We start from the raw sequence: 1,065,459 nt of genomic DNA, 5'->3' as shown, positions 1-1,065,459 counted from the left end.
TGTACCAGGGATTTATGTAGCACTGAGCTGCTACCTCTTCAACTGCACCGGCCGCGCCATCTGCCGCTTCACTCCGCGGCTACAGCAGCTATTTATTTATTTATATCTGTGTGTAATATGAGCCTGAAGATCAGAAAAGAGCTTTGAGAGCCTTTGCTGAAAGGTGCTATAGAAATGGGAGAAATGTAGCTCCAACTGTACCTACCTCAAAGTGACTAAAAAATGTGAAGAGTCCTTTTATTGGATGTGGGATTGTAGCGGGGTGGTCACCTGCTCCTGCCTGGAAAGGGTTAAAGCCAGCCCTGCAGAGGGCTGGGGCAGTGGAAGGAAAGACCTGGGCTGTTTGGGGGAAGCAGCTGCAGCTGGGCCACGCCCCAATCAGAGCCCAGCTGGCCCTATAAAGGCAAGAAGACATTCATGCTCTGCATTCAGAGAGAGAGAAGGGCCTGGCTGTAGGGAGCTAGAGACTGGGTATGTGAGTTGAGCAGGGCTGGGGAAAGGCAGAGGCGCTGGGGTGCTCCAGCCTGGAAAGCCCCAGGCTGTGGCCTAGTATTGGGCCAACAGGTACTGGGGGTTGAAGAGGGCAGCCCAGGGGTAGGCAAAGGCAGCAGGTCCAAACCCAACCTTGCCTGTGATGAGTGGCTGATACTGCAGTCTGCCCCAGGGAGTGGGGGCTAGATGGTGATTGGCAATAGCCTTACACTGAGGTGAGGGGGGGTTAGTGGGTGGGGGCTCCCTTGGGAGGGGAGACCTAGAGTGTGTGGGTACTGCCAGGGGCAGCACCCAGAGAAAGGGGCACTGGGGTCCTGGGAGGGACATGGGGCCAGTGGCAAGGCAGATCACCAGCCTGCAGAGGGTGCTCCTGGGTTGAAGAGCTAATTCCTGGAAGAGACCAGTGAGGAGGTGCTGCAGGGGTGAGTCTGACCCCTTACAGGGATTCTACTTCACTTCCTGTTCTAAACTTCCATCTAAAGTCATGTGCTCTTAAATTTGTCACATTTAATCTCAGGTGGGTGCACTCCCATGGTAGATAAAGCACAATTGACTCTTGATTCTCTTTTTCTCTATCTCCCATTGCAAGATCTGCCCTAAGACCACCCAACCCTTGCTCACCTCCATCTCATGCTATGGAATGTCTTTGACAAAAATTCTGTGCCCAGGCTGGCTTCCTCCACTATGTAAGCAGAGTCAGGATGAGCTCTACCCTGACATCTGGTGGTGAATTATGGCGAGTGTGGAAAAGAACTCCAGGGGCTGATCTTGTTTGCATAGGCACACCCACTCGCCTAGCCTGGGACAACAACAACTCAAAGTGGTTACTTCGGCTGGTGTGGGATCCCCAGTCTCTCTGTTATTGGGGCAGGAAGAATAAAGTTTTGTTACCCTGATTCTGTGAATCAAGGCCAGTGGAACTGTTGTATGACAGAAGGACTGAGTGAGTCATTCACCATTACCTAAGTAGCATTTGCTTGTCAAGGGGCATGGGTTACAAAACCCAGTGAATTGAGAGAGGTTGGGGGCAGGTATTGGTACCTGGTGGTGTGGGTCCCTTTTGGGGGCCTGAAACACCAATTGCACCTCCTCCTCTCGCCACTGTTGAATGTAAGAGCTAACTTTGATTCCCTTAGGAGTCTAGTTACAGACTGCTGAGTTGAGTTCACTTTGGGCCAATAGTGCACCAGCACTGGGGCTCCCCTACTACTAGCTGAAATCACTAAGAGCTGAAATCACAAAAGAGCTAAAGCTATTTAAGAGCTGAGATCACTGAGGCTGTGTTAACTAGTGGGGGAGCCTGAAGCCATAGCTAAGCTAACTTAGCTTAGTGGGGCAAGCGGAGCGGCTCACAGGTCGGTGAGCGGAGTGGCTGGAGGAGCAGCTAGCAGAGCAGAGCCTTGTGGGAGCGGCCCAAGGGAGGGCCGCAACGGAGCGGAGCGGCTCACAGGTCAGTGAGCGGAGCGGAGCAGCTGCCAGAGCAGTTTGTGGGACGGGAGGAGTGGGACTGCGGGTGGAGTGGAGCAGTTTGTGGTGAAGGCTGCGGTGGAACCCCACGGAGAAGCAGCCAGTTGGGCTCGGATCACGTAAGGTGCCCCTTAACACCTTGCTCATCCCCCCGGGCTGCACGGATCAGGGACAGAGACTTTGGGGGGTTGTCAAACTTTTGGGACTTTTGTGATTCTTGGGTTACTGGACCCAAGAGACTTTGGGATTGGTGGACTTTTGGGACTTTGGTGATTCTTGGGTCGCTGGTTTCAAGAACCAACAGGAGAGGACACGGCCCAATTTGCTGGGGTGGGTCTTCGCTCATGGTTTGGTCTATGAACTCTAGTTGTGGTGTTTTCCCAACTTAATGCTATGTCGTTTACCTCATGTTATTAAACATTTTCTGCTACACCGAGGCTCTGTGCTTGCGAGAGGGGCAATATTGCCTCTTCGAGGCGCCTAGGGGTGTGTGTAAGATTTTCCCAGGTCACTGGGTGGGGGCTCGAGCTGGTTCTGTGTCACGCTGTTGGGAAGGGACCCCTATGTACTGAACCCGGCCCTTGCTGCTATCAACTTGGCCTGGCAGAAGGGTTACAACTACAAATTCATATTCTTGTCCTCCAGTTCTGCCATCTTCCTTACTAAACAGCTCTACATCTCCAGTTTAATTGAAACCCATATGCATAATTCCAGCCACTAGTTTGCCACCTTTGACTCATATTTCAAACTCTCCTATACTCCTGCCTCCACTTCTCTCTCGGCACAAGATCTTTGATTTCTTCCTTGAGAAAATTGACAAAATATGATACTACTTTCCCCATCTCCTCATCATGCCTTCCCTTCTCCCTCCCCCACCGAACAACTATCTCCTACTTCTCCCCTGTCACAGACACAGAAGTTTCTCATCTGCTCTCCTCCTCTAATTCTTTTTGTCAGAGTGATCCCATTCCAATCTGTCTCTTGAGCTCCCTCATGCCCACTCTCATCCCCTTCCCTTAGTCTTCTCTTTAATTTCTCATTTCCCTCTGGCTCTTCCCCTTACATTTCAAGCATGCTTCAGTTTCTCCCATCCTAAAAATATCCAACCTTGATTAGAAGTGTAGTCCTAAATCTGAAGGTATAGGAATGCCTGATCCCTTCCCCTGCGAACATGCATCACTGGGAGGTGGGGTTTTGCTACTATCTGCCTAGGCCAGTGGTTCTCAAACTTATTTGATCTGGCCCCCTTCTTTGTGTCTGTAGTTGTTTATGTCCCACCTCACTCCCCACAAATACATATACTGCCACCCAGCTCTGAAGGCAGAGTGGAGAGCAGCAGCGGCTGTTGGCTGGGTGCCCAGCTCTGAAGGCAGCGCCGTGCCAGCATCAGCACAGAAGGGAGACAATATGATAAGTGATATTTGTCCATATCACTTTTCACAGCAGACTTGGTGCCCCATTGCCACCCTTACTTCTGCGCTGCTGCTGCCACCTCAGGGTAGACAGACGGAGCTCCACTACCTCCAGGTGAGGGGGGGAGAGGAGACAGTAAAGTCTGAGCCCAGGCTGCCTCCTGGTGAGGGATTGAGTGGAGGAAGGAGAGCCCCAGCCTGGGCTGCCTCCCAATGATAGGGGGAGGGGAGGTGGATGGAGAGCCCGAGCAGCGGGGCTCCAGCTGTTCCCTTTATCACGGTCTCCTGGGTATGCACAGCCCTTTTGCATGAGCCCCAGCCTCCCGGGGCTGATGGAGCTCTTAAAATAAAAAAGGCACACAGCTTGCTCCTCCCTTAACATTCCTGCGCCTCCCTTGGGAGGCCCACCCTATAGTTTGAGAAGCGCTGGCCTAGGCCCATCACAGGGCTCCCTGACCATCTAGGGCAGTGGTTCCCAAACTGGGGTTCATGAACAAAATGTTAGAGGGTTCTCAGGAAAAAAGTCCCTAATAGCAGACAGAGCTGTCCCTAGGGACCCCAGGCAGCACGGGGCCTGGAGCTCCTGGACTTCAAAGAGCAAAGCAGATCAAAGCAAGCATATCTATCCCACTGAGGAGACTTAAACTTCAAAACTCCTTATAAGAAATGGAAAGGGAGGTGGATATTTTTTGCTGTTTTTAAAAGTAAATAGGCAGCTAGTATTGTTTTAAAAATGATTATGAAGAACAAGTTTAAGGTTTGTAAAGTGCGCTGTTTGCCTGGACTGCTCAAGACCTGAATGCTTGTGTAGGAGAAACTGAGAGTTGGCTTCTTAAAGACCTTCATGCTGTTTCACATCTGATACTCCTTGATGAAACATAGGAACCTTATCTTACAACAGGCTTATTCAAAGTGATACAAGCTATGAAAGTGAGATCTTGGGAGAGTGTTGCCGTTTCCATAATGTAATCAAAATACTGTAATGATAAATAATAGTGTGTAATAAGCATGTCATAAAAACAAATTGTGTATTTCCAAGATCACTGCTTTTATAATTTATACTCAGGTAAAGGAGAATCCCTGGAAATATTAATTTTAAGAGGGGGTTCGTGAGACTTGACATTTTAGTGAAAGGGGTTCACAGGTTGTTAAAGTTTGTGAATCACTGATCTAGGGGGAGGGGCTTATCCCAGCATGTATTCTGCTTGATTGGTCTGCTGGGTCAGGCTAGCCAGGATGTGATTCACTTTTGGGGTATGGGCAATGATTGGCTGTCAGATGTGAATACCAGGCTGCAGAGCTGGGGATAGCTAACACTGATTGGCTGTTGGATTTGGCTCTAGGGATTTATTGGCCGCTCTCTTTGAAGAGCAGTGGTTGGTTATGTAACCGTATCGAATATTGGGAGGTGGTGATTGATCACATGACTTAAGCATCCCCAAGGAGCCAGTGTCCACACTTACCCCACTTTGGGGCCACTTTGTGCATGGTGACTGAATGCACTGTCTGCAATGGCCATCTGCAGTTCCTCCCCTCCAATTTCATTTTAGACTATCTCCAAGCCAGCTTCCACCTGTTGCACTCCACTGAAACTGCTATCACCAAATCTCTAAAGACTTCTTCCCAGCCAAAGCAAAGAACCAGTACTCCTCTTTGACGTGTAAGCTGCCTTCAACAATGTTGATCATACTCTTCTTCTTGAAATCTTGTCCTCCTTTGGCTCCTGTGATACTATTGGCTTGCATGGGGTTCAGTCCTTGGTCCTCTTCTCTTCTTTGTCTAAATCCTTTCAATGGGTAATTTAATCCATGAGCACAAATTAACTCTCATCTGTGTGCTGATGACTGTCAGATCTATCTTGTTATTCCAGACCTGTCTCCTTCAGTCCAAACTAAAATCTCAGCCTGTATCTCTGACAAGTCTTCATGGATATGAACATGGCTCCAGCTCAAGATGGCTAAAACAGAGCTCTTAATGTTTCCCCTTAAGACTTCCTTCCACATCCTTTCTCAATCACTGAACAGCCCCACCATCCTGCCTGTCACTCAGATCTGTAACTTGGAAGCTTTTTTTTCAACTCAGACCTCTCTTTAGGTCCTCACATCCAGGCTACATCTAAATCTGGCAGATTCTTTTTGCACAATATTTCTAAGATTCAGCCTTTCCTATCCACCCACACTCATCCAAGCTCTCATCACCATCTCACATCTTGATTACTGCAACATCCTTCTCTCTGGCCTAGATAAATGTGGATTTTGTCCCAGCAACAAAATGCTGCTGCTAAGATCATTTTCCTAGCCCATCGCTTTGAGCATGTCACCCACTCTTTGCATCTGTCCACTGGTTCCTCCTTCTACATCACAGCAAACATAAGCTGCTTGTCTTCACTTTCAAGGCCCTTCACAGCCTATCCCCACCCTACATGTCATCTCTCATTCATTGTTGAGATGTTGACTCCCATTTCCAATCAACCTATGATGCCCATCACCTAGTCATTAAATTTTCAAACCTTTATGCTTTTCTCCAGGCTGCCCCTCTTCCTTGGGAGATGCTCCCAGTAAACATCTGCAAAGCTGACTCCATTCTATAAAACACTTTTGTTGTGCTGCCTAAAAAAAATCTTTACAATGATTAGATCAATGTGCTCAGATCACAGCCTATCATACTCAGCAAAATTGTCTCATTGTTTCCTCATACTCGCTTGTGGGCCTGTCTGTAACCCTGTCTCCAGTCTTAAACTTAGATTGTAAGCTCCTTGGGGCAGGGATCCTCTCTTTATTCCATGTTTGTACAGCGCCTAGCACAATGGGATCCTGGTCCATGACTAATGCTCCTAGGTGCTACTGTAATATAAATAAATCATAAGCATAATGATATTGTGTTGGTAGAACCTCCATAATTAACAATCATGAGTTACATTATGGGTAATGTCAAACTCAGAAAAGAAGGCATGGAGTGAATAGGCCACTAATCACCATAAGTGGGTCCCTCCAGGTCAGGGTTGATGGCTTGTCAGCAGGGCAATGTAGGGAAGCTTCTAATTGCCTCTGCCTGTGCTGTATTAGTTCTGTGAATAGATTATCTCAGTCTCCAGGGCTTTCATCAATAATAAACCAAGCACATTTTCTTTATAAAGAGTCATCAAACTAACAGCCCCATATTATTTAGGGGAGGGAATCGGAGCATTTGGAATCCAAACCAAGATCTGCACCTGAATTTTGTGGCTAGACCCTAAGGGCCCACTGCAGCAGAGTGTTAACTTGAGGAGCTCTGCCTCTGAGCTCTGAGGCTACTTGGATTCCTGTTTGGGGCCCTGTTTTGCCTTGGACACCAAGAATATGAGGGAGTAAAAAATGACTTAAAGCCACTTTGGGCTTTTTCTATTCCTGTACCAAGTTCCAGAAGGGAGAATTGTCCCCTTGGGATGAAAACCTGATCCCATTGATGGTTCCATTTATGGTAAATCTGAGTTTTATTCAGAAGGTGGCAGCAGTTTATTACTTATGAATATCATTTTTTTGTTAATGCCTGAGTGTGGCTGAATATTTTGTAAGTTTCAATTCCTGTCCTTTTTACTGATTCATTATTGTGAATACCACAGGTCCTTTTTTCTCGGTTATAAAGATGCATATTTTTACAATTTGGTCAATTTAATTGAAGGTATCCTCTTCATATCTGTCACTGACATGATTATAAAACAGTGTGTGTATGTCAAGAAGGATGTTGGAGATTGATAAAGGTATTTGTATGGATTTCTTGGGGTTTTTTTAATGCTACCTGCATGTACCTGAGTTTATTGTTAGTGCAGGTGCTTCATGAGAAATTGGAATAGTTTGAAAGAATACTAGTTTTCTCTTTCAAATGATGGATGGTTAGACAATGCATTTGATCATTAAATATAAATAACTGACTCAGAGGTGGCTTTACCATGAAACAAACCATGAGGTGGCACAGGGCCCCTAATGACGGGAGGCCCCCAAAATGCAGGGCAAATCTCATCTGATAACTTGATGAGCAGCAGGGCTCAGGCAGGCTGCTGCATTCCGTGGCCAGTGGCCCCACGCCGCTCCCAGAAGCAGCTGGCCTGGCATATCTCTGCATGCCCCTGGCGGGGGTGGGGGAGGCGGCTCTGCGCACTGCCCCCGCCCCAGGCAGTGCAGAGACCCGCTACCCTTCTTCCTCCCCCCCCTCAGGGGCCCACAGAGATGTGCCGCCAGCAGCACAGCAGGGCTAAGGCGGCTTCCTGCCCATGCTGCCTCCCTCACTCTGTGCTGTGCCGCTCCTGGAAGCGGCCAGCATGTCCCTTTGGCCCCTGGGGGTGTCTCTCTGACCATTGCTCCCGCCCCAAGCACCAACTCCGCAGCTCCCATTGGCAAGGAACTGCAGCCAATGGGAGCTGTGGTGGCGGTGCCTGTGGGCAGGATCACAGAGACCTGCGCCCCCCGGCTAGGAGTCGCTGTCAGAGGGGTGTGCCAGTTGCTTTGGGAGCCACACTGCGAATCTGCTTTGAACCGCTGGAGTGCACAGCTCAGCCCCCCTCCCCCAGCACTGCTTTACCACGTTATATCAGAATTTGTGTTCTATCGGGTTGCTTTATATCAGAGTAGAGGTGTAGTCTATTTGGGAACTCATGAATGTTCATATTTTAGGAAACTTGTCAATTTACTTCCCTTCTGGTCATGGTCAAATTTCACAGGACAACATAAATATGGGAGCCCTGAGTAGGATATGAACACCCTTCTTTAAGACTAACTCTTCTATTTTTGTTTGAAAATGTATTCTAAAAATAAATGCCTTCCTTTTCATGCTGTATCTTCAAAATGCTCTGAACAGTAAATACACTGCATAAATCTTCTGTACATAAAATCTGTCATCTGCATGGTTCTGTGCTTAGAGAAGAGAAAATTTGTTTAACTTGTTTGTGAGTGTGTCAGCTAACCACCCACATGAAAAATGTGAATCTTCCTACCTGCTGGAAGAGGACTGGTGGTGGTTGATAGCTGGTTTGAAGAACTTGCCCAAGTATAAATTGCAGTGATAACATTCTCTTTGTAAGGTGGAGCTTCACTCCTGGTCTACACTACAAAGTTAGGTCAGCATAAACCACCTGGCATCATCCTAGCTGTTCATGTGTTTGCACTAAAATTTGTCTCCTGCTGATGTAAGTGCCCCGTTATGCCAACATATTAACACCACCTCCTGAGGAGCATTGAGCTATGGTCGATGTATGTAGTTTGACACAGTGTGAGTGTAGATGCTGCTTTACCTATATCACCCCTAGCAGTCTTCCAGCAGCTGTCCCATAATGTCCCACAGTCACCACTCTGTTCAGAATGGTGAACTCCACTGCTGAGGGGGCCACATAGACCAGAAGCCCCCACTCCTTTAAAGCCCTGAATTTTTGAAATGCCTTTTCCTGGTTGCCCTGCTTAGCGAGCACACCTCTATCTGCTCTCCATTTTTGTGTGCAACTACCCAGCTGACCATGCTGGCTACAGGCTCCAGTTGCGCTCCAGCCTGGAGTAGACAGGAGATTGGATTTCCTGGGCCTAAGGGGAGAAGAGGCTGTGCCTGCACAGCTCTGAACCAGCCATAGAAATATTGACATCTATGAGCAGATTGCTTGGGGGATGCAGGAGTAGGGACACAACTGGACCAGCAGCAGTGCCATGTGAAAGCCCAGGAGCTGCAGCAGGCATGCCAGAAGGCCAGGGGGACCAACAGTCAATCCAGGGCTGAGCTGCAGACTTGCCACTTTTATAATGAGCTGCATGCAATACTTGGTGCAGACTCCACCACCACCCTGCACACCACTGCGGCTACTTCTGAGGATATTGAGTTGCAGGCACCTGCTGTGAACAGCAGGTGGTGGAGGAGGAGGAGGATGGGGGACAGGTGACTGGGGTATCCAGCTATGCCATGAGCCAGGACCTGTTCTTGACTCTACTGCAGTCCAGTCAGTCCCAGCAGCTGGGCATGGTGAGCTTGATGCAGGGAAAGAAACCTGAGGTAAATGTGAAATTTTCCATTACAGTGTTGGTGCCTCCAAATTAACAGGCCACAGCTACTGCCGTTTCATTAATTTACTCCGTAGTAGTAGTAGTAATGGTACAACAAAGATATAGAGATACTATCTGCTTTTCATTCCCCTCTAGAGTTAGGCGGGGATGGGGCATGTGGCACAGTTTATGTGCACAGGAATGTCCCTTGAATCCTCCTGAGAGATCCTAATGAACCTTCCATGGAGGTACTCTACAATCCTCTACTGAAGGTTTCGCGGCATGGCAGCCTTATTTCGTCCTCTCAGGTAGGACACTTTCCCACGTAAGTCAGCAATAACTTGTCAGGCACCATTGCAGTAAACAGGCTAGTGGTGTACGGGCCTGGGCAGCTTCAGGATGCCAGCAGCAGCTCTGCTTTCTGTGTCTTTTTATTACCTTCAGGAGTGAGATCAGCTAAAACCACTGCCTGTGGAAGACTGTGCCAGTATTCAGTGCCATTGCCCTATACTCATAGTTTCCTGCAACCAAGTATTTTCCTTGTTTCTCTAATCCAGTGGGTCATAGCCACCATGGGTTGAGCTGAGCATGGCGCTGGAAACCATGAACTCCAAAGCAGGAGTGTCAATTAGCTTGTCTTGTTCCCCCTTTAGGGGAGCAAGGGAATGGAGGGTGTTTTGAGTGTTAAGTTTTGTTTTCCATTACTACTATACTGACCTTTGTGAGTTTTATCTCTAGCTATGGCCACTGCAGCCACCAGTGGAACGATTCTCCCAGATAGAGGAGAGGAAAAAAAGAGTATGCAGGAGGACATGTTCTGCAAGCCAGTGCTACATCAGACCTTGAACAGAGGGAGTGGAGGGCAAATATTTTTCCTTGGTGTTGATGAGGTGGCCAGTGTATGGTTTCATCAGCCAGGGGAATAAGGGGCAGGCTGGATCCCCAGGATCATAATTGTCACTTCAACATTGCCAATGGTGATCCATTGGTCTGGAAAGAAGGTCCCTCTGTGTCGCTTTTTGAACAGGCCTGTGTTCTTAAAGATGTGAGCATCACGCACCTTCCCTGACCAGCTAATGCTGATGGCAGGGAAGCATCCCCAGTGATCCACTAGTGCTTGCAAAACCATAGAAAAGTAGTTCTTTCCATTGATCTATTCTGTGGCAAGGTGCTCTGGGGCCAAAATAGGCATGTGTGCCATCTATTGGTCCAGTGCAGTTTTGGAACCCCATAGCTGCAAAGCCATCCACTGTACATCCTGCATATTGTCAAGAGTCAGTCCTACATAGCAGGAGCCAATTAATGGCCCTGCACACTTGCATGACAATGGCCCCCAGGGTGGATTTTCCTGACTCCAAAATGGTTTCCCACTGACTGGTAGCAACCTGGTGTTGCAATCCACAGTGTGATTGCCACTTGCTTCTTCACTGTCAGGGCAGCTCTCAGTTTGTTGTCTCTGCATCAGATGGCTGGGCTGAGGTTGGCACACAGATCCAGCACTGTAGCCTTGCACATCCAAAAGTTCTGCAGCCACTGCTCTTCATCCTAATATTCAAAAAGAACAGGAGTACTTGTGGCACCTTATGCTCAAATAAATTTGTTAGTCTAAGCTTTCATGGGCTAGAGCCCACTTCTTTGGATGCATAGAATGGAACATATATTGAGGGCGCGTGTGTGCGCGCGCGCGCACACACACACACACACACACACACCATGCAAAGGTGATGTGATCCCACCAGTCAGTGCTCATTTCTCAGATCCAGAAGCAGTGCTCCACCATTTGCAGCTGCTTTGTGAATGCTAACAACAGTCTTGAACTGGTTCTTGCTATGTCCCACAGTAAACTGACCGCCAGGAAATCACCATGTTCTTCTTGCGGCTCTGCAAATACAGGAAGATCGTACGTCCTATATGTGAAACTCACAACAACAGTGTAGAACTGTGCAGACGCCATGCTTCTGGTGGAGAGGGCGGGAAGTGACAAGCCTTCTGGGTTCAAGAGCAATTGAAATAGGCCCAAAATTATGGGACAGAGATGATGATATAGGATGGAAGACATTGCATTATGGGAAGTTGACCCCTTAATCCCAGTCACCTCTGCATGAGTTGTTTCTGACCTAACATGCATTGCCAAAAGACAATGCCCTGAATGGTGGCGGGTTGCACACTGGGATACCTACCCATGGTGCATTGTTCTGTGCTTGACACAAGCACTCATGGTGAGTACACGCTGTGCCAATGCAAAGAGCCAAGTGTGCACCACCACCTTCACAAGTAATTTGCTAACTACAGCAGCTGTATCTGATGTAACTTGAGGCAGCAAAACTTTGTAATGAGGACATGGCCTTAGTCTGATGGTACTGAGATCCAGACTCAAGATATGCAACAACAATTAGTGAGTTTAGACTGAAATTTAGGGATTAGAGCAGTGTTAATAGAGGAGTGAGTTAGATACCTTCTGTGTTTTGTCATTTTCTACTAAATTTTCACTTTCTGATTCTCACTAGCATCATGCTGTAATGTTTGTGCTGTAGAAACAGCAGGCGGTGTTTAGTTTGGGTTTTTGTTGTTGTTTTGTCTTAACACATCTTAATTGAAAATAATAATTGTATCATTTGGACTAAATTCATCCCTGGTGCAAATCCACATAAAGGAATGAAATTAGAAACCGCTCTAGCCCTGTGGGTTTTGTAAACATCTTCCCACACCCTGAAAAACAACTTTAAATAAAAATGTGAGCTTTACTAATGATCACTGTGTTGTTTATAGAAAATATTCATTCTCTGCCTTTGTCTGTACAAATTATGGCCATATACAGAACATTTGTATGTTTAAATGTTATATGCTACTAAACCAGGGATAAGTCTGAAGTGAGGAAGAGAGAGGTTTGAGGTTTTGTTTTTTAAAGATCTCCCGCAGTGGTAAGGACCAGGCAAAGAAAATCATATCATGTGATGATTATTTTAACATACATTTATGTGCTATGATACTGCATAACTAACTGAACAGCATTAGCCAGACACCACGTGGTACAATAGCAGACAGTGAGAAAGACAGTGTGAATTTGGTTTAGAGAAATCTTTTCAAACCTCTGTTTAAGAAACAAAAAAAGGACAGTGGAGGAAGAGGAAACATTTTTTTCCTCTGAGGTTCATTTATTTTTCTTATTTATTAGCTGATTTAGGATGAAATTCCCACATGACAGTAGTGGTCCCATAAGCCCTCTTCCTTCCAAACTACTGGAGTTGTTCTGCCTCTCCCATGAGCATTCGTGGACAGAGTAAACAAGTTGATCCCACAAAATGGAGGGGAACTGGGCCAGGGGAAAGCACAATAACTGAATACACATAATTGCTGATTTAATGGTACAATCTGTCACCCAACTACTAGACTAGATCCAGGAATCAGCTATCTGGGACCCCATGCTGGAAAAATGCAGGTTTTATGTCCAACACAGAATCAAGTGATTCCTTCAACAATTTTCTTATTATTGGTGCATGAGTTCTGGGAACACCTGCATTTGGAAAGGAGTGTGAAATTGTGTTCTTTGAGAGGTGAGGAGAGAAGAGCAGGAAACAGCTGAGTCATTGATATATAATGACCTCCAGATACAAGGTATTAAAGAAGTAGGCTCCAGAAGAATAGGTGAGTTTCAGTTTGAGAGGCATTATAAAAATATGATGAAGGAAAGATTAATTCAACTCCACCTGCATTGGGTCCCCCTTCCCTCACATCAGAATCTTCTCCCACACAGAAATGCCCCACAGGAACACATGGGGCTAGATTCTGATCTTATTTACACTGGAGTGACTATGATGCACCTTCATGGAAGTTAGCTGAATTACTCTGGATTCATAATGGTAGGAGTGAGAGCAGAATCTGGTTCATGTACTCCCATGCTAGCATCAGGCAGTTTTCTGTGGAAAGCTCAAAAATTTCAGAGGCTCAACACCTTGTGTTTCCTTTTCCCTAGGCAGTTATCATGGACCACATACCTGATACTCTTCACCAACAATAAATGACTTCCATCCTTCAAACAGAGCATGCAGACGCAAACAAGGAGGAGCAGCCTCAGGCTACATCTACACAGGATGGCTGCAGCTGGCCTGGCTCAGCTGATTCATGCTTGGGGGGGGGGGGGGGGGGGGCGCGCGCAGGCTGTGGGGCTAAAAATCACTGTGTAAACATTCAGGCTGGAACCTAAGCCATGTGACCCTCCAACCTCACAGGGTCCCAGATGTCAGGCTCCAGCCTAAGCCCAAAGTCTTCCCAGTGCTTTTTCAGTCCTGGAGTCTGAGCTCCACAAGCCTGAGTCAGCAGATCAGGCCCAGACACAGTTTTTATACCCTCAGAGTGCTTGGTCTAGGTGTCATTATTCTGGCTGTGGAATCACCGGCATGCAGTGTGCTCCAGCGAAGCTGCCTTTTCACTGGGGCAAAGGAGGAGAGAGGGGGTGAGAATGACTCTATAGTCTAGTGGTTAAAGCTCCCCTGGATCCAGTGACTAACTCTTTATACAAAACTGGAATAGCTTCAAAGGAGAAAATGAAGAAGCCCTGCATCAGAATGTCCCATAGCTCAGTGGTTAAAGCACTTGTTTATAAGAGGTGGGAGACTCCTGTTCAAATCCCTTTTTTTCCTTCTTCTGTCAGAGGCCCACATCCTGGTTGAGTGCTCTAGCCAGTGGGCTAAAAGTTATAAGGTAGGCACACCCCCTAGCACTTCCTCCAGCTAGTTTGTGAATGGGACTGGATCTGGTAGACAGCCTCTGAGTATGCCTACTGGATTGGCCCCCAGAGGTGAGGTATAGGGTTGCCAACTTTCTAATCACACAAAACCAAACACCCCTTCCCTGAGGTCCCACTCATAGACTTTAAGGTCAGAAGGGACCATTATGATCATCTGGTCTGACCCCCTGCATGATGCAGGCCGCAAGACCCTTCCCTGGACTCTGCCGTTGAAGTCCCCATCCTGTGTTTTAGTGACTTCAATCGGCTGAGACCCTCCTGCTAGTGATCCCTGCCCCATGCTGCGGAGGAAGGCAAAAAACCTCCAGAGGCTCAGCCAATCTACCCTGGAGGAAAATTCCTTCCCGACCCCAAATATGGCGATCAGTAATACCCCGAGCATATAGGCAAGAGTCTCTAGCCTGACCCTTGTTGGCCATTATGCTATTCATGTACCATTGCTTGGTCTTCCTTGGCTACTATGTTTTACCATTAAACCATTCCCTCCATAAACTTATCCAACTTAATCTTAAAACCAGACATGTCCGTCGCCCCCACCGTTTCCCTCGGAAGGCCGTTCCAATATTTCACCCCTCTGACGGTCAGAAACCTTCGTCTAATTTCAAGCCTGAACTTCCCCACGGCCAGTTTATATCCATTCGTTCTCGTGTCCACATTAGTACTAACTCACTCCATACCCTCTTCCTCCATTGCTTGCTCTTCCCCACTCTTACTCATTTTCACCAGGTTGGGGTACGGGAGGGGTGAGGGCTCCGGCTGGGGGTGCGGGCTCTGGGGTGGAGCCAGAAATGAGGGGTTTGGGGTGAGTGAGGGGGCTCCAGGCTGGGGCAAGGGGTTTGGGTGCGGGGGGGCAGGGTGAGGGCTCCAGCTGGGGATGTGGGCTCTGGGGTGGACTAGGGATGAGGGGTTTGGGGTTCAGGATGGGTCTCTGGGCTGGGGGGGATGGGGCTGAGGGATTTGGAGTGCAGGAAGGGGCTGTGGGTTGAGGCAGGGGGTTGGGGTGCAGGAGGGGATACATTTTCTGGGTTGGGGTGCAGGCTCTAGGGTGGGCCAGGGATGAGGGATTTGGGGTGCAGAGGGGGCTCTGGGCCAAGGGATTTGGAATGCAAGAGGGGGCTCAGGGGTGGGACAGAGGGTTGGGGTGCAGGAAGGGGTGAGGGGTGTGGGCTCCGGCTGGGCAGCACTTTCCTCATGTGGCTCCTGGGAAGTGGCCAGCATGTCCAGCTCTTAGGTGGAGATATGGCCAGGGGGCTCTGCACGCTGTCCCTGCCTGCAGGCACTGCCCCTGCAGTTCCCATTGGCCACAGTTCTCGGCCAATGGGAGATGTGGAGCCGGCGCTCAGGACGGGGGCAGCGCATGGAGCCCTCAGGGCTGCCCCTGTGCCTAGGAGCTGGAGGGACATACCAACTGTTTCCCTGGAGCCACACAGAGCCAGGTAGGGAGTCTGCCAGCCCCGCGGTAACTGGACTTTTAATGGCCCAGTCAGTGATGCTGCTCAGAGCTGCCAGGGTCCCTTTTTGAGCAGGTGTTCTGATCAAAAACTGTACACCTGGCAACCCTAGTGATGTATGTTCTCCACCTATCTTCCCTCACTTCATGGATCACACTGGGATATAGGCATCTGGACACCTAGAGGGAGGCAGCAATGTGCACGCTCAGAAGCATAGACACCTAGGGAACTTTCACAGTGAAAATGTAGGTGCCCACAGGGTTAGATGGCAGCTGAGTGGGAGTTTTGCAGATTGCAGTAGATCCTAAAACTGGGATTTAGATACTTAAATACCTTTGTGGGCCTGATTTATTAGCACAGCCCCAGAAGGAGGGCTGTGAACTCTTGAATACAAGGAGGATAAGCCTACTTGAATAATTACACGGGACCAGGAGGAGGCTGTGAGACTCTTGAAGTTCGGAGAGGAGGCCTGTCTGAATGAGCACCCAGGCTTTCAGAAGAAGGGTGGACTGGAGGCACTTAAAAGTCCTGAAGTCTGAACAAGAATTAATAAATAAGCCCCACAAAGGGGTAAACTTGGTCTAAGTACTCTGGTCTGCAAGTAAATCATTGTGAGACCTAAGAGGGAGAGGAGAGGGCAGTGGGCCTGCAAGGTCATGCTGTGCTACTATGACAGGGTGCTGGGCAACAGGTTGCTGATTCAGCCCTTGGTCACACCAGCTCCCATTTAGGGGGATAGATTAGAGCTGGCTTGAGTTAACCTGGCCCTAATTGGGGAGGCAGAGACAGCTGCTGCTTAATTTGCCTGGGGCTGTATAAACAGCCTGCAGACAGTGAAGGGCCAACTGTACATGATGAAATGGTGGTGGGAATAAGCCTTGAATAAACTACACCAGTGGTGACTTACCCCCAGAGTCTCAGAGTGACTTTGTGGACCTAGCAGAGGCAGGAACCAGGGGGGATCTGCTACAGACACAAAGGGGAGTGCTCAGTGATGGCGTCTGCCACAATAACCTCTTAAGCTAAGGAATGTATCAGATTCATCTCTGCTTATATTAACGCTAGATTAGTTTTTAGAGCTTTTTGTTCCTGTTAGCCCTGCAGAATCAAGACAACCAAGATCACCATCCACATAACTGTTTATCAAGTTCCAGGCACATGGGGTTGTACTGGGACAACTAATTGGAAGCTAGTAAACAATTAATTTTGTTAATGCACAGCAGGAAGGGAATCCAGTTTACTTTCTTTCTTAGTTGTGTTGGCTGTGCAGGGAACAGTACAAAAACTATTAAAATAAACAGAGGTGACCCTGGGTACCTTTTTTAGAGAATAAGGTGACATTGAAGGCAATAGGGTTGTGGATTTAATTGACCCGTAGAAGCTTTATTATTGATGTTTGGCTACATGGGAAGTAGAAACCCAGCTTGACTTTCAGATCCCTGATGGAGTTTGCAGTACAGAGAGTGAGAAGATAATTGTCTTTTCACTTGTAAGCTGAGCATGCTTACATGGAACCCAATTATACCATTTTTAGAGTCACCATATTTTAACCTTACTTTGCACCCACGCATATCCTCTGCTCATACTTGCACTGAAGCATAACACCTTTGCATCCCAAGCTGTTCATTCTGCAAAGACGCATATGATTGAAGCCTCTAAGTCCACTCACCAGTGAAAAATTCCACTTGCATATGTTGAAATCTCTTTTGTGTACTGAATTGGAGTGCAAAACTGACAGCACGAAAACTTTATGCCAAGAGTTTGCTGAAATGTATGAAGCTTTGATATCATTTGGCTTTACATTTACAGAAGCACAAAATCTAGCTGAAAAAAATTAGCTCTCTGCAACTTCAGCCATCTTCTTATGCAATGTGATAGACTGATAGAAATCAGTCATGTTATAAACTTATACACAGTGAGTCAATGGAAGTTTGATGAACATTATTGATCTTCCTCAATGCTACAAGATTTTCTGACTGTTTACAGAAAAAAGATGTGGTGTAGTGCTGCAGAGCTGAATTAACAAATAAACTGGACATAACCCCCCTAAATATGCATGTGATTTTTTTTCATTACGAAGGGCAAAAATAAGCCAATCAGCTGTCCTCATGATCAATTTGATATAGAATTTTTCATTCACTCCCCATATATATTTCATTTGTTTCTCTAGATGAGAAATTTTGAATTGCATTCTATTGATATTGAATTTGAATTGCATTCTATGGATATTGTTTGGCAGTTTCAAAGGTCTTCAGAGAATGAATAAAACTCTGCTTTAGAAATGCTCCATGGCTCTGCAAGTGATTATGACAGGAACCAGCTCAACTTTTTACTTATAATATGGAAGGGCAGAAATCTAATAATGATGCTAATGTTGACCTAGCAGCAACAACGGAATTGAGAAGCTTATTGGATATTTTGACCTATAATGGACTATTTCCCCAAACTTCACTGGATTCATTTAAAATGTTCCTTTTAACTGTATCTCATTACAAAGTATATAACTCATTTTAGAGCCAAATCTACTTCTATCTCTCACATACTTGCTGCTAACAGATTATTCCTGTAAGTGATAAACAGAAATACAAAATCTTGAAATGATTGTAGTTAACATTATACATGTTAAAAATCCAACTATATATCAAGTTTCCCTCTACACTATTTTTTGTGATGTTTTTCATATTGGGCATTTATATACATTACAAAATGTGGGAATCCTATATTTGGGTCTTGGAATGTCAAGGGTTATAACTACAACAGGCTCGTGAAAAACTATCTACACATTTCATGTACTCTACTTTCTATTCCAGTAAGAATAACTCAATGGGGAAAGGAATTTCTCTAAGTATAAATTAATGAAAATGTATCTGCATTCCTCTATGCATCAAGAATGGCTCAGATTTCTAACAAGCACTGTATTGCTAAAGAATGAAATTATTTCAACCTCTCGAACAATGAAATTTCATAATTGAAGTACATGACATAAATTTTCCCACTGTTGTGTATGGCCATGCAAGTTCAACTTCAGTTACATTGGCTGTGACATATAATATATGGTGTGATGGGCTATACAAACCTCACATTGGCCAGAAAAGGGTTAATGAGCTACTGTGGGCTCAGTTAGTCCTGCCCTGTTATACTTGCCATAGGTGTCAGGCTTGGAGGGAGAGGTTAAAAAGGGAGAACACAGCTCACTTGAAGAAGAACAGGAGTACTTGTGGCACCTTAGAGACTAATAAATTTGTTAGTCTCTAAGGTGCCACAAGTACTCTTGTTCTTCTTTTTGCGGATACAGACTAACACGGCTGTTACTCTGAAAACAGCTCACTTGGTAGCTGACTGGCAAGGAGAAGAGATCTCCAGCTCTTGGTTTGTGACATCTCTTAAGATGGCTGTCAGTCAGAGCTTTCCTCAGGGAAGGTAGGCCTGATGTGGGGCTACTATTCTTATGACTTGCTAGGGGTGACTTACCAGTGGTTGTTGAGGCAGATAGCACACTGCCTGAAGGGGGTGACAGCCAAATAACCTTTCTGGGTTTTTTTTCTTTACTCTTGACTGGGGCCTTGATAGTGGTTTTGCCTGAGCCCAGGAGTGATCTGGGGCCACATGGTTATAATGACTAGACCAAATTCTGCTCCCAGTTGTACATGGGACACTCATTAATGTTTTCATCTTCTGATTAGTAAATCTTAGTTTATTCACCTTTATTGCAGTTGTGATGCAGAGGCTTACCAAGTCACAATATACACTATTCTATAATTGACAGAAATAAATCTGTTTATTTATACTAAATTAACTAAGGTGCAACATGCATGACTGCCAAAAAATGCTGGCTTGGAAATGATGAAGAATGGCTTTTACCTATTCTCCAGGTTGGATATCAACAGGATTTGTAGGCTGACTCCTATCTGGAAACTCCTACCTTCAATCTAAGATTTTCAGGCTGCCTGTAGGATATTTCTGGATCCCTAAAACTTTTAATATCATTACATTGCAACATAACATTTTTGATGCAACAGCACCATTTTGTCACAGCTTGGTAACATTTTGGTGCAACACAATGCAAAACTGTTACTGGTGAAATCTTAGGAGAGCAGGCGTCTTCAATTGCCAATATGGAGGAGGAACACTAGAGGGCACTTTGGTGTTAAGTGTATCATGGGAGTTGACTTCCAGCTTTGACTTTAAAGCTGAAATTTCCCTGTTTACTCATTGAAAGGAGTGGAGTGTGTATACTCTTGCTAGGAGTTTGCAAAAGACTGAGGAGAGATACGTAGGTATCTCCCTTCCTTTAATGGCTATAAAAGAGAGAGCTTTAACCAGAGTGAAATGGGGATCCGTGGTGTGCAAAATGGATGCTAATTTTCATCAGGTTGGTAGACTTAGGGTTACCATACGTCCTCTTTTTCCCGGACATGTCCGGCTTTTCGGCAGTCAAACCCCCGTCCGGGGGGAATTGCCAAAAAGCGGAACATGTCCGGGAAAATGGCGGCTCTGTTTAAGAGCCTGGCTGCCTGAACGTTACCGGCTTCGGGCAGCCCCGTGCCTGGAGACCCTGCGCCGCTGGAGCCCGGGAGGGGAAGTGCCCGGCTGGGGGCGCAGGGTCTGAAGGCACGGGGCTGCCCGAAGCCGGTAGCGCTCGGGCAGCCCGGCTCTTAAATAGAGCCGCGGGGACTGGAGCCTCCAGCCGCCGGGGCTGTGTGTAACTGACACAGTGTCAGTTACACAGAGCCCCAGCCGCTGGAGGCTCTGTTTAAGAGCCGAGCTGCCCGAGCGCTACCGGCTTCGGGCAGCCCCGTGCCTGGAGACCCTGCGCCCCCAGCCGGGCACTTCCCCTCCCGGGCTCCGGCGGCGCAGGGTCTCCAGGCACGGGGCTGCCCGAAGCCGGTAGCTCTCGGGCAGCCCGGCTCTGTGTAACTGACACAGTGTCAGTTACACAGAGCCCCAGCCGCTGGAGGCTCTGTTTAAGAACCGGGCTGCCCGAGAGCTACCGGCTTCGGGCAGCCCCCTTGCCTCCGGACCCTGCGCCCCCAGCCGGGCACTTCCCCTCCCGGGCTCCGGCGGCGCAGGGTCCGGAGGCACGGGGGCTGCCCAAAGCCGGTAGCGCTGGGGCAGCCCGGCTCTTAAACAGAGCCTAAGAGGAGCAGAGCCTCCAGCTGCGGGGGCTCTGCTCCTCTTCGGCTCTGTGTAACTTATACAGTGTAAGTTACGCAGAGCCGCCGGAGCCCCGGAGGGGAAGTGCCCGGCCGGGGGCACAGGGTCCGGAGGCATGGGGGCTGCCCAAAGCCCGAGCGCTACCGGCTTCACGGTTTGCTGGGCAGCCTCCAGACCCTGCGCCCCCGGCTGGGCGCTTCCCCTCCCGGGCACCAGCTGCGCTGGGGAAGCGCCGGCTGGGGGCGCAGGTTCTGGGGGCTGCCCGGGAAACCGTGATGCTGGTAGCACTGGGGCAGCCCTTTCCCCCTGGCTGGGAGTGGGAGGGAGGAGGGGGCGGAGTTAGGGTGGGGGAAGGGGCGGAGTTGGGGCGGGGCTAGGGGTGGGGAAATGGGCGGGGCCATGGCCCGTGGAGGGTCCTCTTTTTTTATTTATGAGATATGGTAACCCTAGTAGACATAGCCTTGCTATCCTTGTATAGGAAGTATCGCAGATGGATGAGGACTGAGTCTCCTCACCTTTCTCTCTCCTGCTGGTTAAAGTAAGGTTTACACTAGAGTGCATTGCAGAATGTCAAGTAGCTGAGTTATAATGGAAAAGACTTCTTCAGCTGATTACAGTAGAGAAAGATAAAATTGAGAACTTGACCCTAAAGCCATTGTTATCCCCTGAAGACAGCCTTTCCAAAATGTTTGGGAGCCTTCTCTAGTCATGCTGCACAATTAAATTGGCAATCTCCTGCTTAGTTTAAGTTTAAATAAATAGAGTTTCACTAGGGCTGAATTTGGACTGTTTTATCTATAAACAATTCACTGAGACATTTGTAACCACAAGGAGACTATATATATAATATATACACACACACACACACACACACACACACACACTCTCTGTCACATACACAACCCAGATGGTCTTTGTTACAAACATCTGGAAACACTGTTTTTATCTGAATGCATACTTCATCTTCACGTCCCAGTTTTCTGTAACACACTTCTTCGGGCACATCTTCACTACCCGCCAGATCGGCAGGTAGCAATCGATCTATTGGGGATCGACTTATTTTGTCTAGTGGAGACGTGATAAAATCGATCCCCGATGGCTTTGCCATCGACTCCAGAAATCCACTGCGGCAAGAGGCGGAAGCGGAGTCGATGGAGGCGCGGCAGCGGTCGACTCGCCGCTGTCCTCACCACAGCCAGGTAAGTTGACCTAAAATACGCAACTTCAGCTACGCTATTCACGTAGCTGAAGTTGCGTATCTTAGGTCAACCCACCCCATAGTGTAGACCTAGCCTTAGTGAGCTCAGTCAATTCGTCCTTCTTGGAATCAGCTCAGTCTCTGATTATTTAGGTTTGATATCGATGTGAGCTCGTGATTAGGAAAGCAGAAATGGTCAACTGCTGAGAATGGGCCACATCCACTTTGATTGCATTGGTCTCATTGGCACTACAAAAGTGATTTTCCCTCCCTTGGTATTTATCCCTTCTTGTCAACTGTTGAAAATAGGCCACTTCCACCTTAATTGAATTGGTGCATTAGCACTGCTCCCCCCCTTGGTAAGGCAACTCCCATCTTTTCATGTGCTGCATATTTATAGCTGCTTACTGTATTTTCCACTCCATGCATCTGATGAAGTGGGTTTTAGCCTACGAAATCTTATGCCCAAATAAATGTGTTAGTCTCTAAGGTGCCACAAGGACTCCTCGTTGTTTTTTCTATAACCCGAATTGCACATAAGATACATATTTTATGTTCAGGATCAAGCTGATATATATTTCATGTTTCCTATATGCTCTGTATCAGTTTTTGTCCTAAGTGTGGGGATGCCTCCCACCGACAGGGAAGGGGGCATGAGGAACTAAGTGGGGGCATGAAAGATGTATAAATGAAGATGGACTGGCCTTGAACAACACATGTCAGGGCTGAAGGAGGGTGAGTGCGAAGTGGTTTCATTTCCCTGAAGATTGGCTTTGCTTTCTAAAGGTTGGAAAACACAAACTATGAACACAATCCAAGCAGACAGGATTAATAAGACTTGAACATAATGGGTCAAATTCAGGCAGGAGTAAGCAGGTGCAACTCTCATGGAAGTCTTTGACCTGACAACCATAGGCGCTGACTCCATGGGTGCTCCAGCAGCCAAACTCCTCCCCACCCCTCCCAGTGCCTCCTGCCCTCTGGCACCCCACTGATCAACTCCTCCCCATCCCTCCCAGTGCCTCCTGCACACTGCCGAACAGCTGTTCCGTGCCATGCAGGAGGCGCTGGGAGGGAGAGGGAGGGACGGATGGGGTGCGCTCAGGGGAGGGGGTGGAAAGAGGCTGGGCAAGGGTGGAGTCTTGTGGGAAGGGGTGGAGTGGGAGTAGGACTGGGGGCAGAGCAGGGGTGGGAAGAGGCAGGGGGCTTGGAGGAAGGTGTGGAGTAGGGGTGGGCCTGTGTTGGAGGGGGGAATTGAGCACCCCCCAAGTAGAGAGGAAGTCGGCGCCTATGATGTCAGCAGTGACATACACATGGCTGTAAATTTTACACACCAATGCATTCAGTTGACGTCAGTGGAGTTACTCCAGATTTATCCTGCCATAACTAAGATCAGAATCTGAATGGAGAGAAGATGGGGAGGCTGCTTTATTTTATATCTGTTTAGTTAACTTCTTCTGTTATCCTGTCCTTCTGTTCCATTGACATGTAGGTTTCAGCAGTTTTGTACACCCACTGAATGCTGAATTTGTCCAAGTTAAATAGCTTACCCCTCCTTTCTGACTCAGAGCCTTTCATGCCAGCATGTATGTCAGGGCTAAATTTACCCCACTAACTTAAAAGTATAAGACAAACTTTGGGCGTGCTTTTGATCTCACACCAGTGTAATGCCATTGAGGATAATGGAGATGCTCCTGATTTATTCTAGTGTTGATCAGATTTGAATCACCCTCCTGCATCACTAAACTATACTTTCTTTAGTTAACAGCTGTGAGAATTTACAGATGTTCAAATTGTTCCATTGATATAATAGAAACTTATTAAGAATTACATGGACTGTAAGGTGGATAGAAAGCTGGCTAGATCGTCGGGCTCAACGGGTAGTGATCAATGGCTCCATGTCTAGTTGGCAGCCGGTTTCAAGTGGAGTGCCCCAAGGGTCGGTCCTGGGGCCGGTTTTGTTTAATATCTTTATTAATGATCTGGAGGATGGTGTGGACTGCACTCTCAGCAAGTTTGCAGATGACACTAAACTAGGAGGCGTGGTAGATACACTAGAGGGTAGGGATCGGATACAGAGGGACCTAGACAAATTAGAGGATTGGGCAGAAAAAAACCTGATGAGGTTCAACAAGGACAAGTGCAGAGTCCTGCACTTAGGACGGAAGAATCCCATGCACTGCTACAGACTAGGGACCGAATGGCTAGGTAGCAGTTCTGCTGAAAAGGACCTAGGGGTCACAGTGGACGAGAAGCTGGATATGAGTCAACAGTGTGCTCTTGTTGCCAAGAAGGCTAACGGCATTTTGGGCTGTATAAGTAGGGGCATTGCCAGCAGATCGAGGAACGTGATCGTTCCCCTTTATTCGACATTGGTGAGGCCTCATCTGGAATACTGTGTCCAGTTTTGGTCCCCACACTACAAGAAGGATGTGGAAAAATTGGAAAGAGTCCAGCGGAGGGCAACAAAAATGATTAGGGGTCTGGAGCACATGACTTATGAGGAGAGGCTGAGAGAACTGGGATTGTTTAGTCTCCAGAAGAGAAGAATGAGGGGGGATTTGATAGCAGCCTTCAACTACCTGAAGGGGGGTTCCAAAGAGGATGGAGCTCGGCTGTTCTCAGTGGTGGCAGATGACAGAACAAGGAGCAATGGTCTCAAGCTGCAGTGGGGGAGGTCCAGGTTGGATATCAGGAAAAACTATTTCACTAGGAGGGTGGTGAAACACTGGAATGCGTTACCTAGGGAGGTGGTGGAGTCTCCTTCCTTGGAGGTTTTTAAGGCCCAGCTTGACAAAGCCCTGGCTGGGATGATTTAGCTGGGAATTGGTCCTGCTTTGAGCAGGGGGTTGGACTAGATGACCTCTTGAGGTCCCTTCCAACTCTGATATTCTATGATTCTATGATTCTATGATTCTATACAGTGTGAAATATATAACAATTTCAGTGGCAGGGCCATAGGGTTCAAACAAAATGAATTCACGAGTTCCATAGTTTACATCAGGACCTATAGGCATCGAAAAGTTCAGTCTCCAGGTCCATTCAACCCTTGGGCTTTCTACTAAGACCACCACCAAGGGTTTCAAGTGTGATACTGGTTTTTGTGCTATGGGCTTCTAGGAACTGGACTGAGAACAATGAAAAAATTTACTGTGTGTTTTGCAGGTTTGGTCTTCTAAAAATAGGAATGCTAGGGTACTTTTACTAACATGGCTTTGAGTCATTACTGTGATGCTCAGAGGAGGAGAAAAGCATATATCTTGTTTGGACAATTGCTGTAGTATGATTTTCAAAGTGGAGTTATGAGGAGCAGACCTCTCTGGGAGAGGAGGAGGTAGAGATGGATGGACTGTTTATACTGTGTGGAACTTATGTTACCTGGTGCTGAATTAAAAACCTGCTCCTCTGTCCAGGTATGAGAATGTCTAAGGATAAATTAATCCCATTGAAAATGTTGCTGGGTGTTACTCAGTGGAATTTGATGATTGATTTCCTTTATAGCAAACCTAATGGGGCATTGTGTAGTGAGGACCAGTCAGGGACTGGTGTTGGCACCTAAATGTGGACAGGGGAAAAAATATGCACTGATACCGCACCTGGTGCAAGTGGAAAATATTCCCTCATTCGACCCTACCAAGGTGGTGACTCTCCCATTGGACGAAATAGAAAACATGCCATCTCTACTGATATTCAAGTACCTACAATGCAAAATATTGTGTCACAAACACATCCGAGGGGAATTCAAACTCAAGCTTGAAGTGCACATAAATGCCCTTGTCTCTTGACTTAGCAACCAAGTATATACCTGGTTGCCAAGACAAGCAGTAGTGGCATCTATTGCTTCAGAGTGTGAGTTTGAATTCCATTGGGATGTGCTTGGCCACAGTGCAGTAGATAAACATCATTTGCAGTGCTTTGTGGAGCAGGCTTGTTGTTCAGAGTTGATGCAGGGTGAGAGAGCATCTCTGGCCTGAAGACAGATGTGATCATTGAAGCATGAGGTAGGAAGACAACAGTGCAAGTCATTGGCAGCTTTGCAAACCCTGGTGAGAAACAATGACATTAGCCCTGGAGAAGGGGTGATGCAGCAAACTAGCAAGTGAGTGAGTCTTGTGCTAGATGCCCCCCAAAATTAATAGCGACTTCTTACTTTCATATTTGGGACAATGTAGGGGGGTGGTCACCCCCTTCTGCCTGGAAGGGCTTAAAACAGCCCTGGAGAGGGCTGGGGGGAAAAGCTAGGCTGATTGGAGAAACAGCCTCAGCTGTGGCCACGCCCCAAACAGACCCAGCTGGCCCTATAAAGGCCAGGGAAGCCAGGAGCAGAGACACTCTCTCTGTTTGTAGAGGGAGAAAGGCCTGGCTGCTAGGGAGTTGAGAAGGTACCTGGGTGGAGCAGGGCTGGGGGAAGGCCAAGGGAGCTGGGGAGCTCCGGCCTGGAAAACCCCAGGCTGTGGCCTAGTCTAAGGCCAGTTGGGTACTGGGATTGCAGAGGACAGCCCATGGGTAGGCCAAGGCAGCAGGTCCAAACCCCCCTTGCCTGTGATGAGTGGCTTATACTGCAGTCTGGCCCAGGGAGTGGGGGCTAGTTGGTGACTGGCAGTAGCCTATGACTGAGGCGAGGTGGGGATAGGAGACCTTGAGACTGAGGGGTGTACGGCAGGGGGCAGCACCCAACATAACAGGGCATTGGAATCCAGGGAGGGACACAGGGGCCAGGTAAAATGGGACACCAGGCTGCAGAGCTAATTCCCTGAGAGACCAGCAGGAGGTGCTGCAGGGGTGAGTCGTGCACTGCGACACATCCCCTGTCATCCACTCCTAGCTGGAACAGGCTAGGGATACTGTTGCACCCAGAGCATTGGGTTGCATCCCTGCCCATCTGCCATTGATGGACCTATTCTTTTTTAACCCTATTATAGTTTTGGCCTTCACAACAACAAGTTCCATGGGTTGACTGTGCATTGTGTGAAGAAATACTTCCTTTTGTTGGTAACCTGCTGCCTATTCGTTTGGTGACCCCCTGCTTCTTAAGTATATCTCTATATATTATTATATCAAATAGAGCTGGAAGGGACCCTGAAAGGTCATCAAGTCAAGTCCAGTCCCAGTCCCTTCCCCTGCCTTCACTAGCAGGACCAAGTACTGATTTTGCCCCAGATCCCTAAGTGGCCCCCTCCAGGATTGAACTCACAACCCTGGATTTAGCAGGCTAATGCTCAAACCACTGAGCTAGCCCTCCTCCCCTTTATGGTATGTATGTGAAGGAGAAAATAACAATTCCTTATTTACTTTCTCCACACCCATCAACATTTTCTAGACCTCTCTCATATCCCCCCTCAGGGGTCTCTTTTCCAAGATGAACAGTCCCTGTCTTTTTAATTTCTCCTCATACAGAAGCTGTTCCATATCCCTTCTCTGTATCTTTTCCAATTCCAATATATCTTTTTTGAGATGGGGCAGCCAGTTCAAGTACGAAAGGTGTAAAGACTCAAAATATAAAAACAAAATTTAAAAATTGAACTTGCATTTATAAATGACTGATCTAAAAGCCTGTTTTAGCCTCTGGAAACAGTTCAGTTGTATAATGTAATATGGAAATCCTGAGCATGTATCTACAGTGACCCCACTAGATGAGTCTTAACCTTAATGAAAATATAATATGACACTTTACCTCTTAAATGTTATTAAAAAAATTTGCCCTCTAAACAATGCCATTTTCATGGGCATACTCAAATATTAAGGAAGTTAGTAAAGAGACCTGTTTGAAGGCTGTAACAACCTGGTAGGATTAAGAGCACTCTAGGAATTGTGTGTGTGGTTTAAAAAAAAATGTCCCAGGGGTCCATAGACTAATTCAAGAAAAGAGAACATTTTTATTTTCTGATTGAGAAATATAGGTATGTACAATAAAGTCCTCTGATTTCCATCAGGAGCAACTGAAATGTATAAGAGAAGTACTGACTGTTACACTGAAAATAAAACAATCAGCTTTGTGGGAAAGACTTAAGGAGAGCAGCACTCATTAGGTTTCTTCTCTCGGCCAAGGCTACCCAGAAACTGCTCTCTTTTAGGACTTATCCTGTCAGCTCGGTAACATGGAGCTGTTTACACACATGAAGTGCTTTGTGTCCCCCTCTGGTCCCCGGGCTGCTAGCACTGCTGTTAGCCGAGGGGGCTGGCAGGGGGGTTTCTAACATGCACACAGGCTATCTGCCACCCAGCCAGAGGGGGCATTTGAGAACCTTATTAGACTCACTCTATGAAGGGGTGGGGGTGGACAGAGCAATTCAGACATTTCTCCTGCTCCAGGCCACGGAACAGCCAGTGAGAGTATGAGCAACAGTTCATTTTCCTGTTTGCACTCCACTGTTGGGGAGGAAGGGAGGGCAGAAGCCCTCTTCTGCCATCCCTAAATGGCGCCTCTGCCAGCAACATGGAGAAGTAGTCGCCATTTGAAGAACTCTCGCTTTCGCTTTCACTCTTCTTTAAGGAAATGGGCAGCGCTTCTGTGAGACACCAGTGGACACCGAAAGCACCTGGCAGAGCTAATGTTGGAGCAGGAGGAAGAGGACTGGCAGACTCAAACTGGCTGGTGCTGTTCATGACACTCGGTAAAGCTGCTGGTGCCCCTATGTAGACTGGAGCTTCTGGAGCAGAGCCACAAACACAGACTAGTGGGACCACATTGTCCTTCAGACCAGCAGTAGGTCCAGAACTTTCACATGAAGCAAGCTACATTTCTGGAGCTTTGTGAGCAGCTTGCCCTGACCCTCCAGCATTAAGACACATGCATGAAGGTGGCCATGCTGGTCCAGAAACAGGTTGCTATAACCGTCTGGAGTCTGGCTACTCCAGACTGCAACAGGTCCATTGCTAAACTGTTTGGTGTTGGAAAGTTGACTGTGGGTAAAGTGGTGGTGGAGGTTTCTGAGGCAATCAAGCATGCAGGTTTGCCCCAAGGTGGTGGGCATAGAAGATAATCTTGAAGTAATTGCTGACTTTGAGAGAATGAGGTTTTCAAACTGTGTACTGGGGCCATTGATGGAACTGATGTGCCCATAGTTTGCCCTCTTCAAGGAGCCTGTGAGTACATAAACCAGAAAGGGTACTACCCCATTAATATGCAGGCCCTTGTGGACCACAGCAGTCAATTTATGAACTTCCACATGGGCTGTACTGGAAAAGTTCATGATACCAGGGTTTTCTGCTGATCAGGAGTCTACATTGGAAGACAGGCTGGGACAGTATTCCCACCAAATGACATTTTTGTAGATGGATTTACTGTGTCCACTGTTATTCTTGGGGACCCCATAAACCCTCTTTTGCCTTGGCTTATGAAACCAAATACTGATCTTAGAGGCTCTGGCAAAAGAAGGTTTAATTATACTCTCAGGCGGTATAGAATGGTGGCTAAATGTGTGTTTGGTAAATTGAAATCCCGCTGGTGCTGTCTACGGTCCTGTCTGGATTCCAGTGTCATCAATGCTACCTGCATTACTGTCGCTTGCTGTGCTCTTCACAATCTTGGTGAAGCCAAAGGTGAGCCATTTGATGGACTGCTGAACTGATACACTCAGCCAAAAAGTGCAGCTACCACAGCTGGAGCGGGATGCACCTGGGCAACAGATATTAGGGATGCTCTGTGCTCCCACATCACGGAGCTGCATGGGCCAATGGAAGAGGAAGAATAGACCTTTATGCAGGGCCAGATTATGACATTCTGAAGCCCTAAGCTATTTCAAGTGTATGAGGCCCCATACCATAAAAAATGAATTTATTATTTTCACAGAAAGGACATTGATATAAAAATGAAAGCTTTATATTTGCATATATACAAAGGCGAAGTTGTAAAAAATAAAATAATAATCTTCATTTTCAGCAGCCCTCTCTATAACAATGACATCATAACAGAAATAAATTTTAGACAAATTCTTTGAACTAATTGCATATGTAAGTAAAGTAGAAGTAAGCAATACAATATAAAAAACCACAAAATAAAAAAATACAGTAAATACAATTTACTAGAGGAGTTCTCGGGAAATTTCTCTTCTCTGTTGGGGCATCTAAATTGTGGAATTCCTAGTCTGAATACGCAACGAGACTCTTAGAGGATATAAAATGGCAATAGAGACTACAAGAGGCAATAGGGGATATAGGATGCGGATAATCCAGAAGTTTAAAGCTCAACTATTAATTATATTGATATGAATTACACCCAGGTAATAAGCAAACCATCAGAAAATTGTATGCGGGTTGTATTTTTCCAATAAATTGATTTGTTTTGTTTTTATAGAAGGTTATCTGGATTACCTAATATTGGTACTAAGATTAGTAGCAGGAAGTTTTTATTGAAACAAATAAAATTTTAATTTTATATTATAAATATTGAGATTTATATATCTATACAACAACAAATATATATATTTTATAGTAAATTTCACAGAAAAATTCTGGAAAAAGTAACACAGGTTTTTTATATATATATATATATATATATATAAAATATGCCTATATATATATATATATATATATATATATATATATATATATATATATATATATATATATATATATATATATAAAATATACCAAAAACCTGTTATTTTTTCCCGGATTTTTTCTGTGAAATTTAGTGCTATTTTGTCTATGTTCTCACAGGAAAACAAGAGAGGATATATAATTTTTTTTGCGCCATGAATAAGTAAAATTATCCTTCTTTTCATATGAATATATGAAAAAAACAATTGATTAATTATGTTAGGGAAATACAAAGTTTATCCAGACTATATATAAAATATATTTACAAATGTTTAAATATGTTTACAAACTCACAGCCAGGACAGGTTAGGCATTTTAGAACTCACTACTCAAAGAATTAAATTTAAGCGTAAGAGAGAAATCAAAATTATGAAATGCACAGACCAGTCAAAAAACTAAAATAACTGCACTTTGAAAGAATAAAATTACAGAGAATATATGTGCATTGCAAGGAAGTATCAAGAAGTAACAACAACAACAATCATATAATTATGTCTTGGGAGGTGAGTGTGAAAGACTCTGTGTGTGCGTGTGTGTGCGTGTGTGAGAGAGAGAGAGAGAGACACACACACACTGTGTGTATGACAGAGAAAGTGTGAGACAGACACACACACTGTATGTGTGTGAGACAGACACAGTGTATGTGTGTGTGCGAGGCGTACTGCCCCTTTAAGTAGATCAGCACTCAGCAGTCTGAAGCCTGCTTGTTCAGACACAGCAGCTGCCACCAGCAAGCTCCATCCCACGTCTCCCTCCTGAGCCCTGTTGTGTCATTTCCCCGCACTGTGGATATGGGGTACAGAGGTGGGGGCAGGGCCGCGATCGCGATCTGTGGCGGCAATTCGGCGGAAGGTCCTTTGCTCCGAGTGGGAATGAAGGACCATCCGCCGAATTGCCGCCGAACAGCTGGACCTGCCGCCCCTCTCCGGAGTGGCCGCCCCAAGCACCTGCTTGCCAAGCTGGTGCCTGGAGCCGGCCCTGGGTGGGGGAACACCCTGATGTCAGCGCCCTCCCCCCCACCCCACTCTGCACAGCAAGCAGGAGGCTCCCAGTAGCAGCTCCAAAGCAGAGGACAGGAACAGTGTGGCAGTCAGGGGAGGGGCATCTGAAGTGCATGACATTTGATAGCCTGCTGGGCAGCCACGTGGACATGCAGCTTAGAGGGAACTTGGGTTGTCACCACCTGCCCTGTTACCTTGGGTGCCCTAACTGCCCTGTGGCTGTGGCTCACAGCCTGGACACCGACACCAGCAGATAAGCACACAGTATTCTGAGTGTCTGTGTGCTACGCAGCCCTGGTTCAGTGTTCTGACCCCAGCAGTCTGCCAACAACACAACAGTCCCACTGTAGTTTCTATCACCCAGTTACCTAATGCAGGGGTGACCCCAACACACTCCCAGACCCACATTTTCCCAAAACCGTGTGCTCTGCAACATCCAGCCCTCTCCTGGACCCTTCAGAGACATATTAAGGTTTGTTTGTTCCTTTAAAGATACAAGACCCAGAAGCTTGCCACATTAACTGGAGTTAATGTTCACTTTAAATCAGACACAGCATTGTGGTGGTTTAGATCACTGGTTTCAAAGTGGGGTCTGACATGGGTTATGTGGGAATCTGTCCCTTGAGCCAGGGCAGGAACATGCTGAAACGGCATTACGGCACTTTTGCCGCATGGAGGACGCCATTTTGTTCTCAAATTCTGTGAGACAAGCATAGCCTAGAGCTGTAGTAAGCAGCCCTACATTGCTACATCAAAAAATCTACAGTTGAGTTGGCTGGGTGCAAGAGGGGGTGGATCAGCATGGGCCCAAAGTGCTTGGTGTTCTAGGAATTATAGGATATGCTACTCCTGGGGGAATTCTGTGCCAAAAAAAAAATAAAAATTCTGTGCACAATTAAAATCCTGCAAAATTCAACATATTTTATTTGTCAAAATAACACAATATAGTCATGCTAGTTTCAATTATTTTGATAATTTATTTCAAAATACCTGTCAGTAAGTATGTCTGTAACAATACAGACAACAAAAAAGATTCAGGAATTTTTTTTTGACAATAGATTCCTTACCAGGCATATTAATATAGAACTTGAGTAATAATTCATTTAAACTACAATACAGAAATGTGTTTCCTGCACCCCACCGAAGCAGTGCAAAGGCTTGGAGGAGTCAGGAGTACCAGATGAGCTGAGGGAGAGGGAAGTAATTGCTGGGAAGGAGTCTGGGAGAGAACTTGGAGCACTGTTGGTTGTGGGGTGGGAGAAGTATGGAATAGGTTTTTTGTGGGGAGGGATTATTAGGAAGTTGGGGAGCCTCCCCCATGCAGATCCTGGCTAACCCTAGCCTCTCCCATTCAGTTAGACACATCTGTCCAATCCCCGTGTGTACCTGCACCCCTATTCAGCCATCTCCCTCCTCACATCGCCATGTGGCCTTGCACCCTCACTCCCATGGCCCAATGCTAGCTTCTGTGCCCCTGCCCCAGTCTATTCCTCCCCCCAAGCCCTTCTGAACCCCAGTCTATGTGATCCCCCAGCAACCCCCATGCCCCACTCTGTCCCCTCCCATATCCCGTGCCTCCTCACCTGGCCTCATGAACAGGATGCTGTGAGGAAGGCAGCCTCTCCTCCTCCCTCATAGTGGGCTGCTCTGGGCTGGAGCAAGCTGCCTGCTCTTTGGGTGTCACAGCAGCCTTTGCTCAGCAAAAGGTGTAATTGCAGCATCTCCTAAGCAGAATGTATTTTCTGTGTGAAAAAAATCTGCAGGGTCCATGAATTCTGGACATGTGCAGTGGTGCAGCATTTCCCCAGTGGTAATATGCTGTAACTCATAGACAACCTGGGGTGGGCTGCAGTAAACTAGAGTAGCTAGCTTGGGGGAGGTGGTGTGATGCCTCCTGGAATTGTAGCAAAGAATCAAACCTTGTATATTTAATATAGGGTTATTGCTTTCCCCCCCTCCCAAGTATTATTTTTTAGTATGGATATTTACTCAAGATCAGATTAAAATCCTTCCATCTGATGTGCCTATTTATTTATGACATGGAGTAGCCAAGAGGCTTGATTACATACATGGTGATGCAGACATTTTGAAACCTTTCAGTTTCAGATACGTGGCATTCTATATTAAGAATGGAAATATTGATTGTGCTATAAATTATACTGATTATAATTCAAAGCCTACCACAGGCCAGCAAGATGCCTAGAGGGTTTCTGACTCTCACTCATTTTGAGAGGAATACAGTTTAACCCTCTCGCTCCTGCAGTGTAAGACAGTATTCCTGTATGAGTCTGCCATCAGCTCTTTCACACTCTCTGCTTGGAGTTAGAAACTGAAGATGTGACTTTTGTGTTATTCGTTTAAAGATAACTAAAATATAGGGCAAAATTCCAATATCACTACACACACTTAGCCCCTTATTCCACAAGAAGTCCCGTTGACTGTGATATTGGAGGAACTATCAAGACAATGCAATTATCATAAAGAAAAGAAAAATCTGACACCATCAAGTTTGCATGTTTTCCTAGACAGTGTTGTCTGGCCCGTGTACTGCTAATGCTACAACCTAACATTGATTTTTCAGCATTAGCCAATCAGTATACTAATTTTCAAGAGAAAAGAATGTAAAAAATACAGAAATCGCTAACACTATCAGTTGGTGGAAATGAAAATTGAGAGTGATTCTTGCCAAAGTAAAGATAGGGTTTGCTGACGCTATCTCTTGGTGAGAATATTAAATGATTCTCACTGATTTGTATGTTGTTTCCAGTGTTGCTGTAGCCATATTGGCTACAGGATATGAAAGAGACAAGGTGGGTGAGGTAAGTACCTTCCCCAGACCTCAAGAAGAGCTCTGTGTAAGCGCAAAAGCTTGTCTCTTTCACTAACAGATGTGGGTCCAATAAAAAATATTACCTCATCCACCTTGTTTCTCTGATTTGTATGTTAACTGAGATGGGCATATTGCAAAGATAACTAGTAGTTGTTTTAATATGTGTGTTAACTACTTGTGACCAGAAGTACCCAGGTATTCACACCCTACACTCTATTGTAATAATCTTTGTGCAAAATCATTTAAAAACTAATAACACATTGCTTGTCAATGTTCTTGTGTAATGTATGTATGAAATGTGTATTAAGAGTTACAAACATAAACTGAAATTATGACTACAATGTAGTTTACCAAAGAATTCTAGGGTGTGGGTAAATTGATTTCTCAAAGACAAAGGACAAGCTGACACCTCTAGTCAGGTGTCACCAAAGGTGATTGGCTGTCACCTGTCAAGTGGCCGTTCTTTGGTAACAAACCAGGGCAGAAACAGATCGATCTGCATTTTTTATGGTTAAGAGGAGCCCCTAGATATTGAACCTGGCCTTTGTTGCTGCCAACTCCACCTGGCAGAAGGGTTACTGAAATTCGTATGTAATCACGACTCCCAGAGGTTGGGTTTAGGCACGTGCTAGTAGGTCCTGAGCTCAATTAAGCCAGTGGTTCTGCCTTAATTCAGCCCTAACTGGAAGGCTGCGTCTTGTCTTTGGTGCTTAATACCATGTGAACATTAAGTTAAATCTTGAGTTTGAAACCTGGGCTTTACACTGGCCAAAAGGAGAGGAAGAAGAGTCTGCCTATTAACTGTTGGCAAAATTTTAAAATTAAGTATTCCTACTGCAAATCTGGGTTTAGAGGGTTAAAATATGTGGTGGGAAAAATTATGTGCCAATTCCATTTTCCATTACTTGCCCAATATAAAACTACTTAATGTAGGGAATTCTTCTCTGGAGGGATCTAACTCAAAGCTTGAATGGCTTAATTCTGAGAGGACTCCAATACTTTTTTTTTTCAGTTTCCTTAGTTCACTTCACTGCCAATTCACAGGTGAGTTCAATGACAGTCAGAAAGACTGGGTCACCGCAGGAGCACTGCAGTATATGCATGAAAGCAGAGTGATCTCAACATTCAGACTTGTAAGTGTTCTTTTGAATTCACTGCTGTTGCCAAACTACAGCCAATTTTTCATCTGACACAGCTAGATACCTAACTCTTTGGTGACAAGGGAGTTTATGATGGATCTTGCTAAAGCAGATTAGACCCTCTCTGTATTTCATTCTCTCACAGATCAAGAATCCTCTCTTCTTTCATCCTGGCTGGATGTATTCCCCTTTCATCCACATTCAAGTGATTAGATTTTTTTCCCTCCCCGTGTAGAGATTTTGACTGCCTTCATGCTACATCTTGTTCTGGTTACTAGTTGGATGACTTCAGGCAAGAGTAAGTTATATGATAAATTGCTTTTATTATTGGCTGTCAGACTATCTACTTGAATTTTCAGCCTGTCCTCAAAACAACCCTTTCAATTGCCCCAATAATTGAACAATGATCTGAGATACTTTGTGACTCAAGATTACTCTAAAAGAATTTGCACAGGAATTTTCTTACTGCTTTGTGAAATCTGTACTTATTGTGTAAAATAATGCACACATACTGTACAGTGGTCATGAAATGTAATATGCAATAATATAATTGCTAAAAGTGTCTACAGTATGGCTAATGGTGTGAGTACAAATGCCATTCTGTTTCCCCCAGATATAAAAACCGACAGACTGTAGGTAGTATGATTATTAGCACAACAGAGCACCACCATGAGGCAAAATAATAATAAGGTTGCAGATAAAGCAAGAACCAGCACAAGTCAGCAGCACTAGTTAATGTGTTCTATTGCATTATTAGTGATACCTATTTTCAGATTCTAGCAATAATCTTCAGGCTGTAATTTTTTCTGAATTCTTGCCATCTCGAGGTCTTACTCCTTTTTTGATGCTAATGTTTCAAAGCAGTATCTGGGGACTATAAATTTCATTTCCTTTGAACAAGCGTAAGGATAAAGGAAATACTGGGTTATGAATTAACAGGCAGCTAGTTTTCTTGAGATTGCAGATTTATGGTTCCTCATAGTTGTTGAATTTTTTGAGTAATTTATATATGTTATTACTACTTCAGAGCTATAAAATATAGATCCTATGTCCTGGGTGCCTATCCCATAAGGTGAAACACACAACACAACACAAAAGGACTGCCTTATCACCAACCTAGTTCTTAGCCCTTTTCCTCTTTAATAGCTGTGATATACCAGGGTACAGTCCAGACCAATGGGAGCTGTGTCACCCTTGACCTGCAACCTTGGGTGCCTTACAATGCCATGATGAAGTTGCTCACACTTGGGCTACTCACAAACAGCTTTCCAGCATGCAAGCCATACCCTGAGTGTCTGTGTGTAACTGCAGCCTGCCAGCTATACCCTGGCTCCTACCAGCCTTAGTTATACTGCAGGGTGACCCCAACACACCCCCAGTCCTGGATTTTCCCCCAGAAATGTATGTCCTGTACTGCCCAACCCTCTCCTGAACAGTACAGATATTTTAAATCCTTTATTCCTTTAAGAGAATAATATGTCAGATGATTATCTCAAATAGTTATTCAGAAACTTCAATTTAAACGCACTGGATTAGAAAAAAATGGTAAAACAAGTTTATTACCTACAAAGAGCGAGATTTTAAAGGGAAAACAGGTAATGAGGCATAAAAATCAGAAATGGTTACAAGACAAATAAAGATAAAGCATTTCTGAATGCCTATTATAACAAACTATATTATATTCAAGCAAAGTTTCTCACCACATGCTCCAGCAAATTATTGACCAAAGTCTCAGGTCAGGACCCCTCTCCCTGAGTCCAACATCTGCTTCCTTTGTCGCTTCAAGTGCAGTGAATGCGATGGGCAGGGAGAGAGAGAGAGAAGAGGGGGTGTCCCTTGGAGTTCTTGTCCCTCCTTTTTATAGTTTCAGTCCCCTTCTTGAAAAATCATTTTAAGCTGAGAACCAGGAGACAAAGAGTCTGTGTGGAAGGATGTTCCCTGCTGGATTTTTGGCGAATAGAGTAGCACCACCTTATGGTATGCACCCTACAGAGCTTTCTGCATGCCCAGGCAGTGTCTCCCATGTCTACATTGCTATTTTGAGCACTATAGCCCTGCTGCCTTCCCACTGCCTTCCCCAGAAAAGTTCTGGCAGTTGGGAAAGGCTCTGATGGGGGAGGCTGCAGGGAAAGGCTCTGGCAGCTCCGTCCTTCCAGAATCTTTCCCTGCTGCCTTCCTCCTGCAAGAGGCTTTCACTGCTTCATGTAGCTACACACCACACTGTGGATGCAGTCTGCTTTGCATTGCAGTGAGTAGCTACATTTGTGTCTACATGCTGCTGCAAGTGTAGAAACAAAGTACATTAACACCTACTGCACTATATGGACATGTGTGTGGAGCTGCAAAGTTGTATTTCATAAATGGCACTTTCAATAATGACCCAAAACATGCATAATTGGTCTTCAAGAGGGTCACTTATGTGACTAGTTACTAGAAGGATCTAGAACATAATTCCATTTCAAATTCAGTTCCAAACTGAAACTGGCTGCGTGCCTAGAGCATTTTAATTTCCTCACACACCTGATGGTTTCCAGCTACTTATCTCTTTTCAGCAAAGCAGTTATGCATATATTTAAGTGCTTTGTTGCATTGGGATGGACTTGAGCATGTGCTTAAATACTCTGCAGAATTGGGGCCTGAGTGTCTAGATACTATAAAACTAGGCAGGTGAGTGCATTTAAATCACTTCTCCTTTGACACTGTTTGACAAAGGCCCTACTTTGACACTAAGAGCCCTTAAATGCCAACTGTCAAACAGTTAACTGTCATGTAATAGCAACTCTTTTCAGGCCTGACAAACTCACTACACCTAACACACTGCTGTCATAGTATTAATCTATAAAGAAAGTTGTGTGAGATATCAAGTGAAAGCTTATATCATACTGGTCATGATAAGTACACCTCTACCTCGATATAACGTGACCCAATATAATACAAATTCAGATATAACGTGGTAAAGCAGCACTCTGGGGAGGGGTGGGGCAGGGCTGCGTGCTCCGGCGGATCAAAGCAAGTTCAATATAACGCGGTTTCACCTATAACGCGGTAAGATTTTTTGTCTCCCGAGAACAGCGTTATATCGGGGTAGAGGTGTATTGTGAGATGTACGTATGGGCATCATTCAAAAAGTTGTATGTATGTACTAAAATATGTTTAAACTATGTAGCTAGGCAGAGTTGATAAACAAGTTTTTCCCAAACAAAGGAAAGTTAATTGACCTGTCTGCCTAGAACTTTAATGTAAATTAAGCAGGATAAGCCAAATACAAGTGGAGTGTATTAGCATCTGAGGTAAACAGGAAGAACAAGTTAACAGGAGGCTGAGAAAGCAACATGCTGTCAGCACACCTGAGTGCAAAGCAGTAGGAAGAAGGCTCTTATCTGGGAGTAAGCTTCAAAAGGATACATTTCTGAGGTTTGCTGGACTATAAGAAGAAGGGAAAAGAACTGCTTTGTTATCCATCACTGTGGGAGTAAAAAGGAAAGTGCTCTTTGCATCCATGAAAGTTGGTTCCTGGCCTTGGGGGCTGGTGACACTGAGAGGTTGTTTCAGTGGTGCCGGAACAGGGGGGTCAGAGGGCCATGGCCTTCCCACTTTTTGAAAGTCCACTTTTCGCCATGGCAACCCTGTCCCCTTCCCCTCCTCTTTCCCCCATGTCCCCACCCCCTGGGCTCCCGGCCTAGGGCAGATGGAGGTGGAGGGTCTGCACTGGCTCCCCACAGCTACCCGCACATTTCTTACTCTAACCCAGCTCCAGCTGGGGGACAGGGCCTTGGAGCTGCAGCCCAGCTATGGTAAGAACTGAGCGGGCAGCTGTGGGGAGCTGCAGCGACTCTCCCCACCTGCCCATGGTGTGGGGGGCCCGAGCAACCCCTAGTCTGTGTCCCCACTCCCTGGACGTCCCCACCCAGGGCAGGTGGAGAGTCTGTGCTGCTGCTCCCCACAGCTGCCAGCAGGGCTCTGACCATGGCTGGACTGTGGCTCCAAGTCCCTGCACCCTGGCTGGAGTCGGGTCGGGGTAAGAGCCGTGCTGCGCAAGCCGCTGTGGGTAGCCTGGGTCCCTCCACTGCCCTGGGCAGGTGTCTGGGGGGTGGGGCACAGGCAGGGGGCTGCTTCAGCTTGGCCTGGGGAGGAGCCTCTGGGGAGAAGAGGAGGGACCTTGGGGGAAGGGGTGAGGTGGGGGAGGGGCCTCAGGGGAAGGGTGGGGACTCAGGGAAGGGGCATGGCCTCAGAGGCTGGGTCCCTGGCCCCCCCACTTTTGGGAGGGCTCTGCCATCCTTGGGTTGCTTTAGGCAAGAAACTTATCTTACATAAAGGTTGTAGCCTGTTAAAAGTTATGATTAGTCTCTTTGAAGTATGTTATACTTTTGTTTTATTTGTAACTGTAACTGTTTCCATTCTTCTTAATACTTGAACCTGTGAATCTGTGTTCTTTGTTAATAAACTTATTCTCCTTTTATGATAGTCATCTCAGTGCTGTGATATTAAGTAGAGTGTGCCTCCTCAACTGAATCAAGCAAGCTGGTCTGTACACTGTCTCTTTGGAGGCAGCAGACTTGGTAATTACTGTGAGTGTCCAGTGATGGGGCTGGACATTATAGGAGGATGCTTCTGGGAGGTTCAGGAACTGGGATACACCAAGTATTAACCAGTAAGGCAAAGTGAGGGCTGACAGAGTGCTGAGAAGTTGTCTGGCATGGCTAACAGTCTGGGGGCAGGGAGTTGTCACCCACTTAGCAATAGCAAGTCTCTGTCACTGAGGCAGGGGGGCGGGACAGAATGACCCAAGATTCTGGATGCCCAGAGAAAGTGTCACACCTAGGAACTGCAGAAATGCTATGTTACATAATCTTAAACATTTTGCTTACTTGACTTTAGTAGGTACATGTAAGAATGTCTTTATTTTTTTGCTGTTACTTCAGGCCTTTCTTGGAGCACCTAGAATCTAATTTAAAGGGGCCTGGTCACACAACAAATGCCAAATTTCTAGACTTGTCTAATTTAAAAGAGATATTTTAAAAAAATTCAATAGTCTGCCTTCTGCTTACGAAGAAGAAGTGGGCTGTAGTCCACGAAAGCTTATGCTCTAATAAATTTGTTAGTTTCTAAGGTGCCACAAGTACTCCTTTTCTTTTTGGGGTATTTACAAGCAGTTAGCAGTTTTTCTCACATGTATTTGTTTGAAAGTACTCAACACATTTTTATGACTGTTTTAAAGTCTGTGGATTGATAGCAAGCCATCTGTAAGCTATCTGAGCTATGTTGGGTAGCTGTGATTGTGCAGGTAAGTCATGTGGTACTACTTCTCTTCCCTGATGAGGGTCCCAGTTCTTGAAACCATCCTTGTTCAAGACAGCACTTAACCATGTGCGTAATTTCAGGAAGTCACTGGGATTTAAGCTTAATGGCTTTCCTGAAGCAGGGCCTAGGTAAATGCACAAGCACTTCTGGCAAATGCAAATCTTAAATTCAGTTACCACAAATACTTCCACACGCAGCTTTGCATCTTATTTTTTGTGAACAATATTGCCAGTAAAAAAAAAAAAAATTGTTCAAAAGTTCACGGAAAGCTAATGCAAAATGGTGTGAACGTGCTGAAGCAAATTCACTGCAAAATATGAGTACATAATTCTGAAACGTTTCCAGTATTTACCTAGCTCTGATATTTGATTTTTAAAATGGAGTTGTATCATTACTATAAATGCTTTTTCTATCATTGGCCCCTTAATAATAGAAACTCTGATTGATGACTGAGCTTCCCACTGAGCTACAGGAGTGCTATTTTAGTCTCCTGGGATAAAGATAAGTGACTGGTAGTACATAATGAGCTCTGATTCAGCAAGAGGTAGTGTAGGAACTCATTTTTATGATCAAACTGAAAGAAGACATTGGAGAAGAGCTCTGCTTAAATGAATGGTCGGACACTCTAGAAGCCGTTTGGAGAAGCTCACTCTGTCAAGCAATTTTAGCCTCAATGGAAGAGCACCCAAAATAATCCAGCTCTAGTCAAACTACAAACCAAATCTTCAGCTGGAGAAAATTACCATAATTTCACGGAAGTCAGTGGAGTTATAATGATTTACTGAAGCTGAGGTTCTGGCCCCATAACTCAGTCATAGGAACTAATTATAATTATGATGAAACTATGTTAGTTTCCCAATAGCTAAATATTGGGAAATTGGGTTGGTGAATATCTAATATAACGTATACTATATACACATATACCATTTTTCTATATGGTGAACGCTATACGTGATGTTCAGTTGCCTGTTGATGTTGCCAAAGTGGCCACAAGTTTTCCCTCATATATGATTGCAGACATGGAAATACGCTAAACCGACTGGAACTCTATTGTCTGTGAGTAGATTGACTATCTCTCAACAACTGAAAAACTTCCTTCCACCTACTCCATTTGATTGGCTCCAACAAATTTGTAAAGTAGTGGAGCTGAGCAAGATTGGCCTTGCAGGGGGCTGAGGATAAAATGATTAAGAAAACTTCTTTACCATGGTGGGATAATTTCCTAAGAGACCACTGACAACTGCGTGAGTGTGCAATGGAAACTCATCTGAGTTTCATCCCATGCACAGCTTCCCAAATCATTCCCTTCAAGTGGAGGAGATGAGGGCATGGCACATGAAGCTTTAGGAACAGTGGTGAAGGTGGTCATTGCACCTTTAAGGTCTGGAACATATTGGGCTGGCTGAATTCAAAATGATTTTTCAGTAGCAGCTGGACGTAGCTGGAGATTGTAGCCTAGCAGGCCCTCTCAGAGGTCCAGAGAGGTCCGGGCCACTTCCAGCTTTTGAGGCCATTAGCCATAATAAAAATAAAAAATGACGACACATGGTTTAATCTTGTGCCATCAGAATCAATATATTTTTATTAATATTTATGAACATTTTAAACTCTTTAATATGACAAAAAATCTATATCAGTTATCAAAAAAATTATGTCTTTTACCAAATCACATCTCTTATTTGCTTAAATTTGCAGCTCTAAGCCGAGAGAGTGTGTCACATTTTGGTCTGATAGGGATGGTCATAAAAACAAGTTGCACAATTTATCAAATGCCAAAAAATTAACTAGTGTCTAAATTTGAGGCCCCCTTTGAGCTTGAGGCCCAGGACAAATGGTCCTCATGGCCCCCTCTCTGATTGCCCTGTACCCTAGAATTATGTGAAGCTGGAGGCCACTCATTAACAAGGACATACTTGATATACTAACTCAATTATTTTCCCTATGATTTAATTTTCTTGTTATCCTGATAACATTACATCAAATTTAGTTCATTAGAAAGGCAAACTTGGCATACTGGATTTTGGGAGACACTGGTGCTTTGGGGAGATAGAAAGGGGTCTGATCTCTCAAATCCATGATCTGCCAGATTTTGTCCCCTCTGCCTAGGGAGATGGAGGGAATGATCTGACACAACAGTTCTCTTATTTGCACATGATGCATCTAGTGACCATACCCACTATGAGGTCAAGGGAACAGGGTTTGGCATGTTTTGCATGTTAGAAGGAAAGTGTCCTTCACATAATGCACACAATGTTCTGTCTGGCCTGTATTTATGCACACTAAATTGTGCTGTGAATTGTTAATTACAAGCTGAAGGAATAATCCTGCAACCCTCTCACATGAGCAGGCTTCACTGCAGTCAGTTTAAAAGAAAAGTGTGGTGTGTTCAGAGGCACAGTTCTGGTTTGGGCTCACTTCTAGCTCGGAAAGGAACCCTGGAACCCCTAGGAGAATCATGCCTCATTCTGTGAAATTCCTTACAGAATGCCTCATGTGCTATGAAAATGCAGCTCTCCCCTCTCCTTTGTCTGTCTTGCTCCACTGCTGCTCACTCCTATTCATCCCTTTTCCAATTAGTCACCCCCCGCTTCCCTAGCCTTTCCCTGGTTGCTGAGAAGTGCTAGAACACCCTTTCCTCCTCCTCTGCCTGCTCCCCAGAACAGATGGAGACCCTCGGGCCCTACTTCAGCTGCCTCGCTGCAGCTCTGGCATCAGTGATGTTGCTGGCTGTACACTTGTTCCTTCCTGATTCGTGACTTTAGCAGCACTTGTGTGCTACCTATTCCTTGTTGATTCATGACAGGGAGAAGAGTCTTGGAAGCAGGGAGGAGGAACTTTCTGGCATTCAGACCTCCTCGGGGAGAGGAGTAACTTGAGAAGGGATACTGAAAACTGGCTAGACTGACCCATCTCCAATCTTGGTGCACATCTATGTAGGGTGTGTCACGTGGCAACTCCTCTTCCAGTTCCTTCAGGATCTTTTACTGAGGTTCTGGCTGCACTTCTTCCCCCACCTCCTCATTTAGGCACACGCCACCTGTGGCCCCATGAAGTTGCATAGGGTTACCATATTTCCACAATCAAAAAAGAGGACACTTGGGGGGGGGAAGCCCCGCCCCGCCCCCATCCACTCCCTCCCACTTCCCACCCCCTGACTGACCCCCTCAGAATCCCAACCCCCCTGCTTCTTGTCCCCTGACTGCCCCCTGCTGAGAACCCCCACCCTAACTGCCCCCCTAGGATCCTACCTGTCCCCTGACTGCCCCGACCCTTATCCACTCGCATGGGTGGCAGGGTTGTAGAAATTTTATTGGTGCCCAGAATCCCCCCCCAACCTGCCTAAGGCTTTGGGAGGGGGGTTGGGTGGGGGGAGGAGGTCTGGGGTGCAGGTCCTGGGCTGGGGATTAGGGTGCAGGAGGGGTGCAGGGTGCAGGCTCTGGGATAGAGTTTGGGTGCTGGGTGCAGGCTTCAGGCTGGGGCAGAGGGTGGGTGTGCAGGAGGGGGTGAAGGGTGCAGGCTCTGGGATGGAGTTTGGGGGTGGGAGGCGGTGCAAAGGGAGGGAGTGCAGGCTTTGGGAGGGAGTTTGAGGGCAGGAGGGAGTGTGTGGGAAGGGGGGAGGGGGTTTGTGAGGGAGTTTGGGGATAGGGGATGCAGGGGTGAGAACTGTGAGTCTGAGGATGAGGAGTTCATGATGCAGGAGGGGACTCAGGGATGGAGCAGAGGATTAGGGTGCAGGGGGATGAGGGTTGGGGCTGAAGATGAGGGGTTCATGATGCAGGAGGAGGCTCAGGGCTGGGGCAGAGGATTAGGGTGCAGGGGGATGAGGGCTGGGGATGAGGGGTTTGGGGCGTTGGAGAGGCTCGGGGGTAGGGTGGAAGGGCAGGGTAAGGGCAGCCCGTCTTGCCATTAGTGGATGGGGGGCAGTAGGACCTGGGGGCAGCAGACAGCAGTTGCTGCTGGCTCTGGCAGTACAAGCAGGCAAGGGAGAGGCAGGCAGGGAGGGGGAGTGATGGGGGGGATGCATGGAGAGGGGGTGGCAGGTGGAGGCTGAGGACCCATCCAACACTCCCCCACTCCCTGACTGCCCCCCCTGACTCCCCTTACCATTCTGGCTCCATGTGTAGGCAAAACACGCTGCCCGGTGGGTCGGTTTGTGTTACACAGGGCTGGAGATGGGGGGAGTGAGCAGGGGAGGGCTCTGGCAGCTGGAGGCCAATGGGAGCGGCTCAATCGGCCCAGCCACCCAATCAGCAGCCGCACTCTGCATGGAAGGGAGGGAGGGAGGTGAGGGAGAAAAAACCCCCGGGACATTTTAACCTTGTTACCAATTCCTCCCGGATGGCTATTTAGAGATGCAAAAGCCGGACATGTCCGGGGAAATATGGACGGATGGTAACCCTAAGTTGCAGGACCACCTTGTCAACTTCCTCCTTGTGCTGGTCAAGATAGCCATCCATCACTCCTGTGGAGGAAGCTGGATGGATTGTGTTCTGTGACTGTAATGTAGGGCCTATTTCCAGTCCCTTGTTTAGTCATGTCTCTGGGCAGAGTTCCACTGGGTGGTGTCCAATGACTTCCTGGACACCTTTGAGGAGCAGTTTGTACTTCCGGGGTTCTCTGCTTGGTGTACCCCTCTGGATCCCTAATTTTTTATCTTTGTCCTCACTCCCACTCCTGTTTTTTCATTTGTTGTCCCCAGGAATCAATTGTAGCCTGGGCTTTGAGGTTCCTGCCCCTTAAATAAGGGAGGTGGGCCTTTATTTAGGGGTGGGCCTAGACCTGCCTGGACCAGTATTACAAATAGTAAGGCCCCAACTTCACTTTTCGTCTCAGACCCTCACTCGCTCTCCACTTCCAATGCACAGCACCTGCAGAAAGCCTACCTGCAATTAAGGAAACCATCCAATCCTTAAAGGAGAAAACATTTTGACTACCAAGTTTCTTAAGAGTTAAGGGCCAAATTATGCCTGTGAGGGTTTGCAGGGGAAAGGGCACAAACCACCCCTGTTGTGACCATGCAGGGCCAATCACAATCTAAATCCTTGTACTTAGGATACAGAAGTAGCCTTCACAAAGTAAACATGGAAGGTGTATGGGTGAGGCCTACCCCTCTGAAACAGCTACAGTCGGCCTAGCTACTCAGAGGGGAGCACATGCTGTTTTCTTTCAAATGGTGTAGTAGTGTCTTTCCATCTTCCCTGCTCTCTCCTGAAGGCATTGTAGCTACCTCAGGAACTATTCCTTCCGGAGTTCTTGCTAGGGCAGCACACATCCACATTGTCTCCTCCTGAAGCCACAGTTTACTCCTAAATATGTTAGATTTGATTGTACATGGTACCCTTAAATAGGCCTGTAAGTAAAGTAACTTTGTTTTCATTGTGGCTTCTGTCTTTTGATCTCACTGAGTTTGTAGTTCTGGATTATATTTCCACTGCATGATGTGTTTTTAAATGCTGAACATTAGTCACATTTTGAAAGAAATATAGAAATAAAGAGGCAAAAAGCATGATTGTTAAAAGAGAAAGAGCAAAATCAGTAGGGAAAGCCATTTCTTTCTGAGCTTCCACAAACCTTGCAAAAATAGAAAGTTTTAAAAAACAAACACTTAAGCTGCCAAAGTATAAAAAAAGCCTCCTAAAATAATACAAAAAAGCCTGGTGTTCCTTTAATAAAACTACCGGTATGTGTAATGACCAATCTATATATTGGTATATAATGTATTTATCTGAGTATAGTAACCCTCCCACAGACAGAAACATTGTGAGCCAAACAAGAATGTACAAGCTAAAATATTTTTCCTGAGTCTTGATGTCTATATGTCAGTCAACACAGTGCATTTCAAACTGATAGAGAATTGATTAATTAAAAATGAAGCAGCCACACAAAAAACAATGACTATTTTAGATGGTTAAACCTAACTAAACAAGAATAGACAAGGATAGGCGTTGATACTGCACTGGATGCAAAGACCTGCCCTTGTGGAGCATAATGCTGGATTGGGACCATAGATACTATGGTGCTGTGTGCTATACAGATGACTACTATTAAATAAATATACAGAATACATTGTAGTACTCTTTAAAGAGATATACCTGCCATTGTTTTAATATCTCGCTAATTGTCAGTAGTTCTGGTGTGCCTCGTTCACAGCTGCCATTGTCCTATGTCCCAGCAGGAAGTCTAGATTGCTGTCAATGCTTCTCTCTTCTTTCTCTATCAAAAAGGTGAGGAAAGGAGGTCTTACCTGTAAAGAGCTATCACGTCTGCTCTCTTGATGTCCCACCAAATCCTGCCATACTGGAAGCAGGAGTCCTGGCAGGCAGTCCTTGAGATGGGCATGCAGATCTTAGTTCATTTCTCTTTTTGCTTTTGGGCCATCCATACTCCTCCCAGGCACATGCATCAGCATCAGCATAGTTACTGTCCCTACTGTATTGCCATTGGCTGGCTGCCCACCAGCTGGGTGATTGTGCCCCCTGTGCAGTGTGTAAAAGCTGTGGGAATTACAGTTTGAGCGGCCTGGAGCCTTAATAACACACTCTTTTTGCAGCATAAGGTGCTGGAGATGAGAATACTCTGTGCAAAGCCAGCTGCATTCCTCGGTAATCAGGCTACGACCCTTTTTGCCACACAATCACATTAGTGGATAAAGGCTGTGGGGCAGCTACATGGTGGGAGCTAACAGAGTATTTGGGATAATGGAGAAAAATGTAATGGCTATTCAAGGCTTCACTAGATACTCAACTCAAAACTAAATTCCTGAATATTCACTGATTTCCTTCTGCTCCTTGCCCCTCCTTCCTTAAGTACAATTGGATTCATAGTCGGTGGAGTTGAAATATTGATGCATGTTCAAGATTTCAGCTTCAGGCAATCCAGCTGATTTCAGAATGCAGCAACTATAAAAAAAGATATTACACATAATTCATTATAAAAAAGGAAAAGCCTCATTTCAGCAAAACACTTAACCACTTGCTTAAGTGTTTTTCTGAATTGGGGCTTGAAGTCTGCCGCTCAGTCCTTGTAAATATAGGGTACTCTCCGCACGGCTTGCTCATTGCTCCACCTGCTGGATGCTTGAGCACCTCTGTGCACGACTACTTCCAAATATCCCACCAGTAGAACACGGGGAATCATTTGTAACAAGTTTTAGAGTTCGCTACTTCTTTTCTGTTTGCAAACAGATCACACCATTTTCAAATGTATTAGTTCTTTAAAATTATTTTGTAGTTTCTTAACACTATTTTTTTTGCTCAGATGAATAGCTTTGGAAGAATTCATTGTGAATATTTGATAGTCAAGTTTTGAAACTCACATTGTGTTGGTTTGTTATATAAGATGCATGGTATTGTTTCATTTCCCTGATGGGTTGACTTATATAATAAACCAACACAGCATGCATCTAGAGTAGACTATTGCAATCAAATGTGAAATTCACTGTCAGCTAATGTTTGAGCATCTAAGCTTAAAGGGCCAGTCTCTTTTGTGTGATGGCCTCTATGAACAGGTCTGGCAGCTCAAAGGGGCAGTCAGAGTTTGCCCGCTAAGAACTACCCTCAAAGTACAGGAGTGAGGTCTCAGCTGGCCCAGACCTGGCATACCTGCCCCCTGCACTATCTCCTATGCAGCATTGGCAGAGTAGGCAGGCATGATGGGCGAACAGTCAGAAGGAGCTGTGCTGTATTTATCCCAGATGGCACATGGCTCCTTGGAGACCATTAACAGCTGGCACAGATCTGATCCAGCCTATGCAATGGTGTAGATACGACCTGAGCACTGGCTCCCTGATGTGTCCCCCATTCTACTGTGCTGAACAGAAACATGGCACAGCAGAGACTCTGGACCAAAATGTGTGTTTTGAGAGTGTTTGTGCTCGTAAAGCCTGATCACTTAAATATCTGCAGAAAGAAATCACGACAGGAGTGTGAACACAGCCACTTTTGAATAATTTTTCAAATTTGAATGAGTTTTCATGGATTTTTTCACCCTAGTTAGCTCAATTTCACCCACTCCTCCCCACCTCTGGTTATACTCACTACCAGCGTAAATTCCTTTGTGAGATTTTAACGTTCTATAACACAAGAACAGAATATGTTAGCAATCCCAAGGACAGTGCTTGCGGCAGCATCTCCTCTTGTTATGGCACATTCCCTTATGCCAAGACCAGAAAATTACTTATCAGGGCAGAAAATCCCATGGCTTGAAGCAAAGGCGGGGTGACAAACCCGCACTTGAATCAACAATCCATTATTTTAGCCACAGAGTCAACACAGAAATTGCCAGACCTATAGTCATAGAAAATATTCATTGTAAAATATAAGTCATACATCCCAATATACTTACCTAATTACAACCCTGCTGCTGAATAAAACAATGTCATGTATTCTCCTCCGGAGTAGCTCACCAGGGCCGGATTAACTCTCCTGTGGGCCTAAAGCTATTAGATTTTGTGGGGCCCCTGTATACAAGTCTTTTTCCTGGGAGGGAGTTTGGTGCAGGAGGGGGCTGGGGCAGGGGATTGGGGTTCAGGAGGTGGTGCGGGGTCTAGGAGGGACTTTGGGTGCAGGAGGGGATTCTGATCTGGGGCAGGGAGTTGGGGTGCAGGAGAGGGTGTGAGGTATAGGCTCCGGCCGGGAGGCGCTTACCACAGTGGCTTCCGGCCAGTGGAGTAGCAGGGCTCAGGCAGGCTCTCTGCCTGCCTGCCATAGCCCTATGCTGCTCCCAGAAGCAGCTGGCTCCTAGCATGTCTCTGCGGCCCCTGAGGGGAGGGGGGGCAGTGTGTCTCTGTGCGCTGCCCGCGCCCACAAGCGCCGCCCCCAAACTCCCATTGGCCAGCTTCTGCCCAATGGAATCTGTGAGGATGGTGCTGGGGATGGGGGCAGTGCGCAGAGCTGATTCCCCCCCACCAGAGGCCGTATAGATGTGCCAGCAGCCAGCCGCTTCCGGGAGCGGTGTGGGGCCACGGCATGCAGGCAGCCTGCCTGAGTACTCCTTTTAGCGGCCCAGAAATCGCTGCCTGTGATTTAATTTTTGCACGGCCCCCCCCTTGAGCTGGGGCCCTGGGATGAAGCTCCTAAAGCCCCTGCCTTAATCTGGCCCTGCAGCTCACCACTACAAGAAAATCTCCTGGGAATAATGGGGAAAAAACTATGGAATCATTGGTTTCAGAGTAGCAGCCGTGTTAGTCTGTATCCGCAAAAAGAACAGGAGTACTTGTGGCACTTTAGAGACTAACAAATTTATTAGTCCACGAAAGCTTATGCTCTAATAAATTTGTTAGTCTCTAAAGTGCCACAAATACTCCTGTTCTTTTTATGGAATCATTGCTTTTCCCATTCAGAAGATAAAATGAAAGAGGAACAATATTTATTTATTGCAGTATCACCAAATTTTTAATGCAGAGCTAAGACCCCAGTTTGCTAGACCCTGTACAAACACACAGAAAGATATGGGCCTTGAGCACTGAGTAGCTCAAGAGATTCAGAGCAGCTGTGGGAAGGCATGGTAAGTCTCCTGGCATGGGCAGAATCGGTGTGACGTAGAGATAGCATACATCCATCTTTGCTTCCCCCGGGGCTGTGTCTTCTGGGAAATGCAGCACAGAATCTAGCCCATACCTTTAAAAATTTATTCCCAAAGGCAATATTTAATATGTACCTTCTTTTATTAGCAATCCTTCAGGATTCTTCTTAAATCTTTCTAAATTGGGGGAGGGGGGGTAAGTTGCATAAACATGCCACTTAACTAATTCCCTATTTAATACAATGTACATTTTTCTCTATATTTTAAGCGGCTCCTTAAGTACTAAGGGGAAAAAAAAAGATTGATCAGTTATAACTTTATAGCCGTGTTTATCATTGTTCAAATTAAAACATCAAAGCATTATAATAAGGAAGTCATGTACCATTTGCAATTTAAGACCCAGATACTGCAAGCTGTCCCTCATGGGCACAGGCCCATTGAAGTTTTCCATGAAAAGCAGTTTGCAGGATTGGGACCAAGGAAAGCAAGCATAAAAGAAAGTACAAGTCTCATGGGCCATATTGTATTGTACTGCTGCTCCTTAGTTATGGTAGGGTATTTTAAAATGTTGTGAAGGGCAGCTAGAGCGTAAGGGTAGGGGCCATTTTTTTAGCATTTGTGAAATAAAAGAAAGCAATAGTTAAATAGGAAGGCCAGAGAACTACAACAAAACAATCAGAAATAAGAAGGATACTTTCAGAAATCATCTCAAAACCACTGACCATGCAGCAGTCAAGAATGGCTTCAACAACATCACATGACAGAGGTTCTAACCTTGAGGCAGTATAACCATTATGAACAAGGTTAAAAGTAGGCATGGCAGAATTCATTTTTTTTATAACTTTGATGGATAACATCAATGTTCATTTTTAAGCATTTTTTATTTTTAATCTATTTAAATTTTCACAGTTGTGCAAAATTATGAGTTAAACATTTTTCCCCATTTTTAAATTTTCATAGTGGCAAGAAATTATGGGGCTGCGTGATGGGGTGGACTAGGTCTGGTGGCCTCCTGCTGGAAGCCTTGTGCCCTGCCTCATCCCGCCCCAGAAAAGAGCAGAGGAGAAGTGCTCTAGGCACCCTAGAGTGGCTGCAGGGGAGCAGCCAATCAGAAGGGCTGCTGGAGTGACCAATCAGGGGCCAGAAGGCCATATAAAAGGAAGCAGCAAAGCCAAAGCAGTCAGTTGCTGCCTGGAGCTCAAAGAGAGAGGGCTGGGTGCCTGGAAGAGCAGTAGGATTGAGCCCAGAACCTAGCCAGATCAGGTGAGGGTACCATGATGGGCCCTGGCGAGGGCTGCTGAAAGGATACCAACTGAGCATACTGAGAAGGGCCCCTGTTGGTCTATTAAAGAAGGCAGTGCCTCTGGGGAGAAAGCCTTGATGTTATGGCTCCATAAGAGAGTCATGAGCAAGAACTAGAGACTGTATACCCCAAAGGGGGGGATGACAGTGTGTGTGACTCACCTGGAAGGCAGAGTCATGGAAGACCCGCCAAAAGACCAACGGTCAGGGGGGTGCTCATGAGAGGTGGGTGTCACCCTGTTGTAAGAACAGAAAGAAAAGCAGGCTCACACCCAACCAGAAACGGGGTGCTCATAAGAGGCGGGTGCCGCCCTGTTCAAAACTCAGTGATTGCAGACACGTATCAGCCAGAGATGGGGTACTCGTGAGAGGTGGGTGCTGATGGCGTTATAGGGGGTCAGACAATAATTATTTAATGATAATAGACATTGAGATTCAAAAAGTTAAAGCTTTATAACCATCAAAACACAAATTGCCAACAGCAGATGCCAAAATATACAAAGTAAATAGCCTTAAATCAAACTCAAGTGTCAAGCAGCATTTTTGTTAGTTTTCCTATCTGTAGATTTCAGTTATCAATGGAAATATTTTTTTCATCACTTTGTATATACAGTGAAAAATGTTTACCAATAAAATTCTAATCCTTTCAAGCTTAGTTACAAGTGTGACTGAACAATCATTTAATAAACATTGTGTATTTTTTAAAAAGCACATTAGTAATCCAATAATATAACCCCCCTCACACACACTTCAATGTGATGTATTTTTTTGTTTCTAAATTAAGTCAAGACAAGATGGATCACCTCAGAGCAGTGCATCATAGACATAAAGTGGGAGGTGTTAAGATGCCAGAGCAGATGCATCACTGTCAAAGGCAATGGAAATTCCCATAGAGAGATGGAGGGAGACAAAACACGGCAAAGACAGAGCCCCTACTTCTAGTCAATCACGATGTGGTGGTGAAATTGCTAGGCATTCAGACCATACGACAGCAGAGAGAAAGAGATGTGTCATTGTTAATAGAGACACTAATGGAAAAACATTTAGACTGACATTGCAGATAATGCAGAGGACTCTGCTATCAGGAATGATGTTTAATAATGAAGGTACTGGTAAGAAAACTGGAAACAAACAGCTTAGAGGTAGTATTTGGAGACAGGCTTATTTAAGACCTCCTATTTTTTATTTACTTCAACATAAATAAAAAAGTGAAGTCATGTCATGTTAATTTATGAACCTAGAAAACTCAAAGTCCATGACAGATTTACAAGGGGAAAAAAGGGATCTGTTGAATAAATACACTACTAAATAATCAACTTGTTACTGCTGAATTGCTACTTAGTGGTGTAATTGATGGTGCCATTAATATCCTGTCCGATATAATAGGTATTTTACAAACAGTCTGATACCCTGAAACAGATGGAGCAAAATGTGGCGCAATACTAATTCAGAACTAATATCTCCATTTCTGATGAGTCACTGCTGGAAACGCTTTGCTTATTTTATTTTAAAAAGAAGCTTCCAAATGTAACCCACCTGGACGTTTTTGCTGCTTTCCTCTGCAGTGATCCAGGAATGTGCTTCTCTTAGCAGGCATGCCTTATTGATTTTTAAATCATTATTTTCACTTCTAAAACACTGTGGGCCCAATTCCAGCAAGCCTAATGGATAGACTCTCCTGCAACTAGAAAAAGTGCACTCAGCACTGAGAGTCAGGGACAGGAGTTGAATGCACCTATTCTGGCTGCTCTTAAAATCTGGAGAGAGGCTGCGTTGTAGTTTTTCCAAGAATGAAGCTATACAGAAGTTTTCCCAGAGTGTGACAAGATGGACTAGCTGTTGAGGGGACGTGGTCTTTGTATTTATGTGTGTATGCTTCAGTGCATAGCTCTGCAAGGCAGATTATTCCAGATATAATCTACATGAGTGAAACTATATATAGCCTACTGATAGTTAAATCCAAAGCAGACTGCAAAGAGCTACAAAGGGATCTCACAAAACTGGGTGACTGGGCAACAAAATGGCAGATGAAATTCAGTGTTGATAAATACAAAGTAATGCACATTGGAAAACATATTCCCAACTATACATATAAAATGATGGGGTCTAAATTAGCTGTTACCACTCAAGAGAGAGACCTTGAAGTCATTGTGGATAGTTCTCTGAAAACATCCACTCAATATGCAGCGGCAGTCAAAAAAGCTAACAATGCTGGGAATCATTAAGAAAGGGATACATAATAAGACAGAAAATATAATATTGCCTGTATATAAATCCATGGTTTGCCCACATCTTGACTACTGCGTGCAGTTGTGGTCACCCCACACAAAAAAGATACATTGGAATTGGAAAAGGTTCAGAAAAGGGCAACAAAAATGATTAGGGGTATGAAACAGCTTCCATATGAGGAGAGAGTAATAAAATTGGGAACTTTTCAGCTTGGAAAAGAGATGACTAAGGGGGGATATGATAGAGGTCTATACAATCATGACTGGTGAGGAGAACGTAAATAAAGAAGTGTTATTTACTCCTTCTAATAACACAAGAAGAAGGAGTCACCTAATGAAATTAATAGGCAGCAGGTTTAAAAGAAACAAAAGGAAGTATTCACACAATGCACAATCACCTGTGGAACTCTTTGTCAGAGGATGTTGTGAAAGACAAGACTATAACAGGGTTCAAAAACGAATTAGATACATTTATGGAGGATAGGTCCATCAATGGCTATTAGCCAGGATGGGCAGGGATGGTGTCCATACCCTCTGTTTGCCAGAAGCTGGGAATGGGGGATGGATCACTTGATGATTACCTGTTCTGTTCATTCTCTCTGGGGCACCTGGCATTGGCCACTGTCAGCAGACAGGATACTGGGCTAGATGGACCTTTGGTCTGACCCAGTAGGGCTATTCTTATGTGTTGCTGGTGACAGTGTAAGAGTACACAATTCTGCTACTTTTGTAGCATATATGTAACATGTGCCTGATTGGAAAAGCCATTTCACATAGTCCCAGAATCTGGTTCATTCTTTTCCACAGATTCTATCTCTGTATTTTATTTCATCGTCACCTTAAGTTTTTTACAAAACTGCCTTAGAACTAGCCTACTCATCAAAAACCAAAGTCATTTAACAGGTGTGCCTCCTCAAATGCAATTTCCTCTCATTTTTCTTAGATTCATTAATCTTTTCCTCCTGTTCTAAACATAACCTATGACAGAGTGCAATCTTTTTCCATTTACAGCATACCAGGAATATTTTACATACAATATTTTAAAGGTGCATTGATAATGTACTATACCACAATTTATTAGACATCTAAATCTGGGTTTTTTTTCTGTTTAGAAGGGACCTTTGGCATCTTACGTCAAATCTAATGAATTTTTGAGCATCATTCTGGAGGACTCTGGGCTAGTGGAATAGCTGTCACTAGAAATGCCTAGATGGACAGACAGATGATTAGATTAATATTCGGCACTTCTTGTATTTACAAACTAGTGTATTCACATTTAATTCTAAAATGTTGTAAACATGCCCCAAGGCCATGCCATTTCACATAGCATGGCACCTGCATATTGATGGAATTATTTCCCCCTCTCCCCCCATAACTCACCACATTATGTAGTAGTGCATGAATGAATATACAGGTGCAATCTACAGGACAGAAGGAAACTGAGCTACGTTACAAAATTCAGGCATAGATTGCTGATGTTGCTCTATCTAAAACTCATATATTGATTAGGCCTCGTGAATAGGAAACTGCTCTAACTGATTCCTGTGATATGTCTCCAATAGTTGCTTGAAAGAGACAGATAATAACCGTGATGTTGTTTTTACCACTACAGGCAACATAAAAGGGCTTCTATTACTATGATTCTCTGAATCCCACTTTAGGACACAATTCTATGAAGTGCTGAGCACCCAAACTCCCAAGAGTGCTTAGAACCATCTATGCCCCAAAAGAGAGAATACCTGTAAAGTCTCCAAGAGATATAAAAAAAAAACTGGACTAGTTTCCTTGCAGTTTTTGAACTGGATGACATTTCTTTCTTCTCTCCTTACATTTTAAAATTTCAATATAAGAGAACATTTGTGGGTAAAGGGTCCTACATTGTGCTCAAACTATGTAATATAAAGCTTGATAAATGAAAACAAATTCCCATGTACAGTGATCTCACAGAATAACTAATTCATGTATTTAAGAAAACTCAGTTTAAATGTGAACGTATCATTCTGTACACTGCATTATTTTGGAAAACTGACTTAATATTTCAATGGCAAGGGATAAAACTCTAAGCCAGACTTTTCACTGAAGATTATTACAAGACAATTGCATTTTTATGCATTCCAGAATGATCCTTTTATGTAACAACACGGTCTATACAACTATGTATTCCTATGACTGTTACGTTCCTCTTCCATTCCTACTTGTTGTCTTAACGCATACTATATACTTTTTGGGCAGGAAGCATCTCTTATTATAGGTTTGTAGAGAGAATAGTAAGCCCCATTCCTGGCATCTTTATGTTACTGCAGTACAAATAAATACATAATATCATTTTATACCTGAACATAGACCTATTTTTATGAGTTTTCATTTATATGGAGCAAGTATACTGTGAGGAGAAGTAGTTTGGTCACGTACGCAACCTTGTGGAAAAATTGGAAAGAGTCCAGTGGAGGGCAACAAAAATGATTAGGGGTCTGGAGCACATGACTTATGAGGAGAGGCTGAGAGAACTGGGATTGTTTAGTCTCCAGAAGAGAAGAATGAGGGGGGATTTGATAGCAGCCTTCAACTACCTGAAGGGGGGTTCCAAAGAGGATGGAGCTCGGCTGTTCTCAGTGGTGGCAGATGACAGAACAAGGAGCAATGGTCTCAAGTTGCAGTGGGGGAGGTCCAGGTTGGATATCAGGAAAAACTATTTCACTAGGAGGGTGGTGAAACACTGGAATGCGTTACCTAGGGAGGTGGTGGAGTCTCCTTCCTTGGAGGTTTTTAAGGCCCGGCTTGACAAAGCCCTAGCTGGGATGATTTAGCTGGGAATTGGTCCTGCTTTGAGCAGGGGGTTGGACTAGATGACCTCTTGAGGTCCCTTCCAACTCTGATATTCTATGATTCTATGAGGTCATACCAGAGCTGGCTGATTGTTATGAATATAAATAGATTATTCAGTTAAGTCATATATACATAAATAGGGTTTATGTAATCTCCTTATTTAAGGATATGCTGCTAAACAGTACAATTGATAAAAATAGATTGTTTGCTTGTTTCATTTTGTTGAATTCCTTTCTTTAATTCTTGAATACTGTTCTCCATTGTCTGGAACTGGTTTGGAGCAGCAACTTGAAATGTGGCAGAGGGATATGTCTAAGATTAGAACAGTGCCTTTCATAATTCCTGTGAAAATCTACCCAGTTTGCCTAAATTACGATCCTCTGAACAATCACCCTTTGCATATGAGCATTAGAACTTGTTCTACTCTTGCTCCTTAAAAAAACAACAACGAGGAGTCCTTGTGGCACCTTAGAGACTAACAAATTTATTTGGGCATAAGCTTTCGTGGGCTAGAACGCACTTCATCAGATGTATGGAGTGGAAAATACGGGAGCAGGTATAAATACATGAAAAGATGTGAGTTGCCTTACCAAGTGGAGGAAGGACAGTCTAACGAGACAATTCAATTAACAGCAGGATACCAAGGGAGGAAAAATAACTTTTGAAGTGGTAATGAGAGTGGCCCATTTCAGACAGTTGACAAGAAGGTGTGAGTAACAGTAGGGGGAAATTAGTGTTGGGGAAATTAGGTTTAGGTTTTGTAATGACCCAACCACTCCCAGTCTTTATTCAGGCCTAATCTAATTACTAATACTAATACTAATTTCTTCATCCGAAGAAGTGGGCTGTAGCCCACGAAAGCTTATGCTGAAATAAATTTGTTAGTTTCTAAGGTGCCACAAGTACTCCTGTTCTTTTTATGGCTACCACTCTGAATCTTGCTCCTTAATTTTCTGAATGCTCTATCTGCACTGCAAATGCGCCCAATCTTTGTTGAGTTGTTTGTACCAGCCATTCATCTTGTTTGCTTGCTTGAAGTTTCCCCATCAAAAATAACTTTCAGCAGGAAGGACTGGGCACTATGTTGGGAACCAGGCGATCATGAGTTCTAGTGTAACAGCTTTCACTGAGCAGAGGGGTAGCTGTGTTAGTCTGGATCTGTAAAAAGCGACAAAGAGTCCTGTGGCACCTTATAGACTAACAGAAGTATTGGAGCATAAGCTTTTGTGGGTGAATACCCACTTCGTCTCACCCACGAAAGTTTATGCTCCAATACTTCTGTTAGTCTATAAGGTGCCACAGGACTCTCTGCAACTTTCACTGATTTGACATTAATCATTTTGTGCTCTTCACAACTCTGGTTATCTAGACAAGGCCCCAGACTCTAACCATAGTAGGTAGACAAGTATCACTCCCACATTTTAAAGATAAGGTAAATGAGGATCTGGGAGACAGCATAAGATTACTTTTCAAATCTGGGAATAGAACCCAGGGTCCCATCTACTCAGCCATACTACCTTTCAAAATGATTTCACCAAGTTACATGCTTGACTGTGCTCTGTAAACTAGGACTAATTCTGCATGCCTATCTTCACAAAGTACTTTGACACATTCAGAGGAATGACCATTCTGTACATGCAAAGGATAATTAACAAATAGAATACCCAAGAATCCTAATTCTCAGCTCTCTGCTCCCATTTGACAATACTTCCTACATAGAGAAAAGAACAGACTCCAGGTCTTTTGAGTCTCAGAATGCTACTGCTCTTTAGCAACCACTTGTTTAACCCCCTGACCAAGTGTAAGTTGTTGTATCCCTCCCTGCAGGCTGGATAACAGCTTACGATTGTTACCAATTATTGCTTTAACTCAGGTGGTACAAGTTACAGCTGTAGGTTCTAGGGTCAAACCCTACTGATGACTCATTAGGACAACTTTGATTTTGGCATATTTTAACTTTTTTTTTGTTAGTTTGTTCTTTGGTATGGAATAAGGGGGGAAAAAATTCCATGTCAAAATTAATGCGTCACCTTGCACACTGCATCAAAAGGTTAACACTTCTATTTAAACATAACTCGGCTCAGGGTCACAACAGAAATCAATATTAATAGAGGCTATGTGATTTTACCTATCACTGCAGGTATTCTTTTTTCAAACCTTTTATATTATTGATTCCCTATCTTTCCACCAAGCCCCTTCATAAAAAGGAAGCACATCCACATTTTTTTGTGTGAAAAGCAACAGGCTGCATGGTAACATGTGTACAAATAATCATATACCTACCCAGAACACTCAGCTATAGGGCTCACGTGTGCCCACTGCAGAGGCAATATGGCCCTGCCCTGTGCCAGAGAAGATCTGGGAGGAATTTTGGCCTCAGAATTCCTGCTGCTACAACTTTTCAGCTGGCAGCAAACTCTCTCCCCTCCATCATGTGGGGTCAGCTCTTTGGTTGGTGCACAGTGAGAAACAGAACCATGACCCCACCTGTTCCTTGCCATGCTTGTGGTGGCTTGCACCCCTTAGTGTACAAATAAGGATGGGTTCCTGTACTTTGGGGGAATGCGGGGATTGCTAGCATAACTGTACCCAGTTGCTCTGTAGAAGTCTGTGAGTGTGTGTTTATTTGCACCCCCTTCCCCTTTCACACTGATAAAGCATCTGGGCACAGCCTGGCTTGTATTGTTTGCAAATGTCTAGCCATCTTCTGCTGAGGTGCAATACCCTCCCACATTTCGATATGGAGTCTCTTAAAATAAATGTACTATATAAAACTGATAGGGTAATATTATTAATAGAGTAGTATATAATTAGTTCATTAGTAGTAGTACTACTACCACAAAACTCCATTAAGCTGGCATTAGAGATAAAAGGTACTGAAAATTCAGGGTGCCACATCCTGCTAATCTCACATAGGCTCTCTCTTCTGACTTTGGAGCGGTCCAGACAGTGGCATGCAACATTGCTCGAAGGGAAGGTGGAGAAAGCCCCGTGTTAAATCTGTACAAAGGTTCCTGTCTAGCTGAATTACTGTAGTACTCCATGAGGGTGCAGCAGTGATGCAGAATAGGATATTGTAGAGAGAGCTGGGGAAGAGAGGAAAAGGGCAGAGGATAGAACAGAGGAGACAGGATAAAAAAGGAAAAATGATAGGAATATTGAGGCATGAAAAGTAAGAGGTAAATAGAGGAACCAGATAACATAAACTAGGGGGAAGACTATAGTAAAGGTAGAGACACTGGTCTGGATCCTCAGGTGCATGAAAAGGGACTTTGCTCAGCACACTTGAGGAGAAGCATTGCAGAAATACTGGTTTCCTCCTTTGATCCATGGGGCTGAACTGGCCTCTCGCCCAACTTAAAGCAACTAGAAGGCTGCATCTGTTTTTCAACATATTTCTGGGGCAAGCTCCAGCAAACTTTTCTTCATCTCCACTCACTCCCACTTACTTTAGGGATTCACAACCTGCAGAAAATTCAGCCACTTCCATCAGTATGTCTCCATTCAATTTCTCATTTTTCAGATTAATCTGAATCACCTGGTAGGGAGGTGGCCAATCTTATGGGGGGTGGGAATTGGCTCTAACTCTTCAGGCTGCCTTTTTTATTGATGTTTCCTCCTAGAAGGTCAATTTACATGCATCATTGATTCTAGACAGGGTTCTGAGCCTGACCACCAGCTGACAGAAAGAGCTTAGTATTCTGAGGGTATCACATTCTGGCTACCCTTTGGTGCTATTGGATCAATAACCATCTTTAGATTAAACATAATGGTGTGGGTGTAACATAATCTGGACTGGTAGTGGAGCGATGGGGAAGATGTCTTCCTTCCTACACACAGTTTCCTGTCTTTATCAATTAAAGGTTCCATCATCACTGCTTTTGGAAAGACTCTTTAAAGAAATCTCTGTAGCCTCTTTCTCTAAAAAATGGTCGTTATTCATATCCGACTTCAGGAGTAAACTCTATAAACTCTGTCTATGCAGTAGCATTGGTCATTCCCAGGATATTAACAGTTGTTCTAAAAGTTTTTCCTCAAGTTTGACTTTCAAGCAACTTGATCTTTTTCTCAACTGAAGCAAAATTGTAATCAAAATTCTTGGCAGTAATTTTTGTCTTGGCTTTCTGAGAATTAATTTTCTTTACAAACAGAATGAAAAAACAACTGTGCATGGAAACTGCCTTCTGAGAATGCTGCTTTCAGCTCTACCAGTTCCCCTTTCACCAATCACTGTACATTATCTTAAAAATGTAATTTTTTAAATTGTCTTTGAAGGATGCCTCTGAGGAAATGAGTTCTCATCTTCCACTTTTAGAGTGTTTATTTTGAACAGCAGGTGTCTCCTCTCTGGTGCCTGTACTGATTATGATGTCTGTTAGTACAATATCTAAAAGATATTTAAGTTACATCTTTTTGGAGTATCCCACTTAGGCTAGATAAGAACACAAGCCACTTGCACACCTGATATTTGCTACAGCGGGGAACAAAAATCCAAGGCTGATTGTCTTGAGTCTTAGGCCCCATGTGTGGGGACATATGTAGAATGTGGTGCTCTATTGGCTTTGGGAAGTTTCCTACTATGGAATTTAATGTGAGTCTTTGTGCTCAACTCACCTTAAGGGAGGGGGGACTAAAAGACAGAGGGTCAGAGCCTCAGAGTGGCTCACAATAGAGGCTCTGGCCCAGAGTACTTTCCCCTCCCCCTGAGCAGCCTAGATTTTTCTCAGAAAACTACTGAACTGTATCAAATTCTAGTAAGCGAGGTCAGAATCTGTCTAGAAGGATTTGATAAAAACTTGAAAATCTCTCTGCTCCCAGGAGAGAAGTTTGAAAGCATATGGTTGAGAAACTCTGGACCAGACTTTTCAGATGACATATAAAGCTTAAAACCCAAATTACAAGCATCTCAAAACACAAAGATTCAAAAGGCAACCACTCCCCTCCTTAAACCCTCATTGTTTTCTTTTATGGCTTCCATAAGTGTCAGAAGCAGTTGCTGACAGTGACCCTTTCTTACTCTCCAGGCCTATATTTCCAAAAACTAAAAAGCATTCTAGTGCTGGAGCCTGATAGACTGGTCTCTACATTTGTCGGGATAGAAGTAGTGAAGTGCACCAAATGGGAGGGAGGGAATGGTGGCACTCTTTTTCAGACACCTCTCATAAACATAGTACCTGGATGTTTCTGCTAAAATGATCAGTAGCGAAATAGTTAATGAGGTTAATATTGAAAATGTGTCATACTGATGGTGATACTCCTTCCTACTCTGCCCACAAGCCAAGCCAAACAAGTGTGATTTCATTAATGTCAATATGAGTTGCAGGTGCTCAGCATCTCTGAAAATCTTAAGGTGCCTAAAATATGGATTTAGTTGCTTTACTTTTATGCAACCAGATTTGAAAAATTGGATTTCTTTTTAAAAATGAAAGTGTAAGCCTTGTCTACACTAGAGCAGCTAGCCTGGTACAGGTACATTTGTGGCTGAAAATCCAGGGTAGATAAAAAACTGATGGAGCCACCAGAACATTGCTAGTACAGTGTACCACCATGTACATTATTGGCTTTATCCAGATGCTAAGCTATGGATAAACAAACTCTTTTTTTTACTAGCATCTTTGCTAACTGTGACCTGGAGGTCCCCATTGAACAGTTTTTGAATTATGCTAGCTGGTTACTGGTGGTCATAACCAGGTTTCTGTGTATGGGAAATGAAATCTGTGGTTGTCAAACCTGGTTTTTATAATACAGCAAAAGAACCTCCTGCAGGGGATGTTTCAAGGGGACCTTTCTAGTTATAAACTAATATAATAAATCAAAACACTAATCCCAAGAGGTTTGCAGTGTTGTCCTCCTAAACAGCATCTTTCAGATAAAATGTTTTAATTTGCTCATGATCAGAAAATTGGTGTTAGATTGAAATATTTGCTGAGTATTTGATATCACTACAATGGAAATATTCAGCCTCCCTACAAAGAAGATGATTATGAGCAACATTTTCATGCTCTAGTATCTGGATATGTAATATTAATAAATGCAGTTTGTGTTTCACGGCAGAAATACCTTTAAAAAAAGTATAAAGAGAAAAATACTGTCTTGTGTAAAGATCATTGATTGCTGAATTCATACTTTACTAGATGAAAATGAAAAGCTAAATGAAAAATTCAGAGGAGCACAATCTGCCTGGAAAAGATTTGGATTTCAATGGTGTGATTATCCAGATTGCAAAAGTGCTGCATGCAGTCACTTGTAAATTTATGTTGCAGATTTGTGATATGATGCATGTATGAATGAACCAGAGTAAGAAATATTTGTTTTACTGCCAAGTCTGCAAACATTTGTGAGCAATCCAGGTATACTGACCACCCAAGGTAATTGTCTTGAAAACATGTTTGTGTGTGTGTATGTGTGAGGGAGGGTGAGATATATCTATGCTTTTGCTATACAGCATAATTACTTGAAAAGGACTCTGTGTTTGTGTGAGAGAGATACCAGGCAACTGCTGGAAAAGGCCTGTATATGTATGACATTTATGCCTTTGTCTCTGAAGCAAGAGCTTGAAAGGGTGCCTGTGTGTGAGAGAGAACAAGGGAGAGAGCACTTGCCATGCCTGTTTTAGTATCACAGGTAATTTTATTTTACAGAGGATGTAGAAACCTTCAGTGCTGCATGGTGAGTGTGCCTTTATAACAGCCAGCACAGATGGACACTGGTAACCATACACTGCAGCAGTAACCCTACTAGCCATCTCCTCAGGCTGGAAACAGCCCAATCTGCCTTTTTCTGACCTAGGGCTGTCTGCACTTCCAGGGGCATAGTTTAAAAAAGAAAATCACCCCCCTTAAAGAAAAAATAGTCACAAGCCCAAGCCCGACAGTCCCCACTGAGGCTACACTCTCCTTGATTGCAATGAGAGCTTTAGCCAAGTAGGACCCAGAGAGTGCACGAGGGGCAAGAATTGGCAACATCCTGTAGGGGGAAACTGCCCTTGGGCGAGCTAGCGAGTCCTCTGCACTCCCCGCTCCAGCCTTCCCCTTCTTTCCCGTGGGGCTACTCCAGGGGTAGTGACTGGCCAAGCGGAGCAAGGGGCTCACAGTGGGCGGACCTTTGGGAGCAAGGCAAAGCCAGTTTCCTTTCCTGCCCCTGCCGGGGCCCGCGCGAGCAGCCAGGGAAAGCAGCAGAGGTGTGAGGGGGAGGTTTGGGCGGGGGAGCTCCCGAGGCGTGGGGCGGGCACGGCTCAGCTGTCCTTGGCTGGTGTCAAGTATCAGGGGGTAGCCCTGTTAGTCTGTATCTACAAAAACAACAAGGAGTCTGGTGGCACCTTAAAGACTAACAGATTTATTTGGGCATAAGCTTTCGTGAGTAAAAACCTCACTTCTTCGGATGCATACTCCTTTCACTTTCACTCTATGCATCTGAAGAAGTGAGGTTTTTACCCACGAAAGCTTATGCCCAAATAAATCTGTTAGTCTTTAAGGTGCCACCAGACTCCTTGTTGTTTCTGTCCTTGGCTGTATCTTTAAGGCGCTGTCCCCGCCTTCTCCCCCCGGTTCGGGGGCCCGAAACACAGCCCTCCGCCCCTCCCCTAGCCTGACTGTGCGCGCCCGGGCAGCCGTCACGCCGCAGGTGCGGAGCGGAGCTGCACAAGCCGAGGCTGCTGCTGCTGCACCGGCCGGGAGGGAGCTGCGGGCGCCGGAGCTAGGCAGCCCCTTGCCGCGGCCAGAGCCCGAGCCGGGCCACCGGGCAGCGATCTCCCTAGGGGCGGCAGCGCGGCTGGGCGCGGAGCATGTCTGTGGTGACCGGGGGCAGCGAGCCGGGTGCCGCTGGGGGAGGCGGCGGGAACCGGGTTTTCTTCCAGAGCCCCCGCGGTGGCGGTGGTCGCGGCGGCGGCGGCTCCTCCCGGGAGGACTCGGTCTCCGCTCCGGCGGCGGCGGCGGTGGTGCAGGTTCAGCAGCAGCGGCGCCACCAGCAAGGCAAAGTGACGGTGAAGTACGATCGGAAGGAGCTGCGGAAGAGGCTGGTGCTGGAGGAGTGGATCGTGGAGCAGCTGGGGCAGCTGTACGGCTGCGAGGTACCGCACCTGCCCGGGGCGCGGCTGGGAAAGGAGCGAGACTGCCCGCGTGCAGTGCCCGGGGAGAGCCCCCGGCATGTGGGCGATCGCCCGCTGCACCCCCTGGCCGTGGGAGACATGGACACAGTGTGAACAGAGAGGGGCTCTCCCCTTTGCTCCCCCTCTCGGGGGTGTGTGTGTGATTTCCCTATTCTGCCTGTGCCTCTTCTCCCCCGCCCCGAACTCTACCTGGAGACACATCGGGGGGAGGGGGGGGGGTTGGTGTTTAAACTTTTGCCTTTTGCGCGTGTCTATGGTTTGATTCACTGGAAACGCTGAAGTGTTGTTTTTTTTAAACCCACCTCTAAATGACATTCCCAGCTCTAGTGTCCCCTCCCCCCTTTCCTCGCTCTCATTTCTTATGTTCGTAAAGCAAGATGCATGTTCCTCTGTTAAGCCATTTAATTAATTTCGTCGCAAGGATATCTTTCAGCGGGAATAGTCACTGCAGAGGCGCAAAGGGCTTTTTTGCAACTGGGGGGTTGCAGGGTGCCTGTGTGACTGTTAAAAACACATGTTTAGTGGCCATGTGTAGAGCAAAGAGGCTGAAGTCTGGTTTGCAGCTCTTATTTGTGTGAAGGTGATCCTTTCATTTTTTGCTTCCCTTTCCCCGGCAGTCCCCCAGAAAGGTGGGGGGGACAAGCCTTCTGTTCAAACAATATTGATAATCATATACATGGCATGCTGCGATAAGCTGGCTTTGATCCTCCTGCCTCCAAACCTGTCTCTTGCTGCATAAAGGGGTTATAAGTACAAATTGATTTAAGCGGTTTAAAAACGATGTGATTGTGGGCTGGCTTCAGTTACTTAGGCTGCCTCCTGTCTTAGGTGTGTGCAGTGTTGCTGTAGACATGTTGGTTCCTAGGGTATTAAAGAGACAAGGTGGATGAGGTAATATTTTTTTATTGGACCAACTTTTGTTGGTGAGAGACACAAGCTTTAGATCAGGGATGGGCAATCTACGGCCCATGGGCCACATTCGGTTTGCCAGCTAATTTAATCTGGCCCTCAAGCTCCTGCTGAGGAGTGGGGTCTGGGGCTTGCCTCGTTCTCATGCTCCAGGTGGGGAGCAGGGTCAGGGACTGCTCCATGCTTGTGTGCTGCGGCTCCCAGAAGCAGTTTGTCTCTCCGCCCGCCCCCCCATCGGCTCCTATGTTTAGGGGCAGCCGGATGGCTCTGTGGCTGCCCTGTCTGCAAGCGCTGCCCCTGCAGCTCCCATTGGCCGGGAATTGCTTGAGGCAAGCACCACCTGGAGTCTGCACCCCTGACTGCCTTCTGTGCCCCAACCCTCTGACCCAGCCTTGATCCCCCTCCTGCCCTCTGAACCCCTCAATCCTAGCCCCGGGGCACCCCTGCACCCTAATCCCCTGCCCCAGCCTGGAGCCCCCTCCTACACCCTGAACTCCTCTTTTCTGTCCCCACCCCAGATCCTGCGCCCCCCATCCAGAGCCCTCACCTAAATTTCATGAGTAATCATGGCCTGCCATACAATTTCCATATCCAGATGTGGCCCTTGGGCCAAAAAGTTTGCCTACCCCTGCTTTAGAGCTTTGAAGAAGAAAAGCTTGTCTTGGTTGATTCAATAAAAGTTGATTCAATAAAAGATATTACCTCACCCACCTTGTCTTGTCTTACATGTGAGTCTGAATGGAATACTGTCATCCTCTGAAGTAACATTATATAGAGCAGCAAGTTTGTTATGTTTACAGTTTACATAGTATGCTGCTGAATGACTATAATATAACTGATGCTTAGCTGTACATTAAAACATGTTTTTAAAATTTAGGATTGTCTCCAAACCATTCCTTCCTTTAACCAAGTAATTGCATGAGGGAAAGCTAGCAAAAATATAAGAAATGCTTGTCAGGGAGAAGCTAAATTAAGTGGCTTGTGGGCAGTGTTCTTTAAAGAGGATATTTTCTCTTTAGACTTCAGTGTGAATATGTTAAGTCTCTTGTATGTATGGGCCTATTAAATGAGACTCTGGCTTATTCTGTTTTGTATTCGGCAGCCTTTTAGTAGAAAGAATAGCAATGGTTGGATATTGACTGCTGCCTTTAGCATTGTTCACTTTACTGGAGACTAACTGGTTGTAACTTGGGAACAAAAGGGAAGCATTCCAGAGGCTCATCATGTTAGTGAATAACATATTACGCACATTCTTCAGAATAAATGGAGAAACAAGTGCTTGATTCCTACTGCATTAAACCTAAATTAAATGCTTATTTAATTACATTCTTTACCTTACATGTTTCCCCACTTTTCTGTATTCACAGAAACGAAGTGAATGTATTAAATTGGGGAATCAGCCTTTAAGCTCTATAGAGGCTGTGATAATATGGTAAAATATATAGTGTACACTGTAGGATACAATAGTCTTGTCAGAACATTATAGCAGCAATTCTGAAGATTGCATTTATGTGCTGATGTTCTGCTCAGTTCTGGACAATATTTTAAAAATAAGTACTTGCTCCAGAGAACTTGCCACTAAATAAAACTAGTAAATGTTACAGCATTTCTTTTTCAAATGTGTGATTATAAAGTCACTAGGATGAAAGAGTTCAGCGTTCTGATCTTGCATTATTACATCTAAGCAGTTGATAACAAAAGCTTGGGGCACAGCAAAACTGTCCTGTGTTAGGAACAAAACACTTCCTTTTGCGAAGAGTAGATGAATGTGGGGGAGGGTTTCTACTGAAGACTATGCAGGACAACATATACTGTGAGTGATTCCTTAGTTAAAATGTCTTTTGCTCTAAAGCATAGGTAAAACAAAATCCTCCAAAAAAACAAAACAAACAACAAACCAACCCCCCCCACCCCCACCAAAAGCAACCCCTACATCCTCAGGGCTATAGTCCAGCATTTACAAGGTCTCAAAGTTAGACACTTCTCAACTGAAGTTCCAATGTTGCCTTTCCTTCCCTGTATACCATGTCAACTTCCGCCTAGGGATCACCTCTTCAGCTTTTGCTCTGAGGTGAAATCCTGGTTCTATTGAAGCCAATATTAATTTTGCCACTGACTTCAGTGGAGCCAGGATTTCACCCCAGGGTCAGGAGTGCCTGTCAACAAAGAAGGAAAAGCTTGATATGTCCTGAAGAGCTGATGTCTAAATTAGATGTGAGGTTTGAATAACCAGGCCTTGGGCATCTTACACACATGCATCTTTAAAATCAGCATGTCTATATTTTAAAACTGGCTTCATACTATACTGTCTAAGGTTGCTCCCCTCATTAAGAAATGTGTGTAAAAAGTTCAAAGGTCTTAACTAATCTGACACATGGACTTTCATCATCAACTGAGGGAAGAGGATAGGTGGGAACTTAGTAAAAACCAAACAAACCATTGTAAATTTAACTCCTCAAACAGGCTGCTCCCCTTTCCCCTGCCCCAAATGGTGAAAAAAGCATTCACCTTTTGGTCTGAAAGGAGCAGAGGATCTCTTATAGAAAACTTTCACAGTTAAATGGATAGATAAATGTATAACTACTTTGTTCTTGAAATTTCTTGTTTTTTAGCAAACTCTCATGACTGACTCATTTCAGATCTGTAGAATTTACCTAAGTGTTTTTTTTTAAGAAAATGGTGTAAAGCTTGGATTAGAAATACTAATTTAGGTTAATGTCTTGTTTTTCCCAGCTCTTGCAGGACATGTCACCTTATGGTTAAGGTCCTACCAAATTCACAGTCCATTTTGGTCAAGTTCACAGTCTTAGCTGTATAAGTAGGGGCATTGCCAGCAGATCGGGGGACGTGATCGTTCCCCTTTATTCGACATTGGTGAGGCCTCATCTGGAGTACTATGTCCAGTTTTGGGCCCCACACTACAAGAAGGATGTGGAAAAATTGGAAAGAGTCTAGCGGAGGGCAACAAAAATGATTAGGGGTCTGGAGCACATGACTTATGAGGAGCGGCTGAGGGAACTGGGATTGTTTAGTCTCCAGAAGAGAAGAATGAGGGGGATTTGATAGCTGCTTTCAACTACCTGAAGGGGGGTTCCAAAGAGGATGGAGCTCGGCTGTTCTCAGTGGTGGCAGATGACAGAACAAGGAGCAATGGTCTCAAGTTGCAGTGGGGGGCGGTCTAGGTTGGATATTAGGAAACACGATTTCACTAGGAGGGTGGTGAAGCACTGGAATGCGTTACCTAGGGAGGTGGTGGAATCTCCTTCCTTGGAGGTTTTTAAGGCTCGGCTTGACAAAGCCCTAGCTGGGATGATTTAGTTGGGAATTGGTCCTGCTTTGAGCAGAGGGTTGGACTAGATGACCTCCTGAGGTCCCTTCCAACCCTGATATTCTATGATACTATGATTCTTAGGATTTTAAAAATTGTAAATTTCATGATTTCAGCTATTTAAATCTGAAATTTCATGGTGTAATTGTAGGGATCCTGACCCAAAAAGGAGGTTTTTTTGAGGGGAGGAAGGTCGCTAGGTTATTGTGTGGGGGGGTTGTGGTTTTGCTACCCTTACTTCAGTGTTGCTGCTGGTGGTAGTGCTGTCTTCAGAGCTGGGCAGCTGGAGAGTGGCGGCTGCTGGCCAGGAGCGCAGCTGTGAAGGCAGAGTGGCTGCCAGCAGAAGTAAAGATGGCATGGTATGGTATTGCCACCCTTACTTCTGTGCTGCTGCCTGCAGAGCTGGGCCCTCAGTCAGCAGGTGCTGCTCTCCGGCCACCCAGCTCTGAAGGCAGCAGTGCAGAAACAGGGGTGGCATGGTATGGTATTACCATCCTTACTTCTGAGCTGCTCCTGGCAGGGCGTTGCCTTCAGATCTGGTCACCCGGCCAACAGCTGCCACTCTCCAGCTGCCCAGTTCTGAAGGCAGTGCAGAAGTAAGGGTGGCAATACCGCAACCCCCCTAAGATAACCTTGCAACTCCCCTGCAACTCCTTTTTGGGTCAGGATCCCCAATTTGAGAAATGCTGGTCTCCCCTGTGAAATTTGTATATAGGTAAAAACGCAAAAAAGACCAGATTTCACGGTGGGTGGAGCGGGAGATCAGACTTCAGGCTCTGTGACACGTTTTTCATAGCTGTGAATTTGGTAGGGACCTTCTTATGGTACTTTGTAGTGTCATGATATATCTACACAGCAACTAGACACCAATGGCTGGGGCCATGCCAGCCGACTCAGGCTCATGGCGGTTGGGCTGCAGGGCTGTTTCATTGCTGTGTAGACTTCTGGGCTCTAGGACCCTCCCACCTTGCAGAGTCCTAGAGCCCGGGCTCTAGCCTGAGCCTGGAAGTCTACGTAGCAATGAAACAGCCCTACAAGCCCGAGTTGGTTGGCACAGGCCAGCTGCAGGTGTGTAGTTGCTGTGTAGACATACCTTCAGAGTTGATGGCAGTAGTCAAAGGGCTGAACAATTACTAGGCTGTCAAAATTCAAAATAGTATTAAATATCTCTAGTCTGGTGGCAAGTGTGATGAATAATGTAAGATTCTTTGCTTAAATTATTTTTAGGTTTGGCTGTAGCTCCCGTATTGAAACTTAATCACACTGTTAATAACTGAGTGAAAGCTGGTTGGGAGGAATTGGTCAGCTTAGCTTCTATGAAAGATCCAGCACAATTTCATAGTATGGTGATGCTCAGATTCTGAAAGAATTTTAATCCTCCAGAGTGTGACACTAAGCTGTGGAATGGATAATTCTGGAATAGCAAGTCCATGGTAAGGTTTCCTGTCTAATCTGTTGACGGACTCGGCATCTGCAGTTTTCACTGGTGGTGGAAATAAGTAATTACCATCCATTCTTGGGGGGGGGAAGCAGAAGTAGGGTGATGAGGGGTACTTTGAAGATTAGTGCAGAAAATGTGTACAAAATATAGCTTGGACTCGAATATTGTGACTGGGTAAATTTGCTGTCCGCCCACTGATCTCCATTTAAATAGCTTCTTTCTAATGAATTACAGTAAGACTCATTGGTAAATAAATACTTCCAAAACCAAAAGTGTCCCTTTATTTGAAACCTGAAATGTGGTCCTGTGTCTCGCTTTCAGTGCTTGAGAGAACTCAGGGTATAGGAGTTGAGAACAGGATTTTTAAAAAGTTTGTGACTTTGAAAACCTCTTAATTTTTTATTTAAAAAACTGAAACCTGAAGTTAAGCTGGATAATGAAAAGCTTTTCATTAGAACATCAATTTTTCTTCAGAGAAGTCTTTATAAAAATAAGACACTTGCCACAATTACAACATACTAAACTTGAGTTGCTTTTAGGAAAACTAATGATATATAAACAATCATTTAGAGTTATGTTGGGGATGAGGGATGGCTTGCATTGTGAAAGGCTGGCTATTTTGAAAGCAAACTTTGCAGGACCAAAGAACTTGGAGTAGGATTGAGTTTGAAGCATTTTAAGTAAAGGTGCTCTGAAACAAGGTCCAATAGAATCCAAGGTGATCCAACCCACTCACGAATGTAGTTGTGCCAGGTCTCAGGATGACTGGCCTTAAAAATGCAAATATGAACCCAACTTAAACTCCTGTTCACATGACCTCTGGCACTTAAGTGAATTACTCTGGATCAGGGGTTCTTATCATTTGTCATAATGAGCCTCCCTAAGCTTAAAAAACCCCTCTCAAAACAATTGCGCCTCCCCATAGTTTACTAAGACAATGCAAAGAATGAGAACATAAGAATGGCCATACTGTGTCAGAGTCCAAAGGTCCATCTAGCCCAGTGTCCTGTCTTCTGATAGTGGCCAATGCCAGGTGCTCCAGAGGGAATGAACAGAACAGGTAATCAAGTGATCCATTCTGTCACCCATTCCCAGCTTCTGGCGAACAGAGGCTAGGGGCACCATCCCTGCCCATCCTGGCTAAAAGCCATTGATGGACCTATCCTCCATGAACTTATCTAGTTCTTTTTTGACCCCTGTTATAGTCCTATGCTTTGCAAGAGTATGAGTATTCCTCAAATATAATCCTATGTTTTGCAAGAGTAGAAGGGCTTTGATCAATGTAGTTATAATAAGCGTATGAGTGTCAAAGATACTAATTTTAGTTCATAAAGCACCTTTCATGTTCTCTCACAGGTCTGTTCAAAAAGAGTACAAATCATAACCGCTAAAATAAAACTGCACAAACATTTTAGGAAATCATAACACCAAACAACCTCTTTGTGCCAAGTGGCTGAGGGCGCACAGTTTTACGGGTATCTCCTGGGTCAAGTATATGCAGAATAATGCACTAAAAGGGGACATGTAAGGTCTCTACTGAGAGCCAATAGCCCATTGGTGATCACAATCATTGCAAAATGTATCTATGGAATATATTTAAGAAGGTATGCCTCTGCACTGGAAATTAGGTTCCTTGAAGTTAAAGCAGGTCACCTGGAAGTGACATGCCTCAGACAGGTTCTGGTCAGGCAGGTGGTAGTAGACGCTTACCTCTGACTAGTTTTTGTGTATTGTGTGTCTCACGATGTAAGTCTACCTGCATAGGGAGCCACCAGCTAATCAAGATTGTGAAATTGACAAGTTATCGTTAAATCTATAGGAAAGAACACAGAACAGGAGGGTGTCCAGTTTATGAATAAAGATCAAAAGGCTGTTTTGATACATCTGGGGTTGCAAAGAGAGAGAGAGAGAGCGAGAGAGAGAGCGCATCGGTCACTGAAGAGACAAGCTGACAGTATGGCTTGTCTCATGAAAAAGGGATTACAGCCTGCCGGGCTAGAAAATGCTGGTGAACAATACTTACATTAGACACAATATCTTATTAAATCTAGGCTCTGGAATGCATGTTATAAAATAAAACCATATGTAACAATTTGTTTCCAATATTTCTATTTGTTATTGCCTGAATCGTTATACTGTTTTAAACAAACTTTTACCTGTTTTTACTGTAAACATACCCAAGTGCTGTATGTTAAATGGAATGGTGCTCTGAGGTGGAACTGGCAAGTTGGGTGTACTGCCTCTTTGGGAGCAGTGAATGCTGTGAGTGTCCAGTGAATCGAGGGCACTAGACACCACAGGGGGACGCATGGAGGGCTTAGGTGTTGGAGTGTGCCTATTGCTAACCTGCAGCTGCGTGGGGGTGACAGAGTCTGTGGGCAGGGAGTCAAGAGTTTAGCACTCAAGGTCGCCAACACTTTGTGCTCCACATAGGTCAGGCATAGCAAGAAGTCTGTGAGGGTGCTGAGCTAGTAGCTGAAGTGACCTTGGCCATGAGTGCCATCGTTGTCCCTGGGGCTGAAGTGGAGCTGTCACTGGCTGAGACCAGCTGGTTAGGCTGTACGGGCACTATGGGGAAGGCAGCATGTCACCCTGGTCAGGGACTGCATGGAGCCCTGGCTCCCGCTGGTACCCGACCCAACCAGATACGGGGACCCCACACCTGCAGTGACTCCTCCCCGGCGTGAGTGGCCAAGCTCCAGAACTGGGAAACAGGGAGGAAAGTGACACCAAGAGCCTTTGCAGAACTTACTTTGGGGTTGGAGTGATGCTCTAGCAGCACTACATCCCTGGCCAAAAGAGAGGAAACTGGCCCCCCACCTTGGCGCGCACACTCTCTCTCCTCAGGGAGAAGGGCGCACCCCATTGTTTGAATAGCTCTGCTCTAAATTATCCCAAACTACATACATATTTACTAATGAATCAGTAAAGTGAAAATGTAGTGCCTAAGTCATATTAGCTTTTAGTAGCACAAGTTTTAGTGGCCCTCACTTGACTAATACTGTGTAAATTCATTCTGGTCAGTTTCTTCAACCTCTGCAATGTCTTTTTTTAGTTTAAAAAAAAAAAAAAAAACTCCAAAAAGATTTAAAGCATCTTTCTCCACAAGTCTGGCACCTTTAAAACCCCTGACCAAATTCGTAGGTGATAAATAAGGCTGGTGGCCATGTAAGTTACACCAGTGTGGATTTCCATATGCATCGTTTGCCTTTGCTTTATATTCACCACCAGATTTAAAATTTTACACAGTCTCTGGGACAATTTCAGAGATGATCAGGTCAATTCTATAAGTAACTTTCTGTGCTATGGTACTTTCTCCCAACAGGTATATCTGTAATAAGTAGGGCCCTACCAAATTCACGGCCATGAAAAAGGTATCACAGACTGTCAAATCAGGTCTTTTGTGTGCTTTTAACCCTATGTGATACAGATTTCACAGGGGAGACCAGTGTTTCTCACACTGGGGGGGGGGGTCCTGATCCAAAAGGGAGTTGCAGGGGGGGTTGCAAGGTTATTTTAGGGGGGTTACGGTATTGCCACACTTACTTCTGCATTGTCTTCAGAGCTGGGCAGCCAGACAGTGGAGGCTGTTGGCCAGCTGCCCTGTTCTGAAGGCAGCGCCCTGCCAGCAGCAGCATAGAAGTAAGGATGCAATACTATACCATGCCACCCTTACTTCCGTGCTACTGCCTTCAGTGCTGAGCAGCTGGAGAGTGGCAGTTGCTGACTGAGGGCCCAGCTCTGCAGGCAGCAGGGCAGAAGTAAGGGTGGCAATACCATACCATGCCACCCTTACTTCTGTGTTGCTATTGGCGGCAGCTCTGCCTGCAGAGCTGGGCCCTCTGTCAGCAGCCGTTGCTCCTTCATCTGCCCAGCTCTGAAGGCAGCACTGCCGTCAGCAGCAGTGGAGAAGTAAGGGTAGCAGTACCACAACTACCACCCCTACAATAACCTTGCGGACCCCTCCTCCCAACTCCTTTCTGGGTCAGGATCCCTTCAATTACAACACCGTGACATTTCAAATTTAAATAGCTGAAATCATTACATTTACCATTTTAAAAAATCCTATGACCATGAAATTGCCCAAAATGGACCATGAATTGAGTAGGACTCTAGTAATAAGGCATAGTGGTGGCTACCTGTTTGTGGTGAACACACATGGCGGGAATAATAGCATGTAAAACCTACAGTGAACAATGAGGAAGAATCCAGTTTGTATTACAGATTGTTGGTAGACCTGTGGTATGTATGCATTTGTATACTAGAAAGCAAGAGGGCTTCTAGTACTATAAATGAATTCTGGACAAATGGACAAAATGGACAAATTGCTTTGCAGACTTTGATTTAGATTAGATGTTGAGGGTACCTGGAAAGCCAAGAGTTGACTTCAGATGGCTGTTCTCCCCTCTCATTCCTTCTGCTGGCAGTAGACTGTAAATCAAATTTGAATGTGAGCAGGACAAGATGTCTTGCAGCCTTCTGCTTCGTTCACTTCTATATGCTTAATTTAAATTGCTCAGCTATAGAGTTTAGAACAATAGAGAATTTATTTTATGCCTGTTTGTGTTTTGTTCTAAACCTTGATTCAGGGGGGCAAGGTTCAACAGGTAATAAGATATAGATAGGCTACTGAAACCTACCTTGTCTTGCCTGGCATGCATTTGACCAAAAAATGGAAGTTGTATTATTCAGATTATCATATCTAAATTACATTTTTTTGGTAATCTTATGATCTCAGAGAAGCAAGAGTAGGTATAATATGATGCAGATGACTTGCTCATATTGTGGGAACTGGAAGAGAGGGTGGTTTGGTTGTCTAGGAGACTGTCCCCTATCCTAGCAGACTGTGACCAATCTCTGTAATAAGTGTGTCTATTATTGCATTGCTGTAGTCCAGCCAGGAAGTATACCTGGGCATGAAGCAAGAAGCAATCGGCCCTTGAGGAAATTCCCACTAGCACAGAATGCAGCAGCATGTCTCTTCAGCTCTATGACCTAACACAAATACGCTAAGTCTGTCCCCACAGAACGTAGCCAAAGTGAAGATCTTAATCTTTATCTTCAAATTGTTCAATGGCTTGGGCCTAGGATACCTAAAATCATCTAAAACTCTAGGATGAAGGAGTGAGATTCCATGTTTCCCGCTCTGCTTCCTGGGGAAAATGAAGCTATGCTGTCTGCTGCAAAGGTGAAGCTTATCCGTGTAGATGCAGATTTCTTGGGAGGCCCATGTAGAGCGGGGGAACAGACTCCCAAATGGTCAAAGAACTGCTTCAAACCTTACCACTTTCCATTCCAAGTGTAATGTGCCCTTTTCCATGTTGCCTTCCATAGTAAACACAAAGCACAGCAGATGTAAAACGGTTATGGGAACCTCCAACAAAACCTCTTGCAACACTCCCTCTAGAGATAATGAGGGAGGGGAACCACACGTGACCGATGCTAATTGAGTTGCCTACTGGGTTTCTAGAAGGTGTTCATACTATGGTGATAGGGTGGTATGGAAATCTGAGCACAATAAGGGATTTGGTCTTAACTGTACTAATCCTCATAATCCTTTCCAAGAACAGTACCAAAATGGAGCAAGTTAAAGTTACTACAGTAGTACTACAAAAGATAGTTACTAATTTACAATCTCCTCTGACTAGGACCGGACTTAGAGATGAGACTATTGTATTGCTAAATATTTCTTTAATGTCATCATTCATGGCATTTCCAGCACCTATCTCATTAGCAAAACACTAGTCAAGACTAATGGGTATTAACAGGTATACCAGAGATAATACTGTATGTGCTGCACCACTGAACATAGCACATTGCATGAATTTCTGTATGCATTCATGTGCTAGTGAACCAAAGCTTCTTGTACATCTCGGATTACCTCAGTTATTACAAGGTGCCTGCCTGGGATTTTGTGGCTGCCTTCCTGTTCACCTCTGGTCTTCCACAATAGTACTGTCTGTCTGCTTCAGCCCCTATCATCACCTGCCACTGTGTCTGTGCTATGCAGACCTTAACTCTCTGAGGTGGTTGCTATGGTTACCAGCAATCTGCTTGTTCTGCATCTGCAGGAACAGTAAATGGAAGTGTTTGCAACATATAGGTAAAACATTTATTTATTTAATTTGGCACATCCCATCCTCGTTGAAGTCACTTGCGCTGTTTTTGTTGACACTGCAAATTAGCTATATGGATTTAATGGGCTGATGCTGTATGGTGTACTCTTTATCCAGTTTTTGGAGCAATGGTTGAAATATTCTTTATTTTTCTGCAGAGTTTCTTATTCCAAAGAGGATTGGACCCCCATTGTGTAAAATATTGATAGGGTATAGAAATGTAGTGCCAGTTGTGTGTCTCTCTTGGAAGAAATTCCTTTTAATTTGGGTGGAACCCCACTCTCCCTAGGGTAATTGGTGTCTATATTCATTCTTGAATAGAATGGATGTGGCAGGAAAATGAGATGCATTAGCAATAATTTGGGGAGTGAGGGCGAATAAATTCTTTACTCAGATATGAGTAAGTAGCTAGGCTCTCTGAATTTTTTTTCTCAAGGAATTCAGTACGGTAACCTGGTGCTTGAACTACTATAGCTCCATTCAACTGTTAGTTTATTTATTTATTTATTTGAAACATCACTCAGAAAAACTTAACTCGGCACTAGTAATGAAGTCATCTAAGATGACCTCCTTTAGAAAACCGATCAGGAACGGCCTAGATTTCGTAGTATACTGCCCCCACTTACTACTGAACAAATCTATGCTAGTGAATTGAGTGCTGTGATCAGGGCTCTTTACAAAGGTTAAATACTCAGGTTAACAACAGATATGTGAAGCAATTACTAAGCTCCCGCGAAGTTAAAGGCACGTACCATGCTTGGTCTAGAAGGGCCTAAGTAAAGAAACAGGTTTCAGAGGGGTAGCAGTGTTAGTCTGTAACAGCAAAAACAATGAGGGGGTCCTTGTGGCAGCTTAGAGATTAACAAATTTATTTGGTCATAAGCTTTTGTGGACTAAATTTGTTAATCTCTAAGGTGCCACAAGGACTCCTTGGTGGGTGTGTGTGTGTGGTTTTTTTTTTTTTTTTTTTTTAAGTAAGGATAGTGTATGTTCCTTTTAGATAGAGGTGCTTAGCTCAGTCACTTATGATTGGGGGTTTTAGGAACTTGCAGGAATAGTTTCTCAGTCTTTTTGTTTATGTAAATGTGTTACCTAAACTTCTGTAAAATCTAGAAACAAGGTTTTTTAATTCTGGCTTTGAACACAACATTCAACTGTCTCCTCTTTCCTTTCTTCCTTTTTTGTTGTTGTTGTAACTTTAGGGATGTTTCCCCCTGAAGGAAAAGGTTGTATTTTAAATCATGTAAATATTGTATAATTTTGTTACCATTTCAGCATCCTGGTCATTACCATGATTTTAAAACATAAGAAGTGTCCTTGACTTCTGCTTCTGAGACTTTAAAGTTGACTTCGACTGTCTTTATTTAATCATCTTCCCATGCAGATGAAGTCCCTATTTACTGATTACTGATGGTCCAGAGATGAAATAGTTAAACTGGAGAACTAATTCACTTCATCTTTTTTTTTTTTTTCCCCTTTTTTTCTCTCTCACTCTAGAGTGTACAGGTCTTGCTCTTTGTGGTGAGGTGTGGCTGGCTTTTGACAAAGCAAGGAAAAGATGAGTCACTTATTTAAGTATATAATTGTATAAAACAACATCTGTAAGCAGTCATAGTTATAAGCTTTGTTCTGCCTTTAGGTAGATAGTTTGATATATCAAGCTATTTCTGTTATAAGACAGTCAACCAAATTTTGTGCTGACTTGCATCCCATTTAACAGGGTGCAAGTCAGGGCAGAATCTGGTCCAGTCCTCTCATCTTGCCATAGAAGCAGATCTAAATTCTGCAACTGAAACAAATACTTGAAACAAAAATAACCTTCTTTAAATGAAGAAAATGTTTATTGCATGTCAGACTCTAGTTATGAGGCACAGTGAAGTGTCTCTAAATAGACTCGGTATCTGGGTAAGAAGACATTGTAATAGAAGTAAAATCTCACTTTCCAAATAATGAATTGTTTCAAGTTTACCCTGTGAATAATCTGATTCTGTACTCATTTGTTGTTTGCATATACAGGCTGAATTTCCTGTTTGTAGTCTGGTAGTGCTTCTCATCACTTGAAAAGATGCTGTCATTCAACCCTGACCTGCAAACGTATCTCCAAACAATCTCACTGTACACTAGGGATAATCTCTTCATTTCCTGTGCTCTTAAAGAATTGCTTTGCATACAGGTTTAAATATGCACTCGACCTGTAACCTGAATCAAAGTGAATAGCAGACTCCTCTCATGAAGCAGCAGAAGTATCAATCTATATTCTTCTTGCAAACTTGAATCTTGCTTAACTACCATGAGAGAGTACTTCTGTCTCATCTTCCCCTTCTTCTTTCTTCCTGGCCACCCGGCCACCCACTGAGCTCCAGAAACTTCAGCTTGACAACACAAATTGAGTAGGTTAAACATTACTATCCATCTGTCAGTTCAACTGCTAGTTGCATGGCCTAAAATGTTGGCAGTTTCACAACCCCAGTGTGACACACAGAATGGAATTACATAAGTGATTTTTCTAGAGGTTTTCAACACTAGAGAAAGGGAGTCAAATTTAAAATCCTATATCTGATGCATGTACTGGCTGTCATTTTATAAGCAATTATTTCAAAGGTTAAATAAACTTAACTATTAAAGATAATGGTGTTCTTGGAACAAAGGAGCATGAGTCTGAGTACGTATAGGGGTACAAATCTTCATTAAGGTGATCGTAGATCATAAATTGACTTAAGTTCTGGTAATGGATAAAATCCTTTATTTAAAAATCCATCATGCTATTCTAGGAACCTGTTCAATACAGTGTCCAAACTATTTCCAGGGAATAGACAAAATGCTTTTTGTGTCTATGACCTGTGTCTGTTTTGTCTATATGGTAGTGTACTTAAACCTTGATGGAAGTGGTACTGTTTTGTGTGTGGACTTAAATTATTACAAAATTGATAGCTTTGTTAATCCAGTGAAACACCCTTCTGGCTCCTTTACAAAACTAGCACACTAAACATTTGCTATTACATCTCTTTAATGTTTTCGTATCTCTTACTCTCATTCAGAAGGCTCTAATTTATAGGTGATTTTATTAGTCTATTATAGTGCAGTTTTTGTTCTGAAAATAAAAGGCATCTTGCATTTCTGACTACATTGCTAATGTGAGGATTGTAAATTTAAGTTTTGTATGCAGGACTTTATAAATACGGAATTACAGCACAATCAGTGCTTCATAGTGAAAATCCTTTTATCTGACTGTCTCAACAGGATTACATTCTAGTAACTGGAAGCTTTTTGCATTTGATTTAAATGTTAATAGGGTAATTGTAGTAGTATATAATATGCAAATAGGTTCAGCCACATGTTCCTTTCATGTTGCACTATAAGTTTCTATGTAGACTCTAAATGCCCAACTAAACTGTTTTTTGATATTGGGGTCTTCCCTAATGCACTTTCCTCACATGCTTTATAATGGCACAAACATGAGACCTGAGTCATCAAGGGATGTAGCACCTTTATATGGGAGTGGAGTCCCACTGCAGTAAAAAGGACTCCGTTCCACCATAAAGGTCTACCTTGCACATGCACCTCTTTCTGTGGTTGGGGCCTTGATGTCCTTACTATGAACATCATAGGTTTGTTCTGTGGCTGGGATCACAGGATGATCTTGAAAATGATGCACAAGTATAATAAAAAAATGTAATGATAAGTGAGCTACAGTAGTAGATTACTCTCTTTTCATAGAACGGTGTTGAGCTCTCTTAAGTGACCATAGACTCTAGCCTTGATTGGGACTCCATGGGAAACTGACCCTCCAATATAGCAGTGAACCACTTCGCAACACTTGAAAATAGGAAGAATGATGGCAAATCAAGGTCCTAACTTAATATTTAAAGACTTGGATGAGAAATTAACAGGGTAAGGCAGACCATTTAAAGACTCAAATTTAGCACTGTGCTCCTTCACGTTCTTTCCAGCATCTCTGTTAATTAGAGCCTACTGACTGTAGGCTGAAGTTCTCAACCCCAACATTACATCTGATTGGTTGTTCTGAAATCCAGTCCTCCAGGCTCTGGATGTCTGCTTGGTCTAACTTCCACAGCACAAATGGTCATTTAATCCTGTTATCTAAAAACATTATTTCATTTAAATCTCGGTGTTCCTCTGGAGATGCAGTCTCTCCAGATTCTACAGCACGTGACCAGAATCTGGTATTGTTTGACATAGCATGGATGATCCTGGTTTCCCCAGATGCTGCCAGGAGAGCATGGTATGGGTTGTAGGATGCCCTTGTAACAATTCTTGGGATCGTTCTGCTAGTATAATAGGATGAAGTAATCAGCCTCATCATAGAAGGCTTGTGATGGTTCAGAACTTTATTATGCTTTCCAAGTATTAGTGTGTAAGGGTGAATCAAAGAGTACAACAATATGTATTAATATTGAAATGTTTCTGCTTTGTGTGAAGGATGAGAACAGGAAAATCATGTCCCCTGTATCTGCACTGACGTGGCTTTATCTAACAAAAGTAACAATTTAGGATACGGTTAGCATGTTGTATTGTTGCATCAGAAGATGAAGTATTTGCTTAGACGATACTACTTGAATTTGCCAAATGGTTGCTGAGACTTGACCAGTGTTGTGGGGATGGTTAGAAATTCTGAATTTTTCCTCCTTATTTTCCTCCATCTGCTGTAGCTCAATGCTTCCACTACTCATTTAGCAATTTCATGCTCTGATCCTTTCAGGCAACAATAGAAATACACAAAGTAGACTACAATTCCTTAACTTGTTTGTTACTTTAAATACAGTGAAGTTGTTTGGACATTTGAGTAATTAAAACAGAATATCAAGCACTGCTAATGTAATAGAGTACACTAAATGGAGTAACTGGATGGCAGCTCACTCCTCATACTTGCCCAATGATACTAGAGTTTTGGTACTGTGAAAATACTACAAATTTTCTCTGTATAGTTAATGGGATTTGAAAGTTAAACATATTGTTAGGTGCACAACACCCTGCATTTATCTATTTTTTTTATCTGAAACAGATGATTTTTAAAGATTCTTTGATACCATGATTGCGGAATCTTTGCTAATCTTTTTAATATATGCCGGAGATGACAGTACCAGACATGCTGGATTTATTTTCTCTGGTAACAGTGATGATTGCTCATAATCAGATGGCAAATTCCGGGCCTGATCATTCAAGTTGCAGAGAACCCTCATTTCTCAATCCCGCAGAGCTGAATGCGCGCAACACCTCACAGTAGGAACTGTTCATTTGGGTGTTTGAACTGTGGGTTTCTTGAGGAGATAGAATAGTTCTAAGCCTTTGCTACCATTGCTCTTTTGCAGGAAAGACTCTTGCAGGACTAATATTTGAGTCACCACGCCCAAGGTAAAGTTTGCTTATTTTGAGAACTTTGACTTCCTCTGTAATGTTGTAGTGCAAATACTCTTAATATTGGTTAGACAGATGTGATCTTTCTCCATTAGATTGTTAATTTCAAGACAGGAAATTGGTGTATTCAGATATTCACATAATATTGCAAATCCTGTTAGCTCAGCTTAGCCTACTGTTTGGTCTAGGCCACCATTTTGTCACTATTTAGCTAATATTTGATGCTTTGAGGAAAGCAAAAACTAACGGACTGACCTTAACTATACAGTATTGCATGAGAGTAGGATGAATGTGTTCCTGAAACACTGTAGGAAATTGGCTTACACCCCGAAGCTTGAGACCTGGTCAGTTTATCACTTGTTTTGCAGAGCTACGTTAGTAGACATAAATGAATCCAACCACAGTATTTGACTCCACAACTGCCTTCAGGTTGACTACGTACTGTGTAATTGAGAGCTTCATTTTATTGGTTCTAAACTTAATGTTTTCTTAGTTTCAGGTTTCTTTCCCTGTGAAGGGACAGGGTAAAAAGGGAGGATGGATCAGTTTTTACTATGCCCTTCTTATTTTCAACTACCTCAATCAAATCCTTTGACTCTTCCCCCACCTCCCCCCCCCCCCCCTTGTCAAGCCAAATCCTAGTTTTGGGATATCTTCTAATAGGAAATACAATATACATAAGAAATAAAAGCACCCTCATACATCAATAGATGCTTGTTTGCTTCCCGCTGGAAGAGCCGTTTGCTTATAATTGTTTTAATATCAGGTCTCTAGATGTGCTGAAATTCAATTTTTTCCCCCCTTTTTGCCTGCTCATTAAAGAATCTGAGGGACTAAGGATCAAGGGCCAGATTACTGAAGGCCAGATCTGGAAATCAATGGGAGTTAAGCACCTAAAGACCTCTTAAAAATCTGACCCGACTATCAAACAGTGGGATCAGGATTTGAAAAGGCATGTCCACTCTGACACTAGATATCAATAATATTTCAGGAATAAGGGTGGAGGCATAGAGTGGAGAGGGAATTAATAGGGGTTGTGTCTTCCTCACACCTGCCTTCAAAAAAGAAACAATATTTATGACCAGTTCCTGCAAGCACTCAATAGTGAGGAGTAATTCCTCTGAAGTTCAGTGTCTGGGGCTCAAGGCTCCTAGCTCTGCTGTGCTGACTGCATTATAGCAGTAGCACCTGTGGCTGCTGTGATTTCCCATGGTGGCTGATGAGCTTAGGGCTACTAAGGAAAATGTATGTGATAATGATCTTGTGGTTAGTAGTCTCATATTAAATGTGGAATATGCTTACGTCTTGAGGTTAGCTACAGAAGCATCTGTCAGTTACTTCCCAGGCAGAATACGGTACTTACTAAACAGCTGGCATCTAACTGTACATTCTGATTTTCAGAACCTAATTTATTGTGCGGGTTTCTGGAGCCAAACATTCTGGCTCACGTGAGCCCTGATCAGCATTCTGAATCTCATTTCATCCTTTCCCTTTTTATCCTTCAACAGTTATGCTAAAAAAATCTTGAACCACAGAGGCTTTTAAGTGGAACTCTGTGAAATCTTCATTTATTTATTTAACAAATCCACAAAAGACATACAAGGAAATCCTGCCACAAGCTTCAAAAACAAAAACAAAAATGAGGTTTTTAATTATGAACAAATCCAAGAAATACTTAATCTAATTTATGGTGCACCCAAGTTCTCTGCTTTCAGCATGTTGCAGATTCATTGCATTGATGGATAACCAAATTATAGATGTTTCTGGGAGAAGAGTTGGAGGCTTTGCCTGTTGGGGGTGTGATGAGGCATGCTTAGTACCTGAGAGAGTCTGAGAGGTGATTTGAACTTCTGGCATGCAGGAAGTGGTTGAGGCTGTTGGCGGCAGAGAAGGAATGCAGCATCTCTCCCTCATGAGTGGGATCAGAAGTTACCTGCAGGGCGAATGAGGAACGGAAAGTACTAGTTCTGTTTTCTGTTCATCTCTTCCCTCCATCCCCTGGCAGTAAGCCACACCATGGCCCTCACGTGGCCATATTTATCATTGCATCCAACAGTGATAACTTAACATCAGGGAGAGGAGAATTGTGGGTACAAAAACTACTCCATTCTATAACTTTGGGGTGTCCCTGTGGATTTGGCTCCACGTTAAATATTCTAGAAATACTAAGGTTTCATTTGGCAGAAAAGATTATCTTTTGCCTGATAGACAAGCTTTTGTCTTGTTTGCACTCTGTTGCAATGTGCTGCTACTGTGTTAACATTGCCTTGGAGAAAACTTTGTGCAGTCAAATAGCAACAGTAAAAGTAGAAATTTACCCTCTCCATCTCAGTTATCTCAATGAGGTGAGAATTTCCAATTCTAATGGTCCATGTAAATGCCAATATTAAACACACAACCTCTTTTGTCTTTAAAAAACAAAAGTCCCTGTGTGATTTAAACAAAAATACATAAAGTGTTAGTGGAACATTAATCTTACACAGTTAAGAACAATCAAACAGTGTAAAGACAAGGTTCTAAAAACAGGGTTAACTCTGCTTTTTTGTACACAGAGTAGTTTCTGTGCCTGTTTCCTGGCTAAATGTGTTTTGTTTTGTTCTAAAGCACTGTCAATGCAAAGGTTTCAAAATAGTTGTGAATGTTAATTAAAAAAAGAACAGGAGTACTTGTGGCACCTTAGAGACTAACAAATTTATTAGAGCATTAGTCTCTAAGGTGCCACAAGTACTCCTGTTCTTCTTTTTGCGGATACAGACTAACACGGCTGTTACTCTGAAAAATGTTAATTAACTAAACCTAAACAGTCTAGTGAGCTACCCATGTATTACCTCAATTTTAGAGATGGAGAGACTAAGGGCTGGTCTATACTTAGAAAGCTGCATTGGTGCAGTTGTGCTGCTGTAGCCCTTTAGGGCTTGTCTACACTGGCAATTTACAGCATGGCAACTTTCTTGCTCAGGGGTGTGAAAAAACACCCTCCTGAGCGCAGCAAGTTTCAGCGCTGTAAAGCACCAGTGTAGACAGTGCACTAGCACTGGTAGCTGTGCTCCCAGTGCTGGAAGCCATGCCCCTTGTGGAGGTGGCTTTTATAGATCACTGGGAGAGCTCCCTCCCAGCGCTCTGCCGCGACACAAGCCACGTTAAAGCACTGCTGCAGCAGCACTTTAGCATTGCCAGTGTAGACGTGCCCTTAGTGAAGATGTGACCATGCCAACTGGAGAGCTTCTCCATTCAGTCTAGTTAATCAGGTGGTAGCTAAGTTGTCAGGGGAAGCTCTGCTGTCAACATGGCACTGTCTGCACCAGAGGCTAGGTCAGGATAGTGTTGTTCATACGCCTGAGTGATATTGTTATACCCATGTAGGTTTGTAGGATAGAGCTGGACTTAGTCGTGATGAGGTTAGGTGACTTGCCCAAAGTCATTCAGGTATTTCATGGTCCTGGTTACCAGATTCCTACTCGCATTGTTCTGATTTAATCACCAGACCACCCTTCCTTGCTATTATTTATAAAGCATACTTCCTGAAACTAGGTGTCTCGTGTCTCCACTCTTTTATAGGGTGGATTACATATCAAGAGTACCGGTATTTTGTGGCTATCCTTCCCCTCCCTTTAAAACTATATAATAATCCTACGGCAACTACAGCAAGTTCTTGCTTGGGCATAGTGTCTTTTACCTTCTAAGTCTTAATGCAACCTTGTAACAAGAAACAAGGAAGACTATCAGCATTATGTAACCAGCTAGCTCTTCATCGGTCCCTAGCAGTCCGCAGCCCACAGTGTTTGAACTTTGTCAGTACACATCTTGTATTTTTGTAGAGAAGAGTTCTTGTTGGAATCTTAAATCTAGCAAATCCTGATTTTAATATTCTAATAGATGTTTGAATTTAAATATATAGTAATTTAGTTGTTGGGAATGATATTCTAATATCTGAGATCAATATCAGTATGTTTGATAGGCTCTAAGAAGCTTCCCCAGACGAGTGTATTCTGGAAAATCATTTAAACTCTCTAAATAGCTGTTCAGAGGAAGTGCTCCAGCAAGCCTCCTGTATCAATCTTGCTGTGTAAGAATGTTTGGTGTTCAAGGTGCATATTGCTCTCTACACTACAGAGTTAACTCCAGTGATGTGCATTTAGATTTGAGCACCTCCTGTTTGCCTTGATCATGTGTGAGCAGCCACATTGCTAAGCCATTCCTGAATTATTGTGTCCGCGCACTGGTGCTGCTGTCACCTGTGTGAGGTTCTGGACTTCTGGGGGCGTAGCTCGTGGTGCTTCATGCTGCAGTAAGCTGAGCTGCTCTGATTCTTGTGGGAGAACTTGTTCTTCTTTCTGGGCACAGGTGGCGAATTGTGGGCAGGCACTGGAGAGCTATAACCACTTGAGTGGTTTAGCTTGTGTCCTCACTGCAACATAGGTGGGTTACCAGCTGGACTGTAAGCAGCACTCAGGCTTTAGCCTGTGCCCCAGGAGGGGCCAGCTAGCCCAGGTATAAAGCATCATCACCCTTAGCTGAGAGCCTTTTGTGAGTGGATGAGAGCTGGGTTGGGGCAACACCTGGGAGAGAGCCAGAGTTACTCCTTTTAGTGAACGGTTTCAGAGTAGCAGAAGTGGGCTGTAGTCCACGAAAGCTTATGCTCTAATAAATTTGTTAGTCTCTAAGGTGCCACAAGTACTCCTGTTCTTCCTTTTAGTGAAGAGAAGCCTAAAGGTGTTGGTAGCTCCTCTTCAAATTTTCCTTTGGTGCCCATTATTAAAGAACAGTCATGTGTGTGAGAAAACTAATTATGGCTTGTAAAGCAGAGCAAAATTTCATGAGATTGTTCTGATGTGAAACTTTGGCTCAATAAGTGAGACTGTACATACTCATCGCACCTGAGTCAGGTTCCCAGACTGAGTACACTTTTAACACTTATCAGCTGTAGATATGCAGCTCTTGTACAGTGCAATATCTTGTAACTAGCTTTAATTTGCCTTCCTTAAGTATTTTCTTGTGTAATTCAATCCTCCCAAGTATTTGGTTGTATCACCGTACCTCTATGATCTAGGCACTCTTCTGACTATATCGAAAAAGCATTTCGGGATGCACCCGTCCAAATCTGCATTTGCTATTAAATGTAGCCTGGGACCTTTCCAAAATTGAACAAGTGGTTGACAGTGTAAATGTATGAGGAATAGCATATAAGGACATGGCGAAGCAGTTTAATTGCCTCCACGGTTGTTCTTGAATATGCAGCTCTCGAAATCGGTTTCTGTAACTGCTAGAACAAAATGAGTTATTTATCTTATAGAAATCTCAAGTGAATCTAATGCCTTTTTCTAATGAAATCAATGATCATTAATCTTAGTGTTTTTGAAGCTAACTTCACAAGTTTGGGTAGAATGTATATATTTTTTGTCTTGAATATCACTCATCTAGAAAGTCTTTCATGTCCTGATTTATCTTTTTATCGAACAATGGCACCAAAGGCATTAGACCAGGATCCTCAAATTCCTTTGAAGGGCAGAGCACCATCTAACAGTGTGTGTCTTGTGGACCATCTCACTTCCCATTTGCAATTGCATCAGATCCTTGTGGCAGCTACCTAATATTCCTTTAGAGATGGGCGTTTTAATGCATTTTTAGCTGTCCTTTAATATGACTTTAGCTGGTGGGAGTGAGGAGATGGTATCATGTTGCCACTCTGTACTCCACAAATCAGTTACAGAACCTCTTTGCATTAGACCATTCACCGAGATATAGATTCAAATGATTATTTATTTGCAATTGCGATAAAGCTCCACAGGTGTACATTGTGCTGCACAGAGATGACCAAAAATAGGGTTACTATCAAAATCTGCTTACAGCCGAAGGGTTCAAGCCTGCAAAAAACTTATTATTGAGTGCAGTGTTTCCTTGGGTGAGCGGCCTCACTGAATCCAGTAGGGCTACTTAAGGTAGTAAACACCATCTGCACACACTTGTTGTCGAGCAATCATGGTCTAAGTGCAGTTTTACATAGTTCACATGGAGATGCTGCCAGACAGGAGGTTTACACAGATAAAACGAATGGGTGACTTGTCACACAGGGTCATGTTCATCTTTTAATGTAACATGTTGGCACAGGTTACTGCTGGGGAGACTTGAAAAATCTATTTCTGTGGTGAGCAGGCTGCTTTTCCTGGTGTGTGCCACCAACCTCCACAGAATAGCTTTCTCTTTCTAATGAAAGAGAAGTGAAGTCTCTGGCTTTCTGACAAAAATGACAATTTAAACAATAAACATTTTAAACCAATATTGTGCTGTCTGCAAATGGCTGCAGGGCGTGGGTGGTGCTGCTCAGAACTCTTGCAAGCTTCAGAAGAATTAAGGTTGATCATCTGGTCACTTCTCATCCTGGTGTTGCCTGGGGGAAACTGAGTTGTCTGATTTGGCACTGGAGAGAAGGACCCCAAAATGGAGGCTGGGGTTGGATGATATAATGGAGATGCCTCTGCATGTCAGACAGAAGGCTGGGGCGGGGAGGGGGGGTAGAACAGCTGAAATCCCTGTGTATGCTCCCTTGGTGCAGCCAGGTGGTGCAGATAATTAGATTTTCCTCTACCTGTCTCTCTAGCAAACTTGGGAAAGGCTCTGGGGGAGGTTTCAAGTTTAGACACTGACTAGCCCGAGGCTGATGTGAAATTTGGAGCTCCCAAACAGTGTCCAGAAGTTGCAGCTTGATAGCAGTCTCAGCACCTTCCATTTTACTAGCAGGTGTGAGGAAAGGCTGAGAGGTTTGCCTTCTATCCAGGGGCAATACCCTAATGAGTAGCACCGCCTTCTGTATTCTTGTCCTTGGGCTAGTAGGTTTCATTCTCCAACTCTCAAGTGTCTGGTAAAATGTTCAAGCCCAAGGACAGTATACATGTAGATGGAGGAATGGGAGGGAGGAGGCTTTTTTCTTATCTGATCAAAAGTGTAGTGTAGGGTTACCATATTTTGTCCCTCCTAATGGAGGACACTCCCGGGGCCCCGCCCACGCCCCCAGCCCCGCCCACGCTCCCGCCCCAACCCCGCCCCCTCCCCAAGTCTCCGCCCCCTCCCCTGCTTCCCGCGAACATTTAATTCGCGGGAAGCCTGAAGCAGGTAAGGGGGGGTGTGGGGGGCAGGAGGCGCGGCCCAGCCCAGCTCAGCCCAGGCTGGCTCCCCCGGCTGCTCCAGCCTGGGTCGGCTCGGGCCCTGGGGTGCCGGCCCCGGCCGACCACCCCCGGCGGCCCGGCGCACCCCCCGGCTCCCAGCCCCACGGGCCCGGCCCCCGGCCCCCCGATCCCGGCCCGGCTCCCAGCCCCGCGGGCCTGGCCCGGCTCCCAGCCCCCCGACCCCGGCCCGGCCCCCGGCCCCCCGCCCCGCGGGCCCGGCCCGGCTCCCAGCCCCCCGACCCCGGCCCGGCCCCCCGACCCCGGCCCGGCTCCCGGCCCCCCGCCCCGCGGGCCCGGCCCCCCGACCCCGGCCCGGCTCGGCCCCCCCGCCCCCCGGGCCCGGGCTCCCGGCCCGGCACCATGCCCCCGGCCCCGCACAAAGAGGCCCCGGCCGAGCCTCCCGATTTTCCTGGACATGCCCGGCTTTTGGGGATTTCCCCCCGGACGGGGATTTGAGCCCCCAAAAGCCGGACATGTCCGGGAAAATCCGGACGTATGGTAACCCTAGCTGTAGTGCAGTATAAATATATAGTGATTCTGGAGGGAACTGAGGAGAGACAAAATGTAGAGGAGGAAGCAGAGGACTAAAAGAATGGATGTATGGGGAGAGAAAAGGAAGAAACTGATGACCATGCAGAAAAGAAGCCCCGTGGCCTTTTAGGAAAGAAGAATAAAAATGGAAGGAGATGTAAGAAGGACTTAACAAAACCAAGAGAGATGAACTAGGTTGCTTTTTAAAAAAAGCATATAGAAAGGTGATTGTATGCAATTAACATCTGTACTTTTAAACTGCAGAAGGTGAGGCTCTGGGAGTATGTCAGTACAGGTATTGGAAGCCTAGTGCCCCAGGCTAGTATACGTTGAGTATATATTTTAAATCCAGGTAGAAGATAGTGTGGGATTTGAAGGTATAGGGGGAAGTTGTGGCTGTATTTTGTAGCGTGCATTGTCTTTAAACTGTTAGAATAATTCCTCCGTGTTTCATGTCAATAGTTTATCCAATAGTTTAAGCTGCCACTGATCTGGTCATGCAGAGCCTGTAACAAATGCAGTTTCATATAATCCTGGAGACTTCATGTCACTTGTCGGGTAAAGCTTAAACTTTATTTTCTCTAGTGAGTTCAGTGACTAAGATGGTTAGCCTCAAATGAAACTGATGACAAACAAATGAGTAATAAGCCAGCGAAAGGAACAGATTATGCCACCTTGTGATGACATGCATGACCCTTCAAGTGCTGTCGGCGAACAAAGCATAAGAAAGAAGAACAGGAGTACTTGTGGCACCTTAGAGACTAACAAATTTATTAGAGCATAAGCTTTCGTGGACTACAGCCCACTTCTTCGGATGCATAAGAGTTCTACTGAGTGAGCTAGAAAGAATGCTTGCTTTTTGTGTGTGTGTGTGTGTGTGTGTGTGTGTGTGTGTGTGTGTGTGTGTGCGCGCGCGCCGTGGAATCTGGTTCACTTTTGGAGGCTGCATACATGCAGAGCCCTCCCCTGTATGTTAAGGGCATGGAAGGAGTTTGTCTAGCTTGGTGGATGCAGGATGAACAGTGAAAGAGAAACTTAAGATCATAGAAATGTAGGGCTGGAAGAGGGCTTGAGCGGTTTACTCCATCCCCCTGTGCAGGCTGGGCTGGATCAAGCATACATAGACCATGTCCAGAGGTGGATTAAGGTCTCCTGGGCTGGAGCAAGTGGGGGCCCCAGTACCATAACTGTGGCCCCACTTCAGTCCTTCTGCCAGCAGCCCTTGCCCCTTCTGCCCACAGCCCCGCCACACTCGCTCCTTTCCACCCACTCATTCCCACTATGGCCCCAAGACTGGAGAATCTCTGTGACCCCACTGTGGGAGCTCCTTCAGCCCCAGGGCTGTGGCGGGGGAGATTTTTCTGGGGGCCCCAAGTTGGCTGGGGTCCTTGGGCATGGGCCCCCACCACTGACCATGTCTGACAGCTGTTCATTTAGCCAATTCTTAAACTGCCACTTCTCACTTTGCTCTTCTATTTTGGCATCTCTGGTCTATTGTTGATAAAATACTAATGTTTCTTTAGTGTTTGAACATGTCAAAACTATTCACTCTAACTTTTAATTTGAAACTGGGTATTCTATTAATATTACTCTAGGCCTGAAGGGATTTTAAAATCCATCTGTGCCACTTTGATTATACTGCCTCTCTTCCTCCCATAGAAGTTCTCCATTGATTAAAATGAAGGTATTCTAAAAATCTGATCCCTCACAGATATTAAATAATGGCACTCCAGCATAATTAAAATGACCAGAAAATGAAGTATGGCAAGGGCGTTAAAAACATCTGGGAGGGACCAGTGGGAAAGGAAGGACTGTACACAATTTAGTGTAACATTTTCACGGCATCACAACTGAATAATTTTTTGGGGGAAAAAAAACAGTTGTTGGATCTCCTCAAGCACTGGGTCACAACAATGATAAAAGGAAACTCCATAATTGTGAAGATCTCCTAGACTGGTATTAGGCAGTGTTTAAAGCCTGAGCAAGAAGGGATTTAATGTTTGTGGGCAGGAAACCTTTTCCAGGCTCAGGCCAGCAGATGGGTTTGCCAAACCATTTCAAATGGAAGGCCTGGAGGCTTTTGCTTTATCTGGTGCCAGTTTGGATTGCCATCAAAACAGGACAGACATGTTTTGGGGAACTAAATAACCTTGGTTGCCTTAATTCAGGATAAAGAGCTAAAACACAGGAGGAAAGAGTATCTTCGCAGGAAAGTTGCCTAGTTAGCATGAATCTCAGAGAACTTTATCAGAATTAACTGCTACATTTTCCTAAGTAGGAAACTTTTACAAACTTCTGCGTTGCATCAGATTTCAGTTTCATAAGCCTCTCTCTACACCTCCCAAATGCAGAACTCGTGTTGGATATCTTGAACTCAGACCTACAAAGAGAGGAACAAGTTTCCTTTCTCTTGTAATATAACGGCCTAAATGGACACAAGGGATCCAAACCCAAGCACAGTATGTTACTCTTTCCTGGGTGGATCATACCCCCTGTTTCTGTTAGAGATCTCAGATGGGGCTACCTTTTTTACATTTTGGCTACTATTGTATAGCTTGTCATGTCAATAAAATCTCATTGAACTGAACTGAAATCTTACTATTATTTCCTGCTTGGCTTAGCAGTACAATGTCCACTTTTAAAATACTTAAAAAACTATTCCCTCTTCCCCCCCCCCAGAAATGTTAGTAATAAATCAGAAACCTCAATGTGAAATTCAGACTAGATTTGTCATTCTCTGGTTTTAAGGTTTTGTTTATATGGAGTGAGTGTTTGATGCCCCTGTTGGTCATGGTTCCAGGTTGTTAGAGACATTAATGTGATTAAATGTGTTAAATTGCTTTAATTATATTGCTGTTAAAATGTATTAAAATACTAAGCAACAGGAATAAGAGACAGGAAAGACTCAGCTTTCTCCTCTCCTTTCTCTCTCAGGGGTCCCAACTTAGCTCTTGTTCCTCTCCAACTGTGTGTGTGTGTGTGTGTGTGTGTGTGTGCGCACCCTTACACATATCAGAGGGGTAGCCGTGTTAGTCTGACTCTGTAAAAAGCAACAGAGGGTCCTGTGGCACCTTTGAGACTAACAGAAGTATTGGGAGCATAAGCTCTTGCAAGACTGCATCTGAAGAAGTGAGGTTCTTACCCACGAAAGCTTATGCTCCCAATACTTCTGTTAGTCTCAAAGGTGCCACAGGACCCTCTGTTACCCTTACACATGTTTTCTTTACTATTCCCTCTCCATTATGGATCATCAGCAGGGACTGAACCCACAGATTTCAGATCCCCAGCACAGACCTTGTCCACGTCTATCAGAATTCCTGGATTCTCTTCCTGGCTCTGTGAGCATATTTATATGATGTAGTGCCTAGAGGCAGCATAGCCAAATGTAAGGACACACTGTTTAGGTCACTTCTTGGCACTGAGCCTGGGACCTGTGAATATAAAATTAGAGGCCTCTAATTCTGAGGAAGTTGCAGACTCCGAAACCTCAATATGTGGTCTCACCACAGAAAGACACAGACCCCCCGGGTAAACACTGCGTCATATAGCTGCTCTAGCACATCATTAGGCTTGTTCCATCTGAAAGACGGGGGCAAAATGGCTGAGCCTTTGATATATTAGAGACCTGAGTCCTAACTCTTCCTCGCATGACCTTCTGTAAGCTTTCAGTTGTTTTTCCTACAAAATGGTGACTAATACTAACTTCCCCTGAGAGAGGTATGAAGCATTTTCCACTGATACAGATGCTTTTATTTGATGGGGGAGGGGAATGGCCTAGCTATCCTGATAGAAATTGCCAAGTTTCTTGTCCTAGCATTGTAAAAATACCAGTCTCCTCTCTCTCGATGTGTGGTTTTAAAATGGCTCTGTGGAGCCGTAGGGTTGCATGTAGTTCATGTTTTTTAAAATCACAGTTGGTACTAGGGTTGTCATAAGTGCTGTGCTCCAAAACTGCATAGGGATGGGAAGTTGAGTGTAATGGCAGCATACTTTTTTTTCTCTGTGAAAATACTAAAGTAGAAACTTGTAGCACCTGTAGGCCTGTAAAGGGAAACCTGCTATCATTGAAAGTGGCCAGGGAGAGGAGGAAGTGTTTGTCAAAATGCTAAAACAGATGAGGGGAGTGAGGAGTAAAGATGATGTACCCTAGCTCAGAAAGCATCTCAAAATGGAGCCTAACCTTCTATAGAATGCTTCTCAGTTAGTGGGTTGCTTAGAAGAGGGTGCATTGGCTGGAGCAGATGGATGCTGGCACAACAAAACTAGGTGTAGCACTGTTTTGAGTTGGAATTTTGCATTCACATGAAGAGACTTGTGCACTTTCAACCAGGCTCAAATTTCACTGTTTTTAAAACAGTAGGTTCCTACCTTATCTCACATTGTGATGTGAGGATCAAAGTACTAAATGGAGTGAGGTACAGTGTAGGGTTTCTGGGTTTAACCGTAACACTTTTTTGTGTGATTGAAAATATTTTCATTCTCTAACTTGTTCTTAAACTTTTTTTGTAGCTAAAATTTGTGCCCTGCCCAGCCCCTCCTCTTTGTAATAACAAAACTGACTTTAATCCTAGTTCCAAATGACTTTCATCCAAATATTATGGTTCATTGTGTTTCTGATACAAAATGGTTGACTTCAAAAGTCAGCTATTTCTTGGCTTGCTGCAGATTACTGTGCTCTATTCTCACATGCTTGTGACTTCAAATGAGTTGGAGCCCCTGCTGGGATAGGTACTGAAGTTGCTCAGTGAAATTCAGGATTAGAGCTTCAAAAAAGCAGCCACTTTAATTTTTTTATGCTATTATTTCTGGAATGGTAGTTGGTGTTGAGCTTGGTAAGATTTGTAAGCTTCGAAATATCAGAACTCGTGGAGTTATTTGACAATTTAATAGAGCTTATTGTCCATCTGCTCTGTCTAGTTTGCCACATGGCAGAGTATAATTAAGCCAGAATACTGACTGAACAGTGCATTAGCAAAACAACTTGCTCTTGTATATTATAACAGTATTAAGTTTGTTGATATATTCATAAAACGTTTTTAGCTGGTCTGAGTTCCATCCAATCCCCCAACTCAGGTGCTCAAATGAGGGTGGTGAATGCAGTTAGAGGTGGATAGAAAAGGGTTGTCTGAATCCTTACTGGAGTCCCTGTTCTTTTAACTTGTACTTCCATTATCTGTTTTCTCAACAGATGGGCAGCAGAGCCAATTACAATCGCCTCCCTTGACATCCCCTGCTGCCAGTGCAAGAGTTTGAAGTGCAATGCTGTATGCAGATTAGACACTTCAGTCCCTCTTTATTTTGTACACTCATCCCGGACAAACGAGAAAATAGCTGGCTTTGACCTTCTCAAACATTTATTTCCATGTGTCCTAAATGAATGTTCTTTCAGTCTCTGATTGTGGAACCGTAAGTCAGTCTCTCTCTCTCTCTCTCCCTTTTTTATTTAAAGAAAAAAGGCCCCATATCATTCATAACTGTTAATTCTCCCTGAACTGTCCAGAACGGTCACTGGAAAGAGAAACATACATTTTCCTTTGGCCAGTGATAGTTTCCAGCAAAGTGGATAACTAAGGATTTTTAGTTGCAACCCTTGATTCTTCTATCAGTCTCTTGACAAGTCAAAACTAGAGGAAAAACATGTGGTGGTCTTCAGTGCCCTTTTAAAAATGTTAGCACTTTTTATAGACAGTGTTCAGGATGTTTAAAGACCTGTTAGCTTGTCATGGTCAGCCTGAAGGGGGTTGGGAGGAAAAAGGTGACAGCAATAAGATTCATGTGGCTGCTTCATTCTTAAGGGATAAAACATTGATGGCTTGGGTTTGTAGTCCTTGAAGTGTATTTTGAGGGGAGGGTTTGTTGAGTCATGGTGCATGGGCTCAGGAAGGAGGTTCCAGACATATTTGGTCATGTGAAGGAACTTATGAAAACAGCTGCAAGAGAAGGGACTGCACATCTGAGCAATATTTGACTTTTTGCCCCAGGTTCCCTTTATTAAAACACCTCTCTTCTGTGGGTTGGCTGCGAAACAAAGTTGGATTGTCTTTGCTTTCTCTTCTAAGGTTCTGTCTTGATCAAGTTGGGGGCTGAGTATTTAATCAGTCCTCACACCTTATTCCTTATGGGGGTGTTTGTTTTCTCTTCCCTCTGCCCCTTGTGGGGAAAGCTGGAGAGCCAGAGGCAACTTCAGGAGAAGGAAAATAAACAGGCAGATGACTGTAGCAAAACAATAAATTCAGCCATAAAACAACTGAAGTCCATGACTTTCTGGGTGGGGAAGGGAGAATGCCCAGTTTTGCAGCTGTGGAGTCCACAAGGCCTTGATTGAGATGAACACGGCTTATCATATCTTAAAATTAATTGTTCCAGGCTCTCTGCAGACTCAGGCAGGTGACACTGCATCTGTTTATTTGGCTCACATTTTCAAGGTTATCTTCAGAACCATCAGGCTAGAAACATCATTCTGGTTCTTTCAGAGAATGAAAGCTGAGAATCTGGAGCATAACTCTGTGGCAAGGAGCAAGTTCCTCAGACACAGAATTAGAGACTTGCAACCTGGCCTGGACCTGATGACAAGAGTCGGGTTGGGTCGGATCTGAAAACAGCTTAACCCTCTTGGGCTTGTGTTGAGACTTCTCCAATCACCGCTCCTTCCCATGGGGTCATTTCAGCAACGGCTGCAGGACCTGCTCCTGCCGGCCACCACAGCCTTGCTGTGCTCTGTGTTCTGTGAAGTGAGGGTGGCAGAGTCACAGTGCCTCTCACATCATAGCACAGTGAGGTGGTGGTGACTGGCAGGAGTGGGACATGCAGCTGCTGCTGCACTGACCCTGGGGGCAGGAGGTGGCTAGAGATGAACTGCAGCCCCCACAAGGCTAAGCCACAAGCATGAGATGGTGGCGCTGACACCGGTTCTGGGGAAAGTGTCTGAGGTTGGGTCTGAAAATGACTCCGCATTCTTGGGTTGGGTTCGGATTGGCTGTGCTCATTTTGGGTTCAGGTCAGGCTTTAAAAAAAGGCCCTCTATATAGGACCACTACGGCCCTGCTCATATCTCATCAGACCAGTTTTATATCCAAAGAGACAAATGGCTTGATGGTTATAAAATTCTTACACAAGTATATATTTGGTTAACAGTGAGGGGGGAAAACCAGGTGTACAAGAACTAACACTTAACACCGCCCCCCGCCCCTCCCTTAACCCATGATTTTCTAGCACATGCCTATGTTGGCTGTGCCTCTTGGTAGGTCCTCTTGCAAAGAGAGGAATCTGGTTCATGGAACAGACAAGGCCACTTAATAAAAAAAATGGTTCTGGTTACACTAAATATAGAGCCCACTCCGAGTGAGGTACTAAGGACTAGCTGTTAAATCCAGCTTGCGTTTGTCCTGTCGCAGACTGAAGTAGCATTTGTTACAAAGAGCTTTAAACTCTGTGGGGAAGAGAGCTAATTTCGTATGGTCTTGCTGGGTCTAAGGAAACCAAACAGCAGTAATGCTACCTCACAACTAGAGGCTCTAGAAGCTCTGAGGTGAAATGGTTTTCCTGCCACTCATGGATTGTGGAGAATACCTTTTCCCACCACGTTACTGATTAGGAAGAGATGTGTGTGATGAATAGATGATTTGAGAGGCTCCTTGAATGGTTGTGAACATCTGAGGCGCTTGAGCTAGCTGCTCAGTAATCACCTAGTGAAGGGTGGTTGCTGGATATCCTTGGTGGGAAAAGATCGGGTTTTGTTTTATAATTCAACTCCCTTCTTGAGTCACTGGAGCCTTGTTTAGGTGACTTCAGGACAACTCAAAAAGCTGCTTGTTCTCACAGGTCATCACTGGGCAGGGAGCCTGCAGTGAGAGAGGGGTGCAGTGGAACTTGTTTTGGGGACTTGGCTGAGGAGGACTTTTAAGAGGTTTGGTGGTAGTTGGTTTTTGTTTTTGTTTTTGGAAGTGTGTTTATGTGGTTTTCATTGCTGTACTGCACTCAACACTTTAGATACCGGGAAATGCATTCAAATAAAAAATGTATGCATGACTTGTACTAAGACTTTTTAATGTCTATCTGTCTTAGAGGGTCTCAGGAAAGAATAAATGTGATGCAGTGTGAAAGTACAAAGACCACTTTCTGTATGATAGGGGTGTTCCCAATACACACTTTAAGGTGCACACTTGGAGTTAAATGGGAAGCTATTTCTGTCAAACTTCCTAAGGCCTTCTAGGCTGAGGCTAATATAGCATGAAGCCTGGAATTCAACAAGGCTGTAAAGGTGCCAAGGAAGCTTAGATGTGTTGGCAGGGTTTTGGTAGGAGTGGGGATAAAACTGGATGATAAACAAGACCCTGGACCTGCAAGTAGGTACAATAGATCTTAAAATGCTTTTGCATGTGCAGTTAAGCTAGAGGTAAGGCATACCTTCAGGGCCCGAAGGATAAAAATCCCCGACTGACAACCCTGGAAGGACAGACATAACCCTTCCATAAAAGGAAAGGAACTGGACACTTCTCTATAAATTATAGGTATGCAGTTATGTATCAAAGCAACATAAAGAACAAAGCATTTTCTCATCATTTTACTGTTGAAACCCCCCCGTACTCAACTACCCATTCCATTATCCCCACAGTAAATGCCTCAAGTCAGGGACTTATTGCTTTTCTTTTTTCCCGTGAAGCTCCACGCACCCCAACTGTACAGTACTACAGTAATATCAAGATCTTAGTATTTGGTTGTCCAAACTAAATTTAAAGCAATAATGGAAACTAGCTTGTTGCTTGCATGCTTGCATCTCTGGCAGAGCAATGACTAGGAAGGCAACTCTCCTGGATGCAGGCGCAGCCATTAAATTAGATCATAACTAATTCTTCCCTATAAACTTATCTGAGAGTGTGCCAGTAGAGCAGAAAGCATGATGAGGTGCTCTAGCAACTTCTCTTGAACCTGCAAAACTCTTCATTAAACCAATCTTCTTAGTCATTGCCAAACTTTATAATTGAAGCCATCTGACCTCAAGAATTATAGAAGTGTTACCTAAGTTTTCAGTACTTACATAATTAGATTCAAACCCAAAATAGCATCTCTCCAAACATTTCATTTTATTCCTCAAACCAACTGATGTAAATACTTAAAGATTTGGCTGAGACACCAAGTTTGTGTCCTTTTTTTGGTTTTGCTTTTGGCCGGTACTCATCAGTGTTTTTGCACAAACATTAGGGAAGTGTTTTTTTTTATGCAAACACTAGTAACAGGGCATGAACAGACATTTATTATCTGCCTGTAAGTGCACATCTCCTGATTAAAGCTTCAGTCAGCCAATCAGGGAGCAGAAACAAATCATATGACTCTGCATGGTAAATAAAAATAGCAAATCTAAGATCTAGGGTAACATTTTCAGTTGTCTAAGTGACTTATGAGTCTGTCTCATTGACTTTCAATGAAACTTAAACTCCTAACTCACGGCTTTTGAAAATGTTACTTCTAGTCAAAACATGGTGCAAAGAACTCATGGGCTGAAAAATGAGTACATAAATTCTTAGTGTGTTCACAGGTACCTGAATAAATAAAAAAAGGTAGACTTATTGGTTCATTACAAATACCCTGTTCAGCTCAAATATTGTGAAAAGGTGGAAGGACCCCCTGTTGGAAAGAGAGGAGAAAGTTAAAACATATATCTTTTCCTTTTATTGATTAAGCTGCTTGCACAAACCTCAGCTAGTCATGGAAATGCAAACTCCATAAATACAGGGATTTCTTCCCCCCACCACAGACACTCAGCCATTTCTGCAGTGGAACACGACAGTCATTGTAATGGTGCCAACAGCACTACACAATGATTTAAGAATTTGAAATGAGGCATATGGTATCCAGTTAAAGCAACAAGGATATTTACACATGCAGAAAGTGTTCTCCTACTGTAATTTGGCCACAATAGTTTAGCTGATGCCCTTGTCCCTTATTCATGCAAAAGGATATTTAATGGCCACAAGTGGACAACATGTGTTTGCAAACTCATCTGAAACATAGCACCTCTGATGACATATGTGACACTGCATCCCATCTTTTCCATAGTGATATGATTATAATATGAGTATGGCATCATTATGATGTATTTTATGCAAGATAGGTCATGTAAGATCATTGAAAAGGTTATGATTTGCTGAATATGATTATCCTGTTTGTATGCATGTATCATTTTTGTATCTGTAGTTATGAGTATTGACTATGAATCTCTATTTCAAATGTAGTTACACCTGGGAGACTCCAACTAGACAAGATGTTTTTATTCTAGATAGTGGCTGGGGAAGGGCCATTAGGGAAAAACAATAGGCCTTAGGGGAGATATATCTCCCACGTGGGGAGCCTTCCTGTTAACGCTCCAAACAGCCTGTGAGTGATAGCTGCTATAACTCTACAAGGACATGTGATGAGACCACATGTCTCTAGACTCCATCTTGGGATGTCAGTGTTTTTCCATAGACTGGTCTGGGAACCAAGCTTTGGGAACAAAGGGTTCCCACCATATTCAAAAGCTATGTAATCGAGGGAGTGACACCATCTAGTGTTCTTCGCTCCCCACACAAGAAGACTCCTGCAAACACCTGGGGAACAAAGACTGAACTGGGGGAAGTGCTGGACTTATGCTAAGGGGCTTTTGGCCTGTGAATGGAACACCTGGGGATTCCAAGCTGTAAGCAAGGGCAGCTTCCCCCTTCAGAATCTGCAGCCTGCTTGTATCATCTCTTTGGTTATGAATAGCAGATTCTCACCCAGCTATTTAGTATATTCAGTTTAGTTTGTGTTTTTGTTTATTTGCTTGGTAATATGCTTTGATCTGTTTGCTATCACTTATAGCCACTTAAAATCTATCTTCTGTAGTTAATACATTTGTTTTTGCTTTACCTAAACCAGTGTGTGGGGAATCATAACTCAGGGGCAAGAGGTTGTTGTATATTCCTCTCCACTCTGAGGGGGCGAATTTTATGAGCTTATGCTGTATAGTTCCCTGTTCAGTGCAAGATGGTATAATTTTGGGCTGGATGGGACTCCTCTTGTAGCTTATACTTCTGCTCAACCAGTAGGGGTATGGCACATACTTGGTCTATAGTTCTTACTCTCTGGCAGCCAATGAACCAAACCTGAGACAGAATCTCCACCTATTTTCTAGCATGTTGTTGGAGCAATACCCGTGGACCAACCTCACAGAAACTGTAATGTGGCTACCGTTGTAATAGTCTAAATAACCAAGTCTGCAAGGAATCTGGATACAGGGATAGACCTTTTGCAATCCCTGGTGTCACTCTGCAGCTGTATTGGTGTTAAGTAGAAGTGTTAGTTAATGATGTAAATATGTATATTTAGATTTTTTTTTTTGTGTGTGTGCGCGCCTCTGGTGGTAAGCGTATCATGCAGGGCTGTGTAAAGTTAGTTCTTGTGGATGATTCACTGAAGAGGGCAATTTTGAGAAAGTGGGCAATAATTAATCTTCTTCTAAATCTCATAATACTTTAGTATTTTAAAGTCCCAGCTCCTGGGACCATAGAATCATAGAAATGTAGGACTGAAAGGGACCTCGATAGATCATATAGTCAGGTAGTTCTCAACCAGGGGCACATGTACCCCTGGGGGTACACAGAGGTATTCCAGGGGGTACATCAACTCATCTAGATATTTGCTTAGTTTTACAACAGGCTACAGAAAAAGCACTAGCGAAGTCAGTATGAACTAAAATGTCATACAGACAATGACTTGTTTATACTGCTCTATATAATATATACTGAAATATAAGTACAATATTTATATTCCAATTGATTTACTTTATAATTATATGGTAACCATGAGAAAGTAAGCAATTTTTCAGTAATATTGTGCTGTGACACTTTTGTATTTTTGTCTGATTTTTGTAAGCAAGCACTTTTCAAGTGAGGTGAAACTTGGGGTACACAAGTCAAATCAGACTCCTGAAAAGGGTACAGGAGTCTGGAAAGGTAGAGAGCCACTGGTCTAGTCCAGTCCCCTGCACTTAGGCAGGACTAAGGAATAATCTAGACTGTTGCTGACAGGTATTTGCCTAACACAGGGGTAGGCAACCTATGGCACATGTGCCAAAGGCAGCACGCGAGCTGATTTTCAGTGGCACTCTCACTGCCCAGGTCCTTGCCACTGGTCGCGGAGGCACTGCACAACAAAAGGGGAAGATATAGTGGAAAGTTTTGCAAACCATTTTGAAGAAGAAGGAGTTGACATCAGAAAAATATTTTGTGTGACATCAGATGGTGTGCCTGCCATGGTAGGAAAACAGAAGGGATTTGTAAAGTTATTTGAAGATGAAATTGGCCGCCCGACAGTCAAATTTCACTGTATCAACCATCAAGAATACCTGCATGCTAAAATTTCTAATTCAGAGCTTAATAATGTGATGAATACAGTGGTGCAAATTGTGAATTTCCTTGTTGCTCGATCTGCTTTGACTCTCAGACCGTTTCAAGCACTGCTAGAAGAGATGGACAGTGCTTATATAAGGGCATTCCACTTCACAGCAACATTCAGTGACTAAGTCGTGGCAAGGTTTTGGTGTGCTTTGTAAACTGTTTTGATGTAACCAAGGCCTTTTTGTCAGAAAAAGGACAAAACTACCCTGAATTGGATGATGACAAATGGCTGTATAAGCTCATGTTTCTAACTGACATCACCGCTCACCTAAACAAACTCAATCTCTGTCTCCAGGGTGCAGGGCAAACGGTTCTGGATCTTTATGATGCCTGGAAGGCATTTGTTGTAAAACTAGCAGTTTTTCCTTGGGAGATTCAAACTTCGACTTTCCGCAACTTCCAACACACAAAAGAGCTATCGACACATTGCATTGTCTGTGTTGATGAGATTGGAATGTACATGCAAGAACTGGAATCAGAATTTTCTGACAGATGTCAACATTTCCAGCGATTTGGCCCAATGCTTTCTTTTCTAATTAAACTTGAAAAGTTCAATGAAAGCGACTTGGATTTGTCTGTATTTCAGTGGATGGGTGTTGAAGATTTCAAAATGCAGCTCATTCAGTTAAAAAGCTCAGAATTGTGGGCATCAAAGTTTGGAGATCATGGGGCCCCTATTCTGACCTGCTGGACGTCCCTGCCCATTAAATTTAACTGTTTGAAGAAAATTGCGTTTGCAATGCTTCCAGCATTTGGATCCACATACCTGTGTGAATAAGTATTTTCACACATGAAATCTGTCCTCTCCCCCTCTCGGAGCCGGTTAACAACTGATCCCTCAGAAGCCTGTGTGCAGCCAGTGCTGGTGCAACCACTTAGGCAAACTGGTGGCCACTTAGGGCGCCTAGTGGTTGAGGGCGCCTAAAAGCCTGCCCAAGCGAGGCGGTGGAGTGGAGGTGAGCTGGGGCGGCTTGGGGGGGTGCCTGCAGTAACAGGGGGCGCACAGGGGAACCACTCCCTGCCCCAGATCACCTCCACTTTCCCTCCTCTGCTGAGCACACAGCCCCTGCTCTAAGTCTCCTCCAATCGGTGCCACAAGCCTGGGAGGGGAGGAGAAATAGAGCAGCGCCGGCGTGCTCAGCAGAGGAGGCGGAGCGGAGGTGAGCTGGGGCGGGCTCCCCGGGTGGCATTAGCTGCGCTGGGGGGGGGGCTCCCTGGGTGGGGTTAGCTGCCGCGGAGGGGAGGGCTCCCTGGGCCGGATTAGCTGCCATGGAGGGGGGGCTTGCAAGGGGGGATAGCTGCTGTGAGGGGGGGGGCTCCCTGGGTGGGTTAGCTGCCGCGGTGGGGGCTCCTCGGGCGGGGGGGAGGGGTGGGTGGACGTGGGTAGCTGCCAGGGGGGCGGTGGGTGGGGTTAGCTGGCGGGGTTGGTGGGCGGGGTGCAACTTAGGGTGTGAAACTTCCTTGCACCGGCCCTGTGTGCAGCTTTTAAAGTATCCAAATACGCACCAGACATTGGAAAACTCAGCAAGGAAAAGCAAGGGCAAGGATCACACTAACACTAAACTGATAAGATCTGCATTTTAATTAAATTTTTTTAAATGAAGCTGCTTGAACATTTTAAAAACCCTCTTATTAACTTTACATACAACGATAGTTTAGTTATATATTATAGACTTTTAGATTTTTCTAAAAACGTTAAAATGTTTTACTGGCACACGAAACCTTAAATTAGAGTGAATGAATGAAGACTTGGCACATCACTTCTGAAAGGTTGCCGACCCTCGGCCTAACCTGTTCTTAAAAACCTGCAATGATGGAGATTCCACAACCTCCCTAGGTAATTTGTTCCAGTGCTTAACTACCCTGACATTTAAAATGCTTTTCCTGATATCTAAACAAAATCTCCCTTGGGAAAATCTAAGTTTTAAATAGAAAACCAAATTTTACATTTAAATAGTCTTAGAATATAGTTAATCTTCAGGGTTGATGTTTTCAAGCTTTTACAATCTTGAGTTTGGCCTTTTAAAAAATAAAATTAACTCAGCTCTGTCTTACTGCACTAGTGGGGTCTGAATCCAGACTTCTGCGCACTTGAGGCTAGTGGTCGTGCAACATCCTTATGAAAAAGCTTGAGCTGCATTATGAAAATGGGCCAGATGAGGAACCTGACACTTAGGCTCTTCTATGGACTGTGACCACTTAAGGTGTTTTTTGTTTTTGTTTTGTGGAACATGAAGTGGCACGATGCTTCAGATGAAAACGCAGCTATCTGTGTGGCTTATTAATATAGTTTAAATCCATATTCTCTACACATAGTATATTTTACGATGTATGAACTGAATGTCAGACCAAGATCGAAGGAACGGTCCATATCTTGTATTGCCCAAATTCTGAGAAACTTTAGTTGCACTGAAGATTTGCTTCTGCATCTGTTACAAGGCAGCCTCTGAAATCTGCCCCACCTTGCTTTCCATAAATAACTTCTCTTCACCTTGGGGAATCTCTTTATACTTACACAAGCATTTGTATAGCTAACTTGCATTTCCCTTCTCCCTTTCAACTGGCTTTTGACAGTTTAAGACAACTGTTCTCACTTCTTCTGTTGCCCTCCCCACACCACTAAGCGCCCATTGCAAAGTGCTGTACTTGTCAGCTGTATTCTTAACAGCATAAGACTTAAGTATCTGACATATATTTAGCATTTGGATAACCTGTAACCTAGATAATGAGTTTGTCTAGGGGAAATTGGGGGTGTACTTTCTATAAGGTTTCTGGTCTGTAGCCTTGTAACTGAATTAAAAAAGACAAAAGATGCAATGGCATCAAAAAAGACAGCAGCTGTTCCTCTGCGCCATGTCTATGTAGATTAACCTTATTTTCCCTGTGGGGATGTGTTCAGTGAAGCGGCGGGGGAGAGGGGTGGAAATCTTTGTTCCGTAGTCCTTACATATTGAAGTCTGTTCCCCATCCTCCTCCATAAAGAATTGCCACAAAGGGGCTTTCAAAATAGTTGCCTTAAGGCATATTATTCCCATCACTACCCATACACCTCCCCCACTCAACTAAAATAAGAGCAAAGCCCTTCAAAAGAAAAGTATTGCTTTGGAGCCCCAGAACTTTGAGGAGGGCTATTAGAGGGTACTTACAGCCTTTATCTGTAAAGCCGTAGTGTACACAGTGTTCATTGCCAAATGGAATCTAACTTTCAGAACAGAACTTGTAACAGCATTAATGCTTCTCCTAACTTATCTCCTTTTTAATCACAGAAACCCTATAAGGATACGACATGGTGTATCAGTGCTAATTCATAAAAAGGAAAAATGGTCTACAAATATCTGAATAAGAAAGTGGGTCTGCTTTTTAGGGTTGCCAGTTTTGGTTGGACATATTCCCGGAGGTTTCATCACGACATAATTTTTAATTAACGATTAGTCTCTAATTCCTGGAGACTCCAGGACAATCCTGGAGGGTTGGCAACTTTAGCTCAGATAATATGAAGTGGAGGAACTAGATTTAAGGGAAATTGACCTATTTGCATATGCGACCCACCCTTACTGAAAGGATTATCAGTGGTTATTAATTACTTAACGTGTTCTCAGCTGAAATAAACATGCATTTATAATGAATTCTGTGTGTTGTGTAATCGAGGCCCTACAGGTATATTTTCCATTCTAATTCTAAAAACAGATTTTGTGAATTTTGGCTATATAAAACATGTCATGCTCCTGTTGATATGTGTATGGAATATAGATTTAGGGATATTGAGATCAGGTTTTTAAGCTTGTCCTTGGGATCTTTGCAAACTGCTGGTTATTGCCATCTTGTAACTCTTTCCAGGTAAAGAATTCTCAGGCTGCAACTGAGTAGGGGTATGCTAAATGCACAAAAAGGCATTTAGTACACACTGAATGCCTAATTTGAGGCACTCTTCCAGATCTTCCTTGTTGGCCTCATTTTTCTGGGCTTATACTGTATGTGTTATGCAGGTCCTGTCTAGTGTTACAAGAAATATAACTGAAATTCCTCTTTTTGTTTTTTTTAAAAATTGCATGTCTTAATTTGCTTATAATGCTTTATGTGACAGCACTTACAACAAAGTTCAAAAGATCTTTTTCAGAACTGGAAGAGTGAAATTGCCTATTCCCAATCAAATCTGTTTGACAAAATGTCAAATGAAGTTGTTAATGGAATCCAGGTCCTGTTGACAGCCATTTTAAAACTTTATTTCTTTACAAGAAAACTTTTTTGTAGGTGTAGAGTTAAGGGATATAACTAGTTTTCTTTTCCTTTTTTTATGTAATCTTTCATCACTCAATATTGCTCTACAAGACCTGCGCTGTCATCTCTTAAATCAATAGGGCGCATGTTAAATGGCTTAAGTCAGACGCCTCACAAAAGTCCAAGTTATATTATATCTACAGAGTTATTTTTATCGACCATATTTATTTCTTCAAAGAATGAAATTTGGCTTGTTTGACAAGACCTATTTTCCATAAAATCATGCTGATAGGCATTAATTATATTGCTACCCTTAATTCAATTGAATTCCTTATTAGCTTTTCCAGCATAAGAATGGCCATGCTGGGTTAGACCAAAGGTCCATCTAGTCCAGTGTCCTGTCTTCCGATAGTGGCCAATGCCAGGTGCCCCAGAGGGAATAAACAGAACAGGAAATCATCAAGTGATCCATCCCCTGATGCCTATTCCCAGTTTCTGGCAAACAGAGGCTACAGACACCATCCCTGACTAATAGCCATTGGTGGACCGATCCTCCATGAATTTACCTAGTTCTTTTTTTTGAACCCTGTTATAGTCGTGGCCTTCACAGTATCCTCTGGCAAAGAGTTCCACAAGTTGACTGTGCGTTGTATGAAGAAATACTTCCTTTTGTTTTAAACTCCCAGTTTTCATTCATTCCTGAGATTGATGTTCGTTTAATTGGCATATAGTTACCTGGGTAAGACCATTTGCCCTTTCTGAATATTGGCACATTAAGATCTCCTTAGCCAGCTCGATAGGAACTTTTGGCTGCAAGTTATCTGGGTCTGCTGACTTAAAAATGTTTATGCCTCGTAGATGTTGTTTAATATTCTCCCCAGTTACTAATGGACTGGAAAGTAATTTATCCTCATGTGATAAAAGCACATCATCCAACTTCTTTCCAAATACAGAATAGAAGTCTTCAGTGAATACTTCTGCTTTTTCTGCATCATTAACAATTTTTTGCTAACTCCATCTAATAATGTGCCTATACCATTGTTAGGATATCTTTTGTTTCTAAAGTACTTAAAAAGCCACCTTATTGTCCTTAGACCTACCAGCCATAGGTTGTGCCATGATTTCTTTAGCCTCCCTTATCAGTTTTCTATACTTCATAACTTTTTAATTTATATCAATTGCTATCTATTTCCTCATTTTTTATTTAATATTACTTTTTTTCCTATTTCTGATTACTACCTTCAATTTGCCTCTAAACTAGGATGGCTTTTAGCCAAAATTATCCTCTTTCTTTACTGTGGAATTATGGCTTTTTGACCATCTAATCAACTCTTCTGAAAGAACTCCCAGTTTTCATTCATTTTTTCTGTTTTTTTTAAACTTTTCCTTCCAGTCAATTTTTCTCATTATTTTCCTTATCTTTGGGAAATGAGCCCTATTTAAACACTAACTATATATATTGCTGGTTGGAACAGTTTTCTGTTTGCCCATATTGAATGTAATCAGATCATGATCATTGGTCCCTAGGCAACCACCAACTTCCAAATCAGTGATTAATTCATCTTTATCTGTCTTAAGGAGGTCTCTAATAGTTACCTCATATTGGGCGAAATATCTCTTGTTAGAAAATTCTTATTTTTAGAAACCCTTAAGTCTTACTACTGGCTGCATGAGACCCTCCAACATGTCTCCCAAAGTGAAGTCCCCATAACACCACAATTTTGTTTTTGATGCATTACAGACAGGTGCTTTAAGAAGTGACTTATCCTGCTCTCTAAATTGATTTGGGGGTCTGTAACAAATCCTCACCATCACCCCTTCCATTGATCCATATGCATTCAAGATCCTGTAGGTTCTGAGTTATCAATAACTCTAAAATAAGGAATGGTGTTTTTAATATACACTGCCATCCTCTCATATTTATCCTTCCTGAACAGGCTTTCTGTTAGGGGGCTCTGAGCCATGAAGGAGTTGAGGGCCCGCTGGCACTTCTGCAATACAGATAATATATCTTTGCAACAACTTGATTGAATCTTCCTTGCCAACCTCTTTGCTCCCATACACCCCCTATCCCCATTAAAATAAATATACTTTCTCCAAGAAGGCAACTGAAATGTCTCCTCCTCCCAACCCAGACTTCTCATAACTTGACCATGGTATGGGCCATATATAATTATGTGGGACTGGTAAATTTGAGGGGGTGGAGGGAGAGTGTGAGAGTTTAAGAATTGGGGTTATAACAGGAAATTGGCTTAAACCTTAACCATGGAATAACTACCACTATTTGTAATCAAACTTCTGAAGTATGTTAACAAACTACATTTCCTTGCCTGTTGTCTACAAAGAATTCATGTGACTTAACATGTAACACTTGACATGGGAATAGAATCTAGATGTGTAATATGGCAGCTCAAAGTCTCCGTCAAATCTTGATGTTTGGGGGAGGAATGGTGAGGAAGGTCTGCACCTAGGGTCCTTGATTTCAAAAGGGAAAACTTAATTTTTTTTTAAGGGAATTTGTTGGGGAATGGGACTGGACTGAAGAACTCAAAGATCTGAATGTGGATGGGGTTTAGAATTACTTTAAGTATAAATTGCAGAAACTATCTGAAACCTGCATCCCAAGTAAGAAGGAAAAAAATATGTAGGAAAGGGTTGCAGACCGAAATGGGTGAACAAGCATCTCAAACAGGTTATTAAGAGAAAGCACAAAGCATACAAGGAATGGAAAGAAGGGATGGATCAGCAAGGAAAACTACCTCTTGGAGGTCAGAATGTTTAGGGAAAAATGGAGAACAGCTAAAAGCCAAGTGGAGTTGAACCTCACAAAGGAAATTAAAACCAATAGCGAAAGGTTCTTTAGACATATAAATAAAAAGAAAACAAGGAAAGAAAAGGATGGGGTGGAGATTGAAGGTTATACTTAGATTATCTAATTTCTGAACAAATACTTCGCCTAAGTTTTTAATAAGAGTAAGGAGGAGCTTGGGGACAATGGCATGGTGACAAATGAACAAGGATATGGAAGTAGAAATTCCCACATTTGAGGTGGAAGCCAAACTCAAGCAGCTTAATAGGAGCAAATTAGGGGGCCTGGTTAATCTCAATCCAACAATATTAAAGGAACTGGCATGAAATTGGCAGCCCAATAGCAAGAATTTTTAATGACTCTGTAAACTCGGGGGTTGTACTGCATGACAGGAGAATTGCAAATATAGTATCTATATTTAAGAAAAGGGAGAAATAAGTGATGGGGGAAACTTACAGCTTGTTAGTTTGACCTCAGTTGTGTGCAAGATTTTAGAACAAATTCTGAAAGAGAGAATAGTTAAGGACAGAGAGGTAAACAGCAATTGGAATAATATACAACATAGTTTTGTAAAAGGTAAATTGTGCCAGACCAACCTGATTTCTTTCTTTGAGAAGATAACTGATTTTCTAGACAAAGAAAATGCAGTAGATCTAATCTACCTGGATTTCAGTAAGGCATTTGATACAATTCCATATGGGTAATTATTAGCTAAATTGGAGAAGATGGGGGATTAATATGAGAATTGAAAGCACAAGGAGCTGGTTAAAGGGGGAGATACAATGGGTCATACTCAGAGATGAATTGTCAGGCTGGAGGAAGGATGCGAGTGGTTTTTCCTAAAGAATCAATCTTGACCAATCTTTATTAACATTTTCACTAATGACATGGCACAAAAAGTGGGAGTGCGTTAGGGTGACCAGATGTCCCAATTTCATAGGGACAGGCCCAATTTTGGGGTCTTTTTCTTATATAGGTTCCTATTTCCCCTCCCCCCCCCCCCATCTTCTATCCTGATTTTTCACACTTGCTGTCCGGTCACCCTAGAGTGCATTAATAAAATTCGCAGATTATACAAAGGTGAGAGGTATTGCCAACACAGAAGAGGACCAGAATATCCTAAAGAAGATGTAGACAACCTTGAAAACTGGAATGTAGAAATGGGATGAAATGTAATAAAGCAAAGTGCAAGCCATGCACGTAGGGAGTAACAACAAGAATTTTTGCTATCAGCTGAGGACATATCAGTTGGAAACGACAGAGGAGAAAGATGTGGGTGTATTGGTTGATCAAAAGATGACTGAGCCGTCAATGGGATGTGGTTCTGAACAAAGGCTAAAGCTATCCTGGCGAGGTATTTCTTGTACAGATAGGAAAGTGTTGTTACCATTATATAAGGTACTGGTGAGACCACCTCTGGAATACTGTACAGAGTTCTGGTCTCCTATGCAGGGCCAGCTCCAGGGTTTTGGCCACCCCAAGCAGCCAAAAAAAAAAAAAAAGCCGTGATCGCGATCGCAGGTCCTTCGCTCCGAGCAGGAGTGAGGGACCATCCGCCGAATTGCCGCTGAATAGCTAGACATGCCGCCCCTCTCCGGAGCAGCCGCCCCAACCACCTGCTTGCCAGGCTGGTGCCTGGAGCCGACCCTGCTCCCATGTTTAAGAAAGATAAATTCAAACTAGATCAGGTGCAGAGATGGGCTACTAGGATGATCAGAGGAATGGAGATCCTACCTTATGAGGGAAGATTTTAGCCTAACAAAATGAATGCTGAGGGGTAATATGATTGCTTTCTATAAATACATCAGTGGGATAAACACCAGGGAGGAAGAGGAGTTATTTAAGTTAAGGGTCGATGTTGGCACCAGAACAAATGGCTATAAACTGGCCCTCAATAAGTTTAGTCTTGGAAATTAGATGAAAATTTCTAACCATCACAGGAGTAAATTTCTGGAACAGCCTTCCACAGGGAATAGTGGGAGCAAAAAACCAACCTTGTTTTAAGACTGAGCTTGATAAGTTTATGGAGGGGATGATGTGATGAGATTGCCTACAATGATAAATGATCCATGCATGACTGCTGTTAGCAAGTATCTCCAGCAGCTGCAGATGGGACATGTCAGGACTGAGATCCCCACTTTGAACTTTAGGGTACAAATGTAGGGGCCTGCGTGAAAAACTTCTAAGCTTAACTACCAGCTTAGCTCTGGTTCGGCTGCCACCATCAATGGATTCCCTCCCTGGGAAGCCTTGAAAAAACCCTCACCAAATCCCTGGTGAAAACAAATCCAAAACCCCTTGGATCTTAAAACAAGGAGAAATTAACCATTCCCCTCCTTCCTCCCACCAACTCCTGGTGAATCAGTTCCAACCCCCCCCTGGGATCTACAACAGGGAGAAATTAACCATCCCCCCTCCTTCCTCCCACCAACTCCTGGTGAATCAAGATCCAAAACCCCTTTGGATCTAAAACAAGGAAAAATCAATCAGGTTCTTAAAAAGAAGGTTTTTAATTAAAGAAAAAGGTAAAAATCATCTCTGTAAAATCAGTATGGAAATTAACCTTACAGGGTAATCAAACTTAAAGAGCTCAGAGGACTCCCCTCTAGTCTCAGGTTCAAAGTACAGCAAACAAAGATAAACACTCTAGTAAAAGGTACATTTACAAGTTGAGAAAAACAAAGGAAAACTAACACGCCTTGCCTGGCTATTTACTTACAAGTTTGAAATAGGAGAGGCTTGTTTAGAAAGATGTGGAGAACCTGGATTGATGTCTGGTCCCTCTCATTCCCCGAGAACGAACACCGTCCCAAAACAAAGAACACAAACAAAAGCCTCCCCCCCCCCCAAGATTTGAAAGTATCTTGTCCCCTTATTGGTCCTTTAGGTCAGATGCCAGCCAGGTTACCTGAGCTTCTTAACCCTTTACAGGGAAAAGGATTTTGGAGTCTCTGGCCAGGAGGGATTTATAGTACTGTACACATGACAGCTATTACCCTTCCCTTTATAGTTATGACACGCCCCCCAAATCACAGATAGTGTTGGATGTTTGGTTCCACACTGGCTGTGATTTCTTCCTGGAGTTCTAGGAGAAAACAGAGTTAATAAGACACATGTACCTTTAGACATACTACTGATTATATAAAAACTAACAATATGTTTTATTCCAAAAACAATTGTTAACCAGTTAGCTCTGGGAAACTTTCCCGGGAGAGTGCATCAGCCACTTTGTTAGAAGCTCCCGAAATGTGCAAGACCGGACATAATTAGCAACGTCCTTGCCCATTCCCTCCCAGTGGAAGGACTTCCCCAACCGGTCTTTGGTTCTGTTCACCCCAGAATGGCCACTGGGATGATCATGGGCTAAGCTCAAGAGCTTTACCCGATACTTAGTGGGAACTACCAACTGCCTTTGAGGATGCCAGTCTTCCTGGTGCCCACCAGAAAGAGTCTCCTTGTATAAAAGTCCTTGTTCTACAACAAACCGGGATCGGTTAGAAGAGCTGAGAGGCGGTGGGGTGCTCCGCGCCGCCGCCCAAGCTTTCTGAAGGCTGTCATCTGCTTCCTGCTCGGCCTGGAACTGTTCCCTTGATGCTGGAGACATCCGTTCCTCCTTGGACTGTGGACTGGGGCTTGGTCCCTCTGGAAGCGATGCAGGTGCTGGGGCTGTTTCCATTGACTGTGAACCGCTGTCCGCTGGTGCACTATGTGGTATCTCAGGCTCTGGCTGAGCCTCTTGGGTAGGGTTATCTGCTGCTTCTGCCAGTTCAGGCTCCTGGTGCCCTCTGGCGTTGGAGTTGTAGACGGGTTTGCAAGGGCTGGACTCAGGGCTGGCAATGGTTCTGGTGCTGGTTGCGTTGCCAGTTCCGGTTCTGGGACTGGCTGTGGCTGGGTCTCTGGGATTGGATCCACTACGGCTGTTGCAGTCGTTGGCAGGGGATCCAGTTCCACCACCTTTGTCTGGGTCTCTGGTAACACAGACGGGGCCCTGGTGGACGGCTCAGGAGCAGGGATGGGGGTGAAAGCTTGCTTAGCCTGACTGCGGGTGACTATTCCCACCCTCTTGGCTAGCTTCACATGGTTGGCCAAGTCTTCCCCCAGCAGCATGGGAATGGGATAATTGTCATAGACTGCAAAAGTCCACATTCCTGACCAGCCCTTGTACTGGACATGCAACGTGGCTGTAGGCAAGGTTACAGATTGTGACACGAAGGGTTGAATTGTCACTGTAGCCTCTGGGTTGATGAGTTTGGGGTCCACTAGGGATTGGTGGATAGTTGACACTTGAGCCCCAGTGTCCCTCCAAGCGGTAACCTTCTTTCCGCCCACTCTCAAGGTTTCCCTTCGCTCCGAGGGTATGAGAGAGGCATCTGGGTTTGGGGATCTTTGGTGTGATTGGGGTGTAATGAACTGTAATCGGTTGGGGTTCTTGGGGCAGTGAGCCTTTATATGTCCCAGTTCATTACATTTAAAACATCGCCCTGCTAAGGTATCACTGGGACGAGGTTGGTTGGTGGAGACTGGTGTGGTGGGGTGAGAAGGCGTCTGGGGTTTCCCTTGGGATGTGGGTGGGGCCTTGGGTTGTCCCCGGTGGTAAGGTTTTGTTTCGGCTTGCCCCTTCTGATATTCGCTCCAACTGCTACTAGTTTTTTTCTTTTCTGCCACCTCCACCCATTGGGCTCCAATCTCCCCCGCCTCAGTTACAGTTTTGGGCTTCCTATCTAGGATGTACCTTTCTATTTCCTCAGGAACACCCTCTAAAAACTGCTCCATTTTTACTAGGGAAAGCAGATCTTCCAGAGATTTAACATTTGCTCCTGATACCCAGGCATCACAATTTTTGTCAATGTGGTAGGCATGACGGGTAAATGACACATCCGGTTTCCACTTTAGGGCTCTGAACCGCCGACGGGCATGCTCGGGTGTTAGCCCCATTCTGAGTCTGGCCTTGTTTTTAAAAAGTTCATAACTGTTCATGTGTTCCTTAGGCATTTCAGCCGCCACCTCTGCTAAGGGTCCACTGAGCTGCGGCCTCAGCTCTACCATGTACTGGTCTGCAGTGATGCTGTATCCAAGGCAGGCCCTTTCAAAATTTTCTAAGAAGGCCTCAGTATCATCGCCTGCCTTGTAGATGGGGAATTTTCTGGGATGGGAAGTGGTACCTGGAGGGGGGTTGTTAGCATTGGCTGGTGCATCCTGCTTAGCCTTTGCTACTTCCAGTTCATGCTTCCTTTCTTTTTCTCTCTCCTCCATCTCTTTTTCTTTCATCTTCATCTCTTTTTCTTTCAGCTCCATAGTTCTCTTGTGAGCCTCCTCTTTGGCTTTTTCCAGCTCCATCTCTCTTTCATGGGCCTCCTTTTTGGCTTTTTCTTCTCTTTCTTTTAGCTCCATCTCTCTCTTGTGGGCCTCCTCTTTGGCTTTCTCCTCTCTGTCTCTCAGCTCTATCTCTCTCTTGTGGGCCTCCTCTTTGGCTTTTTCTTCTTTGGTAGTCATTTTCCTGTTTTCTTGTGCTGGGTCACCCCCTTTGCAGTTGACAAACTGGGAAGCTCTCAGCTCTGGCTGCTGCAGAGTTAACAGTAACTTTCTAACTAGCTACTCCGGAGGATGTAAAAAGAAAAAAAAACAATTCAGCTTGTAAATACCTTTTACCAGTCATTTGCTAATTGAACCCTTCTCTTAACAAAGGACCTGTAAAAAAAACTTAACACCTCTGCCTTCAGGCAAGGAGAGATAAGATATGCATCTATCTACTTCCAGCTCGGCTTTCCAAGCAGCTAGAAGGAAAAAAAAATCTCACTGGCTTTTGGGTTTAAAATGATCCCACCGCTATTCACCATGTCAGGACTGAGATCCCCACTTTGAACTTTAGGGTACAAATGTAGGGGCCTGCGTGAAAAACTTCTAAGCTTAACTACCAGCTTAGCTCTGGTTCGGCTGCCACCATCAATGGATTCCCTCCCTGGGAAGCCTTGAAAAAACCCTCACCAAATCCCTGGTGAAAACAAATCCAAAACCCCTTGGATCTTAAAACAAGGAGAAATTAACCATTCCCCTCCTTCCTCCCACCAACTCCTGGTGAATCAGTTCCAACCCCCCCCTGGGATCTACAACAGGGAGAAATTAACCATCCCCCCTCCTTCCTCCCACCAACTCCTGGTGAATCAAGATCCAAAACCCCTTTGGATCTAAAACAAGGAAAAATCAATCAGGTTCTTAAAAAGAAGGTTTTTAATTAAAGAAAAAGGTAAAAATCATCTCTGTAAAATCAGTATGGAAATTAACCTTACAGGGTAATCAAACTTAAAGAGCTCAGAGGACTCCCCTCTAGTCTCAGGTTCAAAGTACAGCAAACAAAGATAAACACTCTAGTAAAAGGTACATTTACAAGTTGAGAAAAACAAAGGAAAACTAACACGCCTTGCCTGGCTATTTACTTACAAGTTTGAAATAGGAGAGGCTTGTTTAGAAAGATGTGGAGAACCTGGATTGATGTCTGGTCCCTCTCATTCCCCGAGAACGAACACCGTCCCAAAACAAAGAACACAAACAAAAGCCTCCCCCCCCCCCAAGATTTGAAAGTATCTTGTCCCCTTATTGGTCCTTTAGGTCAGATGCCAGCCAGGTTACCTGAGCTTCTTAACCCTTTACAGGGAAAAGGATTTTGGAGTCTCTGGCCAGGAGGGATTTATAATACTGTACACATGACAGCTATTACCCTTCCCTTTATAGTTATGACAGGACACTAGAAGGGGAGGGTTCCGAGTTACTACAGAGAATTCTTTCCTGGGTGAGTGTCTGGTGCCACATGCTCAGGGTCTAACTGATTTGTCATATTTGGTGTTGGGAAAGAATTATGCCCCAAGTCAGGTTGGCAGAGACCCTGTTTTTTTTGTTGGTGGTGTGTTTGTGTTTTGCCTTCCTCTGCAGCATGGGCCACTGCACTGTTTTCTAGCAAACAGTTGTGTAACCACTGGAAGTGTCACACACAACCCTCCCTGCTACCCCCAATCACTGGCTTACATAAAGGATGATAGCCTACTTTTACTACCTGTTACTCCTTTAGCTTGAGCAGTATAGAGGTCTGATGATGAGGTCCTGGGTTTAAACTCTGCTAACAAACCATGTAGGAGAAAAATAACAGTTTTAGTAAAGACTGCATCATATGCATATGCACATACAGATTGAATAAAGTTTGCATGGGCTACCTTATTTCTCACATTTCCTAACTTACAAAGCCATACACTCAAAACCTTAACATGTGAGTGAGTGTGAGACACCCTCTCAAGTTGTGTGTTATCATCATGTTTATTCTCTGCTGCCGTGCTAGGCACAGTACAAACACAGAACAAAGTCAGTCTTTGCCCCAAAGAGCTTACAATCTAAGTTAGCATTTATTGGAAGATAGGATTTCTCAGAACACTGCCAGTGGGATACGAAACCTTTTACTTGTTGGTCACCAGTCTGACTCTAACCCCTCTCCCCCTCTAGTGGATATATGGCTCCTATATGAGAAGGTTGGATCCTAACCCATCCCTCCTACGCTCTGTCAGGAACACACTATAGTTTAGTCTCCTGTGGGCTGTAAAACTTTGGTTTCTTTTCTATTGTTGGGTTTAGTATGCAGGTGCTGGGTGATGTTGGTGGCCTGTGACATACAGAAGGCCAGACTAGATGATCTGATGGTCCCTTCTAGCCTTAAACTCCATTATTCTATGGTAACCCAGCCTACAAACTTGTACAAGCCTATGCTTAGCCCAGGCTTGGAACTTGCATTAAATCTGAGGCAGAAGTGGGAAACAGGTTGATTTGGAGGAAGCCTCCAAATCCGCATGGGAGAAGAAAGCATTGAGGATAGTGCAGATTTCTTCAGGGAAATCTTGTATTTAATTTTAAAATCTGTTGCTGCTTTTAAATCTAAGAAGCTTACTTAAAACTTATCAGAATGCATATATGGCTTTTTGGTAGATCTCCCAGATCCTGGATTACTTGGAAAATTGTACCTGACTATGTGTGATGCGCTGACCACTGTTGCTATTCCATAATGGCAGGTACAGAATGTGTCTGGTTTAAAAACAAAACTAACTTTGACCCTGCTTTGCATGTGTACTCAAAATAGTTTTGTAGCCTGGGTATCTGTATAAATCAGTATTTATACACAGCTCTATAGTAACAATTTAGATGAATGTCTACATGTTAATGAAATAACAGTTTGCAGTACGTGTACACAAATATTAAGAATATTGAACAAATTCTGAATTTCATCTTAATACCCAAAGAATCCTTGTTTTGGAATTAACAGTAGTCAAAATACACTGCATATGTAAAATATTGTGAAGGTGCAGGATCTGTTTATCAGTTTTCTGGATTTTAACATGGATGATCTGAAAATTAACGTAGGCCCGGCTAATTAGGCACCTTAAGTAACTACTAATGAATGGTCTAGGGAGCTAGTGAACGGGAGCGGCTAACAGGGGAGTTTTGCAAGAGACTTCTCCAGGTGAAGGAGGAGTGATTGCATGACTCTTGGGGGTAAGTTTGTCTGTTATGCATGTGTTTTGTGTTTGTTTGTGGTGTGCTTGCTGTTTAATTGAAATATACTGGGTGGTCTATTTGTTTGGGGGCCCGTATACTGACCGGGAGTGTGCTGAGTCTAGCGGCCTGCTAGGCAAGGCTGAGAGCTTCTTAACAAGGCTTTGATCCCTAAGCCCTCTAGCACCCATCAACCCCTTAACCAGGGGACAGGGCTACTCAGGAAGACCAGGGCTTTAAAAAGCTCACTTCTAAGCAACCAGAGGAGTGGCTAATGGGGGAGTTTTGTGAGGCAGTTTAGAGGGTGTGTGTGTGTGTGTGTGTGTGTGTGTGTGTCTAGATACACTTAACATTCTTTAAACTTAAACCAAAAACACCCCCCGTAAAAACAAAATAACAGCAACAAAAGAATGAGCTTCAGGAGTAAAAAGAGAATGCAGGCACAAGTCCAGCAACAGTGTGGGGGCTATCCAATTTATTGCACCCCATGCAGCTTGTATGATTACCTGTCCTATGGGTGGGTGGCATCTGTGTGCATTCGGTGCAAGGAGCTCCTGGCCCTCAGAGACCATGTACGGGTTTTGGAGACCAGAGTGGCTGAACTGGAGGAGCTGAGGGAGACAGAGGGGTACATAGATGAGACTTTCTGGGATACAGTAGAACGGTCCAACCCCCGGTCTGACAGCCTCTGTGCTGTTGAGGAGGATGAAAGACTCAGGGAAGGAGAACATCCAAATGGAGCAGAGGGAAACGATCCCATAGTTGGGACCCTCCTTCCAGATGATGTCATGATATCCTCTCACACTGAGGATGCCTCTCTGGGGCAGAGAACTCCAGTTTTTAGGAAGAGACAGGTAATAGTTTTGGGGAATTCAATCATTAGAAACATAGCTGGGTTTGCGATGACCAAGAGAACCACATGGTGACTTGCCTGCCTGGTGCAAAGCTTGCGGATCTCTTGAGACATCTAGATAGACTTGTGTAGTGCTGGGAAGGAGCCGGTGGTCATGGTACATGTAGGTACCAATGACGTAGAGTAGGATAGGAGCAGGGTCCTGGAAGCCAAATTTAGGCTTCTAGGTAAGAGATTGAAGTCCAGGACCTCCAAGGTAGCATTCTATGAAATGCTTCCAGTTCCACGCGCAGGGCCAGTTAGGCAGAACTGCAGGGTCTCAATGCGTGGATGAGACGATGGTGTAGGGAGGAAGGGTTTAGATTTATTAGGAACTGGAGAAACTTTTGGGAAAGGGGGAGCCTAAACAGGAAGGATGGGCTCCACCTTAACCAAAATGGAACCAGATTGCTGGCACTTAACATTAAAAAGGTTGTAGAGCGGTTTTTAAGCTAAGGTCTAGGGGAAAGCTGACAGGTGCGCAGGAACACATTGTTTGCACAGAGACATCCCTTAGGGGAGGATCTACTAATGGAGATTCTCTGTCCTAGTAAGGAAGAGAGGATGGAAGAATATAAAATACAGGTAGGATCTGATGAGAAACTGTCAAATGAAAAAAAAAAAAAATCCCATTCAATTACATCATGTAATGACAGACAGCTAAAAAGTGACAAGTTTTTAAAGTGTTTATATACCAATGCTAGAAGTCTAAATAAGAACTAGAGTGCCTCATATTAAATGAGGATATTGATATAATAGACATCACAGAAACTTGGTGGAATGAGGATAACCAATGGGACACAGTAATACCAGAATATACCAGTACAAAATATATCGGAAGGACAGAACTGGTTGTGCTGGTGGGGGAGTGGCACTATATGTGAAAGAAAGCATAGAATCAAATGAAGTAAAAATCTTAAATGAACCAAACTGTACCATAGAATCTCTATGGATAGTAATTCCATGCTTTAATAGTAAGAATATAGCAGTAGGGATATATTACCGACCACTTGACCAGGATGGTGATAGTGACTGTGAAATGCTCAAGGAGATTAGAGAGGCTATTAAAATAAACTCAATAATAATGGGAGATTTCAACTATCTCCATATTGACTGGGTACGTGTCACTCAGGACTGGATGCAGAGAGTTTCTTGACCCCTTAAATGACTGCCTCTTGGAGCAGCTAGTCCTGGAACACACAAGAGGAGAGGCAATTTTTGATTTAGTTCTAAGTGGAGCACAGGATCTGCTCCAAGAGGTGAATATAGCTGGACCCCTGGGTAATAGTGACCATAATATAATTAAATTTAACATCCCTATGGTGGGGAAAACACCACAGCAGCCCAACACTGTAGCATTTAATTTCAGAAAAGGGAACTACACAAAAATGAGGAGGTTAATTATACAGAAATTAAAAAGTACAGCGCCAAAAGAAAATCCCTGCAAGCTGCATGGAAAGTTTTTAAAGACACCATAATAGAGGCTCAACTTAAATGTATACCCCAAATTAAAAAAATAGTAAGAGAACCAAAAAAGAGCTACCATGGCTAAACAACAAAGTAAAAAAAGCAGTGAGAGGCAAAAAGGTATCCTTTTAAAAAATGGAAGTTAAATCCTAGTGAGGAAAATAGAAAGGAGCATAAACTCTGGCAAATGAAGTGTAAAAATATAATTAGGAAGGCCAAAAAAAGAATTTGAAGAACAGCTAGCCAAAGACTCAAAAAGTAATAGCAAACTTTTTTTTTTTTTAAGTACATCAGAAGCAGGAAGCCTGCTAAACAACTAGTGGGGCCACTGGACGATTGAGGTGCTAAAGGAGCACTCAAGGACAATAAGGCCATTGCAGAGAAACTAAATGAATTCTTTGCATCGGTGTTCACGGCTGAGGATGTGAGGGAGTTTCCCAAACCTGAGCCATTCTTTTTAGGTGACAAATATGAGGAACTATCCCAGATTGAGTGTCATTACAGGAGGTTTTGGGACAAATTGATAAACTAAACAGTAATAAGTCACCAGGACCGATGGTATTCACCCAAGAGTTCTGAAGGAACTCAAATGTGAAATTGCAGAACTACTAACTGTAGTCTGTAACCTATCATTTAAATCCGCTTCTGTACCAAATAACTGGAGCATAGCTAATGTGATGCCAATTTTTAAAAAGGGGTCCCCAGGTGATCCCGGCGATTACAGGTCGGTAAGCCCGTCTTCAATACCGGGCAAACTGGTTGAAACTATAGTAAAGAACAAAATTGGCAGACGCACAGATGAACATAATTTGTTGGGGAAGAGTCAACATGTTTTTTGTAAACAGAAATCATGCCTCACCAATCTACTAGAATTCTTTAGGGGGTCAACATGCATGTGGACATGAGGGATGTCATAGGATATTTACTCCTTCTCATAACACAAGAACTGGAGGTAACCAAATGAAATTAATAGGCAACAGGTTTAAAAGAAACAAGAGGAAGGATTTCTTCACACAACGCACAGTCAACCTGTGGAACTCTTTATCAGAGGATGTTGTGAAGGCCAAGACTATAACAGGATTTAAAAAAAAAAATAGATTCATGGAGGATAGGTCCATCAATGGCTATTAGCCAGGATAGGCAGGGATGGTGTCTCTAGCCTCGGTTTGCCAGAAGCTGGGAATGAGCGGCAGATGAATACCTGTTCTGTTCATTCCCTCTGGGGCACCTGGCATTGACAACTGCCAGAAGACAGAATACTGGGCTAGATGGACCTTTGGTCAGACCCAGTATGGCCGCTCTTACATTTAACTTTAGAATTCTGACTTCAATTGAATGGTGGTTTTTTAGTCCACACAATACTTTCAAAGTACCTTTTTTTTTTTTTTTTTTTACCCTTCTTAAACTTAATTTGTACCCAGTTTTGGGGAAGAGGTTGGTGGTTTTGTGTGTGTGCGAGCGCACAGTATTTTAGGGGAAAAAAGTAACTTCTAGTTGAAAATATTTTTGATTTTACTCAATGAACGTCCACGCCTAACTACTGCTAGAAGTGTCCGCTGCAAAGCAGTGCATTTGCTAATCATGCAAGTGACTTGCATTCTATATCCATATTGATATTATCTAGCAGTCTGTAGTTCTACACTAGGATATTTGTGACATTTCTACTTTTTTCAAAAGGAAAAAATCCATCCACATCCCTCACGAAATAACAAAATGCAAACTTAGCTTAAAGGAGAAGCTTAAGTCTCTGTCCTAGTTGATGTTTTGTTTGCTGGTGGAATCTGTGATCTGGCTAGTTACTTTGATGGTATGAGTAAAATGAATCTTGACTGCTAATGTCAAGATACTTGTAAGTACAGAGGAACAACTCTGACATTGTATTTGGTCAGACGGTTAAAACTCTTAACAGAATTTTTTTTAACATAATTTAAATGCAGTAAGCAGGGATATCTAAATTTAGCAAAAATGCTTTCTATTGGAGAGATTGAAGAAGCACGTAGTACTTCAAAATGTATATATTGCTGCTCATGTTTCCTAAAACTAGTGGGCAGAAAGATCCAATTCCTGAATGGCTTTGTCTCACATGTAATATCTGTCTGATTTCAGTGGTGATTCAAAAGCTCTGGGATATCAATTGAATATAAAAATCTTACGGGGAAAGACTTTGTGCATGAGATTTCTCATTTCTTCATTGTGGGCACTAGAAATCTGAACTTTTCTGCTGGGGACTTGGCTGTCACTTTGTGCTAACAGTGAATGAGCATGACTTTCCATAACTGAAACAAGGTAGGAACAGCCAAAAGGCCAATCCAGAGTATAACTTTCAAAGCAATACTTTTGCTTCTCTATCCCTTTCCCCGCACCGAACACTTCATTGGCTCCAATCCAAAGAGGGCTGTATGCAGCTATTCTTGAAGTAGTTAACACTGTTCCTGAAATTGTCAGAAGAGTTGATTAAGAGAAATCTCCCTTCCTATACTACCAAGGCCTAAGCATGCTGTTTGTGACCTCTCTTGGCCTAGGATTGAAGAACCAACCTGGTGTCTCTAATTGATTTCTTTCTTCTCTGATGGTAATGCACATGCTATTGCTAGACTGCCAGCTCAGCTTTTAGGTCGAAGGACAACATAATGCACTCAACCTGGTTTTTCCTTTTGCAGGAAGAAGAGATGCCAGATGTAGAAATTGACATTGATGACCTTCTTGATGCAACTAATGAAGAGGAGAGAGCTATCAAATTACAGGTAAAATATTTTTCCTAAAGTAAACTTGAACATGGCTGACTTAACATATCAGAGTCACTATATCTTAATTCTGAATGACTCCGCTCTGGTGGTAGCCTTAGAATGAGTATTTCCTAAATTTGAGAAAAGGGAATTTAATGTAATCTATCTAGGACTACTGTCTGAATGTAAAGAGATTCCCTAGCATTATGAGGAAACTCCTTGAATGAGGATAACAATAGTAAAAATTCAAGGTCCAGTACACCAGTGAGAGGGATAATTATTCTGAGAAGTAGTAGAGCACCTTTAAGTTTTTTCTCCAAGTGTCATTCGTATTATAAAATATGAAGAGGAAAAACCCATGAGTAACTTTAAGAACCTCAGAAATCAGTGGATCTTCTGGTCATGACAGTGTTGGTCTTCATTACATTATTAATCTTTTCCTAGCCATGAAGAAATAACTACAACTTCGGTTGAAATGTGCAATTTTTTGAGTGTAAAAGCATAACCCATTGGTTGCCATTCAGGGCTCTATCTAAAAATGTGGGGAAAAGATCAAGATAGTCAACAACAAGAATTAACAGAACAGGGAAATCCAAAGTCTGTCAGCTGAATTAGGCAATTACAGTAGACTTGTTCTAATTCCATAATCTTGTTTGAGGTAAATGTTAATGAAATGGAATGGGGGAGGGAAGAGTGGGGAGAAAGGAAGAATAATTGTGTGTCTGGAAATGACACTTCAAGCCAATGAGGGACTTGCCATAAAATGGGTAATAGTTAAGATATATGAGAGGAAATGAAACAAGATCTAGTATACAGACATTCATCCCAGCTCACATGTTAAGAACCCAATTAGTGATGCCCTAGTGAAAAGTTCCCAGTAAAAAGTTACTTGACTCTTGGGGTGTGTTTGTTTGTATGTATGAAATCTTAGCTTCTCCTCCTCTCTCCCATCTCCTTGGAGATGTACAAATTGGGATTTTTATTGTAGAATTCCTTTTTAAGGAAGCTGCTACTACTTCCCCACTGAACCCAGTGGTGTAGTCCCTTTCTGATATAGATACTTTGCTCCACCTATGCTGCTACACTCTGGGTAGAGTTGTTATTGAAAGTAAAGATTGCACATCTCTCCTCTGTAAATTAAATGAAAACTAATAGACGTAGCTTGATTATATATGGGAAAAACACTATGAAAGTGTGATAGTCTAAGATTATAGATTTGTTTTTACGTTGCAAAACTGACATAACTTAATACAGAAACTGACACTTCTTTCATGTTTTACTTCTAGGAAGCTCTTGTAGATTGCTACAAACCAACAGAGGTAAAGTACCCCTTTTCTTGAATACCATTTTTCCCTGTTAAAAACAGTGTAGTCATACTATTGCTAAAAATATGGGAATGCTGATTGGAATTGAAGGGGTCTGAACATTTCAGGCCCAACAGTCTCCCCTTGAATGCTGGAGTTCTGTTATTTGACTTGAGCAGGATTGGGCTCTTGGGAAGAAAGTTGATTATTCTTAGCTAAGTGTTAGGGTTCTGATTTCTGATGCAGTAGTGTTACTTGTCCTTCTCTAATTCTTTGGTTTCCTTCAGTAATACCTAAATCAAGATGTGAAGCTCAGATGTGGAGAAGTGAACAAATGGAATTACTTCATCTGAAATGATAAAAATCTAACTGAACGAATGACTATATTTGCATAACATTGTTTCAACCTATTAAATGTATTGTATGGTCTCCTAAGCAAGACCATTCGACTCTTTTGTCTTTTTTAGCTTATCTTTTGGGAGAGACTTGCATCTTATTATACAGACATTTGTTTGAGCTGCATGTGTCAAGCCACCTTATAAATGGATACAAATACAATCAGGGTGACCAGATGTTCCGATTTTATAGGGACAGTCCTGATATTCGGGGTTTTTTTCTTATATGGGCATCTATTACCCCCCCACCTCTGTCCCGATTTTCTATACTTGCTGTCTGGTCACCCTAAATACAATCCAGTGGAACGATTAAGCCAACAGACTTCTATTAAGTGGATATTTGGATCAAAGTTTAATATTTTAATAGAAAATAGTTGTATGCACCTATACCACTTTTAATATATACAATTGCACATGTTTATTAGGAAGAGTGAACCTGGTGAGCTAACGGATATTTTGGCTTTATGCATAAAACTGCAATAGTTGAAGTACTAAAATGCATGATCAAAGCTTTTAGGTTACTGAACAGTTTATTTAAAATAAAGCGGTCCCCATTATAAAAATCAATACTTTCTGAACAAATGCCAAATACTGGTATCTAAGATACTGCAGTTGTGGGTGGGGAATGCATGGTAGCTTGGATTCCACTATTTGGTAACTGCTGTAGTCAAGCAGTGCTTGACAGGGGGGTGTGCCGTTATTAAACGAGGCTGTGGGCAACATGGTTCTGCTTCAAGGGAGAACAGGGCTGAAATGGTTGTAATCTGAGCTGCTTTCTTTAAGGTAGAATACTGAAGCAACCTGTCAGGCAAAACCTCTGTCATGGTTGAAAGGACAATTCTTTGTCTATTTCTGCCTTAAATTCTTATGGAACCTTATACTGGAGAAGTCTGTTTATGACCAACTGCTGCAGCCATGGCCAACGAAGTCTTTTGTTTGTGATGATGGAAATGTTGCTCAGAAAGGCTTGGATACTAATGCTTGTATAGCTTATTCTTCAGTGTGATGGAAATGGTAGACGTGAGACATTGCTGGGATTCCTCCAGAGATACCAGGCTAAAAGGCCAAGTCTTTCTGATGTGTCTCTCAGTAGTTGTGCTACGTTTGAGATGACCCAGTCAACATATTCCAGCAAAGGCCATTGAACTTGAATTATTTTTCATGCTATTGGTCTGGATGACTGATCTGGTGTCAGGAACCTGATGTTGCTGATGTCTCTTGGCCTCTGAGGTGGGGGAGGTGGAGAGAGGAAGAGTGAAGAGATGCAGAACAGGATGCTAATAGCTCAAGTGGACTTATCGAGATTGGCTCTGAATGTGTCTTTTTTGTTTTAATCTTGCAAGATTACCCCATTCTCCCAACTAGATAAATGTGTGAGGATGGCTTTTTTGGGAGCAAAGGGTAGGGCAAGAGGGCTAACTAATAATTAAAAAATTAGTTTAAACTAAAATTGTTTTGCTTAAAAATCTGTTCATTATACCAAAATTCTGTCTAGATTTTCTGGAGACAGATTCAAATTTTATTTTTTTATCTTAAATATACACATGACACTTGAGAATGACGTGGTGTTCGGTGTTTAACATAATTTTAGAAAATATCTGTATGCGTGAAGGAATGCACTTACAGTAATAAAGACAGGGTTAATTGGTATGGCAGCTTAAATGGAATAGTACATAGATTTGTGTGTGCACTAATGTTAAACCCACTAATGTTAAACTGAAAGCGAAGAGCCAAAGTTTGAAGGCACTATGATAGGGGATTAGATTTTAGTATTCTAATTTCTTGGTCCTTGACTCATGTGCCAGTGAAGTGGAGGCAATGCTCTTACCTTGAAGAGTCTCCTCTCACTCCCTTGGTGACCCTTTGAGCTGGCATGGGAGTAGAATTGACAGACTGCAGTGAGCAGGGTCTCTTCTTCCTCTGCCAGTGGGGTAATCTGCCCAGTTTGGGGTTGAGAAGGGGAAAAGAAAAAAATCCTGAGACATGGAAGAAAAAAATACCAACTATATAGAAAGTGTGTGTGTGTATCTGGCTGTTTATCACACTAGCATGTGAATTATTTCTATAAGAGCAAGAGGGTGTGTGTGTGCGCGCGCACGTGGAGAAAAGTGTAGTGTGTGGCATTTCTCCTTCTAAGGAGCTGTAACTCAAACATGGTAAGTTCTATTTCTGGCAAGGACTTAACGTTTAAAGATCTACCACCTGAAAAATGCTTGTGATCCTGAGATCTAAGTAGAAAAAATTAATGTAGTATGAAATCTGCAATTGTACAGCACATGAAAGGAAAGCCAGTAAAATCAAAGTTTAGTAACTTGAAGCTACATTATATGGATAAGGTATCATTTTTGCAGATTGGTCACCTGAAGTCAGTTCTACTTAGTTTCCTCAACTCTCTTAGGAGGCGGAAGGTTAAGGAAAGTTTCAGGAGTTACTTTTGTGCATTTATACTCAATGGCTTTTCCGATCCGAAGAAACAGAATTATTTAGGTCACTCAGCAGGTGGCAGGTTTTAAGGTTTTCTCTTTTAAATTATCCAAAATAATAATAGGCACTAATTTATAAGTGTTTATCTTTCATCAAAGTAAAATACAACTAGACTCCTGAGCATACGCAGTTATTCTAAAAGCTTAGGTTGTGTAAGACAGCAATTGCTGCTACTTTCACCTGAACGAAACATGTTTAAAGCCGGCATATTGCAGTAAATTATCATTTTCATAACTTTATAAACTTAATTATTCAAATAAAGAAATATCAGTCATTCAATAGTCTCAAATCATTTTGATTAAGAAGGTATTATGGATTATAGTTTGGCTTGCATCTAAAATAAGACCCACTGACTAAAAGCTATTTAAATATATTCAGTGTAACATCTTAATCAGGAAAAATGTGTAATGTGACTGATATGTCCCCTAATCTCAGAAGCAAGTTTGGCCATGTGTGCCAGGAACTAAAAATGTCTTCTGGCCATATGATGTCAACTTCACTGTGTTTCTATAAAACAATGGCTAAGAGGCACACTTTGCAAGCTACTGTTAGATCTTAAAGTATAAATAATAAAGGCCTGCTTCCTTAATGTGATTAGGTCACACCTGCTGAAGAGAAACTGAGATACTTCTAGAAAACCCAGGCTTGGGAAGAGAATACAAGTTTAAAGAAAAGCCTCCAAGTCTGGTATGCAAACTGAATTTTTCAAACTTGGGCAAGACTTTGAATTGTATTGCTGAAGTCTTTCCATCACCTAAGAGTGGATACTCTTTTCATTATACACGGTTCAAAAATCGGGGATCCTTCTGTGACAAAATGAATATTTTGGGGTGAATGAATATTTTGGAAGACTACTGTAGCTCCTTTTTTTTAGATGGACGGAGAAACTTAAAGAGCATTTTAAGTCTCATCTGCAAAATAACTGTCATGAAGAGGTGAGGGTCCATGTTTTCTTTACCCATGAGGGTCACTTAATAAATTTTCATGTTCCAGTTGATTTTAATATTTATGTATTCTGCAAGAACTTGAGCTTCTGTGCTCAAAACAGCTAGCCATTCTCAGAAAAGAATACCATCCCTATACTCTAGCGTTTGGAAGAAGCATGGCCTTTCTGCACTGTTTTGGGAGTGAGAAGATGAAGACCGATCTGGGGCAAGTCAATATTTCTGTTCCTCAAATTCCCTGTCTGTGGGGATGCTTACCCTGAACCACAGGGGGTGTTTGTGGTGATAAATTAATGTTTGTAGCACTCATGTTGCAGTGATAAGCACCATAGAAAAGCCTCTGGGTATTGTCACCTGTCAAGGAGGACACTAGAACTTTTTTGACAATCTATTGAAAATTGAATATTAAAGAACTGTTGTGGACCTGAAAAGAATGAGTTTTTTATTAAGGCATCTATTTTGAAGAAGTTGAGGACTCTGTCTGTATTAATTTTTGAGAATCTGCTACTGGTGCAGCTCTACTGTTGGTAGCAATACTGAGAATGCTACTATTAGAGGAAGTCTAAGAAACCTCTGGCTGGTCTACATTAGTGCTCGCGCTGGTGGGGGTGCCACAGTGACTAGCACAATGGTAGGAGATTTCCTGTTGTAAACAAGGCCAATGAGGTTGGTAATTCTGATAATTCATGTCTAGGCTGTCTCTGACTGAGGTGGTGTGTATGTGTACACATACCAGAGATAGAAAACAGTTTCTCTTAAATTTTGTTTTTGACAAAATGCTAGAAAACTTGTCTTTTTACTCTTCCTTTTACCCTTTATTTTCCACTGAGAAAAAGGAGGAAGGGAAGAAAAGCAAGGGGAAACCGAAAGCACTGAGTGGAAACATCAAAAAAAAAAATCTCACTGGAAACTTTGAGAATTATTGGCATTTTTCAACCAGTCAAACAGTGTCTAATGGCAAAGGTGCAATTGCCCCTTCACTGCAGCTCTTGGGCAGGAAACTATGTGCTTAACAACATCCTATATCCATGAGTAGAGTCAGCAAAAGAAAGTACAGGACTCTATTAGTTAAGTGACTTAGTCAGTACCCCCTGGCTACTTGAACAGTTAGAGCATTTCAGAAATTTTCAGTCCTGCATTGGGAAGAATGCATTTGAGCTGGCATTTCCCTACAGATCTATTTTTCCGAGTTTAATTTCTAACTAGAAGAAATGATAGCTTTGTAACAAAGCTTTTGGACTATGGTTTGGGCCAAGTGTTTGGGCATGCCTCACACAGTCCACATATTGTGCAGTTTACTCTACAGATGTGTCCAGCAAGTTCAATTTCAAACTAGAAGTTTACAATCTCAAAGCCAAAAAATCATAAATTTGCTGCAGCCTTGAAATTTTGAACTTGTTACTGTTGTTTCATCTTTAATCACAAGGTTGTAATATTTACTGTTCAAAACCAAGTAGGAAACTAAACACCAAAGAAATGCACCTTTTACAAGAGAGGAAATGCAGTAATCCAGAGTATAGAGAACATAGGGGCAGTTCTTCAGATGGTACATAAATTCTTAGCTCCATTGAAGTAAATGGAGCTATGGCAGTTTGCAGCGGCCGAGGATCTGCTTCATATTGTACAGTGACACTGGAGAGCACTAGATTTGCACTCTTTTAACACCACAAACATAAGCAAAAGACCAGAAATGTGTTTCCATTGTAGTGGTGATGGTGCACTGTGTGGGGGAGAAGAAACAGCGGTGCCTGTGAATAGTTCAGAAGGTGTGGGAATACTCAGGGTATACCTTGCGCAAGCCACTGGCTAAATGCCACAATAGAGATGGGAAAGGTCAGTCCCAATGAAGTGGCACTATCCCCTGGACAACTTGGAGGAAGGGATTATGTCTCCGTGAGCAGCTTAGTGTGCAAGAGGACTGCTATCCACTCACACTTTGGACCAATATAGGTTGGGGAGAGAAAGTAGACCCATTGCTCCACCTCCTTCCTTCCCCTTTTGAGGCACCTGTCACCACCCTGCTCCACCAAGGGACCATAGTGGGAACAAACCCTGCATTGTCTTTAGCACACTGCTGGCAGCTGAGGCTTTGTATATTTTCTCCCCCACACACACCTGTGTAAAGACCTGTCAGTCTGTTTCTTTGAGACCAGGTGGGTGAGGCAATATCTTTTATTGGACCAACCTCTCAAATGTCCTGGGACCAACACAGCGATAGCTCGCTGTTCTTGTATTGCTCCAGCTGATCAGTGTCCCTCTGAAGAGATGTCCTCCGCCTGTGCCCAGTGTTGCTCAATGACCCCATCAGGAGTTTTACTTGGTTGTGGAGAGCTAAGACTGTGGAGGGAAAGGTTACTTTGTGCGAATGAATACTGCCCTTTATTTGGCTTGTCTAGTAAACCAGACTAGAAATGCTTCTGTATAGGATTCCAAGTATTTCTAGGATAAGAGGATCTTATCACAAGTATCCTGTACATGTGGAGAAACATCTGTTGGGATGGTGTCCAATTAGACTCTGGAACTAATTGGAATAACTTAAACCAGAAACTTGGAATTCATTGTTGGTCATTAAAATAGTGAATCACACCTCCAAAGGGGAGAGGTGAAATGACTTCCCCTCTTGCTGAATTAGCATTTCATCTTTTTTTTAAAAAAAATTCTGCTTTATCTGAACTGCATGCCTTTGATTCTAGGAAAAATGTTAGAGGGGGGAGACTGGGAAAAAGCCTGAAGGTCTGAATATAAATGAATTCAAATGAAATATAGATTTAGTCTCTCTCTCATGCAAATTTGCTCTCTTGAATTAGAAAGGCATGTCTTCTAGAAACAATGGCCTCCCATGGTTCATTAACGGGGATCTCCACATTTGTAACAAATTGTGTTTACAGGTGACCTCAAAAGAAATTAAATGAGGTTTGTGCCTTTTTTTTACTGCTTTGAAAATAAAGGCCTTACTTAGGTGGTTCTTTGTGTTTTCTTCTTTAAAAATAAGAGGGGTGCCAAGTTTTGCTGCAGGGTAGGGTTACCATTCGTCTGGATTCCCCCGGACATGTCCGGCTTTTAGAATTAAAAATAGCGTCGGGGGGGATTTGTAAATGTTCGGACTCCCTCCCTCCCTTCCCCTCCCCCCATGCAGCACGCGCAGTGCTGACAGGGCAGCCGGCCAGATGGTGCCACTTACATGGGGCTCCGACAGCCAGAGAGAGCCCCTCCTCTGCTTCCTCTGCAGCTGAGATTACTCCCTCCCTCCCTGCATTCGCAGATCACCAGCCGGCCGTTCGTACCGGCAGTCTGGAGCTCCTCCCCCTGCTCCTCCTCCCCGGCACGCTGGTCTGAGCGGCAGGGTAAGGGAGCCAGGGGGTTGGAGAAGGGGCCTGGAGGTTCTGGAGGGGGAAATCAAGAGACAGGGAGGGGGGTGGTCAGGCGTTCGGGGGGGGGCTTTCTGGGAGGGATAAAGTTTTGGGCAGTCAGGGTACAGGTAGGGAGTAGGGTCCGGGGGGGGGGGCAGTTAGGGGACAAGGAACAGGGAGGCTTAGGTAGGGGGTAGGGTTCTGAGGGCAGTTAGGAGCAGGGGTCCCAGGAGGAGTAGTCAGGGGACAAGGAGCGGGGGGGGGAGTTTGGAAGTTCTGGGGGGGAGCTGTCAGGGGGCAGGGGTGGGGAGAGGGAGCAGAGGGGTTTAGATGGGTTGGGAGTTCTTGGGGGGGGGGCTGTCAGGGGGTGTGGAGTGGTTGGATGGGGTGTGGGAGTCCCGGGGGTCTGTCAGGGTGGGGGTGTGGATAAGGGTTGGGGCAGTCAGGGGACGGGTAGGGTCCTAGGGGGCCAGTTAGGATGAGGGGAGGGTCTCAGGAGGGGGCAGTCAGGGAACAAGGAGCAGGGAGGCTTAGGTAGGGGGTGGAGTCCTGGGGGGCAGTTAGGGGCAGGGGTCCCAGGAGGGGGCAGTCAGGGGACAAGGAGTGGGGGGAGGGTTGGGGGTCCTGAGGGGGGCGGGGAGTGGGAGGGAGTGGGAGGGGCAGGGGCGGGGCAGGGCAGGACAGGGGTGGGGCTCCTCCCATCCTCTTTTTTGCTTGCTGAAATATGGTAACCCTACTGCAGGGACTCCTTGGAGATATCGAAGAGCGGACTTTCTTAGCCCTTTGATTCTTAACAGAACTGTTGTTCCTGAGTGTTTCTCAGGCATATGAGTTAAATAGATGTTAACAAAACCTCGGAAGGGAAGTGTTTTGGTTTTTAAAAAAATCAGGTTCTTTAACACAATCAGCTTTCATTTGCATGGTAACTGTCAAACCTACCAATTCTCAATCCTCGTCAATCAAGCAGTCCAAGAAAAAGAAGGTAGAGAGAACCAGAATATTTACTTTTACATTAGAAAGTGGGAAACCTGTTTCTGAGGATGTGTGTGTGGGGGAGAGAACAAATAGCCCCCCACCTATTAAGCTGCCTCCTTATACAACTGTAAAGATAAAAGGTGCAAACAACCAATTTCAGTCCTTTCTGTGTAGCATTTAAAGAAGGCAAAGGGCCATTGCTGTGCCAGAAGTATTGAGTTAGCTAAGTTGGTGAATATAAAATGCTTCATAATGGTTTATTGTGCATTCATCTTCCCATCTCCCAATCAGCCAAGGAAAACAAATCTGCAGCCTCGTGAGATCCTTCTTGCTTTCTCTTTGCATGCTTTCAAAGCAAAGAACAGCTGAGTATGTGAGCAGAAAGGCACAGCTGTGTATTAGTATCTGAGTTTTATGCAGGCATCAGGTGCAGAATGATGCCCAGTGCAAAGCAAAAATGTGCTCGAAGCACTCTGATTAGGAGCTTGCTTCACTGCATACCTGTGGCATATATTAACTACTGCATGGTGTGAAGTGTTTGCAACCTACAAATGCATTGATAGTCGTAAGTTTATATTTTAGAATTCCTTATCACAAATACACTTGCTCCTGAGGGGGAAATCATTTCTAATAACTTCATTTATTTCCTTAAACCACACACATTACCATTCATTTATCTCCTTTCCTGATCAACATCCTTCACTTAGCTTAGATCTGGCTGGGGATTTCTCTTTTCCACCCACCAGCCAGCCAAATCAGCTTATTTTGATGTTGGGAGTATTAAGCAGCAACCAGCTGAAATTTCCAATGTAAAATGAAAGCCTCTTGCTCGGTATAAGGCGTAGGAGGGTTGTGGTTCTACTTCAAAGAAGGAGGGGGAAGCCCTCTTTGAATTTCTAAAACAGTGTTTCTTCTACTGATTGCTCATAATCTCCCAGGCATATGTTTGCTTTCATTTTACACAGAGATTTCAGCTGAAAGTAAGCTGGCCATAGTTAAATTTGATATCAAAGGGGGAAAACTATTGAACAGCTCCTCTAGGAGGAGGGGTGAGAGAGGACTTGGTGGAATTCCATGGCCCCATGTCAAATAGGAAAACTTGAGCATGCCAATATCAGAAGTGCTCATTTCTTAGGTACACAGGTTGCTGATCAGCTCTTTTGTGTCCCATTGACATTAAAGAGTCAGCCAAGTTCTGAGCTCGATGTTTTGCAGCTGTCTATTCAGGGGGCAAAGGAGAAGTACCTGCAGCCTTTTATGGGAGCGGATATGGAAGTTCCAGGCATTTAAAAAGGGAATGGGAGACTGATCAAATAGGGCAGAAAGGAAGGGAAAACAATTTCTCCTCCTCCTAAAACTATTCTAATCCAATGTTTGAGACATTGATGCATACTGTTTTTCATTTGGGACAGTTGAGGGAAAAATCTATTCCATGTTTTAAAAAGTCTGTTTCCCCTAATCAAATCTCTTCTAAATGGGCAGGGAGGAAACTTGCTTTCCTTCCACTGCATTGGAATAATGTGTTGAGACTCATGCAGTCCATCCAGAAACACTCTGACCCCTCTCTTGAGTTAAATATATATCTAACCATAAATGTTACTCATAGTGACATCTCCCATAAATACTGTAGCCCTGATAGCAAACAAACTTAAGCATTTGTTTTATCAAGGTTTCAACATGTGTATTTGAGCCTATCAGTGTGGCATGTAGATGCTGACTTTGTTCACTGGCATTTCTAACCCTCCCCCCGGAATGAAACTTGGAAGTGCAACTTTTGTTATGGGCTAAGCAAAGGGCTTTATTTTTATTTAATATCACTATAGCGACATTAATGAAGATATCTTTTAAATCTAGGTCTGAGTACTTTCAATTCCAAAATGGAAATGAAAGTAATCTTGTCAGCTATTTCCTGGCTTGCTATATTTCAGTATTTAAGAACTTAATGGCCAAGCTGACACTCACATGTGCTAGTACTTGCGTCAACAAATCACCATATGTTTTTACAGTACTACAGATGGCACTACTGGTAAACTCAATTATCCAAAAGTCTCAAATGACATTAAAAATCTTCAGATTTGTTGGAATTCCAACTAAAACAAATTTTGGGAGCTAATCAAAATTTTGATTCAGGGGATAAACTAATTTTGTATAATTCGTTTGATTTTTACCTGTATTAAGAGGTGATATTGTACCAGAATTCATTAAATGTAAACTAAAAGCTATGATCATATACAAATGTTAGTAGATAAATAATAACACAGCAATTTTAAATTGTGGCCTATTTCTGCAAACCCGTGACTCATAACTAGTCTTTAAATGTGAAAGAAAAACCCGTTGAAGTCAGACTACTAGCTTGATTAAAGACCAAGCATGTACATAAGTTTATTATTATTTTAAACAGCACTGGCCCTTTTTAAGTTTAAAAACCATCCTTAACCACTCAAATTCTATCTAGATGTTAGTTGCTGGTTTTGCCTGGCTACACTAGGTAAACTTACATATATGCATCCGAAGAAGTGGGCTGTAGTCCACGAAAGCTTATGCTCTAATAAATTTGTTAGTCTCTAAGGTGACACAAGTACTCCTGTTCTTTTTATGGTGACCCAGCTTCCACAGAAATTGTGAAAGCACCATTGAGAGACCTCATGTGGGCAAGAATCCCTCAGCCAGACCCACTATTATTGCGTCAATTAAATTTCCTTTAATTTAAAAAGGTGGTAAAATGGGGTTTGGCTCTGGGACCCATGTAGCACTAGAGGGAACCCTAGTGTGACTGCTTGTTTGGCAAAAGTGAGGCTAACAGTGATGGGGAAAGGGAACATTTTTGGCAAGCTTTTCCATTGTAGATGTGACATAAATGTCAGTAATTTCTCAGTAGTAACCACTATAGTCAGAGGTTTCATAATAACTTCATATTTTTCAAGATTGTAGCTTTCTGAAACTGTCCTCCTGGGCATGAAATTCCCTGAGCTTGATCTTTGTCTGAAGGTGAAATTTTTTGAGGGCAGGTTACCAAAATAGCCTCTGTGTTTGAGGAAAGTGCAGGTGAAAACACCTTGTTGCACTTAAATTTTAACTCTGATCTCATACAGAGCTACATTTTTAAAAAAGACTAAGGGCATGTCTACACTTATCAGTAGATTGGCAGCGAGTGTTGATTTAATGGGTCTGGTGAAGACAAGCTAAATCAATGGGAGAGCACTCTCCCATCGATTTGTGTACTCCACTTCCCCGAGAAGCATAAGGTGTAGCCACCACTGTAAGTGGATCCAACTACGCCGACTTCAGTTACGTTATTCACGTAACTGAAGTTGCATAAGTTAGATCGATTTACCACGGAACTGGAGACCAGCCCTAAGTTTGAAACATAACATTTGACATGAGCTGCTCCTTCTAGCTTTTGAAAAAAGCTGCTCAGTGGACAACTGTCAAATAGACTTGTGTAATAAAAGGGTAGAAGATGAATAGCAATTGAGTTGTATTGCACATGGAGGGAATAATGAGTTTCTTTCTTTTCCATTTCATGATGGAAGTGTGCATATAGCTCCAAGAGCTCATGTAAATTCCACCGTATCAGTAAAATCTTATCTCCTGGATAAGCTTGTACAGTTTGCTTTAGTATTCCTCCTTTAAAAAAAAAAATACAAACCAAAACTATGATGTCTTGATGATGCAAAATATTGATTATTTCTAATCTTTTTTTTTTCCCTAGGAATTTATCAGAGAACTGCTAACTCGGATAAGAGGGATGAGAAAGCTAAGCCCCCCTCAAAAGAAGAGTATATAACTACTCAAATAGTAGCACTCCTACAAGAAACCTAGCAAGGGAAATGGGACTTTGACTACAAGACCTTTATTAAAATAGAATTGTCTTTCCGAGCAACTTTTGTTTGGTTTGGTTCAGTTTTGACATTTACTCAAGGGAGTCCTATTTCATGTGCTTTTAAGGGTTTTTTTAAGTGTCAATTTTTTTATCAAGGATACCAACATTTTTGGATGCTGCTCAACTATCCTACTAAAGGATTATTGAACCAGGTGAAGAACCCAGGCATTAGTGACCACGCCATAGCAATGAAGGGCAGCAATCCCACATGGTGAATCAGAAGAGCATGTAAACTTGCAGATCTAGAAGAATTGTCTTTTTATTTTCCCCTAGCGACTAGTTGGATAACATTTTTAGTTGGTTGTACATTTAACTCATGGATGTCAAGTTTCTTGTGCTTGTATGTACATAAGTTGTAAAGTGGGGGTGTGAATACTGTTTCACGTGGCCGGAAGGGGAGTTGTTACAGTAAACTATTTAAATGGTGGCTGAAGCAAACGTGTTACCAGAGGGCAACCGTTTAGATTACCAAAATGAGTGCTGCCATTTTATAAATCCATTTTTAAAGCACCGAGGTGAAGAATTTCAGCATATCTTCTCATACAGAAAGCAACATATGAGAACTGGGGAGTTTCTTAAGGGCTTAATTTGTAGACTTCTAATTGTTTTATTGACTTTGATGCTTTGCCAGATCATTTCCTCTTCACCTCACGGTGTGTTAGAGTTGTATTAATCTACTGTATAAGAGCCTGACGTGATACCTTGAGAAATGTCAATCACCATCTAAAAAATGTTTCACAGTGTGGGGGAAAGAAGTGCTACCAGAACAAACTAAAAGCACTGTTTTGCATTGGAGGTTTTAATGCAGATCCCCCTCTCAATAAGGAACAGTGTAGCATTTGTTTATAGCTCTGTCCCCAGAACTATGGGGGACTTGTTAGTTATGGGTCCTCCTTTCTTGTGAAAGCAAGAATGGAATACTTTCAGTGGATCCCTGACACTTCTTAATTAAGGACATTTTCCAGATGTTCTGTAAACTACCATATGCCAGTAGATGAAGTTAGTCAGGCATTTTATATCAAAGGTGCTCTGAACATATTTTTATTTTTAAAAATAAGAAATACATGTTTGTGAATTTTATGTATGCTGGCAAGCTTTTTTAAATGTATTTAATTTTGTAATGTTTATCAATGATTTTATTTACCAGATATTTACTCAAATAAATGGAACAACTTGTGACTCTTGTTACATCTACACTTCCCAAAGCTACTAGTGCCTATATTCAATGATAGTTATACAGATGTATACGCAGAAGGAACGAGTTGGTCAATACATGTCAGTCCAGCTTACGCTGGCCTAATACCCTGGCTTGGTGGGGGGAGTTGCTATGAAGAAATTGTTATCTGGAGAATTCCCTTTCTTTTAAAAGTCATCTGAAAGGGAGGAATTTTTTTTAAATTATTTTATTTAGTTATTTGCTGCTCTATAATGGATAGAGCCTGAAAACTGCTTTCAAAAAAGCCTTCCCTGTTTATTTTTTACACTAGAATATTAGGAATATGAAACTTTCTTTTCCTGATGTGCTTTGGATGACTAGGGTTACCATACGTCCTCTTTTTCCCGGACATGTCCGGCTTTTCGGCACTCAAATCCCTGTCCGGGGGGAATTGCCAAAAAGCCGAACATGTCCAGGAAATGCCGGCCGGGCACTTCCCCTCCCGCAGCTGCTCTGCTCCTCCCCTGACTCTTCGGCTCTGTTTAAGAGCCGAGCTGCCCGAGTGCTATGGGCTTCAGGCAGCCCCCTTGCCTCTGGACCCCAGCCGCCGGCCAGGCACTTCCCCTCCTGGGTTGCAGCGGCGCAGGGTCCGGAGGCACGGGGGCTGCCCGAAGCCGGTAGCGCTGGAGCAGCTTGGCTCTTAAACAGAGCCGAAGAGTCAGGGGAGGAGCAGAGCCTCCGGCCGCGGCGGCTTTGCTCCTCCCCGACTCTTCGGCTCTGTTTAAGAGCCAAGCGCTACCGGCTTCGGGCAGCCCCTATGCCTCCGGACCCTGCGCCGCCGGAGCCCGGGAGGGGAAGTGCCCGGCTGGAGGCGCAGGGTCCGGAGGCAAGGGGGCTGCCCGAAGCCCAAGCACTACCGGCTTCATGGTTTGCCGGGCAGCCTCCAGACCCTGCGACCCCGGCTGGGCGCTTCCCCTCCCAGGCTCCAGCTGCGCTGGAGAAGCGCCGGCCAGGGGCGCAGGGTCTGGGGGCTGCCCAGCAAACCGTGAAGCCGGTAGTGCTCGGGCAGCCCTTTCTGCGTGGCTGGGAGTGGGAGGGAGGAGGGGGCGGAGTTAGGGTGGGGAAAGGACGGAGTTGGGGCGGGGCTGGGGGGGGTGGGGAAATGGGTGGGGTCAGGGCCTGTGGAGGGTCCTCTTTTTTTATTTGTTAGATATGGTAACCCTATGGATGACCAAAGAACTGGAGTGGAAAATTTCTCAGTCATCAGTCGTAGAGTGGAGGTATTGAATCGGTCACCAAGGGGACCTTTTTATCCCAAGCATGGCCAGGAATCTATGTAGATCAAAAAGAAAACAGTTTTAGGTTGTCTTAAAAACTTTCTCACAGAAGCTCAGTTTTAAGTCTTGTCCCTCTTGATGTCTTGATACAGCTCCGTCTTCCAAGAGAGTCTCTCAGGGCTCGTCTTCATGTACAGCATTACAGCGGCACAGTTAGACCGGTGCAGCTGCCCCACTATAGCGCTTTAGTGAAGATGCAACTACATCAATAGGAGAGCTTCTTCCATTGGCGGAGTTCATCCACCTCCCTATGTTGGCAGGAGAAGCTCTCGCATTGACATAATTCTGTTTACCTGGGGGGTTAGGTTGGTATAACTGCGTTGCTCAGGGGTGTGGATTTTTCACACCCCTGAGGGGTGTAGTTATACCATTATAGGTCTGTAGTGTAGAGCTGGCCTCAGCCAAAACCATTGAAGTTGAGACTTCAGGTGAAATCCTGGACCCACTTCAGGTGGAATCCTGGGAGTTTTGCCATTGACTTTAACGGGGCTAGGGTTTTACCCTTTGCTCTCCCCGTTTTTGACACTAGAAATATCCAGTAAAACCTTTCCAGGTGTTAATGCATTATAAAGAAGCAAAAGAGCAGAAATACTTCTCTTTAACTCTGTTGCAGGTCTCTTAAGACTAAAGTCACTGTTCTAATGTGGAGAGTAGTCTTGGCATATGCTCCTTGTACAGGATGATATGCTGCAGACTGACACATGTTAGAATGTCCGGAACCACACCACATTTTAAAGAAAGTGACTCATATGGGAACCTTCCTTAACTTACCACCTAGCCTCAAATGTTTGAGTATTAGATTTCAAGAGTCTCTGCAGATTGAAATCAAATTCTGGGTTTGGTACAAAGTTAAAGTCGTCCTTTCTAGTCATTAAAGAATGCAATATGTGAGCTGATTCAGGGGCTTTCACATGTCTTCCTCTAGAAAACGTACTGCCACGTACACACCTAGAGACCTTTTCATAATCTCCAAAGTAATAATTCAGTGAAGTATTGACTATGAGAGATACTCCAGTTCGAGAGACTTACCACTGGCATAGAGACTAGTGGTTATATTTATTTTGTTACTGGAACAATATCGGCTTACATGAATATTATACCCTATTATCTCCCAGCTTTGGATACCTGTTTCTCCTCATGCGTCTAATGGAGACGGGCCTAGAACAACTCCCTAGTTCTAAACACCACAGAACTTTGCTTTCTCTGAATAATCTAGCTGGTTTATTAGTAGCAACATCCTAGATCTGAACACCCTGAGAGTTGTGGTATTTGGAATCTGTCTGAATTTTGTGACTTGGCCCATAAAGGGGTTTGTTTGTTTGCGATATTTAAAATAAAACAAACTTTCTAGTCCTGTGGTAATAAAGCATAGTACAACTAAAGCTACACCAAATCACAAATATTTGATAATTACGCTGCTGCTGCTGTTTGTTCTTCACAAACAATAAATTGCCACGATATTAAATTTTGCTTAAAAATTATGCGCAATGTTGCTAAATGTTAATTAGCCAGAAAGGTGTAATATGTTCTCTTTGTCGTTAATTGCATCCTTTGTGATCTTCTGATTTGCACACAGCAGATATTGCTGTAAATAATAGTACCGTCCTTTGAAGAACTGTTTGGAACAGATAAATCATGCCCTTAGAACTGATTTTGAAAATCAAGGATAATGTCTGCTATTTTTGTTTTTGCCAATTGTGTGACTATGGAAGGGCCAATGCTGGGAAGGGCTTCCACTCCCCCAGCTGTAATGCTGAAAATGCTTCACTCTTAAAAAGTGTTTGGTAAGCAGAAATGAACTCTAAATAGCCTTTCTTTCCAGCTGGTATAATGTGCCTGGGGACCTACAAGGTCTGATTCTCCTCTTTGACTTTTAATGGAGCTACCCTTGGCTCACTAGTGTGAGAGGAGAAATTAACTTGTTGATTTAAGATCTCAGGGTGCTTTATCTCTTTGTATGTGTGGGTGTTCCTAGCACTCTACAGTACTTGAGTGGCGTTTCAATAGCACACACTGTTAGTGAAACTAGAAATAAGATCTTGCAAGTCATCTTCACTGCCTAACTGGGCAAATTGAATAAAAAGGTCCAAGTTTGGCTGCAATAGAAATTTCCTTTGGCTTTAAAAACTGCTAGTGAATTGTACTGAATTGGCTCCATAATGAATACACATTGAAGCAGAGTTTTGTTTTGCCTCTTGAGTGTACAAGCAGAGTTGCCAGCAAGAACATAGGTTTTCAGGGTACGCTCTTTGCATAATTCCACATTAGTGTTTGCATATTTTACAGAAGTAGTTGGCACCAAAGCAGTGTGGAATCTTCTCTATCCACTCTTCCCAATGGCCTAAACTTAGCTGAAGCATGCAAGGATTTTGTTTCCAGGCCACCTGACTTTTAATCACACCAGCTATGTGACTTTGGAGGCAACAAGAGCAGGTAAGTAAATTCCTGTGCTAGAGAAGAAAAGCAGATAACTTGGTTGTCCCAAATACTCACCGATTAAAAATGCTTCTAGTCATGGGGCAAGCTTCCTTTTGCCCACAGAAGTAAATTGTAAAGTTGGCAATCCTGAAAAGAGGGCATTTGAGCGGTGGGGATGGAATGTCGCCTTCCACGGGGAGTAAAAATGACAAAGCAGGGAGGGAGGAAGATCTAGCTAAGAGTCTCTTTATGCACTTAATGTTCTACCCTTGAAGGTAGAGGGTGGCACCAAGTAATAAGCGAGTGGGAGAGGCACATGCTGCTCCCACAGGTGGGTAACAACACAAACCACTGGCAAGTACTGACAACTCTATTGCCCAATATGGCTCTGATCTTGCAACTAGCTCAGTGGTTAGACCCCTATGCCTACATACAGTCAGTTGAAGAATGGGGGCCTACGTTATGTGGCAAGTTTAGTGGTGGCAAACTTCCGATCACGAGTGTGTGGTAGGTACCACAAGGGTACGATCATAATAAACACAATTACTAATTAATAACATCTAGTTGCCACTTCTGGATTTGGCTTGAAAATGCTGCTTGAGGTGCAGCACAGGCAGGTACAGCCTGTACATTGTAATGGAGATTTAAGTCCTCTGCAGCAGTTTGAAAGATTTAATTTCTTGGTTGACTACAATAGTTACACCAGAGATTAATTTGGCCCTTAACCCTTAATTAAAGTTGTCTCTCAAGGACTTTCACACCTTGTACAAGTAATAAATGATCTTCAATGAGTTGCATCCTTCTGTTCTAGTTTTAATTTCAAGCCTATCAAAGCACTAGGTAACCAAATCCGTTTTAGAATCTATTGCCTCAAGCTTTGTCATGGTGCATTCTTCCATAGCTTGAATTAATAATATATTTTCCCCATTCCCACAGGCCTATCTTCATTATTTTTTTGAAGAACCTGCTGTGACGGGTTGGATCACAGAAACCTCTTTGGGAGCTGTGACCTAATGTGCAAAGACTACCCCTGCTTCTGTTTTCCCTGCCAGCTCAGGACTCCAGCACCCTGTCTTGCTGAGCCAAACACTCCAGTCCGCTCCAACACAGACCCAGGGTCTGAATCACTTGTCCCAAAGCTGCAAGTTTACCTGAAAACAGCTCACAGAAGCGTGCTTGTCTTTAGCACTCAGGTGCCCAACTCCCAATGGGGTCTAAACCCAGATAAATCAGTTTTACCCAGCATAAAGCTTATGCAGGGCAAACTCATAAATTGTTCTCCCTCTATAACACTGATAGAGAGAGATGCACAGTCGTTTGCTCACCCAGGTATTAATACATACTCTGAGTAAATTACTAAATAAAAAGTGATTTTATTAAATACAGACAGTAGGATTTAAGTGGTTCCAAGTAGTAACAGACAGAACAAAGTAAGTCACCAAGTGAAATAAAATAAAATGCGCAAATCTATGTCTAATCAAACTAAATACAGATAATCTCACCCTCAGAGATGCTTCAGTAAGTTTTTCTCAGACTGGACACCTTCCAGGCCTGGGCACAATTCTTTCCCCTGGTACAGCTCTTGTTCCAGCTCAGGTGATAGCTAGGGGATTCTTCATGATGGCTCCTCTCTCTCCCCTTCGTTCTGTTCTAACCCTTTATATATCTTTTGCATAAGTCAGGAACCCTTTGTCCCTCTGGGTTTCCACCCCCCCTCACTGGAAAAGCACCAGGTTAAAGATGGATTCCAGTTCAGGTGACATGATCACATGTCACTGCAAGACTTCATTGCCCACTTGCCAGCACACACACAAACAGGAAGACTCACAGGTAAACACAGCCATCTGCGGATAATGGTCCTTGTTAATGGGAGTCATCAAGATTCCAAACCATCATTAATGGCCCACACTTTACATAATTACAATAGGTCCTCAGAGTTATATTTCTAGTTTTAGATACAAGAGTGGTACATTTATACAAATCGGATGATCACACTCAGTAGATTATAAGCTTTGTAATGATACCTTACAAGAGACCTTTTGCATGAAGCATATCCCAGTTATATTCACTTATTACCATATTTTTCTAAAACTATCCCAGTTACATTATATTCACTTATGTTTTTATAAAACCATATAGACTGCACAATGTCACACCTGCTTATAATGCAGTGAGTTTTCTTGCCAACTCAAACTTGAAGAATGTGTAATTCTCTCTTCCCTGTGCATATTCCTTAAACTTTAGTCTCTTTCTTAATAGGTATAACTACATGCAATATCATAAATTAATAACTTCCTGAATTATTCCTTTTCTGGGAGAAAAAACAATTGTTGGAATGTTTCTTGACCTGGTCCTATTGAACTTGATACCTCCTATATCCAGATTGTCCTTAATCTTGGTCTTCCTGGCCATCTCAAACATCCCCCTGGGGGAAGGAGTCCAGTGCTGGTTAATATTTGCTGCTTCTACATGATACTAGTCCAGGAGGAGTTTAAAGTGTAGCTAGTTTATAAGATTCATGTCTTTACACTTACAAAAGTGCTGTCTTTCTGTTTCCATACCAACAGGACCAGTGAATTTTTTGCAATGATAGATAAAACCCTAGAGTGTCAATTCTATCTCAAGAGTCATCTTTTTCTCCTTTTGTTCTCAGATGTACCTTGCATGTGAACTGCCAGTTTTTGTATTGTATTATGTCTTCTTGTATGAATCTGGGCATTGGGCTTAGTCCTTAATCACTCCGAGGCTGGGTTCTCTACTCTTGACACAAGGACAAACTGAATTTTAAAAAATATCTGGCTAGCCTCTTCAAAAACAATCATGTGGGGAGCCCCTACAGTTTTGCTTCTGCAGGAAATATGCCGGGTTAAGTGAAAAGACTGACAAATAACCGCTTAACTTTCCATCTCCTTGTTGCTCTTCAGACTCTGAGGGGGATCTGAAAACGTGTAAACGGTTTGTAAGTTTTAAGATGATTTTTTTTTTTTCTGACCTTATTAGCTGGTCTCTAGTTCTTTTGTTATGGCTGTAATTGGCACATGACCTAACCCAAAAGAGCACTTCATTCTCCGGTTGGAATTCCGTTTCTAACGGTGTGGAAGGCAATAAACTTGTTTTTAAAATGCAGATTTGGAGATCCTTCTTGGCTTTTAAAAAATAGTTTATTGCTTTTACCACCTTTGTGTAACAGGAATTCAAACAGGAGAAATATATTGCATGTTAAATCACAAGTCCTTTGAGGTGATAGCATAAGAACTAGGGAAGGCCACAGGAGGTGAGACGAATGGGACCCAGTCCAAAACATGAACTGACTACAAGTGAACTTGATTTCATGAGATTACTAGCCCAATTTCTATAACATATTAATTTCTAGATCAACTTGGATAAGAACCTGAACTTTTGGATACTTTATACCTATAATCTGAAGTGTCATTAACTGGAAATCTAGCAGCTGTTGTCAGTGATGTACAGCAGGACTAGAGATGGGCCGAAACCAAAAGCGAGACTTGGAACAACCCTACACTCAGTATTGCCACCCTAGATGCTCATAAAACATGAGACAAGTGCTGCGCACCCTCCCGAAATCACTAGACTTCAAAAAAAAAAATATATATATATATATTGGGTTTTTTAATTTGGGTTGTGGGTTGGTCACATTTTCCTGTTCTTCCTCCCGCCCCGCCCCCTGCAATGCTGAGGGCTTGAAATGTACTTTTAAATGAAAGCTGAGAGTCTCATGTAACCATGTCCTTCAGTTACTGGGCTTTTAAGAAAAACCCCCAAACGACCTATGATAAAATCATGAGTCAGCCACACTGCAACTGGCCTTTTTTTTTTTTTTTTTTTTTTTTAAGATCCAAACTAAGGCCTTGCTCATGCAACTGGATCTGCACAAGCAGACCCTTGAGTTGGCATGTAGCCCAGTGAACCTAATGCTCCTCTGTGGAGGTGCCCATCTGTATGCAGCTGCCAGGACAGCCCACTTTAACATCCTGAATTTTGACATGTCTAAAAACGCAATCTGAATTTTGCAACTCAAGTCTGTTTCTGTTTATAATCATCCACTTAAAAATCCAGAGACTGGCCTTTTTGTTAAATGATAGATGCACTAAATTGGGGCTAGAGAATAAAATTTTAGCTGATAACTTTTGTGTTTTTCTGGATTATATGGGGATAATGGCTTCTGCTCACTGGGATAATATTGCAATTGGTTGCATGGTGTGAGGCAATTGCTCTCAATACATTTACAAATTATCCTCTTCAAAAAGAAACAAGCTGGTTAGAAAATGACTTCAGGCTGAAAATGTGTTTCAGTGGAGTCTAGCTAACACCCAAAACCAATTACAATTCACTTCCCAAATTGTGCCTTTGGGGGGAAACACAACAAACATTAGGCCTGGTCTGCCTTTATAGCATAGGTTGACATAGCTATGGTGCTCAGGGTGTGAAAAATCCACACCCCTGAATGCTGTAGCTATATCAACCTAACCCCCAGGGTAGATCGGTAATTTGACAGAAGAATGCTTCCATTGACCTAGCCACTGTCACTTTGGGAGGTGGAGTTCCTACAGCTGTGGAACAGCTCCTTTTGTCATTGGTCCCAAGGCTGAGGACACGGATTGCAATCTTATTTAACCTTTTCGTTAATGATCTTGGCACAAAAAGTGGGAATGTGCTAATACAATTTGCAGAGGAGACAAAGTTGGGAGGTATTGCCAATACAGAGGAGGTTTGGAATAACATACATGAAGATTTGGACGACCTTGGAAACTGGAGTAATAGAAATGGCATGAAATATAATAGTTCAAAGTGCAAGGTCATGCACTGAGAATCTAAACAGATGTTTTTGCCACAAGCTGGGGATTTACTAGGTGGAAGTGATAGAGCTGGGTGTATTGGTTGATCACAGAATGACTGAGTCACTAATGGAAAAAGGCTAATGCAATCGTAGGGTGCACCAGGTAAGGTATTTCCAGTAGATAGAGGGAAGTGTTATTACCATTGTCCAAGACACTGGTGACCTCTAATCTGGTCTCCCCTATTTAAGAAAGATAAATTCAAATTGGAACAGATGCAGAGAAGGGGTACTTGAATGATCAGGGGAATGGAGACCATGCTTTGTGAGAGGGGAATTAAGGAGCTTGGCTCGTTTAACATAACAAAGGTTGGGGGCAGATATGATTGCTCTCTATAAGGAGGGCTGGCCCTAGACCAAATGGCGTCCCAAGCAAGGAGCATCTTCGGTGCCCCCCTTCCATTTATTAAACTTCTGAATACCTTACTTTTTATTGCATTTGTAGCCCATTTCATGATTTTGATGCATGATTTGCATGCATGATTTATCCCTGTTATACAAGATAAATTAGAGCGTTAGAATCTGTAAATCTGTATTCATTCATGCCAAAATAAGCAAATAAAAAAATCAGTTTCCTCTAAACTTATAGAAACGTTTTAATTTTAAGAATAACTGAAATGTACTAACATAAAGAAATTGAACTGTGCACCAATGATGGGTGGACCAGTATTAAGTAGTGTTACAGTAGGTGACAGCCTTCGAATGTTAACCCAAGTCCTTTAGTTCAAAAGGTCGCTTTTCTCACCTTTGCCCTCGTGAAGTGAAGCACAGCGTCAGAGAGATCCAAAGACTGGCAAGTGGAGATTGCTTCCCATGTGGCAAAATATGACTGATGTCCAATTCGACATAGAGGTCTTTATTATTGACATCTGAACATTCCCCATGTGTCAGCATCTGGTGGGGGTCTGTATGTACAATTGTTCAAGCGTGTCTTCCTGTCTGCCGGAGCTTACTAAGGTCATACAGAAGCCCTTAGGTTTTTTGCGGTGCTTCATTTGCCCAAACCTTTCTTCAATGGACACTCGAGCAGTGTCAACCAGTGAGCAAAAGAAACCTCCTCTTGAATTTTTCTTTGGAGCTTCCCATCACCTAATCTCTATCGATGTACTTTCTCGTCTTCCAATGAATATGAATTTCTTTGAAGACAGGCTCAACTTTTAAGTTTTCCACCATTTCTTTGGCAGCAGTAATGGCATCTTCAAATCCGTTTTCTGTGTATGAATGAATGATTTAAGGTGATGAGCACCAGGTAATTTCCCCCCCCCCCCCAAATTACTAAAAACTTCTGGTCTAGAAAAACAAGAAATGGTAGGGGCCAAATCTTGATGATTGTGATTCAATGCCAGTTTGGAGATGTGACCTCCACTATTTCAGTCACTTAGGGTTCTTCTCACCTTCCCTAAGAGGACATAATGATTAAAGACAAAATAAACACAATTATTAACTGAAACAACAAGGAGTCTGGTGGCACCTTAAAGACTAACAGATTTATTTGAGCATAAGCTTTCGTGAGTAAAAACCTCACTTCTTCGGATGCATCCGAAGTGTATCATCGCCAAATCCATAGTGAGTCTTGTCTTAGTGTATCATATATTACCAGAGCACTGTATAGATGGACAAAGGAATTGTGTTTGATTTACTGTGGATAATACGCCATTTATAAATGGGCAGAGGTAAGTGATCTTAACTAAGTCCTATGAAACCAGAGAAAATATTTTACTCATTTACAAGAAGCCAGTCACACTGAGACAGGCAAATTAATGAGTCTGAGGAATCTAATATTTGTCTCTAAAGTATTGCTTTCTTTGCATTTATCAATACAATTTTATTTGCCGTTGCCCATTCACCTCACTTGTTTAAATCTCTCTGAAGTACCTCACTAGTCCTGACTAACCCAGATACTTCTGTGTCATCTGCAAATTTTGCTACCTCAATACTCACTCCCTGACTCACTCCTCTTTTTTTCCAGATCATTAACGTATATATGAAACAATACGGGACATACTATGAAACCTTGTGGGACCCTGCTGTTAAATTTTTGCCGTGATGAAATTTGACCATTTAATGCTACTCTTAGCTCTCTTTGCCAGTTTTTCATCCATTGACAATACTTTGCCTCTCATCCATGACTATTTAGCTTCAGTCACCTCTTGTGAGGGACCTTGTCCAGGGCCTTTGGAAAGCCTAAAGTCTATTTCAAAAGCGGGAAAGGGATGCCAAAATGGGAAGCTACAAACTTCCCTTGCTAGAGTCAATCAGTAAGCTACAATAAGTTTGGAGGGCATTGACAAAAGTCTGTAACTTTTTGCCATGGCCCTGTATCGGAGGTTGTATTGAACGGTGCTCTTCAATAGCAGCCTATAGAAGCATTTTGCCTTCTCTTAAAGCTTACAGGTTGCTAGGAGGCAGATGTACATGCTATGCCCCTTAAAGGAGTGCTGTGCATATACTCACCAGTGCAGCCGAGCAGCTCTGTTTATAGACTTCTTCCCAGTTCCTTTGGGATGGCTAGTGCTTCTTGGAAGAAGACTTGGAAGAGCAATTGTAGCCTGCCCCTGCTTTTTGTCCCAATTCAGTCTTGGCCAGACAGCTCCTGTTCAGGTCCAAAGCTCATTTAGGCACTAAGAAATCACAGAAATATTTTTGGAGAACATGATAGAACTGTGTGTCATTAGCATACTGGTGATAGTGCAACCCATTGGTGCCAACGGTCTGCATATTACAATTTGCATGGTCAGCAGATGTAGCCATGGAGTAATATTTTTCTAACCCGAAAGGATTCAGTGATTATTCCCATGCAGAAGGATCAGATGACCTGCATATATCCATGTGTTAAAGTCACAGTCCTTACACTTTGTCCCACAGTGATCATTATAGAATTCATGGTGTACAAGAAATTAATGTGAGCTTTCCCCTTATCCTCCCTAGAAGGAAAACAGAAGCTACCTAGGAGAGAACTGCTACCTTAGACCCTGCTGTTGCCATCGTTCCAGAAAAGGACAGTATTTCTGCTTCAACCATACCCAGGAGAGTCTCCTTCTAGTAACTGCCACCACCTATTCAGATAGAAAATGCAAAGACCTTCTCAAAGACCTTTCTTTATATCTACATGGCACTGCACCATGTAAAGTCAAGCTCAGTTTTATTATACTAATGTAAATCTAGAGTAATTTAACTGAAACCAGATTGACAGTTGTGTAGTAGGAAGCAGAATTTTGCCCTCTGTTCATTACTGTTAAATATATTTGTCAAACCTGCTGAAATAATTGTACTGCAATGTAATGTGTGTTGAATGCAAAATTGATTATATATTGTATTAGAATCCAACTTTTGACCTATATTGTGTTTTCATTTTATGTTCTACATAGACTTTAGTGGGAAAAAAGAAAATGAAACTGATCCAGGCAATAATTAAATTGTTCCCCTCTAAAGTATTTTGGGGGGCTTAAATTCCCATAGGATTTAAATAGGAATAATCTCTTAAAGCATACAATTCATTTGTTAAATACTAGAGATTGGCAAACGCTTTTGATTAATGCAAGAGTTGTAACCAAATCCAAAATTCTTCTAAAGTTAAAAAATGAAATTTCTTTTTTGTTCTTATGCCTCCCCCCACCAGCATGCCCAGGTGACAGTCAACACTGGAGTTGCAAAACTGAGAAGAAGCACTTTTCCTATTATGTGTGTCTTCAACACACACAAGTGGCCTATTTTATGTAGTGTAGTCTCCTGCCCTTAGGAAAACAAATGAGCAAAGTATCCTGTGTCTAATACGAGGTATGGCAGCTACAGCAGAAGGTAACTTCTTGTGTGCAGTTTCTGTCTGTCTGTCTCAATCTCCATCTTGATTCCCAGTATTCTCCCTTTGGACCAAAAAAAGTGTCAGTCCCATCAATTTCCTAAATGCAATACTTCTGTTCTCTAAATGGTACATCAGCACCTTTCATTCCTTATCCTCCCCCCACCCATATTTCTAGTTTAGCAAAAGTAATGGAATAGCTCATTTTAGCAGCTGACCTATCAAAAGCAGCCAGCAAGAGAGAGGCAAAAGTTGGCAGTGACTTGGAAAAATGAAGCAAAACCTGAGGGAGTCTCTTGGCTGATTAGCGCTTTCTAACATCTTCCCCTACCAAATTGTCTTCAGCTACTGAGTTGGAACCTTCCTCCTGGGAACAAAGCACTTTTTCCAAGGTAAACTCATTAGTAGCAGCAGCAGCACTATTATATATGTTCTTAAATGCCTGGAATTAATCCTTTTTGCTGTTTTAAAGGCACATCCTTAAACAGAAGTAAAGGAATCCCAATAGCTACACCCTTCCCCCACACCTCAATTGGTCACTAGAAGAAGACCTCAATAATTAACTATTGTAAACCTATATTTGTTTGTGTGTGCCAAAAAATAATTGATGCCAACTTTACAGGTCATCTGTGAAGAGCCACTGTGCCAGATGTAACAACTGGAAATCCTGCTGGTGAGCAATTGATGTTGCTTTATTATATTTCCAAGGCTTAAACAGGCTATAAGGTATTTATCATTAATAGAAAACAACCCCCTCCACAGTTAGAGGCACCATTTTCTAAGGTGGTTTAACACAAAAATAGGGGGGTTACATTCTTTTTAAAAAAATGTTAAGAATTTTTCTACAGGCAAATATCAGTTTTTGTAGTTTAGCTGGTGTGGTTTAGAGATCTTTGAGCCAAAGTTATGATTCCCACTGCCAACATACCCCTCTTTCCCCAGCCCAGAAAGCGTGCAGCCCAAACTGTGCTGTAAGCTTGCTAAGGTCCATGGCCAAAATTTTGGATACCTCAATTTCTAGCACACCCCTCTAAAGGGGCCTGATTTTCAAAGGGTGCCTGCTCAGCACTTTCTGAAAAGCAGGACCCTTTAAGGTGTCACAAGTTGGGTCCGAAGAAATTGAGGTTCCCCCAAACTTGCTGGCCCCTTTTTTGGAAAATCTTATTTATAGAAACTGAAGGCTGTTCTCTCATCAGGCATTAATGTGGCTGCTTAATGCGATAGGCATAGCAGAACGATACATAGGTAAATATGCAACTCACTTACATGTGGCTAAATAAACTGCCATTTTCTGAAAGCACAATGCTGCCCTTTGCTGAACTGTATAGAGGACAACCCTTTCATTCCTTATTTAAATAATAAATTGAATAAAAAGAAACCCCTAAACAAGCCCCCCTGTGTTAAATAAGTCTGTAAACAATACAGAAGCAAAGTATGAAGTGTTCCTATTAGGGCTTATTTAACTATGACTACTCCTTTTCTCTGTCTTTTTATGCAGAAACTACTAATTCTGCTATTTTAACACGAGAAGAGGCATTTCAGTGAATTCTCCCTCAATTCAAGGTCTGCATTATCCTCTGCTACAGAGCATGGTCTTAGTAAATAGCTTGTGGAAAGAACAAGGTCACATGCTGCAGACTGGGGAAGGGAATTAATCAATGAAATGAGCGAAGACATCTACTGGTAACCGAGAATAAAAGAAAAGGGTTTGGGTATAGAATGTTCTCTCTGCCAGTAAAAGTGGCTTTAAATTCCTCAAACCAAATACACTATACACTTTCAAAAAGATACTGACTTCCCCACAATCATGATCAGATCCTGCAATTATGTTGGATGAAGGAAGGTCAGTTTGAAACAATATTCACTGACAAATGAAATGGATTAGGTATAGTGCATTATCTCTGCTGGGAGAAGTAGAGTTATTTGAAGAGATGGCTTGGATGCAATACAAACCTCACACCCTGACCTTTCATCCAGAGTTTCAAAATGAACTTACTTTAGGACTGGCAAAAGTTCATTTAATTTATTTGCCCATTAGTTTTCACTTTTCTACCCCATTTGGAGCTAGCCTGGATGTGAAATGACAAAATACCGTAAGAGGTTGTTACTGGTACAGCTATGGAGGGAGGTGAGATCTCTTGAGCACCTGATTTTGAGAGGGAGACAGCCTGGTTTGTAGCCCTAAAAGCTTCAGATGATATGAATAAGCTTGGAATACCAACAGTGGCATTTACCTGGAGGTGTGGGTGGCTTTGCCTAGTTTGTTTTGAGTCTTACGTATATTTTCATCTACTGCACTGGCTTTTCAATTTCTTATTTTTATCACCTTTAGTTTTAGATGATATTTGGCAGCCTGAAACCAAGTACAGTTTAAAAAAAAAAAGCGGGGGGAGGGGAGGGGGAGAATGGAGGCAAAGGGGTGGTGATTATAAATCTCACACGCCATCCCATTGTAAAGAGTAATCATTCCAAGTATTGTTGCTGTTTATTCCCATTTTATTCTTAGGTTTAATTCTAAACAGGAGAAAGCCTATCACATTACAAGCCAAGTTAACTGAATGAATTAATAATACAGAGAAGAAGGATAGTCCAGTGGTTAGGGTGCTATCCAGAGACTTGAGAGACCCAGGATCAATTCTCAGCTTTGCTACAGACTTCCTATGTGACCTTAGGCCAATCACTTATTACTTATGTCGCTCAGGGGTGTGACCTAAGCACTGGTGTGGACAGCGCTATGTTGGCAGGAGAGCTTCCCTCATTGCTCATTGAAGGTGGATTTATTAAGTCAATGGGAGAGCTCCCTCTCATCTGCTTAGAGTAGCTACGCTAGTGAGCTTACAGCAGTGCAGCTGCATTTGTGAAGCTGGGCTCCGGGAACCTCTCTAGTGTAGCCATAGCCTTAGACTCCCTGGCCCAGATCCTTCAAGGTACTTAGGTGTCCACTTAGCATTGCAGTGCCTACCCCCAAAGTGCCTCGCTGCCCAGTGGAACTTTGAGCGCTGAGCTAAGTGCCTAGGCTTTCGGTACAATGCATTAGGAGAGGAAGGGATTTGCAGAAGCAGACTAGGGGAGCAGGGAGGTGTCTAAACTAGCCAGAAGCGAAATGCTGAGGGGTGGTGGGCAGAGGAGAAGGATTTAGGCACCTAAGCGTGTGTCTACATTGCAACTAGGTACCCGTGGCTGGCCTGTGCCAGCTGCCTCGGGGTCATAGGGCTCAGGCTGTGGGGCTGTTTAACTTCAGTGTAGACATTTGGGTTTGGGCTGCAGCCTGAGCTCTGGGACCTTCCCACCTTGCAGGGTCCTAGAGCCCAGGCTCCAGCCTGAGTCCGAATGTCTACACTGCAGTTAGACAGCCTCTTAGCCCGGTCCCGAGCCAGCTGCAGGTTTTTAATTTCAGGATAGGCATCCCCTCAGTGGCTGACCTGGTGTGTCTGGCCCATCAGCCAAGCACAAGTGCCTCTTTCTGTTTGGGATTCTCAGCTGTGAACCTTCTCCTAGAGATAGGCACCTAACCAGGTCAGCTGCTTAGGTAGCTCATGTCCTACAGCTGAAACTGTCTTTCTGTCTCTTGCTCATGCTCGATATCTCTTATGCTTGCTCTCTGTTTGCCTGTGCCCCCCACTTCTGCTGTCTTTTGTGTGGGTGCTCTGTTGCCTCTCCATCTGTCGGTAGGGGCTGGCAGGTAAAAGGTGTTAGGCATGTTCTGAGCAAGTCTCTGGGATTGGGCCTCACAGGTGAGAGAGAGGATTTTCTCCCATGCCTAGTTTGAGACTCCTGCTTTGGGGCCTTAGGGGCTTCAGCTTGAGCTAGTGCTTTGGAACAACTTGTTAGCTGTGGGGTGGTGTCCGCACTTAGCCGGATTGGCAAATGCCAGCTGGCAGAGAAGTTAGGCATGCAGAGGATTTAAATATCATGGGGACCTAGGTGGCAACTGAGTGATGACTTTGTTAGTGGCACCTGAATGGTAGACCTAGATGCCTGGAGGCAAATAGGCATCTAATACCTTTAAGGATCTTTCTGGGCCTCCGTTCTCCATCTGTTAAATGGGGTTGTTAGTAGTTCCCTACCTCACTAGGTGTTAGAATAAGTTCATTAGAGATTGTGAGGGATTCAAATGCTATGGGAAAGAGGGCCAAATAAATACCTTAGATAGCTGCAAGCTTTGTATCGGTTTTTAAATATATTCTACAATATTCCATTTAATAGTTTCATTCAATGGAAGGTATTTCCTCAGAAGTATTTATAGAATGGCTGTCTCAATTATATGAAGTGCAAAACAGAAACCAAATTTCCAGCATGTATAAACTACCAATGCAGATTATTTTTATCAGTGTAGGTAGGAAGTGCTGTACTTGTAAGGATAGTGCTAACTACAGTAGATGCTTTACATTTTATTCCCCAGCAATAGAGCCCTATCAGGTTACTGAGCTGAACCAGAATGACAAGCCACAGTGCAAATCCCCAGGTTACTATTGTAAGGGACGGTATGGATTTGGTATGTTGTTGGTAGTCACTACTGGAATAACAATGGCAACATATTTCAGGCAATGTTAATGTTTCCGTTCAGCAATCTTTTTTTTTTTTTTTTTTTTCTTTTTTCTCTCCAGGTGAGTTATAATGTGGTCAACAAAAACATGAAATGGCTGCTGCATTGGTGTTGACTCTCTGGTTTTTGATAGTTTGATGGGTTGGCTTACGCTGAGTGAAACGTTCTGGCTTTCCTGTATTGCTTGCTTTTCTTTCACCTACATTAAATATTTCCAGTCCTACAATGTCTCATGCTCTTTTTCTAAAAATCTTATCCATTAGTAGAAAAACTCTCGTTTCTTTTAGTTCGTCTTAGTTGTCCTGGTCTCTCAAATATTTAGGGCTGTATTTTCACAGGATCCACAATCCTGCCTCTCCATTCATAGACATGATATTGAGTACACCAGAAAGCTGAGTTTCAGCCTGGTAGTTAATAACTTTCTAGCCAATTTAAACATGGAAATGATGGGCCAATTAATTGTAGACACAAAGGCTGAGGTGTTTTTTGCGAGTTTTGGCTCTAATTTTTGCTAGATGCTTGCACTGAAAAGTCTTTGTTACTGTTTTGATATATAATAAAGCTGCTGCATCACTAATTGAAAGTAAAGCTGTTTGGGAAATGATTACTACCCCACCCTTCTTCTGTGAAATTTTTTTTTAACAAAAATAAGAAATGTTTCATCTCCAAAAATTTCCTGAGGTGGTGGAGAAAACCCCTGACAATTTTCAGTGAAAACAAACTTTTTCCTGGAAACTTCCATTTAATTCAGAAAGTGTTGTTCATGTTTGGGTGGTGGTAGGGAAACAGGTCAATGAAAAATGTTGCCTAACTTTAGTGAATAGTGACTTGGCTTCTCGCAACTTCACGCTAATCCAGTATACAGTGCATCTGCCAAGAGGCATGCAGTATTTCAGATATCATTAAGGCAACAGGATTGTGAGAAATCATTTATTGTGGTGTAGCAACACTACCAGTTCATTGTCACGTCACTGGGGGTGATAAGTAGACCTGCAAACTTCCAAGTTAAAAACAAAAATGGTAAAAGGAAGGTGGTTGTGTCTACTTGTTCTTCTTCGAGTGATTGCTCATGTCTATTCCACAAAATAGGGGTGTGTGCTCGCCACGTGCACTGGTGCCGAAAGCTTTTCCCCTAGCAGTACCTGTAGGGGAGCGCCCTAGCGACCCCTGAAGTGGTGCCTCCCTGAAGTGGTGCCTCCATGGCGTGATATAAGGGGCGCTGTACGCTCCCCCCACCCTCAGTTGCTTCTTGTCGCCAGTGAAAGTGCTTTGGAACTGCTCTGCTCCAGCCTTGCTGTAGCTCGTCCCCAAAACTGCTTGTTCGTTCAGTGTATGGTACCTGTAGTTAGTTAGTTTAGTTTAGCTAGAGCACTCAGGCCGGGGCATGCCCCGGGTTTTAAGTCATGTGACACTTGTAGGCGATCTATGCCAGTGAGTGATCCACACGCGGACTGTTTATGCTGTTTGGGGGAAACCCATCTCAGCGATCGCTGCAAGATTTGAGAAGAATTAAGAGAGAAAGGGACATTAGGCTCCGGGCTATTCTGATGGAGTCAGCGCTGACCCCAGCTCCGGCATGCCGCTCCAAGTCGGCACTGGGCACCATGGTGTTGATGCGCGGCGACCCTTCGGCACCATCGACTACTTGGCACTGCTTCCCGTCCATGGGGCACTCCAAGAAGGCTAGGAAGAGATCGCCTTCACTGCAGCACCGGAGTAAACCTGGGACAGAGACTAGACCCATGTTGGGCAGTCCTTGATCCCCAGGCAGCCCGGGATGTTATGTCCATGCCAGTACCAAGAGCACTGCCGATGTCAGCCCCACGCTCCAAAGGCAAGCTGCCGTTGGGATCTCCGCAGTCACCCCTGGCTCAGTACTGGTCTCAGTTGAGGGAATGTTCCTGATGCCGTTTTCTGCCCAGCATCCATTCAGGGCAAAGTCCACGTGGATCTCCCTCGTCGCCCACCAGGCTGTCTGGTTGGGTTCCATCTGACCGAGACTTTCCGGCACCGCTCCTCTTTGAGGAACGAACACGGACGGTCCTCATCTCAGAGGGGCTATCGCAGCCAGTCACGGCACGAACATCGATGTCGTCCCCGTTCGTCGTCCCGCTCCAGGACCTTACCACGGCACCGCCTCCGCAACCCTGGGCGTCGATTGCCAGCATCTCGCTGTTGCAGGTCCGCCCACTGGAGCCAATCGTGGAGCAGCTGTTACTGATGATACCATTCCTCCACGTCGGGATCGCGGTCCTGTGGTTGGCATCGTTCCCAGTCCAGGGACAATGGCAGGTCGTATGTCAGCCCGGCCTCCCTTTGTAGTCGTCCATCGATGGGCCAGGCCATCCAGGCCGAGCATCCGCTCTTGCCACAGCAGGTGCAGTGGCACTGGGCCCCATGGCCAGCCCAATGATACCAGTGGGCACCGTGGCCCCTGATGCAGACCCCGGTGGCAGCTTGCTTGGTGGCCGGAGCTTCGGAAGGACTATCGGCCTCCCTCTCCAGACCTCCGAGGAAGGAGTCGGTGGGACGTACATCCTCGGCACCGTGTCCGGAGATTGACCAGGTGGTGGACCCTACAGTGCCGGTGGACACACAAAGTACCGCGCCAACCTCCTTACCCGCCCCGGATGAGGCGATTACGGCCTCTCCTCCCTCCATCCCGCAGGGGGACTTTAGGGCCCACCAAGAACTTTTAAAAAGGGTGACATCAAGCCTCCCCCTCCAGGCAGAGGAGATGGAGGTGCCCTCAGACTCCCCATTTAATGTACTGTCTTCCTCGGCACTGGGCAGGGTGGCCTTGCCTCTCCACGAAGGGGTGGCGAAAATTTCAAATGCCCTGTGGCAAACCCCAGCCTCATTGGCCTCCATTTCTAAGAGAGCAGAATGCAAGTATTTTGTACCCGCTAGGGGGCATGAATACTTATACACCTACCCTGCTCCTAACTCCCTGGTGGTAGTCGGTCAACCACAGGGAACGACAGGGCCAACCAACCCCTACCCCGAAAAATAAAGATTCAAAGAGGCTGGACTCATTTGGAAGAAAAATTTATTTGTCCTCGAGCTTCCAGTTACGGGTGGCGAACCACCAGGCTCTCCTGGGCTGGTATGTGTTCAATCTGTGGGGCTCTCTGTTCAAGTTTGAGGACTTCCTCCAGGAGCGTGACAGGAAGGAGTTCAAAGCGCTGCTGGAGGAGTGCGCAGCGGCTGCCAGGGAAACCCTGCAGGCAGCTTTGGATGCAGCGGACATGGCTGCACAGTCCATGGCCTCCGTGGTGCCCATGAGAAGGGTGTCATGGCGCCTGCTCTCTGGGCTGTCCAACGAGGTGCAGACCTCCCGTTTGACGGCAAAGCTCCATTTGCGGAACAAACGGATACAAAGCTGCATGGCCTGAAAGATTCCCAGACGACTCTCCAGACTCTGGGTCTCTGTTTCGGCTCCAGCTAAACTTAAGTTCAAGCCGCAGCAGACTCCTGCTCAAGCCACCCATTCAAAATACGAGACCGCTTATAAAAAGTCATGGGACTATAAGAGGCGCTCACAGAGGCAGCCTCAGCCTATCCCCCAGCCTGGGTCCTCCAAGGGCAAGCAAGCGGGGAAAAGGCATTTTTGACAGGACGCCCGGGGGCGCGCTGCCAGTTCTCATCAGGGATTCACCCTCAATAAAGCTTCCCTTCTCCAATTGGTTGTGTGCTTTCCTCCCAGAGTGGTCGCAGCTGACCTCGGACCAATGGATCCTCAACACCATCTCCTGGAGCTACACCCTCCAGTTTACTTTCTCTCCGCGCACACACACCCCGCCCCCATCCCTCCTGGGGGACCCCTTGCACGAGGCTCTGCTCGAGCAGGAGTGGGGCAGCTCCTGGGCCTAGGAGTGGTGGAAGCAGTACCGGGGGAGTTCAAAGGCAAGGGAGGGTACTCCCACTTTTTCCTTATCCTGAAGGCCAAAGGTGGGGGCTCAGGCCCATCTTGGACCTTTGAGGCCTGAACCAGAACAAACTGAAGCTCAAGTTCTGCATGGTCTCTCTGGCCTCCATCATCCCCTCCCTGGATCCTGGGGACTGGTACGCCGCCTGCAATCTGCAGGACGCGTACTTCCACATTCATAATTCGAGGGGCACAGGCGCTTCCTCTGTTTCACGTTGGGGCAGGAATACTACCAATTTACGGTCCTCCCGTTTGGCCTGTCCACTGCCTCCAGGTTATTCATGAAATATGTGTCTACCTCAGGCATCTGGGGGTCCAGATCTTCCCTTATCTGGACAACTGGTTGGTCAAGGGCAGCTCCCAGTCACAGGTGTGGGTTCACATGGCGCTCCTTCTGTCCACGTGCACCACTTTGGGCCTGTTGGTAAACAACACCAAGTCCACGTTAGTCCCAGTACAATGCATAGTTTATTGGGGCGGTCCTGGACGCCTCATCGGCCAGAGCCTCCCTCCCACTGGACAGGTTCGAGACCCTGAGGGGGCTCATCGACATGATCACAAGGTTTCCAGTGACAACAGGCAGAGCGTGCCTCCAGCTCTTGGGTCACATGTCGGCGTGCATGTATGTGGTCTGTCACGCCAGACTCAGGATGAGGCCCCTCCAGCTCTGGTTGGCCTCGAAGTTTTCCCAGGCCAGAGACAGGATGGACAAAGTCCTCATGGTGCCAGAGCCAGTGATCACCTCCCTACAGTGGTGGTCCTCCCCGAGAAACATGCTCCAAGGAGTCCCATCCAGGGGCAGGGCCCCGTTGCTGGAACTAGTGTCCGACGCGTCAGACCTGGGATGGGGGGCCCATGTGGGGAACATTCAGACCCAAGGTCTCTGGCTCTGGCTGGCTCAGGATCTGACCCTCCACATAAACGTCCAGGAGCTCAAGGCGGTACGGGTGGTGTGCATGCCCTTCCACTCACCCATGGAGAGCCCGGTGATCAGGGTCCTCACAGACAACACGGCTTCGATGTTCTATATCAACAGGCAAGGCGAGGCCTGATCCTCTGCCCTCTGCCGCAAAGCCCTCAGGCTTGGGACTTTCGTATAGCACACAGCATCTGCCTACAGGCCTTCCATCTTCTGGGCTCCCGGAATGTGCGGGCGGATCGCTTGAGCGGGGATTTCTACTCTCAGCACAAATGGTGTCTCCACCCAGAGGTGGTGCACAGACTTTTCCAAGTGTGGGGAACTCCCCAGGTGGACCTGTTCGTGACTCAGCATAACCGTCGCTGTCCCTGGTTCTGCTCTGGAGGGGGCAGGCTGGGAACGGGCGCTATCTCCGATGCCTTCCTCCTATCCTGGTCAGGTCAGTTTTTCTATGCCTTTCCCCCTTCTCACTGATCAGCAAGGTCCTGGAAAAGTTAAAGACTGACAAGGCCCAGGTCCTTCTGATTGCCCTGTGATAGCCCAGGCAGCATTGGTATGGGACCCTCACGGGCCTGGTGTTCGCCCTGCTATGGCCATTACCATCCCGCCCGGACCTACTCTCCCAGGACCAGGGCCATGTCCTCCACCCTACCTAGCTGCACTCCACCTCATGGTGTGGCTGCTCAATGGTTAGGTAGAAAGCAGGCAGCCCTCCACATGCCGAGCCTACTTGGCCAAGTGGTCTCAGTTTTCCAGATGGGTGGATGAGCAGGGTGTTTCCCCGGTGGCCGCCCCGATCCAGCTTATTCTGGACTACCTCCTTCACCTTAGAGCCCAGGGCCTGGCGTATGCGTCAGTCAAGGTGCACCTAGTGGCCATATTGGCCTTACATCCGCTGGTGCAGGGCACATAGTATTCTCCCATGCTATGACTGGCTGATTCCTTAAGGGGCTGATCGTCTCTTCCCATATGTTAGCCCCCAGTCCTGCAGTGGGATTAAACTGGTGTTGGCCTGTCTCACGGGGCCCCTGTCTGAGCTGTTAGCCATGTGCTCCTGGTCACGCCTCTCGTGGAAGGTGGCCTTCCTGGTTGCAATCACGTCAGCTAGGCAGGTCTAGGAACTCAGGGCCCTGATCTCTGAGCCCCATACACGGTGTTTCATAAAGATAAGGTCCAGCTCAGCCCACACCCTTCATTCCTTCTGAAGGTGGTCTCTGTCTATCACATGGGTCAGGACATTTTTCTGCCAGTCCTCTGCCCCAAGCCCCATCCACTGAGGAGCGTCGCCTCCACATGCTGGATGTGAGACGGGCTCTGGCTTTTTACCTGGAGTGGACTAAGCCGTTCAGAAAGTCCTCGCAACTGTTCATCACCTCGGCCGAGCTCATGAAAGGTGGGTCGATCTCCACTCAACATTTCTCCAATTGGATCATCTCATGCATCCGTACCTGTTATGACCTGGCTGGAATCCCTCCACCACTAATTGTGAGGGCACACTCGACTAGGGCGCAGGCCTCGTCGGTTGCCTTTTTGGCCTATGTCTCCATTCAGGACATTTGTAGGGCTGCCATGTGGTCTTCAGTTCACGCATTCAACTCGCATTATGCGATTGTCTCTCACACCAGGGAGGACGTTGGGTTTGGCAGGGCTGTCCTCTGTCCCGAGAGTTTGTGAACTCCTTCCCACCTCCAACAGATATAGCTTGGAATCACCTATTGTGGAATACACATGAGCAATCACTCGAAGAAAAGACAGTTACCTTTTCCGTAACTGGTGTTCTTTGAGATGTGTTGCTCATGTTTATTCCACGTCCCGCCCTCCTTCCCCTCTGTCAGTGTTGTCTGGCAAGAAGGACAGAGGGTCGGGGGAGCACGCAGCTCCCCTTATACCGCGCTATGGAGGTGCCACTCCAGGGGTCGCTAAGCTGCTCCCCTACGGGTACTGCTAGGGGAAAAACTTCTGGCACCGGTGCACGTGGTGAGCACGCACACCTATTGTGGAATAGATATGAGCAACACATCTCGAAGAACACCAGTTACGGAAAAGGTAACTGTCATGCCTTCAGTTCCACATGTGCAGCTCCTAACTGATCTGAGTAGAATCAGCATGCATACAAGGCCGGCCCCAAGCAGCGCGTCGAATTGCTGCCAGATGGCGGGAGCAGTCCGTGTGCCGTTAGGGCGGCACACGCGTTTTCGCGGCTGCGGCAATTCGGTGGCAGCTTCTGTCTTCAGCCAGAAGACAGAAGCTGCCGAATTGCTGCCGTGGGCAGCTGAATATAGAAGCTGCCACCGAATTGCCGCTGCCTCCCTAATGGCACACAGACTGCCCCCACCGTTCGCGGTGGCAATTCAGCGCACTGCTTGGGGCAGGATGGAGATAATGTTTAATCTTTAACAGTTTAAAATAAATTAGGTAATACTTCAAAAGACCCTAAAGTACAAATGCAAATTCACATTGGGATAGACCAGTGTGCATAGAATAAATAGCAGATCATGTGGTTGATCTGGATTGTAGGACTAGATTGACTAATCAGTTTAATAAAAGGTGCTATTATAATGAAGCTTTTTCTATGGGTTTAGAATTGATGTTTTTAGTTAGCTGCCACAGAAATCTGCCTTTTTATTCTCTCTGGAAATGTGGCTGTCATCTTGTCTTCTGTGTTGGTACCTGCTTGTGCACCTGAATAGAACTCTCCCTTTCTGTCTGCTTGTCTCTGCTTTCCCTTGGGTGGGCTGGGAGTTGTCTCTAACTGGGGTGCTGCAGACAGGTGGCACCTACATGACTCTCAAGGCACAAAACTAAAACATACCCCTGGCAGCCTTTTAGAACCCTTACCCCAAAATTCTCCTGTCTATCTTAGGTACTCACAAGCCTCTGCTACCATTGTATCTGAGCACAACATGCCTGTGAGGTAGGGAAGTATTATCCCCATTTTACAGATGAGCAACCAAAGGCACAGAAATTGTGACTTGCCCAAGGTCATTAAGGTCTTTTGTGGTAGAGCAGAGAATTGAACCTGAGTCTGCCATAGCCCTGGCTACTGCTCTAACCACCACAACATCTTGCCTGCCAGACCTCTTCCCATAAGCTCATCCTGAATGTCTAACCCCGTTCCTCTCACTTCTCTACCTATACCCACTATCTGCTCACAGCAGCCAGAATGAGAGGCAGAGTTCCCCCTCTGCTTTTCAGCAGCCGGGAGAAAATGAAATGGCACATTGACTCTAAATTCTGCAGCAAAGCCTCCTGAATTTTGCAGCAGGCAACACGCTAATATTTGGATCCCCAGTGGACATCAAGTGGCATCTCAAGCCTGGCTGTAGGAGCAGCTCTGTTTGGAATGTCTCCTGTCCTGCACAGAAACACAGAAGCAGCAGTGAATCCTTGTGTGAGGACCCTCGGAGAAGGTGGGAGTGGCTTGCTGCCTGTAGTTGTGGGTGGATGCACGTGATTCATTATATGTATGGGGAGGGGCAGCTAAATGCCTGCTTAAGACATGCTGATGGCTGTAGCAGAGGGATAAGTGAATTGTTGACCAATATATGCTGGCTAGCATATATAATTATCCACACCATATAAATATTCGCATGTATCAGGAAGACGCTGTGTAGCTCAAAAGCTTCTCCCTCACCAACAGAAGTTGCTCCAATGAAAAATATTACCTTGTCTTTCTAATATCCTGGGACCAACATGGATACAACAACATTGCATACCCAACTATTATAGCAGTTATGTAGCTTAAATTGGCCTATAACTTTACTATAATCCTGTTGATTTATGGTAAGTATCCCATAATACCTTGCATTAGTTGAAGTAAGCTTTGGCTTAACTAAATGGGAAAGCTGTGAGGATTAGGACATATGAGTATTTGACCATAGCAACAGGAAAGGCATTATTGTCATAGGCCTGCACAGGAATGTCCCATAGGAAGAGGACAAGACATATGATGTCCTACCATAATGTATACCCAGGAAGTGCCTTCATGCACTTTGGTACCTGGAACCCATGTGTTCAGAACAAAGGAATAAGGAGTACACCATGGTACCATAAAAACAAGTAGAAAGCTGAATGGTTAAATCTAGTTTGGGATGCTGTACACAGTACCTTTTACTGGTAAAAAGATGGCTTTGGGGTGTAACGTGGGGAGCATACCTTCTATGTAAGATGAATGTAACAATGCTGGACAAGATGGCTTCCCAGGGACTGGTACCATATTGAACCTTTTTCCTGTGCTATATTCTTATTGGCTTAATAATACTGACTGACAGTGGTTATTTGGTCTCTTAAATATATTTTTATAACGAACCGAAGTGTAGTCAAGCAATTGACTATACAAATATATCAACAGAATGAATGAGTGGAATGGGGGAAAAGAAATGCTGGATGTGATTTCTGTTCTTACACCAGTGGGAAATAAGGTGCAAGTCCATAGAATTCAAACTGAGTTGAGCTAATGTGAAATGCATGTAAGTGAGCAAGAGTCAGGCCTTGAATGTTGTGTGAGGGAGGGAACTGAAGAGGATGGATGAATGAGTGAGATGTAGGGAAGCAAAGTGGGCAGGAGTTGTGAATGAGGGATAGAATGGAGGGAGAGATAAGGGAACGGTTAGAGATCAAAGGGAGAATGCACAAGTAGACTTAAAAAAAAAAAAAAAAAATCCAGGGGAAGGTAGGAGCTAGAGAACAGATAAGGAATGGCTGGCAGCTGGGGAGATTAAACAATAAATGAAAATTAATTGAAAGCCTTTAGGCCTGCAGAAACAGGGTAGAGTAGCACAGAAAAGAGACAAGGATCAATACACACACACACACACACACACACACACACGTATATAGATTTATTTGTAAGCATGTGTATGTATAAATTGTGCAGTTTATATGTAATGCAAATATAAAACACCATTTTCTCTTGAGGGAGACTCAAAACTATTGCCCAACGTGTCCCTGACCAGAGTATTCTAGGCACTGGCATTCATGTATGACAATGAATAATTACAGGCGAAGCTGGTAGCACCACTTCAGATTCTCTGGTGCTTCCTTTTATTAGACCCTGTTTTCAGTTGCTTATAACTTTTTGTCAAACTTTAACTGTTTGGGCTGAAATTTTCCATGCAGCTCGTCTACCTCAGGGTCTTGAAATTTAGTAGGGGTGTGTCTGACATTTTTTTGGGGGATGTGCCTTTCACAACCCCCATGCAAATTCAGCCAAATATGACCAAGTTCTAAGCCTTTGAAAAATCACAGGAGAAGTTCAATAGAGACTTACTAGAGCTTTTCAGCTAAATTCCCTGAAGATGCTATCCACGCTGAGCATACTCCAGCTCGGAGATGATCAAGTCGTTCCCTTGCAATTGCCGCTCTGGATCGCCGTGGGTGAGGCCAGGCACTGGAAATGAGAGCAGGGGGTCTGTCTCTCCTGTTCTCTGTGACTCCCTTGCTTGCCAAGGATGGTTGGAGGAGGAATATACCTGATTCAGATGCAGGGGGTACAAGAGTCAGCCTTGGGGGTTGGGGCCTGGGGAGTAGACCAGGATGGGGAGTCTGAGAATGGAGAATAGACAGAGACTGGGGTTGGCTGGATGAGGAGGTGTGGTGATGGGTAAACTGGGGATGGCTGGGCCTGTGACTGGTATGGAGCCTGAACGAGTGAGACTAAGACTTTCTGGGCAAGGAGACTGGGATGAGAAGCCTGAGGAATGAAGACTATGTAGGTAAGGGGAATGGAACTGAGCTGAGAAGCCAGGGGTTGGAAAGAGACACAACTGGGACAGGAAGAAGATAAGCTTGGAGGGGATGGATTTTTTTTTTTAACCTAGGACATTATACACACAGAATTACATTAAAAACATTATTAAGATTGCAAAGTCAAGCACTTAAAAGCTAGAAAATTCCAAAATTAAGATTGATTGTACAACCTAATTTTCAGCTCAGTGTCTGCGTTATGATGCAGTCTTTAATTACATGACTGCATGCTATTTTTTACACAGGTCCCTTCATTCATTCAATGCTATAGAGTTCCTATGTGATGCTAGTCAATTCACTTAAACTATCCTTTTCACTGGTGGCCACTACTTGTGTGTTTCTCATTTTCTGGGTGCCTGACTTGAGACCTGACTCTGATTTGCAGAAGTGCAGCTGCAAGTGGAACTGTGCTTTGAACTTATAAAGTGCTATAAAATGGTAAGTATGCTAAAAATCAGTTCCTAAGTGTTTCAAATTGGGCACCCAAAATTAGTAGATACTTTTGACTTTAACTTCTCAGTGCCTCAGTCCCCCATTTGTAAAACAGAGTTAATAATCACCTCTCATCTCACAGGGATGCTGCGAAAATTCCATTAATGTATGTGAAGTACTCAGCCACCTGTAGTGATAAGCGCTATAGAAAAGATGAGGAAATTAATAATTCTGTATTCAGAGCATGGTTTGGATGGTGTACAGTGAAGAAGGCCTGTCCACATCACACATTGAAGAGACAGGAGTAGCAGGGAGTGCAGGATGAATCCAGAGCGCAAATATAACCTTTTGCCTGTACCACCCTTGGGTGTAAGTGGACAAAGAATGTCGTTGCTGGAAAAGAGAACCTATTTCTATTTTTTTTAAACCCTCTGACTGCACACCCCTAGTTGTCATCTACCACCCCACAGTGGAACCTACATGGGATATCATCAAATAACTACAACCCGTACACAATGGGTACCCCATCCCGAAAGAAATCTTTCCTTAACTACCCTCTTCTGTTCTCCTAACAACTCCTCAACCTCTCCAAGATCATCATTAGAAGCAAGATTCCCGCAGTCAGGACACACTAACTCAAAGGAGCACCAGACCCTGCCAGAACAGATGCAAAATCTGAAGCTGCATCTCCATTTGTTACAATGATCTACACCCTCCCACAACACACCTTTCAAGATCCATGGGTTCTACACATGCCTATCACAACATGTGAGTTTCCTCATCCAGTGCACTAAATGCCCCAATAACTAAGTGGCCGAAACCAGAAAATCACTATGCTCTCAAATGAACTCACAGAGGGTGTTTTCTTTATCATTTTCCTATCACCTGTGGGTGAACACTTTTCACAAAGCAATCACTCTACATCTGACCTCTGTGCTCATCCTCAAAGGAAATCTGCACAGCACTTTCAAACAATGAGCCTGGGAGCTTCAATTCATAATTTTGCTAGGCACTAAAAATCATGGACTGAACAGAAACCCTGGATTTATGGCTTATTACAGGGGTAGGCAACCTCTGGCACACATGCTGAAGGCGGCACACAAGCTGATTCACACTGCCCGGGTCCTGGCCACCGGTCCGGGGGGCTCTGCATTTTAATCTATTTTTAAATGAAGCTTCTTAAGTATTTTAAAAACCTTATTTACTTTACATAGAACAACAGTTTAGTTATATTATAGACTTATAGAAAGAGACCTTCTAAAAACATTAAAATGTATTACTGGCACGCGAAACCTTAAATTAGAGTGAATAAATGAAGACTCAGCACCCCACTTCTGAAAGATTGCTGATCCGTGGCTTATTACAACAATCTGTAACCCACTAACAACCCCCCATCTGTTTTACCCTCCTCCCAGTTCCTTTCCTCTATATGACTGGAGGGGTGTTAATGGGCCACTTTACCTTGAATGGTCCCTTGAAATATGTATTAACTACTTATGCTAAATAATCTGTTTCATATTGTATTTAGCTGTGACCCTCGGAGGGCACTATAAAATTAAGTCAACCTAAGTTATGGTGACATACAACCACCACAGTAATTTAATTGCTTTTGCATGTCTGCACTATGCTCCTTGTGTTGGTGGTGTGCATCCTCACCAGGAGCACTTGCACTGATTTAACTGTCAGTATGGGGTGACACAGGACAGCTTCTGAAAGGCAGCAACAGTCAATATAAGTAATGCAGTGTCTACACTGACACTGTGTTGACTTAGTTACATCAATCTAAGGCCCTATGCCTCTCATGGAGGTGGAGTTATCAAGTCAGTGTAGTGGGTGAGTTACAGTGGTGGGGGCTACATTTTAGTGTAGGCACTTAAAGAGTTAGGTCGATGTAAGCAGCCTTATGTTGACCTAACTCTGTAGTATAGACCAGAGCTGAGTAAGTTTCCCAAACCTGAAGAAGAGCTCTGTGTAAGTTCTAAAGCTTGTCTCTCTCACCGACAGAAGTTGGTCCAATAAAAGATATTATCTCACCCACCTTGTCTCTCTAATATCCTGGGACTGACATGGCTATAACACTGCATACATCTATCGAGGAAAGGCTAGTTCAAACAGTTAAGTCTTAAACTGTGCTCTTGGAGTCAATAGGCTTTGATTAAGCCCTAAGAAAGGCAAGGCAAGAGTCCATCCTCATGAACTGCAGTAGAAAGTTCAATAGTTCTTCAAGAATTCCTTGTCTCCAGCTCTAATCTGTTTCATCCTGGAAACCATTGGCTTCACTGTTTTGCAGGAAGGTCAATGCAGAGGAAAAACGGATCTTCAGCTGGTCATGTTGTAGCCCATTGTGGGCTTTAAAGAGGACTGGGACCTTGAATTAGATCCTGTACTGAATGAATAGCCAATGCAATTTGAAGAGTAATGGAAGGATGTGTTCTTGTCTACGTGTCTTGCTTAGGAGAATAGCTGCTGCTATTTGGACCAGTTTAGCTTCTGCACTCAGCTCTGGATACAGCGCATGGCAGTAATTCAGCTTCAAAATAAAGAATATGTAGCTCACTAATGGCTAGGTTTTCATTTATGAAGAAGTGGACAGTTCTGAATTGTGCGTGGTCTTCAAAGTGCTTTCTCTTACCACAGCATCATCTCCTACCTTCCTACCTGGGTTATGCTTTCACCAGCTGTTGTTCATTCAGGTCCTCCAGATACTGGAGTAACAAGGTGATGGCATGATCTGCTTTGGATGAGAGCGCTAAGGGCAGCTCCATATTATCAGCAACATATTGTTGACACTTGAGCCTGAAGTATGATGTGGTACCTTCTAGTGGTTTAACCTTATAGTTAGATGGGAGTGGGAAAGGACTCTGCAGTGTAAGGGCATTGGTGAGGCTGAGAAGTTGCCTTTCTTGGGCATGCAAGAGCTGGTCCCTGAATAGCCATTAGGCAGAACTGACTTCCAGTCATTATTGACTTGGACTGGATTCAAACTGATTATCTTAAGGCAAAGTTTCTCTAGCCTCTTACAATTCTGCTTGGCCATCTAGTCTCCAAAAGTGAATGGACATCCCAAGGCAAGTTTTTTGCTTCTCATCAAGTGTTTTATTAACATTCAGTAGTGCCAGGTTAATGTTCAGAGTGTACATGGACAGGTCTGCCTTGAGAGATGCAGTAGGCACTGCAGGCAGGAAGCCACAGTCAATAATGTGTGGAAACTAAATCAGTAGAAAAAATTTTTGATTTAAAGTTATTTTTTTGGCTGATATTTAACCTGCACATTGAGTGGGGTGAGGAGACTCAATGCAAGGACACATGCATCCTGTACATAATGTTTCCCACTGCAGGCTCCAGGACCCACTGTCTGGCCTCCTAGCCGGGCTCAGTTAGCCTTCACTGGTGATAGTTGACTTATCACAATCCAGGCTTCACATTGAACTTGCTGTCTGGTCTATCCTCATTATGGGCAACACCCAGCATTCAAAAACCCCCATGCATTATGCTCCAAAAATGAGTAGTTTTTACAATATTACGTTCTTGTTATTTGTCTTCTATTAGAATACACCTCTACCCTGATATAACGCGACCTGATATAACATGAATTCGGATATAACGTGGTAAAGCAGTGCTCCGGGGGGGCAGGGCTGCGCACTCCTGCGGATCAAAGCAAGTTCGATAGAACATGGTTTCACCTATAATGCAGTAAGATTGTTTTGGCTCCCGAGGACAGCGTTATATCGGGGTAGAGGTGTACTTGGTGGCAGTGTTCTGAAATGTTTTCCACACCCAGGAGGGCAAAAACTTTTTTTTTAATATGAAAGCCAAGATGCTGAGGTTGAGAGAGCTGGTAACTTTGCATTCTTCTGTGGCAGGATCACACTGTAGCCCCCATGTCAATCAGGTCCATGCAGAGAATTCCTCCAATGAAGCAGCATACAGGGAAATACATTCCACTACTTGTTCAGTCAAGGGATGATGTCTAAAGCCTGTCTTCATTTTCTGATATGATTCAAACAAAAATTCACTTGCTGACATCAATATTTGCCAGCTCTCTGCCACTTGCTATCAGACTGAAAAATTAATATGCTTACACTTGGACTAAATTATACAGTACTCTAATTCCTGAAGAAAATGTTGATAAGAGTGCTTTTGAAAAAGGCTTTTAAATATCCTTTGCAAATGACTAAAGGAATTCCAATTAGACCTCACATGTCATTTTCATTTCCCTTGTCATTGAAGTCTAATTCTGAAAATGCTTCCATATAAACTGCTTTCATATATCATCTGCTCCTCTTATTTGTCCACACAACCATAATCTTGGTGGGTGACGTGACAGCTATTTCCATGGTGAGATCATTACAAATTCTAATAATATCTTCCATTTATACAGCACTTTCATCCTTAATACAGCTGTCTGAAGTTCTATTTCACAGATTTTTGTATACAAACTTTCACCATTTTGCAAGATTTTACACCTCCTTATTCTTAGTGTTTTCATAGTTTCCACAAGATATCTACCTTTGCATAATAAAAACCCTTGCAAAAATCCATATTTTTGCATTTTGTATAGAAAATCCCATTTGGCTTGAAAATAGGGTTCCTTTATATTTTTAATTGGCAATGAGGCTGTTTCCCTCCCTCCTGCTTAAAAAAGGTCCCTTCCCGCATAGAAAAATTTTATGTAAGGGCAAATACTAGTGCTTGATATTAAAAGTCAGGAACAAACGTTACAGCACAAATTAACCACATTGAAAATTTCAAGTGACAATGCTTCCTGAATTGTTTCCCGGTGTCTGAAACTGCCTCTTATGTTCTCTCTTCTGTTTGATTTTTTTTTTTGAATAGTATCATTGATATATTTGTCTTTTTACTTTTCCTGATTAAAAAAATGTGAGGAATCATTTATTTGCATTACAGTAGCATAACAGAACCCTGTCAGGATCAGGGACTCATTGTAATATGTACGGGATGAAATAAACACTGAGGAGAAGGAACTCCCCAGCATTGAAGAGTTCAAAATGTGAACTCTGAGCTGAGCTTCCAATGATGCCAGTTCAGTTTGTTTTCTGGGCAGCCCTGGGCATTTTTAGAATTTTCCTGCTGCCACTCTATTCTCCAAACAACCAAATTATCAGTGCACTCACACTATCTCTGTCTCTCCCTCTCCAAAAAGCAGAAAGAATACTGTTTTCATTGGTATTTTGTGACTAAGCTGAAAAGAGCTAAGCTATTATCTGAAGAGACCTTATTGTAAGTTAAAGTATACACCGAACTACTGACAATTCACCATATTTAGGATTGAGCCTTTGTCATAGGGAATCTCCTCTTGTATGAGGCAGAGTTGGGTGAGAGACAGACCACTTCTGATCTCTGGAGTGCTCTAGTTATTGTTCTCCTCCCTTTCCGATCAGGCAGTGCCCACTCTGTCCCTGGCCCTTCCGCCAGGTGCAAGCAGAACAGCCAATGCAATACTCCTCACCTTTCTGCAGATATTGTGGCAGTGCTTCCCAGGAGGATTTTCCCATCATCAGATAATGGGACAGAGCATCTGTAATGTGCGCTGTCAGTCTGAGGTGGCAGAGCCACCTCTTGGAGTGCAAGGGAAGTTTGGTCTCTAACCCCATTTCATCTACTGTGACTGCCAAAGAGGGTACCAGTTGTGATACAGACATCCATGCACAAGGAATGGCTTTGAAACCACGAACTAATTTTTACATTGGCTCCTGACAAGCCATAACCTGGTAATTTTCCAGCCATCCCAACCTGGATTGGGTTTGAATCTGTGATTTAGAGATAAAAGTTTCCATAACTGAGGATTAATCCCATTAATCATTTAGTCACCCAGTAAACCCTTATTGGTATGGACATTACAGACTGGGTTCATGATTTGGCTACAGTTTGTTTATATTTTCTCTTAGAATAGTTAAACAAACTGATTACTTTTCTCTTTGTCCCACCATCTTCCCTGCTAGGAGTACTTTTAAAAAAGGTGCATTTGGGCTAATGTATGCTAGAAAAAGGTTTTACTCTCTATTTGAGCAGTTCACTGAACCACAATGCAGCAGCAGTCAGAAGAACAAAAGGCTCAACAGAATGGCTTTGCACATTAAGAAAGGACTCCGATGTGGATGTATTGTTGCATCTGTCTTCATGCTGCAGTGATAATATGTTCTGTGTGCTGCTCTGCATCAGAGTTTTCAAACTGGCACCGCCAGATGCTGTAATCTAAGGTAGAGAAGATAGCATTGATGTCATCCTTATGGCCAACTCTGAGGAATGTTTTCAAGAAGAAGGAAGGACTCTGTTTAAACTCTGGTTATGCTCTAGAAGTATAAAAGACAAAGATGATAATGCTTGGTGGGAAGGTAGCATGCGGGGCGGGGCGGGATTGGAGGAGGGATAGCTCAGTGGTTTGAGCATTGGCCTGCTAAACCCAGGGTTGTGAGTTCAATCCTTGAGGGGGCCACTTAAGGATCTGGGGCAAAATCTGCACTTGGTCCTGCTAGTGAAGGCAGGGGGCTGGACTCAATGACCTTTCGGGGTCCCTTCCAGTTCTATGAGATAGGTATATCTCCATATATTATGGTCTGTAGCCTTCCTTGAAATACATTAGATTTGTATTATAAATATAAAGGAAAATGAATAAGCCAGTCATGAAGAAGCTGACCAAATGAAGTTCTCTCCTCTCTAGTATCTGATTCCACAATGTGCAGTTCTAGAGATGCTGTCAACAGCCAGAGTTGTATGCAATATTGTAGCCATGGTGATCTAGGATATTGGAGACAAGGTGGATGAGGCAATATCTTTTATTGGACCAGCTTCTGCTGGTGAGAGAGACAAGCTTTTGAGTGTAAGCATTTGACATGGTATGTCTACACTGGCAAGTTTCTGCACCACAAGTTATGCCACTTTTATTAAAATGCTGGAATTAAACCGCTGTTGCGTGTCCACACTGCTCCTTGTGACGCTGGAGCGCATCCACATTAGCATCTCTTGCAATGGCAAAGACAGCAGTGCATTGTGGTAGCTATCCCACTCTACAACTGGCCACAGGGTGCTTTGGGAAGGGTTTGCATGCCTCGTGGGGCAGGCACAGCATCACATGATGTGGGTTTCCCAATCCCCTTGTTGCATGGGCATCCTACTACATTGCCAGCTGCTTTCCAACTTAAGTGTGTGTGTGTGTGTGTGTGTGTAGAGGTGGAGTAGAGAGACACTGTTCTGGGGGACAAAGATTCTCTGTCAGGATGCTGTTTTGTAAGTTCAGACAGCGGCAGGAAACAACCAGTCTTGAGGCAGGCGGAGGGGGAAACCCTGACATCAGCCCCAGCCTCCTTCCCTGGGCTCTCTGCACAGCAATCTCACACATACACCCTACCTGCCTAAAGGGGAGGGGTGCATGTCTCCAGGGCAGCTGAGTTCAAAACAATGAGCAGAGCGGTCACTTGAGGCATTATGGGACAGCTCCGGAGGCCAATTACAGCGCAGAAAGCAATCAAGTGTCCACACTGGCGATAGAGAGCTGGAGCCTCTGCACAAATAGCCTTATGACTCTTGACGAGGTGGTTTTTTGCAGCTCTGCGACTGAGGAGTTTCTACGTACAAAGTGGCTTGGCAGTGTGTACACGTCTGCAGTTTGAGCGCAAAAAGCTGCCTTACTGTGCAGAAACTTGCCAGTGTAGACAAGCCCTTAGAGAAAGCTTAAACAGTAGCTATTCTAGATCATCCAGAGGCTGAAATTCTTAAATAGATCACAGCTGGGGTTGAAAAGCCAGTGCTCAGGAAAACAAGAACAAGTTCCCCCTGCTACTCATTTACTTTGTGATTGGTGGTTTACTTCCTTACTTAAAAATAGAAATTGCTCTCTAAACAGTATCATCTAAATGTATGGCAATCTCCCACCGCACAGCTCTATTTCTCAATGAGCTAGCCCTTTCTTTTATATATGGCACTTTAATTTACCCATACAAGCAGCAAATCCAGGATTTTTCCTTCTAACATTCATTATTTAATGCAACTTAAATTGACTTCAGAAACCTTTCTGTGAACATCTTTGGCATTTGAAACCTCCTGTTCTAGTTTTTTAAGAAGGGAAGAAAAAAACCTGGGTCATTCATGCATAACAATGAGAAAGTGCTCATTCATTGATTTCTAGCAAGCAAATGTTCCTGTTCTCTGATCACCCATTACAATATTTCTGTGCATGGATTCATTATCCTCCCCCCAGCTCCCAAGATTATAATGTTATTCAGGTGCTGCTGCAGTAGAGCAATAGACCTTTTCCTTTCAGTGTGTGCATTGAACTAGAAGGCAGTGATTTACCGCATACATTAGAGGAAGCAACAAGTCAAAGGATTGTGTGGATTGCATTCATAAAACCACTGGGCTGGTACTTTGTGACACTTCCTTGTGAACAACCCATTGGAATTCCAGGCAGAATCTCTCATGCTGCAGATTGTCCTGATTACAGGACTTTGCTTTAACTAAATCTAGTCATCTGAAGGGCTTGTTTTTGTTTATATTACAGCCCAAGTTGCAAAGCTCAAATCTGAATCTTAGAGGGTCAGGGCTGGGCAGATGCTGGTTTTTTGTTTTGTCCCTTTATAGAGATGGGCACCAGCTGTGAAGTTTGGATCCAAAGTGGAGAATTTTGGGTTGAGTTAGTTTATAGATTGGGGTGGGGTGTTAAAAGATAAAAGCAAATATTTATGGCACAGGAGGAGGAGGAGTGCATATTTCAGAGCTCTTCTAACTTTGGTGAGGAGCGGGTCCTAAGGTTTTTACTGGGGAGAAGGTGACATGATTGAATGAAAGAATGGAGATGTTTTTCTTTGAATTGTAGGGTGTATCTGTGCATTCAGAAGGTGTAAGTGCCTTTTGTGCACGCAAAGCTTTGCAGCAGGCTCTCATACCTGTGGGGAAGAGGGAAAGATTTAGAAATTATGCTACAAATGCTTGATTCAGTCCTTCATCCCACATACCTTTATTAGTAAGGCTACGATTATGTCACAGAGGTCACAGGATCTGTGACTTTATTGATCTCTGTGACATTTTCTGCCCTGGGGCTGGAGTTCCTAGCCAGCCCCACCCCTGTAGCTCCCAGCCACCGTCCTGGTGGGGGGACCCCACAACTGCCCAGCCCCGGCAGGGGGCTGGCGGACCCCGCAGCTGCCCAGTCACCCTGGCTGGGCAGCTGCAGGGTCCCCCGGCCGCGGTTGGACAGCTGCGGGGAGTCCTCGCTGCCTGCCAGCTGGGCAGGCAGTGGGGACTAACTCGGGGGACCCCGCAGCTGCCCAGCTGTAGCCAGTGGCTGGGGGACCCTGCAGCTCTCATCTGCCCTGGGGGCCAGGGGACCCCACAGCAGCAGCCCAGCTCAGCCCTGCGGGCAGGGGGGACCCCAGAGCTCCCACGCACCGCAACAGTGGGGGACCCGGGAGCCCCAGCAGCAGTGGGTGCTGAACCCACCTTGTCAGGGATATTTTTAGTGAGTCAGGGGACAGGTCATGAGCTTCTGTGAATTTTTGTTTATTGCCTGTGACCTGACCATGACTTTTACTAAAAATTTCCCTGACAAAACCTTAACCTTACTAGTAGGAGTTCTCTGCTAAGCCTATTGCATGGCTCTTCTGTCCCATGTGCTGAAGTCAAGCTGCAGACAGTGTGCGTGTCCTCCTGTCCTCTTTAAAGCCATCATGGTTCCCTAGGACCACCTCTAGACCTATTAATACTTCGAGAACTGCTGCAAAGGAGCTTCTCCCTATTTGTGGCCTTTATATGAGAGTACAGTAGGAATTGTGAATTATCCTATTTCAGTTCTTGTGTCTCACTCATCACTGTATTAAGCTACATACCGTGCTGTACATTGCGATGGCGGCATCCGCCAGTTAACTGCCATTTTTTCTAGGCTCCTGTAAAGATTGATTTATACTGAGATATTTGGGATCAAAGAAACGTGAGATACACCTAGTAATTGACACTTTGGTGCCCTTCAAATAAATAGGAGTTATTCCATTTTCCATCTATATCAGAAATGGAATGGATCCTGCTAAGAGCAAAATCATTCCGTTCATCAGGCTTCAGGCTGAGATCTGCACAGTACTTGCCTGACAGCCTATTGTATTATTAAAGAGTTTAAATGGCAGCAACAGATTAGTTAGAACAGGCAGGCTAATTAAGATAGGTTATGGCTTTATTAAAATTGCTGGCTATTTTGGACTGAAATGTTTAAGTGTGATAACCCTTTCTGAGTCTTTCATTTCAAATGATCTTTAAATATGTGCTACAAGACCTGATTCAGTCTGTAACAGAGCCCTGCTCAGATGGAATATTTACATGGTCAGACTCCCATTTTTCACTCTGGCAGGTGGCGCAACCATTGATTAAAGCCACAGATGATATCTGCAGTTACTGTACGGTATTACACAAAGCTGCCTGATTAATTGATCCGAGGTGCTCTAAATTAGTCCATTTCAGTTTTGTTGATGTTTTAACCTATACATTTTCATATCATATGATGTTTTTAAGTCTGAATTTCAAACAAAGTATGTAAGACTTGATGAGTGCATGAAAAATGACATGTCTCCGACTGATTACTTCAATGAATACATCCATTCATAAGTGAGCGTGTGATAGACAGACTGTTTATGTAGGCACATTGCCACACCTTTGCACTTACAGCAGAACATTCACAACTATTATCTCTGTCAGGTCCTCTGATTCCCTCTATACTTCCTCTTTCACTACTACTCTCATGACCCTGTTATAGACATCTTTCTGGTAGAGGAGAGTTGGTCAGGAAGCCCAATGAAGCTCATCAATACCACAATTTCTCATAAGGACTAGGGGAAATATTTAACAGATAAGAGCATAAAGAAATTATTTTACAAGCTTTATCTGATGCCCATGGACATGATATTTGTGTACATCTCCATGCTTATATAGTTAGTGCAATAGTTAATGACCATTAGAAGAAGAAAAATATATGTAATCACCTCTGAAATGTTTACATGCAAAGCAGCATTTAGAGTAGTTGCTTCCAGGACAGCTCCAACTAGCTCCAGCTTTGTCTAGCAAATATTATCCTAAAACACAAAGATGGAGTCTGGAATATATGCCTTCTATCTAGAGAATTATTTTGGCATTGTGCTTTCTAGTATGCCAGTACTTTTCTATGCAGCAGCACAGCACAACCCTTTAAAGTTCTATGACAGAAAAATGTACGCTTAGAATATGTGGTGGGGTGGGGTGCCATGATGTTTTGTGAGATTAGATGTTACATTTGGAGAATATAGACTGTATTGTCACTGCAGATGGTGGTGTATTTAAAAAAAAAATTACAGTGTGGGATCAAATAAACCTGTAAGGCACTCAGAAAACAGAGTGATAAGTAGGGCATAAGACCCTGAATAGAATAGGATATCATACATTGGGGGTGAGGGGGGGAGGTCTTAGAAAGTATACTCAGCAAATCTCTAGAAAATAGACACTATGAAGTAACCTTGCTCTGACTGGGGGATGGATAAAGCAATGAGTCTTTCCCATCTCTAATTTTTCTGATTATAAATTATATTACTCATCATGAGTGGTGCTGAGTGAGTTATGCAGGGCTTCCCAAATAAGTGGTTATAAAAACTTTATGGCATCTCCTATCCATCATCACTTTTGTTTATGCCATTTATTTTATGTGACTGTTATTTTATTAGTCTCCATCTCGCTTTTTCCCCCCTCCTTGAACTACATTAGTTACTATGGGAACAGTGTCAAGTAAATGGGAAAGAGTTTGGTGACCTCCGCAAGTGCAGTATAAAGTCACTTTATAAACTGGTTTGAAACGAATACTTTGATTTGGGGAACATAGTTATCAACATGCTAGGTAGGAGACCACATTTGATATAAATAGTGTTCAGATATATGTAGAGTGATTTTCTGGCCTTCAGTGTATTGTATTGTTGATCAACAACGTCAATATGACTTGGTGACTGAAGAACTTCCCCTTCAGAAGTATAAATAAGAAACAAATGGGACAAATTCAGACCTACTGTGAAATGGGTGCAACTCCATTAGCTAGAGTGGAGTTACATGTACTCAAACCAGGGATGAATTTGGCACTAAATCTATAAAGCCTTCAGAATACGTACTACTTTCCTATCAGGATGTCATTAACCCCAGACTGCAAAGGAAAGAGTTAAACAGCTGCTTTGGGCCCATGTGACCCTGCCCCACTGCACCTGGAAAGCCTGCACAGCCTGGAGGAGAAGCTTAAAAAGGGAGCAGAGTAGCTCACTGGCAAGCAGATGATGGAGGTGAGCTGAACTGCACTGTGGGCTCCTGGGAAAGAGCACATGGGAGCTCTTGCTGCTTGAGGCCTGGCGGTAGTGACCAGGCCTACAATGAAGGGACCAGTGACTCACTGAAGGTGTAGACTTTCCTTGTATTTTAGTTATTTACTTTACCCTGTGGAAGAGAGAGGACTGGTAGGAAGTGATCCAGGGACGCAGCTGCCTAGCACCCCAGGGATTTAGCTACCTACTAACCTTTAATCATTCTTGTGGCTTGTAACGGTTTCAGCACCCACCTCACGAGCGCCCCCTTCTGGCTGATACGTGCCTGCAATTAGTCAGTTTTGAACAGGGAGCACTCACCTCTCGGGGGTGCCCCCTTTCTGGTCAGGTGTGAGCCTGATTTTCTTTTTGTTTTTACAATGGGGTGGCACCCGCCTCTCACAAGCACCCCACCCCAGCCGAAGGTTGTTCAGTGGGTCTTCAGCGATTCAGCCCTTCAGGCAAGGCACAGACACTGTCCCCCCTTCAAGGGTATAGAGTCTCTAGTTCTTGCTCACGGCCCTGGTGTGAGGCCATGGCACCAAGGCATCTTTCCTGGAGATGCTGCCTTCTTTAACATCCCATCAGGGGCCCACCTTGGTACCTTCAGTTGGTGTCCTTTCAGCAGCCCTCCCTGGGCTCAGTCTTCAGCCAGACCAGCAGGGCCCATCATAGTACCCTTATTTACTATCTGTACACTGTTCAACTTAGCGACATGGCTGTGTTGCTAAAAGGCATGCAGTGTAGCCACTATTTGTCAGCTCTTCTGCCAACAAAAACTTCCACTCCCAATGAGTGGTATCAGTGTTGTCGGCAGGAGAGCTCTCCTGCTGTTCTCACCGGCAGTTGTCTTTGGCAAAACTTTTGTCTTTCAGAGGAGTGATGTTTTTTTAACATCTCTGAAAGACACAATTTTTGTCGTTCAGTTGCCAGTGTAGACATAGCTTAAGTCTGGCTAGGTTCTGGGCTCAGTCCCCTGGGCATAGCCTGCCCGCACTGACCTGTCCATGGTCCTGCTGTTCTTCCAGCCAGCTGGGCACCGAGTCCTCGGCAGCCTTCCCTGGGCTCAGTCCTGCTGCAGTGAGCTGTCCATGGTCCTGCTGCTCTTTCAGCCAGGTAGGCACCTGGTTCTCCCTCTTCAAGCTCCAGGCAGCAACTGACTGTTGTGCCTCAGCTGCCTGGAAGTAGGACTAAGTGGACTTTTAGGCACTAAAGTTTTACATTGTTTTGTTTTTGAGTGCAGTTATGCATCACAAAATCTACATTTGTAAGTTGAAGAACAGGAGTACTTGTGGCACCTTAGAGACTAACAAATTTATTAGAGCATAAGCTTTCGTGGACTACAGCCCACTTCTTCGGAAGTGGGCTGTAGTCCACGAAAGCTTATGCTCTAATAAATTTGTTAGTCTCTAAGGTGCCACAAGTACTCCTGTTCTTCTTTTTGCGGATACAGACTAACACGGCTATTACTCTGAAATTTGTAAGTTGCACTTTAATGATAAAGAGAGTGCACTACAGTACTTGTAGGGGATTAATTGAAAAATACTATTTCTTTTGTTTATGATTTTACAGTGCAAATACTTGTAATAAAACAATAATATAAAGTGAGCACTGAACACTCTGTAGTCTGTGTTGTAATTGAAATCAATATATTTAAAAATGTAGAATCCAAAATATTTATAATACATTTTAATTAATATTCTATTATTGTTTAATAGAGTGATTAAAACTGAGATTAATTGTGATTAATTTTTTAATCCTTTGACAGCCCTAATTTCTGGGTTAAACCATATATTCCCCCCCTTTGCCCTCCCCACCCCATGAGGTGTTATAATGGTCAAAATTTGGACATACCACTGCCATTTGTAAGGGAACAATGAGGTGCAGTAAATGTGGAAGAAATCACTCACATGGGAACTGTGCGGAAGGAACAGAACCTAAATGGAGTATCTGGGGGGAGGAGAAACCACAGTGCAGCATATAAAGAGTGTGCAGTAGCAGAACAAACTAGAAAAATTTAAAATTATTCCAAAAGTATCATATGTGGAGGCTACCAAAAGGTTCTTACTGCAGAAAACAAAGAGAAAAATACTCAAGCAAGAGAAAAGATGTGTAGGGGCTGCAGAGCACATTTCTGGTCAGAGAAGAGAGAGAGAGGAATGATGTGCTGTATTGCTTGTAGGTAAAGAGAAGTTTATAGAAGTCATTAAATACACCTTGCAGATGAGGGGAAAACTGAAAGGATTAAAATCCTAGCCAAAGCAGCAGAAAAATATCTAAAGATAGATGGCCACTTGATAGATTGTATTCATGCAATTTTAAATAAAGGCAATAATACAGCTTAAATAACATGGTCTTAATGATCCTTAGCTGGAATACATGTAGTTTAATAATGCATGAAAAGGAATTTAAGAAAGCCATCTTTGAAATGGGAAAAAAGCATGCTGTAATGTGTGTGCAAGAAACATGGATAATAAGTAAATTTGTGATATATTATGGGGGGATCAAGAGGCTACCAGAGGAAGGGAGGTATGCATATGTATAAAAGAGGGACTTCGTTACGTCAAAATGGATGTGCAGAAACTAAGTTTTGAATATAATGCTATTGTGATTCCAGTGCAGAACAAGCCTATGCATATATGGATTTATAATGCTTATAATCCATGTGTCAGGGGGTTCACTGCTCATTGCTGTGGTGTCTCCTTGTGGGTGTGTCTGGGCATTTGCTCTCAACCAGTCAGATGCCTCCTCCTTCAGATGCTTGTGCGCTCACTCTTTCTCTCTGGACTTGAATGCTCCCTCTTCATGGCTTGGCCTTCTGGACAAACCACTATAGTTTCCCCCTTCCAGGATATCAGAGTCGCACTGGATGAACAGTCACAGGCAGTCTTCCATTTCACTGCCCCTACTGTGCCACTTCCCCAATACAGGAACCAGGACCCAACCCCTACATTGAGTTCCAGCCCAGGGACATGTGACTAACACCCATTGTCTAAGCAATCTTAGACCCTGTTGCTGTTTCCCTAGGCTCTTTCCTACCTTCCTTTCTCTGTCTTCCAATCCATCCCCTGCATTATCACTGGAACTTCCAGTGTTCCCTGTGGTTACTTCACCCTGACTCGGGCTCTTGCTAGAGTCTGTATTCCCAGGTTTGCTCCCCCACCAGGTCTCCTCCTCCTTATCTCTTTAGGAGGTGACTGCAGTATTCCTTCCTGCGGTACCTTCTTGCGCTCCACTTCCTGGTTGTATACCAGCTCAGCCTGCCCCTGCCCAGCTGGGCTTCATTATCAGAGCTTACCAGCTGTGACTCTCCTCCAGGTACCAACTGTCATGGGGATCATTAGCCCTTTCTATCTATTCAGATCTTGTATGAGGTAGACACCACATTACACCATGTAAAAATTACTTATTTTAGAATTAGAAAAACTAGTTAATAATGTCAAAAACCCATTCAAAATCTGTGAAAACTTTTATAGTCCATAATGAGCAATAGTGAGGTAAGAAAACTGACCTAAATGGTAAATGCTTAGTACTATTTATTGATATGCTTTACCTGGTAATATGGAATTCAGGCGCACCTACTAGATTTAATTCAGTGGATGGCTCCTTTTCTGTTTTGGATTTGGGAATTGCAACAAATAATATGGCTAGTGAATACAGCTGGGAAATTCAAAAAGACGACGGAATGGGAAGTGATCACTTCCCTATACTTATTGAGTACCAAGGCCGAGGAAATGGCAAAAACAAATGAAGTTCCTAGCTGGAATTTTTGAAAAGTTGATTGAGTCCTTTTCAGGATTAAATGTGATGAATATTTATGTAGTAACTGTACACGTGACAACCTAGGAGACTTCTATAAAAAAATTAATACAAGGAATTACAGCAGCACCTGATCTGGCCATCTACAAAACATCAAATTGCCCCCATCAAATTTCAAATTAGAAATCTGGTTCCCTGGTGGAAGGAGGATTGCAAATTAGCAATCAAGGAAAGCAATAAGGCATACAAGCAAGCAAAACACACAATGAATAGTAAAGACTTAGTGAATTATAAAAGATGTAAGGCGGTGCACAAAGGATTATCAAAAAGACAACAAAGGAAGTTGGAGAAATTTCTGTGGGAAATGGAACAAAGATTCAGAAATATATAAACAAATTCCAAGAGTGAATGGAATTTGAAGTAAAAGTAAATGTCTGATTGTAAACAACTAAATTGAGGTTGCCAGCTCAGGAAATCCAGACATTTTAGCAAAAGAATATCAGAAGGTCAGGAGTGATATGAATCAAAGCAGTGGGTTTCATGAGAAAAAAACGTTTATTGTGGAAAACTGCCAACTATTAAATGGTTGGAGAGCATATACTGATGATGCATTAAACAAAAAATTTAGTATGCAAGAGCTTATTGCTGCCATTAGAAAAAGGAAAAATACAGCTCCAGGTAAAGATAATATAAGTAATGAAATGCTTCAACTCTCGGCAGAAGAGAGTCTAAAGATTCTTTCGTGGTTATGTAATGATATAGGGGGGAAAGGAATGCTGCCAATAGAATGGAAGCAAGCTTAGGTGATACTAATTAGAAAACCAGGCAAGGTACATACAAGACCTGATGCTTCTAGGCCTATTGCCCTCCCAGCATATGTGCGGATAATCATGCGAAAAATGATTAATCTAATACTAGTGGAATACGTGAAGAAAAATTATACTATAACTGAAGCACAAAGTGGTTTCGGAAAAGGAAGATAACAGTTGACCATATAGTGAGACTAGAAATGGAGGTTTAAAAAAAAGCATAAAGAATTAAGAACTTTGTAATATCAGTCTTCCTGGACACTGAAAAGGCATATGACATGCTATGGAGGGAAAGCCTCTTATTTAAACTAGCCAAAATTGGAATAAAAGGGAGAATGTTTGGTGGCTTTCAAGTGACAGAACTATATAAGTCAAAGTGGGAAAAGCTTTATCAAAAACCTACACTCTTACAAATGGAACTCCACAAGGGAGTATTATCAGCCCTACTTTGTTTTCCATTATGATAAATGACCTCCCAGGAATTGTGCAGATGGGAATAGGTATTTCCCTTTTCACAGATGACTGTGCTATATGGACTAAGTATAAAGACTAAAAGTAGCTGTGGAAAAGACAAATGAGGCACTCCAGAGAATTTCCAAGTGGGGAAGTGATTGGGGATTTAAATTTTCACTTTCAAAAACTAGGGGAATGCTTTTAACCAGGAAGATAATTAGGAAAGACTGGGGCTTATTTCTTTATGGTGAAAAAATTCAGATTGTTCAAAAGTTTATGTTCCTAGGAGTAGTTTGATATTAAATTAATTTGGAAAGGTCACATAGATAAAACATAAGTGTAAAAGTAGGAAGAACTTACTTAAAGGCATAGCTGGAAACAAATGGGGTGCAGATCAGAAGGTGATGATGATGATGAATAAAGCATTGATAAGGCCAGTGTTAGACTACAGATGCCAGCTTTTGGTTCACCCTCAAAAATAACTCTTAGAGACTGGGAACTTCTCTAGGCCCAACCTCTGCAATTGGCATGTGGCGCAATGATAACCGCACCAGTATGTGTGCTGCAAATAACCACTGGAGAAGCACCTATAAATCTAAGGATGAAACTATTAGATCTAACCATTTGGGCAAAGGTAAAAGGGAATCCTGAAAATAGACGTACAAAATAGATGTATGAGGATTGTTGGGAGCTTAGTAGACATAATTATATTTCAGACATCTTCATACTATTAGGTCAAAAAATGGGTAAAGGGGATATATAAAAAAGAAAAATCAAGAGAACTAAAAATTTGTAGTCATGGGCAATCAGACTGCAGCTAGACAGTTTTTCCCCATTGGTGGAATTGGAACTGTATGGGGAAAACCCTTTAACATGGTTATGTTTAAACACATTATGACCAATGAAATTTCTGAATTTATTGATGGAAAATGGAGCCAGCTTTGCCAAGTCTATACAGACGGATCTAAAGATGACAACCCTGGGTAGAGTGGGAACAGTCTTCTGTGTTCCTGGTCTTGAATCCAGAAATCTAAAAAGCTATTGACTTTCTGATGGCTGAACTAATGGGGATAACATTGGCACTAACTTGGGTAAGAGATGTGTGACCAGCTGCAACTGTAATTTTATCTGATTCTTTGTCAGGTATTATGACACTCAGAACAGGGACTTCAGAAAGCAGAAATGACATAAGTGAAATAACGTTCTTAACTACAGAAATAATGCAATCTGATAGCTGTGTAACAATAGCATGGATTCTGTAAAGGGATTAGTGAGAATGTCAAGGAAACGGGGGGAAGAAAAAAAAAAAAAAAAAGCCCTGGTGTGTTTCCTTAAGTATACTAGGCTGAATAAAAGGATTCAAAGGAAAAAAAAAAAAACACCCTAAAATGAATGAAGAAAGTGGCAATCAGAGCCTCATAGGATGAGGTTACTGTGCCAAAAAAACAAACAAAGAAGGAAGACTGAGGAGAGGAGAGCAAGGAAAAGGGGAGCCAAAGGAAAAGGCCTGGGAAGTCAGGTTGGAAGATCCACAGAGAGCAGGGGTGGCTATGGTGGCAAGTAGCAAGGAGATCACTAAGGGTATGTCTACACTATGAAATTAGGTCGATTTTTAATAGAAGTCAATTTTTTAGAAATCTATTTGATACAGTCGATTGTGTGTCCCAACTAAGTGCATTAAGTCAGTGGTGTGTGTCCACAGTACCGAGGCTAGCGTTGACTTTCAGAGTATTGCACTGTGGTAGCTATCCCACAGTTCTTGCAGTCTCCGCCACCCATTGGAATTCTGGGTTGAGCTCCCGATGCCTGATGGGGCAAAAACATTGTCGCAGGTGCATTTCATCAAGCCTCCCTCCCTCCAGGAAAGCAACGCTTTCTTGTTTCTCACCTTTTTTCCTGGGTTACTCATGCAGACGACATACCAGAGCAAGCATGGATCCTGCTCAGCTCACTGTCACCATATGTCTCCTGGGTGCTGCTAGTAGATGCGGTACTGCAGTGCTACACAGTAGCATCCCCTTGCCTTGCCTTGCCTTGCCTTGCGGATGGCAGATGGTGCAATACGACTGCTAACTGTCATCGTCGTCCTGTGGGTGCTCCTGGTCAATCTCGGTTAGGTTGGTCGGGGTGCCTGGGCAGACATGGGTGCTCCTGGCTGGTCTCTGTGAGGTCAGTTGGGGGTGCCTGGACAAAAATGGGAATGACTGGAGCACACATGGAAGAAAAGTAGTGGGTGATCAGCACCCACTGGTAGCCGCCCCTCCATCAGCTCTTCCCCCTCTCTCCTAGCGCCTCCTGACAGTTGGTCAGCAGTATTTAGGCAGTGCTGGGGGGAGGGGAGGAGAGAGAGAGGTGCGAGGGTGGGATGTGCTTGGGGAAGGGGGTGGAATGGGGTGGAGTGGGCAGAGGTGGGGTGAGGGCTTGGGGGGGGGGGGGAAGGGTGGAGTGGGGGCCTGGGGTGGAGCAGAGGTTGATCACTCCCCAGCAACTCATAAAGACCGCCTATGCTATCAGCCCCCATAGAAGGAGCAGTGCTGTGATAACACTGGGCCAACTGGCAAGGAAATGGCTTCCTTTAATTGTTTTCAGCATGACATTTTTAAAGAAGTTTAAAAAAAACAACAACCCAACTCTCATATCTTTCACTGCAAGCATGTAGCGCAGGCAGAGACTGTAGAGAAAGAGACAGGAAAGGCAGGTAGGAGCCAAAACTAGCGTTTCAAACAGCTCCGTACCAGGGTGCTGGCGTGTAGTTTGAGATTTGAGGCAACTGTTATAAAAGGAAAATGAACTGTCATGGTTTGCAGGCAGCCGCCACCGGGTCACCACTAGTGAGATTCACATCCTGAAAAAGAATGGAGACATTTTACAGGCCAGAGCCTGCCTGCTGCAGCATTGCATTTCACTGCAGTGAGGCAGGGCTCAATTCACATTCCAGCCTTAATCCTGCACTTCCCCAGGCCAGTACGGTTTGGTGACGATTTTGACTCTGGTAGAGAGAAATTGGCTAATGTTTCATGTCCTAATCAATGCAATCCCTCCTGGTAGATGAGGAGGGAGAGCAGCAATTGGAAAAGGGCCTGATTGTTATCCTCAACTGAAGGAAGCTGCAGTAATTCAGGAAGGACTGGAGATATTCTTGCTAAAGGACAGCTCTGGTCTGTGAAGCAGGCACTATTTACAAGTGAGATGGTTTTTGAGTTTGTGCATGGGAACTAAAGGAGGGGAAATGTGGGCATGTCTTGAAGCAGCTTGGTTCAGACTTCGGATCCCTCTTTTATGTGGGTGCTGGATGCTGATTCCAAGTTTAAGTGCAAAAGGCCCTACTTGGGGGTAGTAGGACAGAGGGGCAAACCCACAGAGAAAGAAGTTGTGTGGGGTTAAGGAGACCTAGTGGAAGAAAGGGGATTCCCCATAGTGCTCGCACTAAAAACAAATGTAGTTTTGTTTGGAACTTTGTTCATTGTCTCCTGGCCGGGCACAATGTACAGATTTAATCACGTCACAACACAGTTTAAATTCGGTGTCAGCTTTCTCTTTGCTACCCTGAACAGAGAGTCACGGTCGTACAAGGTAAATGAGGACCTTCCCTATATATCCCTATATAGTACAGTGAGGAGCTATGGTAACAAGAGAATAAGAATGCTGCTGTGTTTAGACATTGTTATGGGTGTTACAAGTGTTATTGGCTATGCAGGCTGCAATATGCATCCAGTGATCCTATGGATAACACGATCAGCCATTCAGTTCAATCAAAGTGATACAGTAGGGACAGACTTGCTCAAAATAAGAGAGCAAAATAAGATTCATCCCCATTAGCACATGGTGTGTGTGTAAACTGCATCCTCAGGGACCAGGGGGGCCATTTTTTTGTGGTATTTTCAGATCCTCTCTTCCCAGGAGTTGCACTCAGGTGAGTAACTTTAAACTGCAGCTGGGGCTTCACATTTATTTATTTATTCAATATTATTTATAGGCTCCACACAGGAGTACATTGATGCCCCTCAAACATCATTAAAGAATTTGACCTCACCGCATCCTTGTGAGGTATTACAGTTATATTCTCTCTAGTTTCAGATGGAGAACTTCCACACTGAGAGGCTAAGTGACTTGCCCAAGGTCACACAGGATGTCATGGTAGAGCTGGGAATAGAACCCACATCTTCTGTGTCCGTGGCCCAGTGCAGTTAAACAAAAGACTGTCTTTTTTCCACAGATTCCCTGATGGAAGAGGCTGCTAAGGGGGATACATAATAACTCCATTGTCATCTTTTCTCTGGAGTAGAGTCAAGCACTCTCCCCAGCCAGTCTCTCTCACTCACTGTAGGCTTGGTTCAAACCCAATTAAAATCTTTCTATTGACTCCAATGGGCTTTAGATGGTCCCTTTGGGCATGGAAGCCTATTCAACCTGGGGTGAATCTAGACCAAACTCTGTATTAAGGCTTCTACCAATACAAAAATTCCTGGGTTTTGTTACAGATCAGGTGACCAATATAAATTCTTCTTGTGTTACGTATGAAACTTGCATTGTGTTCTACCTTGGAATATTTTCAGTCTCAGTTTAACACAGCAATTTCTCCCTTCTCTTCCAGAGGCAGTCATTTAAAAGCACTAAAATGTTGATGAAACATTTTACCAACTGCTTACATGTGGGAAGAAGGGATTTTACCTATGGGAACTTTCCAATGTAATGACAATATAGCGTGGACTTGGGTAGGTTTTGGGCCACTGTTTATTCTATGATGTCTGCCTTGCCAAAATATGACCATTTGAAGGAATGGCTTTACAAAAGAACTTTCACTTGTGTTTTTTAGTTATACCTACTGTGGTGAAACATTTGGTTGCTTGCTTTGGTAATTGATATAAAGCTCTACTAAGATTTTCTAACTTGCCATCTCTCATTCTTATAAAGTGAGAATTAATTCTGATTGAATACTCTGCTTCAGTGAGCTGCAAATAAGATGAATGGGGAATTATTGGCTAAGGAATGGCTCACACAATGTGTTTTAAACCTCTGTGTCCCATGGCACTTGATCTATTAATGGGTTTTGTAATGCTGTTAGCCCTTGCTGTTCTAGTTACCTCACATTGCAGAGCACCTGCATCAGGAGGAGGAGGAAGAGAAGATGACTAGTGGTGACCCAGTTTTTTTCATGTGCACGTACATGGTATGCCCTGGATGTCCTCCAAGTCAGTTTTTGAAAGCAGCATTCTTTAAGCATAGAGTGGTTTCAGGGCTTGCCAGACATATGGTGTCTCATGAGGACAAAGTAAATGCTTATCCCCTGAGGTACAGGTGGGAGACTGAAGAATGCTCATGCCTCAGAAAAGCATTTGGATTTTATTTTGTTACAGGTGTATTTATCTGTGCTGCTGATGCTGCATTGCAGTCAGTGGCAAGGGGGATGAAGATGGTAGTGACAGGAAGAATATATCCATGATTCTGTTTATTCCACCCTTGGAACAGCATCAGAAATGTCTTTTGAGAGCTATCACGCCTCAGCAGGCCCCCGCTCCCAGTGAGAAGGACAGATTCAGATTTAATGTGGGGTCTAAAGTGCTTTGACTGGATCTCTCCTAGCTCGTGTGTGAGGCAGAACCAGTGGAACTCTGATTGCTGGGCCTCCCCTGGGCCCACTTCAGAAAGACACCAAGTAGAGGTAACAGGGTTTGTTTGAGGAAAGGAGAGAAGAGGTTGAGGGGTAACCATCTCCAAATAACTTAGTGGGTGACCCCCCCCCCAAATCTAAATGCTGGCATTGCATTTCATTACCTCCAAATGGTTATCTACAAAATGAACTAGAATACTTGCTTGAAATAAAACTAGAGATACATTTAACTGGTGTAGAGCTAGCTGCAGTAAAGGGCATTTCACCAGGGATTCATATGTGTGCTTCGCAGTCAGGGGGAACTTTATTGATTATAACAAGACTAGTGTTTCAATATTGCTTTGAACGTGCCATTACAGCACATGAAACTGTACATTTTAGGGCATGCTGTAATGTAATGGGCACATAATAAGGGGCAGTGCATTGCTACCCAGTTTCAAGAGCATGTCAAGAATGGTGTGGCTCACTGGCAGAAAATCACTCATCTGTCTCTGCTGCCTCCCCAGTCATGTAGCTTGGCGGGGGGGGGGAAGAGGGGGAGCGCAACTGGCAGATGCACAAAACCTGTTTACCCCCATGTGCACAGACTCCAATTCTGGGTAGCCTGTGCAGAGATGTAAAAGGGGCTCTTACATCCCTGTACAGTTGCACAGGACAAGAGACAATCTAGCTCTGAGTCATACTAACTTAATCCAGGCATATTTACATATTCAGACCTTTAATTAAACTTCATGGCACATCTGCAACTATGTTTTCATTTAAAAGCTGGTTGTTTCTGACTAAGCTTATTTTCACATTTGTTTTAATTTTTGAAACAGTGCCCAAATGCCCCAGAAATGAGCATGGCATATAAATACATAAGTAGATGAAGTAAGCTAAATTACATCATTGATACAATATCCAGTCTGATCTCTCTTAACACTTCTCCATAAATAGCAATCCTCTCACCAGTCCATTACATAGTCCCAGGCTCCCCCTGCCTCTAGGAGACATTGTAATATGTTTAGGTTAGGCCTAGAGAAGCACCCCACACATAGGTGTGTCTCTGTTTTGAAGTGTGTGGTGTATTGAAAACTGTAAAAATTACAAGCTGTCCCTTTAAATCCTAAGCATTTCCCTGGTTGTGCTTGCTGGCTAGGGGGCTCTGTAGGGAAGCGCGCGATCTGTGTCCCTTATCTGCAGAAAGCCAGCCTAGAATAAGGTTTGGTGAGTTGTGCCTCTCTGTTTCAGGGAGCAGCCTGCTTTGTCTCTGTTTTTGGGGTCTTGTGTGTTATCGTTCTGAATTCTAAGAAATAGAGTGTTATGTTGCAAACTTCCGGGAAGAGTACTTCGTTTTTATCTAACGTCTGTGTGTGTGTGTGTGTGTGTGTGTGTGTGTGTGTGTGTGCCACAAACATAACAAAGAGGAATGGCCCATTATGCTGAGCACTGCTATAGAAGGGATCCAGAACAGGACAATATAATTAACTATCCGGATATATGTTGGGAAAATAACACAGCGGGGCACAGACTATCCAACAAATTCTTGGACTGCATTGGAGACAACTTTTTATTTCAGAAGGTTGAAAAAGCTACTATGGGGGAAGCTGTTCTAGACTTGATTTTAACAAATAGGGAGGAACTCGATGAGAATTTGAAAGTAGAAGGCAGCCTGGGTGAAAGTGATCATGAAATCATAGACTTTGCAATTCTAAGGAAGGGTAGAAGGGAGAACAGCAAAATAGAGACAATGGATTTCAGGAAGGCAGATTTTGGTAAGCTCAGAGAGCTGATAGGTAAGGTCGCATGGGAATCAAGACTGAGGGGAAAAACAACTGAGGAGAGTTGGCAGTTTTTCAAAGGGACACTATTAAGGGCCCAAAAGCAAGCTATTCCGCTGGTTAGGAAAGATAGAAAATGTGGCAAAAGACCACCTTGGCTTAACCACGAGATCTTGCACGATCTAAAAAATAAAAAGGAGTCATATAAAAAATGGAAACTAGGACAGATTACAAAGGCAAACAACACAGGAATGCAGGGGCAAGATTAGAAAGGCATAGGCACAAAATGAGCTCAAACTAGCTACGGGAATAAAGGGAAACAAGAAGACTTTTTATCAATACATTAGAAGCAAGAGGAAGACCAAAGACAGGGTAGGCCCACTGCTTAGTGAAGAGGGAGAAACAGTAACAGGAAACTTGGAAATGGCAGAGATGCTTAATGACTTCTTTGTTTCGGTCTTCACCGAGAAGTCTGAAGGAATGCCTAACATAGTGAATGCTAATGGGAAGGGGGTAGGTTTAGCAGATAAAATAAAAAAAGAACAAGTTAAAAATCACTTAGAAAAGTTAGATGCCTGCAAGTCACCAGGGCCTGATGAAATGCATCCTAGAATACTCAAGGAGCTAATAGAGGAGGTATCTGAGCCTCTAGCTATTATCTTTGGAAAATCATGGGAGACGGGAGAGATTCCAGAAGACTGGAAAAGGGCAAATACAGTGCCCATCTATAAAAAGGGAAATAAAAACAACCCAGGAAACTACAGACCAGTTAGTTTAACTTCTGTGCCAGGGAAGATAATGGAGCAAGTAATTAAGGAAATCATCTGCAAACACTTGGAAGGTGGTAAGGTGATAGGGAACAGCCAGCATGGATTTGTGAAGAACAAATCATGTCAAACCAATCTGATAGCTTTCTTTGATAGGATAACGAGCCTTGTGGATAAGGGTGAAGCTGTGGATGTGGTATACCTAGACTTTAGTAAGGCATTTGATACAGTCTCGCATGACATTCTTATCTATAAACTAGGCAAATACAATTTAGATGGGGCTACTATAAGGTGGGTGCATAACTGGCTGGATAACCGTACTCAGAGAGTTGTTGTTAATGGTTCCCAATCCTGCTGGAAAGGCATAACGAGTGGGGTACCGCAGGGATCTGTTTTGGGACCGGCACTGTTCAATATCTTCATCAACGACTTAGATATTGGCATAGAAAGTACGCTTATTAAGTTTGCGGATGATACCAAACTGGGATGGATTGCAACTGCTTTGGAGGACAGGGTCATAATTCAAAATGATCTGGACAAATTGGAGAAATGGGCTGAGGTAAACAGGATGAAGTTTAACAAAGACAAATGCAAAGTGCTCCACCTAGGAAGGAAAAATCAGTTTCACACATACAGAATGGGAAGAGACTGTCTAGGAAGGAGTACGGCAGAAAGGGATCTAGGGGTTATAGTGGACCACAAGCTAAATATGAATCAACAGTGTGATGCTGTTGCAAAAAAAGCAAACATGATTCTGGGATGTATTAACAGGTGTGTTGTGAGCAAGACACGAGAAGTCATTCTTCCGCTCTACTCTGCTCTGGTTAGGCCTCAGCTGGAGTATTGTGTCCAGTTCTGGGCACTGCATTTTAAAAAAGATGTGGAGAAATTGGAAAGGGTCCAGAGAAGAGCAACAAGAATGATTAAAGGTCTTGAGAACATGACCTATGAAGGAAGGCTGAAAGAATTGGGTTTGTTTAGTTTGGAAAAGAGAAGACTGAGAGGGGACATGATAGCAGTTTTCAGGTATTTAAAAGGGTGTCATAAGGAGGAGGGAGAAAACTTGTTCACCTTAGCCTCTAAGGATAGAACCAGAAGCAATGGGTTTAAACTGCAGCAAGGGAGGTCTAGGTTGGACATTAGGAAAAAGTTCCTAACTGTCAGGGTGATTAAACACTAGAATAAATTGCCTAGGGAGGTTGTGGAATCTCCATCTCTGGAGATATTTAAGAGTAGGTTAGATAAATGTCTATCAGGGATGGTCTAGACAGTATTTGGTCCTGCCATGCGGGCAGGGGACTGGACTCGATGACCTCTCGAGGTCCCTTCCAGTCCTAGAATCTATGAATCTATGAATTACAGTGAACAGAGAAAACTGCCCACTTAATATTCCACAAAGAAAGGTTTCACCATCTCTGAACAGTGTTGTGACCTTTCTGAAGAGAAGCTGACTCCGCAGGCAATGCAGGTACAAAAGGTCTTGGACACAGTGCAGCAGGTTAATTGTTTGCTAATTTCACATGTAGTAAATGCTTTACTATGCAGGTCAGGCCTGGCCTGCTGCATATAAACTACGGGGAGAACAAAGCAGGAAAAGCCCAGTTCCAAAGGCAGTTGGCTCCCTTGCCACAATTATTTGAAAATGTTGAAATCTAGGTGAGAATGTTGTCCTTCCACACGCCCAAAGCTCCCACAGAGTATCAGAGGAGAAACAAAACACAGCTGAGAGTGCTAGAATAGGAGAGCAGAACATTACGAGCAGCAACTCTCCTTGCAAAGTGACAGGTGTCAGGGTAGCAGCCGTGTTAGTCTGTATCCTCAAAAAGAACAGGAGTACTTGTGGCACCTTAGAGACTAACAAATTTATTAGAGCATAAGCTTTCGTGGACTACAGCCCACTTCTTCGGATGCATAATTTGTTAGTCTCTAAGGTGCCACAAGTACTCCTGTTCTCCTTGCAAAGCAGGCCCTATTGGCATCTCAGCCTGTATTGGTCCAGGTTAGAGACAATGGGCCAAATTCAGCCTTGGCATAAGATGACACAACTCCACTGACCGCTCCTGCTGACTCCTGGAGCTGTCTTAGTCTAATCTCCTTGAAATCTGAGAAAGGCAGGGTCAGATTCTCAGCTGTTATGTCATTTCCTCCTACCAACTCCTGACACACATGCATCACTTTTATTGTATTTTGAACTTAAATTCTTCATGGCTCTAGGAAAAAGAAATAGTAAAATGTTAGTTTCTAAAGAGATGAGAGGTTTGCCTTGCTTGCTGTGCAAATTGTATGGGAATAACATATTTAGCTCCTAGCAGAAGACTGGCTTCATGCTGCAGAATTGAGTCACAACAACTCAGTGCTTCAGGCACATTGTTTCATGGATACCAAGACCAGAAGGGACCATTCTGATCATCTAGTGACATCTGATCTCCTGTATAACATAAGCCACAGAACTTCCCCAAAGTAATTCCTACAGCAGATCTTTTAGAAAAACATCCAAAGTTGGCTTTAAAATGGCAAGTGATGGAGAATCCACCTACCCCTGGGCAACTTGTTCTAATGATTGATTAACTTCACTGTTAAAAATGCATGCCTTATTTCCAGTCTGAATTTGTTTAACTGCAACTTCTGGCCATTGGATTGTGTTATACATTTCTCTGCTAGATTGAAGAGCCCATTATCAAATATTTGTTCCCCATGTAGGTACTTATAAACAGTGACTGTCACCACTTAACCTTCTTTTTGTTAATCTAAATAGATTGAGCTCCTGGAGTTTATCACTATAAGACAAGTTTTCTAATCCTTTAATCATTCTCTTGGTTCATCTCTGAACCCTCACCAAATTAGCAACTTTCTTCTTGAATTTGTGGACATCAGAACTGGACATAGCATGCCAGCAGCAGTTGCACCAGTGCTGAAACACAGGTAACTTAACCTCTCTGCTCCTACTTGAGATTCCCCTGTTCATGCATCCAAGGATTGCATTAGCCCGTTTGGCCATAGCATTACATTGGGCGCTCATGTTCATCTGATTACCCACCGTGATCCCCAAATCTTTTTCAGAGTCGCTGCTTCCCAGGATAGAGACCCCCATCATGTAAATATAGCCTTTGTTCCCATATTAAAATGCACATTGTTTGCTTATGCCCAGCTTATCAAGTGATCCAGATTGCTCTGTATCAGAGACCTGTCCTCTTCATTATTTACCACTCCCCCAATTTTTGTGTTACCTGCCAACTTTCAGTGATTTTGTTTTCTTCTGGGTCATTGATAAAAATGTTAAATAGCGTAGGGTGAAGAACCAATCCCCATGGGACCCCACTCCTGCTTGATGATGATGATTCCATTTACAATTATTTTGAGAGCTATCTGTTAGTCCGCATTTAAATGTGCCATCTTAATTTTATATTGTACTCGTTTTTTAATCAAAATGTCGTCGGTGGGTCTGTGGGAAAACTTATACTAGTACTGCCCATAATGGGCCTGAGGTGAAATCCCGGCCCCACTAAAGTCCATGGAAGCTTTGCCATTGAGTTCAACAGAGTCAGGATTTCAGTCTAAGTGTGTCGATCACCTGAGTGCTCTAGACTCTGGGCCTATCCAATCCAACACCTTTTGGGGACAACAATTCATTTTAAATCAAGTCCTTCAACAGATTCCTCAAGTTGACATGTGGGAAAAATAAATCCTTGTTAAAATATTTGAACAGGAGTAACCTTTGTGGGTTTTTTTGTTTTGTTTTTTTTGTAATTAATTGCCACACCTGTACTGGGCCAGCGTGGGAACTCTGGCTGGCTGCTAAATTCTTTAAAGCCACAGCCCTTTTAAATTTTCATATATTACTCACCACCTCAAAGGTGGTGTTAAATATCCTAACAGTAACTAGCGCAGACAGTCAATATGCCAGAAGAGGACACTGAGAATTTGACAGAAGATTACGGCTTGCTTTTAAGTTTTCTGGTTTCAATTTTAGTGAATTGTTCATTTGGGGGTGGGAGAGGGCAATGTGTCTGTATGTAGCTATTCTATATCAAGCTCCATTTTGTTTTGTGAATGCCATTTTCATTGTAAAACTGCATTTTAGCTTCACTGTTGTCTTTTAATCTCCATATTGAACTGGGATTCTGGGAAGTGTTGGCACAAGGCCAACACTGGAAAACAATCAAGAGCTGTTAACTTGGATTGTTGTTTGTTCAAATGGAAGCACCCTTAGACAATAAGTTGGCTGCAGTCTAGGAAAACTAGTTTTACAAGGACTGGACCGCAGAGGGCCATAACCAAGCAATATCCTTGAGGGACTTGAATCTACTAAGCAAAGTGCCCTGATGGGGTTGGGGGGATGGGACTTGCAAAAAGTATACAACCTGCCAGTAAAGACAGTTGTACTGCAAAGTCTCCTCTCTCAGGGAGTTGTGCTAGACAAGTGTGCCTAGAGAACCAGAGTCTGAGACATAGCTTAGATTTGCCTCAGACCCAGTCAGCTAAGAGCAGTGGGATCCAGTGAGGGATCTAAATACAGGAACTTGGTGAGCTCATCAAGTGCTGTAACAAAAGTCACTTGAGAGCAGTGCTGTATTTGCCATATTTTGTAAGATGACTCTAGTCTTTGTCACATAACCACATGTCCTTCAATGGAAGAATGAAATAGAATATATAGAATATCAGGTTGGAAGGGACCTCAGGAGGTCATCTAGTCCAACCCCCTGCTCAAAGCAGGACCAACCCCAATTAAATCATCCCAGCCAGGGCTTTGTCAAGCCTGACCTTAAAAACCTCTAAGGAAGGAGGTTCCACCACCTCCCTAGGTAACCCATTCCAGTGTTTCACCACCCTCCTAGTGAAAAAGTTTTTCCGAATATCCAACCTAAACCTCCCCCACTGCAACTTGAGGCCATTGCTCCTTGTTCTGATGAGAAGTATTCAGACTTGTGGCCAGGGTAATCTCGTCAGATACAGTTAGAACCCCAAACAGAAAGGCTCTGCACCAGTATGGTCTGGTGGCCCACAGATCTTCTGCTAGACACGTACACTTAATTTTAAGGCATTGCTTCTCCTCCGTTGCATCTCTATAGATGCATGAGGGTAAGCATGCCTGACAAGGGTCAAATCTAATTTTCTTGGGGCAACTTGTTTTAATGTTTGTCAGGCTAGATTCTTTAGGCCACCTTATTGTTCATCAGGCTAGATCTATCAATGCCAGCTGTGTGTGTAACCATCTACTGCAAGAGATTATGGATACAGTGTAGCTAGGAACCACTGGTGGGTCCATGTGTGTACATATTTCAGATTGCTGCTATACACCAGAGTATGTGCTGCACTATGTCCCATAATGCAGCTGTATGGGTTAAAAATACAAGCTGTGTTCAGCACTGACCCCATATATACTGGACTGGACACTAACTAGCTTTCATCTTTTCACTTATTCCAAAGTGAAAGAAATATTTGTTTCTAATTAAGAACCATTTCTAGCCATGCAAAAACTTCCGTCTTGGAGAACTACTGGGAATAGAACTGAATGAATAATGCAAAAACAGATTTGCAAATTCATGCGCCAACTTTACTCCTCTACTAAAAATGGGGTTATATTATCTGTTATTCATGAGTAGCAGGAGTGATTAAATTCTTGGTTTAACATGTGTGTGAATTCAAAAGTTTCACAGTTTCCTCTCTCATCAAAATAGCTTTATTGTGGTCGCAAATAGTCAAATACAAATCTCACAGGGATAAAGGATACCAAGAAAAACAGGTGAAATGGGCATATGGGTCACTGCCATAAAGTCTATGCAAAAACATCAGGTTTAGCATGAATAATTTTGTCCAAAAATGTGTGCTAGGGAGGTAGCTTTAAAGTTTCAGCCATCCAATCAGAGGGCAGAAAAAATATATGTGACTTAAGGGGCCATTAAGAGTGGTCAAAGTGACAGTTTGTGTCCAGCCCTTACCATGACAATTGTTTGTCCACGCTACTAGGCAAATACATATAATGAATACATTTGCTCAAAATCAGGATTGGTTTGGGAAAGATTCAGGAATCTAAAGAAATGCTACATTCCTGACCAATATTAATCACGCTGATAAATGTGACCAGCTGTGTGTGGGATACGTTTGGGCTTTTCAATGCCTGCACATATCTAACCAATGCTAACAAACTCCTGATGCTCTTCAGCTTCTAGTGCCTTTGGCTGGCAGACACAGTAACCCACAGGAAGTGCTGAAAAGAAGCAACATATTGCATTTTGGTTGTCTACACTCTGCTTTTTACTGGGAGAAAAAGCATTTAGAGCCAAATGAATATGACACCTTCATACATGCAGCTTTACTCTCAGAAGATCTTTTGGTTTTAGATGTATAAAGAACTTACTGTTCACTAGTTAGTTATCAGCCTGTCCACAAGGATCCCATTCTAAGGCATCTTGGCCAGGTTCCCGTCTTAAACAGCACTGCAGTATTCTATAGTGATAGAAACATGGTAATAACACTAACTAAATGACTTGGGCATCATGGGCTACTGCAGACTGCTGGGAGGAAGCAAAAGGCAATTGCCTCTCTTCCAGGTGTGGCAGCCTCATCAGGCTTCTACAGATTATATTTAGAGGAGGTTCAGTCAGGTGATCTTTCTCCTTTCTCCCACATCCCTCTTTGGGTTGTTACTGTTTGAAGCAACAGCAGCCTTGTCTCTTTGGTCAGCCTTTGATGCAGCAGTCTCTATCCGCTGTTCTAGTTGTGTATGAACCTACCTGAACAGGGGAAAAGGCTCTGCCTGGGAAAAGATGGGCATTCAGTCAGGGTCCCCCAAATGTCCAAACTAACAAAAAATAAAGGTTTCTTTAAAATAAGGCTTTGGGCCTTGCTCTCCCCGGCCTTCACCTTGTGTAGGCCCTTCTTCCACCTGTGCAAAGAGAGTGCCAAATGCTACTACTGGGAAGAGCAAGTCGTGAATTCTGATGTGGTACCTTTTTACACCTACTTATTGCAGGTGTGAATGAGTACACAAAGTGCAAGGCAGTGAAAAATCAGGCTCATAACGTGGCCATATATACCCCTGATCCTGTGTTGCATGACATCAGTGAATACGCCTGCACTTGAATGGCTAGAGAAAGCAGGAGAGGGCTTTTGGTGGCCTAGGAAGAATGTTGGTCTGCCTCCATGTTCCACACTGGGATCCACTCATCAACCTGCAATACATCTTTATTTTGCACAGATTATATATGTATTGTAGTAGGGCCCACAGGCTTCAGTTAGGATCGGGGACCTAGTGAGCTAAACACTAGATGGTCTCTGCCAAAGAGCTTACAATCAAAGGAAGACATGATGCCCAAGTGGGTGTAACAAACAGTTGGAGAGAACAGGGGGGATGGATGAGGGGCAATAGTTATAAGGCCAGATGTTTACATAGGCCAGATGTGTGGTGCAGCTAGATAATTTTTTTATATATATATATTTTAAAATAAACTTATAAGAGAAATATCCAAGTCCCTACTAGCCATTCATATTGGGCAGTTTTCTCATGGTAGAAATATGTCTCAAGGGAGAATTTGAAGGAAGACAGTGTTGTACACTGTAAAGCTCAAAATAGTCACCACTAAAGTTTTCACAGATGCCTTTGCCAGTAATGAACATTACCACGATCTTTCCCCCACTAAAAATAGGGGATAGCTTGGTAATGTAATGTTCTTGTAAGGGCAACATTCTAAAGATTTGAATTGCAACTGTTGTACCTATATGGGGTGGGGAGGAAGCATTACCTACTGATTGGGAGCTGCTGAGAAAAGCTCTGGTTTGGAAACACCTCTCTGCATAATGTTACTTGGACGGCTCTGGCTTAGATTGCTATCAGAACTATTCTCTGTTTCTGAAACGTGTATGTCCTTTTTTTTTTCCCCTGTAATATTAGTTCATACTGAAGCAGAGCTCTCTTTCTCAACTGGCTTTTTTGCAGTACTGTCAGTAACTCTGGCAGCTGCCCAAGCAGTATAGACGTCACACCAATGAGCTCCCCTTATGGCTTGTTTTATGAAGGGCTAATTGCTTTGATAGATGGCAAAACTGAGGTTTGGAGATGGATGAGAGGGTGAATGGTCTAATTTTAAAAGACAAGATTCTCCTCTTGGCCTGCCAGTCCTGTGAGATCCCTTGAAAATGGAGTAGAGCCAAACTAAGCAATTTGGTATGCTGGGTAAGTCTGTTGGAGATAAAAGCTGTTCCTGTGATGCCTCATGTGTGATGCAATGGGGAAAACACATCAAGGCTGGAAAGGACAGAGCAATGATGAGAAAGAAATGGAAAGCTGAAGGCAGGAGAGAGAAATGAGAAGAAGAAAAGGAGGAACGCCTTCCCACCACACCCACTCCCACACTGAGGATGGGATTGGCCACTCCTGCAGAAAGACAGTTGACAGGTTGGTAGACTGGAGACAATTGCAGAAGCAAGTGAAATTTTAAAAGAAAGAAATTAGGCCTTATAGGAGGCTCAGGTGCTGTGTGTAACTGGGGCTAAGTCAGGCAGGCAGGATTTCTACAAGGAGGCTGGAGCTGTCAGGGGAGTGCAGGGAGTTTTCCTGTTAAGAACCTGTCTAAAGGGAGCTGCACTTTGCCCTTTACCACTGATTTTAGCTGGAACTCAGGTAAGCCCTGTTGTGTTTTTTTGGCCATTATAGGGGTAGGATAGTTTCCCTTTTCGACTTTACACTAAACCAACCCATCAATGTATTTAAATTCCAGACAGGTGTACCTCCCATTAGAACTGCATAGGATGTTGTCCCTCTTCAGCAGCACAAATGAATCTGTTACTGCTCCAATGTAAGACTCTTAGGGAGAGATTTTCAAAGGCACAAATGGCAGTGAAATATTTAGTTCTCATTGAGTTTCAGTGAGATTTAGGTGCCAAACTGACCTTTATACCTTTGACAATTTCCTCCGTGTCTTCAAGTAGTAGAGGCTTATACTTTCATCCTGAAAGTCCCAGGTCCTTTCCTGCTTCTGCCTGTCCCAATGTTTCTATTTTCCAGATTACATGACTCATAGGTTTTTAAGATCAGAAGGGACCATTGTGATCATCTACCATGTCCTCCTACATAACACGGGTCATAAAGTCACTCTGAGGTAATTTAGAATTAGAGAAAGTAATAAAAAGATCCCCACAATCCTGAAAAGGCTTGAAATAAAATAAAACCCTACTGAATAAAAAAGACAAGAGTAAACATTACATTCTATTGCATTTCATCTTTATTTCTTCTTGGAGCTGTATTTGATGATTTCCATATCTATTCATCAAAAAGAGATTAAATTTCCCCACTTGTTTTATACTTGGTTCAATGTTATGCAGTTCATTGGCTCTGGCCAAATGTTTCCCTGTTAGGTGGAACCTTTACTAAAACTATTCCAGTTAATCAGCAGTCATTAGAATACATTAGACATCTCCACTTTATGGAGTATACTGTAATAACAACTGTAATAACACCCTTAAGGTCTATATTTGCTTGCTTGCTTTGTTCCACCCACTTCCATTATAAGCCCTCTCTGGTTTCATTAAGCCATCCTAAGTTCACCTGGGAGAAACCCCATAACTTTCTATAAATTGCCATGAGAGAATTCTTTTTTGTCTGTAATTTTTGCTTTTTCTTTTGCATTTAAATACAAAGCCTAATCGTATTTGCTTTTCGAGGCCAAAATAAAATATAAGAGAAGTGTGGGGAAAGAGAGAGTTCTCGAGGTTATAGAGAAATGGGTTTAAATTCCGGCAATGTTAATAAATATTGGATAATTATCGGAACTGAACCTTTTGAGGTTCTGCCATCATTAATATAAAGCTAATAAATGCACACAAGACAGGGAGAAACGTCTGTAAAATAATGACAGGCTTGACAGTTTCTTTGTTTGGAGGAGAGAGAGACTGTGACTATGTTTTGAAAAGTATTTTCAAGGCAGGTCAGTGTTTGCCTACATTCTGCAGTATCCATGCAGGATGCTCATGGCAGCTTCCGTTCTGGTTGTCTTCATATGGTCCCCCTCCCCACCCCCACCCCTTTCCCCCCAACATGGCTGCAGACAGAATAGGATCTGATTACAGCGGGCTACCAGTCTAATGTTCATCTCCCATAACTTTGCCTCAGCATTTTTTGAGGAGTACTGCTGCTGCTCAGCACAAACAGGGGATCCTCCCATTACAGCAGTTCTTGTGGGAGCTCTGTCTGGTGTTTTGTTTATCTTTTCTTTGAAGGTTATAAAAGGAGCCAGGTGTTTCACACAAATTCTGTTTGAAGGGATAACCTTATCCTTAATGATATCTCTTTTCATCAGAAATGTGCACAGAGATAGAAAACTGTAACCTACTTTTTTTTTCTTTCCTGCAGCGCAATTTATTCTCTGACTAGCATGCTGATTGAGCAGAGAGCTCAGATGGGCTATTCAATGGGAAATCATTAAGTGGAAGCAACCCTAGATCAGCACTATATCGTGGCTGGACTTTTTGCCCCCTTTCTTGCCAAATGCGAAGCTATTTTTCACAAATTCTTTTCACATTTCAGTGGAGAAGCCCTCCTTCCTTGCTCCCCACATTTCAACCTTTAGCAGGGAAAAAAGAAAACCCTAGAGATTATTGAAATAGAAAATACCAACTTTCTGGATGTGGTGGTGAGTTAGAGACTTTTCACATGTATGTGGGGATGTACAGTGCTTACTCAGTGTGTAGTCACATGGCTGAGGTGGAATATTACTGGGACAGGATTTCTCACTGTTAGAGGTTCCAATGTTTAGTTCAGATCATGCATAGAGCAGCATTGCCAACCCCATGTGTACTGTGTTTTTGTTTTGTTTTTAAATCATGCCAAGCTCCCCAAAATCGTGAGATTGGCCTAAAAATCACGAGTTAAAATAAAATTGGGGTTCTTATTAATTTGTCTTCTGGCTTGTGAACCTGTTTGTGTGTGAGAAAGAGAGAGAGAGACTTTCAAGAATTTCTCTGCAACTATGAGGGCTAAGAACATTTTTTTAAATGAAAGCTGAGATAATCCCAGGGCTCAAGGAGCTGGGGCTTTCAGAAAAACACTAAAGTCCCACCAAAGCTCAAACGGTGAGAGGCATGTTGTACAAAAGGTGCAGCTGTTCAGTTCATGCAGCGATGCCAATCTAGGGGGTTGTTACACCACTTGAAATTCAAGAGGTGGTTCCCCATTTTCACAAGTCTGTGCTGTGTCTTGCACATTTACCCTTTTGAGGACATTCAAAGGGTCCCAAATTTACTTCAGGTTACATTATGTATTACAACATTCTGAAGTATCACATTGGGTGCCCAAATACTGTGGTTGTGGCTACCCTACAAATGCCTGTAATAAATAAAGGTCAATATTTATATAACATGTTCCAGCTGGAAAGATCCCCAAACACCTCACACACTAGAGTGAGAGGACAGATGGCCCAGGGTTGGGGGTCCTAGCATGGGACTCAGGAGCCCCAAGCTCAAGTCCCTACAGTGCCACAGATTTCCTGTGTGACCTTAGGCATGTCACTTACCCCCAGATCCTCAAAAGGAACATAGGCATCTCACTCCCATTGGTTTGAGGATCTGGGCCTTAGTCTCTTGTGCTTCAGTTCCCCATCTGATGAGTATCACAGCACTTCCCTGCCTCACAGGGATGTTGTGAGGATAATACAGAAAAGATTGTGAGGCACTCACATACTGCTGTCATGGGAGCCTTATAAGTACCTAAGAAAGATAGCTAGATAGATTTACAGCATCCCTGGAATCTAGCCACCATTGGGGTGGATGGCAGGAGCCACATAGGCAAATAATGCATAGTGGGATAGGGGGAAAGGGATCTGTTAGTTGAGGACAGTAGGATAATCCCCATCTGGTATTAAAAGCAGTAGTGAATCTTTAATATCTGGGTAGAGGAGGGCAAACTTCTGGTTTTGAAATGGCATGCACGAGATGCCCCATGCAGTAAACTTCATAGAGCTCAACATATCTCTGAAGCTTAGAGAACTGAGTCGACCCTGATGGTGTGTGAACCTTTGGTTCCAGGAGTCTCAGTATTTTCAACCTACTTCTTAGACCCCTAATCCATCCAGGATCATGAATATCTGACTGAATCTATAGGAATGACAGAGTAGTTTATGCTGGTGCGGGAATGGCACTATATGTGAAAGAAAACAGACAAATATAGCAAAAATCTTAAATGAATCACCATGTACCATAGACTATCCATGGGTAGAAATTCCATGCTTCAATAATAAGAGTATAGCAGTAGGGATGCCTGACCAGGATGATGATGGTGATTGTGAAATACTCAGGGACATTAGAGAGGCTACCCACACAGACAAAAAAGCCTAATAAAACACAACACCAAAAATGCCACAATAATAATGGGGGATTTCAACTATCTCCATATTGACTGGGTACATCAGGACGGAGTGCAGAGATTAAATTTCGAGACACCATTAATGATTGCTTCTTGAAGCAGCTAGTCCTGGAACCATAAGGGGAGAGGCAATTCTTGATTTAGTCCTAAGTGGAGGACATGATCTAGTCTAAATGGTGAATATAGCTGAACCACTCAGGAATAGCGACCATAATATGATTAAATTTAATATCTGGGGGGAGCCAAAAAAATCCATTACAGTCGCAATTTAACTTCAAAAAGGGAAACTACACAAAAACAAGGAAGCTAGTTGAATGGCATTTAAAAGGAATAGTCATGAGTAAAATGCCTGCAAGCTGCATGGAAACTATTTTAAAACACCATAGTAGAGGCTCAAACTACATGTATACCCCAAATAAAACAAAAACCAGTAAGAGGGTCAAAATAAATGCCACCATGGCTAAATAATCCCAAATATACATGCAAAATGATGGGTTATAAATTAGCTGTTACCACTCAAGAAAGAAATCATGGTGTCATCATGGATAGTTCTCTGAAAACATCTGCTCAATGTGCAGTGGCAGTCAAAGTTAACAATGTTAGGAAAGAGATAAGACAGAAAATATCATAATGTCACTGCGTAAATCCATGGTACACTCACACCTCAAATGCTGCATGCAGTTCTGATTGCCTCATTTCGAAAGATATATTAGAATTGAAAACAGTACAAAGAAAGGCAACACAAACTATCGGGGTATGGAACAGCTTCTGTATGAGGAGAGATTAAAAACACAGACTGTTTATCTTAGAAAAGAGATGACTAAGGGGGGATCTGATAGAGGTCTCTAAAAGCATGAATGGTGTGGAGAAATTGAATAGGAAAGTGTCATTTGCCCCTTCACATAACACATAACCAGGGATCACCCAATGAAATTAATAGGCAGCAGCTTTAAAACAAACATAAGGCAGTACACTTTCACACAATCATAGAATATCAGGGTTGGAAGGGACCTCAGGAGGTCATCTAGTCCAACCCCCTGCTCAAAGCAGGACCAATTCCCAACTAAATCATCCCAGCCAGGGCTTTGTCAAGCCTGACCTTAAAAACCTCCAAGGAAGGAGATTCCACCACCTCCCTAGGTAATGCATTCCAGTGCTTCACCGTCTTCCTAGTGAAATAATGTTTCCTAATATCCAGCCTAGACCTCCCCCACTGCAACTGAGACCATTGCTCCTTGTTCTGTCATCTGCCATCACTGAGAACAGCCGAGCTCCATCCTCTTTGGAACCCCCCTTCAGGTAGTTGAAAGCAGCTATCAAATCCCCCCTCATTCTTCTCTTCTGGAGACTAAACAATCCCAGTTCCCTCAGCCTCTCCTCATAAGTCATGTGCTCCAGACTCCTAATCATTTTTGTTGCCCTCCGCTGGACTCTTTCCAATTTTTCCACAATGCAGTAAGCCCATGGAACTCGTTGCCATGGGATGATGTGAAGGGCAAATGCACAACTGGGTTCAAAAAAGAATTGGATAAATTCACAGAGGATAGGTCCAGCAATGATGATTACCCTAGATGGTCAGGGATACAGCCCCTGTGCTTTGGGTGTTCCTAAACTTCTGACTGCCAGAAGCTATGACTGGATGACAGAAGATGGGTCACTCAATAATTGCTCTGTTCTGTTCATTCCCTCTGAAGCATCTGGGACTGGCCACTGCCAGAAGACAGGATACTGGACTAGGTGGACCATTGGTCTGACCCAGTATGGCTGTTCTTATGTTCTTCAAGGCCTAGTACAAACCAGACAGACAGGGCTAAACAGTTACTGACACAGATTTTTCAAATATAAAATATAATGGGGCTGCTGGATTATAAAGATTTATGAATAACTAAACAGACATCTAATTTCACTTGCAAATACAAATATTTTTCAGCAGGTGGTGCTTGATAGCAAAACAACAATTGAAGGGCTAATGGCCAGAGACAAATCTTGGCAACCCTTCTGAGGACTAATCTGTTTATAGGAGCATCTAACAACATGCTTTCATCAACGTTATATGGGCAGCCAAGCCTTATTAGTGCATTTGCTCAAATAACTAACTAAATCAAATTGCCCTGGATTAGATTAGATTTTGAAATTGTTTAAAAATTATTGAAACATATCTATTAGAGAGGGAGAGACACAAGAAGGTATTTTTACCCCGCTAATGGGTATATAGGCAAAATGGTGATTAACTCTATCAAGAGACTGTTTCTGAAATACTAAGTTTGAAAAACATACTGTGCAGAGGTCCAAATCCTACTTGGCTTACCCTTACTAGCAGTTCCCTGAGAATCAATGCAACAGCTCTGTCATGAGTAAAGCAAGTTGGATTTGACTCTCCCTTTATACATATTTGCAAACAGTGAGAGGGAATGTGTCCATATTTAAGGTCATTAATATTTCAGCAATAGTAAAAACGATTTTGCACTGTTGTTTTTTCTATTTTTACATGTGCAGTCAAGTTGTTTACCTTTTTTAAAGACATTGCATAATTGGATGTGCAATTAAGCACATGATGTGCATGCAAAAAATTCATATTTCCAATTGCAGGACTCATTTAAAGGAACCTGTTTCCATTTATTTATGCCTTCAGTCATAGATTTGGTGTGCACTTAGAGTATTCTCTGAAAATTTAGGGCATGATTTTCAAAGGTGCAGAGCCACTGCCACTCCCACTGGCTTCCCTTGGATTTGTGAGTGCTCAACATCTCTGAAATCCAGGTGTCTTGCCCTTAGAATTGTGGTGAAATTCAGTTTTAGTGACATCATTTAGCCATATAGATCAAATCTTACTTTCCAGATGCTATTTTTGATTGTGCTGATGTTGGCCCCTTAAATTAGAAGTTATGTTTTTGATTTTCTGTGTTTTCAAAGGTAAGAATTTCAGACTTCTGAGTGTTACTGGGCTGTAGGTTAACAAGCTTGCCGTTTTCAAGAGTGCCATTTATAATCTGGCTTCCAGCCATAGCACAATGGCCTTGTCTGCACCAGGAAGATTGTTCTTTGTCATTCACCATTGTGCAGCTCCTTCGGTGGTGGCACTGATGGAGATGGAAGTGTAATCGGGACTTGGGTATTTTTACCACCATGTTGTCTAACTCCGTTTTGAGCAGCGGTATTGAATTATGGTTGAAGATAGGGAGGGATAGCTCAGTGGTTTGAGCATTGGCCTGCTAAACCCAGGGTTGAGTTCAATCCTTGAGGGGGCCATTTAGGGATCTGGGGCAAAATCAGTACTTGGTCCTGCTAGTGAAGGCAGGGGGCTGGACTCAATGACCTTTCAGGGTCCCTTCCAGTCCTATGAGATAGGTATATCTCCATATATTATATTTTGCTAGTATAAAAGCCTGGCAGAACTCTGTGGTAATCCTGGCATGATGACAATTTTATGTCTATAGATGTGTCTGTTCTAGAAAGTGGTTGTGGATCTAGATAGTGTGATCATTCAATTATAACGATAAAAAATGGGGGCTGCTAAATTGATCTATGTAGCAGAAATCCACTGTACTAAAAAAAAGTATTTCACTTTGGCATCAGTGCTCAGCTAGGGTTACCATATTCTGTGCCTCCAAATGGAGGACACTCCACGGCCCCCGGCCCCGCCCCCAACCCCGCCCATACCCCCGCCCCCTCCCCAAAGTCTCCGCCCCCTCCCCTGCTTCCCGCGAACATTTGATTCGCGGGAAGCCTGAAGCAGGTAAGGGGGTGTGGGGGGGAGGAGGCGCGGCCCAGGCTGGCCCCCCGGCGGCTCCAGCCTGGGTCGGCTCGGGCCCTGGGGTGCCGGCCCTGGCCGACCACCCCCGGCCTGCCCAGCACTGCCGGCCCCCGGCGGCCCGGCGCACCCCCGGGCTCCCCGTGGGCCCGCCGACCTGGCTGACCGGCTCCCCGTGGGCCCGGCTCCCCGCGGGCCCGGCTGACCTGCTCCCCGCCGGCCCGGCTCCCCGCGGGCCCGGCTGACCTGCTCCCCGCCGGCCCGGCTCCCCGCCGGCCCGGCTGACCGGCTCCCCGCCGGCCCGGCTCCCCGCGGGCCCGGCTGACCGGCTCCCCGCCGGCCCGGCTCCCCGCCGGCCCGGCTGACCGGCTCCCCGCCGGCCCGGCTCCCCGCGGGCCCGGCTGACCGGCTCCCCGCCGGCCCGGCTCCCCGCCGGCCCGGCTGACCGGCTCCCCGCTGGCCCGGCTCCCCGGCTCCCCGCGGGCCCGGCTGACCTGCTCCCCGCCGGCCCGGCTCCCCGCGGGCCCGGCTGACCGGCTCCCCGCCGGCCCGGCTCCCCGCCGGCCCGGCTCCCCGCCGGCCCGGCTCCCCGCGGGCCCGGCTGACCGGCTCCCCGCCGGCCCGGCTCCCCGCGGGCCCGGCTGACCGGCTCCCCGCCGGCCCGGCTCCCCGCGGGCCCGGCTGACCGGCTCCCCGCCGGCCCGGCTCCCCGCCGGCCCGGCTGACCGGCTCCCCGCCGGCCCGGCTCCCCGCGGGCCCGGCTGACCGGCTCCCCGCCGGCCCGGCTCCCCGCGGGCCCGGCTGACCGGCTCCCCGCCGGCCCGGCTCCCCGCCGGCCCGGCTGACCGGCTCCCCGCCGGCCCGGCTCCCCGCCGGCCCGGCTGACCGGCTCCCCGCCGGCCCGGCTCCCCGCCGGCCCGGCTGACCGGCTCCCCGCGGGCCCGGCTCCCCGGCTCCCCGCCGGCCCGGCTCCCCGCCGGCCCGGCTGACCGGCTCCCCGCCGGCCCGGCTCCCCGCGGGCCCGGCTGACCGGCTCCCCGCCGACCCGGCTCCCCGCGGGCCCGGCTGACCGGCTCCCCGCCGGCCCGGCTGACCGGCTCCCAGCCCGGGGCCCGGCCCGGCACCGCGCCCCCGGCTCCCCGTCCGGCCCCGCGCCCGGCACTGCGCCCCTAGTTCCCGGCCCGGCACCATGTCCCCGGCCCCGCACCGGCCCCGCACCGCCGGCCCCGGCCGAACACCACCCAGCCCTCCCGATTTTCCCGGACATGCCCGGCTTTTGGGGATTTCCCTCCGGACGGGGATTTGAGCCCCCAAAAGCCGGACATGTCCGGGAAAATCCGGACGTATGGTAACCCTAGCTCAGCTAACGCCAGGTGTTGAGTATTCAATTAAGTTGTAGTGCCATTTAGAGGCTTGACAGCCAAACTCTAATCATATGACATAACTTCAGCCAATCAGAGCTGCAAATGAAGGGCTCTGGGGTCTGGGAAGGACACGGGGCCTGCGGCAGGCGAGACATCAGCCAGCAGAAGGTGCTCCGGAGCTGGAAAAGAGCTAATTCCCTGGACAACCAGCAGGAGGCGCCGCACCAGTGAGTCATCGCCCCGCCACAAAGGCTAATGTGTGATACAATATTTTTAGAAAAACAGCTTCTGTTTTTTACAGCCTTGTAAAGGGAGGACAGAAATTTGCACAAATAACTGACACTCAACACCAAAATCTTGGTTACCCTTTATACAAAATATTACTAAGACCTGCTCCTGCTCCCACTGAAATCAATGGGAGGCTTGTCACTAAACACGTTGTGGTGATACTAGTGCTGGTTGAGGTGTAAGTCTGACATCTTTGGCATATAAAAATAATCGTTTTGCCGGTTAGGCTCTGTATCTCCATATTAATCACTTTCATTATTCTCGTTGACCTCTTCCCTTCAGTCTGTAACCAGAAAAGTAAGATCAGAGAAGGGAAGAGGAATCCTTTAGAGCTGCAGTAACTTCTCTGGTTTCAGTCGGGCTTGATGGTGACAGAGAGGTTGAGGATCAGTGTGTTGGTGCAGATTGGGGGATTCATTAGCAAGGGCTCTCATTTTCTCTGCCTTTCCAGCACATGCTGTATGCTAACAGATGGCAAAGTGGCTGTAGATTCACTCTACCCACCTTGCGTTCCAGGCCTGACCATCATCAGGATTGGGCGGTTGAGTGCGGTGCTCATTCATGTGGCAAAATGGAGCTACTACACCCTTAAATGTGACATGACCATGTATCAAAACCTGACGCAAAATAAATAATTAAGAAGCAGAAAAGGGACAGAGTGCGCTAGTCACTGCTGAAGGCAAAATTTGGTCTTAGACTGAAGTACAAAGTAGCAGATAAAAGTCTAGGAGGTGAAGAAAACCTAGAATGGCAATATTCCTCCCTCTAGCTAATTGCAATAAAGGTGGGCAGGGAAATAACTGTCTTGCAAAATAGGTCACACATTTAGCCAGGGAACGAAGGTATATGCTCTTGAGGAAAAGGTATTTGAAGAATTTTATGTGAATTCAAAACCACATCAGAAGGGGACTCAGTTTTGCCTATTGGCCAAATCCTGCAAACCTAACTCAGGCAAAACAGCAGGTGACTGAACTGAGATTTCAGTGATGTTACTTCGGCTAATGGCATTTAGGTGCAGTTATGACTGGAAAACTGACCATTTCAAAAAAGTCACTGGCTCCTGATCTCTGACCAGGCCTCTAGGCATACCATGATACAAATACAATAATGCTTAGCTCTTACATTATTATTGTTTGCCTATGCTAGCTATAATTCCTATTTTCATATATATGCAAAATCCAGCTCCGAATCCAGAGTAGGGCCAAAGATAAACCCAACATATTTTACAATAGTCCAATCTAAGTTAAGCAAGCAAATTTGGTCATGCTATTTCACAAAGGCTTCTATCCTGCAATGAGAATCGGTTCATATAAAACAAGAATCTTCACTCTCTGCCCCAAACTCCTATTCCAATAGCGCCGTTCTTCTACAGCCTGTGTTTGCTCAGCAGTTTATGATCCTTCAGTGTGTCAGGTTTCTTAGCAAACAGTTAGAATAAGCAAGCTAACTAAACAAATGTCCCCATGATATTCTGATTGTGTCCAGAAGCTGTTTGTAATCCATTTTCCAGACATCTCTTTTGATGGACCAAATGTAATTCTGCAATAGTCCTTGTACAAAAGCTGAAGAGTAGAGTCCTTATTCATTCTGCATTGCTGTCTATAAAGCCATGTAACGGTATGCAAACAAAGTTTGGTTTGAATCAAACACCTCTAATTGGTCTGCTTTGAGAAGATGACAGTTCTTTTCTTTTCCAAGCAAAGGGCAATACAACAAAAAGAAGAATCCCACATATGTAAACCGTTTTTTCATGGAATAAGGTGTATCTGCATATGTTCAGCATGCTGCTGTGATAGTTTATGTAGCAGAGCAAGTCAGGCAGAAAAGTGAAGCTGAAGAGATCATTTAAAAATTCTGTTCAGTGGAAATATGAAGATATTGACAGGCTCCAAGGGCAATAGCAGTAAAATATAGCCCATGTTAAAATAATTCCTGAGACTGTTTTCTTCACTTTCTATGATCTCCATAAATCTACTCCCACCTATATTTTCATCCTCATTTCCTCCTACGCCTCATATACTTTGCCCTTCTCTAACTCCAGCAGCTCACTCAAGGGTTTATATCTTCCTTCTTGCTGATCCACATACTTGTTCCCAGTTAATATATTCCTTGTGTCATCCTTCTTCTCTTTCAAAGAACCCCTGAAAACCCACCTCTCCTGAGTAACGTTCTACCTAGCATGACCATATGCTATAGAACCAATGCAGAATGGTGTAGCTGCTCTGCCTTTACGCTGAAAGCTATTTGGATGAAGGATCTGCTATTTAGTTGACAAACTTATCCAATTGGACAGCATTGTGTACACTGACAGTTCCATATGCATAATAATAATAATTAATTATAACTTTTATTTGGTCTCTCTGGCACTGACTGGAGAATCTACATCTCTGACTGTTGTCATAGTTGCATTTCAAGCAGGGCAAACAGCTTGCTACCACATAACTGTCCGGATTATTCTTGACCTGTATGTAATGTCACATGTTCATTTTTTACATCTTCTGTAACGTTTTCTTGAAGACTGTGCAACACCACAATTTTAGATCCTTTGAAACAATAACTGGTCTTTTCCTCTTTGTGTCTATCTTGCTGCTACATGTGTCAGTGACTTAGATGAATATGCTATAGGTTGCCAGCAGTCTTCAGACTCTTTCCAAATTACCACACCCAAAATAAGAATGTGAGGTATCTGCTGAGATTGCCATAAGCAGTTAATAGAACTTGAAATACTAGTTCTTGTATGACAGCATCTTAAAAACCTGTCCAAGTGTTCATTTGCTTGGGACTCCATTGCTATGTTCTGGCATCTTTGTCAAGGCCAATATTTATGTACAAACACTGGGTGTATAAACATCTCCACTACTAAAAACAGTGTCAATTATTTGCTTGAGGTTGTGACATTAATTCATTTATTGAGACTTTTCTTCCTTTAGTTTCAAAGTCTCAGACATGACTTTTTTTTAAATTGCCTCATGGAGTCATGTTTTTTGTGTCTCTTTAATTCCAAGTCAGGTTTGCTCAGATTCTAGCTACCAGCATAGCCAACTCAGAACTTGATCAGACACTACACAGACAAACTGCGATGTGCTTTAATCTATTTACTTTGTAAGCTCAACAGATAAGACCCTGAACACTCACAGGAAGCAGAGCTATTGAATAAGAAGATGTGCTATACACAGACATCATGCAAAGACAATCCCTGCCCCAAAGAGCTGACAATCTCACCTGTGGATCTCAAAGTGTTTTACAAAAGATTGGAAATAGCGAGAGCTGGTTGAAACCTTTTCCACTGAAAAATGTGGTTTTGTGGAAACTGAAATATTTCTCAAACATACTGGTTTTGATGAAAAATTTGTCAGGAAGATTTGAGAGAGGGGGGACTAGGGCAATCTGGAAGGTCTGGCTGGATCAAGATCAAAGCTGCTATGAATTTCTGTTTCAGATTATCAAGAGCAGCCTGTGCTTTTGGGGACCATGAAAACTGGGCTCCCTTTCACAGCGAGGTTGTAAGAGGATTGGCCAAAGCAGAGAATCTTGGGATGAATTGTCTATAAAAACTAGCAAAACCCATGGAACTGTTGGTGGCCTGCCATATGCTCTGTGTAGAGTCCTGTGACCTCTTCTGCCTGGACCAAGACCTTCTGTTCAAGACAAATGGGTTTCCTTTAGTTCTTACCCACCCTACCTCAGCCTTGGGCCATTGTTTCCATGGACTTTATTGTGGAATTGCCACCTCCCCAAGGCCACCCATTCTAGTGGTGGTTGATCATTTGACCAAGATGGCATATATTTTTATTCCATATTGAATGCTTCCCTCTGTTCAGGAGACAGCCCATCTCTTTGTGAGCAACATCTTTCATCTCCACGGCTTGCCTACAGGCGTGGTGTCTGACCAAGGATCCCAGTTTATTTCCTACTTCTGGAGAGAATTTCTAAACTTCCTAAGTAGCGAGACCCTAACCTCAACAACCCCATACTAATGGGCAGGTGCAGTGGGTCAGTCAGGTTCTTGAACAGTACCTATGTTGCTTCCTAAACTATCATCAAGATGATTGGCTGTCCCTGATCCCTCATGCTGAGTTTGTGTACAACACTACCAAACATGCCCCCACCAAGCAGACTCCCTTCTTTGCTAACTGGTTTCCATCTTCGTGCTCATCCATGGATCTTCTCCAAATCATCTATGCCCACTGCTGTCAAACTCACAATCCACATCCAATAGGCACACCAAGAATTCCAGAGGCAGTTAGAAATTGCCAAGACTACCTACAAATGGCATGCTGACTGATCCCACCAGCCAACACCTGTCTTTGGGGTAGGGAATAAGGGGTGGTTGTCTGCCCAGAATCTGCGAATGACTCACCCCTCTTTGAAGCTGGACCATAAGAACCTGGGGCCTTTCCAGATCACAAAATAGATTAACCCAGTGACTTTCAAGTTATAGTTATCAGCTTCCCTCAAGATTCATCCCCTTCCATATCTCCCTTCAAAAATCATTAGTCAAGAACCCTTTCCCACTCCGTACTCTCTCTCTCTCCTCCACCTATAACCATTCACGGCCAAGAAGAATATGTGGTTTGGCAGATTCTAGACTCTCGGTGAGTCCAATGAAAACTACAATATTTAATTGACTGGGAGGGGTATGGCCCAGATGAACGTTCATGGGAACCTGCAGAACCATCCATGCCCCATATCTCCTGCATACCGCACTATGTTTACCCTGAGGGTACATATACGAAAGCAAAGCAAAACATAGCCCATGCCACCCAACTTGGGCTCACAGGGCTGGGGCAGTGAGGCTGTTTCATTGCTGTGTAGACTTCTGAGCTCAGGCTGGAGCCTGGACTCTAGGATCATATTGGGTGGGAAATTCCCAGAGCTAAAGCTCCAGCCCAAGCCCAGAAGTCTACATAGCAATGAAACAGCCCTACAGCCCAAGCGCCACGAGCCCAAGTTGGCTGTCATGAGCCAACCATGGGTTTTTCTTTGCTGTGTGGTCATACCCAAAGAAACCTAGATGCTTCCCTCAAAGAAGGGGAATACTATCAAGAATCAGGGCCTGAAGCAGCACCAGCTCACTGGTTTCTCAATGCTCAAACCCACCACTGTGCCTGCTCCTGTCCTGCCTGGGTGCAAGGCAGGAGCACCCCTCCTTGCCTGATATCCTGCTCACTCCAGTTCCTGATCTGTGGTTTGACGCTTGGCTTTGGCTCCTGATTACTGCCTGTGGCTCTGATCCTGACTGCTAGGCCTGACGCCCACTTCGGTCACTAGGCTAGACCACCCTTGTTCTGGCCAGCTGGCAGCCATTGGCTATTCTGGAGTGGGTTGGTCTCTTATTATTTTGCAAAAAAAGTTTAAAAGGTTTCATATTCATTCTGCTTTGGAACAAAACAAATTTCAAAACCTCATTTTTTCATGAAATGGAATTGTTATTTTCCAGACATCCCTGTAAATCGCATTATCCCCATTTTAGTGAAGGTGAAACTGAGACACAGAAAGTTGAAATGACTTGGCCAGCAGGTCATTGGCAGAGGTGAAAATAGAACTCGGACCTGCTAACTCTCAGAGCAATTCCCTAGAGTGGTAAAACCAAAATTCTACAAATTATTCCTTCCCCTATTTAGACATCTGTACCCATAGAGCTAATAATTATCTCTTTGAAGTACTATATCTACATTATGTAGCATCATATTATGTATTATTTATAATATGCCAAGGGTGTGTTTAGCCTTTATTGTAGGACATCATCAGAAAATGTATTTGATATAAGCAAAATGAAATAATAAAAGTAATATATAAATGAGTGATGGAGTCAGGGCATCACATTTTCAAGCTCCATATATGGGGTTGGGACTGGTGGTCTATTTTCTGTGGAATTCTGATCTATGCATTACAGTAAATGATTTCATGTTCCCTTGTTCTTGCAAACCAAAGCATATGGTGTACATTATTTTCCGGCTATCCAGCATGATTTCACATAGTCAAACCCTTTACGTGAACAGTTGCTCTAAGAGCACAGTGCCCGGTTAGACATTAATAGGAGTCAATGAATCTTGATAGATTTACTGACCAGGGAATATTTGATGCTTAAGATCATAAAGTATTATGAGAATGACCATTTAGTTTTACTGTCTGATGTCTGGAAGGGAAGTGGATTCTAGTTAAATAAAACTACAGCTTGTTTTTCTGTATTATAAAAATGTAGTAACATTGTGTAGCTAATTTAAACTGACGAAAGCAATGAAAGGTAAGGCATACCCTGCTGTGACTGAAGAGATTGCAACACGTTTAGGTATGAAACAGCACTGTTTTGAGACCCCTGCAGAACATTGGCACAAGGAGTTGAATTAAGAACAGAGGGACAAATTCTGTTCTCAGTTAGACTGGCATGACAGCAGAATAATCCCGTGGCTCCAGATTAACACTAATATAGGAGAATTTCGCCCTTAGTCTCTCTAGCCTCACTCTGAATTTCATTGTCTATTCTAGGCAACTAAAAATTAGGCATTGCATTGTCTGTCCTTTTGTGGATCTAAGACCTGAGTGCATAGATTTTCACTTAATATTTAATAATCCTGATGATGTTGCAATCTGTACACAATGTGCTTTGCTCCTGCCTGAGTCTTCCCTACCTCCAGGGACACGGGAGAGGAATTAACAGGGGAAGCTTTGGAAGAGCTACTTACAATCTAAGTAAAAGCTTATAATATAAACTGGGTGATGGATCTGTTATTGGCATCTTGTTAATATTTAATAATAATAAGGCCTGATACTATTACAATCTGACCCCTTCATGCTGCTCTGGTGGAGCCACTGAAGAATACCCTTAGCTAGTGGCTTCCCCAGATGATTAACTACATGCCCACCACCCTTGTAGCCCCTGCATAAAGAAAGGCCCAGCCAGGGGAGAGGGAAGTGACCAGCATACTGCTTATGTGCTACCTATTCTTGGCTGCCAGACAGGCCCCAGGAGCAATTGGCAGCTGGCTGTTAGTAAGAGCAGCCCAAAGGCTACTCGAACCAGGGATTGGACAGAGTCCTCGGTATTAAAGCTGCCTTTGTCTCCTCTCAACATCTCTTTCCTGCACTGAGCAAAGCTTGACTAGAATGGAGAATCAGGCCCTTAATCTTCAATGGCTCACAGGAAAAATACCAAAGGGGAATCATTTCAGTGTGCGTGTGTCAGAATTTCCGATCATCTGCAGAACAGAGAGTAGATAATTGTTTTCACCCCTCAGCTCACAGGGAGCCGAGAAGTGAAAACAATTATCTACTCTCTGTTCTGCAGATGACCGGAAATTCTGACACACGCACACTGAAATGATTCCCCTTTGGTATTTTTCCTGTGGGCCACTGAAGATTAAGGGCTATACCATAACATCAGGTAAGGAGGGAGAGGAGTCCATCGGAGAAAAATCCAGTGCATAATTAATCAGTTTTATTAATTTTGGATTGTCATTCATGCTGAGCAGCACATAGAACTGGTCAATAGTGAAAAATTAACTAAAGTATAGTTTCAGCTGCAGAAGACATTCCAGCATTGATTACCAATAACTGACTGCAGTGGTCTGCTTGCAAGGCAAGAGAGGATTGATCACTGAAGGGAAGACATGGGTCTCAGAGTAGTGCTTTGGTAATCTGTAGAAGCAGCAGCAGCAGCAATAGAGAGCTGTCCCAAACGTAACTTAACACAATACAAATAAAAATCCCATTGCTACTGAAAAATTGTCAGAACATCACAAAACTGCAGCACAGCTTGGCACAAATCAGTCCAAGTGAGAGAGGCCCAAGACTGGAATAGTAAAGTCAGGATTAATATGCACTGGCAGAACTGGGGGGTGGGGGGGTTGCACAGCATCTGCCCACACAATCTCTGACTTTAGCCAGTGCTGTCACTTCTTCTTCACACATTTTAAAATATCAAAATCTATGGGGCCTGAATCTCTTCCTGCTGTTATCCCAGTGGAACTCTGCTGACTTGAGAGGAGTTACCAGCTGGTTTACATTGGGTATATGGAGAAGAGAATCAGGTCCATAAAGTGTAGGAATGCAGTTGTCATTTCATATTTGTTTGGACTATACACTGATTAAAGGATGGCTGCTATAAATAGAGAAAAGGCAGATGCTAAGCAATGGTGCTGAGAAGACTGTAAATATTTTCTGATTCCCTGACAGATTGTGCAGCTCCATTGCTCAGTGATGCTAGGTATGCTGCCCTCTCGAAATCACTTTCCAACAGAATACTGTGGCAAATGGCAAAATGATTTCTTTGCTGTTCACTGATGCATTCGCTCCTAAGTACTGCATAAAACTTCTCTTTGCCGCATTTTTTTAAAATAAAAAACGGGGAAGAAAGCACAGCCCCCAAAGACTCATCCTTTCTATTTCAAAATTGTTTGGAATGAGTGTGATGCGAGCTCTGTAAAAACGTATGTTAATCACACAAACCTATGGTCCCCATTAACCCAGGATCTGAGCGCCTGAAAATCTTTTAGCATATCTAGGGTGACCAGACATCCTGTTTTTAAAGGGACAGTCCTGTATTTCAGCCCTCCTACAGGTGTCCTGACTTTTTCTTAAAAACGGGCAAATTGTCCCATATTTTCTGCCTCCCCCTCATCAGTACTGGCGGGTCGTGCTGCTGGCCAGATCCCTTCTTGCCAGCTGCCTGCCAACCAGAGGTGAGTGCGGGGGATCCAATGGCCAATGATGGGAGTGGGTGTGCAAGGCTAGTGGTGGGGAAAAGATGCAGTATGCAGGGCTGGCCGCTCCTCCTGCTGGTCTGTCAGCACAGTCCCTGCTGTGTGCTCTCTCTCGGCCAGCAGAGCTCCACCCCCACTCCCCTTCCCCCATCACATTTCTGGCCGGTGCTGGCTGCACACTGCAAGCTGCAGTGGCTGGTGAGTGTGGGCAGATGCAAGGCAGCGTTCAGTTATGTGTCGCTTCTACTGCCCACCCATCGGCCCTTTACCTGCGCCACCTCTTGCTGTCCTCTCCTTGCTTTGCCCCTTCACCCCTCCCCACTGCTCCTCCATATCCCCCCGGCGGTCGGAGCGCTAAGCTCACCAACAGCCTGTCCAGCAGGCTCCTTCCTTCCCCCACTGCCTCTGGCTGACCGGCACCCTGGGAAAGCCCAAGACCCTCCAGCCCAGGACACTGGCTGGGAGGAGCCCCGCACAGCGCGGGCACAGGGAAGCCTCTTTGCCCCTCAGCTAAGCTCTGGAGTTGCATGGGGGGGGGGAAGTGATTTCCAGCCTGTTCATACCCTAGCCCTGCAGGCTCCACAGCAGCCCCCCAGACAGGGGCTTTAGCACCCTCTTCACCTGTGGCCCCCCCCCTGCCCTGGGTCCTACCCGCAGGGAGCGCGGGCTGCTCTGTCCCCTGCTGAGCCACCTCTCTGGCCGGGTTGGCTGAAGCTCCTGAAGTCAGGTTTCCTGGTGTACAATGCATCCTTAGGGCTTAACCCCTTTTTTCCTGTGCTGTAGCAGAGGGACAGGAGGCAGCTGGGTTATGTTGGTGGCCAGCAGCAGCTTGGAGGTGTTAGCTGCCTTTTGACACTGTGCCGGCAAACTGCTTCCAGCCATGGAGGTGGGGCTGGGGAGGGAGGGGAAGATATGAGCTCTGCAAAGACATGGGCCAGGTCATCCCTTCCCCCTCCTCCTCCTCCTCCCCAGCGGCTGGAAGAATGTTCCCATCCCTGCCCTCCTGCACAGTGCCAAAAGGCTGCCGCTGGCCACATTCTGGTGTTAACCCTGGCAGAAATCTGGAGAAGGGTGGCATATGACCCTGCATGCCTCCCCCCCGCCCTCCCCCCTTTGCTTCAGGAAGACGTAGCACCAGGTATGGATCTGTCCCGGGGGCCCATCCAGGCAGAGAGTATCAGGCAGGGAGGGTCAGGTTGGTCAGTCACTCTCCCTGTGTGAGAGAGGTGTATGGGAGTTTGTTTGTGTCACCCCTCCAGATGTGAACCCTAAAGCCTTAAAGCTAAGAAAGTAAATAAAAAGAATCCAACTACGCAGTATTTCTTTTTAACGGGCTCAGTCAACTTGATGTTAATTTGAACGTTTGTACTGCATAGTTCTGATTGATAGCTGTTGAACTCGCTTGAATACGAGTAATGTTACCAGGTGTCCCGTATTCAGCATAGAGAAATATGGTCACCCTAAGGGTACATCTACACTAGAGCGGGGAGTCGATTTAAGATACGCAAATTCAGCTACGTGAATAGCGTAGCTGAATTCGACGTATTGCAGCCGACTTACCCCGTTGTGAGGACGGCGGCAAAATCGACTTCTGCCGCTTTTTGTCGGCGGCGCTTACTACCACCTCCGCTGGTGGAGTTAGAGCGCCGATTCGGGGATCGATTGTCGCGTCCCGACGGGACGCGATAAATCGATCCCCGAGAGGTCGATTTCTACCCGCCGATTCAGGCGGGTAGTATAGACCAGACCTTAGTGTATCTATTCTCACAACACCCCAAGAAGTAGGGAAGTAGTATTATCCCTATTTTACAGATGGGAACAGAGAGCAAAGTGACTTGTCCACAGTCACACCAGAAGCCTGTGAGGAGCAGGGAATTGAATGCAAGCCTCTAAATCTTAGGCTAGCATCCTAATGATTGGACCATCCTTTCTCTCGCCACCCTCCAAGATCCTTGTTCCATTTCTATTACCGAAGAAAAGGAAGAATATTTCTCTCATTCCAGAACTAAAATGCCTGAGAACATTTTGTTTCAAGTTCTCAGGATCAGGGCATTTATATTCTTATCGAGTTAGGGTCAGATTTTTCAAGAGAGCTCAGAGCCAAGGTTTCAGATGCTCAGCTCACACAGTTTTCAAAAGATCTCAACCCTCAGCTGAGCACCTAAATAAAATGCAGATTTCCCAAAGTGCTCAGCACCCAGCCTCTCCAGTTGTGACATTTAGGGCCAGGTTTTCAAAAGAGCTCTGCACCCATGGGCTCTGTACTGAGCTCTTTTTATAATTTGGCTGGTCACTTATTTAGATAGCCAAATTGGAACTGAGCCCATCTGCAAACTTGGGCCTAAATCAATATCTGGCAGAGTAGCTAGTTCTGAACAGTCCACTTGGCACTTCATAATTATTTTTTTTTCAATCAGGCTGCTACAGTCCAATTACAGAGAGCACTTATCTGTGGCAAAGGTGTTCCAACAGCCTGGGATGGGGAGCCAGCATTTTGCTTTTGAGGTTAGTGCTATGTGAGGACTCCAGCCATACAACTCTCTTTCAGACAAGCATAGTGCAGGTTATAATCGTTCTGTCCTGGAGGCAAGGTGCAGCCTGTAAAATGTTCTAATGCCCCCTAGTGACTAGTCATGAAGTGGCACTACAGTTGCTGGGCACTACTCGAATGACTGCAGGGTGGCTGCTGTGGAGGGTTGTGAAAGAGGAGATTATATATGGGGGGAAAGTAGCCCAATCTAAAGAAATGGGTGAAAGCTTCTGGACCGGGTTATTAACTCAGGGAAAGAAAGCTTCCCTTGCTGGGCTGATAGGAAAAGAGAAAAGTCTTCACTCTAGGGTGATCAGATGAGAGGAAGAAAATATCGGGACACGTGTGGGGGTCGGCGGCAGAGGGGAAAAAATGGAGTGCCACTGGCAGAACAAAAAAAAAAAAAAAAATTTTAAAAACCGCAGTGGGAAATATCGGGACAAGTTGCATCCTGACCAATCATTGGTCGGGACACGGGACAAGCACCTAAATATCGTGACAGTCCCGATTTTATCGGGACATCTGGTCACTCTACTTCACTCAGATTCTGTCATGTTGCTGCTCTAGATTGCCAGTGTGCTGGGAATCATGGTTGAAAAGAATACGCCACGATTTCAAGAGTGACTGGTGGTTTTGACTGCCTCCATTTTTTGCTGCACAACTCACAAGCCTCTAAAGGGGCCTGTAGTTCAGAATGTGCTGAGCACCTGGCTCCCTCGTATTGAGACGCTTAACATTACTGGTCTCTTTTGAAAAGCTTGGCTGTGGTGGCTGACCATCTCCCTTGTATACCTGACTTTGAGGCAAACTGAGTGTGCAGGCTATTGGCTCTGTTGTTTGAGGGGGAGGGAAGGTGTATGAAGTACTTCAGTTTTCATCTCCCAAGTAAGAAATAGTTGGGACAAATTAGTCCCTGGTATGACTGTATTGAAGTAATTTTGGTTATTAATGTTTTAGACATCATTTACCTAACAGTCTGGAAGGATTCGTTGCGGGAAGGCCTTACTGAGATGCCACAGAGGGACCCTTTAGGACAAACAAGGAAGGGCAACTGCTCATCACTAGCTTTTGGTGATCAGTATTGGTGCGTGAAACTGTACAGAGGCAGATTCAGACCCATACAAAGAGGAATCTCAGAGAGAAGTGACACAAGGAAAGGCAGCCCCACCTTGTAGGCTAGGGGAGGGCAAGAGTGATAACTCTGTTTAGCTCAGCATTTTAGAGGTGCTCGGACACCATAGTGATGGGCGCTGTAGCTCAACTTAGGCCGAAAAGGGAGTCCTGGGCCTGTCCCTGAAACTAAAAGGAGTCTAGAGGGAGGTGAAACGATCATGCTAAGCATTACAAAAAAACTGAACATTGTTGCTGTTTAGAAATTCATATGTAATAAGGCATCCATTAGCTTAGCCTTAGTGTCTAGGAACTAATCTTCCCAGTTGAGGTTTTACCAGATCCAGGATGATGCAGCTAAGGAACTCTACTTAGCGGGGAACATGGGCGGCGGGAATCGAAAGCCAGGGCAGGCTAAGCCTCCCCCTGACCGGGCTGTGGCCCTGCTCACTCTCCACCCCGAGGCCCTGTTCTCCCTCCCCTTAAGATGGCCAGGGTGCTAGGCCATGGCTGGGGTTGGGTCGGGCCAGCGGCCTGGGGCGGTGTTAGGGTTGGCAGCCTGGGGCGGTGATGGGGACGGCCCAGCGCTTGGGGGGGGGGTGGGGGCTGGTGGTTTGGCAGGGCACAGTGGCCTTCCTGGTGCTTGGTGGGGAGGAGGTGGGGGGCTCTGGCATATGGGGAGGCAGGGCCTTGGGCAGAAGGGGGAGGGCTGGCTGGCTAGCCTCCCCAAAGCGGGGGTTCAGCCACTGCCCATCGTGAGGAAGGAGCGCTAATAACTGATGACATCAAGTGTCCGAAGTGTTTAATGCCTATTTTGCTTCCACAGGTTAATTTGTGACTAAATGCTTAGTACAGTTATTATTAAAAACAAGAAGGAAGGAATGCGAGCCAAATTAGAGAAAGAATGGGTTAAAGAATATTTAGAAAAGTTAGATATATTCAAGTTAGCAGGATCTGATGAAATTCACTCTAGGGCATTTAAAGAACTGGCTGACGCAAACTTGGAGCCATTAACAGTTATGTTTGAGTATGCATGAGGTCGCAGAGGACTAGAGCTGGGCAAATACAGTACTTATTTTTAGAAAGGTGAACAAAGAGGGCATGGGGAATTATAAACCAGTCAGCCTAATTTCCAAGTACCAACTGATAACACTGCTCTACAGCCAAAATGCTTCTGAAATAAATGTAGTCAAACTTTACTAATTCTGGGTCACTGAGAACGAAAGTGATGCTTAAAATTGTTGATTGGCTCTAGTTTTCAAGATATGCTATTGGGTCAGTATATACGACCCTTGACTTGGGAATGGCGGAGGATAAGTGAGTAATAAAGTGAAGGGATCTCAATTTAAACCAGAAATGACTAAAATACATCTTTGACAGGATCTATGAATAAATCTGACTGGGTTTGGACAGTACTTGCTTTTTAGGCAAAACAATGAATGATGCAATCTGAAGCTGGTATTGCGTCATATATTATCTGAATTGCATCATGTTATTCCTAGAAGTCATGGATGATGCAATCATAACGAAGCTTACATCACTCTGCTGAACAAATTGCCCTATATCAGCTCTAGAAATCATACAGTGTCGTGCTCTCTTATTTGTCAGTGTTTGATTTTGCAAAGGGACACATTTCTGTTTAGCCAAAGTGAGCAGAGATGCCTCATACTTGTGTGAACAGTGCAGATAACTTCTGCTATGTTTGTGGTGAAGTGACTTTTGCATCATAAAAGTGCAGTATAACCACTACGGTTAAGAAAGCCTATCACCTTTATTTTGGCTGCAAAATTGGAGATCAGGACAAGAGATGGGCCCCACACATATGCTGCAACACTTGTGCAACAAATCTTCACCACTGGTTGAACAGGAAAAGGAAATCTATGCCTTTTTCAGTGCCAATGATTTGGAGAGAGAGCCAACAAATCATACCAGCAATCGTTACTTCTGCATGGTGCCTCCAGTTGGGAAAGGTGTGTCAAAGAAGAAAAAGTGGACTGTGCGTTATCCAAACATTCCATCAGCTCTACGCCCAGTACCCCACGGAGAAGGACTGCCGGTTCCTGATGCACCAGAATCACTCTCACTTGAGTCAGAGGAGGAAGAGGATGAAACTTCTGGTCCTGAACCATCTATGTCACAGGACCTACATTTTCTCCTATCCTCCTCCTCTGAACCACACCTCATAACACAAAGTGAACTGAATGACCTTGTCCGGGATTTGGAACTACCCAAGAGTAAGGCAGAGCTGTTGGGCTCCAGACTGCAGCAGTGGAATCTCCTGGCAGGTGATGTTAGGGTTTCCATGTTCTGTGACCGTCAAAAGGATCTTGTCCCATTCTTCCTCATGGAAGGTGATCTGGTAGCCTGCAACAACATCGATGGTGTGATGGCAGCCTTCAACATTGTTCACGGTCCAGATGAGTGGAGACTGTTCATTGATTCATCGAAGACAAGTCTTAAAGCTGTTTTACTGCATAATGGCAATGTTTTGCCATCAATTCCAGTTGGTCATGCAGACCATATGAAGGAAACCTATGACAACATGAAACAACTTTTGAGGTGCATAAACTATGACCAACTTCAGTGGCAGCTTTGTGGTGATTTGAAGGTTGTTGCTCTCTTGCTTGGTCTGCAGACTGGATACACAAAGTACTGCAGTTTTCTCTGCGAATGGGATAGTCGTGCAAGATTCCCATTACATCAAGAAAGATTGGCCACTCTGACAGTCATTGGAGCCTGGGAGGAAAAGTGTTCAGCATCCACCACTTGTTGAATCAAGGAAGATTTTGTTACCACCCTTACACATCAAGCTGGGTCTGATGAAGAACTTTGTCAAGGCCATTGACAAAACACAAGCAGCTTTCAAGTACCTCCGTGGAAAATTTCCAAGGTTAAGTGAAGCTAAGATAAAGGAAGGTGTCTTTGTTGGTCCTCAGATTTGTGAGCTTCTTTGGAGATGATGCATTTGACCATGCACTGCGTGGCAAGGAAAATACGGCCTAGAAAGCCTTCCAGTTAGTGGCAATAAATTTTCTCGGAAACAACAAGGCAGACAACTACAGGTTGTTGGTGGAAAACCTCCTCAAGGAATACAAAATCCTAGGTTAGCAACTGTCACGAGAGATACATTTTTTGCACTCATCTAGATTTTTTTTCCACCGAACTGCGGAGCAGTGAGTGACAAGCACAGCGAGCGATTTCACCAGGACATTGCAACAATGGAGAAACGCTATCAGGGCAAATGGAGCCCGTCAATGCTTGCAGACTAGTGCTGGACAGTGACAAGAGATGCTCCATTTAATGAATACAAGAGACAAGCCAAGAAGCGCTGAGTAGACACTGAATAGGACTAAACTATGTACATAATAGTTTTTTGCCTTTTGTTTCATAATAAATTTTATTTATATAACCCTTTTGCTGATTTTTAAAGTGTTACATAAACAGGACAGGTGAAATATCATGTGAAGCAACCATAAACCCATAAAACTCTACTATCTACACAATATATATATATATATATATATATATATATATATATATATATATATATAGACATAAAATGTAAAAACTTAAATATCTTAGAAACAGTAGCCAATCAGTTGTTTTAATTGTCATATTTGATTTCAGCACATCAAAATACATAATAAATAGCACATTTTATCTCTGAAGCAGACGACTTCTCAAAAATTGTAGACCAGTGTAATAGGATGAGCAGTAATAACCAATGGATTTGTCAAGAACAAATCATGCCAGACCAACCTAATTTCCTTCTTTGACAGGGTTAATGGATCGGGAGAAACTGTAGACATATCTTGATTTTAGTAGGACTTTGATACAGTCCCACATGACATTCTCATAAGCAAACTAGTAAATGTAGTATAGATGAAATTACTATAAAGTTGGTGCACAACTGGTTGAAGACCTTACTTCAAACAGTAGTTAAGAATTGTTTGCTGTCAGATTGGGGGGAGGGGCATATCTAATGGGGTAGTGAGAGGGGTCTGTCCTGGGTCCGGCACTGTTCGACATTTTAATTAATAACTTGGATAATGGAGTGGAGAGTTTGCCTATAAAATCTGTGGATAACTCCAAGCTGGGAGGGGTTACAAGCACTTTGGAGGATTAGAATTCAAAATGACCTTGACAAATTGGAGAATTTGTCTGAAATTAGTAAAATGAAATTCAGTAAAGACAAGTAAAAAGTATTGCATTTATGAATGAAAAATCAAATGCACAACTGCAAAATGGGGACTAACTGGCTAAGCTGTAGCACTGTTGAAAAGGACCTGGGGGGTATCATGGGTCACAAATTAAGTATAAGTCAACAATGTGATGCAGTTGCAAAAAAGGCTAATATCATGCTGGAATGTATTAACAGGACACAGGAGTGTTAAATGTCAGGTAATCACCCTGCTCTACTCATCATTGGTGATGCCTCAGCTAAGTATTGTGTCCATTTCTGGACTCCACACTTTAAAAAAGATGTGAACAAATTGGAGAACGTCCAGAGGAGAGCAACACAAATGGAAAACCTGCCTATGAGGAAAAGTTAAAAAAAAAAAATGGACATGTTTAGTCTTGAGACAAGATAACTGTGAAGGATGCAAGGGGGAAAAAACCTGATAACACTCTTCAACTATGTTAAGGCTATTATGAAGAGAACGGTTACCAAGTGTTCTCAATGTCACTGAAGGAAGGACAAGTAGTAATGGGCTTAAGCTGCAGCAAAGGAAATTTAGGTTGGATACTAGGAAAAACTTTATAACAATAGGGATATTTAAGCTCTGGAACAGGCTTCCAAGGGAAGTTGTGGAATTCTCATCACTGGAGGTTTAAGAACAGGTTAGACAAACCCCTGTCAGGGATGGTCTAGGTTTACATGGTCCTGCCCCAGTGCAGGGGACTGGACTAGATGATCTCTCAATGTTCCTTTCAGTCCTATATTTCTGTGACTCTATGAGATGCTCAAAGAAAACGGGGTGCCTGATTTATTGCAGGCTGTGACGTATCCAAGAATAGTTCTGACTTTGAAATGCTGATTAAAATATTGTATAATATGTTGTTCCACAGCCCTGTCACAACAGTATTGAATGAAATGCTGTTTCCCTGGGTTTAAGCACAGAAAAAAATATCTAAGGACAACAGAAATAGAAACCGCTCTCTGATGAGTTATATCATCGTTTTTTGCTTAAAAATGAAATAAAGCCAGTGGCAATACACACTAAGCTGAATATTCTGTTACCACTTTATTTATCCCTAGTAATGTGACATCCTATAACTGTTTTCAAAGTCCACTCATTTAGTGCTAGATTGTGGCTTTGCCACCAGTAGACTGACCAGATAGCAAGTATGAAAAATCAGGACAGGGGGTGGGGGGGGTTATAGGAGTGTATATAAGGAAAAAGCCCCAAATATCAGGACTGTCCCTATAAAATCAGGACATCTGGTCACCCTAGCCACCAGCCTTGCATAAGGGGCAGCATGTACATGTGCTGCCCCAGGAGCAGACCAGGGAGAAGAGAGTCACAGGCTGGTCCTTTATTCCCCTCTATTTCTGGGGGAAAGGATTATCAGTAATGGCTTTATAGCTGGCACAGATTATATTTCCCATCCATGCTGACTCAGCATGTTGGGGGTGAGCGGTAGGACCACGGCTCCACCCATCTGCATTCGAGAGGTTATAGCAACCCCAAACAGGCTGCTGTCTCCCTCATACAGTCACCTGCAATAAAGGTGTCCTGCACATAGGTGTAAGGGGGTGCCATATCCCCTTTCTGCCCCTGTGTGGACATGTCAAGCAGCTCACAATCTGGCCCTTAACAAGAGTAACCTAACAGTATTCAGACAAGAAAATGGATTTACTTTAATAGTTTAGTGTGGTTCTTCTGTCCCTAAAAGTTACTATGTAAAAACAGCATCACGTCACTCCATATTTAGTCTATTCATATTCACCAAGTAGTTTGGCCAAATAGCCCATAATAGCCTGAAAGTTATTTGTGACCTGTTCACTTTGGCCACTTGCAATTTGTGTTGTGTTGTTCCTGTTCAATGTCATGTGATATTTTTCTTCTTCTTGATTGGCTAACTGTAACTTTTTAAAGGCTTGATCCTGAACACATTTACTCATGTAAGCAACTTCACTTACCCGAGCAGTCCTGCTGTCTTCAATAGGACTATTCAGATGCAAAAAGTTATTCACATGCATATATGTTGGCAATGCTGTTACCTAATTAGCAAATAACACATTCCTGGTATGAATTACTGGGCCAATTATCTCTTGTACTAAAACTTGTGTAATTTTCTGGAATCTCAAACATTTTTGACAGATACCTTCCTATTGTCCTAGTATTCATAATAAATAGTATGTCCCCACAAAACCTAACTAAGTGATGTCTTTATTTGACATGATGTTTGTCGATAATTTTGTTTACTATAGGATAGAAGAGCTGACCCTGTAATATGGACATAAAGAGCCACATGAAATTGAAGGGCTGCACATTTAGAACAAATGAAAGGAAATGCTATTGTATGTCGTATATAGCTGTCTTGTGGAATTCAGTTCCATAGGATGTAATTGAGTTACATGCTGCATTGTTAGATTTTAAGAGTTAGTTTATAACCACTAATAACATTTGTGGCTATGTGAGCTCAGATAATGAAAAAGATAATCAAATATCATGCTTTAGGGCATAAGCAGATATCTCCAGGGGTCATGGGGAGATTTCTCCTAGGTGTGGGATTGGGTAACTGGTTGGCATGTATGTGGGTGGATGGTATGGGGAAGGGTATGGCAGGAGGGTAGGATTACCTTTGCTCATAAACAGCTTGTTTTGGCATCCTGCTGGAGACAGGAGAATGGACTGGGTAAGCTTATTAAAATAATATTTTTAGTAATCCTAATGCCTGATAAATGGCAGATTTCAATTATTCTCAGTCATTTGTCTTTCTACATTGACGGGCCAGAGAACTAGATTATTACCGTTCACATGAACCCCTGTCTGCTCCTCAATGGATAAGAGCTTAGTTGGTGATGTACATAGATGGATTTTGCCTTCTACACCTTTTGAATAGCCTTCCTTTACTTTTCACTGTGCATTAACCTTTACACTCCCATTCTCTCTTTCTAAAATAAAATATTGATATATATTTAACCCATTGACAGGGTCAAACGGTCAAAGGATCTTATCTCAGTTGCAAATTGTGTGGGTAACAAAGTGTGCATGCAAGCATTTACATGCACATTTTTGAGCATATCACCTGCTTGTTATGGCACCTGTACAGGCAGGTGACAGAAGTAATGTGCACAAATTCCATTTTGTGCTTAGCTAATAATGCTCAAAAAATGTGGACACAATTACATGAACAAATGAAAGTTGGCCCTTAACGTTTTTCCTCACATACACCTCTACCCCGATATAATGCTGTCCTCGGGAGCCAAAAAAATCTTACCACCTTATAGGTGAAACCATGTTATATCGAACTTGCTTTGATCCGCCGGAGTGCGCAGCCCTGCCCCTCCCGTAGCGCTGCTTTTCCGCTTTCTATCCGAATTCGTGTTATATCAGGTGGTGTTATATCGGGGTAGAGGTGTACTTCAATTACCTTTTAATGGCTTATTATCAAGCTATCCCTTTCACTGTAGGCTGTCCTCTCTTCCACACACACACACACCATTACCTCTTCATCTCTAAATTCTCCTACTATTATTTACCAGCTCTCCTTTTTCAGCTAAAGCTTTTGGCTAGGAGTATGCATGACACAGATGGGTTTAGGTTCTTCCTGGACACTCACAATCTCCTAGCCTTCTACCCCTTTTTGTTACCCCTTCTTCACACAGCCAATCTTTCTCTACCTGGATAACCAGTTCACTGATATCTTCCACACTTTGGGGGCTTTCCTGTCAGACATGTCCCAGTGTGTACTGTATGTCAGATGGGAAAGACCCAGAGGTATGTATGATTTTTAAAAATGGGAAGTCAAGCCCTACTGAGGAAAATAGGAAGAAGCATAAACTCTGGCAAGTCAAGTATAATTAGGCAGGCCAAAAAAGAATTAAGAGCAACTAGCAGAGGGAGGAAGCCTACCAAACAATCAGTCAGGCCACTAGATGACTGAGGTGCTCAAGGAGCAATCAAGGTAGACCATGCCATTGTGGAGAAGTTAATTCTTTGCAGCTGTCTACATTGCAGAGGATCAGATAGAGATTCCCATATCTGACCCATTCTTTTTGAGGTGACAAATCTGAGGAACTGTCCCAGATTGAGGTGTCAGTAGAAGAGGTTTGTAACAAATTGATACATTAAACACAATAAGTCACCAGGACCAGACAGTATTCACTCAAGAGTTCTGGAGGAGCTCAAATATGAAATTGCAGAACTACTAATTGTGGTATGTAATCTATCACTTAAATCAGCCTCTGTACTAGATGACTGCAGGATGGCTAATGTGATGCTGATTTTTAAAAAACACTCCAGAGGTGATCCTGGCAATTACAGGCTGATCCAGGCAATTACTAACTTCAGGACCAGACAAATTGGTTGAAACTATAGGAAAGAACAGAATTATCAGACACATAGATGATCACAATATGTTGGGGAAGAGTCAACAAGGTTTTAGTAAAAGGAAATCATGCCTTACCAATCTATTAGAATTCTTTGAGGGGGTCAACAAACATGTGGACAAGGGTGATCCAGTTATTATAGAGTATTTGGACTTTCAGAAGGCCTTTGCCAAAGTCCCTCACCAAAGGCTCTTAAATGAAGTAAGCTGTCATGGGATAAGAGGGAAGGTCATCTCATGGCTCATTAACAGGTTGAAATATAGGAAACAAAGGGTAGAAATAAACAGTCAGTTTTCACAGTGGTGAGAGATTACCAGCAGTGCCCCCCAAGGATCTATACTGGGACCAGTGTTGTTCAACATATTCATAAATGATCTGGAAAAAAGGGTAAACAGTGAGGTGGCAGTTTGCAGATGGTACAAAATTACTCAAGATTGTTAAATCCAATGCACATTGTGAAGAATTACAAAGGATCTCACGAAAGTGGGTGACTGGGCAAGAAAATTGTAGATGAAATTCAATGTTGATAAATGCAAAGTATGCATATTGGAAACATAATCCCAACTATGCGTACAAAATGATGGGATTTAAATTAGCTGTTACCACTTAAGAAACAGATCTTGGAGTCATCATGACTATTTCTCTGAAAACATCTGCTCAATGTACAGCAGCAGTCCAAAAGATAATAGAATGTTTAGAACCATTAGGAAAGGAATAGATGATAAAACAGAAAATATCATAATGCCACTACAGACGCTCCCTGGGTTACGCAAGACCCGACTTACACAAATTCGACCTTCCACAAAAAGTTCCATAGGACGTACATAAAATTTTTAAGTTGCGGAAAATATTGTGTAGCATATGGGAACGCAAAGTACTATAGTGCGGTGTGCGGAGGAATACAGCAGTAGCATCTCCTACAAGGGAAGGCTTTGCACTCTCACAGCCTTTCAGTCTTGTGTTATTTCAGTGATACTGTATTTCTGTTATTTCACCCGATTATTTCATTCAAATCATTCCTGTCTCCTCCTCTCCTTCCTCATCTACAAATTAAGTCCATTGTCATCCACCACCAAAATGCAGCCTTCAGTGTGCAAGGATAACAACAGGATTAAGGTAAATGCAGTATTTTTGTTTTGTTTTCTGTTTTCTGTTAGCACAATATACGTTTCTGACTTACGTAAAATTCAAGTTACGCAAGGCTTTCCAGAACGGAATGATTGCGTAAGTTGGGGAGCATCTGTATTTAAATCCATCGTACGCCCACACCTTGAATGCTGCATGCAGTTCTGGTCACCCCATCTAAAAAAAAGATGTATTAGAATTGGAAAAAGTACAGAGAAAAGCAACAAAAATGATGAGGGGTGTGGAACAGCTTCCATATGAGATTAAAATGACTGGGACTGTTCAGCTTGGAAAAGAGACGACTGAGGAGAGATATGACAGAGGTCTATATAATCATGAATGGTATGGAGAAAGTGAATAAGGAAATGTTATTTACCCCTCCCCATAACACAAGAACTAGGAATTACCCAATGAAATGATTAGGCAGCAGGTTTAAAACAAACATAAGTAAGTACTTCTTCACACAATGCACAGTCAACCTGTGGAACTTATTGCCATGGGATATTGTGAAGGCCAAAAGTATAACTGGGTTCAAAAAAGAATTAGATGAATTTATGAGGATAGGTCCATTGATGGCTATTAGCCAAGATGGTCAGGGATGCATACTCTGGTGTTCCTAAGCCTGTGACTGCCAGAAGCTGGGACTGGATGACAGGGGATGGATCATTCAATAATTGCCCTGTCTGTTCATTCCCTCTGGAGCATCTGGCACTGGCCACTGTTGAAAGACTACTGGGCAAGATGGACTATTGGTCTGACCTAGTATGGTCATTCTTATGTTCAACAGATTTGACTGGGCTTAGCTGTGAGATGGAGACTTCGATTCTACTATGAAGCTTTCTAAAGGAAGTGGAATCATTAATGGGTGAGTGAGAAGAAAGATGAGAGGGCCATGCTTAGCTCATGAAGAAGGTAGAGATGCGGGGCATGTTGAAGAGTTACAGCTGGGAGAGATGTGCATAATTTTAGACCCCTGGGCTGGGTGCTGAAAGAGTGCTCTGCTTTCACTAGGAGCCTGTAAATGGCCATTGCTCATTACACATATTTAAAACATTTTTGAAATACATCTTTGAAATAAAAGGCCATATCTGGCTAACTAAACTTTTGTTTTCTTTTCATAACAGAAAAATGAGCAAAGAATTCAATAAGAAACAGAAAAGAAATCACTCCTGGCAAGTGCTTGCAATATGAAGGTCAGTAGGTATCCAACCAGGTTCTTACATGGTCTCCATGATAAGAGAAGTATCTGAGCACTTCTTGGGTGTTTCAAAATAGAAAATTATAATAAGTCTTTCATCCTTACCAGCCTGAGGGAAAACCAGCTTGATTAGTTTTTAGTTGTGTGTGGAACGTTGTTTCTCCAGAGTGATTTTTTGTTTTATAGTTTGACTGGTTTAAAAAAAAAAAAAATCAGTAGTAGAAATTCAGGGTTTAGAACATAAATGGTAACCATAACAATGTTGGTACTGCCTCTCCTGATAGTAATTGTTAAGTTTTAGATAATGTTTAGATTGAAGAAAACCCCAATAGCGTGCTCTGAAAGATGCTATGAAAATCCAAATTGTGTTTTAAATTGACTGTTGTCACCCCCCACCCAGTCCCTGAGTGCACTTCTGCGTTTATAGTTTGAATGTTTGTGTGTGGAGTTAATGAAACTAAATCAGATTTTAATCAACCAGGGTATTGTGGGAATTCTGTGAGACTGACTATGGATTCTGCCTAAATTAACACTGAAGGGGATTTAATGCAATATGTGCTGTATTTTTCTGGTTTGCAAGGGAATAATAAATAATCCATCACCTCTGAGAATGTCAAAATTGTTCCAAAAGAAAGATGATGACAAGATTTCTCAGTATCAAAAAAGTAATTCTTAAAAACACTGCCATTCAACAGGTTGTACTGCCTCTTTTCTTTACCATTAAACCTTTCCTTAGAATGCTTTCTCAGCTGCAGAACACACACAAAATTGTTCTACTTGTGTGTCTGCATGCGTGTGAATATTCAAAGCTATCAAAATAGGTTCCTTAGGGGAGAAATCTCATAAATCCTTTCTCCTTACACCAGTGTACAGGAGTTGACGGGGGCTCGACCTGCTCCGGGGCGGCGGGGGGGGCCACACCGACTCACTACCTGCTGGCGCTTGAGTGCTTTGTCTGGCTGTCGGGTCTCACCCGGCAGCCTTTGCAGTCCTGAAAGATACAGGAAGCCCGATCCCGGCTCAGGGCACCAGCGTTGGGTCAGGGCTCAGACCCTTAGTCAGAGTTGAGCAACAGTAAACAAAGTATTTAAGCCCAGGCCCTAGGTCAGGGTGGGCCAACAAACGCTGAGGCAGAGCTCAAGCCCTCAGGTAGGGCTGAGCCACAGGAATAGGTTTGAGCCTCGACAGGCCTGGGAGAGGGGGAGACTGCCACCCACAGGTTGGGTGGCAGGGGGGACGTAGGCCCTCCCACTCCACTGCATCCCAGGCCGGGGCCCTAGCAGCGGCAGAAGACCCACTGCTTTGTCAGTGGGGATCCTGGCCGCAACACACTGACATCGGCTCTGGCAGTGCTGCAGCCAGACTGGGGTCGGCTGCCCCCGGGCTACTTCCAGACTCCCCCTCTGGGCCTACCTGGTTACTGGTGTTGGCCTCGGGGGGATCCTGGACCATGGGTTCATCTGGCCAGGGATCGTTTGGCAAGTCTGGGAGCTCCTCCGGATAGGAGGCACCAGGCAGGCCCGGCGGCTCCTCTGGGTAGCGGGTGCCAGGCAGGCCCGGCGGCTCCTCTGGGTAGCGGGCGCTGGGCAGGCCCGGCGGCTCCTGGCGGTCACTCCAGTCCGCGGAGGTTTCCCAGCCCTGAGCTAGGCTGGAGACGTCTGGTCTCTCTGGCTGCTGGGGCCAGACTGAGTTCTGAGGGCCCAGCTTTATACTTCCGGGTCGCCGCCTGACCCTCTGAGGGGCGGGCTCAGAACTCCCTAGCTCCGCCCACTCCTGCTTCCAGATGGGCTCTTCCCCTTCCGGGGTGGCAGGGAGCCACACCACCTCACTACAACCACCAATAATAATTTAGGGCTTTTTTCATCAGTAGAACTCAAAATGCTTTACTGACCACATAGGAGGTCCAGTATCACTATCTCCCTTTTTGGAGATGGGGAAACTGAGACACCAAGAGGTGAAGTGACTTGCTTAAGGTCTCCCAGCAGCCCAATGCTAGATCTAGGAGTAAAACTCAGATCTCCTGAGTCCCCATCCAGTGGTCTGTCCACTAGGCTACACTGCCTCCCCTAAGGACAACACTGAAGTATTTGTCCTGATGCTAATCCTGCGAACAGTCATACATGTGTGTAACTTTGTTTACATGACTATTCCAGGGATTACTCACATGAGGAAAGTTATGCACTGTACAAGATTGGGGACCGATCTCATAGCGCTGGACCTCCTGCTAGACCAGGTTTTGCCCCTGCTTAGGCAGCTCATTCCTTGGGGTAATTCTGTGTGAGCTCTCTTAAGGAATCCAGTGAAGCAGTTTCCAGCAGGGTTAGCTCTTTTATTTTAAGCCTTCTTAACAAAACAAATCAAAACCTTCCAGACTCTTCCCTCAAAGTCTGTGCAGGCCGAGTAGTTCCTTCCCCAAGTCTGTTCTTCATACCAGTAATTTCAGTAACCCAAAACTTCCTGGCTCTTAACTCAGAGCTTCAGCAATAACTCTCCCTTCTGTCCATTTGGTTTCTGGGGCAATTCCTCTCTGTAGTAGCTCCAATAGAAGTCCTTTGGGAGCATGGCCCCTGGTCCCTCAGCTTTCTGGAAGGTGTTGCAGTCCCCACTTTAGTTCCTGCTGCCCTCTTTTATAAGAGTGGGACAAAGTGGGAATTTTTGTAATATTTTCATGAATGCTGTTTGTGCCTCAGTTTCCTTCATATTTCACAAGGCCGGGAGAAGGACTGTTTGCTCTCAGGGCAGACTAAAAGACATACATATGAATGTGGTCTAGCTGACTGAGCTTGAACAGGTCACTGAAAAAAGACTGGCTGAGACCGACCTCATATCAGTGGAGAGTTCAAGAAGACAATGGCAAATCCAATCACCAGGACTTTGATAATAGCAACCCACTACCCAGAGGGAGATGGATTTCCCCATCTCTCAGCAGGAAAGCTGAGCAAAATCCCTCAGCTTGAGAACCAAGGACTGGAGAAGTGTGAGGTGGAAGAATAAGAGATTGCTGCAAGAAAAGTTGGGGCTCTCACAAAGGAGTTCAGACTGAGAGACAGAGCTTGGACAATGGGGTTCACTACAGCTTGGCTGGACTCTGGGCTAGCCAGAATGGACAATGCTTTAAACTTCAGTTCTCGATGCTAACCTAAGGACTTCCTAGACTATGTTCCAGTTGACTGATAAACCCTTCTGTTTTGAGAATGCTGTGTGAGTGTCAGTACAAGTGCATTAATCGCTGAAGAGTGTGAAAATCTCTACCAGGAGTCTATCCCAGCTGAATTCACTGAACAGAGCTCACAGTGTGAACAGGAGTGTTGAAGTCCCAGACACACAGTCTAAGGAGGTGGTGAGGCTGCATGGCCTACCCTGTGCAAAAAGAGAGAGACCCCTTTCTGGCACACTGAAGAGGTTCCTCCTAGAGACTGTTCTAAAGCTGGAGGTATAGCACCAAGTATTTTCTGGAACAGGTTCAGAGTTCCTTTGGACAATCTGCCTCTAAGGAAGATCCGATTCCATTACTGGTGAGACCAGGTCAGGATTTAGAGAGAACCTGTGTGGCAACACTAAGCACCAGTGGCTATAACACTACCCTGGAGGTTGAGGGTACACAGCAAAAACAGTCCTGCAACAGCAGGTCTCAGAGCCTGAGTCTATAGATTTGGGCTTGCAGAACTCATGGTATGGCGCTAAAAATAGCTATATAGTCATGCAGAATCTTGAAGCTGGGGGAGGGGAATGTTTCAGAGCCCAATCACCAGCCTGAGCCAGAACATCTACACAGTCATTTTCAGCTGTAGACATGGCAGGCTTTTTTTTTTTTTTTAAACCATGTAGACATGCCCTTAGGGCACTTAAGAGTCATAGAACTTAAGGTCAGAAGGGACCACTAGATCATCTAGTCTGACCTCCTGTATATTGAAGGCCATCAACACCAGCTAGCACTCATGCACTAAACCCAACAATGGAACTGAGACCCACAGGAGACTGGACTATTATGTGCCACAGGCAGAGAATAGAAGGGACTGAGGTGCACCACTAGGTCCCATTCTGTGTTCAGCCGCACAGAAAATGAGACAGACTAAATATCAGGTACATCCAGCTCAAATGCTACCAGGAAAAATAAGGGAATACCTACAATCAGCTATATTTGCTGAGAAGAAGGGGAAAGAAGAGGAAAAGGCTTTTAAATGGAAGGAATCAGACTTGCTCAACTGTGAATTATGGGTGATCTGCTGCTGTTAATGAAGGCTCTGCTTTAGCTCAGCTGGTAGGGTCGTGTTTTTTATAGTAGGAGGTTCTATCCCTGTTGCCATTGTGATGTCCTACATGGCCACATTGAGCAGCCTAGCAACAATCATGGAGCCCTCGGCAGCCAGAGATTCATTACAATAGTTTGCACTTCTCTAGCATCTTCCATTTAAGGATCTCAACATACTTCACAAAAATGGATTAATTTAGATTCACAGCATCCCTGTGAGGTAGGTAAGTACCATCTTCCTTTTAAAGATATGGAAACTGAGTTATAGCCAGACCACCCAGTGGCCCTCACAGTGAGGGCAAGGCAGAACTAGGAAGATAACTTGAGAGTCCTGGGTCCCAGTCTCATGTTCCGGCCTCAAGATCATTTTATAACCCTCACAAAGACAAAAAAGAAAATAGTGATGAACAAAAGCCATTTTCCCTACCTCAGCATATTCCTTTGAAGTAGCCAGGTAGCTGCAACCTGCACAGGACATTTTCACATATTTGCAGATATTAAAATCCGAAGGAACTATTATGGAACCATAGAATTTCACCCAGTAATTCTTGTATCAAGCCAATAATTGCTGGTTGAACTAGAGCTTATCTTTTAGGGTACATCTACACAGCAGCTGGAAGCATGCTTCCCAACTTGGACAGACAGACTTGCACTAGCTCTGGTCAAGTAATGGAGCTAAAAATAGCTGTGTAGTTGGGGGGTAGCACTGGAAGCAGCTCGGGCAACCTGCCCAAGAACGTACCCATGGGGGTTCGGCAGGTTTGTGCTGAGGTGATTCATTCATTCAAGCCGCCACCAGTGCTACCCCTGGCTACACTGCTATATTTAGCATGGTAGCTCAAGCAGAGCTAGTGTGTGTTTGTCTCCCACAGTGCAGCCATACTCATAGCCAGTTTTGGTTTAAAGACTTCAAGTGACAGAGTATCCAACACATCCTTTGGTAAATTGCTTCAATGGTTAGTTATCCTCACTGTTAAAAAAGTGCACCTTTTTTCAGTCTGAATTTGTCTACTTTCAAATTCCAGCCATTGAATCTTATGTCTTTTTGTACCTGATTAAAAAACATTCTATCAGAAATCTCCTCATATAGGTACTTGCAGACTATGGTCAAACTTCTCTTAACTTTCTCCTTTTTAAGTGAAAGAAATTGAGTTTGAAAAGTTTTTCATTGTAAGGTAGATTTTTCCAGACCTCACATCATTCTTGTACTTTTCTGAATTCTTTCCAGTTTTCCAATATCCTTATTTGAAGTGTAGACACCAGGACTAGACACAGTATGCCAATGATGGTCTCATTAATGCCATATGCAGAGGTAATGCTACCCCTCTACTTCTGATGTACATTTCCTTATTTATACATCCAATAATCACACTGGGATCTCATGTTTAATTGATTATCTCCCATGACCCTAAGTCATTTTCAGAGTCACTGCTTTCCTGGATATAGACTACCATACTTAATCTTTTTAATTATTAATTTTTAATCATTAGCCATTTTAAATAGACATCATCAACTTTCAAAATCACATTTCCATCTGACAACTTTGGAGCTAATCTTGTTACAAGTAGCCCTAAGATTAATGTAACTGAAAGAAATTAACAAGAGCGATCGAGAATGTGTTTCTCTTTTTTCCAGTCGGTTTTTGTTTTTTTGCAGTTAACAGCACATTGTGTGTAGTCAGTGTCGCTGTTTTGTTAATGGTACATGGCTTTTCCCAGGACTTGGAAGAGAATGCTTACCACTAATAGCAGCAGCAGAGTTGAAAATGAAGTGGCATTAGGCAGAAAGAGAAGGTGGAGTAGGGACTTGAGGGGTAGAGACACTGAAGCATGTTTGAGTGGTGTTCTTTGGCCCATTCAAAAGATCCTTCTATATATCACAAGGGGAGAAGAACAATACTTAGCATTTTTTTAAAAAAGGAATTAAAAATAAATAGAAACCTTTAAAATCTATTTTCTGGTGATTTACCTTTTAGACAGTAAGTTGACAGTGTCCCTTTAAGAGTGGTAAACTGCTGCAAAAAAATCTGGAAGTAGAACTGGGAGAAATTTGGGGGGGCGGGGGGGGGGGCAAATAATTTCTGCACTGAAAAATGCAGTTTGGGTTGACCTGAAACTATTCACAAATGAGACATGATTTCGCCAAATAGATTCAGTCCCCAAAATCTTTTGGGGGACTTAGGTGCCATTCACAGAAGGCAGAGGTTGCTTTCTTTGAGTTTTAGCCCAGTGTTTAGGGAGCTTACATGGGACACAGGGGCTCCAGGTTCAGTTCCCTGCTCTGCTTAAATAGAGAAGGCCATTGGAGAGGGTTCAGAGAAGAACCACAAGAATGATTAAAAAACATGTTTTAGAGTGATAGACTCAAGCAGCTCAATCTATTTAGTTTAATGAAGAGAAGATTAAGGCATGACATGATTACAGTCTACATAAGTACATACAAAGGGAATAAATATTTGATAATGGGCTCTTCATCTAGCAGAGAAAGGTATAACATGATCCAATGGCTGGAAGTTGAAGCTAGACAAATCAGACTGGAAATAAGGCATAACTTTTTAACAGTCAGAGCAATTTATTGGGATAATTTATTAAGGGTCATGGTGGATTCTCCATCACTGACTGCTTTTAAATCAAGATCTGCTCTAGAAGTTATTTTGGGGAAATTCTATAGCCTGTGTTATACAGGAGGTCAGACTAGAGGATTACAATGGTTACTTCCAACCTCAGAATCTATGAATCTGTGTGGGGGGAAGGGGGCGCGGAGAAGTAAGCTTCTAGCCCTCAGGGTTGCAGAGAAAAGCTTGAGATGCTGAAAACTAAACCCTCAGAAAGCAAATAAAAAACCTACAGGTTTTTTTTTAAACCTCGTGATATTTGGGGAGTGGGGGCTGACTCAATTTTTTGAATGCTTGGGGATGCTGCAATAAAGAAACAAAATAAACAGAAGACAAGACCATAACATGGGTGTAGACAACTAGGACTGACAGAGGGGCGGGGACGGAGATGGGGGGATATAGCTGTCTTCCGAGCAATGTAGGGATTGCATTTATAAATAAAGGAAAAACCGTATTTGGAACAGAAACTCATTTACCTCACTTCATTAGAAGTGGACAAATTTAGTCATGGTATACAACTACTCATTAAATTGATATTCAGCAGTTTAACTCCAATTTAACTCTACCCCTCCCATATTAAATAAATGGATAAAAAAAAATAAAGTTGGCTCTGCCCCGGCACAAAAACAGAAGAAAGGCAATAGAAAACAAAATAAGAAAGTGCAATTGTGGCAGCCCCAGGACTCCCACCATTCCCTAACTATGATGCAGACACTGAAAAGACATTGCAAAGATCCCTGGGAGAGAGATCCAGCAACTGTGAAAACTGCCCGATTGTGTCAGATTTTAAAGAGGATGCCAGCAAATGAGGTATGCTGCAGAGCTGCAGCCATAAGGAATGTTTGCCTGAGTCTGGGAAAACAACAGAACCAGAGTATTGAACTTTCCTCTTTCTCACTACACGTTTTGTTCCAGCCCTTTTTACTTATCACCCTCCAACCAGCTCCCATTTTATTTCTTTTTGGGAAAGGAACGGTCACTGTAAGAGAAGGTGCATCCTTCTAAATTAAACTCCAGGTCATGGAACTCTTTTCTTCCCTGACCCCAGTCTTCATAGCAATTATATGTGTTTTGATTGGGATAATCCTGAAAAGCAACAGGAAAAGCAGCAAGAAAGGGAAGAGTGAGACTAAAAATAAGTCTGAATCTCGCCCATGGGTGGATGACGACCTCAGAGACAGCACTGACCTTCACGTAGAGGAAGAAGGTAAGGAAAACAGAACTCTACTTAGCATTTTTGTGTCTAATTTTCATCTGTTGGTATGAATAAGGGAGATATGATCCCATAGAGGTAGTCTGTGCACACAGCTTTGCAGCTACAATGCACTGTAGTACTTTCAATAGTACAGAGATCACAAATTCTACCTCTGGCAGAACAAGTCAGACCATCCCAAAGTAGGAAGTAGTGGGCAACATGATTAGCTTAAATAAAGTAATTAATTGCGGGTCAGATTGCCTGCTCCTGTAGAAAAAAAATTTGGGGGGCGGAGGGCTAAAGAAGAGGAAATTGCCTCTCATTATGTTAGGAATGTAGGACTGGGATCTGCTTGGAAGTACGCTGAGGGTCAGATTTTTCAAGAAATAGGTAGGCAGAGAATTTGAACCCAAAAATGTGGCATTGATTTTGTACTGGGAACTGCTAGCCAAGGCCTCCATTGTACCAATTCTGCATCAGGATTGTACTTATGTACCAATTCTGCATCAGGATCTACTAGCATAGGCCTCCATATTTGGCGTCCCTGGCCTATGCTAGTAGATCCTGATGCAGAATTGGTACATAAGTGTGTATGTGCACAAAATGTACAATTCCTCCTTTTTACTCTTTGAATATACTTTCTAAGTTCTCTGTTTCTTCTTAAACTAATGCTGCAGATTTCCCCCCCTGTAATTTGTAGAGCTCTTCTAAAAACTCTCATTTAATGTAAACAACTGTTTCAGCCACTGTGGTTTTAAAGTTTTATATTTAGGTTTTTATCTCATAATGATACATGCTCTCCCAGAGCCCATGTCTCTAACTCTTCAAACTTCAACCAGTTTTCTGCTCCTCTGTCTGTTGCTAATAAACATTATCTATCTATTTCACAAGCCTTTTCAAGTTTCATTTACTAGTATGTATATCCAAAATCTCAATAATGGAACCTCATTAAGTTGTTGACACTAAATAATTAACTTTTTACAATAGTCACTTCATCTACCATACCCTCCTTACACAATGTAAAAACTAATGCCCTACAAAATTAACAAAGTCCTCTCCCTTTATCACGTTATGCTTGAATTTTCTAATTAAACTGTGGCAAATTAAAATCCCTATGGCTAATTAAAGTGATGATCTGTGAATTCTCAGTGTGGCACTTTGACTATGAATGTCTCCATCAGTTTAAAACATACATTTTCTAAACAAGGAAAAAAGATTTAAGTTCTTCAAAAGGGACCTTAGTGCCAAAGGGTCATATTTAAAATGTTTTACATTTTTTCTTTTACACTTTTATATGCTTCTTTTTTCTTTTTTTTAAATGCCAGTCACTTAAAATGGGCCAACTTAAAATTTTGTTCAAAATATTCACAGTCAAATTAAATTTAACTTTTATATGCAAACAGATATTTTTTTCCTATTAGAAAAAGAGATTTTTAGACAATCTTCCTCCATTTACTGTAACTATAACACAACAAACATCCCCCCGGTACAGTAGGATTTTTTCACTTTTGAACAACAAGCAATAATCCCTCCTCCATGTGCTGTAAGGCTTAAAGTCCAACGTCTCTGCAAAGCAAGCACCTCTTTTTATCTCTAGAGAAGTTAAAAGAGCAAAGCTGCAACATGGTCTGAGCAAATTCTGCTCTGCTTCACAAGGGATATCCCAAAGACTTATGTACAACTGAGATCAGAATATGGCCCTCCCTGTAGTGATTTATTGAGCTAGTAATGCCTTAATTAAAGGCCAGATCATACTCCCTTTGAAATCTGTAGTAAAAATATCATTGACTTCAGTGGGTGCAGGAACAGAGTCCCTGGTTATTAACAGAGTTTCCATTATAAACTATATTTTATTTAAATAGCTTCACTCACTTTCTTAGGCTCATTTCTACCTGAAATGTCTCATGTTTGACCCGTAGTTAGAGGAGAAGTTGTTCTGTGGAAAGTTTCAGTTGAATGGAACCATGTAGTTTTAAGATGTCAACACTAGAAATTGTCCTGCTATAACTATACTGGTATAGTTAAAGCAGTACAAACTCCCTAGCGTGGATGCAATTGTATCAGTATAAAAGTGCCTTATATCTGTATAGCTGCTTTCACACTAGTGCCCTGCCTACATTGCAAATGCTTTGCTGGTATAGCTATGCTGATATAGCAATACTGGCAGAGCCCCCTCATGTAGATGCAGCTTATGCTGACAGGAGTTCTGTCAGCATAATAACACCACCTCTTGAAATGACGCTAGCTAAGCTGACAGAAGCTTTCTTTCATCAACATAGCTGCAACTACACTGGGGACTGTGCTGGTTACCTGTGTTGGCTATGGGGTGTGGGTTATTTCAGACTTCTGACCAACATAGCTATGCTAACAAAATCATAGTGTAGACCTGGCCTACAATTATTTTTGTAAAAATAAATCACACCTCTAACCAAAATTGTTATGCTGGTAAAACTTCCAAGCAGAGACCAGGTCTAAGATAAGGGACTTGGAAAATAAAGTCTTTCAGTTTTGAAAAAAATGAATTCTGCTTCTTGTACAACCATATTTGAGAAGCAGCTTGGTGTAAAAGTGCACTGAGAAAACAGACCAGCAATTCTCTACCAGTGGTAGCAATGAAGGAGGCTGTAGTACAAACAGGACTCAAGTGTTACCTTCCCCACTGCCCAGGGTGGGCCCTGTCTGTCATTGTACTGGTTGTGAATTACAGGTCTTAATTTTCCTAGTGAGGTAGAACACAGCGTATTTTATTTTATGATTTTTTTAAACCGGATGGAATATTTTTGATTTATCTGCTACAAACCCTCAACTCTCCGAGAGAGATGTCTGGTGTTTTCTGTGGCACGGACCCCTGTTCACTAGCAACTGGCTTGAGATCTCCTATCCAGTTCACACCGACCAAAAGCCAGCAGAAGGGAGTGAATTTTGGTGCAAATACCAACTTAGGTATAGAAAGACAATAAGATGTTACAATTTTGCAGCCAGAGGGCATCTCGAATCACTGTCCCCACTTTGTGTGAAAAAATACGATTACAATAACTCTGTTTTCGTAATTACAATTATTGCTTGTTTATTGTCTAAGAGATTAAACTAAATCAAATTAAGGCCATTTTATTTCTGAACAAGAGAGTGCACACGGAGGTTTAATGCAGTTTAACTAATCCATTTTAAAAATCACATGTTAGTTAATTCGGATAAACTTTCCTGAGCATCCTTGTGTAGACAAGCCATAAGTTTCATTTTTCTTCCTTGTTCTTGGAAGAAGCTACCCAACCCCACTGAGGCTGCTTTACTGTGTTATGAGCAAGAGACCACACTTGTTGAAAAAGGAAGAAGGGAAAATAATATTGTGCTAGTTTGATGGACAAGTGACAGCTGCTATCTAGTACACAGCAAGGCAGAAGAAGGAGACGGTCTTCTTCTGTGAACCAAGAAGTAAAATAGATGTGGGGCCATACAGTTCAATACAGTCCAAGCTTGGTCTATACTGGACCATGACTCTCACTTTTTTAACCAACTGGGGGTAAGTTGCCTGGACATAAAGCAAACCACACGTAGGTAGTGATTTTATTGAATCAGCACGCCATAAGAATCAAATGACATTCTTTATATCCATTAGGCTAGCACTAAAACTTGCTTATCCAGCCAGCCAGTCAGTGAGCCTAAAAATGGTGCAATGCTCTGAAAATGACATACCTTTGAGCAGTAACACACTAGGTACAGTTAGTTTTACTGCTTGGCTGGACTCACCAGAGCTGCTTAATGGAATTAAATTGCAGAGCGTGAAAAGGTTAGATGCTACAGAGCTTTTTGTTGTTGTTCTTTCTCCGGCTTAAGAGGAGAATATTGCTTGGAGCTGTCTGAATACCAATCGTTTGCTAAGTGGAAGGCATACAGTACATTCCTTTAGTGTCACGAATGTCAGCACAGCAGATCTGTTTGCTCTTCTATTTCTATCCCCCTAGAAATTTCCTCATTTATGTGGCCCGGCATGTGAGATTTTCTTCTTCTGTAGATCTACAATGGCTATTTGCATCCGTCACAGCCATGTTCCAAGGCACTGTACTGTTACCAAAATAGGACTATAAGCACTTCAGTATTGTTGAAAGCTATGGTAAACATGTTTCTTTAATCTTGCCATGAACAGTGAAAGAGACTGAGCACCTCTTATACCAATAAACTGTGAATTTCATAACTGCAGTACATAGTAACAAAAGCCCAGATTTTTTAAGGTATTTAGACATTGCTGCACAGAGTGTTTCAACTCCTAACTGATTTAGGAGACTAAATCTCATTTTCAAAAGGGATTTAGACACTTATGAGCCTAAATCCAATTGCCAATCAATGAGATTTAGGCTCCTAAGTGTCTAAATCCTTTTTGAAAATGAGATTTAGCCTCCTAAATCAGTTAGGTGTTACAACCACTAAATACCTTTAAAAATCTGGGCCAAAATGCTTTGCCTTCAGCTCCTTGAGATTTATACAGTTATTCCACTCAGATCTAGACTGTTGCTGAGAAAAGTTCAGTCAGTGAGTCCACCATTAACTGTTAAAAGTCCAGGATCTTAATATACAGATCATGTCTGAAATGTCTTCATAATCTTTGTACGCAGTGTTGTTGTGGGTGTGTTGGTCCCAGGATATTAGAGACACAAGATGGAGGAGGTAATATCTTCTTCAGGCCTGAAGAAGAGCTCTGTGTAAACTCGAACATTTGTCTCTCTGACCAACAAAAGTTGGTCTAATAAAAGATATTACCTTGTCCACCTTGTCTCTTCATAATCTTTCCCAGTTAATTGTTGCCATATTCCACTGAATTCCACAAGTTGGGGAGAAATGCAAGTCTCTTTCTGGAGCAGATGTTAAGATCAGTGGAGATTTGTGATAATGGAAAGTAAGCAAGTGAAATTGATTTGTAAAGATGCACATAAAGCCAATTTACAGTAACAGACAAGGATCATTCAAAACAAGGTGAGCTGTTCTTACCCTTGTTGCCCTAAGAATCATCCACTGAGATAATTAGCACTGGCAAGGGTGTGCTACAGTTATATAGAAGGTCCTATTTTAGTGAAGCCTGAGCCTGTCAATATACTCTCATTAAACACACTTACCATTTCTTCTAAAAGTGTAATGCATGTATACAGTGTAATTTATAAGACCTCTAAAAAGGAATCTCTCCACCTCTCAAATGCTGCGTCTGCCCCCATGAGGATGGTAGTGTTCAGAGGTTGTCTCTTCATGTCAGTACATCGCCTCTTAATATTATGATATTAGCTGTTGTGAATTATACAGTAATAAACTTCAGCATATGAAGAATACAAAATGTTCACATTAATTCCACACCATTTGACACACCTCTTTTATTAATGGCGGTGTTTGTGCCTTGTAATATCTTACACATTAGAGTAGTTATCCCATTTTTTTACTGGTTTTGCAATAGGTTTACAAAGAGTGCTGACAAAGCAGGGCATTCTGTTCATTGATCTGCTTAGGAGCCAAGGTCAGACCAGTGGGTCTCCTCCAACAATTGGCCTATTTGAAAGTGCAGTACATTTCATGGATGAGGTTTCTTTAATTCTGAATGCCAACTAACCCTTACTGTAAGGAGGTAACTAATGAGAGAGAATGGGGGCTACCATTTTCTAGAGCCCTCTTCATTTGGATATGTCAGGGTATTCTCTCCAAACACCTTTCATTTTACAAAAACTCACTACTGCCAAATTGATAGGAATGATGTCAATGTCTCTATGTTGCTTTAGATGTAGTATTAGGAATCAATACAGTCTGTCTTGTTACTTCCACAAATCCACCAGTCTGACACACAGAGTTTGAAACCAAATATCAATTGTGAGCCAAATTCTGTCTTCAGATATGTGCACAACTCCCATTGACTTCACTAGGAGTTGTGTGTAGCACATGTAAATGAGGGCAGAATTTGGCCCTTTTAGTTTTGGGAGTGTGTCTGATCAGGATAACTGATTCCTTTTACAGAAGTACCAGGGGTATGCTAAAGATGCGAATGTGCAGTTGATCAGATATGGAGACAGCAAAGGACACTGGTCAGTTAGAAGCAGCGGTGTGCTGAAATCTGATTCACAGTGGCGTCCTTAACTGCTGTCATTTTATGTCTCTGTGGACTGATTACATATTGTTTTTATGGAGTGCTTTGGGTCGGGGTTACCAGAAGATGGTTCCACCATGGTGTCATGTAAACCCAATTTCTTGTGTGCCAGGTCCAAGGAGGAAAGGGAGCCCTCAGCCTTGCCCATCTCTTCTCTCCTCTCCTCTCCTTCCGCCTCTCCCCTCCCCTCCACCATCTCCCAAGTTTCACAGCCCAGTGTGTGGTGCTCCTGCTGCTACTTTGGTGGTGACATCAGCCCAACTTTACAATGTTTGTACTAGTTAGTATTTTGGCATGCTCCAACATATTCCTGAGGAATGAAAAGTGAGAGAAAGAAAATCACCATTTTTTAACAGTTTGTAACTCAGCAAAAGCTGAAGGGAATTTCATGGGACAAAGAAGAGTCAAGACATGCTCCAAACACTGGAGATGTGAGAGCTTTTGAAGCAAAAGTCATCAGGATCCTTTAAAATGGACAGTGTTAGGCCACCTAAATATCGGGGTTGCTCTCAGCTCCCCTATAACACAGTTTGCATAAGATGCATAATAGCTACCTTGGAAGGATATGCATTCTCCTTGACATACAGGTTTTCTTTTTCATGTTGGAGATCAGTAATGTTCCAGCAAAAATGTTAGTCTATTACTTCTTACTCTTGTCCTTGTGCCAGCTCCTTGCAAACAATGTATGCACATGGTAAACAAAAATGAAAGATTACAAGGGACAAATACTGCAATGATTTCTTTTTATGTAGAATGAAATCCATATGGTCTAAAGTCCAGAATCTTTTTGGATTCTAAGTATGAAATTGGATAGGCTGCAATGCCTCCCACCTGCTAAGCCATCCTTGGAAACATTTTTAAACCTGTTTATAGAATGAGCAAATACATTGTATGGGGTCCCCCCCAAAAAAGCATAGATTAAAATTAAGAGATAATTTCTGTTTGAACCTGTTCAAGACCATACAGCTATCCTCTTGGGACTGTGTAATATCTTTATTTTGGAATAATAGCCAAATGACAATCAATAAGATCATAGAAGAAAATATTCCAATTTTTTCAACTCTCTATCTTGGCAGATGATGTATTATTGAATGTCCATTATGAAAAGGCTAAATGGGTTTCACTAAATTTAATAGTTGAAAAAAAATAAAACAAGTTTTATCCTAAGAACTCATATGCTTGAGGAATGTCGAAGGGGAGGAATGGATCTCCAAGCCAACACAAATCTCATCTTATGGGGGGGGGGGAAGGCAAGATTTCAGTGAAATGTAAGAATAGTTTTTAGGTTTTAAGAACGGGAAAGAGGTAGAGGCCGGCAATACATGAACTGATGTACTCAGTCATGCACACAGAAAAACATTATAAGAAAATTACCACTGTGTCTTCTTTTCTGTGTTTTGTTCAGCTTAGAAAAAACATTTGTTAAAAATTCCAATTTTTTTTTTTTAAAGTCACACTTTCTACTTTCTGGATCCATTAGGGATGAGACTAAGTTAGTGGAATTGTTATTAACACTCTTTAAGCACAGTTTGCTTGGCTGATTTGGGACAGGCCCAGGCTAAAATTGTTATGATTAGTTCCCATCAGTCAAACAAACTGGACCTGATCCTCCTCTCACCTACAAGTGCAAATTAGGAATAAATTCACTGAAGAAGTCAATAAAGTTATGTCTGTGTAAACAGATGTGAGTAGAGAATCAGGCCAGCTGTGTGTTAATGCATGTTAGCAGGAAGCATTTTAAAGTAATGTTTTATCTCCAGTTTAATATGGGTTTGTCACAAGTGTAGATGCCTCTCTTTCCCCTCTCCCAATGATGTCACACAGACAAAGCATTGTGAAACCATAGACCTTAACCACAAAGTCACATTTGAACTGAGCTCTGCATTATAGCTGTGTGACAGGGTCGGTAGCTCACCGCTGTGGCGCCTCCTCCTGGCCGCTTCGGGGAATTAGTTTTGCGCCAGTAGAGCGCCCTCTTTGGGTGGCGTTCCGCCTGTCGTCTAGCCTCTGTGGGGTGCACGGACTTGCGTTGCTCCCGACGTCGGCGTCCTCTTCCGGAGCACTGCCCTCTGACAGGGTCCCTTTGTCCAATCACACCCCCTTCCGGGGGGGGTAAACAACAGCCCCACACCTTCAAGTCCGATCCTCACCGTCTAGGATCTGGTGTGGTTCTGACCGGCCGCTCCCTGCGGCCCGTGGCTGCGCGTGGGGTAGCACAGCAAACAAAGGGGGAAAAAGGGGGGGGGGGGGGGGACTCAGGCCCGCCCAGTACTCAGGCCGGGCCCTGATTGGCTGGCTCCAATCTGCCTTCTTATTGGCTCCCAGTAAGCCCTCTCCTGATTGGCCGCGCGTCTACGCAGGCGCCTAGGCCTGCCACAGCCCAGTCTCTCTAGGTGTGGGGTAATCGCCCCACCACACACCCTCCCCCTTAAGAACCCTCCCGGGGGGGGGGTATCCTAACCGGCCTAATGGCCTAGAGCACGGAAAGCAACCTTTGTCCCGCAGTGGCTCGGCTTACCGGCTCAAAGTCTAGAAACTTAGCCCTTGTCACTGGGCCTTATGGCCTACTGGCCCCAAAGTCCCGGAAATTAGTCTTTGCCAACGGGCAACCCGGCTTATCCACCGTCTCAGCGGGGGGGTCCCACCGAAACACGCTGAGGCTTACCGGGTCCGACGTACCAGTCCGTCTCTTCCCTTAAGCTGCCTCCTATCTGTTCCGCTGCTGGAGTGTCCCACAGGTCTCCTGATTCTCCACGGGTCTCGTGGTTCACCGCCTCGGCTGGTCCCTCCCACAGTGAGGCTCCCTCTCGACCTGGAGAAGTCGCAGTCCTCGGCGGTTCCAGGAGTGTGGGCTGGTCCTCCACCAGGGCTTCCCGCAAGGGTTCTCCTCCCACGGCCGTCTGCCTAGGCTGGGGTATGTTCCCTCCTCTCGCACTCTCTGTGCATTTGAGACACACCCCATACAAGCGTGACGGATCCTCTGCCGTCAGGGCTAACTGTTCAGGGCCTCGGCAGTTGGATGGGAGCTTAACTGCCCCCTTGCAGACCACCCCCTGCGCTAAGGATCCCCCTCCTTGACCCGATTCTTCGCCCTCCTCCCCCAGCCTGGAGAAGAAATCGGCGTTAGTATGGGCCTTACCCAGTCGGTGTAGCACCTGGAAGTCGTAAGGCTGGAGGGCAAGGTACCACCGCATAATTCTAGCGTTCGTGTCTTTCATGCTGTGGATCCATCGCAAAGGGGCGTGATCTGTGAATAATTTAAAACTATTCCCTAGCAGATAGTAATGGAGGGCGTCAATAGCCCACCGTACCGCCAGGGCCTCTTTCTCTATTGTTGAGAAGTCTTTCTCGGGGGAACAGCTTCCGACTTAAATACAGTACTGGGTGTTCCTCCCCGTCTACTTCCTGGGAGAGTACTGCACCTAGGCAGACTTCCAAAGCATCTGTTTGTAGTATAAACTCCTTCGTGAAGTCGGGGTGTCGTAGTACTGGTTCTTGAGTGAGCCGTTCCTTGAGCGTGTTAAAGGCTCGCTCGCATTGCGTAGTCCACTGTACCTGTCGAGGTTGGGAGTTCTTCGTTAGGTCTGACAAGGGGGCGGCTATAGAGGCGAAGTCTGGTACAAAACGACGATAGTACCCAGCTAATCCCCAAAACTGACGCACTTGTTTCTTCGTCGTGGGGGTGGGTACATCTCTGAGGGCTTGTACCTTGCTAATCAGGGGTGTTAGTTTCCCCCCTCCTACCGTGTATCCCAGGTAGGTCACTTCTTCTTGGCCTAAGTGACATTTCCCCGGGTTAGCTGTTAGGTCGGCCGCTCTGAGGGCTTGTAGCACTGCTGCCAGGTGGTGTAAATGGCTCTCCCAGTCAAGGCTGTAGACCACGATGTCATCTATGTACGCCGCCGCGTATTGGTCGTGGGGTTGGAGGACCTTGTTCATCAGGCGCTGAAACGTGGCTGCTGCTCCGTGTAACCCGAACGGCATGGTTACAAACTGGAAGAGGCCGAAAGGCGTAGGGAAGGCCGTCTTCGCTCGGGAGTTTGGCGTCAGTGGGATCTGCCAATATCCTTTAGTCAAATCTAAAGTTGACAGGTACTTGGCTCCTCCGAGGCGCTCTAACAGTTCATCCACTCTCGGCATTGGATAGGCATCAAAACGGGAGATAGCGTTGACCTTCCTGAAATCGATGCAAAACAGAGTCGTCCCGTCTGGTTTTGGCACTAGGACGATAGGGCTTCGCCACTCGCTCATTGACTCCTCTACCACTCCCATCTCTAACATAGTCTTTACCTCCCGTCGCACTGTATCCCACATTTTCTTGGGCAGCGGCCGGTGGTTATCCGTCACCCTCTTCCCGGGGTCGGTGGCAATATGATGACTCATTAAAGTCGTCCGGCCCGGGCGGGCCGATAAAACGTCCGGAAACTTCTCTACCACCCGTTGTAGTTGCCCCCTTTGTCTAGGGCTGAGGCCTGACCCCAGCGTGGCCGGTCCGGGGTCGGGAAGGTCCCCTGCTAGGGGTCCAAGTTCCGAATCTGGGGTGGACAGGCCAATGAACATGGCTTCCCGGGTTTTCCAGGCCTTTAGAAGGTTAACGTGATAAATGCGGGTCTCTTTCCGTCGACCAGGTAGTCTGATCTCGTAATAGACTGGTCCCACTCGTCGGATCACTTCATAGGGACCCTGCCATTTGGCCAGGAGCTTCGACTCGGAAGAGGGCAGTAAAAGCAGCACCCGATCGCCTGGGGCGAACTTCCTCCCTCTAGCCCCTCAATTATAGAGGCGCTCCTGACCGGCCTGGGCCCGTTCCAAGTTTTCACGGGCGAAGACCCCTAATGTTTGGAGTCGCTCCCGGAGTTGTAGTACGTATTGTGTGGTCCCAAGGACCCGCGTTTCCTGTGTTTCCCACTCCTCTTTCAGGAGGTCCAGTATTCCTCTGGGCTGCCTGCCATATAGGAGCTCGAAAGGCGAGAACCCCGTCGAGGCCTGTGGTACCTCTCTTATTGCAAATAGTAGGGCCGGCAACAAGGTGTCCCAATGTGAGGGGTCCTCCTCCACAAACTTCCGCAACATGGCTTTTAGCGTACCGTTGAACCGCTCTACCAAGCCATCGGTCTGCGGGTGGTACACCGATGTCTGGAGGGTCCGGATATGGAGGAGGCGACATAGCTCGGCTATTAACTTGGAGGACACATTGGTGCCCTGGTCCATCAATATTTCCCCGGGTATCCCAACCCGGGCGAAAATCTTTACCAGTTCACCCGCAATGGTCGATGCTGTCGCTGTCTTTAGGGGAACGGCTTCGGGGTAGCGTGTTGCGTAGTCCACGACTACTAGTATAAAGCGGTTCCCTGTCTTGCTTCGCTCAAGGGGGCCGACCAGGTCCATCCCGATCCATTCAAAGGGTACCCCCACGACTGGCATGGGTACCAGGGGTGCAGGAGCTACCCCTTTCGGTCCGGCTCGCTGGCATTCTGGGCACGAGGCGCAAAAGTCTGCCACTTCCTGGTGGATGCCTGGCCAGAAAAACCGGCGGGCCACCCTCTGTAGGGTCTTCTCGCGTCCCAGGTGTCCGGCCCAAGGGTTTGAGTGGGCTAAGTGGAGGAGGCCGGCTCGCAGTCTCCGGGGGACCAACAGCTGGCGGAACGTCTCTCGGGTCTGGGGTTCCTGCACTATTCGGTACAGGCGGTCCTGCCATACCTCAAAGCGGGGGCCCTGCGGAGTCCGTACCGTCCCGTCCCCCTCAACAGCAGGGTTGGTGGCTTGTTCCCAGGCTCGGCTTAGGGTTGGGTCTTCCCGTTGCTCACGTAAGAAGTCCCCGTCGCGCTCTAACTCTACCCGGGCGTCCTCCACCGAACGGGGTCTGTCTCCCGGACAACTCGCAGGGGTCTCCGCCGTCGAGGAGGTCCCCTTGCCGGGGTCATCCCTTAGCCTGCTCCCAAGCAGCCCCGTTCCCGGTGCTATAGTCCTGTCTGGTCGGGGCTTGGGTGGCTGATATCTTAGGAGGACCTCTCCGAAGCCGGGCCAATCTCGTCCCAACACCACCGGGTAGGCCAGCCTAGGGGCCACTCCTACTCAGAGACCCTCCTCTCGGCCGCCTACTCCCATCTTGACCCAGGCTGTGGGATACTGGCGGATGTCTCCATGCACACACTGCAGGTAGATCGGGGGCCCCGAAAGATTGAGATTCGGGACCAGCCCTTCTCGTATGAGGGTCTGACTACACCCCGAATCTACGAGGCATTGGTGGGGTTCCCTTCAACCTGGACCGGGACTATCAATTTTCTTACCCCTTTCTGCCGTGCCCGTTGTCCGGCCATCCAGGCCTGCCCGTAGCTGCAGTCCATAAAAGGGCAATCTCGCCGGAAATGTCCCTCTTGACCGCAGCCCCAGCACCTCTCTCGGGTTTCGGCCGGGCTTGGGCCTCCTCCGGGGGGGCCTGTTCGCTCCGGGGGCTGTTGCTCCTTTCGAGTCGCCACCGGCAATAACTTGGGTCGGGGTTCAGGGTTGGGAGGTCTCGGGTGCCGATGGCTGTTGCCTGCCAGTGGTCCAGAGGCTCCCGTCCCACGAGGGTTCCCCTTCTCTGCGCCGCCCTTGCGACCAAGGCTCTCGGCTGCTCGGGGTGGTGCCTCTGCCCCCTCGGCGGATAAGTAGTCCTCCATTAAGGCTACTGCTGCGGAGAGGGTGGCCGGTCGATGCCGTCGCACCCAGGCCCTCCCTCCCGGGGGTAGGATCTGGGTGAACTGCTCTAAGGCTACCAGCTCCGCTACCTGGGCTCCCGTCAGGCCCTCTGGGTCCAACCATCTCCAGCAGTGGTCCCGGATGCGTTGGGCCACGGCGCGGGGTCGGGCCCCCGGAGGATATTGTTCTTTACGGAGACGCTGTCGGTAGGTCTCTGGGCTAATGCCGGTATGGTCTAGGATGGCCGCCTTGACTCGGGCGTACTCGAGTGCTTCCCGGGGGTCGAGGCTCCGATATGCGGCCTGAGCCTGCCCCATCAAATAAGGGGCTAGTAACGTGGCCCAATGTTCTGAGGGCCACCGGGCAGCGGTCGCCACCCGCTCAAATGTGACCAGATAGGCCTCTGGGTCATCCTCAGGCCCCACTTGGTGAGGCGTATCGGTAGGGCCCCTGGGGTATCCCCCAGTCCGGTTCCCATGGGGGCGGCAGGGGTGCCTCCTGCCGGCCGTAACAGTGCGGCCATCTGTTGCACCAAATGTTCCTGCTGCACCCGCTGCTGGGTGGCCAACTCTCGGAGGAGCTGCTGCTGATTCTCTTGGTGCTGAGTCATCAGCAGCTGCTGCTGAGTGGTCATTTGCTGCAGCATTTGCATCTGCTGCTGGTGCTGCTGGGCCGACTGCTCTTGCTGCTTCTCTAGCAGCCATTTTAATAACTTCTCAGCCTCCATGTTGGGGTTCAGCGGGTTACTCCCGGTTCAATCCCCTCACTCTGGACCCCTTTGGTGGGTCCGGGCCTGTACCCACAATCTGGGTCGACCGTCTGTCTGCGCAAGACACTGCTCTGGGCAATAGTCCGCAGTCTTGGCGCTGGCCCCTCGTATCAGGGGCGGACCGCTATACCCGCATTCTCCACCATGTGTGACAGGGTCGGTAGCTCACCGCTGTGGCGCCTCCTCCTGGCCGCTTCGGGGAATTAGTTTTGCGCCAGTAGAGCGCCCTCTTTGGGTGGCGTTCCGCCTGTCGTCTCGCCTCTGTGGGGTGCACGGATTTGCGTTGCTCCCGACGTCGGCGTCCTCTTCCGGAGCACTGCCCTCCGACAGGGTCCCTTTGTCCAATCACACCCCCTTCCGGGGGGGGAGGGGTAAACAACAGCCCCACACCTTCAAGTCCGATCCTCACCGTCTAGGATCTGGTGTGGTTCTGACCGGCCGCTCCCTGCGGCCCGTGGCTGCGCGTGGGGTAGCACAGCAAACAAAGGGGGGAAAAGGGGGGGGGGGGGACTCAGGCCCGCCCACTACTCTGAATCCCAGTCCAGAGGCCCTCGTGTGACAGTCTCACTGTCTTCCTTCTCCTTCCTACTCTGACTATCCCTCTGGACCGCTTCCCCAACAGCCCTTCACTACGCTAGGCCTCCTCCTCCCAGGCCTGCCGCCTAGCAGGCTATGGAGTAGGGCCTTCTCCCACTCTCTCAGGCTGGCCTGCACTGTCCGTGGTGCTGGCCTCCCAGCTCTGGAGACAGACCTTCCCCTCTGAAGGCCTGGGACAGACTAACTGCTCCTGCTCTGGGCAGCCTTTTATATGGCTAAGCCGGGCCCTGATTGGCTGGCTCCAATCTGCCTTCTTATTGGCTCCCAGTAAGCCCTCTCCTGATTGGCCGCACGTCTACGCAGGCGCCTAGGCCTGCCGCAGCCCAGTCTCTCTAGGTGTGGGGTAATCGCCCCACCACAAGCACCTTTAGTATGAGACTGACCATGGAGAGAGGCTGGCATTCAGCCCCAAAAGGAAATTTCACGTGTTTGTAATGAGACCTTTCTTGACTTTGTTAATTTGAATGACCTTTTAGGGGTATGCTTTGGGGAAAAAACATGTGGCACTCACATTTTATTTTTGTTCATTTAGCTGAATCTTAGCTGTAATGTAGCATCTCTTTCACAGCAAGGTCTTATTCTTTAACCCAGTTTTCTGGATGCATTGACTGAAGCACAACAGGTCATGACTTGATGATGGGTCACACAAGGAGTCAATGGCTATAGCATGATTAGAATGCTCCTGGTCATTTGTTTTAAACAGCCTCTTTATTCAGTGGATTTTACAACTAGCGCTGGAGATTAATACTCTGTCATCTGGCAGTTATGAATTCTGGTTCTCCAGTGAGGTACAGGTACAAATTTAGGTTAAAACATATTATGGTGATTATTGTGAAATATATTTATGGCTTCCTCCAGCAAGAAGAAAATCCTTACCACAGCATGCATGCATTCTGCTCCTTCTTTACAGATGCTGATGGCGACTGGCAGGGATTAGATGAAAACATTGCACATGTCTCCTTCTCTGCTGAGCGTTACTCTGAGGGTGAAATGATTAAAAGGTCAAAGGAATTTTATGAGCTTCTAAATAAGAGACGGTCGGTCAGATTTATAAGCAATGAGCCAGTCCCCAGGGAGGTCATTAATAATGTCATCAAAGCAGCAGGTATGGTACTGAATGAATGAATGAATCTCCTGAGAGTGACAGAAGCACTGGTCTCCTGCTCCTCAAATGCATAAGATAAGGGTGATATGGAAAAACATAGGGAATTAAAACTTAGAAGATGCCAACCATGCTCCTACTTTTAAATGCAGGCCTATTGAATCAGCACTGAATGAGTATTCAGAAACACTTGAACAGCCACTGAGTCAGTGGATACTGACCCCTGCAATGTGACTACCATGGTAACCTTTGGAATCCCGACCAAGGTCACGTGACTGGGATTGGGAAATACATTTTAGTTCTTTGTCAGAACTCCTGTGTGTCAGTCTCTTACTGCAGGGCCAGACTCAACTCCGCTGTAATCCCATTGACTTCAGTCAGGGATGAATTTGACCCCCATTATTTATCTTGTCCTAGAATTTGGCTGCTGTTAGTAAAGCCTAAAATTGTAAAAAGGATTAGAGTAGGTTTCAGCAGCCTCTAGCAGGATTACTAATACAGAGATCCTAGCCACTATTTGAAGAGGATTGTTTCCGTGTTTAAAAATCTGTGAGCTGTTTTGTTACTGTACTTGGATGTAAGAAGATGGCGATGTATTTCAATTAGTGGTAATCATTAAAAAACTGAACATGTTCTAGCACATGCAACAAAATGAACAAGCCTGCAGCACAGATGAAGTGCTCTGAAAGCTTTGAGGAGTGGAGAAAGGGGAAAAAACAAACACCATCAGTTCTTGTCTGACTCTCAGGAGAAACAAAGTAATTGATAAGCCTCATTTAATTTGAGAGTGAGAGTGGTATCTTTAAATAGTTTGTTCATGGTGCATCTCAAACTTAAGCAGGGCTTTGGTTAGCAAATGGTCGTTTGTTTCTAAGACCTACAAACAGTTAAAAGTGTTTAAAAGAGGGGCGGGGGAGCACAGTCCATTCAGTCAATATGAAGAGCTGATCAGGCTCTTTTATACCCACTTTGCTTCTTTTAGGCATTTAAGTTTTGCAAAATGTGTGTATTCTATTGCTTTGATTTTATTCCTTTTCAACCAGTTAAATACTCTTTCCACTGTATTTGCGCATGGCAATTAGGACTGAGTGAACAAGTTCAGATTTCATACACACCTACATGCACCAGATGCCTTTGGGTCTGTCAAATCAAACCTGTATGCTCTTTGGCAGATGTTTGCATCACAATATTCCTATTCTGTGTGTAAATTGGAAACTCATTCCTTTTGGCTGCTAAGATGGTTTGCCTGAAGGCCATCAGCTTTTGCCCTGAAGCCAAAGCCTTTGGTTTTAATTGGCTATATATTCAGGCTGGTTGATGCTTTACTTTGATTTTAATATATTGCATTAGTATTACTGTATGGCACTTAGATGCCTGGTGACAGGCATCTTACATGTATGAAATTAAAAAAAATCTAAATTCTCTCTTCTCAATTAAAGACAGTAATTGTAACAGACATTCAATAGGAACTAACCAGTGGATTTAACACATCTGACATTGATCAGAACTGTGATGGCGTAGTCTCCTCTTAAAGGCAGCATTGCCGAGTGGTCAGTCTATCCCACCACCTGGCGTGGCTCTTCAAGAGTTAAAAGGTCCAGTTATAGATACAAGGAACTCTGAGATACTGAGAGAAAAGAAGTGGTCCTGGGAGTACGAATGCTTTAGAGTGAAACCTTGTTCTTTAGGGGTCTGGGCCGGGAGCCTGGCAGAGAGGGTGGTGCAAAGCTTCCCTCTCTCCTAGCCAATGGAGGATGAGCTGGGAAAAGGTGACCAGTATAAATGCTGCCTCCTTCCTCATAGCAGTACAGGTGCCTGCAGATACTGAAGGGAATAAGAAGGCTCCTCAGTTAGTAGGGAACAGACACCAGCAGCAGAAGACTGCCAAACCCTCTGAGCCTGAGGATTAAGTGGGGTCAGCTAAGGTATAACAACTGCTTGAATTACCCAGCTCCTATGGAGAAAAATAAAGATTGAGAAAAACAACAAGGAGTCTGGTGGCACCTTAAAGACTAACAGATTTATTTGGGCATAAGCTTTCGTGGGTAAAAACCTCACTTCTTCGGATTGAGAGTAACCCTGGGAACAGAGTTTTGGGGGCAGGCTTCAGAGGAACTTTGGAAACCAGAAGCACCTTTTGAGACTATTTGGAACTTTTTGTTATGGATCCTTTTGTAGGAGGTTTTGTAATAAACAAGCCCAGAGCAGATATAATTTAAGACAAGCATCAGGAGTGCCTGAAGTGGACTTATTGGCTTCCTGAGGATGCAGAGTGAGGCAGTACTACACTGATGCTGCAGGGGGCACTACAGCACAGGCATGCCCTACAACAGGAACTTTAGACTTTTCTCCATAAAGAGAATGAATTGAGACCATCAACACCAACGGGAATGAATGCATTCTTTCCCCTTTGGTCAGCTTGCTTTCTTGTTGCTCTGTAATTCAGTCCTGTATCACCCAGAAGGATGATCTGACTCGTCATTTTTTCCCCCTAGCATTTTGTTGGTTGATTTTTAATGTTTGCATTTATTTGCATAAAGGAACTTCTCCAAGTGGAGCACACACTGAGCCTTGGACCTTTGTGGTAGTGCAGGATCCTGAACTAAAACATAGGATTCGGGAGATCATCGAAGAGGAGGAGGAAATAAACTACAAGAAAAGAATGGGAGACCGATGGGTTAATGACCTGAAGAGACTGAGGTACAAAAATCAAGGCAAATAACGGGCCAAGATTTTTCAAAAGCGACTAGAGAGTTTTAAGTGCCTTACTTGAGACATCTTGAAAGAACCTGATTTTTATAAAAGGATGAGCACCCACCTTGTGAAAACTGGCCTATTAGGTGTCTCAAGCTGAACACCTGAATATTGAGGCACCCAAAATCATTAGTCCGTTTTAAAAATCTTGGGCAAGGTAAATAAATAAATCTAACTTGTAAGTGAGAAAGACAAAGGAAAAGACTTGTTAGGGGATTTTATTCACACTAGCACCGCTTGTTTTTTCTTTTACTTCAAGGACTTTTTGAGCATCCTGGGGGTTATAATGGATCACAAATTGAATAGGAGCTAATAATGTGATGCAGTTGCAAAAAAGGCTGATACAATTCTGGGATGTACTAATAGGAGTGTTGTATGTCAGACACAGGAGATAATTGTCCCACTCTTCTTGGCACTGGGGAGGCCTCAGCTGGAGTACTGTGTCCAATTGTGGGCACCATACCTTAAGAAAGATGTGGACACTTTGGAGAGAGTCCAGAAGACAGCAACAAAAATGATAAAATGAGGAAAGGTTTTTTAAAAAGCATATTTAGTTTAGAGGAAAAGAAGACTGAGGGGGCACCTGATAAGTCTTCAGATCATAGAATCCTAGACTTTAAGGTCAGAAGGGACCATTATGGTCAACTAGTCTGACCTCCTGCACAATGCAGGCCACAGAATCTCACCCACCTACGCCTGTATCAAATCTGTGTCTGAGCCATTGAAGTCCTCAGTACGTTAGGGGCTGTTATAAAGTGGGTGGGGATCAATTGTTCTTCATGTACACTTATTTATTTATTACAATGGTAATTATTATGCTGGTGCAAGACCAAACTACATGTGTACTATGTACATAATTAAAATATATCTCTTTCCATAATTAGATGAGATATCACACATGAAAATAGGAGGAAGTAGCTCTTTTATATAGGCTATCATCTCATAAATTTCTATAACAACATATCTGGAACCAGTGACTGAAGCCCAAAAGGGATGACCTACATAAGGATAGGTCAATGATCTATAGATGGATATGTACTACACAAAATAGCTTTAAAACTTATCCAAAGTTCCCAATTCAGTGGCCCTCCAGTAAGCACCACTGACTACAGTGGGAGCTATAGGAACCCCAAAATTCTGAAAATCATGCCACTTAGTTCCCAATGCCTGAGAGTGAGTGCTCATGAGATCTGTCCTCAGGTAGGAGGGGATATATCTGCACCATATTCTCATGCAACTGCACACTACAGAGCTGGCAAGTAAAATCTTTCTCTCATCCATCCATAGACTGAGAGTGCTGGGACCCAGGGTTCTCATTCAGGCCTGTTTCTAGGAAAACATCCAACAAACTTCATTTAAATGTTGTTTAAGATCAATAACTAAGCAGTAGCTTAAAAAAAGCCTGTTATAGCTGTTGTACATCAGTACCAATCTTTTATAGCCAACACATATATTATATATAATCGTTAAAACAATGAGACAGCACAATAAATGTCTTCTAAAATCACTCTTTTGCAGAACAAACTGGATAAAAGAATACCTGGATACAGCTCCCTATCTGATCCTCATTTTTAAGCAGGTGTATGGGATGCTTCCAAATGGCCAAAAGAAGACCCATTACTACAATGAGATCAGTGTTTCTATTGCCTGTGGTATTCTCCTTGCTGCACTGCAGGTACGCTGACAGCCTGCTGTACAGTCAGAGTTGATATAAAGTAGGGTTGGGTTGGGCTGGGTAAGAACAGAACTGAACCTTTGCCCCAAACTTGGATTAAACCCAAATCTAATTTTTGAGGTTTGAAAAAGTTTAACTTGCCCTTTTAAAAGAACTTAATTTAAGCAATGTGCTTCGTGTTATTTGCACCTCCTTTTAAACAGTAAATTCAGGCGCATACCGGTTTAATACTGTCTTATTAATAGAGCTGCAGTAGATACCAACTTAAGCACTCATAACTCTTGTACTACACTAATAATGATGCTAGGGGTCTCAGGTTACCAGTATGTCGTCTTAAAATGATATGCCATTACTCTAACACAACTTCCTTTCATGAATCCCCAGGACATGTCTGGCTTTAAGATCAGTTTCAGTGTTGTTATGCGCATTACTTGGGGGTGGGGGGAGCGGGTATATGTTTTGTTTAACAGTCAATGCAGTTTCAGTTGTTTTGTTCAAGACATTTCTAAAGATGAATTTATTTCTAACGAGTTTAGAGCTCTGAACTTTATACACTGGTCAATCAGATTGTTTGATTAGTCTCTCAACATTTAATTCTAGTCCTTTTATCTAATGCATGCAAAAATGTTTAAATAGTGATTTTTTTTTTAAACTGTTAAATCATTAATGGAGCACAATTACAGCAGACCAATGCATTACCAGACTCTTCTCTTTTAGTCTAAATTTTTCTGAATCCTTCATTCTGAAGGAAAATCTCCACAGCAGGAAATCTTACGAGGGAGCAGTGCGCAAAATTTAATTGTAACACTGGTATGTTGCACCTCTGCAACTGTGTATGGGTATTGTATGCCTATACTGCAATGTAAGCCCAGGCTCAGATTCAGGCTTGAGACCAAAACCCCTTCTGTCTACACACAAATCTCTCAGACTCTGGCTTGGACCTAGGGTCCTAGGACCCTGCAAGGGTGGAGGGTCTGAGCCCATGACAAGCCATGACCCAGGGTTCAAGCCCTATTGTTTTGCAGGGTAGATGCAGCCTCACTTGACTCAGGTCCTGGGAGACTGCCAAAAGTATCCAACAATCTCATGGACCAACTTCCTTTATCCTAAGAATCTCCAATTGACTCAATTGAAAACGGAAGCCATCCTTCTTGGTGCACTGCAGCAGCTCAGTGAGTCAGTGTTAACCTTTCCATTGTCTTCACCGAGCTGCAAACACACCATCTGAGAGCCTTCTGTGTTTGCAATAGAGACTGAACAGAACAAGCCTTTTCCAAAGTGCGCTGCTTCGTGGTGAGGGGACCACAGCCAGCTTTGGTGAATCTCTGGTGCGAGGCCAGGAAAACTGTGGTAAAACTTTAGTAAAAGTACCAAGAGTGACCAGCATGCATACCAGCAAACTGCAAAGAAACTGGCAGCTTTGCCAATTTACTGGACTGGTGACCAGTGCAGGGAGCAGATTAAGCAGCTCAAGAGCAAATGTCAGAAAACGAGGGACCAGATCCACGCCTCAAGCAACTTGCTGGCACCCTGCCTGTTTTATGAGATGTTGGACTGGCACTGCACCCAGGACTGAGCCAACTGTGGTGTATAATGACCTGGTCAGCTCGGATGTGCCCTGCCAGCCGCAGAATCTAGCATGGGGAGTGATGGGAGCCGGCAGCAGACACGGAGTGAGGACCATGAAGTCACTCTTGCTGAGGCGGGTCCTAGAGCACACTTTGGAACAGGATCAGCGGCAACTTCTGGGTCCATACTCAGAGGAGCTGTTTGATGCCCCCTCGAGGAACAGCCCGCTGCTGAGCCTGCAGCAGACATGGACGGGACAGAAGCCGCCCCTGAGGCTGGTAAGTTTCTGGCTCCAATTTAATATTTATTGCTACAGTAGTGGGAGGGATTTCCACTGTATGGATCAATGCAAAAGTTCTGAGAAGCTCAGGCTAGCAGCTTGTAGCTGCTAAAGGCAGATTGCATCACAGTGCCTTGGCGCACCCCTCCCACTCGCATGGAGTTCAAAATGGTGACTGGGAAATGCAAACAGTAAAGAACCGCTCAGTATTTTTACTGGAAAGGCACAGATTTTTGCTATGGCCACTCCTGTTTTTTAAAAATAACCTTACATTGTCACGCCTTTGTTTGCTGCTCTGTAATCAATCAATGGCCTAGGGACCTTCCTGGAAACTGTGTATATGTGTGTTTGGGAAAATGTGATCCATTTTCAAAACTAGTCCATTTCAGTTAGAGGAAGTCCATGCCGTCCATAAGTGACTATCATTTATCCCAAGTCTGACTGGGGTTTGAATTTTTGCCAAGAAATGTGAGCGCAGGGAGGAGGAAGGCTGTGGAGTTCTGTGTGGTCCCATGCAGCCATAACTGGGTAAGCCCTGTGGAAGCTAATGCAGCATCCTGTTGATTTCCTCATGAATTCTGACCCAATCCCAGGTGCTGATAGCTGCAAACATTTCCTGAAGTAGGAACCCCAGATAGGCATATTTTCCAAGACCACTTTAGTAGCTAATTAGGCCACTCTATTCACAGGGTCAGATTTACACCTTACACACCCATAAGGTGCATCTTCAGCACCCCTACCTCCTGCCTACAGCTGACCTTTGTGTTTGCCAGAAAAAATGAAACTTTTAACCTTAGGCGCCGCATGAATGCCGGCACCCGTAGGCACGTGTCTACTGTGCCTACTTGGAAATCCGGCAGTGTCTACTCATAGATGTGCTACTCAGTCACTATATATTTGAATACTTCAGTTGCCTACACTGCAGGTTTCCTACCAGCAGCTTTGCCAATATGCCACCACAAGATGGCCTCCAAAATGTGAAGTCCTGAAATGATAGGAAAAGTCTTTTGTAGCAAGGTCACTGACTCCTCCGTACCCCAACATAAGTAGTTCTCAGAGTAGCAGCTGTGTTGGTCTGTATCTGCAAAAAGAACAGGAGTACTTGCGGCACCTTAGAGACTAACAAAGAAAGCTTATGCTCAAATAAATCTGTTAGTCTCTAACGTGTCACGTACTTCTGTTCTTTTTAAAAGTAGTTCTGCAATTTTTGTAAAACAAAAACAGCTTAGAATTTTTAACTTACCATTGTCTCTGCATTACTTTAACTAGGCCGTGTCCAGGGAGATTCTGTGGACTGAAACATCTCTTTCACAATATATCCCTCCACAGCTTGACCCCTGACAGCGCAGGACAAGCCTGGCCCAGCATACCTTCTGGACTGTTCCAAGAGAAAGCATTTCTGTGATGAACTTACGGTTTAACAAGCAGGGCCAGTACCCGAAACAGAGGGACTTATGACGGGAGAAAAAGTGTGCCAAGAGGCAGGAGGAAGACTGAGGCTTTCTGCACAGCTAGAGGTCAGTGTTTCAGCGTGGGACCAGGCAGTTGCTACGCAGTTCCTGGTTTTTTGGAAATGTTCTTTTGTAACTGTTTGGATATTGCAAGGGCAGTTGCCTGCATGGCAATGGGTGACTGTTGTATTGTTTCAACATATTTATAAATAAAGCCTTTTATCTCATCCAAGTTTATTGCTATCAATGCATCTTGAAATAATAAAGCTAAACACATGATTGGAAACAATTAGGAATTAATAAACAAACACTATTCCTCCATACAGTTAGGTACAGCAATCCACTCTTCAATCACTTCCTTATATGAATACATATTGTGACTCATCCCCCACCCCCATTTTGTAAGTGGTCATGTCATTATTAAGTACATTGTGTAGCAATCAAGCACTGAACCCCTCCAAGCACTGAACCCACCCCAAAGCAATTAGCCCCGTCCCTCCCCCGCAACAAGCACATTCATAGAGTACTATTCCCTCTCTTCCATGGGGCCATGCAAGTCCATAATGTGGGAGCACAAAGGATCCCTGACTTCTGATGCCTGGGTGCACCCAGGGCCAGCTGTGCTAGGTGCACTTTCTGGCTGAGGGCACTGATTCAGCGGCCCCTCACTGTCATAAGTCCATTCAGGGGGAAATGGCTCACCTCTGGCTCCACAAAGATTGTGAAGAGCACAGCAAGGTACACTAATGCAGACAGCATTGATGACACTGGCATCCAAACATGTCTGTAGACATCTCCAGTGGGATCGCAATCTGCCAAAAGCACATTCAAACAACCATTCTACACCTGCTCATCGCGTAATTAAATCATCTTTTGTCAAGGCCTCTGAAATCAGGGCATGATTCATATGCCAAGGCAAAAGGGAGCACATAGGGTCCCCCAGAATAATGGTAGGGACATTTATAACCATGTCATTTGGTGGGAATAGTGTCCCAGCCTGTCCATGAATGTAGACTCCTGATTGGTGAGAAACCCTGGCATTGTGAATTTTCCCAGTGAAGCCTACATTGACATTCATAAATTGATCTTTGTGGTCCACGAGGGCCTCTATAACAATGAAGTAGTCCCCTTTGTACTTTATGTACTCATGTGGTCCTTGAGGAGGGTAAACTATGGACACATGACTCCTGTCAATGGCCCTGGCACAGTTTGGAAACCCCATTCTCTCAAAGCCAGCTATTACCCCAGGAATAGTTTTGTATGCATGCCATCTTGGAGTTAACCAAACGCCTGACTGCCTCAGAAACCTCTGCCACTGCTGTACCCACTGTCAACTTTCCAACACCAAACTGGTTGACCACGTTCTGGTAGCAGTCTGGGGTAGCCAGTTCCAGACAGCAACCTGTTTCTGAGCAGGCAAAGGTACCCTCATGCCTTTATGTTGAAGCATTGGGACAAGCTGCTCACAAAGCTCCAGAAATCTAGCGAAAGGTCTGAACCCACTGCTGGTCATCCCAGGTCCCAATGACAATGTGATCCCACCAGTCTGTGCTTATGGCCCAGCACCAGTCTTGGTAGGAGGCATCAGTGGCTATGCTGAGTGTAACAAGCAGCATCAGCTAGTGTGAGTCTGCCATGCCAGGTTACTCTTCTTCCTCCTGCTGCTCCATCCAAAGCTCTGTTACGCTCCTTTGGTGTGTCAGAAAACGCTTCCAAAATGTCCACCAGTGCCTCATGGAAGCTCTGCCTGTTTCCTGACACCGGAGTGAAAGTGCAAGCAAGAAAACTTTTTGAAAAGGGGTCTCCTCCATGTTGCTTGGCAGGCTGTGTTGGCTGGCTATAACTTCCTGTGACATGCAGGGTGGGCAGTACAGTTTTCCTACAGTACACCAGTCAAAGGGCTAGAGCGACCACATTTCGGGAGAGTGCTAGGAGCCTGGGATATGGTTGGTTTGACTCGGGCCTGCATGCTGCACTGTGGAAGCCAGAGCCCCAGGTTAGAAAATTCTTAACGTAGGGTTAAGAATCAGTGTAGATGCTCAGGCCCTGGGTTCTCGAACGAAGGTCAGCTGATTTGAATCTCTCTCTAACCCTGGTCTTACATTGCAATGTAGACATACCCTATGTGATTCTCCACTCCCCCTCCACGTAACTGCGTATAAAGGGGATGCAATGAGGATGTGGCTAAAGGAAAAAGGGCAGAACCAGCATTTTATGTCCCCAGATGCATAAGTGCCAACTTCTTCTGGTGCCGGTGGGTGCTCGACCCCAGCCCTGGCCCTGCCCCGACTCCACCCCTGCCCCACCCCCATTCAAACCCCTTCCCCAAAGTCCCCACCCCAACTCCACTCCCTCCCTGCCCCTATTGGACTCCTTCCCCAAATCTCTGCCCCGCCTCTTCCCCACCTCCTCCCCTGAGCATGCTGCGTTCCTGCTCCTCTCCCGCCCCCCCCTAGCTTGTTATGCCGTGAAACAGCTGTTTTGCAATGGCAAGTGCTGGGAGGAGAAGCGGGGATGCGGCGTGCTCAGGGGAGGAGGTGGAGGTGAGGTGAGCTGGGGCGGGGAGCTTGGCTGCCAGTGGGTGCAGAGCACCCACCAATTTTTCTCCATGGGTGCTCCAGCCCCGGGGCACCCATGGAGTTGGTGCCTATGCCCAGATGGCATGGTGCTCCAAACATCCTGCTCTTAAGTTACTCTAAGTGTCTGTACAGTTAGTCAGTCAGCCATCATCCCCAGCTACAGAGACTTGTATTGCACACCTTGCTCCCTTTCCCAGTCAGAATTAGTGGGTGTGATCAGGCCCCATATTTTCTCCAGTACCACCTTAGCCAATGCCGCATTCAGCCTGACTCTTGATGCTCCCTGCCAGCTCAACAGTGGCCCTGCTCCTCATGGTCACTTGCCCAGCTCAGAGGCAGATTAAGGTTTCCTGGGGCCCTGGGCCAGAACAAGTGAGGGCCCCTCCCCACCCCTTCCATCTGAAGCCCCGTCCACAGCCCCACCACTTTCTGCACCTTTCCCGGGGCCCATTCCTATTCCACTCAGGGTCCCCTCCATTCTCCCCCCCCCCCGCCCCACTGCAGCCCCAAAGCCCATTTTGCTCCTTTCTGCCCCCCACACTGCAGCCCCAAGACCAGAGAAGTTCTGTCCCTGGGCCCCCCTGGGGCGCAGCGGGGTGTGAGAGCTCCTCCAGTCCCAGGGCTGCAGCAGGGGGGCAGAGCATGGGGGCTTCCCCTGCCACCCCATGGCTTCTGCCAGGGACAGGTGGGGGGCGCTGGGGCTTCCCTCACCCGGGGGCTTCTGCCAGGGATGGGATTGGGTCCACTGTGGGGGGAGCTTCCCCTTCCCCACCCGGCACTGCTGCCGCAGAGCAAGGTCAGGGTGCGGGAGTTTCCCCCGCCCCACCCACCCAGCGACTGGTGCTCTGGGCTTCTGCCACCCGGCAGCAGATTTTTTCCAGGGCCTCCCAGTTGAACGGGGCCCCTGGCATGGGCCCCGTCGGCCCAGTGGCTAATCTGTTACTGGCCCAACTTCTAGAAATTATTTTATACTCTTTCAGAAGAGAGCCAGCCCTATGACTCCATAATACTTAGCACTACTGCAGCTAGCACTCTGCCTCTTCAGAGCACTAGACCAGCTATTTCAACATGGGAGGTGGAACCTGTGAAAATGTCATAAAACTGGCTCTCCTTTAAACTTAGTATATGCCCTTTCATTCTAAAGCACTCCCAAAATGCTTAACCAATTAAGCATTGGGCCATGTTCTGCAGTCAACTTCTGGAACTCCTTGCCTGAGGAGGTTGTGAAGGCTAGCACTATAACAACGTTTAAAAGAGAACTGGATAAATTCATGGTGGTTAAGTCCGTTAATGGCTATTAGCCAGGATGGGTAAGGAATGGTGTCCCTAGCCTCTGTTTGTCAGAGGGTGGAGATGGATGGCAGGAGAGAGCTCACTTGATCATTGCCTGTTAGGTTCATTCCCTCTGGGGCACCTGGCATTGGTCACTGTCGGTAGCCAGGATACTGGGCTAGATGACCTTTGGTCTGACGAACGGTATGGCTGTTCTTATGTTCTTAAATCCACGTGCAAACTACTATTGAATCAATGAGAGCTGTATGCTCATGTCATGTCTAGTATCTGATCTTACAACAACAACCTCCCCCCACCGCACCCCACCCACACACTTTCATAGAAGATTACAGGCTAATCCTGTGTGGCACCTCCTGAGAGGCACAGCACTAAAGGTGCAAACCCTGGGGAAAGGGGAAAAGCCCCGGGTGTAAGTTTGAACAGCCCACAGGATTGATCTAACTTCCAACAGCCTCCTCCTTTGGCCTTGGCTACACTGGTGCTATACAGCGCTGCAACTTGCTGCGCTCAGGGGTCTGAAAACGCACCCCCCCCCCAAGCGCAGCGAGTGCAGCGCTGTAAAGCGCCAGTGTAATCAGTGCCTGCGGTACTGCACGCTCACTCGCAGCGCTGCAAGCTATTCCCCTCGGAGAGGTGGAGTACATACAGCGCTGCGAGAGAGCGCTGTGCTGTGAATCCCCACCAAATGTAGCCAAGGCCTTTGATCAGAATCCCAATAACTCTGAGCACTAAGATTAGGTCCCCTCTCAGCCCATCTACCTTGAGGCCTGTGAGACAATAGGCTGCATAGGATTGCTTAGGCTAGCCTATGCTACTCCCGCAGTGGAGGAGTTCCTTTTGATTCCTTCACTGCCCTCTAGGCTGCTGGAACTATGTGCAGGGGCTGGAGTGAGAATTGGCCTCTGAATATCAGTGGTAGTGGGGGTGGGGGAGGAGGGGAGTGGAATGTGCCATTTGCCCAGCAGCCCAGTGTGTTTTATTTATAAGTAGGGTAGGAAATCTCCTTTGCTCCTGGTAAGGATACAAATACGTTAGAGATGAGCTTTAAAGGTTCAAAGCGTGTGAGCATGTTTGGACTGTACAATAGGAAGATGGGCATGGAAGGTCATCTACAAACTTGGAGGACTGAATTTTATGTCATTCAGTTTAAACTGCACCTTGCTTCTGTTTGTCTATCTCTCTCTCTTGTTCTAGAACGTGGGTCTGGTCACAGTGACCTCAACACCTCTGAACTGTGGTCCTCGCCTCAGGGTGCTGCTCCAACGCCCAAAAAATGAGAAGTTACTCTTGCTGCTCCCTGTTGGGTACCCCAGCAAAGATGCCACTGTGCCTGATTTGACACGAAAGCCACTGGATAACATTAGGGTGGTTATGTGAGCATGGAACAACCAAAGAAAGAAACTACTAAAATGCTCACTGTAAAGCAACAGCCCACTATCTGCTGCTTTTCTGTCTATTATACACAGCTTCTTTGTCCTCTTAAATGTACCTGTGGGTCTGGCGGTTTATACCCATATGCCTTCTTAGCACTAGTAATTGCAGTGGCTGCATCCAGTAATAGCAGCAAGCAATCAAGCTCTGTGAATCTGACAGCTGCTATTATTGATGAGCCTGGTTGATTGTTCCAGGGGATATGCACAATAGCACTTCAATTGCTTTTATCTCTTCAGTTTCCTCTCCCCGTTAGGGAGCGACTCTTTCCCTGAATTGGAAAGAACCTCCTCATCCTGATATCTTTTGATTGTCACTTGCACAGTTATCTTCACTTCGGGGGTTTCAGCAGAGCAAGGCAGCAGAGAGGTTAGCAGAGAGTAAGCCATTTGTACATTGCTTGATGTACACCAGTCAAAGATCCCCTGCCCACCAGCTGCATTATCCTTTGCACAGGAAGAGGATATCTTCACATATGTTAGTACTACTTCTGCTTGACTGAGCTACTTGGAGGCCTTGTCTAAGCTAAACGTTTTCTCTAAACTTCCTTCCTTTGCTGCCACTGGTGCAAGTCCCCATTAGGGGAAATCTAGGGCAGACATGATACCCATGATGTTTTAACTGGTGTCATCTACATGTGCTCTGGCCAGTTAGGTGGCATGACAGTGAAAATGCTGGTTCCCTGTCTATGCTAGTGCTCCCATCATTGCTGCCCCTAGTGAAGCAAATAGAGGGCATGTCTACACTGCAATTAATAACCCATGGCTGGCCCGCACCAGCTGACCTGGATTCGGGCCAAGGGGCTGTTTAATTGCAGTTCAGATATTCAGGCTTGGTCTGGAGCCCAGGCTCCAGGACTCAGCAAGGTGGGAGGGTCCCATAGAGTAAACCACAATACTGACTTTGGATCTGTCTGCACACAGAGGTGCTCCAGCTTAACTGAAGTTGTCATTTTTAACTGATTTTGTTAAACACATGCAAAAGACTATGTGTGTGGACAGTCTCATTTTGAAACCTTTTACTAAGGCAAAGTTACAATGAAATGTTAACATACTACATTGTACATCATTTCTTCGGGATCTGGTTAATATTCAAAGAACATGGCTAAAAATTCTGTCTGGGTAGCCTACCTCCTCTTACACTAAAAAGGGTGAGCATATTTCTAAACACCCATCCTCTTTTTGGCATTTATCTTGTTTATGTATTGATATGAAAGCTTTTCATTACAAGGACAGTCCATATTTTACTATATCGGAGTTCTGTAGGAGGAGGTCACATTTTCCCAATAAAATGCAATACAAAGTCTAACAGTAAAAAAAAAAAAAATTTTTTTTTTTTACTTGTCATTCTACTTACAGTGCAGATGCTTTACTGGAGAGTTAAGTAAGCAGGTCAGGGGACCTCTAGGAAGCCAGCATGTTGTTTAAGATAAAGCTCTTTAATAATTTCCTTACAAAACCATCTAATTCCTGCACATAACCACCACATGTGCAAGTACGTTCCCTTTTCTCCACAACCACTGCAACAGAGCACCTCTCTAGCAGCAAAAATATTGCTCTTAACTGGAGTCAAATGCCATCTATGTGGTCATTCATAAACAATTTCTATGAGCTATTCTCTTGTTTTGGTCTAAACCAGACTTACTGTGGTTTAGCTTAAGTTTATTAGGAAGAGGTTTAATCTATACAAAACTAAGGCCTTGTCTATAGGGAAAAGTTGTACTGGTGTGACTTCAATTAGTTTTTAAAGGAGTATAGTTAATTTGGCGCAAAGCTGTGTATGGACACACATTTCGGTTTATCTTACACCTATTCCCAGTTGACTTAAGATAAACCAAAGTTCCTTTTAAACTGAAATAAGTGGGCCCACCTACGGGTTTCGACTTGTTTAACTGAACCAGTTTAATTAAACCAGTGTGTGTGAGCAAGGTTCTATATTATAGGATGGTGGTTAAAACAGAAAACACAAAATGAACTGTCAAAAAACAAAAACTGTTCTCTTTTTTTCATTCGTTGACTCTGGAAATTAACATTAACACATCAAAAAGAAAATGAGCCTGTAAATTGTTCATCAGTTGTATGGAACTGACTCTGGTGAAGATTCCATCCAGCAAAGAACCTTTGACACTGCAAAGCACATGTAAAAAAACAGAAAAATATCAATCCAAATACAAACATCTTGATAGTATTACAACTGTTGATGACGCTGTATGAGAGAACCTTTTCAGTCATGTTTAATGCTGCTGTTATGTCAAGCCTGCCTAGATCTGCCAATATTCTACAATTGTGCTATCATTTTTAAAACAGAAGTGAAATTAGAAGATAAGAAATTTTGCTCTTGTGTTTTCCTGCAGGACTTTCTCAAATAAAATGAAACATTCCATCTACAGTGGTTATTCTCTTATTAATTAAAGGCTTTTAACTTGTTTGGTTCTAATAACTAATATGGGCAGAGACTAGCATGGTGGAAATGTCTCCCGGGCATTTTGCGAGGGGTTTCATTTTATATTCAGCCACCCATTAAAAATTTGAACCACGGTAAACCAGAGGTTCCATATTTTCTGAAGAGCTCAGCACCCAGCAGCTCACCTTGTGACACTTATGGCCAGGTTTTCAAAATGGCTCAGAACCCAGACTACAGAGCTTGTGAAAATCTGGTACTGAGTGAGCAATACACGAAAGCCTGGGAAATCAAAGATGTAAATGGAAAACACAAAGCTCTTAAATCATCTAGTCCATCTCCCTGCTAATTCAGGGTTGTTCCCTACAAGACACTTTCTAATGTTTTCATTATTCAGTTTCTTACTGTGCTTAGTTACAGCTCAGAAGTTTTTGATTCTTAACCCCCTTCTGAATCTCACCCAGTAGAAAGCTTGGCCTTTGAGAAGCTGTTAGCATGGAATAAGGATGATAAACTCAACTTTCTGATACCCCAGAAAGCTCTAACGGCTGGCTTCATATTTCAATAGAGTATGATTTTTTCCCCACTGAAATAGTTATACTAGTATAAAGGTGCCTTATACCATGATAGCTTATTCCCCTTCCTGTGTGGGAATAACTGTGCCAGTCGGCAATGCAAGTAGGGCAGTCCAGTCCAGTACGCCATACCAGCAAGATATTTATAGTTGATATGGCGTACCGGAAAGACACAGGAGGAGCAGAACATGGGGCCACCGGGCGGCCCCACACCGGCAGCTCCTCCAGGGTGGCTGTACCGCCCCCAATCCTGCTGCTGTACAGACGGAGGAGACCCTGCATGGAAGGGCTGGGGCGGTAGAGCGGCTCCACATTCTGCTCCTTTCGCCACTGCGGTTCTGAAGTGTCCAGTGCAGTGGGAGGAGGAGAAAGCCCCCCCCCAGACACCGGTAAGGGGGGTAGATCATGGGAAGGGGCTGGGGAGAGCATGGAGACCTCGGGCTGGGAGGGTCATGTGAGGTGGTCACCTGCCCCCCCCCCCCCCCCCCCCCCCGCGTTAGCTGCTTCCCCATCCCGTACCAGTAAGAAATGGAGTGCACTTGCACCACTGGTACCAGTATTGTTAAAGCAGTACAATTTCTGTGTGCAGAGAAGCCCCAAGAATCAAATCCAGACCCGAGCTGGGTCCTAAGTAGCCAGCATGGGCAGCGCAAGAGGGGATTGAATCCTTAATGCCTGATTGTGGATCTACTCTGCATAAGCCACTTCAGCTCAAAAATGAAGGAGCAAAAGTTAAATAAAGAAGCAGAACAGCATATAAAAAAAAGAGGTAGGCCAAAGCTGAGTGCTGCTTTCACTGAAGTCCATGGAAAAATTTCAGTGAGGGAAGAGGTAGGCCATCACTGTCCTTTCAAAAATCCCACCCACCTTGTATGACTTAGCCACCTCACTATTGTGGGGCTTATCCTATATTCAGTCATGACTCAGACTTGACAGGGTCTTTTCATTGTTCCTCTGCCTCTCTTACATATTACTTGTTCCACATACTGGAGAGATCTGTAACATCCTTGCTTCTCAGTCAAAAATGTGACTGGGATGGCTGGGGCACACACAGGCTTGCTGAAAAAATAAGGAGAAGCCTTAAAGGTATGAAGAGTGAATATCACTTGTGCTTCCAAAGTTAGGAAGGAGGGGCATGCTTGAATGTTGAATTTGCAATGCAGCACGTGCTGTCTACCCGCTGAAGATCACATCTTTTGAGCAAAAAGACAGAGGATCTCTCCCTTTGACTAGATTTGCTGTGTTCACAAGTAAAACACAAACCAGGAAGAGTCTTAAGAGCCAGGGGCAGCAGCCTTATTGTCCTGTTGTGGTTACTGGAAGATGATGGGCCTGGCCCACCAAACCTAAAGGCCTAGTCCCTCAACATAGGGGAGGAGCTGTTGAACCCAGGCCACAAGTCAATTCTGGGAACAACAAATGAAAATACAGGAACAGGAGTGAGGACCAAAGGTTAAAAATCAGGGAAGCAGAAGGGGACACCCAGTAGAGAGTTCCTGACAGCGCCCACTGCTCCTTAAAGGCACCTAAGGAGTCAGTGGCCATGCCCAGAGGAACTCTGCTCAGAGGCATGACTTAACAAGGGATCAGAGATAAGCCCCTCACAGAGCACTCCCCTTCCTCCTCCTCCAGCTACCAGCCTTTTTATTTGTGACCTGAGTAAAAGCCTGCTCTAGCTGAACCTTTGCTTACATATTTATTAAGTTACACACAGTGCCACTGTCTGAACTGCATACAGAATAGAGAATGGGATTAATAGTGGGGGGTCAGTTTGCATTTCAGGCAATCATGATACCAGCTGAGCAGAGAGAATCCATCCAATCATTCTACTATAGTCAAAGGGACATTAGTACAAGTCTTGGCTTCATTTTCTGATGTAAGTGTGAATTCCAGATGCACATAGGGAATGCAGCAAGGATGACCAGAGTTAAGGCAGGGATTGTGTCCTGGGTAGAGTTTAGGGAAGAAACTCATTACAGCACCCTTTTAAAAGCCTTTAAAAACAAGGAGTGGTTTGCAAAGCTCCTCACACACCAGCCACTTCAGAAAAGGATTGCTAGCGAATGATTAAGGCTGTTGCTGTGGTTGGAAGGCAGAGACAAGAGTTCACAGGCTGGGTTGGTTGTTCATTTTTTCTCCTAAAATGACTGTTGCCACTAGAGCTGTCCCAGACAGCAACCCCATTTAAAAACACTTGCTACACAGTACTTTTATTTATAAAAGAGTGAATGCAGATGCTAAAAAAAAAAAAATTGATAGTCATAAACGTATGCATTAAATGTAGGGTCTGCATTAATCAGCTGATTGATTACACATTGTCCAGGTGCAACTCCATAGCAGTGATCCCCAGCTACTTGTCAGACTCCAGTGCTACTTTTGTGACATTCTCATGCTCTATGCTGTGAATTGCCCAAACCTCACCAGGCTTAGTATTTTTCAAACTATCCAACTAGCTCAAACCCATAAATATAACAATTTTCAGCTTGCAATAGAAATTTGTATAACCCGTTGTAGTTGGGACTAGGGCTAGCTCACTCACCCTGCCCCCTCTACTTTGTTTCATAAAAGAGGCATGTTCCCCACCAGCTCACTCCTAAAGACACCCTGCAGCTGAACAGCAGCATTGCCAGTTGGAATGGTGTAAAGGAAAAAAAGAAAAGATAAAAAAATATCTTGGGATAGCAGCTACTTCTCCCAGTGATGCAAGGTAAGTCCTAGAGACTGCTTCCAGGGCCTACACCTTTCCTACCTTCACTATTTATCTGGGTCTGGTTCCAAGCCCAATTCTTTCTCTCTGTAGAAATCTTCACTGGCTTTATTGGTTATAGCCTGAGCCACCTCTTGTCTAGCCTTGACCATGTACATAAAATCAAGAATACTGTAAACTAGCAGCAGGAAAAAGAAACAATCTCTTCCAGTATTTAAGCTACAGCTGCTCTCTACCACAAGCTCACATGTCCTGGTAGAATCTCAAGGACTAACCAAGGTTAATAATATACAGCACCTGCTGACTCAGGTTAATGAGGACCTGAACGTAAGTGTGAAAATGTGTTCTGGAAAGAGGTGAATTCAGTGGTGTTGCAAGGTTTTAGTTGGTCAGTTTTCTGGCCCATAAGATAAATTAGCAGTATTTTGTACTTATATGTACTCTCCCCCCCCCGAGGATCTCAATATGCTTTACGTAAGAATGGAACCTCAGTGTCCTGGTGAGCTAAGCAAATGGTTATTCATGCTTTATCAATGAGTAAACTGAAGCACGAAGAGTCAGGGAGTAGCTAGTCCCTGAGCAGCCTTGCAAGGGGAGGAATGGGTTGAAGATGAAAGGAACTTTCCTGCACCTTCACCAGAGTGGCAGGAGATGCATTTTATAAACGGGGGGGAAATGGGGATGTGTTTTTTTTTCTAGAGAGTCCACTTTGCTACTTCATATGACTTTCTCAGATAAATAGGATCCACCTGAAACATCTTTCTTCCTCCCTCTATCCAGTTATATGCTTGGACACCCTAACATATGAGAATTGACTCTAACATTTCAGCAGGAGGGTACTATGAAACTACTAAAAATGTATGCAATTCAAAATTATTAAGTAGTAGAGCCATACTGACAAGCAATGATTGGGAATGGCTGATAGGGGATGGGTCACTCAATATTTGTTTGTTCTGTTCATTCCCTCTGAAGCACCTGGCTCTGGCTACGATCTGAAGACAGGATACTGGGCTAGATGGACCATTGGTCTGACCCAGTATGGCCATTCTTATCTTATGCCTTATTTAGTTACTACCAGTCTGAACTATTATGATGCAACTTTTATTTTGTATAGAGAAGCGTTTCTCAAACTGGGGTCCCCGAGGGTACTCCAGTTAGTCCGTGGGCCCCTCTGATCAACTCCTCCCTGTCTCTCCCAGCATGTCTTGCAATCAGGCGGGATCTCCTGGAGGCTATTGAAGCCAAATTGGGAGATTTTAGGTGCTAAAAGTCCAGCGGGGGCTAAGGCAGGCTCTCTACCTGCCCTGGCTCCACACCGCTCCCAGAAGTGGCTGGCACATTCCTGCAGCCCCTGTGAGAGGGCAGGGGGTCTCTGTGCACTGCCTCCACCCCGAGCACTGACTCCACAGCTCCCATTGGCCAGGAACTGCAGCCAATGGGAGCTGCAGGGGTGATGCCTGTGGGCAGGGGTAGCATACGGAGAACTCCTAACCTGCCCGCTAAGGAGCCACTGCCAGAGGGTTGTGCCAGTTGCTTTCAGGAGCTGCCTGAGGTAAGCACCGCCCAGCTGGAGCCTTCACCCCTCACCCTCTCCCGCACCGCAACACCCTCCCCCAGCCCAGAGCCTGCACCTAAACTCCCTCCTAGAGCCCTCCCCCCTTCCTGCACCCAAACTCCCTCCCAGAGCCTGCACCCAACCCCCCGCCCCAGCCCAGAGCCTGTACCCAAACTCCCTCCCCAAGCCTGCACCCTGCACCTCCTCCTGCACCACAACCCCTGCCCCAGCCTGGTGAAAGTGAATGAGGGTGTGGGAGAATGAGCGATGGAGGGAGGGGGGGAATGGAGTGAGTGGGGGCAGGGCCTCAGAGAAGGAGCGGGGCAGGGGCATGGCCTCTGGGAAGGGGGTGGGACAAGGGCTGAATGGGGGAGCTCGGGGATCCCTGAAAAACTTTAAATCAAAATGGGGGGTCCTCGGGTTGCTAAAATTTGAGAACCGCTGGTATAGAGTCTCTCATACAAGCTATATCCTCAAATGCTTTGCAGAGATCATTCAATAGCAGATTCAGAGAGATGTTTTATTTCAATGTTTTTGTTTTCTGTGTAATGTTACTGTACAGGTGATGTATATAGAAAACCTACTTCATCCATAATTGCAATGCAGACAAAGATAAATGTTGATCAAATGCATAATATAAATAGATAATTGAAAAATAATACAAGACTTTCTTATGCATTGAAAGTTGTCAGCTATAGCTTCTAGAGTTTCATAAGAGTATAAAGTATAGCAATAGCAGCTATGTTTTAATCCAGGGTGAATTGTCAATTAACTTGGGCAGCGGCTGGCAGACTTCAAAACAAAGAATTTAAATATTTATTATTGTAAGATGTATTTAGAAAACAAAGTCACTAGAAATACTGACTACCAGCTGGAATTGTCAGAGGAACTGAGGAGTTGGGTGACTGACTATGCTCTTTTGAATATCCCAGCAAGAATGTGCAATTGGAATAATTTTAAAGCCATGTAGGATTCATTTTATACCAAGAATGTGTTTAAATAAAAGCATATTTCAATCTTTCCCTGAAACAATCTGTAGTGTTTCCAAAATGTACTGCTATGCCAGGATGTCAGCCCAGGATTTGAGCATCACGATGCTGTTCTAATTTATAACCTTAAAGGCCCACTATGAGATAGGCCTGCTATAGAATCATAGGACTGGAAGGGACCTCAAGAGGTTATCTAGTCCAGTCCCCTGCACTCATGGACTAAGTGTTATTTAGACCATTCCTGACAGGTGTTTGTCTAACCTGCTCTTAAAAATCTTCTATGATGGAGATTCCACAACCTCCTGAGGCAATTTATTGCAGTGCTTAACCACTTTGACAGTTAGGAAGTTTTTCCTAATGTCCAACCTAAACCTCCCTTGCTGCAATTTAAGCCCATTGTTTCTTGTCCTATCCTCAGAGGTTAAGAAAAACAATTTTTCTCCCTCCTCTTTGTAACAACCCTTTATGTACTAGAACACTGTCATCATGTCCCCTCTCAGTCTTCTCTTTTCCAGACTAAACAAATCCAATTTTTTCAATCTTCCCTCATAGGTCATGTTTTCTAGACCTTTAATCATTTTTGTTGCTCTTCTCTGGACTCTCTCTAATTTGTCCACTTCCTTCCTGAAATGTGGTGCCTAGAACTGGACACAATACTTCAGCTGAGGCCTAATCAGCGCAGAGTAGACCGGAAGAATTACTTCTCATGTCTTGCTTACAACACTCTTGCTAATACATCCCAGAATGATGTTTGCTTTTTTTGCAACAGCGTTACACTGTTGACTCATATTTAGCTTGTGGTCCACGCTGACCCCCAGATCCCTTTCTGCAGTACTCCTTCCTAGGCAGTCATTTCGCATTTTGTATGTGTTCCTTCCTAAATGAAGTACTTTGCAAAGCAGAATTATATCTGAATGGTCAGTCATCTACAAGAGGTTTTAAGCACTCCCCTAGAAAGGAAGAGCTCTGACTTTCTTAGGGAGACATCAGATATCACTGTTCTTGGAAGACAGAATCACTTGAGGGGGGAAAAAGCCCCAAGGGAAGAAGAAATCTTTTGCAGACTCCTCTCTCTCCTCCCAGCCAACTTTTTGGATTAACTGCTGGTGAGGTAGAGAAAGACTACTGAGCTTTGAAGGGAGGGCGGTTGACTAACTTGATAGGGTAGGAGTTATTATAAAAGTGGAACAGTAATTAGGTGAAACGGATACTATAGCTTAGGTAACGGCCAGACACCACAAGGAACCCAATAGCCCTAGCAGAGTATCAGCAAGTAATCATATGAATATCTTCCTCGGAACCATTCATAAACTCTACCTAGCATCCCAATAAATGGCTTAGCCAGGTTCTAAGAGCAGAGGGAGCAAACATTAAAAAGGCACCCCCCCCTTTGCTCCTCCTCTGGCCACGCCCCCTTGGCTCCTCCTCCAGCCATGCCATGCCACCCCCACAGTCCTCCCCCGCCCATGGCTCCTCCGGCCGCGCCATGTGCTCCTCCCCCCCCAGGCTCCTCCAGGCGTGTCGCCCCACCCCCTGGCTCCTCCAGCAGTGCTGCCCCCCCTTGCCTGCAGGAGCCCAGCGCCGGCTCGGTAGGCCAAGCTTCAGAGCGGAGCGTGGGCCCTGCCCGCTGGCGCCATGGTAACCCCTAACTAAGGTACCGGAAGCGGCTGCTTCCCCTGCACCTCTCTAGCTATGCTACTGTTCCCAATGTGTTGTTCCATTAGCAGTAAATGGCATGGAAGATCCTCCCTGAACTGCTTAATAAAATCACCTCCTTCTTCTTCAAATCTCTCCCTCAGACCTACCTCTACTGTGATGCCTACAAGTAATTAGCCAATTACTAATGGCTAAGTGAGACGGACAGGCAATGTATATATTTTTTAACTGTGCATATTTTGTCCCTCTTTTCCACCCTGCATTTCTCACTTGTCTTTTTAGGTTGTAAGCTTCTCAGGGCAGGGATTGGGTCTTGCTAAATGTATGAACAGAAAGTAGTGTCTTGTCCCCCCTTCTTGCCCCCTTTTTACAGAAAGACAAAACATTGCTTTCAAGAATATAGGTGTCATTATATGCCTGCTACCCTAAGAGAACAGTTCAGTACAGTTATGTCTACACTGCAGATAAAACCCACAGCTGGCCCCAGGGCCGGCTCCAGCTTTGTTGCCGCCCCAAGCGGCAAACCAAAAAAAAAAAAAAAAGCCGATCGGCGGCACTTCGGCAGCAGCTCAATCGCGCCGCTTCATTCTTCTGCGGCAATTCGGCGGCGGGTCCTTCGCTCCCTCTCTTCCTCTTCGATGGCACTTCAGCGGCAAAGAGGAGAGAGGGACTGAGGGACCTGCCGCTGAAGACCGGGAGGTGCCGCCCCTTTCCATTGGCCACCCCAAGCACCTGCTTCCTTTAGCTGGCTCGGGCGAAGGGGCTGTTTAACTGGTGTAGCCATTTGGGCTTGGGCTGCAGCCTGAGCTCTAGGACCCTCCCACCTCCATGCTGGAGACTTACAGAGGAGATGTGAGTCACCCAGTTGCTGTGGCTCAGACAGCAGACATAGCTCCCAGCTGCTGCTTGTTATGTAACGCTGCTTGTCACTTTGGATCCCATCACCTTCCGTTAACAGACAGGCTGAGTTGTCCCTTCTTAAACCTGTTTTGGCACAAAGCCAAGAGTAAATGATAAGCAATAAATCACCAACACTAAGAAAATCTTTTATTAAAAAACTGAGAGAGATTCCCCCCCCCCCCCTTTTAAAAGAAAATTCTATTCTCGCTATTGAACTTGTTCTCTAACCCCCACCTTGGGCTGCTTCCTTTCCATTCCAAAGTTTGTTTATGGCCATTGATAACTTTCTGTACAAAGCTGAGCTTTCCCACCAATGCTTTATCTATTAGATCTATTTCTATTTACCTGTTCCGTCAAATAGAACCAGAACTATGAACATCTTTGTAAGTCTAAATTTTGCAGGATGCTTCTCCTCTCTTTTAAACGTCAAGATGCCTATGCTAGGTAGCACTGGGTTAGGAGAAGAACCTTACTTCACAAGGGTTAGAAGGTAAAATCCTATTGGGCTAACTTGATTGCTAACAATACAACTACAATTCTTTTTTTTTTTTTTTTTTTTTTTATCTTTATATCTTTATAATGGAACAAGTTCTATATAAACTTAGGACCAAAGAAGGCTATTTTGGAAGGATCTTTGTGAGAAGATTTGAAAAGTCAAACCCCTCTGGTGTCACATTTCCATGTAACAGTAAAAAAAATTGAATAATCCTCTTAAATAACAGGCTTACTGAACATGAAATGAATGTAGAGGTGCTGGTCTAAGGAGAACTATGATATTTGCTTTCCTCTGGATTTACAGCTGGAGTAACAAGCCATGAGCGATCTTAATAAGATCAAGTGGGGCTATCAAGTTGTAGGAGCTTTAGGCTGATGTCACAGATAAATGGGTCACTCTCCTCATGCTAAATCATACTAACATGAAAATCTCTGCATTTCTTATAAAGACAAAGATGTTTATCTTTAAATGCCATGCTTTGGGTTTAGAAGCAGTGTTCCTATAATTGATCATCCAAACTAGACTGTCCTGTAGAAGCAATTTGGAAATACACAATTGTTTTTTAAACAATGGGAGGAAATAGCCTGTAGACATATCCCAAAGAGCTAAATTACTCTCATGTCCACAATAGATGGTGGTGACTGTTTTCTACTTATGGTTAGGAGCTTAGCCTACAAAACTCTGTAAGGCAAGAGTTTCCCTGTGCAAACTATTTCCATTTAAAGAGTACGTGTCTGATAGCTAAGAGGTTTTGAATAAAACAATTGTTAATCAAAATTCACAAGAAATCCTGTGCATGTAAAGTATAGCTGATTGCACAATAGTGAGATCTTCAAACTATATAGAGACTGTCTCTTACTAACATAGTATGAGATGAAAACAACAAAGAGTCTGGTGGCACCTTAAAGACTAACAGATTTATTTGGGCATAAGCTTTCGTGGGTAAAAACCTCACTTCTTCAGATGAAGAACTTGTAGAAGTGAGGTTTTTACCCACGAAAGCTTATGCCCAAATAAATCTGTTAGTCTTTAAGGTGCCACCAGACTCCTTGTTGTTTTTGTAGATACAGACTAACACGGCTGCCCCCTGATACTTGATAGTATGAGATGGTATAACACAGAGATGGTCCCTGCCCAAAAAGGCTTACAATTGAAGCTTAAGACAAGATACAGCACCTTGATACAATAAACAATCAGGAAAAGTACGAAGTAGCAGCGAGACAGTTATGAACCGTGTAATAAGGAAGGGTCACAGCAAACCATCTGCCCATCAATTGTCAACTTTAAGTGCCTGCCGTGAATTTTCATCATGAAACCATCCTCCTCTCCTCTGAATAGAACTGAGTAACTTATCTGGTGAGTATTGCCTTCCGATTTGTGTTGGTAAATGGTCTGGGAATTGGCTGTGAAATTCATGAATTTAGTCATTATTCAGAATTAATTGTGAATTTCTTTAGCACATAATTGATGTTCTATGGATCATTTGAATTGCAACTGAACATACAATTTGCCATTCATGCTGTAATTAGATAACACAGTGTCCCTGGTAAATTTGATTGCAATATTCTAACCTTGTGCTACGCTGGTTAGTTGCAAGTCATCCAATCAGTGTAGAAAAGCAATACTTCATGACCTCTGTAACTAATCCAGAGTGAATTTTCAGATTTTTATGACCAAATAGCTAAACACTAGTTTTTCATGTGTATTTGTACTAGTAAAGGTGGAATGCTTGAATGTTTGTAGAAAACAAATGTGAAAGAGTTGCAAATGTTATTGAATCGAAATTCACTTCAGAATTCAGACACATTAGTGCTGACCTACTAGTATTCATGCTTTCAAACCCTATTGGATGTGGGAGGTGAAGTGGATAAAGGCCCAAAGTCTATGGGATTTCCCCTGCAGAACTCAAGATCACCTCCTGGTTGAAGGGTCATCACACTTCCTACCTACTCCGTGATTGTGAAACTGTACCTCTTTCACCCCAACCTATCAGTTTCAAGTTGCAAAGATCCCACGGCATCAAGTAGTTGGGTTGGGGGAGGGGGGGAATATCCCTCCAGTGGGTTATTCTGTGTGATGCAGCCTTTATAATAATGGATTGTACTCTACATGACTGTAATTTTTTAACTGAAACTACCTTTCCATAAGCAATGGCAATTAAAATATATAAATGGATCTTTTCTCCATGCATCTTAGATTCTGAACATCAAAGCTGTTTAAGAATGTTTGTTGTGCTTTTTAAGAACTGGAACGCTATTTAAATGTTGGAAGAAGTTGCTTGATTTTAATTAGTTATTTTCTAGATTTTCTAATTTATTTTCCTAAATAAAGCCTTGGCACTTATCGGTTAACTGTTCCTTTGTGTAGCTTTAATGATTTTCCATCTCTATCTGCTTCTAACTGTCAACAAGGAAATGTGCAACAAGGAAATAGCAAGAATTGAATTAATTGTTGTTACCTTGCAACCACTAGATGGCATAATTACACTACGTGAAACATGGGCTCTTGGGTGCAAGGTAAAAAAGGGTTTGCACACTAATTAAAAATTTGGCATATTGCTAAATCACTTGAGATTTCATTTTCCTGTAACTATAAGTCCTTATAATTTCATTTTAACTTTATGCTTGATAGATAAACTATAGATGTGCTTCGAGTTAGTCACTCAAACAGACTGTCACATAGATGATGTTGCTTTAATAAATGTTTGTTGTCCCTCTGTGATACATCCTGACCAGGAAAGGGCCCCGTTATTCTTTTGTATATTTCCCATTTATTTTCACTCATCTCCCTAATGCCCACTTACACCTCTATACTCCTGCTCAAATCTCCACAGGCCTATCCGACTTGCAGTTAGATCATAACAGCTGGCCAATTTCTTCATACAAACTTTTCCAATGCTAGCTAATTCAAAAGACTTCACTTGTAAATGTAAGTCATAAACCATTTCAGCCTTGATGTGCCATGGCTAGTGATGACTCATGGGAGTCCCATGTTACAGTTCTGCTACGTGACTGAAAGATCTTTGGGAGTGATTTCCCTACTTGTGATGGCGTTCACCTCTCTTTGGCTACTGCTACGGCAGTTAATTAATTATGGAAAACAACATTATCTGCAGTTGAACATTTTCTCCACTGTTCTACTACTACTAATCAGTGCAAACTCACTTACACTAAAGAGCAATGTTATGCCACTCTGGCAACAGAAAGGGGCTTTAGAGTGGGCAATATGGTATATTTACACTCATTTAAGACTTTTCCACTGCCAGAAAGAGTGTAAATCAACCTTAGTGTAAATGAGAATCAGGCCTATAAACTATTTACTTAATACACAACTTCCTTTATGTTACAAACTTCAGTGGTCTTAATCATAGAATAGCAGGATTGGAAGGGACTCAGGAGGTCATCTAGTCCAACCTCCTGCTCGAAGCAGGACCACTCCACAGACAGATTTTTGCCCCAGATCCCTAAATGGCCCCCGCAAGGATTGAACTCAACAACCCTGGGTTTAGCAGGCCAATGCGCGCGCACACACACACACACTCTCTCTCTCTCTCTCTCTCTCTCTCTCTCATGGAGATATACCTATCTCCTAGAACTGGAAGGGTCCCTGAAAGGTTATTGAGTCTAGCCCCCTGCCTTCACTAGTAGGACCAAGTACTGATTTTGCCCCATATCCCTAAGTGCCCCCTCAAGGATTGAGCTCATAACCCTTGGTTTAGTAGGCCAATGCTCAAACCACTGAGCTATCCCTCCCCTCCCTTAAGAACTAGAACAGAGCAGCTTTCTGTGTGAAGAAAGCCTAAAATGGGAGGCAGCCAGGGGTGAAATGCAGTTTGTGTGTACAGATACGAGACATGCAAACTAGCTTTAACATAATGTTAAAGTTGAGAAATTAAGTACTCCGTGTATGTTGGCTGGAATTTTGAAAGGGGCTTAAGGGAGCTAGTACCCAACTCTCACTGAAAGTCAATGTGAGCTGGTTGCCTAGCTGCCCTCTGTGCCTTTGAAAAGGTTCTGCCCCCCCCCCAACCCCCTCCCTTAAGAGCTAAGGAATTCTATATGAATTCCTATTACACATTCTGTACATTTTAATGGTAGACAGTAGATGTAATACACAAAGTACAAGAGTATTTGTGGTAGGAAGATAGCCTGGTGGTTAAAGTCCAGGACTTGGAGCCAAGAGATCTATTCCTGACCCCTCTGTGACCTTGAGCAAATCATTTAACACCTTTGTGCCTCTCTTTATCCTTCTGTATATGGTTACTGGAAAGCATGTTTGAGTGTAAAGAGTAGTCCACATAGGAAACTCAGGAGAAAAAAATAACAAAGCAGTCCTTGAAACACAGATGATCTTCTGATAACCCGCTCTCACTTTTGCTGAACACATCGTTTTTCCAGATTTCATATCTGTGTTGTATGTGCCTAAGCCTTGTCTTTGTGTGCTCATTAATCATGCACATGTTCTTCCCGTAAAAGTCATACATACTGAAAGAATACTGGAAATGTAGGAGGCCAACAAGGAGTGGATAAACACTTCAGAAATATTTTAACGTCATGCACACTCTGTCAGCAATGAACTCTGTGCACTGAGGGGAACAAAATGTGTAGGTGGGAACATAAAATCCTTGTTGACTGCTATTTTCTCTGCATTTTGGTTCTTTCCAGTGGTGATTTCAGATTTCTATTTAATACAAAATGGTAAATAATCCTCATCTATAGTCTGTGTTGTCCTGCTTTTCATGAAGAGGAAAGTAATGTATTAGTATGAGACAGCCACTGGCTAGAACAGTACAGTAAAAGGCATCATCCATTAATAGGGCAAAAGGACACTTAGAATACTGCATGAATGATGCTTAGGTAGGTATGATCTTTGTAAGTTACTTGTATTGTACTTTGATTAGCTGATTCTTACATGCTTTGCTTGGTTGCCACTATGGGCCGTGCAGACAACCAAGGGAAAAATGTTTGCAGGCTTGTGAGGAAAGTAGAACTCATTTTTTCATTCTTCCAGTGAAATAGTTGCTAAAGAGGAGTCTGTCTGGGAAGTCTGAGCACTGTAAATTGATAAAGAAAAGGACAAATTCATGAAAATTCATGGCTTAGTGTGGAAGGGAGAAGTAGGAGAGAGGCGATCAATTTGATTCCCCAAGCTAATTAACAGACCTGAAAGACCCTATGGCAATAATACTGCAGTAATCTTCCTACATACTGTAGTGGCATTGTTGTAAGCTAAAATCCCATTCAAGATGCCAGAGAGATCAGATAACATTTTTTTTCTAGGGGAAATGTGGGAGGGCTTAGTGAAAGGAGGAAACCATTGTTAAGAGCAGACTAACATTCTCATCCAGCACTTTCCTTCCCATCACACCTGCATCCTGATATGATTGAAAAAGAAGTGTGTGTGTGTGTGTGTGTGTGTGTGTGTGTGAGAGAGAGGTTTTTTGTGAGGATGGGTGGCTACAGGCGGGAGAGCTGTACTGAGGATGATGAAGAGTTAACTGTTAACACTGAATTAATTCATCCTTTTACCCTACTACACTCATTTCTCTCGGAGCAGGGGAATGTCTGCTCAGGTAGGGCCTGTGCTGATCACTGTCACCTTGTCCAATTGGTCCATCAACCCTCACAGAGATAGCACTGATTTGTATTGTTCTAGCCAGTCCTTCAGCCACCTGCTGGCCAGGCTTTCAGTGGCACCAGACACCTGATTGGCTTATCACAGTGCAGCCCAGAACCCATAAGCTCAAGCGATCTGCCAAGTTTAGCCTCCCAACCTCCCTAGGATGACAGGTGCGCACCACGAAGCCCAACATATTGATCACTGTATCCTTATAAAACTAAGAAGAAAAGGTGGCTAATTGGTGGGGTGAGGTACTATTCAAAGCAAGTAAGGGGTGATGGAAATAGGCACCAATCCACAAAGCTATTTAGGGACCTAAGTCCCAGTTTTAAGGTCCACTGTGATCCACAAAACACCAGCTCAACTGCCACCTGTCAGCGTCTAAAATCAAAAGGTACCTAATTTTACTCCTGGAGAAATTCTGCAACAAAAATTTTAAAATTCTGTGCACAATATTTTAAAATTCTACATATATAATTTTTCAAAATAACTCAATATAATCACTCCAGTTTCAATTATTTTGGTAATTTATTTCAAAATACCTGTCAACAAGTTAGTCAACAATACAGACCACAGCAAAAAAGATTCCCCACAGGAGTAGAGAGTTTAAAAAAACCTACAACAACCCAGTTCCAGTTGTTGGGTGCTGGATGGGGCTGTGTGGGGCCCCCAGAGCCCACTCACCTGCAATCCCTTCCCCTCCCCCCAGACTCCAGCTGTGGGATGCCCCCAGTTCCCCCAGAGCTGTTACTCCCCCAGCTTCTTTACTGTCCCGCTGGGGGACGTGGTGTGGTGCAGACCTGTCCTTCCTCACCCTTTGCCAGAGCTGGGCCTCCCAGGCCCTCTCCTGTCCCGGGAGAATGAGGCTCAAAGAGCGAGCAGCCTCTAGCCCCACCAGAACTGAGCTCTGCAGAGTCCAGCAGCCCATGGTGGCAGCCAAAAATTCTGCGGGAGAAGCAGAGAATTCTGCGAAATTGTGCAGTGGCGCAGAATTCCCCCAGGAGTATAAGTTGTCAAGGTAAAAGTTTCTTAGGCACCTACGTTTCTGCTTCTGGGAATGCCAAATGCTGCCACCCTCTAGGCATCTGCCTTCCCCGTTGCCTGCCTAAGGCCCGGAGCAATCCAAGAACCAAGGAAAGATAGGTGTTTGCCTCCCTAAGTCACATATGAGGCCCAATTGTAGGCATACTCAGAGGCTGCCTACTAGATTGGGCCTTGTTCAAAATCTGGCCTCCACTGAAGAGGTGGGGGTGCCCATCATATAACTTTTAGCCCAGTGGAGAGAGCACTTCCCTGGAATGTGGAAAACCCAGGTTCAGTTCTCCCCCTCTCCAAATTGCCTGAAAGGCAAGAGGATTTGAACAGGGATCTCCTACCTCTCAGGAGCTTTAACCACTGGGCTATGGGATATTCTGATGTGGGGCTTCCTCCATCTCTCGTGCTGAAGCTATTCCACTTGGATAAATAATTTGAGTGACTGGACCCAGAGGCTCCCACTTCCCAGGTGGGTGCCCTGACCACTAGGCTACAGAATCATTCTCTTACTTGTTTTCTGGCCCAGCAGTGATAGGGGGAACAACTCTTTATGGAGATTGCCTCCCCCTAAATCCTTTCCTATAGGTTTTTACCATAGTAGTGTGTGTGTGTGTGGGGGGGGGGGGGGATCCAGGCCATTATTTTGGGACTGGTCAGACAAGCACTGGTACAGCCTAGCATTTCTCAATCTCGGTCAGGGTTGAGTTTGCACACATTGAACACATTGTCAACTGATTAACTGTATTTTTAGACAGTAACTGACTATTTGGGATTGGCTGCATAGTCTGTGATACTGGTGTCAGGATGTTTAGAATAAATATCCTGTGTTGTTCCTACCTCTTGGCATTTCACATTAGAGAAATAAGAAGGTATTTAGAGATCACCATTCAGCGCTGATGCATGCTGTGTGCACTTGCAATGACTTCATTTGGAAATGCCCAATCGTATCTGAGGGGGAGCTGTAAAGCGCATGTTACAATGACAACATCTTTTGTCAATAGTACAGGATTTCCTGGGATTATGTTCGATTTCTTGACGATTGTGGGGGGGAACATTGTGGTCCCTTCAGTATTACGTAATTTTACAAGGTCACTGGGCATTATTCCAACCAGCAGCTTCCTTGTAATGATTCTGAGTTGTATGTAGTCCTGTTGGATGATATTTAAAATCCACAACTTCAGTGCAATCTGCATTTTGGTACTTTCTTATGGCTCATGTCTATGTTCCTTGAAGAGTTAAATATTGTGAACATACGTGTACTTGTAGCAATGGATCCTTAGTGTCAGTTTGCCATATAGACTATGGTTATGTCTACACTACAGCTTATGTCAGCTTAACTTGTGTCACTCAGGGATGTGAACAAACCCACCCTCCTGAGCAACATAAACTACACCAGCAAGCGCTTGTTCACACAGTGCTATATTGGCGGGCGAGCTTCTCCAACCAACATAGCTTCTGCCATTCGCTGAGGTGGTTTTATTATGCCAGTGTGAGAGCTCTCTCCTGTCGGCATAGAGTGTCTTCACCAGATGTGCTACAGCAGCACAGCTGCATTGGTATGGCTGAGCCACTGCAGCGCTGTATGTGTAGACGTACCCTGAGTGGCTTTTGCCAATAGCACCAAGACTGACAGGTTATATCATCTCCCTGAAATTTTCTCCCTTTGGGTTTTCAACTCTCTCACCTTCTGATCCGAGCTGAACAAACAATTTGAAATGAATTATTTAATGAAGGTAGCTGCTTGTGCAAACAAATTCTAATTTCCTTGAATTTAATCATTATTTGAGTTTATTAAATTTTTGTGTTTGAATTTTTTCACTCTGTATATTGAGGGCAAACAGATCACTGCAAACATTCAATACTTAATCTTCAAGCTATTTTGCTTAGCTGTAATTAGGCAAGTAAACCTGATTTTTTTTTTTTCTTCTGTTCCCTGGTTGGTGAGCACATCACCATGTTTAACACAAATTTAAAAATTAATTTCTTCAAACATGCATTCAGCTTTGAAATTTGTTTTTGTGAACATTCATGCCATTAAGTTTGACAGAGTGAATGTTCATGGAATGTGAATATGCAACTGGCACAAGTGGCCACTCAACTTTATTAAATTAACTTGCTTTCAGTATTTGCAGAAACATGTTTGCAGTATTTGTCTTGCTCTGAATCCATTAACTGTGACAACTCATGGATTGTTTCACCAATAGTCAGGGCCAATGTACCTGGCCTCTGACAGCTCAAATCATGAGTTTAGAGAAAGGGAATGCTGGTGCCATTTGAAAGGCACACAGCACTCACCCCAGCCATCGCTGAACATTCATTTTTGCATCTGAGTCATGGGGTTTTGGTACATCTCTCCAAAGCAAATGCCAATATAGGTGCTTAGTGGTACTCTGATCAACACCTAGGATATAACACATTCTATAACATAACTAGAGAACCCTCTTTTCCCATCCACATTAGCAAATACAATGTTGTCCAACACTAACTGTGCAGCCAGTTTTTCTAAAATATAGTTCTATTTGTAGAGTAGATGGGCTCTTAGTGGTTATTTGACTTGCCAAATGATTCCAGGAATATGTTTTGATGTGATGGGATGCCTGCCCCACACTGGGCTCTAAGGGGTTAATAGCATCCTAGGGTGGCTGCACGAAGGGCAGCCAATCAAAGAAGGGCTGAGAGGAGCAGACAATCATGGCCTGGCAGGCCTATATAAGAAGAACTGCAGGGCAGAGCAGCTTCAGTGGCTGCCTGGAGCTTGAGGAGGGAAGATCAGGCTCCTAGCAGGAGGAAGGAGTGCCAACACTCTGAGCAGAGCAGTGCTGCCAGCAGGGACTGAGGAAGCTAGAGAGAGCTCCTGGCTAGTAGCTAAGAACGGCAGACTTAAGCCCTGAGGTAAAGGCGAAGAAGGTGCTGAGGGCTGCAGGGAAGTGGCCCAGGGAAATGAACTGGGAAGTTGGAGGGGATGCAGTAAGTGGAAGCCATCAACAGGGTCCCTGGCCTGGGACCCAGAGTAGCGGGCAGGCCTGGGTCTCCCCCTCTCCCCCACTTCCCACCAAGAAGTGGCCAGACAATTGGCTGCAGTTGCCACTGGGGGAAGTGGCTGGACAGTGGACTGCAGGTCCCCTGGAAGTGGGAAGAACAGAGCATGACACAGCCAGAGGGCCATGTTACTGAAGAGGATACCACAGCCCTGAGTATAATGTGGGTCCTGGAGCAGAAGTGATAGCAGCAAGATACCACCAGAAGACGGCACACTGGCTAGCAGAGCTAATCCCCAAGACAGACCGCCGGAGATGTCGCTGTGGTAAGACACACCCCGCATATTTGGTCACATGATTCTTCATTTTCAGGATCCACCAGTTATCAGCTCAGCTAAGAGGTACTAGATAGCTGGCTTTCTTTTATCTTTCCCTTTTGGTTTCTCCTATAGCTAGTATTTGATGTTGGGAATGGGGTCTGGAAAGCACTTCCTTCCTGATGGCAATGGGAGGAAATATTTCTTGGTCAAACAGTATGACCAGGAGCTTGGTAATTCTGCAGGAAGTACACCGCCTGTTGTGGGTGCTTTATTTGTGTTAAGCCAGAAACCATCACTTTTGCTCGGTGCAGTTGGTTGCATTGGTACATCACACACTGCACCTACACACATTTTGGTGCACTTGATCATTTTCAGAGTGTTTGTCCTCACATTCTTTCTTCTCAAAATGGATAGTCAGCCTGTGCTTTCTCTCTCTTAGGCAGCTGCACGTTACCATTTTTGAAAATGTAGCCCTTAACCTTTCCTGGTGCTGAGTGGTTGATCCTGACAGAGATCTGCCCCTGGTTTCTTCTATTTACATTTGGTGGAAGGCAAACACAAAGGGTCCAGGCTAGATTCCAACTCCCAACGTATCTGATCCCCATCCTTCCCTAGCCATTGACCCAATGAAGACATTCTGTCATTTAAAACTCGTAAAGCTTTCACGGAAGTAGCAGCAATCTGTGCAGAGATGACCTTGCAGGTAAATCCTGCGGAAAAAGTCTCTAGTTATAAGAAAACCTGCTGATACAGCAACCATGTCACATTAATGCTTGTTTCTGAGTCAGCAGTGATTACCAGGCAACATGAAACTGGCAAACGTCCATGCTTTCTACTCCTGCCTGGGAACTGCTGATGTCACTGCAAAGGGAAGAGTCTGCATTCAGGTGCCTGGTGTACCCTTATCATTATTTCACATAGATTCTAGGCCAGATCTTCTGGCCAATATCAGGTCTGCAGAGGATCCCCATTCCCAGTTCTTATGTGGAGTGGGGCAGGATTAGTCAACCCCAATGCACTGTTACCTCTGTTTGGAAATTGTGGAAAAGCTAGCAGGGAATTAATGCAGCCTTGGGCTGTCTTAACTTTTCCATGGCTCCCTCCAACCTGGGGAAACTCAACGTGATGCAGGTGGGGAGAAACTTGGTGGCATGGGAGCCATGCTGTCAGGGTGTTGCAGGTGCATGGGGTCCCCTGGAATCAGATGCAGAAGGTATTAGCATTCTCAGGATCTTTGTGGTTTAGGAAAGTTCCTAAGAAAACCCTAAGGCATTGTCTGCCTGCCCTCCCACCCGCCCACCAGTAGAGCACCCTCTCATGAGAGGAGGTGATTCAGGGCATTGTGGTGAATTTAGGAACACTCTAAAAATAATAATGGGACTTTTCAGTTCTATAGAGCTTCCCATCTGAGGATCTCACAATGCTAAGTTACCATTCGTGAATGAACTGCTGGGAGGGAAGGAGGTGGTATTATCCTTGTCTTCCAGAAAGACAAACAGAAGTCTAGATCAGTTGAGTGACTTGCACTGGGTCATAAGTTAACCAGTTGCAAAGTTGGGAGAGAACCCAGATCTCTACTCTCCTAGTCCTGTGCTTTAGGCACAAGGCCATGCTCCCCAACTCCTCATTCAATTTGTATAAAAAATGATTCTGCTTTCATATCTCACAAACCCATCTTAAGGTAGGGAGCAAAGGAGCAAGATCTGCTAGAGAGGATGGCAGGGGATGAGAAGAGATAACAAATTGGTCCCATAGTGACAGACTCTTATCTGTTAATTGGAAGCTGGTGACATCTGAAAGTGGGTAGGAAAGCCTGTCATCTCCTAATCCACCCTGGCTGCAGATTCATGTGGAGCAGACTGAGGGAAGCTATTGGCAAACCACTTGGGTGGGAGGGAAAGAGAAGTCTGTTTCCTTTTTCTCTCTCCTATCCCCCTTCCTGTGCTCTGAACTGCTGGAACCTGAACTTTTCAAAATTGGGCCAGGCTTTGTAATGTGTATATAGCCTGCTCTGGTTGTATTCTGCCTAGATGACTACTTGTTGGCTGTAACATGTTATTTGTGCTAGCTGTGTAATGAAGGAGTTTTGTTTGTGCTTGAGGACCTTTGTCATCAAGACACTTCAGCATATGCACAAGTGCCTTGAATTTCAATGTTGCTGTAGCCATGTTGGTCCCAGGATATGAAAGAGACAAGGTGAGTGACAGGGCCGGCTCTAACTCTTTTGCTACACCCAAGCAAAGCGCTGCCCCGCCGAGCCCCACCCCCCGCCGAGTGCCGCACCGCCGGAACTCCCCCACTGAGCCCCACGCCCCCCTCCGCGCGTTGTGCCGCCGGAGTGCCCCCCGTGGAATGCCGTGCCACGCTGCCCCCCACCACCCCAAGATTGGCTGCCCCTTACCAGGTGCCGCCCCAAGCATGTGCTTGGTTGCCTGGTGCCTGGAGCTGGCCCTGGTGAGTGACATAATAGCTTTTATTGGACCAACTTCCGTTGGTGAAAAGGACAAGCTTTTGAGCTCCAGAGGGCTCTTCTTACCTGAACAAGAGTCCTGTGGAGCTCAAAAGCTTGTCATTTTCACCAACAGAAGTTGGTCTAATAAAAGCTATTGCCTCACCCATCTCGTCTCTCTTGAATTTCAATGGGACTTAAACCTGGTCTTAAGTGCTTTGCTGCACTGGGGCTTCGATGAAGAAATGCAACAAGTTAAAATCTTTATAAAAGCATCTTTTACTAAGTTGAGGATCCATCCCAAAAGAATGGGTGTTTTAGTTTCTTTGGTAGGCATTTTCAGTCACTCAGCCAAGAGGTCTCTAAAATCTCCCCTCTCTTTCAGTACTAGGGTTTCCAACTGGTTCAGTGTTTTCCACACTGCTATAGGTTGGTGGATGAGTGCTGGATATTCTTTGGCATCATGTGAGGATGGGGGAGAAGAGGTTTTGAGATGACAGCTGCTTGGCAAGGTATGAAACAATGCACAAAATGTTTAATATCCCCAGAGTCACACAGGAACTGAAAGCTGTGGTCTTTTTCTAAAAGGTATATGGGCAAGAGGAGGCCACACTGCAATAAAAGAAAATAGTTCTTATTTCCTCTCCAAACATGTCTGGAGGTCTTCACTTTCAAAAGGACCAATTTTAATAAATGACTTTGACCTTCTTAGGATGTAAAAGAGGCATTTGCCAATATTTTATAATATTACTCATGAATGGCCCTACAGTATGAATAGGACTATGTCTCCTTGTATAGTTTTAGACTGGAAATATGTCCTTTGGGGGAAGGCAGATTGCTGGACTATAAAACAGTGAATAGTCCTGTTCAGCAAAAGGAACTCTTTCTATGTTTTTTTTTTTCACTTTTCCTGTATATTTTTTAAAGCTGTAATTTCCCCCTTACTTCCATTTCCCCCCTTCCCCTTTGAATTTTTTTAAACACTTCAGTCTTCCTTAGTGCAACATTGCTTTGGAACAGCTGAATCGTGTGTACAGTTTCCATAGTGAATAATAGAAGCATGAGGTAGAGAACAGACCCATTTGGTGACCTAGTCCAGGGGTTCTCAAACTTCATTGCGCTCTGACCACTTTCTGGCAACAAAAAATACTACAAGACCCCAGGAGGGGGGACCGAAGCCCAAGCCTGCCTGAGCCCCACTGCCCTGAGCGGGCCAAAGCCTGAGTCCCTCTGCCTCGAGCGGGGGGGACCCCCCCAAAGTCAAAGCCTAAGGGCTTCAGCCGCAGGTTTCGGGGGAGGGGGAGCTGTAACCTGAGCCTTGCCACCCAGGGATGAAGCCCTCAGGCTTCGGCTTTGACCCCAGGCGGTGAGGCTTGGGATTGGCCCTGGGCAGTGGGGCTCGGGCTTCGGCCCCAGGCCCCAGTAAGTCCAACGCCAGCCCTGCAACCCCATTAAAACAGAGCTGCAACCCACTTTGGGGTCCCAACCCACAGTTTGAGAACCGCTGACCTAGTCTATCCCTTGGCTAGTGAATGGTTGTTTCCGACATTGTTGGGTTTTTTTTTTTCCCCCAAGTGCTTTGCCCAGTGCAGTTCTAAACTCAGTTGTAACAGACGGGTGGAAGAATGAATACAACTTCTCACCATGAGCCTGATCTAATACCTATTGACGACAATGGGAGCTTCCCATCAGTGTTAGAATAGGCTCCGTGCAGACAGCCTTTTTTTAAGGAACTAGGGCACAGCTCCAGTTCCATGTTTCATTTTCGTCTCTCTAGCACTGCCAGCATGGCGGTTTTCTACAAATAACTAATGACATCAATATTTTTTCCCTCCCACATCAAAGCATGTAAACAAACTTGTGCACACATACAATTGCGGACATTTAATCTTTTGACAAATTCTCAGATGCCAGATCCAATGGAGGTTTGCTCTTATTGCAGCCACTGTGCCTGATGCTTCTCAAGCTTCTGTTACCCAAGCATTAGATGATGAAGGAGCTAAGCCTAAAAGCTCAGGATTCCAGCGGACTCTAAAGCAAACCCTAAAGTTTTGAGTGTGGCACCTGGTAACATAGAAGTTATAATGATAAGTCCAGGGTAAATATACTAAGTTGGGTGTCTGTATTGTTCTGTTAGATTGCAGAATGGGAATAATGGAGAGAAACTAATTATTTGGCAGGCAGTACAGCTACAGCACAAACCTGTGTATTTGAATGGCTGAAAGATCTAAGGTTCTGACTTTCATACTTCGTTATTGAAACATAATCAAATGACTCATCAAGGGATAAGGAAAGTGTTTTTCCAGCTGATTAAAATGAGTCACTGTGATATACCGTATATTGTTGTTGTTAAAGTATCTACCGCTTTTGAAATCCTGGTAGGAGTTGTCACCCGGAAAGACACAGGGCATAAAATTGCATTGATACCACACAGTTTTCTTATGAAGCACCAGATTACATTGTGTATACTGCTATAAATAAACCTCCATATAAACTAGAGAGTCTGAGAAGCTGCTTGTGAAGACTGAAGTTCTATATGGCCTGTAGATCCACCTTGAGATTGCTAGTGACTTGGGAGTGACTGGGGAGATTTCATCACCTTATTACTTTCTGAAGACAACAACAATTGTTAATGAAGAACGTCATGCCAGAAACTTGCTTTCCTAGTGGTTGTCATAAAGCTACAGATATATCTGTCAGCATGGAGGTAATGAGCTATAACTGCAAGGTCCCCATGCTGCTGCTCTGAATAAAACAAGGTCTGTTGTACCATAATGTAGTCTTCATTTTTCCTTAAGGAGTTTGAAATATTTCCTCCTAGAATGCTGAACATTTTTATTTATTTGTAGTTAATGAAATTCTGAAAACTGACACTAAAGGTATTTTGTCCAGACACGGCTATTAATACCTATGGCTTCTCCGGCCCCTCTTTCCTTCCCCCAACACTCCTTCACTGTGAAATATATATTTGGGTAGCAAGTGGACGAAGTGCCAGCAACCTACGGTTTAATAGATGCAGAAAGCTTTGTTTGTAAATGACAGCCACTCTTGCTTTGCACTCTCCAGATGCCACAATTTAGTGCTTGTACACTGATAACTCCATGGTGCACTTTGGAAAATGTTGCATCCAGCTGTTTCTGTCATTGTCATCAAGGGAGTTGTTTATACAATAGCATAAGTTCTTTGGGCCCATCTGGTGACTGCGCTATACTTCCTAGGATAATTGGGTATCAAATTATTTATATCTATCAATTTCATATTTGCGTCTGAAAATGAAAGAAATGTACATCTTTTCAACTTGATTTATGCAGCGTTGAGTGAATAAATGTGAATGAACTGAATGAACTGAGCTTTATTTGCTGCTTGATTATATGAGCAGATCATGATTTCTTTGGGTGTATTTGTTATTCATGTTTGTTCAGACATCTTTTAAAATATTTTAACTTATGAATTGTTTGCAAACACTTGAAAATCAAGACATTGTGGTTAGCTGTGATTGCTCAGAGAAGTTACATATTTGGGGGGATGGAGGGCCTGTTGCATGACTGGATGAGTATACAAGCACTTCCAACATGAATACTTGGGTGCGCAACATTAACATTTTGATTCCATGAATATTCACATGTGACTCTCTGAAATTTGTTTCCACAAACATTTGTGTCTGTAAAACTTAGTCATTTCACAGTTCATGGTTGGCACACACAAAAGGGGCATGTTTATAGCACCAGAAAGTTGATTATAAAAAAAATCAAATGAATTTTAATAGAAAACTTTTTTGCATTATTCATCCAGGTTTGTTAATATGTCTGAGAAGAGGGTAAGATCATCCTCAGATACTATGGGGTGGGCGTCATACAGATACTTACATGAGCAATTAAAGGAATGTTTTTACATACCATGTGAAAGGAAACTTTTTTAAAGCTATTTTTGTGTTTTATCTATCTATATATCTATATCTATATATATTAGTGTGTGTGTGTGTGTGTGTGTGTGTGTAGATGATGCCTTCTATTAGCCTGCTGTAGTCCTTCACTGCTGCTAGTGACCACCTCATGTTGTGCACTTGGCAAATTCTGAAGTTAAACAGGGTCAGGTTAGATCATTACCTGGACAGGAAATCCCAGGTGCTGTAGGAAGTGGAAGTGATAGTTCAGTATAGACTCTCTTTTTCAGATGTTGACTGAGTCCTGTGTGAGTAAGGGGACATAGTATCTTTAGAGAAGCCTGTGTTCTTTCATATATTTTTCTTTTTAGATCATAGAAGATCAGAGTTGGAAGGGACTCCAAGAGGTCATCTAGTCCAACCCCCTGTTTAAAGCAGGACCAATCCCCAGACAGATTTTTTGCCCCAGATCCCTCAATGGTCCCCTTAAGGATTGAACTCACAACCCTGGGTTTAGCAGGCTAATGCTCAAACCACTGAGCGATCCCTCCCCCTAGTCACTTGTAAATAGTGGTACCACTTGTTGGCTTCATCAAGCCATCTTGACCTATTGAAAATCTGTAATCTAATATTTTAGCACAATTTTCTCACGGAATGCTTACCATATGATGCACTCAGAAGCACAGTGATGTAGTTAAGCTACCTTACATTAGATATAGGGGTGTGGACTTGGTGAGTGACCTATGAGGTGCATATATTTTCAGATGCTGCAGTCAGAGGTAATAAATCTCTGAAATATAAAAATATAATATGGTGTGTAATATTTGTTCTCTGTCAGTGAGTTTCTAACAAGTGTATTCATTTTCCAAGTGAAAAGATAATTTTTTCTAGTTGCCAACATTGCAAACTTAGTGGGATTTGAAAATCTAATTATGTTCTTTCTGACTCTTAAAATTATTCATAATAATTTTGCAGTCAGAAATTAGGAGACAATATCTTATTGATAATGCACAAATGATGACAATCCAGCTCACTCGTCTATATATGCATGGGCTGTGCAGTAAAAGTGGGTCGTTGGTTTTTTTTTTAAGCTGTACCTCATTAGTATAATAGCTGGTTCTGTCACCTTTGTAGAGCACGCGTCCTTACTGCTGCTCAAGGGGAGCAGAGCTCAGAACTCCAAGATGATGTCAGCTGTTGTCAAAGAGATAAAGGCTGGAGGGAGTCCATCAGGCCACTGACATCATATGCACTTCCTAGCTGAAATGTAACCGATCTGCTCAAAAAACAGAAACAAATTTGTTTCACAACCCAATGGTCCTACTGTAGGACAGCAGACCAGACTCTGCTTCATTAGACTGGTGTAAATCTGGAGTAACTCCACTGGCTGACTGCACAACTTGGCCTGCTACCTCTGTATGTATGAACTGCTTTCCCTGTTCAGAGTTCTTCACTAATCTCCCTTTGAATTTAAAATTGAAGCATTATGCTAAGGGGAGCTCTCACTACAGTGATGACCACGCCCCAAACTGCACTGCAGCCTGGTCTACACTAGGAGTTTATCTCGAATTTAGCAGCGTTAAACCGAATTAACCCTGCATATGTCCACACAACGAAGCCCTTTACTTCGATATAAAGGCTCTTAATATCGATTTCTGTACTCCTCCCCAACGAGGGGAGTAGCGCTGAAATCGGTATTGTCATTTCGGATTAGAGTTAGTGTGGCCGCAATTAGACGTTATTGGCCTCCAGGAGCTATCCCACAGTGCACCATTGTGACCTCTCTGGACAGCAATCTGAACTCGGATGCACTGGTCAGGTAGACAGGAAAAGCCCCGCAAACTTTTGAATTTCATTTCCTGTTTGCCCAGCGTGCAGCGCACAGGTGACCATGCAGAGCTCATCAGCACAGGTAACCATGCAGTCCGAGAATCGAAAAAGAGCACCAGCATGGACCGTACGGGAGGTACTGGATCTGATTGCTATATGGGGAGAGGATTCAGTGCTAGCAGAACTACGTTCCAAACGACGAAATGCCAAAACATTTGAAAAAATCTTCAAGGGCATGATGGAGAGAGGTCACAATAGGGACTCATATCAGTGCTGCGTGAAAGTTAAGGAGCTCAGACAAGCCTATCAAAAAACAAAGGAGGCAAACGGTCGCTCCGAGTCAGAGCTGCAGACGTGCTGCTTCTCCGCCGAGCTGCATGCAATTCTAGGGGGGCCGCCACCACTACCTCACCTCTGACTGTGGATTCTGAGGCGGGGGTAATCTCAGCCATGCCTGAGGATTCTGTGGATGGGGAAGAGGAGGAGGAGGATGACGACGAGCTTGCGGAGAGCACACAGCACTCCGTTTTCCCCAATAGTCAGGATCTTTTTCTCAGCCTGACTGAAGCACTCTCCCAAACCCCAGACAATGAGGCCATGGAAGGGACCTCCGGTGAGTGTACCTTTGTAAATATAAAACATGGTTTAAAAGCAAGCGTTTTTTAATGATTACTTGGGATGCATTCGCGGCCGGTGCAGCTACTGGAAAAGTCTGTTAACATGTCTGGGGATGGAGCGGAAATCCTCCAGGGACATCTCCATGAAGCTGTCCTGGAGGTACTCCAAAAGCCTTTCCACAAGGTTTCTTGGCAGTGCAGCCTTATTCCGTCCTCCATGGTAGGACACTTGACCACGCCATGCTAGTAGCAAGTAATCTGGTATCATTGCATGACAAAGCCTGGCAGCGTATGGTCCCGCTGTTTGCTGGCATTCAAGCAACAGCCGTTCTTTATCTTGCTGTGTTATCCTCAGGAGAGTGAGATTGTTCATGGTAACCTGGTTGAAATATGGGAATTTAATTAAGGGGACAGAGGTGGCCGTTCCTACTGGGCTGTTTGCCTGTGGCTGAAAAGAAATCTTTCTCTGCAGTTAGCCAAGTGGGGGGAGAGGGGTGGGATCTTCCCTGATACCAGCCACGCGGTGGGGGGGGGGGGAGGGATAAAGTGATCAGCCCAGAGAATTGGATGGGTGGGGAGTTAGTTTGGTTTCTGCTGCTGCACATTAACAGGAAAACCGCAGCACTCAACGGGCTTTGCTTGGTATGTGGGAAAGGAGGGCGCTGCTTGTAGGAAAGCTGCAGAAGCCGAAAGACAATGGCTTACCATAGCCGCATGCAAGCCAAATTCTGTTGCCCGGACCTGCGTCTGTGCTCGCTAACGCCAAAGCCGCAGGCACTCAATATTAAGATGCAAAATGTGACCTTGTACCGAAATCACATATGCTATGTAATGTGAATAGTGTTGTTCACCGTGAAAGAGTATAAGCATTGTTCTGTAAAATGTATCTTTTTAAATACTTCTCTCCCTTTTTTCCCTCCCTCCCGCAGCTGCAAATTTTTCAAGCCTCCCTCCTTCATCCTGAAGGCTATCTCAGATAAGGCATAGAAAAAAGAGGACGCGAGATGAAATGTTCTCTGAAATCATAGAATCCACCTGCAATGAAAGAGCTCATCTGAATGAGTGGAAGGACACGGTATCAAAGTACAGGAAAGATGCCAGTGAACGTGAGGGTAGGAGGGACGCTCGAGATGAGAGGTGGCAGGCTGCAATGCTGGGGCTGCTGCGTAATCAAACGGACATGCTCCGGCGTCTGGTGGAGCTTCAGGAATGGCAGCAGGAGCACAGAGTGCTGCTGTATAACCTCCCTCCCCCGTCACCATGTTCCATAGCCTCCTCACCCAGACATGTAAGAACGCAGGGGGAGGGGGGAGGCTCCGTGCACCCTCCCACTCCACCCCAGTGGACAGCCCAAGCAAAAGGCTGTCATTACTTTGAACATTTTTAGTGGTCTTTTCCTTCCCTCCTATCCTCCTCCTAAACCCCACCCGGGCTACCTTGTTAGTTCTCTCCCTCTTTTTATAATCAATTAATAAAGAATGCATGATTTTTAAATGATAGTGACTTTTTCCTTTGAAAGCAAGCTGGGATCGAAGGGGGAGGGTGGGTTGCTTACAGAGAATGAGTCAATCAAGGGGGTGGGTTTTCATCAAGGAGAAACAAACAAAACTTTCACACAGTAGCCTGGCCAGTCATGAAACTGGTTTTCAAAGTTTCTCTGATGCGCAGCGCTTCCTGGTGTGCTCTTCTAAGCACCCTGGTGTCTGGTTGCGTGTAATCAGCGGCCAGGCAATTTGCCTCAGCCTCCCACCCTGCCATAAAGGTCTCCCCCTTACTCTCACAGAGATTGTGGAGCACACAGCAAGCAGCAATAACAATGGGAATATTGGTTTGGCTGAGGTCTGAGCGAGTCAGTAAAGTGCGCCAGCAACCTTTTAAACATCCAAATGCACATTCTACCACCATTCTGCACTTGCTCAGCCTGTAGTTGAACAGGTCCTGACTACTGTCCAGGCTGCCTGTGTATGGCTTCATGAGCCATGGCATTAAGGGGTAGGCTGGGTCCCCAAGGATAACTATAGGCATTTCAACATCCCCAACGGTTATTTTCTGGTCTGGGAAGTAAGTCCCTTGCTGCAGCCGTTTAAACAGATTAGTGTTCCTGAAGATGCGAGCATCATGAACCCTTCCCAGCCATCCCACGTTGATGTTGGTGAAAGGTCCCTTGTGATCCACCAGTGCTTGCAGCACCATTGAAAAGTACCCCTTGCGGTTTACCTACTGGCTGCCCTGGTGCTCCGGTGCCAAGATAGGGATATGGGTTCCATCTATCGCCCCACCACAGTTAGGGAATCCCATCCACTATGACCTGCACATTTCCCAGAGTCACTAGCCTTGGTAGCAGCAGCTCAGTGATTGCTTTGGCTGCTTGCATCACAGCAGCCCCCACAGTAGATTTGCCCACTCCAAATTGATTCCCGACTGACACCGGTAGCTGTCTGGCATTGCAAGCTTCCACAGGGCTATCGCCACTCACTTCTCAACTGTGAGGGCTGCTCTCATCTTGGTATTCTGGTACTTCAGGGCAGGGGAAAGCAAGTCACAAAGTTCCATGAAAGTGCCCTTATGCATGCGAAAGTTTCACAGCCACTGGAAATCGTTCCACACCTGCAACTCTATGCGATCCCACCAGTCTGTGCTTGTTTCCCGGGCCCAGAATCGGAGTTCCATGGCATGAACCTGCCCCATTAACAGCATGATCTCCAAAGCACCGGGGCCCGCAGTTTGATAGAAGTCCCAGTCCATGTCCTCATCACTCTCGTTGCCGTGCTGCCATAATCTACTCCTTGTCACCTGGTTTTGCAGATTCTGGTTCAGCATAAACTGCACGATCACGCGCGAGGTGTTTACAATGTTCATCACTGCTGTCTTGAGCTGAGCGGGCTCCATGCTTGCCGCGGTATGGCGTCTGCACTGTTCACCCAGGAAAAAGGTGCGATACGGTTGTCTGCCATTGCTTCCCGGAGGGAGGGGGAGGATGTACCCAGAACCACCCGCGACAATGTTTTTGGCCCCATCAGGCATTGGGATCTCAACCCAGAATTCCAATGGGTGGAGGAGACTGCGGGAACTATGGGATAGCTATGGGATAGCTACCCACAGTGCAATGCTCCGGAAATCGACACTAGCCCCGGTACCTGGACACACACCGCCGAATTAATGTGCTTAGTGTGGCTGCATACATTCAACTTTATACAATCTGTTGCCAAAAACCAGTTTCTGTACAATCTGAATAATCCCGTAGTGTAGACATACCCATACCCATCTATCTTCAGCATTTGTGAACCAGGACCCCTTATTGCCAGTTGGCATGGGGTACAGAGGGAGGCAGAGAGGTTACAGGGAGCTCCTGCGTCTGGTATGTATATTCTAGTTCACCAAAGAATGTCGTGAGGTCTCAAATAAAAGCTGATGTCACACAAAATCATTGTGAAACGGATGTTGTGTGAGGAGTGATGTATATACACCAAAAATATGTTTTTAGAGTCTCTGGCTAGGAACTGGTCATCAGCAATGGTGAAAAACAGGTTTTCTGTCAGACAAGAGATGTTTGTTCATCTATCTATCTATCTTCTACTTAGTAGTGTAAGTATAGATTTATGTGCCTAACTAGGCTTCCACTTGTGGTTTTGGTTTACTTTCCATTGTCCCGCTATATTCAGGCTCCTGGTAAAGCAGTTGAATGATTATGAAATATTTAGCCCATAGACACTAAGGTAATGCTGTGATGCTCCCCAGAAGTAACCAGGGTTGGGAAACGCCTCACCACCACCCATAGGCGCTGACTTTTCTTTTGCCCAGTGGGTACTCCACCACTGCTCTCTGCCAAGGCCCTACCCTCATTCCACCTCTTCACACCCCCGCTCTGCCCCCTCCCTGAGAGCCCCCCACCTGCTGTTCACTCCCCTTTGCTCCCTCTATCCCCAGCGCCTCCCGCCAGCGCCAGCTGAACAGCTAATCAGTGGCCAGCCCTCAGGCTGCAGAATCATTGTGGCTGGTGGGTGGTGAGCACCTCCTATTTTTTTTTTGTGGGTGTTTAAGCCACGGAGCACCCAGGGAGTTGGCACCTATGCCACCACCGTCCCTAGTGTGAAGCAATCATGTCTGTGCCTGCTGTGGATCAGCTCCCTGAAACTACAGCCTCTGGCAGCACAAGCACAAGCCTTGATCTCTTTGTACAGCAACAGGAGGCACAGAGCAAACCTCGACTCCTCAGGTGGTCACCTAATCATCTTCTGAACCAGATGGCAGGAGGGGAACTGGCCAGCAGGAGGCTAGGGCCTTTAGGCCCAAGCCACAGGAGACCCAACTATTGGAGACTGGACAGTTAGGGGGGCCTAATCAGAGAAAGGTTGGGGTCTTTAGGCCTAAGCTGCACAAGGGACCCAATCACTGGAAAACTGAGGTCTTCGGACCAAACCATGGAGGGGAGATTGGACAGGTAGTAACCTGGCCAGCAGAGGGAAACAGAATGGTAGGAGGCTAGGTCCTTTGCCAGCAGGGAGAGACGGAAGACCAGACGTGTTGTGGGGATGAACATCCTGGCATAATGGGCCAACTGGGAATAGGCAGCCTTGCTGGTGACTGGACCAGTAGGAGATGTCTAGGGACAGGAATGTGCAGATTCTTTTATAGCATGTAATTTTTTTCATTATTTCCCTTACTTCTCCCTTTCCCTCACTCTCAGGAAATATCTTCACTATCAGAAAATATACTATTTTATATTTACATTATTACCGTTCCTTTAAATTGCAGAGAGGGCTGTAGCTGGGCAGGGGCATCTGTGTGTTTTGTCTTGCACAGTAGGCTTAGTTCTTGAGCTAGTAGGTGTTGACCACATTTTTAAGTGCTTGTAAGCAAATCTGTGCGTGGGAATGGGTCTGTTCTGTTCATTCCCTCTGGCATTGGCCACTGTCAGAAGACAGGATACTGGGCTGGATAGATCTTTAGTCTGACCCAGTGTGGCCGATCTGATGTTCTTATGTCTTTGATAACGAATTATTGTGACCAGATTCTATGGGGCTGATTATCTGTTGCACTAAGGACTTTTAACACATTCTGGAGGTGTAAAGGAGGCAGAATTAGGCCCCAGAGAATATCTTCATGTGATGTGGTATGCCAGCCACACATTGGGCCTGAAGGGGTTAATGAGAGCCTGTGGGCACAATCAGCCTCACCCTGCTATGCCTCTAATAGGTGTCAAGCATGGAGGGAGGAGTTAAAAAGGCTAAACCTGGGTCAGTTAGGCCTTGACCAGGAAGGAGAGCAGTTCTCAGTCAGTGAGAGAAGCCAGATTGGAGTCAGGGAGCTGAGTTTCGCTGCTGGCAGACAGAGCCTCTCTGAAAAAAGATAGACCTTCAACAGACCGCACAAGGCACTTGGGAAGGAAAGTGGGTGGAGTGAGTCTACCCAGGGTTTTGCTTGCTGGTGAAGAGGTCTGTAGGGAGCAGGAAGACTCCTGATGAGTCAGGGACTACCCTGGCAAGGGAGTGGAGAAAACTCTCTTCCAGTAGAACCATATGGATAGGAGAAGGTGCTAAGAAGCTCTGCAGTGAGCAAGGGGAAGAGGATTACAGATAACAGAGCTGGTGGGAGCCTGGGAAGAGGCTGAGGCAAAGGACCAGGACCAGGGCAAGGTAGGAAGTGGTCCAGGAAGGCAGCAAGTGTTTCTGTAATGTGGCCTTGACTACCTATTCAAGGCTCTCTTCCCTTGGACAGGAACCCTGTGAACGGGGAGCACTTGGGTTCCCCTACCAACCCACCGAGGAAGGTGGAACAGAATCTCTCGACTACAGGTAAGGACTATTGAAGCCCTTTGTTACCAGGGGTAAGGACTAGTGAGTGCAGACTCTGACTGAAGGTCCAAAGTGAAGTTGATGGACTATTATTTGTTGGACTGTTGGTTTTCCTGGAAGAGATGGGACTCTATGACCCAGCCAGAGGGCTAAGTTGTAAGAAGAATCAGACCACTAGAGAGCCGGAGGGGCTGTCAGAGGGAGGTAGGGTGTGTGTGTGTGTGTGTGTGTGTGTGTGTGTGTGTAAAGGAAGCAAGCCTGCTGTACCATGCCCAGCCATCAGGGGTTGTACCAGCCAGTGGGTCTCATGCTTAGACCTTTGCATAAGAAATCTCCACTGCCACCATAGAACTTCAAGAACAGCCTTATGGCAACCTTACTCCCAGCCGTTGGCAGGTACAGGAAGGGGTTGTGCCTGGATTGCACTGTATTATGGCTATACTATGTTTCCCATGGACCAGGGGACCATGAAAAGCATAATGTTAATTAGAGCATTCACGAGGCTGCTCTAAACGACATTAGAGATCATCCCGCTCTGAATGGCCCCAAGATATAGATTCATAGATTATAGGACTGGAAGGGACCTCGAGAGGTCATCGAGTCCAGTCCCCTGCCCGCATGGCAGGACCAAATACTGTCTAGACCATCCCTGATAGACATTTATCTAACCTACTCTTAAATATCTCCAGAGACGGAGATTCCACAACCTCCCTAGGCAATTTGTTCCAGTGTTTAACCACCCTGACAGTTAGGAACTTTTTCCTAATGTCCAACCTAGACCTCCCTTGCTGCAGTTTAAACCCATTGTTTCTGGTTCTATCCTTAGAGGCTAAGGTGAACAAGTTCTCTCCCTCCTCCTTATGACACCCTTTTAGATACCTGAAAACTGCTATCATGTCCCCTCTCAGTCTTCTCTTTTCCAAACTAAACAAACCCAGTTCTTTCAGCCTTCCTTCATAGGTCATGTTCTCAAGACCTTTAATCATTCTTGTTGCTCTTCTTTGGACCCTTTTCAATTTCTCCACATCTTTTTTAAAATGCGGCGCCCAGAACTGGACACAATACTCCAGCTGAGGCCTAACCAGAGCAGAGTAGAGCGGAAGAATGACTTCTCGTGTCTTGCTCACAACACACCTGTTAATGCATCCCAGAATCATGTTTGCTTTTTTTGCAACAGCATCACACTGTTGATTCATATTTAGCTTGTGGTCCACTATAACCCCTAGATCCCTTTCTGCCGTACTCCTTCCTAGACAGTCTTTTCCCATTCTGTATGTGTGAAATTGATTGATGGGGAGTGCGAATGTGCTTAAAGTGACCTTTGCCTGCATCCCCTCCATTTGTGGACTCCACACAACGGTGTGATAAATGAGAATGGGGTCATTCTAACTGAGGAAGGAAGATACAGCTTGTGAATATCTGAGTTGTCTAGCCACCTAGTGAGACCACTAGCCTCATCTATTGGCAGTGGAAGTGTTCTCTTTATTCTCATAGGACTGGTAACATCTCCTCAGATTATCTCTCATAGGCAAAGTATAAAATGTTCCCTTGTGGCTGCATGTTCATGATCTCAGTTGTTATATGTTTTTCCTTGGAGGCTAGGGAATCTGTCCCTGCCGAGTTTGCCCTGGGATGGGGAGGTAGGACTCTTAGCAAAGAACAGCAATGAAGGAAGGAAACAATGTGTCATTGTATCTCAGTGGGTGGAGGTAGCACAGGCACTGCTGACTCAGGAGGAAGAACTATCTGGCACGAATCCTGAAGCAGCTAGATTAAGGCCACACCCTCCTTACTCAGCAGGTATCACAGCAACAAGATCGCCAGTAATGTGTTAAAGATAAAGCTAAAAAATAAAGCAATTGTTCTCCATGATTCTGCTTCTGGATTCTCTTAATAAGGTAGGTGTTGTCAGCTTGGTATGATACAATAAAAGACTCTCTTTCCTCCTCATTCACTGAGTCACATTATTTGGGGGCAAGAAACATAAAGCAGTTCAAATAAAATAAGGACCAATCTGAAAACTCAAAGCAAACCCCAACTTTTCTGGTGCTTGAAAGAATTTTGTTTGGCACTGTCCCTAGAGATGAGCCTGAGCTGCAAAGCTCAGCTCCTACGGCCATGTCAACACTACAAAATTATATTGACCTAATTTATGTCAGCATACAGCCACCGCAGTTATGAAATCATTGTGCACGTTCACACTCGGCTCCTTGTGTTGGCAGTGCGCATCCTCACCAGGAGTGCTTGTATCAATTGTATGGTCAGTAACAGTCAATGTAAGCAACACAGTGTCAACCCAGTAACAGTCAATGTAAGCAACACAGTGTCAACCCTGACACTGTGTTGACTTATTACATCGACCATGATTCCACGCTGCTTGGGAAGGTAATGTTACTCAATCAGCGTAGACAGGCACTTTGTCAGCAGGAACCACATTTAAGTGAAGACACTTCCACAGCTAGGTCAACACAAGGCCAGTGAGTCTAGTAAAGCCTGAGATTGTTCTTAATGTCTAGTTTGGCCATAAACTGGTTAAGCCAGAAGCACTCTGAGGGAAATGTACTGATTCAACGCCTTAGTTTATTTTCCACTATTCTTCTTGTCTGCTCATTTTTTTTACCTTCTTCCTGTGCTGGCAGTGCATACTTGTATTTATTTATTTATTTGTAAAAAGCTGGATGTGAAATTAGAAAACACTTTATTTGGTTCACCATATGTTAAGGAAGTGGAAACAGCTGGGAGGTGGGGAAAGAGGCAAGGGAAGGTTGTTGTCTAATACGGAGTCTTTCTGTACAGAGATGACACTCTGAGGCCAGAATTTTTCCCCATGAATCCTATTAGTCCCTCTGCCTTGGAGTATTTTCTTAGTGGTGATTCAACTGCCAGCCTGCTCATTCACTGTGATCCATTACACAACAGCATCTTACTTCTTCCTTTCCTCCCGTCTTTTCTTCTGCCTCTCCTTTTGTACCGCTGGTACCTTTGTTGCATACCCCGGAGACACAATAGCTGTAAAGGCGAGAGAAATTGGCGCAGGCCCTGGCTTTGTCTGCTGCCTCCCAAGCTATTTCAGCATGCTATAAATCAGAAGGCGCTTGAGCATAGGACAAAAGCTGGTCAGAAGTGCAGGAGAGAAATATCTGGGCCATCCAATCTGTGCCAGATTCAGAAAAGCAACTCAAGCATGAATTCAGATAAGAATAGTGAATTGTTAAGAGTGGGGGGAGGGAAGATGATGTCAAAGGTGCTTCAGAGAATAGCCTCACTCAGAGGACTTCCTTGGAGTAAAAGTGTATTGATGGGTCAGAATTAAAAGCTCTATTTTCATGAGATCTGGAGTGGTAGGGAGGGAGCGAGGGAAGAGGAATCCCACAGGTACCTACAGAGGATTGTTTGAGGAATCACTTAAGTGTTTTTATTCCATTAAGAACAAAGGATTGATTGAAAATAAATGGTGATGTAGAAAGTGTAAAAACTAGGCACATGGCAGAACAATCCAATGTACAGATCTGTTTCTTCACGTTGGAGCTGTCACCAAGGCAAAGAAGAAAGTGCTCTTTTCCCCCCTTCCACTTTCCAGCATGCTTTAAGGGTTGACTTCAAAACAGTTGCCGCTAATTTCCGGTAATGAACTAAGCCAAGCAGATGGACGCACTGTTGCCTGTCAAATAGAAATACCACATAATGTAGGTCAAGCAAACAGATATCCCTGGCCCTAATTACAGCTGGCACGCAGGAGCCCTCCATGTGCATTGTTCTCAGCATTTTTATTCAAACACCAAACCCTGGTTTGCTAAGGAAAGCAACTTTGCTGAAAAACTGTCACCATTTTATTACTATTGTGTGCTAACCCTTTCAAATTCCAAAGAGTTGAAAAACATTTCCAAATGAAACACAACTTTGATTCTTGCCTTTTGTGTGCGTTTTGTAGCTTCATCATTTCTATGTCAAAGATCACACTAGACTTGTTACTCAGGGATTTATGAGAGTCAGCATGGGCAAGTTTGAAATGTATTGCACTATTAGCAATGAAATTTGAGTTCAAGAGCTTGTGAAGAGAGAAGAGATGAAGAAAGAGATTACTAAATGCTAAAGAGATTCTATTGCAATGAGACTTTTGAAAACAACTTTAATTTTGACCCACATAGCTTACAAAAAATCTTTCAGCATCTAAATCATTAAAACATATGATCAACTATGCAAAATACACAATTAGGGGTGTATATACTGTAATAATTTTTAAGTATGTCTTGTGGGTCAGAGTTAAGGTTGTTTTCACAAGTCTCATAGCAATAGAATCTCTTTAGCAATTCCATCTTTCTTCATTTCTCACTTGACAAGATCTTGAAGCATGTAGTTTTTACTAGTAAGCATTAGCATTACATGAATGCATGAGCTATAAAGCCAATAGAATATTTAAGTAAAATATCTTAACCGGTCCTTTCTAGCACTTTCAACCCTTTGTGATGTGACAAATGTTTAATACCAATGCTTATTTTCACTTGTGCCATAATCATAATACATAACTGAATATAAGGTTGCTAATGTGGGGGGGGGGAGGAAATGAGCATGTTAAACCACTTCCTAACTCACCCAAACTATTATCAATTAGTTTTAACTGTTTCATTAACTGGAACAAGTCATCGCCATGGAACAAGGCTATGTGCTTTGTAGCAAGTTTCTATTTAAGGATTCTAGGAAGCAGACATACTTTTGTTAGTAATATAAAATACTGTTGATTGATGCCAACTAATTGCTCCATTCCTACATTCAGATGTTTCCCATTTTAGAATTCTAGTTTAGTCTTTGGTTTTCTATCTGCCAAGTTGTGTGTGCATGGGGGGGGAGGGAATTCTGGACTTCTAAAATAAACAATCTATTAAAAGTCTGGCAATGCAATTTTTTCTTTTAGTTCAAAGGGGTGAATTATCCGTAGACTCTGAAACTAAAAAACATGCAAGTCCTCAAAACTGAATATGTCAGGAAATATTGGCTGATCTACTTCTGAGTCAGAACTTCCTGTCTTGGTGCATAACACTGACCATTCTGACTTTGAACATGTGTGACAGATGCACTCTGACTTTTACAGGAACACGTAGCCCAAATGGAAAAGAGCCATGATACCATTGACTGCAGAGCAAGACTTTCGTTTGCTATTTAAAATCTCTGCAAGCTACTGAGGTGCCGTGGACTCAGATGCCAGCAGTCTGAGCATGACACCCAACTTTTGTCTCAATTTTGCATTAAGGCTAAAGAGTATCATCGCCCATTTGCCCAAATCTCTGAGGAACCTCAGTGAGTAAATTAAGAGCAGTTGAAACTGACAGACTGGGAGAAGGAAGTACTTCAAAGAGATTGCCATCCTCCCTTCGGGTGTTCAGGCCTCAGATTGTTAAAATGTATTCTGCCCCTAGGTCCTTAAAGGCAATGGATACACAAATAGCTGTGATTGGGGGAAAAGACTTTCATCTATGCCTGGCTAATAGACTTGGACCTGTGAATGGTGAACCACATATCCATGACCTCTGGACTTGATTGTTGCAATGTAGTTTGCCTAGGAGTGAAATCTCTGTCCTCAAAAAGACTCCAATTGGTCCAAAATACAGCAGCCTATCTTTTTAACAACACAGTCCATGGAGACCTTTTATTTCAGTCCTCTCACTAGCTCCCTTCAGAATAGTGTCAGTTCCAAGGCTTTGGAAGAAACGGTTTGGCCCCACCTCCCTGACTGGACCAAGTTTGTGTGAGTGGCATTGTGACCTGGCTCATGGGGTTGCAGGGCCACTCATTCAAATTTGTCCTACCCAGACTCTTGTCATCATGGCGACTGGGCCAAACCTGGGTGGTGCTGGGACCCCAGAGGTTGCAGTGCCTGGAGCAGGGAGACGAGCCCAGCAAGCCTCATGGGACAGGAGCTGCCACGCAACCCTTTTTAAACTTTCTGGCAACCCAATTTTGGGTTTCAACACACGGGTTGAGAAACGCTGGTATAAACAACTAGATAATTTTTTTGAATGATTAAAGTACAGCAAATGTGGAAATATATACAGGTTTCAATAACAAGCTTACAGAATTCCTAATACAGCAGGATAGTGGTTATGAATGTGTTATTACCTTGGATGATAACTTTAAGGGAATAGAAACTGCTTGGGGTGAGCCTGTGATTCAAGACCTTTAGCTAGGGTGACATTGGGTTATTCAAATCCACAATCAGAGTCGGGGTATCAGAAGATATCACTCTTTGTAGATGTTCAGGGCAACTGCTGGCAAATAGCGAAGAAGAAATGCAGATGGCCAAAGCTTCCTCTTCCAATAATCTAAAAAGAGACTTCAAACAACTAAGAAGCTGGTATCAGAACCTTCTTCTGAAGTGTGCATTTGCTTCTCTAACATTATGAGTGACGGTTCTTGTTTTCTTGTTGTTTCCTGTGGCATAAACACTTATTTTAAGTATCTTGGGTCATCTGTGTAGATTTTGTCTGGAGGAAACATGCTGTCCTGTGACACACTTCCTATCCTGCTGCTGTTTTTCTGGCCTCAAAGGCAATTGCAGGATATTCCTCTTCCAGTTCCTCCAATGCTTCTCCGCAGTCGAATATCCTTAAACAATTAAGTAGGACTGATGTCAGACTTTTCTTAAGCACCCGTGCAATTGCATAAATAAAATATTTCATCTCCTAGGATAGCCTGTCCCTGATTTTTTTTTTTTTTTTCATAAAAGGACTGAAATAGCCTTAAGGCTTACATTTTGTTCATAAAAGGGACTGGAAACTTATGTAAGTAAAGCACTGTATTGAAATGTAGTTTGGTAAGAATAAGTTTGGAGAGAAGTGGGGATGAATGGACCAACCTTTGGGTTAGGAACCAGCCTCACAAACTACATATACAGTTGAAGGCTACACACGGGGATGAGGGCTGCAGTACTAACATTTAGTAGCTGTCAGAACTGATAGGCAATGCCAAGGTAATCAGTTGCCCTAACCCAGGGGTTGGCAACCTTTGAGAAGTGGAGTGCCGAATCTTCATTTATTCACTCTAATTTAAGGTTTTGCGTGCCAGTAATATATTTTAATCTTTTTAGATGGTCTCTTTCTATAAGTCTATAATATATAACTAAACTATTGTTATATGTAAAGTAAATAAGGTTTCAAAATGTTTCAGAAGCTTCATTTAAAATTAAATTAAAATGCAGAGCCCCCCGGACCAGTGGCCAGGACCCGGGCAGTGTGAGTGCCACTGAAAATCAGCTCGCGTGCCATAGGTTGCCTACCCCTGCCCTAACTACATAGGGGTATGATTAAACCTCATTCCTTTTTCAGTCCCCGATCCCCCATCATACTGCTGCTGTCCAAGGAACTTACCCTTTCCCCCCAACATATATGTATAAAGTGGATTTTGCAAATATTTTCAGGACCTAGCATTCCTTATGTTCATGTCCTGTTTGTGACTGGTTTCTATAAATGTTTCTGAGAACAAGTCTTTCTAGCAAAAGTGTTTATGGTACTGGTATTTATGGATACCCATTTTAAAACTTGCACAGATGAGTATTCCTGCTGGAAGTGCTTACCCAATCAAGGAACAGAAACAATTCCATATGACCTTTCTGACCTATCACAGCTAGGCAACAACTCCATTTTTTTTTAATTTGCAACCAGTCCATAGAGTAAATTTTTAAAAAATATTTGAATAACAAACATATATACAAGGAAACGACTATGTGGTTGAGGACATTATAAAATCAGAAAAGGTGATTGAACTAGTCAAACAGCTTTAGATCTGGTTGACCTTTGTCATAACATGGGTTTGAAAACAGGGTCTACGTGTCTGAGTAACATTCAGAGGGATCAACATTGCAAATTCTTTGTCCTGGAAATATCTGCAAAATCCACCTTCTAGGTACTTGTTGGGGGGGAAAGGTTAACTTTCTTGGACAGCAGCAGTATGATGGGAGATCAGGGACTGAAAAAGGAATGAGATTTAATCTTAATTTGAAGCAATGAGCAGGGATAATTGCTCAGAATTAGATGGATTTATCCCAGACAATCAATTTCCTGGCATTAATTGACCTTGGCCTTTCCTTTCTCCATCTATTTTTTTATTTGTAATATTCCCTTTCTGTAATGTTGTGTTATACTGGTTTATTCTAGACTTGGTGGAACAGAGAGGCTAAGAGGTCATGTTGTGGAAGGCAGTAATGTAAGAAATGTATTGAAAAGAGAAGGTAACAAGTGGAAAACAGACAGGCCAGTATTTAGCTGTGAACATAGTAATCAATAGGGATGCAATATAGAGAAGACAGAATATTAGTCATTCTTGATAACTAAACAAACTAACCCTTTTAAATCAATGGACAGACAGAATGCTAGATCTTTACCTTTATTTCATTTTCCCTTCAGCCACTTGTACAACGACTTACATGTTGAACAGAAACAAATGCAACCTTCAGAAAAATATCTGATGAGTTTTATTTTATTTGTTTTCGCTGCTGGTATCTTCTGACTGTTTACTCCATTAGACAATAGCCAAGTGATCAGGAGGAAATATTTATCTGACTCTAGTCGGTGTTTTGTACACATGTCAATTAAGATAAGGGTCATAGCTTTAGGTTTCAGCAAACCAAAGGTCTGGATGATATCTGGAAAATGTTTGTTTATTCTAGGGAACCCTGGCTTTGTTTCCCAAGGCAGATGGTCTTTATTTAGAAAAGAAGAAAGAGGAAGGAGAGGGGGAAAAGTATTCTCAGGTCATAAACTTGCACTCCAAACTTCAAATGGAACCTTTAGTTTTTTCTGTCTTTATGGAGTGAGAAGACTTTGCTTCTGGGAGCATTAATAGTGTCCACCAGAGTCTTTTTCTGCATCAGTGTTACTTGGGCCAGAGCTACACACAGTTTTTGTACTGATTTAAGTGTTTCTATTAGGGGTGTGATGTATTTTACTGAAATAGTTAAATTGGTCCAACCTCTAATGTGGATACACACATTCTGGCAAAAAGGTGTGGCTGCTTCCTCAAAATTGACAGGAATTAATGTTACTGGTCTGAGAAGCTTTATATCAGTGTATAACTGCCTCCGCATTAGAAAGATGTATTGCTTAAATTTACTGGTTTCAAAATGAAATAGTTAAAGCAATATTAAAAACTGTATCTAGACAATCCCTAAGGGTATGTCTAGAACTGCAGCTGGGATTGTGCTTCCCAGCCCGGGTAGATAGACTCACACTAGTTCAACTTGCTAAAAATTGGTCGGGTCCGTTTGAGAGTCCAACCCCGTGCCCGAGGAGTTGGGTCTGAGCTAGAGTGGCTAGCCACGTCTCCGCCAGAGCAGCAGCATCCACACTGCTATTTTTAACATGCTAGCTCAAGCTGATCTAGTGTGAATCTGTCTACTTAGTCTAGGAGTCTTGCTCCCAGCTGCAACGTAGACATAGCCTAAGTGTTGGAGCCTATGATTAAGGCCTCATCTAAACACAGTTTATATCTTGGTTAGAGGTGTGATTTGTTTTTGTCGTTTTCCTACCGAAATAGTTAAATCTTCATAAGCCTTCATGTGAACACAGTTGTATTCATATAAAGGGTTCTTTATACTGGCCTAGTTTATTCCCCTTCCCGACAGGAATAGTTATAAAAACCAGGATAAAGCACATTTTTACTCATATAACTGCATCTACAGAGGGGAGAGGGGTGTGTACTGCTTAACTATACCAGTATATTAAAGAGGTACAATAATTGTATGTAGACAAGACCTAAAAGGACATGTTCAGAACTTTGAGAAACTTCTCCCTTTGTAGCAAATAGAGTGAGTGTAAATATAGCAACAGTCTAGATCTGTAGTGATTGCATCCTATAATCCTGTAATCTTAAAGGAAAACTGAAATGTAATAATAGGAAAGACTTTCTAATCACAAAGTTTCATTTTTATAGTCCATATAATGAAAGATAATTAACATTGAAACAGAACGCTGCCATTTTGATAATCTAATGAGCGATTCTGAGACCCAAGAAATATTGCTTAGCATTTGAAGACAGACTTTCAAAGCTATTATAAAGCAAGTTCTGTCATTTTATAGATTTCTATTATGTTAATTTCATAGTATTTAAGGAAAAGCTGAAATGAATTTCCTGTGTATTTAATTTATCCATCAGAATGAACTTCCTACTAGTGAATAGCATTAGTATTGCAGCTGCCTTCAGGGCCAGTCTCAGCTAGTGACAGTGAAAGTGACAGGTTTCAGAGTAGCAGCCGTGTTAGTCTGTATCCGCAAAAAGAACAGGAGTACTTGTGGGACCTTAGAGACTAACAAATTTATTTCAGCATAAGCTTTCGTGAGCTACAGCTCATTTCTTCAGATGCATAGAGTGAAAAACCTAAAGTGACAGATACGTCTAAAAAGCGACTGGAAAATTCCTTTTCCTGATGGAAGGTGCTAATGGCTTACACAGTGGGGCTGTTGAGGTAGAAGCACCCAAGAGGAAGTTCCTCAGAGAGCTAAAGGAGCCATGCTGTAACAGCACTCAAGAGTCATTAAGGGCTAAAGTGTGTGGAAGCAGAGAAAGAACTGACAGGAACGGGATGCAATGCATGACAGTTCGTTAGCAAGAGTTAGGCTAACTGTAACCCTAATAACGCGAGATTTGTAGAAGCGAGGAATGTGTGAGGCGAGTGGGAAAGAACTGTGTGAGAAGTTGTTGCGACCTTGTGTAGATAATATGGAATGTAGACTAAGAGTCTACATTAGTGAGCAAAACAAGATATCAGAATGACCTATGTATAAACAAAATGCAACTGTTGCTCATTATTGTCTGTAACAAAAGGTATAAATGCTTGCTGTAATTGTTTACCTGTTGAGAGACCTGCTTAGCTCTCTCCCTCTGCGCAATTGTGAGAGTTAATAAAGCATCTGACTTGCTGTACCTAAACAAATAGTGAGAACTCTGTTTTTCTCCGACAAGTGCTTGCCTTCCTTTGGCAGTTGAAAGTGTGTGAGGTTCCTTTGTGTTGCAGAGTAACTGTACAAAAGGAGAGTAAAAAGAACGAGGAGTCCTTGTGGCACTTTAGACCTTGGCTACACTTGCAGCTGTACAGCGCTGTGAGTGAAACCTGTCTTCGTACAGCTGAGTAGGGAAAGCGCTGCAGTCTGTCCACATTGACAGCTGCCAGCGCACTGTCGTGGCCACATTTGCAGCAATTGCAGCGCCATTGGGAGCGGTGCATTATGGGCAGCTATCCCACAGAGCACCTCTTCCCATTGTCGGAGAATAACAGAGTTCTCACTTTTTGGTTGGGCACAGCAAGTTAAATACTTTATTTTTTCTAACAATTGCCTAAAGGGAAAGAGCTAAACAGGTCTTTTTACAGGTAAACAATTACAGCAAACCTTTATACCTTTCATTACAAACAATAATAAGCAACAGCTGCATTTTGTTTATACATAGGCCATCTTAATACCTTATTTTTTTCACTTGTTTTAACTTTTTAGTCTACATACAATATTTTCTACACATTATTTATACAAGGTCGCAACAACTTTTTACACAGTTCTTTTTCACTCGCCTTACACAATTCTCGTTTTTACAAATTTCACATTATTAGGGTTACAGTTAGCCTAACTCTTGCTAACACACTGTCATGCATTGCATTCCCTTCCTGTCAGTTTTTTCTTTGCTTCCACACCATTCTGGCGCCATAGGTTGTGGGAAGGGGGCATGGGTGCCTAGGGAGGTTGTGGAATCTCCGTCTCTGGAGATATTTAAGAGTAGGTTAGATAAATGTCTATCAGGGATGGTCTAGACGGTATTTGGTCCTGCCATGCGGGCAGGGGACTGGACTCGATGACCTCTCGAGGTCCCTTCCAGTCCTATAATCTATGAATCTATGAATGGGTGCGGGGCATTCTGGGTCCTGTCCCAACACCCCGTGATGCATCGTTTCCCATCCCAGAAATCCCTTTGTTTCCGTCCACCTTTGGCACCATCTTTCAATGGTTTCTGTGCAGCGTGATCTGTCTGTGGGAAAGGGAGTCCAAACTGCTGAGGCGTATGCTGATGAGTCTCGCCAGCACGTCATGTTTGGCTGTTGAACTATTCCTTAAGATCCAAAGTGAGAGTGAGGAGTCAGACGATGCTATCGAGCCGCGTAACGCGTATGGCACGAAATTGTTTGTGGCATTCACGGACATGCTCAGCACCGTGGAACACAGCTTGTGGGCTCAGGAAACAAGCACTGAGTGGTGGGATCGCATTGTCATGGAAGTCTGGGATGATGAGCAGTGGCTGCAGAACTTTTGGATGAGAAAAGCCAATTTCATGGGACTGTGTGAGGAGCTCGCCCCCACCCTGCGGCGCAAGGACACGAGATTGAGAGCTGCCCTGCCAGTGGTGAAGCAGGTGGCTATTGCAATCAAGAAGCTGGCAACTCCAGACAGCTACCGGTTGGTCGCAAACCAGTTTGGAGTGGGAAAGTCAACCGTTGGAATTGTGTTGATGCAAGTTTGCAAGGCCATTAATTGCATCCTACTCAGAAGAACCATGACTCTGGGTAACCTGCAGGACATAGTGGATAGCTTTGCACAAATGGGTTTCCCTAACTGTGGAGGGGTAATAGATGGGATGCACATTCCTATTCTGACACCACCCCACCTAGCATCCGAGTACGTTAATCGGACGGAGTATTTATCTGTGGTTCTCCTGGCGCTTGTGGATTGCTGTGGGAGTTTCATTGACATTAACACAGGCTGGCCAGGAAAGGTGCATGACGCACGCATTTTTCGGAACACTTGGCTGTTCAGGAAGCTTCAGGCCAGGACTTTTTTCCCTGGAGTGGAAGATCACAGTAGGGGAAGTTGAAATGCCCATTGTGATCCTTGGAGATCCTGCTTACCCGTTAATGCCGTGGCTCATGAAACCCTACACAGGGAGCCTTGACAGCAGCAAGGAACGGTTCAACTACAGGCTGAGCCGGTGCCAAATGACTGTGGAGTGTGCCTTTGGCCGTTTAAAGGGTCGCTGGCGATCTCTGTATGGGAAGCTGGACTTGGCCGAACACAGCATCCCCGCGGTTATATCCATCTGCTGTACCCTCCATAATATTTGTGAAGGGAAGGGTGAAAGCTTCACTCAGGCACGGACCTCCGAGGTTGAACACCTGGAGGCTGAATTTGCACAGCCAGAGAGCAGGGCTATTACAGGGGCCCAGCCCGGGGCTGCAAGGATTAGGGATGCCTTGAGGGAGCAATTTGAGGCTGAAAACCAGCAGTGATGTCTGGTGCCCTGCACGGCAGTGAAGTGCAGTAGTTCCAGTCTTTAGGAATCAGTGTTTGCTAAGCAGACTTGTAGTGCATGTTTATTTCCTGGGCTAAGGAATCTTTTACTTTATCCAATAATAAAGAATGTTTTCAAAGCCAAAAAATCCATTTATTGAAAAGAAAATTTATTTATTGAAAAGAAACAACTGCTTGGGAATCAGAAAGGGCAAGGGGGTAGGGTGGGGAACGGTATAATCACAGATTCGCGTATGTCCTGTCTGGTGTGCTGTGCAGTGAGTGCTGCACTTCAGGATAGCTATACTGCATGGTGATGGGGGTTGAGTGCAGAGGATAAGGGTCGTGGTTTTCAGGGCTGGGTGGTGAAGATACTGGTGTTGGAGGTAGCTGGTGACATGAAGAACCCAGAAGTTGGGGAAAGTGGGTTGGAGGTGACAGAGGGGCACAAGGGAAAAAGTTTTGGGACAAGGACTGTGGGGGGGGGGGAAGCGTTTGCGTTACTGCTCCTTCTGCATGGCTACGAGCTCCTGGATAGCGTCTGCTTGGCGCTCCAGGATGCTTATGTGCTGATCCGTGCTTTGCTGCCGGTGCTCCGCGCTTTGCCACTGGTGTGCTGCGTTTTCCTGGAGGATCCTGCTTTCTCTCTCCCTCCAGTTCTGTTCTTTTTCATTCTCTTTAATAGATTGCCGCATCACTTCTTGCAGCATGTCTTCTTTGGTTTTTCGCGGTCTCTTCCTGAGTCTTTGCAGTCTCTGAGCAGGCGATAAGAGGGACGGCTGAGGTCTCAAGGTTGTTGCAGCTGTATAGCCAAAATGCAACATTTAACAGAGGCAGCATTGTTTATACCAGACAGAGTAATGATTTCCCCCGCACTTAAGGAGGGCACACACAGGGTCTACACAATAGCATAATTTTCCCATCCCAAACAGAGCACACACAACCCACGGGAGCCTCAAAATGGTGAGTAAGGGGGACTGATTATTTCAGGGCTGTACTGTCCTCTGGGTTTCTGTGCCTTGGGGAAAGCCAACAGCTTCAGGGGGCACCTACACTGAACACTGTCCCAACATTTTCCACAGGAGTTCATCCTGGACGATATCTCGCTGCTGAGGGTGACCTGGGAAGCAAGGGAGGCTCTTCTACTGCAATGCGGCTTCCGCCTTGGCCCATATGCAGCTTGCCTGTGTGCAGCAATGGTCCCCCTGTGGCACAGTGGCATGGACACGTTAGCCTGGCTGGGACAAGGACCACGGTGGCTCTGCCAATAAACCTGCGCAAGCACATTGCACGCGTTCTGGATGAGACATTCGAAGAGATTACCGAGGCCGATTACCGCGATGTGATAAACCACATCAATGCACTATTCCGCATCTAGGCATGCATGCCTAACCCTCCTCTCCCAAAGAGCCCGCACCGAAAAAATTCCTTCCCAGAAAAAAAAACCGCTTACCGGGAACCTGCTCTTCTGTTTGTCCTCCACCAAGTACCGGCCGCTGCGACTGGCTACCTTCCTCCTGGCTCGAGAAGAGCTCCTGGCTGCATGCCTCCAGGGATTCCAGGCTGTTTCCATCCATCCCACCACCCTCACTCCCGTTTTCCTCCTCCTTCTCCTCCTCCCCCCATCCCGGCTCTGAAGTATCCATGGTGGTGCTCGGAGTGGAGGTGCGGTTAACCCCAACTATCACATCCAGCTCTTTGTAGAATTGGCAGGTTGCGGGGGGAGCGCCCGAGTGGCCGTTTGCATCGCGGGCTTTGCGGTAGGCACTCCGCAGCACCTTCACTTTAATCCTGCACTGTCTGTTCATGGCCCCTTTCCATCATGTCCTTTGATACCTTCCCGAAGGTATCGTAATTCCTACGGCTGGAGCGCAGCTGGGACTGGACAGCTTCCTCCCCCTAAACACTGATGAGGTCCAGCAACTCGCCATTGCTCCGTGCTGGGGCTCGCTTGGAGGCATGGTCACCTGGAAAGATTCGCTGATAGCACTCCATGCTGAGCAAACAGGAAGGGGATTTTTTAAATTCCTGGGGAATGTCAAGGGCGGATCACATCGGTGGTTACCTGAGGGCAATAGAGTTTGAACTGATGACCACAGTGGCTAGAACAGGCATTGTGGGATACTGCCAAATACTTCTGGAGGCCAGTCACAGCGCATTGGGTGGCCACACTGGCGCCGCAGCGGCGGTGCAATACACAGTATTCCTCTCAGGAAGGTGGAGTACATGCAGCGCTGTAGCCGCGGAGATACAGCGCTGTATGTGCCTTGCCAGTGTGGACGGGGAGTGAGTTACAGTGCTGGGGGAGGCTTTATTGCGCTGTAACTCACAAGTGTAGCCAAGGCCTTAGAGACTAACAAATTTATTTGAGTATAAGCTTTCGTGGGCTAAAACCCACTTCATTGAGGTTTAGCTTTCTAGGTCACGTGGTTTCAGTAAGCAGGTTTGGATTAGGAGTTTCCCCTATGACACACTAGGACAGTGGTTCTCAACCTTTCCAGACTACTGTACCCCTTTCAGGGGTCTGATTTGTCTTGTGTACACCCAAGTTACACCTCACTTTAAAACTACTTGCTTACAAAATCAGACATAAAAATAAAAAAGTGTCATAGCACACTATCACTGAAAAAGTGCTTACTTTCTCATTTCCCCCATACAAATCAATTGGAATAGAAATATTGTACTTTTCAGTTTATAGTATATAGAGCAGTATAAACAAGTCATTGTCTGTAGGAAATTTTAGTTTGTACTGACTTCACTAGTGCTTTTTATGTAGCCTGTTGTAAAACTAGGCAAATATCTAGATGAGTTGATGTACCCCCTGGAAAACTTCTGCATCTTCCCAGGCGTACACATGCCCCTGGTTGAGAACCACTGCACTGGGGGACTGGGAGACTATTAAACCATGAGACTGCAGCGAGGCACTGGGGAGGGGAGGGGGGAGAGAGAGTTGTATGACAGCTGCTTCTGTGAACAAGACAGGTGCAGGCCTGAAGGTTCTGCAAGAAGGGAGTGCCTGTGTGCCGTTTGTTACCACTGTTTGAGCAAACAGGGCTTATACATTTTGTAAATGAACAAATTTCCCTAAAGAAATACTGGACTCCAGGCCACTGATTTCTGTTCCAAATAGTAAACGGACCCACAAAGCCTCAAAAATGTTACCACTTAGCAAAGGGGTAGCACTATTTTTATTTAGTAAACATTTCTTTAGCTATCGAAGATATTGTCACAGCAGGAAAGAAACCTCGATATACCTCTTCCGTGGAGTGGAAGCCTTAAGGCGGAATAGTAGGCATTCACCTAAAGCTCTATATTTCTGTGAGCAAAGAAAACATGTTCAACTGTCAGACTTAATGTGCTGCTCATCCTGTGTTCATGTAAAAAGTTAAAGCCTCAGCACTTCTCATTCCCCTCTGCCAATTACTTCATTAACACTGTGGCAGATTTGCTTTGCAAGTGGATGCTTCCCCTCTAGTCTGACAAGTTATTTGGTAATGACTTTCTATTTGGATCTAGTCTGCAGTCTGAATGATAGTCAGAAGATAGGGACGCAGACTGACACTGAGGCATAGAAAATCTATCCCGCCACAGCTGTGATTGACAGAGGTTAAGACAATCAATTGCTCCAGGTAAACTAAGCCTCCTCTGTAACAACTCCTTTTCAACAACCCATAGCGGTCTGAAACAAGGCTGATTTTTATCCAGTCTGCTCTGCGGTTGGCCTGCCTGAACCCTCTTCATTCTGCTGTCTAGCACTGAGGACTCCTTGCTGGGGTATCCTGCTGGCTCATCTACTCCAAACCCACTTCTCCTCTGCTGGGCTGGCTCGCTCCTTTTCCCTCCCCATTTTGCCTTTCTCAGATGAGTAGTCCCCTTGATTTGTATGGAACTACTCAGGGAAATTGAGGCAGTAGGATTGGGCCCCGTATATAGTAGGCATTTCTGTGTGGCCCTGATCTGCTTCTGTCCCCCAAAAGACTTTCTGCCAGGGCTGGCTTCCTGTTAACCCTAGCTTCCTTCACTATAGGGCAAATGAAAGCTTGTAGAAAATGCGATTAGCCAGACATAGTTTTAAGCACTGCATTTCTGTGAGGAATCAGTTACAGGAGCTCTTTAATGTCTCCCTCCCCGCCCCAGCCCACCTCCAAATTCCATCATTGCCCATACAGGAAATGAAATAGAAAGTGCTAAAAACATATACCATTTTGTTACCACATCTTAAATTGTGAGCTTCAAATCCTGTTCCTATTAAAATGGATGGGACTTTTCCAACAGGATAGGGTCCTATGTGAGTAAAGTGACACAGTTACAAGTCTAGATTTAATCTGACTGGGAGACACAGCGGGTGTTAACCTCTTTCTTCCCAGCTTCCTCCAAGATAATAATAGTGGAGATTCTCAGGACAGGCAGTTTCTTGAAGAAAAATCTGTGTGGCAGTAGCTAACTAGTTATTCCTCCCTTAGGCCTGGTCTACACTAACCCCCCCAATTCGAACTAAGGTACGCAACTTCAGCTACGTGAATAACGTAGCTGAAGTTCGAAGTACCTTAATTCGAACTTACCTCCGTCCAGACGCAGCAGGCAGGCTCCCCCGTCGACTTCGCGGTACTCCTCTCGCCGAGCTGGAGTACCGCAGTTGATGGCAAGCACTTCCGGGTTCAACTTATCTCGTCCAGACAAGACGCAATAAGTCAAACCCAGAAGTTCGATTTGCTTGCCGCCGAACTACCAGGTAGTTTAGACCTACCCTTAGTCTTTCACCAGAAAGCTCCAAACATTGTGACAAAGCTCTGTCCTTATCTCCAGGGGTCCTGCATTTCCTGACAGATTTAGCTAGCCTCAGAGGCTCACTGTGACCCTCCACTTAACCCTTCTCTCTAGAGAAGAGGGTCACAGTCTATATTTTCATCATAAGCCAGCAAGGGAGGGGAGGAGAAGCTATTCTCCCTTGCACAGTTGTCTCTGTTGTCTCATTGATTAATCAGGGGGGCAAAGGGGAGAAGCCCAGGCCTGCCCTCTACTCCAGGCTCCAGCCCAGGGACCCAGATAGTGTCAGCTATGGTAGTTGACCTTTTAGGAACAGGACACGTACAATTCCCTGGCTTACTTCCCCACAGCAGCCCCCACTTCCTCAAGCTCCACTTCACCCTTACCTCAGGGCTTCCTTCCTTGTACCTAGTATGATGTGTACAGCTCAGTCTCTCAAACAGCATAGCTTCTCACAGCTCCTGACATGCACACCCACCTGACTAACTAGGAGACTTTTAACTAGTTTCAGCCATCCCCTGATTGGCTTCAGGTGTCCCAATCAACCTAGCATCCTCCCTGCCTTCTGGAAAGCTATTAATTGGCCCCAGGTGTCTTAATGGACCTGGAGCAGCTGCCATTTAGTTATCCTGGTACCAGGGATTTGTTTAACCTGGGGTTAATATATCTATCTCCCACTACTTTTCTATAGCCATCTGGCCTTGCCCCATCACAATGTGTATAAGGTAACATCCTAGTCAGTTTGTGTAAATGCATTCACAGACCCAATATGACGAGCTGTATTATGTTTAAGATTTTTGCTTAGGGGTGTATCTACTTTGTCCCAAAAGCCTCTGACTGAAGGGCAATGTCCTTCTTCCTGGAAGTATTCCACTCTATTGTGTTCATATTTCTGATTTACCTGAGGTATTTATGTTAACTTTAAAATATTTATGGGTGCTCACTGTGCTGCTGAAGGTGATACAAAACTAAGGTCCTGACTATAAGTAATGATTAAAGAACCAATGACACTATTCACAACAGTTGGAATGTCAGCCCACCATATCCCACTCAATGCCAACTGGCTAACTACAGTCTTCCTGGCTAAAGTTTCATCTTCTGTAATCTGATATGATTTTACTTTTTATTTTCTCTCCTTGTGTAATGCTGCTGTGTACTATGGAAATAGCTTCTACACTCCACCTCTGGGATGGCTGCATTTCAATGGTAATCAGAGTGGTGTGTGTGTGTGTGTGTGTGTGTGTGTGGTGTATACACAAACACCTATGGCACTATATGTAAACGTTAAATCTCTTATAAATTCTTTGGAATACTGCAGGATGAAAGTTATTGTATACATAACAGTATTACTGTATTTTGAGGGTTGCTCTTTTGCCATTGGGAATCACAGGAGACACACATTTCTGTTTTTTTTGTGGGGGGGCAGCATTGTGATTTGTTGTTGGTGGTAAATAGTAAATTCACCAAAAATGCATTTTTTTTTATGTATGTATGTATGTTTAGGGCACAAATATTTTTCACGGGAAAAAAAAAGAAAAAGAAAATAGAAAAATTTTGAAAACCTCAAAATGGTTAGTTTTGACACTTTCAAAATGAGCCCTTTCAACATTTCATTTCAAAATGCCATTTTCTAAAAGAAATGTAATTTCAAATTGACGTGTGAAATTTCATTCAGCCCAAACAATTTTCCAGGGTGGGGAGGTTGTCATTTTGGTGAGGGGATCTTTCTGTTCAGACACTGAACTGAAAAAACATTTGTTCACTCAGTTGTAGTCATTATTTCTTCCTGATGTCCCGGGAAGAATCCCACAGATCCTGAAGTCAGGAGAGAAAATTTTGCCAAAAAAAATTAATAATAATTATTAATACTGGATCGGTCACAAATCTGGAACTTATCAAATTGCTGTGAATGATTTTTCTTGAAAAAATTGCTATGGCAAAACAGGGCTGCTATTCATTATCAATATGTAAAATAAATAATCTCTGGCTCCAAAACCCTGGTTTGAGAAGGTGAAGCAGGCATTGAGGAACATGCTTAGAACCCCAAGTTATTTTAAGCCAGACTTAATGCCAGATATGACATTTTCAGAGCAAGCTTTTAAAAGCTATTTAGGTGTTGATCCACTCAGCATTGCAATGCTTAACTGACTAGGCATTACAAACTGACTGTTGCAAAGCCTAATTTTTTAAAAAAAATCTGGGCCTAAGGTACTAGCTTTCTAGCAGCAATGAAGATGTAATAAAAGACCAGTGATATTTCATTTGGGCGCTTGGCCATCATTTAAAGGGAAGAAATCAATTTACAGCAACTGTGAAGAGTTATTCATGTCTGGAGCCTGATCAATTTAACTGTGGAAACATGCTAGTGCAGTCACGGGATCAGAATTTTAACACATTTATCCAGTTAAGCTTTCAGGCCATCAAGGTAAATAGCTGACCACAGCTGCTCAGTTTGCTTGAATTAAGTGTCATTCATTATTCACTTGAGACAAACTGATAAGCCCCTCGCTGTCCTAAAATACCAGTTCTTTCTAAGCAAGCATGTGGCGTAAAGACAGTGTGGATCAGAAAAAGCTCTTCCCAACCACATGCAGGATAAAGAATGTTCTTGAGACTCCGTTCTATTGTGTGATGCTTCAAACAATTTCAAATTAGGTTACTAGTCATGGGCTGTGTAAGATCCTAGTCAATCTGCTGCCAGAACTGTTTTACAGTATGTGGTTTGGGAATCTGGAAGTTTCTCTTTAGAAGTTAGCTGATGGAAAACACAGTCAGTGCTTTCATGTGAGCTCCTGATAGGAGGCCATAACTTTAGAGAACATGTACAATTGTTGGCTTATTTATGAGGAAGGGGGGAAAATAACTGTTGTGGGAAATGGACATATCATTGTTCCTATGTTGCTCTTTACACTATTTATATTTTACTGCCAGTGAGATAGCACATACACACTAGTGACAAACTCCCCTGGTGATTACCAAGCCCTCTTTTGATCTTAGCTTGAAACCTAAAAGGAGGGAGTAGTTCCGATTTGTGGCTCTGTTTCTATTACTGCATTGCTCATGGTATGTTTTACTTCTGCTACTGATCTATTATTACAGGAACATTTTCTGATACAAAACACAGCATTAGGAATGTAATAACCAGCATCAGAGCTTATAGTCTATCCTCCTAGCTTTGGTGGATGGTATAGGATCATAGAACCTTTGGGCAGTAAGACAGGTAAGAATATCGTAGCCATCTCTTTCACGTCTGACTTTGTCTCTTCTGGTGTTTGGAATAACATTGAACAATCATATCAGACTCAAAATCAAAAGTGTTTCTCTTTTTCTTTAAGAAGAGATACATTTATTTGTGTGAGCACAGGAATGCAAAATCAGTTGCTGGCTCCTTTGCTCAGATTTCGGGGGATTATTTTACTTTTTTCAAATGGTTTCATTCCCTATAGGTGTGTCCTGGCCTCCACTGTAGTACTTAGTCTTGATGACTCCACTAACGCCCACTGCTAAAGGCAGAATGATCTATTTCAGACTCCCCTGCTGATTGAACTTAGCCAACAATCCACTCATGACTCCAGCAGATGTTTCTGCTTTCTTCTCTTTTCCAGCCAGTGAAAACTATAAATCTTCCCACCGTCATTCCAGAAATGTGAGATGTTTTCCTCTTGACACCAAAAACATCTCATTGACCTTATCTGCATGTGACAGAACATATGTTTGTGGATGACCCAGACACGCAAGTTTAAACTAACACAAAACAATAGTTAACCCTTGTAAATGATGGATCTAAATTTGAATAGTGTCTACAAAAATCATAGGATTTTCATTTCTGCAGTGATGGTTAATTCTGCTGCTCCTGCACCTAAAAATGGATTAAAAGAAAAACTTGATTACCATATAGTAATAAATCAAAATACTTAATCTTCTCAGTATAGTTGCTCCTAGTACTTTTATTACACTAGTACCTTATGTACATAGGATCCAATCCAACAACCACTGATGTCAATGGGAGACCTTCCATTTACTTCAATGGGCATTGGATGAGGCTTAAAAAAAAAAATCCTCTAAACCAAACTGAGGCCTTAATGTACACTCATTACAGTCCTTCCATTGTCTGAGGCAGGAGATGACTATGCTCTTCTTTGTCTGATTTCCCACAGGCACACACAAGAGGAACAGACAGATCAAAGGTGGTTCCACAAACCTCCATTTCAAATTTTGTCCCTTTAGGATACTGGATCAAGTCTTGCCCTGCTTGGCCGTGACTAGAAGTCACTACCACATAAAAATATGAGGTGAGTTAGTTGTCTGAGTCAGGTTCCCTGGAGACTAGAGGCAGTGTATTTTTTGGTGCTAACTAGTCACCTCTTCAGTTTCCATGCCCAGTTAATCTTTGGTCTCTTTGAACAGTGCTCTCACACTATAATTTGCTCACATAACCTTAGACTGTCAGGAGCTTTCAGGAGGCTGGATAGTTATGACATGGCAGGATGTGGCTGTATAGGAATTACATACATTTTAAAAATCTCATTAATATGAAAAAATAGAGTTCTGCATTCCAGGAAGAAATACTTCAAACTTCCTCATGGCAAATAAAGACTGCATTATGGCATAAGTCTCGGGGTTTTTTTTCCCCAGAGCAGCAGTAAGTGACTTGAACTTGTTATAGCTCATTTGCTCTATGACGACATCTGTAACTCTGGGTCCTGTGGCACCTTTAAGACTAACAGAAGTATTGGGAGCATAAGCTTTCGTGGGTAACAACCTCACTTCTTCAGATGCAAGAAGTGAGGGTCTTACCCACGAAAGCTTATGCTCCCAATACTTCTGTTAGTCTTAAAGGTGCCACAGGACCCTCTGTTGCTTTTTACAGATTCAGACTAACACGGCTACCCCTCTGATATCTCTAACTCTGACAACTATAGAAATGTAGGGCTGGAAAGGACCTCAAGAGATCCTCAAGTTTGGACCCCTACATTGACCTGATCATCAATAGGAAAGCAAGTTCCTGACAGGATATTCTTCACTAACAATTGTCATTGTCTTCATTGAGTAATAAGGTGATGATATCTCCTCCATTACGGCCATCTTGGGAGCATTCTTTCAATTAAGCAAACAAATTGTATTCTTTGCACTAAGTTACAGTTTATTTCTTGGCTGCATCTCAGACTTAGCTGGATATTGTGTGTTCTGTGATCAATATTTTTCAAACTGGGGAATGTTCACAAACTCTAGATTAGCAAAGGGAAATTGATATTATTGAATCTATAGAACAAATTCACTCAGGGTCTGTACTGGCAAGTGAGGGAACCCCTTTCTTGGAAAATCTACCTAGAAAGAGGTGGTTGCAACAAAAATGAGAGAGCTAATTAGCATAGCCACTAAAAAAGATGTAGTGGAAGATGTCATGGTCAGGACACCCGGTGTTTCTTCCCCACTGCCTCCTTTGGAAGGGCATCATGGTGGAGATGAAAAATGGCCTCCCACAGCATAAGCCTTCCACCTGCAAGAATATTTCCATACACAAGAACATTATGGTAGAAAATATATTTTAATACTGTATCTTTGATGCATTGAGTGTATGGCTATAGAGGAGCAGACTCACCCCTGTGGCGCCTCCTGCTGGTGACTTCCGGGAATTAGCTCTTCCAGCATCCTGGAGCACCCTCTGCAGGCCAGTGGTCCGCCTGTCCTCTGGCCCCCCGTGTCCCTCCCTGGACCCCGCTACAATGGCCAACAAATTTTACCAAACTTGCAAATCAAATGTTAATGATCATTTCTTAACATATGATTTAATAATGCCTATTACAGTTAAGGCACGGGACTGTGAGCCAGTAGATATGGGGTCTTGGCTCTGCCACAGATTTCACAGACAAGTCACTTTGGCGAAAGTACCCTCTAATTTTGGGTGCCTCACATGACACATCTGGGGCCTGATTTTTCAGAGGTCATCAAGTCAGACACCAAAATCAGAGATTACTTTGGAAGGTTTTGGCCTGTATCCCAGTTCACCTATCTATGGTGGGAATGGCAATATTTCATAGGATTGTTGAATCCTAACTTATTTGTCTGTAAAATGCTATAAATGGAGGCCACCAGAGAAGCACAAAGTATTTTCATTTATTTAATGTGGGTTTACACTGAAAAGTGCCTGAATAAAATGGCCTTGTGGGGTTCCAGGTTAATTGTCTCAGTGATTTCCTCATCAAATGTGTTAATTTTACAAATCAATATATATATATTTTTAAATTGCCAGCCCTTCAAATAACCTGAGAGCTGAGAGTCAAGCCGGAGTTCTCATCTTCTTATATATCATTACTAATGAGACAGGTTCTGCAGGTCAGTTTAGGCACTGAGTGACACCTGTGCAACCAGTTACCTTCAAATTACACACCCTGTTACATCTGCATAACACCCATGGCCTTCAAATTATCCCCTCAGTGACATCTGTACAACCTGTAAAAAGCAACAGAGGGTCCTGTGGCACCTTTAAGACTAACAGAAGTATTGGAGCATAAGCTTTCGTGGGTGAATGCCCACTTCATCAGACGCAAGTAATGGAAATTTCCAGAGGCAGGTATAAATCACTATGGAGATAATGAGGTTAGTTCAATTAGGGAGGGTGAGGTGCTCTGCTAGCAGTTGAGGTGTGAACACCAAGGGAGGAGAAACTGCTTCTGTAGTTGGATAGCCATTCACAGTCTTTGTTTAATCCTGATCTGATGGTGTCAAATTTGCAAATGAACTGGAGCTCAGCAGTTTCTCTTTGGAGTCTGGTCCTGAAGTTTTTTTGCTGTAAGATGGCTACCTTTACATCTGTTAGTGTGTGGCCAGGGAGGTTAAAGTGTTCTCCTACAGGTTTTTGTATATTGCCATTCCTGATATCTGACTTGTGTCCATTTATCCTCTTGCATAGTGACTGTCCAGTTTGGCCAATGTACATAGCAGAGGGGCATTGCTGGCATATGATGGCATATATAACATAGGTGGACGTGCAGATGAATGAGTCGGTGATGCTGTAGTTGATCTGGTTAGGTCCTGTGATGGTGTTGCTGGTGTAGATATGTGGGCAGAGTTGGCATCGAAGTTTGTTGCATGGGTTGGTTCCTGAGTTAGAGTTGTTATGGCGCGGTGCGTGGTTGCTGGTGAGAATATGCTTAAGGTTGGCGGGTTGTCTGTAGGTGAGGACTGGCCTGCCTCCCAAGGTCTGTTAAAGTGAGGGATCATTGTCCAGGATGGGTTGTAGATCACTGATGATGCATTGGAGAGGTTTAAGCTGAGGCCTGTAGATGATGGCCAGTGGAGTTCTGTTGGTTTCTTTTTTGGGCCTGTCTTGTAGCAGGAGGCTTCTGGGTACACGTCTGGCTCTGTTGATTTGTTTCTTTCCTTGTGTGGGTATCGTAGTTTTGAGAATGCTTGGTGAAGATCTTGTAGGTGTTGGTCTCTGTCTGAGGGGTTGGAGCAGATGCGGTTGTACCTCAGCGCTTGGCTGTAGACGGATCGTGTGGTGTGTCCGGGGTGGAAGCTGGAGGCATGAAGGTAGGCGTAGCGGTCGGTGGGTTTTCGATATAGGGTGGTGTTAATGTGGCCATCGCTTTTTACAGATTCAGACTAACACGGCTACCCCTCTGTTACTGTACAGCCTGATTGCCTTTGATGGGTTTGCACACTGGTGGCTGACTGAATTTTAGTAAATCATGCCCTTTAGTAAATCGTGCCCTGCACCGAATCAATGGGAGCTTCGCCACTAACACCAGTGGGAGTAGGACTGAGTCTTTAATGTGCAAGGAATTGAATCTAGACTTCACTTAGTTGTGTTGACTCCACAGAGCTAATAGGAGTGAAAAATCTGTAAAAGCTTAGGGGGGCGGGTGTCATTAAAATCTCTGTGTGTGCTCTGAATGCACACAGGAAGCAGGACTGTTGACCAAGAAGGTGCCAGTTCTGCCTAATCACTCTGCTGAGTATGCCAGCTCTTTAACGTTTCGTAATTAGAAATGACTTGTCTCAAAAGAGAAGTATTATCTCTGTCTTAGTAATCAACTGAGTTTTAGATTTACAGCCTGTGAGTTTCTGCACTGGAGCATCCCAAACTGGGCACATTTCTGTGTCCATCTGGGGCCCAGATCTAAATCCCTGGTTGTGATGGATTCTATTGTTAATATTGTCACTGTAATCCTGTCATATTAGCCCAGATTTTACACAGTTTTGTTCCTGCTAATGTGTTTCTGGGATTTTGGCTTTGGATAGCGCTGCACTCTCAACAGAGGGATGACTCATGCATCTGGATTTTGCATCAAAAGTACACATTCTCATTTGTATGGAACTCATTCAGAAAATTGCCTGAACTGTTTTTCAAGAAAGAGATGGTTTATTTTGATGCCAAAGGATATACATTAATTTGTCCTTATTTTGGGTTGCAGGAAAATACATTGATACAAAGCACATGTTAAATCCCCTCTGTGAAATGAAGAAAATATTTTGACTACACTGAGTTTTTAAACTAATCTATTGAACTTGCAAATACTATCGTGCATGGGATACAGGCTAAAGTGGTGGATTCTCAGCAGGTTAAGGAACACATTATGTTCCTTTAAAGGAAATGTGGTGTGGAGATATAGCCTTCTCTCTTTTCTTATTTTTGTAAGAATCAGGCTATGTCCTTATGTATCTGGTGGCAAATTCATGAAAGAAAACTCTGCAAGGGAATAGAGATGGGCCTAATTATCTAATTTAAAGCCTGACTCTACAGACCTATATTGCTGGGGAGAAATCTTGGCTCCACTGAAGTCAGTTGAATACGCCTACTAAATTCAATGGGCCAAGATTTCACCCCAGATGTTTTGCTACCATTGTAATCGTTTAAATCCACTGCACAGAAAGCAGTGGGGTTTAAATACAAGAATTGTTAGTCAGGTCTGTGGTTTTCAAACTATAACCTAAGGGAGAATCTCAACTAATTAATTGAATTAATATTTTTAAAATAGGAGTCTTCATCCAGTGCTCTGCAGCCCTGAGGGGTTCTGACCAGATGGTTTGGGCGCATCACCGAGACCCTTTGCTGTCCAATAATCACAGCTGGAAGAAAAAAAAGCTGAATCTGGATCTGGGGTGGGAATGGGGAGCTAAGAAATTCAATGGGAATTGAACATGTAAATCCTTTAGATCTCCGAAAATCCCAGTCTAAAAGCTAAAATATGTACTTTTGGGTTTGTTTGTTTGTTTTAATTTAAGAATGAATCTTACATTTTTAATGGCTGATAAATGGCTTTTAAAGTTAAACTTTTTTGCTCTAGTTATGGGGCACTTTGCCAATTCTAGGAAGAACCAAATCTCCCTCACAGCTGTGGAACTCTTCTGCCCCCCCACCCTTTTTTTTTTTTTAATTCAAAGGTGTAATTTTATAATAAATTCATCTAGTCCATCATATTGCTTCTTCCAAAGCAGGCTTGTCCCAACAGGGCATCGCATATTTGAGTAACAGTTTACAGTAGAGTTGCTGGGTGTTTTCCATGTGGAAAGTTTTACTGCCAAAAAATACAGTTTAATCAATCAGATTTTTTTTGCTGTGAAAATGTCGATTCTGATGACAAAAAAAATTGGGTTTTTTTTGTTTTGTTTTTTGTTTGTTTTTACCATGGGGAAATTTTTGATCCAAAATGTTTGGTTTGAATTCACATACCAACTTAAAATGTTGTTTGGTTTAGTTCGGGGGAAGAGGGTGTTTAACCAGAGAACTGTAAGAAAATGACATTTTAAGTCTGAAATGAAAATTTTTAATTTTGTTTCAAAATACTGATTTGAAACAATTTTTTAAAAGTCAGTTTGAGTTAAAATTAGGGCTTTTTAAAATTCTACTATTAGTGTGGAGCAGCTGGCTCTTATTGACAGATCTGATTCCACTAGAGTTTGATTCATAATAATCCTGCTGACTTTCCACCTCAGTTACAGTGAATTAATCTATTTGTTCTTCTTGGCTTTTTTAATTATCTCTTGTCTCGGTTAGGTTAGGTTGAGCTGCTTTCTCTTCACGTCTTTCTTTTAAATGTATCAGTTAAAAGGAATTAATTTAAATGGCAATTCTACCCGGAAGTACAATAGATTGAATGTTAAATAGCACCAGATAAAACAAGGGAATATTATGAAAGATCAATGGGGTCGTTTAGGCTCAAAGGATTCTATTTAATTCAAACCACATAACACACAGTTGTGATATCATTAAAACAAATACTCCAAAAGAGCTGTCCCTCACCCTCCCATATCAAAGGGCTGACATCATTTCTGCACATTGTATTGATAGAATTTTCCATATTCTGTACAAAGGTCAAATGTGTTAGTAATGAAATCCAGCCTGGAAGCAAGCTGTGTTCCAAGACACCACACCAAGTCCCAGCATGATCTTTTTGCTTTGCACAGAGGGTCGTAGAAAGAAAGTGGTCCTTTTTTTTTTTTTTTTTAATCAGCCATTTTGTCCACCTGTCTTTACTGTAGCGGTATGGGCCTATTCCTTTTTTCTGATCAAATTCACAATATTATTTTCATCTTATCTTGAAAAAAAAAAAAGGGAAGGCAGAGAATGCACATCAGATGATTTTGCTCACAGACTGCTGTCTAGGTATTTATACTGCACTCATCTTTGTGGTGTCTGAGCACCTTCCAGAGATTACATATACTAAACATGTTTCAGTGGAGCCGTGTTAGTCTGTATCAGCAAAAAAGACGACGATTCCTTGTGGCACCTTAGAGACTAACAAATTTATTTGGGCATAAGCTTTCGTGGGCTAGAATCCACTTCATCAGATATATGACTAAAAAAAATCAGGAGCAGGTATAAATACATGAAAGGATGGGGGTGCTTTACCAAGTGTTAGGTCAGTCTAACAAGATAAATCAATTAACAGCAGGAAACTAAGGAAGGAAAAATAACTTTTGAAGTGGTAAGAGAGTGGCCCATTACAGACAGTTGACAAGAAGGTGTGAGTAACAGTAGGGAGAAATTAGTATTGGGGAAATTAAGTTTAGGTTTTGTAATGACCCAACCACTCCCGGTCTTTATTCAGGCCTAATCTGATGGTATCTAGTTTGCAAATTAATTACAGTTCTGCAGATTCACGTTGGAATCTGTTTTTGAAGTTTTTTTGTTGAAGAATTGCCACTTTGAGGTCTGTTATTGAGTAACCAGAGAGATTGAAGTATTCTCCTACTGGTTTTTGAATGTTATGATTCCTGATGTCAGATTTGTGTCCATTTATTCTTTTGCGTAGAGACTGTCCGGTTTGGCCAATGTACATGGTAGAGGGGCATTGCTGGCATATGATGGCATACATCACATTGGTAGATGTGCAGGTGAATGAGCCCCAGATGGTGTGGCTGATGTGGTTAGGTCCTATGATGGTGACCCTTGAATAGATATGTGGACAGAGTTGACATGGGGTTTGTAGCAGGGTTTGGTTCCTGGGTTGGTATTTTTCTTGTGTGGTTGACGGTGAGTATTTGCTTCAGGTTGGGGGGCTGTCTGTCCTCCTTCCACTGCTCTGTATTTTAGAGGCTCCAGGCTTTTTTTGACCATTGGGGATATTGCTGGCACTGCTCTCCTCTCCAGCCTGCTATCTGGAGAAGGACAATTTCTTATAAGCGGTAGAATAGTACAGTGGTGGATTAGCCACTGGGCCAAGGGGGCTCATGCCCAGGGGCCCTGGCCAATTGGGGACCCTGGTGCCCTCACCCACTCTGACTGCCTGGTGTTCTTGCTGGGGAGCAGGGTCAGGGCATGGAGGACTTGCCCAGCTCTGCTCGCTTGGTGCTCCTGCCTGGGAGCAGAGGAAGCCCCCACCCCCACTCCCCAGCAAGAATGCCAGGCTGGGGAAGCCCCCACGCCTCAACCCCATTTCCTGAGCAGGAGCACTGGGGGATGGAGCCAGGGGGACTGCAGGTGGAAGGAGTGGGGAGGGGCCCCCATTTGCTCTGGCCCAGGGCCCTGCAAAACTAATCTGCCTCAGGAGGTGTACCAAAGCAGTACTTTAAAAACTGTGCCATTACAAAAATAGCCCTGCTAAGAACAGAACATGGGCTTTAGTTTGCTATTGAACAGCAGAGCCAGGAAGCTGATGAGCAGCTGGAAAACCATATGGAGAGAGAGATTTTTTTCTTTATAGCATCCTATGCAGGTTTGTGCTGAAATGTTTTCATGTATACGTGGTTGTGGGGTTTGGTTTTTGGGGGGGTGGGGATTTGGTTATGGCAGATGTTACAGAAACCTGTTTATCAAACAGTACACAAAAGTTCAGGGAAATGCTATTAACTGTTGTAATACTATCAGCAAAATGCAGATGATGTTTGCAATATTATCCTTAAACTAATCTGTGCAGATTCAGGTTTGCAATGCCTGTCAGATACAGAAAGTTGTCTTTATGGTGTAATCAATTAGTTTCCATTTCCATTTAGAGATTAATTTGCTTACTGACTGAATGAAACCAGAGGCTTCACTCTGAGTTGCATTAGTAGGCACAGTCCTAGAGAGGTGAGGTTTTTTTCACCAAAACGTTTTTCTATGAAAATGCAGATTTGGCTAAGCCAAAATATGTCACAGATTAGTTGACTTTAAAAAAACTCAAACCATTTTGTTTAAAAAATGTTGTAATGAAATGTCTGATTTTTTTTATTCAAAACAAAACAATTTCTTGTTTTCAAATTTCCTCTAATTTTTTAAAATATTGAAAAATGCTCACAATCAAAACAAAATGTTTCATTTCAGATCAAATGAAATGTTTTTCAATCCCCAACTTTTTTCCTGACTTTTGATTTGAAAAAAATTCACTTTCAATTCAACTCAAAACAATATTTTTTTAAATTGCTGGTGAACCAAAAAATCAATTATTTGCCCAACTCTACATGGTATCTCATACAGCAGGCAGCCCTTGTAGTATTTCTAGAAATCCCAGTTATTCAGAGGGATAAACTAATTTGTTGCATCTATTTCTTTCTGTCTTTAGTGTATTTCTTTACTGATGAAGCACTGGAAAACAATTCTTGGGATTTCTAGACACTGTAAACATTACTGATCTATGAAGTACCCCACTACTGTGTGCCAGTGCTACACATTTAAACCTAAATAACATGGTGTCCAGGTAAACGAAATAGGAGAAAATATCCCTGTATTTGTTTTTCAGAGGCCATTTTTGCCTTATGGAGCCATTTATGAGCCCTTCTTGTAATGGTATTTCCACCATTCAGGAGCTGAATTGTTACAAGAAGTTCAGCTCTCTCATTATTTCAGCCCTATAATTGGCTCCCTGAGTCGTTATATGTATTTCCTTTTCTGATGGGCTTAAAACACACACATAAGATGTGTAAATATCTCAGTTTACAAACACACCTATTATATGCTTATGGTAGAAGGCTAATCCTAGTTTTCTTAGTTACATGTAACTGCTGAACAAACAAATATTAAACACTAAATCAACAGCTGTCCCAGAGTTGACTCCTGTTCAGTGCAGGGTGTATTTCTGAAGGATCCACAATAAGTTTACAAAGTACACTAGGGACCCATTCATTTTATGCCCTGCATATGTGGATCTCCTTTTGATTTCAGTGGGAGATCTGTATGCAGATGGGTTTTGTAGAATGAGGACTCAAGCATGTAATTTATTACTGAGCATTATTTTCTTTACTACATGCAAATTGCCTTGGGTTGAATGGATCCTGAATACACAGTGTTCTAACCCACTCACAACTTCTTGCTCTTTTTTAAAACAGTAAATCTTTTAAACATCTACAATGGATATCAGAAGTCAACTGTCCATTCTCTTTATATAAATCTAAGCTAAAAACAAGTTTGTGGGTTTTGGCAGCAAGTAATGGTCCACTTTTGTAATGTGCAGAGATAGGAACGGACAAACCTTGTGGAGTTTGAGGGTTTGCAACCTGTTTTTTTTTTTTATTTGCAAAATTAGTGTGAATTCATGAACTACATGTTCCTGTGATTTAAATTCCTGAGGGAGAGTCACAGTTTCTAAATGGAAGCCTACATCCTACAGTAGGAATAGAAGAACTCCCTGCCCGCCCCCAACCTAGCCTGGTGCAAGAATGAATTTTATAGTATGTACTTTTTTCTTCAATAGAAGCTTTCCTCACCACCTGTTTCTTTTTAGTTTTTTTGCACTGTAAGCTATTTTTTAATATATTTTCCTCTTTTTTCTTAGCAGAACATGAACCCGATACCATTAAAGTTCAAGCTGAACTTTTGAACCCATGATCTTTGAGGGTTCAAAATTAGACTAAATGAATTTGCCCAACCCGACTAAAAGTGCATTTGTTAATATCCACATTAATAGCATCAGGACTAAAATAGATTGGAGAAGGTTTTAGTCTGTGGAATACATTAAGTCTAAAAAGCACAGTGAAACATATGGAAACAAATAACACTTTCAGGCAAGAGGAGTATCTGTCATGTCATTTTTATTACTGTTCAGTTGGCAGTGTGTAAGCTCAGCCATAAAGACTTCCCTTTCATTTATACCTAGTTTCAGAGCCAAGTAGTTACAAGGCAAATTTATTCTCAATACACAGGCTTTGAAACAGAACGATCATATTATTGAATGAACCGGATGCGATCAAAATGTCAAGATACTCGTAAAAAATCATTCACTCATTTGGATTATTGTATCTTGGTCAGGGGGTTTGATGCTTCAGTAAATGGAGGGTGAGGGGGAAAGAAGTTATTTGTAGTCACCTTCCATTTCATACTGAAACCAGTAACTGTCCTGTAGGGTGACCAGATGTCCTGATTTATAGGAACAGTCCCGATATTTGGGGCTTTTTCCTATATAGGCTTCTGTTACCTCCCACTCACTGTCCCGATTTTTCACACTTGCTATCTGGTCACCCTACTGTCCTGACAGCAGTACTGCTGGTCACTGGAGAAAAACCATAGATGTCTTCACTTTGAAAATGCATACATGTCACTATGGCTCATGTCATGGTATCTGCTGCTGGCCCCTGGAGCCTGGAAGATTCTTCACTGTGTTAATTGCTCTGCACTGCCTTTATAATTTACATTTTAAAAACTAAGTAATGTTGAATTCTACTTAAGGAGTGTATGAACACAGGCCTGGCTGCCAGGAACTCCTCAAGGCTAATTCAGATACTAATGATACTGACACTCTCTATGGCCTTGAGAGAGTCATTTCAGACTAAATTTTCAAAAGTGTCCAGTAATATTGGGTGCCCAGATACTCAAAGCCTGAGCTTCAGAAATGCTGAGCAGTCACAGCTCCCAAAGTTCAGAGGTACTGAGCGCCCAAGAACTGAGAACCAAAATTTCTGAACGTTTTAGAAAATTTAGGACTTTACCTTTCTGTCTCATTTTCTACATCTCTCTATTTCACAGGGGCATTATGTGGATTAATCAATGTGGGCAGTGCTTTGAAATTCAACAGTACTAAGTGCTAATTAGAACATAAGACTGGCCATACTGGGTTAGACCAATCATCCGTCTAGCCCAGCAGTCTGTCTTCTGACAGTGGCCAACGCCAAATGCTTCAAAGGCAATGAACAGAACAGGGCAATTATCAAGCGATCCAGTCCCCATTGTCCAGTCCCATCATCTGGCAGTCCATGGTTTGGACACCCAGAGCATGGGGTTGCATTCCTGACCATCTTGGCTAATAGCCATTGATGGACCTATCCTCCATGGACTCATCTAATTCTTTTTTGAACCCTGCTACACTTCTGGCCTTCACAACATTCCCTACCAACAAGTTCCAGAGGCTGACTGTGCGTTGTGTGAAGAAGTACTTCCTTTTGTTTGTTTTAAACCTGCTTCCTATTAATTTCATCAGGTAGCCCCTTGTGTTACGTGACAAGGTAAATAACACTTTTTCTCAACACCATTCATGACTTTTTAGATCTCTATCATTGCCCCTCTTAGTCATCTCTTTTCCATGCTGAACAGTCCCTGTTTTTTTAATCTCTCCTCATAATCATTTTTTGTCCTTTTCTATGCCTTTTTCCATTTCTAATATATTTTTAGAGATGGGGGTGACCAGAACTGCATGCAGTGTTCAAGATTATTATCAGCACTGAATGGTCCTTATTCTCATATTGTATATACAGTCATTTTTCATTCCTCTGCGATACTCATATGGGCTGCAGATGCTCGTTACAATTGTAATATAATGGAGGTCCTCTGAATTCTGGGCAATTTGGGTGGTCTTCAAAATCCAACCACAGAAATAGGAGTTCCTAAGGCCTCAGTAGAATGCACTCTCCTCAGATAGTTTCTTTTCAGTAAAGCATAATGAAAGCAGATACCTATTGTTGTTTTTCTCCACTGAAATCTACACAAAGTAATTTGAAAATATATTGTGTTAAAGTCATATAATGACTGTCGCTTCTAGTTTGGAATCAAGTATTTACTGATCCAGATCAGTGTCCTAAACTCAAAGTGAACTTCTTTTAAAATTTGAAAGAGTTCCACATTTTTAATTTCTAATAATTAATTGTGCATCTCTGAAGTTCTGGGTTCCATCCAAGATCAGAAGCAGAAGTGTTAAAATGCCTTGAGAGTTTGTTCTTACTTTATTTGTAGTTTGAGCAGCAGTAGGAATCACCAATGGATAATAGCAACTTGAAATAAATAGCCCTTAAAGGATTCATATATTCAGTTGGGATAAAAGCCTAAGAATCTGAATGCTAACATGAATATTAACAGGGAATAACCTGTTCTTATCAGATCTCAGGCCAAATTGTTCCAGGTTTAAAAGATCCTTTTAATGTTGGCATTCAGATTTGTAGGTGATTATCTGAACAGAACATCTGAATCCTTTGAGTGCTCCTCAACTCTAGTTACTTCATGATTCTGTGATTCTTAGATGGGACTGAGTATCACAGATCAGATCCAGACCAAAGTTTCTCCAAGTTCTGGGTATATGTGACAATTTGGGGAATCAGTACATATAACTTATGAATTTTGGTTGATATTATGAAGTTGTTAGGAAATTGTTGTATCATGGAATCCTTCTCTGACTTTGTGCATGGGCTGACAGAACCTAGCATGTACCCAGCAGGCTAGAGACAATGAAAAGTATTTAACTTTAATGACTATGCTGTGACTGGACAATAGGTATGCTAAGGAGGTTGCCTAAACAAGGTTTGACCAAAATTCTCTGCAGGGCTCTGGTGAAGAGAGTGGAAATGCCCAAAGCAGGAGTTTTAAAAGAACTCATGAGGGAAGACTCAGAGCCACACAGAAGGTTTTGGGCAGAAGAGGGGAAGGGCAGGGAAAGGTAAGGGAAGATGAGCTGGACACAGAAGGTCCATGTTTCATAACATGGGATAGTTTTCCCAATCTGGACTTCAGATGGGTTGTAACCAAGCAACGAATCACCTGAGAAGGGATTTGAAGCCACTCAATGGGGGGGGGGGGGACTAGAACTTTATAAAAGGACAAGGTCTGCTCTTTGTCTTTCCTTTACTAACCAGAACAAGGAGGCAAGACTTCGAAGGAGGAGAGGAGAGTCCTGAGACTTTGAAAGAACACTGAAAGGCTCTGAAAGGTGAGGACATGCTAGTATGCAAGGTCTTGGAAAAATTTTTGAAGGAGAAAGTAGTTAAGGACATTGAGGTCAATGGTAATTGGGACAAAATGCAACATGGTTTTAAGGTAGAGTGTGCCAAACCAACCTGATTTCCTTTTTTGAGAAGGTAACAGATTTTTTAGACAAAGGAAATGCAGTGTATCTAATTTACTTCGATTTCAGTAAGGTATTTGATACGGTTCCACATGGGGAATTATTAGCTAAATTGGAAAAATTGGGGATCAATATGAAAATTGAAAAGTGGATAAGGAACTGGTTAAAGGGGAGACTACAGCGGGTCATACTGAAAGGTAAACTGTCAGGCTGGAAGGAGGTTACTAGTGGAGTTCCTCAGGGATCGGTTTTGGAACCAATCTTATTTAATCTTTTTATTACTGACCTTGGCACAAAAAGTGGGAGTGTGCTAATAAAGTTTGCAGAGGACACGAAGCTGGGAGGTATTGCCAATAGAGAGGGACTGGGATATCCTACAGGAAGATCTGGATGAGCTTTGTGGCAAATTGCCGGCACTACGATGGGTCCCGTGCTTTCTCCTCTTGTGGGAGGGTTTCAGGGCGCCGTTTCTTGCCCCTGATCTGGGGTATCAACTGTCCCACTAGTGTCCCAGAGAAGGGGAGTGGAGAGGGAGAGACCCAGCCCCGCCCTCTACTCCAGGTGCCAGACCAGGGGCCCTACGGATAGCGGCAAACCACTTGAACTAGCGATTCTTTCCCCTGGGCCACTTCCCTCTCCAGCCCTTCAGCTTGTGGGGCATCCTGCCCTCTCTCTGCTTGGGCCAAGTTTCTTCCAATCCCTTGTCTCTGTGGAGTCCCTCTGCTCTGCACAAACCGGGTTTTCCTTTACCTAGGGTCTTGGTCTTCTGGCCCACCACAGCGCTTCTCCAAACTGCTCTTCTCCAAACTGCTCTCTGTTCCAACACCAAACCATTCTGCTTCAACTCCCTTTTTTGTCTGATTGAAGCATGGAATTTTTACCAGGTGACTGGCTTCTGGTGCTCTAATCGGCTTCAGGTGCTCTAATTAATCTATAGCAACCTCTCTTCCCTCTACAGGGAATAAGGCTCTCATCATCCTGGGGTTTAAATATCTCACCTCTATCACTCTCCTGCTGCCCTCTGGCCATGCTGTATCACACCTTGTAAACTGGAGTAATAGTAATAGGATGAAATTTAATAGTGAAAAGTGCAAGGTCATGCATTTAGGGATTAATAACAAGAATTTTTGTTAAAAACTGGGGACGCATCACTTGGAAGTGACAGAGGAGGAGAAGGACCTCGGAGTATTGGTTGATCACAGGATAACTATGAGCCGCCAATGTGATATGGCTGTGAAAAAAGCTCATGCGGTCTTGGGATGCATCAGGTGAGGTATTTCCAGTAGAGATAAGGAGGTGTTAGCAGGGCCAGTGCTACCATTAAGGCAAACTAGGCGGATGCCTAGGGCGCCAAGATTTGGGGGCGCCAAAAAGCGGTGCCCCCAAATTTTTTTTTTTTTACAGTGTTCCTCCCCGAGCGCACAGTCACCGCTCCACTTCTCCCGCCACCCAGGCTTGCAGCGCCAATCAGCTGTTTGGCGCCGCAAACCTAGGAGGAGAATTAGAGTGGGGGCAGCGTGCTCAGGGAGGAGGCGGAGCAGAGGTGAGCTGGGGTGGGGTGATGCCGCACAGCTCCCCGGGCCGGGGGGTATGGAGCTGCCACGGGGGTGCCTCAGGGCGGGGGGGGGGAGCTGCCATAGGGCTCCCCACCCCAGCTCACCTCTGCTACGCCCCCTCCCAGAGCACGCCATCGCTGCTCCACTTCTCCCGCCTCCCAGGCTTGCAGCGCCAATCAGATGTTTGGCGCCACAAGCTTGGGAGAGGAGGAGAATTAGAGCAGGGGCAGCGTGCTCGGGGAGGAGACGGAGCAGAGGTGAGCTGGAGTAGGCAGCGGGAGGGCACCACGGGGGGGCACCTCAGGGCAGGGAGGGCGCCTCAGGGCAGAGGGGGGGCAGGGAGCTGCGCAGGGCGGGGGGGGGGGGCGCAAGGTGGAAGTTTTGCATAGGGTGTGAAACTTTCTTGCACTGGCCCTGGGTGTTAGTACTGTTATAGAAGGCACTGGTGAGACCTCATCTGGAATATTGTGTGCAGTTCTGGTCTCCCATGTTTAAGAAGGATGAATTCAAAAGACTGGCTTCAAGACTAAGCTTGATAAGTTTATGGAAGGGATGGTATGAGGGATAGCCTAATTTTGGCAATTAATTGATCTTTGACTATTAGCGGTAAATATGCCCAATGGCCTGTGATGGGACACTAGATAGGGTGGGATCTGAGTTACTACAGAGAATTATTTCCTCGGTGTCTGGCTGCTCAAGGTTTAGCTGCTCGCCATATTTGGAGTCAGGAAGGAATTTTCCTCCAGGGCAGATTGGCAGAGGCCCTGGGGGGTTTTCACCTTCCTCTGCAGCATGGAGCATGGGTCACTTGCTGGAGGATTCTCTGCACCTTGAAGTCTTTAAACCACAAGTTGAGGACTTTAATAGCTCAGACATAGGTCAGGGGTTTGTTACAGGAGTGGGTGAGTGAGATTCTGTGGCCTGCGTTGAGTCTATGAGCCTATGAGACATGGGCGAAGGTGTTACATGTAGATTCTTGTTTTTCCTATAGCTCCCTATATCTCTTGTGCTTTGTCTAAGAGTAAAGTGTGCGTGGTTAAGAAATTCCTCTGCAAAGTCTGTGAGTCCCTTGCTTTTAACTGTCACATAGTCTACAAAGAATGAAACATTAACTCAGAGGGCCCACAGCTTCAGTGGAACTTAAGGGAGCATGCAATAACTACAGGGGAGGGTTAGGAGAACTAGCACTAGTTTCAGGGCCTAGGCAGTGGATTATGGAGTCGTATATTTCAGTAAGGGGAGATAGCTAGATGATCTTCACTCTGATAATGTTCCTAGAAGCCTAGAGCTTGTGACAGTGACTGGAGCTGTCCAGACCCAGCCAGCCTAAGAGCATGTGGAATTCAAGGTTTGAATCTATTGCCTTGCAGCCTGGTGAGTGACCTGAAAGTGGAGCTCATCCAGGGTTGTAACAAGCATAGAGAAAAATGACAATAGACCATGGGAGCTGGGAAGGAGAGGCAGGGAAGAAAGGAGATAACAGAAAACAAGAGGCACTCTTGGGAGAGCATTATTTACAAAAGGCCAGACTGCCTATGAGACATAGCCATAAGTTAGGGGTAATGCAACATGGCCTGCCCCACAAAAAGCACAATTAAAAAAAAGGCAGAAATAAACCAGAGTGAAATCTTCCTGCCCCTTACAAAAAGCCTTGGGACTGGTAGAGGAGTAGGAAGCACCTGTCTCTGCTGTTCCTCCTTGAAGAACTGCCAAATTCCATCCCCTATCTGTAACCTAGAGTAACTTCTGTTTGCTACGTGGCTGTGGGAGGAAACTATGGAGTAAGGATCCAGAATGGAAGAGGACAGAACACAGTAAGGGAAGAGTTCATTTTCACAAACTCTCCCGCACTGGCTTCACATCTTGCAGTTCTGGAACAATTTTTGTTGTTTTGGGTCTGCAGATATTTCTAGTGGGGCTGGGCTATCTATCTAACTTACACCATTAAGGGAAAAAAATAAAGAGTGAGATCCTTATCTATAATCTTCTGAGAAGTTTATAGTTCCTATCATAGTTACATAGTCTTAATGTAATTTATAGAGCTTTAAATCTGGCATGCATGGGTTTGAATGTAACAGACTTTCCAACAGGCCTCAGTTGATATCTCTTTTACTAGTGATTCACATAAAAGATTCCATGACTCCTTCTGCAAACAGAGTGCACACAGGTGTTCTTATTCTGTTCAGAAGACACATCTCACCCACCCACATAATATAGTCCAAACTATATAAGAACTCTGGGAAACAAGCAGGGAGAACTGGAAGTCCTGGCACAGTGAAGGAATTATGATGTGATTGGAATAACAGAGACCTGGTGGGATAACTCACATGACTGGAGTATTGTTATGGATGGATATAAACTGTTCAGGAAGGACAGGCAGGCCAGAAAAGGTTGGGGAGTTGCATTGTATGTAAGAGAGCAGTATGACTGCTCAGAGCTCCGGTATGAAACTGCAGAAAAACCTGAGAGTCTCTGGATTAAGTTTAGAAGTGTGAGCAACAAGGGTGATGTCATGGTGGGAGTCTGCTATAGACCACCAGACCAGGGGGATGAGGTGGACGAGGCTTTCTTCAGGCAACTAACAGAAGTTACTAGATCACAGGCCCTGGTTCTCATGGGGGACTTCAATCACCCCGATATCTGCTGGAAGAACAATACAGTAGTGCACAGACAATCCAGGAAGTTTTTGGAAAGTGTAGGGGACAATTTCCTAATGCAAGTGCTGGAGAACCAACTAGGGGCAGAGCTCTTCTTGACCTGCTGCTCACAAACAGGGAAGAATTAGTAGGGGAAGAAAAGTGGATGGGAACGTGGGAGGCAGTGACCATGAGATGATCAAGTTCAGGATCCTGACACAAGGAAGAAAGGAGAGCAGCAAAACACGGACCCTGGACTTTGGACTTTGACTCCCTCAGGGAACTGATGGGAAGGATCCTCTGGGAGAATAACAAGAGGGGGAAAGGAGTCCAGGAGAGCTGGCTGTATTTTAAAGAATCTTTATTGAGGGTGCAGGAACAAACCATCCCAATGTGTAGAAAGAATAGTAAATATGGCAGGGGACAGGTTGGCTTAACAGTGAAATCCTTGCTGATCTTAAACACAAAAAGAAAGCTTACAAGAAGTGGAAGATTGGACAAATGACCAGGGAGGAGTATAAAAATATTGCTCAGGCATGCAGGAGTGAAATCAGGAAGGCCAAATTGCACTTGGAGTTGCAGCTGGCAAGGAATGTTAAGAGTAACAAGAAGGGTTTCTACAGATGTTATCAACAAGAAGAAGGTCAGGTAAAGTGTGGACCCCTTACTGAATGGGTGAGGCAACCTAGTGACAGAGGATGTGGGAAAAGCTAATGTACTCAATGCTTTTTTGCCTCTGACTTCACAAACAAGGTCAGCTCCCAGACTGCTGCACTGGGCAGCACAGTATGGGGAGGAGGTGACCAGCCCTCTGTGGAGAAGGAAGTGGTTCAGGACTATTTAGAAAAGCTGGACGTGCACAAGTCCATGGGGCCAGATGCACTGTATCCAAGGGTACTAAAGGAGTTAGTGGATGTGATTGCAGAGCCATTGGCCATTATCGTTGAAAACTCATGGCAATCGGGGGAGGTCCCGGATGACTGGAAAAAGGCAAATGTAGTGTCCATCTTTAAAAAAGGGAAGGAGGAGGATGCGGGGAACTACAGGCCAGTCAGCCTCACCTCAGTCCCTGGAAAAATCATGGAGCAGGTCCCCAACGAATCAATTCTGAAGCACTTAGAGGAGAGGAAAGTGATCAGGAACAGTCAGCCTGGATTCACCAAAGACAAGTCATGCCTGACTAACCTAATTGCCTTCTATGAGGAGATAACTGGCTCTGTGGATGAGGGGAAAGCAGTGGACATGTTATTCCTTGACTTTAGCAAAGCTTTTGATACGGTCTCCCACAGTATTCTTACAAGCAAGTTAAAGAAGTATGGGCTGGATGAATGAACTATAAGGTGGATAGAAAGTTGGCTAAATCATCAGGCTCAACAGGTAGTGATCAATGGCTCCATGTCTAGTTGGCAGCACTCAAGTGGAGTACTCCAAGGGTCGGTCCTGGGGCCAGTTTTGTTCAATATCTTCATTAATGATCTGGATGATGGCGTAGATTTCACCCTCAGCAAGTTTGCAGATGACACTAACTGGGAGGAGTGGAAGATATGCTGGAGGGTAGGGATAGGTTACAGAGGGACCTAGACAAATTAGAGGACTGGGCCAAAAGAAATCTGATGAGGTTCAACAAGGACAAGTGCAGAGTCCTGTACTTAGGACGGAAGAATCCCATGCACTGCTACTGACTAGGGACTGAGTGGGTAGGCAGCAGTTCTGCAGAAAAGGACCTAGCGGTTACAGTGGATGAGAAGCTGGATATGAGTCAACAGAGTACTCTTGTTGCCAAGAAGGTTAACAGCATTTTGGGCTGTATTAGTAAGAGCATTACCAGCAGATCGAGGGACGTGATCATTCCCCTCTATTCGACACTGGTGAGGCCTCATCTGGAGTACTGTGTCCAGTTTTGGGCTCCACACTACAAGAAGGATGTGGAAAAATTGGAAAGGGTCCAGTGGAGGGCAACAAAAATGATTAGGGTGCTGGAGCACATGACTTATGAGGAGAGGCTGAGGGAACTGGGATTGTTTAGTCTGCAGAAGAGAAGAATGAGGGGGGATTTGATAGCTGCTTTCAACTACCTGAAGCGGGGTTCCAAAGAGGATGGATCTAGACTGTTCTCAGTGGTAGCAGATGACAGAACAAGGAGTAATGGTCTCAAGTTGCAGTGGGGGAGGTTTAGGTTGGATATTAGGAAAAACGTTTTCCACTAGGAGGGTGGTGAAGCACTAGAATGGGTTACCTAGGGAGGTGGTGGAATCTCCTTCCTTAGAGGTTTTTAAGGTCGGGCTTGACAGAGCCCTGGCTGGGATGATTTAGTTGGGGATTGGTCCTGCCTTGAGCAGGGGGTTGGACTAAATGACCTCCTGAGGTCCCTTCCATCCCTGATATTCTATTCTGTTCTATTCTATGATAGGAGAAATGGTGTGGTCTAATGGCTAGACCAAGGGATGGGGACTCGGGGGCCTGGATTCTATTTCCAGATCTTCCACCGACTTGAAATGTAACCTTGGACAAGTCACATCATCTCTATGTGCCTTTGTTTTATCTCTCATCCTTTGTCTGTCCTGTCTATTTACAGTGTATGCTATTTGGGAAAGGAGCTGTCTCTCATGATGTATTTGTACAATGCCTGAAACATTGGGACCCCCACCTTGGCTGGAGTTTCCACCTACTGCAATACAAATGATAATTGTCCCCATTACTGGGCGTTTGCCTTTTTTTAATTTAAACACCAATAACCTGCCCACTTTCTAGTTTCCTCTATTCCAAAGAAATATTTCAAACCTCCTTGCATCCTGGTAAGAAGATCTAAACAACAGCATGAGTCAGCACCTAAGGTTAGAGTTAAGGCAAGAATTTTAGTTTGTGAGAAATTTTAAAATTTGTTTCTCTTCCAATGCAGAATGAAACCAAAACGTTTTGATTTTTTTTTTCAAAATACCATGAGAATGAGAGACTTCCCACCACCAACTCCATGCTAAAATAGTCAAAAGCCTGGTAGTTAGGGCACTCACCTGGCATTAGGAGACAGAGGTTCAAGTCCCCAGTCTGCCTGACTCAAAGTAGGGACTTAAACCTAGGTCACTCACATTCCAAGTAAGTTTGCTAAGCACTGGCCTATAAAGTCAGTATCTCTTTCATGCTCTCTCCTGTTGGAGTTGTTCCACAATAAGTACATAATTAAATATTCACTGGGCCAGAAAGGTGGTCTGACTCTGTACCCTAGTGGTTAGGGCACTGGAAAAAATGTTTTGACCAGTGCTAGTTAAAATGACTCCGAGACACCATGGATGATGGTGAACCTGCCACACTGTTACATGGAGGTTTTTAAAACCCCAAAATCTTGGCTAAATTCCAACTTGAATTATTGCATTCTGCCCACCTAAAGCTTAAATTGGAGACATTATTTTTTACTTGCTGCCGCCTCCTCCTCTTCCCCTCCCCCCAAAATCTGTGTAACATTGCCGGTGAAGATAATTAGATGTTTCACACCTGGGGTGAGTGTGTTTCAGCTGGCAGAGAGTCATCACTATAGGCTAAATTGTGGCTATGTCGTGAGCCTAGAGTAAGGGGCTGCCTGAGACTACATTTACACAAGGAGCTTGGGGTGTGATACCCAACTTACATAGACAAACTCACACTAGCTCTCCTGAGCTAGCATACTAAAATAATAGGGCAGCACAGGCAGTGGCCAGTAGTGACACAGGCTAGCCATGCTGATTACAAACGTGCATGAACCCCCTGGGTACATACATGGGGTGGCTAGCCCATGCCACCATTTGCCGCTGTCCCTACTACCTCAGCTACATTACTATTTTTAGCATGTTAGCTCGAGGAGAGCTAGTGTTAATTTGTCTGTGCAGGCCGGGAATAACACCCCTAGCTCCACCTGTAGGCATGGCCTGAGAGGGGGACTGTGACTCAGACAGAGGGAGCAAACTGTGATGCGCACCATACCATGTTCAGCATACATTCCACGCACGCGGCTGACAAACAGGGCTCTGCCCCATCCCAAGCCCCTATGGCCCATCTGCATGAGGGGAAATGTAGCTGCTGTGCCCTACTGCATCACTACACATCATACAGTTAACGAGATCAGGACCACAAGGGCAGGGCCGGCTCCAGGCACCAGCTTAACAAGCAGGTGCTTGGGGCGGCCGAGGGAGAGGGGCGGCACCTGCGGCAATTTGGGGGCGGGAGGTCTCTCGCGCCCTCTAGGAGCGAAGGACCTGCCGCTGAACTGCCACTGCCGATCATGGCTTTTTTTTTTTTTTTTTCCCCAATTGCCGCCGATCGCGATTTTTTTTTTTTTTTTGCGTGGGGCGGCAGAAATGCTGGAGCCGGCCCTGCACAAGGGCCCCTTGTGCTAGCCAGGCCACAGTTTAGCTCTCTACATAAGGCCCAGTTCTTCAGATCTCATAAAAGTTGTTACTGAGGCAAAATTCTCGTTATCCCAGAGAAAAATCTGCATGTGCATTTCATTATTTGCCTACAAAGCTCAATACTTCAGGATGGCTTCATCTTGATGTGAATAATAAACTAACTGCAAAATGTAAATTGTTGTAATAAATTATTGCAAGAAACTGATTTATGCAGCTGAAGTATCAGCCTGTTCTTTCTTTATGCTCACTGTGTTTCAGTAATACACACAGCATCTCCCTATGGGATGGAATTTTAACTTTGCCAACCAAAATATGTATTTAACAGCTGTTCTTGTTAGGAAGGATTTAATTATGAAAAAAATGAACTAATATTTGATTTAACTTTATTATTGAGGATTGCAACCCTGCAGCTAAGAGAGGAAAAGTCGCAAATTATCATATTACCATCCATCCCCTGAAAATGGTTAGTGTTTCACAAGCTGCCTCTAAGTGCAGTTATTGCTCCATAATCCAACGAGTTCTAGAAAGTACAGGTTACAAGAATCTGTACGCACACTGACGCTATACCGGTCTGTGTTCTTTTTCTGGAGGATTGAATCTTATTGAATCATAGTGCACATCTTGTCTTACAAAATACAGGAAATTGTGAGTGTTGATAACTGAATTGCAAGGATGTGTTAAGAGGAAACCATTTCAGGACCTTATCCAGGAAGACTCCACCCAAGTCCTTGATGTATGGGAATTTCACTAGAGCCTATTTAATAAAAATGAAGTTAAATATTCTGAAGGATTTGCGTGGTGTTTTCTTTTTAAATAACCTTACTTCTCATTATCAGCAATTAACAAAGGACTTGTCTGCACACAAACTTGTACCAGTTTAATTCAACTGGTGCAAACTTCTGTGTGGACACTTAATTTGGTTTGAGCAATTTAATCCTGGTTGGGAGTGATTAAAGCTAACTCAAAATAAACTGCTCAAACTGAAATAAGGGTGCCACACCAGCATATATAGTGGTTCAATTAAATCAGTTTAAATTCATGCTTTTAGATCTTCTTTCATATGTGTCACAAATCTACACCTAGACTGTTCAGCCATCTAACTGCTGCATCATCGAGGGTAGTAAGGTGTTGCAGTCCACCCTCCAGTCGTCTGATTGTGCACTCCTCCACCTCATGGCTGATCATCTGCATTGCTGCTCTGCAGTCAAACGGTAACACCTGGGCTGAGCCAAATCTCTGCATTGTGGCAATCACTCTGGCCATTCCAGTCAGCAGCCTGTCCAGGATCTGTGTCCCAGGTTGCAAACAGGTAGATGTAAATGAGGGTTTGTCAGTATGCCTGTCTCTCTAACCCAGAGTTGCTGCCGCAATGTGAGGATGTAGCTGTCAGCCCTGATGTGCCATTATTCACCTGCTGGGCCTGTAGCACTGGATGTAATTGCACAAACATCCACTGCAAATGGATGTTGCAAAGTCATAGGTCAGTAGGAACAGCAGGTGTGGGTGTTTCCATCTGGAGGCGGGCAGATCTTCATGTAGGAAGTACGCACTGCTTATTTATATCTATTGGACTCGTCAGCCTTGTGTGAAGGAGATTGTTTTCATCCATCATAGCTCTCCATGCAATTTTAAGGGTAATGGCATCTCATCAAAGTTTTGGGGAAGCTATATGAGCCAACACATAAATTAGATGTTCATGTGGCTAAAGCAGCCACTAATGATATGGTTGGCTGTGTTCTGCTCTGCATCAGGAGATGTGTTTGCTGATTTCTGCCCCAAATTGCTGCATGATATTCCACTGGAGTGGCTACCAGTGCCAGGACTGAAGTTTTTAAAACATTTGCTGCTGTCTAATAGCTTCCTCTGAGCTTCTGGATCAAGGCAGTGCGGGAGCTGATCTTTTTTTAAAACGTGCTAGGTGGAATCAGTATGTTAGACTGCAATCCAGTTTGACACCTACATAAGTGAATACAGACTACAAAGGGAGGGGATGATCCTCAGCACAGACTGGAAGGGATCGATTGGCCAGGTGATTGTTCAGGTGGATGGTTGTGGCTGCCATTTTAGACTCACTATGGGGCTGCCTGCCAAGTTGTTGCAGACTATTCCCTGTAAACATGTTGTGGTTCAACATGGAAATGATAACGGATCAGAGCTTTATCTTGCAAGCTGAAGACAAAGTCAACCAGCTTAGGTATCTCGGTATCTGACTCCCATGAGAACCCATTCTAGCTTTTCTCCTTTTCAATATACATACTTACGACCTACCCACAACTAAGGTTGATAAGGATGTACAGATTACATCTTTCTCACTGATGTGAATAACGATCTACATGATAGCAAAGGCTCACAGTCAGAACATGAATGCTCTGGCCACTTATCTGTGCCAGTGGAGACATACAACTTTCATTAAATCGGTGCCACTGTCCCTGTAGACAAGCCCTTACAAGCAGCAAATACACTGAGCACTAAATAGCGTGTACTGCTGTAAATAAGCTAGTATTTCCAGCACCTATGAGGAAATATTAATCTTTGTGAAAAGACAGTGCACTGAAGTACTCTTGTGCTCTTCAAGTATTATGTTTTTTGTCTGCTTGCTTTTACATAAGAAAAAATCAATTATTCAACAATCTAACAAACTGAGAGTCTGGAGTATTTATATCCTTACAGATCTTCAAAGGAAGAATAGTGGCTTCCACTCTACAGGATGAGACCCTCTCTGTTACCTCTTCTGGTGGAGAAAGGACCCATATGCTTCTCACTAACCTATGTCTGTCTGTTTTGTAGATATCAGGTTTAAAAATGAGGGTCAGGTTGTTATTAAGCTCTGTGGAACAAACACACTGCATGGGAGGAGGAGGAAATGGAGGTTCCCCTCTACTCAGTGTACAGTTGGCAGGGGCTGCTTACCATTGTTTCAAATCATATCCAGTTTTGGTTCTTAAACAAAGTAATTTTTCTGAGCCTTATTTACAGTACAAGCTCTTTTTAGAAGCTGTGTTACATACATCATGCACCCAGTTCAGCATGGCCCGCGGGCATACAAGGAAAACTTCTGGGAGGTCCCAGGATCATGGTGGCCTGAGGCCTCTCAGCAGTTGAAAATAGGGGAGAAATCACTCTCAGGGCCATCTGCACCACATCTCTGAGAGTCAAAGCTGCCATCTCCATTACATCTGACAGCTGCAACAGTCAGTGCTCTGTCATGGGTGTAACTGACAGCAGCTACTGCCTTATATGTGTAGGTCTTTTGCACTGTTTAAGATATTTCACTCCTGGTGCACATTTGAAGTCATGTTACAAAAGCACTTGCATACCAGGCTGATTTGTTAATCCTGGTTAGCCAGGATAAACAGGAAAGTGTTTGAAATGTAGCCCCAGAGCCTAAAAGTTTCCCTTGTTTTCAAGGGTCAAATATACCAGGGAGTCTGCATTACTGTGATGTTAATCCAGGCCTCCAATAAATGTTTGAGATTCTCTTAAGAGGGAGAGCACTGACTGGATGTGGGGTTGAGGCCTCTAGAAGAGGGTTGAAAGGAGCTGTAAGAATTTTATTAAATGATTTCATTGATTCCAGATAGTTGAAGACTTGCATGGCCTGGACAAAAAGACAGCAGAGCTGAGCACAAGTGAGCATACAGGCCAGCTCCCCTAATTAACTGAGCATCTGTTATTCAAAGACTTCATTGTTGTCTCGTGTTCACCCACCTGTCTGTATCCACTTGTTGTCTTATATTTTGATTGTAATTTCTTTTGGGGCAGGGACTGTCTTTTGTTCTGTGTTTGTACAGCCCTTAGCACAGAGGTCCCCAAACTGTGGGGTACGCCCCCATAGGGGAGCTCAGAGAAACATTGTGGGAGGGAGGCCTGACAGGGTTCAGGTCAGCCCCCACGGGGGGCAGGGAGGAAGCACCACCCAGCCCCACTCTGCTCCCAGCTCTGCTCCAGCCCTACTCCCGGCCCTGCAATCCGCGTCGGCCCCACCCCCAGCCTCAGGCCCTGGCTCTGTTCCCAGACCGGTCTTGCTCCTGGCCCCAGACCCACCCCCAGCCTTGGACCCCTTACCCTTGTCCATGCCCCTTCTCCCCCGGGAGTCACAGCCCTGCTCCCGGCCTCAGCTCTCGGGGCAGGGAGGGCAGTATAGGGGTAAGGAGAGGGTACGACCCTGAAAAGTTTGGGGACCACTACCCAAGCATGATGGGGTCCTGATCCATGACTTGGGCTACTCAGCACTACCACAATAATAGTTATTGTTATATTAATAACAGAGATTTGGCTGTATTTATCAAAAACTATCAATTAATAGAGGACAGCTACCTCCTTATTTTATGGAATGCTAATAAAGACAGCTTCCATTTGATTTCTGTTTCCTAATTTCAGACTCCCTTTTCAAAGATAATGGGAAGCTGGGGTTGTGCTAGGGGGAAGCAGAGATAACGGATAAGATGGCAGTCAAACCTAAATATATATTTAGAAAGTCTTTTGTATATGAATGTAATTGTCAGCAGCTTTCATTGGTTTCAATGACTGATCTTGTCCTCTCAAATCTGTGCAACACCCGTTCATTGACCCTATGATGTCTGGGTCATGAAGCTGAATCCCTCAGCATTACTAGGCAGCCTGACCTGTGCAACAAGTCAGCTTACTTTCTAGAAGTCAGTCATGTCATTCCATGTTGACAATGACTCTAGCAGATCAGGGACCAGCATTGTTTGAGTTTAGTCTATCACGAGGGCAGCAAAACTACTTTGTAATCTATATAAGACGGACTGACTGCTAAATAAACACAGCCTAGGGAAAGGACACGAATCATGGATCCTAGCAAATCATTTATGATTCTTTCAGCTATTCCAGTCCCTACTCTGTAACAAGAGATCAGCCAAGCGTATACAGGTGGTATACGTTAATCTGGTTTCCGTAATCCACACTGTAACCTTCAGTACACTGCTTTCTTCACCACCTTCATCCCAAAACCTGACATCAGCAATATGTTATGTCATGCAAGTCAGTTACCGGGGAGAAAGGATAGTCTTGTGATTAAAACAGAGGGCTGGCAGTTAGGAGGCCTGTGTTCTAGTCCAGTGGTTCTCAACCAGGGGTACGTTTAACCCTGGGGATACACAGAGATCTTCCAGGGGGCACATCAACTCATCTAGATATTTGCCTAGTTTTACAACAGGCTACATAAAAAGCACTAGCGAAGTCAGTACAGACTAAAATTTTGTACAGACAATGACTTGTTTATATTGCTCTATATACTATACACTGAAATGTAAGTACAATATTTATATTCCAATTGATTTATTTTATAATTCTATAGTAAAAATGAGAAAGTAAGCAATTTTAAAGTAATAGCATGTTGTGACACTTTTATATTTTTATGTCTGATTTTGTAAGCAAGTAGTTTTTAAGTGAGGTGTAACTTGGGGGGTATGCAAGACAAATCAGGCTCTCGAAGGGGTATGGTAGTCTGGAAAGGTTGAGAGTCACTGTTCTAGTCCCATCTTTACTACCATTAATGGACTTGTTTATAATATGAAGTTTAGGACTCATAATTCACTATCATTGTATTTCCATAGGTGGCAGGAACTGAATTGTAGATGGGGCTCAAACATTCTTACCACAGAGTCATCTACCCCTTCTAGGAGTAAAGTGAGACAACATGATGGTGTTACAGTGCCTAGAGTGGGTCACAGCTGAAAATGCCAAACTCAGGACAGACTGACAGAAAATAGGGCAGATACACCCACACTGGTGGTATATTCTACAATTAAATTTAACCAAATCAGCAACAAATGAGTACTCCTGTATTGCTATACCAGCTTAACATGGAATCACAGTCTCTTCTTAGGTATCCAGCCCCTGGTTTACCACCCAGACAAACTGGACTTCTGTGATAAATGATTATTAAAACAAGAAATCACATATATTAGGTTCTTCCAACTCCAAGGAATCAGCCACGTACCTCAGGTCAAAATATACTTCAGGATCTCACCAAATACCATGCTGCAGCCAATCTTTTAGTAAACTAACTAAATCTTTATTAATTAAAAAAAGAGTTATTATATTGTTAAAGTGAATCATATACATTACAGTTCATTTCAGAATCTGTAGATCAGGATGAAAGCAGTGATATTAACTCTGCTAATTTGCAATTAGTTTCTGTGGTACATCCAGAAGATTAGAGTACAAATGGTAGCGTAGACATAGTCTATTAGAGACTTTCCCTGAATCTTTCAGGGCATCCCAAGTAATTACTCAGGGATCTCCATCCAATGGCTCAAACTTTACTTGTTTAAAGTTCAGCACATCAGAGTTGGCAGGATCACAGGTTTTTCTTTTATGGTTGAAACAGGCTGCCAAGTGCTTTTGAGCACAGCATGTGTTTGGAGATCCCTTTTTGTTGAGCCCACAACAACCCATCCTTTGAAATTAACATTCTACTTCCTATGCATACACAGGTAACCCAGCTATACTGATTTACATAAAGCAATTGCCAGTAATTCATTATAACAGGAATAGATAAGATGAAGACAATTATAGGTAATATTCATTTGATTCCACTGCATGCATCCGATGAAGTGGGTTTTAGCCCACAAAAGCTTATGCTCAAATAAATGTGTTAGTCTCTAAGGTGCCACAAGTACTCCTCATTCTTTTTGATTCATTCAGTATATACACCACCAAAAGGCTAAATACAGGCTTTGATCTAATGACAATTGAGTATAGCTGCATATTTAATGTAAAGGTAATTACAGTGACAAAATATAGACAGACAAACATACACACAGCATCTTCCTTGATTTCTTATCAACACAAATGAATGGACCTAGTCTATTAACTCCTTTTAACATCTCTTTGGTACCCACACACAAGTGAATTGTCCTGATTACAATTGCAATTCCTCTTGTCAAGCCTTTAAGGTTCATACACAGGTTACTTGGCCTGCTGAGCCTAACCTGAGCTGGTTTGCCAGCATTACAGGTGATAACAACATCCGAGTCCTGTCTATACTTCAGCCTCCACTAGTGGGCCTGCAACTATGGTAAACTATGGGTCCTAAATTTGCCAGTGTAGATGTCGTCTTAGGCTGAATCTAACCTAAAGAATGGTCTTGTTACAGCTGTCACCAGTTTGATTGCATCAGCGCAAACTGCAGTGGTGCAGACTGTCCAGATTTGGCATCCAGTTTTCAGTGCATCATTGTGCACCATGTCCATACACAACACCAAGCATTTCACCATCTTGGAGTACTGCACCTATCCCCAAATGCCCATCACAGTTCCTTTCCTCAGGTGCATGTCTATGGTATATACTATCTGTTGGCACCTACTCACATGTTTTTTGTTCCAGTGGATGATTTGAACAGGTCTCTCCTGCATGAGGAGCCACCCATGTCACAAAGAGCAGGGGCTATGCCCCGCTACATAAGTGCACATGCCATGGAAGAAAGTCAGCAGCTTCCTCTGCATTCACTTCTGGACCAACTCTGGAAGTAGAAGCCAAGAGCTTGTTGTACTGAAGATTACCTCTTTGGATGTCAATGATCACTACAGTAAGGAGCTTGATTGTGCCCTCATTAATTGCTTCAATAAACTGGCATTTTTAATTTTGTTTTGTCTCTCTTATTATTGGGCGATGGGGGGAGGGTTTGCTTTGCTTTATTTGTGGACTGTTTCTTTCTCTCTTGTGTTTTCCTCTAGGATCCAAAGACTGGCATGATCCATACCGGGACTCCTCTCCCCACTGTCCAGCCAGATCTTCCCACTCACTACAGCAGAGACCCAGGTAGGTGCATTATTCTTGCATGGTGGGTGTCAGAGGGGCAAGTGGGTACTTGAGCAGCCCTGCTTAGATTAGAGTTTTGGTCATGCTGTAATTCTGATGGCCTGCCTTACCATTTACAATTGTACTAACTCAAATACATTGGTAATCAATTAACTAGAGTTACAATATGACCAAAAACTCTAGTCCAGACCAGGTCATAGTGAAGTAAGTGACTTTTGGCCCAGTATCTACTGGTGATGTGGAACAAAGCAGCCAAAATCTCACTTATCTGCTCTGTATTCTGAGGCCCCTTTGCCAACCAACAGCCAGGAAACTAAGCTACAGATTACAGGGAAAAAATGCTGAAGAGAATTTTCAACTCCTGTCCAAACTTTAAGGAGGTTGTGCAGCTCACAGTTGAAAGAAATATGTGAGAAATATTTCCAATTAATGGAGAAAAACTCAGTCATTCAGGTTAGAATTACACAAATCTTGACTAGTCACCTACACTGCATGAGAGCAATAAATTGGAAACCAGGTTTGTGTGCCAACCTTTGAAAAGTGTATCCCACCTTATATCACAGTGCAGGGCATCTGCACCTCTAATTACCCCTCATGGTCCAGCAGGGCACCCACTTTAGACTCCCAGCTCCTTAGCCACTATCTCTCCTGGCTGGAGACCTGTCTCTCTCTCCCTCCTGACTAGGTTTCAGAGTAGCAGCCGTGTTAGTCTGTATCCACAAAAAGAACAGGAGTACTTGTGGCACCTTAGAGACTAACAAATTTATTAGAGCATAAGCTTTCGTGGACTACAGCCCACTGCATCCGAAGAAGTGGGCTGTAGTCCACGAAAGCTTATGCTCTAATAAATTTGTTAGTCTCTAAGGTGCCACAAGTACTCCTGTTCCTCCTGACTAGGGTTTTTCCAGGCTGTATAGTTACCTGCCTGGAGCTCCTCAGCAAGTCAGACTATCTATGCGGCCTGCTTTGCTTTCTCCTCAGAGGATATCAACAGTGTAATTTCCCACAGTTGAAAGTTATTACACAGCTCTTTCTAAGCAAGCACATTTATTTTTAAGGTAAAAGCATTAGAGACAACATATTAAAAACAATAAAAGAACCTACACACATGCTAGGAAGCTTACCAGAGATAACCCCCAGATTCAGCAAGGGCTCTGGCAAGTGACCAGCCCTTCAAACCCCACCAAGGGTTCTTTTTTTTTTTTTTTTTTTTTTTTTTTTTGTGGTTACACATTCATAACAACTGTTAGCTCAGAACAAGCACCACCATGAATATGTGAGTCCCTCCTTTATACAGCTTGGGGCTCTGAGCTTCAGATGACAGGAACAGGTAATCTGCAGACAATGGGTTTCTCCTCAGGCTATAGCTTCAAAAAGTTTGATTTAGAGATGGAAATTTGCATTCACATCCTACCAAGTATTTCCTAGGAAACCCACTTATTTTTGTTTGTCCCAAAGGTTCCTTCTTGCCTGGCACATTGTTTAAAATTGTCCTTTGAAGCTCATACCACTTCCCATGATTTACATTGGTCACATCTCTCTCATAGAGAAATTACATACAATTCCACAATAATACATAAACTTTGAATTTTTAATACAATGGACTCCGAACAGGGCCATCCTTAGGATTTATGGGGCCCTACGCAGTATTATTAAATTGGTGCCCCTATGCCTGAAGGCAGCCCTGCTCGCAGCCCAGGGGGGAGAGCGGGAGGGACAAGGCAGCAAAGGATACTGAGCCACACAGCCTGCCTCACAGTGGCGAAGAGTCACAGTTCCCCGCAGAGACCCCCGTACCCTCTCCCACACACAGAATGTGTGGTGCCGGCGAATACGGCTCCTAAAGACTGCAGCACGTGCTGAGTTGGCTGGAGCCGACCCATTCTTACCTTCTTCCTATGCATCCGGAGAGGTGGGCTGTAGCCCACGAAAGCTTATGCTCTAATAAATTTGTTAGTCTCTAAGGTGCCACAAGTACTCCTGTTCTTTTTAAAATATATGTTTCCAAAGATAGGCACAACAAAGGATTTTATATCTTACTAAGGTACTGATTTTGCTGGAGGGTTCTCTTAAAACTAGTTCATCAAATCGTCAGAAGTAAAGAAAGGAAAACTCGTTTTTCCAGCTATCTGGCAGGAAAGGGGTGTTGTCCCTTTAAGGGCTCTCTTCAACGGGGTGGGGCGGGGTGTGTGTGTGAAGGGACAAAGGGATAGACAGAAAGGACAGAAAGACTTTGGAAGCAAGTTTTTTGTACTATAGTAATTAAAATTAAAATGTGTATTTTAGATAAGGGTGGGCTGTTGAAAGATTTATTTAAAAAAACTATATGTCTGAAGATCCAAGCATTTAAGGCTAAAGATGAATACTCAGATTGTGCATCTAAAAATCTATGCAAGGATTTTTTAGAGATGTGATTTTTATAATTTCACCAACTCACTAATGACATATTTTTAAAGCAAATTTTAAACTCAGGTCCTGTAGACTAACATGTTCTTAGTAAATATTACAGTAATGCACAACTGCTTTTGTCAATAAATTCAGAAACTGACAGAATATACCTGGGGGTTGGCAAATGCCTGTTAAATGGCTTCATTATCACTTGAATGGCTCTTTAACAGTTTCAATGTTGTGCTAATAGGTCTGGAAGGCTTTTTCATTTTTAAGTTATTAGATCCCCTCTGGAGGAACACTCACCAGGCTGCAGCAGCTAGCTTTGGGAGCCTGCAGGAAGGGTCAGAACAGGCAGGGCCGCCCAGAGGATTCAGGGGGCCTGGGGCAAAGCAATTTCAGGGGCCCCTTCCATAAAAAAAAGTTGCAATACTATAGTAATATGTATTTGGAAATGTAAAAAATAACCAGTGAAATACATTCAAAAATTAATTTTAATAATTTGAAAATACACTAAATACATTATTTAAACACATTAAATGCTTTAATGGTATGTATACATTTGCAATTACATAATGGGCTGTCGCTGGGTGATGGTGATGGTTAGTTCCAATGGGCTCTTGCTGCCTGGGGGTGGCGCTACTGTTGCCCAGGGCTGGTTGGGGAGCTGGGCTCTGGGTCGGGGGAGTGCCCGGCTCAGAGGGGCTGGGCTCGGAGCTAGGGGTCAGGGCTTTGGGGGGGATGGGGTCGAGGGGTGTCTGGCTCAGAGGGGCTGGGCTCGGAGCTAGGGGTCAGGACTGCGGGGGAATAGGGTCAGGGGGGCGCCCGGCTCAGAGGGGCTGGGCTCGGAGCTGGGGGTCAGGGCTGGGGGGGGGAATGGGGTTGGGGGGTGCCTGGCTCAGAGGAGCTTACCATGCTGCCTCCCTCTCTCCCAGAGCCTCAGCGAGCCATGTCCAGGAGCTCCTGCCGTTCGGCCTGCTGGAGCTTGCAGCCCCACCCCCTTACCATGTGGCTCCAAGCGGGAGGAACTCAGGCCCCGCCCGAGCCATGCAATGCCACTGCAGCACTGTCCAGGGCTGCTCCTGGTCTGGATGCAGCGCGCTGAAGCGCCAGGGGATGGGGGAAGGCGAAGTTGGAGGCAGGGGGGAGCCTCCGACATTCTCGTGGGGGCTTGGGGCAAATTGCCCCACTTGCCCCCCCCAGGTGGCCCTGAGAACAGGGATAGGAAGAGGCAGGAGGGTGGACACTAGGGGTACCCCAAATTTTCAGGTGCCCTACGCAGCCGCGTATGCGGTGTATGCCCTGACTCCAAACTTAATTCAATATGTTTTTTAGCAAGGATAGTGCAGGAAACTGACATATCTGTCACACCCCACACATAAAATGTCAGCAGTGCCAGGGTCCCACTACTTCATATGTGAATGGGCCAAGGGCTCCTGTGGGAGAAGACCAACTGTGATGGGTCTATCAGGCCTTCTTTGCTCCCTGTCAGAGGTGTCAGTGCTCTGACATGCCCCTCCTTACTCAAGGAAAATTCACTCAGACCAGGTTACCAAAAAGACATAGGCCTCTTCTATAGGCCTAGAAGGGTCAGGAGGAGACATTGACTAATCAGGAGACAACAGGCTAGTTAAGAAGGCTTGCTAGCTTCTTCTCAGGGCAGTGTGGGGTGAGACTAGGACAGAAGAGGAGCTTCTCAGTGATAGTTAGCCCCAAAACCCCAGGGACAGATCAGCGCCTTGCCCTCAAGTACACAGATAGGTGTTTGCCTTTGAGGTTTGTTTAAAGCTGCAGACAGCCAAAGTTTGAGTTGGTTATTTTTACAGACACCAAACTTACAGTACAAGCCACCCTGCCCCAAGTAAGTGGTCACAACTGGTGGTCTAAGACAGGGAGTATCTGCAGTACCACCTATGGCCCCACAAGAGGCACTACGGAGCAGCCCCACCTGTGACACCCACTCTTATGATTTTATAACTAGTCTCATGATAGCCAGTATTTTTCTTAAGATGCTGGACTCATGAGACTGCATGAGCATCTCCGCTTTAATTTAATAAAACAACAACATTCAGTGCACCCTGAAGGCTCAGAAACTAGAAGGCAAAGAAGTAGAATGGAAAATGAATTATTTAAACAGAATCTCGTGACTTTTGGGGAGGGGGCTGACTCCTGAGTTTTGAATGCTCAGGGTTGGCAATGTTGAAGTGTGTGTAATAACAGTAAGGTGCAATAACCGGTAAGCGCATTCCCTGTGCATAAACTGTAAGATGATTCAGGCAATATACAGTCACTGTCATCCACGCTTCCCTTAATTAAGCACTATTGTAAAAGTAAAATAAGAAATATCACGGAGGCTCCAACTAACCCTCATAAATCTGCCAAGTCAAAATCAATTTTCACTGGGACTCTGAAAGGCATTTCTCCTCCTTAATGGTTATCTTCATGCCAAATTCTAACTTCCGACCGTCATTTGCTTTGGCAGAGCGATCCAAAATATTTTTTTAATTGGGAAAATGTGTGGTTTTTCCCTCCTATTAGCCTAATTAATATGCTGTAATAGAGAGTTGACCTGTAAGTGCAGGTGCAACCTGCCCATTTATTATGGGGACATTTCCCCTTTAAGCCTGCAGGTTGTAGTCTCCAGACAGAGCACATGATGAAGAAAGCTCAGTTGATTAAATGTCATATGACTGACTGATGGAGTCTTTACATAGAGAATTGTGTGCAGGGTGGTGTCTCATTAGTATTTTTGATTTTATAAATACATGCTGCTATGTATTATTAGAGAATGCAGGTCAAAAGTGCATCTTGCACTTGGCGTGAAAGGTGGTAAGGTTTATGGTGGTCCTTAGTTCTTCTTGACGTTTGTTCCATGCTCTTGGACCAGCCCCCTGGAAGGCTGTGTTTCTTGTACAGATGAGCTTTGCCCTGAGGCTAGAAAGTTCCAGTGTGCCAAAGGAGCTGAGTTATTGACTATGGTCATCATCCTGAAGCTTTAGGTGATTATTTAGGTATGCTGGAGCCATGCTATTGAGCACATAGAAAATAAGACCTTGAAGATGATTCAACATTCTATGGGAAATGTAGAGAGCAGAGGACAGGTTTCATTTGCTCACAGTAGCCCGTGTTGCAGAGGAAACATACTGCAATGTTCTGTAATAGCTGGTGTTTCCTAGGGCTAATGGTTTCACAACTGGATATGCTGCATTGCTATAGTCTAGAGAGGAGGTGACAAAAGCATGTGTATCTGAGGCCAAGTCATCATCCGCCACAAAGAGACGGACATTTTCCAAGGCAGAAAAGTCTGGTGCCTAACTCCCATTGAGTTTCAATGGGTGTTGAGCTCCTAAGTCCATGTCTCCCCAACTTCCCATTCCCTCCTTAAGAAAGCTGGTGAGCCCTTTCTACCTTGCATGTTCGTGCATTTGTGATCATTAGCTTTCTACATTGACAAGTTTTGTTTCCAGATCCTTCAACATCTGCTTAAAGCATTTCATTCTGCTATTAACCTGAAGCTGGTAGCCTGCTGTCTATGCATTTCACACTTCATTTCAAGTGGAAAATAGTCAAGCTGGTAACGGCAAACTGAAGTCAATTGCTTATAGGTAAACCTTTGCAAAGATCAGTAAGTAAACATAGGTTACAGGATTCAAATCACTGTTAGGTTGGCTACTGGTGGAAAACTTTCTTAACTTCCAAAGAAAAATCTCGCCACAATTTATTAACTGTGATGGAATAGCTGTGGCTATAGTTGACCAATTAGGTATTGATACAGAGTTTAAAAGTATGGGGGTGGGGTGGGGAAAGGGGAAGGTTGAATAGTTAAGGAGATTTAGTGATAGGAGACAAGGCCTTCCCTCTCAGGTTGCCAACTCAAACCCATGCCTGGTCTGGAGCAGCTGATTCGTAAAAAGCTACTGACTATTAATTTGTTTTGTGGAAGTATCTATGGGCCTTGTAACACTTCCCAGGATTACCCAGGATTGTGAGGTACTTTGCCACCATTTGCCCTTAGCATGAAGAAATCTTGTCTGTGCCTGCTGTGGCCACGGGCCTTTGGCAACACAAGCACTGCCTTCTAGGCCTCCATGGACCTTACTCTCTCTGTACAGGTTGGAGATAGGCACACATCAACCTCCCAGGCCCCTAAGTGTCCCTCTGGAGTGCTCAGCCCCTGTTCCACTGAACACTCACAGAATTCTCATATTTCATAGACTCATAGGACTGGAAGCAACCTTGAGAGGTCATCTAGTCCAGTCCCCTGCATTCATGGCAAGACTAAGTATTATCTAGACCAGGGGTTCTCAAACTTCATTGCACCACAATCCCCTTCTGATAACAAAAATTATTACACGACCCCCAGGAGGGGGGCCCGAAGCCTGAGCCCACTCGAGTCCTGCAGCTTCAGGTGGGAGGGCCAGAGCCTAAGCCTGAGCCATGCTGCCCCAGGCAGGGGGGCCAGAGCCAAAGCCCAAGGGCTTCAGCCCCAGCTGGGGGCCTATAACCTGAGCCCTGGCATCTAGGTCTGGCCCCGGGCCCCAGCAAGTCTAATGCCAGTGTTTTCCCAGTGTTTTCAGTCAGGTTGGCTGAGATCCTTTCTCACAAGATCAACCCCTTGCTTCAGGGAAACAATTTTGGTTATTCCTATGTGTCAGGAGAACATGAAACAAACTGATGAATGGTAAAGTAGGTCTTTATTCTATGGGTAAAACTTGTTTTAGGGGCTTATCAGGCTCACTTGGATCTTTTGCCTAGTTATATTGGACCAAGAACCAAGTACCCTTCCTGGCTATTCCTACACTCTGGGACCCAGCCACCCAGGGCTTCCTCCAGCCTTGCAGAAAAAGAAGCTCTGTCCAGAAGGAGCCTGGACTGACTAACGGTTTTCTCCTTTCATTTCCTGTTGTTTGTTAGGTACATCTGGGCAGTCTTCCCTCCAGGAAAGGCAAGCTGGCAGTTGATGGGTTACAAGACTTATCTACTTCCTTGGGCATGGTACAATCTCTTACTGCCATACCTAGATAGGATAGGAAAGCGTTTGGGGCAAATCATTAGTGACCTATAGGTGAAATAGTTCACTCACAATAGGTATTTGTGTCCACATCACAGACGGTGCCCTTGTTGACAGCTTCAACAGACAGACCAGACTGAATCGGCTCTAGAGATTCTGCTACATCCTCACTTCCCTGAGGTGGTCTGGAAAAGTCCTGTAGAATGTAATAGGGATGAAACCAATAAGTTTCTTTAGAAAATTAATGACTTTTAATAGGAATTGCTCTAAAGAGCTGTAGAATTTAATAGAGATGAATCCTAAGTATTTTTTTAAATCAGCCAACTGAATTATATAGCAGAGATATAATTCTCTTAGGATGGTTTGAAAAGTGCAGAGAATTGTTATTGTTAAATTATGTAGGTTTTTCCTTAAGGGTTTAGGTCAAGTTGAGTCATATTTATTTAGACTATTAATTCTTTATATATTTGTACAATGTCTAGTACATTAGGTGCGGTACTTAAAGTGGTCTGAAAAAAATGGAGATCTATCATAATCTGAGAGCAGCAGCTTTGGTAAAACAGGGTTTAAAGTGCGCCCCTTAATGACCTGGTTTGATTTTCAATTTTTTTAAGTTGTTGGGGTTTATTTGTTGTTTTGGCTGGGTCTGTGATCACGTGTGACTCCCATTTCCCCACTTAAGCACTGGTGTCCTGATCCCCTACAGAGTCCTTTAAGCACTACTGCCATATAAATAATTGGCAGGAGGACATCTGCTGCCAACCATATTGTCCTTGTTCTGTGCACAAATAAAGGACATTAGAGCTAGCATTCAATTTATCACCTTTCAGCACTAATGTCACTGCAACTCTTAAACCCCCCCCCCTCTCAAAAACTGACACACCGTGAGGCACACTGTGCAATTTTGACTAACATTTCAATGCCAGGGATAATTGGGACATTACCATTTGAAATGGAGCACTCCAAAGTGCCAACCATGTGCCATTTTGAGGCCCTTTTTGCCTCACAAAGGTTCAAATGAATGTTTGTTACCCTAGAACACTATAGAAATCTTTAGGGTTTTGGCAAGACTTGGAATGAATAGCTTCTATAGATTTCCTAATGTTAGCTTGGCATTGAGGGAGGCTTATGCAGCCTCTCACTCTGTATATAGATGGCATAAGATTTGCAAAAGTACAGAAGTGACTTAAGAGCCTTCAAAAATTTTACCCTGTATGTCATTGTCTGAACTCTAGAAAACAAAATATGTGGAAATTGTGGACATCAGTTGTGGTAGTCCAGAGACTTTGGACTACACATTTCAAAAATGGTCTTGGAGTAGAGATACTGGCTAAACATTATGCCTTTGCCATAGCTGACTTAACTTGTATGGCTTTATCTGTGAAGAGATCAAGGATTTCACAGAGGATGTGCTAGTTCAGCTGAACACAATGACAATCATTTATTCAATTAGTTGGTCCTGAAATGACTCATAGTGCAGCTGCTCAGATTTACATGCAGCTAATGGATTTAAGGGGTTGTTGGCCCCTTTGTCAAGTCAAACTGGTGAAGTGGGACACTTTGCTGAGTTTGATGTATCACAATATTGAAAGAATCAGTAAGATATCAGAGGGCAGGGAAGGAGGTTTTGGATCTCAAGCCTGAGGAAGTGGCGCAGATCCACTCTCTTTCTTGCATCAGTCATATCTTTTAGGTTTAGAGCAAGAAGGCTGTAAGAGAATTTAACCTGAAATTTCATGGGATAGTCAGTTCTCGCAGTAAACTGGTAATCGTATCCAGTATAAATTGGGTACCCTTGCTGCCAAAATGTAATGTCTCTTTGGAAATAGCAGATTAAAGACTCCAGAAGGCTGCATTCTTGGAAATGACTTGATTCTGAGCCTCTTGCATGTACAGTACACTGTCAGTCACTCACTAAACTAGTGGAATTCTGCTTGGAAAAAAAAAAAAGATTAAAAATTATACAAAATGATCCCTAAGAAATAGCGGAAAATATCATCATTGCTCTACTTTCTTCCAGACCTCACCCTCGCTTAAAAATACTGAACTTGTTTATGAACAAACAAGAAATGTTCTAATCAGACCACCAAGCATAAAGAGAGGTTTACATGGTGTTGGTATCATGATCCTTCTTAAAAAAAAACAAAAATCCAAAACTTATTTTTTTAGAATCATTCCAACAATGACCCACACTCCCATGATACTACTCGAAACTACACAAAAGGAACTAACAGGACATACTATGCCAAACCTGCAACCATTAAATCTTTGGGTGTATTTTCTCCCCCTGGTCTAATGTCATTATGCTCCCATGTTCTGTCTTACACTCAACTTCCTAGACCAATGGTCTCCAAACTTTTTTGATCGCGCATCCCTATCAGTAAAAAAATTTTGAGCACGTACCCCCTGCCGCACCGGTTTGCCGCTCGGACTCCTGCCTGAACTGACAAAGCAAAAAAAAAAAAAAAAAGCGCTCCTCCTGCCGCGCACCCCCAAGGATCCTCTTGCGCACCCCCGGGGGTGTGTGCACCCCATTTTGGAGACCACTGTCCTAGACTAAGTTTTTGCATCCTATTTTTCTCTGTTTAAAATACGATGCACACCTATTGTGCTATATACAATTCTTAAATTATCAAAAACATTTGTCTTTGCTGGAATTTGAAACTAGGACCCTAGGAATGAAAAGAGCTCCTATGTCACTTTAGCAAGAGAAAAAATGTCATTAGCAGTAGCAGTGCTCATATCCTCTTCCTGGATATCCAGCTGCTAAATCATGAGATCACTGCAAGTTATCATTTGGCAAGTAATAATCCTGAGTGATCATTATAATAATGCCTGCAATTAGTCTTGGGGCCTGATTCTCCACTACCTTGCACTTCAGAGTCACCTATATATGTGTGTGTGTGTGTGTGTGTGTGTGTGTGTGTGTGTGTGTAAATGAGTCCAAAATGGGTATAAATTACCATTCAGATTTGGTGGCATTCAAAATATCTTTCTGCTCCTGCCACCCTGGGCTGGCTGAGTGCCAATCATGCAGTGTAATTTACAGCAGCCTCAGGACTGATTTAAAGTGTGCCAGCTCCTAGCAACCTGAATGGGCTATTACAGCAGCAGGAGGTCACCAGAGTGCAGGCAAGCTTTGGCCAGTCCATGCTCCCTACACTAGCAGGAGGGTGGAGTGGCATAGGAACCACTCTGCTGGCTCCTAGCCATTACTACAGGGTCACCCTATGCTGACTAATCGTCCAGGAATACCTATTCAACTTGAGGGTCATCTTGTGCTGGAAGCATAGCACAAAGCAGCCTGAATGCAGGGGAGAATTTCGGTCTATTGGGATATGTCTACACTGCAATTAAACATCCACAGCTTGCCGATGTCAACTGATATGCGCTCATGGGGCTCAGGCTACACTAGTCTACGATTTTTGAGAAGTCGTCTGCTTCAGAGATAAAATGTGCTATTTATTATGTATTTTGATGTGCTGAATTCAAATATGACAATTAAAACAACTGATTGGCTACTGTTTCTAAGATATTTTACATTTTCTATCTATGTATATTGTGTAGATAGTAGAGTTTTAATCAAATTGTAAACCTAGGTCTTTTCATAGGTTTATGGTTGCTTTACATGATAACATTTCACCTGTCCTGTTTATGTAACACTTTAAAAATCAGCAAAAGGGTTATATAAATAAAATGTATTATGAAACAAAAGGCAAAAAACTATTATGTACATAGTTTAGTCCTATTCAGTGTCTACTCGGCGCTTCTTGGCTTGTCTCTTGTATTCATTAAATGGAGCATCTCTTGTCACTGTCCAGCAATAGTCTGCAAGCATTGATGGGCTCCATTTGCCCTGATAGCGTTTCTCCATTGTTGCAATGTCCTGGTGAAATCACTCGCCGTGCTCGTCGCTCACTGCTCCGCAGTTCGGTGGAAAAAAATCTAGATGAGAGTGCAAAAAAAATGTATCTTTAGTGACATGTTGCAACCAAGGCTTTTGTATGCCTTGAGGAGGTTTTCCACCAACAACCTGTAGTTGTCTGCCTTGTTGTTTCCGAGAAAATTTATTGCCACTAACTGGAAGGCTTTCAATGCTGTCTTTTCCTTGCCACGCAGTGCATGTTCAAATGCATCATCTCGAAGAAGTTCACGAATTTGAGGACCAACAAAGACACCTTCCTTTATCTTAGCTTCACTTAACCTTGGAAATTTTCCACGGAGGTACTTGAAAGCTGCTTGTGTTTTGTCAATGGCCTTGACAGAGTTCTTCATCAGACCCAGCTTGATGTGTAAGGGTGGTAACTAAATGTTCCTTGATTCAACAAAGGGTGGATGCTGAACCCTTTTCCTCCCAGGCTCCAATGACTGTCGGAGTGGCCAATCTTTCTTGATGTAGTGGGAATCTCTTGCACGACTATCCCATTCGCAGAGAAAACGGCAGTACTTTGTGTATCCAGTCTGCAGACCAAGCAAGAGAGCAACAACCTTCAAATCGCCACAAAGCTGCCACTGAAGTTGGTCATAGTTTATGCACCTCAAAAGTTGTTTCATGTTGTCATAGGTTTCCTTCATATGGACTGCATGACCAACTGGAATTGATGGCAAAACATTGCCATTATGCAGTAAAACAGCTTTAAGACTCGTCTTCGATGAATCAATGAACAGTCTCCACTCATCTGGATCGTGAACGATGTTGAGGGCTGCCATCACACTATCGATGTTGTTGCAGGCTACCAGATCACCTTCCATGAAGAAGAATGGGACAAGATCCTTTTGACGGTCACGGAACATGGAAACCCTAACATCACCTGCCAGGAGATTCCACTGCTGTAGTCTGGAGCCCAACAGCTCTGCCTTACTCTTGGGTAGTTCCAAATCCCTGACAAGGTCATTCAGTTCACCTTGTGTTATGAGGTGTGGTTCAGAGGAGGAGGATGGGAGAAAATGTGGGTCCTGTGACATTGATGGTTCAGGACCAGAAGTTTCATCCTCTTTCTCTTCCTCGTCTGACTCAAGTGAGAATGATTCTGTTGCATCAGGAACCGGCAGTCCTTCTCCGTGGGGTACTGGGCGTATAGCTGATGGAATGTTTGGATAAGGCACAGTCCACTTTTTCTTCTTTGACACACCTTTCCCAACTGGAGGCACCATGCAGAAGTAACAATTGCTGGTATGATCTGTTGGCTCTCTCCAAATCATTGGCACTGCAAAAGGCATAGATTTCCTTTTCCTGTTCAACCACTGGCCAAGATTTGTTGCACAAGTGCTGCAGCATATGTGTGGGGCCCACCTCTTGTCCTGATCTCCAATTTTGCAGCCAAAATAAAGGTGATAGGCTTTCTTAACCATAGTGGTTATACTGCGCTTTTGTGATGCAGAAGTCACTTCACCACAAACATAGCAGAAGTTATCTGCACTGTTCACACAAGTACGAGGCATCTCTGCTCACTTTGGCTAAACAGAAATGTGTCCCTTTGCAAAATCAAACACTGACAAATAAGAGAGCATGACACTGTATGATTTCTAGAGCTGATATAGGGCAATTTGTTCAGCAGAGTGATGTAAGCTTCGTTATGATTGCATCATCCATGACTTCTAGGAATAACATGATGCAATTCATATCCTGTATGACGCAATACCAGCTTCAGATTGCATCATTCATTGTTTTGCCTAAAAAAGTACTGTCCAAACCCAGTCCTAGATTTATTCATAGATCCAGTCAAGGATGTATTTTAGTCATTTCTGATTTAAATTGAGATCCCTTCCCTTTATAACTCACTTATCCTCCGCCATTCCCAAGTCAAGGGTCGTATATACTGACCCAATAGCATATCTTGAAAACTAGAGCCAATCAACAGTTTTAAGCATCATTTTTGTTCTCAGTGACCCAGAGTTAGTAAAGTTTGACTACATTTATTTCAGAAGCATTTTGGCTGTAGAGCAGCGCTATGGGGATGTTTAATTGTGGTGTAGATGTTCAGGTTTGGGCTCAGGCTTGGGCTTGGTCCCAGTGTCTGAACCCAAGCATCTACACAATTAAACAGCCCCATAGCCCAAGCCCTGTGAGCTCGAGTCAGCTGACATGGGCCAGCTGCGGGTGTTTAGTTGCAGTGTAGACATACTCTTGGTGTCCACAGAAACTAGCACTTTGGTAAATACACTGGAATTACACCAGCGATGACTCTGACTCGTGAAGTCAGTGGAGTTAGGCCAGGATTTAATTTAGTCTATTGCCTTTTTACCATGGTTCTTACTCCTTATTCACATGGTATTTTAAAACAATTAGTCTAATTATACTGGAAGATTACAGTTTATGAGGTACAGCTTGAAAGTACAGACCCACAACCTTTTCATTTAAATGGTAAAAAAAAATTTAATAGCTTTGATGAGCAAGGACAGACCTGTGGTTGTATATTTTAAGATGTTCCCTTTACATTACAATGGACCCCTATCATCAGGCTAATTGTTCTAAACTACCATGCAAGTAATCTGTATTAACAGCGATGAAAGGTAACTCATAATTGCATTTAAAAAAAACACTGCGTTTTCTTAAAAATTCAGGCTTGATCCTGCTATCTTTCTTTTAATGTGTGGGACTCTCAACAAAGTCTATGGGAATATTCAGAGGGGAGCAATGATGGGGTGAGCCCTATCATAGGGCACAATTCTGAAAGCCTTAATAAGGCAAAATTCCAAATTAAGTCAATTAAAAGTTTTGGTTTTCCTTCTCTCAATAATGACTACAGGATACAGCCCATGAGTGCATGTAACTCAGCTCCTTTGTGTATATCAAGGCATATGGTGGATGATTCATTATAGATGGTCTAATGTAGCTGTAGAGGGGAGCATTCAAGAGTAATTACTGCCTGTGAACTTGGGAAAATGTTTGTATTAATTATTATTATTGTATATATGCTTTTGTTCAATTTCATATTCTTACCTACCTGAATGCATAGTCCAATCAAATGAGGCTGTTAAGGAACCCAGGAAGGGTAAAACAAGGACACAGATAAGATAGCCACTCATGTATCTGCTTCAAAGGAGTCAAGATAACAGTGGCTGGGCCATCATTGGGGAAAGAACCTACCTGGCTGGCACCATTCGGATTAAAATGTTTTTCTCTTCCCAAGGCTAGAGCTAAGGTTAAAAGACCCTGAGGGGTTAAAAAGATACCCCCAGAAGAAAAGGAGGGGGAAAGTGATCAGCTCAGCAGGAAGCTGACCTGGATATAGACTCAGCATGCAGTGAGAATGACAGGCAGACTTGAGAGACAGGGTCTCCAACTGGCTAGAGAGAACCGAGGACACCAAGGCTAAGTCATATCTACCTAGGGGTTTGAGGAGAATGCCAAGCAGAGGTAAGACGATATAGGTATAGGTCACTTTGTTATTTTTAAGGCCTCTTCACACAGCTTTCTCTACCAAATCATACTTGGTTTTGCAGAAATTGCTTCTGTGTAACTGCATACTATTACATACTGACTACAGGAACTTGAAGGAGAAATCTGGCAGGGTCCAAGCCCAGTTGAACCTGCTCGGTAACATGGTTGGCAGCCATTGAGGGGTAACCCAGAGACCCAGTCAGGAAATGTTTAGATTGTGGGATTCCAGCCCAAAGAGAAGTAGAAACATGGGCCTGTCACTTGAAAGGGGTGCACTCAGGGGACTAGAAAAGGGTCTCAGAAGAGGCAGCCTACCCAGAGATCATGACACCTGCCCCACCCGATGCATAACTGAGTTAGGGCTTCTTGAATCATGGCTGAGATACGGGGAGGGGGCAGAGGGAGAGAACATAGGTGGTATGTCCAATACCTGCCCATTGTGAGCAAGTGAGTGGGGAGTAGGGAGGGCAGGGAATGTGTGGAGCCATGGTTGTACCTCTCCATACATGCTGGGAAGCACAGCTGGTCAAGCATGAATCATGGAAATGTAGGGCTGGAACAGACCTTGAGGTCATCCAGTCCATCCCCATGTGCTGAGGCAGGATTACATATATCTAGAGTCTAGACCATCCCTGAAAGGTGTTTTCCTAATCTGTTCTTAAATACCTCCAAGGGCAGGAATTCTACAACCGCCTTAGGTAACCTGTTCCCATGAAGGGGGAAGCAAGCTGCATCCTGAAAAGGGAAAGGGGATGAACTAGTTTACCATTTATCCCCCATATTCTCTGCAGTGGAGAGTAACACAAGAGGAATTGTGATTTCCTGAGTCACAATTTTTTCCTGGAACACTTTGTCAGGCAACACAGGTACGTGCTTTCCCCTTCCGCAGGATTGAGTCTAAAGGCTCTTGTAGCCCAACATTTCTCAAATGTGGCCACCGGAGCCACATGCGGCCACCAAAGAGTTTTCCTGTGGCCACGACAGCCTCCTGGGTAGAAATGGGGGAGGGGGCAAAGCAGTGTCCCTTCCCTGCAGCCCTCTGCCCCCAGCTTCAGCTGCGGGACTCCGGTGGCTGGCATCAGCACAGGGCGGCAGGGTTTCAGGAGGGCTGGCCTTACTGGGTGCTGTGGTCCAGAGGCAAGGATCAGGATGCCTGGGGTGTGAGGCTGCAGAAGGGAGCTTAGGGCAATGTGGGGGGAGCAATAGGAGGCCCGGGAGCAATAGGGAGTCCGGGGACGTTAGCAGGGAGTAGAGGCGATGGGATGAGGATGGAGGAGGAGGAGGGGCCAGAAGCGTCAAAATACAACTGTACGGGATTTTTATTGAGACTGTAAAAGGCACCCTACATAAATCAATTACAATGATTTGGATGTGTCTGTGCATATTTGTTTGGTTTTCCTAGTTAAGTATTTTAGGAAAATTTGTCAGAGCGGCCACCAGCAAGAGTTGGTGACTGTACTCTGAGGCCACCAAAATTTTTGTTATGAGAACCCCATACCATTCAAATTGATTATTCCATTGGAAAATATTTACTCTTGCATAAGTTTTGTATAACTTTAACAATCTTGGTTTGTTCTTTTTTAAGTGTGTGGATGGACATGTTTTCTGAAATGCCAGATGAAAACCTTTTGTTTCCCTTCTGTAGAACAGAAGTATCCTGTCAAAAAACAGGAGTCTATTATCTACTGAGAAGTGGAACATAAAATAAGGAAGTGAAGGATCAAGGCTCCTGTGGAATTATAGACTTGGGCTGACAACAAAGTAGAGTGTCTGACCTTGATCTTTCCATGGATTATTTGAACCTGAAGTTAATTTTATAAAATGTATAACAGGACTGACTGTGTTTCATTGTGGAACATGTATGTTTTTGTGAAGGTTTCAAGCAATTCTGTATATTGAGAAGACATGAAATATTAAAGAAGGCTTACTCGTATAGAGAAATGGCCCCTGATAAATACAGTATAAGGCCTTGATTCAGCAAAGTCTTAAGCATGTTTGTAATCTTACTCACATGAGTTTTGCAGTAATTTCAGCATGTTTAAACATTTGCAGGATTTTAACACAAGCCAGTGGTGATCACATTTTACTTTTCATGCTCAAATTATTAATACAATCAATCTAATTACATAAAGTGATCACAACTAGAATAAATGAAGAGTTGATAGTCTGCTTCTTAAAGGCCATGATTCTCTTTGAAATGACTATTGATGCTACTTGCATCTCTTGCCTTATTGCAGATCTCAGTGACTGATACAACAGAACAAAATTGTCAGACAAATCATTCAAGCAGCGCAATGAGACTCCAAAAACTTATAGTGCTAGATGAGGGATAAATATACTTTTGGAATGTAGTTTGATGACTGTATATGCAAAAGTCTGGCAACTCCTATCTACCTCTCAACAATTATTTTATGAAAATATTGTTATTCACTTTGTCAATTTGGGAAAAAAGTAATGTTGATGTTTAATTAACCTAAAAGGACCAAAAGGTGCAGTCACCGTTCCCTGCTGACATTTAAAGTTTGTGTATCCTAGAGCTAAGTATAACCACTAAATATAAACAAAGTTCATAAATTTAAATGAAATAAAGCCCCTTTTGATATCGGATTTCTCTTGACCAGCATATGACCCTACAACCATCCTAAACACAACAGCCTCAACTCAGGAGAACATGAATTACTTTTGTACTGGTGAATTAACATAAGGGCAATATTTAGCTAAACAACTATTAATTTAATTATTGGAAATCTGAAACCTTTAAGGACTGATTTTGAAAATCTCCCTCTTTTTGTACAAAACTGAGCCCACAACTAATTACAGATGCAAACACTGTTATTTTGGCATCTGAATATCTATGCCACCATATATTAATGGTAGTATTTGTACACACAATTAATTGCAGATATAATTATGGATACATAACTGTGCCTTCAGCTATAGAAGACTCGTTGGTTTTTAAGCTTTGGCATTCAACCTTAATGTCTTAAATACAATTCTTGAAATACAAACCCACGTTTTTATCCTGCAACACCTGAACAGTTCCATTGAACTCCAAAACAATTAATAATGTGCACAAGTGTTACAGGATTGAGGCTTTAATGATCTAAAGTATGACCCGCAACCATTATAGTGTAATCTTTCTATGTGCAGAGTCAATAATTTAAAACATAGCAAATCAATCAAAAATCAACTTTGGCCACGTCTTCCCAAGTCTTTAACTCAGTTTAACAAATGTTTTTATAAATAGTTTAAAATTCAACTGTGGCTGAAAATGGCTTTAGTGTGTTTTCACTGAGTGTGGATAGCATCTATTTTTGTTATAACTAAATTCATGAACTAAAGCATGAAGGCCAGATAGCCAAAACGCAATGGAACTTGTTTCAACTACGGCTATGTTTTAAGACTGCTCCTGTACTGTTATCAAATTATTTTGAGAGTTCTTCATACGGCAACAATCTTAGTATATTTTCCCAGGGCTATGGAATATTTTTCCACAAACTGTCAAAATACTGACACCTGCCTTTATCACAAATTAACTAATGTATTTGTTCCTATGCTCATACCTCACTCTACATTAACTTTTGCAATATTAAGTGTAGGTGTAATTCCAAAAACCTGCTTAACAATTAGTCTTGCAAAGCAGATAAGTGTCCTCATGCCTGACAATGAATCTGTCTCAGAGGTGGAGTTGTTTACTTTGATGCTATGAAGAAAATACATCACAGGGTTTGTCAATACAGCGTAGTTGGTGAGTGCCCATGTTTACACAACATCTATTTTCCTAAGCCGCACCCTTACAGAACACATGCAGTTCTTTGTTTCTGCAGACTTTTTTTTCCCCACAAGCAGAATTGTGGTGCATTTCTTCTTCTGCTTTTTTGGTGTATAGTGGTTTTATGCTATCAAAAGATGGCACATTTCTAACTTTTGTGTGTACATTTATATTCATTTGGATCTCCTAAGAGCATTTGTTCCACAGACCCTGATTCAGCAAAACATTGAACCATATGTTTATCTTTTGGCACAGCAAAGCTGAGCAGGGTGAATCTATGTAATGGGCTTACAGATAAGTGCACACCTAGGACTAAAACAACAAAGAGTCTGGTGGCACCTTAAAGACTAACAGATTTATTTGGGCATAAGCTTTCGTGAGTATAAACCTCACTTCTTCGGATGCATAGAGTGAAAGCACACCTAGGACTAAGTCTACTTTAGAACCGCTTTACCAGTATAGGAATACTATATCAGCAAAATTCTTCTAGTGTGGACACGGTTATACCGACAAAGTTGTGCACCCCTATGAGCAAAATAAGCTATCCCAGAAAAAGCAGTTTTGCCAGTACTGTACACTTGTAACTTCGACACAAGGCCCTTTTGTTGGCAGTGATGTCTGTCAGAGATCACAATAGCTATGCTGCCAGAAGTCTGTAGTACAGACATGCGCTAAGTGTTTTGCTGAACCAGGGCTCTAATGAGGAAGGTCAGGTGATAACACAATGATTACGCTAGTGCAGTACTGTTATTATATTGAAATAATGTACATAGTTTTGATAAAGCTGGCCTCATAGATATACACAGTCCTGCCATACTCTGTGCAGTTGATGTGAATGGACATTCATGTAGAAAGGAAAATACAGTATTGACAAAAGAAATGTTGTTATACAGAGATGCCACATCAAGGTAAGAGGAATCAAAGAGCCTCCTGTCCAGAAATTCTTCACTACCAATACTCAATGCTCTGAAAGTTTTGATGATAATACCATGGATTGGTTTATTACAGGAGAGGGTGGGTAAGGTACTGTGGCCTGAAATGTCCAGGAGGTCAGACTAGATCAGGGGCAGGCAACCTATGGCACACGTGCCGAAGGCGGCACGCAAGCTGATTTTCAGTGTCACTCACACTGCCCGGGTCCTGGCCACTGGTCCGGAGGGCTCTGCATCTTAATTTAATTTTAAATGAAGCTTCTTAAACATTTTAAAAACCTTATTTACTTTACATACAACAATAGTTTAGTTATATATTATAGACTTATAGAAAGAGACCTTCTAAAAATGTTAAAATGTATTACTGGCACGCAAAACCTTAAATTAGAGTGAATAAATGAAAACTCGGCACACCACTTCTGAAAGGCTGCTGATCCCTGGACTAGATGATCATGATGGTCTCTTCTGGCCTTAAAATCTATGAGTCTATGATTACAGTATGATTAGCTGAGGAATTCACAATTTATCCCATACATTCCACTTTGGAAAATGTTATATTGCTTGATTCTTACACCTCTGTAATTCTGTCTGCAACAATGATCATATTCTATCGGCCACTCATCATCTGGAGAGAGTTGGATACTTCAACAGAAGGTCAGATATTTTTGATACAAGCTAATAGAAATTAGAGTAATTCATATCCAGGACTTAGGAGGGAAACACTCTTCTTGGAGATTTTCCCTAATAGACAAAGTTTGAGTCTGAAGAGAATTCCACACGGAACAGACCCACTAGTGCCTTCAATATACATTTCCAGAAACTGTACAATTTCTAACTGCTTCAAAAGACATGGGATAACATGACTCTTTTGCCTGCATATCTCTAGCACTGAGATGTATGTAACATCATTCATTTTAATTTGCCCTGAATCAACCAAAAATTATATGCAAATTAAAATGCACCAAGCTGTACTTTGGTACAAAGAATATACAGGTCTGTCTCATCTTATGCTCGGGTTACGTTCTGCGGTCAGCGCGTAAAGCAAAAACTGCATATAGTCAAAATTACATTGAGTGTAATGGCAGGCGGAATTGCCCGCACTACAGGAACAGTATTTAAATTGTTATTTTTCTCTCTCTTTTTTTTTCTTTTTTTTTTTTTTTGCTGACCGCGTAAAGCTGAATTCGCACATGTTAAATGCGCGTAAGATGCAACAGATCTGTAATTTTTGAAAGATGAATTTTTTCCCCCCAATGGCAGAGAAAATTCCCTAATTCTACCTTCCAAAAAAAGACCAGAACATCTATTAGAGGTATTTTTCCTCATTCAGCAATGTAAAGGGCCAAATTCTTTGGGACTGAAAATTGAATCCTTTTTTCCAAGCATAAATTCAGGGCATGGAGCAGCCACACAATGCAGGGATTTATTGGCTAGGGGATCAGTATTGTTTGCAGACTCCCTCATCACACCCTGGCCTTATCTCTGTACCAATCCATGCTGCTGCAGTGAGAACATCTGTAGACTACTAGAGCACTTTTCCATAGCACTAATTGCAGAGTGCAGCCTCTCTATGATCTGTCCTTCTCATGTGCAAGAACAGTGACAGTTCAGTAAGAAGGGGATTCATTTCAAGCATAGAAACCTAACTAGAATATACCAGATATAGTCAAGGAGGTACTTGGAACCCATTTGAGGATTATCTATATTAAAAATAGTCATGTTCTTCTGATAGTGAGGTTATAGCACAAACTAGGATTTAACTGCAAATCTGAGGAATTTATCTTTCAAATGACACATGGGACAACCTTGAACTAGGCTTTCTAGTGACAGAGGATGTGGAAAAAGCTAATGTACTCAATGCTTTTTTTGCCTCTGTCTTCACAAACAAGGTCAGCATCCAGACTGCTGCACTGGGCAGCACAGTATGGGGAGGAGGTGACCAGCCCTTTGTGGAGAAAGAAGTGGTTTTGGACTATTTAGAAAAACTGGACGAGCACAAGTCCATGAGGCCAGATGTGCTGCATCCGAGGGTGCTGAAGGAGTTGGCGGATGTGATTGTAGAGCCATTGGCCATTATTCTTGAAAATTCATGGTGATTAGGGGAGGTCCCGGATGACTGGAAAAAGGCTAATGTAGTACCCATCTTTAAAAAAGGAAAGAAGGAAAATCCAGGGAACTACAGGCCAGTCAGCCTCACCTCAGTCCCTGGAAAAATCATGGAGCAGGTCCTCAAGGAATCAATTCTGAAGCATTTAGAGGAGAGGAAAGTGATCAGGAACAGTCAGCATGGATTCACCAAGGGCAAGTCATGCCTGACTAACCTAATTGCCTTCTATGAGGACATAACTGGCTCTGTGGATGAGGGGAAAGCAGTGGATGTGTTATTACTTGACTTTAGTAAAGCTTTTGATACGGTCTCCCACAGTATTCATGCCAGCAAGTTAAAGAAGTATGGGCTGGATGACTGGACTATAAGGTGGATAGAAAGCTGGCTAGAACGTCAGGCTCAACAGGTAGTGATCAATGGCTCCATGTCTAGTTGGCAGCCAGTATCAAGCGGAGTGCCCCAAAGGTCGGTCCTGGGGCCGGTTTGTTCAATATTTTCATTTATAATCTGGAGGATGGCGTGGATTGCACCCTCAGCAAGTTTGCAGATGACACTAAACTGGGAGGAGTGGTAGATACACTGGAGGGTAGGGATTGGATACAGAGGGACCTAGACAGATTAGAGGATTGGGCCAAAAGAAACCTGATGAAGTTCAACAAGGACAAGCGCAGAATCCTACACTTAGGATGGAAGAATCCCATTCACTGTTACAGACTAGGGACTGAGTGGGTAGGCAGCAGTTCTGCAGAAAAGGACCAAGGGGTTACAGTGGACGAGAACCTCGATATAAGTCAACAGTGTTCCCTTGTTGCCAAGAAGGCTAATGGCATTTTGGGCTGTATAAGTAGGGGCATTTCCAGCAGATTGAGGGACGTGATCATTTCCCTCTATTTGACATTGGTGAGGCCTCATCTGGAGTACTGTGTCCAGTTTTGGACTCCACACTAGAAGAAGGATGTGGAAAAATTGGAAAGAGTCCAGCAGAGGGCAACAAAAATGATTAGGGTGCTGGAGCACATGACTTATGAGGAGAGGCTGAGGGAACTGGGATTGTTTAGTCTGCAGAAGAGAAGAATGAGGGGGGATTTGATAGCTGCTTTCAACTACCTAAAAGGGGGTTCCAAAGAGGATGGATCTACACTGTTCTCAGTGGTAGCAGATGACACAAGGAGTAATGGTCTCAAGTTGCAGTGAGAGAGGTTTAGATTGGATATTAGGAAAAACTTTTTCAACAGGAGGGTGGTGAAGCACTGGAATAGGTTACCTAGGGAGGTGGTGGAATCTCCTTCCTTAGAGGTTTTTAAGGTCAGGCTTGACAAAGCCCTGGCTGGGATGATTTAGTTGGGAATTGGTCCTGCTTTGAGCAGGGGGTTGGACTAGATGACCTCCTGAGGTCCCTTCCAATCCTGATATTCTATGATTCTATGATTGGAGGATGGAGCAGGGACTTACCCATAAGTGAGAACCAGTTGTAACCCTGTTATATAAAGAAATGTTATTTATAGGAGTGGTTATCATTAAGGAAAATTTCCTGGGGAGATTTACTTTTTTTTTTCTAGATTGAAAAGACGATGTATCTCCATTATGGGCTAAATGCAAAACTTTGTTTTCAAACAGTGCCAATGTGGATTTATAAGAAAATATTGGCCTTTTTAATTATTAAATTCACTCCTCATTTGAGACAGTATATGCTATATGTAAGTTTTGGGGGAGTTTTTAACACTTTAAAAATGGTGCATTAAGAGATCTGGACAAACCATTAGTTATTTTCAGAATTCTAGCAAGAATAGTTAAGATTAGGGTGAATATTGAAACTAACTAACTAGTCACATTACTGTTCTGTCTATATATTTGAACATCCTAAATGGCTAAAATCACTCACATACCATATGCCATATATTTAGCATAAGCACAGGGAGAATCTGTAGCATACCACAAAAATGAAAGACCTCTTCTTTGATGAAAATTATGGAGCGAGGTTTTATATGCAAAGGGGTTTTGTTAGCGGGAGAATGTGAAATGTTGGTGGAAAGCGAGGAAATGCTACTGAATATATTTTAATTTAAAACTCCCCTTTAGTTTAATTGGAAGTAAGAATAATTATAATATGCATTCACATTGTATTTGTGCTTTCTATTGCATTTATGTTCTCTGCTTTTCTTACTTGAAACACATTGAAAGCAAATTGTTTTGCATGGACATGGTATGGGGGAACAACTTGCAGGATTGGAGACTTAGGCCTTAATTAGAAAAGCACCCTATTCAGGAAGGGTGCTTAAGCACATGTTAAGGTTAAGCAGTTGCTTACACGCTCTCTTGAATTGGGATTTTATATACCACAGAGATGGAAACTGCAGAAGACACTAAGGCTACACGACAGAGCTTTCAGCTGCACTGCTGTAGTGCTGCTAGTGCAGATGCTCTAAGCCGCTGGGACTCCTGTCGATTTAATTACTCTAGCTCCCATGAGCAGCGATAGCTATGTCAGCAGGAGAAGCTCTCCCACCAACATAGCACTGTCCACACTGGCACTTAGGTCAGTGTAATTTACTTCAGTGCTTGAAAATATGAATCTTAAAAGCTGAAAAACCAGAAGAAAATAGAAATAAGACAAATTATTATTTTTAAAAATTTCATAAATGTTAAGTCACTTGGGTTTTTGACTCAAGATTTTTGAACCCTTGATGTTGGCAAGGCTGAGAAATCTGATAGCAAAATTGACTAGCTAAGAGTTACAAAAAGTGAACCAGGCTGGTATTCAAGTAGGCCACTTCAGAACTGAAACTGACTAATTGTCCAAGCTGAGAGAGACACAAAGAGTAAACAAATAGCACAGGTGGAAAGTATATCACTTTTCAGCCTTAAAATTATTTACCTGCTATGTTTATAATACCTAAAATAGTATAAATGGAAAACAATTTGAAGAAAATAAATCTCTCTCTACTTATTTCATTTAATTAACTTTGTGCATTTGATTGCAATGGTGCATAGTCAGTTTCAATTTTTCTTGGTATGATCAGTTAGGCCCTGATCCTGCATCAGGATGTTCTGACAGCTTGATCCCTGTGTCCCATTGCCTTCAGTGAGACTGCTTGGCCACAGAGTCTCATTGTGATGTAGGACTGGGGCTTTATGTTACACTTTTGTTAGGCAGTTTCCTTTGTTTGAGTGGATCTTTCACAAAGCAACAGAAAACAGAAAAAAACATGTTTAAAATAGGAAAATGTGATTGTAAAGCCACAAAACTACCAAGGAGACTTGGGACAGGTGTAGTATGCAAAGGCACTTTGAACTTTTTTTAAAATTGACTAGATTTCAAGTTGACAGTGTCCCTTTCCCCTGTTAATAGCCTAAACTAAATGACAAGAGACGCAATTACTCCTTTAATCATCGTCTTATAATTTTTTAAAGGGACAAGGTCTGGTTTATCATCATGCAACATCAAAGGGTGTGTCTCCACTCTCCAGTATGTGAGTTTCCTCTTGGGATGCAGACACTAGTAGCGTGATTTAAAGTGTAAGAAGCTAGTCACTCTCCATGGGGGTGGGGGGCGTTTAAAAGGGAAAAAAACCCCCCACAAGGGAAAGGCTGTAAGTTTAGCCCAGGCCAGGAAGGAAGCCCCCGGAAAGTAGTGGAGTGCTTGCTTTGTGTGTGTGAAAACAGTAGCTGAGTTTTTTTTTCCAGCGGGCTGTAATTTGACTGTTCTCTTTGGCTTCGCTCCAGAACCAAGTCCAAGTGGTTAATCTCCCTCCCCCCCTTTCGGGGGGAAGTCAGCTGCAGCCGGAGGCCGAGCCGGGCCTCCCTGGGGAGGGGCTGAGCCCGCGGGCAGAGCTGCGGCTGGAGGAGGGGAAGGGGGAGTTTTACGAGCCGCCCCGGCCGCACGGGAGGAGCAGGAAGTTTGGAGAATAAGCTGCTGCCCCAGAGCCTGAGCGGAGCGGCAGGAGCCGCCAGAGGACGAGGCGCTGCGGGTTGGACACCTAACGCCGGCGAGCCTCGGCGCGACTGCAGGAGACCAGCGCGCTCCGACCCCCGCCCCCGGATTTAAACACTCAGGGGGTGTGCGGGGCTGACTGGGGGACGCCAGTCAGGAGCGGCTGGGAGCTGCCGCCGGCATCCCGGGGAGAGCGAGCGAGCGAGCGCTTTGTCCTGCGGAGCAGGTTTCCTCCTCCACTGATGCGAACCCTCAGGTAGCGCGTTCTCCTGCCCGTGCCCGGGGCTGTCGCAGAGCTACCGCTTCTCCCGCTCTCCCCGGGGAGCCCCGAGCGCTCGCGCTCTCCCCTCCGAGGCAGTGCAAATGGGTGTCCTCTCCCCGAGCGCGCAGGGGAGAAGCGGGGCTGCAGGGAACCGGCTGGGTCCCCCTATCCCAGCAACGGCGGCTGCTACTGGGGACCATTGTCAGGCTGCTTCGGAGCAGGCAGCGGTGGGGCTGGGTTGGGGGCAGAGGCGGCGGGGAAGAAGGGCGGCCTGATTCCGCGGGGGCGGAAAGCGGCGTGTGTGGGAGCCGCTGCGCACCCGCCCGGGTACCGCAGGGCTAAACCACCGCCCGCGGGGTCACTTGCCCTGCCTGACCCTGCGGGGGGGGGGGGACGCGTCTCTTGGGCGCTTGGAGACAGACACGGGCGCCGCTTCAGAAGCGAGGCCGCTCCCCTCCCCTGCGCGTGGCTCAAGATCCCGGGGGATTCGTTTCGCGTTTGTTACCTGAAGAGAGGCGGGGCAGCCGCGCTGTGACTGGGCTGGGGGGCTCGTTGCACGGATAGTCTCAAATCCTCTTGTGTCCCGGCTGGCACGTCTCTGTTGCGGGGCCGGCGTGGCCCGCAGTCCTGTGCGCGCTCTTGGTGGTGTGTCACTCGTGTGGAAAGGGGGACGCGGTTCCTTTGCACGGTTGCGAGTTTTGCTGGTGAGCACGAGCCTTTAGGTTGTAACATAGGGGACTGCAGCAAGCGTGGCTGGGGCTGGAGAGAAACATCTGGAGTTTCAACTTCGTTAAACTCCGGCATCTGAGGCAGGGGACAAACTATTGCTTTAATCGTACTAGCTTTCCTAAGCAGGTAGCTACTGCCACTCTTCTGCCTAGGTATTCACTGATAAGTGTAAGCCAGTGGAAGAGTTATTGTGCCGATAACATTTCAGAAACGGGGATTTTTTTTTTAAACTCTAGCCCATCCCTTCAGTTATATTTGCTTTTAATGAGGAAAATCCATCAACTTAGAAGTTGTTTGGACTATCCTCCTTCTTTATGTGGCCCCTCTCTTTCTACTCCAGCACTGCAAAAAATCTGAAGTGTAAATAATGCACTGCAGGCATATCACATCAGGTAGTAAAGCATCCTGTGTGTAATATATTTATGAAGTGTACAAACAATATTCAGCTATTTTTGTCCACAAAAGTATTTTGTGTTTGGCTACAATTAAGTGTGATCTTAAATCTGAGCAAAGGAGATATTTTGTACACACAGCACCGGAAGTAGTTTTCATTAACATTTAACATACTGCATTATCAAATTACTGAAAATTTAATACAGGTTGCATAATGCCTCTGTTTTGGACCACATGTTATTAAAGCCCAAATGCTTGGTGTTAATTATTTGGAATTAAACTCTACAAATTCTAATGTATTTTTATTAAACCTGGCTCTTTTAAAATATATATAGTTAGTGTCCATTTGGTTCTGGTGTCTGTTCCCTAAAGCATTTAAAAATGTGACCAATCGTATTCGTATATATATATTCTCTTTTGGGTGAGGTGCTAGTCTTCCTGTTTCCCTTTTGGAGCCCTGACAATTTCCAAGTTCCCTGTCCTTGGTTTCTTTTCCTGACTCTGAAGGCCTTATGTCACAGCTGTTGTCCTTCTGGAAGGATAGAATGGGAGCCCTTCAGAACCCATCAACTCCAATCCTTAAATCAGCCAAAGGGTCATTGTTGAATAAGATGATTCACTTCATTTCTCCTTTTCTTTGCAAGGCCACAGCACTCCCAGCATGAGGAGCAAAGGGCCTGGAACAAAATACAATTTTACATTGGGCTGGTTCCTGGTATGTTTTTTCCCCTTTAACTGTTAATTAGGATACTGATACAGTTGGGATTTAACTTATTTCTTGCCCTTACAAACAACATTAGGAGTGGATCAAAAGTGTGAGCAAATAATGACATGAAACTGCCTACATAAATCACAATGATTATGTGATTTAAAAATAATAATTAATACTAACTCTATATTAGTAGTAGTCTTCTTTGCCTGTTTCCTGCTTGGAGGGAACTGCCTAACACTTGTGGTTCAGATTTCTACAAATGTTTGTTGCTCAAGCCTCTAGCTAAATTTATAAAGGAATCCTGTTAGCTTGTACAAAGCTAAATTTGGCTGTAGCAACTACTGGATGTATAACTTATTGTGGTTAGAAAGGTACACATGTAACTGTCTTAAGCTTTATTTTTAAACTTCTGATTTTTGTGGCATGCAGTTGTCTTAATTCTGAGAATTTTTAAAGATGCACATGGATGCTTTGGCTGAAAATATACACAAAATATGAATACAATTAAATCTCATTAACTTCACAGATGCTTCTTTTAGAATAGTGGGGGGAGGGGTGGGGGAAGCTGAAGTTCTTGCCCCTAGAAGGCATTAAATGGTTCCCTTATACATCCAAATATTCACTTTAGCTTCCCTCTCCCTGACAAAGTTGACAAACTGGAAACTATGCACAATGCTCTGAGAATGTTTCAGTAGCTTCAATATTAAATGTTTGTCATATTACCATGGTATTAACATATTATCGGATATTTCTAAAAGTTTAAACAATGTACAGTGGGACGTTGGTGAATTTATATGTTATAAAGTTTAGGACTTCTGTAACTAAATTTGTTAGTCTCTAAGGTGCCACAAGTACTCCTCGTTGTTATAACTTCTCTGTCATTAATATACTAGTGTTTGTTCTTTCTGATATTTACCATAATTCTTTGGTCTTTCCAAAGAGGGAAAGCTCTGTTAGAATTATACAGAATATACCTTTCAAACTGCCTTAAGTTTGGGGTCAAATATTTCTCCTTTTGAAAATCCTGTGCAACTCTTTGAAAGCTTGCCACAAATTGTCCTTATTTTAATAGATGGTGAAACAAGATTTCTTAACTAGAATGCCTTTTAATTGTTAGAATCGCATTTAGAAAGGGAAGTTTAGAAATGTAGCTTCTAAAGGGTTAATCTCTGTCCAGATTGTTAGTGCTTTGTGGAACAGAGGGAGAGGATTTATTTAACTTGCATATTTATGTGCACCTTTGAAGTGAAGCCCAGGTAAAAGATGATTTAATACATGGCTTTTGAGATCTTTTCAGTAGAGGACCTCTGCTTCCATTATTTATGGAAATCACAAAGAAGTAACCTTACTTGCTGTGAGTCATCTTCATCTTTTTACTTTCCTTGAACAGGATGTAAGAGTAGGATCCATGAAAGGATTTAGGCCTCGTCTACACTAAAAAGTTAAGTGGACCCATCTACATTGCTTGAGGATGTGAAAAAATCCATGGGGGGAAAGAATTCTTCCATCAACCTAGCTACCGCCTCTTGGGGAGGTGGATTACCTACACTGATGGGAGAAGTCCTCCCATTGGCAAAGGTAGTGTTTTACATTAAAGTGGTACAGTGGCACAGCTGCAGTGTAGTGTTTTGAGTGTAGACAAGGCCTTATGTGTTGCATTGCTGCGCATCATAGCACCTAGAAAATCACAGGAACAATGCTAAAATTCACAAAGCTGACTTAGGCACCTAGGATCCCTATATGATAAATGGGGAAAGATAAGTACCTAAGAATGTGATGCACAAAAGCCAGCATGCTAGGCAAAGAGCTAGCTAAGCTAGCCAACAGGAGATGCTGATGAGAGGCGTGTGTCTTAAGCCCTGCCCCTCTCACAGAGGTAGATGCCTTCCAGGAGCCTGGAATTAGGCCAGCGTTTCTCAAATGTGGCCACCAGGGGCTTTTCTTGCAGCCACAGCCTCCCTGGGTGCTGATTGTGGGAGGGGCAAAGAGGCGGTCCCTCCCTCAGGGCCGCCAGCAAATGCTGATCCATGCCTACTTCTGGAGCCACAAACACTGTAGGAATAGGCGACCAGTGTGAGTTTCCCACTTTCCCGGGGGTGGTGGTGCTTGGGTGTCAGCCCTGGGGTGCTGGGTGGCAGGCTCTGGCTGTGCGGCGGCAGACTCCAGCCCCCAGCCAGAGGGCTTCGGGCTTTGGCCCCGGAGATCTATTCCCAGGCTCCCCCCCCCAACATGTCACTGCTGACCTCTCCAGCCCCCCCATCACCCCTGTTCCCCCCACCTCTCTACCCAACTCCCCATCCAGGGCTTACTTTGTCGCCCAGCTTGCTGGGGCTGAGTAAGTATGCTGTGAAAACTGATATTAACAAATATAATTTTTCACAGTAGCAAACTTACTAACTAGCAAGTCTAAGAAAAAATCAAGCGAAACCTGCAAAACAACTTATTTGTATTTCTCTTCTGTTTAGGTCCAGTAAAGAATAGAGACAACTGTACATTATTTTTATTATTGAGTCTGCAATGAATACATTACAATGATTTGGACACACATACATATGCATATTTATTTGTTTTTCCTAAAGTTAATTAAATATTTTAGGAAAAATTGTCAGAGTGGCCACCAGCAAGAGTTGGTGGCCGCACTCTGAGGTCACCAAAAAATTTGTTGTGAGAACCCCTGACTTAGGCGCCTATCTCTGCTAAGCAGTCCATGGACAAGAACCCATCACCTGGAGTCAGGCATCTAAGGTGTTTCTTGCAGGAATGAGTTAGGCACCTGCTTTGCTCCACGCAAAATGGCAGAGGAGGAGGTGGTGCCAGCACCCATCTTATGACTTTTAGCCCAATGGTTAGAGTACTTGCTTGCCACAGGGGGAGAAAGGATGTGAATGTGGATCTCCCACCTCTCAGGAGAATGCTCTAAGCACTGGGCTGTGGGATATTCTGATGTTAGGCTCCCTTAGTCTCTCCTGTTGAAGCTGTTCCATGGTGGATAAATAATCAAAGAGTGATCGTAGCAGGGAAGGAGTGGACATGGGGTCTCCCACAATTCATTCTCTCTCTCTCTGGCTGTTCCACTGTGGATGAATACTTATGTAGTAATTGGGAGAGAGAGAGTGTGACTCTGTATCCCAGTGGTTAGGGCACCCACCTGTTGGGTGGGAGATGCCTATTCAGGAAGGATGTTTAAGTCCTAGTGAAATAAATTGGATATCATATAAGCATGTTTTCCTGATTTCGGGCTTTAGACGGTAAACACTCCAGTGCAAGGATATTGTCTTTTCTGTATTTGTACAGTACTCAGCATAACAGGGCTCTGATCCTGATTGAGGTCTTCAGATGCTATCATAATATGTACTACTATGACTAATGTTCTGAATGGAATCAGATGAGACAGTGGTAAAAATGCTGGTACCCTGCCTATAGTAGCTCACCCACCATCAGCATTACGTGGGTCTGCATCAGTGTAGACACAGCCTCTATCTATATAATGGCTTCATCTGCAACCTATGGTTAGGAAAACTGTTGAAGTGTAACCAAAGATATCATAAACTTGGGGGGACAAATATAAACTCTTATTAGTGTTTTAAAAGAATACTGTCATAGATTAACCACAGCACTCCAAAAACGCCAAATTGAAATTAGTTTGTATATTGAATTTCTCTCTCTTTGTGCAATTCATAGATGTCAGATCTCTAAGATTTAAATGTGCAGCACTGGATTTTGTGTTTTTAAAAAACAAACAAAACATTCAGAATGGGTGTTATAAAATGTGTAATAAACTCCAACTGATTAACACAACTTTAAAAAATAACCTGAAATATGGAATTCATGTTTTCTTTTTTTAGACTCAAATCAAAGCATTTGATATGATAAAGGAAACATTTACAGAATTCCTCCTATGAAAGTAAATCTGAGAAACAATCTAAAAATCAACATTTACAATTCTAAGTTAGTTTAAAGGAATTTGTCCTCTGCATACAAAGCAAAATATAAACAAGAACCTACAACAGAATAATTTTCTAGGTGAGTATTAGAGGAATACATTTTATCTGCATACAGTTGCTAAGCAAACTAATTATTACTGCAGTAGAAATTAAATTGCCTTAGGCTTCTTGGAAATGCATTAATAAAAATACATTACAAATATGTAAAATAGCAACAATCATTAGTGTACTGTAAACATGAGACACATTTGAAGCATGGTATTACTCTGAAAAGTAATGGTAGAATATGGCACTCAGTTATGCAACAGATCTACTCCCTGACTCTTTTCAGAGTCTTCATACTTGCTGATGTTGGTAACAAAATACCATTTTACTATTTTTTTTATTCCCACCATATGTTCTGCAATTTTAAGAGAAGGTGAGTGGGAGTCACTTCAGCTCTCTACCAAATTTGAAGAAAATAGGACTGTAGGAGTGTCACTGAATACTTAGTTTGGCACAAAGAACCTATGGTGGTGATGAACATGGACTGAATTTGCAGGGCTGCCAATTGGAAAAGATACTGTTTTACTTGCAGAGTGAGAACATCTGACATGGAAATCACTGATAGAGGACAAACATGGATCCCTATAATAATATTAAACTTATTTTCTTACAAAGATGTTTTTCAGAGAAGAACTAGACTTCAAACAGACTTTTTTTTATCGAGTCTTTTGTTCTGGGGGCCCAGAGAAACTAGCCAAGCTCCTTTGTGTAGCTGTAACAGTATTGCCAACTGAAAACATTAAAAAAAAATAAAATAAAAAAAAATCACAGATCAGGCTCATGGCTTAAAAATTGTGAGTTTTTTTTTTTTTACCTCCCCCCCCCCCTTTTGGTTTTTGAGCCTTGGGGGTGGGTGGTGTCCTATTTTCCAGCTTTTTTCTGTAATTATGATTGATGGGATTTTTTTTTTTTAAAAAAGCTTAGATTCCCATGTAGTAATAACATGATACCAGGACTTGGGGCTTTAGGAAAAACATCAGATATCATTAAAGTTGGTAGAGCTGCAAGACTGATAGCAAAAGGGATCACACACCAATAAATATTTGCACTGGACAGCAGCTTTGGTGGTAACAAGTAAAATATCAGCATTTGAGCTTGGAAGTATTGTGAGCTTTATATGTAGATAGAGTGTGAGAGGTGGACAAGAGTAATTTAGGCCCTACCTACACTTTAATTTATTTTATTTAATTTAAACCAGTTCATGTTAATTCAGTTTCAAGAGGGTATGCTTGACTAAATCTGTTGTTGCTAAGTCAGAACCCCATTCTAGCTTTTTTTAAGGACCTAGCTAGAACTCCTTTTTCAGACATTCTGTTGTGGTTTAGACTTGACAAGCTAACTGGTCAAACCAAATTTAAATGGAGTTAGCCTAAATTGGTGTTGATCTGTGACTTTAAATGGTTCAGTTTATATTGGTAAAAGGTCTGTGGGGTAAAACTGCTGCTGCTAATTCAGGAGGCCTGAAAGAATCTTATTAACTGGGCAGGCAAGGGTTAATCCATATCTATGACATGCTCTGTTGCTGAGTCAATCTCTTTTTGAGGCACTTGTAAGGCACTCGGGATACCACAGTTGTCCGTGTAATACAAATACCTAGAAAATGTAGATTGTCTTCCACCCGACTGGCAGCTGTTTTGCAGATAAGCCTACCTCTGAAACTGGGTGCTGCTTAAAGGCTCGATCCTACAAGGTTCTGGGTGCCCACACTCCTACATGGTCTCTGATTACATTTAATGCCTCACATCCAAACAACTCCATTCATAATATTTGGTTGGTACTTCACATTCCATGAAAAACTTTGTATTATCTCCTAACCCAAGGTCTTAAAAGTAATTTAATAAATACAAACATTGAAGTAATTGGATTTGCAGAATTTCAGACTTTGCAAGACTGAGCCCCACGTGCTATTGTTGTAGAGCTGAAGTCGGTGCTGAGGGATTGCATCCATCTGATGAAGGTACTGAGCACAGCTCAGAAGTGGGTTACTGCAGGACCTGTTGAATTAGCTGCACAGGTGTCCAGTCATAACTGCTGTAGATTTGAAATCTTTTGATAGCTACAGCTCGGAAGAGGAAGTGCAGCTTGTTGTTTGTTTAGTTTATCCTCCTGACATGGACAACTTTCTCTGAGGGAGTGTGGTTCTGGGGCTAGCACAAAGGACTGGGAGTCAGGAGAGCTGAGTAGCCATTACTATACTGCTAACCACGTGTGTGACCTTAGATAAGTCACTTTTCTCTGTTCCTCAGTTTCCTGTGTCTGAAATGGAATAGCGATACACACCTACAGGGCTGCCCAGAGGGGGGGAAAGTGGGACACTTTGCCCCGGGCCCCGCAGGGGCCCTGCGGCAGTCCAGGTCTTCAGCGGCATTTCGGCGGTGGGTCCTTAGTGCCGCCGAAGATGCGGACCAACTGAAGGGCCCCCCGCCACCGAAGACCCGGACCACCACCGGGTGAGCACAAGTGCCGCAGCTCCCCGCTTTGCCCCAAATCCTCTGGGCGGCCCTGCACTTCTACCCCGATATAACGCAACCCGATATAACATGAATTCGAATATAACACGGTAAAGCAGTGATCCGGGGCAGGAGGCGGGGCTGCGCACTTCGGCGAATCAAAGCAAATTCGATATAACGCGGTAAGATTTTTTGGCTCCTGAGGACAGCCTTATATCGAGGTAGAGGTGTACTTGTCTCCCATTGTAAAGCAACTGAGACTAGCATTCTGCAACATGTTAGTATTTATGAAATTGAATACCACAGTTTACTTATCTGTTCATTAGTGTATCTGATTTGTGATATTTCTAAGGCTACTATTACACCTCTGTATCTACATTACAATGTCATGGACATTCACTCAGGTTTTTCAACCTTTGACCTGTTGCTGTGCCTTTAGAGGTGTGAATTATGCTGCATTACTTACTTAAATATGAGAGACAAGGTGGATGAGGTAATATCTTTTATTGGACCAACTTCTGTTGGTGAAAGAGACAAGCTTTTGAGTTACACAGAGCTGTGGAGCTCGAAAGCTTATCTCACTCACCTCATCACTCTCATATCCTGGGAACAACATCATTGCAAAAGTTAGTAAAATATATCACTTGAACAGTAACAAAGATATTAAAACAATGTTTCTTCAGCTGACTTGAGCTTGCGGGGCTCAGGCTGTGGGGTGTCTTCATTGCAATGTAGACTTCCTGGCTGGGCCATCCCACCTCGTAGGGTCCTAGAGACCAGGCTCCAGCCTAAGCCCGAAAGTCTACACAGCAATGAAACAGCCCAAGCCCTGTGAGCTTGAATCGGATGGCACAGGCCAACCATAGGTGTCTAGTTGCTGTGTAGATGTACCCTAGAAATCTTCAGAAAAACTTGCTGTTAGCTAATTTCATTAATCAGTTACAAGGTCTGATGCAGATTTCCAGGAGCTTGACCCCATCACAACTGGCAGCTGCTGAAGACTTCTTGGTGTTGGCCTTCAGGGCTAAGTTACCAGTGCACAACCTTTTTGGCACTTATTTGTGTTCCTCAGGAGTGTGAGGTGACAATATATTTGGGATTGATAGTCTAGAAAAAAGAGGACTTCTGTTTTTAATGGTACTCCAATATTTGACTCTGTCAGGCTTGTCAGTGTCTCTTTATTACTGTATTGCTTTGTATAAGGTAACCTAAACTCTAGTACATTTTTATAATGTGCTATTAACGGTCACTACATGTGAATTTTTACTTTAGCGCTCAATGCAAATTAATGAGCCTGGATTGTTGTTCTCTGTCTGGCTAATGTCAGTTCACACTTATGTAAGTAACACTGGGGTAATTAAAATATCAATGTACACAAATTGTCTTAATAAAATACTAATATTTTTCCTAAATTATTTTAAAAAAACCACATTGCATTAGATTCTTACACCAAGGTTTTTTGTGGAGTGCGCAAATGAACCAAACATTGTGCTCTGTGTTGTCTGGATATGAGACTTAGTTGGGGATCATATGGGAGTATGGGTTAACAGGCTGATTTGATGGACTGGCATCCCATTTGTAGGAGTGTTTTGAAATCTGAATAAATTATTTGTAAGACTGTGGAATACCATTTATATTGGGGTCAAAAGTGAAACAGGTGGTCTCAGTTTGGGTTCCTCTTTTGTTAACCACAGCAGAGTAGAGAGAGATCTCTGCTTTTAAAATACATTTATTGTGTTGACAACTTGTATGCTTTGGGAAAATCTTTTGAGAACATCCAATATTTCACTAGCGCCATAATTCTGGCCCATTTGTGTGCTCCAATGATGAGTTAAGTGCAACTTCACAATGCTGACATAGGCAAATTTTGAAATGAGGATGATTTCAAAGACTACTGTGAGAATAGTATATAGCACCTGTCGGCTTAATACTGGAAATCATTTTGGCTGACTTCCATCCAGAATATGTTTTGGAAAGAAAACTTCGTCCTGACATGTTTTTGAGAATAGTTTTCAAATTTGTATGTGGTTGTTTTTTATGAAGTCCTCCAAGCTGCCAAAATGTTTTACATAGAAGAACGTTGTCATTACTAGCTAAGGTTTAGTTAACTTATAAGTTTTATAAAGCTAAAGAAATTTAACTTTCTTTAGAGGGGTTTGTTTAACTTGGTCCTGTATAAGGCTTCTCTTTAGGTCTGAAATACTCCTAGTTAGATTTCAACTTTACGGGATACTCATGCATTCTAGAGATATCTGTTGTTAATGTCTTCTAAATGCTGTATGTTTTCTAAGAGTAAGTTTAGTTTGCAGTGAATTTCCAGAATAACTATTTTATAAATGTGCATAACTACACATTTTACTGATCTATAAACCACAGTATCAAATCCTTATGTACTAGATAGCTAACTGGTTTAAGGAGACAACCTGCCTTCTAAATTTTCTGCACAATAGCGAAGAATGGCTTTTATATTAGTGTATGAGAAGAACTTTATACCAGTTGATAACCTGGCTACTGCTAGGATGCCTGAACAATCTCATTCCTCTAGAATTTAAAGAGTCCCTTGTTTACTGGAAGTCTTGAGAACAAAAGAAACATATGAACTAAAGGGAAAAATAGGAGAGAAAGTGTACAGGCCGTTTCTCATCTTGGTTTTACTTTAATTACAGTCATAATGCAACCAGGTGCCTGGACACTTGAAAGATAGCAATTAGAATATAATCAAAGAGTAAACCTTGTGAAGTTACTTCTACTTAATTGTTTCCAAACTCTGAGAAACTTTATTGGCTGTTATTCAACGTATTTAAATAGAGTAGAAAGCCGACTCAAAGTCTTCAGGAATAAATTAAAAGAATATTTTTTTTCTCTTCAGGTAATTTTTACTGAGAAAAATATGGAAACAAGACTGCTTTCTTGAGTGACGTGAACAGTGAAGTCTGTTCTGAAGGGCTATTATAGTTTTCAGCATTATGTTACGCTGTAAGTTTAGTAATTATGTGGTGAATATTTTTTTTTTATTAGCTCCTCATAATTAATGTATCTAAGATGTTGGTGTAGTTTGGTGGCTTTTTTTGTTTTGTTTTGTTTTTGCTTAAATAGAGAATCTGTTTTGATGGGCATCATATCTATTTGGTAAGAGTGAATATAAAGCAATACTGTATAATACTATTCAAGTCAGGTATAGTAATTTTTTTAAAGATGTAGACCTTTTCCTGTTTATGGTTTGGTTCCCCCAAAACCAAAGTAGCTTGGAAACTCAGCAGGGATTCTATTTATTCTGGCATAGGAATAAGCATCAGGCAGAGCTTTCTGGTCTCAAGGAGTGGTAATGGTAGGAGGCCTCTGTAATATTGCCAGCTAGCTAAATGCCTGCAGTATTTTGCCATACAGGAAATCAATTGCAGCTGAATGTTTTCCACTCCAAGTATATAAACATACCTTCCAGTGATTTTTTTTAAATCTGTTTTTTATCTAGAGTCTTAACTTTAATAGTTACTTGAAAGTTCAGAGTCAGAACACTTGATATTTTGTTTCCAAGGAATCTACCCACTCTCTGGTATCTTGGCTTTAGATCATGGTGGGATAGAAGTATGAAACAAAAAATACAAATACTTATTAAGGAGGGGTGCTATCCCTGGATCACGAAATCCTGAAAAGCAGGTAAACCTCAACCAGTGACTTACTGAGACTGCATTAATAAAGGAGGTACATTTACTATACCGGTTCGGATCCTGATTGCATAACTGCCTGAAATATGATACTCTGAAGATGGGCAAAGATGGAAGGAGTTGCTGAATATGGATATACTTGAAGAACTGCTATTATTGGAGAATCTATTTTCTCCCATGAAGTCCACAGTTCTACACTCTTGGGGGTCAGTGGTCAGTTAAGCAAAGTTTGTTAGAATACGCTGCAGCACCATTCTACCAAAATAGACACCTATTCTGGCTTCTGACAACAAACCAGAGTGTGTTGGTATTGATGTGCACCTTACTTTGAGTGGCTCCCTTAAAATATCCAGCTTAGATGTGGTTACCCATTAGAACAAGTCTTTGAATCCAGTGTGGCTCTAGTAGCTTTGAGGCCTTTTTGAACACATAACTGCTTATATCAAGAACAGATGTGTGGACTATCCATTTTGGATAGATGCTGATTCCCTTCAGACTTGTCTCCATAGGTGACAAAAATATCTTGAGTCATAGAGAGGAAGGATGGTCCAGCAGTTAAGGTGATAGCCTGGAACTCAGGAGACCAGCTTCAATTTCTTGCTCCATCGCAGGCATAGTGTGTGACCTAGGGTAAGTTATTTAGGGCCAGTTTTTTTTTTAAAGGTATTTAGGTACTGAAAGATGCAGTTAAGTGCCTAGTGGGATTTCAAGAAGTGTCTGTGTGCCTAGTTCCTGTTGCTTACAATGGGAGTTAGGCACCTAGGCATTTTTGAAAATCCCACTAGGTGCCAATTGCATCTTTAGGTGCCAAATATCTATCTATACTTTTTTTTTTTTTAATTGGCTCTTGATGGGGTGGGAGGGCAGAGATACTATCTAGAAATAGTGGTACTTTCCAGCCTTACAGGGTAAATACTTTAAAGATGGTGAGGAGATAGCTATATGCCTGCCATTGCTGTAATTCCCTATCTAAAGATAATGGCTATGGATACACTAGAGAGCTTAGAGTGACACAGCTGCACTGATGCAGCTGTGCCCCTGGAAGCTCTCTAGTGTGGCCACTCTAAACTGATGGGAGAGAGCTCTCCCATTGACTTAATTAATTCACCCCCAATGAGCGGTAGCAGCTATGTCAGCAGGAGAAGCTCTCCTGCCTACACAGCACTCTCCACACCAGCAATCTAGGTTGGTGTAACTCAGGGATTGGCACCCTTTGGCACGCGGCCCATCAGGGAAATCCGCTGGCGGGCCGGGACACTTCGTTTACCTGCAGCGTCCGCCGGTTCGGCCGATCGCCACTCCAAGTGGCTGCGGTTCGCTGTTCCAGGCCAGTGGGGGCTGCAGGAAGCAGTGTGGGCGGAGGGATGTGCTGGCCGCCGCTTCCCGCAGCGCCCATTGGCCTGGAACAGTGAACCGCAGCCAGTGGGAGCTGCGATCAGCCGAACCTGCGAACGCTGCAGGTAAACAAATTGTCCCGGCCTGCCAGCGGATTTCCCTGATGAGCTATGTGCCAAGGTTGCCGATCCCTGGTGTACATTGTCATTCGGGGGTGGCTTATTCACACCCCTGAGCGACATAAATTATACCAATATAAATGGTAGTGTAGACGTAGCCAATGTAACATCCGAAGGGCTAATGTGTTAGGACACTATTTGTTAGGCCATGCCCACTCTAGGACAATAATTAATTGCAACAACAGGCACTGTTGCTAACCCCAAACATTCAAATATCATAGTAGCACTTCCCATCCTCCTTCCCCTCCCCCCCCAAATCATGAGGCAAGTTTAAAAATCTAAAACAAAAAGAACTCTAAATGGGGCTTTGTTTTTATGTGCCTTCTGGGTCTTGAGCCTTTAGGCAGCATTCAAGTAACTTCTTTTGAGGTTTTTTTTTCTCCTGATCCATGAGGATAGCTAGTAGCTTAGCTTAAGAAAAGAGCTAGAATCTTTAGATGAGATCTTAGCTTTTTTTTTTTTCCTTAAGTTTTGACATGGCACCAGAAGTTTTTAAGAAATACCAGTATAACAAGAGTTGGCAACACTGCAACCTTTTTGGTATTAAGTTTGGTTGGACAGTGTGAATGGGGCCAAACTACATTTTAAGCAGGTTAAAAAACACATGATGATGGTGCACCGATGAGTATTGGTGTGACCAAAATGTGATGTAACCTGGTTGAGTCACAACAGAGCTTAACCACCGTTGTTAAACTAAGCTGCCTTCCTGTGCAGATAGGACCGGGGTGATCATATGTATTCTGATTGATCAGAGTTGAGCTCAGGGAGATACACCAAGAAAGATTTCAAGCATAGATAGTGTGATTGAATCTGATCAGGAGGAAATGATGAATATGTGCCTAATGCAAAGATGTGTGTTTACTGATGTTATTATGCAATTATTTGCATATTTCTCTGTGTCTTAGAAATATAACAGATAAAAACAGAGTGAAGAGGAAGTGCATTTTCTTACCAAGGAAGAATGGTCTTGTGTTCCTAGCTCTGCCTGAGATTTCCTGTGTGAACGTCTTACCATTTCAAGAACAAACTGGTAGTTTCCCTCCAGGCTTACGTTGTCATAGACCTAGAGGTTCTATATCTCGTGATAGAATCCTGATTATCTGAAGATCTTGGGACACTGTAGAAGGGGACACTGTAGAAGCAAAATATTTGGAGAAACCCAGTTACTTGCAAATAACCTGATTTTATTCCTTCCAGATGGGGTTTCTAACGCTGAAACCAATGTGGTGTGTATGTATGTATAACTTTAATAGCACACCCTGTTTGTAATGCAGAGTTCTGAAAATCAGAGTTGCAAATTAAAAAAAAATAGCTAACTAAGATGGTGGTGTTAGAACATTAATTTTAATAATATCTTTCATTACCAGCTGATGCCAGGTTTATAACATATTTCTGTGCTTTACCTTAGCAATACAAATGCATTTGAGAGTGTAACCAATTCTCGGTGAGCAGCATTTCCTGGCAGAGCTAGTATATTGAAGAGGAAACGAGAATCTGCTGTGTTTTTGATTGTATAGTATTTAATTAAAATGAAATTCTTTCCGTAACTTGCATCTGATGGGAATGAGAGAGTTATTCTTCTGATCCAACAGAGCATAAGGCCTATCACTTCAATTAACAAAATATTTCATGGAGGCCCAAGAAGAAGTAACAGAAATTCTTTGTCAATATTTTACTAAAATAGCAATGCTGTATGATGCATTTTTTAATATACATTTAAAAAATGTTATGGTCTAAATTGAATACATTTGTTGCTGTGTTATTTGCTAAAAGTCAATTGCAAAGAGATTTATTTGACCACAAATATTGGGTATGTACATTTATAAACTGTACAAAATAAAGCATTTTATCAGAGTTCAGTATGACATACACTCATGCAAAAATGCACATTGAGCTTTTGATCTGGATCTGGAAAGATATTGATTTTCCCATTCCAATTCAAAACTGCTACTTAAATCTAACCTTTTCAAATTTTGGTGAGTTTAATATGTTCCGATGATGAACAAGGAATAAAACTGGCTAAGACACTAACAAGGGCTCTTAGGTATTCCCATCTTCACTGACTGCTGAAATAGCAGTGCTCAAAGAAGCAAAAGGATTTCTAGAGTTCTTTGGGAAATATGACAGCGAATTATGCAGGTTGTTAATGAAGCACATCGTCAAGCATTGTATTGAAAAACCTGGAGTGTAGGAATATGCCTTAGAACAGGCTGTAAAGCAGACAGACGGGGGGAAATATGAAGTTTAAAAATCTAAAAAAGAATTTGTGTCTTGTGAATGTGGGAGGAGAGAGCTGAAATATGATGCACTGATCTTGCTTTTCTGTAAAAGCTCTGTTCAGTGGTTGGGTCTGATATTGGCCCTTTGTGGCTCTACTTTTAATTCTATATAGAGCTACCAAATAACTGCTAGGAAATGTGCCACACATATAATTCTGATGTTTCTGATGACATTTCCTCTGCAAAAGATTTTGACCCAGGGTGGAGGGGGAGGGGGTGGAAGGATGACTGTGTGAAGCTTATTTGTTCTGAGACATCCTAATTCAACTATTACATCAGCATTGTGGGTTTTTTTTCTTTTTCTGATTGGTTTCTATGCTTGATTCCTTTAAAAATAACATTGTCACAGTGGGCCTGATTTTTTGAGCAGAATTAATGGAAGCTGCTGGTACTCAGCACCTCTGAAAATCATGCCCTCTGTGTAATGGAGAAGGAAATGTCAGATCTCTGCAATTGCTCCAGGAATTGAGACTGTATTTAATATGCAATGTGTGTTTTCTTAAAAGTCCAATGCACTTTTAAAAAAATGTTCACTGCTCATCTGTGCATCATTGTATTCTTTGTTTGGGCCAAATCTAAGCTTTGTTTCTCATGCCCTAAAATCATATGCAAAAGAACTAGAAAGCTGCATGGGAAGGGAAGGGAACTGTACAGGTATATGGAAGTTCGTTCCTTAAAGAGCTGTTCTGTCATTAGTGTGTGGGGAAAGCACATAGAATGAGCAAAAAGGGTTCCAGCTGTGGTGATGTCATTTTGTGATGTGGAGATTTTTTTTTTTTTTAAACTGGGACCCTAATCTGGCAACGCACATACTTAATTTTTTTAAGCACACAAGTAGCCACTGATAGCCATGAGAATATTTGTGCCTAAATTTAGGCACAGTGCTCAAGTATTTTGCTCCATTGGGGCCTAGGAACTTGGCTAAGGCCACCAACTAATTGTAAATAGACCCAAAAATCCATCAGTTGTAAATGACTTCTGGTCAGATTGAAATAATGTCATTGTGAACTGCCTAACCCATTTTGTCGTCTTGATACTTTTATTGAGTCTGTAGTATTCCATTGATTAGCATACACTGTACATAATTTATTTTATTAAAAATTGGGTTTCCTATGTATTGAAATTTTGTCAGTGTGATCTGCATTTAAAGCTATTATTTTCAAAAATTGAATATAAGAGTAAACTGAGCTGTCTTTTTTGTGGCGTGGAGAAGGGAAGAGTAGAGAATTAGGGACTTTCGCTGTTTTGCAGTGTTTAGACCAGAGGTAGGCAACCGGCGGCACGCGTGCCGAAGGCGGTACGCAAGCTGCTTTTCAGTGGCACTCACGCTGCCTGGGTCTTGGCCATTTAATTTTAAAAGAAGCTTCTTAAACATTTTAAAAACCTTAATTACTTTACATACAACAATAGTTTAGTTATATATTATAGACTTATAGAAAGAGACCTTCTAAAAATGTTTAAATGTATTAGTGGCGCACAAAACCTTAAATTAGAGTGAATAAATGAAGACTTGGCACACCACTTCTGAAAAGTTGCCGACCCCTGGTTTAGACGATGACATTTTAAAAAAAAAAAAATCACCTTGAAGAAAGTCACTTGAGAAGGACAAGAAACGTACTTCTCAACTTGCCTTGCAAATAGTGAGTTGTTAATACAATGACCCTGCTAAATTTATAACCCACTCCAGTGGATTCTGTCTGACATTCTCCAGCAGGAGGGCAAGAGAGACCATGCACAAATAAAACCTAATGTTCCTAGGGTGACCAGATGTCCCGATTTCATAGGGACAGTCCCAATATTTGGGGCTTTTTCTTATATAGGCTCCTATGACACCCCCCCCCCCACTCCCATCCCGATTTTTCACACTTGCTGTCTGGTCACCCTAAATGTTCCTGTGTGATAGTTAGACTCAATGTACTGGACCAGGGATGGGCAAACTTTTTCGCCTGAGGGCCACATCTGTATGGAAATTGTATGGTGGGCCATGAATGCTCAAGAAATTGGGGGTTGGCTGCAGGAGGGGATGAGGGCTGGGGGGGGCAGGCTCAGGTGTGGGGCCAGAAATAAGGAGTGCAGGGTGTGGGAGGGGGCTCCAGGCTGGGTCAGGGGGTTCAGGTGCAGGGTGAGAGCAGAGGGCTCCAGCTGGGCGTGCAGGCTCTGGGGTGGGGCTGGGATCAAGGGGTTTGGAGGGCAGGAGAGGAATCAGGGCTGGGGCAGGGGGTTGGGGCACGGGAGGGTGTCAGAGGTGCAAGCTTCAGGCGGTGCTTACCTCAAGCAGCTCCCGGAAGCAGTGGCATGTCCCCCCTCCAGCTCCTACGCGGAGGCGAGGCCAGGTGGTTCTGTGCACTGTCCTGTCTGCAGGCACTGCCCCTGTAGCTCCCATTGGCCATGGTTCCCAGCTAATGGGCGCTGCAGGGGCAGCGCTTGAGGTGGGGGCAGTGTGCAGAGCACCCTGGCTGCTACTACGCATAGGAGCCGGATGGGAGGGGGGCATGCTGCTGCTTCCGGGAGCCGCGCGGAGCCCTGACCCCGCTCCACGGCTGGAGCCAGACCTGGAAACCCCTGAGCCGGCTCCCCAGCGGGAGCTCAAGAACTGGATTAAGAGGTCTGATTGGGCTGTAGTTTGTCCACTCTTGTACTAGACCCACCTACACCAGAATGGCACTCTTTCATTTTAAAAAGGTGACCAATCAACATGACCCTTTAACCAAAGTGTCCACTTACATGGCTGGAGTTCTAAGGAGACTAATACAATGAAAAAGGTAATGGTCAGATAAATATTTATGCACATTTGTGTTAGCAACGTGTTCTTAATTTAAGGTTTGGCATATATACAGTAGCATTTTTAAGACCGCTTTTATTTGTCTACGTTACAAAATCTGTTGTAATTCTGAGACATCCATGTTTACTATGTATCTTGTCAATTTTAATGAAAACATTTTCTGCCTTCTCCTCCTCCACCCCCCGTTTTTTTAAGTAAATTCAGCAAAACAGTGTGGACATAATCCCATCTCCATTGTTGGATTAAGCCTTGTATGTTACATGGCGAGAAAGAGATTTTGCCAAGTAATTTTTGCACATCAAAATGAATTAAAACAAAAATGCCAAGACACATGCTCTACTTCCCTGCATATATACAAGCAAGTAGACAGCACTTTCCCTCTGACATTTTCTGTTGTTACAGTCAAATGATCAGGGAAAAGTATACACTTCCTTTTGTGTCCAGTAGATAGGAATTCTTAATTGGTTACCATTACTTTTTTTTTTCTCGCAAAGGAAATGAATAGGCTACAGTTGATGATTGCACATCTGTTGTTTTGTGTTAAGCATCCTGTTAAGCGATGAAACTGTCTTGAAGATTTTTTTTCTTTTTATTACTAGTTAACAGGAGGGATATTCGTTACGTCTGATTACATTGTTTCCTAGACACAGGTGTAGCCAGAACACAGGAAAACAAAATGTAAGCTGGAGGGTGACTTTGTTTATACTTTTCCAAACAAATATATTATTAAAAATATATATATCTATTGCAAAGACTTCAAGGGTATACTGAGTTGTTTGTGTGTCATTGTTTGGTGAGTCATGTCCTTGCAGTGTGATCGCTGTATTGTATGTACAAATCACAAACTGACCATGGATTCCACTTTGGAAAGGAGAAACAAGTAATTATATTATGTTATATGTATGTTAATAGTCCAGGGCTTTGGAGTGGAGCCTGGAGCTGGAGCGCGGAGCAGCTCCGGAGCAGTGGAGCTGCAGGTTTTTGCCTGGAACCGGAGCGGAGCCGGAGCACAGCTCCAAAGTCCTGGTTAATACCAAAGTGTTACATTACTTTTATTACATAGGATTTTCAAGATAGTTATTTTTAAACTTGCCAGACCCTCGATCCCTGCATTTTACTGTGAAACTTTTTTGTTTGACGTTTATAAAATGTTTTAAAGTTTCTCTTTAAAAAGTTAGTGGCCGAATACTCCTGTGGCTTGTGCATGTGTAGTGCCACTAGCAAATTTCAAATCTCTCTGAAAAGAGCTTATGCTCATTAGAAATCATTAGAGTAAGCCCCATGACACTGTCCTTTGAAAACTCTGCAAATAATAATTCAGTTGCAGTGGTGGGGGCAATGTGAAAAGTGGGAGAACTGTTATAGAACAAGAATAACTATATTGTACTTTCCACATACATGAAAAATAACTTCCTAAAGTCATCATAAACAAGTTCTGCTACAGTTAACATCAAATTGTTTTGTGTGTCTTTGCTGTTCCATCAAAACAGGGATCAAACGTAGCTGCAGGTAGGAAGAGCAGAGCAGGAGAGATTTGTGCAGTCAGTGCTCTGGAAAGTCTAATACAGTGCAGGATAATGCTTGGATATTTTTTTTTTTAAACTATGAAACACGTGGGTCACCATGTAAAAATTACAACATTTGCCAAGAGTTATGAAATAGTAGCATCTGGCGTTACTGCATTCCCCTACTCCCCGCCCCCTGTAAGTTTATATTCGATATTAATGGTACTGTGTGTTATCAGTTTGCAAATATTAACTTTTTGTAGTGGCTTCTCCTGTTATAAATTCATACTCGTATCTTGGGGGAGGTATAGAAGTTGTGTATACGTATGCACAAATCTTTGGCCTACCTGTGAATTCATGTTGTTGTCCACTATTACTTCAAAGGCATGGCTCAAAAGAATGAAAGTCATTGAGCAAACAAATGTGATGCTGTTGATCTTTGTATGAAAGGTATTCCCTTCTGAACACTTGCTTTTGTGTAGATCTTGAACTTCAATTTCCTGACTCTTTGTGATGGAAGGGAACAAAACAAACAAAAAATGTGGCATCACACTAAAAGTTTACCCATCTCTCTCTTGCTATTCATTTCTAAACAGTGGCCTGACTCTTTTTCCCCAGTATAAAATTACAGCCAATACAAAATAATTACTAGCATAAATGAAGTCTCTTAACCTCTTGCCCCTATAGATGTGAATTATTATTATTTCAGAAACATTACTGTGGCATTTAAAGCAGAATGCATACAAATAACTTGATGAAATGTGGGTGTATATTAAGATCAAACTTCATAAAAGGGAAGTTCTCATGTCCCAGGAAAAACAGAAGCAGCAAAAAATGTGGATGTTACTATTTTACTAGTAGTAAAGTTGGCCCAAGTTACTGTAAACTAAATTGTCCAAGAGTAGTTTAAACAATTAAATAATCCCCTTGCTTTCTGAATGTGAGTTGTAGACTTTCTATTCATGCCTCACAACTGTCATGCCTTTTAAACATTTAGCTTATCCCCACAGGATTTCAGACTTATCTTGCATCTGTTGGCAAGCGTTACATTGTAGCTAAATATTAGTCATGGCACCAGCCAAGTAATACAGGATAAACCCATAGAATTAATTGATATCTATTTGTACAGCTTACAAGTGTTTGTAAATTCCATTTCAACAGTCCCTTAAAGAGAGACTGTTACACAGTAAATTTTTATATTTATATGGCATCTTAAAACACATTGGAGTTTGTTTTTAAAACTTGAGAGAGTTTATACACGTTAGTATAACTTTTACATATATGTATAGAGCAATAGCCCTAATAATTAAAAAAAAAAAAAATCTTGATTATTCGTGCGATTAAACACGCTGTTAAACAATAATAGAATAACATTTATTTAAATATTTTTGGATGTTTTCTACATTTTCAAATATATTGATTTCAATTACAACACAGAATACAAAGTGTACAATGCTCACTTTTATATTTATTTTTGATTACAAATATTTGCACTGTAAAAAACAAAATAGTATTTTTCAATTCACCTAGTACAAGTACTGTAGTGCAGTCTCTTTATCATGAAAGTTGAACTTACAAATGTATAATTATGTACAAAAAATTAATTGCATTCAAAAATAAAATAATATAAAACTTGAGCTTACAAGTCCACTCAGTCCTACTTCAGCCAATCGCTCAGACAAAAAGTTTGGTTACAATTTACAAGAGATACTGCTGCCTGCTTTTTGTTTTACAATGTCACCCATAGTGAGAACAGGCATTCACATGGCACTGTTGTAGCTGGCATCGCAAGATATTTATGTTCCAGATGCACTAAAGATTCGTATGTCCCTTCATGCTTCAACCATCATTCCAGAGGACATGTGTCCATTCTGATGATGGGTTCTGCTTGATAACGATCAAAAGCAGAGTGGACCAACGCATGTTCATTTTCATCATCTGAGTCAGATGCCATCAGCAGAATGTTGATTTTCTTTTTTGGTGCTTTGGGTTCTGTAGTTTCCGCATCAGTGTGTTGCTCTTTTAAGACTTCTGAAAGCATGCTCCACATGTCGTCCCTCTCAGATTTTTGGATGGCACTTCAGATTCTTAAACCTTAGGTCAAGTGCTGTAGCTAATTTTAGAAATCTCACATCGGTACTTTCTTTGTGTTTTGTCAAATCTGTGGTGAAGGTATTCTTAAAACGAACATGTGATGGGTCATCATCCGAGACTGCTATAACATGAAATATATGGCAGAATGCAGGTAAAACAGAACAGGAGAAATACTATTCTCCCCCAAGGAGTTCAGTCACAAATTTAATTAACAATTTTTTTTTAACGAGTATCATCAGCCTGGAAGCATGTCCTCTGGAATGGTGGCCGAAGCATGAAGAGACATATGAATGTTTAGCATATCTGGCATGTAAATACCTTGCAATGTCAGCTACAAAGGTGACAGGCGAACACCTGTTCTCACTTTCAGGTGACATTGTCAATAAGAACCAGGCAGCAGTATTTCCTGTAAATGTAAACAAACTCGTTTGTCTTAGCGATTGGCTGAACAAGAAGTAGGACTGAGTGGACTTGTAGGCTCTAAAGTTTTACATTGTTTTGTTTTTGAGTGCAATTATGTAACAAAAAATACATTTGTAAGTTACACTTTCATGATAAAGAGATTGCCTTATGGTACTTTTATGAGGTTAATTGAAAAATACATTTCTTTTGTTTATATTTTTATTATAAATATTTACACTGTAAAAATGATAGTGAGCACTGTACACTTTGTATTCTGTGTTGTAATTGAAATCAATATATTTGAAAATATAGAAAAACATCCAAAAATATTTAATTTCAGTTGGTATTCTATTGTTTAACAGTGTGATTAATCACGATTAATTTTTTAATCACAATTTTTGAGTTAATTGCGTGAGTTAACCGCGATTAATCGACAGCCCTACTACTAATATTTTACATGTTCAAACTCCCGTATAGACTCTCTACTAACTTACTCTTATGGTATCCTGACTTTGGAAGCAAATGTAAACTTTCCTAATATATTTAAAAAAAAAATTAAAAAAATGCATCTTGTAGCAGTAATTTATATCCTTATACCAAGCATGGTTAAAAGAGAGCATTTTAAACTGACCTTGGATGCATTAATTTACTATATGTATATAATAAAACACATTTGTTTTTCAACGGAACACTTTTTAAACAAAATCTTGTGGTATGTATCTCTAGGGTAAAGGAGCTGTAAGGAACACCAGAACATCTTAAAAATAGTGGTTAATATCTTTCTTTATCAACAACAGTTCAGTTTGGAGAAGAAATTAAACAATTTCCTTCTGGGAAACTTATATTTTCTTCACTTGACCTTTAGTAAAAGTAAATAATTTTTTTTCTGTTTTGGAGGACTTTTCAGGAAGTATTTTATATGTGGAAAAATAAGGCCTCTCTGGATACATAGCTATGTAACTGCATAGCTGCAGTACATCGAGGGTTTGTTTTGTTTTTGTTCCTGTTCCTCTGCTGTAATTCAGAATTGTGCCAGCATGGAACGTGACAGGAGCAATAACTACTCTGTCCCTCAGGAGAGGATAATTTCTCCCTCCAGCTCCTTAAACATTATGATGATGAATTTAGCCTTAGGTGCTTTCCCCAAGCTATTGTTATAATCTATAATTCAAGCCAGTGTGTATTGTATATAATTTAGATATGTGAAGTCATTTAGTAAGAGAAACTAATATTCTGTATTAAGTTTTATGCTGTTTTGCAATCTAAATGTACAAGAATTTTATGGAAAACTGACCTCTAACCCTGTTTTCAAAGCAGATCTGAGACCATATAACTACTTTACTTTAAAAAACAAAAACAAAAATGACACACATTAGCAGGTGTATTTTCAAGTTTTCTTCCAGTATAGACAAAATTTAACCCAAACAACAAAATTTAAAAGTATTTTCAGGTATCAGCCATGCTGAAGTATAGGGCTGCAGTGAAAATTCTCTTCTGTACATATAGAGAGCAGATTTTAACATTGTGATTGGTTTATAACTTTGGTGTTTGTGTATTTAAACTAAGGAAATTTAATGGCCTTTGAAATGTAACATTTAAAGAATGAATTGAACGGCTTGTTTAAACAAATATCAATGCATAATTAGCCTTAAGAGTTTATGCTTTTCTTTACTGTGAATTCTTCCTATTCCTTTGAGTTTAGAAGTCTCCCTTTTTTTTGCACTAAGCAAATATTCCTTTTTAATTTTTTTTCACTGATGATCCATCGAAGAAATTAAGGATTGGGTTCAAATTCCATTAAAGTTAGACTGGACTTTTAAAAGGGGATTTAAAAAAAAAAAAGTTGTGTTGTGTCTAAACTGTCTTGTGCATCGTTCTCTATTGCCAGCAACAAATAATAGGGAGAAATAAGCTGATGCCTTTCAAAAGAATCTATGCACTATTTATAGTTTTGGAAGAGAACTTTTTGATCCTTTTGTGTACAGGGTCATTGATGAAATATGATACAATTCTATTTAAAATGTTAAATAAAAACCTAGTCGAATTTTTCTGCATGTTTGCGTTAGAAACAGGTTCACAGTTTAATGTTTGGCTTATATAACGATATTTATCAGCAGTTACATTATACCTGCTTTTAAACAATGCAATATAATGTTTGATTCTATTGTGTCTTCTAATAGCCTAACAGATGTGCCTCAATTTGGATAAGACAATGACTTATTTGTAAAATGGGGAGGATTAGTCCATTTAATTTAGTTTGCTACTGAATTAATTATGAATAAGGGTGGATTTATTGTAGTAGTGACCATCTGTTGTGCCCAGAAATGTCCAGCAGACTTCCAAAATGCCTTTAATCACAAGTCTGTACTGAACATAATATACACACTTTCATCATCATAGGGCAAGAAAAAAAAGACGAATGAATACATAAATGTAAGATGATGTAAATAATTGTTTTATGAGAGCATTATCTTCCTCATCCCTTACACATTTTTCTGGACCAATAATAATTCAGTTTTTCAGATAGATCAGTGTACATTCGTGAGGTGCGGAGTGCCCCCTGCAAAAGGCAACATTAGATATTGTCCATTGCTGTTTGCAGTAGTGGTGTTGCCATGTTGGCCCTAGAATATTAGAGAGACAAGGTAATATCTTTTATTGGACCAACTTCTGCTGGAGAAAGTGACAAGCCTTTGAGCTTAGACTGAGCTCTACATCAGGCAAGCTCAAAAGCTTGTCACTTTCACCAACAGAAGTTGATCCAATAAAAGATATTACCTCACCCACCTTGTCTTATGCAAAGGGGTAATTCCCTCTGGAGTAAATGGAAGTTGAGAGCACTCAGCACCCTGTAATAGGAGCCCAGAATCCCACAGGATCAGGCTCTCCTGCCTGTTTTTTCCATCACTCCACCTCTTCCTCACAGCATCTGGCTGGGATGCAACCCCTAAGGCCTAAGTTATTGTTGTGAAGTCATTTTTGTCCATATCCTTCATTGTGCAAAATGGAGTTCATTACTTTATATTGTCAAATCATATTTTGTCTCTTAGTGATCTCATGTGAGGAGATGGCATATAAAATTATTACTGTGATGTACATAGTTACAGTATATAATTGTAGGAGAGCTAGTATGATTACAGTAGAACCTCAGTTACGAACACCTTGGATATAGAGGTTGTTCATAACTCTGAAATGTTTGTAACTCTGAACAAAATATTATGGTGGTTCTTTCAAAAGTTTACAACTGAACATTGACTTAATACAGCTTTGAAACTTGACTACACAGAACAAAAATACTGCTTTTAACCATCTTAATTTAAATGAAACAAACACAAACAGTTTCCTTACCTTGTCAAATCTTTTTTTAAACATTCCTTTTATTTTTTTAGCACTTTACATTTAACACAGTACTGTGCTGTATTTGCTCTTTTTTTTTTGGTCTCTGCTGCTTCCTGATTGCATTCTTCCAGTTCCAAATGAGGTGTGTGGTTGACTGGTCAGTCCATAACTCTGATTTTCTACTGTATATTTTTTGTTCTCTAGCTTTAAGTGTAAGGAGTTTCCTTGTCTATGTGCTGGGATGGGGGCTGTTGAAGATATCCTCTACAGAGTAATAAACACATTGTATATGTGCGTGCATCGAGAATTTGTAGGTTGTTTCCTTAGTGAAATAACCACTCCAGACTGAAGTACATGTTTTAGTCTTTCTGTACGAAAAATATAACGCTTACCTATAACGACATCTTAAATCATTAAAAGTGAAATAATTTTAAAAATCTGATTTTACTTTCTACAATTTGTACTGTTTAACTTTTTGCACTTCCTTCAGCTTGAATGATTAAAATAAGAGAGCCAATGTCACTTGCAAGTTCTCATGCACAACCCCATTGTTGCAATAGCTGGCTTGCTAAAATGCTATTATAGCAGAATATTTTTAAGGTGTCAATGGCCATTTTATCTAGACTCCTTAGTAGGAATAAGAATAGACAAGAAAATTCCCAAAGGAGTGTATTCCATACTCTGCACAACATGTTGCTATTACTCAGTGTTTAATTTCTGCTGGTGGAATATTTGTTTTTCTTACAAATGACATTTTACAATGGTGGGCTCAGTCATGCAGCTAGGATATTTTGATAACTGAAGATACTTTTCAGAAATGTTGCATCTTGAGGTTGGAGAAAGGAAAATAAAGAAGTATTTTAATTGGCTCTGATTTATTTGTACAGCTTTGCCTGAACTTCAAAGAATTTTAGAGTAGTAATGTCTTGTGTTATGATTACTTAAACCTGCTGACATTTTGTGGTGAACTTTTTTTGGGGGGTGGGAGGGGAAGAGAGCAGAATTGTCTAACTGGAACATCACATGTTTTATATTTCTCTGCTCTTTAAATTGTTGTGGATGTTTAGCTGAAACCAGAGTTGTCCAACTCCTCTCCCCCTGTTGTTTTGTTTTCTGATGAGAAATCCCAACTTAATGGAGTTTTTCCGATATGTTTGTCAGGTTTTTCCGCCGTTTCGTTCTTTTGAACTTGTATGCTGCTATGTATGAGCATGTGTATATATGAGAGCTTAATAAACATATTATTACTTAATAGCCTATTATACGTGTGTATATATGTCTGTATATATAGTATGTTTATACTGTGAACAGAATTGCCAAAAAGTTCAAAAATCGTGAAATTGGCCCCAAAATCTTTCCCAGGAAGTGGAGAAATGAGAGTGGCAACCAAACAGAGCTTCTTGGTTTCTGAATACAGTAGTGCATTACAGGTTATATTGTCACATTTGTCACTGTACTGTAGATAAGGTGTGGTTAGAAAAAGCATGTTCACAGAACTTTTAGAATGCACATTTTGCTTTTATATGGCATTTTGAGACTTTACTGGATGAAAAGTGTTTTACAAACTGCAGTACATATGTACAGCTTCTGTAAAATGTAGAACCCCTGTGTGGAGGGGAGCAACAAGGTGGATAATCGCTGCATAATGACAGGTTTCAGAGTAACAGCCGTGTTAGTCTGTATCCGCAAAAAGAACAACAGGAGTACTTGTGGCACCTTAGTTAGTCTCTAAGGTGCCACAAGTACTCCTGTTCTTCTTAATCGCTGCATAGTATGTTGAACAATAGTGGGGATGGAAGATAACACAAATCCCTGTTAAGAAAATTGTTATGGATTCATTAATGTCCATGAAGAACAGACAGGACACCTGTTCAAGTTCTAATAAAAAAAAACCCCAAAACTTTATGTGGTAAGGCACAATAAATTTTGTAGATCTCCAGAATAACCTGCACTTCTGGAAAAAATTGGATCCAGATCTGAACTGTACATGCATGAACTCATGTACATTATAATACCTGGAAGGATAAAGTAATGAGTTATCCCTGCTGGGTTTTAACTATACAACCTACAACCAGAAGCTTATTTCCAGCCTCCTAACCAATGAATCACCCTAAATGAATTGTCCATTTGAACATTCCAAGTTTAAATTTGTAGTGGTCTTTCATATCCTCCATATTTTTAATACATTTTCTTTTTTCAGTTGAAATGATAAAAACAATATTTCAATTGGCATGTTTCCAGTAACCTAGCAGCATATGATGTAAATGAGTTTTGTGGGTGCACTAATGGATCAGTTACTCTAGATCACGGGTGGCCAAACTACGGCCCGCATCCAGCTATTCAGATGTTTTAATCCAGCCTTCAAGCTCCTGCCGAGGAGCGGGGTCGGTGGCTTGCTTTGCGCGGCTCCTGGAAGCAGCGGCACGTCCCCCCTCCAGCTCCTACATGTAGGGGTGGCCGGGGGCTCCGCACAATGCGCCTGCCCCAAGTGCCGTCCTCGCAGCTCCCATTCGCCAGCAAATGGGGCCAATAGGAGCTGCAGGGGTGGTGCCTGTGGATGGGGCAGTGCACAGAGCCAGGCCGTGCCTCCACATAGGAGCCAGAGGGGGGACATGCCTCTGCTTCTGGGAGATGCTTGAGGTAAGCGCCACCTGGAGCCTGCACCCCTGATCCCCTCCCGTGCCCCAACCCCTTGCCCCAGTCCTGATACCCCTCCCGCTCTCCAAACCCCTCAGTTCCATCCTCTTGTACCCCAGAGCCTGCACCCCAACCCCCTGCCTCAGACTGGAGCCCTCTCCCGCACCCTGAACTCCTCATTTCTGGCCCCACCCCAGAGCCCGCACCCTGAGCCAGAGCCCTCAACCCCCCTGTACCCCAACTCCCAATTTGATGAGAATTCATGGACCATCATACAAGATGTGGCCCTTGGGCTAAAAAGTTTGCCCACCCCTGCTCTAGTCGTTTGAGAGCATAACTTCGAAGGGGGGTGGGGGTGGAAAGGAGACTGAAGCGGAAATAACACTTTGTTCTGATGACATTTAAATATTGTTGAGATGTAACAAAACAAGTGGTTTACTTCAGGTTTAATGTAATATAAATCAGTAAACAGCTTCTTGTTCATATGGTTGTGTAGCCAGTTTTCTGAAATGTGGAGTCCACCGTATTATATTTCCAGGAAAGTCTACTGAATCATTAAACTAGGATACAGATTTATAGAGAGTTTGGTTTGGTTTCTGGGGAAGCGATGATTGTTAGGGAAAAATATTCTGAGTGGTGCTATTAATTTAAAAACAAATGATTTAGACAAATGGTTTGTTATTAGCTAGATTAATCCAGAACAACATCTGTCTGTCTTGTCCACAGTTTACTTTTAAAAATACAGTAGCTTAAACACACCTTATAGCTAAGCAAACATAAAACTTAATTATCATATGATTAATATAATCTGCAAATCAAATCTGAGTCTTAATTTTTTTTCACACCATGCATTCTTCTCAAATAAAGCAAAGTCATGAGAACAGTTTAACAGAAGCAATGTTGTGATGGGTTGGATCACAGAAACCCCCTTGGGACTGCTACCTGATGTGCTGAGACTACCTCGGAGCCTGTTTTCCCTGCCAGCTTGGGACTTCAGTACCCTGCCTGGTTTGAGCCAGACACGCTAGCCTGCTACAAACACAGACCCAGGTCTGAACAATGTTCCCCAAAAGCTGCAGGCTTAACTGAAAACCGCTTAAGAAGTGTTCCTGTCTCCAACACTCAGATGCCCAGCTCCCAATGGGGTCCAAACCCCAAATCCATTTTACCCTGTATAAAGCTTATACAGGATAAACTCACAAATTGTTCACCCTCTAGAACACCGATAGAGAGAGATGCACAGCTGTTTGCCCGCCCCTCCCTCCCCCTGGTATTAATACATACTCTGGGTTAATTAATAAGTAAAAAGTGATTTTATTAAATACAAAAAGTAGGATTTAAGTGGTTCCAAGTAATAACAGACAGGACAAAGTGAATTATCAAGCAAAATAAAATAAAACACACAAGTCTAAGCCTGATACAGTAAGAAAACGGAATATAGATTAAAATCTCACCCTCAGAGATGTTTCAATAAGCCTCTATCACAGTCTAGCCTCCTTTTAGTCTGGGCCCAATCCTTTCCAGAGGTACAGTCCTTGTTCCAGCTCAGGTGGTAGCTAGGGGATTTCTCATGACTGCAGCCCCCTTTGTTCTGTTCCTCCCCCTTATATATCTTTTGCACAAGGCGGGAATCCTTTGTTCCTCTCTGGGTTCCCACAACTCCTTCTAAATGGAAAAGCACCAGGTTAAAGATGGATTGCAGTTCAGGTGACGTGATCACATGTCACTGTAAGACTGCAAGCCCTCATTCCTCCCAGTCTGACTCACAGGAAGGCCTGCAAGCAAACAGAGCCATCCACAGTCAATTGTCCTGGTTGATGGGAGCTATCAAGATTCCAAACGGCCATTAATGGCCCACACTTTGCATAACTATAATAGGACCTCAGAATTATATTTCATATTTCTAGTTTCAGATACAGGAATGATACATACATACATACATACATACAAGTAGGATGACCACACTCAGTAGATTATAAGCTTTGTAATGATACCTTACAGGATACCTTTTGCATGAAGCATATTCCAGTTACATTATATTCACTCATTAGCATATTTTCATAAAATCATAATGAGTGCAACGTCACAAACATATTGATTTATACATTAGGTCAATTTTTAAAAATTTTTATAAAACTTTAAAAAGTGACTAGTAATTTTGGGTGTCCAACATGAGACGTCTGAAAGTGGCTGATTTTAAGAAAGTGCTCAACATCCACTCTCCGCAAATGTGGCCTTGCTAAGGTATCTCAAATCAGGCATTCAAAATTGCTAATAACTTTTTTGAAAATCTTGGTCTTGGTTCCTTGTGAGAATTGTGATTAATTTTAGTATGTACCTATGCACCTTTTGAGGGAGGGTCTGATCCTTAATGGTTTTGTCAATGGGAATTGAGAAACGCTGAGCATCTCTAAGGATGAACACCATTTGTGCAGCCCAGTGCAGTGTTCTGAATATTCACATGTTGAGAAGCTTTCTCTCCCCCCGCTCACCATATATAAACTGCCAACTGTTTGAAAATAGCATGTACCAGCGATTTTACATTTCTGAACCTATTCGCTGCTGGTGTTTAGCTGAAAAGAAAACTTTTGTGACATTGGCCGTGTGGGTGGCCATTGAAGAGACTGCAAACTAATTCATACCTTCCTCTAGGAATTTATCAGTCAAGACAACTTCATTGTTAAAAAGCTGTGTCACAGGGTTCTGAACTACATCTTAAAGAAATTATTTATGGTGCTGACCTTTGCTACCTTCAAGAGCCTCGCCTACACTTGAGAATTGTACTGTCACGAATAAATAAAACTGCTTTTTAAATTGTGTTACTGCAGAGACTAGGGGCTCTAGTTATGGACCTCTTTGTGCTAGGTGGTGTACAGATGCAGAACAAAAAGACTGTCTCTGTCTAAACGGGCTATAATCTTTAACTGAACCTTTAATGGTATCGTGTGGCTACAGCAGCCATTTTGGCTAGCATGAAATCTGCCTGACCTATCCACAAACAGCATTTCCTCTGATTCTGGCACTCCCAATGGATTGTGGATACCTACAGTTCCCAACCTGGGTCCTCAAAGCGGGACTTGTGGCTGTGACAATCTACAGTTGAAGAGCTGCTGTAACAAGGTTCTTTTTTCTTTTTTTTCTTTTTTCTTCCAAATATGACCTCTATAGGGAGGGCCAGCTGCAGAGGTGCAGCTGCAAATTGCTTTTTCCCTGCAGCAGCCACTACAGAGTGACCCACTCCGGTGCAAGTGCAATTAGAACAGTTCTGGCAACAGTTGTGCATCATTTCAGGCACTTTTTGTGTAAGAACAGAAGTTGGGTTAAGAGCATAGCAGGTGCTCGCAACAAAGCTTGCAATCTTACCTCTCAATCTTAAACTTGGCACAATATGTGACACATTCCAAATTTGTGGCAGATGGCTCAAATATGGAACTTGTGTATTTTGCTGCATGTCATACCACAATTGAATGATTAGAATGATTTTTAATTCTAAATTGTGTTTTGTCACTGTGTGAATTAAATAAACCATTTTTAAAGAAAACCCTGCACAAATTCATTCACATGTAAACATAAAGACCCCTTACATGGATCATCAGAAGGATTATCTCCAACCCAGACTTCTGCTGGAATAATTGTTATCCTTCATATGCACCAGCTACTGAAGTTAAATTAGACAGGTATTTAGCTGGGGGGGGTCACACAACTATTTACCAAACCGCAGTAGAATGCTGGGGATTAGGAAACCTGGCCTCCTATCCCTGGCTCTGGGAGATGAGTGAAGTTCAGGGATTAGAGACAGGATAACCAATGCCTGTCTAGTTGAGACACACCTTCCAAAAGTGTGGTTAATTAGATTGGATTTCCCAGCCCTGTCTGAAATGATCTTGTGCAACCTCTCTCAGCCTCCTTTCCCCAATTTTACAAATAAATCAGTATTTGACTGCCTTCTAGGGTTGGTGCCTAGGGTCTTGCTCATTAATGAGGGCTGTGAAATGCATGGAAACAGCAGTTAGATTTGAACTTGGGTCCCTGAGGCCATAGGGTATTTTTGCGGTGTAGTAGAACAGGCAAAGTGATTCAGCCAAAATGAAAACCATCCTGCAAAATCTGATATATTTGAGGAGTCTGTTTGCAATGCCAAAATTCTACAGTACAGACAAGACTCTGGTGTAGTTTGGACTACATAAGCATAAAGCTGGCTGACTCCCCCTCCAGCCCCTTCCAAACCTGATGTATAATTTATTCTTTCAGATAGAAATATTATGAAGTAAACATACCTTTTAGCAATGTGGGCCAGGATTACCACGGATGTAAATACCAGTGGAAGGGTTTATGCTGAATCAAAAATAGCTGCAAAACCCTATAGAGAGTTCAGTGCATTACTGAAAATGGGTGGTATGCACTGAAAAGAGGGGTGTGACTTGGACAGCTGGAGCATGTGCCTCTTCAGTGGCTCCCTTCAGAGCCTCCTGCCAGCAGGATCCTCCCTGTGGAGTCCCGGAAGAAGTTAAATGTGGTTGCCTGCATGCAGATAGACACTTCCCAGCAAAACCTCTGCTTCTAGATTGAAACACTGCCTGCCTTTGACAGGTCCGAGTCCCTCCTCAGGCACGATAGGCTTTGCAGGAGCACAGTGCATCATGGAATAGACTACACTTTCCTCGGAGGTAGCTTTGCTGAAATTGGCTCAGAGTCCATTAATTTGTCTCCCTCCTTCGCTTTCACCTATACTTAATTCTTAAGCACAGATACTGTAACACTTTTAATAGTGCTTCATGACACGTTTAATAGCTTTTTTTTAATTTTAAACTGTATTGGAATTTATTGGTTTGAGTTAAAATGCTCTTATAAATTCCATTGCCTTTGGGAGGCGAAAGGGGCCATTTAAATTTGATACGTTAGGGCTCTCCAGAGAATTCGTAAAGGCTTTGGTGGGGGTTGAATTTCAAAATTGTATGTCTTGTTGAGATACCATTTGAGAAATTTCTTGCCGTTGTTGCACTGAAAACGAGCTGGGCAGCATTATTTATACTGTGCCTTGTGGCATCTTACAATCTAACATGAGAAAAGAAAACACCAACCAAGCTTTACATAAGAGTTCAAATCTTGGTCAGAAACTTTTCCAAATGGAGAGTTAGAAAATGTTTCTATTAACATGAGACGTGACTCATTTCAAAGCCTGTTCTTGAAATATCTTGAGTCCAATAACTGCACACACAGAGAGAGCAGTTTAGTTAGGGTGACCAGATGTCCCGATTTTATAGGGACAGTCCCAATTTTGGGGTCTTTTTTCTTTCTATAGGCTCCTATTACCCCCCCACCTCCTGTCCCGATTTTTCAAATTTGCTGTCTGGTCACCCCAAGTTTAGTTGTATACAGGTGGGCTGGTGCACAGTGACTTCTGCATTTGAGAGACCATGAATATATTCCTGTTTTTGTTTTTAAAGAAGGTTCCTGAGCTGGTTTAATTTTGTGAAACTGACTAGGCCAAGGAATAAAAAAGAGCTCCTTTTTCTGCAGTGTTTGCCTTCCCAGTAAGGGAGGGGGAAGGGCCAGGGTAAGAAAAAGTAAGGAAAATGAAATGAACTTGTGACTGATGTGACACCTGTTAAATCAGCATGCCCTATTGGGTCAGCACTTAAGAGGGAAAGAGAACTTCAATAAGGCAACCTACGATACATCAGCCCATTGATACTATAGAAGTACTCCAGGTGATGTGCAGATAGTAATGGAGAGAAGGCTGAGATGGGAATATAGAAAAAGTGAAAGGAAACCTGCCTGATGAGACAAGACACATTAAACTGCAGTTATATAACTGGCTCTTTGTGTGTTTGAAATGTTAAGGGTGTGGTGGTTCTTTGTATTTTGGGTGTTCTTGTTTTGGTTTTGTTTAGATGAATATACTGATGTAATCTCACAACTGGTAGATGACTCTGTGGTCTCCCTCTGTAGTTCAGCCAGGGCCGCCCTTAGGATTTATGGGGCCCTACACAGCATTATTAAGTTGGTGCCCCTATGCCCAACGGGAGCCTGGGCTCACAGCCCGGGGGCGAGGGGGAGGGACGAGGCAGCAAAGGATACAGAGATGCCTGGACCACCTCACGGCAGCGGAGTTGCACGGCAGCACAGTTCCCCGCAGAGACCCCCATATCCTCTCCCTCACGCAGAATGTGTGGCGCCGGTGCATTTGGTTCTGTGAATACGGTCCCTACCTAAGGACACTGCTGGGTGTGCAGGAGCCAACCCGCTCTTACGTGCTGTCATGGGCAGTGGGTGAAGTTGCTGCTTGGGGAGGCTAGCTCCACAGCCCACCTCTTGTGCCTGTGGCCTCACCCATACTCCACTCCTGTTCTGCCCAGGCCCTGCCCTCACTCTGCCCAGGTCCCGCCCTCTCCCCACTGTCTCCCTCCTCTCTTGCCTCCCCCCCCCGCTCACTCTCTTCCAGCCAAATCCCTGAACCCACATGAAGCAAATGACATTTGAAAAAAAACAAAACAAAACCTCTTCTGCAATTTCTTTCAAAAGAAAATAGAACATGTTTTCCACTGCATGCCAGATGGTGAAGACTGGACATGCAGAAGGTGCCTAATTAAAAGCACTAAATTTGGGAATAAAAAATGTCAGTCACAGGTTTTTTGATAAGCCCTGAAGTTTGTCAGAGATTTATTTGCAAAAACTTTGTAGTAAGGGCAAGTCAGCTGTCTTGCTGAGTACAACATTAAATATTATGGAATACATGATGCAGCTCTTCTGTTTTACATTTTCTTAATCAGTATTTCTAAGCCGATTTTATATTTTAAATGTACTCTTAAGCCTTCTTAAAGTAATCATTCCAGATTACTACATACTGTTTTTAACTCACTGAAACAAAGACATTATTTTAAATTACTGGTAATCAGTCACAGAGGTTTAGTGTGTTCATAACAATGTTCATTGCTTTTAGGAAAAGGGAACACTAATTTACTTTGTGATTTCCATAACAATAGACGTGTATGAAGTTTCACCAACTTTAAAAAATATGTTTCCAAAGATTTTAGGCATAACAAAGGATTTTATATCTTACTAGATACTGATTTTGCTAGAGGGTTCTCTTAAAACTTGTTCATCAGATAGTCAGAGGTAAAGAAAGGGAAACTCTCTGTCCAACTATCTGGAAGGAAAGGGGTGTTGTCCCTTTAAGGGCTCTTTTCAAGGAGTGGGTGGTGAAGGGAGAAAAGGATGGACAGAAAGGACAGGAAGACTTTGGAAGCAAGTTTTTTGTATTATAATAATTAAAATGTGTATTTTAGATAAGGGTGGTCTTTTGAAGGATTTATTTAAAAAACTATGTCTGAAGATCCAAGCGTTTAAGGCTAAACGTGATTGTGCATCTAAAAATCTATCTAGGATTTTTTAGAGATGTGATTTTATCATCTTCACCAACTCACTAATGAAATATTTTTAAAGCAAATTTTAAAGTAAGTCCCTGTAGACTAACATGTTCTGGTAAATATTACAGTAATGCACAACTGTTCTTATCAACAAATTCAGAAACTGACAGTATATACCTGGGGGTTGGCAAATGTCTGTTAAATGGCTTCATTACCACCGAATGGGTCTTTAACAGTTTCAGTGTTGTGCTAATAGGTCTGGCAGGCTGGAAGGCTTATTCACTTTTAAGTTACTAGATTCCCTCTGGAGTAAGAGTCACCAGGCTGCAGCAGCCAGATGTGGGAGCCTGCACAAAGGGTCAGAACAGGGATCGGAAGAGCCGGGAGGGTGGACACTAAGACCCAGTGGTGTCCCAAATTTTCAGGTGTCCTACGCAGCCGCAGGTCCTGAGTTCAGCTATGTCTTCCACTGATTAATTTAATTGAAAGTGGGTGTCAGTATTATGTATCATATGTGCCAAAATTCTTTTATAGTATAAACTAGGGGTCGGCAATCTTTCAGAAGTGGTGTGCCGAGTCTTCATTTATTCACTCTAATTTTAAGGTTTTGTGTGCCACTAATACATTTTAACGTTTTTAGAAGGTCTCTTTCTATAAGTCTATAATATATAACTAAGCTATTGTTCGTAAAGTAAATAAGGTTTTTAAAATGTTTTTAAGAAGCTTCATTTAACATTAAATTAAAATACAGAGCCCCTCGGACCGGTGGCCAGAACCCGGGCAGTGAGAGTGCCACTGAAAATCAGCTTGCATGCCGCCTTTGGCATGTGTGCCATAGGTTGCTTACCCTGGGTATAAACTGTAGAATAGTTCAGAAAAATTAGGAATTATTAGGCTTTCTTATATACCAACAATGGGATTACGTAACTGGAAGCAATACTGGAATTCCATTGTGGTTTTACTTTGATTAAACTTTAATGTCTGAATAAACCAGACAAATACTGTATATAAATACAGTTATGTAAAAATTAATATTTATTTAATACTGTAGTTAGGCGTGGTTTGTGTCTTTATTCATTCCTTCATTACTAATTTTGGGTGGCTACTCTGGAAAGGTTTCAGAGTAACAGCCGTGTTAGTCTGTATCCGCAAAAAGAAGAACAGGAGTACTTGTGGCACCTTAGAGACTAACAAATTTATTAGAGCATAAGCTTTCGTGGACTACAGCCCACTTCTTCGGATGAAGTGGGCTGTAGTCCACGAAAGCTTATGCTCTAATAAATTTGTTAGTCTCTAAGGTGCCACAAGTACTCCTGTTCTTCTTTTTACTCTGGAAAGGTTTCACTTAAGTTGCTCGGACCCTGAAAAATGGAAGAGATACTTGTGACGGGTTGGATCACAGAAACCCCCTTGGGAGCTGCCAGCCAATGTGCCAAGACTACTTCTATTCCCTACCAGCTCAGGACTCCAGCACCCTGTCTTGCTGAGCCAGACACTCGCGTCTGCTCCAACACAGACCCAGGGTCCGAATTACTTGCCCCAAAGCTGCAGGTTTACCTGAAAACAGCTCACAGAAGTGTGCTTGTCTTTAGCTCTCAGATGCCCAACTCCCAAGGGGGTCTAAACCCAAATAAATCCCATTTACCTTGTATAAAGCTTATACAGGGTAAACTCATAAATTGTTCGCCCTCTGTAACACTGAGAGAGAGAGATGCACAGTTGTTTGCTCCCCCAGGTATCAATACACACTCTGAGTTAATTACTAAGTAAAAAGAAATTTTATTAAATACAGACAGTAGGATTTAAGTGGTTCCAAGTAGTACCAAAGTAAGTCATCAAGCAAATAAAATAAAAGAAAATGTGCAAATCTATGTCTAATCAAACTAAATACAGATAATCTTACCCTTAAAGATGCTTTAGTAAGTGTTGTTCCATCTGAACCTTGCAGTCTAATTCTGTATCTACATACATTAAAAAAACTGGATAGAATGTGGTTTACATCCAGCCTTGTGGTATGGCATTGTGCTGCCAAGTAGAAAATGTAGAGTTAATTTACTGACTCTAGTTCCACATTTTTCAAATGTGGCCACCAGGAGCTTTTCTTGCAGCCACAGTCTCTTGGGCTGTGACGGGGGAAGGGGGAGCAGTGGCCCCTCCTCCTCCTCCCTGGTGCTCCTGCATACATTCATAGATTATAGATTATAGGACTGGAAGGGACCTCGAGAGGTCATCGAGTCCAGTCCCCTGCCCGCATGGCAGGACCAAATACTGTCTAGACCATCCCTGATAGACATTTATCTAACCTACTCTTAAATATCTCCAGAGATGGAGATTCCACAACCTCCCTAGGCAATTTGTTCCAGTGTTTAACCACCCTGACAGTTAGGAACTTTTTCCTAATGTCCAACCTAGACCTCCCTTGCTGCAGTTTAAACCCATTGCTTCTGGTTCTATCCTTAGAGGCTAAGGTGAACAAGTTCTCTCCCTCCTCCTTATGACACCCTTTTAGATACCTGAAAACTGCTATCATGTCCCCTCTCAGTCTTCTCTTTTCCAAACTAAACAAACCCAGTTCTTTCAGCCTTCCTTCATAGGTCATGTTCTCAAGACCTTTAATCATTCTTGTTGCTCTTCTCTGGACCCGCTCCAATTTCTCCACATCTTTCTTGAAATGAGGTGCCCAGAACTGGACACAATACTCCAGCTGAGGCCTAACCAGAGCGGAGTAGAGCGGAAGAATGACTTCTCGTGTCTTGCTCACAACACACCTGTTAATACATCCCAGAATCATGTTTGCTTTTTTTGCAACAGCATCACACTGTTGACTCATATTTAGCTTATGGTCCACTATAACCCCTAGATCCCTTTCTGCCATACTCCTTCCTAGACAGTCTCTTCCCATTCTGTATGTGTGAAACTGATTTTTCCTTCCTAGGTGGAGCACTTTGCATTTGTCTTTGTTAAACTTCATCCTGTTTACCTCAGCCCATTTCTCCAATTTGTCCAGATCATTTTGAATTATGACCCTGTCCTCCAAAGCAGTTGCAATCCCTCCCAGTTTGGTATCATCCGCAAACTTAATAAGCGTACTTTCTATGCCAATATCTAAGTCGTTGATGAAGATATTGAACAGCGCCAGTCCCAAAACAGACCCCTGCGGTACCCCACTCATTATGCCTTTCCAGCAGGATTGGGAACCATTAATAACAACTCTCTGAGTACGGTTATCCAGCCAGTTATGCACCCACCTTATAGTAGCCCCATCTAAATTGTATTTGCCTAGTTTATTGATAAGAATATCATGCGAGACCGTATTTTATTTCCCTTTTTATAGATGGGCACTATATTTGCCCTTTTCCAGTCTTCTGGAATCTCTCCCGTCTCCCATGATTTTCCAAAGATAATAGCTAGAGGCTCAGATACCTCCTCTATTAGCTCCTTGAGTATTCTAGGATGCGTTTCATCAGGCCCTGGTGACTTGCAGGCATCTAACTTTTCTAAGTGATTTTTAACTTGTTCTTTTTGTATTTTATCTGCTAAACCTACCCCCTTCCCATTAGCATTCACTATGTTAGGCATTCCTTCAGACTTCTCGGTGAAGACCGAAACAAAGAAGTCATTAAGCATGTCTGCCATTTCCAAGTTTCCCGTTACTGTTTCTCCCTCTTCACTAAGCAGTGGGCCTACCCTATCTTTGGTCTTCCTCTTGCTTCTAATGTATTGATAAAAAGTCGTCTTGTTTCCCTTTATTCCCGTAGCTAGTTTGAGCTCGTTTTGTGCCTTTGCCTTTCTAATCTTGCCCCTGCATTCCTGTGTTGTTTGCCTATATTCATCCTTTGTAATCTGTCCCAGTTTCCATTTTTTATATGACTCCTTTTTATTTTTTAGATCATGCAAGATCTCGTGGTTAAGCCAAGGTGGTCTTTTGCCACATTTTCTATCTTTCCTAACCAGCGGAATAGCTTGCTTTTGGGCTCTTAATAGTGTCCCTTTGAAAAACTGCCAACTCTCCTCAGTTGTTTTTCCCCTCAGTCTTGATTCCCATGGGACCTTACCTATCAGCTCTCTGATCTTACCAAAATCTGCCTTCCTGAAATCCATTGTCTCTATTTTGCTGTTCTCCCTTCTACCCTTCCTTAGAATTGCAAACTCTATGATTTCATGATCACTTTCACCCAGGCTGCCTTCTACTTTCAAATTCTCAACGAGTTCCTCCCTATTTGTTAAAATCAAGTCTAGAACAGCTTCCCCCCAGTAGCTTTTTCAACCTTCTGAAATAAAAAGTTGTCTCCAATGCAGTCCAAGAATTTGTTGGATAGTCTGTGCCCCGGTGTGTTATTTTCCCAACATATATCCGGATAGTTGAAGTCCCCCATCACCACCAAATCTTGGGCTTTGGATGATTTTGTTAGTTGCTTAAAAAAAACCTCATCCACCTCTTCCACCTGGTTAGGTGGCCTGTAGTAGACTCCTAGCATGACATCTCCCTTGTTTTTTACCCCTTTTAGCCTAACCCAGAGACTCTCAACACTTCCGTCTCCTATGTCCATCTCTACCTCAGTCCAAATGTGTACATTTTTAATATATAAGGCAACACCTCCTCCCTTTTCCCCCTGTCTATCCTTCCTGAGCAAGCTGTACCCATCCACACCAACATTCCAATCATGTGTATTATCCCACCAAGTTTCAGTGATGCCAACAATGTCATAGTTGTATTTATTTATTAGCACTTCCAGTTCTTCCTGCTTATTGCCCATACTTCTTGCATTTGTATATAGGCATCTAAGATACTGGTTTGATCTTTCCTCCCAGTTTTGTCCTGACCCTCCTTTCTCTCTGACAATATAGCCCACACTCCCTCTCGTTTCCGACCCATCTCCCCAGTCTCCATGTTCCCCACTTACCTGTGGGCTTTGTTCACCTGTCCCCGTCGAACCTAGTTTAAAGCCCTCCTCACTAGGTTAGCCAGTCTGTGTCCAAATAGGGTCTTTCCTCTCCTCGAAAGGTGAACGCCATCTCTGCCTAGCAGTCCTTCCTCGAATAGCATCCCGTGGTCTAGGAAGCCAAAGCCCTCCTGGCGACACCATCTTCGCAGCCAGGCATTCACCTCCATGATGCATCTGTCTCTGCCCGGGCCCCTACCTTTGACAGGAAGAATCGAAGAGAATACCACCTGTGCTCCAAACTCCTTCACCCGTACTCCCAGAGCCCTGTAGTCACTCTTGATCCGCTCAGTGTCACACCGCGCAGTATCATTTGTGCCCACATGGATGAGTAGCATGGGGTAGTAGTCAGAGGGCTGGATAATCCTCGACAATGCCTCCGTAACGTCTCGGATACGGGCTCCCGGCAGGCAGCATACCTCTCGAGATGAAATGTCAGGGCGACAGATGGGCACCTCAGTCCCCCTCTGCAGAGAGTCTCCGACCACCACTACCCTACGTTTCCTATTTGCAGTGGTGGCAGCAGACCTCCCAGCCTTAGGGGTACGAGGCTTCTCCTCCTTTACTGTAGGGAGTGATTCCTTCTTTCCTGTATCAAGAAGAGCATAACGGTTACCTATTACCATGGCAGGAGGGTTCGGAGCAGGGGTGGAGCACTGCCTGCTGCCAGAAGTAACCAGCTGCCAGTGTCCACCCTGAGCCATCTCCTCCTCCACCAGTGGTGTATCAGCAGTCCTGTGTACTGGGACAGCTACCTCAGCTGTCTCCACGTGGACACTGTCGAGGAATTGCTCGTGGATTTGGATGCTCCTCAACCTAGCCACCTCCTCCTGTAGCTTTCCCACCTGCTGCCTGAGAGATTCCACCAGCAGGCACCTCTCACATTGGATGGTCCCCCCCAGCCTGGATATCAGTAAGTGGAAATCGCAAGTTACAATCTCTGCAAAACCACACCAGGATCTGGGTAGAAGCATCCATGCTCAGGCACTCTGTCTGGCTACAGGCACAGAGGAAACAGAAGCAGTGCTGGCACAGGTGTTGCGGGTCTTCCTAACCATCGTAAGCCTCCCTCTGTCAAACTCCTGTCTGCAGCACCCGGTCCGCTGAAAGGGTTGTTTAAGCAAGAAGTTTTGAATGTAGTTGGTTTATAGGTATTATTGCCTTGGGTGTTGGTTGCTGGGACTGCCAACAGGGGTTGGGCCTTGCCCCCTCTGGAGACACCTGGGGCACAACACTGGAGGAGCAGGCAGCCAGGTTCCCCATCTTCCCAGGGATGGTGGGACTCAGGCTTTGGGCTTCAGCCCTGGGGTGGTAGGGTGGCAGGGTCTGGCCACAGGGCTTCAGGCTTCGGGCTCTGTCCTCTGGCCACAGGGCCTTGGGCTCCGGTCCCCTTCTGCCTCCCTGGCCCCTGTTGCCTCCCCCGATACCCCATCCAGGGCTTAATTTGTCCCCAAACTTACCAGGGCTAAATAAGTCTGCTGTGAAAGGTGATACTTGTATGTTTGTTAATATCACTTTTCACAACAGACTTACTAGCTAGCAATAAAAAAAAAATACACTGATTTGGACATGTATATATGCATATTATTTGTGCGTATTTTTGTTTTTCCTAAAGATAATTCAGTATTTTAGTAAAAAGTGTGAGAGCGGCTACCAGCGGGGGGGAGGGATAGCTCAGTGGTTTGAGCATTGGCCTGCTAAACCCAGGGTTGTGAGTTCAATCCTTGAGGGGGCCACTTGGGGATCTGGAGCAAAATCAGTACTTGGTCCTGCTAGTGAAGGCAGGGGGCTGGACTTGATGACCTTTCAAGGTCCCTTCCAGTTCTAGGAGAAGGGATATCTCAATTAATTAATTAATTAATACTCTGAGGCATTCAAATAATTTGTCCTGAGAACCCCTGCTCTAGTTGTCTTTAGCACTGGGCCTATGGAAATGTATATATTATGAAAAATGACCTTTTTCGCCTTTGAAAGATGCATGCCAGATGGTTGCTTATACATGTCTGGCTCTAGAGTTTTATATACAAAGACTTGATGGAGTTCATTTATTTGGCCTTTTCTGTGAGTTTTGAAGTACACTTTTTAATACAGTACATGAAAACTTTCAAGGGGGTGTAAATATTGATACTATCCTTTTTTTGGGGAGGGGGGGGGAGGGAAAGTGGGTTGTTGCCTAATTGGGAAACATAATTATTTTTCATGATGCTTTGCTTGTCATTTGCCTTTCGCCTGTATTTTTCAAGACCTAAATTAATGGCCTGTTTTTAAGTCATACTGAGTACACACAGCTTAGTTGATGACAATGATTTGTGCATGCTTGGCACGTCTTCAAATTAGTTCCCAACTGCATATGTTCTGGAATAAGTGGTTGTAATGAACCATATGGAAAACTTAAGATGTGACACATTTTGAATATGGTAGGCAAAGGAAAAGGCAAGGCGTCCTTATTTCAATGACCGTAATCCCGCCATTCCAATCAGAGTAGCAAAATTTAGTACAAGAGTTGTCTCTGGACTGATCAGGTAAAAGGAGACTGGGTGCAACTCTCGAGGGTGAAAAGGGAATTGGAATAAAACTGACATGCATACAGATTGGTGCAGAGAAGAAAAAAATTGTTTTGGGGTTAAAGATAGAGTAGGGAAAATTGTTCTTGTTATCTGTGTATGAACTGAAGAGTATCCGTTAGCAAGTAGAAGTCAGAACAGACTGGAGAAACTAAAAGCATTCCAAAATTATAAGGTGAGACATTACTCCATTACTGTCACCCAGCAATACATCCACTAAACCTAGATAATTCTGTAGTGAATTATCAAATTATTGTGCAGAAAGATTTCTTTGGATTGGCTGAATATGGATTTAAATATTAAGATTACTAGATTTTTTTTTGATGATCGCTACCCAACATACAGCTCCACCAAAGTATTTTATTTAGCTTTTTAATACAGTTGTTACAAAAGTTGAATTATTAACTATTAGTTTCAAGAACTCGAAGGAAATGATGAAACCCAAAAGATCTCCCAAAATATTTCCAAATTGTGGGTGGTCTTATATACTGTCCATATCAATTAGAGTAAGTAAAAGACACACTTTTAGTTTGAACTCTGAATTTCAGTGTTTTTGTAGTTTAGGCCCAGCCTTCATGGTCTAATTTTTTTTTTAAGCTCCTAAAAAGTAAAATGAAACCTTGTCAATACGCACAGTGCATCTAACTCCATGGTGTGATGGATAGTTAATTTTAAACAACTAATATATTCAATCATGGTTGTGTTTGTGTTTTTTGTTTTTTAAACAAATGTGGAGAAGAGAAAAGGGCATTTAGCTAAAGGAAATTACCTTCCCAAATATAACCTTTTTAAATGATGTAATTTTCCCCCCATATGTTTTCTGAATAGAACTAGTGTTCTCATACAGGGCAAGTAACAAGTTGGGTTTTAGCCATACAATGTTGAGCAATAACTCTAGATTTTCTAGGTGAGCATATTGAGATAAGAAATTTCATTTATGGAATTACAGAGATTGTGCTTCTCCCCCCCTCCCCCCTCCTTTCGCTGGAGAACACTATTTTAAACTTAAATCAATTTTTACTCAGTTGCTTTTTCATTAGTCAAATTTATTCGCTCAACGGACATCCAATTTCTGTTGAGATTATTTTTATTCAACTCCCACAATGTGTGCAGTTTTAGTTTTACATGCAATGGTCTTTAAAACTGCTTAACATAGAACCTAGAATGACGGAACCATGTCTCATCTTTCTAATCAATATGAAACACTTCCAGGATCACATTCATTGTAATGGCAGCTGGGTATAGCCCTGATTTAGCAAATCACTTAAACATGTGCTTACATTCCTCCCCATTTAGCAAAATACTTTAGTATGTGCTGAAGTACTCTGCTAAATTGGGGACTCTAGACCCCGGTTTTTAATTGCAGTGTAACTGTACACTGTATGTGAAGCTAATGTGTGGAGGGGATTTGTCTTCCCCAAGAAAATCAGTCCATGAGTTCTGTAGATAATTGCAAACTTCAGCTTCAGGAAATATATTATTTGCAAGCCAGACTTCAACAGTTGCACTTTTGTTGGAGTAGTTTGATAAATAACATGTTGCTTTTATAGGAAATGTCTCAATTTAAATTGAGACCATTTATTCAGGCAGATTAGAAGCTAGTATAAAGTATGTTATTAGTCTGTTTTTTATTTCCTCCTCTTTTAATGTATATCCAAAATATCTTGGTGGGGAAGAGGGCATGAACTAGTGCACCAATGAACTGCCCAGATCGAATCTGGGAGGCAAACGGAATCAGCATTTGGATATCTGCAGCTTGTCTGAAGTTTTAACCCATGACTGTTTTATGTTCTCTGCTGTGTACAGTTTCTGATAGCATTCAGTCTGTGATCATCAGCGATACAACAAAAGCCCACAAATCATTGAACATAATCAAAAGGATAGACAGTTTATTTTTTCCTTCACTCTTCTATAGAAACTAATTAGTCTTACTTAGTGCGTCCATATTTGACTCTTTCCCCCCCCCCCCTTTAACTTAATTGGTCTGTACTGTTCTTTGGAGAATAACTCAAACTATTATTTCTGAAAAAGTCTGTTTTGAGTACTACGTGAGTTTAGGTATTGTGGAGCTCTTATATAAGCCTTTTATTTCAGCATACTGCAGTAGTTTGTTACTGTCCTTAATACTAATTATATAAAACACCAGCCAGGCTGTCTGTATCAGCCGTTTCCCTGCTATTTATTTATTAAATCAAAACTCTTTGTATTTCCTACCTTGAACATTATGTTGGGAAGAGTGAGTCAGTGGAGTATGTGAGTATAAAGTGACAGTTATCCATTATTATGGTTTTAAATAGGGGGTTTTTTGGTCATGATTAACTGTCAGCAGTGCCAAAGCAAACATTCCTTTGCATCCTTTTTCTCTTGCTTTCCAAAACCATTTACAGTTGTAAAAAGAAAATCTGTCTTGTCTTTTACTGACTCTGCAGCTAATTTGTTTAGGAAACTTTTTAATGGAGTAAATGGGCCTTCTAGACAACACTAATTTTTTGGCATTTATTGGCAGGAGTCAACGTCTGCTGGAGGTTCCATAATTTTTCTAACGCAATAGCTGTAAAGTTTAAAGAAGAAGAAAAAGAAAAAAAAAACTCAACCATGTAACTCTCAAACATTTTAGTGAGAAGAGATAATTAAAACCTGTTGAATGCATAGCTTTAGAATGCAGAATGTAGAATAGATTGTATTGGGGTATATGATAAATAGTATCTTTTATTTTGGTTTGATGCACAGCATTAATTTTGTTACTAGCCAAACTACTTTTAAATTTTAAAAACAGTGCACAGGTACATTCCTTTAAAGTCTGTGTGTATGCACATTATGCATTTGGTGCCAAGAAGAGTTTATTCAGAAGTTAATTCATTTTATAGATATTTCTTTAAATGGCTGGAATTTAATTCATAATGCTTTATCTTGTAAAAGTAGCATGCTCAGTCCTGAGAGATTGTTGTTCTACTAAAAGCTTTTGGGCCAATTAAGCATAAGTGAGGCTCTGTAAAGGAGTCCTGACTATTTCTCTCCCGAGGTGGTGATGGCTTTAATACAAGGTATTGATTTATTGAATCAGGTATGTGAACCAGGAAGACTTATGGGGTTGTAAAAGGCTTTCTCCCCTATCTCAGTATTTCTGGCCTGAAGCATTCAGAAACCTTGAGTCAGGTAACCAAAATCAAGAGATTTGTTTTAAAATCATGAGCTTTAGCTCCCTCCCTTCTCAATTGAGATTTTATTTGTCTTCTGGATTTTTTTAGGCCTTGATGGTACGTTTCGCTGAAACCATGAGGGCTAGAAACTTATTTTCAACAACCCAGATGAAAAGATGGGAGAGGTATTTGGACAAAGACATTTATCTGGATAAGTCGGTCTTTACTTGGGAGAAGGGATATACATTTTCAATTTGTGTAGCTCAAAGAATTTTTTTAAATCAATTTATGAATAGACAGCATTTGACTCCAGTTAAGATCATCATATTTTTGCTACTAGGTAAGTGCTCTGTTGGAGGGGTTGTGAGGAAAGGGAAACATATGGCAGTTATGTCTGGGAATGGATGGCTTGGGGAAGAAATTATTAAAGAGATTAATTTTATGGCAAAATGCCAGGATCCTAGAGATCCCCTTACCTGCTTACTTAATGTTGCGGTAAAGCATCTACATTTTTAACAGAATGACAAATGTTTTCCTTATTGTTAGCAGCTAGATTTTTGTATAGTACTTTACTGGAAAAATTTGACTCCTCCTTTGGAACTGTGATATAGTAAAATATGGACTGTTCTTGTGAAAACTTTTCATTACAAATACATATACAAGAGAAGTGCAAAAAAGTGGATAGGTATTGAGAAATTTGGTTAGCCTTTTTAATCTACTCAGAGGAGGAGGGCTGCCCAGCCAGCAAACCAGAATCTTCAGCTAGGATTTTTGAATATTAACCTGAATAGGTAATATACAATGTAGTATTTTATTGTAACTTTGCCTTAATAAAGGGGGGGGGAGGAGTTTCTCATGTAATCCCATGATTCTCTGTAAGAGAGACACCAAAACACTGCAAGACCTACAATAAAATCACAAAAGTTGTTAACACTTCTGTCTGCTTCATTACATCAAATAAGTATGTTGCAGTCTTAATACACTCTAGTTTGAAGGCTAGGAACCTTCAGTGAAAGGGTAGAAGTCTGAAGTACAAGTGTCCGATGCGGTGTTAGCAAGCGGATTACATTCATGTATAAACGTTTTTCTCCAATATGGGAAAATCCTTCATATTATATTCTAGCTCAGCAGTTTTATACTGCCATATATCACTGTAACATTTGAGAGCCTATAAATTGGACTCAAATGCATTTAACATTCAGATATATTTGTTACCTTTGTTTGTTGCTACTTTCCAAAGTTCTTTGCATTTAAACAAAGCCTTTGTTTCCTCACATCCTATCTTTTTCCTACTACTTAATCCTGTGGTGAAGTCATCTGGCTGAGTTTGTGACACTACAGTCACTTTCAAAACAATGAGTTGTGATACCCTAAGCACAGGCTGAAACAAAAAGAGAAGCTTCTGTATTAAACACTCCCATGCAGCTCCAATAATAGAAAAATAATCAGCAGAAGTCTAATATGCCTTAGAAGTAAATCTCAGGGGTCTTCTTCCACATATCCTACCGCACAGAAGTCTGGGACTTTACTCTCTCTAGAGCCATTTCCTTAAGATTACTGGCAACTGCTAGCCATTTGTACAGACAATGTTTGTAACCCAGGATTTGCCCTTGCTGATGATCTCAACTCCTGACTCTGTTTGTACCATCAGAGTAGCAGCAGCAGCCGCGTCCGACTGAAATTCGAAATCTGTGATGCAGGTGCTGGGAATTGGAGAACCAAATTTAAAAAATTAATTCTAAAAGGGAAATGAGCGTGTTTAGATGTCTTTGAGCCAAATCAGAGTTTATAGGAACAGTTTTATGTTTTTTGAAAAGTAGTTCTGGTGTTTGACACCAGTAAGACCCATATTTCCTTAAGGTTTCTTTCCTTATGTGAATGCACAAGAAAGGCATTCATTAGTGCTGGAGGAAATGGCTTCATACATAATGAAAGACCTTTGTTATAAGCTAGCGTTACTGGTCAAATGGTGGTGCTGTGCTATAATTAATGGTATATTGTCAGTCAATATGGATTTATGTGCACCACATTTATTAGTGTTAAATCTCTTTGCAGTCAAGATTAAATGTATCTAATTGTTCTCCTTGTAGTTCTGTCAGTCTTTCGTGCCTAGGCAGTGCATGTTTCATCAAGAAGATGAGATGCTGAAGATCAATAAATACCAAAACCATGTGTTTCAACTTGAGTGAAGTGTGTGTGTGTGTGTGTGTGTGTGTGTGTGTGTGTGTGTGAGAGAGAGAGAGAGAGATGAACTATTACTCTGTCATGTGTATACATGATCTTGACTCCCTCTAGTGACTGAGGGTATGTCTACACTACGAAATTAGGTCGAATTTATAGAAGCCGGTTTTATAGAAATCGGTTGTATACAGCCGATTGTGTGTGTCCCCACATAAAATGCTATAAGTGTATGAAGTCGGCGGACCGCATCCACAGTACCGAGGCTAGCGTCGACTTCCGGAGCATTGCAGTGTGGGTAGCTATCCCACAGTTCTCGCAGTCTCCGCCGCCCATTGGAATTCTGGGTTGAGATCCCAATGCCTGAATGATGCAAAACAGTGTCATGGGGAGTTCTGGGTATATGTCGCCAGGCACCTCCCCCTCCGTCAGAGCAACGGCAGACAATCGATTCACGCCTTTTTATCTGGGTTACCTGTGCAGACAACATACCACGCCAAGCATGGAGTCCGCTCAGCTCACCGTCGCCATATGTCCTCTGGGTGCTGGCAGACGTGGTACTGCATTGCTACACAGCAGCAGCTAATTGCCTTTTGGCAGTAGACGGTGCAGTATGACTGGTAGCCTTCATCGGCGATCTGAGTGTTGGCAGACATGGGACTGGCAGACATGGGGCTGCACTGCACACAACAGCAGCCCCTCGCCTTTTGGTAGAAGATGGTATATTATGACTGGTATCTGTCATCATCGTACTGCAGTGGCTGTCAATCATGGGCACCTGGGCAGTCTCGACAATGATGGCTATCAGTCGTAGTATGCTATTTTCTGCCAAGCGCCCAGTATTTTCTGCCAAGCAGCCAGAAGATGCCAAGGGCTATCAGTCATGCTGCACCGTCGTCTGCCAGCTTAAGATGTAAAAAATAGATTTGTTCTGTATTCATTTGCTTCCCCCTCCCTCTGTGAAATCAATGGCCTGCTAAACCCAGGGTTTTGAGTTCAGTCTTGGGGGGGGGGGGGGCATTCTGTGTGACAATTGTTTGTGTTTCTCCCTGATGCACAGCCACCTTTGTTGATTTTAATTCCCTGTACCTGTACGCCATGTCGTCACTCGCCCCTCCCTCCCTCAGATACTAGTTTCACGCCTTTTTTCAGACCAGACGCCATAGCACTGGGATCATGGAGCCCGCTCAGATCACCGTGGCAATTATGAGCACTATGAACACCACGCGCATTGTCCTGGAGTATATGCAGAGCCAGGACATGTCAAAGCAAAACCAGGACCAGCCGAGGAGACGATTGCAGCGTGGTGACGAGAGCGATGAGGAAATTGATATGGACATAAACCTCTCACAAAGTACAGGCCCCAGCAATGTGCAAATCATGGTGTTACTGGGGCAGGTTCATGCCGTGGAACGCCGATTCTGGGCCTGGGAAACAAGCAGAGACTGGTGGGACCACATCGTGTTGCAGGTGTGGGACGATTCCCAGTGGCTGCGAAACTTTCGCATGAGTAAGGGCACTTTCATGGAACTTTGTGACTTGCTTTCCCCTGCCCTAAAGTGCCAGAATACCAGGATGAGAGCAGCCCTCACAGTTGAGAAGCGAGTGGTGATAGCCCTGTGGAAGCTTGCAACGCCAAACAGCTACCGGTCAGTCGGGAATCAATTTGGAGTGGGCAAATCTACTGTGGGGGCTGCTGTGATCCAAGTTGTCAGGGCAATGAAAGACCTGGTGATATCAAGGGTAGTGACTCTGGGAAACGTGCAGGCCATAGTGGATGGTTTTGCTGCAATGGGATTCCCAAACTGTGGTGGGGCGATAGATGGAACCCATATCCCTATCTTGGCACCGGAGCACCAAGCCACCGAGTACATAAACCGCAAGGGGTACTTTTCAATGCTGCTGCAAGCCCTGGTGGATCACAAGGGCCGTTTCACCAACATCAACGTGGGATGGCCGGGAAAGGTACATGATGCTCGCAACTTCAGGCACTCTGGTCTGTTTCAAAAGCTGGAGGAAGGCACTTTCTTCCCGGACCAAAAAATAACCTTTGGGGATGTTGAAATGCCTATAGTTATCCTTGGGGTCCCAGCCTACCCCTTAATGCCATGGCTCATGAAGCCGTACACAGGCAGCCTGGACCGTAGTCAGGACCTGTTCAACTACAGGCTGAGCAAGTGCCGAATGGTGGTGGAATTTGCATTTGGACGTTTAAAAGCGCGCTGGTGCAGCTTACTGACTCGCTCAGACCTCAGCAAAAAGAATATCCCCATTGTTATTGCTGCTTGCTGTGCGCTCCACAGTATCTGTGAGAGTAAGGGGGAGACATTTATGGCTGGGTGGGAGGTTGAGGCACATCGCCTGGCCACTGATTACACACAGCCAGTCACCAGGGTGGTTAGAAGAGCACAGCAGGGCGCGGTGCGCATCAGAGAAGCTTTGAAAACGAGTTTTGTGACTGGCCAGGCTATGGTGTGAAACTTCTGTTTTTTGTTTCTCCTTGATGAACCCTCCGCCCCCCCCCTCCGCCGGTTCACTCTACTTCCCTGTAAACCAAAAACCCCACCCTCCCCTCCCCCTTCGAGCACCGCTTGCAGAGGCAATAAAGTCATTGTTATTTCACATTCATGCATTCTTTATTAATTCATCACACAAGTAGGGGGATAATTGCCAAGGTAGCCTGGGATGGGTGGGGGAGGAGGGAAGGAAAAGGACACACTGCAGTTTAAAACTTTAAGTCTTATTGAAGGCCAGCCTTCTGATGCTCGGGCAATCATCTGGGGTGGAGTGACTGGGTGGCCGGAGGCCCCCCCACCGTGTTCTTGGGCGTCTTGGTGAGGAGGCTATGGAACTTGGGGAGGAGGGCTGTTGGTTACACAGGGGCTGTAGCGGCGGTCTCTGCTCCTGCTGCCTTTTCTGCAACTCAACCATACGCTGGAGCATATCAGTTTGATGCTCCAGCAGCCGGAGCATCGACTCTTGCCTTCTGTCTGCAAGCTGATGCCACCTATCATCTTCAGCCCGCCACTTGCTCTGTTCATCCCGCGATTCAGCCTGCCACCTCTCCTCTCGTTCATACTGTGCTTTTCTGTAGTCTGACATTGACTGCCTCCATGCATTCTGCTGTGCTCTTTCAGCGTGGGAGGACATCTGGAGCTCTGTGAACATGTCATCCCGAGTCCGCCGTTTTCTCCTAATCTTCACTAGCCTCTGTGAAGGAGAAACATTTGCAGCTGGTGGAGGAGAAGGGAGAGGTGGTTAAAAAAGACACATTTTAGAGAGCAATGGGTACACTCTTTCACGTTAAATTTTGCTGTTCACGTTACACAGCACATGTGCTTTTGTTACAAGGTTGCATTTTTCCTCTTATATTGAGGGCCTGCCAGTTTGGTGTGTGAGATCACTCATGCAGTGCCAGGCAACAGATTTCGGCTTGCAGGCAGCCATGGTAAGCCACAGTCTTTTGGCTTTTTTTCACCTTCTTAACATGTGGGAATGGTTTCAAACAGTAGCGCCCTCATTTCCCATACCAAGCACCCGTTGGGTTGGCCATTTAAAATGGGTTTGCAATGTAAAAGGAGGGGCTGCGATTTCCGGGTTAACATGCAGCACAAACCCAACTAACCCCACCCCCCCCCCACACACACACACAATTCTCTGGGATGATCACTTCACCCCTCCCCCACACCACGTGGCTAACAGCGGGGAACATTTCTGGTCAGCCGAGCAGGAACGGACACCTCTGAATGTCCCCTTAATAAAATCACCCCATTTCAACCAGGTGACCGTGAATGATATCACTCTCCTGAGGATAACAAAGAGCGATAAGGAATGGATGTTGTCTGCATGCCAGCAAACACCAGGACCATACGCTGCCATGCTTTGTTATGCAATGATTCCAGACTACGTGCTACTGGCCTGGCGTGGTAAAGTGTCCTACCATGGTGGATGGGATAAGGCAGCCCTCTCCAGAAACCTTTTGCAAGGGCTTTGGGAGTACATGAAGGAGAGCTTTCTGGAGATGTCCCTGGAGGATTTCCGCTCCATCCTCATACACGTTAACAGACTTTTCCAGTAGCTGTACTGGCTGCGATTGCCAGGGCAAATTAATCATTAAACACGCTTGCTTTTAAACCATGTGTAATGTTTACAAAGGTACACTCACCAGAGGTCCCCGGTGTGCCCTCAGGGTCTGGGAGCACGCCTTGGGTGAGTTCGGGAGTTACTGGTTCCAGGTCCAGGGTGATAAACATATCCTGGCTTTTGGGGAAACCGGTTTCTCCGCTTCCTTGCTGCTGTGAGCTATCCACATTATCTTCATCCTCCTCTTCCTCGTACCCCAAACCCTCTTCCCTGTGTGTTTCTCCAGTGAAGGAGTCTTAGCACACGGTTGGGGTAGTGGTGGCTGCACCCCCTAGCATGGCATGCAGCTCTGCGTAGAAGCGGCATGTTTGCGGCTGTGCCCCGGACCTTCCGTTTGCCTCTCTGGCTTTGTGGTAGGCTTGCCTTAGCTCCTTAATTTTTCATGCGGCACTGCTGTGCGTCCCTGTTATGGCCTCTGTCCTTCATGGCTTTGGAGACCTTTTCTAATATTTTGCCATTTCTTTTACTGCTACGGAATTCAGCTAGCACTGATTCATCTCCCCATATGGCAAGCAGATCCCGTACCTCCCATTCAGCTCATGCTGGAGCTCTTTTGCGATCCTGGGACTCCATCATGGTTATTTGTGCTGATGAGCTCTGCGTGGTCACCTGTGCTCTCCACGCTGGGCAAACAGGAAATGAAATTCAAACGTTCGCGGGGCTTTTCCTGTCTACCTGGTCAGTGCATCTGAGTTGAGAGTGCTGTCCAGAGCGGTCACAATGAAGCACTGTGGGATAGCTCCCGGAGGCCAATAATGTCGAATTCCGTCCACACTACCCCAATTCCGACCCGCTAAGGCCGATTTTATCGCTAATCCCCTCATCAGAGGTGGAGTAAAGAAACCGGTTTAAAGGGCCCCTTAAGTTGAAAGAAAGGGCTTCGTCGTGTGAACGTGTCCAGGCTTAATTCGATTTAATGCTGCTAAAGTCGACCTAAACTCGTAGTGTAGACCAGGCCTGAGTTCAGTGACTATACAGCTAATTATATTGCAGGGCTTAACAAAAACAGATTTGTGCTTTTGGTGTTGAAAGTCACAGGTGCAATTCCAGACAATTGTTGTGTGTGTGTGTGTCCAAACCTCTTTACACAGCAAGAAGAGAATGTCACTGTTAGTTCAAGAAGAAGAAAGCTAAGAACTACAGTGCAGAAAAGATCCAAGCAGTTTTGAATACAGTCTATTTAGGCTGAGAAAAGATTGAAGTGTGTTACAAAGCCAGTCCAGTCTAAAAATGCTAATGACTCTTGAAAATGTCAGACCATTGTGTGCCTAATTTTTGCCTGTATTCTGTCCTTTGAATGTGTTCGTAGATTAGATTTTTAAATCTGATTTCCTTATATAGTCCTAGATAGCATCCAGCAGTAAAACTTAATTTTTGTAAAAAGCAAATCCAGAGAACATAATGCTATAGAAATCCAGGTACTGTTTATCTTTAAAACTGTGTCCTAGCAAATTTTTATAATGAAAACCACATTGTTTAGATGGTACTGTGGAAACATGAATCTGATGCAATGCATTATACCTGGTGTTATGTATTAAATCAGGGGTGGACAAACTTTTTGCCCCAAGGGCTACATCTTGGTATGGAAATTGTATGGCAGGCCATGAATGTGCACAGAATTGGAGGTTGGGGGTAGGGGGTAGGACTCTGACTGGGGCTGAGGGCTCTGGGGTGGGGCTGGGGATGAGGGGTTGGAAGTGCAGGAGGGTGTTCCGCACTGGGACCGATGGGTTCGAAGGGTGGGAGGGGGATCAGGGTTGGGGCAGGGGATAGGGGCACGGAAGGGGGTCAGGGGTGCAGGCTCCAGGCGGCGCTTACCTCAAGGAGCTCCTGGAAGCAGCGGAATATCTCCGCTCTGGCTCCTATACAGAGGCGCGGCTAGGTGGCTCTGTGCGCTGCCCCTGCAGCTCCCATTGGTCATGGTTCCTGGCCAATAGGAGCAGTGGAGGTGGCGTTTGGGGTGGCGGCAGCATACAGAGCCCCTTGGCTGCCTCTGTGCATAGGAGCCAGAGGGGGGACATGCCACTGCTTCTGGGAGCCACACAGAGCCATGGCACGCTAAGAGTGGTGCAAGCCCCCGACCCCACTCCCTGGCTGGAGCGCCGGAGCGGCGCAAGCCCCTGACCCCACTCTCCAGCAGGAGCTTGAGGGATGGATTAAAACATCTGAAGGGCTGGATGTGGCCCCCAGGCCATAGCTTGCTCACCCCTGCCTTAAATGCACTGAAATCAAGCTAACACAGAACACACTTCCTGCTTGATGATCAGTATATTTCTTTGTGAGCACGTCAGTAGTGTTCTGTGATCTGCACTGGCTGCTGTATGCTTTCCTGATGGAGTTTGTGTTGATTTTTACCTATAAACCATGAAACCAGACTACCTCTTTATTAGTGTGATACTGCCATAAGGTGCATTCCAGGAAGAGCCTAGGCTTAAGCCAGCCATCTTGTCCCCGCTGTCTGAAATAGCCAAATTTGCTGAACTTCAGGACGTGTTACAAAGTCTCTCAATATTCCTTATGCTTTGAGGGACCAACAGTGTGTTCAGGACTAGTATGTATAGATGAGGTTGGGTACCATTTGGGTTAGTTTTACTTTTTTTTCTAATTATTGTCTGATTTTTAGAGGGCGGGGGATTGAGGAGAGGCTACTGGCTTTATTTGCATCTGTATAGTTGTGCATATATGTAGTGTATGTATGTGTGTGTATATATTTATTTATTTTTACAAGTCCATAGAACTTTGCATAGGAGCTTCCATGCTTTTTTATATTGGTGTTATAAATCAAAGTAAATGAAATAAGGGTAGAAAATGGTTTGGTTCAGAAACTGCCTAGAACCTGAAGCTAAGCAGAACCCCCTCAGATAGCCAAAAGCCATATAGAATTATCCTGCCGGTTTGAGGCTGATCTGTAGCAATTGACTAAAGCTACTAAAGAGTGGGTATCATCCACAAATTACAAAGGAACACAATGTTGCATTCTCAGGAAGTAGCCAGTGCCACCTGCAGGAACTATGTTGCTACATGTTGTTTCTGTAGTTCAATGTACAGCAATTTAAAAAAAACATATGAGATAGATGTAACAAATTTGAATATGATCATATCAGAGGATGTTGTATTCCATTTTTTACTGTATAGATAGCATCATGATGATGCACAGTTAGGATAAATTGTTTGGTTAAATAATCCCCAAACAGCAACACTCACTAAACCACAGAAATATGGGATGATATGGACACCACCTTGCTTACACTAGGAAATAACCATTGGAAGTTGCCTACTTGTAGATGCTTTCTTTTTTCCTGGAAATCTTGTGAAAAGTATTACATGTACCAGTACAGGAATTACTTAAACTGTGGGTAAAGGATGAGGAAACCTATGTGTGATGGAGATCAGAGGTAAGTATTATTCCTGGACCACTGTCGAGTTTATAAATCATGCAGTGACTCCTGCATTGGTTTACACCACATTACTACTTCAGAAATAGAGATCTATATTTCACTGTTTCACTGTTCAAAACCAGTATTTGTTCATCTCTGGTATCGATACCCATCACTGACTACTCGAACATCTGCCGGATTAATAGGTTGGTGTAACATGGTTCCTAGTATATGTTTGAATTTTCATTTTTCTTTCTCCTTCTCATCTTCTCTGGTTATAGAAAACTCTGCTTGGGGTAGGTTTTCTTTTTCTTTTTTCCCTTGGAGGATTGGGAGCAGTAGTTGTAAAATGGAAGGTCTCAGAACATGACTGTAAATTTGGTCAAATTCTGGATTAGTCTGATCTCTTCAGGATGTTCATTTGGCATCCCTGGGTGGAGAATGCCTTATCTTTGGCTCTTGCACACTTTATCCTGGATTTCATGATCTACATTGCCCCAGAAAAACATGCTATCTTGGTTCACAGATGGAGATGCCATAGCTGGGATCTGATCCACTAATGGCTTTGAAGATCATTACCAAGGCCTTGAGCTGGCACTGGAAGTGGATTGGTAGCCTGTTATGAGCACATTGGCTAACTCATGGAGAAAGCAGACACCCACATGCTGCACAAACTGGAATTTTTGCATTGTTTTCAGATTAGACAATAATTCAGTCCAGAGGTGACAAACGCATGGAACACTGTGACCAGGCCTTCATTTGGGAGGAAAGGCTGAAGTTTCCTAGAAAGTAGGAGAGGGCAGGTGGTGTGTGTTTTGTCACTGGTGCTACTTGAACTGTTAGGTTCAGTGATTGTTCATATAGTATCCTGAGGCTTTGCACCATTTTGATGGAAATGGGGTGGTGTGGTGGTGGTGCATGCCTTCATTTGATAAGGAGGACAGCATCTCTGCTAGCTCCTCAAAGTGCTCCCCTTCACACCAACATAACGTAGATCTTGCCTGGATTGAGTTGAAGCCAGCTGCTCTTTACTCAGGAACTGGTCTCTCATAGGTGTTGAGACATCTTAATAGTAGTGATATTGATTGCAACTATGGGGAAAAGATATAGAACTGAGTGCTGTCAGTGTGGTGTTGACAGTGGAATTCATGGCATCTTGCTTTAACTTTCAAGTGGTCTTTTGTATATTATGATATGCAGGGAAGATAGCACAGACCTCTGTGGGACTCTGCAGGATCATCGGGAAGAAAATCAGTTCCTCATCAACACTCTCTCTGGTTTCTGCTGGACAGAAATGAATGGAGCCATTGTGCTGTGCTGTGCCGTGTACTCTATACGGGAACTTCCAAGGTGAAGATATCACCAACTTAATATTTGTTGTAGACAAGAACTCTAACTTTCAAGAGAGGGGTCTTAAGCTGCTGGAAACACAGGAAAAGAATTAAGGCCTTTGAACATTCTTAACTCTGCATTTTCATGATTTCTATTCTTTTATCCCCTCTTGCCTTTATTTAGAATTTTTTTGAGTTTTCAATGTGTTTAAGGATGGGCTTGATTTTAAAGAAAGTTCTTGTTTATTACCTTTATTTTTGTATACTTATTACCATAATGACAGCATGGTGGAGATGTTTTGTCTGAGGGTGTTCAGGGACCCAACCAGTGACAGTGTGGTTTATGTAGAATCCGTGACACCAAGGAGAAAGGCAGAGGGCCGATGGACCAGCATTCAGTGTTAGTATGGAATGTAGATCCAGAAGATTGGGAGGGAACATGATATCTAAAGTCCTAGGGTGAAATCCTGATCCCCTTGAAGTGAGTGGTAAAACTTGTGGAGATAGGATTTCACCCCTGGCAGTGCAAAAGGATATCTCAGCCTTTCGATAGAAAGTATTTGATCTATACATAATAAAGACTATTATCCATGATTCAGGAAAGCACTTAAGCACGTGATTAACTTTAAGCAAGTGCTGAAGTCTGATTCGAGTTAAGCACATGATTATGTGCTGCCTTGAATAGGGATGCTTTCCTGAACTGGGGCCTACCCATGCAGTTGTTGCTTAGGGTTACCATACGTCCTCTTTTTCCCGGACATGTCTGGCTTTTCGGCGCTCAAACCCCTGTCCGGGGGGAATTGCCAAAAAGCCGAACATGTCCGGGAAAATGGCGGCTCTGCTCCTCCCCGACTCTTCGGCTCTGTTTAAGAGCCGAGCGCTACGGGCTTTGGGCAGCCCCCATACCTCCGGACCCTGCGCCGCCGGAGCCCGGGAGGGGAAGTGCCTGGCTGGGGGCGCAGGGTCCGGAGGCAAGAGGGCTGCCCGAAGCCCAAGCGCTACCGGCTTCACAGTTTGCCGGGCAGCCTCCAGACCCTGCGCCCCCGGCTGGGCGCTTCCCCTCCCAGGCTCCAGCTGCGCTGGGGAAGCGCCGGCCGGGGACGCAGGGTCTGGGGGCTGCCCGGCAAACCGTGAAGCCGGTAGCGCTCGGGAAGCCCTTTCTGCGTGGCTGGGAGTGGGAGGGAGGAGGGGGCGGAGTTAGGGCGGGGAAGGGGTGGAGTTGGGGCGGGGCTGGGGGGGTTAGGAAATGGGCGGGGCCAGGGCCCATGGGGGGTCCTCTTTTTTTTATTTGCTAGATATGGTAACCCTATTGTTGCTGGTGGTGCCTCCAGGGAGATGTTTTGCTTGTCTCTCAAGAATTAGGCTATGTCTACACTACAGACCTGCAGCTGTGCCACTGCAAGGTCTCCCGGGTAGGCGCCCAGCGTGCGCATGCGCTCTCTCTCTCTTTAAAAAAAAAAAAAAAAAAAAAAAAAAAACAAAAAAACTAAACCACCCCCAATGAGTGATGGTAGCTATGTTGGTGGGAGAGCATCTCCCGCCAACATAGCGCTGTGCACACAGGTGCTTTTGTCGGTGAAACTTATGTGGGTCGGGGTATGGGTTTTTTTTTTTTGTTTGTTTTTTTTTACTGATTTGTTTAGTTCAAATAAGAATCCAAATTCTGGGAGGTGTTATTTCAAACTGCTGACCCTTTTTGGAGTACAATTAGTGATTGCTGCTTTTATTAAGGCTACACTTTAGGAGAGTTTACTCATTGTGCTGTTTCCTTATGTAATACAAATGAATTGCATTTGTTGTGTTCCTTTTTAAACACCATTTAATCACTGATATGCTATTCACTGTGCATTATTTTGAACATTGCAATGAATGGAAATATCTATCATTTTTGCTCTGTTTTTTGGAGCACTTCATTTTTGTAATATTAAAGTTAACTTCTTTTTTGCTTTTTCTGTAACTTCTGAAGTATTTGCAGCAGTTCTTGGTTTTGAGAGGAAAACTGATCTACCATTAGAAAGTTCAAGAAATTTTTGCTCGGAGACCTCCCACTGGGCCCATTTGGGTGGCCCTGGCTGATTATGGCATGTAAAAATGCATGGCCGCAGTTCTGCATGCTTTTGGTTACTGTTAGAGCTTTGCTTACTTTACTTGAGAAACATAAACAGTATAGTTGTATTTATTCATAATATCATGGATAAATGCATATTGCATTTCAAGCTTCCTAATTGGGTACTAATAATAAAGAGCTCTTATGTAGCACTTTTCAATGTTCCTGCAAAAAACAGTAATTAGAATCACAAATACTGTAACTTTGGAATTGTAAGTGTCATGTGGCCTAATAGTTGAAGCCACAAAGGACAGGAATAATAATGGCTTTGTCAATAATTGCAGCTCAAATAAAAACATTCAAAAGTGTCCTGTAAGATTATTTTTCATGAGGTCCCTTGTATGATTGAACTTGCAATTGTTTGTAACCCAGAAGTTCACAGTAGGATTGTTGTATACATTGATTTATTTTGATTAGACGGTAAGCAGGGTTGCATTCTTCTATCTCTTATCTATCTATCATCTACAAGAATATAACCCCAGCACTACTTATGGCCATTGCAAAAGGAAAGGATCTCTCCCTTAATTTGATAAGTAGGTTTTATATCCAACTGCTATTGGTATGGCCAACCCCAAATGATCAAAATTCATGTTAACATTCCCTTTCAAGCAACAAACAAACATGAGACTGGCTTAACAATCATTATGAATAATAATAAATTTGGAGTTCTTTTAGTCTTTCAACTTTCAACACTTTCAAGCTTTTTTCTGCAACTATGCGGTTTAGAAACTTACATTATTTCTTAAATGAAAGCTGAGATTCTTGCATAGTCCCTTCCTTCCAGGAGCTGTGGTTTTGAATAAGACGACATGTTGTTGGCGATCCCTTGAGGTCAAGGATGATCTTTCACAGGTATTATTTTTTATGGGTCCTTTGGTGACTGAGGAGTCCAATCCTTGAGTCACGGGCTCGGCTCTTTGGCAGACATTGCAGGTGGTGTTGGAAGTCAGGTTTGGGCCATGATTGCTGTGTGACTGTTGTCTTTCCTTTCTTGCATTTTTCTGTGACCAGGGCAAGGCAATTTTCCTCAAAAGTGGACTTTCTCTCTCTATGACAAGTCTTTGCCAGTTATCCCTATCATGGGCTACTGTGTCCCAGTGTGTGGTGTCTATGCCACATCTCTTGATGTTTATCTTCAGAGTGTCTTTAAAGCATTTCGTTTGGCCTTCCTGTTTCCTTTCTTCTTTGGTGAGTTGGGGATACAGCAGTTGTTGTGGTAAGCATACATCAGGCCTGTGCAACAGTACCCGCTCCACCTCCGCTGGTGCTGGATAATCAGGGCCTCAATACTGAAGATGTTGGCCTCTGTGAGGACACTGAAGTTAATGTGACAATCCTCCCACTTTATGTTGAAGATCTTCTGCGGAAAGTGCTGGTGCTGGCATTCCAGGTTTCTAAGGTGTTTTCTATAGGTCACCCAAGTCTCTTAGCTGTAGAGGAGAGTTTGGATTACCACCGCTTTATAAACTAAAAGTCTAGTGTGTGTTCTGATGTTGAGATTTGCTGAACACCCAATGAGACAGTCTGCCAAAGGCAAGTCTGGCACAGCGAATTCTGTGCGGAATCTCGACATCCATGTCTGCCCTCTGTTAGAGATGGCTGTCAAGATAGGCAAAGTCCTTCTTTGTCGATGTAGATCTTCCTTGCTGGGTCTGATGATTGACCGGGGGCTGGCTGGTTGAGAACTTTTGTTTTGCCGATGTTCAGAGTTAGCGCTAGGCTTTTATAAGCTGCAGAGGAACAATTAAGGGCTGTTTGTAGATCCTCCTTTGAGTGTGCACCTACAGCACAATCATCAGTGTACTGGAATTTGGTTATTGTTGCTGATATTACTTTAGTTCTGGCATGGAGATGAGAAAGGTTGAAGAGGTTGCCATCAGTCCGATATTGGATGCTAATGCCCTGTGGTAGATAGTCATGGGTTAGTGTTTTCATAGCTGCTAAGAACATGGAGAAAAGGGTGGGTGCCAGTACACGACCTTGTTTTATGCCAGTTGGGATGACAAAGGGCTCAGAGGTAGAACCACTGCACAGGATGGAGGCAGTCATCTGGTCATGGAGGAGTCTTACAATGGTGATAGATTTGCTTGGGCAGCCAAACTTTGACCTGATTTTCCGCAGAGCCTCATGGCTGACAAAAGTCGAAGGCTTTGGTCAGATCGAAAAAGGCCATATACAGCTCCTGATGGTGCATTTGACTTTTTTTTCTGGATCTGCCTGGCTGCAAAAGTCATGTCAGTGGTGGCTCGTGATGGTATGAAGCCAAATGGACTCTGGCAGTACTTCCTCTGCAGGAGGGAGCAGGCGATTCAGATAGATTCAAGCAAGAATCTTCCCAGCAATGGAGAGGAGGGCAATGCCTCAAGAGTTGCCACAGTCACTCCTTTTTTGAAAATGGTGATGATGTTAGCATTATGTAAGACATTATGTATCATAAGACTCAAAAAATTGTGTTAGTTGGAGCACTGTGTCTTCTTTCCTTGGAAAACATTTGTCAAAGTTCAGGCTGTATATTGATCATGTTTTTACTATACTTGTATTAAAGTCCTATCCTGCAAGTGCTTATGTATGTGAGTATTATGTATTTACTCACACGAAAAGTCCCATCGAGATCGATCTGTCTGTACAATACAGAATTCGGGATCAAGGCCTCAGTTTCTAACTTGAAAGTAAGTCTTGCTGTTGCACATCTCTCCTTCTTCCCCCAGCCTTGCCATTCCTCTAATCAAAAACACAAAACTAAAAAACTGATTTCTGAATTCTGTTTACCTAAATATCCAGCAAAGCGGAAGCTGTTCTCTTGACAACTTGATGATGCGAATTGGAAGGAAAAAATTGCCTTTCTTAATCATCAAACTGGATTCCTGCATTTTAAGTATAATTTAAAATTGTAGCCTTCACTTAGTCCTGGTTGTTGCTGCTCAGAATAGATCTAGACAACACTAGGGTGACCAGATAGCAAATGTGAAAAATCGGGACAGGGGGTGGGGAGTAATAGGCGCCTATATAAGAAAAAGCCCCAAATATTGGAACTGTCCCTATAAAATTGGGACATCTGGTCACCCTAAGACAACACTGGGGTAGAAAGCTTAAGGATAGGTGTAAACTGATGCTGCCGCTGTTGCTAATGCTGGGGGAACTGCGCTAGTGCTAGCGTAATGGTGGTAAACTTCTTTAAATTGTCAGTGTAGAAAAATCTAGGATTATCAGTAGTACATTTGATTAGGTTTACTGGTTTTATGAAACCATGAACAAGTATTTCTAAGCAATGTTTTGGAAATTTCTTTTTCTAGAGCAAATGGGTCTTTTAAACTTATTGCATATTTATATAGGTGAATAACAATTTGAACATTGTAGCAAATCACAAACTTCAGCAGCGCTGTATTATATTTACATACAGTAAATTGGTAAGTAGTGAAAATCCATCAATGGAATGATGGTGTTGAAATTCATTTGGATTATCCAAGTGAGTTCTTCTAACAGACAGCCATTAAAGCTGTTGAAAGTACGAATCGATTCAGTAAACACAATGTCTTGTGTGGGGTAATTGAATAACTCTGCTTTCAATTTAGAACTCCATTATGAAAAATGTCAAGGTCATTCAAATGCCAGCTTGAATCTTGTTTGTTTTTTGTGCAGCAAATAATAGGGCATGCTCAGTGAAGAGATGGAGACATGCATGTCATTAGAGTTCTAAGATGTGAAAATTGGCAGGTGTCTCATTTTAAATGTAATGTTCTCTGGTAACAGATTGGGGTGTCACAAAGGCAAGGTTTAAGATGAAGCAGAAGGGAATGATGATCTATAATGTGAAGAAGTGGTTTGAATTTATACTTAAAAAAAACAGCAGCAGCAGAGGAAAGACGACAAATGAGTGGCCAACAAAATAGTTTTATGTGTAAATATTTTCTTGCTTCTATTTAGCCTCAGTAAAAAGTTCCCCTTAAAAAAAACCATAGATTTGTGGAGGAAATTAGGAATTTTATTTCATTAAATGGTCACTGGTATTTTAGTGATTAATACCACTTAAATGTTTGTTAATGCCATGATGCTCAAAATGAAGACACACCGATATCCATGTTTTATTCTTTATTTTTAAAAAGTTTGTAGAAGTCTTTAGGGTTACCATATTTCTACAAGCGAAAAAGAGGACACTGGGGGGGAGGAGCCCCGCTCCAGCCCCGCCCCTGCCCCACCCCCATCCACTCCAGCCCCACCCCCATCCACTCCAGCCCCACCCCTGCCCCACCCCCATCCACTTCCTCCCACTTCCCACCCCCTGACTGCCCCCCCCCAGAACCCCCAACCCCCCCCGCTCCTTGTCCCCTGACTGCCCCCTCCTGGGACCCCTGCCACTAACTGCCCCCTAGGATCCCACTGCTTATCTAAGCCCCCCTGCTTCTTGTCCCCTGACTGCCCCCTCCTGAGAACGCCCAACGACCCTACCTGTCCCCTGACTGCCCTGACCCTTATCCACACTCCCACCCCATATTCACACCCCTGCCCCCAGACAGACCCCCGGGGACTCCCATGCCCAATCCAACTGTTCCCTGCCCCCGACAGGACCCCCAGAACTCCTGACCCATCCAACCCCCTCTGCTACCTGCCTGCCTCGACCCCTCTCCACACCCCTGCCCCCCTGACAGCCCCCCCCAAACTCCCGACCCATCCAACCCCCCCTTCCCTGTCCCCTGACCAGGGCCAGCTTTAAAGAGCCGGGGTTGCGGGGCTTGGGGCCGGGCCGGAGGTGCTCGGCCGGGGGTGCTGGGGCCTGAGCCGGGCCGGGTCCGGGCCAGGCCGGCGCTGCTGGGGCCTGAGCCGGGCCGGCGCTGCTGCGGGCCGGGTCCGGGCCAGGGGTGCTGGGGCAGCCGGGCGCCACTCGGACAGGGCCGTGCCTCCCTGGAGCTCTCCTCCTCGCGCCCCCCCCCCCGCCCCAGCTTACCTGCTGCTGCCTCCCGCCTGCCCCTGCTTCTTTTCAGACTTCCCGCGAAGATCTGATTCGTGGGAAGCAGGGGAGGGGGAGGAGCAGGGGGCGGAGCGTTCAGGGGATGGGAGGAGGGGGAAGACAGCTGCAGGGCCGGACGGTGTGGTAAGGCTGCAGGGGATGTGGGGAGCCAGGAAGGGGCTTTGGCTGCCCAGTGGCACTTGGCCGCCGCTTTTCTATCTATAAATAGCCGACCGGGGGGAAATCCCGGATGGTTTTTAGATTTTTAAAAATCCCCCCCGGACGGCTATTTATAGACCGAAAAGCCGGACATGTCCGGGGAAATCCGGACATATGGTAGCCCTAGTAGAAGTCTGCATTTGTAATATGAAACCTGTTTTTTAAAAAACCTAGAGGTTATAGAAACAGTTGTCTGGAATTCTAAAAGGGGTGGTATAACATAAGTAAATGCAGTATTTAATTCTTTCAGTCAAACATATAAGGTAATTGATTAGTACCTATAGGCCTTACTGAATAAAGAGCATTTGACTTGTATACTAGTTAAATATTCACAAACAATATGCATCATTGAATCCAAAGTGATGGCATTGAGCTTGCCAAGACAGTAGAATTAGTGTCTGTGTATTTATTCCAGCCAACTGTTTCATGATGATAAGCATATGTAATTCATTTCTAGTAATCTGTTTGAAAAGCAGATGGAGATGAAAAATTAATCTCTGCTGGAAAGTGGCTACAACTTGTGTTTCTATTTTATTATAAATTTGAATTTTTAAAAGGATTTCTAGAGAACTTTTCTTAAATCATGTGTCAAGACCATGCTTGTTTAAATGGTGTAGGAGGTTGTACAACTGCCCTCCATATAGCCACATGGATGGTAATTTTCAACTCCTGTATAAACTCATTATCAGTGAATGCAGGGTGGTGGGAATTCAGAAATTATAATCAACTACTTCATAATAAGTAGTAGTCTAATTATTTGTGGGTGAAATTTACCTGCTAGGTACCAAATCTTGCAGATCTTACTCAGGCAAAACTGTCTCTGAAGTCAATGGGAATTTTGCCTGTGTAAAGACAGTGTATGATTTGTCTCCTATATTCTTATGTTGAATTCCACCCTGAAACTTGTAAGACCATGCCTATCATTTCTAAGCTTTGCATGTATTTTTAAAATTGTGAATGCATCCATAGCACTGGACAGCCATGTCTGGTATAAATATGCCTGAGAAATCAGAAATACATTGTATTGTTGCATTTTATATATAAAGATCATTTGATAAAGGTCAGTGCTGAAATGTTTATTTTTGTTCTAGGGCTGGCAATATGGATTTGAACAAACCCTATGTATCAGATATGGGCATAATGGTTTTAAAAAATCTGAAGCTCCTTATTTGATTAACACACACTCTATTCCCTAAGTCACCTTACCAAAGTTAAGATGCAGAAGTCTTCCAAAATGCTGTATTTGGTGACCTTGTAGACCATTCTCTGAATTCCAGGGCATATCCATACCAGTAAACCAACTCCCTTGTGTGAGGAAGATGTTATGGACAGAAAAGTTGAGCGCATTTTTTTTTGTATGCCTTTTAAGCTACTAATGGCATAAACTGGGCTGCTATTACTTAATATAAAAATGTCTAGTGCCATACACTGCATTGCACTTCATAAACCATCACCAGACATGTTCCATTCCCCAATGAGTTCTCTCTGTTTCTCAGGTTGGAATGCAAGTTCCTTGGGGCAGAGAGCTGTCTTCCGCTCTGTTTCGTACACCTGCTGTCAGAGCTTAACTAATAATAAGGAATGTATTTTTAACCAGTAATGGGAAAATGTTAAAATTTGCAGAGGTTTAAAGGTAGAACTTGAAAAATGTTTGACACACACAAGTTATAAGCCAATACAAAAGATGATTCTTTAGCATAAACCAGTGGCAAAATCTTATTGTGAAGTTCATTCAAGTTGAGAAACAGATTGGGAGTTGAAAAAGCAGGAAGGCTTGTTTTTGTTTTCCAATCTATAAATAAAAACTAGACATGAGAGAATGACACTTACCAGTTCTAAAATCTTGAAGGATATGATGATAGTGAATTGAACTGATTGTTTCTTAACTACAGATAATACTTTCTTTGTTTAATAAATCAGTTAGTTTTAAATACAAACATGTATTGATAAACTTAAGAAAAAAAATATGTATACCGAGTATTTAAGGTAGCCTTATTTAACTAATGAAAAAAAAACATTTTTAAAATGCTGTTTTTGTGCATTTTAATTGAATTCCAATATCCATCCAAATGCACCTTGCCAAAGGTAAAAAAACCAGCAAAAAACTATAGTAAATCAGAAATGCATAATTTGCCATTTTATAACATAATAAAAATGTAAAAATTAAGAATCTGAATAAATTTAAACTATGCAATTGCTTAAAGAAATGTAGATAGACATAGTGTATCCTCCTGGTTAGCAAAAGAAGTACAAACTATAGTGTAAAGACCATACTTAATTGTGAAATCAACATGTTTTAACGGTTACTAACCAATGAGAATCAACCTCTTTCTTTAGGGAAATAAACAAAAGTACACATGCAAATCAAGATTAAAATCAATTATTTTTAAAGCAAGGTTTACTGCTTGCTGATTTTTAAATCATGATTAAAATGGATATTTTAAATCACTTAGACTGATTTTAAATCAATCTTGTTAGACACTCATAAACTGGATGAAATGACTGTTGAAGAAAGGTTGAAAGAAATAAATGTGTATGGTATTGCTAAGAGATGATATAAGATATAGGGTGTGACTGGGAATGGGTGGTGGTGATCTACAAATGTTTGAAGGGTTTAAACCAGAGGAAAGTCAAAGTATAAGGCTGGTGCAAACAGGCCAGGAGTAGTGGGATGCCACTGAGAGGGAAAAGTCAGGATGAATTTCAGAAAATACCTCCTGACAGTTGGTTCCATTAGGCTGTGGAATATTCTCCCAAGGGAAGTTATTAAAAGCCCTGTTGAAGGGAAACACCCAGAAATAGGCTGGACAATACACTAATAAATACTGTGTACTGTTATGAAGGTCCTGTTCCCCAAAGGTGTTAACATAATCCAGAAAATGTCCAGCACTAAACAAGGGCTGGGGCCTGCTTAATACCATGGTGAACACCTCATTAAAAATCCTTTTAACCTTTTATTAAAGACAAGGAAAACCGTCAAAGCATATGAAATATAAAGTATTGAATAAGGCTTTCATTTTAACATCATCCCTTGTTCCCTTTCCATTTAGCTAGAGAGAGGTTTTAGAAGGAAAAACTCACTTGTTTAACAGTCTATTAGATGGTGGTAACTGTCATTTGCGGGAAGAGAGAAGAAGTTAACTGAGATTGGCTTCAGCTGTTGCTGCTGCTGTTAAAGTCTGATCCTGTTTGATCCCAGGTGGTGGTTTGGGATTCAGCTGGAGCTGGTAGAGGTGGTGATGTCACCTGGGTCCCTTTTTCTGGCCTAATCTGGTCATGATGTGTCTCAGGATCAAAATGATAAACGCCCATTATCCAGGGAAATGGTGGGGGTGGCAGTCATGATGGTGAAGCGTGCTCCAGTAGCCAATCTTCCTCTCTAAAGTCTCTCTCTTTAAGGACCCACAAAAGGAATGGTGGGTGGAGTATAGGGTGACCAGATAGCAAGTGCGAAAAATCGGGACAGGGTTGGGGGTAATAGGTGCCTATATAAGACAAAACCCCAAATATCGGGACTGTCCCTATAAAATGGGGACATCTGGTCACCCTAGTGGAGTAGCCTATCCCCTCATTATTTTGTCTACCATCTTTCCAACACGCCAATTTTCGTTCACTGATTTCTAGTTCTGCATTTTACGTGTTTACTGAGCATGATCTTAACGCAGCCCTTAAGTTATATCATTAGGCTTTTTTTGTTTGGACTAATTCTGTTTGTCTCTCTTTTGCACCATTTCCCACTTGTTGCTATAGGTTATTGTGACTTCTTGTGAACTTTCATATACACCTCTACCCCGATATAATGCTGTCCTCAGGAGCCAAAAATCTTACCGCGTTACATCGAACTTGCTTTGATCCGCCAGTGTGCGCAGCCCTGCCCCCCCGGAGCACTGCTTTACTGCGTTATATCTGAATTCATGTTATATCAGGTCGCGTTATATCGGGGTAGAGGTGTACTTTTAATAGTTGAGGGTAAATGTCATAATTATCACAACAGGCCCTGCAGTGTCAGGGAGAGGAGTGACCTAAAAGATCTTTTCTCTCTAAATTCTATGATTCTGTTTTAAGACTGAGATCACTAACCACAATAAAGAGATATTTTAAATAAGCAAATACTATTTTTCAGACTTAAGTAAAAACATTGTTTTTTTTAAAAAAAGCTTAAGACATCTACTTTGACGTTACCCTCAGAGTAACAATTTTGTTACTACTTTGGCTAACATGTGGCTATGAATAGCCCATCTATTGAATGGTTGCTACAGAGGCTTTTGATTGAGAATTCACTTAAAAAAAAAAATTAGGACACTGAGACAAAAACCAAACAAACATCCAAAACCATTTCTACTTTGCCTTGATCCTCTAAAGTTATTGCACATATCTGTCAGGTTCATTGCTACATCCAACTGTGTTTATAAAGCACATTTATTAATCTGAGATTCATATTATCCTGTTGAACAACACTTGTTGAAATGAATGGCATTCTTTTTTGCAGTGTGAGAGTGATCTAGGCTGAAATTGTATCCCTGACCTGTGGAAGGAAAGGTGTCCTTCAGCTGGAATATACTGGCTTTGCTTTAGAATACTTTTCCTTTCTTTGTCCCTCAGGTTTCATTAAGCTGGTCTCAGCTGAGATGCCAGATAAAACACCAGGGGGTTCAGAAACCATCCCCAGGAATGAAGGTTAGTATTCTCATTAGTATTCTCATTTTCTCTGACTAAATATTGCAGGCAAGAAACTTTCAAACCTTTTGTGACTTCAGCCTGTGAAAAACTTTTTAAAAATTAAAAAAAAAAAAAAAGAGAGAGAGAGAGAGAATTGGCTTTTCAAAGATATGACTTATAGGAGAACTAGGAAAGCTTTCCTATATTTATGCCTAATTCAACACATTTACTCCTCAAGACAAATTTGTTCAATATTGATTATTTTTCACTTATTTGTGAATAGCCTTTTTTCTATAATCTTTATTTCTTGATGGTAATTAAATGCATAATATTTGAAAAGATTTAGAGCTGTCCAATGACCTAATAATTTTTCACCTTTTGGAGAGGGTGACTAGTCTTCTGCAGTAAGAATAATGGGAATACTCCTATTGCCTAAGACTAATGTTTTCAAATGTGGGAGACTTAAGTTAGCCACCCAGATCTGTATTTAGGCACTTAAATAAGTGGTCTAAATTTTCACAGGAGCTGAACTTGTGTAGTTCCCATTGAACTTCAAATGCTCAGCTTCTCTGAAAATCAAGCCACTGATTTTTTTTAGATGCATTTAAAAACTTTGAATGTGGTTCGTAGTGATAATTTGTCGTTGCAAATATATCACATGGTCTTGTATGTTGAGTGGTCTCCTCTTAGAATAGTCCCAGGACTAGAAATAAAAGGGCTTTCCAGATCAGCATTGAGGTAATTTGACAGAGCTTTGTGGTGGTAGCTTGCAAAGCTTGTGCCTGTCTCTGTGATCTGTAGCACACTTATCCTTGCTTTCATAATTACTGTATTCCCTCAGTCTTTTTTAAATAATTTGTTATGAAGGTAATTTTCAATTCAGGTTGCTTTATCCTACTCTCCATATTGATTTTTTAAAAAGAAATATGTAGCTTAGAATTGAGATTTTTTTTAATATTTATAAAGTATCTTTTTTGACACTGAGCCAGTGATATCTAGACCTCAGTTGTCACTTTGACTTTTGAAAGATATCATGTAACATTTTATAAATAACAGCAGACAAATAATTCCTTTTCCTTTGAAAACTAGATGTGTTTATCTACAAAGAGCCTGTTTAAGTTCTTGTTGTTTAATTTACAGTGTGGTTCGGTAGGCATTGCTAAGGGCATTCTAAATGCAAGATTGAGACACATGCAACTTTACACCAAACCATTCAAATGACTGCTTTCAGGACAAACCTACAGATATTTTTATGTGCCTAGCCTATGAATAATATATCTTGTGCAGTAAAAGTGTTGTGATTATTTAAGTACACTTAGAATTGATGTTTGTATTCTTCTTCTGTTAGAAATTTTATTTGGAGCAGATTATTTTTGCATGCCTTGTTGGTTGTATTTCTTAAAGCAAATTACAAAAACATATTTATGGTTGTCTGTGTAGTATCATTAGTTAAGCATGAGTGGGTTTTTATGACATAAAATTACCTTAAATTCCATGTGGAAATATTAGATTACAGTTTCTGAATTGTGAATACATTTACAATTTGTGTATGCAGGTGTTAGTCATTCACTAATCCTTTGCTTCCCAGAGAAGAACTGGGATAAACTAGCACTTGAATATAGAAACAATTGAAAAGTTTGTGTGCAAGTTTGGAAGAAAACTACTTCTGTGAAAGATAATGTTATTTTTTGTTACTATAATGCATTTTAATTCACCCACTTCAGTGTGGGCCAATATTCTAGTAAATGGGGCTTGTTTGTAAGGTGGGTTTTTTGTTGTTGTTGTTGTTGTTGTTGTTTTTGTTTTTTTAAGCTCTCCTTCAGGAAGGAAAAAGGGACAGGGATTTAAGGGGACTCAGAAAGAACAGAGGGAAAGGAAGTTTCAGTGTATTTCCCCTCTAAACCTGGAAAGGTAATAGAGATCTCTTTGATGCCACACCTCATGGCTAGACAGTAGGTCTATCTTTTGCTCACAGCTTTCTACCATGCCTTGTTTTCTTTCTTTGTTCTTGTTGCAAAACCAGTTGGCTATTATTGCTCTTTTGGGCTTCTATCAAAGTTATACACTCCTCAAACATCCCACCACCACCAGCGTTTCCTCCAATCAACCTTAAACACAATGCTTTAGATTACTGTATTCAGAACACAGCTAAACATGGGGATTGGCCAAAATGTTGTCTATTTAGAAATTTGCATTAGTACTTGTCATAAGGTGGCTCCTGACTGGGATGCCCTCCTGCATCAGGCCACAGCACGACAAATGGTGCCTACCTCAGTTTCCCCTCAAGTGGTTCCCAGAAATAGTCTAAACAGTCTTTGAGCATAATTGGGGGGTAACTTATTACAGAAAAAAACCCTGTGCATATAAACCATAACAAACCAAGTTCCCAGCTATCCAGCAGTATACAGCCCAGGTGTGTCTCCCCATATGCGGCTCTGAGGAATGACTCAGGCATCTCTCACCATGCCTCACCCCAGACTTCACCCCATTCTGGCTCTCCAGCTTCAGCTTTCTGGCTCAGAGAGATAAATAAGCATCTCCCTCTACTGCTTTCAGCCTTCAGCCCCCTGCAACCTTCTTTGGCTGGGGCTCTCTGGCTCAGAAAGGTCAGCAGCCATCTGTCTCTGGTGGTTTCCTGACAATTCCTCTCTCATTACAGGGCCGCTCTGTGCTGTCTATAGTGTTCCTCTAGGCAAGTCTGTACTGCTCCTTCTGTCTCTCTCCTGTGCTCAGGAGTTCTCACCTGCCCTTCTCTTCCTCTGTACTCTAGGGAAGCTCTAACTCACCAGGTCTCTCTCCCCTATGAGGCCCAGATGCCCTCTTTTAAGCTTCAGCTGGAGGGGGTCAGATGACTGACAGTACGCTGGCCTCTTCCTTCCTAAAGGCCAGTGGCACCACTTGGCAGTGCTGGAACCAAATTTATACTAAGTTTAAACACAGGTTTCTAATATAGAAAGAAAAACAAGCAGAGGTGGATCCTGTAGAAGCAGCAGTGCAGAGAAGTGATAGGAGGACATGGGAGAGGTGCAAACTATGTATCTCCCTGTAGGGGGGAAGTGACAGAAAAGAGAGACAAGGTCTACTCTAATAAACACTCTAAAACTACTTCTGTGAAAGATAATTTTATTTTTTGTTACTATAATGCATTTTAATTCACCACTTCAGAATAGGCCAATATTCTAGTAAATGGGGCTTGTTTGTAAGGTGCAGTAGGAGGCCCCAAACCATTTCCCCAATAATGCCAGCCTTGACTGTAACTTATAGGGTTCAATTCCCTACTCTGCTACAGATTTCTTTTCTGACCTCGGGGAATTCACTTAGCTTCTCTGCCTCACTCCTCATTTGTAAAATGAGGATGATAATACTTCCCTGCTTCACAAGGGTGTTGAGAATAAATACATCAAAGATTGTGAAGTGGTCAGATACAAAGGTGATGGGGGGGACGACACATAAGTACCTAAGAAAGATAGGCAGGCATGAGAATATTGCTCTGTGTGTTGAATTGCCACATATCTGATTAGTTGGTTTAGTGTTCATACAGTGGGATGTAATATAGCACTAGTCAATATTGGCCGGCTGAAGACCGGTTAAACCAGGGATCGGCAACCTTTGGCACGCGGCTTGCCAGGGTAAGCACCCTGGCGGGCCGGGCCAGTTTTTTTACCTGCCGCGTCCGCAGGTTCGGCTGATCACGGCTCCCACTGGCCGCAGTTCGCCGTCCCAGGCCAATGGGGGCTGCGGGAAGCGGCATGGGCCAAGGGATGTGCTGGCCGCTGCTTCCCGCAGGCCCCATTGGCCTGGAGCAGTGAACCGCTGCCATGGGAGCTGCAATTGGCCGAACCTGTGAACGCAGCAGGTAAACAAACCGGCCCAGCCCGCCAGGGTGCTTACCCTGGCAGGCCGTGTGCCAAAGGTTGCCGATCCCTGGGTTAAACAGTCATTCACTGTAAACTAATACGTAATAACACATAAGAAAATTTAACACTCTCACCTAAGAATGTGGCACTATTTACTGGTGGAGGTGTGGTCTACATTAATCATTACAACTCTTCCTCTCCCCCTCTGGTTAAATAAGAACATAAACAGTAGCTTCTAGAAATCCAGGTAATCTGCCATCCACACAGATTTCTGTGTTTGTCTGCCCACTGGAGTCATATATTCAGACATCATTCATAGTTGGATATAGGTTATCAGCGAGTATAGGGTTCATGTCCTTTAGGTCAGGCCTATATGTTTGGACAGACTGTCTGTTGAAGACAGCAGTGTGGTGTGTTCCTGAACAGCCCAGCAATTCCTCCTTCACAACTGGTCTTCTATGACAAGCCACGGAAAACTGTTGGGGAACCTCCAAATCTTCTTCTGCATCCTCTGTGATAGTTGTTGAGCATCCTCCGTGTTTCCCTCCCCTTTCTTTCAATGAATCGTGCATCAGTTCTTAATAGACTACAGAGGGATGAGCTCTTGCTTTTTGCATCAGCAAGGATAAGTTGTTTAGTTTTTTAATCACTGTGTTAAGTCCCACTCTGAAAAGGAGTAGGTTTGGGATTTTTTTTTTCTAGGCTGCTTTGTCCAGTTATGTAGCCACACCTTCTCACCTTCCTGGATGGGCACAAAATTTTCCTTTTTCATGGCATCTTGCTCCTGGCGTGCTCACTTCTGGCTCATCAGTTCTTCCACCTTCTGCAATGCCGTCTTCAGGTCACAGCTATAAGACTCCACCATGTCACCCACCTGGGTAGATTCAGGGGGCCTTGCCAGTTCTTCCTGCCTGAACATCAAGTCACAAGGAAGCATACGTTTGTAGAGTCCAAAACTAATCTCATGAGGCAAGTAATGGATAGTTGAGTTCTGGCTGCTGTTATATGCAAAGACAACAAAAGACGACTTCATATCCCAGTCTCATTGGTCTTCACTAAATAAGTCTCTAAGCAAAGAACCTTTGATGCAGGTTACTCTCGTAAGTAATAGGGAACTAAAAGGGCAGGCAACACTAGTCCACACCTTGGGTATTTGGAGTTGTTGACAAACCTCTTATAATAACTGATTCAAATTCCTTCCCCCCATCACTGCAGGTGCAGGTTGGAGCGCTGAACTGCAACACTACATATTTTATCAATGCATCCATAACTGTCTGTCTTTTTATCCTTCAGTGGTTGTGCCACCACATACTTTGAAAAGGTACCCTACCAGCAAATACCAATTTCCAGTTGGTGTTTCTGGTAGTGAGCCTTTCAAACCAATCTGTATCAGCTCCCAGGCTTACTAGGTTGGGGCATTTTCCCTAAAGGAGTTCTGCCTCTTTTTGTTGATCCTTTCCTTTCCTAATCGGTAAGATAGGAAAATACTCTGTGCTTACCATCTGCAGCTATGTCCAGCCAAACAGACCTGTTGGATACTCAGCTCAGGGTCTTTCCATCTCTCAGGTGGCTTGCTGCTTCATTAATATGAAAACACTCCAGCACTGTTCTCTGTAAGCTTGGTGGCATAATAATAATAATTCTGTTACCTTCATGCACCGGCAAATTGGTATCTCGATCAATAGACAATTGTTCCTGAACTGTGTTGAACCTTCCCAGTTTGGGTCTCCTTTGGAAGATCCTGTGGCATACTGAACATAATTCAGGGTCCTTAAACTGTTCTTGTCAGGAGACCTCACGAGACCAGGCTGAGTCTATTCTCACTGCCCTCACCCGGCTGAGAGCATGCTCAACCACGGGGTCTGGAAAACTGTGACTATTCAAACAATTCATAAGCAGCCACTGCAGGGCACAGTGGTCAGTGTACACTGTGAATTCCATATCTAATAAATTGGGGTGATGGGCCGTCAGGATCTCTACAATAGCCACGCATTCCAGTTGTATAGCTAAATACTTGGTTTTTCTCTCATTTACATTGTGACCTCCTAAAAGCCACTTGTCAGCACCAGCCAAGCTCATCAGTTTGTTCAAGTGTAAATTTGACAGCGAGCTTTGAGGCATCACAGGTTACCATGAATGGATAGGAGAATCTGCACATTTAAGAAGAGCATGGTTTAGAAGTCTTTCCTTTAGTGATTCAAATGCTTTTTGGTGTTCCTTCATCCAGATAAAGTTGCTCCTAATTAGCTGGTATAATGGAATTGCCTGCTCTGTGAAATGTTTTACAAATCTTCGGTAGAAACTACAGAGCCTGGCAAACTGCTGTACCTCCTCCAGAATTATAGGAACCTTCCAGTCCTTTATAGCTTTCAGTTTCTGGAGATGGGGCTCCAACCCATTCTTGCTGACTATATGTCGTAGGAAGATGATACAACTCCTTGAAAACTGACATTTGTTTCCTCCAAGTTTAAATTCTCTTTTTAAAAAACTTTAGAATCTTTCCCACTCCTACATCCAGCAGGGATATCTGAATATTATCCAGAGGCAAGTGTGTTCTGTTAACCCTAGGAGTTCTTGTGATGCTGTCCGATGAAATCCACTACCAATACAACAGCACTAGAAATATTGATCACCACAACAAAAGTCCATTTAGTGTGCAGAGACTCCAAATTAGGAAGGAGCTAGATTTCTCTTGTTTTCGGTGGTGGCTGATAAGTAATAATCACCAATTTAACTCCTAAATACAAATTTCTTTCCCATAGATGTTCACATGAATCAGACATATTTTAGCTCCTGAGTCCAATGTGCATTAGCAACTTCTACTTCCTTAGTGTTGCTTCACTTTGTTTGGGCAATTCAGTCTCCAATGGCCTTTGTGACATGGCTGGCAAATGTCATATAACCTGGGACCCACTCGGGAAACCGTATCGCTCTCCTGACCCATTTCAAGAAGTGCTGCTTCTGATATAAAGGAGGCTCCCTGAAGCTGAGAATTAACTGCTGATACCTTTAAGGAAACCCCAGATTCTACTTCCAGATTTTGAACTTTGCATATAATCTGGTCCATAGGTTTATCCATTGTTATCTTCCTTCACCAGCAGGTTAAAAAGTTCCCCTGCTAAACCATTTAGAAACTGATTTTTCACATAGGAGTCTCTCATGACCACTGGGCATATGCCTCTCTCTGCATGGCCAGTTCCAGATTCAGCACAGTAGATTTTGTTTCACTTGAGCCATCTCTTGGATAGGGTTCTTGATAGCTACATGGAAAGCCCTATCTCCTTAATGTACACATATAACTATCTCCTCCTGGCTTTCCATTCCTTCATAATATTTCAAAAGGGCCAATTCCCCCCTCATATCAGGCATACAAATGCTTGCAGAATGGTCTCTAAAACACACAATCAGTACTGGGAAACTGCTGGTAAAATGCTAAGGCATCACCATCCAAAACACTGCAGCAGACGGTCACTGCAGTTTTTGTTAATTGTCATGGCACTCCATCATATATTAGAAACAACCCTGAGAAGTCTGGAAAAACTGAATAATTATGAACAATGTAGGTTTTATCTGGATTGGACTTGCATCTGATTACGGAGTTGCTAGTTACTTTTGTATTGGCAACACTGGAAGATGTAATTAGTTAAACCTATGAAATACTGTACAACATACCCGTGTATTTTGATAGGATTAACACCTATGCAGTTCTCTAAAATACTGTAATTTTTGCTAACCAATCTGTTTTAAGTCTATATTTTAATATCACCTATACAAGATATAGATTAAACTGAATGAAAAATTAAAACAATTAGACAAACTTTTAAAACATTCATTTTAATAATTTTCATTTTCTTCCATGTATGTTTAAAAAAATTTAATTCCCATACAAAAACTTTATTAGCATAAGTAAACATTGCTACAATGAATTACGAAAACCCTACACTTAAATTTTCACAAATATTCCACTATCCTTACAGTGCGTACATACATCTTATCATAACATTGAATTATGAAAAAATGTATATATGTCGATAACAGCTTTAATGTTGACTCACGACACCTTATATAATCTTCTATCATATACATCCCTAATTATATTTACTTAGAATGTATGTGGTCAAAGATGTACAACTTATTTCTACCTCTAATCAGATACACCAATAAGACATTGGAGGTAAGAGTAAGGCTTATACATCAGAATTAAGGTTGTTTGTGTGTGTGTGTTTTTTCATGTTAAAATATTGTTGTTACTTGAATGTATGAACTATAAGGGAAATAGAATGTTCTTGTGAATTTTCTTTACTGATTACTTCCAGGTTTTTTAATGTTGCATTTTTCCCAAGTAAAATTCTCAGAACAGTCCCTATTTTATATAGGATTTATATATTAATTGTTAGTTAACCAAGCCTTTTGTGTGAGGGTAATGGGTAGGGGTTTGACCATTGTATCAGTAAGATGCTAACTGAATTTTTAGAACTTTGCTTATCTAAGAATGTCATTTTAGTATGACTCCCACTAGTTAAACTGCACAATGTACAGAAGCAGACAAGTGAGAAATGAGTTTCCTGTAATTAGTTTACTGGAGCTTGGTCCTTGACTTGAGGACCTCTGATGTTTGCTCCTCTATTGCCTGCTATGTCAAGCCCTTTAGAATCAACAAATAAGCCTATAAAAGCCACTGTTTCTTTAAACCAGAAAAAAGCTAGAGGTACTGTAGCTTTGAGTATGCTTACCATGTATATGTAAAATATTACTCAGGAAGTTTGTGTATGTAACAATGAGTAGTAGATAGACTGCATATTAAAAAAGAATCTACCATGATCCATTTATATCAGTTTTTCTACAGTAAAGCTTTTTTATTTCAGTTACAACAGATGCATCTTGAACAATGAGCTGTGTCAGTACAAGGAAGTGGACAGGAAAGATTTCTGTGTTTTAGCTTGCAAAAGGGAATAAGTATTCGTTCTGTGTTATGGAAGCAAATCTTATATTTGCTGAAATGTCACTCAATAAACTTGTGGCACACATTTCATTTTTAGTATAGACCATGGCAGCAGAATTCACCCACTATGTAAGTTTCTCTCAAGTATGAAGAGCAGCAGGTCTGGTTCATGAACAGCATTTTATTGTAGTTATTGGAGCTGGGGAATTATTTGCAACATTTTTTTTCAGTTATTGTAGTCCTTTTTCAGTTTGTGAATTATACTCTAGCAGGTGTAGATTAAGAAATTGTTGCACACAATTTTTGGATGATTGACGTATGCAGTCATATGGTATTTTATCCAGTGTGGTGTTGGTGAGTTGCTGGGCGAATAACTGACTTGGGGGAGGGGGGGGGGCAAACCAAAAATCAATTTGGATCAAACTGAATCTGAAAATTCCAAAAAAAGTTCTCAAATTTTCATTTGAGATCAAATGAAACATTTTAGTCAATCTGAAATGAACTGGTTTGTTTAGTTTATGGGCACATTTTTACAAATAAGCAAAGGAAATAAAGGCTAGATTCAAGTGGCCGGAGAGGGAGGTGCCAATGCTGTCCTTAGAACTTCTAGCCCAATGTGTAGGGTGCTCACATGAGACTGGGGGTTTCAAGTCCCCCTGATGTGGAGAAGGAATGGGAATTTAGGTTTCCCATTCCTCGGGAAAGTGACCTAACTGCTCGGCTATGGTATATTCTGGTGTGGATCTCCATTGGTCTCTCCTGTTAAAGCTGTTCCACTGTGTACAAAATACTGAAATAATCACTGGGACAGAGAGAGAAAGTGAGAGACACTCTATAGTGGTAATTAGGGCACCTGCTGCTGCTGCCACCACCACCACCTCCCCTACTGGCTGTTTTATGAGTAGTGCCTAAGTCCTGTTCCAAACCCCTGTCTGCCTACCTGTGGGGTTCTTACACTTTCCTATGAAGCTGGTCACTCTCACAGACAGATGGACCGTGGGTCTCATCCTGTATAGCAACTGGTCGATCACGATCGACTGGTCAACCCTAGAAGATCTCCCAGTCGATTACAATCTCCGGAGGTGTAGTGTGGCTACCACTAAGGCAGACTCCATGCCTACCCTGGCCCCACGCCACTCCTGGAAGTGGCCAGCGCAGCCCCGCGGCCCAGGGGGCAGGGGTCTCCCTCTGCATGCTGCTCCTGCCTGCAAGCACTGCCCCCGCAGCTCCCATTGGTTGGGAGAGCTGCGGGACTGGTGTTTGTAGAGAGGGGCAGCACACAGAGCCACGTGCCCCCTGCCTCCCCCCAGGAACATGTTGGCCTCTTCTGGGAGCAGTGTGGGGCCGGGGTAGGCAGGGAGCCTGCTGTGCGAGCCGCTGGAGATAACTGCTGCCCGGTGGGAGGCCGCACCCCAACCCCCATCCCTGAGCCCCCTGCCAGAGCCAGCACCCCAATCCCCCTCCTGCACCCCAGCCCTGAGCCCCCTCCCGGAGCCAGCACTCTGCACCCCAACTCTGCCCTAGCCCGGAGCCCCCTCCTGCACCCAAACTCCCTTCTAGAGCTTGTACCCCACCCCCTCCTGCACCCCTACCCCAGACTCAGCCCAGAACCCCCTCCAACACTGTAAACCCCTCGGCCTCAGCCAAGAGCCCGCACCCCAACCCCCCTGCCCCAGCCTGGCGAAAGTGAGTGAGGATGGGGGGAGAGCAAGCAACAGAGAGAGGGGGATGGAGTGAGTGGGGTGGGGCTTTGAGGAAGGGGTGGGGACTTGGGGAAGGGGCAGGGTAGATCCTCCGTTGCCCTTAGATTCAAAAAGTGATCTTGGGCATAAAAAGGTTGGAGATCACTGCTGTATAGCAATTCCTGTGTTCTAGTAAGTTGCATCTCGTCCCATGTCCTCTATCTTTATGTTGTCTGTCTAGACTTTTTAAAAAAAAAAAATTATTTTGTCTATTTAGGCCCTAAGCTTGCTGGGTAAAGGCCATGTCATCTTACTTGCCAATAATAATAATAATAAATAATTAACAATAATTATATTTAATAATGTGTGGAATGATGATTTCCAAAAGGAGTATCCCTTCTCCTTCCTCCTTTGTCCACCAGAGCAGAGAAGGAGGAGAGAAGTCATGGGTAATCCTCAGGGAAGGAAGGGGAAGGCCCACCATCCTAGTCACCTCATGCTGTAAGAAACTTTATAAGAGTGGGTGTTATTATATTGGGGCATACTGGTGCGATTCTGCTTTGTCTCTTGCAGCTGCATGGGGCTGCTGGCCAGCTGGACTTATGAACTTGCACAGAGGAAGTAAGGCAGAAGATTGAGGGGTAGGAGGTGGTAGCTATTCTGCTCCCTGGACAAAGGAGAGTGAAGAGAGACAGCAGGTTAATTGGTCTGGCTATCATGAGATGCTGCACAAACCTACAGCTCATTACAAAAGCTGATGCATCTGAAATACTATGACGTGATGGTACTAAATCACAGTTTAAGTAAGCTATTTTAATATCTGAGGAGAATATTAGCTGCTAGAATATTTTGTTTTTCAAGAACACAATAGTTTCCATAGAGTTCTATCTGGCTGATGTCCAATCAGAGTTCAGTATCCCAGTCATCTGTGAACTAATACTCCTTTAATCAGACCTGGAAAACTCACATGGCTTGAACTGTTTAAAATTGAGGCTTGGAAAACTGAAGACTTTTTTTTTTTTCTTTTAGCATTGAACCAAAAGGTTTTTTATTGTTGCTTGCTTCCCCGTCGAATAAGTTAAAGTATTCCTAGCTCTCAAGCAATTAGAGAGAACTAGGTGTGCTTAACCAAGTGTAGTACTTTCATTAAGAAACAGTGCCTTTTGTATGCATAAATGATGCACATAATGAATAATAAATAGTAGACAATTATTAAATAATTAAGACAAATTATAAAATGGGGAAGCCCAGACCAGCTTGTGTAAAACAATCAAATGTGAAGCAGCTAATCACAGTATACATTAGGTATTTTTCACTATGATTTTTTTTTAAGCACTTGTGAATGAAATTTCAAATCAGTCCTAATTTTTTCCAAACTAATGCTCTTTCCCCCAGCTAACTTGAGAATTCCAATGAAAGTCAAGCATTTTAGATTTCAGAGTAGCAGCTGTGTTAGTCTGTATCCACAAATAAAAAAAAAAAAAGAGTAATTGTGGCACCTTAGAGACTAACAAAGAATTCTGGTTAGAGCAAAGAACCAGAAGCCAAGACTGACTCACTGACTTATTGTGTCTGTCATTGGGCAAATCATGTGACCCCCCCCCCTTCTCCTTGTATTGCACCCTTTTCAACCTAGACTTCAAATGGTTAAAGCTGAACATCACTGGAAAAATGACAGGTTTTAGAGTAGCAGCCGTGTTAGTCTGTATCCGCAAAAAGAACAGGAGTACTTGTGGCACCTTAGAGACTAACAAATTTATTAGAGCATAAGCTTTCGTGGACTACAGCCCATGGTGAACAGTGACTTTCATTTGCTGCCATTCAGTAACATTCTCCCCTTCTGCTGCTAAACTGCCCTGCAAGCCAGGTTTATCTCGCTATCCTGAAAAAAAAATGGGGAAAAAAGGAAGCATTTGTGATATGAAGCACACAGCATTCATTGTAATCATATTTATTCTTCAAAGAAAAAAAGCCAAACTCTCCTCTAACTCTTACATAGAGTCCAAAATGAGAAGCTTGTAATTCTGTATGTAAGATGCAAGGGTACCATAATTGAGTCCGCAGTCACTTGCTCTCAAATCAGAATGCAAGTGTTAATATGAACTGGTATAAATTACTATACAAGGTGTTGGACAATAGCGAATTAGGCTTAAGTGATGTGGTCTGTGTGGTAAAAGAAAGCAGGAACCAATCCTGAATCCTGGTCTTCTCCTTTTGTGCTGTACTGGCTGGTAGACGCTGCCTGCTTATGTGTTGGGACCTCTTCCAACCTGAGAGCTTGAAACCCCAGGATTGTTTTTACTCCTCCTCTGATAGCCAAAAAGAAAAACCTGCATCATTAGGTAAATCCTTTTCTTCTCTAGTTTCTGGTTAGGGTAGGTGAAGCTGTACCTTTTTACACATTCTCAGATGACACCTGAAATGATTGAGGATAGCAGTATTCCTTGTCATTAATTGTAAAAGCAATCTATCCTTCTAGAACTATTCCTTGGTTTTGTGCTCTAGTATTATGTCAAGTGTAAATGTTAAATATAGAGAGAGTACTTGTTGGTACAGAACACTCAGGATTGCATGCACCAGCATACTTTATGTATGACTTCAGCATGGGCATACCTACTGGTAAAAGGTGCTTATAACAATATTTGCTTCAAAGTATCTTTTAAAATTAGTATCATTTATTTTTCTGTGTTTTACCCTCCTTAGCAGCTTGAAAATAAGTTCAGGTCTGTGTGCTCCTGCTTCTAGATAAGCCAAGGCTCTTATCAATTCCCGGTATTTGATTCAAAGTTACTTGGGTACTACAACGAGTGCCACACAAGATCCTAGATAGAGTGGTTTCAAAAACAGATATTCTAAACCTGCAGTTTAAAACTCTCAAATTTGGGGGTTAAATTACTTGACAGGGTCCCTTTAAACCACTATAAATGACAATAAATAGCAAGCTTGTTCTTTGCTATTGGTCAGGAATGATTTTCAAGTATGTTAGCTGCATCTTTCGAAATTTCTGCTCCAAACCAATTATTTTGTTGGAGGCAATTACTATCGCATGACTGAGTCCCTTAAAATCAGTTCTCTTGAAGTCTTGTCAGCTCAAAAAATAAGTGTAGGTACTACATCTTCCCCCTGCCAATTCCTGTGATTTTTGTAATCATGTTTCCCTTTTTATGTTTGTATTTCTCATGTTGCTTGGTGGAAAAACTCACATAAACAACAGAAAGAATGGACTATTTACATAGTGCTGTCAACTGTATTATATAAACACACTAAAGAGTAGGAGAAATATTTTTTCTGATCTTTCAGTTATGTTAATCTAAGGTCTTACTTTGTACCAAAAATGTGTAACATAGCTAAATATAGAACTGATTTTTTAAAAAGTCAACAGTGGTTCCCTTTCATGTAGTTCAACTTTTGATCTGCAAAAGTTGCTCTGATTGATTTATTTGAAAACTTTCTCAGAATTTTAGCTTCCATCCTTAGTCAAATAGTATACTGTTTTTTCCTGCTTTATTGATTTTTATTTTTTCTTCTGAGAAATAGCCATATTTCTTACAAAGCAACTTGAAGGGCATGGAAGGATTAAAGAAAAGTATTGATTGAATGCTATCTTTTTAAAGCGTGTTATCTCTTTCAAGATAAATTAGAGTCTGAAAGTCACTATTTTAAAAATGTCTTTAGTCTTTTGGTGAACATATCCTTTTAAACTAGCAGATTCTTGATGTTTTCAAAGTACTGAAAAATAGCTACAGATGCCTATAAGTTGTACTTTTATCCCTTTCACAAAAGGGAAGGGGATGAGGTAGCATGAATTGCTCTCTGTTAGGTAACACCTTCCCCTGAAACATTTTATAGCAAGACCAAAATTAGGTTGCAGATTCAATTGTTTGGGGGTTTTTCCTTTCGAGTATTATTTTCAGGTAATAGTTCTATTTAACTCCCTTCAATCTCCTAGCTGTACAACTAGCCATTACCTCAAACTCTACCGATTACATTAGAATTAGACTGTGATAAGTCCTAAACTTAGAAATATTAATATAGAGGAAATCTTAGTTATTAGTCTTCACTTTTTTAATTGGCTCCTTGTAGTTTAATCTTAAAAAGGGGGAATTACTGCTTGCTGACAGACCAGGAAGACAGGCATCTTTGATGTTTCATGAGTAATAAAATATTTATAGAAACATTTGTATTTTGTACAGAGTTGTGTCAGACTACTAAAATATACTTTTGGAGGAGTCAGCAAACCGGAATCCTGGGTAGAATGGTTACAGCATTATCAAAGTACTTTGGAACCACAGGGGAAGAAGGTAGCAATTTGGTTGTATCAGTCTATATTTAGCTACATTAACATTATTGGCAAAAAGCTGCACACTGGATTTAGCTTTGTCTAGGCTCTTTTTCTTTAAGTTAAAAGCAGAATTACTTCGTGATAGCCACTTACAATGCTTTTGTTAGAACATACTGTTCAACTGATTTAGCGATTTGAAACATAAACCTATCTTTTTAATAGAAACAGTGCTCTTTGTTGCAGACTCTGTGGGGAAATATTTAACATGGATTCCATTATGTTCATTTTGGCAGTAATCCCCACAAAATGCATCTCATGATGTAATGCAAACATTGAAACAACTTCTTGGTACAATGCAGAGTAAAATGGGCTGTGTCCCTCTTCTCTCCCCCTCCCACCCTCCTCCTCTGCACCAGCTCATGTGCTGGAAGGATTAAGAAATTGTTCAAAGTGGCAAGGATCCATATATAAACGCATTATATCTCTCTCTAGTGTGTATCTACAGAAGACACAAAATGAATGTAAGGAAGATGCTCCTGTGTTAAAGAGCTTAATGTGATAATGTTTAGTGATAATGTAATAGTGATGTTAAATGTTTATTTAACTCCCGCCCCACAAATCTTTGTGTATAGTTGAATGCAAAAGCACCAAACAAGCACGCCAAGCTCACCCCCGCTGCCCACAATCCTGCAATAATAGAGTATTACAGCCCCAGTCCTACAATCAGATAAATTTGTGTAGACTGTTACACTACATGGGACCTCAGTAGGGTACAGGTATCCACCCTCTCAAATTTCATTGCAGGATTGAGGCTTCAGGGTGCAAGTTAAGATAAATGTTAGGATATATAACAGTTATAACTTGGCCAGGCTGTATTTCATCTCTTTTATGTTATGCATTTGTTGACATAATATAATATTTTGAACTACACATTCACAAGAAAAGCATGAAAAGAAAATAGTACATATGTTGAAATGGCAAAGTCTATTGTTTTGGAATATGTGCTCTTGTGTTTCTTAACCTCATGTAAGTTTCACTATGGAACCTTAATGGTTTCACCATTTTTTGTTTGCAGTGGTGTCGTAGCTGTGTTTAGTACTAAGTTATTAGAGAGACAAGGTGGGTGAGGTAATATCTTTTATTGGGCCAACTTCTGTTGTTAAAGATATGAGCTCTTCTTCAGGTACATCTGAAGAAGTGCTGTGTGTAGTTCGAAAGCTTGTCTCCTTCACCGGCAGAAGTTGGTCCAACAAAAGACATTACTTCACCCACTTTGTCTTAAAGGAAAAAAGTGAAAGTTGGCTACTGAGTGAAGAAAAATCTAGAGCTATAATTTGTAATTTTCATGGCTATAACTGTGGTAATGTGGATTTCATAACTTTGACCAGTTCCTCAAATGCTGTTTATGCCTCATTTCTCTGACGGTGAGGTTTATCTGCTCAACAATGTTGCCAATTCTTGCATGTTTATTGAGAGTAATGAGTTTTTGGCCTTTGCTATAGGAATTCCAAATGATGTGAAAAGCTTCAGCCTTAATTTGATTTTTAGAAAAGCATGAATCTGAGCACAAGATATCCTGTAGACTTGGGGGAAGTGCACTAAACGACTAGCCCAGAGACTGAGTTCTTGCCCCAGTTGCCTCACTGATAACTATTAACTCTAAATATTTCTGTGCCCTTCTCAACCATTATCATGAACCTCATACTGTAATGTTGGTGAGGTGGGGGTCGTAATGTTATCCGTCTACTTCACTGTTAAGATAACAGAGTTTGTACATCATTTCAAGCAGATCAGATAATGGAACCCAGCTCTCTTGAGGAATGTGGCAAATTAGATACTTGTGTAACCCACACTAACACAGTGTGACTGTGTCACTCTAGCAACTAGGCCACTAATAAAGGTTTAGGACTCTGTTACTATTTACATAGTATGAGATCTGGTTCTTTTGCTCATATGATATGGGATCATACTTTTATGATCTAGAGATCCCAGGCTCAGTCCCCACATATGGGGGGTGTTACTTTTGGTATGCTGTCTGTAACCAGTAGACCACAATCTGATTCCCAACCTGGGCAGTGCTTGTAATGAAAGAGGTGCCAAGACTCAAGCAGTTTTTTTACATTTATAACTGATGCAGCAAGCCCAGAGGTGCCGGGATTATGAACTGCTAAGCCTTGAGGTGCTGGGGCTCAGCTGTGGCAGAAATTAAGCATTGAATTTGGGATTAGAGACCAGGAATCCTGATGTCCCCCATTCCGCTGCTGTCTTTCAAATACTTGTGTAACTCGCTGACCATGTATATATTGTCTCCCCCAGTAGGGACCGATCCACATATTAAATAACGTACTATGTCTTTATTGTACACCTATTGCTGAAATGAAAGAGCTCTGTGCTGTGGATCTGAAGAGTGTGGATTCAAACCCTGCTGATGACCTATGTGAGGATGGAAAAAATAAGTATTGTGTAAAAGGACCCTGGCATAATTCTTGGAAATTTGAATGATTTTACAGTGCAGAAAATTGTATTGAGAAGTGAATTTGGATATTGTGTTAATAGTAGTTCTTCTATTATTTGTATTGTTTATATTTTGGTTCATGGGAAATGTCCCTTTTTGAGATCAGGGTATGATGTGCAAGAGGATGAAAGTCCCTGCCTGCATAAGCTCCCTAAGGTCAGCACTTTATTTAATAAACATTTACCTTTTCAGAAAGGAAGCCTCATTCTCGAATGTGTAACATGAACACTTATGATGCACTGGATATAGCAGGGCAATAGGTTACCAGTTTGAATCCTGTCCAGCTCAGCAAAGAATTAAGTTGTTCCCATTTACTGGTTGCTAGGTAGCCCCTTTGTGATTTTATCACAAATCTCAATATATTTGTGGGGCTTTTTGTTTAAAGACCCCAACTTCTGGTGTCATGTGATTGTGAGAATTTCTGCTTGCCTCTTTTTTAAATGAAAGCTTCTAATCCTTTTGCTTGTGGAGGAAAGCTGTTACGTGGGCATACCCTAAAGGCTCAAAAACGACAATATAGAAGAAAAAGGAGCCAAAATTTATTTTTTAAAATTCTCATGATTTGGGGGAGAGGAGCCTGACTTGTGACTTTTGAACCCTTGGGGTTCACAGTACTGAACATGGGAAGAGTCTGCATTCCAGTTCCACCTACATCACAAAGTCCTCACTATGCTTTGCACTAGATTTTAAGTTCTTCTGATCAGGGACTCTCTCTTATTATGCAGTTGTACAGAACTTAGTACAACTGTGCTGTTATCTTGGTTGCGTCTTGTAACAGGAACTCCTACAGTTTGAGCCAAAATCGCCTTACTCACTATACATTTGCAAGAGTTGGAAACACTATAATTGTCACATACAGATCGGAGGTGCGCAGTGGGAATTTAAAAAAATCCAAAGACAGACCAAACGTATGATTTCAACTTTTGAAATCTGTCTTTGAGCTCTGACTCATGATATTTTAACTCTGGGGGTTGGTACAATTTGTGCTGCTTGTATTTGAAGGACTTTTTCCTAAGTGAAGTTTGTTGTCACATAGTCTATACTTCTTAAAAACACCATACACTTCCATTTCCCTTCCCCCTTTTCCTCTTTTGAAGCTGTGGAGCCCTGTCAGGAAGTGGCAGTCCTGTCCTCATGGCAAGTGTCTCCTGATGCAGTTTCCCTCTTCTGGGGTCCCCAATAATGCTACGCAAGCTTTCTGAATATAAATAGCTTTTGCAGGGTTAATTTATTACACAAGTCCCACAATCATGATCCAGAATTGCCCAACACGGGCCATATAGTACATTCAATCCTTCAAGTCCCAATAGTCCATCAACACCCCAAGTACAACTCCAGCATCTCTGACTCCACTTAAACTCTCAGGTAGGCATCTGGTGTGTCACACCATGCTCACCTCTCAGACATGGCATCTCTCATCACTTCTCACCCCAGCTCTTCTAGCTGGCGTGCTTCTCCACCCTGTTTTGTGCTCTGATTTGTCTCTAGCTCTTGCTTTGAGCTATCAGTAGGTTCACATCTCCATCATTCCCCAGCCTTCACCACTTTCTAGCTTAAGCTTTTTGGTTCAGAGAGGCAGCAGGCATCTCCCTCTGCTGCTTTCAGCCTCCAGCCCACTTCAGGCTTCTCTGGCCATGGCTCTCTGACTTGGGGAAGTTTGCAAGTGAGTTCCTGATTGCCTTCCTGCCTGCTGATTTCACCAGGTGCGTGATCTGGCTCTACTGCTCAACCAGAGAATTCTTGCTGCTTCTCTCCTGCAGGGGCATCCCCTCCCTGAAGCACTCAACCCAGTTCTGCTCCTCTTTTGAGCTTTCTGTGATCTCAGGACTCAGAGTTCTGAACTCTTTTGCCTTGGGCTATCTCCCATGTAGAGCTCCTAGCAACCCCCCACCCCCATCCCACCAAACTAGGTCACACCTGGACTGAAACAGGAGAGCTGGGCTCAATTTCATTGAAAGTGACAGCTGCCCTGTTACAGGCCCATATTTGGACCTCTGCATTCCTGAGAGATCGCATTGCATACATATTCCTAGTGAGATGAGGAACTCGGGGGCAGCGCTGTAGATTAAAAAACTAGTGTGCAAACTGGAGAATTTGAAAAACATGGAATTACACTGCTCTACAGCAAAAATGCCTCTGAAATAATTGTAGTCAAACTTGACTAATTCTGGGTCACTGAGAACGAAAATGATGCTTAAAATTGTTGATTGGCTCTAATTTTCAAGATATGCTGTTGGGTCAGTATATACGACCCTTGACTTGGGAATGGCGGAGGATAAGTGAGTTATAAAGGGAAGGGATCTCAATTTAAACCAGAAATGACTAAAATACATCTTTGACTGGATCTATGAATAAATCTATGACTGGGTTTGGACAGTACTTGCTTTTTAGGCAAAACAATGAATGATGCAATCTGAAGCTGGTATTGCGTCATACATGATATGAATTGCATCATGTTATTCCTACAAGTCATGGATGATTCAATCATAATGAAGCTTACATCACTCTGCTGAACAAATTGCCCTATATCAGCTCTAGAAATCATACAGTGTCGTGCTCTCTTATTTGTTAGTGTTTGATTTTGCAAAGGGACACATTTCTGTTTAGCCAGAATGAACAGAGATGCCTCGTACTTGTGTGAACAGTGCAGATAACTTCTGCTATGTTTGTGGTGAAGTGACTTTTTGCATCACAAAAGCACAGTATAACCACTATGGTTAAGAAAGCCTATCACCTTTATTTTGGCTGCAAAATTGGAGATCAGGACAAGAGGTGGGCCCCACACACATGCTGCAACACTTGTGCAACAAATCTTCGCCAGTGGTTGAACAGGACAAGGAAATCTATGCCTTTTGCAGTGCCGATGATTTGGAGAGAGCCAACAGATCATACCAGCAATTGTTATTTCTGCATGGTGCCTCCAGTTGGGAAAGGTGTGTCAAAGAAGAAAAAGTGGACTGTGCCTTATCCAAACATTCCATCAGCTATACGCCCAGTACCCGACGGAGAAGGACTGCCGGTTCCTGATGCACCAGAATGATTCTCACTTGAGTCAGACGAGGAAGAGAAAGAGGATGAAACTTCTGGTCCTGAACCATCAATGTCACAGGACCCACATTTTCTCCCATCAGCCTCCTCTGAACCACACCTCATAACACAAGGTGAACTGAATTACCTTGTCAGGGATTTGGAACTACCCAAGAGTAAGGCAGAGCTGTTGGGCTCCAGATTACAGCAGTGGAATCTCCTGGCAGGTGACGTTAGGATTTCCATGTTCCGCGACCGTCAAAAGGATCTTGTCCCATTCGTCTTCATGGAAGGTGATCTGGTAGCCTGCAACATCATCGATGGTGTGATGGCAGCCCTCAACATAGTTCATGATCCAGATGAGTGGAGACTGTTCATTGATTTATCGAAGACGAGTCTTAAAGCTGTTTTACTGCATAATGGCAATGTTTTGCCATCAATTCCAGTTGGTCATGCAGTCCATATGAAGGAAGCCTATGACAACATGAAGCAACTTTTGAGGTGCATAAACTATGACCAACATCAGTGGCAGCTCTGAGGCGATTTGAAGGTTGTTGCTCTCTTGCTTGGTCTGCAGACTGGATACACAAAATACTGCTGTTTTCTCTGTGAATGGGATAGTCGTGCGAGAGATTCCCACTACATCAAGAAAGATTGGCCACTCCGATAGTCATTGAAGCCTGGGAGGAAAAGTGTTCAGCATCCACCCTTTGTTGAATCAAGGAAGATTTTGTTACCACCCTTACGCATTAAGCTGGGTCTGATGAAGAACTTTGTCAAGGCCGTTGACAAAACACAAGCAGCTTTCAAGTACCTCCATGGAAAATTTCCAAGGTTAAGTGAAGCTAAGATAAAGGAAGGTGTCTTTGTTGGTCCTCAGATTCGTGAACTTCTTCGAGATGATGCATTTGACCATGCACTGCGTGGCAAGGAAAAGACGGCATGGAAAGCCTTCCAGTTAGTGGCAATAAATTTTCTCGGAAACAACAAGGCAGACAACTACAGGTTGTTGGTGGAAAACCTCCTCAAGGCATACAAAAGCCTTGGTTGCAGCATGTCATGAAAGATACATTTTTTGCACTCTCATCTAGATTTTTTTCCACCGAACTGCGGAGCAGTGAGCGACGAGCACGGTGAGCGATTTCACCAGGACATTGCAACAACGGAGAAACGCTATCAGGGCAAATGGAGCCCATCAATGCTTGCAGACTTGCTGGACAGTGGCAAGAGATGCTCCATTTAATGAATACAAGAGACAAGCCAAGAAGCGCCGAGTAGACACCGAAGAGGACTAAACTATGTACATAATAGTTTTTTGCCTTTTGTTTCATAATAAATTTTATTTATATAACCCTTTTGCTGATTTTTAAAGTGTTACATAAACAGGACAGGTGAAATATTATCATGTAAAGCAACCATAAACCTATGAAAAGACCTAGGTTTACAATTTATGATTAAAACTCTACTATCTACACAATATACATAGACATAAAATCTAAAAACTTAAATATCTTAGAAACAGTAGCCAGTCAGTTGTTTTAATTGTCATATTTGAATTCAGCACATCAAAATACATAATAAATAGCACATTTTATCTCTGAAGCAGACGACTTCTGAAAAATCATAGACCAGTGTTATTGTTGTGACTGAAGTGTATTATCCCCATAACAAGCTTGCATGAAGTAGTTTGCATTTAACCACAGTGGGGAAAATATCACTGTATTATTGTTGGTTCTAACTATAGACAAATAACCACCCTTTATATAATCTAAGTTTATATAGGGTTGCTTGTTTTACAGCTATTTTTAAATCTACCACACCCTCTTCTTTATGTGGAGGAAAGAATGGGGAAGGGCACACTGATAATGTCATACCAGGGCATTTTTAATGTGGACTCAGAAAAAGGAAAGATCTGCAATACAATCATCTTGAAGGTAAAGAGATGGAAGAGGAGGCATGGTTCTATGTTGCTTCTCTTTAAGTGTCTTATTTCAGTGTTTTGTCTTTTTTTGAGAGTTGGAAGTGAAACAATATTATGTAGTTTGCTTTTCACATGGCTCCCATAAAGGCAAATGTAAGTAAACTTCCCAGACGGTTCCTCTCCTAAGCCTTCCATCTCTGATGCTTTTTAATTCTTGTAGAGATGAGCATAAACAAAAACATTAGCATCTGCTTGTATATGATGTGAGTGAAGAGTTCAACATTCTCTGCTATATATTGACTATACTAGAAGGTACTTATTTTGCTACGGAACTTGCAAATTCTGCCAAGTTTCCTCAGTTCTGAATGTATTTAACTATTGTATTTGACAGAATTTGTTTGTTACATTGGATAAATTAGGATCCCAGTTCAAAGATTCAACCCCAATGGGTTTTTCTTGCAGTCTGCAAAGAAGCACAACTAATTAATGTCACAATGTATAAGTTGAATATCCTATTTCTGACAATATATTATGCGTGTGGAGATAGGATTGGGAGCCTCATTCCAAAAATGTAATGGTGTCCAAAAACTGACATGTTGGTTTCAGTTGGACCATATTGTAAAAGATCTGGCTCCTGCAAAATATGAGACAAGATAATTCATTCTGAACCTCTTCTATCCTTATTCAAAAGCAACCAGTTTTTCTGACCCTTAGATTAAAGTGTTCTGCATGAATTTAACACTTGCACTATTCATACAGAGACAACATCTTAACTACACCTCTACCCCGATATAACGCTGTCCTCGGGAGCCAAAAAATCTTACCGCGTTATAGGTGAAACCGTGTTATATCAAACTTGCTTTGATCCGCTGCAGTGCGCAGACCCGCGGGGCCCTCCCCTCCCCCCGGAGCTCTGCTTTACCTCTTTATATCCGAATTCGTGTTATATCAGGTCGCATTATAATGGGGTAGAGGTGTACCTTGAAATTGAGAAATGTGTCTAAAGAACTGTAAAGTCACTGTATCTGAGTCATTCTATATCTGAACAAGATTTATTCAGAATGACAATGGTTATGACTCTTGGTATAAAGTTGTCTTATAAAATATTAAAAATAGAACTAATCTTCATTCATCTGGTCTTGATTGTTACTGTATCAGGATTTTTCAGAATTAGATTTTGATATCCCAGGAAATGATCCTTCAACAGGATAACACACATTAGATTTGAGGAGGATGAAGAGCAAAGTGGAGATTTTTATTTTAAAATGTAGTGATTTCTACTCCCCAGTATGCAGGTATGTAAAAATTAGGGCCCTACCAAATTCATGGTCCATTTTGGTCAATTTCAGAGTCATAGGATTTTAAAAATTCTAAATTTCATGATTTCAGCCATTTAAATCTGAAATTTCATAGTGTTGGAACTGTAGGGGTCCTGACCCAAAAAGGAGTTGTGTGGGGGGGGGGGGGGGAGGAGGGGAGGGTCACAAAATTATTATGGTGGGGGAGGGTTTGCAGTTCTGCTACCCTTACTTCTGCACTGCTGCTGGCGGTGGCACTGCCTTCAGAGCTGGGCAGCTGGAGATTGGTGGCTGCTAGCTGGGAGCCCAGCTCGGAAGGCAGAGCCGCCACCAGCACAGTGCAGAAGTAAGGATGGCATTGCATGGTATTGCCACCCTTTCTTCTGTGCTGCTGCCAGCAGAGCTGGGCCCTCAGTCAGCAGCCGCCACTCTCCAGCCACCCAGAAATATTCACGCCTTTCCCCCTGCTTTTTTTAGAACCTCCTTCAGGCTTTGTGTGATCTGTCTTTAGCTATGGAAGGCTGGATGCACTTCCTGTCAGAGACAATAAATGCCAATCCTAGAGTCAGCCAGAGGGGTCACTCATAGATAATAGGACCATAACAGATTATTATGATCATCCAGTTTGACCTCTTGGATAACACAGGCCACAGAATCGCACCCAATAGTTTCTGCATCAAGCCCCTAACTTCTGTGTGAGCTATAGCGTATCTTTTAGAAAGAGATCCAGAGTTCATGTGATAGATAATCTAGCAGATCCTTAGGTAATTTATTCTAATGGTTAATTGCTCTCATTTTTAAATTTTTGTATCCTAATTCTAGCCAGAACTTCAGTTTCCAACCTCTGGATCTCATTTTTTTTTCTGCTAGATTAAAAAGACATTTACTGTCAGAAATTTCTTCTTCAGGTAGGTACTTGTGGACTGTGATCAAGTTCCCTCTTCGCCGTGTCTTAGCTAAAATAAATGGATTGAGCTTTTTTAAGTGTCTTGCTCTAAAGTACGTTTCCAGACCTTGAATCATTCCTGTTTCTGAATGCTTTCCAATTTTTCAACATCCTTTTTGAAGTGTGGATACCAGAAGCGGCCACAGAATTCCAGTAATGGTCTCACTAATGCTGTATACAGATGTTATATCACTTCTCAACTTCTGCTTGGTATTTCCCTGCTTTTACATTCAAGGATTATGTTAGCTCTTTTAGCTTCATCTATCATTATCCCGAAAATCTTTATTACATTACAGAGGAATGTAAACCATTTTCTGCCAGTCCAGCAATTGAGGGACCCTGGATTTAGAAAATATCCCATTGGATGGTGACAACTGCCATACCAGCATAGACTAATTGACTGTGTACGTAAATCCAGTATCCTGTTCATTGTTCTCCATGTTGGATGCTTCACAGAAATGCCCACTATGGTATAATTTGGGTGAAATCCTGGTCCCACTGAAATTAATGGCAAAACTCCCATTGACTTCAATGGAGCCATGATTTTATTCCTAATTTTGTAATATTAACCACGTAGAAAATGTCTTTTGGACCCAAGCTGTTATTTGTCTTGTATTTCAAAACATTATATCTGATTAATCCTTATAATTTTTGTTTAAATTCTTCCTTGGCAGAGAGTACATAATTTAAACAACACAGTAAGACCCCAGTCTTTTGTTTGAAGCCAGACAAAGATTAAAGTAAATATATATAACATTTATATTTTGCTTGTGATCAAGGGGGAAAAAAGCCACTTAACCATCAGATTTTTTTGTGTGTGTGTGTATGTATGTATATGTATATGTGTGTATGTGTATGTGTATGTATATATATAGATATAGATATATAAAATAAAAAATCCTGAGAGGTTTCTAAACAAAGGCACTGTCCCTTTAGCAGATTACACAGTGTCAGATGTAGATTCCCAAATAATATGAAGTTTTTACCTCAGATTCAGTTGGAATGACCTATGCTGTCTCCTTACCTGATTGATGTAAATGGTACGAACTGTTTTAGGCTAATCTGGGTGAATCAGTAACTTGTTTTTATATATATAAATATATATATATACACACATACACACACACACACTTTAAAAAAAAAAGTTTGGGAGCAAAAAAAAAGTTTAAAGCTCTGAACCAATCTAATAGCCATTTTAAAAGTTCTGAATACAGTTCAGATTACAGGGTAAAATTACTAACAACATAGTCTTTACAGCAGCATATGGTAGTATTCAGCTCTTGAACACTGAGTGGTTTTTGTTAGAAAAGTTGTTGTAGCAGTTCCTAGGCAAACTGATTTATTACATTATAAATACAACTATAACATCCCTAGGGATTTTTAAAGGAAAAAATATGGAAAATTAATAAAATACTTTGTCGGAGCCTTGAGCTCAGACAGTTATCTTGAACTTTGGATATTGCTGCAGTAGCACAGTAATCTGCAAACAGATATTTTAGTGAAACTGCCACCTGCAGCTATGAATGTCAGAACATGAAGTCATCCAAATATTATGTATGTATGTATGTATTATACAAGAGATCAGACTGGATGATCAAAATGGCCCCTTCTGGTTTTGAAATCTATGAATGTATGAGAAACAACCCCCCAAATTAATGGTTTAAAAAAAACCCTTTAAAACACCAATCTTACAATATTATTTTGTTCCTTAACTTATCCAATTGTACCTGTTGAAGAGTATAAATGTTAAACTACTTTTCTGAGATCTTTGCAGTACCTTACCACAATGGGAAGAGCAAATAATGGTCTTTCTATGCTAATTATGTGTGGATTTCTTTGCTTTTGTCGGTTTTATTGAGATTAATAGTTCCCAGTCATAAATTTTGTACACTGATGTTTCCATCTTCCATCAGTTATCAATCTTAGTTTCTTTTATACATCTCATTGAGATCTGATTAGTAAATGAATCTTGAAAAACAATCTAGAAGCTTGAAAGTCAGGAGTGTTTAAATCAGGGTATTTTATACATACAGAGTAGTAGTTTGCTATTGTAACGCTAACAGAATGTGGCTTTTTGTACCTTTGTTGAGTGGGAGGGCTGAAACTGCAGCTGCCTTTAAGTTAATGTATCTGACCCTTCCACTCAAGCAGTAGAGGGTCATGCTTTTAGATCCACAGATCCCAGGTTCCGTCCCTGCATATGACCCATGCAGGAGTGTCATAATTTTTTCTTGTTGGAGAATATTCAGACAGTGGGTATGCTGGCCCACTCTAGTTTTAAAGCAACCAAAAATCTTAATTTGTTCGAGAGTTTTTTGGAGAATTAGGTTCCAAAGATCTCAGTTAAGGAGGACTGGGTTCCTGAAGCATCAAGGAAACTAAAAAACTCCATAAGGGTGAATAGCTGCATAATTTTAAGCATATGAGTAATCCTCTCCTTGTTCATCAGCAAAGCACTTCAGCGTGCACTTGTATACTTGACTCTATCACGCTTTTCTCAACAAAAATATATCAAAATGTTCTTCAGAGAACTGCATTATACCTCAAATAAATTATTTTTTGAATATTCTATGACCAGCTCTCTCTCTAAAACATTTCGGATTAAGTGATAATAACTAAAGTAATAAATAAAAAATTAGACCTGCTTTTATATTAAAAGTTCTCTTGTAACCTTTTTGATTCTTTCACTATAGAATCAACTCAGTTCATATATCTGTGATATTTAAGTATTTAGCAAACTTCTTTGGTCTCCAAGTAATATGTCCAGCATATTTAGTCTAAGTAGTGGTGGCTTACACAGACCTCTGTCTTTGCCAAGCGTCCAACATTTCTATAAAAACATACATTACAACAAAAAGCTTGCAGTTTGATCTTCTTAATTCACTCTGTGCATGTATTTATATAGGCCCTGATCCTGCAATGTGCATGGGTTGCCCCTTAAACTCATGTGAAGCCGATTGATTTTAATGGGCCTCTATATAGATGAAGAGGCCTGCTCATGTGTATCATGTTCAAGATTGGGGCCATAACTAGTCATTTAATATTTAAAATCACATGTGGTTCTTACATTTGCCTTTCTCTTTTCTTTAGTTTATCCCCGTTAGCCTTTTATCTATATGTGATAATGGGCTTCAGTGACATTGGGCCAAATTCTAATTGCCAACATCAAATTTAAGAGAAATACTGAATTTATTTCTAAAGCGCAGAACTGGGACTCAGGAGATTAATGTTTTATTCCTGGCTCTACCACAGACTTCTTGTGATTTTGGCAAGTCACTTAATATGTCTGTGCCTGTGTTTTTATGTGGGAAAACGTTCATAGATAACCGTTCTCTACCTAAGAGGAGTCTTGTGAGGACTATTCAGTGTTTGCACAATGGTTTGAGATCCTCAAGCAAAAGGATGCTGTAGAAATACAAAGGATATATATATAAGATGCAGGAACAAAGCACAAGAAAGACCTATGAGCTTTAACAAGACTGAAAGGAAAATAAAAGAAAATTGAAAGAGAAAAGCTTTGTAAATATCCCCTTTAAGTCCTACCTTGATCTCAAACTTATTCAAAAGAAGACAGGTCAGTGCTACCACAGATAACCCACAAAGTTTGAATATACCTATGGAAAGTAAGTAGTATCCCCATTTTATAGACTGAGAACTGAGGTAGTGAGAGATTGATAATAAGTACTTAGTCCTGCCTTGGTGAAGGGGACTGAACTAGATGACCTGCTGAGTCCATTCCAATTCTCCATTTTTATGGTTCTATGACTTGCCTAAAATTACACAGGAAATCCATGTCATAGCCAAGAATAGATCTCATCTATCCCAACTCCCAGGCTAGTGCTTAAACCAGAGGACAATCTATCTTCTTGTATAACCCTCTTGATCACATTTAACAAACACTCTCTAGAATAGTTCTCATTCTGTTTACAACAAAAGTTAAATAAAACCTGTAGTTATAACCTGTACTTCCCAAATCCTAATTCTCTGAAAGATCACTTAAAACATAGCAAACAGAAGCTCCAATTTAAGATGTATTCCATGTTTAACTGAGGCTATTTTAATTGTGTTTGCTCAGTAGTTCCCATAGTCCCATTAATAAGTTTTTGCTTTCTTGAGCATGTTCTGTCTAGTTGACAGTGCCTTATCACTCTTTCATAACAGAGGAATTTACTTCATCTTACTGAAATACAACAAGGTTCTGAGTTCCAACCTAGGCTAACTTTATTTTCTTTGTCATTCTGTTACCATTTCACTCTGTGCAAACAGGTAGCACTTTTGACAGCTATTCTGTAGCTAACAATCACACTGAAAGCATGTGAAACCAATTTTTATACAGAGTAAACATTCTGTGGTTAGCAGGGTTTAATTACTGTCGGTATATGTCCTTATCTTGAAAGCAATATCTACTGACCAATCCTTTATTTTTATTGAACTTTGGAATTTCCCTTGCAATGTCTGTTTGTAACCTTTTGAAAGATGAATGAGAAATAAACTGAATGTCAAACAAGTGGGGAGACTTGCAGATAAACAAATTAATAAAATACATAAATATAAATATGCGTAAATGAGTAGTAGATTGGTAGAGGTTTTGTTTCTCCTGAAAGAGATCAGTGGTACAGTATTTTATTCCTAAAATAAGGGCATTACTTCTCTTATTGCTTAATTTAAAAAAAAAAATCTTTTTGAGGTTAATCAGGGGTGGCTCCAGGCACCAGTGCGGCAAGTGCGTGCCTGGGGTGGCAAGCCGTGGGGGGCGCACTGTGAGAGTGGCAGTCAGGCAGCCTTCGGCGGCGTGCCTGCGGGAGGTCCGCCGGTCCTGCAGCTTCGGCGGCGGGTACGCTGAAGCCGCAGGACCAGCAGATCACCCGCAGAACCGCCACCGAATCCGCGTGACCGTGGACCGCCCACAGGCATGCCGCCGAAGGCCTGCCTGACTGTTGTGCTTGGGGCGGCAAAAAACATAGACCCGCCCCTGGTGTTAATAAAATGCCGCCGAGAAGCAGCGACGCTTCCGAAATGCCGCCGAGAAGTAGCGTCATCAAGAGGCGTCGCCGCCGAAATGCTGCCGAAATTCGGCGGCTGCTTGTCTGGCAGCCAGTAGGCGGGCACACATAGATGTCCCGGCAGGTGCCATGGCGCCCATGGGCACCGTGTTGGGGACCCCTGGCACATTCTGTTGTGCTTGTTATGATTTCTTAGATTTCCATTTTATGTTGCTATGTCATTTTCAACAAGAGTGTTGCCTCACAAAGTAAAAGAATCACAAAACTGGCTAAGCTCAGCAAATATTTTGTGTGTCAAGAGATGTCAATACATGACTATTTCTTTTCTTTAATGTTTTGAATCTTAAAGCATGTGAAATGGGTTGGCCTATTTGAAATTCCGAAGTAGTGGGTGGAGCCTGTCAAAAATAAAGGCCCCCCTCAGGTAAAGGAGTGGCCACATGACCAGGAATCAAGTGATTTACTTGAGGCAAAGAAAGAGAGAAAAAATCAGAAACAAAAATGTGAGTCAAAGGTATAAAATAAAGGAACTTCAGTTCAGAGTCCCCGAAACAATGCACGTTGCTCTGCAAAAGGAGTCAGTGAATGAACTCTGCCAGGATGTGAGAGAGGGAGAAGGAGCAGAAGTAGGCCCTACAGTTGCAGAAAACCTCCCTGTCAAGCTTCCCCCTCCTGGACTGACGGATGTTCATGTGATACAAGGGGGCTGTTGAGGAGGTCTCCTGACTTTCTGGGGCCAGAGATGAGGAGTGCAACTACCGCAGCTGATGTGCTTCAACTCTTTTCTTACCCTGAAGTTAAGAGTATTGGGTAGTTAGACTGATCCCTCGTGTTAAACTACAAATGATTAGCCTGGAACAAACATTTGGGGAAATGTCCAGACTAACCTTTAAAAAAGGCGTTAACTATCAGTTACCTTGAGGTTAAAAAACAAACAAACCTGTGTAGCACAAGTTTTCATAGGGTGTATCTACTGTGGGTTAGAAAACTTAGTTATGAGGGATAGAAGTTGCAAATCATATATGCTAATAACTGTTTTGTGTTTTCAGTTCATGACTGTTTGTTCTCACCTGATAGTTTGTCACCTCGGTTTAGCTCATGACTTAGGGTCTTGTCTACACTAAGAAAATAACTGTGGGTTTGTCAGCAATGATCTATGCAACTGTAGCATTGCTTCCAATGCAGAAATGTCAACAGCTCTCAGATGTGTCTTATCTTCATGACACTGCTAGGGCTATACACAAAGTAGAGTTAGGCCTGGTCTATACTAGAATATTAGATCGGTATAACTGTCATTCAAGTGTGTGAAAAATCCACCCCCTTGAGCGGCGTTGTTAAGCCAACCAAAGTCCCTGTGTAGACACTACTTACTGATGCTGGGTTTATGTACCCTGCTCAGGATATCTGCTAAAAGCAGTAATCATCCTGGACGATATCTGATCTCCGCCTGTGGTACTGGAGAGACATAAACATGCACTATAATTTCTTTGGAGGACTAAGAAGGAGTTTTTCTGTGATTGTCTCTAGGGGGTTTTGGCCCGATTGCACTATAACTGGGTGGCCATAGGTGTACTGATGGAATCTCTCCACCGCCAGAAGCTTTTTGTGTTTGAGCTTTCCCTGTTCAGTCTGACAGGCCTGTGCTGAGATGACTGTCTGCTCCTGCGAAAGAGCGACACCCAGTCCATTCTCTGATGTGTCAAACTGGAGTCTCAGTGGTTAGTGTCTTGGTGGAGTCTCCTGATAGTACTTCAGGACAGGGGCATCTGTTATAATTTTGTTTCAGCGTGTCAAAAGGTTGCTGTTGGGGACCTGCCCAGTCCTCCTCAACATATTGCCTTGTGAGCTGATGGGTATGGGTTCTTCCACTACTACAGCCAGGTGTGGGCAGAACTTGGACAGATTTATCATGCCTGTGAAGCGCTGTACCCCTTTCACATCCATGGAAGCTGGCATGTTTCTGACTGCATTGATCTTGTTGGGATTGCTTTCAGTCCCTCTTCTGTGAGCTGATGTCCAATCTGTTACTCTGTTTGAGTTGCATTTTTTTTCTGGGTTGAGTGTTACATTATTGTCCCTGCATCACTGTAGAAAACCTTGTAGTTTATGATCTCATTCAGCTTCTGTATCATTGCTTCCTTCACCGACAGTGAGGGTATCATTTGCAGTTACTTTCACCCCAGGCAGCCCTTCCAGTGTTTGGGTGCATCTTCTGTGGAATACCTGTGGTGCTGGGCCTATGCCCATCCGCATTCAGTCATCTGTAGTGACAAAATGGTGTTGCTAGACTGTTTATCCAAGCTTGTGTGTCAGAACCCGTTTCTTACATCACAGGCCATAAAGGGGCTGGCTCTGGAAAGTTCTGGCAGGATGTTATTAATTCTGAGCAGTGGTGGGCATCTTTTCCATGGCTTTGGGTCTATGCAGATGCATATTTTTTCTGATGGCTTCTTTGCCACCACCATGATGCTTATTATGCAGGCTGTACTGGGCTCTGCAGGTGCTATGATATCCCTGCTCTGCAGACTTTCGAGCTCCTTGCGTACTGGATTATGTAGTGCCACTGGAGTTTTCCTTCCTAAGCACATAGATCCACTGTGGGGCCAACTTCCAGTGGCAGCTTTCCTTTGAGACACCTGTTGCCTTGGAAAACATGCCTATATGCTTTTAAAACAGTCCCCATTGTCCATAGGACTCCCTTTTTTGCTTCTTGTACGTCAGATATAAAATTTTGACACTGCACCCTGATCAGAATCATGGCTTGTACAGCTGTATACCCCAAGCGGTGTCTGTGATGTTTACCATCCACCACCAAAAACTTCAGTTGGTACCGTCTGTTATTTTTGGGGTTAATTCCTACAGGGTCACATTTTCCTGTGGGCTGCATTGTGCTCTCGTATATTTGTAGAATGTGCCTGATGTTTGTAATGGATGTGTTTGAGTCCAATTCATCCCAAGGAATCGCATTGCAGGAGGCCCTGTTGTTCATCTTAAATGGCATAGGGTGTTTCCCTATTGGTATTGTAATCTGTTGTTTTCCTGTCCCGACACCCTAAACCTGATATGCTCTTGGATTGGAGGAAAGAGTCATGATGACATCACTGTTGTCTGATAGGCCATCCCCCTCTTGTACAAGTCGGACTGAACGTTTGAGAGCTTCCTCTGCTCTTGCACACGCTGCTAAAATGATTCAACTTGCCACTTTCTTTGCAATGCTGCCCTAATGAGGGGAACTTTTCCTTTACCCACTTATGCCATCTCCCACAGAAAATGCATCTCATTGTGGATACAGAACCCTGACTATCTGTTCTCTTTTGCTGTTGTCTCACTTGATGTACTTCTGGGGTTGTGGTGCCTCCTAGGGCTTTCATTCTTTCTGTTGAGGCTTCTATTGCACCCCCCGTGTCTAAGCATCTGTTTAATGTGAGAGCACCTTCCTGGAGCATCACTCCTGCAGGTGCTGATCCCAAGAGTGGCAGACTATCTGGTCCTGAATCAGGGAGTCTGTCAAGTCCCCCAAAATTGCACGTAGCAGTCAGTGTGTGTAATGTGGTAACACAGGGGTCTGTCCCCTCCCCTTCATACTGGTCTCTGAAAAACATCACTCCACATTTTTGTTCTACTTTGGGGAGCAATAAATCACCATGTCTCCAGGCTCTCTCAGAGGTCCAGAGAGGCCCGTCCACTTCCAGCTTTTGAGGCCCCTAGCCATAATAAAAATAAAAAATGACAACACATGAAAACAAAATAAGGCACCCCAAAAAAGTGAGACATAATTTAAATATTTTTTAATTTAACATGCTTTTTTAGCCTTTTTCTGTACAAATGCACTAATTATTGAGGAAAAATCTAGCTTTCGTGCAATGTCACAGTTGATATTAAGCATGGCGAGCCCATTCAAACACTCTTGTCCCATAGTTGAACGGTGATAGTTCTTTACCTGCTTCAACACGTGCGTTCACCTCAAGCCACTGATGCAGACAAACTGACAAAAATACACAATATTTATGAACATTTTAATATGACAAAATCTATCAGTTAACAACAAAAATTGTCTTTTACCAAATCACATCTCTTATTTGCTTAAATTTGCAGCTCTAAGCTGAGAGAGTGTGTCACATTTTGGTCAGATAGGGATGCACATAAAAACAAGTTGCGAAACTTATCAAATGCCAAAAAATTAACAAGTGCCTAAATTTGAGGCCCCCTTTGAGCTTGAGGCCCAGGTCAAATGGCCTTCCTGCCCCCCCTCCCCCTTTGATTGGCCCTGCATGGCTCCTAGGATGGCTATGGGGCTCAAGGCAGTGGTGCCTTGCTCCCCAGTAAGGTAAAATAAGTTTTACTTCCCTGTTGTTGTTTTGTTATTGTCCTGCATGGCCAAGTCTGTACTGCTCAAACTCTTTTTATCAAGTCCATCACTGGGCTAGGTTTGTGTCTGTAAAATCTGGAGCTCTGGGACACTTCAGAAACAGTTTCCTGGCTCACACTTCCAGCTGCTGCAGTGCAGAGAACTCACAGATGTGATGCTGCCACCATGTTGCTCCTTTTCCACCTGAGCCGCTAGTCAACGTTTGGGGCCCAAGGGATCTTCCTCTTGGAAGTAGAAATTAATGGCGCCTGCATCGAAGAAAATACCAATCTTGGTTATTTACAAGGAGTATACAAAATCCTGCTTCTTCAAATGCAGGTAGAACCAAGAACAAAAAGAGTAACTTTTTTAACTAGAACCCCCCAACCTCTTTAGCCAACATACCCAAAGGCCTTTCATGCTTTTTGTCTCTCTGCCCCTTCCTTGTTCTGTGTGCTCAGTTTCTGTGTGTGTGCCCCCTCCCCCAACCCACACAAATATGCAGCCAAAAGCTCCTGGGCAGGTTTACTCACATTATTTTATTTTTCTAAAAAAAATACACACAAGCATGCAAATAGTCTAGAACTTCTTATAATGAAACTAAACAATAATTCCATGTGCTAAACACAGACTTTATGTAGAAAGCCACTATTTACAATAAAAGAAAGTCCATTTGCTCTAATGCTCACAGCTATTGTATTTTCAAGTCAGAGACCTCCAGCCCATCCTCCCCACACAGACCCCACTCCTGCCCAAGCTACCCACCTTCACAGCTTGGATTGGTCCCTGGAGCAGTTTCTCAGTTGTATGCTGCTTTGGAAGGGAGCTGGGTGGAGGTGACGCCACACATGGCAGGGGAGGAGGAGTGATACGCAACTGCTGTTGGATGTGGTTGTGTCCAGATGCCAGAGCATGACTTTCCAATGGCAATATGGGACCATGGGTTAACATTATAAATTGGGGACAGATGTGAGATATCCTGCACAATGTGGAATACTCGAAAGAGGTATGTGTGGGATGCTGTTGGTAAACTTCTTCAGTGTAGACAGGTGTCAGATGTCAATGTACTCTTACAAATATAGCTATATTGCAACATATTTGAAGTATGTTACTTTGTTTAAAAAATGAAATAATGTTTTATTTACTTGCAATTACCACATTGTTCTCTAGAACACAGTAGAACCTCAGAGTTATGAACACCAGAGTTATGAACTGAACTGACCAGTCAACCACACACCTCATTTGGAACCGGAAGTGCACAATCAGGCATCAGCAGGTCCCCTCCTCCCCAAAAAAGTGCAAATACAATACTGTACTGTGTTAAACATAAACTACTATAAAAAAGGGGGGGGGAGCAGCATTTTTTTTTCTGCATAGTGAAGTGTCAAAGCTGTTTTAAGTCAATGTTCAGTTGTAAACTTTTGAAAGAACAACGATAATGTTTCCATTCCCCAGGTGTTCATAACTCTGAGGTTCTATTGTATATTGGAGTTGAGGGACTTGTGTGTATATTAGTCCACTCTAAAGGCCTTAAATTAGGGCCCAGTCCAATACCCACTATCTTCAAGGATTTTCACAGATCTGTGGAAAATATATGGACTTTATTGGAAATTGCAATTGTAGAAATTTGGCTGGAAGTGATCATGTGGGTTCCCAGGTGGCAGATAGTGTATCGAAGTGAAACAGAAATGCCCTTTTTAAGCCTGTTTAAAACAAAAGCTCATGAAACTATTATTCTATTGTGTGATTAACCTGTAATAGTAGAAGTGGTCTGACTGGTATAACTGAGGATTTATGTTAAGATCGCTCTAGAACAGAGAGGGGTCTGAGCCACAAATTGCATCCACGAATAGGTCGACACAAGGTGGATTACTTTAACGTAACTTTGTAGACTCATTCAGATTTTGAACATCACAGTGTTTTCTTTTATAGGGTGGCAGGAGCCAGAGTGTTGAATTCGGGCCCAATTCTTGTTTAAGGCCTCAAAAATGGGTGGGGGGAACTATATTCAGGGGAAAATCTTGGAAGTGTGGTATTCCAGTTCCCTTTAGAGTGGAGCCAGCAGTCTTTGGCTTTAAACACAAAGCAGGTCGTAACCTCCTCCCAGAATTTTTGTTTGTTTCTGGCACAGGAAACCTGTGGGGAGGAAGAAAGAATTGATAAGCTCTTTCTGTTATTTTATTTCACTGCACATCAGTAATCAGAAGTATTTCTTAATTTAAAAATATGGGAACATAAAATCAAACCTGAAGAAAATTTGGTAGGTTAAGTTTAAATCTCTAGATTAAGAAATATTTCCTTTAGACTTCTCTTTGGGGTCTACTCCAAAGACTTATGCACATGCTTAATTTTAGTCCCATTGGGTCTAGTCCTCTGCTTAAAGTTAAGCGCATGGGTAAGTCTGCAGGGTTGGGGCTTTCCCTCTATCGTTGTCTATTATCACTTAATTACTAAACACTTAGATGGCCTCACATGGTACAGATTATCTGATATCAATATTTAATATGTATTTCTAGATTACATTTATAATCTTACTCTGGATAGTAAACCTATGTACCATGTAACTTTGTGTGAAATTTGTGCCTTTAAAGGCAACTTATCCTATAATTTGATAGTAAGTTGAAGGCAGTTTCCATTAAATATAAGTAAAATAAAAACATAAAAAAACCCTCAGAGCTTTTGATCGCAGTGGCTATAAAAATCACTGCAGCATTTGAAAAATTCCTCCAAGCTAAATATTGATCTTTGGATATGTTCCATACATGAGACATTCACATTTGAAAGAGTTTATTTGCATTATATATTTATTTTGGTATATAAAGCACACATATAAGAGCTTTGTGTTAGAGCATGGGAATACTTAAAAATAATAAACAATATCATCAATTGGCTCAGTGTTAATAGGACTCAGTTCCTCCTCCATTTTATGAAGACCCTCAGAACTCTCAGTGTAACTTCAGGTAAAAACAACTATACATAAATAAAGCTGTTGGTTCCACAAAAAGAATATAGATGGAAACATTTATGAATACATGGAGTTTGAAATTGATAAAGATATACTTGACTATTATAACAATAAAATTAAGTAAGAAAAATACCATGACATTAGATGCGTATATAAAGATGTAAGAAAAAATGTCTGGTATTTGAATAACTTACTGTTTCTTAAATAGTATATAATGAAATTGTATTATCATACATTCTCACAAGGCAGTAGAATTATAGTGGGGAATGCTGTATGACCTTAATTTTTGGTATTTCCTACTCTTGGGTGCATGCTGGTGCAAACTTAATGATAGATGAATGTCATTTGAGTATGTGTGTGTTGAAAACACTCATTCTCTCTCTTCAGTGCTTATTTTGAGTATCCTTTTGTTTTTCTTTCAAATTTCAATCTCTAAAAATCCCATACTTATTTTAAAAAAAGAGACCATATTTTTATTCTATGTTTATATGATATCAAGCAAATTTGCAGCCCATATCACTCACTGAGGTCCCTAGACACAACCACAATAAATAAATAATGTAACTAGTCTTTGGGCTACAGAAACATAGTGGCAGCTTCTAGAATTGAGTGACTTTTTTGGCTAATGGAATCACTGAAAAATGCATTCTGGGGGGGCATCGAACTTATTAGCATATTCAGGGTAGAATAGTTTCAGCTGGAAAACAGATGATTTATTTTTTGAAAAAGTTGAAACAGTTCATTTTATTTTGTTTCATTGTGATATTTAGCTAGATTTAAAACAAAACAAAAAAAAAGACCTTAAACATAAAACTCCAGGAAGTTGGGGAGGGGGGAGGAGAACTGTTTCAAGTTGAATGAAATATTTTGTTCAACCTCAAACAAAAATAAAATAATAATTTGAGCCAAACAAAACTTTTTGTTCAACACAATATTTTTTCCTGTTTTCCTCCCTCCCGTCTCCCCATTTTGGCAAGAAAACCTGAAAACATTATATTTTGATTTAAACCAAACCAAATATTTGGGAGGATTTTCAATTTGGCCCCTGAATCAAAATATCAGTTTGCTGAGCTCTAGTGGTTTCTGTTAGAATTAGCATAATAAAAGTGTCACAACTAACCAAGAGTACTAAACTAATATGAAGATAGCTTCTAAGCAAATATATGTGATATATGCGTCACAGTAAAACACAGGCACTGAGGGGTTTTTTTTGTTTTTTGTTTTTTGTTTTTTTTAAATGAGTCCCTGATCTGCAAACATTCTCATGCTTTCACCATGTAAATAAAGTTAAGTACAGACACACACATTTGCAGAATTGGGACCATGGTTATAGTCAATATTTTAACGCATTAGGCTCAATTCAGGGCTGCAATAAATGGGCGCAACTCCATTGATTAGTGGAATTGTGCCACAGTAGAATGTAATTCATTATGTTGCCTCTTCCTTTTTAATACACAGTAACCTAAATAGGTATGTGATACACATCACATACATATGCAGGTTTTCAAAAGCACTAGAAAATCTTTTCAATATGTTGCATATCTAAAATAATTGTGCTTTCAAAGCAAAATGTAACACAACCCCCCCTCCCCAAACCCTTAAATGTAAATAAAAGCAATGAAAACAATGGATCTGCTAATAATTACATAGCAAAAAGGCATATTAAAATTCAAACCATGTATTTGCTTCCCAATTCAGGTTCAGGGAAATGTTAGCTCATCTGCTTAATGCTCCATGCAGTACAGCTGCTTTCAGAATCAGGAGAATAGTTAAATTAGTTTTATGTTTGTTTGTATTATGGCTTGGAAGTGTGTCACTGTCAGCCGCCTCGTCATTTTTGTTCAAAGTAGTATACGGGATTGATGGGAAGGTATTGGTTACCATGTTTGTAGTGGGAAGTAAGCCTGGCCTTCTTTTCTTCACCTTATGCTTTATTCCTTCCTCCTCACCTCCTTCCCTTTAATAATAATAATTATTATTATTAATAAAAATTAAACATCCTTCAACAATTTTTGTGTATGTGAATTTATGGAAGCATTCCCAGCATTCCAAAGCTGCCAATGTTAATTAAACATCAGGATTTGTCATCTCTTTTATTAATCTTTACAAAGCTCTATTTTAATTCATCCACAGCCGTGATTTCCATTATCTCTCTCAGGGCACTGGCTTATTTAATGTTGTTAATAGTATTTCTGGGGAGTAAATTCATTATATCTTTCGTAATTTACAGCTCCTAAAATTGGAACAGTAAACGAAATAGCTACACTAATTAGTCTTTTGTCATTGCCAGTTTTTCTTGAAACAAGCTGTGATCATAATTTTTAAAGGAGGAATCAATAAGACTTTATAAAAATTCAAGTTTTTTCACCAAAAAGTGAATTGTTTTGGATTTCTGCAGGGTTGGTTTGTTTTTTAAAGGATGATTAGGATAGTACATGGAGGCATGAGACTTAATGTTTTATTTTGCTTGATGATGACTTACTTTACTTGGGGTGCATGATGATGCATTTTCTCTGCCTTTGGAGATTTTTGGTTGTACATGTTGATTTTGGATTTTAAAATGACATTGCTCACCAGTTCATTGCATTTTCTAGTAGCTTTCTCTTAAACTCAGCATTAAAGAAACATGAACAGATGATAGGAAAATAGGAATTGACATACTGAAGCAGACCAGTAATCTAATGACCTAGACTAGTGATCTCTGGTAGTAGCTAACACCAGCTATTTTAGAGGAAAGGTACAAACAAAGGCTCTGTTAAATCTGGGCCACACTTCATATCATATTGTGTCTATATAAATCCATGGTACGCCCACATCTTGAGTACTGCGTGCAGATGTGGTCGCCTCATTTCAAAAAAGATATATTAGAATTGGAAAAGGTTCAGAAAAGGGCAACAAAAAATGATTAGCAGTATGGAACGGCTTCCATATGAGGAGAGATTAATAAAACTGGGACTTCTTATCTTGGAAAAGAGACGACTAAGGGGGGTATGATAGAGGTCTATAAAATCATGACTGGTGTGGAGAACGTAAATAAGGAAGTGTTATTTACTCCTTCTCATAACACACGAACTTGGGGTCACCAAATGAAATTAATAGGCAGCAAGTTTAAAACAAAAGAAAGTATTTCTTCATAGAACGCACAGTCAACCTGTAGAACTCTTCACCAGAGGATGTGAAGGCCAAAACTGTAACAGGGTTTTAAAAAAAAAAAAGCTAGATAAATTCATGGAGGATAGGTCCATCAATGGCTATTAGCCAGGATGAGCAGGGATGGTGTCCCTAGCCTCTGTTTGCCAGAAGCTGGGAATGAGCAACAGGGAATGGATCACTTGATGATTACCTGTTCTGTTCATTCCTTCTGGGGCACCTGGCATTGCCCACTGTCAGAAGACAGGATACTGGGCTAGACAGACATTTGGTCTGACCCAGTATGGCCATTCTTATGTTCTTAGGAAGGTGCAGGAAACCCTTCAATAGGCAATTAAGGAGTAGTCTGCTTTAGAGTAATTTTCTTCATAAATTAGTGTCTGGTGTATTCTTTGAAACATGAGGGGTTATATCTTTAATATTTAGAAAGTTCTTATCCTACCTAACATAACCGTGGATGATGTTGTTTTTTGTTATTAATGGCGATGGTATTATTATTAATGCATATTATAGCAATGCGTAGAGATTCCAGTCACGATCAGGGCCCCATTCTGCTAGATACTGTATATACAAACCCAGAATGAAACTTGTGCCACACCCAAAGATTTTACAATCTCGTAACATAATCCAGTGGTTCTCAATCAGGGGTATGCAGAGGTCTTCCAGGGGGTACATCAACTCAACTAGATATTTTGTCTAGTTTTACAACAGGCTACGTAAAAATCACTAGCGAAGTCAGTACAAACTAAAATTTCATACAGACAATGACTTGTTTATATGGCTCTATATATTATACACTGAAATGTAAGTACAATATTTATATTCCATTTGATTTATTTTATAATTATATGGTGCAAGTGAGAAAGTAAGCAATGTTTCAGTAATAGTGTGCTGTGACACTTGTGTATTTTTATGTCTGATTTTGTAAGCAAGTAGTTTTTAAGTGATGTGTAACTTGTGGGTACACAAGACAGATCAGACTCCTGAAAGGGGTACAGTAGTCTGGAAAGGTTGAGAGCCACTGACATAAACCATATAATGCCTAGTCTTTTTTTCTGACTCTACCTTTTAGTCTCAGTGATAAATGGTGGAACTCCATACTGAAGAAAACTGTGTTGTCTAGAAATGTAATTTCTCTTTATCCGTTTGTTTGTCATTCAGCTTAATTGAAGGTCCCCATGCTCTTATATTGAGAAGATAAATAGGAGTACCCAATTTTCTTTTTTTACACCATTCATTTTTGTGTGATTCTCTATTATATTCCTTTGTATTTTTTCATCTCCTCTCTAAGTTAAACAATGGCAATCTCTCTTCATGTAAAAAGAAGAACAGGAGTACTTGTGGCACCTTAGAGACTAACAAATTTCTCTTCATGTAGACGTTTTCCCCTGCCTCTAGCCAGTTTTGTTAACTCTCTGAACCCCCTCTATTTGTTACAGCTTTTTTGAGATAGTGTGAAGGAGTGTCATCAATTTATACAATCGTATTACATTTCAGACATTATTTGTATCCCATTCTTTAAACATCCCAACTTTTCCTTTTTATTGCTACTATCCACTGAGCTGCTGCTGCTAATAACACCCATGTCTCTTTCCTTGTTAGAGTTACTGTAGAACTCCAGTAATGTGAATGTGTCTCCAATAAAGTGTGTGTGTGTGGTTCAGATAAATTATTCCAATATGCATCATTCTTTGTCAGCTGTGATTTTTATCTGTCATTATGCTCCCATTCACCTAGCTTTGTTAGGTCATTTTTAGTTTTGACCTAGGCTCTCTTGTCTTGGAGAGAACTGGGCAACATTTTTCAGTTGAATAGGAAATTCACAAGGAATGCAGTTTTGGGGTGACTGCAACTATCATGAATTTGGGTAAAATTTTGGTAAATACTTTCATGTATTAAAAATTAGGGGAATTTTTTTTAAAAAGGTGAAATAGTTCATTTTGAAGACGTTTTGACGTTTCATTTTGAAATAAACCATTTCATTTCAAAATGTCATTTCAAAACAAAACACTCTACAATTTATTAGAGCAGCTGCCAGTAAAATGACTTCATCTGTGTCCCTTGCAGCCTATGGTGTTTTTCTGTGAATCTAAGAGTGGTTTCATATTTGTTTAAGAAAATGGAAGGAACATGCAGCAGCCTTGGTTAATTACAGGAACAGATTCCGTTGAAGAAAGTTCAGCATGAAATCTGTTAGCAGGGAAGCAGTGCAAATGTAGATATTAAATAATGTTGAAAAAATATAAGTTGTATATGTGACACAGGAGCAATTAATTTAGTTCCAAAATGAGTCCATTTGTATTCAACTGAAGACTAATGCTGTAGTTTTTGAAATGTTCTAGTATTTGCACATTTAAAAAAAAACTACATGGATTTTTTTTTTCAGGTTTAATAGTGCTTTAAGTGATTTGAGCAAAACTGAATGAAGGATTAAGTAAATATTGCCATTGCTGTTGTCATATAGCAACATTTAACATATAATGAAATTCAAACAAATATCAAGCAAATTCATCAGAATAAGATTACACTGAAAAAAATGGATGCATTGCTGTGAAATTTAAAATTTGTGCTTGTGCTCAGACTTGATCATTTCCAAGGTTATGATGACGTCCCTTCTGAATGCTAGCCTGTTCCTGCTCACATCGAAACAATGGCCATTCTTCTATTAACTTAATTGGAACCAACGCCTCTCTATCATTAGAACTTGGCACTTCTATAGCATCTTTGAGACAAGGATCAAAAAGTGTTTGACAAATATTTGTTAAATAAGCCTCACAATACCCCTGCCCCTCACCACCGACAACCTAAGAGAAAGTTCCAGCTGGGCCCCTACCTGCCGTACTAACCCACCAACACCACGTACTATGAGCTGGCCCTCTTGTATCCCCAATCCCAGTGCTCATGGCCGTCAGCCACCAACACCTCCACCACCACACCTCGCCACTAGCAGAATGCCCAATTTTGATGTGACGGTTGGGAGGTGTGAAACCTGCCCCCCATTATTGACTGTGGCCCCCTGTGCCACCTTTGGGGGACATCTTGCCCTATTTGCCCACCACTGGGGCAAGATCACCACGGATCACTGGGTATTGGAGATCATAGTACATGGCTACTCTATAGAATTCCTCACTTTCCCATCTCACCAGGCACCCCCCGCTCCTGGGTTCTCTCTGGAGAGCCCTGCCCTTGACACCCTCCTTCAACACGAGGTGGACACCCTCCTCAGGAAGGGTGCTATGGAACCCATGCCCACCCTCTTCATTGGCAAGGGCTTCTACTTCCTGTACTTTCTCATCCTGAAGAAGGATGGGCCTCCACCCTTTCTTTGATCGCCCGCTTACTCAATACTTTCATCATAAAGACCAAGTTCCGTATGGTGACGCTGAGTTGCATCCATCATTCCCTCCCCCCCCCAAGGGGCACGGTTCGCAGCCCTCGACACGAAAGATGCATACTTCCATATTGACATCCACCTGACCCACCGCAAATCCCTCTGCTTCTGTGTAGGTGACAACCACTATCAATTCAGGGCCTTCCATTTGGATTCACCAAGGTCTTTGCAGGTGTAGCATCCCACCTCCACTGTCAGGGGCACTTTGTATTCCCCTACCTGGATGATTGACTGCTGATGGCTCCGTCCTTCGCTGAGGTGGCGACAGTGCACTGTTGTCTTTACCTCTTTTGACTCCATGGTGTCCTGCAGAGATATGACGCTGCACACGCACCTCCATATGCACTGTGGTTGTTCTTGGTCTGCAGGTCCCACATTGCCCTCCTTGACTGTCCCCAGCTGGGTCCGCTCCTTCCTTATTTAGTGGATGAATCCTACCAAAGTGCTTTGAGGCATCCCATTTGTCATCTCCCGTCCCCACGGCCACCCTCACCATAGACGCCTCCCTGGTAGGGTGGGGCGCACACACTTGGTCAGCCGCGCTGTCCACGGGAAGTGGACTCGCAGGGAGGCATGCATGCACATCGACACACTAGAGTTGCATGCGGTCTGCTGGGCCTGCCACATGTTCCTGCCTCTGTTCTGCGACCAGCATATCCAGATCCTCTCGGACAATATCACTACTGTGATGTACGTACACAGACAGGGCAGCACCAGGTTATGGTCACTCTGCACACAGACCATCCACCTCTGGAACTGGTGTCTCTGCCGCAATGTGGCATACCTCCTGGGGGCACGGAACTCCCTGATGGACGCACTCACCAGGACCTGGTACCTCAACCACGAGTGGCAACTCCACAACCCCACGCTCCATTTTATCTGCTGGGCCTGGGGCACCTCCCTTTGGGACCTCTTTTGCCACTCATAAAAACTGCAAGTTCCTCTCTACAACTGCGGGGAGCCAGGCGTCAGGACTCCAAGGGTGACAGCCTCCTTCTTCCATGGTGCAACAACCTTCAGTGTGCTGTTCCTTTCCTTCCCCAGGTCTTCTGCAAGATACACTGAGACTGAGCCAGGGTCATCGGGCTAGCCCCGACAGTTTTCATTTCCTGATCTATTCAGATTGTCACCCCACTCATTGATCAGCCTCCCCACCCCACCGGACCTTCTCACCCAGAAGAATGGCAAGGTTTGGTACCCCAACACAGTGATGGCCTACTTTTTGGATGGGGCTCGCACATAGACAACACCTGTTCATCACCTGTCCTCTGTATCCTTACACACAGTGGGCATGCTACACCACAAAATGAAAGCCCTTCACCTCCTGGGCACAACCCTCCATGCGGTCTCCATGCCCTTTGTGCTAGACTACCTCCTGGAGCTCAAGAACTTGGGCCTTACACTCAACTTGATGTGCGTCTACCTCGTGGCACTCAGCACCTTCCTCTGTCACATGGATGGTTGGTGTTTACCTACCCTACAACTACCTGGTTTCTGAGGGGCCTGATGAACTGCTTCTTGCTGGTCCTTACCCCTATTCCTGCCCCTCTTCCCCCCCACTGGGACCTCAGCCTCATGCTGTCTGCCTTTATCTGGTCTCCATTCAAATCACTGGCCACACGCTTCCTTGCCCACCTATCCATACAGGCCCTCTTTCTGGTGGCCATCACTAGAGCCCAGCGGGTCAGTGAATTGGCGGCCATGCTGGCTGACCTCTTCATATACCAGTAGTTCTCAACCAGGGGTCTGGGGCCTCCTGGGGGGCTGCGAGCAGGTTTTAGGGAGGCTGCCAATCAGCACCAACATGAGACTCATTGGGGCCCAGGGAAGAAAGCCAAAGCCCTGCCATGCAGGGCTGAAGCCAGGGGCCCCACCATCATAGGCTGAAGCCAAAGTCTGAGCAACTTAGCTTTGCTGGGCCCTCTGTGGTGTAGGGCCCTGGGCAATTGCTCTGCTTGCTGCCACCTAATGCCAGCCCTGGCTTTTATATGCAGAAAAACAATTGTGGCACAGGTGGGCTGTGGAGTTTTTATAGCGTGTGGGGGGAGGGGCTTCAGAAAGAAAAAGGTTGAGAACCCGTGTCATATACAGTTTTCCATAAAGACAAGGTCTCCCTGCGCCTTCACCCTAAGTTCCTCAGAAAGGTTGTCTCTGAGTTTCATCTCAACCACTCCATCCATCTCCGGGTCTTCCATCCTAAACCGCGCGCCACTCCCACAGACAGGACGCAGTGCTACCTGGAAGTCTGTGAAAATATTAACTCTCTTAAATGGAACAATTTGATAAAATGCCTAGCTTCTTTCTGCCCAATCCTCCCTACCAGCTTCCACCAAAAGTGTAAAGTGAGTAGCTGCCTCACGTTGTAGCTAGATAAATGACTGCCTCAAACATTAAACCAGCTCTTCTCTTGGAGCCCACACATGGAGAAGCTCAGCTCTCATCTTTCTTGTGAAAATCCTGAATCATGTTTGCATACAAATCTGTCACCTCTAGGCTGCTAATGCCTAACAATATCTTCACACTTCCTTTAGTTGTAATGTGTGCATTGGCCCCCAGGCACCAGTATATATTATTACAGCAACAGTTAGGTTTTAGCCATGCAGAAAAATCTATATGAAAGCAACATCTGCTGGCTGTGCTATAGTTTAGATGAGATACTGTTGTCATTCCATTTAAAACCTCATTTTCTTTTCAGAGGTTTATCACTCTCTTAGTTCCTGACTGTGGTGCAGCAGCATACACCGCTTCAGTTCAAAAGAACAACTTTGTACAAACTTTCTCCTTTAAAAAACAAAAAGCCAATCTGTCTAGTTGCTTTGGGTCTGTATAGCTATACTACAGCAATGTGTTTTCTTTGTTTACAAATTTTGGATTTCTTCTCTTCAGTTTTGAAAATGGCTCACTTACAGAAATGTTATATTTAAATATATATTATTCATTTGCTGTGTGTGTGTGTGTGTATAGATATATAAATAAAAAATAAAAATTGGTTATAAAACTTGTGTATTCTGTATGTATGTTAAGGGCTTGATCCTGTGTGAGATTCCTAGCCCCTAAACTCCTACTGACTCAAAACCAGACAGATTCTGGTAGAAATATACTTGCTATGTGAGCTACTACAGAATCAGTGGGGGCACTTATGCAGTAAGGTGCTACTAAGCGAAAGTAAGGGTCCAAATATCTGACCCTGGGGGATTTTCCATAAGTACTGTAATAACTAGTTAGTGTGGGGAAAACTTATCAGTCTATTTATCTGTAGGTATTTTTCTATTTTAGGTGATTTTATATGGCTCCCATTACTGGGGTATTCAAGCATCTGATAATCTTAAGGGTTTTATCCTCACAACACCCCGGTGAGGTAGGGCAGTGCTATTATTTTGGTGGGCACTACTGTGGAACTGAGACATGGAGAGACTAAGAGCTTGTCTGGATGGAGACTTGGCAGCAAGCCAGGATGTAATTCTGCAATGTCCTAGCCTGCCACCCACCAAGTCACTATGTGCAGTATTGCCATTCTAATGAGTCTGACCCCGCCCTCCAAATCATGAGATTGGCTAAAATAATCATAAGATTAAAAATAATTATAGTAGTGTTTTTTGGTCTCCTTTGATTTTTGATCTTCCCCTACCCATCTTGTGTGACAATTAGTGTTGCCCACTCTCCCAAATATATTGGAGAAGGTGATTTTGGCCCCAGCTGTGGAAGCTCTCACCCCCCACATCTGCCCTTCATTAATCCTGTCCCCCAGGCTCACTTCTGCATCTCTGGGGGTTCTTCTCTCCCAGGCGGGGGATGGGGAAGGGGGAAACTATCCCTCTCCCCCTTCCTAGGCTTGGGGAGGCAGCTCCAGAGGGTCTTAACTCCCCTCTGCCCCTCCTTCTCGGGCCAGAGATGCTAGGAGGTAGGGAGAGGAGCAGATGCAGGGGCGGCTCTAGCTTTTTTGCCGCCCCAAGCACGGTAGGCAGGCAGGCTGCCTTGGGCAGCATGCCTGCGGGAGGTCCCTGGTCCCACGGATTCGGCGACTTGTCTGCGGGAGGTACCCGCAGCTGAATTGCCGCCAAATCCACAGGACCGGGGGACCTCCCACAGGCATGCCCCCGAAGGCTGTCTGACTGTCACCCTCGCAGGGATCAGCAGGGCGCCCCCCGCGGCTTGCCGCCCCAGGCACGCGCTTGGAGCGTTGCTGCCTGGAGCCGCTGCTGAGCAGATGTACTATCCTGCCTCTCTGACAGGAGGGGGTCGAGGGACCAGGATTGCACTAAACTGCTGGGCTCTTTGCTCCCTCCTCCTCTCGGCAGGGGAGAGATTCCGCTGGCTTCCAGCGGGACTAAACTTCCTCCGAGGAGGCTTGAGCTTCTCCAGCACAAGCTCCAGAACCATCTGAAATCCCATCACTTGTGAAAAAATCATGAGAGTTGGCAACACTGGCAAACTCTGCCACTGCACATTAAAGTTCTGTAGTGTACTTGAACAGCAGCGTGTAAAAGTCCACTGTGGAAAGTTTAGTCCATAATTGCAGGGTTTGCACAGCCAGATCAGTGCCATAGCCTGAAATGCGCTTCTGTTTATACCTTGGCTTGCAGCACCCTAACTGACCATGTAGACAAGCCCCAAGTTATATGCCCAAGATCCCACAGGAAGTCTGTGGTAGAGCAGGGAATTGAACTCAGATGTCTCAAGTCCCAGGCTACCTCGTAACCATGAGGCCATCCTTTCCCTCTGAGGCCTAGAGACTGCAGTGATGGGCACTTGAGCGAGATATAAAAATAAGCATTTGGTGGCTTATGTTATATCAATCGATGTCAAAGTCTGACATTATTCTGCTTAATTTTTAATTTTCCTAATCTTAAAAGAAAAGGAAAAAGGAAGAGGATACATGAATACTCACAGAAAGTTTGACTTTATTGTTTTTAAATCCTCATATTATTACATATGGTCATAAAATATTTAGTTAGTTCTTTCATTTCCTGATAGGAGAAAATAAGATTGTGCTTCAGCTTCTCTCTCTCCTCCCTCCCCCCATTTTGCCGTACTTCTAATTTCAATATAAACTAGTGATGTCAGTATGCAAAATATCTGAAGAAATGAGATTGTCATTCATTCCTGCATCAGTATTTTAAGAAGTCATCTTCCCCTGTCCTTTCTGCAGTTTATACAGTCAATTCAAGTTAATACCTCAGGCAAATAATTTGACAATTGGCAGTTCCTTGACAGAAAGCTCATAAAAAGAAAGGCACGAGGATTCTTAAATTTAAAAAAAAAATGAATATGTGGTTTTAGATTTCTAAAGCTTTCTGGCATTGGGGGAATGTGAAACTGGCATTGGAATAAACATGCATACCTTGAGAATATAGAAGATGCTGTGGAGCAGCAGACTTGAAAGAAATTCTTTTGGGAAAATTCTTCCCTTTTTAAGCCCTTTACCACTTTGAGGCCTGCAGTGATGGCAGGTTGCCAGGTATGGTATCAAAACTGCAGTTTTAAAATGGGAATAAGAGGATGGCTCTTAGTCACTTGTTAATACTGTGTTAAACACCTCTGAGACAGTAACCAGTTATAACTGCTTCTTGGGGAATGAATTAATAATCACAGGAGTGCACTCTCTGAACTGGGCACACTTAGCTCACTTTGCAGATGTATTTCTGGCAACAGCATGATGCATTTCTATATGTAAAACGCTTGAAAGCAGCCTTAAGCCAATTGCCATTTGGAAAAAGAATAATTGATTTATTGGAGTAACTGTAGTTTATAGGTTTATGCGTCCAGCCTGTGAAAAATGAATGTGTTTTTTGCAGTATAAGGAGCCTTTTTAGGGTAAGTATTTCTTTTGTTTTTTTCCTCTTATTTTCAACTGCTTCCCCTACCCACTTACTCTTTGAATCTAAACTTCAGTTTTATAAAATCCTGTAATGGAACATCTTTAAATGCTTTGTTAAAAATGTATAATGTATTGATATTTGTCAGTTTATTATTAACATAGTCTTAATCTTATTACATTTTAAGTGGTTTTGGTTTCTGTATCATACACCATTAATTTAAATGACGTTTATTAAACATAAATATATAAATAAATATAAAAAAACTTCAGAGCCATTTAAAATAAATAGGAAATGTACTATACCTCTCATTTTAATTTCTAAATATTGCAGAACTGAATATTAAGAGAAAATAGCCAAAGCAGTATTTTGTATTTTGCTGCCAAAAGTTTGAAGAGGAGTATTTACTACCCTAAAATCAGCATTGTAGCATTCTAATATATGGAATTACGCTCCAAGGAGCTCATTGCACCATACTAATTTAGATACCAAATATATGACATTGCTGTACACTGCTAAGATATCAATCATTTGTCATGATTTCTTCAATTTACAACCGGAGTTGCAAATATTAAATGTGATATTATGTTGATTATTATATTAACTACATTGTGTACACAGCTTACACAAAACAGTTTTGCATCTCAGTGCTTGCACTGAAGGGATGAGCATATTGGTGGGTATGCTGTACATCACTTCTCTAGAAATTAGGGGGATTTAGGAAGAGGGGGATGGCTGAGGGGGGAGTCATACCACTATTTTCAAATACTTCAAGTACTGCTTTAGCCTGAATAGTTCAGTGACTTGTACCTGAAGGTTTTCTCAAAAGATAAGTGTGTTTATAATTTTGACAGAATAAAACAGATGGCATATGAAGCCCTGGAAGTGAAGTACATTTTTTATCATTCTGCATCAGTGTAACAAATGTTTTGTTGTTTGTGTGTGCATGTGCGTGGATCGATACAGATCAGATAGGTAGTAAACCCTTCACAGTTAGTTAGAATCAGCATCTGTTATAAAGTATTGTTTTAGTTCACCTAAAACTTTTGGAAAATACATTTGGCCTGAATGTTGCCAAATTTACTCTGCGGACAAAGTTTCTAGTAATGTAAAGGGAGAATGTTTCTGCAATGATTTAAGAAAATGAATCAACCGTTTCAGAATTACAAGTCATTTAAAAAAAAAAGTGTCCTGAAAATGGTTTTTGTGTAGCATTTCTTTGTTTCCCTCTAACTTAAAAATAGCTTGTTTGTATACTGTAGACGTTCCATATAGCTACTACTCCTTGAAAAAAAATGTGCATTTGATATGTTAAGAGAAAATTTAATTAAGCAAAGTTATTTGTGATTTTTTTGTTTGTTTGTTGTGGGTGCGTTTAGAGACAGTCCTACTATCATTAATTTCAGTGAGAGTTACATCCACTGAAGTCAATATGAGTTTTGTAGGGATGTGCTTTGGCCCTAAGTCAGCAACCGCTAAACACATTCATATCTTTAAGTAAATAAGTTATTCCAGTGAAATCAATTGGACTACTCATGGTTAGTTATGCATGTAATTTAATGCTTTACTGGATTGGGGTCTGTGTGTGTGTGTGTGTGTGTGTGTGTGTGTGTGTATATGTATATGTGTGTGTGTGTATATATGAGCATGTATCTTTCTAATGGCTGGTAATAGCTTACAAAGAACATAAGCATCCATTGGTGGTGGGTAGCTGTTCCTGTAGTTGTAATGTTAGATACCTGTGATTTTTGGAGCTGTGAGGCCAGGGCTCTAGTCTCAAGTCTGGTTTGTTAGTGTAGTTGATCCATTTTATAACTCCAGATTTTAAAAAAAACCCTCCTCATTCTTGTGAGTTTTTATATAAAAGTCTTAGTAAAAAGTCATTCATTTTTTAAATAAAATGAGTAAACTTGTTTTGAGATTAAACAACTTTAAAATAGGTCCTTTTTAATTTTTTCCCTAAAATGTCATACCTTTATTTCCTCTACCTTCCCAGTGAAATTATTATACCACAAAATTTACAAATATAAGTATATTTTGCTCACTATCTAGGACAAGGCTTATAGCTGTTTTTTAATCCATATACAACTACTATGGCGAGCACTTTATAATGCTAGATAGATGGATGTTGCCATTGGCTCATTGAAAAGGAAGTTTTCAAGGATAGGCATAGTAAAATGTTTAAGCATTTGCTATTTTAAAAAAAATATATGATTCTGGATCCTTTGAAGCTGACAAAGAACAGAAGCTGATGGAGAATGTATATTATGACTGCCCTTGTTGATTAATTCTTTGATTACAAAAGCAAAGATACAGGGATGATCTGTTACTTGTATACAGTGTGCTCATTCAGTCAAGTGCTTTCCACAACCCTTACAAACATACACATACATGGGTGATGCATTAGCTTCTGATAATTTCAAGGTTGCTAGAGGAATACAGATGTTGATTCTCCAGTCGTTATCTTGGCAAGCTCTGCTCATTCTTTTAATTTTACGAGCTGGTGACCCTCCAGCTCATCTCTAAAAAGAAGAAAAAGTTAAGGTGCTGAGTGACAAATGTAACTCTCACATCATTTCCGAAATACAAGTGCTTGAAACGAATAACTGAATAGTTAAGGGCCTCATAAATCTGACTCTGCCCACATAATAAATGTTACAAAAATTGGAAATTTTATAACAGAACAACCTTAACTCTGACCCATGATTTCTTTTTAATGTACTGTATTATTATGGTGTCAAATGACTACTATTTAAAATGTTTTTCTTTTATACATAATAGGAGAGACACACTTCGAGTGGGTATATATTTTTAGATGCTTTTTCTTTCCAAATTGAAGGGATATCATCCAGTTTTCTCAAACCCAGACCATTTGTTTAACTATTTCCATGTTTATTTTTAGGCTGATTTTAATTGTCCCCTCCTCCCATTTAAAGCAACACAAAACATTTGGTTTTATTGTGTTTATCTCCTTTGAATTGGGGAGTTGAAATTATGTCTACTGCTCTTGCACAGCTGGAGGGAATCTCTCTCTTCTTTTCTTGACCTCGGTGTTCCTGATGGCGGATGTAAGTACACAGTAAGGACTACAGAAAGGAACATCTTTTGTGAATGATCAGAGTGTAAATCTAGCATAGCATAACACGATATGGTACACTTACAAAAATCTGCTTATGAGACAACTCTTCCCTCCCATCCAGTTGACCAGTGATTTGCCACAATAACAAAGTGCATCCTGCACAGATTTCTTGAGATGCCTTATAAATTGATTAATCACAATTAAACCATTTACTTTCCCCCCATATTTTACAATGAAAACTCTAAGCTGTCAAACGATTATTTTCTGGTTTTGTGGGACGCTTTGAGGGGGATAGTCATCAAGAAAAATCAAAGCAACTGACTTTCATAGGGAGACACTGAAACACCTTTAACATTGTAATAAGCAGTTTAATTCAAAAGTTCAAACATTCACGAAGGAATCAATTACTGAAACAGTATACTACTTGTATTTTAATGGCATGGTGTCTTTTGCCCCAAACTCTATACTTTAAAGCCAAGCTGTTAAATGGATTCCCAAATCACTGGTGCATGTAGTTCTTTGTTGCTAAAATAAAAAAAGTAGCTTCATCAGTCCTCTCTGTCATAGGGTTTTCTATCCATCAAAACAATTAGATCTTTTTGTAGGCTTCTGCAATTTAACACCAATCCTACTTTTATCACACCTGGAGCCCTTTAACCTTGGAAGTACAACATTATAGCAACACTACTTAACCTTTTCAACATCTCCCATTATAAATGGCAGTTTTGTAACAGCTGGGTATGATGACAGATTAATTTTTCATCCAGCAGCCTTTAACTACAAAGCAAGATACTATCAGGTTGTAACAACCTGTAGTGTTAGTATTTAGGACCAGCAGGGGTAAACATGTAAAAAGATATTGGAAGGTAGTAACAGTTTACTACTTCCCCCACGCATATATTCATTAAAACACAACTGTCTCCTCATATAGAAACTTCTTTCAAAGTATTTACCAATATTAGTTTAGCCTTACACCCCCATCGGGTTTATAAATTCCTACTGTCGCAGGAAGAGAAGCTATAGCATCACAGAGGATAAGGATTCTTTCTGGGTGCCCAACTTGAGCTACTTAGAGTAAATTGTCATAGTTATGACCTTATGAAAATTTGTATTAGCTGAAGATCTGCCCCCGGGGCCTAATTCTTCAGAGGTGCTGAGAACTTGCAGCTCGTCAGGACTGCAACTGTAGTTGTGAGTGCCCAACACTGTTGACTAGCAGGTTTCCCAAGTCGGGCACCCAAATCAAAATGTGAAAATGTGTGTCTAATATTTTGACCAAGGTCATACAGGAAGTCTGTGTTAGAGCAGGGAAAAGAAACCAGGAGGCTGAACTGAAATCTTGAACCTAAACTTTTGCCTTCAGTGTCCTGTTTTATTCCTAACATTGTTTATGTTAAATGGCTTCCCTTTTAAAGTGGTATTTAACCAGAAAATCCACGTGGCTGCTACTAGACAATATGTTTCCATGTCTACGGTACACACAACTACATTGTGATTATGAATCATCTGTGATCTTGTGTGCCAACTTATGGAGGAAAAAATTATCACGTTTATTTTTTCTTTCAGTCTTTCTTTTACAATCTCCCAACTAATCGTGCTCATGGGATAAATGCCAAAATATTAGTTGCAGTAGAGTTTCAAATCTCATTTTTAATCTGATTTAAATGTCTTACAGTGGAGAAGAAAGAAATAGTAAGCAATAAGGTTTTACTAGTTATACGTTGAAAAAAAATCAAATCTAGTTCATTTTTATGGCAGGGTAGAATATAGTCCCCTTAGAGGATTTGTTTTTTATTTATCTAGTTTTAAATAATTAAAAAGATGCCTAGCCAAGGCCCGAACACATCATTAGTAATACTGTAAAATCCCAGCAGCAAAACAGAGTTTGCCACTAAGTGAATACAAAAGATACTCTTGAACTTGTAACCATAATGAGAAACTTTTTAAAAATTATTTCCAGTTCATGGTTAAATATGTTAGAAATACTTCATTAGGCCTAGTCATGGAAAAGTCTGATGGCTAGACATAGTAGAAATATGAACATTTTTCCACTCTAGTTTCTGTGGATATTTTTGGCAAATCTGAAAGCGTTTTTAAGCAAAATCCTCTCATATGAGAGTGTGAAATTATCTAGTAAATTATTTTTATTGCTAGTTTTGAATAAAGCTAACGCCTTATTTCACCCACTGTTGTCTTTATAATAAAGCGGGGGGGGGGGGGGAGATGATTTCAACTGTGGCCTGTCATTCTGTGGGAGACTTGACTTTCAGGATAGGCTTAAACTGTAGTATGTTTATTCTATTTATTTTATTTACATTTCTGTGGAACTCATCATCATGAATGAAAATTGTGAGAATAGAAGATTCTGCTGTCACCTGGGGCAGGAGCGGGCAAACTTTTTGACTTGAGAGCCACACTAGGTTTCCGAAATTGTATGGAGGGTTGGTTAGAGGAGGCTGTGCCATACATGGACCAGCCCCCAGCCCCCTCTCCAACCCCCCCACTTCTTGCCCCCTGATAGCCCCCCGGGACTCCTGCCCCATCCACTGCTCCTGCTTCCAGTCCCCTGACCGCCCCTGGAACCCCCGCCCCTGACTGCCCCCCACCCCATCCAACCCCCCTCTCCCTCCAGACTGCCCCCCGGAACCCCTGCCCCCATTCAACCCCCCTGTTCCCTGCCCTCTGACCGCCCCGCCCTCTATCCACCCCTCCGCCCCCTGACCACCACCACCGTGAACTCCCTGCCCTCTATCCAACCCTCCCGCTCCCTGCCCCCTTACCATGCTTCCCGGAGCACCAGTGGCTGGCAGTGTGGCTGCACCAGGACAGGCAGCCGTGTCGCCTGGCTGGAGCCAGCCACAGACCGCGCAGCACAGAGCACTGGGTCAGCCCGGGCTCTGCAGCTGCACTGCCCCAGGAGATCGCAGCCCTGCTGCCCAGTGCATTGCACCGGCGGCGGCGCAGTGAGCTGAGGCTGCAGGGGAGGGGGAACAGCAGGCGAGGGACTGGGGGCTAGCCTCCCAGGCCAGGAGTTCAGAGGCCGGGAAGGAAGATGTGGCCCGTGGGCCACAGTTTACTGACCTCTGTTCTGGGGTGTGAAGGGATGGCTAGTTGCACCACTAAATGGGTAGTTTAGAGGAATATTATAGTTTCAAATCAGACTATCAGTACTCTCAGACATGAGGTCCAGTGATGCATGATGCACTGCTGTTGAGTCACATACCTCTTAAAAAATATATAGATATAGGGTTAAAGTGTGTGTGTGTGGAGGGGGGGGGGGAAATGCTGGCCCCTAATGTAATAGGATTGGAGCATACACCATGATCGTTTGTCTGAGTTTCATAGTGAGCTTTATTTTTAAAATACATCCTGCCATGAAAAAATAAGATTTGCACTGGAATACCCAAAGTCCCCAAGTGCCCTACTCAAGGTACAGAGACATAATAACAAATAACCAATAGTCACACCATTAAGAGTTCTAAAAAATCAGTTTCTGATCTTGCTTCAATTCCTGGATGGCTATTACGCTAGTAAGTGACTGCTAAAAGAATCCTACATATAGAAAATCAGAACTCAAAATCCTGAAGACTAACATAATAGTAATGATTTGGATAGGCCAGTTTATTTGCTAACCTCCATAATTCTTTCAAGTCCTTTTAACTTGACACATTTCTACCTATGCAGTGTTCTTCCCAAACTGAACTGTTGGCAGATCGAAAAACACTAGCAACAGAATATCCCTTATGTCAAGAATTTCTCTTCTATGTTTTGTTAATGTTGAAAACTTTGTTCTTGATAGACACCAGTACTTGTTTTAAAATAAAACAATATAAGTAAAAAAGCCAATACGCATTTACGGTAGTGATTAAATTTAGAGTAGAGTTTATACTTGTTTTTGGTGAGCAAGACAGATAGGTCAGGGACACAGCTTATTTACTCACTTTTCTTTAACTCCTAAAATGTATTTATCTAGCTAATCTGGTGGGGCTGATACAATTATTCAGGTAAATATGAGCAATAATGTAGAACATATTCTTTATACTTGTAGGGACAAATCCAGTTCCAGCACCCAATCTCAGTTTCTCAGTTGGAGAGATTTGGGGATGGGGATCCTCCCACTAAGGCAACAGAGCCCTTCAGTAGAGGTTGAAATGCCCTCCCTGCCCCTAGTGCAGCCCTCTCCTGGAAGAATCCATAGATCAGTGGCTTATCCTGCTCGGAGACCGCTCCTGTGCATTGTTGTACAGGCAGCCCCATCAGAGCCAGGTGGTGAAGGGCATAGGGACATCTTGTGCAGCTTCCCAAGTCTTCCATTGCCCTGTTGCACCGGTTCTGCATAGACGCCCTCCACAACTGTGGAGTTATGGGTGGGATTTGCCCCTCTGGTAATATTTGTAATGGCACTATAATAATGACTTTAGTCTTACAGTAATAACTCTACTGTGTCTGGTAGTAGATTTTATTCTTTAATGTAAAACACAAATGTTACAATTTGTCCATGCAGCACTTACGCTTTTTCAGAGCAGAGCAACAATTGCCATAGTAATAGCAACAATATGACCATGGTCAACTTGGCTTTCCTTGTTGTTGGATGTCCAACCTATTTGTGCTTGGAAGCCGTTGCTGTTGATGATGTTTTAAAATAATTCTGCTCTAGTTACAGGAAATGAAAGCTACCCAAAAACATTTTTTAGTCTTGAAAATATCCTGCAATTAATTTATAATTGGCATGTTCAATTCATACTTAAAATGTTTTGAGTCCTGTATTTTGGATTAGTAAATTGGGTTTTTTTTTTTTTAGACAGCTGAAAGAGTTCACAGTTGAAACTACAGTAACTGTAAATGCAATATCAGATTATATTGGCCAAATACACAAGCAAAATGAACCAATTGTTCTTTCTTTGGACTATTTGTGTTTAAGAGAAAATATGGCCATATTGCTATAATTTATTTTATTAGGTGATTAATGGAGTCTGATTGCAAAAATACCATTTATTAAATATTAGTCACATCTATGGCTTCATGTAAAATGTAGTGGAAAGAGAGAAGACAACCAGGGAAAAAACTATTATTTTTTTTTATTTTAAAAAAGCAGGTTCTATCAAATAGGGTAACACTTTTAAAAATTGTAATAAGTTTAATTAAGAGGTTATTTAGAACTGCTAATTCCAAATCAGTTAATGCATTTAAATGTCTGGTAAAAATAGTCATAGTTGATCATCTTTCTTCTTTGTTACTGACTGAAATGTTAGAGCTTTTGCTAAGGCTTTTTAAATATATATATTTCTTAAAATTGATAAATTTATTTCTGTACATTTCCTGTAAAAGAGAGACCTTTTTAAGGAGAACCTTAATATATTTTTAAAGCAAAAGAAGAATAGGGGAAACCTTAGCCATTTCTTTTAACATGTGGCTCTTTGTAATAAAATAATAGTAGTCAGGGTTTCCAGAGAGATTGGGATTTGAAAAGTGAGCATGCCAGCTAATAGCTGTGGTAACAGGCTGTACTCTGTGAAATAATACCAATATAGTGGCCTCCTAGAGATTCACTGTGCTTCAGAGCTCAATAGTGAATGTGCAGCATTGTTCAGCAATGAAAAATCTGATAGCTATAAGTATGTCTGGACAGAGCAAGAGAAACTGATTTTAAACTTGTAGCCTCCTTATAACTTGGCTTTGAGGAAGTGTGGGGTAGAAAGTAGGGGGGAGGGAGGAGGATTTTTCTGTTCATGCTATACCATCTGAATCAGGTTGCCTTGCCAGTCCCTCAGTGGTAGGTGGTGTATCCCCTAGGGAAGTTTTTCAGCTCAGCCCTTTACCTACTGCAGAAGAAAAAAGAATGTGGAAGGATTTCTTTATTTTCTTTCCAGTTCATGAGATCCATGGTGGAATATTAAGTTGAAGCTTGTCTCGGGAGAAGTTAGGAAACTCCATTTGAAATGAAGGAAAGGCATGAAAAAGACAGGAGAAGCTTCATTGAGGATTTGCAGCTTAAAGTTCTTATTTTGATCACAGGATCTAGAAAAAAATAGATGTTACTTTATTGGTCTTCCTTTTAAGGAACAATGCCTACAGGTAAGTGGCAAGAGTGCCTCTTAAATGGCATGCCATACATTGAATTGACTAGGAATTCATATTTATGTGGGATGGAGAGTTGGATGACTTTTTAATTAATTATTTAAAAACTTACCTGAAACAAAAGATGTCCTCCAACTTTCAGTTAGCTTAGCAATTCCTAAAATTACTACAGTAAAGGTTTAAAATCTCTGTCCATAGTTAACAAAGATTAGCCTGTACCGTAAGGTGTGCATCCAGAGCTGAACTCCCCAGAGTTTGGCGTAGGGGAGTGGGTTGCTGGATCTGGGCATTTAGTTTGGTTCCCATCTCTAATTTAAAGATTGGATGATTTACAAACCCCCTTACCACAAAAAAAAACAACCCCTCCCCTTCTCCCTAACCATACCACCCTGCCCCCCATAGGGTTAAACCTCACTTTTTGAACAGGCAGAGAAAAATGCCTCATGTGAAAGAGAAGATCCCAGGAAATAAATCCACATTGAGGTACTTGTTAACAAGAGGGATTTCAATAAGAACTTAAACTGAAGTTGCTCAGCACGCGAAGAAATTGAATGCTTGTATGCTTTTTGACAGCTTGCTTACTGAATACTGTTAGCTATAAATTCAGTTATTCACACTGTATGGGCCAACTTGAATATTATCCACATACACTCGAATGCTTGGGATATCTGGACCAGTATATACCCTCTAATTTAAAATAAATGTTTGTATTATGTTTGGGAAATGTGACAGAAAAGTAGCATGGTGTAGACTGTAATTAGCATTGGAGTAAATGAAGCAGAGAGAAGACCGTTTAATGCACTTGTCATGTGACACATTTCCTCAACATTTTAATTGGATTTTCCCTTACCTGATACTGTCCCATAACTTGGGGTAGTACATTTTTATGAACAAGAGAATTTCAAGGTTTTCCTTGTTCCTTTCTAATTTCAGATTTTTTGTTCGGTTGGTTTTCCTGATTGAAAAATATTATTAAAAAAAATAAGAATGCTACTAGAACTTTTAAGATACCTCTTTGCTAAGTTTCCAGATAACACAGTGAGCAAAAAGTGTGTGGTGTGCATTTAATATAAGGTTCTATTAAAATATGTGAACTTTTTCATAGGATCATGGAAGTTAGAGAATGAAAACTTTTAAGACCCATAAAATAATTGCATGTCTGCAAAGGAGGAATGCAGTTCCTGCATAGAAGGTGTATTTGATATTAAGTTGATTTGCTTGATCTTAGCCAGAAAGCTCATTGTTTTTGTAAGAAGAAAGTTCAGAGGAACACCTTTGGCAGAAGGAATCAACTAAGTAGTTCCTGAGTTTTACATCAAATCTGTTTACTTGCTGAGCTGTAATATTTTACTTTGAAGTGTGAATCCTGGAGTTGTTAATCTTAGATATTGAAAGGAGCATGGGTTACTGCGAGTACATAGATATAACGCTGTCCTCGGGAGCCAAAAAATCTTACCGCGTTATAGATGAAACCACATTATATTGAACTTGCTTTGATCCACCGGAATGCGCAGCGCTCCCCCCGCACCAGGAGCACTGCTTTACCGCATTATATCTGAATTCGTGTTGTATCGGGTCGCGTTATATCCAGGTAGAGGAGACTAAGAGGGGATATGATAGAGGTATATAAAATCATGAGTGATGTGAAGAAAGTGGATAAGGAAAAGTTATTTACTTATTCCCATAATACAAGAACTAGGGGTCACCAAATGAAATTAATAGGCAGCAGGTTTAAAACAAATACAAGGAAGTTCTTCTTCACGCAGCGCACAGTCAACTTGTGGAACTCCTTACCTGAGGAGGTTGTGAAGGCTAGGACTATAACAGCGTTTAAAAGAGAACTGGATAAATTCATGGTGGCTAAGTCCATTAATGGCTATTTGCCAGGATGGGTAAGGAATGGTGTCCCTAGCCTCTGTCAGAGGATTAGATGGATGGCAGGAGAGAGATCACTTGATCATTGCCTGTTGGCCCACTCCCTCTGGGGCACCTGGCATTGGCCACTGTCGGTAGACAGGATACTGGGCTAGATGGACCTTTGGTCTGACCCGGTACAGCCGTTCTTATGTTATTAGTGTAATCTGCACATGGATGTGTGGCACTGATCTTCTAAGCTCATCTTTTTTGCTCTTGTTTATTAGTTACAACAGATGAGTCCAAAGCTGTGAGGAAATTATTGTTTATGTCCTGAGAATTGTTGTTTTCAATGGTTTGCATGCAAGAAATAATAATAGTGGTAAAAAGTAATACCAAGCCTGCTGTATTAAACATTATAGAAGTTTTCAGAGCAACTCCCTCAAACTGTCTTACCTCTTTGAACACACCTCCATGATGCTGATCTATTTTTTTTTTTTTTTTTTTTTTTAATGAAACAGATTTCACGGGGACATGTTAAGCTCAGTAACAACACAGAGTAAGACTACCAAGTATTTAAGGGGAAGGTCAGGGTGTTGGATGGACTTTCTAGGATCAACAACAAAGTGGAAGTGAGGGTTGGCTTCCGACTGAAAAATACAGATGATTAACTAGCTGCAGCTCTCTTGTGTGCTAGTACTAAGAGCAGATTGACCTTCTGGTATGGCCAACAACTTTGCTGCAATTCAGTTTTTAGACTTTTACAAAGTTTGTATAAAGTACCCACACATGCATTGTGGAAGAGGAGGAATAGAGGGGCACTGTGCTGCTTAGAAACTGTTCCTGCAAAGTTTTCTTTTTAAAAAATGGTTTGCAGAATACTTGCCCAGAGATTTCTTCCAGTTAAAATTACACATAGCAATTAATTGGGAAAACTGCACTTTTATCTTACTTGCAGTATTTCTTGTTGGCAAAACCTGACGATTTTTTATTCTTTGCTATAATAATTCATAATAATACTTTGAACTTTTATATCACCTTCCCTTCTAAAAATCTCATGTTCATTTGGAAACTTTTACTAGAGGCCTGGCTTATTTATCAGTCATTGGAAAAACTCCATCTGACTTCAATGGGTTTTGGAACAGGCCCTAATTAAGCCCTGCAAGTTAAGAAAACATTATCCCCTTCCAGTAGATTAGGCTTAGAGAAGTTAAGTGATTTACCTAAGGTAACAGAGTGAGTCTGTGATTGAGAGGGAAGGAAACAGAGCCCATATTTCCTGACTTCCACTCCTGTCACTTAAGAATAGGGCCATCCTTCCTCCCTAACAAATAAAAATGCAAGCTGTTTTTGTTTCCTTGTTCAATTTACACTTAGACAGGAAGTTCAAAGGCAAGAATTTTTACTGTTACTACTGACTCAGTTTTATTACTTCAGTATTATTTCAATCACCAAGCATTCTGAGATGCAGAGGCTTCTAGAACAGGGGTGGGCAAACTACAGCCCAGGGGCCGCATCCACCTCTTCAGACAATTTAATTCAGCCCTCGAGCTTCCGCTTCAGCCGGGGAGCGGTGTTGGGGGTTTGCCCCACTCCATGCATGCGGTGGCTCCACACGGCTCCCGGAAGCAGCAGCATGTCCCCTCTCTAGCTGCTACATGTTGGGGCAATCAGGGGGCTCCGTTCTGCATGCTGCCCCTGCCCCAAGCGCAGTCCCTGCAGCTCCCATTAGCTGGGAACCGCAGCCAATAGGAGCTGCAGGGGCGGCGCCTGCAGATGGGGCTGCCTGCAGAGCCTCCTGGCCGCGCCTCCGCATAGGAGCCGTAGGGGGGACATGCCGCTGCTTCTGGGAGCTGCTTGAGGTAAGCGCTGCCTGGAGTTTGCACCCCTGACTCCCTCCCATGCCCCAACCCCCTACCCCAGACCTGATCCCCCTCCCGCCCTCCAAACCCCTCAGTCCCAGCCCAGAGCACTGGAAGCCCAGATCCCCCTCCCACAACCCCTCATCCCTAGCTCTCCCCCCCCCCCCCCCCGAGCTTGCATCCCCAGTCGGAGCGCGCGCACACACACACACCTTCCCCAACCCACTTCCCCAGCCCGGAGCCCTCTTCCACACCCTGAACTCCTCATTTCTGGCCCACCCCAGAGCCTGCATCCCCAGCCGGAGCTCTCACCCCCTCCCACACCCCAGCCCCCAATTTCATGAGCATTCATGGCACGCCATAAAATTTCCATACCCAGATGTGGCCCTCAGGCCAAAAAGTTTGCCCACCCCTGATCTAAAAAGTGCTTCCAATTCAAAACAAATTAGTGAAATAATTTAGCTGGAAGTGGAAGGTAAGACCAACTTTAATTCCACTTTGCATGGTGACAGGTTTCAGAGTGGTAGCTGTGTTAGTCTGTATCAGCAAAAGCAATGAGGAGTCCTCGTTTTGTTTTGTTTTAATTCCACTGAAACTCATCCCTGCCCCAAATCTAATTTTGAAGAAAGGCAGCTATTTCAAAGAACTGGCTTTTTCAAAATGAATTTGTTTACTAATTTTTTTTTTTTTTTTTTTTTTTTTTTTTTTTTTTTTTTTAGTGGAAGAGCTTAAAAGTTGACATTTTTAAAATGCTTTTTTTAATGGTAGTAATATCTGTTATGTTGAATGTTTTGAGTTGTGAATTCCCCAAAGTTACAGTGTAAGAGATGAGTTCTAGAGAGAGGCCATTTTCTTGGTGGCATAATTAGATTATCTTACTAAGTATAACTATTCTGCTTAAGAATTATTTGTTAAAGCTGCACAATGCAGTTATTGAAAAGGTGATGCCTTTTTAGAGTGCATTTGTTATTTGACATCTACAATTCTGAATGCCTATTTATAGCCAAGATTTAATTTAATCTCAGAAAACAGTGGGCAGAATAAAGGAACCAAGTATGTTGTGTTCATGCATGGAGAGACCAGCAAGAATTCCTGTGCCCTAATGCTACTATAGTTCAACTTGAAAGGTGGTGAACTTCAGCAACATTTTAGCCTGGTTGAAATGAAGCTGAATATGCAGATTCAGAGCAGTAGACTGAACAAGGGAGGGGCAAATAAAAGAATGAAGTTGTGTCCAGCCATGGTTACAAAGATGTAATTTAGATGAGGAAGGTGTGTCTTCTAACATCAGAGCAACTGTGCATTTCCCTCTGTAGTGGTGGGCACAGGAAAGGGACTGTGAGTAAAGAAGAATTACCATTAATATAATGGGATAAAAGTTTTGAAATGTACATACTTGTTAAGAATTCAAGAAGCATCCTGTCAAACATTTTACCATTAACCTTCTGCATTGACTGTCACTTGGGGAAGAAAGGAATATAAAAGCTTTGCTAACTGTACTGTAATCTCAGTAAAATGTAATCTCATTTTAGAGAGAACGGTGTATTTACTCCTATGTATGTACCTGTATGAAAATGGTTTAGTTTAAACTAGGCTGCAGAGCTACTAACAATATTGTGACAGTTTTTATTTTTCCAAAATAAATTCACAATGAGAATGAGCCATATTTTTGAAATGCCTGTAAATGGACTGTTAGGTGCATACATTTTACTTGTGTTGCAATGCATCAGCAGCACATGATACGTGTCTTTTGTTAGAAATCTCTGCAGTGCTGTATACAGATTAAATAGCTACTGCATTGCAGAGAGTTATTAATACATTACACTGCACTTTCAGTGAGGATGTCAGCGTGTCCTACAGAAGAACTTGAGCCTGAGTGTACTCTTACTGTTGAATTATGGGTTTTTTTAATGTTGCTGAAGGGAACCTATTTTTTTTCAGTAAGTTCTTAACTAATCATGATGAATTATAGAATGACATCACCCCAGCCTCTCTAAACTCAGTTTGCTAATTAAGTTTAGAAAGACAAGGCTTTGTTTTTAAATGAAAAAATTTAATATTTTCACAACATTTGATCATGATTTATTAACACAGTTTTTATGGTAGTCAAACCCAAAGACTTCTGAATACTTCATAGAAAAAGCCCTGTAACCCTCAGAAAAACAGTCAAAAACCAAATGAAATGGAACATGGACTAGTATAAAAATTACTTCCTACTCCATTATCCCAGCTACCCTTTTTCTCTACCACTTCTATGAACTTCATTAGTGTAATAAATATTTTAATAACATGGTGTGAACTCAGGGCTGGATTCTGCAGTTCTTCAAGTTTATTTATGTAGTGCAAAATGAATTTAAAGTGTCAAAAGATTCCTATTGGAGAATCCCCTGCGTAGGCTGAATCTCCCCTACTTTCCCTTATGCCAGGCAGTGGGTGTTTCAGGAGCAGCAAGGTAAATGGATGTGTGCAGGGGTACAAGAAGTATGACACAACCGGGATCTGCTGCACCCAGTTCTTTGCTGGTTTTGGGTACCAGATGGACCTTATGCAAGAAGCATAAATTAAAGGGGGCAGATTTAATTTATGTCTCAGCCAAATGACTGGGAATCAAGGAGCTTCTATTGGCACCCTGTCAACCCCCACTGTTCACAAATCAAGCCGTAAGATTTTTGTGGGTAAAAGTTAAAGAACTTAGCAGCCTTTTCACTTTGAGTATATTATTATTTATTTGTATTACCATCACTCCTAATGGCACCAACTGATGGCCTCGTTGTGCTAGGCAGTATACAAGCACAGCAAGAGATAATCCGTGCCCCAAAGTGTTTACAACCCAAATAGATAAGATAGGGAAAGGGGCAGGGGTGGGGGGACAGCTAGATCCAAGCATCCAAAAAATCACGAGATTGTCGTATAAATAATGAGATTTTAAAAAATGTGGGGTTCTCTTTATCCGTCTTCTGATTTTTGAGAATTTGGGTTCACGTATCTTTGTACTGATAGAGCCTAGCTCAGGGGTTCTCAAACTGGAGGTCAGGACCCCTCAGGGGGTTGCGAGGTTATTACATGGGGGGGTCACGAGCTGTCAGCCTCCATCCCAAACCTCGCTTTGCCTCCAGCATTTATAATGGTATTAAATATATTAAAAAGTTTTTAATGTAGAAGGGGGGGGGGGTCGCACTCAGAGGCTTGCTATGTGAAAGGGGTCAGCAGTACAAAAGTTACTGGCCTAGCTGGTATCCTCATGGCTCATAAGCAGCTGATCTACCCCATTACAAAAGGGACCCTCACCCTGGCAGAGCAGTAGGTGCAGGTGAAAATTATTCATGGCCTTAGAGTACAAATTTAAATGGAGACAGAGGTCATTCGATGCACAAGGAGTGGGAGGGAATTCTGAGCATAAGGAATGGCTTCAAAGATGATGTAAAAGCTACATCCTATGCAGGCCAGAGTTGGGCCTGCTGCCATAGATACACTCTCCATTGCCGTTCTGAGAATTAGGTGCCACCAGCTGGAATCCCAGCTGATTTCTGCTGGGCCTCGAGTGTGACATGAAATACTATCTCCTCTTCTCATAGGAGATGGGAGAAAAAATCACCTTCCTGGCTATTCAGTTTTGCAACTTTTCTTCACTCTCCCTGCTAAACCAAGGCAAAGTTAATCTACTATTACAGTGTTTAAATGCTCTTTCTAGTGCTAGTTATCCAGTGCAGGCAGAACGAAAGAGAGAGTGGCACTGAAGAACTCACAGGCAATTTGAGAATAGGTGAAAGCCTCCATTGACCATGCACTGAGAACACGAAATCCTGCAAAGGTGAAGAGCCAGGAATAGGGTGCCCAGACGTTCAATATGGAAAATCTGGGACCCCGTCAGGGTGGGACTAAGGCAGGAGACCATTCTGGCCACAGGAAAGTATGCACTGGAGGAAGAGGAAAAGCAGTGCCCACATTTTTCCTCTTCTCAGCAAGGCAACACCAACCCCTTCTTCCCTCTCCCATTTCAGATTAAAATCTAGATATGACACAGTAAAGGGCAACAGCAGGGATAATAGGATGTATCCAGCAGTGCTCCCTCTAATGCTGTCTCCCTCTCCCAACTCACTCTGTTGTGTACCCTCTGTTAATTTGTATGGCCAAAAAATATTCCCCCTGCTCTGAATCACATCTCATTTCTTGTTCTTCTCCACTTGTAACTCTGCTTCTCCTCCTCCTAAGTGTGTTTTTGTTCTTGTTTTGTTTTTATATTTTCTATTCTTTTACCTTTTCTTGTCCTTACTTTCTTCATTCTTTCTCTCTCTTCCCTCCCCTTCCCCCTTCCCGCCCCCTTCTCCATGCTTTTTCCTGTCTGTTTCCCTGTCCCCTAACCAGGCTTCTTTCTGTCCTGCCCTGCATCACCACATTCCAGTGCTGATTGATCAATGTGTGGGTTTAATATTGTTTTCTAAAAATCTCTTATTTTTTAACTCTAAAAATATTAAGATTTTACAAACTTACTGGAAAAGTTTTTCTGGACCTGCTGTAGAGCCAGCATAAGGTCCAAAATGATCCTATTTAATTAGCAGCATAAATTCACATGGAATTTCTAGCACTGAGGGATTTCACAGTACCATTAAGTTGATTTATTTACTTTGCATGCTTATCAATATCGTCTAGTGAATCAAAGGGTGAAGCGTAAAATATGCTGTGGAAGTGTGGGTTATATTTGATGTTTTTACAGCCTTGTGCCTGAAAGAATAGAAGTTCCAGGGTGTTGCTCAGTGAAGTGTGCATTTTAAAGTTACCCACAGTGGTGTCTATTGTCCTGTCCGTGAATTGAATGATGTCATGTTTCATTAAAGGCTCTTAGTGATGCTGAAGACTGTGGTGGGTACACTGGGAAAAAGGCAGTGAGAAAGTTGTGAATCAGGTTTCTGTGAAGCCTTTGTGTATAGGGTTTTTATATAAAAAAGCTGACTCATGCAATATTTCTACCGAAGGAGTTGTACAGACTAGTAAGAGCTTCTCATTTTACCTAAGTGCTCAGTGAGGTAATTCTGGAGCCGCTGAAGGCAGAGGATGCATTTATTCTCTTACACACAGGTAGGTTGTGAGTTGTTCACAGAGCATTTGAGATACAGAGAGGAACTTGTTCATTCACTGTGTAAGGAGCCAGAGACATTCCACAGTGGTGAGATACTGTCGCAGAGGATTTTCCCTCACAACAATGTTCTGGGACATTAGTGTGGTCTGATATGACAGAAGGCTATTCTACTTTAAATATGGCACAGTGGGGAGATTAATTTATGGAGGCAAGTTAGTTGATGGATTTTGTTCCTCCCCTTTCCTTGTGATCTTTAATAAATGGGATTTCTGTTGCTCAAAGTTCAGTTAAAGTACTTGGATAGCTGTTGTACATGAGGGTTACGAGTGAATCCACAATATTATGTGTTCTAATGCTGCAACTACTGTCTTTCCAATGTGATTTTGTTCGCACAGGGAGTGTTAAGTTGCAGATGATACTATGTTCATGTACATTTATATTAGGGGTTCAGTAATGAAATAAAAGTTAAAAGTTGAGTTTTCCAAACTTGAATACTTTATAGGAAGGCCAGTTGTGTGGGGTTTTTTTTTTTTGTATTATTTTTTACAAAGGACTGTTCTTTGCTTTACTAATAGTCATAGTAGAGAATGTCTTCATCACAGAAATGTATTTATGTAAATAGTAATGTAGTGGCATCATTGCAGTGTATGCATTTTAATGCAACTTTTATTCCTTTTTCAAACGAGAAACTTCTCTCTCTCTGTGTTGTTTAATTTCAGATAAGGCTATCCTTTAATTTCAAATTTAATATATTTAGCAGATTGGTTTAGTAAAACTTCTACTAAATACATATACAGCATAGACCAATGCCTTTTTATTATTAAAAGCTTTAAACAAAACTGTAACTAAGGATTGAAAGACATACTATAGTCTTATTTTTATTCAGCTGAACTTTCAGAGCATCTGAAGTAAAGTCTGATTTCTGCAAACAGTTATTGTGTAGATAACTTAAACGTAATTTTCATACGAGAAGAAAGATAATGCAAATTCTGAATAGTAAAATTTAAGTTGCTGGTGAGGTGCGTGTAATATATCTGTAAAATTACATGTACTAAACACGGAGGAATAAAAACTAATACTCAAAGGCTTACTTTTTGTTTCTATCTCAAATTGCATTATACTATTGTATATATATGTGTGTGTGTGTGTGTGTGTGTGTGTGTATGTATGTATGTATGTGTATATATGTAAGGTTTTATCTGTAGTCTTACTAAGCATTATAACGAGCATCCCAGTTGCCTGTTGGTGTGTAATGAATGTATTTTTCACCTTGCACTGCTATAGAATATACACGACATTGTTTTTATTAGTTAAAATTCTCCTGTTGGGGAGGTGCAAGTGGGTTGCATGTTGTTTCGTTGGGAGTCAGCCAGACTGACTGGGAAGCCTAACTAAGGGGATGTCTTCACTAGCAATGTTAAAGTGCTGCCGCGGCAGTGCTTTAACATGGCCGTGTAGCCGTGGCACCAGCGCTGTAAAAAAACCACCCCCACGAAACTTGCAGCGCTCGGGGCAGGGTGGGGCATTTCACACCCCTGAGTGAGGAAGTTGCAGCGCTGTAAATTGGCAATGCAGACAAGGCCTAGATTAATGGAAAGCCAGGAACAAGAAAGATCTTGGTCCTGAAGCACATTCCCTCATGAGTGTGGACAAACATGTAATTATCCTCATCTCTGTGCTGAACTAACAAGTAATTATTGTTATTCCTTAATTAAAGTATGCAGATTTCAGCTTTTCAGAACACAAGTTAAATACTATTATTCAACCCTTCCAAAAGATCTGTTGTTTTTTACTTGTTGTTGCAAAAATTTCAGTAAACAACAAAACACATAACAGAGTAACAGGTAATGCATTGGGTCAAATGTAGGTCAAAGAGTACAACACTTATGTAAGTATATACTTCTCAGAAGACCTTGCATGAACAATAATTATGTAAGCAAAAGATTAGTCTTTTTTTGCTCCACCTACACAATGGCCAGATGATGTCCTTGGGAACCGTGGGTGCTCAGCAACTCTGTAAGCCAGCCCTTCAGTGTGTTTGAAAAATGAATTTGCTCATAATGAAGAGAAGTTTGAGAGAAACAGGATTTTGAGGGAGGTTTCAGTGTTCTTTGAGGTGTACACAGTAAAAGAAGTTAAATCATTGGGATCATAATATTAGACAAATCTTTATTAGGGGTGGTGATTTTTTCCATTGTTAACACCTTTGAGATTATTTTGCCAATCAGGCGGTAGACAATTTGGGCAATCTACTGAAGAGGTATTTGCAATGGAGATGGGCCCAAACAACAAAAGCAGAAATCTTAACTTCACCAAGGGAGGAAGAATGGGCTTGTAGTTAGGCTTCTGGAGTGCATTCAGTTCTTGGATTTTTCCAACAGATTGTTCGTGTTCCTTATTTTCCCCCATCTGTAAAATGGGGATAATACTTTCCCACCTCACAAGAGTTTTGTGGGGATAACCCGGGAAAAACTCAGATATGATGGTGATGGGGGCTGTTAGAAGAACCTATAGGTAGAACAGAAGTTCAGTGGCATTCAGATCCAGTTTTTATTAGGGCTAGTCTCTAGGCTTATACTAAGCAAAATTTAAAAGCAATTGCAGCTGTGCAAAATGTTTGTAATATAACACAAAAACACTGGAGACAAATCTGCTTCCTGGTTTTGTTTTAAGCTCAGAACTCCAGTCAAGCATGTCATACAATTTTGCTGAGATTCACAAACTTTTTGTAGAACCTGAACCCATTTTAAACAACCTAGGGTGACTTGTAGTTCTTGCTCTGAGATCATGCAGAACCGTTGAGGTTTTTTTATGGGTTCAGCATGAAGTTTTGAGAAGTGAATCTATAGGATCACTTACCTATTGATTTAAAAAAAAAAAAAAAAGTTTCTCAAAAAAAAAGTTTCTCATAAATTGCTGTGAAGCCAAACTGCAGAGTTACACATGGCTGTAAAAGTACTAAGAATTTTAATTAAAGAAAAAAAAATAGTTTCAGGGGAGCAGGAAGAAGGATAAAACAGAACAAGATCTTTAAGGGGGTAAATGGTTTGCCTGGTGTACTCTGTGTACCATTCAGTTGCATACTTTACATGGTGCTGCATGTTTACCTTTAATGACTTTTATGAAAACGGATGATCCTTGGTCAAATGTGTTCTATGTACAGGTAACTCTGCTTTCAGGTGCCCTGAACTCTGTTGTGTTTGCCAAGGTCACACTTCTGTAGGCTTTTAAGAGGAAGTGCATTTTAACTACTGCAACTAATCCTTGTTGTTTTATAGGCCATTAAATTGTTGTAAAACAATCAAAGAGAACATTATGGAAGGTTTAAAAGGCCACGTTAAATTTTACTTATACCTTGTGTCTGTAAATATATTTATTTGAAAAACTTCTATTAACATTTCTTACAACTTCAATTTTACTGACCGAAATTGTTGGGTTTTTTAAATTAATGAATGGCACAAATATTTGTGGAGCAAACATTACTTAGTAATACCTTCATGTTATCTGAAAACCAGACAACATATCAGCGAAACAGGAAGACAGAGTACGAAGTAATTGAATGAAACAGGAACCTTTTATGTTCCAACCAAATGGAACTAATCATGTGTTCTTTGTCGTGTACTTTAGTAATCTATTTTATGATAAGTTAGTGTAAGGGTATCCCCGTTACCTTATTTATCCTGTGCAGTTTTCAAGAGCCTCTAACTCTGCACTGCTAGCCTCTAATTTCTAACTTAACTTGTAAGATGATTTCACACTGATAACAAAAATGCATACTTTTTTTCTTATCAAAATCAATAAAATAAACTTCAGTTTAACTATTTTGCTGCAAAAATATATTTCCTTTATATTGTTCCTTTTGGAGTTTGCACTTGCTATCAGAGCTTATTCAAGAAAATGTTACATGCAAGAGGAAGACAGGGAAAGGTGGAAGGTAACATAGTCTTAAGATCTGGTCCTTCTCTTTCTTACAAGCATAAAATAGGGCATGGTGTTAAGCCAGTGTTAATGAGAGGATAATCAAGCCTTTAAGTCTCTAATGGCCAAATTGTGTCCTCTGATATATACTTGGCAGTACCCCTCAATGTTGATGTACACATATGCATCAGAGGGCAGACTATATTGTAGACAAGTCAGAGCAACCCACTTTTATGTAAATATTTTTAAAAGAGCTTGGTGTTTGTTTGCAAAAGTTGCCAGTCTGGCATTCTCTGGAGAATGAGGTTCTGGCTATCCACAGACCAGGTGCAGCATAAGTCATGGCAGTGCAAGTTTCCCATACCTCCAATGTGCCTCAATTCTGACCTGGAGGGGCCAGTTACAAGAGTAGGAAGGTTCAGTTCACAAGCTCATTCACTTCTTGGCTTCTCTACTGAGACAGAAGCTTGGTTTCTCAACTGTGGACAGCTGCCCATTGAATTAAGTCTAGGGCGGAGTGAAATTCAGCATGTCCATCCCATTGGAAATTTGGACATTTCCGCATTTGTTTTCATTCGAAATTGGAATGAAAATGTGAAGTTGCAAAAACTTTCCTGAAATGGAAATACTAACAAAAATTGTTTCAGAAATTGTTTCAACATTTTTGATCAAAACAAAACAATTAAACAATCTCCCCCACCCAAATTAAACATTCCAAAAATTTGTTTTGATTTGTTGAAATGACATGAAACACTTATTTTTGAGCCACTTCTATGTTATACTGCATTTTCTTCTCAGTGCATTTCCTCATGGGAATTTGTAGTTTGAGACCCCGATGCCCCCATTCTCTCCTGTGGGTGAGGCTTCCTAGCCAGTTTGACTCTCTCATATGATGCACCACACAGAGCTAGGCCAGAGGGAAATTTGTATTGTATTATCAGTGATGTAGTCCTCCAGGGAACTCAGCCCATAGGAAAGAATGGAGGCCTGAACTGCAACTCCCAATGCACTGATAGGCAAAAGCAGTTTAATGTTTTATTGAACCGATTACAAATTAAAAGATTGGGGTCAGATCAACAAAACAAAATATTCTGATTTTGAGTCCAACTGACCCAAACTGAAATATTTCATTTAAATTTTCCTAATGGAAAATTCAATTTTCACCAAGATCAAGATTTTTCCTGTGGGAAATTTTGGTTTTGTGGAAACTGCATTTCCTTGCCTAATTTGACCACCAAATTGTTTTCTCCCAGGCCACCAAACCACTGTTGGATAGCTGTAATGATTAGCCACGTTGACCTAGTGGTGAAAGGTATTAGATTGTATCAGTGACCACCATTGAGCCTTCCAAAGCCTTTTGTTTCAGTTGTCTGTGGAACAACAGATTTGCATTTGTTTTGTGTGTATGTGGTTTTAGATGACTGTTGGCTAATTTGTATTATGAGATACTGTAACAGTGAAAACATTTACTTATTTTTCAGATGACTACCATTTGCCTCTTGATGTCTTACCGGCTGTGACGGATGGTCCTGGCCCCAGGACAACAAAGGAAGACTTGTGCAGGGGGAACAGACCTTTCCGCTACTGTGGAATAAATACCATGGAACTGTCAGACAGCGACCGTCCTGTCAGCTTTAGTTCCACATCCTCCTCTGCCTCCTCCAGGGATAGCCACGGTTCCTTTGGTAGTAGAATGACCTTAGTTTCAAACAGCCATTTGGGTTTGTTTAACCAGGATAAGGAAGCAGGGGCCATAAAACTAGAGCTGATTCCAGCCAGGCGATTTTGCAGCAACGAGCTACAAAGATGTAACCCCACAGAGCAACAGAATACCAAGGAAAGCCTTGAAAAAAGGCCAAATATGCCACGGAAAGCTGAATCTAAGGGAATGAACAAAAACTGTGCTATGTCCTTGGTCACAGAGCCCACAAGTCCAAAGCTCCTATACGTTGACAGAGTTGTCCAAGAAATTCTGGAGACCGAGAGGACGTACGTGCAGGATTTAAAGAGCATTGTAAAGGTAGGAGGCTTGGATAGAACTGCCTAATTTGGTAAATTGTATCACATGAGTGTTCTACAGGGGAGATGCACAAGAAAAGGATCCATAAAATATGTGATCTTATAACCAGGGCACTTAAACTTTGCAGTAGTGCAGGCAGGTCTGACAACTTGCCAGGAGCCACATATAAACTTACTACAATGTTTTTATACATGTATGCAATGTTGTTATAGCTGTGTTGGTCCCAAGGTATTAGAGACACAACAGGGAATGAGGGGTGGTGGCAAGGTAATATCTTTTATTGGACCAGCTTATGTTGGTGAGAGAAACAAGTTTTGGAGCTTGTACAGAGCTCTTCTTTATAAATGAACACATAATTACTGCTAGCATTTGTAGCTTCTTTGCAGGGTCGGCTCCAGGCACCAGCTGAGCAAGCTGGTGCTTGGGGCGGCAGATTGTTTGAGGTGGCATTCCGCCCAATCCTAGGGCGGAATGCCCGCTTTTTTTTTTCCCCGCACCGGCTGCCCTGTAGGGAGCGGCGGCACGGAGAACCAGAGTGCTCTGCAGGGCAGTCCTCTTCCTTCCCTCCCCGCTGACCGGAGCAGAGCCCTCGTGGCAGGAGGCGGCGCAGCGGGAGGGGCCGTGTGGCAGCGCCCCTGCTGTAGCCCTGGCCGCCTCCTTCTCTCTCTTTCTCCCACCCGCTCCTTCCCCCCCCCCGCCCCAGCCGGTCCCCCTGCACCCGCGCTCCGGCTGTGTCGCATGGTTTTTTTTGCTTTGCCGTTCTGGCCACCCCGTTTTGTTTTTTGCTTGGGGCGGCCAAAAAGCCAGAGCCGGCCTTGCTTCTTTGGTAGGTTAACATAAATTAATGCTCGTTTTAATTAACTAGTAATAAAAACAATAAAGTAACCTTTGTATTTAATATTTTTACCCCTGGTAACCCAAGTGATTAGCCAGTATGTTCAGGGTCTTATGCGTTGTTTTCATTAGGAATTAAAATTGGTGGTGGAGTCCTGTAGTTCTTTGATGCTACCCTGTTTATTTACAAAGAATGTCTGTTTCTGTGGCTTTTCCATTTTGTGTGCGCGCACACAAACGTGCAACTGCTGTTCAATCAATCCCCCACCCCTGCATTTTTGTATCAGACCCCTTGGAAGCCGCTTGGCGCGTATGGCTCAGCTTCTCCTCCAGCCTGTAAAGGATAGGGTCCCATCATAGCAAAGAAATCTCTTCCCACGTAATAAGGATAATTGGACAAGAGTGGGACCCCATCTCCCTGTATTTTGGGCAGGGACCCTTATTGTTTCAGCTATCTATAAAGGAGCTTCAGGGTGAATGTTACACCTGCCAACTTCAAAGAGATTCCTCCAGGCCCCCAGCAAAAAAAAAAATGCTCCACTGTCACTTTCCAGCTACAGGGAAAGGATCACAGTGCCCTGCCTTTTAGGGCTCTGTATGTAATTCTGTTTAGGTTCTTATACCATGCCCATCACCATTGTACCTGCGCACCTTACCTGCTTATTAAAATGACTCCTATGTCTCTTTGACCTCCTGCCCTGTGTGTATAGATTTACTACAACAAGATGATTTCAGATGATTTCACAGGAGGTGAATGTCTAGTCTGGTAACTTTATAGTATAGCTGCCTAAAGCTACATATGTGTTAAATGCATCACTAATCTGGAAAAGAAAAGGTGGTCTGTTACTGACAAAAAACAAAATGATTTAGAAGAGTGAAGGGGGAAAATGATTACTGGGGCTTTGATAATACCAATGCAAAAAAAAAAAAAAAAAAAAGCTCACACAAGTCTTTTCCTGCAGAATTACAGTATTTTCTATGACTGGTGGGATTACACTAAAATCAGTTCAGATTTCATTTTTGTAAGGGTTTAAAGCAAGATTGTATCACAATGTTAAAACAAGTCATCCTATGTACAGTCATTATTCAGTACACACAGGATTAATCTAGTAAACATGGCCTGCTTTTACCTTTTATCCCCCATTCCTCTCTGCACATGTTTATACAGATACATACAATAAATTATACCACACTACTGGAATCTAAAATAAAGATAATCTTGAAATAAGGTACCCAGTTAAATTTAGAATGGCCAATAAATCCCTGCTAGAAACAGCTTAAGCATCACCAAATGCTGAGTAAATGAGACAAATCATCTTGCAATTATGAAAGTGCTGTAACTTGCTCTTCAGGAGAGCATTTGTGAAACTGTTAAAGCATTTAGAATGTCTAATTAAAAGAAGTCTTCACAGCTTTGTGAGGTTTTGGCAGATTAATTGAAAGTCAAAATACTAGGCAAGGGGATTTTTAGTTTAGCTGTAAAGGATAGGGTCCCATCATAGCAAAGAAATCTCTTCCCAAGTAATAAGGATAATTGGACAAGAGTGGGACCCCATCTCCCTCAGTGTTCGTGTGGTGTTTGGGTTTTTTAACCCATTGCACATGACCCTGTCTCTGATCCCCTTTCTCCCCCTCCCCCCCCCCATCCACAGGACCTCAGTGATACCATATGAATTTGCCTAATAGCCCAAGCATCACAAAGAGGAAAAAAGGGGCAGAATTCATGGAGATCTGCTTATTTGTATGATCATTCCAAACTCTGAGTTCAGTGGCTCCTGGCCACACATTGAAGCAATGAGTCTCTTAGCCTCAGCCTTCTATAAGTAGCCCATACAGGTTTGGAGCCAGTTGACTTGTTGGGGAGCCAAATTTAAATGAGAAGCAGCTAATGCACACTATGACATAAATATGGGTTGGGATTTGGTCCTTTGTCAGGAAACAGAGAGAGGAGAAAAGAAAAGCGAAGGAAGCAGCAAAGGAGGACAACCAGAGAGTGTGAAGTGTGGGTTATGAAGATATAACTGGAGGAAGGAAGGTGTGAGGAAAGGGGAACAAACTAACCAGTGCAAAGTTGAAGGGAAATAAGAGCGCAAATTACAGGAGACAAAAATTGAGAAGGAAATGAAAGAAAATATAGAAGGAACAGAGTAAGAAATAAAGGAGAAACTGGAGCACAGGTTAACGGGGAAGCAAGGAGAGTAAAAAGGGGTGGGGGTTATGTGGACAGGTAGAAAGTACACTGACTTGGGTGGGACTGCACTGTATGAATCTGTAATATGAAACTATGTATGCTTTGCCAGTGAAATATGTTTCTGAGGATCTTTCTAATAGGTAACCATCCGTAATGTAGCTGTGATTCTGTTCCTGCAGAGAAATACATAAAAATATTTGTGGGTTACTTCTCAAAAGATTGACTCTGGGCTGCAAACTAAAATGAAAAATAAGACCAGCTTAGAGCTATAAAAATGGTTCATTAACACTGGCTGGTTGAAGTTCCACGTAAGAACATGGTAATGGCTAGACATGGGATAAAACTGACCAGTGTAATATCTCAGGTAGTATCCCTCTCTGCCTCTGTTGTTTATTAGAGCATTTAAGAAAGTTGCAGTTAGCATGCTCAAGTTGAGAGGTGATGGGGTGGGTGAGAAAAGTAAAACTTCACTGTGTGGGCGGGGGGGGGGGAGGTTGTCAATTATTTAAATGTGAAATTTTGTCAGCATTGCTTTAGTCTTCAAAAAGTAGGGTGGTCTCGATGCTAACAGCACCAAACTGTTGGACAGAGGCAAAAAGGTCTTTCGTAGCAAATGGCTGTTGTGATTTTTAACTGATATTGGAGGCCTGCTGAGGTTCCCCAGTTTTCTTGTACATTTCTATGCAGAAGTATTTAGACAGTTAAATGAATGACTGGAGTTAGCACAGGGTTTTCACTACATGATCCTCTTGCCCTAGGCGGGGACACTTTTAAAAACAAAGTCTACTCAGGGAAACCATTTTGTATGGTATCTAGAAATGTAGTTTAATTATTACTGTTTTGAGGAATGACTTTGTGATTCTTAGGCACGGGATATACAGAAGACAGACATAGCAATTGGGTTAGAACAAACTTTTTTCTGCTGTTAGGTATGTTTAATCAGGTGACACTTACAGGGTCATTATAATTTTGAGTTAGTTCAGCTTGATGCCTACTTTGGGAAATTAGTGATACCAAACCAGATAGCTGGGCTTTCTGCTTGCCTCACTTTGATAGCAAGCACATTGGTCCACAGCAAGGATTCAGTGTCTGCAACATAGGTCTCCAGTGAGTCCCTACAACACAGGGAAGCAGGAAGGCAAGAATGTTTTCTCCTCTTAAAAGTAATTTCTCAAAACTTGATTCAATTAAAAAAATACGTAAGATAAATAAAAATTCACTCATAATGGTTAACTAATGCTATAAAAACCTTTGGAAAACTGAAAAATTTGATGGTTTTGTTGTTACTCTACAAGTGGCTACTAATGACTATTATTGATAAACATTTATATTGTGATAGTAGCAGAAGTCAGAACCCCATTGTGCTAGGTGCAGTATGACTTTCTTATTACACACACACAAAACTATGTTAAAAGAACCATTATTAAGGTTGCAAACTGAAGCACTAAAGAGTTAGCAGATGGCAGAATTAAAGTTGCAGAATTAAAGTGCAGCCTAAAGTTGACGCCCTTGTGCATATGCATTATGATACAGTAATTGCTACACCTCCTCCAGCTTCTGCAACAACTGAAGCAAGGATTCTACATGCAACTGTCTCCTTCAATACACAATCCTAATTAATCCCCAGCAGATCCATTCTGTGCACTGAATAAGACAAGGGTCCAGTGGAAAAAATAGTATTATATACTGTATGTAATTAAATACTGTATTGTAATGCATAGGTGCAAGAGGGACAAATTAAGGTTGCACAGACAACCTTAATTCTGGCATTTCCTAGCATTTGACAGTCTGACTTTGCAATATTAATAACCTTTAAACATTTTTTGTGGCCAATTTTCTAGTAAACTAAAAAAACAGAAATTCCGTCATGTGGCATCATATTGCCATCAACATGAGTCATCAGCAGGGTTGGAACTTCAGATCCACAGCATGGACCTGTGCTGCTTGAGCTAACAGGGTAACTGGTAGCAATAGTAGGTTACCATCCTCTACATGGATCAGCTCTAAAGGGGGACATGACACTTCTTCAGTGGGTTTCACAGATGGTGATAATTTCACAAATTAACTTTTTCAATCACGATAAATTTTTGTGAGTTAATTGCGTGAGATAACTGTGATTAATTGACAGCCCTAGTAACAAGCCTTGTGGATAGGGAGGAAATGGTAGATGTGATGCATCTTGACTTCAGTAAGGCTTTTGATACTATCACATGACCTTCTTATAAATAAACTAGAAAAATATATAGCCTACATGAACCTACTGTGAGGTGGGTGCACAAATGGTTGCAGAAGTGTACTCAGAAAGTAGTTATCAATGTTTCACAGTAAAGCTGGCAGGGTATACCAAGTGGGGTCCCATAAGGATTTGTTTTGGGTCCGGGTCTGTTCAGTGTCTTCATAAATGATTTAGATAATGGCATAGGGCGTATACTTGTAAATTTTGTGGATGATACCACGCTGGGCGGGGTTGCAAGCGCTTTGGAGGACAGGATTAGAATTCAAAATGATCTTGACAAAACGGAGAAATGGCCTGAAATAAATAGGATGAAATTGAATAATGACAAATGCAAAGTATTACACTTAGGAAGGAACAATCAATTGGACAAATACAAAATGTGCAATGACTGCCTAGGAAGAAGTACTGCAGAAAAGGATCTGGGTTATTGTGGATCACAAATTAAATATCAGTCAACAATGTAATATTGCTGCAAGAAAAGCAAATGTATTTCTGGGATGTATTAGCAGGAATTGTAAGACGCAAGAAGTAATTCTTTCATTCTACTCAGCATTGATAAGTCCTCATCTGGAGTATTGTGTTCAATTCTGGGCACCACACTAAAGGGAAAGATGTGGACAAACTGGAGAAAGTCCAGAGGAGAGCAACAAAAATGATTAAAGGTTTAGAAAACATGACCTATGACGGAGGATTGAAAAAACTGGGTTTGTTTAATCTGGAGAAGACTGAGGAGGGACATGATGATAGTCTTCAAGTACATAAAAGATTGTTATAAAGAGAAGGCTGATAAATTGTTCTCTTTAACCAATGAAGACAGGACAAGAAGGAATGGCCTTTAAATTGCAGCAAGAAAAGTTTAGGCTAGACATTAGGAAAAACTTCCTAAGTGTAAGATAAGCACTGGAACAAATTGCCTAGGGAAGGTGTGGAATCTCCATCACTGAGGTTTTTAGAAACAGATTAGACAAACACCTGTCAGGGATTGTCTAGATAATACTTAGTCCTGCCTCAGTGCAGGGGACTGGACTAAATGACCTATTGAGGTCTCTTCCAGTCCTACATTTCTTACCTCGCCGGTCTCCACTCCTCAGGATTCTAATCCAAGTACCACCAAGTCCTAGTCTCACCCTTCTAGACTCCCTGACTCAATCACCCTTTCGCTAGTAAAATCTAAGACATTTCTACTGAGTACATGCAACTGCAATTTTTCAAAGGCTTTTAACTTGGTCAGACAGGGCTGGCTCTGGCTTTTTTGCCGCCCTAGGCAAAAAAGCCACCCGCCGCCCCCCTTCCCCCCAGAGCGGCAGGGAAGGGCGCCGAGCAATCCCCCACCGGCCGGAGCGCCAGGGCGGGGAGCCCGGCCGGGGCTTTCCGCTTTCCCTGGCGGCCAGAGCGCCGGGAGCAGGGCGGAGAGCCCCCGGCGGCCAGAGCGCCGGGAGCAGGGCGGCGAGCCCGGCCGGGGCTCTCCACTCTCCCCAGCGGCCAGAGTGCCGGGAGCAGGGCGGAGAGCCCGCCGCGGCTCTCCGCTCTCCCCGGCGGCCAGAGTGCCGAGGGGAGGGTGGAGAGCCCCCGGCGGCAGGAGCGCCGCAGGGAGAGCGGCGAGCCCAGTCACGGCCCCGCTCTCGGGCCGGAGCGCCCCGCCGCGCCGCCCCCCTCCAGGCGCCGCCCCAAGCACATGCTTGGTGGGCTTGTGCCTGGAGCCGGCCCTGTGGTCAGATTTGGGCAGATTTTCACAGGGATGGGAAAAGGCATGTCCCCAATGCAAAGGGACCTGCCAAATTTCAAGTCCCTGCTCCAAAGCAAGGGAGCACTAGAGCTTTTGAAAGAAAAGTTTGCCAGAATTTAATGTGGGCAAAACAATGTATTTTTCACTAGAACTTTTCTCATATATGGCTAAACTGTTTTGGCTGAAAACTTCCAGAACAATTCAGCCTGAGGCAGATGCCTAGGATTTAACATTTCAGCCCAAATTATTAAACTTTGGCAAAATTTTATGAGCAATTGAAAACAGGTATACTTTATGAAAACTTCATAATGGGAAGTTTCAGGTAACCTTAACAATACCAGTGCTACTATTATGTATTATTTACATAATAAATGGAAGCTCTGCACATCTAGAGTATGAAAACTACATTACTCTTAATAGAATGTGTTGCCACATTTATGCAAATTTAAAGACATAGGCTTCTTCTGTTCCAATTGTCTTTCCCTCTCCAACTACCATTTTCACTCCTAAGTATGGTGCCTGATGTTTCCTTTATGTAATTGTATGCGGAAATTATGTTTAAAAACAGGAATAACTGGTAGTTTTTTCCATTTAAGAATACAAACTCTGGTACCCATCAAAAAAGAAATAGGTTGTCTTATAGCAAATGCCCTTCTCTAAGCAATGCTTCCTAGACAAGAACATTCCAGAGGCTGCTCAGTGGAAAGTTACTTGAACATAGTTGAAAAGATAGCTGAGATGCAAAAAGTCTTTACTAGGCCCCCTGAAGACAGGCATAAATCCATTGCGCTTTGTGACAGTGCTGTAATCAGCAAATAGTAATAATTATAACCGATAACGTTCTTCTTAGATCACCCGATATGGGAGGGGCTGCTATTGTGAAGCTGACATCCAATCTCAACAATCTGTATTTTCTTGAACACATTAAACCCAAAAGACTAGATCTGCACTAACATAATGATGCCTGTAAAGCTGCAGGGCGATACCACAGCTTCAGGGATAGGCATTACTGTTTGGCAAGGGAATATGAGCCTCAGAAAGATTGCTGACAGGGTTCGTTTATTTATTTTAAATCTCCTGCACAAAAGAGAGAATGCAGGTGATAGGTGTGTGGTGTTCAGGCAGTTCACTTTAATTTTCTCCATGAACAGTGTGACACTTTAGAAACAGGCTTTCCCCCCTTCGGGAGGCCAGCTAAAGACTTTTACATTGCCTGCCCCCCCTACTGAGAGAAAAGCCATTCAGTTTAGATTTAAAGTAGAATAATAAAATTCTTACTGAGATATCTTGCTTCTTAGTGCCACTTTCCCCTTTTAGTAAGATAAAATTCCAAGTAAAGGTAAGACTTTAAAAAGCAGTTATAAGCAGATTAGTTTTCCATTAGCTCATTCTCCTTTCGTACTAACCAGAAATAGCTCTGTAGGTCTTTAAAAGATTTGGATGAGCAAATACAATTTGTTCATGGCTATTAAAAATAATTATACTGATGAGATTTTTCTAATTGTGGATGGTATTAGATATACAGGTCTTTTATTCTGGTGAACTTTCTCATTGCTGGCACACAGAGACATGAAGGAAAAATTGTCAGATTTTGTTTTCATTCATACCTGTGCAGTCTCACTGACTTCCCTGAGGATAAATGGCTGCAAAGGCAGGGAGAATTTTGACTAATTGTATTCATATGTGAAAGTTTAGGTTAAATTTGTCTCTGTTACCCCAATGTAAATTCAGAGTAACTTCCTGAAGTCAATGGAGTTTCTTTGGATTTATACCAATGTAAATTAGAACAGAATTCTGATATATTAACCTAATTTGTGTTCCTTGTTGTGGGAAATGGTTTCTGTAAAATAACCAGTAAGGAGCTTGCTGTTTCTTTCTAGAAATGAATATATTTTAAATGTTTATATCATCAGTGTTTTTCTATTTTCTATTTTTGGTGTTTTTAAAAGTATATTATTGTAATCCATATTTAAGATTATTGGAGGGTGAGATGTCTAGTTCAGAAATATACCTGGTCTTGTTACATGTGTAAACAGTTGTTCGTGCTTCCTGCAAGAATCGGCTAATATAACTCAAACCTTTGCCTCCTGAGGCAAAATCTTATTGTTTTAATGGGCCCTTTCAGTTTTGCACATGGTATTTTTGCTTTTTGGACATAGGCCATATTAAATATCCTAAAGCCTGAGTGAGTGAGTGGTGTGCATATACTGTTCTTTACTATATGTTTGTCTTATATTGTTTCAGATTAAAAAGTTTCCTATAGTGGGGAGGGGGATAGCCCAGTGGTTTGACAATTGGCCTGTTAAATCCAGGGTTGTGAGTTCAATCCTTGCGGGGGCCACTTAAGGATTTGGGGATTTAGTTGGGGATTGGTCCTGCTTTGAGCAGGGGTTTGGACTAGATGACCTCCTGAGGTCCCTTCCAACTCTGATATTCTATGATTCTATATACTCCAAGTTACCCTAGAAAATTAAAACCTTATGCCAACTATGTACACTTTTATGACTCCTACAGCCTGCACCCTGGTCAAAAGGTTCTTTCTTGCTGTCATTTTTGCCCAGAAAAGGGGCTTATTACAGTATGAATAAAGTGTATTGTAAACAAAGGATATCTTTCTAACCCAACAGAGCAGAGCTTAAAACGGAGATACTATGTGCAAATTAAGGCACGTATTAGGATTGGTTCTAGGCTAACCTCATACGAAATACATAGTCTTGACTAAATGTGATTGTCTCATACTTTCATTTATAATAGACATTATAATGGCCTTATCTCATTTCTCACACTAAAAGCTGTTCCTATCTCTTGCTCGATATGTCTCTATTAGCTGGAAAACTCTGATGTAAAAAATAATAATCCCCTTGGGCTTTTCCCTAACTGTTCGTTGTATCTACCTGTTGTCTCTCATTTTAGAATGTAAACTTGTTGGGGCAGGGACCATCTCTTTGTGTTTGCCCGGTGCCTACCCAGAACATGACTTGGACCCTATGCTGTACCACAATACAAATAAATAATAATAACTAACAACTTAAAGCTGACTTTAAAAACCCACTGTTTTTTGATCAGTATGAAATGGTAAATTATGCTACAGTAATAAATAAGCCTTCTACAAATCCACTGTTAATCTTTGTAAAGCTTTCAGTGGAGGATAAGTGGCCAAGATAGCTGCTACTGCTGCTCCAATGAACTATCGAATTGCTGAAAAGACTTACTGCTATTGTGCTCACTTTATTTGGAGCAATGGATAAATCACTCAACCATGCTGTCTGTTTACAGCTTAGTAAATGCTGTTCTAAATGCAAATCAAAGTAGATAAAAGGGTGAGAGTTAATCTACTTCTGTTCTGGAAAGCTTTGATTCTTTTCTTTTGAGGGGAGGGGGGAAAAGTGTAGTTATATGTGGAATGCACCATTTAGGAGTTCTTGTCATCCTCAAGAGATTCCGAGGGTGAAATGTTGTCTCTGTAACTAAAGTGAGGTTGGACCATGGGGTTGTGTTACCATTTAGTGAGACCCATAGAACCTCTTTGTCATTTAGAAAGCCATAGACAATACATCTGCTAACCCCTGCCCTCTGGCTCTGATTTACTCCCTGGTAGCACATGGGTAGCTCTTGGTGTTATGTACATTTCTATGAAGCCCAGCAATGCTGGGGGAAGGTAAGTTAACAGTAGGTAGACAGAAGAACTGACTGGTAGATTTGTGCTTAGAAGTTTTCAGCGATAATTTTAAGGTTTGTAATAGCTTTTGAACATGACGACAGATCCGAGCAAAATGATTGTAATTTCCTTTCCTTCCCTCCTCCACCCCAAAACCAAACCAAACAAACAAAAAAACCCCAAACCAATAAAAATCACCCAAAAGGTAATTTTGGTTATGTAACCAGTTAAAAAGAAAACCAAAGTGAGTTCCCAATCAGGTCATAGCTTCTGAGACTTTTTTGTTTTTTATAATGAGGAAGCTATCATGACTGTGTTCTCTGAGTATATATGCCACTTTTTCATTGTGTGACTTCATCAAGTACCTTAACTTCTCTGTGCCTTGCTTTATCTGTCTATAAAAAGGTTGTAATCAGTACCTACCAATTCCCATTGTGATGATTAATCTATAAGATGTGTTCACAACTTTGAGATTTTTAGATGAAAGATGCTTTGTAAAAATAAGTATCTGTGCAATAGCTTTATTTGTATGCAGAAAAGTGTAATAGAATATAGCATAAACACAATGCGTAAGTCAGTTGTTATACTTCTAAATGCATCTGTTAGAATTTTAAATAAATAAATAAATACCTAGGCTATAGGGTGATGATTATAGTTTCTATTGATACTACCCAGCTTTAGCTTTAGGAACTTTGGGGGAGATTATTATATCTGTTCAGTGACCAGAGAATATTTGACACACTAATTGCTGTGCCTTACTGTTTAATGTTTCCATTTAGTGTCATAATTACTGAACAAATGGCTTCTTTTGTCTTGTGTACTTTTCTCTTATGAGTCCCTGGAAAGTTTGATGGATGGTGACCTCACAAAGCCCGTCAGTGGAATGTGAGTAAACTGCTTAAAGGTGTGGGTTTTTCCCCAAGATTTCCATTCCTAATCTCCAAATTTACCTGCTACCCACTCTCCTATGAGTAAAGATACCAAAGGCCAGTCTGTGGCTGCAGCTATGACTTGATAGTCTTCTTAGCATATGTGCAACGTGCCTCAGGTGGCATGTGACCAGAATTAATCACCGAGTTTGGTCTGCTGGCTAGATCATTAGCTTCCCCGGCTTGGGCCAGTACCGACGAGGATTGCGACATGAACGCTGATCCATGTAATAACCTGGAACAGGCAGAAAGAAAATCATAGTGATGAACTAGGTGTCCCAAGAATTAGACAGATTTTTGTCTAGGGTCCATTTGGCTAGCCCTGTCATTGCTAAGATGGCCCATAACTGGCTTGGGACAGGTTTGACTAACAAATGGCATGACCAGTTCAGCACTGCAGTGTTTAATTTTGTGCTAGGGTGGACAATATTGTCAGAGTTTTGTAAATGTTTCTGTTGCATGATATTCTGTCAGTCCTGTGATACTTTTCACCTACTAATGCAAAACTTTACAATGTTGATGATCTGATAACATTGCAGTAGACGCTACAGCTTGCATCTATAGAGCCACATACGAGCATCTCTAAATATCACAAGGACTTTCTTAAGGCACTGAAAGGGTTAATTTTAAATGGAGACTACTGCATCTTTTCACATTTAGTACTAGGCTATTTGACATTAGGGTGACTAGACGTCCTGATAATAACGGGATTGTCCCAATATTGGGGGCTTTGTTTTATATACGTAACTATACCCCTTCCCCTTAAAAAAAAAAAAAAAAAAAAAAAAAGTCCTTTTTTTCACATTTGCTATCTGGTGACCCTATTTGACATTTGAAAAAATGTCTGTATAGAGGTTTGTAGTACAGATTCACTTGTCTGTATGAAGTGATCTACAGCTTCTTTATGCTGACTAGTCTGGCCATCAAACTTTAAAGCTATCTTTCTTGGCAGTGCAAACTTCAATTTGTGACCAATGACAAGTCTATCTTTGGTTTTTTTTTTTTTTAGCATGTTCTCAAAATCTTTTAAAAAGAGATTTTATTATTTTTGAAAATCCTAGTTTTTTAGTTGTGCAGTTACCATTAAAGGCAAAATTAGCACCACCTTTGAGTATAGTGGGCTGCTGTGATTGATATATTTAATGTGTAGGTTCAAAGGTAGTCAGATATTTTTGAGTAAAAGGCATGGATAAAAGGCGAGGGGGCTAATCCTGATTAATTTCTGGCACATTTTAAACATATTTGAAAAGTCCAGTCTTCGTTCCTCACTGTTTTTTCCGTAGAGCTATATGGACAAGTTTTACCACAAAAATGATCAAATTTGAACTCCTTGGACAGACTTTACTCTGAAAACTTGGTATCGTACAACCAGGTCTCCTGATTAAGCCATGCTGTTGCCGTTGTACACCATGAAAGATTTCTAAACAATAAGTAACTACAAGCTACTTACTGCATTTAAGTCAGCTTTCAAAGACTGGCAGTATTTTGTCCATATATCTAAGAAGTGAAGAAAGGCATATCTTAGTGGTCTAAGCACAGGGCCGGGGGAAAGGAATTCCTGACTGCTAATCTTGGCTAGGATACTAAATTCCTCTATGGCCTTATATAAGTGCCAATGAAGTCAATGGCCGTTTCCAGATCTCAGCACTTTTGGTCCTTATCTGCCCATTTCCCTCTCTAAAATGGGGACAGTATTAGTTCTCTCTTAAATGAGTGTTGTGAGGAAGTCACCTTGGTTATGGAGGAATTTTTCATTCAGTTAGTTATGGGGATATCTCCCTCAGTTTCTTTGTAAGTGAAAGGTAAGGATAAAAATTCAGCTTGTTCTGCAAGCCCCTAATTATGGACAGTGTATGGGGAAATCTGTCATGACCTCTTTACTCTGATATGCTGAACTTTAAAAAAAAAAAAAAGACCCTTCTCTATTTATAGCCTTTCTTCCTATCATATTCTCATCAAATGCCTTCACCATCAATCTTTGCTCTTTCTACATACAGCAAGTAAATAGAGGATCCTTTTACTGTATCATGATACCCACTTGTATTGTTCAGCTATCTATGAAGAATTATCTATGCTTAATATGTAAGCTAATCAGTCCAGCACAAACTGCGGAAATTAGCCATAGACCAAGTGAGATTGCCTGTCAGCTGGTATTTATTCTCGCCACAAACCCACGTGATGCAGTAGTAAGTAAAGAAAAAAGGAACTTATGGAATCATTTTCTACATCCTTTGGAATCGGAGAACTGCAGTATTCTGCACCTAAATCACAGGTAAAACTTGCTGATTACAAACGAAGTGAAAGAAAATATTGATATGTGGTATTTGGAAGATTGTTGCCGACCCCACCACAGGGTATTGCTGAAAGTCTGGTGGTACCGCAGTCCTTCTAGCTGTCTGATAGTGTGCTCTGTGTACCATGAGCTTAGAGGCAAGCGCTGCAGGTGTTCCCAAGCACAGAGGCTCTATTGGCTCTAGCCCTAGAAGGTTCCCATACGCACTCTCATGTTTTCAGTAACGTCATTCCTGTATGAGGGCTACCGGAAACTAAAATGTGCAGATATCCTGGGCACAATTGCTTTGTTATAGTACCAGTGAAGATCAGTTCCTAACTCAGACCCCCAAGGAGTAGAAGGTTCATGGCATAATTGTAACTTCTCTACACCATCCTACGTGCATACAGGCTGCTCTCCTCTAGCCTCCTGCTGCAGCTACTGCTAATCCCCTGCCAAGGACAGGATGTGACTTTGCCTGGCTCTCGGACTTCCTGTCCCAGCGCCCAAATTGACTTCTCTCAGCAGCCCTTTCTCATGTTGTGGCCTCTGGCTGGGGCTCCTGCTCTAATGCTGGTTCTGGAGCACTCTCAAGCCTATTGCCCTCTGGTTGTCCATAGTCTTCAAGAAAAACAGGATAAACCAGACATGAGTGTATGAACAAGGATAGATACAGGATGAGGAAAAGATTTCACTTCAGTTAAGTGGCTTATGAAAAGTGCATGTTCTGTAGACCAATAACTTTTTCCCTTTTGTAAAATTATGTTTCAGGGCCACCTCAAAATCATTTAACCATTCTTTCAGTATGAATTTTAAATAATTCTTTAATGACATGATTTTTGAGTTACTGCTTTAAAAATGCATCAGAAAAGGGTGGGGTCACCTAAAATATTTTTTTGCGGTTTTATGTGAAATGAGCAACCTAAGGATTTAATTATCTGGCAAATGAGTGACAGGTTTGTACTGAGTCTGTTTAGTATTGCCCAGAAAATATGCTTCCAGACTCACTGTTTAATTGTAGAGAAATCATGTATCACTGAAAATCACTGAAAATCATTTGCTTTGAATTCCTTCCCCGCCCCCATCCCGATCTTGTGAATAAAGATACCATCTTTCTTTTTTGATGGCAAAAAGTGCTAAGAATTTTCAGACATTTGGTTTATTAGTATCTTGTGTTAAATAAACATACATTGTATGTAATAGAAGAAATATATCATATCGGTAAAATGTAAACATTTGATACTTTACTATGTACTGTCAGAATATATATACTTCACAGTTCATTTGGGTAGGTCATGAAATATTAGTAAAAACATATGAGATGATTAAATTGCTTAATCAAAATAAATTGTAGCAAACAAAACTGCCAACAAATTTTATGGATGGTTCTGATTTTTTTAAAAAAATGTTGGTGGTGAGATGAGCTTTCTGAAGTAAAGCTATTATAAAATTGAAGGAAAAAAATTAATTGGGAATCACAATAGTTCAGCAACTGGATCACTAGCAATATAAAATGCTAATATAAAAGAGAAGCTATCCTAAGAAGTATTTATTTGGGGAACTGAATTTCGTAGCAAGTAGCCGTAAATTGTGCATGTGGAGAGGTTGTGTATAGGTGAGATGGTGTAGTAATGCCGTTTTTAGCCTGGTCGTCTTTTCTGAATGCTTGGAGTCATTATTACAATGAGAGACTGAGTTGGAAGACTCAATAGCTTGCATATGTGACATTGTGCAAGTGTGCTTTGTGTGTGCCTATAAGTTGTGCCTTGTTTGATTCAGATAACACAAAGATGTATTTAAAGTTTAACACAATGTATGTTTTGACTCCAGCCCTTCAGTAGAACAAAAGTTTCCAGCTTAATTTCATATATTCTATGTGAAAAAAATTGCATTACATTAGTCCTTTTTACTGCTTCTTTATTGAGACAAAAGGTTAGGATGAAATATCTCCTTTGGGATAACTATTGATGTGAAAAAATTGGTCCATAAAGAATATATGAAATTAACTTTGATGTTCTTGTCCATTGAATTGCTGGTCTTAAAAGTAGGGCTTCAATTAATCGCAGTTAACTCACGGGATTAACTAAAAACTAATTAATTATAACTAATTATAAATAAAAATGAAAACTAAAAACTAATTAACTCAAATAAAAAAATAGAATACCAATTTAAATTTATTATAAGTACTTTTGGATTTTTTTAATCTTTTCAAATATATTGATTTTAATTTCAGCACAGAATACAAAGTGTACAGTGCTCACTTCACATTATTATTTTTGAAAGCAAATATTTGCACTGTAAAAAAAGATAAAAGAAATAGTATTTTTCAATTCACCTCATACAAGTACTGTAGTGCAATCTCTTTATCATGAAAGTGCAGGTTACAAATGTAGAATTATTTTTTGTATATAACTGCACTCAAAAACAAAACAATGTAAATCTTTAGAGCAGGGGTGAGCAAACTACATCCTGCAGGCCACATTCGGACCATTTAATCTGGCCCTCAGTTCCTGCCAGGGGTTTGCCCTGCTCCGGCATTCCAGCCGGGAGGTGGGGTAGGGTGCTTGCCCTGCACCATGCGGATCCCAGGAAGCAGCTGGCATGATCCCCCTCTGGCTCCTATGTAGTACGCAGAGGCATGGCCAGGTAGCTCTGCACACTGCCCCATCCACAGGCGCTGTCCCCGCAGCTCTGCGCGCTGCCCCATCCGCGGTTTCCAGCCAATGTGATGTGCAGGGATGGCACTTGCGGGTGGGGCAGCGTGCAGAGCTGCCTGGCCACACCTCAGAGCTGGAGCAGAGGAGCTGCTTCTGGGAGCTGCTTGCGGTAAGCGCCACCTGGAGCCTGCACCCCTGAGTCCTCTGCACCCCAATCCCCTACCCCAGCTCCAATCCCCCTCCTGCCCTCTGAACCCCTCAATCCCAGCCCAGAGCCCCTCTTGTACCCCAAGTCCCTCATCCCCATCCCCACCCCAGAGCCTTCATCCCCAGCAGAACCCGCCTTCCCCCCTCTTGCCCCAACAGCATGCCCCATCCCTGATCCCTCTTCCACCCTCTGAACCCATTAGTCCCAGCCCGGAGCACCGTCCTGCACCCCAAACTCCTCATCCCCGGAACCTGGAGACCTCTCCCGCAACCCTAACCCCAATTTCATGAGCATTCGTGGCCTGCCATACAATTTACATACCCAGATGTGGCCCTCGGGCCAAAAAGTTTGCCCACCCCTGCTTTAGAGCATACATGTCCACTTAGTCCTATTTTTTGTTCAGCCAATTGCTCAGACAAATGAGTTTGTTTACATTTATGGGAGATAATGCTGCCTGCTTCTTATTTACAATGTCATTTGAAAGTGAGAACAGGCATTTGCATGGCATTGTTGTAGCCAGCATTGCATTCATATGCCCCTTCATGCTTCGACTTTCTTTTTGATTAATCGCGATTAATTTTTTAATCTTGTGATTCATTGGAATTAATTTTTTTAATCTACTTAAAGACATACAATGAACCAGCATTTCAAGTCACTTTCTGACTAATTTCAAATTGACTTGCCGCCTTAGTCATGGGTATTGTATGCACATGGACAGCATAGATATTGTGTGGGGCTAGAAATATTTTCCATTAGATAGTATCCCTTCACCATCTGTCTAACAGTAACATTTTCATGTGGATGAAAGATGTCCTTTCTCTGCAGAGCATTTAAAAAATTGAATGTTACTGAAAGAGCCAATTCAAATAATATATTGAAGTACAGTTGCTGCAGCTAACACAGATGAGTTTTAGATGTGGCTGGTTAAGGTAGCTAATTATCTTGACATTTATGGATTGCAGCCTTCCCTGTGAGGGCAGGTCAGCATGTCTGGTGAAGATTTAAAATTGCAGTGGCAGAAAGCTTTAAAATAACTTGAGCCAGCATATGCACCACTGGAGGAGTGATAGGAATGATCATCTCAGTCAAGGTGAGGCTGTAATGGTATTTGTAGTTTTGCTGTCAGTAGTGAATGCTTGCGCTGGGGAAGGGGTGAATATTAAAGGGTGGAAGCAATAAGAATAATCTGCTAAGTATGATCTTAGGAAATTTTCCAGCAATTTAAATGGATATCCCAAATAAAAAACATAGTAAGAAAACCAGAAAAGTGCCACTGTGGCTAAACAACAAAGTATAAGAAGCAGTGAGAGGCAAAAGGGCATCCTTTAAAAAGTGGAAGTTTAAACCTTATTGAGGAAAATAGAAAGGAGCATAAACTCTGGCAAGTGAAGTGTAAAAATATAATTAGGAAGACCAAAAAGGAATTTGAAGGACAGTTAGCAAAGGACTCAAAAAGTAACAGCAAAAATTTTATATTAAGTACATCAGAAGCAGAAAGCCTGCTAAACAACCAGTGGGTCCACTGGATAATCAAGATATTAAAGGAGCACTCAAGAAAGATAAGGCTATGGCGGAGAAACTGAATGAATTCTTTGCAGCGGTCTTCACAGCCGAGGATGTGCAGGAGTTTCCCAAACCTGAGCCATTCTTTTTAGGTGACAAATCTGAGGAACTGTCCCAGATTGAGGTGTCAGTACAGGAGGTTTTGGAACAAATTTATAAATTAAACACTAATAAGTCACCAGGACCAGATGATATTCACCCAAGACTTTTGAAGGAACACAAATGTAAAATTGCAGAACTACTAACTGTAGTCTGTAACCTATCATTTAAATCGGCTTCTCTACTGAATGACTGGAGGATAGCTAATGTGACGCCAATTTTAAAAAAATCTCAGCAATTACAGGTCAATAAGCCTGATTTCAGTACCAGGCAAACTGGTTGAAACTATAGTAAAGAACAGAATTATCAGACACATAGATGAACATGATTTGTTGGGGAAAAGTTAACATGGTTTTTGTAAAGGGAAATCATGCCTTACTGATCTGCTAGAATTCTTTGAGGGGGTTCAACAAGCATGTGGACAAGGGTGATCTAGTGGATATAGTGTACTTAGATTTTCAGAAAGCTTTTGACAAGGTCCCTCACCAAAGGCTCTTAAGCAAAATACAGTAACTCCTTACTTAAAGTCATCCCGGTTAACTTTGTTTCTTTGCTGATCAATTAGGGAACATGCTTGTTTAAAGTTGCGCAATGCTCCCTTATAACGTCGGTTGGCAGCCGCCTGCTTTGTCCACTGCTTGCAGAAAGAGCAGCCCATTGGAGCTAGCTGGTGGGGGCTTGGAACCAGGGTGGCCCGGCAGCCCCCCTATCAGCTCCCCGCTCCCCAAAGTTCACTGTGTAGCCGCCCAGCAGGCTATCAATTGCCAGGCAATTCAGCTGTCCCTCCCCCCACTGCCATGTATTGTTCCTGCCCTCTGCCTTGGAGCTGCTCCCGGGAGCCTCCTGCTTGCTGTTCGGGGCGGGAAGAAAGGGGGTAGAAGGGTGCTAATGTCAAGGTGTTCCCCTCTGCCCTGCTCCTGCCCCCCCATCTCCACAGAGTAGGGGGGGAGCATGACAGGGCTCAGGATGGAGAGAGCTTGCTGGCAGCAGCTGCTGTCTCAACTTGCTGATCTACTTAAAAAGGCAGTGTACTTAGAGTGGGGTCAGTGTACTTAAAGGGGCAATGCATGTCTCGCTTTCTCTCACACGGTGTGTGTCTGTCTGTCTCTGCCATGCTGTCTCCCCTTCCTCCATTCATGCTGCCTTGTAGAGTGTGAGGCTACATTAACAACAATGTGTTAACCCTTGAGGGCTTAGCCAGTTCATCATTTAGCAGTAAGGCATTTCCTGGGAAATATCCCACCCTCTTCCACCCTCTGACTTCACTACCGTTTCAACCAAGCTTCACAATCATCATTGCTGTGTACAGTATTAAATGGTTTGTTTAAAACTCATACTGTGTGTGTGTGTATATATATATGTATATATATATATATATTTGTCTGGCAAAAAAAATTTCCCTGGAACCTAATCCCCGTCTCCTCCCCCCCCCCTTGACATTAATTCTTATGAGGAAATTGGATTCACTTAACATTGTTTCACTTAAAGTAGCATTTTTCAGGAACATAACTACAACGTTAAGTGAAGAGTTACTGTAATTTGTCATGGGATAAGAGGGAAGGTCCTCTTATGAATCAGTAAAGATGGTTAAAAGATAGGAAACAAAGGGTTGGAATAAATGGTCAGTTTTCAGAATGGAGAGAGGTCAATAGTGGTGTCCCCCAGGGTTCTATACTGGGCCCAGTCCTATTCAACATATTCATAAATGATCTGGAAAAACGGGTGAATAGTGACATAGCAAAATGTGCAGATGATGCAAAACTATTCAAGATAGTTAAGTCCAAAGCAGACTGTAAAGAGTTACAAAGGGATCTCTCAAAACTGGGTGATGGGGCAACAAAATGGCAGATGAAATTCAGTGTTGATAAATGCAAAGTAATGCACATTGGAAAACATAATCCCAACTATACATACAGAATGATGAGTTTTAAATTAGCTGTTACCACTCAAGAAAGAAATCTTGGAATCATTGTGGGTAGTTCTCTGAAAACATCCACTCAATGTGCAGCAGTAGTCAAAAAAGCTATCAATGTTGGGAATCCTTAGGAAAGGGATACATAATAAGACAGAAAATATCATATTGCCATGGTACTCCCACATCTTGAATACTGCATGCAGATCTGGATATATCTAAAAAGATATATTGGAATTGGAAAAGGTACAAATAAGGGCAACAAAAATTATTAGGGATATGGAACAGCTTCCATATGAGGAGAGACTAATAAGACTGGGACTTTTCAGCTTGGAAAACAGACATCTAAGGGAGGATGTGATAGAGGTCTATAAAATCATAACTAGTGTGGAGCAAGTAAATAAGGAAGTTTTATTTACTCCTCCTCGTGACACAAGAACTATGGGTCACCAAATGAAATTAATAGGCAGTGAGTTTAAAACAAACAAAAGGAAGTATTTCTTTACACAACACACAGTGAACCTGTGGAACTATTTGCCAGAGGATGTTGTGAAGGCCAAGACTATAATAGGGTTCAAAAAAGAACTAGATAAGTTCATGGAGAATAAGTCCATCAATGGCTATAAGTCAGGATGGGCAGGGATGCAAAACCATGCTCTGAAGTATCCCAGCCTCTATTTGTCAAATGCTGGGTATGGGCGACAGGGGATGGATCATTTGAGGATTACCTGTACTGTTTGTTCCCTCTGAAGCACATGCACTGGCCACTTTTGGAAGACAGGATCCTGGACTAGATGGACCATTGATCTGACTTAGTATGACTGTTCTTATGTAGCAGGTGTATTCATTAGCAACTACAGAGTAAGCGAGAGCTGTTTTAAAATAGTGACCTGTCTTCTGCCAGTGTAAGTGAGTATATTACAGAGGGAATTCCCTTTGTTTATGAGAAGTCCTAACTAAATAGTTTTGTTTTTTTAAAGGAGTGGATTGATTTAAACAATTTATAAAATTAATCCTTAGACTGATCCCTCTAATCAAGCAAATAGGATATAGTAACAAGGAGCAAACCTTTGAATTACTTACAACTGCATTTTCACTGTACTTTATATTAATTGTAAAGAGCTGCTCTCATATGAATCCAGCATTCAGCTGTCTTATTCTGCCTGCTAGATGTGACCAACATATTTGTCAATATTGTTTTTAATCTTTGTATGGTATCCAGAAGCTGTGGCATTGGGTGCCAGATAAATCTGTAGATAAAATATATACACAAAATAAGCAGCTGGTGCAGATGGCAGTTGCCCACTTGCTTGGCAGTATTAGTCACAGGAAGCATGTAATGACAATTCTCCAAAGGCTGCACTGGCTTTCCACTTGCTTTTAGCTGCAATTAAAGATATTGACATATATGGTTTAAGTCTTGGCTGCTCACTACCACCTATCTTCCTACTTGTTGCTACAACACTTGAAGTCAGCTGAGGCATTCTTGCTAAATCCGTAGATATGAGCATGTTGGGGGCTGGAGGAGAGTGTTTGCAGTGAAGGGCCCTCAATTGTTGAATGAGACACGAAGACATTGAAGGCAAAATGTATGCTCAATCTGCTTTTTCCCCACCTCAGGCCTTTGTCTGAAGAGGATGACTGTGAATTTGATATCTGGTTTTATTTTGTGGGTAAGAATCATTTTAATATTGACTTTGATCAACACTTGTCATGTATGTTTTATGTGCTTGCCTTTTTACAAAGAAGAATGTCTACATTGTTAGTTTGTTTGAAACAGTTTTACCCATTGACCTGTGTCTTTTGTATCTTCTTCTTTAAAGATGTTCAGTCCCATCCTGTAAATGAATAACTGGGAGCGTCTCTAACTTTCATGAAATTTCTTGCAGAGCTGAATAAAAATTGAATATATCTTACAAAACAAAGGCATGAAACCATATCTTTTCTATGCAGTGTGTTTTGGTAATCTAGTTCCTACCCTCTATGCTAGTGGTTTTCAACTGTTTTTCATTTGCGGAACACTAAAAAATTTCAAATGGTGGTGCGGACCCCTTTTGGAAATCTTAGACATAGTCTGCAGACTCCAACATGTCCACAGACCACTGGTCGAAAACCACTACTCTATGCAATAGGTATTCCCATATTTTAAGTCTGCAATCTGAGCAGTCTATTCTAAGGCTAACTTTTTAAACGGAATAGTTCCATGTGCAAGAAATGCATAGGTGATTAGTTGTTGTAAAAGTGCCACCAGTTAATTGGTGCTTAGTTCCCTGAGGTTTGGACTTCAAAAACTTGGTTTACTCAACAAGTGAATCTGCACAAAGTTTTTTTCTTACAAATTGACAGTTTATTCCATTTCCTAATTGCAGATCATTTACTGGATAACCTGAAGTTAGTTTCCATCTCCTTTTCATAGCCCTGCAGGTCATTCTCACATGATTATGGAGGAGGAGACGGAAGTGTGAGATAAGAGCTTTTAGGAGATTTTCTTCTCAATAGATTTGAAGGGTGATGAAAGATGAATGGAGAAAATGTCAAACCCAGCAAAGAACGCAGAGCAATCCTTAGAGGGAATCTGGCATGACTCTTCTAGTTGTGGGAAGGTTTGAAGAAATAGGACTAGAAAATTGTGTGATGTCATTAAAGCAATCCTTGCTCCATAAATCAATTCGAGGAGGCTTCTTTTTTTCATAAAGTGAAGTATATGTTTTGCTGTACCTTCTGGGAGGCAATAAAACCGCAATAAAGGCAAAGGTTACAAACAAATCGCTCAGTGCAGGCGGGGGGGGGGGGGGAAGGGGGGCATGAGTGCTGACAAGAAACAAATACAATTATTAAGCCTTGTGCTCAGTCCCAATAAATTTTGTTGGTTTCTGCACCGTATCATTATGTCGGCAGCCTGGCCTGTTATCAGAGAGCTTCAAACCTTTCATTATGACTTCAGATGATTACAGCTGTTGATACGCAGTATGCTGCAGTAGATTTCAGTAACTGACTTGGGGTTAAAGTATCATATTCTAAAGAGGTCATTAAAATTAGGGAAGAAATCATGTCTGTAAAGCTTTGATCTGCTTGCATCATTGACCCACTGAAGGTTTGCATCCTAATACCACATCTATTTTCTGAATGAGTTCATAAAGCCTTAAAGATAACACGTATGATATTATAAAGCTGATATAAACTAGGGGGATAATATTTGCTTAAGGTGCACTCCATCTACTAATGCAAGTGCTGTTCTGTACTTTGTGCCTGGCCTTTGTCAAAGCCACTTTGTGAAGATTGCTCAAAATTCATCTCTTCCATTAGGCATAAAGAAAGCTGCCAGAAAAAGGGCTAGGCAGGTGGTGAGTTGTGACAACTGCTCCTGATTGGCCAAGAATTACATACATCCTATTTTTGTTGCCCTTTTACCCTTATCCCCCACCCGCACCCTGGCCTGCCTATTTGCTTCATCCACCTGTTATAACTTGTCCTGTTTAGACTGACAGCTCTTTCGGGCAGGGACTACCTACTGCTATATGTTTGTACAGCACTGACTTGGCTGGCCTCTGGGTACTACTGAAATATAAATGTTGCTGTTAATAAAGCCAACAAGCTTTCCCCAGATGTCCTGTTCTGACTTATAACATATGCGTGTCTGGCTTAAAAAAAAAAAAAAAGTTTGAGAATTTCTTTCCTTCCTTCTCTTAAGTTTCTTTCAGCCAAATGGAAAAAAGAAAATAAGTGTATTTTTTTTTAATTGGGAAAAATAAATTTTAAAAAAAATCTGGATGATCTGAGGGAGACACTTTTTGGACAGGATTTCTCTCCCCTTTCCTCTTCTGCTTTGTTGAACATCACTTTCATAGTTGCAGAACTTGTGCCTGTGAGTGCAGTACCAGCAAAAGACATTAGGATTATGAAAGCAGTCCCAAGGGTCTCAGTAGTTCCCTGAAAGTGAGGAGTATACCTTCATTAACTCTGTCATCATCTTTAACGGGGGCACTGTGTTCACATTAATCTGCAAAAAGCAAAAATAGAACAAGTAGTACCTAACTTCTCTTTAAAGTAATTTGGGGGAAGGGAGAGGATGAAATGTAGCTATAAGGAAAATTTCTCAAAAGAGAAAAGCAGTTTCTGAATCTGTAGTTTCACTGTATCAAAACATATGCTAGTCAAACAATGGACAGCAGCCAAATCACCAACCAACTCATGTGGAGTGGTTTCTTTTTTTCTTTTTTGCAAAGCCCTGTTTTTTTTATTCCTTACTAAGAATTGGTGATGGACACAAGAGAGTGTGGGTACGTGAGATGTATGTGGAGTATAACTAGATGAGATGTGGGAAAAAATCACAAAACTGAGGTCATTATCTATACACTGGCTACAAGAAAATTTAAAAAGTAAAAGTATTTGTGGAATATTCCTCTTTGGGGAAAATGGACTACCAGGTAAGATAGCACTAATGTGCAGAAGAAACTTTTCCTTTATTCAGTAAAAACGTGTGTGTGTGTTTTCTTAAACATGTTCTGTCATGTAACACCAGGATTCTGTTGCAATCTGCGGTGCTAAAAATAACATTAAACATTTTTAAAGGATGGGAATTATGCCTGAGATTTCCATATTATTCATTTTTACATGGTTGGGTTTACTGGTAGTGCAGGGAAGGTTAATTTATTACATTCATTCATTCTTTACATTTTGTTGAAAAGAACCACAAGTTAAAACTACATCTGGAAGAGTCCATCCCAGCTCTATTTTGCATTTTCTTCTGCCTCTTTGACCTACAGTGCTGTATGCAGCAATCTAAGCTGCCCCACCAAACTTCTTAAATTGCCTACTCTTAGGCAGCTCCTGAGTAAAAACAAAAGGTCAGTTATAGGGTTTAGAAAGCCTCAGGGACTTTGTTCCGAGGACTTATTATGCAAACATACTTCAAGAACAGACTTGGACTACGAGGTCACAGGCTGCTAGATGTGGTGGTGGGGTAGGGCTGTGTCTTGCAGAGGTGACCCATGGCTTTTTGAAGAATAAAGGCTATACTGCTTACTTGCTGCCTGCCACATATGAAGCTGTCTTTGAGTAGTATCATTTTTCAACTGTCCCAATTAGAAATCAGATGCTGTTTTTAGATAGTACTGGTGAATGATCCATTTAATTAGGAAGAATGTTGGGGTTAGAATGTGTGAGGTAAGTGAAGGAGGGAATGCAGATGACTGAATGGTATAACAAAAAGGAGCAGGAATGATTGAACCTGATTTTTCTTACACCTGTGATTGTGCTGAAGCCAGTGCAGTTCCACTAGTGGGAAACAGGGATCAGTGAATGGAGACTCAGGTTCTGTATTTCAAAACCCTCCTTGTGAGTGCATCTAAATGCCAAAGGTCAAATTCATATCTGATGTAAATCATTTGTCTTGACTGGATTTACACTGAGGATGAATCTGGTCCTGTATGTGTGTTGTCCTCCCCCCCCCCCCCCCCCCCCCCCCCCCGCTTTGGCTTTGGAATGTCATTATACTGTAAAGATTTCCATGGTCTAGCAGACATCTCACAGGGTTCCTTCCTTTTAGTGCTGTGGAATGTTGTGTTGCTTTTGGTAGGGTGCCACACCACATTGTCTAGCCCCAGGGTAAGGGGACCTTTATTTATTTTCATTTCATATTTTCAGCTGTTTTCATTTTTCCTTTATTGTTTTCCTTCCTCCTGCAGCGTTTCTTTATAAATGTTGTAGTGACATGCTGGGTTCCTTGCTTTATGACTTATGCTCTGTTAAACAACTCTGTGGATTTGGTTGCCCTTATCTGAGGAGCCTTAATACTATAGCTGCACAATAATGAAAGGTGACACATTGGGGACTAGAGCCCTTATCAGAACCAGAGGAAGAGTTTGGCAGCTATTACCCTGCAAGAATAATACTGTCCTGACTGTTTTAAGTTATCTATTTTATATGCCACTAAATAAACCATATTTCTAGACATGAAAATAAATCTTTGCTAGAGTATATGTCAATGTAACATTCAGTTTAGCAGTCCACATGAATCAGTTGTGTGCTTATGGATAAAAATATAGGAGTTCTATCCTGTACAAACTGGTGGTGAGTGCATTTTCTTCCTTTTAGGATTATAAACAAATCCTCTTTATAGCTTTGAAACGGTTTCATTTTTCAAGCCTCTAATCATGGAATCACTATTAAATCCAGGTGTCTTACCAATATAACTCACTTTAAAAAATCCTAAAAACCACTGATTTAAAAAGAAAATGAATGTGGAAGAACATCAGTGACTTTATTGAGTAATTAACGGAGACAATTCAACTGTCATGGGTGAAATGTATATGTCTGTCGCTATAAAAAATATACACTGTCTAATGTAGCATTCAGTCTTTAGTAATTTTCTTGGTTTGAGTGAACAGATAAGTATTGTTATCTTTCATAATAGAATGACTGTTCATGGAAGAGCTACTGAGGGGATTACTGTAATAATAATGTGAAACTGATAGGAAGGGACTCATCTCTTGCACAATTAAAGATGGCTCTATTTACTGATCTAGAAAAGAACCAGAGTGTTTAAAGCCTCCTTCTCATTTATTTCACAGGACTACCTTGATTGTATCACTGACCAATCCAAGCTCTCACTGGGGACAGAAGAACAATCAGCCCTGTTTGGAAACATACAAGATATCTACCATTTCAACAGGTAAGTTAATATTTGACAAAGTGAAAACAAGGGAGGAGTCTGTATTGGGGGGGGGGGAACCAAACAAATACTTTTCCCTGGATTTGTACAGCCAATGAATATAAAATAAGAAATTGATATTTCTTTGATACTCAACAAGATTTGTTTCTTGTTAGGTCATCTATGCCCATCCTGATCATTTTAGCTGCTGATTGTATAAGTAATTATTTCCCTTCATTTTTTGGTGTATTTTCCGTTCCCCCCTTTGGAGGGGAGGAAATCTTCTCTAGTCTCGACAGGCGTTGTCAGATTGTGCAGGTCTTGCAACATCTGCAGGCACAGAACCACAACCCTGCCAGTTCTGACTGAACATTTGGAAGGAAATGCTGCAAACTGAAACTTGCTTCTGAATTTCCTGTCCCATATGCAGCTTCTTCCCACAAAGGAACAAAATTTGGCGCTATAAAGATAGCATTTTGCAAAGTACTAAAGTTTATTTCAAATTGCAAAACAATGCGTAAAAATAAATTATATTTTAAAATATCAATGTTTAAGAATTAGTTCTTCCTTTATTGCTTAGGACTATCTGCAAAGTCCCCCACCTCAAGCTAATTTTGGTTTATATAGTAAAAAGTTTAAAAAATATCTATCCCATGCTCCAGGTATTATTCATGAACATTTGAAAACACTATTGAATCTAGCAGCATAATTTCGCCTACATACTCAAGGTCAACCGCCAAAAACAATCACCCCCCCCCCCAAACAAAAACAAACAAACAAGCAAACTTTATTGATCATATTGGTGTCCTCCACTCCCTCAACTCCCTTGCCCATTGCTTATTTATCCAGAAACCCCAAAATAGTTGTTTTTTCTCATGCCCTGCGGGTCATCAGATTCAGACTCTCTCAAACCAAAATGGGGGAGTGAATTCTGAAGTTGAGGGTTCATCACAGAGAACATCCTTGTCAATAGACCGCGTCCCTATGGATTGCCAGACTAAAATGCTTCTGCTGATTATAACTGGAGCAGTATCAGATGGAAAGAGAGGTGGATTTTCAGGAAGGTCCATTAGGGCTTTATTGGACAAAACCAATGCCTAGAACTCCTCCCAGAAACCCAAAGCAGCTAATGCAGATCATGGAAAACTGGTGCAATGTGCTCACAGGATGGTACCCTGCACATTAAGTGGGCTGCTGCATCTTGCACCATCTTCAGCTTCTGAATGGATTTAAAGTGTAACTTTATGGAAGTAGCCTAAACATAAGATGATGGAGTCATAAAATCATGGTATTGAGACTATAACTTCTTGGATAGACATAGGGAAAAATAATCTTGACCATTGCTGTCACCTAATCCTCCAACAGCAAGAACTCCAACTTCCCAATTTGAGTAAGAAACAGCAGACAAATACGGTCAATTTAAGAGACCCATATAATCCTCACACTATGTTCAGGTTCCTTTCTGCAATCTACCAACATCACATTTGACTTATTTGGTGTGACCTCCAGACAGCTTGCCTCCGTCCATATCCCAGTCTCAGCCTGAAACTGGGTAAAGTGCTTGAATTCTCAAGCTAGTGAGGAAGTCAGTCATCACCACCTATTCTGTGTGGGGCAAGGTTTACATTACAAACTTCTGCTGGCATAGCTACATAAGTCAGGGATGGGATGAGATGTGATTTGTGACCAACAGAACTGTACTGGCAATAGCCCCTAGTGTAGATGCAGTTTTTCTGGCAAAACTGTAAATAATGTTTAGTATATGTGCTATTTAGCAGTATGTCAACTGTTGCAGGGGAATAGCAGTATTGCAAACAAAGAGCTTAAGAAGTTAAAAAAAACCTTGTCAAATCACTTTTGAGGAGATATAGTTGTGCTACAACTTTAGAGAACCATCATGTGCTTTACACTTAGTTTTACTAGAACTTTGGAAGAATTTTATCTTTAATGACTTCCAAGGCCCCCAATTTAAAGTTCCATGTGGAAATTGTAGTTTTGAAGGTTGACCATTTTCATTATAGATCCCAGTACAGATTCAGGGATTTACTTCTCTATTAAAAATTTACTCCTGTCTGAAACTTGGCATGTAGCATCCGGGTCTTAAATGCACTCTAGAATCTGCTTGCTTATTTTATTTATTTTTATATTTGAAAAAAGTTGCATTTGGCAGTTATGAGTTAGCAGTTTCAAATATGTGCGTGTGTGTGGTTTTATAGCTTCAAAGTGAGTTTGTTTTTCCAAACTTGTCTTTGGCCATTCATCTGGAATGTGGGTTTTGATGCCTATGGGTATTCAGAGAAATAAAGATCGGTCACTTAATTTTAAAAGGTGGTTATTGTACACACATGGTAGGATTTATCTATGGTGATTTCATAAGGGTTTGTAATACTGGGATTTTGTAGCCTTTACTTAGACCTGGTAGACTGTGATCTAGTTCAAGTTGCTACTTGTAGATGAACCACTGTTAAGTTTTAGACTGCTAGTTCCAGAGCTTGCGTCATGGCCTCCTCTACTTTGAAAGCTCCCCTTGCCATTTCTCAGGGGAGAGCACCTGAATATGTTCCTTCTGTCTTGCTTCATATCTTGGAGGAAGACCCCCACTCTCTTTCTCCGATGTGGCTTATGTTGTTTCACTCCATACATAGAGAAGAAAAACCCTCTCCTAACCAGCTTCTGCTGCCTTGCTTCTCTGGCCCACCTTCCCAGAGGAGTCCTTACAAATGCTTTTCAGTGTAAAAGATAATCAGACCAACTCCCCACCCCAATCAGGTACTGTACCTACAACTTGAAATGAAGTTCTCCATTGAAGTGTTCCTGAGTACTGCAGATAACCTTTCCTAAGCATGGTGGAAGGGGGCCAGCATGTGCCGAATCTGTGCTGGAATTAAGGGAAAGCTGCTGACCTGAATCCTGCATTATCCTGTATCTACCACTCTGCTGGCCTGGACCTGCCATTACCCTCCTATTCAATTACACAGATACTGGGGCAGGAGCACTGTCTATAAATATCTCATGTTAGATGATTCCTGCTCTGTAATCTTCATGCTGACATCATTTGGTTTGTTATCAAGAGAAGCATTTTTTAGAAATAACTCTAGGTGCCACACTTAGGGGAAAAAATAACTATCTTAAAATAGAAAAAACATAAGAGAAGTATGTGTCTGCTAAGTAATTTTGGCCGCAGGAACTTTATTGGGCTACATTGTGGTTATGTTGGTGTTGTATTTCTCCCTTGATTTTTTCTTTTTACTGGTAGCCTGAAGTTTTCAGCATAAACCTGTCAAAACACTTGAAAAATGAAAAATCACTATTAAAGTACTAATTACTTGCCTGCACTTTCTGCACTGGGCTGGAGACTAAAAATGCTCCCGCACATACACTCCTCATTCCCCTCCCTGTTCCGCTCCATCTCAGGTCAGGAAGGGGAAAAAAGCCTTGTCCTCAGCTGCTTCTTTCTTTCGTTGTTGAAAGCAGTGTGTTGATGAGAAGATGATGAACATAACGAAAGCATGCCTGACTTAATGTACAATCAAAAGATATGCAGCATGCAAAGTAATTTCAAAGACACAAATGGGTGTTTAATCCCACTGACTTTCCAATAGGAGTTGGGTGTCTAACTACACTTTGTGTCTTTGAAAATCTTCCCCTAAGCTAAACCACTCTCAGTATTTTGCCTTGAAACCAATACTCAGTCCAATTAATCAATGAACCCTCAAGGGGTTATGGTGAAAAAGCTGACCAGCTAAAAGGAAAATATTGTATTGAAAACCTATCTGTGAATTCTGTTTCTCTCTCCCTCTCGATCACTGCATTTTAGTACACCTCTACCCCGATATAACGCTGTCCTCAGGAGCCAAAAAAATCTTACCGTGTTATAGATGAAAGCAGGGCCGGCTCTGGCTTTTTTGTCGCCCCAGGCAAAAAAGCCTCTGGCCATGCCGCGCTCCCTCCCCACCCCCCCAGCGTGGCAGGGGAGGGCGGCCGGAGCCCCGGCCGGGGCTCCGCTCTCCCCGGCGGCCAGAGCGCCGTGGGGGAGGGCGGCGAGCCCTGGCCGGGGCTCCGCTCTCCCCGGCGGCCAGAGCGCCGTGGGGGAGGGCGGCGAGCCCTGGCCGGGGCTCCGCTCTCCCCGGCGGCCGGGGGGAGGGCGGCCGGAGCCCTGGGAGAAGGGCGGAGTACCCGGCCGGGGCTCCGCTCTCTCTAGTGGCCAGAGCGCCGCGGGGAGAGTGGCGAGCCCGGCCATGGCCCCGCTCTCCCCGGCGGCCGGAACCGGAGCACCATACCGCGCCGCCCCCCTCCAGGTGCCGCCCCAAGCACAAGCTTGGTGGGTTGGTGCCTGGAGCCGGCCCTGGGTGAAAGCGTTATATTGAACTTGCTTTGATCCGCTGGAGTGCGCAGCCCTGCCCCCCCCCCCCCCTCGGAGCACTGCTTTACCGCGTTATATCCGAATTCGTGTTATATCGGGGTAGAGGTGTACTTGTTTGTTATCATTGCCCATCCAGCCCATTGCAACACTTGCTGTACTTCCCGGTTTGGCAACCAAACTGGATTATAACTCTCAGCACACACCATTTTGATTCCTTTCAGTAATTTAGGTAGAACAATATTAGCTGCTTCAAAGTACTCATTCTGTACACTCATTATGACTGTGGCCAGTGAGCATAAGAGTGTCACAAATACTGAGGACTGTTTTTTTCTGTTGTCTGTGAAAACTGTAACATATATGGCAAACAAGGCTAAGAGAGCTGCTGCTTTCTCATGCCACTGGACTCCCCCAGGCCACTTCAGCAAGTCAAGTGCCTAGCTGTAACTGTGATAGGTAGGACTTGGGTAGTATCCCTTTTTATAGTTTGCAAACCCTCTAGTTCCCAGGTGCAGTTTGCAAGATGGCATCTCTCTCTACTGCCACATGGAAACTTGAGTTGCTGATTGGCAACAAGGGAGGCGAGGGAATTATTACAGGGGATTTAGTTATTCAGATTAGAACCCCTGGGTAGTACTTCTCTATTTTATACTACTCCCCCGCAAGCAGGCCCTTCTTACCAATGCTGATGTTCTAGATGTTCATTTCCTAGAACCAACTGAAGCAATGTAGAGAATCTTATAGGTAATGGCACTGGCACCTCTGAAAGAAATAATATAGCATTAGAGAAGGCCAATATCAGTAGAACTGATAAGATGAGTGTTAGAAACAAGGTGGGTGATATGTTTTACTGGACCAACTTCTGTTGGTGGAAGGGAAAAGCTCTTGAGCTGCACAGAGCGCTTCCTCAGGTCAGCTAACAATATGTAACAACTCATGAGTGTTTACATATTCTAATAGCTCAAGAGAGCTTCTGCTGTTGGACAACAGGAATTTCTTGGGGCTGTTCAGGACAGTTGGCATTATTTCCAAAACTCATTTGCAAAAAAGAAATCAGTCATTAAAATAATAACTTGGCATTACTACAGCACCTTTAATTTGTGATTTCACAGTGCTTTACAGATATGTAGTATCAGCAAGTGGTAGCATTATCCCCATATTGCATATGGGGAAACTGAGGCATATAGGTTAAATTACTTGCCCAAAATTACATAGTGAGTTGGTGACAGAGCTGGGAAGAAAACCCAAGTCTTTTTTGACTCATGGTCCAACTACTGGACACGCTGATCTTTTTGGAATTTTGAGGGGCAAAATACAAGTCAGGACTCCTAGTTCTGTTACTGCTTTTCTTGTTATCAAGTGGGAATTGATGTCCACTGGAAGAAGAAAACTTAGAATTCTCAGCACACAAGAAGCCAGCTCTCATCTGGGACAAAAATGTCACCTAAGGAAGGATCTCCTTAAGGGCAGTTAGGTCCTATAAGTAATTTGTTTGACAGGAAATTAGGATTATTGTTCCTAATTTTGTCTTAAGTGTGGCTATCATTGCAGCTCAACAAAGTTGAAGACTGTAGAGAGCTCAGAGGTTTTCTTCCTCTGCTTGAATTTTCTCACCTTCATTTTCTATATGTTTTACACTACAAAATCAGAATGATCAAACCATTTCTTGACTCAGCCCTCAAGAATGGAATCTTGTGCAACAGTGACCATACTCTCTCAGTGCCTTGCTCACGCTATAAAAGAATTCATGCTTGGAGTGTCAGAAGTATTACTTCTAGGGGTTTTATTTTCTTCCAGACATCCAGTGGTCCAGTTTATATCTTTCTTTCAAAGAAAAAGCTGTTTTCTTCTAGTTATTTAAAGGCGGATAAGGGTTTGTTTTTTTTACTCTGAAGTTATTACTATTCTTTCTGTATATGTAATACATTCCTGCTTCTCATCTGTGATTCTCAGAGTAGCTGAGATAACTTCTCCTAATCTCCTATCAGACTAGGTATTTCTAGCCTACTAGAACATATGGAAGTCAGGAGGCAATTTTTACACTATAGGACATTTGCTTCACTGCATTTTAAATTTCACTGTACATGAACATCACTATTGATATTCAAATGTAACTGCTGAACAACTCCTTTGGTGTGAGTAGAATAGAATCACTACAACCAGCATATTTCAAGTTTGTTGGAAGGGACTCTAGTCACAGAATTTGTTCATTTCTTCTTAGAAGATCAGTATCCCATGATCGTGTTGTGACTTGCAGTTTATAAATAATAGGGTTACCATACGTCCGGGTTTCCCTGGACATAGCCGGCTTTTGGGTCTTTAAATAGCCATCCGGGGTGAATTTGTAAAAAGTAAAAATGTCCGGGATTTCCCCCCAGACGGCTATTTAAAGACCCAAAAGTGGCTGACAGGGCAGCTGCGCTGGCGGAAAGCGGTACCGGGAGCAGCATGGAGCGGCCGCGAGAGGTGGGCTCGGGCGGCACGGCTCCCCCTGCCTGGGGCTCCCTTCGCCCGCCACGGGGCGCGGGCTCCTTTGCAGCACTGCCAGCCACGGGGCTGGGGCTCTCCTGGGGCTCTGCCCTGCATGCGCCCAGCACCCCCGGGGCTGCTCCTGCCTCCCCAGGCTGGCCCCAGATCCCCTCCCCCCCCGGGGTTTGGGGTCCTGCTGCAGCTTGCGCCCTTCTGCCTCCTCCACGGGGCAGGCAGCCCCAGGGGGTTGAGGCCACCCCTTCCCCAGCTTCCCCCTCCAGCAGCCCCCGCACCGCCCTGCTGGGCCTGTCCAGCCCTCGGTGCCACCGGGTCCTGCCCTGCCTCAAGCAACCCGCCCCTACCGTGGGGCAGCCTGGCCCTGAGGGACTGGGGGAGCCGCAGCAAAGTCCCACCCGGAGCTGGTGCAGGAGACAAGCGGGGCTCTCAGCCCAGGCTCCGGCATCAGCCTGCTGGGGGGAGTGGAGCCACCCCCTGCCGGCTCGGCTCAGCCCGACCCCACTCTTAAAGGGACACGGACCTGGGGTCGGCCCGGCCCGGAGCACGTGGGGGTGTCACCTCACCCCCCCCACCTCGGGGGCCCGGCGAGGGGGGTGCTCGGCACCATAGATCCCCCCGCAACTCCCATAGTCAGCTTCTCTGCAGGCAAAGCTTGGACTATAGAAAGCATGTGGGAGGAGAGCCTGCGATCCAGGGCTTCAGGAGCTGCAGCTGAGGTAGTGAGGAACAGCCCGGAGCCGTCGGGGCCAGAGCCTCTTGGTCAGCCGCCGGAGGGAGCCGCTCAGCTCCGCGCCTCCTTGCGCTCCCCTGCCGCCGCCAGCTTACCTGCTGCCTGCCTGTTTCAGGCTTCCTGTGAACATTTGATTCGCGGGGAGCAGGGGGCGGAGCGTTCAGGGGAGGGGGCGGAATTGGGGCGGGGACTTTGGGGAAGGGGCAGAGTTGGGGCGGGGCCGGGGTGGGGAAGGGGCGGAGTTGGGGCAGGGCCGGGGCTCCTTGGAGAGTCCTCTTTTTCCTGGATTGCAATATGGTAACCCTATAAATAATATATGCTGGAATGTCATTTCCAAGAGCCCATTTCCAAAAACAAACTTATCGCAACCAGCGTTCCCATAATTAGGTAAGGGACAAGACGAGAGGATCCCATGAAGTCCACTAACAACTTTGCTTTGCCAGTCGATTTAAAGTGAAAGACGCTCCAGTGCAGTGGTGATGGGGTCTAGTACAAAATCCTGAGAGAGAGAAATCTGAATTCATTTGGGTAGTAGTATGAGTGCTGCTCTTTGACCATTTAATATAGTGTCAAAAATGAAACTCCCTGAATCAGGTGCATGTAATTCTAGACATACAATTGTGTGTGATTATTTTATGCATGTGGAATTGGCAGACATGTGAGCAGATACCCATTGGGTGTGCACACAAATCAGTATTTTCATACGATTGTGTATGACTAAGTTTGGCTAATGAAGGGGGATAACACAAATAGCACAGAAGAAATGCAAATTACAGTTGTGTTTTTGCAGAAGGAAACAAGAAATGTGTAGGTATGAATGTTGGTGTGGTTATAATTAATGCTTAAAAAGCGATGGCTGTTATGATTTGAGAGGAGACAAAGAAGAAACATACGTGTGTGTGTGTGTGTATATATATATAAAAATATTGTAAATATGTTAAATTTTTCTTCCTTTTTATTTATTTATTTGTTTTATTAGTGAACTTTTGCAAGATTTGGAAAACTGTGAAAATGACCCTGTGGCTATTGCAGAATGTTTTGTTTCAAAGGTAAGTGATAAAATCTTACTTCAAGAATCTTCAGAAGAATATCTTGCCACTGTATGCAAGATTAAGATGAAACTATTAACTTCTGAATACCTAAACTTGATTTCTGGTGGTGATTTGAACAAGATAATCCTTTCAGAACAAAACAGAGGAGAAGAATCACGTTTCTGTCCATTGGGTTTCCTTTTTTTAAATGCTGTGGGTGATTGTATAATTGGCCAGCGACTGGGTAATGGTCAGATGGGTAAGCAGCCTTGGAAGCTTTTGGAGTGTGAAATTTTAGCAAGCAAAATCCCAGGAAGTCCTAACTTCATCCAGACAATTGCAGACAGTTACAAGCAAAAACAGAACTAAACAAAAACAGAATTAAAGGACAAATGCAAAGTACTCCACTTATGAAGGAACGCTCAGTTGCACACACACACAAAATGGGAAATGACTGCCTAGGAAGGAGTACTACAGAAAGGGATCTGGGGGTCATAGTGGATCACAAGTTAATGAGAGTCAAAAGTGTAACACTGTTGCCAAAAAATGCAAACATCATTCTGGGATGTATTAGCAGGAGTATTGTAAGCAAGACACAAGAAGTAATTCTTCGGCTCTACTTCATGCTGAGTAGGCCTCGACTGGAATATTGTGTCAAGTTCTGGGCACCACATTTCAGGAAAAATGTGGACAAATTGAAGGAAGTCCAGAGAAGAGCAACAAAAATGATTAAAGGCCTAGAAAACATGACCTATGAGAGAAGATTGAAAAAAATGGGTTTGTTTAGTTTGGAGAAAAAAGAATGCGTTTTCAAGTACATAATAAGTTGTTACAAGGAGGGGGGAGGAAAAAATGTTTTTGTTAACCTCTGAGAATAGGATACGAGGCAACGGGTTTAAATTACAGCAAGGGCAGTTTAGGTTGGACATTAGGAAAAACTTCCTAACTGTCAGGATAGCTAAACACTGGAATAAATTGCCTAGGAAGGTTGTGGAATCTCCGTCATTTGAGATTTGTGAGAGTAGGTTGGACAGACACCTGTCAGGGATGGTCCAGATAATGCTTGGTCCTGTCTTGAGTGCAGAGGACTGGACTAGAAGACCTATCGAGGTCCCTTCCAGTCCTACAATTCTATGATTTTAAACCAGATTACCCCACCATTCTGTTTTTGTTAGGGTAGAATTCAGTATGGTAATCTCTGGTTATGTTTTAGCAGATTCCAGTAGTCAGTTCTGGGTCTCTAGTATCTTACAAGCCTAGGATCATGGAGATAAAATTGCTGCATTAAAGAATTACATATGCTGAATAGGGTCATATGGGACTCTGGTGATCTATTGATCCAAATGTGCTACAAAGCAAGAACCTTGATCTGAAATAAACATGGAAAGGGACATTTATCACATTAAACATCATGGGTTGGATCCTTAGGTGGTATAAACTGGCAAAGTTTCATTGTCTTCGATGGAGCTATGCTGATTTACACCAGCTCTGGATCTGGCTCCATCCATTTTTTAAAAAATTACTTCTCACTGTTTTCATATTTTGTTTACTTTTTGCATTTCATTAAGCTTTGAAACTGAAAGTAGACTATTCAGTTTAGCTGAGTTTTGGTTATAGTAAGTCAATTTCACTTTCAGGCTCTCAAACACTGTGTAATGCTCCAGCATTTGAGGGCATAGGATGCAGGAGATTATTTGTTGTAAAAATCCTGTGCTTATTGGACTGATGATATTATATTCATGAAACTATGTATGGTGTTAGGGCTGACGTGTGTCTGCGTTAAATAAGCTTCATTTTGCAAAATATAATTTTGGTCCAAATTTGACCATACTCAGTTCCTTTGAACTTGAATTCATCATATGACCCTGTGCTAAATAAAATTTGCCACATAACAATTTTGCTTTCATTGCATAATCATATATACAAAGGAAAATAGGCTCACAGTCGCATTGTACTTGATCATTTGAATTTCACCTAGAAAACATTCAGCCTTTAAAAATAAGTGCAAATCATGATTTGATACAACTGCTCTGAGAATTGTGAACTTGTTAGCACATTTTCAGCAAAGACTAGTGATTGTGGATTTGAATCTTTATCTTAGTAAACAAAATACAGACTGCCCATGGTAAATACAGACTAAAACAGCAGCTTAGGTTTGTTGGCCTCAACACACCTTGGGTAGTAAACCAGCTGATAATGTAAAAGTCACTAATTGACAAAAGAACCATACTACATAAATATTTAATAATAACTTACAATATTATTTAAATAAAAACCTGTTCATACCACCTTTTATTTTATTGCTAGAGGCTGTCAATGGTTTGGCAAGGGACAAAAGATAATTTTCTATATATTTTTAATTACCTCACAGTTTGCCAATGGGTCATTTGTTCATAGGTCATAAATAGAATTTAAAAAATCCTGAGGGGTGGAGACTAACAATATTTTAATACACTGTGGGCAGATCCTCAGCTGGTATGAACTGGTGTAGTTCCATTGAAGCTAGTGGCGTAATGCCAGATTACACCAACTGTGGTTTCTGCTTGTATATCTAAAAGGAGAAGTATGTTAGCTTCAGTACATTAGTTTTCTGAAACATTTTGGCTTTTGCTAGTAACGGTAATCAGAGGCTTCCACTGCAAGCTTAACTATGGCTTAATTATTCACATAAGTGTGTTTATATATTTTCTTGCCAGCTCCCACTCTCTCATTTTCATTGTAAGAATGCCAATGTTAATTAGAAGACTGACTTAGGGTTACCATATTTCAGCGAGCAAAAAAGAGGACGGGAGGAGCCCCGCCCTAGCCCCGCCCCTGCCCCTCCCACTTCCCACCCCCCCTGACCTCCCAACCCTCCCCCCGTTCCTTGTCCCCTGACTTCCCCCTTCTGGGTCCCCTGCCCCTAACTGCCCCCCAGGACTATCTAAGCCTCCCTGCCTCTTGTCCCCTGACTGCCCCAACCTTTATCCACACCCCCACCCCCAGACAGACCCCTGGGACTCCCACGCCCCATCCAACCACTCCCCACCCCCTGACAGCCCCCCCCAGAACTCCCAACCCATCTAAACCCCTCTGCTCCCTGTCCCCTGACTGCTCCGATCCCTCTCCGCACTCCTGCCCCCTGACAGCCCCCCCCAGAACTCCCAACCCATCTAAACCCCTCTGCTCCCTGTCCCCTGACTGCTCCGATCCCTCTCCCCACCCCTGCCCCCTGACAGCTCCCCCCCAGAACTCCCAGCCCCCTACCCCCCCCCCCCGCTCCTTGTCCCCTGACTGCCCCCTCCTGGGACCCCTGCTCCTAACTGCCCTCCAGAACCCCACCCCCTACCTAAGACTCCCTGTTCCTTGTCCCCTAACTGCCCCCTCCTAAGACCCCCCCCCAACTGCCCACCAGGACCCTACCCCCTACCTGTACCCTGACTGCCCAAAACTTTCTCCACTCCCCCCAAAAAGCCCCCCCCCCGTTTCTTGACTGCCCCCTCCAGAACCTCCCTGCCCCTTCTCCTGCCCCCCCTTACCCTGCTGCTCAGAACAGGGTGTTGGGCTCTGTGCGAGCCGGACACGTGGCTGAGCTCCCCAGCACAACAAAACCCGGTCCCTGGCCCTGCACAACAAAACCCGGTCCCTGGTCCGGACCGGGTTGCAGGGGAGAGCTGCCCTTGTATCAGCACAAAGTGTTCTCGCTCCCGTTTTGCTACCCTGCATGGCAGAAACCGCTCCCAGTTGCAAAAGGGGAGGGCTGCACTTTGTGCTGAGACACTTGCTCAGAATGCAGGGCGGAGCTCCTCTCCAGCTGCTCCGGAGTCCAGCCCGGGACTTTCCTGCAGCCCTCCCAGCCGCTCGCTCTGCTGTGCCGGGGGAGGGGGAAATCCCGGACATTGTGAGTGCTTTACAAATTCCCCCCGGACGCTATTTTTAGCACAAAAAGGAGGACATGTCTGGGTAAATCTGGACGAATGGTAACCCTAGACTGACTTCAGTATTCCACACATTTACATTTAAGTGAGGAGTTGTAAGGGAGTGTTTAATTCTGGCACTCTGCACTTCTCACTCCGCACCCAGAAATTTAGAACGTACGCTTCTGGAACACAACCAGTAACTTAATGGGGATAGGGAGACTTGCTTTTAATTTCCAAGATCATTAACAAAAGAGGAGAAGTAGGCAGTTGACTTCAGCATATCAGCACCACAAATGCTTGCACTCTGACACATCTTTTACCTTTTTCCTTTATTTTCTTTTAAAGTGCCTTTTATGTATATATAAAACCACAGTGCAGCAAAAGTTGAGAGAGGATTGGAGAGGTTGTTTTTGCCTGATGTTAGGTGTAGGAGACATCCTGTTCCAAATAAGATTTGACAGTATTCACTTTGCATGTTACTCTTGGATTGAGCTAAGCATAAGCAAGGTATAGTTGAGGTGTACAGGTTGTCCTGTTGCATCTGAAATCTTTGCTGAATTGACTGAGGTTTTTCTTACAGGTGGCACTGAGGTAGCCAAGGCTTGTTGCTTAAGGAGGCGTCATAGTCCATGTAAGGAGCTCTTTTGGGTTGGTGAGGGAACACACACACTTCCTGGCAACTTCATGGGCCCATACAAGGTTATTTCAGACTCCAAGCAAAGATGACCACACTTGAAATCTAGTTTGGTGATTGCAGAGGTCAACATAACAACTTTGGCTTGGTCAGACCTTCTCTTGCTGTTGCATAGGCCAGGGTTCATCTTAGCTTCCACACAAAGATACAATTGGGTTTCAGAACTCTCTAAGGGATATAGTCCAGTTAGTTAGCCAGTCTGTAGGTTCCCCAGTAGTGGGATTCCTTGAGTTTAAAATATTTACAGAAACATTATTTCACCACTTTGCTGGCTTCCTAGCTATTTCTGTGTGCAATTCAAAGTGTTAACTTTAGTCTCTCTGGTTTGGGCTCTGGGTTGTGGAAGGTGGGAGGTGGTTATGTCTTCACTCCAAAGTTAGCCTGGGTTGTAGCCCAAGTGCCTCCCCAGCCTCCCTTCCATCCACACAGAAAAACATCTAACCCGACCTTGAGGGTGCTTTAAGCCCAAGCTAACAGTCATGGCTCAGGGTACATGATTTAACTTGGGTTTCACTTCAGCCCAGGCTGGCAACCTACCTGTTTTGCAGCGAGAACACAGGCTAATCAAACCTGGGTGCAGTTAGTCCTCTAGTCCTATCCCACAGTTCTATATGGACTGTATTTTCTTGTCTAGCTGCTCCCTTCATTTGTACTATGTTTTAACCCCATGTTTGTCTGCTCCACTTTTGCTGCACTTTCACAACATTTGCAAATAGACACTGTCCAAGAAATCCCTCTGCCATGCTGACACTTGGCCAAAACCTGGCATCGCCTTCTGGTAAAGCTGGGGAGTGACACCAGTAAGATCTGAAGAGGAGCTCTATGGAAGTTGAAAAGCTTGTCTCTCTCACAACAGAAGTTAGTCTAATAAAAGATATCACCTCACTCACCTTGTCTATCAGTAAGATCCATCATTTAGGGAAATGTATCCCAAATGACATTTTTTGTTTAGTGGGCAGAAAAGAAACAGAGAGGCAGGAAAGTCACTCAGGTGCCCTATGAATCACTTCGTGGTTTGCAGACTGAATTCCTTAATGAGATTCTCATTAAAAGTTCTTGCTGCCAAATTCTGTTTGCTTTCACCTTCAAAACAGTCTGTATTAGTAATGAGTAACTTCCCTTGGAAGTTATTTACATAAAGTATTGTTCTCGTGTCACTGGCATGGACAGCAGCTCCCTGCTAGGTTACAGAGACTGAGCACCTGGCAAATGACTAGAGCAGCCCAGTTTAATACACTGCTAAGAACCATGGGATATTGCACTAGAAATCCATCCCAGTTATATGGGTCTGGTATGAGTAGCACTTTGCAGTGGGAATGCTCCACCTGAGCTAGGCTAACCCGGACTAACTCTGTAATGAAGACATACCCTGGTAGCACAACCCTGTTCCTAGAATCTGTTATAAAGCAGATGATATCAACTGAGGCATTTGAGCTAACAGGTCTATACTGTAAATGTAGAGAGACAGGTAACCAAGCAGTCTCAGTGGAGGAACATTCAACTCTGCGACTTTCATCCCTAGCTGGTCCAGGGAGTTTGATTATTTTGGCTTTAGAAGTGCAGTGCAAAGCCGTCTGATCTCTCAGGGACTTCTTGTGGGGGGAAGGAAGGGGCAGGAGGAAGGATGAGTACCAGGTCATGATATAGGGGAATTTTTATTTGATTATTTGTAGGTCATGTTCTCTTTCTTTAGCTCTGAAACGAGGTAGATTTTATTTTTCACTAAATTTTGTACATGTGCCATGAACCTTGTTGAACGGCACATTCATGTCTTAAACTAGATAAGTAAAATCTAGGAAAGTTTACATAATATGGTTGCTTTGCTTTTAACACTACAAGATGTTAATGTTTCTAAGAATTCAGGATTGTTGCATACCATAAATTGCAGATTTATGCCCATAGTCTGATCTTCATCCATATGCTTAGCTCTTGCTAACATCAAAAGGAATTCTGCAACTGATTTAGGAAAGTATATGATGTTGACTAATAGATTTATAGCTTTGAATGAGTCTAAATTATACCATACTGGAGATAAAATGCTCATGGTTGACTATCTACAGGCCTATCTGCTTACCTAACTTATTAAAATCTAATGCAGTTACGATACTGCCCTAGTTGTGATAAAATGCATTTGTGAATCCAAAGATACCTTGAGTATAAAGTATACATCTGGCCCAATTCAGAGGGCAACAGTGTCCATGCCACTATTTTAAAAAAGACTTTAAAATGTTGTATGTGTAAGTATTTTCTGTGCTATCTCCCTAGATAAGCAGATAATTTTTATTTTGTCATTAATTTATTTAAAATTTATTTTTATTTTAAATGCATAGGTTTGTCCTTCCTTATAGCTAGACTAAAATTTATTATTATTTAAAAAACAAGACAACCCTATCTGCCAAAAGCAGAATTTCTTCCTGAAAAGGGAGATGTGCCAGAGACTCCATGAAGAAGACTTCTCTGTTGCTACTGATTTTACAAGGAAGATCCTCAGATATTGCATTGATGGGCAGCAGTGTAAAACTCTAAGCTAGATAGAAATATTGTTTTTTATTTAACAACGAATGCTGTCCTTTACAAGTTTACAACATATCGTTTTTCATGAAGTTTGAAAAGCAGGACAGTCAAATGAAGTCAGACATAGTTTAAGGTCAGAAGAGTCTGACCTCCTGTATATCACAGGCCACCCAGCACCTGCACAATAAACCCAACAACTGAAAGGAGATCAAACTATATAAGAGACTAAGTTAGTACGTGCCACAGGCAGAAAATAGGAGAGGTTGAGATGCACTGTTGCTCCAGGCTACTACAAGGGAAGGGAAATGGTTAAATCAGATTTACCCAGATAATCCTGGCAAGTGAGCCGGACCCAAACACTTGAGAGGAAGGCAAAAAAACTCTAAGGTCACTGCCAATTTGACCTGGGGGAAAATTCCTTCTCAACCCCACACAGGGCGATCAGTTAGACAGCGAGCCTATGAGCAAGCACCAGCCAACTAAGCTTCTGAGAGAGAGAATTCCCCCTCAGAGCCCTGGCCCACCCCGCCCAGGGTCCCATTTCCAGTCATGGCCATATCTGATGCTTCAAAGGAAGGAGATTTAAAAAAAAAATCCTCCCAGAATACACTGGGTGGGGAGAGAGGACGGAATCCCTTCCTGAGCCCTGCTGGTGGCTGGCTGAAACCCTGCAGCATGAGCTTTAGGGAGTTTATAAACCAGAAGTGAGCCTGAGGGCTGTTGAGATCTGCCCCCCACCATCACAGGCAACACTGTCACTCAATCGCATTCATAAAGTTGTCCAGCTCTCTCTTAAAAGTAATTAAGTTGTTTGCCCTTGCATCTACTAATGGGAAGCTGTTCCAGAACCTCACCCCTCTGGTGGTAAGAAACCTTCTAATTTCCAGCATGAATTTGTTCATGGCCAGTTTGTATCCATTTCTTCTTGTGCCAACAGTATCCTTTAGCTTAAATAGCTCTTCAAACTCCCTGTTATTTACCCTCCTAATGTATTTATAGAAAGCAATCATACCCCTCTCAGCTTTTTGTTGTTGCTAAACTAAACAAGCCAAGCTCTTCCAGCCTCCTCTCATAAGACAGGCCCTCCATTCCCCGATCATCCTAGTAGCCCTTCTCTGCACCTGTTCCAGTTTAAATTAATCTTTCTTGAACATGGGTAACCAGAACTGTACACCCGTTTTCCACATGAGGTCCTACCAATTATTTTTACAATCGCATTAACACTTCCTCTGTCTCTACTGGAAATGCCTCATCTAATACATCCTAGGATTGCATTTGCCTTTTTCACAGAGGCATAACACTGGTTTTGATTATCCTTCCATTTAATTTAAACTGAATCAACTCATGATCACTCGATCCAAGGTTATTTCTTACAACCAGCTCTTCCATAAAGTTCTCACTACTTACTAGTCTAAAATTGCATCCACCTCTTGTTGATTCAGTGATGATTTGATAAAGAAAACGGTCATCTATCACGGAACAACTGGGCCCTACCAACATTAGTGGTATTTATTCTCTAACCTATATCTGGGAAATTAGTCTCTCATATTACACAAATCCCAAAAGTATTTATCACTGATCACTACCCATATCAGTTTGACACAGGGGGTCTATAGCAGCCCCCTAACACTGTCCCAAAGGACCTCTTTTACAGTCCTTCCCCAAAGTGTTTTTGACCCAAACAGATTCTGTTTTGTCCATTTTATCCCTTCATATTTCTTTATAATGTATTGCTTCATTGATGTATAAAACTACCCCACCATCTTTACCTTTATTTCCATGTATAGTAAACAGTACATACGCTTCAATATCTGTGTTCTAGGCATGAGTGTGCTATTCTACCATGTTTCGGTAATCTCTATGAGTACGTCTACACTTACCTCCAGGTCCGGCAGCAGGCAATCGATGTTCTGGGATCGATTTATCGCGTCTGGTCTAGACGCGCTAAATCGATCCCGGAAGTGCTCGCCGTCGACGCCGGTACTCCAGCTCGGCGAGAGGAGTACGCGGCATCGACGGGGGAGCCTCCCTGCCGCGTCTGGACCCGCGGTAAATTCGGACTAAGGTACTTCAAGTTAATAACGTAGCTGAATTTGCGTACCTTAGTCCGAAGTGGGGGGTTAGTTTGACCTCCTGCACCAATAGTTCCAGTTCCTCCATTTTATTGCCCAGACTCCTTGCATTCGTACATAAGTATTTCAGTTGTTTCCCTCAGATTTCACCCAGTTTTCTAGCTTGTGGTGTTCCATTATCCCTTACTATATTTTCATTTAGCTGATTTTCCTGCTCCTGTTTATTGAAGGGAGGCATGAAGCTTCCACAAGTCTCTCTCAACCTTCTCCCCTCATGTCCTAGTTTTAAAGCCCCTCTTCTCTGTTGAACAGAAGAAAAGCATTATGAATTACTGGTCCCAGAAAATGTTATGTGCTGTACCTAAGTAATGTGGTGATGTTTATAAATTGTATGTTATGATTAAGTGGCCAGGGGAATATACTGCACTTTACTCATAATATTGTAGGATTTCTTGTTATATTTTGCCTTTTCCTACTTGCATTTGATATTTTTTGTACTGTAGTTAGTTGTCTTACTTAGATACTGAATTTCATCATATTTATTGTCTTTATAGCACTCCTGACTTAATGAGAGTGATAGCTAGATTGATAATGGTTGCTTAAGAAAAATATACAGTGTAATGTCTGCTACAGGCTGAGGTTGGGTTAATTCCTAGTTTCTAGCCGAGATGGTTTTTACCCTTAGCTGTTAGTTCCAAGCATGTACGTTAATAGGTTATGACACAAGCTCATTGTCTCTGGGTGTGGATACAGGGTGTATGTAAACCACCATGAAAACTAGCAGTAACAGCAAAATTAGTCCAAGCATGAAAGACTAAAATAAATTATTGAACTTTATCTATGTCAAGACCAAACCAAAATGATCAGTAACGGAGATGTGGAAGTATTTAGAAGGAAATACCAGATCCTAGCACATTAGTGAACAAATGAGTCCTGTGAGAACTATATTCCCCTGGAGAAATTTGGACTGGAATTAGGATTTTTTTAAAAAGACATTAAAATCAACTGATAAAAGTTGAAATAATTACTGAGCTGTCCCCAAAATTGACTCCACATATAGGGCCAAATTGCACCACCCTTGTATCATGTTGAGTAGTACCTAAATTTGCAAATAGCTCCAATGGATTCATTGGGGCTACTTGTGAAGTAATATACTACTCAGTGGGAGTAAAGGTGGCACAAGCTGGCTTATAGTGAAGAGACTGGAAAAGGTGAGCGGGGAAGAGAGAAGTAACTGAAAGAAGTGTATCTGGGAAGACAGGCAACTTATGAAGATATCTGTAGTGGAATCTGGGTGTCTTGTTATTACAGGACTTAACTCTGGACTAGTAAACAAGGATGGAGAAAGTGATTGCTTCAAAAATATTTTATAGTTACCCAACACTTTTTTCCCCCATCCTCAGGATACCAAAACACTGCATAAATTACACACTAATAACATGGGATAGAGGGTGACAGTCAGACATCACATCAAAATGCAAAAAATAATGTTGTTTTTAAGGTTCCATGCAAAATAAAGTGATGATGAGTAGGGGGGAAGTTGTGGAGCAAGCAGGAATGCAAGGGAAACCAGGTTCTGGTGCTTAGAACCCAATTGATACAAAAAGCTATTATGAAATTGCATTTGTCAGTGAGTGCCAGGTAACCCCACTAAAGTTAATTACAAAACAGCTTCAATGGTAACTTCCTGTTTTCATACATGCTTAGTCTCTGTTCAAATGTGAAATTACTTATGACAATCTGAAAACTGCATACTCAACATGCCCAGTAGAAATGTCCTTAACTCTACAGGTGCACACATGCATGCATATTGTTCCTTTCTGTCTTTTCTTTATTTTGAAAATATAAAGCAAAATAGTTTTAAGGTAATGTCAAAGAGGTTACGGTCAAGATGAAAGATTCATTAGTTAGGAAATTCAAAAGTTAATTGCTTAGGAACATAAGAATGACCATTCTGGGTCAGACTAATGGTCCATCTAGTCCAGCATCCTGTCTTCACACAGTGGCTGGTGCCAGATGCTGTAGAAGGAGTGAACAGAACAGGTGACTGAAGAAGAGCACTGTGTAAGCTTGAAAGCTTGTCTCTCTCACCAACAGATATTGGTCCAATAAAAGATACTACCTCATGCATTTTGCCTCTCTATTATTCTGGTACCAACATAGCTACAACACTGTATAGATTATTTATATAGAACTGTTATGTTTGTGGGGTTGTTGACATGTAAATATGCCAAACCAATAAGGTTCCCTGTTCCCAAAGAGTTTGAATCTGATCCTGCAAGGTGCTGGATGCCTTGAGTAGGAGTTGAAGACAGTCCACATGTCTACAGAAGGAATTCAGCAGTTCACAGGATAGGACCCTTAACATGCCAGTTAGTAAATAAAGAATAGTAAACAGAGAAAAGAGTGTGGTTTGTTTCTTTTCACTGAAAGGCTTGTACAATAGTTGAATTTAGAATTTTTTGGAAGACCGGGAAGATTGGCAGATGTTTCATAGGAGGTTGTTCCAAGGATGTGGAGTGATGTGAAAGTAGGCATCCAATTAGGATTTGGGCAAAAGAAGTAGCCAAGGAACCTTAAACACTTTGACAGTTGAATTTACATTGTCAAATGAAAAATGTGCATTGATCCTACTGTTTGTAGGTAGTTTTGATAAAATCTGATTATTTAATAATCTTTCCTCCCTACACATAGAGTGAAGATTTTCACATATATACACAGTACTGCACCAATTATCCAAGGTAGGAATATTTTGTTCCCCTTTTTGCTGTTTCTTCCTGCGTTGTCCCTTTTTAGAAGGTAAAGAATACACTTAAAATACAAGCAAAAATATTTATTCATATACACAAAGGTGGTTATTTACTTGCTTGTTTTTTTCTTTCAATTCATGATGATACAAAAAGTGAAAAGTACTTTATCTAAGGAATTATTATTATTTTATAAATTCCCTTTAGCCTCTACTAATAATGAAATCAGGACCTTATTCTGCAATATAAATTCCCAAAAGAATTCTGCATATGAAAGGAAAGTAGGATTGGGCTCAAAACTAATACAGAAATTTCATGATTGGCAGGAATTTGATATTCCCAGTAGGGGGAAGGAAGGAAAAACAATTCCTTGCTGTAGGTACATAGATACAGAAACTGCATATCTTTAAGGAGATTTATTATATGTTTTCAGATCAGTGGCTGTGCTAACAGAATGCATGAGGAACAAGACACTGGCCAAGTTCTTCAGAGAACGGCAAGAAGCTTTACAACACTCTCTCCCCTTGGGATCATATCTCTTAAAACCTGTCCAACGAATCTTAAAGTACCACCTGCTTTTGCATGTAAGTGCCCACACAAAAACATATCTATCTAGCACTGTTGTGCCTCCACCTCCCTGCAGTATTACTACAGTGGGAGGTTAGGACAGTTCTAGATTTTATAAAGATGTGTATTCTTTTGTCGATCAGTTTTTTCACATGTGGAAGCATTTTCTGTCTCTAATCTCTTGACAATATATAAATACATTTTGAGTGGGGAGTATATGGTAATTGTTTTAGACACACTGAATAGGTTAATGCATCCAAATAATTAGATTTTTTCCGGTCTGTAATTTCAATCTTGCTTGGGAGTATCTTGCTGTCAGGAGTAAGCAATTTCATGCAAACATTTCTTTCAGATGAAAAACAGTTCTTTTTCTCCATGTCTAAATGCTGGGGGCGGTAAGAAGGGAAGATAAATACTTACAAACACATTTATTTGTATGATTTTTGTGAGGAATAATGAATGGGGAAGCAGGAACCATTTCTGTATCCACTGGACTGAATTCAGAACATTCTCAGGAATTCCTGCTTTAACATTTTCCACATATGTTTTCTGTTACAAGATCACATTGTAATTAAAAGTAAAGACAGAAAGATTTTAAAGTGTCTGGTGAATCCCTTCTGTCCCACCCCAGCCTAATGCTGAATGTAATCAGATTTTTTAGGCAGGATACATACGCCCATTTGTTTCCAGAAATCAAGTGAGCATTGGCCTAAAAAAGGGGCAGTGTGGGGGTGGGTAAAAAGTGGGACATGTGCAGGAGTACCGCCCCCCAGTGGTGAGCTGGAGCCGGTTCGCACTGGTTCGCAGGAACCGGTTGTTAAATTTAGATGCCCTTTTAGAACCGGTTGTCCCGTGTGGGACAACTGGTTCTAAAAGGACTTTTAAATTTAACAACTGGTAAAGCTCCAGCTCCCAGTCCTGGCCCCAGCTCACCTCTGCTTCCTCGGCTCCTCCCCTGAACACACTGCCCCCCCCTTTTCTCCCTTTCCCCTGCTTCCCACGAATCAAATGTTCGCTCGGGAAGCCTGGGAGGGTTCAGAAACAAGCGGTGGCTTCACAAGGTAAGCTGGGGTGGGGGGGCGCGAGGAGGGCTCTAGGGAGGCATGGCGCGGCCCAGTCCAGTCCTGCTCTGGCCAAGTGGCTCCGGCCAAGAGACTTCGCCCCGGCTCTGGCCGAGTGGCTTCAAACCGGGCCCAGCCCAGCGCCCCCAGCCTGGCCTCCAGCGTGGTAAGGGGGCAGGGAGCAGGGAGGGGGTGTTGGAAGAGGGCAGGGGAGGTGGGGGGAGGTGGATAGGGGTTGGGGCGGTCAGAGGGCAGGGAACAGGGGGATTGAATGGGGGCAAGGGTCCTGGTGGGGCAGTCAGGAAGGAGCAGGGGTTGGATGGGGCGGTGGGGGGCAGTCAGGGGCAGGGGTTCCAGGGGCAGTCAGGGGACAGAGAGAAGGGGTGGTTGGATGGGGCAGGAGTCCCGGGGGGCCATCAGGAATGAGAGGAGGGGTTGGATCGGGCGGCAGGGGGCAGTCAGGGGACAGGGAATGGCGGTGGATGGGGCAGGGGTCCCGGGGGGGAGGGGCGTCAAGGAACGTGGGGGGTTGAATGGGGCAGGAGTCCTGGGGAAGGGGGCATGACCCCCTCCTGGGGTGAGGAGGAGGGAACCGGTTGTTAATTTTTTGGCAGCTCATCACTGCCCGCCCCTCCTTGTGACGTCGCTTCCTGCTCTTCCTCTTCACCCTGAGGCATAGGCACCGACTCCGTGGGTGCTCCGGGGCTGGCACACCCATGGGGAAAAATTAGTGCTCTGCACCCACCAGCAGCCAAGCTCTCCTCCTTCCCTCCTCCGCTTACCTCCCAGCACTTCCTGCCACCGCCAAACAGCTGGGCTGGGGGTGAGGGGAGAACGGGAATGTGGTGCGCTCAGGGGAGGAGGTGGGGCCGGGGTGGGGATTTGGGGAAGGAGTCGGAATAGGGGCAGGGAGGGGGCATAGTTGGGGTGGGGACTTTGGGGAAGGGGTTGGAATAGGGGTGGGGCATGGGCGGGGCCTCATGGAAGGGGTGGAGTCAGGGTGGGGCCAGGGGCAGAGGGAGTTTGAGCACCCACTGGTGGTAGCAAAAGTCAGTGCCTATGCCCGCCTGAGGCCCTGCCTCTGTCGCTGCTTCTGCCTCTGCCTAGGCCAGGAGATGGAGACAGAGCCAGCAGGGCCGGCTCCAGGCACCAGTGCAGCAAGCAGGTGCTTGGGGCGGCCAAAGGAAAGGGGCAGCGTATCCGGTTCTTCGGCGGCAATTCAGCAGTGAGTCCCTCAATTGCTGAATTGCTGCTGAAGAATGAAGTGGTGGCGGTAGAGCTGCTGCCGAAGTGCTGCCGATCGCAGCTTTTTTATCTATCTATCTATTTATTTATTTATTTATCGGGGCCACTTGGGACAGCAAAAACATTGGAACCGGCCCTGCGAGCCAGGCTGTGGTAAGAGCCGCTAAGTCGAGCCCCAGACCATTCACCTGCCCTGGGTGGAGGTCTGGGGTGTCCAAGAGCAGCCCCCATCCCATGTCCGTCTCCCTCCCTGGGGTAGGGGGAGGGTCTGGAGCTCCCTGGGCAGATCTTACTACTGCCTGGTTCTGACTTCTGGCCTGGCCAGGGGTGGGGCCTTGGGAGAAAGAGGAGGAGTAGGGGGCAGGGCCCGTGGTGACGGGGGACGCTAAGCCCACCGCAGCTCCCTTGCTCCCTTCTCTTCCCCCCCCTCCCCTCCCCCAACCGGGAAGAGGCTGGCACCTAGGGTTACCACCTGGCCCAGTATTTGACCACCCTGACTGTTTTATTTTTTTTTTATGAATTTGCCAGTTGCCAGAAAAATAATTTAATCTGCCAGGTTTTTTTTACGTGGGTCTAAAGATTTGCGTTATTAGCACATTACTCTGGGATATCTAATGTTAAATGTTTCTATATCCACCTAAAAAGATGCTGCAGAGTTCCCACTTCCATAGTTTAAGTAATAACAGATCAGAACTGCTGAAAATAACAGCAGCTGTCTGCTCGCCCCCATGCAAGCACATCACAATGTTATCAATCTTATCTATATGTGTTAGCTCTCTAGATACTAGAGGTGGCTGTTGAAGCGGGGGCAGCTGCAGAGTTGCCTTATGGTTGGGGATTGGGGTTGCCAGTTGCCGGTGAGCTTGCCTGGTGGGTGGGTGGTAATGCTACTGGTGCTCTCTCTTCTCCTCCCCCCTCCCCCCCGTCTTGGGCAGTGCTACAGGGAATCGAGGACAAATACTGTTCCGGAGTCATTCAGCCCAGGACCAGGACTTGAAATGTACATTTTGGGACTGTCCTGCCCAATTAGGGGTGGATGGTCACCCGTGTGTGTATACACATGTATATATTAACACATGCTGTGTTGGTGGCTCAAGTCTCATTCTGCTAGTGTGTGCATTTGCATCAGTAGTGGCACTACAGGCTGTAAGGGTTTGCCTTGCCAATTGTGCCTAGCCCAAATTGGTGACAATAACACCCTAATATCAGAGGAAGCAATACTTGTTTCAGGGATTTTGATGCCAAGACCATATACCTTGCATCTAATTTGAAAAGTTAAGCTGAAAATAACGGGCTCCTTATTGGTTTCTTCATTAGGAAATAGAAAACCACCTTGACAAGGACACTGAGGGTTATGATGTAGTGCTGGATGCCATAGATACAATGCAGAGAGTGGCATGGCATATTAATGACATGAAGAGGAAACATGAACATGCTATCAGGCTGCAGGTGAGTTCACAAAGATATTTCATGGGCTATTGGCAACTTTTTCTCTTGTGTCAGTGACTTGCTTTTGCTGTTAATACATATGCCATCAGCATTTTCTATTGCTCTGTTTTAATTTGTGCCTGTATTTGCTATATCCTAGATTCTAGTTGAATACTGTGAGTGTGTCTGTTTGAACTCAGAAATTTTGGTCATAGGTGCCACAGAAGAACCTCCGAATGAACTCTCCTACAAGCAGCATCCTGTTAAATATTTGTTTTCAGAATTACAGATAACTTTTTTCTGTCTTCCTGACACTTCCATTGTATACCACTACTATTTAACCAGAGGGCATGTTTTTTTGAGAACTCCTGTGGGTCCCTATTTCAGACTTTTGTCCTGTTTAATTTTGTTTTGTTTGAGACATTTCTCATCTTACTGCTTATTTTGTCTCTTCCTCTTAGCTATTGAAGTGTGGCTGTATCTCCCTATGAGTTACTGTGTAAAATATACAGAGAAGTGGTCAGAGACAGCAATATGCCTTATAAAAAAAAAAAATCCAGCTGCTCTGCAATGAAGCATTTTTTGAAAAGGGAGCGACTCTAGGTAGTCACTGTAGTCCACTGTAGTCTATGGCATGCGTGCCGAAGGCGGCACGTGAGCCGATTTTCAGTGGCACTCACACTGCCCGGGTCTTGGCCACCGGGCTGGGGGGCTCTGCATTTTAATTTAATTTTAAATGAAGCTTCTTATATGTTTTAAAAACCTTATTTACTTTACATAAAACAATAGTTTAGTTATATATTATAGACTTATAGAAAGAGACCTTCTAAAAACGTTAAAATGTATTACTGGCACGCGAAACCTTAAATCAGAGTGAATAAATGAAGACTCGGCACACCACTTCTGAAAGGTTGCCGATCACTGCTGTAGTCTATAGTAGATTTTCTTGTGCAGACTTTGTATGAAGAATCAGCATTCCCTTTCAAAGTTGCACTGACTCCAGACCTTCTCACAAAGGGTGGCATACACTTTCTATTGTGTTAGGGAAACCAGCAGGGATATGGGGATAAGAGTATGGGGAAGCAGACATCTCCCCTTCAAGTGATCTAGAAGTTACTCTTTGTTTCTTGTATTACTGAGCAGAGATGTTGCTCACAAAATCCCATATTTGTCTGTTAATTGGGGAATATAAATTTAAAATGTCCTCCCTGAGCCCATGTAACCTTACCTAAGTCACTGACATAAATATGGATATTGATATCTGGAATACTTGGCAATAAAGTTGGTTACATGCTTTGGAAAACTTAGTTTCGTAATTTACAGTCTGAGCTGGCAAATATGTGGGGTGGGGAAAATTTTTCGGCTCAGTTTGTCATTTTAACAGTAATTTCTGTGTTCTACAGGGATAGTGATATCTCTTCTATGTACTATCATATAATGAAGTGTCTGTAATTCTGCAGCTACTATAGCTGCATTTCTGCATGAATTCTCTTCCAAAGTGGAGAAATTGATCTCTGGGGTACACTTTAACTGATGTACAAGTTACTAGAGAGAAGTGATACAATTGGAACTTTTCCATTCATTATGTTTTTTAATCACAGTCTTGTGTATATTGAAGAAATGTTGCTTTAATGTATTGTCAGATGTACAGCAATCACTGTGCTATTTGAAAGAAGCTCATAGCTGTGTGCTATCTCAGAAATGTAATTCTGTAGGGTCATATCTTTAATAAGGACATTTTTCCCAACATTGCTATCACCACCAGAGTTAAAGCAGTGCTAGCTTTGGTTGGAAATTTTTTGAAAATGTCCTTAAATGGTCTAATCATGGGTTACTAGAACCGGACATGTAAGATGTGATGCTTATAGAAGTTATGCCAATGGAGTTGGAGAACAAGCAACTAGAAGAAACAAGGAAAGGAGAGCGTGGTAGTGTAGAGCTTCATTTTCTTAAGGCTATCACTGTGTTAACCTATGTTTATTTTTATGTATTATTTATTTTGATTTAAATAATAACTGTGCTGTCACCCGAACATACCATTAGCAATACACATATATCTCAGCCACATTAAATGATTAATTCAATAGAAACTCAGCCAGCCATTTCCCCTTCCATCATCTAGGAAGCATGCCCTCAGCTTTCTCCTCAAGCCCAGTCAAACAGATGTCTTTTGCAGCCTTCGCAGAAGGTCACCAAATTTGGACTATTTCAGACTGGGTAGGGGAGCAGTTCAAGTTGGAGTCCATATTTGTAAATTATTTTTTTTATTCTCCAGGTTGCCTACATCTAACCCCTGCTAGGCCAATCACCACTAACAAGAATCATGTGGAGAAAGAATGTTGAGAAAAATTGGACCAAAATAGGGCAACTAAAAAAGAGGTTTTTTTTTAGTGCTGGTGAGAAGTGCTAGATTAACAGTCCTAGCAACTGAAGTTTTATAGTTCTTCATAGGACAGGTAATGGTGCTGCGAGGTAGCAACATTGCCAACATTCAGTCTCCCTGCTTTTCAGTCCTTCTCATCTCGGCTGTGAATGGCAATAAGACTGCTCGTTCAGCTAATTGTGATGGTAGTTTTTGTAATGTGGACACCTGTCATCCACCATAAAGACCCCAAACTCTTTTCACATAGGCCCTTAAACAGCCCTAACATGGGAATTTTATGTTGTTGAACGTTGGTTGTCAATGGAGCTGAGCTAATAACAGATTTTTCAATTTGCTGGTAATTCTGAAAAATTGGGGCAAAAATTGTTTTGGATAGACCGAAAATGAATTTTCAGTGAACAGAAAAATAAAATAAAAATAAATTTTTGGATTGAACAAAATGCACTGTTTTGTTAAAATTGAACCATTTCATTTCAATTTTGACAATTTTTAAAAATGTTTTGATTGATTTTTTTTATTAAAATTAAATAATTCATTTTGAAAATAAAAATTTCAAAATTTTCAGGGTGGTTTTTTTTTTTTAGGTTTTCTACCAAAATAATTCAGCAAAATCAAAATATATTTGCTAATTGTTTTGGTGTCAGCACATTTTCATTTTTCACAGAAAAAGTTTTGTCAAAATTTCACCCAGCTCTAGTTGAAACAGAACATGTCCTAATGTCCTCAGTAGATCGTATTTTGAATTTAAAACTCATTTAATAAAATACTGTTCAGAATGTGCATTGTTTTCTCTGTTTCAGGAGATACAAAGTTTACTCACTAACTGGAAAGGGCCAGATCTCACTAGCTATGGGGAGCTGGTTTTAGAAGGAACATTCCGCATTCAACGAGCCAAAAATGAGCGCACTTTGTTCCTCTTTGACAAATTGCTGCTTATTACCAAGAAGAGAGAAGAAATGTTTACATACAAAGCTCATATATTGGTATGTCATGGAGCACATTGTAATGCACTGATTGAACCAATTTCCAGCTTTCTTTATACTCCGCTCCGTGATTCACTATCTCTTCTCTCTGTACAGTGTGGCAATCTCATGCTTGTTGAGGTAATACCAAAGGAACCACTTAGCTTTAGTGTCTTCCACTACAAAAACCCCAAGATGCAGCACACCGTGCAGGTATGACAGAAACCTCCGTATTCTGAACATAGCCTTACATGTTGTTATACATGATGCCAAATAAAACATTCACCCAATTTTCTGTATTTAAAGCCCATCTCCCCTAATATTTGTGATAATGGGGGCCAGATTCTGCCCTTAAGTACTCCTGTATCTATATTCCCAATCCCTGAGTGGGTACAGTAATGAGTTATTTGACTATCTCATGATTTTACAACAGGCTAAATCACAGCAAGATAAACGCCTCTGGATTCTTCACTTGAAGAGATTAATTCTAGAAAATCACCCTGCTAAAATTCCTGCTAAGGTAAATAAACTAACTCTCTAATCTAAATATTTGTATAATTTAAGGCACTTATATTAGCAGACAGTCACATGACAATTTGGAAGCAGCTTTTTATATCGAAAGTCCTCTGTGAATGAAATGAAATTCAGGTAATATGTTGATTTTTTTACATCTTCAAACGATCCATAAAGCTGAAAGGGAAAAGCTCCAGCAAAAACATCTACTGGAGTTGGCACACAATCCTAGAATCTCATCAGTTTGTCATGCTCTTTGTCTACCTTGGGATTTGTCCTTTTGCACCTATAGTTATACCAGGGTAGCTGCACCAGAGCAAACCTGTAGTGTAGATACATTGCACCAGTGTAAAAAGTGACTTGCATCAGTATAATTTAGCTTGTTTTAAAACTGGGGTAAGCTGGACTGACAAGTCACTTTTTATGCCAGTGTAGTACTTCTGCTCTGGGGGTTTGCACTGGTGCAGTTACCTTGGTATAGCTAAAGCAATGTATTTCTGGAATTGCCTACACCCAACTGATGACAAGGCCTTAGAAAAAAGCTATGTATGTAGAACTCCCACTGGAGTCAATGGCAGTTTTACATAAAAACTGATGGAAGGATATGGCCCCATATTTGTAATATGATGAACATTATAATAGAAAACTGGACATACACTATAAGATACATTTATGCCAAGCTACTTATTAATCTTAACCTCTCTTTAGTCCTTAATAGATTTTTAAAAACATTTTCTACCCAAGTCTCCTGCCCAAATACAATCACAAAGAGTAATCTTAGTTATCCCTTTGCAACCCTGAGAAATAATTTACACTTATGCTAACAAAAAAAGTCAAATAAAATAAACATCTAGGGTTGTCTATTCACATGTGTTGATTCCCCTGCCCCGCCCCCCGGCATCTTTTCACATATTAGTGGTAATCAATTAATGACACCTAGTGGAAGATAACTGAACTGCATCCTTAGACATGCAAACACTCTATGCTTTTTATTTTATTTTTTTGGCTTGTTATCATATGCCCAATGATAGCTCATATTTTTTTCTTTAGAAATATATTAACACAAGAAAAGTCTTGGGATATTGACTTTGCTATTTAAACAGTAATAAAATATTAATTTTTGGTGGCACTTTTTGTCTCGAGGGCAGATGACATCCAATAATACATTTAAAAAATAAATTGGGTCAGAAATTTCTTAGAGGGAGCAGTGTTGATACTTGTTTTTCATGGCACACAATAAATTTTCTCCTCTTAACAAACTAGTAGTTTTCCAATTTAACTTTTTTGGCGTTGTTGTTGTTGTTATAGCTACTCTCAAGATTCCAGAAAGTATTCACATTCAAATGAACATATATTTAGAATCCCCAAATTATGTTTAAGATTTTGAACACAGCAGATGTGGTTGGTAGTAGGAGGAGCTGTTAGAGAACTAGTTACAGCTCCCTGATCCTGATGCCAGTTTTGTGCTGGTCCCAGCAGAGGTCCCATAAGGGTCTGTCTGCCAAGTCAAATCTAGCCAAAGTGCTACATGTTCTCAACATACCTGATTATACCAGCCCCTCTAGTGGGTATGCCAGCTTCACACCTGCCGGTATTTCCTCATACTAGAAAGATACCCAGCTAATACAATGTAGCCATTTACTGCTCCCTTGGCACTGCTGGAATGGTGGGTGGCAAGGGGAATTGTGGTAGAACCTGTACAGTGAACACCAGCAGTTGTTACTTGCTACCTGGAAAATTTATTTTACTAAACTTGGAAGAGTAAAATGCCAGTCCAGTATAATGCATAGTGTGTGGAACCATCTATACCAGTGGTTCTCAAACTTTTGCATTGGTGACCCCTTTCACACAGCAAGTCTCTGAGTGTGACACCCCCCCCCCCCCTTATAAATTAAAAATACCTTTTTTTATATTTAACACTATTATAAATTCTGGAGGCAAAGTGGGGTTTGGGGGTGAAAGCTGACAGCTCACAATCCCCCCCCCCCCGTAATACTTGCGACTCTCTGAGGGATCATGACCCCCAGTTTGAGAACCCCTGATCTACACTGTATATAAAGTGACCAAAGAAAAATTGCTTATAATGTTTATTGGTAGAAATAAATTTTAATTTTTGAGCTCCTGTCTGTGTCATGTGACGGTATTTAGTATATTTGTATTATGTGACCTGGTTTTGCACAATTTATATCTTTCAGGCCAAGCAGGCAATTCTAGAAATGGATGCCATACGTAAGTTTTTCTCTTTCACTGTATAATTTTTTCAACCATTCATCTTTAGCTACATATTCTCTAATTTCAGAGTAGCAGCCGTGTTAGTCTGTATCCGCAAAAAGAACAGGAGTACTTGGGGCACCTTAGAGACTAACAAATTTATTAGAGCATAAGCTTTCGTGGACTACAGCCCACTTCTTCGGAGGCCTGGCCTCTCAGAGTTGGTAAGACAACTCCCACCTGTTCATGCTCTCTGTATGTGTGTGTATATATATCTCCTCAATATTTATTCCACTCTATATGCATCCGAAGAAGTGGGCTGTAGTCCACGAAAGCTTATGCTCTAATAAATGTGTTAGTCTCTAAGGTGCCCCAAGTACTCCTGTTCTTTTTACATATTCTCTAGATTTCATCTAAAATACAAGAAACCTGTGCGTATGTTCTTTAAAATAAGGCTTGATCCTGTGCAGATCAGTGGGAGTTGAGGCCACTCAGCAACCAACAGGATGTGGCTGATAGTAAACGGGAAGGTTAGGTCAGACCACTGATAGACCGCTCCATCTGGCTCTTTCTTATTCTGAACAGAGACAGGGTGTGGTTAGTCAGCTGCCTCTGCAATATTATCTCCTCCTGGCCAGGACCCATTGAAAAGCTGAGAATAAGTTAAATGCAGTTTGAGGCTTTAACACTTCTCTGTCTCTTCTGCATGCTGGCAAACCTACGAAAGCAGGCATCATGGGGGAGCTGCCAACTAGGGATTCTCTGGTAATATAGAAGTCTGGAGTCCAGACAGAGCCACCAGGGCGGCAAAAGGCTTTCTCATGGATGGGCTTGCCCTCTTGCAATCTAGGAGGATATGAGGGTAGAATTATATTCTATATATATACAGGATATTCCATAGGAGGCAATAGCACCCAAAGAACCACCCCAAGAAAACCCCATAATGGGACCCTGGCAGAGTTTCCCTTTCCTCCAGAGTTCTCTGCCATGAATATTTTTGAGGGGTGTGTGTGCATGCGTGTGTCCGTCCAATGCCAGAGTTAGCAATATCTAAGGCTAACATTACCTAACATTCTAAGACAAGCCCAACCCCCACCTTACCCTGTCTTTATCTCCCTCACTTTCTGCTTTTACTAATGATATGTTCAGATCAGCTCTCCCTGTCCCCTATGTTATTAGAAATCTCTGGTAAGTTAGCAAAATTCATTCCAATTATAGATTTAAACACAATATAGCTAAATGCCCAATAAGCCTTGGAGCAGAGCAGACTAATATTTTTTTGTGTGGGAAATGGGACAAGAGGGCACTGACTGTGACTGTAGTACACACATCCAGATTAAGTTAGACACAGTAATTGTGCAACAATATTGCTGTGTTTGCAATCCATTGGTAAAGTGGTATTAAATATGTAATGTTTTTTCAGTTGCTAATTGACAACACTACAACAATTACCATTATCAGTTATTAGTTGTCCAGCTCTGACAAAGTATGTTCCACAATATAAGACACAAAAGGAAGATAAACCCTTCCCAAAAGTGCTGATGTGACACATCAAATAATATGTAATGTTTATTGATGCCTCTGATTATTTTATAGATCATCCAGGATTCCACTATACTCCGGAGGGAGAAATGAAAGCATCATATAATTCTAAAGAAGGTCTTACCCCACGGAGGGTGAGAAGGAAGTCAGGTGATTAAAATGTGTACTGTCAAAGAAAGCTAAAGGAAAATGTATTGTAATTTTTTCAAATTATACATAGCAAGGGGGCAAAGATTGAGTTACTGTAAGAGGCATTATGTGAAAAGAAAACACCCTCCGCTGATTGCTGTTTTAAAACTGAAATGTATTGCCTCCTACAGATTGTCATGTTTGTTTGCAATCAGTACGTAACTCCTAATCTAAAATTCTCCCAATTGAAATAAAAGGATCAGTAGAGCTGGCCAGAAAACACCATCCATCCCATCGGAAATTCTGAGTTTTGGAGATTTTGTTTAATTCTGAATCAGAACAAAACGTCAAATCTCAGAATTTCTGGCAAAAGGGAATATTCCATGATGGAAAAATACCGGTGCTGCTGCTACCTGTTCCAGGTCTCTGTCCGGCAGCGCTACTCCTGGGCTAACAACAGCAGGGGGCATGTTACTGAGGAGGAACCAGGAGGCTGGCTGGCTGCTGAGGAGTTGGGAACCCAGGCTTCTGTGGAGCTAGGCAGGCAAGCTGGCAGGTTTCAAAACCTGGCTGGCAGGCAGGTTTCCATGGCAAAACCTACCTTGTTTCTGTAGTAATTGAACATTCCCACTGAATGGCATTTTCTGATAGAAAAACGGCTCATTGGAAAATTTCCAGTTTGTTCTACTTATCAATTTTTCTCTTTGAAACTCAAAACACATGCACAATAAACTCAAAACACATACAGGTACACTCAAATACATAATGAAGTGTGTGAGTTTTTGTTTTTTTGTTTTGTCTTTCCTCACAAGCTACTAGCCTAGTTTAAGATGTTTTGGGAGAATGATGAGGAGAAAGTTCTGTGGTTTATAAGACACAAGACTGGGAGCCAGAAGACCTGGGTTCCATTCCTGACTGTACCATAATAACCTTAAGCTTGTCACTTAATCTCATACAGTGGGGTTTAATACCGCTCATTTTACACAGATATTGTAAAAGTTAATTAATGTTTGAGAGGTAACTTGAGATTCTTAGAAAGTATTATAGAAAGACACAATATTATTTCTATCTACTGAGTAGAAAAGTAGCAATGTGCTGAAAACCTGGGGTGGCTCTATGTATTTTGCCGCCCCAAGCACGGCAGTCAGGCAGCTTTCAGCGGCGCACCTACGGGAGGTCCGCTGGTAACGCCAATTCAGCGGCATGCCCGCGGGAGGTCTGCCGGTCCCACGCCTTCGGCGTACCCGCCACCAAATTGCTGCTGAAGCCGCGAGACCGGCAGACCTCCTGCAGGCATGCCGCCGAAGGCTGCCTAACTGCCTTCCTCACGGCGACCGGCAGGCCGCCCCGCACGGCTTGCTGCCCCAGGCATGCGCTTGGTGCGCTGGTGCCTGGAGCCGCCCCTGCCAAAAACTGAACTAAATAAAATTTCAAAAAAAAAAAAAAAAAATGTAACTTGAGCTTTTTCAGTGCCTAGTATATTTGGAAGAGATAGACGGCCCTTTTGAGGGTGTGTGTGTGTGTGTGTGTGTGTGTGTGTGTGTGAGAGAGAGAGAGAGAGACATTACATACAGCTAAGTTTTTTTCGTGAGGTGACGGGGGGCTTCAAATGAAGCTGCATATTTCCACATCTAGGATGCATATTGCCACGTGTCATGGCAAAGTGAGATTTTAAAGCCATAGTAAATCACTCATGGATTGGGTAGAGAAAAAATATAGGCATCTTTTGACAGGTTGTTTCAATAGTCTTGTGGTATATGTGCCATTTGATTTTATTACGTTAACATAAAATCCAAACTGCATACTTTAAAACAATGGATGTTTGTGGGTGCGTATTTATTTATTTATTTATGCATATATAAGAAAGTCAAGTACTTTATGTAGCACTGACATGCTTATTTTTTTTAAAGGTGAATAATTAATACCTTGGAACCTCTTTCTAATAGAGCAGTAAATCTCCAGCAATTTAGACCTATTTTCAAAAGTGGAGGCCTCAAATTAGGCTCCTAAGTACAAATTTAGGCACCTAAACAAGTAGCTTGATTTTTTAGAAATGCTAAGCAACTCCCACTGATTTCAAACACGTACATTGACTTCAGTTGTGTGCTCAGTACTTATGCAAACCAAGCTAGTTACTAAGGGACAGGATTTTCAAAATCACCTATGTGATTTAGGAGCACAAGTCCCATTATCTAATCCAAGGTCCCTATGTAGGGACTCAGGAGCTTAAATTTTGGCATCTATTTTTTAAAATGTTGGCTAAAATACCAGTAACTTTCTTTGGAACACTGTAGTTAACTATGTTTATCCTTTTCAGAACCTTCATCTAGAGTCCATAAAGTTATGAAGCCAAGCGGTAAGTTATATTGTATCTAATAGTATATGCTATTAACAATAAAAAATCAACACGCTAAGTAGTACATACCATAAATTAGGTAAACCAACATAATGGAATTCAGAGATGTGCTATCATCTTCTTCATGACTTTTCCCATTGTGCTTAGTTTGCAGCACATGTAGAGCTGGACCCTCAGCTTTTGTAAACTGATGTAGTTAAAGGTAATGAAGTTGCCCTGATTTACATCAGCTGACTATCTTGCCCACAGTATGCAACCTTAGCCTTGAGAAAATTGCAATGCCTGATCCTGCAAACACTGAAGCAAGTAAATAGTCCCATATACATACAGTTATTCATATGTTTGCAGGATCAGGAACTTAATTGGGATCCATCATAATATTATGCTGAGAGAGACTGATAACACAACCTCTTGGAGACAGGGTGTGAATATGCCCTTCAATAAACATCACTGTCAGGATACATTAATCACAAGCCCCACCCCCACCCCACCCCCTAAGACAAAATGGTTTGTGAACCTGCCCAGGAGTTTCTGGACTGAGTGGGCAGAGGAATTTTGTTGAGTGTTGATTTCTGTTAGAGGTGGGTGGGTTGGAGGCAGAACACACAGAAAATGAGAATACACAGACCAGAGGGAGAGGCTGCAGCAAAAAGCAAGAAGGCCAACAGTAGCCTCTGAGCATGGTGTATGACTGTGAGGGGGAAAGCTAGAGAGCTTTGGGTTTGTTGTTGGCTGAAGATGCTTGGGGGTCTAGCTACTCTTGGTTCCTCCTGCATTTGGAGAATCAGGACTTTGTACAATCCTTGCAAATAAAGATAGCATCAAAGAACATACCAGTTTCCAGCTGGAACATTCCCAGGGCCCCAAACTTTGACTGCCATTCCGGTCAAAAAGGGGCAACAATAAAATTAATATTTTTAACTGTAATTATTATTTATTTAATTTTATTTGTGGGGAAAGTAAGGCTTTAGCACTAAGCAAATTAATTCTAAATCTTAGACAACAGGATTCAGACTTGAAATATTAATGTAACATTAATAAAGTGGCACAAACTGACCCTTCTATGATTATTTATTATGCTGTACATATTTTTGTATATATTTTCAGAAATAAGTCCAGAGATGCACAAGGTATGTCCTTTTTGTATTCCATATCTCAGTAGATTCAAATAGTACATCGGGTTGTTTGAATCCAGAATACTTAATAACTATAAAACTTTCAGAATGTATTGTGTTTTATTGGTTTTAAATAGGATACATTTCGGAGACTCTCCAATAACATTATAACATTATAAAGAAGTACACATTTTATTTCAGCAATACCTAATAAATAGAACTTGATTGATACATGTCTGCATGCCTAGATTTTATGATATAGTGCCATAAATCTATAATGTAAAAATACTTTTAAAAATGCAGTTAGGATAACTAAAGTTAGGGTGACCAGATGTCCTGATTTTGGGGTCTTTTTCTTATATAGGCTCCTATTACCCCCCACCCCCGTCCTGATTTTTCACATTTGCAGTCTGATCACCCTAACTAAAGTGCTATGCAAAGATGGCATTTTTTTTTGGCAGTTCTGCTACTTGTATGCATTTCAAGTCACATGTTACATTTCTGGCAAAAATAAGCTTGTAATACACATTACTCCTGTTAGCCATGCAGAGTCAATATGGAGGAGTAAGCTCAACAAGCCAGAAAAGAGTCCATTTGCAATAAGAATGGTTAATGACATTCTAATTGAAGCAGGAAAGACTCATCTTGAGTTTCAGATCTTAGGCTGAGTTAGCAGGGCTGACACTTAGGGGAAAGAATGTTTTTACATGCAAATGGAGCACATTTTATCTGGCATCACAGTAGCATCAAACGCCATTATGCCATTTTTCCACAGTCCTTTTATAGGGTATATCATATGGTCCCTATATATCACTTGTGGAAAATTTAGTGATCAATTCAAGTTCTTTTCTTTGATGTTTCACTTAGGTACAGATGAATGCAGCAAAAACTTATGTTGTATTTTGGGGCTTTGTTTGTGATTTTTATCTTGCAGCATAAATAAATGTTGATCATGGCATGTTAAAATATACAACATAAATGAGATACTTAAATTAGTTTTAATTTTTTTTTTTTTAAGCGGAGCAGTATTGAAGGAGCCCTGCTTTCTCAGGCTGCCAAACAGGGATCAAGTGAAGCCCTGCTCAGTTCTAGGAAAAAAGGTTCATTGAATCTAAGTGGGCTTGTGAATGAATTTCAAGGGTCCATTGAACCAGCCTACAGCAGTGATCAAGATGAAAATCTCCACCCATGTGCTACAGAACAGATAGATGCTGATGATGAGGAAGAGTGTGAACAGGTAATCTCTTTGCTTTCTGTGGAGGGAGAGGGGCTTAAATTTATTCACAAAACTATCATGTGGCAGAGTAAATGTTGTACTAATGCCCATTTAAAGGTGTAGATATATTGCTTATAATTGCTGCTGCTTCTGAGTATTGTTCCTTAAGCCATGGGATGTATCCCAAATATTCATTGAGCTTTGGTGGTAGAGTTTTAGGAGTTTCAATTTTGGAACACTGTAACCATAACGACAGCAACATCCAAAATAAGCATTTGCATTTAGACATCATCAATCTGTTGTAATCCAAGAGAGGAAGGAACTGAGTTCTTTCTGGACTACACTCTGGGGGTGAAATTCACCTCTGTGCAGAGGATCAGGGCACTTACACCTACAGAAAGCATTTGTTTTTACTCAGTCTTTTCTACTCCTCCGGATTGCCTTTGATGTAAATGTTGCTATTTTTACTCATTGTACAGAGCTATCTTCTTATTGCTCTGGTACTTGTCACTGTATGAGCTTAACTATACTGTAAAAGAAGGTGATTGGCTATCATTACGGTCATTGTACAGATGGTACCCTTTCCACTCTATGGGATATCTTCATGCATGTGCAGCTGTTCTGAATGACTGTAGGCCCCAGTTTTTAAATATGGACATATTAACAAGGTGTCCAAATCCCACACTTGGTTGCTCTAATCTATGCTAGGGAACATAAATACCTATCCCATAGTCCTAAATACCAATTTAAGTGGCCAGATATGTGATTTGGAGATACGTCTAGGCACTCACGGTTTTAAATTGAGCTACTCATCATTACATAAAGCACTTTGCAATGGGGCACACAAGCCCCTGTGCATGGAAGGAAGGGGTTAATGGGCTGCTGAAGGCCCAGTTAGCCCAAACTGAGCCACCTGAGCTTGGAGACGGGTTTCCAGGGAGAGGCTTGGAGGGAGCAGGCAGAGAGAGAGAGAGACATAAGGCTCTCACTGTAAGGGTATGTCTACACTACCCGCCGGATCGGCGGGCAGCGATTGATCCAGCGGGGGTTGATTTATCGCGTCTAATCTAGACGTGATGAATCGATCCTCAAGCGCTCTCCCGTTGACTCCTGTACTCCACTGCCACAAGACGCACAGGTAGAATCAACGGAGGAGCGGCAGCAGTTGACTCACCACAGTGAAGACACTGTGGTGAGTAGGTCTAAGCACATCGACTTCAGCTACATTATTCACGTAGCTGAAGTTGAGTAACTTAGATCGATCCCCCCTCCTAGTGTAGACCAGGCCTCAGAGAGAAGGCTGGCTAGAGCCAGGGGCTAGGGTGGATCTTCTGGAAGAAAGGGAAGAGTTTATTTCGTATTTGCTTTGAGTGCCCAGCAGGGATAGATCTATAAGCGACCTAGCTAGAGGGCTAAGTTCTACAACCCAGAAAGGTGTTGGGGGCTGGGTGGAGCAGGGAAGAGCAGCTAGGAAACTAATGCTGAGTGGTGGTTGTGCTGCAAGGGGTGCTCTGGTAAGGACATGACAGAGTCCACTCTGAAAACTCTTCCCAGAACTTGCTGCCTGCCATGCCATGGTAACCTGCATTGCTCTGAGAATTTTATTATGAATTCTGGAGGCAAGCAAAATCCTGCATTGAATGTGGTCTCTGATATCTAGCAACACAAAAGGGTTAGCACAAGAAAATGTCTCTTCCACTGCAAATTCTGATTTAGTTGCTTCATGTTGAACTCGGCATTTCTGGGATTTGGCTGTGACTAAATACTCTGCTGTTCGAAGAACTGTAGATCATAATATATCCATTCTTTTTTTTTAATCACAGGGCACACAACAAAATTCACAGCAAAAACCAAAAGGAGGTAGAAAAAGACTTAATAGCCAAGCTGCTGAAAATGTTGAAAAACGAAGAAGTGTTAATCTCAACAAATGTGAAATGCAGGTATTTAAAACGAAATGTGTCAGGCCTGATTCTCTTATTTTGTTACATCTCTGTATATCATAGCTATGTCATAGGCATCTATATGTATCTTTCTAAATGGACATATGTAGATAAAAATAAAATTGCCATGATATCTAAGTAATGTCTTACGCTCAGAAATGCTTTCCCTAAAGCATAAATAAACATTAAAAGAGTAAGAAGTAAAATCTGTAAAAATAATGATCCAACAAACTGCAATTAGACATCTGTATCTGCAAGTATTTCACAATATGTGATCTTAAAAGCAAATGAACGTTTACTTAATTTTATTAGTGTTCCTTTACATTAAAACGATCACTCTAAAGTGCTATTTTGTATGCACTAGTTTTACGTTATTTAATTTAAATTTTAATCATATTGTCTAAAAATAAATACTATACATTTTAGTGCAGAATCTTCTATCTGATTATGATGATTACTAGATACACCCCCTAATCTGATGCTATTACAAAATAGCTTGATGTAATATTGGGAGGCTGAACACCTGGTAGATAATACTGTACTTTCTTTTAAAGGACTCAATCCTGCAAGGTAATGAGCATCAAACTCCCATGAAAGGCCTGATTCAGCAAAGCACTAAAGTATATTCTTAATTCTTCAAGCATAACGTCAGTGGGAGCTTAGGGTGTGCAGCATCTCTCAGGGTATTAAGTAACATGCAGGATCAAGTCCATGCAGCTTTAGAACATCCTTGGAATACTTTGCAAAGTTTTGGCCACCTCTTAAAAATGAAGTCATTGATATTTTGGAAAAAATCCAATGAAGAGTCATAAAATGATGAAAGTATTCAAGGAAAAAGTTTGCCTTCTGTAGTGAACTGTGATTAACTTATATTATAATAATTATATTATATTATATATTCAAGGCTATGCCCTGTGATGTGAATTTAGGGGACCCCAATACATATTGCTTAGGGGAAAAGATGACTAACGGGATCAGTCTTACCTGCTTATTGCCACCCCATTGTAGTCCTCCTATATGTAGGGGGGATGAGTCATACTTTTATATTCAACTGCTTGATAGTGGAAAGGATTGGGGGTGGTGGCAAAGTTTTACACATCCACCTCGGTTTGCAAGGGGTAATAAGGGGTCTGAAACAATGGAGCCAGATCGTTCTACATTCCTCTGCCAGGCTCCACACTGCACAGCATTAGGGTCAAGGTTATAGTCCTCCGTATCAAGGACATTCCTGCATTACTGCAGAGAGAGAGACTAACAAAACTGTGTATTTCAAATCTCCACAGAGCTCCAAAGATCCTTCAGATGAAGAATCTACCCAGGTGAATACAGACCTTTCCTTTTCCTGTTCTGCTAGGCAGCCATCTAGACAGTTTAGCACACCGCAGAACAACTCACTAATCATGGATATCCTGGGGGGAACTACCACTGTGAGAAACATCTGGACTGACCATCAGATCAGACAAGCCTTGTTTCCCAGTAGACGGCCACCTCAGGAGAATGAAGACGATGAAGATGATTATCAGATGTTTGTACCATCGGTATCTACGTCCAATTCAAGTTCAATTGTGTGTGAAGAGAGGGGCGCTTCAGGTCGTCCATGCAGTTGGCATGTGGGATTAATTAATCAAAATGACATCTCCGGCTCCAGTCATCATAGGATTGTTAGACGGGCCAGTAGTGCTGGTGAAAGTAACTCTTGCCCAAATAATGCAAGACATAGAGGCAATGACTTTGTCCAGTACAGTTCCCGAAGGGAAGTGAAAAGTAGTTCTACAACTGATGTGGGCAATATCAATCCTTACCCAGAATCTTCAGAAGAGTTGACCATTGATGATATAGAGCATGTCTATGATAATATAAGTTATGAAGATTTAAAACTGATGGGTCTGACTAGAAGGGAAGAGTCTGGTCATGGTCCCCAAAGATCTGCTAGGGACTCTCTCTACAAAAGCCCAAACAAAAGCAGGTTGGTGGAAGCAGCCTCTGAAAAAAGGCAGGCAAATCAAAATAGGACCTCCATTCTTGCTAGTAAAGATGAAATCCTAGTCAGAAGAGAGGCACCAACTTTAAGTTCACATGAGCTCAGGATTGTTGAGGAGAACATCTATGACACAATAGTGCTTCCAGAACCACCACTATTGAATTTCAAATGCAACCGTCTTAAATGCTCTAAAAGGAGGAGTTTTTTGGGCCTGGAAACAGACTTTGCATGTTGTGATAATCTAAGGCAGTTTGTTTCTGAAGAGAGTCTCCAGTTCAGTGAAGATGAAAGTCCATACCATCATGTTCCTTTAGATAATGACTATTTGAGCTTACTAGATAGTTCCTCCAACTCTGATTCACTCTCCCACAAGTCTGCAGCCGATAAACTATCTGAAGAAGTAGATGAGATCTGGAATGACCTGGAGAATTACATCAAGAAGAATGAAGAAAAGACAAGAGACCACGTCCTGGCAGCCTTTCCTGTTTGTAAAGATGATATGCAGGAAAGACTCCATGTTGGAAGTACTCCTGAACTGAGTAAAGATGTGGAATATTCACTTTCCACACACTCATTGCCAGAAACGCCTGTTTTCCCTAAAACTTTGAAACACAGGGTAGCCAGATTAAGTGAGGCCAGTCTCAGATTTGATGAAGCAACATCATCAAAAGATAATTCATTTCTGAGTCTTAACAGATCTTCCTTCTCCAGTGAGTTGCCTTTTATAGACAGCCCTTATGAATCTGCCAATAGTGTTCTATCCAATGCACATACAGAGAGCACTGACAATGAAATGGATATTGTGGATAAAACAAAAAACAGAGTCTTTATGATGGCAAGGCAATACAGTCAAAAAATTAAGAAGGCCAATCAGCTTTTGAAGGTAAAAAGTCCAGAGCAGGAACAGCCATCCAGCCAGCAACAGAAACTGAGGCACAAAGATCTTGCGGCAATTTTGGAGGAGAAGAAACAAGGTGGTCCTGCCATTGGTATGTTAAAAATATTGTCCTTCTCAACCTCTCTCCCAACCCCCTCCTTCCCCAATAGATTTCTTTAATAACTTTTTGGTGAAATGTATGTATTGATTTAAAATGCTATAACCCTGGTCACCTCTTGATCCACCAGTTGGATGATGATGACAGTATTACCTTTAATGTGTTACCACTGAGATTAAATTGAGTTCTTTATGTAACATTAGTGCAAAAAGGATATAAATGCAATTCTATATTAAGAGCAAAATCTTGCCATTCGTTGATAGAAGAGAAGAGGAAAGAATGGAGCAATGTCAGCCATCTTGCTTTCACAGAACAGGTCGGTTCAGGATAGCCTGGGAATAGAAGTGTGATCCTGGGCACTCTTTGGCCTTTTATAAAAAAAAAAAGTTGTTTTCTTGCTTAGGGTGGTCTGCAGGTTTCAGCTGAGAAGGGGGGCCTAGTCACTCCTTCTCTGTGCCCCCTTGAGCCATAGAATGCTATCCATCACAGAAGCCAGGTCCAGCTCCTTTATCGAAACTTCCTGTTTGTTGCTTGCAAGCATGGGTTTGGGGTCATGGAAGGAAAAAGTCTCGGTCTTTACCCCTTTCTAGAGCACCTGCACTGCACAGAGCAGGGTAGAACAACAGAAGTTTCCTGTGAGAAATTTTTCCATGGACGATTTTAAAATAAGTTGGGGACTTGGATTCAGCAAACTCCCAGTCACCAGAGTTTGTGCATCTCACTATATCTATAGAATTTAAAAAAATAGAAATATCTTATTTATCATATCTGATGCAGTTTTCAGGATGCTCCTAAAGATCAGATTTTTTACCAGCAAAAAATATCCACCAAATACAATAGTATGTTCTGTGTTCCATTATGTTGCATTGTGTGACATGGAATCAGTCAGTGGTGATGTTGCATCAGAACGATATACTGTTGAAAAACATGTGAGAACAGCAAAGTGGGAGAGCCCCTAGCAAGTGGGAGAGCCCCAAAGTTCGGGGTTGGGATAAACATCCCAAGATGCAGATGTTTAATTAAATCTGAGTTTCCCGGCACACTGCATGACCCTGTGCCCCATAGCTATCCCTTCCCTTGGTAACTTCTGGGGGGAGCCCCAAGGTCTGTTCCCCTGGCTGGTGTGAATTGAAGGCAGCCTGTAGGCCTGCGCCCTCTGGCATCTTTCTGAAGCATGGTCCTCTCTCCTTTATTTCCAGCCCTTCCCTGGGGACATCTCCCATCTCTTTCTCTCTCTGCCACCTTTGATGGATTCCATTTCCTCCTCTTCTTCCCTCTTCCACAAATGCAGGAGTCTCCTCCCCCCCCGTCCCCCTCCACACCTGGCACCTGTGCTCTCTTTGTTGGAGGGGTTGCAGGCTGCCTCCATGCCTATGAAAGCCAGCACAGGAGCAATGAACAATTGTAGGAGAAGACTCAGCCTCTTGTTGCCCAGAAACAATAGGAGGAGGAGACTTTAGTGACCAAAGGTGAGCATTGTAGTGAAATATTCTTCCCAACCAGCCACTTAAGACAGGGCAAAAAACTGGGAGTGTTCCACCCCCAAATGGAGATGTTGCTAGTATGCCTTAGTGTTATAGTCATTTAATTTATTTATTAAAAGTTCTCAAACTGTGGTCCATGGAGCACTTGCTGGTGGTCTGCGGAGGGCTGACTAGGCACATGGTACTGGCTCTTCCTCTCCTTTCCCCAGCTGCTCAGTCGCGTTGAAATACAGCTAAAAATAGATCACTTTCCTAATGTTACTTTTCCATGTATGGACTTGCAGCCAGAGGGCTGGGATGAAAGGTGATCCATATGACTACAAATGAAAGGGGAGGTAGCCCTGCCACACTGCGTGGTTTTAAGACTGAGAATGTCTGAACTATCAAAATCAGTTGATCGAAGGAAATATATATGTGAAATTGTTTTCTTTTAAGAAGAAATAAATATTCCAGCAATTTTGAAATGGTGAACTAAAAAAGAGAACCAAACTGCTTGATATTTAGCAGTAGCAATGCTTTTAACAGTTACATAATTTATCTTTTCATAACTACAGATCATATTGATGCTGGCATCTTATTCCCAGAATGTATGGTGCATGGTTGTTCACTGTTTTGTCACAAAACATTTCACGCTTGTCAGTTTCATGTTTTAGTATAATGAATGACTGTGTACATGTCACTGATCTGAAATGTTGGAGTCTAGAATTGCATTGTTTTGTGGACTGTAAGGCTGAAAAATGTTGATGTTTACAATGGTCAAAGACAAAGATTTAAAAGAGTTAGTTTGTCTGAAACTTTAATTTTCATATAACTTGTGTTTTACACTGTTGTTAATTTTGACTAGTTAAATATTTCTCTTCTCCAGGTGCCAGAATTGCTGAATATTCCCAGCTTTATGACCAGATTGTTTTTAGAGAGACTTCACCCAAAATGCAAAAGGATACATGGGCCACTCTTCAGAAACCATCAGCTTTAAGGTATTCATCCCCAGTGTCAATATCTCCTTCTCATTCTCAGTTAGCTAGTGAACGCTTAAGGGCAGAGGACTGGCTTTTGCATTCTACATACAGTAATGGAGAACTAGCTGATTTCTCTCCCTGGCCCGAAGTCCACGATCTGAAGTCAAAGAGCTCCTCTGTAGAGAGCGGTACAAAAAGCAATTCAAAACAATTGCCATCAGCTTGCTCAGTGCCTTCTCTTCAGATTTCTACACATCTGCATGTCCCAGCACAAAGGTGGAGTGCTATTATTAGTCAGCCTAACAAAGAGAATTTACACCAAGATCACATTTATAACTCACTAGGAAAGAAAGCAAATCATACAAAATCACAAGCGTACAGCAGGTCACAGTCCTCTTCCTCAATTGTGGTCAACCGGTCTGAGGAATCAATAACTTACCTAAATGAAATGGACAAGAAACAGCTGTACTCAAATAGAAACTTTAGATCTGACAGCCAGGAGTCTGTGCCAAATGCTGCTTCAGGATTCACAGTATGTGATGTGATGAAGCAGTTCCCTGAAAACTGTTCAGAGATGATTCTTCAAGACTCTCAAAAAGTTCTGAGAGTGAACAAGAACTTGCCACTAAATGCACAAATAGCTACGCAGAACTATTTTTCCAATTTCAAAGATACTGCAGAAGGAGAAGAGGATGATGACGACTATGTTGAAATAAAGTCTGAAGATGAGGGGTCTGACTTAGAGACTTTCCAGAACCAAACAAAGAAATCAGACCCAAAGATAAACAATGTAGACTCTGCTTCTTCTGAGACTCTCTGTAGCAAAAGCATGTCTTGTACTCCTGCAAAACCAGTGAATAGCAAACTTGCCCTTACCCCGTACCTGACTGCATACAATGATTCAGATAAACTGAATGACTACCTGTGGAGTGTTCCATCTCCTAATCAGCAGAATATTGTCCAGTCTTTAAGGGAGAAGTTTCAGTGTCTTAGCTCAAGTAGTTTTGCTTGACACTTTCAATAATTTCTAATTGTACTGCCTTAACATGTCAGAGTATACATTTAGTACAACCAATACTGGCATCCTGTATTTTAATAATGAGTAGACATCAAGCACTGTATCACAGTAATATTAGGAAATGTAGATGTGCAATGTACTTTTTTTACAGTACAGAAAGTTAAAGTGGCCAGGTGTGCACCGTCTGGGATTAAGATCTACTTGTATCTTTATAATGCAGACTGATTTCTCCTAATCTGTCTCATTTAACTTTGCATATATTTTACATCTCCCTTCTTTCTCTTGTCTCTCCATGTGGAAATCTTAGTATTCACTGTTGGAAGGTAGCCAGTGCTGAGTCCAAAAATGCATGTACAATTACTGTAATTGCACATGTGAGTGCTCAGTTGAGCATCTAGCCATCTGACTATGCAAATACCAGATTTCTGAGCACACTTGGGGGAATTGCACCAACAAACTCGGTGTGCAATTGCACATACATTTTTGCACATGATCTTTTGAAAATCAGGCTCCAGGTCTGTGGGACCAATGCATAAAACACAATATATACAACTACTATAGAAAATAGAATTATTACATTTTAAATAAATTTGCTTGTGAATGGTACCAGATTGATAACTCTGGTGTCTAAAGACATTATCCTTACTATCGCTCCATAACAGCTAAAGAACAGGCAACGGCATCTTCCCCTGTACCAGCCTGGCATAGTGCCTCAGTCCTGTTCTGGAGATTATTAGCTTTAGGAAATGAGAGGGTAATTCAGTTTCTGGGCCAATTCAATGTTTGGGCTTGTGGAGACTGCAAATGCCTATTGTGATTGTGGTGTTTATAACATGGACACCTTTCTATTAAGAACAAGACCATCAGTAGCAGATAAATGTAAGTTGTAGGTGAAAGCTCTTGGCTTTTCTAGTATTTGTAAGATGGCGGGTTCCTTTGGCTACATTTATAGGTCTTGTCATTCAATACCAAATGCTCACGATGGGGCTTCTTGCAATCTGATCCTCTCTTCGTTCTGAACATACTGTAGTTCTCAAAATGTCCATTGTCAACCTAATTTAATGTAAAAGATAAAAAGGGTCGTGCTATCTACATTAGAAATGAGGTATCATCTTCATACACTTTGATTATTACCAATAGTGTGTGGCTGCTAAGAAGACTTTTTTTAAAGACCCTCTAAAATAGTGTATTTTTCTTTGTATGAGTAGTAACATTTCTGTCTTGAATATCAGAAAAGTTAAAGGAAGCAAAATATAATAGCAAATGTGTTTATATCAAAAGTCGTTAGCTCATATCATCTTAAGGCAAGAAATACCTTAAGGTTGAGTTGACATTGACTTTGAGGGCCTAATTCAACTCTCATTAAAGTCATAATCCTCAATTTTTGACAACATTACTTTTTGGTTAGCAGCCATCTGTGAACAAACAGGGGAATAAGTCATGTAAGACCAAAGTTCCTGTTACATACATATAAGTAAAAGGAGTTGGAAGAAAAATTGAGAGGGCATGATGCATTGGCAATTATTTTCCTAAAGAGAAAGTCTTTCAAACTTTTCACTAAAGTATCAATTTCTCTGTCAGGGAAGAATATGTAGAAAGATCTCTTTCTCTCTCACTTTCTCTCTCTTTTAAATCGGTAAGAGAGACCTGACTTAAAAATATTCTCCGATACCCTTTGTTGGTCCAGGTTTTCACTACCTTTAGAAATAAAATGACCTATACAGTGATGTTCATTTGTCATACAGACCAAAATGGAATATCTGGGATTAAATAGGGGATGAGGATGGCATCTTTACCTCTTTTAAACATTGGGAATTATGTTTATTCTAATTCCAAAATGGTGTGTTGTGTGATTTTCCGAAATCTCATTATTCATTCCTAGCTTTTCTTCCATGCCAGCAGGACAGATAATGAATGTCATCTTGTACAATTTCAGAGAACAGTCACTCCTCCCTTCACACAAAATAGGTTTTTTCCTCTCTTAATCTCCTCTCTTCTGTTCCTGGCAAGATTTATCCCATTTCCCTCTCTTTCTGGTCACATAAATCATGCAATGCTTTTATTTTTAAAGCGTCTAAAAATGCTAATGAACCATTCCTGTTCAGTTGGCGTACCTGAAAACCCTGGAGATGGCACTTTTTTAAAAGTATTAATCCTCACTAGCTGGAAAAGGAGACCAGTCTGACTTTAGCCATTAGGAATCAAATTGAGCTTCCCAGAGAGGAAAAAAATACCAGTGGAAGTACAAACATTTAAAAATCTGCCCACAATTTTGAGGTGCTGCTGATGGGAAAGCACAAACTACTTTTATGTTACTTTATCAGATTCTCTTCAGGACCTATGCAGGGGAAAGTTAGTGTAGACATTAGCTCAGAGCCCCCAGCAATGACAAGGCTGCTATGGAGGTGTGGTAGTGTGCAAGACATCTACAACCTCTAGAGTTGCCACCTCTGAGATGCAGAAAAACTGGCCACTGCCCCCACCAGCTTGATCCCCCACCTCTTCACCTTTCAGATACCCTCCCTGCACCCCACCTGTGGCCTGCCCCCATCCTGTCTGGCTGGGAAGGAAGGTGGCTCTGGGCCCTGGTCAAATCCATATGCAGGTGGGGAGGGTGGCCCCACAATAACAACCCCACTTGTCCCCTTTCTCCTATCTAGATGGAGGCTAGAGAGTCTGGTTGACCCAGAGCATGCCAGGAAGAAGGGGAAGGGAGCTAAGTCCTCCAAGGCAGGCCCAGGTCTTAAAGGGAGAGGCCTATGGGAAGTCTCTGCTGAGTATTTCCTCCCCCCTTATCCTCAGGGTGGGGGAGCAGCCCATTAAATCATTTCACTGGCAAGGCTCGTTAAAAACCGGCCAGGTGGCAACCCTAACTCCCATGTGCTGGGGCCTGCAGGAAATTTGCTCATCCCCAAAATAGGTGATGCTGGCAGAGTAAAGAGGCTTGACCAGGGCGACTGGGGGATGTGTTAATTAACACATTCTTGCTGCAGGTCTGGCTTGTAGGGTGCTCCTTTAATGCCTCTGACTGAACTTCAAGCTGCCCTTCCTGATGGGGTGAATCTCCTATATAAGAAGTGTGACCCTTGCTGGCGCACTTCCTGAATGAGCAAGAGGTGAATCTGCTCATTGTGTTTAGAAACAATGGTTCAAAAACAACACAGCTTTCTTTTCGATTCAGAATACATTCCATTCTTTTGCAAATGATTCATATTATACTGGCTTCTGTTTAGCTCCCTTTATTTTCTTTGTTGCACAGCTTTGGATTCTATTACTTGAAAACATTGTACTTAAAAGAAAGCCTAAATGTGTGTACTTTACAGCCATGGATATATCTTGTAAATCTGTTTTTGTGGTGCTTTAAATTTTTCAGAAGAAGTAGATGAAGTGATACAAAGTTAAATGTATTGTACTAAGCATGGTCTTATTAATGTTCTGTTTCCACTAATAATGCATTACTTGACTCAATTACAAAGCACAGTAGTCCACCTAATTATTTCAGAATTGTCAACTATTACTGTATAGGTTATTCTGAGATGCATCTGAAGTTGCCAGGGTATATTCAATGACTTCTGTTTTGCTGAGATGCAGATTTCAGGAGTTGCCTGTTGATTATGTTGAACTGTCTACTACACAAGTCTTTGCATTGCTAAGGAATGTGTACTTTGGAGGTTTATTTGATCATTGTACCACAAGTCCCACTTTTGTTATACACAGTCATTTTTGTTATAGTGGATGTTCAAACAGTTTTGGAACCTGCATTTAGTGAAACACAGTTGAGGAATAATGTTGTACATATTTAAGATACTGAAATTTAGTAATGCAGATATTTATTTAATATAGCTTGTAAAGTAATGTAAATATGAATAGAAATTAACATTTGTGTGTTAACTATACCATATCTAGATTTGTCTAAACTACTAGGAATTCTGTTTAAACTTCAGAAGTTAATGAAATCTCATGTAGTCAATGGAACAAAACGGAGGGGAGTTATAACAATGTGTAACTGTTTCCAGGGATCAATTTCATATGATTTTTAATTTTGGGTACTTTAAATTATTTTAGTTTGCTATTGGCAGATAGGCAGCTGAAATTGACTAAAGGCTAAGAACTGGAAACATTTTTGTTGGTAAAACAAGATTAACAGCTTTCAGCTCTTCCATGAATAAATGAGATCCGAAAAGATAGAAAAATATTTCCTAGGCTCTACTGGTAGGAAGTTTGAGTTGTGTTGGCAGCTCCTGTTACAGTTTACAAATAAATAAAATAAAATGCCCAGTAACAGGAATAAGGAAAGTCAATATCAACTGCAAAATGTCAATCCATTAGGATTAAGTGCAGTATAATTGTTTTTATGGTGATTTCCACCCAAAAAACATGTTACAAAGACATGGAAATAATGTCAAGAAAAATCCATATTGATTTAATTCAATACTTATTTGATAAAAGCATGGAGTTGGAGATACTGTACATATCTCTGCAGAAAAACATTTTTCTGCATATTTTCTCAGACTGTATTAGACTTCACTCCACCAGACTCAATTAGCTTGGTGCGAGCTTTCTTTGATGGGGGGGAGAAGAAGGGGCGAGGAATTAAGAAGAACAAGTTGTCTCACAGCAAAGGTTAAAAAGTTCATTTTCTGAACAGAACAAAGCTGATGTGAGATTGTCAGAATGTGAATTATCTGCAGCCTCAGGGCAACAAAAATGTGAATGGAATAAACATAGCAACAATTCTGTAATACAGATGGTAAAAATTGATGGTTTTGTAGCATTTGTCTCCTTCTGTTGTTGCTGTCCCATAGATGGTTTCCTCCTCCCTTTGGCAATAAACCCATCTTTTTTTAAAGCAAATTTGTTTGAAAGAGAATTTATTTTAATCCTGTAATATTGCTGGTAAAACTCTCATGTTTCTGTATTGTTTAAGCCTCTGTATTTTTTGGTAGTTCCTGCACTAGGCTAACAAAGAGTTGAAAAATGAAGTTACTTGTTCCAAGTTTAACTGTATAGTTCTTAATTTCTGCATATATATATATATATATATATATATATATATATGTAATATCTTGTTCTGTGGATAAGAGATGGAACTTGTATCGCACTTTTTAATTACTTGTTTTGTAAAGAATATGTAAAAATATATGTACATGTAGGAAACTTCTTAAGATAAGCTTTTCACCATTTTGTTGTGCTTAAAAGCTGAGTTTAAAGCATGCCAAAACTAAGAAAAGCATGTAAGTATGTACTGCTTAGGGGGAAAAAAAAGCAATAAATGCTAAATTTCTTTGCAAAAATCAAGCTGTCTGCAAAACAGCAGTGTTTAAATGAACTGTTTATAGGACAATACTATCTTGTAACAGGACTCCATCCTTCAGTATATGTATAGCCACTGACTTCTCTGCCTGTATATTACCTCCATCCCAAAATGCTGTGGAGATTGGCCAGAACTAGAACCTTGAATATAACACCTTCAGATATTGGGAGTATGGGTGAATTTGAATCCCTGGATCTAAAATCTGCCTCTCAGTTCTAATTCCAGTTTGGATGCAAAACCACAAAGGGCCTATTTTCTACTTTAAATCCAGACAAATACTTGCAAGAACAGTTCATCAGACTACCAATCGAATCAAAAAACAAAATGTACTTCATGTCGTGTTCTGTCACACAGAAGTTGATGAACTTGCTACAGCTTTGGCAAAGAGAGATGGGTCCTTTAACTCAGAGTATATCTATACTTATAGCAGCGTGTAGAGTACATACACAGCACACACGTCTACCATGGATATAAATAGCATTGTAGATGGTGAAACACTGCTTAGGCAAGTAGAGTAATGACATGCCAGAATCTTAGGATATATACTGTACACGTCTCTCTACATGCCCAAGCAATGCCTCTCATATCTATGCCACTATTTTTAACAGTGTAGTTTCCTACTGCCTCCCCACTGTAGAGAGAGGTCCTGGCAGGGGAAAGCAGCAAGGAGAGGCTCCAGTAGCTCCTCACTGCTGGAGCTTTTCCTTGACATAGGAAGCTGCTGGAGTCTTTCTCTGCCACAGGGAAAGACTCCAGCAGCTCCCCCCTACCAGAGTCTTTCCCCACTGCTTCACCTGTTTTGGAGCCTTCCACAGAAATATGGACGCAGCTGGCTTTTTACTACAGTGGGTGTAGCTACACACATGCTGCATGCCACTGCCAGTGTAGGCAAGGCCTCAGGCAATAGTGTCTCATGGTTTTAGCTCCAGAGGTCCAGGACTCTATCTCTACTGCTGACACTTTATTACACTGGTCTGGCTTTAGACTAGAACCCAAACCCTGTTTTAAACCTAATTGTGATCTGAACATCTTCTCCTTGGCCCATCTGATTTGTTAAGGTTTGCTCATCCCAGCAATTGGAGAACTCAGGTAAATGTTGTGAAGAGCAGTGGTTGAAGAAAATTTTTCATGTCCGTAACCAACAGAAGTAGGGATGAGGGGTTTGAGGTGTGGGAGGGGCTCAGGGCAGGGGCAGAGGGTTGGGGTGTGGGGCTGAGGGCTGTGGGGTAGGGCCAGGAATGAGGGGTTCAGGGTGTGGGAGGGGGCTCTGGGCTGGGGCAGAGGGTTGGGGTGTGGGAGGGGGTCGGGGCTCTGGGCTGGGGATGGGGAAGAGAGGTTTGGGGTGCAGGAATGGGCTCTGGGTTGGTGGGTGCTCAGGGCTGGGGTAGGGGATTGGGGCGGAGCTTACCTTGGGCAGCTCCTGGTCAGTGGCGCAGCAGGAGTGCTAAGGCAGGCTTCCTGCTTGCCTGGCACTGTGGACCGCCCTGTGCCCCGGAAGCAGCCGACAGCAGGTCCGGCACCTCCTTCCCCCAGCTGCCATTGGCCGGTTCCCAGCTAATGGGAGTGCGGAGCTGGTGCTCAGGGCGGGGGCAGCACCCGGAGCTCTGTGCCCTGGCCTCCCCACCCCCCGCCTAGAAGCCAGACCTGCTGCTGGCCACTTCCGGGGCACAATGTGGTGTCAGAACAGGTAGGGACTAGCCTGCCTTAGCCAGGCAGCACTGCCAACGGGATTTTTAAAAGGCCTGATCGGCGGTGCTGACCAGAGCCGCCACCACCACAACCCAGTGCCTTACATTCCGTGACCCAATACTGGGTCACGACCCACAGTTTGAAAACCACTGGTGTAGAGGAAACAGTTGATTTGACCTGACCTCCCCCAACTAGTAAAGTAGAAAGGAGAATGGGATACTTATATTTATACTGGTATTTATTGTAACATCCTAAAATAATAATGATCCTATAAAAATTACACCAAATGTTTCCTTTTTTACAAATGTCACCAGCTAGAATACAGCATAAAGGCTACCACTAATAAAATAAAAATGGAAGGAGATTTGAAAAATGGCATTGTAAAAACAAGAAATGGCAACAAGTTTGAAAACATTCAACCATCACCACAGCGGAAATGGTAATGGAATAAATTGATAAAGGGCGGGGCGGACGAATGGCCTCTTCAGTTACTACTCATCACTGCATGGTCTGGGTTGGAACCTTAAGTGTTCTTGGCTCTTCTGAAGAACAATATTTTAGCTGTAAATAGTTCATAGTTTTAGAAGCTTTAATAACATACAGATTTAGAAGTGTTGATGGTTTTAGAATTATATTAGGCTATGGGAGTACCCCCACACCGCACCCCTGTACCCCATTCAGGTAGTAGACTATGCCCAGAGCTCTGATCTTCAAATTCTGTGCCTCCTCCCTGCAATCCTTCTCAATCAGTGATGACCAGCAATGCTATCTCTACTGCCTGGGAGAGGCTCATGTTAAGGCTTGGTGCAGTATTTGTCAGTCCTTCCCTAGATGTACCCGAGAAGGACAGACACGTCACCTATGTAAATACCTCATACAGATGGCCATGAGCCCCCAATCGGACCCAGGCTGGGCAACCTCCCCGTACATCAGCATAAATCAGCAAGGTGTGTGCCTCCTGCTGCAAAGTCCAACTCCAGTGCTGGAAGATCCACCCCCCGGCAGTGGAGTAGCCAGGATCTAAGAGCAGGGGCAGCAAACATAAAAAAGGCTCCTCCTCTGGCCACGGCTGCCAGCCGTGCTGCGGGCCGCTGCACTGCGCCTCCCCCTCCCCCTGCCTCCTCCCTGGCCCACTGGCTGTGGGCCACCCTGCTGCGCCCCCCCCTCGCTCCTCCGGCCGCGGCTGCTGGCCGCCCTGCTTGCTCCTCCGGCCGCGCCCCCCGCTCGCTCCTCCAGCCGCTGGCCGCCCTGCTATGCCCAACCTGCTCCTTTAGCCGCGGCCACCGGCCACACTGTGGGCCGCCTTGCTGCGCCCCTCCTCCCCCGCTCCTCCAGCCGTGGCTGCTGGCCACGCTGTGCAGACCGCCATGCTGAGCGCGCCCCCCTCCCGCTCTGCCTCCTCTGGCCGTGCCCGCCGCCCCCCCTATTGGCTGCCGGCCGCGCTGCGGGCCACCCTGCTGCGCCCCCTCCCTTGCTCCTCCGGTCGTGCCGCCCCCTCCCCATGGCTCCTCCAGCCGTGCTGCCCCCCCACTTGCTTGCAGGAGTTCAGCACCGGCTGGCAGGTGCGCCGCTTTTTGAAAACGTGCTGAGGGGAAGTGGCTGCTTCCCCTGCACCCCACTAGCTACGCTACTGCCCCCAGGGTGGGCCCTCATCAGGAGATTAGAAAGCACTTCCATAAGCATGGAATTAAGACTTCCTCTAAATCCGTTCTGAAGATATCGAACATGTCTATCAGCAAACCCACTGGCTCGGCCCATGAGGACATTGTATGTCCTAAGTCCCATAAGCAAAACAAGAAGGTACAGAAACCTAGGGTTCCACTGGCTCCACACCAGGGACTTTTGATTCCTTTAACATTCCTGTGGTGGGAAGAACACCTCAGCAGCTCAACACTGTGGCATTTAATTTCAGAAAGGGGAAATATGCAAAAATTAGGAGGTTAGTTAAACAGAAATTTAAAAGGCAGTGACTACAGTGAAATCCCTGCAAGCTGCATGGACACTTTTCAAAGACATCATAATAGAGGCCCAACTTAAATGTGTACCCCAAATTAAAAAACACAGTAAAAACTAAAAAAAAATCCACCATGGCTTAACAACCATGTAAAAGAAGAAGAGAGAGATAAAAAGGCATCTTTTAAAAAGTGGAAGTCAAATCCTAGTGAGGTAAATAGAAAGGAGCATAAATGCTGCCAAATTACGTGTAAAAATGTAATAAGAAAAGCCAAAAAGGAATTTGAAGAACAGCTAGCCAAAAACTCAAAAGGTAATAAATTTTTTTTAAGTACATCAGAAGCAGGAAGCCTGCTAAACAACCAGTGGGGCCCCTGGACGATCCATACGGAGAAACTAAATGAATTCTTTGCCTCAGTCTTCACGGCTGAGGAAGTTACGGAGATTCCCAAACCTGAGCCGAACTTTGTGGCTAACAAATCTGAGGAATTGTCACAGATTGAAGTGTCATTAGAGGAGGTTTTGGAATTAATTGATAAACTTAACAGTAACAAGTCACCAGGACCAGATGGCATTCACACAAGAATTCTGAAAGAACTCAAATGTGAAATTGCGGAACTACTAACTATGGTTTGTAACCTGTCCTTTAAATCAGCTTCTGTACCCAATAGAAGATAGTTAATGTAACGCCAATATTTAAAAAGGGCTCTCTAGAGGCAATTACAGACCGGTAAGTATAACGTCAGTACCATGCAAATTAGTTGAAACAATAGTAAAGAATAAAATTGTCAGACACATAGAAGAACATAAATTGTTGGGCAAAAGTCAACATGGCTTCTGTAAAGGGAAATTCTGTCTTACTAATTTATTAGAGTTCATTGAAGGGGTCAACAAACATGTGGACAAGGGGGATCCAGTGTAGATGGTGTACTTAGATTTCCAGAAAGCCTTTGACAAGGCTCTTACCAAAGGCTCTTATGTAAATTAAGTTGTCGGGGTAAGAGGGAAGATCCTTTCATGGATTGAGAACTGGTTAAAAGACAGGGAACAAAGGGTAGGAATAAATGGTAAATTTTCAGAATGAAGAGGGGTAACTAATGGTGTTCCCCAAGGGTCAGTCCTAGGACCAATCCCAGGTCCGCCCCTAGCCATTTGGGTGCCCTACGTAGCCCCCCGCTGCGTGGGGCCCCAGCCCCCCTCCCCAAACTTTGGGAGGCAGGAGCTGTGGGGGGGGGCACTTTTGAGTGGCCCGGGGGATTAGCGGGGGGCCAGGAGCAGCCCACTCCACTTCCCTCACCCTGGCCCCAGCCGTGTCGCTTGGGGGAAGGGATTCCCCTCCACTCACCGGCAGCAGCGGGAAGCGGAGCAGCCCGGCCCCAACCCGCTCCACTCTGCCAGCTCCCAGCCGCGGTGCTCCGTTTCCTGCCACCAGTGAGAGCTAGGGGTGGTCCTTTCCCCAACCTGAGTGACATGGCTGGGGCCGTGGCAAGGGAAGCAGAGCGGGGTGGGGCCGCTTCCCGCCACCGGTGAGTGCGATCCTTTCCCGACACTCACCGGTGAGTGCGATCCTTTCCCGACACTCACCGGTGGCGGGAAGCAGAGCGCCGTGGCTGGGAGCTGGCGGAATAGAGGGACTGGGTCGGGGTTGCTCTGCTTTCCGCTGCTGCCGGTGAGTGCAGGGTTGCTGGGGGAAGAGGTCGAAAGGGGGGGTACCGGGGGCGGAGCAGGGAAGGGTAAGAGGCAGGGCAGAGGGAGTTGTCCGGGGCCCCACACCCCCTTGCGGGGGGGCCGGCCGAGGGATAGGGCTGGTCACCGGGGCTGGTGCTGCCGTCTATGCAGCACGCAGCTGCCTAGGGCACCATGAAATGTGGGGCAATTTGGTGCCCCAAATTTCATGGTGCCCTACGCAGCTGCATATGCTGCGCATGTCTAAGGACAGCCCTGACCAATCTTATTCAACTTATTCATAAATGATCTGGAGAAAGGGGTAAACAGTGAGGTGGCAAAGTTTGCAGACGATATTAAACTGCTCAAGATAGTTAAGACCAAAGCAGACAGTGAAGAACTTCAAAAAGATCTCACAAAACTAAGTGATTGGGCAACAAAATGGCAAATGACATTTAATGTGGATAAATGTAAAGTAATGCACAGTGGAAAAAACAAAAACCAACCAACTATACATATAATATGATGGGACTAATTTAGCTACAACTACTCAGGAAAGAGATCTTGGAGTCATCGTGGATAGTTCTCTGAAGACGTCCATGCAGTGTGCAGCGGCAGTCAAAAGGGCAAACAGGATGATAGGAATCATTCAAAAATGATAGAGAATAAGCTGAATATCTTATTGCCCTTATATAAATCCATGGTATGCCCACATCTTGAATACTGCATACAGATGTGGTCTCCTCATTTCAAAAAAGATATACTCGCATTAGAAAAGGTTCAGAGAAGGGCAACTAAAATGATTAGGGGTTTGGAACAGGTCCCATATGAGGAGAGATTAAAGAGGCTAGGACTTTTCAGCTTGGAAAAGAGACTAAGGGGGGATATGATAGAGGTATATAAAATCATGAGTGGTGTGGAGAAAGTGAATAAAGAAAAGTTATTTACTTGTTCCCATAATATAAGAACTAGGGGCCACCAAATGAAATTAATGGACAGCAGGTTTAAAACAAATAAAAGGAAGTTCTTCACACAGTCAACTTGTGGAACTCTTTGCCTGAGGAGGTTGCGAAGGCTAGGACTATAACAGGGTTTAAAAGAGAACTAGATAAATTCATGGAAGTTAAGTCCATTAATGGAAAACCGACTACCACAGGATACCATCATCACCGCTGGCATCGATGGCCTGGGCAGAAAGAGACCCTCTTATACTAGGGAGCTCCAGATCCATGACTGCACCACAGGGCATTTTTGCTCTCCCGAATTCAGAATCCCCCCCGCTCCATTAGAACCCTCCATTTCCAGAGTTTATATTGCCTCCAAGAGATCTGCTGGTGGGATGGAGTTTATCACCGCCCCCCGCCCCCCCTCCACACACAATCTCCATCTCTCCATCAGCACTGACGATACTGCCATTGGAACCCGAGTTAACTCTTTCCTCCTGTACCACCATTACCCATTCCCCAAGAGACTCACACGACCCTGGGACCAACCACCACCTCACCTGGCTCAGAGTGACTGGTACCCCATGCCATGGGGACCACTGCCACCACCTTTAGACCCCACCTATTGGTCATACTCTGGACCTTGGCAAAAGTACCCCCCTTTGGAATCTATTTGCTCTTCTAGGGAGTCACCACCTGTGGTCCCTCCAAGGGAATGATCAAATTTACCTTTGGATCCGATAGAAGAGGAGCAGGAGTACTACCACACTATCATCATCATTATCACCAGATGAAACAGTGGCTTCAGCATCTCTCCCCCCCTCACCCCTTTGAAAACATTGGGTCTATCCCTCAGTTCCCTGTCAGTCCATTTGGCGGCTATCAGTGCATTCCATCCCTCTATGGAGGGCTACTCTATTTTTGCACACCCACTAACCACGCAATTGTGGAAAGGCCTGATAAGAATTTTCCCATCTCCTTGAAAGATAACACTCCAATAGGACTTAAATCTCATTCTTTCGGTTCTGACATGCCCACCCCTCTTTGGACCCTTAGGGACTTGCTCCATGTTCCTCTTCTTCATGAAGGTCATCTTTCTTGCAGCCATCTCATCGGCAAGGAGAGTTGGTGAACTTGGTGCAATGATGGCAGACCCTCCATACGCTATTTCACAAAGATACAGTTTCTTTACACCTACACCCCAAATTTATCCCTAATGTGGTTTCGGAATTTCACCTGTATCTATCTATTCTTACCTGTACTCTTCCTGAAACGGCACGCAGCTACTGAAGAACATAGGTTTCGCTCCCTAGACATTTGATGAGCCTTGGCCTTTTACCTGCAGAGAACAAAACCATTCAGAAAGTCCCTGAGGCTGTTTGTCGCTATAGCGGAGTCAGGGGACATACCATCTCCACCCAGCGAAGTTCTAAACAGATATCTGGTTGCATTCTACTCTGTCTGCTCTCAAACCTCTCCTCCTCCCACTCCAGGGGTATGAGCTCACTCCATGAGAGCCCAAGCCACAACTGTACTGTCTCTTCAGGACATACCCCTTCCAGACATCTGTAAAGTGGCCACTTTTCTGTCCACATGTTTGCAAGACATTACACCCTGGTACAAGACTCAGCTACTGATGCCTCCTTTGGAACAGCAGTTCTCCTCTCGACCCTACCATTCTCATCCTCACACCCTCCACCTACGTAGGTATTGCTTGTCAATCACCCACAGAGGAATACAATAGAGACCATAGCTCTTGAAGAAGAGGAGGAGGTTAATTACCTGTAAATGGAAGTTCTTCAAGATGTGTGGTCCCTACTTGCCCTTCTTTCCCTCTGCTTCAGATATTCTCTGATTCATGGAGGAGAACCAACTGAAGAGGCAGTCGGTCCACCCCACCCTTTATCACCTCAGAAGCACGAGATGACCCAGAGCCCATGAACAACAGACACTACTTTCAAATTCTTCGACTTCGGGCGCACGGTGCTCATGCGTAACCCACAGTGGCATACAGATAGGGACCACACATCTTGAAGAACCTCCAGTTACAGGTAAGTATCCTCCTCTCTCTGTTCCTAGATTTACATAGTGAAGTTTTAGAGTCACTCACAGTACCTGTTCTTGGAAGAAAGAAGGATACAAAGCATTCATATGTTCAGACAAAGGGCTCAAATTACTCCTGCTGGCTTCAGGAGACTACAGTAGCTGTGCAGGATCACTGTGCTGACCCTCCTCTGGAGACCTCCAGAGGGTAGGGGAGGCAAAGCTACCATGATGGTTCATCCACATAGTTACTGTCAGGGGAAGGCAGCATTAAATTCCAGCTAGGGCACCACAGAAACACTGATTCAGGGCAACTCCCAGTCAGCTCAAGCCTGAATGCTGTCTCAGCTGCACCAGCTGGCTTTAGGCTTTCCAGCAGCACACGGTTTGTGGATGACTTGTGCTATCATGCCCTTCTCTCTGTACATTTAGGCCACCTTGGCTTCACACCCTGAGTTCTGCCCGCACAAGAAAGAGTTAATGATTCACCATTTTCTTGCCTAAAAGTTACTGTTACATTCATAAAAGGTATGCTCATAGTATCAAACCACTTTATGGAGACAAAATTACAGCAATCTTGAATAGAAGGAATGACTGTTATAGAGCACCCTGTGAGAACAGTGAGGTGTGAATGTAAAAGTGTCAATAGCCTGTGGAAACACTGAAAGGGTCTAGTGTCAAAGATCTGTTCTACAGGTAATAAATGACTTTCCATTGCTCTTCCTGCCTATCTTAAGTCCCCGTTTGTCCCTTAAAATCCTGTTTTTTTCATTACATCCCATGTTCAATGGTCACATTGTTATCTCTGCTGAAATCCTGCTGCTCTACTCTAAAGGAAGTGTAGGGTACCAGTGCCAAACCTCACCTAAGATCCATAGCCAACACTTGGTTCCCTCTAAAATATTCCTGCTGAGCAAGTTCCTCTTAATTATCCTGCTTGGTTATGGGAAAACAAAACACCCCATTAAAATATGAAAGGCCTGGCACATCTCTGCTAGGCCTAAAGCCGATTTCTGCATACAGGTCTCTTGTGCCCCATAGCTTTCATATCAGTGTCATTCACTGTATTGCAAGACATCTGATGGACAAGTCCGAGGGTGTGTACCATCTAAACTAAAGTGGATCAGCAGACTCTGGGATCTGTTCTCAGCCTCTTGGTTGTTCTGAAGAGTAAGACCATAGGTGCTGGAACTAGGGGTACTGGGGGTGCCGCCGCACCATCTGGCTTGAAGTGGTTTCCATCATATACAGGATTTAGTTTGGTTCAATGGCTCTCAGCACCCCTTGGTGAGACAGAATGCTTTTAGGGCTGGAGAAGGTATAAAGAAGACTGGAGTATGTTCAAATAATTAAAGTGAATATAAGTGTGGTCTGTGGAGAACTAACATGCAAACTGTCCTTGTTTCTAACTGAGAGAAATAGAAGGGAACATGAAACAAAGAGTAAAAGTTGACAGTGACTAGCTGTTTTCAAAAAAGACAAAATACTTATTGCACTAAAGACAGTAATAATAAGCTACATTCAATATTTTCCTTGTATTACTTTTCCATGTAAGCAATTAATGTCGTTCACACAGAGATACTATGTTTGTGATCATGAATGGGAAGGGAAGCAGTATTCACAAGACACCATCTGTTTGTTAATATGTGAGCGGACACATTAAGAAACAAGGTGAGAGTTTAAATGATTATCTAAACCAGGGAGGGTTTAATCATAATCTTTATCCTTAGTTAGGTTGTTGTAGTGACTTTTTTTTTAAAATGAGTATTTGGGGTAAGGTCAGGTTACAGGGTATAGGTATAGTTTATAATTAGGCAAAGTTATTTTATTATTGATGGTGGGTAAGCATTAATCTTACTATTACACTTGCTCGTTGCACTTGGACTATTGTAAATTTTCATGTTGTAAAATCACTCTCAATTTTGAATGGAGTGGTGCTAATGAATATAGATAAAAGAAATGTTTCAGATATTAAGACCAGGCACTGGTCAGGAAACGGGAATACTGTGCTTAATGCATACTTGTTCCCTGAGTTTCAGTAATGAAATCTATAGACAAGACTGCATGAGGCCCCACTTGTGTGCATGTTCCTACTAAATTTTCCAGTATTTACTCTGGCATTAACTCTGTGTATGCGTTAGTCATACTTTATAGATATTGTACTGATTTTCATACAGACATAAAATATGTATGTGTATTTAACAGAAACAATTCAGAGATATGATGTGTGTGTGTGTGAGAGAGAGGAAAATAAACACTCAGGATTTTTAGAAATGGAATGAGAAAAATAATGAATTTTGACAGGCGTGTGTGTATTCATGTTGTAAAAGCGCCCATACACAGAACTGGTTTCCCTCTCCCTTTAAAATTGTAAATAAGATGAGGGGACTGGCTAGTTTAATATCTAGCCCCTTAAGACAGACCCTTAGCAATTGAAACTACAGTAATGTAATACTATAAAGTGTCATCCTGATCTTTATCAAACTGTGGCCCCTTGACTAGATAGTGGTGTGTTAACACGACAGCCAGACATCATGATGCAGAGGTGGACAGGCAAACTGAAAATATTTCTGTCTGAATGCACCTGAGCATTGGAGGTTGATTGCTTACATTATACATTTATTTATAGCAGGTAGCAACATTTAGTTTTCAACACAAATTACAAATATGACCTTTGGTGAACATAGGCTATTAATATTATATTACATTGAGGTAAATGTGACTTTGCGTAGTCTAAGCTTGCTGTTCCATTGAAACAGGCACTAAACTGTTTTATGAAACTTTTTATCTTAAAGGAACAATGTCAACTTAAAATAGGGTCACCAGACAGTAAGTGCAAAAACATCGGGACAGGGTGTGGGGGGTAATAGGAGCCTCTATAAGAAAAGGGCCCCCAAATTGGGACTGTCCCTATAAAATCAGGACATCTGGTCATCCTAACTTAAACTGTAATCATGTGTACTAGGTGGGGCCGTGCTGTGTGCTGCCCAGGATAAAGATGGGAAAACGGAGGCCTATGGCACTTAAAGCTATGGGGTAAACCCGCAGCTGTAGGATCTGGGCTGGTGGAGTCCAGCTTTCTAAGCCTGTCCTTGAACATCTACACTGCATTGTAAACCTGGCTGTAGGGTTGCTGGAGCTGGGTTCCAGGCTCATGCTGTCCATAGTGCACTATACAGCCCCTCTGGGGCTTGAGCTGTGCCATGCTGCACAACAGCGGGCTTGGAGCCAAGTCTTAGGAGGCCTCTGGGTCCTAGGCGCAGTCTCCCTGATTCCTGTGAGGCTGGAAGCGGGCCCTGGCTTTCCCCGAGGCTGAGCGCAGGCTCGACAGACCCTAGCTAGGGGCCAATGCTGCAGGCGGAGTCTGGCCGAGCCGCCACGGGAAGCCGCCCAGCCGGGCCCGCTCTGCCTTTGCGGCGGAACTAGCTGCCGACCCCGGGCGCCCCTAGCGGCTCCTGCTTCACCCTCCGCCGGAGCTGCTGCGCTGCGTCCCTCCCCCTGGCCCTGAGCCGGCTCGGCCCGGCCCCCGCACAGCTCCAGCCACCGCCGCAGCATGAGGTTCTCCGCGCTCTGGCGCCTAAGCCGGGGAGTCGCCGCCCCGCTAGCCGGGAGGAAGGGGACCGCGCCCCGCCGGGGCACGGCCAGTACCTGGGGCCGCTGGGAGAAGCAACAGGCTGGCGGCGCGCGGGACTCGGCTGCCGGGTAAGCGGAGCCAGCGCAGCCAAGTGTCCCGGGGGCTGCGGCTGGGCCGGGAGCTATTACGGGAGGGGAGGGACGTGGAGGTGCCGCAGGGTCTTTTCTGTCCCCCGGCTGGTACCTCGCGGCGGCCGCGCAGCTCTTCCCGCTTAGCGCCGGGCCACAGCTCCACGTGGGGGTCCGGGGGCTGCCTGCGCCCCGCTGCGTCTGATGTAAGAACTTGGCGGAGTTGGGGCAGAGGCGGGTGCTGCCACCCCCTCTCCCGGGAGGTTCTGCTTTCCTCTCCGGCCTCGCGCCTCAGCGGGATACGGGCCTGCGCCACCTCCCCTGGGGGAGTCACTTGGCAGTATCCCCTGGGCATGGCAAGCTCTGCGGGCTCCCGTTGCTCCCCTCGCCTCGCGTGTTACTCCAGCACAACACTCATGTGCACGTAAACTTCCTTGTTACAAACCAACGTGCCCTGATATCAGGAAAGGGAAAACTAAGTGAGGGGCTCCCCGAGTACAGCTAACTGCCACGTTGCACGTACTTCATGGGTTCTGTGTAACAACATAAAGAGTAAAACCAAATGCTGCTCTCCATGAAGTCAATTATGTATTAAATTACAGTATGAAATTATGTAAGTAATTTTTTTACATGTAGACTTCAAAGTTTGTAATGTTTTTGTTTTATTTTCTTCATTACAAGCGTATGTATTTTATTTCCTTAATTTTTTATTGATTGATTTGTTTCCCAATTAAAACAGCAGTGAACTGGACAAGGCTCCATTTGTTTCAGTGCTGCTCACAGGCAGTGAATAGCAGCATTGAAACTTAGTCTAATCTTAGCAAGTTTACTTTGTTGCTGCTTGGGGAAGCTATAGCCAGCCCTAGAGCTACTGGAGCTATCTGCAGTCTCAGGAAGATATTACTTGTTTGGATCACATTTGAAAATCATTCCCACACCCAGGTTTTAGGGATAGTTGAAATGAAACAAACTATGCAGAAAGCGTGTATGTCAGTGTTTCCACTCCCCTCTATTAAAGTATCCTGTTCACCGGTGAGTGGATTTTCCAAGCCTTGTGGAATAATTAGAGGTGCAGAATCTAAAGGACTGGGCATGTCGGAGCAATGGTAAATGCAAGTTAAATAATGAAGGTGTTGTGGCTGGATTTGCTACTTCAGTTTTGCTATACTTAGCTGCCAAATGTTACTGTATTTATTAATATATACACATTGCTTTGAAAATAAAACCATTGAACATGCTTAAATATTTATTCAGTAGTTCTGAATTCTGTCACTAAAATAGTATGGAAAATTAATGTCAACCGCTTTCTGGTAATGGTGTAACAGAGAAATGTGTAACAAACATTGATACATGTTACTGTTGTGTTGCAGAGAAATCATTCAGAGTTCAAAGAAAGTCCTGGCATCGTTGCAGAAAGGACACCCTACATTTAAGCCGACACTTGCCATTGTACAGGTAAAGTATTTATTTGTTTGTCTGTTTAACTAAAGGATTGTTTCTTCTTATTTTCATTTTGAAACATTTTAAAAAATAATTTTATATGTACTATCAGTAGAGTAGCAGAAAAGACTTTAATAGAAGGGCATTTGTACTGATTGGTGTTTCCTAGTTAGCTTCTTATAAGCTGTGGAATGAGTTCTAATAATAAATCTATATACGTACAAAGTTTTATTGATAACTTTTAAAAGTAGGAACAAGTTCTGCTATTTGAGCATCTCATGAGTGATCAACAGCTGGCTTTATTGCCAAGTCTTAAAGAGCTGCTGTTTTTGAAATATACAAACATTCTTAGTGGTGTATAGCTGGTTTCCATAGAAAGTCATGGGATAACTCTCTTTAGGTGTCTAAGGCTTCCAGACTGGGAAGATGTGTAACAATCCATTGTACTGAGTTATTAAAATGCAAAAATTACAGGGACTAGAAGGATAGTGATGGGATGCAGCTCCTTTTACTTCTAAGTCATTGGTTCAAATCTGTCCCAGATCAATAGGCGCTAAAAACAGTTACCATAAGATAAATTTCTGTTGGAGTCTGTGGAAAGAGTTGGTGACTTTAGTCCAGTTCCCAGTAGATAGTGGTTCACATCACATTCAGTAGAGGTGGAAAAGACTTGAGTTGTGGCATATTTTGAGGGAAGTGTAGAAAATGCTTTTATTGCCATTGACTGTGCTTTACCTGTTATAGGGATGCAAAAATAACTTCACTTTCAAGTATTGTTGGACTGGCGCCTTTTTTAACTAAACAAATTTGCTTAAAGTAGGGAAAACATCCAGCTCTTATCTTTAAGATATATATTTCAACATACCAAGCCAAGGTAAATATTCCAAGTTGGCCTTCTGTCAGATTCCTATAGACTGGGCAGCTTTAACCTCCTCTCACTACTGAAAGAGACGGGGTGCTGGAACAATTTTTATAGTGGGGTTGGTGAGAGCCATTGAACCGAACTGTAAACCCTGTATCTGATGGAAACTGCTTCAAGCTAGGGGGTGTGGCAACATCCCTAGTTCCAGCACCTTGGAAAGAGAAATGTTTGCACTCCACCTTCTTTCTGTAGATCTATGTATCAGAGTACACACAATTTTTCTTAAAATATAATCCTATATAATCTTTGGTGCTAAATTCTGTCCTTAGATTACTTACATTCTGCCTTTTTTTTTTTTGGTCCCTTTAAGGTGAGTGATGAAGATTTGGTGCAAGACGTAAACCAGAACTTTGCCAAAGAGGTGAGGATTAGGAGATGTGGTTGATTTTAATTGTGAGCCCTCTGATTGTTGTAGTAACTTAAAATATTTGTTTTCTCTTGGCAGATTGGTCTGCACGTTATTCACATTTGCCTCCCTCAGGGTAGCAGTGAAGATGAGGTAACTGTAGCACTTTGTGGGAATCTTTTTCTTTATACTTGAATTATAACACCAAATGGAAATGTTTAAAATTGTATTTATGGCATTCATCATCATTGAATCCTCTGAGCACTTCGCAGACATTACATAAATGTATACTCGTAGCACTTCTGTGTAGGTAGGCAAATATTATACCCATACATAGAGAGAGAGAGAGGGAGGGAGGAAGTGTCAGAGCAGAAAACAGAACTTGGATCCCTTGGTTATCAGTTTAGTACCTTAACCATGAGAACAGAGTGCATCATGGATATAATCTTGCAAACACTCCACATGTGGAACTTCTGTTGAAGTCAGTGGAAATTCTACATACAAAGAGTTTTCACAGTTGGGACCCTAACTTGATATTTGTCTAATGCAGTTACTGTTCCCTCCATGCTCTCCAGAATACACATACTCCTTCACTGTATTAGACCAGGTTTTAGCCAGAGAAACTTCTAAACTGAATATATTATTTTTAGAATTATTTTAAATATGTTTGTAACTGGCTGTGTATATCACCGCCAGAGGTAATGTTAAAAATAGCAGTAATAAATTCCTTCATTTGTTAATAGTAACATTGAGGGGACCAAATTCTCACTTTGGTTGCACAGTTATGTCAGAGGCACTGAACTAATGTAACTGAGGTCAGGATTTGGGCTTGTATGTATTAAATACAGAAACACTTACTAACATTGTGAAAGGGCCAAATTAATTAAAAAATAACAGAGCATAACATAAGAGAAAAGGGATTTTACACAACAGAAGGTGTACAACATGTCCATCTTACCCTAGGGCTCTACCTCTGGGGTAGAAGGTCAGGCAGATTTTGCTTTTTCAGATCCTCCAGCAGACTGTGCATCAGTCTGTCACGTGTGTTTGTAACTATGGCTGGAGCCTGGAAATAGTATCTTCCCAGCTAAAAGCTCAAGCATTGTCTTCCAATGATTCCTGTCACACTTACTGGGAGGTTGCTTATTGGAAGCCATTGTGTTGTCTTCTGGCTAGTTTCTTAACAGCCCTACTATTAAATTAATCCAACGTGCATCCAGTAAACATTCCAGTAACCCAATGTAGCCATACTATCCCACTAACTGTCTCACTAGCCCCATCACATACAGGATTTGTAAATTATTACAGATCAGCCCCACGTCCTTCACACAAGTTCATCTAGTACCACAGCACTGTCACGCTCCACTTCAAATTGTCTTCTGACTGAAGCATCAAACTAGAAATTGGAAAATGTGTGTTTCTCTTCCTGGGTCAGCTGTAAATGTCTTGGGTAACCTTGGGAAAATCACTTAGTCTCTCTGCCTCATTTTCCCATCTGTGAACTGGGGATAATATAGCCTCAGCTCACAGAAATGCTGAGGGGCTTATCTGACTATAGGCTTTGAGAGTCTTGAATGAAGTGCAAAGTAGAAGTAAGAAAATTAGAAGTATAGAATAGTCATATAGAATGGTATTAAGCATGTCAAAATGATTAAGTGTTAATTATTATTAATAAAAGTTAGCACTTGTATAATGCTTTTCTTCATTAGACCTTGCATCTGCTTTAGAAAGATCAGCTAGTATCATTATCTCCATTTCACAGATGGAAAAACTGACTCAGAGAGGTTAAATGACTTGCCTAGTGTCACACAGCAGGTTCATTGCAGAGTCTGGAATAGAATGTGGATCTACTGACTGAGTGAGGGTGAGGTCTGTGAGGACTCTGTGCACTCAAGAGATTCTTTTACATGTACATACAATTTAAATGTTTTTTTAAAGCTATTAAAATTTATTTTCAAGGTACTCTTCACAAGCTCTTACTTAGCGCTAGCCTCACTTTCCATTATAAATATGAGCTGAAATAAATGTAAAATTACATAACTTTGTAGTAAATTTTCTTTGATTCTGTGATGCACAAAGATACAGCTTAGGCCGGGTAATGAAGAGGTGTGTGCTAGTTAACTTTTTTCAAAAGGGAATATATAGAATTTGTTTACAGTGTAAGTTTTAATTTTTGAAGCCATGGGAAAATGGAATGTATCACAATGGATCAGGTGTGATATTTTATTAGAGATGGACTCAGACACAGAATTCAAATCTGGATTGGGAGTGTTTTTGTCTAAAATATTGATACAACCAGATCTAGGTCAGTATTGAAATTTTATAAACACTTAAAAAGTCTGGAAGTAGTTGGGCCTCTAGTTTTGGTTTGGGCCCCAACTTTGTGCTTCTCGTACCGTTTAAGGATATGTGGCTGTATCACTTGTCATTTGGCTGGTTCAGATTATTAAGTTAAACACTTCATAATAAGAGAAGATAAAACCTTTTCTCTGAGTGTCATTTTGTTACATCAAAATCACCTCCTGCACTAGATATCAGTGCATGTATTCCTATATACAGAGGTTATCGTTTGTTTGGTGAAGAACAACATTTGCACCAGCTGAGCACAAAAACGTTCAATTGGTAGTTAAATCAAACTTTACATTCAGTCATTTTAATTCTTCTGGGAATATTTTTCCCTTTTAAAATATCTATTTTTTCTTTTGTTTCTAGTTTATCACATCTTCACTCTACCCATATTTAAAAAACAAATACGCAAAGTTCCAAAAACAAGTGTGTACATTTATTTTGGTGGTCTTACTAAAAACACTTGTTTTTGGAACTTCGTGTGTTTGGTTTTTAAATATGGGTAGAGTGCATAGGAATACGTGCACTGATATCTAGTGCAGGAGGTGATTTTAATGTAACAAATGAGAATGATAAACAAATGGGGAGGTAGAGTTGGGGGAAAATGGGAGGTAGGACAAAGGTTACAACAAAATCACACAGTTATAACCATGTAAACATCTGGATGGTTCTGAATTTTAGTTAGTTTTGTTTTTGGTTTTAATATGGCTAATGGCTAATGGAAATTGTTTTTGCAGGGTCTTATTCTGTGTCCTTGCCCTTTAAATATCATAATTAAGCTCTCTTCCCTTTTCCTTCACAATGGAACAGGTCTCTTTACATACATTTATCTGTTGATCATCATTTCAGCAATGTTAGGGACAAATTCCTTCAGTTATACCACTGCAACTCCATATATGGGGATAATTGTTCATGTACTTACTACTCACTAAGCTTTGTGTGTATATGCCACAGATTTGCTGCACGCTTCTCTTTCTGCTAAAGCATGAGAGAACTAGACAGATGACAAATGCCATGTGTTATAAGTATTATTTTACAGCTACAATCCATTTTTATTTCATAATGTTCTACTTCTGACTTTATCCTGTCTTCTAAAGTGTTTTATTAACTTCCTAGATTGTTGGTGAAATCTTGAGACTCAATGAAGATCCTACGGTTCATGGCGTTGCCCTTCACCTCTCTGAAAATGCATACAGCAGCAAAATATTAAATGCAATAAAACCAGAGAAGGATGTGGATGGGTAAGCTAAGTAGTGAGAGGTAGCCAGAGCAGATACAAGTTTTATGGCTCTAAAATCTATTTTCCCCATTGCTTTTCACTAATAGATTCCTCAGTCACCATGTTTAACTGTCATTAAGTGTGGACAAAAGCTTATAAAATCAAGCAAACGGTGTCTGCTTAAGTCATGTTGATAGTATTGTGCTTTAATCTTTGCTAACTGTAAGCCTGAGAAGTAGTTACTTAAAGCCAACAAAAACCATGTTCCTATTTTATTCTCTCATTCGTCTGCCAGTCCTCCGTGGTTGTCGTTCTTATTAATTTCATTGACAGCATTTTTAAAGAAAGCTCCAGGGTGAGAGTCTTGGCTGAATGTCTAAAGGGGGAATGGGTCTAAGGTAGTTTTAAGTCACATTTGCACCCTCCCAGTCTATCCTGAACTGCTCCAAGGGCTGGAAAGGGCCCTGGCGTAACTTAAACAGTCATAGGGTCCTGTCTAAATTACAGCAACAGACCTGGGCTGCCCTACCGTTTTGTTCCTTTTGTCTCTTCCTCTCACTCTTGCCTTTTCTCACACTGCTCCAACCTTCTGGAATAACATTCCTTCCTGGACGTCAGATATACTGAATACTTCCAAACCTCTCTAAACTCCCTACTGCTTTTATGTAGCTTTCCACCCGTCTCTGACAGATGCTCCTCTTTCTGTTTTTCCTTCCTCCTTCCTTCCCTCATATTTTACTTGAACGTGTCGAATTGTCATGCACTCGTTTTATTTCTTCTAGCCCTTGTTCCCCTTCTTTTATCTATCTTGAAAGTTCTATGTTGTTTTAAATCTAAGCTCTTGGGGGTAGTGCTAGATATAGGAGTTTAGAGATTAAAATAATCTAGTAACCATATACTATTGCTAGTTCTATGAGCCATCCAGTCTGTATTTTAACACATAGGATGTAACCCACAGGCCAAGCTCTAATTAAAATATATCTCACACACACATTCTGTTCTATATGTCTCCATGTTTTTCCTTTATAGAGTATCAGATGTAAACCTGGGACGGTTGGTGCGGGGAGATACTTACAACTGTTCAGTTTCTCCCACTGCCAGCGCTGTGATGAAGCTTCTTGAAAAACTAGGTAAGACAATCTTGCGTGATTCTATTTCTAATATTGCCAAGTACAAGGTTTTGTATTCCTGATGGTTTGTGAGATTCCTGTATAAGATCCTTGGTAGTGAAATCTTTCCCTAGTATTTTTTTTTCCAGTTTTTGTCATACATTAGTCTTGTTCTGTATTTCTTCATGATTTTTTCTGATATGCACAAAATAAACATGTAAACTCACTGCACTGTAGTGGATTTGCCTCCTGCAAAACCATGGTAACACGTTAAAATAAATAAACCCTGCAAACACCTGTTTGACTTGGTTTTTGTCGTCATATATATATATATAAAATTTGGATAAATCAAAATTTTCCTGTAGATTATTAATGAATGGAGCTTTTGTTTTGGACTACATTGTATATTTGGTAACATTGAAATTGCAGATGACTTTACCTGTAAACAACCAAAAATTTGGGTTTTTTTTGCATCTTTTATAAAGATACTGTCAATGTACTGGCTTAAATCAATTACAACAATCATTCAAAAATAGACTTATCCCATTGTGCTTCTGAATTTTGGAAGCAACTGTCCTTTAAAAGTAGGCAAATTTTAAATAAATTGGTGAAGTACCTTGTTACAACTGGATAAATTAAAGGATTATATGCAAACAAACCCAGATTCCATTTAATTCAGCAATATGTACTGAACATTCACACTAATCAGGGTAAGATTGTCACTTTTCACATAAACAAATTGGAAACTACCTTTGTGTTAGTTCTTCCAGAGACAAGTGTATGGCATTTTCAACATTGCAGTGATCAGAAGTTTACTAGCACATAGAGCCCTTCTATAGGGCTTCTTGTAATTAAAAACCTTGTCTCTTAGTAAGGCAAATGGCAGAACGTCCACTTACGTGGACATCTGTGGGCTAGCTCCATGCTCCAGTGAAGTTTAGTATTGAATGTCTTTTACTACAATAGACAGCTTAAGTGACTGATGCCTTTTCTTGTCAAGCAGTTAAAACTGTAGATGGAAAGAAGGTATTACTAGTGGAAACTTGTGGGCCTCTGGAAGCCTCTTTGCAGTGCCTGCTTCAGAGAAAAGGTGCCATGACTATGAGCTGCCAGTGGAAAACACAGCAACTTCAGAGCAAGGTAAATATTTTCTAATGTCAAATCATAAGAATCCACTCAGCAACTCTGCAGTCTTTTTAACTTTTTCTAACATTGTAGGATGATTCTGACAATTTACAAAAGGAAGTAAATAATTTAAGACGGCTTGGGTTCATTCAAAACTTTGAATACCCTCTGCCACTAGAATATTTTAACTAGTGCAAATTGTTACAATTCATGAGATTTTTATGCTTCAGCATAGGTTTGGGGGAGGGAGGATATTTAATGGTATAATTTCACAGATACAGTAATAGCAACCTATCAGAAAACACTGTTGTGAACTAACAACTCAAGAATAACTTCAGAATTGTGCTACTGACTTTTGCCCCTTTTTAACTGTAAGTGGTGAAGCTCTTTTTAAAAGCAATATCGTAATTGGATGAGATGAAGAAAAATGTGTTGTAAGCATATGTATAACTGTTTTATGTTGTATCTAAAGGGTTGCTCTTACATGTTATTCTCCCACAATTTTTTAAATCTCCAGTTCCTTTTGATAATTAATAATGAGGAAAAAATCAGTTTGCGTATGCTTTGACCTCAGATTTCTCTCAGAATTTGACTTTATTTCCTGATTGAAGGAAGGGTTGGAGGAGGGGCCTGATGAGATGATTGGGGGTGAAAGCAGAGGAGAGCTGAAGGAAGCTGGCTGTATAATAAACGTATAGAGGAGATACGTTAAAACTGTCCCAAGCAGAGCTATTTATAACCCATAAAGAGAGAAGAGCCAGATGCTTCATGAAGTTCAGTAGGGACCTCTCTGTCAATCTATTTTGTGTGGAATGTGCTTCAATATTATAATATTGGGTGGCAGTACAAATCTCAAGCTATATCATTCATGAGCAGGCTCACTGTTCCATTGTTGGGACTGTTACAGCACTCCTAATTTTCCTTCCCCTGCTCACTCAAAAGCCTTAGCTCAGTGAGACGTTAAGAGCCCTGCTTCGGAATATTATGTATAGAACCACTTGTGAACTTTTTTAGATTGCCAGCCATACACTGGTGATCTTACCTTGTCTCACACACAATTTAAAACAAGTTTTATGCACTCATGTACTTCAATCAACCCTTTTCCAGAGTGCTAGAAAGAGACACCCACTTCTCTCTGCCATACCAATAGGACCACTTGCATGAGGGTACTGTTATATAATTTATGACCTAAAGAAATTCACAAGTGCTTCCCGTATTAGGACAGAGAGAAGCAGAACTCTTTCTAGCACTGAGGGACAATGGAAAAGGGTTGATTGAAGTCTATGGGCATGTCTACACTTACCTCCGGAGCGATCGATCCAGCAGTGGTCAATTTATCGTGTCTAGTGAAGACGCGATAAATCGACCGCTGAGCGCTCTCCTGTTGACTCCAGTGCTCCACCGGAGCAAGAGGCGCAGGAGGAGTTGACGGGGGAGCATCAGCAGTTGACTTACCGCAGTGAAGACACTGCAGTAAGTAGATCTAAATATGTCGACTTCAGCTACGTTGTTCACGTAGCTGAAGTTGTGTAACCCAAATCAATTTCCACCCCGCCAGTGTAGACCAAGCCTAAGAGTATGCAGGACTTGTTATGAAATGTTCCTTTAAAATTTGTACGTGTTTTTAATTCTTTTTTACAAAACGGTTAGCAAAGGGACAATCCTAGACTCTCTAGGTTCTACTGTATTACAAATAATAAATGCTAGAGAAAAGTGTATGTTGTTCCACTCTCTGTATCTAGTTCTTACATGTATTGGGTAATTTACAGTGAATAAACCTAATCTGATGTTCCATAGAGAATACCACAAGGTGGCAGCCAATTCAAAAATTTAATGTAGAATATTTGTTTTGGATTCAAGGCTAGAATGAAAAAGGAAATATACTTTGAATTTAAGTTGAACAGGTGTGGTATTTAGAAATTTCTTCTTTGGCAAATCAGTGTTTTTACAGTTGATATCACTGTTAGGGCTATCTTACTTTTGTTTTAGGTGATGGACAACATTTTTAAAAGTATACACTTCTTTCAGCTGTGGAAAGAAGTTTCCATAGTTTTTAATTTAAATCTAGTTTTTTAATTTCATTCTTTAATCATGTCTGTCTGTCTCTGTGTTTTATGACCATGTACTGCAATGGTAACTAGAAAAGAAGGATGTGTTTTACTCATGTGGAGGGGTCCTTACTAATTATAGTAAGGGCTTGTCTACACTACAAAACTAGGTCGACTTACAGCCACTGCAGTAATTACATCGGCTGTCAGTGTCCATAATACACTCCTTCTGCCAGTTGTGTGTGTCCTCACAATGAGTGCTTGCACCAGCTGAAGTGGGGCATTGTGAGGAACTGACAGCTGGAGTGTGAGGCACTGACAGCAACTTGGGGCTCACAGCTGGAGCCCTCCGCCCTAGGGCTGCCAGTCAGAGTGGGTTGGGGCTCAATTTCACAACAGGGAGCCTATCAGCTGTGAAATTGACATTCTTGTCAATTTCACAGCTGCTATTATTTCACATTTGGTCTCTGGCTCTGGCTGTCAGCCCATAACCATGCTCAGCTTTCTGGCATTTTCTGTGACTTACCTGTCCTAGCAGATCATTGTTAGGAAACAGAATTCAAGGGCCAGGCAGGATGAGGTTTGAGGTTTTACATGCCAGTCTTCTTTGGTTCATTTTAACTTCTGTCTCCAAAGGAGTTTCCAGTTTGTCTGGCGGTCTAATCAGTGGGGCTCTGGGGAAAACTTGTTTTCACTTACCTCAGCTGCAAGCCTGGACTACCATGGCACCTGAGCAGTAACCCTCCCAGTTCTAATAAATTTAGTCATGTTGTTGTGTATGCTTGTTGCTTATAGCTTGTTACTCTATTCTATTGCGTATCCAGACATCTTCACCTTTGTCATATCCCAAGGGAGCCCAGGAGCTAAACACAAGGTTTCTTGCTTGCCATCATCGAGCATTGATGGTCCCATATTTATAGTGTCCCATTATAATAACTATGGGTATATTTAAGGATGTGGACTTGTTGGTTTCTGTTTTCTTTGCATGCTGAAGGGCCTGACATGTTTTGTGAAAATTTGGAACAATGTATTTTGCTTATTGATGAGGGTTCTACCCCTGTTCCTCCAGTAAATAGTCATTAAAGTTAACACAACAGAGAGAAAAGCAAAACATTAAATAATGCAATCATACTTTGAATCTCTGACTTCTGTACGTATATATCTATATTTGAATATATTATTGTGGCATTTAACAGAGGTTTGCTGTGGTAGACCAAACAGGTTTGCTTTGTGGTATGTACTATGACAAGGCAAATTAATGTAAACTATTTTAGTGACAACTGTGATAAGTGTTTATTTTATACATCAGTTTTCCAGACCAAGTTAATATGGCCATTTCACTGAAGCATGAATCTCGGGTTTACCATTTTTTGACATTAATTGTAGCATGAGCTAGGAATTAATCAGACATTTAACTCAAGGTGGAGCTCTGCTAGTTTATCATTTAAAAAGGAAGGAGTTCAAATAACTGTTTTCCTCATTCATGTTAATTTGCTAATAGATCTTTTAGTCACTGGGGCCTGATCCAAAATTCAATATTGTGGACTGAAAAACTCCCTTGCATTTTAATGGTCTTTGGATCAGGCCCTGTACCTCCATGGCTTTTGTACTGCCTCTTTATTTCAGACAGTTTCTTTTGCCGGAACATTTTGGAAGGAAATTGGGGAGTTGGTGTGTACTTTAAGCTGGTTAATTGATTTCAATGAACATTTGTCATTCACAGGGTCACTACAAAGGTCACAAATACTTAAATGTTGCCTTTGTTACCTTAAACATTACCCAGGAGATTTCTAAAGGAACAAATGGCAGTTAGCTGATTAATTCCCAGTTGCATTGTCTGCCTCTACAGACTAACTTTCATATTGTCCTTCTAATCCTTAAAATTGTTTCCTGCATCCCCAGCAAAATAAGCACTCTGGTAAAGTTTACTTTAATTGTACGGTGAAAGCAGAATGCTCATAAATGGCAATAAAGTGCTTGGTTACAAGAACTAACCATGGTAGAAAAAGAGGAAAGTGCTTGTAACTTGCAAACAATTGTGTGTCACGTGAAAACTCATGTTCTAGACACCGTGATGATCAGTGCCTTTTAAATAGGCTTCTTAAAATAGAAAACATTAAAGGCTGGCATAGCCCTAAGATTGACTTACCAGCTGCATTTTAGATTTATTTATTTTAATTGTTTTGTAAAGCAAATCTTTTCCTGCCCCTGTCAGCATAGCAGAAATAAAGGGACAGCTTTAACATTCCTCATTTTTATATTATAATTAAAGGTTGTGTAAACAATTCAGCCTTTTATTTTCCTCCTCTTTATTTCCTTTGATTTTGGTGCAGTGAACAGGCAACTACATTTCTGCATTAGAATTGAATTAGCTTGTTTTTAGCTATTATAAAAATAATTTTCTTGTCACAGCTGCATTATGACCTGATTCTTAACAACCCCTGGATTTTTAAATAGTTAGAAATGGACAATTCCAATATTTCAGAAAACTCTAACACAATCATGTGCAACTGCTGTAAAGAGATACTGTTCTATTTCAATTTATGTTGTATGTAAAATGGGATTATTATGAACTAAGAAATATTCAAGCCTTTAGATAAATTAAGATAATCTATTATCATTCTGTTAATACTTATATAGAAAGCTCTTGCAGACACTGACCCTTCAGAGTGCATTTGGCATACGGAGAAGATTTAATGACATAATTTTAAGGAACAACTAATTTTGTTACTTTAAAAGCCAATAATCTGTTCCACTGTTTACAAATGATAAAAGGGAAAATGTAATGTATTTAATTGCTATATGATGTATTAATTTTCTACCGAGATTAGGTAATCCAGTTGGTGGAAAACTATTGTCTTCTAATGAAAAACACAGATAATTATTTTGCCAAAACATGAATAATACTTAGCACTCATGAGAAAATTTACTAAGACCATTTCTTCAATTATTTTTTGAACATGACCCATGTTGTGTCTATTTTAAAAGTCCTTGCCTTGTGTTCATATTTACTGTAAAGAATTTTAGACACACACTGACCCACTTATATGTCAACATAATAAAAGGTGGGTAAAACCCATCTGAACTCTAGTTCACATTTTCAACCAAATGTAGGTTTTATTTAAGGTTTGATTTGGGTGCCTCCTTCCCTCTCTTTGGCCTCTAAGCAGCCCTGTTATCTTTGCTGAAACTCATCCTTGAGTTTCAGCCTATTTAGCTGTCTTTGTTGAGCCAGCTGTGGACTGTCCTTTCAAATCTCACAAGAACCAAGATTTGTGGGCTGGGTGGGACTCTGTGGTGTCAGACCCAAGCAAGCATAAAAGAGCATGAGACATAAATGGAACAGCTGTCTAGAGCACAGCAGGAAAAAATGATTATACAGGAATTTCTACTGATAATGCTTTGTTAGATACTGTTCTACTGTGTGTGTGTTTTCAAAACGTTCAAATTCTTACCTGGTCATTGCTGTTTCTTGAATCTTAAATTTAATCAGGCATTCTAAAAGCCAAAGAGTAAAGACAGCAGAAGCAAAGAGGAGCAAATGTAGTGATCTGAGTTTTAGTGCCTTGCTCCGCATGCTGGTAGGACCTGGAAATACAGTAGAGGTAGCATGTAAGCATATGTGGTATATGGAGCACCTCCCATTAGCCTTCCCCCTACCATTTTTTTCTTCCTCACCCACCACCCATTAAGCAACACTGACATGCTCCAGAATGAGCTGAGATCAGGCCATCTGAGCTAGGCCTTGTCAATGGTGGGAGTTGAGGTTGGAAATAAATGGAGGGAATCTTACTGGAAAAATGGTCTCTGCCTACTTTCTTTTTCAGTGCCACTATCCTGTCGTCGTCCCCGTTAGAGGCTGTGTGTTTCCATTATGGATGTAACCAGAATAATAGAAACTAGTGCTTGTTTCAGATGTGATGAAGAATGTTATGACGACTTTCCTAGGGTCACTGACAAAAAATATCACAACAGATGGGGAGGGGTCCATCGCTACTGCTAACTAATGCTTAGAATGTACTGAGTTGAAGCACTGTATTTGCAGTGAGTGTATTTTGAAGAGCTAAACACTCTGTGAGAATAGCATTGTTCCCTATTATCATGGCTTGTTTTTATCCCTTTCTTTTGGTGAAAAATAATGACTTTGTTGTTGTTGTGTTTGAACACTTAATTAGGGTATGTCTACACTACGAGAGTAGTTTGATTGTACTTAAATCGAATATGTGGAATCGATATTACAAAGTCGAATGTGTGTATCCACACTAAGGACAGTAATTTGACTTTGTGAGTCCACACTAATGGGGCAAGCGTCGACATTGGAAGCGGTGCACTGTGGGCAGCTATCCCACAGTTCCCGCAGTCCCCGCTGCCCATTGGAATTCTGGGTCGAGCCCCCAATGCCTGTTGGGGGAAAAAAATGTGTCGAGGGTGGTTTTGAGTAACTGTTGTCATCCAACCATCACTCCCGCCCTTCCTCCCTGAAAGCATCGGTGGGCAATCAGTTCGCGCACTTTTCTGGTGAGTGACAGCGCGGACGCCACAGCACTGCAAGCATGGAGCCCGCTGCGACCATCGCTGCAGTTATGGCTGTTGTCAACACCTCGCACCTTATCATCCACCTTTTCCAGAGGCAGATGCTGAGAAATCGGGCGAGGAGGCTACGGCAGCGCAGTGAGGACATGAAGTCTGAGAGTGGCACAGACCTCTCACAAAGCACGGGACCCCGCGCCGTGAACATCATGGTGGCAATGGGTCATGTTGATGCTGTGGAACGGCGATTCTGGGCCCGGGAAACAAGCACGGACTGGTAGGACTGCATAGTGCTGCAGGTCTGGGATGAATCACAGTGGCTGCGAAACTTGCGTATGCGGAGGGGAACTTTCCTGGAACTTTGTGAGTTGCTGTCCCCTGTCCTGAAGCGCAAGGACACCCAGATGCGAGCAGCCCTGACTGTCCAGAAGCAAGTGGCCATAGCCCTCTGGAAGCTTGCAACGCCAGACAGCTACCAGTCAGTCGCGAATCACTTTGGCGTCGGCAAATCTACCGTGGGGGTTGCTGTGCTGCAAGTAGCCAACGCAATCATTGAGCTATTGCTGTCAAAGGTAGTGACCCTTGGAAACGTCCAGGTCATCATAGATGGCTTCGCCGCGATGGGATTCCCAAACTGCAGTGGGGCTATAGATGGAACTCACATCCCTATCCTGGGACCGGACCACCAGGCCAGCCAGTACATTAACCGAAAGGGCTATTTTTCAATGGTGCTGCAAGCACTGGTGGACCATAGGGGACGTTTTACAAACATCAACGTCGGATGGCCGGGCAAGGTTCATGACGCTCGTGTTTTCAGGAACTCTGGTCTGTTTAGACGGCTGCAGGAAGGTATGTACTTCCCGGACCAGAAAATAACTGTTGGGGATGTGGAGATGCCTATAGTGATCCTCGGGGACCCAGCCTACCCGCTAATGCCCTGGCTCATGAAGCCCTATACGGGCGCCCTGGACACTGAAAAAGAACTCTTCAACTACCGTCTGAGCAAGTGCAGAATGGTGGTGGAGTGTGCTTTTGGACGTCTCAAGGGGAGATGGAGAAGCTTACTGACTCGCTCTGATCTCAGCGAAACCAATATCCCCATTGTTATTGCAGCTTGCTGTGTGCTCCACAATCTCTGTGAGAGCAAGGGGGAGACCTTTATGGCGGGGTGGGAGGTTGAGGCGAATAGCCTGGCCGCTGATTACGCCCAGCCAGACAGCCGTGCGATTAGAAGAGCCCAGCGGGACGCGCTGTGCATCCGGGAGGCTTTGAGAGCTAGGTTCCTCAGTGAGCAGGGTAACCTGTGACTATTAAGTTTGTTTAAAGAGAAGCTGAACCTGCCCCCGTTTCTTTACCCACTTACTGTTGACTATCCTCTCCAGCTACATACCCCGTTCACCCCATCCCCCCTTCCAACACACGTTTAAAAATAAAAGAAATGGAACTTTGTTAATGAACACCATTTTCTTTATTACGGATTTCGCGGTAAAGTGTTGAAACTGGGACGCAGACTGTGGTTGGGAGTGGGCGTAGTGATGGAAAGAACGCTTCTAAACTCGAGGAATGACAGACTCCTGCTCCTAGAGCGGTCCGCAGTGGTGGACTGGTTGTTTCAACGGAGCCTGCCACCCCTCCTTTTCAGGACTCTGTGTGTGGGGGCTATTTGACTTTGTGGCGGGGGAGGACAGTTACAGTTCCCCTGCTGCGTGGCTCTGTGATCCAGGATAAGGACCGCTGCATAAGATCTCTATCCGCCCTCCCCCGCCACAAAGTCACATGCCCCCCCCCACACACAACATGAAAACCACCTCCCAGACTGACCAGGGTGCCTAGTGACTGCAATGTGTGTGACACCTTCTGCTGAACCTGCCCCCGTGTCTGTATCCTGGTAAAGGTGACTGTCCTCTCCAATTACCAACCCCCTTCCCCTCTTCAAACACACTCTCCCCTAAAAGAACATGATGGAAACAGTAATTAACAGAAACGTATCTTTTATTAGCAGCTACACAGTTAGGGGATGAAACTGGCAAGGACTAAAAACTAGAGTGCCTAGGGCAAACTAATCATGATAAACCGGACATTGTTAGATTCTTTTGCAGTAGTTGCACTGCCAAGGACTAAAATGTTAAGCGCCTAGGGCAAACAAATCATGAAAAAACCATTGTTAATATTCCTGTTCTGTTCAAAATAAATGTTTGCATGTTTAAAACACTTACTGACTGATCCTTCCCCTGATTCAGGGTCTGGGTTAACGCCTGGGGACGGCTGGTAGGGGATCTCTGTGAGGGTGATGAAGAGATCCTGGCCGTCTGGGAAATCAGCGTTGTAAGCGCTGTCGACTGCCTCGTCCTCCTCCTCACCTTCCTCATTTTCCCCGTCCGCTAACATCTCCGAGGAAGCAGCCGTCGACAATATCCCATCCTCAGAGTCCACGGTCAGTGGTGGGGTAGTGGTGGCGGCCGCACCTAGAATGGAATGCAGTGCCTCGTAGAAACAGCATGTCTGGGGCTGGGATCCGGAGCGTCCGTTGACTCTTTGGTCTTCTGGTACGCTTGTCTCATCTCCTTGATTTTCACGCGGCACTGCGTTGCATCCCGGCTGTACCCTCTCTCTGTCATGGCTTTTGAGATCTTCTCGTAGATCTTTGCATTCCGTCTTTTCAATCGCAGCTCCGAAAGCACGGACTCATCGCCCCACACAGCGATCAGATCCAAGACTTCCCGATCAGTCCATGCCGGGGCCCTCTTTCTATTCTGAGATTGCATGGTCGCCTCTGCTGGAGAACTCTGAATCATTGCCAGTGCTGCTGAGCTCGCCACGATACCCAAACAGGAAATGAGATTCAAACTGGCCAGACAGGAAAAGGAATTCAAATTTTCCCGGGGCTTTTCCTGTGTGGCTGGTCAGAGCATCCGAGCTCGGACTGCTGTCCAGAGCGTCAACAGAGTGGTGCACTGTGGGATAGGTCCCGGAGCTATTAGCATCGATTTCCATCCAAACCTACCCTAATTGGACATGGCCATATCGAATTTAGCGCTACTCCCCTCCTTGGGGAGGAGTACAGAAATCGAATTTAAGAGACCTCTGTGTCGAACTAAATAGCTTCCTTGTGTGGACGGGTACAGGGTTAATTCGATTTAACGCTGCTAAATTCGACATAACCTCCTAGTGTAGACCAGGCCTTAGTCAGTTCAGCTCTTAAACATATATGCTACAAATCCTAATGGTGTTAAAGTGGGGACCACTGTTTTTTAACATTCTCTGAAATCAGTGAAAACTTCTTCCCTCCCTCCAGCAAGCATGTGTCTGTATATCTTTCATCCTCCTCTCTCCCCCCCACCCCCAAAATCAGAACAATGCCATTTGTCAAAAATAACTTGTATTCATTGTGTAGGTGCAACTGGAAGAAGGTAAGGAGGGTATGCCTTGGTGGAAAAAAAATGAAAATTTACTACCTCAGTGAAGTCCAGATAAAATTTAAAACATTAGACCTGCAATAGCCACAGGGTTTTAAATGATTACTCTTTTTTTTTCCCTGTTTAAATCAGATTTTGTATATTTATTTCCACTGAATGTGGCTACAGGAATTCCATATCTGCTTCTCCTTCCCCTTTGCCGTTATTAAAACTGAAATAGTCCTACATCAGACCTAGAAAACCCATGTCTTCATTATGCCCATTTACATTTCAGTTAAAAAAAAAATTATATTTTGTCTTTGATCATATGGTTTAAAAATGGCTTTTGTAGAAATCAAGGAAATGAAATATTTATGCAACTTTTACTGCAAAATAGGTTTTCAATTATCTGGAATATACAGTTACTCCATATCATTACCATTAAATGTTTGGCTTGCCCTATCTGTATTGTTACTGTTATTTTAACCTTTAGTCTTTTGTCTTGGGAATGGGTGGTGGTACTTAATCTGCTTCTACTTAAATCTCATTGGAGAGAGTCGTATTTTGTTATGAGGTAAGGTTTCAAATTATTTATTGGAACATGTCTTCCCAGTTGAAAAGATTTTCCAGTGAGAGTGCAAGATTCTACTTGAGAATCAGCCTATGAAGATCTTTACCTGTCCTTAAAATATTGCTTATTGTGTTATGGATTATTTCATGTGACATTTGTCATTGTTTCCAGTGTGATCTGATAACAGAATGTTATTTTACCCATTTTGCAGTATATACTTGGTTATTCAATGACTGCATATTACCATTTGTCAATATCTTTCTCGTCCTTTTGGCTAAAATGAAGTGTAGCAGCAAGCCTGACCCCAGATGTACAGTACCTTCCCTTTTAACTTGTGTAAATTTGACTTTAAACATTAACTTTAATAAAAATTTTATATCTGTTCTACATCTGATGCATCCTCTGGGGACTATATACTGCACTTGCAGGGGGATAGACTTGATGATTTAATAGATCTTTTCCATCTTGAAAGTCTGATTTATTTCTGATTTAAGAGATTAGCCCTCTGCATGCCTCTGAGCTTTTTTTGAGTGATTTATAAGCAATGGAAAAAAATGGGTTATGGCAAAAAAAAATCATCCTGTGTGAAGTGAAACTGAAATGGCCTGATGGGGTTTGTGCATACCTCTGTAACTCTCCTTGGTCAATCCATCAGCCAAGTTTATAGGAAATTGATTACAAAAAAACATTGTCGTAGCACTGACAAAGGCTATGGCTATAGAATATTTTGTATGCTTCAGTTGTTGTTTTTCTTTTATGAATTTGTTTTAAAACCCTTGCAAGGAAAAAACATTATTTCTCTTAGTGTAATTGAACTTATAATATGTGGTTTTTCTTTCATTTTCTTTCTTTTAAAAGTGGGGGAAGGGAAATTAGCAGGGGAGGTTTATGCAGATGTTATAAATCACCTGCTGGAAAGTGGTTTGTTATATATGAGGTAACGGTAAAAAATAAAATAAAAAAGGCCAGCTGTTTTTGTGATATATTTACAGATGTATACAATTTTGGCCATCCAACCTGCTATTAGCATTGGCTACAGAAATATTATGTTACTCTTGTTAAGATAGTTATGCGGTGTTATGATCTGTAGTCATAGAGATGAGAACAGTTGGTTATGTCAATTGTTTTTCAACCTTATAATTGCATATATCAGAATTGATCAAATGTATTGGATGAAGGCTCTTCGGAATTATCATTTGTTGAGATCACATGTAGCAGTCTCAACCAATTTGAAGCCTCAGTGCTAAGCACTATAAACCTATACAAATGTACAGTCCTTGTTATATGGTGTATACTAGCTGACACTACATATCTGAATTATACCGGTGTTTGAATTATACTTGAATTATAACAGCTACAGTATTAATCTTTGTTTTGATGTGGAAAAGATTGGGTTCCTGTAACTCACAGGACCCACTATTTTCTACACCAAAACAGAAATTATTTCTTAGGGTGTAAGCACTCACTGTCGTAGTCAAAGTACTTCTAAACTGCTTGTGAAATGAAAAGTCTTGTAAGTGAAGCTGTAAGTCTTTACAAGCCTCTTGGTGGGTATGTGTCCAAAGAGTCTCTCTGCATACAGTGATATGTATAGATCAGTTTGTAGAGATTAAAAAAGTACCAGTACCCAGGAAAGAGCAGATAGTAATACAAAGGGCCTGTGTGGTACCTCAGTTTTCTTGAACCATTAAGTCCCTAATTTGGTAAACTTGTACCAGTCCTTAACTGATTCATGATTACAGGTCCATGATCCAAGATTTAATATGGGAATACAATATTACACAATGCAAACTAAAACTTTTCTCATTGAAATTCTTATCAACCAAAATGTATCTAAATGACCTCAACAGTTGCTAAGATTATGAAACTAAGGGAAATAGATATTTAACTTATTGCTAACACACACATTTTAGCCGTAGGAAGACATTGAATAGCCCAAAAGTATACACTTATTGTCTTTTACTTGCAACGTAGAGCAGACATGTCTGTTGTCTATTCCAATAAGGGAGGGATCATGAGGAGTCTCAGAAGAAGAAGAAGAAGAAGGTGTCTTTCTCAGAATTTTCCTGCATTTATTATTGAGATGCAGTTTGAAATACTAAGAAAACGAACAATATAAACAAAGCCAAAAACCAGCTCCAGTGCACAAAAAATAAGCTCAGATTAAATCAACATTGAATTTGACAAATACGTATTCTAGCAGTAGCCGTGCATGAGCTAAGGGTCTCTAATTAGGTGAATCTTAATATCCTAGAATGAAGGTCAGGTGTGCTATTGATTAGCGTTTGAGACGAGAACAAGGTTCAAATTCATGAAAGCAACTTGCTCTCTCGTCCAAAGAAAGCAATCATGTTCTAAATCCTGCATGAAATTTAACAGGCGAGATTGACTTCCCGTGTTGAACAATATCTCACAAAGATTGGGGATCAGGATATTCATTTCCTTTCCCTCACAAGAGAGTTCCATGCAAGAATGAATAATTAAAACCAAAACGCAATAGAGTCTAATAACATTGTGTTGGTGCCCTTGATAATTTTTAATTTCTGGTTTTCTTTTATGTCTTGAATAAATAGGATTATACTAAATAAGTTCTGTAAAACAAATATTAGTTAATCATATTTATGTTTTTTTTAACATGCTCAAAAAATACATCAAAACTATTAAAAAAAAATAGAAGTGCATTCTAAGTTCAGCTAAGGTAACTGTAAAAGCCAAATCTAAATAGAGTTCAAAGTTAAGAATAAGCTATTTTCTGCATGTATAACTCTTTGGACTATAATTTCATCTGCAGTCAAAAAAGCAAACCAAATGTTAGGATGAATAGAATAGAAGATAATACAGAAAATAGTATAATGGTTTTCTATAATACAGTGGTTCATCATCTGGAATACTGAGTACAATACTGATCAACCCACTTCCAAAGGGATATTGCAGAATTAGTGGGGATTCTGAGGAGAGCAACGAGAATAATTAAAGGGACAGAGAAACACTCTCATGAATAGATAGCAATTGTTCACCCTAGAAAATAGGTGAGTAAGAGGAGACAAGATAAAAATATATAAAATAGTGAATGATATAGGGAAAGTAGGTTGAGTGTTTTTCTCCCTGTTTCACAGTACAAGAACAAGGGGACAGCCAATGATTGAAAGGCAGCAAATTCAATCCTAATGAAACAAAATTATTTTCATACAGTCAGTGATTAGACTGTGGAACTAATTGCTACAGGATGTCGCTGAAGCCAATTAATTTAGGAAGATTCAAAGGATTTGGGCATTTGTATGAATAACAAGACTATCCAGTGTTACAGTAGCTAATGATAAAAGATTTTAGATGGGATGTGAAGCCTTGTACTTCTGGGTTTGAGGCAATAGCTAACTCCCAAGGGCTAGGGTGAGACCTTCATTGGGGGCAGATTATTCCTCATCTACTGTGAGGTTTTTCATATCTTCCTATGGAGCTTCTGTTACTGGCCACTGTCAGAGACAGGATACTGGACTGGATGTCTACAAGTCTGATGCCCTATGGCTGTTTCAATGTTCATCATAAAACTACCTGTGCTTATGAAAGAAGATATTTCTCAAAAGCGTGGATGTTAACCAGTTCTGACTTGGCCACATTCTGTTTTGAATAAATGTATTTTGTATACTTAAATTCCATGTTCTTTTAATTAGAGAAATGTATTCTTCTTCACTTGCTGCCTTAACTGTTTGTTTAGTGGTGCTATGCACTGTTAAATGGCTGCTGCTTTACACAACACTTGTGTTTAGAAAAGATGGGTGTAGTTAGTGGTACATGAAGTGATTCACATGAATTTAAGTTGCTGAGAGTTTTAGGATCTGACAGGGTGAGAGACAATATATAAATGTAAGAAATTTCCTAATGCCATTGAAAATAATTGCAATATTAATAATACAAAAAAAAAAGTATGGCTGGAATACAATTTACAGTGACACCGGTACATGTGATTTTAACTATGATAATACAAAACTGAGCTGGAAGCCTTGGGGACCCTGATCACTCTAGAAAGGAGGCTGCCTGTTGAATGCGTAATGTTCCATTATAAGGTTGTTTGGCTTGCCCCGCTTCGCCCGCCTGGCATTCCAGCTGGGGAACGGGGTCGGGGTGCAGGGGCTTGTCCATTCTCCCTGCCCGGCATTCCAGCTGGGGAGCGGGCAAGCCCCCGCACCCTGAACCCACTCCCCGGTAGGAGTGTTGGGCAGGTGCAGCGGGGCAAGCCCCCAACCCTGCTATACCCCTGCCTCAATCAGGCTTCACAATCATCATTGGTGAGTACAGTATTAAATTGTTTGTTTATAATTATTTAAAACTTATACTGTATATAATGCCTTTTGTCTGGCGAAAAAAAATTCCCTGAAACCTAACCCCACGACTCCCCCTTTTATTCTTATAGGGAAATTGGATTCACTTAACATGGTTTCGCTTAAAGTAGTGTTTTTCATGAACATAACTACAGTGTTAAGCAAGGAGTTACTGTAGCTGATTTCAGTCTGAATCAGCTTGGTATATCCTCCAGTTGTCCTGTTAGTAACTCTCTCACACACCCCTTGCCTTGCAGCCTTATTCCAGTGCCTGAGAAACCCCTCCCCCCCCCTTTTTTTTTTCCATTCTCTGTTCAGATGATAGTGCTTTTAGATTTCTCCCATTTCCACCAGATCCACCTTCCCCCTTCCTTGCCATTGAACAGTGCCCAAAACTGCTGTTCTGATGGAATTTTTAATTGTTATTTCTTAGCAGGAATTTCTTTAAGATTGCATCACACCTGATTTGGCCAAAAAGAGGCAGGGATACTAGCCAGGCTTAAGTCAGTTTGTAGTGAGGCTTGCAGAGTTTGTGACGCTTAGCATCTATTGACACATCTTTAGTTATTTCCAAAATCTCTACTGGCTAGAAACTATTTCTGCATTCAGCCTTGATGCAATGCAAGGCCTGTCTTTCCATTTTGTGTACCTTTGTATATGTCTGTGTCTCTTCTTATAATTTAGGATACGTATTATTCCTTATCTTGTGTAGATTCCTGTAACTGTTACAGTGCTCTGTTGGAGGTAGGGAGTAGGGAGGAAACAACAGCTTATGCCAGGGCTCCGGAGCCAGATGTGGCTCTTCAGAAGTTAATATGTGGCTCCTTGTATAGGCACTGACTCCGGGGCTGGAGCTACAGGCGCCAACTTTCCAATGTGCTGGGGGATGCTCACTGCTCAAACCCTGGCTCTGCCATAGGCCCTGCCCCCACTCCAACCCTTCCCACCCCCTCCCCTGAGCCTTGCCATGTCCTTGCTCCTCCCTCTTCCCCCCCAGATCCTCCTGCATGCCACGAAACAGCTGATCGGGAGGGGAGGAGGTAGGCGTTTATCAGCGGGGCTGCTGGTGGGTGGGGGGCTCTGGGAGCGGGGGAGTGGGGGGAGCTCATGAGGGGCTGCTGATGTATTACTGTGGCTCTTTGGCAATGTACATTGGTAAATTCTGGCTCCTTCTTAGGCTCAGGTTGGCCACCCCTGACTTATGCCTTTATTTGTTACTAGAAGGGCAATGTCATGCTCTGTATTGTCCTTGACTCCATAGAGCCAGATAAAATCAGGGGCTTCTTTTGGTAAACATGAGTTAAGGGGGGAAAAGATTTTAATAGGAATTTTTTTGAAGCCGTTGATGAATGTAGGTCAGCTGATCAGCTCTCATGTTGCCTTCCAACTAATGTGAGTTGAGTGTGTGGTTTTTTTTTTGTTTGTTTTCCCACTGTCACAGATCCAGCTTTGAGCAGTGTGTAGTTTTGCCCATGATTGAGATGTTCAGATAGTTGTTCAACAAACTGTAGTAATTTTGAATGTTTAGTTTCTTGACCTTATTTCTAATCAAATGTTATCACATTCTTTCAACCCACATCTTCCACAAAACAGAAGTCCCTCAAAAATGTCCTGTTGCACAGCATTTTCAAGTACAATGGATTTTTCAAGATATGAGCTGCATATGATATAGGCACTGATTGTGATCTCATTTTCCTGACTTTACAACAGAATGTACATACTGATTTCAACTGAGTTATTCCTGATCATCAGTAATGTAAGAATCAGGCCTGTAGTCTGGATCTTTTGCATTCACTTGTGGATACTGTGAGAAGATAAGTATAAATTGGGTCTGAATGTTAGGTCTACACTGCATGATATATTCCTAATTTTAGAATATTTTTGTTTGTCTGGTTTTTAGCTTCATCAGGCAGATGTGGTGGTGGTAGGCAGTACCAAACCTAAAGAGATTCCAGTCAGTTGGATAAGACCTGGAACAACCATTGTCAATTGTTATCCTGACTTTTTATCAGGTAAGATCAGTTTAAAATTGTATACCAATTGAAAGAAGTGTATTGGATACAAGGATAAGTACAAGATGTGGTAGAAAAGACCTGCAATGTTTAGAATAGGACATTTAAAATAAATTTATATGTATTGTGTGTATGTATGCAGGTATATCAGTTCATCCTTCCTGTACCTGATAATTATGAGTTTGGGGTCATGCATGCAACAGTTGATGAGCTTACTAGCTTAATTATCAGTATTATAGAATGTACATTATTCCTGGGGGAATTCTGTGCCACTGCGCATGCATGTGCAGAATTTATGTCCCCTGCAGATTTCTTTGCTTCCCCACAGAAAAATGACTTTCTGATGCAGAAGCAAAGGGAAACCACAAGAGCAGTCATGAGACCCTCCCAGCAGTATGTTTCGGGTGCCCAGGGCAGTTGGCAGAGAGGTAAATCACTCTGGGGCAGGGAGTGAGACTGTGGAAGACCCGGCTGGTGGCTCCTACCCTGTGCCAGGCACTGCGGCTAGTCCTGGCTGGGCTGGGGAGAATGGGACTTCCTCTTCCCGGCATGATATTTGGGGCTGTGTCAGACCCACCCCCAGATTTCTCCCCCGGCTATAGGAAGCTCTGCAAACTCCCCCATGCTTCCTGCACCTATCACTCTTCAGCTGCAGGGGGAGGGATCACTATATAGGGAGATGCTCCCCCATCCACCCAACCCCCATGCATCCAGACCCCCTCATACCCAGACCCTCCCGCCGAGCCTCACTCACCCCCGATGAGCCCCATTCCCCCTGTACCTGGACCACCCTGACAAGCCACCCGCAGCTGGATCCCCACCCTACCAAGCCCCAACCAGCTGCACCTGGATCCCTGCCCCACTGAGCCCCACTTCCCCAGCATCTGGACATCCCCCACCTCCCACTGAGACCCCCACAACAAGACCCCCCCGCCGAGCTTTATCCCTGCCAAACCAAACCCTCCCCCCGCTGAGCCCCAACCATCTTCATCTGGACACTGCAGAATTCTATTACTGTTGCACCCAGAGCCCCCTGCGCCCAGAACCCCCCACACCTGAATCCCCACTGAGCTACCTGCACCCAGATTGCCCAACACAGAATCCTCTCAACCCACACCTGGATCTCCCCACACTAAGCCCCTCCACATTTGGATCCTGCCTTCTCACACCTCATGCACCTGGCATGGAGGAGCCGGGCTCTGGGGTGTTTCTGGGGCAGGCCCGGTCCTTGCGCTGTGTCAGGGTTGGATACAGCCTCATTGCTGAGTCTGTGTCCCAGACGGGAGCTGCACAGTGATCTCCCACCTCTGTGCAGCTAGTGCTCTGTGCTCCCCAATGCCATGCTGGAGCCTACACATTTATTTGACAAATAAAATTCGCAGAATTTTACAATATTGTGCGCAGAATTATCTTTTGGCTTAAAATTTTTTTTTTTTTGGTGCAGAATGCTCTCAGGAGTAGAACATATTCCTACAAATTAGAGGGGTAAAAAACAATTAGGTCATCCTGTAGATCTGCTTCCACTGCAGGATTGTTCCCTTCTTATTTTCTAATGCTTTGTCCAGTTTAGTTTTGTTCAGAAGTACAAGGAAGAAAAAACTTTCTCAGTGGAAAGAGACTTCAAAACTCAGCTATGAGTCAGCCAGAAGAGCACACTTCCATAAAAAAGTCTACAAGAATAGATGGAAATTTGTCCCACATTGTACTTTCATTTACAAAGGAGAAAGTAGATGCCAAGTAATTTGTTTTACTTAGGATAGTTTACACGGGAGTAGATACTTGGCCTGTATCGCCACTCTGTTACACCTACTGCCAGTGTAACTCCATTGAAATCAGTGGCTTATTGAACTCTATTGATGTAAAACTGGTGTAACAGGCATCAGGCCAACTGTAAATTAATTATCTAATTACTTAGTTAATTCTACTAAAAGGTCATTTTTCTTAGTAGTAACTTCACCATGTAATCATCCATGAAGTAATAGAATTTGATTATGATATAGATGTGATTTTTTTTTTAAAGATGCCAGCGAGTGTTGGCCAGTCGTCTTCTTCAATGATTTATGAAAAAAAGCCATGGAGATTATTTGTTTGATGATACATATTGAAGAGTTTGTAATTAGTTATCTAAGACTCTATCCTGCAAACACTTATGTGAATAACACTGCAAATGTGAATAGTTCTATTGAATTCAATGGGACTACTCAGATGTGTAAAATCACTCACATGCATAAATGTTTCCAAGATCAGAGTTCAAAGCATTACGATGAAAATAAATTTGTTTATGCCATGCAGCTCATCTTATTTTTAGTATAGGAGCTTGGATCCGACAAGCCTAAGTTTCAAGACATTAAAATAAAAAATTCTAGTGCAAAGGTATGCTACAAAAATATTTGAAATTTTACTGAAACAGCTAGCTACTATAGGAGTAAAAGTGCATGAATTTTTAGACATTGAGTCAGGATTGTAGTTGAACCTATTTGAATAACATCCCCAGAAACTTCTAATTGTCACATAATAATACTTAGAACTTATATGTTGGGATAAATGGATCTCACTTTTTGATGTCAAAGCAATTGGCTTTTTAAAGTAATCTCTGTAGTTCACAGCAGAGCAATGTAATAATTTCTATTATAAGATATGTCGTCTCACACTCTCCCCAAGAACAAATTACTTAGCTTTTTAGTTTTTTCCACATACCTTCTGTGTTATTTCATATAATTCTAACGATTGGTGGTCACCACCACAATGAGTACAAAACCAACCCCCAGGTCACTCTTTGTTTGTTTTTTAATTTAAAAAAGCTAAATTATAGGCATGAAATCTATATTTATTTAATTCAGTTTTTAAACAGAAAGTGAAAGCTACCCAGATGCAAAGTCCTATTGAAAGTCATAGCAAAGCTGGCAAGCTATTTTCAGAAAGCAAATCCTGTTTTAAAATATTGTAGGAAATATAATAACCCAATACTATTAAAAAACCCCAGAATTTTAAATAAACAGATCCTGTTCAAAGCGTACAAGGAACTTTTAGTGTGCAGCTGCAGGGTCCACATGGACAGTTAGTGAGCGGCACGCCAGCGCACTATAGATTTACACCCTAGCTTGCCAGGCACTAACTTGCTGTATAGACTTGCCCTTAGTTAGGGGTCCCAACTTTCTAATAACACAAAACTGAACACCCCTTCCTTGCCCCTTCTCTGCGGCCCTGTCTGCCTGCTCACTCTACCCCCTCACCCTCACTTTCACCAGGCTGGGGCAGGGGATTGGGGTGTAGGAGGGGGTGCAGGAGGAGGCTCTGGGCTGGGGCCAAGGGGTTTGGAGTTCAGGAGGGGGCTCAGGGCTGGGCCAGGGGGTCGGGGTGTGGGAGGGCATGTGAGGTGCGGGCTCTGGCCAGGCAGCACTTACCTCAGGTGGCTCCCAGAAGCGTCCGGCATGTCTGGTTCATAGGTGGAGGAGTCAGGGGGCTCTGCGCCCTGTCTGTGCCTGCAGGTGCCACCCCTGCAGCTCCCATTGGCCGTGGGAACCCCGGCCAATGAGAGCTGCAGAGCCAGCACTCGGGTTGAGGGAAGTGGGTGGAGCCCCTGTGACCGCCTCTGTGCCTGGACATGCTGGACGCTTCTGGGAGCTGCGTGGAGCCAGGGCAGGCAGGGAGCCTGTCTTAGCCTTGCTGCATCACCCACTGGACTTTTAGCGGTCTGGTCAGCAGTGCTGACTGGAGCCGCCAGTGTCCCTTTTCGACTGCACATTCCAGTCAAAAACCGGACACTTGGCAACCCTACCCTTAGTCTTGTGCTTCAATTCCACAATGGTACCTAATAGGATAATAGTTCTTTCCTTAGTCTCTAAGGTGCCACAAGTACTCCTGTTCTTTTTGCGGATACAGACTAATACGGCTGCTACTCTGAAACATAGGAATATTGTGAGGATCAATACATAAGAGATTGTGAGGTGCTCAGAGACGGCAACGTAGTCCTTATAAGTACCTAAGATAGATATGTAGAGTGCATTGATTTCAGTCAGACTCTGCATGAGCACATATGTGTCTCTGCATATATCCAGCAGCATATATTGAGGCCCTAGATACATGCATACCTATGACATTTTTTGAGACACAACACAGGATTTTAAAAAGCAAATGTGTTTTATATAAACCATCTGCAAATATCCATCTGTCTTCCTGTGTGTGTTTCGCAGGAGAAACGCTGGAAGAAAGCAGAAACACATTTTACCTATTTTTTTATTCAATGTTTGTTGAACTGTGTAGAGAACATATACATAAAAAACATTTGTCTGTGTTGGACAGGAAGAATTCACTTAGCTGAACTGCAAGTTATTTAAAAGCCTATTATTGTTAAATGATTGTGACATCAGTGAAGTCACAATCTTATATTTGATTTTTTACTTTAAATCCATATTGGAATCTTATTAATAGATGTGCTTAAAAAGTTTTTAGTTTTTTTTCACACTTTAAAAATATCCTATTTTTAACATTTGAGAAGCAGTGAAATGCAGCCTGAAGCAACAACCATGAATTGACTATTATTTCTGCATGGTGGTGGCTACATTTTTATCTCATGTATGTAAATACAGTACCCACCCTCACACACATGAATATTTTGTTTCCCAGAATAAAGGATAAATACCAAGAAATTGTGAGGACATAATTTTCTTGTGTGGTTCTGATGACATAAACTAGATGGATCTGAAGCATTCACTTTGGGTGATGGAATTTTCTTGGATGCAGCTTTTATTTTATATAATCTGAGGTTTGGCATGCTCTTCATTTAAAATGTTTTTAAAAAGCAATTTCCATTAATATGGCATCCTGCTTATCTGTACTAATTCCTATGGTATTACTTCAATAATAATAATAGCCTCTTCTATGGGATCTTGCTAATCTTTGAAAATCCCAGCCTAAATACATATGTATGTAGTTGTGAAACTCACCCAGTTGGAAAGGAACTAGCAAGTCCCTCTGCACCACTTAAACCCTGCAGTGAGACTGCCTGGGGACACAGGCAGAGTCTGAATGAGGCAGCAGCTCCAACACCTCTGCACCTTGGTGTACAAATAGGTAGGTCTGGAGGAGACCTTGGGGGCAGGATGGAAGAGGATGTACATTTATACTGAACTAATGGACCAAAACTCCTGTATAGGAGGTGTGGAGAGACAAGGGCAGCTATTCTAGCCCATCAGTTGGAATATCTGCCATAAGTTGAGATGTTGCAACACCATACTTTTCCCCCTTTGGCCTTGGCTACACTCGGGAATTCACAGCGCTGCTGCAGCAGCGCTGTGAAGCACGGGTGTAGTCGCACCGCCAGCGCTGCGAGAGAGCTCTCGCAGCGCTGTATGTACTCCACCTCCCCGAGGGGAATAGCTTGCAGCACTGCGAGTGAGCGTGCAGCGCTGCAGGCTCCGATCACACTGGCGCTGTACAGCGCTGCACTCGCTGCGCTCGGGGGGGGGGGGGGGGGGGGAGTTTTCACTGCAGCGCTGTATAGCACCAGTGTAGCCAAGGCCTGCCTTAGTGTGTGTGAATTCTACCTCTCTAACTTCTAGATCCATGCAAAAGCCAGATTAGTCTGACTTTGTGTTTTAAGTACATGCAGGCTGAGAGAACGCTGTTGTAGGGAAATCTCCAAGTCTAATTTATACACATGCTAATCTCTGCATTGATAAAGAAGGCATATTAAGCCAAATCAAATAAAAACTTGAAATGTTTCTGTAAAGCATAGATGTCTGAAAGAGAGGGGAATTTAACTTCATCCCTCCTACTTCATTTGTTGTTCTGGCAAAAATCCCAGAATGGTCTCAATGCAACCGTAGTCAATTTATGACTGACAGACTGTTATAACTTCCAGCAAATTGCACAGGATTCTAGTCTAAAATTGTAAAACACCATAAGATCTGGTTTAAAACAATAAGTGTTAACACAAACGGAAGGTCTTTTAATGGTTTTTACTGTGTGTTTAGTGTTAGGAATATAATCTCTATTATTTAGTTAGCTTTGTCACTAAGGTAAAGGAGCTTGATGCGGTAGCATTTGAGAAAGTGTTAGAAGATTCATTGAATTAGGCTAAATGTGTATGTAAACAAGGTCTTTTAGAACACTGAAGTCGCTGAGAGACTAAGTAGGCAGGACATGGTGAATAATAGCACTGGCTAGAGTCAAGCATTGTGTGGGCAGTTGGTGTGCAAATTTCTCCACACACTTATGTCAGCATGCCTTTAATTCTGACCCACAATGTCCCTGATGTTCTAGTTCTGAGACTTTTTAAGAGTGAGAATTGTGCCAAATTGTGTGGTTGTTTTTATGATGTGCACAGATGGGGATTAGAAAGAGACAACCTGACTGGGTCAGGGTTTGAGCTCTGGTTCCCTGAGGTATAAGGTTAATGGAGCAAATGCACTGTTATTATTGTAATGCCTAGAGTCTGCATTCAAGATCAGGGCCCCATTGTGCTAGCTAAAGTTCAGATTGAAAGATGGGTCTTACCCTGAAGAAACCACTGGCTAGATATTAGACAAGAAGCAACAAGTGGGTTGAAAAAACAAACAACCAAACAAGGATAATGGGAACAGTGACAAAATAATACATTGACATCTAATCTAATTTATGACCACTGAAAGGCATTGTCCTACAGGAAGCCAGCTGTAGCCATTGGGTTGACTGTGCAGAAAGTCTGCATTAAAAGTAATATTGGTGAAGGAAACTTGCTACTCATTAATGCCTGAAAACTTTGTCTATTCTGAGTCCAGATTATAAATCTGATTGTCTAATGGTAGTATTTTTTTATGATCATATGCATATATTTCTTAATTTCATTACCCTCTCAAAGTAATATGCACAGGGAAAAGCAGACTAAAAATCTTTTCCCTATTTGTCCAATGGATTGTTTCAAATATATGTAATTTTCCAAATCCTAACACATTCTGTAGCTTTTTGCATAAATGGCACATTTTTGTGAGCTGGAACTGGTTTCCTTTGGATATCTAATATATATACACTCCCACAGCACTCTTCCAGCTGCTGTCTGTTTAATATTAAGGAGACAGTGGTAGTTCGGTAGTGAGGTTGTTAAATTTGGAATAAACATTCAGACTGCAAATTTTTTTTTTTTTATGAAGATGTCTCTCCAACATATTTCTGCTCATTTCTACTCTCAAAGGTCTCGTGACTCATTGGTGCAATGTTTTCTTTTACAGGGGAACATGGTTATGGTCAAGATGTAAAGTACAGTAACCAGTCTGCTATAGAGGCTATAGGTCCTCTGACAATAGCAATGCGGATGCAGGTTAGTATGACCCAAAACTGTGTAAAACTCACTGTGTTTACTGGGCTCTAGAGTTCACAGGCTATGCACTTACAGCTGCAATTGGACAAGTCTGGCAAATTTAAAAAGAGGGGAAATTATGACCTGCAGTTGCCTTAATAATAATAAATAATAAATTAATGGAGATATCCCATCTCCTAGAACTGGAAGGGACCTTGAAAGGTCATCAAGTCCAGCCCCCCACCTTCACTAGCAGGACCAAGTACTGATTTTGCCCCAGATCCCCAAGCGGCCCCCTCAAGGATTGAACTCACAACCCTGGGTTTAGCAGGCCAATGCTCAAACCACGGAGCTATCCCTCCCCCTCCTAAACAAAACAGGAATGAATGGCCCAAAATTACCATTTCATTGATTATATCCCATCAATATAATCAATGAAATGGTAATTTTGGGCCATTTATTCCTGTTTTGTTTATCAATATAAAGGTAAATGAGGAACTACAATCAAAATACAATAACAACTGTAACAAAGCTTGATAAAGAGATTTGTAGATTGATCTATAAAAACAAGTTACACACAGTGATGGTGAGGGAATTATACTTAGGGCTGCCTGCAACCCAATAGTTTTATGAAGAGTTAATAATGTTTGAGCAGTGCTATGTAAGTGTATAGCCAGGAAAACTAATCTGTCTGAATCTCAAGTATTTTTGCCTCATTTTATTTCACAGTCAAGCAAGTTTAAAGACTGAGCACACACTTTAACTTCGATGTTTTTGGATTTTGTTTGTGTCATCACAGTCATGTTAAAATAGTTTGGTGTTGGTTAAAGCTTGCTTTGATTAATTTGTCAATGTCTCTAAAATGTGCTGATGATTGATCAAATGCTTTTCTTTGGATTTCTTCTTATATGGAGCTTCCATTGAAGTAGTAATATGTTTTGTATTTACTTGAAAGAAGGGCTGTTGGGTTACATTGGCACAACATAATGTTAGCACACAGCCGTTTCAGAAATTAAATGAATGTTTATCATGTGTAGCAGAATAATCTGAGTACTCTTGTTACCTACTGTTATAATACAGAGTTATGCTTATGTACTTATGGTCCTACTATGCATACTAACCAGCCTGCTGCATATAGGTTCCCTGCCATGCTCACAACTTCCGTGATCAGTAGAGCAGAGGTCTGAAAAAGTTTTTTCCTTGCTTTATTACCACCACATCCACATTGGTGGTAATGAAAACAGAGTAAGGAGAATTACTGCATTCAAATGCATAGATGCTTTGTTCTCATATAAGGCTGTAATATAAAAGTAGTTTTGAGTATGCAATCCGAGGGGATGTCTTCACTAGCAATGTTAAAGTGCTGCCGCGGCAGCGCTTTAACGTAGCTGTGTAGTTGCGGCACCAGCGCTGGGAGAGAGCTATAAAAAAACCACCTCCACGGCTCCCAGCGCTGGTGCACTGTCTACACTGGTGCTTTACAGCGCTGAAACTAGCTGTGCTCAGGGGAGTGTTTTTTCACACCCCTGAGCGGGAAAGTTGCAGCGCTGTAAAGTGCCAGTGAAGACAAGTCCCTTTCATGTAGTTGTGCTATTTAAGGCCTTTCCCGTGCTTGAATGCAGTGCCTCTCTCTGCTGCTGCTAAGAGTTGAATAAATGAAGCAGAAAAGAGTGAGTCAGATTAGGAGAAAGAAAGAAAAATGCAGAGGTGAGAAGGGGAAACAAAAGGAGAGAAGAAAAATACAAAAGAGTAAAATAGTAAAACACACACAGGAAAACAGTAGTGGTCATAGCATGCATCCCACATATTGCAATGTTTTCACTGAGAACTGCATGGGCATTTGATGCGTAGATGTGGGAGGAAGAGGGATCCTCTTCATTAGAGAAGGTGAGTGGAAGTCACAATTCCTCATTTTCTATTGTGGTGCCATGGTAGAACGGAGTTTTTGGCTAGTCACTTATGTGCTCTGTGTCTCAGTTTACCCATGTGTAAAATTGAACTCACAAAGGTGTTGTGAGAATTTGTAAAGCACTTGGAGATCCTGGGCTGATAGGTTCTGTTGGAGCTCCAGGTATTTCTCTTGGTAACACTCTGGATTGCTATACAATGAAATGCAACTGTTGACGAGCTGCAAGGGCTGTAACTCTAAGATATTGCTCTGAAGGGAAATATCACTTCAGATGATTGCTATATGTTGGCCAAAGCCTTGGGAAACAAGCAGCAACCAAGGGAACTATTTTCCTCTAAGAGGCAATACATTTTACTACTTTTGCCCCCCATGGTTAGTTGATATTAGTTTTGTTCATTTGGGATTTTTAAAAAGTATAATACCCCAAATTAAATTTGTTCATTTAAAAACACACACATCCTGCATCAGCTCCCCCATCGCTCATAATTCTCAGTAGCTCAGCTGGGTCAGGGTTGGGTTTTCTCACCTTTGCCACATCAACCTTTGAGGAGCAACATTTAAAGAAGGCGGCAGGCTGCAAGGCCCAAAGGAGTAAATAATGCTAGAGAGGGACAGTCCTGGTGACTTCTCTTTTTATGATGCCATCTGCTTTGATGCACAAGCCCCAGCTTTCTCCTTCAGCGCCAGTTACCTCCTGCTAACAGCGCCAGTTCCTTTAATTAGCTGGTTAGGGCTGTCTGTTATGTTGACCAGCTTGTAGGAGGGTACTGTATGTTGAAGGTGAATGATAATGTCTGATGTCACATTGGAGGGAAGCAACCAGTTTTTAGTTGTATAGTATGTGTCTATTAACTGATGGGGCTTAAAAGGAAATTTCAAGGGTTAATCCATTTGCTTACCCTTTTGAGATGGAACAAACCAGCACTGAGGATCCAAGAGAACAAGAGGAAGAGTCACTAAACAGTTGACGCTTCTTTTGTAATTTAAAGAGAGTGGGAGAATCACTTTTTTTGAGAGAGAGAGAATAGTAAAATTCTGGCTTGGAGGAAGAATACCTCCAAGGGCTTAGCCAGAGATTTTAATGCCATCTGTGCTGAATGACCCTGCCCTTCCTTGAAATCTTGGGTAAACAATGCAGTAAGAGTTTTTTTCTTTATTCCTAAATACATGGAATTGGAAGATCTTTATGTTGTAGGTATGCTTGTTACAATCCTTTGCATAGAGATTATTTTAACAGTTATGAAATCATATGTTTAGGCTCTATCTAATTGAAATCAAACTGTTGAACATTTATAATGCAACTGTCATACAGTATTTTTCTTTTCTCTGTGAAAGAACATGGTAAAAACCAGCGAGAGATGGATCCAGTCTCAGCAATACAGGAAGTGGAACCTCCATTGCTTGAAACTTCAGCCCCTCTCCCCAGTGCCCAGGTAATAAGATGAGCTTTGGGCAAGTGGTTTAAACATTAAACTGAATCTAATTATGTCTCTTTAAATATGTTTGCCTAGTATACAAAAGCATCTATTCTGCTTATTTGCTGCTTCTGTTATTGTGTCACTAAATATCCTAATATTTAGTGTTAGTTATTTTTTATAAGTGGCAACCAGTTTATGAATTCTAAAACTGAAAGGTGAACTGAAATAGTTCCCAAATCAGTGGGACCCCCAATTCCGCAAAGTACATGAGGACATGCTTAACTTTAAGCATGCATGTAAGTCCCAGTGACTTCAAAGGCACCTGAGCTCATGCATAAGTGCTTTTCTGTTTAGCAATGTTTTCCTGAATCAGGGCCCAAAAATATGTTTGCAGACTTAAAGAGTTAAGTTACATTGCAGCAACTGCTGACAGCAGGAGGAATGTAGCTCTCTGCTTCGCTATTAGTATAAAGCTGTGTGGGTGGGTGTGCACTCACGTGTGAGAGAAACCCGAGGGCTTGAACCCAGGGTATGGCAAGTAGAGTCTTTGAAAATGTATTCATTTATAATTTATATAAGTCTGCTGCTGAATGTATTGCATTTTTAACATTTAAGGTTAAAATTAGTACATGCTTTTAAAGAAAGCATTTCACTTCACCTTTAAATGTCTCTTGTTTTAACAATTTAATTGAAACAGATTCAGTTTGCAACTTAAAACAGATGCCAAAAGAACAAGCATTTTATAGAGTGCAGATAGAAAGAAAAAAGTTGATATCCTGGGGCTTTTAATAGGCAAATATATATAATTTCAAACTTTTCATCCTTGAAAACCTCCCATTAAAAATATAGCTAAAAAAACAATAGATCAAACTATGTTTTATGCCATGTGGTTGATGATGATAAAACTTCTACTCAAAAAAAACCTCTGCTTCCCTCCCCCTCTCCCACCACCATATGTAAAATATGTTACCAGTGATAGGGTTTCCATTTGTTTAATTACTGGAACTTTATGGTTGTAGATTTTTTTTTCCTTTTAAATATACAGTTGCTTGCTAGGGTGAAGGTATAACATATTCTTTTACAACAATATACAATTTTATATGGAAACAGATGGATTTTTCATCGAAAACAAGTAAGAAAGAAGCATAGGAACTTAAACAGGGAACATTTCTTTTTGCTCTCAAGGAGTTCTGGGGCGTTAATTAGATTCATTTTCCAAAGACACTGTAATAAAATTCTCAGTGTGCATACTGACTAGATGTAGAGATTTTTTTTAATCTTGTATTTTGTAAATTCCCAGTGTAATGGTACATCGTTGCCAGCAGATATTTAACAAGTCTTGTTCTGACAGAAAGCCTAATGTTCTAATCTTTGTGTTTAGTATAAAATATGTAACATTTATGTATATTGCAAATATTAAAACTAACTATTTAAAAACTGGCCATCCATGTCAGATGTTGAAAAAAGTTGGTACATATGAATATATTTTAGTCCAACTAACGTTACCAAAAATTTCTTCAGACTTAACATGTTGATTAAAAGTTATCCTTCATTTCCCATGTTTCTTTCATCCAGAAATCAAAACAATACATTCAGCAACAACAACAAAAATTGACCCTCAGACATTTTTTAGGTAATAATAAAATAAACTTGTTTAACATAGGCGTTATAAAGTTAACATCTATAGATTGGATAAATATGTTGAACTATTCTGAATGTAATAAGTGCAGTGGAAAATAAAAATATATAACTTATTACTAAATGTTAAAGCTAGCAAAGGAATGTGCAGACATCCATGAATGCAACTAATTTTTAATGCATGTAGAAAAGTACAATTGGAGGCCTTTCTAACTTTTTAAAATAAAGTAAAATCTGTAAACAGCTATGTTTTATACGGTGTTGTATGATATGTACTCAACAGTTATTGAAACATGGAAGAAGAAATTATATTTTTGCTTTTATCTCCTTCACCACAAAACACATACACAAATTCCGAGAAGAACAGTAGCTGGTCAGACCAAACTGCTGATGGAGCTATCTAATTGGGAGTTGTACCAGTTGGAGCCATTAGGGTAACCTTTTGCCAGGTAGACATATTGTAAGGGAATCAGAGGGAGACAGTGAGGGCCAGATCCAAAGCCCATCAAAGTCTATGGAAAGATTCCCAATGACTTCATTGGGTTTTGGGTCAGCCTCTAGATTCCTCACCCCTCCTCTGTGCTGAATGCTGCAGCTCTCTGTGACAGTTTCTAATTGGATTAAAGTTTCTCTGCCCCTTTGGTTTAACTGAGGAATCCTGCCTCAAGCACTCAGCCTGTCCCTTATGGCTGTTTCTAATGCTGAATTTCAAGTATGCAAAAAACCAAGAACAATTAGTAATGAAAACTGAAGTATGAGGCTTAAGCTGTCTGGAAAAACCTGCAAGTTGCCCTGAATGCAAAATTCCAAGATTATCTCTATTAATAAAGAAGGAAGTTGTCTGTTTCATAAACTACACTTCAATCCTATGGCTTCCGTATGAGGAGAGATTAATAAGACTGGGACTTTTCAACTTGGAAAAGAGATGGCTGGGGAAGATATGATAAAGGGCTATAAAATCATGACTAGTGTAGAGAAAATAGATAAGGAAGTGTTGTTTACTGCTTCTCATAACACAAGAACTAGGGGTCGCCAAATGAAATTAATAAGCAGCAGGTTTAAAACAAATAAAAGGAGGTATTTCTTCACACAACACACAGTCAACCTGTGGAACTCTTTGCCAGAAAATGTTGTGAAGGCCAAGACCATAACAGTTCAAAAAAGAATTAGATAAATTCACGGAGGATAGATCCATCAATGGCTATTAGCCAGGATGGGCAGGAATGGTGTCCCTAGCCTCTCTTTGCCAGAAGCTGGGAATGAGTGACAGGGGATGGATCACTGGATGATACCTGTTCTGTTCATTCCCTCTGGGGCACCTGGCACTGGCCACTGTCAGAAGACAGGATACTGGGCTAGATGGACCTTTGGTCTGACCCAGTAGGGCCATTCTTATGAAGAAATAAAACATTTTCCTGTATAGGGTTTCCTGTATAAGTATAAGGGTGATGCATTTCTGCTCATGTAGTTGCTTCCAGAACTGAACAACAGAGCACACAGGGTGTAGAAGACTTTGGTTTTGATCTCAGCAGCAACTTTTTTCTATAATTGCATAATATACCTAGGTCCATTAGGAAAACGTGATGGTTTTCTGGATGCTGATTATAATCTTCTGTGTGCTAGAAATATTGTAAACTACAGGACCAGTCTCCCTCCGCTGTTTAAAAAAAAAAAATTGTAGTAGTAGTACTTGTGTTCACTGCACAATAGACACAGATGGATGCCTAGTAACATTTGCTGTCAGAAACATTCTGGAGAATATTTGTTGACAGAAATAATTAAGTGGCTAGACATAAACACTTAAAAAGCCTTGTTTATTTCTACCAGTTACAATTAAGTTATAAATGCGAAATCATTGTAAAGTCTTTCCTTGCACCCATCTTGTTAATAGAGGAGTGATCCTATTGTATTAAAAAATAACTACATTCTATTGGATGTCTCCGTTTATATGTAACCTCCCTGGTAAAAGGTTTTCTGTTTGTATTAAAAAGCTGTTTTCCCCAAAGATTCTTAAGAGCTCTTCAGCGAAGGAATGACAACAGCCAACAGCAGTTATTTTGCTTAGGTAGATCAACTGAAAACTTAACTTGGGGCTGGTCTATACTAGAGGGGGGGATCGATCTAAGATACGCAACTTCAGCTACACGAATAGCGTTGCTGAAGTTGAAGTATCTTAGATCGAATTACCTGGGGTCCACACGGCACGGGATCGACAGCCGCGGCTCCCCCGTCGACTGCGCTACCACCGCTCACTCTGGTGGAGTTCCGGAGTCAACGGTGAGCACGTTCGTGGATTGATATATCGCGACTTAATGAGACGTGATATATCGATCCCGGATAAATCGATTGCTACCCGCCGATACGGCAGGTAGTGAAGACGTACCCATGGTACCTAAAAAGAGATTTCTAAGCTGAGCCTATAAAACTCGTTTCACCTTGGTGTTTTATTCCCAAGTCTATAAGGGTACATTAAGCCAGTTTTACTGAAGCGATGTCCTCACTAGCACAACTGCATTATAATACTCTTTAAGATTTGGCAAGAGATGGAGGAAGGAGATTCTATAGAATTTTGTGTGGGAGTCACCTCTGTCAGGAGAGATGAAGGAAGTAGAGAGAGCTTAGAGCGCTACAAGGAATTCAGGAAGTCCATGTTTAAGTTGTTATCTTTCAAGTTGCAAAAGGACACTAAAGATGTTTTAATACACAATTCTGTATAGGAATTTCAATATCTTAAAAATGAAATAGAGTTGAAAGAAAAAATATTGCCAGCCACACTTCTGTTTCTCTTTGCTGCTCAACAGTGCATATCTCACTCCCTTAAATAAACCAGATTCAGCTTTCTTTAAGTACATATTTATAAAGTTTGATGCAGAAAAGCATAGAAAGACTGAAACTATCCATTATGCAAGAGGTCTCATTGGTATGCACTTCTGTTTAGAAAGAAGAATTGATTCAAGGGGAGAGAATGCATTTAATGGGGGGGAATGAGTAGAAATGGTCTGCAGCTAAATAGTCATGTATTGTGATTCTGTAACATCTCACTAGGTAGGGTCAGACTAGGTTGTCAATATGTGAATCGGAGACCTCTGGAAAGACACCTCGCTGCTGCAGGAGATGTTGATGATGATTGATTAAGTGGTATACTTGTCTCTGAATCAGAATTGAACAAATGACCCAGTCTAGTGTTAATTAGTGCTAAGAAGAGACATCTGCAGTTGAGTTTTAACATTAGTCCTTATTCATGTGCAGATATTAAAGATCCCATGGCATTTCTTTTGCAAGACTAGGCCTGTTAAGTTTGATGTTAAATCCCAATTTGGTTTATGATGTTCACCTAACCCACAGTAAATTCCCTGCAGTTTCAGTGTGTTGCCTTGTTTTTCTTTCCATCTTATCTTTACCTGTTGTATAGTGTTATGTGTCGTTAAACAGCCACTGTGCTATCCCACATATAGTTGTATTTCAGTGGTAGGTGAATTGATCCCTGTATATGTTATCTATCTCCTTACATTACCTCATGGGGGAGTAGTGAGGCTTGAAGTTTGCTTTCACATTCTTTGATGTGTAAGTATGTTTGTCTATGTTTATATGATTGCTAACTATAAGGAATGCTGTAAATGCTGAAATGTACTGTTATAGAGGACAAAAAGAAACTGACAGAAAAATTAATTCCAAAGTGACATTCTTGAATATCCAGCAGACACTGACTATTCTGATATGAAGTCATTGTGTAATATTTGGACCCCAATTAAAGAAAAGAATACAATGAAATGTTAGTAAACATTGCTGGGGGGGGGGGGTGGAGGGAGAAATAGATAACACAACCATGTTTTCCAATATTGCATTAGGCGTTGGCTAGTATTTAGGTTCAGATAACAAAATCTGGGAGAAGAGATCATAAAGCGGTTACAATAACTTCATTGTTGCAGCATTTGCTGTTATTTTGTATTCTGTCATCGACCACCTAAGCTGAGAGAAGTCTCTTGGCTCCTATTTGTTTTCTTTTCCAGTGATATTGAGATTTCCCGAGAACAGAGTCCAAAAGCTGTTGATAGACTTGCCAAGGAGATAGGATTGCTTGCAGATGAAATTGAAATCTATGGCCAAACCAAAGCCAAAGTACGTTTGTCCCTGCTGGAAAGGTTAAAGGATCAAACAGATGGAAAATACGTTCTAGTTGCTGGGTAAGAATATACACTAAGTTTCCCCCTTCCCTGCTCTCTCTCTCTGCTAACACAAACATGTGACTCATATCTTTTAATTTACTGAATAAATTGCCCATTATAAACTTGCAGCACTTGGTGCATTATGAAAGCAAGTATTTATTTTTTTCCTTTTTTTTTAAAATAACCTCCCCCCCCCCCCCCCCCGCCCCAGCTGTGATTTCCGGAAATTAAGTATGTTTTATGGAAGGTAGATCAAGTTAAGCTTCTTAAAATGTCTTTTATAACTATTTGATTTTTCTTGACTCATCAGCTCTTAAAGTATTTGACTCAGAAGTGCAGTCACTTTGTCTGTGCTGTGGCTGTTTATAAAGAATTTTTAATGGAAGCTACATGATAATCTATTGGTATTAATGGTAAATACTTTTTTTTATTGAATAGCAAACTGCATAGTTAAATAAAATCCATGTTTTCCCCCCTAAAATGTAGACATGTCTCCAGGCAGGCTTATCCTACTCTCTGTTCCCATGATTATTTTAAAATGTTATGGAAATACCTGTCTCCTTTTCTCACCCGCTTTCCTTTGCCTCCTTTTCTCACCCACTTAGAAAGAAAATATTTTCTCACACACCTGCTTTGTGAAAAGGGAAGTTCTTCACATGTGCACTTATGTGCAACCATTTTCATGAAACATTCAATTGCAGCATGTCCTTTGCTTTCTTTTTACAACAAAAGCCCGTAGTAATGCACTGGTGTCTTTTTTACTTTGTGAATTGATAAGTTTTAGGTTGTTTTCATAAAATTCTCTAATGGCTATTTAGCACCTTTTTTTCTGGCAATTAAGCATAGTATACATAGGGGGGGGGGGAGAATGGAAGATCTAGCAAAAAAATTTTCATTGTCAAATGTAATCCAGTTCTAGTGACATTCTTGTTGTTGTTGTTTTTGGCAGTAGTGCAACAAAATTGGGAAGTGAAGATTTCCAGCTGGTCCAGAGGAGAGAGCCATTTTTAGCTGCCTTTGTCCTGCCAATCCCTTGATCAACTAGTGTCTTCCTTTCTAACACAGACAGTTAACTTTTGCACATTCTTAGTGGGAAATCTGGGTGCCTGGCATCAGTTCAGTGAATTTCTCTCACGTCAATCTGTCACCCAGAAACTTGCGAAGTTGTCATCAAGGCCATCTTGTGGAATTACAATTTACAGAAATATTCCATATTTGGAGGTTCACTGAGAGCCTTTCTTTGAATCACAAAAGCAATCGTGTATGTCTTGGGCTACATTTTTAATTTTAACTACACAGCAACAAAATAAAATAGAAGCCGGTTCAGCCATGGGGTGGTTGATGAGCAAAATTGTTCTGCTCTTTCAGGTTCTAAGTTGCTACTGCATGATTTAGGCACTATGCAGCAGGGGAAGGCTGTTCCTAAACCCCAGAGGAGTGGATCTTCACATAAGCACAGATTTAGAAGTATCTTAGGAGGGAACATGGATATAATGCAGAACTCTATTCAGATGGAGTTTAGGATGTGAGGAACTGCCTCCTTTAAGCTTCCTCTTTTCTACATCGCTCTTCCTATTCTATCTCCCAATCTGCCCTTTTAAGGGCAGCAACCTAGGAAAAAGTGCAGTACATACTCTGAATGCTGCTTTGTGGGGGAGAGAGAGAAATTATAGAATCGTAGGACTGGAAAGGACCTTGAGAGGTCTTCTAATCCAGTTCCTTGCACTCAAGTTAGGACTAAGTATTATCTAGATCATCCCTGAAGAGTGTTTGTCTAACCTGCTCTTAAAAATCTCCAATGACAGAGATTCCACAACTTCCCTAGACAATTTATTCCAGTGCTTAACCACCCTGACAAATTTTCACTAATGTCCAACCTAAACCGCCCTTGCTGCAATTTAAATCCATTGCTTCTTGTCCTAGCCTAACAATTTTTCTCCCACCTCCGTGTAACAGCCTTTTAAGTACTTAAAAACTGTTATCATGTCCCTCCTCAGTCTTCTGTTCTCCAGATTAAACAAACCCAATTTTTTTAAATTCCCTCATCGGTCATGTTTTCTAGACCTTTAATCATTTTTGTTGCTCTTCTCTGGACTTTCTCCAAATTGTCCACATCTTTCCTGAAATGTGGCTCCCAGAACTGGACACACTACTCCAGCTTAGGCCTGAGTAGGTCGGAAGAATTACTTCTCATGTCTTGCTTACAACACTCCTTCTAATACTTCCCAGAATGATGTTTTGCTTTTTTTGCATGTTACATTGTTGACTCATATTTAGCTTGTGATCCACTATGATCCCCAGATCCCTTTCTGCAGTATTCCTGCAGAAGAACGGGCTGAGGGGAAGTGTCCAGGGAAAAATAGCAGCATTGGCAGAGGTTAAAGAGGTGCAGCAGGATGCTGCTATTTGCCGGGTACCTGCAATGGGACCTGGAGTAGTAGACGGGTCCCCCCCACTCGACACTGTATTTGTAGAATGTTTTCTTGTTACCCTTCATATCTCTAGCTAGTTTAATCTATCCAGACATGAAGGAAGGATGGCAAAATAGTGAGTAGACCAGGTATGGATCTGAGAGCTTTCAGGAAAATGGTGCAAAGAGGTGTGTATAATATTTTGGCAATATTTTAGCAATAAATAAATTGTCCCTATGTGTAACTGCATAATTGAATTATGCAATGGGTCCCTACATAGAGTAATTTGTATGAGGCTATTATAAATGATAGTAACAAGCATTGTTACATTACTCCTGACAGCATTCTGTGCCAAAAAATTTAATTCTGTGCCCCCCTCCCAAAAAAAAAAAATTCTTTGCACCATATTTTAAAATTCTGAAAATGTTATTGTCAAATAAATATGGAGGCTCCAGCATGGTATTGGGGAGCACAGGCTCCTGCTGCAGCTGAGGAGCTATGGGTGCAGGAAGCAGAAAGGGGGGGAGTTTGCAGAGCTTCCTGCAGCTGGGGAGGAAATCTGGGGATGGGTCTGACCAGGCCCTGTATGCTGTGCAAGTGAAAAGGAAGTCCTGTCCTTGCCAGCCCAGCTGGGGCTAGCAGCTGAGCCCGGCGCAGGGTAGAAGCCTCCAACCAGGTCTTCCTCAGTCCCGCCTCCTGCCCCACAGTGATTTACCTCTCTGCTGGCTGCCCTGTGCACCCAAGACACACTGCTGGGGAGGGTTGCATGACTGCTCTTGTGACTTCCCTTTGCTTCAAGTCATTTTTCTGCAGGGAAGCAAAGAAATCTGTGGGGGACATAAATTCTGTGCATGCGCAGTGGTGCAGAATTCCCCCAGGACTATTACAAAAGGGATAGCATAGAATGCTTCCTTACTGAGGGGTAGCATGGCTGTAGAATAGGGGTTCTCAAACTTCACTGCATGCGACCCCCTTCTGACAAAAAAAATTACTACAGGACCCAGGATGGTGGTGTGTGGGGGGGGGGGGGGGGAATCAAAACCTGAGCCGGCCCGCACCCCGCTGCCCTGGGGGTGGGAGGGGGGTGCAAAGCCCAAGGACTTCAGCCCCAGGCTGGGCGGTGGGGTCATACTTCAGTCCCAGACCCTAGTAAGTCTAGAATCATAGAATATCAGGGTTGGAAGGGACCTCAGGAGGTCATCTAGGTCATCTAGTCCTCAAAGCAGGACCAATTCCCAACTAAATCATCCCAGCCAGGGTTTTGTCAAGCCTGACCTTAAAAACCTCTAAGGAAGGAGATTCCACCACCTCCCTACGTAACCCATTCCAGTGCTTCACCACCCTCCTAGTGGAAAACGTTTTTCCTAATATCCAACCTAAACCTCCCCAACTGCAACTTGAGACCATTACTCTTTGTTCTGTCATCTGGTACCACTTAGAACAGTCTAGATCCATCTTCTTTGGAACCCCCTTTTCAGGTAGTTGAAAGCAGCTATCAAATCCCCCCCCTCATTCTTCTCTTCTGCAGACTAAACAATCCCAGTTCCCTCAGCCTCTCCTCATAAGTCATGCTCCAGCCCCCTAATCATTTTTGTTGCCCTCCGCTGGACTCTTTCCAATTTTTCCACATCCTTCTTGAAGTGTGGGGCCCAAAACTGGACACAGTACTCCAGGTGAGGCCTCGCCAATGTCGAATAGAGGGGAATGATCACGCCCCTCAATCTGCTGGCAATGCCCCTACTTATACAGCCCAGAATGCCGTTAGCCTTCTTGGCAACAAGGGCACACTGTTGACTCATATCCAGCTTCTCGTCCACTGTAACCCCTGGGTCCTTTTCTGCAGAACTGCTTCCTAGCCATTCGGTCCCTAGTCTGTAACAGTGCATGGGATTCTTCCGTCTTAAGTGCAGGACTCTGCACTTGTGCTTGTTGAACCTCATCAGGTTTCTTTTGGCCCAATCCTCTAATTTGTCTAGGTCCCTCTGTATCCTGTCCCTACCCTCCAGTGTATCTACCACTCCTCCCAGTTTAGTGTCATCTGCAAACTTGCTGAGAGTTCAGTCCACACCATCCTCCAGACCATTAATGAAGATATTGAACAAAACCAGCCCCAGGACCGACCCCTGGGGCACTCCACTTGAAACCGGCTGCCAACTAGACATGGAGCCGTTGATCGCTACCCGTTGAGCCCGACGATCTAGCCAGTTTTCTATCCACCTTATAGTCCATTCATCCAGCCCATACTTTTTTAATTTGCTGGCAAGAATATTGTGGGAGACTGTATCAAAAGCTTTGCTAAAGTCAAGGAATAACACATCCACTACTTTCCCCTCATCCACAGAGCCAGTTATCTCCTCATAGAAGGCAATTAGGTTAGTCAGGCATGACTTGCCCTTGGTGAATCCATGCTGACTATTCCTGATCACTTTCCTCTCCTCTAAGTGCTTCAAAATTGAGGACCTGCTCCATGATTTTTCCAGGGATTGAGGCGAGGCTGACTGGCCTGTAGTTCCCCGGATCCTCCTTCTTCCCTTTTTTAAAGATGGGCACTACATTAGCCTTTTTCCAGTCATCCGGGACCTCCCCCGATCGCCATGAGTTTTCAAAGATAATGGCCAATGGCTCTGCAATCATATCTGCCAACTCCTTTAGCACCCTCGGATGCAGCGCATCAGGCTCCATGGACTTGTGCTTGTCCAGTTTTTCTAAATAGTCCCAAACCACTTCTTTCTCCACAGCCCTGGTGACCCCATTAAAACGGGGTCCCAACCCACAGTTTGAGAACTGCTGCTGTAAAATATTGACTAATTTTTTATGTTTAGTGTCAGTAAGGTTCTTAGATGTGATTTTTTTTTTTCATATTTAAAATGTACTGCTTCCTTGTGTGTGGTCTTATCAATAATGAGAGTGGGAATAGAGTTTGGGTTCCCCACAGTTATTTGCTCAGTTGGCTGTGGCTGATGATAATGTGAGGAAAGTGGGCAACAATGCCTGTTGGGGGGAAAAGGCCTTTCAGGATGGTGAAAGAACATCACAGAATTGGAGAAGCTGGAGTTGGAAATGATCTTGTCGGCCATCTGGTCCTTTCCCCTGCCAGGACAAGATTAACAGCAAAAATTTTATATTGGATTTTTGTTAAGTTTACTTCGAAACCAAAGTAAGAAAGATTTGCCAAACAAATCTAAACAAACAGCTTTAAAAGGCTGTAGTTTTGGCTAAGTGTGCTAAAATGGATTAGTTAGACACGTGGCTTTACAGGGAACTGTTGCGATTTTTCTATTTCTGCATTTATGGGTTACTCCAGTTTATGGGGAGTTGTTAATTGTGCATAATGTTCAGCATTTCATAAGCCAAATTGATTTTCTGTATAATCTGTTCCTCAATCTACAGTACCTTATACAATTCTTGGTTATGATTCTGAACTTCTTTGTATGCAAAATGCCATGTATCCAGAATAGGCTGACCAGATGAGAGATGTGAAATATCAGGACGCAGGGGAGAGAGTGGGGGGGGGGTGGCAGAGAGAAAAAAAAAACCCACCAAGAGCTGGCGGCGGAGGGGGAAAAAAAACCCCAAGAGCCGTGGGAGCATAGGAAAAATTGGGGGGGGCTGAGCACCCACTGGCAGCTCCACTCCCCGCCTCCCCCCACACACACACACATACCAGCTCATCTGCGCTCCGCCTCCCCCTCCCCTGAGCTGGGTGCCGCATCCTGCTTCTTCCCCGCTCCGTCCAGCGCTTGCGCCACCAGACAGCTGATTAGCGCAAGCCTGGGAGGGAGGGGTGAGGAGGAGGAATTCGGCCTGCTTAGGGAAGAGGCGGGGCCAGGGCGGGGATTTGGGGAAGGATCTGATGGGGCAGTGAGGGGGCGGGGCTGGGGGCAGGGCAAGGATGGAAATTTGGGGAGGGATCCAATGGGGGACAGAGGGGGCGGAGTTGGGGCGGGCGGGGGGCGCGAGCCCCCCTCTGCTTGTGCGCCAGAGCGCAAAATATCGGGACAATTCGCGTCCCAACCGAACATCGGTCGGGACGCGGGACAAACAAGTAAATATTGGGACAGTCCCGATAAAATCGGGACGTCTGGTCACCCTAATCCAAAACATAATTGTTTCACTTCCTGTGGAAATGATAAAGATACTGATGTAAATCCACACATTTCAGAGACCTACTCAGAAAAGGAACAGTTTAGTCCATTGGTGTGTCTTCTGGAGATGTTGGGTGCTGGAGATACTGAACATTCTCCCTAATTTCAGAAAAGCTCTCCAAATGTCAGATGTGTAGAAATATTAAGTGCCAGACCCAGTTTGGATAGCTGTTGCAGGATTTAATCAGTTGCCACAAGCTGGCAAATCTTTCTTACTCGCACTTTCATTTAACAGAGTCCCACATCCCATCCATTCAGAATGGAAACATTTCAAGACCATGTAGCTCAGAGTTGTGTGAACAAGAGCACGGTACAACAACAGCAACTGTACATCAGTATCACCAGAACCACTGGTACTGAGGAGTTAATATCAATTAAGCTAAACAAAAAGCCCCCATTGTAGTATCATCTGAAAATGTGTATAGTACGTTTCTTGCTGAGTTCTTACAATACCCTTAACTGTGTGGAGGTTACAGCTGGTGCAGTGTATCATCTCACTGTTTGTATGTTTATTTTTTCTTTCAGTCAGACCTCATGCGGCTTTCCCACAGAAATATTTCCACTATAAGTTGAATGTAGTGCATAAAGACAAAAGATAAATACGTGCAAACTTCTTCTTTATGATCATATTTTGAAAAAACAAACTTTCCAAAGTTATGGAAAATTTCATATCCTGCCAGGAAATTGGTGACCCGATGGTACAAGGGGAAATAAGTATTATAAGGCGAATAATGATTATGGGCTTTTTATGTTCGTATTCAAAATCTATTAAAGGAAAATTCAAAGAAGAATGTAAACATGAGCATGAGTCCACTGTATTTGAGTAAAAATGAGTGTTTTAAAATTAATTCCTTCCAGTATTGCTTACGCTCAAAGCACAGGCTCACATTCCAAATGTGATCTTTCTAAAAATGTGCAACAGAGCTTATTGGCAGCCAAGTTAGATTATTTTAAATATAAAACTAACCAAATAGTCTAGGTGCATAATGCAGAGGTGTTATGGTAACAGGGCTACGCCATTGACTCCCCTCTCGTCTCTGAGTGCACCCCTCAAGTGTTAGGCCTCTTGCCTTCATCTGTGCTGGGGTGTAACCGTGCAATTCTCCCACACTTAGGCTTGGCCCTGGATTACAGTACCCTGAGTGTCAACTGAGATTTCTCTGCAAGACAAATGGGCCTGGCACCTATAAATATTCCATTTCGGACCTGGTGACCAGTGGTTAATACAGTGACCAGAAAGTTTTCTTAAATTATTGTTTAATCTTAACAGCAGAAACATAGCAAAGCATAAGAGAAAAGGATTTTAAAGCAATGAAACAGTCTATATGGATGTCTATCTCCCTAAGGTTTACCCCATCCCCTTACCTTAGACCCAACTGTTTCAGGCCTCTCCACTCGGCCTGCCTCTGTGTTCTTCATGGGCAGCCCCTGACAGCTGCCTTCATTCTTTGTTCCTAGATGCATACATTTACATCCATATCTTGTTGCTTTAGTAACATAACCTTTGTACAGCTGAGATGCTTTTGTTGAAGATTCTTTACTATAATCCTCATTAAACAGTTCAAGGGTTTTTTTTCTTAATAGTTTTCTTAGTTTTTGTAACAATCAGTTTGATGATGTCATCTTGTTAAATCTTTGCAGAAGTGTGTAATCCTTATTAAACACCAAAAGCCATTCACATCTTGCAGGGTTTTTTAATGTATGCAGTGTCAGCACTTGCAGGGGAAATTTGGAGATTATGAAATTGGAGATGCATACTGTCTAAATTAATGAAACTTTCTCCCACTCCCACCTGCACAGTGTTTTTCAGTTCAGACATTTGGATTTGGCTTGATAGTCATATAGTTCTATACTTTATCTTCCCTTTTAGGATGAATTTAAAACAGACTTGAAATTTTGTTTGCCTGTCCAAGATGTTCAGTAACCTGAGTTAAATACATGACACCTATAGGATATTTTGTCTTTACCCTTTTTTCTTCAGTAAGAATTCTAGGAATTTTTCTTAAACTATCAATTTCTTATTGATCACTATTATATCATTTTAGTATATCCTGAACTGATTTTAGGGTCATGTTCACACATCCCAAGAAAATATTTAAACTCAAGTAAATGTAAAGGTGTGGGCTGATATCTTGGCCCCGTTGAAATCAATGGCAAAACTCCCTTAGGCTTCAGTGAGGCAGGATTTCATCCTTGGAAAGTGCTCACATATTTCATATTAAAATAGAATAAGATAGTGTTTTTTAAAGTAACAATCTAAAGAGCAGCAGATACGTTGATTTTTCTACTTTTCTCAATAATAAATATTATTTCTGTCCTTGGATGTGTGTTTCTGCTAATATTTACATTCCCAGGGCCCTAACCTGCAATCTTTACTTATGCAGAACTCCCCGTGGTCATACATGCAGTTTTTGTTGGTGTTTATAGCCTGATATTTTTATTGCCATTTAGAAATTAAAAAGTAAATATGTGACAAACTGAGTGTTTTTTGTGTTTTCTTTATTAAACTATAAACTATTGGGTTAAGAGTCATCATCTTTATTACGGTCAAGAAATAGCTTAAGAATTTCTCTCTCTAAGCCAGACAATTTCACAACTGTCTGCAAAAAGAGGATTTCAATTTGTTTTGTGCCTCATGGTTATGAATTGAGCTTATACCGGACAACAATACCTTGCAAAGTTGCTAGAGTAGGAAAATAAGATGTTTCTAATTAGAATTGTATATTTAGCTTGAGTCTTGAAGAAGTCATAATATAGGAGTTGCCCCTTTTGGCTAGCATATGCATGCATGCTTGTATTTCCATGGGAATGAAAATGAAATCCTTAATATCACATGCCTTAAGTAAACTACTCGTTTCAGTAAAGATACCACAGATTTAAACAGTGAAGTGTTCCTTTTTTTTGCAAAGCTTTTCCTTGAGAGTTCAGCGGGAGTGATGTGAATGAAAATGTACTCTTGGGTTTTATTCATTTTTCTCTCACTGATGAAAGAAAGAAACACCTCAAGTGAATCATTTTGAGTGTGTTTGAAAATTTTTCTGAGCCATATTTTGTTCATACTAAATTTTAGCTAAGGGAGTATTCTTCTTCCAGTAGTGTCCTTGTGAGTGTTCCACTTCAGGTGTGCATGTGCCTCTTGAGCCCTTGATCAGAGATTTTCCATTAGCAGTGTCCATTTGGCCCGCACATGCATTCTGTACAACCTCATGCCACGCTCCAAGGATACAAAGGGCTGCTCAGACGAACCACCCTCAGTTCATTCTCTACTGCCTGGGCCTGAGATGGAGCTCTAGTGTATTTGCCTTGTGAGTGCCTCAGCATGTTCTGTAGTTGTTTAGTTAGTTCAGTGTGCTAGTTAGTGTTGTGAGAGGTTTCAGTTTTTCCTCTCCCCGTTTTTCTTCCACCATTTTATTCTGGAGAGCTTATTTGGCCTGGCTGGGCATGCCTGGCTCGTCAGGTTGCAAACGCAGCCTCTCTTGTCAGGAGGCTATACCAATCCGTGACAGCCATTTTAAATGTACCTGTTGGTTGGGAGAGTCCCCTATGCCCTAAAAGTGTAACTTTTGCCTGGTTCTGAAATCCGAGCTTGGAAGAATCGGGAGACCAAACTAAAGCTGCTGCTGGGGTGCTTCCTTCCGAATCAGACCAGGACATTCCCCACCTGTACATCTGTGTCCGGACAGATCCAATGCGCCTTCGACTTCAGCTAAGATCTCGCAGAAGAAGGGGAAGATCTTGGAGGGCTCAGGAAAGTCTCTGAAGAAGAAGAGGAGCTCAGTCTCCCACCACAAGGAACCAGCTCCCAAGAAATCCTGATCTCCTGCTAGGTCTATGGTGTTGGAGGCCTTGATCTCTCAACTCAGTATCGTGCAGGTGAAAGACAGTACTGGAGGAGAAGGGAGATCCCAGAGCACCTCAGAAATATGGCACCAGCAGGGCCCTGGTACCATTGGCATCGTCTATTTCAAACTTACATGTGGCATCCTCCCACTTGGCTCTGTCTGTACTGACAAAAGTTCACCCCTTTGGGCCCAATACCTGCATGCTCCAAACCAATGGTACTGCCTAAGTCAACTGCTGCGTTGATAGTGACCCACTCGGTACTGCAAGAATTCCATTACTCCAGGGACTTGTCGGTGTAAGACCCCTCTGCTTGTGGGTACCGCACGACTCTCGCTACCAAGACCCCGGTCTCCAGATTACCAGTGCTTCCATGTACCACAGGATTTTCCATCCATTTCTACCCTCTTCCCTCCCCTCCCCCCCCACCAGCTCTCCCATTGGAGGATATTGAGGAGAATGAAGGTGACATTCAGTCTCCTCCTCATTAGTGCAGGGTACTCCTCCACATCATTATGGGAACCCTTATGTTGATAAAGATCCTTGTCCATGTCAGGGATGATGGAATCAGTCCTGGGTACCATTCCCACTCCCATGTGAGCCTCCCCAATGGCCACACTGGGGTCCTCGGGTGGTGTCTCAGCAGCAAATTGCCAGACTTCCTGCCCCACTGCACCAGGAAACTAGGATCACAACATCTCTTCCACCAAATCCCCAACATGAGGAGACCTTTGAGGAAAAGGAGGACAGACAAAGGGGCAACCCCCCTCACCTCTCTTTTTGTCTTTATCTCTGAATGAGGTAGTCATGCCTCCACCACCATCAATGGCTGATAGTTTTTGTCAATTCCAGGACCTTGCAAAGAAGGTGGTGGATCCTCCAGATACCTCTCGAGAAGGAGACTCGCATCACAAGCTCCAGGATATTTTGCATTTGGCGATACCTATCTAGGTCTGGCTACCCATTGACGATGCACTCCTGGATCCAGCAAAGACTGTGGAAAACTCCTGTCACCATACCACCAATCTATAAATGGGCAGATAAGAAATGTTACATTCCTCCCAGGGACTCAGAATTTTTGTTTTCGTGTCTCCCTACAAACAAGAAGATTTAGCAGGTCTCAAACTGCACAGAGATTGTACCTGGCTCAGTTCTCTGGTTTTCACAGAATCACTGAACCCACTAGAAAAAGACAGGGATTCCAGAGGAAAAGATCTTCCCACTCTCCTTCAGCTAGTGCTCAATCATAATCGAAACAGCGATTTTGACAGATAGGTCGAGGGCTCAATTCCTCTCTCACCTCTTGTCAGCTGCAAACCTTTGCCTACCACCCCACTTTCGGAGACCACCTTTCCCATTTCCATTAGGCCTGGCAGCATATTACAACAAGTGTGTCATAGAGGTTATAACATTGGGCTACACCATCCACTTTCTGTCCCTCCCAACCTCCTCATTCCCTCCTTCTTCAGGGATCCATCTCATGAAACTATATGGAGTCAAGAACTACACTCCTTCCTTTGTTTAAGAGCAGTAGAATCTGTCCCATCCCCTGACAGGGGGAAAGGGTTTTACTCAAAGTATTTTCTCTTGCCAAAAAGATCTAAGACGACTGAACAATTTTGTAAAGTCTAAAAAGTTTTGTATGGTGACTGTGGTGGCTATAATCCCCTCTTTAGCGGCAGAAGACTGGCTTTCAGTCCTTGACCTACAGGACACCATATAGCAGTACATCCCCCACACAGGAGATACCTGCACTTGACCATGGGCCAGGATTATATTCAGTGGCCCCAGGGGTGTTCTCGAAGGTTTTAGTGGTAGCAGGTGTTTACCTTTGGCAAGAAGCAATTTTAGTCTTCCCGTATATTGATGACTGACTACTGAAGGGCCGATTTTACAAAGCAGTACTAATCAGACAGTGCTGTTCATTTTCCAGGAGTTGGATCTCCAGCTAAGCGTAAAGAAGTCAAAGTTAGCACCTGTACAGAGAATACGATCCATAGGGGCATATTTGGATTTGCTAGCAGCCAGATCCTTCCTTCCTACAGACAAACTCATAACTTTATCTAGTCTGGTTGGGACAATTCACAGAAGCCCCCATACTACAGTAAGAAACTGTTTGCATCTTCTGGGTAATAGGGTAACATTCACCTTCATGACTAAGCATGCAAGATTATGCCTCCACTGCTTTCAGATCTGGTTCAGGTGGACCTCTTCATCAACCAGAGACAGCATGGACAACATCTGTGTTGTTTTAACGAAACATTCAATAGTATTTCATTTATGTATTGAGCAGTAGGAAATAAAAATCCCATGATTTACGACACAATAGGCTCAATTGTATGCTTAGTTTTTTGATGCATGACTTGTTCATGAGACAGGTGAGACTTTTGTGTCTAAATGAAATCTATAGAAAATTCAATAGTCCTCAGAACTTTTGCCAAAATAACCTTCTGTTTTTCTGCTGTCCTAGTAAATAGCTCACATAGAAAACACACGTACATCAACATTCCAACTTGAGCTAGGGCATAACAGTATTGTGGCAATAACAGAATCTTGTTGAAATTCATTGTACAAATATTCTTAATTCAAATAAAAAGATGTATGTTTTGATATCCTTGCTTCAGTTGACATCAGTAGAGATACTGATAAATCTTTTCTCTTTCTTTTGTTTTGTTAGGATAACACCTACACCGCTTGGAGAGGGGAAGAGCACTGTCACGATTGGTCTTGTTCAAGCTCTAACTGCACATCTTAATGTGAATTCCTTTGCATGTCTGAGACAACCTTCCCAGGGACCTACTTTTGGAGTTAAAGGTACTTAGTGTTTGCAAAACTTACTTCCTTTTTCATATCAAAAGGAAATATTGCATTTGGGTTTAGTTTGTTTTCAACTTCTTAGTTGTTTTATTGAAGTGTAGTTTGGCCAGACGGTGTCCGTTTTCCTGACTAGCATGACAAGTGCACAGTCCTGCACTTAGGACGGAAGAATCCCATGCACTGTTACAGACTAGGGACCGAATGGCTAGGAAGCAGTTCTGCAGAAAAGGACCTAGGGGTTACAGTGGACGAGAAGGTGGATATGAGTCAACAGTGTGCCCTTGTTGCCAAGAAGGCTAACGGCATTTTGGGCTGTATAAGTAGGGGCATTGCCAGCAGATCGAGGGACATGATCATTCCCCTCTATTCGACATTGGTGAGGCCTCATCTAGAGTACTGTGTTCAGTTTTGGGCCCCACACTTCAAGAGGGATGTGGAAAAATTAGAAAAAGTCCAGCGGAGGGCAACAAAAATGATTAGGGGGCTGGAGCACATGACTTTTGAGGAGAGGCTGAGGGAACTGGGATTGTTTAGTCTGCAGAAGAGAAGAATGAGGGGGGATTTGATAGCTGCTTTCAACTACCTGAAAGGGGGTTCCAAAGAAGATGAATCTAGACTGTTCTCAGTGGTACCAGATGACAGAAAAAGGAGTAATAGTCTCAAGTTGCAGTGGGGGAGGTTTAGGTTGGATATTAGGAAAAACTTTTTCACTAGGAGGGTGGTGAAGCACTGGAATGGGTTACCTAGGGAGGTGGTGGAATCTCCATCTTTAGAGGTTTTTAAGGTCAGGCTTGAGAAAGCCCTGGCTGGGATGATTTAGTTGGGGATTGGTCCTGCTTTGAGCAGAGGATTGGACGAGATGACCTCCTGAGGTCCCTTCCAACCCTGATATTTTATGATTCTAGTTCAATATTGTCTCCTGCATTATGCTTCCTAGCGTTTTGTATATATAGCTTCTTCCCATTCAAGACTCTGACAAGAGGCAAGGAGAAGGATTGAATGTTCTAACAAGTTTTTACCATCTCTAACTTGTAGGGCTTCTACATTTGTTTAAATTATTGTGTAAACAAGTGCAACAGTGCTGCAAAACGTCGATGGTAGTCTGAGATGTTCATCGAGTAAAGTGATGAAAACAGTCATTCAGAGTCAGGATTTAATTCCTTCTTTGGTGCATGCTGTGTCTTCTTCAGGATTAGTAATTAAATTAATTAACCTTGAGGGAGAATCTTTAAAGTATCCAATTTCATTTGAAATAGCAAAGTCATGAAAGTTGATATATCCTGCGTCAGGTTCGCTTACAAGTCTGTGCAGACATGTGGAAATTTCATGTTTTGCCAGATTTTGCTTTACAATGTTGATAGCATTCATCAGTGATATCACTGTCTAACTGCTGATGGCTTTTATTATTAATACACATTTTTGGTTCCAGTGTTTGAGTGATTTCTGTAATAGAAATTAAAATATTGATTATGTTTAAGTATAAAAGCTGTGTGCTTTATTTCTTGTGTGTTTAAGGATTATTTCAGAATTGGTGTGACTCTGACATGACCATGTGCTTAATTGCTCAGGTGGGGCTGCTGGAGGTGGATATGCTCAAGTCATTCCAATGGAAGAGGTAAGACAAAAGATGGAAAAAAGACCATTACCAACTGCTCCCCTGTGCTCTCAGGGTAAGGCATGTGTGCAGGCAGCCAACTCTGGACATGATCCAGAAAAGCACTTAAAGCATATGTTTATGTCAGAGGGTAAAGTGGGATAGAGGGATTGCCTCCCTCATCCAATCACTGAGAGTTCAGGCTCCCCATCAGAGTTATGGAGAAGGCTGGCTTTCATGGTCTTCTACTAGGGTGTGAATAGAATTTTCCAATTGTAACAATGGACAGCTGCTTCAATTCTAGAGCCGTGGTTATAGATCCAGTCAAAAAACAAACTCTGAATTACCTAAAGAATAAATATGAAGTGTAGAAAAAATGCCGATAGAGTGTGGGTGTTAAAGGATGTTGCATGAAGTCCCAGCTATTATTCAAACACTACCCGATTTCTGGTGTACTGAAGAAGGTCTGCTAGCTGTGATTAAGGTACAAGGAGAAACAATAGTATCTGACTTGCTGTTGTTAAGTATTCCTTGTCTATATATCTCTGTTACAAAAGGTCTGAATACCTATTTCTTTTTTGCAGTTGAGGGCAGAAACAGAGAGGCCCAGTAGTTTCAAGAAATTATTTAATTTTAAATACAGATTTCTTATTTATTTGCAGCAAAAGTCCTTCCACTAACAGTAGCCAAATTACATTATGTTCAACCAGGTTGGCGAGTCTCTAATAATGATACCTTACTGTAATTGTTTTGAGAAAATGTCGCAAAAGTTAGGAGCTTTTGATGTACTTCAGGAAAATAAAAGGGAAATTAATTTGATTCCAAAATAGTGATGCACGTGTGGGTGGGTCTCATATTAAAATGTCCCCCTCACAAAACGAAAGGATTTTTTTTCTGCCTCTGGCTGAATTCATCCAGCTAGCAACTTTAAATTAATCTCTGCCAAAGATGACTTTATCCCTGGGCCTCAAATACTTCTGAAGAACATATGCTAGCCTTTGAAATAGACCAGATTGCTCCATGTGTGGAGTACTTTCAAAATATTTTCACTGGGGAAGATACTACCAGTTTCACTAAGGTCTTTACACTTCCTCAAATAATGCACCTTGGGCAGTGTGGTGTATTATGAATACACTTAGTGTATTTTTTCAGGAGCAAAATATAAATGTTTTATAAGGAGAGTGGCTAGATTGAGGGGGTGGATGAGGATCATCACATACATACACATGTCTCCCTACTGCTATCCATTCCATGTCACTATTAAACAGTTAAGGTCTCTGCACCAAAGATTTGTCTTTATGTAGGTTTGTACCGCTCTAGCACAGTACAGGCCAGATTCTGATTGGGACCTCTGGGCACTACTTTTATATAAATATTAAGTTTATGTTTCCAGCAAAGTCCAGCTCTCTCCCTCATATCCAATAAGTGCACTTGTTCACCAAGTATTTTTCCATCTTCTTCATGGTTATGAACCAGGTTTTGTTCAAATGACAAAAGCAGAGAAACAGATTCTTTGGCCACTTCCATTCTTACTGAATGCCTGCAACCCCTTTTATGTGAGTTTATCATTAAGTAAGAGAGAACAGTTTTATAGGAGCATCTTGTTAAAATATTTGCAGCACATCATACTAAAAATTCTGAATCCTTTAGGGTGAAGATGGGTAATGAGTTAATCATTCTGTAAAACACCTGAGATTTTACTCTATGATTTTGGATACATCTTTGAAGTGTAAAACTGACAATTCAAAGAACAGGTTCCATTAGCTCATTTCATATCAGTAAATCATAATTTTTATAATTTCCTTGGAACATCTTTTTTTCTCCATGCTAAATAAATAAAATCAGCACATCTTCCCTTTCCCCCACCACATGCTTTAACTTTCCTGTAAAATTTGAGTGAATGTTTCTCTTGAAATCAACGAAGTGTGGAAGGAAATGAAACTTGAAAATTTTCAGCTAGTCAAAAGCTGATGATGATCTGATTCCAAGTTTTGATATTCCATTACATTTGACTTTGAATTTAAAAGTGCATGTATCAGAGTTGTGGTCAGCGCATTAGATTCCATTCTTGGGTCATTTGGGTGAAGACAAATGACATCTGTGTTTTGTTTTTGTCTTGTTGACTGTAGTCTATTAGACACTGAACTGAGACCAAGTAAATTCATTTGGCTTGTTACATTTTCAGTCTGTCTAATCATAATATTTTAGCAACACTGCTAAGTGTCTGATCTGTTCTGTAATCCCAAAACTGAACAAGCAGTGATTGCTTTCATTAATCTGTACTAAATTAGTGGAGTGTGTTTAAATAAATTCTTGTATTTCATCTTCAATCTGTAGTTCAACCTTCATTTGACTGGAGATATCCATGCTATTACTGCTGCTAATAATTTGCTGGCTGCTGCTATTGATGCAAGGATCTTGCATGAAAGCACTCAGTCTGATAAGGTGAGGTTTACCTGTACGATTTCAATCCATGGCTTTCTTTTGAAGTTTCCTGTAAACAGCTACGTAAATATTTTTTGATAATTATATCATTTTATAGTTCTTGTTTTGTCTCCAGCATTCTGTTCAGGGTGCCTCGAGAGCCATGGCTCTCTGCCGAACCCTTTCTTTTTGGACAATATGTTTATTTATTGTATAGTCATATCATGTTTTTGAGACAAGAAATGATAGATAAGTGACACTGTTAGGTATTGATCCTAAGGTGTGCACTGGAGGGCTTTTACTGGGAAATAAGCTACAATATACCTTTTCTCTAGCCCCTACTGAACTTATTGTGAACTCCGCTTAATTGTTACCCTGTTGCTCTGAAAACCCATGTTATGGGAAAGAGATTCTTCTTTGTTTGTGGATCTTCTGTTGTAACCGGGGAGCACAGCCTTATCCCCTTAATTTGCTGATAGTTATTGCTTCATTGACATGATAGACTTCTGAATCCAGAAAAGTGCACTTAAATCTCTTTACAGGTACTGATTACAAAATGGATTATTTCAGACCTTGATTAAAATTTTCAAAAGCACCTAAATCCCATTTCCAAAAGTAATGTAGGCATTTAGGAACCTAAGTCTCATTGAAAGTTAATGTGACTTGGGTGCTGAAGGGCCTAAATCACCTTTGAAAATGTAGCTTAGGCACTTTAGTCACTTATTTTCTTTTGAAAATTTGCTTGCTAGTCAGGATTTCTTTTTAATTGGTTAAATGTAAGTATACACTAACAATTTACATTGGTTCAAAAAATTTTATGAGATTATAAAATAAATGATTTGAATCAAGTTAGACTTTTATTGTATTTGTGTATTTTAGTTGTAACATTTTCTCTTGTGTGTGGGTTTTTTTAGGCTTTGTATAATAGGCTGGTTCCAGTAGTTAATGGTGTGAGAGAATTTTCTTCTATTCAGCTTGCCCGCTTGAAAGTAAGTTGCTAATGTATTTTCCCTGTTTTTTTCCCCAAGTATAATATATCTTATAAAATGTGCTATTTAAAATTATTTTTAACAAGTTACAGGGAGATTTGTAGCTGAAAGTGCTTTAATGTGGTACACTCTTTCCTCGAGGATTTGGCTTTCCTTAAGGATTTAGCAGGCTTTCTGGCAGCTTCCTGTTTTGCTGTTACAGAGTCAAGTTCCAATATTTTTTTTTATAAACTAGTATCTCTTTCCCCACAAAGTGAGAGCATAATGTTTTATAAGCTGACTCTCTTCCGTGAATAAATGTCAAGATGAGTTTTTTTGATACTTTCCATTATGGCGCAGTTACATGGGAAAGCTGAATTACTCTAGTGTTTTTCAATTTTTATTTTATTTTCTCATTTTTAAGAGGGACTTACTGGAGACTTGTTGAGAACTGCTGGCTGTCCTCACATTTCTCTGCATGGAGCGATAAAAATGCATTTCTCCACATATTTTATGTTTGCATATAAACTTTCATCCCAAATGTTCCCTGAGCTTCCCTGTCTATTATATATACCGTGTGAGGTGGGAATTGATAGACAGCAACTGGCTTATAGCACAATCTACCAATGTTGGAAGAGGGGAAATTTTGGCTACAAACACCTAGGACGTGCAATTTTGCTATGTCCAGCTTTGGTATGAAAGTTCCATATTACTGTTATAGTCCTTTGAGGAAGCAATTCATAGTCCTAATTAGGACTATTTGACAGCCACTGGGTGGCAATGAATGTTTGCAAAGTGCTTATGGAGCCATGTTACACTTTTTTTAGGTAATATCAAATTGTTAAAAAATGGTTCTTTTAATTATGTATTTTTAGTTTTTGTGCTACTCAGTTGTCTTGTTGAAAGTAAAACAGGATATGTGTGGTGTCTGTAGGTCCCTCTGTTGCAAAGTGGCTCTCACAGAAGTTTGTCTGAGAGAATCTATTAGAGAATATTTTTGGTTTGTCTTTGTTTACATTAGGATGCCTGGAGAAAAAAGAGGTGCTGATACTGCAGTTATTCATGAAATATCAAATAGCTCTGCAGTGGGGGGCGGGTTTCTCTGTGCTACTAGAGCTTCAAATGATTTCTGCTTATTTACTTAAAAGCTTCTGAATAAGTGCAGCAGAATTTCTATTGCAACTCAATTATTTTGGTGTTAGTTTTCTGTAACTTTAAAAATAATTATGTTAAAAGAATATTATCGACGCCTCAAAGTCAAGCACTCACAAGTTAGGAAATGCCAGAAGTGAGGGTGCCTGTGCAACCTTTATTAGGACCTCTTTTGCATATGCATTATGATACAATCTTTAACTACATGATCACATAGCAGGTGCTTAGCACCCACCAGCAACCAAGCTTCCCCCAGTGCCTCCCACCTGCCAACAGCCCCACTGATCAACTCCTCCCTCTCCCTTCCAGTGCTGAACAGTATTGCTCTGAGTATTCAGTATTTGTGATTGGTCACTTTAGTAATATATAATACTGTTTATGCTTCCTGATTCAATGAACGAAGATTTTATGAGGAGGAGGAGGGTTTGAATAGTTACTGACAGTGCAAAAACATCCATGTGAGTATTCATGACACTTTCGCTCTCTGCAAATATTTTTGGGTAATATGTTTGCAGAAAGTGAATAAAGGGGTGGTGAATATTGTCAGAACAAATTTGTGGTTTTATTCAAATGTTTGTGAACACTTTTTTCACATAGTCCCCCAGTTCTACACCTACTGTTTGGAAGAATACTACACAAATGCCGGGAGAGAATGCTATTTAAAAAGAAATACAGTGGGGCTCTATTTTTAATGACAGTCTCAAAAGGACATCCACAACCTTTATTAAATAGGGGTTGGTAAAACTGGGGACATATGAGCGAAGGCGTTTTTGTTTGGTACAGTACTGCATGTTAATTTTAAATGTTTAGTGAAACTGACATTCTAATGTGTGAGTGTATTTGTGTGACTGAAACAAACATTAAAACTAAAATTTATAAATGTTAACATTAAAAACCGAGTGTACTTGGTAATTCACTGAAGAATGCTTTCTAGGGCCAGAGGGGACACAGTCATTTTGTATAAAATCGGGATTCTATTGTACAATTTTCTCTTGGTTCATCTCTGTGCAGATTCATTAAAAATATATATATATATGACATTGCTGAATTAGAAGCAAATGCTGCGGAACAGTCATAATATATTGTGCTGCTCTTTCTAAATGATAGGGTTTGCGGGGTTTTTAATGTTGTGTAGAAGCTGTTGAAATAGCACATCAATTAGGCAAACAGAAGTTTATAACTCACTGCACAGAGTAGTCATGTAAAGCCACACATGGATATTTGCAAGGACGTGTCCTCGGCCAAGATAAAGAGTTATCAGGCATAAATTATTTGTTAATTATCTTTTTCATACTGTCTCGTTTGTTGCCTCTTCCCTTTGGTTTATCTTAAGAGGGTGGTGCTGTGTTACATAGAGACCTTTTGGGTAACTGCCTTTGAGTATTTCTCCTTTTTCCTCTCCACATTTTTCTCCATTGTTGTTATAGGAGCTTTTCTGTGTAGTTTATCATTTGAGCCTGAGCCTGAATGTTGTGATTTATTGAAGTGTTTCAGCCTGCTGCTTTTTTTAAAAAAAGCAAAAGTTTGTAAAAATATAAGAGGGGAAAAAACCAAAATGGGTGGGTACATGTGTTTGTATAGCTTTCTAAGCAGGAAGTCTTTTTTATTGCTTTTCTTCTCATTTTTGTCTAGAGATTGGGAATAAACAAGACCGATCCAGGCACTTTAACAGCAGATGAGATTAATAAATTTGTACGCCTTGATATTGACCCATCTACCATAACATGGCAAAGAGGTAAGTATTAACGGTCAATAAGGCCTCACTTCAGCAAGGTACTTAATCCCTTTGCCTGTAAGCCAAGTGTCTAGTTTACCAAAGATTCATCTGGATGGAGCTGAAGCGGGAGACCGGGAACTATCTAAAAATGACCTAAAACAATTTCTTTTCAACACCTATCTTCTATGACATAAATAGAAAATTTAGATTTAAAGTCAGTTACACCTCTACCCCGATATAACGCTGTCCTCAGGAGCCAAAAAATCCCACCCCCTCCGGAGCACTGCTTTACCGCGTTATATCCGAATTCGTGTTATATCGGATCGTGTTGTATCCGGGTAGAGGTGTACATTGCTGTGCTAGATTAAGCAGGTGCTGCACATTATTGGAAAGCAGGAAATCTACTTTTTTCAGTAGTAAAGTGGTATAAAGCTCCCAGTTTTACCCTTGGTGGATTAGGAGATAATAGAGCTTAAATCTGTCACTGACTCAGGATTAAACCTGGTTGTTTTGGGTGAGAAGGAAGAAACATTTGTTTGGCAGGTTGATTTTTTAGAAATGGCAACTGTTTGAAATGGCAACTCGTGGGATTGAAATATTGAAATAAACCCTGGAGGAGCTAAATTAGTGAGCAGATGAACTGGTCAAAAGCTCAAAAGAAATATGTTTAGCATATGACCCTGTAACTTATCACATGACCCTACAATTTACCACATGGATGTTACCTTCACGTATTATGTTCTGTTTAGATTTTTATACCATGCCATTCGCCATGGCATCTAAATATCTATAGTGTATGTTTTATATCAAATATCACATGTAGAACAAAGATGGATTTACTATGGAGAGATAGAGCTGTAAATTGTTCCTGTATTGTAGTGAGCTATCAGGTTTTATAAATGGATTATTTTGTTGGACTTAATGCTAAAAGGTGATCAGTAGAAGTTGGGGACTTTTGACACCTTGCAGGATAAATCCCATATACATCCAAGGAGTTGAGGGTGGTTTGGCAACCTCAACTCTAACGATCCTAATTCTTTTAGTCATGACAGTAGCTTTACATTGGATTTTTTTTTTTTTTAAATATGCTGTCTTTCTTTTCAGAGGAAGTTCCCACTGCCACCAGTCAATGCTTCCTCTCCTCCTCCTTGCTCTCTGGTGCTGGTAGTAATCAATCTGTCTCTATATCCCCTTCTCTCCTTGTCCTCACCCATTTAAAAAAATATTTAAAAGGTGCTGGTCACCCCTCAGTGAGATCCCCCTCGCTGTCACTCTGAACCATGTTGGTAATGCTTGTGCTTTTCAGCAGCTTTTGGCTCTTTAGGGTCACCAGAGACCTGCTGGGTTCCCATTTAGGTTTTTACTTTTATTTAGCACCAAACCAGCAGGATTAACCTTTTTTTAACAAATTTGATAAAAGATGTGCCTGGTTGAGACAGTAAGTGCTGTGTTTGAACATTAAGGCTCCATTCATGCTGAGAGCTGTGAGTGGGTGGGCTCACTCACCCATGTAGAATTGTGGCTTAAATGACATGGATCCCCAGTAGAAATGCAGATGAACCCTAAATGTAATGCTACTATAATCAAACCAGAAATCTTGGTTTGGTTTAGGTGGGTTACCATTTTTCTAAAGAAAATGCTAGACTTTCTCTTTATCCAATGTCCTTTAAAATACAAGCTTTATCCACTAATGGCTTTAGTGTCATTGGAATTGTCTTAATCGATGCAAAAATTGCTTTTAATATTAATGAGGCATTGTAGAATCATGGAAATGTAGGCGTGGAAGGGACCTCGAGAAGTCATTGCATTCTAGCATTTGGGCCATGTGCTGATTCTCGAGATACTAAGAGCAAAGGCTTTGCTTTAAGCTCATGAAAATGAGTTATCATCGCTTTGACCATTGCAATCCTCTCTTTGCATCCTTTTCGCCGGCTCCCTCTTTTCTGTATCAAACATAAGCTACTTCACTTTCAAGACCCTTCATGATCTATCCCCACCCTACCCAGCTTGATGTAAGTAATTTAAAATAGGGAAGGCTTCATTTCTTGGAAGATCAGATTAAGGTGGTAACTAGATCAGCAGATTGAAAATGGAATGTTTTGTTTGCTAAGATAGTAAATGGGTCGTTAAGGTAAAAGACAATGTCTGAGCTAGCTAAGATAAGAGGGAGAAAATCCAGGGAACCATTTACTAAAAAAAAAAGATAATGGACAAGAGAAATCAGGAGTGTAAAGCCTGAGGTAAAAAGTAAAATTGAACAGAGCATGCATGGTGTGGCAGGATTGATTCCTGGAAAGTGATCAAGCCAATCCCAAAAGGTCATCTTTCACCTCCTATCAGGCCATGATGTCAGCCTCCTTCACCCACTTGTTGAATTTTCAATCAAGCACTTTCATGCTTTCTCCCATGTTGCCCTTCTCGCTTGGGAGAAGCTCCCCATAAACATCTGCAGAACTGTCCTTAAAACTTTTTTGCCAGGAGGCCTATAAAAAACATGACAGTGATTAGGCTGCTGGTGAGCTGAGACCACTGCCTGTCTTGCTGACTAGTATTATCTCATTGTTTCCATGTGCTCCCCCGTGTCTCTGTCTCTTGTCTTATATGTCGTATGTCAGCTCTTTGGGGCAAGCACAGCCTTTTTATTCTGTTTGTACGGCACTTAGCACAGTGGGGTCTTCGCTTATGAGCAGCGCTCACAGGCTGCAGTTGAATATAAATAACAAATAGCACACGAAGAATATTTTCCCCAACAAATATACTTCTGGGAATTTCTACCAAAGGCTAAAAATAAAACTTAGATTTTGAGTGATATTAAATTGTATATCAAAGTTCTTGTAAATATTCAGTCCATGAGACCTGAAGATGGTGAGACCTGAAGACAATGAAGATGGTAATTAGCCATCATGAGTGTGCTTTGTTATAGAATATGTAACTGATGCGGAGTCTGAATCTCTTAATAGCTAAAAAGGATACAAGGTTCATATAGTTGTAATATCTGTTTTGTGCATGGTTGGCTTTTTAGTTGGTAAGGAATTAGAAAAATAGTTGGGTGGTTCTTCATTTTGACTTCAAATCAGAAACAAGAAAGATCAATTTGATGTCACTTTCTTGTTAACAAGACAGCCAGAAAGGATAGTATAAATACAATGACGTACTCAAGAGCCATCTGTATTTATGCCCTTTGCCATTTCCGATAATGCTGCCTTAGTTGTATGTAATCTAATTATTTTGTTCTCAGAATGTAAGGATTCTGACAGGCAGAAACCAAACTGAATAAAAATCAACCCTATCTGTTGTATTCCTTGTGCTTAAAAGAAGCAGCTAAGTGGGAATCAGTGTAGACTAGCACAGAGGATATTATACATTTTTTAAAAAGTGGTATGCCTCAAAAAAAGGATGCTGAGTAGAGGTCCCAGTTTAATTCCCAGGGGTACCCAAATGGTAACAGTAAATTCAAAGGCACTTTTAGTGGAACTCTGCAGGGACCTATACCTGGCTAAATACCAAAGGCATTACTCCACCAGTATGAACGCCGACCTCCACACTAACTTGCTGGTCTCTTCACAGGAGGAGCTCTTTCAGATTAGTGGGCCCTTCCTTTTGGTGCTCAAAAACGCATGCTTGAAGTTAAGTTTGCTTCAGCATAAATTTAAATAAAGATGGGAGAGGGGATCCATGAAATGGATTTGGCTGCACTTTGAGTATTGTGAAGACGCTTCTCGGTTAAGAGCTCAGGGGGTATTCAAATAAAGGTTAAGTACGTTAGATAAATGTTGTTTGGGCTTGGCAATTGGAAAAGGCTTTCTGCCAAATGGTGTCAGATAGACATGGAAGTAAAATAGGAAATGCAGAAAAGTACATATTGAGATGCAGAAAAATGACATGGTGTGGAATTTCTTGGGGCCTAATTTGCTAATGTAATGATGTTTTTGAAGGGGAAGGGCTCAAGTTAAAGGTACATTTATAACATGGGAATACTTATGTGGCCATCTTGTAGTCTAAAAATCTATTCTTAAAACCTTGTCATGAAGAGGTGTGCAGTCGGTGCATCTGGAATGGTGCCAATCCACTAAAACAGGCTTTTGTTACACCTGTGGATGGAGATTAAGATTTTGCTGTAGTAGCTAAACAGAGGGATTCCAGTAAGATCTTATCAGCTCCCAACAGAAGATTACTCTGCCAAAGAAGTTACAGTTGAGACATTTCAGACTGGCATTTAAGAGTGTAAAAGCTAGTATATCTCAGGCTCCTCTTTCCTAGCTATGTGCACTATTGCAAAGTGAATCTAGATGTAGAAGTATGCTCAACTGGGTACAAAGGCATATACTACAAAAATAATGTATTCTTATATCAGGCATTTGGGGAGAGTAACAAGATGGCTGATTCTCTGTCAATGTAAATGTTTCATTTTTCTTCTTTCCTCTGTTTCCCCCCACCTTCTTTCCAGTATTGGATACAAATGACCGATTCCTGCGAAAAATAACAATTGGGCAGGCAAATACAGAGAAGGGATTTTTTCGACAGGTATGTACTATTATATACTATATGTTGTTGTTTTTTCTGGGCGGGATTTGTTTTCAAGCATGAGAAATATTTCCTGTTCTACAATCCTTTCAATAAATTGTTTAGAATTAAGTTGCCAAAGTCTAATTGTTATATGTATTTGTAGTATCCTAGCAATGAAACTGGATGCACTAATGAATAATTCAGTGTCATGTCATAGAAACTGAAATCAATGTGTACTGCATAGTGTTTCACAAGTAGTTTAAGAAATTTGTAATTATCTGTAACTCTTAGAGCCTCAACTTTATTGCCCATATATATTTAATGCAATTAACTAATTTATGTAACATCTTTTCTTTTTGTTTTTTGTGCCCTACTTAAATTTTCTGCCCTACTTAAATTTTATTATCTTCTGCTTAGGTCCTTAGTTTATTTTTGTTTAATTAATATTTATTTATGTATTTGATTTAATTTAAATGTGAAAAAGAGTGGTTCAACTACAAAAGCAGTTTCTCCTCCCTTGGTGTTCACACCTCAATTGCTAGAAGAGGGCCTCATCCTCCCTGATTGAACTAACCTTGTTATCTCTAGACTGATTCTTGCCTGCATATTTATACCTGCCTCTGGAAACTTCCACTACATGCATGTGACGAAGTGGGTATTCACCCACGAAAGCTTATGTATGCTCCAATACGTCTGTTAGTCTATAAGGTGCCACAGGACTCTTTGTCGCTTTTTACAGATCCAGACTAACACAGCTACCCCTCTGATTCTAAACATTTCTAGAGGGTTTAGTAGTGATAATAGTCTTCCCACCCACCATAGGAAGCTAATGACTTAAAAATTAGCTTGATTTGAGAGTACTAAGTGTATACACAATAATGAATCAAATTGGAAATTGGTGAAAATGTTCCTTGCAAATATTCCATAGGCAACACTTAATTATTTAGTTTCAAGCATCCTTCATGTGTAGGACTTGTCCCACTATTACTCCAAGAAAGTTAGTGTTAAGTATTTTTTCAGTTCGATCCCAACAATTTATTAAAAGCATGACATTGTTAACATTAGCGAAGCAAGTCAGATATGACGTACTGTGCTCAGTGCTGTTTAATGCACAGCTTGGTTGAATAGAGTGGCATGAGAATTAGAACATGGAAGTGAATAAATGGGCAAATACTGGGAGGAGAACACAGCGTCAAATTGACAGAGGATTAAAATAATTTTTAACAATAACTAAAATCCATACACCTCAGAGCAAGGTTTTTGGGGGCCAACAAGTATAAAACAGGAGGGTTTATCCAGATGGATACATCAGATTATATTTGATGTTTATAGATTAGGGCACCAGCACAAATGAAAACAGGAGGAAGGGGAAAGAGGAATAGCAAATGAATACCTACCAATTGATTGGACCATAACATAATCTTAATTACTTGTAGCACATTTGCATTCCTTCCCACATCTCATTTGTTTTGTCTATTAGTATTGTAAACTGTTCAGGGCTGGGAATCTGGCTAACTTTCTGTTCTGTGAAATGCTTAGCACATTTTATGCAGCAAAGAGTTGTTCCTTCATTGCATCTGAAGAATCCATTAGTGAGCACTAATACGCAGTGTGAAATAAATGCCCATTTCATTGTGATTATTTATATTAAGGTCTCAGCTAGAATCATGGCCCAGTTGTGCCAGGTTCTGTACAAACATAGAATTTGTAAAAATTTAAAAGTGTGTGTAAGTGTAAGACTTCAATAGGATCTGAGTTTTGCCAACATTTTTTGCTTTTGAAAATCCCATCCTTAAGTTTCTTTCCCATTTCACAGCTGCTCTGGTTTATGAGACAGGAGGATGCAAAAGGTGCAGTACTATAAAGAAGATTTAGCATCTGTATTCAGACTGATTTTTTTTTTCACCTGTTGAATTATTCAGATGATTGGGGATACAGATAAATATTCACTTTGGATTAATACATATGTGGAAGAGACTTTCTTTTCAACACCTATCTTCTATGACATAAATAGAAAATTCAAAATTAACTGATATGATGATTGGTTCTGACTGAAATAGATCCTTTTAGCTCTTGGAAGGGATCATTTTTCTGCACTTAGATTTGGTTCAGTCATTCACTGTAATTATTAGCTCAGAGCCAGAGTCTACACTGAGGGGGGGGGGGGGGGGAAGTATGTTTTAAGTTGGGTTAGCTAACTCAGGTTCTTCTTCGAGTGATTGTTCACGTCCATTACACATTAGGTGTATGCGCGTTGCGTGCACGGACATCGGAAACTTTTTCCCTTAGCGGCTCCCGTCGGGCCGGCAGGGCCCCCTCCCTCCCGCCAGAGCGGCGCCCCGCTCTAGGGTATATATATCCCTGCCGACCCGACCCCTCCAGTTCCTTCTTACCGTCCGTGGCGGCGTTGGAACAACTCTGTCTCTCGTCTGAGAGTGTCCCTTAGCATAGTCATTAGTGGTATCTACAGCAGTTATCAGTTATTTAGTAGTTAGTGTTAAGCTTAGTAGTTAACAGCTCATTAGGTACTTAAAGTTCCTGCCGTGGTTGCTTGGTCAACCCCGGCACCGGCCCTGGGTAGCGGGGCATGCCGCACGCCCAAAGCTTCAAGGCTTGTGCCACGTGCCGTAAGCCTATGCCATTGAGCGACCCCCACGACTCGTGTCTCCGCTGCCTGGGAGAAGCTCACCAGAAAGAGCGCTGCAAGATCTGCAAGGCCTTTAAGCCCAGAACTAAGAAAGAAAGAGACTTTCGCCTCAAGCAGCTGCTCATGGAGACGGCGTTACAGCCCTCCACTTCGGCGGCACCGTCTGCCTCAGTGCGGAGCCCCCCGGCATCGGTGCGGGAACCGGCACCGGCGGGTCACTCGAAGCCCCCGGCACCGACCCAACGGGGGCATGTACGGTACCGGTCGTCTTCGCCAGCAAAATCGAAGGGCCAACCCAAGACCCGAGGACGCTCCCCACATAAGAGGGTAGCGCCGGCGAAGACCTCGAGTGCGCCCAAGGCCGGCACGGCCCCGGTAGTGGCTCCGGCACCGAAAGGCCCGTCGAGCCCCGGGATAGGCGCATCGAGTGAGGAAGAGGGGCTGGAGGAGCTCTTGGAACAGCCCTCCACTCCGGACACATTTGAGGCAGCAAAGGACCTCATTGCATTGTCTGTTGAGGGCCCTCCTCCGCCGGCGCTACCCCCACAAACTGAGGACGCTCCGCCGAGACTGCCACACAGAGGCAAGCCGGCGATGGTGCGCCCATCTCGGTCGCCATCTCGGCACCGTTCAAGGCACCGGTCCCAGTCGAGCTCCGCCTCGGTGGACTCCCGGTTGCCCTCCGCGCAGAAAGCGCCGCAGCAGTCGGGCCTCAGTAAGCGGTCGGCACCGACTCAGCAGCCATACTCGAGTCGGCACTGGGATGCGTCGGCGGTACGTTCCCCGAGACCGACCACCCGTAGTCGTTCCCGGTCCCGTGGTCACCGGTACCAATCCAGGTCGGCGAGACGCTACTCCAGGTCCTGGTTGCAGAGGCGCTACTCCCCAAACCCGGACCGGCACCGTTCTACGGCTCCGCCGTGGCCTTCCAGATCACCGTCCGTGGTGTCGGAGACTGACTCGGGCCGGTACGGTGGGTATGCCCATTGGGCACAGGCTAGTAGGGACTACGAAACCTCTGGCCATCCCCAATGGGGCCAACCAAGCCAATGGCCGTTCTGGACACCCTGGGCATACCACCAGCAAGGGCCCCCATCCAGGACCTCGAGATCCGGGCCATCGGGGTACCGATCCCGCTCTCCGCGGTACAACCCGCCCTCTCACAAGGAGGCAACGGTCTCTAGACCGCAGGAGCAGGAGGGAGTGGACTCGGCACCGAGCACGGTACCGTCCCAGTCCCACACTGTGGGACAGGCCCCGGAGGAACAACCAGGCGATGAAGGATTGCAGGAAGGTGAGGATGGACAAAAGGCCCCAACCTCTTCCTCCTCGCCGGAAGAGGCAGTAGTGGGCACGACAGTGTCCGGCCCTCCCCCGATTGATGATTGGGCGCACTAAGACCTGCTCCGCCGGGTAGCCCTCAATCTGGGCCTGCAAGCGGAGGAGACTGTAGAACAGGAGGACCCCATGGTCGACATCTTGAGCCCGGAGGGGCCCTCCAGAGTCGCTCTCCCGATTATACGGACAGTCCAGTCCAACTATAAGACGGTGTGGCAAACGCCGTCCTCCAGTGCACCAACTGCAAAAGGCGTGGAGAGAAAATACTTTGCCCCATCTAGAGGGTTTGACTTCCTCTTTTTACACCCACCTCCTTGTTCGCTGGTGGTCTCGGCGGTCAACAAGCGAGAGCGTCATGGCCAGCAAGCCCCTGCGCCCAAGGGCAAGGAGGCAAAACGATTGGACTTATTCGGAAGGAAAGTCTATTCGTCTGGGGGCCTCCAGCTGAGGATCGCTAATCAGCAGGTGATTCTAAATAGGCACAATTTTAATTCTTGGTCATCAGTCTCCAAGTTCAGAGACTCCCTACCTCAGGACGCACATCCTGAGTTCATGGCCCTGGTGGACGAGGGGATGGCGGTGGCCAAGACCTCATTGCAGGCCTCCCTCGATTCAGCCGACGCAGCGGCTAGAACAATCGCATCAGGGATAGTGATGAGGCGTTCGGCATGGTTACAGGCTTCAGGCCTTCCGCCAGAAGTACAGACCACCCTGCAGGACCTCCCGTTTGAAGGTTCGGGCTTGTTCTCCGACCAAACGGACGACAGGCTACATAGCCTTAAGGACTCGCGAGCAACCCTAAAGTCATTAGGAATGCATACCCCGGTGACACAGCGCAAGCCCTTTAAGCCTCAACCACCACAGAGGCAGTATCACCCTCGCCCTCGGCATGAACCGTACTGCCGTTGTGGCAGGGATAACAGGAGGAGACATAACAATACGCTTAACCAGAGCCAAGGTCACGGCCAGGGCAAGCCGCAGCCAGGGAACAAACCAGGCTTTTGAAGTTACGCTCGAGGACAGCGTACCACATTCCATACCGGATCCTCCTCCAAGTTTCAAGGACCGCCTGTCCCATTTCTACCGGGCATGGTCGCGCATAACATCGGACCGCTGGGTCCTGCGCACAGTGAAGGCGGGCTATACCCTCCAGTTTTCCTCGCCCCCTCCCTGCCATCCCCCTTCCCCGTCCCTCTTCAGGGACCCCTCTCACGAGCAACTTCTCATGCAGGAGGTACAGACCCTTCTCACAGTAGGAGCAGTGGAAGAGGTCCCACCAGACCTAAGGGGAAAAGGATTCTACTCCAGGTACTTCCTGATTCCCAAGGCAAAAGGGGGCCTCCATCCTATCTTGGACCTGCGCGACCTAAACAAGTTTCTGGTCAGAACGCGCTTCCGTATGGTCTCCTTTGGAACTATTATCCCATCCCTGGATCCGGGGGATTGGTACGCTGCCCTCGATATGAAAGATGCCTATTTTCACATCACCATCAATCCGGCCCACAGGTGGTTCCTGCGCTTCACCGTCAACCAGCGCCATTTCCAATTTACGGTCCTGCCTTTTGGCCTGGCATCAGCACCACGAGTATTCACGAAATGCATGTCCGTGGTAGCAGCGTTCCTTCGGAAAAGAAGGATGCGCGTGTTCCCGTACTTGGACGACTGGCTCCTCGCGGGCAGGTCGGAGGCTGAGGTCCGCTCTTATGTGACGCTGGCTCTACAGATGTTCGGGAGGCTCAGCCTCCTGGTCAACGTACCCAAGTCCACGTTAGCCCCCACACAGAGACTGGACTTCATAGGTGCAGTCCTGGACTCGGTGACCGCGCGGGCAAGCCTCCCAGAATCGCGGTTCCTGACAATTCAGAGGGCCATAAGCTCAGTCCAGAAGTTCCCCACGACAACGGCAAGGTGTTGCATGCAGCTCCTGGGACACATGGCAGCCTGCACACATGTAGTCAGGCATGCCCGCCTAAGGCTCCGGCCCTTGCAGTTGTGGTTTACCCAAACATACCGCCCCAACAGAGACCCCTTGGATCTGGTGGTGACGATCCCGGATCGGGTGTTGGGCTCGCTCCGCTGGTGGCTCGATCAACAGCAGGTCTGCGAAGGGATCCCCTTCGCTGCCCCACAGCCTACTCTGACGTTAGTAACGGATGCATCGGACCTGGGTTGGGGGGCGCACCTGGGGGAACTGCGGAGCCAAGGCTTGTGGTCCAGGGAAGACAGGTTGCTTCACATCAATCTAAAGGAGCTAAGAGCGGTTCGCCTCGCCTGTCAGACCTTCCACGCCACCATAGAAGGTCACAGCGTGGCAGTCCTGACGGACAACACTACTGCCATGTTCTATATAAACAAGCAGGGCAGGTCTCGGTCCTCTCCCCTCTGTCGCGAGGCACTCCAATTATGGGACTTCTGTATAGCCCATGCGATCCATCTCATTGCAACATATCTCCTGGGGATCCAAAACGGGTTAGCGGACCGCCTCAGTCGATCCTACCAAATGCACGAATGGGCGTTGAGGCGGGACGTCCTGCATTCAATCTTCCGGAGGTGGGGCTTTCCCGGGTGGATCTTTTCGCCACCAAGGACAACAGTCAATGTCCTCAGTTTTGCTCGTTTCAGAACCTCAGCCCGGGATCATTGGCAGATGCCTTCACGATTCCGTGGGGAGGGAGCCTGAGGTATGCCTTCCCTCCATTCCCGCTCATCCACAAGGTCCTCCTCAAGACCTGCAGGGACAGGGCGACAATTATACTCATCGCCCCGGCTGGAGTTCAAGCCTATGAGGTTATTAGAGTCAAGCATTGACAGGTTGATAGCGAATGAAAGATGATAGGTAGGGTGGAGACTGACTCTGAAGGGCTTTGAAAGTGAATATAAACAGCTCATGTCTGATATGATAGAGAAGGGGAAGCCAGTGGAGGGATTAAAAGAGGGAGGGGTGACCTGGTCAAAGCAACAGGCTAGAAAATGATCTTTGCAACAGCATTCTGGATAGAGATGAGCCAGGCAAGACTCAGCTTCCTGTGAGGTTGGGGACTACTCAGCATCAGGGTGTCAAACTCTGGCTCTTAAATATTGGGGATATACTACTAAAATGACAATTGAAGTGTTTTACATGAGTCTCTCTGTCTTGTATTTAACTTTGACATGTTTGACCGATGCACATTCTGTAGTACTCTAACCTGGTTCAGTTGACTATAGAACGAGAATAGGTGTTGAAACTAGCTTTCACGGCAGAGCCAGAGAACCAGTTAAAACAGCACTCTGTCACCCAACGGATATATTTTATAAATAATTGGAATGTTCTTCAAGCACTTTAAAAATCAATGATACCTGTGTAGAAAGAGAGAACACAGCAGGGAGAGTGTGCATTTGAATGAACAGAGATGCTGTGATTTCCAAAGAGTACTTTGTGAATTTGGCATTGATTCTGCAATTGAATCCATGCAGGGGCAGATCCTTGTATTGATACAGATCTGAGTGCAAGACTGTGGCTTCTGTCAGTGCTTCGTAAGCATATGAAGATATGATTCTTTGGGGTTCAACCCAGACCAGTAAGAGGTTCTGTCACTACCCACCCTGCTGCCTTGGATGCTTTGGCTCACAATCTTGACACCAGCAGTCTGCTCACAGCACAATAGCCTCACCCTGGTATTCAGTAGCCTGGTTACTCCTTGCAGCATGGCATCAACACCTTCCCAGGCCCAAGTTTTCCCAAAACTGCCTGCCCTGTAGTTCAGTCCTTTTGATGCAGTGCTCACAGAACCTTATTAAGTTCTCTGCTTCTTTAAAGAGACAGTATACAGCACCGATCTATTACTTTAGCTGAGGACTTACACATGTTGGTAGCATGTAGCATTGAGGTGGTTTATAGTCAAACTAAAAATGTGTATGACAGGTTCCCCCCAGAGGTGCCACTTGAAACTGGGGTACCACTGAGTCCACTTGACCCACCAGCCTGGGCTCCCTTTACACTATACTGCTGTGACAGGCCCTCAAGCCCCTCCAGCACACATACAGGTAGGGGCATACCCAGCTGCAGCTACACACAGATGCTGAGATCAGCTGTACATGGGAAGGCTCAGCTAAGGAACTGCCCAGTTACTCAAGTGCACACCTCCTTTTGTAGGGTAAACCCCAAATTATACTGTTTTGCACTGCACAGGGAACTGTACAGCATAAACTCATGAAATTCGCCCCCTCCTTCAATGTGGAGAGGAATATACATCAGCTTTCTGCCCCAAATTATGACTCCCCGACACACTAGTTTTAGACAAAGCAAAAATAAGTTTTTAAGTGATTATAAGGGGTAGCAAACAGATCAAAGCAGATTACCTAACAAATAAATAAAAATGCAGTCTAAGCTTGATATACTAGAGATTGGATACGAGTAGAAAATTCTTACCCTAATTCTTGATTTAGGCAGTTTGCAGAGATTCTTGAGGGCAAGCTGCACTTGCTTGCACTTTAAAACCCCAGATATTCCTTTCAAAGGCTAGAAACTCCTCTAGCCTGGGTTCAGCCCTTCTCCCCCAGTCCAGTCCTTGTTCCTCAGGTGTTTCCAGCAGTCTTCTTGGGTGGGGAGACAGTGAAGAACCACAATGATGTCACTCCCCTGCCTTAAATAGCTTTTGCCTAGGGCAGGAACCCTTTGTCTCCAAGCTTAGTTCCCACGCCAGGTCAGTGGAAAAACACTGGTATTCCAAGATGGAATCCAGTACCAGGTGACTTGGTCACATGTCCCTGTAAGGTCACAGCAGCCATAACTCGGAGGCTGTTGTTGCGTCCTTAGGAAGACTCCCTGGCAAGAGATTAGCATAGTCTAAGACCTGTTGTTTTCTCCTAATGGCCTTTCCCAGACAGCCATCTAGACTGATTGTATTCTGCATAGTGGGCATTCCACAGGTGTAGACATATTTGTAATATGGATACACAGTCAATATTCTTAACTTCAGATACAAAAATGATCTATGGCACCGGTGTCCTCGGTGCGGAGTGCCCCGGTGTCAGTTCGTGATCCGGCACCGGCAGGGCACCGCAAGCATCCGACACTGAGGCAGCAAGACAGGCCCCAGCACCGTTCGACTTCGCCAGCACGGTCGAAGGGCCAACCTAGAGGCAGAGGGCGCTCCCCGCATAAGAAGGAGGCGCCTCCAAAAGGACCGAGCACTCAAAAGAGAGGTGTGGTCCCAGGACACGCTTCGGCACCTGTGGCTCTGGCGCCACAGAACCCGTTGAGCCCTGAGCTAAGCGCTTTTGAGTGCGGAGGAAGGGCTGGAGGAGCTCCTAAAACAGCCCTCCACGCCGGACACCTTTGAGGTGGCAAAGGACCTCATTGAGCTGTCGGTGGCTAGCCCTCGCCCTGTTAAAGAGAAGCCTCCGTCACCATCACCAAGGGTGCCGTCCAGAGGCAAGCCGGCAATGGTACGCCGATCGAGGTCACCACCCCGGCACAGGTCCCGGTCGAGCTTATCCGCCGTAGACTCCCAGTTGCCCCTAATGCAACGGGACTTGAGGGCACCGGATTTGAGCCAACATGTGGCACCAGCCCCGTCAGCACACCGTTCCCTGGTGCAGTAACCAAGCCGGCACCGAGGAGATGCTAGGCCAAAGTCCCTGGGCCCGAGCAGAAAAAAACGATCCCGGTCCCAGGAGCATCAGTACCGATCCCGGTCCCGATCAGCGAGGAGCCATTCCCCAGCCCCCCAGCAGCACCGTTCCATGGCACTGCCTTGGCCTTCGAGGTCGGCATCCTCGGAATCCGAGATGGACTCAGGCCGCTCTAGCTATGCCCGTAGAGCACCGGCTATCAGGGAGCCCCAGACCGCGTGGCATCCCCAGTGGGGCCCGCCAGGGCAGTGGCCCTTTTGGACACCATGACCTATCACCAGCAACAAGGCCACTCCTCCAGAGCCTCGACATCTGGCTACTCGGTGCATCAGTCCCGGTCCCCGCGCAGGCACCCCTCCACACCCAAGGAGGCCATGCTATCCAGGCCACCAGATGCTTCTCCAGAGCACCAGTGAATGGAAGCGGCACCGAGCCCGGGACCGTCCTGGAGTCAGTCAATTAGACAGAACCCGAACGAGGCCCTGGCATAGGAGGGGCAAGAAGGACTGGCGGAGGAGATGTATCATCCCCGGACGAAGCTGTGGTGGGCACGGCAGTGTCGGGGCCTTCTCTGATTGACCACAGAGCACACCGGGAGCTGCTCCGCAGGGTTGCCCAAAATTTGGGCCTACAGGTGGAGGAACAGTAGAGCAGGAGGATCCTATGGTGAACATCTTAAGCCCCGAAGGCCCCTCCAGAATTGCACTCCCACTCATAAAGACAATCCAGTCCAATTACAAGAGGGTCTGGCAGACCCCAGCTTCTAGTGCGCCAACGGCAAAGGGCATGGAGAGGAAGTACTTTGCCCCTTCCAAGGGATCCGACTTTCTCTTTTGTCATCCGGCCCCCTGTTCGCTGGTCGTCTCAGCTGTCAATGAGCGGGAACATCGTGGTCAGCAAGCCCCGGCTCTCAAGGCCAAAGAGGCTAAACGTCTAGACCTATTTGGGAGGAAGGTCTGTTCCTCTGGGGGCCTCCAATTGAGGATTGCCAACCAGCAGGCAATCCTGAAGAGGCACAATTTTAATTCCTGGGTGGCAGTTTCCAGATTTAAAGACTCCTTACCCCAGGGCTCTCAGCCTGAGTTTACGGCCCTCGTGGATGAGGGAAGGTACGGGTATATTCATATTCTCCTCTTTCACAGAAAGGCTGCCACTACTGACAGGCATTTCATGAACATGTGGGGGGCTGCTGCCAGGCTGAAAGGGAGGACGGTAAACTGGTAGTGGTGCTGGTTTATAGTGAACCGCAGGAACCGCTGGTGAGCAGGATGAATAGCGATGTGAAAGTATGCATCTTTCATGTCGAGGGCAGCGTACCAAACCCCCGGATCCAGGGATGGAATGATAATGCCAAGGGAGACCATGCGGAAGTGGACCTTGACTAAGAACTTGTTGAGCCCGCGCAGGTCTAAAATGGGCCGAACGCCCCCCTTTGCTTTGGGAATGAGAAAATAATGGGAATAAAACCCTTTTCCCCTTAATTCCTGAGGGACTTCCTCCACCACCTCCGCCTCGAGGAGTGACTGTACCTCCTACATGAGGAGGTGCTCGTGAGAGGGGTCCCTGAAGAGGGACGGGGAAGGAGGAGATCTGAAGCGTGTATCCCACTTGTACCGTGCCTAAGACCCAACGGTCCGATGTTATGCGGGACCACGCATGGTAGAAGTGGGACAAGCGGTTCAAGAAACATCGGGAAGGATCCGGGAGCTGGTTTGGTATGCTGTCCTTGAGCGCACCTTGAAAACCCCTGCTTGTTGCTGGGTTGGGCTTTGCCTTGGCTCTGGCCTTGGCTAGTGTGTTGTTCCGCCTATACCTGTTGTCTCTGCCTCTCCTATGGTAAGGCTCCTGTCTAGGACAAGGCTCGTACTGCCATTGCTGCAGCGGCTGGGGCTTGAAAGACTTCCTCCGAGTCGCCGGGGTGTGCATCCTCAACGACTTGAGGTTTGCCCGGGAGTCTTTGAGGCTATGCAGCCTGGCATCCATTTGGTCTGAAAAGAGACCCGGCCCTTCAAAGGGGAGGTCTTGAAGGGTATTCTGGACCTCTGGCGGAAGGCCCAAAGCCTGGAGCCACGCTGAGCGCCTCATCACCACACCTGAGGCGATTGTTCTGGCTGCTGCATCCACCGAGTCCAGAGAGGCCTGTAAAGAGGTCTTGGCTACTGATTGGCTTCTCGCGGGTCGGTGAAGAGGAAATCCCAGATGATGGTGACCCTGGACGTATTCCGCAGGCTGGGTCTTCTAGTCAACGTGCCCAAGTTCTGCTTGATACCTACACAAACGCTGGAGTTCATCGGGGCAGTGCTGGACTCGGTACAGGTACGAGCAAGCCTCCCGGAATCCAGATTTCTGGCCATCCAGCGTGTCATAGACTCAATGCTAAGGTTCCCCACAGCCACGGCCAGATGCTGCCTGCAGCTCCTGGGACACATGGTGGTGTGCACTCACATATCAAGTACACTCAGCTATGGCTCAGGATTTTACAGGCATGGCTAGCCCGATCATATCACCCAAGCAGAGATCCCCAAGACCTTGTCGTGACAGTTCCTGCCCGAGTATTGGACTCCCTGTGATGGTGGCTCAGTCAACCGGTAGTATGCGAGGGTATCCCCTTCGCAGCACCGCAGCCGGCTCAGACGCTGGTAACAGACACGTCAGACCTTGGCTGGGGAGCCCACTTAGAGGATCTAAGGACACAAGGCTTGTGGTCCAGAGACGAGAAGCTGCTCCACATCAATGTGAAGGAGCTCAGGGCGGTTCGCCTAGCCTGCCAAACCTTTCACGCTGCTTTAGAAGGGCACAGCGTGATAGTTCTGACAGACATCACCACCACCATGTTTTATATAAACAAGCAGGGCGGAGCCCACTCCTCTCCCATCTGCCGAGGACTACAAAAGTCCTGTAGGACTTTTGTGTAGCCTGCTCCATCCATCTCGTAGCATCATACCTCCCGGGAGAGCGAAACGAACTGGCGGACCGCCTCAGCAGGTCGTACCACATGCACGAGTGGATGTCTTGCAATCGATCTTCCAAAAGTGGGGGGTTCCCCAAATGGACCTCTTTGCCACCAAGGACAAAAGCCAATGTCCACAGTTTTGCTCCTTCCAGAATCACTGTCCGGGCTCGGTCGCAGATGCCTTCGTGACCCCTTGGAGCGGGAGTCTGAAGTACGCCTTTCCTCCACTCCTGCTCATCCACAGAGTCCTCATCAAAGTTTGCAGGGAAAAAGCAGTAATAATTCTGATCGCTCCAGCTTGACCTCTCTAGCACTGGTTTACGGCCCTGCTGGAGCTGTCAGTGGCCGCCCCAGTTGCCCTGTCCCGGCACTGAGATCTCATCATGCAGGACTGCGGGCACCTGCTCCACCCGGATCTACAGTCGCTGCATCTCATGGCGTGGAAACTCTGTGGTTGAACGCTTTGGAGAGCCAGTGCTCCCTTTCGGTACAGCAAATTCTCCTTGGCAGTAGGAAACCTTCCACTCGGGCGACGTCCTTAGCTAAGTGGAAAAGATTCTCCTGCTGGTGTGAGCCAAAGCAGATATAGCCACTTGTGGCCACCATTCCAGTTGTCCTAGAATACCTCCTATACCTCAAACATCAGGGTCTCGCTCCTTCCTCAATCAGAGTGCATCTAGCTGCCATTTCGGCATTCCACTCGGGGGTATTGTGGCATTCTGTGTTTTCTAACCCCATGGTAGCCCGATTCCTTAAGGGACTGGAAAGTGTGCTTCCCTACTCATGCCCACCGGTCCCTCCCTGGAACCTTAACCTGGTCCTGGCCAAACTTATGGGACCCCCTTTCGAGCCCCTGGCCTCTTGCTCTCTCCTTCACCTCTCCTGGAAGGTGGCATTCCTGGTGGCCATTACGTCCTCAAGAAGAGTGTCCGAATTGAGGGCCCTCACCTTGGAGCCTCCGTATACAGTTTTTTATAAGAACAAAGTGCAGCTCAGGCCACACCCTAAATTCCTCTCTAAGGTAGTCTCACAATTTCATATGGGGCAGGACATTTGTTTGCCGGTGTTCTTTCCTAAACCACACACAGACCCCAGTCACCATAGCCTGCACACTCTAGATGTCCGAAGGGCCCTGGTGTTCTATCTAGAGTGAACTAGACCTTTCCGCAAGTCGACACAGCTGTTTGTCGCCATCACCGAGAGAATGAAAGGGCTTTCGGTCTCGGCGCAGTGTGTATCATTGTGGATTGCGGACTGCATCCGCACGTGCTACGAGCTCGCCAAGGTGCTAGCCCCGCCGATCATGGCTCACTCGACTAGAGCCCAAGCATCTTCAATAGCTTTCCTGGCGCAGGTCCTGATCCACAAGATCTGTAAAGCAGCCACCTCGTCGTCGGTGCACACATTCACAGCCCACTGCGCAGTCAATCAGCAGGCCAGAGATGATGCAGGGGTCAGTAGGGCTGTTCTCTAGTCAGTTGTTCCATGACTCCTACCCTCCTCCTATGGTAAGCTTGTGAGTCACCTAATGTGTAATGGACGTGAACAATCACTTGAAGAAGAAAAAACGGTTACCTACCTCTTGTAACTGTTGATCTTCGAGGTGTGTTGTTCACGTCCATTACACTTCACACCCTCCTTCCCCTCTGTCGGCGTCACCGGCAAGAAGGAACTGAAGGGGGGTCGGGTCGGCAGGGGTATATATGCACCAGCGTGGAGGCACCACTCTGGCGGGGTCTCCCCTGCCGGCCTGACGGGAGCCGCTAAGGGGAAAAGTTTCCGACGTCTGTATACACGGCGCAGGCGCACATCTAATGTGGAATGGACATGAACAACACATCTCGAAGAACAACAGTTACGAGAGGTAGGTAACCATTCTTTATGCCATAATCATATCATCATAATATCTCTATGAAGAATATGGGATGCAGTGTCACAAAGTTTATTAACAAAGAACATAGGGTGAAGTGATTTCTAGTAATAGTGAAAGGTATGAAGGGTTACAGACAAAACAAACAAAACACACTTTCTATTGATTAAATTTAACTTCAGCAAGTTATATTCATGGTTTAATCAGGTTTCTCACCTATATTCATTTTCCATAGACTTTTACATCCTTGGTTGAAAGACCCACTGTTCTGTGATTTCAAGAGCTCTGGCCTCTTCAGTCATTCAAGTGATGGAGAACTCAAATGACTTCTTGCCCCCCCTTATATTATCCCCAAAGTTCATTGTCTTTGTTTCAAGAGCTAGGAAGGCTTCCTGTTGTTCTTCTCTTCCTATGGACTTCTCATCCTTCTGCTGATTCATATGTAAATAGAGCTTCCATTGTTTTTGGTCTCACAATCAGTTGATTCAATTGCTTATTCTTTGGGGTGTCCGGACCCTGACTGTGTCACAGAAAGTAACATTGACTGATAGTATAAAATAGTATATGTTATTGTAATAGTTAGGGTTGTTACATCATTCCTCAAACATTTCCCGGAAGTGGGTTCTTTCCCCCTTTTTTTTTTTTTTTTTAATTTATATAAAAAAAACAAATACCCTAATATACAAAAGGGAAATAGGCATTTTAATTTTAATGATGGTCATGAAAACTCTGGAATTCATAATAAAAGCATAAACTCTGTTCTTAAAATCATCCTGATAAACTTAGATGGAGTTGCAGTTTATATGGCGTGTGAAAGAAATCTCTCTGTGATCTAAGATTCATTCACCATCTCTCAGTGCTGCAAGGATAAATTAGAGGAGTATCATCATCCTTAACTCTGGATTTTCTTATTTTCGTTAGTTCAAGGAAGGTGTGGCCATAACACTGTCTTAACATAGCTGGGAAGGTCTGACTATGTACCCCCTGCTGTTTTGTTGGACGCACAGCTTTTTTCTCTATTAATAAAGAGCTAGCCCAAATTCAAGTTTGAAAATATCTATTTTATAAGTTTACTGTTTTCATTTTGGTTCCAAATCCTGTAAATCTTTACTCATGTACAAATAGTCTTTATTCACTTGTGTACGTATGCATGAAAGCTGAAGGGAGGAGTATGAATTTCAGGAGAGAAGAGTTTTTGGAGAAACACCAGGCAGTCATTCCTTGTGGCTAATGCAGATGCATAAAATATTAAGTTGCAGCTGGATATGTATATGGTTGTTTTAATAAAGAGCCAATATAGTTTAATAAATCTAGAATCCTCTCATGTTAGTACCCAGCATGAGGTACATGAAATAGGGACCTGTCATGGGGCCTGATCCTGAAGTCTTTGCAGAACTGGGGCCTTAAGTATTTACGAAGTGCCTGTGATGGGGAGGGGAGTGATGGGGGAAGGGTGGCACAAAGCAACGGCCCCTCCTCTGCTGCTGCCAGTAGTAATTGGGCCTTGTCCCCCTCTGGAGGGACAAAAGCTGGAAGAGTAGGCAGCCAATGAGTTCCTCACCTTCCTGCGGGGACGGGAGGGGAAGAGGAGAGGTCGAGCTTCAGCCCTGGGGTGGTGGGTGGCAGGCTTCAGGCTCCATTCCCCAGCCACATGGTGGTGGGCTCTGGCCCCGAGCTCACTCCCCATCACCCTTAGGGCCGGCTACAGGCACCAGCGTAGCAAGCAAGTGCCTGGAGTGGCCAATGAAGAGGGGGGCGGCTCATCCGGCAATTCGGCGGTGGGGCCACCCTCTCGGAGTGAAGAATCTCCCGCTGAGTTGCCACCGTAGAATGAAGTGGTGCTAGAGCTGCCGCTGAATTGCCACCAATTGCGATCGCAGCTTTTTGTTGGGTTTTTTTTTGGCGCTGCCTGGGCTGCAAAAACGCTAGAGCTGGCCCTGATCACCCCAGGCCCTCGCTGCCTCCCCCAGTGCCCCATTGCCACTGGCTCCGTACCCACTTCCCCATCCAAGGCTTAATTTATCCCCAGGCTTGCCGGGGCTGAGTTAGTCTGCTATGAAAAGTAACATTCGTATGTTTCTTAATATCACTTTTCTTAGAAACTAGCAAGTCTTTAAAAAAGCAACCAAAAAGCAAAAGAAACAACAAGGAAAAAAGACCAGAAACACAAATAAGGTGCTTTGCACGTTCTTTCTGTTTAGGTCCAGTAAAAAATAGAGACAACTGTACATTATTTTTATTATTGTCTGAAAAAAAAATCCTGCATAAATAAATTACAATGATTTGGACATGCACATGTATTTGTTTTTCCTAAAGTTAATCAAATATCTTAGGAAAAACTCTGAGGCCACCAAAAAATTTGTTGTGAGAACTCCTGGTCTAAGTATCGTCAGTGAGATATTTCACTTGTCAGGGGCTTAGTTTGAATCCTTCTAAAGAAGTATTGCAGTTTATAGATCTATTTCTATAAGAGCAATAGGACTGGTGTTGCACAAAGTTAATCCAGGAGGAGAAAAAAGCACAAGTTTTGTATGCTAAATCCAAGAAAATACTATTTTAAAGGAACATTGTCAAGTAGTTTAACCCCCCAAATTTAGAATTTTGTAAACTAAAAATTACAAAATGTAATATGAATATATTTTCATGAAATACAGAGGATTTTTTAAATATACAAATTCCTGACCAGTATTATAAACCCAAATATAAAGGCACTTGTGCTAGTGCATGTGATGTGGAAAGTGAAACTAACCGGTGTTGTTTCACTGACCACACAAGGGCCTGCTCTGTCAGTGGTTCAGCAACTTGAACTCTCATTAAAGGAAATATCAATTGAGGGGTTCAGTCCAGCAGGGTGCTGAGTCCCCAAATGAGTGAAATGCCAAAATCAAAACAAAAAACCCTCCAAAATCTTATCATTTTAAACATCTAATTTCCATTTCACTGTTAGTTATTTCAGTTTAAATAATCTTAGGTGTTGTTAATAAGTGTTAAGAACTTTTTAAATTTCACTCTCAAGGTAATAATCATACTGTATTTCTTTTAATTTTGCTCTGAAAGTATCCTCTTGCCTGTGTCTGATGTGGTTTACTACTCTTGCTTTTATCTTTGTAGGCTCAGTTTGACATTGCCGTTGCAAGTGAAATCATGGCAATCTTAGCACTGACCACCAGCCTGGCAGATATGAAAGAGAGACTGGGGAAAATGGTGGTGGCTAATGACAAAAATGGACAGCCAGTGACAGCTGAGGATTTGGTATGTATAGTATAAAAGCCCTGTGACTAACTCCTGACTCTTTTGCTTTGCCTGCTGAATCAGCAAAATGGCAACTATACACTGTCTTTTAGTTTTGTTTTTAACAATGCATGTGGGGCTTTGATCCCAAATCTGGCCACAGTTGGAACAGGATGTAAAATTTACCTTTGTTCAAGCCTTCTGGTAACTTTTGCTTCTGAAACCACTTAAGTTACTTGGGTAGGTTTCCACATCTCTAAGGCAAGCTAATCAGGTGCTACAGAAAATCACGGAGCTCCTTTTCAGGTGGTAATGTTTGCTATTGTTCTTACATAGTATTCTCAAATATTACAGTGGGGCTGCCTGATGAGTGCTTGCAGCAGTAATTAAAAAAAAAAATGTGAATTTAGGTTAGTGATAATGCTTGTGAAGGGTTAACTTTACACATCAGTAAGATCTATTTTTAAGGACACACATTGGTTATTCTTATTCAAGTATCCATCCAGCAGTTCAGGTTATCTGCTAAATTGCCCCTTCCCACTTTCAGCTGTGAAAGAAGCATATACACATTTTTCTTGGCACCAAATTCTAACCCCATAAATAGCCAGAATGTGTCGTCAGCAGCCAGCATTCAACTAATATCTTTTTATCTGTACAAATCCTCCCTCTTTTCTCTTCTTTGGCCTGTGGGATCCTGAGTGGATAATAGCAGTCAGCAGGTTTTTCATGAGCAGACAGTACATCCTGGCCTCAGGAGCAATGGAAGCTTCCTAAAAGTAGGGGGGCCACCAGCACCCGAACCATGGCCCTTCCCCCCGAGGCCCTGCTCCCGCGCCGCCCCTTCCCCCAAGGCCCCGTTCCCTGCTTGCTCCTCTCCACCCCTTCCCCCCATTGCTCAGTTTAGCATTTAGCTGCTAAAACTCTTAAGTCTCTGCAGATCATGTTTAAAATGTGGTTTTTTTCAAAGCTTGTAACTTGGCCAGATGTGAACAGTTTTTCCACAGAGACAGCAAAAGGCACATCCCTGACACACAGGTCAATCCCCTTGCCAAATTTCAAGTGCCTGCCCCAAAGGCTTGGGACGTTAGAGTTTTTTCAAAGAGAAGGTCACCCACATTTTTTAACATGAGCAAAATATTATATTTTTCAATAGCTTCATTCTCAAAAATGGCTGAACTGTTCTGGCTTAAATTTTAATAATTAAATAAAATAAAATAAATTTCAGCCTGAGGCAGACATCCAGCATGGAAAATTTCTGCCTGAACAGATAAAGTTTTCCAAAAGCTATAAGCAACTGAAAGCAGGGTTTTTATAATGGGCAACCTTAATAATAGGCAACACTACCAGCCACGCCTAGAATTTGTATAGATAAACCAAATTCCACGAATGTCTGTTGCCCAAAATTTATTTTTATACATTAAAATGATATTTTGACAAATAGTTTCTAGTTCATTATTTAATTTACGTTAATCTAAACCATTAATCCTCTGTCTTTCATTTGTTTCTGTATGTGAATAATGTTTAATACATTGTACAAAAATGCAATTGCTCTTAATTTCATTCTTCTATGTCACACATTTATGATAATACAATAATAAAACCTAAAATATACATTGGCAGATTGAAACCAGATGCAGAGAGGGTTGGGGAGCAGGAGGAGAAGTAGAGAGAAATTAAATATTTTGTGAATTGAGGAGACGGCTTCCACAAGTGTAATGAATTAAATATCTAGCATGTGTAATGGAACATAAAGAATTATTTGCCAAAATGTGAGGTTAATTGTACAATATTCAGAAGGCTGAAATGCTTTTTGGCTGCTATACTGTAGTAGAAATTTGATGGACAGGTGCCATTCTCCATGTCAAATTAAATGGGTATGCCCTAGTTTAGTATTTCAGCAGCCATGAATAATATTAAATAAATATGTAGCTATTTGTTTAGTAAAAGAAGCTTCTCAGGTTATTATGCAAGGGTTTTTTTTAACAATTATTAAAATCTATTAGTTTACAGTATCATTTTTATTTTATAAGTACTTTATAGCCCAAATATTTTTTCTGCAAACTTATGCTCCAGCCGTCAAACACATATGTGCTTAACTTTAAGCACAAACAGGTCTTGTTGAAGTCAGTGGGACTACTCAGATACAACTATTCACAGTCAACTTTTTTGTATTTAATAAACAGTTTACTGTACTAAAACTTCAGAAAAATATATCCCACAATTGGTTTTATTATGACTGGTACAAAGAAAAGTCAGTTACCCAATTTCCTACTAGGGAACCCTCTGTTGTTCTCCTCTGCCCTATGGTCAATGTTCTTGAAATGTCTTTAAAATATGTAAATCAGCTTTCTCGTTTTCTTGTGGGCATGCAGTACAACCTCCTCTCTAAAGCGAGAACTTCTCAACTGAGGGTGCTTTGGATAAAGCTCTCATGCACTTTGTAGTAGGTATTGTCTCAGAGAAGCACAACTGCCTCAGTGTCTCACAAATGGAGATGTGGGGTAAATTTTTCAAAAGCACCTAATTCCTATTTTCAAAAGAGACATAGGCACTTGAAGACTTAAACTCCTAGGTGTCTAAGTCGTTCTTGAAAGTGGGACTTAAGATTCTAAGTCACTTAAGTGCTTTTGTAAAATTTTCCCCATGGCCTCTAATGTAGCTGGAACCTGATCCATGAATGACTTTGAAGATTAGGCCCAAGACTTCAAATTGGCTTTGGAAGTGGACTGGGAGCTAGTGGAGAAATAACAGTTCAGATCTGAGGTACTCATGGGGGTCTAATCCATGGAGAAGATGGGCAGACACATTATGTACCAGCTAGAGGCTTTACATTATCATCACATTCAGCTTCAGACACAGAAATCGAGTCCAGGATTGACAAATACATGGATCACTGTGCCCAGGTTCTTGTCTGGGAGGAAGAGATGAAATTTCCCAACAAATTGGGAGGTGTAAAGTGGTTTGTTTGTTTGTTTTTTTAATTCAGTAGTACTGTTAAGTCATCTAAACTCAGTCAAGAGTCAAACAAACTCTAGGTTTCAGAGTAGCAGCCGTGTTAGTCTGTATCCGCAAAAAGAACAGGAGAACTTGTGGCACCTTAGAGACTAACAAATTTATTAGAGCATAAGCTTTCGTGGACTACAGCCCACTTCTTCGGATGCATCCGAAGAAGTGGGCTGTAGTCCACGAAAGCTTATGCTCTAATAAATTTGTTAAACAAACTCTAGGCTTTGAACTACCTTGAAACATATTGCCAGTGGGAATGTGGAGAGGGGTGCTTCTTGGTTAGCTCTCCAAAGCATTTCAATATAAATATTTTGCCATTCGTGCTCCGAGGATATCAGTGTTTCTTTCTTTTGGCCTGGGGTAATGATTCAGGTTAAATCAATGTGGTTCCATTACCTATGAAAGTGGCAAACAATGTGTGATGGCATAAAGAATTGCATCATAGGAACAAAATTTTGCCTTTGTGTTAAAGTCCTTGCCTTCATTTTTTGGCAGTGTTTTTACTATTGGAATGTACTGCCTAGCATGTATATATTGCACTGCTTTTCACTAGGTGGAATCTGAAATGCTCAGCTGTGTGTTGTAGTCCCTGTGCTGCTAACAACTAATGTTAGTTCAAATGTAGGGGACTGTGCTTTTGGAACGGGAGAATCCAAATTCTGCCCCCACCTGCCACTGTAGTGCTCTGAGTGGCCATAGTGTGCAGCGTAGGCAAAACAACAAGCTTTTATGTTCATTACCTTAAAATGAAAACACTATTTTAAAGTCATTACTTTAAAATGTCTGCTTGTTAAACTAGGAAGACCAGTGTTCGACATGTTCTGTATTTGATTTCTAATTGCACAATTCAGTAAACCTGAGATTTAATGGAGAAATTGCTAAAAATGAGAAATGTTTAGTTTAATTTTAAATTGTTAGGTATTGGGGTGGGGAATTCAGCTTCAAGTTTTGTTTCGTAAATGCTTCAGGTTTTGGAAATGAGTCAAATGGCTTCCTTATATAGCAAGTAAAGTCATGTTGAACAGATGAAAAATTTAATCTCCTTTAAAAAAAATCTACACTTTATAAAGATTTTTTTTTTTAAATGACCAGGATATAGGGAATCAAAAGCAACAACATCATCCGTCATTTTTACTGAGTAGCTTGGGGGCAATAAAGAGGAAAAACTTTCAGAATATAGCATATGGTACACTAGTTGATGGAGTACTTAACTCGATGCTGACTTTTCAATGGCATTTCATCTCTCTTTTTTTCCTCTTTGTCTAAAATAAATGACCTGTTCTTAGCTACAATATGTTATTTTGGTGTGTTTGTGGCTGTACAGAAAGGAACAGTGAGACGTGGTGGCAATCTGATTTTTTTTTTTTTTTTAATATGTCTCTGTGCTTATCATTAGATTGTTAGTCAGAGATGGAATAGCACCTTCTCTCTTTATGCGAGAAATGATAGACCAATATCTATTTTGGTAAAAATTGGAATTTTGTGGTTCTTTGTTTCTGATCCCCAAAATGTAAACAAAACTTTTTTTTTTTAAGAAACTAATGTGCAGTTGAAAATCTATTCAGTATTAATCCATAGACAAGGGACAAATATATTATCTCATTAACATTGTCTCATCCCATTTCACTGTAGTTCATTTTGTGATGACTGTGGATATTTAGACTCTTGTAACAGAGAGACTTACAACATGGCAATATTTAACAAAGAAATCCTAACATGTGGCCTCAGTTTCCTTAATTCATATTTACCAGAGGCTAAGTATCATACATTATTCCTTTCTCTTCTGGAGACCTTGGTTCAAATCTGATGTGTTGCAAGTGATGCAAATTAGTAGTAATAGTAATTATTGCAAAATCGCCTCATAATATATTATTTTCAGGGTTTACATTGCTGGACCTGTTGGTTCAAATGTAGATTCATTGGCAGAACTGTTCGAGGAGTTCTGTACAGTTAGTTTGTAGGGATTAAAAATGAGAGGCAATCTCATGGTATCTGTTTACATCCTTTTCTCAACCATATGATTATATAGGTCTTGCAGAGACTGCCAGTTCATTTCTCCACCTTTGTACCTAGAAACCCATGCTACTGATGTCCATTCTCTCATGAGCGAAGTACATCTTTCATTTCTTTGTGTAGTATTGGCAAGCTTGTTGCCCTTTGCTCTCTTAGTGTTCTTGATAAGCCCACACTTTGGTTCTCTTTCCTCTCCTGTGAGTGACCTTGGGCTAATTGCTGTTTCTCTCTCTGTCTTAGTTAGGGTGACCAGAGAGCAAGTGTGAAAAATCGGGATGGGGTGTGGCGGGTAATAGGCACCTATGTAAGAAAAAGCCCCAAATATCGGGTCCCTATAAAATCAGGACATCCGGTCACCCTAGTTTCAGTTCTCTCTCTGTGAAATGGAAAAAATATTGCTCTACCATATCTTTCACAGATGTTATGAGGGTAAATCCATTGATGTTTGTGAGGCTTCTGATACTATGGTAATAAAGGCCATGAAGTAACTAAATCTAAATAGATTTCTCTTAAAATGGTGATGGCATAGTATTACAATGTGTATAGTGAAAAACATTTCCCTTTTTTTGTTAATGAATTTTCTCTTTAGAGCTAAAGTTTCATATTTCAAACTCATTAAACTTAAACTGTTTGAATGGGTGTAAAATAGGGATACTTATAATGTGCACTCTCTTGTTTTTTAGGGAGTAACAGGTGCTTTGGCAGTTTTGATGAAGGATGCAATTAAGCCAACACTAATGCAGACTTTAGAGGTGAGTTCAACTTGTGAACTTTTTAGACATCTCGTTAGTCCTTGTTTTAAGACTCCATATTACTCCTGCCATTCTTCCTGCATTTAACTTTTTAGGACTCAAGGCAAATGTATATGCTGTGTTAGTTCCTCCCTTGTATTTGCTTTCTATGAACCTTTTGGTCTCCCTTATGGCTTTGACATGAGTTCCAAGCAAGGAGCAGTGAATTGTCCCAATCACAGTCTGCCTTCCATTTCCATCTTAATGCGTGACCAGGCTTGTGCCTGCAGTCTGACCCTTTATTGATGTAATGCTTGTAGAGAAGAAATTGAGCTTTGTTGCTTTTGGAAAGAGAATTTAAAATTTTCTTCAGGTCAGTATTTTTACCAGAAATCGGACAAGGATTATGCTTCTCCAGCCAGAAACAATACAGGGTGACTTCTGACCAATCACAACACGCCAACAAGTGAACAATATTCATAAAAAAAGTTTTGAATAGTTAATATATTTGGGGAAATTGGAATAGCCACAAAAATCTTTGAAATAAATTATTATTTGTGGATTATTCATTTGGCTCTATTACAGACATTTATGTTGAGAAAAATAAATAATGGAGTGTTAGAAACTTAGTTTGTGTCATCCTAGAAAATTTTGTGCCAAATGCAAGTAGTTCTCCAGCTTTTTGTAAATAGATTTTTATTGTTGAAAAACTCAACTGTAAAAATATTTAGACAGTGCCGTGATACACATAACTCCCTGTCCGCTCAACATATTGAAATCAACTCCCCAGTTTATAAGAATTTCAGCCCATGAGAATTCAAAACATCGTCAATTTTTTTGTTTTGAGTTTTTTTAATGGATTATTGCTTACAGAAGGAATTTGATACAACATGTTTTTCATTTCATCCAAGGAATGTTGTTATATTAAAATAGTTTGTCATGCTGTGTATTTCATGTTAGTTTGCCTTTTGTGAGCTGAATAGGCTTCTCTTGCAAAGGTTTTTATTTCATGCAGCTGTATAAAGAATGTATGTGTGTTTTGGTGACGTTCAATAACAGAAACCAGAGATCATCCAGAACCAAGAAAAATGCTTCCATGAATTTGGGTACTAAATTGGTATCCAGACTACCTTTGAGGTACACAAGTCATGAAGTAGCTTTGATGCTGCGGTCTAGTTTGTATCACTCTATTAGCACTGTGTGTATCTGTTCCGAAATGGTATCATGTAAAGAGCTGTTGTTTTGCTGTGTTATTTTAAAAGAAAATGATAAATGTCCGAATAGTTTTATTTGATTCATGGGCATTTAGTCATGAGAGCCACACTTTTATTTTTCAGTTATTTTTCATTATGTATTTCTTTATTCACCCTTCTAAACAGTACTGATTTCTGCCTTTTATGTGGCACTAGTCTGTTCTGGTCCATTCCATGCTATGACTGAAACACCCTGTGACGGTTTTCGGGGTACTCAGGAGTCACCTTGCCACCCCGTGCCCTCCAGCAAGAGGGAAACTTGTTTGTGCTTAACTGCATGTCGGCTCCCTGACACCACCAGTCACTCTCATTTGGGCAATGCCAGCCCTGACTTTGCCTTGCAGGTTAACAAATAGTGCATTTGAGTCCCTTTGAAGCATTCCTCTGTAATATCCAGGCTCCAGCCCCTTCTCCAGTGTACACTCACAGAAATACCAGGTCTGCTGTCCTCAAGGAACAATATACATATCAGATTGAATGATTCAATTCAGGATCAGCAACTTGCTTATTACCACACCATTGAGATATGCTTATAGTGAAATCAAGGATAAGTTTTTACCAGAGATTCCCCCACTCTGTCTCACCCTTGTTTACTTCATATCTTGTTGTTGATTTTGCATGTAAATGTGTCTCCATTGTGTTAGCTTGCAGTGCTTAATTTACATCCCAACAGAGAGACGGGTGAATAAGCATTTTTGTCTGACAGGAAACCTGTTTCTCCACCTCTGCTGTGATACAGACTCTGAGAACATATTTTCAGTATACATACATAACTCCTTACAAAGTATCTGTATGTACTTTTCACCAACAATATTAATAACCAGTATGACCCTGGCTTTCATTTAAGACCTCCTGTGACATCCTTTGGTAAACTAGAATGTATATACCAAAATCAGGGGTATTCTTATAATCTCCTTGCCATCCTGCATTGAGGGATTCTTATGTTACTATCCCATCAATAACCATGATCAAAGACCATTGTGAATAGTGAGTTCTAGCATCATTTCCCTGTCCCCGGTGCCTAGGGATTCCCCTCCTATCCCCACCCCAAAATCCATGTTGAAATATGATCACCACCAACAAAATCTGTATTAAAGGCAGCATTAGTCTTGCAGTCGGATCCTCACCCGCAGACCCTTGTACCCCTTTGAGTCCCTATTGATTTCAGTGCTAATTTATGAGCCACCTACCCAAACACGGACCACCTTCTAATTCACCCTTTCTAAGGAAAAAAGATGTTTTTAAAATCAAATTACCTTGAATTAACTAATTCAAGATAAAATCCTGGTTAAGACCATGCGGATTGTAATGTTCACATGAGTTAGTAGATCAAGTTAGACTAACCTTCCCCGTATTAATGTGTGTGTTTTAGGGCTGTCGAGCAATTAAAAAAATTAATTGCAATTAATCACACTGTTAAATAATAAAATCCCATTTCTTTAAATATTTTTGGATGGTTTCTACATTTTCAAATATATTGATTTCAATTACAACACAGAATACAAAATGTACGGTACTCACTTTATATTTATTTTTGAATACAAGTATTTGCACTGTAAAAAAACAAGTAGTATTTTTTCAATTCACCTAATACAAGTACTGTAGTGCAAACTCTTGATTGTGAAAGTTTAACTTACAAATGTAGAATTATGTACAAAAAAAACTGCATTCAAAAATAAAACAATGTAAAATTTTAGAATTTACAAGTTCACTCAGTCCTACTTCTCGTTAAGCCAATCGCTCAGACAAACAAGTTTGTTTACATTTGCAAGAGAGAATGCTGCTTGGTTCTTGTTTACACTGTCACCTAACAGTGAGCACAGGCGTTCTCATGGCACTATTGTAGCCGGAATTGTAAGATATTTACGTGCAAGATGCACTAAAGAGTCATATGTCCCTTCATGCTTCAACTACCATTCCAGAAGACATGCATCCATGCTGATGATGGGTTCTGCTCGATAAGATTCCAAAGCAGTGCGGACCGACACATGTTCATTTTCATTATCTGAGTCAGATGCTACCAGCAGAAGGTTGATTTTCTTTTTTGGTGGTTCAGGTTCTGTAATTTCCACATTGGAGTGTTGCTCTTTTAAGACTTCTGAAAGCATGCTCCACACCTCATCCCTCTCAGATTTTGGAAGGCACTTGGGAGTCTTAAACCTTGGGTCGAGTGCTGTATCTATCTTTTGAAATCTCACGTTGGTACCTTCTTTGCGTTTTGCCATATCTGCAGTGAAAGTGTTCTTAAAACAAACAACATATACTGGGTCATCATCAGAGACTGCTATAACATGAAATATATGGCAGAATGCGGGTAAAACAGCAATACTGGCTACAGAAGTGCCATGCAAATGCCTTTTCTCACTTTCTGTAAATAATTGTAAATAAGAAGAGGGCAGCAGTATCTCCTGTAAATGTAAACAAACTTTGGGGACTGTTGGAAGAGCACACGATAGACATTCTCCCTGCTGTCAGTTCCTGTGCCCCAGCCCTTCAGCAGCCTGCAGCATCTGGTAGCAGCAATTATAGAGAAAATCTTGCTCAGCCCCTGTGGTCCTAGGCTGGAACATGCTCAGTGCAGTTAGAATCTTCAAAGAATGTAGCTGCAGAACTTTTACAAGTTTGCTAAGCATTTGTCAACAAAGATTTTCAGCTCTGCCAAATTTGTATTTTTTCATGGGGACAACAAAAAGCACCTTCCTGAGACCAGTGCAACACCTTCTTTGCCTGCCAGATTTCAGGACCCTGCTCCAAAGCATGGAGGTGCTAGAGCTTCAGTGAAAAGGAAAGAATTTTTTTTTTTTAACATGAGAAAAATATCTTTCTCCTAATTTCATTCTCAGAGATGACTGAACCATTTTTGCTGAAACTTTTAAAATAAAATCAGCCTAAGGCAGACACCTGGCATGGAAATTTCAACCTGAAGAGTTGTTAATGTTTGGCAAAACTGTAAGCAACTGAAAACAGGAGCTATAATAGGAAGTATTGGGCAACCTTAACAATAGGTCATGGTACCAGCTCTGCATATAATAAATGTCACACTTCAGCAGCTTTTACATCTGATGCAACTACTATGCTTGTTTTAGCTGTACATAATGTTTTCATAGTGTTTTATCCATGTCTGTCATGAAGGATACTCTTGTGAACTGCTCCTATAACATTTGACATTTATTTATACCATGTGTAGCAGAGAAACAACAGTATCTAACAACTCTGTGGAGTGGTAATATGGTTGCCCTGTAACTATGTTATAGTTAAAGTACCAATCATAGCAAGGGGTGATAAATACTGTAAACATCTTGTCAGCTATTGATAATCTTGCATATTTTGCTTCATGCATGATTTTCTTCCTGCAATCTTTTGATAATCAAGAATTTCCCTTATTAAATGTATACACAATGCTGTCGATAGTTTGTGTATATATAGTTTATTAGGAATGGGTCGCAAAATAAGTGCCAGCTGTATATTTTGAGGCATGGTGAGATTTTCCATACATTTTTAAGGAGGCTTTGGAGATGTCTGATGTGGTCATTTGGGGGGGGTGGGGGGGGCAAGAGGGGGGGAGGTTGCTTTTATAGCTACGAATGTCATTCTGAGAAGATTTTTAATCCATTCATTCAAGAGTGTGCCTGAGGCGCCAAATGTCTGTTTGGGGTTCATTCCCTTGGGTAATCAGCCCGTGCTTTTTTGCTCCAAGAGTTTTGTTGCCTACAAGAGCTAATGAGAGAATGAAACATTTAATTAACTTCCTTCTGTTTTCTGGATTTTTGGAACTCCATTGAGCTATTTTTGGTGTCTTTGTTTCACTAGGAGCCTTCTCTGATTAAAAGCTGCAGGATCAGGCCCTATATGTAGCTAAAAGTCTGTCAGATTAAAATGCCTCAGGTGCGATTGTCTCTAATTAAACAAGCCTTTGGGGTTTTTGCTGCTTAAGGTCACTTGAATCAGACACTTCAGGACACATGATAACTTTAAAAAAAAATGCGTTAGGAGCAGACACTATGCAACTCTTTTTCAGCTAGCTTTAGTTATCATTTTTCAAAACAGATCACTCGCAGTACAGTATGTAAATCTGCTGAACAATAAAGCCCAAGGTAAAAATAAATTCAGTGGACTAGAATCCACAATAGATTTTGATATGTTAATTTTACAACTGTGGTAATTACACAGGTAATTCATTTAATATGAGAAAAATTGTGGATTATAGAAAGAAACAGGCTAGATTTGTAGAAACTGTTAAAAGCCTTATTAAAAACAGCATAGGAGGAAATGGTTTGTTTGTTTTACTTGGGTTTTAAGCTGTTTGGAGCGGGGGCCATCTTTTTGCTATGTGTTTTGTAACTTGCCTAGTGCATGATTAGGGCCCCTAGGATCTGCTGCTAACAATAACAAGCTTTGAATAGAGGGGAGGATCATATGTTTAGAACCTCACTTGCAATTTGAAGGTTTGCCTAGTTCAAGTTGAGTTTTTTGCATACATTTATAAAACTCCACTGGCATTTCACTGCTGTGTCCCTAGAGCACATAAAGGAACACTGACTCAAAAGAGCGGGAGTATAGTAATGTTGATAATCTTTATCATTCTTTTTGTTCTAAGACATAATGTTTGTTGCTCTTTCTTTCTGGTCTTGTTCCACTGTTTCATCTTTAAAACATGTACAGCAGAGTAGCCATCAGATTGTTCATGGGAATTGTCTATCTTTTCGATAACATCCCCATTCACACACACGTGCGCTAACACAGATGTACACACACATTTTCCCACAAAGACAAATTGTGTTTTCACAGACGGATCCTGAAATTTTGTATGTAGTAGTCTAAAGTACTGTTTTGTCTGTTTGAAGGAAAGTGATTGTGTGTGTGCAAACCACTCACAGATAAAATACAAGATTAGATTATTGTGGTTGGCATTCTGTAATGGTGAGGACTAAAAATAGTGTCATTAAAACAGAAAAATTATTTAAAGGGTTAAGAGTAGGTCTGTCAAACGATTAAAAAACGTGATTAATAGTGTGGTTAAAAAAATTAATCATGATTAATTACTGTTTTAATTGCACTGTTAAACAATAGCATTTCAATTGAAATTTATTAAATATTTTTGCATTTTTGTCTACATTTTCAAATATATTGATTTCAAATACAACACAGAATACAAAGTGTACAGTGCTCACTTTATATTTATTTTTGATTACAAACATTTGCACTGTAAAAATAAGATTTAGTATTTTTCAGTTCGCCTAATACAAGTACTGTAGTGCAATCTCTTTATCATGAAAGTTTAACTTACAAATATAGAATTATGTATAAATATAACTGCATTCAAAAATAAAACAATGTAAAACTTTAGAGCCTTCAAGTCCACTGAGTCCTACTTCTTGTTCAGCCAATTGCTCAGATAAATTTGTTTACATTTGCAGGAGATAATGCTGCCTGCTTCTTGTTTTCAGTGTCACCTGAAAGTGAGAACAGGCGTTCACATGGTACCATTGTCAGCCCAGCCTCCCTTCATAGTCTCCATCGATGGGCCAGCCAGGCCGAAGAGCTGGCTCCGCTGGTGCCACAGGAGGTGCAGTGGCACCAGGCTCCATGCCCAGCCCAATGGTACTAGTGGGCATCGTGGCCCCCGATGCAGCCCCCGGTGGGGGCTTGCTTGGTGGCCAAAGCCTCAGAAGGACCATCAGCCTCCCTCTCCAAACCCCCCAGTAAGGAGTCAGTGGGACGTACATCCTCGGCACCGTGCCTGGAGACTGACCAGGTGGATTACGGCCCCTCCATCCTGCCAGGGGACTTTAGGGCCCACCAAGAACTCTTAAAAAGGGTGGCATCAAGCCTTCACCTCCACATGCACCACTTTGGGCCTATTGGTAAACAACACCAAGTCCACGTTAGTCCCAGTACAATGCATAGAGTTTATCGGGGTGGTCCTGGATGCCTCGTCGGCCAGAGCCACCCTCCCACTGGACAGGTTCAAGACGCTGAAGGGGCTCATCGACACGGTCACAAGGTTTCCGGTGACAACAGCCAGAGCGTGCCTCCAGCTCTTGGGTCACGTGTCGGCATGCGCGTATGTGGTCCATCACGCCAGACTCAGGATGAGGCCCCTCCAGCTCTGGTTGGCCTCGGAGTTCTCCCAGGCCAGAGACAGGATGGACAAGGTCCTCACAGTGCCCAAGCCAGTGATCACCTCCCTACGGTGGTGGTCCTCCCCGAGAAACATGCTCCAAGGGGTCCCATTCAGGGGCAGGGCCCCGTCGCTGGAACTGGTGTCCAATGCGTAGAACCTGGGATGGGGGAACCATGTGGGGAATGTTCAGACCCAAGGTCTGTGGTCGGCTCAGAATCTGACCCTCCACATAAATGTCAAGGAGCTCAAGGCGGTATGGCTGGCGTGCATAGCCTTCCACTCGCACCTGGAGGGCCGGGTGGTCAGGGTCCAACACGGCCTCGATGTGGGACTTTTGTATAGCCTATGACATCTGCCTACCGTCCTTCCATCTGCCGGGCGCCCGGAACGTGCGGGCGGATCACTTGAGCAGGGACTTCTCCTCTCAGCAGGAGTGGTCTGTCTACCCAGAGGTGGTGCACAGACTTTTCCAAGTGTGGGGAACTCCCCAGGTGGACCTGTTCGCGACTCGTCTGAACCGTTGTTGTCCCCGGTTCTGCTCCAGGGAGTAGCTGGGATGGGGCACTATCTCCGATGCCTTCCTTCTGTCCTGGTCACGCCAGTTTTTCTATGCCTTTCCCCCATTCCCGCTGATCGGCAAGGTCCTGGAAAAGATAAAGACAGACAAGGCCAGGGTCCTTCTGATTGTCCCAGCATGACCCAAGCAGCATTGGTACGGGACCCTCACAAAGGCTGGTGGTCACTCTGTCGTGACCGTTGCCATCCCGCCCAGACCTGCTCTCCCAGGACCAGGATCGCCTCCTCCACTCCAATCTAGTGGCACTCCACCTCATGGCTTGGCTGCTCAATGGTTAGGTAGGGAGGAAAGGACGTACTTGGAAGGGGTTCAGCGCGTCGTCCTAGAAAGCAGGCGGCCCTCCACATGCCGAGCCTACTCGGCAAAGTGGTCTCGGTTTTCCAGGTGGGCAGACGAGCAGGACGTTTTCCCCGGTGGCCGCCCCAATCCAGCTGATTCTGAACTACCTCCTTCACCTTAGAGCCCAGGCCTGGCTCCCTCGTCAGTCAAGGTGCACCTGGCGGCCATATCGGCCTTCCATCCGCTAGTGCAGGGCCACACGGTATTCTCCCATGCTATGACTGGCCGATTCCTTAAGGGGCTGGATCATCTCTTCCCGTATGTTAGTCCTCCTGTCCCGCAGTGGGACCTAAACTTGGTGTTGGCCCATCTCACAGGGCCCCTGTTTGAGCTGCTAATCACGTGCTCCTGGTCACACCTCTTGTGGAACTCAGGTCCCTGACCTCCGAGCCCCGGTACACAGTGTTTCATAAAGATAAGGTCCAGCTCCCCCCACACCCTTCGTTCCTCCCGAAAGTGGTCTCTGCCTATCACATGGGTCAGGACATTTTTCTGCCGGTCCTCTGTCCCAAGCTTCCAGTGAGGAACACCACCTCCACACGCTGGATGTGAGATGGGCTATGGCTTTTTACCTGGAGCAGACTAAGCCGTTCAGAAAATCCTCACAACTGTTCATCGCCTTGGCTGAGCTCATGAAAGGTGGGCCGACCTCCACTCAGCGGTTCTCCAACGGGATCATCTCATGCATCCGTACCTGTTATGACCTGGCAGGAATCCCTCCGTAACCAATTGTGAAGGCGCACTTGACTAGGCTGCAGGCTTCATCGGCTGTCTTTTTGGCCCTTGTCCCCATTCAGGACATTTGTAGGGCTGCCACTTGGTCTTCAGTTTACACGTTCACCTCACATTATGCGACTGTCTCCCAGACCAGAGAGGGCACCAGGTTCGGCAGGGCTGTCCTCCGTCCCGAGAGTTTGTGAGCTCCTTCCCACCTCCAGCAGATATAGCTTGGAATCACCTATTATGGAATACACATGAGCAATCACTCGAAGAAGAAAAGACAGTTACCTTTTCCGTAACTGGTGTTCTGCGAGATGTGTGGCTCATGTCTATTCCACATCCCGCCCTCCTTCCCCTCTGTCAAAGTTGTCTGGCAAGAAGGAACTGAGGGTGGGGGGAGCAATTGAAAAACTTCCACCACCAGTGCACACGGCAAGCGCACACACTATTGTGGCATAGACATGAGCAGCACATCTCGAAGAACACCAGTTACAGAAAAGGTAACTGTGTTTTCTCACTTTCAGGTGAACATTGTAAACAAGAACCGGGCAGCATTATCTCCTGCAAATGTAAACAAACTTGTTTGTTTGAGCGATTGGCTGAACAAGAAGTAGGACGCAGTGGACTTGTAAATTCTAAAGATTTACATTTTTTTTATTTTTGAATGCAGTTATTTTTTTATACATAATTCTACATTTGTAAGTTCAACTTTCATGATAAAGAGATTGCGCTACAGTATTGTTTCACATTGTTTAACAGTGCAATTAAAACTGATTAATCACCATTAATTTTTTGAGTTAATCATGTGAGTTAACTGCGATTAATCGACAGCCCTAGTTAAGAGACATCTGGTTTTGTTAATTCTCTGAAATATTTTCTCTTATCAGGACTGAAGCATTTTAACTATTGTAAAGGAGATTTAAATAACTTCATTACTTCACACCTGAACTCAATTATGATGATATTCTTTGGAGAACATACACATATTTGGGGTTAATTCCCACATATACCAAATAAATTATTTTAAATACATTTTAGTGAAAATAAAAAAAAAAAGGAGCACCTAGCTTTATTCTCTAGATAATCTCAGGCTGTTTGCTTCCTCTCGCCAGTAATCTTGGAAGCATTAAAATATTTAATACAAAATATTATTTCACTTTACAGTATTGGTGCTAAAGTCCATGTCTATTCAGAGTGCAATACACATAAAATTAAAGATATTTCCAGGCAATGAGTTGTCTCTCATATTCTGATACATGCAAAAGATTTTTGTCAATAGCAGTTAGATAATATGCTTCATTTAATTCTAGCCTATTTTGTGGATGCTCTTTTAAAATTCTCCTTTTCTGTGATGCTTACAAAAATCTTGACAACAGTTAGACTGCTGGTGTGTGGAGACTACATCCTATTATACTGACCAATATTCTCTCATTGTTTCCCTGTACTCCCTCGGGATTTGTACCCATCTCTTGTCTCATCTTATACTTAGGGCTTCTCTACACTACAAAATTAAGTCAACTTTATCTAATTCGACCTCGAACCTCCGAATTAAATCGACTGTGTGTGGCCACACCATGCTCACTGTCTCACGGAGTGTGTCCACACTAGTAATGCCTGCATCGACACACAAAGCAGTGTATTGTGGGTAGCTATCCCGAAATGCAACTTGCTGTAGTGTGTTTTGGGAAGTTTGTGCAATGCCTCATGGGACCAAAACTTTGTCGCAGGGGAGAATGGGAATGGGGCGTCGGCATCCCATGATGCACTGTGCTCCCTCCCTCATATCAATGGCAAACAACCCAGTGATTGTTCACGCCTACACCATAACCCCAGAAGCGTGGAGGCTGCTCAGTTGTGCACTCTTAAGATCCTCACAGCAAACACCTCGCGCCTTCTCCTTCAGTATTTCTAGAGCCAAAGTAGGGTCCGCCGCACGGAACATAGCGATGTTCTGAAAGCAGCCCTGCTGCAAGCCATAGAAAAAAACAATTCACAGTTGCTGCTGGCAGTCACAGAGCAGCTGCACTCTGTGGAGTACCGTTTCTGGTCCCGTGAAACAAGCACTGACTGGCGGGACAGCATCGTTTTGCAGGTATGGAATGATGAGCAGTGGCTGCAGAGCTTTCCGCTGCCCTGCAGTTCAGCAACACAAAAATGAGAGCTGCTCTGACAGTGAAGAAGCAGTGGCGATCGCTGTTTGGAAACTTACAACACCAGACAGTTACCGGTCAGTGGGGAATCAATTTGGAGTAGGTAAATCAACCAAGGGAGCTGCTGTGCTCCAAGTGTGTAGGGCCATTAATCGACTTCTGCTAAGAAGGGTAGTGAGTCTGGGAAACGTGCAGGACATAGTGGATGGTTTTGCTGCAGATAGGTTCCCTAATTGCGGTGGGGCAATAGATGGCACACACATCCCCATCTGGGCACCATACCACCTTGCCAAAGGGTACGTAAACCAAAAGAGATACTTTTCAATGGTGTGGCGAGCACTGGTTAATCACGGGGTGTTTCATTGACAACAACATGGGATGGTTGGGAAAGGTTCATGACGCGCGCATCTTTAGGAACTCGAGTCTGTTCAAAAAGCTGCAGTCTGGGACTTTCTTTCTAGACCACAAAATGAACATTGACAATGTTGAGATGCTATAGTTATCTTGTGGGACCCAGACTACCCCTTGCTCCCATGGCTCATGAAGCCATACACCTGCTGTCTGGACAGCAGTAAGGAACAGTTCAACTATAGGCTCAGCAAGTGCAGAATGGTGGTTGAATGTGCCTTTGGTCGTTTAAAAGGGCTCTGGAGATGTTTACTAACAAGGTTGGACCTTAGTGAAGAGAACATCCCCATGGTTATAGCTGCGTGCTCCATAATATCTGTGGTGCTATGGAGAAGGGCCATTGTTCAACTAGCTACCTCTGCTCCTGACATGAGCCTCCCATAAACTTCATTAAACGTGTGGTCACCCATGACTCGGGCGGAGGTGTGAGGGGGCTACTCACCCTGCACACACTCTTCTCCCCACACAGTGATGAGATCAACCACCTCCTGTGCAGACCAGGCTGGAGCGCATTTGGGGCATGTAGGCTCCATGATCAGCTGTGATCAAGCTGACACACTCCCAATGTTGATCAAACAGGAAATGGGAAATCAAAAGTTCCCGGGGCTTTAGCAGGGGAGGACTGTTTCCTGTATACCTGGCTGCAGTGCAGCAGAGTTGAAAATGATCTGCAGAGCGGTCACAGATGAGCATTGTGGGACACCACTTGGAAGCCAATTAAGTCGAATTACACAACGCTGCATCTGCACTACCTCGTAGTCGACCCATGAAAATCAAATTAAGCACTACGCCTCTCGCAGAGATGGATTATGGAAGTCGACCTTAGAAGCGACTTAGGTTGGCATAAGGGACCTGGTAGCATAGACACGTACATTAACAGGTCGACTTAAGGCGGCTTCCTTCAACCTAACTTTTTAGTGTAGACCAGGCCTTAGACTGGGTCTGGGACCATCTTTTATTCTGTGTTTTGTACAGTACCTTGGGCTCCTAGGCACTACAGTAATACTAATATAATACAGTATCCTGTTGTGTGTGTAGTCCTGCAGTTTTAACTACTGTCATTTAGTGTTCTGTTATGAACGAAGATTCTAAAACAAAAGTGATCGTTTGTTGCTTCTTAACATCTAGACTTTCACATGAATGGGGCTATATGCCCCTGAGATTTCACTAAACGCAATCCCCCAAAAAATTATCTGTCAACAATGTCGTTATCTCTTAACTATCATATGGTTTCCAGTCCCTGTGCCCCCTAGGCAGTTTTTTCAAAATTGTATACATCAAAAAAGTATACACCTATGAAGTCAGTTCCTTTTTCTGGCTGTTGTATTACCTGGGATGTAAATTCTCTTTTTGTATCTTCCAGGGAACTCCAGTATTTGTGCATGCTGGACCGTTTGCTAATATTGCACATGGAAACTCTTCAGTTTTGGCAGACAAGATTGCCCTGAAGCTGGTTGGAGAAGAAGGATTTGTGGGTAAGGTTCCCCCCCACCCATTGTATTATTATTATTACTCTCTTATGACCAGTTCCTACCAGTTGTTGGGTTTAGTTTGCGGGTTCTGGGTGGTGTTGGTGGCTTGTGATATACTGGAGGTCAGAGTAGATGATCAGATGGTTCCTTCTGGCCTTAAACTCTGACTGTACAATGAGGTGCCAAACAGTAGCTGTATTGCCACAATCAATAAGTTAATATTGAAGGATAAAATTGTACTGACAAACTATGTTGCTAGTGTGTTCCAGACTGAAGTTAAGAATATTGTTTAATATTTCTTCAAAAGTCATAGTGTAAAAATGGCAGCTTCTTACTCTGTGTCTGCTCTGTTCACTTTACTAACTACATCCCTAGCCTGCATTGAGAGTCACATAAATGGACAGAGCCCTATTAACACTAAAGAGGTTCTGTGGATTTCCACATGCACAGTTTTTATTGCAGGACCAGGGCCTAAAATACATTTTTACTACTTATTAGCAGTTCAGGACCAATATAGCTGTGGAAGAGGACTGGATCCTATTATAGCTCAAATCGCTCAGCAGAATGAGTAGTTAAATTACAAAATTTTTAATAGTGGCGATAGCAGAAATCAGAATTCAGCTTGAATTTTAGATTCCAGGTTGAGATTGTGCTGCTGACATTTAGAAATAGAAAATTGTTTACTTGTAAACGGACTAAATTGTATATGAAAGTCAAACATGGAATCTGATGGAACAGTTTCAAGTAAGTTTTTTATAGTATGATTGCTATTTAAATACTCCTCCACTGTGTTGTGAAGCCAAACAATAACAGCACAGTTTGAGAGCAGGAGAACCAAAAAGTCTCTTTATAATGATCTAAACTGAGTGAAAGGCAAAATAAATGCAGAACTTAAATAATGAAAAGTAAATTAGTTTTTCAATAGTCTTTTGTTTACTTTTAATTTTGAGATTATTAATAAAGATTATTTTTATCATTCCCAGAGTTATGTTGATATAGCTTGATGATTCTGGTTAAGCAAACGTAAAGATGTTTTTGTAAAATAAAGTGCTATGGTAATTGTAAGTTGTTAAACAGACACAGCTATATTCTTTCTTCATTCCAAACATAGGGGAAATAATCAATATTAGGCATTTTCTCTCCAGAACCACTTTGTCCTTTTCCATTCAACAGTTTCATAAGATGGCATTATAAACATGCTCATTTTCATGAGCAATGTATAACCCTAACCAAGAAGGCTGGGCTACGTACTGCAAACAAGTTCCTGTTCGCGTTGTAATTTTACCATGCACATATACATTGTACAGGGAGGTGAGGCTTTTATTTTGTGAAAACATTTCAGTTACTGCTGCCTATTTCTCTGGTTCCTGCTGAGTTCTAAAATATAAACATCTTGTGTAAGGGAAGATATGTATATATATTTTTTTAATCCTCACTATAGATATCAAAGGTAACACTGAATTTCTTACAGTTTAGTTATTTTTACAAATATGCTTGTGATGACTGAAAACAAACCGCCCTGCTTTTCTAACTTTTCACATCTTGGAATCCCTAGCAATCCTAGATGCAGTTTATTTTTACTATGACTGTTGGGAAACTGAGCGACTTACTATCTAACCTATTGTGTCACCGCATAACACCACGGCTAACAGATACCAAGTGTACACAGAAATGTCAGTGGTATGTGTCTGCTCCCTTTGAGGAGTTGTGCTCACCCTTTGTCAAAGAAGTTCCCATCCAGGGACTCTCTGAAACCTTGTCTGCCCTTGGATTCACAGGTAGCAATAGAAGAGAGTCCTTTTATCCACTGATGGATTGGCTAGGACATTATGACTTTTTATAGCTGTGTGGATGTGGACTTTGCTAGAATTGAATCAGGTTATTCATCTAACACGTTAACATTAAAATCCTCCATAAGTAGTAGCTTGCTATTAGAGAGACTTTATACAGGATAGAGTACAAAACTGGTAGTGAACTCTTTAGGGTATTATCTTCAGGAAAAGTTTCTTCCATTTCTGATCTTAATGCTGGAGAAATTCATGTATATGCATGTTTTAGACCCAAACATTGGTATAAACTGCACACAGAGGACAAATTCTTCTCTCAAAAGATGTTTACAATATTGAATTTATCAACTTACCCTACCAAGTCAAAATAATTGGTAGGGTATGTAGGGGTCTGAGACATAGTTACAGATGGTTTGTCATTCACAATGCTGTAAACCAAACTACATTCACCGCAGTAGAGAAAAAGAAGGTAGTCTTGCGTAAGATGATGATAATGAGCCTTCTAAAAATAATGCAAACATATGAGTAGAGGAAAACTTTTAAAAACATATTGAAGCTGAATAGCCATAATAACTGTGACGAATTAAACCCCATTAAGATCAGCATTGGATGTAACAGAAGATACATTAATTGTGTAAAGTATCTGTTGGTTATACTTTTTTTCTCTAATTTAAGTAGCAGTGGAGATTTAAAACCAAACAGATGTAAGGGACTGGGGCACAGGTGGTCTGGCCTAGCAGTCACAGCTTGGCTGGAGTCTGCATGTGAGGGACTGTAGACAGTGAGCAGGAGTTGGAGAAATCATTAGAGAAGCGGTTCTCAAACTTCATTGCATCATGACCCCCTTCTGACAACAAAAATTACTACATGACCCCAGAAGGGGGGACCGAAGACCGAGATCTGCCACCTCGGGCGAGGGGGGCCAAAGTTGAAGCCCAAGGGTTTCTGCCCTAGTTGGGGGGCATGTAACCTTAGTCTTGGGCTGGGGGGTAGGTGGGGGCTTGGCCTTCAGACTTGCTGGGGCCCAGGGCCAACACCAGCCTTGGCGACCCCATTAAAATGGGGTTGTGACTCACTTTGGGGTCCCGACCCACAGTTTGGGAACCCCTGCACTAGAGCAGGGTTTGGTAAGCAAGAGTCAGGATCGGAGTCAGGCTAGAGTCGGAGATCAGAGGTAGTACCAGGCCGGAGTCAGGAGGCAAGAGTCAGGATCAGATTGAGGCTGGGATCTGAAACTGGAGATCAGAAGACCCAAAGTTGCCCAGATAATTTCCTAGGGCACCCTCCAGGGTTAAATAGGGTGCTTGGCCAATCAGAGGGCTGCAGGATAATGTCATTCTGAGTCCTTTAGGTTGTGGTACCTACTCTTCAAAGTGCTCCCTGGTTATTGGTCTGCGTGACCACCCAGGGGCACTTTGGGAATGTCTGCAGACCCAGGTTCTAGTCCGTGGATCCTTACAACAGGTAGAAATTGCTTGATTTGTCTGTATTTCATAACTTGAGTTTTATATCTTTTTTTTATATACTATGGATTTACCATTCACTTATCACGGGATATTCATCTTGCACAGGTCATTTTTTAATTTCTCCTAATACTACTATCCTTGGAAATAAAGACTCACCAAATGGGGACGTATTTTTTTTGTTGTTGTTTTCCTGAAGAGCAGCAAAATTAGTTGCATAAAATCATTTTGGATAAAGTTTTTTGGGTTGTTTTTTTTTTAATTTTTTAAATTTTCAAAACATTGAAAATCAAAGTTTTAATGATGGTTGTAATATCTGGAGTCATTTCAGGCCCTTGTATCATTGGGCAGTGATTGGTGGGCATTTGAATTTAATTTTTGTTTGCAAGAACAGTGAGTAGGACCTCTGACCTGACATCTCGTGGCTGTCAAATGAATAGCAATAATTAAGAAAATGGTGAATTATTCATGAAAATGTAGAGTTGTAGTCATTATGGAAAATGAGATTTTCCAAGTAGACTGTATGCATTTAAAAATGTTTAATGCAATGGGTGGTAATCTGTTTAAAGTGCACTGATATTGCAAGAGATGGATTTTCTTTATCACTAGTTTTGCTGATGTACATCTGGACAGGAACTGTTCGTTCCCACGTGATAGTCTGAAAGCCCATCCTAGGTGGGAACGCTTTGTACTCTTGATACATTAGTTATTCTCTGATAATGGAATCAATATTGCATTAAGATGTATAGCAGATATAAGCCCTGTTCACTGTTACGTGCTTTCCTCAAATAAATCAAAAGCTTTTTAAGGGTTTAACATTTTTAATGTGTTCATTTTAGTGACTTCTATTGCTGTATCCAGTAACCTTTCCACATGGCAGGTCTGACTGATATTATCACAATGGAAGGAGGATGTGGCAAACACATTTGAATCTGTGTGCAAGATGTAGAAGGTGAAAGAACTACCTTTGCTGCTGACTATTATTTCTGCATTCAGTTCAGCTTAGTGTTGCTCTCAGCCTGTATTTGCACTTCATATCATTTGCTCTACACTTGTCTGTTTAAAATTCTTTTCTCTTCCATTGTTTGGTTGATTGATTATTTATTTATTTCTTGGATTCACTTTCTCTGCCAGAGTGTGAGGCAGTGTAGTTAAGATCGTTTTGTCAATTCTCAATTTTCTTCCGTAGCTACTCAATAGGGGGTGCACTTGAAATGCAGAAAATAAATCTCTATAAAACTGGGCTCTTGTTAGCTTTAAGTAATGCAGTCTTTGGTCCACTAAGAGAAGGCTTTCCTCTAAACTCTGAATTAATAGACTCTTATGCCTCGATTTAGCAAAGCACTTCAGCACATGCTTAACTTTATGCACATTTATACCCATCCCTGTTCAGCAAAGCACTTAGGCATATACTTTAAATCAATAATGTATTTAAGTGATTTGCTAAGGTGGGGCCTTAATTACTTTATCTAATGGAGAGATTTTGGGGGGAAATTTCTCACTATTGCTAGTAAATAGCAGTAGCAACAGCGAGAGATTTTTAAGTATCATGTTATCTGACTCTGCAGAAAAGATCTAAAACAAATAGCGTAAAAACTGCTCCAGCCCCCACTGGGGCCCTGTGTACATTAGTGCTACCACCAGGAGCTATACTAAGCTGCATTGTGAAACATTCACTAAAAAACCCTGCTTTGTGTCATTGAGTCTTTAGATCTGTGACATGGAGATTGTTCAGTTGCAGAATTATGGCGTCAATACTTCTCTCCTGAGAGAGCGAAGGATGGGCTTGTAGTTAGTGCATAGGACTATGGCTCAGGAAAACTGAATTCAGGTTTGGGCTGTGCCCCATACTTTTGCTATGACCTTGGGTAAATCACTTACTGTCTCCATATCTCCACTCACTATCTGTAAAATGGAGCTAAAAATATTTTCTCTATCTTGTCTAATTAAACTGTGGCTTTTCAAGGCAGGAGCTGTCTCCAGCCGTGTGTTTGTACAGTACCTAGTGGCACAATGGAGCCTTGCTCTTAGCTGGAGCCTCTAGGTGCTACGATAATATAAATAAATAATAATGAAAGTAGAGATAGAGCTATTGTGAATAGCTATTTGTTGTAGAGGCTCAGTCAGACTGTTTATTCCCCTTACTTGGAGCTGAATGTTGTTTAATTCATGGGAAAGTGTATTATTTATCCTTTTGTATTGACCAAGAGTATTTGTGTCTGCAAGCACAATAATCCACCTTGCCTTAGTGTTCATTTCTGCACATGAGCTGGTGTTGCTTCATTGTCTTTTCTATGTCAGATCATATATGAAGAGTTTTTATGTTGAAAAACTGCAAAAATCTTCATGAAAAAGGCTCCATCTTGAGTTTTTAATAGTTTATATAAATCAGGCACATATTATAACACAGCGTACTTAGTGTTAAAGGTGCCGTGTGCTGTACTGTAACTTGAGTTTAGAGAAGTCTGGAGCCATTTTTTTTTTATTATCCCCTTTGCCAAATATCACAAAATTCTGTCATTTCTGTCATTGTAAAAAGATAAACAAAAGTGTCCTCAGTACCCCATTTATTATTACTCTTCACCCGCAGGAGTTAATATTCTACTGTATTTTACCTCTAAAATAGATTGTTAATCCATTTTGATGGATTTCCATTTTTTAAATCAAAGATAAAGGTTTTGCAAATGAAGCTTTTTCAGAAGTTCAGGGTAAATTCTGTCTTCCATTTCTATTACCAGTTATTTATTCTACAAATGAGTTGGAAATGCATGGTGCTGTGCTGTACTTTTGGAATTTTTTTTTTTAAAGGTTGATTTAAAGTTAAGTCCATATGTATCATTTTAACTTTTACTCTTGGATCAAAGTATAACCAGAGCTGAAGTCGGGTCTCTTTATTGTGAAATCCTGGATTTGTCAAACTATCTCTGCTTGGGAGTTTAATATGTGAGTCATTCAAGTGAACTGAAGACTCATATGGGTAATCATAGAGACATATAGAGTACGCGTTTTAGGTAACTTCCCCAGGACAGGATTGTTCTGTATAGTGTAACCTTATGTGCTTTGTCTAGTCTATTTCTAAATGTCTTTCTTTTAGAGCTTTTCTTTTGCATCTATATCTCTGATACGCCAATCAGCATCTAGTTCTTCATTGGTTTGCATTGTCAAATCTTCTCACTGCTTCATCCCTGGCTCTGTGCACCATTTATCTACAAATTCCTCTTGTCGTTGCTGTCAACAGGAGTTTATAATTTAGTGTTGTTCTAATGAACCACTGTAGACAACTCTGGAGAGGCACGCCCAACCACTTGACAGTTTGTTTCCAATTTCTGTACTGCACTGGTGTATATCTTGAGCTTTTTAGTCAAAATTAGCTTAACTGTAGAAGGAGAAGTAACCAAACTAACGATTCCCATAAGTTCATGCTTCCTGGCAGGTCTGCGATACTGATCTTTACACATTGTGTTTCAGACCTTTGCAGCCTCTCACATGCCTCTTTATCCTGTGTGTCAGCAATGGACAGTCCCTTCCTTGGTCTTCATTTTCCTTTTATATGAAAGCTTGCTTGAATTGATTTCTTAAATCAATTCTAAATCATTTCCTTGTGGTTTAAATTTATGATTAAACAAAGTGGACAGCTGGTGTGGCAGGGAGAGAAATTGTGAGCCTAGTTTGTATGTCACATGCTGTGGTTCAGGAAATATGATGTCTTTATTTGTATTCGGTTACAGTGTTTTTCAGATTTCCGTTTTCCCCAGTTCTCTCAGGCATGTGCTCTAGGAGTAGTTCCATACTCGGGCCTGATCCAAAAAAGCTAGTCAATAATGGGGGCCAGTCCTCAGCTGGGGTAAACTGGCATAGATCCATAGACCAACTGAGGCTCTGACCTCCTTGAGGATAAGCTCCCTCATTCTAGGGAACCTTTCTTACTTATTTATTGTACCCATATTTGTCATTTTTCTTCATAATTGTGCTTCCACTCAAGTTTAAAAAACTAGCAATTAATAAAGCTGTATCTTGAATCTGCTGTCAAACATTTGTGCGGAGAGTACAAAATACCTTTCTCTCCCTCATGATTTCTCACTGGCACTTTGAAGATTATCTTTTTAGTATTTTTTTTCAAATATGTAAATGAGAGTATTTGCTACTTACAGTAACCATTCTAAAGAAACACTATTATTTATATAAAATCTTAGATGCCATAACTGACCTGGAGCAGTACAGTAGACAAACTTACAACTCAATAGCACTTTGACATGGTCAAAGTGACAAGCTAGGAAAACTGTCTTTTGCAGCAGTGTTTTGATTGGATAAAAGAGGGACAGGATTGCATTTGTGAAGGCCAGAGAATAGGATGTTGTAGTAATCAAGACATAGAATGAACACTTAGGATATGTCTACACTACGAAATTAGGTCGAATTTATAGAAGCCGGTTTTATAGATATCGGTTTTATACAGTCGATTGTGTGTGTCCCCACATAAAATGCTCTAAGTGCATGAAGTCGGCGGACCGCGTCCACAGTACCGAGGCTAGCGTCGACTTCCGGAGCGTTGCACTGTGGGTAGCTATCCCACATTTCCCGCAGTCTCCGCCGCCCATTGGAATTCTGGGTTGAGATCCCAGTGCCTGATGATGCAAAACAGTGTCACGGGGGGTTCTGGGTACATGTCGTCAGGCCCCTCCCCCTCCATCAGAGCAACGGCAGACAATTCGCGCCTTTTTACCTGGGTTACCTGTGCAGACAACATACCACAGCAAGCATGGAACCCGCTCAGCTCACTGTCACCATATGTCATCTGGGTGCTGGTAGATGTGGTACTGCATTGCTACACAGCAGCAGCTAATTGCCTTTTGGCAGTAGACGGTGCAGTATGACTGGTAGCCGGCATCGGCTATCTAGGTGCTGGCAGACGTGGGGCTGCATTGCTACACAGCAGCAGCTCCTTGCCTTTTGGCAGTGGATGGTGTATTACGACTGGTATCCATCGTCGTCGTACTCCTCAGTGAGTTCAATCAGAGGCACCCGGGAAAGTTCTTCAGCAGATTTCTCTAAGAAATATGCACCAAACTTTCCACTCTGGGCATCTGATTCTTGACGATGATGGCTATCAGTCGTAGTACATCATTTTCTGCCAAGCACCCAGAAGATGCCGATGGCTATCAGTCATGCTGCACCGTCTGCTGCCAGCTTAAGATGTAAAAAATAGATGGACCAGATTTGTTCTCTATTCATTTGCTTCCCCCTCCCTCCGTGAAATCAACGGCCTGCTAAACCCGGGGTTTTGAGTTCAATCTTTAGGGTGGCCATTCTGTGTGACAGTTGTTTGTTTCTCCCTGATGCACAGCCACCTTTGTTGATTTTAATTCCCTGTACCTGTACACCATGTCGTCAGTCGCCCCTCCCTCCCTCTGTCAGACACTAGTTTCATGCCTTTTTTCAGACCAGACGCCATAGCACTGGGATCGTGGAGCCCGCTCAGATCACCGCGGCAATTATGAGAACTATGAACATCACGCGCATTGTCCTGGAGTATATGCAGAGCCAGAACATGCCAAAGCAAAACCAGGCGAGGAGGCGATTGCAGCGCGTCGACAAGAGTGATGAGGAAATTGACATGGACATAGACCTCTCACAAAGTACAAGCCCCAGCAATGTGCAAATCATGGTGTTACTGGGGCAGGTTCATGGCGTGGAACGACGATTCTGGGCCCAGGAAACAAGCACAGACTGGTGGGACCGCATCGTGTTGCAGGTGTGCGACGATTCCCAGTGGCTGCGAAACTTTCGCATGCGTAAGGGCACTTTCATGGAATTTTGTGACTTGTTTTCCCCTGCCCTGAAGTGCCAGAATATCAAGATGAGAGCAGCCCTCACAGTTGAGAAGTGAGTGGCAATAGCCCTGTGGAAGCTTGCAACGCCAGACAGCTACTGGTCAGTCGGGAATCAATTTGGAGTGAGCAAATCTACTGTGGGGGCTGCTGTGATCCAAGTTGCCAGGGCAATGAAAGACCTGGTGATATCAAGGGTAGTGACTCTGGGAAACATACAGGTCATAGTGGATGGCTTTGCTGCAATGGGATTCCCAAACTGTGGTGTGGCGATAGACAGAACCCATATCCCTATCTTGGCACCAGAGCACCAAGCCACCGAGTACATAAACCGCAAGGGGTACTTTTCAATGCTGCTGCAAGCCCTGGTGGATCACAAGGGACGTTTCACCAACATCAACGTGGGATGGCCGGGAAAGGTACATGATGCTCGCGTCTTCAGGCACTCTGCTCTGTTTCGAAAGCTGGAGGAAGGGACTTTCTTCCCGGACCAGAAAGTAACCGTTGGGGATGTTGAAATGCCTATCGTGACCCTTGGGGACCCAGCCTACCCCTTAATGCCATGGCTCATGAAGCCGTACACAGGCAGCCTGGACAGTAGTCAGGACCTGTTTAACTAAATAGGCTGAGCAAGTGCTGAATGGTGGTGGAACGTCCATTTCGACGTTTAAAAGCACGCTGGCGGAGCTTACTGACTTGGATAGACCTCAGCTAAACCAATATCCCCATTGTTATTGCTGCTTGCTGTGCGCTCCACAATATCTGTGAGAGTAAGGGGGAGACATTTATGGCGGGGTGGGAGGTTGAGGCAAATCGCCTGGCCACTGATTACGCGCAGCCAGTCATCAGGGCGGTTAGAGTACAGCAGGGCGCGGTGCGCATCAGAGAAGCTTTGAAAACCAGTTTTGTGACTGGTCAGGCTACGGTGTGAAACTTCTGTTTGTTTCTCCTTGATGAACCCTCTGCCCCTCCCCGCCCTCCCTGGTTTACTCTACTTCCCTGTAAACCAAAAACCCCACCCTCCCCTCCCCCCTTCGAGCACCGCTTGCAGAGGCAATAAAGTCATTGTTACTTCTCATTCATGCATTCTTTATTAATTCATCACACAACTAGGGGGATAATTGCCAAGGTAGCCCGGGATGGGTGCGGGAGGAGGGAAGGAAAAGGACACACTGCAGTTTAAAACTTTAAAACTTTAACACTTATTGAAGGCCAGCCTTCCGATGCTCGGGCAATCATCTGGGGTGGAGTGACTGGATGGCCGGAGGCCCCCCCACCGTGTTCTTGGGCGTCTGGGTGAGGAGGCAATGGGACTTGGGGAGGAGGGCTGTTAGTTACACAGGGGCTGTAGTGGCGGTCTCTGCTCCTGCTGCCTTTCCTGCAGCTCAACCGTACGCTGGAGCATATCAGTTTGATGCTCCAGCAGCCGGAGCATCGACTCTTGCCTTATGTCTGCAAGCTGATGCCACCTATCATCTTTAGCCCGCCACTTGCTCTGTTCAGCCCGCGACTCATCCCGCCACCTCTCCTCTCGTTCATATTGTGCTTTTTTGCACTCTGACATTGACTGCCTCCACGCATTGTGCTGTGCTCTTTCAGCGTGGGAGGACATCTGGAGCTCCGTGAACATATCATCCCGAGTCCGCCATTTTCTCCTTCTAATCTTCGCTAGCCTCTGCGAAGGAGAAACATTTGCAGCTGGTGGAGGAGAAGGGAGAGGTGGTTAAAAAAGACACATTTTAGAGAACAGTGGGTACACTCTTTTACGTTAAATGTTGCTGTTCACATTACACAACACCTGTGCTTTTGTTACAAGGTCGCATTTTTCCTCTTATATTGAGGGTCTGCCGGTTTAGTGTAAGAGATCAGTCATGCAGTGCCAGGCAACAGAATTCGGCTTGCAGGCAGCCATGGTAAGCCACAGTCTTTTGGATTTCTTAACCTTCATAACATGTGGGAATGGTTTCAAACAGCAGCGCCCTCATTTCCCATACCAAGGACCCATTGGGTTGTCCATTTAAAATGGGTTTGCAATGTAAAAGGAAGGGCTGGGGTTTCCGGGTTAACATGCAGCACAAACCCAACTACCCCCCCCCCCCCACACACACACACACACCCAATTCTCTGGGATGATCACTTCACCCCTCCCCCACACCGCGTGGCTAACAGCGGGGAACATTTCTGTTCAGCTGAGCAGGAATGGGCACCTCTGAATGTCCCCTTAATAAAATCACCCCATTTCAACCAGTTGAACGTGAATGATATCACTCTCCTGAGGATAACAAAGAGAGATAAGGAATGTATGTTGTCTGCATGCCAGCAAACACCGGGACCATACGCTGCCATGCTTTGTTATGCAATGATTCCAGACTACGTGCTACTGGCCTGGCGTGGTAAAGTGACCTACCATGGCCGATGGGATAAGGCCGCCCTCCCCAGAAACCTTTTGCAAAGGCTTTGGGAGTACATGAAGGAGAGCTTTCTGGAGATGTCCCTGGAGGATTTCCGCTCCATCCCCATACACATTAATAGACTTTTCCAGTAGCTGTACTGGCCGCGATTGCCAGGGCAAATTAATCATTAAACACGCTTGCTTTTAAACCATGTGTAATATTTACAAAGGTACACTCACCAGAGGTCCCTTGTGTGCCCTCAGGGTCTGGGAGCACGCCTTGGGTGAGTTTGGGTGTTATTGGTTCCAGGTCCAGGGTGATAAACATATCCTGGCTGTTGGGGAAACCGGTTTCTCCTCATTGTCTTCATCATCATCTTCCTCATACCCCGAACCCGCTTCCCTGTTGCGTGTTTCTCCATTGACAGAGTCAAAGCACACGGTTGGGGTAGTGGTGGCTGCACCCCTTAGCATCGCATGCAGCTCCGCGTAGAAGCGGCATGTTTGCGGCTCTGCCACGGACCTTCCATTTGCCTCTCTGGCTTTGTGGTAGGCTTGCCTTAGCTCCTTAATTTTCACACGGCACTGCTGTGCGTCCCTGTTATGGCCTCTGTCCTTCATGGCCTTTGAGACCTTTTCTAATATTTTGCCATTTCGTTTACTGCTACGGAGTTCAGCTAGCACTGATTCGTCTCCCCATATGGCGAGCAGATCCCGTACCTCCCGTTCTGTCCATGCTGGAGCTCTTTTGCGATCCTGGGACTCCATCATGGTGAGTATTGATGAGCTCTGCGTGGTCACCTGTGCTCTCCACGCTGGGCAAACAGGAAATGAAATTCAAAAGTTCGCGGGGCTTTTCCTGTCTACCTGGTCAGTGCATCTGAGTTGAGAGTCCTGTTCAGAGCGGTCACAATGAAGCACTGTGGGATAGCTCCCGGAGGCCAATAACGTCGAATTCCGTCCACTCTACCCCAAATCCGACCCTCAAAGGCCAATTTTAGCACTAATCCCCTCGTCGGAGGTGGAGTAAAGAAACCGGTTTAAAGGGCCCTTTAAGTCGAAAGAAAGGGCTTCGTCGTGTGGACATGTCCAGGCTTAATTCGATTTAACGCTGCTAAAGTCGATCTAAACTCGTAGTGTAGACCAGGCCTAAGGCTGGAGTTTTCACGGTGTGGATGAAATTGAAAAGCCGTACCTTAGAGATATTATTCAATAAGAGTCTGCAAGATTTAGATACAGCCTGGATATGAGGATTTAGAAAGAGGGATGGGTTGAAGGTATCCCCCAGTTATGGGACTGAGTGAGGAGCGGATGGTGGTTTCTTCTTGGTGACTGAGAAAGGAAGGGAGCGGAGAGATTGAGTTCTATTTTAGCCACACTGACATTAAGCTGATAGTGAACATCCACAATTTGATGCCAGAGACAGAGGCCAAGATTTTAGTTTGGATCGTCAGACAGGTCTGGAGCAAAGAGGCAGGTCTGAGAGTCATCAGTATAGCATGATAGTTTCGTTAAATTAGTGTTTGCAGATGAGCATACCCATAGATAAAGGTGTAGAGAGAGAAAAGAAGGGGACCGAGGACAGACCTCTGTGGGAGGATCATCTGAATGACATACTGAAGGAGCAATTAGAGAAGTAGGAGAATCATGAGAGAAGATCAGGACAAGATTTCAGGAAGAACCAACAGCATCAAAGGCAGCCAAGAGTCAAGGAAGATGAAGAGAGAGAGCACTGGTTCTGAGCTTTGGCCAGGAATAAGTCATTAGAGAGTCATTTTAATTGGAAGGGTGGGGCAAGCCAAACTGGAGAAGAGGAACTTCAAACAGTGATTGTAGAAAGCCCATTCAATGAATTCTTGATGGTTCAACTATATGTTTTTAAATGTAAATCTAGAAACTACATAGTTATATTACTTGTTTAATGTTTCTTTGCTCAAGTTGAATACCAAAGCTTTTGTCTTCAGATTATAGTAGGTTGGTATTGAGCAGAACTCAAATGTTTGTTATCAAAGCTTTATGGCTTGCTTTGTAAAATATTTTTAGAATCTGTAGTTTCATGTATATAAATAAATAAAAATACATACATTAACATCCTAAATTGCCTCAGTGTTAACTATAGGGCTCAAAGTATTTCCTCCCTGAAAAAAACCTTGAAGCCCCATAAACCATCACCTCATGTAAATGTGTATGTATAGATAGTCCATACATCATGCCCTGAAATTTGAGAATTCAGACTTTCTCAGACCAAAGGACAGCGTAGGTTTCAAAGTCAACAGACACTCACTAAGAAAACCCTCCCTTCAACCCAAATAAGCTGAAATCTCATTGTGATTAGCTTGAGTGTATGAACCGATCTCAAATGTCTCAATAGAATACAAGACAAGTTAAGATTTTTCTTGAATTGAATCATTTCAAGAAATTAATTGGAAGGTTCTGCCTAAGAAAAGCTACTAAAGGGCTAGGTTTTGCAACCCTTGTATATACTTATGAATGTTTAAACCAGTGATCCCATTGAGGAAGGGAAAGGGTCCGCCGCTGAATTGCCGCCGAAGAATGAAGCGGCGTGGTAGAGCTGCTGCCGAAGTGCTGCTGATCGTGGCTTTATCTTTTTTTTTTATTTTTTTTCCCCCTCCGCCTCCTCTCCTCTCTTCCCCCCCCCCCCCCGCCCACTTCGCCGCTTGGGGCGGTAAAAAAGCTGGAGCCGGCCTGGAAAGGAGACACCAAAAAGAAAAGACCTTGAGAACCTCAGCAATGTAGAATGCAGCTGGCCACTCTCTCACAACTCGGTTGGTGCTCATGTTGGCAAGTCCCTTGTGAAATTACTTATGTAAGTGCTCACTAATGTGAGCAAATGTTACACAATCTAACCATAAGCAAGCAGTCAGCTGCATTCTGCACTGATAACGTTCTCATGGTTTCCCTTTTCTTTTTTTTTGGTCTACCATTCCCTTTCTCTACTAGTTCTGTCCCATTACTGCCCTCTGTTGTCATAAACCAGTCAAATCCTTTTCTTTTCCTGACTCTCCACTGCTTTTCTATATAAGTTGTATTACCTGTGGTCCACTGGGGGAATAGAAAACATAAGTGTCCTAACAGATTGCCACATCTCTTGAAACTCTGGGATGAGTTTCAGCTAAGGATGAGGTCTGTTGTAAATCAGGGAGTTGAGAGTAAAGTGAATATGTTTTTTAAAAGGTAAAATAAATTGATCCTGAACTCTTTGGGCTACGGTTTGGATAATTGCTTGCTCGTCCAAGCAGTTTGTCCTGAACTGGTTCCCTCATTCTGTACAGAAGGACCCCAGCATTAGAATGAATAGAATACAATTTTGTTATTCCCAGTGTAATTTGAGAGGTGCTTTGGGCAGGGGAAGAGGGGATTTACTGTGATCCATAATGGTTTTTTCCCCTTCAGAAAAGATTTTTTTTTTTTTTGGTTATTGCTCTTAGCTGACGCACTTAGCATAATTGGAAAGACTTTGGCAGACATTTTTACTGGTGTAAACCTAAGTAGAAGCAGTAAAGTTTTATAAGCTGTCTAAATAATTGACTTTCTTTATATTGCACTCGAATTCTTGTTAGAATAAACAAACTAGTGATGCTAGCTTCTTAGTGATCGATTCAGTACATATGCAGTTGTATTTCAAAAGGGTATCCTTTTTATATACACTCAAAACAGACACTGTGTAACAAAAGTTTACAAACCACCTTATAAAAACAGTGTGTATGTGTTTAATGTACTAAATGAATAATCTCCAGTAGATTTTTTTTACATTGTAAAATACTTTCAAGTATTGTCTCAGTAGTAATCTTTTTCTAAAAAAGGAAATAAAGCCTAAATGCTTTGGCTAAACTTCTTTTGACTCCAATAAGACATGTGATGTATTAAATTTGCATGTTGAGTTAACGGATCTTATTTTTATTTGTTTTTGTTTTTTGTTGCTTGATGTCACTGAAAAGGTTCCATGCAGTGGCCCTGCGGAGAATTTTAATTTTTAAGATTTTCCCAGCTTCTGGTTCCCTTGATTTATAACATTCCATCTCTAACTTCTTCAATTCTGCTTATTTTCACAGTGGAGAAAATGTAGTGCCTCGACAGCATTCTATTGTGCTAACAAAATTCCTTCTTTTGTGGGGGGTGGAGGGAGATTTCTTAATCTAATAATGTGGCACAGTGATACTGTATATGCAGTAAGTTATTACTGTAGTCAGAACAACTTTACAGGTCCTTGACTGCCCTTCAGATGTGATTTAAAACATTGTTTATATCACCTGTGCATATCTTTCCTTAATTCTGCAGCCCAGTATCTCCAACAGTTGTGGACGTCTGAGCTGCTCCCCTGCTCTCTGCAGTTCACAGTGGCTGATCAAATTCTCAGTGCTACATACTCTAGGCATGCCCCCTTTGCTCCTGCTTGCTGCCAAATTCTCTGCCTCCAGGGCAGTGTGTGTACAGTAGTTTTGTTGCTGTTGCCTAATTTCTCCATTTCCATGAGTTCTTGGCTATTTTGGGGGCCATGGTGAGGATTGTTCTCCCTCTCTAACCCGTTCCTCCTCCCTGAGTCAAGCCTCCATTGTCTTGTCTCCATGCTGGCTCCTCTGCACACCTCAGGCGTGGCAGAGCAATTTAAAAAGCACAGAACAAAATTTAAATGGTGTTCCATTTGTGAGACAGACTTCCTGGGCTTGGCAGATAGTCAGTTGTGCCGAGCCTTCTGTCCCTAACTCCGTTAGGTCCCAGGGCTCTGAATTGGACAGACGTGTTGGGTCCCCTACCCACCAGAGTGACTGTGACTCCCAAGATGAGAAAAAGGGAACAGGAGTCTCTGAGGGGAGCAGAAGGGGCCTCTAAAGATGAAGCAGGGAAAAAGAAGCAGGGCTCATAAACAGTCCCCTCCTTCACAATTCAGCCCGGGGGCTGTGACATCATATCCCCTCCCCACTCCCTGGGGGAACGGGACCCAGCAGGAGAGGACTCAGAGAGATGTCCCGAGAAGGCTTCAAGCCTGAAGGAAGACTAGCTGCAAAAGGCCTCAACAAAGCAACAACAGAACTCATACGCTCACAAAGCATGCAAAAAAGTTAAGAGATCAAAGAAAGGAAAGAGAAAGAAAAAGTGCAAAAGGAATTGATTGGGGATGAGTGGGATAAGCTTGATAAGGGCAAGCACATTAACAAAACAAACAAAGAAAAAAAGACCTTAAGTTCCGTAAGATTCAAGAGCATGGGACCCTCCTGCAGGAGGTACTGAAGGTTGATGCCACTGTAGCGCCCCTAGCAAGAGATACGGTTATCCATTCAGAATGGAAGTTCTACCCTAAGGACCTCATGGATAGAAAGATGGTGGCCACTCTCAAAAAAGACTTTGAGGCCTACTCAGCCACTCTCAGGCCATCCCTAGCAGCTACCTGCTTTGCAAGGGCATCTCTCTCCTGGCTGGAAGATCTCAGGGCCCTAAAGGGTAGAGATCACCCTGACTTCGACTCTATTTTAAATAAAGTTTTCCTGGCCACAGCATTTGTAGCTCAATGGATGCAATAACATTCTCAACTAGAGCCAGGGCTTCCAGCTCAGTAACCAGGAGCCACCTATGGCTCCAACCCTGCAAGGTGGATACCCACTCAAAGCAGGTTCTGTGCTCTCCTTTTTGGGGAGAAGCTAGACAAAGAAGTGATGAACAGTGAGGCAATATCCAATCAGTCTCTCTTGATGCCACTTAGTGCCTTTAGGAGAGAGGACAGACCAGACTTCAGACAGAGATGCTCTTTTCATCGTCATCCTCACTGAGATACAGCAGATTCTCCAAAGAAAAGCAATGGAACTGAGGTTCGGGGGGAGGATGGGGAACTAGAGGGAACCCCACCCCTCCCAAAGACTTTTTATGACAAAGACCTCATAGGCCTCTACCCAGCAGTGAAGCTAGAGTGCCGAATTTTCCACTTCCTGGAGGAATGGGTTGCATTGTCCATGGACAAGTGGGTCAGGAAGATAATTAGGGATAATCCCTCAAGTTACGGGCTTCACCCCAGTCCATTCTTTATCATGTCCGCTATCTCCAACAACCCTGTAAGGCACAATCTGATCCAGACCAAGATATCTCATCTTTTAGATGTGGGAGTAATAGCATTCCCTCAGAAGAAATATTCTCGGGGTTCTACTCCATCTTCTTCATTGTTCAGAAGCACACGGGGGTATTCCAAGGCATCTTATATTTCAAAAGACTCAATGAGTGGGTGAAGAAAATGAGGTTTTGGATGGAGACCTAGCCTTCTATGATGTTGTCCCTGTCCCAGGTGGATTTTTCTGACTTCACGGGATCTAGTGGATGCATATCTCTATATTCCTGTCTGAACATGCTACTGCAGATTTCTAAGGTTTGCTTACAGCAAGAATTATTATTGATACTGGATGTTTCCTTTGGGCCTCTTCTCAGCGCCAAAGGTCTTTACAAAGATGATGCTGGTCATCATAGCCCGACTCATGTTGCAGTGTATCTGCCTGTAGTATGCTTTCTTGGAAAATAAGTTCATCAGAGGTCCATCCCCCGCACCAGTGCACAGAGCCACGTCCTTGATGCTCAATCTCCTGCAGGTGCACAGCTTTGTTATCAATGTCAAGAAAAGTTCCCTGACTCAGTGTGATTGAGAGAAAAGACAAAGCAATGACCAGCCAATAACTATATGGACTTCAAACTGGAGATTTGGTTACAGCATTTGGTCATTGGCACTGTATTATACTGAAAAACATACACTGTAGAATGTATCTCATGCTGACAAAACTAGACTCTACTAACAAAACATAGTTGCTGTTCTGTTGATTTAGTGAGCTAGGCTCAGTAGTACATCCGTCCTAGCAATGCTGCTGCTCAATCCAGGTAGACTGGTAGAAAGTAGTTTTCTGTAGAAACATTGGGAGCTCACTGAAACCATATTAGGTAACATTTCTAGCACATTCCAAATCAACATTTAATAAATTCTAGATAGAATGTGGCTCTGACAGGTCTAAAACGGAAGAGACCATGGAACCTCTGCAGTACACATAGTATGGCTAAACCAGTCCTGGAGAATAGCAGAATTGAGCAAATTGGTGTATGGTTTTGAAGGTTGGGTGTTTACATTTGAAAGTGACTAACTAAGGACTGTTCTTTCATTATATAAAATTGTATTGAACTGAGTTGCCCACCCTACAGGAGTGGAAAAGACATCTATTGAAAGTATGGTTAAAATAGTGAATTATGGTGGGATTGTTACTCTAATGGCCTTATTTTTCATTCTTGTTTTTTTTTTTTTTTTTTTTTTTCATTTTATTTTTTTTTTATAACTTTTGTATTTACTTAACTTGGTGATAGAAAAGATGGATTAGATTCATACACATTAAGAGCACATGCGTGCTACAACTTTTAAACTTTGGGCGAACTTATCTGTCTTCCTTCATTGGATTGTATGTCTTACTTTTTAGCCCTATTTAATACTTGATTTGCTATGTTGATAACTTGATTGAAGTTGACAAACATCCTGAAACGTCCTGAAACTTAGCCTCATGTCTATGTCTCTGACTTGGTACTTCCAATACAAATGTTTTGTTTTGATTTTGATTTGCTGATAGAAAATGCTGATGGAAGGGAAGTTAGTTTCATCTAAAATCAGCCTCAATTTACAAGAAATTCTATTGTGGAATAAATGAGCTTTCATGTCACAATTCTGCGTGTCCCTTAACTAAAAGGTTCCTATAGTTTAAATTAATGCAGTCCTCTTCAAACAGGTCTATATTAATGCGAAATAGGAACCTTACTTCATGACTGCTGCATCAACATGGGGGAGTTACAGTGCAGCTGCTATTCACACTCCCATAGGCCAAACTGTGGGGCAGTGTAGACATGCCCTTTGTTCCCCTGCAAAAGCATGATGAGTTCATGCTTCTAAAGTGCCTTCAATTTAAGCTCTGGTTATAAGTTCAGAGTGGGAATGTAGCTCAGGAACAGTGCAGATGCTTTTCATGCATGAGGATCCTGCATCAATCCCCATATCACAAGAAGAGCTCTCAGAGGGCTGAGTAAATAGTTTCATAAATCAGAGGTTGCAGGTTCAGTTTTTACTGCAGCCAATTTGGAATCCAGCATGCAATTTGGGTCCCTTCGTTACAACATTAGTGGAAGGATGCTTCAACAAAAAGTTGAAGTTCAGAGAAGGGCACCTAAAATGATAAAGGATATAAATGAAGAGTGTGTGAAAGAAATGTATGTAATATAACTGTAACTTTAGGCAAAGGTGAATAAGGGAGGATGTGAATACTGTACAGATATTTGAGTGATTATTAATAGAAGGTTGCAAAGGGACTTCTCTTGCTGAGTTGGCTAAATGAAGTGTGATGGTCTTAAATGGAAAATGGAGAAATTCACATTAGTTATTAGACAAATGGCTTAACCAGGAGGAGAGTGAGATAAATTGGCTTGTAATCTAGCTGAGTTAGCTAAAAATCTTAGTGGGAAATGTTACAATCCTGCTCTCTTTAGGAATTGGGGACTGCATGACCCAAGTGGTTTCATTTTACCCATCAATTGTGATTCTGTTCTATGATAAGTGCAGCTCTGCAAGTGGAACTACTTTCTCACAGTGATTTTCAGCAGCTGAATCCTTCTTCCTTTCCTGAGAATACCAAGTAAAAAAATAAAAGTATGTTAGTGTCATTTCAGTAATTTTATGATGCAGGCTGTAGACCCAGTAGTTTGTGTCTGTATCCTGAATGCTAGGATTTGAAAAATTTACCAGACAGCTTCTAATCAGAGGACTAACCCCGCTAGCCAGACATAGACATAAAAGACGTAGGTGGGATTCCCACTAGCAAAGTTCATGGGCAGTCTTGGAAGTTTCTAGAATCAGCCGATCAAGGCTCCTCTGTGTTTTTCGTGCCTCTAGGTACCCCGCTCTGATTTTTGCAGTGTCACGGGTGTAAGTTACCAATTATTGTTCTTTGACTTATGTTGCATATTCCTGCCTCATGAGAAGATTTCTTTTTTTCTTTAACTATTACTGCCATGAACTGGTACTTTTTCTTCTTCAACAGTTTATGGAAAGGCATGTTATTTGTTGATATTAACTTCTCCATGAGTTTGAAACATTTATTATCCTCTTTGTAGACTCTCACCAGCAAACCGCTCTCTTTCTAGGCTCCCTGCATAATCTCGAAGAGTAATTTATAGACTGTGTCATACATTTCAACATTTTTTCCCCACTGAGACATGTAGCTAATACAGTGAAATACTGTTCCTCCTGCAGGTAATAACTGGGAGATGTCCCTTTTCACAAATTCACAAAACACAGCTCAGCAACTTTGTCAAAAATACCATTCCTGGTAACTTCTCTGTAATCAGTTCACAAAGAGAAGATACCCTCCAGCTAAAATTAAATATGAATGAAAATAACTAGAAGCTACTTTCCATTTTAATAGTTTCACCAGACATGTACAGTAAAGAAGTTATGTTTAAATCATGGTGAAGAGCACTGTCCCTGCCCATAATGAATTGGCACTAACCTGCATTATGGGGAAGAGTGGGGTTGAGGGAACTATCCCTTCCCACGTTTTTGTCTTAGTGAAGAATGTGGGGGATTGAAGCAGGCTTCCCTCGGAGACCAGTGATCAGGCTGTGGCTCAATAGTCCCCAAAGTCCTAGGGTCACTTTTCCAGGCAGTCTGTGGGCCCTGCAGCCAAGCTGGAGTCTGTCATTCCCTGGTGCTCCCAGAGTTCTCCCTGATGGTAGGGGCGAGGGGGAAGGTACAGGGACCCCCGCCCTTCCTCTCCACTGGATCACTGCTCAGGGATCAAGGGGGAAGCGAGCAGTGTCTCAGAGTTGCCTCTTCCTGATGCATCAGACCAGCCTCCCCTAGACCACTTTCTACCTCCCCGCTCTCTCTTCAGTTTAGTATGTGGTTGCTGCACTCTCCCCACCCCCAGCAGAGGGTTCCCACTGAGTCTCAGCAGTCAGATGGGTATTCCCCAGCCCACTTCTCAGTTTCCGGTTATTCTCCCTTGGCAGGGAGCAGGGGACGGAAAAGGATCAGGCCCTTGGCTTCCCAGTTGGGTCTTATCCACTGTCAGAGTCCCCTTTTAAGCAGATCCTCCATTTGGAGCATGCTCTGCAGCTGCTGAGGTGTGGGGACCCTCTTGGGCTAGTACTGCTCCTTCACTCCCTTAGCCTTTGTTTGGGGTCTGTAAACCGCATCGCAGGGAGAGAGATTGTAGCATGAACAGCAACCAGATCCAGAATGGTACATACATTATGATGTAGCCTTACCTAGGAGTGATTGATGACTCAATACTTGGCATGCCCTGAGTGATTGGACCAAAAGATAGAAACATTGATCATTCTGATTCAACATTGTTCTCTGCAGTGACATCTGTTATATTCTCTGTGGGCACCAAGCTCCACTGTCTGTGTGCAAACACTTCTTGTTTTATGACCAAAGCAGATTGAGGGGAAGTGGTAAGATATTCTGTCTGCCTTCCCCTCTGATAATTGTGCCCATTTGAAACCCCCCCCCCACACACACACACACATACACCCTGCCTAACTCTTGATGTTAATTGATTTAATACTGTGTTCTTGCTCTATGATTTGTGGCAGTCTCCAAGGATACCACTTGCTGTTGCAAAAAATATGCTTACTCAGCACACTCTACATTTCCCTTCACTACCACTTCCTTGTATTTCCACTGCTATTAAAAATACATTGTATTCAGAGATGCATGTTAAAGTTTTATTCTGCTTCCACCCAGAATGCATTCCTCAGTCACCCCAACATTTTCATGAGATGGACAAAACTGCAAAAGCAATGGCTGGACGAGGTGCTCAGGCTAACAGCCCACAGGCTGAATTTGGAGAGGACAGGTTTTCAGTGAAGCGGTTCTATCTCTCTTCCTGCTCCCCCCCCCTTGATTTTTCAGAACCAATATTGATTGACTTTTCAAAGCATGTTGCAAAGCCTATCTCTTTTCCTAGGTTTTTTTCTTAGGCAGTTGGAGGGGTCAGTTGTGAAGGTTGACGGGAAAAAGAGTTTAGTCGCATGAATTTGTACTTGTGCCCAGAGCTTTAGAGAGGTGTGGTTTTACAAATGGAAGTAAATATCTACATATTTCTGGTATCGAGGTGTCCAGAATTAAACACAATTTAGTTGTAAGAAAACCCTTTTCAGCTTAAAGCATCCAATACATTACCGCAATAGTTAAAAGGGAAAAAGAGAGAGTTCTAAAATTACAGACTGTATCCCAGCAGAATTCTTTTAAAGGCTATGAACAGCACTGGCCAATGACCTTGCCTCAAAAATTGGTCAGTGAGATCTACTGATGCTGCTGTTGTGTTAATTGTTGTCCCATGCAACTCCACGTAAAAAGTAAAAAGGTTTTAGTTTTTTAAACAGTACAATAATTCTTTGCTAAATGAAAATATGTAGTTACCTTGGTAACATCATTAAGTACACTCTTTTTAAAGATAGGGTCATCTGTCATAGCAAAAGAAAGATTAGAGGAAAATGTAAGTGGTGTTTTTCTGTTAGCAAAGGTATTAAAAGGACACAGTTGACTTGAAAAAAATCACACTTCTGTCTGAATTCTTCTATCTGCTATTGCTACAAATAACACCTGAGACGATTACAACTGAAACTGTAAGAGAGAGAACTTTTTTCTATTTTTCAATTAATGAATTAATTCAACAACACTTCATAAATAGTCACTTTTTCTGTTTGCCCTGATTAGCAAGATTCCCCTCGTTGTTTTTGTGGGTCTGTTACACCACACCAGGGCAGAGAAAATAAGAAAGTGAGATTGTAAAACCACAAAACTTGGAAAAGAGGTTCGTTCAGTGGCATGTGTGGTACATTAAACTAGTTCTTTTTGTAGTTGACTAGATTTCAAGATGATGACGACAACTCTTTAATATTTCTGTTGTGTAAGCTCTAGTAATAAATTTTAAAGTGATATAAATGGGACCATCTCATTGGTAGAGGACAGCACGAGCATCAGAGACCTATGTCTGAGATCTCGTGCCTGGTCCAACGGGGACTTGAGCACATACTAGGCTGGTACTGTGCACAACCTCTGAAAGTGGGAGCAACAACAGTGACTCCACATATTTTCAAGAGGAGAAAATATCAGAGCTGTCAAGGTGTAGAAAGGAAGCTTTTTGCACAAACATGGTCAAAGCATCTGTAATGTCCTTTTTATTTTACTAATTTCAAATCCAGTATCTATACAGCAATATGAAATCCTTTCAAATGAGGAGTACTTAACACAGAATTCATATTACGCATGAATATTTCTACTTGTACATCCTCAGACTTTACAAAACAAAGGAATTAGATTAAACTTATATATTGATTAAATGTGTCTTTCTGGAAAGTCGCTCGTAAATCAAATGAAGAGGAAGCATAGTCTTTAGTGGTATGGAAATCAGTAGATCAGAGTTCTGTATCCTGCTACCTGGCCTGAATAAATAAGTCAAGTTTTCTTTGTCTCAGTTTCTCCATCTGTAAAATGGGGATAATAATACTAACCTACTTACACCAGAGTCATTGTGACAATTAATTTATTAAATATATGTATAGCATATGAAAGCATTGGATAGAAAGAGATATAGACACTTAAACCAACTAGCTAGGGGTGGTTGGAAAATGAACTGACACTCTTCCACCACCATCTGAAAATTTCAACAAAAACTTTTTTAAACTTTGTTTTTGGTGAAATTTTCAATGGAAAAGTTCTGCTTTTTGGTAGAAATCAGAAAACAAAATATTTCAGCTGAAAATGTAAATACTTTGATTCAGAAATGCTGCTGTGGTGCCTTGTGTTAATTGTAGTGTAGGTGCATTACGCTCCCATTCTATGTCCTGGCTCCCTGTTGAGACTACATCTCCCATGATGCACCACGGTCTCATCTCACAGAGAGGAGAAGCAGTCGCACCATTGGTATTTCTGGCCATAGGGCATAGGCGCCAGCTCCGTGAGTGCTCTGGGGCTGGAGCACCCATGGAAAGAAATAGTGGGTGCTCAGATGGAGACGCTGCCAAATAGCTGTTTGGCAGCTGGGGGAGGGCAGAGAGCAGCAGGGGTATCGGGGAGGGAGCAGAGTGGAGGCAGGAAGAGGTGGAGCAACGGTGGGGGTTTGGGGCGGGACAGGAAAAGGCAGAGCAAGGGGGGAAATTGGGGCAGAGCAGGGGGGAGCACCATCAGGGAAAAGAAAAATTTAGCACCTATGCCATGGGGCATTATGGGAGATGTAATCTGGCTAGGGAGCCCAGCCCACAGACGAGGATGGGGATATGAGGAAACTGCAGCTGCCTGAGACACTGCCAGGATATCTGAATCAACATTTTTTGGTTTATGTAAAAAAACAAAAACAAAAAAAATCAAAATGTTCCTTTAAAAAACATTTTGTGCAAAAAAAAATTGTTCAAAAACCCACATTTCCATCAAAAAAATTGCATTGATAGAAAATTTTTGACCAGCCCTATAAGTAACACCTCTGCTGTTTGGGTTAAAGACATCTTTCTAGATTTCATAGTTTCTTCGGACTTTTATGTCATTTCCCTATTCAAGGGCAACTTTTTAAAGACAGAGTTCCTATATCAATGTGATGCTATAATATCATGCTATAGATTTACCTTTGGAGGTGAACTATTTGGAATCAGAAATTCAGTTTTTGGTAGCTTGTTGTTGTTCTGTATTACCGTGGCATGTCATGGACCAGGACCCCATTGTGCTAGGTGCTGTACAAACACAGAACAAAAAAACAGTCCCTGAAGATAGAATATTGTAAAATAATTTCATTTTCATATAATCTAGTTTCCCAGAATGAAATTTAACTTCGGTCAAAAACATTTTGCAAGACAAAACCATGAATAACTGACATAGGAAAGTGAATTTCCAAGGTAGTGCTGCTAGTGCAGTAATACCAGCAGTCTGGATTAGCAGTCAACGCTATGGAAATCCCTGCTTTCAGCTCTGTAGGGACCATCCTGCCATAGCATAGGGCAGCTTTCAATTGATGATATTGCAGTTAAGGATGAGCCATCCTCGTGGTTTGGAGGCTGAGCTGAATGACCACATGTTCAGTCAAACTGAGTGGGAAAATACTATAAAATACTCAGTTTGGTGTGCACCTCTGCCTCTCTCGGCCATGCAGTGAAACTGGAGCTTAAATCTTTTAAAGCAAATTCAACTACCTACTTCCTTACAGAATGAAAAATGTTTCTCATGTTCATTAGAGTATCCCCCAATGTATGTCCCTTAACTTGCTAGTAGCTGCAACATCTGCCATATGTCCTTTTCTAGCTCCACAAACTTTTGTTGCAACGTAGTACATTAGACACGTATGGAGAATGAAAATAGGAGTATGTGTGTCAGAGGTTTTCAGAGAAGAGGTACTGGCTGAGTTGACTGGAATCTGAAGTAAAGGGAAGAAATAGAGAAGCCCCATTCTTTTAAAATTTTGAATAAGTTTGAGCTTATTAAATTCCAAAATCAGTCATAAGGGTGGAGGGTCAGGTCAGATAAATTGCAAGAGTCAAAATGGACAAACATCTGGTTTATTTATCCCTCGCTGCACTAACAAAAATGTGGTATCCTGTTAGATAAATCACTGATCCAACCTAGTTTATTTTGGCGTCTGTGCACCTTGGTACTTTTGACTTAAACAAGAATCTATCAGTATATTACAGCTAACATGCTTTGAGCTCCACGTTCAAAGTTCGTGTGCTCCTGTGACTTTGAACTCTTCTTTTCCTGAGTTTACCAGCAGACAGCTGCACCAGAACAGATCTGTTTACATCAGAGGAGTAAAAGGCAGCTCTCAGTTCATAGTTTCCATTTCCTTTTGCATTGTTCAGGAATTCAGACTCACAATTCTGCGTCCTGAAACTTAGCCTCATGTCTATGTCTCTGACTTGGTACTTCCAATACAAATGTTTTGTTTTGATTTTGATTTGCTGATAGAAAATGCTGATGTTAGTTTTTTCCAAATGATGGAAGTTAGTTTCATCTAAAATCAGCCTCAATTTACAAGAAATTCTATTGTGGAATAAATGAGCTTTCATGTCACAATTTCACTGTAGCCTTGCTGATTACTAATGTTGCTCTTTTTGTAAGGTCTCCTACAGTCCATAAATCTAAATTAGTGTGCACCACTTAACATTAAACTGTTTTACATATTTAGTGATAGCATGATAAATGTATTTTTAGGTGAAGAAACTTTACTATTTTTCTAAAGTGGTCATGACTATGAAATCTGATCAGGTGCAGGAACCACAACACTGTTTGTTCTGGTTTTTCTGACATCCTTCATACTGTACAAGAAATAAAATATCCCCAACTGTGCACAGCCAGGCAATAATTCCATTGAGGGATTCTGGTGATGACATAAATCGTGATAGGGAACCATTAGAGAGGTTTGCTCATACCGATCCCCACCCTAAAGTGGAATTCTAGACTTCAGTGACAAGTACCTACTTTGTAGAAAGTTGGAAAATAATCATTTCCCTTGGTGTTTCTTTTATACCTCTCCCACAAATATCTCTTTCTTGTTGTTATCCTTTTTCCTGTCTCAACATGTTTCTGAGCTTTCTCTGATTTTGTCCCTCCCCTTGGCCAAACCCTCTGCGGTGTTTTGTTTACGTAATGCATCTCTTTCCTGAGTAAGTGTGTTTTGCTTTTTAATTGTTTTGGTAGCTGAATTGACCAAGGTATAAGGAAATTAAGTGACTTGTCTAAGGTCCCATATAATTCACTATTTTGGGCTTGGCCAATCCCTGGTATATATTATCCCTATAGGATCTCAGTGCCCTTTATGTTACTAAATTGTATATGTTTATTTTTTTCTCTAATAACAGGCCTCAAATACTACTGGTGGTGCAATATAAAATTTAGAGTAGAATTAAGCAACAAAATATTCGCAGAAAAAGTTTGCATTCCAGTAATAGATTGATTCTTGTTTACAATAGGGCCCCTTTCTGCAAGTGTATAGAAGCCTTAATATGGGAGTAAATTGCTTTTATACCCAGGTTATGGGTGAGGTCCATTTACGCTGACAGAGACATTTAAAGAGATCTTAGTGCAAACAAGAATCCAGCCTTATATCGTCTCAAAGAAGTTGAGCTGCAGTTAAAATGGCTATAGACCATTTCAACTAATGTTCTTTTAATGTTAACCTTATTATAGCAAGTCTAAATAAAAAGTGTAGCTTTTACAACGGCTGTTGAGTTCTGGTCTCTTGAAAAAGGAATCCAAAATTCTATATAATATTGTATTCTGTATACACTGTAATATCTGACTACCTTCTAGTAGTGCATTAAGCCACATGACTAATCTCTGTCATGTGGTGTTTGTTCTCTCATCCTCTCTCCAGAGGAAGAAACATGTGCCGTAGTGTGTCTTGGTTTGTTACTTTTATTTAATAAATAATTAAAAACAAAAACTAAGCTTTACACATGTGAGCAGTCAGTAATGTGATGGAAAATGTATGTAGATGCTTCATTGTTTACGGGGTCAGAGGTATAGATATTAAAAAATAGAGTAATAGACATTCTAAATGTTTTTTTAATCAAACCAACTTTATTTAATCAAAGGTCAAAGCTGCTTCAGACAGTACTGTTGCACACATTTATAATGTGCGCTGTCCTAAAATCTGTTTTCAAATGTTTATTATAAATCCAACTGTAGGAGTTTTACAATAAATCAATAACAACAAAGAACAGGGGCTTTCTTAAATGAAAGAAATGAAAATGAAAAATCTGGGATTACTCTAATTTAGTTTCCTTTACTAAAACCATAATTCTGTTCTGTTCTATTTTTATATAGGTTCTTATAGCACTTTCATCACCATAGTATCTGAGCACCTTTCAGTAGTGCATTAAGCAACATGACTACCACTCAGTCATGTGTTGTTTTTCTCTCATCATCTTCCCAGAGGGAGAAGCAGGGGAGTGGAATGTCTTATTTTGTAGGTTGGTTTGTTTTATTAAATAAATATGCCTGTTGCTACTTGTTTATATTAGACGAGGCAAGGTCAAAGAAATGTGCCTTGCACTTGGAGTGGAAAGTGGTGAGGATTTTGATGGTCCTTAGTTCCCGAAGGAGTTCATTCCACAGCATCGAACCATCCCCAGAGAAAGTTCTGTCTCCCACATAGAGGAGCTTTACTCTGCAAGAGGAGCTAAATTGTCAACCACGTTCTTCATCCTGGAGCTTTAGATGGTCATTCAGGTATCCTGGGCCAGGCCATGGGGAGCTTTGAAGATAGGGGTTGAGACTTCAAATTGATTCAATATTCCATGGGAAGCCAAGTGTAGAGAACAAACAGGTGTAATGTGTGCATGGTAGCCTGTGTTGTTGAGGAGCTGCACTGTGCCATTTTGTACTAGTGGCCCCAATAATCTATTGTGATGATTTTTAGAAACTGTCTAAGCTTACTTTAGTTTAAAACTGCCATCCTGAGTATTTTATTTGAAAAACAAAACTTGTGAACCCTGTGAAAGTGGCCACCTAGACTATTTCCTCTGAGAGAATGAAAAGTGACAACCATGCTATTGTGCTGCATCTCACCACCTTTGGAGGACTGGAACTAGTTCAGAAAGAAGCACATTCATAAAGAGTACCATTTCCTGTTTTTTACTGGATATCCTAATGCAAGATTCACTGAGTTTTAAAATATAAGCTTTTTATGATTTTTTAATTTCTACTTGTAAAAAAGTCAGACAGTAAGTAAGTCACCTTTCCAGAAACAAATTTTGACTGACCATTTGATATTGTACTTCATACTCTGTAATTGACTTTCCGTTATTTTTCTGTTTGTTAACCATAGTTTTGTCCATTACTTGTCACGACCATGGTGTAGCAAGGAGTTATTTATTGTATATTTATTTCTTGCTGAAAAGCCTTAACATTTCATGTGTAACAGCTGATTGCACTTTTGTTTTGGAGACAAAACACACAATATAAATTATAACCCTGAAATAAAGCAATAATTGCGTTCTTTTAAGTTAATAGTTTTTCATAATAGCTGGTTAAATGGTTTCCTTAAACTTGTAATCATTAAACTAAAACCAGTTTGAAGTCCCCTATTGTCCTCTAAGTCCCCCTGGCCTCTATTTGTTTATGTTTTAATTGGCACACTGATTTGAAAGCAGGAAATAATATAAAAGTGATTGTACTGATTATTTGAGCACAAACAGGATTCAAAGTACAAGAGTTTGGCACATTACTTAATCTTCTCATTATTCTGCATTTTATTTCTTTTGCAGTTGGTAGCCTTCATCCCAGCAGCTTTTCTACTGCATCCTGTTTCCTTCCTCACACAGAAGTCAAGCTCTGACGTACCTGACTTTGTGTTTCTCCCTCTTTGGCCTTTAAAATAAGAGAATCCATCCTGTCCATAGTTGTATTGTTCACACCTAACTTTTCTCGCATTGTACATGGTTCAATTCACTTGTAAAATGCTGAGTTTAGGTATTTCAGCATTTGAAGGGAAAGAGGACTTAAGAGGATGAAGAGTCATAGATGCATAGCTGAACAAATAAAGGTGTCCCCCTCTGCTGAATTCTGGGGATTCCCATCCAGCTTTTAATGCAACAAGACACAACTAACTGGGAAGCCATGGAGAGTCATGCATGTTGCTTTGATGTCTCACTGGGAGACTTCAAGATCTGTTGTATCCCTATTAAGAGTTAAGGATAAGAGACGATCCCAAAGAATGGAGTCTGTTGGATGATGGAGAAGTTCAGGGGAAGGGCACTCAAGGAACAGAATCATTACTGATTTGTAGTGGAACGGGCGGGAATGGAACAGAACTTATTAGCTTGCTCCCATGCAGCGTGGCTGTCTCTATGGACTGCTGTGGATGTGGGTATCCCAGGGAACCTGGCACCCCATCAGGTTTGAAGCAATTGAATATATGGCAAGTGGAGAAGAAACTAGTGCAAATGGCTCAAGAGTCACAACAATATCATTATTTCATCTAATATGGACATTTTCAACTCGTAGATTAATGATTTCATAGATTCCAAGGCCAGAACGGACCATTGTGATCATCTAGTGTGACCTTCTGTATAGCACAGGCCATAGAACTTCCCCAAAATAATTCTTAGGGCATATCTTTTAGAAGAAACATCCAGAGAAACATCCACTTGATTTAAGAATGGTCAGCAGGGCCGGCTTTAGCAAGAGCGGGGCCCGATTTCTGGGGGCGGGGCTTGCTGGGGGGGGGGACCCGAGCCGCGGGGACCGGGCCGGAGCCGGGCCCCAGGGGCCGGGCTGGAGCCAAGCCGGGCCAGAGCCGCTGGCCTGCTGGGGCCTGCGGGAACGGGCCGCGCCTCCCCGGAGCCCTTCTCCCGCCCCCACCCCAGCTTACCTCGTGCTGCTGGCCCGCCCCTGCTTCGTCTCAGACTTCCCGCGAATCAGAGGAGGGGACGGGGCGTGCAGGGGAAGGGAGGAGGGGGAAGTGAGCTGGGGGCGGGGCGGACAGCTGCAGCGTAGGGCCCTCTTGGCGCGGGGCCCAATTCAGCCAAATCGGCTGAATCGGCCTAAAGCCGGCCCTGATTGTCAGTGATGGAGAATCCACCACGAACCTTGGTAAATTGTTCCAATGATTAATTACTCTCATTGTTCAATTGCACAATATCAATATGATTTTATAGGTATTTAGTATTGTATTTGTTTAAACATTGTCTGAGAGCAGATGATTGTGAATAACCCTGTCTTTTAATTTTGAAATTGCATGTCTGCTCTGTAAAAGCTAGAGATGAGCCACACATTTCAGACTTGGATTAAACGTTCCCAAAATTCAAGAGGTTTCAGATCCAGGTCCACCTGTATCTAGTAAAAATATGTGAGGGGGAATAATAGAGGGAAGGTTTGTTTGGTTTTTTAAAAGTATTTTAATGTACATAACTACACTAAAATAGTTGTAACACAGGACTGGATGCTACTAAAATATTTCACTTAACTTTTTTATGCAGTACGCTTGGGTGACATATTGTACTTATCAGGAAAAAGAGAACTTACTGTGAGCAATAAATGGTTGAAGATAATCAAAATCAGTCATGTAAATAGAACTCTGGAGGTCTGGCAAAATGAATGCAGTCGCATTTTTAAAAGTATGCGGCATACTAGAATAAAGTGAAGCGTCCCTTGCCTTTAACTGAGTTCTTTATCCTTAACAGTAACTGAAGCTGGTTTTGGTGCTGACATTGGGATGGAGAAATTCTTTAACATCAAATGCAGAGCATCTGGCTTAGTTCCCAGTGTGGTTGTGCTTGTTGCTACAGTGAGGGCTTTGAAAATGCATGGAGGAGGGCCAAATGTAAGTATCTGCACCTTTCTTGGAACACAAATGATAAACCTGAAACATTGTCATTAACATTTGAAATATGTATAAAATTCTGAATGTTAAAAGTGGCTAGAAAAGCTCTTAATGTAAACAGTTGTTTAGAAATTCTCCTTCCTAAACTCCCTCATCACACTGATGTCCATTCCTGAATTTCCCTAGGAGATTATAGGACTCAAACCAAATGAGTAAGGATTATATAGCTATGAAGAAGTACTCATTCTTAGAAAAGGGAGTGAAGTTTGTTTATATTTTTTAAAAATCCTTTGAAAAATTATTTCTATACATTCTCTCCCATGCCTGTTAAAATAGTGATTTGTAAATCTCAGTGGTGTTAATACCTAAGTGCATGGTCACTATGAATGCAGGGTTGTTATGAGCCAGAGTGCTTGGCAGCTGAGGGGGAGAGAGGAATTCAGATTGCAGTGTGCTTAGTGGAATCAGGGAGTTTTGAGACTCTTGTCTTGTGACTGGAAGGCCTGTGGCTTTTGCCACTGAGGTGGAGGGAACTTCCTCCCTCTCTCCCCCATAGGTTTGACTCCTTTTCTTTTCCAAGCCACCTGATACAAATGAATGTATGGTGTTCCCCTTTCCCCACTATATCTCTCCCTCTGCTTGGGCCCAAGCCGGGTCTTGTAGGGTATGTCTACACCCAGCCGCTAGTTCGGCGGCTGGCAATCGAAGTTCTGGGTTCGACTTATCGCGTCTTGTCTGGACTTGGTAAGTCGAACCCGGAAGTGCTCGCCGTCGACTGCGGTACTCCAGCTCGGCGAGAGGAGTACCGCGGAGTCGACGGGGGAGCCTGCCTGCCGCGTGTGGACCGAGGTAAGATCGAACTAAGGTACTTCGAACTTCAGCTACGTTATTCATGTAGCTGAAGTTGCGTACCTTAGTTCGATTTGGGGGGTGAGTGTAGACCAAGCCGTAGATTGCTAGTCACAGAGGCACTCCTCACTCAATCAGGCAGAATCAGGAGTACTCCTATGAGTGACTGGCGCTCTACTAACCAGGCAAAGACACTGAAAGCCTAGCAACATGCGTCAGCTTCTCTGCCCAGCATTCTGAAAGGATCTGATACTGCCAGGGAAACAACTTTCTGTGGAGCCTCATATTGGGGGCAAATTCCAGAGCTGTTTCTACAACCACAGAATTGTGGAATGCACAGAGCCTTCCTTGTATCTAATCATCTCAGAGAGAATAAGTGCTGAGATTTTCCCTTATTCATACCTTTTGGTGCCAAGTTTTCTAAGATTAAATACCCAAAATATTGTTGTCATAGTGTTACCTGTCTATCATTCTCACCCAACACATACAGCTCTTTTGTCTTTTGACATGTTGTTCCTCCATAAATTTCATGATAGTACTGGAGGTGAACATTTTTATTCAGTCTAGCAAAAGGGGAATTTAAACCTGCCCTTTCTAACTATGTATTGATTTTATCTAACCCTTGTCTTTCACAAATGTACGTTGTAGATTGCCCCACACAGTATACTGTACAAGGACAGAATGGGCCAAATCATAGGTCTGGAACGTTAGCTATAAAAGTGACTGTATAAACCAAATCTTTGTGACGACTTGATATTTGTGCTGCCAGTCTGGTCCCAAGGAATCATGTAGAGCAGCCTTAGTGTTGCTCTAATTTGCAGCTGCCCACAAGGCACAATTCCATCAGCCACAAGAGTGCTGTGTCCATTCCTGCTGTCAATTGCTTATGCCTTCTGTGCTGGGATGCTATCCTCTCAGCTAGTTAATACAGATTTCCGCTGCCTTTGTGTGCTTTATATATATGAAAGATGACAACATCTGTGTCACCTGCGATCAACTATTTAGTAACTTTATACCTAAATCTGTACACTAATCATGTGGCTGGAGGAAAGGCAGTGTTTCCAATTCCTGGAAACAGTATATATTTTCTTTCTTTTATGATTGGATAGCAGCCCCTGATGTAATTTAGACAGCCCCTGAGAGCTGTATAAGTAATAGCAGCATCCCTGGGCTGCAGCACTGCACCCCGGCCCTCGGCATGCTCCTCACACCAGAACTTTCCAGGGCTCCTTGGAAGGCAGCATATGGCAGTCTTCCACAATTCCAGCAATGGGAGAATCCTCCTTCAGCATATGCAGGGGAGCCTTTTTATGCTACTCCAGCACTTTTGCCCAGTGTAAAGTGACTGCAGTCAGGGTGAGCATCTCATTGTTTGATTTTTTTTTTTTTTTTTTTTTTTAAATAGGATTCTACAGTCAGAACCTAGTTAAAGTTCTGTAGATGCCCAAGCCAGGAGCAAAGCCAGCTCACTCTCCGGTAGTTGTCACAGTTCAGTGCAATTGCATCTGTATTCCCGCTCCATGGTCCCTCAGGGGTACCCATTCTAGGCACCTGGCTTCTCAGGTGTCGTATCTCTTGGGCAGAGACCCATGTCTCTCTCCCTCCTGACCAGGGTTTTTCCAGGCTTCACAGTTCCCTGCCTACACTGTGATATTCCCAACAAGCCAGACTACCTAAACAAGCCACATCTGTGGTTCGCTTTCTCTTTAAAGACTGTGAACAGCATAATTGACCAAGTTATATGTTACTAATGACATAAGCAAGCTCATTTATTCTTAAGGTGAAAGCATTCCAGAGAAAACATATTCAAAACAATAAAAGAATCTACACACATGTTAAAAAGTTTACCAGAGGTTCTCCCAACTCCAGCCTCAGGCTCTGGAAGGTGTCAATCCTTTGAATCTCACAACTGGGTTTTCCCCTTGATTACAAGTTCATAACTGTCTCAGTTTCAGAGCCAGAACCCCCCAGGAATAGATCAGTCTTTCCTTTATACAGCTTGGCCCTTTGATCTTGACTGCATGTAATATTGATCAGTAGACAGTGGCTCACTTCTCAGGGCGGAGCTTCAAAAGGCTGGATTTTTGCATACTGAGAGGTGAGGAATTTGCATTCACCTCCTCCTACTTATTCCCCAGGAAAACGACTTCACACATTTTGATCCAAAAGTCCATTCTTGTCTGGAACGTTGTTCAGCATAGTCCTTTGAATCCCCAGGTCTCACATCTGTCACATCTCCCCTGTCAAAAGGTTACATACAATCCCAGCCCACAATAATACATAAACCATTCAATATGATGGCTCCCAAAGATACTTAATTCAAGAAGGTCTCCCAAGGATATTGCAGGAAATTGCTATATCTGTCTCAATAGCTATATTAGCTTTAGAATACAAACATTGTGTAAAGTTGTAAAAATTCATTTTGTCACCAAAATCAGCAGATAGGATTTAAAATTCACACAGAGAACCGATTTCTTAACCAGTTGCCATTTTTTCATAGTAATTTTCTGATCATAACTGTGGTGGGTTTTGGGGTTTTTTTTAAGAAAGCCCTGACACCGAGTCACTGCTGTAATAAACTGAGAAGACATAAATTCTTATTTTTGGGTCGGGGGGAAGTGATAAATTTTGCCATTCGCTTTGTACAGCTGTAACTTTCTCTAAGGCTATGGTCTGTGGTGGTACTGAACTTCTGTTGCTGGAAAGGAAGGTAGTTGTCTTATTTAGTATTGTCAATGCGCGTGATGTTTTGGAGTACAAAAGTTTTTAAAAGGTTATACTCCTGACCAGGCAGGTAGTTGACTAATATTGTTAGATGATTGTTAATTTTACTTGCTTATGATTTCAGGTAACTGCTGGTGCCCCTCTTAAGAAAGAATATACAGAAGAGGTAAGAGCAATTACTGGAAAACTTAATCCTGTCCTTTTTATAAAGTTCTGATTTGAAAAGGTCTAAAACAACACAGTTGCCAGTTACTTTGCAAACAATAAAGCAAGAGGAGAGTGGCGAGTTTAGATGCAGGCAGTAGATGCAACAAGCACTTCTTGATTGAGGTTTTATGATACAATTTAAAAATAAATATGAAAAATACCTACAAAGGGAAGAAAATCTCTGTTTACTCGGTTGTATGGATTGGGTGCAATATCATAGTAAGATAGCAGTGGTAGCGTTCAGACTTAAGAAGCCCTTTCCTAGTGTTAGATATCTTTTGATCTTGGAAGTTACTTCAATTGAGTAACTCTCAGATATTTCTAGAGCACCCACCAGGATAGAATTGGAGAGCTGAGCCGCCTACAAAGGAACTCTATTTCACTTCAGTACTCTTACGAGAGAGAGCCACCGTGAAGTGTAACCTCCTTTTTTCCTTGATCAAAAGTTTTTTCAGGTTAAAAATTGAGTTTTTCTATTTACATCAAAACAATGACACTTGAATTCAGATTATCAGACAAATATGTTAACTATAGTAAAATGTTGTGCAAACTTCTTCAATTTTCATCTCCTGAAACTTGGAAAGTTATTCTTGGTATATTATCTGGATTCATGGACTAACCAAGATGCCCATTAAGGGATCTACTTGTGTCATTACCATGTGAAGGAACCTGATTATTCATTGTGTGTGTTCAGTTATCTTTTTTCACAAGTATTTTATTTACCTACGGAGAGATTAATATCCATGCCTAAGGCCATTTACAATTTAGGGGCTGAAAATATTGGCATTTCTTTCCCTTTTTCTATTCCTCCTTCTCTTGACATTTGTAAGTAAAATTAAAGTATATATGAAAATCTACAGAAAGTAATAGTGTGGCATTTATATAACTATAAACATAAACTGAGTGTACCAAGAATTGAACTGTCTATATATATCTGTTCATGCTAAGGACAGGGAGCCACTATTTCCAAGCCTCACCTTATACAAAAAAATCATAAACAAATGGCCCTAGGAAATGAAACAGGAAGAGGCTCTTTAACACATTCAAAATAGTGTCATGTCCAGTCTCATGTGTTAGGATAATGTGCTGACTCTAAGGCTTAATATTAATCCTGCTCTTCATGCCTGGGATTAGACTGCAAGATGGCACAACTCAAACATAGGCTATACATGTTTAAAGAATAAATGTGTGGGCTCTGTTTCATCTTTGCGGATAAAGCCTATGTATAGCCTATTACTTGTGCTTTAGCTGCTGTCTACTTTTTTTTAATTACAGTTTTGCAACCTGGTGGTTATTAGGTTTAGTATGTGTTTCTGATATAGAAATCTTCCAACCACTTCACTTCTATAAACCATTACCATGTTTGGCTCATACAAATAATTATTATAATACCTAGTTCTCATATAGTAGTTCTAAACAGTGGATTCAGGAATGGAGGGATTAATGAAGGTAAAATATTTTTATATCCGTCCTTACATTACATGATGGGCAAATTATATTCAAATGTACTTTTCCATGGAAAATCAGTATACAGCCTTGGTTGGCAAAGCCTAAAACCTCTAAGTAGGGAACAGGATGGAACAACCTGAGAAACTCAACAGTACTAAATCACCTGGACTGTATGCTTGTATGTTCACATGTGTGGGAAAGAGAAAGCTGTCTGAGTGGGCTTGTCTTGTATTTTAAATGTCCCAAGTTTGAGAGGCTTATGATCTACATTTCTATGGGCCTAAACCGCCTCCCACTGAAGTCAGTGGGATTTTCCATTCACTTCAGTGGGAGTTGAATGGGGCCTCATGTCAGCTAGCATCCCTGTCAACCATCCTCTCTGGGAAGCTTTTGGTATTTGGGCATTTAATAGAATGCCCACATTAGTGCAATCTCACAAGGTAAGTGGCATCACACAAAGGATTTTGATTTGAGTGAACTCTCCCTGCATTTGAGCTTGACAGGAGAATGAGAAGGCTAGTCCATCTCCTCCTTCCATTTGTCCTCCCTGGGCCTGGATATCTGGTGAAAAAGGATCCTAGGAGGAACCAGATGAGATAGCGCCAGTCCTGTGATGGAAAGCTTCTGCAGCAAATGTCTTAATGAATTGTATTACTGTGTAACTCCTTTAGATGGAGCCACGAATTAGAGTAGGGGGGAACTGGCAGCAGTCCACACCACGGCCAATGTCAACCAGCCCACAGATGTTTTCTGGCATCTTGTTTATTGATTGATTGGCAGCCAGTTGGCAGCAGCTCTGTCTTGCTTGTGTCCCAGAAGGGAGCAATCTGGCAGCATGCTCAAATGTAAAAGATCTGGACCCTGCTCAGTTATGTAAATGCGGCTGCTGCTACTGAAGTCGGAATGATTAGGATACATAAGTATTTTGTCTGAAGCCTGTTATAAAGGTTACCCATAAATATAAAAATAATTATAACTAACCATGTTTGTTGTAATTTCTGGAAATTTCTTTGGCTAGAAAAGATGCGACACATCTTGCCATTTCTGTTTTGGTTTTTTTTGTTTGTTTAATGATGTAGAATCTCCAGCTGGTAGCTGATGGCTGTTGTAATCTACAGAAGCAAATTCAGATTGCTCAACTCTTTGGAGTTCCTGTTGTAGTTGCTCTAAATGTCTTCAAGTAAGTCAATCCATCCTTTACTCATGCTAGTAGACCCCAAAGATCAAGCTCATTGTCTTTGCACTAGGTATAATCACTTACTTCCGCACCTTATATAGTATATTAAATATATTACCACTCACAGCTGGGTGAAAATCCAGGAAGTGGAATCAGTATTAACTTCATATACCACTTAAAAGAGTTACAAAGATTCTACTGGTGTTGTGACGTAATTAAATATGCTTGTTCAGTCCTGAAAATATTTTAAAATTCAGAAAACTGTAATGTAATTTTCAGCATTTCATTTAGGGCACTTCCTATTTACATTTGTTACATGGCATGAAGAGAGAAGCTTTTAAAGAAATCAGAGAATAGTTTATATTTGACTTGTAGAAAGGATTTAAAAAAAAAAGTAAATTCATCAAACTTTTTATACATCCTGAGGCATATAAACATTTTAAAAACCCCTCTAGCTGCCTCTTTTAGAGGTTTTCAAATCACATAAATATAGAATGGTATTGTATGTGATTTGTAATACTTATTTAAATGAAATATTCCTACTTCAATGTACTTAAAACATTTGGGGGTTTTATAAACATTTAATAATTGTATGATTTCCATAACTAACTTGTTTCACAATTGTAACTACAGAGCATTGCTTAACAAATAAGGCTGTACAAGAGTAAATAAACAAAATAATGACATTGAACTGTTTGGTTGGCAGAACTGACTCCCATGCTGAAGTTGATTTAGTCTGTGAGATTGCAAAACAGTCTGGAGCATTTGATGCAGTGCCCTGCAATCACTGGTCAGCTGGCGGTAGAGGAGCTGTGGAATTGGCTCAGGCTGTGAGAAAAGCTGCCAGTCAGGAAAACCACTTCAAATATCTGTATAACTTGGAGGTAAGATGATTAAAAAGAATATTGCAATAGTTTCAGATGCAGAACAAAGAGGATGTTGCAACAAATCTATTTAGAGTTCCTTTTAGATGTCAGCTATGAGAAGGTGCTTGCTTGGCTTAATAATATCCCAGGCATTGCAGATTAAAAAATAAAACTATTACTGAAGATCAAATAGTGAGTACTTCTGGCAGTACAGGATTGCTCACTGCATGATAGCATACTTACTAGTGCTTTGTCTTGTTTAGATTTAAATATCCCCAGCAATGAGGCCTATACTGGTCCTAGGAGGCTTTTCATGGCATTCAGCTGAAATTTCATTTTCTTAATGTCATCCTGTTTGAAATGCACACATACACCTGTGACTCCCTGAAGTGTTCCTTTCCTTCTTTAGGCAAAGGATAGTTTCTCAAGACTTATGTTGTATGCACATCTCTACCATTGATGTGTTCTCTGACATTGAAAAAGTCACTTACACTAACTGTTCTTCAGTTTACTTGTCTGGAAAGTGCTCAGTGTTACAGCATCCCCAGGTTGCCAGGAGGAGCAATTGCAGACAAAGTCCTGCTTGGCCCCTAGAGCCCCAGGATGGAACACACTCAATGCAGACAGAATGTTTGGATAATTATATTGCCAAGAATTTTGTTAACAAGCCTCTACTGAGCTTGTGCAAATAATGGTTTTCAGAAGCTAACAACTTGGCCAAGTCTGGATGGATTTTCACTGGAACAGCAAAATGCAATTGTCTAACTCCTTGGTGACACCCTCCCCTGCTCCTCCCCCCCCCCCCCCCCAACAGGGCCAAGTTTCAATCTCTATTTCAATAGATGAAGGTGCTAGAGCTTATCAAGAAAAATGTTTGTAAGATTTTTTTTAACATGAGCAAAACCAATTTATTTTCCCTAATTTAATTCGTGCAAATAACAGAATTCTTTCTGCTGAAACTTTCTTAAAATTTCAGCCTTCCGTGACAGAAACCCAGCATGGAAAATTTCAGCCTGAATGGTTGAAGTTTGGTAGTTATAAGCAACTGAAAATGAGGTCTCATAATGGAAAGTGTCAGGCAGTCTTAACTCTAAGTGTTGCTATCAGTCTTGTCTGTAATGACTTGGCCTGCTCATACTTAGAGCTGAGTGAATAATTGATTTCTTTGGTTCAGTGGCTGATCTGAAAAATAAAAAAGTAGGTTTGTTTTGAACCAAAACTGATTTTTTTTTTCAGTTTTCCTCACTGAAATAAAACAAAAAAACAAAAAAAAAATTGCTTGGCTCTAGGGGAATGTTTAAATGTCTGTCTGGAATGAAATTTTCTAAATAAAAGGTTGATTTGAAACGATATGTTTGAAATGGTTCATTTCCGAAGTGTCAAAATGTTTTGTTTTGACATTTCAAAAAAAAAAAAAAAAATCCAGATGAAAGTGAATTGATCCAAATTTGCAAGTTTCAGAGCCCTCAAAGATGTATTTTTCAGCAAACTTACTATTTGCCCCAAAAAAGTCCCCGTTTCTATTTATCTTGCTTGAAGAAGCCTTAGTGCTTCATTTCCCATCTATTTCTGACAAGTGGGCACTATTTCTGATGGGGAAAATAGGGGAGGACTTTTTCTGACTCCTTTCTCTTGAGTCTCTGCCTCTACTCTTTCTGTTTGTTTTCCTCACCTCCATGCCCTCATCACTCCCCCTCTATCTCCTTCTTTCCTTTGGCACCCTCATCTTGCTACTTTTCTCTCCACCGCCATTTGTCCACAGAGATCTCAGAGAGGGTAAGCACCTGTAAATGGGCCAGTCAGCAGCTTTATAACCACCTTAGTGCAGGGATCGGCAACCTTTCAGAAGTGGTGTGCCGAGTCTTCATTTATTCACTCTAATTTAAGGTTTCGCGTGCCAGTAATACATTTTAACGTTTTTAGAAGGTCTCTTTCTATAAGTCTATAATATATAACTAAACTATTGTATGTAAAGTAAATAAGGTTTTTAAAATGCTTAAGAAGCTTTATTTAAAATTAAATTAAAATGCTGAGCCCCCCAGACCGGTGGCCAGGACCTGGGTGGTGTGAGCACCACTGAAAATCAGCTCATGTGCTGCCTTCGGCACACATGACATAGGTTGCCTACCCCTGCCTTAGTGGAATGAAAAAAGTGTATTTGAACATAGGGCATAGTGGGTAATTTTAGCCTGACAATGCGGGGCACTGAATTCTTCTGCTCAGCAAAATACCAGGTACCTCATAGTGACAGTCCCAAGGAGATGAATGTGGTATAAAAATCAAGATAATTAGATATATGGGAAGTAGATCGGCGGGATGATATGGGGTATTTTCACTGTCTTTCTGCCTCAACCTTGTCCTAAAGGGACACGGATGAGAGGATAGTTGAGTCTTCATCCCTGTTCCAGTCCTATCCAGAGACTGCCAAATTCAATGAGTCTTCTCTGGTTTGGTTTGGTTTTTATTGGGATTTTTTGCCAACGCTCAACAGACAAACGGCAGGTAAAAAAAAAAAAAAAAAAAAAATGCTTCAAAGACACCTTTAAAGCCAACATGAAGGAGTGCAATATTGACAAACTCATGGGAAACCCAAGCGCTCGACAGACCAAAATGGAAAAGGACATGGTGACAAGGATCCCGGTATTTCAAGATCCAGTGGAGAAATGGGAAAGGAGGAAAGAACGTGCCACACCCAGGCTCAGCAATCCAGAAATGCCCTTCCATTGGGAAATGTCTGCCCCAGTTGTGACAAGATCTGTGGATCCTGGATCGGTCTCATTAGCTACCTGCGGATCCCCCAGTGATAACTGGCTTTCATTTTATGAAAGACAATCATCTGCAAACTCCAAGAGATCACCAATGGGGATTCCAAGGAATCAGGGTGGTAAGGGAAGAGTGAGAATATTGCAGAAACCCCTTTATTCGTCTCTTTTACTCCTTCAGATTCACTCTTCATCCATTTAGTCCATTGATCATTGATTTCCGCTGGTGTGGATTACTTTCAGATATGCATGAAGTCCTAACCTCTTCCAACAAGTCAAGATACTTTGGGAGAACTTAAAAGCCCCAGGGTAGATTCATTCATTATCTTAACATTGTGTTCCAAGTGTTGCCCAGAGTCAGGTGAAAAAAACTTTAAATCTGATTCTTAGGTCCTTTTTATTTTTCTCGCTTATGTAGTAAACAAAAGGTTGTAGTATGTCGTTTTTGTGTTTCAAATTAGGAGAATACTTCAGATCAGCTGAACTTTATTTCTCTGGATTTTTTCCAAGCTAGCTTTGTATTGCTTCACATCATGTTTCCAACTTTGTCTTCTAAGAAAATTCTGTTTTCACATGTTTTGAAATCTGCCTAGTATATGAAAAACAAAAATATTTTCAAGATGAACTGGTGTGACATAATGTCACATACAGTCAAATAGTGGTAGGAATTGAGAATCATAGTTCCTCTGTTATATCTCAGTCTAAATGTAGTAATGTGCACATGTAAAATAACTTTCTTTTCAGACTCCACCAAGTTATTCCTGGTTATAAAACAAGCTACATTAAATTTAATTTTCCCCTCAACGGTTATTTTTTTAAACGTTAGGTTTAGCTGGCATTTAGCACCATATTAACAAATACTTTTTCAAGAGCTAGTATGAACAAGTAAATAAGTACTATGAGAGCAAAATAAATTTCAAGCATATTTAGAGGGTGGTGTGAAGAATAGCTGTATATTGATTCTGAACATGCAAGAGAGAGATGTGAACATCAACATGTCTGGTGTCCAGGACAAGGAACAGCCTACAGCGTGTTTCCCAGAGGGCCTGTCATACTAAAAGTGTAGGGAGGAGCATACATAAAGGGCTTGTAATATTAGAAATTACACATGGAAAACTTTAAAAAAAGAACAAAATAGTCAGAAATAAAACTGAGTTTTTATATGATAAGCTTTGAAGACCCATAACTTAGTTTAAAATATTATTAGCAGTAGTAAGAAATATTTTATTAGCATGTGGTTTAAAAAAGACAAAAAAGTTTGGCCCCGGTACATACGCTAACCCATCTTATTTTGTCGTTTGAATGTGTTTTCTTGTTTAGTATTTCTTTTTTGGTGGTTGGAGAATGAGGTTGGCTGCAAAGACCTTCTGAACTCTTTACAAAGTAATCTGTACTTCAGTGTGTTTTTTTGAAGAAAATATATTTGGCACATATGGAAAATATCAGAATTTCAATTCTTATCAGTGTAGACTTCCTTTCTGGGTTCACTTTTCTTGAAGTATGAGTCTTTAAATTACAGCAGAAAGCTATTACTCAGAATAAACTGACTGATCTATTAACATAAGCTTAGATAACCAGGGTTAAGGGGGGAGAAGAGAAGGGGAGTATCTGGGTTCTCATATCCCTTTGTTTTGGCAAATTAAAAGATTCAGGGTTTAGTCTCCCTGCGGTTACACTGAGCTCTCTCTGTTAGCATCAACATACCTGGGACAAAGAGATAAGGAAGCACTAGTGTGCACTTCACTAACTCCTCAGCTGGAAGTGGTGTTCTGTCCAGCAAAGCAGCTTGAGCATAGTGAGCCAGTGCATCAGCAGGAAGACAAGACTGACACAGCTGGAATTAGAGAGAAGAGAGAGATGAGACCAGGGGAGAGGTAACTGGTGCAGAGAATCAGCACATGCTGTCAGTCACAGAGGCCTGGTCTACACTATGACTTTAATTCAGATTTAGCAGCGTTAAATCGAATTAACCCTGCACCCGTCCACACAACGAAGCCATTTAATTCGAAATAAAGGGCTCTTTAAATCGATTTCTGTACTCCACCCCGACGAGCAGAATAGCGCCAAAATCGATTTTGTCATTTCGAATTAGGGTTAGTGTGGCCGCAATTTGATGGTATTGGCCTCCGGGAGCTATCCCACAGTGCACCATTGTGACCACTCTGGACAGCAATCTGAACTCGGATGCACTGGCCAGGTAGACAGGAAAAGCCCCGCGAACATTTGAATTTCATTTCCTGTTTGCCCAGCGTGGAGAGCACAGGTGACCACAGATAGCTCATCAGCACAGGTAACCATGCAGGCCGATAATCGAAAAAAGAGCACCAGCATGGACCGTACGGGAGGTACTGGATCTGATCACTATATGGGGAGAGGATTCAGGGCTAGCAGAACTTCGTTCAAAGAGACGAAATGCCAAAACTTTTGAAAAAAATCTCCAAGGGCATGATGGAGAGAGGCCACAATAGGGACTCAGATCAGTGCCGCGTGAAAGTCAAGAAGCTCAGACAAGCCTATCAAAAAACAAAGGAGGCAAACGGTCGCTCCAGGTCAGAGCCGCGGACATGCCGCTTCTACAACGAGCTGCATGCAGTTCTAGGGAGGGCCACCACCACTACCCCCCCACCCCGACCGTGGATTCCGAGGCGGGGATAATCTCATCAGCTACACCTGAGGATTCTGCGGATGGGGAAGAGGAGGAGGAGGAGGACGAACTTGCAGAGAGCACCCAGCACTCCGTTCTCCCCAACAGCCAGGATCTTTTTCTCAGCCTGACTGAAGTACCCTCCCAACCCAGTATCCAAGACCACGACCCCATGGAAGGAACCTCAGGTGAGTTTACCTTTTAAAATATAAAACTTGTTTTAAAAGCAAGGGTTTTTAATGATTACTTTGCCCTGAGGACTTGGGATGCATTCGCAGCCAGTATAGCTACTGGAAAAGTCTGTTAACATGTCTGGGGATGGAGAGGAAATCCTCCAGGGACATCTCCATGAAGCTCTCCTGGAGGTACTCCAAAAGCCTTTCCACAAGGTTTCTGGGCAGTGCAGCCTTATTCAGTCCTCCATGGTAGGACACTTGACCGCGCCATGCTTGCAGCAAGTAATCTGGTATCATTGCATGACAAAGCCTGGCAGCGTATGGTCCCGGTGTTTGCTGGCATTCAAGCAACATCCGTTCTTTATCTTGCTGTGTAATGCTCAGGAGAGTGATATCGCTCATGGTAACCTGGTTGAAATACAGGAATTTAATTAAGGGGACAGAGGTGGCTGTTCCTACTGGGCTGTTTGCCTGTGGCTGAAAAGAAATCCTTCCCTGTAGTTAGCCAAGTGTGGGGGTGGGGTGGGGGAATTGGCCCAGAGCTTTTCGCGTTTGGCTAGCAGGGATCTTCCCTGATACCAGCCACGTGGTGAGGGGAGGGATAAAGCGATTATCCAGAGAATTGGATGGGGGAGGGGGTTAGTTTGTTTTCTGCTGCTGAACGTTAACAGGAAAACCGCAGCACTCAATGGGCTTTGCTTGGTATGTGGGAAAGGAGGACGCAGAAGCCGAAAGACAATGGCTTACCATGGCCGCGTGGAAGCCGAATTCTGTTGCCCAGACCTGCGTTTGTGATCTCTAGCAGCAAAGCCACAGGCACTCAATATTAAGAGGCAAAATGCGACCTTGCACAGAAATCACATGTGCTATGTAATGTGAATAGTGTTGGTCACCGTGAAAGAGTATAAGCATTGTTCTGCAAAATGTATCTTTTAAAAAAATTCTCTCCTCTTTTTTCCTCCCTCCAAAGCTGCAAATTCTTCAAGCCTCCCTCCTCCGTCCCGAAGGCTATCACAGATAAGGCGTCGGAAAAAGAAGACGCGAGATGAGATGTTCGCAGAAATCATGGAATCCACCCGCAGTGACAGAGCTCATCTGAATGAGTGGAAGGACACGGTTTCAAAGTATAGAAAAGAAGCCAGTGAATGTGAGGACAGGAGGGACCAACGGGAGGAGAGGAGAGACACTCGAGATGAGAGGTGGCAGCAGGAAGATCAGAGGAGGCAGGATGCAATGCTGGGGCTGCTGCGTGAGCAAACAGATATGCTCCGGCGTCTGGTGGAGCTTCAGGAACGGCAGCAGGATAACAGAGTGCCGCTACAGCCCCTGTATAACCCTCCTTCCCCCCTCACCATGTTCCATAGACTCCTCACCCAAACGTGTAAGAACACGGGGGGGAAGCTCCATACACCTTCCCATTCCACCCCAGTGGACAGCCCAAGCAAAAGGCTGTCATTTTTTTAACCTTTTTTTAGTGGCCTTTTCCTTCCCGCCAATCCTCCTCCCAAACCTCACCCGGATTCCCTCCCTCTTTTTATAATCTATTAATAAAGAATACATGATTTTTAAACGATAGTGACTTTATTTGGTTTGAAAGCAAGCTGGGGGAAGGGGGAGGTGGGTTCCTTACAGAGAATGAGTCAATAAAGTGGGTGCGTTTTCATGAAGGAGAAACAAACAGATATTTCACACTGTAGCCTGGCCAGTCATGAAACTGGTTTTCAAAGCTTCTCTGATGCACAGTGCTTCCTGGTGTGCTCTTCTAATCGCCCTGGTGTCTGGCTGCGCGTAATCAGCAGCCAGGCGATTTGCCTCAGCCTCCCACCCCGCCATAAAGGTCTCCCCTTACTTTCACAGAGATTGTGGAGCACACAGCAAGCAGAAATAACAATGGGGAGATTGGTTTGGCTGAGGTCTGAGCGAGTCAGTAACGATCGCCAGCGACCTTTTAAACGGCCAAATGCACATTCTACCACCATTCTGCACTTGCTCAGCCTGTAGTTGAACAGCTCCTGTCTCCTGTCCAGGCTGCCTGTGTATGGCTTCATGAGCCATGGCATTAAGGGGTAGGCTGGGTCCCCAAGAATAACTATTGGCATTTCAACATCCCCAATGGTTATTTTCTGGTCCAGAAAGTAAGTCCCTTGCTGCAGCCCTTTAAACAGAGTAGTGTTCCTGAAGACGTGAGCGTCATGAACCCTTCCTGGCCAGCCCACGCTGATGTTGGTGAAATGTCCCTTGTGATCCACAAGTGCTTGCAGCACCATTGAAAAGTACCCCTTGCGGTTTATGTACTGGGTACCCTGGTGCTCCGGTGCCAAGATAGGGATATGGGTTCCATCTATCACCCCACCACAGTTAGGGAATCCTATTGCAGCAAAGCCATCCACTATGACCTGCACATTTCCCAGAGTCACTACCTTTCGTAGCAGCACCTGGGTGATTGCTTTGGCTCCTTGCATCACAGCAGCCCCCACAGTAGATTTGCCCACTCCAAACTGATTCCCGACTGACCGGTAGCTGTCTGGCGTTGCAAGCTATCGCCACTCGCTTCTCAACTGTGAGGGCTGCTTTCATATTGGTATTCTGGCGTTTCAGGGCAGGGGAAAGCAAGTCACAAAGTTCCATGAAAGTGCCCTTACGCATATGAAAGTTCCGCAGCCACTGGGAATCATCCCACACCTGCAACACTATGTGGTCCCACCAGTCTGTGCTTGTTTCCCTTGCCCAGAATCGGCGTTCCATGGATAGAACCTGCCCCATTAACAACATGATCTCCAAAGCACCGGGGCCCGCGGTTTGAGAGAATTCTGTGTCCGTGTCCATGTCCTCATCACGCTTGTCGCTGCGCTGCCGCCGCCTCCTTGCCTCATTTTTCTGGTCCTGGCTCAGCATAAACTCCATGAGAACGCGCGAGATGTTTACAATGTTCATGACTGCTGTCTTGAGCTGAGCGGGCGCCATGCTTGCCGTGGTATGGAGTCTGCAGTGTTCACCCAGGAAAAAAGGCGCAAAATGGTTGTCTGCCGTCCGTTGCTTTTTTTCATGCAGGGAGGGAGGGAGGGGTGAGGCTGTACCCAGAACCACCTGCGACAATGTTTTTTGCTCCATCAGGCACTGGGATCTCAACCCAGAATTCCAATGGGTGGGGGAGACTGCGGGAACTATGGAATAGCTATGGGACAACTACCCACAGTGCAACGCTCCAGAAATCGACACTAGCCCCGGTACATGGACGCACACCGCCGAATTAATGTGCTTAGTGTGGCCGCATACATTCAACTTTATGCAATCTGTTTCCCAAATTCGAATTAGATCTTCGGATTAATCCTGTAGTGTAGACATACCCAGAGACTTACCAGCGTCTCTTAAACAGGTTCGGACATGGTGAACTGACAGCTGCGATAGGGAAGCCAAAAATCACCTAATTTCTGCTACAAAGGAAAAGTAAATTGGGAGAGAGGAGAAATCACAGGAGAAGGAAGGGGAAGGGTTTCTTTGGCATTTTAGCGTTTCCAGATTACTTCTATTTTTTCTAATATTTTTGTCAACTTCCTGTGTTAGCATGACATCATGATGTCACCAATGTTGCCACATTATGGTGTAGAGTCAGTCACAAAGATATTTTGGAACATTTCCAGTGTCCTGCGTGGCCAGTTTTCAGGGCACAGGGCGGCATCATCAGAATTGGGGCCATTCTCTGGAAAATCAAGCAGAGGAGCAACCACTTTTAGTGAATATTCAAAGCCATTAGCAACTTCAGCAGTGGTGTTCTTCCTTCTCTCTGAGGGTGACAATGCCATATAGAAAATCAAGACTCTCCTGGCCTCTCAGTCAGTTTTGTAAACTGAGCCAGGACTTTGGCTGTCCTAGCTCTTTTATGCTCCTGTGGTCGCTCGGTGCACACGTTGGCACCAGTTCTGCCGATCTGAATTTCAAGTGGAGGAGATATGGTTTTGCCACAAAGGAGGAGCTCAGTAAAGTATCAGACAATGCAAAGATACAGGCAGCAACTCTGCATTGTTTGGCTCATCTTCTGTCTGCACCTCATAGCCTCAGAAAAGGGGTAGAGAATAAGAATGAGTTGGAGCGATAGAGGAGGAGGGAGAAAAGAGCCTGTAAATTGAAAGTGGGTAGGAGAGGGAATGGCAGGGAGGGCAAAAGCCTAGAATAGTGGTTTTCAACCTGTGGTTCATGCCCTCCTGGGGGTCTGCAGACCGTCTAAGGGGTTCTGCAAAAGGTTATTACCAGAAAACAGTGATTTTCCACCTGGGGTCCACGGACCCCTGAGGGTCTGCACACTATGTGTAAGATTTACAAAGGAGTCTGCACTGCCATTTGAAATTTTTTAGAGATCTGCAAATGAGAAAAGGTTGAAAACCACTGACCTAGAACAATAAGAACAGTATAAAGAGGAGGGCAGGAAAAGCAGTAAGATTTCAGCAGGGGAGAAAACACAATTGTTATTAAAAGGAGCTAGGTTTATGGGCTACTGGTTTGAAAGTATATTAAAGGAGCTGGAGCTAGGGATAAACAGTAAAGGGGGCACAGAATTAAATACTCTTTAAATACTCTAATAATCTAGCATGGCTTTCCTTTAGTCTAAGATCGTTCTGTTTTTTCATTCTGAAAAGAGGATGGCTGAGGGAATTGGGGGAGGAATGAGCACTTATCTTCAGTGACAGCCCCGCTACCAAAACCTCACATTCTAAGGTGACCATGTCCTCCCATTTGTGTGTTTTGTTTTCTTGTTGCCTTTCGTCTAAATCCTAGGATATGAGCTCTGTGGAACAGGGAATATCCTTAGGGAGGTGTTTTATACCATCAAATGAGGCACCAAACCCTGTGTGGGGTCTTCAGATGCTACTACGATAGAAATAAATAATAATACTCAATTTGTCCCTTTGCTAGAACGCCTCCCAACCTATGACTTGTGACCATTTTTCACTCACTTTGAAACTCAGGCCACCCGGCTTTCTCTTCCACCCATTTGATCAAAGAACCATCTATCAGAATAGCCACATTGAGGGGGGGGGGAGAGAAAGCCCATTTCCACACTGTTGTATAAACCCCTCTCTTCCCCAAGAGAGTTTGCTTCAAGCAGAATCTGGATGTGTTTTGCACTGAATCAAAAGTTTTGAGGTTGGAAATTCTTTGTTCCCATCCCTCTCTTGCCTTTTTTGGGGGAGGCTCTTGACAGCATGGCAGTTTTATGTTTGTTTTGATTAAATATTTTTCCCATTCTTTGCGTCAAGCAATTTTTGGACACAGCTGGGGTTTGAATGTTGGGGAGATGAAAATAAATCTCTAAGGCCACAGGCTTAGGTGTTGTTTCATGAATTGTTTAACTCAACTAGATATAAGCTTTTCCACAAATTAAAAAACAAAAATCTATCCTATGCCCACAGAGAAAGGGTGTGCTATGGGCTTGGGGATCATCTGGTCAACCACAGAACTTCTGGAACCAGAATATACAGATGAAATAAAAAACATATTTATTAAAGTGTAGAGGAAAACTCAAAGAAGTAAAAGTTTAGCTATGCAGTCAGCTATTATTTTAGCATGGCACTCTATCACCCCACAGCACCTACAGCTATACTATTGTCATGTGTTTTTGCTTGGCAGTGTTCCTGATACAAAATGAGAGAGATGTATAAAGATGGTTTCATTTAGTTGAGAGATTATTATTTATTATCTTTTTAGTGTATATATAAGTTCAAAAGCATCAATCCCAAGCTCTATGCTATTTTAAGAATTTTTTTAAAATGCAAGCCATATAACAAAATAACAAACCCAGGGGCTTCTTCTCATCACAGAACAATAAACCAGCCAACATATTGCTAATAGACAACTGGACTAAGACAAATGTTTAAAGTATGTAAACTATAAAACTTTTAAAGAAGAAATGATGGCACAGCAGCATGGACATACATAACACAAGTGTTTAGAAAGCTTCCATGGGTGAGCGCCATCAGTTTCTGCAAAATATAAACGTTCTTAAAGATAAAATAACCTGAAATTTCTATCCCTTATAATTGTGAAGAGCCCCTTTCAAACGTGATGCAAGCAGGAATCAATGCAGTGCTATTTTCTTAAATCTCATTCAAATAACTCCTGTGCTTCTGCTGCTGCTTATAGCTTTGCCAAGCTCCACCAGAGTGAAGATGGAATAGAGTCTTGTCAGTTTTCACTCCAGCCATTCAGAACAATGTTGGATTTGACTCTGCTGCTATTTGGTAAAGACACTGAGAAGGAGGATTTAAAAACTAAAGTAACAGACCACATCCAGTCATGCAGCAATCTCTGAGGTTGGATGGGGAAAGTGAGAGAATGCTCCTTCTATTAGCAGCCAGAGAAGCTTGGAGGGGCTTCAAATCTTTTAGCTAGTATCTGATACAAAAGTGGGAATTCTGAGCAGGGTCAACACCCTAGTTCACCACCTTTACCTTTCCTATCAGTTAAGATAGGGAGTTGGATTCTCACCTTGGAGTTGTCCCGGAACGCATTCCCCTCTTCCCCCCTCCTTCACATTGGTCTTTGGATAGTAGGTTTAATCTCTGGCTTATTGGTGTCTGGTAAAATGTCCAGGCATTACATGTGAGAGGATGGGAGTGAGCACGTGGTTTAGTGAGAGACTGATGTGATAAATTATACAAGTACTTTATTGAGAGGTGTGAGAGGGGGATTTTGGTGAGAAGAAGAAAGAAGAGGAGGAAAATTCGGAAGAAAATGTATGTAAAGAGAACGATAGAAGAGGGATACATGGAGAGAGAAAGAAAAGAGGAAGCACACTGAAGACAACTCAGAAAAAATATAACCCATTGTAAGAAAGCAAATGGGGATGGGGGGGAGTCAGTGAGTAAGGCCAGGATGTGAGAGTCTATTATAAATGAGAGCCATTGTAAATTACATTTGTAAATAGAAAGTGTGTTGACAATGTTGGCATTAAGTACATTACATAATAAGTAGGGCCCTACCAAATTCACGGTCCCTTTTGGTCATCTTTACGGTCATAGGATTTTAAAAATCGTAAATTTCATTATTTCAGCTCTTTAAATCTGAAATTTCATGGTGTTGTAATTATAGGGAGCCTGACCCAAAAAGGAGTTGTGGGGTGGAGGGGTCGCAAGTTTATTGTAGGGGGGTGGTTGGGGTACTTCTACCCTTCTGCGATGCTGCTGGATAGTGGTGGCTACAGGCAGGAACCCAGCTCTGAAAGCAGAGCCACTGCCAGCAGTAGTGCAGAAGTAAGGATGGCATGGTATGGTCTTGCCACCCTTCTGCACTGCTGCCCACAGAGCTGGGCCCTGAGTCAGAAGCCACCACTGTCTGGCCGCCCAGTTCTGAAGGAAGCAGCACAGAAGTAAGGGTGGCGCGGTATGGTATTGCCACCCTTACTTCTGTGCTGCTGCTGCTGCTGGGGTAATGCCTTCAGAGCTGGGCATCTGGCCAACAGCCGCCACTCTCCAGCTGTCCAGCTCTGAAATCAGCACAGAAGTAAAGGTAGCAATACTGCTACCCCCCCCCCCTAAAATAACCTTGTGACACCCCTCCCCCCGCAACTCCCTTTTTAGTCAGGCCCCCCCCCCCCCCCCAATTTGAGAAACAATGGTCTCCCTGTGAAATCTGTATAGTATAGGGTAAAAGCACACAAAAGATTTCAAGGTGGAGAGACCAGATTTCACGGTCTGTGACTTGTTTTTCATGGCCATGAAATTGATAGGGCCCTAGTAATAAGTAGTACCAAGCGGTGCTATTCCTTTACATTACAGGAAACGGCTTTGGAGAGACTTGGTGGTGGGATAGAAGGCACATAGTAGCGCTGGCTACTAGATTTAATCATTGGGCTAGTAGGTATTGAGAAAATTTTCAAGCCTAGCTCACTAGTAAAGGGAATGAGATCTAGGTTTCTTTGAATCACACTGAGATTATTATGGGTGAAACCTGAAGGCAACTCTGCTCAGACATTTAATAACTTGAATGTGTTAGCATTTTAAACTTAATTAATAAAACTGCTGTTAATGTAATGATGTAATATAATTTTTGGTCACCTGAAAAAGTATTTCTATTTTCAATGTAATTTTAGTTCAGGTTTTGCTAGTAACACAGTAATAAATTATTTCATTTTTCTGTTATTGATATTTTCACAATTAAACATGCATGACAACACCTTGATAACACTGTCAAGACAGTGCAGGAAACAAAAACAAAACCATAATACAATTTAGAAACTTGACAAAATCTTTTAAAAATTTCCTGGAAAATTTAAGGAACAGTCTTAGAAATATCTGCCAGTGCAGGAATTAGTTGTCATAAATACACATATTGGCATATAAATGTCCAGTTTATAAAGCAGTTTAAACAAATCCATTAAAGTAAAAAAATTTAAATTCCAAAACTTCAGAATCAGACAACACTTTCTTATACGAATCTTTCAGGTCAGAGCTCTAGGTGGTTTTGGACAACAGCATCATCATACCCAAACAAAATGTCCTTTATCTTACTAATAATCACCCACAGTTCAGCAGTGAACTCTATGGAAGCAGCATTGGAACAGTGTGTGAAGTCAGATCTTTACAGATGAGATTTTCAGCAGCGCTCAGCATTGATTTAACTCTGATCACATTGAAGTCCACAGGAATTTTACCACTGAGTTCAATGGGAGCAGAGTTAGGCCTATTCTGAGAGCTTCTGAAAATCTCTCCCTTAAAGACTATATCAGGAAATAGGTGGATTTTGGCCCTAGATATTTTGTTGTCATTACAGTACATTTCCAAATAGCTTTCATGACTCTCTCCATGTCTGGGATAGATTCAAAGTCATAATTAAAGTTGGACTAAGTATTGAGGAGTCAGAATAGTCTGCAATCTAGTTTAGAGGTAATCTTTATTAATAGATTATTGTTATTATTACCACTATCTTTGCATATATAGTTTACAGTGTTGTGGTAGTCATGTTGGTCCCAGGGTATTAGATAGACATGGTGGGTGAGGTAATATCTTTCATTGGACCAACTTATGTTGGTGACAGAGACAAGTTTTTGAGCTTATACAGAACTCTTCTTCAGATGTTATGTTACATATTATGTTATATATTATTATCAATTATCTACAGTAGAACCTCAGTTACAAACACTTTGGGAATGGAAGTTGTTCGTAAATCTGGTTGTTCTTTCAAAAGTTTACAATCGAACATTGACTTAATACAGCTTTGCAACTTTACTGTGCAGAAGAGAAATGCTGCATTTAACCATTTTAATTTAAATGAAACAAGTACAGAAACAGTTTCCTTACCTTGTCAAATCTTTTTTTAAACTCTCCGTGTATGTTTTTAGTAGTTTACATTTAACACTGTACTGTATTTGCTTTTTTTTTTGTCTCTGCTGCTGCCTGATTGCATACTTAGGTTCCAAATGAGGTGTGTGGTTGACTGGTCAGTTTGTAACTGGTGTTCATAACTCTGCGGTTCTATTGTATATCTTGCATATGTAGTTTTATTCAGGTGGATTCCTCAGTGTAATAATAATGAAGTTAATATTTTTGTGACTGTCACTATAGCACTTGTTGCATTTTGCTGTACTATATTAAATGCTGCAGGATGGGGGTTATATCCAGCTCTTGGAGCTAAGGAGTTAATCATATTCGTGATGTTTGTGACTTGCCGTTTGAATGAACTTGTTTCCATATTCTGCATTCTTATGGGTTGAAGCATGTACCTCAGGGGTCTCTAAATGTGTCACTTTCCGGCAATATATGTGCTTTCTAACAAAGCTGTGAGGGTCTGTTGTTTCCCTAGAATGGCACCAACAGGTATGCATGCAAGTTAACCCTACTGCACTTCATGTCATGTTCAGTATAAATGTACATTGACTGTTTCATACTATATTTTGTACAAGGAGCTCATCTGAAATGAGTTCTCCAATATCTTTAATTTATACTGCATTTAAAGACACCAAAACTACCAAAATTAATGAGTTGGTTGCTGAAAATGTCTTTATCAGCTGTTTAAATTTATTCAGTTTATGTAAAAACATCCACAGCCTTATATAGAGCACTTCGGGGGGGGGGGAGGGGAATTGGATTTAGTTTTTTTAATTTTCATTTTTAATTGTTTGTAAAATGGAGTTTAATACAATACATGCCTAGATAGCAGGAGCATTGTGAAGCTGTTTGTGAGATGTGTTGACAGCATCCAATGTAAGATACTGTGGATAACAAAACAAAAAAAAAATAGAGTAAGTGACTTAAGAGTCTAATTCTCATTGTGATTAAGAGTTTTGCGCTTCTAATTGTCAAATTTCTAAAGGTCTTTAGGCACCTAAAGATGCAGATAGGCGGCTAGTGAGATTCTTATTAATTTCAATAGGAGTAAGACACCTAAGTGCTTTTGGAAATCCCACTAGACCCCTAAATATGTTTAAAAATCTGGTCTAAATCCCTTTTGCAAAAGGGGCTTAGAAGCCTAAGTTATTCAGGCACTTCTCAAAATTTTACTCTGTGGCCCTGATTCAGCATGTGCTTAAGTCCCATGGACTTAAAGTTAAGCATGCTTTGCTAAATTGGGAACCTTGGACGTGCAAAGTATGGGCCAGATCCTGCAACTGGATCTGCAAATGTGGATCCCTGTGCCCAGGATCTAGCCCTATGAATGTTGTTGTTAACATCATTAAAATTATTGGTTCCTATACTGCAATATGCTGAATGCTCTCAACTTCTATTGAATTGCCATGGCATCTCTGACTATTATTGCACATTATTGCTGTTTAAGATGCTGTTTTCCTCTTAGAATTCTCTTAACAATGCACACTCAATATCCTTTCTCTGATTTGGTGGCCACTTGTTCAGCACTACTAGAATATTTGTGTTCTTGCAATTTGGAATTTTTATGCATACAGATTCTTCTGACTAGTCCTCTCCACTTAGGAATTTCTATCTCATTGGATTTTGTGGAATCATTTAAGTATGGAACAGAAACAAGAAACTTTAATGTTTTTATTTGATGAGTTTTAGTTAATTCTGACTAGTAAAATTCATAGCATAAAACCTTTGTTATGAAAAAGATGTTCTTGTTTCTTTGAGTGACCTGGTAGTTGGAGATGTTACTCAATGACCCTATTAGGGTTATAGGATTTTAGTAGCAAAGCGTTTGATAATTTTATTGAGAAAGTAGGGATAAGAAGCCTTCTTAAAAGGCAAACACAAGAAGAATCATGAATTGTTCATAAATGTTATGTAGACATCCTGCTCACTGCAGTGGTAAATAAGTAAAAACTGACTTCAATTAGTAGAGCCTCGATCTTGATAAATATGTTTTTTGTTGTTTTAATTTAATTGAGTGTATGCATCACGAACTGTACCTTGTGGTTTCTATTTAGAAGATAGTTCATGAAATTACATTAAATTGTTTAGATGCTTTACTGAAAATCTTGAGTCACGGAGGAAAACTTTTAGTTCCGAACTCTGAACTGGTATTAAATAGGGGTAGCCATGGGACTCTAAAAAATATAATACCTTTCAAAAAGGTTAGTTTCAGATAAACGGGGGAATCCTGCACACAGTACAATGCCCTTCAAACTCAAGCAAAGTGTGTGTGAGAGCAAGCTGATTAGAGCAGTGATTCTCAACCAGGGGTCCAAGGCCCCCTGAGGGGCCGTAAGCAGGTTTCCGGCAAGCCACCAAGCAGGGCCAGCATTAGACTCGCAGGGGCCCAGGGCAGAAGGTTGAAGCCCTGCTGCATGGATTGAAGCCCAGGATCAGAGCCCTGCCACCCGCGACTGAAGCCGAACCCTGAGCAATGTAGCTTCATGGGGGGCCCCGGTGGCCTGAGACCCTAGGTAATTGCCCTGCTTGCTACCCCCTAACACTGGCCCTGGCTTTTATATGCAGAAAACCAGGTGGGCTGTGGAGTTTTTATAGCATGTTGTGGGGGCCTCAGAAGGAAAAAGGTTGAGAACCCCTGGATTAGAGAGCTCGAGGCTTGCTCCTGCCAAGGCAATACTTAGCTGGTGCACATCCAGTTTGACCTGACTAAGTTCCATGCAATTCTGAAAATAGGCTCAGGCATATATGCAAGGCCTCAGCCACTAGCCTCCCCATTGGTGTGTACGTGTCTTACTCTTGTGACAGCCTCCTCCACCTTTAAAAACTGCACTTGCACATACTCTTACAATTTTATGTTTCTGCCTGGTCAAACGTTCAAAAATTGGGGCATTATCATTACTCAAATGTAGTTTAAATCGGAGCTTGAGGAGTATTCTAAATTCTTGTAAAGCAGTATACTGTTTTATCTCATAGAACTCCACTGATAGGCTTGGACTCAATCCTGCAAGCTTTTAAGCAACTTCTGGGAGAGGCAGGACACCCTCTCCCCTGATTAAAGTAATCAGAGCTGGTGGTAGCCAGCACCTGGCAGGAATGGGCCCTTTGTTTGGAAATTATAAATATGGTCACTGGAGGAATAATTACAAGAATTGTCTTGGAGTAGCCTGTTTATGGAAAAATGGTCTGCAGTATTGTGAAGCAAATACAGTTTGACTCTAAATGAACAGCTCTGCCTTTTGAACCCTTTATTGTGACTTTAACACATTCTGCATCTTATTTAAAAAAAAAAAAAAAAAAGTTAAAAACCAGACAAAGAGGCAACAGGAGGCTTTCTGTTCTCTGCCAGTCAGCTTATTGACAGTAGACAGTGGAATGTTTTCTTGTGCTGTGGCTTTGAGTACTTGGCTGCATCCAGGCAGCACCCAAAAGACAAGTTAACAGAGATGTTTTGCATTTTTTCCTCTGTATTTACAACTGCAGCTGACATGAAAGTATCATAATAATGGTCATGGGAGAGGTTTAGTCTCATGATGGCTATCTGTGCCAGCTGAAGTATTCCACTCAGTTAAGAATTGCATCCGGGATATTTATGATGCATTATCTCCAACTTTCATTAGATTTTATTGCATGGGTTGGAATCTGTTAGAAAGCCTGGAGTCAAGAATGTGACATAATCCTATGCAATTAAATGACAGTAGCCATATAGTCGTCATTTTCAAAAGATATCCAGTGGCCTGGTTTTCATTAGACCCCATTTTACCAGACTTTTGTGAGGGAAGGGTCTGGAACAAGACTTAGAAGCTTTATTTGTGTTGTGATTTAGTTTATTCTAATGGGTGGCAAGCCAGCTTTTTGTTCTTGCTATGTCTCTAGTACTGGAGATCCCATTAATGTGAAGTCGGTCTGCTTTGGAATTTTATCTTTCAAAAATAAATCGTAAAATCAGAAGTAATAGGAGCCACAAAAAGAGTTTGGCTGACACAAACCCTTGTGTTCAGTTGATGATATAGCTCTGTGTAGTAAGGATATCTTTAAAGGGATACTGTGGAACTCATAAACAAAAGCTGGTGCACACATGCTGTGTGTGCTAATATTCACAAAACAATTTCTTGACTCAGATCAAAATAAATATTTCTGCTTTAAAAGCTCAGGGGAAATGAGAGGTTATCAGGTCTTTCTTTACAGTTTTTTGAAGTATTGTTTTCACCTCCTAATGTACTTACTTTAAAAGAGGTCTGGAATCCTCACAGTAAAATTTTTTAATTGGACACTTATCAAGTTAAATGTGATTTTAAAATATAACTCTAGAATGCTTAGTATTTCTATAACATCTTTCCTCCAAAGATCTCAAAGTGCTTTACAACATAGGTGCTTACAAGGGGGGTGGGGAGGGAGAGCAGGGAAAGAGAGAATCAGGAAGAATTTTGGTCAATGCAATATTGACCCCTATATGGTACCTGCTATAAAATTTCTTTTACTTCTGAGGAACAAGCATTCTCTACCACTCGGTACCCTGTCATATTAACTGCAGTTTTGTTAATCATGATAGCAAACACAATTATGTAGTGATCCAGTCTGTTGAGAGAAATTTGAGGCCCCCGGTACATTATTTTCTGGGGCCCTACCCTCTCCCATTGCACTTTTACACAGACCTTTTGGAGGCCCCCTGAGCTTGCGGCCCTGGTGCAACTGTTCCCTCTTCTTCTGTCTCCTCCTCCCCTCCTTCCCCCCACCCCCCAGTCAACCCTGGTAGTGATCACTGTTATCCATTGCAGCTTTTTGGCTCATGTCCTATGTCAATTCCTGCTGCTTAAAACTAAGCCAAGAATTTCCTCCTTTCTTGTAGGCCTGCAAATGAAAAGTAAATTTATACTATTTTGTTTATGAGAATCCCTTGCACCCCAGGATGCCTTCTGAGGAAGGGCAGATGATGTTGCCATTCCCACTATTTTGGGATTTCTGCCAGAAGGAAGGGGAATTAGTGCATCCCCCCACCATGCTGGCTGTGCCCTGTGCCTGGCTATTACTGCCTGGTTTGGGGACTGTACAAACCACCTACAGCTTCCATCCCCCCAAAACCATGGAGCAGCCAAAACCATTTTCCACCCGTGTACTCCTCCTGTATAAGGCTTTTTCCATTACAAAGGCCCTTCACTTACCAGAGGAAACCTGCCTATCTCTGGACTGAATCTGACTGAGAGACTTGGACAAACCCTCAATACAGAGTATCTTAGTCCCTCAAAGACCTCTATTAATATTTTTGTGCTCATCTTTGTTTCTACAGCTTCCTATTATTGAAAAAATAAGGATCATTGCTCAGAAGGTTTATGGAGCTGAGGATATAGAATTGTCTCCTGCAGCACAATCTCAAATCAGTCGTTACAGCAAACAGGTAAAGTGACATCAAAGCACACAATCAGAAACACTGGACTTGATTCTCCACAGCCTTGCAACTTATAGTTATACTTGTGCAAATGGAGTACAAAGTGGTTGTAAAATGTTATCACATCAATATGGACCATTTTAGGACTTGTCTACATGGCAAAGTGCATTGAAGGAGTGTGATTTGTAAAGTGCACTAATGCAATTGATGTTAATTGTTTCAAAGAGGACTATGTTAACATGAACTAAGTATCTGCGAACTATCAGGGTCTACAAGGGGCAGATAGAGCACAACATAGAATCATAGAAATGTAGGGCTCGAAGGGACCTCGAAATGTCATCAAGTCCAGACCCCTGCACTGTGGCAGGATCAAGTAAACCTAGACCATCCCTGACAGGTGTTTGTCAACTGGTTTTTAAATGCTTCCTATGATGGGAACTCCATGACCTCCCTTGGAAGCATGTTCCAGAGCTTAACTACCCTGAGAGTTAGAATTTTTTTTCCTAATAGCTAACCTAAATCTCCCATACTGCAGATTAAGCCCATTACTTCTTGTCCTATCTTCAGTGGACATGGAGAACAATTGATCACCATCCTCTTTAGAACAGTCCTTACCATATTCGAACAATGTTGACAGGTTGCCCCTCTGTCTTCTTTTCTCAAGACTAAGTATTCCCCATTTTTTCAACTTTTCCTCATAGGTCAGGTTTGCTAAACCTTTTATCATTTTTGTTGCTGCCCTCCTGAACTCTTTCCAATTTGTCCACATCCTTCCTAAATTGTGATGCCCAGAATGGACACAGTACTCCAGCTGGGGCCTCACCAGTGCCAAGTAGAGTGGGACAGTTACCTCCTGCATCTTACATACAACATTCCTGTTAATACATCTCAGAATCATACTAGCCTTTTTTGCAGGTGCATCATATTGATGACTCCTATTCAATTTGTGGTCCACTATCACCTCCAGTCCTTTTCAACAGTACTACCGCCTAGCCAGTTATTCCCCATTTTGTAGTTGTGCATTAGATTTTCCCTTCCCTAAGTGAAGTAATTTGCATTTGTCTTTATTGAATTTCATCTTGTTGAATTCAGACCAATTCTGCAATTTGTCAAGGTCATTTTGAATTTTAAACCTGTCTTCCAAAGTGCTTGCAATCCCTCCCAACTTGGTGTCGTCTGAAAATTTTATAAGCATACTCTCTATTCCATTATCCAAGTCATTAATGAAAATATTGAATAGTACTGGATCTAGGACTGACCCCCGTAGGACCCAACTAGATATGTCCTCCCAGTTTGTTAGAAAACCTTTGATTAACTACTCTTTTACTACAGTCTTTGAACCAGTTGTGCACCCCCCTTACAGTAATTTCATGTACCACATTTCCCTAGTTTATTTATGAGAAAGTCTTGCGGAACTGTGTGAAAACCCTTACTAAAATCAAGGTATATCATGTCTAGTCTTCCCCCTTCACTAGGTCAGTAATCCTTTCAAAGAAAAAGATTAAGTTGGTTTGGCATGATTTGTTCTTGACAAATCCATGCTAACTTTTCCTTATAACCCTATTATCCTCCAGATGCTCACAAATTGATTGTTTAGTAATTTGCTCCAGTATCTTTCCACGTATTGAAATTAGAGTGACTGGTCTATAATTCCCCAGGTCTTCCTTGTTCCCCATTTTAAAGATAGATAGTATATGTCAGAATACTTTACAAATCACAGCCCTCTGTTGTGCTTTGCCATCACCATGTAGACATTTCCTTAAGACTCACTTTGCACAAGTGTAAATATCTACACAAAGTGCAAGGTACTGGAGAATTGGGCCAAAAATTGGACAGGTTTGATTTTATATTTGACAGAATATAATAAATTCAACTTTTTTCTTATCTGATACATTCAATATTTGTGTTTATTGATTTTTCAAGCTGGTGTATAAGCCACAACACATGGATCAATAATCTTTTTTTCAAGATAAATTTAATTTGTTCAAACTGTTTCTTCCATGTGGTTAATCACAATCACTTTCCTATTAAGGCATCAATTACTGCTAGATTGCATATCATAGGTGCTATTTGTACCAAGACTTTTCAGTCATTCTGGTGAAAGGCAGCCTTCTCTCTGTCAAGCGTCTCTTTTAAATATCATGAGTGTGTCTACATGTTTGAAAACTGGGTGCCTTTATTTAATCCTAAAACAGATGATTGAGTAGATGTGTAATAGGTAAAATGCTGCAGGCTAGGGACTTCATTTGCAACTTTAAAAATCAGAATTAGATGTTTTCCTAAAAGATAGGCTCTGGTTCAAACAGGAATTATTTTGGGGAAGTTCTGTGGCCTGAGTTAGATAGGAGAGCAGACTAGATGATCACAGTGGTCCCTTCTTGCCTTGGAATTTGTGACTGTATTAATCTGTGAATAACCTTACAAATAATATTTCTTCCTTCTTTATCTTCTGTCAGGGTTTTGGAAATCTTCCAATTTGCATGGCAAAAACGCACCTGTCCCTCTCCCACCAGTCTGAGAGGAAAGGTGTTCCAACTGGCTTCATTCTTCCTATTAGTGATGTGCGGGCCAGCATCGGAGCTGGGTTCATCTACCCATTAGTAGGAACGGTGAGTGACAAATATTAGACTTGAAATGTATCTTTTCTCTCTCTTCATAACACAATTGTCATGCAAGCACATTTCCCTTTTGCTATTCAGAGCAACAGACTATAAGTAGTTATATGAGTTTTCGTTTGTTATATGTGATCCCAGAGAGTTCATGTTTTAAAAATCATTTTATTTTTCTGTGCTTTTTGGTTCCAGGCTAGTAGGACAAGATGGGCTAGTGTAATTCCTCAGTTGGAGTTTCACATTTCACTTGAAAAAGTAGCTCTTGTGTTGGTGTTTTGGACATTTTCAGGTGAGCTTAAGGGATTTAGGCACCCAAATCACATAGAAAATGAGGTTTACAAGCCCAGCTTCCTTAGTTTCCTGAAAATCTCAGCCTGTATCCACAACCTGCTGGATTTAGATGGATGGACTGAAGCGTTTGCATGTGTATTTTTAAGTATATTTGCCAGTATCAGCTATTCTACTATGTTTGCATAAAGTATAAGATACTAATATAAACCCATCATTGCATTTTTAGGAATAACTTTGTAACTCTGTTCATCATAGAAACATTTTCTTCCTACCCATCCCTTCAAAGTAACAGTTTAGAGTACAAGGCTTATAATACGTAACGTTCCACTTTTTCATCTGGTGTACTGTTGTGATTCGTAGAAGCTGCTGTCCTTATCGCCAGCCATATTAATTTTGTTTGTGACTGCTTCTGACATCACATGGCACGAGCTATTACTAGTCCTGTAGCTGAATCATGGAATGGTGCTAGAGAAGGGACACAGGCACTACTGCATTTCCGGAGGAGAACACTTGCCTGGTGTTATCTTATCTTCCCAGAACGCAGCATGATTTCCTTACATGGCAGCACACTGGGGAATGGCTGAGAGCATCTAACTTATTGTTTTAAATTCCCTCTGAAACAATCAAATGTTGGAAGCAAGGAAGGAAGTTGTTCCTGAGAAGGAGAGGTCCTGGAGTTCAGGGAACTGTGTCATTAGGACTCACTGGCCTTGGGGATATGCTTTCTATGTACGTGACCAGGGTAAGTGCATTCACCACAAGTGCGGCACAGTAGCTACTAGGATTTTCTAAAAGTGCTGTCAATCATATGGTTGGACCCTTCCATGTACAGCTAGTAAATGACACTCATAACGTCCGATACTTTGATGAATGAGACTAAACTCGAATTACTGACAATAGAATGAAATAATTAAAAGTTTTCTTCTTACTGCCAAATTCCATCTTGGACTGCACACATACATATGGCCAGGCGGGGAAATGAAAGTCCGATACTGTCTGGTGCCCCTTCAAATTCATGGAAATGCTACTCTTTAGGTTGCCAGAGAAGGATGTGCTGGGGTTGGGCTTAGTAGTGAGGCCTAGTATGCATATTTTAGTGTATACTAGCCATGATTCAGCATAAATCTATGTCTTGTGCAGATTACTGTTAGGCCTAACTGGAGTAATGTGCATGGGGAGGGTTGTCCATGGGTCAGTGGTGGCCAGAATAAGGGCTCAAGTGTGCCTTGTATAGTGTTTGCCCATCTGGGGCAGTTATGCCAGTTTCAAGCCTGGAACCAAAATTTAGGTGGTCATGGAGCAGGTTTTGCATATGTGATTTCCGACTGGACAGACTTTGAAAGGCACATGTGAGCCAGGCACTCTATCTTTAATGAGAGACATAGTGCTCATATGCAGATCTTTTTCATATCAAGGACTGAACAGACAATTTAATGTGTAACCTACAGTACGTCTGTATGTACTTGTAGTCATTCTTTATTATTATGTATTTGTATTCTAACAGAGCCTAAAGACCCCATTGTACACACATAGAGTAAGTGTCCAAAGAGTTATACTCTAAATAGACAGACACTGGATGTAACATACAAGCAGAATGATCACATGATTATATGCAAGAGTCATATTAATTCTACAGTTTCCTCTTTTCTTGTTGTTTGGTTGATTGTTTTCAATACTATACTTTTAACTAGTTTTTCTAATATTGCTTACATAAGGTAATCATAACAGCCCCTCTTTAAAGATTTGTTGGCACTTGTGAATTTGTTAAGCAAGACATTATAATCCAGTGACCACTAAGGAGTCCAACTAAGATTTCTTCTGTGGCTCTTAGTTTATTCATTTCTACTTTATATAAAAAGTAAAGTAAATTTATAAAATAAGCTCCTTAAAACTCTTGTAGTCCTATACAAATTAAATGTAATTAAATGAAAATAAATTGTTATTTAAAAATATAGATCCTGTTATGAAGTTCCTGGTTTTAGTAGCATTTTGGAGCTCTGGAATCAGATTTCTAGAAGGATCACTCATAAAGCTTTATCACTCACTCACATTACAGAGTTAAAGGTTATGATTGTCATTAAACAAACTGTAGTGATAGTTTAGTGCATTTTTCTCTTTCACCCCCATCCAGATGTTCCATGCTCTGGAAGTGCTATGCTGTCAGCAAATTTGCGTGTTTCATTGAGCCCTAGGATTTGCAGGCATTATTCTTTCTTCCACAGCTCAATATTCCAGAGTCACTTAGTCTACATATGTAAGGAAGCCACCTGAAAACATTTGGTTAGCCAAAAAAAAAATTAGAAGGGGATGAACGCTGGAGGTTTTTACCTTGATCATCAAAGTAACCAGTGATCAGGTACTATGGTACTATCCTTAAAATAGATAGCACTTGGGAAAACATCCCATTTTGAGATCAGGTTGGATTAGATTACAAAGAAGAAAAACGGTATTTTAAAAATAATTATTTTGTTGGTTGTTGGTTCAGTTAGGGAAGGGACAAGGATCCTAATATTTAATCTGCAGAGACCCTTAAGGTGTTTGGAAGTCTTTTAATTCCACAGTACATGATATGGCACTGCACATTCATTGAAACTGCAACAATAATTCTAATACTAATTAAGTGTCGGGCATTACACTGCTGTCTTAAAGTATGATTTTCACCTGTAGGTATTCCCTGCACTTCAACATGGAAGAGCTGTTCAGTTGTTTTTGTTAATCGCTTTAGTACAGCAAACAGCTTATTAGAACTCTGCTTTAATTGGCCTGGCTCAAAGCTCTCTACTATAAGAACAAACTTAACCTGAAAGAGTATTTTCAAGAAAAAAAGGTAATAAATTCTCTTTCAGCAATAATTATTTGCAATAACAAACATGTGATTTAACCTTGTATCACTAGAATGTGTAAATTAATGCAATTCATATTTAACCTAGCATTGAAATGGGACATATAGCTTCTTGTGTAACACAAACATGGTATGTTGTCTTCACATTCTATAAGCAGTGTTAGCTTTGTGTTATGATTGGCTCTGTTTCCCTTTCAGCATGGAAGTCTTTCCAGGAAAAATGAACTGAGCCTTATCAGAGGAAATCAGCAGTAAAACAAGAGGCATATGTAATTAACACTGCATGGCTTTTATCACAGTTCCCTGTGACCCTGACCCACGGGCTGCATCACTCTCACAGGTGGACTGTTGACATCATTGCTTGGCTTTACAAAGTGGAGGCAGGAAGGCTGTTGGAGTATGTTTAGGAAACCAGTGAAGTCATTCACTAGTAATGCTTGGGTGGAGAATTACTCGATTTTGTGATGTGATTCTACCCACCCTCAGAAAGCCACTGCAGTTTTGTACTTTCTCACTTTTCAGCTAAGCCACTTTTGTTGTTGTTGCTCTGTTCCATATACTGCACAAGTATGCAAGCTTCTTTTACTGCAGTTTGGTTCAGTTAAGAAACAGTATTTTCAATCATGCAAAAAAAGTCTCTCCTTTAAGAGATGAGAAAGAAATGACTTTGCCATTAATTGTGAGGTATTCATAGTACAACTACAACTTTTGCCATGATTCATCTCTGATAACATCACTGTGAACTTGAAACATTTAAAGCCCAAGTCATATTTTAAATAAAGATTTTTAAATACAGGTTAATGTTATTTATAAGGCAAGATCCAACTGAAAATATGCACAGCCTTGTGCACCAGGCAAACCCTGGAATGTCACAGATACTGTGTACTGACCTATCTGGAGGAAAGGTCAGCCTGTCACAGAAAGTTATTCCTCCCCTTCACGCAGAAAACACCTCCAGACCCTGTGTGATGAATTGTGAAATGATACGCTCTCACTCTGCTAGCAGTGATTCTTGGGACAGCCCATCTCCTTGCCTGATTTGACACTAGCTATAAGAATTATAAAGCCCTCGTTAATTTCCAGGTGTGGCTCACAATGAGGAGACAGCCTGGCCTGCAGTCTGCCATGCTAAAATAATTCCTTGGATGGTATTAAGAGAAGGCCTCTTAATGGACTAAACTATTTGAGTGCTTTGTGAGGAGAGGAATTTTTCACACCACTAGTGCATTTACAATTTATTGGCATCTTATTATTGTGACTAATAACATAAATACATTTTGTGAGGGGGTGCCAGTGTGGCTGGCCCTTTAAGGGGAGTTGGGCCCAGCCCCACCTATGACTAATCAGCTGCCTACCAGCTGAAGCTGTGAGGCCAGGGATCAGGTGATAGTTTGAAGATCACCCGCCCCAGCCGGAGGCAGCTGATTAGTCACAAGTGGGTCTGGGCTCAATTCCTCTTAAAGGGCCAGCCATCCTGTGGTGTGGGGGAGTTATCCTTTTAAAATGTGTATGGTGGTGAGATTTATAACTAGCTTGCAAACTGTCTAAGTTAAGAAGAGCTTTTAAGTACAATCTTTAGCATGCTCACAAAGAAATAGTGCCCAGCTAGACTCTATGCTAAAGTGTAACATGCTAAAGAGTGCACCCCTTGATCTGCCGGTTGTGTATCTTGTCCTATAAATATTATGCTGCAGTCTGTATTGTGATAACACTAAGAGGCCTCATTGTGTTGCACAAACACAGATGCAGAAATGATCCCTGCTTATAGAGCTTTCAATCTAGTTTGAAATTAGGTGTGACAAATAAATAGAAGTGAGGGCTGGGGAAGAGAACAAGATCACTTGGTTACACAGAAAGAACAGGAGTACTTGTGGCACCTTAGAGACTAAAAATTTTATTAGAGCATAAACTTTCGTGGACTACAGCCCACTTCTTCGGATGCATAGAAGTGGGCTGTAGTCCACGAAAGCTTATGCTCTAATAAATTTGTTAGTCTCTAAGGTGCCACAAGTACTCCTATTCTTTTTGCGGATACAGACTAACACGGCTGCTACTCTGAAACCTTGGTTACACAGGTTAGCAATTGCATAACATGGTGATTTCAAATTGGAAAGTTATAATAAAATGAGCTGTCTCCAATCACCACACAACCTAGCCTCATTGGTTTGACTGCTTCCCTGTAGACATCAGAGTAGAAATAGGTCTTGGGGAGGGATTTGAAGGTGGACAGGGAACTGGCTTTATGGATTAATTCAGGGAGGATATTCCATGTATAAGGGACAGTATGTAGATATGTGCAGGAGAAGGCTGAAAACACTGATCAAATGATGGAGGTTAATGTGATAAAAGATGAGCAGATCAGTTTAGATCGAGTGGTGAAGAGTTTTAAAGGTGAGGACAAGAAGTTTGAAATTTGATGCAATGGAAAATAAGGATTGAAAGAGGCGCTGTGCTTTTATGTGTTCATAACTATCTCAGCAGCTGCATTTTGAATGGATTGAAGGGGTGATGTGTGTATTTAGGGCAGGACAGAGAGGAGAAGGCAGGAGATGATAGGATCTGAATGAAAGTTTTAGCTGAGTGGAAAGAAAGAAAGAAAGAAAAGGTCAGACTCTAGATATGTTATAGAGGAAGAAATGGCAGTGTTTGGACTCAGCCTAATCGTGTGGGGCAAGGAAGAGGTAAGAGACCAGGATGAACACCAGGTTATGAGTCTGGTGAGAGGGTGGGGTATTGTCAACAACGACAGAGAATGGGAAAGAGGGGATGGTTTGGAAGGAAAGATAAGCTCAATGTAAATCATGTTAAGTTTGACAAGAATTATAACCAATAATTCCATAGAGACAAGGTAAAACAGAAGTTGCTCCTATAAAAGATAGTTCCTTGCCCACCTTGTCTCTCTAATATCCTGGGACCAACACGAGTACAACAGTGTCATAGGCAAAGGAGAGAGAAAGAACAATGAGGATGGAGTACAGGCCCTGAGACTTGGATATGAAGAGGTCATTAGACCAGTTAATCAGAGTAGTTTCAGTGAAGTGGAGACGGCACTGCTGATTATTGGGGAATTCTTTGAATGAGCATATGAAATAGATGGAAAAAAACAAAAGGTTTAGTTGGTTTGAGAAAGAGCTGCTAGCAAACTTTGCAAGAACCTAAGACATTTAACAGTAGTATAAAAGGTAGAAGGCTATGTATTTAATAAGACAGCCAACTCGGACTTCTTCATGAAGTCTAACATTAACTGCTGTTTGCCTGAACCATTGGAAGAGTAGAGCAAAGGCACAAGATAATCATGTCTCTCTCTCACACACATTTATATCTGGTTATATCATTGTTGCACAAATGCTTATTTAAATCAGTGAGATAATACCATAGAAAATGCATCTTCCTAGAAAACAGGGAGAGGAAAAATCACCTGGCACATACCATTTCTTGACATATACTCAAGGTATTTTCATTCTCCATAAATAGTACATATTTAGTTTCTGTTGACAGCCATGTTTAGAAGATATTAATGCTAGAAGTACTGCTAAGCCACCACCTTATGCTGACAAATTTGGAACTTTATTCTAAATTCAAGCCTAAACCCAGCTGCAGGGCACCAATAAAACAAGGTATAACATACTGAATTTCCTCTGCACCATTCTGAATTGCTTTTAGATTGATCAAGATCAAACATCTGTGAGTTTAGCAGAGTGCATTATACCCTGAAACGGCTAAGAAATTTCTGGTTGAGAAATAACATTTGCATAGCCCAGTGCATCACTTCTGCAGATTAAATAGTCACTTGCGTCACTGCTTTGCAGAACTGTTTCTGGGCAGGAGGTGGAAATAGCTCAATCTGTAAAATTAGACAATAGATCTTAGTACAGCAAAAAACAAAAAACCTTTGACGTGGTGGATTATTTAATCTTTTGCAGCAAAGAGCTGTATTTGCCCAGTTCAGTGTGCCCAAGAGCTGTCACACTCAAAGTGCTTGTACTAAGGACTTAGTTCTGCATATACAAAGCAAGAGTATCCCTAGCCATATATACTCCATGGGCATGACCCCCATTAAAGAGAATTATTGTAATATGACAGTATTTAAACATGTAGCTAAACATTTCAAAGGACACCTTACGATGAAAAATCACAAGTGCACTCTGTGAGGTTTCAAAGGTCTCTTATTTTTTCAAGGATTTTCAATATGCAGCTCTAACATGAAGTTAAAAGATGATATGCGGGTTCTTAACTCTATATAGTATTTTAATAAAATGTGTCCTACAATTGTCACTTTAAAAAAATTCATTTAAATGGATTTTTTAAATTAGACACATGTTTATAGACAGGAAAGGGTCTTATATTTCACCTTAGTCAGTAACTAGGACCCTTAACTTAATCCATCTCTGACACTGAATTTTCTAAATCTTCCTTCCTCCACCCCAGTTTAAACATGTATTATATGTAAATTACATACTGTGGTTATAGGCAACTGTGTTATTAATCTAAGTCACCATTATTTATACTGAAAGATTTTAACTATCTAGTTTATTTTCCCCCATGTATACAGGAGGCTTTTTTGGATTTCTAGCACTTTACTCAAGTTGTACAATGAAGCTAGTCTGATTTTATTGATAGTCATTTTCACTTTGTTCCTGTGTATCCAGAGTTCTCAGCTGAGGTAAACTGTGCTGAAATATGGTTAAAATTGTATTGCGGACAACCTGAGTTCTAGTATGGTTTGTCTGGGCAATGTGTCTGGATCAAGTGCTGTTATACTATACAGTAACGTTGTAGTTATGTTCCTGAAAAATGCTACTTTAAGCGAAAACCTGTTAAGCAAATCCAATTTCCCCATAAGAATGACTGTAAATAGGAGGGTTAGGTTCCAGGGAAATTTTTTTTGCCAGACAAAAGACATTATATACATATACAGTACAAATTTTAAATAATTTTAAACAAACAATACTGTACTCACCAATTATGATTGTGAAGCTTGGTTGAGACAGGGGTTTAGTGGGGTCGGGACGCAGGGGCTTGCCCTGCTCCACCCACTCGGTGTTCCAGCCGGGGAGTGGGGTTGAGGCTTGCCCTGCTCCACCCGCCCAGAGCTCCTGCTGGAGAGCGGGGTTGGGGGCTTACCCCGCTCCCTGGCTGGAATGCTGGGTGGGTGGAGTGGGGTAAGCCCTCGACCCCGCTCTCCAGCAGGAGCGCTAGGTGAGCAGGCGGAGCGGGGCGAGCCGAACAACCTTATAATAGAACATTGCATGATTTTAAACGAATATGTTCTCTAATAGATCAGCAACCTAATAATGAAACAATGTTAACCGGGATGACTGTAAGTGAGGAGTTACTGTACTACAAATACAACTGTAGTAGAGGAATTCATTATACCATCATTACATCCCTGGTTTTAGTACAGTATGGGGACAGTTAAGGTTCACGCTTCAAAATCTTGGCTACAGATTCAGTTATACTTTAACCATAATGTGTGACAGTCATGTTGTAATGAGGCCAACCAACATGACCTCTTTTTCTGAACATTTCATTCACCTGTCTCTGATGCAGTACTGATAATAACCTCAGTGCAGGAGAGAAGCTTGCCTTTTCAGCAGTTATAAAAGGACAAAAGAGATGAGGATCTTCTGTGGAGGTAGGAACTCTTTAGACAATGCATAGTAGCTTGTTTTCAGATATCTTAAAAGACTTGCAACAAGAAAATAACACAGCTGCACAAGGGAGGTGCCATTTGGGACCCGAAACAAACAGTAGATTTTGACTTCAGCTTTATTTGCAACTAACAAAACATGAAGGGGCAAACTTTGCATGTACTGAATTGCAACCCAGCAATGGGAAGTTAGGGTTTTGGGCAATTTACCCACAGTGTATGGCATGTGTTCACTGGTGGTGAAGACAGAGCAGGAAGAGGCTGCCTTCTGCCACTGCATTTTTATAGGTGGCAATCTGCTGGCTGATCCCAATACTGCTCAACATTTTAAGACGACTGCCACTGGTCAACAGCCACTGCGGCACTGCCTACCCTTTTTGTGTATTTGAGTTCATATATGGTTTGGGGGAAAACAAAGGCCTGATTTGATACCCATTCAGATCTCTAGAAAGACTCCCATTGACTTCAGTGCACTTCGGATTAGGCCCTATATTTTCAAACAATTAATTTACAAATTCAATTGACATGGTAATATTAAAAGCTGTGTGATTATGTATGTTGAATGTGCTACCTTTGTAGAAGGCAGATAGAACTGAATGTACAAATAGTGTGTCAAGTTTGTTGGAAGAACACCTCTTGGGATTTTTATTTTGCTGATCATTCTTTGGTTTCTATAAATCATTTATCAGATGGTTGTTAGTCATATGATTTGGAGAGACAAATATCTGATATGTCCATTGTGGGCAGCCAGAAATTCAAAGGGTGGAGTTAGTGTCAAATTATTCAAATTCTTCCTATCTATACATGAATATAGAAAATATTTAGTGTATATATGTATGAGTTTGGAAATAAAATGTTATTTCGAGTTTAAAAGTGATTTAAGGGCCTCTAGCAGGAATCTAGCTGGAGGCTGCTAGTCAGTAACTGAACTGTTTTATTGAGTCCGGATAAATAAGGTGAAAGACATTTTGAACTTAATAATGTTCCCAGCAACTTGCTTTCCTTCATTAAATTGTGTAATATATGATGAATAATGCACTAATTGACAATAAAGAGGACTGAATATTTGTGCCTATTGGTCAAGGGATTATGCTTGTTAAAACAGGAAATGAACTCTGATTTCCTGTTGTAAAACTATTTTGTGCTTAATCTTTGAAAGAAGGTGTGAGGTTAAAAACAGGTTACACTGTACATAGTAAACATATGCCTCTTTAGAGGTTTTGAGGGAAAGGAATGCACATTTGGCAAATTATTTTCATCTTGAATTGAAAAATGAAGCATGTTGTCTCATTAAGTGTGCAGAGCCTATAGAGACACCAGAAACTGAGCTCCTGTAACACTGGTCTACAATTTTTGAGAAGTCGTCTGCTTCAGAGATAAAATGTGCTATTTATTATGTATTTTGATGTGCTGAATTCAAATATGACAATTAAAAAAACTGATTGGCTACTGTTTCTAAGATATTTAAATTTTTACATTTTATGTCTATGTATATTGTGTAGATAGTAGAGTTTTAATCATAAATTGTAAACCTAGGTCTTTTCATGTGTTTATGGTTGCTTTACATGATAATATTTCACCTGTCCTGTTTATGTAACACTTTAAAAATCAGCAAAAGGGTTATATAAATAAAATGTATTATGAAACAAAAGGCAAAAAACTATTATGTACATAGTTTAGTCCTCTTCAGTGTCTACTCGGCGCTTCTTGGCTTGTCTCTTGTATTCATTAAATGGAGCATCTCTTGTCACTGTCCAGCAATAGTCTGCAAGCATTGATGGGCTCCATTTGCCCTGATAGCGTTTCTCCATTGTTGCAATGTCCTGGTGAAATCGCTCGCTGTGCTCGTCGCTCACTGCTCCGCAGTTCGGTGGAAAAAAATCTAGATGAGAGTGCAAAAAATGTATCTTTAGTGACATGTTGCAACCAAGGCTTTTGTATGCCTTGAGGAGGTTTTTCACCACCAACCTGTAGTTATCTGCCTTGTTGTTTCCGAGAAAATTTATTGCCACTAACTGGAAGGCTTTCTGTGCCGTCTTTTCCTTGCCACGCAGTGCACGGTCAAATGCATCATCTCGAAGAAGTTCACGAATCTGAGGACCAACAAAGACACCTCCTTTATCTTAGCTTCACTTAACCTTGGACATTTTCCACGGAGGTACTTGAAAGCTGCTTGTGTTTTGTCAATCTTCCTTGATTCAGCAAGTGGTGGATGCTGAACCCTTTTCCTCCCAGGCTCCAATGACTGTCGGAGTGGCCAATCTTTCTTGATGTAGTGGGAATCTCTTGCACGACTATCCCATTCGCAGAGAAAACAGCAGTACTTTGTGTATCCAGTCTGCAGACCAAGCAAGAGAGCAACAACCTTCAAATCGCCCCAAAGCTGCCACTGATGTTGGTCATAGTTTATGCACCTCAAAAGTTGTTCCATGTTGTCATAGGTTTCCTTCATATGGACTGCATGACCAACTGGAATTGATGGCAAAACATTGCCATTAGGCAGTAAAACAGCTTTAAGACTCGTCTTCGATGAATCAATGAACAGTCTCCACTCATCTGGATCGTGAACAATGTTGAGGGCTGCCATCACACCATCAATGTTGTTGCAGGCTACAAGATCACCTTCCATGAAGAAAAATGGGACAAGATCCTTTTGACGGTCACGGAACATGGAAACCCTAACATCACCTGCCAGGAGATTCCACTGCTGTAGTCTGGAGCCCAATAGCTCTGCCTTACTCTTGGGTAGTTCCAAATCTTGTGTTATGAGGTGTGGTTCAGAGGAGGAGGATGGGAGAAAATGTGGTCCTGTGACATTGATGGTTCAGGACCAGAAGTTTCATCCTCTTCCTCGTCTGACTCAAGTAAGAATGATTCTGGTGCATCAGGAACCAGCAGTCCTTCTCCGTGGGGTACTGGGCGTATAGCTGATGGAATGTTTGGATAAGGCACAGTCCACTTTTTCTTCTTTGACACACCTTTCCCAACTGGAGGCACCATGCAGAAGTAACAATTGCTGGTATGATCTGTTGGCTCTCTCCAAATCATTGGCACTGCAAAAGGCATAGATTTCCTTTTCCTGTTCAACCACTGGCCAAGATTTGTTGCACAAGTGTTGCAGCATATGTGTGGGGCCCACCTCTTGTCCTGATCTCCAATTTTGCAGCCAAAATAAAGGTGATAGGCTTTCTTAACCAGAGTGGTTATACTGCGCTTTTGTGATGCAAAAGTCACTTCAGCACAAACATAGCAGAAGTTATCTGCACTGTTCACGCAAGTACGAGGCATCTCTGCTCACTTTGGCTAAACAGAAATGTGTCCCTTTGCAAAATCAAACACTGACAAATAAGAGAGCACGACACTGTATGATTTCTAGAGCTGATATAGGGCAATTTGTTCAGCAGAGTGATGTAAGCTTCGTTATGATTGCATCATCCATGACTTCTAGGAATAACATGATGCAGTTCATATCATGTATGACGCAATACCAGCTTCATATTGCATCATTCATTGTTTTGCCTAAAAAGCAAGTACTGTCCAAACCCAGTCATAGATTTATTCATAGATCCAGTCCAAGATGTATTTTAGTCATTTCTGGTTTAAATTGAGATCCCTTCCCTTTATAACTCACTTATCCTCCGCCATTCCCAAGTCAAGGGTCGTATATACTGACCCAATAGCATATCTTGAAAACTAGAGCCAATCAACAATTTTAAGCATCATTTTCGTTCTCAGTGACACAGAATTAGTAAAGTTTGACTACATTTATTTCAGAAGCATTTTGGCTGTAGAGCAGTGTTATTTTCATGCTACTCTGGTTTTATAACTATAATACCTTATAGTTACATCCTATGGACTTCGCCTTGTTTGTGAAATGCAAAGATCCTAAGCTGAAGTGTTGTCCCCATTTTACAAATGGGAAAACTGAGACACAGAGTTTAAATAAGGCCTTTTACAAGTCAGTGACAGATCCAGGAATAAAACTCCGGTCTCCTGACCTACAAAATCATTCTTTAATCATTGGATAGACTACCTGTATGAGACTTTTAGTTGTAAGAATTTGAAATACCAAACTTGTGAATCCTCTCCATTGAAGTGCCCTGTCTTACATTTCGTGAGGATAAGATGGAATTTAGAACACTAGAAAAATTTGCCCTCCCCAGAAAAGTCTTTCCCAGATCATAAAAAATTTCATACCTCGCCCCCCCCCCCCCCCTTCATTTAATCTTGACTCAAAATCATAGGACAAATTCTCTCACACTATATCCTGCTTATCTGATGTGAACCAAAGAATTGCTTTGAAACAACCAAACATTTAAGGATATCCGCCTCATACCTAAATTTCAACCCTACTTCAAGGGAGAAAAGTTCAATAAAGATAGATCAGAAACTGCATTTAAATCCAGAGGCATTTAAATCCAGAAGAACAACGGTACGTGCCACCAGATTAACTTCACAAAGCACTCAAAAATTGATCCAAAGGTATCTGCGGAAACATTTGAGGTACTCAGTTCCTTAACATGTCATGGAATATAGAATGTCCTTTTCTGTCCTATCTCCAATTTGTCCTTCCTGTCTACTCTTGCAGGTGATCCCTTCCCAAAAACAGGAAAAACCTTAGTGGCAAAACCTCTTTAAAAATGTCAAGAAATTATAAAACATAAATCTTATGCTTGAGGCATAAGCCAACCGCTTACTGCGCAAGGTGAAGTGTTCACCTACTGGCTTTTGTATGTTACCATTCCTGATGTCCGATTTGTGTCCATTTATTCTTTTACGTGGGGACTGTCCGGTTTGGCCAATGTACATGGCAGAGGGGCATTGCTGGCACATGATGGCATATATCACATTAGTAGACGTGCAGGTGAATGAGCCCTTGATGGTGTAGCTGATGTGGTTGGGTCCTCTGATGGTGTCGCCAGAGTAGATATGGGGACAGAGTAGGCAACAAGGTTTCCTACAGGGATTGGTTGGTGTTTCTGTGATGTAGTGTGTAGTTGCTGGTGAGTATTTGCTTCAGGTTGAGGGGTTGTCTGTAAGCAAGGACTGGCCTGCCTCCCAAGGTCTAGAGATCATTTTCCAGGATAGGTTGTAGATCGCTGATAATGCGCTGGAGAGGTTTTAGCTGGGGGCTGTATGTGATGGCCAGTGGTGTTCTGTTATTTTCCTTGTTGGGCCTGTCCTGTAGTAGGTGATTTCTGGGTACCCATCTTGCTCTGTCAGTCTGTTTCCTCACTTCCCCAGGTGGGTATTGTAGTTTTAAGAATGCTTGATAAAGATCTTGTAGGTGTTTGTCTCTGTCTGGGATTGGAGCAAATTCGGTATGTTAGGGCTTGGCTATAGACAATGGATCGTGTGATGTGTCCTGGATGGAAGCTAGAGGCATGTAGGTAAGGATAGCGGTCAGTAGGTTTTGGTATAGGGTGGTGTTTATATGACCATCACTTATTTGCACTGTAGTGTCCAGGAAGTGGATCTCTTGTGTGGACTGGTCCAGGCTGAGTTTGATGTTGGGGTGGAAATTGTTGAAATCATGGTGGAATTCTTCAAGGGCCTCCTTTCCATGGATCCATATGATGAAGATGTCATCAATGTAGCGAAAGTAGAGGAGGGGCGCTCAGGGACGAGAGCTGAGGAAGCGTTGTTCTAAGTCAGCCATAAAAATGTTGGCATACTGTGGGGCCATGCGGATACCCATAGCAGTGCCACTGACTTGAAGGTATAAGTTGTCCCCAAATCTGAAATGGTTGTGGGTGAGGACAAAGTCACAAAGCTCAGCCACCAGGCATGCTGTGGCCTCATCAGGGATACTGTTCCTGACAGCTTGTAGTCCATCCTCACGTGGAATATTGGTGTAAAGCGCTTCTACATCCATGGATGGCCAGGATGCTGTTTTCAGGAAGATCACCAATGCATTGTAGTTTCCTCAGGAAGTCGGTGATGTCTTGAAGATAGCTGGGAGTGCTGGTAGCGTAGGGTCTGAGGAGAGAGTCCAAATAGCCAAATAATCCTGTTGTAAGAGTGCCAATGCCTGAGATGATGCAGCATCCAAGGTTTAGTACAGTATATAGTGATAATAAATGTATGCGGTCATCACATTCTATAATCAGAACCAACTGAGGATAGACCATCGAATGACAAAACAGAACTGGGAATACTGCTGACCTGTCACAGCAGCAAAACTGACCCTTTATAATTCAATTATGTTGAAATATGGCCTGCACACCAGCATGTCACCCAAACTATTCACATTCTTTTAGCAACAGTTTCACGCTCATGATTTGCGTCCCTCTGTATTTAAGGTTATTACAAGGGAATTATTCACACACCAAATTATGACTGTTGTATTCATTCTATCTAATCTTCAATTACAACTATTTTATGTTCATGGTTTGTACAGCTCTGTTGACAAATGCAGAGGTTAACCCTTTGCCTCTAAGGGTCAGAAGTTTTCGGCAGTATGTGCTAATGCAAAAATAAATCATTGTCGAGTGGCAAGAACTTGGGGCCACTGGTGCCAAGGGGAAAACAATAATTTAGTGATATAAACTGTCAAGATAGTTATTTTTAACCTTTGGTTTAACCTTTTCACTTTGTAATTTTGTGGGTTAATTTGCTAAATCTAAGCATGAATACCATTGACTTAAACCAGGCATAATGCAAACAGCATAATGTAAGCTCCTCACAAAGCTTTGCCAATGCATCTCAATCCTGACCTACGAACAGTGCTGTTATTTCAGGCCTGTACTTCTATTGATAGGGTGACCAGATATCCCGTTTTTATAGGGACAGTCCCATTTTTTGGGACTTTCTTATATAGGCGCCTATTACCCCCACACCCTGTCCTGTTTTTTCACAGTTGCTATCTATTGAACACTTTTAAGGGTATAACTTGACTACGGTAGGGTTGCACAAATGACTCAGAGTGCACAATTCATTCTACAGAATCTTTATTACAGGTAATGATGTGCAAGAAAGAGTCAGTTGTGATCTTCAAACCATGTTTAATTTGGCGTTGACCATGTGGTGTAGACAAATGACAGGTAAGGTGTGATCACACAGACTTTCACTTAGAAACGAAGTTTTTAAAAACCCGGGTTTCTACAGGTGACAGGCTAGTCTTGTCCATTGACCTGTCTCACCTAGACCTTTTTTATCTTCTTTTTTAAAATTAAACAAATATCCTCTCAAAATAGAATTACATGGAAATTGTTTGTGACTAATTGCATCTTGCAGCAAGTAAAATGACGTTACCTGCATTCTACTGCTATTCCCCAGTATTTTGTGCTTTTTTTTTATTGTGTTCAACACTGAAAGCAAAAGAATCTCAAAGGACATTTAAAATTAACTTTCTTCGGGACCTTTAGTTAGTGAATCTATAATTGTGCACTACTACTTAATAATAACAATAGTTCTAATGGACGCATACACATAGGTGTGGGATCTAGGGGCATGGGGAGTGCTGTAGCACCCCCAGGTTTTACGTGGGGCTCCGCTCCTGGCCCCGTATGTGGAGTCCCGGCTGCAGGCCCTGCGCCCAGGACTCCGCTCCTGGCCCCATGCCCGCCTCCAGCTGTGGGCCCAGCCTTGGCCCCCCTTACCCCTGTCCGGGTCCCCCCCTTCCAGAGACACGGCCCTGTTCCCAGCCCCAGCTCTAGTAGGGGGGCATGAATGGAGATAAGGGGGCTGGCTTTCAGCACCCCCGCACTATTAAAAGTGTTCCAGTGCCAGTGCACATGCATGCATCTAACAGTTTTTGCATGCAGAGGTGATGGAGCATATACACAAGAGAAGTGTCTGATTAGGCCAGTGACCCCTTTCTAGATTTATTCATCACTCTAGTCCTTGTAACTATGTTTTAGTCCATGACTGTTAAATGTTATATCCTCTGGCATTAGGGCCTCAAGGAGGATTGTTTCTGTGCTCTGCCAAGCCTTGTAAGACTTGCCAGACAGAGCAGAAGAGAAGTATGCTGCCTGGAGTGCTTCTGGCTCTGCTTTCCTGGGCAGTAAGCACCTGTGACATCAGGACTCCATTCCCTAAAGTCACTGAACTCCTTTTTCCTCCTTTCCCTCCCTCAGTTTCCAACCCCAATTCTTTTATCCCCTTACTGAAATTTTTTGAGTTACTGCTGAAGATTCTGATCCTGCTATCTTCTCTGTATGGAACTCCCATTGACTTCAAAGAGAAGTACATATGTAGCTTATAGTTTATAGCATTAGGCTTTAACAGGATAGGCCTAAGGATACGATTTGCAAATATTATTTGACCCTCACCCATATAATGAGTGAGACACCTATGGTTCCGTTTCTAAATATTTTCCTTCCCAATAAGCCTGTTTTGTTCTAAGGAGTAAGGAATGTGTTCTTTCATGGGCATGATGACAGGCTAACATAAGAGTAAGAAGAGGCAGCATTTGTTTAAAAAAAAAAAACATGGTGGTTTCATAGTGGGTGAACAGGATTGGGGCAATAGTTGGGAGTTAAAACATCCAGAAGGAAATTAGGAAATTAGGACGTTACAGTGAGATGAGTCCAGAAATTAAGAGGTTTTATTGACAATACACTTCTACCCCGATATAACACTGTCCTCGGAAGCCAAAAAATCTTACTGCGTTATAGGTGAAACCGCGTTATATCGAACTTGCTTTGGTCCACCGACGTGCGCAGCCTCGCCCCTCCGGAGCACTGCTTTACCGCATTATATCCAAATTTGTGTTATCTCGGGTCGTGTTATATCGGGGTAGAGGTGTATTATGTATAGTTTATTAGGTGACTATAGGGGGTTAGTTGGTGGTTATGAGGGATTTTTTAAACATGATTGATAAGCAGGATGAAAGGTGCTTTATGCAGTAGATGGAAGATATTCTGGACAAACTCGGTGAAGAGCAGGGGGCCTCCCCCAAGCTAATTTCCCAACCCATCAGAAGCACCGTAGGGCTATAACAGTTGTGTGAATTCCCAATTTAGGAGTTTTCTACAGAATGGACACCCACTCAGAAAGGCTCCTTACACATTATACCTAGAGAAGTACTCCTGGTAAGTTCATTTTGTACTTGTCCCTCTTGAGACTGCATGCATCATGCATAATAATATGATTATTATTTGTATTAGAGCAATCTGGGTCCCATTGTTCTAGATATTGTACAGACTCCCTGCCCACAAAGAGCTTACAACCAAAATAGACAAGACCAAGAAAGGGTGGGAGGGAAAACAGAGGCCCAGAGAGGTGAATGACTTTCCCAAGATCACACAGCAGGTCAGTGGTAGAACCTGGAATAGAACACCAGTTTGCTGAATCCGGTGCTGTATCCACTGACCTCACTGCTTTCACAGAGTTCTGAGCATGCATAAACCTGGGTGGGTTCTTACTGATTGCTAATAGTCATTCAAAGAACTTGGGTAGTGTACATTTTAGACTGCAGGAGGCCTCCTTTGGTATTGCTACCTTGTCACTTACATCTGTTGTCGCTATAGGTAATAATACTTTGGAGTCTGTTAAGGATAAAATAAACTGACAGGTATGTAAAATATGTTTCATCAGTTCTCTGAGTGACCTAAAAGGAGGGTGGTGGTGATGACAGCTGCTGCTGGTTTTGTATTGCAGTAGCATCTGGAAGCCCCAGTTATGGACCAGGAACCCATTGTGCTAGGCACTGTACAAACACAGAACAAAAGAACCAGGGGTGGGGCAGAGTCACTTACCAGAGAGTAAAGTTGAAATGCTTCACAAAATATCATCATTATAAAATGAACCATCAAACATTCATAGAAAAATAATTAAAGCTGTTTTCATTTGACTTTTGTGAGGAGGTCTTCCATTCTAAACAGATGGGTTATGTGTTAACCAACAACAACAAAAGCCACAAAGCCCTGCCAGATAATTCATTTTAGCTTTGTTGCTTGCATGTAAAAAAGTCCTAATGCAGCTCAGCAAGACGAAAATTTCAGAACATAAATTTTGCACTAAATAAACAAAAGCAGCTGCACCAAGAGGTTACATTGTTACATGAGAAATCACAGATACACTGTGACAGGAGCTATTCTAGTTGTACAGAAGAAATCTCAGAAACCTGGGGGCTGTTGTAATTTTATAGAAAAGGATCTGAGATCTAAACTGGCTTTCACTGTAATAAAATTACAAACCTCTAATTTTAAATGAAAAAACACGGCCTAATTTTCTGAAATTATTTTATTTATTTGTATTGTGGTTGTCCTTAACAGCCCCCAGTGTGCTAAGTGCTGTACAAACATAGAACAGGAAATAGCAGATGGATACAGATGGGAAAGCACAAAGGAACAATGAAATAATATTAATAAGCATGAGAGGTTGTAGTCTCAGCACACCAGCTGCCTAACCATTAAGAAATGTTGAGCATCCACAATTCCAACTGAAGTCAAATGGGAGCCGCAGGTGGCACTTCTGAAAAATGAGGCCTACTAGTCTTTAATACATTAATGTATTGTGTTATGTTTTAAGCAGACATTAGGTCTTTTTAAATCTGAAACTAATTTTACTGAAGATTTCTCAGCAGCTACGAACTAGCTCTTTGCAAATGTCCCTTTTTATGCAATCTGTTTCCATTTGAGTTAGGTTGTGTTCAGCAGCATTGAGACATTGCTAAAATTCTTCATGTAATTATTCTGCTTGTTAATTAGACTTCCAGACTAAACCATAACAGTTAATAGGAAGATTGGGAGTGAGAGAGGAACTAGTTGTTGAAATGTCTTTTAACAATCTGGAAAAATGGTACAAGAAAACTATCCTTTAAAAAGAAAAATAGAATGTTAAATATTTCTGCCTCCACACCATCTTGAAGGGTGATGTTTTCATTCTACAATTCCATTGCTACATGCTATCGCCATGCATTAAAAGACTAATTTAATGCAATCCTGTGCCAAAACAGGCAAGTGGAATTTACATTACATGAAGCTGTCTGTTCTTGGGTGTGGTAATATCTTGATTCCCAACTCCATTCAAATTTGGTTAAGAATTAACTACAGGCATGTTGGTAAGAGGTGGTTCCTTAAGTACTTCAGGACAGAGAGACACTGTCCATAGTATCTGTACATAGAGAGTCCAGCACAATGGTGCCCAGTCTTAAGGCCTCTAGGCCTTTGTCTATTACAAATACTTACAATACTTAAAATTATTTACTGTCTCAGCTTTCAGAAGCTAAGATGCGGTTAGTACCATAGTATTTCCATGTTTTACTCTTCTTTTGGATGACTCTCCTTTTGAGGTCTTGTCCCTCCCTAAACTTTTTATTCCGCACTCAGCATTCTACCTCTCACCTCTCAACCTAGTCAATCCTTCCCCTGCTCCCATCCTTTCCTTTCTTCCTAATTCTCCGGAAACCAGTCACTGCCTTTCCACAGAGTGCAGTTCTCTCAAGTCAATCTTCCTAACTTGCTTCACACTCTCACACGTGCTGTTTGCTACTCCCTCAATTCTTCTGTTTCTCCTGTCACTCGCTCCTTTCCAGTGCCAGTCCTGCCTCAGATAGGCCAATCAATTTATATTTAGTGATACAGTCTCACGATGGAATCCTAGCAGATTTTTTTGCTCTTAGCTGGTTTTGTATGCTCGGGGGTTTTCCAATATCAGAGGTGTCCCAAATGCGCCGTGCAACTACTATCCCGTGAAAGTAGTACTGTGTGTTAAGATTTGAAGATGGTAATTTGCCTACATTTTGAGGGAGAGAAAGCAAACATTATTTTACTTCTGGGTAAGGAGAGTAATGTATCCAAACTCTCTGAACCTTCAAAACGTTTGTTTGGAGCTGAAGCTCACCTGGTTCTTATTTTGTTACTTTCGTTGCTGTGGATTTTAATTGACTAGTCCTTGTTTCTCAGACGCTTTTGTTGCTTAACTCACTCCAGGATTGCATTTACTACAAATCAGAATCTTTCCTGTTCTGCCTTTTGAAACACCCTTCTTCCTGATACCTTTATGTGTACTTTAATTATTAGATTTAATTATTATAAATTTTTTGTTTCTTATATTTGCTTACTCTGCTATTAATTACTCTTTTCTCAGTGTCCAATAATCAAATACTGATAATTTTGTGGCACTCCAAATAGTTACATACACACACACATATATATATAAAATGCTTTGCTCAGAAAAAAAATTCAATTTTCAATTGAATGATGAATAAATATACAAACACATTCCAATCTTCCTCATGTATTCACTTATTAGGTATGATTCTTTTCTGGATAATACTTTAGCTTATTGCTAAAAACTGTGGCTGTTTTTGGAGAATTTACAATTGTTCTTTCAAACATATTTGATTACTTAATTACAGGAGTCCTTGTTTAATCTCAGCATGCCTATCTAATACCTCAAGGTATTCTTGAAATATATATAAGGCATCTCATAAACAACTTATAGCAATGGAGTGGATTGTGACTCCTTATATTTTAAAGAGTCTATTTTTATAGCTGATATGAAGAGTTACTTTCAGTACCAATACTTCTAATTTATGGACCATATGGATACATTAATTTTCTGCCTTATGTGGACAGAAAATGACAAAACGTTGAGCACTAGATGTTTTTCATATAACTTTAGCATTAACCATAGTTATCTGACGATTAATTTCAATTTTTGTAGTCTCCTTTTTCAAAATCAGATTATGCCACAGGTATACAGCCTGCCCATTGAGGTCTGTTTTACTACCTCCCAAGGTACGGGTGTAGTATAATTCCGAGCTCTTTTATAGTGTTTTTCATCATATATCTCACAGCTTCACAAAGGAGGTAAGAAGTACAGTGTTATCCCTTTTATACAGATGGGGAAAGTAAAGCGGAGGTGAAATAACTTGCTCAAAGTCACCCAAAAAGCCAGTGGTAAAGCTGGGAATAGCATTCAAGTCTCTTGAGTTCTAGTCTAGTATCCACTAGTCAACACTGCCCATTGCTGCCATTGTGAACAGTAGTCAGGATTCTGTGGGCCTGGTTTGAGCAGCAGCATTTTCTAAGACTTTAAGTGCAGTATGGTTTCCACTGAAATTTGAAAAAGTTTAACTATTCAAAGACATACCCTAAAACAGTGCAATATTAGTCAGAACACCACCCATTGTACTTTGCAGTCTCGTTCAAATCTGCACTTTAAAAAGCAGCTATTTTGAATGCTTAGGTAATGGAAAGTTACTGATTTGAAAACACATCCAATTTGAGAGTTGTTTTACTTGAAGCTGCTTGTAGCTTCTAAGGGTACGTCTATACTTACCTCCAGGTCCGGCGGTAAGCATTCGATCTTCTGGGATCGATCCCGGAAGTGCTCGCCGTTGACGCCGGTACTCCTGCTCCGCGAGAGGAGTACGCGGAGTCAACAGGGGAGCCTGCCTGCCGCGTGTGGACCCGTGGTAAGTTCGAACTAAGCTACTTCGACTTCAGCTACGTTATTCACGTAGCTGAAGTTGCGTATCTTAGTTCAAAGTGGGGGTTAGTGTGGACCAGCCCTAAGAGAATTTCTCCTGCCCCTGGCTGGCTCCCCTCAGCTGCTCCTAACCCTTGCAAGCAGCAGTGCCCCTCCCCTACCAACACTGCCAGCCACTGAACAGTGGGAAGTGAAAACCAGGTAATCTCCCCAATGTGCAGCTCAAACCTGGATTAAGCAAAGCAGAGGATCAAAGTGTAATCAGGCTTCCTTGTTGCCTCTCTTTTCAGGCTATGATCAACTTGGCCTTTGAGAGGAGGCACTGTTCTTAAGCCGAGCACTGTTCTTAAGCCGAGTAGAGAATTGAGAGACCGAGATGGAGGTGGGGAGAGAATGCTGAGAAATGTTGAAGAATGGAATGGAAGATGGGGAGACAGGGCAAAGAAGAAAATAGTGAGGATAGACTAGAAAGAGAGGAAAATGTGAAAGGGAAAGAAAAAAGAAACAAGTAGCAGGGGAGAATAGAGGAAAAGGGCAAAACATAATCAAGAATAAAAATAAAAAGGAGTCATATAAAAATGGAAAGTAGGACAGATTACAAAGGATGAATATAGGCAAACAACAAGGGAATGCAGGGGCAAGATTAAAAAGGCAAAGGCACAAAATGAGCCCAAACTAGCTACAGGAATAAAGGGAAAACAAGAAGACTTTTTATCAATACATTAGAAACAAGAGGAAGGCCAAAGACAGGGTAGGCCCACTGCTCGGTGAAGAGGGAGAAACAATAACAGGAAACTTGGAAAAGGCAGAGATGCTTAATGACTTCTTTGTTTCGGTCTTCACCGAGAAGTCTGAAGGAATGCCTAACATAGTGAATGCTAATGGGAAGGGGGTAGGTTTAGCAGATAAAATAAAAAAAGAACAAGTTAAAAATCACTTAGAAAAGTTAGATGCCTGCAAGTCACCAGGGCCTGATGAAATGCATCCTAGAATACTCAAGGAGCTAATAGAGGAGGTATCTGAGCCTCTAATTATTATCTTTGGAAAATCATGGGAGACGGGAGAGATTCCAGAAGACTGGAAAAGGGCAAATATAGTGCCCATCTATAAAAAGGGAAATAAAAACAACCCAGGAAACTACCGACCAGTTAGTTTAACTTCTGTGCCAGGGAAGATAATGGAGCAAGTAATTAAGGAAATCATCCGCAAACACTTGGAAGGTGGTAAGGTGATAGGGAACAGCCAGCATGGATTTGCAAAGAACAAATCATGTCAAACCAATCTGATAGCTTTCTTTGATAGGATAACGAGCCTTGTGGATAAGGGAGAAGCGGTGGATGTGTTCTTATACATATTACTGTGGCTCTTTGGCAATGTACATTGGTAAATTCTGGCTCCTTAGGCTCAGGGTGCCTGCTGTAGAGGCTCATGCACTAAGCTCCAGAGACCCCAGGTTCGATCCCGCCCGCTGACGACCGGGGTCTGTTGGTATTACAGCTACAGAATGGTAAAAACAAACTCAACTCAAAACAACCAGATTTGCAGAAACCTAAGTACACTGAAAAGCATTTCACACATCAGTAGTGGAAAATGTGCTCTTTTGTTTTCAGGGCTAGTTAGACAAGCCTTAAAGCTCCTGGTAATGGGTGGAGCATGCCATTTAGGTTAGATATAGGCTGAACAAGTTCATGTGCCATCAAACCTTAGGGTTTTATTATCCTGCCCATATTTTATTACTCGTTATCAATTTTCTCACTCCCAAGCATCCTGCAAATTCATGCTCCTAATCCAATCCAGCACTGGAAATTTTGGCAAGCTTCTGTGCTTATGCAAAGGACTCCCCTTCCTTTGAAAAGTCACCCATCTAGTTACTTGGACTCTTCATGCTTATCCATGTATGCTTGCTCATGTTCAATTCATCTCAGTCTTGGGGGAGGGCGGGAGTTGCATGACAAGGAGGAATCACTTCCCTTGTTGTCTGGAGCTGTCTGGAGAGAAACACTTGATGGAAGAAAAAATGTAAAAAGTAAACATTAAGATTTCCAGTTATGGTTTTCTTCAGTGAATGAAAGGGGGAGGGGCACTTAGTATTGCTGAGGTAGTTAGACTATATTGGGCAGTTTTTATTTCAACTTTATATCATACCCCACTCACAACCTGGTGCTATAATTCTGTAAACGCAGCATTCTTTCTTAACAGCAAGAAGAGAAGAAAGAAAAACACGTGTACTTTCATGCTGTTAGGCACATTGGGTTTCATTGCAGTGCTGGTTTGCAAGCTGGACAGATAACAGTTAACACATTGTAAATCAGAAAATACATTCTTTGGGGATTTTTTTGTTTAAGAGCGTGTTTTTATGTAGTGAGTATGATAGCGCTGATGATGGGTTTCTGGGGAAAGCCTGTGGCCTCCGACAACACTGCATTCCCTGTCTTAGGCCTCAGTTCAGCAAACCATTTTAACCAGCAGCTTAACTCCACTCCTGAGCAGCAAAACATTTAAGCACATGCTTGCAAGTGCTGAAGTGCTTTGCTGAATAGGAATGGATGTAAATACAGGTTTAAAGATAAGCGCATGCTTAAGAGTTTGCTGAATCGAGGTCTTAGGCAGATATAGCATGGATTTAATGTATTGTTCATTTTTCTCTGGTTGAAAGGAATACACTACATTCAATGCTTTGTGTAAATGTTCTGTCTGCCTTTAAATGGGATCTTCACATTTGTGCATGTCCTTCATCTTGTGCAATGGTTTGTTTAGTCTGTCTTTGGTGCTGTATTTAGGGTTAACGTCAGTAATATTGCTGGTACTAACTTGCAAGTTTAAGTTGGTTAATGAAAATATTTGCTCCTGTTCCATTTTATACTGTATTGGAGTATTTATTTAATGTGCTGTGTATTTAATGTAATACTGATGCCCACTTCTTACTAAATACAAGCTAACCCCATTTGTATCAAACCAAAGAGCCAGGCTCAGTACAGACTCAGTCCCATAGTAGCAACTCTCTTTCTTAAAAATTAATATACAGATACCATTCTATGTTACCCTCCTGAGATTAATGCACTGAAGATAAATGTAATTTTGAACAGTGGACAAAGAACTGCTATCTATCTTTCTGGGCAAGGACTGTTTGTTATCCTTCAAAAAAAAGTGTGGAGACTGGCCAGATAGCAAGCAAATGCAATCTCATACACCTGTATGCCAGATGTTATACAACTGTGTGCATACTTCTGCCGATCTTTCTATAGTAAGTGCCACAAGACAGTTTATTCAGGATGGGTATGCGGGGGAGGGGTTCTTTTACGGGACATTTTGTGGGGGGAAATTGTCAAAGAAATTACATGGCACGGTTGTGGAACAGTCATAGCATATCTCTGAGACATACTGTCAGGACTGAGATCCCTACTTTGAACTTTAGGGTACAAATGTAGGGGCCTGCATAAAAACTTCTAAGCTTAATTACCAGCTTAGCTCTGGTTCGGCTGCCACCATTTTCAATGGATTCCCTCCCTGGGAAACCTTGAAAAACCTTCACCAAATCCCTGGTGAAAACAAATCCAACCCCTTGGATTTAAAACAAGGGGAAATTAACCATTCCCCTCCTTCCTCCCACCAACTCCTGGTGAATCAAGATCCAAAACCCCTTTGGATCTAAAACAAGGAAAAAATCAATCAGGTTCTTAAAAAGAAGGTTTTTAATTAAAGAAAAAGGTAAAAATCATCTCTGTAAAATCAGTATGGAAATCAACCTTACAGGGTAATCAAACTTAAAGAGCTCAGAGGACTCCCCTCTAGTCTCAGGTTCAAAGTACAGCAAACAAAGAGAAACACTCTAGTAAAAGGTACATTTACAAGTTGAGAAAACAAAGGAAAACTAACACGCCTTGCCTGGCTATTTACTTACAAGTTTGAAATAGGAGAGGCTTGTTTAGAAAGATGTGGAGAACCTGGATTGATGTCTGGTCCCTCTCATTCCCGGAGAACGAACACACTCCCAAACAAAGAACACAAACAAAAGCCTTCCCCCCCCAAGATTTGAAAGTATCTTGTCCCCTTATTGGTCCTTTAGGTCAGATGCCAGCCAGGTTACCTGAGCTTCTTAACCCTTTACAGGGAAAAGGATTTTGGAGTCTCTGGCCAGGAGGGATTTATAGTACTGTACACAGGACAGCTATTACCCTTCCCTTTATAGTTATGACACGCCCCCCAAATCACAGATAGTGTTGGATGTTCGGTTCCACACTGGCTGTGATTTCTTCCTGGAGTTCTAGGAGAAAACAGAGTTAATAAGACACATGTACCTTTAGACATACTACTGATTATATAAAAACTAACAATATGTTTCATTCCAAAAACAATTGTTAACCAGTTAACTCTGGGAAACTTTCCCGGGAGAGTGCATCAGCCACTTTGTTAGAAGCTCCCGAAATGTGTTGTATTTCAAAATCAAAATCTTGGAGAGCTAAACTCCACCGAAGAAGTTTTTTGTTATTTCCCTTGGCGGTATGAAGCCACTGTAGCGCAGCATGGTCTGTTTGTAGTTGGAAACGCCGTCCCCAAACATATGGGCGTAGCTTTTCCAGCGCGTACACAATGGCATAGCATTCCTTTTCGCTGATTGACCAATGGCTTTCCCTCTCAGACAGTTTCTTACTGAGAAATACGACAGGATGGAATTCTTGATCCGGTCCTTCCTGCATTAAAACTGCTCCCACGCCTCGCTCGGACGCATCTGTGGTTACTTGGAACGGTTTGTCAAAGTCTGGGGCCCTTAGCACAGGGTCAGACATGAGTGTTGCCTTAAGCTGGTTAAAGGCCTTTTGACACTTATCAGTTCACTGAACTGCATTTGGCTGTTTCTTTCTGGTTAGGTCTGTCAGCGGGGCGGCGATTTGGCTGTAGTGGGGTACAAATCGCCTATAATATCCAGCCAAGCCTAAGAAGGATTGGACCTGTTTCTTAGACTTTGGAACCGGCCACTTTTGGATAGCATCCACTTTGGCCTGTATGGGATTTATAGTTCCTTGACCCACCTGGTGCCCCAGGTAAGTCACTCTGTTTTGGCCTATTTGACACTTTTTAGCCTTAACAGTTAGCCCTGCCTGCTGGATGCGCTCGAAAACTTTTTCCAGGTGCTCCATGTGCTCTGCCCATGAATCAGAAAAAATGGCCACATCGTCGAGGTAGGCAACTGCAGATTCTCCCAATCCTGCTAGGAGACCATCTACAAGTCTTTGGAAGGTGGCGGGTGCATTTCGCAACCCGAAAGGGAGTACATTGAATTCATACATCCCTGCCTGGGTGACGAAGGCTGACCTTTCCTTAGCGGGTTCATCTAGTGGTACTTGCCAGTACCCCTTGGTTAAGTCCAAAGTAGAGATGAATTGGGCATGTCCCAATTTCTCCAATAGCTCATCTGTGCGTGGCATTGGATAGTTGTCAGGACGAGTTACAGCATTTAGCTTACGGTAGTCCACGCAAAAGCGTATTTCCCCATCTGGTTTGGGAACTAGAACCACTGGAGATGCCCATGCACTCTTAGAGGGGCGGATTATACCCATCTGTAGCATGTCCTGGATCTCCCTTTGTATAGCAGTTTTGGCATGAGGTGACTCCTGGTAGGGTGGGGTTCTAATAGGGTGAGCATTACCTGTGTCAATGGAGTGGTATGCCCGTTCGGTCCATCCTGGAGTGGCTGAGAAAATTGGTGCAAAGCTTGTGCACAGCTCCTTGATCTGCTGTCGCTGCAGACGTCCAAGGGTCATGGAGAGGTTCACCTCTTCCACGCCACCATCCTTTTTTCCTTCGTAGTAGACACCTTCAGGCCACTCCGCGTCATCTGTTTCCTGGGCTGTAAACTGGCAAACGTTTAATTCTCTGGAATAAAAGGGCTTAAGAGAATTAACATGGTATACTTTAGGCTTTATGTTGGAGGTGGGGGAGGCTATGAGATAGTTAACAGCTCCTAGGCGCTCCTGGACCGTGAATGGTCCTTCCCACGATGCTTCCATTTTATGGGCCTGGATTGCCTTTAAGACCATGACTTGGTCTCCTACTTTGAAGGACCGTTCTCTGGAATGTTTATCATACCAGGCCTTTTGCTCTTCCTGAGCATCCTTTAGGTTTTCTTTAGCAAGGGCCAAAGAATGTCGGAGGGTGTTTTGTAGGTTGCTTACAAAGTCTAGAATGTTTGTTCCTGGAGAAGGCGTAAACCCCTCCCATTGCTGCTTCACCAACTGTAATGGCCCCTTAACCTCACGGCCATACACAAGTTCAAATGGTGAAAACCCTAAACTGGGATGTGGTACAGCCCTGTAGGCAAAAAGCAACTGCTGCAACACTAGGTCCCAATCATTGGAGTGTTCATTTACAAATTTACGTATCATGGCCCCCAAAGTTCCATTAAACCTCTCCACCAGGCCATTGGTTTCATGGTGGTAAGGGGTGGCAACCAAGTGATTCACCCCATGAGCTTCCCACAGGTTTTCCATGGTTCCTGCCAGGAAGTTAGTTCCCGAATCTGTAAGGATGTCGGAGGGCCAACCTACCCTGGCAAAAATGTCTGTTAATGCCTGGCACACACCTTTAGCCCTGGTGTTGCTTAAGGGTACTGCTTCCGGCCATCGGGTAGCAAAATCCATGAAAGTCAGTACGTACTGCTTTCCTCTGGGTGTCTTCTTTGGGAAAGGACCCAGAATATCCACAGCTACGCGCTGAAATGGGACCTCAATTATGGGTAGTGGCTGGAGAGGGGCTTTAACCTGGTCTTGGGGTTTTCCCACTCGTTGGCACACCTCACAAGACCGGACATAATTAGCAACGTCCTTGCCCATTCCCTCCCAGTGGAAGGACTTCCCCAACCGGTCTTTGGTTCTGTTCACCCCAGAATGGCCACTGGGATGATCATGGGCTAAGCTCAAGAGCTTTACCCGATACTTAGTGGGAACTACCAACTGCCTTTGAGGATGCCAGTCTTCCTGGTGCCCACCAGAAAGAGTCTCCTTGTATAAAAGTCCTTGTTTTACAACAAACCGGGATCGGTTAGAAGAGCTGAGAGGCGGTGGGGTGCTCCGCGCCGCCGCCCAAGCTTTCTGAAGGCTGTCATCTGCTTCCTGCTCGGCCTGGAACTGTTCCCTTGATGCTGGAGACATCAGTTCCTCCTTGGACTGTGGACTGGGGCTTGGTCCCTCTGGAAGTGATGCAGGTGCTGGGGCTGTTTCCATTGACTGTGAACCGCTGTCCGCTGGTGCACTATGTGGTAACTCAGGCTCTGGCTGAGCCTCTTGGGTAGGGTTATCTGCTGCTTCTGCCAGTTCAGGCTCGCTGGTGCCCTCTGGCATTGGAGTTGTAGACGGGTTTGCAAGCGCTGGACTCAGGGCTGGCAATGGTTCTGGTGCTGGTTGCGTTGCCAGTTCCGGTTCTGGGACTGGCTTTGGCTGGGTCTCTGGGATTGGATCCACTACGGCTGTTGCAGTCGTTGGCAGAGGATCCAGTTCCACCACCTTTGTCTGGGTCTCCGGTAACACAGACGGGGCCCTGGTGGACGGCTCAGGAACAGGGATGGGGGTGAAAGCTTGCTTAGCCTGGCTGCGGGTGACTATTCCCACCCTCTTGGCTACCTTCACATGGTTGGCCAAATCTTCCCCCAGCAGCATGGGAATGGGATAATTGTCATAGACTGCAAAAGTCCACATTCCTGACCAGCCCTTGTACTGGACATGCAACGTGGCTGTAGGCAAGGTTACAGATTGTGACACGAAGGGTTGAATTGTCACTGTAGCCTCTGGGTTGATGAGTTTGGGGTCCACTAGGGATTGGTGGATAGTTGACACTTGAGCCCCAGTGTCCCTCCAGGCGGTAACCTTCTTTCCGCCCACTCTCAAGGTTTCCCTTCGCTCCGAGGGTATGAGAGAGGCATCTGGGTTTGGGGATCTTTGGTGTGATTGGGGTGTAATGAACTGTAATCGGTTAGGGTTCTTGGGGCAGTGAGCCTTTATATGTCCCAGTTCATTACATTTAAAACATCGCCCTGCTAAGATATTACCGGGGCGATGTTGGTTGGTGGAGACTGGTGTGGTGGGGTGAGAAGGCGTCTGGGGTTTCCCTTGAGATGTGGGTGGGGCCTTGGGTTGTCCCCGGTGGTAAGGTTTTGTTTCGGCTTGCCCCTTCTGATATTCGCTCCAACTGCTACTAGTTTTTTTTTTTTCTGCCACCTCCACCCATTGGGCTCCAATTTTCCCCGCCTCAGTTACAGTTTTGGGCTTCCTATCTAGGATGTACCTTTCTATTTCCTCAGGAACACCCTCTAAAAACTGCTCCATTTTTACTAGGGAAAGCAGATCTTCCAGAGATTTAACATTTGCTCCTGATACCCAGGCATCACAATTTTTGTCAATGTGGTAGGCATGACGGGTAAATGACACATCCGGTTTCCACTTTAGGGCTTTGAACCGCCGACGGGCATGCTCGGGTGTTAGCCCCATTCTGAGTCTGGCCTTGTTTTTAAAAAGTTCATAACTGTTCATGTGTTCCTTAGGCATTTCAGCCGCCACCTTTGCTAAGGGTCCACTGAGCTGCGGCCTTAGCTCTACCATGTACTGGTCTATAGCGATGCTGTATTCAAGGCAGGCCCTTTTAAAATTTTTTAAGAAGGCCTCAGTATCATCGCCTGCCTTGTAGGTGGGGAATCTTCTGGGATGGGAAGTGGTACCTGGAGGGGGGTTGTTAGCATTGGCTGGTGCATCCTGCTTAGCCTTTGCTACTTCCAGTTCATGCTTCCTTTCTTTTTCTCTCTCCTCCATCTCTTTTTCTTTCATCTTCATCTCTTTTTCTTTCAGCTCCATCTCTCTCTTGTGGGCCTCCTCTTTGGCTTTTTCTTCTCTTTCTCTCTGCTCTGTCTCGAGTTTTGTTAATTGAAGCAGTCTCTGATGTTTTCTTTCATTTTCTTCTGCTTCTAGTTTGGCCAGTTCTATTTTGTTAGCTACTTCTTTGGTAGTCATTTTCCCGTTTTCTTGTGCTGGGTCACCCCCTTTGCAGTTGACAAACTGGGAAGCTCTCAGCTCTGGCTGCTGCAGAGTTAACAGTAACTTTCTAACTAGCTACTCCGGAGGATGTAAAAAGAAAAAAAAACAATTCAGCTTGTAAATACCTTTTACCAGTCATTTGCTAATTGAACCCTTCTCTTAACAAAGGACCTGTAAAAAAAACTTAACACCTCTGCCTTCAGGCAAGGAGAGATAAGATATGCATCTATCTACTTCCAGCTCGGCTTTCCAAGCAGCTAGAAGGAAAAAAAAATCTCACTGGCTTTTGGGTTTAAAATGATCCCACCGCTGCCACCATGTCAGGACTGAGATCCCTACTTTGAACTTTAGGGTACAAATGTAGGGGCCTGCATAAAAACTTCTAAGCTTAATTACCAGCTTAGCTCTGGTTCGGCTGCCACCATTTTCAATGGATTCCCTCCCTGGGAAACCTTGAAAAACCTTCACCAAATCCCTGGTGAAAACAAATCCAACCCCTTGGATTTAAAACAAGGGGAAATTAACCATTCCCCTCCTTCCTCCCACCAACTCCTGGTGAATCAAGATCCAAAACCCCTTTGGATCTAAAACAAGGAAAAAATCAATCAGGTTCTTAAAAAGAAGGTTTTTAATTAAAGAAAAAGGTAAAAATCATCTCTGTAAAATCAGTATGGAAATCAACCTTACAGGGTAATCAAACTTAAAGAGCTCAGAGGACTCCCCTCTAGTCTCAGGTTCAAAGTACAGCAAACAAAGAGAAACACTCTAGTAAAAGGTACATTTACAAGTTGAGAAAACAAAGGAAAACTAACACGCCTTGCCTGGCTATTTACTTACAAGTTTGAAATAGGAGAGGCTTGTTTAGAAAGATGTGGAGAACCTGGATTGATGTCTGGTCCCTCTCATTCCCGGAGAACGAACACACTCCCAAACAAAGAACACAAACAAAAGCCTTCCCCCCCCAAGATTTGAAAGTATCTTGTCCCCTTATTGGTCCTTTAGGTCAGATGCCAGCCAGGTTACCTGAGCTTCTTAACCCTTTACAGGGAAAAGGATTTTGGAGTCTCTGGCCAGGAGGGATTTATAGTACTGTACACAGGACAGCTATTACCCTTCCCTTTATAGTTATGACACATACCATAATGGGTTTAATGTTAATATAATTTCCTTTGCGTTTTAAATAGTTAACCAAATATCCTTTAGAATCTCTTATTTTATCATGGTTTGAAGCAAGTTTTTCTAAGTTTTGTTTCAATTAGATATAGGTGAAATGGTCCTACTATTATAAGAAACATAGACTGAGGTTTTTTCAAAGCCACATGGAGGATTTGGGCACAAAATTCGTATTAGTTTTAATGCTAATTCGGCATCCAGATCCCTTAAGCAACTTTGAATCCTTATTGAATTTCTTTTATTTTTTTCTCTTTTTTTTTTCTTTTTTTTTTTAATTGGGGATCAGTTTGTTTAAAGGAAAACCTTCTAAACCACTTTCTTTCATGGTGATCATGTTTGTCATGTCCAATCCTAGCTGCTCTCCTTTCCCTGTCCTCCAAAAAAAAAATTAAATCCAAGCAACCCTTTTCAAAAATTTAATTGCAGGATCTGTTTGGAGCTTTTGGTGATCAGAGGGAAGTCGGTTGTTTTTGCTAGGCGACAGCACTTCCACATTTAATCTTTTATTTCTTCAGCAATAATCATACATTAAAATGCAAGTTCTAGGTATCGATATACTCCAGATGGTATTTGCAAGCCAAAGCTCATGAGAAATACAGTGAGGCTGTAGCTGTGCTCTGTGTCACATCTTTAAAGAGGTGAAGGGGATATCATACTGGCTTGGAAGGAGATCAAATGATTGCAAATGAGGGTGGGTTGTCAAATGGACCTTTATGGGGAGGAACAAGGAAAAGGAATAATCACGGAGGCCTGGATGAGGAGAGATGGGCTTTCTGTCACGTCCGAAGTAAAATTAAATTTTGGATTAGCCATCCACATTTCTGAACAGTTAAATTTTTTTTTATGTCCTCATTATGGTACTAGTTTCAGTAACGCCTTTACTACTGATTTCATGATTTGAAGTTGAAATAATCCTAGAATATCAGGGTTCGAAGGGACCTCAGGAGGTCATCTAGTCCAACCCCCTGCTCAAAGCAGGACCAATCCCCAATTAAATCATCCCAGCCAGGGCTTTGTCAAGCCTGACCTTAAAAACATCTAAGGAACGAGATTCCACCACCTCCCTTGGTAACTCATTCCAGTGCTTCACCACCCTCCTAGTGAAAATTTTTTTTCTAATATCCAACCTAAACCTCTCCCACTGCAACATGAGGCCATTACTCCTTGTTCTGTCATCTGGTACCACTGAGAACAGTCTTCATCCATCCTCTTTGGAACCACCTTTCAGGTAGTTGAAAGCAGCTATCAACTCCCCCCTCATTCTTCTCTTCTGCCGACTAAATAATCCTAGTTCCCTCAGCCTTTCCTTGTAAATCATGTGTTCCAGCACCCTAATCATTTTTGTTACCCTCCGATGAACTCTTTCCAATTTTTTCCACATCCTTCTTGTAGTGTGGGGCCCAAAACTGGACACAGTACTCAAGATCAGGGCCGGCTCTAGGCACCAGCAAAACAAGCTGGTGCTTGGGGCGGCACATTTTTAGGGGCGGCATGGCCGGCACCAGAATGCCGCCCCTAAAAATGTGCCCTGGCTGCCCTAGCTCACCTCCGCTGCCGCTCGCGCGCCGCTACTCGCCCTCCCTTCCAGGCTCTCAAGCCTGGGAGGGAGGGGGAGATTCCGAGTGGCCGCGGCGCGGGCGCCACTTCTCCCCCTCCCTCCTAGGCTTGAGAGCCTGGGGGGCGGAGGCAGGGCTGGGGATTTGGGGAAGGGGCTGGGGGTGGGGTAATTAAAAAATGCGGGGGAGGGGGGCGGCCAAAATTGGTTTTGCTTTGGGCGGCAAAAATCCTAGAGCCGGCCCTGCTCGAGATGAGACCTCACCAATGCCGAATAGAGGGGAATGATCACGTCCCTCGATCTGGTGGCAATGCTCCTACTTATACAGCCCAACATGCCGTTAGCCTTCTTGGCAACAAGGGCACACTGTTGACTCATATCCAGCTTCTTGTCCACTGTAATCCCTAGGTCCTTTTCTGCAGAACTGCTGCCTAGCCACTCGGTCCCTAGTCTGTAGCAGTGCATGGGATTCTTCCATCCTAAGTGCAGTACTCTGCACTTGTCCTTGTTGAACCTCAGCAGATTTCTTTTGGCCCAATCCTCTAATTTGTCTAGGTCCCTCTGTATCCTATCCCTACCCTCCAGCATATCTACCACTCCTCCCAGTTTAGTGTCCTCTGCAAACTTGCTGAGGGTGCAATCCATGCCATCCTCCAGTTCATTAATGAAGATATTGAACAAAACCGGTCCCAGGACTGACCCTTGGGGCACTCCGCTTGATACTGGCTGCCAACTAGACATGGAGCCATTGATCACTACCCGTTGAACCTAATGATCTAGCCAGCTTTCTATCCACCTTATAGTCCATTCATCCAGCCCATATTTCTTTAAATTGGCTGGCAAGAATACTGTGTGAGACTGTATCAAAAGCTTTGCTAAAGTCAAGGAATAACACGTCCACTGCTTTCCCCTCATCCACAGAGCCAGTTATCTCCTCATAGAAGGCAATTAGGTTAGTCAGGCATGACTTGCCCTTGGTGAATCCATGCTGACTATTCCTGATCACTTTCCTCTCCTCGAAGTGCTTCAAAATTGATTCCTTGAGGACCTGCTCCATGATTTTTCCAGTGACTGAGGTGAGGCTGACTGGCCTGTAGTTCCATATTTGTCCCAATCCGTTAGGGAATAAAAAGTTTAATCACAACTACTCTTTGGCTGTTACTAGTGAAAGCTTGACTTGAAGAACGGCGGTGTCACAGCTTTCAGAAAGTATGAAGGCAATCTATGTTAAGCACAGTTTGAAGTGGGATGCGTTGCAGAGTGTGATAGTATTCAGAGGAGACAAGTAATATCCAACTGCCAAAACATGTACTCTTACGCAGTTAAATGTTTCTAGTTGGTAAATTAACCCCTTTCATAAGTGATTTTTTTCAGCGCTTCGCAAAAATGCCAGATTGACCCCTCTGCGGTCTTGAAGACTCTCCACAGAACACATCCAGCATAGGTAGCAGCAACACAAGATTTCACATTCTGCCCTGCAAAGTGCCTTAGCTTTGAACTTGGGGAAACTAGCTCTGGCAGTGAGAACATGGTTCAGGCTCCATGCCTGCTTAATACTTCTGTTTTCATGCCATGATGTGTAGTTAACATTTTTTTTCCTTTTGCGTGTGGTAATGTGTTACAGTAGCTTTCTAGACAGTGCCCTGAGTTGACAGACTGTAGGCAGTTTGTGTGACATGTCAGTGCTCTTATAATGCTCTTTCTTAACAAGTAGCAGTGTTGTGGGTTATTAGTTTCATATGACTATTGAGTGGAATACAGAGAATTACTGAAGGCTGCAGAAAAATATGTCAGCGATGTTCCCTTATATCATTAACTTGCTGTTCTCATCAGCCCATTGGTGGCTCAAGTCTTGCGGATCCATTGCTGTTTAGTCAAAGTGAACAAAAAAGTGAAAATATGACTAAAAGTTGGAAGAAGAAACTTTTCTGTATCTACAAATCTTGTCAGACAAACAAATGCAAAGAGAAACAAGTAAATTACTGCTAAAAAGAAATTATCCCTTTTCTGTCATCATCTTAAGTCTAAAATAGCCAAATATCTATAACCAGCATTCTCTTACCTGTTGAGAAGTGATAGGAGAGGGGAGAACTATTCTGAGAAAACAGAGCACACTACTAACAATGTTTTATTATATCAAGTGCTATATTTCATAATGTGAATTGCTTTCACGTGTACTTGGATCATAAGGTTCTTGAAAGAGAATTATTTGGATGTTTACAACATATCTGTAATGGATCACATTCAGATTTGTCAGCTGATTCTCATTTCCTTGAAATATCTGTCACTATATCCTGCAAAGGCATTTGGTTTGCAAAAAAGCTAAAATTCTACTATTTCCACTAGTGTTCCAAAGCTATGGAGACGTGAATCCAAAGCTGGTGCATATAGCATAGTGACACCCTAAATAATTAATAATTTCCATTATAACAGATCTAGTCTTTCATCAAGGAGCATTTATAATTCCTGTTGTTAATAGCATTCAAGAGCAGTAGGTCATAGGTCAAAGTTCAACACCGCAACCTGAGTTTATATTCTATGTAGAACAGTATGAAGGGGATGCTGCACTGTTAGAGGTTCTGTCCTATGGATGAAACTGAAACAGATGTGCCTCATGCCAATCTCTGTTGATTATTCATGTGGCTGACAAAGATCAAATGGCATTTATTTTGAAAAGAGATTAGGATAATCTAATTGGGCTGACCAACATTCCATATCTATTTATCTACCATATTTCTTTTTCCTCCATGTATGTAGACTATGTGAAGAGCTTGTTGAAGGAAAACTAAGTTGAAGAAATTAGTTTGCATTTAGTTCTGAAAGTGGTGAGGTCATTCTTATTTCTTGGAGGAGTGTGTTCCAGAGCATAGATCCAGCTTCCATTAAAGTACTGCCTTCTCTCTGTTGGCAACAGTTTCATTGTTCCAACAGAATGTAATTTTTGTGGGAGGCCATGGTCACTGAGGGAAAGATGATTGCTTAGCTACCTAGGGCCAGTCCCATGCAGAACTTTCAGTATGAGCACAGAAACCTTGGACTGGATTTTGTATTCAAAGGAGAGCCAGTGCAGGGAACAGAGCACCTGAATGATTTGTTCATACCGATCTGTATTTCTGACCAGGTAGGATGCTGTGTTTAGTATCAGATGACACTTTCTTGGGCTGTTTGGCTGCATTCCGAGATACAAATTGCAATAAATGAGCCTGGAGGTCATGAATGCATGGATTGCTATGACAGATACTGTGTGTGGATGAACTGAGAGCACAGGTGGAAGGGGACCTGAAGTGTTTTTAACAGCCCAGTGGCTGCTGTTTGCTTACACAGTCAATACCCTACCTTCTCAGCCTCTAACTCATTATTTTGTGAAATGTTTTGGAACAGTTGGAATAAGGAAAAGCACAATATAAACCTAAATTGTAACCTGAGTTTTTAAATTTACAGCATGAAATACACAGACAGACAATTCAAAATAAAAATGGTCATTGCATTTGTAAATCAGTGCATTTTGGCAAAGCAGAGCAGAGAGGAATGCCGTGTTCTATCCACAGGTGCTCAGAAGAGTGGGGGAATATTATACCTACTCACAGCAGGATGACTTAAAGAAACTTCCACCCAAGACAATGTATTTTCTGGCTTTTGCTGGCTTACTCTAGTCCTATGGGTCAAATTTTCACACATTGGCCCCTAAATTGCAGCTCGAAAATATGCATGTTGTGTCAGCAAGTAACGGTGTTCACAGAGGGATAATTTCATGCACAAGCAGCCATTTGCAAATGCAGCTACAACCCAGTTTGTATGCAGAAATATATCTGCATATTTTATGGGCATAACTGAGGTACAAGTGGTATTTTTAGTCCTTGATGTATTTAACATGTGGTGGAATAGGGTTACATATTTGTAAAGTTTCACTAATTCTCAGGGTAAAGTATTTAAGGTTTTTTGCCACTTTCTTGACAAAAACAAAAAAAATCACCAGTTTGAATCGTTTCAAAATACTATCTTTGTTATGTAGTGAACTTAGATATTTTTAACCCACTTATAAGTCTTCATCCTGACAAACTCAGCCTCTTTTGACCCTGCGTCACTCATTCCTGGAGTGATTGTAAAGAGAGAATTTCATTCCTCCATTCCTCGCTTTGGCCCTCTGTTCCTCGGCTAGGTGCTGGGATGCTATTTTACATTTGAGATGAGTGAAAAAAGTTTCTGGGATCTTCATAATCAGCCCTCTCGTGTGTGTGTGTGTTAGTTTCACCCTGGTCTCTTTAAATCAGTATTTGTGATCACATTTTGCCTTCTGCTGACTGAGTGGTAACAATGGAGAGATTTCTCTGAACCAGTTTGTGGGCAGCTTTCTATTATGGTCTTGATGAACTGGGGGAGAAACCCAGAAGACTCACTCAGCATTTTGCTTCTACTATCTCATTACCCCATTGTAGACCTATGGTATGTCTTCCATGTGACACTGCACTGTGCTGTCAAAGAGCTAACTTAATTTTCATTAACTTTCCCTTAATTGAATTTCTGCAAGACAGATACAATTACAAATGCAGCACAGGAAGAGAATAAGAGGAATGCATGGCACAGCTATCCAAATAGGTTTATTAGTTTCCCCTGCTCGTGTATGGGACATGTAATCTGTCTATAAGGCAAAGAGAGATAAAGATACTTAGGGCAATATTAAAGTTTACCCAAGTGGTCTGAAGCCAGAGGGAAAAAAAAACTTTCTAATATGCTATAGAGACATCAAATTACATGAGTGCATCCAAAGGGTGGTGGTTAGCTCCTGTCTCCCAGAAATGTGATCAAAAAAGGAAATAAAAAGTCATTCTAATGCCTTTGTTTGGTCATCATTTCAGGAGAAAGATTCAACATAACATAACTTACCATTCCAGCATACCAACTGGTTTCTCATGAGGCAATTACAGGTTAGCATTCCAGTGTTGAGACTGAACAAGGGCAAGCACCGGGGACACAATTCTATTTTTTATTAGTTGAACTTAAGTCATTCAAGAGTAAAAGGAGAAAGTCTGATTAAAAGCAATAGATAGGTAGCTCATTTGTGGTACAGTATTTATTTCCCTTTTCTGTATGCCACAATATTGAGAAGTGAAGTCTAAGGGTACACACAGGCTCACAAACTGTTTTGTTTTGATAGGGATGAAAAATGGACACAACTTATAAAACCCATCTAGTCTGTTACTACTGCTAAGCTGTATGAGAAACTTGGTCTCATAACTTTGTCCATAATTGTATACCTCTTCATGCTCGGAAAGTTACTGAAGCTTGATTCCCGGCCCTCAGATGCCAGTATTATAAATGAAATAACTGTGAAATTGAAGGAAATTCTTGGGTACTGACTGGGAGGTGGGTATGCCAGCCATTTTAAAAGGAAATAGCAGTTTCAAATAATTTAAGTGCCTTTTAAATCCCAAAACTCCTCAAAGGACTTTGCAAAACTGAGTAGATTAACTCACAAAGAGAAACTGAGATTCTGGCCTTGTCTACACATAAACATTACTCCAGAATAAAGTAGGGTGTGACTTTAACACAGAATAGTTATTCCAGAAAAACTCCATGTGCCGGTACCATGCAGCTGTAGGGATCACTGAAGAACATTTGATATGCTTCAAAACCTCATTTTTGAAAAGGGTGGTGACTCTGTTTTCCTCAGACTGTTTGTGTCAAATGGACCATTTAATTAAATCCTTATTCCAAATTCTCTCTACAGATATGACAGTCATGGTATCTTAAAATGTTTTGATCCTATAGGGCTTTCAACATTATTCCCATATACAGTAGAAAAGAGGCACAAAGTAGAAAGTATTTGATAAGGTACGTACAAGACTGATACTAGGTACCCGCATGCCCAATGACCTCTGGGACACCAGTTTCCAGGGGTTCATTGACAGAAGCAAGGCTTAAAGTGGATAAAATAATTGATCTTTTGAAGGATTTAATGGCTCCTGATTTGATGCCACCATGGGTCTTCTCTTGGCCTTCAGCCAGACCTAAATACTGTTGAAGAAAATTCAGCTTCATATTTTACTCCTTGAGTAAGTTGTGACCAGTCACATTACTATTCCCAGATGGAAAAGAGATTTACTGTGAACGTTTTAATAGGATTGTCTTACAGCTAAATATTCTTCCTACTCATCACAGTAGGCAGAAATGATGTTGACCATTTCTTGTGTCTTTCCACTTGAGAAATTGCAATCTTATGACACTATTTTTTGATATTCAAGTGAGTGGAATTCTTAAATTCCCAAACATTAAGGGAGTTGAGGAAGAATAAAGAGCTGTCAGCTGGGTACACTTCCAGTATCGTACATGATGAGAGTTAGTGTGAGACTTAATGGCTTGTTTTTATCTTAACATGCTAGAATGTAGGCTATTTAGTTTTCTTTTTTATACTATAATTTGATTGTAGGTTTCACAATAATTTGTCATTTGTATCTCCAATTTTTATATTTACTGAAAGGACTGAATTCAGCAAGAATTAAATAACAATACAAATGTACTCTTTGAAGGAACTGTAGGTTAGTAGTTAGGGCAAGGGACAAGAAGTCAGGGCTCCTGGTTTCTGTTTCCAGCCAGTGGGACTTTAAGTGCTTTTGAAAATATACCCACAGGATATGTCTACACTGCAAGTAAACAGCTGTGTCTGGCCCGTCTCAGCTGCTTCAGGCTCATGGGGCTGTTTAATTGCAGTGTAGACATTCAGGCTCGGACTTTAACCTGAGCCTTTGAACCTAGTTCGGTCCCAGAATCAGCCCAAGTCTGAATGTCTGTACCGCAGTTAAACAGCCCTGTAGCCTGAGCCCTACAAGCCCAAGTCAGCTGACATGGGCCAGCCTCGGGTGTTTAATTGCAGTGTAGACAAACCCTTAGTGACTTGGTCAAGGTTGTACAGCGAGTTAGTGGTAGAGGTAGAAATAGAATCTAAAAGTCTTAAGTCCCATGGCACTTGGGAGCTTTTGAAAAATGTACCCCACACATCATGCACTAGCCCTGATGCACTCTCTTCTCTGTTGGAAGATCTCCAAAGGGGGTTGGCTTTAGCTGCACCCACTTCACGCCAGCACAAGATTCTCCCTTACTGGGGAATCCTACTTAGCAGCATCTTTAAGCCTCACAGTATCTGTATGAGGTGGGTAAGTATTAACAGTTCTTTTTTTATAGAGAGGAAGAATGAGGCACAGAGATGGCACACAGTAGAGCCCATATTCCTTGATTCTCAGCGCTATATTTGTGAGAGTTCTCTCTGGTCTAAAAGTCCTTTTTAAAATAGTAGCTTTAATGACAATAAACGGATCTAAGTACATGTTAGCTTCCGCATGCCACCTTCCCTTTGCTCTGTGTCCATCTGCAGATTCAATTATAAAACCATCTGCTTTCCAAACTGACTTCCTGACCCTGTCCTGTTTTTCAAAACTATGCCAGTCTCCTAATCTCCCTTCTCCTTAATCCCAGAAGATACATACGCAAAAACAAAAGATCTTTAATTACATAATATCAGAGTCACTTCAGCTGTACTATTGGAATCCAAAAGCTATTTAATAAAAAAGCAGCAAAGTAGTATTATCTAAAAGAAAAAAACTTTAAAGGTACAGTATTCTTTAGACTTCTACAATGTACCCTTTAAGCATATGCAGCCACACTATATCTTGGAGTTTATAAAATCTAAAAAACTCAGTTCAATGAGTTTTCATAGTGCTCTCTCTTCCTCTGGGAAAATTGAATCAATAGCTAGGTGACCAGATACTATGTTTTTTAAAAGTAAAAGTGCTTTTTGTGACAATATTGGGAATAATTTAATAACTTTTGGGTTATCTCTTTACTATTATGATCAACTTTAGTACCTGCTATTTATTAACACCAATATAAATACAGTATTGTACATACTCCTGTACATAGCTTCACTGGTTAGATAAATTCTGCACTTCAAGTTAACTTGTAGTAGCTGGATTCTACTCTGTTGTGACTCTCAAATCAGTTCGGCAATGTGTTCATATTGTTCAGTGATTCAACCATTTTGTCTTTCATTGTTTATTTAAAAAAAATTGTTGCTGAGTTATCAGGTTACCCCAGCAGCCCAATGTCCCTTTCTTGTCTTCTTTCCTCCAGACACAGTCATCTCCCTCTCTGGGACCATACATACAGTGGAGGCTTCTCCTGTTGCTAGCTGAAAAATGTCAAGATCACTACTGCTACAGCACAGTTATCTATTGGCCAAGTAGTTGAACTAATAACTCAAAACAGGCTGTCACGTTTCAATCCATAATGCAGCAGCAATCTTAGGACTCCTGATGTATTAGTCTGTATGTAATATTTGAAAATATTAAGCGGACCAAGGATTTGTAAATATCACCGAATTTGTGCGGAAATAAGCTTCTGTCCTCTGGACTTCACAGCCTTTATTATACATGAAATTGCATTTGGGAGCCACCTTAAGCCTCCTTCTTCTTACTTTGTGGAAACTAGTGTTTTGTTTTATTAAAATATTTCTTTGGTCTTTTAAGGGAGGTTAGCAGGTACCCATGTTCCTCCACCAAACACTGCCCTTTCCCCCCCTCCCAATAAAGGAAATACTTTTTCTTACAACAAGCGATTAAACTTGTTAACACAGGAAGTCATTCAGGCCAAGAATTTAAGATTTTAAGAGAGATTGGACATGTATATGGATATCAAGACTATCCAGAGTTATAATTAATAACAACAAATTGTGGAAGGAATATTAAACTTCATGCTGTAGGGCTTCAGCCCATCTGCTAAGTATTGAAGACTAGGATGAAGCTTATGTGCGGGGCTGATTATCATACATCTACCTACTGCTGGTTCTTACACCTCCATCTGTAGCATCTGGAGACACTATACTGGATTAGATGGACCTTGGCCTGATCAATTCTGGCAGTTCCTATTATCTTGTGTTTTAGCTGATCTAAAATTGACAATTCTTTTTAGCTAAACTGTATTATCCTAGTTTTCTATCCATATGCAATGCCCGTATGCAACATACATCTAGAAAGCAAGGAAAGGGAGCAAAAAGCATTTACAATTATATCATTGATTGGATCGCTGCCAGTGATTAATGACTGAACATTATAATTATAAAGTGTAAAACAAAAAGACCCCCTCCCCTAAAAATACATATATGAGAGAGTAATACACAAGAATCCTGATGGTTTGAAATGATGTTTAGCGATGAACATGGATACTCGCTAATACATACAGTGTGTGTGTATTTGGAAATGCTGTAGACTTTCTTGGCTGGCTTCTGTGGGAAAATACTTAGTAGATTGATGGCATCACTCTGCTTAAACGTGCTGCAAAATTACTTAAACTCTTGAGCAATGTATTAATTGAGAATGTGCCATTATGGGAAGCTTTCATTCACCAAGGTCACAAAAAGGGGAGTAAGGAGAGGCAAGTTGAACTTTAGATGGTTTCTGGCTTGTTGTGTTTCTGTTATGCCTGTGGCTAAGCAGTGAAGTTGTAAATGATTTGTTTGCCAAAGCTGAAAGTTTATTAGAAACTTACTTGTTTTGATTAAGTGGAGCCAGAGGCTGTGACATAAGAATAAATAACAGCTTATGGTTTTAATTACTAGTTTGTTTAGCTTAGCATTGTAGATATTTTATTTTAACCCTATTTTAATTCCCATATTATCAGATTAATTGCAAGCTAATAACATTTTATGATTTATGCTGGATGTGCTTTAAGCCATGTCAAGGCTTAAAACATTCAGAGAATATGCAAAATATGTCATCATCAGAGAGAGGGTGGAGAAGTTCCTACTGCATCATTGTTCTGTTACATATGAATGTAACACAAGAATTCGCCTGTCCTCATAGAATGGAGACTTGGAGCTTGCAGAAGTGGTCATAAATATCAAGAAAACACTAGTTTTCCTCCTTTTAACATTAACCCCTTACATACCAGTGTTGAATGCAACTGTGTTATCTTATCACTCTTCTGTAGTTTGGATTAAAACACTTGACACCCCTGACAAATACAAAAATGAGTGTTTCCAAATGTTGATTTAACAATACTGTTTAAACAACATTCTTTGGTTATTTACCGGGAAATATAGTCCCCTTATTTTATATAATATGAGCAATGGTTTAAAAAGTGATTTATAGTAGAGGTTCAAGCATTGTACTTCATTTCAAGATGCAAGGATTCTGAGAGGGTTTCTTTATTGATGAATTATGATATGAAGACTTCATAGGATGAACCCTGTTTGCTTTCATCATATAATACAAGGCATTTTTCATGGAAGGGGACTTTTCTCACATAATAGATCGCAAATTCTAATGGTATGAACCCAGGACACGAAGCCTTCTAAATTCTAATCTCAGCCATGAAACTGACTCCTCTTGTGGCCTTTGACAGGTCAATTAATCCTTCTGTCTCATTTTCCCCCTTGGTAAAATGGGGATTCTATTTATGTGTGCTTCAGGTGTATTGAGGATTAATTATTTCATGTTTGTAAAGTGCTTTAAAAATGAAAAACTGTAGGCTTGGAAGGATTCGATTTTTATCAGTAAATGTCGATGAACATTGATATCACTGTACACACACAAACCAACACCAAAAAGTTCCATCAATAATAATCAGAATGGACAGATACACAAAGTAAGAAAAATCCACTTGAGAACTTATTACAGTTTGATGTAAGGATATTTACTTTTGACCCCTGCTATTGACAATTTCTTTTAATGGTTATAAAGCTTAAACTTTTTTAATTGAATTCTGCCAAGACTATTTATAAATGCACGGTTGTAGTATTAAGAATATGTAAAAAAAAATTGTTTTCCAAAAATTAAATATATCTAATGGCATTTTGTTTTTTCCACAGTTGCCATGGCACATATGCATATGTTCAGCAAATAAGAGTATTTTTTTTAGTGTCTCTCTTTTTAAATTAAGTTTTGATATGAATACACTGCTCTACAGCCAAAATGCTTCTGAAATAAATGTAGTCAAACTTTACTAATTCTGGGTCACTGAGAACGAAAATGATGCTTAAAATTGTTGATTGGCTCTAGTTTTCAAGATATGCTATTGGGTCAGTATATACGACCCTTGACTTGGGAATGGCGGAGGATAAGTGAGTTATAAAGGGAAGGGATCTCAATTTAAACCAGAAATGACTAAAATACATCTTGGACTGGATCTATGAATAAATCTATGACTGGGTTTGGACAGTACTTGCTTTTTAGGCAGAACAATGAGTGATGCAATCTGAAGTTGGTATTGCGTCATACATGATATGAATTGCATAATGTTATTCCTAGAAGTCATGGATGACGCAATCATAATGAAGCTTACATCACTCTGCTGAACAAATTGCCCTAGATCAGCTCTAGAAATCATACAGTGTCGTGCTCTCTTATTGTCAGTATTTGATTTTGCAAAGGGACACATTTCTGTTCAGCCAAAGTGAGCAGAGATGCCTCGTACTTGTGTGAACAGTGCAGATATCTTCTGCTATGTTTGTGGTGAAGTGACTTTTGCATCACAAAAGCACAGTATAACCACTATGGTTAAGAAAGCCTATCACCTTTATTTTGGCTGCAAAATTGGAGATCAGGACAAGAGGTGGGCCCCACACATATGCTGCAACACTTGTGCAACAAATCTTCAGCAGTGATTGAACAGGAAAAGGAAATCTATGCCTTTTGCAGTGCCAATGATTTGGAGAGAGCCAGCAGATCATACCAGCAATTGTTACTTCTGCATGGTGCCTCCAGTTGGGAAAGGTGTGTCAAAGAAGAAAAAGTGGACTGTGCATTATCCAAACATTCCATCAGCTCTACGCCCAGTACCCCACGGAGAAGGACTGCCGGTTCCTGATGCACCAGAATCATTCTCACTTGAGTCAGATGAGGAAGAGGATGAAACTTCTGGTCCTGAACCATCAATGTCACAGAACCCACATTTTCTCCCATCCTCCTCCTCTGAACCACACCTCATAACATAAGGTGAACTGAATGACCTTGTTAGGGATTTGGAACTACCCAAGAGTAAGGCAGAGCTGTTGGGCTCCAGACTACAGCAGTGGAATCTCCTGGCAGGTGATGTTAGGGTTTCCATGTTCCGTGACAGTCAAAAGGATCTTGTCCCATTCTTCTTCATGGAAGGTGATCTTGTAGCCTGCAACAACATCGATGGTGTGATGGCAGCCCTCAACATCGTTCACGATCCAGATGAGTGGAGACTGTTCATTGATTCATCGAAGACGAGTCTTAAAGCTGTTTTACTGCATAATGGCAATGTATTGCCATCAATTCCAGTTGGTCATGCAGTCCATATGAAGGAAACCTATGACAACATGAAACAACTTTTAAGGTGCATAAACTATGACCAACATCAGTGGCAGCTTTGTGGCGATTTGAAGGTCGTTGCTCTCTTGCTTAGTCTGCAGACTGGATACACAAAAGTACTGCTGTTTTCTCTGCAAATGGGATAGTCGTGCAAGAGATTCCCACTATATCAAGAAAGATTAGCCACTCCGACAGTCATTGAAGCCTGGGAGGAAAAGTGTTCAGCATCCACCACTTGTTGAATCAAGGAAGATTTTGTTACCACCCTTACACATCAAGCAGGGTCTGATGAAGAACTTTGTCAAGGCCATTGACAAAACACAAGCAGCTTTCAAGTACCTCCGTGGAAAATTTCCAAGGTTAAGTGAAGCTAAGATAAAGGAAGGTGTCTTTTTTGGTCCTCAGATTTGTGAACTTCTTCGAGATGATGCATTTGACCATGCACTGCGTGGCAAGGAAAAGACGGCATGGAAAGCTTTCCAGTTAGTGGCAATAAATTTTCTTGGAAACAACAAGGCAGACAACTACAGGTTGTTGGTGGAAAACCTCCTCAAGGCATACAAAAACCTTGGTTGCAACATGTCACTAAAGATACATTTTTTGCACTCTCATATAGATTTTTTTCCACTGAACTGCGGAGCAGTGAGCGACGAGCACTGCGGGCGATTTCACCAGGACATTGCAACAATGGAGAAACTCTATCAGGGCAAATGGAGCCCATCAATGCTTGCGGACTATTGCTGGACAGTGACAAGAGATGCTCCATTTAATGAATACAAGAGACAAGCCAAAAAGCGCCGAGTAGACACTGAATAGGACTAAACTATGTACGTAATAGTTTTTTGCCTTTTGTTTCATAATAAATTTTATTTATATAACCCTTTTGCTGATTTTTAAAGTGTTACATAAACAGGACAGATGAAATATTATCATGTAAAGCAACCATAAACACATGAAAAAACCTAGGTTTACAATTTGATTAAAACTCTACTATCTACACAATATACATAGATATAAAATGTAAAAACTTAAATATCTTAGAAACAGTAGCCAATCAGTTGTTTTAATTGTCATATTTGAATTCAGCACATCAAAATACATAATAAATAACACATTTTATCTCTGAAGCAGACGACTTTTCAAAAATTGTAGCCCAGTGATATTGTAGTGATGAGGGAATTAAATCACACTTATCGTTTCTAAAATGTTTTTTCTTTTCTTCTTGAATCCATTATTTCTATTCAGGAAATTTCCAGAGAGTGTGATTCCGTTAATGCATTAGCTGTCTGCCCTTTGCACCATTAACTTGATTCCCATCTGGCAATTCAAACTCCCAATAAGGCTATGTAGAAACTCTAGATTTCAGGCATATTTAGGGTTGACATCAAAAAGGAAGATTGTCGTTCCTTAATGGGGTAAGGAAGGGGCAGATTTGTTTTGTACTAAGTAGATAAATAGGCACCAGCTACAAGACAGCCTGCAGTTTTTCTGCAATCTTACCACATTTATCAGGCACAGTGGGGAAATTATTAATACTTCGGCAGTGTCAGGGTGTAGATTCATCACAGTTGTTTTAAAAATGGCTGTAAAAGTAAGCTGGTCATCCACTAATAGAAATTGCAAAGGTCTTTTTATTTGAAAACCTTTAAAATAGTGGTATGAATAATTTTCTACTTTAAACACTGCTCATTTTCATAGCTTCATTTTCACCTCCAGGCTCATGTATCAGAAATCAGACAAGGCTCATCATTCAATGTAGCAGGCATGAAGATATGCCTACTCAATAGACTGCAGTCATTAAACATCTTGATATCTCACTCTTAATTAGAATGCAGGAATAAAGCCAAAAACATGAGTCAGAGTTTATCCAGAGTTTAAAAAGAAAAAAAGCTTCTAATTCTGAATCTTATATGTGGAGATATATCTCTCTCTATTCCTTCGACATCTATGTTACAGGTCTCTCCACTTAGTACCCACAGTGGTGTAAGCATAAGACTTTCCAAAAGAAGGGGATCCGTTTTTTAATACACTATAAAGATCTGTCCTTGGTCCCCTCCTCCTATGACAGCTTTCTCCAAAACCTTCCATATTCTCTGTTATTAACACCACCATTCTCCTTATCACCCAGGCCCAGTTTTGTCTTCTCCCCCTCCCTTGCCCCATATATCTAGGTCATGTCTAATTCCTTCTGCTTTTATCCATTATAACTTTTCTAAACAGTGACCTTTTCTCTATTTACTCAACTAAACCTCTTGTCTAGCGTGTCACAAGGGCCTCCTCATCTTGTCTTTATTCCTGTAACCCCCTCACCAGTCTCCTTGATTCAACTCCCAATCATCCTCCTCCATTACATAGCTTAGCAGCTGCTAAGATCTTCCACTTTTCCTGTCATGCTGACTATATCACATGCAAGCCCACAAATATCTTCATTGCCCCCCCCCCCCCATTTTCCACTACACTTTCAAATGTCTTGTCCTCAACTTCAGGACCCTTCAGGACTCTGCCCACACACCCACTCCCCACTTATTTGTCCTTGCTGCTCTCTCTGTTCCACCAGTTGCTAGTCTCAACCATCCCTTCCTTAGTTGTCCCACAACCAGTTGTCCTTTACTCATGGAACTACTCCCTCCTCACCTTCTGGTCCCACTTTTGCCATGGCTCCTACAGGAAATCAGCCAACTAATATTTGATCTTTGTTAAAATAATAATAAAATATTGTACATGATTTGGAACCATTAAGTCTTGCCCAGTGCAAGTCTGTGCAACCCCATAAACTTACTACCGGTACCATCATCCTCCTTCTCCGCTATTTTGTCACAGTCACTTGCGCCTTGTTTTTAATTCAATTCTAAGTGCTTCATGACAGGGACCATGCCTTCATGCAGCACGCAACACAATCAAACCCCATCCTGATTAGCGCCTTTCAGTGCTATCACAATATAAATAATGTGTCTGACTACTTTCAAAAAATTAATATACATTTTAAAAAGCTCATTTTTTTGAGGGAGAGCAGAAAGAAAACACTTACAGAGCGCATATTGTATCAGGGATGATATCCCATGGAAACAAAACACAGAAGTTACCATGCAAAGTTGACATTCAGCAGAGCTACAGTTTGTTTCTGTATTTCTACCTACTTGTCAACGGGAATTGCTGTACGGTCTGGACTGGTATAAGGGATATGGCAGAACTTGACATTCAACAGAGTTATCAGTTCTGTGATACACTTAGGAGAATACCCATTAGGGAATCCAGTTTACTGTTCATATGTCCAGACAAATTGATTCCTTTCTGGTCGTCTCAGTTAAGAATGAGCTGATGTAAAGCTTACAAGTCATGGAAAAAGTGGAGAAAATTAGTCTTTAGAAAAGGCACTTAGCTTGGGTCATGATATGTAGCCCAGACACAGAACGCCATGTTGGATGGTCAAGAGTATTAAATCTTTATTATTGATCCAGGACTAAAAATAAAATAAAGTTTAAATATGTTGTAACTATGGGAAAATTTGATATTTTAGTGGGAGTGAGAAGACAGTATTTCCACTTCTTGAGATATGGGATCCATTGTTTATTTGATAAAATAACTGGAAATGTGGTAGATTTAATCTATCCGGACTTCAGTAAAGTATTTGGCATAGTATCACATAGGAAATTAAGCTGCAGAAGATGGGGATTAGTAGGAGAATTGTAAAGTGGGTAAGGAAGTGGCTAAGAGAGAGATGACAATGGATTATGCTGAAAGGAAAACTTCCTGCTGGAAGGAGATTACTATTAGAGTTCCTCAGGGATCAGTCTCGGGATTGATTTTATTTAATATTTTCATCAATGGCCTTGGCATGAAAAGTAGGACTGTGGTAATGAAATTTGCTGGTGACACAAGTTGGAAGGCATCATCAATACAGAGGATCATTGGAATTTTACCCAGGAAGAATGGGATGACCTTGAGGACTGGAATAATAGAAGTGGGATGAAATTTAATAGTACAAAGGGCACAGTCACGCACTTAGGGACTAATAACAAACAAATTCTGCTATAAAGCAGAAGACCCATCAGTTGGAGATAACAGGAAGAGAGAGACCTGGGTGTATTTATTAGTTGATCACAAGATGAGTATGAGCCACCAGTATGGTATGGCATGTCAACACCAAAAAAGGCAAATGCAATTCCAGGATGTATCGGGTGATGCATTTCCAGTAGAGAGTAAAAAGTATGAATGTTATTTTACAAGGCACTGGTAAGAGACTTATAATATATGGAGATATACCTATATCTCATAGAGCTGGAAGGGACCCTGAAAGGTCATCAAGTCCAGCCCTCTGCCTTCACTAGCAGGACCAGGTACTGATTTTTGCCGCAGATCCATAGGTGGCCCCCTCAAGGATTGAGCTCACAGCCCTGGGTTTAGCAGGCCAATGCTCAAACCACTGAGCTATCCCTCCCCCCTTCATGTGGAATACTGTGTACAGTTCTGGTCACCCACGTTCAAGAAAAGTGAATTCGGACTGGAACAGGTGCAAATAAGGTCTACTAGGATGATCAAGGGAATGAAAGGCCTGTCTAATGAGAAGAGACTGGAAGAGCTTGACCTGTTTAGTCAAGCAGAATGAAGGCTGAGAGAGAAAAACAACTCCCCTCTATAAATACATCAGGGGGGTAAACAAAGGGAGGGAGAAGATAGGGATTTGGAGCAGAGCCCGGAGCAGGAGCGCGGAGCAGCTCCGGAGCAGTGGAGCTGCAGGTTTTAGCCTGGAGCTGGAGCTGAGCCAGAGCATGAGCATCGCTCCAAAGCCCTGGGAGAAGAGCTGTTTAAGCTAAAGGACAATTTTGGTACGAGAACAAATGGGAAGAAACTGGCTATGAATAAATTTAGGCTGGAAATTAGAAGAAGTTCCTAACTATCAGAGAAGGGAGGTTCTGAAACAGCCTCCCAATAGGATTTGTGGGGGCGGGTAACCTGACTAATATGGGGCTTGATAAATGTCTGAATGGTAGTATATGGCAGAGTTGTCTGCAATAGCAGAGAACCGGACTCTAGGACCCAACAGTTCCCTTCCAGTCCTGTGTTTCTGATCAGTGATGCAATAACCACAATTTGCCTGGACGACAAAGATGAGGCAAACAAAACTGTTGTTTTTCAATAAGCAATCTCCCTGTCCACATTTAAAATCAGTGGCTGTTTGTATGAGTGTGTATTTTCCGTTAACTTCACTTATAGAGTCACAAGGGTCTTATTTCAGTTACCTTTACTATTTTGTTAAGAGGAAAGGAAGAGGAAGAAACACCTCTAAACTGTTAGTCCAGGCAACTAGTGACTTAAAATTGTTACCATCTGGTGGCTGTTCATGGCTTATGTAAAATAAATTGGTGGTGTCAATGCGGTTCCTAATGGATAGATGTTCACATCACTGAACCACATGGATGTGGAGACTTAACTAGTCTCTGATGTCTAGAGCTGATCCCCCAGGTCAAGGCGGAGGCACACTGATATTGCAGTGATGGAGAAGTTTGTGCTGTTGCTGTCTGCAGTGCACCTGTTCTTAAAAAAAAAACATTTCAGTCTCTGGAGCTTTCAATTAGGCACCGTTCATGAGAAATAAATAATGACAAAAACAGAGAAATCGAGCTGTTCTGTGAAATCTGCATTCTGGATTTTATTATTCCAGTGTCCTGAAAGCTAGGTAATGTCTGCTGAAATGAGATTAACATGATGAACTCAACTCCCTCTCCCCCTCCTCATGAAGACTTCTCATTTCAGATATTTTCCAAAAGACTGCAACCCTTTGGGTAATTAATAGATGGCCACTAGCTCTTTTTAAGTACTTTTAGAAGTTAAATTATGAGACCATGTAATCAACCCATTGTCAGGATAAAAAATGGAACATGACTGTGTTTAAAAAAAATAAATAAATAGCAAGCCATATCCCCTCTCTGGGTAACCTACAGGTTGATGTTGAACAGAACTAGCTCATTTTTTTACAGTATGTTATACCCTCAGACTTCAGAAAACTGTGCATCTGTTCAGAGGCTGGTGGATCTAAACTATACCTGAGGGAGTCACTTTATCAACAGTTACATATTTTTCTACTCAGTAAAATTTTGCATTCTTCTTGGGTTTTTCAATGCTGAAATTTGGTGCCCGTTAGGGGCGGGTGAACCTAGGGCGACCAGACAGCAAGTGTAAAAAATCGGGACGATGGGTGTGTGCGTGGGGGGTGGTAATAGGATCCTATATAAGAAAAAGACCCAAAACTCGGGACTGTCCCTATAAAATCGGGACATCTGGTCACCCTAGGTAGGTGAACCTGGCCATTTTCCCAAGGCATCAGTAATTGGAAGGAGTGAAATTTGCTGAGTACTGAGCACACATTGCATCTGCTTTATGCAATTACCTGCTACCATTTTCCTTCATCTTCTAAGATTTATAGCAGCTTCACATTTTCAGCAGTGGTGTCAATCTGTCAGCAAGTATCAGGGGGTAGCCGTGTTAGTCTGTATCTACAAAAACAACAAGGAGTCTGGTGGCACCTTAAAGACTAACAGATTTATTTGGGCATAAGCTTTCATGAGTAAAAACCTCACTTGAGGTTTTTACTCACGAAAGCTTATGCCCAAATAAATCTGTTAGTCTTTAAGGTGCCACCAGACTCCTTGTTGAATCTGTCAGCAGTAATCAGCTGAGATTCCATGTGAAAAGAAGAGGCTTTTAACCAAAATGCCATAGTAGGGCAGCACAGTGCCGAATTGGACTTTCCCCCATGATACCTGATTTATAGATAGCTGGCCCTTGTGGGAAAATAGTGGGTGTGAAATGTACAGGTTTCAGTAAATGCAGAGCAAATTAGTTTGGAGATGCTACACTAGCAGGGCTCGGGGGATAGTCCCACCCCAAAACACTTCTTTCTATGGAACCTGGATACCAGCAGGGGAGAGGGAGTTACATAGAATCATAGGACTGGAAAGGACCCCGAGAGGTCATCTAGTCCAGTCCCCTGCACTCAAGGCAGGACTAAGTATTATCTAGACCATCCCTGACAGGTGTTTGTCCAACCTGTTCTTAAAAATCCCCAATGATGGAGATTCCACAACCTCCCTAGGAAATTTAATCCAGTGCTTAACCACCCTGACAAGAAGTTTTTCCTAATGTCCAACGTAAACCACACTTACTGCAATTTAAGCCCATTGCTTCTTGTCCTAGACTCAGAGGTTAAGAAGAACAATTTTTCTCCCTCCTCCTTGTAACAACCTTTTATGTACTTGAAAACTGTTATTTAATTCTGTCTTGTCAGCCTCTGGATTCCTGTGATGTCAATGAACCTGTTATTTGACATTTGGTCCTGGTCACCAGAAGATTCAGATAATTGAGGGACGGTACCCTAGGGCCACCAAGCATCAGTGATACCCATGCTCCCTGAAGCCATATGAAATAGGACCCCCTTTCCTGCCACCTCCAATGGACTAGTTCTTCCTGAGAGAATTTATCAGCATTTTCTGATCAGCAGGCAGCTTGTCAGGAATGGAAACAGCCCGTGGAGACTTTGGTATTAGAAGTGAAGTAGAGGGAAGAGGATGATCATTCATGGGAGGTGTAGATGCTGTCTATCCAGAGTTGCTGTGTGGAGTCAGGCTGGTTGGATGATGAGGGAGGATGGGGGTTGGGTAATGGAGCATGTTATACTGAAGGAGGATTTTAGTGGCTTGTCATGGAGAAATTTTGTGGAACATACTTTGGAACGAGTCATCTCAGATTTGTAACCCTAGTTTTCTCATCCTTGTATTTCTTTACCTACTGTTTGTAGCTCTCACTTGTTGTATTGTGTATGTCCTTGACTGTTAACTCTTCAGGACAGGCAACATTTCTGTATTATCTGTAAAGCATCCAAGAATATTGTGGATGCTGTGGATAAATAATAATCTTAGGACAAGTGACTATGAGAATTGTGTGTCCCCAAAGTAGACACGCAAATCTGGAAGCTGCATCTGAACACTTGACCCACACAATCTCAAAATAGGTGATTATTTTTCAAGTAAAACTACAAGGTTGGTATTGTATTGTGATTAGGGGACGAATTTTCTCCAGCTTCAGATGTACTTTTGTATCTTCAAAGATGAAAATGCTAGAGTTATTCAACTTAGAGAAATTGCTGCCATGTATGTGATACACAAATATATTTTACTTTTTTGAGGGAGATTCGCGCAACTCACTTTTGAGTTATATCCATACACTGCACTTATTTATTTATGTAATTATTTATTTTTCTTGAAATAACTAAAGAGATGCTCATCCAAGCCTCCATGTTCCCTAATACACACAATAACATTTAAATCTTAACCGTGTTAAAATTCAACAGGAACTTGGCCAGCCATATACCTACAAAAACCTCTTTCTTCCTTTCCATCATCTAGGAAGCATAGCCTGAGCCTTCTCCAAAAGCCCCGGTGAAACAGATGTCTTTTGCGGTGTTCCCAAAAGGTCACCAAAAGCTGGACTATTTAGGACCAAAGGGGAAACAAATTCCAGAGTCCTAGAGTCCTGCCAGTCACCCCCCCTCTTTTGTATAAGGGCAATCCAGCTCAAGCGATCTATTGTCTGGAACTGTGACAATATGACAGTGGGAGAAAGGGGTGATCACTCACGTAGGCTGATCCCTGGTCATTTAGGGCTTTCTGCAATGTAACCAATATCTTAAAGTCCAGCTGGATGGTGAAAGCAGATGAGGAATGTATGTCTCTCTTATTGCCAGAGATTATCAATATTTCCTTGAAGCAGAGCAACTCCATCACACCTCAAACATGTGGGGACCCAGCCCTTGCTTAAGAAGCCATCACAGGAAAAAAAAAAAACAATGGAAAAACTGATATCAGGCGGTAGTCAGCGCCTAAAATCAGGCAACATGCCAGTGAAGCAAAGTTCTTTGCAGACAATAGAATGTGATTAAAGTTGCAGATCTTCTTTATAAGCATTATTTTGTTCTTTTGGGAGGAATTAACATTTTATGTGTCTTGTTATGAGGCTTCTGAGTGCAACAAACCTCCTTTATATTAAGCTTCGCCCCCCCCCCCCCCCCCCCCCGAAAAAAAAAGAAACGTGAACTTCATTTTATTGTCTGAATATTACCAGGTTTGGACAAATTTTCATAAAACCTTATAATTAAACTTTTATTTTAAGCACTGACTAAAAATTGTTGCTGAGCAACTTTGATAAACCACGTATTTGTTTTGAGGCACTGAAACATGCTGAAATTATGTTTTTAAAATATGATTTAGTTAGTACAATAGCTTTTTTGAGAAATAGTGTAACTTCTAAGTCTAAATTTATTAGTTTTTTTTAAAACCGTTGATTCTTTTCCAAGAAAGCCCCAACTTGCCTGCATTATGCATGTGTTTTTCCAATCTCAGGGTTTGTTCTATTTTTTTTTTTTTTTTTAAGAGGCAGGTTGAAGGTCACTTAAGAGAGCTAATTCTGTCTTGGGAATAGCTCTACACCATTCCTTTAGCAGGGATATATTTCCTCTATTGCTTCAAGCCAGCCATATCAGCTGTATTTTTTGCATTAAATATTGCTTTTCTTCTTCTTTTAATTACTGTCGTTCTGCTTTCACTTTTATGCTATTTTACTTTCTTATTGAAAAAGTGAACTACTATTGAAGTTTTATAGGGCCTCAATTCTGTAAATTGACCTGTGTTGATGTACAAGTCTGATGGATGTCAGTGAGATTACTCCCATGCTTAAGATTAAGAACCTGTGTAAGTGTTTGCAGTATCAACGACATACACGTTTGCTTCTGGCCAGCGAGGTCTCTTTAGCTCCACAGACATTAAGATTGTGAGTAATTCAAGCAAAGAAAATTGTTGGCCAGATCCTCAGCTGGTGTAAATAACCATAGTTCCTTCACATCAGTTTAGGAGAGTGGTCTCCAAACTGTGGGGTGCACCCCCTCTAGGGGGCACGGAGGAACGTTCAGGGGCGAGTGCAGCAGGGCTTGGGCTAGCCCCCATGGAGGGTAGGGGGGTAGCACCACCCAGCCTCACTCTGACCCCAGCTTAGTTCCAGCCCCAGCTGCAGCTCTGCCCTGCCCCCTGTGCCCCCCCCTTCCCCCGCAGCCCAGCTCTGCCCTCGTTCCCTCTCCACCCCCAGGCCAGCTCTGCCTCTAGCCCCAGCTCCTCCCCCATCCCCAGTTTAGCCTCCAGCTCTGCCTGCAGCCCACGCTCCTCTGATGAGCCAACTATGCAGTAATGGGGGGGAGGCATGGACAGATTCCATGGTAAGGGGGTGCGTGACAGGAAAAGTTTGAGTACCACTGGTTTAGGAGCTGCCCTGTGTATTTATGTGTAATAATAAAACCAAATTAAACATAACGCCTGCATGCATGCAGTGATCTTCATAAATGGAGTTTTTCTCGTGTATTGATTTTAGTTGAGAGGGTAGAGAATATACAATCCTCCCTTTTAGGATTTTATTGATAAACTATCCCAAGTTACAAGTCTGCCATGTTCCCTTGAGAAACATCATCTGCTCTCTGTACAGTTTCAAGGGGTTCAGAATTGTCTCAGATTGTTTAATTAGCAAAAGGACACTATTAGATAATGTGAATAATTCAGATTCCACAGTGGGAGCAACATAACTCCATAAACCGCAACAAGGAGAAATTTCCTGACTGAGTTCTTCAAAGATTTTTCATATCCTGTATTCTTTTGGTTTCAACTCTTTTTCTGAGATGCATAATCTTCTGTTTTTTTCCTCTAATTTACAGATCTTACCATGCTTGTAAAGCAGACAGATGTTGAACTGTATCTGAAAGTCACTAAACATGAATTGCTTGTAGAACTCAAGCCATCTGGTTTTAAAATCATACCATTGTGCTAATACAGCTAAGGCATTGTCAGCTCCTATAAGAATTTTTAATTTTATTTGTTTATATATTGGAAATAAGAGACAGGTTACGTCAAGCACTGATAAGCAGCTGTATAATAAAAAGAGGAAGCTAAGCAAAATAGTTCCTGTTGGGAAACCTTGACAAATCTGGTTAACAGAATCTCTGAGCCTGATTATGCAACTGTAACTCACGCTGGGGTGAAATTCATCCCTGTGCCTAGGCCTTGTGCATCATCTACGGCTTCAGATTAGCATTTAGGTGAGACTTAAATGGTATACAGGCCTTCTGTCTGGCCCTCTGCACAGGGGTCAAGCTGGTAAGGGGGTAAGTGGTGAACATTTACTCACCCACGTAGCCACATTAACTCCAACACATTTCTCTGTGACTTCAAAAGATCAGTTTGCCTGTAGGTGAGTCAGAAGATACAACACCAAATGTCTTTTATTTGTCAGAAGAGTGCCTAACTGTTGTAGCAATAAGCACGTTAGAAATGCCTAAAAATGCAGGTGAATTGAGATTTTGATATGTATTATTTAGCATAGAGTATAGCACATGTGACAGCAATGCTGGGCAAAAGTGAAGTACCAGAATATGGAGGAAAACAGAATCAGAAATGGCTCATCCTTTTTCCTGTATTGTCATTGACTGTCTTTGAACTTCACAGCTCCAGCAAAGCCAAGTCCTGTATATACAATAGCTATTTAGATCAGTTATATTGATTGAATAATATGCACCCAAGGAAGTCAGCAAATAAGTTCCTCTTTATGGAATAAATCCTTTTTAAAAACTGATAAAAAACCTCCAACCAGTTCTTGGCAAGAAACTAGTGTATCCTCTATAGAGATCTGTATGTAAACAATAATTTAATGTGTTGATTAAATTTGCTGAGACATTATTGCAAGAATAAAATCCGTTACAAATATAACAAATTATCTGTAGTGAACATATCCAACAAACACATGTACTTAACTAATCTGAGAATTAAATAGCTTAAAATCAAGTATCGGAGGGGTAGCTGTGTTAGTCTGGATCTGTAAAAAGCAACAGAGTGTCCTGTGGCACCTTTAAGACTAACAGATATATTGGAGCATAAGCTTCTGACGAAGTGGGTATTCACCCACGCATGCGTCTGATGAAGTGGGTATTCACCCATGCAAGCTTATGCTGCAATACATCTGTTAGTCTTAAAGGTGCCACAGGACCTGTTGCTTTTTATAGCTTAAAATGTTAATTTCGCTAGCAGACAGTGGGATTCAATTCTAGGCGGCACGCGAGCTGATTTTCAGTGGCACTCACACTGCCCGGGTCTTGGCCACTGGTCCGGAGGGCTCTGCATTTTAATTTAATTTTAAATGAAGCTTCTTAAAACATTTTAAAAACCTTATTTACTTTATGTACAACAATAGTTTAGTTATATATTATAGACTTAGAGAAAGAGACCTTCTAAAAACGTTAAAATGTATTACCGGCACGTGAAACCTTAAATTAGAGTGAATAAATGAAGACTCGGCACACCACTTCTGAAAGGTTGCCGACCCCTGGCCTAAAACATGGTTGACTGGGACTGAGGAGACCGGAGGTTTGCAGAAACTACCAGAGTGCTACTACCACAACTTTCTAAATGAACTTTCACCCCCCCTTCCCTGCAAAGGAAAATTAGATGTAGCTCAATATTAGCAAGATTTCTGAGAACATCCTTAATGAAGCTTCTTTAAGAATAACTGACACCCTGCTCTTGTAAGGAATCATAAGTATCCTTCTACCTTTTTGTCTAGGTATGTGTATGAAACTCCGACATCATAAATACGTAAGACAGATAGCGGTTGTATTAGACCTTTTTCAACTAAAATCATGCTTTACTTTTGCCAGTGTTGGTTTCCAAGAAGTATAATTATTAACATAATCCCCACAATAACTTTTATATTTAAAGCATATTGCTTTTTCCTCCAAACCTTATTGTTTATGTAATACTATAACTACATGCACATAATAGTGTAGCCATCAACACAAGTGTTGCGCCTTTCACAAAATCTTTCTAAAGGATTATTGGCTGTAGTGCAGAGTTAAAAGAGAGCTTTCAGGGGTTTGTAGAGAATTGCAAATATCTTATTGGAAATTATTGATTCAAGTGAGTTCCTACAAACTTGCCCCAATTCCCTTGTTGCATTTCTTAGCAGATGTTTAAAAGCTGTGTGAATTCTTGGTAGATGAGATTTCTTGGATGGAGAAAACATTCAGATATATTGAATGAAGAGTTTAAACTTGAAGTCCACACCACCCGTGGTTACTGAAGTTCCATTGCAGTTTTGGCAAGAGAAGATACGATAGCCATAGTCTTGCTCTGATTCCAGTTTGGATAGTTTTATTCTGCCTACCTAAATTCCACCTGTAGTTTCATTTGGATAACATTCTAATTCACGGCTACTTACCCTAACCTGTTTTTGTAGCCTTGCTGTGTGGTGTTACTTAGCTGCCACATTACATTTTAGAGGTCACTGAATATCAGTGGAGGGTGAAGTGATCCCTGTGTAGTATATATGATGTGTAAACTGTGAGACACATCAGGATCTGGTGTGCATGAAAGTCACTATAGGAGTGTGAAGTTCTTATTTGCTGTTTCAGTGCATTTTTCCTGCTGAAGACTGGCTAATTACCAAAGTGATTTCTTTTCATAGGAGAATTTGCTCTTTCAAAGCCCATTATCTGCTTCTATTTTTTACTTTTAAAATACTGGTGTCAATTCAGTGCTTATTTAAGATGAAAAAGCCTTGGAGACTGAAGTCTTTTATTTATCCACTGAGCAGGTACAGCATGTGTAGCAACCAGTGGCAGATTAACAAGACCCTCTGTACATGAAGATCCAGGCTCCCAATACCTCCGGAGGGCTTCTGAGTTCTACCTGCTGGGTTTGGGATCAGCCTATAAACTCAAAAACACTAATCCCACCTTGTACTCTTTTGGGAGAAAGTAGAAAGCAGGGGAGGGGGAGGGAGCTTTGCTTCTGAATATGCAGCCATGCAGAAAGTAAGCCTGTCAAACCTATTGTCACTGCTTTGCAATCTACTGAGCAACCGTCTTTCTATCATTTCCTTTTAGTGGAGCACTAGTGAGGGGATCACTCAGTAATAATCCCCTAAACCATCCAGCCATCTCCTCCTATGTGACCCTGCAGTAAAGATAAAGGGCCAAATTCTGTCCTGTGTTACATTTGTGTATACAACTGGCAACAGCAGAGAATCTACTCTGGTTCACCATTGCTATTCAGAACTGCGGGCAATTGTGAAACTGACAAAGCATGTCAGTTTTACTCTGTGATACACTGAGACAGAAGATGTTTTCTGTACTGTGATTTAGATAAAATATACTTTTTTGTATGCAGCAGGGATTTTAATACAGTTGAAATTACTCCCTTGTGTTGACTTCATTCCTCAGTGTCAGAAGAGTTACAGCCCCCTGCATTAATATTAAAGTGTTTGGAATTCACCCTTCGGAAAATTCAAATGTTTGTTATCTGTTAATGAAAATCATGTTGGTTGTCACTCTGCAAGGAATTAGAAGCACAGGGACTGATGCTCAACTAGTGTAAATCTGCATCACTCCATTGACTTTAGTGGCCTCTGAGTGATTTATACGAGCAGAGAATCTGGCCTATGGTATTAAGTAATTAAAAAAATGTTTGACTTTAATTTAGAATCGGTGATGTTAGGATGTGATGTTTATATAGAGTGAATGAAGACTATCCATGCGGTTGGATGTACATATCTGTAGATCTACTTTACAAGTTATGGGGAACTTGGGAGCTCACTTTCTCTGGGTTATAGCAAGGCCATCTCCAATACAGCCAGAAACCAAAGTCTCAGCGGAGGTGTGAATACATGTAATGTTATAAATTTTATTAAGGCAGTTTCATATCAAGGTAAGTCCTTACATTTGAGAAGTCACAAATGGGAAAAAACCTGCTATCCCAATTAGTGCATCCCCTGCAATTGCAGGATATGATCCCCAAAGAAAAGACAATATCCCAGATTTTAGCCCGGGGTATGTCTGCACTGCAATCTGAGGTGTGATTGCAGCATGGGTAGACACACCCATTCTAGCATGGCTAAAAACAGCAGAGTCAATGTGGTAGCAAGGGCTGAGCCAGCACCCCAGAGATGCTAGATACATACTTGCATTGCTAGTCCACACTGAAGCCTGTCCTGCTGTGTCTACACTGTTATTTTTAGCTGCGCTAGCACAGGTAAAGCTAGTGTCGGTACATCTATCAGCACTGCAGTCATACCTGAGATTGCAGTGTCAACATTCCCCAAGAAGCCAGGCCAACGTAATACATATGTAATTACACAATGCTGTGTTTTGAGTAAGAGCCTCTGTTTAATGCAAACTAGCGGGGTTTCCTATCCCTGTAATGTAATAAAAGACCACAAATGACTAAATTGAAACTATTTTTAAAAAAAAAATAGGAAATGTAATGTCTGAAATTTTTTTTCCCATCAACTGTTGGTCTAGATTAGAAGAAGACCGAATATATCACTAATCCATGTAATATGAACTCCTTTCCCCCTGGGATTAACGCAAGGAGGGAAAGAGGAGTTACTTTATATAATATACATGGGTATTTAAGTTTCTGTGAGGGAGTCTTAAGTGATGTTGTTTCTTTTCCACTATTGTAATAGTAAATCTAAACTAGATTTCAGAGCACAGTTGCAGTGTAAAGCAGTGGGCAATGCTAACTAGATCATTGTACATGCATTAAAACAGGTTGACTTATAGAGCACTAGAAACAACTCCAGTCAGAGGGGGACCAATAAATTTGGCTCTCTGGGGCTAAAATAGCAAGCATATGTTTTCCTTTTCTGAGACCCATCAGCATGGTGCAGTTCTCACTGTGTCCAGAGAAAATGTCATTTCCCTAGCAGATACATACATTTATTTTAAGGAGAGACCCTCAGGGCCAGATTGAATATTGGCTTTAGTGGACCTATGCTGATTTATCCTGGCTGAGATCCTGGTCCTCAAAAGTCTGTACAACTTTTTTTGTTGTTAATAAGATTTTGATGCAAATAGGCTCAACACTTGAGCACATACTTAACTTTAAGCACGTATAGGCTATGTCTCCACTACAAGCCAAGTGTGTGATTTCCCAGCTCCCACAGATATACTCCTGCTAGCTCTCGTCTGAGCTAGCACACTAAAAATAATAGTGTAGCCAGGGTAGCACAGGCAGCAGCATGTCTAGCCACACTGAGTATGTACCCTGAGGGTGTGGGCGGGTTTGTAATCCGGGAAGATAGCCTGTGCACCTTGGCTACACTACAGTTTTTAGTGCTCTAGTTCAGAGTGAGTATGTCTGCACAAGCTGGGAATCGCACCCCAAGCTCATAGTGTAGATGTAGCTTTAGTTAGATTGTAAGCTCCTTGGGACAAGGGCCGTTACTTCATTGCATGTTTGTACAGGGCCATGGTCCATGACCGGGATTAAAATTCTCAAAAATGTTTAAGTGATTTAGGACCCTAAGTCCTATTTTCAAAAGCAATTGAGGAGCATAATGAGATGTAGGGTTCCTAACTGCTTACAACACTTATGAAAATGGGCTGCTAAGTCACTTAGCGATTTTTGAAAGGTGCTACTGCAATACAGATAATAAATAATAGTAGCATAAGTAATCCAGGTGAAACTAGAAGTAGGCAGTATTTGAGACTACTCCCATTATTTAAAGTTAAGCATATGCTGAAGTGCTATCCTGGAGCAGGGCCTTAATTACGAGTAATTAGAAATAATCAAGCTTTTGTGGCTTTATATTTCAGCCAATGTATAAGGATTGGATCTTCTGCTGGAACTGTTACTGCTTTAGTGCATTGTAGCGCTCACTACGGGCTCTATAACTTCTTGGTGCTGGGAACTCTCAGGAAAAATGCATGGAGCCCAAGAGCTGGGAACTCCTAAATGATGAATTAGGAATCACTCATAATTTATTTTAATGAAAATAATTAAAGGGGGGGAGGGATAGCTCAGTGGTTTGAGCATTGGCCTGCTAAACCCAGGTTGTGAGTTCAATCCTTGAGGGGGCCACTTAGGGATCTGGGGCAAAATCAGTACTTGGTCCTGCTAGTGAAGGCAGGGGACTGGACTCAATGACCTTTCAAGGTCCCTTCCAGTTCTAGGAGATAGGATATCTCCATTAATTTATTTATTTTATCTCAGTTCACTCTTGGTGTTAATTAAGTATTCATAGTCATGAAGGTGTTAAGGCTAATTCCTTTGCTGTGTGCTGCTTTCATTCACAAAGACGCACAGTTTAATGTGTGTGTAGCACCAGGGGAATTCATGTAGTATTGCCCTTTGATCTACAAAATTCCTGGTATCATAACTTTAAATGGATAAATACTCAGAGGCACAAAGAAATCCAATGTGTGTCTGCATTTTGTGAAGAAGGTCACTCTTGCGTCTTCCTAGTTTACAACCTTAAACTGTGTAACAGTTTTTATTTTTCACCTTTCCTGTCTCTCATAGGCTCAGATTTAAAAAATAAATTGAAGTAGCAGATGGTTTGACATTTTAAAAAAAATTGCAGCTGTAGTTATGTCCATGAAGAACAATCTAGCCTTTCACTTCATCAAAGGTATATATGCACAGTGTGATTATCCGCATACAGTTGCAGGAGTGTAACTTTATTTTATTGTCCCCACAGATGAGCACCATGCCAGGACTTCCTACAAGGCCTTGCTTCTATGACATTGACCTTGACCCAGACACAGAGCAAGTTAAAGGGTTGTTTTGAGAGAGGTCTCCAAGTTCAGGTGGGTTATGTGTAACAGTGTTTAATGGGCTGTTTTCTTTCTCACTTTACAAAACTACTAATTATTTCCAGGAGTAAGAAATTGGTAGAGGTTTTGTCATTGATGCATCAAGGAATCAATAGTGAGGTTTGGGAAATATTTGTTTCATTATTGCATCATATTGTATCGGTATATGGTAATGGCTGGTACTAAGTCCTCAATTGGTATAAATTGGCTTGGCCCATTGGCTTTAATGGAGCTATGTCAAACTATACCAGGTGAGTATCTGGCCTTCCACAGGGCCAATCAAAAGGGCTTTTATTTTCTGAAATCATCCCTAATAGATGTGTCTAGTCTAACCTCGCATATTGCCTCTGATGGTGATTCCCTTTCACAGGCTGTTTTTGTTGTTACATAGATTTTCCCAATAGTTTTTCCAGAAAAAATTCTGCCCCATCATAATCCCATTATTACTCTTCATTCTGTCCTCTTAAATAGAGATTAATTGATCCCTGCCCTCTCTATCATATGACAATATATTTGAGAGAGACAAGGTGAGTGATGTAATCTCTTTTATTGGACCAACTTCTGTTGGTGAAAGAGAGGATAAGCTTTCAGGCTCCACAGAGCTTTTCCTCAGGTGTAGGAAAGGTTATTAGCATGTCACAGCTACCTGATTACATTTCACAGACCTGAAGAAGAGCTCTGTGGAGCTCAAAAGCTTGTCTCTCTTACCAACAGAAGTTGGTCCAATAAAAGAGATTACCTCACCCACCATGTCTGTCTCATAGCCTGGGACCAATATGGCTACAACACAGCAAACAATATATTTATTGTATGTATTTAAAGACTTTTTTTTCTCTCATTTGTTTTTCTGCACACTTTTCAAATCCAGGTCTTTTCATCTTTCCTACTAATGTGGCTTTTTTGTTACTGTTATTCATTCAGTATATCATACATGGTAACTCTCAGATTCTTCACAGTGACGCTACGTTCTAGCTATTCTTTGCCTGCCCTATATTTAGGATAAATAGGTTTACTTCATTTTAGTATGCCCCAAGTACCCCCAAAAAAGCAAAATTAACTGTTCATTTGCCTATGCTATAAGATAGTATCCTTCAATCTGGTCAGACCAGACTTACATTTTCCTGTGTTCTTTCTATTACAGCAAAAACTGGTTAGACTGAAAGTTAAATGATAGGTTTCGACAATTATCTTCTGTACTAAGTGCCTTTGGCTATTTTACTGCTGTGTAGCTCTATGCATGGTATTTCGTGGTACATACCCTGTTATTTTGGGAGGAATTATTAACACTATAAACTAGATGGGTATTTGCTCAGAAAGTTGCATGTGATCCTCTTTGAACAATCTAAAATGACAGCAGAATCCTAAGGTAAGACCTATACACAGACACACATGCTTTCTTCAGTGAAGTGGTTCAACCAACATGTTTGCTACCTTTAGTCTTGTTAAAGGCCGTCATACCCAAAGGGCAAGAAAGAGTTTTCTTTTTGCTACATATATCTTCAAGAACAATAGTCAGAAAACAAATAAGAAACTCTCCTTCCAACTATAAAGGACTTTGCTCTGGAGTAATATACAAAGTGAAAATATTGAACTTGGTTTTTTAATCAGCTTGGGTATCTTTTGGGGTTGAAAAGGAAATGCCAGTAAATTAAACTCTAATCAGGTTCTTGAGAATCATGTGCATCCCATAATAAGGCTATGAATCTATTGGGGATGGGCTGGTAATATCAACCACATGAGGAGAGAACCCTGTGAGTTTGAGTTCTGAAGACATTTTGACCATAATATGTTGAAAAATATAGGCCTAGATTTTCCAACTTAGGTACCTACAGTTAGGCACCTAAAAAGTGTTCTGATTTTCCGAAATGCTATGGATAGGCTGGTTCCATTAACTCCAATGAAAGCGATGGATGTTCAGCACCTCAGAAAAAGACGGTTACCCTATGAAGTCTTTGTACATCTTCCCTTCACTCCCAAAATGCTGAGATCTGAATAAGAAGTTCATTAGGCTTTCTAGGGACCTGGAAAAAAAAAGTGGTAGAGCTAAAGACAGGGAAATAAGAGAAATGGCAGAATTTAAAACAAAAAAACCCTTCCCCCAATTTTGAACTCTCATTTTTTTTCCCACAACAAATTATATGTGCAATCATAAACTGACTTATATTAGCCTAGTCAAGCATCATTTTCTGAGTTCATTTTTCACCCATGAGAAAGGTCTCGGCACTGAAGCAGTCTGCCCCAAGGGCAGATGGACTGCACAGAGGTATGCGTGGGTGTGTTCATACAATGACAGATACAGTAATTTTCTGTCTGCTTGATTGAAACACTTTTGTTGTGGTCATGGTGTATAAGGTAAATTACAGTAATATTGTATTTTGCCAGCTAAGATGTGGCAATTGTAAAGTATTCAGAGATTAGTCCAAGAACTACAGCTGTTTCATTATAAACACACATGCCTAACTGAGAACAATTGTGCTACCGTGCATTCTGTATCCCACTCAGCACAGTTCTTAACCTCATGAGGCTTTATAAGGATATTCAAGTACGCAAAGTTTTTGCTACTAGAAACAATTCTCTGGTGTGCCTTGCTAAGACTGAGCTAAGCTTTGGACTCCATCAGTCTGCCTTACTTGTCAATACTGTTAATAAAGCTGGTGATAGTTCTTACAAGATTCTGCAGAATAGTACAAGCCACGGTGTGTACTGTGGTGTAGCTTGGTGTTTGTATGAATTTTTAGAGTATATTCTAACCAAAAAATTAATTGAAAAAAAGTCAAGGTTGAAAATGTTTTTCAATCAAATGCAGCCAACACTCAAAAGACAACTTCACACTTTCTTTGCAAAAAGTACCATGCACCATTAAAAAACATCCAAGCCTTTAAAAATCTGGCAACAAGCATTCAAGGGAATCAGCTAATTCCCCACTACTATATAATTCTTCATCACTCATTATTGCCCCACCCAACTTCCACTGCTTAATGAGATACTTCACAGGGAAAAGTTGACACTTATTCCCTAAGCAGAGATTCTACAACAGGTGTCTACCCTCACTACAGAGTTTCTTAGGGAGCCCAGCCAGTGACATTGGGCTAGATAGAGGCAATTGTGCCAGCTGGAGGAACTAAAAGAAGAGCAAGCTGTTGAATTATTTGTGCTCTGGATCTGAAAAGATCTGGGAAAGAGAAGGCTAGAGGGATCCCATGCTATGGATGACAAGAAGCCCTTTTCACTTTGTCTTTTGGTCCAGCTCTCTGAAACTAGATGTATTAGGTGTCTCCTGTATCTACCCTCCTCTTACCAGACTTCCATTCTTTCATTGTCCTCGACTTCTTGTGACCAGGCAAGGCCCCAGCTATCAGTCATGTTTTTGCATTTTACACTTCCTTCCAGGGCTGAGGTGAAGCACGATGCTTTGCAGCATAAAGAACTGATACTGTGACACTTCTTCAGCTTTTCTAAAGAGCTGTTAACCTCGGTCATCTTATGCAAGGCATTGTGAGGTGCATAAAACCCAGAAGGAAGCACAAAACAGGAGACTACAACTGCCTGATGGCAGAGAATAGAAAACTGTTTGCAAGGAGTTTTAGCCTGTATTCATTCAGACATAGTCACCTGGAAAAGATATTCTTGAAATCTCTCATTCTTTTTTCTCCTTTTGTCATTCTTCCCCCTCCCCTTTCTTTCCAAGTTTACCTTTATTCCCCTTCCAGTCTATACCAATCCTGCATTTTAGGCAGCAGGAGTTTGGAGGTCTGTAGAAGAAACTGTCTTTTTGCCACAGGGAAAGGAGAAGCAAGTACATCATGTCACTGCCTAGCAACATCATAAACACACAGTGTGACTGGATCTTGAAGAAGTTTACCTTTTCCCAGCCACGATGGGCTTTTGATATGGGTGGGGACGGAGCATTTTCCTACACTTTAAGTCTCCTTAAGAAAACAGAAGAATCTCTAAAATCTCCATGTATACAAATCCACATTTTTAGAATTATCCCTTTGATTTTACATCCAAATATTACTGTACTGCTAACCTTTACTGATTGTACACTCTCCTTATATTGCTACCCTGGGGAGAGATGGAGAATTAGGGACAAGAACATGTGAGGAAGAAAGATTGTTAAAGCAGGGTATGAGTGAGAAAGAGAGAGACGAACTAAACTGTACTTAGTCTATTATGGTCTTTCTATCTTCCCAGCTTCTGCATGTACTTGTCATGTTTGGGTCTTTTAATTGCCTGCATAACTCCTTGAGAATACATTGTAGAGTCATCTGCTGCCTTTCTTAGTGCATTGTATGCATTAATTACAGCCTGTGTAGCAAAATGTTTCCCAACACATTCCATTCCCAGTTCCCTTCTTTTGTATCTGTTATCCTCTAGAAATTTTACTCCTCAGAAGTTCAGTCATGTCCTATTCAGATTTTTAATGACTCTGGATGAAATCCTAGCCCCACTGCCTGGCAGACCTACCATTGACTTCAATGAGCCAGAGTTTCATCCTCTAAGCCCATTTTAATAACCTTTCCACATAATGATAACCACGGGGACTCTTGACTGTGCCCCTTCTGAACTCTTCACTAGAATCCGTGTAATATGACTCCACAAATATATTTAGTTAAATTTCTAAAAAGCCTACATATCCTTTCACCATGGGCTCACATCTATTTAAATAGAGGAACAGGTAACACAAAGCAAGTCAACAGCAGTCCTCACCCCTTCAACCTGTTAGATTTAACAAATACCCCATCTTCTTTATCCCTATGTACAGTACCTCTCACAATGGGATCCAATTACAAATTGGGGGTGGTAGATGCTACCTCATCAAAAATTATAACACAGTACTTAACTTGTAATCCCACCAGCTGCCTTGTTACATTGCCATAACTGTCTCTTGTGAGTTGTGCTTTATTCTGCTGTTGATACACTCCAGATTTTTGTTTGCCTTCCTAATTGTTGATAGATATTGGGGTTGGGATTGTAATTTTCTATGCACTATTTCCCCCAGATCCGTTTGCTGATGACTTTCTCCCCATATAAACGGATTGAGATTATTCTTAATTAGGCTTCACTACTAGTGAATCATTTGTGTTTTCCTCCTGGAAAGGTGATTAAAAGTTGATCTGAAAACCACAAATGTTGATATTGTTTTAGTTTCTTGATCAGTTCTTGTTGAAAATGCATCTTGTTGGGTTTTTTTTATCACTTTAACAAAAACGTTCCAAAATTCTATGCACCAAGTTTTAAGTCAATGGAACTCTTTATTGCAAAATGTCACCTCTTCAAGAGCCCATAGTAGTGCTAGCATGTATGTGTGTGTGTTTTGTGTTTTACTTTCAATGGATATACAGAAAGGGTTTGTATTAAGTGGAAATACACCTCTACCCCGATATAACGCTGTCCTCAGGAGCCAAAAAATCTTACCACGTTATAGGTGAAACCGCATTATATCGAACTTGCTTTGATCCGCCGGAGTGCACAGCCCTCTCCCCGGAGCACTGCTTTACTGCATTATATCCAAATTCATGTTATATCGGGGTAGAGGTGTATGTTATTTGTAGCACATGGTATAGTTAAATATTTGATCTAATTATGCTCAGGGTAAAAACTTCTACCATTGAAACATTACAGAGCCTCTTGTCATACCTTTTGCTTCTTTATTCCTGTTTCTTCAACCAACGAAAATTATTATTGCAATACTTTTCTTCTTTTCCAGAATTCTGAAAATACAAACTGCTACGTCACTGTTTCCTGCAATAGGAGACGAGTGAATTTGAAATATGCCTGTTATGTGTCTCTGGAGGGATATCAAGATAGACCAAAGAGGAAAAAAATCTACTCTTCCTTCTACCCATTTTTATGACAAAAAAAAAGTTTGTTACAAACTAATTTATTCTTGGTTTAGTGGAGAGAAATTTTTTGCCATGCTTACTATTGCTTGCTTGCATTTCTGAATGTTTGTTTTGTCGATAAAATGGTGTGAACAGAAAGGTGAGATTTTCCACTCCAGGATTTTGTATTCTTTATTTGAGTTGCTAACAAAAGTATTTCCCTTGTCAATGGCCATCTAAAAAATTAACATAAACGGGATTACACGGCCTTACAAAGCCTGTTGCTCTTGAAAGAGTACAGTTCAGCTGCTGGCATTCAGGAGCTGAAACCACACACAAATTAGCTGCACATTTCTGAGTTATCAGCAAGTGTTGCTATGGGCACTGCTGGGGAAGAGCCAAATTTCAAATGAGGGGACTGTTGAAGAATAACAAACAAGACGTTTTTAATACAGAATTTGTATTTCCTCTGTGGGCAAACAGCTTTGAAAAACTTAAAACATAGTGTGTCCCATAGTCATAGGCACTTTTATCTGTCAAAGGTGCTTGTTACCAGTTCTACAGTGTTTTTGGTCTATTTTGTTCAGTATCTCGGCTATAAATCCCAAATGTCAACAAGCTTTGTTTCTTTTAAAAATCAGCTGTCTAAGGAGACAGAAGGAATGTCTGTCTTGTCAGTTTTTTGAAAAATATCAACCTCCAACCTTGTTTCCCAGTGAAGTGGGTTATTGTCATTATTCTAGAGGGTTTTTCTTACAGTGCAAAATTGAGGGTCTGGTGTTGCATTTACAGTCAGCAGGTGGTACTGCCAGTGAAAACTGACCATTCTTTATTTGGGGGTTGCAGTATGCTATCCCCATGCACCAGCCACCCTCTGTAGGGACAGTTGGGTGCTGTAGCATGTCAAAAATCCAAAATGGAGCAGTTCTTTTGACTTTCTTTAAGTGCCCATTGAATGAATCACTGCTACAGAAGGGCAAACTTTCACACGGAACATATTTATCAGGTTACTTTTGAGTATTTCCTTTCTCATTGTTGCTGTTTATTTTCCAAATATGTGCCTGAAAGAAGGGTCTTCCTTCTAATGCACATGTTCCTTTGACCTGATTTATTCAGTGAACTCCTTTGCAATATTTTGGACATTGAAAACACATTATTACAACACCACCTAGTAAAATGGAGAACAGCCCCAAATGTCATGCTACTCAGATAATATATTGTACATCATCAACCAAGTCCACATAATTGTCTCACTAGATGTAAGGGCCAGCTGCTAAAAATGTCTGGTGTCTTATGCAGAAATAATGCTCATATTTAACACTTTAATATGGCCTCATTTAGGTTTCCAGTAGCAAAATGTTGACGCCTTTCAGTTATTTCTGGGCACAAACAAAAGTCCTGAACCTCCAAAAGTCACATTAGTGAGCTCCAGCTGCTCTCTGTCACCCTAGAGTGCATTGCACTAGGACACCACTTCTGCCATGGAGGATCTGGCTGATAAGAACCCTAATAAACCAATGTTTTTAAATGATTTGGTTCATTTTCTCAACACTTCTCTAGTTTGATTATTACATGCAATTTATAATTTAAAAAGGAGATGAAGCCAGTTTTCTACGCTCGTATTCAAGAACTACAAGCTGGTAGGGCTTGGTTTTCAAAAAGAAAGGTACACAATGAAAAAAACAAGCTGTCTGTGTGATGAGGTGCTTATGGTGATGGGGTTGGTTGCTAAAGCAGGGTGTTGCACTTTTGTGGGTCCTTGGGTATATTCAGGCACACTGTTATGGCTTTCTCCTGCTATGCTGGTTTTTCTATATAGTGTGTATCCTGTATGTAGTGAACAGGATACACATGTGTAGTCACAAAAGCAGATCATTCTTGAAACCATGGCGCTTTCATATGACACAGAATTTTGGGCCTCTCAAGATCATGTTTTCCATTTTTAACCATCATACTTAACATATAAAACTGAGTGTGCCTCAGAGCTGAATTGGATATTCATTTAAACAAGTATTCAGCAGATTGCTGAGTAGAATCTCACGCAGTGTGCTTTTAGACCACCACAGTAACTGACTCTTCTTTCTCTGGACTTTTTTTCTGACAGCAATCCAGAATAAAACAGGATTCTGAAAATACACAGAATATTGTATTTTCAAGCTTTTGAAAGTGCTCCTTCTCAGGAAATGCTCATGAACTGGTTCCTTAAAGAGCAACAAAACAATGGGGTCCGGAGAGACAATATATCATTGTCCTTTTAAGATAAAACAGTGAAATAATGACCAGAAATAGTTTATTTCCCAGGTGACATCTTCCAGTGGTGCTCCACCCAGCTTACTCATGTCTATATGTTATAGGCTTGAACAATGTCTCTTTGGTCCTGTTTACATCGCCATTCCCACCATGTTTGGGGACTCCATTACATCACATGGTTCTCTAACCAGTTTTTTTAAAGAGTTTAGTCTTGCAGGGATTGAACCTTGTTTTAACTGTGTACCCTACCTGTGCCAGAGCCTTGGACTCTAGTGAGACAGCAGCATGTACTGGAGGCACAGTTGACATAATGCTCCTTCCAGAGTGCAAGAGTGAAACATATTTTAGCTATGAAGACTACTGTGTTGTAACTTAGACCTCTAGCATGGAGTTACAGTAAAGATGGGACTCTGATGGTTCCAAGGCATTTGACATGTTTTGTTAACAAGGTTCACTTCACAAATTTAGCTTATGCCAGGCTAGACTCTGGGCACTCTGTGATTATACCCATACCAGCTACAATGATGTATAAACAAGGCTGTTACTAGCAAGATTTGAGCCCAGTTTTCCAGACAATTGTGGGCAGAGATTTTTGGTCAGCGATTTTATTAAACTGTCCCCGTAGGCTCAATCTACGCTATGTTTATACCTATATTGTAGTCGAATCCCACAACTCATCTGTATTTGTCGTGTAGACAGGCTCAACACCATCTGCGCAAAAAATATAAATCTACACTTGGGGGATTTCCTAGAGTGGTTGTCGGAAAAACATTCTGCTCCACACTGCTAGCGACAGCCATGTTCTATACGTGGCTCTACCATAGCTAACTCAGTTCTGACCTTAGTGCAGTGTGGATTCGAAGCACTCCTGGTTTTGAAGCATCCACTGCTGTTGACCAGTGAACACTGCATGAGGAATATGAGGCTCTCAGAGTGATAGCATTTAACAAACCACTCCAAACTCCCATTTTATATACACATGGGTCCCCATAGCATGTGTTCCAGGTAAATATTTTTAATTTAGACCATACTGTCTTTCCTCCCTGAACAATATTTCTGGTACTTATTTATCTTACTGCAGCACAAGAGCCAGTGAAGATAGTCAGGAGTTAATGAGGTGCGTGTGATTTTTTGACAGTCATCTGGATAGAGAATTTTTTTTATGCTACAATGTGCTGATGTATTCATCACCAAGAAATCTTTGAGCCGTTTCAGTCATCTTTCATTATTTCCCAGGTTTGCTTTTCCCTACTCAAATATCTGCAAAAATCTTTTGAACTAACCAGTTTCAGCTTCTTCACCTATTTATCCTTTCAAGTTTTAGGGTGAGATGTTCTAAAGTCCTCAGCACTGCCCTCATTCTGGTCCCATTGACATCAGTGGGAGTTTTACCATTGAGTGGGAGCAGTTTCCCAGACTTAAGCCATCACTGAGCTCTTCTGAAAATCCTGCCCTCAGTGTGTTATTTTTCCTTTTGTTTGCTTTATTTCAAATGCCTTCTAGTGGAAAAAAGTATTATGAGTATCATTATTTATATAGTGCTGTAGTTGTAACTGGTGCTTTATGAACGTATAGGAAGATAAAGTCCCTCGCCTGAGGACTTTTCAAACCACATGAGGTTAGCACAGATGCTAACAGATCGTGATTAGGGAGGAAATGTAAGAGAAAGGATTGAAGTTACAGAAGAGAAGGAAGTGAATATTGCTCATTGTAGAGAATCTAATTGTTACGAAATATTACAAGTGACCTGTGTACTATGCCTGCAAATTGCAAAGTATTGTGGAATGTAAGAAGCTTTTAAAACACACTTCACGCTGAGGTATGAGTAGTCATGAACATATTGCTATAAAAGGTTTGGAATCCTTTCACATTGCATAGTATATAGCAATATTTGTGAAGTCTGCAGCTCTTTATAAAAGCTGCAGCAGTCTCAAGAGATAAATCCAGAAAAATATCCTGGGTGGAGAGAGGAAATCAAGGAATGATATACTTTTATAGAGCCTTTTTTGGAAAATTTCGGAGGAGTTCGCAAAAGCGGGAAGCTAGTAGTATTCCTAGGGTACTGGTTTGCAATATGAGGCACAGAGAAGCAACGTGATGTGCTTGGTCACAGTGAGTCAGCTGCAGAACTAGGAATAGAATCCAAGTGACCTGACTCCGTTCTGGGCTGTAACCCCAGACCAGTTTTAGGACATGTTCCATAATCACAATTTTACAAAAAGACGTGAACTATTTTTCTTTGCTTCTTATTTTTTATGTTAGGAGCCGCATGGCAACTTTTGTATTATCATTTATGTCTATAGAACTGCTTTTTTTTTTGTACTCAGCTAATACTTAGGTTTTTACTCCAGCGGTAGCAAATACTGACTGCACAGAAATATGTACAAGCTACTTACAAGTTTTGTTGTATTTTAAAATCCAAAACTCTCAATGGTGTGTACATTTAAAAAAAAAATAAAGTATATACCTCCTTATGTATACCAATGAACAATTTGCAGAAGTGTTTTTTATCCCCTGACAACCTGTGGAACTCATTGCCAGAGGGGATGCTGGGAAGACCAAAAGTATAACTGGGTTCCAAAAAGAATTAGATAAGCTCCTGGAGGGTAAGTCCCTCAATGGCTATTAGCCAAGTGGTCAGGGATGCAACCAAGTTGCAAAACCAGCTTTTCCTTTCCTGACCCTTTTTCTTGATGATGATGTAAGCAGAGTCTGAATGAGCTCTCCCTGACATCTAATGATGAGCTGTGGAAGAGGACTTCATTAGCTAATCTCATTTGCATGGGCACACACCCCTGCCTAGGTGCTCAGCATGAAGGGATTGCTTGCCCAAATGGTCACTTTTGGCTGGTGTGGGATCCCCAGTCTGCTTGGTTTGGGGGCAGGCGTAATAAAGGGAATCAAGGGCAGCATGACTCGAGGACATGAGAACTGTACTTGGCATGTCCCAATTGAGGGAATCACCCACAACTAAAGGGCACTCTCTAGGCAGGGGACATGGGTTCCAAAGCCAAGTGAGTAGAGAGAGGGTAGGGACAGGTAGGTTCTAGTGCCTGGTGGTGTGGGCCCTGCTGAAGGGTCCTAGACACCATTTGACCCTTTCTCTCTCTGTCCAATGTGTAATAACAGAGCTAATTTAGACTCAATTGAGAGTCTTGTTACTTGCTGCAGAGCTGAAATGACTGATACCTAGGTCTAAGTATGACCTGCTTTGGGACAGTGTCTCTGATGTAAGAAACTGCCCAGTATGCGCCAGCCGTGAGGCTCCCCCACTAACAGCTGACATCACTGAGAGCTGTGTTAAATTGTGGGCCCTGAAGACATTTTGGTGACAGGCCAGCAAGGTGGTTGGCAGAGAGGTGTGGTGAGCGGCCAGCGAGTGAGTGGCGAGTGAGTGCCCGAGCTGCAGAGCAAATAAGGTGCCTCCTTACCCCACCTCCACCCAGAGCGGGAGGTGAACTCTGCAGATGCATCTCTGAATTCTGGGGCTGCACTGACCAAGGACAGCAACTCTGAGTGGGGAGCAGAGAAGGGATGGGCACGTGAAAGTGGCTTTTGGGTTGCTGGACCTGAGTGGAAAAGGACTTTGCCCAACTTACTTGGGGGTGGGTCATTTGCTCATGGTTTGTTTGTGAACCCTGTTTGCATGTTTCCCCCAAATAATGCCAAGTTACTTCCCTCCTTTTATTAAAAGTTTTTGCTACACTCAGACTCTGTGCTTGCAAGAGGGGAAGTGTTGCCTCTTGGAGGCGCCCAGCGGGTGGTGTGTAATTGTCCCAGGTCACTGGGTTGAGGCTCGAGCCGGTTTTGTGTTGTATGGTTGAAAAGGAACCCCTAGATACTGAACCCGGCCCTTGTTGCTGCCAACTCTGGAACAATCAGTAAAATGTAGGAATGGAAGGGACCTCAGTAGGTCATCTAGTCCAGTCCCCTGCACTCAAGGCAGGACTCCGTAATAACTAGACCATTTCTCACAGGAATGATAAATAGTTCACTCATAAACCTGCTAGGTTTGTCAAGTGGTTTTCTCCAACCAATCACAGATTAAAAAAGAAGAGACCAGTAGGAGACAGGGAAAGGAAAGCAAGAAAGGAAATAGGTGCTCCTTCTTACAGTAATGGAGTGACTGGTGTCAGCTTTGTGATTCTTTCCTGGGGCAGGCGCTGTCACTAGTAGGTCAGTCAAGTTGGAAGGCTGTATCACAGGTGCGAAGTCAGTTCCTGGACTAAGTTTCCTCCCTCCCTTCTGGTAGCTGCAGCCACATGAGGCAGCATTAGTTGTGTAAACAAAATTCAAATCCAGGATTATTTAGGGTCTGGTGTTTAAGCCCAAGAAATACCAGGCACTGTAGGCATTGCACTTCCTGGGCCCTAACTGAAGCAGAAAACAAAGAGAAGCCAAGAAATGGGAGGACACAAAACAAATAGAGAAAATGAAATCTCCTTCCTGCATTTCTGTCCCCGGAAAAGTACCCAGCCTGTCCAGAGCAATCCTTACCAGAGTTTAATAGTCTTTTTAACCCAAACAATATTCATAAACAAAGTGCCTTGAACACAATCTCAGAACATCTGTACAAAGCCCAGTTCTCATAGCAAAGTTCTCAGCATGCACTGGGCTTTCCTTAGCATAACTTAATTTAAGTGAATTTTTAGGCTTTGCTCGACATTCAAGGATAATAGTCCATAGGCCATAAATCCAATAAGCATTCCATTGTCACAACACTCCCTTGGATACTGCATATTCAGAGCAGTAACTAATCCCCTCTCAATGTTCACTCTAATAAAAAAGTTGTATTGGAAGAGAGTGGTGCACACAAGCATTCATTTTGATTCAAGGCACCTCAGATTTAAATCTAAATCCTAATGAAATAATGGTAGTAACTGGATACAGAGTTGGCAGAAACAGGGAAACACATGCTGATTGGAAACTTTCCCTAACAGAGTCTCTCTTTTCAATTTACTCCACATTATGTTTGCGGGGGGGAATTGGGTGCTCAGCTGCCCTGCTGATCAACTCCTCCCCCTTCCCCAAGTGCCTCCAGCCTGCTGATGGACCCCTTCAAACAGATCCTCCCCCACAGCGCCGCCCACCCGCAGGTGACCAGCTGTTCAATGACATGTAGGAGGTGCTCATGGGGAAAGGGAGGAGCGGGGGCAGGGCGTGCTCAGGGGAGGAGGCAGAAGGGATCAAGAGTGGAGTGGAGTGGAGCAGGGATCACACACCCCCTGGGAAATCACAAAGTCGGTGCCTCTGAATATTAGTATTTAAATACATCCCTCCTAAGTCCACTTGCATATGAAATATTATATAAGAGGGGTTTTTCCATGTCAGATCCATATCATGGCTCTGGTGCAGGCAATATCTGATACTTTATGGAAAAATTATTTTAAATGTTTTAAATCCGTAACCGAGAGAACACTTCTGTCCTGATTTTTGCAACACCTTGTTGGGGAAAATCCCATAGAAAAAAAGAATTGGCATCAAAATTCCTTTCTTAGACATAGATTTTGCTATACATGATGGGAGTGCATCAAATGTGTGATTGTCCATGTTATTTCATGCTTCCTGATCTCTCTCTCAGGGCATGGCTACACTTGCAGATGTAGAGCACTTTGAGTTAAACCAGCCTTCGTAGAGCACAGTAGGGAAAGTGCTGCAATCTTATCACACTGACAGCTCCAAGCGCACTGGTGTGGCCACATTAGCAGCTCTTGCAACGGCCTCAGAGAGCAGTGCATTGCAGTAGTTATCCCAGCATGCAAGTGGCTGCTACGTGCTTTTCAAATGAGCGGGGGTGGGGATGGAGTGTGTTATGTGTTTGTGGGGGGAAGAGAGTGGGTTTTGGGGGGCTGAGAGCATGTCAGGATGCTGTCTTGTAAGTTCAGACAGCAACAGACCCCCCCCTACTGCCTCTCTCATGCACAGCATTCCACAGTAATGGTTGCTTTGTCTCAGAGCAGATAAGCATGCCAGCTGTCAGAAACAGAGCTTTCAAAGGGCATATCGGCATGCCTGCAGTGATTCCAAAACAATGACAAGAGTGGCCACTTGACTTAAAGAGATTATGGGACGTTTCCGGAGGCTGATCAGAGCACAGTAATGCAACACCTTGTTCACACTGACGCCCAGGCGTTTCAGCCAATGTGCACCAAGTGTTAATCTTCTCACCTAGGTGGAGTACCAGGAGCGCTCTAGCCCTGGAGTCAGAGCGTGCTACGTGCCTTACCAGTGTGGACGGTAGTGAGCTAGGGCGCCTGGGGCTGCTTTAATGCGCTGTAACTCGCAACTGTAGCCAAGCCCTCAGGAGTCTCTGGCCAGGTGAGTTTTATAGTCTTTTGTAATGGGTGATCTCCAATAGCCTGTTCAAACAATAGATGTTGCTTTGGAAGGGAGGAGGAGGGAAAACAGCCATGTCTTTGTCTACTTACAGGTAGCTGGGTTAATTCTTTGGGTGTGGCTAGTTTATGTCTCTTGTAGCTGATCAGGATTGTTGAGGTCACCTGTAGGAGTCTATTTGTAACTCTCTGCAAAGTGCCTGAACTTACCTCCCTTCCCCTACATCCAAGTTCCCCAACCCCCTTCTCACAGCGAACTTTACCCACAGTTTTTCCTGCCTCTCCCAAAAACTTTAATGAGCATCTGCATCCAAACTTTCTCGCACCTGCCAAATCCTCTAGTTCTTACCCCACCTCACGTTTGATCCTGACCCCTGTCAGCTGCCAAAACACCACCAACCTCTTGAGACACACCCCACTGCTCCTTCCAATGCCCCACAGCCTCCCATAGTCAGAGCAGCTGAGAGCTCCCCCGGTGGCATAAAGCTCTACAGTATTTTGTCCAGCATCAAGAGTATGCCAGGAACATAGCTGAGGGGGAGGTGAAGCTGGAACACTGCTGCACTTCAGCACTCCTTAGAGGGCATAAGGTCCTCTTGAGGGCTATTACCAGATGACATAAGTTAGAGAAGCCGGGAGATTCCTCTTACTTGCCAGAGAGCACAGGTGATGGACAGCTCAGGTCCTGCATCAAGCACAGCTCTGCATAGGGCTCAAAGACTGAGCCCTAAAATCAAGGAGAGCAAGTGGATTTGAAATGGGAGGCTGGATTTCTTACTTTTCCTCACTCCCCCCACACCACCACTTCATTGAACTCTAAGTATTTTAAATCCAACTTTGTGTGGCACTTTAAGTTCTTAGGTCTGCAGGCAATTTGTCTCTCTTTTTAGTTTTTCACAAAGGGAGACAGTCCTTAAAGCAAAGAAATTTCAACTGAGTTTAAATTTTAGGGGCTGAACTAGAATCCCCAATTGAGGGGATCTTAGAAACACTGAAAGCGCCTTTGGCTTTAGGGCTGAGTTTGGGACTGCTATAACGGAGCAGTGTGATTACACAATGCTTGAGGCCTCAGTGTTTATGTAACAAATCAGTCAAACTAAAATATTTCTACAAGTGTGGTCATAATAGTGTTCCTCTGCCCAATACACTTGAGTGTAATGCATTATACACACACAGCCGTGTGTGAGTAGATATGTATTTGTGCGTGTGTGTGGTTTTCATGTAAAAACTCAAATATTTATTCACCCAGTAAACTTTTTAATTCTCAAGCTTTGAGAAATGTTTGGACAAAGTTCCACTTTGGTAAGCAGCAATACAGTTGGGACCTGCCAGAACAATAAAAGGAATTAACAACATGAGAGTGCAAAACCTTATGGGGCAAACCTTATGGACTTTAAAAGAAATGTAGAAATTGTATATTTTTGTTCCTAAAGCAAAGTGTTAGTGAAGAAAAGGACATTTGACAAATTATCCAAAGCCCATGTAAAACCCATTCCCTATACACCACTCACAAGACGTGCGTTTATAATTATAGGAGGGGAAGGTTGGGCTAAGTATACATGTTCCTGCCTCGGCACAGGGCTAAGTACAAAATGGCCTCTTGAGGTCCCTTCCATCCCTGCATTTCTATGATTCTATACTAATAAAATATTAATTTAAGAAGCTAAATTGTCACCATCTGTTTTTCCATAGTGCAGCACCAACCACATTGTTAACACTAAACAATAATTTATTAGTAATTGCCATTGGAGGTAGATTGCCAGTGCAACAACAAAATGTAAGCTCTTTAGGGAATGGACTGTTTGTTAACTACATGTTTGTACAGCACCTACTACAAAGGAGCCTGGTTCCAAAGTGAGACCTCTGGAAACTACCATAATACAAATAATACATGGTTATTCTCCAGACCAATAGGATTTATTGAAATAGTTCAGTTATATCGTAGATTTCTTTTTAATGTACTTTAAACCAAAATGTTGGTATTTCTCATGGTATGATGCCAAAACCGCCCTTTTCCAAGAAGTTACTTAAACCTGGTCGACATTATACGGTTACGTCGACGTAAGCTGCCTTGTGTCAACCTAGCTGTGGAAGTGTCTTCACTTAAATTTGGCTCCCATTGACATAAGTGCCTCTTTATGCTGCTTTAGTAACACCACCTGTAGGAGCACCATAGAGTCATGGCTCCTGGGGTACAGGGGTGTGGACAGGGTAAGGAGGCCGAGGCTGGGACAAGAGCCGTGGCTGGGCCAGAAGCCATGGGCTGAGGTCAGGGCTGCAACTGGGGGTGGCTCGAGCCCAGGCCAAGAGTGGAGCTGTGGTTGGGGGCCAACACAGGGGAGGGAGGCCAGGAGTAGGGCTGCGGTCAGGGCCGGCAGCTGGAGCCGGGTGTGGCACCATGGCCAAGCCAGGAGCTAGGGTCCAAGGCTGGGGCTGTAACTCGGAGCGGGGCTGGGTGGCACTCCCTCACCGCCTCCCATGGGGGCAGGCCCAGACCCCACCACGCCCTCCAAAATGTTCCTCCGAGACCCCTTAAGGGGCATGCCCCACAGTTTGGGGACCACTGGTATATGGTATGCAGTTAGTTAATATTCATTATTTATGGAACAGTAATTAAAATTTTATAAAAACCGTGACAACATAACTCTCCTTCATAAATTGACCCACTTTAAACTTTGGTTCAACATTCACAGTTCCTAAGGCTAATAGCAACTTTTCACTACATTTCTTGTTAACGAAAATTAAATAAATTGAAAACCGGAAACTATTCAATCCCTGTAAAACAATGGATGATACTCTAAAGGAATTTGTTAACATAATTTAAAGTTCTTAGAGGATAATAAAACTGAATTAAAAAATAGGATGGCTTTATAAGAACAAGTTTTTCTAGACAAATCTGAGCCCTTTTTGGACTGAATTATAACTCCAGTGGATGAAAAGAATGCAGTAGATACATCTTTATTTCAGAAAAGCATTTGACTTAGTGCCTCACCAAATCTTATTAGAAAAACTTCAAGTGGATATGAGCACCTACTGAATCAATGACTTTTAATTAAAGTGCATTGATCAATGACGATGTATTGAATTGAGGAAGTATAAATCTTGAAGGGAGCTTCAGAGATTGGTGTTAGGCTTGCTTTTATTAATGAGTGGGGTAGAAGGAGTAAGCATCATGCTAATTAAATTCACAGATGATGCTAAATTGGGAGGTGATGAAGACTGTCAGAAGGAAAGAAGTATAAAAGGAGATAAAGAGGTTAGAAATAGGGACAGGGATTGATAAAATGAGATATAAATCCCACAATTCAACAGGAGAAATATATTTGGAAAGTTCTACCTGACAGTGAACAATAAATTAGATATGAGCTTGCAATGTGATTTTACCACAGTACAATTTTTGACAATTTATAGAGAAGTGTCTCAGATTTCTCTGTGTTGTCCTAGCAAGATTACATCTGGATATAGCAGACAGTTCTGAATGGGTCAGTGCTGGAAAGTTACTGACAAACTGAAAAGAATTAACAAAAGTACAACAAATTATTAGTGGGCAAGAGAGAATGACTCATCTTATATTCAGGCAATTCTCTGATCCCCACAGTTCCCAAAATGCATTACTCGGGTTACTTCCTCTACTGAAATTCAGCCACCTGTGTACTGAAATACAGCAACTGTTTAACTATATTTAGCAATACTACAGACCAGTTTGGAAGAGGAAATGAAAAAGAATCTCGTGTGATTTTAAACTGCAGTGGGAATTTCAGTAGGTAGACTGTAATTACCTGAACTGGAATTAGGTAAGGACACCCAGCTCACTATCCCCTAATCTCTTGGAAAGTGACATGGGCTCTTTAAAACAACAGGTAACCTTGGTTTTACATTTCATTCAAAAGATAATACTCACAGCAGCACCATGCAGCCTATCACCAGTCTGGAGTAACGGTGCAGTACTGATCTGGAAAAAAAAGAGTGGCACACCTACTGAATTGTCATCACCAATTCCTGTAGCACTTCCACTTTTTTTCTTGCTTTCTTTATCCAAGAAAGGATTTTCTTAAATCAGACAAGTAACTTATGGGTTCCTTCCAATATTTCCAGGATTAATGCAAAGAACATGCCAGGATCATACCTAATTAAGGGCACTTGCATATTTCATGTATGTTCCTTGCATTATCCATCCGATCCTTGAGCTTTTACCAATATCGGAAGACAAGCGGTAGGAAGCCAATTACTTGTCTTTTTAAATAAGATGCAAGTAAATACAGTAAGAGAATATTCCTGCACTGGGGGGTAGACAAATGAACCTATGGGGTCAGCTGTGAGCATTTACGTTAGGTGCATACAAGTGTATGTGTGTGATTACACATGCCTAACTTTGAAAATATGGCCCATGAGGGCTTTTTCAACTCTTAATTTCTGTGAAAATTTCCACAGTACCAGATGGAAAGAAAAACTCACCATTGTAACAGCCATACCTTATTTAGTGTGCTTTAACTGGAACCATTCCAAATAGCCATTTGTTCATACACATAAACACTTAGCTCAAGTTTTGCAGTGTGTTCGCCTTTTGACCTTGCATTTCACATTGCTGCAACCAGCTTGACTTGAGCTTGAACAGTTACAGAAATGTTTACAGCCATTCCCTGTAGCAAAATTGAATGAAGTTTGCTCATATCTTGAAGCTATGGTAACTTACTCAAATACTGTTACATGTTTTGTCATTTGTTATTCACCTAAATGTTAGATATTGTAGCATCAATATTAGTGATCAATATCAATAACATCAATATTAGTGATGATAAACTGAGGGATGGCATGTGCCACAGAATTCAACAACCAGTTGGAGGCTTCTGTCACCCACTCAACTGCCTAAATAGGCTTCTGATTGCTCCCAGCATGAGACAGTATGGTCCAGTGAATAGGGCATCAGACTGGGAGTGAAGAGAACTGATTTTTTTTTTTTTCCATTGGAAAAAATGGTGATTTGGCAAAACTGAAACTGTTTGCAAATCAGATGCAGGATCTCCGGACTCAAAAAAAGTTGGAGGGGAAAAGTCTGTGAAATAGTCAAATACTTTTGTTTTGACATAAAATGCTGATTCAAAACAACTTCTCATTTAGAAATTTAAGCTAATTACACAAAAATTAAAAGCTAATAAGGTCAAAATCAAAGCAGTTCAAATTTTTTTGAAACTAAACCTTTTGATTGACCTGAGCCAACAAAATGTTGGTGTTTTGGCTCCAGAAAAATGCTGAGACTTCACATTTTTTACCCAAGTCAAGATGGGAAAAATATTTGAGGTAGGAAAACTGCTTTCCACCAAGTGCTAGTCAGGATTGGAATGAGGCTGGGATGTCCATATTAATGCCATGTGATGAAACCTTTCCTAAGAAAACGTCAAAGAAAGCACTACTCCACATTATCGCACATTTTGTTTATGATGCTTGTCTTATTTTGTTAGGGTTACCATTCGTCCGGATTTACCCGGACATGTCCTCCTTTTCGCGCTAAAAATAGGGTCCGGGGGGAATTTGTAAAGCACTCACAATGTCCGGGATTTCCCCCTCCCCCGGCAGAGCGAGCGGCTGGGAGGGCTGCAGAAAAATCCCGGGCTGGACTCCTGAGCAGCTGTAGAGGAGCCGGAGCCGCCCTGCATTCTGAGTTGGCCTCTCCTGCAACCCGGTCCGGCAGCACTGTGCAGGGCCAGGGACCGGGTTTTGTTGTGCAGGGCCAGGGACCGGGTTTTGTTGTGCTGGGGAGCGCAGCCACGTGTCCGGCTCGGCTCGCACAGAGCCCAACACCCTGTTCTGAGCAGCAGGGTAAGGGGGACCGGGGGCAGGAAGGTTCTGAAGGGGGCAGTCAAGAAACGGGGGGGGGGCTTTTGGGGGGGGTGGAGAAAGTTTTGGGCAGTCAGGGTACAGGTAGGGGGTAGGGTCCTGGGGGGCAGTTGGGGGGGGTCTTAGGAGGGGGCAGTTAGGGGACAAGGAACAGGGAGGCTTAGGGGTGGGGTTCTGGAGGGCAGTTAGGAGCAGGGGTCCCAAGAAGGGGCAGTCAGGGGACAAGGAGCAGGGGGGTGGGGAGCTGGGAGTTCTGGGGGGGGGCTGTCAGGGGGCAGGAGTGGGGAGAGGGATCAGAGCAGTCAGGGGACAGGGAGCAGAGGGGTTTAGATGGGTTGGGAGTTCTGGGGGGGGCTGTCAGGGGGCAGGAGTGGGGAGAGGGATCGGAGCAGTCAGGGGACAGGGAGCAGAGAGGTTTAGATGGGTTGGGAGTTCTGGGGGGGGCTGTCAGGGGGCAGGAGTGCGGAGAGGGATCGGAGCAGTCAGGGGACAGGGAGCAGAGGGGTTTAGATGGGTTGGGAGTTCTGGGGGGGGCTGTCAGGGGGCAGGAGTGCGGAGAGGGATCGGAGCAGTCAGGGGACAGGGAGCAGAGGGGTTTAGATGGGTTGGGAGTTCGGGGGGGGCTGTCAGGGGGTGGGGAGTGGTTGGATGGGGCGTGGGAGTCCCAGGGGTCTGTCTGGGGGTGGGGGTGTGGATAAGGGTTGGGGCAGTCAGGGGACAAGAGGCAGGGAGGCTTAGATAGGGAGTGGAGTCCTGGGGGGCAGTTAGGGGCAGGGGTCCCAGGAGGGGGCAGTCAGGGGACAAGGAACGGGGGGAGGGTTGGGGGTTCTGGGGGGGCGTGAAGTGGGAGGGGCAGGGGCGGGGCTAGGGCGGGGCTCCTCCCGTCCTCTTTTTTGCTTGCTGAAATATGGTAACCCTAATTTTGTTAACTTTTTTTAAAGTCTTCCTCTTAATTCGCAGTGAAGTTTAGCAACCTCAGTAAGCACAGAATGAAGACCCACAGATCATAGTCTGAAATGTGCATTGTGAAACTCAAGAGTTTGGGATAGTTATTGTGATCATACACAGAAGGTAGGATATGGAATCAGAACTGATCAACCATGTATCATTGGCTCAATACTGCTAAATCTAAATAAAGTGGTGTGGGGGTTTTTTTTAGTTCAAGGGTTAGTGCATGGATGACGCATGACTCCCGCATTTGAGACAGCTGGGTCTGAGCACCAAAGCTCCCTATAAGTGGGAGGGCCCACTGGTGCCCAGACCATGCCACCCCACTTGGCCTCCTCCCCCGGAGGCTCGGCCCACACTTCACCCCAGGCCCCACTCCTGCTCAGCTCCCCTCCCCCAAAGCCCTCCTGCCCACTGCTCGTGCCTCTTCGTCCCTTCCCCCGAGGCCCTCCCCACCCACCACTTGCACCTCTGCACCCCCAGAACCCTTCTGCTCACACCTCTGCATCCCAAAGGCCCCCTCTGCCTGCTGCCCATGCCTCTCTTCCCCCTCCCCCTGCCACTCATGCGTCTCTTCGCCTCCCTCCCCTGAGGGGCCCCCACCACCGCTCAGACCTCTCTCTGCCCCCCTCCCCCAAGCGGCCCTGCCACCCACGCCTCTCTCTGCCCCCTCCCCTGAGGGGCCCCCCCTGTCGGCCGCCTGCACTTCTCTGCCTCTCAGGGGGCAAAGAGGCACAAGTGGTAGGCTCAGGCGAAGTGGCAGAGAAGTGTGAGCAGTGGGCGGTGGGGGGAAAAGGGTGGAGCAGGGATGGGAAGAGGAGCAGCATGGGCGGAGCCATGGAGGAAGAGCGGGATGTGGAGGAGTGGTGCCTCAGGGAGGAGCTTGGGTGGGGCATAGCCCTGGAGCCCTTTCAGCAGCGGCATTCCAAAGGTGGCAGGCCATTGGGGCACTGCCAAAGGGAGGTGCGCTGCATCCTGTTTGGGGAGGCTTAGCCTCCCTTGGCCTGTTATACCTGTTGCCATGTCGTAGTGCTTGTAGTTTTGGAGGAAATGGAGTTCAGTTCCTATAAATTTTGTAGTGCCTCTGGTGTGCAAGAAAGTGACATTTGCAACATCATAGATGGCCACACATACAATACATATAACAATGTTACAATCTAACAACTGTGATTCAAATTCTTAGAGTATGTCTACACTGCAATTCAAAACCTGCAGCCGGTCCGTGCCAGCTGACTCAGACTCATGGAGCTTGGGCTGTGGGGCTGTTTAATTGAAGTGTAGACTTCTGGGTTCAGGCAGGAGGCCAGGCGCTAGCACCCTTTGAGGTGGGAGGGTCCCAGAGCTCGGGCTGGAGCCAGAGCGCAGAAGTCTACACTTCAGTTAAACAGCCCCTTAGCCCAAGCCCCCAAAGCATCTCTGGTCTCTCCAGTCACTTGCAGGATCAAGGCATAGGCATGGTAACATGGATGGATTTGTTGCCATGTATGCCGTTATGAAACATCTGATTTCATAATGACTCTGAGGTTATAAAGCTACACACTAAACTCCAACATTCAAACACACACAGTTAATTTCTCATTACTTTGTTTAAACTCCAATCCAGTTACGTAAATGTATATGAGCCATGATTTACAAAAGTATGGTTGCTGATATGTATCAAATAAACGTTTCTCTTTCTTCTTGAACCAGACGCTAGATTTTGTCAGATTTACACTTGGGCTTTTCTACATGTCTATGTAGAAACCTTGAAGTTGTGCCAGAAAGCTGCAGCTGTCGTTAATCAGAAATAAACAACGATGATAAATTGTTTGTTCACAAATAGACACCAGGGAGCAGTTGAGTGTACTTCTTGGTTGGTAGCTATTATGAACAAAGTCAAGTTCTGTGTATATGCTGTAGACTTGTGTATTAAAAAGGTGACAATGAAAAACCACCATTAGCTAGCCAAATGCAACTCCTTTAAAACATACACACACACACAAGTTGCTCTCCCCATATATCTTTGGATTAAACAAAGGAAAGTAGCAAGTGTGTGTTCAACTATAAAACACATTGTCCTATCATAGTTATTATATAATAGTTAATAAAAAATTGGACACTAATACAAGCTATCAGAGGAGACCAAGACTACTTTGAAATCAATGTAAAATTGAGTGTAGCATTTTTTTGAAGTCTGGTTGTGCCAAATAGGAGTCCTATTCAAGTAAATTGGATTTGTGATAAAGAAAACCACAGCTGCCTATTGCAACTCAACTATGCATTCAGTCCTCTCTTTCAGAGACTTTACGCCCTGTTTAAAATCTATTTCCTAGGACTTTAAGCATGCCGTTTGTTTTAAAATGTTCCATATTTTTTAAAAAAGTTCTATATATGTAATAATTTTAAAATAAAAAAGTTAGCAGTTGAGAGAGTTTGTATCTGTTATGCTAATGGATTAATACACTATTTACTTAGACTAAAAAAATTGCATACATGTTTCACTAGGCATCTAGTACAGACACTGCTATTAGTAATTGTATTTAATTACTAGCCAACAAAAAGTTTGTCTGGTGAGCCAGTCATTGATCCAATGAATAGCACCCTCCCACCCCCCCCAAAATAAAAAGGTATGTTGTATTGTTCTGGGTCCAGTTACCAGTGTAAAGCAGCTACATTGTACAGTTTGTGACATCATTAATATTTTAGCACTTATTCATAAATATAAAGAATCACTGTTTGCAAGAAAAAAGTGGGAAGATATTTGATCACTGAGGTCTTGACGCATTAGCAGTCAGACAATCTTCACCACCACCACCACAGATTAAGTCTGTATATCTTATCACCGCTTCACCAAGGGACTACATTCTCTCTCTTCTAGGATCCTCAGCTGCTGTAAAGCAGTGTAGCTCCACTGACTTCTGAGGATATAGCCTCTGTGTACAGAGTGCCAAGCACACTCAAGCCTTCATCCCTAGCTGTGGCCTCTATGTGCTTCCACCTTGCAAATAATAATAAATTATAATAAACAGCCAGATATAAATGCAGGGGTCTCAATAAGTCACACAGGATTGGCTTATCAGAATGCAGACTCTGTCATGATGGTCAAACATTCTACATGACAGACCATTTTAATATGAACATGCCGTGGTTCTAAGTGACATGCATCATCATACATTATGTATGAAATTATTCAAAATTCATTCTTATACATATATCACTCTTCAATTAATTCAACTAAGCTTGTCTGTATTTATAGCTGAATCGAATACCAAATAATGCTTTATCACATCGCCAGTGAAAACTTTTCTTTACCTAGATTTGTTTCTTTAACAAACGATGGCCAAGACCAGATCCTAAGATTTCCCAGCTTCTACATCTAAACTCCACAGGCCAAATTTAGAGGTGATATGTAAGGTAGTGTAACTCAGGCTCCCTTAAATGAACTCAGGCTCCCTTACAATTACATTCATTTAGGACACTTGTGTCCAAAGAATCTATCACTTACACCATTATAAATAAGGAGTAGCACTATTGAAGTCAATGAAATTACCATGATGTAAAAACAGTTCATGTGGCAGGAGAATCAGCACCTTTTAATCATACTTACAACCATTTAGTGTTAAATAATAGAGTCTAAAATTATAAATCTAGGTGCCAGGTGGCACACTGCTTTAACTAGTGCATTCTTATGCCTTATTTGTCTAGCTGTCCTCCTCTCTTCTGCCACCTTACACTCAGGCCTCATCTACACGAGAAACCATATGCCGATACAACTATGTGGAGATGTAGCTTATACTGGTCCAAGAATTCTTCAGCTGGTAGAGCTGAAACCAGTTCCCTGAATGAAATAAGCTATCCTGGCAACATGAGTTTTTTGCTGGTATACCCATACATATGCCTGCAATAGCTCTTGTCTAGATGTGGTTTTTACAGATGTTATTTTTTTTTAAATAGGCCTCACCATAGACAAAGTGTAAAGGGGAGTGTACATTACACATTGGAAAGGGGGTGTGAATATAAGCAAGGGTAAATAAGTCTAGGGCCACGTCTACCCTATGACAGGTTTCAGAGTAGCAGCCGTGTTAGTCTGTATCCGCAAAAAGAAGAACAGGAGTACTCCTGTTCTTCTTTTTGCGGATACAGACTAACACGGCTGCTACTCTGAAACCTGTCATTATGCAAGGCACTGCATTTAGCCGTATGGAGTGGAAATCCATACAAGTACTCCTGTTCTTCTGTCTACACTATGGGTGCTACAGCAGCACAATGAAAGTGCTATAGCAAGGTGCTCGCTGTATGCCCATAGTGTAGTCCTACAGAATGGGTTTTTCTGTCACTGTAGGTAGTCCCCCCACAGGTGGCAGTAGCTAGGAAACATTGTTAAGTTGTTGTGACATATATATTTAGAGCACAGAAAAAAATGCCAGTTACACCAATTCAGAATCCCACTTGCCTCACACATATTAGCCCCATAACTCTGGCCCATCTCCATTTTTAACATTCAGCCATGTCTTCATGAGTTATTATAAGTAGGAGTTGAGCAGCGTGACTTCAGCTTATTGATGTAGAAGAAGAAGGCAATCTGTAGAACTGGGTGATGTGTGTGGCATCTCACTCCTTTGTCCATGATAGACTCTCTGAATTAGACCAGATGCATTTCTCCTAGAACAAGAAGTCTGCATGGTTTTTAAGGAGATGAGGTTTTCCAACATTAAGATTTGAAATAAAATGTAATGGCATATTGATATGAAATGTCTCTTTTGCCACCGGGGTAAGGAGGTATGGGGTTAGCTTATGAAAATGGTCACATAACAGGACCTAATCATGAGGTTGTTTACAATAATGAATGTCTGAAAAACTGCGTGTGTGTGCAAACAGACCAAGTACTGGTATTCAGACATCATTTGCATCCAATTAGATAAATCAGCTGTGAGGAATCACAGGCATGTGACATGCATTCATAATTCTAGAGAGTGCATGAAGGGAGGAAAGGGGATGGAAGGAATGCTCAGTTTACTTGGGATTGTATGCTTTGCATCTGGAGGCATTACAGTGCAGGCTGGTCTCTTGGTATTTGGAAAATGTCCGTTTAATCCCCTTCTTCAGAGATGCAAAACATTACTCCCTAACAATCTGTTAATTTAATCGGCTATGGATAATTACTACTGACTAGACAATTAGGTGTCAGAGGTCATGAAAATGTAATTTTTCCTAGATTTAAAATAAACCTTGAATTTGATTTGACCTTTGCCTTTTGGGTAATTATAATTTGATGATTCTCAATAGACAATTTATATCAACAAATCGTGTGTGTGTGTGTGTGTAACAGCATGAGTTGTGGGGTGGCCACATTACACGAGTGGTATAGCCACAAGTGAGTTATGCAGCTCAGCTCTAAACAAGTACTAATTAAGCTTTTATACTACCCTACACTATAATATATTTTGTAGATATCATACACTTTACAGAAAAAATATTGTAGAATGTTTCAGAGAGCGTGTTTTGGTTGGTTGGTTTTGTTTTGCTTTCAAATGATTTGGAATATTTTTATGGCTCTCTGCTTGTAAACCAGGGATGATATGTTAGTACCATGAACATTACTGTATAGGCTTCATACATTGGTTAGAAGCCAGTGCTGTGTCTCTCATCCAGAAGTTGGGAATTTTTCTATTTCATAGGGTATGTCTACACTACGGGATTAATCCGAATTTATATAATTCAAATTTTGGAAACAGATTGTATAAAGTTGAATGTATGCGGCTACACTAAGCACATTAATTCGGCGGTGTGTATCCATGTACCGGGGCTAGCGTCGATTTCTGGAGCGTTGCACTGTGGGTAGCTATCCGATAGCTATCCCATAGTTCCTGCAGTCTCCCCCGCCCATTGGAATTCTGGGTTGAGATCCCAATGCCTGATGGAGCAAAAAACATTGTCGCAGGTGGTTCTGGGTACAGCCTCACCCCTCCCTCCATGAAAGCAACAGCAGACAACCATTTCGCACCTTTTTTCCTGGGTGAACACTGCAGACTCCATACCACGGCAAGCATGGAGCCCGCTCAGCTCAAGACAGCAGTCATGAACATTGTAAACACCTCGCCCATTCTCGTGCAGTTTATGCTGAGCCAGGACCAGAAAAATGAGGCGAGGAGGAGGCGGCGACAGCAGCACAGTGACTAGGGTGACCAGACGTTCCGATTTTATCGGGACTGTCCCGATATTTGCTTGTTTGTCCCGCGTCCCGACCAATGTGTGGTCGGGACACTGGACAAACAAGCAATTTTGCCCTCCCGGAAGGGCTCTTGCCCCCCCCCGACTCCGCCCCCTCCGTCCCCCATTGGCTCCCTCCCCAAATCACCGCCCTGGCCCCGCCTCTTCCCCATGCATGTGGCACTCCTCCTCCCTTCCAGGCTTGCTGCTGTAATGGCAGGGCAAGCCTGGAGGGAGGGGGTGGTGGCCGGCTTCCAGTTCCTGGAGCTGGTGAGTAGGGGCACTGGGCGGGCAAGGGGGGCTGGCCAGGGGGCTGCTCCCCCAGGAGGTAGAGGGTGGGCACCGGACCCCAGCAGCGGCAGGGGAGAGTGGCTCGGGGCCACACGAGTGGCCATGTAAAGTTTATCAGCTTGGACGGGACCCCGGCCGGCTCCCCGCCCCGCGCCAGCATGTCGCACCGGCCGCCACAGGCCAGGTAAGGAGCCGAGTCACCCTCTCCCCCTCGTCCTGGCTCCTCAGCTGAGCCCCCCGGTCACCCTCCTGGGGGAGCAGCCCCCTTGCCAGCCTCCCTTGCCTGTCCGGTGCCCGTACTCACAAGCCGCAGGAACTGGAAGCCGGCCATCACTCCCCCCCCACTCCAGGCTTGCGCCGGCATTACAGCAGCAAGCCTGGGAGGGAGGAGGAATGCCGCTCAGCTGAGGCGCCGGTGGGGGGAGGGGAGACTCGGTTCCTCACCTGGCCTGCGGCGGCCGGCAAGACATGCTGGCGCGGGGTGGGGATACTACCCCCCTACAGGGCAGGGCGAGGAGCCGGCTGGGGCTGCAGCAAGGGACTTACTTCCCGGACCAGAAAATAACCGTTGGGGATGTTGAAATGCCAATAGTTATTCTTGGGGACCCAGCCTATCCCTTAATGCCATGGCTCATGAAGTCATACACAGGCAGCCTGGACAGGAGTCAGGAGCTGTTCAACTACAGGCTGAGCAAGTGCAGAATGGTGGTAGAATATGCATTTGGTCGTTTAAAAGGTCGCTGGCGATCGTTACTGACTCTCTCAGACCTCAGCCAAACCAATCTCCCCATTGTTATTTCTGCTTGGTGTGTGCTCCACAATATCTGTGAAAGTAAGGGGAAGACCTTTATGGCGGGGTGGGGGCTGAGGCAAATCGCCTGGCTGCTGATTACGCACAGCCAGACACCAGGGCGATTAGAAGAGCACACCAGGAAGCGCTGTGCATCAGAGAAGCTTTGAAAACCAGTTTCATGACTGGCCAGGCTACAGTGTGAAATTTCTGTTTGTTTCTCCTTCATGAAAACCCGCCCCCTTTACTGACTCATTCTCTGCAAGGAACCCACCTTCCCCCAGCTTGCTTTCAAAGGAAATAAAGTCACTATAATTTAAAAATCATGAATTCTTTATTAATTGATTATAAAAAGAGGGAGAGAACCCGGGTGGGGTTTGGGAGGAGGATCGGCGGAAGGAAAAGGCCACTAAAACAAGGTTAAAAAAATGACAGCCTTTTGCTTGGGCTGTCCACTGGGGTGGAATGGGAGGGTGTACGGAGCCTCCCGCCCCCCCCCCCCGCGTTCTTACACGTCTGGGTGAGGAGGCTATGGAACATGGTGAGGGGGGAGGGGGACTATACAGGGGCTGTAGCGGCACTCTGTTATCCTGCTGCCGTTCCTGAAGCTCCACCAGACGCCGGAGCATGTCTGTTTGCTCACGCAGCAGCCCCAGCATTGCATCCTGCCTCCTCTGATCTTCCTGCCGCCACCTCTCATCTCGAGCGTCTCTCCTCTCCTCACGTTGGTCCCTCCTGTCCTCACGTTGGTCCCTCATGTCCTCATGTTGGTCCCTCCTGTCCTCACATTCACTGGCTTCTTTCCTATACTTTGAAACCATGTCCTTCCACTCATTCAGATGAGCTCTTTCACTGCGGGTGGATTCCATGATTTCTGCAAACATCTCGTCTCGCGTCTTCTTTTTCTGACGCCTCATCTGAGATAGCCTTTGGAATAGAGTAGGGAGGCTTGAAAAATTTGCAGCTTCTGGAGGGAGGGAAAAAAGGAGAGAAGTTTTTAAAAAGATACATTTTGCAGAACAATGCTTATACTCTTTCACGGTGACCAACACTATTCACATTACATAGCACGTGTGATTTCTGTGCAAGGTCGCATTTTGCCTCTTAATATTGAGTGCCTGTGGCTTTGCTGCTAGAGATCACAGACGCAGATCTGGGCAACAGAATTCGGCTTGCACGTGGCCATGGTAAGCCATTGTCTTTCAGCTTCTGTGGCTCTCCTTTCCCACATACCAAGCAAAGCCCATTGAGTGCTGCGGTTTTCCTGTTAACCTTCAGCAGCACAAAACAAACTAACCTCCCCCCCCGCATCCACTTCTCTGGATGATCGCTTTATCCCTCCCCTCACCGCATGGCTGGTATCAGGGAAAATCCCTGCAGTAACCCCCTCCCACTCCGCCATGAATTCTTGGGATGATCGCTTTACCCCTCCCCCCACCGCGTGGCTGGTATTAGGGAAGATCCCTGCTAGCCAAACGCAAAAAGCTCTGGGCCAATTCCCCACGCCCTGCGCTTGGCTAACAGCAGGGAAGGATTTCTTTTCAGCCACAGGCAAACAGCCCATTAGGAACGGCCACCTCTGTCCCCTTAATTAAATTCCCGTATTTCAACCAGGTTACCATGAGCGATATCACTCTCCTGAGGATTACACAGTGAGATAAAGAACGGATGTTGCTTGAATGACAGCAAACACCGGAACCATACGCTGCCAGGCTTTGTCATGCAATGATACCAGATTACTTGCTGCAAGCATGGCGTGGCCAAGTGTCCTACCATGGAGGACGGAATAAGGCTGCACTGCCAAGAAACCTTGTGGAAAGGCTTTTGGAGTACCTCCAGGAGAGCTTCATGGAGATGTCCCTGGAGGATTTCTGCTCCATCCCCAGACACGTTAACAGACTTTTCCAGTAGCTGTACTGGCCGCGAATGCATCCCAAGTCCTCAGGGCAAAGTAATCATTAAAAAACACTTGCTTTTAAAACAAGTTTTATATTTTAAAAGGTAAACTCACCTGAGGTCCCTTCCATGGGGTCATGGTCTTGGATACTGGCTTGGGAGGGTTGGGAGAGTACTTCAGTCAGGCTGAGAAAAAGATCCTGGCTGTTGGGGAGAATGGAGTGCTGGGTGCTCTCCGCAAGCTTGTCCTCCTCCTCCTCCTCCTCCTCTTCCCTGTCCGCAGAATCCTCAGGTGTAGCTGATGAGATTATTCCCACCTCGGAATCCACGGTCAGAAGTGGGGTAGTGGTAGCGGCCCCCCCAGAACTGTATGCAGCTCGGCGTAGAAGCGGCATGTCCGCGACTCTGACCCGGAGCGACCGTTTGCCTCCTTTGTTTTTTGATAGGCTTGTCTGAGCTCCTTGACTTTCACGTGGCACTGATCTGAGTCCCTATTGTGGCCTCTCTCCATCATGCCCTTGGAGATTTTTTCAAAAGTTTTGGCATTTCGTCTTTTCGAACAAAGTTCTGCTAGCACTGAATCCTCTCCCCATATAGCGATCAGATCCAGTGCCTCCCGTACGGTCCATGCTGGTGCTCTTTTTCGATTATCGGCCATGCATGGTTACCTGTGCTGATGAGCTATCTGTGGTCACCTGTGCTCTCCACGCTGGGCAAACAGGAAATAAAATTCAAATGTTCGCGGGGCTTTTCCTGTCTACCTGGCAGTGCATCCGAGTTCAGATTGCTGTCCAGAGCGGTCACAATGGTGCACTGTGGGATAGCTCCCGGAGGCCAATACCATCGAATTGTGGCCACACTAACCCTAATTCGAAATGACAATATCGATTTTGGCGCTACTCCGCTCGTTGGGGTGGAGTTCAGAAATCGATTTTAACAGTCCTTTATTTCAAAATAAATGGCTTCGTTGTGTGGACGGGTGCAGGGTTAATTTGATTTAATGCTGCTAAATCCAAATTAAAGTCATAGTGTAGACCAGGCCATAGAATTGTAGGACTAGAAGGGACCTCAAGAGGTCTTCTAGTCCAGTCCCCTGCACTCATGGCAGGACTAAGTATTATCTAGACCATCCCTGACAGGTGTCTAACTTGCTCTTAAAAATCTCCAATGACGGAGATTCCACAACCTCCCTAGGCAATTTATTCCAGTTCATAGTCATCCTGTCCCTGACCATTAGGGAGTTATTCCTAAGGTCCAATCTAAACCTCCCTTGCTGCAATTTAAGCCCATTGCTTCTTGTCCTATCCTCAGAGGTTAACGAGACCAATTTTTCTCCCTCCTTCTTGCAACAACCTTTTATGTACTTGAAAACTGTTACCATGTCCCCTCTCAGCCTTTTCTTCTCCAGACTAAACAAACCCAATTTTTTCAATCTCCCCTCATAGGTCATGTTTTCTAGACCTTTATTCATTTTTGTTGCTCTTCTTTGGACTTTCTCCAGTTTGTCCACATCTTTCCTGAAATGTGGCACCCAAGAACTGGACACAATTCTCCAGTTGAGGCCTAATCAGAGCAGAGTAGGGCATTAGAATTACTTTTCGTGACTGCTTACAACACTCCTGCTAATACATCCTAGAATGATTTCTTTTTTGCAACAGTGTTACACTGTTGACAACTCTTTAGCTTGTGATCCATTATGACCCCCAAATCCCTTTCTGCAGTACTCCTTCCTAGGCAGTCATTTCCCATTTTGTATGTGTGCAAATGATTGTTCCTTCCTCAGTGGAATATTTTGCATTTGTCCTTACTAAATTTCATCCTATTTACTTCAGACCATTTCTCCCATTTGTCCAGATCATTTTGAATTTTAATCCTATCCTCCAAAGCACAGGCAACACCTCCCATCTTGATATCGTCCACAAACTTCGTAATTGTACTCTCTATGCCATTATCTAAATCATTGATGAAGATATTGAACAGAACCAGAGCTAGAATTGATCCCTGCAGGACCCTCACTTGATTTCATAAGAACAGCCGTACTGGGTCAGACCAAAGGTCCATCTAGCCCAGTATCCTGTCTACCAACAGTGGCCAATGCCAGGTGCCCCAGAGGGAGTGGACCTAACAGGCAATGATCAAGTGATCTCTCTCCTGCCATCCATCTCCATCCTCTGACAAACAGAGGCTAAGGACACCATTCCTTACCCATCCTGGCAAATAGCCATTAATGGACTTAACCACCATGAATTTATCCAGTTCTCTTTTAAACGCTGTTATAGTCCTAGCCTTCACAATCTCCTCAGGTAAGGAGTTCCACAAGTTGACTGTGTGCTGCGTGAAGAAGAACTTCCTTGTATTTGTTTTAAACCTGCTGCCTATTAATTTCATTTGGTGACCCCTAGTTCTTGTATTATGGGAATAAATAAATAACTTTTCCTTATCCACTTTCTCCACATCACTCATGATTTTATATACCTCTATCATATCCCTCCTTAGTCTCCTCTTTTCCAAGCTGAAGAGTCCTAGCCTCTTTAATCTCTCCTCATATGGGACCCATTCCAAACCCCTAATCATTTTAGTTGCCCTTTTCTGAACCTTTTCTAGTGCCAGTATATCTTTTTTGAGATGAGGAGACCACATCCGTATGCAGTATTCAAGATGTGGGCGTACCATCGATTTATATAAGGGCAATAATATATTCTCAATCTTATTCTCTGTCCCCTTTTTAATGATCCCTAACATCCTGTTTGCTTTTTTGACCGCCTCTGCACACTGCGTGGCCATCTTCAGAGAACTATCCACGATGACTCCAAGATCTTTTTCCTGACTTGTTGTAGCTAAATTAGCCCCCATCATATTGTATGTATAGTTGGGGTTATTTTTTCCAATGTGCATTACTTTACATTTATCCACATTAAATTTCATTTGCCATTTTGTTGCCCAATCACTTAGTTTTGTGAGATCTTTTTGAAGTTTGTCACAGTCTGCTTTGGTCTTAACTATCTTGAGCAAACTTTGCCACCTCACTGTTTACCCCTTTCTCCAGATCATTTATAAATAAGCTGAATAGGATTGATCCGAGGACTGACCCTTGTGGAACACCACTAGTTACCCCTCTCCATTCTGAGAATTTACCATTAATTCCTACCCTTTGTTCCCGGTCTTTTAACCAGTTCTCAATCCATGAAAGGACCTTCCCTTTTATCCCATGACAGCTTAATTTATGTAAGAGCCTTTGGTGAGGAACCTTGTCAAAGGCTTTCTGGAAATCTAGTACACTATGTCCACTGCATCCCCCTTGTCCACATGTTTGTTGACCCCTTCAAAGAACTCTAATAGATTAGTAAGATACGATTTCCCTTTACAGAAACCATGTTGACTATTGCTCAACAGTTTATATTTTTCTATGTGTCTGACAATTTTATTCTTAACTATTGTTTCGACTAATTTGCCCGGTACCGACGTTAGACTTACCAGTCTGTAATTGCCGGGATCATCTCTAGAGCCCTTTTTAAATATTGGCGTTACATTAGCTAACTTCCAGTCATTGGGTACAGAAGCCGATTTAAAGGGCAGGTTACAAACCTTAGTTAATAGTTCCACAACTTCACATTTGAGTGCTTTCAGAACTCTTGGGTGAATGCCATCTGGTCCCGGTGACTTGTTAATGTTAAGTTTATCAATTAATTCCAAAACCTCCTCTAGTGACACTTCAATCTGTGACAGTTCCTGAGATTTGTCACCTACAAAAGCCGGCTCAGGTTTGGGAATCTCCCTAACATCCTCAGCCGTGAAGACTGAAGCAAAGAATCCATTTAGTTTCTCCGCAATGATTTTATCGTCTTTAAGCGCTTGGGTGCCTAACAATCTGAAAACAGTCCTGATACTGGCCCCGGTTGCAGCTTGTAGACTTAATAAGATATTGCTGTATTGTACCATATTTAAAAAATAAAAAAAAATAAAAAAAGAGGACACTCCATGGGGCCCTGCCCCACCCCTTTCCCACCCCCGGCCCCGCCCCAACTCCGCCCCTTTCCTGCCCCTTCCCCAAAGCCCCCGCCCTAACTCCGCCCCCTCCCCTGAGCTCCCCCCCTCCTCCCTCCCAGCCACACGAAAAGGGCTGCCCAAACGCTACCGGCTTCATGGTTTGCCGGGCAGCCCCCAGACCCTGCGCCCCCGGCTGGCGCTTCCCCAGCGCATCTGGAGCCCAGGAGTGGAAGCGCCCAGCTGGGGGCGCAGGGTCTTGAGGCTGCCCGGCAAACCGTGAACCCGGTAGCGCTCGGGCTTTGGGCAGCCCCCAAGCCTCTGGTCCCTGTACCCCCGGCCGGGCACTCCCCTCCTGGGCTCCGGCAGCTGCTATGCTCCCTGAACTCCTGGGCTCTGTAAGAGCAGAGCGCTACCGGCTTCGGACCGGTCCCATGCCTCTGGACCCTGCGCCCCCGGAGCCCGGGAGGGGAAGTGCCCGGCCGGTGGCGCAGGGTCCAGAGGCATGGGGGTCACCCGAAGCTGGTAGCGCTCGGGCAGCTCGGCTCTTACAGAGTCCAGGAGTCAGGGAGCACAGCAGCCCCTGGCGCCCGCTCTAAGGTAAGCCAGGGAGTATTTTTCACGGACATGTTCAGCTTTTTGGAAATTCCCCCCAGACGGGGGTTTGATTACCAAAAAGCCGGACATGTCCAGGAAAAACCGGACGTATGGTAACCCTACTGTATTGTCTTCACCCTAATTCTGTAACCTCTCTCTTTCTCAGTGCTTTTGTTTCCTTGCAGCATGACAGCTACTGTACAGGAAAGAGCCAAAGAACATCCCACACAACACAGGACTGATCTCTGCTCCAAGTTCAGGGACTGAAGCCTCAGCCTCCATTTTGTCAGCGTTTCAATGCTAATTAAAGGCCCGTCTCCTGTGACTGCAGACATGTGCATCATGCTAAAGCTACAGATCAGTGCATCCACAGGAAGCCACCAACTCAGAATAACACTTTGAGCTGTTACAGTCTTGACTCAGTCTATCAGAAGCATGTGGCTATTCACAGCTTTGTTATTAATTACTTCAAAATGAAGAAGCATGCTGAGTCTCCACCCTAGCTATTCACTACCCTTTGTCTTGGGAGATTAAAGACTCGTTTAGAGGCTGTTTTAATGGCAGCCCAGCTGTGCAATACAGCTACAACAGGGAGGGGAGAAATTAAGGTTGTAAACCATACGCTCAACCTGTTATCTGAGCAAAAATACTAAATAAATGTCCTCTCCATGGGAGCAAGATTAATAATTGCCCTGAGTTTTCTTTGGAATAGGCATGAAGACTACGTGGGAGAGGATTTGTCCCTGTTTATCCATGATGAAGTGGTGTCTGGGAAAGTAACTGAAGTATTTTTATTCCCTGACCTCTGTTGCTTCAGTGAGTTTCAAATACATACCGCCCCCAAGTAACCAAATGTTCTTTAGAGAGGTACCATTCTCTGTCACAGAAACTTGGACAGCTTCTCCCTGCAAATACTTATGGTGTGGGTGAGGAAAGTAATAGGATGGGCACTGCAGGAAAGGTCTGCCAGTGTGTGAGAGAGTTGTTTATAATACTTTTCATCTGGAAGGATCCCAAACCACTGGAACTTATATTACTAGGAGTCACTTTGACCACCACCACTGTGTAACCATTTCTAAGGTACAATGCAACAACTTTTTAACATCACAGATAAAAACAGGTCACAACAGGTCAGGAGAGGAAGTGAAGAGACATGCCATGTCCAGTTGAATCGGGAATTATTCCAACTGGAATTTGCCAATACACCAGAATTAGTACCCAAACTCTTGTGAAAGTGCCAAGGGACATTTTGGAATGGGAGGCTAAATGTCTGCATGCAAAATAGTCAAGTGATCTGGGGAGTCTCCCGGCTTTCATTTCTTAAAAAAAGGAAGCTTCTAGACCTAATGTTTGCAGGGAAAAGCTTAGAAACGTGACCTAAGTACATCCTAAAGGCTCAGAGTTCAGAAAGCAAATAAGAATCCATAATTTAATATTTTCTTTAAAATCTCATGATTTTTTGGAATCCTGGCTCAAGATCTTTGAGCATTTGGGGTTGGTAATACTTAGGGTGACTAGACAGCAAGTGTGAAAAATCAGGACAGGGGGTGGGGGATAATAGGAGCCTATATAAGAAAAAGACTCAAAAATCGGGACTTTCCCTATAAAATCAGGACATCTGGTCACCCTAGTAGTACTGCACCCCAGAAGAAAAAAAAGTGCCAAAAATAGCATAGGCTGCCATGAATTCAGGGGATGGAGTCATAGCTTCCAAGGCCAGATGGGACCATTGTGATAATCTAGTTTGACCTCCTGTATAACACAGGCCATAGAACTTCCCCAAAATAATTTCTGAAGCAGATCTTTAGAAAAACATCCAATATTGATTTAAAAATTATCAGTGATGGAGAATCCACCACAACCATTAGTAAATTGTTCCAATGGTTAATTGCCATCACTATCAAAACTTTTGCCTTATTTCGAGTCTGAATTTGTTTAGCTTCAACTTCCAGCTCCTGGATCATGTTATACTTTTCTCTGCTAGATTGAATAGCCCATTATTAAATATTTGTTCCTCATGTAGATACTTATAAACTCATCAAATGACTTCTTAGCCTTCTCTTTGTTAAGCTATATCAATTGAGTTCTTAGAGTCTATCACTATAAAGCATGTTTTCTAATCCTTTAATTAGTCTCATGGCTCTTCTCTGAACCCTCTCCAATTTATCAACATCCTTCTTGAATTGTGGGCACCAGAACTGGACACAGTGTTCCACAAATATTCATAGGAGTGCCAAATACAGAGGCAAAATAACCTCTCTACTCCTACTCAAGATTCCCCTGTTTATGCATCCAATTATCACATTAGCTCTTTTGGCCACAACATCACATTAGGAGTTCATGTTCAACATGGCTCCCCCAAATCTTTTTTCAGAGCCACTGCTTCCCAGGATAGAGTCCCCCAGCCTGCAAGTATGGCCTATATTCTTTGTTCCTACATGTATACATTTACAGTTAGCCATATTAAAACACATATTGTTTGCTTGCACCCAGTTTACCAAGCAATCCAGATTGCTCTGTATCAGTGACCTGAGCTCTTCATTATTGCCCACTCCCACAATTTTTGTGTCATCTGCATACTTTAGCAGCAATAATTTTATATTTCCTTCCAGGTCATTGATAAAAAAATATTAAATAGCATCGGGCCAAGAACTGTTCCGTGCAGGACTCCACTGGAACTGCACCCACTTGATGACAATTCCCCATTTACAGTTATATTTTGAGATCAATCGGAACATAAGAATAGCCATTCTGACAGTAAGTTGAATTGCTCTATCAATTCTTTCTTTCCCAGTGAATTGGGAAAGAACTTGCCTGTCCTTTCTGGGCACATGTGGGGAGGGGGAATTGTGGCAAGGCGTTACAAGACATGGGGCATCTGAGTGTAGCTAGCCTAAATTGAGTTAAAAACACCACCACCCTTGAGTTAAAGGGTTTTGTGTGTGAACAAAACTAAAGTTAGGGGCAACACTTGAGACATATGTTGAGTTGACTTCGCAGTGAAGACAAGCCCGATGTAATGCTATTTAAAAATTGCTCTGAAGACTAGAACAATTCTATCCCTATAGGGGTTTTCATTTTGCAATGGTCTACAATGGTAGGAGACGCTGGGGTTTGGGGAAGCTGTGCTTGGTCCAGAAATGGTTAAAAAACACAAATGTTTCAATTCACATGTTTAAGATAGGGGCACTTAGAGGAAGTCATGGATTACTTCTCGTGGTTCGATATGTATTCAATGGGTTATAATTTAAGAAGAGAACAGAAAAACATGAAAGCATCACTTCACTTAATCTATAAAAAGTATTCAGTGTAGTTTTGCCCTTGTGTGCAGTCCAATCCAGCTCACATTACAATCAATAGGAAGAAGTTAGTCCCACGTTTGTGAAGCACTAATTGAATTCAGGGGATGCTGAGGCACTTCATAGGATTTCATAGGATCAATGCAACTGAAAATAGAGGTTAACTAATAAGGGTTTCAATGCAATAAACAGTATTAACGGAATCAATTAAAGAATTACTTTCAAACTGTGCAGCTAATGGCTGCCACATAGGAGGAGCTGCCTGGGCTGCGCGCTGGTTCCTGTGTGCGGCAGCCCGACATGCTGCTGCTTTCACCACTGCGGTTCCTGATAGAGCCCTGCAGCTCCGCGGACGTCCGCTTTATATCCATGGATATCTGCATCCATAGATATAAATTTTGTATCCATCCAGGGCTCTAGTGATATTACAAATCATAGAGGATGAAATCATGGTCCCACTGAAGTTGATGGGAATTTTGCCATTGACCCTGGTACAAAGCCCATTGAAATCAATGGGATTCTTTTAACTGATGCCGATGGATTTTGGGTCGACAAGTCCTATAGGATCCAGGCAGTGCTTAATTTGTAATGAAAGAGGTGCCAGGGCTCAAGCCATTAGGTCCTGGGGCTCAAGCAATTTTTTTGCTTTCATAACTGATGCAACAAGCCCAGAGGTGCTGTGGCTATGAACTGCCAAGCTAGAGGTGCTGGGGATCAGACCTGGCAAGCCCTGGCAGGGCCACATGTAAGTGGAATGTGGGGGTCAAGTGTCCCCCTAGATTGGCCTGCCGGGGGCAGGGAGGGAGAGGGGCTCTGGCCTTCTCTCCCTGTGCCTCTTCCCCAGCATGTTCAGCTGCTCTCACTGGGGGAGGGGGAAGTAAACAACAGGCAGGGCCGGCGCTTAGGCGGTCGCCTAGGGCGGCAGGATTTGGGGGGTGGCATTTTGCCGTCCTCGGTGGAAATTCGGCAGCAGGGGTCTTTTTGCTCCGGGTCTTCGGCGGAAATTTGGCGGCGGGTCCTTCACTCGCTCCAGGACCCACCGCCGAAGTGCCCTGAAGATGCGGAGCGGAAGGACTCCTGCCGCCGAATGCTCAGAGGAGGAGTGCTAATGCCTAGGGCAGCAAAAACCCTGGCGCCACTCCTGACAACAGAGAACTGTAGTATTCGGTTTTGAAAACATGGAAAGTTGGCAACCCTTTGTGTACCCCTGGGAGTACTCAAATCATCTAAATCAGTGTTTCTTAATCTGGGGGTAGCAGCCCCCAGGAAGGTTCATGGGACAGGCTTAGCGGGATCACAAATGCAGGACCGGTATTAGGGGGTGCAAGCAAAGCAATTGCCCAGGACCCCATGCTGGGGGGGGGGGGGGGCACACACAGCTAAGTTACATACACCTCTACTCCGATATAACATGACTCGATATAACACGAATTCGGATATAACGTGGTAAAGCAGTACTCCAGGGGGGTGGATCAAAGCAAGTTCAATATAACCCGTTTTCACCTATAATGCGGTAAGATTTTTTGGCTCCCAAGGACAGCGTTATATTGAGGTAGAGGTGTACTTCAGTCCCGCTGCCTGGGGCTTAGGCTTCAGTGATAGTGTGCTGTGACACTTGTATTTTTATGTCTCATTTTGTAAGCAAGTAGTTTTTTCAAGTGAGGTGAAACTTAGGATAGGCAAGACCAATCAGCCTCCTCAAAGGGGTACAGTAGTCTGGAAAGATTGAGAACTACTGGTCTATGAGCCCTGGCACAAATTAAGGGCTGGAACCAAAAGGAAAGGGAGGGTGGGGCTGCGAAGGAGATGTTCTAAAACAAATTCCAAGGAACAAGGCTTTGTAGTAATGAAACCTTTTGTTGAATGTAAATATTGTCAGAGAGGGCTGCAAGGAGATGAGGAACACTTCCCCTCTCATCCTTCTAAACCCTTTTGTTTTCTTGGTTAGTGATTAAGGTTTGAAAAAATGTATAGACTGACCAAAGCTATGTGTGGATTGTATCCTATTTAGCTAAGGGTTTAGGATAAGATAAAACACAAGGTATGTTTGTTGACAGATGGAGGGGCGGGGTGATTCCTTCATTCCAGGTATCTCTGCCATTATTAGCACTAAGGTCTTGACTACTTGGAGAATGGGTGAATCATTCACTCTTACAAAGGCAAGCAGAGTAGTTGACATTTTTGTGTCAGAAAAGGGGGTTGGTCAAAAACAATATTTCAATGAATTTTTTGTTTTTTTGAAAATACAGTATTTCAAATGAAACGTTGAAAAAAATAAACACTTTTTTAAATTTTGAGGGGTTCGGAATAGTGGAGAAAATCCCACTTTCTCTGTTTCTTAACTTGCCCCTTCTCCTCCCCCCCCTTTCTAAAAAAAAAAAAATCAAAAGTGAGAAAAAGTTAAGGGAAAAACCTCCTCATCTCACTTTTTCACTCAAAAAGCTTGTTTAGAAAGTGTTACTTGCTCCACTTCTCAAACTTTTTCTCCCCCCCCAAACTTCTTGCGGGGAATCAATTTTTTTTTTTTTTTTAAGGGAGAGAAAATAAGTGTAAAAGAGAGCGTGGTGGGACAAAAACTCAAAATGAAAGTTTTCAAATAAAACGTAAATGTTGGATTTGGTTAAAAAAAATTGGTTTGATTTTTTTTTCATCAAAGATGGGTCAACAGTTAAAAAATTTAAATGGTTTGAAATTTGATTAATTTTCTTTTGAATTTTGTTGGGAAAAAAATAAGGAGGAAGAAATGTAAATGGCTCTGGAGTAGAAACTGCATAAGGGAATGGATGCTCCTTTCTTGGAAAGAGGATCAGGACATATGGAAGGATTGGGAACTTCTCAGAGAAGACAAGACAGGTCACCACCTTATTTTGAGGAGATCGAGGAATGATGCCCAAAGTCATCTCGGACTCTGCTGCACTTCAGTTCTGGATCCATCCCTGGCTACCCTCAATGCCCATATCCTGAAAACACTTAGAGCAAGCGCGCACACACACACACACACACACGCCCCTACCTACCTTTATTCGCATGAATAATCCCATGAATTTCAATGGCAGCCAAGTGCTCAAGTGGTTGTAGGATTGGGGCCTAAGAGGGTCAATACAATAATATAGCATTTCCTTGCTAGCAAATTACATTAATTTTACCTTGGAAGCCACACGGTTCTGTTTGCTAACATTTTGCTGTGAACTAATGAGATTCTGTCATCAACCAGTTATACAGACCTGGCACTTTCTTTAGATCCCTTTTAGCTCTTATCCTACATCGGTCTGTATCACAGCCTCCAGGAACCCACAGAGCCTCTGATGTAGGAACTCACACTGTTCTCTTTCCTTATCAATGCTCACTTTATAGTCTGCTTCGATGTAAATGAAGTATTTTGTGCTAAATTTTATGGAGAAGGTGAAGACATTTGTCCTGAACCATTCTGCCTTTTTTAAGACTAAAAATTGGGTGAAATCTTGTCCCCATTAAAATCAGTAGTAAAATTCCCATTGACTTCAGTGGAGCCAGGATTCACCCTGTTTTCTAATGGCAAAAAATTAATTCCCAGAAATTAAATTAGAATTTTAACTTATGAACATTTTTAGTAACAGTAAAACAATTCAATTTGCAGATAAGCCTGAGAAATTTGAAAACATTTCAACTGAAAAATGTTAATGAATGCAATCCAATTTTCATTCATAACCTAAAATAAAATCTGCAGAAGACAGAGTAAGGATTTCCACTGGCTTCTGTTAATAATTTCTAGCTATAGCCATTCTACTTTGTATCAGTGGAAGTTCTGCACTTTGAGTCTGCAGGATTCTCATTTTTATTTGCTACAGTTCATTTCTTAGGGAATACCTTGATATGGAAACGAATGTGCTGAATATGGTATTTTTTTCTATGGTAATTACATCTACAGTTTATTGAAATAGGAAACTACATTCACTGTATTATATACAGCATTAAAAAGAACTCATGTTGATATTACATTAACTATAACTACAAAGTGAGATAAGGTTATGAATAAAACTATTTAAAGGCCACTATTTTAACAGAAGATTTTACAACTTCACAAATGTTCATATGAAGTCAACAGGACAAATTCTCAGCTAATTTAAATTGGCATAGCTCAGAGGTGGGCAAACTATGTGGCCTGCGGGACCGTCCTGCCTGGCCCCCGAGCTACTGGCCCGGGAGGCTAGCCCCGGCCCCTCCCCCGCTGTTCCTGCTCCCCTGCAGTCTCAGCTCGCTACCGGCGGCGGGGCTGTGAGCTCCTGGGGCAGTGCAGCTGCAGAGCCTGGCCTGACCCGGTGCTCTGTGCTGCGTGGTGGCAGCGACGGTGTGGCCCGGCGGCAGCTGGGCGGCGCGGCTGCAGTGCCCCCAGCCACTGGTGCTCCAGGCAGTGCAGTAAGGGGGCACAGAGCAGGTGGGGTTGGATAGAGGGCAGGGGAGTTTGGTGTGGTGGTCAGGGGGCGGGCGTGTGGATAGGGGTCAGGACGGTTGGGGGGGAAGAGGGTGAATGGAGGCAGGGATCCTGGGGGGGGCAGTCAGGAAGGAGGGGGGGTAGATGGGGCGGCAGGGGGCAGTCAGGGGCAGGGGTTCCAGGGGCAGTCAGGGGACAGGGAGAAGGGGTGGTTGGATGGGGCAGGGGTCTCGGGGGGGGCCATCAGGAATGAAAGGAGGGATTGGATGGGGTGGCAGGAGTCCAGGGGTGGGCAGGGGACAGGGAGCAGGGGTGTGTAGATGGGGCAGGAGTCCGAGGGGGGGGGGGGAAGATAGGAGGTGGGGGCCGGGCCACATCCCCCTTCCCTAACCGACTCTCCATACAATTTACGAAACCCGATGTGGCTCTCAGGCCAAAAAGTTTGCCCGCTCCTGGCATAGCTCCTTTATGGCCCAACATTTTTTAAAGCTTCCTTATGAAGTTGTCCAAAAACGTAGAAAAAAGCTTGAAAGATTTCTAAACAAAAGGACAGAATAGGGAGGGTGTTTGTACAGTGAAGCTACTGGTTTGCATTCCATTCATTGAGTAAGAAAGGAAAATAATTCTAGTGATTATTCTTGTTTACAGTAAGTATCATAAATGAATCCTCATGACAAAGACTTGGCTTTATGCTTTTATTCAGTTACATACCATAAAAAGCTGTTCAGACCGATCTAAAGAAGCAGATAGCTATAATCCAGGGCCTTTACTTGCAGGATTGTTTAAATGGACTGAAGAGCCATGCGTGAGTATAGCGTGCATATGCCTCAGAAAGCTTGACATGACAGCTTTTCTTGACAGATGCATACTTGACGATCTATGGAGCTTTGTACCATTACATCAGACTTTGTATCATTACTTTTTTCATAACAAGCAGGGAGAAGATTGTTATCATCATTTTGTTTTTCCGACCAGATCTGGGAGGTGTATTTTTTTTTTAACTGGTTGCCTTTAACTGCTGAGCTGAAAGTATTGGTTTAAGTCTGAAAGCCTTCTTTTAAATGAGAAAGAAAATTGTAAACGGTTTCTGTAGGCCAAGCTTATTGTCACACATAATGTTCTGTACTGCCATGTGGGAGATCTGAGTATGACTTGCTGTCCTTGGGTCTCTCTTCCCAGGCCAATAGAGGGAGAAGTGACCCCCATCACAGCATGCTCAGTCTATGAAAGGCGGAGGAGGGAATGAGGGGAACAAACTCTGGTGGCGTCTACATTCATAACTACTCCATGGATGGCTGTAGCTCAACCATCTGGCTGCTCCAGCTGTGATGCTATTGCTGCCTCTAGCCAGCAGGGAGCCAGGTAGCTAAGCAGAGTAAAAAGAACAGGAGTACTTGTGGCACCTTAGAGACTAATCTTTCTCAATCTCTCCTCCCTCCTTGCCCTCCTCCTGTTGTCCCCCATCTCTGCCTTCCTCTTGCAATCTCCTAGGGACTCTCTCCACTTTTAGCTGTATCCCTGTATCACGCCACAAGTACTCCTGTTCTTTTTGCGGATACAGACTAACACGGCTGCTACTCTGAAACCTAAGCAGAGTAGGAGCACAGCAAATAATTCACACTTGGGTCCAGCAGAGGCAACATGAGCTGGGATTCACTCAGTCTGCCCTTGAGTCTTCCCGCCCCCATCCCCACAGAAAATGGGAGGCAAAAGTAGGACACCAGAGGAGGCAGGACAGAAATAATTGGGGTGGTTTCATGAGGTGGAGGGGGCGGGGAAGGGAAGTGATTTGGGGGTGAGGGAGTTTGGGAGATAGGTGGCGTGATACAGGGATACAGCTAAAAGTGGAGAGAGTCCCTAGGAGATTGCAAGAGGAAGGCAGAGATGGGGGACAACAGGAAGAGGGCAAGGAGGGAGGAGAGATTGAGAAAGATGGAAGCAGAGACTAGAAGGAGTTCCTGTGAGAGAAGTTCAAAGATCCGGTTCCTGAGATGTGGCCATGAGAAGAGAGACAGATGTGGGTAGCAGAGAGACTGATGAGGCCTGAGCAAGAATGGGGCAAACAAACTGGAAACAGGGAGGTGACATAGTGGATGAGAAGAGAGGATGGAGGGAAGGACAGGGGAATGAGGGAGGGCTAAAAAGGTTATGTGAGAGGGAACAAATGGGAATGAATGGGGAGGAAACAGGCTTGAGGAAGAGAACTAACATGGAGGAATGAGAACATCTATTTTCCTTCAACCTGCTCTAAGTACTGTGGTAATCATAGATGTCAGGTTTGTAACATTTCTCATGGGGCTCAGAGGTCAGGGGGCAAATCCCCTAGCAGTATGTAAGGGATAGAATCCCCGGTACTTGGGGCTGGGGTTGTGTGTGAAGCCCCCTAAGTAGGAGAAATATTTGAAAATAATTTCCAGACCCGGCTCCCTGCTCCAGAAGGAGAGATTGTATTTTGGTAACCTGGTAGACCTCAGGGGCCCTTCAGACCTAGCTCTGGAAGCAGAGATGGCGGTGTGATAACCTGGGTGAACTCCAAGGGGGCTGGCTCCCTTCTCCAGAAGTAAAGGTGGCAGCTCAGGAACCTGGGCAGGTTATCAAGCTGCCATAACTTCTTCTGGAGTGGGGAGCCAGGTCAGAAGTACCAGAAAACTGTTCCAGCTCCCCCCCAAAAATGCTGGAACACCATTCTAGAGCATTCCAGCACAACACAAGCACTGGTGTTGGGCATTTCCCCTCTAGGGGGCGCCAACTCCAATCCAGGTTCTGGATATTGCTTGGGCCCAGGCCCCACAGGCCCATATAACCCGGGGCCCATGATGATAACAGGTGCTATACAAAAAGCTCCTGAAAGGTAAGTAGCAAGGAGTGAGATGTATGGAGGTGAGTGACTTGAATATAAAGCCTAAAAATTCTGAGTATTTTGGAAATGGAAACTGAATGCCCCACTAACCAAATTATGGAGTTAGACTGTGTGATACAGTGGGCAGGGCACCACACTGGGGCTCTGAAGACCTGTGTTCTGTTCTCAGGTCTACCAGTGACTTGCTAGGAAATCTTGAACATGTCAGTTCACCTTCCCATGCCTTAGCTTCCACATCTGTAAAATGGGGATAAGGCTATTGATGTCCTTTGTAAAGTGCTTTGAGATCACTGCTTTAAAAGTGCTATATAAGAGCTAGGTACTATCATTATTGATGTAACATGGACAGCAGTTAGATACTACAGTGATGGGCAGCAGTATAAAACTCTAAAATAGATGGATTACTATTATATAATTTTAAAAGAATTTCTGTTCCAAAAAATCACCTTCCTATCTCCAGGTTCATCAGAAACACCCCTAAGAGCAGCTCTGACAGACAGGCTCCTTTCCAGCTGCTGCTTCAAAGGTAAAAGGGGATAAAGCAGGGGAAATGGGAGGTGTTTCCAGTGCTCCATCAGAGTTGCTCCTGAGGCCAGTGTTTCCCCAGGAATTGAAATTGGGGGCGAGAGGGGTGTGTGTTTGAATTTAAAGGGGGATGAGGATTGATGAGGGGTGAGACCATGAGGGTGAAGGTGGGCTGTATGGCACCATAGTAAAAACTGAAAAAAGTTTCACAACCATTTTATTAGATTTAACTCACATTTTAAAATCATCACACAATTAAAGTTGGCTACGCAAGCCTATTTTGAAGCACTATATCTACATCCTTCTTGGTTTCTTGTTGTAATGTTGCACAACTCTGTTAATGAACTTCTCGAATACAGTGCGTTCATCTTTGATGGCTTCTCGTATGTCCGGTACTTCCAGTTCTTCATGATATGCTCATGATCAGGCAGAAGGCGACTTCTTTCAGAATCCAAAATTCAATAAGAGGAAAAAAATGCTAAACTGTAGCTGTTGTGACTAGGGATAGCAAGAGATTAATTCCTACTTCTTTCATCCCAGGAAACAAAGCACAAAGATTGTGCTGAACCATTACTGATGATAAAGAAGAAGTTGATTTTCTTCATATGACATTCTACTCTGTGTTCAGATTCTCTCCTGATCACATGACAGCCCCATTGCTGGTAGTGCCTCCCTCCACTGATAGTGTTTTATAATACAGTACAGACATAGAATACCAGGGTTGAAAGGGACCTCAGGAGATCATCAAGTTCAACCCCCTGCTCAAAGCAGGACCAAGTCTCAGACAGATTTTTGCCCTAGATCCCTAAATGGCCCCCTCAAGGATTGAATTTACAGCCCTTGATTTAGCAGGCCAATGCTCAAACCACTGAGCTATCCCTCACCCCACATTATTAGGCTGGAGTCCCTTTGTGTAGAGAGAGTGTAGCACAGTGTTTAGTCAGGATATGGTGAAATCTACCAATGACCTAAAATTATGGTTCATATAGAAATAGCTTTGATTTAAAGATAATCTTCCATTATACTTCATTTAACAGACAACCAGGCAAGCTGTAACTACCTAGAGGTTTCTGAAGCTGTGCCAGAGATATAAGAGAACCTGACAAATTACATGCAAAACTGTTTGGCAAAAACGAATGTGCTGTGCTGTTTTTTATATAATATATTGGAACAGAACTCATGCTATAGATAGAGAAAAAGTGTTTTGGATACTTACCATTAGTATGGGTAATGAGATGATATCATGTGTTTGCGGAACTCCCAAACTCTGGGAAGTGAACAAATAATATTTGGTGGTACAGTTAGTACTCTCCTGTGAATCATTGGCTACATTGGCCCAGCTGACTCTCCACTAAATAGTGTTAGCCTTTCCCTCATCTCCAATAAATGACCTTTAATACAATACATCTATCATTAGGTCACATGTATCCTAAAACAATTTAACCCCAGAGCACAGCATTGTTACAGATTGAAGACATGCATGAATTCCTAACTAAATATACAGTATTACTAATGTGACTGCTGCCCGGAATTATATTCCCAAAGGTAGAGAGGCTTATTTTTATTTTGAAAATAACTGATATTTTTAGTCATAATTTAACTCCCCATGGAAGAATAATGACCCAAAATCTAGAGGCAGACAAACTTCTAAAGGTTTGAAAAGTCAGAAAAGCATGCAAAAGTTTGGACACTTATGCAAACCTGTCCTGAGAAAAAGGCTTCCTATGAGATTTCCAGTACTTTTTGCTTCTGGTTATGTGAAACAATCATATGAACAGGTTTCAGAGTAGCAGCCATGTTAGTCTGTATCCGCAAAAAGAACAGGAGTACTTGTGGCACCTTAGAGACTAACAAATTTATTAGAGCATAAGCTTTCGTGGACTACAGCCCACTTCTTCGGATGCATATGAACAGTCTTTCTCATAGTATTTTGTTAATTCTACTTCTTGTCTAGATCAAAATTTGGAAGGGCAAAGACACACAAACATTTAAGCGAGAGAACCAGTATTGTTTGGAGTCTCAAAAAAATATTGTTTGAGTTTTAGGTAAAAGCTTGGGGTTTCTAATTTTAGTGGAATTGATTCATTTCTACTTGAAATCCACTCATGTAACACTGCTCATAGTGCTGAAGGGATGGGACAAATGCAAAGCAAAATGAAGGTGTGTAAGTCTATTCCCTACAACAGAAAGGAATTTGTATCATAAACTCCCCTAACTCCTTATTTTTCATTGTTATTAATGTGATACTTGAATGAATCTCTAAGATTACAGTTTAATAAAACGGAAATAACCCACTACCTCAGCAGAAAGTTCCCAACAGATTCTACCTCAGCTGCACCATGAAAGGAGAAATGATTTGTTTAACAGGAGTTTTCATCATACTTATGTACTGCTTGACTTCCAAAGATGTTGGTGTATTGTGCTAAAGTATTATTTAAACTGGAAAGAAATGCCCCAATTTTATTTACCCAATAGACTCACACGGTATGTCTGCACTGCAAAGCCCAGGGTTAGCAGAGCTTGAGTTAGTAAACCCTGGGTTTGTTAACTTAGGGCTTGCAGCTACACTCACTGGTAACCTCATCTTAGGAATTGTTGAATCCTGAGCTCCAGCATCTACAATGCATTATGTGAGCCTGAGTCCAACCACCCATATCCCAGACTTTCTAGTGCCCTCCCAAAATGTGGGGCCCTTTTTTTGTAGTGCAGTGAGGGAAAACTCAACTGTCCACCAAACTTGACTGTCCAGAGGAAAAAGAAAGTTGGCCTGTAAAATTGTGGGATACTTTTGTCCAATTCCCAGAGCACAAGTCCAGCGGGGCTGCGTCTATACTGCAAAGAAATAGAGCTTAAACCCTGTGTCCCAGCTTGAATCAGGCTCAGACCCTCTATCCCCACAGGGTCTTGGGACTCTGGGCTGAAGGCCTGAATTAGCACAGTCTGTGTGTAGATGGAAGTGGGGGTTAGGCTTGAGCTGAGTTCAAACCCTGAGTTTACACTGCAGTGTAGACATACCCACAATGGTTCCATGATACCCATTAGCATATATATAATGTTAACAACAAATATTTAAAATACATTCTAACTTCAGGCATCATTATCCCCAATCAAATAAATACCATTTTTTAGAAACAATACTTAGTGAAAGTCTATATGGAAAATAATTACAGCACATAGGCAACAATTCTGTTTTACAAAGTAAAATATTTTGGGGCCAAATTGTAGCTGATGATTATAACTATGAGAATGCCTGAAAAGTCCTATGCAGAAAAGACACAATCTGCCTTAATTCTAGCTCACCACTAATCACCCCGATCAAAACAAACAAAACATCAATGGGGATGCTGATCCACAGGCTCCCTGTGACCAGTGATACAGTGGATTGTTACAAGGCAGCACCTAAAGGTCAAGACATGCAGGGGGAGATTTAGAAGACACAAAAGGGAGTTAGGTGCCCAATTTCCATTGAAAGTCAATGGGACCCATCACCTAACTTTTCTTTGTGCCTTTGAAAATATCCCTCCTGGTCTGCATGGTTTCTACATAGGCCCATAACTTCAGCATCAGAAATTGTTCCTCACTTGTACGGATTACTGCTGGCAGGACACGTGAGTGTAGTGGGAGAGGGTGCTGGCCTCCATTTTGGAACCGGATCCACAATTGGCCAAAAATATGTTGTGTTCTTATTGTTTTCTTTTATTCCCCCCCCCAAAAAATGTCAAAACCTATTAGACTACATAAACCCAGACAAATATCTGAAACCTTCTGTATTCATTTGCATTCTAGTGGGGTTTGCATAGTATATTTTTGGGGCCAGTTTGGGATTGTGTGTGGGGGGGGGGAGGGGGAGAATGCTTCTGGGCTTTGAAACTGTGCATCCCATGTTCCATCCTCAAGTGAAATTCAATACCTAATGCTATGGGGGACTGACTCCTTCCCTCCCCCCCCCCCCATAAACAATTGACTAAACAAGAAAACAGATGAATAAATATGTTTTTGGTGGGGCACAATGTCACTTTTCGACCTTGCAACCTCTTAATTGTAATTGTCTGTTATCATGCTGATGGCTTGATGTGATGTCTTTTAATACAGGCCAGTCTTGGTGTCATCCACGCCTTAGACAAAACAATTGGAAAGGTTCTAATTATGGAACCTTCAGAAAAAGGCCTTTTTTAAACATGGGACTGACTAGGTTCAGAGTATGTCTTATCATGTCAGAATTCCCACAGTTCTCGTTCAGATCAAAGCTTTTTTTTCAAGGGTTGTCCAGTGTGGACCTGGATGGTGACCAACTTTTTCACATAGTCAACTTGTGCACTAGTGCAACTGTGCATTGAACAGACTCCCATCCTACTTGAGTCAAATCTTACTCCTGGGCTCTCTAGCTGTATATTTTAAGTGATAAAGGACACTCTAAATAAAATACCACCTAATGACACTAAGCTATAACTAAGACACTATATGCCCTATGCTGTCTAGTGATCAATTTAGGCTTCATGGGCTGTTAAGTACTTGATGCTTGTTGAACTATAGGGTGTGACAGAGGGTATTTGCTATCATCACATGTTCTCCTTGATCTTTATCTATCAAGTCTATCAAGGAACAGATAAAGGGAGAATTCTTGAAAGCTGTACCTTATTTCTAAAGAGGTTTGGTGTCTGTGTGCACCAGTCTGAGTAGTTAGAGGAAAGAGAAGCCTTTTACAAAGGTCCCAAGAAGGTTCTAGATGGGTCGCAGGGCCCAGAGCAAACATATACTTAAATCTGAGTGAATGGCATTGCAAACTGGCACACAGCACCACTCAGGTTTCTCCTGACCATCCCTACATCATGAAGGAGGGGCAGCTGGGAAAACCTGAGTGGTGCTGCAACCCTATGCATCAAGTTGCAATACCCAGAGCAGAGACCCAAGCCCAGCCCCAGCCCCATGGGACAGGAGCCACCATTGCAGGGTGAGTGCGGGGCGGACTCCCTCTCTAACAGCAGCTTCCCCTCTACACCAGGCCAGGATTGGGGTTGTGGTGCTGGGACAGAGGATGCATATATGTAACAATGGGTTATCAAAAAAGACAAAATGCAGTTGGTGGGTTGCTGCGATGGGGTGTCCACCCCACACAAGACTTGAAGGAGTTAAGTTGGCTAGGTAGGTTAATTAACTGCCCAGCCTGCACCTGGAGGAGAAGCCAAGGAGCAGGGATTATTAGATGAGGCTCAGCTGGCCAGGAACAGGAGAGGCCTGTATAAAACCCAGGAGCTGAGAACAGCTAGGGGGCTATAGGGAAGTAGTTTGCAGCCACTCTCTTAGAGAAGGGAGTTGTGAGGTTGGCAAACACAGAGAAGTTGGGCAAGCCAGAAGGAATAGAAGAAGCTCAGGGAAAGGCAGCAAGATCCAGGAGGGAACAGACCTTGGCTGCTGACTAGAGGGTCTCTGAGCTGGAACCCAGAGTAGAGGTCAGGCCTGGGTTCCCCAACTAGCAACTGGGGAAGTGCCACCATGGGGTAGTGAAGCGGAACACTGCTAGTGAGGAAAGACTTTGATACCCCAGAAGGGGGAAATGTGCCTAGTGACCTGGCAGGTGGGCCCAAGTCATGAAGCTGCAGCTCCTGGAGCGAGAGGGGCCTCAGAGTGAGAGAAGACAATGGGTAGAGAGTCTGCCAAAAGAGGGCATAGGACTTGAGTGTTGCTAATTCCCAGAGTGGCCAGGAGGAGGCGCCCATGGTGGGTGAGTGCACCTCATGATGGTTGCCTAAGTAAAAAGTTATAGAACCTCTGGTATTAGGTGTATGGCAGGAGACTAAAGAGTGTGGCTGGAGCGCCTTTGCTACCCAATAATCTCTAGGTGCTGTTGACCTAGTGCAGGTTAAGGCAGAGGCAATGCATGTGGGGAGGTATGGAGGATCGATCAAGTGCCCCTCCCCATGATTGGCCTGCTGGGGGAGGGAGAGGGGTTGTGTCCTTCTCTCCCTACGCCTCCCCCTGACATGTTCACTGCTCTCCCTGGCAGCCAGGCCGGGAATGGGACAAAGCCACCTCTGCCTGAGAGCGTTTTGCTGGGAGGCAGCAGCAGCCCACTCCCTGCCTGGGCTCAGCTGCTGGGAACAGAGGCTGAGCGAGCCGGAGCCCCCACTCCCACCTGGCGTGCTCGGCTCCTGTCCCCAGCAGCTGAGCCTGGGCTGGAGGCAGGCTGCCTCTGCCTCCCAGCCAGGCGTTCTGAGGCAGAAGCGGTTCCATCCCACTGGCTGCCAGGGAGAGCGGCTGAACCTGTGGGGGGGAGGCTGAGGGAGAGAAGGAGAGAGTGTGCCCTGCCCCTGCAGGTAATGTGGGTGGGGACAGAGAATGCCGCAGCTTTGGAGAGGGTGGAGGGGTGGTGTCATTGGGCAGGGGAGTAGGGCCGGCACCAGCGAAGGAAGCAGGTGCCTGGGGCGGCCAATAGAAAGGGGCGGCACTCCGTCCGTTATTGGGGTGGCATGTCCGGGTCTTTGGCGGCACTTCGGCGGCAGTTGAAGCGCTCCGCTTTAGTCTTCGGCGGCGGGTCCTTCGCTCTCTCTTCCTCTTCGGCAGCAGCTCAATCGGGTTTTTCTTTTTCTTTTTTTTTTTTTTCTTCGCCGCATGGGGCGGCAAAAAAGCTGGAGCCGGCCCTGCAGAGGAGATGTGTGGGGCGGTCACATGTCCTCCCCTTTAGATTGTGTGCCCCTCCCCAGTATGGGAAGGCACAAGTCCTCTTGGGTTAAGACAACAGTCTCCCCAAGGTTGGGAGAATGCAGCGGTCACCTTTGGACCCCCCCACACTCATCTGCTTTGCTGAGTGCTCCTTGACTACAGCTTAAGATCTGGCCCTTTATTCCATCTGTAGATTGTTCAAACTAAAATTCTCCTTTTAAAAAAAAATCAACAGATTTTTATTATACCTTTGTCAGATTTTGATAATTTTCCGTGTTGCCCTAGCAATATAGCAGATTACAAAAGCTGTTTAGTGTTTTCTTGACTCAGGGCTGTATTTTATTTAACTTGGAAATCTCAAACCTCAACTGCGTGTTAGAAACAATACAGACCACAGAGTCTGACTTTGATAAAAATCCATCTATTAACATGACCACAGGATCACAACGGGGGCCAGTATTTGGATCACACATGCTGACTGTTAACCAGTGGTTTACGTATTATTATCTTAAAAACCACACACTGCAAACTTTGGACCTGATTCTGCAAGGTGGGGAATGCTCTTGATGCAGGCATTGAGGGCTTTCTGTTCCACACAAAAGGCCTATCCCATAACATCTCCCAGGATCAGGCCCTTTAAAAGTAAACATACTTTAGGTTTCCTATTGAAGGAACCAAACTACTGACAAGGAGTTACTTTGGGCCAGATCCAGGCCTACTGATGTCCAAATTTCACTTGAAACGCTTGAGACTATTGCACAGCTCTGATTTCATCTCACTTTATTTTTCCATTTTCTTTTGTAGGGAAACATTGATATTATTTCAGTATGAAATGATGGGTGGGGGAGACCAATTCCAATACACTAGAAATAGGGCTATGGCCTGATCTCCCACCCATATAAACCAGGAATAACTTCCCTGAAGTCAGTTATTACATTATGTAACACTGGTATAAGCTCACACTCAGTCCATATGTTTCTTGTTACTCACTGGCCTTCCCCTGAAAATTGCTGAGCACTTGCAGCTCCCTTGGACAGTCTCATCCAGTCCTCTCTGCATCTACAGAGTTGGCTGTGATACAGGATCTCAACGATGGGGGAATGAAAGACAGGAAAACAGGGGAATCCTCTGGTCTGCAATGCAGATGCTGAGGAATGTATATTAAAAACCAAATCCAGATGGTTTAAAAGTTGAGTGCAAACAAACTTTAACCCCCTGTCTCCTCAGCCTCATATGTCATCATTATGCTTAAGTGCACCCCTATCTTTACACCCTCTAACTAATGATTGTTTTCCTTAGAAAGGTTCAGGCCTGATTCAAAAATGTTGCATACAGGTGAACTGAAGGGCTGACTCCCTTACAGAGGATATAGTTATACAGACAGACAGACACAAAAGTAAACATTTGAGCTCCAAGTAGTTAAGTAGCTTTCACATTAAGCTATGACTAACCCTGACTCCAGAATCCTGTCTGCAGGCTATCCTTAAATTCAGTAGAAATGCAGAAGCCAACATCTATAGCACAGATTAACACAACAGATCTCTCTTCACTAGGAAAAAAAGGTGTTAGTTCTTAGAAACACCCAAGGGCTAGATGTTCAGTGAGTGGGGCTACACCGACCATTAGTGAGCAGTTAGTATGCTGGTGTGTGCCAATGAACTAAATTGCTCAAAAACTGCTACAAGACAAAGAAGGACATGGAGCATTGCTATGAATTGTTACACCTTGAATTTAAACTCTATTCCTTCGGAGCCAGACCACCAGGAAATACACCTTTATACACATTTTATATTCCTCTTGAATACAGGTAAAAGCAAGTACAAAGTAATGTCAAATCTGAAAGCATGAGTCAGTGCCCAATGGAAATTGCTAAATCCCAACTGTTTCATGTGCATTTAGATTCCTTAATAAAGGCAGAAAAAAAGAGCTTTTAGAAGGACTGTCTGATCTAGTCTGTTAGAACCACAATTACTCAGGAAGTGGGGAGGAGAAAAGGAATGTTTATCTTCAACATATTTATAATCATCTCTTCTCCAGAATGAACAGAAACTGAAAAAATAAGAACAGCTACATATGTTTCAGCAGTTCGAGATTAGTTGGTATTTGTAAAGCTGTTTGAAGATGCAAATCTCTTTACAAAGTGCTAAATAGATTTATTAATGCTATTCCCCAAGGATATAATAATTTATCTATTTAAATATATTCTGACTCATGTCTGGTATTGTTCAGATGGTGATCTTTGATAATATTGTCATTCAAATGCTGTTTCAGTAACCCTGATGCTCTGCTGCCAAACAGACACATTCTTTCACTGGTAGCCAATTAGAAACTGATGCAAATGACTGAGATCTGGGGAAAGGGAGAGGCCTCCATTTGAAGAATTCCAGCTCCATCTGGGAGGATATCTCCCTAAACATGCCCAGCCTCATGCCTCTTAGATTTGTTGTTAAAAATCTCCCCTCCCCTAGGCCAGGAGCCTGTGAACATGGCCTGCTCCTCCCCTGAGAGAGGGAGTTATCTCATCTTCTGATCTGTAATAACCTCACCAGATAAGGGGAGTAGTACACAAATCATGCCTCCTATTCCTCTCCAAGAAGGCCAGCAGCCAAAATGTTATGCTTCAAGGGATAAGAGGAAGGGGGAAATACAGCTCCCACCTCTAATTACTCACTGTACATCAATATATAAATACAGAGCAGATTGAGCCATTAAGTCACAGCCCTATGCTGGAGGCAGAATGAAGTTTTTCATGCCCCAAGGAAAGAGATGCACAATACCTCCCTGAGCACATGAAGAGAGTATGCTGTTCAGGCCCCCCCAGAAGCATGCAGCACCCGTGCTTGCCTGTCTGCAGTGGTATGGGAGGAAGAGAGCTTTCCCCTCCCTGCCCCTTTTGTGAGTGGCTTGCATCAAGGTGGCACTAACAGGGTACTCCAAGTATAGTGGTGATGTTATGGGTTAAGAATGTATGGCATGTGGATTTAGAGCTGTTTGTAGCTGTTTCAGAGATTAAATAAAATAAAGGGCCCTTAATAATATACTGTATAATAGCATTAGTGCTATGTGTGCCTAAAGTTAGCATCCCTGCCACATGTTTTTGAATTAAAACAGAAGTTGTGTCCCATGGCTGTGTGTAGAGCCCTACGAGGATACAAATTTATATCCACGGATGCAGATATCCGCGGAACCGCAGGGCTCTCCCGGGAACGGCAGCAGTGAAAGGAGCAGAACATGGGCTGCTGTTCCCAGGAGCCAGTGCCCCACGCTGGCAGGTCCTCCGGTGCAGCTGTACCACCCCCTAGTCCCGCCCACTGGGATGGGCACCAGGCTCACCCGCAGCTGTCCTTGGTCGCGCTCTTGTGTTTATGCGGCACACACACCCCCAGACAGGAGACACAGACAGCTGCATGGAAGGATGGGGGCAGGGCTGCAGGCAGTACAGCTGCGCTGGGGAGCTGCCGGTGCAGGGCGCTGGCTCCTGGGAGCAGCAGCCCCATGTTCTGCTCCTTTCACCGCTGCCATTCCCAGGAGAGTGCTCCGCTTCTGCAGACACCAATTTATATCTGCATCCACAGATACAAATTTGTATCCGCGCAGGGCTCTAACTAGTGTGTGCCTCATTCCAAATGTACTTAACATACAGGTATATAAATGTTTAGCCAGGGCTGTTGTACACTGCTGTTTGCATACCTCTCAGGCATTGCACTGTATGCAAGCCAACTGCTGTGCTCTGGTAAAACAGCTGCCAACCTTAGAGGATTATTAGCAATCCTGTCAGCTGGATTCTGAGGAACTGAGTATTGAAGGAAATAAATTCAGACTCGTATGTCAAACATTTGAGCGTGAAGATTAAATCTGTAAAATAAGGAAGAACTTGAAACACCAATGCCTGCCCCACCATAAACACACACACATACAGCTCCACAACCAAAGGAAAGGAGATAGATGCTAATCCATTCACTCATGGTTCTCTGCAAAAAGAAGAACAGGAGTACTTGTGGCACCTTAGAGACTAACAAATTTATTAGAGCATAAGCTTTCGTGGACTACAAATTTTCATGGTTCTCTGCAGCATCTTCAAGGGCTGCAAAAATCACAGCATCTCTCAGGCCCACTGCCTCCCTTACAGGCAGTGGTTAATTTGTAATGAAAGAGGCTCTGGGGCTCAAGCAATTTTTTTACTTTCATAACTGACGTGGCAAGCCCAGAGGTGCCGGGGCTCAGCCCTGGCAAGTCCTGCTGGCACAAATTAAGTACTGCTTAAAGTACTTATCGCCTCACTGTGTCTCTGACCTGGTGTGAAAACGATTGGATGACTTAGGGTTACCATATTTCAGCGAGCAAAAAAGAGGACGGGAGGAGCCCCGCCCTAGCCCCGCCCCTGCCCCTCCCACTTCCCGCCCCCCCTGACCTCCCAACCCTCCCCCCGTTCCTTGTCCCCTGACTACCCCCTCCTGGGACCCCTGCCCCTAACTGCCCCCCAGGACTATCTAAGCCTCCCTGCCTCTTGTCCCCTGACTGCCCCAACCTTTATCCACACCCCCACCCCCAGACAGACCCCTGGGACTCCCACGCCCCATCCAACCACTCCCCACCCCCTGACAGCCCCCCCCAGAACTCCCAACCCATCTAAACCCCTCTGCTCCCTGTCCCCTGACTGCTCCGATCCCTCTCCGCACTCCTGCCCCCTGACAGCCCCCCCCAGAACTCCCAACCCATCTAAACCCCTCTGCTCCCTGTCCCCTGACTGCTCCGATCCCTCTCCCCACCCCTGCCCCCTGACAGCTCCCCCCCAGAACTCCCAGCCCCCTACCCCCCCCGCTCCTTGTCCCCTGACTGCCCCCTCCTGGGACCCCTGCTCCTAACTGCCCTCCAGAACCCCACCCCCTACCTAAGACTCCCTGTTCCTTGTCCCCTAACTGCCCCCTCCTAAGACCCCCCCCAACTGCCCACCAGGACCCTACCCCCTACCTGTACCCTGACTGCCCAAAACTTTCTCCACTCCCCCCAAAAAGCCCCCCCCCCGTTTCTTGACTGCCCCCTCCAGAACCTCCCTGCCCCTTCTCCTGCCCCCCCTTACCCTGCTGCTCAGAACAGGGTGTTGGGCTCTGTGCGAGCCGGACACGTGGCTGAGCTCCCCAGCACAACAAAACCCGGTCCCTGGTCCGGACCGGGTTGCAGGGGAGAGCTGCCCTTGTATCAGCACAAAGTGCTCTCGCTCCCGTTTTGCTACCCTGCATGGCAGAAACTGCTCCCAGTTGCAAAAGGGGAGGGCTGCACTTTGTGCTGAGACACTTGCTCAGAATGCAGGGCGGAGCTCCTCTCCAGCTGCTCCGGAGTCCAGCCCGGGACTTTCCTGCAGCCCTCCCAGCCGCTCGCTCTGCTGTGCCGGGGGAGGGGGAAATCCCGGACATTGTGAGTGCTTTACAAATTCCCCCCGGATGCTATTTTTAGCACAAAAAGGAGGACATGTCCGGGTAAATCCGGACGAATGGTAACCCTAGATGACTAACCACTTGTTTCTCTTCCCCTGCTTTTCTTCTCTCTCTGTTTTTGTTGCAATCCCATTGCCTCTCTCCAGTTTTTGGTCTCCTCCTCTTTTCTCCCTTTTCTCTGCACTCTCTCTCCCTTTGTTTGTGCCCGATCTCAGCCCTGGTCAGGACATCTGCCCCACCTTGCGATGATGGGCCTGGTAACTGTTATTCTATCCAGATTCCATCAAAATGAATGGAATGATAGGGTGACTGGGCTGCATTTGGCACATACTGTTAGAATTGGTCTATACTAAAAAAGGTTTGACATAAGTCAACTTTTGTCAACCTAGCATGTGTCTACACAAAAATTTGTCCCTTCCAGACATAAGTGTGCCAATGTAGAGTGATGCAGTAACACCACCTCCCCGAATGACAGAGATCCACACTCAACCTGCTTAACTTAGGGCAATGGAATCTGAGTGTAGATACCACATTAATTGTGCTGGCCCTAACAGTCTGCTAGCAGCTGTCCCACCATTCCCCTGTCCCCGCGACAGTGACTACCCTGGTCATTGCCCAGGGGTCACAGAGACCAGAAACAAGGGATAGCTCAGTGGTTTGAGCATTGGTCTGCTAAACCCAGGGTTGTAAGTTCAATCCTTGAGGGAGCCACTTAGGGATCTGGGGCAAAATCAGTACTTGGTCCAGCTAGTGAAGGTAGGGGGCTGGACTCAATAACCTTTCAGGGTCCCTTCCAGATCTATGAGATAGGTATATCTCCATATATTACTAAGCTGTCCTCCCTCCCTTTAAAACTCCTGCATGTTTTTGAAATGCCTTTTCTTGATTGCTTACCTTGGTGAGCACACCTAGCTGCTCACCTTTGTTTGCATCTGACTACCTGACCAACCATGCCTGCTCCATGCACACAAAGGTAATAGATGAGCTCCTGCCTGGAAATATTGGAGCTCCTGCCAAAGAAATATTGGATCTCCTCAGTCTGTGGGAAGAAGAGGCTGTGCAAACATAGCTATGGACCAGCCATAGAAACATCAACATCTATGAGCAGATTGCACAGGGGATGCAAGTAAAAGGGCACAACAGGGATCAGCAGTAGTGCCGCATCAAAGTGAAGGAACTACACCAGGCAAACCACAAAGCAGGGGAGGACAAGAAGAAATCTTGCATTGCCCTGTGGACCGGCTGCTTTTCTACATAACAGCATGCCATACTGGGCAGTGACCCCACCAGCACCCACAGATGACTGTGGATACCTTGGAGGAGCTCAAGATGGAGCTAACATGGAAGAGGGGACACGAACCATGCTGTGAGCCAGGAACGCTGCAGGAGTTTAACCAGTTCCACCAGGCAAGTGCAGATCAGCCTACCGATGAAAGAGAAGGGGACTCGGTAAATGTGTACACATACGTTATTCCTTGCCTTTTTTTTGCTTTTCCTTTCCCTCAAACCTCATCTTCCTCCCCACACCTTCCTCTCCCATCTGTCTTGGTTAGCCATGTAAAAATGGCATGTGGCCCATCCACAAGTTAAGACAAAAGTATTGACTTTTCATTGCTTTGCTGGTATACGTTAGAAAATAACTAACACGTTAGGAAACAAATTCTAAAAAGGATTATAGGGCAGGACAGTTACACAATCACATCAGATCAGTGTTGTGTGGAGCAAACAGAGATGGAGCCAGCATCCACTCTCCGGCTTGTTGGGGAAAATCAGGGTGGGGGACGCAGGTAGAGTACGCTGCTAATCTGAATAGGCTGCCCCTTTTATCCTCCTGAGAGATCTTAATGAATTCATGAAGATACTCTGCAATCCTCTCGAAAGATTTGTAGGGATGGCAGCCTTGTAATTCTTTCACCATGATAGGACACTATTTCCCACACCACTCTGCCATGAATTCGGCTGGCACCATTGCTAGTGGCATACAGGCTTGGGCAGCTTTGGAACACCAGCAACTGGATTCTTTGTTCCTTCATCACCCTCAGGAGTGAGATATTAGCTAAAATCACCACTGCCTGTGAAAACAGCCAGTAATATTCACTGCTGTTGCCTGATCACTCTGAAGAGGATGCACTGGAGAGGGTAATTTGCAAGATTTCCTCACCAGGAGATGCTCCACCAGGGTTTAATTTGTGATGAGCTTGTCCTCAAAAGCCATCTGTGTTTTCGTTGCCTTGGGAATCTATTTTGGGTAACCCTATCTGTCACTTGTTGCTGTTTGCTGCAGTTTGAATTGTATTGATGCTAAGCAGGGATCTACAGGAGGCCAGAGGTGTCCATATCAAAGGCCTCTCTACCTGCTTTGCTCCCTGTTGGGTCTCTGTCTCCCTGGCAGAACTACTCTACTCGAGCCATGCTAAGAGAGATTCCCCCTGGGAAACCCCCAAAGAGGGGCTTCATGGAAAAGACCATACAGCCCAATTTCCAGTGGGCCATTTCCCCCTTGACTCAGCCTGCTTAGTCCTTTCCCAGGCCTGCCCAGTGACTCTGCACTCCCTCCACCAGAACTGACCTTAGACCCACAGATATAGGGTCTGGTGGGGGTAGAAAGAGTATTGCAGAGGCAGCTGACCCTCTCTTCCACAGAGGGATGGGGAGATCTGTAAGCAGTGTGTCCTTCCAGGTACTGCTCTGGGGAGGGCAATCAGAGCCAAGATGTCTCAATGTTTTACAAAAGAAAAATCTTAAAATGAGATTTAGAAACCAGCGAGTTTCTAAGTTCCTGACATCATAAGATAACAACTTCCATAAATAAGGCTCACAAAGGCCAAACTCTTGGCACCATAAGAATTTAACCCTTAGAATGCTGGCTTTTTCCATACTTCAGACAAACTTGCTTAGAGGGATTGTAACATCATGCACTATTGTTTTGCATTAATTGCATTAGCTTGTTTACATCACTCCCAGCTGGAAAGACTGCCGTTGTGTGTTAATTTTAGTCATGCCTTCTTCAAAATGAACAGCTGTGAAGTGGGGTGTTCTAGTATGTTAGACAAGGAACAAAAGATTACAAGAACATACTTATACTCAGTCTGCAAAGAGTCAAATTCAAAGATGGAACAGATCAGAGCATTTATTTAGAGACCTTTTGTTAGCACTGACTGAGAGCTTGGAAGAGAATAGGAAGCAGGCAAATCAGAAATAAATGAAGGACCAGCCCAGGACATTTCTTAGTAGTCATAAGTAGGATGTTAAAGTCCACATAACATCTTGCTAGAAGCCAATGTGCTGAGTTCACCCAGTCCTAGTTTAAAATCTAGCAGCTGAATTCTGAATAAACTCAAATCTGCATATCAGTGTGACAGAATCCAACAAACAAAATTACAGTGATCAACTGAAGTCATGAATTAAAGTCATGAATTAAAATCACCCAGTTAACTCTGATGAGAAAGCTAAGTTTCCTAACAATATTCTTGAGATGAGAATCTGTAAGACAGGCCTGATTATAAGGCTTTGTCCCTGTCTACACTTGCAAGTTGGAGCGCATTAAATCAGCCTTGGGCACCATAACTCCTGAGGTGTCCACACACTGGCAAGGCACTTAGAGCACCTGGACTCTGCAGCTGGAGCACCCCTGGTAATCCACCTCCACTAGAAGCATAGAGCTGGAGTGCCAGGGTGTCAGTGTGGATGACGTGTTGCATTACTGCGCTGTGATTGGCCCCCGGAAACATCCCATAATCCCCTGAAGTCAAGTGGCCACTCTGGTCATTGTTTTGACTGCAGGCATGCGGATATTCCCTTTCAAAGCTCCGTTTCTGACAGCCTGCATGCTTATCTGCTCCAGGACACAAAGCAAAGCATTACTGTGGAATGCTCCTGCTGCAGAGGCAGGTGTGTGTGTGTGTCTGTGTGTGTGTGAGAGAGAGAGAGAGAGAGAGAGAGAGGCAGGGGGTGGGGGCCGATGTCGGGTTTCCCTCTTCCCCCTGCCGCTGTCTGAACTTACAAGACAGCATGATGACATGCTCTGCCCCCCAAAACACACTTTCTCTCCCCCCACATAGGTAGCCTGAGTCTATATGAGAGAGTTGCAATATTGAACTAAAATCAGTTTTTAAATCAGGTTAGTTAAATGGCTGCAAACTCCTGTGTGGATGCTCTTATTTCAGTTTAGGGTCTTGTCTCCACACAAAAGTTGTACAGTCTAACTACACTTCCATACAAGAAGGGAAATAAGCAAGACCGGTATAAACCACTTTGATACTGGTATAATTGCATCCATGCACTAGGATTGTCCTGGTATAATTATTTTGGTAAAAAACACCTCTAATAAAAATAATTATACTAGCACAAAAAGTGTGTGTAGACTAGGCCTAAAAATGGCTTATTTCAGTGTAGCTTAAGCCAGTTGCTAACTGACTGAAGCTAAATCAAAATAAACCTGGTTTAAACTGAAATAAGTGTCTGCATCAATTTTGCACTGGCTTAAATTAAAGGTGTGATTTAAAACCATTTTGTTAAATCAGTGCAACATCCTCATGTAGACGAGGTCTAATATTACAGTCAGAATTAACAGAAAAAAACAAACAATTACAGCCATCAAGTGGCAAGGTGTCACGCGCATGAAATATAACTATCTCTGGGGATGAAAAAGAAAACATCTAATATCATGGCACTTTATTTTTAAAACTTATTCAGCATCCATACATTTATAATTTATGTGATTAATATTCCTTTGACCCAGTAAGTAAAGTTTAATGGATTTCTTGATAGCTGTGATCTGGAAAAACAGAGTTGGCAAAGGGCTATCAAAAAGGTACAAAATATTCTCCTTGTTCCTCTCATTAGGCCCTGTGAAATTTGCTACAAAAGTCTCCTCACCCAGTGTACGCCCCCTCCCACTACAAGCAATCTTTCTTCTGTAAGAGTATGGCACAATGGCCTGTTACCTCCCTACAGTACCAGAATCTCCTTTTAAGGTAGCAACCCTGTGCCTGATCACCTTAAAGAGGCTGTACTGGGAGAGGGAACCGGGCAGGATTTCCTCACAAGAAGACCATCCATCAAGATTTAATTTATATACATTTTAATTGCCTGGGGAATCTATTTTACATTTGAATAACACTATCCTTGGAAAACTGTCATTCGCTTCTGGGGGTTTGAATTATATATGTTTTAGCTAGTATAGAACCACTCGCCTGATTCCACTAGATGGGACTTCCATCCCTTCCCCATTACACTGCTTGGCATGATGCAGGGAATCAAAAAGAATATCTTTCCCAGGCCTCTATTTCTGTTTCAAGCATTCTTCATTAATCTCTTGTGCAGGGATTTTTTTTTTTAAGCCAATTAAATAAGATTACATTGAAGTTCATACAGAAAAGTACATTTCCCAGGTCAAGCATGCAAAAGCTAACATTCCCAACTCCACAAGGTGGTCTTACTTTGCCTGGGAGGTCAAACTTAACACACATAATTCATATTTCAGCTATCTTCAAACACTTACCATGTTTTGATTAAGTTGTTGACAGAATGTAATGCTTCTCTGCTCCCCTGGATTGCTACAGAAGGCTCCTTTGGAAGAGAAATGGTGTCAGGTTAAACAGATTTTTTAAAAACAACCTGTGTTATTGGATTATAAATTGGACTTTCAAGAGTCATTCACTATTAATTTCTTTATTAATGCTTGATGTTTATTTTTTGCATTTCACTTAGTTTGGGCTGTGTAAATAGACATCAGTTTTATTTTTGTTTCTAGTCTCTTTCCCTTCTGGGGGGCAAGCACTTACACAATGTTGCAATTTTTTGCCTTAGCAAGCACAGCAAGGAAATGTTTAAATCCAACCATAATGTCTGTTTTCACTGGATTAAAAATAAATAAATCATGGAGACACTTCCATTGACCAGGGATTTTACAAAACCTACATAGGACCCTAAATCAACTGGACAGCTTCCTTTTAAGCATACTCGATTGCTGAAGGTTATTACTTTGTTACTATGAAACACCCTCAGAAACTGGCCTTCACAAAAGAAACGTATGCAGTCAGTGTGTGTTTTGTGCATTAGAAGCTTCCTCCGGCCCCACTGAATTAACAGGAGTTTTAATCCTGACATCAGCGACAATAGAATCAGACCCTAGGAAAGGATTTCCCGGAAGAACAGGTGATATTATGAAATCAATGAAAGCTCTTCTAACCACCAAGTCTGTGCTCACATTGAAGACTAACTGCACCTTTAATAACATTATCTCCCATGTCTGATCAGTTTCATAGCCATCTACAGAGATATCTCCTCCCCCCTCCGCCCCAAAAAAGTGGAATTATGGATTAATGTGACCATTTACAGGTTAGGAAATTAAAGTATGAGTATATGAAAATTTAAGGGGAAAGCTAGTTTTTAGATGCTATCATCCCCAAATGTTTATTCATAGTGTAAAATTATACATTTGTATCACAGACTCTGATCATATGCTGAAATTTTGCTTAAAAGCATATTTTTATCTGAGTGAATTCCTTTTTGGATACACTGTATGGGACATTAGGCAACAACTCCGTGATGCTCCTTAAAAAAATGTATGTATGGTCATTCTGGCTTTATTCAGTCTGATTCTGCCTTATATCAGATTTCAATAACCAGTGTTGAATTATTTATCGGTTTCATTTTTTCAAATGCTGAGTTGTGGATTCTCATATTCAGTCTAGACATAACCAGGAGAGCTGGCACAAACTGAGTAAATATTTACCAAATCCACCCTGCCCTGAGAATTATTCTTATAATAATGACAGGATATTAAAAGACAAGCATTCCCAGACACCTACCCTTTAGCTTCTGTCACCTGGGTAAACTTATTTGCAATACAAAAATGGTTAACCAACTTAATAGGATTATATTTAATAGTAAGATTCTCTGTTAATTTTGGTCACACCAAAGGTATGTGGTATGTAAAGATGAAGAGGGAGATTTTCAAAGTCACAAAATGGAAGCTAGGTGCCCAATTCCCATTAGCTTTCAATGAGAATTGGATATCAAAGTGACCTATGTGTCTTTGAAAATCTCCCCACACCTATTTATTTCTGGGTGTGAATGATCAAATAACTCTGGTTCGGAATACACTGAACACTGGAAATGGAGACATTGTAGAACAATTCTGGACCCAGAACATGATGGCATTGAAACTAAAATGATCAAAAATGAAAATAAAATATATTTGCAACGTAAAATATCCCTATGTACTGTATTAGCAACAGAATGTTCTCTCAGTTTGGATAAGAAATTAGTGTGTGATTCAAAAAGAAATGTTGAACATAGCTGCACTCACTAGAGCCTCTGTATTTATGGGTCTGTCAACATTTCCAGTATAAACACTAATTCCAAGGATTTAAAGCTCAGCCCTGAAAACAGGCTGCAGAATGGAATGAAATGTCACATTCAAGATCATAGGATTTGGGGACAACTTTTATTTTACTTTGACTTTTTCCCCTCTCCTTCCCCTTCAAACATGGTTTAAATCAGCCTGGCCATTTTTAAAGTTATGAGAGTGTTTTTTGGAAAAATAAAATAAAATAAAATAAAAAGTGTTGCAGTTTTGGACACTTTTTGAGTTCTTATAAATCAAAGTTAGTTCAATATAGATTTAGGTTATGCAAACAATACAGGCTGCTGCTCCAAGAAGTAGACTCATGGGCCCCCTCCCCTTTTTTATTTTAAGACTTAACAGTTTTGTTAAGATTAAGCCTAGATTCTTTTTCTATTGCACAGGTGCTTGGGAGAAGAGGGCATGAGGGGCCTTTCCTCTCTCACATAAGAACCAGGAACAATAAATTTACTTTTTTTATACACTCTCAGCAACCTTAATTGTTCGTTCTTCATTCTCTGTCAGTTTTATCGACCATGATCCTGCAGTGAGATTTAGGTAGGCAGACTGTTTATAACCATGCAGAGTCCCACTGAAGTCAGTGGAGTTCTGCACACCCACAGGAGTCAACTCAAGCGGATCTGAGTGCAGGATCAGGGTCATGTCCAAATTAGGAAAACAGGTTTTGTTTAAAAATATGCCAGCTAATGTATTTTAACTAACATGTTTTTAAGCACTAGGGTAGACAGGGTTTAACACCCTTAAAACATGTTAAGGAGTTGAGGTTAATGCTAGAGGGGAATGGAAGCTGGGCCTAGCAGAAAATCTGCCCCACTATGTCCCTAATTGCTTGGGCAATTTTACCCCTTCTCTTAAGATGCAAATCACCCACCTGAGCTTTCTTGTTTCCATATTTATCTGTTCACAATATGAGTAGAGGTGCTTAGACAAGTTTTGTTTGCAATAAAGATTTGGATAAGCCTCCATTCACGCAGGGATCTGAAGGGCTGAAATACAATCTCTAGGTTTCTAAGGAATCTTTTACACTACAGATTTTTACCACAATGTTAACCGGCTCAGAGCATTTTTGATTCTGCACGAAGTTTGAGTATTAATGTCAGCACCTTCCTAAGTGCTGACAATGTACTCTGTGCTGTAGCAGACACAAGATACACACAGGGCCTGCTCCAAAAAGCTTTCAGTCCAAACATGAGAGAAATAGAGTGGCCTGAATGCAATAGGAAATTCATTGGAGGGAATTGCTAGGATTTTTAAATTATTATTAATACAATGTTTGACTATTTCAATTATTTCATAAGTATTATATTTATTTATATTAAATCCGTATTAATAATTATATGATTACTAGGGCTGTCGATTAATCGCATTAACTCATTCGATTAACTAAAAAAATAATTGCAATTAAAACAATTGTGATTAATCGCACTGTTAAACAATAGAATACCAATTTAAATGTATTAAATATTTTTGGATTTTTTTCTACATTTTCAAATATATTGATTTCTATTACAACACAGAATACAAAGTGTACGGTACTCACTTTATATTATTTTTTATTACAAATATTTGCATTGTAAAATTGATACAAGAAATAGCATTTTTCAATTCACCTCATAAAAATACTGTAGTGCAATCTTTCTTGTGAAAGTGTAACTTACAAATGTAGGGTTTTTTTGTTACATAACTGCACTCAAAAACAAAACAATGTAAAATTTTAGAGCCTACAAGTCTACTCAGTCCTACTTCTTGTTCAGCCAATTGCTACAACAAACAAGTTTGTTTACATTTACGGGAGATACTGCTGACTGCTTCTTATGTACCATGTCATCTGAAAATGAGAACAGGCGTTCGCCTGGCACTTTTGTAGCCAGCATTGCAAGATATTTACATTCCAGATATGCTAAACATTCATATGTCCCTTCATGCTTCAACCACCATTCCAGAGGACATGCTTCCATGCTGATGATGCTCGTTAAAAAAATAATGTGTCAATTAAATTTGTGACTGAACTCCTTGTGGGAGAATTGTATGTCTCCTGTTCTGTTTTACCTGCATTCTGCCATATATTTCATATTATAGCAGTCTTGGATGATGATCCAGCACACATTCGTTTTAAGAACACTTTCACTGCAGATTTAACATAACGCAAAGAAGGTACCAATGTGAAATTTCTAAGGATAGATACAACACCCAACCCAAGGTTTAAGAATCTGAAGTGCCTTCCAAATCTGAGAGGGACATGGAGTGGAAAATGCTTTCAGATGTCCTGCACTCAGATCCGCTTGAGTTGACTCCGGTGGGTGTGCAGAACTCCATTGACTTCAGTGGGACTCTGCATGGTTATTAGATATTATAGCAGTCTTGGATGATGATCCAGCACATGTTCGTTTTAAGAACACTTCCACTGCATATTTGACAAAACGCAAAGAAGGTACCAATGTGAAATTTCTAAGGATAGATACAGCACTCAACCCAAGGTTTAAGAATCTGAAGTGCCTTCCAAAATCTGAGAGGGACGAGGGGTGGAAAATGCTTTCAGATGTCTTTAAAAGAGCAACACTCAGATGCGGAAACTACAGAACCCAAACCACCAAAAAAGAAAATCAACCTTCTGCTGGCGGCATCTGACTGAGATGATGAAAATGAACATGCGTCGGTCCGCTCTGCTTTGGATAGTTATTGAGCAGAACCCGTCATCAGCATGGACACACATATTCTCGAATGGTGATTGAAGCATGACGGGACATATGAATCTTTTGCACATCTGTAATGTAAATATCTTGCAATGCCGGCTACAACAGTGCCATGTGAACACCCGTTCTCACTTTCAGGTGGCATTGTAAACAAGACGTGGGCAGCATTATTGGGGTGGGGAGAGGGCCCCATTACTACTTTTAGGGGCAGTATCACTTCTGCCTTATAGCCCCCTTATTTCTCACAACTGAGAAAGTTGTGAGAAATAAGTGAGCCATTTGACGTTCAGGGCCCCCACTACTTTTCCCTCTTAATTTGAGCACTGTTTTTAACTATGTTTGATAGCATGTTCGCTTTGGCATCATGCACAATTTATATAGTTATGAATAGTTTTACAACCACATTAAGGACTTGTCTCCAAGGGGAAATGGAAAAAAGGGCTCTTATTCCAGAATCAGTGTATCCAGATGGGCACTGCCACCAGCCCCACCAATAATAATCTATACAATGTATGAATGGCACTTGTATGTTTTCTTCAGAGATTACCATCTAGCTGCTCCATATGTACATTAACTCTAAATTTTGGATCACATTCACTAGGATTCTTTTTCACTAGTGGAGGCTCAGCATAATTTTTCATAATTTTATATTTGTTTGGAGTTAGGAGGAAAATCAATTATGACACTTGCCCCATGATACATACCCTTGTCTTTTAAAATCACTTTTCAGTCAAATAGAAAAGAAACACTGAAGTACTGGTTCATTAAATTACCACCAAATTTAAACTGTTCTCTTATTTTTAGTACACTTACCTATCTTCTTAAGGTAAGGGCTTGTCTGAATAAACTAAATTTAGGCAGTATCTGAATATTTTAGACTGACCAGCCAGATTGAAACAGTGATTGGGATCTTTGACTACTTGACAAATGGGCTTGTATAACATATAATGGTAAGGCTGTATGTCTAGTTACTTTCCTTTTTTGGGATGGAAATGCAAACGTTATATTCCTGTCACTTCTCAGCTCTCATGAAACAGAGCTATAATTTTTACATGAGATGCACTGTGCTGACAAAAGCAGTAGCTGTATCCGGTACTAAAAGGCAACTTTTGCAAGTGACAAAACAAGCTCTTTGTATAGGCTGTCTTCTCTCACTTTTAATGTTTAGTGAATGTAATGTCTCCATACTGTTTATGCTCAGATGAAGATTGTTTGGCGCTGATCTCTATCAGCAACATAGCCAGGAACTGGTGCAAAAATTTATTTCTTTGTTTCTTTCATTCTTAACAAGAAAAATACAAATAAATAAAAGAGCAACAAAAACAGTTTGAGAAAGCTGTTTGATTGTCTATAACACAAAGAGATCATTGTTCTTTTGCTCTCTCCTAGAATCAAATTATCCACCTGCAGTGTTCCCTCTTAGCCAGTAACTGCTAGTCACAACGATACCTCTTTCTACTTACAGATTGCCCAGTGTCTCCCACCTTGCCAACTCCAACAATGTTTGTGTCTTTTTTGAAAGCCTCAGATGCTGGAATCCATGTTTTGATGTGAGACGCTGAGCTTGCGTTTTAAAAGAAGTACATTTCTGGTCCTCAAGGTTGCAGAGAAAAGCTTGAACGCGTAAAGCAAATACAAAGAACCCCAATCTTACTATTTTTGAAAATCTCATGATTTTTAACGCCAACCCCATGATTTTTTAGAGTCTGACACATAGTTTTTGAATTAGGGTTAATAATACTGAAGGATAAGCATCCACTGTTTATACCAAAGTAAATGCAACGTATGTTTACAAATGTGAAGACAGGGTAATTGTAATATTATCTCATTAATGCAACACCCTGCATCACATGAATACCATTCACTAGCAAAAAGCAGAATACAACTACATTGGCAAAAGTAGCCCCGAAAAAGATTCTTATAGGACTACACTACCCAGCAAGTTTTGAGTTAGGGTCAAAGTTCACACATTAAAAGCAACAGGTTCCTGTTTCACCCTCTTGCTATGCAGGGCTCTCCAAGTTTAAAGAGGACCCCAAAGTAACAGGCTTTCAAGCACTCGTTACCCATATTGTTACATAAGCAAACAAAAAAGACAGAAAATAAAATTACCTTCTTAAACAGCACAAACATTTTATACATTTTAATTATCAAACCTCACAGGGTACATACAGGCTCTAATACTCCTCTTAAACAAATGTGAGCTTTTTATGATATTTTTTTCCAATATGCCTGCTCGTATAGCATTCAGGTTTGTGTGCCAGTACACCTCAAGGATACAAACAGAAACATAGAGAATCTTCTAAACAGCAAAGGAGTAAACTACATTCGTGATTAATCGCACGATTAAAAAAATTAATCGCACGATTAAACATGCTGTTAATAAAAGAATACCATTTATTTAAATATTTTTGGATTTTTTTACATTTTCAAATATATTGATTTTCAATTACAACACAGAATACAAAGTGTACAGTGCTCACTTTATATTTATTTTTATTACTAATATTTGTGTGTAAAAAAACAAAAGAAATTGTATTTTTCAATTCACCTAATACAAGTACTGTAGTGCAATCTCTTTATCATGAAAGTTGAACTTACAAATGTAGAATTATGTACCAAAAAAACCAGCACTCAAAAACAAAACAATGTAAAACTTTAGAGCTTATAAGTCCAATCAGTCCTACTTCTTGTTCAGCCAGTCGCTCAGACAAACAAGTTTGTTTACATTTGTAGAAGATAATACTGCCCGCTTCTTGTTTACAATGTCACCTGAAAGTGAGAACAGGAGTTTGCATGGAACTGTTGTAGCCAGTGTTGCAAGGTATTTGAGTGCCAGATGCGCTAAAGATTCGTATGTCCCTTGATACTTCAACCACCATTCCAGAGGACATGCGTCCATGCTGATGACGGGTTCTGCTCAATTACAGTGCAAAGCAGAGCAGTCTGACGCATGTTCATTTTCATCATCTGAGTCAGGTGCCACCAGCAGAAGGTTGATTTTTTTTTTTGGTGGTTTGGGTTCTGTAGTTTCTGCATTGGAGTGTTGCTCTTTTAAGACTTCTAAAAGCACGCCCCACACCTCGTTCCTCTCAGATTTTAGACAGCACTTCAGATTCTTAAATCTTGGGTCGAGTGCTGAAGCTATCTTTAGAAATCTCACGTTGGTACCTTCTTTGCATTTTGTCAAATCTGCAGTGAAAGTGTTCGTAAAACGAACAAGATGTGCTGGGTCATCATCTGAGACTGCTATAACATGAAATATATGGCAGAATGCGGGTAAAACAGCAGCAGACATACAATTCTCCCCCAAGGAGTTCAGTCACAAATTTAATGAATGCATTATTTTTTTAACGAGCGTCATCAGCATGGAAGCATGTCCTCTGGAATGGCGGTTGAAGCACGAAGGGACATATGAATCTTTAGCTCATCTGGCACATAAATATCTCGCAACACTAGGGTTACCATACATCCGGTTTTTCCCGGACATGTCCGGCTTTTTGGTAATCAAATCCCCGTCCGGGGGGAATTTCCAAAAAGCCGAACATGTCTAGGAAAAATACTCCCTGGCTTATCTTAGAGCGGGCGCCGGGGGCTGCTGTGCTCCCTGACTCCTGGGCTCTGTAAGAGCCGAGCTGCCCGAGTGCTACCGGCTTTGGGCGACCCCCATGCCTCCGGACCCTGCACCCCCAGCCGGGCACTTCCCCTCCCGGGCTCCGGGGGTGCAGGGTCCAGACGCATGGGGGCTGCCCGAAGCCCGAGTGCTACCGACTTCACGGTTTGCCGGGCAGCCCCCAGACCCTGCACCCCCAGCTGGGCGCTTCCCCTCCCGGGCTCCAGCTGCGCTGGGGAAGCGCCGGCCGGGGGCGCAGAGTCTGGGGGCTGCCCGGCAAACCATGAAGCCAGTAGCGCTCGGGCAGCCCTTTTCGCATGGCTGGAAGGGAGGAGGGGGAATGTGGGGCGCTCAGGGGAGGGGGCAGAGTTAGGATGGGGACTTTGGGGAAGGGGCGGAGTTGGGGCGGGGAAGGGGCGGAGTCGGGGTGGGGCCGGGGTGGGAAAGAGGCAGGGCCAGGGCCCCGTGGACTGTCCTCTTTTTTTATTTTTTAAATATGGTAACCCTATGCAACACCAGCAACAACAGTGCCATGCGAACGCCTGTTCTCACTTTCAGATGACATCGTAATTAAGAAGTGGGCAGCAGTATGTCCCGTAAATGTAAACAAACTTGTTTCTCTTAGCGATTGGCTGAACAAGAAATAGGACTGAGTGGAATTGTAGGCTCTAAAGTTTTACATTGTTTTGTTTTTGAGAGCAGTTATGTAACAAAAACCCCTACATTTGTAAGTTGCACTTTCATGACAGAGAGATAGCGCTACAGTACTTGTATGAGCTGAACTGAAAATACAATTTCTTTGATCATTTTTACAGTGCAAATATTTATAATCAAAAATAAATATAAAGTGAGCACTGTACACTTTGTATTCTGTGTTGTAATTGAAATCAACATATTTGAAAAATCTAGAAAAACATCCAAAAATATTTAATAAATTTCAATTGGTATTTTATTGTTCAACAGTGCGATTAATTGCAATTATTTTTTTTTAGTTAATTGCTTGAGTTAACTGCGATTAATTGACAGCCCTAATATAAACTCTTATTCTTTAAGGCATAAACCAACCACTAACTGCCAAGATTTAGGAAGAAATGTATTCTGTGGGAAAGTTATTCCATAATTTTCCACTATTGATTTATTCTTCTGAAATGTCAGGTACTGAATGCTGTCAGAGACAAGACTAAATGGGTCTGATCCAGTATGACAGATCCTCCATTCCCATAATTTCTGACCTATGATTCATAAATTGATGGAGGGTTTATCAATTTAGGCCCAAAACTATAATTTCCTCCACATAGACTGACCTTTGTACTCACACAGAGACCTATGTAAATCAGATGGGCTGTGTGTGAGTGTAGGGGTTAGCCCACACAGTCACTTTGGACTTTGGGGGAGGGGGTGTCAGGGCCTTAGTTTTATTGCTATTTTTAAGATCTCAACAAAACAGACAAATTCATACTATTTTTTTTCTTTGTGATGTGCCTAACAAGCTAGAACTGAAAAATATAACTTGATTTTTAAAAAGGCCTTCCTCAAAAAATAAACAACCGCCAACATACACAGGCTAAAATTACCACTCACGAGAAACCGCAAACTAAAAAGGAAACCACAAAGTCATGAACTCCCATTGGAAGGATGTCTCAAGATTTACACTTGAGCATGCTGAAGGAGAGAGCATTCCAGAGTTAGATGCCAGTCCTTCCAAGAGTACATCAGGAGAGAGTCAGCAGTTCTAACTCTCCCAATTTCAGTAGAAATAGGAGATAAGGCAATAGATGGTATCTCAAGTAGACTCTCCAATATCATATGAGATCTTATATACTAATATTAACATATTGAGGACTGCATACTAGGTATTAGGCAGTCATTGCAGGTTGCAGACACAGACAGCTCTTATGAATGAAAACTAGGTGATTAAACAACAGGGAAAGTGCATCAATGGTATATATTGGAGCTTAGCCTGCTAGCTAAGATATTCTTAAGGCACCTATTGAGAGACACAGCAAACAGTTAAGAAAGGCCTCAGAAGAACAATGACTAGAAAGAACTTCAGGGTCTTTACATAGGGTTACCATATCTAACAAATAAAAAAAGAGGACACTCCACAGGCCCTGGCCCCGCCCATTTCCCCACCCCGGCCCCGCCCCAACTCCACCCCTTCCCCGCCCTAACTCCGCCCCCTCCTCCCTCCCACTCCCAGCCACGCGGAAAGGGCTGCCCGAGCACTACCGACTTCACGGTTTGCTGGGCAGCCCCCAGACTCTGCGCCCCCGGCCGGCGCTTCCCCAATGCAGCTGGAGCCCGGGAGGGGAAGTGCCCAGCCAGGGGTGCAGGGTCTGGAGGCTGCCCGGCAAACCGTGAAGCCGGTAGCGCTTGGGCTTCGGGCAGCCCCCTTGCCTCCGGACCCTGCGCCCCCAGCCGGGCACTTCCCCTCCCGGGCTCCGGCGGCGCAGGGTCCGGAGGCATGGGGGCTGCCCGAAGCCAGTAGCACTTGGCTCTTAAACAGAGCCGAAGAGTCGGGGAGGAGCAGAGCCGTCGCGGCCGGAGGCTCTGCTCCTCCCATGACTCTTCGGCTCTGTTTAAGAGCCGGGCTGCTCAAGCGCTACCGGCTTCGGGCAGCCCCCATGCCTCCGGACCCTGCGCCGCCGGATCCCGGGAGGGGAAGTGCCCGCCAGGGGAGGAGCAGAGCCGCTGCGGGAGGGGAAGTGCCTGGCCGGCATTTTCCCGGACATGTTCGGCTTTTTGGCAATTCCCCCCCGACGGGGGTTTGAGTGCCGAAAAGCCGGACATGTCCGGGAAAAAGAGGACGTATGGTAACCCTACTTTACATAATCCTTGCTGCTCTTCAACATGGCTTCCATCCAAGAGAATATAATTAGGGAAACAGGGATTCCAACAAAACAGCCACAGAGACCGCCTCAGAATGATTTGTAGGGTGGAGAGTGACCCCCATGAAAAGGTTAATTTGAGAAGCTGGTAAGTGCATGTCATGCTCTCAGAGTGTGAGCTGCAAATGAGTCTGGTCATCTGATGTAATGACTCTAATAATGTGTCATTGGCTGTGTGTCCTGCCACTTGAAATCCTACATTGGAAAGCTTTACATAAGCGCTTCCCTAGTGTACAACTCAAGTAAACTCTTAGGATGGGATTTTCCAAAGCACTCAGCATTGGCCTACCTCTATCCACACTGAAATCAATGGGAGATTTACCATTGATTTCAATACAAATAGAATTAGGCCAGTGAAAATGTTTGAAAGTCAAACACTTAGTAAAACCCAGTTTTTATTTTTCTTACTACCTTGTGGACTTTGTATTGCCATTACTCTCAACTCAACCATTTGTAAATTATCAAACTGGCCAAAGTGATTTATTGTGCTTCTGAATCATGTATTTGATTTATGAAGAGTTGGCTGATGCTCAGCAGAACAGTTCCGGATAATGATTGATAATAGCTTTATCACTGCTGTGACATTGTGCTGGACAGATTTTTTTTTTTTTTTTTTAGCTTCACAATCACAGGATGGCTCTCTAATTTCTTCCAAGCACAGACAAATGCAACAGTGACTTGTAGACAAGCAAAGCCACTGTTTCTCTGGAGGTAAATTATAGAGTGACATCCACACCCCAGAGAGAAATTGTTTATCTTTCCTTAGATGGCTACTTGTGTACTTGGAACACACATTTCTCTCCAGAAGTTTATTGCTTTGTCATAACCTCTAACCCTGCTAGTAGAGTAGCTTTGCATAATGTGAATGTTAGCTATAAGGACTCACTTCCCAAAGGTGGGAGTACAGAGCCATGGCTGAGATGTGTCTGTACCTAGCTGATTTCTGGCTATGTAACAGCCTATATTGGGGCTCTAATGTATGCTGAGCACTGATATGGTGCCTGGACAGCCACAGGCTCATGAGAGGAGGATGGATCATAATCATGATGATGACTTAAAGCCACTTTTGCCCCTCTCACCCTGGACTTTTGCCAAACAGTCCTCTGGTCAGACTGGAAAACTAGAGTCATTGCCCCTAAAAAAAGAACAGGAGTACTTGTGGCACCTTAGAGACTAACAAATTTATTAGAGCATAAGCTTTTGTGGACTACAGCCCACTTCTTCGGATGCATATAGAGCCCCTAAAGTAGCCTTCCAGAAATATACATACATTTGAATCTAAGCTTGCATGTTTTGAATGACCATGACAGTGCCCAGGATAAACCTGTGTATTTGGATTTGCCTCACCAATCATTGCAATGGCAGCCTTGAATTGCTAATTGCACCTTTAGTGGCCCTAGCATCTTTAATATTAATAAGATTGGTGCACCTAGGCTTGTAGCCAGCCAGATAAAGCAGAATCAATTTCTGTCAGCAATGCTTCCACTCCCCTCCCTGCCCTGACACGCACTCACACACACTGAGAATTCAGTCTACTAATTATATTACAAATTGCAGGGACAGAGACAGACCAATGATTAGCAATTCAACCTGAAAGTGAACACTGGCACAGCAGCAAAAGAGATAATCAGCAACACTGGTTAAACCTCTTCAGTTTATTTTGCATTAATTTTATAAAGCAAATTACAGTGTATTTGTAAAACCCTATGAAAATGACCTCCCCCCCCCCCATTTATCCTCCTTTTCCTCTCTCTCACCTTTCTGTTTCTCTCTGCTTCCATTTCCTGCCTCCCCCACTGCTGCCATATGTCTCTCCTCCTACCTGCCCCATCCTTCCTCATATTTCCTTCTCTGCTGATTTCCCTTCCTTATACTTCTCTGCCTCTCTTTGTTTCTCACCCCCTCTTCTCTTCCCTCTCCCCTCAGTAATTTTCCTTCTTCACTGGAGACATAAAATATTGACTTCCAGCTGAGTGAGGCTTCACACAACTGCTGCCAGTTAAAGCAGGGAAAGCTTCCTGTTGGTTTACCTGCTACAAGGATGCCAGGTTGAGTCTTTATCTTCATAACGAAGGTCAGCTGCACTCATAAGAAGTCCAATAACCAAATGGGAATCTTTGTTTAATGTTAATCTGCTGTAGCATGTGCCCACCAGTTGGTAAATACAATTGTTGTCTCCCTTCTGTGCTATTGCACATCTTTCCCCCAACCCCCTCTGCTGCTCATCTCTCTCGGCCTTGTCTACATTAAAGGTTTTTTGTTCAAAATATCCCACCACTGCTACCAGCACTTCAGTTCCACTGCTGTAGGTAATGTTGGGAGCCCACAAATATATGGACTGTTGGCTGCCCAACAGTGTTTCAAGCGCTGTGTTGGTAAGATTGATGCTTAAAACACAGATGGTTGGTCCACACTAGGGCTCCAAACACTGGTAGAGCTGGAATTGGTCTTGGCAACAATGGGAAATTTTTATAAATATTTTCAAATGCAAATAAAGCCAGAGTCAGGATATTTGGCTCTATTCCCAGGCTCTACCCCAGGCTTCCTTTGTGACCTTTGGCATGCCTCTGAAGCTCAGTGTCTCAGTTTCATCATATCAGTGTTTCCAGGCTTTGTTTATGAACCACCTCGAGAGCCTCTTGATTTAAGATGCGGTAGAAGAGCAAATTATTATTATTTTTATTCTTTCTCTGCCTCTCTGCTCTATTTCCTGCCCTGCTTCTTTGCAACTATTGGACATTTAAAGAAAACACGCTTCCCAGTGAGCAAGTTCTCTACAAATGTGGATTAGACTAAGAGGTAAGAGTCCTGAGGTCACTCCCAAAGCCAGGTACCCACCTGGCTGCGTGTTATGCTGTTGCTGAGTTTCAAGGATGATTTAGAAAAAAAAATACATTTTTTCTAATTAACATAAAAAACAGTGAATTCTGAAGATCACGAGAAGATCATATGGTTTTCCAAATCCTGCCGTTAATTAATAGTGTTTTCAGTTGTGCTTTTAGAATCTGCAGTTTGAATCAAAGCAAGAAAGGGTGGAGAGGAGAGAAAAAAAAGATTATAGAAAGAAGATGACCTGCCTGTGCAAATCTTAGTTAATACAGAGAGGCCTTGATGTGTCCCATTCCATAGCTAGTTGAGAGAGACAGAAACTTTTTTTCCACTTGAAGTTCAGGGAACACCCCCAGTTTACAAGGGAGTAATATTTCTGCCAGATATGAAAGCAGTTTCTAATCTGCTTTGACCTTGCTCAGAAATTCAAGTCCAAATGTAGTAACATAGAAGCTGACAGGTCAACCAAAAGAATTTGTAGGGGGAGGAGGATCTTACCCCATCTCTCCCCCCTCGCCCCCCCCACTTGAACTCTTATCAGGATTGTTTGAAATGCAATGGTGGCTCAGCTGGCAGTAGAAATAACACCAGCTATGTTTATTTATTCTTGCTTTAAAAAAAAAATTATGTGGAGGGCATTTATTGGACTGATCCAGAATTTACTCCTGCTCTTAAAAGCCATGTATATTTTTTACAGTTTTACAAACATGTAAAAAAATTACCTTTTTATATGTTAAAAATTGAGAAGTTTAATTGCACATTATTATTGTTACGATGAGTTAGCATTTACACTGAGCCATAACTGTGCAGGATGCTTTAACCGTGAATGGACATTGCCCCTGCCCCCCAAGGAATCTATAAACAAAGTGCCTGATCCTGCAAACATTTATGACTGGTTGTAGTGGTTAATAATGTGAATAGTTCAGTGGGATTTACTGCCTGTCGTGGTGAAGTCAATCAGACTACTTATGATAGTAAGGACTATGTCTAGTGTTCATAGTGCTTGAAGCCTTTAGTTGGATGAAACATAACATGACAAGAAATGGCATCAGGCAAGGGAGTGGGAGTGAGGTTTCTATAGTATTCAGTTAGTATTTTCTGCAGCCTTGTATGCAGTATTTGTTCCATTTTCTTTTATTAAGTGGATATGGGAGTTTGAATCAGTGCTAGCATCTTGCCATCAACTTTGTGTTCTGTTAGTAGAACTAGGTTTTTTGTTTCTTTAGTTAAAGACCAGTTTAGGAACCAATGAGAAAGTAGGAGATCATTCTCATCGTTCCAGTAGTTTTATAATAATCAATAAATAAAATGGTGCCTTCTTCTTGGACTGTCTTGGACAAAAATAATTTGGGGCTGTAGAAATAATCCACATATGCCCCCTCTTCTGCTTCATTACTGTATCATCTACACGTATGCACACGCATATAAATACACACACATACATTACATTGGCCCTAGAAACCAATTTTTAATGTACTTAACTGTCACCTTGATACACTGAATTACAGATTTGCTTCAGTAATAATTTTAAATGTCTGGAGGTTGCTTCTTCTCTTTAAAAGTGATAATAAAAAGCAGCCCTTTTCACTTCTGCAGACAAACATTTTGACAAGTGATCAAAGGCTGTCAGAGCACAGGGGAAGACTGGATGCCTGTTAATGCTTTACCAGTCAGGGTATGTCTACACACAGAGTTTTTGCGTTGTAAGTTTCACCGGTAATAGGGAACTGGTAAAAGTAAAGCGCTGGTTTGGGTACTCACGCAATTCCTCAGGCATCAGAGAGTGTTTACACTACCAGCACTTCCATCGCTGATGAGAGCAGCGCTGTAGGGCAGCTATCCCACAGTGTTTACGCTACCAGCCCTTCCATCGCTGTAGGGCAGCGCTGTAGGGCAGCTATCCCACAGCTATCCCACAGCTTGATAGGGCTTGTGGGAAGGGGGCGGGGATGAGCGGAAGGCATTCTGGGTCCCTGCTCAGTGCCCCGGGCTGCCCTGCTTCATGTCTCAAGAGCCCCATTAATACCTGGTTTCTTTCCTGGCTTTTTTTTTAAAACCTCCTGCTGTCTGGCTGCTTTCCCCGCCACATCTACAAACAAAGGAAAAGGGAGCTTCAAACTTCCCGGGGCTTACAGGGGGAGGGGCAGAGGTCCGTGCGTCAGAGCAGCGGAGATGCTGGCCAGAGTGGTCGCTTTTGGAACTGTGGGATATGCTTCTGAGGCCAAAGAGTGTTTACACTTGCATCTGAAGAAGTGAGGTTCTTACCCACGAAAGCTTATGCTCCCAATACTTCTGTTAGTCTTGCATCTGAAGAAGTGAGGTTCTTACCCACGAAAGCTTATGCTCCCAATACTTCTGTTAGTCTCAAAGGTGCCACAGGACCCTCTGTTGCTTTTTACAGATTCAGACTAACACGGCTACCCCTCTGATACACTGGTGGAACGTGTTTTCACTTTCACAGCAGTACAAAAAGAACAGCGGTAAGAACTGTATGCCTCTCGTGAAGGTGATTTTCTTTTTGCGGTGAAACTTCTGAGTTTCACCGCAAAAAGTCATTAACAAGTGTAGACGCTCCCACGGTTTTAGCACAAAAAAAGGGACTTTTTGCGCTTTAAATGGTAAGTGTAGACATACCCTCAGTAATGGTGGGACTGTGCTTTCTGCTAGTCTGGCAAAAACTGTAATGTGGACTATTCCTCTTCGCTTTTTTCCTCACTCCCTCTGTCTTTTCCCCACTCCAGAAAATGCTTTGCTGTTCTCGACTAACCCACATGCAGCTCACTGTATTCACTTCCCAGATTATTACATTTAAGGTACTGGAAATTCAGGAAGTCTGATTCTCAGTTTCCACCACATCAAGAACACAAAGGAAGTTTAGGCCCTTAAACCCGAAGATACCAACTGCTTCTGCACTAACTGCAGAGCTCCCCAACGCTCTCAGCCCCCAGGACAGCACAGCTCCAAACAGCCTGCATTGCCAAATGCTCACTCCATAGCCACAGTCCTCAGAACCCCACCTCAACGGGATTCCACATTTTCAGACAGGGACAGTATTAACTTACCTGCTAAAGTCCTGTGGGCTTGGTGGGGTGATGACATTGTTTAGATGTAGAGCATTTCCCTGCTGCATGTCCTCCTTTACCGCTGAACCTGAATCCGACAGAGCACCTACTGAAGGGCTTATATGGGGGAAACAACGCAATAGAGAACTTCTACCAACTAGATTCACTGTTCCCCTGGAACACTGTACTAGTGACTCATCTCTCTTTCCCTTAGGAACAATAAGAAATTAGCTTACAGATTAGGTTCAGGACCATCCAGCCTTTCTAAGTGTAGTTCCAAGATGCCAAATGATGTCATCTGAAAACTGGCATAGTGTGGAGATGTTTACTAGATGGCACATCTGTCATTCAAATGTACAGCCTCTACCAAAGGAAACTTCCATTCAGGCCTGAAATTCAGCTTGTGTTACTAATATTTCTCTTTAAATTGCACACTTATGGTAAGAATAATTTATTCAATATGCATCCGACGAAGTGGGCATTCACCCACGAAAGCTTATGCTCCAATACATCTGTTAGTCTTAAAGGTGCCACAGGACTCTCTGTTATTTTTTACAGATCCAGACTAACAAGGCTACCCCTCTGATACTTATTCAATAATATGTCTCTTCTCTTGAACATTTCAGAAGCTGAAATGTATTGGTTTTTGGTTTTTTTAAAAACCTCTGAAATTTGTCTGCAGTAGTTAGATCTAATGAACTAATGGATGATTTTCTCACAGCTTGTTCTCCAATTTTATTCCTTTCCAATCATATCCTTCACATGGTCTTGGAGAATGCTGGCTACAATCAGATCTTTTATTTTTCTTCACTTTCTTCCATTTACACATTTAAATTCCGCTTCTCAGCATTTTTTGTTCGATTGACAGACACTTATCAACTTTCTAGGTGCATGTTTGTTTCTCATAGCACTGTGATTTCTTACCATAACTGGCAATGTCTGCAGGCACCCAAAGCTAACAGTTAGTTGGTGATGACAGCTGATGATCTCTATATTCTGAATCCATATCCATGGTCTGCTCCATTGCACCTTCACATTTCTAGGGAGTACTTATATGTTATATCTACATCAGACTTTTCTGCCAAACATATTCCAGTGTCAATACCACCAGTGCAGGTTCACTGTGTATACCATCACTGTAGATAGGGGTTCAGGCAGCTGCGGGAGCTTTAAGCACAGTGACCCAGATCCTCAAAGGTATTTAGGCTTCTAACTTCCACTGATTTCATTGGGCGTTCGGAGCCTAAATACCTTTAAGGATCTGGGCCAGTGTCACCTAACCCTGCTCATAGACAGTCTAGATCAGGGGTCTCAAACTCAAATGACCACGAGGGCCACATGAGGACTAGTACATTGGCCCGAGGGCCGCATTTACTGACACCTCCCCCCCCGCCCCCCTCGGCCCCGCCTCCACTCCACCCCTTCCCTGAGGCCCCGCCCCTTCCCTGCCTCTTCCCATCCCTTCCCTGCCCCCATTCCAACCCCTTCCCCGAAATCCCCATCCCAACTCCGCCCCCTCCCCACCCCCAAGGGGTGCAGGAGGGGTGTGGGGTGTGGCGGGGGCTCAGGGCAGGGAGTTGGGGTGTGGGGTGCAGGAAGGGTGAGGGGTGCGGCAGCGGGTCAGGGTGCAGGGTGCGGCAGGGGGTTCAGGGCAGGGGTTGGGGTGCAGGAGGGGTGCAGCAGGGGGCTCAGGGCAGGGGGTCAGGGTGCAGGAGGGGTGCAGCAGGGGGCTCAGGGCAGTGGATCGGGGTGCAGGAGGGGTGCGGCAGGGGGCTCAGGGCAGGGGGTTTGGCTGCAGGAGGGGTTCAGGGGGCGGGCTCTGGCCCGACGCGCACCAGGGGCAGGACAGGCTCCCTGCCTGCCTGCCCTGCCCCCGCACCGCTCCAAGAAGTGGCCGGAACCTGGGGAAGGAGGGGCGCAGGGGGGGGGGTGGCTGTTGCTTCAGGCACCACTCCCAGCAGCTCCCATTGGCTGATCAGAGCCACTCTAGGTAAACTCTGGGAGAGGGCGGGGGGCCGTGAGTTGCTCCTGGGGCGCAGAAAATAACTCCTGCGGCCCGTGGGCCGCTTGTTTGAGACTCCTGGTCTAGATGACCTGGTGCTTCAAATGCAGTCAGCAGTTTGTCTTGTTTACAATAGTGCTGCCATCGTTGCTACCACTGGTGGAGCTGCACAGGTGATATCATTGCTAGAAACTCTTAGGAAAAAAAGGCTTGTGTGGTTACGTCTCTGTCTACAATACCCTAACTTTTAAACCAGATGAAGAAAAATATCATGCTTTAAAAGAGTTTATATCTACACTATAGCTCTAAAAATTTGTTTTCAGTTGTGTGGAAGAGCTTGTGAACCCTTCCATGGGAGTCTTCTGACACATGGTTAATTTGAACATAATAGAGTTTGGATGTGGATTGTACTTTAATTATTTTTCTGATCTTCTGTATTACAATATTTGATACCCCTGCCTTTCTCAGATGATACTTTATTTATCTTTTTGACCATTTTATTATACACCTCTACTCCAGTGCCTGTATATCACTCAAAAATTTCATTATTCACAAAACTAAACATCTGCTTCCTCACCTAAAAGACTTTTATTAAGTAATTATGTTGTGTATAGTTTATTTCTCTCTGTTGGCACCTAAAGTGAGACTGCCCGACTAAAAATCTGCTTTGCCATATATATCAACACAGATATGAGGAGATTAGGGTTATTCAAGATAGAGAAGCCATATGTTGGGACAACAATGCAAAGATCCAAGGCTTTTAAGAAAATCAAATAATGTGGAAAATATATATGTCCACTTATGGCAAGACCCTCAGCTCCATTTAAGATATTGTAAATATCCGAGTAGCAAGGGTTGAGAATAAATTAGCTAATTTGTAAGTAAACCTTGAATTATTTTGTTCAGTTTAAACTACCTCGCTAAGGGATTATAGTGAAATAAGAAAGGCAGAAAGACTGTATTTTTATTCACAAAATTGTTTTTGTCCCGGGTGATGGAGGTTTTGGAGTGTTGTCTCACAGAGAGTCCTTTAGTAAAGAGAGTCATGGAAGAGCTTGCCAAGGGGATAGTACTTCCTGTTTTGTTAGGGCAGGGCAGACAGAACATAGAGTCCATTACATTTAGGATAAATTGTCCCATCTGAAATGTGGGGCAGACAGTAATGTTTAGAGAAGGCAGGTCAAAGGTAGAGACATGTAAGAATTTGAGCATCATGTGGTGTTATCTGGTTTTATGGAAAAGGAGCACAATCTGATCCATATTAAGGAGACTCCTCCGCCATACAATGGCCCAGTCCTGAAACTCTTACATGTATGAGTAAGAATTACTTACATGAATGATGATTGAAGGACCTGTTATGTCATGGCTTGTTATGTGAACCATCCGCAACATCGTCAATGGAAAAAGATCTTCACCAACAGAAACAATCGGGAAAATGAACTGTTATTGATTTCAATGCAAAATAAATTGCATACAAATAATCTATGTTAAAATTTGTTATTTAGATGGCAAAGTCAGGAATTAAAAAGTTAGGAAATGCCATATTTATAGTAGCCCATACAATGTGAAAGCAATTCTTTCACTTCCAGTCTCCCTGACAAGGCCTTGTGTAATGTCCTACCAATTAGAATGTAGCAGGTTAATGCATATAAAACAGTCGCTCCCTTTAAAATATGCTGCTGACTTTTGGGGCCTGATCCTGCATCATTGAAATGAATGGGAGCTTTGTTATTGACTTCAGTGGCGCAGGAACTCTCAATGGACTGAGGGAGACCTTGCTTACTTTGCGATGGGCCACAGTGGCAATCAGGCTGGAGAGCTCTGTGACATCTGGGAAAGAGCAGCTGAGGATAGAGAGAAAGCAGCAGCGGGTGGGGGAATAGCGTCTGCCAGCTCCACCACCCCCAGTGGAGTTTGAGGATAGAGAGTGACCAACAGAAGCAGGTAGGGAAACAAGGTCTGTCAGCTCCACCCTCAGTGGCGTCACAGCTGTTTGGGGGTAGGTAAGTGTTGTATTAATTGGATATTGTTATGTTCTTAGACTTTTTCAAACCCCTCTCCCTGCCTAATGTTCCTATGTGGTTTATTTTGATGCATGTTGTGTGTGCATTTGGGGAGTGAGTTGTGAGTTCCAAGGTTTGATGTGTGCTGACAAAGATCTAGAAGGGGCTGTCCTCCTGTTTCTCCTTGCTGATTTGTCATTGGAAGCAGTCTCCTGTTCTGTCAGCATGTTTCACTGGAAAGTGGCCTTTAACCTTCAGCAGCACACTTCCCTCTATCATTGGCAGTGCACCTGATGCCATCAGCATGCCCCATCAGACAGAGAATTGATACCCTTCTCCATATTAACTATGGGGGTCCTCTCTAACTCCCACAACAGCTTCCTTGAGCTGCAGTCTTGGAAAAAGAGAGGGTGATGGTAAAAGATTGTATGAGCCCAAACTGTTTCAGCAACAAAAGCTGGTACAACTAAACTACAACACCTATATCTACCACGGGAAGTGATTCTGACCCCTGACATCACTATTAGGATGATTGAAGGGCATACCACCTAAAATCAGGTAGAAGAGGTTAGTTTGAAGGGGGGAAATGATTACAGTAAATTAAAACATGGAAACAAATAATGTTGTGGGGGGAAAAGATTGTGGTTTCACTCCAAATGAATTCTGAGGCAATAGTTATAGGATCAAAAGAGAGAGCAATTTGTACAACAACAAGGCATACAATCATGAATTTTGGAAGAAGGCTATAAAAGTCACAGACCCTGAATAAGGAAGCGGCAAAGAAGAAGAAAAAGAGATTTTGGATCAAAAACACTTTTTAAGACCCAGATTCTGCAATCAGAACTGTAAAGGTAGACTGTCAATCACATCCGTGCAGAGCTCTATCAACTTTAGTGAGGTTCTCTGTGGGTACAAGGCTTTGCCTGTATGGATCCATTTTCATGATCAGGGCCTTTATTTGTAAAGCAGATACTGCAGTGCTCACTTTATTTCACAACAAACGTTCATCAAAGTGTTTCTCATTCAGAACCACAGAGGTCAAATCTGAAATTTTAAAATGCAGTCCCTTTTTTAAGTTATCGAAGCATAAAAATATGACAGCTATTTTCTTAAACCATGCAAACCATCATTTTCTCATGCTCAGATCATTTTAAAAAATGAATGGATTTTCTTCACATTTTCTAAATTTGTCTTTGGAGTAAGAGCAAGCCTGAGAAATTGCAGCTGAAAAAGTAATGTATATACTCGTTCATAAGCCGAATATTTTTGGTAAAAAAGTGAAGCATCAAAGAGCGGGGGTCGGTTTATAAACAGGTCTACACCAAAATGTGATGATTTTAAACTCTATGGAATTATTGAATTGAATATCTAATACATTGTCGTTTTGTTTACCTGGAGTGTCTGCAAGCATGGAGCCCCTCAGCTCTCTGTGGCCGCGGTTCTGTTGTGCGGTGTGTAGCTGATGATGAGTATTTGCTTCAGGCTGGAGGGCTGTCTGTAAGCAAGGACTGGCCTGTCTCCCAAGGCCTGTGAGAGTGAGGGATCGTCCTTCAGGATAGGTTGTAGATCCTTGATGATGCGCTGGAGAGGTTTTAGTTGGGGGCTGAAGGTGACGGCTAGTGGTGTTCTGTTACTTTCTTTGTTGGGCCTGTCCTGTAGTAGGTGACTTCTGGGTACCTGTCTGGCTCTGTCAATCTGTTTCTTTACTTCCCCAGGTGGGTATTGTAGTTTTAAGAACACTTGATAGAGATCCTGTAGGTGTTTGTCTCTGTCTGAGGGATTGGAAACGCTAACCCAGGAACCAAACCCTGCAATAAACCCCGTTGCCAACTCTGTCCTGTAGTGAGTCGGTATTGGTGAACCGGGAAGTGGGCGGGCTCACCCGCCTACTACTAAAGGCCCCTCCCCCAGCCTAGCGGGAGGGACCACTGGACCCAGAAACCAAATGATTGCTTGGGACAACTAATAAAAAAACAGGGAGCGAGGTGACAGTTAAAGGTTCAAAATCAAGGAACCGGATGGGGACACCGAGCAGAGAACCCCGGACAGCGCCCACTGCTCCTCAAAGGTGGCAAGGGAGCCAGCGGACGCTGCCCAGTGGAATTCCGCCCGGAGACGTGAAACTAGAGAGGTACGGAAGTAGGCCCCACAGTCGCAGAGCACCCCCTCGTCCAACATCCTCTCCCTGGTATTATAGATGGTGAGTTTGGCCAGGGCCAGGAAGAGGTTGACGAAGAGGTCTCGCGTCTTAGTGGGGCCACGGATAGGGTGTGCATAAATGAACAAGTGTGGGGAAAAGTGCAGCCAGAACCTCAACAAGAGGTTCTGGAGGAGCCGGAACAGGGGCTGCAACCTGACGCACTCGAGGTAGGCGTGCGCCAGGGTCTCCCTCACGCCGCAGGGTCGGGCTTCCTGTATCTTTCAGGACTGCAAGGCTGCCGGGCGAGACCCTGCAGCCAGACACGGCACTACCAGCAGGTAGTGAGTCGCTGTGGCTCCCCGCCGCCCCGGAGCGGGTCGAGCTCCGGCCAACTCTTGTACAGTCCGCATATCTATTCAAGGGACACCATCATAGGACCCAACCACATCAGCCACACCATCAAGGGCTTGTTCACCTGCACATCTACCAATGTGATATATGCCATCATGTGTCAGGAATGCCTGTCTGCCATGTACATTGGCCAAACCGGACAGTCCCTACACAAAAGAATAAATGGATACAAATCAGACATCAATAATTGTAACATTCAAAAACCAGTAGGAGAGCACTTCAGTCTCCCTGGACATTCAGTAACAGACTTAAAAGTCGCCATTCTTCAACAAAAAAACTTCAAAAACAGACTTCAACGAGAAACTGCAGAACTGGGATTAATTTGCAAACTTGACACAGTCAAATTAGGCCTGAATAAAGACTGGGAGTGGCTGAGACACTACAAAAATAATTTTCCTTCTGTTGATACTCACCCCTTCTTGTCAGCTGTTGGAAATGGGCCACATCCACCTTGATTGAATTGGGCTTGTTAGCACTGATCCCCACACTTGGTAAGGCAACTCACATATTTTCATGTGCTGTATATTTATACCTGCTTCCTGTATTTTCCACTCTATGCATCTGATGAAATGGGTTATATCCCACAAAAGCTTATGCCCAAATAAATTTGTTAGTCTCTAAGGTGCCACAAAGACTCCTACTTTTTTTTAATATTATAATAATTCATGTTGTACTATATGTTGGTCTCTGCTATTCTGTGTAGTATTTCAAATACAGAAAGATGACAGGATAGGATAAAGAGCTTGAGAATGTATATGTTACATCACCAGTTTGTTCCATATCTGTTAACATGCACAGGTTCCACCTTTACCCTGGGGGAACCCCACCTCCCCCCACACACTGAAGGAAGTGCTGGGAGCTGGATTACAGTAGCCAGGCTGTCAAGGGCTGCCACAAACTTCAGGGGAAAGTACAGCACATTGGGAACTTGAGTGAGTTTTTGGGACTGAACTCTGAGTAACTACCTTGGGAGCAAACCTTGAAGGAAACTCTGAGTGCTAGGTGGCTTGTTTCTTGCATGTAGGATCATTAAACCCATTAATTTTAATTCTGAAATGCTTTGGGATATGAGTTCAAATCCAAATCCCACACCAACATTTGGACTCATCATCCCCAGTGCTGACACTTCAGAAGGGTTAGCAGGAGAAGGGTGGACCCTTCACAGTTATAGTATAGTACAGTAAGAGCTTGTTTCTTCTCTAGAAGATGGTCACATCACAGACCTTAGCTCTCTCAATCTTTTTCACTCTGACTGGGGCTGGAGGGTTTTGTATGGAGACAAACTTTTTCAGGTGTTGGCCCCTTTAAAACTGGCCAACAGAATGTCGTCTTTTGAAGAGATGAGGGTTCCAGTACAGTTGAGACAGGTGGATTGGGCTGTGTCGGCAGATGGGCTGTGGATCCCTGATCCCACCCTCCCCTAGGGGAAACCAGGCAGGAGGGGCAAAGCTTGGAGGAAATTTACAGTGAAAGGAACCAAAACAAAGGCAAAATATTAAAGAGAATCCTCAGAGGAGGAAAGACCAAGGAGACAATCGAAAAAGCGAGCAAGAGACAGACGGAGAAAGGAAGGCAGGGAAGACAGGTGAAGTGAAAATGTAGATATTATTGCTAGACAAATCCTGTGCACTCTTCTCTAAAGTATTAGTGTTTATATAATATAAAGTTGTGACCTTGATCATTGCTAAGTTCTGGTCCCTGCTCTGCCACTCACTCCTTGTGTAACTTTGAGGGGGGTTAGCCTCATTATAGTTCAGTTTCACCACCAGTAGAAATGGACATAGTACCCATCTAGCTCACCGAGTAGTTGTAAGGCTGTTTGTAAAGTACTTTGAGCTCTTCAAAGTAAAAGCACTGACTTAAGTTTTCACAGTATTATTATTGTTGCTATTATATTTGAATCCTTATGAAATTGGGTATTTTTATTTACTAATCATGTATATTTTATTCTTAATCAACGGTAAATAAAGGAAAATTAACAGACCAATTGCTCGTTTTGAAAATGGTATTTAGTATTAAGAGCAGTATTATAGTAATCAAGTGTTACATTTTTAATAGTTATTTTGAATATGTCTGACTTCTAATTAAAAAGCTGTCTTTTTAGCTGTTTTGCCTCATCAAATTGTCAAGATAGCAGATTCCTTTTCAATTATTCTTTAGCATTATATTTAAGACATTTTTAAAGTAATCATTTAACAATTAGAATATATTACACTTGAGTTTCTCTTAATATCAAGGTTTCTGTTGCCCATTTCTTGTTGCTCTGTACAAGTTAAAGATTCCTTGCATGACCATTCCTGAAACTAGTAAAATAAATCCTTGCTGTCTCAAATGAAACAGGTTCTAATGTCTAAGGTTATACTGAAGGGCATGTAATGGCTACTGTGTTTTTTACACAGTCACTGCTGTGCTAGTATTTAATTAATTATGCAGTAATGCATTTTGACGTACCTTGAATATGAAAGGCAACTCTGTAAAACCAAATTCTGCTCTGTTGAATCCAGATGAGATGAAGAGATTTTTTTACTCTCCCTTTAGAACTCATGAACAGAGTTGAGATTAGTTTAATAAAATGTCCCCCCCAGTTGTAAAACTAGGGCATATCATTCTGATGGGCTATTTAATTTGAGAAAATTACTTAAAACAAAAGGAAAAATATATTGTTGCCCTGCCCTCCTCTACCCCAAAAACCTCTCATATTCTTGGGAAAACGACAATCCAGTGTTACAGTGACACAGTCACTGTGGTGCTAGTAATTAGGAACAAAGTGACGTTAAAAAAATTAGAAGAAAATTTTAGGAGGTGTGGCAGATTTTATGTCCTCCTACATGGCACATTTCACCACCAATGTTATTTCCCCTTGACAGTTGCTATTATATATGATAAACGATCCAATACTAATTTCCTGTTGGCCAAAAAAATAAAAGGAGAATTAAAAAAAAATACTTAATGGAATCAGTTGATAGCTCAGCAGCACAATGGACTCCTGCTACCATATACAAATGTGGAAATAAATGTTGGTATGAAGTGGAGAGATTTCAGTTTCAAAACAGGAAGTGTTGATCCCTTTGTGATGATGTAAGACAATTATTTTATTCTATTAAACTCAAATGAAAAGACTGATGTAGATTTTAATCATTAACTAATGGGTATTGATGCAGTGGAGTGACAGTTGCTCCAATTGCCATTAGAGATCTTGTACATTTTGAATTGTTTAAAAAAAAGGACTGACTAATGGGCATAAAAATAGTTTTAAAAAATGTATGCCTTGTTTTTATGACTAAGCTGGGGTTTATCTGAAAGAAGATTGTTTTTAACTTTTTACACTGAATAACTTTATACTTTATTCAGTTTATCATTTGTCTGAGATGGGCTGTAAACTCTTTAGGGGAGGGAACTTGTCTCGTATGTTAAAACACGACATATACTTACTGTGTTCTCTAAATAATATTGAGTTTATCCAGCAGGCTATTTGGCAGATTCCATCTGGTATATTTTAATATAAGTATTGTTTCTCCTTTGATATTGATACTTTTTGAAAGTACTGAAAGAAGGCATGCTTAAGTATTTAATATGCTGGTCTAGCTGCTGTGGCATGGGAAAGGAAGTTGTGTTTGTTTAGTATCAGGACAGAAAATCCCATGCTCGTTTTGTTCACTGCTGCAATTTAACCTGGCATGAATTAATACAAGAGAACCTGTTCTGCATGAAAAAAAAAATCTGTTTATATTTTTTCTGAAGTTGTATCTAAAGGTTTGGGACCTTGCTTTGTTGGATTTGTCACTAGCTTTCAAAGAAGCAGCAGTTTTTCAACATGATATCAGGAGAAATTTTACTCTTTTTTTTAAACCGTGCTTTACATTTCAGAAGCTCAGCAAAGGCAAGCAGAAAAAAATGTCTTATTTCAATGAAAAATCTTAAAACCATGGTCTCAAAAAGATAAGCAAATCATGGCTATCTTTAAATTTTCATTTACACTGCTTTATTCTGCACAAAGCATGATCCTGCAAGCTGACCCGCATGGGTAGATCCCTGCAAACACAGGGAGCCCCTCTGGCTTCAGTGGGGCTCCACATGGCTATAAAGGGCCTGTGCAGCTCAGCATGCAGGATCAGCGGTTAACCTACTGTATACTTCCTCATTTGATAGCCTATGTTTAAGTGTATGTATTGAAGCTCTCAAATGAGGATGTATACAGTAGGTTAACTACTATCCAATAACTGTTAACTCACTTTGACACTTTAAAATCAGCAGAAGTTTGGAACTCCTGACCAAACATCTAGTTTTTTAAAAATAACTGCTACAGTGCTGTCTCCTTAGATAATAATAAACTGAATAATCCCCACTTCAGCCACTAGTTTCTATTGCTGTTACTCTACTTCCCCAACCCCTTCATCTTTCTAATGTGGAGGGCTTGGTTCAAGCCGAAAGCAGCTTTCCCATGGTAGTGGGATACTGCAAATTAGATGCAAAGATCATGACTATGTGTTTTACTGAAAACATTATGAATGTGGGATTCCTTCCTTCCTTCACTGTCTGCAGCTTATTTCAAACCATGAGATAAAATTTTCCAAAACTGCCTAGATTAAAGGTTTGTTTCCTTTGAAATTTAATCTCCAACCACCTAGTTCTATATTATTTATATTACTGTAACTCCTAGAAGCTCCAGTCATGGACCAGGACCCTATTGTGCTAGGGTCATCTCTACATCTACCAACTGACACTTACTTACATAGTGTTTTTTTCCCCAAAGAGCTACCAAAATGGGTCACTGAACATTGTACTGTGATCACTTCACTTTACCCATTGCTGAAATGAGGTGGAACACAGCAACCATTCTGCGCTAACAGCACGATGATCCATCATTGTAGGTGGAGAAGTACTTTTTCAATTGAAAATGCAGCAGAAATCCAGAAAAATGTGTATATAATTACTCTAACTGGAATTCAGTCAACACATCTCAGGTGTCAGTTCCTACATTATGAAAAGTACCAGGGGATCTTTTATATCTGCAAGTGAACAAGGTCTTAGTTTGAAGTCCCATCTGAAAGACAGCCTTACCAGCATCATTTCAGTAGTGTCTGCTGAGCTAACAGTGCTACCACTGTGCAATGCATCTTTCAGCACCTACATTTTCTTTGGTAGTCTCTCAGCTATGTAATGAGCAGGCTTGATGCAGCATAGTTCAAGGGGTTCTTAGACTGTAAGCCCTTTGGGGCAGGAACCATGTCTTCATATGTGATTGCACACATGCTAGTTCAATTGGGGCCCTGCTCCTGGATGGGTACATTGCAACACAAATGTAAAATAACAAATCACTTGATAGGATCACAATTTATTAATGCCTCAGTTGGCTTGACTGCATCAAGCCTGTCCTGATCTTCTTACACCACAAATTCGGTGCTGCGCTGGCTGATGCCTCCAAGAGAGCAGCCACCTTTTCTTTGCCTTGTCCTTGGCTGGAGGGAAGATAAGAAAGGCTTAGTCAGAGACCAAGGGGCAGGAAGGGGGAGCGCTGTGCTTGTTTAGCTGAGAGCCGAAGGTCAGGCACACTCCACAGCTCCTTTCTTTTTGCTCTCGGGGATGGAATTAAGGCCCAGTACTCCAGTACCATGGGGGGATCTTTCATCCCCCACCTTCGCCACTCACTGAAGCGATAGCCTAGGAGCCCTGGCTAACCTCCGCGCTGGGGAGTAGGGGCTCGGCCACGGCTGGGTCTCGTCCTCCTTATCAGCCGGAGTGGATGCTGCAAGGCGTGTCCGGGGCTCTGCTCATGTGATGGAGCCAGCGGGAGAGACGGGCGGGGGGACAAGGGAGGAGGTGATTTTTTTAAAGGAGTTGGCAGGAAGCGGGGCTGGCTCCTTCATTCGCAGGCTAGGCTCACCCTGAGCAGGAGCGGCCGGAGCCCGCCGGGGGCTGCCGGGCGGACATCCCCATTGTTACCGGTGCTGGGCGGACTCCCCCGGGGGCGAGCGGACAGAAGCGGGGCGCCGGGAGAGCGGCAGCCGCACACACCGACATGGGCGCGGGCAGCTCGGCGGAGCAGCGGAGTCCGCAGGACGCGCCCACTGCAGCAGCGGAGTCCGAGCCTGCCAGTCCGGAGGCGGCGGCGGCGCCGCATGAGCAGCCCGAGGACCCCGCCAAGGTACCAGCCTCGTCCCTTGCAAAGCGGCGGGGCTGAGCCCGCTGTGTTCGGGGGAGGGGAGGGGGCATTCCCCCCTTACACCCACCCGCCGGCCGGGGCAAACTTCTCGCCCGCCCGCGGCTGAACACCTGCCTCCGGCACCCGCCCCTCCCCGCGCGTGGGGGCGGCCAAGTGTAGTGCGCGGCGCGGCGCTTTCCCGCAGCGCTCTGGGGTTGGGAACTGCGCTAGCGGCGGCTCCGGCCGCAGTCCTCAAACTCCGCCCGCCCCCCGGCGGCCAGCCCCGCGCCTGATGCGGCCCGCCAAGGGGGCCAGGGGCGGGAGCCCCCTTCCTCCCCCACGCGCCGCGGCTGCTGGTAAGCTCGGGCGGGCCCTCTCCTGCATTGCCCCTGGTAAGCGCCTCGCTCACCTTCGGGCGCTAACTACATCCCATTGCATCTGCTCCCTGCAGTGCAGCTGGCTCCGCTCAGCCCGCAGGGGCAGCCTCTCGGGGGGAGGGGGTACCACAGACCCACCCTTCTTCAGCCCCTGCGTATGTGTGTGCTTGTGGGGAGACCCCACCCAGTACCCGGGGCTACAGCCGCCTGACTGCGGTGCGCTCCTGCAGTCAGCGCTCAGTGGTACCCCGTGCTCGTGCTGCTGCTCTCTGCAGTCTCCTCTCCTCCCCACGGAGGATGCAGGTGGGAGGCGCCTCTGGTCTGTGCGAAGGAAAACCAGCAAATCTGTGGCTTTTCCAGCCTCTCCTGCCTTGACAAGTTGGTCAAACTCGACAGCAGCCTTCCCTGCCTCCCCCCTCCCCTTTCCCTGCGTTATGACAGCATCTGTGCTGAGTAAACACCCAACTGGAGATTCTCACATCGTGTCATACATGTGTGCAACATGTACAATTTTTAAACTAAAAATAAAGTTGGCAATAGTAGTTAGTCCCTAACGGTAGTTTCCATAATCCTTAATGTATTCCCATAGGAAACGTAGTAATTAGCTAAGGGAACCAGCACAGATGAGAATGTAAGTGTCTTAATAGATGTGTTGGAGAATTGCAAGAAATTATGTTAATGTGTTTGCGGTTTACAGTAAGTTATGAACGAATACATTTTCAATGTGCTGGAACACTTTCTTGATTGGGGGGGTGATGGGGGCGGGAGATAAATTATGTGCATCAAGGATGTTTTCATAACATTAGCTTCGTTTTTAGATTGTTCTATATAACAGAGGGGGAAAACTATGTATTGATGCAGAAGTTATCCAACTTTTCCGGTTCTTCAGAGCTGGGGGTCTTTAAAGTATGAGCATTCAAAAATTCTTTTAATCTAATGTGTGGGTGTGAAAGCTTGAGAACTGGTTGTGGCTTGGTTTCCTTAACCTTGTGATTCTGATTTTAGCTTTCAGCTACAATTTTCCATAGTTCCTGGCCTCCAGTAGACCTTGCTTGCATGTTTTGACAGATTCAGTAGTGCACATTAAACTTTAATAGCTTTAAAATCAATGTTAGTTTATAAGATATTGTGGTATTTTGCGATAGTAGTTTGGTATTCAGAAGCCAAAAGTTTACAGCAGGCAAGATGATTGTTGTGAATCTTTTTGGTAGACATTAATGGCAGAAATAATTAAATATTTCTGAAATATCTGACAAAGGTGATTGAAGACAACATTACTTTACTCTGGAGAGGAAAAAATCCTGAGACGGTCAAGCCAATATCTTTTCAAATTATATGAAAAATATGTTTCACAGTCAAGATAATGTTAATATCTAAGAAGGGACATAAAATTCATAATCATTAATCCAATTATCAGAATAAAGACAGGATAAAATAATTTTAGGTAATCTAAGTAATGCCCTTTTTGTAGAGGGCCCAAGGCTATCTAAAAGTAACTTTACATATATATTTTTAAATTGTTTTTTTCCATTTTTCTCCTTAAGAAAAAATTATTTCTAATTAATAGAATTAATCTTTTAATCTAGAAAAAGCTGTGAAAAATGAATCCTCCTTTATACTTTTAACTGTTTTTATTAATAATAGTTTTGTTTTATTGATAATGGTTTCACCTCTGTAAAATACTATTTTACAACATTTAATTTGGGTCTAATTTAACAGTTTTGTCTTGCTTTGTTTTCCATAGCCTGATGGAAGATTTCTTTTTCATGAGCTTTAGCTTTGTTCCCTTTTGTAACCTCACTCCACTAAAAATCTCACCTACAAAACATCTTGTTCGGTGCTTATTACAATATAAATAGTGTACACTTTTGTACAGTATACAGAATACTACAGTAAAGTAGTATATAAGTGCATAGAGCATTTTTTTCATATTCATTCCATTCAACCCTTTCAAACTGGGAAATTACCAGACTATTATGCTCGTATTTCTTTTTGGTTACAACCTCTTTTACTGTTTAAAAATTCAAAACTATTAGAGAGCTAATTTGTTTACTGAAGAGCTGCTAATATGACAACTTTAAAGGAATGATCTTTTTGAGTGTGTTTTTATTGAAACACATCAACTGAAATTTTGCAAGCTGCTTTTTAAAACTAATCCAAATTGAGTGAGACTTGGCAGGTCAATTACAGGCCAAAGCACTTGGAAAGTCAACTCTTGAGATCCTGGTTAGGGCCCAATATTATTTCAAAATCTGACAGAGGTTTAATTTTAGTTCTTCCAACACTTAAAATGACCCAGAACATTAAGTCATAGTTTCTCAGAATTTAGTCTGGTCCTGTACTAGATCAACATTTGTCTTGCTCACTTCTAGAGAGTGCCACATTCATATTCTGGGTTGGGTGTATTGTTGCAGGCACCACAGGATATCAGTTTTCACAATATGCTAATATAATAATCTTCAGTAGTGCAATTCAGCCAGAACATGAGTACAAAACCATTATATTGTTTTCAAATGTTAGAATTATAATTGAAGAATTAATAATTAATGCAACTATAATCACTCAGGTCTTCAGTATGATTTCTGTCCAGTCAAGTAAGTAGTAACATGATAGTGGATGCATTCATCAGCCAATATATATTTTTTTGTCTTATCACATCCATGGTGTGCATATATTTGTTGATGAATGTAGGAGAAGTATTTTAAATGTAACTATAATTGTGATATTAATCTGTCGAAGTCAATAGTTCCATTGTTACTATGTTTATTTGATATGGTACATCTGCATAGTATAGAGTTATAGTTGCAAAATGTTTGACCGCATAGACAATAAAAAACAAAACCTTTTATTGTCTGTAGCATCCAAAATTTTGCAACTATGACTACATACTAGCCTGTAGATGTATCAAACATGCTACACTATGTGTATGAGGAAAGAGTTTTTAAAATTTCCCTAAGGCTTCCCTTCTTTTCCTCCTCCTTTCTTTCCCCTCCCACCTGCTTGGTGGTAGCAGGTTTTTAAAAAGAATCTGCTGCCAGTGGTATTGCTCAGCTTAGTTTTTTGGCAGTAGTATGTTTTCTTGCTATTTATTCTTTGAATCCCACTACTACTGCCAAGTGGCATAATGGGATCATCAACAGTGAGTTCTCTTTTGAAGTCCAACTATTATCCATTGTTCTGTTTTATAATTTCACTTACAGAACCACATGCCCATCACATCACTTCTGCCTCATTTATATCACTAAATCACAATTAAACAAAAGTTAAGTCTTGTGTTAGTTTTGCCATTGACTTCAATAGGTCCAATTTCACCCTATGACACACTGGTACTGACAATCTGGTGATTGCATTGGTTCCCCCACCCAAATATTTCCTAGAATAAGTCTATGCTAAAATAAATATATTATTTTTTTTAAAAAGGTGTATCCTTAACTCACATTAGCATCTTGGATTAAAATAGGGGAGAAGACATGGTAACTGAGCTTTTAACTCATGTTAACAGTGCAAGTAAAAGCCTATAGAGGGAAACTGAGGTTGAACTTGAACTGCTCATCTGAGTTGCCATGTCTTCACTGCTATTTTAACCCAGATTAGCTAAACTGAGTTAAGAACACACCTGTTGTTGAAGTATTGTTGTACCCCTATTATAGACCAGGTGAAAGTGAACCTTTGCACCTCACATTTAACAAAACTCTTGGTCTGTTGGACCAAGTTGGGAGGTGAATTCCAAAGTCAAAGACTTTCCACCATGAAAGCCCAGCCTCTGAACACTCATATCTAGGGGCTATTGGCAAGAATACCTTTGCTGGTTTCATGGTATATCTACACTATGGAGACTATACTGGTGTAGCTATGCCAGCATAACTGCATAGTGTAGATGCAGCCTGCACTGACAAAAGTTTTTTTTTTTGTTGTTGGTGTAGGAACACCATCTCCACAAATGAAGTTAGCTACTGAAGAGACAAGGTGGATGAGGTTAATATCTTTTATTAGACCAACTTCTGTTGGTGAAAGCTTGTCTCTTTCACCAAGAGAAATTAGTCCAATAAAAGACATTACTTCACCCACCTTGTCTTTCTCATGTCCTGGGACCAGCACTGTAAACAGTGAAGCATTCTTCCATTGACATACTGCATCTATACTGGAGGTTAGGTCAGCATAGTTGTGTCACTCAGGGCTGTGATTTATTCACACCCCTGACCAATGTAGCTGTGTTGACCTAACTCTTAAGTGTAGATCAAACCTCAGTTGTGGCAGAGGTACAGAGCAATGTTTGTTAGAGTACTTGTATAATGTGCTCGGTATGGTCAATCCCACTAACAAAATGAGCCATTTCACTTTTTACAAGTGTTTTTTAAATGTAGTCCCTTGCAGAGTACATTACATAATCCAATTATCTCTTAGATATGGGAAGGGAGACACTCAAAGAGATTTTAAATTTCACAGCTCATATACATTTTAGTACCGTATATACTCGTTCATAAGCCAAATTTTTTTAGTAAAAAAGGGAAGCACCAGAGAAGGGGGTCAGCTTATGAACGGGTATAGAGAGGGAGAGGTGGGACACAGCCCCTCCCCCCAATAGAGGGAGCAAGGAGAGGCAGCACAGCCAGCAGAGCCAAAAGGGAAAAGGCGGGGCCAGAGTCTCTCCACTTCTGGCCAGGCTGCTCTCCCCCTAGCCTCTGAAGTAGCTGTAGCTCTGGGGCTGGCAGGCTGTGCCCGTGCCGCTCGGCCCTGCCCCCCAGAGCAGGCTGTGGCCACGCCGCCTGGCCCGCTGGAGCACACTGCGGCTGTGCCACCCAGTCTGGCCCGCTGGAGCAGGCTGCGGCCACACTGCCCAGCCTGCTGGAGCAGCTCCAGCCAGGCCAGAGACATCCTCTCCTGGCCCTCCCCAGATAAGGTGGGAAGGGATGGGATGGGGAGAGTGTGGGGGTCCCGGGCTAGGGTGGAGTTATGTGGGGGGTGGTCACAGGGGTTACTCCCATGGCCCCCAGCTTCTCCCTCCAAAAATTTCCCCACCAGTTGCTGTCCTGGCCCATCAGGGTTAGCAGCTGGTGCGCCGGGACACTTTGTTTACTTAGGTTTACCGCCATGCCTGTGGATGCTCGAGGTAAACAAACCATCCATCTCGGCCCACCAGTGGCTTCTCCTGATGGCCCAGGAGCTAAAGTTTGCTGACCCCTGAATTATAGGGTCGGCTTATGAACTGGTCATAAAAATTTTCCATTTTTACTTATCCATCTCGGGGGGATCGGCTTATAAACGAACTGGCTTATGATCGAGTATATGTTTTGATACCACTTCAAAATTAAAATTAGAATTTACCATTTAAAACTAACTATTGTTAAATAAGTGCTTAATTAAAAATACCCAACTGTATGAATGTGTCATAATGATTTGGCTGACTGTGGCTTTATAATCCAGATGTACATTGGCTAGGAGAGGTATATGATTTTCAGGACCTTCATCAGCCAACCAGACAGACAGTAGCATTCATCCAAACTACTGTATAAACACCAATGAAGTAAAACCAATAGGATTATCTTTGGTTATTAGGAATCCTGTTAAACAGATCAGTATAATATCAGAAGGTTTTAGTGAAGCCTGTTATAAATCTATTACATATATTGGCTTCTATATTTGAACTGTGTTTTCTGACAATTTATGTAGTACAGAGAGAGAATACATGTGAAAATATAGGTCTTGTTTAAAATTTAGACTAGTAATCTCAACTGATCTTGGTGATATGGAGTGTAAAGAAAGGGGATTGCAACAGTTTCCTTGGGCCTAAAAGGGTCATTGTGTTGCTCTTGAAATTCAAGCTACACTCTCTTTATATCTTCCATGTGAGTGCACAGTAATTTCTCTGCAAAGTAATTAAACTGTGTTTGAAAGAAAAGTGTATTTTCGTTTCTCTTCATTTTCTTAGTTATCAGACATCTACAGAATTTTTTTGATGAAGTGGGATTCTTTGTGGTATAGACTTATAAAACTATTGATTTGTGTGAGGCACTCAAGTGGGAGAGGCCAAAAAGAGTAAGAATAGAATTATGTAAACTATTTTTCGGTCTTTGAGTAATAATGGAACTTATCTACAGAGTATATCTTATTTCTATGAACAGTATATTTTGATTCTTTCAAGAAGAAAGAAGGACAAAACTTAAGTGAACTTCATGGGGTGTTATATTCTCTTCAATTCTGAAAAGTATGAAAATAAATTACTGAAAAGACTGGAGACTTAAGATGCTGTATGTACTGGAAAAGTATGCAAGTTTAACTATAAATAGATTTAAAAACTGATCTAGTTAAACAGATGCAAACTTCTAATGTAGACTCACTTAAATGGTTTAACCTTTGCTTATATCAATTTAGCTTAAGTGTGTCTGTGTTAGATTTTTTTTTTAAATTGATTTAGTTAAACAGGTGCACTTTTCTACTAAGGGCAAATCCTAAAGGACCAGATCCTCAACAGGTGTAAATCATTATGGTTTCACTAAAGTCAATGGAACTACACTGATTTATACCATCTGAGGCGATAGCTTCAAAGGGTCTGTTACCCTGCAGAGACACAAAACTCCCCATTCGTTAGGAGATAACATTATTTTAAAGAGGAATTTTAACACTACAGCAACCTTAGGAAAAAAGTCTATTTTTAAAAAATATACTCATCTACTATTACTCTGTATGCCACTGGTGTAAATGAGGTGAAATTGTTTGTATGTCAGATGAAGTCCTTAACCAAAACTTGTTTTTCTTGATTTTTGCAGTGAAATAATAATTCTGTGTTTGACATTTAAATTATTGTGATGTCACTAACAGAGTTATGACTTATGAAAGGATATATATTTATGTCAGAAATGTGAAAGTTCTTTTCCTCCACCGTGAACATTTCTTCTCAGCCTCTTCCCTGAGCATTGCAACATATAACTCTTAGTCTTCTAGAAAATCACTGGAACAACAATGGGATCAACAAAGCCTGAGTTAGGCACTTAGGCTCCCTATTTAATGCAGGGGAGAGAGCAAAGCACCTAAAATGCAAGTTGCAAAAGCCAGCACGCTAGCCACAGAAAACAGCAGGTGAAGGTGTTGGTGATAGTGCCCACCTTATACACAGTGGACAGAGTAGTTTTTGGAGTGATATTTTTGTATTTTGGAGAAAAGATGTGCTTGTCAAAGGCTCAGCATCCTGACCCTTCAAGGTTCTGGACCTCTGCTCCTTCAGCTAAGTTGTAAGAACTCCTGTAAACATTCCTGAGCCCCAGAGAGGTCCTCCAGCAAATTCCTAATGGTGAAAAACAAGGAAAATAATTTTTAAGTAACAAAAATAAGTTCAGGTCCTCTCCTCCCCCAGGTCTTTGCTCTACATCATAAAAAAACCCAACAAACAAAAACAAGCAAGAGCACAAACTTAACTTTAAAAAATCCTTTTGTAGTTTGTTGTTTAAGGTTCTGCTCTGAAAAGTGACTAAGGAAAAATGGTACTGTAGGTTCCGTATTTATAGTCATCACTGATTCTGGAACAAGATCAGTCAGTTCACAAGGAAAGAGATTTGTTTTTGTAACCTCTAGCACTGTAAACTCTACCTGGTCTCTGAAAGTGAAGCTGTGTCCTATCATTCTCATGCATCATCACTATTAATAAAGTTCTTGCAAGATAAATTACATCTTCATTGACACCCACTGATCCCTGAAAGTAGCTGAAAAGACAAATGGTTGGCTTTACAGTATACTACACAAAGAGTTTTAGTCTTGTAAATGCACAAAACAAGTGGCAGCTAGCAAATAAACAACTACCAACAAACTCCCATTCCTCTGACATCATTACATTTCCATCTGCACACATTGGTAATGTACCCTCATCAGATACCCTTACCCACTTGATAGGTAACGGAGGAGTATATCTCCAGCAGTCACTCCCTAAGGCTGTGTTTTTTAATGGCACAATATTGCTTTCTCATTTTGAGTCCTTGTTTTCTGGGTATATTGTAGTAGTTGACTTCCTCATCCACCCTACCAAAAATAAATAAATTAAATACATAAAAAAAGGAGGAAAGAAAAAGTGACAGCCAATAGAGAAAAGAACAAAAAGAATATTGACATGTACATAGTAAATAATTTGCCATTCCTTTTACAACTATAAAAATAACATGCACAAACCCCCTCCCATTTGGGCACCCATCGCCACCTCCAAGGAAAGACATGGAAGAGAAAAGAGAGATTCTGCTCTAGGAATTCCTCTTTTAGGGACCCTCAAATATAAACTAAGCAGCCTTTGCTCTGAGTGATAGTTCTCAGCTTGAAGATCACTTTCTAAATCCCTCAAAAATTGCCCTGTCCCTAATAATCTTTCTTTCTCTGTCTAATCATGAAAGGGAGATATACCCTTCAGAATTCCAAGTTCCTTCATTGGCTTTGCATTGGTGTAACTAATAGGTCCTACTTATGTGCAGGAAGAAACAGAATCCAGTTTACTACCCCTTGGCTGTGTTGGCTAACCTGGGATTGTGGGTGGAGTTATGGTACAGTGTCATTGCTATTTTCCCCCCACTATGTCTTCTGAGCTAGGCAATAACTGCTTCTGCTGGTATTTTATAGAGATACCAGCAGATTTGAACAAGAGCTCTTCTCCCTCTGAAGGTGTTTGACAGAGGACTCCCCTTCACCCAGTGAGAGAATCCAGAGACTGCGTTAAGAATTAATCTTTTATTCTACCCTTCATTCTTATTACCTCTCTTGAGGCCTTCAAACCTACTATTCTTGCCCAGCACCCAACAGTGGATCTAAGAATGTCCTGTTACTCTTTGGGAGGATGGGCTTTAAAGCTATATCTACATTAGGGAAGCTTTGCAAAAAAATTCCTTCCCATCCTAACACTGGTTCAACTTCACTACTATTAGCAACACTAGAAGCCCTAGGATAGATGGACCACCAGCTGCTAAAATTATTGTCAGTATTGTGTCATCTAAAACTACTTGGAACAAGTCAAATTAACATGATACTTAAAATGCTCGTGATTTATTCTAGTGCTCCCAATGTTCTTAACAGTGGTGGGTTGAACTAGTGCTAGCAACAGTGCAAGTTTTTTCAAGGCTTATCTAACATATCCTTGTTTAAATATATTTTTCTTGACAGGGATTTTTCTGTTTATATTGAATATTTTTCTTTGAGAAAATGACATCTGAATTTACATCTGAACTCTCGTGGGGGCCAAGATATGGGACCATGTGGTGTCTTTACATATAGTAAATGGACACAGTATAGTTATTTGTAAGCTGTGTTTTGCTGAAATGAAGATGGGTACTCATTGTAAACTTTAGTACATATGCACTTCTTGAATCAGAACCAAAGAGCCTTCTGTTCTATGTGGAGAATCACTGTTATTAGACAAAGGACCAGGATAATTTCCTTGAATATGCGCTGAAAGTGTGACTAGAGATTCCCAGCCATTTGTGTCTGATAAACAGTCTTTCCATGATGGGGAGGAATGCAAAGAATGCTTAAGTGCTCTTGGATGTAGGTCATGGTTTATAAAGCTTTGCTTTAGTGAATAGAAGTTCCTCGGAAAGTTCTTGTGATCCTTGAAGCCTGCTATTATCCCTAATATATGAGATTAAATTATAAATCTAATTGGGGATTGAATAAACTTTATCAACTTCTAGGGATTTTGACCATGACATAGGAAAATCTATAACAGGTTACTTGGTTTTATTCTGCTTTCGCTAAATAATAAATTAATAGAGGAATGGTAATTCTCTTCTTTCTATTATTTGCAAAATAAAAGGATTGAGAACTCTTAGTACAGAAATGATTAATTTGTTTTGGTGTCTTTTTAAAAATAAAGTTACTACTATTCAATAAAAAATAAATCTCTAGAATGTTCTATAGCTGGGGTCAGCAACGTTTGGCACGTGGCTCGCCAGGGTAAGCACCCTGGCGGGCCGGGCCAGTTTATTTACCCGCTGACGCAGCAGGTTCGGCCGATCGCGGCCCCCACTGGCCGCGGTTCACCATCCTGGGCCAATGGGGGTGGTGGGAAGCTGCGGCCAGCACATCCCTCGCCCATGCCGCTTCCCGCCGCCCCCATTGGCCCGGGAGGGCGAGCCGCGGCCAGTGGGGGCCGCGATCGGCTGAACCTGCCGCGTCAGCCGGTAAATAAACGGCCCGGCCCGCTAGGGTGCTTACCCTGGTGAGCCGCGTGCCAAACGTTGCCGACCCCTGTTCTATAGAATGGTACTCAACTGGGGGAAAAACACTGTGTGTCCGTGGAGAAAAATACAGGACAGAAAAGAACTGAGTACATTGGATATGGAAGATCAGTTTGTCATCTCCATTGGAATTCCTATACAGTCTTATATTTCACAGAAGACAGAAGCAATAATTAGGCACCAGTTCCAAATTACTAGTATCAAACTTACCTTTTAATGTCAACACTTTTATTTTTGTCTGATCCCTTAAGGAGTTATAAGAAGATACTCAACAGAAGCATTCTCAAATGTTTGTAATGCTTGTAACAGCGTAGCAAAGCTACTCCAAAAATATTTCACTTTTAATGTTTTAATTTAGTGATGTCTTCTTGTCAGTAGAAGTTAACCAGTGTGGCTCTTATCTAATCTGGGGGATAAAGGGAGGCATGGAGGAAGTCAGGAAATCAGAAATGCAAGAACAAGATCTAATGATCTTTAAGAGCAGTTTATTGTCACCACCTTTACAGTACTTAATTTTTAGAGCTAAGCTTCTGAGCAAAAACCACTATATCCGCTCAGACTTTCACTATTTATAATCTTTACTGTATTTACTGCAGCCAAAGACAATTGGACTACTGTGGAGTTAAATGCTGAAATTGATTTTACTCTCCAAACTCTTTCCAGATTCTGCTATGAATACTAGTTGTATTGTAACTGTATCTGAACTCTAATAAAGAGCTGGGTCAGGTCAAATGGCATTTGCATGATCAGAGTTGAAATTCTTCTTCAGCCAAATATTAATGTCATCCAATAGTTTGGATTGTTTGGGGACTTTTTGTTTTTGTTTTGTAATGCTCATGAAGCATAGCAGCTTTGTGGTTGGATGTGATGAGGACACATTCCCTTCCTTAAATCAATGCACGTGACCATGTCTCTGAATCGCTAATCACTATCTTTTCTGGTAATCAAGCTCATTGGGGTAGGGTTTTAAATGAACATTCAGTAGATGCTGTATTAAAGTGCAACAAAATCTGGCAAAAAAAGTGTGTGTTGCTTTTCGGAGGTGGAACAGTGGAGTACTTTTGGAGGTTATCCAGTTTTCTTTTAAAGTAAACTCTGTTAAACTTTATAAAACTTGATTCTTAGAAAACCTATATCTTAAGCCTAAATTAACCTGCTCTGTACCATATTTAACTGGTGGTATAAGGTAAATGCTGCATGTAATGAGAGTTCTTCCCTTGAATGCCAGAAAATGGCTTTTCTTTTTCAGAAGCATCTGCAGGATTTCTAATGCTTGTAGTATGTAAATTCTTTCAATTTTTAAGAGGGCTGGAAGAGATCATCAAGTCTTGAAGGTTTTAGAATTTTGATAGGTACTACAGAATGATCAAACCACCTTGAGATTCAGGTTCCATCTTCTTGTCAGTGGTGAATGGCTTAAGCAGCTTTATTACCAATAGAGAGATTAACTACAATGCAATTGCTTTTTTTGTTCAAATCCATTTCAGTTCCTTTCAATCCCTGATGAAGAGTCGGCCTGTAAAGCTACAGGAGTTGTTCCCTTGCTTTTTGCCAGTCAGCAAATGTTCAGTATGACCAAAGCCATGGTGGTAAAAAGATTAGATTAAATATTGCTCTCAATATTTCTGCATTTAATGCACATATATTGGAAATTAGGAGACATAATCAGGTATTAGAGTAATAATAGGTGATTTGAACTACCTGCATGTAAACTGGTCAAATATTATAATGGGGCAAAGTTTAGAGAAGCAATTTCCCAACACGTTAAACAATTGTTTCTTGGAAGAGTTAGTTCTAGAGCAAACAAGAAGAGAGGTTATTCATAACGTAAGTAATATTAAGGAGCTGGCTCAAGGAGTAACAACAGTTGAGCCACTAAATAATAACAAAAAGCTGGCCAAACCCTTAGCTGAGCCAGAGTTCCTCTCTTTTTTTTTTTTTTTTTTTTTTTGGTAAGGAAGGATGTAATCATTCTTGGCTACTGCTGCCACCTGGGTAATCAATATCTAACAAGAACTCTAAAATGGTGGATCTGCTTTGCAGTGAGTGGCATACACCATCCAGTCTCTTGTTTCAGCATTTTACACAGAGCTCAAAAATTCCAGACAGGACAGAGAAAATGGATGCTTTTACTGCTAATCAAAATAATTTTTGGCCTATGCAAACATGTGCTGTGGTAGGAACCAGGTGACCATTAATTCTACACTTACTACTTCCATTGGTAGGTATTAATTCTGTACCGCTTACAACCCTTATTACTAAACAAGGCCTTATATCCCACCAAGCGGTTACATAAGTTTGGACTAGATCCAGCTCTCTCATATTGCAGGCCCAAACCCCAGCCATTTAGTCACATGTCTTGCAAGAAGAAGCTGCCGTTTCTTTGTCCTTGGCTATGCTGTCTGTAAAATGAATCTATTCATGTACAGTAAACCACTATTCCACTGTCAGGCATCCTCCTTCTCTGGCTGGTTCACATAAAATAAAAAACTTCTTCTGGTGACAACTAATATTGTTAAACTTGTAGTGCAAAGGGTAGAACTGTGATGGAGTGTTGACGTGAGGGAGGTGGTTCAAACTCTGTTAAAGCTCCAGGAGTGGATGGATGGTTACATGGAAATATAATTTAGAAGGGGTGGGCCTGTGGTTAAGGCATGTGACTGTCACCTGGGAGAACTTGGTTCTGTTCCTGCCTCTGCCACAAAGTGCTGTAAGATGCTGTGTTGTTGACACCCACAATGTTGCAGGTGGCTGCTAACTGTACATTCTGTAACATGCCCACACAGGAGGCAGCAGAATTAAGGTTGCATGAGAACTGTAATTCTGGTATTTCCTAATTTTCTAGTGTATGACTTTACCTACATAACTTTCCTTTTACATATGACTGAGGGTTTTAATGTATATGTAATATATTGCTGGCCAGAGTGGTTAACCAATATTCTGGGTCTTGTAAGATTTGTTTCCATTAGGAAGAGAAATGGATGAGATGAATAAAGTATTTCTTAGGTGCAATCTTGTTTATTTACAAAGAATGTACACGAAATCATGTATCACACAACTACAGTAGAAACAAACAGAAGGCAGTTTCCTTGCTCAGAAATCCAGATGTGCCCCAAAGAGCTCTGTCCCTCTGCTCTCTCTTTGGGATGCTCTGCTGCCTCTCTCATTGTCTTTTGGGCTCATACACACACAGCTGCAACAATCAATCTATTCACCCCAGTGTTTGCAACTAGTCCCAGGAAAACCTCTAAGGCATCTCGTTTATAGAGCACTTCTATAACAGTGGTTAATTTTTTGTAGAATAAATTAATTGCATCTATGTTTACAGGCTGACAACTTCTTATTGGCTAAACTCATGTACTTTTTAAAATAAAGGTACTTTGGTAGCAGATGTATATTTTATCTTGTCACTGTTTCTTGATCAATCAAGACATTTTGGAATCCAAGAATGAGTTATTTTACTTCTCAGGGAAATTAATAGATATACACAGACTATTCTAGTCTAATTTATGTACGTATTATGGCAAAAAATGTTAAAAGAATGTTAAAGTTTCAAAGTCTAACACTAGCAACAGATGCCACTAATTTAATTTAAATTATCTCAGCTGGGAGTTGGGAGTTCTGGGTAAATTGTATATTGGCATTTTAAATGTTTACAGCTAAGTTTTAAAGTCAATGGCTGTTAAGCTGATTGAATCTGCAATATTTAAATCATTAATATTTTAATTGTAAGAGCTAGAAACATAGTTATTAGAAACCAAAGAGAGCCTGGACTTTGAGAACTACAGGAGAAGCTGTCTAATTGCATTAAAACTGAAGAATTGGTATATTTATCATGCCAGTAGACTTAGATTTTTCTAGCCAAACGTAACAAAAAATTTGAGTGATCTTGTCCTTACATTAGCACTGACAGATTATCAGTCATACTATTAAAAAAGTATGATGCAAGGCTAGTGTATATCTTACTCCCCATTATGATTCCTTTTATAATAACCATCCTTCTAACAGCACCTCTTCTGAAGACTGACTATCTGACTCCCACAGATGGTGTTATGATTAGTATGCAGTTAAATGGCTGTGGTCAGATAAAGGTTTCGATTAAATGATGGAACTCTTTTCATAAGAGCTGGAAATGAATACAGACTAAAGTGTGCTGTTGATTAATGCCAATGAAGGTCACCTATCCCATTTGTTCTAATGTTAGGATTAATTTCAAAACAGTTCTGATAGTTGACTTACTTTTATAATCATTTTAAAAAATTTACTGGCAACTACTGTTAATTCATTTTTTGTTGCCTAAATAAATAAATTAATTGGTATACAATTTGTTATATGCATGAACAGTGAAATTGTCCCACTACTGATTATATATTTGACAAAGAAGTTGTGCAAATCTGGTTACTAAAGCCATATTAGGCACATCTCTATTTGCAAATTAATAGTTCCTGAGACTAATTACAGTTCAAGTCACTGATATCGTACGCAAGTTCACTAATAGCTTATTTGAATACAGCACTCAATAATGTTTGTTGCTTTTAAGGACTAAAAGCTACATAAGTTGGTCAACATGTTCTCTTCACTTCTCCAAACCCCTTTGAAATAAAGCTGTTGTCATGAGATCCTCTATCTGTTACAGGAAAATAGGTTCTAGGTACCAAGAACATAAGTGTACTTTCAGAAGCTTTAGTTTGATGCTGCACTTTGTGTGCTCTAGGTAATCTATGTAGTGACTCTGTGAATCATCACTTAATAAAGGCCCATGATCAACTGTGTATTTAATTGCTTTACTGTATGAAATGGAAAGATAATTTTCAGAGCAGAGTGAATTGCTTTTTTCTCCTACTATTTCACATTCTGTCATAATTTATTCTTGATATGAACAAATATAGCTATTTTTTAGGGGAAATGTAAAGGATGTTGATAAATTATTGTTCAGTCTACGAGGCATTAAATTAAAAGACGTATGGTGAGGAATGAGAAAAGGAAAGCCCCTGGCTCATGGGATTGGTAATGACCTTTCAACTTTTAGTTTTTCCAATTAACCCAAGTCTGCAGTAGTTTTTAAAGTACACTTGGGTTTTTTTCTGTGTAGGGTATTACTGCTCAAGGCCAAGTTGAGCTTCTTATCTCTTCCCCAGTCTATCAGTGGTGGGTGAACCCCAGCACTGGGGAGGCTAGCCCACCGGTCCCACCCCTTCTGCCCAAGGCCACGTCCCCTGCATGCCAGAGCCCTGAACCCCCCTCCTCAAAACAGGAGAAGCCCCGAGTGCCTCCCCCGCCCCCGTGACCACCCGCCCACTCCAGCCACACAGACCAAGCCCCTGACCGACCACCGGCCCTCAAGCGCCAGGCTGAGCCACCAGCCACCCCAACTGCTGGGTCGGCCCCAGCGCCAGGCTGAGCTGCTGACCCCCCTGCCTCTGACAGCCTTTCCAGGTGAGTTGCCAGCCTCCCCGCCAGTGCTGGGCCGAGCTGTCGGCCCCCCAAGTGCCGGGCCGGCCCCAGCGCTGGGCCGAGCCACCATCCCCCTGAGCACTGGGCTGGCCCCAGTGCCAGGCTGAGCCTCTGGCTGCCCCCCCGCCACTGACGGCCCCCGCAGCCGAGCCGCCGGCCCCAGTGCTGGGCCGAGTCTCTGCCCCTCTCCTCCGAAGGCCCTATCCCGGCCAAGCTGCTGGCCTCCACCATGAGCGCTGGGCCGCGCCGTTAGTCCCAGTGCCCGGCTGCGCCTCCTCACTCCCCTGCCTGCTGCTGACTCCCTGCGTTCCTCCTCACTCCCCCGTCCCCAAGGAGGAGGGACACGGGGAGCAGCAGGGACCTCCAGAGGTGGGGGAGGAGTGGAGGCACAGACAGGCAGGCAGCAGGCGATGGGGGCCTTGGGGAAAGGGTGGGGCCCCAGGTGTCCAGCAGCGGGTCGGCGGCAATGCCAGGGAAGGTTAAGCCTTCCCTGACCTATTATATCCACCGCCCATGCAGTGGGCACTTTTTCTAAGAAACATGCCTCTACCTGTACTACTCCTGGGGTGGAACTCTGGAAGTTCACCTCATTGTAGACTGGATCACCAGGCTACACCACCTCCTATTCCCACCATGCTGTCATGGTTACAGAGCAGTGCCTTACACCTCTTTGCAGACCCTCACAAATGCACCCTTCCAGTGACAGGTTTCACTGCCTTCACCTCTCTCTCTGGGTGGGACCCTGTGGTTCTATAATACTTGGACTGGATTCCAGCATGGCAGCCCCATTGCTTCCAACCATGGAAACACAACAGGCCTAACTGTATTTGACACCTACAAACCTTCCAAGAAACTGTGACCAGCAACTGATTAATATGATTCAAAACAGCCCCTTCCAAACAAACATGTTGTCTGTTCACCTAAAGGTACAAAGCAAGCAGAGAAAAGGTTTAAAACCATAAAACGGCTAACCACCAATGCCTTACCTAAGCTATCATTTCTTTGCAAATTTAGGAAGTTTCCACTTAACCCAGACACTCACACTGCAGGGCCAGGAGAGGCAGTCTCCCCTACTGCATGCTCTGTCTCTCTTGTCAGCGCTTCACCTCAAGCATCTATTGGCAATTCCCCCTCCTACGTGCCCCCTCCAACACCTCCCTCCTTTTCTTTCTTCAGAGCGTGCTTTTAACTTTTAAACTCAAGGCTCTGGACTTGTAACTTTCAGCTTGTCCAGCCATTGCTCCCTAGCTCCCTTGAAGTTTTACCTTATCTCTGACTATTGTTTTGTTGTTCTTGCTTTTCCTAATAGCCTCTAATAATTGATCTCTGTAGTCCAGTGGTCCACAAACTGTGGGGCGGGCACAGAGGAATGTTCGGGGGGGAGAGGTGGGCGCAGAGGGGTCCAGGCCAGCACTCCACCTAACAGCCTGGATGATCCATGGTTAGACCCTTGAGAAGAGTGTTGCTACAGGGAGGTTCAGGTTGTGCTGTTAAATAGTAACTACAAGAGCTTCTTACCTGGCCAAGTGGAAGCAATTCTCTATCTGGTCCTGACAAAGTGAGATTTCACTGCTCTGTGCTTCCATTCAGCATATCCTGGACTGTCTGTTATTCCTAAAGCATAGGAATAATTGTTGATAATTGTTCTGTTTTTTCCAATAAGATGTCAATAAAATTTTTGAAGGGACTGGAATGGTTGTACCCTCAGGAACAGGTTCTAGTTCCCACAGGGGACTTGAACTTGGTATTGTCAAAACTTATGGACCCTCCATTTGAGCTATTAGCTACCTGTTTCTTACTATCTCTTTTTATAAAGTTGGCTGTTTTGGTGGCTATCACATCAGTCAGGAGGGTGGGTGAGCTAGGAGTTCTAGTGCCCGGTCCTCCTTACAGTTTTCTTTAAAGATAAGATTTATCTGCATCCTCATCTGAAGGTTGTTTTGGCAGCAGTGTCTAACTTTCATATCAATCAATTGATTTATAGGCCGTCATTCTTCCCAAAGCCAAGTTCGCATAAAGATGAAGAGAGGCTTCATTTTTGGATGTTAGAAGAGCCTTAGTATCCAAGCAATTTTGGTTGTCTTTGCAGCTGCTCATAGCAAACAAGGACGGGATGAAAGGGTTCCCAGTCTCTTCTCAGAGGATATTGTCTTGGATAGCCCTCTTGTATTTAAGATTTCCCCACGAAGCAGAGTAACAGCACATTCAACAAGATCTCAGGGAGCTTCTGCAGCCTTTCTGACTTAATAGTTGCAAGGGAGCAACCTGGCCTTCAATACACACTGTTGCATCCCCTTATGTCATCTTTCAGCAATCCAGAGATGATGCCAGGTTTAGAAGAGTAGTCCTTCAGTCTTTACTCAGATAGCACGTAGTATCTGTCAGATACCACTGGGGGGGAAATTTCCAACAAATGTGCACTGCGCCTAGAGTAGAATGGACATGTGCAACACATCTTGAAGAACAATAGTCACAGAAAGGTTAATAACCATTTTTTCACAAGGTTCTGAATACAGCGGTGAAACTGACTAATCTTGTTTAACATTGCTCTCATGCTTGACAAAGGTATAAGCAGCTGTAGAAATACTGGAGTTGTGTCTGACAGTGAATCAGTTTGCAGCCAGTTCATGTTTGGATGATTATTCTCACAAGCCTAAGGGCCATAGTAATTTAGCTTTTATTAAGGGGGAAAAAAAAACAAAACACAAAATATTTGATGGATTGAGCACTAACCCTTAATCTGGATATATTCCCAAACCCTGCCTCTGCACTGCATTATATTCTCTAATAAAGAGGTGTTGTCTTTAATTTTTATGCAGTTATCAGTATTCTGGTTAGTCAAACATTTTCTGTCAGAACTGCTTGCATAGGTAACCATACTTCTGGCATTTCCTAATGTTTGAGTACTTAGCTTTGCAACCTTAACGTTCTTTTAATGTGCGTGTGTCTGTATAATGTAGTGCTTTTATAGGTCATCAGAATATTATATAACATTAAATCCTAACTGTACTCATGTAACGTGCGTGAATAAAAATTATTCCTATTTTACATACGTGGGGTAAATCGACACTCAGAAAAGAGCTTTGTCCAGTACCCTGGATTGGAAATAAAAAGTCCAGTATTCTGTTCTAGGTTCTGCCACTGATTTGCTGTGTAATCTTAGGCAAGTGGATGAGTCTCCGTGCCTCAGTTTCTCCATCCCTAAAATAGGATAATAATGTTGACGAATCTTGGTAAAGTCCTTTGAGATTTATGAAAGAAAAGGGCAGCATAGATGGTAAGTATTATTAGTAGGCAAATCCCATAACAAGTCTTTGCCAGATCTCGAATTAGAATTTACAAGTTTCTATCTACCTATCTCTTGCTCAAACTACTATACTTGCTGCTTACTAGACTTGTGTTCAAAAGATGATTAAGTTGCAACACTATTACATATTAACAATTAAACATCACAATTCTGACCCTGTGGTTTTGGAAATAAATTTATTACTACTGCTGAAAATCAAGTGATTTTCAGCAGTAGTAATAATTGGAGGCTGCTGCTAACAATCAACTGTTTTTGCATTTTTCTGTAGACTGAAGTGAATTTTTACATTAAAAGGCAAAACTCTTGAATTGTAGTCTTGTAATGATCTTCTCCTTCCCTTCCCATCTTCTCCCAAAGCCACAGAAGACTCATAATTAAGGCCCTGAGAAAATCACAGATTTTTTTTTTTTTTAATTCATGAGTGTCACAGGTATATGTTTGAATTTCCTGGGATATGCACTGCCACTGAGTTGCACCCCCAAATTGCTATAATTTTTTCCAACATGTGGAAGACAGAAGCAGGCATCCCTGCTTCCATCTCCCTGCTGAGGGCACAACTGCTCATGGGGGGTTAAAGGGCCATTCCCATCCTGGAGAGGTAAGGGACAAGGAGGTGGTGGCTTGTTCTATTTTGTGGAGAGGGGAGGGGCAACACTCCGGAGTGGGCGTGTCTCACCACATGGTGCCTGCTGATCTAGTTCAGTCCGAGAAGGGAAACTGGGGCTTGTTCTGCACTTAACTCCAGCCCATGTCACTGCTGCAGCTTCTTTTCCTGCCAGCCTGGAAGGGCAGCGCTGACAATGCAGCCATTAGGAGTCCTGGCCCAGCCTTTCCTGCTCCACAGCAACCACTGGGAGGTCAGGGGGAGACACCACAACGGGAGCTGGTGAGGACCTGAGACTGGGATCCATCCCCCCTACACACACCCTGATTCCTCACACACCTCCTCCTGATCCAAGATGCAGCAGCACTGGTTACTGTGCTGGCTGTGGTGCAGGGAGGGATCCCAGTCTCAGCCCCTGCGGTGTCTCCCTTGGGCTTGCAGGGGGCCACTGTTGGGCCAGCTGGGCCAAGGCTTCTATTTACCATGTTGTCAGCACTGCCCTCTCCCTGGTAGCTGGACAGGAAGGAGTAGCAGTGGCCTGGGCCGGAGCTGAACACAGAGTGAGCTGTGACTTGATCCCTACCCTAGGGTGGCCAGCACCATGTGGTGAGATACCCCACCACCACCAAGCCACGGCCACCCACTTCCCCCAGGTACTCCCTGGAATAGGCCTGGCAATCACTTCCCTGACCCACTGTAGGATGAGACTGGCCTGCTAACCCCCAGCCAGCAGCTGTGTCTTTAGTGGGGAGGTGGAAGTGGGAATGCCGCTGTTGGAAAAATCATGGTATGGAGCTAATTTCACAATTTCCATGCAGTCCATGAAATTGTGATTTACACAGGACAGGGCCTTATAATACAGATGATTTTTTTTAAAAGAGCACTTTGAGCTCTCACCCTCTTTTTTGTTTTGCTTTATTTTAATGGCACATAGAAGTCACTGGAAAATGGAGTTAACGCCAATCCTCCATGATTGCTAGATTGTCTGGTGGAAATAATGTAGAGTTAAACAATATATTGTATTTCTTTTCTATATTGTCCTAACACACTTGGTTGTTGTGTCATGTGCATGGTAATACTTCCCTTTCTTTCAAGTTTTTCTTAATAAGAAACTGATACACAAGGGAAAATGTTGTCTCCTGAAAAGGCATGTATACAACACCAGGCATAGTACTGAATACCCAATGGGAAAACTGTTAATGCTGATTGGAGAAGCAAACTAAGGTTTTTGGTCAATCTGTATGGAAATTGAATCTGTGGTGCAGCTGTCCTCTTACCTTTTCTACTAATGACCTCAGAAAATAATATGATCCCTTGTTGTGATCTATTTAGTTGATGCAGGCAGTAAAAAACCAAACTGAAAGTAATGCATGTAAATACAGAATATATAATATTCCGTGTGAAGCAGCACACACACTGCAAGCCTGGGAATAGTTTGCTTAGTCATAGGTTATGGAGTTTTCAAGTATTTAGCTTTTAGGAAAATTTGGAGATTGGTTACAGAGTATGCTATGGCCTGATACAATTCTGTTTGCCAAGAAAAAATAAAATTTCCAAAAAGGTAAAGAAATATATTTTAATCAATAAGACAATGATAAATGAATGTGTTGGGCTTTTTCTATCACTAAACGGGATGTAATTTGACAGTTTAAAAAACTCCCAAAACAAAACAGCTTTGAAACCATTGGTGAGTGAGTTGTTCTATTTTAATTTAACAACTACTTTCATTTTCCCTATAAAACTGTTTTGAAAAATTCATTATCTAAAGATACCACTCCTGGGTCTCTGCTATCGAGCATGAGACTGACAGAACTCATTAAGCACTTAGGACTTGATCCAAAAGTCCACTGAAGTAAATGGGAGATTTTCCATTTATTTGGGTGGGCTTTAAATCAGGCCCTTAAAGTTCTTTTGGCCCCAAAGGGCAATGGTAGCAAGGTGAAGCTGTGAGCCAGGCGGTCTGCTGTTGATCATGAAGCTGTGAGCCAGGCGGTCTGCTGTTGATCATGTATCATCTGCTCATCTTAACTGCTGCTCTGGGAACTTTTTAGTATGTCCCTTGTTGGTCAGTGTAGCCCTGTCTTTACCAGCTGCTGCTGTAGTTCTCCCCACAGAATTACAGAACTGTGAAATCTGTGTCTTTTGTGTTTTGCCACTGTACTGTGGTGCCTTATTTTGTTTTTTGCTGCAGAGCCAGTAACTTTGGCACTTCAGCAACAGTTTAATAGTAACTGACTTTGTGCTTTGGTGCTATGGTTCTGTTGCTTAGTATCCATGTCAGCACTTTGGCATTTGTTGTGGTTATAGGACTATATTAGATGTTATGTTGCACTCCATGGGTAGTGCTATGTTTTAAGTGCCCCGATGCTGTGTCTTTTGCTCTCTAGCACTCCAGTTCAGTGCACCATCTCAATTTCTGTGGAGTTTTGTTTATTTTTGTTTTTTCTTCTGTTTTAGTTTTTTTCTGTTGCGGGATGTTCCCCTTGTCATTCCTTCCTCAAAAGCAGGGAAGATCACTCACTGACTTCAGACCCTGTTGATAAACAGTCCAGTGTTTGTTGTCTCATTTGCTTCAGAGTAAATCACAATATTGTGAGATCCCAGATAAGTTTGTAGCTGTTTCCTCAGGGGCTGAGAAAATGTAGAGAGTGCCTCTGTTTCCCACTCAGAATACTCCAGTGAGATTCTGGTAAGTCTGGTGCAAGGCTGGCCCAAAGAGTAAACTCTTGAAGCTGGAGTCAACCAATACTGCCAAATTCTGTGACTGCCATGTACGTAAACTCAGCTTTTTTCCCCATGCTGTGCCATCTTTGGAACAGAGGGCTTTGTCAACACTTTTGGAGCCCTGTTACTTGAAGCTGGTGGTACTGAGCTCTGGAGCATTGGCTGAAGAGGCCAAGACATGGGGTGTGAAGAGAGAGCTAGCAGGTCTCTGACAGACCACTATCATAGCCCTGAAATCCAAGTGCCTTTATTACAAAGCCACCTGATTTCTCCCTCTTTCATATATGGCTTTGAGGTAGAGAGGGAGATGGTGATTCCCAGTACCGGTACATACATCCAAATTCATGGAACTTGTTCTCTCTGTGTGCAAAACTAATCCGGTCTGCTGGGAGCCTGGATAGGAGGGAGCTTTGCATTGCATTGAGAGGAGGAAGTGTGAGGAGAAAGGTTTGGTGAACAGTGTACAGCAGGGGTCGGCAACCTTTCAGAAGTGGTGTGCCGAGTCTTCATTTATTCACTTTAATTTAAGGTTTCACGTGCCGGTAATACATTTTAATGTTTTTTAGCAGGTCTCTCTCTATAAGTCTATATATAATATAACTAAACTACTGTTGTATGTAAAGTAAACAAGGTTTTCAAAATGTTTAAGAAGCTTCATTTAAAATTAAATTAAAATGCTGATCTTAAGCCGCCGGCCTGCTCAGCCCGCTGCCAGCCTGGGGTTCCGTTCACATAGGCCGGCAGCGGGCTGAGCGGGGCCTATGGCCGGAACCCCGGCTGGCAAGGGGCTGGCAGCCAGAACCCCAGGTTGGCAGCGGGCTGAGCGGGGCCGGCAGCTGGGACCCCGGCTGGCAGCCAGAACCCCAAGTTGGCAGCGGGCTGAGCGGGGCTGGCAGCCAGAACCCCAGACTGGCAGCGGGCTGAGCGGGGCCGGGGGCCGGGACCCCAGACCGGTGACGGGCTGAGCAGGGCCGGCACCCCAGACCAGCAGTGGGCTGAGCGGCTCAGCCCACGCCAGTCTGGGGTTCCATCCGCTGGCTCCTGCCAGCCAGGGTCCCGGCTGCCGGCCTTGCTCAGCCTGCTGCCGGTCTGGGGTTCTGGCTGCCGGCTCCTTGCCAGCTGGGCTCCCAGCCACTGGCCACGCTCAGCCCGCTGCCAACCTGGTGCTCAGGGTGGGGGGTGGGGATGTGGGGGGGTGCAAGAGTCAGGGCATGGGGTGTGGGGAGGATGGGTATGTGTGGGGAGTGCAGGAGTCAGGGCAGGGCGTGTGGGGAGTGCAGAAGTCAGGGCAGGAGGGCAGGGGGGGCTGGGTATGTGTGGAGGGTGCAGGAGTGAGGGCAGGGGATGTGGGGGGCTGGGTATGTGTGGAGGGTGCAGGTGTCAGGGTTGGGGTCATGGGGGGGATGCAGGGAGCTGGGGTGCAGGGGTCAGGGCAGAGGGCTGGGGGCGTGTGAGGGGGTGCAGGAGTCAGGGCATGGGGTGTGAGGGAGCTGGGTATGTGTGGAGGGTGCAGAAATCAGGGATGGGGTCGTGGGGGGGGATTCAGGGGGCTGAGTTGCAAGGGGGGTGCAGGGGTCAGGGCAGAGGGCTGGGATCAGGGGGGTGCTCCCAGCCCCCTGAGCGGCTCACGGCAGGGGGCTGGAGGGATATGCCCCGTTCCTAACCTCTTCCCCCTGCCTCTTCTCCGCCTCCTTACCAGTCTGAGCAGCGAGGGCGCTAGGGCTGTTCTTCTCCTCTCCCTCGCAAGGGCCATAGGCGGCAGGGAGGAAGAGGAGGCGGGGCTCGACACAGCACGCTGGGGAAAGAGGCGAGCCTGCCATACAGCAGCAGCCGGCAGGACCAAGCTTGCTTCTGCCCCCTGCCCTCGCCAGAGAGAGTGATAGGTGGGGGGCGGAGAAGAGCAGACTGGGTCGGGCAGGATTTTTAATGGCATGCTGCTACCTGCCGGGGTCCGGCTCAGCCCGCAGCTGGGGTTCGGCAGCGAGCTGAGTGGGACGCCAGCAGCGTGCCATTAAAAATCGGCTCGCCTGCCGTCTTTGGCACGCGTGCCATAGGTTGCCAACCCCTGGTGTACAGGCTGGCTGGGATCTATGTGAGCCTCCTGATTGTAGACTATCCAGCCAGCCCAACAGTTACAGAGCTGGGAATATGTAATAACAGGTCTCCACCATGTAATTCTGTTTCTCCCCTGCTTCCTGAATAGCCCTGCTACCCTAGCCTGACTTAATGTCAGTGGTTGTCTGGGAACTGTGAAGAGAGGAGTTGGAAGGAGAGAGGTAGTAGGCTGTGCAGTAGGGCCAGGGAGACCGCATCAGAGAATGGAAATACCTCAAATTCTGTCTCATCCATTAGCTTCTCTTGGCATATGTAAAATTTGGTATGGCAATATGACATGGGGTTCTGATATGATGGGGGAATAACTTTTGATCTGCATAATTTTTAAATTCCAAAAGTGGCTTATTTTTAAAAAGTGGTGCTAATGTAATAGCATGTTACTTTGTAGGAACTCTGCTTATAAAGCAATAATGAGGCTAAATTCAAAACTGGATGATTTTTTGTTTGTTTCATATGCTCTAGAAATGTTTTCTCAAGAAAATGTCTGAGAAAACTCAATTGCCCCATTGTGAAAAATAGGAAGCCTTGGTTTAATCATTAAATGTAGTGGCAGAGGGGATTTTGATCCTGTTTGAAGGGCCTGATCCAATATGTGCTGAATTCAGTGGAAGATCTTCTGTTGACTTTAATGTAAGTTAGATCAGGCCCTCAGTGCAATCCTAACTACACCTCTACCCCGATATAACGCGACCTGATATAACATGAATTTGGATATAACGCGGTAAAGCAGCGCTCCGGAGGGGCAAGGCTGCGCACTCCAGCGTATCAAAGCAAGTTCAATATAATGCAGTTTCACCTATAACGCAGTAAGATTTTTTGGCTCCCAAGGACAGCATTATATCGGGGTAGAGGTGTAATGAATTTCCACTGATGTCTTCATACATATATGCATACATATATACACACAAACAAAAATTGGGCAGTTTTCAAAATATTTTTGTTTTACTGTCTATCACCTCACTTTATTCTAACCCATTTTTCTGTCATTAAAAACTATTTAACCGGTACTGAAAAAAAGCTGTTTAAGATTGGAGGACTGAAAAAATGTTTCCAAATTATTTAAGTTTTATCCAGAAAAGGCTATTGTTGGAAGGATTTCCTTGTCAAAACTGAGTAAATTTATTAAATTAAAATTGATCTTATGGGATGTTAAATATGATGGTGTCAACTATGTATATTATATTATACATTCATTTTTAAAAGTGTTATGATTTGTCACTTTTTTCTTCATATTTATGTTTGCAGTTGTTGCTCTTTGTAGGATGGTTAGAAACCACCCCCCTGAGTTCTTAGCAATAAAGTTGATGATTTAGGCCCCAATCCTGAAAATACACACATGCTTAACTTTAAACAGGTAGGTAGTGTCATTGAACTCTATGGGGCTACTCCTGTGCATAACGTTAAGAGCCTGCATATATGTTTGCATGATCAGAACTTTAAACTGTAATCATGCATAGTGTCCAATTAGAAAATCTTTCAGATTACTGATTCTTAGCAAAAATAGGTTCCTGGTTTCTGGTCACCATGGGGCCAGATTTTCAAACATATTTAGATGCCTAACAATTTTTGAAAATCCCAGTAGGTGCCTATTTGCATTTTTAGATGCCTAAATACCTTTGAAAATCTGACATCGCTCCATGTCCTTCCAGGGCCGCCCAGAGGATTCAGGGGGCCCAGGGCAAAGCAATTTTGGGGGCCCCTTCCATAAAAAAAAGTTGCAATACCATAGAATACTATATTCTCATGGGGGCCTGGGGCAAATTGCCCCACTTGCCCCCCCCCCCCCCGCCCCGGGCGGCCCTGTGTCCTTCAAATTTTTAGAATTCGTGGATCTCATCCTCTCCCATCTTTTTTTAGTCATAGATAGGAAGAGGAAAACATGCTTTCCTGCTTTTTCAACTCCCAATTCATTTCTCAACTTTGAACTAGTCCAAATAAAGAAAATATTTTTCCTGCACCTACTAGCTAAACTGAAACTGAAGTAATTAAGGCAAAAGCTTTTCTGCACAACGGAAACTGAAAGTACTTACATTTGGGAAAATGTAGATACCAGCATTTGCTCCACTGTAAAGATTGAAACTGAAGATTAGTCACTTACTACAGTAAATTACATTGTGACATATTTATAAAGCTTGAGTTGACCTCAGAAGTTAAATGTCTTTCTCCTATTTTGCATATAATTTAAAAAAGCAGCACCCCTTTAATTCATTAATTTGAGGAAAAAGCATTTTTAATTTATTTAAATTACTTTCAAAGATTATGTATAATCTTAGGCTTTAACATAGGTTGCCATGAGTTCATATTTAATTTTAAACGGGGTTATTTTTAAAAAGGAAAATGTACTTAATTTAAATTAAAAAAAATCTGTTTTTTTTTTTTTTTTGTATTTTAATTATTGATTTTTATCCATGATGGCTTGAAGACCAGCTGAAATTTCTTGCATTTGTTGAATGGCCACATGGAAACTAACTAAATAAAATACCCTCTTGTCTGTAAGGCTTTTCTTTCTAAAAATGTCTAGGTTTCATTTTGTCAATATTGTTATGAGTAATGTTGCCCTTGTCAGGAGGAGAATTGTGATAGCATTAGCAAAGTTGAGTCTTCAATGAATTTGGAGAAACTCCTTGATATTTTTGTCTTGCTAAACCAAGTTAAAATTCATTGGCTAAGGGCTTGGGTCAGCCACTTTTTAAAAATACATACCATTTGAATCGTTACATCAAACTTAAATTGTAATTGTATTTACTTGCACATAAACATTCCTAGCTTTCCTGCATTGACAGTGCTGCATATTTCTTTAGCTAGCCTATCTCTTCATAGTTTGGATGATCATGTAGTATTTTTTAGCTGATCTGAGCAAAGGTGCATGATTACAGCTGTCTTAGTAAGCAGTTCTGATAAGGATGAGGCAATGCAGTTCCACTCTGTCTAGCTCTTCAGCACACTCTTGCAATTATTCAGTGTGACCTCCTATTGTGTATAGTTTGCCTAGCATCACACAAAGAAAAAGGATAGCTTAACAAAACTGGGAGTGGCTGATTTTAGATTACGAAATATGATGAACTATCCAGGAGTCTTCAATTGAATATTTGTTGTTTTTTTTCCACTTTAAAAAATCTTTCATTTGGTTAGGGTCTCAGAAATTTTTCTAACGCAGACTTTTTTCCTACATTTATAATATAATATATATTATATATGATATATAATATTTATATGTGCCAGAAGATCATTTTTATGTAAAGATATTGCATAACCATTTTACTTTTTTTATTTTAAATAACATTTTAGTAATTTTTAAAAAGCAGAAGACATCCTTTCTTTGCTCCTCCCAGCCTCCCACCAAACACAAAATGTTCATAGTGTCATTTTTAATGCCTTTTCCTTTGTCAGGGTTAGGAAGAGGGTAGGACAGGGCTGGACACTGGGTAGATCTGTGGGAGTTTCAGTGACTCAAACTTAGATTTATTTAAAAACTTGGCTTGATTGTACAAGGACTATAAAGTAACTAAAACCCTGAAAATAAAGATGAAAGAAAATGGATCCTCCTTTTCGTAGTGGCAACTACTTCTGCAGCTGTTTAAAGGTGAGTTGATTCCAAAAGCTTGAGACTCAGAGAGGACTGTTGTTTGTGGATTTAGCTGTAAAATATGGTTATTAATCTGTGACTTCAGGGAATTTGTCAGTATCCAGTAATATTGATATGCAGAGCAAGAGTGCTTATTCATCAATCTCCCATGTACATTTATATACAAACGAGAGAATGGAATGTCCTCTTGCACTTGTAAAATCAAATTTATTTTCAAGCAAGCACACACAAGCAAGGGAGAAAGGGTGTGGTTGGAAAAAGGAGCAGAAACCTCTTTGGGGTGCCCTGTTTGTTTTTGTTCTGTTTTCTGTATTAATTATATCTTTCTTGGTATTTATTTCAGAATTGTTCTAGGTGTTGGTGGGGGAAGCCATCTCAGTTACATCTGAAGTTTAACTCAGTGGGTAGGATACCAAACTCACAGCCATTGGCAGAGGCAGGATTAGAATTCAAATCTTCCTGGTTTGCATAAGTTCACCCCTCTGTGCCTCAGTTTTCCCCACTTGTAAAATAGCCAATGATTAGGGCCCTACCATCCACAGTCCATTTTGGTCAATTTCACAGTCATAGGATTTTTAAAATAATAAATTTCATGATTTCAGCTATTTAAATCTGAAATTTCATGGTGTAATTGTAGGGCTCCTGGCCCAAAAAGGAGTTTGTGTGTGTGTGTGTGTGTGAGTTTGCAAGGTTATTGTAGTGGGGGTTGTGGTAATGCTGCCCTTATTTCTGTGCTGCTGCTGACAGTGGTCTGCCTTCAGAGTTGGGCAACTGGAGAGTGGTAGCTGCTGGCCAAGAGCCCAGCTCTGAAGGCAGAGCCGCTTCCAGCAGCAGCACAGAAGTAAGGATAGCATGGTATGGTATTGCCACCCTTACTTCTGTGCTGCTGCCGGCAGAGCTGGGCCCTCAGTCAGCAGCCGCCACTCTCCGGCTGCCCAGAAGTAAGGCAGCTCAGAAATAAGGGTAGCAATACTGCAAACCCCCTAAAATAACCTTGTGACACCCGCCTGCAACTCACTTTTGGATTAAGATCCACAATTTGAGAAATGCTAGTCTCCCCCGTGAAATTTGTATAGTATAGAGTAAAAGCACACAAAAGACCAGATTTCATGGGGGGAGATCAGATTTCACAGTTTGTGACTTGTTTTTCATGGCCGTGAATTTGGTAGGGCCCTACCAATGATACATCTTCAGGAGCTGTGACTGTATATTCCCATTTGAGGGAAATGCTGTAGATTTGTTAATGTGTATCCCCAATAAGTCAAGACTATAAATACATCGTTTATTCAGGTTTTTTCCAAAAACACATATGAAGATATGTGTGTGGGGGCAGGGGGGATTCAATAATTTAAAAATAAAGCCCTACATTTTCCATAGGGTCTCCTTTCTTTACCAAATCTATGCAAGGCTTTTTGGTAGCACTTCAACATTTTATATTCCATGTTTATTGCAGAAACATCCTCTACATTCAGAACGTGGAGTGGTAGTTGAACTTGGACAATACATGCTCTGATTAAAATTTACTTAATAATCTTTTGGTTTAATATTAAAATGCACATTTACAATTCAGGCCTTAATTTTTTGTCTTCACTTAGTAAAATGGCAGGTACATTCAAAGTACAGTATTCACCAGATAGCCAGCATTCTATCACTTTTGTATTCATCAGAATGTTGTGTTTTAATCCAAACCTTGAGTGGGAAGGAGAAGTTCATGCCTATTAGCAGCTCTGAAGATAATGCCCTGACAACTGTCAGTCTTTCCCTTGGTGAGATACCCAGGTGACGTTGCACGCTATATGATTTTATGAAAGTATGCTGCTGAGTGTGAATATAATGTAACTAAAATATGCTTCATCCAAAAGGTCTCTTGTAAGATATCATTACAAAGCTTATAATCTACTGAGTGTGGTCATCCTATTTGTATAAATGTATCACTCTTGTATCTGAAACTAGAAATATGAAATATAACTTTGAGGGCCTACTGTAATTATGCAAAGTGTGGGCCATTAATGGTGGTTTGGAATCTTGATGGCTGCCATCAACCAAGACAATTGACTGTGGATGACTCTGTTTGCAGGCAGGCCTTCCTGTGAGTCAGGCTGGGAGGAATGAAGGCTTGGGGTGTCACAGGACATGTGACCATGTCACCTGGTACTGAAATCCATCTTAAACCTGGTGCTTTTCCATTTAGAAGGGAGGGTGGGGACCCAAAGAGACAAAAGATTCCCGCCTTGTGCCAAAGCCACATAAGGGGGTGGAACCGAACAAAGGGGGCTGCAATCATGAGAAATCCCTGAGCTACCACCTGAGCTGGAACAAGGGCTGTACCAGAGGAAAGTATTGTGCCCAGACTAGGAAGGTGTCCAGTCTGTGATAGAAGCTTATTGAAACATTTCTGAGGGTGAGATTTTATCTGTATTCTGTTTTATTACTGTATTAGGCATAGGCTTGCATGTTTTATTTTATTTTGCTTGGTAATTCACTGTGTTCTGTCTGTTACTACTTGGAACCACTTAAATCCTACTTTCTGTATTTAATAAAATCACTTTTTACTTATTAATTAACCCAGAGTATGTATTAATACCTGGGGGGAGGGGCAAACAGCTGTGCATATCTCTCTATCTGTGTTATAGAGGGCGAACAATTTATGACTTTACCCTGTATAAGCTTTATACAGGATAAAACAGATTTATTTCGGGTTTAGACCCCATTAGGAGTTGGGCATCTGAGTGTTAAAGACAGGAACACTTCTTAAGTTGCTTTCAGTTAAGTCTGCAGCTTTGGGGCATGTGGTTCAGACCCTGGGTCTGTGTTGGAGCAGACGGGTGTGTCTGGCTCAACAAGACAGGTGCTGGAGTCCCAAGCTGGCAGGGAAATCAGAGGCAAAAGTAGTCTTGGCCTATCAGTTGGCAGCCAGAAGGGGGTTTCTGTGATCTAACTCATCACAACCCATTTGAATGATTGATTTTGAAATTTGATGCTTCATGTTATTCATGCTAAATAGCAGTGAAGGGATTAAGGTTATGTCTACACTTTGAACTCGGGTGTAATTCCCAATTTGAGGAGACATATTGGTGCTAGCTCTGATTCAGCTAGAGCACTAAAAACAGAATGTGACTGCGACATGCCCTGAGTATATGCCTATGGTCTTGGACAGTACTTGGAAGGCGAGCCCCTCACACCAGTCAGGCTGCTGCAGCTATACACTATTTTTAGTGCTCTAGGTTAACCAGAGCTAGCACGAGTATGTCCCTGCAGGCTGGGAATCTCCACCAGGGGAGGTACCCACAGGTGGGTCTCATCTCTCCCCCAGAGTGGCCTTGCAGGGGAAGAAGAAGTCTTATCCCTCCTCAGCCCAGCCTGGCAGATAGGAATCTCCAACGTTCCCAGCAGCATGAGGGAGGTCAGACCCACCTCCAGGAACCTCCCCCAGATGCAGAACCCAGAACCCAGCTCTGAAGGCAGTGAAGAATTGAGGGTGGCAATCCAACACTCCCTTACAACAGCTTTGGGACACCTCCCCTCCCCCATCCCCTTATGAATCAGGACCCAATGGTTACAACACCTTGAAATTTCAGATGTAAATCGTGAAACGGACCAATTTTAAGACTCTGTGGCTGTGAAATTGACCAAAGTGAACCGTGAATTTGGTAGGGGCCTAGTAATGGGAAGCCATCAGAGGTGTTTGTCTGCTTTGCTTCCTACATGCAGGTCAACTAATAGCTGAATTAACCCTTTCCTTGAAAATCATATAAAAAAGTAACACCATAACAAACAGACAATACTCATAAAATATTACAGGTAGCTTCCAATTCCTTCACAATGAACACATTGAGAACTATGATGAAAGGTGCTATAACAGGTCTGTAAAAATGTACTAGATAACAATTTGCCAGAGGTTAATACAAAAATATGGGAAAGATCACTAGTTATGTCCTGGAGTACTGTCTGGAGAGAGAAACCCACTCTTCTGACCCCATCCTATCTATTGGGAAGGTGGTGGGACTGGAGGGAAGGAAGGAAAATGTGCTGGGCTTCCAAGGAGGGTGCTTTCCCTGGACCTTGCTTGGAGGATCTGAACAGCACTAATAAAATTGATTTATTGTCAATTTTACTCTATGCTTGAGAAAATTATAGGTAGCCAAGGAGCAAGTGGTGGCTGTTGGAGGAGTGGGGGGTGGAGGGGGAAACCAGCCAGTTGGTGGGGTCTCAGGGCACAATGCAAGCAGAGCAGGCCCGGACCCCTTCTGAGAAGGGGCCCGTTTCCTTGGTGCTAATGGTGCCATTATAAACCCGGCACTGACCGTGACTGCTCTGCTCACTGTTTTGAACTTGGCTGTCCTGCAGGCAAGAGCCCCCCCCACCCCCCTTTCAAAGCTCCGGGAAGCGTTGACTACCCTCTGCATGGAGAGCTCACAGAACTAGAACAGGAGTACTTGTGGGATTAACACATTTATTTGAGCATAAGCTTTCGTGAGCTACAGCCCACTTCTTCAGATGCATAGAATGAAACATATATTGAGGAGATATATATATACACATACAGAGAGCATGAAAAGGTGGGAGTTGTCTTACCAACTCTGAGAGGCCAATTAAGTAAGAGAAAAAAATTTTGAAGTGATAATCAAGATATCAAACTGTCTGTACTGGGTTAAGAAGTGTGAGAATACTTACATGGGGAGATAGATTCAATGTTTTTTAAATTAAATAAATTAATAGAGATATCCTATCTCCTAGAAGTGGAAGGGACCTCAAAAGGTCATCAAGTCCAGCCCCTTGCCTTCACTAGTAGGACCAAGTACTGATTTTTGCCCCAGATCCCTAAGTGGCCCCCTTAAGGAGTGAACTCACAACCCTGGGTTTAGCAGACCAATGCTCAAACCACTGAGCTATCCCTCCCAACCATTCCCAGGCTCTATTCAAGCCTAAATTGATTGTATCTAGTTTGCATATCAATTGAAGTTCAGCAGTTTCTCGTTGGAGTCTGTTTTTGAAGCTTTTCTGTTGCAAAATTGCCACCCTCAGGTCTGTTACTGAGTGACCTGACAGGTTAAAGTGTTCTCCTACTGGTTTTTGAATGTTATGATTCCTGATGTCAGATTTGTGTCCATTTATTCTTTTGCATAGAGACTGTCCGGTTTGGCCAATGTACATGGCAAAGGGGCATTGCTGGCACATGATGGCATATATCACATTGGTAGATATGCAGGTGAATGAACCCCTGATGGGGCATGGCTGATGTGATTAGGTCCTATGATTTGAATAGATATGTGGACAGAGTTGGCATAGGGCTTTGTTGCAAGGATAGGTTCCTGGGTCAGTGTTTTTGTTTTTGTTCAGTGGTGTGTGGTTGCTGGTGAATATTTGCTTCAGGTTGGGGGGTTTTCTGTAAGTGAGGACAGGTCTGTCTCCCAAGATCTGTGAGAGTGAGGGATCATCTTTCAGGATAGATTGTAGATCTTCGATGATGTGCTGGAAAGGTTTTAATTGGGGGCTGAAGGTGACAGCTAGTGGTGTTCTGTTATTTTCTTTGTTGGGCCTGTCTTGTAGGAGGTGACTTCTGGGTACTCATCTGGCTCTGTCAATCTGTTTTTTCACTTCAGCAGGTGGGTATTGTAGTTTTAAGAATGCTTGCTAGAGATCTTGTAAGTGCTTGTCTCTGTCTGAGGGATTGGAGAAAATGTGGTTGTATCTTAGAGCTTGGCTGTAGACAGTGGATCGTGTGGTGTGTCCTGGAGGCATGTAGATCAGTATAGTGGTCAGTAGATTTCCGGTATAGGGTGGTATTTATGTGACCATCGCTTATCTGCACAGTAGTGTCCAGGAAATGGACCGCTTGTGTGGATTGATCTAGGCTGAGATTGATGGTGTGATGGAAATTATTGAAATCATGGTGGAATTCCTCAAGGGCTTCTTTTCCATGGGTCCAGATGATGAAGATGTCATCAATGTAGCTCAAGTGGAGTAGGAGTGTTAGGGGACGAGAGCTAAGGAAGCGTTGTTCTAAGTCAGCCATAAAAATGTTGGCATACTGTGGGGCCATGCGGGTACCCATAGCAGTGCTGCTGACTTGAAGGTATATATTGTCCCCAAATGTGAAATAGTTGTGGGTGAGGACAAAGTCACAAAGTTCAGCCACCAGGTTAGCTGTGACATTATCAGGGATACTGTTCCTGATAGCTTGTAGTCCATCTTTGTGTGGAATATTGGTGTAGAGGGCTTCTACATCCATAGTGGCCAGGATGGTGTTTTCTGGAAGATCACCGATGGATTGTAGTTTTCTCAGGAAGTCAGTGGTGTCTCGAAGATAGCTGGGAGTGCTGGTAGCGTAGGGCCTGAGGAGAGAGTCCACATAGCCAGACAATCCTGATGTTAGGGTGCCGATGCCTGAGATGATGGGGCATCCAGGATTTCCAGGTTTATGGATCTTGGGTAGCAAATAGAATACCCCTGGTCGGGGTTCTAGGCATGTGTCTGTATAGATTTGTTCCTGTGCTTTGTCAGGGAGTTTTTTTAGCAGATGGTGTAGTTTCTTTAGAAAAACAACAAGGAGTCTGGTGGCACCTTAAAGACTAACAGATTTATTTGGGCATAAGCTTTCGTGAGTTAAAACCTCACTTCTGTACAGACACATGCCTAGAACCCCGACCAGGGGTATTCTATTTGCTACCCAAGATCCATAAACCTGGAAATCCTGGATGCCCCATCATCTCAGGCATTGGCATTTTCTGCCTGATTGCCTGACGAGCCTCCCAAGGCTTCCATTCCCTGGCTTTGGACCAGTCCAGACTCCTGGCTCTAGGGCAGCCCTCCAGGAAGACTACTTCAGAGTCGAGGCTTCCGGGCTCTCAGAAGTGCTTGGCTTCCAACCTGGTAGGGTGCCAGCAGTCGGGGAGGTAAAAGAGAGGACTTGGAAGCTAAATTTAAATTACTAGGAAATCACTTCGGTTTAGCAAATGTATGGAAGCTTTCTCTGAAATCCTTCTTTTTCCCCATGTTGAGCAACTTTAGAACTTCAAAAAGAATAGGAGTACTTGTGGCACCTTAGAAACTAACAAATTTATTTGAGCATAAGCTTTCATGGGCTACAGCCCACTTCATCGGATGCATGTAGTGGAAAATATAGTAGGAATATATATACACACACAGAGAATATGAAACAATGGGTGTTACCATGCACACTATAAGGAGAGTGATCAGTTAAGATGAGCTATTATTAGCAGTAGAGAAAAAGAACTGTTTGTAGTGGTAATGAAAAGGGCCCATTTCCAGCAATTGACAAGGAGATGTGAGGAACTGTGTGTGGGGGGTGGGGGAGGGAAATAAGCATGGGGAAATTCCTGTCTCATTCCTAAATGGTCAATTTTCAACATGTAAAATGGGTAATAATGGGATGCCCAACAACTCTGTACTAAGACTGGTATATTTGATTATTATAGCGCCACAGCACCACTATAGTTAAGGTTGCATCATGACTTTTGTTTAAAGGTCAACCTATCTAAGTCACCTAAAGTTGACATGCTTAGTTGGATTCCTTTGATATTTGGTATGCATCAGGATGGGTGCAGTTTATGTCTAGTGACCCAAATTTCAGGTAATTTGAACTAGGGTGTGCGGAGATAAAAGCCCAGAAAAATATAGCTATTTTTCAAAAAGTTTCTAGATGAGTGTTTGGGGTTTTTTTTCTTTGTTTTTCATGCAGAGCTAGAAATCGAACTATTTGATGTAATGGTCAAAATGGTCTTAATCTGTGAGTTTTACCCAATGTAGTGCATGGCACCCACTAAATCTTTGGAGGACCCGGATTGAGAATGGTATTTTTAAAATGTACATTTTTACAGTGCACATGCATCAAAAGAAAAAATGGCTAGAGGGTTTCTATTTCCCCCTTCCACTTTATATGCTTTAACAGTCCGACTCTTGTAAGTGCTGTAAAATCTGCATTGTTACTTGGATTGCTTTGATATTGATAGCATTAGTGATCCAAATTTTGAGTCTTTTGACTGAGGGATTCCTGTACGAGTCCCACCCAAAAAAACACCTGGTTTCCTTCTGTTGTTTTGTACTGTTAAACTGAGAGGTACTAATGATTGGTAAGGCTACAATTTTGTCATGGAAATTTTTAGTAAAACTCATGGAGAGGTCACAGGCAATTAACAAAAATTCACGGAAACCGTGACCTGTCCCTGACGTTTACTAAAAATGTCCATGACAAAAAGGTGGAGGGAGGAAGGTCCAGCACCCCGCCCTTGCTCTGATTGGGAGCTGCGGCCCCTGCCCCATGGCTGGGAGCTTGGATGGACCCCCGCCTGTGGCGGCTGGGGAGCTGAGGGGATCCCCTGCATCTGTTGGGACTGGGGAGTTGTGGGGGATCCCCCCACATTTGTGGGAACTGTGGAGCTGCGGGGGATCTCCCCTCGCACCCGCGGGGGCTGTGGAGCTGCTGGGAGATCTGTGTCCACAGCGGCTGGGGAGCTGACGGGGGATTCCCCCGCCATACCCTGCAGCTCCCAGCCAACACAGGAGATGGGGGTACCCTGCAGCTCCCAGTGGCTGTGGCCTGAAGTCACGGAGGTCTCTGTAAGTCACGGATTCCGTGACTTCCGCAACCTCTGTGACCAAATTGTAGCCTTAGTCATTGGATGACCCCACATATCATTGAGACTAATGGCTGTGACCTCATCCTTCAATTAACATAGCTAAGGATAAGTTAATCACGAGCCCCCACCTAACACAAAAGAAGTTTTAGAGTGAGCCCTGGTCTAAACCAGTGGTAAGCTGGAGCCGGTTTGCACTGGTTCAGCGAACCGGTTGTTAAATTTAGAAACTGGTTTAGAACCGGTTGTTAAAGAGGTGGGCAAATTCCGGCCCACGGGCTGTCCTTGTCCGGCCCACCTGAGTTCCCGGTTTGGGAGGCTCCCCCGGCCCCTCCCCACCTTCCCCCGTCTCGCAGAGCCTCAGCGTGCCACGCCGCCGGCACCAGCGCTCTGGACCGCTCCTGGGCAGCTCTGCAGCTCCTGCCACTTTGAGCGGCATAGTAAGGGGGTGGGGCTGCAATCTCCAGTGGGCCGCGCGGCATCCATACACGCTGCCCTGAGCAGCATGGTAAGGGGGCTGGGCCAGGCCGGGGCTGGGAGGAGGGGTTGGCTAAGGGGCAGGGAGCGGTTGGAGGGGGCGGAGGTTCTGGGGGGGCGGTTAGGGGTCGGGGAACGGGCGGGGGTTGGGTAGGCGTGGGAGTTCCGGGGGTCTGCAGAGGTTCTGGGGGGGCCGTCAGGGGACGGGGTACAGGGGAGGTTGGGTAGGCGTGCATGGGAGTTCCGGGGGTCTGTTGGGGTGGTGGTGGATGGGGTCGGGGCAGTCAGGGGACAGGGAGCAGGGCGAGTTGGGTAGGGGGTGGGGTTCTGGTGGGCAGTTAGGTTGTGGGTTCTCGGGATGGGGTAGTCAGGGGACAAGGAGCGGCGGGGGGGGGTTGATGGGTTGCAGGTTCTGAGGGGGGTAGTCTGGGGCAGGACGTGGGTGGGGGTCAGATCGGGGGGGACAGGCTGTTTTGGGAGGCACAGTCTTCCCTACCCAGCCCCCGATACAATTTTGCAACCCTGATGTGCAAGGCCGGCTTTAGGAAGTGCAGGACCCGATTTGAACAGTTTCGACGGGGCCCCGGCGGGGATGACTAAAAAGCTTGTACTCACTGGGCGGTGCTCTGAGTCTTCGGCGGTACTTCGGCGGTGAATCCTTTACTCGCTCCTGGTCTTCGGTGGCACTGAAGGACCCGCCGCCGAAGTGCCGCCGAAGACCTGGAGTAAGTGAAGGACCCGCCGCCAAAGTGCTGCCGAAGACCCGGAGCAAGTGAAGGACCCGCCGCCAAAGTGCTGCCGAAGACCCTGTTGGGAACCGGTTGTTAAGATTTTGGCAGCTCATCACTGGTCTACGCTACAAACTTATGTTGGTATAATGACACACCTGAGCAACACAGTTATACTGACCACACTCCTGGTGTAGATAGAGCTATGTCAATGGGAGGCTTGTACTGTCAGTATAGCTGCTGCCTGTCAGAGAGGTAGAGTGTCTTCACTAAGCGCTACAGTAGCTCAGCTGAACTGGTGTGTGTGTGTGTGTGTGTTCCAAGATCTAAGGGTCCTGTACCACTGATCACTACAGGAGTTAGACCCCCCCTCCTTACCCTGGCTTCTTCATGTGAGCTGGGTTTTGGGACTTGCCCTTCTGGGAAGGTATGAAGTCCTTCCCTATCTCCCTTCCCCTCCCCCCTCTTCCCCCAGGATCTGGGGAAGTCCTGCCCTTTGGGTGGAGAGCTGAGAACAGGCACAGTTCACGCATAGCACTGGCTCTAAAGCACACAGGAGGGGGATGGAAACACCCACTGAGGTGAATGGAGCTGTTCACATGTCTCAGAGCTATTGTTTTGGGTTGTATTCATTCCCATGGCGATCTCATTCACATTGAGATCAACAGGCCACTTCACACCTTTCAGAGCCTCCCATGGTGCAGATGAATGTGCAAAGGTGCCCTTTCCCTCCACCACCCCTCTGTCCTTTCATTCTAAATGTGCTAAAATCCACATGCTTTTATCGATTTTCTTGAAATGTGCTATACCTTGTGAGAGTGCAGAATAGTGTTTTGGCAGTGAATTTGCTGTGTTGTTGTAGCCATGTTCGTCCCAGGATATTAGAGACAAAGTGGGTGAGGTAATATCTTTTATTGGAACAACTTCTGTTGGTGAAAGAGACAAGCTTTTGAGCTTGCACAGAAGAGCTCAAAAGCTTGTCTCTCTCACCAAAAAAGCTGTTCCAATAAAAGATATTACCTCATCCACCTGGTCTCCGTTCAAGTAGTGAAAGCCAGATAGGAAGCCAAACTTAGAAATACAAAGGAAGAAGTGTTAGAGTGTGATGGTAAAGCCTGGATTTGTTAGTAAAGAACAGAAAAGAGAAGTCAATGATAGTGCCAGAATTGCTAAGCTGTGTGCACAATGATGTGCCAATGATGATTGAGAACAGGAAAGAGGAGAGGGTTTAGGAATCAAAATAGGATTTCAAATTTTGTTGGTGTTTGACTTAAGTGTGTTTGGTCTTTAACTGGATTCTAAGAAGTGTTCATATTCAAGCATTTTGTTCATCTCTTTCATTAAAGTTAAAAACTTACCACTGATCACTAGAAGGAACCATTAGCTTTTATTTTGTTCTCTTGTATCAAGCACTCCTTGACCATGAGAGCTATGTCAATAGAGACGGAGGTCTTTCTGATACAGCTGAATGTACATCCCAAGGCTAGGATTATTCTTTAGGTGTCATGTTCAGTCAAATATGTTGGCAGTCAAATTCCATTAGGCATTACTTACACAGAAGTATTTTCATAAATCTTAAAATTGGGGTGTATTTTTGGAAGACAAATATTTGTGAAAATCCATCAATAAAAGAAATCTAAATCTGTTTCCAAATATGCTATAAAACATTGCTGAATTCTAGAAATACCATAGCCTTGTTGTGCATTCTTTTGTTAATACCTGAGACAACTGACAAAATTAACCTTTGAGCTTTATGCATGAGCCCTATACTGAATAGTGTCTGTAGCTTGTTTAAAGACCCGTACAAACAGATGGAACTAACTGCAAAGATAAAACAATAAAACTGACTGCACACAAAGTACTTTCAAATGCAAAAAGTAAACAGTGAAAAAAGGGAAATAAGTTAAATCACTTTAATTTATAGTAATCTTAAGTGCCCATTGTACCAACAGTAGGCAACAAATGTCCAAACAGAATCTTTTTTTCAGATGATGGCACCCTATTTTAAAATTAGCATATCATGTTGTAATTATATGCTATTTGGCATTACGACATACATCATCATTTTATCAATTAATTGCTGCTATCAAGCATACAAAGTGTAAATAGGGTATATAAAAGAACAGTTTAACAAGGTTCTATTATTGGAGCTGAATTTTTAATTTTTTTTTTTTAAATAATCCATGCCATTTTGGTACTGCTGTTTTCTTTTTGCTCTTCATATAGAAGACATTGAAGTCACTTGGTATCTCTTTATAGATCTCTCCTGCTGACATCATCTTCTCTTGATGCTGACTGTTTTTTTTAGTGCCAAAGCTGGAATAGCATAGTATAACATGCAAGCCAGGGTGAGGCATTTAATCAATCAGAAAAGCAGTTTGCTGCATATATTCTACAAAACATAGTGATTATTATTGGACAACAGGCAATAATAGGAAAACTTCCTTCCATCCCTCCCTCCCTTACCTTAATTTTCAAAACCTAAAAGTATACTGCTGTTGCCATGAAAATCAGACAACAGTGCTAAATGCTGCCAATGGTCTGGAAGAAGACTTAGCTGAAGAATGACCACTGACTGATTCTTGGTCCAGTTAGGTATCAGAGGGGTAGCCGTGTTAGTCTGGATCTGTAAAAAGCAACAAAGAGTCCTGTGGCACCTTATAGACTAACAGATGTATTGGAGCATAAGCTTTCGTGGGTGAATGTCCACTTCGTCAAATGCATGCTATAGGGTGCCACAGGACTCTTTGTTGCTTGGTCCAGTTAATATCTCTCTCTGTCATCTAGCTATTCAGCAGTAACTATTCTATGCCACCTGTTCCAGGCTTTGTCCCTGTGTAGACAAGCCCTTAGTAACAGTAAGAAGTTGTGCAAGCATTGACTCTCATCATGGAGGAACTGAAGATGTTTGTGGTTTGTTTTAAATATGTTCAGTGAGATTATTTTGATGAGACACTTGAAAACATGGTGCTTAAAAAGAGTTAAAATACTAATGGTGAGAGAGAACTTGTAAATAGCTTTCTATAAACATTACATGTTTGTGCTAAAATAATCTTCAGGATGTAATGCCTTTATTTGTTGTCTGCTCTGTTAGATTGATGTCCTTTTGCCTCAATTCAACTTGTGTCATGACCTACCTACCTGATTTAGAGTACTGTCAGTTTTTTTCTACATAAAATAAAATCTGTCTTCAGTAACCACAAAAACAGCTAGCAGAAATCATTTGCCCAGTTGAAAGATCAACCAGAACTGTATTGGAAATCACTAAGGATGCTAAAAGGTGTTTTAAAACAAAGAATTATCTAGTGTAATACAAATTTCACTGTCCTTTAGAAAAAGTTTGCGAGTTTGGTCACTTGTTTTGATCTGACAGCTTTTTGTGTGTGAAAGAGACATTAAGTGATAAATTGGTGTCTTTTTTTGCTGATTACAAGATGTAACATAAAATAGCAATTAAATAGATAAATAAAATATCATTATACCTATCATTGATATTGTTCTTTTCATCTGTAGATCTCAAAATGCTTTAGAGATGAGGGTAAGTAGTATTATTCCCATTGTACAAATGAGGAACCACTTGCCCAAGATTACACAGCAACCACAGTACAAATGTGAATTTATATATATTAATAAGCTTATATAATATATAAGCAAGCATCATGTCTAATAATAATGTATGTATACTTTCAATGTGAGAGACCAGTATATATGTAAAATAACATTATCCTAAACAAGGGAATTTAAATAAAAAAACATGTTTCCCAGGAAGTTGGGATTTGCAAAATATACAATAGTTAAAATTTAAATAAATGTAATATTCAAGTTTCCCAGAACATGGAACGGTAGAAGGGCTTGTCAATGTCCCATATTTCAAAAGCTCATGTTAAGTATCACCTTTCTGACATTCCCCCCCCCCCCATCAAAACTCAAATTTTTGATGAAAATTTTTATCGAACTCAAAGTTCAGGAAATTTTGACCAGCTCTACATGTGTGTTTTTTACCTCCTCAGATGAGCAACCACCTATTCCAGACATTCAGTGAACAGGTTGTTTATACTGACTGATAAGTTAGGTTCATGAGAAGTTTCTATTATCCTTTCTTCTAAGTGGGGCTGCAAAAAGGCAGTGGAATAGCCAGATGCCTGTGATGTTGCAGCTATCCTCAGCATTGCTAATTAATAGTTCTTGAGTCCTGGCTGGAGAGTACCCAGGAAAGACGAACACTGAGAAGTTGGAATTGTTCAGGTAAGAGACGGAGAGTCTATGGAGGTGATGGTCCTGTTAGGTGTTCCTGTACTACAGTGATGAGATTGATAGTGCGGAGATCCGCATACCACCTTAGAAAGCCTTTCTGTAAGGAAGGAGCTTATCCAGGCGTTGAGGGGAAAAGTGATTGAGGAGAGGAAGAGAACGCATTTTTATAAGGAATTCTGACTTTAGTTTGGATGTGAAAATTAGATCATTCTTTTTATACGACATGACATTGTCTTTTTTTCCTCTGCTTGGGAGAGACTCCTTTGCATGATTTCCCCCCACCCTACACATTCACATTAGGGGAAGCTGCATAGGCTGCTCTGCCTTTCCAGAATCTGGGTAATCTGTGAGTTAGCTGGATAGAAATTGCTTGTCATTGTGTATGTGCATGCTTATAGTGCAGTTCTACTCTGAAAAGTGCCTATGTGAAAAATAACATCTTACTCAGGAGATCTGCTCCTAGCATGTATTCAGAGACCTATCTGCTTACTGCAGTGGCAACAGTAAGTTACATTTACTGCTGTTACCACCTGTCAGTCCTGCAGAAACAAACAGGTAAATGAGAGTGAATTGTGTTCTTTTCTGACTCATGCACTGGATCTGTTTGTGACCCAGGGAGCCCCTCAATGCCAGCTGGCAGAGGGCACATCATAACATATATCAGGGCCAACATCCTCATTGCCTCAACTCACTATTATCTTAACCTGTATCTAAAAGGTGTCATGTAAAGTATCATGTGTAAACTGATAACATACTGGTCATTAATATTAATGAGCAGGCAAGGCTTTTAAGACACCCTACCATAGACAAAGGAATGTGGTTCTGCCTGCTTGAATGTGTCTCCAGTGTAAATTGAGCAGGGAGAGGCAATGAAATTACATGCACATGCAAGGTAAACAAAGCCATCAGGCAAACCAGTGGGGGTGGGGGGTTGGCGAGCTAAGACTCTTGATGGGGGACGAAAGCTGCCTTCTACCTCCTCCTGAAGCCAGGTCATTGAAATATGAAAGATACAAGCAAGGACAGAGAGCCATTTTGGTTTCCATTACTGGGCAGATACAAAGTCCAGAATTCTTGTATATCTGGGAAAAGTAGTACCTTTCACCCAAAGGGTTGAAAGTCTCTGGAAACTGAATATAGGTGAGAAACCTGCTTACACCAAGACAGTAACTTACTGAAGTTAAATTTAGTCACTGGAAAGCCTATTTTGTTTGTAACTTTTCATATCTCTTTCACGCTTACTAGAAATCACTTATTCCTATGTTCTTTTCTAATAGACTTATTTTTAGTTTTACCACAAAACATCTCAGTGTTGTGTATTTCAGCTAAGTGTGGGCCTTCAGCTAAACTAGCAGACTGGTATATATACTGTCTCTTTGGAAGCAGAGAATGTAATATTTTCTGTGAGGGTCTAGTGAGAGTGATTGGATCTGCAAGGGAGGCAGTTTTGGGAAAACTCAAGGCTGGAAGGGCTGTTGGTTTCACCCTGCAAGGAGTAACCAGGCTGTGAACATGCTTGCTGCTGGTATCAGGGCTCTGAGCCAAAGCTGCACAGCTCAGAGGCACTCTGGGTTACAGGGCAGGTGGTGACAGAACCACTTACTCGTCCGGGTTGAACACCAAAGTGGCACACTGTTGATTAAGGGTTCCATTTCATGGCCATTTGTGCAACACCATTCTCTTCAAATGATGCCTTCATTTACAGCTGTGCAACACCACTGAAGGCAGTAGGGTTCTGTAATGGCATATTGTAAGGACTGTGGAGTTGCACAGGTACAGATGAGTTTGAAGGATGTAGAAGATGCCTGTGTTGTTTTATAAATATTAGCTGTCCATAGGGTTACCATATTCTGTGCCTCCAAATGGAGGACACTCCACGGCCCCCGCCCCCGCCCCCAGCCCCGCCCATACCCCCGCCCCAACCCCTCCCCCTCCCCCAAGTCTCCGCCCCCTCCCCTGCTTCCCGCGAACATTTGATTCGCGGGAAGCCTGAAGCAGGTAAGGGGTGTGGGGGGGGGGGGGGAGGAGGCGCGGCCCAGGCTGGCCCCCCGGCGGCTCCAGCCTGGGTCGGCTCGGGCCCTGGGGTGCCGGCCCCGGCCGACCACCCCCGGCCCGCCCAGCACTGCCGGCCCCCGGCGGCCCGGCGCACCCCCGGGCGGCCCGCGGGCCCGGCTGACCGGCTCCCCGCGGGCCCGGCTCCCCGGCTCCCCGCCGGCCCGGCTGACCGGCTCCCCGCCGGCCCGGCTCCCCGGCTCCCCGCGGGCCCGGCTCCCCGCGGGCCCGGCTGACCGGCTCCCAGCCCGGACCCCGGCCCGGCACCGCGCCCCCGGCTCCCCGTCCGGCCCTGCGCCCGGCCCGGCACTGCGCCCCTGGTTCCCGGCCCGGCACCATGCCCCCGGCCCCGCACCGGCCCCGCACCGCCGGCCCCAGCCGAGCACCACCCAGCCCTCCCGATTTTCCCGGACATGCCCGGCTTTTGGGGATTTCCCCCCGGACGGGGATTTGAGTCCCCAAAAGCCGGACATGTCCAGGAAAATCCGGACGTATGGTAACCCTAGCTGTCCATCTATTTGTTTGATTGTGTTTGTGTTGGTTGCTATATGATTACTAAGGGTATGTACTGTATATACTCGTTCATAAGCCAATTTTTTTTAGTAAAAAAGGGAAGCACCAGAGCAGGGGGTCGGCTTATGAACGGGTATAGAGAGGGAGAGGTGGGACACAGCCCCTCACCCCAACAGAGGGAGCAAGGAGAGGCAGCAGAGCCAAAAGGGGAGAGGCGGGGCCAGAGTCTCTCCACTTCTGGCCAGGCTGCTCTCCCCCCAGCCTCCAAAGCAGCTGCAGCTCTGGGGCTGGCAGGCTGTGCCCGTGCCGCTCGGCCCTGCCCCCCAGAGCAGGCTGTGGCCACGCCGCCTGGCCCAGCCCGCTGGAACAGGCTGCGGACGCACTGCCTGGTCTGGCCCACCGGCGCAGGCTGCGGCCGCACTGCCTGGTCTGGCCTGCCGGAGCAGGCTGCGGCCGTGCTGCCCAGCCTGCCGAAGCAGCTCCAGCCAGGCCAGAGACATCCTCCCCTGGCCCTCCCCAGATAAGGTGGGAAGGGATGGGATGGGGAGAGTTTGGGGGTCCCGAGCTAGGGGTGGGGTCATTTGGGGGGTGGGCACAGGGGTTACTCCCCTAACCCCCAGCTTCTCCCCCCCAAAAAAATTCCCCACCAGTTGCTATCCAGGCCCGTCAGGGTAAGCAGCTGGCGCACCGGGACACTTTGTTTACTTAGGTTTACCTCCGTGCCTGCGGACGCTTGAGGTAATTAAACCATCTCGGCACACCAGTGGCTTATCCTGATGGCCCGGGAGCCAAAGTTTGCTGACCCCTGAATTATAGGGTCGGCTCATGAATGGGTCATAAAAATTTCCCATTTTTACTTCTCCATCTTGGGGGGGGGTCAGCTTATAAATGAACCGGCTTATGATCGAGTATATACGTATTCACTGCAGAGTTAGTCCAGGGTAGTCTACCAGTGATGGAGCATCCGACATGGGACTCATCTAACTGTGTCCACAGTTGTGCAAAAATGGGAAATCTCATGGTTCTGAGTGGTACATTAAACTGGCCTTCTCTGTGAATTCATTTGCAGGGTGCGCTCTCAAGCTCCCTCTCACTGTCTGTGGCAGTGATAAGAGAACAATCCTGAATGTAAATAACTTCCAAGGAGAGTTACTCATTATTAATGCAGACTGTTCTGAAGGCAAAAGCAAATAACGTTTGGCAGCAAGAACTTTTAATGAGACTGTCATTAAGGAATTCAGTCTGCAGACCACAAAGTGATTCATCATCAGACTGACTTCTCTGTCTCTCTGTTTGTTTCTTGTCCACTACACATAAAAATATCATTTTGGTACATTTCCCCAAATGATGGGTCTTACTGATACTACTCCACAGCTTTACCAGAAGGCTGATGTCAGCTTCTGGGCAACTGGCAGTATGGGAGGAGGATTTCTTAGAGTCATAGAATAAGGCCAGAAGGGACCATCAGATCATCTAGTCTGATCTCCTGTACATCACAGGCCTCCACCAGCACCTGCACACTACACCCAACAACCAGAATTAGACAAAAGAATTACAGCCCACAGGAGACTAGACTATTATTTGCTACAGGCAGAGAATAAGAGGGACCGAGGTGCACCAATACCCAATGACCCCACAATAGCAGGGAAATGATTAAGTGAGCAGATAATCCTGGCAAATTACCTGCACCCACACACTGCAGAGGAAGGTGAAAAATCCCCAGGGTCACTGCCTGTCTGACCTGGGGAAAAATTCCTTCCCGGCCCCGCATAGGTAAGATTGGTGCATGTAGATCGTTTGTTTTGTTATGCTTTGATTCCTACTGTTGAGAATAAACAATTGAATATCTTTTTTTGAAAAGGCTATTTCATGGTGGGGAGTTCCTATTAAGTACTTATAGGGCAGGGCCCCCATTGCTATAGTATCTGAGTGCCTCACCATCTTTAATGTATTTATCCTCACAAATCCCCTATGAAGTAGAATCCCCATTTTACATTTACAGGGAATTGAGGCACAGAGCGGCTAAGTGACTTGCCACACACAGGCTCTAGGCACCAGCAAAGCAAGCACATGCTTGGGGCAGCCCATTTGCAGGGATCCAGCATGGGAGCTGAGAACCAACAGGGGGCCCTGGGAGCTGTAGTTCCTTGGTTAGCTCCTTGCCTATAGAGCCAGCCCTGGAGCAGGGAAAGAACTACATTTCCCAGCATTCTCCTGGCCACTACCAACAGGAAAGAGGGAGAGGGAGTGAGGTAGCTGAGACCTCATGCTGCAGCCTGCTATGAATGGAGAGCTGCACTGTGAGTAGGGATACCATATTTTAGGGTTACCATATCTAACAAATAAAAAAAGAGGACCCTCCACGGGCCCTGGCCCCGCCCATTTCCCCACCCCCCCAGCCCCGGCCCATCTCCGCCCCTTCCCCGCTCTAACTCCGCCCCCTCCTCCCTCACACTCCCAGCCACGCGGAAAGGGCTGCCCGAGCTCTACCGGCTTCACGGTTTGCTGGGCAGCCCCCAGACCCTGCGCCCCCGGCCGGCGCTTCTCCAGCGCAGCTGGAGCCCGGGAGGGGAAGCGCCCAGCCGGGGGCGCAGGGTCTGGGGGCTGCCCGGCAAACGTGAAGCTGGTAGCACTTGGGCTTCGGGCAGCCCCTATGCCTCCGGACCCTGCGCCCCCAGCTGGGCACTTCCCCTCCCGGGCTCCGGCGGTGCAGGGTCCGGAGGTAAAGGGGCTGCCCGAAGCCGGTAGCGCTCGGCTTTAAACAGAGCCGAAGAGTCGGGGAGGAGCAGAACCGCTGCGGCCGGAGGCTCTGCTCCTCCCCTGACTCTTCGGCTCTGTTTAAGAGCCGAGCTGCCCCAGCGCTACCGGCTTCGGGCAGCCCCCATGCCTCCGGACACTGCGCCGCCAGAGCCCAGGAGGGGAAGTGCCCGGCCGGCGGCTGGGGTCCGGAGGCAAGGGGGCTGCCTGAAGCCGATAGCGCTCGGGCAGCTCGGCTCTTAAACAGAGCCGAAGAATCAGGGGAGGAGCAGAGCCGCCGCGGGAGGGGAAGTGCCTGGGCGGCATTTTCCCGGACATGTTCGGCTTTTTGGCAATTCCCCCCGGACGAGGGTTTGAGTGCTGAAAAGCCGGACATGTCCGGGGAAAAAGAGGATATATGGTAACCCTACCATATTTTAACATTCAAAAAATAGGACACTCCACAGGGAGGGAGGGTAGCCCCACCCTGCCACCATCCACTCCCTCCGATTGCCCCACAGAAACTCCAACCCATCCAACCCCCCCGCACCCTGTCCCCTGATCACCCCCTCCCGAGACCCCTGCCCCTAACTTCCCCCCAGGACCCCAGCCCCTATCTAAGCCTCCCTTCTCCTTGTCCCCGACTGCCCCCTCCTGAGACCGCCCCAACTTCCCCCCTAGGACTCCACCCCCTACCTGTCCCCTGACAAATCCCCGGGACTCCCATGCCTATCCAACCGCTGCCTGTCCCCTGACTGCCCCCGCAACCCCTGACCTATCTAACTCCCCCTTCTCCCTGCTCCTGACTGCCCCCCCCCGGCCCCCTTACTGTGCCACTCAGACCAGCATGTCTGGCTCCACGCAGCGCCAGACACACTGCTGCATACATGCTGCCGTGCTCTCCCGCGGAGCCACAGCCACCCCCACCCCCCAGCCTTCCAGATTTGAACACCTCAAAATTCAGGAGTGCTCAAGCTCAGTTTGGGCAGCTGTTATTTCATTTCTCCCAAATCAAATATACTGATCCACTGTAACTTGCTATAGAAAAAGTAGGATAAAGTGGAGCAAGAAATGCTTCCCAGTGGTTATTAGGACTGGAATTGCTATTTTCAACAGCCATTGCCTTTTTGTTTGTTTGTTTGTTTGTTTGTTTGTTTGTTTGTTTAAAAGGAAGACAGTGATATTGCATTGGCAAATTCCCCATAGAAAGAAAGAGTGGAAGAAAAGAATAATAAAGGCACCTCAGCTTCTCATTTATGTAGGACAGTCATATAATATGTATCCAGATATCCTCCAATCACACAAGCTGAAAATTGTTCCACTTTACTGCAATTCTGTAACCATATGGGAACCAATCCTGTCTGTGTTCTGTGCACATGTAAAATTCAAGCTAATGACCTGCTGTGGGAGCGAGTTACCAGTGACCCAGGGCTGCGGCGGAAGGAGGGTGCAGGTGGGGGAGAGGGGGAGAGAGCCCAGGGCTGGGGCGGCAGGAGGTGTGTGTGTGGGGCAATGGTGGGGGGGAATGAGGGAGCCCAGAGCTGGGGCAGCAGGGGGTGTGGGTGGGTGGGTGGGTGGGTGGGGAGAGCCCAGGGCTGGGGCAGCAGGGGGGTGCAGTGAGGAGCCCAGGGCTGGGACGGGGGGCAGCCAAAATTTTTTTTGCTTGGGGCAGCAAAAAACCTAGAGCCGGCCCTGGCCACACAGGAAGTCTGTGGTAAGCAGGGACCTGAACCCTGGTTACCCAAGCCCTAGGCTAGTACCCTAACCACTGGACCTTCCTTTCTCTTTCTTCCTATGTCATTGTGTTCCCACTGGTCACAGATCCCAAAGGGAAGTCATGCAGGGAAGTCAAATCCAGTCAAGTTTGATGAGGTATCACAGTCGGTACACAGGTGAGCTGGCACCCTGGGGATCCAGTCTAAAGAGTGGGAGAATGGCAGGATTCCATCCCAGAGAGGGCTTGTCACCAGGAGGAGAGATTGCACTCAGAGGGGTCAAAAGTGCAGATAACCCTGAACTGTGACCAAAAAAATCACAGCTTGACTTTCAGATCCAAGACTGAGTTTGTCAAGGTTGACAGTTTAAAAAAACAAAACACATTTTCCCCTTATAAACTGAGTAAATTTGACCTGTACGTCATTGAGACACAGTAAATGTGGAACTCCACAATGCTACTTTACCAGATTATCTTTCATAATAGAAACGCACTTCAGGGTGTTTCTTCCTTGCCTCAGACTTATTTAGAGCATCAAACTAACTACTAAGAATGAAACTGGCAAACAAGCCTGGTGTACATTAGAAAATTGAACTGGTTTTAGAGGTTTATTTTGCAATTGGGCCCCCTAAACTAGTATTGAAAATTGTTTAAGTGGTAATGTACACAGTATAGTTTCAGAATGAGTGACTGTGACTTGGTTGCATTATCAAAAATCACTTTGATGAGTGCCACATAATCAATGGATATGGCATAAGTTGCACTGATGTACTGTGACAATGCCTATACTGAGTGTCAGAGGAGTTAACTCAATTCTAGGAGTAATTCTAGTGCCTGATGTTAGCAGAAAAAACAGTAGAACCATTGGAATGATCTTATCTGAGGAAAGATATGAGGTCTAGCAATACTTCCTGCTGTCTTCAGAGGTCACAGGAATGGTCTATTGTAGGGTGACCACCTGTCCCTAATTGGGTGGAACAGTCCTGAAATGTACATTTCAAGTCCTGATCCCGGGCTGGATGACTCTGGGACATAATTTGTCCTGGATTCCCTGCAGCGCCACTCTGCACCTGCCTTGAGGATTGGGGCAGTGCCAGCCTCTTCCCGGTGGATGGAGCTGAGGTGGGCCTTAGCCCCCCTCACCAGGAGGCCCTGCCCCCTCCTCTTCCCCCTGAGGTCCCGGCCCTGGGCAGGCCAGAAATTTTGAAATTTTTGTTTTGAATTTTCCTTTGGAAAAAAATTTTTTACATAGGAAATTTTTTTTTTTCAAGCAGCTGTGCTGCAGGTGTGTCCATGAGCTGTGCTGGAACAGCCACCTAAAGGGAAACTCTTTTATATGTGGCCTCCAGAAGGAAATGGCAATAGTGAAATATGGATGAGGCACAAGATACCCCTTACTGGAAGCAATGGCTTTAAAACATTGAGCTTCATACGATCCTGGCTTGGTCACGTTCAGGGGCCCAGACCAAAGAGTGGGGATCTATTCCAAATGTATCTTTGGAAAATTACAGTTTCTGAGTATCAGAGGGGTAGCCGTGTTAGTCTGAATCTGTAAAAAGCAACAGAGGGTCCTGTGGCACCTTTAAGATTAGCTTACTTGCATCTGAAGAAGTGAGGTTCTTAACCCAGGAAAGCTTATGCTCCCAATACTTCTGTTAGTCTTAAAGGTGCCACAGGACCCTCTGTTGCTTTTTACAGTTTCTGAGTAGTAACTTGATTATCCTACCTGTGCCTTAAGACCAGCAAGTGTCTGCTAGACAGTAAATATTTGGGGGCTATGTCTTTTCCAAAGAGGTTACCAGCTGAGATATCAGAATGTCTTACTGTTTGAGTGCCTGACAAATAGCAGCTGTGACAGTCTTATATCTGCTGTTTAAACAGCTGTGTTCTGGTGACAAAGCTGAATCTGTCTTAAAAAATAAGCATGCCTCCCATTACTGAATGGTAAAACCAAGCTTACTCAAGAACCAGAGGAAAGTCCCCAGACTGTCTAAGAGCCCAAATACTTATTGATTAAAAATGACTCAAGTTTGAGGCTATTTGGTGTGAATGGTGTAAGCAGGCTTTAAAAGGGGAGAAGTGCAAGACTGTCTGACTTTCATTTACAGGACTGAGTCTTCTGTTTAGCCAAGTGATAAGTTTAAGAATCTTCTTGTGTAGTGACTTTTCTTAAATAATCCACATTCTTATGGCAGATACAGGTCTGTACCTCTGCCAAAGCAAAATGTTTTGGAGACTCTGCTACTTTGGGTGCTTCAAGATGATGAAATTCCTATTGCCACAAAGATCTCTCCCAGCACAGGGTTTGTTTGATCTTATAATTCTTATGCTATATTTTAAAATTACAAATCTCCATACTGGGAATAGATAGTGATGAGTGGTCCCTTAAAAGGCAAATGAGGGCTAATTAGTGGGGCCCTTCCAAATTCACGGCCATGAAAAACGCATCCCAGACCGTGAAAGCTGGTCTTTTGTGTGCTTTTACCCTATCCTATGCAGATTTCACGGAGGAGACCAGCATTTTTCAAATTGGGAGTCCTGATCCAAAAGGGAGGGCCCAACTCTGCAGGCAGCAGCACAGTAAGGATGGCAATACCATACCATGCCATTCTTGCAGCTCTGCCTTCAGAGCTGGGCTCCCAGCCAGCAGCCGTCACTCTCCAGCTGCCCAGCTCTGAAGGCAGAGTCGCTTCCAGCAGCTGTGCAGAAGTAAAGGGTAGCAGTACCGCGACCCTCTCCCTAATAACCTTGTGACCCCCCCAACTCCTCTTTGGGTCAGGACCCCTACAATTACAACACCGTGAAATTTCAGATTTAAATAGCTGAAATCATGAAATTTACACATTTTTTTCCATTTAAAGTGCAAGATCTAATGTAGATCAGACAGAGGCATTTTTATCACCATAACATCTAAATCATAGTGGTAAAGGCAGTGTTGCCAATTCTCATGATTTTGTCATGAGTCTTATGACTGGAGTCAAGTGGATATGTGATGATTTCAGCCTTCATTCTTAAAGAAAAAGTAAGTTTCTAGCCCTCATGGCTGTGGAGAAAACTTCAAAATGTGACCCCTAAAGGCTCAAAAAGCAGAAGGCAAATAAAAAAGAACAGCAAATCTATTATTTTTATACAATCTCATGATTTTAAACCCAGTCTCATGATTTTTGGGGCCTCTGATTCATGAGTTTTGAACATATGGGATTGGCAATACTGTAACGGTAACAGCACCCAGCCAACACTAGAGCTTGCACCATTACAGAGAAATGTTTGAGATCTGGCTGAAATTTTTCTATTAAAAAGATAGTAAAAAATAACCTTTTTTCAAAAATTTCAAGAAAAAATCCGTTTTCAGTATTTTCAAAGCATTTTTTTATTTTATGAAATAACACATTTTCAGGTTTTGTTTTTTCAATTACATAAAAGTATTATCAATTTTTTTATTCCCCCGCACCCGACCAACTCTAAATCTTAACCATTTTTTTTTTTTTTTAAAGGAAGACAAGAGCTCTGTGGGCAGAAATATTGACACTAGCTATAAATTGTGGAAGAGAGGGAGGTAGGAGGAGAAACGTAGACTCCCGCCTTAAGTGTGCACTTAAAAGAGTCAGAAGTGTCACCAAAAGTACTATCAAGATACCGGATTGGATTTTTACTCTTTTAGGCTCTGATACCGCAAATTCTGACTATAGGACTACTCATTGAAATTAATGGGAATAATCATGGTAGTAGAGTTAAGTACCCGCATATGTATTTGAAGGATCATTGCCTTATTTTAGCTCCACCAAGAATATCTACTGCCTTGAGCACCTTTTATTGAATGATTTTGTGCTGAGCCAGGCAGACTGCTAAGAGCACATAAAGTTTAGAAATGATCTAACTTCATTTTTAAAAATGTTGCTATTTAAGGATGTTTTTTTTTTTTAAATGTGACAATGTATGATAGAACTGCAAATTGAATAGCTCGTCAACAAGTGAGCTTTAAAAATAGGGTTACCATATTTAGTGCCTCCGAAAGGAGGACACTTTAAAGGGGCCCCAGCCCCGCCCCCAGCTCCGCCCCTGCGCCCGCCCCAACCCTGCCCCCTCCCCAAAGTCTCCGCCCCCTCCCCTGCTTCCCGCGAACATTTGAGTCGCGGGAAGCCTGAAGCAGGTAAGGGGGGGTGTGGGGGGGGGAGGAGGCGCGGCCCACCCCCGGCACCGCAGGTCTCCAGCCCGTCCCCCGAGCCCCCGGCCGGGCACCGCCGGCCGAGCCCCCGACCCGGCACCCAGTCCCCGGCCGGGCCCGGCACCGGGCCCCCCCCGAGCACCGCCGGCCGAGCCCCCGGCCCAGCACCCGGCCACCCCGAGCACCGCCGGCACCCGACCCGCCGGCCGAGCCCCCCGGTCCGGCCCGGCACCCGAGCCCCCGGCCCGGCACCCGGCCCCCCCCGAGCACTGCCGGCCGAGCCCCCGGCCCGGCCCCGGGCCCCCCCGAGCCCCCGGCCCGGCCCCGGGCCCCCCCGAGCACCGCCGGCCGAGCCCCCAGCCCGGCACTGCCAGCCAGGCCCCCCGAGCCCCCGGCCCCGCACCGGGCCCCCCCGAGCACCGCCGGCCGAGCCCCCGGCCCGGCCCGGCACCCGAGCCCCCGGCCCGGCACCCGGCCCCCCCGAGCACCGCCGGCCGAGCCCCCGGCCCAGCACCCGGCCCGGCACCCGGGCCGCCGGCCGAGCGGCCCGGCCCGGCCCCGGGCCCCCCCGAGCACCGCCGGCCGAGCCCCCGGCCCGGCACTGCCGGCCAGGCCCCCCGAGCCCCCGCCCCGGGCCCCCCCGAGCACCGCTGGCCGAGCCCCCGGCCCGGCACTGCCGGCCAGGCCCCCCGAGCCCCCGGCCCGGCACCGGGCCCCCCCGAGCACCGCCGTCCGAGCCCCTGAGCCCCCGGCCCGGCACCCGAGCCGCCGACCGCATGTCCGATTTTCCTGGACATGTCCGGCTTTTTGGGATTTCCCCCCGGACGGGGATTTGGAGCCCAAAAAGCCGGACATGTCCGGGAAAATCCGGACGTATGGTAACCCTATTTAAAAATCAAACGGGGGGGAGGGGGTATTGCAGTACATTCCTGTTACTTTGGTCAGTTGTTCAGACAGCTGGATCTGGCTATTTTAGCAATCTAATGTAGAATCAGTATAGAAGGAGTAAAAGAATGAGGCAAAATTAACTCTGGTGTTTTTGGGTCTGGTATGAGGAATCATTGGAATGGGTCTGGGTCTGGATTGAGGAATGTTGGGAATGATGGTGATTAGTAATGGAGAAGGATGTGGTTGCATCCTGCTTCCCCATTGAGAATAATTAAACTTGCTCTATCACCCAGTTATAGGCCACGAACCTTTTATTCATTCCGGTACTGTGACATATTCATTTTTCATTTCTGTGTGCTGTTTGTGGAAGAGTGTAGTAAAGTCTAATGATTTGCATTACACACAATAGAAAATAGTGTGCTGATTGTAGTTGGCTGCATCAGGAACTTCAAGGGTTTGTGTAATAGTCCGTGTGTATTTTAAGATTCTTAACTTGACATCTGTGTTTCACTTCGTTTTCTGTGGTGGGGTGTAAGGAAAGGATTAAAAAAAAACCTTGTTGCACATGATGTATTATAGTGACACGATAAAAGCAGAAACATTACATCAGTGAAAATCCTTTGTCTTGAGAATGAATAAATTGAAGGACCAATGAACTGAATAACCGGTTCTCTTTAGTTTTTTATATATGTGAGACACCACACTCATTATCTGTTTCATAATCCCAGAAGAGCCATGAATAGGTCCCTCAGAAACCTGACAGATGTAATAACTGCATGTGTTTGTCTCTGTACCTGTAGATATATGCAGAACTGAACTAATGAGACTCCCTCCAATCCTCTTGTTCTTACCCTTACTTTTGTCTTGGAAGTTCTCACTCATCTCCCAAAACTTTGACTTCATTTATGTCTAAACTATATAACAATTCCCAGTGGAATTAGAAACACTGTTGACTAAATTAGACATAACTGAACTAAATTGCAGCTCGGATCCCTTCAGAGAAATGAGGCAGTTAATGGGACTGGAAATTGAAATTAGTTTCTCTGAAGTACTAATTCAGTGGGACAGACTGCACTGACCCACAAAGTAAGGACTGTGAGAGAATACACTCATAAAAGAGCCTGTGCAACTTTCCCTGAAAAGAGGATCTGCTTTAAAAAGCGAACGTGTCATTTTATGTCCTTCTTTTTGTCTTTGCTATAATTATTACAAAAATATCTATATTCTAACATGAGACTAGTTTTTTCTCCTTTGTGGTGTGTGCTTTTGTTTTGTTTTAATTATTGTTTACAGAAGTAATTTTTTCTTTCTTTTTTCTTTTGTTAAGCAAAGCATTTTATTTGAAAATCTTAAAATTCAGCTCTCCTGGTAGGCAAGAAAATTAGTTAAGAACAATACATGTGACAACTTTAAGTCAAAAAGGAGGGGTTGGGGAGAGAGATCTGAGAAAAAGAGAGTAAGAGGAAAATATTGCACTGGAAGATGAGAGGAAAAGTAGGGGTACATTTAAAATCCAATCAACTTTAAAAACACCAAGTCCATCCTATACTGAGATTTCTTGTCAATTTCTAGTTGCTAGAATGATGCTCTGATTCTAAAGGATTTGAATAGCTGAGATGATAAGAATGAGAATTTCCCCTCACTGAAGTAAAAGTTACTATTAATCTTTCATTTATTCAGTCCTTCTCAAACTGGAGGATCTCAAAGCACTTTACAGATTTAAACTGATATATGCCAAAATCATTCAATGGCCAAAATTCAAAAGTATCTTTGGGGTGAAACATTGCAGCTGTTTATTAGTGTATGGTTGCACTACCCAGCAGCTTAGGATGGAATGGAAAAATATTTCCATTTGAAACTTCAGACTTTAAATTTAGGAAGTAAAATGTAATTACCAGATATGATTTTGGTTGAAACTCTGAATTAATACTGTTATTCTTGCAGAGATTGCCATGGATCATGAATAACCACATGAGGTCACCTCAGTTTTTTATTTTATCCAAAAGACAGCACTTTCAGCATCAGATTTCCCTGTTATCGCACAGTAATATTGGTTCTTCTTCAAGCGATTGTTCATGTCCATTCCAATAGGTGTGTATGATTGTCGGAAGTTTTTACCCTAGTGGTACCTGTCGGGTTGCCTGTGGAGCCCCCTGGAGTGACGCCTTTGTGGCGATGTATATACATCCCTGCCGACTCACCGCCTGCTCAGTTCCTTCTTAGTGCCAGTGATGGTCGTTGGAGCAACTGGTCTCTTGCTTTAGCAAGTGCTTCCTAGTGGTTTTCTCTGTATATAGCGGTTACCCTTCATCTTAGTTAGTTAGTCAGTTAGTTGTTAGTGTGTTTAAATTGGGGGGTTCCCCCCAATATTTTCCCCCATCACCGGGGCATGCCGTGGCCCCAAGGGTTTAAGCTATGCGATAGGTGTGGTAAGCCAATGCCCAGAGGGGATCCGCACGCTGCTTGTCTGAAGTGCCTGGGAGAGGGTCATTTTGCAAGACAAGTGCACCTTCTGCAGAGGCTTCTAGCCCAGAACTAAGAGGAGAGAGAGAAACTATCACCTCAAGCTCCTCTTGATGGAGCCGGCGCCCAGCAGCCTCAGTACACAGTGCAACTGTAAAGAAGAGACTAATGTTTAGCTATCTTTGTAAAGTGTTTTGAGAACTACAGATGAAAAATTACTAGGTAAGTACAGAGCATTATTGCTATCCACATTTTTCATCTGGAGTAACTCAGGTACAAAGGCTCTGTAATTAAATATGCATTTCTTCATACTGACAGTATATTCGTTAATTACATGGGCAGTGTAAAATTTATTATGCTGTTAACTAATAATTTTCTTAAGTGGTTGGGTGTTGTAAATTATACTGTAGGTGGCAACAGTGTTTTCACTTAGCAACCTTAACTTGGTTTTCAATTAAAGCTCTTTGGTTTTGGAATTGTGGAAATAATTGCATTACTTCTAGTAATCAGACATATCAGGGCAGTATTTCCTAAAGTGGGAAAACAAGATAGTAGAATTAAAAGCATATTTATCAAAAACATATCTGAGTATGACTTCAGGTGATAGAAGGAAAAAATATCTTCTGCATAATAGAACTATGTCTAAATATATGGCAGTTGAACATAGTTGATAGCTCATTCTAATGTTATGTAATCTTTTCACATTATAGGAGCATTAACAATGGGTACCTGCTGAAAAAAATGATATTAATTTGTTTTCCCAGCCCTTTCTCCAAACAGTCACAAACCAGAATTCAGAGTAGCAGCGTGTTAGTCTGTAGCCTCAAAAAAAAAAAAAAAAAAAAAAAAAACAACTCCCACCTTTTTATGTTCTCTGTATGTGTATATATATCTCCTTACTGTATATTCCATTCTATGCATCCGATGAAGTGGGCTGTAGCCCATGAAAGCTTATGCTCAAATAAATTGCAAAAAGAAGAACAGGAGTACTTGTGGCACCTTAGAGACTAACAAATTTATTAGAGCATAAGCTTTCGTGGACTACAGCCCACTTCTTTGGATGCATAGAATGGAATATACAGTAAGGAGTAAATTGGTTAGTCTCTAAGGTGCCATAAGTACTCTTGTTTTGTTTTGTTTTACAAACCAGAATGTGAGTGTTGTATGTAGTGTATCTTTAATTGATAGTAGTCTAGTGGTGTGAGTCAAGTAAAGAGAAAAACACTTTCCATTGTTTGGTGTGTTAATTAAAACCTTTTAAAAATGTACTTTAGTTCCACAAAAACAGAAGTGCCGAGATTTAGATTAACATCTTTGTAAAGGGCGTGTGCATGGTTTGTGGTGATTGTGGCTATGATTAATTTTATTTTATTTTGCTGAATCATGGGAGGATAGCCTGGACTCAGAGAGCAGTCTAGTAGATCCATTCAGCTGATTGGTAATCATAGGTTAGAGCAGTGGTTGTTGGGCTCAGGACCTATTTGTTAATTTTGATGATCTGTTGCTACCCAGCAAATAGCTTTTGTGCAAAAAACATCTACCTTACTAAATATTCTAAACCACAATATATAATACAGACTTTAATGTAATAAGTATGCAGGATGTACTATAGCAGAGGCTCCTGTCCAGCGAGGCTGGCTGGGCTCAGCTTTCCATTCCAGCCATTGTTACTTACGGGGTTGCAGCCATCACTTTGGTTTGGCCTGGCTCTCCTAACCTGGAAGGGCAGCCTAACCTGATTTGTGTAAGTGACATTGCGACCTGGTGCATAGGGTCTCATCATGACTTCACTCTGCCCCTCTGTCATGATGACAGGGAGACCAGCTAGGCCAAACAATGAGCAGTGCTGCAACCCCATGAATCAGATTGCAACACCCAGAGAGCCAAGCCCAGCCAGCCCTGCAGGACTGGAGCCGCAGGAGCCGCTGCCACAGAGTGGGTTCTGCAGCACCAGCCCTTTCTCCCCTCCACCACTAGGGTCCCCCTCTCTACTGAGGGTAGGACCTGACCCCTCTCCTCAGACCTGATCTCCTCCTTCCTCCCGGGCCTACCACACAACAAACACTTTGACACATTGAGGCAACCCAATTTTGGGTCGCAACACATGGGTTGAGAAACCATGGGTTAGAAGTTGGCAGTTCGGATCTTTACTTGTGATTCAAGCTTCATAGCGACAGCAGAAGAGCAGACTAAGAAAATACACTATTTTTTTAAAAAATGGATGGATCAGTGTATTATTCAAATGAACCTTAAACTTTCACTGCCAATTAAATTGTACTTTTGTTTTTTTGCCATGTTTTCTTTTTTTACTATGCCATGAGTGATTGTCTGAGAAGAATGTAGAACGTGTATAACGCTATCCTCTTCCAGGATTTTTGAAAATCCTTTTGCAGTGAGTTTTGTCTTTATACTAGTAAGCTATTTGCCACAATAAAATGATATCCACTGCAGGAACTGGATCACCTCAATTTACTTAACTAAAAATCTTATTCCATCAGACCTGCTGGTTTAAATGAGGGCAGCTGTGGATGTGGGGTTCACCACTGAATTCTGTCTGAAGTAACTCAGGTTTGCTTCAGAGAACACTGCAAGCCCTCTTAAGCTTTGGAATGGAGATGAGCTTGATAAGGCTTAAGTCTGTGAGGTAAAGGAGTTATATTGAGGCCCAAGTGTTTTGGTGAAGGGTTAGCTGCTGGTTTTGTTCTACCTGTAATTTGTGGCAAAGGTACCGATGACATATGATAGGTGCTTTTTTATATATTTGTAGGAATTCAAATTAAATAAATAAATATTCCATAATACTTTACAGGTGCCCTTCATGTAGGCGTCAAGAAATCTCCTCTTCTGAAAAAAAATCTTCTTTAATTTAATAGTTTAAAATAAACACTTACTAAGGCCAACTCTTGTAATTTTTCTGATCAGAGTATACCCTGGTCTCGCTACTGTACTTTCAGAGGCTTATAGCTCATTCTTCCATAAACAGTGCTTGGGCTGAAATTTTGCATTCCTTGGCCAGACTTTGGAGGACTTGGAATGTGAGGACACAGCTACAGCTCAGATTTCAACTTCTAGCTGTGATGTCTCATTTCCAGACAAAATGCTGCAGGAAAAAGAGGTCAGTGAGGACCTGTTATTTCTAATTCCAGCACAAAAAACATACTTTCCCTGGCACTTCCAATATATAACCAACGACAGTGCATAGTTTTATGTCATCTAAAACAAATTCAAATTCACAACAATGTCTCCGGCCGCATACTTTTCTATCTACAAATAAACAAATGGTAGATTTTGAGTGCACGTGTGTCTATAGAGAATATATCTTAATTTAGCTGTGATTGGAGTTAAGGTTGTGTGTTTGAGTGAGAAAAGAGGAAAAGGAAACTCAAGAGAGTTTGTGGTGGAGGTGAGGAGTCTGCAATATTTGAGTGTTATAATACATGAATTATTATTGCCTTGTGGTTTCCTTGAAATGTAGAGATGGTGGTAATTGAATTTTACTTTAAGTAGCCTTAATTCTGAGGGCCTAAAAATAAATGCATGTGCATGAGCGTAACTTTATTCATGAGTAGTCCTAGGGTTACCATATTCTGTGCCTCCAAATGGAGGACACTCCACGGCCCACGGCCCCGCCCCCAGCCCCGCCCACACCCCCGCCCCCTCCCCAAAGTCTCCGCCCCCTCCCCTGCTTCCCGCGAACATTTAATTCGCGGGAAGCCTGAAGCAGGTAAGGGGAATGTGGGGGGGAGGAGGCGCGGCCCAGGCTGGCCCCCCGGCGGCGCCAGCCTGGGTCGGCTCGGGCCCTGGGGTGCCGGCCCCGGCCCCCGGCCGACCACCCCCGGCCCGCCCAGCACTGCCGGCCCCCGGCGGCCCGGCGCATCCCCCAGCTCCCCGGCTCCCCGCGGGCCCAGCTCCCCGCGGGCTCGGCTCCCCGGCTGACCGGGCTCCCCGCGGGCCCGGCTCCCCGCCGGCCCGGCTGACCGGCTCCCCGCCGGCCCGGCTCCCCGCCGGCCCGGCTGACCGGCTCCCCGCCGGCCCGGCTGACCGGCTCCCCGCCGGCCCGGCTCCCCGCCGGCCCGGCTGACCGGCTCCCCGCCGGCCCGGCTGACCGGCTCCCCGCCGGCCCGGCTGACCGGCTCCCGGCCCGGCCCCGCGCCCCCGGCTCTCCCTCCGGCCCCGCGCCCAGCCTGGCACTGTGACCCTGGTTCCCGGCCCGGCACCATGCCCCCGGCCCCGCACCGCCGGCCCGGCCGAGCACCACCGAGCCCTCCCGATTTTCCCGGACATGCCCGGCTTTTGGGGATTTCCCCCCGGACGGGGATTTGAGCCCCCAAAAGCCGGACATGTCCGGGAAAATCCGGACGTATGGTAACCCTATATTGGAGCCAATGAGTCAACTCATTTATGTAAAGTTAAACATGTATATTTGTTTGATAATTAGGTCCTTGGTTACCAATTTTATTTATTTGTTATTTAATTTCAATTCTGAATGAATGGTCTGTACAAATGATATTTAGCAGAACAAATTTAAATTTATTCAAGCAAGCTTGGTACAAAGAAATTATGAAAACACCTTTTTAAAAGTATATAATATCCTTTGGTAGATTTTCATTCAAGAATCTCAAAGTACTTTACAAACATTAAGTCAATACTCCATCTTTATTACTGCCTTTAGTATGTTACAATGGAATTTAAAAGCCTAAATTAATTCTGTGTAGATGTGCAAAATGACCATATCAAAGTCTGCAGTTCCTCATACTCAGGAGTACTACTCATTCTAAGGGGCCTGTGTTTTACATTTGCAAACAAGAAAATGTGAGAATTGGGAATGTAATCTGAGTGTTGAACCCTTCTCTATTTCCCCTCTTCTATTTAATATCTGGTCTCAGCATGTAATGAAAACTGTGAAGCCAAATTATTCCATCTGTGGTATTATGCTACATTGGTATCCTTTTTCATAAATCTTGTAGCTGTGAAGGGCAGTTTTGAGAAGCCTTGGAACACCACCAGGTGGAATCAATTTGACTTAATTAAGGGCTTTTCAACAGACTACCATGAACCCTAATACACACTTTTTTTTATTGAGGAAGCCTAGAGTGTGTCAGTCAGAGACAAGGTGGGTGAAGCAATATCTTTTATTGGACCAGCTTCTGTTGGTGAAAGAGACAAGCTTTTGAGCTACACAGTGCTCTTAGCTCAAAAGCTTGTCTCTTTCGCCAGCAGAAGTTGATCCAATAAAAGATATTATTTCACCCACCTGGTCTCTCTCATATCCTCAGACCAGCGCAGCTACAACAACACTGCAAACAACAATGGAGCTTTCTCAGACAGAGGTTTGGCAAATAAGTGGGTCATTGAAATAAGAGGCAGACTTAACACCTTTACCAAGTGCTTTGTATGCTGATTTGAGATTCCATTGCAACAGGATATTTGTTAATCCAAAGAAATAAACCTTTCAATTCAAAAGCTTGTTTTAACTGGTTTGGGAAGGATTTTTATCATCCAAAGTGTTGTTCCTTTCTCCACCCAGTTTGGTGCTTCACACATCCAGAGATTATTTTGTTCTTTACTTTGTTTGAAAGGTGGCATTTAGCAAAGGACCCTTCATTTAATTAGCAGGTCTTCAATGTAGATGTCACATGAGTGTGACTAGGTATTGAAGGAAATTATATGTGACTAGGGGAATTTTAAACGTCTGCTTTATCTACAGGACAAACTGACAAAACAGGGGAGGTGTACACACCACAAAGCTACTTTTGGCGGCAAAACTCTGCTGTTACCTCACCCATTTTGTCTCTCTAATATCCTGGGATCTACACAGCTACAACACTGCAAACAACTTTTAAAACAGAAGCAGTTTGCAGTCACTAACCATATCTCAAAGCTCCATTTCTAAGGCCTTGTCTACACTACAAAATTTTGTCGGTAAAAGTTATGCTCCCGAAGCAGCCTGCTCTGCCTGCCTGCCTATGGTTCTATGATTCCCTCTGCGTTCTCTCACAGCCTCCTCAACTGCCGGGAGCCGCATCCTGAGCAGCTCTGTGAGCTCTCAGTGCTGAGGAATGTCAAAGCAGCACAGCAGTCTATTCCCCCTTCCGTCCCACCCCCCACCCCGGCCCCGCAGCACAGTCTGCCTGCCCCGCAGCACAGTCTGCCTGCCCCTGTATTCCTAGTGCAGGGCAACTGGAGCATTCCACATTAATGATTTAATCTTTGAAAGGGGAGGGGTGCATGCCTGCAGGGTAGCAGAGATCAAAACAGTGAGCAGAGCAGTCAGGGTTGGAATTGTGGGATACTGGGGGAGGCCAGTTATGTCGACAAAACAAGCAGCAGTGTCTACACTGACACTTTGACACTTTAACTTTGTTGCAAAAGCTTTATGCCTCTTGTTGAGGTGGCTTTATTTTATTTATTTTGGGCCAGCTTCTGTTGGTGAGAGAGACAGCTTTGGTGTGACCACCGTATGGAAGAAGTCAAGGACACTTAGGTTATGTCTACACTCAAGACCTTACTGTGGTACAGCTGTACCAGTGCAGCTGCGCCACTGTAAGATTGCTCTTGAAGCCACTCTATGCCGACAGGATGGAGAGCGACATAGCACTGTGCACACTACCACTTATGCCAGCAAAATGTATGTCGTGTTTTTTCACACCCTGAGCGACATAAGTTGATTCCGCCTGGTGGTGTTCCCAGGGTCCTGCCATTCATAGCTACAAGATTTTTATGAAGAAGCTCCCCGACCCCAAAGAATCTCCCTTGGCTGAAGGGAACAAGTCACTGACATGGAAGGCCAAGAAAAAAGCCAACAGAAGGCTGCCTCCAAACGATAGACTCAAGGAAGAACCTCAACTAATTGCCTAAGGACCTGCAAGGACCCTGGCTTCCTGACATTGCTCCACACCCCAGGATTGTGGCCCAACCCTTCCATATCCTGGGGACCATCAATCCACAATAGGGGTCTGGACAACTGACAGACCTGCAGTAAAAGAGCACCCTGGACAACCAGTTAGCTATAGCAAGACCATGAACTGCTAAATTTGGGGTTCTGATGTAGGTCAGGCCCTGGATAGACCCCCAGCCCCCTCTGAAACTCCTCATGCCATTGTGTAAGGTAAAAAGGTGTGCGGTGCAAGTGCTCTCTTGGTAGTGGATATTGATTCTAGTAACCAAGATTCCATAGGGCTGGTGGCATCTGCTCTAGCACTGCCGTGGCTTCCGGTGCTAGTGCTCTGAATCAATCATTGACTTGCAACTAAGGGTATGTTTACACTAGCAAGTTTCTGTGCCACAAGTTATACCACTTTTATTAAAACACTGGAATTAAACCGCTGTTGCGTGTCCACACTGCTCCTTGTGACACTGGAGCGCATCCAAATTAGCAGCTCTTGCAATGGCAAAGACAGCAGTGCATTGTGGTAACTATCCCACTGTGTAACTGGCCACAGGGTGCTTTGGGAAGGGTTTGCAATGCCTCATGGGGCAGGCACAGCATCACATGATGCAGGTTTCCCAATCCTATTGTTGCATGGGCATCCTACTACATTGCCAGCTGCTTTTCAACTGAAGTTGGAAGGGGCAGGGGAATGTGTGATAGGGAGTGTGGCGGGGGGGGGGGGGGGGAAGGAAGAGAGACAATGTGTTCTGGAGGACAGAGAGTGTGCCAGCATGCTGTCTTGTAAGTTCAGACTGCGGCAGGAAGCAACCAGTCCTGGGGGCGGGGGAGGGAGAAAGCCCGACATCAGCTCCCGACACACCCACACATACCTTCTGTGTTCATGGGACAGCTCCGGAGGCCAATTACAGCCCTGGAGCCTCTGCACAAATAGCCTTATGATTCTTGTCGAGGTGGTTTTTTTGCAGCGCTGCGACTCAGGAGTTTCTACGTACAAAGTGGCTTGGCAGTGTGTACACGTCTGCAGTTTGAGCACAAAAAGCTGCTTTACTGCGCAAAAACTTGCCAGTTTAGACAAGCCCTGAGAGAACATCCGCTATGCCGTTGTTAACCTCAGGCACGTGCTTGGCGGTGAAATGAATATTGCATGAATGTTTCTGTTTGGTGGTGTTAATTGTTAAACATCTCTACACCGAAGAGAGAGTGCTTAAGGATTCCATGCAGGTGGGGTCACTACTTCCCCTCCCTATGAAGGGCTGCTGTGCCCCATGCTAGGAAGGCAAATCTCTCACTTTCACAGGTGGCGGGGAAGACATGAGCAAAAATAAGCCCTGGTGTCCTGTCCTTAAATCCAGCAAGAGTGGAGTTATATGCATTCCAGCTGCTGTCAGGGAGTACAGAGGAGACAGACTGAGACAAGTCTCTGCTGAGGTCACAATGTGCACATTTGACAAGCATGGACCATTTGGAGCAAGTAGGACTCCATTTCTGGGGTGGTTCTGCTCATTCAGCACCCTAACTGCACTCCCCGTGCTCACTTGAGGGCACACAAGGAGAGAGTAGGAAAAAATTCCAAAGTTGAGCCATTTCCACCATTTAGGTATCTAGTAATGAGTGTTCAGTTCATCTAGCAAATGACTGGTGCATTCACACAGTAGCCAGGTCCATGAAACACCCATCTGACTGGAAGAATTCTTCACTGGCACTGACTGATGTACTTGAGCAGGAATGGTATGCAAGGACAGAGATAGATATACTGAAAGTCATTATTAAGGCATAGTCTAATAATCCAGGCATTGGCTACAGAATGGGGAAGCTTCCACCTACACTAATGCCTTGCCTTGATGCTACAGTTAGGACATGGGGCTCAAATTCTCCCATTTAACAGACCAGACTGCAGCCCAGCAAAGCTGAAGCCTGCATCATGCTTTGGTGACACGTTCAGTCTCATGAGCACTGAGGGACAGAGGTACATCAGGGGCTACCATATTTATCCATATTCACAGAATGGCTGAAATTCTAATGTAGAGGCAGCTCCTAACGTGACAAGCAGAGTCACTTTGGCTCTATAAGCAAGGGTTCATTGGAGGGGGATGTCTCTGCTGAGACACTCACTACCTGCTTAAACTAAGCTCACAATCAGATCAGTTCTGCAGAGTCTCACATACAAGCTCCTTCCCGCCAGTGTTTGCTCAATGGATGATTATCACAGGGCTTTTCTAACATCTTTCACTAGATAATCTATTCATACCTCTATTGTCTTGGTTTCCATTGGCAGGTGAGGCTCAGCAAGGTGAGGGAGTAGTCATTTGCCTTCCAATTGCAAATGATTGTTCTCCTTCAGCTTGTACATTAGAATTTAAAAGGCTGCATTCTCCTGGACAAAGATTCTTGCACTTCAGGGGGGAGGAACAGAGATAATGAGTATGTTCAGGAGTGGAAATGTCCCATCTTTGGAGTGAGACACATGATACAGTCTCCACAGTCTAAGGTCCTAACCACAATAAGGAAGTTTGCCCTAGTGTAATTATGTAAATGTGCAAATCCCATAACTAAAGTGCATCAGTCTGAAGCAGTGCTTTAATCCATTAAACTGCTGTAGGAAAGGACCGTGAGTCTATATTTGGAGTGGAAATGGACACTTCCGAATAAGTGTCTGATTAAAACAATCTTGTTGCCCACATCTCATCACCAGCAATATTAACACGAGACATACTACCTATGGCCCATGATGGAAGGTTTCCATTTTCACATCCAAAGTTTCTATGTTGTACTTATGTATAGGCTACAAGCATTCCTAGTGTCTCACAGGAGATTAGGGAGAGACCACAAGCACAGACAAATGCACAAATAGAAAGGGGATCTGTACCAGGAGCAAAAACCAAGCCAGGGAGCCTCCAGATCAGGACGATCAGCCCAGCAACCACACTGCCCTGCTGGAGCAATAACGGGCCCATGGTAAGAACCAACTAAATTAGCACAGAAAGACAGAGTTACCAGGTAAAATCCACCCCACAGGTAAGGGGCAGACTGGGCTCACTCACACATCCAACAGCAGCTGCCACCAACTCAAGTCCTGCAGACCGTCATGGGCATGGCCCATAGCCTGAGGCAGCCAGAAATCTCCGCCTGGGATCTGCCCAGGTCATGGGACTTAGCCCTGCCCTCCCAAGGAATTCCTAACCCCACAGCCTCCCCGAGACCTGGGAGCACACAGGAGAGGGGAGGCATCCTTTACCTTGCCGCCAGAGTTGGCCCACAGCAGCTTTGCACGGGGTACCACAAAAGTGAACCACTCTGGGATAAAGTGATTCAAGCACAGTCCCACCAGCTTGCATGCCTGCTGGCCCACATGCAGCATCAGGAGGCAGAGCCCAGGGAGATTGTCCCACTGAGTCCTCATCTGGATGGGCACAGCAGGGAGGGGGGGGGGGGAACAAGCAAACAGGACATGTTTCTGAGTACCTAGCTCTGATCATGGCTCCAAATCTTGTGCCAAATCCCATGAGATCTTTTGGCTCCAAATCCTGCGCTGAATCCTGCAAGATCTCAAGCCTACCCCAGAAGTCCCATGGAGGCTAGAAATCCCACTGGACCTGGCCCATCCTGTTCTTTGTACCATCTCCCATTGTGGGAGCTACCAAAACACAATCCTTGCCAGGCAGAGGGGCTCTCTTTGAGCTTACACAGAGCTCTTCAAGAGATACAATCAACTGGATATTTAGTTAATTTCAAAAAAATTAGTTAAAAGTTTCAGGTACTATCCTAAATCTCTCTGCCAATTTTTGTGCTTTTTAATAAATTTATTTCATTTTTTTTAAATCCCTCTTACTGTGGAAGACCCACAAAACAGGTTAAATTGCCTATATACAAAATACTGTACAAATTAAAGAAGCTGAAATATGGAGATTTTTTTTCTTTAATTGTGCCATTATAGTAATTTTAGGTGTTATTTGTAATGAGCAATATTGGGGAAAACATTTCATGCAGAAATATGACTGAGTGACCTTTTACTTTTATATTCATTCACTTGTAATTTGTTCCTAGACAAAGGTAACATATGTTAATTGCCTTATGCTTAATTAAAAATCAAGCTGTAAACCTAGTTAGAAAGAATACACAGCTTTGGTCATTTACAGTATTCTAGTCCTTGAACTGGTGGATACGCAGTTACATGCCGCTATGTGTATCCTGCGTATCATCTCTGGCACCCTGCGTCCAACTCCACTCCTCAGTTCTGAGCAATATTGCTCCTCCTCATATCAGACGAGAGGTTGCCCCTGGCAAGTACTGGAGAAAGTATGCACCAACTGAAGCCTGCCGCTGCACAATAACCTTTTAAAACCACCAGCTGCATGTTTGCCGTCACATCACCCATTATGGTCTCATCCTCCACGCCAGGATGTTAGGGTGGAAACACTTTGGGGAGAGGAATGGGATATCTGTTATAATCCCCAACCAGTTCCTCATTGCTCGCCTGGTTTTGACCTGCCCCGGTACCAATGGTCCCTGTTGAACAGGTTCGGGACCAGGCAAGGTCTCTGTGCAGCCAACCAGTATTGCTGGGGCCTTTGTGACAGCCCTTTGTGTAGCTGTGGCGCGACACAGCCGATGACGCACATTGTCGATGAATGCCTGCTGACTAGGTTCAGCAGTGGCCTAGAAGAACTGCATCACACCACTGAACATGCCATCGCTGGGCTAGACGACTATGCACACGCTAAATAAATAAATTCCTTGAAGCAATATAAATATTTTTTTCAGAGAGGTATAGTCTATATACATGACTGGGAACCGAGCGCTCCTGTTCTAATCCTGGATCTGACACAAAGTCCCTCGTGGGACTTCCCTACAGTAGGAAATTGGGCCCCAATCTTGCAAACACTTAAGCCCATGCCTAATTTGACTACGAGTTGTCTCACTGATTTCAGTTGGAATGGTTACAGTAGTAAAGTTAAGTACCTTAAACATGTAGCAACAGTGAAAGTTGTTATGTAGACATGGGTATTCTTGCTACCACTGTGTCATCTAGACTTGCTCTGAGTGTGGTTAGATGAGCTGGTGGAATGAACACTCTGCCACCAGTGGAGCTGCCTGCCCCAGTTGCAGTGTAGTGGTTGAGGTTTCCCAAAAACTGCAGTGTAGACTCCATTGACATCTTGCCTTGGGTTAGTTTTCCTCGTTTACTCAACTGCAAAATGGGGATGATGAATGGGCATTGTGCAACAAGCTGGGTCTAAACTCTGTAGTAAAGCACCTTCGTTTCTCTGGTACTTCAGTGCTAAATTTAAAAAATGGAAGGTTTAGCTGACTGATTTAAATATGAAACTGAATAATACAAATATATTGTATGTTATTTTAGTTTATTTTACTCTGCCCCAAAATTTCCATGGTCAATATACCTCATGTATTTGAATTGACAAGTCAAATCTCCATTGTTGATGTTTAAGGCTACATTTTAGTCACGGGTATTTTAGTAAAAGCCATGGACAGGTCATGGGCAGTAAACAAAAATTCATGGCCCATGATCTGTCCATGACTTATACTATATACCCCTAACTAAAACTTGGGTGCTCTGGGGTAGGGTGAGGCCCAGGGGTGCTGCAGGTATTCAGGGGTAGGAGGCTGGGAGTGCCATGGATGCTTTGGGGGCATGGGGTGGGGACAGGCCTGCTGCTGGGGCGGGGGGAAGGGGCGGGCAGCAGCGCATAACCCGGGACCCCTGCTGCTGCTGCTGAGTAGGGGTTGGTGGGGCTGGCAGGCTCCCTACCCGGCTCTGCACCTCCACGGAAGCAGTGACACATCCCTCGGCTCGTAGGTGGAAGCGTGGCCAGGGGGGTCCATGTGCTGCCCCAAGTGCCAGCTCCGCAGATCTCATTGGCTAGGAACTGCAGCCACTGGGAGCTGCGGGGGCAGTGCCTGTGGGTGGAGGCAGTGCGCAGAGCTAGGAGCTAAGGGAGGGACATGTCACCGCTTCTGGGGAATCCCCCCAAGGTAAGTGCTGCCCAGAACCCTCACCCCTTCCCATGCCCCAGCCCTGAGCCCCCTCCCACATCCAAATTCCTGTGGATGCTAGGGGGCAATGGAACGAGATTGCCCCAGCAGTGCAGGCTGGCTGGGGGTGGGGATGCCCAAGCTGCTCAGGCGGCCCCCCGGTGAGCTGCACCAGCCGCTGCAGAAGACCTGGAAAGTCATGGAATCTGTGACCTCCCTGACAGACTCACAGCCTTTTTGATGTTGTCTGGGAGAAGGAGAAACAGCTGGTTTAGGCATGTTGGCAAGGATCAGTTGGAGCTTTTATAATCCTGGAAGGTGTGAGAGTGGTTTTCATTTTGGATACATAGCGATTGGTTGGGGCTTAAGGGTTTTTGTTTTTTTTTTTGGGGGGGGGGGGTGTCGTGACAATCTTGAAGAAAGGGCTTGAACTCCTAGATCACCTCCCAAAAGTTGCTTCCCCAACAGCTGACATGGCAACAACGTTGTTGACATTTTAAATGATCATTGATCTCCAGAGCTAACCCCCTACATTCCCTGAACTGAATGCTGAAAATCAATCTCTGAGCTACTGTTTCAGGCTGTTTGTAGACCCAGGAAGATACCACTGCATCAGTCAGATTCAGTTCACATTCAGGAGTTTTTCTTCTCAATCATAAGTACTAGAATCTTAAATTATTTCTTAAATACAAGGTTAGATTCTGCTGCACAATTCTGTGGCAAGATTGTGGGTTCTTCAGTAAATCCTATGCAGCAGACTAACAAAATATATGATCCCAGATACCTACTTCTCTCACAGAGGTGCTTTGGTGATTGAATGATTTATTAAAGTTTAATATTAATATCTTTAAAAAAGAACAGCGCTATGTAAGTGTCTAGTACTTCTATTTCCCCAAATCCATATGTATATAAAAATGAATTTGAATGTGAAACTATTTCTAGGAGAAGTGGTGAATTTTTTTTATTATGTGAAAGAAGAGAAGGAATGATACTTTGAGCTTGAAAATTATAATTCATTTTATCCTTATCCCTCTCTTTTTTTTCCCCTTCCACCCCACCCTTGTCAATACAGCTTTTACAGAAGAATGGACAGATATCCAACATTAATGGTATAGCAGAAGAGCAAGTGGAGCTAAACCTCCAGCCAGGGGAGCTGAATGAACAGCAGACAGAAACATTTGTAACAGATGGTAAGTAAAAGTCTACAGTGAATGGACTAGGTTACAGAGCATTGAGGATAGCTTGACGGACTGGGAAATAAAATAAGAATCTACTAGCCATTTCCTATGGAGCACTGAGTTCTGGTTTTGTATCACCAGTATTTTTAGGGGTGGTATTGTCACTTCAGGGCACATTGTCACAATGGCTTTTCCTTCACCAGATAACGAATCCTATTACAAATGGAATCTGTGAAAATTTCCCAAGCATCATGTTTCAGGAGTGGTTTTTCTCCACTTCCACAAAGAGCACTCTAATCAATCCTTGCAGTTGCACTGTCTCTGATTGCCTTTCCCACAGTACCCGGAACAGCTCTTGACTCAGTGGATTGAGGTAAATTGGGCAAAATATTCTGGGAGATTAAGGGGTTCAACTTCCATAACCTGGTAAGAATCACAGCCATTTCTACAACCTACTCTCACAGTAGAGGCCAAGTTGGACAGTCTGGTAAGAGGCAAGCTAGCACATCTGAAGGCACGTTTGCTTGTTATGTTTGTTAGCTGGCTATGTTGTAGTCCAGGGGGAGCTACAACATATATATCATATGTGTTACCAGGCATCTTAATGGGGCTTTTCAGTCTTTTTCAGCTAATACAATTGAAAAAGACACACTTTTTGCCTGTCAAGACAGGCCTGAGAGAGTGCAGATTCTAATTTCCAGCATTGTATTATTTAATAACACAGAGGAGGATCATAGGACAGGGCTGTGTTTCCAAGTGCTCTGAGTTACTGCATTTGCGAGATTTTTATTAAAGTTGCAATGTTTATTTTCACATAACTGCTTTACATAGAGCCTAGTTACAGCTATGTCTGAAAGCCTGTACATGTAGGGCTGGGCTTTGTATCACAGGATTTGTGTTAGTTGCTATCTGGTTAGAAAGAAGGATGCAGTGCCAAAAAATCTTGGCCTATGTCTACACTGCAACACAGTGTGGACTACGGGGGCGTGAATTGCAGGGCGCACCAAAGGGCTGGACACTAACTGCCCCGTGTGGATGCGCTGGCACAAACTAAATGGTATCCAGTTTGTGTTAAAACAGGCACCATGTAAGCAAGACCTTAATAGCTCTAAAGAAAGTCCTCAAATCAGGGCATAGTAAATCAGATTTTTTCCACTCAGCTGGAGGAAGCACTGTCAGTTTGCTTCTCTTGAAGCTAGAAGTTTGTGCTGCCTGGGCATACATGCTCCTTTCATGGGAAAGAAACTCCTGCATACTTATCCATCAGTTCCATTAATAGCAAGAAGCTTTTCCAAAGTGAGGAGAGGCAAGAGTGTGACAGTCTCTTAGACCCCTTTTGACTCTAGGAATATTCTTCTTCAGGCTGCACGTAATAGTGAACACTCATCAGATTAATGATGTAACCACAAAGGAGCTCTCTCGCAGTTAGGGCCAACTTGTCCTGTGGCACTTCCTTCTGAACACCTGGTTACTGAGGAGTGTAAGCTCTAGAGGCAAGATTTCAGAATTTCTGCCTTGTGTCTGCTTGCATCTTGGAGGAAGTCTGCTTATGGATATTTCAGCCATAAGGAGAAAGGCTTTATGGTATGGTATACTCGAGGCCATGTATTCCTTTAACTATATCTAGGCTTGGCAGATTTTTTTTCCCCCCTAATTTTGATAATTAATATCAACTTTCATTTGTAAGATGTTTCACATTGTTTAACATTTTTTTTTCATTTTTTAAACTATTTTTATTTTTACAGTTGCTGGAAATTAAGGGGGGATAAGGTTGGGATTAGGGCTAAGGCAGCACTGAGAAGAGGGCTGGAGACAGCTTCTTGCACAGCCAAGGGGCCCAAGACACCAAGGTGCAAGGTGTGGGGAAGGCTGCAGTCCTGGATCCGCAGAGCAGAGGCCCTGTGCCAGGACTGCAAAGAGGAGGAAGAGTACTTTTTACAATATTCTTCTCATCCCCAACACTCTCCAACTTTTGCTTGTCTACACTGGCACTTTACAGTGCTGCAGCTTTCTCACTCAGGGGTGTGAAAAAACAGTGCTGTAAAGTGCCAGTGTAGCCAGTGCACCACCACTGGGAACCGCGCTCCCATGTATCTGGTAACTATTCCCCTCGTGGAGGTGGTTTATTTAGAGCTCTCCCAGCGCTATGTCGCGACTACACCAGCCAGGTTAAAGCGGTGCCGTGGCAGTGCTTTAATGTTGCTAGTGAAGACATGTCCTAATATTACCTGGGCCAGTCTCAATGTAATCTTTCAAACAAACAAACGCCTTTGTTTGCTTAACATTTTCAGTGATTTCATGTCCACACATGAAGACGAACCCTGTTGATAGTGACTTTGACACCCAAAGTGAGCAAGTGGCAGTCTGTAAGGACTGATAAACTTGATATACAGTTGAATCTTCTCCCAATGGGGCATCCACTTGATCTGGCTAGCAGTTTTTTAATTTCTGTCTCTTCAGCAGGTTGTCATGTCAATCACAGAAGCTCCTATCTCCATTTAGATAATATGGAAAGGTCTTGAAGATTACACTTTGAAGTATACTAAAATTTTTAGGAAATCTACCTCGTTGCGGTCCCTGGCCACCAACTTTCTGGGCATTATTGCCCTCTGATACACCAATATCATAAGGAGATAGCAAATTACTTTCTTTACTGTTATAATTAGGGCTGTCGATTAATTGCAATTAAGTCACATGATTAACTCTAAAGTTAATTGTGATTAAAAAAATTAATCGCGATTAATCGTAGTTTTAATCACACTGTTAAAAAATAGAATACTAATTGAAATTTGTTAACTATTGGAAGTTTTTCTACATTTTCAAATATTGATTTAAATTACAACACAAAGTATACAGTGCTCAATTTATATTATTATTTTTATTACAAATATTTGCACTGTAAAAATGATAAACAAAAGAAACAGTATTTTTCAATTCACCTTATACAAGTACCATAATGCAATATCTTTTTGTCGTGAAAATGCAACTTACAAATGTAGATATTTTTGTTGTTACATAACTGTACTCAAAAGCAAAACAATGTAAAACAACAATTGGCAACCTGCGGCCCGCACGTGGCCCATCAGGGTAATCCGCTGGTGGGTCGCAAGACACTTTGTTTACCGTAACTGTCTGCAGGCATGGCCGCCTGCAGCTCCCAGTGGCCATGGTTCGCCGTTCCCAGCCAATCCACGTTGCCCACCACTGATGTAAAACTTTAGAGCCTACAAGTGCACTCAGTCCTACTTCTTATTCAACCAATTGCTAAGACAAACAAGATAATGCTGCTGGCTTCTTACCTGAAAGTGAGAACAGGCGTTCACATGGCACTTTTGTAGTCGGCATTGCAAGGTATTTACATGCCAGATATGCTAAACATTCATACGCCCCTTCATGCTTCAGCTACCATTCCAGAGGACATGCTTCCATGCTGATGACACTCGTTAAAAAAATAATGTATTAAATTTTGATTGAACTCCTTGGGGGAGAATAGTATGTCTCCTGCTCTGTTTTACCTGCATTCTGCCATGTATTTCATATTATAGCAGTCTCGGATGATGACCCAGCACCTGTTGTTCGTTTTAAGAACACTTTCACTGCAGATTTGACAAAATGGAAAGAAGGTACCAATGTGAGATTTCTAAAGGTTGCTATAGCTCTCGACCCAAGATTTAAGAATCTGAAGTGCCTTCCAAAATAGGAGAGGGAGGAGGTGTGAAGCATGTTTTCAGAAGTCTTAAAAGAGCAACACTCTGATGTGGAAACGTCAGAACTTGAACCATCAAAAAAGAAAATCAACCTTCTGCTGGTGGCATCTGACTCAGATGATGAAAGTGAACATATGTCAGTCTGCACTGCTTTGGATCGTTATCAAGCAGAACCTGTCATCAGCATGGACGCATGTCCTCTGGAATGGTGGTTGAAGATGAAGGGACATACAAATCTTTAGTGCATCTGGCATGTAAATATCTTGCAATGCCGGCTACAACAGTGCCATACGAACGTCTGTTCTCACTTTCAGGTGACATTGTAAACAAGAAGAGGGCAGCATTATCTCCTGCAAATGTAAATAAAATTGTTTGTCTGAGTGACTGGCTGAACAAGAAGTAGGACTGAGTGGACTTGTAGGCTCTAAAGTTTTACATTGTTTTATTTTTGAATGCAGTTATTTTTTGTACATAATTCTACATTTGTAAATTCAACTTTCATGATATAGAGATTGCACTACAGTACTTGTATTAGGCAAATTGAAAAATACAATTTCTTTTGTTTTTTACAGCACAAATATTTGTAATAAAAAAATAAATATAAAGTGACCACTGTACACTTTTTATTCTGTGTTGCAATTGAAATCAATATATTTGAAATTGTTGAAAACATCCACAAATATTTAAATAAATGGTATTTTATTACTGTTTAACAGTGAGATTAATTAGGATTAATTTTTTTAATCATGATTAATTTTTTTAAACACTTGACAGCCCTAGTTATAATCAGTGGGACCACAACTGAAGGTCATATCATGCCTTTCATTCTGAAGTGGGATTAGTAAAATTAGTAATCTCGAATCATAAATAGCTTCATTGTCTCTGCCTCGTGCTTTTACAAAGAGCTATTACTTGCTTTCAGTCTCTGAGCATGAGTCCAAGCCCAGTATATATGTGTCTGTTACATGTTCTGGGACAAAAGTTCTAAATTCTCTCACCACTTAGCCTTTAGCTGTTGTTCCCAGGGCCTCTTTATATTAGAGGCTAAAATTGGAAAGTTTGTGTGGCTAGGCACAATCCTGGAGGCTTACTCAGTTCTGGGTTCATGGGAGATACTGTGTTTCTCCTTCTGTACGCATATAGAAATAAGGATGTGTATCAAGGCAATACATTTGGAGACAAGTAGTCACTGTTTGTAAGTAACCACTTCTTACATTCTACATAAAATTTATGAAAGCAAGGATGGATTGTTTAACAGATGTAGACTGAAGAGGTTTCAAACATTGGTGCTGATTATATGTAGCCAGACATGCACCAAAGGTCTGTTATGCCACTCTCAGTACCAGGCATGTTACCCTTAAAGGTAATCTACATACTTATTTTGGATGGTTTGGTTTTCATGAGTTGCTAGTTACTGTATGTCTCAATGTATTTTGATGGATAATATACATTAATTTATGAGTAATGTTACTCAAATGCTTATGTGTAAATACAGTAGATTCTGCAGGTGACAATAGTTAGGATATACTATCCTCTAGGGAATGTTAGGCTCTCATTTTCTGCTTAATGAGTTTGATTTGAAGGTTAATAAATTCATTTTGTTTCCATATCATTGCCAGTATGACTATGCTCACTATCACTGTTCTTAATGTCATGTAAGATCAATTTGTCACATAACATCATGACAAAGAGATAGAAAAGCAATTTTATTTAACAACAAACAAGCAGCCTGGCTGCAATAACTATGTCTGGCAGCACCAGACCAAAACCAATGTAAACAAAAAACATACATAGTCCATCCACTGTCAAGCACTGTGAAGAGTGGAAATGTGCTATATTTTGGTTTATGTTCTCCTGGTCGTAGCTATGGTTTAACTGTACAACGGGGAGGAGAAAATGGGACAATCTAATACATGTTGAGGCTGTTCTGTGATGTGCCACTATGAATCTGCCTGTGTGTATGAGGAGGGCCATTCTGAGGTACTTGAGGATGGCACGTAGTCTGCATGAGCTATCTCATGGTCTCCCTACAAAGATCTGTTGCCTCATGGTTCCCTTTATGGCTCAAAGATCTTATCTCTGTATCAGCCCTGAAGGCTTATAAGCAGCATTATCCTCTTTGAATTTGTCTCTTCAGGTCCATTTAATATACTGATCATTGTTCTCATTTCCTTTTGCAATTCCACTGAGATGTCACCCATGTTTCTGTGCTGGTTCCCCCTTATCTTGCCAAATGCTCTGCCCCTTTAGCTACTGGACTGCTGCTCACTTATCTGGCCTGTGATGGACCAACATTTCTGGGTTCCTTCTCCTAGTACTGGTGGGGTCTGAAAAGGAAAAAAACAAAGCAAAAGCTTGAAAGTAATATTAATGCATGTTGCATTGCTTTTTCAGCTGCATACTTCTTTTTCCTTCAAAGGAGTCTTAATGGTTGCAATTCTCAGTCGCTGAGGCTACTTTGTACAGCCCCCCCCCCCCTTTTCTTTTTTTTTTTTTTTTTTTTGGAAAAATGAAGCAGCAATATCAAAATGCTGTCCTTAACCAGTGTTTATTTTAGAACTTTACAACTGGCTGTGGGTCAGAACAAATAGTCTATGATAAGGCTACTTGTTGAAGGCATCAAGACCCACATGAACACCCAACAGAGGCCATCTGAAAAATGTTTCTTCTAAAGCTATGTCTACGCTGCACACCTCTTGCAGTGGTGTGTAGGGTATGTGTAGCTATATACCTTATTGAAAAGCAGGCTGCATCCTCACTGTTGTGTGTAGCTATGCATCAGTGAAAGGCTCTGGTAGGTGGGAGGAAGCAGGGAAAGACTCCTGCAACAGGGAGCTTCTGGAGCCTTTCCCATCCACAGGGAAGGACTCCTGCAGCCAGAAGTTGCTGGTTCTGGCAGCTCCCTGTTGCAAGAGTCTTTCCCTGCAGTGAAGAAAGACTTTGAAAACTCCCAGTGGCAGGGAAATTTTCCAGCACCTGGGAGGCAGTGGACCGCTAAACTGATAAAAATACCAGGGAGGCACTGAAAAAAATCTGCCAACATACAAACAAACAAGGCTTCTTACAGCAAAAAAAAGGAAAAGTTGCTGTAAGAAGCCTTGTTTGTTTGTTTGTATGTTGGCAGATTTTTTTCTTGTTTTTCACTTTAAAAATATAAAAATAAAAACCGTTTGTTATAGGGCAGGGATGAATTTCCACCGTGGGTCTGCATCTGTGGCCTCTTCACTGCTTAAAAAAATATATATATTTTTTAACCTTGGGGTAATTAACCCATGTGAGTTATCCTAATGAAGACCAAACACTTTAGTTTCACCATGGATCAAGGTCAACCCCGGTGTGGGAGCAGTGCTGAACTTGCCTAGTTTACTTCACAACCTTGTCTTCGCCATGTTTTTACCTCAAGATAGCTCTCATGCATTAGTTGTCCCAAGATAAAAAAAAAAAAAACAAAAAACTTTTTTAGCAGCAAAGACGAGGCCTGTGACAGCTACCTGAGGTTCTGTCCTTTTTTTGTCCTACATTTTGGCAACACTGGCATAGAATTCTGACTCTGAATGCAGAAGTCTCCAAGTGATGGTTAGTCTGGGAAAAACTGTATCACCACAGCAAAAAAAAATAAAGGTTTTAATTTTAAGACAAACCTTTTAATTGACCTGACAGGATTATGTTCATGGATGCTCAGTCATGACAAATTCATAGGTAACCCCATGTTTTTAAAAAACAAACCTGCAGCACAATGGCATGTGTTTAACATCAGTAATTGATTTTCTTTGGAATATGTATTATGCTGTGGAAGAAGGCTTAGTCTAAATATTTAATAGGAAATAAGTTAAACGTCAGAGTTTGGTACAAGACAGTTGTAACCACAAACTGCAAGCAATCCAGTGTACACAACCTTATAGCAGGCACATCCGTGGACTCCAGGAGCCCTTCAGAGATGGCTTCATTGGCTGCATATTTTACTTTCCCAGAAATAGTGAGATTATTTTCTCTTTTTTAAAAAGTGCAACATATTTAATAATCTGGTCCTGCAAAACTTCTGTTTTTTAAATAGTTTTCCTTTCCCAAGCTACAATACTTTAATGTATTTCGGAGTGGGAATGTATAGGGAAAGGTTATGGTATTTTGGACAAGGATAATCTGCAAAATTTATTCTATGAACCTAAAACCATACCCAGCTTTAAGCATAATTTGGCACAGAGCCAGGACTTGTTCTTAATGTTCTTTTAAAAGAGCTTATAACCAAAGAATAATTTACAAAGTTGATGGGTGAGGAAGGCTAGCAAACATGCTGTGTTTTCATTTGAAAGCTAAGGCCTTTCTGCTCCCTTCCTGTGCAAAGGCATCCAGTGGAAAAACAAAGGAATGAAAATGAAAAACCTTTATAGTTCCCTTAGTACAATCATAGTATCTGTGCAATATCTCCCTCTGGTATGCAGAAATAGCAGAGATGGGTGTGGAGTCTATCCTGTTCCCCTGTGACGTGGCATCTTTAGCAGCAACTGGAGTCAGTCTCTGTGTTCAGGCTCTGCCTCCAAGGAGGGATATTTGTGTAGGGGTGTCCAGCCTAGTTTACTTCTTTATCCATCTCCCCATCGCCATCACCACTGATGTTCCACTAACAATAACTGCGGTCTGTCTCTATAGCAAGACAACTTTCTGGATCTGTGTCTCTTTACAGGCCATGGAAAGTAGGTTACAGTATTGCCAACTCCAAGCATTCAAAATTAATGCTCTAGGCCCCAAAGTCTTGACATTAGTTTAAAAATTGTGAGACTTTTAATAATCAATTTGGGTGTTCTTTTTATTTGCCTTCTGGGTTTAGAGCCTTTAGGTTACATTTGAGCCATATTTTCAAGCTTCTCTCTTCAGCCACTAGGGCTAGAAACATACTTTTCGATTTTTAAATGAAAGCTGAGATTCTCAGATAATCAACTATAGTTGACATGTGGTAGAACCACAAGTTTAATGGTAAAATATAGATAGTTTATGGCTCGATCTATATGGGCCTTTCAACAGAATTTAAGAACTGTGCTTAAAAATGGTCTAAGCATATTTGTAGGCAAACAGCATTCCAAGCCTGATTTGCCTAGCCAGTGTTGGTGGGAGGTCAGACTGGGTTATCACAAGCATACTTTAGCCAGGATCCTAGACTAGGCCACCACAGTTGTTCTAACATGACTGGCTCCTACCCCACATTGCTTGGCCAAACTGTGCTGGACCCAGGTATCTACCCCCAGGTCTATCACTTCTGTCTAGCTCATTGAATACTAATTTTGGTCTCTAACCCTGCAAGTCCATGCAGGCAGATTTCTCCACTAACACAGAGACCCTACTGCAGGGCAGCTTGCAAAATCAGGGCCTTTGATAGCAGATATTTATAGAGCAATAAGGGAAGGACAAGCAAATCTTAAGGCATCTAATTAAGAAAATTGTAACGAAGAGATGCAAAAATAATACCGGGGGGTCGGGGGGGGGGGGGGGGAGAAATTGTCTACTGTTATACAGAACGTGTAGAAAACTGCTCATATGTAATAAATTGAAGTGATTAAATAAAGCACAGTGTTTTGCTTGACACCATTTGCTTTTCTCAAATTAAACAATGTAATAACAAATTCAGACAAAATAGTTGTGTCAAATGTAAAGTGGGACTTGTCCGTATTCCATATGTTTTAAATTTATCCTGTATAGCAGAGTTCTGAAGAAAGACTTACAAGAGTGAAATCCTGACCTCACTGAAGTCAATTGCAAAACTTCCATTGGGTCCGAGATTTCGCCCACGGCATTTTATTTGCTGTATATGATGCCTACATACACTACTAATTTAAATTTTGCTTTTTACACGTCTAGACAGGCATTAATTTTAGTTGGACAGAATGTTTATAATCCTGTATACCCAGGAGGTAAATTGCTCTTAATATTTTAATAAAAAGATAAACTTTGGATAAAAAAGGAGTTGTAATAGGACAGTGTTATCTTTATAGATTAATGCTAGTATATTAAAAAAAGCAATATATTTTTGAGATCTTTTTACAAAACAAAGATACTTAGAATTCTTAATGGTAGGGTTTAAAATTATCTTCCCTAAACTAATTATGAGAGATTTAACTGCTGTATTTCTGTTCTTTCTTGTAGTTAAGGAATGAAAATTTCAGTCTGGTTTTTATTTTGTCAGCAGTCGCCAACATAACATGTGCACACTTCTATCATAAACAGTATCATTGGTAGCCCTTTAAAATAATTATCCCTCAATTTTAAGTGCCTTTACTGTTAAGGGTCAAATTTTCTGCTTCTGTGTGGTCTGGTGCTTGTCTTTCCTTGTTGTTCTGTTGGAATATATATAGAGAGAGAACATCATATTTGCTTCCTATATATCAAAATTATATTTAGGGAAAATATATTTTTAATTTTTTTAACTTTATTCACTACTGGCTAAATGTCCATAATTTATTTTCAGAAGTTGTTCTAAAGGCAAATCTGTGTGCCATGTGGTTGTCTATTCTGGATTATGAAGGGAAAAAATTGAAGCATCTCCCATTTTTCAGCCTCTGTTGGTGTAGGGGTCCCTCACTCTCCTGCTCGGAGGGAGGCCACTCCGGCTGGCCCAGTCTGGTCCGGACTAGAGTCTGCAGGGTAGCCGGGGGCTCACAATAGGGCGAGGCGATCAACTGTTGCTACCAGGCTTCGACCTGGTGGTCAAGTGGTCAGCCCCTCAACACAGTCTATGAGAGGTGGCTCCGGCCTGGGCAGGCCCCAAGCAGCCCACAAACAACCAGTCTTCAAGGGCGGGCTCTGGCCTGGATGGAACCCAGGCAGCCAGCAAGCAAACAGGCTTTACAGGGCTGGCTTTAGCCTGGGCGGCACCCTGGTAGCAACAAACAAACAGTCTCTCCAGGTGAGTGATAAGGGAGCTCCCATCCTGGGCTAGAGCCTCATTGCACCATGTAGGGGGTCAACAACTCAGGGTGGGGTGGCAGGGGGACACAGGCCCACCCTACTCCACCTCATCCCAGCCCAGGGCCCTGGCAGGGGCAGCCATCAGTAGGGATGCAGCCACAACACACCAAGAGCTGCAGGGCTGCCAACTCTGCAGCTAGCTGCTCCAGGGCTGCCCCTGGGCTACTTCCTGCCTCCCCGGGGTTTGGTACCTGCAGCCTCCAGGCCTCTTCCAGCTCCTCAGGGTAAACCGTGGCAGGTACTCCATGCCAGTCCTCATCCATGTCAGGGGATCGGGAACTGCCAGGCACAGGTTCCTCTCATGGCACCAGAGACCAGGCCAAGCATCCTCCTCCATTGCAGGCTCTCCCCAAACTGTGCTGCAGAGCCAGCCTTTTATACTTCCAGCCACGCCCCAGTCCTTCTGGCGAGGGGGGTGGGGCGATCTAGGCTCCACCCTCCAAGGGGCATGAAGGGGTCCCTCGCTCTCCCGTTCGGAGGGAGGCTACTCAGCCTCACAACAGTTGGCTAAACTTCTCTTGTGTGTACATTTATCTCATTCTTCATAGTTTGAGTCAGTGGACTTTGTATTGGACAACTTGGCCACATACTGATATTTTTAGTATGTGTGAAGAATCTGTACAATGAATGGAATATTTCTGTGGGTTCCCTGTATCTGAATGGTTATTGAAGGTGATGTATCAGTTCAGCTCATATTTTTACAATACCATTCAATAATTTTCACCCATTAGAAAAATTATCCCATCAGATTTTAAACAACAAAACTAGTTAAACTCCTAACACAATATTTTTAGAGGAAACAAGGCACTGTGTACATTAAGCCTTTTATGATCAAAACACTTACCATACATTTACATAAACTATAAGTTAATCTTAAAATATAGGGTTCACTTTCTTCCATTTCCAACAATGGGGTCTCCTCAACAATACAAGTTGTATGAACATGTTACATTAAGGAAAAGAGACTAAACGTGAAAACCAGAAGGAATGTCTCTAAATTCACTAAGGAAAGAGAAATAAAATACACCCATTAAGTCTTGTTTACAATAAACTGCTACTGAAATAATTAAGGACTTAAAAATCAATTTTATTTAATTCTTAAATTGGTTTAAAACTAATTATATGGTTTAGAGCATTCCTGCAAATTTACCCATATAAAAGTTAAACCACTGTAAATCAAGTTTAAACTGATATAAGCATCAAACCACACAATTGAAAAGATTCAACTAAATGGTTTAAAAATCACACTTTTAGTTAAATCAGTACAATTTTGTGTCTAGACAATACTCTTGGCTGAATGTCCACAACTAGTTTTCTGAAGTTGTCCTAAAGTGTCTGAAGGGGTCCTAAAGGCATATCTATGTTTCCACATGTGTTTACTGCAATTGTCTGTTTCACATGGATCTGTGTTGTATTTATAGACGCCAACTTCCCCTCTACTCAGTGGGTGCTCAGCGCGCCCTGCCCCGCCCCTGCACTTCCTTTGCCCTACCCCCATTCCACCCCTTCCCCAAAGTCCCCGCCCCACCCCACCTTTTCCCACCCTAGCCCCGCCCACTTCCCACTCTCATTCCACCCTCTTCCCCCAAGTCCCTGCTCCTGTCCTGCCTCTTCTCTGCCTCCTCACCTGAGCAAGCCGCATCCCCGCTCCTCCCCCTCCCTCCCGGAAAGTCCTAAGCGCCGCCAAACAACTGTTGGGCAGCAGGGGGGCGGGAAGTGCTGGGAGGAAGCAGGAGAAGGAGGCAGGGTGGGAGGAGCTTGGCTACCGCTAATTTTTCCCCTTGGGTGCTCCAGTCCCGGAGCACCCACGGAGTTGGGGGTCTATGGTTGTATTTGGCTCCCTCATTTTATAACTGTCATCGTCCATAGATGGCAAAAACTCAGTGATTCAGTGCAGAGATTACCTACACTGACAAGATGGATTCTCCTGTCAGTGTAAGTAATCCACATCCCTGAGAGGCAGTGGCTAGGTTGATGGAAGAATTCCTCTGGTGACCTACTACTGTCTACACTGGGAGATTAGGTCGGTATAGCTACATTTCCACGGGTGTGGATTTTTCTCACCCTTGAGAGATGTAGTTATACCAATGTAAATTTCTAGTGTAGGCCAGGCCACAGGATTGTTTATTCCCAAACTAGAGATTGTCTAGCTATATCTATTGGGGGGGAAAAAATCACATCACCTAACCAATATAATTATACCAATACAAAAATTGTGTGTAGATCAGGCCTTAATCTAAAATAAGTGTCCTTATAGATTTTCACCAAAACAACAAAATTGCTTTCAACCTTTCCAGACTACTCTACCCCTTTTAGGAGTCTGATTTGCCCCCAAATTTTACCTCACTTAAAAACTACTTGCTTATGAACATAAAACACAAAAATACAAAAGTGTCACTATTACTGAAACATTGCTTACGTTCTCATTTTTACCATATAATTATAAAATAAATCAATTTGGATATAAATATTGTACTTACATTTCAGTGTATAGTATAAAGAGTAGTATTAATAAGTCATTGTCTGTATGAAATTTTAGTTTGTACTGACTTCGCTAGTGCATTTTATGTAGTCTGTTGTAAAACTAAGCAAATATCTAGATGAGTTGATGTATCCCCTAGAACAGTGGTTCCCAAACTGGGGTTCGTGAAATGTTACAGGGGGTTCTAGGGGAAAAAATTCCCTAATGGTGGACACAGCTGTCCCTAGGAACTCTGGGCAGCATGTGACCAGTAGCCTGGAGCCTCTGGACTTCCAAGAGCTAAGCAGATGAAAGCAAGCCTATCTATCACACTGAGGAGATTTAAACTTCAAGACTCCTTATAAGAAATGGAAAGGGAGGTGGATATTTTTTGCTGTTTTTAAAATGAAATAGGCAGCGAGTATTGTTTTTAAAATTATTATGAAGAACAAGTTTAAGCTTTGTTGTAACTGGACTGCTCAAGATCTGAATGCTTGTGTAAGAGGAACTCTTTGAGTTGGCTTCTTAAATACCTTCATACTGTTTCACATCTGATACTCCTTGATGAAACATAGGAGCCTTGTCTTATAACAGGCTTATTCAAATTGATACAAGCTATGAAAGTGAGTTCTTGGAAGAGTGTTGCCATTTTAATAATGTAATAAAAATACTGTAATGATAAATAATAATTAATAATAAATAGTGTGTAATAAGCATATCATAAAAACAAATTTTATATTTCCAAGATCACTGCTTTTATAATTTATACTTGGGTAAAGGAGAAAATCCCTGGAAATAGACATTTTTAGGAGGGGGTTCGTGAGACTTGACATTTTAGTGAAAGGGGTTCACAGTTGTTAAAGTTTGGGAACCACTGACCTAGAAGACCTTGAGAACCACTGTTCTACTTAAACATTCCCTGATTAAAAAATATTTAAAAAACTGTACTCAGGAAGGCCTCAATGCTGTTTGTGGTTTAAAAATCCTCTAAAGGTAATGATTTACCACAAATTCTGTTCAATTAACTTAATAGGGGGTCATCTGTATTGTATGCTGATGATTTGTTTTTATTCTGAATCTTCTGGGTTTTTTTTATCTTGATAGATAGTCTCTTTTCATTGTAAACCCAGATGCAGTAACTAATCAGATGAACTCCACAGCTTGTCCCTGATTACTTTTGAGAGAATAGATCAAAGTGGACTATCTCTAAATTGAGTTCTTTGACAGTCAGCCATGCTCTGTTTCCATGGCTTTACAAACATAAAAACAAATTAAACAAGCTTTTAACCATTTTCATAAGGGCTACTTTACAACTATGTTTTTTTTCCATTGTCTGACTACTAGTACATATTCTCTTCTTTTTACTCTACTCTACCTCTTCCTCCTGTATAAAAGAGCAATTATCAGCAAATGCCATCAACTGCCTTGCATTCCTTTAATTATTAAATGGGTTGTAAAGAATACAAAGTTGTGTGAGAGTTTGCCTAGCTCCATGATGAAGCACTAAGTATTTGTGGAGATTAATATTTTGCTCCCAAATACAGCAACTGCCCATTTCACATGGATCTATGTTGTATTTGTCTCCTTCATTTTATAACTATTTTCCAAAGATGGCAAGAACTTGATGTTTCTTGTTAAGAGTTTACTTTAAATTGATGGGTTCATCTTGAGGATGGGTAATCTCTACACCTCGCATTATGGAGGGAAAAATTACCTTAAACTTTAAGGTATGTCTTAAAAATTAAAACTGAAGTAAGATGTAATGAAATCAGAGATCATATAACTGTTCAGGCATTGGAGCTCATGGTTCTAGAAGCAAAACATTTCTAAAGGCCTGTTTTTTTGTAGATACTAAGCACCAGCAACTTTAATTTATTTCATTTGGAGTTGTGGATGCACAGAAACTTTGAAAACCAAGCATTTAAAAAATATGAAATTTATGACACTAAAATGCATGATGAACAACAGACTGGAACTTCCTCTCAGAATCAAAATTGGAGACCAAATTGGTCAGCCTTTTTCTTGCTGGAAACTGGCAGCATGAAGATTGTATTTGAGCAGTTTGGCTTATAAATCCTACAAATTCCCTTATAATTTCTACTCTTCTGGTTGTGCTAGTGGTGTTCCATTATTTGGATCTAATTAGGCTCCTACTGAAGTCAAGAGAAATAGGATTGGGCCTAGTTGGTAATAAAATCTGTATTAAAGGGGAGAACAAACGTAATCCAAAAACATCCAGAGAATTGCTCTTTAGAAGGGAGGAAGAGGAGTGGGGTTATGAAAGGTACTGAGAGGAAATAAAAAATCCCCACACAAAGTGAAAACTATTGCTACTAATGGCACCATTTTAAAAACAGCTGCAGAGCCAACTATTGGGAAGCCAGTTTCTCAAGTAAAAAACTACATTTCTGAAATGTTGATCATCAGCATGCCTGCCTTCTCTGGACCAGTAGAGGGTTTTCTGTGTGGCCTGGGGCATATGTAAAGAGAAGGGGTGGAAGCAGGGCCCTAGCAATACCTCTCAAACATTTGAGGAACATTACTCATTTGCTCTAAAGTTCCCTACGTTCCACAGAAATTTGATGTCCCCCTTCTTTTATTGTTGGAAATTATTTAAAATGAGAAATAAAGAACCATGAAACTGAGGTTATAGGAAGGAGAAGGTTCTTTAGAGTAGATGAATGAATCCCAGTGGTGTTGCAAGGTTTCTGCTGGATTATTTTTTTCTGTCCTTTATTTTTGGATCTTTTTTGCACATGGAGTTTACATTTAGGTCTTGGCACCTTGAGATGTATGGGCTCCATGCTGTATTAATTTTTTTTTATTGCCCCATGTAGCTTCAGGATTTGCCATGGCCAGCTCAGAGTTTCTGGAAGTGGGGGCATAGAGGGTAGGTTGTAGTTAAGGGTAGAGGGTGTTTGGTGCTGGGGGTTAGAGCTATTGTGGCAAGAGAGGGCCTCTGCATGGATGGCCCTGGCTTCTCATGGATCACCAGGATCCATATAGATCCCAGGAAAATCATCAGATTTGGGCGTGCAACTACCCTTCTTGACAGGACAATTTGGGGTAAATTTTACATTTTGTGTAGAGATTTCCAAGTAAAAAGTCTCCTCTGTGCCTTTTAACCACATGGGAGGGGAGAAAACAGCTTCATAGATACTAGCAATACAAAACTGTGTTTCTAATATACTTAACAGTAAGATGTACTTGGCTTTTAAACAGGACTTGGGAGGTAGGGGAGAGATCAGAGACTGTTTTTGTGTTCAAGATACTTGAGAGGTTTTTTAAAATATATGTCTTCTGCTAAGAAAAAGGGTAACAGACTTTATAGCAAATCTGTAGTAGATGTGTCCCGTCTAGCGGTCTTTTTCCCAGATACCTAGGCAGGCAGGTTGTAGTGAGGAAAACAGCCTGAAAGTGGAGGAAGTGTTTTGGGGTTGTTTTTTCCCTTTGCACCATTTTTCTTTAAATTGAGAAGTCATTCTTAAGTAACCCAATTCAAAATAGTATCCACATTTTAAACACTGCCTTGATATTTGGGCTGGAGAGAGAGGACTAGAGGAAACTAGTGTAGCAGACTTCTGGAATTCCCTCACAATTTTTTTTTTTAAAAGTGTTCTCTGACATAAAGATTTAAAAGTAGTAAAATATTGGGAACAAAGTAGTTAAGGTGTATTTCAGCAGTCTTTATTTAAACAATTCCCAGGTCTCCACATGAGGGGCTGGGCTGCTGGCCAACAACAGGAACTGGAGTGGGCAAGGGGAGGGGTTTTCCTTAAAACGAACCACATGGTCTGCCCACCCCAGTCAGTTGCTTCTAGTCCTAAGGCGAACAGCTGAGAACCGAATGGACCACAAAGGACTGTCTATCAAGTAAGAGGGACTGTTGCAAGGCGACTTCAGTTTGCTTTCCTCACAGGCAGTGGAGGAAAGATTCCGTCTGCTCTTGTTAATGCAAGAGGCTGTTTTGCTGTGTCACTCTTGATTACACTGAGTCTTCACAGGACAGAAATAAGGGAGCATCATACTCTGGGGAGAAAATTTGTCATCAGAGTTGTTTTAAAAATGCTGGGGACCATAACGATTACAGGTAGGAGGAAGTGGTATTGCTAAACTGTATGTGTTGACTATATTGATTATTGGCTTTCTGTGTGGTTTGTGCCATCTAGGTGAACTTATGCTGCAAGTGTTTTGGGTTGTGTGTGGGTTTGTTTTTTTTTTTACTGCCTACAGGGATGGCTCAGCGTCTAGGGTGTGGCAGAGAGTGTCTGTGCACACAGGAGTGCTCCTTTAACTTTCACAAACATTGTTTTATTTCTTAAAACTTTCCCGGTAGCATGCGGGGCGGGGGAGCAGAAGGGGGACGCACTTTAAAGAAGTTGGCTTAAACATTTTATCTGAATAAGAACCATTGCCAAGTTTAGAGTATATATGTTGGAATTTCTTGTCACTTTTAATAGGACATGTGATATAGAATTTGTAATACAAGAACAATTGATAGGCTCCTGGGTTTCAGAGAAATAATGACTTATGTTGGAGTAGCAGAAAATAAACTAGCAGCTGAATTAAAGGATAAGTGGAAAAGAAAAACTAGCCATGACTGTCTTGAGTCTGTTGATAAGTACGAATCAAGAGATAATGTAATACAAAATTACTATCCTTTAGACTCAAATTAGTTAAATGGAATTGAAACAGATGTATGGAAGGGGATATAATTTAGACCCTACAAAAACATTAATGTATCTTTGTTGCTTGATAGTGTTTAATTTAAAATGGCAAAATAAAAATTGCTGTTTGAGAGTAGCTTACAAAAAGGAAACCTATATTAATTTCTCTATACATTTGAGTTCAGTCACTAGAGGTTTTCCTTGTGTATGTAGATTAGTACTTAATAGTAGCATTCAGGGTTTCTTAGAAGGCATTCTAATGTACTTCTTGCAACCTTGAACTCTGAAGAATTTAACGAACTTGTTAAAACTTTGTTTTACATTGAACTTTATTATGAATGACCAGTTTTGTTATATCAGCTATTTTCCCATACATCAGGTAGATAACTGTTTTGAAAAAAGTTTGTTGTTTTTGATGTGTCCCCTCAGGCATTGTTTCCCAGAAAACTTGGATGTTTAGACTTTACATGTTTTATGCAGTCTAGTATTTGTCCCACACTCATACAGTTAAGTGCAGTATAAGGACTTTTAAAAACAAAAAAAAGTTTATTTTTTAAAAAAACTCCAATTTCATTTTTTTTTTTAACTTCTGGAGGGCAAATGATCACCATTCACTTCACTTTGTTAATTAAAAAAGTACATTCCTTGCTCAATTGTTTGTCTTTATGATAGTAATAGTAATAGCTATTGAAAATGAAGTGTTTGACTAAGAGTAGTGTGAAGAATGGAACTGTCACTCCCTAGCCGTTAAACAATTTGTATTTTAAACTACATCTTAAAGAGATCAACATTTTTGTGGGCGTGTCAGGAAAATACTACAAATTGTTTGTTTGGCTTTAATGAAAGGTACTACAATTTAAAAACTGGGGATTTTGAAAACACCTCTTCACAGAGTTGTTTGTGCAGATAGTCCCTTCTTGTGAAAATTTAAAGTGATCAGAAATTTAGCCAGAGTATGAGCAAAACAAAATTTTATTACTTCCGTCGACTTACTTGCGGTCTCTATGAATTTTGCCTTCAGCTGATTACTAAAGAAATTTTTATAATCTGTTCCTATCTTAACTCTTTGAATAACTATTCATTCTCCCTCATGGCATTTACTTGAGCTAGTAAATGGACATGACAAATACCTGAATCCTGGCTTTTCATGTTTGAATTGTTTTATCAACGGTACAGCATTTCTACTGAGGATAAAACCTCCAAAAGTCTAGCTGTGGGAGAATTTGAGCCTGGGGGAGGATGGTATGTGGTCTGTAACAGCTGGCGGGGTTGGGGGAAAGAAGGGGGGTTCTCTGGCTCAAGCTTTACTTGGCGCTGTTGTTTACAATGGGGTTTTCATTAAACTAGATGCTTAATGAGCTTATTGCACGCTGAGTCTATCCTCAAGGGCTCTTTTCTTTTATTGCTAGTAATTAAAGGCTAATTTATGTATTATTTATTTTTGAGGAAACTTTTTTATAGGGTCACAAGAATGATGAAAGAAAGGAAAAAGATAATGAACTACCAAACTGACTTGGGTAAATTGTAGAATGATTGCATTTGAACTACATTTTGCAAGCATTTAAACTTGCTCATAGGACTAGTTACCATCTGAATGTAGAGGTCTACACTTTTTTTTTTTTTTATATATAAGAAGGAATATGTGAGCTCACAGTATTGTAAATTAATGTAAATCCATGTAAATCTCTTGTGCAGTTTGCAAGTAATGCTAAAATTTATCCTTCATTAAGATGTCCTGAGAAGGAGAACTTTCAATCTGGTTCTCATTGTGAATTGGCATTATTCATTGTTACATTTCAGAAACATCCTGATTTACATTTATAACAACACTCTTAAGTAAATACTATGATATATAACTTTAAATTCTTGTTTGTCCCTAATGCATCAGGTATTTTTTTCAAATATCTGAGTAGTAGTGTTACAACTATATGTCATATTGGGGAAACTAAGAATTTTTTTTTAAATACCTCTGAACATGAGGAGAGTAGCCAAGCTTAAAACCCAGCTGTCATAATTATTTGTAGCATGTTGGTTTGGTTAACCTGCTTAGTAGCTAGGATGACTTGAAAGCAGAATGGTTGTAAGAAATTCATTTAGCAAAGAATCTCTAAATACAGTAAGTAACTGAAAAATTGTTAGCTCTCTTAAAGAGCATCAAAACAACTTAAATGTGTTTTAGAAATATTTAGATAAAAATATAAATATGTTGTTAAATTGGTAAAATACAGTATCCCATGGCAGGAATTTCATAAGTCAGACCTCAGTCTGGAGCAGACTTTTACAGCTATATCATAAATGTCTGAAAATAAGGTGTTTATGATGGAAGGCAATACCATAACATTAGTAATGCTTGTGCTTTCTTTTAAGTTAATATAAATTTAATTACACCTCTGCCTGGATATAACGTGACCCGATATAACAAGAATTCGGTATAACAAGAATTCGGATATAATGCGGTAAAGCAGTGCTGGGGGTGGGCGGGCCTGCACACTTTGGTGGATCAAAGCAAGTTCAATATAACTAGATCGAAGCACGTTATAACGCGGTAAGATTTTTTTTTTTTTGGGCTCGGGAGGACAGCACAGGAGGACAGCACAGCACAGCGTTATATTGAGGTAGAGGTATACCTTCATCAGGACCATGATTGTGCTTTTTCACAGAGAAACAAAATGGTAATTGACTTATGCCCCCCCCCCCCTTTATTTCTTTTATGTAAATAAAAAAAGTGTGGGATTACAACATTCAACTGCTTGACTACCAATTTGTTAAACACTACTAGGAGCATCGAAGGTGGTTTGAAGGTGGAGTCAACCATGAATTTGTATTTAAATCTCTGAAATAAATCACTGGAAAGGTCATGGATTACAAGTGTTCATTGTGAAATCCAGTATGTAAATCTCCTTTAAATGCTAATTACTGCTATCTACAATGAAACCCCTCCCCACAATTAGGCAAGGTAAATCTGTGCTCAAAAATAGGTGAGTGGATAGAGTGGTGACGGATGTAGTATAGACTTTAAAAGGAGGTATTTGTAATTTGAGGGTGTAGATGTAAATATAGCCATTGGAAGGTCAGCAAGGAGAGAAAAGACTTGCAAAATACCTTGTCAAGAATCAGCAGTGCTCCAGACTGCAGTACATTATGCTTTTCAGTTTAAAATTTAATATAGCTCTTGAAAAAGTCATGTCTAAAATCTTTCCTTTAAGTTATTTTATTAGTAAGGCTAACTGACTGATCATCTGATTTATTATTAAAAGCTATACCCTCAAATCTGAGGTCCAAAAAAATCCCACACCTGGGGTTATAAAACAATATCTAATTCTAATTTTCCATAATTAAAATTGAAATCCACAGCTTGTCTTTTGCTTGCTAGAAAAAGTCAAATTGACTAATATCTACAAATAGCTATCCTATCAAACAAATCTTTGCAAAGTAAACATCTTTTTAAAGTATATTTTTGACATGATAGACCATCAAGAGTTATTGCTTTTACAAGACTTATAAACTTTGGACTCCTTTCATAATTTTCTTTTCATGCTTCTATTAATAACAAAAGCTAAACAAGTCCAACAAATACATGTAAATAGTAAAAGGTGTGAATTAAACTATCAGAAGCAAGGAAATCTGTCCATCCAAATTCATTCTTAAAATTGCCCTGTTGTGTCTGGCTGTTGTGAGAGTGTCAGAACAGTGGGTGGTTTTTACATGTCACATGTGTTGTAACTCTAGACACAATGGAGGCAAAATACTGTTAATATCCTTTATGCCTTGGGTTTAAGCCAGAGACTTTCATTTATACTCATGTAACCCCAGTAATCACAATATATGACCAAGAGCAGAATTTGGCCATTAATATTTAAACATTTAATAAACTAAGACCAAAAAACCTTGTTTGGAGTCTTTCAATGACTAGTGGAGTTTGGAAGAGGGGTGTTGGGTGTGTATGACATATATCTGATGGATTTAGAATGTAGGGAATTTATGGAAAAAATCCAGGGCTGTGCTACAAATCCTAGGGGGAGAAAACTCAACCAGCTCCAGATGTTGACATGGTTGACTGCGAGAACATGAAATGCTGCAGATTTAACTGTTGCAGCCTGAGATGTTTTTTTCTCTCTTCCAAATACTATAAATGGAATACATTCTCACCCCTAAAGGGAAGGGAGATGGTAGGACGAATTAAGAAAAGCTGCCAACAGTATCTGCTAACTTAATAGAAGATAAATGCAGAAAAGGTTATTAATTCTCTATGTTGTTCATTGGATTTTAATGAGATAGGAAATGACTGAAATATGTATGAAAATCATAATGTTGTATCAATACTTTTTCAGTTATATGTTGCTGCTAATAAATTCTTATCCTCCGGACACCTAGCTACCATAAAAGTTTGTAAAATCAAGCATCCTTGCTCCTTAAAGCCCACATAAAATACTATAATGCCCTTGCAGTTTTATTAGAGGTCAGACTATACCATTCAATTAAAAACACTTACCGGTTGATTTAGGCAGTAAAGTTCTAGGTAAGTACTGAGCTGATGCATTGTGTGAGATGACCCATGTTCTTATGACCCATGTCTTGTCACTCCAGCAGCACATTGTTACATGTGTGGTATACGGGGTGTTTGTGGTAAAGACAGTTTTAGCCCTCATCCTAAATATTTGACTTACCTTTTTTATTATTATTATTAAAGGATGGAAGTTATTTGAATGTACACTTTTTGTACTCATCATTTTCTTCTAACTTTCATTTAATGAAGTATTGAAATTAGGGGTAGGTATTTAATCCAAATGGCCTTGAAAACTCTTAATTATTATAAAATTGCTCAAGTAATTTTAAAAAGCTTACTACATAGCCCACAAACTACATTTAGAAATTTTATTCATTAATGCTTACTACATATCTGTAGCTTTCATAGTAAATATACAGCTCTATTTTTATCTTCAAAGCATTTTACAGACATTGTCTTAGTATGCTATGAACAATAGTACTAAAAAATGAGAAGTAAAAACACTTTAAGTGATTACCATGCATATAAAACAATGCCTTTATGAACAGCAGTCCTGCATCTGTCAGACTCAGCAAGCACTCGATCTTTAAAACAGAAAAAGCAACTGATTAGTTCCCATTCTGGTCCGGTTTCTTGTTAAACTGAAATTAAACTGTGTATTTGGGTTTTAAGAATACCAAAAAAGAACCCAAACTGGTAAACTTGTATATATTTTCTGCACCTCTAGTTTTGAAAAACTAAAGAACCAATTTAACCCTTTGAGACAATAGTTAATTCTTAGGGTTCAACACTTCGCAAGGGTTAAGAGGAGCCATTAGGAGGCCTTGTGCCTTGAGGGACAATTTCTAGCTTCTAGGAGGCTGGTCTAGGTCAAGATTCTTGCCTAGAATGAGTCATCACTATACTTATTATCCTTGTTCCTGCTGGCCCTTCCTGCCTCTGGCACCTCCAGTACCAATCTGCATTCCCCAAATGCCCTCTCCTTTACTGATTCCTCCTTCGATCTGCAAATCATCAAGGAGAAGCAGGGTTTCAGTCTGAGAAAGAACAAGCATGTTGCCTCAAGCATTGCAGATTAGAGAGGTTGATGGAGAGAGCATGAGGCTTTCTGACCTCTTTGGGTACACCTACACAGGAATAAAAGACCCATGGCATGGTCATGGCTGGCCCAGGTCAGCTGAGTTAGGCATAGAGGGATCAGGCTGCTAGGCTAAAAACTGCTGTATAGATGTTTGGGCTCAGGGTAGCTCAAGCACCGGGCTCAGAGAGTCCCAGAGCTCAAATTCCACCAGTATACATCTACCAAGCAATTCTCCCCCTCCCTTCCCCCCCAGCCCCACAACCTTTGCTCCATGAACTTAATCAGTTGACTAAGGGCCAGCTAGGTTTGCCAGAGGTCCGGTTTTCCATGCCTGGTTGAAAAGGGACCCAGGTGGCTCCAGGCAGCATTGCTGGCTGGGCTGTTAAAAGTCCAGTCGTGGGGCAAAGGAGGAGAAAGATCCGTGGGGCAAAGGAGGAGAAAGATCCGACTCTCTCTGATTCCCCCCCCCCCCCAATTTTGCTGCTTGCTACCTGAAATTGAGGGTTTTAATCATAGAAACACTGTTAGATCTTAAACTATAGCAATATTAAATTACTTCTGTTGTCACAGGTTGCTTTCCCCTCATTTTACTAATCATTTTTCAAATATCTGATACATGCCTCGTATTTGAAGGGCCCAACCCTTTTCCCTTTGGGAAATTCCACTCATACTTTGGGACAAGCTTCCCATTAAACTATAGTTTTGTGGAAATGACTTAACTGAAGTATGCTTTCTAGGGCGAAGAATGAATGAAAGAACGATTTTCATAGATTGTTTGGGTTTCTTTCTTGTTTCCTCTCAGCATGTGAATCGTATGGCTTTAATTTTTTAAGATTTAAAAACCCAGAAAAAAAATCAATAAATCACTTATTCACGATACTCATTTTTCACTGGGCGTTAGAGAAAGAGAGTTACCTGTGTCTGGTAAAGTTAATTGCACTAAGACCATTGCTAAGCCCTTCCTACCTAGGATTCTCAGATAAATATTTTTGCTTGTGGAATGCACTGAAGTCTACAAAAGACATACATTCCCAAAGGGAGAGTAATCCCAGATTCTTTTAGAAGTGTTTTATCCCAATTCCTGCCCTTGCAAATTACTCAGTTTGAACTTTTACCGACTTAAAATTCCATGGGGGCAAGGATGTTACTGGATGTTAGACTGTACAACTGAGGTTATACAGTCCTGTGTGTATAATTAAAAGGAAGATTTTTACTTGTCAGATAAATACAATTGCCATTAGAGAGTCCAGTTGTTGAATAAGCAGTTGTCTGTCATTGAGCTATTAAATGTGGATATGAATACTACCTTTTTCTTCCTAGTTCGTTACTTGGGAATCTTGTAGATGTATTTTTAGGTTTGTTTGTATTCCAATCATATCCACAATGCACTGTTCATGCACAAAGATGCAGTCTCTTCCAGAGGGACATAGAAGCTTAAGTCACTTTTGAAAGTGTGACTTAGGCAGTTTTGAAAATTTTACCCTTTGTGCCCTGTTGCAGAATTACTGCATTTATCCAAATGTCTGGTGAAGAATAATACTTGTCCCAAAGTTGTGGCCATTTGACTTTGATCTATTTTTCTTTGTGTATTCTTAGCATTCCAGTCAGATCTACAGAGCAAAGGAATGCACATTCTCATCCTTTTAGTTTCACCTCTTACACAATATCAGGGGTCTGGTAGAATAATTGACGTCAAGTCTCATTGATTTAAATGGGGCCAGGATTTCACCCTTAATGTCCTCTTGTATACAATGTTATCTGTCATTTCAGATTCATTGCTCAAGGATCTTCCCCTGCATCTCAAAGAAACAAACAAAGCCTAAGATATTAACTTAGGGCTAATGTAATTTGACAAACCATTAATGATACTTAAATCTTGATATTACCTATTTTTGTATACCATGAACTTCAAGAGAGGCAGACACATGTGCCTGATAAACTATAGAGTAGCTGTAAAAATGTTGCTGTACTGCCATCTGCTGTTCTTTTCAGTAATGTGGTAATTGTCTGGTGTTTCAATGCTGCAGTCTGAGTCCTGTCATGAAGCATGCTGGCAAAGTTTTCAATGTGGAAATATGTATTTTGATACTTAGCTACTTTAAACTGTGGCATTTTTGTATGCATGCATAATTACTTTGCTTCTGCTTTGGCAGGGAAGAGCTCAAATGTTAAGGTAGGTAAGTGGCAGCTGAAAAATTACCAGCAGCCATATTCATTTTGAAGATACTTTTTCTCCCCCCCCCCCCCCCCAAAAAAAAAAAAAAAAAGCTCTTGATTTCCTGCAGAGTTGTCTTCCACTCACAGATGGAAGAGCGGATACTTCCAATTATTTGGCATCTTTTCCATAACTGCAAAGAATTCCAGCCATTTTTCTTTAAATGTCATGAATAATCAAACTGTGGATAAATATAATCTCAGGTTTGATGGATATTAACTGTCACGCTGTCTGGAGTTGGCTGACAACTGAGTGTCTACCTCAGGGCTGACTGTCAGAAAACAGGGTGGACACCCTAAGCTGGTGGAATGTTCCATAATTAGACTTCACCAAGCCAGTAACAAATGTGAACTCTGGGATCATTCTGGGTTGCTTACAGTCCCGAGAGACCAACTTACCCCAGATCAATTGGTACTCTAGCTTCTGCTTCTTACAGAAAACAAGATGACAATGCCACCACACCGTCACACGTAGGCTTTTTCATGAGCTTTTCGATGATGGAGAGTGAGGAATGCATTTTGAGTCTTTTGACCTCCAGTCATCACATGCACAGTGACCACTTGCTTTGAAATTAGCTCTTTTCTCTCACAATTCTTCATTTGCATTCCACAAGGCTTTTCTCATTTGATGGGTTATTTAGTTACAGGGGTCTCCACAATGTAAATGTTTACTACATTATAACAGGATACAGATAAGTGAAAACAATGCAAGTAGCACCCCACTACTTTTAATGAAGTTTAAATACCAAATACACTCTGATACATTTAACAATCATTTTGATCTACAGTAGAACCTCAGAGTTATGAACACCTCGGGAATGGAGGTTGTTCATAACTCTGAAATGTTCGTAACTCTGAACAAAACGCTATGGTTGTTCTTTCCAAAGTTTACAACTGAGCATAGACTTAATACAACTTTGACACTTTACTATAACGAAGAAAAATGCTGCTTTCCCTTTATTTTTTTAGTAGTTTGTTTAACACAGTACTGTACTACATTTGTATGTATGTATTTATTTTGTCCCTGCTGCTGCCTGATTGTGCACTTCCGGTTCCAAATGAGGTGTGTGGTTGACTGGTCAGTTCGTAACTCTGGTGTTCGTAATTCTTGAGTTTCTACTGTATACTAATACACAAGTGAATTGGCCTGGAGCTCCGGTATCAGCTGGCACCTGGTCTGCAGCTTCACACTGACCATCCCTTCAAGACCTTGTGCATCACATACTCAGAGCTTGTCTACACTTACAGCGCTGCAGTGGCACAGCTACCCACACCCCTGGGGTTCTCCCATCAGTGTAGGTACTCCATCTCCCAGGGATGCAGTAGCTGTCTACACCAGGGGTTAGGTGGGTATAAATAGCTACATCACTCAGGACTGTGGATTTTAGTTATACCACCATAAGTTTGTAGACCAGGACTCGTGATGTATCAATTTCAGAAAGGGAAAAAAAAAAAAAAAACATGAAGGAGAAATATCCAAGTCAGATTCAGACTATAAATATTGGACAAAGTCTCAGAATAATGAGGAAGGAGTAATTGCGTACACGGATTTGGGAGGTCAAATTCTTTTGGCCAGCAGTGTCCATTGGTCACACCTGTGCCCCAGGTATCCTCATGCACCCCCTTACACACATGCATAAATGGCAGAGTGGACCCAACTATCTCTCAGTTACTTACCACGTCCACTTATTTTGCACACTGCAATTTTTTCCCCTTAGCCTTGTATATAATATTTAGTGTAGCTTTCTTTTATATCTGTTTTTATATGTAATATAAAATTTCTGTTGTTCTAGATCCCCACAGCCCTCTCTTACAGGGTTTCGCTGGGATTTAATACCTATCCTTCATGTGATGCTTTGATGCCCGTTAATGATGGGCATATCTGGTGCTTGCTTTGTCTTGGAGATACCCTGGGGCACTGTTCCATCTGTCTTTCTTTCTCCAAATAGAGAGTGAGGGAAACATATCTGAAAATTCGTCCTAGATTAATCAATGCAGGCCTCCTCAGTCTCTGAGAGCTACAGTCAGTCCTCAGATACTGAGTCAGTCTTCGGTAGTGTCCCAGTTTGCCGTGATACCACTCAGTTCCCGGGCCACATCCACCTATAGGCAAATGTCTGTCACAACATTAGTATTGATGTCTAAAAGGAGCACCTGAAGATGAGCCCAGGCGCAGGTCATTGTCCCTAGCATCTGGAAAAGTGATGTCACTAGCCACATGACTTTATTTATTCCAAGGCTTATAAACCTCTTAAAACCTTTCCAATGGCAGGGGATTCTCAGAAATAACTTGTTTTCCACTGACCCAAACAATAAGTGTGAGATGTTTTGTTCCAGAGTGAGTTTAGGTCTAGATCATCCCTGGATACTGGGAGGTATGTATGCCTTTCCAGTGATTCCTGTGATACCAATGGTATTGAGGAAACTGAGGCAAGATGTAGGACTGATGATTATGATAGTCCCAGCATGGGCCAGTCAGATCTGGTAATCCGATGTGATGAATACTCTGGTATTCACCCAGTTCTGGTATTCTGATGTGATGAATCTTTCAACACAGCCACCCCCATCTTCCTACTGGCTCTGCAGAACAATGATCAGATCCTGCACCCAGCTGCAGCTTTATTTCACTGAAAGAAAAGCTGTTCAGCTAAGGTTCAGAACATTCCGCTCTAGCGCAGGAAACTTTCAACCAGACTTAGTTATAAAGCTAAAGAAGAGGTTTCTTATTTGGACATCTCAGTACCAGATTTCTCCCTTAACATCACCTATTTTAGGAGTATTGGACTGTTTTCTAGGACTGAAATAATCTGGAATTCTCAACAGTTCCTTAAGGATCCATGAGCTGCAATATCTGCACATCGCCCCTCAATCCACCCTGTTTTCTCACCCGACAGTTGCAAGATTCCTGAATTACCCCATTTATGTTTTTTGTCCCCATTGAGGAGCTCCCTTCCTCTTGGGACAACACTATTGGTTGCTGGGTCTTCCGTTTGAATCCGTAGAGGCCTGTTCCCTGTACCACTTATCAATGAAGACTGCCTTTCTGATAGCCATTACATCAGCTGAAAGGGTAGAGGAGATTCAGGTCCTCAGGACAGGTCTTCTTTATACAGTTTCATAAGGACAGGGTAACTCTTGGACCTCATCCCAAGTTTTAGCTCAAGGTTGTTTCAGAGTCCCAATGAATCAGTCCGTAGTGAAGACAATGCCATAGAACAGTGGTTCCCAAACTGGGGTTCATGAAGTGTTATAGGGGATTCTTGGGGGAAAAAAATTCCCTAATGGCGGACAGAGCTGTCCATAGCCCGGGCAGCACGGGGCCAGCAGCCTGAAGCCTCTGGACTTCCAAGAGCTAAGAGGATCAAAGCAAGCATATCTGTCACACTGAGGAGATTTCAACTTCAAAACTCCTTATAAGAAATGGAAAGGGAGCTGGATATTTTTTGCTGTTTTTAAAATAAATAAGCAGCTAGTATTGTTTTTAAAATTATTATGAAGAACTAGTTTGAGCATTGTTGTAACGTGCGCTGTTTGCCTGGACTGGTCAAGACCTGAATGCTTGTGTAGGAGGAACTCTTTGAGTTGGCTTCTTAAATGCCTTCGTGCTGTTTCACATCTACTCCTTGATGAAACATAGGAGCCTTGTCTTATAACAGGCTTATTCAAATTGATACAAGCTATGAAAGTGAGCTCTTGGAAGAGTGTTGCTGTTTTCATAATGTAATAAAAATACTGTAATGATAAATAATAATTAATAGTGTGTAATAAGCATGTGATAAAACACATTTTATATTTCCAAGATCACAGCTTTTATAATTTATACTCAGGTAAAGGAGAAAATCCCTGGAAACATTCATTTTTAGGAGGGGATTTGTGAGACTTGACATTTTTAGTGAAAGGGGTTCACAGGTTGTTAAACTTTGGGAACCACTGCCATAGAGATTTGGTCCACAACTTCCACTGGAGGGGATTGTTTTCAGTGAGGAGTTTAGTCCAGGGTGCTTGGGATGCTGAATGTATTACCTGTCTGGTAAACATCTATCGTGTCTGGTAAATCACCTGTATTTTAGATGACTTGGTTTAATTTGTTTCTAGGCAAGAAGTGCAAATGATCAACCAGTCTGTGTAGGTGGCGCTCAGCTCTTTTGTGCCCTCAAGAGACAACAGCAAAGGAGACTGGCCCCATCCTCAAAACAACATCTCTACATGCATCCAAACCAGGACCAGCACCACCTACTTGTCATCCTTAAAGGTTGGGGGAGGGAAATAGAGGAATGGAAATGGGAGTCTGCCTTTACTGGGAGGGAGAGCTGGTTTAGGTGGTTTTGGTCTAACAGAGGGTTAGGCTCAGCTCTAGGGAGGCATATCCGTTGTGGCCTCTGCTTGTAGCATAGGTTCTTGGCCTATGGTCCTGTCTCAAATTTATCGGTGGGGGGAGCAAGGGGAAGGAGAGAGATGCAGCTAGGTCGTGCAGTGGTCTCAAGAAAGCAGATTGTCTAAACTCTTTAAGTATTTGTCGGGGGGGGGGGTTTGTCTAGTTTTTTAAGAAAACTAGAATTTGCATTGATTTAACATAAGAAATAAGAACGGCCATACTGAGTCAGACCAATAGTCTATCTGGCTCAGTATTCTGTCTTCTGACAATGGCCAGTGACAGATGCTTCAGGGGGAGTGAACAGAACAGGGCAATTTATTGAGTGATCCCCATTCCCTGTCATCCAGTCCCAGCTTCTAGCAGTCAGAGGTTTAGGGACACCCAGAGCATGGGGTTGCATCCCTGACCATTTTGGCTAATAGCCATCGATGGACCTATCTTCCATGAACTTACCTGATTCTTATTTAAACCCTGTTATACTTTTGGCCTTTACAGCATCCTCTGGCAATGAGTTCCACAGGTTGACCGTGGGTTGTGTGAAGAAGTACTTTTTTTTTTATGTTCGTTTTAAACCTGATGCCTATAATTTCATTGGGTGATCCCAGTGCTTAATTTTGTGCCGGGAATTGCCAGGGCTGAGCCTTGGCATCTCTAGGCTTGGCAGTTCATAGCCCCGGCACCTAATTGCTTGAGCCCAGCACCTGTTTCATTACAAATTGAGCACTGGGTGACCCTTTCATTTTACTGAATATTGCAAAACTTGCATATAAGTATAGAATTCTCTCTTCCTTTGTCAATGTATGGGAGTTCATGCAGGTATGTAATTCCTGTAAATGCTAATGAGAACACAAGTGTAATCCCTTCCTCCACTGATGGCATAATAAACCTTTAAGAAAATTACTTCCATTGGTCATAGAAAGCATCTCAGAATAAAATTTCTTGGCTTTCAAATCTAGCCCAGGTTGGTGGTGACCAAAAGCTGCTGCCATCTGATGGCTGTTTGATAGCCTATGTGAAATGAGTGTAGTGGTCTCAATCTTACTTCTAGAGAACAGACTTCTATATGACCACAATCTAGGGTTACCATATTTCCACAAACAAAAAAGAGGACACTGGGGGGGGAGGGAGGGGAAGCCGCGCCCTAGCCCCGCCCCATCCACTCCCTCCCACTTCCCACCCCCTGACTGCTCCCCTCAGAACCCCAACCCCCCCTGCTTCTTGTCCCCTGACTGCCCCCTGCTGAGAACCCCCTACCCTAACTGCCCCCCCCCCCCAGGACCCTACCTGTCCCCTGACTGCCCTGACCCTTATCCACTCGCATGGGTGGCAGGGTTGTAGAAATTTTGGTGGTGCCCAGAACCCCCCACCCCACCTGCCTAAGGCTCTGGGAGGGGGGTTGGGTGGGGGGAGGAGGTCTGGGGTGCAGGTCTTGGGCTGGGGATTAGGGTGCAGGAGGGGTGCAGGTTCTGGGATAGAGTTTGGATGCTGGGTGCAGGCTCTGGGCTGGGGCAGGGGGTGGGTGGGTGTGCAGGAGGGGGTGAGGGGTGCAGGCTCTGGGATGGAGTTTGGGGGTGAGAGGCGGTGCAAAGGGAGGGGGTGCAGGCTTTGGGAGGAAGTTTGAGGGCAGGAGGGGGTGTGTGGGAAGGGGGAGGGGGATTGGGAGGGAGTTTGGGGATAGGAGGGGATGCAGGGGTGAGGGCTGTGGGTCTGGGGATGAGGGGTTCATGATGCAGGAGGGGGCTCGGATGGAGCAGAGGATTAGGGTGTGTGGGGATGAGGGCTGGGGCTGGGGGGTTTGGGGTGTTGGAGAGGCTCAGGGCTAGGGTGGAAGGGCAGGGTAAGGGCAGCCTGTCTTCCCATTAGTGGATGGGGGCACTAGGACCCGGGCGGGGGCAGCAGACAGCAGTTGCTGCTGGCTCTGGTAGTACACGCAGACAAGGGAGAGGCAGACAGGGAGGGGGGACCCACGGAGGGGGGGATGCATAGAGGGGGGATGGCAGGTGGAGGCTGGGGACCCATCCAACACTCCCCCGCTCCCTGACTCCCCCCCCCCCCCACTCCTCTTACCATTCTGGCTCCACGTGGGTCGGTTTGTGTGTTACACAGGACTACAGAGAGGGAGGGGGGAGCAGGGGAGGGCTCTGGCTGCTGGAGGCCAATGGGAGTGGGTCAATCGGCCTAGCCGCCCAATCAGCAGGCACACTCTGCATGGGAGGGAGGGAGGGAGAAAACCTCCCCGGACATTTTAACCTTGTTACCAATTCCTCCCGGACGGCTATTTAGAGACGCAAAAGCCGGACATGTCCAGGGAAATACGGACGGATGGTAACCCTACACAATCACTGTAACATTTAGCGCTATTTGGCAACATCAAAGATGAAGGATTTAATGGATGGAAGTGCTAAACAAACCTCTCACTCTGAGAAGTGGTTCCTGCATGTGTGGGTTATATAGCACAGTAACAAGGCTAGCTTGCATTGCTATTGGCCATGCTTATTGTGCCTGACCTGTGAATAAATAAAGGACTTTCAGGGATGTCAAGTCATCACCTGTCACCAGCACTGGATTCCCAAAACAAGGTGTTGGGGAGGGAGGAAAACATTTCCCCCCACTCCCCCAAAAAAATTTCTCCTCTGCTCTCAATGTCAGATTTGTGTTATAATCCAAAAGTATTCATCTAAATACACAAGATACCTAATATTAATTAACAATATTCTGACAAATCTGGTAGAATTACATGATCTTAATAAAGGATATTAAGTAATTTCTAGATCAAGTCACTTTACTTCCCAAAGTTAATATAATGGAAGCTGTACAACTTTGAATCACCAAGCTAGTTGGCAAGATAAGGTGCTGCATTGCAGATGAGTGTAAATTTAGTAGTTTCTGAAAGTCTGTGTATGTATCAATAGTTTATTCTGGGGCTGGCTGGAGATTGAAGACAAGTGCATTAAGGGACTGGCCATTGATTATCACTTTACTACAGGTTTTTCTGCTCAGGAAATGCATTTAATGTAATGCAAAACAAAACTGCTGACACAGTTATGGATGATACAGTTGTTAGAAGATTCTAGATCAGGGATCGGCAACCTTTGGCCCACCAGGGTAAGCGTCCACAGGTTCGGCCGATCGCAGCTCACATTGGCTGCAGTTTGCCACTCCAGGCCAATGAGGGCTGTGGGAAGCAGCCCGGCCCGAGGATGTGCTGGCCGCCGCTTCCCACAGCCCACGCTGGCCTGGGACAGCGAACCACGGCCAGTAGGAGCCGCGATCTGCCGAACCTGCGGATGCGGCAGGTGAACAAACCAGCCTGGCCCACCATGGGCCCTACCCTGGCTCTCCCTAACTCTGCAGACGGGAGAATAGTAGCATCTTCACTGAAGCACTACAGTGGCACAGCTGCACCGCTGCAGCGTTGTCAGTGTAGACCTGCCCTTGGATTTTTCATGCCTTTTCTCTAAATGGGGGGGGGAGGAGGGGAGAGAAGAGTTGTTTCTTCTAGTCTAAGTAGCAGTGGCAGTATCGTAGCCAATGAGGTTAATCCGAGGCGCGATTATTGCTAATTGAAAACTTTTCCATTTGCCTCTTGGAAGTTGAGGGTGTGAGAAAGGAGGCCTTACTTGTTTTGTTTATTTATTTTTAATGGAAGTTTAGTTGTGAAATGAGGATGGCAACTCCACTGTAACTTCTGCATGCCCCTCACTTAGCCACATCATCACATCAGGGAAGGCAGCAGTAGAGTAATGGTGTGCTTCCTCCTCTCCCACCTTTCAGTCGCTTTCATACAAGCCAGGAGAGACTAGAGAGGGGAAGGGACAGAAAAATTTTCCCAGGAGCTAAGCAGAAGTGAATTCAAATTTTACAAGATCTTTGTTTAGCCAAATGCAGATCTGAAATATGATGACCATCTAGCAGGGTTCAGGGACAATAGTCTAATAGAAATACAAGCCCCTTTCACTTCCCAATAGCAGTGTGCTGGCTGGCTGCCTCACATCTGTAGCCCCTGAATCTTGCAGTGAAACTTCTCCCTTCCATTGTACTTGAATTTAGCATCTACCTCTGATTAACAGAGAGTTTTCTCATAGTAATAGGTGTCTGGTAAATTTTTCAAACCTTCTCTAACAGATCTTTAGCGTACAGCCTCTGGATCAGGAGTGATCTAACCAGTTTTTATTCCATTTGACACCAGTGCAGTGTCATGCTAACCTCAAGAAAATTACTTTTGACTTGGGGATTGCCATCCCTGACAACAACAAAAAAAGTCAAACTTCTAATAACTGTCTACCAACACTTTTTTTTTTTCTTTCACCCTACTGCAGCAGCAGGAGTATGTAGCTGATTGTGTAGAAGTGGGGAGAGGAAGTAGGTATTGTTGGGATGATATCTGAGAGGAGCAGGAAGAGGTACACTCTACTGACCATGCGTCCAGGGTTTCAAGGCAGTCCCAGCTCTTCTGCTATATCTCCAAGCTTGAGTGATATCTGGGACAACCATGAGACTTACCAGTTTTCGTCTTGACTCTCTCTGACAGTAGTGACGAGCCAGAACTACCCCTCATACCAAGTCCAGCAAACTGACATTTGCTGTAAAGGTGGAGAAATTAAGCTATCTTCAGAATTTGAATTTAATTTAGTTTTTAAAGTTGAGGAGGTGATTGGAAAAGAGAGTGTTTTTAAAAGTTGGAAAATAAAGCAAAATGAGGGGGGAAGAATGGTTACAGCTCTGAAGGGGAGATTGAGGGTGGGAAAAGAGAAACTTTGAGTCACTTGCAGCCCCAGTGGGTGGGAAGGAGAGCAGAGTCACTACTACTTCCCTGTCTCCAGTTGAAGCATTGGTCTAATTGCATCTCTCATTTTGCTCCCTGGCATGCTTACAGCTTCAAGGTCATATTAAGGCATGCTGAATAAGAGAAATGCCTGCTTCCTACCTAGAATATCTGCCTTACCCCACTAGGCTGATTTCTCTGCATACTTGAAAGCATTATCACTTGAACTCAATCTCCTAGCAAGAAACCAAATTTGACCCTTCCAAGTAAAGCTGGGAGTGCTCTGACTGTCCTGTCTATTAGATATTTAAATGTTGCTATGGTGGCTTTGATGGATTTGGGGGGCTAGGGGGTGGTGGAGTTTTTGCAACTTATGCCAATGCAGTCATATTGTGTTTAAAAATTTGAAGCCAGCATCTCTTTGTGTATGCTGTACACTAGTGTCCAACACCTTGAATAATCATTTCCCCTCGTGCAAAATACTTACTCAAACAGCATGATTCTGTTTTATACCCACTTTACACTAGTATAAATGACTATACAAGGCCCATTTTTTCTAGTTAATCTCCACAAAATAACTTCTGGAAGTTTTGCGTTTCCAGGAGTCAGACGTAATTTACCTTCAGAGAACAAGCAGTGTAGATAAATAATTTTCTTAGTTGCAGTAGTTAGTTATGATGCGATAACTCAGCTCACCTTCTCCAGGGTCAGACTTTGTCATTTAGCATTCAGATATCTTTTTCATTTTATTCCTTTCACATTATTTTAAGAAATTAATGAATGTGGGTGTGGAAACAATGGCAGACTACAAGCAAATAAAACCTCCCTCTCAACATACTATAAAAATAAAGAATGTAATTTGTATAACTACCACTTCTAGCAGTTAACAGTTTTAGAATTCCAGCTGGAAAAATTCCCAGTAATCAAATGCTAGAAGCAATGACTATCCTAGGAGTGATAATTATAATTTACCTGTAAATCTTCTCTAAAGGTTAAGAACTTTCTTCATGTCCCTGACACTTTCCTAAATCCCATTACAAACAGGCTTCAGTTTGGGCCTCCCTAATAATAGAGTATTATACTTGAGCCACCAGATTAGCTCTGATTTAACACTTACATATTTGACTTAATTAGTATGTTCTTCCAGGATTATGGGTTCATATGGTGCTTTTTATTTTTCACTTTAGCCTAGTGCTATAGTTTCTGTATACAGTAAACTGCAGAGATAATATAAGGGTCTAATTGCCAGGTTTTTGGATGTTTTTTTTCCCTGTAGTCTAGGGTGCCAACCCTCCAGGATTGTCCTGGAGTCTCCAGAAATAAAGATTTAATATTTAATTAAAGATTGTCATGATGAAACCTCCAGGAATACTTCCAGCCAAAATTGGCAACCCTACTGTAGTCACGAAATAAGTTAAAAACAAAAATGTATAGTTAATTCAGATAATAAAATATGAACTTCTTCAAAAAATAGAATTCCTTGTAACTATTTCTGTATTTGCTTTAATTTTTCTTTGCCAGTGACTAACTTTTATATAGTTGTGTGCTCACATAAATACAACACATTTGCTTCTCTTATTGTCTCTTACATAGTATTTTCATTTTCATCTCATGAGAGTTATTACAGAACTACCTTAATAAATACAAAGAATATCAACATGCTACTACTATGAAATATTCTGAGCTAGTTCACTTTTTAAAAATACCTTCAAAATTCGTTGATCCTTCTTGGATATGAGCGCCAAGGCCCTCTCTCAGGGTTAAACTGTTGGAAGTTTCATAGATTCATTATTTGAGTGAGTTTTATACAATATAACCCCGATCCTACAATTGGATGCAGACGGGTAAACCTTTGTGACACTCCTGCCCCAGTGAAGCCAGTTGCTCTTCATAGGTGCAAGGATCTATCAGTCTGTATTTGATTGGAGGACCAGGGTTGACATTTGTTGTTTGCAACTTACTCTGTGCGATTGCGTTTCTTCAAAGCAAAATAGCTGTAAGTTGGTATTGTTCGCATTTAGCAACAGCAGGGTCAGCACAAGGTCTTATGTTGATTATATGGAATTCAATCATTTTAACTGTCATAAGTCAGTAGTTGTGAGTGGAACACAATGCATTCCTGCATTCATTTCTTGTGTGTGTGTTTTGGAGTCTCTGAGCTTTTCCTGTTACTTACATTCCAGTCCCCCCTCCCCCCAGTTTCATTTTAGTTTTCCTGCTAAGTGCATTTGGCCATTAGGTAGCATTATAATCTTATGGTCTAAACATTAGAGTGCATACACTGCATTTAAGTTTACAACTGCTGTCTCCCTTGGGTTGTTGCTAACCGTACTGGCAATACACTAATAAGGACACAGTCATTTGCACATTTTGCCAAAACAATTATAATGTACTATATAAATCAAGAACAACAAAGAGTCTGGTGGCACCTTAAAGACTAACAGATTTATTTGGGCATAAGCTTTCGTGAGTAAAAACCTCACTTCAAGTGAGGTTTTTACTCACGAAAGCTTATGCCCAAATAAATCTGTTAGTCTTTAAGGTGCCACCAGACTCCTTGTTTTTGTAGATACAGACTAACACGGCTACCCCCTGATACTATATAAATCAAGAACCCTGGCGCTCATCCAGAAAGACTACAGTGCCTATTAGAATTCTGATTGTACACTATGTAAGGCGTAAACTAAACTGTCTCCACCTACAGGCCAAATGCTCGTAGCAGGAAAGCTGTAATGAGATTTGCCCTCTTTGATGATCTGTAGGAAAGCAGGAAGGGGGACTCAGAGACTGACATGCACAGAAGCAGGTGTCAGCATGTGGTGCAGAAAGGTCCATTGTAAGTAGAAACTAACCTAAAATGTTTGTTTGAAAATCTTACTTTTTTTTTTTTTTTTTTGTTAATTATAAGGCTCTGGAAAATCTCTTGTGGAGGGGAAAATAAACATTTTAGTTGTATTTTTATTTAGAGCTAAATTGTGATTTGTTTGTGTGGCAGTGCAGGGGAATAAGAGGGCGGAAGACACCGCATTCCCTTGCATTCTACCATACTTGCACAGGGAGGGAGATGGAATGACTAGCTTCCTTGGGGCTTGTACTCCCACTCCTGCGCATGGACCTGAGAGTGGTAGGGAACAGGAAGATCCTGGGCTATCCCTATCCTCCATTCAATACTATAACCAGCACCACTGCACCAGAGGACATGCATTACATCGAGTGCATAATACAGACCAGATGGAGTGTACTTGTTCTCTTTTCCTTCCCTCCCCACACTATTGTACTTTTTTTTAATCAGATGTCCTCTGCCTTCACTGGGGCACTCCTCTGTCTAATGGGGGCAGGAAGCAGTTAAGCAGAGATAAAGCTGCTAGGATCTGAGATTAAAACTGGGTTCTTGCCTTCTCATGTATCTTCACCAGCTTCGATTCTGCAAGCCAAACTATATTCTTTTACACCTCTGCAACCTCACTGATTTGATAAGCTGTTGCACTGGTGAGTAGATAAGATCTAGCCGTCAGAACATTTAAATATTGGCGATGTGTGGAAAAGGAAAGAACCCAGTTTGATTTGAAGATCTCAGGGTGAGTTTGCAGGATTGGTGCTTTCATTCTTGATGCTATGCTCTTCTCCTAACTGGGAAGGAGGTTGAGCATCTGCTTCAGAAAAAAATACTAATGTCATATGTATCTTCTAAGTAGAGGCATTACTGAAGTGAACAGCTGTTACCCAAACAAAACCTGAGTATTGAACTTGTTTTAAACTCCTGAACTTCGCTTGCCCAGAAAGAATGAGAGTGAGCCTAGAATGTTCTGAATGAGCCTTCTGTCAAGCACAAGACCAATCCAGATATGATTTTCTTCACCTCTTACAAATGAGGGGAAACTAGGTTTATAATAACTGCTGATAAACCCTTAATTAGCAGACCTCAGAGGTGCCACCATACTACTGGAATTTATATTTTACAAGATCACATTAAAATGTAAATTCATATCTGTATTAAAAGTTGAAGTATGTATTATCTTTTGAGCGATTTTAATACATAATTTAGTGAATTAAGATGGTAAATCTAATTTGTTTCTATCTGATTTTTACTTTTTTTTTTTTAACAGTTGGACAAAGAGAACCTGCGAATGTGACTGTAAAAGAAGAGCTAGCTGAAAATATGGAAGCCATGCCACCAGAATCAACCGATAAGGATCATGTGGAAGACGGACAGAAGGATGTTCAAGAAGCTAATGAACAGTTGCCATCAGAGGAAGAAAAAGTAGAAGAGCTAGAACAGCCCAGTGAATCTCAGTCTAATGATGTTGGATTTAAAAAGGTTTTTAAATTTGTTGGTTTCAAGTTTACTGTTAAAAAAGATAAGACTGAAAAGTCTGAACCTGTTCAGCTACTGACTGTAAAAAAAGAGGAAGCAGAAGTGGCAGCAAATGGAGCTGGAGATCATAAAGAAGTCAAGCTGGAAATGGTGGAGGAAGCAACAGAAAGTGAAGTGACCCATCCTGCAGAAAAGATTGAAGAAGAACCAAAGAGAGAGGAAAGGAAAGATGAATCTCTTCCTGAAAAGGTAGCAGAAAGCCCAAGTGAGGAAGCTGAAGGAAATGAAGAGGCAGAAGGAAAAAAAGAACCTAGCAAGTCACCAGAGTCTCCAACAAATGGATTAGTTAATGAAACTGCATCACCACTAAGAAAATTCTTTACTCAGGGTTGGGCTGGGTTTAGGAAAAAGACAAGTTTTAGGAAGCCTAAAGAAGATGAGCAGCAGACTCCTGAGAAAGAAAAGGAAGAGCGAGAAAGGGAAGTGGCAGAGATCCCAGTAGAAGCACATGAGAAGGAGAAAACTGAGAAAGAAAAGGAAGAGCAAGAAAGGGAAGTGGCAGAGATCCAAGTAGAAGCAAGTTTGAAGGAGGAAGTTATTATTCCTTCTGAACAGCCACTTCCACAAGAGACCGTTGAAAGTGTAAACAAGGAATCTGAAGTGTCCTTTGAAGAAAAAGTAGACCTACCCCCTGAAGAAAAACCAAAACCAGTGAAAGAATGTAAAATATCCTTAGAAGCAAAACCTGAAATACACTTTGAAGAGAAATCTGAACTACCAGCTCCCACGACCATGGAAATATTTGGTGAAAAATTAGAAAAATCTAAAGGCAAATCTAAAGAAGAACCTGAACCTGTAGCTCCAATGACAACAGAAGTGTTTGATGAAAACATTGAGAAACCTGAACCAAAAGCTCCACTGGCAACTGAAATCTTTGATGAAAAGTTAGAGACAGAGGAAGAAGTTCATGTTAGCACTACAGTGGCGAAAGAGGTTAAAACAAATGAGATAGAACAAATGCTCTCCTCAGCTTCTGAACAATCAGTTGAAGGAGATGGTGAGCTACAAAGAATTCAACCCACTGAGGAACAACTAAAGGCCAAAGAAACAGTATGCATAGTAGTAGATGACCACATCAAGCAAACAGAATCAAGCCCTGAAGATGCAGCAGCATGTAAGCCTCCAGAAGGCATCACTACTGAGGTTGAACTGTTGTCATCACAAGAGCGAGCCAAAGTGCAAGGCAGCCCCTTAAAGAAACTTTTTACAGGAACTGGCTTAAAGAAGCTTTCTGGAAAGAAGCATAAAGGAAAAAGAGAAGAAACTAAGCCAGGGGAACAAGTAGAACAAATTCAACATTTAGCTGATTCCCCAGAAAGTCCAGAAGAACAGAAGGCAGAGAGCTCTGCCTCTTCACCTGAAGAATCAACAGAGCCTCCTTCTGTGGAGAAAGCCATAGATGCAACACGGGTCACTGAAACCGAAGAAGGAGTAATTTCAGATGTAGAGAGGAAAAGAGAGTGTGTAACTCCTTGGGCATCGTTTAAAAAGATGGTGACTCCCAAGAAACGTGTCAGAAGGCCTTCTGAAAGTGACAAAGAAGAGGAAATTGATAAGGCAAAGAGTGCTACCTTGTCTTCTACTGAAAGTGCAGTCTCTGAAAATCAGGAAGAAACTAAAGTAAATGGTGAGGAGCAGAAGCTAGAAAAAAGCACAGAAGAGCCAAAACGAAAGGTTGATACTTCTGTATCATGGGAAGCCTTAATTTGTGTAGGTTCCTCTAAGAAAAGAGCTAGGAAATCCTCCTCTTCTGATGAGGAAGTAGGACAGAGGCTTGCTCAAGAAGGCCAAAAAATAGATGAAGTTGGCCAAAGCAAAGAAACTGCACCAGACACGATCCTAACTAGTTCCCAAGAAAGTGATCAAGGACAAGGAAGTTCCTCACCAGAACAAGCTGGAAGTCCATCTGAAGGAGAGGGTGTTTCAACCTGGGAATCATTTAAAAGATTAGTCACTCCAAGAAGAAAATCCAAAACCAAAATGGAAGAGAGAACTGAAGAATCTGTGTTAGTTTCCAGCATAGAACATTCTACTTCAGATGGTGAACCTGGAAAAGAAGAAACATGGGTTTCATTTAAAAAATTAATACCTGGTCGTCGGAAGAAAAAGTCAGATGGGAAGCCAGAACAAGCTTGTGTTGAGGAAGCTGGAGAAGAGATGACAGAAACCAATGAAGAAGATTCTGATGTTCCAGCTGTTGTTCCTTTATCTGAGTATGAAGCAGCTGAACAAGAGAAAATTGAGGCCCAACAAGCAACACAAACTGAGGCAATAAGGGAAGAAACTTTAGATGAAAAGAGAGCTGAAAAATTAGAAGATACCTTAATTATTGAGCAATTTAATGAAGGACTGGTTCATGCAGTTACTGTGACTGTTGTAGAGGGGGAGAGAGCAGTTACCAGTATTGAAGAAAGGTCACCATCTTGGATATCTGCTACTGTGACAGAGTCCATTGAACAGGAAAAAGATGATGAAGAACAAACTGAGCAGATATTTGAAACTGAAGTTGTTGTAGAAAAGACAGTGGTGGTTTCTAAAACTTTGCCAGAGTTGAGAAAGGACATTAGTGATGATACTATAGTAAGTGAGCTGGAGTTAACCTCAGAAGCATTGACAGCACTGGAAGAGGCAACAGAAGTTTCCTGTGGTGAAGAAGCAACAGAAGTGTCCCTTGCAGAGGAGACGACTGAGATGGTTTCTGCAGTGTCACAGTTAACTGAATCCCCAGATACTACAGAAGAAGTTACACCTGTGCAGGAGATAGAAGGGACTGAGCAAAATTTAGAAGAATTAAATAAACAAACACAGGAAATTCTTGAGGAAGTTGTAGAAAGAGTGAAGCTATCAGATGAAGTACAGATGATTAGTGAAAGAACTGTGACTGGAGTCATAATTCAGTCAGTGCAGAAAATTGGATCTGAAATGAAAGATGAAGTTACAGTCCTATGCAAAGAAACTGAGTTGGTTGAACAGTCCTTAAAGAAAAAAGAACCTGAAGAGGCTGACATTCAACACATAGAAAGTGCAGGAACGGTTCGAGGCAAAAATGAAGCTGACGAAAGCGTTCTACAGGAAGTGTCAGAGATGAGTGAAAAGTGTGCAGTGATGAAGGAACACACAGAAGAAGCTAAAAGTCTGGATAGATTGGCAGATGAAAGTCAATGGCAAGAAACTGAACAAGCATTTATAGAAAGACATGAAGAAACGTCTGAAGTAGAAAGGATTCTAGAGAAATGTAAATTGAAAGAGGAGGAATGTTACAGTAGTGTCACAATAACTACCAAGGCAGAGCATGAAGTGAAAGCTGAGTATGTTACAGTAGTAAAACAACAAGAAATTTCAACTGGAGAGGCCGAAGTGAATTTAGAAGTAATAATTCCAAGTGAAATCACAGATGAAGGTGCTCCAGAAGTGGATGGATCTGAAAGTGAAACACATGAAGCAAAGCTTGAGATGTCCCAGGAATTTAAGCAAGTGGTGGACATGGTGCCTAACTTAGAATCAAAATGCATTAAAGTAACTGTAACAGAAGCCCCTTTGCAGAGTGAGACAGAAGATGCCATGCTCTCTTTGGAATCAAAACGTACAGAAGCAACTGCAGCTCAGTCCCCCATACAGAGTCAGGGGACTGACATCCCAGTGCAGAGTGAAAGGGAACATGCCAGGGAGGCCTTAGAACCAAGATGTACAGAAGCACTTGTAGATGAGGCCCCTGGGCAGAGTGGGGTAACTGAGGTTCCTGAGAAGAAAGAGGTGGAAGATGCCGTGCTTATTTTAGAATCAGAATGCACTGAAGCAGTTGCAACTGAAGCTCCAGTGCAGAGTGATGTGACTGAGGCCTCTGTGCAAAGTGAGGGGCAAGATGCTATGCTTACCTTGGAATCAAAGGGCACTGAGGCCACCGTGCAGAGTGAGGTGACTGAGGCCACCATGCAGAGTGAGGTGACTGAGGCCACCGTGCAGAGTGAGGTGGAAGGAATTGCTACTGAGGGGTTGATGCAGAGTGAGGTAACTGAGGCTCCTGTGAAGAAAGAGGTGGAAGATGCCGTGCTTATCTTAGAAGCAGAATGCACTGAAACAGTTTCATCTAAGGCTCCAATGCAGAGTGATGTGACTGAGGCCGCTGTGCAGAGTGGGGTGGAAGATGCTGCGCGTATTGTGGAAAAAGAATGCACAGAAGCACTTGCAACTGAGGCTCCCAGGCAAACTGAGGTGCAAGATGTCGTGCTTCTCTTGGAATCGGAATGCACAGAAGCAATTGCTGCTGAGGTCACTGTGCAGAGTGAGGTAACTGAGGAGGCCACAGTGCAGAATGAGGTGGACGATTCCAGGCTTACCTTCGAATCAAAATGCACAGAAATCAATGCAATGGAGACCGCCATGAAGAGTGAGGGAACTGAGATCCCTATGCAGAGTGAGATGGAAGATGCCCTGCTTTCCTTAGAATCAAAATGTCCAGAGGCAGTTGTAACTGGGGACGCCATGCAGAGTGGGGTAACTGAGGCACCTGTGAAGAGAGAGGTAGAAGATGCTGTGCTTACCTTAGAATCAGAACGCACTGAAGCGGTTGCAGCTGAGGCTCCCATGCAGAATGATGTAGAAGATGCGCCATCTAACTTAGAATACCCGGGGGCAGTTGTAAATGGGGCCCCTCTACAGAGTGACATACATCCTAAAGAACTGCCTGTGTATGGAAAGGGAGATGAAGAGGAGCCTATGGAAGCAAAACAAACACTTCTATTGACTGTGACAAGTTCAAATGACAATCAGCAAGAGGAAACCAAGTTTGAGCTGATGACGGAAGTGGAAAAAGATTTGTTTGAACCTGGAAAATTGGAACTTGCAAGCGGTGATAAACTTTATTCAACTCCAGTGCAGCAAGAGATTTTAGCTGTGCAGCTGGAAGATACTGGCTCACCCATTCCTACTATTGAAAGCTCTGAGGCTCAAAAAGCATATGTGCCTGTAACAGCTGCAGCAGTTGAAGAACAAATCATTGCAGAAACTGTAACATCTATGGAAACCTCAGCTGAAACTTTAGAGTCTTTAGCAGCAGTGCCTGAAAAACTATTTTCTGAACTAGTCCAAGATATTACCATTGCTCATTCAGGAGTTGAGGCTGCAGACAGTAGGAGTGAAGAAACTGCAACACTGTCAGTATCAGAGATGACCGCTGCAATGGTGGATGGAATGACTGAGGAAGCAACAAGCTGTACACAATCTGATTTGGTCCACAAAGATTACGTGGATGATGCAACCCAGGGGAAGGAGCAACAGAAGCCAGAGTGTAGGGAAGAAGCTGGGGAAAAAATAGTTTCTCAAGATAAAAGCCCATCTCTAACCCACGTAGAATTCGTAAAAGATGTTCAGTCTGTCACTATAGAATCTCAGAGTACAAAAATTGTATTAAAGATCATTCAGACTGTCGTTGAAAAACTTGAAAGAACAGAAGAGCCAGCTGCTGTGTGCATGGCATCTGAATCAAAGCAGCAGATTGAATCAACAGACGGAAGTCAAAACGGTATAAATACAGCTGAAGTTCAGGAAAGCGTACAGGCTCATCAGCAGCTTCTTGTAAAAGGTGAAAAGACAACAGAGGGTAAAGAACGAGAGTTCCAGCAACCAAGTACAGTCAAACATACTATTGTAACACAGTCTGCGGAGAAACAAGCTACTCTAGAACAAACAGAAGATGTGCCATTAACTTCTGATATGTCAAAAGAGGGAGAAATTCAGGATTCAGGAAAGATTGTAGCTGTCCCTGAAGATGTTTCAAGTGAAAGTTTAGGGGCTCAAAAATCAGCGATAGATATGAGTGTTTCAGAAGACTTATCCAAAGAGACAAGAACAGACCAACCAAAGCTAAAGGAAAAAGAAGCGGGGCAGACTGTGGCCACCCAAGAGAAATATATGGTTCAGCAAACACACCTAGAAAGGAAGGAAGACAAACATAGCCAACCAGTGGAAGACATGAAGAGACACACAGAGGAAGATGTAAATAATCAAGAATATGCATCTTGTGGGAGTCCACAATCAAAGTCAGAGCTCACCAAATCTTGAGGCCCAATGTAAGAAGCATTTTCATTACTTATTTCTTGGTAGCATTATTCAGAAACTTTTCATTTTTTCATTGTTACTGATTTGATACTGTGTAGTGCCTTTTGCACGCATCAAAGACCTCCTCAGGATTGCAACCCAGGGACCAAATTTTCAAATTATTTTGCCTAACTTGAGACCACTAGACCCATATTGAATTACCAGACACTTAGATCAGTGTTTCCCAAACTTGGGATGCCGCTTGTGTAGGAAAAGCCCCTGGCAGGCCGGGCCGGTTTGTTTACTTGCCACGTCCGCAGGTCCGGCCGATCGCGGCTCCCACTGGCCGCGGTTCGCTGCTCCAGGCCAATGGGAGCCGCTGGAAGCGGCACAGGCCGAGGGATGTACTGGTCGCTGCTTCCAGCAGCTCCCATTGGCCTGGAGCAGCGAACCGCGGCCAGTGGGAGCCGCGATCGGCCGGACCTGCGGACGTGGCAAGTAAACAAACCGGCCCGCTACGGGCTTTCCCTACACAAGCAGCACCCCAAGTTTGTGTTCATTTATGTCAGTGTTTCCCAATCTGTCGGGGAAGGGTCAACACTGCTTTTGTAAAGGGAAAGCATATCTCCCCAATCTTTATTAGAATTCTTTGGACAAGGGTGATCTAGTGGATACAGTGTACTTGGACTTTCAGAAAGCCTTTGACATGGTCTCTCACCAAGGTTCTTAGGCAGAGTAAGCAGTCATGGGATAAGAGGGAAGGTCCTCTCGTGGATCAGTAACCAGCTAAAAGAAAACAAAGGGTAGAAATAAATGGTCAGTTTTCAGAATGGAGGGATCTATACTGGATCCAGTGCTGTTCAACATATTCATAGATCTGGGAAAAGGGGTAAACAATGAGGTGGCAAGATTTGCAGATGGTACAAAATTACTCAAGATCGTTAAATCCAAAGCAGACAAAAGGATCTCAGACTGGGCAGACTTGGGTGACTGGGCAACCAATTGGCAGATGAAATTTAATGTTGATAAATGCAAAGTAATGCATATTGGAAAACATAATCCCAACTATACTTACAAAATGATGGGATCTAAATCAGCCGTTAGCACTCAAGAAAGAGATCTTGGAGTTATTGTGGATAGTTCTCTGAAAACATCCATTCAATGTGCAGCGGCAGTGAAAAAAGCTAACAATGTTAGGAACCATTAGCAAAGGGATAGCTAATAAGACACACAATATCATTGTGCCACTATATATTTCCATGGTACGCCCACACCTTGAATACTGCATGCAGTTGTGGTAACCACATCTCAAAAAAGGTTTATTAGAATTTTAAAAGGTACAGAGAAGGGCAACAAAAATGATCAAGCTTCCATATGTGGAGAGATTAAAAAGACTGGGCCTTTTCAGCTTGGAAAAGAGATGACTAAGGGGGGAATATGATAGAGGTCTAGAAAATTGTGAATGATGTGGAAGTGAATAAGGAAGCATTGTTTACTCCTTACATAATAATAATAAATAAATAAATGGGTCACCCAATGAAATTAATAGGCAGCAGGTTTAAAACAAAAGGAAATACTTCTTCATAGAATGGACAGTCAACCTGTGGAACTCATTGCCAGGGGATGTAGTGAAGGGCAAAACTATAACGGGGTTCCAAAAAGAATTCGATTAGTTCATGGAGGATAGGTCCATCAATGACTATTAGCCAAGATGGTCAGGGTGTCCCTTGTCTCTGATTGCCAGAAGCTGGGAGTGAACAACGGTATGGGTTTCAATGGTAGCCGTGTTAGTCTGCATAAGCAAAAAAAAAAAAAACAGGAGTCCTTGTGGCACCTTAGAGACTAGCAGATTTATTTGGGGATAAGCTTTCATGGGCTAGAACCCACTTCATCAGATGTATGAAGTAAAAGATACAGGAGCAGGTATAAATACATGAAAGGATGGGGATGCTTTACCAAGTGTTAAGTCAGTCTAATGAGATAAATCAATTAACAGCAGGATACCAAGGGAGGAGAAATAACTTTTGAAGTATAAGAGAGTGGCCCATTACAGACAGTTGACAAGAAGGTGGGAGTAACAGTAGGGAGAAATTAGTATTGGGGAAATTACATTTAGGTTTTGTAATGACCCAACCACTCCCAGTCTTTATTTGGGCCTAATCTGATGGTATCTAGTTTGCATATTAATTCCAGTTCTGCAGCTTCATGTTGGAATCTGTTTTTGAAGTTTTTTTGTTGAAGAATTGCCACTTGAGGTCTGTTATTGAGTGACCAGAGAGATTGAAATGTTCTCCTACTGGTTTTTGAATGTTATGATTCCTGATGTCAGATTTGTGTTCATTTATTCTTTTGCTAGAGACTGTCCGGTTTGGCCAGTGTACATGGCAGAGGGGCATTGCTGGCACATGATGGCATATCACATCGGTAGATGTGCAGGTGAACGAGCCCCAGATGGTGTGGCTGATGTGATTAGGTCCTAGGATGGTGTCCCTTGAATAGATATCTGGACAGAGTTGGCATCAGGGTTTGTAGCAGGTTTTGGTTCCTGGGTTGGTGTTTTTGATGTGTGGTGTGTAGTTGCTGGTGACTATTTGCTTCAGGTTTGGGGGCTGTCTGTAAGTGAGGACTGGTCTTTCTCCCAAGGTCTGTGAGAGTGAGGGATCGTCCTTCAGGATAGGTTGTAGATCCTTGATGATGCGCTGGAGAGGTTTTAGTTGGGGACTGTAGGTGATGGCTAGTGGCGTTCTGTTACTTTCTTTGTTGTGCCTGTCTTGTAGTAGGTAACTTCTCGGTACCCTTCTGGCTCTGTCAATCTGTTTCCTCACTTCACCAAGTGGGTATTGCAGTTTTAAGAACGCTTGATAGAGATTCTGTAGGTGTTTGTCTCTGTCGTAGGGATCGGAGCAAATATGGTTGTATCTTAGAGCTTGGCTGAAGATAATGGATCATGTAATGTGGTCTGGATGAAATCTGGAGGCATGTAGGTAAGTATAGCGGTCAGTAGGTTTCCGGTATACGGTGGTGGTTATGTGACCATTGCTTATTAGCACTGTAGTGTCTAGGAAGTGGACCTCTTGTGTGGACTGGTCCAGGCTGAGGTTGATGGTAAGGTGGAATTCCTCAAGGGCCTCCTTCCCATGGGTCCAGATAATGATGTCATCAGTGTAGCGCAGTGGCTCTCAAACTTTTTTACTGGTGACCCCTTCCACATAGCAAGCCTCTGAGTGCGACCCCCCCCCCCTTATAAATTAAAAACATTTTTTAAATATATTTAACACCATTTTAAATGCTGGAGGCAAAGCGGGGTTTGGGTTGGAGGTTGACAGCTCGTGACCCCCATGTAATAACCTTGCGACTCCCTGAGGGGTTCTGACCCCAGTTTGAGAACCCCTGGTGTAGCGCAAGTAGAATAGGGGTGTAAGGGGACGAGAGCTGAGGAAGCGTTGTTCTAAGTCAGCCATAAAAATGTTGGCATATTGAGGGGCCATGAGGGTACCCATTGCAGTCCTGTTGACTTGAAGTTATAAATTGTCCCCACATCTGAAATAGTTGTGGGTGAGGACAAAGTCACAAAGTTCAGCCACCAGGTTTACCGTGATGGCATTGGGGATGCTATTCCTGATGGCTTGTAGTCCATCTTTGTGTGGAATGTTGGTGTAGAGAGCTTCTACATCCATAGTGGCTAGGATGGTGTTTTCTGGAAGATCATCAAAGGATTGTAGTCTCCTTAGGAAGTCAGTGGTGTCTTGAAGATTGCTGGGAGTGTAGGGCTTGAGCAGAGAGTCTACATAGCCAGATAATCCTGCTGTCAGGGTGACAATGCCTAAGATGAATGGGGTGTCCAGGATTCCCATTCTCATTGCTTGCCTGTTCTGTTCATTTCCTCTGAATCACCTTACGTTGGCCACTGTCGGAAGACAGGCTACTCTGGGCTAGATGGACCATTGGTCTGACCCAGTATGGCCGTTGTTATGCTCCTATCTAAAAACATAAATAAGGAGCCTTATTTTTAAAAGTTGTTGAGTACTCACAGCTTCCATTGTCAACAAGAGAACTTGCACCTCTGCAAATGAGGCCACTTTTATTCAGAAGCAACAGATCTTTTGGATGAGATGTAAAGCAGAGGTACTACTAAAACAGCTGTATTAGTCAACTTCATGGGTAATTATTCTCCACTTGCCAACTGTATTATCCTTCACCTGCTGTCCCTCATGAGTGCCAGTTGGAGCTGTGCATACTCAACACCTTGGGAAATCAGAAATTCAGGTGCAGCACAGCACTGTTTCTCTTCTAAATGCAGTAAGAGAGCTATTCTCTCCTACAGAGCCCCTCCTCCTTCTTGGGTAGTACAGTTAGAGTTTGCTCCACTTCTCATTTTAGTCTTTGCTCATCCGTGAATAGGAGGGAATTCCAGCAACAATCCTGGGGGTAATATGGGACATGCAGCTATATTACTGTCATCTTACAAGCTAAGCAAGTTGATCTGTATCTAGTCAGTACTTGGATGGGAGACCTCCAAGGAAACCCCAGTTGCTGCAGGAAATGCTGAGAATTCATTAGTGGCAGTCTTTCCTCCAGCTCAATACTAAACTGTTGGTGTTAATTGAGACAGAAAACATAAGTTCTAACTGTTTCTATTGCCGTTGTCATTTTGCCTCTGAAAATTAGAGGCCAAATCATCAACTGGTGTAAGTCAGTTACTCTGTAGACTTCAAATAGAGCTGTCCTGATTTATGTTAGGATCTGAACTTAGATTTCCAGAAGAATGTAACCTGGGAACTGGCTAATTTTCAAGTTTAAGAAGTAGCCACTTGAGTGTTGGACACCTGGGAGGGAAGGTAGGTTTCTGGCCACTGGAAGATGGGTCTGCTTCAGGACTTTTGAAAGGAAAAACACCTACTCATCCTTTGCTGGGAGTCTCCTCCTTCTCATCTTGTGTTCCTAATGTGATCCTGCTTACCTTGCTACTAGTACCCAGCCATCCTGTTTGGCTGAAAACCAGCAGCGCAAAAACCAGTACAGAACCTGTGAAGCAAACTGAGATAATGAGGCTGTGATGCTGCCACCTTCCTGTTATATTAGAGTTCTGTGGAAGTGAGAGTAGAGTTCTTGCTCTGAAGAGAACAACACTTGAGTGAGATGGAGATTCTGCTGGGAAATGAAGACAAGAGATGAAGTACTGAAAAAGAGTCCCTTTAGTGTAGGAAAAACTCTAAAAGCTATACAAACACAGTAGGGAAATGCAGCCACTTCTTATATAAAACTCCAGTCAGTGTCAGCTGGTGGATAATTATGAACAACCTGACAATAATAAACCAGTGCAGCCATGTCATTTAAGCTTCTGTGATGTGGGATTTAAAAATAACTAACATGATTAAATTCTGAAAGCTATGTTGACAGTATCTTTAACTAGAATAATCCAGCAATATATACCTGTGTGTTGACTTGCCTTTCAACAAGAACTGAAACAAACTGGAGAAGGTGAAAGTTCAAGTTCAGCTGCCTATGGCCAGAAAATTGGTATAGATTCTAGAATGGGTTAGTTCATGGGTAAGCATTTGAGTTTCCAGGGAAATTTGGAATTGTGCCCATTTATCTGTCTTTCCCCCACTTAAATGAGTCTGCTAACAGAGGAAAATTTGTTGGGTATATCTGGGGAAGAAGTTGGATTTTTATCTGAAATATGAAGTTAGGTGGACAAATAGTTACTGAATTATGATATCCTAAATTGTGTTCATCTTTTTTTTTTTGCCATTTTCCTAAAAAACAATGGAAAAGGGGAGAGAGAGAAGAGTTTAACTGATTTTTCAGATCTCCTATTTCTGATGGAGAGTACAAGACAAAGTGGCTACATTCCAATTTTAAATCTTCATATTTAAATTAGTAATGTCAGAATGATATCTCAATCCAGAAGAGGTTAAAATAGGCTGTCAAATGACCAATCACTAGGGTAGCTTGTCAATGTAGAAAAGAGAATGTTTACCTATACTGAAGCTAATCAGACACGCTGTTGAAAACAATTACAATTAAATGAAAATGTAGTGATCATCACCCTTGAAAATTCTTCTAACACTTCTTCTTTTTGTCAGATTCTAGATTTAGAACATCTATTTAGGGTGTGCCTCCATGTCTCCTTCTACCCTCTCCCTGGATTCCCTTAGGTGCTCCATTTCTGTGAATCTTAGGAGTTCTGCAGGAGGGGAGTGTGAGTGTTCATGTAGTGAGCAGGGGCGGCTCTAGGCACCAGTGTAGCAAGTGCATGCCTGAGGCGGCAAGCCGCGGGGGGCAACCTGCTGGTTGTTGTGAGGGCAGCCGGCAGGCTGCCTTTCGTGCCATGCCTGCAGGAGGTCCGCCAGTCCTGCGGCTTCAGCGGTAATTCGGCAGTGGGGACGCTGAAAGTGCGGCACCTGCGGACATCCCGCAGGCATGCTGCCAAATCCGCGTGGCCAGCGGACCGCCCGCAGGCATGCCACCAAAAGCCGCCTGACTGCTTCCTTGGGGCGGCAAAAACCATAGAGCTGCCCCTGGTAGTGAGGGTGTTGTGTTGTAATGAGTGGGCTGACCAGAGCGTCGAGCTCAAGGAGGGCTGTGAAGAAGATGGTACAAATGTTGTCAGTGGGGTACGGGAAGTGTTCACTGGAGAAAATGGGGCAACTGAGCGAATAGTGAAGGTTTTGTGGAGGCAGCAGAATGTGGGACATGCAACAAGGGCAGAATGGGGGTCTACGGGGCTTGTCACTGTATTCCTATATCTCCCCCTCAAATCTAAAAAGGCTCTCAGTACTTTCAAAAGATGAGCTTAAATTCCCAACTCTGTTAGTCAGTAAAAATCATGGACTGAACAGAGACACCGGATTTATGCTTTTTACCAATCTGCAACCCACTACCCTCCTCATTTTGTCCTATGACTGCAGAACTTAATGGGCCACTCTACCTTATATTATGTGCTAACTACTTATGCTAAACAATTTTATGCTAAACAATCTGTTCCACGTTGCATTTGGCTGTGTTGCTCAATACCTTTCACAGACCTGAAGACGAGCTCTTTGTACGAGCTCTAGAAAGCTTGCCTCTTTCACCAACAGAAGCTGGTCCAATAAAAGATATTACCTCACCCACCTTGTCTCATTTAAAATGCTTAAGGGAGCCCAACTCCTGTGCACCTCCGAAGGCCCCCAGGAGTCCAGGCACCTTTCATTTTGGACTTTGGGAGATACACAGGAAGAGCAAAGGGAAAACTCCCATGCTGTTGCCCTACAATCCTTTTGCTTTCTCCATCTGGCTCCTCCTCTCCAGCCACATCCTAAGATGTTGCTCATCACGGCCTTGTTCCAGCAGAAAAGTGACTTTTGATTAAGTGGAATGAATCCCACTTAAACAATTGCCACTTGTTGGCTGGTATAACAACTTCTAAGATAATGATTTAGGGCTGTGGTTCTCAAACTTTTGTACTGGTGACCGCTTTCACACAGCAAGCTTCTGAGTGCGACCCCCTTATAAATTTAAAACACTATTATAAATGCTGGCGGTGAAGCGGGATTTGGGGGTGGAGGCTGACCACTCATGACCCCCCAGGTAATAACCTTGGAACCTCCTGAGGGGTCCCAACCCCCAGTTTGAGAACCCCTGATTTAGGAGGTGAAGATTTTTCAAGTGAATTCTCGTTAAGGGGAGGTAATGGTCACAGGTCATCCTTACCCTTACCGTCAATTGTGTTGAGCTTAGCTTTTTCTTTTTAAACTGGAGGATGTTAACTGAGTTGATGAGGTCTCTCTTCAACACCACTCCTGAAGAACAGCCTCACCACTTAAGGAAATTGTGAGGGAGAATAGAAATGACTTGAGAGAGAAATTTGTGATTAATAAGGCTTTAATATTTTTATTCTTTTATTTCAGCCGTTCTGTTAAATGTGTGTGTTACATTTGGAGAGACCAGAATGTGAAGAAGGCAAGAGCAGAAAGTGGAATCTGCTGATTGGTCTGTAGACCAATATTTCTGAATTGTGAGATTAGACCATCAATATCTGACGTCATTCCTTGAGAGTAGCTGACAATCCTGAGGCAAGATCAGGAGCTTTAGTCATCACCCTCTACTCTTTTCAAGACTTCTTTATTTTTGTTTGATGAAATGATTGAAAAAAGTGATGTCTTTGATTTAAATGATTTCCATAGCCTATTGGCAATGCCCAGTTTCTATTGTTCCAGATTTCCCCCTTCTAACATGCTTCCAAAACTGGAGTATAATTCTTGGTGTATTTATATGTATATCATAAACCCACTTCTGATTTTAATGTATATGTTCTCTATCTTATGTTAAAAATACAAAATGATATACATTTGCATCATTATATGAGACTAAGTGCATGTGACCATGGTGAAGCACTGTGAGTGAGCTACAGCTGGCCACAAATTATCTTCATGAAATTTAGGCAGGTTTTCCACTTAGTGGAAGGGTGTAAGAACTGATATTTAAGGCATTATGCTAGTTGTTGTTCCTGCTTCCATAAAAGAACATTCATGATTGAACAATTCCTACTTGGAAACCTACTGATGTAAATTATTAGGCAGAAGTTAATTTTGCATCACTTCCTCTATAGGAAGTGCACTGTAATTTTATTGAAAAAATTTAAAGTTCACTTTATTGCAATTTGATTTTTCTGATAGCACCTGGTGGAAGCTGGAAGTCCTTAAGAGTTACAAATTTATCCATTTAAAATTGTTCAGCAACCTTGAAATGGTGATTTCAAGAAATTATTGTGCTTAAATCTCTGAGACAAAATATTTCAGCGTTATGAAGAAAAGGATTAACTGTTATTATTTTTACATTCTAATGTTACCCTGTCTCCAGGACCACACAAATGCCATGAAATGAGACATGTTCTTTTTAAAAAAATGTTTTGATAGATACTGGATTATGTCCGCTCCATATTTATGCCCACTTCTTTTCAGAACAGTGTGTTTCATTATGCTCATGTACATTTGGCAGATCGTGATTTCTGAAAATGATTTAAATAAAATCTTTGCTTATACTTCGCTCTGTTGGTTTTAATTAAGACTTGGCAAACCTGGATCAAAATATTTCTCAATTTTGTCAGGTGTTAAGTTACAAGTGTAGATCAGTGCATACATAAAACTGGGCAGGCTTGAAATATTAAATAACTGAACAATTATTAAGTGTTCAAAGTATTCTGTACCCGACCTTCTAGGCACAGAGCAAGCATGGTGGGTAGTCAGTAGTTTTAGATCTGGTTTCTAAAATAAATGTTATACGTTGCACTTTGTGAACTTCAAACCATTCTGGTTGAGCAAGATGTTGACCAATAACTTCATTATCCTATCTATATAGTAATTTATTTTAAAATGAACTGTTTCCTTCTAGTGTACCAAATGTTCTTGTTACGTCAGGTGCCTCCCAGTCTCTGGGGCTGCACAGTGTGCAAGCAAAGAAATGTGACAGATTACACTGTTGTGATTGCACCATCTGGTGGTGGTTTTCTGCAACTTGCAGCTTGCTACTCGTATGTTAGCCAACTAATTCACCTCTGGCAAGCAGATATGGGTTTCTCCTAAAATGTGTATACAACATCACATCTTGCACTGCATCTGCTAACAAAATATGGCCATGTCTGCACTTACAAGCTTACAATGGCACAGCTCTACCAATACAGCTGTGCTGCTATAAGATTGCTCATATAGCCACATTATGCCTACGGGGGAGAGCTCTCCCGTTGACATAAAACCTGCTTAACGAGTGGTGGTAGCTATGTCAGTGGGACATAATGCTGTGTACCCAAGTGTTTATGCCGGCGAAGCTTATGTCACTCAGGGATGTGGGGGTTTTTCCACACCCCAGAGCGTCAAAAGTTTTCCCGACATAAGTGCTAGTGTAGACATGCCTTAGTCTTGAGGCGAAAAGTGACAGGATCCTTGTGCTGTAACTGCTAAATGAGAATTCCAAATATCAGCATATTCCCACTGTATTTGGCATAAACCATCTCATCACAAAGTATTGGAGCAGGGAGATATTGGTCATCAGAGTTAGAAACACAAAGTAATTTCTGCAGAAATATCCAGTTATGTGAAGTGCTTATAGCTATCTTCTGAACATTTTAGGGTACATGAGAAAATGGAGGGTTGAATGTATTTTTGTTAAAAAAAAAAAAATTAGTTTTACAATTCTTCTTTTCTTCATTTTTACCATCTCTCCCCTCATTCCCTTGCTACTCTCTGTAACAGCACTCAAAGTGCTTAGCCCAGGAACAATGTTTTTTTTTTGTTTGTTTTTTGTTTTTTTTTTTAAAAACTTGGAGAAATTTTAGCAGAAGTCTTTTTTTCCCTTGATGGTTTTAACTGTAGTTGAATATCACTTCAATCCTAAAATTGGGAAACTATTCTGAGTTAAGAGCAGGTCTCTAGTAACTTGTACTACAGGCAGATGCTGCTGCAGTAAAACATTTAACCTGGGACACCTTAACCCTAAAGAACAACCTAGTGCTCAGAACCTTGGAATCCCTTCTTTCAGCTCACTCATATTTTAACAGAAGTTAGTCGTGCATGTGAGACTCGAGGCTTTATATAAATGTTTCTCCAAGACACTTTGATACTGTACTTAAAATGAATTAGGATCTTCACTCTGCTATGAGGACTTTGATTTTACCTGACATAATGCACATGCACGCTGTGTGTGTATAACATTGAAAGGAGAGGTTGGTATAATTAACGGATGGAACTCTGGGGATGCCCAGAAAAAAGCAGTGTCCTTTAGCTCTCTAAAAAGTCAGTATTCTCCTACAAAGAACATGGCAGGAAGGGCCTTATTTTTGGCCCAATTATAAATGACACCAATCTGCATTGTCACCAGTGCAACTTGCTAGAGTACTTCCATGAGTGCAGAATATAAAGATTTTTCTTAACTCACAGAAAAATATATAAAAGTTAAAAAATGTGATCTCAACCAATCCAGTCGGTCTTTCCTACCCCTTATCTTTGGGCATGAATTACAAAAGTAATTCTGACAATGGCGGTCAGTTCCCAGAGTTTATGTTGCTTGCGTTATTTGTGCTTTTTATAACACCATGCAAATGTGAAATCGGTTACGTTTGTACAAAATTATATACCTATGTACGTTAAGCCATATTGCAATAACTGCAACAGGTAAAACAAAATAACAATAGCATGACCTGTGTAACCCTTTGTAGTTCCAAAGCTGTTAATAATATGTAAAGTTATTTCTTGTCTAAATCTCATTTAAAGAAAGCTAGCGTTTATCACAATGGAAATGGTCTGTTGGTAGAAGCTGAGAAGCAAGTGCTTAAATCTTGCTTGTTTTTTATATTAATCCTGGGCCTAGCTAAGCAATGCAACAAATGTGAACTGTATAACCAATGTTTCTCCTTGTTACAGACATCTATAAAATAGGGCACCATTAAGACCTTCCTAATGGTGCAAGGAACATCTCTCTACACACAGATACTACTTTGTTCCAGCCAATTGCTTTGGCCCCTGAAATACTCAGGCTGCAACCTGTAGCTTGTGCTTAAACTCCAAGCTTGCAGCTTCCTCTAATCCAATGTACTGGGTTTAAAAAAATGTTGATTTTCTATTTTCTGTTTTTAAGGTAGATTTTCACTGACTAAATAAAGTACAACCACAAGTTCATTCTAATATGTGTACGTGTTTTGTAGTTTCGACTTCCTTCTTGCAAATGGTTTCTCTGTTTATTAAATCTCCAGACACGAGAATGAGTTTTGCTTCTTGATAACTGACAGTGTAGATTGACATCTCATTCAGCTTTAGATCTGAATAAAAAAAATTAATTATGATTACATTGAAGCTTCAATTGTGTGGGTGTATGTATTAATGGGTATATGTAATAAGCTATTTCAGAGGATTTTGAAGAACAATTTCCAGATTGAATTCAGGCTTGGTGGTTGTATTCAATGAGCAGGAAAGGCTATGGAATGAATTGTACACTTGCCTTGTGTAGCTACTGAAGTCAGGCAAAAATAAGGCATCAATGTGACTAAAATTACAGCATAATACTGACATTGAATTGCCACAGCAAATATGCAAAGCTCTCTGCACTGGCTCTCTGATCAGAATTTTCAAACTGTTTCCAACAGCAAAGGGGTAACTCAGCTTCTCCCTTGAGATGATACAAATAAATAACAATTACATAAAAGAAGATTTAAACCCAAACATGGGGACTATCAAATTATAGAAAAAAACATGTTGGGGAAAAAATACTTGACTCCTGACCCTCCTTCAGCCTATCCTAGCAGCACTGATTTCAAAAGGAAATTATAGTTGCATCTGTAGGGCAAGCAGCATCAGGCCC

The 1,065,459-nt window shown here is 42.8% G+C and overlaps 6 protein-coding genes, 2 long non-coding RNA genes and 1 pseudogene across 20 annotated transcripts; 7 read left to right on the top strand and 2 right to left on the bottom strand.

Annotated features, from left to right (window-relative positions):
• Positions 1-64,077: 64,077 nt before the first annotated feature.
• On the top strand, positions 64,078-137,161 carry PPP1R14C (protein phosphatase 1 regulatory inhibitor subunit 14C). 2 transcript variants are annotated; one of them, XM_054022566.1, is made up of 4 exons: positions 64,078-64,678; positions 122,573-122,656; positions 123,925-123,957; positions 124,230-124,320. In XM_054022566.1, exons 1-4 carry the CDS (start codon positions 64,394-64,396, stop codon positions 124,230-124,232), a joined length of 405 nt encoding a protein of 134 aa, XP_053878541.1. In that variant the 5' UTR covers positions 64,078-64,393; the 3' UTR covers positions 124,233-124,320. The 2 variants fall into 2 exon arrangements, with proteins under 2 accessions (XP_053878541.1, XP_053878540.1); XM_054022565.1 differs by lacking the exon at positions 124,230-124,320 and adding an exon at positions 135,803-137,161 and having other exon boundaries at positions 64,080-64,678.
• A 102,065-nt stretch (positions 137,162-239,226) lies between these two features.
• Positions 239,227-373,184, top strand: IYD (iodotyrosine deiodinase). 5 transcript variants are annotated; one of them, XR_008444428.1, is made up of 6 exons: positions 239,227-239,634; positions 254,698-254,892; positions 257,430-257,589; positions 259,162-259,318; positions 260,344-261,165; positions 262,497-262,850. XR_008444428.1 is itself a non-coding variant. In XM_054023206.1 (6 exons), exons 1-6 carry the CDS (start codon positions 239,448-239,450, stop codon positions 372,264-372,266), a joined length of 828 nt encoding a protein of 275 aa, XP_053879181.1. In that variant the 5' UTR covers positions 239,227-239,447; the 3' UTR covers positions 372,267-373,184. The 5 variants fall into 5 exon arrangements, 3 of the variants coding, with proteins under 3 accessions (XP_053879181.1, XP_053879179.1, XP_053879182.1); XR_008444427.1 differs by having other exon boundaries at positions 262,437-262,850; XM_054023206.1 differs by lacking the exons at positions 260,344-261,165; positions 262,497-262,850 and adding exons at positions 355,710-355,794; positions 372,223-373,184.
• LOC128834455 (uncharacterized) lies at positions 325,038-382,295 on the bottom strand. Its single transcript, XR_008444429.1, has 3 exons — positions 382,087-382,295; positions 363,266-363,389; positions 325,038-325,607 (listed from the first exon to the last, which is right to left on the bottom strand). It is a non-coding gene; the product is annotated as an uncharacterized LOC128834455 (long non-coding RNA).
• On the top strand, positions 381,342-601,508 carry PLEKHG1 (pleckstrin homology and RhoGEF domain containing G1). 5 transcript variants are annotated; one of them, XM_054023197.1, is made up of 19 exons: positions 381,342-381,575; positions 450,991-451,065; positions 523,540-524,078; positions 550,936-551,036; positions 559,572-559,641; positions 571,497-571,543; positions 571,983-572,133; positions 575,740-575,871; positions 579,034-579,216; positions 579,313-579,408; positions 579,629-579,715; positions 581,904-581,937; positions 583,516-583,611; positions 585,908-585,946; positions 587,054-587,076; positions 588,080-588,298; positions 590,101-590,217; positions 591,501-593,187; positions 595,543-601,508. In XM_054023197.1, the coding sequence occupies exons 2-19, from the start codon at positions 451,017-451,019 to the stop codon at positions 596,646-596,648; spliced, it is 4,776 nt and encodes a 1,591-aa protein (XP_053879172.1). In that variant the 5' UTR covers positions 381,342-381,575; positions 450,991-451,016; the 3' UTR covers positions 596,649-601,508. The 5 variants fall into 5 exon arrangements, with proteins under 5 accessions (XP_053879172.1, XP_053879176.1, XP_053879174.1 ...); XM_054023201.1 differs by lacking the exon at positions 595,543-601,508 and adding an exon at positions 594,393-594,651; XM_054023198.1 differs by lacking the exon at positions 381,342-381,575 and adding an exon at positions 439,107-439,136.
• Positions 601,509-613,763: 12,255 nt separating this feature from the next.
• On the top strand, positions 613,764-854,232 carry MTHFD1L (methylenetetrahydrofolate dehydrogenase (NADP+ dependent) 1 like). Of its 2 annotated transcripts, none has more exons than XM_054023202.1 (28): positions 613,764-613,964; positions 615,335-615,419; positions 616,637-616,687; positions 616,772-616,825; positions 620,135-620,259; positions 621,267-621,367; positions 622,347-622,486; positions 639,235-639,346; positions 646,555-646,643; positions 649,867-649,964; positions 655,598-655,771; positions 668,827-668,963; positions 670,535-670,581; positions 672,898-673,005; positions 673,899-673,973; positions 676,737-676,839; positions 681,269-681,345; positions 698,860-699,000; positions 704,682-704,750; positions 717,664-717,775; positions 749,442-749,581; positions 753,279-753,320; positions 755,890-755,990; positions 756,694-756,871; positions 777,040-777,147; positions 779,595-779,747; positions 843,559-843,667; positions 849,384-854,232. In XM_054023202.1, exons 1-27 carry the CDS (start codon positions 613,816-613,818, stop codon positions 843,646-843,648), a joined length of 2,859 nt encoding a protein of 952 aa, XP_053879177.1. In that variant the 5' UTR covers positions 613,764-613,815; the 3' UTR covers positions 843,649-843,667; positions 849,384-854,232. The 2 variants fall into 2 exon arrangements, with proteins under 2 accessions (XP_053879177.1, XP_053879178.1); XM_054023203.1 differs by having other exon boundaries at positions 613,765-613,964; positions 622,350-622,486.
• Positions 760,329-763,944, top strand: LOC128834454 (uncharacterized). Its single transcript, XM_054023208.1, has 2 exons — positions 760,329-762,447; positions 763,406-763,944. The coding sequence occupies exons 1-2, from the start codon at positions 762,180-762,182 to the stop codon at positions 763,897-763,899; spliced, it is 762 nt and encodes a 253-aa protein (XP_053879183.1). The 5' UTR covers positions 760,329-762,179; the 3' UTR covers positions 763,900-763,944.
• An 81,903-nt stretch (positions 854,233-936,135) lies between the features above and the next one.
• On the bottom strand, positions 936,136-937,486 carry LOC128833670 (uncharacterized). The gene is made up of 2 exons (XR_008444313.1): positions 937,368-937,486; positions 936,136-936,275 (listed from the first exon to the last, which is right to left on the bottom strand). It is a non-coding gene; the product is annotated as an uncharacterized LOC128833670 (long non-coding RNA).
• On the top strand, positions 936,412-1,064,786 carry AKAP12 (A-kinase anchoring protein 12). Of its 3 annotated transcripts, XM_054021717.1 has the most exons (4): positions 936,412-936,961; positions 1,007,873-1,007,990; positions 1,046,819-1,053,155; positions 1,061,019-1,064,786. In XM_054021717.1, exons 1-3 carry the CDS (start codon positions 936,836-936,838, stop codon positions 1,053,145-1,053,147), a joined length of 6,573 nt encoding a protein of 2,190 aa, XP_053877692.1. In that variant the 5' UTR covers positions 936,412-936,835; the 3' UTR covers positions 1,053,148-1,053,155; positions 1,061,019-1,064,786. The 3 variants fall into 3 exon arrangements, with proteins under 3 accessions (XP_053877692.1, XP_053877693.1, XP_053877694.1); XM_054021718.1 differs by lacking the exons at positions 936,412-936,961; positions 1,007,873-1,007,990 and adding an exon at positions 1,024,937-1,025,193; XM_054021719.1 differs by lacking the exons at positions 936,412-936,961; positions 1,007,873-1,007,990 and adding an exon at positions 1,045,512-1,045,548.
• Positions 1,041,449-1,041,608, top strand: LOC128835178 (U4 spliceosomal RNA; annotated as a pseudogene).
• Positions 1,064,787-1,065,459: the final 673 nt, after the last annotated feature.

Source organism: Malaclemys terrapin, chromosome 3 (assembly GCF_027887155.1).
Source record: "Malaclemys terrapin pileata isolate rMalTer1 chromosome 3, rMalTer1.hap1, whole genome shotgun sequence".
In the NCBI taxonomy this organism is placed as follows: Eukaryota; Metazoa; Chordata; order Testudines; family Emydidae; genus Malaclemys; species Malaclemys terrapin.
This window is presented reverse-complemented; position numbering and strand designations above follow the sequence as displayed.

Excerpts from the sequence above, each read along its gene's own strand:
- PPP1R14C (XM_054022565.1), top strand. The coding sequence starts at position 64,394 with ATGTCTGTGGTGACCGGGGGCAGCGAGCCGGGTGCCGCTGGGGGAGGC. Across the intron at positions 122,657-123,924 it reads AGAGAGCTATCAAATTACAG|GAAGCTCTTGTAGATTGCTA; the intron begins GTAAAATATTTT and ends TTTTACTTCTAG. Across the intron at positions 123,958-135,802 it reads ATTGCTACAAACCAACAGAG|GAATTTATCAGAGAACTGCT; the intron begins GTAAAGTACCCC and ends TTTTTTCCCTAG.
- IYD (XM_054023204.1), top strand. The coding sequence starts at position 239,448 with ATGGAACTCTTTTCTTCCCTGACCCCAGTCTTCATAGCAATTATATGT. Across the intron at positions 239,635-254,697 it reads CCTTCACGTAGAGGAAGAAG|ATGCTGATGGCGACTGGCAG; the intron begins GTAAGGAAAACA and ends CCTTCTTTACAG. Across the intron at positions 259,319-267,684 it reads TTCTCCTTGCTGCACTGCAG|AACGTGGGTCTGGTCACAGT; the intron begins GTACGCTGACAG and ends CTCTTGTTCTAG.
- PLEKHG1 (XM_054023197.1), top strand. The coding sequence starts at position 451,017 with ATGCCAGATAAAACACCAGGGGGTTCAGAAACCATCCCCAGGAATGAA. Across the intron at positions 583,612-585,907 it reads GAGGGTGAGAAGGAAGTCAG|AACCTTCATCTAGAGTCCAT; the intron begins GTGATTAAAATG and ends TATCCTTTTCAG. Across the intron at positions 585,947-587,053 it reads TAAAGTTATGAAGCCAAGCG|AAATAAGTCCAGAGATGCAC; the intron begins GTAAGTTATATT and ends ATATATTTTCAG.
- MTHFD1L (XM_054023202.1), top strand. The coding sequence starts at position 613,816 with ATGAGGTTCTCCGCGCTCTGGCGCCTAAGCCGGGGAGTCGCCGCCCCG. Across the intron at positions 655,772-668,826 it reads AAATACGTTCTAGTTGCTGG|GATAACACCTACACCGCTTG; the intron begins GTAAGAATATAC and ends TTGTTTTGTTAG. Across the intron at positions 676,840-681,268 it reads TACCATAACATGGCAAAGAG|TATTGGATACAAATGACCGA; the intron begins GTAAGTATTAAC and ends CCTTCTTTCCAG.
- LOC128834454 (XM_054023208.1), top strand. The coding sequence starts at position 762,180 with ATGCCGCTTCTACAACGAGCTGCATGCAGTTCTAGGGAGGGCCACCAC. Across the intron at positions 762,448-763,405 it reads CCCCATGGAAGGAACCTCAG|CTGCAAATTCTTCAAGCCTC; the intron begins GTGAGTTTACCT and ends CTCCCTCCAAAG.
- AKAP12 (XM_054021717.1), top strand. The coding sequence starts at position 936,836 with ATGGGCGCGGGCAGCTCGGCGGAGCAGCGGAGTCCGCAGGACGCGCCC. Across the intron at positions 936,962-1,007,872 it reads AGCCCGAGGACCCCGCCAAG|CTTTTACAGAAGAATGGACA; the intron begins GTACCAGCCTCG and ends TTGTCAATACAG. Across the intron at positions 1,007,991-1,046,818 it reads AGAAACATTTGTAACAGATG|TTGGACAAAGAGAACCTGCG; the intron begins GTAAGTAAAAGT and ends TTTTTTTAACAG.